The 914,311-nt window shown below is 45.1% G+C and overlaps 4 protein-coding genes and 1 non-coding gene across 21 annotated transcripts; 3 read left to right on the forward strand and 2 right to left on the reverse strand.

The window, feature by feature from the left end:
* The first annotated feature begins 24,613 nt into the window (after nt 1-24,613).
* Nucleotides 24,614-439,966, forward strand: PITPNC1 (phosphatidylinositol transfer protein cytoplasmic 1). 4 transcript variants are annotated; one of them, XM_029599348.1, is made up of 10 exons: nt 24,619-24,932; nt 263,458-263,606; nt 303,439-303,527; nt 304,131-304,138; nt 353,348-353,419; nt 376,037-376,132; nt 409,465-409,620; nt 415,028-415,091; nt 421,548-421,666; nt 434,142-434,276. In XM_029599348.1, exons 1-10 carry the CDS (start codon nt 24,885-24,887, stop codon nt 434,145-434,147), a joined length of 807 nt encoding a protein of 268 aa, XP_029455208.1. In that variant the 5' UTR covers nt 24,619-24,884; the 3' UTR covers nt 434,148-434,276. The 4 variants fall into 4 exon arrangements, with proteins under 4 accessions (XP_029455209.1, XP_029455208.1, XP_029455206.1 ...); XM_029599349.1 differs by lacking the exon at nt 434,142-434,276 and having other exon boundaries at nt 24,614-24,932; nt 421,489-421,620; XM_029599346.1 differs by lacking the exon at nt 421,548-421,666 and having other exon boundaries at nt 24,620-24,932; nt 434,142-439,966.
* Nucleotides 439,967-453,568: 13,602 nt separating this feature from the next.
* On the forward strand, nt 453,569-510,854 carry NOL11 (nucleolar protein 11). The gene is made up of 18 exons (XM_029599351.1): nt 453,569-453,755; nt 454,045-454,158; nt 455,069-455,125; nt 455,285-455,433; nt 456,642-456,699; nt 456,809-456,950; nt 457,919-458,116; nt 458,833-458,909; nt 459,800-459,923; nt 460,498-460,604; nt 470,458-470,535; nt 474,643-474,827; nt 475,458-475,583; nt 481,308-481,535; nt 497,315-497,393; nt 499,206-499,298; nt 510,048-510,155; nt 510,395-510,854. The coding sequence occupies exons 1-18, from the start codon at nt 453,621-453,623 to the stop codon at nt 510,509-510,511; spliced, it is 2,175 nt and encodes a 724-aa protein (XP_029455211.1). The 5' UTR covers nt 453,569-453,620; the 3' UTR covers nt 510,512-510,854.
* Nucleotides 510,855-525,748: 14,894 nt separating this feature from the next.
* TRNAS-AGA lies at nt 525,749-525,849 on the reverse strand. The gene has a single exon. It is a non-coding gene; the product is annotated as a tRNA-Ser (tRNA).
* Nucleotides 525,850-575,573: 49,724 nt separating this feature from the next.
* On the forward strand, nt 575,574-853,732 carry BPTF (bromodomain PHD finger transcription factor). Of its 13 annotated transcripts, none has more exons than XM_029599352.1 (33): nt 575,576-576,537; nt 615,131-615,953; nt 636,964-637,187; nt 639,750-639,965; nt 651,096-651,281; nt 658,920-659,117; nt 664,474-664,661; nt 664,831-665,186; nt 670,498-670,629; nt 670,828-670,957; nt 687,169-687,304; nt 687,875-688,132; nt 699,382-701,839; nt 709,362-709,486; nt 721,957-722,085; nt 744,944-745,094; nt 745,858-745,900; nt 750,080-750,332; nt 754,513-754,677; nt 765,598-765,621; nt 765,979-766,130; nt 775,139-775,265; nt 776,431-776,648; nt 777,358-777,583; nt 790,340-791,313; nt 792,199-792,281; nt 805,255-805,480; nt 827,957-828,288; nt 835,537-835,710; nt 837,667-837,859; nt 839,448-839,532; nt 842,174-842,360; nt 852,900-853,732. In XM_029599352.1, the coding sequence occupies exons 1-33, from the start codon at nt 576,015-576,017 to the stop codon at nt 852,934-852,936; spliced, it is 9,732 nt and encodes a 3,243-aa protein (XP_029455212.1). In that variant the 5' UTR covers nt 575,576-576,014; the 3' UTR covers nt 852,937-853,732. The 13 variants fall into 13 exon arrangements, with proteins under 13 accessions (XP_029455223.1, XP_029455222.1, XP_029455212.1 ...); XM_029599355.1 differs by having other exon boundaries at nt 775,139-775,250; XM_029599354.1 differs by having other exon boundaries at nt 754,516-754,677.
* Nucleotides 853,733-875,550: 21,818 nt separating this feature from the next.
* C4H17orf58 (chromosome 4 C17orf58 homolog) lies at nt 875,551-905,144 on the reverse strand. 2 transcript variants are annotated; one of them, XM_029599366.1, is made up of 5 exons: nt 904,985-905,144; nt 900,871-901,503; nt 897,751-897,831; nt 895,090-895,281; nt 875,551-876,411 (listed from the first exon to the last, which is right to left on the reverse strand). In XM_029599366.1, exons 1-5 carry the CDS (start codon nt 905,055-905,057, stop codon nt 876,224-876,226), a joined length of 1,167 nt encoding a protein of 388 aa, XP_029455226.1. In that variant the 5' UTR covers nt 905,058-905,144; the 3' UTR covers nt 875,551-876,223. The 2 variants fall into 2 exon arrangements, with proteins under 2 accessions (XP_029455226.1, XP_029455227.1); XM_029599367.1 differs by lacking the exon at nt 900,871-901,503.
* Between the last annotated feature and the right edge of the window lie 9,167 nt (nt 905,145-914,311).

The following is a 914,311-nucleotide window of genomic DNA, read 5'->3' on the forward strand; positions in this document are numbered from 1 at the left end:
CCTCGGTGCTTCGGCATCGAGCTCACCTGGGCTACCTGCTCTAGCCTTGCGCGGCCTTCAGGCCTTTCCTTGCCTTGCCTTGCGCGGCCTTCGGGCCTCCTTCCTCGCTGTTCTCACCTGGCCTACGGGCCTTCTGACCTGCCTGCTCTGCTTACGGTGTGTGGCCTACGGGCCTTCTGTGTATGTGTGGCCTATGGGCCTTCTGACCTGCTTGCCCTGACTACGGTGTGTGGCCTACGGGCCTTCTGTGTATGTGTGGCCTACGGGCCTTCTGACCTGCCTGCTCTGCTTATGGTGTGTGGCCTACGGGCCTTCTGTGTGTGTGTGGCCTACGGGCCTTCTGACCTGCCCTGCTCTGCTTATGGTGTGTGGCCTACGGGCCTTCTGTGTGTGTGTGGCCTACGGGCCTTCTGACCTGCCCTGCTCTGCTTATGGTGTGTGGCCTACGGGCCTTCTGTCTGTGTGTGTGGAGCCTACGGGCCTTCTGACCTGCCTTGCCCCGCTTATGGTGTGTGGCCTACGGGCCTTCTGTGTGTGTGTGGCCTACAGGCCTTCTGACCTGCCTTGCCCCGCTTATGGTGTGTGGCCTACGGGCCTTCTGTGTGTGTGTGGCCTACGGGCCTTCTGACCTGCCTTGCCCTGCTTACTGTGCCCTGACCCAGCCTGAACTTAGACTCTGCTCATTGCCGCCTGCCCTGACCCAGCCTGAACTTAGACTCTACTCATTGCCGCCTGCCCCGACCCAGCCTGATCTTAGACTCTGCTCATTGCCGCCTGCCCTGACCCAGCCTGAACTAGACACTGCTTATTGCTGCCTGCCTTGACCCAGCCTGGAACCAGACACTGTTTCTAGCTTCCTGTCTCTCTCCACCTGGAGCCACCCTGCTAGGTGGTGTTCACGCCTCCTGACCGGAGCCCAAGCGTAACACCAGCATGGGCGGCCCCATCCGCCATGCTCACTCCCGTGGCCTCCTAGCGCACATCTCCTACGTTCAAATACACGTCATGGCGGGAACCTCGGGGGTGGCCCCACCGCATGACGTCAGTACCTCCGGGTATATCTAGCCTCCGCCTCCGCTACCACCTTGAGTTAGCAAAGACTTCGCTTCGCTACTCTGACTGCTCTAAGCTGCACGCTTAGACGCCACGTTCACTCTAAGGGCCTTGCTCCAGTAAGAAGCTCTAGACACTCGCTCCTCGGGGGTCTCTTGCTTCCAACTTCCCTTCGGGGTTCCTCACTAACTAAGACAACCACTCCTCGGGAGTCTTTCTCTCTATTCTACATTTCAGGATATTGGACCATTGGGTACTCGCTCCTCGAGGGCCTATTTACCTTTATATCCTGCACCACGGACCTTCGGTCCCACCATTCTACCACCAGGAAGACGCCTTCATTCTATGAGTACCTCTACGATCCGGCACTCCAACTCCACCCACCAGCCGCAGCATTACCCGCACTGCGGGCTCCCGCCTATCATGAACATCTGGTGAGACTATACTTCTGAGCTTGTTGAACGTACTGGCACTTCGTGGATAAGTGCCTTACCTTCCTGCTTTCACCATCTATCTACAGCAGTACAATAAAGACTCTATCCATACTGTGTCTGCTATCTGTGTCAGCCTATCGCAGTGGTTCCCCACGGGGCTCCTCCCCATGGGCGGAGTCATCTCCATTGCGATCAAGGGTCCACAATGCCACAAACACAACAGTAGGGTTAAACTATTACTAGCTGTTTATTTGCTAGTTTTAAGGTTGTGTGCCAGTGTTAGAATTGTCTGTGTAGTGGAAAAATAGACTGATTCTCTAAGCTAGTAAAAGATAGTATTTGTTTACAAAATGAGTAGAATGGAACAGGTAAACATTAATCAATTTTTTTACAGATTTCAGAAATTACAAAGACTAGGGAACATGCAATGAAGTTACTAAGAAATAGATTTAAGACAAATAGGAGAAAATATTTTTTCTTAGGGTCCAGTCAGATGAATCCAGAACAAGTGGGTTATGCACCTCTGCCAGCAGATGGAGACGGAGCAAACTGATGTCACCGTGTATATACCCCTGCAGTGACATCAACCTGCCAGAATTCTCCATCTCCAACAGATGGTGGACATGCATCTCCCTACTGGGGATTGCTTCATTTTTGTATGAGGAGAATTAAGGGTATTACATTGCCTCGCTCTCCTGCGGTGATACCAAAAGGTCCCTCCCCCAGCTGAGAATTCCTGAGGTGATTTCTGTGGTCTTTCAGATGTGTGCCTTGGTCTGGTAGCTGGTTTTTTCAGCTGGTGTGGTCTTAGCTGCTTGAGTGGCTGAAAGGCAGCAGGTGCAGGAAGCCAAGAGCAGCGGTGATGGCATATGCCCTCACCTCCCCTCCCCCGCAGCTGGAGACCGTCTCTGTATTCAGCCAGGCTGAGCTCAGGTAGTTTTAAAAAATATCTATATTTACAGAGATGTAAAAGGAGGCTTTTTCAACATAGGGCCTCCTCCTTTTTCCCAGTCTTTATGCTCGGCTCGCTGTACCAATGTTCGACCTACTCCATGGGAGGTTGAGGGACATGGATAGCCTAGCGGGTTGAGCAGCCTCTGTAGGCTAAGCCCCACTCTGAGGCTTTTCTGCTGTGTGCCGCGTGGTAGGCCTTTCTTAGGCTTCCCTCTACAGGATTGTCAGTTTGGCATGTGCGTCCAAGTTGTGCGTCCAGCTTTTGGATGCTTTGTCGGGCCTTATAGTCCATGTATCTAAGTTAAGTGGCGCCTTAAGTAGCCGCATGCTTACCTGTGCGCCAAGTTACATTATGCGCTTAAATTGTTTTTATGGTGTTTAGTTTTGAGACGCCTATATTTTGAATGTCTAGGCATTGGGATGCCACTTAAGCGCACTGTTGGCCAAAATGGCGCCTATGCCTAAGAAGCCTAAGCACCCTAAGCACCTTTCTCTTTGTGCTGCATGTCATATTCAGGCATCTCAGCCAGGTGTGCCCGCTAACTTGTGCCAACACTATTTGGAGGCTCAGGGAGAATTGCCTTCTTCAGATTTCACTAAGCCTGGCTCTTCCCAGCCTGATGTAGGCCTGGGTACAAATAGCTCAGGCGCCTGATTTTGGAACTCCCCTAACTGGTTCCTCAGCAGGGGACAGTAGCTCAGTATGTACGCCTCAAATACCTCCTGGATTGGATGCTTCTACCTTTTCGTGGGCAGAGTTTTTCCAAGGATTGCAATCCTTTCTCCAGGCTCAATCTTCAGCCCTCTTTAATACTTCCAGAGCAGAGTCACAGGTAAAAACCTTGCCGGGACCTACTGGTAAGCGCCAGAGTACTGCTAGTGTGTCAGCGGGACTTCACAATGGAAATCCGGGTGGCACGGATGATGACGCGGATACTGACTCCTTTGAGGATGGTGAAATTCCTCCAAGATTGGACACTCTGCGCCTGACCATATGGTCTTACCTGCAAGTACTTGGCTTAATGGCGGGGAACGTGCTGCCTCTGGCTCAGCAACCCACCATATTGTAGATAGTTGCTGAAGGAACCAGCCTATAGTTTTCAGCATCCTCTCTGCTACCACTCTTGTGGAGTGGGACCACTACTACTCTTCTCCTATCCCACAGCACCACTCCTGTTTCCAAGGTTCTAATGAAAATGTCCTTCAGTGACCTGCCAGCACATCTCTGAGCTCCCTCAGTATCCTGGGATGTACCTCATCCGGCCCCATGGCCTTGTCCACTTGTTTGCATAGCTCTTCCCATACATTCTGTTCTGTAAATGGAGTTTTGTCTACCTCATCCCCATCTAAAATCTTGTCTACCAGGGACTTTACTGAACACCGAACTGAAATATTTGTTTAATATTTCTGTCATTTCTTCATCTCTCTCCACACATTGTTACTTGTTACCTTTCGATTTTAGTATACCACTTCGGACCTTCCTCCTTTCTGTGATATATCTGAAAAATGTTTTGTGACTTCGCTTTACCTCTTTGGCAATCCTTTCTTCTGCTAGATCTTTTGGTTTCCTGATTTCTCTCTTCATCTCCCTCAGTTTCACCAGGTATTCTTCCCTGTGTTATTTTTTTTGGGATCCTTTATACTTCTTGAACGCTGTTCTTCTTACCTTTATTTTTTCAGCCACTTCCTTTGAGAACCAGATCGGTTTCTTTTTCTTCTTACTTTTGTTTACTTTTCTAACATATAAATTTGTTGCCTTTCAGTTTGGCCTGCTATTGTTCCACCTCTGTTAGCTCTGTGGACCCTTGGGCTGGCACAAGTGTTGGTAACACCCCCAAGGGATGGCCCCCAGGGGGCCTCGTAGCCGGGAGGCGGCACAGGTCCAGGAGACCCAACAGGAGCTTCACTTATACCAACTCCATTCCCCTCAGGTTGAGCCCTTGGGTGCTGGGGCCGGCAGGACTTAGGCGAGGGTCTCTTGGTGCAGGATGAACCAGCAGAGAAGGTGGCGTCAGGAAGTCCAGGTCGAGGCAGGCTAAAGATAGAAGTATCATGGGCGGTCCAGAAGTCAGGACAAGCGGAGGGCAGGCAGGACGCGGAACCAGGCCAAGGGGTCAGGGCAGGCAGCAGACTCGGAGAAGCCAGGAGCAAGCCAAGGGTCAGGACGGGCAGCAGACAAGGAGAAACCAGGAAGCCAAGCCAAAGTCGGAATCGAGAAGACCATCCAAGGGCAAGGAGCCAGGAGCAGAGGGATCAAAGGCAGAGAACAGGCAGGAACAAACAGGAACGTAGCAACACACACTCAGAGAGTAGGACCTGTTGCCAAGGCAAAGAATGCCAGTCTGAGCTGGACTTAACTAGCCAGGGCATCTGACGTCATCTTCGGGGGCCGGGTCGAGGTTTCCCACCATGGCCTCTTTAAGATGCGGCGGGTGACGGCTAAGGTGGTGTTACGGGGAGAAATTATCGCCTATATAGCCCAATGGATAAAGCGGATGGATAGACAGGTACTGACACTTAATCACCAACTCCAGAGTGCTAAACGGGCTCTGGCGTCGGTGGCTTCCCGCACTAACCGTGAGCGCCATTTAACTATTCAGAATGCCCTTAATGCCATTCTCCATCAACAGGCGAAAAAGAGCTTGCTCTTTTACCAGCATAAACTTTTCCAGTTTAGTAATAAATCAGGGAAGTTGATGTCTTACCTGATAAAGGCCCACAAAGGGGCGAGGTATGTCACTTCCTTACGTTCCCCTGCCAACAATGTGGTTTTTGATACCCCCTCCATCCTGACTATCTTTAAAGATTATTATTCTGCCTTATACAGCTCTGAACATGGGGTGCCTGGTGCTTAGGAGCACTTTCAAACTAAAGTAAATTTACCATGCCTGACACCAGCCCAAAAGGCGTAGCTGAATAGACCTATTTCGGATGAAGAAGTGAGACTTATGATTGGGCAATTAAAACACTTTAAGGCCCCGGGACCCGATGGCTATACGCCGAATTCTACAAAACCTTAAGTGACCAGATTATGCCTTTGATGGCTCGCACATTTAACGCACTCATAGCCCAAGGTGATTTCCCAACGGGGACTAACAAAGCGCATGTCACTCTTATTCCTAAACCCAGCAGGGACCCCCTCTCCCCTAGCTCCTATAGGCCTATTTCACTGCTTAACCAAGACCAGAAGATCTTGGCTAAATTTCTGGCCGAACGATTGGTGGATTTCCTGGGGCAGGGCCCCTGGATATCCTGGGGCAGGGCCAGGTTGGATTTGTCCGCAGGAGATACGCGCTGACAAATATTAGGAAAACCCTGGTAGCCATGGCTCTCTGTCAGCACCATCAAGAAGCCCACGTGGTAGTAAGTTTTGACGCTGAAAAAGCGTTTGACAGGGTGGAGTGGGACTATTTGTTTAGTGTTTTGAAGGTGATGGGCTTTGAAGGGCTCTTTTATGATGCGGTAAGGTTACTGTATCAAAATCCCTGTGCTAGTATCAGTGTGAATGGCTCACTGTCCCCAGATTTTTCAGTTGGCCGTGGAATGCATCAGGGATGCCCACTATCGCCCCTTTTGTTTATGTTACAATTAGAATTCCTATTACAAGCCATCCTATACTAGAAAGCAGTGAAAGGCTTTAGATTTCAGTCAGAGACCTTTAAATATGTCACGTTTGTGGATAATATTTTAGTGGTACTGACAGACCCACAAACGTCCCTACCCTCTCTATTGCATATTTTTCTGGAGTTTGGAGCGTTTTCGGGCTTTAAACTCAACTCTGATAAATCAGAGGCCCTGGGGTACCCGGACTCATTGCCAGGCAGGTGGGTAGGGCAGTTCCCTCTCCTTTGGGCTACTGATAAGTTTAAATACTTGGGAGTGTATATCACTACTCACTTGTCTAAACTCTATGCTGTTAATGTCCAGCGTTTACATCAATCTACGTTGGACCGCCTGAAGGCTTGGCACTCCTTGCCACTGTCTTTGAGTGGTAGGGTCAGTTTATTTAAAATGGTGCTCTTCCCAGAGAGGACCTATTTGTTTCAAAATTTACCACTGACCCTGCAACATCAGGACCAGATCACTCTAGATAAGGGACTTCGAATGTTCTTATGGCGGGGGAAACGAGCAAGGATTGCATTACCATGGATGAAAGGGACCTGGCGCCATGGTGGATTAAATATCCCGGATATGAGATTATATAATTTAGCCGGGATTTTGAGGATCCTTAGGGATTGGGTGTTGGAGGAGTCACATCGTGTGTATATACAAGCTGAGCAGACCTTGGAACCCCCTTATAATTTGAGATACGTATTACAAGCCAATAAGGACAGATTGACCATTCCGGATGGGCTGTGGATGTTAATTGCTCCCAATATGGCAGCTTGGCGTGCCCTCACGAAGCGGCTAAATATCCCTCGACTTAGCACATTTTTGCTGCCTCTACAAGGGAACCCTGATTTTCTTCCTGGGATGCAATCCGCAGGGGTTAGAGGATGGATAGCAAAAGGACTGGTTCAGCTGGGGAACGCTTTGGACACCACTGGACACCTGCTTCCATTGCAGGATATAATCACTCTTTATGGGCAAGTGGGGTCACCAGAGTTTTCCTATTTGCAGCTTAGGCATTACACTCACTCTCTGTCCACTGACCACCGCAACCTGGCCCTCTTCACTACGCTGGAGGGGGTACTACAGCTGAGCCGGGGAACGTGCCATCATAGTCCTATTATTATAAATATCTCAGGGCCAAGGGGATCCCAGTCAATTGATGGCTGACAGGTGGACTAATGATGGGATATTTGTGGTCACCGCTACCATGGTTCAGCACAGCCTTAATAATATAACAAGAGTATCCCCCAATCAGTACTACCGTGAAATGCAATTGAAGTTTCTTTGGCGAGCATATATCTCTACTCCATTGGCATTTCACTAGCACCTAGTAACCTCAGACATCTGTGGGAAATGCCACCAGGAAATTGGTAAGCTTTCACACTTGTTTTGGGGCTGTGTTGGTCTAGAATTGCCAATTACCTCTCCGAGCTGCTTGACATTTGTGTACCTTTAGCCCCCCATATCCTGCTATTTAATAATGTTCTTGATTTGAAACTGCGGGGGATGGGACCTTGCCTGTTCTTACGGAAGGCTAGCTATGTGGGTAAGAAGGTGCTTTTACTTCATTGGAAAGATGCAGATCCCACCACTTTTTGGGAATGGCGCAACCATCTGCATAGGATGCTTCAAATGGACAGTTTGACTTCCTGGACATCTCCACGACACCGGCAATTGTTCTTGCTTATCTGGGACGCTTACCTTCAATCTCTCCCTCATAAGTCACGCAGCTTGTTTCTTAACAAATAATTGGCAGACCCTTCTGGACGATAACGGTGCTGCCCCCTCTCTCTTGTGAATGATACTGGACTGGCTTTTGGAAACCTCTGGGGATGGGATGTGGGGGGGAGGGTGGGAGTTATGGGTAGGGGGTGGATGGGAGGGGGGTCACCTCTCAGTGGAGAAAACAAAAACTCTGTTGTACCTTAAGCTATTTGTACCATGAGGCACATAAGAGCAAATGTGCACATGGGGTTGCTTTGTTGCTGGTTATGTTTGCATTACAATAAAAACCGTTAATTACAAAAAAAAAAAAGATGTGGCGGGTGCCGCGCATGCGTGCCTAGGGAAATGTGCACAGGAAGCCTGCCGGCGGCGTCCTGGACCACGTGGGAGGCCTACTGCGGCCAGGACACGCAATGGTCGTCTCAAGCCGCTGGCGGATGGGGCTTGGCGTTGGGGCCTGCTGGATCAGGTAAGGGGAGCCGACTGCGAGGGACCGCGGGCGGGATTCCCAACAACCTCACCCATTTTCTTCCAGTTCTTCCTCTAGGAACATTCACAGTTTGACAAAGTCTGTATTTGTGAAATTCATAACTCGGATCTTTGCGTGTCTTCTCTGTATCCTGTTTGTGATATCAAACCATACTGTCTGATGATCACTGGTGCTCAGGTGGCACCTACTCAGACATTTGAAACACTATCCCCATTTGTTAGCACCAGGACAAGTATCACACCCTCCATTGTGGGTTCCATTACCATTTGTTTGAACAGAGCCCCTTGAAAAGCATCCACTATCGCTCTACTTCTTGTAGTTTCCACAGATGGGATGCTCCAATCCACATCCAGCAGATTAAAATCTCCAACTAGCAAACTTCTCCCTTCTTTCCCACCTTTTGGATTTCTTCGACCAGATCTCTCTCTAGTTCTTCTGTTTGAGTCGGAGGCTGATAGACCACACCGATGTAAATGGAAGCATAATCATGTACCGGCATATCCATTCGATACATATTTCATTCCATGATGTCCCTGGACCTGCCTTTAGTGTACAGTCTGAAAAGTCCTCAAGATCCTCTGTCACCCAGAGAATTTGTATCTCATTTCTGGGACCCGAGATGATTGTCTATGCAAAAATGTACTAGCCATCCAAGATCTTCTAGCCATCTGCTTGCTGGCCCTGATCATTATCCCAGACTCTCTCTGACCACTCCTTGAGGGACATTCTCCTGGAACCCAAAGGCTCAACCTGCTGCGAACGGGGCTGGTAGAGCTGAAGCTCCAGCTGCAGTCCCAGCAAGGGTGTATCTGCCAACTGTTGGCATGGGCCTAGTGGGTTTGCCTACTAGGCTGCATCAACCATGCCACAATGTAAGGGCTCACCAATTGTAACAGGGTTTACCAACAGTAGATCTCTCTGCATCGCATTAAAATGCAAAACTAAATCAATTTTGCTCCATTCTACCAAGCGATCACAGACTAGCTCAAGATTATTTCCTTCTTCACTGGGGCCAAAGCTTCATGTATGACTTTCCACCAATATCACTCATTGTCAAATCAGTACAGATTGTGTACTCCTGATCATTATAGTGCTGGTGTGGCCCAGATAAATTTGATATTCGAATCTTGTTAAGCTCTCCAGCAGTCCTCCCATATGTCTGGAGTCAGACCCTGCTCTTTTGACAAGACAATGGGATGCTTTTTTATCCCAATCTCTCAGCCCGCAACCTTACCGCTTGGAGGTGTGCTGGATTGGCCACTGTTGGAAACAGGATATTAGGCTACATGAATCTTTGCTTTGACCCAGTTTGGCAAGTCTTATGTTCTTAAGATCTAGTCTTGTTCCCCTGGCATCAGCTCTCTAACCTCCCACTCAGATCTGACACACATGGCACCAGTCTCTTCTCACAAAGGCTGAGAGAGAGACATGATAGGGTAATCAGTGAACTTCTGTTTAAAAGAAAAAAAAGGGCAAGAACAATTTTTTATTTTTACAAATATTACATTGTTTAAAATTTCATTATACGATAGTCGAGACATAGCACCCACATGAGACTGTGCTGTCAGAAAGCCACATGACCTTGCATCAAAATTCTGTATCATGAAGGGATCTAAAGTGTAAGTGCCAGTGCTCTTCTGCTCTTCTCCTCTGACTCGCAGCACTGATGTCATCAAACGCCACCTACATCTTACATCTTGCAGCAGCACACAGTTGAGAGCTCTAGAGTGAAGATGCCAGCACTCTCCTACTTGGTTCCAGCCCTGCGCAAGGAGCAAAGTTGCAGCTCCCTGACTCACGACGTTGACATCATCAAGCGTTGCCTTCATCTTCCAGCTTGCAGTGGCATGCACTGTTGGAGATTTTTTTGATTGTTTTTTGTGGCTATCCCAAAATATGGGCAAAAATCAAAACGGGAAAATCTTTGGAGCTCCTGCGACCTCGACACCAGTGAAAGGACCTATGGCCCATCATTTTAAGTAGATGAGCAGGGGCAAAACTGCTAATTCAAGTAAGAGAGCATCATTGAGTCCTGGAGATTGAGCTCCCCTGCCTTTACCTGCTTTACTTGCTCATTGGGGGAGGGGAGAATGTTTCTACTTTGGTGCTGATCACATTGGGAGATCAAAGCTTAACTTTATATCACCATGGTGTCGCCAATGTATCTTCTCCACCGAACTTGGTGAGTCAAGCCCTTAATGTTAATATGCCAGCTAGTGGACAAATCTTCAATGGTGTGAGGGTTTTGGTGCCAGAGCCTGTTAGCCCTCCATTAGGTGTTGGGGATGGGTTGTCGAACCTGCTGATGTGACATTCAAAGACGTATAGCGGAAGGTTTCACGGACTGAAGCCTCCCTAGCTAGTACAGTCACCCATCTTTGCTCATTTTCATATGGTGACTCCACAAAACTGACCGACTTGGAAAATAGACTATCAGAGCTTAACAATCATTTTGTAGCGATGTCATCTTCTGTCTCTACCTCGCAATCTATGGCGGCTGGAGATATTAAGGATACATTGATGTTGTATCACAAATGTGAATCCTTGGAAAATATGATTAGAGCAAAAAATATATGGTTTTTAAATTTTCCTAAAACAAATTGGTTTTCACCTGTGGAATTACTTAATAAGTATTTAGTGAATATGTTACAATTTTCCTCTCAAAAATATATATTTTTTTCAAAATGTTTCTATTTACCTAAAAAAAAGGTGGTTAACTCACTTATGGATATGTTAGCTCCTATTGATAGCTCTAATTTGTCACAGACTCTCATGATGTAATTAAAACCAGAGCAATCTTATTGGACTCATTTGTTTCTGAGTTGGACAAAAATGATACTAAGACAATATTTTAAACATAAGAACGAGAACTTTTCTTGTTCTAGGATACACATTTTCCCTGATGTGGCTAAATTAAAACAACGTGTAACTAATTTGGGGGCTTCCTTTTTCTTAAAGTTCCCCTGTAAACGTATAATTGATTATCAGGGGAATAGGTTTATTTTTTCTGATCCTGCTCATTTAGAAACTTTTCTTGTTGATAAGACTGAATGACTATAGTGGGTAGGGAGGAATATTAATTGTTGATCATACTGGCATTCTTCTGTTTTTTATGTCCCTTGGATTATTTCCTTTTTTCCATCCTTGATGGGGACTAATGCTGTTCTAAAATAGGATAAGTGATGTATTTTTCATGTATTTTTCTCTGTTTTGCTTATCTACCATCAATTCTTTATTTTTTTAATCTTAAGATATAATTAAAAAGAACACAAAATTCTGCAGCACAGTCAGGATATCATAGAGGTCTGACCAATGAGGAGATTGCTTTTTGACAACTATAACATCATAATGTGCTGCTGCCTCACTGAAACATCAAGAGGACAAAAGTAGTATTAAGACCTAAAGCATTTAATACATGTAATAATACATTCCAGGATAGGTGCTCAACAGGGGGCAGCTCTATTATTATGTAGATTGAGGCAGCCATCTTAGCAACATTTTGGGATGGCAGCAAATGCCCCTCCCCCCAAAAAAATACCTTAACAGCAGTCACTTCACCTTGCATCCAAAGGCAAGACGGGTGGTGCCAGAGGATGTGCCCACAGACTAACCATACCTCACGGACAGGAAGAAGAGTTCCACAGCACCCTGCCAGCAAGAACAAAAGACCCAGTGGGTGTGTATATGTGGGGGTGTGTGTGTAAGGGATAAAAAGGAAAGGGAAAAGGGGGTTGAAAAAGCGAGAGCAGAGGGAAAGAGGTGGAGAGGGGAGTGAGGAGAAAAGGGAGCAAGACAGTAGGTTTTGGTTAGCGTACACCACTTTCCCATGGGGTGTACTAAAAGCTGGTTGCCATGCATGCCCCTCACTATTTCCACAGCTAGAGCTCTGAAACCTGCTGTCTCCTGGGACATGCCCCACTGGCAATGGAATCCAGGGCTATTGTGGCTCCACGGCTAATGCTATTTTGCCCTCACACTTGCCCATCTTCACTTCCTCCCTTACCCCTCTGACATTGATCTTCTCTCTATTTCTGTCTGGGGTATGGGTGATGGTATTATTGCTGTGATTTAATGATGGACTTGACGCTGGCCTGCCACTGTGCTTCTAACCTGCTTTTTCTGCATCCTCTGGCACCTCTTCCTCACATACAGTTCAAATTACAGTCAGCTGTTTGAATGTTACAGTACTCCATATGTTAACAAGCATGCAAATTAGTCAGACAGCTGACTGATTTGAACAACACAAGATGAAATTGCACCTGCAGCAACGGAAGGCCAAGTTAGAAGCTCCCAGCCTCTGGCACCTCTTTCCTATTACAGAGAAGGAGGTGAGGGAAAAGGCAGGTCCCAGGAGGGACAAGATAGAAGTTCCTGGAGTAGGACCTGGGGATTAGGGGGGATTAGGTGATAAGTATATGTGTGTGGGGAGTTATTCACAAGTCTGAGAACAGCAAAGGAATTCAGGTACCACATGCTTAAAACTCACCAAAAGCTGTGCAGTGTGGGAAGAAAACAGAACAGCTGGTCAAAAGGCCAAACCAGTAGCAAGCCTTTGGTGGTGAAAGGAGATTATTGGGGGTGGGGGATCAGGAAAAAAGCCAGAATAGTGGAGGGTCACTGGTGGGAGAGGCAAGTAGAGGGTGAGACTGACTAAGATGGGTGTGGGAGATAGTATGCTTTGGAGAAAGACTGTGGGGAAGACAAGCTGGGAAGAAAGAACGAGTGTATAGGAAGGAGGGAAACAGGATGAGGAACAGTATAGGGGACCACACAATTTTAGTTGCAAGAATTGCTCCAAGTGCACCTGAGCAGCTAGGCCAGATGCATTATCAGAAGTGAACCCCCCTCCCCAAGGCACCAATCACTTTGTCTAATAGTGATCCTGGCTCTCACGTTGAAGTTTTTGGCTCAAGTGGAGCCCACTTGAAAAAAAGTGAAATGACTGGACTACAAAATAGGTGAAAGACAGAGCCAACAGGCTGAGAATGGACTGAGAGGGGGCAGACTGGGTAGGAGTAAGTGGGAGATGGAAAGCTGGTGAGGTGAAAACAAGGAGATTAAGGACTGGAAAGCAGGAAGAAGAGGTGAATTCTAGATATGAGTAAAGAAATAAAAAAAAAAAGATGAGGGAAAGATCAATGAGCAAGACAGATACAAGAAAGATTACATGATTAGTAAAGAAATGGAAAATGGAAAGAGAGCCCTGGAAAAGGGCTTCAGTAAAGAGCAACAAGAGGAAAATGGAAGAGATCAGGACCAATTCATTTAGAAAAATAAATAACCAAAGGTGACTGCAATGTTAGTTTTGAGAATGTGCATTTCTTCGTATTTTGCTAAGTATGTATCAGATCTGACCTGTGTGCAATTATTTAGTTCCAGGCTACATGCCTGAGAGTCAAAGGTCAAAGTCCCAGCACAGTCAGGATAAAGCATCCAAAAGAAAACAAGATCAGGATCAGGAGTTTCAGGCATGGGCAACAGCACTATTTAAGCCAGGTTCATGTAGAGATAGCGCTAGAAAAAGGGAAAATCATGTAAGTGCTTAGAATCGTCGCCCACTTCTCAGATCAAAAATTTTTGAATAAATATTTTAATGGAAATATTTTGTATATAGAATGAACCGCATCAGCAAGCCAGTCAGCACATCTCCTATAAGTACGGAGATCACTCGGTCTTTTCAATCATTTGCAGTAAATTCTATATGCGGTCCATCTTTAAAGTTATGGTAGTGTGAACCAGATCAAATTGAATAGGCTTGCTATATGAAACTGCGTTAAGGAACGCGATTAACGGGTATCGAGACACGTTGCGGTTCTGAAATCTTCAACAGAAAATAAATAGGCTCAACAACAGCCGAAGTTTCACTCACAAGCTTCTTCAGGAGCCAAACTACTCAAAGTTTGAATGTGTCAAAAGACAAACAAAGTCTATAATATTTCCATCTTATGCAAGAAACATGGACAATAAGTCTCTGGAGCCTATAGACACAGTCTTCTAATGCATATTCAGGTTCTGTCGACTCGCTTTGAATGAGTTTAAACGTCATTCTAGAGATTTATCAGATAGATTTCTTAATTGCGGTTATCCAGCCCGCTGTGTTAAACGGGCTTATACGCGTGCCAAACACACACATCGAGAGTGGCTTTTCTTACCTTGTTCGGACAAAGAAGATGACAAGGATATTTTGACATTTGTGATACCTTTTTCATCGATGGCTTCAAAAGTGAAAACTATTATCTCACAAAATTGGCATATTTTACAATCGCATGATGAATTCTCACAATTGCCTCTTTGCACCTACACTCGTGGTGCAAATCTTAAAGATCAACTTGTTTTCATAGATTCCACCCCAAAAATTTTGCTCACGGAGAATGGATCACATAAGGCATGTGGTAACTGTTCGGTCTGTCATGTTATGATGAATGTTTCTTCACTTCACTTCGCATTAGTAAATGTAATGATTCGTTTACAAGCTTTCACGACTTGTATGACATCTGGGGTGGTATATATCATCAAATGCCCCTGTGAGAAAGCATACGTGGGGAAAACTAAACGTTCGTTAAAAACTAGATTGATCGAACATCACTCCTGCCTCGCAAATAATCGCATTAGTGCCCCATTGGTAAGTCATTGCAATGATTTTTCACATAATTTTGACGAATTACGAGTATGTGTATTGGAACACATACACCCCTCCTGGAGCCGAGGTGATTACAACAATTTACTACTTCAGTCTGAACAACGATGGATACATCGGTTAAACACTGTACAGCCTCACGGCTTGAATGTCAGCTTGGACCTACAGGTGTTTCTTCAATGATTTTGGAATCATCGCGGGATGATGTCATCCTTGACACGGATCGTCCCCATTGGTTACGTGATTTCACAGTCCGCCTGATTTAAACAGAGTTTGTTTTTCACATCGGTCTCTGTCCATTTTGAAATTAAGCAGGAGACCTTTGGTCCCAAGTAAGGATTCAACATTCTGCTCACTTAGAAAAGCTAAGTATTATATCATGTTTTCTAATTTGTGTTTCTTTTATATGCAAAGCTCAAGAGTCAACAGAACCTGAATATGCATTAGAAGACTGTGTCTATAGGCTACAGAGACTTAGGGCTTCCTCACCCCCACAAGACTTGCCAAAAGTCCAGCGGGGCTCCGGGAGCGACCTCCTTTCACGCCGGCCGCCCGATCCCAATACTCAAAATGGCGCCGATCGCCGCCATTTTGAGACTCAAAATGGCGTCGATCGCCGCAATTTTGAGCCTCAAAATCGCCGTCCCGCCAATACTCAAAATGGCGCCGATCGCCTCGGCGATCGGCACCATTTTGAGTATTGGGATCGGGCGGCCGGCGTGAAAGGAGGTCGCTCCCGGAGCCCCGCTGGACTTTTGACAAGTCTTGTGGGGGTCAGGAGGCCCCCCCAAGCTGGCTAAAAGTCCCTGTGGGTCCAACGGGGGTCCCGGAGCGACCTGCCGTCCGACGCCAGGCCAGGACTCAAAATGGCGCCGATAGCCTTTGCCCATACTATGTCACAGGGGTTACCGGTGCCATTGGTCAGCTCCTGTCACATGGTAGGAGCACAAGATGGCACCGATGGGCATGTGACAGGAGCTGACCAATGGCACCGGTAGCTCCTGTGACAAAGGCTATCGGCGCCATGATGAAACTAGCACCGAGGGTGTGAGTGAGTTCCTGGACCCCACCGCTGGACCACCAGGGAGTTTTAGTAAGTCTTGGGGGGGTCAGGAGGGTGGGGGGTTGTAGTTAATTTAGTAGTAACGTATTTACAGATCGACAACTTATTGAATTCTCCATACTTCCGCATGAAATGGAATTGACCCCCCATGAATACGGATCGCGTACGCAACGAAAACTTTTTGCCTGCACACCTCTATCACATTGAGTGCTCTTCCATGATCCAGTTCTTTCGTCACATGCGTGTGTGTGTGGGGGTGTGTATATGAGTGTGTGTGTGGGGTGTGTGTGTGTGTGTATATATATATATATAAGAGAGGATGCCTGTGTGTATGAGATGGTGAGTGTACAGAAGAATGAGTGGGTGTGTCTGTAGGTGCGTATGTGTGAGAGGGTGCCTGTGTGCAGGGGTGGAGGTGGGAGTGAGAGAGAGAGAGAGGAAGTGTGTGTGTGTGTGTGTGTGTGTGTGTGTGGATGAGACAGGAATCCTGTATGAGAGATAAAGAGGAAGCATGTATGTGTGAGAGAGAGACGGAGGAAACATGTGTCTAACTTTTTCACACACACACAGACACACACACACTCTCAAGCTCTCTCTAACTCTCACCAAGCGTATATGTGTGTGAGAGACAGAGGGAGCAAATTTTGTTTGTGTCTGTGTGTCTGTGTCTGTGTGTGTGTACTCCCAGTTCACGGAAATCTCAGGGTGACAGGTATGGAGAGTGAGAGATTTTTTAAAATCCTTATTAGTTATAATTACTGGGTGTTATTTGATGTCTGCTATTTTGAAATATTTCATCAATGTTTAGAAAATTTTTAAAAATTTGAACAGGAATTTCTAATTATTGAATATTATTCTACTCAGCTGTTTTTAAATTTTTATTTTTTTAGTATGGTTTTACTCTTCTGATTGATTTATATTTCTTGATTGTATTGTTTTGAGGAATAGTGTTGCATTGCATACAGAATCTGGCTTGTGGTTTCCAGTTCAGTTTTTGTTTGCATCTGTGAGTGTGAGAGAGTGAGATAGAGGGAGCGTGTATGTGTGTGTGTGTCTGTGTTAGCGTGTGAGAGAGACACAGAGAAAGTATATGTGTGTGTGTCTCTCATACACACACATACACACTTGCTTTATCTCTCTCACATGCACACATGCAGACAAAAACTGAACTGAAATATAAATCAATCAGACTACAACTATCTTAGGATGACATATGGAGAGCGTGAGAGTTTTAAAATCCTTATTAGTTTTAATTATTGGGTGTTATTTGATGTGTCTGCTGTTTTGAAATATTTTTTCAATGTTTAGGAAATTTTAAAATTGTATATTGGGGGGTGCCAAAGAAGTATCTGCCCCAAGTGCCAAATACTCTAGGTACGCCTGAGGATGCTATACCATACATCCCCCTCCCCCCCAAATCCGTTTCCTCAATATGCTGAAGTTTTACCACCAGTGCTCTATTTAAAATGGAATATACAGTAACTTAGAAATGATTCTGCTCAGTGTGTAAGAATCAAACCTTTTTTGGATAGAAAGTAAAACTGTAGAACAAGGGGGTCATAATATGAAGCTCTAAGGGGGTCGAGTCAGCACCAGGAAGTGTTTCTTCACGGAAAGGATGGTGAACGCATGGGATGCCCTCCCGGAAGAGGTAGTGAGGACAAAGGTGATAATGGAGCTCAAAAGGGAATAGGATAAACACAGAGGATTCTTCATGGCTAAGTGATGGAGATGGAGAAAGGGTAACTCATGTTGGCCGGGGTAACTTGCACAGAGCAACAATTACTCTAAGAATAAACCAAAAAAATAAAAGATTGCTGGCAGATTGGATGGACCACTTGGGTTTCTTTCTGATGACATTTACTGTGTTACTAGATGTAAAAAGGGGGTTGAATTAGCACAGTTTTGAAATTTATGAGCAGTGGTGCCAGTCGTCAAGGCTTCAGCTCTGGTCTAGATGATTAGCTCACAAGTTTCAGACTTGTGCTAATTCATCCTCTTTTTGCATCCGTTACCAAGGGCTTAATTTGTGGCAGAACAACTCACAATGGGACCCAAGGAGGCAGAGCAGAGCTGGTGATGTAAATCAGTTCTGACGCCTTGCAGAAATGGTGGTGGGAGGATCATTTCTAGCCTCCCAGGCCCCAGAGAAAACAGAGCAAAGCATGTCGGAGATACATATACTGAGGCGAGAGCAGCAACATGGCCTTGATGGGGTTTTTTTTTTGCAATTTCCTGGCACAATTGAAAGGCCATGAGAGAGGATAGCAACGAGTGAAGGGGAATGAGGTGAATGCCTGTCAGCACCAGTGCTTCTCCTGTTACTGGGTGTGTTTGTATTTGCATAAATGTGTTTTTGTGTGTGTTTGAGAGAGAGAGAGAGAGTTCATGCCTGGCTTTGGCCCTTCCTCACTTCACACCCACCCCTGGCCCCACACTGCCTCCTCTCCCCACCCCTCCAAAGTTCCACTTAATTTTTGTCTACAAATGAAGCCCTGCATACCTGAATATTTCTATCATATCCACCTCTTCCTCCCCCGCCTTTACTTCACACCTTTGTACAGCTTTGAACACAAACTACCATTATCCTAACCATCAGAATGTAACCTGTAATTAACCTGCATAAGGGCTGATGTAATAAGGGGCGCTAACATTGGCACGGGTTTTTATTCCTGTTTTAGTGCGCATTTCTCCGCAGTAAGTTAACTCTGGTATTTAACAGGAGTTTTAACAGCTAAAAAATGCACGTTAAACCAGGAGTAAAAAACCAGTGCTAGAATTAGCATGGGTCCATACAAAACCTATGTAACAGAAGGCAAAGCTGTTCCCCAGCAATGCAAAGAGGTGTGTTAAAGGGCAGAGAGCTTAAAGCACATTTTTTTAATGTTGGAAACTTAACTCCTGGGTTAGAGCAGGAGTAAAACTTGACTCACATTTCTGGTGGCCATGATATACTATTGCTGTGCCCAGTGTGGTAGTATCTAGCTGCTTCTATCAGACTGGGCACATCTCTAGAATAACTTTGGCCGCCAGAAATGTGAGTTTACCCCACTTCTGACCCAGGAGTTTAATTTACAGTGTAAGCTCTTGAAATGAGCGTATTGTTTAACCGTAGTTCTCCATCCCAGGGAGCTTGCAATCTGTTCAGCTACCTGCGAGTGCTCACTCCAGAGAGAAAATTCTTGCATTCAAGGCTATTTTGGCAAGGAATGGCATGCAAAATCAAAGCATAAGCTCTCTGGGGTGGGCACTACAACTAGCTTAACAAAGCATAAACTATTGGGTGGGGGCACCTGCAGCTGACCAGGATGCCAAAGTCAGGTGCACAGCATCTAAGTGCATACTGTTCAACTGAAGGTGCCAGAGCGTATGCTTTGATGTTTCTTGCCGTGCCTTGCCAAAATGGCACTGCATCCCAATTTGTGGATATATTCTCTTTTCAAGGCATTGGTTTACCAAAATACATGCTGAAAGCTTTACAAAGATTATAAAATGCTGCTGGGCAAATGATTACTCATGAGAGATCATATCACCACATTACTGAGAGATCTTCATTGGCTATGGCTTGCCTCGAGGGTTCTATACAAAACTCGAATGTTAGTCCATAAACTTGTGGCAATGGAGTCGTTACTGTGGACAAATGCCTTGTTCCATATACTGTATGTAGTCCATCTTGAGCTTTACAGTCTTTGCTAGATGTGCCTTCTATTTCTCAGACATGGCTTGCTGAGGCAAGAGAAAGAGCCTTTCAGTTGTGGCTCTTGCCCTTTGGAATACTATTTCGCGAGAATTGTGTCTCATGAGCTGTACAAAGACATTCAAAGTTATGCCGAAGGCGTACCTTTTCAGACTGGCATTGGATTGAATCGGGGAGGATCAGAAACCTGTAACTCTGATATTGTATTTCTATTTCATTTGTTTTTGTTTCATTGTTTTGAATTGAATTGAATTATGCATGTTTTGTTGTAAACTGCCTAGGGCAGTGACTAACTCTGGTCTTCAAGAGCCACAAACAGGCCTGGTTTTCAGGATATCTATAATGAATATGCATGAGATAGATATGCATACAATGGAGGCAGTGCATGCAAATCTATCTCATGCATGTTCATTGTGGATATCCTGAAAACCTGGCCTGTTTGTGGCTCTCGAGGACCAGAGTTGGCCACCCCTACCCTAGGGCTTCAGAAAAGATAGTATATAAACTTCAATAAATAAATATGTAAACATTGACAAGGAATGGCAAGTAAAATAAAAGAATAAGCACTCTAGGAAAGCACCTATATTTAGATGAACAAAAGCACAGGTTGTCTGGGTGGACACCAATAGCTGAATAATACACACTTTAGCACTGTGTGCGTACTATTCGACTGTTCAGGAAAACAAAGAAAACATGTGACTGGTGCCTGCCTCAGAGAACTTACACTGCAAATTTAACTCCTGGTTTACAGTGGAAATGAAACTCCTTTCATCTGAGGTGGAGTAAACTCACATTTCTGGTAGTCAGAGTTGTCTTTTGTTGAGCCCAATGTGGTACTCCACTGCAGACCCAGGAAGGACTTAAATTCGCAATATAAGTACTTTTGGGCTGGAACCTACAGGGGAACAATGTGTAAGCTCTCTGGGGCAGGCACCTACTGATTAACAATATGCCAAAGTCAGGATGCACAATACTAACTTGCATACTGTTCACCTGAAGGTGCCTGCCCCAGAAAGCTTATGTTTTGTCCAGCTGCAGGTGCAAGCCCAAGAGAGCTTACACTGGAAATGTAACTCCTTTCATCTGAGGTGGAGCAAACTCACATTTCTGGTGACCAAAGTTATTCTATTACAGTGTCCAGAAAAGAGGTAGAGAGAGTTGGCAACTCTGACACTCAAAGAGCATTAAACTGAGTGATTACTGATCCTACAAAGAAAGCCCAAATAAAAAGTTATCACATGCATCTGTTGTGACGGCCGGCCACGAGTTCCGTGGCCGGTCCTGCTCACCTTCTTACTGAGGCCCTGCTGGCTGCACGCGACCTCACGACGCGCTGGAAGTGCCGCCGCCGCCGTCCCTCCGGGCTTGTCTGGCGGTCGACGCGTCCCCTCCGAGGCCGTGACACTTCCGGGATTTCCCTAGCACGCGCGTGCTCCTCCTCTCAGGACTTAAAGGCGCCGCGGCGCGCTAGGGCTGCCGGGCCCGCCCGGATGACGTCACGGGCCCAGCCTTATTTACATGAAACACACTTCATAGTCTCTTTAACTACATCTATGCAGCAAATGTGACAGCGATATGATTCAACATAACACCATGAGTGCCACTGGGACAGAGGTGGAGACACCCCTTTGAGTGCTGCACATGTTTGGAGTAAGACCCCTTCCCATCCCAAATCTGCACCCTTGGAGGGCCCTCCCCCCACCTTGCTTTTGCACCTAGGGACACATACCAGGCAAATGTATAAGAACATAAAACATGCCATACTAGCTTAGACCAAGAGTCTTATCGAGCTCAGCATCCTGTCTCCAATAATGGCCAATCCAGCTCCATTCCATATTGCTTAATCCCAAGGACAAGTAATGGTTTCCCCCTTGTCTACCTGGCTAGTAAATGTTTATGGACTTTTCTTCCAGGAACTTGTCCAAAACCCTTTTAAAGCCTTGACCACATCCTCTGGCAATAAATTCCACAGCTCGATTGTGCACTGAGTTTAAAAAAATACTTTCTCCAATTTGTTTTGAAACTGCTACAAATTAGTTTCATGGAGTGTCCCCTAGTCCTTGTGCCATATATAAGAGTAAGTAGCTGTTTCCTATTATCTGTTCCACCCCACTCAAGATTTTTTTTAAACCTCTTAGCATATCCCCTCTGTTGTCTTTCCTCCACACTGAAGAGCCCTTCCCAACCTGTTTAGTCTTTCTTCAAAAGGGAGCCATTCCCTCCCTGCTATCATTTTTGTTGCCCTGACTAGCAGAGGGAAGTTGCCATTTAATGTTACTGGAGGCATGAAATTCCTGCAGTGACATCACTGCACTTCCATATATGGAGGCACATTCCTGCCATTACATCAGAAGTTAGGGATGTGCAGCAGGGACGGATTTGTTCCATTCGGTTTTTGTATTCATCGGGACCCAAATCTGTTGCATCCGTTCTCAGGGGACCCCGATCCGTTCATTAGCTACATATGTATTCGTTTCCCAAAAAAATCCCCCATCCCAACCCTTTAAATTTAATTAACTACAACCCCCCACCCTCCTGACCCCCCCCCCCCCCAAGACTTGCCAAAAGTCCCTGGTGGTCCAGCGGGGGTCCTGGAGAGATCTGCACTCTGGCTGTTGGCTGCCGATATTCAAAATGGCACCGATAGCCTTTGCCCTTACTATGTCTCAGGGGCTACCGGTGCCATTGGTCGGCCCCTGTCACATGGTAGGAGCAATGGACGGCCGGCGACTTCCGTTCCTGCTTCCCCTTGGCTTGTCTTCCTGGTTCCTGACTTCGGTTTGTTCTCCAGGATCCTGCTTCGCTGCCCGTCTTGACTCCTGGCTTGTCTCTGGTCTCTGCTGTCTGCCCCGACTCTTGGTCTGTTTCCACGTTTTGTCTCTCTGCTGCCTGCCTCGACTCGGACTTCTCTTTGGACACCATTTCCAGGAGACCCCACCTAAGTCCAAGCGGCTCGGGTCCCCAAGGACTCCTCTCGGGGGGGACCTCGGGCTTCCAGTGGTGAAGATCCTGTTGGTCTCCTGGCTCCGGCTTCTCTCTGGACTCACGACTTCCGGGATTCTCTTCGGACTCTCGTCCCCAGTTGACCACACCTAAGTCCAAGCGGCTGGGGTCCCCAAGGGCTCCTCCCGGAGGGACCCGAGGCGATTAATAAATTTTAATAAAATGAAAAAAAAAAATCTCTGGTCTCCAGTGGTGAAGATCCTGTTGGTCCCCTGGTTCGGGTCCGCCTCCCGGCTACGACTCCGCTGTGGGCCTCCCCTCAGCGCTGCATCATCATCTTCTAGCCGGCCCAAGGGTCCACAATCATAATAGAAGCCAAGTTTCAACTTGATGGGATTAAGTAAATCAAATGCAAGTGCACAGAAATTTAAAATATGTTGCTTCCAAAATCACCAGGCTCTTGTGGTAAATAATTACAGAGTTCATTTACAATAAAGTGGGGTTTTTGGTTTTTTTTTGTTAATAATGTTAAGTAAGTAATAGTACACAGCATTAAATAAGGTTGACATTCTAGTGCTGGAAAGCACCGGGCCAAGGCAAATATATCAATATCATTTACTGCACTACCCGTAGTGTATTAGTACACTTATAAAATGCCTTGGGCCCAAAAATGTAACTTTTATAAAAAGATATTTCATTTGTTAGTGTTCATTCATTAGACCTATTTGAAATCTCAATGAAGCCAGTGCACACTGTGACATCATCATGCATGGTTAAAGCTGACTTGCCATTGGTTGGGGGCCTTAGAATATATTTATTGATTGCAAATCAAAGGCTTTTTATTCCGGGGCATGCCATGCTCTCTGACCATGTTTATCCTGGATTTTTGCACACTGCCCAGTAGTTGTAGATTAAGAACCTCTGACCGTGTGCCTCTCACATGGGGCACATGTATGTGTGTGCGAGGGCTTCACGCAAAGCCAGTCCTTTGTTTAATGCCCACTGGGTGATCTCTGCTAGCTTAACCTATTTTGACCCAGTGGGAGAGGAGTCCTTTGTTCTTGGAGGCAGAGTGTCATCAGCAGATGAATCACTTCTTTTTTTTTTCCTAGAGATAAATATCTTTATTGCTGGAGGCTGCTCGGCAAGACCTTGCTCTGGCTGGGAGGGTAAGGGGGGCATGAGATTATAGTGGAAAAAAAAAATCATTTTGGGATGGTTTGTTTATACTGCACTTGTTGAAGTCAGAGAAGCTGTTTGTGGGTTTCACATTACATTCCTTGAAATGAACCAGAAAAAAAAGAAAAAAGCCCAGCCCCCTTGTCTGATGCCGGCGGCTGGAAGCAGACCTGCTGTTTTGTTTAAATTCTCCACATTCTTTGGTCTGCGATTTTCCGATTGGTACGAGGCTCACATCCTTCCTCCCGCTGCTGATGTCAGACCCGGGCTTGCTGGCTGCGGCGGAGGCTCCTGCACACTGCTACAACTAAGAACTCCGACTCCCTGCAGCTACGGCACCGGGGGAGGGGGATTGGTTTTAAGTCGTAAAAAAAAAAAAACCAAAACCAAAACCAAAAAAACCAAACAAAGAATCGGAGGGTGGAAAAAGAGCCCCCCGTTTCCCGGGCAGATAGATTGGCTTTCCCCGAGGACTTTTCACTTCGGCGTGGGGCAGGAGAGCGCGGCTTGTGTCTCTTCTCACCTCTGTGCAAGGAGACGGCCGAGCCTTTGTCTGGAAGTGGCAAAGCATCTCGCTGGCTCGCGCGCTGTGCTGCGCCGGCCCCGGCGCCCGGGCGGCTCGGCTCTGAAACCCGTCGGCGGAAGGCATGTCTTGATGGCTGCAGCACCGTCCTTTTAGCACGTTGCCCACCCCCCCGCGGATGTTTCCACTTGGCTTTCGATCTCGCTGGCGTTGGGGGGGGGGGGGGGGGGAGTTGCGATTATCTCTGCATTGATCGGAAAGACACGCCAGATTTCCGGGGGGGGTGGGGGGTGAGGTGGGTGCGTGTGTTTGGAGGTGGTTTTTTTTTTTTTTTTCCCCTCGTGTGTGTTGAAATTCACATGATCTAAATCTATAGGAAGATCCGTCAAAGGAGCATTTTTTTCCCCCTCTTGGCGTGCCAATCCTCCTTGATGGTTGTTTTATAACGCACTATTCAGCAGAAACTGGAGGATTGATTACTTAATTGCACTGCTCTGGTCCTTCTTCAGAATAAATCGCTTTAAAAAATAAACTGATTTCAGAGACGCTTTTTATTGTCCAAGGAAAAAGGACTATGTTGTTGAAAGAGTACCGGATCTGTATGCCTCTGACAGTGGAAGAAGTAAGTGAAACGATCTGTCTTGTGACCTTATGTTAGTAATACTAGGAAATATTTAAGTAGAAACAGGGCCAGATGTACAAAGCATTTTTCCCCCATATACATAAAAATTTGTGAAACCCCGAATACCTCTAGAGTGTAGACTGTAATTATCGCAGCTTGCATGAACCAATTAACCTAGCCAAAGTATGTTTCCCTTTCTGCAATAAACTTTCCTTGGAATAACAAAGCAGAGGTTGTATATTTCCATTACACCAGAAGGGAGTCATTCTTAAAACGGGGCTCAGTGGCCACAGTGTTTCATTCAGGACTAGGTCAATGAAACACAAGACGTGGACTTCTGGATCAGGAATGAGTAAAATGTTTTGAGGGAATTTTAGCCCAAGGGACATTTTATTTTCGAAGATACTGAACATTCGCATTACAACATTCTGCATTGTGGTTGAAATCAGTGCTTTTTGCATCCTTAGCTAGCCTTCGGCCGGTCTAATATAGGTGTGGCTACGAATGAGATGGGCTTTTTGTTGCTTTCTGGCGGTGTACGGTCACGGTGTGAAAAGAATAACTTGATTCCGGTTTATTGACTATGGGTTTGCGTAGGATTCCAGTCGGTACTGAAGCGAGACTCTCCCGAATTGTAAATGGTTTCATAGTAACAAAGGTTTCATATTGTTTCTCCCACGGCGTTGGACAGAGCTGAACTCCTGTGCATCGCAATCTGCCTGCCCTTAAGCCTTCCTTTAAGTTTTTGTTCTTTTCTATAAGGTGTCATTTCATAGGAAATTCGCATTATTAGCCACGAGGTGGCGCTTTGAATACTTTTGTTTAGTCTTTCAGGTGTATTTTTTTTCCTCCTCTTCCCCACTCTGCACGTGCTTTGACAGGAATAATATTACAATTATCTTCTATATCAGAACTGTAAATCGTGCGTCACAGCTTAGTATTTTAATTGTAATATGTTTATTTCCGAAGACCAATATTGGAAATCTATATGGAAGGAAATGTTCGCAAAAAAAAAAAAGTTTTTATATTTGGCCTTTATAATGCATAGAAATAATATAAGAATGGATATTACTTTTAAAGCTAGCTCAATATAGTCTTTTACGAACATCTCATTACCATAGACGTGCATGAAAAGTTCCCAGTGAGCTTGCACCTGTACTTGATATTTAAAGAACAAATTATGTCTGCTCTGTGTAGATAGCTTTTTGACGTTAGGTAATAGTTTGTACTGAGAAAAATGTTTTTAGTGGAATAGAATAGATGGTGAACAAACTCAGGGCTCTCATAAATGCTGCATTTGTGCTACTCTTCCCCTCATCCTCCTTTCTCTCTCTTTTTATGGTACCTTGGGCATGACTGCTCAAAGGGTCATTAAAAAATACATTGCGCTGGTGACAAACAAGGGCACATTCTGGAATTTCCAGAAATTCAGATACTTTTTTTTTTTTAATGGGGGGGGGGGGGCATTCATCCCTGATAGTGGATTAAAGGCATAGCCTGTACAAAGCAACATAGCTAATAGTTAGGTGGTCTTTAATAAACTATATATACAATTCAGTAGTGTGTGCACCCCTCCTGCAGCATGTTTTCCAATTTCTAGTCATTCATTGCTTCATGTATAAGGGGGATGAAAGAGAAGGACACTGGATATGATGTAAAATGAGCTGCTGTTTAGAGAAGTACAGTTATAGAAGCTTATAAATTAATCACAGATACATTAATCACATTCTCTAGCTGAGAGCTTGGCTCTGTTTGTGTGAAGAGCCAGGCTAGTGCCTCAGCACCAGTGGCTGGGTGGCAGTGATGTGTATTGCAGTCTGTCTGTAATCTCCACGTTCTGTTCCTGAGTTCAGCCACTCATTCACTTATTCTTTAGGTCTGTTGGCGGTGGGGAAAAGCCACAGAGGCAGCATTAAGAGACCTTTTGTGTATGTGTTGCGGAGGGACAGGGGGAATGGCCATTGCTACCTGGGGTTAAATGGTGGAGTGAGAAATCAAGTTAAAGTAAGTAAATCACTAGGAATAGTCTTATACTGATTCACTGGGCGGGTCTGCGTTATGAAAGGTCTGCCTCTGTTTCTGTTAACTTTTCATAAATATGGCCCTGGCTGTATGTTTACAGATGCTGTGATAATTAATTAGGCTAAGCTTGTGTGGTTTCTAAAATGAGACTAGACTTTAGGCTGAGCCTTGGCTTCAAGGCCGGAGCAGAAGGAACAGCTCGGCACTGACGTCGCAATGAAAGCTGTTTCCTAGTCCTGTGACAGTTGGCTTCTGAACTAATTAAGAGAGAGAGAGAGAGAGTAATGATATTTTAGAGATTTCTTCAAACTGCGGGAGGAGGGGAAGGCATCGTAGAGATCATATGTGCTGGAGAAAAGTCGTAGGACTTCTTGTGAGTAGCCACCACCATTTTCAGAGAAATTATCTGTCTTTTTGTTTGTGTGTGCATCATTGTGCTAAAACCGGTATGTTTAGCTTCTGTATCCTTTTTTGTCACCACAGTTTATTAGAAAAATGGGAATTTGCCTGCACAATTAACATCTTTTTCCTGCCCAGTTCTCACAGGCACACCACAGGTAAGGATCTGGCCTGACACACGCTTTGCAACTAGGCACTAAAGGAATTAGGCAGCCACAAAAGACTGACTACACAGAAGAAAAAAATCACTCTTTTGCATAGTTTGCACCTTTAAAGAGCAATATGCAAGGTTGTGAGGAATTCAGATTGCTGGATCAGATACCATCCCCTGCTCTCTTATCCCTTGTACAGTTGCGCTTTCTTGGAGAGTAAAGACAATGGACTGTTTTGAGCAGGGGCAGGACTGAGAGAGAGAAGGGGGTTTGATTTCCACCAATTCTTTATTTAATTGATCTCATTAGAAAGCACATAGTAATGCCAGATGGTGTCTACTGGGACATACAGAGTGAGCCAGCTGTCATTCTTGACATAATAGCAGATCCAGTATTTGTGAGGTAATCTTATGAATCTCTCGCTAAACACAGCCATGACTGCTCCCAGGGATTCTGCAGGATTGCCAAGTATACCGTTTACATGAATTTGAGCATAATGGTTACCAGTAATAATATATTTAACTGATACAGCATGAGTATTGCTGCTTGCCATGCATATAGCTGGAATCTTGCAAAGTACACAAAGGATACAGCCTCTTTTTTTTTTACAGTGGTTATAAATATTTAACTTTGTGTGCTTGATGGGCTGCCAGGTATGAAGAGAAAGCAGTTTACACTGCATTCAAAGCAAAAGCTAGGAAGCCTAATTGTATTTATTACAAACTGCTGGTAGTCTCTTGGAACTTATCGAACCCCCAATAGCGGCTGCATTTTTGATGAGTTGATTCTGTCCCAGCTTTCACAGGGCTGTGGTGCCTGTGACCCGCAAAGCTGACGCTTAAATGAAAGAAGTTAAAATGTCCACAGGCTGTTGTGGGTAATATTCAGCCACTGGCCAGATTGCAAACGTAGGCCTGGATTTATCGAAATGCACTAAATATCGCATGTGATAGGAAAAGCGGCATGTTTTATGGTTATAGGCAGTTTATCGCAAAGTGCGCTATCTTAGCGCTTTGCATAGGTATTAGTGCAAACTGCAATAACTTTTTCACACTTTGCAATAAGTGCCAGAAATGTTGTATTTCCTGTGTACAACCAGTGGGGGGACAATTTTAAGCTGCCTAGCTATCAGGGCCATTCTACAGAGAGAGAGAAAGAGAGAGAGAACGAGCCTAGCTATAATACTCTCATACTAGGTAGGTATTTATACCTCTATATGAGGCCTACCTAGTGAGGAAACTCACACAAAGATGAGATTTGTGCAGTGTTCTCTCAACCTAGCTTGATGGACTCTCTACCTGGGTAATATCAAGCTAGGTTGAGAGAACTTTGCACAAATCTCATCTTTGTGTGAGTTTCCTCACTCCGAAGGTCATCAAATCTTAACAAGAGAGCACTGTTCCATTCGTACGTGTCACTTTGAATGTCAAAGTGGCCCCTAACCCCTACAATAATACCTAAACCTCACCTCAAGTGACTAGATAGGCCTCATATAGAGGTATAAATGCCTTCCTAGTATGAAGGCATTATGTCTGTCTGTCTGTCTGTCTCCCTCCATAAAACAGCATTTGTGAACAAACTGTATGTGTTAAAGGTGTTTTTTTTTTTCATGCAAAAATGCCATATAGCACATTGATAAATGACTTCCTTAGCTAGATAAACTTATCCAACTAACTTGGCAGGATATTCAGTGGTGCAGCTGCGCCACTGAATATAGACAGCTGCCTTAAAGATAGCCACATAAGTTTATCCAGCTAACTTTAGGACTACTCTACAGCATGACCAGAACTAGTTGGATAATTTATATGGCAAACTTAACTCTGCTGAGAAATCCCGAAATACCCTACATTTTCTAAAGTCAGCCTTTAGCTAGATAACTCATAGAAACATAGAAATGATGGCAGAAAAGAACCAAATGGTCCATCCAATCTGCCCAACAAGCTTATGGTAGCACCAGCCACACCATACAGGTCTCCCTCACAATCGGGCCGATACAGTAAAGTGCACTCTGGCGGAGCGGACTGTTAGCCCACGTTTGGCTGCACGTTTTTGACGCGCTATTTTTACCCCTTATACAGTAAGGGGTAATAGCATGTCAAAAACGTGCGGCCAACCCCCCCCCCCCCCCCCCCCCCCCGAAACTAATAGTGCCCGCAACATGCAAATGCATGTTGATGGGCCTATTGGTTATTCCCGCGCAATTCAGAAAGTAAAATGTGCAGCCAAGCCGCACATTTTACTCTCAGAAATTAACTCCTGCCAAAGCAGGCGTTAATTTCAGCCGGCACTGGAGAAGTGTACAGCAGAAAAAACTGCTTTTCTGTAAACCCTCCGACTTAATATCATAACGATATTAAGTCGGAGGCCCCAAAAATAAAAAAAAATTAAAAATCTGCCCGCGGCCCGTGGGTTGGACGACAGGCGCTCAATTATGCTGGTAAAATTGAGCGTCGGCTGTCAAACCCGCTGACACCGCCGCTTCTGTCAGGAGGTGCTAGGGACGCGCTAGTGTCCCTAGTGCCTCCTTTCACCGCGAGCCCTCATTTGCATTTTTTGTTTTTCTGAATCGTGTGCCCAGGAGAGCAGGTTTCCCTGTATCGGCCGGTGTTGTATCACTGGGGAGTGGCAACTGCCATGCCGTACAAGTTACCCCATACGTAGTTTACAAAACCGTTAAAGTCAAGGCCTTTCTTAGTTGCTGTCTGAGTCCAATTCCCCGTTATCTCTTGCCGTTGAAGCAGAGAGTAATGTTGGAGTTACATCACAAGTATAAGACTTATTGGTTAACAGTAGTAACAGCTGCATCAGCAAGTTACCCCATACTTGTTTTTCCAGACTGTAAAATTCATGTCCTTGTTGGCTGCTGTCCGAAACTAATTCCCCTTTTCCTATTTTCCCCCTGCCATTAAAGCAGAAAGCAATAATGAGTTGCATCAACAGTATGAAGCTTGTTGGTTAAGGGTAGTAACCACCACACCAGCAAGTTACTCCCATGTGCTCTTTTCCTCATTAACACCAGGAGTTCTTTATTGATCACAGAACGTAATAAAAGCCCGACTCAGGTCGAGTTTCGCTCTTAGAGCTGCTTCAGGGGCTAGCAAGATAAACATATATGGAAACATGTAAATACAAATAGAGAACATATAACCATATGTACATAATTGAATCATATAAAATAATATAAAATAATATAAATTGAGGAAAAACAGATATAAAAAATTTAAAAAATGACAAACTTAATCACAAAAACATAGTCAAAACGAACAATGTGTTAATCAACCGTGGTCTACAAAATCTTTATAAATAATTAATATCTATGTGAGTAAAACCTTGTAGACCACGGTTGATTAACACATTGTTCGTTTTGACTATGTTTTTGTGATTAGGTTTGTCATTTTTTAAATTTTTTATATCTGTTTTTCCTCAATTTATATTATTTTATATTATTTTATATGATTCAATTATGTATGTATGGTGTATATGTTCTCTATTTGAATTTACATGTTTCCATATATGTTTATCTTGCTAGCCCCTGAAGCAGCTCTATGAGCGAAACTCGGCCAGAGTCGGGCTTTTATTACGTTCTGTGATCAATAAAGAACGCCTGGTGTTTATTGATCCTTTTTCCTTTGGTCGCTACTGCAATATTGGATCAATTTCCGGTTTGTTTTTTTGGACCTTCTCTTCTCCTCATTTCCATCCTCTAGCCTTTAGGGATCTACAGTGTTTATCTCATGTCCCTTTGAAATCCTTCACCGTTTTTGTCTTCATCACCTCCTCTTCAAAAGCATTCCAGGCATCCACCACCCTCTCTCCGTGAAGAAATATTTCCTGACGTTGGTTCTGAGTCATCCTCTCCAGAGTTTCATTACGTGACCCTTAGTTCTAGTGCTTTCTTTCCAATGGAAAAGGTTTGTCGATTGTGCATAATTAAAACCTTTCAGGTATCTGAAGGTTTGTATTGTATCTCCCCTGCACCTCATCTCCTCCAGGGTATACATATTTAGGTCCTTCAAGCTCTCCTCATAAGTCATTTGATGGAGATCCTTTACCATTTTTGTCGCCTTTCTCTGGACCCCCTCCATCCTGTCTCTGACCTTTTTGAGATAACTCAGAAGTTATCCAGCTAAGCTAAATGCTGCTGAATGTAGACCTCTTACTTTTTAGGGAGATGTGTGAAAACATTGTTTAAATATGGTGTGCAGTTCCTTGAATAAGAACGGAGTGTGGTTTATCCATTACATAACATACATGTTAAGGACACCACAGCTAGGGCTGGAGTTCTGATGATGGATTTGAATATAGTTGCTCACCTTTCCAAACTCATGTTAAAGGTGAGCTGCAATCAGGTACTGTTAGGTATTTTCCTGCCCCAGGTGGCTTACAGTCTAAGAGTGATTTGCTAAGGCTTTTCTTCCATTCTGTGTCTATGGGGAAAAAAAGCTTAGTGAATCAGGCATGTTGTTAGCTCTTGGCTGTGGAATACCTTTTGTAATTTGCAATCAGGACGAAATGAAGACTGGGGTCAGTACAGTGGCCTGGTTACTGTGGGCAATGAGAAGTCTATCTGCAGGAACAGATGGGATGATATAATCTGTAGAAGGGCTGTGGCCTCTCATGTCACTTTCTTTCATAATAAATGCTTCCTGTTAAGATTTTTGCATTGTATAAATATGAAGAAGTCCAAATATTCCTGCGTAAATGAATCACTAAATTCAGACTGGTCTGTCTTATGAAAGACACATTGCTTAAGAACCAAACGTACACGTATGTATGCTTGATAAACGAGATCCACTGAAGTTTAATGTTTTCTTATCCTCCCTGCTGGTCACTTGCATGTACGATGAATGAGTAGGCAACCTGGCTGAGATTTATAGATCAGTGGAGTATAAATTTTATAAATGAAATCATTAAAACTTACTGGTTATACAGCCTAAACTATCACTATTTACTTTCACTGCTCGGTTAGGTAATCATCAAAGAGTTTGGCCTTCTGCCAGCTCTCCTCCCGGGCAAGCAGAACAAGGTTTTTATTATATAGTTCAAAGTATTTTACATCACTCTTGGTTGATCCTTTTGACAGGAATAATACATAGCAAGAGCCTCAACAATGGAGTGGCTTATCCAAAACGTGGTTTTCATTTTGCCATTATTGTGTTGCGGTTAGGGCCTCAGTTATTCCATCCATGAGTACAGTAGGTGGTGGGGCAGGGCCCTTCCCAAGACTTCTTGCGTGGTGAATTCAGAAGGGGTTATTTGCTTGCGTTCATTCTGTGGCTTGCAAAGTTAAATATTTGCAGCTATGACCAGCTCTTGGAAAAGGGGCTGGCCCCATGCCTTGGCAGGAGTGCTGCTCCCTTTGGGCAGGCAGTGATCTGACAGCTTGCAAGGCTGGGGAAGAGGGGAAAATCGGATAGCTACAGGTGACCTCCCTACGGGCCAGAGGAAACAAGGGATCCTTTTGCACTCGTGAGAAGGTTTCCATTCCAGCTCTTCGCCTGGCTCCTGGTTAGCACGCTATGATGGGCAAAGGAGGGTGGAAGGAGAGAAGGGAGAGGTACAGTGAAACAAACGCCCAAAGTTTTTGTTATGCCAGATCAGGATTCCAAGGCCACTTTACCTTCCTTGCACAGTATCACTGGCATCATCTTTGACAGCATTACAGAGAAGATTATTGTTCGACTCTGGCGGTGGCATGCGAAGAGAATGTGTGCCCGTGTATTAGAATTCTGCTTGTTTTCTGCCACCTATACACTCTCTAATCCAGCTGTTTTATTTGATGACAGAGATGGCGGATGTGTGTGCAAGTAATTTGCTGGGATGATAATTATATAAATGGATTAATAGAAAGATCAAGCATTAGGGCAAGATACTGAAAGCCTGATCTATAGATCTGAATTATCTTTCCATTGTGTTGTAATTCCTTTATTTTCCGGGCTGGACCTCTAAGTTGCTGCTGTCCCTGACTGACTATGTGAAAGAAAAAAACTCCTTCCAAACCAAAAAAAAAAAAAAAAGAAATCTTAGATTTTATTTTTAACATTTACCTTTTATTAGCATTTAAACAACCATTCTGGCAAGGTGTATGAAAAGAGTAATCCAACCATGGCTAAGCACAGAAATGCCCAGTACCGTTCTGTTCTACTTATTCAGGTATAAAGTGCTTATCCCACAGAGCTGTGCTAAGTAGCCCACCCAGAGCCTACTGCTGCAAGATAAAATAGGACTAGAAAGAGAAAAATGAAAAGGAACTACGGCTGCCCGACAGTCCAAACGCTAGCCTGCAATCTCTGAAGTCCAGGAGAGGTCTTTACAAGGCTATGTGGCTGATTGTGAATAAGTGAAAAGTAAAACAAGTCAATGAACAGCTGTTGGTGGTGGGGGGGGGGGGGGGGGCGGGGGTGAGGAAGAGAAGATTGGAAATGTCAAAGACCTTTCAAACCACCTGTAAATAAAATCATTAAAACTTGCTATCACTATTTACTTTCACTGCTCGGTTAGGTAAGAGTTTTGTCTTCTGCCAGCTCTCCCCCGGGCTAAGCCTAGTGGTTAGAGCAGCGGGCTATGACCCAGGAAACCAGGGCTGTTGCTCCTTGTGACCTTGGGCAAGTTGCCTCACCAATCTCTTAGCATTCTTTGATGGCATAACTATGTGGGTAAGAGTGAGCCGGTTGATACAGTGTACCTGGATTTTCAGAAGGCATTTGAAAAAAACATGCCACATGAGAGACTGCTTGGGAAATTACAGAGTCATGGGATGAGAGACAATGTCCTGTTGTGAATGAATAAACGCACCGTACTCAGAAACGATCCATAAAAGTGAGGTGATTAGATTTGCAGATGACACAAAATTATCCAAAGTTGTTAAAAGAGCAGTAGCTATGAGGAATTTCAAAAGGACCTTGCAGGACCAGGAGACTGAGCATCTAAGTGCAAAGTGATGCACATAGGAAAAAAAAAAAAATCTCAACTGCAGGAACACAATGCTGGGTTACATATTAGGAATCACCATCCTGAAAAAGGACTCTGGAGTCCTTATGGACAATACTTTGAAATCCTCAGCTCAATGTGCAGCAGTGGTCGAAAAAGCAAATAGAATGTTAAGTATTATTTAAAAAGAAATGGAGGATTAAGGAGAATATCACACTGTTTCTATCATAATTTTAAAATAACCTGCCTGAATAATGGGATACAGCCATTATGGATTTAGCCATGGAAAGTCTTGTCTCACCAATCTGCTACATTCTTTTGAAGGCATGAATAAATATGTGGATAAAGGTAAGCCAGTTGATATAGTGTATCTGGATTTTCAGAAAGCGTATGACATCATGCCTCATGAGAGACTCTAAAAAAATTAAAAAGTCATGGGATAGGAGGCAGCATTCTCTTGTGGATTGAAAAATGTTAACATTTAGAAAACAGAGTGTAGTGTTAAATGGTTTTAATGCTGTTAAATCTGAAATCGTCATGTGATCTAAAACCAGAGATCCCCTGATAACCTGTCTATTAATGCTAATGGTCATTCCATCCAGATTTCTTCCACAATTAAGTAGCTTATTGATACTCATTTATTTGTGGCTCCACATGTAAAAAATTTGATTCATGCAGGTTATTTTAAAATTTGTTTATTGAAACATTTAAAGCCCTTATTGGAACCTGATGATTTTGGATCAGTTTGGCAAGCTTTATTATTTTCAGGACTAGATTATTTCAATTCCTTACTGTTGGGTCTCCCAAACTCAGCAGTACGACTTTTGCAACTCTTAGAGAACTCTGCTGCTCGTCTGTTGACTGGACAGAGAAAGTTTGACCATATTACTTCTGTCTTGGAAGCCCTACATTGGCTCTCAAGTTACTGCCAAATTGGATTATAAAATTGTGATGTAATTTCACAAATTGATAATGAAAACGAAGGTTTCCTGGCTTGGTGCAGCGCTAAGAATTTATACACCTTTACAAAATCTTTGTTCTCGGGACAAAGGCCTGTTAGAAGACCTTCCCATTCAATACACTCATCTAGGTGAGGTGCGGGACCAAGCATTGTCAGTTGCTTGTCTCATCCTTTGGAACAAAATGCCTGAACATTTAAGGACTCTTACTACTACAAAATACTTCAAAAAAGACCTAAAGACATGGCTATTCCAAAGCAAGTTTGATGGGGCACCCATAAAGAACTCATTCATCCAGGCTTTTTACATTCTTATTTTTTTTTTTTCATATATGTTTATTAAGATTTTAACAAACATTCAAACATGGTGGAAATAACCAGAGGTGGTCACAAAACAACAATATAGGCAATGCTTAACCATTACAACAGAGTCTGCCTAGAATAATACAAAGTAGGTCTAGCTGGAAAACATCCTGACAATGTTGACAACTGGAAGAAGTAAGTGGTTTCTGTAACCAGTACTATATAATATGAAATCCCCCATCCCACCTCCCTCCCTGAACCCTCATTCCCCCAATTCTCCCCTCCCCCCCCCCCCAGCCTGCCGAGGATAGTAAACTAAAAGATAGCAAGAACCAATAAGTAAGTAAATGCAACTTCGCATTCGTCCAGTATTATGGTCCAGCGTGAATGGTAGGGTTTAAGTAGATATACAAGGGTTCCCAAATATCCGTGATGACCTTGAACTTCTTGAAGGAGGTGTTCTGGGCTGTAGCATATTCAAGGCTGCACAAGTGAATCATTCTAGAAAACCAGGCGTCCACCGAAGGTGGTTTATCGGAGAGCCAGTGTAATAAAATCATTTTTTTCCCTAGTAAGCCTGCTCTGTGTAAGTAGTACATGGAAGGAAGTGGGGGATCCCAATTCAACGCTGCAGGAGAACCGAAAAGCCAAAGGTTGGGATCTACTGGCAATGTTTGGCCCAGGATCTGTGAACATAGATGGGCCAGTTCAGTCCAAAAAACAAGAATGCATGGACATTCCCAAAAGCTATGAACATAAGTGCCTTCGTGTGTCCGACACTTGGGACATAGAGCCACATCGGTCAAATGAATCTTATTGGCTTTCGATGGAGAAATAAAAAACTGCCAAAGAAATTTATAATGCGTTTCTTGTAATAACACATTGTCACTTATATGCCTGGTCATTCCGAAAAGCTGTTGGAAGTCTTCAAATAGTAGAGTGAATGTCGGCCAGTGTGTCCATTTGCAATAGAGTTGTTGGATTGGAGCATCTGTGCCCAGCTGTGTAAGAACCGAGTAATACCATGTAATGTTCATTTTCTGGGTGGGGCACTCTGGGAAGAGCTCTCTAAGTTTACGAAAAGATGGTGTAAACGAAAAGAGATCCCGTCGTCTGCTGATATAATGCTGAATTTGAAGAAAAGCAAAGTAGTTGTCAGCTGACAATCCAAAGCGACTCTGCAGGTCGGGAAAGGAACTGAGTTGTGAAGAGGTATCATCAAAAAGTTGGTAAATAAAACGCAACCCCTGCCGATGCCAACCTTGAAAATGGGAGGCCTGAACCCCCGGTCCAAATTCTGGGTTGTGAACTATGGTGAGGAAGGCCGTCAGACGAGAAGGCAATTCAAGAAGCTTAAGTAGATGACTCCACACCTTACGACAGGTTTGCAACAGAAGACTCAGCTTGAGATCTTTGGATAAGTGGTTGGGATCGAGTTGTAAGTAAGGATTTAGTCCTGTAATGTTGTACCAAGCAGTTAGCATGTGGCAGGGGACGTATGTTGAGGTGGAGAATAACATATCCCTAACCAACCGAAGATTGCAAGCCAAGTTGTACCAAAAAAGATTCGGACATCCCAACCCACCCTTCTCAACTGGTCTGTATAAGTTTGTCATTGATATGCGAGGTTTTTTCGCTCTCCAGAGGAAGGTGCGCAGTGCCTTATTGATGCAAGTCATATCTAATTTAGTTATCCAAAGGGGAATCATCTGGAGGACATACAGCCATTTTGGTAAGATTATCATTTTAAAAAGCTGAATCCTGCCTTTGAGGGATAGCGGCAGAGCTTGCCATCTTTCGAGTGTTGCCGAGGTTTGTGCAAGGAGGGGTTTTATATTAACGCTGTATAGTTCATCGATGTTGATTGGGATCCGAATCCCCAAATATTTAAGTGCAGCCTCAACCCAACGAAGGGGGAAGGGGCCCGGCCAAGCTGAGCGGACTGTGCCTATTACATCGACGACTTCTGACTTTTCGTGATTGATTTTTAGTCCGGCAAAGGTGCCAAACACTTCCTGTAGCCGCAACACTTCTGGTAAAGATATTTCCGGATTTAGAATAAAGATCAGGATGTCATCCGCAAAGGCCGCGACCTTAAATGGATGTTCAGGTCCTCCATAGCCCATAATCAGAGGGTTCGCCGCTATCTTTCGTAGAAGAGGATCTATGGCCAGTATGTATAGAAGGGGGGAAAGCGGACATCCTTGACGTACTCCTCTACAGATGGGCACGTCTTTTGATACAAAGCCATTAGCTACAACCTCGAGACCGGAGAGCTATACAAGAGCGCGATGTACTTCAAAAAGGCCCCTTCAAATCCCATCGCACGTAGGGCAAAAAACATGTACTTCCAAGAGACACGGTCAAAGGCCTTTTCAGAATCAAATCCAATGGCCAGTGCAGGGGTGCAGGTGGTCCGACACATCTTCATAGCCGTTATAAGTTTGAGCATATTAGTGTTTCCCGTGCGTCCTTTTACAAAGCCCACTTGGTGATGGGAGATGACGAGAGGTAACAATATGTTGAGACGGTCCGCTAGAACTTTAGCCAGTAGTTTAAGGTCGCAGTTTAAAAGAGATATTGGACGATAAGATCCCGGTAGCAGAGGATCTTTCCCCGGTTTAGGTAATATGATAATATGGGCAAGATTGAAGTGAGGCGGAAAGAGATCCCTATGCAGGCCATCTCGGTAGAAGGAGGTTAATGTATCTGTTAGTTGCTTACGCAGTATTTTATAAAAGTCATAGGAAAGGCCATCCGGCCCGGGAGATTTCCCTGATTGAACGGCTGCTATTGCATTGGAAACTTCAATAGGTTGGATAGGTCGGTTTAGAAATTCTAATTGTGAAGAAGAAAGACGAGGGAGGGAAAGGTCTTGAAAAAACTCCTTTTCCGCCGATCTATTTTCATGTTGCTCAGCAGCATATAATTGAGTATAAAAGTCTCTGAATACGTCACAGACATCATCCTTTTTTGTAACTAATTTGCCTTTAGCATCTTTCATTTGGGAAATGAACGTTTTTGGACGCTCAGTCCGCACTAAATTAGCTAGTAACCGTCCAGCCTTGTTACCAAATTGGAATAGTTTTTGGTCCCCTCTATCCAATTGCTGCTGCGCTCTAGAATGCAATAAAGTATTTAGTTGGTTCAACGTGTTGTAGTACTCCTTGTTCGGATGGCCGGGAGTGGAAATCATGGAAGTTTTGTGAAGACGGAGTTGCTGTTCCAATAACAGTATTTTGGCATTTAATCGTTTACGCAGGGAGTGTGTGTAGGAAATTATTTTCCCGCGAAGCACAGCTTTAGAGGTTTCCCACAAAAGGTGGGGGTTATCAGTGTGTTGTTGGTTATGTAGAAGAAACTCATCCCATTTAGCCTGCAAGAATGTTTGAAATTTAGTGTGCTGTTTCAGATGGGTTGGGAAACGCCACATCCGAGGCCCATCCTTGCTATGGGCAGTATGGATCTGCATTGTGACTGGGGAGTGGTCGGATATGACCTGCGTTCCTATGGTGGCCGAACCAATGCGGTTAAAACTGCTGTGAGAAACCAGGATATAATCGATACGTGATAGTGAGGCATGTGCCCGGGATACATGTGTATAATCTTTCTCTGTTGGGTGCAGCACCCTCCATATGTCTACCAGACCTAACCGGGAACAAAGGTATGCAATGCCTTTTAACTGTTTGGGTGGTGTTTTTAATACTGGTGGGCTGCGATCAATGCTAGCATCGTGAACACAATTAAAGTCTCCCATGAGTACTACAGTGCCTTGCATGTGAGTGAGCAACAACCGTTCCAGATGTTCAAAAAAACCATGTCTATACTCATTAGGGGCATAAACGTTACATATGGTAACCAAAGTGTCGTTCCATAGTCCCGTTATCAAAACATAACGGCTCTCTGAGTCAATGATGTGATTGTTTACCTTAAAGTTGAGGTTTTTATGGATTAACACCGCTACTCCTCCTTTCTTCCCCTGCGCCGCTGAGAAGATACAGCTCCCCACCCAGTCTCTACGCAATTTTGCACTCTCTAGGGCCGAGAGATGCGTTTCCTGGAGACAAGCTATGTCTGTCTGCAGATGTTTTAAATGATTAAGAATTTTCTTTCGTTTGATGGGCGATCCCATACCATTCACGTTCCATGATAATAGTTTATCCATTGTCCAGAGTAAGTCGGAACATCAGGGACCCAAGTCCCTGGTAGCAATGCCAATCGAAGAGCAGAGAGACTCCCAGCCTAGCCTCTCCACCTCCCTTCTGAAAAAATTTGTTAACTCGGAGTAATAGATTAAGTAAATATCTATTACCTCGGCAGGCCCCCCCCCCCCTCCCCCAGACCCCCCTCCCTACCCAACCCCCTTTCCCAACCACAATCATCAACCAAAACCACCGGTACGGTGGTAAGAAGATCACGTGTGCATGTGACCGGGTGTCCCACTCCCACCATTTTAAATACAGTAATACCATAACCATAACATATGCATCAACACTCCTCAATGAAAAGTTACTGTCTAAGCAGAGAGGAGAGGAGAATCATAGAAAACATAACAGTTAGGAGAGTCTCCATCACAAGGAGGTAAAACTTTCACGCTGACTTTTAAAATAACTACCCTCCATATTGCCTCTACAGTCCTGGAAGCCTGAAACAACGGTCAGGATCTAGAGAGGAAATTAAGTTAATACTCAGATGTAGGATCCAACTGTCAAAGTATTCTGTTCCTGGAACCTCCCAGGCTGGTTTCTGGTACAACAACATAAAAGTTCCGCATAATAAAGCAAACGATCAGAAAAGTCTGGGCTCTATTTCCCTGTCTGAAGTCATCAGAGGATTCATATGCGTAGTCCTGTGTGTAGGTCATGTTCTTAATTTAAGAAAGCGGCTTAGACCCATCTCTCTGGATTCTCCTCTCTGGGGTATCAATCAGCATTTGGTTATGCAAAGAACCGTGGGTTAGAACTGGATTCAATCAACATATAGCCGTGCCAGCAGTCGTCTCTGTAGGCCCTCAGGGCTGCTGGAGGTGCTTCTTAGCCCCATCCGGGGTGTCAAAAATGTAGGTTTTATCGGCACTCCATATTTTTAATTTCGCCGGATAAAGTAAGGAGAATCGTACCTGGCGATTGTAGAGCTCCGTGCAAATCGTGGAAAATGCTTTCCTCTGTTCAGAAACCCGGAGGGAGTAGTCTTGAAAAACTCTAATTTTTGCTCCGTTGTAAGCTACTTCCTTTTTTGCACGGTATGCTTGCCAAATATCTTGCTTGTGGCGGTAGTTTAAGAGCTTAGCTATCACTATGCGTGGGCGGGCAGCAACATCCCTCCGTGGTCCAAGGCGGTGGGCCCGTTCAACCACGAGGCTGTCTTGCAGTGCCGTCAGTCCAAACTCCTCCGGCAGCCATTTTTCAAGAAGTGTGCACAGCTCACTTTCTGCTATACTTTCGGGGAATCCCAAAAACCGCAAATTAGCCCTGCGATCCCTATTCTCAAGGTCGTCCAATTTTTGTTCAAGGGCCTTGATTTTCGCGTCATGCGCCGTGAGGGTCGTAGGAGTCGCTAAGCAATCATCTTCTAATGTCGACAGACGGCCTTCTACCAGCTCCAATCGGGGGGTAAGTTCAGTGAGAGCCGAACACACCTCTGTTAGTCGTTCCTCTATCCCGGCTATTTTTTCTCCAAATTTTTCGTCGAGAGCAGCTTTAACTGTCTCTTTGATATCAGCCAGCGTTATGTTGGTATGTGTGCTGTCCTCTGTCGGCTCGGGCCCCGCCGCCATTTTGGGATCAGCGCTTCGCAGTTTTTCTTTATCTTTTTTAGTGCCCTTTGCAGCCATAGCCGAAGGCGATTTCTGCATATATCGGACGATGGACATATGCTCTCGTCCCTCAAGGAATTTGGTTAAGTCCTGTTGCTATTTAGAGCAGATGATGCGCGATTGTGGGAGCGGACACCCGGAGCTCAGGGAGAAAACCTCTTCCCGGCTCACCACATCACGTGATCTCCTTACATTCTTATTTAAGCTATGAAATGGTGGGTGCAGGAAGTTTGGGCAGCTGGTATGATATTGTTTTAGTTCTGTTTTTATTGTTTTAATTATGTTTTTATTGATTTTCTTTTTTTTGCATATGATTTATGTTAATTCTCTTTTGTTTTTAATTATATATGTAGCCATGTTATTATAAACCACTGAGATCTATTTTGTGAGAATGCGGAAGAGAACTGATTTTAAATAAATAAGTGGTCAGTCTTCTCAATGGAGAAATGTGAATAGTGGAATGCCCCAAGGATCTGTACTAGGACCGCTGCTTTTTAATATATTTATAAATGACCTAGAGATGGGAACAGTGAGTGAGGTGATCAAATCTGCTGATGATACAAAATTATTCAGTTGTTAAACTACAAGAGGATTGTGGGTAATCTGAAGAAGACCTTGTGAGACTGGAAGACTGGACGTCCAAATGGCAGATAACATTTAATGTGGACAAATGCAAAATGGGAAGAGCAACCCAAATTATAGCTACACAATGCAAGATTCCACATTGAGAGTCACCACCCAGGAAAAGGATCTAGGTGTCATTGTTGATAATATGTTGAAATCCTCTGCGCAGTGTGTGGCGGTGGTCAAGAAAGCAAATGAAATGCTAGAAATTATTAGGAAAGGAATGGAGAATAAAACAGAGAATACCATAATGCCTCTGTTTCGCTTCATGGTGTGACCTCATCTTGAGTACCGTAATGTAGGCAGTTCTAGTCACTGTATCTCAAAATAGATATAGAGGAATTAGAAAAGGTACAGAGAATGGCAACCAAAATGATAAAGGGGATGGAGTGATTCTCTTATGAGGAAAGGCTAAAGAGGTTAGGGGCTCTTGAGTTTGGAGAAGAGATGACTGAGGGGAAGATATGATTGAGGTCTATAAAATAATTAGTGGAGTGGAACGGGTAAACAAACTGGTTGTTTACTCTTTCAAAAAGTACAAAAACTAGAGGACATGCAATGCATTTACTACAGTAATACATTTAAGACAAATAGGAAAAACATTTTTTTTTTTTTTACTTAACATATAATTAAACTCTCTTGAATTTGTTGCCAGAGGATGTGGTATAAGCTGTTAATGCAGCTGGGTTTAATAAAGGTTTGGACAAGTTCCTGCAGGAAAAATCCATAAGGTGGACTTGGGGAAATTTATTTATTTATTTATTTATTTATTTAACATTTTTTATATACCGAAATTCTAGCAACAATGTTGCTAATCATTTTGGTTTACATATAACATTGGAGTGACTTAACATGCGAGTCTTACATGGAACAGGAAAATGAACTTGGAGAAAATTGAATAAATACTAACAACAAATAACATCTTAAGTGTAAATGAACATTGTGAGACCGGTTGCACTTTGTTTTCCAACTTGGATGGCCAGTTTTTAGGCACAAGCCCAATGGTAAGCAGCTCCAGTCCTGGAGTACCACAGACAGGTCTGGTTTTCAGGCCAGCCACAATGAATATGCATGGAACATATTTGCATAGAATGAAGGCAGTGTATGCAAATATATCTCATGCATATTCATTGTGGCTGGCCTGAAAACCAGACCTGTCTGTGGTACTCCAGGACTGGAGCTGCTTACCATTGGGCTTGTGCCTAAAAACTGGCCATCCAAGTTGGAAAACAAAGTGCAACCAGTCTCACAATGTTCATTTACACTTAAGATGCAGCAGATAGAAATTATGTGTTACAGACCTATGGGCCGATTTTTTAAAAAGCCGATGCATGCCAATCCCGGGAGAAAGACACGTGGCCGGGCCGTGCATGCGCCGCGGGCATTTTCAAATGCCCGTGGCCATGTGCGTATCTCCCGGTACGAGCGGAAGACTGGTTCGCTAAAAAAGGGCAGGTCGCGCCAGTTGCTACTTACTACTGCTCCGGAGAGCAGGTAAGCATAGAAAAAGAAAAAAAAAACCTATTAGAGGGGATTTAGAGGTCCAGGAGGAGAGGGGAAAAGGTAGGTAGGGGGTGTAGGAAGTTCCCTCCCAGTCCGCTAGCGGACAGGGAGGGAACTGGGGAAAGGCCCAATTCACTGCACGCATTTTATAAAATGACCCGCCCTTGTGCACGCGAGTCGGCTCTCACACGTACATGCATGCGCCGATATAAAATCGGGGGCGCATGTGGATGCGGGTAGCCGATTTTATAAAGTGCGCGTTAACGCACGCATGTTATAAAATTGGCACGTCCATGTGCCCACGCCGGGAAGTGCATGCACATGGACGCCCACACGTTTCTTTAAAAATTTACCTTTTAGGTTCCAGACCCTTCAGTGAACATTTTAAAATTAATCTGAATGGGATCTTAGAGAACAGCATTATTGTGCATTGAGATTTATTGAAATTCCAAGTGATGGCTGTTGATTCACAGATTTTCTTTCTTTACATTCCTGGGCTCAGAATTATCTGAAGTCTTGCAGGGTTTTTTTTTTTACTCAGCCTTTGACCCATCCCAGACTTACTTCTGCAAAGTGTTTTAAAAGGGTGGATGATGCAAAGGACTGGTGTCCTGTCTTGGCCAAATTAACTATCAGGCCGATATAGTACAAAAATAAATAAATAAATAAAATATTTAAAATCGGCCCGTGGCTCGCGAGTTGAAAACCGGATGCTCAATTTTGCCGGCGTCTGGTTTCCGAACCCGTGGCTGTCAGCGGGTTTGAGAACCGACGCCGGCAAAATTGAGCGTCGTCTGTCAAACTCGCTGACAGCCGCCGTTCCTGTCAAAAAAGAGGCGCTAGGGACGCTCTAGTGTCCCGCAGGCCCTAATTTGAATAATTTTTTTTTTCTGAATCGCGTGCACAGGAGAGTGGCCTGTGCGCGCACCGGGAGAGTGGGCGCCCACTCTCCTGCGATTTTTACTGTATCGACCTGTATGTAAGCATGCGGCCTCCTTATAGTCTGCAGTACAAAAGGAAATTAAACTTTGAGGCATGGAAAATAAAAACAGTACTGGACACTTCACCTCCCACCTCAATACTGCCAGGCAACTTTCATCTTCTGATTAGCCTATGACTCTCAGCTCTTGATTTATTTATTTATTTATTTATTTGTAGGGTTTTATATACCGTTATTCGGTAGAGCCATCATAACGGTTTACAAATCGGCAATTATCATCCAACATATGCAATTATCTTACAATCAAATGGAGTTAACATAGTAGTTGGGAACAGTAGGGTTTTTCTTTCTCTATAATGCTTTTGGGAGGGGGGATTCATTTCCAACCTAATGATATGCAGACATAAAACAAATCATACATGCTGCAAAAGTAAAACAGTTTTTCCCATTGATAGCAGGGCTGAATTAGCCATGCTGTCATGGGAACTGTGACTCAGGGCCTGGGAGGCGGAGCTTTACTAAGCAGAGGTTAGAGTTTTTTGGTCTCTGCGGCTGCGTGTGTGTTCCCGCGCAGGAAAGTAACAGATTCTCCTCAGTCTGTTTTTTTCCGCGCACGGGATCGCACGTGGAGCTTTTTTCTCCTCAGTGTATTTTTGATTTTTTACTGAGAATGTCCAAAAAACAGAGCAGACTGTCGGGTTTTAAGCCCTGACCGAGTGGAAAGATCATGTCCATCACGGATGGGCATGATCGCTGTTCCCGCTGCCTCAGACCTGACCACAATCAGGGTGACTGCGAATATTGTGCTCGCATGTCACTGAGGGCCCAGAGGCAGCGGACTCACAAGATGAGAGATCTTCAGAGGAGTGCGGGAGTCTCCCATACCCCTCCTTCAGAGATGCACTCTTCGCTGGGACCAACAAAACATCAGGCCCCATCCACGAAGAGGGCCTCATTGTGGGACCCCAAAGTCTCCAAACCTGAAGGTACAATGGGAAGACAGGCCCATGAAAAAGTATTGGCAAAAGACCGGGGGTCGAATCGACATGCGGATAAAAGCGGAGACCAGGGACCTGGTCCGCTAAGGCCTACGACTGATAAACCTAAAAGTCAAATGCCGAGGCCAAAACTTCTAACACCGACCCCGACGCAAATAGCGCCGAGATTGGAGCATCGAGATCCGAGTGCATCGCTTCCAGCGGGGAGCCCGGCGCAACCGAAACCCAGACACCTGCAACTTTAATTGTTTCTTTTTTACTTGATTCAGATAGAGACTGGGTACTGAAAATGTACTTTAGAAATCGTAAAGAATTATTTCTTCAGCTGAAAGTCCAAATATTTCCGGATGTGGCCAAAGATACCCAAAAAAGAAGGAACAGTTTTTGATTATGAGACCTAAATTGTTAAAAATGGGAGCTTCATTTATGTTAAAGTTTCCATATAAATGCCTTATTAAGTACCGTGATGTTAAGTACATATTTTTTCACCCAACTCAACTTTCTAAATTTATTTCTGACAGAATTTCTTCTGTTAATGTAGAAGATAGGCTTGATACTACATCACCTCATTAAGTTGAGATGTTTTTTGTAAACAATATTACAATTCCTAATGCTAGTATTTGCTTTAAAATTTTTCTGAATAAGTAGCCTTCCAGAGAGTTATGGATACCCCCATTTGAGGACTATGATTACAACGACATTATATATTTAAATACTGGAGTGTACAATAAGATATCTACTGAGTTTTTTTTTCTTTTTAATAATTGTCGTTGTTAAATTTCTATTTCTTTCAAGAATATACACTTGATTGTATTCATGTAAAATTGTAATAAATAAATAATTAAAAAAAAAATCCTGCAGGAAATAATCTGTGGTGTGGGGGTACTGTGGTAGGGCCAGTAAGCAATAACAATCATAATGCAATCAAATTTGACATAATCAGTAGAGGAAGCATGTTAAATAAATTTACTACAGAAGCTTTTAGTTTTAAAAAGGGAGACTATAATAGAATGAGGAAATTAATTAGGAAAAAGCTAAAATGAACAGCTGCAGGAGTTCAAATATTTGCATGAGGCATGGACATTGTTTAAAAATACCATTCTGGAAACCCAGATAAAATGTATTCCATGCATTAAAAAAGGTCAAAGGAAAACCAAATGGCTGCCAGCGTGGTTTAATGGTGAGGTAAAGGAGGCAGTTAATGGCAAAAGGAAAATGGAAAGCAGACCCAAATGATGTAAATAGACAAGAGCATAAGCACTGACAAGTTAGATGAAAAACAATAGACAGGCCAAGAGAGACTCTGAGGAAAAACTTGCCAATGGGGCAAAAACTAATAATAACCTTTTTCAAGCACATTTGAAGCAAAAAGCCTGCGAATGAGTCAGTCGGTCGCAAAAGGGGTAGTCAGGGAGGATAGCGAAATAACAGAAAAACTGAATTATTTGCCTTCGTCTTTACATAGAGGGATTTTGGGAACATCCCCAGACTTGAAACATTCTTTAATGGTGGAGATTCTGAGCAACTAAGATAAATGTCTATGACAATGTAGGATGTAATAGATCATACTGACAAACTAAAGAGTATCAAATTACTGGGACTGGATGGTATCCACCCTAGAGTTCTAAAAGAACCAAAATATGAAGTTGCTAACCTGTTACTGGTAATCTGTAACCTATCATTTTAAACTGCCATGATTCTTGAAACCTGGAAGGTGGCCAATATGATGCCGATTTTTAAAAACATTTTAAAATTAATTAATTAATTTTACAAAAGGCTCCAGGAGTGATCTGGGAAACTATAGATCAGTGAGCATGGTGTTGGTGCCAGGTAAAATGTTAGAAAAAACTCTTAAAAATAAAATCACTGGTCATATAGATAGACATGGCTTAATGGGGAAGAGTCAGCATGGTTTTAGCAAGGGTAAGTCTTGTGTTACCTATCTTTTAGAAGCTTTTGAAGGTGAAAATAAACATGTGGATATAGGTCAGCTGGGTGACATAGTGCATTTGGATTTTCAGAAAGCATTTGACTAGGTCCCCCATGAGTGACCCCCTCGGGAAATTACAAAGTCATTGGATAGGAGGCGGTGTTCTGTCGTGAACTGGTATCTGGTTAAAGGGCCGGAAACAGAGGGTAGGACTAATTGGTCAGTTTTCCAAATGTAGAAAGGTTGTTAGTGGAGTACCACAGGGATCTGGAAAAGAGGATGATGAGTGAGGTGCAGAGGAGGGGGACAAAAATGATAAAAGGGGCAGAACATCTCTCCTATGATGAAAGGCTACGCTCTTCAACTTGGAAAAAAGGCAGTTGAGAGGGGGACATGATAGAAGTTTATAAAATCATGAGTGGGGTGAAATGGGTGAACAAAGGATGGTTGTTTACCCTTTCAAATAACACTCAAACAAGGAGACATTCCATGAAATTAACAACCAGCAGATTCAAAACAAATCTTACAAAGTATTTTTTCACTCAGCGGACTATCAGGCTGTGGAATCTGTTGCTAGAGGACATGATCAAGGTGACTAGTATAGCGGTTTAAAAGAGGTTTGGACAAGTCCCTGGAGGAATAGTGCATAACACATCATTAGCCAGGTAAACTAAAGAAAAATATTGCTGTCCCTGGGGTAAGAGGAATTAGATCTACTTGATGGTATCTGCCAGGTACTTGTGACTTGGTTTTGCCACTGACGCAGAGAGAATGTGCGCTTCATGGACCTTGGTCTGATCCAGTATGATATACTGTGTGTGTGTGTCATGTGTGTATATATCTATATATATACACATACATACATACATACATACATACATACACATATGCAGATAGGAGGTGAGAAGCAATCTTCCTTTCTAGTGTAATTTAACACGTCTTACATGCTCGCAATGTAATAAAAATATAACATTGCTGAAATAATCCTCATATCTGAACAAGATTCACCTCCTCTCTGTCCTTAAAGCCAAGCTTTAACCAGTTGATGATAAATGACTTTCTTTGCAGATCCAGAACCTCTGAACATGTGACAGACAGGAGAGATAGTGCGGCTGGCTCTCAGGGCTATTTGTAGTTTGTAATATGACTTTGAGGGTTCATTAAAGCCGAATGCTTCTCTCAGAACCAGTTTATGGTAGTAATCTGTAAACGGAACATAGGGAAGGAAGAAAAATTACAATTTCCTGATAGCATTGCTAATGTAAAGAGAAGGATTTCATTCCAAATGTGAGAGAAGTGACAGAATTATTTTTAAAAAGAGGGTAACTTGTACAAGATGTTCAGACAGTTACTGTATATAATATATTTAAGACAGAGGAGTATTAAAGTGAATTGTTCATTAATGCCATTTGTAAAGAGAGGTTTGTTTTTTTTAAGAAAAGGGTCTTGCTTATACAATACAAATAAAAACAATCTATGTGCATATAATTTTATTGAAACCGTGGAATAAAAAAATTGTTTTTCTACCATCACATAGTGATATTTTTCCCTGCACTGCTGACATAAGTCTTTAAGCTTTGCCTCAGTAGACCAAATGCAATGTAACTTGTCCAGTTGACATCCAAGTGTACCACAGATACTTCTAGCTTAAGGACAAAAGGATAGGGGCCATTATTCTGCCAAATTCAGAGCACGCACAGAATTATGCACAGAATCTCTTCTGAAGAGAGCAGAATATCCTCCTTCTCCTTACCCATCCCTCCTCTTTCTAGCAGGATATGCAGATGTTCGAGGGACCCATGTTTTCTGATACACATGAATTTACATGACTCGGGAATTCTACAGAACTGAAGTCATGGTGCCTGAACCTTACAGTGCTCCTTGTTACTGTGATCATCACCACCACATTAATAATACAAGGCTCAAATCTCTCCTGATTCAGACTTTGAAGAATTTCCTGCAGAAAGTTATTCGTTGTCTTTGGCAAATAAAAATAATCCCATTCTAGTGTAATAAAGCACATCCCAGAGGTTTGCATATGTTGTGTGCCCGACCCGCGGAGGTCTGCGGGCCGGTCCCCCACCTACCCCGGGACGTCTCGCAGCGGCAGCGGCGTTCGTGAGGCCTGTTCAGGCCTAGCTCGCTTCTTCACGCGGCGTTCCCTCGCGAGGGAGACGTCGGTCGCTGGTTCCGCCCCCTCTAGGCGCGCGCTCACGCTGGGGCACGAAGTTTAAAGGGCCCGAGCGCGGGAAACTGGAGCTCCGCCCCCAAAGGACGTCAGACGCCGGCAGGGATTTAAGCCCTCTGGTCTGCCTGATTCTTTGCCTTGCAATGAGGTTCTCTCTGATCCCCAGAGGTTGCTAGTTGCTGTTCTTCGTGTTCCTGGCTTCTGACTTCAGCTTCGCTCCTGGCTTCTGACTTCAGCTTCACTCCTGGCTTCTGACTTCGGCTTCATCCCCGGCTTCTGACTTCGGCTTCATCCCCGGCTTCTGACTTTGTCCCTGGCTTCTGACTTCAGCTTTGTTCCTGGCTTCTGACTTCAGCTTTGGTTCCTGGTCCGTGACCTCAACTTGCTCTCGGTGCCCTGTCCCGCTACGTCCAGGAGATCCCGCCTAAGTCCAAGTGGCTCGGGTCCTCACGGGCTCCTCCCGGGGGGATCTCGGGCTTCCAGTGGTGAAGATTTGACCGGCTTCCTGCCCTGTGCCGCCTCCCGGCTTCGACCTCCACTGTGGGTCCTCACCCAGTGCACCATCATCTGTCCTAGCCGGCTCAAGGGTCCACGAAACTCAACAGCATATGTAGTAAAAGTTATGTGAACTTCTTTTTCAGACAGCTTTTTTTGGCCATCTTTTCCCTTTCTTTTTGTTTTACTTTTTCACCCATCATCTTCTTCCTGCTGCTTTAGGCTTTCCAGCTCTAACAGAATCAGGGCTAGGATGTCACACAGAATCAGTCCAGCACATGCCCCTCCCCTTTCTCAAATCACATAATACAATGTAACTTTCATTATAGCATTTCTGGCTCTCATTATCTGTTTCTCCATAGATAGAGAATTGCTCTCCATATGTCACCAACATCTGGAATTAAGCAGTTTTAGCCAAAGGAACATACTCATACGATGATGTCACCACAACATAAGGGCAAGAAGCAAAAAATGCATGGCCACACTTCAATCACTGCACTGCATCATTTAAGTATGCGCAAGTGTGCTTTGACAGCCCTACATCACAAGACACAATAGAGGATGAGAGTACCAGGCTAGGGATAATGGAAGCATCCTTCAGAATCACATTATTTAAAATTCAAATTTGGGTTTCTTTAGAGACTACATTCATTATAATAGGGACCTTTGTCAAGATCACTTTCTAAAGAAGATTACTTCTTAATACTCTTTTCTGGGGCAGTTTACGAGCAGTTTCTCAATGATCAGCTTTGATTATCCAATATCTGAACATCTTGCCATCCTCATAAATATAAGAACCTGGACGTGGCCAGATGCTGATGGGATCAGCTTGGGAGCACATGTAATGCTAATGCTCAGGACCAAAATACATTTTTTCCTTTCAGATGTGGATTCCATATTTGGTTATTTTAAAAAAGTGATGTTTTATTTACCAATGACTTTATTTGATTTCTCTTTAGCCTAGTTCAAGAAAAATATATTTTTTAAATATTGTATTGTTAAACTTTGTCATGATATATCTGTAAAATATCTTATTGGTTAAATATTTTTGAAGGGTAATGCCTGCGTGCATTTGTATATTTGGTGGAGGAAGGACATCATACTTTTATAGGTAAATGGACTCTACAGCATTTGTTCTTCTTTGAAACCTGATTGCAAATTAAGCATGGAAGGAGGTGACTCAGAGAAATGATAGTCTGGTTTCCTTGTTCCACAATGAGTACACACATTTATAATGGAAAAACAAAAAGATTCCACGTGCCAGTTGCATACACATCCTTAAGACATGACCAAGAGCTTGCAGAAAGGACAAATTTGGTAGGCTAACACATTGGAAAGAATCATCTGCGTTTCTAAGCATGGCCTTCCTACACAACCTGAGTAACCTGGCATATCACACTGATAATGCAATAGGCAGCACACACGAACAACAGAATATTTTAACATAGTATTGATGGCAGAAAAGGACCAAAAGGTCCATCCGTCTGCCCAGCAAGCTTCTTGTAGAATCTGCCACTCTGTGCAGGTTACCCCCATATTTTTCTTAAGGGTAGTAATTGCTGCTCCGTGCAGTTATCCCCAAACTTTATGATAGGGTAGTAATATTTGCAATCAAAACCAAGCAATTGTCAAACCCATAAAAAATTACTGCTGGCAACATTTTTGCTGGGTGAGGAGCTTAAGAACATAACATAAGAATATAAGATTTGCCATACTGGGTCAGACTAAAGATCCATCAAGCCCAATATCCTGTTTCCAACAGTGGCCAATCTAGGTCACAAGTACCTGGAAGGATCCCAAGGGGTAGATAGATATCAGGCAGCTTATCCCAGGGATATGAAATGGATTTCTGCAACTCCACCTTAATAATGGTTTATGGACTTTTCCTCCAGGAGCTTGTCCAAACCATTTTTAAATGCAGCTAAACTAACAGCTTTCACCACATCGTCTGGCAACGAATTCCAGAGCCTTCTTGAAAATTCTGACAATGTTGCTGGATGTGCTTTGCTTTTGGACCTGGCATTATCACCTCTTTTTTCCCAGCCGCCAAATCTTCTTGTCACATTGCTTCGCTGTCTTCAGAACACCCCGAGGTCCCTCGCTTGGTCCATACACATCATCTTTCACCCTCCATCCCATACAGCTCTTTTGGATTACTGCATCCCAGATGCAGGACTCTGCACTTCTTGGCATTGAATCCCAGCCGCCAAATCTTCGACCACCCTTCAAGCTTTCGTAAATCACTTTTCACTCTCTCTACCCCTTCCAACATGTCCACTCTGTTGCTCACAAAGATATGGAACAGAGTCAGTCCCAAAATCGATCCCTTTGGCACCTGTGGCATAGCCATGGGTAGGCCATAGCCCACCCACTTTGGGCTCAGGCACACCTTATCAGCATTGCTCGGCAGCCCAAGAAGATAGGACTGCCATGGACACGCCAGGTGCACACACGCAGGGGAGCGGCAGCAGAAGAGAGGAGGAGGAGGCTTGGGAGGCTGCCGGTGGATTCTGTCCCACTGGTGGTTGAAGTAAGGGGAGGCCACCAGTGGACCTCATCCCATTGGCAGTCAAAGAAAGAAGAGGATCACAAGAACATAAGAAATTGCCATGCTGGGTCAGACCAAGGGTCCCTATATGCATCACCTTGCACTTGTCCACATTAAATTTCATCTGCCATTTGGATGCCCAGTCTTCCAGTCTCACAAGATCTGTAAGTATTTATCACAATTTATCTGCAATTTATCACAATCCGCTTGTGTCATCTGCAAATTTGATCACCTCACTTGTCGTACCCTTTTGCAGATCATTTATATATATATTAAAAAGCATCAGTCCAATTACAAATCCCAGAGGCACTCCACTGTTTACCTTTTTCCACTGTGAAAACAGACCATTAAATCCTTCTCTCTGTTCTCTTTTATCCAGTTTGCAATCCAGAAAAGGACATCACCTCCTATCCCATGACTTTTTTTCTTTTAAGCCTCTCATGAGGGACTTTGTCAAACACCTTCTGAAAATCCAAATACTCCACATCTGTCAGTTCACTGTTATCTGCATGCTTATTCACCCCTTCAAAAAAAATATAGCAAATTTGTGAGGCAAGACATAAAAACATAGAAACAGAAATGATGGCGGAAAAGGACCAATGGTCCATCCAGTCTGCCCAGCAAGCTTCCCATGGTAGTATCTGCCACGCTGTGCAGGTTACCCCCATGTATCGGTCAGTGCTGCTTGACGTGCTTTGCTTATGAACTTGGCCACAGAAGCAGTCCTGTGCTTTTTCATTAATGTTTGAGCATCAGTACCCCAGATTGTAAAAAAGTCATGGCTTGTGTTGGTTGTCTCTGAATCCAATTTCTCTTGCCTTTCTGCCCTTACCCCCCTTCTTTGAAGCAGAGAGTGATGTTGCAGTTGCATCAAAAGCATCAAGACTTATTGATTAAGGGTTGTAATCTCATGCCTTCTGTTAAGGGTAGTAACATCTGCTTTGTGCTGGTTACCCCCTATGCTTATCAGTTCCACAGACTGTAAAAGTTGGGGCACTCAGTTGCTGTCTAAATTCCCTTTTTCTCCTGCCGTTGAAGCAGAGAGCAATGTTGGAGTTGCATCAAAAGTATCAAGGCTTATTGGTTAAGGGTAATAACCGCCACACCAGCAAATTACCCCCATGTACACTTTCTTCGTTTCCTTTAGGACTTGGCCATAGAAGCAGTCCTGTGCTTTTTCCCTTATGTCCACGTAACAGTATCCCAGACCATGGAAGTCGGGGCATTCGGTTGTCATCTGAATACAATTCATCTTATTCCCCCTGCCATCTAAGTGGGGAGCAATGTTGCAGTTGCATTAAAAGCATCAAAGCATATTGGTTAAGGATAGTAATCTCCATGCCTTCTGCTAAGGGTAGTAACCGCCATTCCAGCAAGTTACCCTCCTGCACGCTTATCTCATTTTCATCCTCTAGCCTTCCCTTGGGTAAATCTATGCTGTCTGTGTCCCATTAAATTCTATCTATATATTCTGTGATGTTATTCTTTATAATAGTTTCCATGAATTTTTTCCAGCTCTGAAGTCAAGCTCACTGATCTATAGTTTTTGGATCACTTCTAGAACCCTTTTTAAATATCAGGGTTGCATTGGCCACCTTCCAGTCTTCAGGTACAACGGATGATTTTAATGATAGGTTGCAAATTTCTTGTAATAGGTCTGAAATTTCATTTTTGAGTTCTTTCAGAACCCTGGGATGTATACCATCCGGTCCAAGTGATTTACTGCTCTTCAGTTTGTCAATCTGGCCTACTTTATCTTCCAGGTTCACTGTGATTTTGGTCATTTCATCTGCATCGTCACCTTTGAAAACTGTCTCCGGATTACGTATCTCCTCAACATCTTCATCAATAAACACCGAAGCAAAGAATTCATTTAGTCTTTCTGTCATGGCCTCATCTTCCCTAGGTGCCCCTTTAACCCCTCCATCATCTAACGGTCCAACTGACTCCCACGCAGGCTTCCTGCTTCAGATATATCTAAAAAAAATTTTATTATCAGTTTTTGCTTCTATGGCCAACTTCTTTTTAAATTCTCTCTTCGCCTGTCTTATCAGTGTCTTACATTTAACTTGCCAGTGCTTATGCTTTTAACTATTTTCTTCTGTTGGATCCTTCTTCAAATTTTTGAAGGAAGATCTTTTGGCTAAAATAGCCTCTTTCACCTCACCTTTTAACCATACAGGCAATTGTTTGGCCTTCCTTCCACCGTTCTTAATATGTGGAAAACACCTGGACTGTGCTTTAAGATGGTATTTTTTTTAACAATGTTCAGGCCTGTTGCATGCTCAACTTTTGTAGCTCACCTTTCATTTTTTTCTAACTGTTTTTCTCATTTTATCAAAGTTTCCCTTTTTAAAGTTTATTGCTAAAGCCGTGGATTTATTTATTGTCCCCCTTCCAGTTATTAATTCAAATTTGATCATGTTATGATCACTACTACTAAGAGGCCTCACCACCGTTACCTCTCTCACCAAATCCTGTGCTCCACTGAGAATTAGATCTAAAATAGTTTCCTCTTTCATCGGTTCCTGAGCCAATTGCTCCATAAAGCTATCATTTATTCCAATCAGGAACTTTATGTCTCTAGCATTTCCTGATGTTACATTTACCCAGTCAATATTGGGGTAATTGAAATCTTCCATTATTACTGCACTACCAATTTGGTTGGCTTCCCCAATTTCTCTTAGCATTTTATTGTCCGTCTCATCATTCTGGCTGGGTGTATGTTAGTATACTCCTATTGCTATGCTTTTCCCCAACAGGGATTTCTACCCATAAAGATTCTAGTGTGCATTTAGTCTCTTGAAGGATACTTATCCTAATGGACTCTATGCCATTCTGGACAAAAAGTGCCCCCTCCTGCCCCCCACAAACACACACACCATCACCACCACCACCACCACCAAGTTGCTCTTCTCTATCATTGTGATAAATCTGTACCCTGGTATAGCACTATCCCATTAGTTAGCCCCCTTCTTTTGCTTACAGTAATGGTTGCAACCTTGCACACTTTCTCGTAGCTGCCAATATTTGTCCCTTGTAATCACGTAATCTCTGCTGGTAAGGTGCAGGACTATGAAAGAAGTAAATGCTTTAATAATCTTTTACTGCATTTGGATAACTATGACCGATTGCCAGTAATCATATAGATAAATAGGGTCATGACAGAACCTATTCAGCACTCCCTGATCCATTTTAACAGTGAAGAAATGGAAGGTGAATAGCTGATTGATATGAAAGTGAAAGAGACTAATGCTGGGGTCTCCGTCATCACAAAGTGACTGTTGCCAGCTCCGAGGAACAGAGGCAGCATCCATTAACTCTAGTACATAGGAGCCTTGCAGACGCAAACGGTCTGATTTGGGCTTGACTGGGGGACAGCTGACTGTCAGGCATGGCTTTGGCAATAGGCACACTGGGCCTGTGCCTAGGGCGGCAAAAATCTGGAGGACAGGACTGGCTGAAGATTTGCTGCCTCTCAGCTGTGCTTAATCTCACTCATCAGAGAACAGCCTTCTGCTTCCTGCTACAGCCCCTTCCCTTTCAGGGCAGAAAACAAGAGGGGAGCAATGAGGCTGGAAGGGACAGAGCCCCAAAACCCCACAAAACACTGTACTCCTTATTCCAGCCCCTCCACTCCTGTTCTATGCAGGGAACAGGAGGAGATGGGGGGACACCAGAGCACACAGCAGGGAGCAAAAAAAAAAATGCCACTCTCCTCCCTAATCTCGCCACTCCTTCTGTCATTCAAGGACTTGAGAGGAAGAGATGGGCCTGGAGCAGAAAGAGCAGAGCAAGGAAGGCTGTGCTTTAGATCTTCTGCTCTGTTGTCCCTTGTCTGGCAGGGGGGGGGGGGGGGCGGGGGTGACAGCACCAACAGTGCCTAGGGGTGGCAAAATTCTACATCCATTACTGCAGACAGCATCTTGCAAAGCACCTTCACTGCTTTGCAGGCTGAGCCAGCTTTTTCTGTCTAAGCATGATCAGCCTCTTCTGTACCTGTACAGGCAGGTTTCCCAGGTGTGAGGAGGTTATGCCCACAGGAGCAGTGGAAACAGCTCATCACTGTGCCACGGGGAAGTCCTGAAATGTTCCCTGTGGTCAAGCCAAAGGCAGCACTTGGTTACTGTTACCATTTATCAGGCCGATACATTTTTGCGGCAGGCCTGTGGTTTCTCACATTTCTTTCCACTGTTTATGTCTCAAGGTTTCAGGCCTCCTTCATGGTTTTTCACCGATCAAGTCACAAGAAAAAAAAATAAAAATGGCCAGGTTGAACAAACGGCATCAGCTAGAGTTTCTCTCCATTTCAGGCTGGGAGCTTCTCTCTGGACTGGCCCAGATCATTTTTTTAAACTTCTGTAAATACCTATGTGATGGGTTTTTTTTTTTTTTTCATGTAACATTTAATGGTTGCCACCAGGAAAAAAAATAAAATAAAATAAATATCTACTAGATAAGGGAGCCCTGACCGACGTGCCGCAAATGCGCAGTAGAGAGCAGCTCTACCGCGCATGAGCGGGCGAGCATGTCGGCCAGAGTGCCTGAAAAAAAAATGGCGCTGGGTCGCTAGGAGCAGGAGCAGCGGCGGCGGCAGCGGCGATGACGAGCAGGAGCGGGAGGAGCAGTAGCGGCGGCGGGGGGCGCGTGCGCGAGGGAGGGAGGGACAGCCTCCGTTATCGGTTGTGGATGAGCTGAAAGGGGAGGGGAATGAGAGAGGGGGAGTGAGTGAAGGGAGGGAGGAGAGAGTGAGGGGAGGGGAGGTGAGTGTGAGGAGAGGGGGGAGGGAGGAGAGAGTGAGGGGAGGGGGGAGGGAGGCTAGAGGGAGGGAGGGAGAATGAGGGGGAGGGGGAGGGAGTGGGAAGGAAATGGACCGAAACATTTTTTTAAATGTAGCCCGTTGTTACAGGCTTAACGGCTAGTATATATATATATTGTTTGTGAAGCTTTGATGATAGACAATCTAAGAGACCCTGGGAGAAACAGAAATCATGTATCTCCTGCAAGGAGAGTTCACAGCCTAGATCCACATTTCTGTTTCTCTCATATTCTGCTTCTGATCCAGAGCGAGTCTCTCTCCGGCTGCCTTTCACAGCATCTCCTGTGTTTTTCCTGCTTCCTCCATGTCCTCAAATAGAACTGCTGACAGGGAGACAGCGTGAGCAAGTTGGCTGCTGCTGCTGACACAGGCACACACACACACACACACACCCTGTTTCTCCCAGGAGGACTCCTATCTCTGGCTGTATTGTAAAGCATGGTGTGGGCTGGTTTTGATTAGGTATGGGATATTTTATGTTCATCTACCAAAATATGCAGGCAAGAGACACTGAGAGGGCAATGTTCCAAAGCCACCTACCCCTGTAAAGGGCTATTTGAAAATTGCTCAGCCTGTATGAGGAATAATGCGTGTACTTTTTCCTGTATTTCTGTGGAGGCCTTCCCAGGGCATGGTTAGGCTGAGGGAGACCTGAGCATGCCAACTTTTGGCCAGAAAAAGCATCCACAGAAACAGCAGATGCAAATCTCTGCGGGGGACTTTTCCCTTGGGCGAGTTTTCAAAGAGAAAGTCTGCTCATATTTTTCCCTTGGAGAACTGGTGCAAAATCCAATGTGTAAAACGATGCACAGGCTTTGCTCCCACCCACGCAGTTTTGAAAACTGCTTCCCCTCTCAGAGAAACAGCACCACAACATCAAAAAGAGAATTGTAGTCCTACAGGCCTGAGCTCTGAGCCACATGTCTGAATATCTGGACATATTCAGCTCAAGGCATATTTTTCTTATGCTGCAGAAAAAAAAATATTTAGACTAGTTCAGTATGCTGTATTGTGCTGTGTCCTGTGCATAATGTAGTAGATGATGGCAGAAAAAGACTAATTTGGCCTATCCAGTCTACCCAGTTATCCTGTCTACATAGCCCAGCTGCTCGTCGTATAAGCTTGGCAGCTTGTAGGATATCATTCCTCATTCACTTCGGTTTTCTTCCTTATTGGTTCTTTACCATTTGTCATAGATGAGCATACAAGATGCCGTACTCAATTCAACATCCATCCTCCCTTCCAATTTCTTGCCATCACTCTTTGTAATAATTTAAACAACTATCAAAATTAGTGAGCTGTGGCATAAGAATGTATGGCCCACATTTTTTGTTTCGGGGGTTTTTTTATTTTTCAATTTGTTTTAATGTTTATTTCAGCTCATTTACCGAACCAAAATAAACATACAAAAAAAAAACAACAAATAAAATAATGGGGCCTCCACTTCTACTTACCTGGTCCTCGAAGGCCCCCCCCCCCCCCACCCTGCCAAGATGCCAGGGCCCAGGTCAGCCTGACTGGGCTGGGCCAAGCCTAGCCAGGGCCTCCCTGGGCCCCTGTGATCCCGCCCCCCCCCTTCTCCAGAAATCAGCCTAGGCTGGGGACCTTCCTGGCACCCACTTACCCTTTCCAAGGGGATCAAGGCAGAAGAAAGGGTGGCTAGGGATTGTTATTGCAGTGGATAAGCTGATTCAGTGGGAGGGGGAAGGGGAGGTTCTGTAAAAACCCCGGAGAGTTGTGAATGAAGGTTCATAGCTCCATAGCCCAACAGGAGCCGGTTCTGATCGAGCTGGGAGCCCAAAGCAGCAGGAGGAAACTACCAGGCCAAAAATAATTGTAATTTAACAGTAACATTTTTTTCTGGTTTGTTTTTTTTTCTGGGAGAATTGCTTTTTGTGATGCTGCTGAATGCATGCTAAGTGGAGAGGAGTTTTTTTTGTTTTAAATTGATCTTTGCAAAATGCCTTGGAACATTTTGACCTAAAAGCGCTCCCTGCCCATGGAAACAGTATTGTCCTGAAGCTGAATGTGCCTTTTGTTTTTAGTTGTGCTCTGCCAGATTTTGTTTTCAACACAGGGCTTACAGGGAGTTGCAAAACGGACCTTGTTTGGCTTTCAATATGAAAGGACTTCTTTCCACGAGACTCCCAGAACAATAAATAATTTGACAGTACAAGTGGTGGAGCAAGCCTTGTTGGAAGCCACATTGCGTTGCACTGTCTGATGTTAATGGAGGGGGACCTTGTGTTTTGAGGACAGGGACAGGAACAGGAACAGGAAGGAAATCACTGTGGTATTTACATGTAATCCATATCTGCCTGCACTATCAAAGCCTGCACTTGTGCAGTTTTTTGGCCTGGCAGTTTCCTCCTGCTCCTCTGGGCTTCTGGCACCACTTATCCGGCTAAGTGACGCCTGCTGACCCTAGCTGGATATACAGCAGTGCCATTTAGCTCGGATCCGACTCTATAATCCTTAATTTGCAATTACCCGGAGCTTCCCTTCCATTTTATATCCCCCTCCCACCTCTTCTAGTGCATCATTGCAGAAGCAGACCACAGCCGGGGACCAGGCCCCAGGATTCCTTCTTGACATGGACTCTTGTGCCATCCCGATGTTGTCAACTGTAACTCCCTCTCCCTACTCAGGGGCTGTGAGCATGGCCTCCCCAGCAAGCAGAAGAGCTGAGCCGGGAGTCAAACTAAGATCCCTCCTGACGGTGGTAACTTTGTCAGCGAGCCACTGGGTCGGTGCAGCAGCTGTGTGTTTAATATACTCAGTCTAGGTGAGACAAATACCTTCATGCAGCCCTATTTGTCAATGCATATTCTTTATGCTACACGCCTTGCACTTTCCTACTCTATAACTAAACTAATTAGCTTTAGACCTGCGACCCTATTATGAGTGATATAGTTGCACCATCTAAAGGAAACATCTCTTTGATTTACATACGGGCCGATACAGTACAGTGCACTCTGGTGGAGCGCACTGTTAACCCGCGTTTGGACGCGCGTTTTCGACGCGCTAGCTTTACCCCTTATTCAGTAAAAACTGCTTTTCTGTACACCCTCCGACTTAATATCATGGCAATATTGTCGGAGGTCCCAAAAGTAAACAATAATTTTAAAAAAACCAATTAAAATTCAGCCCGCGGCTCACGGGTTGAAAACTAGAGACTCAATTTTGCCGGCGTCCGGTTTCCAAACCCGTGGCTATCAGCGGGTTTGAGAACCGACGCCGGAAAAATTGAGCGTTGGCTGTCAAACTCGCTGACAGCTGCCACTCCTGTCAAAAAAGAGGCGCTAGGGAAACGTCGCGTCACCCGCGCCACGCCCCCAAAACGTCGCGTCACGACCGCCACGCCCCCACCACGCCCCCGCCACGCCTCTCCATGCAAGCCCCAGGACTTACGCGCGTCCCGGGGCTTGCGCGCGCCGCCGAGCCTATGCAAAATAGGCTCGGCGCGCACAGGGGGGTTTGGGGTAGGTTTTCAGGGGGTACGCGCATATCCTACGCGCGTACCCCTTTGAAAATCTACCCCAGAGTGCTGGTTTACCAAAGATCTGTCCAAACGTCTGACATGTTGAAACATAAAGGGGTAGATTGTATAATGTGCTCACGCGCATCCATGTGCACACGGTTCCTGGTGCACAAACATGGACGCACCAATTTAATAACATGCACACCCTGGCATGCGCATGTTATAAAATTCGATGGCCGCTTCACACATGTACACTGGATTTTATTATCTGCATGCAAACTCTGCAGCGACTTATTCGGGCCTTACCAATTAAGTCCTTCCCAATTAAGGAGAAGACTGGGAGGAAACTTCCCTAACCCCCTGCCTAACCTTCCTTCCCCTTCCCCTCTCCTCCCCACCCGCTAAAGCTTACCTACCTGCCCTGAATTTTTTTATTTCATTACTTGCTGCTCCTCGGGAACAGAAGTAATTTACACGGGCCAGCACGGCTGCCAGCGTGCGTTTCCCCGGGACAGCAGCTAATGGCCACTGTCCTGACTGGCCTCTGTTCCGCCCCGCCCCCTGGCCCTCCCCTTTGATGAGGCCCAGCACTTGTGTGCATACCGGGTTTTACGCGTGTGGCTGGGACCCTTTGAAAATTTGCTTGGCGTATGCAAGGCCCAGCCACGTGCGTAAACCCCAGGATTTAAGCACGCAGGCCTTTTAAAATCTGGACAAAAGTCCATAGAGCCCTTTAATCTGCCCAATGTATTTCCTATTGGAACGGCCTAGACCAGGGCTTCCCAAACCTGTCCTGGGGACTCCACAGTCCGTCGGGTTTTCAGAATATGCATGGATCTCCAATGCATGCAGATTTATTTAGTGCATATGTATTGTAGAACTCTCGAAAACCTGACTGGAGACCTGTCCTACACCCCACTTGATCTCAGGATTTTCTTTTACTTCTTTGGAGCTAGGGACCTTCTGTACTTATCTCATCTTTTCTTAAGTTCTGCTGCTGTAACATAGGCAGCTGTGACATCCCAGTGGCCCTGGTCTGTCCTCCCCACACAATGCACATAAGAAAGCACTCTCACAGCATTCTTGTAAATAAAGCTGCGGTTTTTATTTGAATAACCCACTAAGTGTACCTGAGATAAACCTCTTCATAAGCCCCCTTGTTGATCTTGTAGATCTGCCCACCGTAGGATCAGCTGGGCCATCTCTGATGTCTGTTGTGCCACTGCCATGCACCATAGGTCTAGCTGGGCTTTCTGTGATCACTGCTGCATCACCTACCATGGGACCAATCTGTCTGGACTCCTGCCAATTTAGTAAATCTGCCCTCTTCTGATGTGGATGAACCCATCACGTGCTAAGTAGCTTGTCACTAATACCATGCTAGCCACCCCTGCCACGGCTTCACTCTTCTCAGAGGAGAGGCCTCTATCCTCTTACAGCCGAATTTTCAAAAGGCCGCGCGCATAAAAGCTGGGAGATATGCACGTGGTTGGGCCATACGTGCACTGATCACATTTTAGAAATGGCCCAGCCATTCACATATCTCCTGGTTCGCGCAGAAGTGCCAGGCCATCCAAAGGGGGCGGAGTCTGGGCTGGGGCCCTGACCTGGGGACGCAGGCACTGGAAGCCGGCTGGCTCGCAAAACTTACTTCACATCGGAAGATGAAGTAAGTTTTGAAACAAAAAAAAAATCTAATAGTTGGGGGGAGGGGGAGGGATCGAGGAAGAGGTAAGAAGGATAGTTAGGGGGATACGGAACTGGGAAAGCCCTACTCGCATCACCGCATGTATTTTTACAAAATTCCCCTCCCCTATACATGCGACTGGTCGCACCTATGTGTGCAGATACAAAATCGAGTGCGCATGTGCATGCGGGCATCGAATTTTATAACATGCGTGCGGCGGGGCGTGCATGTTATAAAATCGGCAGGTTCATGTGCGCGTGCTGGGCACCACGCACTCATGGATGCCCATGCATTTTTTTAAAAACTTACCTTTAAATTAGCCACCTAAATGGAGGAGTTTGGTTTTAAAATCATGTGGCACTTGACAAGGGATATTATATTTTCTGCAGCAGCAGCATAATCTACTCTATAACACAACCTAATTCGATGGGAACACGAATCTCTGAGCAGGATGGCTCAGCTATTAATCTCTGGCTTCATTGCACTGGTTAGCTTTTCTTGGATCATTCATTGTATGTGCTCTACCAAAAACTCTGGACAATTTTCTCAGTGGAAGGGAGTGGGCAGTGGAGTGCCTCAGGGATCTGTATTGGGACCCGTACTTTTCAATATATTTATAAATGATCTGGAAAGAAATAACGACGAGTGAGCTAATCAGATTTGCAGATGATACAAAATTGTTCAGAGTAGTTAAATCACAAGCAGATTGTGATAAATTGCAGGAAGACCTTGTGAGATTGGAAAATTGGGCATCGAAATGGCAGATGAAATTTAATGTGGATAAGTGCAAGGTGATGCATAAAGGGAAAAATAACCCATGCTATAGTTACACAATGTTAGGTTTCATATTAGGTGCTACCAACCAAGATAGTGGATAACACATTGAAATCGTCCGCTCAGTGTGCTGCGGCAGTCAAAAAAGCAAACAGAATGTTGGGAATTATTAGAAAGGGAATGGTGAATAAAATGGAAAATGTCATAATGTCTCTGTATCACTCCATGGTGAGACTGCACCTTGAATACTGTGTACAATTCTGGTCGCCGCATCTCAAAAAAGATATAGTTGCGATGGAGAAGGTACAGAGAAGGGCGACCAAAATGATAAGGGGAATGGAACAGCTCCCCTATGAGGAAAGACTAAAGAGGTTAGGACTTTTCAGCTTGGAGAAGAGACGGCTGAGGGGGGATATGATAGAGATGTTTAAAATCATGAGAGGTCTAGAACGGGTAGATGTGAATCGGTTATTTACTCTTTCGGATAATAGAAAGACTAGGGGGCACTCCATGAAGTTAGCATGTGGCACATTTAAAACTAATCGGAGAAAGTTCTTTTTCACTCAATGCACAATTAAACTCTGGAATTTGTTGCCAGAGGATGTGGTTAGTGCAGTTAGTATAGCTGTGTTTAAAAAAGGATTGGATAAGTTCTTGGAGGAGAAGTCCATTACCTGCTATTAATTAAGTTGACTTAGAAAATAGCCACTGCTATTACTAGCAACGGTAACATGGAATAGACTTAATGCATATGATTACATGAATACATTATTGTGTTCATCAGGCCAAGATATTCAGGGTAGAATATGAAACTGAAAGCATTAAAAGGTAAAAAAAAAATTAATATAACTTTTCAATAGATAAATTAAACATTCTGAACTTTAAGAAATATCATGGCTCAGAACTGATGCTGCAGCATTTATGCCCCAGCCTGTCATCCTTGAAACTCTAGAAGTTTTGTTTGCTAGTGATGGCTTTAGCTGTGGAGAATTATAATAAATTGCCCTCTAACTCTGTTTCTCCAACCTGTGATACTTTGGCTTCAATGCTTTTATTTCTAGGATCAGCAGCAACCTCCAATATCTCCCAATCCCAGTCTTGCCCATTCCTGAACAATTTAATGGCATCACACTTTCACATATTGCAATTTCTCCATGAGAGTTAGTGAAGACCGTCAGTCTGTATGTCTTCCGAGATAACAGCCTTTTAACATTTGTACTTCCTTCCTGTCTTTCTGTGGTTAAACAAAAATCTGACATAACCCGGAGAACAGTTGTCAACATGTAAAAGTTGTTATATGGAGAAATCTAGTGCAGAATAACAGAGGCATATTTTAACCTCCCATGAAACCATACTGGACTGCATGAACTTTTAGGAGGGACAGCAGGAAAGCAACTAGAAAGCCTGAGTCAACAAACGACTTTTATAAAAGGAAAGGCTAAAACACGTGCAAGCACAGATTATATAAGAAATGTGGTTAGGAGCCAGGAGACGCTAGAGCAGGCTCTTTCTTGCTGTATACATCGGTGGCCTTCTGAAAAAATACTGATAAGAATTTTCCAAGAAAAGTGGCGAATCTTTGGGAGTCACCACTTTCCATACACCAAATGATTTATTTTTTCCATTCAGGTGCTCCTGGGTGTAGAAGCTGTAAACATGGTTTCCGTTAGAGTGAATGTCTTCTGATGGCATGCAGGGAACAAAGCTCCAAAGGCTTTACCTTCAGTGTCTTACCATATACGGCTAGAGCTGACATTCAGGAAGAGAAATATTTTTCTGTAGTTATGGTCAGAAAAGCCAGAGGAACAAATTTACTTTACCTTGTGACCAAAATTCATGCATAAAAATTGCTCATAAGATGACTGCACATCATTTATTACATGTATACGTTCTTACACTGGTGTACTGAGATCCCACAAAATGAATGCCTTTTGTACTAGTGTTTACTGTATTTAGTACTAATTGTTGATGACCTGATTCTAACAAGAGAAACAAAGATGACGTGTTTGAATGGTTTCTGCTATTGCTGAATTATGTTGGAAGTAAGAAAATAAATTAATTGCAGCTTTTTTGTAACTGATTGGTGCCTCATAGTGCAGGATTTTCTAGCTGGCAGGGTGCTTTAGGAGTTAAGAACCTACAGCGGAGAGAAGGTGAACTGTTCTCTCTCCGACAGACATCCCACGTGCTTTCAAAGTGGTGACAAGACGGTGAAACTTCTGCTTAGCTCCAGTAAACCAGACCAGACCAGACTGAGGCGCAAGGAGGTCAGCTGTGCACGACATCCCAGCAAAAAACGTTCATACGCTATCACACTCATCCACTTCCCTTTGATTTATTATAAGAAAGACGGTTAAACGTGGCAATCCAGCATTGCACAATGCTACGTAGAAGTGCAAGCCTCTGGCTTCCTCGGGGCACTGATGCTGCAAGGAGAAGACTACGAAGAGGAACGACTTATTTGCTGCACACAGAAGATAGTTGTATGAGCTTCCAAGACTGCCAAATTTAAAATAAAGGTCAAACAAACGAGTTGCAGGTGATAAGTTATTGGACAAACTCCATACAGCTGTGACCTGATGGAGGGAGCATAGTTCTCCAAGGCTAGTCCCAGATGGATGAAGCTTGTTTTTCCATGTATTGCAAGTAGACTATCTTGGTGACTACACTACCTTATTCCTATATTTAAACTTCAAGAAAACTTGACTAAAAACAATGACATGAAAGAAAGCTTGCTTAGCTTTCATTTGGATGTCAGAAAGACAAATGAGCGAGAGTTTTTGTACACGATGGTTGAGAAACTGGCACAGAGGAAAGGCCAGGGATGCTGGCAAGAGAACGGAAGGGCCACTGAAGGGAAAACTGAGGAGCTGGTGAACAGGAGCATCATTTATTAGATATCATGTATGCAGAATGTGTAGGCACAGTAATGCAAATACAGTCACGAACCGACTGTAGTTTTCTTTCAGTTCCAGCAACGTCAAATGTAATTCCGCCTGCCTTCTCATTGCCTCTAAAGCATTGGAGCCACAGCCCTGCTCATGCTGTTTTTATCAGCTATTATTCTGTATGTCTGAATGATCTAAACCAGTGGTTCCCAAACCTGTCCTGGGGGACCTGCAGCCAGTCGGATTTTCAGGATATCCGCAATGAATATGCATGAGATAGATTCGTATGCACTGCCTCCACTGCATGCAAATTTATCTCATGCATATTCATTGCGGATATCCTGAAAATCTCACAGGCTGGGGGGTGCCCCAGGATAGTTTTGGGAACCTAAAACACAGGAAAGTTTAGCTTCGTATATTGTATAGATTTATATTTTAACTTCACATTGCTTGAGCAATGGTCCTTAGCAGTCGTGAATGAATCATTTTTAAGCATTTATTGGTCTTGTAAAGGAAGCATCGCTAGCCTCATGGATGCTATTCACCTTTCAACTTTCATGCAGTAGTTCACATCAGAAGGTCTTACTGCTGGCTAGAGATTAAAATATTAGGCACTAGAGCATAACTTAAATTGCAATTCTCCAGCAGCAATGCTAGGTACTTAAAAGACCCAGGCTTCAGGCCCATAGCATCTTCCCCTCCCCCATCCGAAAAGTTTGAATAATTGACCTCACTCATGATCATAAATATCTCAGGATACAAAAAAAAAATAAGAGGCAACATATATCAGTTTATGAGCTGTCCTCCTGTGGGTTGGTACCTTGTTAAAAGGCAGGAGGAATTGGAGAGCTGGACAAAACGGTCAGTTTTCCCAATGGAGAGAGGTGAACAAGTGGAGTGCCCCAGGGGATCCGTACTGGCACCAGGGCTCTTTTTTATTTGCATTTCAAAAATATATCAGTATTACATTGATAATAAAGAAAAAGAAGAGGTATATAACAATGCAGAAATATTTGCCCTAAACTTGTATAGTCCACAAACAAGGGGACCCAAGAACGAAAAGTCTAGGAGCAGACAAAAGGAAAGAAAAAGAAAATTAGCAGAGAACTAGCATCTTATTGACTGGATCACAAAAAGAGAACCTCTTACTTCCAGTCACATTTACTGTAAAGGAGAAACTTGTTTTGTCTTTTCAGAGTCTAGGAAAGATCTTAAATGGCGACAGGCCAAACAAAACATATTTAACATTTTCGAATTTAATTATACACTTGCAGGGATGATATAGAAATATATCTGCCCCAAGAGATTTGGTTTCCTGATGCAGTGAAAGGAAAAGCTGTCACCTCTCCTGCATTTCTTTACATAAATCTGAAAAAACCCAGATACTCTGACCCAAAAATAATGATTGTCTGCTCCTAAAAAAAAAAAAAAAAAATGCATGTCCAACCCCCCAAAAACTAATAGCGCCAGTTCTATGTACAAAAGGTTCTCTCCCCAGAAAAAAACGGGTTTTTGAGGAGATCTGGGGCTGTTATTATAGATCTCTATCCCCCAATGTCCGAAAATTGGCGCCCTTAGGGAGCCCATAGAGCCATGCTCATATATATAAGTCCTGCCTGTTCTGGTAAGGGCTATACTGTTAATGCCTTCTAGGTTGCCACCCGGCTTCTCAACAAACAAATGACCGGAGATTCTCTAGGGGAAGGGAGGGGGGTGGGGTCAGGGGGGGGAGCAGGAGCTACATAATATATAGTGGTTAAAATCTATTCGGGTGACAACGTGTGCTGTGTTTGTTTTACATGTTGTGATTTTTCTTATGTGACTGACCACCCAATAAAAATATTTTGAAAAAAAAAAAAAAGCCACAAATCTGAAAATATCTGAAAATGGGAATTTTTGTAGGAAGCTATTTTTGGTTTGTTCTATTCACAATAAACTGAAAATGGCCAAAAAAAAAAACCAAACCACCTAATAGCGCCTGCAACATGCAAATGCTGTTGATGAGCCTATTAGTTATTCCTGTGCCATACAGAAAGTAAAATATGCAGCCAAGCCGAACATTTTACTCTCAGAAATTAACGTCTGCCCAAAGGCAGGAGTTAATTTCAGCCGGCACCAGGAAAGTGTACAGAAAAGCAGAAAAAACTGCTTTTCTGTACACCCTCCTGTGTCCGTTTTCCGAACCCGTGGCTATCAGCAAGTTCGACAACAGATGCCGGTAAAATTAAGTGTCGGCTGTCAAACCTGCTGACAGCCGCCGCTTCTGCCAATAAGGAGGCGCTAGGGATGCGCTAGTGTCCCTAGAGCCTTCTTATTACCGCGGGCCCTCATTTGAATTCAAAATCTTGCACCCAGGAGAGTGGCCTGGGCATGCGTCGGGAGAGCGGGCGCTTGCCTCGGAGCGCCGGCTCTCCCGCGCATTTTACTGTATCGGCCCGATAATTTAAAAAAAAACTTTCCAGGGGAAGCAATGCATGCATTTTAGGAAAATTAAAAAAGCGCAAATTCAATATCTAGAAAAACTTTCCAGTTGTTTCAGGCAGTTTTGCATAAGCAATCCAGGACCACAGTAAGATTAAAAATTTTAATTTCAGCAAACTTAAACTCCTGCTGCAACCAAACCTGAATAGAATTGGTCAAAGTAACAAGTTCAGAAGAATGTATTAAAAAAGAAAATTCAATTTTCACCAAAGTGAGTCCAGTGTAACAACTGGAAGCTTCATGGAACCTGACCCATCCTTTCCAACTGCTACTTCGATTGAATGTACCAGCAGTGGAGAAGTGAAAGTCAGTACCTGTAAGAAGATAATTTTAAGCAGCATAGCTAGATCCCTGGAAGACTTTGTGACATGAAGAGAGCTATGGATCAGAACAGGCCCCAATGAATGATGAGTGTGGATCAATATATATATATTACCTATAATTTAAGTACAAGGATTGAAAAGGCATGACACTATCACCATCTTTGTTCCCCCTTTATTCCCTTCATTCTCTGGCACTAATGAGCTGATAAAGATTTAAGATAACCTCAAAAGACCTCTGGTGTCTCTTAACAACTGAGAAGATCAAAGACTAGTACTGAAATACCTTCCTAATGAGCTGGTTGTAAATCTTTTGTTAAAGTGCAAACAAAATACCTAATGCTTGCAGACCTGAAGTTAAGTCAGAAAAATAAGATATATAAGGAATAGCATTTGCCCATTTTCTTTGGATGATCCAAGAGAACAAAGAGCGAAACAGCTGGTTCTTTGTGGTGTCCCCGGGCTCACAGTCTTCCAAGTTTTCAAGGACACTGCTTGTAGAAGGAAGACTATATCTGAATATGGACCTTCTAGCATTTCATTCAGGAAATCCTGATTGTAGAGAAAATTCAGGGTGAACTGAAATTGTTTATTAAAGTTACAAGCAGCAGGCTAGGCCTGTGGCTTGCTCATGGTGCTGCAAGAGTAGATTCAAATGTCCTGAATGTCAAGGCTTCCATGACTTGAACAAGTCACAGGTATGATGCACTTAAGCTCCAGGGAGGGAGAGAAGATGGCTAGCATCATCATGACAATCTCTGCTTAAATAAGTATGGCGCTGAAATGTTTAATCTTGGATGAAAAGTCACTTCCAGCCCTCAGTTACTGAGCAATTCTGAACTGGTCAGGCATGCTATCTATCTGACAGGTCTGACCTTAGGCAGGTGCAGGGCCAGGGTTAGAAACTAAGGTGTAGGCTCAGCTGCTGCCAGGCACCCTGAAGCTCTTCCTCAATGACATTCCTCAGCATCACCAAAGGGGCCACTTGTGGTACTGAGGCCACAGGCAACTGCCCTACTTGCCTCCCCCTCTCTAAAACTGGTCCCAGGCCTGGGGCAAATCAACTTGCCTTTGGCACTTCACCCCGCCTCAATCCAGAAGCAAGCATGGAGGGAAGAGGCTGCCCCTACCATGGGCCTGGGGTTCAGCAAGAAGGATTTTGCTGCGGGTAGATGGCCTGCTGGCTGGTCTGCCAGAAGTTGCCAACATGTAGGTCCCCCCCCCCCCCATTCCCCAAGCATGAGCCCAGGAAAGTCACCTTGATTTGCATTCCCATGCATTGCTAGGCTGGCTGGGAATACGAAGAGATGGTAATAGTGTGAAAAATAAGAAAGGAAGAATTACCAGCAAAATGTAAAACCAAAGAGCGATGGTGCAATTATTTCCTCTTTCATTTGGGCTTATTTGCCAAATAGTTTTCACACTGTGCATGGAAAAACTCTTAAAATATGCTTATTACTTTAAATATAATTGGATAAAGTTTGAGAGTTTTTTTTTGTTTTTGTTTTGTCAATTGGAGCACTGAGAGGAGCAGCAGCGTATTGTTGTATAACTACTAGAGATGTGCATTCGTTTTTGCCGAATTGGAAAATTGCAACGAAATTGTCCAATTCGGCATGTTTCAGGGAGCCCGAAAAAAATCAGGATTTTCCCGTTTTTTGCAAAAGTTAGTTTTTCCGATTAGTGCGCACTAACGGGAGTCAGTGCGCGTTAACTCCCGTTAGTGCGCACTAACAAAAACTAACAAAAAGTAACAAAATCTAACGGTTTTTGTTAGTGCGCACTAACGGGGAGTTAGTGCGCACTAACTAAAAATTGATTTTTCGCGAAAAAAAAGACCCGAACCGAAAAAAACCGACATTTTCCATGGCGGCCGAAAAACGAAGAACGACACGAACACAAAAAACGATGCACATCTCTAATAACTACTACACACTAAGCAAACAAAACTAGCGGTGAGCATGGGAAAAAAGTTTACATTTCTTTTTATTTTGTAATAATTTTAATTCTTTTATTTGTTGCTTCATTTTGTGGTATGCTTGAAGAATTTTCACTTTGTGTGCGTAGTTCAGTATTTTTGCCACCACAACTCTCGGCGATTTTCTATCTGCTGCGACAGCCTCGACACGATGGGCCCATTTTACTTTCAGGTGTCCCACTAATTCCGGTAGGCCGAGTTCAGTCGGGAGCCAGGTTTCAAATAAGCTAGATAAGTTTGCCTCAACGACCTGCTTGGCAAATCCCATGAACTGCAGGTTTGACCGCCTTGATCTGTTCTCCATTAGAGACTTGTGCCGCCACAAATTTTCCAAATTCGTCATCTTGACTTGCAGGGCTAAAGTGTCATCCTCCATGACGCTCACCCAGCCCTCCACTATTCCATGCATGAATTATAGTCTGTGAGCGAGTTCTTACCTTCATCTAGTTGCGACGAAATTTCGTCGAAGTGAGAGTTTAATGCTGCCATTAATAATAGTCGCTACCGCTGAGTCATTCCAGGCCCCGTCTTGTAAAGCTGGTTGTGTGGTGGCCATTTTGGGATCGGGTTTGCACAGCTTGTCTTTTTCTTTTCTGGTTGGGCGTGTAGACATACCGTCCTTTAAAGAAGTAATTGTCACCCAATCCGATTACTTGCATGGTCTTGCTGGGGTTGTGATGTTCGAGGGAAAGAATGGTCATGAAAGCACATTGTTAGAGGCGTTTTCGGAGGGAAGGCACCCGGAGTGCGAGGCAGCCACATCCTTTCCGCACCACATGATCTCCTCGTTGTTTCATTTTGTTTTGCCATTTTAACATGCTCTAAAACCATTTAGTGAAGCTGCAATGATAAAACAAAACAATATTTCATTGTTTTATATTTTGTATTGGAAATGGCACAAAATGAAACACAGCATTTTGTGGTGTTTTCCATGTCAATTAAAAATGGCAACACATCCCTAAACCAAACCTCATCAGGCACTTTTCTTCTCCATGTTTAGAGAATGAGTAGGAATTTAATCTCTCTTGGTATAAGCAAAAAGCATATTCAGGTAGTCCCAGCAGTAGCAGACTTTCTTTGATGTAATACGATGCACTTATTTATTTATTTATTTATTTATTTTTGCGGGGGGAATCCCTCACCCATGACAGCCAACATGCCACATGCATTACAAATGATGCAATATATGTGGCACAAACTATTTGTGCTCTATGCCCACCTTATGTATTATATCATAAACAGGCTTCATCCAAAGTGCTGTTATGGACCCCAAAGATCACTCCTCGAATAAGCTCATATTGATAAAACCTTCTCCTGATGTTAACTTACTCTGATTGTCCAAGATTCCCTGTCAGGGCAAAGGTTCTCTGTGCATTGTCTAAATGAGGCATTAAAGTCTATTGTAAGCAGCACTAATAATATTATTGTAAACAGCAGTAATAAGCATACAATTTTTACTGACGAAGGATAAAATTGATGAACAAGTTCTTTATAGCTCTTTGTATTTACATATCCCTTTTTACATGTCAGATCTTAAATACATTTGTGACCTTATTCTTCCAATAAATGTATTATGTGGTTAAAGCCAGTTCCAATTACTTATTCTTTTCTTTTTCCTTTCCAGTCACTGGGGGTAGTTTGTAAGCTTCCTCCCAATAGCTGGAGGTTAAGGAGAAATCCCAGTGTTAGATGTGTTAGTGTACAGTCCTAGTTTTTATACCTTTAATTCAATTACTCCATATTCTCCTCACTTCTCCTCTCTTCTCTCTTGATCTCAATGAGACGATAATGGATGCGCCAGATGGGTTCCACTGTTCCTTCTCCAACCTCTCCTATACCTTTTCCCTGGGAATGAATGATCCATTCCTCCAAAAGGACATCAATGGTACATCGGTCCTCTCGCCGTGAAAGACACCACTTCCTCACATGGTAAAGAACTAAATCCTTGGGCCCTAGGGTACTCAGGCAATCAACAAAAATAGTCTTAATAAAAAGGGAAACAAAAATACAGAGGAAGGAAGGGTGGAAAGAACTTCCCAGTCCTAAAACAAGGTATCCAAGAACCATGGCAAAAATACGGAAAGTAACAATCAATATAGAGTCACAGAAATCTTTGTTGTGAAGACAAACAAATAGAAAGAACACTTATGTTTTATAAATGTAAATATTAAAGGACCATCATACTGAGCATTACCGGTACTATAGACCTTCATTGCTTTATGTATAATCATCGGTCCCAAAGCTCCAATAATAATTTTTGGTATTTTTCTTGCAAATAAAAATGGACAACCACTTATCTTTGTTAACTAGACTTCACTTACTTTACTGCTACCCAACCTCCCTGTATCTCTCCAGTCTCAATCTCCATAGGTCATATACTCTCCCACTCAGCCTCCCCTTGTATATATTTTTCTACTTACCATCCCTTTGTAGATGCGTTATTTTCCTTTACTCATTGTTACATTTTAGTCTAAGAAGTTGATTGTTGTTTTATTTGTTTCACTTCCTACTTTCCTTCTATTACTGCTGTGCAATTTTGTTATCCCCTACCCTGTTCATTGTATTTTCTGTCAGTTCAAATGTAAACCGGTATGATGTTGTACACTAATGTCGGTATATAAAAGATTTAAATAAATAAAATAAATAGTGTTCAATTATTCCATGAAGTATCTGGTGAAACAAATCCCATCAATGCCGACATGTGCCGTGTTTCGAGTTAAAACTGTGCTTCAGGGGATGGTCTTGCATGATGTCAGATACTGAAATAAAAGAAATATATGAATATTGAATTTTAGCACATAGCTCAACAGGTAACACAGCACACACACCATCCTTATAACCCCTATCAGTTCTGTGGGTTCTAACCTGTCCCTGGAAAAAATTGATCATTTTATTGACATCTAATTTGTTTAGGAAATGTTCTATTGGCTCATAAAAATACAACATGATGTCATCAGTTGCCATACAGACAATAATGAAATGTGTCCCACAAAAAGTCAAAATAGGGAAAGCAACCTGTCTGCTTTACTTCACCTAGATTTCAATTTCAGAGACCCAAGGGTCCTTCCCTAGGAAGCTAAATCATGCTGGGACAGCACAGGAGCGTGCTGCTCCAGGGAGGGTCAACGAATCCACAATCTAAGATGGTGGCAAAGGGGGTTTTATTGGCTCAACTCCCACATGGGGGAGCTACCCTGTCACAAAGGAATTGTTGGTTTATATAGCATTTTTGCTACAGGTATGGAGTGTGAGAAACACTGTTTAAAAACAAGGCCCAGTATATATTTTCCATGGTATTTTATTGTAGTTTATTGTATTTTATTGTAGTTTCTGTTTTTTGATGGGAGCTTTTAAACATCTAATGAGACCTCTTTGCTTGCCCTTGAAAACAGAGCAAAGCCTAGTGGTACTGGAGTTAGGTCCTGAGCCTCTGTCTTTCCTTTTGATAACTATAAAATTCATAGGAAGAGAAGAAGCCAATGCCTTAATCTTCCACAGAAAGACATGGGACAATAGGAACACTATGGCAGGGTGGGAAAAAGCATTCTTTCTTTTTATTCAAACACATCCTAAAAAGAGGTCTGTGAGGTTTCAGAAGCTCATGCACTATAACATGTTTTTAGCTTTGGTCCTTTTTAAAGGTTTCCATACTCTACAAAGACTCCAGTCTTCTCCAGGATCAATACGACTACTGGAACTCTTTTAATCCAAATGCTTTTTGTAAAGCCTGTTGGAACCCTCTTTGTATAAATGCAAATGATTCTCATTATTCTTTTGTTGGCTTTTTTTTTTTTTCATTTCTGGCTGAAATGGGTCCATTAATCCAAGCTACGGTGAGAATGGCATTATCAGGATCCCAGGCACTAAGGCTAATTTGCCATGGAAGAAGCATTAATTAGTACCTACCAAGCGGCTCACAGACTCTGTTTACAAATATCGTCCCCCTGAGTATCCCTTCTCGGCACACAGATTTATCTTAGGACCCAGCAAGCAATTGATAGGCTGACCGGAAATGTAAATGCCGCAAAGTGCCGGGGCCCAAGGAGCCATTAGTGGCGACATAATGCACTTATCAACACATATACTCTTGATGAGGTGGGCAGCTGTCGATGCGGCTCCTGTGGTACCTTGACCTTTTACATTTTACAGCCTTACATCTTTGGCATTCACCAGAGTTCACATAAATCCCTTTGCCAACCAAAGCGCCTTTGCATTTATTGCGCCTTATGAAGAATTTCTGTGATTTATACCTGAACCTTTCCAATTGCCTTTTTAACACCATTCTGCACAAGATTCAGAGCCTACAATTTGTTCTTGTTTTAGCATTGGCTGCTGCACAGTCTATATAGAGGAAATGTTATGTCATAGCTGCAAATGCGTCTGGATTAGTTACGTTATTTGCAGGTCCTCATGGGCTATATATGAGCTATTTATAATGTGACTCGCGCACCATGCACCATTGTGTTTACGTTGCCATGGTGTTATATGTCATCCTTGGGGGGTGGCTTACACTGTAAAGGCTCCCACTGAAAACAGATACACTCTCACTAAAATAACAGCTTAACAGGTGCTTTTATTATTTATTTTTTAAAAGTTGGGTTATAAGGCGCATTAGATGCAAGGAATAAATCAGATCACATCTTGCTGAGATGTTACAAGAAGCCGCTGCAGAGCTGAATATTTTTCATAATGTTTTGATTTTCCTCTGTGAAGTGGTGATCCTCCATGCCCGAAAGTATTATATTGATTTGACAGCTGTAACCGGAGCTCACAAGAGTAAAAGGACTGTATACAACGATGCAACTATTAATTCATTCCCCTCCCCCGGCGACCATCTGCGTGGGCATGAGCTTGGATAGGAACTGCTGGAAATCTTTGCCGTGAATCCAGTAATTAGGGTCAGACAAGCCTTGTGATTGCTTTTCATGCCTCCCTTTTCAATCTGATGCCACTCCGCATTCCAGGATGATTTAACAGCTCAGCTATTTATGAGGGAGCAGGAGCTCAACAAAGAGCATTTATCCAACAGCCCGCTAACTAGCCTCAAGTCGTAGAACTTGAGCGTTTTTACCCTAAAATCTATGGCATAAATTTTCAAAGGAGTTACGTACGTAAAAGTAGCATATATCTGAGCAATTTTCAAAAGCCCATTTATATGCGTAAAGTCCATATGCATGCATAAAATCTTTTGCAAATTCAGCCCTATATCAGCAATGGCAGAGCATGCGCTGTAACAAGTGTCATTCTCATTACGATGTGTATTCTACTATCTATATAGACTATTGTTTGCTAAGTTGTATTCATCAACTAAGAGAAAATTGATGCCCAGAATTAATTTACAATCCCATCCCATTAGCCGCTTGGTTAGTCAACAGTGGAAAGCATGCACGTGCCTTTACATTCATTACGGGTATATCCAATCTCATGAAAATATTTTGACAATTCAGTTAATAGCGTTTTTCTAATTTGATTGGGTCTAGTGTCGTAGCTTCATGAGGGTTTCAAGTCCTTCTGCCTTCCCCTTCACTGGCTTCAGCTGGACTAGCACGCACAAGACTTTGCATATTTAGCTACTCTTTCCCTAAATTATGGAACAAGTTACTTCTAATGCTGTGCCTAGAAAAGTAACAAGTTTCCAGAAAAAAGTTAAAGATCGACTGTTTAACCAGGTGTAGAAACCCTTTGGCCTTAGATGGCCCTCGTCAAAGACCTAGATAGCGTGAAGGAGTGGAGTAAGCCACTAAGATACAGCACCCCTATGCAGTGGCTGCAGTGGTAGGCTCCAACTTGCTCAAGGGCAGGCTCTATCAGAGATCAGTGTGACATTTTGAATTGGCAGTGAGAGGAGAAGGAGCTGTTTTGCTTCAGTTGGGTTTTCCTCTATTCTTGGTGTGCTAGGCCTCACTTCTTGGGTTTTGTACTGAGTAAGAAGGAGACAGATATCTTGTGGTACACAACCTGTCTGGTAAAGGTGTCCCAGGTTTTGAGGAACAAGGTTTTTGGCGTTTGTTTTGGAAGTTTTCCTGTGAGATCCCCTAGGAAAGGACATCGGGGAAAGCGCTTTTCCGGGAAGGCCAGGTGGAGAAAAGGATCTGCTGATTCTATTGCACAACCCATGGATGGACAGTGGTGAGTCGCTGCAGAGGAGTTCTGTTTTTGCCTTTTGTGAAGATTTTGCCTTAAGTTCTTGCTGCCACCTTTCCTGCCCAGGAGTTAACCAATTGGAAATAAAGAACTGTGAGTTAGAACATTTTTTTTCATCTGGATACCCCCATTGGAGTCTTCACCTTGGGAAGAAGAGCTACATTTGGGAATTGTAGTGTGTGGGATAACGTCTGGATCTCCAGTATTTATGGGAAGGAAATTGCACCCACATCTAGGATACCCCTGCCCACTTGGGATGCTTAGTCTTCCATGGAGCCAAAATACTGAGGGAAACTTGCACAGATAAAAGAGGTTGGAGAACTGAGACAATAATTGGCTGTCTCAATAATAAGCATTCCTGAAGATCTGAAGCAATAAAATGTTGTTTTCAAACATCCAAAATATCTGGTGCTCATATCCACCATATACAGAATAGAGAGCATCCAGGGAAAAGAGAGACACTTCTTGGAGGCTTTGGAGGTTTATCCTCCTCCATTGGAATACTTCAACTCCTGAGGCTATGGGACATTGCGATGACAGTGCACCAGGATCCTGTGTGACCCCCTTCCCGGATCATGAAGAGAAGAGAGCTACATAGGCCTTTCCTTAGACTCCACAACAGACTCATCCTCTAGTACCTGCACATCGGAAGTCTTCCTGCAACAAATCCCACAAGCTTCGTCTATTTCTGGGCTACCTCTATCCAACTGGTTCCTTTGCATGGCTGATGTTTAACTTACGTCTTTACTATATACTGTATATTCGATTTATACCCACTGCACCCACTTCTTATCCCTACCTAATGTACCCATTTCTTATATATTTACTTGCAATCTGCCTTATATCTGTACATCCTATTTGTATGTATCCATTACTAATGTATTCAATCCCTTGTTACTTTATGAAAAGGTGGAATATCAAATGCTTCCAAATGAATAAATAAAACTTCTCCAAATACAAAATCCAAGGTCAAACCATGCCCTCCCGGAAGAAGTGGTGAGGACAAAACATTAAATGAATTCAGAAAGGCATGGGATAAACATTGCAAATCCCTAGAAGCTGGAAATGAAGAAAAAAAGTGTATGGGGGTATTTATCTGATAACTCACCACTTCTTTCCCCCCCCCCCCTCGACTTTTTGCTCTCCTTTCTGTTTACCATGGCACGCTTCTATTATTATTATTATTGTTTCTTTTTAATTAAGAATTTTTATTTTAAGCTAGTAACTACCTAGATATTTAACTAAATTTATGTACTTTATTTAATTTAACTTGTATTTTATTTTTCATTTTATTTTAAACTATTGTAAACCGTTTTGATAAAATTTTATTTTAAAAAGCGGTATATAAATACCTTTAAATAAATACCTTTAAATAAATAAATAAAATAAACCTGCACAGAATGGCAGTTACTACCCTTAACAAAAGGCATGGGTGTAACCTACTCTGAGCAGCAGTTACTACTCTTAGCAGAAGGCATGGGGATAACCTGTCCTGAGCAGCAGCTACTACCCTTAAGAGAAGGCATGAGAGTAACCTGCACAGACTGGCAGTTACTATCCTTAACTGAAGGCATGGGGATAACCTGCACAGAGCGGCAGGGCTGATGCTAGTTTTTTCGCTGCCCTGTGCAAACAATTACTGTGCTGCCCCCCACCTCCCTGTATCATTCAGTCTCTGTCCCATGCCTATCAAAAAAAGCCCAGCTCCCTCCATCAATCTATATTTTTAAAAACTGACACTCCCCTCCCCCCAAATGGAACCCATAGTCAAGGGAAGAGTATTAGGTACTCTAAGCCAACCTTACAGTCTTGCGCGCACACACACACACACACACACACACACACACTCATCCTCTACAGATGCACACACAATTCAATTATGCATTTATAACAGATTTTACATGAAAATGAACATTCAAAAGTACAGTCTTCTGAGGCAAAATATCACTTACTGCATATTATATTTACATGTACTGCTGTGGTACAACCAGAAAATCCTGCAAAAAAGGCACCTGGAACTCCTATGGAATTACATTTTTTGTAATGTGTGCTGGGAACTCCTATGGAATTACATTTTTTTAATGTGTGTTGGGTGTGGGCTTGGCCCTGAGAAAGCCATGAATAAAATGAATTACCATTACAATAAAGTAATGGTAACCTCCCATACCAAAACAACCCTAACTGCCAGCACTCAAACAGTAACAACCTTATCTATGAAAAGGCAACACTGCACATATTACACCAGGCCCTAGAACACCAATACACTTCCTATTAGGAAAATAGAACAAATCAGACTGCTATAGATCACTACAGATAAATTATATGGTAGTAGAATACCTCACCTTGGTCACACATGGAGAACACAAACAGATCCTGACCAAATACAGAATAAAGAGACCAGAAAGTATAAATAGAGACATGCTAAGAAGAACTGAACTGGAACCCACAACAAGCCAGCCTCTAGAAGCAGAGCAAGAATGGAAAAACAGAAACAATACCATTCTTCATAAAACATTAAAAAATAAAATCAAGAAATATAAAACAATCAATAGTAAAATCATAGTCTTAAAAAGAATAAAATGTTTCAAATCATTTAAATAGAATATCCAAAATTTCCCTAACACTAATAAAATATTTCAAAACATCTGATGAATATAAAAATCCAATAATTAAAATATGTTCTAATATTTCCCAAAAAACAATAACATATTTCAAAATAGTAGAAACATCAAATGACACCCAATAATTAAAACTAAGGATTAAAAAATCTCTTACTCTCCATACCTGGGATCTTTCAATTTCCAGTCACCTTGAGATTGTCGTGGATTGGGGAGGTAGGGCCACACAGACTTTATCTTAACAGACACACACACACACACACATACACATACACATACATATACATACACTCTCTCACACACTCTACCTCTTATATACATGTATATGCTCTCACACACACTTGCTCTCTTTCGTTCACAGACACATTATGTGTGTGTGAACATGCCTGTGAGAACATACATTTAATACATATGCTCTCACAAGCACATACACACTTGCACAAAGGCTCTCACACACACACACATACTCATGAACACAAGCTCTGACACACACAAAGCTCTCACATAGACACAGACACATACACACAAGCTCTGACACATATACACTCAAGCTCTGACACAGACACATGCACACGGGTTCTCACTCACACACACAGCTGCCTTTTTCCAGGCCATGGTGGGATGGGCTCCACCACGGCCCCCCTCCGACCCTCTTCACTTTAGGCATGGTGGCATGAGCTCCACCACGGCCTCGCCAGCCTCCTTCTCCCTGAACTTCAGGCCATGGTGGGATGAGCTCCACCTCGACCCTGCGGGCTACTCTTTCTTCGGATCCACCACTGGCCTTTCTGCGAAGGGGGGAGGGGGGGGCAGGATCCAAAAAGCTGTGCGCACACACGTACGCAGCGAAAAGCAGAAACTGCCGCGGCCTTTCTTCATTTTTGCCCACCAGTGGGTTGAACACACCCAGTCACACCAGGCCTGCAGATTACGGCAGTTACCACTCTTAACAGAAGACTTGGGGATGACCTGCATGGGGCGGCAGTTACAGCCATAAGCATCTTGCTGGATAGAGTGGCAGAACCATTTGGTCTTTATTTGCCGTCATTACTATGTTATAATATGTTATTCTCTGCTACAGCAGATACCGTTGTGTGGCATCTTGTTTTGCCTTGGATGCCTGCCAACATTTAACAACTCTTAAATGATGGAGGAGGGGCAGGAAGAGGAAAAGGTTAGATGTGCATTAAAATAAATAAAACGTTTTGGAAGGAGAAAACAAAGAAATGGTAATGTGGGAGGTTAAATAAGGGAGTTTCTCCCTCCCAAGGAGAAAGCTTTCGTACTCTGGGATCCTAGTGAGGGCAAGAACCCCAATCTAACTAGTAGACCTCTATGTGGTCCCAAAGAGGTAGGCCCTTCTGGCCTAGCTAAAAACACCATTGTCCCTTTATAAACAATTTTTGCCTTTTTGTGTCTACAAGAAAAAAACCTCTAACAAGCAGGCATCCTGGTTTATGTCTCATGCTTTGTCACAGCGCATTGCACAAAATTTCTTTTAGAGCCACAGATAAATCTGATAAAAGCAAAGACTTCTTGAAAAACTAGTGGATACCATAACAGGATCTTTACCAGGGCTGAATTTTTTTTTACTATGTAAGCATGGTTGTGTATTGATTTCTACAAAAAAATCCGGAATTTCTTCATGAACCACAAAATGCTATTTTTGGAGGAGGCTAAAAAGCGGAAACAGAGATAGGAGTGGATCTTTCATTGCTGCTCTGCAAGAAACCTCTGATCCAAATTTTGTACGATCTAAATTCTATTTCTACTTTAGTATGTCCACATAAAAATTATGAATTATGATTTGTGGACCAGATCCACAGCTTATATGACCAGGGGACTGCTGTAAATGAATACCACATGAATCATGAAAACTATTTACATTAATAGTATTTATTGGCAGGAAAGTCTTTGCTTTTTATTATGGACTAAACATCCTAAGTTCTCTGAAGCAACAGTAGGGTAGCCGGATTCTGAATTAAAGGATGAAATACTTCATTTGATTTTAACGTTAATAAGGCATCTGTAGTAGGGACACATTATCTAAATTAGACAATTGTTTGACTAACACAAAAATGTGAAGGACACGATCTTGTCTAATTTGCACTTGATCTGTGTTCTGCTGCGTAAGCTAAACAGTCCAAGGATATGCACATTCAGTACACAGAGCGAGCAGAAATCTGCTGGCTCAGAAATTTGCCGAGTTCGTCGCTCCCTGTGGAATTCTACAAAAAGCTGGAGGATGTTACTGGGATGCTGAACTCTTTAAAATTATTGTGATGCTCGGGGAGTGTCAGATGAAACTGATGGCTTGCAGCATTTGAGCGTATTTTTATCAGCAATGATACTTTCTTTTTTTTTCTTTTTTTTTTTTTTACGCAGAGCAGTTCAGCTTTTCTGCTGATTTTATGGCCTCTCTCCCCCTCATAGGTATCAGGAAGTGCAGCAGAAGCTCTAGAGAAAACATAAAATATGTGAGAGCGGAACCTGAATACGGAACACAGAGCAGCCATTCTACAGAACTGTCTGCAGAAGCAAATGCTGGCTCGTTGTTAACTTGCTAAAGTAACATTCACAGTGGCACCAGTTGCCTAATCATCATCATCATCATCATTGTTTACTTATTACACATGTTTCCAAAAAAGAGCTCACAGCAAGTTACAGCAAGTCCAAATGAACATCAGTATTATACATAGCGGGCCGGTGGAAGCACTGGACAGGTTAGGCAGCCACCTAGACTACCTGTCACACAGCGTGGATCCTTGGTACTACCCAGCACGTGGCATGAGCTGGGGCTCACGCCGACAGCGGCAGACACTCAATGGCAGGGTCGAGGCAGGGGCTTCACCTATACCAGCCTCTTCCCCCACAGGTTGAGCCTCTGGGTTCTGAGGCCGGCAGGACTTAGAAGGTTTACAGCCCAATAGGAAGTCCAAGGGTCACAGGGCAGGCGGTGGTCAAGGCAGCAACAGAATCCCAGCAGGGTTCAAGGCAGGCAGCAAACAAGGGAGGGTCAGAATCCAAGGCAGAGGACGAGGGGCGAGAGATCAGTCAGAGGGCGGCAAGGGAAGCAGGAGACAAGGAAAAGACAAGAAGACAGAAATGGGCAAGGAGGAGGAGGAGGGCAAGGCAGGAGCAGGGCAAGGATCCGAGAGCAATGAGCATTGCAGATGCAGGAGGACCTGTTGCTGAGGAGCCAGTCTGCGGTCTCAGCAGCGTTTAAAGGAGTCCTGGGGAGTGACATCACCTGGCCGCACTGTGGAGCCTTTCCCGCCATGGCTCGTTCGGCACTGGCCATGTGTGCGCATGCCTAAGGGGAGCTTGGCGGCATCCGCGGGGTAAGTGCCGGCCAGCCGCAGCACAGCGACCGCAGTTGGCCAAACGTTACAGCATGACAGGTTTGGGGGCAGTGGCAGCTGCCTAGTGCTTTCACCAGCCCTGCTCTGATGCCTTCAAGCAGCAGAACCAGAAGAGGAAGTGGTGTCCCAGGCGCCCGTGGGAAGAAACAGGAGGCATGCACATTGGCTCCGTGGGGCAGGAAGAAAGGCACAGGCTGCAGGAGTGCAGTTAAAGAAAGGAGGAGCTCGCTGCTGGAAGTATGAGGAGCAGTGTTGTTGGCTGGTCTCTCGCGGCCGAAGACAAGAGGAGCAGCATCGGCAGGTACTGGGACAAAGAAGCAGGAACGGTGTTGGCTGGGCCTGCATGGCTGAAGAGGAGGAGCAGCGTCTGCCCCACAAACAGGAGAGGAGGGAGAGGGAAGAGTGTGTCCAGATGTTGCACTGGCCCAACGAGGAGGCTGCTGCTGCTGAGAGAGAGAGAGAGAGAGTGCGAACATGTGTGTGAACATGTGGGAGAGATAGTGAGCATATGGAAGAGAGAGAGACAGAATGCATGTGTGTGTGTGTGTGTGGGAGAGAGAGCATGTGCACGAGAGAGACAGTATGTTTGCAAGAAAGCATGGGGGAGAGAAAGACAGTGTGTGTGAGAGAGTATGCTGTATGTGTGTGTGTGAATGAGAGAGCATGGGAGAAAGAGAGAGACCATGCAATCATTTGAGTGAGGTCCAAAAAAACAAACCGGAAACCTATCCAATACTGCAGTAGCGACCAAAAGACAAGACGACTGGTGAACACCAGGAATTCTTTATTCTGCACAAACCATCATAAAAAGCCCGACTCAGGCCGAGTTTCGCTCATTTGAGCTGCTTCAGGGGCTATTACAGTTGATGCCGGTGGTTGCCTGCATGCAGCAGTTCAGTTTTCCTGAGTATGCTTTGGTAGGATTCGTGGTTCCTAATCCTACAGAGGACTCCCAATGGATTGGGAACCACGAATCCTACCTCAAATCCTACCAAAGCATACTCAGGAAAGCTGAACTGCTGCACGCAGGCAACCACCTGCATCAACTGTAATAGTCCCTGAAGCAGCTCAAATTAGCGAAACTTGGCCTGAGTCAGGCTTTTTATGATGGTTTGTGCAGAATAAAGAATTCCTGGTGTTCACCTGTTCTTTTGATCATTTGAGTGAGTACATATAGGTGAGAGATAATGGAGTAAGTTTGTCTGGTGCCCACCCCCTTCCCCAATCCACAACAATGTCAGGGTTACTGTAAATCAAATGTTCTCAGGTATGGAGAGCAGCAGACTTTTAAATCCTTATTAATTTTAAATATTGGGTGTTATTTACTATGTCTGCTGTTTTGAAATATTATTTTATTAGTATGATTTTACTATTATATTTCTAGATTGTATTGTTTTATGTTTTCTAAGGAATGGTGGTGGTCTGTTTTTCCATTGTTGCACAGCATACACAGACTATGTCTTGTTGTGGCTTCCAGTTCAGATTTTGTCTGCATGTTTCTATTTATATTTTATGGTCTCTTTATTCAATATTTGGTGAGAGTCTGACTGTATTCTATACGTGTAGCCAAGGTGTGGTATTCTGCTAGCATGTAGTTTAGGTGTAGGGATCTATAGCAACTTCACTTATTCTGTTTTACTAATAGGAGGTGTTTGGTGTTTTAGGACCTGGTGTAATATTGGCAGTGTGCCTTTGCATTGTGTTTGAGTGCTGGCAGTTCATGTTTTAATAGGTGAGGTTTGCTATATTGTAACAGAAATTCAGTTTACTTATGACTTTCTGAGGACCAATATGCGTTAAAATAGGCCTAATCCAATATGTATTCCAAGTGTCTTTTTTGCAGGGTTTCTGGTTGGCTCCATGGTAGTGCATGTAAATATAATATGTGTGTTGTTGTGAGGTATAGTTTTTACCTCGGAATATCCTTTTTAATGTAAAATCTTATTATAAATGCATAATTTGTAATTGTGTGTGGCGAGGTCTGGGGTGGAAGTGGTGGGGGGCGCAATATTGTAAGGTTCACCTAGGGCACGTATTACTCTTGCATCAGTCCTGTACACTTAGGGGTGGATTTTATAAAGTTGCATGCGCGCATCCATGTGCGCGCGCTACCTGGCGCGCGCACATGGACGCCTCCCCGCCCCTCTTCCGAAGCCCCGAGGGTCTTTTTAAAATAGGCTCGACGCATGTAAGCCCACCTACGAGCGTAGGCTTTTGAAAATCTGGGCCTTAGCACTATACATGTACAATTAGTTGATAAATCAGGGAAGCAACCATATAAGGCAAAGTAGGTAAATGGAATAAACGGAAACATTTGGTGAGGCCTAGTGATGTAATGGCATCAGAGGAGACATAGGGATATAGGGTTTTGGTGGTCTATTGAGCTGGAATATTAAGAGAAATCTAGTCATGAAGGCAAAATCTCCTCGAGCGACATCTTGGAGCACCAAAGATACTTTTTTTCAGTGTGAGCTACCATCTTGTTCCATCTCATATATTTGTGAGCCAGTTTAAATGTGAACAATTTATCTGTACGGTAAGAAAAGCCCTGCATATTGTTAATATGTATTTGACATGCCCTCCGTGTGTCTCACAGTGCAGAAAGGTCACACAATACAGGAGCTGGCAGCAGTTTCTCATCTTTGCCGTACAATGATCTCTCTCACTCATACTTGCTGAATAATTAAAAAAAAAACATTTAAAATAAAGCTCTCATTCCTCTCCAGTTACACTAACAGTATTTGGCTTTGGCCCCAAGCCATTATTAAATCCTTGAGGAAAATGAGCACTTTCAGCGTGACCTCTATTTAGCAAGCAGGTTTAACACAGCGATTAAGGAACCAAGAAGAAGGATTTGCAGGAACTTCCTGGAACCTGCATAAAAAAAAAAAAAAATTCATTTTAAAGAAAATGCTTGCTGAAGAAAGAATGAATAGCAAGAGCCAAAAGCTAGCGACCTGTGCTGCTCACATCAGGTTGCATCACTTCAGCGAAGAGATTTGGGAAGAGAGAAAAAAAATGGTCAGGAGTAAAAAGAGAACAGATCGAATTTGTTGTTTTTCCTACCAGTCATGAAATAGGAGAAAGTCCTTTATACACCGAAGTCTTCCTAAGTTGCATTTTGTGCTATTGCTTGACGCTGAATTACATTTAGCAGCTGTAAACGATTACTCGGGAGCCGATAACCTTTTATACGATAAATCAAAATGTAATTGTCAACTTGCCAAAATTGGTACTGCACGGTAATTCTTGTAACCCCACCCTGATGTGCAGGTCAGGCACGGGTGAGGCCATAAAGTCATTTATACTCTTTGGGGCAGGGACCCTTGCTAGCTCTTCTGGCTCCCTTGCTTCCCCGGGTGTGGATACTTTGACTAGGGGTAGAAAGGAGCCCTCTCAGGTCCCAGTGCGGGGTGTCTGACTTCCTAGGCTGAATTCCCTGGGTTATGGGGAATTTCCTCTGTGTGCCCCAAAGACAAAACTTGGTGTCCAAAATTAATACTTTACTGTACACAAGTTGGTTTGGTGGCACAATAAATATGATTTCCAGCTCCAACGTTCTCTTTCTTTTTCTCACTTGGGGTAGATTAAAAAAAACAAACCAAAACAAAAAATGCGTGGGCGTCCATGTGCACGCGGTTCCCAACGCGCACACATGAACACAGCTATTTTACAGCATGTGTGTGGGAGGGATCTTCCACACCTGGGGGGGGGGGATTTTTTAAAATTATGCGCAGCGACGTGCTTTGCCTTTTTCTCAGTTCCCTCCCAGTCTGCTCCATAAGAACATAAGAACAAGCGATACTGGGTCAGACCAAGGGTCCATCAAGCCCAGCATCCTGTTTCCAACAGCGGCCAATCCAGGCCATAAGAACCTGGCAAGTACCCAAACACTAAGACGATCCCAGTAAAGGAGCGGGCTGGGAGGGAACTTCCCTACACCCCTACCTGGCCTTCCCCTCTCCTCCCTAACTTTTCTAACTTTTTTTTGTTTTTTTTACTTACATGCTCTAAGGAGCAGACTGGCTGCCGGCGTGCACTTCCCTGGGACAGCACTTGTGTGTGCGTATCGAGGGTTACGTGCGTGGCTCCCCTTTGGGGAGCTCTGCTATAAAGCCTCCTGCATGGGATATCCATTACAGCCCCGCCATTGGGAGCGCTACCTCTGAGTGGATCCTCCCCCCCCTAATTATCTTCCTCTAACTGCACTAACAGGTAACCCGGAAAGGTGCCCTCATATATATATATATATATATATAGGTTTAGCTATTCATTTTCTTCTCTCCCTTCCTCTCTGCCCAGTAAGACGTCTTTCATATTCTCAGCCTCTGCAAACGGACCTGGGCAGAGCCGGCTATGACTTTCCCCTTTTCTGAGTCTGAGGCGCTCTGCCGGGAAGAGTAAAGCCGCTTGGAGCAGAAGGGCCTTCTGCGGCAAGGAGCTGCTCTCTAAAAGGGTCAGATTGATCCCCAGCCATTTAAAAGTTCATTCGGGGGGGGGAGGCAGGGTCAAAACAGGGACGCCTCAGCGGAGACGACCGCATTAATCCACGCCATTTGCTCCAGTAGACATACACAGCAATTTATACAGAAATAAACAGGTCTGCATGTACAGTATCTCCTAGTCTCAGCACAGTCATAATATTTACCTAATTCATTCTGGTTCAAAAGCTTTATGGCATGACTCTGAAATGGGGCTTTAATTGGATACTAACAGGCGAGCAGCTTTTGGTGGAGAATATGTTAAATCAAAGCTGGTTGGTTTGTTAGTGTCATTTTTTGGGACTGGTTTATCAAAGTCTGTCTCTAGTCGAAGAAGGTGGGGGGGGGGGGGGGGGGGGGACGACGACTAGTGAAGCCTTTATAAAACAGTAGCCTATGGTTAACAGCATTCTGGTATTTTCCATTCATAAGAAATTGTCTGCTTAAGCAGGACTGGGAGAAAAATGGGCACCAGCTTACCCGGATGCCTAAAATTCAGTGCCTGCCTCCTGCTGTAGCAGTAGTGGGGGGCCGGGACCAGGAGCAGCTTAAAAGGGGAGACAAAACAAATATGAAAATACAAATAAGCAAAAAAAAAAAAAAGGGCTACAAAGAATGTTTCCGTTGGCTTCTAAGAATTTTGACCACACCTAGGTTTTCTAAAAATGAATTAGCCATCCTCGTGCTTCAGCAATCATGCCCATTGGACTGGAGTTTTACTGATAGTTTTGCCTTTCAGGAATAGTTCTCCTCCGTTCCTTTGACCCACAGAATTGATTGACAGTAAATGCCCGATCACTTCATTTTGTCTCTGGATATTATTTTTTTTTCTTCCGGCAGTTTCCTCCTGCACCTCTGTACCTCCAGTTCAGTCAGACCCAGGGCTGGAATCCGCTGCCACGAGCCCTCCTTTACAACTGCCTGGGGATTTCTCCATCCCACACCCCCCCCTCTCCTATTTTACATCCCCTCCCAATCTATGCTTAGTCCAGTCAGTGCAGTGATGGTCCTGGGCCGGGGGAGGGGGGGTGCGGAGTGAGGGGGACAATACACCAGGGGTCCTTCCAGAACACCAGCAAGTATGGACCCTGAATCCAGCCACGACCCTACCTCTGCTCACTCTTCCCCCCCCCCCCCCCCACATTGCCCCGAGGGGGAGGGAGGGGCTGAGAACTATGTGGGATATTTTTAAAGAATTCTCTTTCAAAAAGTTGTGTTTTTTTTTTCCCAAAAAGCAAGTTGATGTGAATATAGAAACAGAGAACACGGAGACCATTCGGCCCATCCAGTCTGCCCAGTTTCATTCCTGTTGCAGTGCTATTGATCCTAGTTGTTCTTTGGCCTCCCCCCCCTGGCATCCCAGTTAAGGCATTGACGCAGTCAATGAAAGACAATAATCCTCCTGAGCATTCTGTGTGGCCCCAGGACTTACATCAGCAAAGATTTCTTCACAGCTACATGGAACAACCTCTCCGCGGAAATGGGTGGAGGTGAAAACAGTAGTTGAATTTTAAAACCAAAATGTGTGAGATTAAGCACATGGGATCCTTAATTATGAACAAGTGAAGGGAAGGCCAGAGATCAGATAGGGTCTATGGCAGGAAGGACTTCGGCCAGATTAACTGGGCCCTGTGGTCTTTATCTGTATTCCCATTTAGCTCCAAACACAACTGTACTGCAGTAGGGCACAATTCATTTTTCTCTTAGATGGTTTCATGTTTGCTGAGAGATGAAAGGGCCTTTTTAAATTTGTTTTGCAGAGCTTTGTGTAAATTAGGCTTGGGGTTTTCAAAGCTCCAAGGCTAACTAGAACTCCTAATCCGGAATGTGACTATAGTCGGGCAGCACTATCGCAGCGTGTACCTGTGAGTTGTTTGGTATTTTCAGTCATTGGGAAGTTACACACACATATACAATGTGATTATTACTAGAAAAACCAGAAATTAACACTTCCATACCAAATTACAACTGAAAATATACAAAATATTGTATAAAGCAGATAATTTCCTGTGACTGCCATTCTTAACCAACTCAGGTTCCATAAAATAAAAAGTGGGAATTAGATTAAGTCTGCTTGAAATGTGAAGTGACAGCAACAGGACAGAAACGTTCTCTGCTTTCATTACTGTGAAAAGCTGCTGGGTGCTTCCCACGTTTCTTCATTGGCACCACTGAAAACAGAAATTCTGCTTCGGGAGACACATTTGTAATGGAGTTTCATAGTCCACCTCATGCGGTGAACGAGTGTAGGGCAGCAGCATTGCCATAGTTTACGTCAGCCTTTTTATCGTGGAGCAATTCTTGGAATGATTTTCGGGTCTCAAGGAACCCCTGTATAAAAGTTATTATATCTACGCTCATGCTACGTTAAGCACGATCAGTAGGCTTTAAAAATAATAACCCAATAATAATTGCCAATGCCCTTTGGAGAAGAGAGTGAGATTTTTCTGTGGCTCTGTTTTCTTTCCTTAACTTATTCGCCCACTCCATTAATTTTACAAACTCTTGATCTTTTTTATAGGCTGTGCTAATTCGAGTAGTAGCGGTTTGGAAGCAGCCAGACGAGAAAGGCGGCAGACTCTGGCTCTTCCTTGAGTGCAGTTTATTTATAGTGAAAACAAACGCAGTGCCCAAAGGAAAGCTGACATATTAGGCAGCTCACCTTGAAGTCCAGATATCTCACAAATAGTACATATCAAGCCTTAGCATAGTCCTGGTTCTGGCCTGTTTCCTGGGCCCTGCCAATTTATCAGGCCGATACAGTAAAAATCGCTGGAGATATCGCTGGAGAGCGGGCGAGTGCCCCCCTCTCCCGGCGCACGCACAGGCCACTCTCCTGTGCGCACGATTCAGAAAAAAAATTATTCAAATTAGGGCCCGCGGTAAAAAGAGGCGCTAGGGACACTAGCGCGTCCCTAGCACCTCTTTAGGGACAGGAGCAGCGGCTGTCAGCGGGTTTGACAGCCGACGCTCAATTTTGCTGGCGTCGGTTCTCAAACCCGCTGACAGCCACGGGCTCGGAAACCGGATGCTGGCAAAATTGAGCGTCCGGTTTTCAACCCGCGAGCCGTGGACTGATTTAACATTTTTTTTTAAATTTTTGATTCATTTTAACTTTTGGGACCTCCGACTTAATTTCATGGCGGAAGGTGTACAGAAAAGCAGTTTTTACTGTTTTTCTGTACACTTTCCCGGTGCCGAGAGAAATTAACGCCTACCTTTGGGTAGGTGCTAATTTCTGAAAGTAAAATGTGCGGCTTGGCTGCACATTTTACTTTCTGTATCGCGCGGGAATAACTAATAGAGCCATCAACATGTATTTGCATGTTGCGGGCGCTATTAGTTTCAGGGGGGTTGGACGTGCGTTTTCGACACGCTATTACCCCATACTGAATAAGGGGTAAAGCTAGCGCGTCGAAAACGTGCGTCCAAACATGGGTTAACAGTGCACTCCACCGGAGTGCACTGGAGTGCACTGTACTGTATCGGCCTATAGGTTAGGCTGAAGGGATCCTCCCTGGGCCCAGAATCCCTTGCAGGGCTGATCCTTAAGGAAGTCCCTGCTAGATCTCTGTGGTTGGTCCCTTAAGGTAGTTTGAGGGAGTTTCTGGTAGTATATGCATGAAAAGTGTTATTTTTGAAACTAGAAATAAGGCATGAAATATACTTCTTTAATGTGAAACCTGTGCTTGTTTATTGCTGCACAAATGCTTAATTCTGTGTCAAATTTGAGATTTCATCTTCAGCTGAAATGAGACTATTTCTGTCCTTTCCCTTGATGCTTGTTAAAAAGAAAAAGCTTGCTCACACATGTAAGAAGTTGAAAACTACAGCAAAATGTTCATTACTTTCCTATGAATGACAGGATGGCGTGTAAAGTTCAAAAAAACGATATTTATTTTTTTTCAATCATGATCTCTCGTGGAACTCCCTGGCAACCTCTCCATGGTCTCCTGGTCGAAAAAGGCTGATTTACATATTGGGTGCAATTTTCAAAAGGATTTACTTGTTTAAAACAGAGTTATACACATGTTAATGCACTTTGAGCCGTGCAGCCTTCCTCCGTTCCCTCCAAGGCTGCTCCGAAATCGGAGTGTCCATGGAGGGAACTTTCCTTCCGCCCCCCCCACCTTCCCCTCGCTTCCCCTACCTAACCCACCCCATAGGCCTACCTAAACCCCCCCTTACCTTTAACTTAGAAGTTGCGCCTGCCTCCAGGCAGGTGTAGGTTGCGCACGCCGGCCAATGGCCGGCCCACGATCCCAGGCACAGCAGCAAATGGCTGCTGTGCCTGGAGGCTCCGGCCCCGCCCCCTCCCCATTTTTCAAGCCCCGGGACATACGCACGTCCCGGGGCTTTCCGTGCTTTTTATTGCATTGGCCCCTTAGATTGTGAGCCATCTGGGACAAGGAAAATACAGTACCTGAAAGTAACTTGCCTTGAACCACAATGAAAAGGTGTGAGCTAAATATACTAAGGGGCCAACGCAATAAATCAGCGAGGAAAACGGGCGCTCAGTGTTCAGCTTTGCTAATGTGGTTAGTGCAGTAGGTTAGTGCAAGGAAACCAGGGTTCAAATCTCACTATGCTCCTTGTGGCTTTGGGCAAGTCACTTTACCCCCCTCCATTGTTGCTTCCCATACAAACCTATAATTTAAATCATTTATGCCTGTGTTTTAAAATGAACACATAGCTGCTTATCTTCCATAGGACTTTGTTGGCTTTTCAGGTAATTGTAGCCTGGATTGGCCACTGTTGGAAACAGGATGCTGCGTTTGATGGACCCTTGGTCTGACCCAGCATGGCATGTTCTTATGTTCTTGATGCGCGCCCAGCCACCTCTTCTGGGCCTGAGATTGAATATTTAAATGAGGGGGGTCGCGCTGCCAAGAAGACTCTAGGGACAAATGTGCACCCCTAACGCCTCCTTGACAGCGGGCGCCCAGGAGAGGTGGCTGTCAGCCACTTAGGAAAACGGATGCTCAATTTTACGAGAGTCCGTTTTCCTAACCTGTGCACAGACATGGGTTAGGTAAATGGATGCTCGTTAATTGAGCATCTTTTTTCCTAACCTAACTGCCAGCACACTTAAAAAAATTTTTTTTTTTAAACCATTTGGTTCCTCCGACTTAATATCGCCATGATATTAAGTTGGAGGAACTACAGAAAAGCAGTATTTTCTGCTTATCTGTACACTTTTTTGGGCTGCTCAGAAATTAACGCCTGTTCTGGGCTGGCGTTAATTTCTGAGCGTAAAAATGTGCGGGTCAGGGGCACTTTTTTTTTTTTTTTTTTGGTTATAGGGAGAATAGCTAATAGCCTCATCAACATGCATTTGCATGTGATGTGTGCTATTAGTTTCGCAGGAGGTTGGATGCGCGTTTTGGTTGCGCTAATCCCCTTGTAGCATAAGGGGTTGTGGACATACATCCAAAACGCGCGTCCAACCATGGGTTAAACAGTGCGCTCGGCTGAGCGCACTGTTTTGCATCAGCCCCTAAATAAATAAAATAAACTTGGCTTTCAGCTGTTACCCAGCAGAACTTTGGAACAGAGTACCATTAACCCGGTGCCTGGAGCCATGCTATCTCAAGTTTAGGAAAAAAGCTAAAGCATAGCTTTTCAGCTTCCTGAACCCCCGACGAGGGACTGTGTTGTGCACAACTGGATCTTCAAACTGTTCACAAGTGGGATATTCCTATACTGGATCCCAATGCTTCGTTAATTGCAAATTCTGATTCGATTGCAATCTGTTCTGATGCCTCTCTTCATTCATTTAAATTTATTGTACTCTGCCCTGAGACCAACTTTGCGAAAAAGTGGAATATCAAATATTCATAGTAAATAAACAATTGCCAAGTGAGCCACCCCAAAGATGAGCTGCACAAAGGCTTTCTGAAGCATTAAATTGTGAAGCACCCGAGGATCCTGTTGGGAAGACAGGTGGCAAATTGTTATGTGCAATAATGCAGGTGTGTGCTGGATATTATCGAGGATATAATTGCTACCAGAAGACTCATACACTATTGTGTCTGAAACCGATCTTCCACTCACTACTGTACTTTGGTGTAACCCAGTCACATTATGTAGCTCCCTACTGTATGGTGCCTGTAGTGCAATGTTTTCTTAACTTAATCAACCACACTGTGATCCACCTTGAAGTGGCTGACCAGCTAGGAAAGGTGAAATAGAAGTTCTAAATTAAATTATATTAAATTAAATATAACCACAGCAGCACAGATACTGCTGATATACTCTATACCACGTTTAACCAGCAAGTGCAGGCAGCAGCTTGCTTGTCATATCATTCACCTGTCCTCAGCAAATGGCTTTCCTCCTAGATCTTCCCTCATGTCTAAAACATCCGACGCGCAGTCAGAAATGTTTTCTCATTGAGAACTTCTAATGACCTAAGCCTGTTAGCAGTGGCTAGAATACTGCAATACGGAGCAGCTGTTGGAGCCAGGAGGTTATGCAGTTATGAACGATTTCATGAATGCCGGTATAAAAAAACCTTAAATAAATAAATAAATAAATATAGGGTTGTAATGTATCAGTCATGCCTGCCTATAGCTCGTCAGTCAGAACTTATGAAATAACCTGCAGAGGAGGAAAGTACAGAGGAAAATATTTGCTGAGAAAAGTTTGAGACCAATTCAGGCAGACGCTAAAAAAAAATAATTCTTTGCTGTTGTGTTTTTTTTCACACTGTTGTCACTTTGTAGTTAGAATATCCTTATGCGCATTTTCCCATGCGCTCTTTTGTAATCAGCAATCATGCATACTAGAGCAGTAAAGTATCTTCCTACCTGACATACACAAGCTTTGAGCCTGGCCACAGATGCTGTACCTGACAGTGTTATGCACTCTGACACCAATTTACGTTCTAACTTTCCCGGGGTACGAATCAAGTAACAGACAACCTCACTATTCACTTGACTAGAGCAGCAAACCAGGACATGAAAGTTATTATCTAGTGCATCCTCCACCATTACTCCATTAGAAATAGTTTTCTAGCAACCTTTTAGTAGAGGTGATGCTTTCAGTACAGAAGACATAATAACCCAACAGTTTTGTGGTGTTTTTATGATGATACAAGTTTCTATGGCAAATGATGCTCTTTATAGTTTGCCTATAGGTCTGCAGTATGCATATTGTGGTCTTTTTCCTGTACTATATGTACAGTTCTTATTCATTTAGTAAACCTGACCTTTCTGATTCAGGTGATAGACATCTTAAGCTGTAGTTTCATCCACATAAACTAAAAGGTGATTGCCAATGCTCTGTGTAAACCTGTTGTGCAGACTTACACCAATGTATTGGTCTGCTTCAGATGTGTTTTTTTTAAAAACTCCATGCCCACTGCTTATCCTTTCTTCTTTATTTTACTGTCATACCTCTTCTTAATTTAAGACATTTTTTCCTTTTAAAGATCAGTGACTTCACAGAGCCCTCAGAGCATGCTCAGTGGAATTCTGCCATTCTCAGTTAAAATTGTGTCTCAGTTTACCGGACGGGGGCCCGCTTCCATGTTCAGGTGGGGAATACAGGGGTGGGGAGCAGAACAAGGATAGGAAATCTGTTTTGGATTGAATCAGAATATCAAAACCCCTTCTGACTTGGGTAATGCTGACGTCCCCAGCCTCCAATATTTAATAGGCATGTCAAAATAATATTGGACCTTCTAAGTCGAAGGCAGGCATTAGGATTCTGAAATATTGCAAACATGGATAATACTTCTGAGATGTAAGGTGAAAATATGAAGTTGGAGTTGGGTTAAATCTTTGGAGAAATTAAAATAAGATCTCCTAAGATTCAGTGGCCCTGGTTGACATGAACCTCTGCCTGAGTTCCCAGATGTTTGTATCTGCCTCTATGTTCTGTTCTGTATTATGTGTTGGTGCTTCGCTTGTCTCCTGTGTTTGGCTTGATCCAGAAGGAGCCCAGGGGATTTCTGCCCTGCCCTGAGCTGGATGGTTCAGCTGAGGTCTGCCCTGATCCTGGCCCATGCCTTGTTGCTTGTTGTCTTGCTCTTCTTTAGCTAACCTGGGATCCTGGCTGTGCTCTATTCCTGTATAAACCAGTCTGCCTGGACTATTAGCCTTGACTTATGGCCTTGTCTTGTCTACGGAAGGTATGGTGTTACTTTGTTTTATGGACTTGCTATATTGCTAGACAGGCTGGGATAACCTGCTTGCATTAAACAGGGCTTGCAGCCACCGCCTGGACCTGTCTGCAGTCTGTATCAGCTGCCAGGGGTAATATCCATGAGAGCTTACGTCTCCCATTCTTCAGCTGCCCGTGACCCAGTTACAGGGAGCCCAACATCTCAGCTTTCCTTTCCTTAGATCGGGGTTTGAATCTTTAATATTTCTATCTCAGAGAGCAGTGAAATGGGTTCATTTTGACCTCCTGCACCCAGAACTTTGGCTTCCCTGGAGCCCTAAAGAATTCTGGATGAGTTCTCACATCCTGCTCTCCCCATTTATTATGTTTTTCTTTCCTCTGGAACATCTGCTAGGCTTTAGGATTACATACCGTAGTAAATCCAATAAAAGCAAATTAGTGTTTCTTGCCATTTTAGCCAGGTGGAGAAGGCAACACATGTTGGGTTGTTTTTTTTTGCTTGCAAATTTAGAAATGTATGTTCCTGGCCGCTGTGTTGGAGGAGTGCAGTGCCTTATGCATTTCCTGGCGCACAGCCAACCATCTTCCCTGCATCAAGTATTTTTTTCTGGAAACAGATTCGTAATGAATGACTTATTGAAAATACATGCTTAGTGGGTGCACTTTTTAAATTCTCAGTGGGAAATATTATTTACCTAGTCTATGTATAATTAATGCTGGTACAATAAGGACATTTTTGGGACTGCATTTCAGGTACAATAGTCCAGCAGCAGTTTAGAAAACCTGCAGTACCAGAACCTTGATTTCTCTCATTTTTGATAATGCATCTTAACATACTGTATGCAAAGGTCATATAGAAACAGGTGCTGCTGCTCTCTCACCGGCCCCTCCGTCACTGACCCTCTCTGACCACCAAATGAAAGAGGGCAGTTACTGTAAATGAGAGCTTTCTCAAATCCTCAGGTCACTGTTGCACCGATTATCCTGGAACTGCTGGCAGATTGCTCCAAATAGAACACTGCCACAATGATAAATATTCAGGCTTGGTTTTGGCAATGTGATTTTCCAAGTGATTTAGCAGTTCTCAGGGCTTGTTACTAGGGAAAAGCATCCCAAGAGTCAACAAAACTCAAGGACAGAGCTGATCATGTCCTGAGCAACGCGCGGGAGCTGGTGTTTCTACTATGTACAAGTCTCATTGTCCTAACTGGAATCATGTCAGAGATTTTGGTATCATTCTTGTGATTATCGCTGGATGGTATTTTTGTGATCTGGGATTGTAATCAAGAAAGCCTTGCCTATCGATAATACCCAGAAAATGGGAGAGGTTTTAAATTGTGATTCCTTTCCCCATCTCCATTAAATGGTGACTTTAAACTTAAAGTCTCCATTCCTGCTGCTGTGGGTCAGACAGCAGCTCATGGGAACATAAGAACATAAGAACATGCCATACTGGGTCAGACCAAGGGTCCATCAAGCCCAGCATCCTGTTTCCAACAGTGGCCAATCCAGGCCATAAGAACATGGCAAGTACCCCAAAAACTAAGCCTATTCCATGTTACAGTTGCTAGTAATAGCGGTGGTTATTATCTAAGTCAACTTAATTAATAGCAGGTAATGGACTTCTCCTCCAAGAACTTATCCAATCCTTTTTTAAACACAGCTATACTAACTGCACTAACCACATCCTCTGGCAACAAATTCCAGAGTTTAATTGTGCGTTGAGTGAAAAAGAACTTTCTCCGATTAGTTTTAAATGTGCCACATGCTAACTTCATGGAGTGCCCCCTAGTCTTTCTATTATCCGAAAGAGTAAAAAACTGATTCACATCTACCTGTTCTAGACCTTTCATGATTTTAAATACCTCTATCATATCCCCCCTCAGCCGTCTCTTCTCCAAGCTGAAAAGTCCTAACCTCTTTAGTCTTTCCTCGTAGGGGAGCTGTTCCATTCCCCTTATCATTTTGGTAGTCCTTCTCTGTACCTTCTCCATCGCAATTATATTTTTTTTGAGATGCGGCGACCAGAATTGTACACAGTATTCAAGGTGTGGTCTCACCATGGAGCGATACAGAGGCATTATGACATTTTCCGTTTTATTCACCATTCCCTTTCTAATAATTCCCAACATTCTGTTTGCTTTTTTGACTGCCGCAGCACACTGAACCAATGATTTCAATGTGTTATCCACTATGACGCCTAGATCTCTTTCTTGGGTAGAAGCACCTAATATGGAACCTAACATTGTGTAACTATAGCATAGATTATTTTTCCCTATATGCATCACCTTGCACTTATCCACATTAAATTTCATCTGCCATTTTGATGCCCAATTTTCCAGCCTCACAAGGTCTTCCTGCAATTTATCAGAATCTGCTCTTGATTTAACTACTCTGAACAGTTTTGTATCATCTGCAAATTTGATTACCTCACTTGTCGTATTTCTTTCCAGATCATTTATAAATATATTGAAAAGTAAGGGTCCCAATACAGATCCCTGAGGCACTCCACTGCCCACTCGCTTCCACTGAGAAAATTGTCCATTTAATCCTACTCTCTGTTTCCTGTCTTTTAGCCAGTTTGTAATCCACGAAAGGACATCGCCACCTATCCCATGACTTTTTATTTTTCCTAGAAGCCTCTCATGTGGAACTTTATCAAATGCCTTCTGAAAATCCAAGTACACTACATCTACCGGTTCACCTTTATCCACATGTTTATTAACTCCTTCAAAAAAGTGAAGCAGATTTGTGAGGCAAGACTTGCCCTGGGTAAAGCCATGCTGACTTTGTTCCATTAAATCATATCTTTCTATATGTTCTGTGATTTTGATGTTTAGAACACTTTCCACTATTTTTCCTGGCACTGAAGTCAGGCTAACCGGTCTGTAGTTTCCCGGATCGCCCCTGGAGCCCTTTTTAAATATGGGGGTTACATTAGCTATCCTCCAGTCTTCAGGTACAATGGATGATTTTAATGATAGGTTACAAATGTTTACTAATAGGTCTGAAATTTCATTTTTTAGTTCCTTCAGAACTCTGGGGTGTATACCATCCGGTCCAGGTGATTTACTACTCTTAAGTTTGTCAGTCAGGTCTACCACATCTTCTAGGTTCACCGTGATTTGGTTCAGTTCATCTGAATCATTATCCATGAAAACCTTCTCCAGTACGGGTACCTACCCAACATCCTCTTCAGTAAACACCGAAGCAAAGAAATCATTTAATCTTTCTGTGATGGCCTTATCTTCTCTAAGTGCCCCTTTAACCCTTCGATCATCTAACGGTCCAACTGACTCCCTCACAGGCTTTCTGCTTCGGATATATTTTTAAAAGTTTTTACTGTGAGTTTTGCCTCTACGTCCAACTTCTTTTCAAATTCTCTCTTAGCCTGTCTTATCAATGTCTTACATTTAACTTGCCAACGTTTATGCATTATCCTATTTTCTTCTGTTGGATCCTTCTTCCAATTTTTGAATGAAAATCTTTTGGCTAAAATAGCTTCTTTCACCTCCCCTTTTAACCATGCTGATAATCGTTTTGCCTTCTTTCCACCTTTCTTAATGTGTGGAATACATCTGGATTGTGCTTCTAGGATCGTATTTTTTAACAATGACCATGCCTCTTGCACACATTTTACTTTTGTAGCTGCTCCTTTCAGTTTTTTTCTAACTATTTTTCTCATTTTATCAAAGTTTCCAGCTGGATCAGACAAGGCCTTGAGGGAGGCTGGCAGTGCCAGACCGGGCAAACCACGGGCAGGTTCTCACATGTGCAAGTATACTATTTTGTTTTTATGTAACCTGTTGCATGCCACTGCTCTGAAAGTGTCAGAGTAGAGTTGGTAAAACACTGCAGAATCTTAATTGCTCAATGATCCTTGCACCACTTGGTGGCTTCAATGGGCTTGTGACATTGCAGTGTGGGACTGTGAGGACATAAAGAGCCATGCATTTTTCTATAAAAGCTTCCATGAGATCTGATCTACCGTTATCAAAGAACACCAGCAGTTCAGTCTCCTACCTCTTCTAACAAGTCATCATCTGTTCAACCCACTATCTAATAAGCAGTTCATAACTGCTTGAATATAGGTGTCAGAGAATTTGTACTCTTCCTGATTTCTTACTTCCCACTGCATATTCTGTAGAATAAAAGAGCTCTTGCAATTTCCACACTGGTTCCATGTCTACTTTAACTAAAGCCATAACCATTAGGATCAGATTTGAATTTTGGGACAACAGGAGCAGCAAATACTAATTTAAAAAAGCCTGCAAGTCAATTTGCTTTGCAGTTTTGCAAGAGTGCATTTTTTGACTATGCAGTTTCTGGAAGGGAAAATAAAATCCCACAGAAAAAAAGTGAGCAAGCGGAAATGTCTGGAAAACATGTCTGGGACTTCTATACGAAGGGTGCAAAGCTTAACAGTCAAGCAAATGTTACTGTGCTTTTTGAACTAGTTTGTGCCTACCGATCTTTTGATGAAAAATGTTTCCCTCTTAGATGTTGTTGGGCATTAAATTTTTGGATTAAAAAAAAATGCCATCTCAGAATTATGGAAGTAAATTGGCTTGCAGGCTTTTTGTACCTTTTTAGTCCTACTTGGTCCTACTTTTGCCTGAAACTTAAATCTGGTCCTAAGTATTTATCCTAAATACATTTTTAGCTAACATGGGGTCATCAGCAAAAACAGCAGACTATGGCTAATATTCAAAGGCTAATATTCAAAGGCTAATATTCAAAGCTCAGATGGCTAAATCCCTCTAGGTGAAAATTTCTCCCTCCTGAGCAGCTAATTCTAGCCATCTAGTAAAGCTAAACTTACTTGCTCAGAAAAGTTAATCAGCAATTATACAGCATGAATCTGTTGTGTAAAGCAGGGTCATCCACAGAAACTTGTTTCAAATGATGAACATTCTTTGGATAAGATCATCTTTTAAGCATGTTTTGATGGGTGACCCTAATATTCTCCCAGGCCCCTCAGCCTGCAACCTTGGAGTATGCATAGTATTTGACTTTTTTTTTTATATTGTTTTCCACCTTTTGACACTTCAAAGCAGCTTACATTCAGGTACTGTAGGTAGCTCTCTATCCCTAGAGGGTTTATGATCTAAGGAGCCTATTTATTAAAGTTGTTTCCCATTCTGTGTCTATGGGGAAAATGGTTAGTAAATGACCCTTAAGTTTGTACCTGAGGTGATGGAGGGTAAAGTAGCTTGCCCAAGGTTACAAGGAGTAGCAGTGGGGTTTGAGCTCTGGTTTGACTGAGTCATAGCCTGCTGCTCTAGCCATTAGGCTACTTTTCTTGTTCCTTCTTTGTATATATCTAAAACACCACTGAAATGTGTTGCTCCTTTCTCTATAACATCACCAACATCCATTCTGTTCTGAACATAATTCCAAAGCCTCTATCTGATCTCTCATCGCCTCCCACTAAATTACTGTTTACTGGCGGAAAAAGCTTTGAAAATTGTTGTCACAATATTCTATTTACTGCAGGACATGATCAGTCTGACTTATCCAGAACTAGATGGCCTCTTCCTTCTCCTACTTCCACCCTTTCCAAAAGAAAGAGATAACCACATTGGTTTATATTTTGATTTTATATTGATGGAATTTTTTCCAGAAATTTTCAAATAAAAGGCTTGAAAAATGCAAAGGAGCCACAGAAAGTGGTATGTAAACATAACAAGTAGAAACAGCAAAGGAAAAAGGATCCCGTATTGTCGTAAACTCAAGTCTACTGCTGAGATGAGAAAGTCAAGTCTATTCAGTTACTGAAGGAAAGAGCAAGATAAACTCCAGATAGCAGCCAGCAGATATCGTGTTAATTCTTACAGCATCCCCAAACCGCCAAAACCCAGGAAGGCGCAGCAAAGAAATTAAGTCACTGATCTTGTTGGGTGCTCCTTAAGGAAGTCCTCCAGTTGTGATGGCTCGTGTAATATACAGGGCAGGCACCTCCTGAAAATTAGCAATCCATTTGGAAGGAAACTTCAGAAAGAAATCTGAGCCAGCCCGGATAACCCACCGACGCAGTCCCCGAACAGCCTTGCGCTTCTGCTGGGTGAGTTTAGAAAGAGCAGGGCGCTCCATTGTAAGCATAAGTCTACTTACTGCATGAAAGCTACAACTGATGGAAACTATGTATTATGGCAGACTTACATTAACTAGCAAGCGGGTCTTGAATAGAATGCTTATCATTGCTACTAAGACTTTGCTAGTGAAATACCATTGCCAAATTATATAAACAGCCTGGTGGCTACTTAAGTAAATAAAACCTGCTACTATTATAATTTCATTAGCCCTGTTTATGTGGGCAGAGCATTGGCTGACAGACTATAAAATGTTTTCATGGCAGACCTGCCAACTCTCTTTCATGAGGAGGGCTACTCCTTCATTTTGGATTAAAGAAACAGCAAGTTTTCAAATGCACCCCACAGGAAGAGAGGATGCCCAAGACCTCACCTGAATGTGAGTTTCCCCTGAGCTGACGGTCTGCTGAGCTAGCCACAATCATTCCATTCAGAAGATCCTTGGTTTGTTCTTTGAATCACATCTTCTGCTCCTTCGGTCGGATGAGATGCTGCAGAGGCAGCACTCACATCTCCCTGGGGGGAGGGGAGCAAGTCACAGACATTGCTCAAGGGGGAACACCTGATGGATAGATGCAGGGTCTACGATTGCAGGGCTCCAGAAACAGCCTTGATGCCTGAGACCCTCCCCTGCAATGACCAAACTAAGTATGTTGAGGAGGGGGTGTCGATATAGGGAGGGCCATTTTTAAAGTCATTTCCACAAGAAGTAAAGTGCTTTACCCTTGGATATGGCCTCTTACTAAAGTGCCTGCCCAATATGCATATAAACTCATGAATATAAAGTCCTGCATGCATATTAGTTGGAGTGAGAGTAGGCGCTGCTGGAGGCGGAGCTGGGACCGGGTTTGCACTTATGTGTATATAATTTTGGATTTTAAAAAATATATGTTACATTTCCCAAAGCATTTCTGCATGCATTTGAACCGCTGTAACTGTGTGCAGGTACTTTTCAAAATGAGCAACTGTACGTAAGTTTGCTTTCTTTATTTTATTTAAAATGTCTTAATTACTGCTTATAATGGAGCACCCTTTCTAAATGGGTTACCAATAAAACATAGCTATTATCAAAATAGGTAAAGCTCGCATTCTCACCTTCAAATAAAACAGAGAAAAATTTCAAGTATTAAATTATGAAAAAGCCACAGGGAATTAGGTGTGCCTTAAGCCTTTTCTGAAAGAATTTGTAATCCTATCTTCAATTCCTGCAGCTCTTGTGGCAAATCATTCCATAAAATCAGTTCGTGACTGAGAAAGTTCACTTACGGGTGGACTGCAAACGCAACTCTTTAAAGGTGGAGACTTTAAGTAAATGCAAAGATCATGGATGAATATATTTAACAAACCAGTCTGCAGGATAAGATGGATCCTCTCCTTGCAGAGCTTAAAAAAAACAATGTAATTGTTTCCCAATGTAGTGGCTGAGCCACAGGTAGCCAGTGCAGCTGCTTCAATACAGGCGTGATGTGATCTCTAAACAGAGCAAGGAATAATAAGGCAGGCGGCAGCATTTTGTAATACTTGCAAAGCCTTCAATAAATATTTAGGCAACCCCACATAAAGAGAATTACAATAATCCACAGTTGTTAGCATGAATGCCTGTACGACTGAATGAAAATCCTTGGGATCCAGTATATACTGTGCTTTGACGTAAACCAGTCTAAGCTCAAAAAAGGCTGCTTTAATAACAGCACACAATTGTGGCTGTAAGGGCAGTGAAAAGTGAACTAGAAACCCCAAATCTTTTATAATATTGGCAAAAATAAGCAGAATCCCCGTCAATTGGTTTAACAATCAGTTGATCTGGGATAGATGCTTTAGTAATCCATAAGGCCTCTGATTGAGCAAAATTCATATGCAAGATTGTTTTGCCTTAACCAACAGTTTACCATCTTCGCACAGCTTAAAAGAGATTCAGTTGTAGAATGGCAATCAATCACTGGGAAATGCAATTGTACATCAACATATATTTTAGGATGGAGCAAAGTGGCAGCAAATATATATTAAACAGGGCGGATGAAAGAACAGGGAACTCCAAGGAAACCTATTTCCAGGTGGACTGTGACCGCCCAAGTGAATCCTGCATCTGTGGATTAGACAACACGGATTTAAACCAGCAGGCAATGTCATCGCCATTGATTCCAAGGGAAAATTGTCTATTTAGGGTGGCTTACGATGTCAAAACGCAGCTGAGATATTGAAGAAGACCATGATTACCGTTCCACCCCTATCAAGTTGACAAAGAACGTAATCAGCTAGTGAAAGTAACGAAGTTTCCGTACTGTGATTGCTATGACATCCACACTGGTGAGGATTTAAAAATATTTAAATCCTTTAGAAATCGGTAAGCTGAGACCGTGCAGTCTTTTCTAAAATCTTCGCCAAAGTGGGAGGATGTGACAGCTCACTCCACTGTGGGTCTGGAAGATGAATAGAATAGCAGATGGACGTACCTTAGGGACAGAGTAGGCTTTCTGAAGCAGGAGTCTTCGCCTGAAGCAACGGCAGTTCCCTGAGGGTTGATTGAGCCCTTGGGTTCAGGCAGCTGGCAGGTCGTTTCAGGTGCTTGGCAGGCCAGAGGTCTGGAGAGCACTGGGGATCAGAACAGGAGAACAGAAGGCTAGGGCAGCACCGACCAGGAGCCAGGAACCCAGAAAGCAGGAACAAGGCCAGGCAATAGGATACACAGAATGAACTCAGATTTGGGCTGCTGGACCAGCAAAGGTATGGCCGGCTGGGCTTCCTTTTATACTAGGAGCCAAACCTAATGCTGGTCTGATAGGAGGCCACCTTAATATTTCTTGGCTTGATATTTGCCAGGGGATCTGCCTTGCTTCAAAGTCTCTATGGCTCTGACATCCAGTCCTCTGGCTCTGAATACTTGGGGCTGAAGGTTCCAATCTCTCTGATAGAAGATTGGAAATCTGTGGTAGTTTTCCCTTTTTCTTTACTGAAGTAACCAGTTTGATTTAGAAAAAAAAAGCTTGGAACTGTACCTTCTGATAAAGAAAGGTTAACAATCTCAGTATGTATTTCAAGAAATTGGGGTTGCAAGTCATGAAGAACCCAAAGAGATATGGGCCAAGGGAGCAGTGAGATGATACCCATCACCTCTGCAGTCTCAATAGAGGATACTGCTTTAAATTGCTCCCAAAGAATGGGACCAGCCAGTGAGTTTAGACACAGTGGCTAAGACTGGATATCAGTCTTAGAATTTTGCAGTTGGGACATCTCAGAACACAAGATGGCAATTTATTCACAATTAAACATGATAGTCAAACTAGAACATAGTGGAAGGCTGCATTAGACTTATTACAAAACTAAATAATTTGCTTACATGATTTAAGGCAGATTGCAAAAGCGAGGCATAATAATTCTTCTTGGAAGCTTCAAAAGCAGATTTATAAATCTTACGGGCATGATTAAACTCATCTTTAACAGCAGAGGTCATGTGCTTAAGCCATTTACGTTCTGCTCTTCGCATAACTTGCGTCTTAGCAGCCAGGTGCTGTGAGAATCTGAATGCTTTGGTAATGATACCAGTAGGTTTTTTTTGTTTTAAGAGGGACCACATTCTCGGTAACATCTGCCAGTGGTTTGGTAAAGAATTGTGCCAGGGCCTCAGTGGAACTAAAGCTAAGCATACTTTGAGGAACCAACAATTCAGAAGTAAATTTGGCCAAATCGACTGAACCACAGTACAGTTTGTTAGGCCTATCATTATATGGGGCTAATTATTTGAGGAATATCTAAAGGAAAATCATTCATATAAAGATCTGACCATGGGACAGGATTTATGATAAATATCAGCAATCCACCTACTGGTAACCTAAGATTCAAGAACCCGTAACAGATCCAAAACATGACCCCCCATGATGAGTTGATCTGTGATGAGCTGGGACAATTTGAGATCAGTTAGAGTGGAGAAAGATTCCTCCAAAAGATTTTCATACTTAGCAGAGGTAACGAAATCTACGAGAGTCATTAAATCTGCACTCTCTGGCCTAGGAGACTGATACAGTGGGCATAGGACCCAGGCTTGAACTCACATGCATTCCCTATCTCCTGTGCAATAGCTGTTAGATGGCGTGAGGTTTTAAAAATCAGTAAAACACCTCCATCTCTCTCCTTTTTTTCTAGCCTGATGTACAAAGGAACAGCCCAGGAAACACAGCTGCTGTAATAAAGCATTATCTGTCTCAGAGTGCCAATTTTCAGTGAGACAGAACAAATCAAGCTGATGCTCTAAAAATAGGCAAATTTCTTTTTAACAGTCTGAGCATATAGAAATATGCTTAAGACCAAAACAGAGCAATTGCGTGTTACCCATACTGTACAAAGAAGGATAGGCTACCAACAGGAACCGGGGAAGGGATTTCTCATGAAGAGGTCAATGGATATTGTATCTACCCACCCTGATGACTGTGGGAATTAGGAGACCTGCAGAATATAATGACCGACTTGCAGGGCCGGTGCAAGGGTATTAGGCACCCTAGGTGAACCTTCTGCCTTGCACCCCCCCCGGTCTTGGCCCCGACTCCTACCTCATTTGCGCCTGCCGAGTGTGTGCTTCTCTGGGCCGTGAGCAGGTTGGGCGCCACTCACAGCCCTCCAAATCTCTACTCCTCTTTGCTGCAAGTGGGAATGGCTCTTTGGCGCCCCCTAATGGCTGGTGCCCTAGGCGACCGCCTAGTTCTCCTAATGGGACGCGCTGGCCCCAGTTCAACTTATACACGATTTTTGTTTACTTTTATCCTCAGGCTGCAACAAAATGACTTCCAAAATAAGGGGGGGGAAAGCCGCTGGACAGTTATGAATGAAGGCTCATGGCACGAGGAACGCAGCCCTGGTTCCGACTGAGCTGGAGGTCCAAAGAAACAGGAAACTATTAGGTCATCAAAAAAACAAAACTCAGTTATATATTTGATACATAGAAAAAAGCTGAACAGCTTTTGCTTCCTCAGATACTACAGGTTTACTTTTTTCCTTTCATCTTAACAGTTATATCATAGTGCAGAAAGGCTGTCATTCTCATTGTAGTCACTTTCTGTTCTAAGGGAACTGTATGTGGATTTTAGCACAAGTATTGTACGCAATGCACGAAGTTGCTTTCCTTGTGTCTCAAGCAGATTTTATTCCAAGCTTTAGGGGGGTCGTCCATCGGCTTCCCTGACACACAGAAGGTGATATTGAAACCGTATTCCTCTTTGTACAGCAGGATCACATCCTGTACCTTGTAAATTATTCTTTCTGTGTAATATAAATCAAATAAAGTAACATTAAGAATTTGGTTTGAGCTGTTAAAATTAAAAGTGCTGCACACAAGCATTTTTCTTTTCAATGGGGGATATGTTGCCAGTTTACACAAACAACAAATGTCACCATCCTCTGTGTTGATAATTAAAGATATTTTTAGATTGCTTGTGCAGCTTTTACTGAGGAAGATGGGTGACAAGCACAAAGAGATCTTAGTAGTGGGAGGTAGGGAGAGAAGACTACAAGATTAAATCAGACCTCTGACAGCACAGTAGGCAAGCACCTGCGGGCAGACCAAGTGGTCCTTATTGGCCAACATCTTCTGGTCCTATTACTGAAACGTGCAAAGCATGACATGCGCTACTGCGTATTAGCACGTGGTGTTTGTCAGCAGGTGCTATTAAATCTTAATAGGGCCTATTTGCTAAGTGCAGTGGTGCTTTTTTTTTAGTAAATATGTCCCTTGTCTTTCTAATAGCTTGTACTCCTAGGTTACAGGAGGTAAGAACATAATGACATAAGAAGTACCATGCTGGGTCAGTCCAGTGGTCTCCAAAAGTGACCAGTCTGGGTAACCCGGAGGTACCTGGCAAAATCCCACTATGAAAGTCTGTTTCATCTTCTCCCCAGAAAGAAAGAGATGGAGAAACCAAAGTCTATCTGGCTAATAATTATTTATGCACCTATCCTCCAGAAACTTATCCTAATCTTCCTTTTAAATTATGTCCCCTAGTCCGGGTGCTATGCAGTAATGTAAATACCCTTTCCTATTTACGTTCCATACCACTCATGATTTTATAAGCCTCTATCAAATCCCTTCTATGGTGTCTCTTCTGCAAAATAAAGAGCTCTAACCTGCTTAGCCTTCATAAGGGAGCCGATCCATCCTCGTAATCTGTTTTTTTGGTTTTTTTTCTACTTTTAGCTGCACTTTTTCTAGTTCAGACATAGTAACACAGTAAATGACTTCAGATAAAGACCCAAATTATCCATCCAGTCTGTTCAACCGGTTGCCTGGGTGGTAACTGTCGCTCTGTGCAGGTTCCCCCCACCCCAGCGCCTTTAGTTAAGGGTAGTAGCTGCTGCTCTGTGCACGTCACCCCATTCAGAAATATTACATCTAAAAGTTAGCAATAGATTACTCCGTTTCTTCATTTTCATCCTCTCATCATTGGGGATCCTCTGTGTTTATCCCATGCCCTTTTGACTACCATTACTGTTCTTGTCTTCTTCACCTCTTCCACCATCCTTTCCGTGAAGAAATATTTTCCTGCTTTTGTTCCTGAAGCTACCCACTTGGAGTTTCCGATCATGATCCCCTAGCTCTACAGCTTCTATTCCATCAGAAAAGGTTTGCTTCTTCTGCATCATTTATACCTTTGAGGTATTTAAAGGTCTGTTTCTCCTCTTCTCCAGGGCAGACATATTCAGAGCCAGTGAAAGGATATTAGTGAATCTAGGCGAGCCTTCGGTTTTGCTGCCTCTTCACCCCACACCCTCCCTGCCCCATGGCTTACCTACTGGTGGCAACTCCAACACAGCGCTGCTTCCTACCGGTTGTAGCGGCTCCACCAGCACAGCGCTCCCTTCTTTGTCAGCATGGGCTCTAGCAGAGCCCATCCTTGCTCTCTTCCCTTACCCTCTACCTAGCATTCCCTCTCTTTATCCCTTGCACAACATCTCCTCTTCCCCCACCACAGCATTTTCCTCTCCTCTCCCTTTCACTCCATGTCCAGCATACAAGCATCATCCCAATCTCTTTGTTCTTTTTCCACAGTGCCAGGATCCTCTCTCTCCACCCTACTCTCATCCGCCCAGCACCCTGTCTCTCTCCGCCTCGCCGATTGCTCAGAACCTTCTTTCTCTTCATCCCCCACCCATTCAGTACCTTCTCGCTTTGTCTACTCCACCACCTGCTCAGCACACACATTCTTTCTCTCTGCATCCTTTACCCATTCAGCACACACTCTGGCCACCATCCATCTTCCTGTTCTATGGCTGCTAGAGGGAAGGGTTCCACCAGCAGCTCTGGAATTTTGCTGCCCACAAAAATTTGGCGTTGTAGGCGACCACCTAGTTCACCTAATGGAAGCACCGGCCTTGTACGTGTTTAAGTTCTTCCAGTCTCATCTATAAGTCTTTCAGTGCAGACCCCACACTATTTTGGTTGCTTCCAGGTGAGGCCTCACCAAAGACCCGTACAAGGGTATTATTGCCTCTTTATTTCCTGCCGGTTATGCCTCTCTCTATGCATCCCAGCATCCTTCTGGCCCTAGCCATCAACTTCTCACTTTGTTTCTCTGCCTTCAGATTGTCAGACCCTGAGGTCTCTCTCCTGGCCTGTGCACATCAGCCTCTCAAACACCATCCTATTCAGCTCCTTTGGATTATTTCACTCCAAATGCATGACTGCACTTCTTGGCACTGAATCCCAGCTGCCAAACATTTGACCACTCTTCCAGCTTTCTTAGATCACTTCTCATTCTCTTTTCTCCTTCAGGGGTGTCCATTCTGGTGCAGATTTCAGTGTCATCCAAAAAAGATGAACCTTTCCTTCTATCTCCACTGCAATATTGCTTATAAAGGTTTTGAACAAATCAATTCTGCTAAACCATTTTTTGAGGTGTAATAACCAGAATTACACACAATACTCAAGGTGTGACCACATCATGGATCAATAAAGAAGCATTATTATATTCTCAGTTTTGTCTTCTATTCCTTTTTGAATTATTTCTAACATTCTATTTGCTTTTTTGGCTGCCGCCACATACTTTTTATTCAGTAGTTGTTTTATTATGGGGAGTTTATTTTACCTTATTTCAATGTTAAATTTTATTGGTGTAGTATTTTTTCCACTTTTTATAAACATCTTTTTGCATAGTTGTGGTGTTACTGCCTTCCTCAAGGTACATGACCATAGCCTTGGTAAAAGACAGACGACCCCCCCCCCCCCCCCCCCGATCCAGTCCATTAACTCAGTGACATACTATGCACTGCCATGCAGAGGACTTGAGTTCAATTTCTGGGCCAGACCTTGCTCCCTGGATAAGCCTGGAGATGCTGGGAAGGCAACACCTACAGTCCTTGAATGGAAGGCGCCTCAGCCATTGCTCAGTAGTGACACCCAGGGGCAGACATAAGGTCCATATTAACCAGGCTTGTGATCCTTGACCCAGGACTGTGCTGCAATGAATGGGCAAGATCTGGGAAGGGATATACAACTGGGGAAAAACCCCTGGGTAATTGGAAATGAAAAATCATGGCATCATAGTCCAATAAAGGCCAGTTTAAATTGAAATGGAAACCCTATGTTTCTATAACTAAATGAAGGAAAGAAGTAAACAAGGCTGCTATGGTTTTCTAAAGAAGCAGCTGAAAAGGTAAGGGAGAAAAGGTTATTATAGTCTATAAGAGCTCGCAGAAGAAGACAGGTGACAATATCTGGAAAAGTTAAGAGAAGCTGGGAAAGTAGTCAGGAATGCAAAAATTCAAATTGAAGAAAAAATAGCAAATATGGTAAAACAGAGAGACAATACTTTTTTGATATGTTAGTGATAGAAGGAATTGCAAAAGTGGCATTGTGAGACTCAGAGGTGAAAGGGAGCAATATGTAGAGGCTGATGAGGAAAATGCAAAATTGTTGATCGTGCATCACTTCTAGGGTATACATATTTATGTCCTTCAACCTCTCCTTATAAGTCATTTGATGGAGACCTCACACCATTTTGGTTGCCCTTCTATGGACCGCCTCCATCCTGTTTCTGTCCTTTTTGAAATACGGGCTCCAGAACTGAACACAGTACTCTAGGTGAGGCCTCACCAAGAACCTGTACAAGGGGATTATCACTTCCTTTTTCTTACTAGATATTCCTTTCTTTGTGCAGCCCAGCATTCTTCTAGCTTTAGATATCATCTTGTCACATGCTTTGCCATCTTTAGATTGCTAGACACTATCACTCCAAGGTCTCCCTCCTGTTGCATGTATAGCAGCACTTCACCCCCCATTGCATATAGTTCTTTTGGATTACCGCATCCCAGATACATGACTCTACCCTTCTTGGCATTAAATCCCAGTTGCCATATCTTTGACCACTCTTCAAGTTTCCTTAAATCACGTCTCATTCTCTCCACTCTGTCCGGCGTGTCTACTCTGTTGCAGATCTCAGTATCATCCACAAATATATAAACTTTATCTTCTATCCCTTCCACAATGTCACTCACAAAGATGTTGATCAGAACTGGTTCCAACACTGATCCCTGTGGCACTCTGTTTGACACCTCTCTCTCTTCAGAATAGGTTCCATTTACCACTATATGCTGTCTTCTATCCGTCAATCAGTTTGTAATCCATGCCACCACCTTGGTGCTCACTCCCAAGCTTCTCATTTTGTTCATGAGTCTTCTATGTGGGACCGTATCAAAGGCTTTACTAAAATCCAAGTAATTCACATTGAACACTTGTCCCTGATCCAATTCTCTAGTCACCCAATAAAAATAATCAATCAGATTCGTCTGACAGGACCTTCCCCTGCTGAATCTGTGCTGTCTCGGATCGAGCAATCCACCAGATATAAACAAGATGGAGTCAGTCCCAAGGGTGATAACTAAAATGATCAGTTGCATTCATTCTAAAGCATATGGGGATAGACTTAAAGATCTAAACATGTATACCTTAAAGGAAAGGTCTGAGAGGGGACATTTGATAGAGATATTTAAATATTTCAAAGGTTTCCATGTGCAGGGGATGGGCCTCTTTGAATGGAAAGGAGGCTCTAGAACGAGGGGTCATGGGATGCGGGTGAAAGGGGATAGACTTAGGAGTAATTTTAGTGATTATTTCTTTATTGAAAGGGTGGCAAATTCATGGAACAGCCTCCCAGTGTGATAATGGAGACAAAAACAGTATCTGGATTAAAAAAATCATGGGGTAAATATAGGGAATCTGTGAGGAAGTGGTGGGAATTATAAAGATAAATTAATTGGGGAGATGGACAGACTAGATGGGCCATATGGTCTTTTTCTGCTGTCTTGTTTCTATGTGTAAAGGAGCAGGAGGAAACTAACAGAGTACTTTTTCTCAATTTTCTCTCACTCCCAGCTTGCTTCCTTGGTACCAGCATCATCCTATGTCCCTTATCTGTTAGCCCACCTGTGAAAAAGAATGGACAGATGAGGAGCTGCCTGGCAGTATGTCAGAGACAATGACAATGGAGACAATACAACAGCTTCCATAAGCAGGGGTGGATTATGACAAACAAAATCATCCCTGGGTGGGTTAGGGAGGAGAGGAGCAAGCAGGATGCATGAGTGGAGGAGTCTCTCTCCCTATCCACAGTATCCCTTCCTCCATCTAACCTTACTATTGGGCTTGTGGCTCCGGTTGGCTAATGCCCTTTGCACAACAGGCTCCTCTCCCCAGTGTCCCACAGACCTGGCTGACCCATTTGCCCAGTTTGTAAATAATTTTCACTGCTTAGTCACTCACTAGATTTCTCCATGTGCTATAAGTCCAACATCTCTTGTCTGCTGTATTTTTGCTTCTCTTTCACAGCTGACTAGTTTGTTTTTTTTTAACTTTCTATGTATAATAATAATTTTCACTGTTACACAAGTAACAAACTCTTAAGAGGAAGAGAAAAGCAAACACTACCCAAGAAATTGCATGTATTCTAATACATTTTGCCATTGTAAGTCAAAAGAAATAACACCAAAATGGTGAAAAAAGAAGAGAAGCAGAGGCTATTAATTCACTCTCACTGGATCCAAGGGGGTCATTTATCAAAATGCGCTAAGGTGTTTTCACATGTGTTAAGCCCCGTTAACACATGCGATAGCACCACATTGTATGGTGTGATGCAAATCTGAAAAAGAGGAGGAGTTAGGGGTGGGAGTGGACTGGGTTTGCCAGTCTGTGAAGGGCTATCATGCAGACTTAACACTGATTTTAACTACACCTTTTTCAGTAGTGTTAAGCTGTGTGATAGCTTGTGTTATGGGGTTAGTGCATTTTGTGATGTCTCTTGGCCTGTTTCAGTAGGTTTGAAGGAGAGGGAGAGAGAGAGAAAGAGAAAGAGAGAGAGTACCTACCCATAATGTCCTCTCCCTAGATAGGTATTTGTATCCCTATGGAAGGCCCACCTAGTAACTCGAGGTGAGGTTTAGGTATTAGTGTAGGGGGTTAGGGGCCACTTTGACATTCAACGTGAGATATACGAACATAACAGTGCTCTCTTGTGAACATTTGATGACCCTCGGAGAGAGGAAACTCACCCAAAGATGAGATTTGTGCAATGTTCTCTCCACCTAGCTTGATGTTACCCACATAGAGTGTCTATCAAGCTAGGTTTAGAGAACCTTGCACAAATATCATCTTGGAGTGAGATTCCTCACTCCGAAGGTCATCAAATCTTCACAAGAGACCACTGTTCTGTTCATACGTCTCACGTTGAATGTCAAAGTGGTCCCTAACCCCTATGGGAGGCCCACCTTGAGTTACTAGGTGGGCCTCCCACAGGGATATAAATACCTATCTAGGGAGCAGGCATTACAGCTAGGTTCTCTCTCTCTCTCTCTCTCTCTCTCTCTCTCTCTCAATATAACAGGTCTGACACTTATTATAAAGTCTGAAAACATTATCACAATTTGTGCTAACTTAGTGCAAATTGCAATAAACTGTCTATTAGCATAAACCACATCCCTTTTGCTATCGCATGCAATATTTATCGCATTTTGATAAATCCAGGCCCAAGATTGAGAGGAGTCCTCTGAATTTTGGCATACAAGCAAGGTTTTGCCCCCTTAGAGAATTGCATAAAAACAGAGAAGGTTGCCCAGATTCAGAAAAAAATGTAGGAAATATTCACATTTTCTAACCCAGTTTCTTTTTTTTCTCTCTCTCTCTTTTTGTGAATGGAATCAGCACTTACCCCCTTCAGAGGACACTGCCAGGCATGATGACATTTCCAGTGCTTGGTATTTATAGGAAATTTGAAACAACAAAGCCTCCCTCCAGTCCTTTTCCCCCATCTAGCCACCTCTCTGCAAATATCATACCTGGAAGCTTTTCAGTTGTGGTCACTCTGAGATTTGCTGTGGATTGGGTGAGGGAATACATGGCATCAGCTTTCGCTCTTCCCACCCCTCTCCATACTCTCTTACACACATAGGGCCGGATTTTAAAAGGGTTACGCGCATAAGTTACGTGCATAACCCTTTTAAACCCCCCTGCGCGCCGAGCCTATTTTGCATAGGCTCGGTGGCGCGCACAAGGCCCGGGACGTGCGTAAGTCCCTGGGCTTCGCAAGGGGGGCGTGTTGGGTGGGCGGCATGAATTTCGGGACGTTCCGGGGGGACGTGTCAGGGGCATGGTGCCGGCCCGGGGGCGTGGTCGAGGCCTCTGGACCAGCCCCCGGGTCGGGTGATGGCGCGCCAGCAGCCTGCTGGCGCGCGCAGAGTTACGCCTGCCTCCAGCAGGCGTAACTTTAACAACAAAGGTAGGGGGAAGGTTTAGATAGGGCCGGGAGAGTGGGTTAGGTAGGGGAAGGGAGGGGAAGGTGCGGGGGGGTAGAAGGAAAGTTCCCTCCAAGGCCGCTCCGATTTCGGAGTGGTCTCGGATGGAACAGGCAGCGTGCACAGGGCTCGGCGTGCGCAAGTTGCACAAATGTGCACCCCCTTGCGCGCGCTGACCCCGGATTTTATAAGATACGCACAGCTATGCGCGTATCTTATAAAATCCGGCGTACTTTTGTTCGCGCCTGGTGCACGAACAAAGTACACGCGTGCGTAGATTTATAAAATCTACCCCTTATTGTCTCACCATCCTCCTTTCTCCAAGGATGACTCCAGCATCCTTCCTCAGCCCCAGGACTAACCCCACCACTCTCACTCTCTAGTTCTAGGCATAGGCCCATAAGGTTTGTGCATTTCTGTCATTCAGCAGAGAACAACCCTCTCCTTCATTCTGCAGCCCCTCCCCTCCCAGGCAACCTGCAAAAAACAGTGGGGGGTGGGGGGGGGGGGAGGTGATGCAGAGGCTGGAAGAGAAAGAGCAAAGAGCCACTCTGCTCCCTGATCCAGCCCTTTTCCTCCTGTTTTGAAGGGAAAAGGAGGGGGAAGGGTGAATTTGGAGTGGACAGAGCAGAACAGACCAATTAAGAGCTACTCTGCGCCTTAATCCTGCCCCTTTCCTCCTGTTGTTTCTCCCAGACAGTCTACAGACTCAGAGGCCAGCACTTCCAGGCAGACGGGCCCACAAAATGCCTGATCACCCACCCCCCAATAAGGCAATCTGCCCTGCCCATCAGTATTGTTGAGGAAGAACCATTATGAAACATTCTAGAAATGCAAAAATAACTTTTACCAATGAAAGAAGCTGGAATCTGAATGCGCATTGGTTCGTCAATTAGCCAAGGAGTTTTTGAATTAGGAAAATAAATAAATAAAAAAAGATAATTACTGTGTTGTTTCTCATACTTAAAATGCCCTGTTGCCTTAAGTAACTCTATTTCCCTTGAATAGATAGGAAAAAAAATGGAGGTTAAGATAACATGTAGATTCCAGCTTTGTTCTGCTTCAGAGTTAAATTTTGATGGTAATTTATTAAGGACATAAGATATGCCGTGCTGGTCAGACCAAAATCCATTGAGCACAGCATCCTGTTTTCAACAGTGGCCAGTTCAGGTCACAAGCACCCGGCAGATCCCAAAACGTAAATCTATTTCTTGTTGCTTCCAGGGATAAGTGCGACAGGTATATGCTGCTCAGAACTGACCATCATTGGGCAAACCAGTTTGTTTTTCCACATCTCAGCTGCAGCAAAGCTGCCTTTCACACTTAGTTTCTATCACAAATTAATATAAGGCTAGTGCGATGACGTCTGATTGAAATCTAGTAAATATTCTACTGCCACTGCTTTATCCCAGACCGATGGTACAAGAGTTCAGTTAGGTTACTTTCCGTGTAACTGTTACTATTTTTGATTTCTGTCTCACATGTTGCCTTATTATTTTTTTTTTTAATAGAATTTGCTGTTAAGTAGGGTAGAGATAGCTCCAGGCTCCTGTACTGATCATTAAAATCTAACACAACTGCTGCAGAGCCTCACTTTCAATGTAGCTTTCACTTATCATTAGCTATTGTTCTTACTCAAGTTGCATGCCTCTTCCCTTAGGGGGCTGTGTGGTTTTGTTCGATAGTCTCAGGATTGCTTGTGCGTTGTACCAAACTCATAAACAGTAGACCTTTCAGCTATCTTTCTGAGCTGTGACTCCCTGAAATTCTGTGAATTGCTCAGCAGTAGAGCCAGATTAACCTTGAGCCAGAAAAAGCAGAGACCCGGGCATGCAGTCATCCATAAAAGCCCATATGGCCACAGCTTGCTGCTTCTGGAATTATTAGACCATGCACAATAGTTTCCCATTTCATTCTTTACTACTTTGCAAAGGTATGCAATTAATTACCCTCCAGTAGTACACGTTACACAAAGGCTCAGAGTGACAGGAGTGGGGGAGAGGATGAGAGCCAAGGAGAGGCATTGCGATTACCTTGGCCTTTTTCCATTAGCCCCCCTCCCAGAGCCCCTTCTCCTAGATCCATACAGATATAGTGGCTCCTGTAGGATGCCTGACCTCTAAGTAATACCCAAACCATCCATTCTGCCTCACACGCACATTAGATAGATAGATAAACACACACGATCACACAGAATGCCAAGAGCCACTAGGAATCCTTATCTAGTTCTGCGTGTGATTCACTTCCAGGATATTGCTTCCAGTAGAAAATGAGACATGAGTAATTTAGTCTTTTTCTTTCTTTGGAGATTAAAACTATGCAGAACCTATTACATCATGTGAACTGTCAAGATTAAAAGGGCGTATGCTCTACAAATTTCTATGGATGTCATGACGCCAAGATTGTTCAATAGAGACCCTGTTTCATCACCATATGCTGCCTAATATTCTATGTATTCATCTTTCATAATTTGAGAATTTGGGGGAATTCCCCAAGATGATTAACATCCCAAGATAATCATATGGAGGGTAATCTAAAAACAAATCACATAACCTATGCCTTGCCAGAACACTGCAGTTATGTCAATTATCCGAAATAACGAGCACAAACTAACCGGCGCAAAGTTACACCTGCTCCTTGCAGCATGCGGGTTTTTACATTCAACCTTTTTAAAATCAAAAGTATGCACATAAATCTCAACTCCACACACCCTGGAATGCATATTTCTTGTGTGCATAAAAATATGAGCAAAATTGGGTCCCATGCAAACTATTGTGCACACGATTTCACAAGGCACACCAACAGCTATGAAAATGACTCCCTTACAAGCTAATCTTAAAATGAGCACCCACACATGTGTGTAGCAGTGCATGAGCAGATATATGCTGCAGTTTTTAATGATGAGCAGACTTGCGCACATATGTTTAAATTACACCTCAGGTGCACCTCAGGTGCATAAGCTTCAACGCTCTAATCTCTATGCCCCCTGCTTTTACTCTTGTAAATAACCTGCCTAAACTTGTATATAGTCCTCTAAATAGCTCGTTACAGTTTTAATGCTTTAATTTCTATGCCCCCTGCTCTTGTATAATCCTCCTTGTTTTCCCCTCCCTGTTGATTGTAATTTCTGCCTTTAGTTACAATGTGAACCGGTATGATGTATGCATACTAATACCGGTATATAAAAGTTTTCAAATAAATAAATAAATAAATAAATAATCTTAAGAGATTGCTCGAGAAAACGTACTTCGCATATGTTTCCTAGGACTTTGCCTGCTTTTATGCACATATGTAGGCAGATTTTAAAACATGATTGTGCAAGGGACAACCCAGTCTTTCCACTTAGTCCACCAGTTTGCCCAGTTAATATCATGGTCTTCAAGACCCCTCTGGTTCTTTATCCTGCACGCCCCACAGTTGATTCTGACCCCTCAGCCTTGTCCTGTAAGTCCTAAAACTCGAGATATACAGACTTGCTCTTCATCTGGAGCAGCAGTAAAGTTACGTGGATAACAAACTGATGTGCACCGTGGCCTTCGGTTTTAAAATATGGAGTTAAGCGTGTAATTGTTGGCCCGTCCCGGAACGCCCGTGCCCTGCTCATGCCCTGCCCCTTTTCTGCCCTGTTATTTTTAACTCGTGCATGGGTATATACGTGTGTACTTTGTAACTTTTTAGAATCTGTGTTGCTCGTGCACGGCCTATATACACACACATATGCGGGCATTTTTGCGCAAGCAAAGCTTTTAAAATCGACCTCTCAATGTTTGTAACTTCCTTGGTTTGCAATAACTGCACTATTGAACCTGAAATTGTTTGTGGGAATGCGACTGCGGTGATAAAATTCTATAAAGAATTTTGGCTATGTGCACAGATTGGTACAAACCCTTTGCAGTGGTGCTCAGGGCTAATTCTTGTGGCACTCAGATTTCCAGTGGCGTCCAATAATAATCTGGCACGCTCAGGAATACAGTAGTGTGGGTCCGTCCTTGGAAAACTTCACCATCCATGGGTTACAACCCCACAGAGTAATTACTTCATTCAACAATATTTTTGCATCTAATCCTCAGCTGATTCCTGTGCATCGTATGCCAGATGTTGTGAAGCCTGCCAGAAGAAAGTGAGTGAAAATGCTGCTCAGAGTAAACTAATAATAAGCTGAGCAAGAGTGCTCAGAATGTGTTAAAGCACATATTTCACACTGTGAAGAGATGGGACATTTTAAAATGTTCACAGTCGTGCATGCTATTGCAAATAATGTGTCCCGTTCGCCCTTTTTGCATGCGAGACAGATCTTTGCAAAATTTAGCTCGGTTTAGTACGTCAGCCTCGTAATGAGAAATCCCTTACGGCAGCATCTCAGGCTGGATGGTGGTTAGAATCCTAGAAAGATAAGACTGGAAGGCTCCTCTAAAGATCATTTAGTTTTATCTCTAGTCCTCCAGTCAGGATCCACTGTTCTTGAACCAGTGTAGTTGGTTAAATTAGCTCTTGAACGATGGACAACATCCCCCCTTCCTCCCCAGCACACACATGTATGGAAAAGTTCAGCAATGTTGACTTTCCAAGGCTTTCTAGCTGTCTGCTCTAGTGGTCTCTTCTGTCAAATGTGTCTTTTGATCATTTGAATTGCAAAGGAAAGAAGCAGAATTTAAGCATGTGAACATGAATGACATGTAGCATATATTTAATTCTGCCGTCTCTGCCGCTTGCTTTTCTTGTAGTTAGCTTGGCGATGTAGACAGATCTGTTTAACATGAACATCACAAAAGTGGATTTGTGTATCTTTTGGTCCTTTCCTTTAGGGTTGATTTAAATAAATCAAAAGCTTCTTGTGATTGGAAGATAGGGTTACTGTATATTACATTTATGCCATTCAACAGTGTAACTTCTCCCTTGGTTCTTTAATACTGTCGTGCTGACCACATGTTGGTAATCACATTCCAAAGTGTATTTCTATTTTTGCTTGATTTCAGTAAGAATGGTGTTAGGGCTGCATCATGTATAGTTGCAGAAATACTGCTGACTCATCTAATAAAATTCACTTTGCTTACTCTGCAATTTATACTGTGTCAGGTCCAAAGGGGATTTGTGCATTTAGATCAGCAGTTATACAAGAATCCACAATACATTACATTAAACGTTTTCCTGCTTGTGTTGAGTGTTGTCTACTGATACTACTTTCTTTTCTTTGTTAACTGGAAACATGAGCAGTCACATTTATCTAGAAACATTACTCTTCTTTAGATACTTATCAGAGCTTACAAAGTTCCTGCGTCAGGTCTTCTTTTCCTGGGTTGGTTGGGGATGCTGGAGGAAGGAAGGCCCAGTCATTGCTCAGTGGTGACACCTAGTGGCTGGTCTTAGGATCCACAATTTCAGGGTTCAAGCAGGAGCCCTGATGTGTGACGCCTGGCTGAGAACTGGCACTCAATAATTGAGTTGTGAGGGGATATAAAATAGGGGAACTTTCCCTCCCCTAGGTAGTTTGAATTAAGGCTCAAGGTGCTCTTGTCCAGTAGAGGCTCTGTTAAATCAAACTGGAACCCCCAAGGAACCAGAGGAAGCTGCAGGACATAATATACCCACATAAAAAAATAAAACTTGCTGAATTTTAAGTAAAACAAATAGATGCATAAGCGGCTTTGGTGCAGGACTGAAAAAGTGGTGGGTATGCTTCTGGCTAATGAATTTTTTACTTCAAAACGAAAGCAGGCTGAACTTACATTTCATCAAGCTGTTCTGGATTTGGCACTGCTGCCGAAAACAGTCACACAAATATTCGTACAGCATAAGATAACCACACAGTATTTTGTAGATATTATTCACATAAATAATATACCGAGCAGTTGTATGATATGGAATAGTGTCCTAATACCTCTTGCTTACGGATATCAATATTTTTCATAATGTACACAATAAAGCTGAGTTTGGTGCCAGCCTTCTCCCCCAGTGGGCACTGACACATATCCTAAAACCACTGCTGCATCAGGCAAGCTAGCCAGACTTGGCTTAGGAAAGGCCAAGAGAGAGATGGGTGTTGCCTTCAGGACCAAGGTACCCTGGCTGGGCTGCCTTTTAAAAGGTCTACAGTCAACATTGACCTGTCTTAGGCATAGCTCGATTCCAGCATCAATGGCAAACCTTTTGTGAACTGAGATTACACAAAGTGACCATACAGTTATTTCAGATAAGCGCGTGGGACTGTATTCATTCTCAGCTGGGAGCTGCACCTCTTGAATGCCAGTTGATGTGATCTTGAGTGCCTGCCACCTTGCCCACTCGTGCAGCACACCGAGCCATTGGTCTTTCTGTCTTGATATTCTTGCTTATTGCTTAGTACTACAGAACGCCTTGAGCTGAGCGTGACGAATAACAAAAAGCAGTGTGACTTCCCTAGCAGCTAACTCGACACCCTCTTGACTTTCGTTTAGAAGACATAACCTTGAGAGTACACCACGTACAGAATTAACCAGTCGTGGCTCGTGTCTGAGCTAGCAGCGCTTGTGCCTTTTTCTGTCAGGAGAGTTTGCCATTTCAGGACGCTGGTGTGTGTGTGTGTGTGTGTGTGTGTGTGGGGAGGGGGGATGTTATACATCACCATGAAGAGCAGACACAAACCCTCTCCCCTTTGCAACAAATTCGCAATATGATCCAGCCAATTCTGTCTAAACCTTTAGTACCTGGAGTCTGGATTCTCAGCCTGACAAAACGCCGGAGGGGGAGGGGGGCAAATTTTCCAAATCACCTGCATTGGGACAAAGTACTTTTACCCAGCGGACTTTTCAGTATTTTTCAATCGGAAGGTACACGTGTACTTTGAAACTTGCGGTGGGGTACAGAGTATCCACAGGCAAGTGCACCTGCTTTGTTCGGCAGGTATTTTTTTTCTCTTTTCATGGAAAATTACTCTTGTAGATTTGAAAGTGCGAGTTACGTGCGTTGTTTTCCTCCAGCCAACTAAAGCCTCCGGTGGGAAGGCCTCCTGCACATGCGGCTGCGAGCGCATGCATTGTGGAACGTCGCATCTTCCTTCGGCCGCAGGAAAGGAAGGCAGCTTCAGACGGCCGATTTCCCCTGGATCAATTGCTTTCTGCCCTCTTTTACAGCTAAAGTTAGGGATTTCAAAGGCTGCAAGGGGGGGGGGGGGTAAAACAAATTTTATTCTCTGCCATCCAAACCGAATCTGGAGTTCCCTTGGTCCCCTTCCCATAAATACTGCAGTGCTCTATGACTGGGATTTAGGATTGAAAGGGGTAATGTTCTGATGGAGGTCAAGTTAATTCAAATCAAAGGTTAAGCTGAGAGACCACAGGCTTAGATGAGTCACTAAGCCCTTTTCAGAAGGGTGGAAACAAAAGAAAGATTTAGGGCTAAGAATTATTTTCACTGGTTCTCAAATGATTCAATTTACAAGACCTCCAGCAAGATTGCTTAAGGACCTTTCTGCTTTTTGTATTGAATGAAATACTGAAGAAATTTCTCATTTCAATAAATATCTTGTTGTAGTTGCTTTGTTAACTTCACAGATCTGTGCTAAACTGACTTGCGGGAAAGATTCATCTTTGTTTGACTTGTTTAAATGACATAGGGTTGTCTCTTAGCACAAGTAGCAATGACTTCTTTTGCCATCATAGAATATGGGTCTGTGTATCTGTATGCCCTCTTTATTCTGTCACGGGGTGGGGAACCAGCTGGATGGGGGATTTCCCCAGCAGGAGCAGGGCCAGACTCCTGCTGGGGAAGACTAGACAAGGGGGAAAAAACAGACAAGGGGGCCTAAGAAGATCTCAAAGCAAGGCGGAGCCCAAAGGCCACAGGGCTGGGCAAGAAGGTCAAGGAGGCCGCAAGACAAGACAGGGAGACCTAGGAAGCTGCAAAGCAAAGCAGAAGACCACAGGGGACAACAGGACAAGCCAGAAAGCCAAGGACTCCACAGGACAGGACTCCACAGGACAAGGCAGAAGGAAAGGTGGGCCAATGCAAAGAGCCAAAGTGACTTGAAGAAGAGGCACCCAGTTCTGGGAAAGGTAGGGCTAAATAGGGCTGGCTCTGCTGCATCATGGGAGCATCAAGGAGATGGCTAGCACAGGACAGAGGGTGGCTCCGTGAGGACCTCTGTTGGTGAGGAGGCTTCATAGCAGCCAGGATCGTGACTTATCTTTTTTTTTTTATTACTGGCTCTTGTCCTATTCTTTCAGTTTACAGATCTCTTTGCATGTAGAACAGGGTAGTCATGTACTGTCATTATAAAATCACTGGGAAATAACACTTTTCATTGCTTTGTTTTGTGTGTTTGCTACCCAAAAGGACACAAAAAGAACACAATCATTTCATTTCTGGAATTTTAGTGTTGCATCCGTCGGTCTTCGACGGCTTCGCCCTGCCTACCTCTCTCTACTTGCGGCTCCTCCCGCTCACCTTGGACTGATGGCCGCCGCGGCGTCTGCTTGCCGTCCTCTCTGGCGTCCCCGGACCAGCTTTGGTGCTGCCTCCCGGCATTCTCCTTCAAGGTACCTCTAGGGCGTGCGCGCGCACGCCGCCCTCATCTTTAACTCTACGTTGGTGTGAACCTCAGGGGCGTCCCCCTGTTCTGACATCACGACTTCCTGATATATCTGCCTACAGTATTTTCTAGCTCGTCAAGTTAGCAACAGGATTCGTACGGATGGGATTCGCTCTCCGTTCCTAAGCTACTCTGCCATTCCAGCGCTATCTGGAACTCTTACTACCCTTCAGGGTCTCTAACGGGGTACCCGCTCCTCGGGGGCCTCTCTGCTTCTTTCAGGTGCTATCAGGAAACTGGTACATGCTCCTTGAGGGCCCATGTTCCCTGAGTCGCAGCCTGCAACCTCTACCCTTCTACTTGGAAGAACGAACTTACAGTTACCATCAGTGAGTACAGTAACCATCTCTATCCACAGTACTGCTTCACTGGAACCAGGTTCTCGCTCCTCGAGGGCCTCCTCTCTGCTCCGGTGCCATACCTTTCATCTAGTGAAATCTCTGTAACTGCTAAGTGAGTACAATGCTACTGAGTCTCTCTGCTCTATGGGATCAGGTACTCGCTCCTCAAGGGCCTGCTCTCCCTGTCTCGGAGCTCTCCTATTTCAACATTGGGACTCAGAATGCTATTCTCATTTTTGTGCTCATAACTCTCAGTCTCTTTCCACTATAGCGCTGCCCTGCAGATGATCCGCTGTTCCATCGTTCTGTGTGAGACTTGCCCAGCCGGGCTCTACAACCACTACTCACTACTGCCACCTCTGGTGGTTACTCTAACCTGTTTAAATAAAGATTCAATTCTTTGCTTGTGTGTCCAGAGTCTAGCCTGACACCGTGGTCCCTCACGGGACTGCCCCCCCCCCCCGTGGGCGTGGTCAGCTGCCACAGTGTCCAAGGATCCACCCAAACACCATTAACCATAACATTTATCATGCATGAAAGCAACAGAAGCAAAACAAAAACGTTTCCATGCACAACCCTATTAGACTGGTTTGCCGGAGGCCCAAATAATGCAAATTAACCAGGCTCTGAAAGCATATGTGTGCAAATATGTTGCTGATTACAGATCTCCTGAAATCCAGATTTGTTTGTTACTCTCAAAGACTGGAACTGGCTGCCCCAATCTATGACGTTAAACTGTTTTTGCTGCAATTTACTTCAGCCAAAGTTCCCAGCAGATCCTTGGTGAGAGCCTCCTCGGGCCATGCAATCTTCCTCTAAGGGTGCTTTAACAAACATTAACATGAGGTTATTACTGGCACCTTTTATAGAGCTCTCTGAATGGGCCTTGCCCAGCACTATTTTGTAAATTAGCAATAATAAAAGAGTGTTTAAAGGGATCAGTTTATTTGCATTAATAGCTTTACCTCTTTTGCAAAAATATGGATGCAATAAAAGTGACAGGCAGGTTTCATCTTCCTTCTGAAAGGCAGCCAAAGTGGATCGCATAGCACTGTGGCATTCTGTAAGGCCCAAGAATGTGAGTGTATTTGTAGAATAACATAGAATTGTAGATGAGGGAACCATGAATAACCAGACAGTATTTCAGCCAGGGGCTCTGGTGACATCATAAATTGCTTTGTCACTGTCATAAGCCCCCAGAGATAGAATTGCCAAATGTTCATTTTCGCAGTTGCCTATTTTAAACAGGGTTTAAGTTTGTAATTGGTAATCTGCTACCAGTCACCTGACTCTCAAAAATTCTTTCCAGGTTTACCCGTATGTGCTCATGTCCATTACATGGATTGCATCTGCAGCACAGCTTATGTGATTAAAACCAGGTCTTGCAAATCTGTGTGGGCATTTACCCTTAGCAATCAGCGAGGTTTGCTTTATGTATTCTTTTTCAATAATATTAATAACAGTTTTAATTTATTTTATGGGAGAATCTAAACAGTTTCATGTCCTCAGTGGGGGTCGCGTGGCAAGACATTAACTCCTGTATTGCAGTTTTTCAGTTTAAGCTAAAAGGCCACATATATGCAATAGACATAAAACCTTTGCACTTTGTACTCATTAGAGTTTATTTCAATAGTTTCACCAAAATTAGTATTTTAGCTACAGTGCCTTACACTACAATGCCTTACACCACTAGTGCGAAGCCCCACTAGCAGCCGCAGAGCAGTGCCTTATACTTCAAGGGAGCTGAGAGACCTCTAGAAGAAGGTCCAGTTGTGAGAACCCTTGTGCAGGGAGCCTGACTGAGTTCTTCCTAGCAAGACCAGCAAGGTGAAGCAGATTACAGAGGGGCTGTCCTCCGCTCGTGGCTCTGATCTCACACGTGATCTTACACTTAAGGCTGAGATGCGATCATATGAAGTGCCTCTCACCCCACTAGGATTCTAGAGCTCGATGCAAATCACAACACATCTGAAAGCTCATATCTCTAGACCGCTCCTCTAAATGAAAGCAGTTTTGAGAAGTCTTTAACCACAAGCTTGGATCCCTGAGCTCTGGCCCTTGTTTCTCCCTGATCACTTTGGCATAGCCCCTTCCATTGACTGGGGGGGGGGGGGGGGGAGGAGGAGAGCAGATGTAATAAGATGTACAGATCATGGTGCCTTTAGGGCAAGACCCTGAGGAGAGCCATTTGTGGTTGAGTCAATGTTTAAATTCAGTGGCTGGTTGGTTGGGTTTGTACTACATCTGGGGGTCGGTGATATCCAGAGATTGTTAAATTTGAATGGGCTTGATGTAGTCCCTAAGAATGAGGTGAGACCTTTGGGAATTGTGCTGGATACCTGTTTGAGCATGGAGAAGAATATTATGCTTTCAGCCCAGGACATCTATAGCAAGGTTAAAATGGTAAGGCAACTTAAATCTTACCTAGATTTGCCTGCGTTAAAATCGGTGGCCTAGGAGGCGCTACTGTTTTCACACATATATTATTGTAATGCCTTGTATCTAGGGCTTCCCGTGATATTGGCTCATAGGTTACAGCTAATTCAGAACACTACAGCGCGTATTATAAACAGGCAGCTCTAGAAGAACATCTGCAGGGCCGCTGTTAACGTGGCCTGCCTTGGCTGCCTGTGAATCCCACTGCAAATTTAAAAATCTGTTACTTACATTTAAGATACTTTGCAGTTTATGTCCTCTGCATTTGAAAGGAAGATTGAAATGATATGATCGAGGTGGGTAAGAATTTATGATGGACAAAGAAACATCATTTACATCCTCCAAGGCCTTTCATCATCTGCAATTGCAAAATAGGTTCTTTTCTTCAACTATTCCTAACCTGTGGAGTCATCTTCCCCTGGCACTTAGGGAAGAAGAGGACCTATTGAGATATTGGAAACAGCTACAGGAGTGGTTAATGTCAACAGGTTTTGATTGTTAATTTTGAGGTAATGGAACATCTAAGAATAATCCCTGTTTTAGTTGTGTATTATGCTATTGTTGCTTATGAAGTTATTGTTTACACTATTTTAAGTGGTACATCGCTTAGAGAGATCTTGTCAGTAAGGCCATTAAAAACGGATTTTTAAACAAACAAATAAATAAATAAGGTGGACTCCGGCAAAGTGCAGAGTTTAACCCTCTGTTGTGCGCACATTTTTATTTGTGCGAACCTTACTGCTGATTCCGAGTTTTGCGCACACACAAAAAAAGACAGTAACTTTCAAACTGGTGCGTGGGCACACTGCGGCACGTGTGCATCGGCGCACGCCCGGATATGTGGCCATTCTATCACTTGCGCGCACGTTATCAAATAGCCTGGGCGAGCACACGTGTGCACGGTTTCAAGTGAGCACGCAAATCCCGATTCTACCGTGCAGGTTGGGGTATTTTAAAACTGGCGCGCATGCAAGCCATTGTCAGTTTCACCAGTTTGTCCTCTAATTTGCCCAGTTGAGATCTAGATCCTCCAGACGCCCCTGCTTTGACAGCTTGCAGTCCCCCCAGTTACCCCAGCCCTTTTAAACGTGGCAGAGATTGATCATTTCTTTTTATTTTTTTAAGTTGCACCTCCTCCGTGACTGAAGTAAAGTTACATGGCAGTGAACCTGGGCATGCGCCCAGGTGCATAAATACTGACATTGCACCTGTCTTGACCGCACCCTGAAACACCCATGCTCTGCCCACAGCACGCCCCTTCTTAAATGAAGGAAAGATGTGCACACTGTGGGAGATACGGGCGCATCTGGGCAGCTTTTAAAATGTGCTGGGCGTGCACGAGCCCGACTTGTGTGCGCATGTCCCGGTTTTGGAGCGTGCGGGGCTTTTAAAATCCGCCTTAAAATGTGCACACAGCAGTGTTGCCTAAAAGTTAGCACCCTCTCGTGCAAATCCCGTGCCCATGATGGTGGTAGCTAATACCCAAACCAAAAAGAAGTCCACAAAATGAATGCACAGTCCACCTTAGATCACAAAACAGCATTCATAAACACCTTATTTTATACAAAGGCTTTGTTGTTAAATAAGGACCACCATATGGATGGCAAAAAGTATGAATGTTTCACCTTATTTCTGCATCATCTTGTAATCTTAGGTCCAGATAGCTCCAAATTCTTTTTTTTTTTTTCAGAACATTTTTCAATGCATATAAAAGAAATCTTTAAAAACAAATGTCAAAAACTCTCACTTCCCTTACATTTGCCCGACATGATATGACGTTTCGTGGCGATTAGCGCTGTTTCAGGGGCTTCTTCTGTGCAGTCTCTCTGCCAAGGCTCATTCTTTCATTTACACTCTGATTTACTCCACCCATTCCAAAGTAATAGAAAACACAGACAGTTGGGTTAAAATGGCCAATCTTTTTATCCCATGTCTCACTTGGAATGATGGTATCCCATGTCTCACTTGGAATGATGGTATATAAAATCCTAAATAAATAAATAAATTCTAATTGGAAGTTCATTTAAAATATTCACATCAACACCACACTGTTTTCTTTCAAATGCAAATGTAGCTTTCAGAAATAAAATACTATAAGAAAACATTGCAGTCTAATTCGGTATTCATTCCCGTTGGGTGAAAGGATCTATCCTCTCTTGTTCTCTCTGATGCAGAGGCAATGCTCGATCACCAGCATGTCAGTCAGTCCTCACTGGATTGATAATAAACCACCGAGTATGGTATTGAATAGAGTGACCGACCCATAGGTTCGTTAAGCTTTTGTGTATGGATGCAGTTTTTATGTATGGTGAGCCTAGTTTTCACCATCTTCTTTATTTTCTCAACATAATATAATTTGTGTGGATATTCTGCAAGGTTAAATCACAATATGATCTTCTGTTCAGAGAGAAAAACAAATGTATATCCTATAACTGCAAATGCATACATTGCACAGCTACCACCCCCTTAATGTTGTTGGGCTAATATTAGTCAAACTCAAGGATTTCAACAAAGCCGACTTCAGCACAGTCTCTCTGAAGGCCAACTTAGTACATCAAGGAAAATGGCATGACTGTTTTAAGGCTGACCAATGCTTTCTTATAATTGCGCAAATAAGTGGTGTGGCAGTGATAAGTCTAGAGCATGCAAGCTTGATGTCCGGAAATAATGTTTTGCCTATTGTTTAATAAAAGCTCACAATTTGACTATAAAACCATTCAGAAAACCTGCTTAATGCAGGACTGTGGATAACTTGTATCTAAAAAACGTTGAGCCATAAGTTTGGCCTGATCATGTTACGAACTGTGCTGCCCGCGGGTTCCCCCGCGAGCAGACTCACTTACCACGCTGCCTTCTTCACCTGATGCAGCAGGGACGCCGCCGTTGGGCCTCCTATGCGGCTGGAGCTGCGGTCTTACCTGCCTCACGCGGCCCGGAGGCCGCCCCGGATCATCATCTCCTCCGCGGTCGGAGCCGCGGCCTTCCTGCCTCTCCCCGCGGGGCCGGGACTGCCCCCGACGCCATTACCATTTTCGCGGCGCTACGCCGCAAGCCCCGGTTCCATCCGGTGGCTGGAGCTGCCCCCGGGGCTCCCTGCAGCGGCTGGAGCCGCTGCCGACATCAGGGCCTGCTCCTCAAGCCCTGCCTGCATCTGTACGCACAGACGCTGTGCAGGCCGCTGTCCACGGTCCTGCAGAGCCCCTGTTTCCTGCTCCTTAGGTGCCAGCGCGTGCCTCTCTGCCTGATTTAAAGGGCCAGGCACAGGAAGTGTGCTGGCCCCACCTAGGGAGTGGACTTCCTGCTTGAGCCCTATAAAAGGGCTGTCTTCTCAGTCTGTCATTGCCTTGCATCTGAGCGACATCCCTCTGGAGGCTCCTGCCTGCCAGAGCCTTGTAAGGTCTTCTGTTCTTCGTGGAGCTCCTCGTCTCATCTGCCTTCTACCACGTCTTCGTGTCTTGGTGTCTTGCCTGAGGTCACGGTCCATGTTCTGATGTCTCGTCATGATCTTCCACATCCTGATGTGCCTGCCTGTCCGGATGTTCTTCCCTGCGTCTTTGTCTGGTGCTCCTGAGCCTTCTGTTCCTGTAGAGCTGTGGTTCTCGGATGGTGTATGCCCGAGATTGGTGCAGTCTGCAGGTGGGATTGGTCCCTGTGCTCTAGAGCCTCTGTTCCCGCCAGCCATAGAGGGAGCTTTGGGTGACACCGGCTTCGTCATTGGATTTCCTCCTTGCCTGGGTCTTCCCTGCGCTGTCCCGTTCTCCTCGTGGTCCGAGACCAGCCTCTTGGGGCTGTGTAGGGCGCACAGTGGGACAGGGTGGCCCGAGACTCAGTCTCGTGGGTGGCCTGAGTAGGGCGCCCTGAGAGACAGTGTCTATGTCCTCCTGCCTTACGTCTTGTCTTGTCTTGTTTGGATCAAGTCCCTCGTCATGCCCGTGATGCCGACGCATCAACCCAAGTGTCTTCGTCAGTGATGCCGTCGCATCAACCCAAGTGTCTTTTCTGCGATGCCGTCGCATCGACCATAGTCCTGTCTACGTGTCAAGGCCCGTCTGCCCTCAACCTCAGGCCAGGCCTGCTGCTCCATGCTGTTCCTCGCAGCAGGTCCGAAAGGGCTCGGAATGGTCGGAGGACCATTCAATTTCCAACATCCTTGGGTGTTGGCCTTGGGAGCTTGCAGACCTGGCAGAGGGTCAGCCCGTTAGCCATGCTGAACGCCATCAACCCTTGGCTCAGCCCTGAAGGTCTGGGCTTGGGCCGAGGCCGAAGAGCACACTAAAACACCGTCACAAAGTGTTTGTTTTTTTGTGTGCATAAATGAGTCCAAGAGACTCCTTGTTCCCCGCCAAAGTTAAAATGGGCACGCAGCCTGTGCAGAAGTGCTGAGCGCACATTTTTACCTGAATTTGCTTGCTTTTTAACTCCGAGTGCATTAACATACTATTTGCTTACTGCATCTGGAGTTAATTTTTTTCTTTTTTTACCACACGAGTTAAAAGAACAGCGCACTTTATTTCGGCACACATTTTTACTGTGCTCCTTCTTACATTGTGCCCCTGACTGACTGTGAGGGGAGCGGCACTGTAGTGTTCATTTATGCTTCAGCTTCATGTTCATTTCCTTAATTAAAATAATTTACACATTTTCATAAACAATTCATAACCAGGGCATAGAACACATGTTAAAGAAGGCCAGGTCAGCTTCCTCGTTTAATGCTGGTTTTTGTTTTTATTTTTGTAAAAAGCAAACCAGTAATTGTGGGCAAGGTGAATATCTAGAAAATATCTTGGGGTGCCACTGTGTGCTTGTGATGGAACCATTGTCTCATCGGTAAACACTGCCAAGGAAACTGCTTCCCTGGTGTGTGCGCAGAGGAGCTGCATTCCTCTCATCTAGCACCTGAAACACACGGAAAGCTGCGTCACAGCATCGGGGGACAATGCTGTCATTTTTTTTTAGAAGTGAAAACAAACAGTTGTGCAAGATGTTTTCAGAGCAGACCCTGACTTCCCTGGGTGGTGTCACATTAATGCTTTTCTAGTTCTGCAATGGCTTATGTTTTTTTGAGATGGGGAGACCAGGACTGCACACAGTACTCGTGGTGCGGTTGCACCATGTATATTGACCTCTGTTTATTTCCTTTCCAAATAATTCCCAACATTCTGTTTGCATTTTTGATCACCGCCACCCCCACACTGAGCCAAGGATTTCAACGGATTGTCCAGAAGGATTCTAAGGTCCTTTTCCTGAATGGCGTCTTCTAATGTGGAACTTTGCATCGTGTAGCTAAAATTTGGGTGGACCCAGAAAACAAATCGGAAGCCGATCCAATTGGCTGTATAGCAGAGAAGAAATGGAGATGGGTGTGTGTAAAATGCCCTTTATTTGAAATTAGCCCGACTCTGGCCGAGTTTCTCTCTATGTTAATTTTGTTTTTTTATGAGTCCTTGTATGTGCTTTTTAATTGTAATATATTTGTTTTTAGTTGCCCCTGAGGCAGCTCTAGACCATAGAGCGAAACTCGGCCAGAGTCGGGCTAATTTCAAATAAAGGGCATTTTACACACACCCATCTCCATTTCTTCTCTGCTAAAATTTGGGTTCCACTTCCCTACCTGCATCACATTGCACTTATCCACATTAAATTTCATCTGCTATTCGGATGCCCAGTCTCCCAGTCTCATAAGGTTTTTCTGCAATTTCTCACAATCCTCTTGTGAATGAACAACTTTGAATAATTTTATCATCTGCAAAATTGTTCCCTTTTCCGGATCATTTTTGAATTTTTCTAAATGGCACAGGTCCCAGAAGAGGTCCCTAGGGCACTCCTCTATACACCTTTCTCCATTTGGAAAGCTGCCCATTTAATTTAGGCGTTTTACTACTCACCTATCCAAAGGCACTAACAGGCTGATACAGTAAAGTTCACGGGAGAGCAGGCGAGCGCCCGCTCTCCCGGCGCGCGCACAGGCCACTCTCCTGTGCGCGCGATTCATTAAAACAAATTATTCAAATGAGTGCCCACGGTGAAAAGAGGCGCTAGGGACACTAGCGCATCCCTAGAGCCTCTTTTTGGACAGGAGCGGTGGCTGTCAGAGTTTGACAGCCGATGCACAATTTTGCCGGCGTCGGTTCCCAAACCTGCTGAAAGCCACGGGTTTGGAAACCAGACGCCGGCAAAATTGAGCGTCCGGTTTTCAAGCCGCGGGCCGATTTAAAATTTTTTCTTTTAAAATTTTTAATTAATTTTTAACTTTTGAAACCTCCGACTTAATATCTCCATGATATTAAGTCAGAGGGTGTACAGAAAAGCAGTTTTTACTGCTTTTCTGTGCACTTTCCCGGTGCCGGCAGAAATTAATGCCTACCTTTGGGTAGGCGCTAATTTCTGAAAGTAAAATGTGCGGCTTGGCTGCACATTTTACTTTCTGTATCGCGCGGGAATAACTAATAGGGCCATCAGCATGCATTTGCATGTTGCAGGCGCTATTAGTTTCGGGGGGGTTGGATGCACGTTTTCGACGCGCTATTACCCTTTACTGTATAAGGGGTAAAGCTAGCGCGTCAAAAACGTGCGTCCAAACATGGGCTAACAGTGCGGAGCGCACTGTACTGTATCAGCCTGTAAGCGAGGCACAGTAACAAAATAAAACATTTCAGTGAATACAAAAAAACCCCAACCCGGGAAGGCCACACAGGAAATCGTTGCCCCGCAGAGGAGGCACGGAGAGCCACCCAATTAGGAACCATCTAAATCAAGCTCTGTCAAATACCTCTCTGCACAAGCAAGTTTGCAATTTCTTTGGAAAGGAGCGCAGATCCCGCATCCTAGCGTTGCGCATTTGGAAGAGAATTCCACATGCATGGACCAGCAAGGCATAGGACCCTGTCAGATATTTCACTCCAGATGAAAAAGTCTGGGGGAGGGACCATCTAAATGTTCAAGGAGGGCACTACATCTTAAGCAGTTTATTGAAACAAGAAAGGGGCATCCTGACTGAAGGATTCGCTCATCAGAAGGAGGAGGGTGGGCAGTTTTGCTGTCTGAGCACCAGGGGGCTGTACCTTTTTTGCTTACCTCTTTCGGGTTTTGTTTTTTAATTTCTTGTTCATTTCGGTTCAGTGAACCAGCTGAACCAAAATAAACATTCAGCAAACCAAAAAACAAATAAAAAAAAAAATCTGAAAGGAAAAAAGGAAAAGGAAAAACTTTCTCTGCAAACCCCTATAATATGTTGATGTAGACCTACTTTTCTGAAACTGTTTTGTGGTTGGGTTGTTTTTTAATAACAGGAAACCAACACATATGCCACCAGCTGTGCAACTTGCAATCTAAAATTACTAAAAGCAAGGAGCTAAGTAATCAGCAATAAAACTTTCTTGCTTTCTTTTTCTCTGCAGCACAATGTGATTTGATCCTTGTTGCAATGTCTGGCCTGGCTTTTCTTACTGAATGGATCTCATTGAGAAGTTCTTGAGCCAGCCTCCACCATTTTCCATTTCTCCTGTATTGTTTCCCACATGAAAACCAATTATGCATGTGACATTTTGCAGCTCACAACCAGGGCTGGTGCAAGGGTAATAGGCGCCCTAGGCGAGCTTTCTGCCTTGCGCCCGCCTGCCCCACTCCCACCCCCGTTGTGCTGCTGTATCCGGACTCTTTTTTCCCTGGGGACCCACCTGTCTGCCTCCCCCGGCTTCTCTCTGTCATCCAAGCCAGCGCCAGGGAAGGGAGCAGCAAGAGGCAGCCCAGGCCCAGGCAGCTTCTCCTCCTCTGGGCACCTCACTCTCCCACATTGGCCCAGCTCGGGGCAGCCCGACATGGCTCCTTCTCCAGCTGGTTTCTCTCCCCTGCTTCTCCTCCCAGCTCCTGCGAGGTCCTCCTCCTCCTCCTCCTTCTGAGCTCACTGGTGGCTGAGCTTTACTCAGGGTTGGCAAGCCGGGGTGATACGAGCCATGACTCACCGAGACAACAACAATCCTGAGCTAGCGGCCCCATTCTCCCTCTTCCTTCCCTTCCTGTCCTCTCCGTACTGTTGTCATCGTTGCCCAATGCTTTGCTCCTCTTTGCCACGAGCAGGATAGACTCTGCTTGCTGCCCCACATGGCTGCTGTTTGGCGCCCCCTAATGTTCGGTGCCCATGGCAACCACCTAGTTCGCCTAATGGGACGCGCCGGCCCTGCTATATTTAGTGGTGGTCTTGGTCTGTCTAAAGCGCTGTTCATTAGCTGTTCCTCCACATAGAGCAGAGGGTAGGCAACTCAAACAAGTCAAATGGTGCATATTAAACCAGCCTCTCAGACCAAAATGCATGCAGATATAGTTGAAAATTTATTGTGGATGTCCTGAAAGCGAGACCCGTTTGCGGCTCCCTCCTATCCTTCACTAACTAGTCAGACTCTAGCCCCAAAACTCCCAATATAGTCTAATGGACAAATGCATGGGCCAAAAATCAAATCCAAGTCATCTGCTGAGCAGCAGAGAAGACCAGTGAAAAGGCCATCACACCAATCCCTCTTGTTCATCTAAGTATATCTGCTGTCCAGCAGCAAAGTGGAAGACCCATTTGCAGGGTTCCCAAATATTTGTCTATGTAGTTTCTGATTATTTGTTTAAAATGTGTCCTTAAGTGCCTACCAGGTCACATTTAAAATGTTTCTAGGAAAGAAGATGTACATAAATTAATTACTGTAGCCCAGATACAGTATCACAGCTACTGTATTTCCACAGGAACTAAGCAACTATGGAAAATGAAATGCACGCCACCAAAGATAAGAGAGTGCATTGCTGAGCAGTAAAAAAAAACATCCGTGCATGAATGCAGTTATCTAGATGCTAATGGCAACGTTATTTTAAGATCAGCTAAATCCTTTGGAGAACGAACATAGGGAGACCAAACATGACAAGAAGAATTTGAAACCTCTTGTAGAATTAAGTACAATTTCTTAAGGCTGGGGATTACTTTAATAGCATGCTTTAGGATTAGCCAGGATGTAAACAGCAAGTGCATTTTAGACAAAAAAATAATCTAAGGGAAGCTGATGGCAACTGTGTATTTTGGAAGATCAGCAAGTAAACAGAAACAAATGAGGCAGATGATGATCTAGGAGGATACGGAGTAAAGCTCAGGAAAGTAACCCACGTGTCTGGGGCACAGGGGTAGCGCCGTGAGAGGTGGTGGCGAAACTGGTGAGCAGCTAGTGACACCTCAGCAAGGTTTCTACTCGTCTTCTCCACTCACGTGAGAAATGAGCAAATGGGTAGAGAACAGTGGGGATGAGGTGTCGCTGATCACAAGAGAAGAAAAAAGAAGAAAGGTATATACTTTTCTGTGATCGAGTGAAAGAGCAAGAGATGAGAGATTTGTTGCAGAAGAACCAGGTTATATACAGTTTGCTTTTATAGCCAGCTTTCAAAGTCACGAGTCCTCCCCCGCCTGCTGCACGCTGAACAATTTGCTGCTCTTAGGGAGAGGATGTTTTGCCTCGGTTCATCCATCAAACAAGTGACAACCCATGAAAGAAGTCTTAAGCAGGACACTTTCATTTAGAAGGGACCTCCGTATGTACCAAGAGGCCTGGATTGGCTAGTAGACACACTAGATCTGTGCCTAGGCCAGTGAAAATCTTGGCGGGGGGGGGGGGGGGAATGGGGGGAGTGGGACCAGAAGGTTAGCTGAAGTTATGCTGCTTCCCAGCTCTGTTTAAACTCATTCATAGAAACAGAGAAACAGGACGGCAGAAAAAGACCATGTGACCTATCCAGGCTGCCCATCCATCTAATTTATGTAGTTCTTGCAATTCCCAGCATTCTCTCAGAGATTCCATGCATTTATCCCATGCTTTCTTGAATTCAGAGATTGTTTTTGCCTCCACTACCTCCACTTGGAGGCCGTTCTATGCATCCACTTCCCTTTCTGTAAAGAAATATTTCCTACGATTACTCCTGTCTACCCTCTTTCACCCTCATCCCATGACCCCTTGTTCTCCTAGGACAAGCAGGATGGTAGTCCTCACATGTCGGTGACATCATGAGATGGAGCCCGGCACGGAAAACTTTTGTCAAAGTTTCTAGAAACTCTTTCTAGAAACTTTGACTGGCAGACTAAGCATGCCCAGCCTGCTGCTATCCACGCGTCCATGCGAGGTCCCCCCTTCAGTCTCTTCTTTTCCGCGGTGCAGTAGCCTCACGGTTGTGGAGCTCCAAACCCTTGAAAGCATTTTTGCTTAATTTTTGGGGTTTTTTCTGTGTCAGGTCCCTCTTCACGTTTGGTTCCTCCGGTAGGTACCCTTGGCTTTTGCCGTCGTTATTCGCGGTCGATTCCCGACTCCCGTTTGGGTCTTTGTCAGTCATCGACCGTGCGTTGGCCTCTTTTTTGATAGCGTTGTCGGGTTTTCGACGGTACCCCCCAGTGCCCGTGGACTATGTCCATCACGGATCCACATGAGGTGTGTATCTTCTGCCTGGGGGCCTCGCACGATAACTGAGGGTGTCGTTTGTGCAATCAAATGACCCCCCAAAGGGCGTCGGCATGCCTGGATAAAATAAAGAAGCTTTTTGGCTCTCCAAAACCTCTACTTCGGCATCAGTGTCTTCCATGCCTAAGGACCCCCGGGGAACCGTCCCCATCTCTTCCCCTGGCGGTCCCGCTCTCCAGTACCTCCAAGGATCAAGGAGAGGGTCTCTCCCCTCCTCTCTGACCTTGGGGTTGTCATCATCCTCGGCACTGGGGAAAGACCAGGAAGCATTGACACTGGTCACCGTTCTGACATGGTTCTGGAGCGGCATCGGTGGCTGCTGAGCCGCCATCGAAGCAGCACCAGCTACTGGAGTCCCCATCCTTTGGTACTCCCGGTAGCCTGAGTCGTTCCCCACCGGCAACAGTACTCCCTCCAAGGGTGTGCTGGTGATGCCTCGTCCTCCTCCATCAGTCCATACTACCCAGGACTTTCAGGAGGAGTTGGACCACAGGGTGCAATCGATGGTGCTCAAAGTGCTTCAGAGCGTCGAGCTGCTGGCACCACCGGCCCCCATACCGGTGCCCAAGCCTCCGCCTTCAATGCTCGCGCCCCTGCTGGAGCATCTGGACGGCACCCTACCAATGCAACCGGTGCTCGAGAGGCCTCCGATGCCTCCTCGGCCAACGATGCCCTCCACCGGATCGATCCCGATTCCTGGGTCCTCCGAAGAGGATGAGGCTGCGGGGACTGGGCGCCCATGCTCATGCTTTCCCAGGCCCCTGCCGGTTCCCCCCGGCATGCTAGAAGTCCTCCAGTTCATCGACCCCCCAAAAGAGATTGTGGCAGTGCTGGTCCACGATATCTTTAAGGAGCCCCTTTTCCGTATGTGGGAACACCCAATGTCGGTTGCTCCGGTGAACAGGAAGGCTGATGCGATTTATCTGGTTCAACAGGCCATGGGCTTTGAACAGCGGCACTTACTCCACCAGTTTGCGGTGATGGAGTCCACGCTTAAAAAGGCCAGGCACTCCCAGACACACGCTTCTGCCCCTCCGGGGCGCGAACACAGGGAGCTCAATGGCATAGGGAGGAAAATGTTCAGGGGGCTATGCTGGTGGCCTGTATTGTGGCCTACCAGCTGTACATGACCCAATACGACTGCAATCTATGGAAGCAGGACCAGGAGTTTGGGGAGGGCCTCCCCCAGCAACAGCAGGAGTCCCTTGCACCCATTGCCACGCTGGGGCTTGAGGCAGGTAGACATAAGGTCCAGTCTACCTATGACGCCTTGGAAACCATAGACTGCCTAGGCACCAGAGGCGTCAGTGCCAGACAATTGGCAAGACTCCGGGCCTCCGATCTCTGACTGGAGGTTCAAGACAGGTTTACGGACCTCCCCTGTACAGGAGAGAACCTGTTTGAGGATAAGGTAAAAGAGGTCATGGCGCAGCTGAAAGATCAGCATAATATTCTTCAGCAACTCTCCGCCAGCCCCTCGGAAGGCCCATCTGCTGCCAGAAAGTCCTCCAAGCCAGGCTCTCACAAGCCTTTCTACCAGCCAAGGAAGTTCTTCCCTCCAGCTGCCCGTACTCGCCTGCTTCGGTCTGGCCCTAGAGGTCGGGACCAGCAGCAGCGAGTTCCGAGGGCCCAACCAGCCCCCCAGCAGGCCCCATCCGCTGGTTTTTGACTAGCGGCGAGGGGCGTGAGCCAGACACCAGTTCCCCTGGCGGTCAGTTCCCCAGTCGGTGGCAGGCTCTTTTGCTTCGCCTACTGTTGGGAAGCGATCACTTTGGACCGTTGGGTCCTCTCAATTATCGGCCAGGTCTACTGACTGAACTTCAGCAGGCTCCCAGAGACCGCTCCCCGATATCCATCGTAGGGTGCGCCCGGCCATCAGGTCGCCGTTCAATCAGAACTTTCCGCCCTTCTAGCAGCGGATGCGATAGAACTGGTCCCCAGCGTGCACTGAGGCCACGGCTAATACTCGAGGTATTTCCTGATTCTGAAGAGGAATGATGGCTTGCACTCCATCCTCGACCTCAAGGCATTAAACTGCTTTCTCGTGAGAGAAAAGTTCAAAATGGTTTCTCTGGGCTCGCTGATCCCACTCCTCGGAAGAGGAGACTGGCTCTGCTTCCTCGACTTAAAGGAGGCTTACGCCCATATTACAATTGTTGCCAAACACAGAATGTACCTCCACTTTCTGGTGGGGACGGCACATTTTCAGAACAAAGTGCTGCCCTTTGGGCTAGCATCAGCCCCATGCTTCTTCACAAAATGCTTGGCGGTGGTAGCTGCCTACCTCAGGTGTTGCTCGGTCCACGTCTTTCTGTACCTGGATGATTGGCTGATCCGGAGCAAATTGGGGCCCTGAATGCTTGGAGCTTGACGGTTCAGACCTTACAGACCTTGGGATTTGTTATCAACTTTCCCAAGTCACACCTTATTCCGTCTCCACAGCTGGACTTGATCGGCACCAGGTTGGATATGGCACAAGCAAAGGCTTTTCTGCCCAAGGATCAAACGATTGCCCTCTCCTCACTGGCCACCCTCGTTCGCAACAGGAAGAGGGTGCCGGCCCATCTGCTGCTCTACCTGCTGGGCCATATGGCAGCCTCGGTCCATGTGACCCCCTTGGCCCGCCTCCACATGAGGAACCCTCAGTGGGTCTTGCTGTCGCAGTGGCGACAGGCATCCCAAAACCTGGAGGTGATAGTGACGGTCATAGACCCTCTTCGCCTCACCCTGACCTGGTGGGAGACCCTGCACAATTTGGAAACTGGGCTTCCATTTCAGCCTGCGCCACCCCAGATAACCCTCACCACCGATGCCTCGCCTCAGGGGTGGGGGTCCACACGGATGGCCTGCATACCCAGCGCCTTTAGACTGCAGCCGAGTCCCCACTGCCAGATAAACTTCTTGGAGCTGCGGGCGATCTGGTACTCCTTGTGGGCCTTGTAAGACAGGCTGTCCTCCAAGGTCGTCTTCATCAGATCGGACAACCAAGTGGTGATGTGGTACATCAACAAGCAGGGTGGTACAGGCTCCTTCCCCCTCTGCCAGGAAGCAATACAGATCTGGATTTGGCCCTCTCCAGGGGGCTGTATCTAAAGGGCCATCTACCTGCCGGGTCACATGAGTGGTCCCTGAACCTGGCGGTGGCAGCTGACCTAATCTATTGCTGGGGCACGCCGGACATGGACCTGTTCGCCTCTCCCTACAATCACAAGGTGAGCATGTTCTGCTCCCTGATTCTGGGGGAGGACCATCTGGCCCTTGACGCGTTCTCCCTTCACCCCTGACAAGGTCTCATATATACAAGTACACCCCCTATTCCGCTACTTTCGAGGACTCTGATGAAGCTGCAAGAGGATGGGGGGGGGGGGGTGGGAGGGGCATGATCCTGGTGGCACCCTCCTGACCAAGGCAGATGTGGATTCCTCTGCTCCAGGACCTGCCCATGAGCGTGACGGTTCCGCTGGGGACGGCTCCCAACCTCCTATTGCAGAACCAGGGCACCCTGCGCCACCTGAACCTCCAGGCCCTGGCCCTCACGGCGTGGATGTTGAGTGTATGGTCCTCCAGTCCTTACAGCTCTCGGATAGTGTCTCCATGTTCTTGATTGAATCCCAGAAACCTTCCACCTGGAGATCTTACAGCTCGAAGTGGAAGTGTTTCTCCACGTGGTGCGGCAGCCATGGACTGGATCCTTTATCCTGTCCGCTTCCCCACTTGCTGTATTATCTTTGGCACCTGGCCAAGTCTGGCCTCCAAACCAGCTTGGTGCGAGTACACCTCAGCGCCCTCAGCACCTACCACCTGGGGGTCACCGGGACGCCCATCTCAGTCCAGTCACTGGTCTGGCATTTCATGCGGGCCCTGGTTCAACTAAAGCTCCTGCTTCACCTGCCAGCAACCCCGTGGGATCTCAATGTTGTCCTAGCAAGGCTCATGCGGCATCCGTTCGAGCCTCTCAAATCCTGTGACCTGAAGTTCCTCACCTGGAAAGTTATGTTCCTGGTGGTGATCACTTCTGCTCGCAGGGTCAGTGAAATCCAGGCCCTGGTCACGTATGCTCCCTACACAAAATTCTTCCATGATTGTGTGGTACTGTGCACGCATCCAAAATTTCTGCTGAAGATGGTGACTGCTTTCCACATGAACCAGTCAATCATCCTTCCCATGTTCTTCCCACGGCCTTACTCTCACCCGGGGAAACGTGCTCTCCATACCCTGGACTGCAAATGGACGCTCACTTTCTACTTGGACTGTACAACGAGCCATAGACAGTCCACCCAGCTCTTTGTGTCTTTTGACACCAATAGGCTGGGAACAGTAGGGATGTGCAGAGGGACGCCATACGTTGCATTTGGGATTCGTATTTGTCGGGGGCAGATACGTTGCATTCGGCAAGGGGGGCCCCCGATACATTTATATGTTAATTCTTATTCATCCCGGCTAAAGTTAAATTAACTACAACCCCCCCCCCCCACCCTCCTGACCCCCCCAAGATGTACCAAAACTCCCTGGTGGTCCAGCGGGGGGTCCGGGAGCCATCTCCTGCACTCACACCTTCGGCTGCCGGTATTCAAAATGGCGCCGATAGCCTTTGACCTACTATGTCACAGGGGCTACCGGTGCCATTGGTCAGTCCCTGTCACATGGTAGAAGCAATGGATAGCCAGTCTGTGCTCCTACCATGTGACAGACGGCCCCTATGACATAGTGAGGGCAAAGGCTATCGGCTGCCAGTATTCAAAATGGCGTCATCGGCCTTACTATATCACAGGGGCCTTACTATGTCACAGGGGCTACCGGTGGCATTGGTCAGCCCCTGTCACATGGGTGGAGCACAAGATGGCGCCAGCCATCCATTGCCGAGGGTGTGAGTGCAGGAGTTGGCTCCCGGACTCCCCGCTGGACCAACAGGGAGTTTTGATAAGTCTTGGGGCTTGGTCAGGAGGGTAGGGTGGGAGGTTGTTTAAATTGGCTCCTTTAGATGGCTGAATAATTCGGCAAAGATTTGTTGTATTCGTGGGGAATCGCGATACGTTTCGCTTCCCCGTGAATACAATGAATATGTCCCTATACATTGCGGATTGCCAATTCGTAGGGAACGAATGCACACCCCTAGGGAACAGCACTGGGGAAGCACACCCTATCCAACTGGCTAGCGGATTGCATTGCCTTCTGCTATGAGCAGGCAGGCCTCCAGCTGGCTGGCAAGGTGAAAGCTTACTCTGTGCGGTCTATGGCGGCGTCAGTGGCCCATCTGCGGTCCCTGTTGCCGAAATCTGCAGGTCTTCGACCTGGAGTTTCCTCCATACATTGCGGCTCACTACTGCCTCGACAGGGATAGTCGTCAGGATAGTGCTTTTGGCCAGTCTGTCCAATATATTCCAGTCTTGAACCCAACTGTTTTCATCGTGCTCTCTGTGGGGCCAGACTGTCCCTTTTTTCCCACAGTGCTGCAGTTGTATTGTGCCCATTGGCACCTTGTTCAGCTACTGTGGGTCCCTCTGATCACAGGGGGCAACCTGGAGCTCTGTAATCACCCACATGTGAGGACTACCATCCTGCTTGTCCTAGGCGAAAGCACAGTTGCTTACCTGTAACAGGTGTTCTCTTAGGACAGCAGGATGTTAGTCCTCAGGAATCCCGCCCGCCTCCCCCCGATGTTGGGTTCACCTTCGGTTTATTGTGTTATTTTTCTCGTTCATATTTTTTGGTATGTTATGAGACTGAAGGGGGACCTCGCATGGATGTGTGGATATCAGCAGGCTGGGCATGCTCAGTCTGCCAAGTCAAAGTTTCTAGAAACTTTGACAAAAGTTTTCCGTGCCAGACTCCATCAGATGATGTCACCCCCATGTGAGGACTAACATCCTGTTGTCCTAGGAGAACACCTGTTACAGGAAGGCAACTGTCTTTCTAGAGCCTCGTTTCCATGGAAAGAGGCCCACCTCCTGATCAAGGAATCCTTTGAGATATTTGAATGTCTCTATCTTATCTCCCCTATCTCCCTTTTCCTCTAGGGTGTACATGTTTAGATCTTTAAGTCTATCCCCATATGCTTTAGAAAGAAGACCACTGACCCTTTTAGTAGCCACCCTCTGGATTGACTCCATCTAGTTTATATCCTTTTGAAAGTGCGGTCTCCAGAATTGTAGACAGTATTCCAAGTGAGGGCTCACTAGGGACCTATACAGAGACAATATCACCTCCCTTTTTCGGTTGATCATTCCTCTCCCTTGCAGCCAAGCCTCTTTCTGGCTTTTACCGCCGTTTTCTCTATCTGTTGGCTGCCTTAAGATCATCAGATCCAATTACCGGCTCTTCCTTTGTGCTTAGAAGAATTTCACATCCAATACTGTACCTTTCCCTTGGGTTTTTGCAACCTAAACTGCTGCGCCCAGGGATGCGGCTATTTTGCCATTTGGTAATATATGCATGCATGTTATAAAATATCCTGACTGCTTGCACATATGCGCGCAATTTTAAGTGGACACGTGCCTGTGTGTGCAAATGCCACTTCTACTGCTTAAGTGGGGGGATTTTAATAGACACACATGCTGATGCCTTTAACAGTTCGTTCCCAATTCACCCAGGTAAGGGATAGGATTTCCCTCCCCCCCCCCCCCCCAGTTTAATAGCTTCTCTTCTCCCCTTTTAGCCCCAGCCCTTAAAACCCCAACGATCTAATTTATTTTACTATTTACATTTCCATAGCAGAAGTAAAGTTACTCGGCAGGGGATCTTGGCGCGTGCCTGTGCACATAAGTATGTGCACAGCTAATTTGCTGTTTAAAAACCAGGAATGCCCCGCCCAGACCATGCCCACACCCTGCCCCTTTTTTGAAACTTTTCGTTTGTGCGCACAGCGGGAGATACGTGCGTACTCAGATGGCTTTCAAAATTCACACGGCGAGTGCCAGCCTCACATATTCGCAAATCTCCTGTTTTTTGGCACACGTCAGGCTTTTAAAATTCACCTTTAAATGCATTATTCTGAATTTTTCAGTAAGCATTTAATCTTAGTTGCCAGTCTCTAGACCATTCCTCAAGCTTCACCAGATCCCTCCTCATGTTTTCCACACTTTCCTGGCTGTCTGTACTCCACAGACAACAGCCTTCTAATTCCTGCTCCAGCCCCTTCCCAGTGTAGAAAACCAGTGGGGAGGGATGAGACTGCAAGGGACAGAGCAAAGGAAAAAAACCTCTCTACTCCCTCTTCCAGCTCCTCTTGTCCTGTGCAGGAGGAGAGGGCTGAGGCCAGAATATACATCAGGGAGCAAAGAAAAGCCACTCTGCTCCCTAATCTAGTCCCTTTCCTCCTGTCATTCAGGAACAGAAGTGGAAGAGGTGAGTCTGGAGCAGTAAAACAAACAGAGCAAGTAAGGATATGCTATTAAAAACATCTTTTTAATGCAGCTTTCGCCTCCACCAACTAAGCTTGTATACTGGCCCATCGATTGGCTCTGCATGTTGTCTATATATATTGCAGAATTTATGATGCGCTAAGGATGTTCATTTGTTTTTATATGTTTCTTGTTATTATGTATGTGTTGTTATAGCCCACCCCGAACTTGACAGAGGGGTGGTTAACAAACACTTTTAAATAAATAAATACACATTAGACCGGAGTTTCCCAACCATTTCACAGGCAAGGCACGCTTACATTAACAAACATGTTGTGTGGCACGCCAACCTTCACAGAGCAAGTCGTACATACAAGGAGAGAGATCATATGGCCAAAAGGAGAGCTCGGAAAGCCTCACAAATCTCTCTTCCAAATTTTAAAACAAAGGGAGAGAGGGGGGGCAGGGACGTGCATGAACCCATCGTGGGAGAAGGGAGAAGACAATGTGATGTGGGCAGCTGGCTTGCTTGGTTGCCTTGGCTGTCACATGCAGCTCCCAGAGCTCTATCTGTTGCTGCTATCCCAACAATCAAAGTGAGTCATATCCAGTGCTCAGTGCATGCTTTCCCCATCTCACTCAGCCTAGGTGTAAGGAACCTTTGACTTTCCTTTCCTGGACCGTACTAACTTGCTGGCGAGGTTCAGAGGTTGGGGCTTTGACTCCCCCCGTGTGGGAGCAGCAGACAGTGTGCTTTAGCAGTATTTAAACCCTTTCCACCATCTTAAGTTGTGGATTTTAGTTTTGAACTTGTCTGGATTTAGTTGTGGATTCTGAGCTATATTTTTCCTGAGTTGCTCTCTTGCGGGTCAGCCTTTCCATCTGACCTTTTTTTTTTTTTTTGCTTGTTGAACCACATTTTTGGAAAGCCTTGTCTATGAAAGCCCTGGTACTCCTTGTCAGAGGACTTTGGGGGACTCCTTGTGTGGTTAGGCTTGATGTTAGGGAAGATCCGCTGCTTTCTGTCCCACCTCCAGTAGATGGACCAGTCTGTGAACTGATGTAGAGGAGTTTCAATTTTGAGTTGTTTCTTCTATGATTATTTGTCTCATTTTAAGGGAGAAAGAAGTTGTTTTTTTTGTCCGCCCTTCCTGTCTCTTATTGGTTTGTCCCTTTGAGTAAGATTTTTATATTTTGCTTTTTTCTGGGTTGAGTGCCCTTGGTTCCAAGGCCCGAGTTTGGAATCATCACAAAGAAGAAGTAACTTTCGCCTAGAAGGGACCTGAGTGGTAGCTATGACATTGCAGAGAAATGGATTTCACATCCATTGCAAGACAGGAGTTAAGGTATCGTTCAAAAGTATTTTCACTAATGACTCAAGTGTCCTGGACTTGGAAGGATAGTGCCCGTTTGGTACTGCCACGAGGAGATTTTGAAGTCTAGAGAAGACATTCAGAAGTATGAAATTTGGAACTTTTCATTCTGTTAAGTAATTGGGGCTATTACTCTGACCATTTCACAATGGGAAGATTCTGATATACATTTGGGAGTTGGAAGAAGGACTATGCTTTCTTCAATCTGAGTAATTGAAACGGAGATAAAAATGATTAAGAAATTGCCTTGATCAAATTAAGTCCTTTACTGGAAGAGTGAGGTAACTAATTTATTATATTTTTTCAATTATGTACATCAATTTAATTTAACATCAGAGAGCTGTAAACATTTTTCATCCATTCGATCAACTATCAGTAAAAGAAGTTGGAAACCATCCAGCTTCCAGAGTGTCTATCGCTGTCATAGACTTCAGAGATCACCAGTGCTGTTTGCAGAGGGACGTACTGGGCTGGGCATTTGTGACTCATGCAAAAGGGCCTTGAATCTATGCTTCCCTCCACAGGGAGCCCTGGACCACTCAGCAGTATAAGCTGTCCGAAAGAGCTGATGCAAGTAGAGTCAAATCCTTCATTATGTGCCTTTGAGTCCAGTATCCAGGTTTTAGCCCACCCAGGGGTTACATAGGGATATAACAGGCTGGAAGGACTCAAAGATGGGGAAGTTGAGGAGAGGCTGTGTGTAATGTGTGTGTTGCACAAAGTTAGGCCTGCCTATCCATGCTCCTGCATTCTGCCCATTAATTACCTCATTCTGGGTCTCTTGCTGTAACTAGGAAGAGATGGCATGCATGATTACTCAGGTTCTCACACAGGAGTTTCTATAAGTTTAAGAGCCATCACTGGTGCCTCTTGTTGGCTGCGAGGTCCTGATAGCAGAGCCCAAGAGCTGGCCTGCATCTAAGCATCAGGCAATGGTGACACTTCCATGGCACACCTGATCAGGTCTGGAGGCACCCCAGTTACCCTGGCCTACTGGTTGGGAAATATTTCCTTAGACCTTCTACGCTGTCTTTTGTCCTGGGGCAGGTGGAGGGTGGGCTGACAGTACCAACAGTGCCTATGAGTGGCAAAATTCTAAATCCACCATCGGGTATTAAAGAAGCAGAAGATGAGAGAGCGGTATTCTAGAGCCATATATAAAAAAGATTTTAACTCATTCTGTGCCTATGGAAAAAAACTTTATTGAATGGGGCCCCATACCAGCTTGAGCAAAGGTGGACACCAAGAACTAAGAATGCAGGCTAGAAAGACTGTCTGAAGCACTAAGTTTTGTTAAAAGCTATTAGAAAGCATACATCAATTATTAACATATTAATGACAGCATCAGAGCTTCTTTAATCCATTCTCCTTGCAATCATTTTTCCCTGAAGGAAATATTTGGAGAAATTATTGTGCTTGTGTTTACCAGGTCATCTCCTCTGGCTTTTTGCTGAAGCTAGAGCTCTTTTACCTTGGGTTTTACTATGAGAGATCTATTTCCCCCATTTCAAATTCAAGTTCCTCCTGTAACCTATGGTAACAAATGCCATTGGACGGCAAGAGACTGTGCTTAAGTGGGAAGGCCTTTGATGTATGTACTTGATTATTTCTGTGCAGGATTCTCAATCCTACTTCACAGCTCCCGGCACGTGCAGAGTAAGCTGTGCAGTGGTGACAGCTTATTATTTATAAAGTATCTCCTTTACGACTAAATTCAATCTTGTTCTGTATTTTTGGCCAAAGAAACAATTCTATGAACTATAGGGCTGCTCTCTTGTCCCCTCCTTTCCCCCCAAAACTGGATTTGTATTTTGAATTTGATTTTCCTTTCAAATCCTTAGTTGGAAGCGCATTGCAGGTACAGTAGGTAGATTATGTTTCTTGTAATGCACAGCTCGTCCTGTTTTGTAGCGATGGGAGCTAGACCTTGGTACTGGGAGCGTCCTTTGACAGCATTTCTGGTTGCATCACTACTTTCTATTGCTAATGATCCAGTGTAGGAAGATGCTGGATAGTGACCAATTAAACGTTTATAATGTATTTCCTCAAGTTGCTGTCTTTACGCTAGCAGGTCCTTAAGTAATTCACGCTCATCTCTTGGTTTTCACCTTTACTTCTGCCATTCTCCCATCAATATACACTCACTCACGTCTCTCCCCCTTCCATACACACATGCCCACTCACTTTCACACCCATGCTCATGCACTCAGTTCTCTCCTCCTCACCTACATACACTCTCAGATCTCTTCTTCCTACACACACACTCACTCACTCACTCACGTCTCTCCCCCTTTCATACACACATGCCCACTCACTTTCACACCCATGCTCATGCACTCAGTTCTCTCCTCCTCACCTACATACACTCTCAGATCTCTTCTTCCTACACACACACTCACTCACTCACTCACGTCTCTCCCCCTTCCATACACACATGCCCACTCACTTTCACACCCATGCTCATGCACTCAGTTCTCTCCTCCTCACCTACATACACTCTCAGATCTCTTCTTCCTACACACACACTCACTCACTCACTCACGTCTCTCCCCCTTCCATACACACATGCCCACTCACTTTCACACCCATGCTCATGCACTCAGTTCTCTCCTCCTCACCTACATACACTCTCAGATCTCTTCTTCCTACACACACACTCACTCACTCACTCACGTCTCTCCCCCTTCCATACACACATGCCCACTCACTTTCACACCCATGCTCATGCACTCAGTTCTCTCCTCCTCACCTACATACACTCTCAGATCTCTTCTTCCTACACACACACGCACTCACTCACTCACGTCTCTCCCTCTTCCATACACACATGCCCACTCACTTTCACACCCATGCTCATGCACTCAGTTCTCTCCTCCTCACCTACATACACTCTCAGATCTCTTCTTCCTACACACACACGCACTCACTCACTCACGTCTCTCCCCCTTCCATACACACATGCCCACTCACTTTCACACCCATGCTCATGCACTCAGTTCTCTCCTCCTCACCTACATACACTCTCAGATCTCTTCTTCCTACACACACACGCACTCACTCACGTCTCTCCCCCTTTCATACACACATGCCTACTCACTTTCACACCCATGCTCATGCACTCAGTTCTCTCCTCCTCACCTACATACACTCTCAGATCTCTTCTTCCTACACACATACGCACTCACTCACTCTCACAGACTTGCTCATTCATTCTCTCTCCCCCCTTTCAAAACGCACTATCAACAGCAGACTCTAACTTGGGCTCCTGGAGCAGCAGCAGCCTCTTCCTTCTCCTCCTGTGCTGTGGAAGTGGACGCTGCCTGTTTCTTACTCCTCGTTTGATGCACGGGCAGGAAATCGCAATGTCGATTGGCCAAGGCAAACAGGATGGGGCGGGCAAGTGGCTGGATACAGGAAACAGGCTGTGCAGGAGCAGGTGGTGTCACGAGGAAGCGAAGTTAAGAGTTAAAAAGGTCCGGAGATGGAAGAAATCACTGTCGAGTTCCTCCTTTTTCAGCCGCGCAAGACCATTGACGTTCCTTTCTTATTTCTAGGTACAAGCAGACTGGTTTTGCTGCAGCACCCGGAGATTTCCGGTATTGGCCCGGAGACCCGGTAATTCTTTTAGAATTCCGGAGTCTCCGGGCCAAATCCGGAGCGTTCCCAAGTATGGTGCTCTCCCTCCCTAACCCCTGCCTGATCCTCGGCTCTCCAGTCCTTTTCCTAAATCTTCCCTAGCAATGCTCCCCATTCACTTCTGCCACATTGACCAAGGGCTTTGATCCAGCTTCTCCCCACAGTTGCCACCCCAACCTGTGCACACGCTCATACGTTTTCTCTCTCTCTCTGTCTCACCTTGATTGAAGCCGTCGAGTGCTCAGCACGTGTGCCGCGAGAGGTGCGGAAATAGCGGTGGCCTGGAGATTTTATCGTCCTGCCCTGAGACCTGGAAGTTTGTCTAAATTTCCGGAGTCTCCGGGCTAAATCCGGAGAGTTCCCAGGGATGAGTACTGGCATTTGGTTAGGAAAAGGGACGCTCAATTAATGAGCGTCCCTTTTCCTAACCCACTGACAGCCATCTCTCCTGGGCTGCCAAGGAGGCGCTAGGGGCACGCAATTGTCCCTTGCGCCTCCTTTTACCGTGACCCCTCATTTAAATATTGTATTGCACGCCCAGGAGAGGTGGCTGGGCTCGTGTTAGGAAAGCTGTTTTCCACGCAACTTTACTGTATCAGCCTGACAGTATCTTGCTTCCACAGCAGCCTTTCTGATCTGTTTATTAATGCCAGTATTTATGCTTTTATTCTGCATAAGGTTTCATTGTTTTACTGTTGTGCTGCCACCTGGCGGTCAGCCTGCGTGTTCACTGCTTCTGCTGTATTCTGTGCCACTTGGTCTGAAGGGTGGGTTATCCTCTGACTTGGAATCAGAGGTTCCTGCATGATTTTCCTGTGTTTTTAGTCAGCTCTGGTCCATCTGCATGATTCAGCAGCTAATTTGGTCTAGCCCTGCAGAATAATCCTTTTTTCACCCGTCTTCATTTTTCTGTGATCCAGACAGCTCTAGTTGCTGTTCTCCAGGTTATTCGAATTATGACTTTACTTGTTTCACTTTTCAATAAAGTTTGGAGTTGAAGAAGCGACTTTCTCTGTCTGCGACGCGAGGATTGAGTTAAGCTGTTTAAGTTGCATGCCAGAAACGCACAGTGGAGACAGTATGGAACCATCATTTCTCTCCAGGTGGTACCGGCTTTGGGGCAGCATTGGGTTGCAGTGAGCTTATGTAAAGTTATGGACTGTTTCTAAGTAAAATATATTGAGTGATGATTGCATTACTACTTCCCACTGAGATGGAATGATTGTGGGGGTCCTCTTTCTAGCCCAGTCATTGACTTGTGAATTAACCAGCAGAAGGCCTGGGTTTGACTCCCTGTCAAGGCTTTGAAGAAGCATCCACCTTCTCTAGGGGAAGGGCTGTGCCAGGTATTGCTCCTGCCTGAAGGTTTGATGAAGGATTGGTCTGTACAGACCTGTCCAGGTGATCCCACGGGCAGTCGGGTTTTAAGAATATCCACAATGAATATGCATGCGATACATTTGTATATACTGGGTCTCCAGTGTAGACAGATGTTTTTCATGCATGTTCAGTGCAGTTAAAAACTCATTTCGTGAGGCAGCTTAAATGAGGCCTTTACATACTGGAGATAATCACCCTTCTAACCATGTTAGTCACTGCCATAGACTTTAATAGCTTCAGTAACTTAAATGTCGCAATTGCCATGCTGGAACTAGTGATTGCTGCCCACATCTTTCTCATTAGTGACTCAGCAGTTTATTTGATGCCATTTGGATGACTTTCACCATCATAACTCGGGGTCTGCATGAGGCAGACTTATGAAAGCTGAACACCCAGTCTACAGGACTACCTCTGTAGTACAGTACCCTGAGTGAGACTATACAAGGTACACCATCTCAGACATTAAGTAGTATGTTTTTAATAGTCTACAATGCATATAACACAGGCTAAACAAATACTACTGCAATGTGGAATATATCCAAGATAATTGTCATTAAAATATAAATTACATTTCCCAAAACCCAAAACGATGCCAAATGTTTGTATTCTATAAGGCCAAATGAGTAAACTACTTAAAAAAAAAAGTTGCAGTACCCCTTCCACCCTCCCCACCCCCCACAAAAGGTAAGTAACTGACCAGACAGTAACTTTTAAGGTCTAAAAAAAGATTAAGGTTCATTCAGCAGGGATGAATGAACCTTAATACTGACCAAAAATAGAAGCCTGCAGAAGCTTTGACAAAGGAATCAATTGCAACCCAGCCACAATTATTTCAGGGGGAGATCTAAAGAGGGTAGATGAAGGAACTAGGTGATCATAAGCAGAGAAAAAATGCTACTTGCATTTTTTCTCCCTCCACTCCAGGAAAAAATACAGAAGATTTATGTTTCTTGTAGTGTTATACTTACTTTTTTTATTTTTATTTTTAGAAGAGTAACTTAGCAGAAATTAGCTCACAGAAACTGAGGTGCCAGTGTGAGGAGGGAGGAGAAAATGCTTCTGGCAGATACTACCTGGAAAATTGCAGAGGTTATAACAAGTCATTTTTCTTTTTAAAAGGCTGCTTCATGCGACATAAAAGCAAGATATAATTATTTTTATTCACCTGCAGCCTCAGCTACACTTTTGCTGGAAATTCTTCCGAGATTCGAATGGTGTTGAATAAACCCCTAAATGATTAATGGAATGGCAACACATTTCTTTTCCGAGAGGGGGTGTAATTTAGGTGGAAAGGAGGGTAACATACAGGAGATATGAAGATGGGAGTTTGCCTTGGAAGGTCATAGTAAGGCAAAAAAAACCATGCTTTCAATGAAGACCCAGAGGGGCCATGAGATAACGCCCACAAGTCAGTAGCAACTGTGAGATTTGAATTAGTGTCCTAAAGTGCTTTTCCTGAGTCTTGTGCTCTCAGTAGGCCACACCTCCTCTTTGGCTATACCTCATTTACATCTCTTGCTCATCCATACTGAACTGCTTCTCTTTATCTGAAATATTGTGCACATTTGAATGTACTGCAGTCCTATTGGTGCTAGAGAAACTGGAATCCTGGTAGGTTGGATACCATCTAAAGGACCCATACAAAGATGATATAATAGATGTACTTTCAAGACCACGTAGATCCCTTCTTTACATGCCGCATCTGAGGACAGGTACTTGTGTGGTCTTGCAAGCTCGTCGGCTACAGAATCCTTTTAGTGGTCCTTGATAAAAGGCACCACAACCTGCCAAGACTCCGGTACAATCTGAATGTAGTCATGTCTTAAGAGAGTAATTTTAAAGCTGCCTGCATTGCTGCAGTCTGTGGATACTTTTAACCCGCGGACTTTACCCCAATTTTCAAAGGGAAAGTCCGCGCCTACTTTCCCTTTGAAAATTAGCCCAAAAAAGCCACCTGCATGCATTTGCACCTGCTAATTTGTACAGGTGATTTTTAAACAAGAAAAAACAATGTGTACATTATTTTTTAAGCCTCACAAGTTTGCGCAAAAGTGCAAAACCCTCCCCAACCCTGCCCCCTTGAGAACACCTTGCCCTGCTGCGGATAAAGGTGACCCTACGCAATTACACAGGGAGGGCAGCGTTCAACCCTATTCCCGTTACTGGACGTACACACGTACATGGACGCAAGGAGGAACATCCTAGTATTTTTATAAACTGTGCGACGGGTTTGATATCGACTGCGCTAGTTAATTAGCAGGTGTAAAGTTGCGTCCCTAAGTTGCCTAATTTAATTCGGGTAAATCTTTTATCAAATCGCAACTTCCGCACATACCTCATGACCCCGCCCCGGAATGCCCCTCGCCCACCCCTTTCTGCGCATGTTTGGACGAGCTAGGCTAACTCCCGATGCAATAAGGGGATTAGCATGTCCAAAACACCCGTCCAAACTCACCCGGAGCGAATAGCGCTCAACACATGTAAATGCCAAGTAGATGAGGCTATTAGCTATTATCCCGATGCTAAACAATTGCTGTGCGCCCGAGGCACACTTTGTAACACGGGAAATTTAATGCCAGCCCCGGAGCTGACGTTAAGTCTTGCTGTACATCATGGGCTTACAAAAAAACAAAAAAAAAATCCTGCTTTCTATGGAGAAACCACAGAAAGCAGCAACACGGAAAAAAAAAAAAAAGTCTTATCGGCAGCCAGCTTAGAAAAAGGGACGCTTAATTTACCAGCGTCCGTTTTCCTAACCTGTGGCTGTGCGCACAGCCACGATTCCTGAGTGCCTGATTCCAAGGATGTGCTAGGGACGCCCAATTGATCCCTAGCGTGGCCTTTTCAGTGCAGCACCTCATTACCATACTGCATCGGGCGCCCCGGAGACCTGACTGTGTGCGCATTAAAAAAAAACCGGGTTCCCAGTTTGGACACACGTTTTTACGCACGGTTTATTGCATCAGCCCCCTGTGTCTAAACATGAGGTGATTGAATGGCTTGGGGCTATATCAGTTGCGCAACATGAGGTCTGTTGATGGGTGAATATCCTTCTTTCTCTCATATCCACAATTAGGTTCCTGTTTCAGAGCTTTGCCTGCCAAAAAGAAATGTTACCCCTTTTGACTGAAAGGAAATGACTAAAGTGTGGAGCACAATGAGAGGAAAGCTTGCCTTTTAAAGTGTTGACTGAGCTACTCAGACAGTACTGCTGCTGAATCCGATTATCTGCTGCACACAGCATCAGAATAAAACAAAGAAATCAAGAGACCCGCCTGCACTCACTTCTGTTCTTCTGGATCACACCCACAGAATTGGTGCAACCGTAGTCATAACACTAGCCCCTGGAATGTACTAAACACAAGAACTCAAAAATAACTCTCCGTTGTAGCTCAAGGCAGAAAATCCTGGCGGTGGACAATTCTCCAAAGAGTTTTCCTTGTTTCCAAACAAGGAATGAGTGTCTAGCGTTCTCTCTCCATCTTATGGTGTCATCAGGGTGTCATGTGACACCTCTCATGCAAGTTTTCAATTGATAAATAATGAAAGCCCCACATCCGCAGAAATCACATTTTTGGCAGGAGATGGTTCATAGCGTCATGGTAACGTGATGCACAATGAGTACAGATGAAAAACATTATCGCCTGAAGCCAATTAAAAAAAAACAAAACCCACTAAATGTCTTAGATGCACTATTAGCTTTACAGTCAACAAAATGAGATGTGAATCCAGTTCAAGACGTGAGACCAGCTGTCCGGTTGTACTTTCTGCACGCCCATCCCGGATTGGAGGGCCAGGCCTGGTGCGACCGGATGTGCATACTGTTTGCACGGGGCGGCACACCCGACGGAGGCAGCGAGCGGGGCCACCAACAGCGAAGAATGAGACGATGCAAGCCGCCGGTGCTCAAGCTGCCGGCGGCTGTCGGAGAGGACTGTCTTCTGTTTGCGCGTATGTGCGCTCCCCCCCCAAACAGGAAGGCCCGAGGTGGCCCAAAGACATCAGGAAGCCCAGAGCCATAGTAGTTGTTGGTGGGGAGCTCAGCAGGTTTGATAAAATGTGCTGTGCAGATATTTTTGCTAACTATTGTTTAACTGTTGTCCAAAGAAACGGCTTTAAAGAAAGACCTATTCTTTCCATCTGCACAGATGCTTGACTATGAGGTAAAAAGCTCATAAGCTCATTTCAGGAAGCAGAAATTTTTGTTCACAAGAAAGAAACTACGTTTTTCTGTCACATGGCATTTAACACAAAGACATTTGACACAAAAGAGGCCATGTGTATATGTGTGTGTCAGAACCTGTGTGTTCATGCATGTGTGTGTCTGAGAGCCTGTGTGTTTGTGCATGTGTGTGTGTGTCTGTGTGAGAGCCTATATGTGTGTATGTATGTGTCTGAGTGAGAGCTATGTGTGTATGTCTGTGAGAGAGCCTGTGTGCCTGTGAATGTGTCTGCATGAGAGCCTGTAGGTTTGTGCATGTGTGTGTGTGTCTGTGTGAGAGCCTATATGCGTGTATGTATGTGTCTGAGTGAGAGCCTATGTGTGTATGTCTGTGAGAGAGCCTATGTGCCTGTGAATGTGTCTGCATGAGAGCCTGTAGGTTTGTTTGCCTGTGAGAGCCCATGTGTCACATATAAGCTCTCAAAGGCGCGCACACACACACACACACACACACACACATAATGTGTCTGTGAGGGAGAGGGAGCCTGTGTATGTTAGAGAGAGGGAGTGTGTGAGAGAATGAATGAGTTATTGTGTGTGAGAGAGAAGATAAAATTTGGGTGTCCCTACCTCCCCTAATACATGACAATCTCAGGGTGACTGGAAATCAGAAGGTCACAGGTATGGAGAGCAGGAGATTTTTTTAAATCCTTATTAGTTTTAATTATTGGCTGTAATTTGATAATTCTACTCTTTCAAAATATTTAATTTTTGGAGGGGGAATATAACATTTTTAAACTATTGGACTTTTTATTTATCAGATATTTTGAAATATTTTCTTGGTGTTTGAGAAATTTTGTATATTCTATTCGTTAACTATTTGAAATTTTTTTTGTGAATATGATTTTACTATTATGATTGTTTTATATTTCTTGATTTTATTATTTAATGTTTTTATGAAGAATGGTAATGTTTCTATTTTTCCATTGTTGCTCTGCATATAGAGGCTGGCTTGTTGTGGGTTCCAGTTCAGTTCTTCTCAGCATGTTTCTATTTATACTTTCTGATCTCTTTATTCTGTATTAGGTGAGGGTCTGTCTGTGTTCTGCATATGTGACCGAGGTGAGGTATTTTTCTAGCATGCAATAATTTCTGTATAGGGATCTATAGCAGCCTGGTTTCCTAATAAGAGTTTTGTTGGTGATCTAGGGCCTGGTGTAATATGTGCAGTGTTGCCTTTACATAGATAAGGTTGTCCGGGTTGTTTTGATATGGGAGGTTTGTTTATGGCTTTCTGAGGCCCAAGCTCACACCCAATACGCATTATAAAAAGTCTAATTCCATAGGAGTTCCAAGTGTCTTTTTTGCAGAGTTTTCTGGTTGGCACCACAGGAGTGCATGTAAATATAATATACATGTTGTAAGTGTTATTTTTGCCTCAGCGGACTGTACTTTTGAATGTTCTTTTTCATGTAATATTTATTGTAAATGCATAATTTAATTGTCTGTAAAGGGTGTGGGAGTGTGTATATATGTGTGTGTGTGGTGGGGGGGGGGGGGGGAATGCATGTGTGCAAGGCTGTAAGGTTTGCCTAGGGTACCTAATGCACTTCCTTATCCATGGGTTCTGGGTGGGGGGGTGGCATGTCAGTTTTTAAAAATATAGATTGCAGGAAGGAACTGGGCTGTATTTGATGGGCCAAGGACAGACACTGAATGAATCGGGGGGGGGGGGGGGGGGGGCAGCACAGTACTTTTTTTGCACAGGGCAGCAAAAGAGCTAGCACCGGCCCTGTGGAGGGCATAATTCACTGCAAGGGTTATCATGTGACAAGGACTAGGCTAGTCCTGCCTTGGTTTTATCCTAGTGCAAGCGTACATTTTTTTCTCCCTACTGATTTTCAGAAAGAACTACAAATCCAGGCACGCATTGGGGTAAAGCAAGGACTGGATTGGCCTGCTCCTTATCACATGCAGCCAGGTGGTGATCCTAATACTGCCTTGACAGTGAAAAAAACATTATAAATGAAAAAGCACTGCCTTGGCACCGCACACAAGTGGAGTGATAAAGATACATACCCTGCACTGAGTGATAATACGGAAATTGGGCTGGTACCACTCTTTTAAGACTCTCATTAGTAGTCTTTCTTGAAGGTTTTTTTTAATGTATACATATTCTTTCAATATATTTTATAGTCTATCTAGCAGCAGATATACATAGAAAAAAAGGCCAGCATATTTTAATTTTGGTTTTGAAATCTGATGCACCTGATTTCATGTCCAGTTTATCTAGTTGGTGAAACGCAAAGGTGATGACAACTCGATAAATGGTAAATGCTCAGCTCTGGATAAAGATTTGCTTCTGTTTACTTTGTGCACCTCTTACAGTTTTTGCGCATGCTTTGACAAAACTGTGGTCTGTTTTTTTGGTTTTTTTTTATTTCCGAGAAATGGACAAGTCAACACGGTTCTTCTTGGAGCTTGTGTTGAAGGCAGGGAGACCGATGACGAACATGGCATGACGGATTTTAGGGACAGCTTTTCAGACTGCCAAGTTCCAGATACGCCACCCATGACTCAGCTTCTCCAAGAGATCAACCTTTCTTCCCAAAGTTCAAAACTCCCACCTCCCCCCTTCCTAGGGAGCTGCCGCAGTGGACGTCAGAACACTGTCAAGTTGATTTAGATGAATTCCCAGTCCTCTGTTACAGCAGTCTGGAGAAAGCAGCTCCGGCCGAGAATGTTACTTTCCACTGGAGTAAGGAAACTCTTAGATTCATGTGTCAGCCTATATATAGGGCCCCCCTCACTCTGGCTGTAGGAAAATAAATTAGTGACAGTGACCCAGGGAAAGGCCTGCCCTTTCCACAGCCTTGCAATTCCCAGAGTGTTGCTGATGGGAAAAAAAAAAAAAAAATCACAAGCAGGAAACCACCAGCTACAGGAGTGTGCCCTAGGAATCTGGGCGAGGAATGCAGAAGGCTTTAGAGGGCAATTGGCAAACTGCCCACAGAAGTGGCAAAGTCCGCAGGTGATTTTTTTACTTGCAGACTTTGCATCCATTTTCAAAAGGCAAACTTTCCCTATGAAAACCTTCAGAAGGAAAATCTTCCTTTGAAAATTGCCTAAGAAAAAGTTACCCACGCAAATCTGCATCTCCATATTGTGCGGGTACTTTTTCCACATGCAGAAGTCCAAAAGTCAATATTATTTTAAAATATATTTTAAATACACTTAAAACTTATCTGGAATCAACTCGCTACCTAGCTTGATGTACTCTCCATCTAGCTATAATCAAGCTAGGTAGAGAGTACATTATACAAATCAACTCCTTTTTTACTTTTCATCTCTCTAAATGACAAAAAATCTTTACTAATGTCAACATTGCTGTTCGTACCTCTGACTATGTATGTAAAACTGCCCCCCAAAACCTACCCCACCTCCCCCAAACCTCATTCCGAGTTAAAAGTGCCCCCTCTTACAGTGGTATAAATAGTAAGCTTACATGGTGGCCTCTACCGTGTTCTCTCTCTCTCCCATAAAATGTGTAGTTATTTCTGGTGTTATAACCTCTGTTGCTTTGTGTTACTCTGTCACATTTGACATTAGGAGCTGCTCATTACCATTAACTCTGCCCAAAGTCCTCTCACTTGTTAAGGCCCTAACATGAAATGACCCTGTTAGTGATCTTACATAATGGTACAAACAGGTTCACTTTTAGTAGATTGACCCACTGTAGACCAGTGAGTGAATGACTATATTTTACTGTAGTTATTTTACTATATCAGCGGGAAAAAAAGGAACAACTATGACAATATAATTAACACAAATGGGAAGCAACTCCTTAATCTTAATTTATGTAAATCACTAGTAATTTATATCTGCAAGGAGGATTTCCTTGAGAATGCAGGGATTGATTACTGAATAAGGGACATGGAGGTTAAAGAGAGATTATTGCCCTGTCAGACCTCAGTCATCTATCAGACTAAAGGACCCAAAAAGCACGAAGGAAGGCGATCTATGAAAGCCGTCAGGATGAACAAAGAAGATAGATGCCTGATGTCTATGAATTCCTTTATTGAAGCGGAGACACAAAATTTGCCCGACTCAGGCCGAGTTTCGCCGTTTAACAACGGCTGCCTCAGGGGCTACAACATAAATAAATAAATGAATATTTAAAACACAATGATAGTATAAATACAAAAGAATCCTTGTTTTTTTTAAAAATCACCGCTTTAACATATTCAATAATTTTTAAAAAAAACAAGGATTCTTTTGTATTTATACTATCATTGTGTTTTAAATATTCATTTATTTATTTATGTTGTAGCCCCTGAGGCAGCCGTTGTTAAACGGCGAAACTCGGCCTGAGTCGGGCAAATTTTGTGTCTCCGCTTCAATAAAGGAATTCATAGACATCAGGCATCTATCTTCTTTATCTATCAGACTAAAGCCTCTGCTAAGGGGTCAGGCAGTCAGGATAATGTCTGACAAAGCTACAGCAGTAGCATATACTGTATAAATCATGAAGGAGGGACCAAAAGTCTTTAAGTATTGAAAGTAGATTTACTACTTGTGTTACGAATCAGAAGGTGGACCCCTGTTCTGAGGTAGAGTCAGCGCTACCCAAAAGGGAGTCAACCCTTTTAGGTCTCTACCATTGGAGGGCAAGGCCTGATGATGCAGACGTTGAATGAAGACTTCACCCTGGAAGCTCGCGATCCCCCTAGGAGGAGCCCGTAGAGACCCAGCCACTGGGACTTAGGAGACTCCCTGAAGACTGAATGTAGGTCTGGATGCAGGCGCTTCCTGCAGGTCATGGATTCCAGACGGCTGGCGCCTCCAGCAGGTCATATTCAGTCCAGGAGAGGGAGTCGAAGAATAGTCAAGAGCCGGTCCAAGGGTCGAATTCAAGAGGAAGGTCGTAAGCCGGTCCAGGAGCAAGTCAGGAGAGTGGTCCGAAACCAGTCCAGGAGAAAACCAGGAGAAGGGTACGAAGCCAGTCCAGGATCAAGCCAAGAGAGTCACAACAGCCGGTCCGAAGTTCAAAAGCCAAGGAATCAGTCCAACGGAGAGGAGGAGCAGAAGCAGGACGAAGAGCAGAACAAAACCAGGAACACGGAGCTCAGGCAAAACCCAGCAAGGTGCCTCAATACCAAGGCAAGGTCTGAGGAGCAGACCTTGCCTTAAATACTAGCATCAAGGGAGGAGTTTCAGGAAGGAGCCACAACAACTTCCTGTCATGGCGCGCAGCTCTAACAAACCCGGGGGAGGAGGAGTCTTCCCGGCTCAGCAGGGCCATGTGGCCGGTCTTCAGCGGCGGCCAAGGCCACGGGGAAAATGTTGAGGGAGGCTGCCTGCTCCAGCAGGAGCCTCCAAGAGAGCCCGGCGCCGCAGGTGAGCATTTGGTCCCGGCCGCAGATCGCTGCGGCCGGCGGCCATGTCAGTCGGTCCCGGTCGCGGACCGCTGCAACCGGCGGCCATAACAACTTGTTATAGTCAGTGAGGTTTGGGTGGACCCTTGGACACTGTGGCAGCTGACCACGCCCACGGGGGAAGTCCCATGTGGGGCCACAGGTCAGGCTCAGCTCTGGACACACAAACACAGATAGTTCTTTATTTAGACAGTTTGAGAAACCACCAGAGGTGGCAGTAGTGAGTAGATGTTGTAGCCCGGCTTGGGCTAGTATTCCCCAGGGCGCTGGAACAGCGGTTTCTCCAGTAGCAGTGCTGTAGTGGAGAGAACTGAGCAAGTGAGTACAATAAGACATTCACAGAGTCCCAAGTATGGAGAAGCCCCAAGGTAGGGAGAGCTGGCCCTCGAGGAGCGAGTACCAGATCCCTGGAGTTAGAAAGACTTGTTGGCAGAGTACTCACACAGCAGCTCCACGTAAGAGATGACACTGGCGCTGGAACGGAGGCAGGCCCTCGAGGAGCGAGTACCTGGTTCCAGGGAGACAGCTCTGAGGAGTAGATAATAATAGTACTCACTGATGGTGCCTGTAGCGAATTCTTCCAAGTAGAAGAGGAGATAGATGCAGGCAGCGAGTCAGGGAACATGGGCCCTTGAGGAGCGAGTATTGGTTACCTGATAGCGACCTGAAAGAAACAATGAGGCCCCCGAGGAGCGGGTACCCTGTTAGCAGAAAGAGTCCAATAGGAGTTGGAAGGCAGAGTAGCTGGGTACAGAGAGCGAATCCCATCCGTAAGATCACCCTTGCTAACTCAACGGCTAGCAATAAACAGTAGGCTTAAATATCCGGGCAGCGTGACGTCATCAGAGGGGGACGCCCCTGAGGAACGCGCCAATGAGGAAATAAGAATGAGGGCCGCGCAGTGCGCGTGCCCTAAGGTACTTGGAGAGCATGGTGGGAGGCAGCGCCCAAGCCGGTGCGGGGACGCTGGAGAGGACGGCAGGCAGACGCCGCAGCAGCCAGGCGTCCATGAAGAGCAGGAGGAGTCGCAGAAAAGGAAAGGTAGGTGGAGTGAAGCCGTCGGGCAGTGACGGTCGCAACACTACTTGTTTGGGCAGAAAGGAATTTGAAGGTAATAACAGCAGGTGTCGAGAATATTCAAGTGGATTATCTCAGTGGCAATATGATCAGTCCTGGGGAATGGTCTCTATCTAAAGCAGTTTTCACTCAAATTGTGGCCAGACGGGGAATTCTGCTGATGGATTTCATGGTTACTTTCAAGATTGCAAGGTAAAAGAATATTCAGTCAGAAAAGGGACAAGCACTCATCTAGACTCAATGCTTTTTTCTGGAATTGGCCCTTAGGAACAGTCCCCTACATATTTCCTCCATGGCACATGATAGGAAGACTGCTTCAGAGAATATTGAAACATCCAGGTCTGGTGATTCTTGAAGCCCCAGATTGGCCACACTATGCTTGGTATGTGGACCTCATACGGATGTTACATGAAAAGCCACTGGGGCTTCCTTCCCACGAAGAGCTGCTTTCACAGGGTCCGGTTCTACACAAAGATCTGAATCAGTTTTGTCTTATGGCTTGGTCCTTAAGAGGGATTGTCTAGAAAAACAAGGGTAATCTCAAGGCATAGTGAGTAGAGGTCACTCCATGAAGTTAGTAAGTAGCACATTTAAAACAAATCGGGGAAATCTTTTTTACTCACTGCACGATTAAGCTCTGGGATTCTTTGCAGGAAGATGTGGTAAAGGCAATTAGTGTAGCTTAGTTTAAAATAGGTTTGGACAAGTTCTTGGAGGAGACGTCCATAAACTATTATTAATCATGTAGACTTGGAGAAAGCCACTACTTATTTCTGGGTATTAGCAGCATGGGATCTATCTATTGTTTGGGATTTTGCCAGGTACTTGTGACCTGGGTTGGTCACCATTGGAAACAGGATACTGGGCTTGATGAACCCTTGGTCTGATCCAGTATGGCAATTCTTATGTTCAAATACCAGTACCTAATACCCCACCTCAAAATCTTCATAGACTCCCTCAAGAGTACATATGGGGACATCAAAGTAATGCAAATTATCAGGCATCCTTAGAAAAACCAGTGTTAAAATACAAAATTCAGAAGCTATAGTTGCAGTTATTGATACAAATACAATTTTCCATCGAATAGCAAGAGAATCACTAAGTACCAAACCAGAATTTGAAAAAGAGATCAAACAAAACACAAAAAAAGACAGCCTGGTTTGATAAAGAATGTAAAAACTTAAGGCAGACAGTAAGACAACTCTCGAACAAAAAACACATAGAGCGCCTCAGAGAAGATTTGCACAGCACCTACTTTCACAATCTTAGAAATTACAAACCAACCCTAAAATGTAAAAATTCTGGAAACATGAAGAAAAAACTGGCTGAAATAGAGGAGGCCATAGATACCAGTACCTTCTGGGACATTTGGAAGGGACTTAAACTCAAACCAAATAAGAACTAGTGTTGCATCTGTGTCCCTTGGCTCGAGGCAGGATTGGCTCTTCCTGCAGGGAGGAGCCCCGCAGGTTCCCACTGTTGGCAGGCGGTCCCAGATGAGGCAGAGGCACATCAGGACCTTGATCTATACCAGCCCTTGTTCCTCTCAGGTTAAGCCTTTGGGTGCCGGGGCCGGCAGGATCTCTGCTGATGGCATGACAGGTCCATAGTAAGCTGGGTCAGAGGTATCTGAGGTCCAGCCAATGGTCAGAGGCAGGCAGCGGTCAAGCATATCTGAGGTCCAGGCGAGGTCAAACCAGGTATCTGTCCGAGTGGAGGAGCAGAGAGACATATAGGTATGCAGGGTTGCTAAATGACTCCAGATTTTCAGGACAGGTTGATCCAGTCCTGTTTTTACTCACCTGCATGTAGGTTCTTATAGTCTTACTTTTCTTAGGGAATGCAATAGGGAAACCAGAAAAAATCCCAGCATGCAATGGGGTAATACCAAGACTGGATCAACCTGTCCTGAAAATCTGGAGCGACTTGGGAACCCTATAGGCAGGGCGGGTAGGTGAGGACAGCAACAGGCGTGTAATGTGGAAGGAACAGACCAGGATGAAGATAGAAGACAAACCGGAGACAGCTGGATGAGATCTGAAGACAAAGCTGGAACGAAGACAGAAGATAATGCAGGAATAAAGACTGAGATTCTGGGAAGCAGCATGCACTGCTTAGCAAGAGGTTGGAACAGTTGCTGAGGTGAGTTGCTGGTCGGGAGCTGCCCTTTTATAGGGCAGCACTGGTGATGTCATCTCCAGGGGCCATGGGGCTTTTCCCACCGTGGTCCATTTAAAGGCCGAAGAGAGATGCGCAGAGCTCTAGAGTCGGTGGTGTCCTGTTGCGCTATGACCAGCTGCTTCTTGCCATTTCGGAGAGGGTTGTTTCACTGCGCAGCGGCCCGACAGAGCTTCCCTGCATCAGGCGATGGTGTGGCTGGCCTGAGACTGGAGGTAAGGGCGGCGATTTGCGGGATTAGCCCGCGGACCACCGAGCGCAACAACTAGCAATCCAAAATGGGAAAATATGGATCACGTACTTCCAGCACCTATATAAAGAGACGAAACCTGAAGATCTCACACAAGATTCTAAACACACCCAAGAGAAATTATATCTGCTGGAAAGGTTAATCAAACAGGGTGGATGGAAACACTAGGCGGTCACCTAGAGTGCCTAGGTCTCGGGGGTGACAGCAAGATACAGCCAGCATTAATCGGGCCGATGTGCCTGAGATGAGGAGCAGCCACGGCAGCTGTAAACATATCAACAACCCGGCCCACCACAGCTCAAACTCATCTCTCCTCTCGCCTCCCCCCACCCCACACATGCGCAGAAAACTCTGTCATCACTGAGAGCCTGGAAGGACGGAAGGAAATCCTCCAGTGCACCTGCAGCAGAGAAGCTCGTGGGAAGGAGGAAGAGGCGACCCTCCCTGACCGAGCAGACCTAGTGCAAGGGAAGAGGAGTACAGGGGCCTTTTTTACAGCAGAAGCAGTGCACTGGGCTATCGGAGGCAGCAGGACTGCAAACCTGGGTCATGGAAACTGGGCTCTGAGGAGGACAATTGAAAGATGACTGCAGGTAAGCTGCAGTGCCAGCCCCTCTGCCTATGGGAAAAAAATAAAAAGAGGGGGTTGCAGGACAGAGGATAGAAAGGCTGGGTCAGAGAGCACAGGAGGGAAGGGGAAGAGCGCAAGACAGAGTCAGCTCTGAAAAAATGAAACTTTCTCATTCTTTTCCCCTTCCTTGCCTCGGCCAGCCTATTATCTGGTGACTTTATAAAGTCTGTTTATTTGTGGTTGCCTGCAGGAAGATAATCTCCTTCATAAATCCTCTAAGCTGCAGTCAAGGACTGTGTCACTTGTGTCCCAAATGTGTTATGCAACAGAGAGCAGACCTGCCAAGGTTCTATCTAAGCCAACACCCAAAGTGGCAAAGGACAGAGATCCCAATAACCCTGGCACACAGAAAAACCTTTGTGTGGACTTACACAAATAATTCACTGCCCACCTTCTCTGGATGCCACAAGATTTCAGGCTTAACTAAGGCTGGGAACCATACATGCCTGATATGACTATGGAAGCCCCAGCATAGAAGAAGATCCTTCAGGAAACCAGGGGTACCCTCACCAAGGGAAAACAGCCACAAAAACCTAAGTGGCGGAAAAAGGAAGGGAAGGTGACGGGAGGGTTGGAAGCGCAGGGGCAGGGAGCCATATCCTTGGCAAGGCAGGCTTAGGGTGCTCTAATTTGCCCAAGATTCAACTCTGAGACTCATGGTATAATGGGGGAGAGGGGCCATCTTGCTATCCCCATGTAGTCCTGTTGGGTCTTCCCCCTGCACAAACCATAAAAAAGGGGCCTTTACGTTTAAAAAAAAGATGAAAATTCATAGGGATAAAGAATAGGTGGAGCAGATCTGTGATCTCCTCCGTGGACCTGATAGCTAATATGTGGAAGTGCTCTGCCCATGAGCAAGAGTGCTTCTTTTGACAAAACCAAGAGGAAGTAGGCCAGGCATGGGGTCCCTGGGGCCAGCGCTTACATTAGGCAAACTAGGTGATTGCCCAGAGCACCAAAATTTTGAGGGTGGTAAAATCCCACCAGCATGAAGCCAAGAGGGGTGTTGTGCCAAAAGCAATACCATCAAAGAAGGGAGAGATGTGCTGGAGCCACTGCCACTGGTAAGAGGGAGCACAGTGCTGGAGGTATCTTGGGGGAGGGGGTGCAGGACCAAAGGTTCGCCTAGGGTGCCCAAATATTCTTGCACCGTCCCTGCGATTAAAGAGTCTCAAACACCCCTTGAGAGCCTCCAATACAATACAAGAAATCAAAGAATCTCTACAGACACATAAACTAAGACAAGCAAGTGGCCCTGATAGGATACCAAATAAAGTGCTCAAATACAGCAGTGTAGAAATCCAGGAAGCATTAGTAAAACTATTTAACCTGATACTACATTCTAGCCTCTTCACCAAGATATGGTCAAAGGGGCTAATTACACCAAACTTTAAACATGAAGATACCAGAAACCAAAATAATTACAGAGGAATCTGTGTCTATAGTAATATCGGCCAACTGTTCTGTAATGTCTTATCTTCAAAAGTTCTAGACAAGACGTCAAATTGGGTTCCTTCCAAAATACAGAACCACATACCACATCATTACCTTATTATGTTTATGTTTTATTGTACTCTACATGGTATGGCTGATCCAATATAGATTGAATATAAAAATGTTTAAATAAATAAATACAATCACTGATCAACACACTTCTAAAGAACACCTCCTCAGGGAGAATATGTGCATGTTTTATTGACTTTACAAAAGCCTCTGTCTCTATCTGGCATCCTGGGCCTCAATTTTAAACTACTACAAATGAAACTGGCATTGAGGGAAAAACTTATGATATAATTAAGGTAAGAACAAACAACATGCAGACAAACAGGCTCATATAGGAGGGAGGAGTAAGACAGGGATATAGCCTGAGTCCCACCCTCTTCAGTGTCTACATCAGTGATCTCCCCACAGTTCAACAGAGCTTCTCAGCTCCAGGATTGAAACTAAATGACTCAGAAGTCAAATGCCTGCTCTCTGCAGATGCCTTGGTCATTCTGTCCCCCACTGCAGAAGATCTACGAGAGAATCTGCAACGGGGGACCTACTGCAAATTATGGGCCTTACAGGAAAACCTGGAGAAAACGAAAACTGATTTTCCAGCAAAGCCAAAAAATCTCCAACACAAATTCAAATTCTTCCTAAATAATCAAGAAGATGAGCATACACTAGACTAAGTGCATCTGGGAGTTTTAAACAGCTATAAAAACACTACACGATAAAGCTCTGGGAGCCCTATATGCAACAAAGAAATCTCTGGAGTAATACAAATCCCCCCCCCCCCCCCCCAGTAAAACTACTATAAACATTATCTATAGCATCATTCAACCAGTCCTCTTATATGGGAGTGAGGTCTGGGGTTTATCATAACCCCAAATTACAGAATGGGACAGAACCCCAATAGAAATCCTACACCTCCAGTTTTGCAAACAGACACTCCATGTCCACAAAAACACCCCTAATAATGGGTGGAAAGCAGAATTAGGACGCTTTCCTTTACTACTCACCATGCAAAAAAGAATATTCAAATTCTGGTGTCATCTCAATACCAGCAACGACCAAGCATTGTTCTTGAAGTATAACTTTTTTATTTTTTAAAGACAAATGAATATTGAATCCAAATCACGTTGAATGCACATCACATTTAAAAGGAAGATTAGAATGCAGCTCTGTCCCCCTACACGAGACCTTGTTTCGCCGAAGCTGCGTTGGGAGGAACAATTGAGCAAATATCTATGAAAGGGATGAAAACATAAATTATTAAAATACAGACCAAAGGATAATGGCTAACAGCAGAGGTATCCTAAAACAACTGCATACCCTGGTTAAACATACGTGCAGCATAGCTGATTACAGCAAATACATTCTGTGGATGAAACAGGACAATTGTTATTCATTTATAACAAAGGTACAAGTTCTAAAAGTAAAGCAGAGCATTATACGACTGTACAAACCTTATTAAAGAGATATGTTTATGTAGGGTGATATTTTTGTGGCTTAACATCAAGAAGGGGTAAAATTAAACTACAAGATAAAGATCGGAGATGAAATGCATGCAAAAAAGGAACAAATGAATGAACAAGAGAGAGGGATCTGAGAAAAACTAACCAGTAATAGGATGCAAAAATATGTAAAAGGAAGGGTATAAGTTTAAAGAAAAGCAGACCATTCGATTTCTCTGTTTAAACTGAAAGGGATTAAAGAATTAAATTCATAAATCCAGCATTGTTTGCAGCGAATAAGAAATCCAGAGAAGTCACCATCGCAGGGGAAGGGGGAAAGAACCTCTAGAGCAAAAAAGCACAAGTCGGTTACAGAGTGGCCCCTTTCAAGCCAATGGGATACAAAGGGAGCTTCCAATTTAGAATTTCTGATACAAAAAGAGTGTTCAAAAATTCTCATTTTTAACTGCCGGGTTGTCTTGCCTATAAATAGAAAATTACATGGGCAAAAAACAATGTAAATACACCCATAGTGTCACATTGAAAAGTATCAAAATATTACCTGCACTATATGCTTTATTTAGAGGGATTTATCAATTTGTACATAAAGGAAGCACCACTAATATCACCTCTTGTTATGTACACATTGAAAACTATGACACAAAGTGTAATCTATTTATTTAATCAATTAATTAAATAATTTATTTATTTATTTAAAGTCTTTTCTATACCGTCGCTGTTATATACCATCGCAACGGTTTACATGTAGGCACATAAGTAAGTTTGGAGTAAGCGTACTATAGTACATTCTAATAGGTGCCATTAAGTTTCGGTTACATTAAATCATAAAAATACGTACAAATGTTTAGTGATGTAGGTTCTGGCCAGGTGTACCTAGAAGATACTTTTACAGGTAAAAAAAAAATCACATTTACTGTGTTATATTATTACATTCATTGTGTACTCAATTTGTTAAAATATTGTAATGCACATTTATGAGAATAGTGCTGTGTGCCGGTGCTCTTCTGTTTATTCCAGTGTATTTTCTATTCTCCGGTCTCTTTATAAAAGGCTTGTTTAAAAAGCCATGTCTTTAGGCTTCTCATGAATGTTTTGGGGTCTCTCTGTAATCTGGTCTCCAAAGGCATTGTGCTTCTTAGAACACGGATGTATGAATGTACATAATGTACAGGACATCAGGCAGGCTGAGCAATGGCCACAGGGGGAGTGGCCTGCAGGCTGGTCATGAGAAGGTATTAGATGTTTGAGAAATGAAGAAACGAGAGTATCCAGAGGTTTTTGCCCCTTTTAAAAGCAAATCTTGGTTGATCTGAGAAGACTGAGATTAGAGAAAGCATATGCCAGTATTTGTTTATGATCAAACAGATTTCATTAATATGGCTAGAAAGGGAAGGAGTGTCACCTCAAATTCAATAGAGTAGGACTTGATATTATAGACGAAAAGTATTGGGAATAAACCAGTATTAATAAAATAACCCAGTGCTCTTCACCTTAAACTGGATATTATTGACGCTGCACAGCTAACAATGTTCAGAAATGACCATCATACTAGGCTTCCTCGTAAGGGCTTTCGCCTATTCAACTCGGCCTTATAAATAATCATAGGTCATATTGATGAAGCTATTTTTTAAGTATTTTTTCTTATGCAATTAAAACTTGCAAAATCATAGGCTACTTTAGCCAAAATTAATATTATGCCTTGTGCAAATCCATCGTTTGAAATTTCAACTTATCTTAAGCGCTTCGATATGTGAATAATAAATGTCAGTCTTGAACCATGACGATGATCTCAGTGCTGATGACCCGACACGGAGCCGTGTTTCGGACTGCTCTCACCATCTGCCAGTCCTTCTTCAAGGGTGATATTTACGGTTGTCGAACCTTTTCAAAAATGGCGCTTCAGCGTTTTTTTAGTCATTTCCATTGACTAAAAAAACGCTGAAGCGCTATTTTTGAAAAGGTTCGACAACCGTAAATATCACCCTTGAAGAAGGACTGGCAGATGGTGAGAGCAGTCCGAAACACGGCTCCGTGTCGGGTCATCAGCACTGAGATCATCGTCATGGTTCAAGACTGACATTTATTATTCACATATCGAAGCGCTTAAGATAAGTTGAAATTTCAAACGATGGATTTGCACAAGGCATAATATTAATTTTGGCTAAAGTAGCCTATGATTTTGCGAGTTTTAATTGCATAAGAAAAAATACTTAAAAAATAGCTTCATCAATATGACCTATGATTATTTATAAGGCCGAGTTGAATAGGCGAAAGCCCTTACGAGGAAGCCTAGTATGATGCTCATTTCTGAACATTGTTAGCTGTGCAGCGTCAACAATATCCAGTTTAAGGTGAAGAGCACTGGGTTATTTTATTAATACTAGAAAGGGAAGGATACAGGTAATCAGGGTAACTGAATTGTTAGTGGGGGTTAAAAAGAGCCATTCTCAATGAGTGTGAAGGACTCATTTATATGCTTTCTTAATGAGATGACGGGATAACCTCTAGAGAGGAAACGAGAAAACATAGTTTGTGCTTGAGTGATAAAATCAGAAGTTGATGAACATAGGCGTCGAAGGCGTAGAAATTGGCCTACTGGAATATTCTGTCTTAGTTGTCATGGGTGATCACTTGTGAATTTCAGGAGAGTATTTTGATCAGTGGGCTTACAGTAGATAGATGTAACCAACTGACCATCATGAAATGAAAACAAAATGTCCAAAATGGGTATACAATGGTGTGATATGGAATAAGTGAAATGTAAATTAGGATCACAATGATTGATCCAGTCAAAAATTTGTGAAATTGAACAATAGAACCCATCCATATAAGAAAAATGTCATCAATGAAGCGTAACCAAATAGGAATGAAAAGCTGGAAGAAAGAAGGGTAAATGTGTTGGGATTCAAACTGAGATACGTATAAACAGGCTATGTCTACCATGGGACTGCCATGGTAGCCCCCATGGCAGTCCCTTTGATTTGTTGATAAAAGGTGTCCTGAAAAATGAAAATATTTTTAGTACGTGCAATAGTTGCTAAATGAAGTATGAAATCGATATGTATGTGGGTCAGTCGAGGGCATGAATCAAGAAGGGGTTCAATTATGAGCAAAGCTTGTTCCTGTAGGATGTTGGTCGTGTAATAAAATACGCTGAATCCCTTATATAAGATATGCAGGCAATTACAAATGGGCCCAAAAATGTATCAGTAAAAATAGATAGGGGTTCTAAAATAGAAACAATGCTCGAGACAATTGGGTGTCTGGGTGGGTTAGATAGGTTTGTAAAATTGTCATGCCAATAAAGTTATCTGACTCTGAATTTGAATCTGACTTATTCACCACTTGTGTTGAGATCAGTCATCATGCTGCAGACTTAGTTCTTGAAAAGATCTAAAGCTCTAAGACTCTAAAAATAAAAAGTACCAGTCTTAACAAAGCAACAGCTAGTGTGATGTGACTGTAAGTCAAAAAAGAAAAATGGTACACAGGGAGTATTTAAATGTGTAAGTGCAAAACATAATCTGAATGGACAAAGGGTGAGCAGATCATTCAGTGACCAGTGATTGACCAGATCATCCACTGAACCAATTGACTCCGTGAAACAGTGCTCTGCTCAGAAATGAGAATGCACATTTATCTAAAACAGGACCCCACAGCACAAGGGTTCCCCCTCCCCCCCTAACCTAAAATGGCCTTCTTAGAACAAGAGGATCAACTAGATCCATTTAATAACCCTAGGTCATGTGCTGGAGCCTTCAACAAAATAAATTTGGTTCATTTCTGCAAATAGCTTTGAAAATCTGCAATATAGTTCTGAAAGCCCTTTGAATGTCTGTGTACCAGGATGGGGAAGTTTGCAAGATCCAAAATGTCTTCAGAAATAAAGTTCACACAGAGCTGTTAAGGTACCCAGTTTCAGGAGGGAGACATTTTGGCAAGTCCTGGTTTGGAACTTATGTCCCAAAACAGCGTTATATTTGCAATTCCTGATTCTACCCATTGAAATCAATGCTGCATGTCTCATAAGGCATCATGATGAGGTTGTCAGAAATCCAAGACTGGCCTAAAATCCCGCTCCTGAAACTGGCTAAATTGGCAACACTGTTCACATAGAAGCCTAAAATCAAACAATTAGCCTGTGATTATAAGTTTACCAGATGGCCCCATGTCACCTAGAATAGGTTGAGTCGTCCTGGTGTTACTTCATTATGAGCTTGGAGATGTAGCCCAGAGCAGTTGCTGGTCAAAACAGCACCCTGGACACCTACTCTTTTGGGCTCCAGATTGCCTCAGAAAGGTGGCATGGCATCCTCTCTGGCTTGGTGCCCCAGGTGGTTCTCCCTCTTGTCCACCCCTCATGACAGCCCTGTGTAGCCCATGTGTTTTGCTTTGTTTATTTTTAAATGGAATCACAACTCAATCTCCTTGCACATAATGGGCTAAAACTAGAAGTGGCTCAGTCTGTCCTAGGTGACATGGAGTCAACTGGTAACCCTAGATCAACCAGGAGAGGAGATAAATTAACCTTTCAAATTATTTCCTGCTAAACTCCCTAGAAGTGTCACTAGCCTTTGAGTGGATAGCGAAAACCTTCTGTTCAGTATTTGACAGGCTGAATAAAGAGTGACTGCTTTCTGATTATTTTTACTCTGTGCTTGGCCAGTTTGGGTTTTGTCTCAGCTCCTAGAGCTTGGCAGGAACCTTCTCTGCTTTCTTTTTTTTCCTGCCATTATGACAGTATTTACAAAGAGTGCCCTTAATGCTTATACATGCCCCTAAGCCCATAACAGTGTAAATACAGCAAACCCAGGTTCCCATTTAGAATATGCAGAGATTGTGACAACAACCACTACAATAACTCAGATATCTTTGATTTTTGTTTGCTGGAATGACAGAAAAATAAAATAAATGTGCACATGTAAATGTAAGCTATATGTATGAATTTGATCCTGCCTGGCTCACTGGCATGTGAACCTTATCAACAGCTGGGTGAAACCAGCTTAACTTCAACCATAATGGTACATCCCACCCATTCTGAACTATGCCCAAAGACGTCTTCCCAAAATATTTGGATAGAGGGGCATGTCCAAAACAATGATATAAGGTACCCTCCAGCTCATCACATTTGAAACATTTCTTTTCCAAAGTAATACGAGCTCCAAAAGCTCTCACTGGGGAAAAATATAATCTACGTAGTATCTTGAAATGCATCTTGCATATATCCACACTTTCAATTAAATTATTTATTCTCCCCAGTGCAAACCGTAAATCATCCTCCTCCAAGATAGAGTTCAAATCAGTAGGCTATTTTGTTGTTTCTGCAGTAAGGGGGTCCGAGCTCTACTCTCCCAACACATTTCTATATAGTTGGGACAGAATTCCCTTCTTTAAAAGGGGACGGATGATATCAACTTCAAAATTGCCTGCCAAGAAGCAGTCTTTATCTTTTTGTAACAGTGACTCAATATAATAATGTAATTGTAAATGAACAGAGAAATCTCTGTTATTTAGATTGTATTTCCCTTTGACCTCTTGAAAAGTTAATACCCCCGTCTATTGTCCGATAAAACGTTTATCACACCTCTTTAATCCACACAGCTCCCACAGCCTGAAAATCCTGTCATCTAACCCTGGCTGAAATGCAACATTTTCTTTGATAGGCAAAAAGATGGAAACTATCAGACAACTTATATTTGGCCCTTATCCAGCGCCATGTTTTTATAATAGGCAGAAATAGTTGTTTCAATGGTAACGGCACTGGTAGCTCTGAAGCCGTGTCATGAAGAAGATAAGATCATGATAAAGGATCATGATATCCATCACAGAACTAAAGTCTCCTATCCAATCGGTAATCACCCTAGCCAAACAAGCAACATTATTCAGTCTCAGATTGGGAAGCCTTAACCCACAATCCTAACTGAGGCTGAGATAACTTCATATGTGGTTTCCTCTGATTCCATATAAATTCAGTTACCATTTTATTTCAAGCAATTACATCTCTCTTCTGCAACCATAATGGTAAGGATTGCAAGACATAAAGCCACTTGGGTAGAATAATAATTTTAATTAATTGGATCCTGTCATACCATGAAAGCGGGAAGGGCTGCCAACTAGTCAACAATTTTTTCGTTCCAGCCAACAATGGAATCACATTGGCACGATAAAGTTGGTGAATATCACACAGTATCCAAATACCTACATTTATTATTTCTCTATCCACCCACTGTAATGGGAATTCCCCTACCCAAGTAATCTTTAAATGACTCATCACATCCAACACCATAGATTTCCCCCTATTAATCTGTAATCCCAACAAATTCTTGCAAAACATTCAATAAGCGGCCTAAAGAAGCCGCCAGCTGGGATAGTGCCATTAACAGGTTGTCCGCAAATAATGCAATTTTAATCTCATTAGAGCCCACCTTTATTTCAGCTATCTCAGCAGCAGCCAACAAATGTCTAGCCAACAGTTCCAATACAAGGATAAACAGAAAGGGAGAGAGTGGGCAACCCTGTCTGGTACTTCGCTGAAGGGAGAAAAAGTCAGAAACTAGGCCATTTACAATAACTGATGCTATAGGAGTTTGAAACAATAAATACACCATTTCAACAAAGGGTCCACAAAAACCATAGAGATGTAATATTTCCCATATGTATGCCCAATCCAGATGATTAAAGGCTTTTTCTATATCAAAACTGACCAACACTGGGCTATCATTCCCCCACTGACCAATAATTAAGCTAGCTAGTATTTTCTGTTCATTCATGGCTGCTGCTCTGCCTTTAATAAATCCTACTTATTCTAGGGATATCAACATTGGCAACAGCAGCACCAATCTGTTGGCTAGCATTTTCGTGTAAATTTTTACATTGGTATTTAACAAAGATAGAGGCCTATAGGAGGCTGGACTTTCCAAATCACGCACTTTTTTTAGGAATAACCATAATGAAGGTTTCCTGCATTGTACATGACATCCATTCCATCTGCACCATGTCCTGAAATAATTTAGTCAAAACAGGGAATATTTGAAGTATAAAAATCTTTAAAAACTTAGACATAAAACCATCAGGACCAGGTGCTTTATGGTTTTTAAGGGTTTTTATAACCTCAATTATTTCTTCAGTGCCAATAGGTCTGTTAAGATGCCTTAATGCATCTTCCCTTAATTGAGGAAACTGCAACCCCTCACAAAAAGAACCCACTGAGGTAGAGCTCGGACTCCCTCATGAGTATAGTTTAGCATAAAATCGTTGCAAAATAGTTATTTCCTTATTAGCTTGGTGTCTCATTCCGTGTTTGTCTCGCAAGATTGGAATAAAATGAGGAACGGCACATAACAATTAATCTGGCTAGGCTCTTCCCTACCTTATATCTAAAGCGAAAGAACCTATGTTTCTGGTACAGCAAAGTATTCATAGTTCTCTGATGGAGCATCATATTAAGTTGCCCATGCAAGGTAAACAAGTTATGTCTAGTGGTTTAATTTATATTTTGAGCTAATTGTATACTCGCTTGGTCCAGTTACTTAGTCAATCTAAGAATTTCTTTGTTTATATGCTTCCTCTTATGAATGGCATTTGCTAGAATGTCCTCCCATCACCACTTTCACTGTTACCCAATATAGCTGTGGGGAGTTGGCATGCTGACCATTATCTAGCGTAAACTCTTCCTATTTTTTCCCCAAAATATCTTAAAAGCCTCATTTTCTACTAAATGGGAAGGCATACGCCACCAATATGTTGATTCCTTCCTCCCAAAAACATATGGCAAGATCACAGGAGTATGGTCAGAGATAGTCAGAGCTCCAATAGCCACTGAGCGAACTTGAAAAAATGTAACAGTTGAAATTAGAAAATAATCAAGTCTACTCTGTCAAAGATGAGCTCGAGAGATATTGGTGTATTCTTTACTGCCAGGGTACAGTGTTTGCCAAGCATCTAGTAACTCCAAAGTATTACATAAAAAAGGTATTCCTTTATTAGGGCCTAGATCCTCTCTCAGTACCATACTATCCCTGTCTTTAGAAGAGTCTGCAACACAATTAAAATCTCCTCCAGTTATCAGTGGAATATTGCCAATGCCTATTAACACTGTTGCCAAATAAAAAAAAACCAAAAAACTTTGATCATATATATTTGGAGCATACATTGAACAGATTCCAAACTTTTCTCCAAATATTTGACCCACCCAATAACATATTGCCCATATTGATCTTTGATTACCTTATCTTCCACAATGGCAAGCGACTTGTGAAACAAAATAGCCATACCCACTTTCCTAGAAACTGGAGCTGTTGCGGCATAGCATGCCCCAATCCATTCCCGTTTTAGCTTATTATGTTCTTCTATCGAAAGATGGGTCTCCTATAATAGGGTGATCATTACATCTGGCTTATGCCATTCTGTCAGAATTTTTTTCCGTTTAAATAGGGGTTCCAACCCTTACCACATTCCAACTTATAATATTAGCCAGAAATACTGTTATTGAAATACTTAAACTGTAATCCTTCCTGTACCAAGAAGGGTACCCCCGCAGCTTGAGCACCCTCCCAGAATCACCATTGAATTCCATAACTGCCTTTCAAAACTCCCTCTCTTCCCACCCATCCCATTCATCTTTCCCTGCCCAAATCCCCCTCTATCCCCTACCCATCCCAATCCCAATATCCAATTTCCAACCCTCAAAAAAGGCTTCATGGTTTCCCTCAGTACACACATACACTCAAGCACACTATCTTTTGACCAGATGCATTTGGGTGCCACCCCCCCCCCCCAACATTAAGTCACCACAAGCTCACACTCTCACTCAAACATTCCATCATATGCATGGGAAGTATATTTTTTAACCATTTAAAACAGTTTACTCAACTCAAGTAATGTCCATTGTCCTGCAAAGAACAACAAATATTGCAAACGTGTAACAGTAAGCATCATTAAGTTCCATCACAATGAGGATCGCTGCAGAAACTAGGCTTCGTGTCTCACCATGGTCAGCTTTTCCAGGACTTGAGATGACAACTTGAGGCTGAAATTCCACTGTCCGTTAGACATAACAAAGAGCGTGAACAAAATGGTCTTCAGCAGTATTAGGTCTGTTGAAGAAAATGTTCGTGAGTACACATATCCTAATGAAGAGTGCGATCAACTGATAATAGGAGCTCCAAAATCAAGCTTCCACTTTTCTGTCATCAGAATAGTACACCTTGGGTTTGAAAAAGGAGAGATCCAGCAAGTCCGAACAAGAATAATAAATTACAAGTGCTCAACACACAGGAGATCCTGAAGTTCAAATTGTTGAGCAGCAATGAAGTGGTATTGAAATGCAAAAATTCCACTTAATAAAAATGCACATGGAACGTCTCCATTTGAACACAGTCCTTTATGCCAGAGCATGGTTAAGGAGATCTTAATGTTGGATCATTTGTCACCAGAAACTGCTTAGCTGCCACTGGAGTGTCAAATTTCCTTTGCTGACCCTCCCATTGAAAATGTAAAACCACTGGGAAGGAAAGAACAAATTTAATTTCTTCTTGTACAAATGAGAGCAGAAGGGTGCCATATCCCGACGTTTAGCCGCCATCTTCGCTGAATAGTCACTGAAGAGGAGCACTTTCGCGCCCTCATATCGTAATTCCAGCACTTCTCGATAAGCTTTTAGAATATGGAGCTTATCAGTAAAATCTAGAATCGCATAATAATGGGCTGGGGTCAATCACTTGGATCTCCATGGAGCCCAATTTGATGCGCTCTCTCAAATCGAATCTTCAGCACATTATCATTCAGGCACAGTTCTTGCAATAGCCACACTATAAAAGTTTTCATAAGTTGGGATTCCGGGATAGATTCTGCGACTCCCAACACCCGAATATTATTATGGCTGCTTCGGTTCTCAAGATCAGCAATCTTAGATTGTGCCACCTGCACAGTATTCTCAAGGTCGTTAACCCGCCCTTCCAATTCCTGCACCTTCACCGCATAATCATGGATACCGGCTTCTATCTTAGTAAATCGGCAATCAAAATCAGTCAACTTTGCATCAATGGCACTCACCGAGGTGTTCAATTTCTAAAGTTTACTGTCCATTGCAGCAATAACACCTGCCATCTCTTCGCGCACAATAGCTGCACTGTCTATTTCAGTTTGCTCTGCCAATTCAGTCGCCATTTTGGAGTTGGCCATTTTAGTTTTCCCTCTTTATTCTTTTTTAGACCTCTAGTGGGCATAATAGGCAGAAAAGAAATCACGAAGAAATCACTCACCGAGCATACGGTCAGAAACTAAAGTATTTCTTGAAAAAGCACTCGAAAAAAACAAGTGCAAAGGAGGAGGCACCCGGAGCAGCCCAGGATTGTGACCTCATCACTCACTGCATCACATGATCCTCTGAAAGGGACCTTTTAACTTGAAGCTTTTGTAGCAAAGTGCCTTAGACACTCTTCTTCATCACTCTGTCACTGGCTGTTTTAATTCTGCTACCAGCATCTCAAGACACTGCTTCCATTCCTCCAACAGGTCTGAATTGCCTTCGGCACTACCTTAGAGCAGTGTGCCTTACATTTTGGAAGACTGGGGGAAGATGGCTTGCAAGATAATTACAGCCAAGATGATGTATTCTCAGAAAATTATTTTTTCCATGTGATGAGCCTGCTGAATAAAATGAAATTGCTAAACTGCACTGCAGGAACTTGCAGTGTACAATCTGATTTTGCTATGCGAGGTCTGATGCCAGCTGCATTGCATCTCATGATACGCTTAGATCCAATCCGCTCGACTAAAGTGGATCAAAAAATCAATGAGTCGGTGCCCTCATCACTTTACTTATGTCTTCAGCGTCCGCTAAACTGCATGTAAGACCTTAGCCACTGTGAGTACAATTTTAAAGCAATCTATGAGGATGAAAAGTGTTTTGCTTGCGTTAATTGGCTCTCGGAAAATTGTACTCCCTTGATACTGCCAAAAGTCAAACAACGTGCCATGGATGTTTGGCTACATTGAGAGAAGGCCTTCCTGGGTGCGTGTTTAGGCCAGGAAAGGAAAAGTGCATGCGTGGATAGCATTTTCACAATAACTCCGCGCATGTTTTTCCAGCAAAACCCTACCCACAGAAAAAGCAGGAGCCTGTAACCATCGCATGTTCTAAAGCGAAAGTAGGCATATACCTTTGCTTTGAAAATTGGTGCAAAGGCCATGGGTAGAAAGTCTGCACAGTCCTTGTCTCAATACGAACAGTGAGAAAATTGTTCCCTGAAGGTGTGTATTGTAATAGGCTTTGCTGATGTAGCCTGTTTCCTGTCCTTTGTCAAAAGTGGGTACAGTGAACTAGGATTAAAGGGGACATGACCGTGAATGAATCAGTATTCCGGGGACTCCTTCTATTGCTGACCAGGAAGGACCTGTGTTTTTGATTTCTCCAATTCTGCTACCACTGTAGGATTGCTGACCTGTAATACAGCCTAGGACCTATTGGCCTAACACGCAGAAGAGTCGATTGTGGAAAAAAGTCTTAATGCAGGGTAGTCATGTGAAGCAAGAATATCCCTTTTGGTATTGGGGAACATTGTTGCACTGTCCTAAATCCACCCTGAGGACACAAGAGAGTAAGCTAAACTGTATCTAGTCCTGGTTCAGGGATGCAGTCTCTGATCCACATGAAGCTTCTCCTAGAAGAGGACAACATCTGGATTGTCCTTGGCTCCTCAAGGAGGAATAGAAGCTGATGAGGAGACTTGTGGAGAAATCAAGATGAGCAGGTACTGTAGCTGGCCTGGTGTTGAAGAAGAAATACATAGATACATAGAAATGAAGGCAGAAAAAGACCAAATGGCCCATCTAGTCTGCCCAGCAAGCTCCCACACTTATTTTCCCATACTTATCTGTTTCACCTTACCACCAAGTTCAGGGCCCTTGTTGAATTTCCTGCCACCCCCTGCTATTGATGCAGAGAGTAATGTTTGAGTTGCATCAAAGGTTAATCGTAAGGCTTAATGGTTAAGGGTAGTAAGCGCCGCTTCAAGCAAGTTACCCTGATGCTTGTTTACCCAGACTGCACAGATCAATGCCTTGTTGGATGTTGGCTGAATGTAAATCCTCTTTTCCACATTTTGCCCTGCCTTTGAAGCAGAGAGCAACGCTGTATATGCATTCAAAGTGAAGTATCAGGCTTAATTGGTTTAGGGTAGTAACCGCCGCAATAAGCAAGCTTCCCCCACGCTTATTCATTTACCCAGACTGTGTAGCTCAGTCCTTGTTGGTTGTTGTCTGAATGCAAATCCTCTTTTCCATATTTCTCCTTGCCGTTGAAGCAGAAAGCAATATCTTGCCTCAGGGTCAAACTTAGACTGTAAGCCCTCTGGGGATAGGGAAATACCTACAGTACCTGAATGTAATCCACTTTGAAGTGCTGAAAAGAAAAGTGGAATATAAATCTAAATAAAATAAATCTTTAGTTCAGGACAAGTTAAGTCTCCATGCCGCTTGGGATATCCCAAGGTGCAACTAAAGTTATGTTTAAGAAATTCAGTTTAAACCTTTCCAGGACAGATGTGGCTTAAGAAGCAAAACAGTGTGATTGAAGCTGTGGTTATTTCAGGACATGGAATGAAACGGGTGAAACTTGAACTCTGTGACTGACGGACTTTGGCTTCTACACGTGGTGCACGTTGCTGTCTTAGAAAGCCTGCCTCACCTGTTCCAAAGTACAAAATTAATAACAAGTAAAACGCTTTTTTGTTCTTATTACAAGTTATGCCTTAGTTCTATGCTGGTGAAGAAGAGCAAGCGTTTCTCAAGACAGATGCTATATTTCTTCAGATAGGTCATACGCAGACAGGATATGAATTGGGAACATGAGTAATAATCTTGGAAGAAAATCTCAGGCTGCAGCAGTTCAGTTGGGTAATGCGAGGATGTTGCTTGCAGGGGGTAGCACAGGAGCAGAGACTTTGCTGAGACTTTAATTATTGGTTACTCCGTCAACCTGTTTACATTCCTGCTAACTAAAACCTCATTGACAGGAAAGAACATCTAACCTGACTAGGGCTTAACAACCTATTTTGTGTTCAGTAGTACTGTAAACACCACCCTTTCCTTCAGCATGAAGTCACTCCCTCGGGGGAGCTATGCATCTCATGGCAGGGTATTGGGATTCATTGCTGTATCCTGTAATGTGGTGGAACCATTTTTTCAAGGGGGGGGGCCCTGGACATGCTGGAGTTGGGGGGGGGGAGGGGCCCTCATGAGCCCCACATTTAATGATCTGTATGAAAATAAAGAAAAGAAATGCCTCCCGGCAGACGAGAGCCCCTCAATAAGAAACTTTCATCTCAAACTTCGTTGGGGGGTTGGTATAGGTTGTAATGAGCTCTGCCCCAACTGGGCTGCGAGGCATAAAGCGGTGAATGAGTGATTACAGCAATCTCCCTGCAAACCAAAAGCACATCGTTAGACTTCCAAAACAGGAAAAGAAAAGCATTAAAAAAACAAGGCAATAAAACATCAGCAGTGCTTGAATGTGTATCAAGAAATTCTATGAATGATACGCTGTATTTAATTTTAAGTATGAAATGTAGATTGTAGGATTGAACGGACTGGAAATCTTTTAATATAAATAAGTAAATATGTTGGAAGCTGCTCTGGGCAGACCTATAGGGTTGAAAGAATGGGATATAAATCCAAGATTAGATTAAATGAGATAAATCTCGGTTTGACTCTTGTCAAATATTGCTAAATGCAGAATTGCTTTTCACAAAATGTTCAGTTTGACTAAAAACAAAACAAAAAAAAAAAAAGACATCCTTACCACTGTCCACTTTCTTTTCCTCGGGCATTTTATACTTTGCTGCCCTATCAGATGCTTCCTGGCCATACTCCACAGAGCATGTTATTGAGATAAGATGTGCAGCTGGTACAGTGCCCTGTACATGCATACCCCCTTGGGCACTGCTCTTGCTAGCGCTGACAGGGGAGCCTGCAATTAACTGCTCTATCCTTAAGTATGTCTTCAGGATTATCCTTGGATTAAGCAACTGAATAACAGACGCAGAGTTAAAAACATTAAAGTTCAGGGACAGGCCATTTCAGAAAAAGTTATTGTTAGGAGGACAAGGAAAACTGGTTTCTAGCTGTGTACCAGGAATGGCTCAGTTTTAATTCCGATGTGCTGATCAGTGTTTGTGGCAGGGTATGTTGTATGCTTAATATATAATTAAACGTGCGTCAGCAGTTTGCACTTCTATATTAATCAAGTTAAATTCTAGTGGAGAAAAAGAGAAAAAAAAATCCCTAATGTTTCTGATAACAGCTGCACTCTGCTGCTAGCAAGACATTATTTTTGTTACATCGTTGATTCAACACCTAACGATCTGAGCTTCAGTTTTGTGTGCATGTGTAGTCTTGTTGCAGATTGGATTAATCCAAGAATATATGAAATTCCTAAAAAAAAAAAAAAAAAATCCTGCCAGTTCCAAGATGCAAGTGAATGTGCACAGCCAGAGTACGTTCACAGATAAAACACAAACATTAGGACTGCTTTCCTGCAAATGAGAAATCAACCAGGTGAGAAAGGTGCAGGGCTTCTTCTTACAAGCAGGCTGATACAGTACAGTGCGCTCCAACGGAGCGCACTGTTAACCCACGTTTGGACCCACTGTTAACCCGCGTTTTCGACGTGTTAGCTTTACCCTTATTCAGTAAGGGGTAATAGTGCGTCAAAAACGTGCGTCCAACCCCCCCGAAACTAATAGCGTCCGCAACATGCAAATACATGTTGATGGCCCTATTAGTTATTCCCGCGCGATTCACTAAATAAAATGTGCAACCAAGCCGCACATTTTACTTTCAGAAATTAGCGCCTACCCAAAGGTAGGCGTTCATTTCTGCTGGCACCGGGAAAGTGTATAGAAAAGCAGTAAAAACTGCTTTTCTGTGCACTCTCCGACTTAATATCATGGCGATATTAAGTCGGAGGTCCCAAAAGTTAAAAATAATCCAAAAAAAATTTTTTTAAATCGGCCCATGGCGCGAGGGTTGAAAATCGGATGCTCATTTTTGCCGGCATCCGATTTCCGAACCCGTGGCTGTCAGCGGGTTTGAGAACCAACGCTGGCAAAATTGAGTGTCGGCTGTCAAACTCGCTGACAGCCGCCATTCCTGTCCAAAAAGAGGCGCTAGGGACGCGCTAGTGTCCCTAGTGCCTCTTTTTACCGTGGGCCCTAATTAGAATAATTTTTTTTTCTGAAGGAGAGTGGCCTGTGCGCGTACTGGGAGAGCGGGCAAGCGCCCGCAATTTTTACTGTATCAGCCTGAAGGAGGGGGATGTATCTGTAACATAGTTGATTAGGATGAAAGAAGACCAGAGGTCCACCAAGTTTAACCTTCTTCTGATTGCCTGACAGTCATAGACTATTTCATCTCCCTATTCAGTGACATCTCACAATATAGCTTCAAATGCCTCCAACCACCACAGAGCTCGTCAGCTAGACTTTTAGTGGGGACCAAATCCACCAACCACATAAAACTGATCTTGCACCAGTTTGGCTCCTGGTCAAAAGCAGGGTAAAATTCAAAACTTTCTGCTCTATCTTTAAATGCGTGAATTAATTGGCTCTGGAGTATCTCACCCAACTCCTGGTTTTCTACATCCACACGAGAGGACTCGGGTCTTCCCAACTGGCCTCTCTCTTTCCCCATCAAATGGCTTCTGCCAGTAAACATGCCCAAGAATCTACTGTATATGCTTGTGTATAAGTTGATCTCATGTATAAGTTGAGGGTATTTTGGGGCCTCAAAATCAAGAATTATCTGTCACCTGTGGATAAGTCGAGGGTAAAATCTAGGGGGCTTATGAAATGGTGAAATCATACTAAGAAACAAACCGATAACTTAAGAAAATCGCTTTTATTTATTTTTCAAAAACAGAATAAAGTGTCTCATAAGAAAATCATTTAACAACTAAGAAAATGTCCCTGCTGTATGAATCCTTCCCCCCCCTCCTTCCTCCATTGCTGTCCCTTCTGTTTGAATCCTTATCTTTTATTCAAATCCTTCCAAGTCTGATTCTTCATCATTGGAATGTCCAAATAAATTGTGTAACTGTTCTTTGGTGATGCCATCAGTGAAAATGTTGTCTTCGCTTTCTCCATTTGTTGAATCATCATCCAATGCTGATTCATCTTTGTCTTCATAGATGAGGTCATCTTCTTATCCATCCATAGCATTGCTAATGCCGCATTTCAGGAATGACTTCTTGACCATTTCTGGTTGAATTGACTCCCAGGCATCCTTTACCCATTTTGCTACCAAATCAATGTCTGGTTTCATCAGGTTCCCTCCTTTCATTAACTGTGCTTGACCAGAACACACACATTTTTGCCACATATGCCACAATTGGTCCTTGAAAGGCTTGAAGAGACATACATTTAATGGCTGGAGCATTGATGTCAAACCTCCTGGAATCACTGCTAATGTGATCGCCTTTTTCTTTGCATCATCCTTTACATTCTCTGTTATATGTGCACGGAACATATCCCATGCCAATAGTGACGGTTGTTTTCTTAGCCCGCACCTGGTCACCTACCCCACACATTGTACAGCTACCATTTCATTCCCTCTTTATCCATCCAACCTTTAGGATGAACCTGAACAGTTACATCTGCTGGAATTTATACGTTCTTCGGCATCGTTTTCCTCTTGAATATAACCACCGGCACAGTTTTGTGCCATCTGCCAGGCAAGACAGGATCACCAAGAAATGGGTCTTTTCATGACCAGTTGTTTTTACCAACTGGTCATCAACACCAGCTACAGTGCGATGGCCAGGCATATCGAATGTCCTAGGCTTTTCATCCATATTACCAATTGAAATGATTCTTTATTCTCTGTTGGATAAAGAATTTATGGAACGATCAGATCTTTTCATCAAGCTCTTTAGGCAGTTTCTGTGAAATCTTTGTATGCTGATGAAGGCACAATCCATATCAGATCATGAACCACGAACACCAACCAGACGATGCTGTGAATTCTTCCAGACCTTCAGTCGCTGAATATTTTTCTTCTTTTGCCATTTGAAGAGCACAAATCCTAATGCTCGAGCGAGTCACAATGTAGCCATTCTGTCTGCATTCCATTATTCAGTCATTCAAAATCTTTTCCATTACTTCAAAAGGCACAATTTTGAAACGTAAGGCTTTCGTTGACTTTGGCATTTCTAGCAGCTTTTCTTCATTTTTTTCTCCAATCTCTGATGAATTTTTCACTAATGTCAAATTCTCTTGCAGCTACACAATTATTGGCCTCCTTTGTACTTTCTATAATCTTCAGTTTCAGTGACGTAGTGTAAGATCTTCTCTTTTTCTTCTCAGCGCTCATTTTCCTGAGGGTAAGATGTCATTATTCTAATGGCTGTCCCTGGTGTCAGAATCTTTCCCTCCCTCCCCCATTACTGCCCCTTCTGTCTGAATCCTTCTTTCCCTCCCCTATGACTGTCCCTGCTGTCTGAATCTTTCCCTCCCTCCCCTATGATTGTCCCTGCTGTCTGAATCCTTCTTTCCCTCCCCTATGGCTACCCCTCCTATCTGAATTCTTCTTTCCCTCCCCCATGGCTACCCATCTTGTCTGAATCCTTCTTTCCCTCCCCTATGGCTGTCCCTGCTGTCTGAATCCTTCCCTTTCTCCTCCATGGCTGCCCCTCCTGTCTGAATCCTTCCCTCCTCCCAATTCCGTAACTCACTCACTGCTATCTAGACAATGACGGCACTTGCATTTGCTCATGAACATCCTTCCTCCTCCCCTGCAGTGTCCCAGTGTAGCGGTAGAACAGCTTCTCCCCACAACTCCTCCGGATCCCTTAAATTGAATGCTCGCTGCTGCTATGAGGATGAAGACGAATTTGCGGTTGCTCAGGCACGTCCTCCTTCCTCTCCTGCAGGGTCCCAGTGGCACACTTTAAATCATGAGGTTCTAAGTGTGCCAGTCAGACCCTGGCCTGGGAGGGGGGAGGATGTGCCTACGCAACTGCAAGTGCCATAGTTGTCCTCATAGCAGTGGGTGAGTTAAGGGATCAGGAGGAGGAGCGTGCGAACGATTCACTCATGCATCTTGAATTACGGTACCGACATTATGTGGATTGATCCATGGATAAGACAACCATGATTTTAAGGACAGATTTTGGGGGTGACATTTTTCGACTTATACATGAGTATATATGGTATGCATGCAGCTGCATTGCTCCAAATCTATGGAACAAGATACCGCCACTCCTACGCCTCAAAACGTCCAAGCTCAACTTCCAAAATGCAAGACTTGGTTTTTCAACCAAGCTTTCCCCTTACCTTAAAGTTTCTTGACCATTAGACCCCAAATTTGTCCATTTGAGCGAATCATTTTAAGTTGGCTCCTACCAGCACTAAACAGATGCTAACATAGGGCCCACAGAGCACACAGATTTACCCGCAGTTCTACGCATGGTTTTTTATGTTGCAAGGAGTTTTGTGCGCAAAAAATGTGCATGTAAAGCATTGCATTCTGCTTAGTGACCTCAAATGGAAATTCCATGCTAATGAAGGTATTAGCTATTACCTCTCAATGCAGAGAAGTGCTGGCTTAACTCAGGTTTTCTTAGCGCTGGAAATGTTTCTCCTGGTTAGAGGTGGAGTAAAGTTTCCGACACTAGTGTTAGTCTATGGGCAGAAGCAAGAGTTCTGGTGCCAGGACCTGAAGTTGGGATTTCTGCTCAGAAAACATGCTTTGTGTACTATGAAGGGGTGAATAGACTAGAATACCAGAACATCTTAAAAGACCAAGACCAGCTATCTGGCCCAGTCCACCTTAAATATCCAGAGTGAGCATTCAGGCCACTGAAGGTTTCCCAGAAGAGGGGAATAAAAGCCCAGATTCAAGAAGAAGCAAATAGGTCCAAAAGGGGAGAAGGAAGATCCAAGAACTATGCCTGAATCCTGTATGTTTGAATGTTTGACTTTTGAAGTAAAACTGCTGAGGTAAGCAGGCTTCTTTCTGGCTTTCTGTTTATGTGAAGAATAAAAGTGCTTTTCTGTTGAATGCCAGCGTCCAGATATTTTGTCCTCTCCCTAAAGCCCAAAACTACTCCATGCTATCACATATAGTGGAAGCAGTGGGATCTACTGGTCTAAACACAGCACAGACCAGGGACCCATGCCATTAATTTGTTTGTTTCTGGGCCTAGCTGCAGCAGCAGCAGCACTGGTAGTTAAAATCATTGGGCTAAAGAGCCTAGCCCTGCCTAGATAGAGAAGGAACATTAAGTTAGTTACAGAGGGACAGCATAGCATTTTTTTCTCCCTCTTAAAAACAAAAAAAGGTTTTTTTCCCCTTCTTGTGGTTGTGCAAGTACTGTAGGCACTGGGGAGCAGAAAGGTGCTCGTCATACCTGGTATTTGCTGAGCCATCATGGAGTGCTTTCTCCAGGTCCTCATTGAAGAACAGCAGCAGCTGCAGGCTGTCATATAGGACCAGTGGGCCCAGCAGCAAGTGCTACAAGCATGTCCTGGCTAGCAACAAAATGTATTGACACCGACAGCACATGTCATGCAAGCTATTATAGCCCGGCCTACCCTTTTGAGTCCCGTGATGCCTAAGATGGGTTCAGGAGATGACCCAGACTATTTTCTAGTGAACTTTGAAAGAACTGCCTGGTCAACTTGAACCACCTATCTGGGCAATTTCCTGACAGGCAACAGTCAAGCTGTCTTCCAGGCTGCCAATCCAGATGAAAGGGCTGCCTATACAGATGTTAAATCAGCCTTCTTTGAACGTGCAGGGTGCACCCCAGAAATGTACCAATGGTTCTGGCAGGGAGCCCTGAGACTAGGAAAAAGTCCATTGAATTTCTTCTATTAATTGAAGGATGTAGGATGGGCTACAACCTGAAGGGAAGGCTGACACAGAGGTGACCACCTGAATTCTCCTGGAGCAGTCTTAAGATGGCTTGCAACCCTCTATGTGGCAGTGGATACACCAGCATTCGAAGCTTACCCATGAAACTGGCCTAAAAGTTGCTTATGTCTTCTATCAAGCCCAATCAATTCTGGAGCGCACTAGAATATAAGACAGTCACCACCAGATCCCAGAGTCCACAGTTGAGGAGCAAGGCATCCGCCGAAGACCCAGAGAAGGATCAGCTTAGGTTTACCTCTATGCTTCAGTTTTGGGGAAAGAGGCCATTTCACCAAGCAATATCCCCAGACTGAGGAAGAAGCTATGGTCATCAAGTTAATGACATCCCATATTTGTAATTTTGTAGAAGCTCCTTGCTTTGGACTTAGTAGTTTTGTGGTCCCAATTGAGTTGTATAGGGTCCCCAAGTAGACCCTAGTCAATTCTAGGAGTGTAAAAACCCTCATCCTGACAAATCTAGTTAGAGAATCCAGATTGACTGTGAACATACAGTGACTCTATCTTGTAGTCATAGAGAGCAATAGCAGTATCCTAGCACACAGGTCTTGCTGAAGACACCCGCTGGACAGGCCAGCCTTGAAGTGGAAGTACTTCCGTGGCTCTTATATCTTGTTGTTCTGAGACATGATTTCCTAGACTTTGAGACTCTTTGGGACTGGCTTAAGGCTGAATCAACTGACTCTACATGATGTGCCCTTTTCAGAGATCTAATCTTAGGAGAGCCTGGACTTATATATAAAGGAAACCAAGACACCCAAACTCTGGAAGCCACACTGCCAAGGGAGGCTGGGTATTTCATGAACCAATAGACCACTATAGATAGAGTTTTTGGAACAAATAAGGAACTGCAAGCACCATAGGAGCCTTTAACTGGTCCCCCAGATTGGGTGGAGAAGGGTAACCCTAGAAAATGTAGAAAGCCCCAACCAGAAAATGGTTCCCTATGTTTGCCCGGGGCATATACAGGTGATAAAGAGGATGTCAGTCCCTGGTTTATAGGTCCATACTCCAACTCTACCATCTTTTTTTTTTTTTTTTTCAAATGCTCTTTATTGAGTCAATACACATAAAAGCTCTAAGCCATCAGAGCAACAGTAATAATCAAAAGTACTCCAAAACCGCAAGTATCAACTCAGTAATTTTTCTTTAACATCAAGAAATATGAACCCCCCTTTTACACAAACAACCATACTATTACACCCACTCGCATTCCACATTGGACATATTAGAATGCTGCATAGATCCTTGTCTAATACATCCATAGAATTTTAAAGAGAAATAAAACCTTATTTTGTCCCTTACATAGCCAGCAACACCTTCGACCACAAATCATAGTATCCCATCGTATATAGGAATGACCTCTTGTAGCGGCTTCCGTTTTCTTTATCATTTCCAACTGTGCATTCTGTTGCATCAGAGTTTTCCACTGAACAAAGATTGGGTCTCTGACTCTATTGTCTTTAAAGAAGAAAGGGACAGGTCCACCACATGACAGGAAAGGAAAATAGGAACAGTAATTTTCTTTCCTGGGATGTATCCCTGGTAGGGGCAGACAGCCTAAGAAGGTTGAACTGAGAAGAAGGGTATAGATTAGAACAGTCCACCTTAAATTCCCTGAGTGGGAATTCAGGCCACAGGGCATTTCTCAGGGAAGGGGAATTAAAGCCCAGACTCAGGAAGAAGCAAGGGCCCAGAAGGGAAGAAGGAAGCTCCAGGAATTATGCCAGAACTCTGTATGTTTGGATGCTTGATTTTTAATGTAATACTGCTGAGGTAAGCAGTCTTCTTTCTGTCTTTCTGTTTATGTGAAAAATAAAAGAGCTTTTCTGTTAAAAAGTGGAGTCCAGCTGGTTTTCTGTCCTCTGGCATGCCTCCCTAAAACCCAAGACTGCTCCATGCTATCACATGCACACAAAGCATGTTTTCTATGCATAAATATGATTTATATGCACAAAACAAGTTTTCTGCACTGAAAGCATTTTTGTGCATGTGGCATGGTAAATGATCACTGAAGGTTTTCTTTGAGTGCTTTTATTTACAGTGCACATGAAATAGCATAACTGCTTACCTTCAGCAGTATTCATAGTTAAGTCAGCAATCACAAACAGGATTCACCATTAGGACAGCAATATTTCAGGAGCTGCCTTCTCCTGAAGACTTGGAACTGGCCTAACTATTCCCACCTGGGTCTCAGCTCTTAGTCGTACTCTGAGTGGCCTCTCTCCAAGAGCTCTCTGTCTCTGTAGCTTATGCCTGGTCCTACATAGGTTAAAGAGGAACTTTAAGGATGTTGTGTCCGTCGGTCCCAGATGCCCTCTCTCTGCCCTCCTCACCTCTTTGGCACCTCCCTCTTCGCCTGCGGGAAGACTGGCTGCCGCGGCGTTCCTCTGCCGAGGTCCTCCGGCGTCCCCGGACCGGCTCCACGCTGCTAATCGCCATGTTTCCTGCAGGCCTAGGGGTGTGCGCGCGGTGCAGTCCCGACTGAAGTACCAGCGATGGCACGAACCTCGGGGACGTCCCCCAAAGATGATGTCACCCGTGACGGATATTTAAGGTTTTAGAATTTGCTAACAGATCGAATTAGTAAGGATAAGGAATGACAACGGATTTGGATTCGTTCTATCTAAGCTACTCTGCCTCCTCGGACTAACTGGGGGCTAAGCTACTCTGCCTCCTCGGACTAACTAGGGGTACCCGCTCCTCGGGGGCCTCGCTTTCTCTCTTACTTTGTAGATTGCAGTCTGGAACCGGTACTCGCTCCTCGAGGGCCCTTGTTCCCGGACTTCTTCCAATTCACTTCTGCCTGGAAATCAGCACTGCCTACTACATCTGTGAGTTACCATCGCTCTCTCAGAGCTTTCCCTGGAACCAGGTACTCGCTCCTTGAGGGTCTATACATTCCAGATCCTGGGCTTCTATGAGACATTGTGTGAGTCTTACCATCAGGTTCGGTACATGAACTCTGCTTACCCTGCCTACTCACTATATTTCAGTTTCTCTACAGCTCAGCCTCCAGGGATCGCTGTTCTAGCTTCTGAGGGACTACAGCCCAGCCGGGCATTCCAGCTCACTACTGCCACCTCTGGTGGTTCAGTATACTGTTAATACAAGAACTAGTGTGTGTGTTTGTCTCCATACTCTGAGCCTGACCGGTGGTCCCTCTCGGGGTCTTCGCCGGGGGTGTGGTCATCTGCCACTGGTCCAAGGATCCACCCACTAATCTCCTAAATACTACAGATTGCTAACTCCTATCTGATTGCTCCTCCCATCAGATAGCGGTTTCATTACAGATTGCTAACTCCTCACGGAGAACACATCAAAGGACACTCCTTCACATATCCTCACTCTCAGCTCGAACCTATCAGAGTGCGTATTTCTGCTCACCCTGAATCCCTTCCAAAGAAGTGACTTCTCTCCCCACCATGCCTTTTCTGACCTCTTGCCAATTAGACGGGTTAAAGGTTACAGTGTCATACTCTCCCCCTCTTACTAAGGTTACTCTTAACCACTCCCTAATTACCACCCACTGTGCCCTTTGCCCAATGTCTACCCATAGTCCTCTATGAGAGACCATCTCTTTTCCAAACACAGCATCTTCTGACTCATCTATGCCATCAGCTTCTCTATGCCATCTCTCTCTGACCTTTCTGCAGCACCTCCATCTGGCTTCTCTGAAGCACCTCCGTCTGGCTCCTCTGTGCTGCTGATCAGTAGAGAGTCACAGTAGTCAATCTGGCTGATGATTACTGCATAAATTACAATGGCTTCGTTGTGTAGTACTGAAGTTGGTGGATCTGGCATAGATACATGAAGGAAGCTCTTACCACCTTTGATATGTGGTATTCCATCATGAGATTTCTGTTGAGTTGAACTCTGAGGCTTCTTACTGATTCCTTAGAATGAAGGGGGGTTCCTGACAATGAATGTAGAGAAAGCAGGAGATGACTTAGGCAGCTTAGCCAGAGGAATTCAGATTTGGAAGGGTTTAGTTTAATTTTGTGGTCGAACCAATGTCACTACTGGAGTTAGACAGTTATTAAGGCTAGCAATAGTAGAGGCTTGGTTGCATCCTGTTTTGATGCAAAGTTGAATGTCATTCATAAATAGGTGGCATTCAATGTCAAAAGACTGGATAAGGTCGTAAGTTGGACAAATGTAGATACTGAAGAGGATCAGGTAGAGAACAGAGTCTTGCGGCACTCCACAATTGAGGTCTTTAGAGGAGGTTGGTATGTTTGCCCATGAGACAGTTTGTGTTCTGTTGGAAAAGAAAGACTCAAACTATTTAAGGGCCGTGTCTTCAATGCCAATGTTTCTTAAGCAATGTATCAGGAGTTAATGGTCAACTATGTCAAAGCGGCAGAAAGAACTAATAGAACTAAGAAAAAGTCTCTCCCCCCAAGGACTGCATTAAGATGAATACTATTAATGATGGATATTAGGGTTGATACAGTTCTATGGCCTTTCCTGAAGCTAGATTGGTGAGGCTGCAAGACATTTGTCTTCTTCAAGGAAGTTGAGGAGTTGGAAGTAAACCATGTTTTCTACTAGTTTCCATAGAAAGGGGAGGCTGGAGACTGGATGGTAATTGCCAAATATTTTCAGTGCACAGTTTTAACATAGAGGAAAAAACTCATAATAAAAACTTTTTAAAATATATCCAAAGCAAGAAACCTGAGAGGGAGTCGGTTGGACCATTAGATGACCGAGGGGTTAAAGGGACTCTTAGGGAAGATAAGGCCATTGCAGAAAGATTAAATGAATTCTTTGCTTCCGTGTTTACTAATGAGGATGTTGGGGAGATACCGGTTCCGGAGATGGTTTCAGGGATGATGAGTCAGACAAAATGAACAAAATCACTGTGAACCTGGAAGATGTAGTAGGCTAGATTGACAAACTAAAGAGTAGCAAATCACCTAGACCGGATGGTATGCATCCTAGGGTACTGAAGGAACTCAAAAATTAAATTTCTGATCTATAGATTAAAATTTGTAACCTATCATTAAAATCATCCATTGTACCTGAAGACTGGAGAGTGGCCAATGTAACCCCAATATTTAAAAAAGGTTCCAGGGGCTCTTTCAACTATCACACTACCTTCCAGCTCCAGCAGGCCTTATGTTTTAACCAGTCATGTTTCCAGAGCCTTGGCCAGCTCCCTCTCTAATACAGACTCTGGGATCCCCACAAACCTCAGGTTGTTCCTCCGCGATCTGTTCTCTAAATCTTCTACTTTATTTTCGAGGTGTGCAATTTTTTTACTCATGTTCTCTTGATTTTGCATGAGATGCTGTGTCTCTGTTTCCACGTCGGCTATTCTTTGCTGGGTGTCAGCAACCTGGGTTTTTGTTTCCTGCAGCGTTTCATTTCCAGTGTTTATTTTTTGGGCTAAGGCCAAATACCTGGGTTCCAGCACCTTCATGACCGCCTGTGTGATGTCCCTGATTAGGTCTGGTTTGTCTGCCGATGCACCGGGGTTCAGGGGTTCGGTGGCCATTTTAGCTTCACTTTGCTGACCCAATACTTTTTCTTTTCTTTTTGGCTTAACCGCCATCCCTGAATTGCCGCTGGTAAAGAAAAAGTCGATTTTCTTTTGTTGTGTCCCAATTTGTACGATTTTTGTGCCGATAAACACTGCGATTCAGTGGGTGAGCCGGGAGCACAGTCTGTACGCAGCCTACCTGCTCATCAGGTCATGTGATCTCCCCTGGCAGATGAAATTTAATGTGGACAAATTCAAGGTGTTGCATATAGGGAAAAATAATCCTTGCTGTAGTTACATGATTTTAGGTTTCATATTAGGAGCTACCACCCAGGAAAAAGATCTGGGCATCATCTCTAAAACCCCACTCATTCTTTAATGTATTCTGTATTTAATATATTCTTTATTATTTGTTTGTTATTTATTTAACCCCCAGTTTACTTGACCCAAGTTTAATCTCCTGTTCGATGTAATTGCACTGCTTTTGGTCATGCCTATTTAAAGTTATAATGTAAACCGAATTGATATGTAACTTTGCTACATGAATTCCGGTATATAAAAATGTTAAATAAATAAATAAATAGTGGATAACACTTTAAAATCGTTGGCTCAGTGTGCTGCAGCAGTCAAAAAAGCAAACAGAATGTTAGGAATTATTAGGAAGGGAATGGTAAATAAAACGGAAAATGTCATACTGCCTCTGTATCACTCCATGGTGAGATTGCACCTTGAATTCTGTGTACAATTCTGGTCGCCGCATCTCAACCAAAATGATAAAGGAGTTGGAACAGCTCCCCTATGAGGAAAGGCTGAAGAGGTTAGGGCTGTTCAACTCGGAGAAGAGACGGCTGAGGGGGGATATGATAGAGGTCTTTAAGATCATGAGAGGTCTTGAATGAGTAGATGTGAATCGGTTATTTACACTGTTGAATAATAGAAGGACTAGGTGGCATTCCATGAAGTTAGCAAGTAGCACATTTAAGACTAATCGGAGAAAATTCTTTTTCACTCAATACACAATAAAGCTCTGGAATTTGTTGCCAGAGGATGTGGTTAGTGCAGTTAGTGTAGCTGGGTTCAAAAAAGGTTTGGATAAGTTCTTGGAGGAGAAGTCCATTAACTGCTATTAATCAAGTTTAATTAGGGAATAGCCACTGCTATTAATTGCTTCAGTAGCATGGGATCTTCTTAGTGTTTGGGTAATTGCCAGGTTCTTGGGGCCTGGTTTGGCCTCTGTTGGAAACAGGATGCTGGGCTTGATGGACCCTTGGTCTGACCCAGCATGGCAATTTCTTCTGTTCTTCTGTTCTCATAGTTCTATGCTTTGTTCATTGTACCCATCGACTCATTAGGGTAGATTTTATAAAAGTACGACCGCTCGTACTTTTGTTCGCGCACCAGGCGCGAACAAAAGTATGCCGGATTTTAATAGATACACGCGTAGCAGCTCGTGTCCTTTAAAATCCGGGGTCGGCGTGCGCAAGGCTGCCCAAAATCGGCAGCCTGCCCGCACCAATCCGCGCAGCCTGCCTCCATTCCCTCCGAGGCCGCTCCGAAATCGGAGCGGCCTCGGAGGGAACTTTCCTTCCCCTACCTAACCCACCCCCCCCCCAGCCTTATCTAAACCCCCCTACCTTTGTTTTAAAAGTTATGCCTGCGCCGGCTGGCCAGCCGGTGCGTGATTCCCCGGCCTGGGAGCTGTTTCAGAGGCCTAGGCCACGCCCCCGGGCCAGAACCACGCCCGCGGTCCTGCCCCCGAATGACGCGCCGTCGCGACACGCCCCCCCCCCCACCCCCCCCCCCCCAGGAAAGCCCCGGGACCTATGCGCGTCCCGGGGCTTGTGCGCGCCGCCAAGCTTATTCAACATAGGCTCGGCGCGCGCAGGGGGGCAGATTTTATAAATCTGCGCACACGCATACTTTTGTTCGTGCACCAGGCGTGAACAAGAGTACGCAGGATTTCAATAGATACGTGCGTAGCCGCGCGTATCCATTAAAATCCGGGGTCGGCGTGCGCAAGGCTGCCCAAAATCAGCAGCCTGCGCGCGCCGAACTGCACAGCCTGCCTCCGTTCCCCCCAGCCCTATCTAACCCCCCCTACCTCTATCATGAAAGTTACGCCTGCTCGAAGCAGGCGTAACTTTGCACGCGCCAGGGCCGGCTGCTGCGCTCCATGTTCTGGTCCGGGGGCTGGTCCGGAGGCCGCGGCCACGCCCCCGGAACGCCCAGGGCCGAAACCACGCCCACGGCGCCAACCTGGATGATGCGCTGAACGCGTCATCGACACGCCCCCCCGATGATGCGCGGATCGCGACACGCCCCCCGAAACGCCCCCCCCCCAGGAAAGCCCCGGGACTTACACGCGTATCTTACGCGCGTACCCCTTTGAAAATCTGCCCCATTCTGTTTATCCCTTTATTGCCACCCAATGTACCTAATAGACCCTCTTCTTAGCTAGGTTATTCTGTCTAGTAGCTTCAATTACTCACTGTTTCTTTAATGTAATTTGTTTATATACTAACTTGCATTCATATTATTTATGAGACCATGTCTTTATTTTTATTGTAATCTGCCTTGTGACTAAAATTGGAAAAGGCAGAACATCAGATATTCAGAAATAAATAAGTATAATGCCTATAGCTAAATCTGCAAAATTAAAAATTAAATTCTGAAATAAAGTAGGGGGATTCAATATGGCAGCTGAAGCTTGTAATGTGGTGAACTCCTGTTCCCCGTGGCATTCCTCATATTTCCTACTTACCTTTTTCCTTGAGCTATGTGTCAGAAGAAGGCGGCAAGATCTGGGACTTTCCCTGCAGCCCCATCTGCATCATCGCTGTTGGGACCTATGGATGCTTATGTCCTCCAGGGTCCTGCATCGCTGGAGGGAGAGCAGCTGAGGAGTGCTGGAAGGGAAAGTTTGCTTTCGTCTCCTCTTGGCTTTGCTGAGCCTGGTGTTTTTGATAATGACTCCCTTGCAACCTGCTGTCACCAGAACTTCTACTCCGCGTTAAGGAGAGTCGTTGATTGATGATTCTGTGGTGGTGTCGCTGAGTGCAGGGAGTAGTGCTGCTGCCTGCTGTGGAGTATGGCAAGAGTTTGGATGTGCTTCAGGCATAGAGAAGAAGCTGGAGGTGGATCTGGGCATGGAAGCAGAGCATGCAATTCTATCTCATGCATATTCATTGTGGATAGCTTGAAAGCCAGGCCTGTTTGCAGCTCTTGAGGATCTGAGTTGGCCACATCTGCTCTATAGCTTCCCAGATAGTTTCTAACATAAACCCATTGGGTCTTACCATCTTAAAGGATCCCTGAACTGCTTGAGGTACAGCCCTGCTATAGAGGGCTTGGGAAATGCTATCATGTCTCAGGTGACTCCTTTGGTGTGAAAAAAAACTCAGTTTTGAGAAACATATTTCTTCTTTGGAAAGTTCCAAGGTAGAATTAGTCTGACAAGTCTCTGACCCACAAAATAATGTGGTTCTTTTTAAGACTTTGTAAGAAGTATTGGGTAAAGATAATACCTATTTATCTAATAAAATAGAGAACCGTGGGAATTCTATTAGGTAAAATAATCTTCATGTAATAAGTTTTCCTCAGTTAACAATGGTGTCTGCCAAAGATTTGTTTAGAATATATTTGATGGAAATTCTTACGGTTCCTGAATCTTTATTACCACCTATGTCAAGGACTTATTATCTTATTCCTTTTAACAAAGAAAAAAATTAAAGATGGTCAACAAAAATTATCTCTTTTTTCTGAACAAACTTTGGATGTTACTGCACTATTGGAAATTTCTGATACTGTTTTGGCTAAGTCTTCTGCTTTAATAGTTTTCCTGGTCCTAGAGCCTAACTGAGACCAGCTTTTGGAATTTTATTTTAGATATCATGGAGAAGTTTTCTTACAGTATAGGGTTATGGTTTTCCCAGATGTAGCTAAGCGGACTCAGAGGAAACATAAGCAGTTTCTGTTGATGAGGCCTAGGGTCTTACAGTTAGGGTAATGTGGGTTTTGTTTTTTAAGTCTCTTTGTAAACGTTGTATTAGGCATAAGGGTATTTCTTATGCATTTTTTTTACCTATCCAACTTCCTTTTTTTTAAAGTGACCAAATTGTACAAAAAGGCCCATTTCCATCTCCTTCCTCTGTGTCGGTTTAGCATTCTGACCAATGTTTGCGTTCTCTATAATTATAGCCCTAGGAGTTAGCTGCCTTGTGAGCATCGTGACTGTTTGTTTTCCTGAGATGGATTGTGATATTGAATTCCCCTGATGTTGTGGACTTCATACAAAGCTGATTAATTTGTTTTTTCTTAGCTACTTTTTTTGAATTTCTTTTTTTTTTTTCTTTAAGCTTTGAATTTCCTACTTCAGGCTGATCTTGATTGAGTATAATGTGAAATTATAACCAAAGAGTTAAAAATAAATAAATTCCTTCCTGGCCTCAAATATGGTGATCTTCTATACATGCTTTGGTCATCATCATTTAATTTTTATTTTATTTAAAATATTTATTACTCACCATATTTTCAAAATTCTAAGCATGGTACAATATAACATTCATAAAATCTTATAAATTATACATACATAGCAGTCACTGCAGACTGTAATGTTATTAGGGGTTTTACGTACCAAACTGGCAACTGTAACAGGTTAAGGTTATGCCCAGGGATTAGAGCAAAAAGCTGTTGTGATCAGAGACTCGGGTTCCAATCCCACATGCACCAATCAGCATACGACTTTCAAAGCGGCACAACCTGCTCCCTTTTCACTCAAGGAGAGCAGGTTGTGCCGCTGTAAGCTAATTGGGAAAGGGGACTCATTAATGCCATGCTCTGTTTAAGCAGCACTAATCTTTTGTAAATAATTATTTTGTCTAATCCCAAGAAGTAGAAACAAAAAAGTCATAAAGATAGAACACTTGATGGCTCAGAAGCTTGCTGAAGAGGCATCTTACCAAGCTGGTTCCCTGCAGCATATGGCAGAATCTAGGTTAGCCCCCTCTGCTTATTTAAAGGGTTGAGTACCAATGTCAATGATGTATTTTGAATATTTTGGAACATATTTGTTTTTATAATGTATCTATTATGTTAGTTTCACAATGAGTATGTTTTTAATTATGTTAACCACCCTGATCGTACCTGGAAGAATGGTGTAAAAAGACCTGTAAACAGGCTGTTGAGGGACCCATTGGGTTGTAGATTAATCTTCTCCCTCCTGTATCTCTCTTCAGATGCCCAACTGACACTAACAGGAAAGTGTCCATGGGGTTGGCTCACCTGCTTTCCAAGTGTGCTGTTGAGATTAGAATAGAAAGAGAGAAACTTATCTACCAGTGGGTTTGACAGCTAAAATTAACCGCACAACCCTGGCCATTCAAATGGTAGGACTAAATGTACCCGGATAAATTTTGCTGCTGAATGTTTCTCATGTTAATAAATATTTCTTCATAGACGTCAGAGAATCAGATTAATTGGAAAGGACAAGGAGTTGGTTCCTCATTCCAGAGAGGTTACGTCCTGGCCACTATGTGCTCACTAGGTCATTTTCCAGTGCTTGGGCAAAGTGACTGTTCCAATTGGCCCTTATCTACCAATATTTTCTGTTTTATGCTTCTTGTCTTCTTTGGTCCACTCCTAACAATTCATCAGTCCAGTCCAGGGCTGGTACAAGGGTATTAGGCACTCTAGGAGAACCTTTCAGCCTGGTGCCGTCTCCCCTCCCACCCACCACAGTTGTACCCTCTCCACACACAGTGCTGGTGGAAGCACTAGGTGGACTATGTGACTAGGTCCCTCCTTTTTTTCCTGCCCACGTGGCTGGAAGAAAAAGCGCCACGGCGCGGTCCCGCACGGGCAGGAAGAAGGAGAGATCATGCCGATGCCAACATAGGCGGAAAGAAGAAGAAGAGCATGCTCTCGCCACAAGAAGAAGAAGTACTCGCCTGGGCCGCGCTGCAATGCAGAGCAGGAAGAGGAGCAGCAGCCGAGCAGCGTGGCCACGTCCACTCAGGAAGCTGTAACGCTGGCCCTGACCCTTGCTTCAGCTCCCGAAAGCCTGAAGAAAGGAAGAGCACCATGGGCTGCGGGGGCTGAAGGACGAGGCTTTTGCTGTTGGCCTTGTGCTGCCAGGGAAGGAGCAGTGAGAGAGAGAGCATGTTCGTGTGTGTGCATGTATGAGAGAGAAGGTCATGTCATGTGTGGGCATGTATGAGAGAGAAAGCTTATCTGAGTGTGTACATATATGAGAGACAGGTCATGTCTGCATATGTGTGTGCCTGTATGAGATAGAAAACATGTCTCTGTGAGTATGCATGTATGAGAGACAGGGCATATGTGTGTATGTATGAGAGAGTGTGTGTAAGTGTGCATGTATGAAAGACAGGGCATATGTGTATATGTATGAGAGAGCAAGCATGTGTGTACATTTGAGAGAGAGAGGATAATGTTTATGAGTAACAACTCGTCTCCTCTCCCCCTGTTAATCCACAACAATCTCAGGGCATCTGGAATTCAAAAGATCTCAGGTATGGACAGCAGGGGATTTTTTAAATCTTTATTAATTTTAATTATTGGGTGCTGTCTGATGTGTCTGCTTTTAAATAGTTTATTGGTATTTGGAAAATGTGTTTAACTTTTAATTAGTGGATGTTCTATTCATCAGCTGATATGAAATATGTATTCTTTTTATTATTAGTATGATTTTACTCTATTGATAATTTATATTTCTTGATTTTACTGTTTGCAAAATGAAGAATGTTTCTGTTTTTCCATTGTTGCCTGCATAAAGAGTCTGGCTTCTTGTGGTTTCCAGTTCAGTTTTTGTCTACATGTTTCTATTTATAGTTTATGGTGTCTTTATTCTCTATTTGGTGAAGATCTGTATGAGTTCCGCATGTATGACTAAAGTGAGGTATTCTGCTAGCTTGTAGTTTCTGTACAGGGATCTATAGAAACCTGGCTTGTTCTATTTTCCTAACAGGAGGTGTATTGGTGTTTTAGGGCCTGGTGTAATATTTGCAGTGTTGCTTTTTCATAGGTAAAGTTATTACTGTTTGAATTCTGGTAATTAGTTCTGTTTTGGTATGGGAGGGTCATAATAATCATAAGTTTATTCATGACTTTCTGAGAGCCAAGCCCACACCCAACAAACATCACAATAGGTCTAATATCAATTCCAAGATGTATTTTTACTTTTTCCTACAGGTTTTTCTGGTTGGCACCAAAGCAGTGCATGTAGATATAATATACATGTTATAAGTGCTATTGTTACCTCTAAAGACTGTACTTTGAATGCCTTTTTATGTTAAATTATTATAAATGCAGAACTGTATTTGTGAATAGGGAGAGTGTGACCCTGGGGTGGGGAGCAGCAGGCTATGTTTCACCTAGGATACCTAATAACCTTGCACCACACACATTCAAAATTATGAATTTATAATAATAGATTTTGCATGAAAACTAGCATTCAAAGTACAGTCTGAAGTAAAAATATCACTGCAAGAAAATTAAAGCGGCTCAGCCACCACACAAATAGGAAAAGAGAGCAAAAAAAGGGCAGGAAAAAAAGCAAAACCTGAAGAAAAGCAAACGTCTGCTCAATAAATTTCACATGAAAATATAGCAATGTATTTCATTTAAAAAAATCAAAACTTTCATGTGCTATATCGATGCAGCTCTACTTATAATTAGTACAACATACACAGATAAAAAGACAAAAATGTGAACCGGTTCACATAATACATATTAAAAATTGTATTAAAAAATAAGTCCTGCCATGGCTATTTTGGTACGGATGCCTGCGTCAGGGCAACTTTGTAAAATGAATTAAAGCAGAACCTTCTCAAGGACAAGGATATTCTTTCACATCATTCTACAGGTTTAATCTCGTTCTGCTACCAGCTTACTCACTGCAACCAGCACTCAGCAATTTAAAACAAACAATACGGGGATATAATAGAAGATGCTATGCTGCGATGCTTGTAGGCACGGTCACTTCGTTTGAAGATTTATGAATGAGAATGAGCCTGTGGAACGATGTGAACTTACTGAGTCCCTTGCTTCAAGGAATATAGAAATGCAGAACACATTGAAGCAGCTCCGTTGGCGCTTGCATTCTTCTGGATTTTCCGCTTTTTACAATAAAGAATATCCTTGTCTGTTGGAAGAGAAGGATCTGCTTTAATTCACTTTATAAAGTTCCCCTGAAGCAAGCCTTGGTGCCGAAACAGCTATGGAGGGACTTAAATTAAAAGATTGTATTATAAAAAGTTTATTTTGAACATTTTTGTCTTTTCATCTGTGCATGTTATTTTAGTTACAATTAGAGTTGCATTGGTATATGAAAGTTTTCCTTTGTTTAAATTTTATGCATTTTTATATTTTTGTTATGTGAAGTGTTTAAGTTTCACAGAAGCTTGTTTTTCTTCAGCTTTGGTTTTTTTCTCTCTGTAAAAATATCATCTACAACATGTATATTATATTTTTACATGCACTGCTGTGGTGCCAACCAGAAAATTCTGCAAAAAAAGACACTTGGAGCCCATATGTTGTTAGGCTTATTGTAATAAGAAAAATACCATGAATCATCTATATAAAATTGTTTGTTTATATGGACGTCATATCAGGTGGCCGAAAAATCATGGGTTACTCTTTTCACCCTTCCAGACTGCTTCAGCAATTATAATCATAGTCTATATAAAAATATACCTAAATGTGATTGAAAAAAAGTGTCCATTCAAAATTGAATACATCAGATAAGTTCACTTATATAACTTCATTTATGTGTCCATTCAACATCTCCAATAGCTCCACAATCTCAGACTTCCTCACCTGAAACAGCTGTGTTTTGGCGTGCTGCTGACACTTGCTTCAGGGGCTTCAATCCAAAATGCAGCCTTGGATTCAGACACTAGTCACAGGGGTTTCATTGCCTCCTCGAAAACTACACACAATGGGGTAGATTTTATAAATGTACGCACGGGCGTACTTTTGTTCATGCACCAGGCGCGAACAAAAGTACGCTGGATTTTATAAGATACGCGCGTAGCCGCGTATATCTTATAAAATCCGGGGTCGGTGCACGCAAGGGGGTGCACATTTGTGCAACCTGCGCACGCCAAGCCCAGCGCGCGCTGCCTGTTCCCTCCGAGGCCGCTCCGAAATCAGAGCTGCCTCGGAGGGAACTTTCCTTCTGCCTCCCCTCACCTTCCCCTCCCTTCCCCTACCTAACCCACCCCCCCCCCCCCCCGGCCCTATCTAAACCCCCCCCCCTACCTTTGTTGGCAGATTTACACCTGTGGAAAGCAGGTGTAAATCTGCGCGCGCCAGCGGGCTGCTGGCGCGCCATCACCCGTCCCGGGGGGCTGGTCCGGAGGCCTCGACCACGCCCCTGGGCCGGCACCATGCCCCCGAAACGCCCCCGAAACGCCGCGTCACTCACGTCACGCCCCCCGACACACCCCCGACACGCCCCTCCATGCAAGCCCCAGGACTTACGCGCATCCCGGGGCTTGCGCCTGCCACCGAGCCTATGCAAAATAGGCTCGGCGCGCGCAGGGGGGGGTTGGGTTAGGTTTTCGGGGGGTACGTGCGTATTGTACGCGCGTACCCCTTTGAAAATCTACCCCAGTATGCCTTGTTTTAACAGTGTAGCTGCTACTATGAGGATTACATAGGCCAATGAAAATGTTGAATGTGGACTTGGCCCTCAGAAAGCCATGAGTAAACTGAATTACATTTACAATATAGTAAACCTTCCATGCCAAAACAGAAATAACTGCTAGCATGTGAACAATAATAAACCTACCTATGAAAAAGCAACTTTGCAAATATTACACCAAGCCCTAAACATCAATGTACCTCCTATTAGCAAAACAGAACAAGTAAGCTGCTATAGATTCCTGTACAGAAATTACATGCTAGCAAAATACCTCACCTTAGTCACACATGTAGAACACAGACAGACCCTTACCAAATACAGAATAAAGAGACCATAAAAGTATAAATAAAAATGTGCAGACATAAACTGCATCAAGCTGGACTCTGTATGCAGTGCAACAAGGAAAAATTGAAACATCACCATTCTTCATAAAACAAACAATAAAATCAAGAAATATAAAACACCAATAACATTAAAACCATAATATTTCAAAGCAGCTGATTAAAAGAATAAATTTCAAATAATTAAAATCTCATAAAAATTTTCCAAACACCAATAAAATATTTCAGAACAGCAGACACATCAAATAACACCCAATAATTAAAGCTAATAAGAATAAAACATATTCCCTGCTCTTCATACTGTTACGAGCGCGCGCGGGCGCGGTCGTCTCGAGCTGGTGGTGAGCCCTTGGGCCACGGCAGGACTCAAGGAGGAGCCCCAAGCCACACCGTGGTAGGTGAGCTGGGCAGGCATGGTGAGCCAGGCGGGTACAAAAGCAGGCACAGAGTCTGACCCTCAGCCGGACCTGCACGCCCATGGTAGCCAACACTGGGAAGTTGACTGATGAACGGTCCTCCGACTGTTCCCGGCCCTTTCGGACCTGCCGCTGGAACGGCAGTGGGCAGCAGGCCGGACAGAGGCGAGGGCAGACAGAGTCCTTTACACTGAAGACGTCAGACGGGGGCTGAAGCAGACATCCAAAACAGGCTGAAGCAAGACGTTGGAGACATCAGGGCAAAGGCTGAAGCAGACATCGTAGACAAGGCAGGTGCAGACATCGTAGACAAGGCTGGAAGGAAACATGGCACTGTCCATCAGGGCGCCCTACTCAGCCCACCCGTAGGACTGAGTCACGGACCACCCCGTCCCAGACGCGCCCTACACAGCCCAGGAAGGCTGGTCGCGGACCACGCTGAGGAAAGGAGGGTGCAGGGAAGACAAAGCGGAAGATCCAGGCGAACAGGAACTCCGATGCTGGGATACTGACATCCGAAGCCCCTTCGGCTGGCAGGCAGGGAAGCTCCAGAGCCCGGGGGACAAATCCCTCCTGTTGGCCACTCCAGGGCCCAACAGGACAGAAGGCTCAGGAACCAGACAAGGACATAGGGCAGAACAACCGGAACTGGAACGGGAACAGGATCAGGCAGCTTCAGGAACAGACATCAAAGCAAGGTCAGGAACAGACATCAAGGCAAGGTCAGGACAAGGAGCCAACAATACATGGAGGACCTGGATCGGCAAGGTTACAGGCGACTGTAATGCTCAATCCGCAGGCCAGTTGCAAATGACAAGGAAGTCCTTATATACTGGAGGTAGAAGGCAACTCCCTGGGAGGAGCTTGCCAGGACCGCCCACCGCTGGCCCTATAAGTAAGGAGGAGAGCTGCGGGCCGGCCCCTAGGAGAAGGGTGTCACCAAACAGGAAGTCCAAATGCTGGCATGCAAGCCACAGGCACAGCTAGGCCTCTCAGGCCCTGGAGCAAGTCCCGGATGGAACACAGGCGAGGCCCTGGCTTCGGAGCGGCCTCCGGAGGAAGGTGAGAGACCACCTGTAGCGCAGCAACAGGGGGGATCGCAACACATACCTTGGTACTTTTTAACTTCCAGATGCCCTGAGATTGTCCTGGATTAGCGGGGAGAGTTGTTGCACACAAACTTTCTCCTGTCTCTCTTTCACACTGTAGCAGGTAGGATGAATAGTGATTATTATGTCATAGAATAAACAACAAAATATTTCTAAGTATAGAAATTTTATTTATAATTCTGAGAAAAAGCAATGAAAGCATACAAAATTAGATTTTGCATTAAGAATATATACAAAGATACTTCCCCTCACAGTTTCCAATGTGAGTCATGTATCTTGGGAAATTGGAAACACAGCTCTGGGAGATCAGGAGCAGTTCATCAGTCACTTTAATATCCAACAAGCTTTTCTTCTGAACTGTTCTTTCTCTGATTACAACCAGTCTATCTGAAGTTGGTCATTTTATGTTAATTCTTCTGACCTATGTCCCAGTTTCTTCTGTGGGCTACTCTCATATGTTCTTGTCATTTGTTGAGGCCCTCTATCTGTGCTGAGCACATCAGCAACAGTAGGTATGGGCAGGTTACTGAAGTCCTATTTTCCCTGATATCTGGACAGTTAACCTCATGAGTAACTGCTTTTTAATATATCTGATCTCATGTACAGCAGAACAAAATGGATGAATTAATCATTACATGCAAATTGCTAAGAAGCAACACAAGTGCAGCCCTTTATGTGATTGCTTAAAGTGTTAACTACAGGAGGTCTGGAAGAGCTGGATTTAAGATTTTCTCAGAACTTATAAGCCTTATGTCAAGCAATTACACTACTATATTAGTGATTATCTTTGTTCCACAAATTTCTATCACATTACAAAGATCTTCACATTAACTAAATAACTCCTTAAATAATTTTTCCACACAAAATCTCTCATACATACATGCTCTCAATCACACACACACACACAGACACATATTCATGCTCCCTCTCTCAGTTACTAACTTTTCCCCCTCCAGAAGCACAAGGACAGCATCAGCCTTCTTCTTTGGCCCTCGTGGATGGGATTCTTCCTTTCTTTGGGCTGAATGGCTCCGCTGCTCCAGCCTGCTACTTTTCCCAACCCCACAAGGGTTCCAGTGCTCCAGTCTGCTGCTGTTCCTAATGTCACAAAGGCCCTGCTGCTCCAACCGTCTGCTGCTCCTGATGCCATGAGAGCTCTGCTGCACCAGCCTGCTTCTGCTCCAAATGCCACACAGCCCACTGATCTAGCCTGCTTCAGCTCTAGCTCCTGATGGCCATGGCATCTCCTCCTTCCTGCCCAAGTTGGCCTGCACGACACCACTTCCTTTTCCGGGACTGCTGGGAGCAGGAAGGAGGAAATGCCATTGCTGCACCGCCCCAGAACAGTAGCACTGTAGGCAGCCAGCTTGATCGCCTAGTGTTTCTACCAACCCTAGCCCATTCTGCATTAGTACAGAATTTCTAAAACTGTGGATTTCAAATATTCTGCCTGGCCTCAGGCCCAGATTTAGGCATAGGTAATATAGGCAACATCTAGGGCTCCAAATTTTGAAGGTGCCAAATATCCAGGCCAAAGAGGAGCCTGCTTCTGCTTGTATTAGGATCGTGTGCCGGCACAGCTTCAAAGGGGTGCCGCTGTGGCATTCTGCCTATGGATGTCAAAATCTTAAATCCAGCTCTTCCAGACCTCCTGTAGTTAACACTTTAAGCAATCACATAAAGGGCTGCACTTGTGTTGCTTCTTAGCAATTTGCATGTAATGATTAATTCATCCATTTTGTTCTGCTGGACATGAAAAGTATCTGGACATGAAAAGTATCTGTCCCTTTCTTCTTAATCAGTGCAAGCTCTTAAGAGCTTCTAAACCAGTTTACTTAAGTGCAATCAGCGAGCCTTTCATATTTTAATTACAAGGGACTTGTATATTTTTTCCCTTTTAAATTTCAGGAGTGAGATTCACAAGAAGTTTGGGGATAGGCCAGTAAGTTTGTTTTGATGGCTCATTTTAAGCACCAAAACTTGTTGGTTTCTACAAGCATCCACCTATTTGAAGCTATTAGATGATAGGATAGGGAGGAGGGAGAAAAGGAAATAAATACAGGGGTGTAACTGGAGGATAATATTGCAGCAGCCTTCCTTATTACACTCTGAATATCCAGCTGACTAGATTAATGGCAGTAAGCAAATTCACCTGGTGGTGAAGTAGAGGAAAGGCCTAATCAGGAATAAGCAGAGCAAAATTTCAGAACAGAAAGTATGCTGGTTAACATTTGTGATGATATATATATACATATTTTGTAATTAGAGCATATTGTGCAATTAAAACTGAATTTGCATAGTAAATCTTCTTAATTATCACGTTTGCAAAGTAAACTGAGGGGTAAACTCACTTTATGCAGAACAAAGCAAAGTACTGGAGGCTGGGTTTTGTTTTTTTGTTGTTTTGTTTTAAAAGGATGCCCAGAATCCTCAAATTTTAGTCTTCTTTTGAGAGCTTTATTTTAACAAAAGTAAAACAACTTTATTCAAGGGACAGAATAGCTCAAGGGAACTGACCCAGGAATTCGCACTCTAAGTCAGCGGTTCCAATCCGTGAAAGCCGCTTGGCAGCCTAGATGGAATAAGTTGGCAGTCTCAGTCCAGTTCCCACCAGCTAGGTGTCTGCTTCACTAAAACCACTATCACAACGGGGCACTAATTAGCACCATTGTTGGCAGGGTCAAAACAGAAGCCAAAGACATGGAGATCAAATTATCCCTCTCTTCCCCCTACCCTCAATCAGAGATGGATTGAGATGCACTGACAGGTCAGAGTCTGGGGGAACCTTGTGCTATCGTTGCCTGTGCTGGGGGGGGGGGTGAGCTTGCCCTGTCACTGCCTGTGCAGTTCCTGGTGGGGGCAGTGAGTGGCAAACTTTGTGCTATCGTCTCCCATGCTGAGCCTGTTCTGGGGATAAATGCAAGACTCTGGTATCCAGCACGATCAACCCGGCACCTTCCATGAGCACTACATTCACTGCAACACTTTTCATGTCACCGAGCTTTGTGCTTTTGATCTGACAGAGCCATTCTTAAGTCAGACCCTGGACACAGTGGATACGCAGCTCTGTGTCTCAGCAGTAGCCTACTGGAAATGGCCATAGCTGCCAAACTGGGTCTCAAGACAGCCAACCAAATGCAACTAGCATGAATCAACCTCTGTAAGCTTATCTCTCCCCTTTTATCCTTGAAACAAGAAGTAAAGAGAGGTCCAAGGTGCACTCAGAAACAACAAGCACCCCCCCCCCCCCCCCCCATTCGTATGTCACTCTTTTACAGGTGATTTGTAAATAAACCACCAGCCACATGGAAAGCCTCTACGTAGCCCCTTTAAGAAACTTTTTTCTCCCCCAACTAGCCCTTCATATCGATCCTACTTTCCATTTTCACCTTCTGCCATTTCTTTTTAAGAGCTAAAGGGGCCTTGTTTCTAGAGAAACCTACATACGGCGGTAGCACCTCAGGATTCCTGCGCAGCAGTACAGCTTTAGCTGGTTAAAATATTTAGAGCTTTGTGCCACCTTGTGGTTCCACCGAGAGGTGCTGACCTGGCATCCTCCACCCTGACGATGGCCAGCCAGTCCTGGTCAAGCACTGCAGCAGGAGATATGAAAAGAGCTGCGGTTAACACACAGAGAGCATTGTTTTTCCCAAAGAAACTGCATGCCAAAGCCGTTTTACAAACCCTGACAGAAAGTGCAGCCTCTTTCAGCGAGGGAATGAGGCATTATTTATTTTCAGGCTAAGGCATACTTTCTCTCTGTGCAGGGCTAGGTCTGGGACTGGCTGGAGAAAAGGAGGCTGAGGCCCGTTGTCAGAGGAAACATGAAACATGAGAACTTACATTCCCCCTCCTGTGTGCACACACTCACATGAAACAAGAAACATAAGTCTTCATCATGGACATATCGGATAGGAATCAGGCCATTCGTTCAAGTCAAGTCAGTGTGCGTTATCCATTACTCAAACATCACTCACCCAGCATACCTAAAGCAATGACTTAGCTAGCATCACATCAAAGTGCAGTGTAACGCCGTTATAAGGAAATCTTTTCTTTTTCTGGCCTCTATTGCAAGCCAAGACTGATGTCTATGGTAACAGAATGAAGTATCTATATTTCTTTCCCATGTCCCCATGGAGAAGATGGTGATGTGTAATTACAGTGGCTGCATGCTGTGAAGTCCCCATCTGGTTCTCTAACTCTGGCATGTTGGAACAGTCACGGGCATTCTCAGTTTTTGCCTTGTGTGGCAGGGTCTGTTTTCCCTAGCACATATGCCTTACACTGAAGGACAGATTGCTCCCTTTCATGCTATTACCTTGTGAACCCACCCACCCCCAGCATTATCTATAAAATGTTTTTCATGGGCAGGGTCTGTAGGAGCAGCGCAGTTTCTCAGTGTCCATGCAGTGTGTGTGTGCACTGATTGCTGTTACCATCATGAGTGCTCTGATCGTGGTGTATATGCTGTGTGTTCACTGATTGTTATGTGTCCTGAATGCGCTGTCATGGTGTAAGTGCTGTGTTTGCACTTAAAGGTGAATTTTATATGGCTGTAATGGAAAACTCAATAAAAGGTTTTGAAATAAAGGGTGAATTTTAAAAGCCCAGCACGCGTATCAGTTAGGGAATGCGTGAAGAAGTCGGGCTCGCAAGCATTGACTATTTTAAAAAGCATCCAGATACGCGTGAAAAACCTGCTGCGTGCACCTCTGAAAAGTTTCCAAAAAGGGGCGTGGCATGGGAATTCAAGGCCTAGCCAAGAGCTGAGCATATAAATACTTATGTGCTCTGGCACGCATCGAGGTCCCCTGCTGTGTATCTCTACTTCTTCTATGGATGACGTGTAAGTTATAAAATAAAAGGTTCGAGCCATTTATGAGGGGTTTAAAGGGTCTGGGGTAACTGGGGGGAGTGCAGGCTGCCAAACCAGGGTAGGTTTGAGGACCGAGCTGTTAACTGGACAAACTGGAGGACGAACCGGTAAACTGGAAATGGCATGGGCGCACGCCCCTTTTAAAATCCCTCGCCTTACGCTGAAGCGGGTTTTGCATACCCATGTGTGCACCCACTTAAAATTAGGTGCACATGTGAACGCGGCCAGGCTATTTTATAACGTGTGCGTATCCGCATGCAAGTTATAAAATGGCCAAGTCCCTGGGCATGGGCTGACATACACGCACCAATATGTATCCATGTACCGGTTTGAAAGTTACAGTCTTATTGTTGTTACATATTGTAAGTGCACTGATTGTAGTGTACTTGCTGTGTGCGAAATTATTATTGTTACACACCATGTGTGCACCGATTGCGCTCACTATTTGTTGTTATGTACCGTGAATGCGCTGATTGCAGTGTATATGCTGTATGAGCACTGAATGTTATGTACCGTGAGAGCACTGATTGTGGTGTATGTGCTGTATATGCACTTATAGTTCTGTGCATACTATATTGTGGTCATGGTGCTCCTATGATATGTATCAACACATAAGGACATACATATGTTTATTCTCACAAATATCTCATATCCTCTTGTACTAATTATTTTTTCATTTTTTATATAATTAGTTATATTTATGGAATTACTTAATCCTATTTCTTAATACATCATAATCAATTCTCAAAGTAGCATAAATTAATTTAAACAATATTCCAAAAATAATGTTCATTTGCAAGCAACTATCTTAACATGTGGATACCCTAAACATCCCCAAAATATTCATAAATATACATAACATATACCCATAAAATACATATATCCATTCATTCATACCATACACACTCACTTAAAATACCCACCCATCCTATGATATGGTCAGAGAATAAGTGACACCAGGAACTAAGTGAGTTACAAAAACACTTTCAGTCCCTGTTACAGAAGGGGAGCACTGGGAGAGCGATCCCATCTTGAGGTGATTTTGTGCCCTTGGGCCTCGGCACGACCCCAGAGAACTCCAAGGCATCACCGAGGGTAGGCGAGGCGTGTCCCAGCATGGGTGGAGACGGACGGTCTGACCCTCTGCCGGACCTGCATGCTTCTGGAGCCAACACAATGGTGTTGGTTATTGACCAGTCCTCCGACCGTTCCCAGCCCTTTCGGACCTGCCACAAGGAATGACAAGAAGCAGCAGGCCGGACTATGGATGAGGACAGACGAAGGCTCTGGAACATAGAGACTCTAGACGTAGACAAGGAACTTGGAGGTACAGACGAAGACTCACTTGAGTGCGCAGACGAAGACTCGTGCAAGGACTTTGGACGAAGTTTCAGAAGCAAGGTACTGCAGGCAAAGGTATTCAGAAGCAAGATCAAGTACTGGGTTGAGACTGCAACGCAGCGCGCCCTACACAGCCACTACCCATGGGCTGGTCGCGGACCACGCTTGAATGCGAAGCAGGCTCTAGACGAGGTGTGGAATAGATGAAAACTGGAACATGGCAAAGATTCAGTAGAAGCCTGTACCAAGGCGCGCCCTACACAGCCCATCCTAGGCTGGTCGCAGACCATGCTGGAATGGCACAGGTTCAGTCAGAGTCTTTGGCATGGACGGACGCAATGCAAGGAACTCCAAAGATCGGGATGGAAGCAAGCAAGGATTCAAAGACAATTCAGGACTGAAGCAGAAGTCTTCCGAAGGCTTGTACTTGTGCAGGTGAAGATGGCCTTGTACCATGAGTACCCTACACAGCCACTACCCATGGGCTGGTCATGGACCACAACATGGCATGCCAGGAAAGGAGGCGATGAGGAACCTGGGGTACAGGACATCAGGAAAAGGCGAGGAACATCAGGACTGGATCACAGACATCAGGAACAGGCAACGGACATCAAGACGAGACATGGAGCTCCAACGAAGGCCTGACAGAGCGCTGGAAGGTGAGACATCCAGGAGCAAGTAACTCCAATGTAAGCAAAGCAGAACTGAAAGCGAAGTCCTTTTTTATAGAGCAGGAAGCAGGCAACTCCCTGGGAGGGGTTTAGATGGGCCACACCCGGCTGGCCCTATAACTAGAGAGAAGAGCTGCGGGCCTGCTCCTTAGGAAGAAGGGGCGAGGCCCAAACCAGAGAGTCCAGGAGGAAGCAGAGCAGGCCTCAGGCAGGCCCAGATGGCAACGAAGGCCTCCCAGGCCATGGAGCAAAACCGGGATAGACTGTCCAGGCAAGGCCCCGGCTTTGGTGCGGCCTCCAGAGAAAAGGTGCGAGGCCTCCTGTGGCACAGCTACAGGAGGAATCGTAACAGTCCCACCACCAGCTGTATGATCCTGAGCTGAGAAATAGCTTGGTCTCCTGCTTGAAAGAGCATACATGCTCAAACTACTGGGCCATACAGGCTGACTACCTGATACATAGGTTTAAGCAGCATTTGAATGATGCTGACTGTTTTGCTGCCTGTCTATAGCATTGTCCTAAGGCACTGGACATCCTTCCGAGCTGTCATTAGAGATTCAGATCCAGGCATTTTGCTCCTGGTTGACCCTTCAACTCTGATGTCTTTCTGGGCATTTCCAGGAAGAAGCTTCTAGAGCACAGATTTCTAGCAGGCGATCAGAGAGATATCTGGGAGGAATGCAGCCATCACTATTTAGCACTCGTAGAATAATGTTTGAATAAAAGATTATTGTATCACCTCCATAAAATGCTAGGTGCTACATACAGAATACACGTTTGCATTTCAACCTAGTTAACTTTCTGGATGGCTAACTCAAAAAAAAAAAACATGCAACTTGAAATCAGAAATCAAAAATCAGGCACTGATCTGGTATAGCAGAATTGGATACTCTCTGTGGGTTCTGGTGGCCCTGCCATTGTTGTGTTCGTGGTTCGTGGGAGGCACCCTAGAGCCACGCTACTCACCTCCAAACGCCAGGCCTCTTGTTTCTTCATCGCACAGCAGATGCCAACGTGACGGCAGCATCCCCGTGGCCTCCTTAGGTGCACTCCCAATGGCCCAACTTTTAAAGGGCCCATGGTGGGAAAAGGCTACGGTGCCTGGGTCCTATTTAAGGACCTCACCAATAGCCCTTCTTTGCCTCAGCACTACACAGGTCCTGCTACGCTGTGTAGTGAGTGTTGCTATTCTTCCTGTTTCTGCCATTACTTAAGCCTGATCCTGCCTTTGCCTCTGCCTTTTCCAGTCTTCATCCCTACCTGTTCCTGCCTTGCTTACCCAGCCTGCTCTGCCTATCTGTCCCTCTTTCCTTCCTCGGAAAGATCCCTGGTTTGACCTTCACCTGGACTCTGGACATGCTTGACTGCTACCTGCCTTAGACCTTCACCTGGACTCTGGACATGCTTGACCACTGCCTGCCTTAGACCTTCACCTGGACTCTGGATACGCATGACCACTGCCTGCCTTGGACCTTTCCCTGGACTCTGGATATGCCTGTTCGCTGCCTGGACCCTTGTCATGCCTGACCACAGCCCGCCTAATACTCTAGCCTTGCCTTGGCCCACATCTCCAGTCATTTGCAGAGACCCTCACCTAAATCCTGCCGGCCCCGTCACCCAAAGGCCCAACCCAAAGGGGAATCGAGGGCTGGTAAAGGTGAAATTCCTGACCGGTCTCTGCTTCACCTGGGTCCGCCTGCCGACGGTGAAAACCTGCAGGGCTTCTCGCCTTGGCTCAGGAGTCCACAGTCACAACAGCTATTCCATTATCAAATCCTGTCTTTAATCTATTAATAAAAATGCATTATCTTGATGAGAGAAATTACTGACATACAGCCCTGTTTTAATCTGAATGAGCCACGAGTTATGTTTCCATAGTTATAAATACTTTCTGTAATTACCAACTGCCAGCAGTCAGAGAATTAAACCTGATTAAGTGGTTTCTAAGATTATAAACATGTTAGACACTGGAGCCTTTGCTGCCTGTTTCATGGCACAATACAGAATCTCTTGAAAATTCCACTGCTGAGTTTAGAAACCTTTTCACAGTTCTTATGGCCTTGTATGTTATGGCTAACTGAGAAAAAAAACCCAGCTGATTGATATGTGTACTTTAAAAGATTGTGTGCACTGGCATCAAGATGAAATCTGGGAAATCAGGACTGGACTAGCATATCATAATGCAATGGCCTGAGGTCAGCATCATAGGTTGCCCCCTTACCCCCAGGTCACCGAACAGGCCAATCCAGTCCTGGTTTTTTTGGCCCATTACATGCTTCAATTTGTAGCTCTGGTTTTCTTAGGAAAAATCAAAGGGAAAATCATAACTACAAGGTCACTTTTGCAGTGGGGATAAACTTCAACTGGATCAGTCTGTTTTTGACCTGGAGGTGAAGTAGGAACCCTAATGGGCAGTACTGTGGCACCCTAAGTTACACTGACCATTAGGGACATTAATAAACCCAGTCTGTTGGCTTTTGGGGGGAAAAAAAATTGCAACAGCACCCTTTTGTACCCAAAGACTAAAACAATCTAGACAGCTACAGTGTGATCCCAAGGGAGGAGATTACAAAAAAAAAATAGTGGCCTGAGCCATAGTAAAAGAAATTGAAGAGCACAAGATGAAAGAGAAATAGTAAAAAAGACCAAAACAGGGAAGAACAGAACTTAGCACTGGTGCATGGCCTTGTGCTGTTACAGAAAAGCATATTAATTTTTTAATTTTATTTATTGATTACAATTTATGGATCACCTATCCAAAATAGGATCTAGGTGATTTACAAATGTAAACATAAAATACAGCATAAAACTAAAAGATAATCACCCTAAAACAAAACAATACAAATGCAAAGAACAACAAACTAACCATGCACAACCCAACAAAACAATAAACAACATACCAAACATTGCGAATTCAGATGGGGCGAGGAGAACCACTGCTGATGGAGCACAGTGATCTGCATGGCTTCCTGTGACACTGCACAATAAATAGCCAATCACTACTAATGCATTTGGTACGTGCTGTAATAATATTAATGAAGGCTGAATTTGTTTGTTGTGGAAGAAATATGGAATGCTATTGCACTTGTCCATTAATATACTGTCACGTCAAAGTGAGAGGGGAATGAATTACTCTGTGGGCAGCAATCGCAGGACAATAAATTTGCAAAGGTTGGGTGGTGGGGGGGGGGGGGGGGGGGCGTCATCTTCTTCCTAGCGCTCATGTCCTTTAAAAAAAAAAATGCTCTGTTTTAAAAAAAATGCGAAATAGAATGGAAACAATCTTATGGAGAGCAGTCATGGATTCTGTTGCATATAATATAAATCTATTTTTACAAGCTACAAATTTACAAATAATTTCTCATTTATACATATTTTTTCCTGGTATGCGTCCTGCTGGCATAGTAGGTTTCAGAAGCGCTGATTTAAATCAATTCCATGCCAGCTTTCATTAAAGCATTTACAGAGCAGTATCAATCTCCCATCATCTTTCAGACTGACGCATGGGATGGCTCTGAGTAGCTCCCCTCTTCTTCCAAGTTTGCTGTTGTCTTTCTTCCTGAGTCCATGTCACAGGGATACCAGAATGGTTTCATTCCCAATGGCAAGAGGCGCTCCCATCCTGGCCTTGCTGCGTTGCATGCACAGAGAGATGTTGTTGTGGTTTTGCCTTGGGACAACAGGTTGTACAGATCAATGCAGGCAGGTGGGAAGGGCACGACCAGTACTAGCACAAAATGTTTCTGATGACTCGCAGCTATCTGGTGACTTTCGTCCTGCAGCTACAAAAAAGGGAATAAAAAAACCATCAAACAGTTTGCTTCGTACATGCACAGAATTTCAGACAGATGGATAGAAAACGCAGCATTGATATTTTGCTTCCTACTGGGAAACTTTTATATATAATTCATTAGCGGTGGTGAAAAGAATTAGATATTTTATAGGCCTGTGAAGAGCTCTATGATTTCCCATTGCCAACCCGGGGTGCTTTGTTGAAACAGAGAAAACTCATTTAAAAAATAAAAACCAAATGGACAGACAGATTCTCAGATCTCCTTGTTGTGATAGAAATTTAACAGTATGGTATGGCCATATCATCCTTTCTGTTTTGTCACTGCACTCCATTGATAAATGTCATTTTATAGTTACTAGCAATCATAGTTCTCTCTCTTTGTACTACTCAAGCACTGTCTACACCAGTTAAAGCGACCTCAGTTATGTGGTTTACAGGCCTGGTGGCTCAGAGAGCAAGTCCTGTGCATTGCTCTGCAGAAGGCCCTCAGTTCAATCCCCGAGTTGGATCTTCTGCTCCCTTGGTCAAGTGGGGTTGGAGATGCTGTGGATGCAGCATTCACAGCCCCTTGGGGCGGGGGCGGGGCGGAGGTCATTGCTCAAGGGCGACACCTAGTGGCCAGATTCAAGGCCCATGATTGCAGGATTTGGAAGGAATCCTGGTGAATGGCCTCCAGCCCAGGACCATCGCTGCAATGACCAGACTAGGTATGTCAGAGAAAAAAATGCCTGGGTAGTTTTAAATGAGGGCTTATGGCACCAGATCCTAGCCCTGGTTCTGACTGAGCTAGAACTACAAAAAAGCAGGAGGAAAATCGCCAGGTCCAAAAAAAGAAAAAGATCCAAGTTCTAAGAAATGTTCAGACCAGCAGACAGAGGCATGGTGCACTAACATAGGAAGATCTCAAATTCACATGCTCAAACAACTGGCTTAAAATTGAAGCAGAAATTCAAAGGCTGCAGAAATGTGAAGAAAACAGAAGTAGGAGACATTAAAATAAAATGTTTAGAAAAAGGCCAAAGAATTCTACACAGAAGAACATAAGCATGGGGTGAGGGTGAAAGGGGGCAGACTTAGGAGTAATCTAAAGAGAGATTTCTTTACAGAGAGAGTAGTGGAATGGCCTTCCAGTGGAGGTAAAAACACTATCTAAATTCAAGAAAGCATGTGATAGATACAGGGGATCTCTGAGGGAGTGATGGGAACTGAAAAGGGCCAGATAAATTGGATGGATGGGCAGATTAGATGGGCCATACAGGGCCGGTGCTTCCATTAGGCAAACTAGGCGGTCGCTTAGAGTTTCAAAATTTTGGGAGTGGCAAAACTCTGCCAGTACGAGGCTCAAAGGGGCGCTGTGCCAGAGCAAATGCCACCAAAGAAGGGAATGCACTTGCAGGCTCACGCATACCTGTAGTCCAAAAGGGCTTCTGAAGAGACCAGAGGACTACCTCCTGGGCACCAGCTCTGGAGGCCTCTGGGGCTGGCATCCCTGACAGCTGTGCTGGATATAATTTGGGAGAGAGGGGTGTATAAACAAAGGTTTGCCCAGGCTGCCAAATACTCTTGCAATGGCTCTGGGACCATATAATCTTTTTCTGCCGTCATGTTTCTGTGCTTCTATAAAACAGAAAAATTGTAGAGAATTTGTATAAGAATTCCATAGATCCGTGTTTTTCAAGCCAGCCATCAAGTATCACATAGTCAGTCTGGTTTTTAGAATATCCATTGCAGCAAATCTGCCTCATGCATATTAAATTTATTTATTTAGCATTTTTATATACCGATATTCATGTAAAAAATTACACATCACTTTGGTTTACAATAGAACGTGAACTGGCATGTAAGAATGCATTACATCACAACAAGGGATACATTAAACTGGGATCAACCGGGCAAAAGAAGAATGGGCTCTTCCGGAGAGCAGGAGGATAAAGAACTGAACAAATTGATTGTACCTAAAGGGTACCTAAAAAGCTGAAAAGAGTCTTTTGTCTAGGGAACCTGCGAAATTGAAAGTGTCATGTACACAGTGGACCAGTATACGGAAATCATCTTCTGAAGAGTGGAGGTGGAAGGCACGAGTGAAATTAAGGGAAAGCTTGCTCAAATAGCCAGGTTTTGAGTCTTTTTTTGAAGGTAATCGGACATTGTTCGCGCCGAAGATCTGGTGGGAGAGCATTCCATTGCTGCGGGCCAGTTGTGGAAAGAGCTCGTTTCCTAAATGTGTTTTTTGCAGAGGAGAACGACGAGGGTGTCTCTGTAGGCAGATCTTACTGGTCTGGAGGGTAAGTGCGGACGAAGTGGGATATTAAGGAGCAGTATTGTGGATGGCTTTGTGTAGGACCATAAGGACTTTGTACATGATTCTGAACTTGATTGGGAGCCAATGCAGGTTCCGTAGGATGGGTGTGACATGGTCTCTTTTATTGGTCTTAGTCAGAATCCTTGCTGTGGCGTTCTGCAACATCTGTAAGGGTTTGATGGAATTTGCTGGGAGCCCGATAAGAAGTAAGTTTCAATAGTCAATTTTTGAGGAGATGATTGTTTGGAGAACTGTGCGGTAATCCTGGAAGTGGAGGAGTGGTCTCATCCATTTTAGGACTTGTAGTTTAAAGAAGCAGTCCTTCGTGGTGTTGTGGATACATTTTTTTAGGTTTAGCTAAATTGTGGATATCCTGAAAGCCAGACTGGCTAGGGAGTACTCATTGGACCAGCTTGAGAAACATTGCCATAGAGCATAGTAAGAAGACCTATTTCTCTTTTCTCTTGTACCTTATAATTTCTTTTACTATGCCTCTGGCTGCTATTTGTTTTCACCTCCTCCCATCTACACTCCTTTGGGTATAGAAAGACTGATAGCTAACAGACTGGGTTTACTTATGACCATAATGGCCAGTGTGACTGAGGGTGGCACAGTGCTGCTGTTAGGGTTCCCACTTTACCTCCAGGTCAATCGAACAGAATGAGCCAGTCGTGGTTTTGCTGCACTGCATGCATGAATTTGTCGTTATGAATTTCCCATATATTTTTTCTAAGAAACAAAGAGTTACAATTCAAAGTATGTAATGGGCCAAAAAACAGGACAGATCAAGCATGGACATTGTTTAAAAATACCATCTTGGAAGCTCAGACCAGATGTATTTCACGCATTAAAAATGTGGAAGGACTGCTGGACTTGGTTAAAAGGTGAGGTAAGAGAAACTATTTGAGCCAAAAGCACATCTTTCAAGAAATGGAAAAGGGATCCAAATGAAAAAAACAGGAACCAGCATAAGCACTGGCAAGTTATATGCAAAGCAATGATAAGGAAGGCAAAGACAGAATTTGAAAAGAAACTTGCTATGGAAGCAAAAACTCATAATAAAAACATTTTCAGGTACATTTGAAGCAAAAAGCCTGCAAGGGAGACTGCATGGCCATTAAATGATTGAGGGGTAAAAGGATGCTAAGAAAGGACAGGCAAGGCCATAGCAGAGAGATTAAATTAATTCTTTGCTTCAGTTTTTACTGAGGACGATGTGTCAGAAGTGATATTTAAACTTGATAATTCAGAGGAACTGAAACAAATCTCAGTGAACCTGGAAGATGTACTAGGGCAAATTGAGAAACTAAAGAGTAGCAAATCACCTGGTCCTGATGATATACATATCAGAGTGCTGAAAGACCTGAAAAATGAAATTGCAGACCTACTATTAGTAATCTGTAAACTATCATTAAAATCAGCTATGGTACCTGAGGGTGGCCAGTGTAATGACAGATCTGTATGAGGACTGCTGCTTTTTAATATATTTATAAATGACCTAGAGATGGGAACAACAAATGAAGTGATCAAATTTGCTGATGATAGAAAATTATTCAAAGTTGTTAAATCACAAGACAATTGTGAAAAATTGCAAGAGGACCTTGTGAGACTGGACATCAAAATGGCAGATGACATTTAAGATGGATAAGTGCAAAGCAATGCATGTAGGGAAGAGCAATCCAAATTATAGCTACCCCATGAAAGGTTCCACATTGGGAGTCACCACCCAGGAAAAGGTTCTAGGCATTAACGTGGATAATATGTTGAAATCCTCTGCTCAGTCTGAGATAGTGGCCAAGAAATCAAATAGAATACTAGGAATTATTAGGAAAGGAATGGAAAATAAAACAGAGAATATTATAATGCCTCTGTATTGTTCTATGGTGCAATTGCAGCTTGAGTATTGTGTGCAGTTCTGGTACCGCATCTCAAAGAGATACAGAAGAATTAGAGAAGGGCAATAAAATGATAAAGGAGATGGAACAATTCCCTATGAGGAAAGGCTAAAGAGGTTAGGGCACTTCAGTTTGTGGAAGAGGTAGCTGAGGGGAGATATGATAAGGGTCTATAAAATAATGAGTGAAGTGAATAGGTATGCACAAAGTGGTTGTTTACTCTTTCAAAAAGTACAAAAATTAGGGGACATTCAATGAAGTTACTAGATGATACATTTAAGACAAATAGAAAACTTTTTTACTGAATGCTTAATTGAACTCTGGAATTCATTGCCAGAGGATATGATGAAAGCTGTTAGTGTAACTAGATTTAAAAATGGCTTGGACAAGTTCTTGGAGGAAAAGTCCATAAACCATTATTAAGGTGGACTTGGGGAAATCCACTGCTTATCCCTGAGATACGCAGCATGGAATCTATCGATCTTTGGGATCCTGCCAGAAACTTGTGACCTGGATTGGTACTGTTGAAAACAGTATACTAAGTCTGATGGACCTTTGGACTGACACAGTATGGCAAATCTTATGTTTAAATAAAACCAAATAAATCTTGGAGACCAAACTAACACCGAAATAGGATAATATTATTATAAGATCTACAAATATTACAAAATATAGCACTAAGATTATATAGCATGAGATTATATAGAAATTCAAATATTTTACATTCAGTAGGGTTCACTAGAGAGAGAATATGTAAATAGAAGGCAAGGCTCTGCTACTTATTAACCTTACAAGCAATACAATAGGATTTACTGGCAGTTGGCCAAACTGCTTCTTGTAGATCAGATGGGTGGGAAGGTCAGGTGATCAGTCTGCACCCATACTTGCTTCATGATGGTAATGATGAGGGCTCCTCTGATGTTCTCTTGTCCTGTTTCATGTCTTATACCTTTTCAGCATCTTGTCTCTGGCAGTCACAGGTGATCTTATCTTTGTCTATCCTCATACCTGGAACTCTCTGGATTTCACCCAAAGAGTCCAGGAATTTATATAAATTTCCAAGTATCCAGAAAAACACTAGAAAACTCTGAGCCCCTCTATTTACTGCTCAAGCATAATCCTTCAGGAACCCTGCAGGGAACAGGAGAGAAGGGGCTAGAGAAAAGAGCAGAGTATTGTTTTCTGCTTTGCAACGTTCCCGGCAACTTCACCACCTCCCCTTCCTCAATAAGCCTGCAGGAATAGAAGGAGAGAAGGGAGTAGAGCAATTGTTTTCTGCTTTGCAGTGTCTGCTTCAACTTCATCCCCCAAACCTTCACCAGTAAGCCTTCAGGGAACAGAGAAGATGGGTGAGCCTGGAGCAGACACTGCAGGTAGCATGTGGAGAGAAACTGGAACGCAGGCCTGGAATAGAGAACTCAGCTTGTAGCTGTGCTTCCAAAACTTGGGATTCTGCTGAAAGTAGAGTGAAGGAGAGCAAGTCTGGGAGCTGTGACTTATACAGGGGTGAGGGAGGAAGGAGAGTTCTGGGGTCATCCCTGTGGGGAGGGGGTGGTGGTGGAAGAGAGAAAGCTGACAAAAAAATCTGTACTCCTCCCTCCCCCTCCCCAACATACACACTCACTAATTAATCAACAGCACTCTCAGGGTGTCCACAACACAAACGTTTCCAGGTATGTTAATTATGGCTCACACTGCTTGCATTCTGGACAGAGTCATGAGAAATTTCCACCAAGGATATGTTTTGGTTACGTGTAGAGATGTGTCTTCCATTATTTTGGTAAAACAGGAGGAAAACGGGGTGTGGTTTCAGCAACTATGTTGTTCTTGGGGGTTTTTGCATTTTGTAGTTTTCCACCTTGGTTAGGATGAGTTAACATGTTTCATCTTTGGCCTGTGAATTATCTCTAACCTTGTCCCTTGTCAACAATATTGACTCCAGTAAGTTCATGGCAATAGAAAGAAAGTCAATAAGAGAGGAGAATATGGAACCAAAGACTGAATAAAGCTGGATAAAGCTATTGTGGCCAGTTGAAAGAAAAGCCAAAACCTTGATATAACATGGATTGATTATAAGAAAATGGTTGATAGCATTCTGCATTCTTGGATTATAAATTGCCTTGAAATATACAAACTAAACCCAGGACTGATTGAGTACATAAGCTTCACAATGAAAATGTGGCAAAGCGTATTCCCTCTGACTTATGAAGATGGACAATTTGTCATTCCTAATATCAAGATCCAGTGAATAATATTTCAGCGAGATTCCTTGTCATCACACTTGTTGTGTCAGGCATTGAATCCAATGAGTACTCTTATTAACTCCATGGACTACAGATTTAGAAGTAAAATTTAAGACCCGCGCGCGTGCACATGTGTGCGCACGTTTGCCGGCGCATGCACAAGGACACGCCGATTTTATAATATACACGTGAATATGCGCGTGTGCTATAAAATTGGCTATGCGTGTGTACATGCATGCACAGTTTTATATTGACGCGTGCATGTGCGCACTAATGCTGTCTTGAGCGCGTAAGTGGAGGGAATTTTAGTAGGTGCACATAGCGACTCAATAGGCCTTTTTCCCAGTTCAGTAAGGGAGAGGACTTCCTAAACCCTCTAGCTAACTAGCTTCCCTTTTACCCTATTAGCCCTGAGCCTTAAAACCCCGCTGACTAGTCTCATTTGTTTTTGTTACACGACTTACACGCCATCCCTAGCAGGAGTAAAGTTACACAGTAGGGGATCCCGGCGCGCTTGTGCACATAACTACTTATGCGCTGACTTCATGGCACAGCCCCAGACCACGTCCACATCCTGGCCCTTTTTCGGAAAACGTTTTTTTTTAATGCACGTACAGGGGAGATACGCGTGCACCTGTGTGGTTTTTAAAATCTGCACAGTGCGCCAGGCCGAGTCACTCGCATATTTCCCAGCTTTGGCACGCGTAGGGCTTTTAAAATCGACCAGTTGACCTTAATCCTAGAGAATCAAATGATCCACAGATACCATTGCACCTACTATTTGTAGATTATTTGAAGCTATACAGCTCCTGTGATCATCATTTAGTGGAACAACTCTAAATAGTGAAGAGCTTCTCAGAAGACACCAGGATGACATTTAGCCTTGACAAATATGCTAAGATCTTCATTGGAGGGAAAACTAACCAAAATCGAAAACATTGCTCTGACAGTAGACTATATTATAAAAGAACTTTGACTAGGCCTGTGTATATAAATATTTAGGAGTAGATGAAGGTGCAATAATCAACCCACATAAAACACTAAGGGCTAGATTTTAAAAGCCCTGCGCGCGTAAATCCGGCAGGATTTACGCGCGCAGGGCACTCGCTCGCCGGCGTGCCCAAAGCCCCGGGATGCGCGTAATTCCCGGGACTTCGTAAAAGGGGTGGGAGGGGGCGTGTCTGGGGCTTGTCCGGGGTCAGGGGGTGGTCCGAGGCAGGTTCGGGAGTGTGGCGATGGTACCGTAGCGGGCTGGGAGGGCGGTCCCGAGTCCCCTGGCACTGCGGCCTGTGCCGGGGGATGCCGAGGCGGCGCGCGCAAGTTACACCTGCTTCAAGCAGGCGTAACTTGGAGCGGCCTCGGAGGGAATGGAGGCAGGCTGCGCGGCTTGGCGCGCGCAGGCTGCCGATTTTGCGCAGCCTTGCGCGCGCCGACCCCGGATTTTATAAGATACACACGGCTACGCGTGTATCTTATAAAATCCGGTTTACTTTTGTTCGCGCGTGCGTATGTTTTTTAGATCTACCTCTAAGGGAAAAGAGCAGGAAAGAGCACTACAAACCATCAACTTGTAATCCTTATGCTTTCACACAGCTTTGGAATCACAGACTAGTCCCAGAAAGACTTCAGCCAGTTGGATAGAAGAAAAAGAAAATTCCTCCATGCCTATTGGCTAATCTAGAAGCACTAGTATATGGCAAGTCTATATCCCAACAGCTGAAGGAGTTATGGGTCTTATTGAAATAGGTGACACATATAAAATTAGTATCATAGGCCTCCATGCATACTTAACAGCATCAGTAGACCCAAATACTCACAAGGTGCGAATGTACAAAAGCAAACTGCTAGAAACAAACAATCTTCATCCTTCAACTCTGGAAAGAATTCCAAAGTGTAAAAGGAATGAATGGTAATCCACCAGTGCACGTGGAGAAAGATGCAACAGAAACTGCAAAGCAGGAGAAAGGGCTCTTTCAAAAATTGGACCAGCACACTAGGAAAAGAGAAATATAGTGGGAAATACAGAGCTACTTCAGCAACCACAGGAAGGGTTAAAAAGAAGTGTGATCTTAAACCTAAAGGTGAGAGATTCATATCTGCAGCACAGAACAGTGGACTATAGACAAGATCAGTTTACAGAAAAAAATGGAAAAGCACACAAATGTGGATTCTGTAGCCCAGACCTGGAAACGGTTATGCATCTCACTGCTGGGTGCAGATGTCATTGTGTGTCAATGGAAAAAAATGCATAGCATGATCTATATTCTTCCCCTCTCCTGTAGTGTGGAGCTCTCATATCCATCTACTGAAGGAACCCATGTGGTCACACAAAACTCATGGATGACATACTAAGCATTTATTTATTTATATACCAACATATCATATCGGTTTACATTCAGGTACTGTAGGTATTTCCCTATCCCCACAAGGCTTACAATCTAAGGGCCTCATTTTCTAAAGTATCGCAGGCCTGCGATACTTTAGAAGATGAGGGGCAGGGGGCCGAAACGGGGGGAGGGCCTGTGCTAGCCGGCAGCGATCACACCGTCGCGGTGCGATCGCTGCAGGTTTCGCACCCAATAGCGCCACCATAGGAGGTGTAGCTATTGGGAGCGAAAGCTGACGCAAAAAGGCACTTACCTTTTCGCTGTCCGCGGCGTCGGCGCAGAGTCGGCCCCCGGTGATGCCCCGACTCCTCCTCTTCCGGGGCCGACTCCGCCCCCATTTTGGTATCGCACGCGAAAAGGGACGTTTCGCCTGCGAAACGTCCCTTACCGCGTGCGATACTTTTGGAAAATGAAGCCCTAAGTTGGTACCTGAGGCAATGGAGAGTAAAGTGACTTGCCCAAGGTCACAAGGAGCGACAGCAGAACTTGAACCCTGGTGTCCTGGTTCATAGCCCACTGCTCTAACCACGAGGCTACTCCTCCACTCTACTCCCCTATTTAGATAATACTTATGTTTGTCCATTATTACAGCCTGCAAGAACTCACCTCCCCTGAAGTTTCTTAATACTACACCTGCCTGCCTGTCTTAAGGTAGAAAAGTTCAACATGTCGACAGAAAGGCACAAAAGACTAAGACTCATCTTACTGTGTGACTCATCTCACTGCCATCTCCAATTCACAGGATTCCAGATATTAGAAAGAGATTATGTCAGAGTAAACGCTTTTTTTTTTTTTTTTTTTTTTTAATTAGAAAATGAGAGGCTTGCTAGGTGTTCATGGCTACATAGCTGAAAGATGACAAGAGGTCAGCTCTCCTCCAATTTCCTTTACGGTTGTCGCTATGTGGGATGGTGGGCAAATAATACTTATCTGGTCATGAAATAATTAGGGCAGCCTCAGTGGAACAAAAAATGAGGAGCAAGAGTCTCTGAAGATCTCAGCGAACATGGTAAAATCTTAAATACACGCTGCTCAGCTGGAGGACAATATTGTGACTTTCAGAAAGAATTATGGGGAGTTAAGACCGAAGAGAGGTAGAGAAGGAATAATGACACAGAAGAACATCTAAACAATTGCTATTATCCTTCTCTGCTTTTTAGGGGGTGGAGTCAAGGATTTTGCCTTTATTCAAGAAAGGTCAAAGAAAAGCTCATGGAAATTATAGACTAGTTCTTTTAGTTGAACATCTGTTGTGAAGAAGGTTCTCAGTGTTATTGTAATAGATTAAATAGTGGTGCATTTATGATGAAAAAGAATAGATGAGATTGTTGCAGCTAATGGAGATCAGGTTACAACATGAACTGACAGTGACATAAAAGTTGTTCCATACACATAAGCAGCGCTAGTAACCGGCTATTGTAATTTTCCTTTTTCAGGGGCACTGCAGATTTATACAGTAGTAGGGTTGGGGCATTGTCTGGTAAAGCTATGCCTACACCTACTGATATGTGCCTCCCAGCATGCACAGAACCAGCCTCACATCTGCCTGATGCCAACTAATTGGACCGGCAGGAGCCAGAGCTGGACTGGCTGAAATATTTCAATATCAGCTCAGTCTCTGCCAGTAGAAACTGTTAGGTCATGGCCAACATCGATGAACTGAGGACGGTATCTGAAACAGCAGCAGACCCAATCAAGGAAATATGATCAAAGCCAGGGTCAGAACGAGTTCAGCTCGGGACGTCACTTCAAAGGGAGTCAGGAACAAGGTGCGGGCAAGAACAGATACAAATAAGCAAGGAGTACACGGGCACTGGAGCCTGTCACAGGAGTTGGGATGCGGATCTGAGCTGATGCACCCTCGGGAAGCTGGAAGCAAGCATAAACTTCAGTACCTCAACCAGTCAGATTCAGCACAGGCCAGTCCTGATAGACAGTGCTGCACATTATTAGTTCTTTGGGAGAACAGTAGAAAATGTAAACACGGAGTGAGACGGCGTATTAAATATCAGACATGTGACCATCCCCACTGTTACACAGGTACAGGGCTGTGTAGAAGACAGAGCTACAACAGAGCACAGGGTATTAATATAATGAATCCTTGCTCTAGAAAGCCTCCCAGACAAATAAATGTAAGTAGATCCGGGTATCATAAAAAGGAAATGTTACTACTGTCCTTATGTTAGAAAATATTCAATCTTTCTGTTGCACTCTTATATTTCAGAAAGAAGTCCCATGTCCCAACTCTCTCTATATACCCATTTTTAACAGCCCAGTTCCATGCATCTCTCTTTTCCTTCCCGGCTTACCTTCCCAAATCTGCATTATAGTATTTTTCTATCTTTAAAAGCTGCCAAACATCCAACCATAATCTGAAATGAGTCCATCAGTGCTGTCAGAATCCTACCTTCTGATGGGTTATCCTAACCTCAGCAAATTATATCAATGAGCAGTATTGGCAAGAGAGACATCTCTGAAGGCACTACGGTGATAGCTCTTGGTAAGGGGACCACAGTATGCAAATTCCTTACAGAACCTGGACCACCTGCATCCTAAATCCCATCCCTAGGTGTCGCTGTTGCAGAATGCCAATGGGGCGTCTTTCCCTCAGGGCCCAGTGCAGTGAACTCATTCTCTGCTGACCCAGCGAGCAAACGTTGAGATCAGGACTGTAAGTCTGATCTCCTGCATAAATAAACAAATGCAAGTCTACATGCTTAGAATCCGTATTACAAAGTAGGTTAGTGGATATAAACCAAAAACATGATTAGTATCCCAAAACAATAATTAAAATGCTTCTTTTTATTTCACAGCAAAGCAAACTATTTATCACTATAAATTGAGCTATTACTGTAGTATTCAGCAGACGTACCCAAAATGATATCAGTTATTATGAAGTGCTCATATAATGTATTTTAATTAACGTCATGCACTGTTGAGATTAGATCTGAAGAGACAAGGGCTTGCTTTCTTATTTCTGGATTTGAAAGCTGCTTGGCACTCTTGCATGATGTTTACGGAAGACTTATGTGATGATGGTTGAGTTTTGTGTGAGAGAAGAAGCCCAGTGCATATGTGATTCGCCTAATACAGAGCATAAATTTCTAAAAGGCCCCAGCACACATTTGCCTTTGTCATATTAAGAGCAGTTCCAACAGCAGCTTGTCGTTTATCAGAAAACATCAGGACTGTTTTACGACAGCTAACATTTATCACATTTCTGCACTGCTCTAAGTAGAATTATAGCTGTGTTTTTTTTGTCGTTTAAACACAATAAGCCCCTGGATGGGTGCACATTTTGGTCTTCATAACCACACGGTTGTCAATGTTCCTATTTTCTAACAGATCACCTAGTTTTGCTTGAATGCACATGTACGTTGGACACATGCACAAAACTTGCAATGTCACATTAACACCAATGAGAATGGGGAGCCTGGATTTTTTTTTTTTTTTTTTTTTTACAGCAGCCTTGTTAACCTTGGTGGCTGTGGGGACTATTACAAAACTTAGACACAGAGGGAGAGCTGGGAGTTTGGCGTAAGTATTGGTCTTGGAAAAGCAAAGTCGAACTTGACAAGGCCTGAAATAGCCCTCTGGCAGAGGTTGAGGGTGGGGGGCATTACTATAACAGACGTTTGGGCATGCTTGGAAGAGATATGGAGGGCAGTGATAAGAAATAGGGTTGAGAGGTCTGGTAAAAGACATGGGGGAGGGTGGAGCTGGCATTAGGTTGCATATGGGAATTTACCGTATATGTACAGTGACCCAAAGTGTCTGAATCTGGACTGGATGGACCATTGTGGTCTTTGTCTGCTGTCATTTACCCTGTTACTGTATCTAGTTATTCTTGGGTTGCAGCAACTGAAAAGCTAAGTGCCGTCAATTTGCTGTTCATAAAGCACATTCTTGTCCTGAGTTGCATTGCTCAGGTTGCAAAGTTTTCACTTGACATGAACTATGTGAAATTCTCTTATCTATTTTAAGGTGTCTGCTCCTTTAATTGATCAGGATGTGTACATTTTCTCTGAGGTCCCAAGGCGTGTTCACAAGAGGAAGCCACTGTAGCTGTAAGAAGTCACCAGCCTTTTCAGTTCCCATGTTTTAATAATTATTTATGTGTGCTGATCCAGAGAAAGGAAAAATAGCTGATTGCACCTCTATAGTCTTTTCTGACTTACCAATTAGAACCTCAACAAATCTGAATACTCAGTTATACTTTTGGGCTCTGGAATTAATAAAACTTCATTTGAAAAAAAAAAAGTGACAGAAGTGGTTTGAATCTTCTTGGTAGGCAAGATGCTCTGTAACTTAAGGACTGAGAGGGGCAGATTTTCAAAGACCTAAATGCGCCGGGCCTATTTTCAAAAGGCCCAGCAGCGCGCGTAAAGCCCCGGGACGCGTGTAAGTCCCGGGGCTTGAAAAAAGGGGCAGGGCGTGGGCGGTCCGGGGGCAGGGTGGGGCAGGGTCAGTGGCTCCTGGCATAGCGGCCATTTGTCGCTGTGTCAGAGATCGTGTGCCGGCAATCGGCCAACGCGCACAACTTGCGCCTGCCTGGAGGTAAAACAAAGATCGGGGGGTTAGAGTAGGGCTAGGGGGGGAAAGGTTAGGGGAAGGGGTGGGAAGGTCAGGCCAGGGGGAAGGGAACGGAGGAAGCCAGGGCGGCTCGGCGCACACAAGGTGCACAATTTTGCACCTCCTTGCACGTGCCGACCCTGGATTTTATAACATGCGTGCAACATGTTATAAAATCAGGCGTATATGTGTGCGCGCACATATAGGCCGCGCGCAGTCCTTTTAAAATCTACCCCAGGGTCAAGAACCCCTTCCTCCCCATGAATATGTTCATCTTTGAGCTTGCCTCAACGGCTGATCCATCTGTTGTGGCCGAAACAGGATGCCTGCAGTCCATATCCTGGAATCCAGAACCATTTCAAAAAGGTCCAAGATCAGGTTGTAAATATTCTTTTTCACAATATCAGTGGTAAAATACATAGAGGTATACAGCTGAGAAAGTTAGCTGGGTAAAAATATCCAGTCAACTAGTCAACCTGCTCAATAGTAGATCTTACCTAGCTAGCTAAGGTAGTCGGATAAGTAGCAATGCCTTGGAATGCCACAGTTCTGCCCACCACTAAGTCGGATAATTATTTAGCTGGTTGAATAGTTATCCAACTAAGTGGCAGCCGCTGAACATGGCCAAATATTCAAACAGTGCGGTAAACTCTTTGCACCCTGTGATAATTCCTATTTGTGAGAGACAGAGAGCCTCTGGGGAGGCCCTCACAGCGTGCATTTATATGCCTATAGAAGGGGCATCTAATAGTTCGAGATGAGGTGTTGGTGGTGGTTTAGGGTTTAGCGGCCAATTTTCCATGCAGAGTGAGACGTACGAACAGCACAGTACACCTTGGTGAAGATTTGACATCATTTGGAGTGAAGAAAGTCTCATAAAGATGACATTTCTACTATGTTATCTTGGCCTAGCTTGATGGACTCTCTAACAGGCTACCATCAAGCTAGGCCGAGAGTACATAGTACAAAATTTCATCTTTGTGAGACTTTCCTCACTCCAAATGATGTCAAATCTTCACCGAGTTGTACTGTGCTGTTCGTACCTCTCACTCTGCATGGAAAACTGGCCGCTAAACCCTAAACCACCACCAACATCTCACTTCGAGCTATTAGATGCCCCTCCTATAGGCATATAACAGTTGCCCGCTGTGAGGGCCTCCCCAGAGTCTGTCTCTCTCTCTCTCACTCTCTCACTCACTCACTCAGAAATGGCTGAAATGCAATTTGCAAAATTTATTATGAATTGCGTTATGGCTGTTTCAGGCATATCACACACCTTAATGCCAGGAAAAAAAGTGTAGTTATTTCTGGTGTTAAAACCATGCGATAGCATGTGTTATGCTATCACACGACGCGATATTGCCCCTCATTTTCAAAAATCCCACCCAAACTGCTCCCTAATCCCGCCCCTTCCCAAAATTTGCATTTCCGCCATGCGCTAGCCTTATTGTCGCATGTGTTGATGCATTATCACGTGCGTTAACGCCATAACATATTTTCATGAATGACCCTGTTCTGTGGCTAAGTAGCCTGAATACTGAATTCAAAATACACAAACCATAGAACAAGCCATTCTTAAAATAGGTATTTGAAACACACCAGAATCTCGGGACAGGACCTACCTAACTTCTACCACTTCTTCAATGGAATCCATAAAAGGACAGGAAGTGACAGCAAATTTAAAACAGTAATATGAGCTAGCATTTCAGATGTTTAAAAATGTGCATGCTGTCCGTTTTTCTTCTCTGCAGTCTCTCTTCATACATACACACACACACACACACCAAGTTTGTAAATTCTAGCAGGGGCACTAGTGCACATTATTCGCAAATTGCAGGAGAGAAACCAGAGCCAATTAAACAATTGGCACGCGTAGTGGCCGTATAAAAGAGTTGCGCCCGGGACTAATTGGTATCCGCTGTGATTTGATATCCTGCCAAGGAATAACTACAGGCTGACAGCCCATGAGCGAGAAGCTGTAATCACTGTCAGGAGCCTACGTGGGGCTTTACTGCTGTCTGCTATGTCTTGATGCTTCTTAGAATCTCAGCATATGCCTGATGGCTGTCACCGACTCCTTGTCAGCTTGATGACACATCCATCTGATGTGCGTGAGCTGCAGAGGCAACCAGAAAACTGGTGTATTTCAGTGGTGGAATTGAAAGTTAAAAAGGAAAAGCATGGAATGCAATTGATGCATACTGAAGGGTCTGTCGGGGATGGACCCCCCCTTGCCTCTGTTTCTAATACACTACTTCTAAGTGCCCACTACTTGCGTTTGTTGGAGACAGGATGCTAGCTGGACCTGTCATCTGATCATATGCAGTAGCTTTTATGTTATACTGGCAATAAAGCTGAGTGTTATCACCAGAAGGATATTATCATAGTCAATGATTTTGCTGAGCTCAGTAAATGCTCCTTTTGGTGTTTAATGTGAAAAGAACCCTAAGATTCAAAATATTCTCTTTACGTTTGGCTATCCATTCCTTATATTTCATAATTTTATGAAATAAGGGTTTCACCAAAACAAAGAAACAAAGAATATGATAGCAGATAGAGACCCTATAGCCCATCTAGTCTCCCAGTTTACTCCCTGTTGTATGCCAGGCATAGACTGCAGTTGACCTCAGTTTTCCTTAGTAGCTAGGGACTTCTGTATTTATCCCATCCTTTCTTAAATTCTGCTTCTGTTGTCTCCCCCTCTTTCTGTGCAGAAGACTGCTTCAATCATCTACCACTATCTACGTTAAGTAATATTTTCTTGGGTTGCCCCCCCCCCCTTAAACTACTTAGAAACCATTTTGTCTAGCTGTGCTTGATGTATTTTCCATGGGCTAAAATTGTCATGTTGTGTCTAGTTAGCTTGGTAATAAGCTTTTTTTCTATAGGGATTGCAATATGAGGCTGTGCAAAGTGGGATACATTTAGAGTTGAATTTTAAAAGTCAGGCACACACCAGAAGTGGGGGATGTGTGCACATGTAGCACTTGGCACGTGTCCACCCGATTTTATAAGCTGCCCACATGCATGCACAAGTCCCGATGTGCAAATCTCACATCAGGCAAAACAAAAAGGTGGTAGAATGTGGGCATAGGTGGGGCATGGGCATTCTCAGCGGGGTCAAGAGAAGCACGTGCAAGTACTTTTGCACCTGGGTGTGCGCACAGGTATACTCGAGCATAAAGTTACTTCTGCTATGGAGGAGGTGTAAGTCTCAATAAAACTGTTTCCAGGCATTTCTGAGGTGTTTGAGGGGTCTGGGTTAACTAGGGGGGAGTGCGGGCTAAAGAACCAGTGGGGTTTGCCTAGCTGTAAAACTGGGCAAACCGTTGGATGAACTGGTGAAACTGGTCATGGAGTAGACGCGTGCCTGTGATAATATTTTCTCACTTGCTCGGCTCAAAGCTGATGTTATGCGGCTGTGCGCACATGCTTGTAAAATTAGGAGCACACATATGCGCGCCGGGGCTATTATATAACATATACGTCATCCCGTCATCTTAGGTCCGCAAGTAAAGGACTTTTATCCATCCCATCCCTAACATCAGCTAAACTAACGTCCGTTAGAGACAAAGCTTTGTCATTAGCCGGGCCTAAGCTTTGGAACTCCCTGCCAGAACAAATAAGACTTGAGCCCAACTTAAAAGCCTTCAGAAAAGCTTTGAAAACATGGTTATTTAATCAGGCTTACAACACTGACCTAAGCTAAGAGATATATTCTGATAATCCTTAATGCAGAAGCTATGAGCATAGACGAGTTATTTTATATACATTTTTTCATTCTTAAGTCTTTTTGTAATTTTATAGTTTTAGATACGTTATTGCTTATTGTATTGTTGAATGGATTGTGAATTTTTTAAATTGTATATTTTGTAAACCGATGTGATGGTCCTTCAACTAAACACCGGTATATAAAAACCATATACATAAATAAATAAATATACGCATATGTGCATGCAGGATATAAAATTTCCACGTATCTGGCTGTACGTCCACACACATGAATATGTGTACCTTTGCACCTATTTGAATGTTACCATCCAATTTGCCTTAGAGCTGGCTCTTTTCTCAGAAGAATAAAAGTCCATTGAACCATCAGTGTTCATTAGAGAGCAATTTTCAAAGTCTTTGTCTTGGGTGAAATAGGCCTGGCCGAAAATAGCCCCCAGGCAATCCAGCCAAAACTATTACCTAGTATTCCATTGCACATGTGCTTTCAGTTGGATAAGAGAATAGGCTTTCCTCAGGCCATGTTTTGGGTGAGGATAGAACACAATTTGTCATGTTTGGCAGTCTGCGGGCTCCTCCTGTGAACTGCTGCACTCACCCCCAGGTCCAGGATAGCTCCTCCAAATGCCGCCAGGATCCCCTGCTCATCATTTGTGTGGCAAGATGCCACACTTTGACGAGGCAGGACACTGCCGATGCTCTCCGCCGGGGACATTGCCACCTTCCTGCCAGGCTTCCCGTAGGCACACACGCGCCTGTCAGCATGATTCTTAAAGGACCCGCAATTGGAAATCCCCCATGGCGCCCATTGATCACTTCACAGACATATATAAGGTCCTCCTGATCAACCCTTCTTTGCCTTGGCAACAGGTCTCTCTACTAGATGTAGTGCAAGTTGCCTCATTGTTCTTCATCTCCAGTTCATGTGGTCTTCATCTTCAGCTCCTTTTATCTTCAGCTCCTGTTATCTTCAGCTCCTGTTGTCTTCAGTTCCTGTTGTCTTCAGTTCCTCAATTCCAGCATCCTTATTCAGTTTTTCAGTTCCAGTGCCATCATATTCAGGTCTTCAGCTCATCTTTGTCTCCTCGTCTGCCCATCTTTCCTGCTCCTTGCCTTCCTGCCCTGCCTATCTGTCCCACCTTTTCCTTCAGACGGATACTCTTTATTGACCTCGGCCTGTCTCTTGGGCATTCCTGAACACCACCTGCCACTCACAACTGCCTGTTTCCTGGACAGTCTTGAACATTCAAACAAATCGGAAGACGGTCCAACATAGCTAAGGCAAACAAAACAAAAGCAAGACATTATGCCTGGAAAGAAGTCTTTTATTAATATTATTAGATAAAGCGCCCGACTCTGGCTGAGTTTCGCCTAATCAGCTGAATCAGGGTCTCAATTTTCTTTATTTTGTATTTTATTTCTTTATTTAACTTTTTTTTATATACCACACAATTGGGTAGGGATCTATCCGTCTAGGTGGTTCACAAAATAAAACATACATAAATTAATCATACACAAATAAAACATACAGCAAATAATACAATTACAAAGGAAGCTTCTTATTTGTTAATAACAAGGTAGTTATTATGCGGAAGTCTTATTGTAAATTGTATGCACGTGTAAAGAGATAGGTTTTTAAAAGTTTTTAAAATTCAGCACGGTTTGACGTTAATTGGTTATGATCTGGAAGAGTGTTCCACAGATGTTCTTATGTGTAGCAATACGTCAAAGTTGGCTGAAAGAAACCTTGATGCGTGTGAATCGTCAAAAAAAAAAAATCTTGCCACTCGAAATTCATGAAAAAAGCAAGACTCCTTTACAGAAATGCAAGGGTCTTGGGCGCAAAGTGGCAAAAGCATTGGATCGACCAATGCCCATCCCCATTATCTACAGTCTAATGGTCATTGCATTCAGGTTGGTTTTCCAAAGGTAACCATCCAAAGCAGAATCCCAAGGAAGGTGCGTGACAACTCATGTGATTCAAGTGACTTGGCCCACCGGGGACCGTGGGATTCATCAAGGTGCTATCCTTGGTGAACAAAAATTGCAGGCAAGCAATTGTCCTTTCTGTATCATGCAGTTGTTAGCATTTATATTCTGCTGATCCACCAGGTTTGGCCTGCTCACATGCAGAGCCAGATTCAGTATCAGCAAGAATCTATGGGAAGGTCAGCAAAAATAGCAAATTTTGAAGTTAGTCAAACCTGAATGTCCTCCTGGTCCTGTGACAGCATTCTGAGAAACCCGTGCAATGAAAGCTGTGCTGATACATTTCCTACCCCTGAATGGATTGGTCTTTTTTCATTTCATTTCTCACTCCCGTGACATGATTAATGTTTATATTTTGTCATAACTATGAATGTCTCTTGAGAGCTCTCTAAAGGTCAGCTGTCATAAAATCTCCCCGTTAACTTGTACCAAGACCGCGTGTGTATTTCTGGCCTTAGCAGCTTTGCTGCTGTTGCAGATTAATGAACTCTTCACTCATTTCAGAAGAAATGATAAGGATATACCTTCAGTGATCATTTCTTGAGCTACAGAGGGAACTAATGACTGATCTGCTTTGTACAGTGCCTTCAGCAAATTAAGCAGTCACGGAAAGGAATGAGCATTGTTTCATGCTTAAGGCTAGATGTATTAACAGTTTATGATTCCAGTTAAATTCATAGCATTAAACATTCCAGATGCTATTTACAGAGGCAGGGCTTAAACAGCAGAGAAAGCTGTGGAACTTAACTAAAGGCGGATAACTGTGTGTGGTGAAGGGGTTGGTATCTAAAAGCATTGAGTGTTAGATGGTCTTAGATGCACTGACCAGATCCTTTTGTATACCAGACACGCACTGCATTTTGGTGAGTATGGGATGTTGCATTCTCTGGACCAAATTAACCGAGTCACTCATCAAGCTGCGATGTGGCCTTATCGCGTGCGATAACGCCCTACCGCATGCGATACCGGCCGCATCGTGGCGGCACTATTCAAATTAAGGGAAGGGGAGGAGTGTGGATGGGGTTTGGGCGGAGTTATCTCTCGGCAGCGATGCGGGCGATAATGTTTTTCACGTTATCACTGGCAGCATCATGGGAAATAACTACACCTTTTCCCGTGGTGCTATAGAGGTGACAGTGGGAGGCGCTGCCACAGCATGGAGAGTGAAACCACACTGCTGCGATGCTGCCGGCTGCAGTTCTTGGGTCATCTTTCTGCAGAATGATGAAGCTAGGCCTAAGAAAGGGAAAGAGTCCCTTCTCAGTTTAAACACTAAAGGAAGACAAATGTGATAAAAGCGCATCAATATATTCTAAATTGAATCAATATTGGCTGCTGTTATATTCAGCTTTCTACCAAGGACATAAGATGTACCATGCCGAGTCAGACCAAAGGTCCATCAAGGAACTTGTCCAAACCTGTTTTAAAGTCTGCTCCTCTAGATGCCCTGACCGCATTCTCTGGTAACAAGTTTCACAACTTGATTGTGCACGGAGTGAAAAAAATATTTTTCTGGTTCTATTTGAAATCTGTTTCCTGTACCAAAGAGTTATCGACATTGCTGCTGACAGCTCCTGAAATTTTGTGAACTCTTAAGGCCATTTCTAGAAGGAAAGGTCAAATTTTGAATCTGTACCAAAACAGAGTCAGGTCCAATATGAGGAAGAATTGGGATTTTACCCAGTTCCACCAAGGTTTGAAAACCTGGGTCCCCCTGTTATTCACATGAGCCAAGCTGGGTGCAAACAGTTTTCTCAGCCATCTCTATTAAGCAAAGCGCTAGAGACCGTTGACTTTATCATATCCTTTCTTGCTCTGCTTTCCTGCAGGATAAGCATATTTAGGCCCTCTGAGATGAAACTTAAGGACTTAAGCCCGGATTCTAAAAAGGCCACGCGCAGAAGTGCCGGGCCTTTCCAAAGTGGTGGGCTGGGGAGGCAGGGTGTGGGCAGGCCAGGACAGCGCCATTAGACGCTGTCCCTGGGGAAGCGCACGCCGGCCGACTGCCGGCGCACGGAGGTTACTTCAACTTCAACTCCAAAGCTGAAGTAGTAAAACAAACAAAAAAAACCAACTAATAAGTAGGGGGTAGGAGTCAGGGAGGAGAGGGAAAAAGATAGGAAGGTTAGATAGGGTAATAGGGAAGTTCCCTCCCAGTCCACTCCTTAATTGAAGTGGACTGGGAAGGAACTGGGGAAGCCCTACTTGCATTGCCCCACGTTGATTTGTAAAATTCCACTCCCCTGTACAAAAGACCACATGATCCAAAAACTCCCAATAACTGGAAAAAAAGTTTGGTCCTCAGGCCACTTTCAATTATCCAGAAAAACGATTATCTGAAATATATCATAACGTCATAAGCCCATGCCTCAGCCCCATCCTGCCTGCTTGCAGAGGCAGCTGTGTCAGATCAGCAGCATTATTCTTCTCCTCTATCCAGCAGTTCTGGCAGCGGTGGCAGTGGTAAGTTGTTACAGGAAAGGCACTGAAAAACCCTTAAGCCCCAAAATTTAACATACGGGGATGAGCTGACTTGAGGTTTGGTGGTGAGTGCTGGAAAAATAAAATGTATTGGAAAATGAAAGAATCAGAGAAAAGAGCAGGAGTAAAAAAGTATTCCATACATGCAAATTCTCATTTTTCAAGCACCAGAAATAAAAAAAGAGTAGAAAAAGCGTGAAAGCAAACAATGTGGTACAAAATCAAAAGAAGCATTCAAAGCAAAATAAGATTTTTTATTTTTATTTATTTATTTATGAACCGATATTCGTGAGTCACATCATACCGGTTCACAATAAACTCATGGAGAGAAGGGAAATAGAAATTACAAATAACCGGGAGAGGGGAAGGGGAGCAGCGGAGGAACAGGGAGAGAGTGGGGGTAGGGAGAAAGCAAGCGCCAAAGGGGGCGTGAAAAGCAAGAGTAGGAGAGAAGGAGATAGAAATGGATAGGAACTGAAGTAACAGTTTTAAACAATATCCTTACTGGAATAACAGCATCAACAATAGCTATACATTTCAATAGATTGCAAAATTAACCTTTTCTTGGGGGGGGGGGGGTGGCAGGGGGTGGAAGGGCGATGAGGGGGTGGCGGAGGGGATTAGGTTTGGTTAGAGTCGGGATAGGCCTGCAGGAAGAGCCAGGTTTTGATGCCTTTTTTGAAGTTGGGTAGGGAGGGTTCGAGGCGGAGATAGGTGGGGAGTGAGTTCCATAGGGTGGGTCCTGCAATGGTAAATGCTCTATCTCTGGTAGAGGAAAGATGCGCAGTTTTGAGTGGTGGGGTGTGGAGGGTGCCAGCTAAGGTGGCTCTGGCAGGACGATTGGATGTACGGAAACGTGGCATTTCATTGAGCCAGGCGGGGTTGTTGCTATAGAGTACATTGTGAAGAATGGTGAGGGTTTTGTATTTTATGCGGAAAGGGATGGAAAGATAAATTGCAATAAATAGATTGTGACGGTGACATTTCAATATAAGCTGCTTGAGGACCTTCATAGCACCCATATGTGCTAATTATTTATGCACGTGATTCCCGGGTCATGTTTAATCATTGGTCCTAGGATGACTTCATTTTTAGTAGTTTTAGAATTTTTTATGCAAAATAAAAGAAGAATTACTTCCCTTTTCTTGTTGGAAGATGTAAGTGCTCTATTGGAAAGCAGCGGCAGCAGTGACCATTAACATTCACAATCTGTTTATTGCAATTTATCTTATTTTCCTTTGAATGCTTCTTTTGCTTTTATTATTTTGTACAGAATAAATACTTTTTTCTTTGAGCAGCTATTATTTCTGTATTGATTTTTTTTAACATATGAGGGAGCTTCCATTATGTGGCAATATCCATGACTCTGCATGGCCTTGATCCCAACCATTCCAGATAAATGCAGAAGAAGCAAACAATTTACAATATAAAGGAAGTTGTATAACAAGAGATCAAGTTGTGAAACTCAAAGAAGGTGAGCTCAGAAGTAAGATTAGAAAATAGTTCCTCATGGGTTCATAAGAATGAGGATCTCGACTTTTTGTCCCTTGGTGGTTGACCTTGGAGAGGGATTTAGCCCTCCTGGTGCCATTGGCCTTATTGCCTGGAATGAGCCTTCCTAAGCATTTGTAGTCTATTCCTAATATGGCAGCCTCTCACCAAGTCCTATGTGATTTGGATGCTGGGCTGAAGTACAGCTGGAATTCTAGTCTGCAGGCTCCTGTATGGTCAGGGCTTGTGCGAGGGTACCCTCTCCCCTGGGTCCAGACCCCAGCTCCAGCCCCGACCTCATTCACTCAGACAAGCCCCCTCTCTTAAATACACTTAGGTTCCTTGTCTCATTCGCACACGCACCCTTGCACAGGTTCCCTCCCTCTCTCATTAACACTGTTGCTCTGTTGTACAATTTCACTCACACACATACACAAATAGAGGCACAATGCTCGTGGCCCGCCGAGACCTTGCTTCTCTCGGCTAGGAGCAGGATAGGTACTGCTCGCGGCCTGCCAAGTGTCTGCTTCTCTCGGCCTTCCGAGTCTCTACTTCTCTCGGCAGCAAGCGGGATAAGCTCTGCTCATGGTGCGCCGAGTCTCTACTCCTCTCGGCCGTGAGTAGGATGGACTACAGTCGCGGCCCCACATGGCTGCTCTTTGCCACCCCCTAATGGCTGGTGCCCTAGGGGACTGCCTATTGGGACACGACAGCCCTCTTTGCAGATTAATAAAGCGGTAATTAGCTGGCAACTGTGGCAGTCACAAGGGTTGTAGAACTTAGGGCAGATCTTGGAAGCGGGGCGTGTGCTTCAGTCTCTAGTACTGCAGTATAATTTACCCTGTCTCAGTATTATAGGTGGCTCCAGCTGCAACACTGTATTAAAGTTAGTTCCTTGCAATTTATCAGTTAGTGGCCATTCCATATCTTTAATTACTCTGCATTCAATTTTTTACATGGGGGCATGAGGTATCTTTGGTTTATAGGATGCTGCGTGCTTTAATGCAGAGCAGCTGTGGGGGTTGGAAAGAGCGTGGAAGAAGGAGCTATCTTTTGACTCGGGCCATTTGAACTGGTCCTGGTTTTGGCTGGGTGTGATGAAGACTTCTTTGTCCACTAGTCTTACTCAAACCTTATATTTTCTTTCACATCATGTTTCTTGGACCTCTTTGAAGTTATTTGGGGCTGGTTTATGGCACTCAGCCTCTTGCTGGCATTGTGCATGTATTGATGGGATTCTGGAGCACATGCTTTTTTAGTTGTACACCTGTTCATAATTTTTGGTTTCAGGTGTGGCAGTTCAAATGTCAGATCACTCCATTGGATGTTCCTTTGACTTGTAGAATTGTAATTTTGTGGTTCCAGGTGTTGAAAGGGCAACTTTCGATTTGCCTTTGAAAACAATTGGACATCCTGCTAGCAGTTGCTATACTGTTTACCCTTAGCAACTGGGAAAGTTGTCATTTTTTAAAGGTAACCTTTTGGTGGAGCACGTCTGATGGCCAAGTTTTAATTTGCTGCATATGGGAACACTGCTCATAGGGTCAAACTCTATGTCATTTGGTGCCCTACTGGGGATTGTTTAGCCCTGCAATAATGTATTTTTTGTGTTATGTATATGCTGTTCAGCTGTTGTATCACTCCCACGCTTTAAGTTTTCTGTAATTACTTGGGATATTCTCCTGCATGGTTGTGGTGCTTTTGTTGTTGTTTTGTGTTTGTTTTCTTGTTAATAAAAAGATTGAATTGAAAATATTTCCTCATGGCAAGATTGGTGGATGCAAGGCATGATCTCCCAGGGAATGTGGTGGCATCAAAAAACAGTAATAGAATTCAAGAAGGGCTGGGATAAGTGCAGGCAATTCTTATTATGAAAGAAGTGATGGATGAGTCAGACATTGACTAAGAACTATGACATTACGAGAGACAGCAAATTGGCTGGACTGGATGAGCCTTAAGGTCCTTATCTGCCCGCTCGTTCTATTTCTATGATTATTGCTTTCTAGAGCGACTTCTTTTCATAGGCCGATAATGGGAAAAAGTCTGCTGAGCTAATGCAAACCCGCTTGGACTGCGGCTGACACCAGAGAAGAACCGTACCCCACACTGTGACGCCTCTTATTCCATTTCACATGCTGTTTCTTGTTACATGCATTCCTGAGAATTGCACAGCCAGTGACTCAGTCCTGTGTCGTGAAGAAGAATTATAGGCTGGAGAAGTATCTAAGACAGTAGCACTGATTTACAGTTTCAGTGGGATGCTGCAAAGAGCATTCATAGAAAAATAGAAGCAGAGAATGTGATGGCATATAAGGACTTAAGGCTCATCTAGTCTGCCCACTTTCATTTCCTGGTACAATGCCAGAGACCCCCAACTGATCACTTGACTGACCCTTTGCTTCTTTATAACTAAGGATCCTCTGCGCTTCTCCCAGCCTTCCTGGAATTCCATTGTTTCCACCACCCTCTCCGGGAATAAATATCTGAAATAGTAGAAAGATTTTTTTAAATGTTACTCCTGAGTCTACCTTCTTTCTTATGACTTCTATTTCTCAGACCATCCTTTCCACTGCAAAGGTTTCCTTCTTGTGCATCATTTGGAACTTTGAGGTATTTGAATGTCTTCACCACATCCCTTCCTCCTTTTCCTCTCCTCTAATCTGGGCATACATGTTACGGTCCCGGTCACGAGTGTCGTGATCCAGCCCTCACCTCCATGGTCCCATTCCGCCTTGGGGAGTCTATGGCCTGTTTCGCGGCGTTCCCGCGGGAGGGACGCCGCCGAGAAGCCCCTCCAGGACGCCTCCTTCCTAGGTGCGCGTGCACGCAAGAGCCGCGCTTATGAAGGCCTTTTCCTGCCACAGAAGACTCCGCCTCACGCCTGATGTCAGACGCGGCGGCCTGTGTAAGGCCGCCCCGGATCCCAGAACCTTGCCTTGCAACAGGGATCATTGCGGTTCCCAGTTGCTCCGAGCCCCGGAGTGTGCTTGCCCAAGCAGCTCCGTTCTTGCCTGAGACTCGCTGTGCTCCTGTACACGAGTCTTGCCTCAGTTCCTGCTTGCTTCCAGTAACCTGTCTTGCTTCAGTTCCAGTCCAGTTCCAGTACCTGTCCTGCTTTGGATCCAGACTCCGATCGCCTAAGTCCCAGCGGCCGGGCTCCCACGGGCTCCTCCCGGGGGAGTACCGGCTTCCAGGGTGAAGCTTGTCATCCACCGCCTGCCTGGTATCCGCCTCCCGGCCTGTCCCTAGAAGAGACTATAGTCCATCTTCCTCCAGTCTCCCGCAGGACGGCTCAAGGGTCCACTAAAACACCTTATTCACAACAATACATACATATTTGAGCCCTAAATTTCATCTCACAGGGCTTTTGGTGCAGACTTTGTACCACTTGGTCAGAGCTGTAGCTTAGCCTATGACAAATATGGCCACGGCCTTAGGCGCTGTTCACCAGGGACACCGTCGTGCTGAAGCATCGGCCTCATCCTCCCCCTTCCCCTCCGCAGTGAGAAGTAGCACGGCCCAGGGGGGCAGTTAGAGGTATCTGACTCCTCCTCCCTCTCCCCGCCCTGTCAGTGAGGAGCACAGGGGCCGCAAGAAGCGACAGGTTCATTTTCCTTCCTCAGCCCCAACAGTGAGAAACAACGCAGCTGCGGCCCATGGGGCTGTGAAAAGTATCGGCCTCCTCCTCTCTCTCATTACCCCAGCAGTGTGAGCAGCGCAGCCCATGGGACTGCGAGATGCATTGGCCTCCTCCTCTATCCCTCCCCTCTATCACTCTGGTAATGAGAAGCAGCGCGGCCCAGGGGGTGCAAGAAGTATTAGCTCCCTCTGCATACGCCAACCAGGCAGCCCTCTCCCCAGGTCAGAATCAGGAGCCCCACTGCCCAAATAAAGCTGAAGAGTCTGATGGTCCCTGACTGGGGGCTGAAGGAGCAGGCTGCTGCTGCTTCCAGAGGGGGGAAATAAAGATGTATGTGTATATGTTTGTGTCTGATTGAGCATGTGAGTGCCTGAGTATATGAGTGTATGATGAGAATGTGAGAGTATATGAGCAAGTGAGAAGGAGCATATGAATGTGTGTGAGCATATGAGAGAGAGAGCATATGAATGTGTGTGTGTGATTGAGCATGTGAGAGAGAGAGCATGTGAGTGTGTGTGAGCATGTGAGAGAGAGAGCATATGAACATGTGTGATTGAGCATGTGAGAGAGAGCATATGAATGTGTGTGTGTGTGTGTGATTGAGATGTGAGAGAGAGAATGAACTAGAATGTGTTTGTATGGTTGAGCATGAAAAAAGAAGTGTCTGAACATGTGCAAGTATATTTGAGCATAAGAGAGAGAGAGAGTGTATGAGCGTGTGTGTGTATGTGTATATAGTTCAGCATATGAAACAGAGAGGGAATAAAAATGTGCTGATGTATATAGTTGAGCATGAGAGAGAGAGAAAATGGGCATGTGAGAGAGAGCGTGTATGTGTATATGATTAAGCATATGAGAGAGTGCGCATGAGTAGGTGTGTATGTATGGTTGATCATACGAGAGAGGGAAAGTATGGAGAAAGTTTGTGTGCAACGACCCCTCTCCCTACCCCACCTGCTAATCCATGGTAATCTCAGGGCATCTGGAAATCCAAAAAGTTCCCAGGTATGGAAAGCAAGAGACATAAAGCAATGGACTAAGCAGCAATCTTGCAATCATATGCTTTTTCCTAAACAATTCTTTTTCCCTTTTCCCTTGTTTTTAATTTATTGCCTTGAAAAACTTCTTATTATTTTACCTATTTTAAACAGAACTTTAGTTTAAATTTATTTTGTATCCACTTTATTAACTTTTAAAATATCAGTATCTCCTATATTTTAAGCATAAATACTCCTAGTTTGTTTTCTCTATTTTATTTATATTTTAATGTATTTATTTTAATTGTTTTACACTTGTTTTAATTAATTTTAAATAACTCCTGCAATGTATTTTGAATTTTGTATTTATTTATTTTATACCGTCTAGATTGTTTACAGATTGACGGTATATAAAATAAATAAATAAATTATTTTATCCTTATTAGTTTTAATTATTGGGTGTTATTTTATGTATCAGCTGTTTTGAAATATTTTATTGGCATTTGGAAAAGTTTTATATGAATTTTTAATTATTGGATGTTCTATTTGTCAGGTTTTTTTTTAATATCTTTAATTTGTATTAGTATGCTTTTAATATTATAACTTATTTCTTGTAATTTTGTGTAGGGTCTATAGTAGCATGGCTTGTTCTTTTTCCCTACTAGGAAGTGTGTTGGTATTTTAGAGGCTGGGGTAATATTTACAGTGTTACCTTTTCATAGGTAGGATTGTTACTGTTTGAATGCTGGCATATAGTGCTGTTTTGGTATGGGAGGTTTATTATATTGTAATTGTAATCTATTTATTTATTTAAAGATTTTTATATACCTCTTATACACTAGGCCATAGGAGCCAAATGGCCTGGCTACAGTTCTCACTTTTGTTTTGCTTCTCTAACTGCTTCAACTCTTTTGGAGGTACAGCTTCATATAAAATATATATTTTTGTTTGCTATTTACTTCTGTATAGTACTAATAATCCTAAGGCAAATGATGCTTTTTATCACAAACTGCTTTAATGTTGTCCTTTTTGCCTTGAATTGGCTTTTTAATTTATAAAGTGATAGAGGCACCCCAGCCTTTCTGGGTTAAGGAGTTTATTGCAAGGTGGAGAGAAGATGGACAAAATAAAGAAGGAGTTTTGGACGACAGAGGGGCTACCAAGATGACTCAGTGAGTTACAATTGTCCTCTCAGGAGGAAGGAGTTTCTGTGCATAGAGAAGTGACTGGAATGCCTTTCTAAGGGATGGAAGACCAGGGCCAAGTGTTGATTCTATGCTCTGCACCATTATCAATGAACTTCTGCGGCATGTGTTACAGATTCACATTCATTTTCTAATGGAATGAAAATCATGATGAAAAACCTTGTGGTGTTTGTTAGAAAATAAAACAAAAATACGCTGAAATTTGGGAAGGGGGAGGTTTATTTTGTTTCCGAAATGGAAAAAAACCAGCGCTGCCAATATTTAAAAACTGAACCTTACTCTAGCCCTTGGGCCTTCCTCAAGGCCTCCAACCACCACCACTCGGATGTCTCTTACCCCCTCAGTAGGATAGAAGCGATCCCAAGTTGCTCCTGCTCTGCTGAATCCCATTTTCAAAATGATGCTGGTTGGCACACACAGGGGCTTTTCAGCCAGGGGAGAGGCCCTTCTATTTGATTTGTTTCTTCTTTTGTTTTTATTTATTTTTTCACTTTGGTGGGTATTTTGTTTCCAGTAAGCAAAGTAAGCAGAAAAAAAATCAAATAATGAAAAACAAATTTAAAAAACAACAAAACAAAAAAAGAAACAAAACAAACAATTGTTCTTTGCATACCCCTAAAATTTGTAAGGTGAGATTAGTTGAAGGTTTCATTTGAATCTATTGCATCATCTTCAGATTGTACAGAAATTCCTGCTTGAAAAACCTGCCTTAAATCTCTAAGCATCAGTTCAAAGGAATTATCTATTTTTGGGGTGTTGCGCTCAGGGGTGGACCCCTGTCCTGTGGCAGTATGGGAACCGGCCACAGGAGGCGGAGCATGAAGGGAGACAGAGGCAGTGTAGATCTTCACCACTGGAAGCCCGAGGTCCCCCCCGGGAGGAGCCCATAGGGATCCGGGCCGCTGGGACCTAGGTAGGCCTCGCAGGATCTCCTGGGAGAGTCAGAGTCCAGCATGCCCACAGACACAGGAGGAGCGCTATCGGGTTTGAGACTGGAAACAGGTTGGAGGAGAGCGAACCAGAATAGAGTTGGTGAGGACAAGGCTAGGGACAGAGCCAGAATCAAGCAAGGTCAGGCGAGCAAGGTCAAAGTCCAGGAATCAGTCCGAGGAGTCAGAGGTCAGGCGAGGTCGAGGATCAAGCTGAGGTCTTTGGCAGGCAGGCAGGCAGGTCAGGAACAAGTGGAGGTCTTTGGCAGAAAGTCAGTTCAAGGTAAGACTAGGGAGACGAACACTAACACAGGAACAAGCAGGCAAGGAAGCAGGTACAACAGGAAGAAGCAGGAACGGAACTGGAACAGAAGGATCCTGGAATGAGACTAAGAACAAGCAAGCAGGAACAAACGCAGAGGCAATCTAGCAAACAAGCCGACCCGATTGCCAAGGCAAGGAAGTAAGGCCAGGAACTTCCTTATAACATGTGATCAATCAGGTTGTGCCGTGGAACTAGGCCCTGCCCTGGAACCTACATCAGGGCGGCTGGTCCGTGCGCGCGTAGGGGCGTGGCTAGCTGCAGAGGCGCCGAGGCCTGGCGTGAGGCCCGGCGTGTGACAGAAGGCCCAGTGACTGCCATCGCGGGACGTCGGGGCCTAGCTGGACTTGCAAGGGCCGCGAGGGAGACAGGACCGGGACCTGCCGTGTGACCCCCGAAGGTGAGCGGTCCCATGCGCAGGACGACCACTGGTGGGGCGCGTAATAGGGGATCTTCATTTTTAGTTTATATTTTTTAAATTTCTCCCGGGAATTTATCAGGGTTTATTATGACAAGAACGAAAACAGGAGAAAATCAGTGGAAAAATGTGACTCATTTTTCCGGGTAAATATCAGAATTTATTTTGGTGGACAGAAGCCAGGACAATAAAACAGCATTAAACAGATTCTCCTCTTCATCCACTCAGCAGCATCCCTGTCTCTAACCCCATCCCCTGCCTAGCACGTCCCTTTCTTCCTAGCATTCCTCTTTTCCACCTGGTGGCTCCAGGCTTCTCCTGTCTCCTTTGTCAGCAGGCTTACTGAGGCTTCTGCTTTCTGCAGCACTGCACTCCTGCTTTTGTGCACGGCCAGGGAGCCTGCCAGGAGGGGCTTCTGGGGTATGACCCGCTTCAAATGCTACATTGGCCGCACCAAGCAGCAGGCACTTGTCTGCCTTGGACGGGGGAGGGGGAGACGGGACTTGAAACGCCACATCCATGGCACTGGAGGGCGAGAGCTTTCGCTGGGGGGGGGGGGGGGGGGGGGCGGGACTTGTAACACTGCAGGTGCTTTGGCCCACACTGGTGCTGGAAGCCATGAGATACTGCATCTGCAGCTCCGGAGCTGCTTTTTAATTAGGGAGAACATCAGTTTAAACCAATTAGCAGTTTTGGAAAAATCCGGGATTTTAAGGATGAAAATCACTTTCAACTGAAAACAAAGGATCCTACCTATTCTGCACCAGGGACAAAAATGTTTTGAAAATAGGACTGAACTTGTGTAAAGGAAGATGTAGAGTTTACTAAGATGATGATCTACTCATTTTATGAGAATTATTTCTGGAGCTGATGCTGGGTATACTGCAAGATAAAATAGTTACAAGGAAGGTCTTACGTTGTATACATTATATTCATAGCAGAGGGGATTATATAATTTGTTCAGGGTCTCAGACTAGAGTAAGTAATGGGAACATGATGTCCAATTTGCTCTCATTTTGAAGGTGACATCCTTATTTTAAAACTATTGTCCTCCTCTCCAGGTCACTACCCTCATACATGATAAAACCTTCTATTAAACTATGAAATTGCATCTTTCTGTGTCATCTTGTAAGCAGCAAAAGTTGGAAGATGTGAATGGGAGAAGGACTTGAACTGAGGTTAGCAGGCTTCAGAGCTCAGTGATCTCGCTGTGAGCCCTCTTTGCCTAGACAATACTAAAATGAATCTGTTCTGCTAAGGAACAGGTGAAAATGTTTAACAGTGGGGTTTTCCAGCATGTGCACGGGGCACTGACCAGCCAGATCTGGCCTTTAGTGTGTGCCCAGCAGTGAGCTGTGCGCATTATTCTACGTGAGTACCTGACACTCCTGGCGGAACGGGTATGAGAGAGCAATAAAGATGTCTTATAAGCAGTCAGCTGCTGAGTTTGGCAGATCTCAGCCAGCCCGGTGTGCCAGTGGTCAGCTGGCTGAGCGAAGCCCATCTCCCTTCAAGACCATGAGTAGGACACATCCTGACCAAATGGTCAGTCGTTTGGTATTTTTCCACGTTCACAGACTGTGGAGACACAAGGATGGCAGTTGTACACAAAGGAGTTAAAATGCCCGGCATTCACATGATTTAAATGGCACCACTTTTTTTTATGCAGTAGTCTGCAGCCTAAAGAGGTAAAAGGAGGCAGGCACCAGTTTGCAGCACCACTCCAGAGGATTGTTCTTCTGTCCGTTCACTCGCTTCTGTCTTGGTGGTGGTTTGACTGAATAAAAGCTTGAGCCACTCTGATGACGTGCTTGTGGCATCATGCTGGCGGTGTCCGAAGGATCTTCTCATAGATAGGGCGAGATGGATTAATAGCAGCTTTAAATGCTGCTGCTCTGGTTGCAGGCAGCTGTCTGAGCCAAATGAGCTGAAGCGCCCTTGTGCAAACCATGAACTGGTGTTGGACGTAGGCATTCATTCTACTTCTCGTACGAAAGGCAGAGTTCAGATGTATGTCCACCTTTTGACGTATGTGCAATCCGGCTCCAGACAGATACCCAGATGGAGCATAACACAAGTGCCACGGCAGAGGAGCACAGGGCAGCATAGTCCTCTCCCCAGTGATGACTGCACAGTATCTGCAGCAAGTTGATCCATGCTGATGCTTTTCCAGCTGCACAATTAATGTGATGACTCCCTACCTACCTACTTACCCAGGTAGGTTGGGATCGGGCACAATGGCAGAGGAATTTCAGCAGGTCTGACAGTGAGAACTTGAACTTTTGTTTTCTACCCTGTTGTTTGAGTGGAAGATTGAGCAGGTGGTCTGAGTGTTAAGGCAGAGCTACCACTGATCTTAATCTCGCTAGACTCCTCAGAAGACTTACTCGTAGGCATTGGAATATGCAAATTTGTGCAAGATCAGCAATCTAAAAATTGAAACGTGCGGGAACCAAGACTGATCCTTGTGGGACACCATTTTTAAAGGGTGCTGGTGTGGCTGGTCTGTCTATTAAATGTCAAAGCTGCAGTTGGTGATTATCTGTCAGCTCATTCTTATTGTACAGCAATCCTGGGAGATAATTTTGCAGCTGTAAAAGCAGCCCACAATGCCAAGCAATATTATAAGCTAAGGAGAGGTCAATAACCCCAGCAGCACACTTTTGTTTGGACTCAAAGGCTGCTTCGATTATGATCTTTTGCAACCAAGCATTTTTTCAATCAATGCACAATCAAGCTGTGGAATGTGTTGCTGGCAATTGTGGTCAAGCCATCTAACATAACTGGATTTAAAAAGGATTGGACAAGTTCCTGGAGGACAAGTCCATAAATCATTATTAGCCAGATAGATCTGGAAAAGCCATAGCTTACCCTGGGCATCAGCCCTCTTCTCCATGGTTGCCAATCTAACCTCGCCCTCCCTCACACAACAACCTGCAATTTCCTCAAAAAATCGGTGCAATGAGCTTGCACAATTTTTTAAAAACAAGGTATCCTCCATCACAGCACAATTCTCTCGCAACAGCTTCAAAATCTGTCTCCCCTCTATAAACGCACCAGTCTCCCTTTCCATTTTTGATTCCTCTTCCTCCCTGGAAGTTGAGAACATCCTAAAAAAAATGAAACCCTCTTCACATCCCTCTGAAACTATTCCTTCTAAACTCTTACTATCTATACCCAAAGTGATCGCCAAACCTTTATCGAATATTCTTAACTGTTCCTTAGAGCATGGCACAGTCCCTAATTTTCTTAAGCAAGCAGTAGTGAAACCGCTACTCAAAAAACCCAATCTTGACCCTGCCACCCTATCTAATTACAGACCCGTCTCCAATCTACCCCTCCTAGCTAAAGTCCTGGAAAAACTAGTTAATTCACGCCTATCTGATCACCTAGAACAGAACAATATTCTCCCATCCACCCAACACGGTTTCAGGAAGCATTTAAGTACTGAAACCCTACTGCTCTCCCTACATGATACCCTCATCAGAGGAATCGACTCAGGATCCTCGTACCTGATTGCAATGCTTGACATTTCTGCTGCATTTGATACAGTCAATCACGATGTCCTCCTCAATATCTTGAAGAGTATCGGGATTACTGGCAATGCCCTCACCTGGATTCAATCGTACCTCCAAAATCGCTCCTTTACTGTTTTAGTGGACAACAATGAATCTGACCCCATCAGTCTCCCTCAAGGTGTGCCCCAAGGATCCTCTCTCTCTTCTACCCTCTTTAATATATACATGCTTCCCCTTACCACGCTTCTCACTAACCTTCACATCAAGCATTTCATATATGCTGACGATGTGCAACTCATTTTCCCATTCTCTGACTCTCTACAAACTGCGCTACAGAACTGGGAATCCTGTCTCTCCTCTATCAACCAACTTCTCAATGACATGCAGCTAGCTCTAAATCCCAACAAAACTGAACTATTAATCATATCTAACAGGCATCCGCTCCCAGACATTCCTTTTGCATACTCATCTACCACTTTCCCCCCGCACACTCGCAACCTAGGTGTCCTTATTGACAATCATCTCACCTTTAAACCATTCATTAAATCCATCCTAAAGGAATGCTACTTTAAGCTCCAAACGATAAAAAAACTCAGACCCCTGCTTCATTTCTCCGACTTCCGCACAGTTCTCCAGTCTATCATTTTGTCTAAAATAGACTATTGTAACGCTCTCTTCCTCGGCATCCCTGCAATACATACCAAGCCTTTGCAACTTTTGCAAAACGCCGCCGCTAGGATTCTGTCAAACACAAGAAAAAGAGACCATATTGCACCCACACTCATAGAACTACATTGGCTCCCAATAAAATCACGAATTCTTTATAAAGCACTCTCCATCATTCATAAAAGTCTGTTAAACTTCAACCTCAACTGGATCAACCCCCCCCTCCTCCCCCGCACCTCCAACAGACCCACCCGCACAGCCCTTCAAGGAACCCTTCGTGCCCAACCCATCAAAACTTTCAAACTATCCTCTACTATTAGCAGAGCTTTCTCCCTCGCCGGCCCCACCTTATGGAACTCCCTACCCCATAATATACGCCTAGAGACACATACACCCAAATTCAAAAAAAAACTGAAAACCTGGCTTTTCCAGCAAGCCTACTCCATATCCCCCCCTACCACTTAGAATTTCCCCCATTAGTGAATTCCTCTATAATATATACTCTTCGAGCTATGACTATGAATGCCTCCGATTTAAGACTAAGAATTTGCCTGCTGTTTTTTGTACTTTGAACTCTCCTATCTGTGTATATAGTTGGTTTACTCATATTGAGTTATATTTATAGCTAGTTTTCACCCCCCTGTTTAATGTACTCTATTGGTTATATGTAAGGGCCCCGCCCAAAAGTTAATCTTGTTCCGCTGTTATATGTAAGGGCTCTGCCCAAATGTTTTTGTTTTTTGTAAACCGATGCGATGTGTCAACGGATGTCGGTATAAAAGAGACCTTAAATAAATAAATAAATCTACTGTTTGGGTTCCTCCAGGTATTGAGGGCCCACGCTGGCCACTGTCTGAGACAGAATTCCCGGCTTGATGGACCTTCGGTCTCACCTAGCATATCATGTCTTATGTTCGAACCAGGATCTGTGCATCTCTGCTTTCTGAAACCAGCTTGCTCAGTAGGAAGTTTTTGCTTGATCTGTTTTTCTAGCCTGTTTAATATTAAAATTGTGGCTGTTTTATTTCTCAGAAAATATGTTGATATGGTTTTTCTTGAAATTTGCAAACCCTCATCTAAACAATGCCCTTTCTTCACTTTACCCCATGTGGCCAAAATATGCAATCTGTTCAAAATTGTATAAAGTTCTGTAAGACACCTGCTGGTGTGACTGGTGTAATGGACAAGCGTGGGTTTATGGAAGATTAGTGCATGGCTTTGGTAAGGTCAAAATCAAATGTTTCTAATCACCTAAATAGTAGCAATTCTCTGAGGCCTTATATCTATTAGGAAATTACTTGAATAAGAAACAAAAACAGGTTTTAATATCCATCCTTGCATTTGTTAGGCAGTTGTGAGATGACTATCACTTTGAGTCAGAGGGACGGTAACTTTGAAACAGCTGCGCGGGCACTCATGCACGCAGTTTTGCTGGCTCGCACCAAAGGACGTGGCCCTAACGTGTGTGTGTGTATATGCGTATATGGTATGAAAAAAGGCTGTATGTGCGTACATGTGCGCTCAGTTTTATATGGCCGCGCACATGTGCGTGCAAATGCTGCCTCTATGCATAAGTGGGGTGGGGGAGGGGGAGTTTAGTTCATTCCCAGTTCACCCAGATAAGGGATAAGACTTCTTAATCCTCCTAGTTAAATAGCCTCCCTTTTACTCTGTTAGCACCAACCACTGACCAGCCTATATTATTTTTATTTGCAGTAGTAACATTACGCAGCGGGGAACCCCGGCACACATTTCATGTTAAAGTCCCAGAACGCCCATGTTCCGCTCATGCCCGACCCCTTTTGGGGGTTCTCTCGCTTGTGCGCATATCAGGAGATACACACGTGCATGGGTGGCTTTTAAAATCCATGTGGCGTGCACTGGCCCCGGCTTCTGCACCTATCTCCCAGCTTTGGCCTGCACCGGGCTTTTAAAATTCACCCCTCAGTGTATGCCACTTGTAGCCAGAGCTCAAAAAGCCATTTCATGATTGTGTATTGTAAAGCTTCTGTTTACTCAGCTACCTCTCACAATAAAAAAAAAAAACCATACAGGACAAGAAAGAAACAGTTTGGCAGCAGAATGCTAATTTATTAAAGCTAGATTCAAGAATCAATGAACATTTCTGGGTACAAGGACCTTCTGAACCTGGCAGTGTAAACATGGCATCATCTTTCGGATGATTAGGAGTCCAGCAGGGGCTCTGGGGTGCAGGGAATGCATCCTCCTGCATTGCTTCTGCTTCATTTTTCCTTTTTGAAAGGGGTTATTAATTTCTATGTGGCCGTCTGTCCATCCATCTGTTGTTGGAGCTGTCCCGGACCATGGTGCTGAACAGGAGTAAAATGCCTCATGCTGTAATAAACTCCCTAGGTTTATTGGGTCACCCTTGTCTTAATTCAAAATTTGATTACATGGAAAACACTGTTCTGCGAAATATCTAATTTTACCTACAGTAACTGTTGAGAGCCCAAGAAAAACAAATAAGGGCCAAAGGTTAGCAGGGGCCAGTGCAAGAAGGGAGCAGCCAATATAAGGGGAAATAATCAAGCTGCCCATATATCACATATGCCATATATCACAGTGTGGCATGGCTTCAGGTGCAAGGGCACATTGTAGTTTGTTTGTCTGGGCTGTTCGGGAGCCTTGGTTCAGGTGGAGGGTAGCCTATGCCAGCACAAACAGGTAGACAACTGCCATCAAAGCCTCAAGTCAGAGCTCGCTATTGTTATCAGGCCTGTACCTTAGCCCTTCTCTCCATGATTATGAGCCTAAGACACTCTCTCTTAAGTAGCTTCCCTAGTGTTAACAGCTGTCTCTACTTGCTCTCATTTAAGACCCCATGTTTCAAACCTGCGGTTTCTCTCTATCCCTTCCTACCTAGTCTAGGACTGCTATTAAACTATCCTCAGTGGGGCCAATGCAATACAGTGCGCTCAGCCGAGTGCACTGTTTTAACCTGCAGTTGGATGCGGGTTGTGTAGGCGCGTCCTAATCCCCTTATGCTATAAGGTGGTTAGCGCCTCCACAATGCGTGTCCAACGCGCCGGGAAACTAATAGCGCTCATCACATGCAAATGCATATGAATAAGGCTAATAGTTATTCATTCTGAATGCAAAAAAAAAAAAAGTGCACCCAATACACAGATTTTTGGGGTCAGAAATTAACGCCTGCCCGGAGCAGGCGTTAATTTCTGAGCATCCCAAAACGTTTTACAGAAAAGCAGAAAATACTGCTTTTCTGTACATCCCCTGACTTAATATTGTGGCGATATTAAGTTGGAGGAATGAAAGATTTTTAAAAAAAATGGTTTTTTTTAAGTGTCAGTGGTCAGGTTTAGGAAACAGACGCTCAGTTAACCAGCGTCCATTTTCTGAACCCATGGCTGTGTGCCAATTAAGAAAATGGACGCCGATATATTCAGCATCCGTTTTCTAAACCGGTGAACAGCCGCAGACAGCTGACTGCTCACGGGCGCCAGTTGAAAAGGAGGCACTAAGGGCACGAAATTGACCCTAGCGCCTCCTTGACAGCATGACACTTAATTAAAATATTGCATGCGCCCCAGGAGAGGTGCCTGGGGGAGCATTAGAAAAGCAGGCGCTGAAGACTCAGTTCTCGCTTTCAACACTTTTTTTTTTTTTTTTTTTTTTTGCATCGGCCCCAATATCTCGAATACTGACCTATATGTCTGGGCTTTTTACCTTTCACACTCATGATTTACCTTAAGTTTGTTCTAGTTGCAAACCAACCCCAAAAAGAAGCACTTCAGAACAACTCTCCTTGTATTTCTCTTAAATTTATTTGTGGTTTCCTCATAATCACCAGTGCAGCTCAAATGCAATCCATACCAATTTTTAGTGTTCATAATCCTAAACCATCTAGTTAACACCAATTCAATTCCTCCTACATTTTCTCTATCCCTTTAGCAGGCACATATCTTTTTTGTATTTTCCAAGCCTAAATACTAAAAAGTAACTGCTTTTGAACAGCTTCAAGGCTTTTAAGTTTCCTTAATATATTTTCTCTATCACTTTTCAGTTGAACAGACAGGATCATTGTCTTTTAACTGAGAGGCAGAATTCAAAACGCTACTTTTAGGAGAACGCACAGAAGGCAAACAGCTGGCCTCTCCAGCTTCCCCTTTCAATTTAAGATAGTAGTGACTTAAAATAATAAATCTCCCTAAATCAGGTAACCAGCTCTACTTTAACAAAATGGCTTTCTGAGTTACAATCTCCTAGGAATCTAGCCCTCTCTCATACAGCAGTGCTTTAAAAACACACACACATACAAAATGCAGCAAAATTCAGCCCCATACAATTTCCCCACTTCCTAAATATAGGTACTTCACAGGGTCTTAAGCCTCTCTCCAGTGACTAATGGGTTCTAATCACTGACTGCTTTTCAAAGGGAGAAGACAACATTAGTGCTGAAGCTGTTATACAGCTGTCTGTGGCTCCTCTCTCTCAAAGTCTTCCTCCATAGCTTAACTTGGGGAAGTTCAGGTATTCTGTTGCCGACCCACTCCTCCTTTAATCAGCTGACAGCCAATCACTATAATTCTGAGTTACTGTGGTTCAGCTGTTTCTTGCTCTGCCTCTTTCAACCCTAACTGCAAGGGATTATGGGCATTGTAGTGCTCATGGTGTTCTATTCAAGGTAGTTTACTGCCAGGGTGTCCTGTCTTTGACTTATTGTTTATACTCCCTTATCTAGTGCAGAGACTAACAAAAAATTATACTACATCATCACACAAAGGTACTTTTTAACCATGGGGTTTGCAACAATAATCAAAGTAAAATTGTGTCTATAGTTTTGCTTTAATTATTGTTGTGGCTACAAAGTACATGCCATATTTGCACCTGCTTTTTGTGTGGGCAAAACTGTAAAGAAAAACAAGGCATGTGGATTTGAAAATGCAATCTGTGTGCGTTATTTTGCTCCCCCGACCTAGACACACCCCAGGTAAAGCCCCCAGACTAGGTGGGTAAAGATATGAGTGTTGTAGAGCAGTATGCGTACTTTTATTGGCATTGAGCTTGCGCAATTTACAAAAAGTCAACTTACGAGGGTAAGAAAAGCTTGTTGCCCACCAAAACTTTCTTTCAAAATTGCCTTCCGAATCAACAAATGAAAACTCCCAAATCAACAACCTTTGACATTTAGCAGCTTGTCAGCCAGAAGCTCCAGCTCTTTCTGCAGTGGTTCCACCTGAGGAAGGGAGCTCTGTGCTCTCTAAAGCTCAATCAAAGCTCATAATTTTCCTGCTGCTCCTAGAAAGAATCCATTAGATATACAAAAATAAGTAAATGTGTTGGCATACGGAACATAGCAGGTGCCACCAGTTTTTTGTTGATTTTTCATGGGGGTGACCTGCTTGAGTCTTGTGCAGCAGGGACGGAGTCGTTCCATTCGGTATTCGTATTCGCGGGGAGCCAAATCCGTTGCATCCATTCTCGGGGGACCCCGATCCGTTCATTAGTTACGTATGTATTCGTTTCCCAAAAAAAACCCCCATCCCAACCCTATAAATTTAATTAACTACAACCCCCCACCCTCCTGTCCCCGTCCCCCCCAAGACTTACCAAAAGTCCCTGGTGGTCCAGTGGGGGTCCTGGAGCGATCTCCTGCACTCGGGCTGTCGGCTGCCAGTATTCAAAATGGCACTGATAGCCTTTGCCCTTACTATGTCACAGGGGCTGCCGGTGCCATTGGTCGGCCCCTGTCACATGGTTGGAGCACAAGATGGCGCCGGCCGTCCATCTTGTGCCAATACGTCGAAAACGAATGCACACCCCTAGTCACCTGATTCTTTCAACAAGGGAAAGGGAAGACCACAGAACCAGTAAAATCTGTGACAGTGCATTAGCCAGGCATAAACAGACTGGGTAGGCAAAATGATCCTTTTCTGCTTCTATCTTCTAAGTTTCCATGTTATTATATTTACAGTTTTAAAAAAAAGCCCTTATATGTTAAACAGTAATTTTACCACCAAAAACTGTAAAGGTAGACAGGTTTGTGTTGTAATCTGTTGCAAATGTAGACCCTTGGCCTGAGGTGGTGTTGGCGCTACCTGTGAGGGAGACCCCGCAGGTTCCCACTGTCAGGAGGCGAGGCCGGACGGGAAGCAGAGGCCAACAGGAGTTTCGCCACTTCCAGCCCTCGTTCCCCGCAGGTTGAGCCCTTGGGTGCCGGGGCCGGCTGGTTTGCGCGGACGATCCCTTAGACGAGGCGGACGGTCACAAGGGACCGAAGGTCCAAAGCAGACGGAAGAATGCGTGGTCAGGTCCGGTCCAGAGGTCAGAGGCAGGCGGCAGAAGACGTGGTCAAGAAGCAAGCCAGGTGAAGAGTCAAGGTCCATCCGAGGGAAGAGGAGAGAGGAACAGGAACTGGAACGCAGAATCAGGAACTCGGGATCAGGAACGCAGGATCAACCAAACGAGCAAGCTGGAGAAGACAGCGAGGAGACCTGTTGCCAAGCTGCCTGCTGGGAGCCCATGCAGCCTTAAATAGGCAGGAGGTGGATATGTCATCGGGAAGGGTTGGCAGCAACTTCCCGCCACCGGCCCTTTAAGACCCGGGAGGAGGCACACATTTGTGCATAGGAGGAGCCCGCGGGGAAGCGGTAGTCGGCAGCGTCCCAGCCGCCGGAGAGGAAGGAGAGCCTCCGGCGGCCCCAGGGAGGAAAAGCCGACGTCGGCAGCGGCTCGCCGAGGCTGCCAGGGAACCCGGGCCCACTGCCACAGCTGTGGAGCAGCTGAAGGTGAGTGACCCGCAGTCGGCAAGTGTAACAGTTTGGCAATTAGTTCCATGTCATGATTTATAAACAATCAATTAGTCGCCTTATGCTTTATTTTCTTTTTTTTAAGTGTTCTTTATTGAAGAATACCTTTTAAGGGAAGGTTGTGTGCGCATCCATCAGCGGAGACACGAGCGAACAGATTTATCTGAAATTAGAGTTGCACAGAGCTAAGGGTTGAAGGTGAAACTTCGAAATTATGATTCTCATTTAAATGGGGCTGCCCCTCCGCTGGTACTGTGCATGCATTTGAGGTACATTGCTGGTGGGCTGAGAAATGTAGGGCAGTGGGAACCCTTCAGTTGCACCCACACAAAGGGATGGGAGCAAGAAGGGAGTTGAGAGATGCCATCATGCTGTCGTGGGAGTTTCAATCTCTAGGAGGACATTTTGGCTACCTGTTAATTCTATCCTCCCTACGCATCCTAAAATGTCTCTTTATTTTGTCCATTAAAATGGCTGGCAGAGATTAAAAATATATATATATATATATCCCTGGGCTGGCTCAGTACTATACGTGGCTCATGAGCTCATGACTTGAAATTCATTGGCTGCTCAGGATCCTTCATAATAATTATCCGCAGGTGAAGATGTATGTGTGCTTTCGGAGCCACGAAGGTTCCTTCTTTAGACTTGGCAACTCAAGACACCATGTACTGGGAACAAATTTTGCTTTATATCACCTGCGTAGTGACAGAGCAGTTGTTGGCAGATAAGGACATTTGGGTCCACCCGGTCTTCTGAGTTGCCTCTTCCTAATGTAATCCTACGAAAGCTCCATCACCTTCTGCCTTTGCTGTCACCGGATGTAGCTTTCCCAAGCATGTGTGTAAAATAATATACAGCGTAGGCCTGCTAAATGGGTTTCAGCATCTTGGGTTGGGGAATCAGTGCTTGCACAGCTGAGAGCAAGGAGGAGGGGGGGGGGGGGAGGGAGAGAATGAATGGGTTTCAGAAACCTATAATGACTCATTCTTTAAATTTTGGGATGCGGCTCCATGTGACCCCCATCAGCATCTTATTAATTCTTCCATTTTAGGAGTGTCAGCTGGAATCACAATTACATATTATAATAAAAATGACTTGGGAGATAAAGGCACGCTTTTTATTACCCTGCAGCCATTTTCTCTTGAATAAATTCTAATTGCTTTATATGAGAGTGTGCTGGAGTAAAGCTGTCAGGCTCAGGTTAGTGAGAATTCAGAGCTCCTTGCACACTTTTTATTATTTTACTTTATTTTATTTTTTTTTTGCTACTTTGCTTCAAGAGGACATCGATTTAAAAAAGATTCCAACTGTGTAATGACCACATTGCCTGGCTGCACCCACGCACGTCTCTCTCCAAGCCCATACTGGTCTGCTGAGGGAGAATGCTTGCAGTGAGGAGATCTTGCCTCCTACAGAAATGTGCCAGGTCTTCTGTGGTATTCATGAGACAGGGAGCAGGTCACTTCGGTTCCATGTGGTAAACACAGAAGATATCCTGAAGAGATCAGATGTGGAACATTATTTAATCTTCATTTTTCTTCCCAGCAAAAAAAAAGAAAAACAGTTACATTCTGGCAGCTCTGCAAGATACCTGCAACCATTCCTTTTTAGAATTTTGGAGGTTTTGGACTGTGATTGTCAAAAACGCACCTGTCCTAGTAATGAGTATGGTTTGTAATTGCCATCCATCCAGAATCAACATTTTCCAGTCAATCTCCTAATGGCCACTGTATGAGTGAGAGATGAGGACTCATGCAGTTGGCTTTAACAAAGTTCATTCTGCCAAGTATTAGCCAGAATGCTTAAACCAACCCTTTCTGGTTGGATCCCCAGGTCAAATACAGTAATCTTATCTTGACTATTTAACTTATATTTAAAGCATCCTTAGGGAGAGGTAGAGGGAGTCATAAAATATGGTAATGGCAATAAAGGGCTTGCATAGTAAATGAGTGCAGAAAAAAAAAAGGCCAACTGAGCCATCCAATCTGCCTAGTCACGCTGGTCCTCATTGCCCAAGGATACATCCCAGGTGCTAGCCGTAGAAGCCTGATCACCTGTAGGATGTCGCTCACCATCCAAGTCAGCACTGTTGTCTTCCACACCCACTCCAATACCCATCATCCCCTCCCCTCTCCAAGTAGTCACCAAAACTGGTGAAGTCACTGCCCAAACATTTGGCCATCTAGGTCCCTGTGGCTCTGCCAGAGAGCACCCAGCTACCATTGGCTTCTGGGGAGTCATGGTCTGCCATCTGTACCAGAAAGGCTGGAAAACTCCTTCTTTCTTATCCAAGACAAGTTCTTATCCAAGCAAGTTATGACAATGTATTCATTGTCATAACTTCTCACCTCCTCCTTCAGAAAATATTAGGGCAAATGCTATAATATTTCACATTTTCTCTAAGTAATGAAATCAGTAAGCAGAAAATTGTCTAACCTAGAATTGTTCCATGGGTTACTGTAGCAATAGACTGAATTATAATCCTCTAGTTTTCAGGGTAAGAATTATTTTGCAAGTAAAAAGATATTGTTTGCTTTCTATCCACTCTCCTCCTAGAGAGAGGGGAACTGGGCTTAGAGATAACTTGTATGAGTTAGTATACTTACCTAGAAGTCCTTATCTACTTTTAGTAGATAAGGACTTCTAGGTGCATGTAGCCTTCCCAGTTTCCCCTTCCTAATGTGACCCTAGTTAATCTCCATCACCTTCCTCCCGTACCTTTGCCACCACCTGATATATTTTATTTATTTATTTATTTATTTTAAAATCATACAGGTTGCCTATATAACACACAGGATATTCACAATGAATATGCATGAGATAGATTTGCATACAATGGAGGCAGTGCATGCAAATCTATCTCATGCCTGTTCATTGTGGATATCGTGAAAACCTGGCCTTTTTGTGACACTTGACTGGAGTTTGACGTCCCTGATCTAAACCATGCATGGAAATGATTCTCCCACCCTCACTCAGCCCCCCCCAGCTGTCTCTTTCCAGTATGTGTAAAAGGACCTAGAAAATCACTTTGATGCACACATTTATAGATGTGCAAGCCTCAGGGGCCTTTTTCTGAAGGCCTATTCACATGCATAAAGCCGAATTTTATGCACGGAAATGCTTTCGAGAATCAGGCCCATAAACTCAGTCTCAGCTGATAGCACCGACCATCTACTGAAACCAACACTCATGGAAATCTAGAGCTCACCAGCTAGGATATTGAATTCTACCCCACTAAAGCAGTTGTCCCCTTTTAAGCAGCAGTGCCTCCTACTTGTGGAAAAATGGAAATTTCACCCAAGTAATGAAACATTCTCACATTCCAGAAATAAACACGGTTCCTCTGAAACTAAAGGGACAGGCTGAGCCAGTCTTGTTTTTATGCACATAGCCCCTCTGGATTTGCTGATCCAGTTTCTAAAAAAAAAACACCAGGCTTATAAGGTCTTAAAAAGCAATGGAGTAAAGCCAGGATTGTCTTTTATAACATAGAGCAATCCGGTCACCTGATTATCAAGTGACTTGGACAAGAACAAAATTGCCAGAAGGCCCATTGCCTCCCTCTTCCCTCCTTCCTTGTTATGCCCAGACCTCCTGTTTATAACAGAATTTAATGTGAGTAGTAAGAGGCATGATTGCTATAACCACTATCTTTTTGTGTGACGTTGACAGTAATTAAATGCAAATATACAATGACTTTGAGTGCCAGTGTGCAAAATTTATGTTGCCGAAGAAGAGCAAGAAAAACAAAATTTCCAGGACGCAGTATGGTTGCAAAGCTTCTGTGACTCCCGTTAAAGCAAAAGGATTTTATTAGTTCAATAAAGTAAAACCAGCAGTTCACAGTAATTGTGCTCTTCTGCAGCCACATTGTTAAAAGTAACAATAGTTTGATTCTCTGAGGACGGTCATGGCAACAACTGTAAAAACATGACTGAGCACCAGAGTGAAAATCAGAAAACAAGTTGAAACAAAAAGGCAGAGCTCGTGACGTGCTTTTTTGATCATATTCTATTGTCATGGCTACCAAGACTGTTCCCAAGGTGTTTACGCGTGCACCCCTCATACCAAGAGGGTAACTGTAGAATATGTGTCGGAAAAGCCTGGGGTAGATTGAATGAAAGAAACATGATCTTGGCTGAAGAGAACGTAGGTTTGATTGAAGCCTGGTGACGAAAGAATTGATTCTGTTACGAAACCTGGACGGCTTTTATGGATGTCCTGCCAGGGTGCCTTAATCGAACATAATGTACTGCAGCAATAAAGCACAGCCTACGTAACTGAGCCGTTCCTCAGCAACACCTGTTTCCCTTCAGGTCTGTGTCGGCTTTCATTTTACCCTTTCTGGCCTGCGTTCTCTCGACCTGCCATCTTGGTTCCTAATTCTTGGATGTGTGCGCTCTCACGGTCCTGCTCCTTTGACCTCTCACTGCCTCCTTAACGGAGCAAGCTCCTTCTGGATTTGCAGCTGGCTTCCAGTTTCCACCTACACAATTTGAAACCCACCTCGCCATAAGTTGCTTCGACAAGTTTCCTAACATAAATTGAAATCTTTGCTCCGTTCAGCTTAAGGAGTGCCAGCTGGGTCAGACCAGTGGTCTCTCGGTTCCCAGCATATTGTCTCCCATAGTCTAGGGAAGGAGACTCCATGTTCCCTAAGCTTGTTTGATTCTGATAACATAAGATATCATTGCAGAGAAAAACATTATGTAGATATGCTGCAGATACTGAAAAAAAAAAAAGCTATTTAAAGGCCGCTGTAAAAAAGACAAACAGGCCGATGCAGTATGGAAGAGCTAAAAACACGCGTCCATACTGGGCGCACCTTTTTTTAACACGTGCACAATTATCTCTCCTGGGCGCCCGATGCAATAGGCAAATTTGCCGCTGCACTAGAAAGGACACGCCAGGGATAAATCGTGCGTCCCTAGCATGTCCATGGCATGGGGCACCCAAGAGATATGCCTGTGTGCGGGTTAATAAAACGGACGCTCAATTTACGAGTGTCCGTTTTTTCCTGCAGCAGCTATTTTACAGGTACAATATGCATGCACAATATACACGGCCTGGAGCGCATATATTGTGGGTGTATACTGTGTGCCCTGACATATTTTTTTTATGTCAAGATTTGTTTTTGCACGGTGCGGCTTTCTGTGGTTCTTCCTACTTAGTATTGCAATTATGTGTGTATATTATTATGTGTGTATATTCTGTATATCGCCTAGGCCTAACAGTGTTAGGCGATTAATAAATTTTATAAATGAAAAATGAAATGAAAAAAAAAAATGAATGCAATGATACTAATTGGAAGGAACCACAGAAAAGCATTTGTTTTTTGTTTGTTTTTAAGTTGAGCCCTTGATGTGTGGGAAGGCTTAAAAAGTACACCTTGGGTGCTCAAGGATTTTTTGTATTGTGGGGTAATAGCTAATAGCCTCATCTACATGGCATTTGCATGTGATGAGCACTGTTAGCTACGTCTTTGTTTGGACGTGCGTTTTGGATGCGCTGATTCCCCTTATTGTATCAGGGGTAATGGATCCGCATCCAAAATGCGTGTCCGACTGCTCGTTAAGCTGTGCGCTGGGCTAGGTGCTCTTTATTGCATCGGCCTGATTGAGTCTTATTAAGCTTTCGTTTCCGTAGATGGGGAATTGGGGGGGGGGGGGGGGGGGGGGGGGGAGCCTTGGTGAATCAGGGCCATCACCTTGTTAAATGTTTGCTCAGTTTTTCTGGGTCATGAACCGTCAATCTGCTGCCACCCCCAGATGAATTACTTGCCATATTTGAGAGCCTCTGATCTAATCCAATGAGCCACAGGCTACAACCTTTACTGTTCCATGCAAAGGCTGGCTAGGAGTCTGTGTCACTTGGTGAGTGCAGAAGCAGTATTGTACTTACATTCCGCCAAAAGAGGATTTTTGGTTTGTTTTTTTTAAAGCTACTGAATAGACCAGCAGGCTCTCCAACTGCTCAACATTACCAGTGCGTAACAAAGCCATGGGCTGTGATTCCACAGAACCAAACAATAATTAAAGAGCAGACATAGTCTTGGAATGAGAGCATTGGATCCAGGGAAAGAGTTGATGGGGTCAGGGGGTCATTCTCAGTCGGGGTAAAAAATTACATTTTGATATCCCCGTCCGCTCCCCCTCCTCTGTTTGCCAGCTGGCTCTATATGTTCCAGTTCTGGATCAACTCCTATTACATCCATGCACTTGCTTTTCTGGTGTTCTTCAAACAAAGCAGGACCAGTGGCAGTAACTCTGCCAGGTCGCCAAGCTGGAACCTTTTAGAGGTTTTCTTCCTTTTCTCCACTGAAGCTGGATTGGAAGGTAGAGGCCTCCAGTGGTCCCATCCTGGTTCCAGTGGGGTGAAAGCAGGCCTGGCTTGGCCTGACTGGAAACAATGGAGCCAACCAGAAACCTTCAGTCTGAGTGCTGCCATTACCTTCTTCTTCCTCTCCACTGTGAGTTTCTTTTCCCTTATGCCCACCTCCATCTGACAGATTAATCTTGCCTGTCCCTCTTTCACTACCCAGGGTAAAAACTAAAGAAAACAGCCTGATTCCCCACCATTACTTCTTTCCATTGCCTCTTCCTTCTGACACCGAACAATGGCTTAGGCCTTCTTCTCCCTCTGGGTTGTGAACATTGTCTCCGCAGCAACTCCAGCCCTGGCAAGCAGCATCCCTGGTCCAGAATTTAAAGTCAGGCCCTTTTATGGGTAGCTCACAGCAATGCTGTTGAACTACTCGCTCAGTCTAGCCATCTTTGATCTTAATTCGGACCTCTTGCCTATGTCTCCCGAGTTTTTTGACTGCTCCTCCTCTGCTACAAACCAAAACCCCACTGGATAGAAGTTAGTCTCACCCTCTGCAACTGGTTCTCTGTAGGACTTGGGAACGTTTGCTGTGGCTTTAATAACTCTTTTGTAATGGGGTGATATTGGAGTATACTATACTATACTATTATTATTAATATTGTTCTTTCTTCCCTTAGCTCTGTGGAAGCTTTCATACAATCCAGTGAGCAAAATGGTCTGTCAGGCTCCATACACTGCAGATGGTTGCATGATAGGTCCTGGAGTATTAAATTATTAGTATTTTGGCATTCTTTTTGGATGAAAGATTCTGCATGAATCCAGATTATTGCTAAGTGCTAGAAAATAATCCTAGATCCAGGTCCTCTCAGTCAGAGTTTCTGCTATGCATTCTCTTTTTTTTTTTTTGAGGGTATCCCAGGATATGCAGACTTAAATAAGTGTCTTCTGCCTTTTATTTCCAGTACAGAATTGGGCAGCTGTATATGATCAGTAAGCACAGCCATGAGCAGAGCGACCGTGGAGAAGGAGTGGAAGTCGTACAGAATGAGCCTTACGATGACCCAGTCCATGGCAGGGGCCAGTTAACAGAGAAGCGGGTGTATCTCAACAGGTGAGTGCACTGGATGGCAGGCCTTGCCAGTGATTATTTGTATTCTCACATTACCACTGTAAAAAACATTTTAACACATGACAGAATTGAAAAAAACAAAACAAAAACCAAACACTTTGTTGACCATTTTTTTTTTTAGCTTTAATGCTGCAGCTCCTCTTGCTGACATGATTTACTGGTTTGTTGTTGGTTAAGTGACTGGCAGCTCTGATTGTTATTAAGCAAGTTATTGATACTTGTTAAAAGCATATTATTATTTAAATGGCATTACCATCAACCCCTTCCATGTCAGTCAGAAATCTTCAATCTTCAGTTCTGTAAAAAAAAAAAAAAAAGATAATAATACCGTAATAATAATAATCCCTGCATTCACCAATCCAAACATTTCTGTTATTTCACTCTTCCCTACTGATGCATTATGGGACTTGTAGTGCTGAATTCATAAAGAAGAAGCAGAGCTACAAAACCCACAATGCATTGGGATGCAACTTCAAAAATCAAGATTGGCTGAAAGCCTCTGTCCAGAAGCTAGATCATTTGGCAGATGAGTAGTATTGTTGTCTGAGTGTCTGCTTCCATCAGCATAAAGTTCTTTTGAACCAAATCTGGGTCCTGAGAGCTCTTTTCCCTAAATGGTTTGTATTACTTATCCCATCTGGGCTGCTCATTGATACTGCTTTTTCATCCAGACTCCAGTGGAGTAGGTGCTTTAACTAAGAGCATCACTTCACCCAGGTCAACCAAAATAGGCTGATCTAATTTTGGTTTTATCCCATTGCATCAGGGACAGTTGTATAATGAGGCAGGGTGAGGCAGCTATCTCAGGCGACAAAATTTTGGAGAGGAAAAAGTTCCCCTAAAATGCCCAGCAGCTGCCTCACCTTGCCACTAGATACATATTTATCTGTAAATCGGTGGGGTTCACACTCCCCCCTGCCAATGGCTGAAAAAGGATTAGACCCTATGCACCGCCAGTGGAGCCCAACCCGCCAGCAGCAGAAGGAGAGGAGGCCCTGTGCCTACCAGCGGAGCACAACCTGCTGGCAGCAAAAGGAGAGGATGACTTAAGTGCCACCAGTAGAGCCAAACCTGCTGGCAGTAGAAGGAGAGGAGGCCCTGTGCACCACCGGTGGAGCCCAACCTGCCAGTAGCAGAAGAAGAGGACTGGCATGTTGCCAGTGGAGCCTAACTTGCCAGCTGCAGAAGAAAAAGAGGCCTAGCGTGCCGCCAGCGGTAGAAGGAATGGACAACTTGTGTGTCGCCAGCAGAGCCCAACATATCAGCAGCCAAAAATGAAGAAGAGGCCCAAAAAAGAAAAATGTCAGGGGCTGCTGGCAGTGAAAAAAAAAAAAGAGAGAGCATAAGTGATTGAGGTATAGGGAGTTTGTGTGTGTGTGTGTGTGTGAGCATTTGTCTTTGTGAGAGAGAATATGCATGCATGTGTAGGAGATAAAGCATGTAAATGTGGGTGAGAGAGCATGTGGTGAGTTTGTGTGTGAAAAAACATATGAGGATCTGTGTGTGTGAGAGAGCATGTATGAAAGCATCTAAGGCACATGTGAGTGCATCTGTGTGCATGTGTATGAAAGAGAATATATGAGAGCATCTATGTGCATTTGTGAAAGAACATGTGTGTGAACATCTGTGGGCATGTGTGAGAGCATCTGTGTGTGTGAAACATCATATGTGAGAGCATTTATGTGTGTTTGTGACTGTGAGAGCAAATGTGTGCGTGTGTGTAAGAAGATAATTTTAGGCAGCTTAGCTAAATCCCTGGAATTCTTTGTACCTCAAACAGAGAGCTCTGGATCAGAATAGGCTCTAATGATTGATGAGTGTGGATCAATATATTGCATATAATTTAAGTTCAAAGACTGTATAAAGGCATGACACTTTCACATCCTTCCTGGGACATCCTGGCAACAGGAGAGATGGGATGGCCCCAGGAAACATCTGGTGTCTCTGGAGAGATGAAAGGCTAAGACATCTGGTGTTTCTTAACACCTGGAAAGATCAAATGCTAAAGATTAGTACCCATACCAGTGAACTGCAAATGAGTTAAGACATTTGGTGTCTTTTAACAAATGGCAAGATCAAAAGACTAGTACTGAAATACCTTCCTGAGTAAAATGCAAATTGAAACACCTAAATTGCAGAGGGTTATATAAGGCGCTGCATTTTCTTATTGTAGTTGGATGATCTGAAAGGAACAAAGAGCAAACAACTGGTTCTTTTTAGGGTCCCTGGGCTTGAGAGTCTTCCAGGTTTCAAAAAACACTGTCTTATATAGAGGAAAGACGTGTTCTCTGTTATTTTTTTATTAATATTCTATCTTTATTTCTGTCTGTTTCCTATTTACCTGTATTGATTTATGTACAGCTTTCTGTGATACTGTATTCAGTTTTGCTGATTTATTATCCATATATTTACAACATTTAATAAACTAAGTTTTGCTTTACCAGATTGTGTGTAGAGTGTTCTATGACATAATATAAAATATACCCCATATGGCCATTGTGCACAATGTGTGTGAGAACATGTGTGAGAGCATCTGTGTGTGTGAGAGCATCTGTGTCTGTGTGAGAGTGTGTGTGTGTGAAAGAGCATGATTGAGAGCATCTGTGTGTGTGTGAGAGCATCTGTATCTGTGAGAGTGTGTGTGTAAAAGAGCATGTGTGAGAACATCTGTGTGCATGTGTAAGAGCATGTGTGTGTATGAGGGAGAGCATGAACGTGTGTATGTGTGTGTGTGTGTGTGTGTGTATGTAAGAGGAGAAAGTTCACCCTCCCTGCCCCTTTCTCCAATCCATGGAAATCTCATAGAGGTTCCTATTCAAATGCTGTTTAGATGGATAATGTAATAGTTAGTCTAAATGGCTTACCCGGCTACATTCATCCCATATCCAGCTAAATTCTAGCAGAGTAACTATTTACCTGGCTAAAATATAGCCAAATAAGTCAGGGGTGTTGTGGGGAGGACGGGAGGTGTTCCAGAGAGGAGCAGAGTTAGCCAGATAAGTTAGCCGGTTAACTTATCCAGTTAACTCTGGTCATGCTGTATATTCAGCGGCATGGCTGCGCCACTTATACAGGTCACCCCAAGGTGACTGGAAATCAAAAGTTCCCAGGTATGGAAAGTGAGGATTTTTTTAATCCATATTAATTTTAATTATTGGTTGTTATTTGATGTCTGTTATTTTGAAATATTATTGATGTTTGGGCAATTTTATAATGTTTATGAGTTTTAAATTATTGGCGGTTATTCTATTCATCAGCTGTTTTGAAATATTCTTTTTATTAGTATGCTTTTAGTATTATGATTTATGTTCTATATTGTTTTGAGGAATGGCAATGTTTCACAGTCTGGCTTGTTAAGGTTTCCAGTTCATTTCAGTTTATACTTTATGGTCTCTTTATTCTGAATTTGTGTGAAGTTCTGTCTGTGTTCTGCATGTGTGACGGAGATGAGGTAGTAGTTTCTGTGTAGGGATTTATAACATCTCGGCTTGTTCTGTTGTCCTAATAGGAGGTGTAGGGTCTGGTATAATATTTCCATTATTGCTTTTTCATAGTTAGGATTTTTACTGTTTGAGGTCTGGCATATAGTGTTCTTTTAATATGGGAGGTTTACAAATATTGTAATTCAGTTTATTCTGGGCTTTCTGAGAGCAAAGCTCACACCCAACATACATTACTATGGGCCTAATACCCATATGCATTCCAAGTGTGCTTTTTGCAGGGTTGTGATATAAATGCAGAATTTTTAATTGTGTGTGATGAGGGCAGAGGAGCAAGGGCACAAGGCTGCAAAGCTCACCTAGGGGGCCTAATGCCCAGGCACCAGCCTGGAGATAGTGTGCCACACAAAGACCCCCACGATTCACCAATCTCCCACTTTTCCAGGGGAAAAGGTGGGAGGCAGGTCTTAGGCGTCCTGGGAGTGTGGCAGGGTTGCCAGCTTCCTAGAAACATTATCACTGACACTCTATCTGCCACTCCTCTGGGAACTCTGACCCCTGTTTTCCCCCTTTCCACAGCATTTGAAATTGTCGAAAGGGCCAGACTACAAAGAGACCCCCCTTGCCCCTTTTAATGATTTGACTTGTTCTGTGCTTTGAGGGGAGGTGGGGCACCATCTCATTCCTTGCCTCAGGCAGCAGATTGCCTTGAGCAGCCCCTACGTTACATGTATGAAGATGTAACACCTGCTTTTATTAGGAATAGCAGAGCTACAGCTCCATGCATGCAAAAACCAGGACTAGATCGGCCTCTTCAGGATGACACAGGTGAGATGGCAAAATATAATAACTTCTCTAGCTAGACCCCAGAAAAGAATCAAAAGCAGAAATGCAAATGCTGTGGGAAATTATTTAGAATGCGTTTTTGGCAGTTAAGAATAGAGAATGTTGTTTGCTTATCACACATCAGGACTATGTCCTGCGTTAGCCCAAAACCCATTCTGAGTTAAAAGGATTGGGTTTCTTAAATGGTGAAAACTTTTCATGGCATGCAGACTGTAAATCGGGCCACTTATGGGAGATGTGTATAGGGAATGATTATTCACAGCACCATGAGATTATATCAGGCATGTTGCAAGGGGTCTGCACTATCGGCAGCACTATTTAATGTCTTGGTAAGATTATTGCCTCCTTTAGTGTGTAGTACAAAATTTATGTAAACGACATACAACTGTTTCATGGCGTTCATCAGTTCTTACACATGACCGTGGCAAAATTAGCAGATTGCATTCATGCAGTCCACGTATGGATGCGGAAGAACATGCTTGCTCTGAACTTGACTAGAAAGGAAGTGCTGTGGGTAATCAGTGATCCTTCGCCCTGCAATTTACAGGGTTTACATAGTCAGTCATTGTCTTCCATTCAGATCTAAAGTGCAAGACCTTGGGGTTGCAGGCATGGGTCCTTGGACTGAGATGGAGTTGGCGCTACCTGCAAAGAGAGGACCTGCAAGACCCCACTGTCAGCAGACAGAACTGGATGAAGCAGAGGCTCAACTGGAGCTTCACCTATACCAGCCCTTGTTCCCTTGGGTCAAGCCTTTGGGTGCTGGGGCCAGCAGGTCTTAGGTGGGGGCCTCTGCTGATGAGAAAATCCGTCAAACTGATTTGGTCGAAGTAGAGGATGAGGCGAATCTGGAGGCATGCTATGGTCGGGGACAAACGGCAATCAAGAGAAGTCCAAAAGGCAGGCAGTGGTCAGTACCGGTATCTGTCTGAAGGAACAAGGAGATGGATAGGCAGGGCAAGGAGGCAAGAAACAAGACAGGAGGAGAGGAATACACAGAAACAAAAAAAGATGAAGAATGAAGAACTGAGGAATGATAGTAGGGCCACGGAGTGAAGACAAGGCAAGGCCACAGGGTCTAAAGACATGACAAGAGCTACAGGAGGAGGAGACACCAGACGCAGGAATTTGAGAATGAAGGCAAGGATGCTGAGGCAACTCACACTACAAGGCTGTAGGGAGACCTGTTGGGAATGCAGCATTGCAATTAAATAGGGCCTAGGCTGATGTCATCAACAGGGGCCGTGGGGGGGGGGGGGGGGAGGTTCTTGCCGTGGTCCCTTTAAATTGTCTCAAGAGGCATGGCGCTCCTGGCTGGTAGTGTCCAGCTGTACATACTGTAGTGGCAGTTGAAGGCTTGGCGAGTTGGGCTGACTGTTACGCTCGCTGCTGCGGGATAGGTCTGTGAGCAGCTCCCTCACCTTTCTGGACACTGGCCGGTTGTCCTCAGGCCCGCATTCTGGGCCAGCACCTCAACTACCTCTCTCTCCCGCTGTCACCACTCCACCGCAGCCTGAGTGCGGTCGAGGCTGTTGCGTCGTTTGGGCCGCCGATGCTCTATCCTCCGCAACAGGATAGCCGTTGCTGTTGCTGATCCTTGCGGCATGGAGCCGCTGCTGTCTTCCTCTCCCTTGTGGCAAGGATGCCGCCGATGCTGCCACTCCTGCCTGTCCCTGAGTCTCTGCATAGGCGCGCATGCATGCATCTTCTGGATATTTAAAGGGCCAGCGGCGGGAAAAGCCCCACGGCCCCAACTGATGATGTCATCGTCTCATCGCTCCTATAGTCCTATAAAAGGTCTCTGCTTCCACTCCTCGGGGCCTTTGCATCAAATCTTCATGGTCGTCCATGGTCTCTTTATCTGGCAAGGTCCTTCGTGGTCTGCTCATGTGTTGATGGATCCGTGTTCTTCGTTGGATGTTCCTAATCCTCCTATTCCAGTTCCAGTCCTAGTTCCTAGTTTCCTTGTCGTTTTGGAGCTCCATCATGTTGCCTGTTCTGTGTTCCTGGTCTCCTGTTGGTCCCTCATCTAGTCTTCTGAATCCTCTTCTCATCCGATTCTTCTTTCAAGCTTCTGGTATTCCAGTCTTCTGGATTTTCCCTCGTCCTTCCTCCAAGCGTGCCAGCATTGTGATCTGTGACCAGCCATGGGCGGCTGTACAGGGTGCTTCCTGGCACTGAGCCTGTTTCCAAGTCCATCTTCACTGGATCAAGTCCTCGGAGTCCATTCCTGTTTCTAGAGATTCAAGTTCCAAGATAAGTATCGAGTTCCTGTTCGTGTTCCTAGTTCTGGGCTCAAGAAGCTTGACTAGCCAGTGGATCGCCTTTCCTTATTCCAAGCTTTGTTCCGAGTTCCAAGTGATGTCCTGACTCCTTCCTCCTCCAAATCCATCCTGAGCCTGTCCCACTCCCCGTGTGGACCACTACCAACCTGTGGCGGGTTGTGTAGGGGGCACAGTGGCACAGCATGGTCCACAACTCACCCATGAGGGCTGTGTAGGGTGCGCTGAGGTGCAGTGCCCTGGGAGGCTTGACTCCTCCTGTTCCTGACTCTCTCCAGTTCCAAGTCTTCTGAGTTCTCGACTTCAGTTCCAAGTCTCCAAGTCAAGTTCCAGGTCTTCTGAGTCTTCATCTAAGTTCCATGTCATGCCATGTCCTGTCCTCAGCCTTCATCTAACCTGATGCACTCGATGTTCCCAAGCGATGGGTTTGAAAGGGCTATCAAGTGGCCGGAGGGCTACCCCTGAGACCAGCATTACGTTGTTGGGTCTCATTCTGTGCGTTCAGGTTCAGTGGAGGTTCAAGTTGGACTCATTCCAGGCTTCCAGCTGTGTTCCAAGATTCAAGCTATGTTCCAAGTTCCAAGATATGTCTCAAACCTCAGCTATGTTCCAAGTTCCAGGTCCAGCCCATGCCCAAACCGCTCGCCTCCCATGGTGCTTTCCTTGGAGTCTTGCTCTGGGATCATGCTGTGGTTCAATGGTTCACTTTCCCCAAGCAAGCGACCACATCCCCCCGCGTTCGCAACACTAACAGCTTCCTGCTGCATTGAATGGCAATGTTGGTGGTGACCAGAGGCTACGGGGGTCCACACAGGAGATGAGGATGGTGGTTCACAGGGTTAGCCCGTGGACCATTGAACTTAAGATTTGGTTTTATTTTAGATTTTACTCTTAGTCTTAAACCACAAATAAGAGCAATCTTAAATAGATTTTGATAGTTCGGCATCTTTAAATACATCCTCCTGCCAGGTGATTTGGTTCAAGCGTTGATTTTGATACCGCTAGATTATTGTAACCATCGAGATCTATACATGGAATGACTGTATATAAAATATCCAAATAAATAAAGGTTTGAAGGTCTTCCAAAATAGCAGTAGCAGGCACTTTTAGACCATTCAGAATCCAGCTGCAAGTTTAGTCTCCTGTTGTAGTAGATTTCGCCTTATTATGCCCCAGTTGCTAGAGCTATGCTTGAAAGATGTTGTGCTCGGGGGTGGACCCTTGTCCTGGGGCAGAGATGGAACACCTCCTGAAAGGGAACAGGAGGTAACTGCCCCAGGGGGCAGAGCACTGGAGGAGGCAGAGGCTAGGAAGAGCTTCACCACTGGAAGCCCGAGGTCCCCCTGGGAGGAGCCCATAGGGACCCAGGCCGCTTGGACTTAGGTGGGCCTCTCAGGGTCTCCTAGGAGAGTGAAGATCCGGCGTACCCACGGAGTCAGGGGGAGCGTGATCGGGTTCAAGGATGGCAACTGGTTGGAGCAGGGAGAACCAGAACAGCGTTGCTGATGACAAGGCGAGGAACAGAGCCAGAATCTGGAGAGGAGGTCAGGCAGATGAAAGGTCAATGTCCAGAGTCAGTCCGAGAGTGGTCAGGCAAAGCAGGGGTCAGGTACCGGAGGTCAGACGAGGTCGAAGGCAGACTGAGGTCTTGAGGCAGGCGGCAGGCAGGCAGGCAGACAGGTCAGGAACAGGCTGAGGTCAGTACCAGTAAGACAGTCCGAGGGTACTACCTGGGTAGACAGACAGACGAACACAGGAACAAGCAGGAACAGGAACCAGGATGCAGGGACGAGTCAGGAACAGAACTGGAACGGAAGGATCCTGGAACGAGACTAGGACAAGCAAGCACAAGTACAAGCGCAGAGGCAATCTCAGAGCAAACTGACCCAATTGCCAAGGCAAGGAAGTGAAGACAGGAGCTTCCTTATATCGGGGGATCAATCAGGACACGCCGCGGAGCTAGGACCCGCCCTTGGCCCTACATGAGTCCAGGCAGTCCGCGCGTGCGTGTATGGGCGTGGCCAAGCCAGCCGAGGACGCCAAACCTCGGCGTGAGGCCCAGCACGCAGTGGAAGACCCGGCGACTGCTGCTGCAGGTCGCCGGGGCCTGGCAGGACTGGCAACTACCGCAAGGGAGGTCGTCCCAGGACCCGCTGTGGGACCATGAAGGTGAGCAGGTCCGTGTGCGGGACGGCCACGGGCGGGGCCGTAACAAAAGACACATTAAGTTTAAGGTCATTTGTTCCTGAGATGCTCTGCAATAGAAGATGGACCTAGACGTATGTTGTGATCAACTGAGAAAATCATCTGCTAGCTGTGCCCTCTTATAAAATAAGTAGGCTTCGATTATCCAGAATGTTTGTACCCACGATGTGGAATGCCTTCCCTCCGGCACTGAGAGAGGACTTTATTTGTGGGTCAGGCTTTATTTTTTCAGATAATAGGTATTCAATAGGGTTAATAGATGATTTTTGCATTTCTGTAGCCTACGAAAGTAGGTCTTTTGTTTTGTTCAAAATATTACATTTCCTGTCCTTTGTTTTAAGAATCCAGTCTGGTTTTTTTCTATAAATGAAAGAGATCTGCAGGATAGAAATCAAAGTGGAGTACAGTACAGAATTTAATTAAATAGTGAATGGTAATTAATATACTAACTGATAAAACCCAAAGTAAGATTATGTAGTACTTAAGTAAATAAAGAAAATTAATTAGTTAAAATTATGTCTGTAATGGTTGAATGGTTTTCTTCAATATAAAAAAAGACTCCTTGAAATCTGCACTGATACAATGTCTGCATGATTTCCTCCTTCGGTGCAGGACTGCAATGAATTCCTAGCGGGCTGCTGACTCAGCAGGATTCGGCAGCGAGTCGTAAGTATTCAAACAGCCAGGGGCTCTGGTGATGTCAAGTGGCTAGTCTCCTGCAGAGTGAGTTGGCATTAGGCATGGCCGCTGAACAGACTCTGAGCTCCCCTGCCACAGCAAAAATGACAATCAAAAGATTTCACTGGAGCAGGGGAAGGAGTAAAAAAAAAAAATTGTATGACTTTCAGGCGGGCTCCCTATCCCCTACAGCAGCAGTCATATCTTCTCTGTGGGCGGGCAGCTAGTGCCAAGGGGGTCAACCTCCCTGACACAGTTTAAAGGGTGCAGTTAATGACGGCTTCAATCACCACAAAAGGCAAATTAGTTAATGTGTTGCAGCTTCTTATGCCTGGCAGCAGAATTGAAAATGACTTTTTTCTAATTTTCTGATGTTCCCTGAGGCCTGCTTCCTTTTATTGAGCTTTATGGCGCTGGTACTCGAAGCAGCATCCAGCAATGATACTGACAGCTGGTAACAGCTGTGGAGCTCTCCTGAACCCCTTGGACTCTGATAGTTAGTGACTTTTCAGTGCAAAAGTACTATTCAACTTAACATTGCAAAAAGGGGGTGTGGGGATAGGGGACAGCTTAGCTTCTTCCCTGCAGTGACCTACATATTTCTTCCTTCTTGTTAAATGCAACGACTGGAGAGGCAAGTTCAGGTAATCCTCAGTAAGGGGAATGCAAAACTGGGATACGAAAACCAGTCGTAGCAGTTACTTTGCTATGCATTCACATTCTGACCAGCTGCCATTACAGCAGTGTTTCCCAAGTGGTGTGCAGTGGCTGAAGACCAGGTGTGCCCTGGCTGCATTTTTTATTTTTCTCTTTCCCTCCTGGACTGCAAGATGCCCTCCTGCCAGCAGAAGGGAGGTGGGGTGGTCAGACAGCAGCACTGATCTGCTGATGTTCCTGCTTCTTGCTTTGCTGGTTTTCCTCTGCAATGGAGACTGCACGAGGCCCTGTAGCTTTACCAGACCTGCTGACCCCCATGCAGTTGAGTTTTCAGAGGGAAGCCAACCCAGGAGGAAAAAGCAGCACCAGATACATGCTGCTTAGACTTCTGGTTCCAGGATAGGGGAAAGAATGAATGTACCACGGGGTATGTGGGGGACAGGGAAGGAAAGGTGATGGTGCCGGGGGGGGGGGGGGGGGGGGTAGAGAGAGATATGGAGGGAGAGGCAGGGCCGCATTTAAGGTGACAGCATCTATAGTCAGAGGACTTGGTGCAAGGGGGTTCCCTCCTTCTCCTCCCCTGGAAATCTGAAAGGGCAGGGGGGATCCAGGTTTTTGGGCACCTTCAGAATTTAGCGTCCAAGGCATGCGCCTATGCCAAAATCCAGCCCTGGGGAAAGGGAAGATAATGATGATGCCGGGGGTGGAGGAGAGGGTGGAGGGAGATAGAAAGTGATGATGGTGCCAGGGGGTTGGGAAAAGGGGTTGAGGGAGAGGGAGAGGGAAGGGGATGATGATGATGATGATAATGCCAAAGAAGGGGAGGGGAGGAGGGAAGGGTAGATGGAGAGGGAAGAGGGAAGAGGATGATGAGGATGCCAAGAAGAGGGAAGGGGATAATGAGGATGCCAGGAAGGATGGAAGGAGAGGGAAGGGAAGAAGTTGATGAAACCAGAGAAGATGAAAGAGAAGTTGATTATGATACTGGGAGGTAGGGGAAAGGGAAGGGAGGAGAAAGTGGTGGTGCCGGTGGTGGGGAGAGAGGTAAGACTCAGAACCAATGTCAGGCAGTATTTCTTCACAGAGAGAGTGGTGGATGGCTGGAATGCCCTTCCGGAGGAAGTGGTGAAGACTAAAACTGTGAAGGATTTCAAAGGGGCATGGGATAAACACTGTGGATCCATAAAGGCTAGAGGATGGGAATGAAGAGAAGAGCCATGGGGGTGGATTATTGAAGTGGAGGCTACTACATGGAGATTACTACCCTTACTCAATAAGCCTTCGCAAGGTTAATGCAACTCCAACATTGCTCTCTGCTTCAACGGCAGGGGGAAATGTGGAAAAGAGGATTTGCATTCAGACAACAACCAACAAGGACTGAACTTCACAATCTGGGTAAACAATTAAGCGTGGAGGTAGCTTGCTTAATACGGCGGTTACTATCCTAAACCAATTAAGCCTGGTAAGATATGCATCACTTTGAATGCATATATAGCATTGCTCTCTGCTTCAACAGCAGGGGGAAATGTGGAAAACAGGATTTACATTGATTACATCCAGCAAGGCAATGATCTGTGCAGTCGGGGTAAACAAGCATTGGGGTAACTTGCTTGATGCGGCAGTTACTACCCTTAACCATTAAGCCTTATACTCATCTTTGATGCAACTCCAACATTACTATCTGCATCAATGGCAGGGGGTGGCAGGAAACTTGAATCACCAACCAACAAGGGCCCTGAAATTGGTGGTTGGTGAAACAGATAAGTATGGGAAAATAAGTATGGGAGCTTGCTGGGCAGACTGGATGGGCCGATTGGTCTTTTTCTGCCGTCATTTCTATGTTTCTATGATGCCAGCTGGATGGAGGTAGATGGACGAGAAGAGAAAGTGATGATGGAGAAGTTAGTATCGTGCCACAGTGAAGAGAACCCTGTGCCAAGTGTTGGGAACCACTGCATTAAAGTACCAGTCAGACCCTTTTTTATCCAAGCCAAATTCAGCCAGCGGACATGTCCAGCATATAATGTGGCAGAGTACCCTCTGCAGGAAGAGCAGCTTTCAAAGGGCCTTTTGCAGGGTCCAAGCAGTAGGGTTACCACCATGTCCTTAGGGAGCAGCTGACCCAGCCCTAGATATCTATCCCTTATATATGCTGGGACTTATAGTTCCTGTTTGTTAAGAAACTGGAGCTGTGAGTCCGGACATGTGGTCAGAATGAAAACCAGGACTAGCTCAGCCTCTCTGGAAGACAGAGGGTAACCTAGCTCGGAGGGCAGTGGGATAGGCCCAGCATGAAACCAGAACACTTCAAAACGATACTAGTTACTTTTTTTTTTTTTTTTTTAATCTCAAATAGGGAGTGACAATGAAGGATATCTGTTCTTAGCCACCCTTTGCACACAGTGATGGAGCCTGAGTGCCAGCTGCTGTCAAGTGTGACTTTTCTCTTTTAGACAAATGCAAAAAAACCCAGCCTCTTCAGGTTGTGTAGGGCACGCAGTGGGACAGGGTGGTCCGCGACCAGCTCATGGGAGGCTGTGTAGGGTGCCCTGAGGGGCAGTTCCTGCCTAAGTCTCCAAGTGTCTCATCTCGTCCAAGTCTCCTAGTGCCTCATCTAGTCCAAGTTTCTAAGTGCCTATGTCTTGTCCTAGTCTCCTAGTGCCTCATCTAGTCCAAGTCTCCTAGTGCCTCATCTAGTCCAAGTTTCTAAGTGCCTATGTCTTGTCCTAGTCTCCTAGTGCCTATGTCTCGTCCTTGTTCCACAGTCTTTGTCTGTCCTCCACTTCTGTCCATCCTGTTGCACCTGCCGTTCCCAGGCGGTGGGTCCGAAAGGGCTATCAAGTGGCCAGAGGGCTAACCCAGAGACCAGCATTGCGTTGCTGGATCTCCTCTGGTGCGTTCAGGTTCGGCAGAGGTCAGGGACCCGAGTCTCGCCTGCCTCTGCGCTTCTCTGGAGTCCTCCTCTGGGGCCGTGCCGTGACCCAAGGGCACACTCTTTCCCTTGAATCGGGATCACTCCCTAGTGCTCCCCAACAGTTTGTCACTTGCTTTACTGAACCTTGCCAAGTCATATCTTTCAGTAGGCGTGTAAAAGTAAGAGAAGGCACAATGAAGGAAAAGTCAGGAAAAAAAATCCATTCAGGGAATAATATTAATTCTTATTCATTTGTCTTAGTGGGGGCTCCTCACCTCCTGTCCCCCACCCAAATCCTGCTTTTCTTATATAGTGAGGGCAAAGACCTGATTCTTATAGCGTTACACAATTAGACAAGTAATCTATAAACCAAACCTTTTGAGGCTGTAATGATTTCAGAATTGGGCACAAACAGTGCAAAATCCCACAAGTCAGCTTGCTTCCCGGTTTTGAAACAGCCACTTTTTGGCCCAAGGTTTGAATTTCCTTAAATACCTAGAAGGAAAAATCTTCCACAGGAGCAAATGGTACAAGGGAACTTGATTTGTGGGTCAGAAATCTCAGGAGTAGGGTGCTACGTTTGCTGCAGAAAGGAAGAAATGTTAGCAGCTCGCGGACAGGTACCTTCATCCCAGTCTGTGGCTTCAGAGTGAAGACTCACTTGGAAACACTGGAGAAAGAAGATTCATTTCATTGCTTTGAGTGACACTTTTTAAATAGCCTCTTTTTTTCACAAAGTATTTTTATAGAGCTGGGTAAAAATATTATGCATTTTAATTGAGAATGTGTGGTAAGTTTTGCTGTATTCATATGATGATTTTTGCTTTTGAATAAACAACTGTTGCATGCCCAGCATGGCACTAACCCTGCAGCCAGCAGGGGTCCCCCTTCAGTCTTCTTTTTTCCACGCAGCAGTAGCCACGCGGTAAAGGAGTTCTGCAGAGATTCCTGACAGGAATTTTCCTCACGGAATTACTAAAATTTATTTACCCCCCAGGGGTCCCTCCTTCATCTTTTTCAAGCCGCGGTACTCCGGTAAGTTTTTTACCCATTTTACGTCGATTACTGTCGAGTTTGGCCCTCGCAGCCTACTGGCCGTCGACCGTACCGCGGCTCAATTTTTTCATTGCCATGGCATTAGGTTCCACACCATGTCCATCACAAGCCCCCACAAAGTCTGTGTAATGTGACTCGGATGTGAGCACGATGTCCTAACCTGCACCAAATGTGCCCTAATGACACCAAAAGGTCGCAAGGCCAGAATGGAGAAAATGGAACTTCTCTTCTGTGTTCAAACCCCGACGCCGTCTATTGCATCGACGTTGTCAGAACCGGCTCCATCAACTTCGCGCCAGTATCGACCTCCAGCCGGTGACCATCTGGCATGGACGTCTTCTCGGCCTTTAATACCCTCTACTCCCCCTCAGGACCGTGGGGATCGTAGAGATAAACATCGCCACTGGCATCGAAAGTCTCGGACCATTGAGGGAGCGAGATCATTGACCTCGCCATCGTCCGAGCCACCGTCGAAGAAAACCCGTCCAGAAAAGGCACCGACCTTTTTGGCGACCGGGTCACCGAGGCAACCCTCACCCGACAGGGTATCAGGAGCCACGACTCCGCCTTTAACGGTGGTCCCTCCGGCTATGCCTCAGCCTCCTTCTTCTGTTTTGGAGCCGGGGCTGCTTGCTCCAGGTCTCCAAGAAGAACTGGACCGGATGGTTCAGGAGGCCATCGACAAGGCGATGCTTCGACTCCAAATTCCTCCGGCACAGACACCAGTACTGATTGCGGAACCAACCACCGACCCGATTCCAGCAGCGTTGGCATCGCTGCTCTCGAGGATGGAAGCGCTCATGGCCGTTTTTCCACCGATGGACCCTGGGTCACCGATGGCTCTGGTGCCCTCCCTGCTTACTTTGTCATCAGGAGGAGAAACACCGTTCCGCATCCTTCCATCGGGTGTTCTGCCGATGCCTCAGCGCCGATACGTACGTCAGTGCCACCGATCCATCCATCGGTGCCGATACGTCCGTCGGCGCCACCAAGCCATCCATCGATGCCCTCGATGCTTGCACCAGTGACTTCGATGCCTTCATCGGTGCCTCCAGTTATTCCTTCGAGTCCTTCGGAGCCTACACCAGGACCTTCAGGGATCCCACCGCCCTGTCCTCCTCTAGTCCCTAGAGGAGCGTGTGCTGATCCCTATGATACCTGGACTGATGATTCTTCACCAGATACCGATGATTTGCCTTCACCACCTTCACCTACTGATAGCAGAAAGTCACAAGCACTATGGTGCTGCTGGTCTAAATTTTTTTATGTTGTTATAGGTTTGGTAACATTATTGTAATTATGCATTTATATACTGTATGATGGATGCTTTATCCTTTATTTGATTTACTAGTATTTTGATCCGCTTTGGGTGCTTCCACAGAAAGAAGGAATGCAAATATAACTAAATAAGTAAATCATCTTCTATGGATGTTAAGGAGAAAAATGCATATTTTAATCAATTGCAGTAACACTGTATGCATGTTTGGATACTCAATGCAATATACGTTTACCGCAAAGGAAAAGTCAAAGAGCAAAATATCCTTAATGTAATAATCCACAGGAAGCAACTGAATCACATGGAGGAGACACTTTGCACACTACATTTGCATTGTCTAGAATAAATTAAATTATTTGGGTAAGAACCATCACCAAAAAATTAAATGTAGGTTATCAAGCAACCCATATTGTTTAGCAACAAGCCTCAAGTGGATATTAAAATACTAATCTCCTAGCAAGAAAAGCATGAAAATAAATCAATAAAGGCTTTTCTGGGAGCAGAGCCACAGGCCCATTCGTGTAGAATGCATTTCCTCTCTGCAAAATAAATCTTTTGTCATCAGCCCCAAGACCAGTGTCCAAGAGTTGCCCTGAAAATGTCCATTGCTTTGAATCAAGAGATCAAATAGAAGATTTCTGGGTCAATTGGAACTTAAGTTTCCTACAGAAAGATATTTGCTGACTCTGGCAGATAAAAATAATCATTTCCTCTATTTAAGAAATGCTCTGTGGAAAAAGTCATGCCACCTTCAAGGTTTTAGATCAGTTCTTTTTCTGAATCGTGTAATACATCATCAGTTTCATTCAGTATGTGTGACTCTAACTGTCCCGTTCCCAATATCCAGAGTTGCCATTCTGGCATCACTAACGTCTGAAATTGTCTTAAAGAAATGCACTGAGTATGCTCACGCTGAGGTGTCAGGCCGACCTAAGGGCGAGAAGCTGAAACTATTTACCCATAAGTCTGTCACCATGCTGCTGCATGTCTTATCAGCGGGGAAATATTCAGATCACTACTGCTATCAGGAACAAAACTGACTTGAAGAGAAATAGAAAACTAATCAGAGAAAAAGCAAAGTCACTGGGAAAGGGACATCTTCATTTGATAACTGTGCCTAGAGCCATGGAAATATGGAGTACTTTTCTGTTTGTTTTTCAGCTATATTTTTTTTGTGGAGGTAAAATCAAATTATTAGGTATCCTAGTTTAGAAGTAGTCATGTGGTTTGGTAAAAAAAATAAAAAATTATATGTATATTATAAATAATATGACAGGCCCCTTTAAAGGGCTTTTCAAAGTTGTTTATTCTCACCTTATTTTTTGATGTTTTAAGAAAAAGTTGCACTGATCTGCAGCCCTGCCAACGAGAGGTCTTAAGTAGAGGTCCATTATAACAACCAGTAATTTAAAAAATGGCAGGGATAGCAGCAGGACATTTAGCCAAGACTATCGCTAACAGTTGGGCTTCCTGCCTAACTTCACAGCATTCAGCTTTTCCCAGGGAAACGGACGGCACCATTTTGCGGTGTCAGATACCGCAAGGATACCTATCTAGTTCCTTCATTCTCCAAAACTTGGGGAGCGCAGCAGAGAACAGCCTGTTCTTTTCCCAGGCTGCCAGGTGCTAAGCCATCCTGATGCCAGGGTAATTATGGCCCTGAAAGGTTTTCTGATTGTCTGGTCTTACCGTGCATTGAGAATCTTGATTGTCTCTAGGCAATTACACAACCGAAAAAACACTGAAGAAAGCTGCTTTGTTATCCGCCTACTGCCCTGCACAGTAAACCCACTTGGTCTGCAGGACACATTTGTGCTCTTTCATCAGGGCCAATTTTAGAGGGAGGTGTTGGGGGAGGGGAGAGGAGAGGAGAAGGAGCAGGGCAATTGCCTGGGGCCCCCAGCACTTTAAAGGGCCCTCTTAATGAAGATGAGGCAGATGCACCGGCAGGCCCCACTCTTTAGTGCAGGGGTGGGCAATTCCAGTCCTCGAGGGCCACAAACCTGTTGAGGTTTTAGGATATCCTAATGAATATGCATGACATAGATTTGCATACAACTGAGGCAGAGTGCATGCAAATCTCTCTCTTGCATATTCATTAGGGATATCCTGAAAACCAGACTGGTTTGTGGCCCTCGAGGACCAGAAGTGCCCACCCCTGCTTTAGTGTCTGCCCTGAGCCCTAGTAGGTCTGACACCAGCCCTCTCTTTCATTTTCCCTATCCTTCATGCGCTCTCTTTTGCACAGAACTGTGTTGAATGTCTTGTTTTTGCTGTATCAACAAGGACGGGCAGTTTCTTTATTATGGTTTGGTTTTTTTTCACTTTCACAGTTTTGAGATTGTAACTCATCTTAAGTGTGGTCCCTGTCCCACCGGCTAGCAGGGCTCACAGGCATACTTGGAAACTCTCAAGAGTCGATCAGGAGACTCCAGGATTCTGAAGAAACTGCCAGGTCCCTAGGCAAACCCAGCAAAACTCTGGGTGCGTAGCTAAGGCAGCCCATGAGGGCCCCAGAAAAGGAAGTCACCAGGGCCCACGTGGGCAGGCAGGAGGAGGCAAGTCAGCATGTGGCAGAGAGGGGAGGAGGAGTCCCTGTCACAAGCAGCAGTGGCAGCATCAGTCAAGGCGACCAGCAGAAGGAGAAGTTGTAGCCCCCGGAGAAGGCACAGGGGAAGTGTCAGCTTGTATGGCTGGAAGAAAAAGGAGGAGTCCTGTCGGTCATGCGTGCCCAAAAGAGGCAGCTGCAGCTGGTGGGTTAGGGGCCATGAGAGATAGAGAGCATGCATGGGTGTGTATGTAGTGTGTGTGTGTGAGAGAGAGAGAGAGTGGGCACTTTTGTGTGGGTGAGGGTGTGAGTGAGAATGAGCATGTGCGTGAGAGATAGTGTGTATGTGGGAGAAAGAAAGGAGTGAGAATGTATGGGTGGGAGAATGAGAGGAGTGTATCACGGAGTGTGAGTCCTTTGGGCTGTGGTGAGATTGGTACTGCCCAGCTGGCGAACCAGCTAGGCCCCCACCGACAGTAGGCAGTCATGCTCATGCAGGGACAAGGACTAGGTTTCACCTGTACCAGTCTCTCCCCGCCACAGATTGAGCCCTTGGGCTCTGAGGCTGGCTGGCTGGCTGGGGTCCCGTAGATCGCAGTCAGGCAGCGTCAGTAGCCAGGCCAAGTTTAATTAAGAGCAAATTACTTCTGAATTTGAAAAAACCCCAGAGGTTTTATACCTTGTGAGAATACCATCTGAAAAGGTTCCCAGTCATGTGCCTGTGGATGACATCACTGTTCCTATTGCTTGGAAGGCCTGTAATCTGGGAGTCCTACTGGATACAAAATTAACTATGAAGCCCCAGATTGCTAGAGTGCTCTAAGGAAGCTGATTTAAAAATTGTGATATATATTCTTATTATTTTTTCTTTTGACTATCATAATTCGCTATATCCGGACTTGCCCAATTCCAGTGTTTGCGCCATGCAATTGGTACAAAATGCCACTGCTCGCATTACCTCTGGGACACCTCTTCGGGATCATATCTCTCCTGTACTGGCCAAGCTTCATTGGCTTCCCATAATTTGGTGCATTAAATTGAAGATTTTAATGCTAGTGTTTAAAGGAATCCATGGACTTGCTCCTCCATCCTTTAATGCAGCCTTGAAATTATATCAGCCAGCTAGGAGTCTGCAGTCCAAATAAAAAAAAACTTGCTTTGTGTTCCTTCTTTCAAAGCAATTAGGCTGGACGAATTTAGAGAACATTTATTTTATGTTCAGGTGCCTATCATCTGGAATACGCTCCCTAATATGATTAAAGCAGAGCTCTCATTATTAAAATTCAGAAAATTAATTAAATCTTACTTTTATGAGCAAGCCTTTTCTAGTGTGATCTGATGACTTCAGATTTTTTTTTTCCTGATTTGACTTTGCATCTTAATATATCAGATTTTCTAGATTTTATAAGAAGCATTTAAGCTCTTTTAGTTGCTATTGTATTATGGCTATTTTTCTGTGCTACTTTTTAATTATCACTTGTTTTTTTGAGTTTTAAGCTGAGGCTGACAGTTCTATAAAAAAAAAAAAAAAGCAGAGACTGTGAATAACTACAAGAGAATTCAGGGAATGTGACTGTTCATACACCTTAATTAAATTGAACTTGGTTTAATAGTATATTAGCATATGAGTACAGAGAAGATAATTGTTTTTATGATTGATTTATTTTTGTTTTTAGATTTTATGCAGCATTTGAATTTATGTATGTCTGTGTTGTATGAATATGAACGTATCATTGTAAACCGCTAAGAAATGGTGATTGGCAGTCTAGAAATTTTTTAAATAAATAAGGTCAGAGCAGGTGAAGTCAGAATCCAGGCCGGGGTCAGGTAACCAGAAAACAGTCCAAGAGGCAGGGGCAAGGGCGGTAAGAGACAAGGCATGGACAGCCAAGACAAGGACTGGAGCAGGGCAAGATAAGGAGCAGGACTGGAACATGGCAAAGCGAAGAGCAGGGCTGGAGGAAGGCAGGGCAAGGAGCAGGGCGAGGCAATTCTGGAGCAGGCAAAGAGCTGGAAAAAGGCGGGGCTGGAACAAGACCGTAGTAGGCGAGGCACAGCAGGGGACCTGTTGCTGAGGCACTGGCTGGTGGAGCTGAGCTTCCTTATATTCCAGATCTGGGATGACATAATCAGTCAGCACTCACTGGAAATGCTGGCTACATGGTCTATAAAAGGGCTACAGGAAGTGTAAGTGAATTCAACCAGGCCCTAGGATACAGCATGCTGCAGGAAGCTCTACCAGAAGCTCTTGAGGTAAAGGGAGTTACAGAGTGAGAGTGAGCATGTGTATGGTTTCATAGAACATAAACCCTTGCAATGTGGTGAGATTGGCGCTACCCTACTGGTGATCCAGCTGGGCTCCCACAGACAGTAGGCAGACTCGCTGAACTGGGATCAGGTCAGGCTTCACCTACACTAGCCTCATCCCCCGCAGGTTGAGCCCTTGGCTTTAGAGGCCGGCAGGACTTAAGCGAAGTCCTGCGGAGGGCAGACAGATAATGTCAAGAAACAGGCCAAGATCAAGGCAGGCTAAAGACAACAGTGTCAGTATCCAGGCACAGGTCAGGGCAGGCGGAGATCAAGCAACGTCAAAATCCAGGCACAGGTCAAAGCACGAGAGATCAGTCCAAGGAAGGGTAGGGAAGATGGAGAAAGGAACCAAGTGAGGATGGGGCAAGAGTGGGACTAGGCTAGGGCAAAGCAAGACAGACAGGGCCGACATGTCCATTAGAACTTAGGCAGTTGCCTATGGCACCGACCCTTAGGGGGTGCTCTTTGGCACCTTTAGGGGGTGCCAAAGAGCAGTCAGGTAGTGCCGTAAGCAGAGTTGCTTGCGGCAAAGAGGAGTAGAGATCCGTCAAGCCACGAGCAGCACATGCTGCTCGCGGCCTTGAGAAGCATACAGTGGGTGGTGCGAACGAGGTAGGAGGAGTTGGGCCCGAGACCAGCAGGGATGGAGCAAATGATGGGGGGGGGGGGGGGGGTACAAGGCAGAGGTCGCCTAGGGCACCTACTACCCTTGCACCAGCCCTGAAGGTAGGGGCAAAGACAAGTTGGAAGGAGACAATGCAGGACAAGACAACGGCAGGCTGGAACTAGGCAAGGCAGGGCAGAATCGAAAGTAACACACCCTGCAAGGCAGGAAGACCTGTTGCTGAGGCACTGAGTGAAGGATCAGCTGGCGCTTCAATGGCCTAAGCCTTGTGATGTCATCCCTAGGCACTATGAAGAGTTTTCCGCTGCCAGGCCTATTAGATGGAGTTTTGTGTGTGTGCACCTAAGAAGGGCCTGGGAGATGGTGGTGGCATGCAGGGGTGCGTGAAGGTCGGCCATGGACATCTTCCAGACACTGCTCAGGCACATGCGCTTGCACGGTGACACATATGGGAATGTGTGTGAATGAACATGTGAGTGTGTTAGAGTGTGTGTTTATGACCATGGAAAAAGTTAGTGTTCCTGCTGAGCCCCCGGTTAATTCATGACATCTCAGGGTGTTGGAAATCAAAAGTTCCCAGGTAGGCTCACGAGAAGTCCTGGGGCCAAATTCTGACACATGATCTCAGGTTTTTTCATAAACAGAAGGAATAAAGTCTTTCGAGGTGATTAGGCTTCCTTAGCAGGTCTTCTGCGTTTCCCAGCAAAAAGAAAAAAAACTACACACAGTCAGTATTGTTAAATCTTTTTACTGGTATTTGAATGCAGATAAATTCAGAGAGAGTACAATTTGGAATATTGCACTTTAATACAGAAAATACATTTCCAAATAGAAATTCAGTTACTGGCAAATCTGTACTCCCTGGTAGTAAGTGACAAGAGACCTTCCCTGGGCTCTTCCGCAATGGTACCTGCAACTGGATGTCAACACCTTCCCAGTAGGAAACTGGAACTCTTGCTGATACACTTCAGAAAGTCCTGGGCTGATGTTTTGCTTAGGTTGCAACTCCGTGGGACCTTCTTCCTGCAAGGCAGCCTTCCTCAGACTCCCCACCAAGAAAAATCCTTTCCTTCAAAAAAAACTGAAGAAATCTCTTTCAGGAAAATGAGGATGGGGTTAACTCCCCCTCTTCTCCGAGGCCTCTTCTCTGGTTCCTTGGAATATCTCTGTCCACTCTGAGACTCCAAGAGAAATCTCCCTGATCCTAAAGGCCTGAGGACCTCACTACTGAGGCCACCAACCCCTTCCCCAGGACAGGAGAGCGGCAGAAAGGGACTCTCTTCATGACAGAACCTCAACAGAAGAACCCAGAGCCAAGGGCTCGTGAATTTAGTTTAACACCTACTTCCCGTAGCCCCTCTTCTGGTTTTAATCTGTGAAGACAGGAACCACACAGGTTCCCAGGGCACCATCCACTCAACGTCTCACAATCCTGGGGTCGGATTCTCTCGATGGGGAGACAACCATATACCTCCAAGGCCCCCATGTGCCAAGGATGGCTGTCTCTCTCCTGGGTCTGCTATTATTGTGTGTGTGTGTGTGTGTGTGTGTGTGTGTATGGTGGATGTGAGGGCCAAATAAACAGGCAGGGACACTTTGGTTGGAGGTTCCAAAGCAAACTTCTACTGCTGCGGATTTTCAATAATAAATATTTGGCAATATGCACACTTGTTCTTGAGACAGCCAGTTGTTCCCTCAGTTCTCCAAACATCTCTTTATCTATGCAGGTGTCTGTCAGTATTTAGGGTCCCAGGAATATCTCACCCTCCAGGGCATGGAAAATTAAGAGTCCCAGGCTGAATATCCAGGCAAACTGGCTCTGCCACATAGCAACTAAATATCTACCTCTCAGTTTCTAAGGAGGTACTGGAGTCAAGATTAAGGGACGCTTCGTTGCCCCCTTGCACAAGGAAGCATCTCTTCCCATAAAGGGTGATGGGTGCATGGAACGGTCTCCCCATGAGCGGCTTCCGAATTCAAAACATCCAAAGGATCCTTGGTGGTGGGAGAGTGGAGAATAAAGCTGGAAATCAGATCGGGTCTGCAGCTTTGTAACAGATTTTGAAGAGTGGACAGATCAGATCAGCCTTGTGGTCATCAACTGCCCCAGAAGGAGGAAACCTTTGAATAATTATGACAAATGCAAGCTCATAGGAATTAAACAGATAAGTCTGAGTGTGCCTCTTACCGTAATCCAAACTACTATCAGGTTCAAATTTAGAAAGCTTTTCTAGGTTATTCTTTTTGAAACCATAATGTTACAGAGAGCTGAAGTGCAGCGGCGCTCTTTCCAGGGCATCATACACCGCTTTAACTCCCGGCCAAGACCAAACGTGATTGCATATTGTTAGTCATCAAGTCAGAAGGAGTACCCACAAAGGAAATGATTATTTATTTGCTGCTCACCATGCTAAACCCTGCGAAAAAATGACTGCAAAATCTCTCAGGCCTTTTCTGTTCATAGGGAGTTTGGGTTAATGAATCCCATCCCAGGACAGTGGCTCTAGCATTCAGTCTAGGCTGGGAGTCTTTAGAGAATTAACTAAAGCAAAGTGGATGTGTGCAATCACTTGGGCTTCTGGCAGAGGCGAGCAGCTGGCTGTGGAAATGGCCCTTTCTGTACCTGCAGTCGATAGTGCCAGACGGTGTAGAATCTTAGGGAAACAGTGTTGAATTGATTATGGGTTGCCGAAGTCAATAAAGTGATGGACTTTCAGCTTGGCTTTACTTCTCTTCAGAACTCAGTTTGACATTTTAATTTCTTGCTCAGCTAGCGGGACTCTTGTGCATTTTTTTGTAAATTAAAAACAGAACAATAAATTGTGGGACCTGCTGCCTTTTTTTTTTTTTTTTACTTCTTTTAACTGTCCTCTCCTCTCTGTAGCCGTAGTCTGGTCCAATGGGTTTCAGCTGCTGCTCTTCACTAAAGGAGTGTTTCTCAAACCCCCCCCCCGGCAGCATTTCTGCTGGTACACGGAGCGAGAGTAACTGAAGGAGGAGGAGGAGGAAGACCTCCCTGCAGCTGCATGCGCTGTGCTGCATCGCACTCTGCACCACAGCCAGCAGAATCTTCTCCTATAACCCTCCCCCTGCCCAGCCCTGCCTCTGGACCTGTTTCTTCCAGTTGAGGCCCCGGCCTGGAAGCCCCCATCTCTGGGAGAGGAGCAGCTGAATGTTAATAAGACAGTGCAAGGCTGAGTCAGGGATTGCTCCGCTCTCAGGTCCAGCCTCCCATACAGAAATCAGGAGGGGGACTGGGCCACTGCGTAGCCTGAGGGCGGGGCAGGCACTGACTCAGTTTTTATGGTGGTTCATTAACATTCAGCTGCAGTTGCTTCCCTCCCGGAGATCAGGCCTCCTGACCTACCACAACTAGAAAAAAAAAAAAGGGCCACAGGACAGGAGTATTAACTGTAGTAGTGTGCTGGATAGTAGAAGGAGAAAGAGATGGATTTCATATCTTTTTTGTCTTAATGATGAGCTGACGGCTGACTGAGACGAGGTTGGAAAGAGGGAGAGAGATATTTTCTTTTCTGAGGACAATACTATTGGCTGACTGGAAGAGAGAAGAGGGGGAAAGCGAGAGGCTTTTTTTCAATAACAGCATATTTTTTTTTTTTTTTAGAAAACGTTTTTCTTAAATTGAATAGTGTCTTATAATGACACAAACCAGCTGCAGGGCTGACTCATAAGATTAAAAGATCACGTCGGGGAGGGAGTATATCCTCTCCATCCTCCCTCATTAATTATCTGCAGGACCCCTTCTGCTCCTCCACACCCCCATTTCTCCTGCTTCGCAGCACAGCAACCAGTCCCCGTAATTTAAAGGAAGTAGTTAGCCGGTCCCTAGAATATAGAAGTTTGAGAAACACTGCCCTAGACTGAAGGCTTATATGCCAAGTCTCACACATTCAGTGTGTGACTCGTGTATCAGGAGGAGGTCTCACACTATGACCCCCTTCCTCTCACACATTTGGCCGCTGGGAGTTGGGGCAGCAAAATAATGCAAACCCCTATCCATTGGCAGCCAAAGAAAAGAAGGGCCATGACAGAACCCATCCTGCTGTGGCCTGAAGAAAGGCCCAGCGAGATCCAAAGAAAGGGCTGGCGAGGTGGTAGTGGTGGATGCCATCTTGTCATGGCCCGAGAAGATGCTGGCAGGGCTGCAGTGTACCCCATCCCGCCGCATCCAGAAGAAAGGCCTGAGGGGTTGCATTGGTACCCATCCCATCGCGGCCTGAAGAAAGGCCTGGTGGGGCCATAGCAGAACCCTAACCCACTGCAGCCTGAAGAGAAAAAGAGGCCCTGAGAGTGTGTATTTGTGTGAGAGAGAAAGAGTGTGTGTGAGAGAGAGGCTGGGTGCATGTGTGTATGTGTTAGAGTGAGACCCTATGTACATGTGTGTGTATGTGAGAGAGAGGGAGTATGTGTGAGAGCATGAGCATGTGTATGAGAGAGAGTGAGAGCGTGTGTGTGTGTGTGAAAGCATGTGTGGGTTTGTGTGTGAGAGTGTGGGTGGGTGTATTTATGTGTGTTTGAGAGAGAGAGAGACAGCATGTGGATGTGTATGTATGTGTATGAGAGAGAAAGCATGGGTAGGTATATGTGAGTTTGAGAGCATGGGTAGATATGTGTGTGATGTGTGAGAGCATGGGTGTGTGTGTGTGTGTGTGAGACAGCATGGGAGAGTGTATACGTGTGAGAGCATGGGTGTTTGTTTGTGCGAGATCATGGGGTGTGTGTATGAGCATGGGTGGCTGGGTTTGTGTGTGTGAAAGCATTGGTAGGGGCGCTTGTGTGTGAGCATAGGGTGTGTGTGTTTGTGTGTATGTGCAAGCATGGTTGTGTGTGTGTGTTTGTGAGAGAGAGCATGCGTGGCTGGGTGTGTATGAGCATGGGTGTGTGAGTATGTGTGACAGCATGGGTGTTTGGGTGTGTATATGAGAGCATAGGTGGGTGTTTGTGTGTGTGAGCATGGGTGAGTGCTTGTGTGCCCTTATCCCCACCTCCTTTTTCCTCCCCACTAATCCACAACAATCGCAGAGTGACTGGATATCTAATGTTCAAAGGTGTGGAGAGCAGGGGGTTTCTTTTTGTCCTTATTAGTTTTAATTATGGCCTGTTATTTGAAGTGTCTATTGGTCTGAAATATTTTATTGGTGTTTTGTACATTTTTAGAAATTGTGAGTTTTTAACTGTTGGATAGTATTCCATTCATCATCTGTTTTGAAATATTTATTCTTTTGATTAGTATTATTTTACTATTATGTTTGGTTTTATATTTCTTGACTTTATTGTTTGATGCTTTATGAAGCATGGCACTATTGATTTTTTTTTCCACTATTGCATAACATACAGAGTCTGTCTTGTGTTTTCCAGTTTAGTTTTTGTCTACAGGTTTCTATTTATAGTTTATGGTCATTTTATCCTGTATTTGGTGAAGGTCTGTCTGTGTTCTGTTTATGTAACCGAGGTGAGGTATTCTGCTAGTGTGCAGTTTCTATGTATGGATGTATAGCAGCCTGACTTGTTCTGTTTTGCTAATAGAAAATATATTGGTGTTTTAGGGCCTGTGTAATATTTGGAGTGTTGCCTTTTCATAGGTGGAGTTGTTCCTGTTTGGGAACTGGCAGTTAGTACTGTTTTGGTATGGAAGGTTTACTATATTGTAATTGAAATAGTTTATTCATGGCTTTCTGAGGGCCAAGCCTTCATCCAACATGCATTGCAATAGGCCTAATGCCATATGGGTTCCAAGTATCTTTTTTTGCAGGTTTTCTGGTTGGCACCGCAGCAGTACATGTAAATATAACATAAATGTTATGTGAAGTGATAATTTTACCACAATAGACTGTACTTTGAACGTCCTTTTTCATTTAAAATCTGTTATAAATGCATAATTTTTAATTGCGTGTCAAGAAGGCTGTGGGGGAGAGGAGGGGCTCAACATATTAGGCCTAGGATGTGTAATACCCTTGCACCAGCCTTAGTCGAGAGCCACACACAAAAGTGCACATGAAGAGAGAGAGAGGAGGCCATAGCAGTACCTGCAGCCACACTCAGGCAGAGACAGGAAACTGAGACAGCAGGAGACTGGGAGCTGGGAGGAGGTCAGTGATATAGTCCCCAAATTGTTGAGCACAGCAGTCTCTGACTGTGTTTACTGTCCCCTGACAGGGAAACACCATCTACCTCCCAGGGTACAGGGAGCAGATTAGAGAGGGTTGAAGAGAGCTCAGATTTATACCCTAAACATATCGCCTGAAAAACTTCACTCTTTGGTCTACAATATCACTCATTGGTGTGATAATTCTCACTCATTGGGAGGGACCACCCTTGGCATCTCCGCTGAAGGCGTGTTTTCTGTTCTCTCTCCAATTTCCCTGCATCACTTATGTAAGGGTATTTACCAGTTTCTTACCAGGTTAACATATGTCTCCGCTAGGAGGCACATAAGATTAAGATTAGAGAAGGAGTGCAGTGTGTAATAGACACATCCACCCAATGGATGGTGCCTGAAGCTTTGGAGGGGCAATAAGTGCAGAGCGTCAGAATGTTCTGGAGCTCTGTTTGCGGTCAATCCAGGGTTCTTGGCGAGAACCTCTAGGTTCACAAAGAGAGTTCCTAGAGCAGCCCATGAGGGAATTCAGGAAGAAATCTGAAGAGTACAGTAGACTCCTTGCTGTGCAGAGTGTGAACTTTTTCCAGTGATTTGTGAAGTTTGTGAGAAAAAGACCCAAGGAACCAGGGAGTGTTCAATGTGTCTAGAAGACTGTGGAAGTTCTGCTAGCAATAGAAGAGTGCAGCAGGAGCTTCAGTAAAGAGGCAGAAAACAGAGATTGTGACAGCAAATGAAGACCACAAGGCCTATCCAGTCTCTGCTCATTTTCCCTTCCTGTTGCAATACTGCAGACTACTTGATCTCTTACATGGCCCTCACTGAGAATCCTCCATGCTTTTTTTTTTTTTTTGCTTTTCTGAATTCCAATACTATTTTAGCAGGCCAGGTTTAAGAAATTTTTGAGCTGAATGCAGCATCAGATTTGGAGACCTCCCACAGACACATAACCATACACTTTGTGGCAAAGAAATTTATAATTTCATCCCACCGACTGACTGCAAAAAAATTTTAAAAAGGGGATCTCTGCCGGGAGAGCTCTGGGATGCTGCCATGGAATTTTCTTTGTCCCACGGCGGTGTTGGTTTCTCTGCAGGGGACCCAGCATCTGATGTCTTCATTTTGACGCCGTGGGGGGGCTATAAAATTGTCTCTGCAGTGGTGCACAGCCGCCGTGTCGCCGAAGCCGCGCGCGCCAAACGGGCGCAAGCTTAGAGTTTCCTCTCTACCTTCCCGATGTGACATCTTGAAACCTTTGAAGTAAGTCTCTCCCTCCGGTTTTTTTTTTCTTATTGCAAATCGCCTCAAGTCTAATGGGGAAGAAGATGAAGGGAACCTTGTTTGTTTTCCCCCCACCAATGCCTGCAGGGTCCCCCTCCTTATCCCAACTGACCATTGAAGGATATATGCAGTCTGTGTGCACCTGCACTCCAACAGGGCCGCTTCAGCTTGGCATGGATTTCCATGCCGCTTCTTCTGGGAACTCTCTCCCTAAGCCCTGGATCTCTCATACCACCTTGCTTGAAATCTGGAGCCCTAGCAGGTTCTTTAGAGGCTGCTATGCAGCTTCAAGATGTTCAGACTGTTCCTGGAACCTGCTTTGATGGAATCTCCCATTCTTGTTAGGAATACCAATGAGACTCTGGTAACTTTTTCCTTGGGAGCTGGGCCTGCAGAATTAGTTCTGGAGAGACCAGCACAGATTACACTGGAAACACTCTGGATTGCCATTAAGGGGTTAGAGCAGTCTTTGGTGTCTAGATTAGATAATGTTGGCTCACTTGCTGGGCCAAGTTCAAAATCAGGTTGTTGATCATGATCAAGTGATTAAGAGTAATATACTGAACGTTTTTCTTCTTTAGAAAAACACCAGGAGTCTCTGGAGAAATGTGATCTAACCTTGATTAAAGGTCAGCAATATATGCAATGTAGATTAGAGGCTGCTGAGAATAATTCTAGGAAATTAAACGGGAGAATACTTAATTTTCACAAGTCTACAAGCATTTCTCCAATTGAATTGCGTAGGGAATTTTACATTGAGGTTCTCAAAGTTTCTCAGGATTCTATTCCTCCTATTACCAAGATCTTTTATCTACCCTTTTAGCCAAGGATTTTCCTCTGATGGTCACCCTTTTTTTTTTTCAATCTACTGCATTAGAAAATGTAACTGCTTTGTTACAAGACTCTCAGATAGACATTCAGGGTATTGCTACATTGTTTGTAGCATTTGCTTTGGAACTTGAGCATATATGGACTATAAAAATGTTTTTCCATGCAGATAATAAGAATTTTTTGGGTCAACAACTGGCTTTATTTCCTGATGTCTCTAAGGCGACCCAACTGAGATGGCAGGCCTTTCTGGCTACAAAGCTGCATGTGATTGACATTGGTGCTTCATTTCTTCTACAATTTCCCTGTAAGTGCGTTCTTAAAATGGGTGTTAATAAATATCTTTTCTTCGATCTAAATCAGTTGGAAGGCTTTCTTCAGAATCGAGAAAGACCCTCGCCTGCTCTCTCATAATGTAGCATATCCTCTGCGCTAAATTATATTGGGAATTTTGCTAGTTATTATAGTGCTTTTTCCTGATTTATATGTTTTCTTATGTAGTAAAGGTCCCTGCTATGCGGTCTTAAATTGGATATTACATTTCCTTTACTATATTTCTTTGTTATGTATTATAGTTTATTTTATTGTATCCATTATATTCTAAAATGTCATTTTCTAATTTATAAATGTGAAAAATTCTGAAAATAAAGTAAAAAAATTTCCCCTACCCTTTTTTTTGCCAAATAAGTACAAATTTTCCTTGGTCATTTTGCAGTGCACTTCAGCTCTTCTCATGGAGCAAGAACAGTTTTGGCACCCTGCTGTTCCATTCCTGCTGTGGGACAGCAAAACAAGCCACTTTTTTAAAAGCCCCAAAGAGTGGAAGTAGCAGCATAACTGAGACATGGACAGAAGTGTCACAGAGAGTGGTGGGAGCTATAGGTCACTGCTGCTCCCATGTGGCCCATTCTCGGGGTGCCCAGGAATGGTGGAGCCCAATGCAGTTGCACTGATTGCTATAGCCTTAAACTGGCCCTCTGCTGGAAGACATGGCTAAGCACCCTGCAGTAATGCTGAACCATGCACACTTGCGGTGCCTCAGAGGACTACAAGTGCCATCCTCGCCTGAGGAAGAGGCCTCAGTAGTCTTGAACACTGTGGGCCGGATTTTAAAAGCCCTGCGCACGTAAATCTGGCCGGATTTACACGCGCAGGGCACTCGCGCGCTGGCGCGCCTATTTTGCATAGGCCGCCGGCGCGCGCAGAGCCCCGGGACGCGCGTAAGTCCCGGGGCTTTGTAAAAGGGGCGGGGAGGGGGCGTGTCTGGGGTCAGGGGGTGGTTCGGGGTGAGGCCGGGGGCATGGCGCCGGTCCGGGGGCGTGGTCGAGGCCTCCGGATCAGTCCCCGGGTCGGGTGATGGCGCGCCAGCAGCCCGCTGGCGCGCACAGATTTACTCCTGCTTTCGGCAGGCGTAAATCTGGCAACAAAGGTAGGGGGGGGTTTAGATAGGGCCGGGGGGGTGGGTTAGGTAGGGGAAGGGAGGGGAAGGTGCAGGGGGGTGGAAAGAAAGTTCCCTCCGAGGCCACTCCGATTTCGGAGCGGCCTTGGAGGGAATAGGCAGCGCGCGCCGGGCTCGGCATGCGCAAGTTGCACAAATGTGCACCCCCCTTGCCTGCGCCGACCCCGGATTTTATAAGATACGCGCGTATCTTATAAAATCCAGCGTACTTTTGTTTGCGCCTGGTGCGTGAACAAAAGTACGCGCTCGCGCAAATTTATAAAATCTACCCCTGTATATTTTAAATATTCATTAGTTTAATAAATTGGTAGGGTACTATTATTTAGCACCATGTCCAGGGAGACAAGCTGAGCCAGTCCTGGTTGTATTCTATTGCATGCATAGAGATGCAGTTCTTGTTTTTATTTAGGGTTCTCTTTGAAAGCAGGAAACCCTGCATGGGAAGCTGCCTTCAGCAGCCTCTCACGCTCTCATATATTTGAGGCTCCACATTGTGCAGAGACCACACTAAAAACCATTTTCAACAGGTGCCACAGCTGGTGAAGTGGCTGTTTTAGCCCTCAGGTTCACATCTTTGGGGGAGGAGGTTGTAGGAAAGGGCTGAACAGGGAGGGGAGAGGGTTACTTTACGTCTCCCTGAGCGGTAAAGTTAATGAGGAAGGGAATGGAGAAGAAGAGAAAGGGGAGGGACTTTTCTTAGAGCCCGCAATAGAGAAACTGGAAGTACATCTCTGTGCAGGCAATGGGATAAAACCAGGTCTGGTTCTGCTTGTCCCTCTGGATATTGAGTTCAGGGCTGGTGCAACTCACTGTGCAAGCCATGTACTTGCACAGGGCAGCAGCCTGGAGGGAGCGGCAGCCTGAGAGCCACAACTGAGATGAGTGAGCTGCTGGCACCACCGCATGGCATTTCCCAACCCTCTGCGCGGAGAAGATGAGGAACCGTAGGGCCGCGCAGTGCTTCCCAACCTGCTGTTCAGCAAAGAAGAGGAGGAGCCACAGGGCCGCGTGGCGAAGATGAGGGAGTTGCAGGGCCATGCAGAGGTACCCAACTTGCCATGCGACGAAGAAGAGGAGGAGCCGAGGGCCATGCGGAAGTTCCCAACCTGATGCACGGTGAAGATGAGGAGTTGCAGGGCAGTGCGGCAGTTCCCAATCCACCACGTGACAAGGATGAGGAGGAGCTGCAGGACCACTCAGTTCCCAACCCGCAAGGTGGCTAGAAGGAAAAAAAAAAGCCACAAGGCAGAAGTAGAGAGCTGGGCCTCCTGGGAGAAGCCTTGGTGTATATATATATATGAGCAGGAGAGAACCTGTGTATGTGTTTAAGCATGTGTGCATCTGAGCATTTATGTGTGTGTGTGTGTGTGTGTGTGTGTGTGTGTGTGGCAGAAGCAGAGCATTTATGGATGTCTGAACATGTGCATGTGAGAGGAGGCATGTGTGTATGTGTCTGAGCGTGTGTGTGTGAAAGAGGGAGTGTGTGAGAGGGAACACTGAGGCAGATGAAAGCTCTAGGGATGATAGAATAAGAAGTCTTAATAGTAGGGGTTTTTTTTAGCAGTAAATTCTTCAGTTTATATCAGGAAAGGTTAAAGTATTGAAGCATAGGGTGTTCTCTTCGTGTGTGAGTAAGTGTATGAGTCCGAGCATGTATATGTGTTTATGAGCATGCTTGTATATCTGAGCATGTATATGTGAGAAAGAGAGGGATCTTGCATGTGTGTGTGTGTATGTGTATGTAAGAGGGAACATGTGTGAGCATATTTGTGAGTCTAAGAATATATGTGAGAGAGAGGGAGCATGTGCATGTGAGCATGTGTATGTAAGAGGGAGCATGTATGTGTATGTGTATAGATATGTATCTATGAGAGAGAGAGAGGAGGAAAGTTTATGCATCCCTCTCTCACTATTCCACGACAATCTCAGAGTGACTGGAAATCAAGTTTCCAGGTGTGGAGAGCGTGAATTATTTCATCCTTATTAGTTTTAATTTTTGGATTCTATTTGATATGTCTGCTGTTTTAAAATATTTTATTGGTGTTTGAGAATTTTAAAACACATTTTTTGAGTTTTCAATTTTTGGATCTTCCATTCACCAACTGTTTTGAAATATTCTTATTAATAGTATGTTTATACTATTCTGATTAATGTATTTATTATATTTCTTGATTTTATTGCAATGTTTAATGCCTGAGGATTGGTGATGGTTTTTGTTTTTCCATTGCTGCACTGCATAGAGTCTGATGTAGTGGTTTTCCTATTCGGTTTTTGCCTGCATGTTTCTATTTATACTTTATGGTTTATTTTTCCTGTATTTGGTTAGGGTCTGCCTGTGTTCTGCAAGTGTGACTGAGGAGAGGTATTCTGCTAGTGTGTAGGAATCTACAGCAGCTTGGTTTGTTCTGTTTTCCTAATTTGAAGTGTATTGGTGTTTTAGGACCTGGTGTAATATTTGCAGTGTTGCCTTTTCATAGGCAGGGTTGTTACATTTTTAAGTGCTGGCAGTTAGTGCTATTTTGATGTGGGAGGTTTATTATGTTTTAGTTGTAATGTACTCTTGGTTTTCTGGGGGTTAAGCTCACCGCTAATATGCATTACAGTAGTCCTAATGCCACATGGGTTCCAAGTGTCTTTTTTTGTAGGGTTTTCTGGTTGGCACTAAAGACGTGCATGCAAATACTAATGATATTCTTTTTCATATAAAATCTGTCATTATAAATGCATAATTTTTAACTGTGTGTGTGGAGAGAGCAGGAGGTGAGAGTACAAGGATATAAGATTTGCCTAGGGCATCTAATACTCTTCCACCAGCAATGGGTTCTGGGGGAAGGGGTGAAGAACTGAGGGTAGAGGGGTGACAGTTTTTAAGTTTAGGTCGCTGGAAGCAGCTGGGCTTTTTTTGGCAAGCCCGAGACAAAGACTGAATGAAGTGGGAGGGGGGGAGCAGCACAATAATTGTTCGCACAGGGCTGCAAAGGTACAGAGAAGGGCGACCAAAATGATAAAGGGGATGGAACAGCTCCCCTATGAGGAAAGGCTGAAGAGGTTAGGGCTGTTCAGCTTGGAGAAGAGACAGCTGAGGGGGGATATGATAGAGGTCTTTAAGATCATGAGAGGTCTAGAACGGGTAAATGTGAATCAGTTATTTACACTTTCAGATAATAGAAGGACTAGGGGGCACTCCATGAAGTTAGCAAGTAGCACATTTAAGACTAATCAGAGAAAATTCTTTTTCACTCAATGCACAATTAAGCTCTGGGATTTGTTGCCAGAGGATGTGGTTAGTGAAGTTAGTGTAGCTAGGTTTAAAAACAATTTGGATAAGTTCTTGGAGGAGAAGTCCATTAACAGCTATTAATCAAGTTTACTTAGGGAATAGCCACTGCTATTAATTGCATCAGTAGCATGGGATCTTCTTAGTGTTTGGGTAATTGCCAGGTTCTTGTGGCCTGGTTTGGCCACTGTTGGAAACAGGATGCTGGGCTTGATGGATCCTTGGTCTGACCCATCACGGCATGTTCTTATGTAAAAAGGCTAGCACTGGGCCTGATTTAGTTATAAGCTTGCCTTACTAAAAAAGGTATCAGGTCTATCCAACTATGTGGGGTTTTTCTTTCTTTTTAGCTAGTTTTGTTTTTGGTTGGCTAACTCATTAGATTCTCTCTCCATATCGCAATAGACACACATGCTTAACTCCTTCTCTGAAGCTTTATTCTGGAAAAAAAAGTTTTGCTTGCTTCAGTCATAAATTTGGACACTTTATTTTATATGGCTAGGGTCCTTCGATTTTCACCCTTAAAATCCTGGATTTTTCCAAAAGTACTAATTGGTTTAAACTGATTTTCTCCCTAATTAAAAAGCAGCTCCGGAGCTGCAGCTGCAGTATCTCATGGCTTCCAGCACCAATGTGGGCCAAAGCACCTGCAGTGTTACAAGTCCCGCCCCTCCCCCCCCCCAGCGAAAGCTCTCGCCCTCCAGTGCCATGGATGTGGCGTTTCAAGTCCCGTCTCCCCCTCCCCCGTCCAAGGCAGACAAGTGCCTGCTGCTTGGTGCGGCCAATATAGCATTTGAAGCGGGTCATACCCCAGAAGCCCCTCCTGGCAGGCTCCCTGGCCGTGCACAAAAGCAGGAGTGCAGTGCTGCAGAAAGCAGAAGCCTCAGTAAGCCTGCTGACAAAGGAGACAGGAGAAGCCTGGAGCCACCAGGTGGAAAAGAGGAATGCTAGGAAGAAAGGGACGTGCTAGGCAGGGGATGGGGTTAGAGACAGGGATGCTGCTGAGTGGATGAGCAGGAGAATCTATTTAATGCCGTTTTATTGTCCTGGCTTCTGTCCACCAAAATAAATTCTGATATTTACCCAGAAAAATGAGTCACATTTTTCCACTGATTTTCTCCTGTTTTCGTTCTTGTCATAATAAACCCTGATAAATTCCCGGGAAAAATTAAAAAAATATAAACTAAAAATGAAGGTCCCTATGCATGGCGTAGAGTGGCATGGCTAATGAACTCCATGAACAAGGAAGTATTTTCGACCCATCTAAGAGTCTTTTAGGTCTTCTCCAAATGCAAAATGGGATTTCTAGTCTTGCTTTTTATACAGCAAGCTTGAGAAACTTAGAATTCAGCCTAAGACAATTAATGTTCTGATGTCCATGGAGTCCTTTGGGTTATAGCATAATCTGTCTACTTTAGGTGAGGTTTCCGAGTCATCTAGTGTAGGCTGATTCAGTTCAGGTTTAGCCTCGTTGTGCACATGGACATGCAGTTCTGCCACTATGGGGAAACCAGAAGCTATATCCTCATGTAACAAGGGGCTAAACCCAGCACTGGGTCAGCCTGTCCTGTAAGAAATTGCCATTTATCGTTTATGCTAACCAGTGACGATGTCCCACTCTGATAGTATTATGCACAGGGACTGGACAGATCAAGCAGTACTTTGGGATTTACAGCATCTAAGAAGTCCTAGGTGTCTGACGAAATGACTGCTTCTTTTCTTTGCAAGGCATATTCCAGTAAAAGAAAACTATACAAACTGCTCCTTAAGAAATAACACAATTGTGAGCAAAATGAGCATCGGCCTGCCTTCCCTTCCCCCCTTCCCCCTCCCCCAGCACACCCATGGTAGCTGGTCCTATTCTCAATGCCCACAGGCCCCATCTGCCGCCGGTCTCTGGCTGCGGAAGTGCACAGCTGTGAGAGCTCTTCTGCCGCTTCAGCCCGGCTTGCATGTGCCAATGTTAGCTGTGGAAGCGCAAGAGGGGGGTGTGACAAAACTCAGAACGCCGCAATGGTTTTTTTTTTTGTTTGCCATGCCAGAACTCAGGCCCATAAAGTTCCAGCGGGGGTTCTAAAGCTGGCAAGAGGAGCCGATCCCATGCTTTGCTGCGCAGTTATGGAACCGAACAACAGATTGAGTTATCTTGTGTTGTCAGCAAGAACAGTCCCCACATCTGCCCTTTAGAGCTGGCGAGGGGAATTTGCATTCAAAAAATCTCATTCCACTTTATTTCAAGTTAATGTATGTTTTCGGAGTTAATGCGCTTCTCCATGTTTGATAGACACTATTGTTCTGTTTAGTCAGGCATTGGCTGATGGGCCCTGGTGCACAGATGCTGGCATTGTTGGTACAGTAAATTTCTATTTTTAAGATCATGAATTGCAAGAACCTATTGTGCTGTCCCACACATTATACTCAAACATGGCCGTTATACATCACGCCCTAGTGAAGCCATAAAATTGGCATGTCCCAGGAGAAATACAAAACAGAGACAAAAGAGCCTTGTTTCAAAGCTCCAGAAATGTAAAATTAACTGATTGCTACTGCAAAGTTGGAGTACCTAGTGAATTGTTTTATGCAGTTCAGATAGCAGTGAAACCAACGACCTTAAGCCTGGGAAATCTGGAAAGTTTGCAGTGACTGTGCACAGGAATAAATCTCTATGGGGACAGAGCTATGTTATCCCTTGACCAACCTGAACATCTGTTGGCAGCACGAGCTGAATGTCTCCAGATATTTGTCTGTTTACCCGCTTCAGGAATTTTGCAGCATTTAAATCCAAATCATTAAGCTCTCTTTTGAATTTTTATTTGTATGGCACCCCTGTGTGTTGGAGTTTTCAAAAGTTCTATCTATTTAGCCAGTCCCATCACTGTGACTGCTGCCTATAAAGTGGTTTCTGCTTTATTTTTAGCCCCTTTCACTGCATTCATTAGAGATGCGACTTGAGCAATTTTCTTGGCCATATTTTCACGAGGTGCTCTTTTTTTTGTCTTCTATGCACTGTCTCCTTCCGCTTTCTATGTCATGATCTTCATGCACTTATGCAAAGTTATTGACAGGCTAAAGTCATCCTAATTTTTCCCCCTTGCACCAATGAACTTGTAGGACTTTGAGCAATTGGAGCTACAGGCTCCCAGATGCCCTGGGCCAATGTCAGAACAGGCTTACCCTTGTGGGTTGACTTGGGCTAGGCGACCGCCTTATGCATTGTTCAAACCATGTACATTTGCATTGAAATAAGGTTAACCCAAAGGGACAGGTGTACTGAGGGGTTTCTCCTGTCCTTTGTCCATGGGAAAAATGCTTGGTACGTCCTTCATTCTGAGACAGAGAGTCCATTTTCTCTTTCAAGGAGCCCACTGCACTAAGGATATTCACCATGAGAACACAATGAGGCAACCCTTTAGCAAATCTAATCCAAAGACAGTGGTGTAACGTGAAGCTGGACTCCCTCTGCCTCTAAAGGTCACCCTCTGAAAGATGTCCAACTTTCATGGTTCATTCGTCACAGATGGTGCAAAGTCCCGATCAGCTCCACATGCAGAATTCATCCATTATGAGGCCATAAAAGACGTAAAATACGCAATTAAATAACATTTGTAATTGTTGAAAGGACACATCTCTAGCCTCCACCCCAGGCAAGGCTGATAGTTTCTTATTTCGGGTTTTATAGCTTTTCTTTCCACACGCTTCTTATTGTCTGTACAATTTTATGTGACTGGAAATGGAAGCTCTCGCACAGTACGTTCCTTTCAGTACTGCTTCATGCACCCGCTCCACATATGGTGTTTTCTGTGGGCCGTGCGGGTTCATGCACAGTAATTTCTTTCTCTACTTGCTCATACTGTGAGCTTGTGATTCCCAGTTAATGCATTAGCTACAAAAATCACAGTCCTACCCAAAGAGGAATAAAAAGGGTTGCCAAGGATGGAGCCTTCTCTTATTTTAAGTACAAAATACTACCTGTTGTCTCATAATCCCCAGCTTTGAGGGTGTGCAACCTGCACACAGGGAAGTGTCACTTCAGGAGTGCATTCAGCAGCAGTTTGGAAGGAAGATGTTCTCCCCACTCCGACCATGAAGGGCATCGTTTCCAGTGCCCCCACAGGGTTACCACTGGCACTAAAGCCACCTCACGAGGGGCAGGCTGACAGAGTCCTGGGTTTTACCTCATTTCTATTTTTCATGGAAATCGCAACTGTAAGTCCACACAATACAGTGAGGTAAAATGAGTACTGGCTCAGCCTTCCCTTTCTGACATGAGGGTATGTGACTAGCTTAGCCTACAGGTTTTCCTGCTCCAGTGGGAATTAAATCTCTCTCTTAAAGGTCAGCTGCAATCATGTGGTTTGTGAAAGACAACATGACATAACTGTGCAGTGAAACCAAAGATTATCAATTTGCTGTAACGCTGTAATATACATTCCAGCTATGATGTTTACAGGTGATCTCATTGATGACCGTATGTCATACGGTGTGTGTAGTGAAGGAAGGAGAAAAACCTTGGTCTCTGAATTTTAGAGTCCTCTGCTCTAGCTATTAGAGCGCGAAGCCTGGACTTCATATTTTCATTCTCAGTGTCTTGAGTCTATCTCATCTTATCCCTTAACCCTCTTTATCACTACAGAGGCTGAGTTTGCATGTGATTGTAAGTGAAACATGCAGTTTCATCGCTTTAATGGATTGAATAGGGAGGATCCCTTTTAAACTGTTATTGCTAATAATTGAAGAAATAAAGTGGATGGTTTCAAAAGGATGGTGACCTCCCCTCCCCCTACTCCATGAGCTGGGGGCAACTCTATGTAATCCCACATTCTCCACCTTCCTCAGTTGTGGGTTCACATAAGGTCCAGCAGAGGGAACTTTGGGACTCGGGGTAATGGTCGCACAATTTATTCGTCATGTGAAGAAATCTTATTCATACCCTTGTTCTACCTCCTCCTTCTCGTATTGAAGCAACTTCAGTGCAACCCTCCCAGAAGGCCTGGCAGACGTCTGGAAGATCTGCAGTGCTGCTTTGTTAGAGCAGATGCCAGGTATCCCTGGTTAGTGTTTTGGATGGATAAGGATATCTCACTGAGGCTCAGTGCTTTGTTTCCTCAGTACTCTCCGGCCCCCATACAGTATTCCTAGGATTGTACCCCAACCCAGCAACCCTGCTCAGTAACCCAAAACAGTAAGCACTGAGAGCCACCTGGAAGATCTGGAGAGAACAAGAAATGAGAAGAGAAAAGCTTTGAGTAAAATAGTCTTTTGGAGGGGGGAGGGGGTGTGGGGAAGGTTAGGTTAAGAGTCTAAAAAATCAACTGCCTTTGCCAGTTCTGTAATACGGTGCTGAACTGAATGGAAGAAGTCTTATTCACAACCAAATTTCAGAGTTTGGCACCCAGAGGTGAACCTTTAGAGTGGAGGAGGGCTCTTACCACTCCCCACCTCCAAGGAGCAGGAATGGGTGAGATGCCACAGTGCCAAGATGTGTCGGCACTGGTACACTACCCTAAAGCAAGTAGCACAGGCTCCTCTTTGAGCCAGGCAGTTGTCACCTTCAAAATTTGGTGCTCTAGGGCAATTGTCTGCATTGTCTGTGCCTAAACCTGAGCCAGATCTGTTGAAGATAGAGAGGAGCCCCAAGAAATTCAGAGCAGAATAGGAGAGCAGTGACCCTGAGGAGGGCTGGTACAGGAGACCAAGAAAGAAGTTGGTGGAGTGGCAGATGAGCATGGTGTCTGATTCAGAATTGCAAAAAACCTTTTTGACTAGATTCCCCATGTTAACAGATAGAAAACACTCCATAACACCTCTGAACTCTTAATGAACCCTCCACTGCTGAAAGGATCTCCTTTTAATACATAGATTCACAGTAGTACAACTTCTAGTGACCAAGCAGGGGCCGCATGTTTCACAGGCCAGTAATCCTGAGAGCAAATATTTCGCATTAATCATTTGTGCAGTGCCAATTATAAATTGTGTATCTTCAGTTGTCTTTTTTTATGTTTCTTTATTTGCAGCAAATTACCGAGCTGGGCTAGAGCAGTTGTCCCGAAAATCTTTTATGTGACAGAGAAGGCTTGGAACTACTATCCTTATACAATCACAGGTAAGCAACCAGCATAGCAAAACCAAAACTGACTGTTTACGGGCTGATTTGGTAAGGTCTATTTAATCTGGGCTTATGGCTAAAATGTATTCTATTTAAAGACATCGTTTTTTTTATTATTAATATTTGTTAAGTCATGTCACATAAAAATTCATTTCAGAATAGCTTTGCTTATTATAGATGCCAATATTGATTGCATTGTCCTGCCGTACCAGGATAAAAACAAGTGTTGATCTACCGATGTGGCGCGCTCTTATTCTGTAGGCATGGCTGATGGTATTGGTTAGAGCAGGAGGCTGACAGCGATAAAGCCCAATGTTTAAATCCCACTTCTCCCATTATTGTTGCTTGTGATCTTGGGCAAATCACTTTTATCTCCCATTGCCTCAGCTACCCAAGCTCTTTAGGGAAGGAACTCATACCTAAATAAATTTGGGAGCCAGTATAAATTGTACACTGCTGTGTTTATCTAGTAGCACTATAAAAATACGTATTATTGTTATAAACTTAATATGTTGGTAAAAGTCTTTTGCTTTATAATTTCATATTTCTTTTTTTCTCCCTTTTTTTCCTCTACTTATCTTCTTTTAAAACTGGGACCAGAATACACAGTAAGTTTTCCCTGCTTTTATTACTGATCAAAAGTATTTTTAGATTTAATTTGTTACAGTTTCTGTGTAAAATCCCACTGATCTGGGCCAGCCCTGATGACTCAGTGGCAAGTGCTGCACCCTGTCATGTGGAAGGCCTGGGTTGGTTCACTGGCCCAATTTGTTCTGCCCAGATCTGGGGATTCCGTGGAGTTGGGGGGTGGGGAGTGAATCCCAGTCACTTGCTCGGTGGTGACACTTAGCGGTTGGAACCAGGGTGCATGCGTACCAAGTTCTGGAGGGAATTGCGGTCTGTGACTCCTCACCAAGGACCCGTCGCTGCAGTGGTTGGGTTAGGAAAGGTTAATTACAAAATTGGGGAAGATGTGGGGGGGGGGGAGCAAAATTATAAAATAGGGGATGGAACTCCAGACAGTTGCAGTGGCACCATTGCTCAATAGGGACTGGTTCTGATTGAACTGGAACTCCAAAGAAGCAGGAGGAAACATCCAGGCCAAAACCCCAAGAGAAAAGAAACCTCAATGACCTAAAATTTGTTGATTAATCTGTAACCTGTAGCGGGGTTTTAACCCCAAGGGCACACAAACTTATTTATTCATCTTCAGGGGATGCTCCGGCTAGCAAATTCCATCCCATGCTTGACTCTTAATCCCTGGGGGGATTCTTTTTATGGGGGTAAGCTCTTTCTTGTGGTCCAGATGATGTTTTACTGCTCCCAGTATAGGTGTTCCTCATGAGGTGAGAGGCTGTAATAAAGTAGACAGGACCAAGCTCTGAGTGTTAAATCAAAGTTTACTGATTGGTAATCATAAATTAAAGTCCATTTGTCCAGAAGTGTGACTTTACATCTGACTGATGGTACATGACTTTTTAGGTACATGACTTATTAAGTAGATGTCCTTTATTCAGAACTCTGGGAAGAGTCCATGGTGATATTTAATGCGAAAACTCTCCCAGCAGCTATCCGGGAATCCTAGTGGAGGGTTCCCCAACTTCATAGCAAAAATCCTACCTTAGGTCATCTTCTCCTCAGACACCTAGCCCATTCTGGTCCCATAGTTGTGGAGATCCAGTTGGGGGTCTCCCAATCTTGTTCTTTCATCCTTAGTTAATATTTATCTATATTGATATCTATGCACCACAGAGAACTCTAAGATCACAAAACAAGGGACTTCTAATGGTGCCTTCTACTCAGAACACACATCTAACACAAATAAGGGACCAAATGTTTTCCATGAATAAAAACATATATCTACTGTGGTTTTGACCTAGATATGAATCCTGGCACAGAATGTGATTGTTAAACAAAAATATGAATGATGTGATCTTATTCTGGAATGACGGTATATAAAACGCCTAAATAAATAAATAAATAAATAAATATTTCTGGGGGATTTCTTGTGGGGAAAAGTCAGTGGGATCAAGCTACCTCAGCACTGGAATCCCAGTGGGGAAAGGGGATCCAAAAGTCTCCCCACTCTGTTCAAGTCTAAAAAATATGTCAAAAGTTAAATTGGATACATCTTCTGCCCTCACCTTCTCTCGCAGCAGGATCCATCCCGGGTGCTTGCCCATCTAGCGTTTAGAGTAGGCTCACAGGTCTTTGGTCCCCTGATAAGAGCTTTTTTGCCCCGAAAGTGTATCAGGTGTAAAAAATCTTTCTTTCTCTGTAAATTAGTAGGAGAAGGACCCTCTATCAGGGAGTGCATGATGAAGTGTCACGTCTAGCTGAAACTCCATCTAGGTAATGCTGGGAGGCCTCATCAGAGTGTAAAAATCAGACATCCTTAATCTTCAACTGCTTCCTCAAACTGATCCCACAGTGTCTTAAAATGGCTGGGCTAAATAGTGTTGAGGCATCCAATCCAGACCCTCTAAGGAGGAGGAACTGCAGGGGATGGATGGCTCCTTAGTAGAGTGTTCTAATACAGGGACAGTGAAATCTGGTGGTCAGACCCGGGGTGGGGGGTTCTGCCACATATCCAAAGGTGATAACATGCAAGACAGATTGAGAAATTGCTGATGTGGATGGGGGTGGAATTTTTAAAAAATCTACTTATTAAATCAAAAGCAAGGTGGGGGCTACACATCTTGTCTTTCCAATGAAGGGCAAGATTGCCATCCATTTGGGATTTTATTGGCACAGGTGGTTATTTTGGCTTGCTTTTTTCAATTTTCTTTATAAGTACCATGCTGAGTGGCGTAAATGGTCACAAGATGGTGATCAGAACTTTTCCAGAGAGGCGTGGGCAGATAGCTGGGAGGACTTCACTAAAACACAAATAGGTCCCTCTATTAAAGAAACACAAGGACAGAACATTACCTGTCTCTTGTTGGAAGTGGCAAAGTGTTTTCCTGCATGTGATGGTACTCTCCACAAGCCCAGACCTTGAATCTTTACAGACATCTTGCAATTGGATTTCCATTTTGATCCTAAAAGACCTTTATGTTAAATCTGTGGCCAAAAGATTTGCCACAAGAAGAATTACTTTGATAAGCCACTAGTAACAAGCTTCCAAAAGAAGGCAAAAGACTCCACAAAACCAAAAAGCCATGAAGAAACGCACTATCTGCACTATTTGGACACTGTTCTAAACCTTTTGGGCCTATGTACTAAAACAGTTCAGGGTACTCATAATGAATATACACGAGATTTATTTATATGCATTGGAGATCAGTGTGTTGTAAATCTATCTCATTCACATTCATTGTGGCTGTCCTGAAAATCAGACCAGTTAGGTGTGCCTCCAGGGCTGGGAGGGGAAACACTGTACTAAAGAGTAACGTACACTCTTAAGCCATTTAGCATGCATCTGCTGAGGTCAGATGTTAGCAGGCACGTGCCAAAATGAGCATGAATCTGCATTTAAATGAAGACATGTCAAATGCAAATTAGGCTTTAGGGACATGTGCAGGATAGCATGGTGTGCTCTATTCTGCACTCTCCTCCAGGTGCTCTCGGGTGCACACCCGCTAAAATCTAAAATACAACACCTACCCTGGACCAGATGTTAAATGTGAGCGTATCCACAGGACTTCTACTCAGAATGCAGTACTGCCTCCTTCAACCTCCCCCTGTGTTATAGATCAAGAGGTGTCATTGCCTTGATTGTCCCTTGCAGTCCTCCTCTCCAACGCAAGCACAAGGCGGCCCATGGTGACCGAGTGGCGCACTCATCCCCTGTCCCTCCAACACAAGTTTGAGGTGACTGATTGGTTGACCCAACCCTCCCTCAAAGATGAAGGGGCATCCATGACCCATTCCTCATAATGGCCCCTATTCCCACACACCTACCTCTTCTAACAAGTCCAAAATGTAGGTGGGGGGGGGGGGGGGGCAGAGCGAGCACCCAGCCCCCTGGCCCCTCCTTCTAAAGTGGCAGTGACTGACCATTAGGCGAGAGTACTGCTTGCATGCTTGGGTCCTAGTAGTATTTCAGTTGGGATGGGAAGGAAGGGCGGGTGCCCTCGCTGCCCATGTTATTATGCCCTTTATGTGGCAACTTGTCCGTGTTAGAAGACTCTGCGCATACTCTGCAAATGTCCTCGCTTGAACCAATGGGAAGTTCTGTTGCGAGGTTAAGGCTACATAATTAATGCTATTTAGGGCACATGGAAAACCCAGCGCAAATATGTATATTGGAAATACTGTGTGTTTTTATGTACCCCACCCCAAACTTTGGAGGGAATGGATTATACTTTTAAATAAATAGCATAGGTGGTCAGTTTAAGATGTTGCATTGCTTAAACTAATGGTCTGTGGAGTTGCAAAAACAGAATGATCTTTACAATTACTATATGTTACTAGAGGGAGGTCCAGGCAATTACAATTTATGTTCGTCTATGGCGGCACCTTTCTTTTAATTAAGCCCCTGTAACATCTGTGCGTAGCATGTGTTTTTTCCCATGGGCCTCTGTCAACAGATGTGGACTGTTGAGCTAGGACAGGCCATCCTGTGAGCTCCAGGATTTAGGAATACCCCTTATGTTGTGTTGTGTTGTGTTGTTGTGTTTGTTTGTTTTATCCAAAACTGATGAAAGGTAACTCCTGTGAAATGGAAGCCCTTCTGCTCCTCCTCCTGCTCAGATCTGACACACCGGCTGTTTCATTCATTAAACCTGGGCACGGGTTTATTCTTTGCAGCCAGTTCCCGCTCCGTTCTGTCAATGATTCCTCAGCAGCGAGCGGATGAGTGGAGGGGCTGGCCAGTGAGCAAAACAGGCTCCATGCCACCTGATCACCTTTTAGACAGGGCACACAAATAACTGGCATTTTCCCCTCTTACTGCCATTAATCCATTGGAAGGATTTCTTTTTGAATGATATGGGTTTTTATTTTATTTTATTGATTGATTTATTTATTTTTTTGAGAAGAGCAGGTGGGCTGAAGTGCCTGGCTGCCCAGGATAACATGGGAGGGTACCAGGCCAGGCCTTGTGCCGCTCAGAGCTGATGGGGGTGAGGAGTCAGTTGGTGAGATCTCTGTGGCGATTGCCAGAGGGATTTTGAAGGAGACTGTGGCTTTACTGACTCCTTGATAGGGCAGCGTTCGCAGGGTTGTAGGAAGAAGTGACCTAAATTGATGCTTTCTTGCTATATGAGTTAAAAGAAGTAATGCAGAATTGTTTTTTATTATTAAAATACATTTTGCACTATCATTTGTTGCCGTATAAGGCTGCTGGTTTGGAAGGCTGTGACTGTTTGAATGTAACACTGCAATGGTGAGAGCTCGGATTTTAATGTCATTGTGGCTCCATCCAGGGAGCTGCATTCCTGCTGCGACATTGCTGTTACAATACTATTAGAACCAATTACAAGTAGCATGTTAAATGATATAATAACAAAGTACTAATTTGTTAAAAAAAAAAAAAAAAGACTGTTTCCAAAATCTCAGCCTCCTGTAGGAAGTGATTACAGGATTCTTGTATAGTAATATTTCTAATAAAACAAACCAACTGAAGAGCTGGCGGCTGCGGTTGTCCATGTGGGAAAGATGACGTGGGATTCTCGCTGTGCGGGTGGGGGTCGGAGAGAAGGTTGCCAGTGCCGAGGTCATGTGACTGCTGAGGTCCTGTGACTTGTCAGCGGCAACTCACTGTACTGTGATGTCATCTCATGACGACATCACACCCTGAACCTTCAACCTAGGCCGCATCCCTCGTCTGCTTCCTGCGTGTGCAGGGGATATCATATATTAGCCACACTCGAGCAGCCTAAAGGGTTTGGTGCCTTGTATTAGCTGAGGGAAGAGTAACTGGAGGACAACATTGTGAGATAATAACAGACATATAAGGGGGCAGAGATAGAATTCTCCTCCAACCCTCCCCCCCCAAAAAAAAATTCCTGTGGCCCACTCTTCATGATACACTCTTACTTCCTCGTCATCTTTGTTAACCTACTTTCCCCATCCCTCCCCTCATTCCTGAGCGGTTGGTCTTTGAGGATTTTGCCCAGTAGCTTTCTCCTTATCCTTCAGGCTTTCAGTTCTATTGGACTCTGCCCGAGCTGGAGCGATGGTGCGGTGAGCCTTTGTTTGCGGCAGCCCGGGATGTTTGTACCTCCATCCCCCATTTTCAGCCCCCTCCCTCCTCCGATCTGTCACAGCTGTTCAGCCAGGGGGGCTGCAGATCTCCAATAGCTTCCTCCAGAGCCTGGTGCATGTATTCCTTGAGCATAACCCATAGCTCAGTATTTTCATACCCAAGGCCCACCTGCATTAATGAAAATGTTGTGTGGCATTCCAGCCTCTACTGTGCAGCTAGTTCGAACATGGAGAAGACTGATATGGCCAAAAGAAGAGCTAAGGAAGCACTGAAAGCCCCACCAGTCTCTCCCTCCCAAATTTTAAAACAAAGGGAGAGAGAGAACAAAGTCACACACAAAACTGTATTGGTGCACCAGCTCCCACCAAAGAAGGGAGAAATTGGTGCGGAGTGGCAGCCAGCTCGGTCAGTTACCTTGGCTGCCGCATGTGACTGCCAGAGCTCCTTCCCTGGTGGTGCCGCTGCTGCTCCCAACACTCAGAATGAGTCCCATCCAGTACTCTCCCCAACTCACTTAACCTGGGTAAGGACCGAAATACCAGGAAGATGAGGTGGTGCAGTTTGCAATGTGTGTGCTGCACACTTGATCAGGTCTGAAGGCACACTGGTTAGGAAACAATAGATGTTGGCTCCCTTCCTCCTGGAGGCTGTGAACACTGCATTCACAGATTCTGCAGCCCTTGCTCACCCGAGGAGCAGTTGCTGGGCTTGGGAATTGAAAGCAGGTCTCCTGCACCGTAGCACAAAATGTTGCTCCTGAAACCTGGGCTGGCCCCAGCTATCACTGTCTGGTGTGGATTACTGAATGAGCAAGAATCCAAAAGACACAAACATTAAAAAAAAAGAAATTAAAAAAGAAATTAAAGATGCCTTCCTAGTCATTAGTCCAGAGCTTTCCAAACTGTGTGTCGGGACACATTAGTGTGTCGCCTGCAGTGTGCAGGTGTGTCGCGCAAGTCCGGTCAACTCTGATGCGAGTTTGGGCTTTTTTTTTCTAGAGATTCACTTCTTTTTTTTCAGTTTATGGGTTGCTTATTATTGGGTGATTTTTGCTGTCAATCGCGTTTTTTTGGGGGGCTTGGTGGGTGGAACGAGCCCAGCCATCCTTGCATTGGCTGCTGCTGCCGATGAGGCCTGGCCATGAGGAGTACTGACTGCAAGCAGCAGTGTCTGGTGATCATGGAAGGGAGTGAAGCACTTAACTGGCAACAATCAAAAAGATGAGGTACATGAGTGTGGGGGCCAGACATGTGCTGGGGGGAGAGAGATGAGTGAGTGGGGGGGCAAACGTGATGGGGGGACAGACATGTGCTTGAGGGGGAGAGATATGAGTGTGTGGGGGTCAGACATGTGCTGGGGGGAGGAGAGAGATGAGTGTGTGGGGGACAGACAATTTGTTTTATTATTGTTTCTCATAAATTATAACAATAACATGAATCTTGGAATATATATTTTTAATATAAATTTAAGGTTTTCATGAGATAGGTTGTGTCGTGAAACATTTTATTTATGTATATATTTAAGGAAACATACATAAATTGTCGAAATATGTTTCGTTCGTTTAACCTTTAACCTCTGGTTTACTAGTAGACTGAATTACCGTGTCGTGAAATTATGTTTGTCTAAAAAGTGTGTCACCAACATGAAAAGTTTGGAAAGCTCTGCATTAGTCATTGAACTGAAAAGGAATCCAAGATTGTCCTTGTAGTGTCCCATTTCCAGCTGCGAAGGTCAGGATCCTGAAGAGGCAGAGGGGAAGAGAAGTCCAGCTCTTCTCTCTAGTCTCAGGAACAGCAGAGCAAGCAAAATACTGAATTCTTTCATTCAGTTTCTCAGCTTTTCTTATATATCAATGCCTGCTTCACTTGGATTTAATGTATGAATAGAATTCCTGTCTCAGTGTGGAATGCATACTAAGCAGGTACATTCTGTCAAGCCTATGGCTCCTGGGGAAAAAAGAAAAAAAGCAATCTTTATTCAGAAAAAAAATTGTAATACTTGATATATATGAAAATAACCCCAGAAGGATAAGTGCATTTCACTGGCACTATGACTTTTAATGTGAAGGATGCAAAGAGAGGGCAGAATTCTGGCTGTTGTGGCCAGTTGATAAGATCAATTGACTTACTCTACGTACTTTATTGAGTCTAATCCCCATTAGAAAGAGTTATATGTCTCTTCAAAGAATGTGTGTATTTTTAAGAAAAAATACATGTATCCCTTCTATATTACCAGGCTCCATAAATGTGAGCTTACAGGAAAACAGTACCTCTAAGAGCTACAACTGCGTCTTTTGATTCTACTCATCATGAAGGCCAAATTGCTGAAATCTGGTTCTGCCATTCATACTTCAAGAAATGAAAGCATGGAAATATTAACTTCCTGGATGGGACATGCACAGCTTCATAACAAAGATCATCAGAGTTTGCTGGTGAATCACATAAAAGGATTTAACTGGGCATGATTTTCTTTTGGGGGGTGTGTGTGGGGGGTTCTATTTTAACATTTAATGAACCATTTTGTTTATCATATAGGGAAATTCCATGAGTTCCTCCATGTTCCGTCAACCTTGCTTATTAAAGGGAACTCACCATTTGGCCGTGCTCTTGTCAATACGCAAGCCACTCCAGTTTTTTTCTTGCTGCTGATGCTAGATCTCAAACACCACGTGACACGTAGCCTCATACCGCCAATGCAAAATGTGTCAATCTGAGCCTAGTAGTCTCACAAGCAATCGATATTATTCATTTCCTCCTTTTTATATTTCTTTTCACAAGGAAGAAATATAACAGTGGGGCTCCATTCTGCACTGCAGGTCCCAGCAGGGAGGAAGAAGCACTGATAGGGTCTGGGAACAATTGATTCTGATTGGCACAAAATAGAAGTGCCATCTTCCTAAATTAAAAAGCTCCGCTTACCATGGCATACGGGAGTCTGATCCCTGGATTTCTAAATGCGGAGCAATAAAGAGAAATGGGAAAAAAATTAAAAGAGGAAAACGGTCTTGACTGAGGTGAAAGTCCCATGGCTTCTTGTAGATTCTTCCCTGCATTCGGCAATGGATGTGGAAGGAGGAATTGGAGCTCTTGTCATGTAATATAGATTGCTGTGGGACAAGATATTTGCACAATACCCTTCCAAGCAGCTTGATTGTATTGGGCCCTGTACGTTGAGGTCAATATCCAGAAAGTGAGCAAGTGAGTTACCTGGGTAAAGAAACATGTAACTTTATCTGGATATTCAGAGGACTTAACCCAGATAAAGTTATGCGGATAGCTTCATGAATGTTATGATTGGCAGCTCATGGACAGCCCCGGGAGCCACCAACGCACTTACCCCTGACGATGCCAGGCAAGACTCGCAGCCAAGACACTGCCTCTTACGAGGACCGCTCCATGCAGTAGGAAATTCCGCCAGCCACCACTCCGCACATCCTTCCTTAGGCACACACATGACCGACAAGCATTTTCTTAAAGGGCCCACGGCGGGAACAAAGCCGTGGCACCCACTGATGACATCATCAACCTTAGCCCTCAAAGGGCCCTTCAGTTAGCCTTTCCTTGCCTCAGCAACAGGTCCCCTGGTGCTTGTTCCAGTGTGTGTTGCTTCTTTGTGCATTTCCTTTTCTTGCCTTGTCTTGTATCCTGCCTTGTTGATTTTGCCTTGTCTGTGCCCTGCCTTTGTCCCTTCTATGCCTTGTTCCGCTTGTCTGATCTGTCTTGTTCCTTGTTCTCCATAGCTTGTCTTCCTGGTTTGACCTCGGTTTGGATTTGGCCTCTCCCTTGACTGCTGCCCAGACCTGACCTCTTGCTTTGGACCCGGCCTTGCTCTGTTTGCCTCCTGCCCTGATCTTTGTCCTGCTCTTTGATCCTGCTATCTGCTGCCTGCCTCGACCTGTACATTCTCTTGGACTCTCACCTCAGGACTGCCCTAGGGACCCATCTGCTAGCCGGCAGAACCCAAGGCGAAGCCCTAGCCAGTTCTGCCACAGGGCCTCTTTGCCAGCTGATGGTGTGAGCCTAGTGCGCTTGCTTACCAGACAACACCAACCACACCTCAGTACCAAGGGTCCATCCATCTGACAAGTATTACAAATTGCTGAGGCCATGGACCTGCTGGATCTGGGTCATGCAGGGCTTGGCACAACTAATCCAGCAACAGCAGGGTATCCTTGATCAAGTTACAGGGCTCCTAGAGAGGTTAGCCATCCACACGGACACTCGGGTGGTGGCACAGGCCCCGCCTGCAATGGGACCTCCTCCTCCTAGACCGATGTCACTGCCCAGAACAGGTTTTCAGCTTTCACCTCTTCCACATTTCCTCGAGGAGCCTAAAGAGTGCCATGGCTTCATAAATCAGTATTACAGCCAGCTTTATTCCCCACAGATCAAACCAAGGTCACATACATGCTTTCTTTGATTGGTGGCACTGCCCACGCCTGGGCCTCACCATTGTGGGAGTGGGTCGACCCTCTGTTCCAGGATCTCCAAGCATTCCTTCATCACTTTTGGCTATTATTTAAGGAACCAGGTTGTGCCTCTTCCATGGCAGCAAAACTTCTGAGAATTTGTCAGGGGTCGTTACAGTCGGGAGTACGTGATCCAAATTCACACACTTGCATCAGAGCTACAGTGGGGAGAGGACAGCCTCACTGCCATATTCTGTAAGGTCTCTCTGGCAGAATCAAAGATGAGCTACCAGGCTGAGAGGTTCTTACTATTCTGGATGCCCCCATCTCATTGGCTAATCGTATTGACAGAAGTTTTCAGGAACAGTTTAAAAAATCCAAGGTGATCAAATGCCCAGTTCTGCTGGTGCCACACTTCCGGAATCCTCCTGCACAACTGCCTGCTCCTGACCTGAAACCTACAGAAGAGTTAGCTTCCCTAATTTCTCTTAGCATTTCACTGTCTCACCATCTTGGCCAGGTGGATGGTAGTATACTCCTATCACTATACTCTTCCCCAACACACAAGGGATTTCTACCCATAAAGATTTGATTGTGCATTTAGTCTCATTCAGGATGTTTATCCTGTTGGACTCTATGCCATCCCAGACATAAAGCACCACACTGCCTCCCGGATGCTCCTCTATGTCATTGCGATATAATTTGTACCCCGGTATAGCACTGTCCCATTGGTTATCCTCCTTCCACCATGTCTCTGAGATGCCAATTAAGTCTATGTCATCATTCACTGCTATACATTCTAATTCTCCCATCTTACTTCTTAGACTTCTGGCATTAGCATACAAACATTTCAAAGTGTGTTTTTTGTTTGTATTTTCATTCTGCTTTTTAATTGATAGGGATACATTTAAATTTTTTTTAGCTCAGGTGAGTGTTTAGTTACAGGCACTTGGACTACTTTTCTTATTATTGGAACCTCACTGTTGGGATGCCCTAATTCTAATGCATCATTAGTATCCTTTGAAGCTACCACCCTCCGAACCATGTGCTGTCGGCTTTCCCCTTTGTTCTAGTTTAAAAGCTGCTCTATCTCCTTTTTAAAGGTTAACTCCAGCAGTCTGGTTCCTCTCTAGTTAAGGTGACCTTCGCAGCTGGAAATGGGTCATTACAAGGACAATCTTGGATTCCTTTTCAGTTCAGAAAGCCTGCGAGGGAGTCACTTGGACCATTTGATGATCGAGGGGTTAAAGGGGCACTTAGAGAAGATAAGAACATTGTGGAAAGATTAAACGATTCCTTTGCTTTGGTGTTTACTGAAGAGGATGTTGGGGAGATACTCGTTACGGAGAAGGTTTTCATGGGTAATGATTCAGATGCACTGAACCATATCACAGTGAACCTAGAAGATATGGTAGGCCTGATTGGCGAACTGAAGAGGAGTAAATCACCTGGACCGGATGGTATACACCCCAGGGGTTTTGAAGGAACTAAAAAATGAAATTTCAGATCTATTAGTAAAAATGTGTAACCTCTCATTAAAATCATCCATTGTACCTGAAGACTGGAGGGTGGCTAATGTAACCCCAATATTTTAAAAGGGCTCCAGGGGCGATCTGGGAAACTACAGACCAGTTAGCCTGACTTCAGTGCCAGGAAAAATAGTGGAAAGTGTTCTAAATATCAAAAGTACAGAACATATAGAAAGACATGGTTTAATGGAACAAAGTCAGCATGGCTTTACCCAAGGCAAGTCTTGCCTCACAAATCTGCTTCACTTTTTTGAAGGGCTTAATAAACAAGCAGATAAAGGTGAACCTGTAGATGTAGTGTATTTGGATTTTCAGAAGGATTTGACAAAGTTCCTTATGAGAGGCTTCTAGGAAAAGTAAAAAGTCATGGGATAGGTGGCGATGTCCTTTCGTGGATTACAAACTGGCTAAAAGACAGGAAACAGAGAGTAGGATTAAATGGACAATTTTCTCAGTGGAAGGGAGTGGGCAGTGGAGTGCCGCAGAGATCTGTACTGGGACCCATGCTTTTCAATATATTCATAAATGATCTGGAAAGGAATATGACAAGTGAGGTAATCAAATTTGCAGATGATGCAAAATTATTCGGAGTAGTTAAGTCATAAGCGGATTGTGATAAATTGCAGGAAGACCTTGTGAGACTGGAAAATTGGGCATCGAAATGGCAGATGAAATTTAAAGTGGATAAGTGCAAGGTGATGCATATAGGGAAAAATAACCCATGCTATAGTTAAACAATGTTAGGTTCCATATTAGGAGCTACCACCCAAGAAAGATATCTAGGCATCAAAGTGGATAACACATTAAAATTGTCAGTTCAGTGTGCTGCGGCAGTCAAAAAAGCAAACAGAATGTTGGGAATTATTAGAAAGTGAATGGTGAATAAACCGGAAAATGTTATAATGCCTCTGTATCGCTCCATGGTGAGACCGCACCTTGTATAGTGTACAATTCTGGTCGCCATATCTCAAAAAAGATATAATTGCAATGGAGAAGATACAGTGAAGGGTGACCAAAATGATAAAGGGGATGGAACAGCTCTCCTATGAGGAAAGACTAAAGAGGTTAGGACTGTTCAGCTTGGAGAAGAAACGGCTGAGAGGGTGTTGGAAACAGGATGCTGGGCTTGATGGACCCTTGGTCTGACCCAGTATGGCATGTTCTTATGTTCTTAGAGTCCATGCAGCTGGGTTAGGCCAGACTCTTCCCGGATGCGAATCTCTGACAGAGGCAATAAGGCTTGTGTCTTTACTGCGCTGAGCAAGGGCACATGGTTTCACAGTGCCCAGAGAAACCAGGAATCTCTCATGCCTGTGGTTGATTGGGCAGGCAACCCTAGAATGCACCCAGGCCTCTCCACAACTATCCGTTCCTGTCTCCATATTTATGGAACACTGCCAGGTGTTATGATCTTTGCACTGGTTGAGAAGCGCTGCTTCAGTGAATGTGCTGCGCTTCCCTGCTCCTCAGAGCAGCGCCTTGTGTACTTCAATGACTCTGCCATGCTCCCTGCTCCTCGGGGCAGCGCCCTGCTTCACTTCAGAGACTGTGCTCACACTTCCCAGCTCCTTGGGGTAGCATCTACGTGAATTGCCAGAGACCCTTGGGCTTCCCCGCTCCTCAGGTAAGCCTACATCATTTCTCCCATGATGACTTACCACGTGGCTCCACCCCTCGGGGTTGTTGCCTCAGCACTCCACCACAGGTAGTTCCTACTCTGGCATTTGCATCCACACTCCAGTCTCTCTCTCTGTACTCCCTGAGCTATGTCATCTGTTGCTATAGACCTCGCCTCCCGACATGGGTAGTACCAACTCTCACCTCAGGCCAAGAGCCCACTAACTCACGGATCCTAACACCAGGTTTCTATGGAAGCCTTCCTCAACTTGGGTACTGGCGGGAACTTCATTGATGAGACTCTGGTCCGATAGAATGGGATCCCTACCACCCCTCTGGAGCAGCCAGTCATCATTGCCTTGGTCTATAGGGATCTGCTCCCAGGCCACTTTACCGAAGTGCCCCTACCTCTCACCCTTCAACCATCTTTCTGTATGTGATACCTCGTGCCGTTAATTCTATCCTGCTGGGCCTACCCTAATTATAATTGCACCAACCAGTATTCAACTGGGAATCCTTGGACTTGGCCCATTGGGGTCCCAAATGCCATACCACCATACCAGTGGCTACTACAATGTCTGGGCTTCCGCCGCAGTACTCAGGAGATGCAGATATCTTTTCCAAGAAGCTGGCCAAACTCATGCCCTGCCCCCAGAAGTTCAGTTGTGCCATTGATCTTCTCCCTGACAGTGCTGCCCAGAGGTTGGGTCTACCCGCTATCTGCTTCAGAGACAGAAGCTAGAACAAATATATAAAAAAAAAGTTGGACAGGGGGTTTATCTGCCCATCATCCTCACCCACTGGGGCAGGCTTCTTCTTCGTTGGTAAGAAGGAAGGCTCACTATATCCCTGTATCAGTCATTGGAGTCTCAATTCCATCACCAAGAAGAATCACTACCCACTTCCCTTAATTTCAGAACTCTTTGACCGTCTGTGGAGCGCCCAAGTGTTCACCAAATTGAATCTTTGAGGAGTGTGTATTTTAATTAGGATTCATCAAGGCAATGAATGGAAAACCACCTTTAATACCCGAGATGATTACTATGAATACTTGGTGATGCCTTTCAGATTTTGCAACGTCCCTACAGTATTCCAGTTCATGGTAAATGAGATCTTCCAAGATCTGCTTTATTCTCATGTCATAGTCTACCTGGATGACTTCTTGATCTTCTTCAGATTCCTAGCTGAGCATCAGGGCCATGTGAAGCAGGTCCTCTAGAGACTCCAGGTACACCATCTCTATGCCAAACTGGAGAAGTGCATCCTCGAACAGCAGGAACTCCCTTTTTTTAGGGTACATTATTTCCTGCCAAAGGCTTATATGGATCCAGCCCAAATGAAGGTCATTATGGCACGTCAACGTTTTTTAGGCTTTGCTAATTATTACAGGCAGTTCATTCCCAACTACTCCTCGTTGTCAGCTCCACTCATTGCCCTAACGAAGAAAGGGGCAGATACAGTAAAATCGGACTGTGGCTGCCATCCAAGCCTCTGAATTACTCAAGGAAGAATTTACCCAGGGCTCTCATCTTCACCACCCGGATCCCACAAAGCTGTTGATTTTAGAGGTAAATGTGTCGACCCTTGGGGTAGGCGCTGTCCTCTTGCAGCATAATCATAATGATATCTTTGTGACCTGTTCTTACTTCTCTCAGAAGTACTCCCCCTGTGGAGGAAATTTATGCTATTAGTGACTGTGAGCTACTAGCAGTCAAGATGGGCTTGGAAGAGTGGTGGCACCTACTGGAAGGGGCTAAATACCTAGTGACCATCTATACTGACCACAAGAACTTGGAACACCTAACTCAATCTCAGAGATTAATGTCAGGCAAGCTCGCTGGTTTTTATTTTTCAATCAATTTGGTTTTGAATTGCGCTACCAGCCTGCTGACAAAAACTGCCAAGGAGACACTCTCTCTCGACCTTTTGACACTGTTATTGTTTGGGATAGTTGTGGGTGGATCCTTGGGCCGGTGGCAGATGACCATGCCCCCGGGGGGAAGATCCCGAGAGGGACCACTGGTCAGGCTCAGAGTTGGGAGACAGACACACACTAGTTCTTTTATTAAACAGTATATTGAACCACCAGAGGTGGCAGTAGTGAGCTGGAAGCGCCCGGCTGGGCTGTAGTCCCTCAGATACAGGAACAGCGATCCCAGGATGGCTGAGCTGTAGAGAAACTAAGTATTGTGAGTAGGCAGGGTATGCAGAGTTCAGGAATAGAACCTTGATGGTAACACTCACACAATAGTCTCTTGAAGCAGCCCAGGAGCTGGAAGGGATTAGGCCCTCGAGGAGCGAGTACCTGGTTCCAGGGAAAGCTCTGAGAGAAGGATGGTAACTCACTAGTGTTGTAGGCAGCGATGACTTCCTGGCAGAAGTGGTATTCAGAAGCAGGTCCGAGAACGTGGGCCCTCGAGGAGCGAGTGCCGGTTCCAGACTGCGACCTGAAAGGCAAAAGAGAAACGAGGCCCCCGAGGAGCGGGTACCCCTGGTAAGTCCGAGGAGGCAGAGTAGCTAGGAGCATAAGAAAACCTTTTCTTTCCTTGCTAACTCAATTAGTTAGCGAATTCAGAGACCTTAAATATCCGGTGAAGATGACGTTATCTCAGGGGGACGCCCCTGAGGTTCGCGCCACTGCTGGTACTTCAGTCGGGGCCACGCCGCGCGCGCACCCTTGGGCTTCTGGGAAACATGGCGGAGTGCAGCTTCTTGCCGGTCCGGGGACGCCGAAGGAGGGCGGCAAGATGACGCCACGGCGGCCAAACATCCAACAAGCAAAGAGGGAGTCGCCACAGAGGTAAGGTGGGCGGGGTGGAGACGTCGGGCAGCGACGGTCGCAACAGACACAGAAGGCATGCAGGTTCCTCCACAGTCAATCATTGACCCAGCCAAGTTTGTGGCTGCTGCCATCTATGCGGTCCCCCCTGGCAAGATGGTGGTACCTAGATGCCTGTGGCAAAATATTTTAGAATGGGCACATGACTCCCGCCTCTTTGGTCATTCCAGCATTACCAGAACATTAGAACTCATAGTACAACACTACTGGTGGTCCAGTTAAAAGTTGACATTCAATGTTACATGGGGTCCTGTCCCAAATGTGCCATGCATAAAGGTATCAATGCATGACTTTGGGGTTTATTACACCCATTGCTGGCCTCCATGAAACCCTGGACCCACATGGCCACAGACTTTGTCTGTGACTTTCCTCTCTCTAGTGATAACACCATCATATGGGTGGTGGTGGATAGATTCTCAAAAATGGCACATTTCATTCCTCTGCCTGGTCTTGCTTTGGCTCCTGAACCTGCCAAGTTGTTTGTTCAGCATATTTTCCATTTACATGGACTACCTTGCCATATTCTCTTGGACCATGGGATCCAGTTTATCGCCCATTACAGGAAAGCCTTGTGCCGAAAATTTGGCACAATCTTAGTCTTTACCTCTGCCAACCAACCCCAGAGCAATGGACATATTTCGTGGGTGAATCAGGAACTCAAGGCATTCCTGCCAGCTTATGTTGACTTAAGACAGGACAACTGGGCTTTCTTGTTGCCTTGGGCTGAGTTTTCCAGCAACAACCTCAACAATGCCTCTTCTGGTTCTTCCCCTTTCTATATCATCTTTGGACGTCACCCACATATTCCCAAGCCTCGCCCCACACTGAATACTTGCCCAGTGGCTACCTTGATGGGTCAGGATCTTCTTAACCTAAGGCAGAAAACCCATTGCCTCTTGAACCAAGCAGCAGATCATTTTAAGATCCAAGTGGATAAAAAAATGACACCCAGCACCCTCTCTCATCCTGGGATACTAGTCTGGTTTAGCATGAAAAATCTTTACTTTTGAATGCCACCTCGATTCATTGGCCCCTTCCTGATAGTATGAGAACTGGGTTCTGTAGCATATAAAATTCCCAAAGTTAGCTAAATAAATCTTTTGAATATTGACCTCATAATTTTTAGGATCTTCATATACAATAACATTTTTCCCTAGTGAGGGGCCGATGCAATAAAGTGCACTCAGCCTGGCACGCCTTTTGGACACAATAGATTAGCATCCGATGCAATACGGAGATTAGCGTGTCGAAAACATGCGCCCAAACAAATGCTTAGCTAATAGCGCTCATCATATGTGGCTATTAGCTATTACCCCCTGATGCAGGAAATCACTGGGCGCCCAATATATGCTTTTTAACGTGGCAAATTTAACTCCAGCCCCATAGGTGGAGTAAAATCAAGTCACGAGTCAAGGGCTGACAGGAAATGTAAAAAATACTATACTCTGTGGGCCTTCCTACTTAGTATCATTGTGATACATACATTTACTGCTTGTGGTGTTGAAAAATAAATGTATATTGGCTTGATTTAAAAAAAAAAAAAAAAATTCTTATGGCTGCACAATTTAGACTATGGGCATCTTCAGCAACTCAGAAAATAACAAAGAAATCGGCCAGAAGAAGCAGGATAAAAACGGACGCTTGTATTGAGGGCTTATTGCAATTGTGGGCACCTGATGCATTTGAGCAGTACGGACGCACAATTCTCCCATGGCGTGCCCATTTTTTATGCAGCCCCTCATTTAAATTCTGCATCGGGTGCCCAGAGGATAAGAACATAAGAACATAACATATGCCAGACTGGGTCAGACCAAGGGTCCATCAAGCCCAATTTCCTTTTTCCAACAGAGGCCAATCCAAGTCACAAGTACCTGGCAAGTACCCAAACATTAGGTAAATCATAAGCTATTATTGCTTATTAATTACCATCATAGATGTTTATGTATTTATCCTCTAGGAATTTATCCAAACATTTTTTAAACTCATTGCACTAACTGCTGTAACCACATCCTCTGGCGATGAATTCCAGAGCTTAACTTTGCGCTGAGTGAAAAAGAATTTTCTTCAATTTGTTTTAAATGAGCTACTTGCTAACTTCATTGAGTCCCCCTGGTCCTTCTAGAATCTGAGAGAGTAAATAATCGATTTATATCAATGTGTTCAAGTCCTTTCATGATGTTGTAGACTTCTGTTATATCCCCCTCAGTTGTCTCTTCTCCAAATTGAACAGCCCTAACTTCTTTAGCCTTTCCTCATAGGGCAGCCATTCCATACCCCTTCTAATTTTGGTTGCCCTTCTCTGCACTTTCTCCTTTTTGAGATGCGATGACCAGAATTGCACACAGTATTCAAGGTTTGGTCTCACCATGGAGCGATACAGAGGCATTATGACATCCTCCGTTTTATTTTCCATTCCCTTCCTAATAATTCCTAACATTCTGTTTGCTTTTTTGATTGCCACAACAACACACTGGGCCGACAGTTTCAATGTATTATCCACTGTGACGCCTAAGTGGTAACTTCTAAGATAGATGTGTAACTACAGCAAGGGTTATTTTTCCCTATATGCATCACTTTGTACTTGTCCATGTTAAATTTTATCTGCCATTTGGAAGCCCAATCTTCCAGTCTCACAAGGTCCTCCTGCAATTTATCACAATCCACTTTTGATTTAACTACTCTGCTTAATTTTGTGACTTTGTGTGTGTTAGGAAAACGGGTGCTCAATGCAAGTGCTCATTTTCAGCGTGCTTATTGCATCAGCCCTTGACATTAATGAGAGGAAATCATACCCACCGTGACTTGGAGCTCTTCTCCATGCGACTGACTCCCAACACCATCTTGGCTCCCTCCAATACGTGGTTTTGTTCTAACAGCACAGCTGAATTCTTTAATGTCGGGTATGCCAGTCTTTTAAAGCTCTTTAAAGAAGGGAACTAGTAAGAGAAAGATGAAAGCTGTCGTAATATAATGCTGAAATGTGTTGGAATAAGAATTATTGGCAGGAAGATAGTGGATAAAGGGTGTACTTTAGAGGCAAATTAATAGTGTATATCCCAGAGCCGGACGTTAGATAGATGTTTTCAATGCATGGGAGTATCAGATATTTTTCCTTGACTGCATTTCTGTTAGATCAAAGACCCCCTCATGGCCCAGATATTCCATAGCAATTCCATTTAAGCTATTTCCTATTTTTGGCATTTAATATGGTAATAAAATAGGTTACCACACACACTCTATTATAGTTGAAACCCAATATACAAAATACAAAAAGTTATCATGTTCTCTTGAGGCGGTGAATAAAAAGACTGAGCAGGCAATGAATAACTCAGATGCAGCCAAAGGCTAAGGTAGCTATAAAGTGAAATATCACCTGTAAGTCTCACGAAACATGTAAATATTTAGCAGTTTCAGGGTATAAATACACCCGCCAATATGTTTGATGACTTCTCCACAACCTAGATATTTCATTCCTTCGTTTCATGTAACACAGCAGGAGCCCCGTTTTTTTTGTCTTGTCCGTAGCAACTGATTCCTAATCCATGACAGATTGATTTGGAGGGCTACGATACATGACGCTGTTCACCTTTTATTTGCTATTTTGAGTACAGAGGGCATAATCTAATTGTCACACAGCTGTTGGCCGTAAAAATTGACCTTGGCAATGGGATTTAATGGAAGCAACGGGGGAGCCAACGTGTAGCCAAGGCTATGAAGTGGCCCGGTCGGACAGCAGCCGCACTGCTGTCCTGCTCAGTAAGTGGCAAACATCTGTGGGAATGTACCCTCAGCTCCATGACCGTTGAATTGTTGTGAACCGCTTTGGGTCAAACTTCTGTTTGAGGGAGGCAATACATGAGCACAACATAACATGTAACATAGTAGAGCTTCCTGAGAGTGCCATGGAGAATATTTCTCTCCCACCATTCATACAGTACATGGAAGGAGGTGTTAAGTTTGTTCTGGCAAAAGCAGATGCTTTTTACCCAATTTTTTACCAAGTGAATGTAAGCATGACTTCCACCAGGCTGCTTCCCCCCCCCCCCCCGCCCCCCCAAGCCCTTAAAGTTTTCTAGCCAGGGCATTTCATGTGTGCGGCCTGAGGTTCCTCCTGCCTGACTGCAAGCCATAAGGGACAGGCGACTCAGTGCTAGTTTTCTCATCTCCTGTTTCATACCATCTTGGGCATTTCTCCTTTTGAAAACCTGTGCCATGGGAGTTCCATCACTCTAGGGGAGGGGGGGATCAACTTAGCATGGTAGGCAGGGCCAGAGGAACCACTGGGCAAGCTAGGCCTGTGCCTAGGGTGCCGAGATATAGGGGGCGCCACCGCCGCTCGCAACCACTTCAGGCGGCAGCAAAATTCTGCCCCCCCCCCCCCGTCGTGCCACCCTCCCGACGCCCCCCTGGTGGTACAGCGGAGGGAGCAGGAGAGATCGGCCGCTCCCGGGGCCTCGGCTGCCACTAACCAAAATGGCACCGGTGGCCTTTAGCCCCTACCATGTGACAGGGGCCAACCAATGGCACCGGTAGCATGTGTTCCCTGCCCCTGGAGTCGGGGCTGTGACCGGGGGCGGGGGCGGGGCTGGGGGCAGCATGATGGGGAGGGGGGCTGGCGCAAGACTGAAGGTGCCTAGGGCGCCCAATCCCCTTGCACCGGCCCTGATGGTAGTTGAATCAGAGTAGTGAGAAAGCTGGGTGGGGTCAGGGAGGAGGTTGCAGTGGCAAAATTGGAGATCAAGTGACATTGCAAAAGCTAGGGAAGATGGGTAGATTTATTTATTTATTACACTTATTTATTAATCGCCTTACTGTTAAAAACATCCAAGGCGATGTACAGATGTACAACCAAATAAAATAAAATACACAAAAAACAATTTTTTAAAATAATAAAAATAGTAAAATAATACATTTCTTTACCAAGAAATGTATTATTTTAGATTAGATGGTCATAGAAACATAAAAACATAGAAATGATGGCAGAAGAAGACCAATAGGCCCATCCAGTCTGCCCAGCAAGCTTTCACACTTATTTTCTCATACTTATCTGTTACTCTGACTGCTGAGTTCAAGGCCCTTATTGGTAACTTTTTTTATTCTAATTTCCTTCCACCCCCGCCATTGATGCAGAGAGCAGTGTTGGAGCTGCATCAAAGTGAAGTATAAGGCTTAATGTTTGAGGGTAGTAACCATCGTATCGAGCAAGTTACTCACATGTTTGTATACTCATACTACTCAGATCAATGCCTTGTTAGATGTTGTCTGGATGTAAATCCTATTTCTTCATTCCCCCCTGCCGTTGAAGCAGTGAGCTGCGCTGGATATGCATTCAAAGTGAAGTATCACTCTTAGGGGTGGATTTATCAAAATGCGGTAAGTACCGCATGCGATAGCAAAAGGGGTGTGTTTTATGCTAATATAGCATTTATTGCAATTTGTGCTAATTACCTGTGCGAAGAGCTAAGTTAGCACAAATTGTGATACCATTTTCAGATTCTGCAATAAGTACCAGACCTGTTGTATTTCCTGCATTCAAACACTGGGGGACCATTTTTAATGATCCCAGACAAGAGAGAGAGCGAGAGAGAGTGAGCCTGGCCATAATATCATGGCCCATAGGTAGGTATTTGTATCCCTATGGTAGGCCCACCTAGTAACTCGAGGTGGGGATTAGGTAAGAGTGTAGGGGATTAGGGGCCACTTTGACATTCTACGTGATACCTACGAACAGAACAGTGGTCTCTTGTGAAGATTTGCTGGCCTTCGGAGTGAGGAAACTCAATCCAAGATGAGATTTGGGCAAGGTTCTCTCAACCTAGCTTGATGTTACCCAGGTAGAGAGTTCCCTTCCGCTGTATATAGTAAGTTTCCTACTCAATATTCTTATAGACTACAATGGACTATGATTACTGTTTCTGAGTATTATACTGTGTATCTAATGTTATAGAATTGAACCTTATACTCCCCTAATCCTCCATTCAGTTTCTCTTGTTATTGTTCTATGTAAAGCCTGTTGTGATATTGTGTTCAAATGTGAACCAATGGGATGTTCCCAACGACCGTCGGTATATAAAAATACTAAATTAAATAAATAAATAAATAAAATTGTCTTCTGTCCTTCAACCAGTTTGCTATCCAGGCCACCACCTTGGCACTCACTCCCAAGCTTCTCATTTTATTCACACGCCTCCTGTGCGGGACAGTATCAAAAGCTTTGCTAAAATCCAAGTAAATGACATTGAGCACTCTTCCTCGATCCAATTCCTTAGTCACCCAATAAAAAAAGTCGATTAGATTTGTCTGACAGGACCTTCCCTTGGTGAAACCATGCTACCTCTGGTCCATCAGTTCTGCTGCTTGTAGATAGTTCACTATTCTTTCCTTCAGCAGCGACTCCAAGACTTTTCCCACCACCGGGGTGAGGTTAACCGGCCTGTAGCTTCCAGCCTCCTCTCTGCTCCCACTCTTGTGAAGCGGAACCACCATCGCTCTTCTCCAATCACTCGGCACCACTCCAGTTTCCAGGCATCTATTGAACAGGGCACACAGCGGAGCCGCCAGCACATCTCTGAGCTCCCTCAGTATCCTGGGATGAACCTCATCAGGCCCCATGGCCTTGTCCACCTTCAGTTTTCCTAGCTCTTCCCGTACATTCTCTTCCGTAAACAGAGTTTCATCCATTCCACTCTCCTCCAGTTTCTTGTTAACTAGCGACGGTCCTTCTCCGGGGTCTTCTTTAGTGAACACCGAACTGAAGGATTCGTTTAATATTTCTGCCATTTCTTCATCTGACTCCACCCATTGATCCTTTTCACCTTTTAATTTCAGTATACCACATTGGACTTTTCTTCTTCCACTGATGTATCTGAAAAAAAGGTCCTGGCTGTTCTTCTCACAGTAATCTCTTTTTATGCTGTTTAGGTTTAGGGCTGTATCCAGTGGCAAGGCAAGTGGGTGGTGGTGTTGAGGGGGGGGGGCGGGTGCAAAGCCCCTGGGTGCCAGGCTATAGGTGATGCCCGTGGGCCTATTTTTGGGGTTTTTTCAGCCACATGCAGTTAGAAGGTGAGAAGAATGTTTTATTTGAAATGTCTGCTGTTTCTGTGACCATAAGCATTTCTACAAGGAGGATCGGGGGGGGGGGGGGGGGGGGGCGCGAGGATGACAACGGAAATATGTTGGCCACCAGGTGCCAGGGACCCTTCCTCCACCACTGGTTTTATCTTCCCCATTACTTTTTAGCTCTGTTCTCTCCACAGCAAGGAATTGTAAGTGCACTTTGCTCAGGAGCATGATTTGGTGGCCTTTTTGATCCCGATGATGGCTGTTAGAGGAAGGTCAGGCACAGCATGAGCCAGTTTTAGTGAGGTACAGACATGTAAAGCCAGCACAGGTTTTCACTGGTGCAGAGCACTGTGTTCTGCATGCAAGGAGATTATTCTTTGCAAACTCTGAGGCTTGTTTGTGCATGCTTTTGCATTCCGTTTTGTTCTTTTAAATGTTTTCCTATTGTTCCAGCAACCCTAATCAATCACCACGTTTAAAAATAGCCCTTTCATTTCCAGCAGGGTGGCGGTAGTGATTTTGAAGTTCTGCTGTGTACTTTCTGTGTGCTGCAGTTGCTTTTGCTTTCTCCTTTTTTTTTCAAAGGGGAACAGACTTGAATTTAAATGTACCAGCGGCTCTGGCTGTACTAATCATCTTTCATCTATGGGTTTCTCATTGTAGGTGACTTTCTCCAACCTCTCTTTGCAGAGAGATTGTAATCTGAAATATTATTGGGGCATGTTTTTAAATCCATTTTATTTTGAAGGAGAAACATCAAGTTAATAATAACTCATCCCGTTAACCTTCCCCCCCACCATGCTTTAAAAGAACTACCTCCTGGGAAGTCAGTTTCTGCCATTTATTTATTTATTTATTTAGGTTCTTTTAATATACCGATGCTCAAGACAGGTCTTATCGTACCGGTTTACAAATAACAAGGGGAAACCAATAAAAACATAGGAAGCGAAAAAAGTTACATTAAAACAGGGAGGTCAAACCTGGCTTTAGAAGAAAGAGAGAGATTAACAATTTCTTTTCTAAATGTAAAGAAGAGACTATCGGCAAGGGAGCCGTTGCTTTGCAGAAGAACTTAAATAAGCCATGGCTTATTTTCTGGTGGGGTAAAACCAGGAATGTCTCAGCTTGACCCCCTTGACCGGGAACCATGAACGCAAAGTTTGAAGCATGCTGAGCACCTAGATAGAGGCACCTAAGTAAAGGATTTAAGGTTCGGTCGCTATGTGCAGCCAATCCAAGGCACCTTAATTTTGGGCTGAATATAAGCATCTAACCTTTAAAACCCCTAACTGAGGCACCAGTTAAGGAAATCAGCTCTAAGCAGCTAACTTCATTCCCCCAAGCTGGTCCGGCTACTTTTAAGGCTCCTAAATCTAGGAATCTTGTAAATGTAGTTGCTCAGCAGAGGGGGGAAGGGGGGGGGGGCACGAGGATTTTTAAGAAGGCAGATCTAGATACCTAAGCCTTAAAGTCAGGCACCTAGATCATTTGAACATCAGGCTCTGTATAGTCACCATAGACATAAAATATATTTGTGTACATTGGGGATAAGAGAGAGGTTAATACATGCACATATATCTTATGCATATTCATTTATCAGTCCTTCATGTCTTAGATCCAAATGGGCTATCCCTCAGTGTCATTGCATACCTTATTTAAAAAATATAGAGAGAGCAATGGTGACTATGCATAACAAATCTAGGTCAGTGGTTGCTAGAGTCATGCTCCCATTTGACTGACCACGGCTCCTTGTACGTTAAAACAATGTGCTCGACTGAACTGTTCAAACACAATGGTATCATTGTCAACAGGAATGTCATATTTTCAGTTTGCCTTGGGAACCTGAATTTCTCCTTGCAATCAGAATTAATTAGGACTGCCAAGATCCTTCTTAACAAAAATGTTTTCATTTGTTTGACTTAGCTGAAAGAATGATGTAGGCATTTGTCGTAGATCATTGAAATTGTAACTCTATTGCAAATTTGATCTACCACTGGACAAAATGGAACAATTTTAAAGGAATGATAAGACATAAGTCTGGACTGGGTTGTTCAAATAATACATGCCAAAAACTATTCCGCTCAGAAGAAATTTCTACTACAACTGTTCAAAGATTGCCTGGCAGCTCAGAAAATTCTCTCTTTTTTGCCACTGGCAAAATTTATTTTCAGCATGTCTACTTTAATCACTTGTAGAGTTTGAGTTTTAAAATTCCATGATGTTTAACTTTGTTGGACTGAAAAAAATGAGACCCATTAGCTTGTGCCCTCACCTAGAGCCACATCACATCTGGCATGGCAGTCTTCTTGGAAATACTATCGGGAGGGAGTGTTGCTTGGCAAACTGTCGGTCAGAGGCTGTGTGACGACTCCTGCCACTAAATATGCATATGCACTAAACTGCATATGTTCTTATGTCCATTACCTGCTATTAATTAAGTTGACTTAGAAAATAGCCACTGCTATTACTAGCAATGGAATTGGTAACATGAAATAGAGTTTTTGGGTACTTGCTAGGTTCTTATGGCCTGGTTTGGCCTCTGTTGGAAACAGGATGCTGGGCTTGATGGACCCTTGGTCTGACCCAGTATGGCATGTTCTTATGCCTATCAGAATTTCAGCTTCAGCGTCAGTTCTTCGTCACTTAAATAAATTGGATCCACTCTGTGATACGTGTTAAGCCACTGACGACATGATTGAAGCTGGCCAGCCAGATTTGGTGGGTGTAAAACTCCTGTTGAAACTTGTTTCCAGCTTCGCTACACAGGGGAATTATGGGAGACGGGTGTCAAATCACTGGGCACATGGCTTCTCAAAAAATTTCTAAAAAGAACTTGCAAATCCAGTTCTCAGTTCCTTGGGGATTCTGCGTCTCTTGCTAGGGCCATTGCGCCAACCCTATAGTGCTCCTGTATAAACAACTCCTACTACTAGTTAACACAGTGCTGGTAGATTTATACATCACTTTTTATAGATGTGTAAAATAGAGGCGTCCCTGCTCCATGGAGTTGACAATGTAACCACTAACATCTTCAGCAACCCAATGAAAGTGCATGATAATTTCTGGTCAAAACGAGGCATTGGGCCAGGACTGCTTGCTGCACCCTCCCTTCCCTTCCTTTTCAGGCTTGCTCGGAAACTCACAGACTCGAAAGAGTGATTGGGTGGCCCCCCTTGGCTTGGTGCCCAGGATGGTTGCCCTTCTTACCCACTGTTATGGAAGATAACTGAAACTAGTTTGGAAGCCACAGGCTAACCTCTTCATTAACTCATATTTACTATTTACACTGTGAAATGCTAAAAAAAAAAAAGAAAAAAAAAAAAGCTTCCGATTAGGCAAGAATCTGAGAACTGTAGTTATGCCAGTAGTTCCAAAATGGGAAAGTAAACAGAACACTCACAGCAGTGCTTGGAACTGATAAGAGCACAGAGAGGGAAGGGACATTGCTCCTATCCCAAGCAATTGCCAGTTTTTAGTATATAAAAAGTGAGAAAAGATAGGGGGAAAGCAAGATCGCTTCCCAGATGTAAAAGAGCAGACTGATCCTTTGAAAATGTAAGCATTGCTGTATGTGTGTGTGGATAGATAGACAAACAGACATACTTAGGTATTCTCATTAGTACTTGTTATTATCTACAATTAACTCTTCTGTATTATCTAATTTTATTTATTTTCTGTTCCATCCTTTTCTTGCTCAAATAAACCTACTATCATAAAGCCCTGGTATGAGTGTATGTCTATTAGATAAGCCCCCAAGGTATAGACCTGTTGGTTCTGCAGGCAGAAGCCCCTTGGATAAAATCATAGTGTATATGGTCTGGACCCAGAACATCTACCCCTTGCAATGGCTTTGTGAAAGAGATATTGACTGTGTATAGTAATAGATTATTATATTGATAAGCATATCAAATACTTTCAGGGTCCTGTTACCAAAGAGTGATCTGGTAGACCCATTTTCTTCATTTACAATGAGGAATTACCTTTACATAGCAGTTTATCAATTACTTATTTCAGGGGCAGTATGTAGTGTAATATATAGCCCACTTTCTCATCCAAATGGCTGCTCAGAGCAGATAACATTGTACTGACATTAAGATGCAAAGTTACAGATCAAAACACTTGTCAGGATCTGGTTCAAATATCACACATTAGTCACACTTTTCAATAAGGTTTATGGAAGCAACAAAAGTTAAGAACATAACATGGGTTTGATGACTTACAGGGTGCAGAAAACAAACAAGATAGTTCAGTAATGTGGATTCTCTTTCTAGATAGGCAAAATGGAAGATCCAACGTGGTCCTGCTCAGACTCTGTCCTCTATAAACAAAGGCGTTGTGCCAGCAGGGACCTCCCTGCTGGCTACCACTTAAAAATCAGCTGTACAGCAGGGTGGGTCTATCTGCTAACCAGTGACAGCCTGCTTTATCATAACGCCACCCACGAATACCTAAAGACCAACAATACTAGCTGCTCTCTCAGTTCCCACTAATTGGGTAGCTCTCTGTTAGAGCTTCAGACTATCCCTCCAGTGCCAAGGGTTTAGGACTCTTTATGGACCTTCCAATACCTCTTATTTTATAAAACAATCATATAAAACCCATTTTTAAGATACAACATACAAACATAAACAAAATAAAATTCAATATGATTGCATCCAAAATAATACCACAAATACTATAAATGCACAAGACATTCCATAAAGCTTTTATTAATCTCGACAAGAATCCCTGTATCTCACTGTGTGATCATATGGCAGTAACTCTCTTCATTTTATGTAGTTTTGTTTAAACATTCAAAGCATGACTGGGGGTGAGAATAATTTGTTATTTACACCACATCTCATATTGGAATGTTGATGTCCAAAATGATGTAATTAAAAACAGTATCTTCACTACTTAGCATGCTTTAAATCTGTTTTGTGTGTCATGGGTGTAAGAAGGTTTAGGCAAAGATTGGTTTGAAACTGGCATTTTCAGGTCAGCAGGGGAGGTCACACATTCAGGGCATAATTTGTGTTGCTATTGTTGCGACCCCAGTCGCTTACGCAGCGACCAGGGCCCTTACCTTCCCCGCGGGTCTCCTTCCTGCGCCGCGAGCCGCGCGATTCCGGGCCGGCCTGGCCGCATGGCAGCGGCGTCCTCACGAGGGGACGCCGGCAAAGCCCGAGGATAGCTCCGCCCCCTGCAGGGGAACGCGCGCGCGCGAGGGCTGTCCTTTTGAGCTCCCAGCACCCGGATGTGCCGATCCGCCCTCCTTCTGACGTCAGCCCCGGAGGGGGATTTAAACCCGCAGCTTTCTTCTTTGCTTTGCCTTGCACCGTGGTCACTCCTTGGAGAGAGTTAGTTGCTGCAATCCTGCGTTTCTTGATCCTGGTTTGTCTCACGATTCTGCCTGCCTGCTGCCTGTCTTGATCCTGGTTTGTCTCACGTTTCTGCCTGCCTGCTGCCTGTCTTGATCCTGGTTTTGCTTCACGTCTCTGCTTGCTCGCTGCCTGCCCCGACTCTGGTTCGCTTCTCGGATCCACTGCTTGCTGCATACCCAGACTCCGGTACACCTCCTCGTTCCTGTCTTCAGCTGCCAGCCCAGACTTCAGTCCGCCCTCGGTTTCCCTTCTCGCCTGTGACTCTCCTAAGTCCCAGCGGTCCGGGTCCCTACGGGCTCCTCCTGGGGGGACCTCGGACTTCCAGGGCGAAGCCACCTAAGTCCTAGCGACCCGGGCCCTAACAGCTCCTCTGGTGGGGTCACGGGTTTCCAGGTGAAGATCCATCCCTCACTGAGTGTGTCTGCCTTCCGACCGTCCCATCTTGCCGGTCGGCCCAAGGATCCACACCCGGAGCATAACAGTTTGCAAGGCCATGGATCAGGCAGACCTAGCTGGTCTACAGGCCATTCCCGGACTGGCTCAACGTTTGGTTCAACAGCAACAGGTACTGGACACCCTGGCGGCCACCGTGGAACGGTTGGTTACCCGCATGGACGTTGAACCCGCGGCACCGGTTCCGGTAGCCATACCTGCCCCAGTGGTGACGCTTCATACTCCCACACAGCTTCCAGCTCCCACACGTTTTGCTGGAGACTCTAAGGCTTGTGCGGGCTTCCTGAATCAGTGTTTTGTACGGTTCGCCCTGTTACCCAATCAGTTTCCCTCAGATGGAATCAAGGTGGCTTACATCTTTTCATTACTTGATGGTCGAGCCTTAAACTGGGCGTCTCCCATGTGGGATAAAAACGATCCCGCCCTGAGTGATCTGAGTTTGTTCGTGGAGGAATTTCGAGCAGCATTCGACGAACCAGCACGTCAGGCCTCCGCAACTTCTGAACTACTCCAACTTCGGCAGGGGACACGAACCCTAGCCGACTACGCTCTGGAATTCCGCACCCTTGCCCAAGAAGTGGGTTGGGCCGATAACGCCCTTCGCGGGGTTTTTCTTGAGGGCCTGGCGGCTAGAATAAAGGACGAGCTTGCTGCTCGGGACCTTCCAGAGGACCTGAATTCACTTATTAACGTGGCTGGGCGCATCGACCGACGCCTGCAGCAAAGAGCGAAGGAAGGGCGCTTTCCTCGCCGTCTGGTACCCGTACCGTCAGCTACCGCTAGATCTTCGAACTCCGGATCTCGGACCACCGGCACCTCAGCAGAGTCTTCTCAGGAAGAGCCTATGCACCTAGGAAGATCCGCTCTGACCCCCGAAGAGAGGCAACGCCGCCGAGACTTGCATTTATGTTTATACTGCGGAGGTAAGGGCCATTTCCTGGCCCAATGCAAGGAGCGTCCGGGAAACTCCCGCACCTAGGGGTAAGTGAGGAGGTCCCCCTAGGTTGTCTGAATGCAACTCCTCATTGTACCGTACCCGTAACCCTCAAGTATCCGGGGGGTTCTTTCAACACAAAGGCCCTCATAGATTCCGGCGCAGGAGGGAACTTTATCACTCAGGATCTGGTACGACACCTTCAGCTCTCCACGCAGCGTCAGGAACCTCCCTTACGGGTCACCTCCATTCAGGGTACACCGCTCTCCGGCAGTATAACTACTAGTGCCAAGCCCATCATCCTTCAGACTGGTCTGCTTCACACAGAGAGGATTTCGTTCCTGGTTTTGGAGAGATCGGTATATCCTGTGGTCCTGGGGTTACCCTGGCTCCAACTGCATTCCCCGGAGATTCGATGGGACGATTTCCAGATTGTCCGCTGGGGTGCACACTGCTCCCATTCTTGCATCCAGCCCTGGAGGGGCCCGCAAACGCCTCTGGCGCAGACTGATGTCGGGTTTCAGCTTCCGTCCCCCTACCAGGATTTTGCTGACGTATTCTCTAAGGAAAAAGCGGAATTGCTTCCACAGCATCGTCCATTTGATTGCGCGATTGACTTGCTTCCTGGCTCCACTCCCCCCCCGTGGGAGAGTATATCCACTTTCTCAGCCTGAAACCCGAGCCATGTCGGAGTACATTTCTGAGAATCTCGCCAAGGGGTTTATTCGCCCCTCTAAGTCGCCCGCAGGAGCGGGTTTCTTTTTTGTGGCAAAGAAAGATGGGTCTTTGCGGCCCTGTATAGACTACCGTGGACTTAATGCCATAACCAAGAAGAATCGCTACCCACTGCCGTTAATCCCGGAGCTGTTGGACAAACTCCAGGGGGCACAAGTATTCACGAAGCTGGACTTGCGAGGGGCCTACAATTTGGTTCGTATCCATCCCGGGGATGAATGGAAGACCGCTTTCAACACCCGGGATGGACATTACGAATACCTAGTGATGCCATTTGGCCTATGCAATGCTCCTGCAGTGTTCCAGCACTTAATGAATGAGATTCTCCGGGACTTTCTACAATCATGCGTTATAGTATATTTAGATGACGTTCTTATCTACTCCTCGGATCTAGCCTCTCACCGAAGACATGTTCGACAGGTACTCCAGATTCTGCGGGATCATCGGTTATATGCGAAATTAGAAAAATGCCTTTTTGAGCAGAATTCCTTGCCCTTTTTAGGGTATATCGTTTCTGCAACTGGTTTTCGCATGGATCCTAGCAAAGTATCTGCCATCCGAAATTGGCCCCGGCCGGTGGGCCTGAAGGCTTTGCAACGTTTTTTGGGCTTTGCAAATTTCTACCGCCACTTTATTCCACGGTATTCCCAGCTGGTGGCACCTCTCACCACCCTAACCAAGAAGGGTGCGGACACTCGAATCTGGCCTTCCGAGGCTTGCAAAGCTTTTGAGGACTTAAAGGAGGCTTTCCTCCATGACACTTGTTTGCGACATCCGGATCCTACTCAGCCGTTCTTCGTGGAGGTAGATGCCTCTAGTGTTGCGGTAGGGGCGGTCCTCTCACAAAAGTCCTCTTCTGGCCATTTGTTCCCTTGCTCCTATTTTTCCAAGAAATTCACTTCCGCCGAAAACAACTATGGGATTGGCGATAAGGAGCTATTGGCAATCAAGTTGGCGCTAGAAGAGTGGAGGCAATGGTTGGAGGGGGCGACTCATCCTGTGACGGTCTACACCGATCACAAGAATTTGGAATTCCTGAACCAAGCCCAGCGGCTGAACCCCAGACAAGCACGGTGGTCGCTGTTTTTCAGTCGGTTTGACTTTCTCCTCAAGTATCGACCTGCCGCGAAGAACTTCCGGGCGGACGCCCTCTCGAGGAATGATATTCCGGAGGAGAAGGAGGAGATCCCTCAGTATATTATTGATCCAGCCAAGGTCCAGTTAGCCAGTACTATCGTATCCTCTGTAGAGCGTGTTGTAGTCCCTCGCAGGGACCGCAAAAGAGTTCTTGCCTGGGCTCATGATTCCCTCTCTGGTGGTCACGCCGGTAGGGAGAGGACCCTCAATCTTCTCAACCGCTATTACTGGTGGCCTAAGGTGCGCCAGGATGTACGCCTGTACGTGGATTCTTGCCCAGTTTGCGCCCGGCAGAAACCTCTAAGCGGTCGCCCATGGGGGCTTCTGCAGCCTCTTCCTATTCCCACGGAACCCTGGACCCATATCGCCACTGATTTTGTGGTGGATTTACCCCCTTCCGAGGGCAATACGGTGATATGGGTAACAGTAGACCGCTTCTCCAAGATGGTTCATCTCGTACCATTACCCAAGTTGCCTTCAGCACCAGAGTTAGCCCATCTGTTCACACAGCATATCTTCAGAGCTCATGGACTTCCGCAAAGTATCGTTTCTGACCAGGGCCCACAGTTCACGGCTCGATTTTGGCGGGCCATCTGCCGGAAATTTGGGATACAGTTGAATCTATCTACAGCCTTCCACCCACAAAGCAATGGGCAGACCGAACGCATGAATAGGTCCTTGAAGACGTTCCTTCGAAGTTTCATCTCCGAAAGAGGAGACAATTGGGTGTCCCTCCTTCCCTGGGCCGAGTTTGCCTACAACAACCACACCCACTCGGTAACAGGACAATCACCTTTCCAGACCGTTTTCGGTCGCCACCTGAAACCTCCGGTGCCCATTCCTGTTACCGTGCCTTCACCGGCAGCGCTAACGGTGGCCCAACACATTCATCATCTATGGAGGTCGGTCCAACGCCGACTCACTTCCTCTGCCGAAAAGATGCAAAGATATGCCAATCGCCACCGTCGACCAGCACCCATATTCTTACCCGGTACTAAGGTATGGCTAAGCACCAGAAACCTCCATTTGCCGGGCCGCTCCAAGAAATTGGCATCAAGATACTGTGGCCCTTTCACTATCGCTGAACGAATAGGGTTGGTCTCTTATAGACTCCGTCTACCCTCATCTTTACGTGTCCACAACGTGTTCCATGTCTCTCTACTGAAGCCAGTGGTACTCTCCCGTTTCCACCAACCCTCGACTGATGCTGTATCTTCCTCCTCTAATGAAGAACCTACCTATCAGGTACGCGAAGTACTAGATGTCCGTTTCCGGGCTCGTCGCTGGGAATACCTGTTGGCATGGGAGGGTTGCGGTCCTGAAGAGGATTCCTGGGAGCCAGCCCGGAATATTCTGGACAAATCGCTGTTAGCCTGCTTCCATCAGGACAATCCCGGTAAGCCGGGTCCCCTGAGGAGGGGGCGTAAGAAGGGGGGTACTGTTGCGACCCCAGTCGCTTACGCAGCGACCAGGGCCCTTACCTTCCCCGCGGGTCTCCTTCCTGCGCCACGAGCCGCGCGATTCTGGGCCGGCCTGGCCGCATGGCAGCGGCGTCCTCACGAGGGGACGCCGGCAAAGCCCGAGGATAGCTCCGCCCCCTGCAGGGGAACGCGCGCGAGGGCTGTCCTTTTGAGCTCCCAGCACCCGGATGTGCCGATCCGCCCTCCTTCTGACGTCAGCCCCGGAGGGGGATTTAAACCCGCAGCTTTCTTCTTTGCTTTGCCTTGCAACGTGGTCACTCCTTGGAGAGAGTTAGTTGCTGCAATCCTGCGTTTCTTGATCCTGGTTTGTCTCACGATTCTGCCTGCCTGCTGCCTGTCTTGATCCTGGTTTGTCTCACGATTCTGCCTGCCTGCTGCCTGTCTTGATCCTGGTTTGTCTCACGTTTCTGCCTGCCTGCTGCCTGTCTTGATCCTGGTTTTGCTTCACGTCTCTGCTTGCTCGCTGCCTGCCCCGACTCTGGTTCGCTTCTCGGATCCACTGCTTGCTGCATACCCAGACTCCGGTACGCCTCCTCGTTCCTGTCTTCAGCTGCCAGCCCAGACTTCAGTCCGCCCTCGGTTTCCCTTCTCGCCTGTGACTCTCCTAAGTCTCAGCGGTCCGGGTCCCTACGGGCTCCTCCTGGGGGGACCTCGGACTTCCAGGGCGAAGCCACCTAAGTCCTAGCGACCCGGGCCCTAACAGCTCCTCTGGTGGGGTCACGGGTTTCCAGGTGAAGATCCATCCCTCACTGAGTGTGTCTGCCTTCCGACCGTCCCATCTTGCCGGTCGGCCCAAGGATCCACACCCGGAGCATAACAGCTATTGTTAACTGTTTCTGTCCTCCAATTTATGTATTTTTATAACATTTTATTCATTTCAGCAATGCCTGACAGCAAGATCCAAAGAGACAGTGCTGCTACTTTTACAGAGATATATTACATTAATATCTAAAGCAAAACATATCTAAAAATGATGAATAGTAATGTTTCCTAGGTATACATCACTTCAGACATCCACCTAATATCTGATCTCCATTTACAGAAACTATAAACACAAATATATCAAAACTCACACATAGTGCACTGAAGGAATTTTAATGAAAAGAAAACTCTGGGAAAGAGATTATCCATGTATCTAAAGAAAGAAAAACACATCTACGGATTCTTTTTATAACATCCTTAGAAACGATTTATCAAAGGTGGGCTAAAATAGAATTTGAAAAGAAGCTGGCTGTAGAGGCAAAAACTCATAATAAAATCTTTAAAAAATATATCTGAAGCAGGAAGCCTGTGAGGGCATCAGTTGGACCATTAAATGACTGAAGGGTTAAAAGGGCACGTAGGGAATATAAGGTCATCACAGAAAGAATAAATGAATTTTTTGCTTTGGTGTTTACTGAAGAGGATATTGGGGAGATACCCATGCTAAAAACTGTATTCAATGGTGTTGATTCCAAAGAACTGAAACAAATCACAGTGAAGCTGGAAGATATAATAAGGCAGATTGACAAGAATAGCAAATTTCCTGGACCAGATGGTATACACCCTAGAGTTCTGAAAGAACTCAAAAATGAAATTACAGATCTATTACTAATAATTTGTAACCTATCATTAAAATTGTCCATTGTATCCAAAGACTGGAGGGTGGCCAATATAACCCCAATCTTTAAAAAGGACTCCAGGGGTGATCCAGGAAACTGTAGACCAGTCACTCTTATTTCTGGAAACTCTTCTTAAGCACAAAATCACAGAACATATAGAAAGTCACAGTTTAATGGGATACAGCCAGCATAGATTTACATAAGGGAAATCTTGTCTCACCAACCTGCTACTTATTTTTAATAAACATGTGGATAATAGTGAGCCCGTGGATGTAGTGTATTTGGATTTTCAGAAGGCATCTGGCAAAATGCTCCATGAAAGACTCTTGAGAAAATTTAAAACTCATGGGACTGCAAACTGGTTAAAGGATAGGAAACAGAGAGTAGAACTAAATGGTCAGTTTTCTCAGTGGAAAAGGAAAAACAGTGGAGTGCCTCAGGGATGTGTACCTGGGACTGGTGCTTTTTAATATATTTATAAATGATCTGGAAAGGGGAGCAATGAGTGAGGTGATCAGATTTGCAGATGAGACAAAATTCTTCCGAGTTGTTAAATCATAAGCAGATTATCAACAATTGCAGGAGACCCTAGCAAAAATGAAAGAGTGGGCCTTCAAATGGCAGATGAAATTTAGTGTGGACAAGTTCAAAGTGATGCACATGGGGAAAAGTAACCTACAATGCAGTTACATGATGTTATTATGAGTAGGGATGTGCATTCGTTTTCAACTAAATAGACAATGGCAATGAAATTGTCTATTTCACCTTGTTTCAGGAGCGCTACAAAATGAAAAAAAAAAAAAGTCAAAATTTTGGAAAACTTAGTATTTCGTGTTAGTGCGCACTATCATAGTGTGTGCTCAGTAAGTCCCATTAGTGCACACTAACTATAGTTTTCCTATTTACGCACTTAGGGGTAGATTTGAAAAACATACACGTGCATGTCCACGTGCGCGTGCTGCCCGGCGCGTGCACAAGGACGTGCGATTTTATAACATACGTGCACCTTCTCGCACATGTTATAAAATCCAGGGTGGCGCGCATGTTATAAAATCCAGGGTGGCACAGCGATGCGTCGCGACCTTCCTCAGTACCTTCCCAGTCCGCTCCAATTAAGGAGCGGACTGGGAGGGAACTTCCCTGCCCCCCCTACCCATACTCCCTCCTTCTTCCCCTCTCCTCCCCGACTCCTTAAAAAGCCCAACCTTTTTTTTTTCCTTTGTTTTAGGACTTACACCAGCTGGCTTCTGATGAGCGATCCCCCGGCACAGTGGCAAATGACTATACTGGCCCCTTTTAAAATGCGCGCAGGGCGCACAAGGCCCAACCACATGCATAACCTCTGTTTTTTACGCACGCCGGCCATTTAAAATCAGGCTGTTAGTGCACACAAACGGGACTTAGTGCACACAAACTGGATGTTAGTGGATGCTAAGTCCCATTAGTGCGCACTAACTAGTTTTCCTAATTTCAGAGTTAGTGCGCACTGACAGGATTTAGGGGTAGATTTTATAAAGTACACGCGCATCCATGTGCGCCGGATTTTATAATCCGTGCGCGTATGTGCTGGCGGCGCGCACGAGGTGGGGGGACTTCTGCAATTTCCATGCAGCGATGCATTCCAGCCTTCCCCAGTTCCCTCTCAGTCCATTCCAATTAAGGAGCGGATTGTGAGGGAACTTTCCTACCCCCCCCCCCCTACCTAACCTCCCTTCCCCTTTCCTCCCCACCCCCTAAACCCTACTTTTTTCTTTTTTTTTCTTTGTTGCACAACTTACTGCAGCTCCTGAGCTAAAGTGCACGCACCAGCAGCCGAGTCTTTGGGACAGTGAACAATGGCGCAAGGCCCAGCCACGTTTGTAAAGCCCAGATTTTATGCGCGCAGGGCGTTTAAAATCTGGGCTTTAGTGCACTAACTAGTGCGCATCATGGCCTTCAGGGTATGATTATATCGCTCCACTAACCCATCTGTCTGGGGATGGTATGCTGATGTTCGTACATGCTTAATGCTGAACTGGGCCCTTAGGCCTGCTAACTCTCGGGACATAAAATTTATCCCTCTGTCTGTCAATAGCTCATTGGGAAAGCCGAACTGGCAAAAAATCCTTACCAACTCGGGGGTTACCACCTTTGCCCCTATAGACCTCAAAGGAACAGCCCATGGAAACCTGGTGGCGTAGTCTAATACCAATAGAATGTATTGATGACCCCTTTTACTTCTCTCTAACAGCCTAATTATATCCACCGCTACCTGGTCCATAGGCTCTTGTACTACCAGCAAGGGTACCAAAGGTGCTTTCGAGGGGTCTCTTGGGGAGACCAACTGACAGTTGGGGCAAGACCTGCAAAACTTCTTAACCATGCAATAGATACCCGGCCAGAAGAATCGCCGCTTGACTTGGGCTAAGGTGCTATGTAGGCCTAAGTGCCCGGCCAGGGGATGGTCATGCGCCAGCGCCATGACGTCCTGCTGAAACCGTAGGGGCACTAACAGTTGTTTATGCGGGTCCTGTCCCTGCAGCCCCTCTTCCACCCTATAAAGCAGGCCCTTCTGGACCACAAAATAGGGGTACACCATAGACTCTTTATTAGCGAGCTGTTGTATAGACTGTTTAGCCTTTTCCCAGGCTACTTTCAAGGCTGGGTCCTTAACCTGCTCCTCTCTGAATTCTGGGAACCAATCTAGCAAGGTGCCTACTATTTCTTTAGTGGACCCCCCGTCCCTACCTTCCTCTGGGTCGGCTTGTCCCCTCTTCTCCCTCTTTCTCTCCACTCGGGGCTTACGACTCACCCCTGGAGCTTCCACTACTTCCCCCTCCTCAAAGGGAAAAATCTCTCCTAGGGGAGGTTCGTGCTCTTGTACCTCTTGTGTCTGGGCTTGAGTCCTTGTGGTTGCAAACGTTTGCCTGCCCCTCAACACCTCAGCAAGGTGCTTCCACTCTCTCCCCAAAATGAGGGGCACGGGCAATCCCTCCACTATGGCTACCTCCACAATGTCTTCATGGGTTCTCCAACAGATCGTTACCTCATGTACCGGGTACCTAACAGCTGTACCGTGTACACACCGTATCACCTCCTCCCCTTTTTGGGTTTGGGACATCTTAACCCCCAAAGCTAAAGCCATTTTCTTGGAGAGCAGTGCCTGATTAGTGCCTGTGTCTATTAAGGCCTGCACCGGCTGTCTGTTGACCTTAACCTGTTGAAAATACGGATTCGGGTCCCCAGGGACTGTCCCACCCTTCGCTCCGGGGGACAGGCATAGGCCACTGCTAAGCGTGGGCATTCCCTTTTGAAGTGCCCTACTTCCCCACAACTAAAACATCGCAGTGAGGCCAACTTTACACCGGACTCCCCTCCTTGGCCCTTCTCTTTCTGTGGTCCGCCCCCTCTACCGGGCACCTGCAGTGAACCTCTCAGGTTCCATGCAACCCCTTGATTCTCTTCTTTACTCAGGCCTAGCCCCTTAGATCCTTTCTCTCTATTGGAGGGGGCGCCACCCCCCATAGCGGCTTCTGCCTCCAAGTACCTCTCCGTGTTTACTATCGCCCTCTCGAGCCCACTCGCTCCTTGGTGAATCACCCAGTTCCTTATCGGAGGTGGTAGTGCCCTGATATACTGTTCCAGCACTACCAGCTCCATGAGCTTAGTCACAGTTTTCCCTTCTGGTTCTAGCCATCTATATGCCAGGTCCTTCAAATGTTGGGCCAGGGCCCGGGGTCTGTCCTTCGGCTGTAAACAGGTTTCCCTGAATTGCCGCCGGTACCAGTCCTGGGTGATGCCCAATCTGTCCAGGATGGCTGTCTTCAGCAAGGTATAGTTCAGGACCTGCGCCGGGGCCAAAGCCCTATAGGCGGCTTGGGCCTCGCCTGTTAAACAAGGGGCTAACCTGGCAGACCATTGTTCTCGGGGCCAACCCGCCATGCTGGCACGCCCTCTTCCTCTAGTTCCATGGACTCTGCTGAGTCATAGTCATCAGCCCCTGTTTCCCCCACCTGTTCCTGCTCACTCTCTGGCCAGGGGTCAGGTGCCGGTTCAGGGAACCTGGGAACTGGAGTTCCCGCTGCCCTCCTGTTCGCCCTCTGGTGTCTAGGTTTGGTACTACCTGCAGCTGCTTTCCTATATCCAAGCTGTTTCTGCCCCGGGTCAGGTTGTACTGCATCACAATATTCATTGTGGATATCCTGAAAACCTGGCCTGTTTGTGACGCTCGATGACTGGAGTTGACCACCTGTGAGTTAGCAATTCAATATATTTACTTAAAGCTGAAGTTTGTATTGTTTTTTTAAATTCAAAGATTCAACCATCAGCAATCCATGTTAATCTAAAAAAAATGCATTGCATAGAAACAGAGAAGATAATGGCAGATGGTAAACCTGTCCAGTCTGCCCAATTTCATTCTTGATGCAGTGTCACAGAGCCCAGACTATGGTTTTCCCTCTCACTTCTTTTCAACAGCAAACCCTACTTATAAAAGCTAATAGTGGATTTCATACTAATTATGCCATGCCAACCAATATAAAAAGTTTGCATTATGCAGAAAGGGCAAAAACAAAATGCTAATAGTAAAAAATTATAAATTGTAGCCAACATGGAGAGCAAAACTGTTGGCCTCGCAAATCAAGAAAGGGCCGAAAACCTGCAATCCTGTTTTGGGAAGTATGCTGGGAATTTGGACATTATGCTAAAAAAAATTAACATCATAGAATAAGTATTATTTAATGTATACGCCACACATAAGGACCGATGCAATAAAAACGCGGGGTAAAATGGGCAGGTGCCAACTTGCCCACCCTGTCTGACGGCCCTGCCCAAATGGTTCTCCAGGGGATGCAAATTTCCTTCACACACGCCTTGTGCATATCCTGAAAACCTGACAGGTTTGGGAAGTCCTGCTCTAGAGGCCCAGAGACCTTTCTTTTCTAATCCTAGCCCTGTCTAACCCAATTTTGACGCTGATTTCTAAACTGGTCTACGTTTCCCTTGCCCGTTGCCAGTGACAGGCATGCCAAGTCTCACGCACAGGGAGGATAATTTTAATACGTGTGCGAGCACGCCAGTGAACATAAGTAGATGGGCTTGCAAGCGCAGTTGCACTCATTTTGTATCATGCGCGGAAATGGGCATACACTGTATAAAATACATTTAAATCAACCCAACAACACGCTTGTGTATCTAAAAGATACTCAAACCTTCACACAAACCTTCAAAAAAAAATATATTGAAAACCTGGCTTTTCACAAAGGCCTTTCCATAGTTCCCCCCCCCCCCCCTCCATACAATCAAGCACCCTAATCCAATCTCCATAAGTTAATAATTCCAGTATAAAGTTCTTCCCCCATACCTTTCCCTATGCTAAGTCACCATATAAATAAAAATGCATTATTGTTGTATTGCTAGCACCCTGTACCTATAACTTTTCTCCCCTTAAATGTTGTAATTTAAATGTTAATAATGTAACTTTTATTCCTCTCTCATTCCAAATCTTTGTTAAGCTGTCTGTTTCACTGTAAACCGATGTGATGTGCAAACGAACGTCGGTATCTAAAAGGTTTAAATAAACAAGATACGTGACACGTATTTTCAACATAGCCAGATAACTAGTGTTTTAACACTTATATGGCTACATTACTTAGTCGATAAGTAGCGGGTTTTGAGATTTATCCAACTAAGTGACAGCAAAGCTGCCGCTTACCTGGAGAAATGAAAATGTATCTGAATAAGTGGTGCAAATCTGCTGTACACAAGTATCTGCGCTCCTAATTTTAATCATTTTCATGTAGAGATTTAACTCGCATATTTTCCTTAGCACTTTTCACTTTTAAATGTGTAAGTCATTTTTGTAACATGCGCTCGTGAAGGAAATTACCAGTTTTACCCATGTGTCCACCAGTTTGCCCAGTCGATTGCTAGGTCATCAAGACCTTCCTGGTTCTTCAGCCTGAACTCCGCCCATAGGTTAGCCTGACCCCTCACCAAGGGGCCGATGCAATAAAGTGCGCCCAGTCTAGTCTACTTATAAAAACTAAAGGGTGGATTTCATACTAATTATGCCATGCCAACAAATATAAAAAGTTTGCATTACGCAGAAAGGGCAAAAACCAAAATGCTAAATAGTAAAAATTATAAATTGTAGCCACCATGGAGAGCAAAACTATTGGCTTCGCAAATCAAGAAAGGGCCAAAAACTTGCACTCCTACGGGTTTACACACTGGTGCACGTTTTGGACACGTTAGACTAGTGCCTGATGCAGTAAGGAGATTCTTTATTTATTTATTTATTTATTTTAAATTCTTATTTACCGATATTCCTGTATGATATACAGATCACACCGGTTTACAGTACAACGGAACCGTCGCGTGGGAGCGATACAAGGAACATTTGAAAATTTAAAAATTTGAAAACAAGGAAACACATACAACCCGTAGAGTACAAAAACCTCAAAAACTTCAAAGCAGAATAAATAGCATATAAATAGCATAACATAGCATAACATAACATATGAAATAGGGGGTACATTCCAGTAAAGGCGGGGAGACTAGTGGGGCTGGAGAGAAAAGGTAGAGGACTCACTCCACTGATGCGCTGGTTAGAGGAGCAGCGATTGGATACCAGATCAAAACGAGATGAGATTAACGGTTACCTGTTATTATATATAGGATAAAAACTGATTGCAAGTTACAGGTTGCTTGGTTAGGTAAGCTAATGCTTAGGTCAGTGGGTGTGAGATGAGTGATAATGGAAAGCTGAAAGGGGAGAGGCAGGGCATGGGGAGGGCAAGAGCAATAGGAAGGGAACGAGCAAAAGAAATAATGAAGGAAGAAGGGCTCCAGATAATGCCTGGGAGGAACTGGGATTGAGAGTGCGGTGTGCCCCAAGTCCGCGTGCCCTAGTCCTTGTCCATAGAACGGCATCAGTGGGTGCTTAAGTCTCCTGAAAAAGCTTGACTAAATAGCCAAGTTTTAAGTTTTTTCTTGAAAGTCTGAGGGCATAGTTCTTGACGGAGATCCGGGGGAAGCGTATTCCATAGAGTGGGCCCTGCTGTTGATAACGCTCGCTTTCTAAGGGAGGTTTTTGCAGGGGGGGTATACAGAGAGCCTTTGTATGCTCTTCTGACCGATCTGTCTGACGTGTGCGGACGAAATTGGCTGCTTAGCTTGAGAGGGGAGATGTTATGGATGTCCTTGTGGATCATCATGAGAACTTTGAAAGAAATCCTAAATTTGATGGGTAACCAGTGAAGTGACTGAAGGATGGGAGTGATGTGATCTCTTTTGTTTGAGTTGGTGAGTATCCTGGTGGCGGCATTCTGGACCATCTGCAATGGTTTGATGGTGATCGCAGGGAAACCGAGAAGGAGGGAGTTGCAATAGTCAATTTTAGAGAGGATGATGGATTGCAGCACCAGGCAGAAATCTCGGAAATGAAGGAGAGGTTTCAGTTTTTTAAGAACTTGCAACTTGAAGAAGCATTCTTTGGTGGTATTTTGGACAAATGTTTTAAGATTAAATTGGTTCTCCAGCAGAACCCCTAGATCTCTGACGGAAGGTGAGTGATTGATAGCTGTTTTTGCGAATTGTGAGGAGCTTGGGGAGTTGAGGAGGATGTTGTTTTCGTCCGGCGATATGATGAGGAACAGTGGACCATACTGTACTGAAATTGTTATGTTCCATGCCTATGTTCTATTGTTGATAATGTTATTGCTTTTTGATTGTTTGTGTTACTCCCAATAAAAGTCTTAATTGAAAAAAAATTTAAAGTTCAGCGCTTTCAAAATGTGCACCCTAACACAGTTGTTCTCAACAGGGGTGTCAGGATACTCGCGAAGTCCCATGAGGAGTGTCGCAGAGCCAGCAGAAGGCTGATCTTTCCTTATCAGTCTGGGCAGGAATTGGCTGACTTCTTTTTTATTGGGTATGACAGGAAGCTGCTCTTGCTCCTTCTCCTCTTTCTGACCAGTGGGAGGTTGTTCCCTCCTCCTTCACCCAGATCAGACGCAATATCACCAACTCCTGTTCATATGGACCCGGCAGGACACCAACTTTATCTTCCCCTGCCTGGCCTGGCAGTGAGGCTGCTGATGCTCTCTTCACCCCATGGGGCCTGGATATGAAAGCAGAAGCATAAGGGAGAAAAGCGCATGCTCTGTAGATCCACTGCTGCTGCCTCCTCATCTTCCTCTCCTCAATGCTTCTTTCCCTCATCTGCTGCTGATAAAGAGGAAGGGAGACTCTGGATTGAAAACTTTTCTGTTGTCTGGGAGCCTGGAGGAGGGGGAAATATACTCGGCAGGAAAGCGTGGGAAGATAGGAGTTCAAGAGTCTGCTGGGCAGGAAGGCATGGGGAGATAGAAGTCAGGAGTAGGCTGGAAGGGTCGGGGGAAAGGAGGTTGGGGTTGCTGGGTAGGGAGAGGTAGAGGATGGAGGATGGAGGTGTTGGGGCTGCTGGGCAGGGAAGAGAGATGGAAGTGGAGAGAGATAGAGGTGTGGGGCTGCTGGGTTGGGGGAGAGAGGAGTGGAGGGATGCTGAGCAGGAAGGAGTAGGAAAGAGATGGTCAGAGGTATTCTGGGTAGGGAAGGGGGAGGGTAGGGCAGAAAGAGTTGAGCAGGAGAGAGAGGGAGCACAGGAAAGAGGATGTGGGGTGGGGGGTGTCGGGAATATTGGACAGGGATATGAGCATGTGAAGGGATAATTGAGTAGTTGGGAGAAGTGAGGGGTGATGGGGGCGTGGAGGGGAGTGACTGGGTACAAGGGCCGTACTATGTCAGATTTGAGAATATGCATTTCTTCTCTCTTTGATCTTTGCTTAGTGTAGAAGGACATACATTTGTTTCTGGTCTCCAGTTCTGCACTGCATGCAGAAGATGTATTGGGATTTCTCTTCCAGGTTTTGTTTGCACATTTGTAATTTGTGGTCTTTTATTCTATATTTGGTGAAGGCAGGTCTGTGTGTATGTGACTGAGATGAGGTACTTTACTAGAGGTTTGTATCAGCCTTATCTGTTGTATTTTCTCAATATGATATTGCACCAGTGGTGAACTGCTGCCTTCTCATGGGCAGGGCTATTCTGGTTTCATTTCTTGGAGTTAGTGCTGCTGAGGTAGGGCAGGTCTGGATAGACATGAACAGAGTAGGGTTTGTTTGTATTGTTTTACAATGCACCTGGTAATAGAGGGAGTTTTTGATGTTGTTATTGAGATGACACCAGAATCAGAATATCTTTTTTGTATGGTGAGTTGTACTGGGAAATGTCTTAGTTCTGCTCTGCACCCACTGGTAGGAAGTGAAGTTACTCCTGTGGATGCAGACCATATGTTTATATTTAGTCCCATGATGGTCATGTGTTCACTGTGTCACGCATGTGAGCATCATCTCTCAGGTGTGTCCTGATAGAAAAAAGGTTGAGAACCACTGCCCTAACAAATGCATACCTGATAGCACCCGTCAGATGTAAATTCCATGTAGATGAGGGCATTAGGTATTAACCCCCCTATGCAGGAAAGCGCTGGGCACCCAACACACACTTGTTAACATGGCAAATTTAACTCCAGCCTCGGAGGTGGAGTAAAGTCAACTTGCAGTCAAGGGCTCATGAAAAACATTAAAAAATAGCCTGTCTATGTTGGGATAAGTGCATCGCACTTATCGCAACATCTCTAGTAATGTTCTGACACTTTGGCTTTTGGTGGAGGAAAATAAATGTATATTTCGACTTGATTAAAAGACACCCACTTTTCTTATGGCCACATAATTTAGACGCCCATAGCAAGGGGCACCTAATATTTTGCTGAGGTCGCTGAAGTGAATTACAACAACAACAAAAAAAAGATACGGAATTAAAATGGACACTCATATTAAGCACTCTTTACAATCGGGCGCCTGATGCAATAAACTATTGAACACTAAGGAATGCACAATTCTCCTTTAGTGCGCCCCTTTTATCGCTGCCTCTCATTTAAATATTGCATCGGGCGCCCATGTTACGGCCCCGGGCCGTGCCCCGAGTCCTCCACTCACCTCGAGGCCGGCCCGGGCCGCCGCAACGCCGACAAGGCCCGTCCTGGCCTCAGCCGCGGTGCTCCCGCCGCGAAGGAGACACCAGCAATCCCTCGTGTCTGGCCCCACCCCCTAGATGCACGCAGGGGCTCGGGACTTAAAGGGGCCAGCGCAGTTAACGACAAGGACTGCCTCCCGATGACGTCAGATGCTGCAGGCCTACTTAAGCTCTGCAGCATGGCTCCTTCCCTGCCTTGGAACGAGGTTCGCTCTTCGGAGTTGCTAGTTGCTGTCCCAGGACTCCCGTCTATCTTTGGCTTCGGACTTCTGACTTCTGGCTTCTGACCCTGCTTCGTCCATTGACTCCGACTTCAGCTTCCACCCCTGGTTTTGACTTTGGACTTCTGGCTTCTGATTCTGCTTCGTCCATTGACTCCGACTTCAGCTTCCACCCCTGATTTTGGCTTCGGACTTCTGACTTCTGGCTTCTGACCCTGCTTTGTCCATTGACTTCGGCTCAAGTTCTCTCGTCGTCTACAGGTATCCAGTTCTTACTTGCCCGGAGGATTCTCCTAAGTCCCAGCAGCTCAGGCTCTCACGGGATCCTCCCGGGGCAGCCGCGGGCTTCCAAGGGTGAAGACTCTTCTGGCCTCCTGGGCTCACCGCTCCCATCGACCATCTCTTCGGTCTCTTCCTTGATCCTTGGTCGCATAGGGTCACACCTAAGTCCAAGAGGCCTGGGTCCCTACGGGCTCCTCCTGGGGGGACCTCGGGCTTCCAGTGGTGAAGCCTTCTTCGGAACACCTCTTCAGCGCTGCCTCCCGGCGGCGACGTCCACTGTGGACCCCCACAGCGCAACACCTGCAGTCTCAGCCGGCCCAAGGGTCCACTACCCTAACAGCCCAGGGGATGTGGCTGCACGCAGTTAAGACAGTGGGCGCTCAATATTGGCTCTCGTTTGCAAATCTTATGTTCTTATATATAACATCTGTCAAATCGAAGCATCTGCCATCACTTTGATTGTGTATAGTCAATGCCAGGACTTCCCAAACCTGTCCTGGAGTCCCCACAGCCAGTCAGATTTTCAGGATATCCACAATGAATATGCATGAGATGAATTTGCATATACTAAGTTTCCATGCTATGCAAATTTATCTCATGCATATTCATTGTGGATATCCTGAAAACCCGACTGGCAGTGGGGTCTCCAGCACAGGTTTGGGAAGCCCTGGTCAATGCTCTATTCAAATCACATTGGTGCTAGAATGGTACAGTGTATTTCTGCTATTTATTCAATACACCCAGATGCAAAATAATGCTTTTTTTTTGTTTGTTTTTTATAGATTGATGGATTAGATTACAAGAGCCTTTTTCCATCCAGAACAGTAAATAGAGAAAGAGATGTATCCCTGTAAGAGACATCTCAGATCTTGATAATATTTTCTGTAATTAGAGTAGGAGCTGCTCCCCTCTCCTCCCGCACACACACACACAGACTTGTTTCATTATTTGTACAGTAACTCAGCAAGCTTGAAAGGTTCATGCTATAATCAGCTGTCCAGGGTAGCTGTGATTTGCCCCGGTGTGTGGGAAGATCATGCTAAGGCAGGCTTATTAAACCTTCCTCTGGGTTTCTTATCATTAGCACTTCAAAAGTGCCAAGGAGAGAGTGCGGCTGGAAATCTAAAGGACAACAGTATATATCAGGTCCGTGAGCCATGAGACAGCTGTAAAAATTAACATAATGAGCTGCAAACCACCACTGATCTTTTTTTTTTTTGAGTCCTGTTAAGATGTCTGCTGTTCAATTTACCGCTCCCGCAAACCTTGTGGAATTAAACCAGAAACTTTTAATCCCTCCACTAGGGACTTCTTTCCGCGCAATCAAAACTGAAAATTTTAGCCTTTGATTTAGCCTTCTCCTTTTTTGTCATGTCGCTTCCTTTTGCTTTGGGGGTCCTGTCTACTGCTGTAGCAGGGAGAGGAGAGTGCCATAAGCAAGCTGCAAAAGGCAAGCGGTGTATGAAGGAAGTGTGATTGTGTCTGTTAATGCTGTATTTTCTTTTTAATCAGGCTTTGATTGCCTTTTTTTTTAATGCTGTATTTTCTTTTTAATCAGGCTTTGATTGCCTTTTTTTTTTCCCACGAAACACCTTGGACCAGATTTAAATTTTGAGCTAAAAGTAGGCAATAAACAGTGCAAGTCATGTTGCTTTGCACCATTTTTGGAACAGCTGGAGCTTTTGCCCCAGGATTTAATTTCCTATGTAACTGCTGGAAAGGAGAAAAAAATTCCACAGAAAGAAAATATTATTGTAAGCCTTTTATTAAATGCTGGGCAAATTAGAAAATAGAATGTTCCTGCCTGCCAATGGGCTGCGAGACCCAGTGGGCAATAACTAACAGCAGAATCCTATTGGTGCTTCAAAATATTTGTAAAAAGTGTTGGGCCGATACAGTACAGTGCGCTAGCTTTACCCCTTATTCAGTAAGGGGTAATAGCACGTCGAAAATGCGCATCCAACCCCCCCCGAAACTAATCGCGCCCGCAACACGCAAATGCATGTTGATGGCCCTATTAGTTATTCCCGCGCGATACAGAAAGTAAAATGTGCAGCCAAGCCGCACATTTTACTTTCAGAAATTAACGCCTGCCCAAAGGCTGGTGTTAATTTCTGCTGGCATCGGGAAAGTGTACAGAAAAGCAGAAAAAACTGCTTTTCTGTCTGACTTAATATCATAGCGATATTAAGTCGGAGGCCCCAAAATTAAAAAAAAAAAAAATTTAAATAGTCCGGCAGCCTGCAGGTCGGAAGACAGACGCTCAATTATGCCGGCGTCCTTTTTCCGAACCCATAGCTGTCAGCGGGTCCGAGAACCGACGCCGGCAAAATTGAGCATCGGCTCTCAAACCCGCTGACAGCCGCCGCTCCTGTCAAAAAGGAGGCGCTAGGGACGCGCTAGTGTCACTAGCGCCTCTTTTTACCGTGGGCCCTCATTAGCATATTCTTCCCCCCTGAATCACGCGCACAGGAGAGTGGCCTGTGCACGTGCTGGGAGAGCCATATGGGTTCCAAGGGTCTTTTGTGCAAGGTTTTCTGGTTGGTACCACAGCAGTGCATGTAAAAATATATATGCATGTTGTAAGTGATATTTTCATCTCAGAAGACTGTACTTTTGGGGTCTGGGAAGCAGTAAATAAGAAACTTTAAAGCAAATAAGTGAATAATATTTAATTGTGCATGACGAGGGCAGGCAGGCTGGGGGTTGTGGGTAGGCGCAAGCCTGTACGTTTCACCTGGGTCACCTGATACCTTTTACAGTGGCCCTGGGAGAGTATTTATTTATTTATTTATTTATTTGAGTGTTTTTATATACCGGGATAAGTTGGGAACATCATCCCGGTTCACAGATTACTGAACATAGCAACATGTCACATACCCATCCCTACCATTCACCCATTTCCCACATCCCCAGGAGGCAGATGTTGGGGGAAGGGTGGGAAGTAGGTGGTAAGCTTCCCAGGAGTATGGCAGGGTTGCCAGCTTCCTAGAAATATTTGCACTGGTACTCTTCTCTGGGACCCTGACCCCTCTCTCCCCCCTTCCCCATTATTTTAAATAACCACAAGGGCCAGACTTCATGGGGATATCTCCCCTCCCCCCCACATACACACACTTGGCTGTCTTGGTGATCTGACCTAGGCTGTGCTGGAGGCAGGAGGGAGCACATCTCTCCCATCCCTCAGGCAGCAGATTGCCTTAAGCCACCCCTGGTGCGCAGTTCTGCTCACCCTCTCCCCCCCCCCCCCCATCTCAAAAAGACATAGCAAAACTAGAAAAGGTGCAGTGGACGATGGCAAAAAATGATAAAGGACTTCCCAGTGATGAGAGGTGAGGGGCTCTTCAGCTTGGCAAAGAGACAGCCGAAAGGGGACATGATAGAAGTTTAGAAAATCACAAGTGAAGTAGAACAGATAAAGGATGGCTATTTACCCTTCCAAATAATTCAAAAACAAGGGGAGACCCCATGAAACTAACAATCAGCAGATTAGAAACAAATCATAGAAAGTAGTTTTTCACTCGGCGCACTATCAAGCTGTGGACTCTGCTGCCAGAGGTCGTAGTCAAGGCGAATGGCATAGTGGGGGTTTAAAAGAGGTTTGGACAATTTTCTGGGGGGAAAAAAAAAAAAAGTCCATAACACATCATTAGCCAGGTAGACTAAAGAAAACTATGGCTGTCCCTGGGAGTGAGTAAGAGGAAACATCTATTTCATGGCCTCTGCCTGGTACTTGTGACCTGGACTGTCCACTGTCGGAGACAGGATGCTAGGATGCTCAATAGATCTTGGTCTGACACAGCATAGCCCATCTTATGCACTTATGTTATGTTCGTCATCAGGACATGCATCTCTGTAAAAGTTTAAAAGGTAATATTTGCACTGAAGCTAGTTCAGCTCTTGATGAGTTTCATTAACTGGACCTTTTTTTTTTTTTTTTTTTACTTCTAGTGTTCATTTTTGCCTAAATTCTCCATTCATATAGAAACAAAATATGAGGACAACAAAGGAAGCAATGATTGTGTAAGTATTGCTGTTTTTTTGTTTTGTTTTTTTTAATTTCAAGAATGAAAAGATGTAATCTAAGTAAGTGGAGAAATCCATGCAATTTCATGTTTTGTTTTTTTTTATTCAGCGTTATTGAATATATGCTGGCCCATCTTGCAGAAGGTGCGGCACGGCTATGCTTCTCTGAGTGGTTGTTATTTACCCGTTGTGACGGAGATCTGGCAACACTGACTTTGTGCACTTCTCAGACAGCTTGCCTGACTCACTGATTTCATACAGCACAAGCTGGTTCTGTTCCTGCCAGGTTCCAACTTGAAATAACTGCCAGGGAGCACAGGATCCACGACAGATGACAAGCACATACAGCAACACGACCTTTTTTTTAAAAATATCTTTTCGGCAAATGTCCTTACCCTAACAAGTTCATTGTACAGTAGGCGCATTTGTGATGATTTCCTGAAGCTAAATGGACAATCTTCCCCCTTTGTCTTAAATCCTGATACACTCAATCATTAGGAGTTAGGTCTCCCCCACTCCCCACCTCCCCAAAGTGCTCACTAGGGGTGTGCATGGGAAAAACTCTCATTTCCTAGCGTGTAGCAGATAGACTCAGGACCAATGGGTATAGTGTGCTCCTGATAGCAGTTGGAGACGGAGTCAGATTTTAATCTGATGTCAGCACCAGTACATATACCCCTGCAGAAAGCTCTGCTCTTCAGTATTTCTCTGCCTCCATAGCAGTTCGGGACTCTACACACGCTTGCACAGCGTTAGAGTATTCAAACCAAAGAAAATTCCAAACAAGAAGAAATCTTACCTCTACAGACGAGCCCAGCTCTCCTGCGGTGATACCTACGGGTCCCTCCCCCAGTTGAGAATTCCTGAGGTGATTTCTGAGATCCTTCAGAGGTGTGCCTTGGTCCGGCAGCTGGTTCCCGGCATGGACTTAGCCCCCGGCAACGGGAGCGGCTTAGAGGCAGCGGGTGCAACACTGAGCACGGCGGTGAAGGTATTTTCCCTCTCCCCCCGCAGCCGAAGACCGCCCGGAATGATACCGGGAAACGCCGAGACAAGGTAAGGTAGAAAACGTCTAAAAGTCTCTGGTCTCCGAGGCTCGGAAAGCCGCACAGATCACACAGTGATGCGCATGAGGGAGCCGGCGCACAGCCACACGCTCAACGGTGCCGGGCGCATAAGTTACGTCGGTGCGAACAGCAGCACGAGCATCTTTGTGAGCGCGCATCCCGGCCTACACGTACATCTTCGGTGCAGCCAGAGCGCATAACTAAGCCTTCCGGCACGTGCATTAAAAGGGATTTTCTGCTATCCTAGGCACACAAACCATGGCATCACCGGCCAAGAAGATCAAAGCACAAGTCCTCTGCCCAGCCTGCCAGATAAGAGCTGGGCAGCATGAAGAGGCCATGGCCCTGTGCCGACAGTGCGAGGAGGCTCTGGGAGAACCAGGTCAAGGCCCTCCCCAGCCAGTACAGGAATCCGGATCCACCGATAGTACACCGGACCTCTCTACCCCCAGCGCGAGCCTCCCTCAAACGGGGCTACCTGGGGACGCAGCGGCTTTCAATTTAGACCCAGGATCCTTTTCCTGGGTAGAATTTTTTAAAGGTCTACACACCTTCGTCCATATGCAACCAGTGCCACCGATGACGCAACCACAGCCTCCCACAGAGGACCCTAACCTCCCAGGGCCCTCTAGGCCCCCCAGAGAGTTGCCTCCCCCAGCCAAAAGCCCCACCATAGGGGACACGGACACCTCGGACAAAGATCAAGAATCCCTGGGGGAAGGGGAAATTCCTCCAGGAACGGAACCTTACCGAACTATGAGGCGTTTCTTCTCCAAAGACGAGCTATCAGATCTCGTGGCTCACAGCTTGAAGGAGCTCACCATCCCGGGCACTAGTGCCACAGGGGAACCAAAGACGAACCCCCTCCTAGAGGGACTCCACCAGGCCTCCCGCCATTTCCTTCTGCTGCAAGCAGTACAACAGTTGATTGACCTGGAATGGGATGCTCTGGAGGCCAGTTTCAAAGACGGATGGGCCCTTGAAGCCCTCTACCCACTGGAACCCTCAGCCAAAGATCTCCTGGTGTTCCCCAAAGTGGACGCCATGGTCTGCGCGGTCACAAAGCGCACTACCATCCCAGTTGAAGGAGGAGCAGCACTCAAGGATGCCCAGGACAGATGTCTGGAATCCATCCTTAAACAGTCATTCGACGTATCAGCTATGTCACTACAGATTGCCACCTGCTGTGCCGTGGTGACACACGCCTGCTTATCCATGACCAGGAACGCCGCCACACTGGTTGAAGCACTAGACCCAGCGGTATCCTTCCTCATGGATACGACCTCTGACCTGGTATGCACCTCAGCCATGGGCATCTCATCCATAGTGGCAGCCAGAAGGCAACTCTGGCTCCGTAGCTGGTCAGCCGATACAACTTCCAAGACGAAACTCACGAGAATGCACATTAAAGGAGCCCTCCTGTTTGGAAGCGAACTGGAGAAGTTAGCCGACAAATGGGGCGAATCCCCAGTACCTCAGCTACCGGAGGACAAGAACAAAAGAAGCCAACACCCCTCTCCCTGTTTACCTAAGGGCAGAGGATCACAGCGTTTTAGACCCTACAAGAGTACATATCAAGCCCCTCGCCCCGCAGGCAGGGGCCAGTCCTTTCGTAACAAACACAATAAGAGGGGAGCCGGCTCTGGCTCAGGCCCCAGCCGCACCCAACAATGAGAATCAGCCGACCCATCCACAGGAAGAAGCCATAGGGGGCAGGTATGCCCTATTCTACCAAAGATGGGTCGAGATAACAGCAGACAAGTAGGTCCTAACCATCATTCGAGAGGGATACTATCTGGACTATCTCCTTGCCACGCACCCTCCAAGAGGACGGCAGGGGAAACCACACTGGCCAAATTGCTCGCCCTAAAGGCCATAACGCCGGTGCCCACGCAACAACAAAATACTGGGCATTATTCCATGTATTTTATCGTCCCCAAGAAAGAGGGAACATTCCGGCCCAGTCGGTCAACCGCTAGCTGAGGGTACCACACTTCCGCATGGAAACCCTGTGCTCTGTCATAAGGGCAATACAGCCAGGAGAATTCCTTACATCTCTGGACCTGTCAGAAGCATACCCGCACATCCCGGTCCACCACAAGCATCAGCGCTTCCTGCGCTTCACGATCCTGGACCACCACTACCAGTACCGGGTGCTACCCTTCGGGCTCGCCACAGCCCCTCGGACATTTACCAAAATTATGGTGATAGTAGCGGCGACACTGAGGAAAGAGGGAATCCTCGTACACCCATATCTGGACGATTGGCTAAACAGGGAAAAATCTCCAGAGGAAAGTCATCAGGTGACCACCAGAGTCAAGACTCTACTGGAGAACCTCGGGTGGGTTGTCAACACAAACAAGAGCTGTCTACAGCCCTCCCAAGTTCTAGAATACCTGGGAGTCCAGTTCGACACCAGACAAGACAAGGTCTTTCTTCCTCCTGCAAGGAGAAGAAAACTGACGAACCAATTGCGAAACCTGCTAACAAGTATTCGCCCCAAAGTATGGGACTACCTCCAAGTCCTCGGCCTCATGACATCAACCCTGAAAGTGGTTCCATGGACAAGAGCTCACATGCGACTGCTACAGCATGCCGTACTGTCACGGTGGAACCCGATGTTCCAGGACTACTCCGTTCGCTTCCAGCTCCTGGAGGAGGTGCGGAACCAGCTCCAATGGTGGCTACAAGAAGACCATCTGAGCAAGGGAGTAAGGCTATCTCCACCGACCTGGACCTTGCTCACCACAGACGCAAGTCTATGAGGGTGGGGAGCCCACTGCCAGGAACTGACAGCCCAGGAGAAATGGGACAAGGAAGAGTCAGGATGGAACATCAACCGACTGGAAGCCTGGGCGGTCAGACTAGCCTGCATATGGTTCAGTCACAGACTCCAAGGCAAATCTGTCAGAGTCATGTCAGACAATGCCATGACAGTTGCTTGCATCAACCGCCAGGGAGGAACAGAAGCCAACAGGTGTCCCTGGAAATAGATCCCCTAATGGCTTGGGTGGAAGCAAACCTACAAGAGATCTCAGCCGCCCACATCGCGGGAAAAGACATCGTCACTGCGGACTACCTCAGCAGAGAAAGTCTAGACCGAGGGGAATGGATGCTGTCAACCACAGCCTTCCAGTTGATAGTAAATTGCTGGGGAACCCCAGCCATGGATCTCCTGGCAACCCGGTCCAACGCCCAAGTTCCCAACTTCTTCAGCCGGAGACGAGAACCACAATCCCAAGGGATTGATGCCCTCATCCAGACCTGGCCACAGGAAGACCTGCTATATGCCTCCCCCCCGTGGCCACTACTGGGCGGGATCATCCGCAAAATAGAGCACCACAGGGGGCTAGTACTTCTAGTGGTCCCGGACTGGCCAAGAAGGCCGTGGTGCGAAGACTCGTGATGGGGAGCCCTCTCCCTCTACCCAGGGATCTGCTCCAGCAAGGCCTGATCCTCCATGAAGACCCAACTCGATTCTCTCTTACGGTCTGGCCATTGAGAGGACACGACTGAAGAAAAGCGGATACTCGAGGGCGGTGATTGACACCTTGCTCCAAGCACGCAAGTTCTCCACATCACTGACTTACATACGAATATGGAGAATATTCGAAGCTTGGTGCGAAGACAGCAACATCCTTCCGCGGACAGTCAAAATTCCCACAATCCTGGAATTTCTGCAGGACGGATTATAGAAGGGGTTGTCTCTCAACTCCATCAAGGTTCAGGTGGCCACGTTGGCCTGCTTCAGAGAAAAAGTGGAAGGCACCAGCCTAGCATCTCATCTGGACGACTCCCACTTCCTGAGAGGGGTCAAGCAGATTCGACCACTTAAGGAACCTCAATCTAGTACTAGACTTCCTAGCGGCAATTCCTAGTGGCAATATGTTCGGCTTGTCACATCTCCGAACTTCAAGCACTATCCTGCCGAGAACTGTTCCTCAGGTTCACACCAGGATCCATACAACTATGCATGGTCCCCTCCTTCCTCCCAAAAGTGGTTTCTCACTTCCATCTAAACCAAACCATCTTGCTGCCATCTCCAGACGAGCATAAGGACTCGGAAGAATCTCGCTATCTTCGCCATCTTAACGTTGGCAGACTCCTAGTCCAATACCTAGAAAGGTCGGAATCCGTATGAAAGACGGACCACCTATTCGTCCTTTACAGCGGGAAGAAACAAGGGGAAGCGGCCTCGCGGGCAACCATAGCCCGCTGGATCAAAGAAGTAATCAAGGCGGCCTACGTAGAGGCAGGCAAGCCTCCGCCTCTACAAGTCAAGGCCCATTCCACTAGAGCCCAGGCAGTGTCCTGGGCGGAAACCAAGATGATGTCACCCGCCGAGATCTGTCGGGCGGCGACATGGTCCTCCATTCACATCTTCTCCAGGTTCTACCGCCTGGATGTCCAGGCTCGGGAGGACAAAGCATTCGCAAGAGCAGTACTAAGTGGGCCACGGGCAGCCTCCCACCCGGTTCGGGAGTAGCTTTTGTACATCCCATTGGTCCTGAGTCCATCTGCTACACACTAGGAAATGGAAAAATTACTTACCTGATAATTTTGTTTTCCTTAGTGTAGACAGATGGACTCAGTATCCTGTCCACGGCTGCCGCCAAACACGGAACCTCAGGTGACAATCTCCAAGAGCAAGACAAACACGGGTAAGCCATGCTTTCCTCTAGTTAAGACACCCATAGTTACCGGGTGTCAGCGTTTCTCGGTTGAGGGCACTGGCGGTCTCTAGCTATAACCCGCATCAACCAGTTCAAGTAATTGGTTTGGAAGTGCTGATACTAAGTCATGCCAGTTTATTGCTTGCATCTCAGTAAGGTGTCTGAAGCGTTACGTTGTATCACACCATTTTTGTCTACTACAGTTCAACTTTGTAGTTCAGTAGTAGCAGAGCGCGCATCTTAAGTCGTCCTTACCTATCTGTCTAACTGGCAGCTGTGCAGTACACACCCAGACCCCTAACCCATCACAGGGCAACCCACATCTTAACCGCCGCGCACAGCATTACCAGGAAAAATGATGTTAGACAAGTCTGCTGGCCAGCAGGTTTTGGGGGTGCTTTGAAGACTGACGTCAAAGCTCCTCTCTCAGGCATTGCTCAACAGCACCACCTTGTGGCCACTCTCAGGGTCCATGTTAACCAGATTCCAGAGTAATAGCTAGAGTAAAACCAGGATTGACTCAACCCCGTTCCTGGTGACCTGGGGCCACCTAATAAACCTAATAAGGGTGAGATTCAGCTTACAAGCTAATGAAAACAATTAGAGCTCAGACGATTCTTAAAAATATAATGAGTGTATCAGCATTGTCTGTTTGTCAAACTGCTAAAAAGTATTTCACAGTTTTGGCATTTTTAATTGTTAATCAGTATTGATGCTACAGCAAACATAGAAACATAGAAATGACGGCAGAAGAAGACCGAACGGCCCATCCAGTCTGCCCAGCAAGCTACGCACTTTATCTTTTTTTTTTTTTTTATCTTTTTCTCTCACCCACCTGTTACTATTGGCTTCCAGTACCCTCCAGCCCTAATTCCCCTCCACCCCACCACCAATGTAGAGAGCAGCGCCGGATCTGCATCCAAGTGAACATCCAGCTCAATTAGGGGTAGCAACCGCTGCAACAAGCAGGCCACACCCCTACCCCATACTCTTACCCACCCCTGTTTTTTGTTTTTTTTTTTGGAGATGGCAGCCCTCCATCCTTCCGCTCCGTGAAGGTGGAACACCAACCACTGGCCACTGGCATCCCGCTCCGTGAATGCCTCTGTGGCTACTGCCGCTCCGTGCAGTGTTTTGCTGCCTCCTCTTTATTCACGTCCTCTAGACTTGATGGACCCACAGTGTTTATCCCACGCCCCTTTGAAGTCCTTCACAGTTTTAGACTTCACCACTTCCTCTGGAAGGGCATTCCAGGCATCCACCACCCTTTCCGTGAAGAAATACTTCCTGACATTGGTTCTTAGTCTTCCTCCCTGGAGCCTCAGCTCGTGACCTCTGGTTCTGCTGATTTTTTTTCTGATGGAAAAGGTTTGTCGTAGTCTTTGGATCATTAAAGTTTTTCAAGTATCTGAAAGTCTGAATCATATCACCCCTGCTCCTCCTTTCCTCCAGGGAGTACATATTTAGATTCTTCAATCTCTCCTCGTATGTCATCCGATGAAGACCCTCCACCTTCCTGGTCGCCCTTCTCTGTACCACTTCCATCTTGTCTTTGTCTCTTTGTAGATACGGTCTCCAGAACTGAACACAGTACTCCAGGTGAGGCCTCACCAAGGACCTGTACAAGGGGATAATCACCTCCCTTTGCTTACTCGATATTCCTCTCTCTATGCAATCCAGCATTCTTCTGGCTTTTGCTATCGCCTTGTCGCATTGTTTCGCAGACTTCATATCATTAGACACTATCACCCCAAGGTCTCTCTCCTGCTCCGTGCACATCAGCCTTCCCCCCCCCCCCCCCCCCCCCCATCGAATACAGTTCATTCGGATTTCCACTCCCCATATGCATGACTCTGCACTTCTTGGCATTGAATCTCAGCTGCCATATCTTCGACCACTCTTCCAGTTTCCTTAAATCCCGTCTCATTCTCTCCACATGGGAGCCACAGATATCGCAGCAGTGACATTAAGGCTGGTATACACGGGTCGCATTAGCAATGTTTGGTACATCATTTATCACACCAGCCTCATAAAAGTAAGCTTTCTTAATGGATAACTTTTGTTTCAGAGTTAACCTTCCTCAGTTAAAGAGTCACAGTGTTAAGATAGGAAATCCTTTCCAGTCATCCAATCCTAAAAAAAAAAAATAATTGGAAGGTGTGTAACAAGCTTAAGAGTTTTAAGTTTTAAGGCTATTCCAAAATCTTTTAAAATTAACACTTAAAGTTCTTCCTAGTATTTTATATAACTAAGGGCCTGATAGTCAGTGCCATCTAAATGGTGGGTGGAACGGGGGTGTTCCGGGTCATGGCTACTTATCTGGCTAACTTAAGTGGATGTGGTGATATTCAAATATCCAGCTAAGGGCAGGATTCATCGTTCCTCATGGAATGATGAATCCCGCAAAAAAGGGGGCAAGGGGGCGGGCCCGCGAAAGGCCGCAGCCATTCGCACCGTGGCAGTGCGATTTCGCTGGCTGCAGTGCTTCACAGCAAATAGCGACACAGTAAAAGGTGTAGCTATTCACCGCACTACTGCCAGCGATAATATTCCTCACATTATCATTGGCAGCGGTGCCGCAGCTGACTCCTCTCCCTCCCCGCCCCGACTCCTCCCCTCCCCCGCCCCAACTCCTCCCCTCCAGCTAATTTAAATCCTATCGCACGCGAAAAGGGCTTTTTCGCGTGCGATAAACGTTTAGAAAATACCCCCTAAGTTAGCTGGATGAGCAAGTCTCAAGTTAGCCAGAAAAACCTTATCCAGCTAACTCAAAATTATATTCAGCCATGCCGCTGAATATCCTGGCTAAATTTTCTGGATATGTTTATCTGAATATGGACCTCACTATAGTTTAGACAAGAGTATCCATAAACTGGCCCCTCACAAAATCCCAACCCCACCCCAACAAATAGCATTAACCACACAAAGGCAGGGCCACAGCTGCTATGGAGAAACTCATTCATTTCTTCGTACAAAACATGGAAAAGATCTTCCAGCACAGTTTGCTTCTGGAGTCTATCAGAAGCAGGAATATTGTAAAAGAAGTCTGGATTTCAGTTCATTTCTTCTGGAAGGGTAGTGGATACTATATATATGTATATATATATATATATATATATATATATATATATATATATATATATATATATATTGCATTTGCCTGCAAATATTTTTTTAAGTAGGATAAGACCTTTCTTGTCTATATACTTTATTATCTTTTAGAGAGCGTTCTAATTTTATTTCTTCATATATTGTAAACTATATTTGCTGGCAGATACAAGCTGTACTTGTATCTGACAGCAGATTTGCTGGCAGATACAACAGTTCGCCCCTGCCCGCGTACATCATCCCACGGACAGGCCCTCGCCTTCCTCCTTGCTCTGCGGCCCGGATCGCTGCCAAGCCGCGCTCCTCTTTGTGGCCTGCTGCCGCTTCTGCCGTCCCTTCTGTGCGGCTGGAGCCGCGCTGCCAATGTCTCCTTCGGGGACCCCCCCCCCACTGGGATTTCCTTCCCTTCGTGGCCAAATGCCGCCGGCTGAGTGCTCCTCCTTCGGGGGATTCCCCTCCTCCATGGCCCGAGTGCTGCCGCCGATTCCTCTTCGTGGCAGGGAGCCGCCAACACCATCTCCCCTTCTTGGCCGGTCCTGCCCCAGCACAGCTCCTCTTCAGTGGCAGGAGATGCCTCCGGTCTTCTTTCTTCAGTCCAACGTCACTGCAGGCCTCAGCTCCGCCCCCTGTGCTCCAGAGCTCCCTCTAGGGGCTGGCCGCGTGACTTCTTTCCTCTTTTAAAGGGCCAACGACAGGAAGTTCCTCTTCAGCCCTCCTGAGAATGTCTTCAGGGCTCTTCCTGGTTCTGCCCTATATAAAGGCACTGCTTCAGTCCTTCAGTGCCTTTGGATTGTATGTCATCTCCGATTCACATCTCTCTGCTCCTGTCCAGATGACTTCTTGTTCTTTGTGCTTCTGATGTATCCGTCTCTTGATGTCCCGACATCCCTCTGTTTCTAGATGTCCTGATGTCCCGAGGTACCGGTGTCTCTTTGTACCTGATGTCCCATGTTCCAGTCCTAATCCCGAAGCACCGCCAGTCTTCAAGGTCCGGGTTCAGTCTGCTCTCCCCGGTCCTCATCTCCAGCTGACCTTTCCTGGGAGTAAATCTGTCCTATCTGGTGTCCATTTCCTGGTGGCTGGAGATCTCTTCCGGCAGGATTGTCTTTGAGCAATCCCCGGACTTTTCCCAGTTTCTGAGCCTCTGTCCTCGTCCTGAGTTTTCCAAGTTCCAAGTCCCGAGTCCATGTCTGAGTCTTCCTAGCACTCAGAGTTCTTCCAAGTCCTTGTCTGGGTCCTTCCAAGTTCAAAGAATCCTTGTCTCATCTCATCCGAGTTCCAAGATCCAAGTCTTCGTGTGAGCCTTTCCAAGTCCTTGTCCAAGTCCTTCCAAAAGTCCTTGTCTGAGTAACTGGAATCCTCTCCTCAGTCTATGTTTGATTTCCATCCACGTCAGAGCATCTTACTTTCAAGTTCCAAGTATCCTCATCTGTCTGAGTTCCACGTTCTAAGTATCCTCGTCTGTCTGAGTTCCACGTTCCAAGTTCCAAGTATTCTCGTCTGTCTGAGTTCCATGTTCCAAGTATCCTGTTCTGTCTGAGTTCCATGTTCCAAGTTCCAAGTATCCTCGTCTGTCTGAGTCCCACGTTCCAAGTATCCTCATCTGTCTGAGTTCCATGTTCCAAGTTTCCAGTGTCTTCGTCTCGTCTAAGCCTCCAAGAGTCTCGTCTCATCCAAGTCTCCAATGGTCTTGTCGGGTCTATGTACTCTGACTCCTTTCTTGTTCCAGGATCCCGAGTCTTCAGTTCCAGTTCCTGGTCTCCTCATTCCCAGCTCTCTGACTCTGTCCGACTTCATTGCGGCGTGTAGCTCAGCAGGGGCCTGCTCCTCTTCGTCTCAGTTCCTGTCAGTGCTCCACTCCTCTCTGCACTCGCTGACCTACCCTGGTGCTCCTCCTGAGCGCCTCATGGGCCAAGGGCTCACTCGCTCCTGGAGCAGATGACAGCACCTTTGCGTCCCTCCTCATGGCCCGCAGAGCGTGATCACAACAGAGATGCTGTATATTAGGCTGAGGTTTTTCTTGTAAATATGTGTCATTTCTCCTTGCACCTTCAATAAATAGAAAATTATTTAAAAAAACAACTTCCTAATGATAAAGAGCTGGTATCCAAGTGAGAATGTCAGAGAACATTGATATTAATTTGCTTTCACCTGTTTATGGAATGTTTTCATATACTGTAATATTCTGAAATCAGAATGAGTAATCAGATAATCAGACATTTTCCTTTCCTAGTGTGTAATGTATGTTCATCAGGACAGGAGTGCCTTGAGTGCTAAACCTGTCATAAGGAAGCAGGAAACAGAAAATAATTCCTAAAAGGAAGTTTTTCTTTATCCATTACTGAGACCAGTGGTGCCCACATAGGTCCTGGAGATGCACTTAACCTGGGATAGATTTACATACACTAGGTATTCAGTGAATGCAAATCTGACTCATGCATATTCATTGTAGATATCCTGAATACCTGAACAAATAGGGTGACCCTTCAGGACAGGCTTGGGAACCACTGCTGTAGAATATGCTAATGGCTTCCAGTCAATGACTCTTATAATTCTATAAGTCTTGCATGCTGCTTTGAAGTTCTCTATTCCTAAAAATGCAGATGAGACAACTTTTATTTTATTTATTTACTTATTTACTTATACAAGACTTGTTTTCTGCATCTCTAAAACTTTGTCAGAGTGGATTACAATATTAAGACAGCCATAATTAAAAATATACATTACACACATATATAAATAAATTACAATTCAAATTAACATTTCATATAAAAATTCTTCTCTAAAAAACATAGCCTTTAACTTTTTCCTAGAAACCTTAATATCTCTTTCCTCTCGTACATCTGCAGGCAATCTATTCCATAATTTAGGGGTAGCATATGAAAACATACGCTCACGAGTTGACTGTAATCTTGCAGTAGGCAAGCCTTTCCCTGCAGAGCTCAATACCCTATCAGGAACATAAGGGATAAGATTATTTGATAAAACAAAACTTTGTTTCTCCATTCAACAATTATAACTAATAGTTTAAAACGTGCTCTCAATTTAACTGGTAACCAGTGAAGCGACACCAAAACTGGTGTAATATGCTCAAAAGGAATGATTTTCAGCAGCACTCTAACAGTAGAAATTTTTAGCAGTTGCAATGCCCGAACATATATGTTGGGCAATCCCACCAATAAACTATTACAAAAATCAATTTGTGACAATACCAATGCTTGTACTACTGTTCTGAAAGATTCTTGTGGGAGGAAATATCTAAGGGACTTTAGCAGTTTTAATTTATAAACTTCTCTTTTTATCACATTTCGCAAACAAGGTCTCATTGTTAATTTGCTATTCTTAATAACATCTTGGTTTCTGGATTCAAAAACCACTTGCAAAGAACTCTTCTGAAACACCACTGGACCAAACATTATTGATGGCGTAGTTTTCCCCACCCATATCAAAACAGTCTTGGCTATATTTAATGAAAATTTACTGTCACATAGCCAATTGTTTATTTCCTGCATTATCATTTGAACATTTTTATCAGGAAAGAAACCCAACTTATCGCATGGTACAAAAAATTGGATGTCATCGGCATACCCATCCTCTCTAATTTCTTAGTCAATGGACTTGCATATACATTAAGCATTACCACAGATAATGTGCTTCTTTGTGGTACACCGGACTCAATTTTAACTCTGGAAGAATAGTTTTTCTCAGAGTACACCTGCTGGTATTGTTCAGTCAAAAATAATCAAACCCCCTTAATATAGTCCCCGAAAGTACTCTCTCTTGAAGATGAAAAAGCATCAGATCATAGTTAAATCTCAAGCGGATTGTGATAAATTGCAGGAGGACCTTGCGAGACTGGAAGACTGGGGCATCCAAATGGCAGATGAAATTTAATGTGAACAAGTGCAAGGTGATGCATATAGGGGAAAATAACTCGTGTTGTGAACCTGCCCGTGACGAGCGCGGGCAGGCTCCCTACCTTCGCAGCCAGTCAGGCCGCCGACGCCAGTCTCAGCTGTCCTCCCAGCTGCCCCCCAGAACGCGTCACTCCGCCCCCGACGTCCTCCACGGTCTGGAGGCTGTGGTGTCTCCTGCCCTGCATGGCAGGGCTGAGCCCTGCCGGGAGCCTCCTTTCACGGCCGATGCCGCTCCTGCTCCCTGATGCTTCAGTCTTCGTGGCTGGAGCTGCTCCCGGGGTCCTTGCCCGGCAAGGAGGTCTTCCCTGCCAGTGCCTGCAGCCTGCCTGCGTCCCTTTTCAGTCTTCGCAGCTGGAGCCACTCCTGCTTCCTCTTCGCCGCTGCCAGGGTCTTCAGCCGGCAGAGAGGCCGTCCCTGCTGGTGCCTGCTGCTGTCCCTTCCTTCTTCGCGGCTGGAGCCGCTCCTGCAGCCTACCTTACTCCTTCCTGGTCCCTCCATGTGGCTAGGACGCCACCAGCGTGTCTTCTCTTCTCCAGCTTCCTCTAGGCGTGGGCGCGCGCCTCACGTCTGCCTTTAAAGGGCCAGCCAGGTGTGGCCCTCTGCTAGCTCCTCCCTGGGCGTAGTCCCCTTCAGCCTTACAAAAGGGCCCAGTGTTCATTCCAGCTTAGCCTTTGCAAGGAGTTAGTTGCTCCTGGATGTTCCTGTTCTTCACTCCAGGAGTCTTCTCTGTTCCAGCTCTTCTTCAAGGACCTGTGTTATTTGTTTTCTGTTGGAGCTCCACGTCTCATCCTGAAGTCTGTGATCCATTCCTGATGTCCTTGATCCACTCCAGATGTCCGTCTTCCACTCCTGATATCCACGGTCAGTCTTGATGTCTGTCTTCCAGTTCCTGATGTCTTTGATCCAGTCCAGATGTCCATCCTCCATTTCTGATGTCCGTGATCCAGTTCTGATGTCCATCTCCTGTTCCTGATGTCCGTGTTCCAGTCCAGATGCCCTGAACCCCTGGTTCCTTGTCACCACCTTTCCTGGTGTGCCATGTCGTGGTCCGTGACCAGCCCCACAGGCAGGCTGAGTAGGGCGCTTCGTGGTACAATGCCTTCTTCACTACCGCAGCACAAGCCTTCGAAGGGTAATCCTTGCTTGAAGCCAAGTCCTGTCTTGGCCCTGTGTCCTGAACCTTGCCGGCCCTCGGATTCCCTTGTGTCTGCTCCGTCCATGCTAAAGACTTTGCCAGAACCTGTTCTGTTCCAGCGTGGTCTGCGACCAGCCACTGGCGGCTGTGTAGGGCGCGCTGCGACACAGTCTCAACCCAGCTCTTGAACCTCGCGCCTGACTCCTTGTCTTCAGAACCTCGCTCCTGACTCCTTGTCTTTAGAACCTCACTCCTGACTCCTTGTCTTCATCCACGTGTCTTCATCTGAGACTTCATCCAAGTACCTACGTCTTCACCTGAGTCTTCATCTGAATCTATATATTCCAGTCTTTGTTTGCCCTGGCCTCCATCTGGCCTGCCGCTTCTTGCCGTTACCCAGTGGCAGGTCCAAAAGGGCTTGTAATGGTCGGAGGACTGTTCATAAGACCACCATTGCATTGTTGGTCTTCCCGGAGCGTGCAGGTCCGGTGGAGGGTCAGTTCCTTCAATCATCCTTGTCTTCGCTCAAGCCTTGTTCCTGCTCCGGATTCCATTGCCTGTCTTCACTCCAGCCTCACTCCTGTCCAGCCCATGTTCGGGCATGCTTCTCCTGCCTCGGCACCTCTTCGGAGTTCCTCTGTGGTCGAGCCATGGCCCAAGAACACACAATCCCCTGGAAAAAGGAACTGCTCTCCTAGCACTTCCGTAACATCATGCTGTAGTTACACAATGTTAGGTTCTATCTTAGGAGTTACCACCCAGGAAAGAGATCTAGGCATCATAGTGCATAACACATTGAAATCATCGGCTCAGTTTGCTGTGGCAGTCAAAAAAGCAAACAGAATGTTAGGAATTATTAAGAAGGGAATGGCAAATAAAACAATGGATGTCATAATGCCTCTGTATCGCTCCATAGTGAGACTGCATCTTGAATACTGTGTGCAATTCTGGTCTCCACATCTCAAAAAAGATATAGCTGCACTGGAGAAAGTGCAGAGAAAGGCGACCAAAATGATAAGTGGCATGGAACGACTGCCCTATGAGGAAAGGGGGGAGATGGGTGGAGAAAGGCTGATGTGCACGGAGCAGGGGAGAGACCTTGGGGTGATAGTGTCTAATGATCTGAAGTCAGCGAAACAATGTGACAAGGCGATAGCTAAAGCCAGAAGAATGCTGGGCTGCATAGAGAGAGGAATAATGAGTAAGAAAAGGGAAGTGATTATCCTCTTGTACAGGTCCTTGGTGAGGCCTCACCTGGAGTACTGTGTTCAGTTCTGGAGACCGTATCTCCAAAGAGACAGAGACAAGATGGAGGCGGTTCAGAGAAGGGCGACCAAAAAGGTGAATGGTCTTCATCAAATGACTTATGAGGAGAGATTGAAGAATGTAAATAAGTACACCCTGGAGGAAAGGAGGAGCAGAGGTGATATGATTCAGACTTTCAGATACATGAAAGGTTTTAATGATAACAAGACAACGACAAACCTTTTCCGTCAGAAAAAAATCAGCAGAACCAGGGGTCACGATTTGAAGCTCCAGGGAGGAAGACTCAGAACCAATGTCAGGAAGTATTTCTTCACGGAGAGGGTGGTGGATGCCTGGAATGCCCTTCCGGAGGAAATGGTGAAGACCAGATCTGTGAAGGACTTCAAAGGGGCATAGGATAAACACTGTGGATCCATAAAGTCTAGAGGACATGAATGAAGAATGGGTGGCTCGCGGGAATGATGGGTACTACCTGGAGATAATACTCTTATTCAATAAACATACACACGATTAATGCGACTCCAACATTGCTCTAAGCTTCAACGGCAAGAGGAAACGAGGAAAAAGGATTTGCTTTCACAAAAAAGCAGGGAGTAGCTTGCTTGTTACGGCGGTTACTACCCCAAACCAAATAAGCCTGATACTTCACTTTCAATGCATATCCAACATAGCTCTCTGCTTCAACGGCAGGGGAGAAAGTCTCATACTTCACTTTCAATGCATATCCAGCATAATTCTCTGCTTCTACGGCAGGGGAGAAAGACTGATACTTCACACATATCCAGCATAGCTCTCTGCTTCAACGGCAGGGGAGAAAGTCTCATACTTCACTTTCAATGCATATCCAGCATAACTCTCTGCTTCTACGGCAGGGGAGAAAGACTGATACTTCACGTTCAATGCATATCCAGCAATGCATAACTCTCTGCTTCAACAGCAGGGGGAATGAAGAAAAGTAGATCTATATACAGACAACAACCAACAAGGACTGAATTATTTAGTCTGGGTAAACAAATAAGCATGGGTATAGCTTGCTTACTGTGGCGGTTACTACCCCTAACTAATTAAGCTAGATATTTCACTTAGATGCAGTTCCAACACTGCTCTCTACTTTAATGGTGGGGGTGGAAGGGAAATAGAACCAAAAGGTTACTAAGAGCCAAGAGTAACATATTAGTATGAAAAAAAAAGTGTTAAAATTGCTGAGCAGACTGGATGGGCTGTTTGGTCTTTTCTGCAGTCATTTCTATGTTTCTATGGAAGTTAGGGCTTTTTAGTTTGGAGAAGAGACAATGAAGGAGGATATGATAGCAGTCTACAAAATCATGAAAGGACTTGAACAAGTTAATTGTAAATCAGTTAATTACTCTCTCAGATAATAGAAAGACTAGGGGGCACTCCATGAAGTTAGCAAGTAGCTCATTTAAAACAAATTGAAGACAATTCTTTTTCACTCAGCACATAGTTAAGCTCTGGAATTCATTGCCAGAGGATGTAGTTATGGCAGTTAGTGTAATTGGGTTTAAAAAAGGTTTGGATAAGTTCCTAGAGGAAAAATCCATAAACTGCTATTAATTAATAAGCAATAGTAGCTTGAGATTTATTTAATGTTTGGATACTTGCTAGGTACTTGGGACTTGGATTGATCATTGTTGGAGACAGGATACTGGGCTTGATGGACCCTTGGTCTGACCCAGTATGGCATATCTTATGTTCTTAAAGGCAGAACTTATATCCAATTGGATCAACACCCCTGCCTCATCATGATCAAGAGTAGCATATAATACATCTAGTGAGGAAAGTAGTAGCACTATGAGCTTTCCCAAAGCCATATTGATACTTTGCCAGGGCATAATGTTTATCTAAGAACTCATCCAACTGTAGCAAAACACATTTCTCAAAATTTTTACTCACTGTTTTTAAGTTAGAAACTGGATGGTAATTGGTAATATCATCTATCAGGGATATATGATTTTTCTGAATCAGGTGTACTACTGCTTCTTTCAGTAATCCAGGTATCTTACCTTCTGACAAGGATTTATTTATTATAAACTGAATGACTTTGTAGATAGGTTCCTGCAGCCCCTTAATTATTACAAAAGGGCATGGATCTAACGTACAATCAGGCTGATGCAATACCGTGCGCTGCAGCCAGTGCACAGCTTAATATGCGTTTGGACACGCGTCCATAACCCCCAATGCAATACAGGATTAGCGCATCTAAAAATGTCCAGGAGATGTGGCTGGGCACGCGTTAGGAGAGCGCCTGTTTTTACGTGAGCTGATATTGCATCAGCCTGAATGTGTGTTATGTAGTTTCCCTTGTATCGAAGTTATCTCAGGTAGAAAAGCATAAGTGAACTCTGTCTGTCCAGAATGACAACTAAAATCCTCCAAATCGTGAAATATTTTATCACAGCTTTTAAACTGAGATCAAATATTCCTTTCTTTATTTTCAAAATAAAAAGCAAAATCGTTACTGCTTGGTAAGCCAACCACATGTGAATCAGGTTTTCTTGTCAGTCTCCTCACAATCAAGAAGAGTTCATGTGGATGATTCAAAGAACTATTTATCTTCATACCAATATAGGCCTTCTTCCTCTCTGAACAGTCTTTTCTATAACTTTTAAGAATATCCAAGTAAACACATTTAGAAATTTCTGATTTCTCTCTTCTCCAAGCTCTTTCAGCTCTACATACTTCTTTTCTCTTAGTCCTGGTCTCTTTGGAATACCATGGAGCACATTTACAAGGGTATCTGACTTTTACATCTTTCGCCGTGCTAGCTTGTTATATGCTTGTGAAAATGTGGAATCCCAAATATTAGTCAGCATATCTACATTCACGAGTCACTCTCTCTTTCAGTCAGAGCTTTATCAACCATTACTTGCACAATCCTTTTTAAACAATTCCATATTCAAAGGCAATCTTACTGATCTGAAATTATTCTTCATGCAAGGCAGCTGGCCTGCAAGGAGCCATACACTAAACAATATTAAATAATGATCTGATCATAACATATAAAAAATCTTTTGAACTTCTACATTCGCGTTCCATTTTTCATGAATGAATAAAACATCTAATATATGACCCGCTTTATATGTTGAAACTGAAATAAGCCGGACAATATTCATTTTGTATAGAGAGAAGTGGCGTCACCTATATGAAAATTAAATTCTTCCATTATTATTAAACGGTCATGTTGCATTTGTAAATAAACCAAATGATCTGTCATATTTATAACATCAGACATAACCATACCCGGGGACCAATATATTAAGCAAAAAACCCATGAAAAAACTCTAATTATTACTGATTCTACTGAAGAGAAAAATTTAAAATCCAGACATTGAAGCGGTAGTGAGCTTCTGTATATAATCAGAACTCCTCCACCCCTTCCATAGACATGGGCTGGTTCAACATAAGTATAACCCACTGGGCAAAGCTGATTAAGTAAAATATTATCATGAGTGTAATGCCATGACTCAGATACAAACAGTGCATCTAAATGATGCTGTTGAATTTATTTATTTATTTATTTAGAATTTTTATATACCGACATTCTCGATACAAATATCAAATCAAATCGGTTTCCATAAAACAAAACAGTCGCGGTTAAGGCGTTACATTAAACAGGGTGTCTGAACATTAGAACGTAAATATTAGATAGTCATAAATAAATTGTCGAACAGCGTTAAATATACGTAACAAAATAAATAAAGTAAAGTTGAGTCATACAAGTAACAGCGTGCAATGTTAATGGGCGTAACATAAGCCAGTGAACTAGAGCATCTGCTAGGCTGTCTTTTTTTAATATGTGGACTGTCCAATCAGACGTAAGCGGGCCCTGGGGGGAGTGGGAGTGATCATGGGTCTTGTAGTGGTCTATTTTGCCTTTTGACCGGTGTCAGAGTGTTCTTGCGATTCCGGGAAGGCTTGTCGGAACAGCCATGTTTTTAGGTGTTTTTTAAAAGTTTGATGACTTGTTTCTTGGCGAAGCTCCGCCAAGAATTATATTAAAAATATAATTTTTATATTTTTATAATTTAATATAATTCTTGGCGAAGCTCCGCCAAGAATTATATTAAAAATATCCTGCTCCTTATTTCTTACAGACCTAGCGTTTACATATCCTGCCAGTAACTCTCGAGATTGGATATGTTAGCAGTCCCTTCTAACTGATACCCTCTCTCTGCTAAAATGCTAAGGGGTAGATTTTAAGATGTGCGCATGGGCGTACATGTGCGCCCGCTACCCGGCGCGCACACATGTACGCCTGATTTTATAACACACGCGCACTGTCTTCCCCCGTTCTCTCCCAGGCCGCTCCGAAATCGGAGAGCCTCGGAGAGAACGTCCCTAACCCCCACCCCACTTTCCCTTCCCCCTACCTCCCCCGCCCTTTCCCCCCTACCTTTTTCTTTTTTTAACTTCTGTTTCAAAACTTACTTCAGCCCTGGGGCTGAAGTAAGTTGCGCACGCTGGCTAACTGCCGGTGTGCGATCCCCGGCACAGCGGCAAATGGGCCACTGTTTCGGAGGCCTCTGACCCTGCCCATGCCCCGACCCCAGACCGCCCCTTTAGTAAAGCTCCGGGACTTACACGTGTCCCGGGGCTTTACGGGCGTCGCCAGGCCTTTTGAAAATAGGCCCGGCGCGCGTATGACCGGTTATGTGCGTAACCTTTTTAAAATCCAGCCCCTTCTATTTAGAGGTAAACCAGCACACCTGCCCTGACCCACAGTAACAGGAATATTCCCTTCCATTGATGGAAAAGCAAACAATCGGATAACATACAAGAAGAAAACAAACAGCATCTTGATTAAAATAAAATAAAAATTTAGCACAATAGTCCACAGTGGCCCATGAGGGGCACACAAAGGGAACAGGCCCTTTGCCTGCGGCCCTTCGCCAGTAGCCCACCAGCTATGGGCTTTTCTTTATAGGCACCCGGAAGCACGTTGATGATGTCATCTTCTCAGCGGGTGGGGATAAGTGGATAGGCGGATGGGAGTGGCACTTTGGAATCTGTTTCCACATATTGAGCAGTCAGTTTGGTACACAGTTGGCTGCACATCTCTCTAGGTTTGTAATGTAATTTAGAATGAAGACAGAGGACCTTACTGAACAAGTTGTCGAGTGTATGCTTCTAGCACAGAGATGGCCAGCTTCAGTCCTCGAGGGCCACAAAGCAGTCAGGGTATCCCTAGCAAATATGCATGAGATGGATCTGAATGCACATTTCCTCAATTATATGCAAATATATCATGCATATTGATTAGGTGTATCCTGAAACCCCCACCAGGATTGCTCACCCCTGTTCTGTTGTCTAGTCTTCTTGCCTACTAAATTCAAGGTTTCCATCTGCTCCTGTGACTGCTTCAGTCTCCCCACACAGTTTGCTGTGGGCCTTCCTCCTGAACAGATCTGGCAGGAGTTTTGTAACTTCATAAAAGAGACACTTCCACCAAATTTCAGCCCAGTCTTTCCACGAAGAGAGCCACCAGTACACGTGTACCTACAGACAGATGGCTGGACAACACAGCCATCAAATTGGTTCACCAAACGTTTGTAAATAAGCCTAAAGCAGACTGAAAACATTTGAATAATGCACATCTGAATTTGTCATCAGGGGCTTTTCAAAAAGGAAAATAAAAAAGCCACTTTTTTTGAGTCTCCCCTTCGAACGCTTTGAAACATCTGGGAAATTCTTTTCCATAGACCCTGGTAATACGTCAACAGATTTTGGGGAAAATCTGAAAATTTCATCAAACTCAATACAGGCCTGATATCCACCCGGTTCCAACATGACTTGCAATTGCTTGCACGACTCGTACAGCGCACACAGATATAAAATCGACTGTCAGTGGTGAATATCAAAGCTATTGAAAGGTTGCGGCCAATGAAATCCCAGAGGTGGAAGGACGCACGTGATGCAGCCTCATCAGAACCCTTCAGATGTCAATGCAGAGGTTTTACTAATGACAGGATGCTCGGACAGGGACACTGCAGAGATCGGACTGGGCTCCGGCAATCCAGCCACCTTCTTCGGTCTGCTTTATCTCTCTTATTTCATTCAGCAGAAATCCTTCTCTTTCAGTCAAAAATCATCACTGTGTCCTCACCATGAAAAACTACTTGGCGTGCATATCGGTTACAAATGGAAATTATTAAAGAACGCTCCATATTTTTGGATTGCAGCATCACCCTTCATCTCTTGAAATTTGACAGCACAATACAACATGCCATATGTCCATCCTTGCTGGGGGGGGAGAGAGGGTGGGTGTGTAAATCACAAGTTATGGGAGAGGAACTTCACTTTTCACAAAATACAGAATGATTCTATTCAAGAAAATCAGAAAACTGAATAGCAATTAATGTGCTGCTGTCATATGCTGAATAACATCTTCAACGCCTACTCAGGATCGGGGGAAAGGAAAATACCAGTGAATCAAGAAGAGCTGTGCCAGAAGAGTCAGTATAAAAAGGCCTTTGAAAGCATGTGACATACCTAAGGAGTCCAATTTATAGCAAATGTGAATGCAGGTGATATAACTGAGGAAAGATCAGTTTGGAATAATCTTGTAGATGTTGTTTGGGGTTGCATACTTACATTGCTTACTAGGCATCGCGCAGTGGCTTCAAAGATCAAATTTAGCATACTTTAATTGTAAGGTTCCCCTTCATCCTTGAGTGCTAGGAACTACTGGAACGATGCTTTGCAAATGATCAATTAGATTAGCTATTTACTGAAAAAAATAATTAATTGCAAGGGAATAGTAACTTGCAGTTATACATATGCAGAAAAAGACTGTCCTCCATGATCATACACACCACTCATGATCTGGATGTTTATTGGATCACAATCCAAAGATTTAGGGACAGAGAGAAGTATTGCATTCACATCTCCGAACCTCTCCTCAACCACAGACCAGGGCACCAACCTCTAGACCACTCTTTCTTCTGCAAAAGTGCTCAAGAAAATCAGGGAAGGCAGATCAGAAGTCCAATTTGATTAAATAGTTCCCTTCTGATGGTCAGTAGCCTTCAGGGCTGGTTTTAGGGTTGTGCAACCAGTGTGGCTGCAAAGAGGTGCCACTGTGGCAGGGGTGCCACCGGCACTTCAAAAGCGATCCACTCCTCTCCCTGGCCGCACAGAGTACTACTGGGGCTAAGGCTGGCTCCGGCACACTGCTAATTGCGATGACAGTTTGTCAGCCCATCTCTGCTTATAGCTAGTTACTCTTCCATTGGTGTTTAGGAGCAGACAATCTTTCATGGGACTGGGACCTTCATGGGAATTCTGAAATGTCCCATTTGGATACTAGGACTCAATCAATGAAGTGTATCTGCTAGAGTTGATAAATTTACTACAAAACTGTGAGAAGGTTTTTGCATTTTCACGTTGCGTGTATTTCAACTTTTCATTTTTATTTTTGTGTCCCACAGATTTTTGACAATGAGGCCAAAGACCTAGAAAGAGAAGTATGTTTCATTGATATTGCCTGTGATGAAATTCCTGAGCGTTATTATAAAGAGTCAGAGGTAAGTGACAGAAAGCACCGTGTTACCCTGCCAAAATTGACAGCTGTTCACAGAAAACAATCCAAACAGTTGGGTAACTGTGATACCTTTAATTAGATCAACTGCTATCCTGTGGGGACAGGAGGAGGAAAAGCTGGAGCAGACACTGCGGAGTTGAAAACAATTGCTCTGCTCCTTTCTGCAGCCCCTCCCCCCCTGTTCTTTGCAGACTTCCTGGAGGAGAGGGGTTGAAGCAGGGCCCTGTGCAAACAATTCCTGTGCTGCCCCCTTCCTTCACTTTCATTCATTCTCTTTCCCGGGCCCACCAAACAAAAGTCCAGCTCCCTTCAGTGATACAAACTTTAAAAACTGACACCATTCCACCCCCCCCCCCCCCCCCGTACAATGGCTGGTGCAAGGGTATTAGGTGCCCCAGGTGAACCTTATAGCCTTGCACAATGCCCCCCATGCCTCATTCCACACACACACAGTGAAGAGTTATGCATTTATATTTTACATGAAAAATATCAACATGCAGTATTCTCAGGGAAAAATGTATTTATTTTTATTTATTTTGAGTTCTTATATACCGACATTCCTGTAAAGAATACAGATCACACCGGTTTACACTGAAACAGAACCTTCGCTGGGAGGCGATACATTAAACAACATTAGCGCGTTATAACATTCAAACGTTTGGGGAAAAAAAAACCAAGGGACAATTACAAACCGAAAGCAGCTTCAACGCAGTGTTAATAAAAAATAAAAAAATACATTATAATAAAATACATTATAACAAAACAGGATGGTTAAGTTACTTGGAATAGGGGAAAAGAAGGAGGGAAAGGATGGCAAGGGGGGTGGGAGGGAGGGAGGGGGCAAGAAGGGGTGAGGGGCAGAGCCTACGGAAGAAAACTATAGGAGGGAGAAACCCAGATGAGTCCTGGGAGGGCTGTGTAGAGAAAACGGTGCGCCCATTAACCGCTGGCCTTAGACCTTAGTCCATGTTATAAGAACGGCGTCAGAGAGAACTTGGGTTTTCAGGGAAAGCTTGACTGAAAAGCCAAGTTTTTAAGTCTTTCTTGAAAGTTTGGAGACGGAGGTCTGGTGGGAGAGTGTTCCATAGAGTCGGCCCTGCTGTAGATAACGCTCGCTTACTTAGAGAAGATTTAGCAGGGGAGGGGGCAGTAAAATATCACTTACTTTATATTTACATGCACTGCTGTGATGCCAACCAGAAGTCCCTGCAAAAAAAAAACCCCACCTAGAACCTATATGGCATTAGGCCTATGTGTTGGGTGTGGGCTTGACCCTCTGAAAGCCCGAATACATTAATACACTTTCTATTAGGAAAATACCTCACCTCAGTCACACATGCAGAACATAAACAGACCCTCACCCAATACAGAATAGAGCAACCATAAAGTAGAAATAGAAACGCGCAGACAAAAACTGAACTGGAAACCACATGAAGCAGAACGCAACAATGAGAAAACAGAACCATCACCAGTCCTCAAACATCGCACAATAAAATTAAGAAATAAAATAAATACATAATCATAATACTAAACACATACTAATAATATTTCAAAAAAAGCTGATTAATAAAATATCAAATAATTAAAAACTCATATACAAGTTTTATTAAATGTCCCAAACACCAATAAAATATTTCAAAATAGCAGGCACAGCAAATAATAACTGAAAAATAAAACTAAAAGGGATTTTAAAAATTCACGCTCTCCATACCTGGGAACTTTTGATTTCCAGTCAACCTGGGATTGTCGTGGAGTAGTGGGAGTGGGATACACAAATGTTCTACTCTCTTATACACACACACACATACACTCCCTCTCAGACAAACCTGTAGGTGTCTCCAGTCTTCTTTGGTTGGGATTTACCAGCAGCCCCAGGCTCTCATCTTCATTTCTGCTGCTGGCAGGTTGGAATCCACCTGCAACCCCCCATTTTCTCTCTCTCACACACACACACACATCCATCCCAGGCAGTCTCCCATTCATACACACATACGCACACACACATATCCCAGGCAGCCTCCCAGTCACTCACACACACACACACACACACTCATTCCAGGCAGCCTCCGAGTCACACACACACTCATCACAGGCAGCCTCCCATTCATACACACATACACACACACACACATATCCCAGGCAGCCTCTCAGTCACTCACTCACACACACACACACACACACACACACTCATTCCAGGCAGCCTCCGAGTCACACACACACTCATCACAGGCAGTCTCCCATTCATACACACATACACACACACATATCCCAGGCAGCCTCCCAGTCACTCACACACACACACACACACACACTCATTCCAGGCAGCCTCCGAGTCACACACACACTCATCACAGGAAGCCTCCCAGTCACTCACACACACAAACACACACACACACTCATTCCAGGCAGCCTCCGAGTCACACACACACTCATTCCAGGCAGCCTCCCATTTACTCACACACACATACATTCATTCCTCCTGCACTGCTGCTGCCTGCCTGTCCCTTTTACTTTGTGGAGAGCAGTCCTTCTGCAGCTCCTCTTCCTGCGTATTATTTCCCAATCGGGCCCAAAGCCTTCTTCCCTTTGATCATAGTTATTGGTAATTAAAGAAAAAAGGGAAAAGCAAAAAAAAAAAAAAGTGATTAGGTGCTGGACCTGCATGTTTTTGTTGGTTCCTGCCTATTGGCATTCTTAGATTGTAGAGCAGAAGCTTTAATGTGAGTGAAATAGATTCAATTTGTTACACTGTGAACAGTAACTGTTGTACAGTGACGCCCATCTGTTGTGTATTAAAATACATGCCGTATGTCATAAAGTGAAATTAATCCATGGTCACGTAACCTCTCATACCCTACATGTCCCTTCCCTCCCCTGACCTCTGCCTGTTCCTTCCATTCCTGCTTTAGTCCATTCAGCCACTAGCAAGGCTCAGAGCAAACCTAAATCTAATCAAAGAGCACTTGGCCAAGGCTATCCACAGCCAAGATAGAGTTTCACCTCAAACTGCTGTAATAAATATTTTAAAGGGACGTGATTAACGCCTAACCAGTCCAAAAATAACGCTACAGGGAAGAAAGCCAGAGCCCCCCGACATCTTCGGTGCATGCACTGGGAAGGCTGACGATGTGATATAACCCTAGAACATGATACTCTGCTGCCGAGAGCCCTTTCCAAACGCCCTCCCAGGTCTTGTAGCCTGGGGTCAGTGAACGCTGCTGCTCAGCAACTGATGTCAGCTGAACACTCAGTCTCTGGTGAATGGCAGCTTGTTAAGGAAACCAGAATCGGAGGGAGCAAATCAGGAACTGGGCACAGAGCTCGTTTGGTTTGAAATTCAGCGCATAAAGTGATTAGCAGTGATTATGGGGACAAACACTGGGGCATGTGGGGAGAGGGAGACCACAGCTCTAGGAGGGAGTGCATGTGTGCAGGAAACTTTAACAACTCAAATCACATGGTCCAGTGGCCTTGTCATAAGGCACACATAGTCTAAGCGCAATGGGGCCAGTATTCAGCCCGCGGCGAGCAGCTAAAATAGTCAGCTTTGTTTTGCCTGGGCTGTCCTTTGGACCATTTTCAGCCACAGCCCAGCCAGCTAGATTGTGGCTGAATGCAGGCTTAAATCTAACCAGCTAAAATATCGCTATCACAGCGCTTAGAAAGATCTGCTTGAGTTAGCTGGCTAGCAGTGAAGATTATCACTGGCCCGCTAGCTGTGGTCCCCCTGGTGAAGCCCCCACCCTCCTGGAATGACCAAAATTTTGAGCTTTAGCCATCCAGTGGAGGATGGAAACTTCATTCAGAGGAATTGACGTAGGGGGAGTCAGCTGACTAAATCCCTTTGAATATCAAACCCATTGAGAGGTCATGAAATAAAATGAAATGACGTGTGGCAAAGATAAATCTCCTTAACTTCTATCATCCAATTATTGGGGATGTGTGGGGGGGAAAAAATGCAATTGTTTTCGGTTTTTGTTTGTTTGTTTGGGTTGGGGGTTTTTTTTGGACTGTTTTGTTTACCATATGCTTTCATTTCTGCTGCTTCGTTTTCTGTTTCTATTCCACTCACTGAGCACCTCCCTCCTCTGTGCTCTCTGATTGTAGTAGAAACAGAAAGATGGCTCCTTCCCCAGCATTTGTCCCTGCCTTTTGCACCCCCCCTCCTTCCCCACCCCACTACCACTACTTGCCCTCACCCAGCATTTGCCCCATGCGTCAAGACCCTATCCCTTGGCATCCGACCATTTGTTTCTCTCACTCCCGCCCTACCCATGGCAGCTTGGGCCTCTCTCCTGTCTCCTTGGGGCTCTCTCAGCGGGCCCCGTGTTTTCTCCTCTGTTCAGTGCCGCCACAGCAAGACTTTTTAAAAGTCATGGGCTGGCGCGTCCGCCTTCTGACCTCTAGGTGCACGGGATGAGCAATCAGGAAGTGCCAGCTCGCGAGTTGTACAAAAGCTCGCAATGTACCGCCAACGGCTTGGGAAGCATCAGTGACATTTTTGGTTGGTTTTGTGTTGTTTCGGTTGGGAAATGAGACAAAGCAACATTTAAAAAAAAAAAAAAAAAAAAGTGTTTTCCATGTCTTTTGAAATGACTTCCCGTACCTACTAATTAAGCAAATAATCAGGCGGTCTGGCAGAGCTGGGGAGGGGAGGGAAAATGAGGATGCAGAAAACATTTTTATGTCTATCAGGGGCTAACACGTTCCCATTAAAATGTTATTACTCCTTTTTTTTGTATGGAATTATAAAATCTCTGTAGTGAATGATTTACTGCTCAGCAGCAGGGTAACGGTCTGCCGTGCATGAGTTCTTTTTCAAGCAGGAGGCTGTGGTTCTGATTCCTGGTGTCCCTCTGGTTCTGCTATTTGCTGCTCCTCCTGGAAAAAATTAGTCTGAGGAGCATTACTGTACAGTGCGTCTGTTACAGGTCCAGGCTGGAACATGACGGATGGCCATTCACAGTAGTTTAGCAGTAACTGATGGAATCGCAAGGCTAAATTTAGGTCCATTACAGACCCTCCGGCATTGATTGCACTGCCTGCCCCATCGCTCCTCGCATAATAAGTAAGAAACATACAGGCTGTGTTTTTGTTTTCCTTGCTCTTGCGTGAAGGAGCCCTGGAGCCTTGTATCTGAACTGGAAAGATTCTAGCAACAGCATTAAGAGGGGGAAAAAGCACCGGGATATTTCACCTGTACTGCATTTAGAAGGTTTTATGGCATGTACTAACGAAACGGTTAATCTGTTTTGAGTGGATGGCATTTGCATCATGGAAACATCTGAAGTGCAGCCCTTTTGAATGGGGAATGTTTTTAAAACATTTATAGCCTGCCTATAACAAAACCAGTTGAGTTAGGCGGGTTACAACATAATAAAAAATACAAATATAACATAACCAATAGAAACCGCACATACATAACTTTGCTGTTCCTCCCATTCACAATAACGTGTTTACAATAACAGCAACCTTCTATTTGTCCAAATGCTTGGAATAAAATGGTTTTCAATTTTTTCCTGAATAACTTAATATCAGAAATAGCTCATTAGTCACAGGGCAATTTGTTCCATATTACAGGTCCTATCACGGAAAAAGCTCTTTTCCTAGTATCTGCTAAAAGTGTGGACTTTACTGAGGGCACTGCAGGATAACCCACCCCTGTTACCGAAGTCTTCTGTTAGGGGTGTAGGGGTGCGATAGTTTTGATAAACAATCAGGACCTTTCGATTTAACAGCTTTAAAATTAAAACTGGTCCTTTCAATTAAATTCTTTGTTGTGGGGGGGGGGGGGAGGGGGGGGAACCAGTGTAAGTCTCGTAAACTAGGCTAAGCTAAACTTTATGATAAATCCTATAATGACAAATGCCATTTACGTTGTCTGTAAAGTGTAAACCGATGTGGTGTATGTCAGATCGAAGGTCGGTATCTAAAAATAAGTAAATAAATAAATAATCAAACCACACAACCTGCTGAAGAATTAGCGAGCCACTTCATTTGAATTGATGATAGCTACAGCTCAGGAGTGTACATGATTTCCTGCAGGTGTATTGGGACGTAAACCCTCCCCCCCCCCCCCCCCAAGGATCTGCTTAGACCTCTCTGTCCCACCCTCCGCTGCCCCTATAGGTAGCCTGTGGTAGTGAAAACGTTTTTAAAAAAGAATTTTTGCCCCAACTTCACCACTTCACTGACAAAACCAAGTTCCGGGAGGCCGGGACACCTCCCCCCACCCTAGCAATTTAACATATATGCACATGAAACTACTGGGGAAAGTGTTTTAAAGCTTATTTCTTTGGATAAACTATTCTTCCGATTTCCGCATCCCTGGAGCTTGCACGGACCTTAGGAGTTGATCTTTCAGAGTCTGACAGTGGCTTTAGTGACAGTGTTGCGCGTTACCACGTACGGAGGAGCTAGCGTCCACTTCCAGGAGGACCTTCTGCTCCCCGGCCCAGCCAGGGGTGGGGGGAGGCTTGCAGCAGAAGAAGCTTCTACTGCCCTTGGGGAAGGGGAGGGGGAGCCTCGCCTACTTGCTAGACCCAGGATCCTTGTTGATTGAGTTCTGGATGACAGCCATAGCCTGTGGGCCCCCCCCCTGCTAAGACTGTCACCGTGATAGCTGAGCTGAGTTGGGGGAAAAATCCACAGCTAGTTTCACATGAACGATCCTGGCTCCACGGCTCACCAGAGGCCTCTTCCGCTCGGCCTGGAAACCCAGCATGAAGAAAACTGACAAGCCAAATAAGAGAGTTGCTCTTTGGATAAAAACAATAAAATAAAGTTGATTTGGGTACTATTTTTTTGGAAATTGTATCAAAAAAACAGTTAAGCTATGTAATTAATTATTCTACTCGTTACATTTCATCACTCTTTTCCTGCCTTCTTCTCCCACTTTTAAACCATCTGTAACTCCAAAGAGAAGAACAAGCCAGAATAAGAACAGATCACGGTTTTGGATAAGATGCTAGTACATTTCTTAGTGGAAAGGACACAGATTTTGAGTTGGAGTGTGCTTACAGCTCTGAGGACAGCACACACCAGCCGCTGAAACCTGGCTTCTTCTCTCTTCTCGAGTTCTCGTCTTTAGATCTGACATCATAAATCAGGGCACTATGAAAGACACTGCATGCAAATGTGCTTAAAGGAAAATCTGACAACATTTTTAATCAACTTTATTAGAGAATATTCAGCAATACAACAGAGCAAACCAAGTACAAAATAAATGTAATCTGTATACATACAATACATTATTTCAGTCTGTAACATTTGGCTGGTCAGGGGGGGGGGGTCCTGCGACTGGCTGCACTCACCCCAGGATGCCCCCCGGCCTTCCCCTAAGCCAGTGCTTCACGAATGCCTGTGCACATGGCCTTAACCAGGTTTAAGGTTCCCCGCGGCGAGAAAACCAACACGGCACCTCTTGATGATGTCAGAGCCTTTGGGCCATTTATGTTCAAACTTTTTAAAATTAAACACGAGAAAGATACAACCAATCCCATGAAGTAACATTTGTTTCTGCTGCACTTCGAGGGCAAACCACAGAACAAATCCATTTTTTATTTTTATACTTTAATAGAAACCCAACCCTTCCCCTCCTCCCCACAGCAAACTGGCAGATACAATAAGTCACTAAAGTGTCAGCTCTCCACAACCAACACGCTAATTCATCTCAATGACCCCCCTCCTCATTTTTTAGACCTACCTTAGAAGATGTCATAACCAAGGCTCCACCTCACCCAGATAGTGCACAGGTAAAAATAAGATTCAAAACTCATCCATAGGCGTCAAACACAACGGTTCAAAACTAAGCTCTATATTTTTGAGATCGATGTTTGACTATCTTTCTCCCAGAAAGACAGAAAAAGCTTCCATTGCTGAAGCATAGAATCTGAAGCCATATTTTCCATCTGCACCATGTCATGTAGCAAATTCTGCCATTGCCAGAAAGAAGGGTTTTCTTCTCCCTTCCACCTTAAGAAGAATCGATTTTTTCACCCAAGGATACAAGCCTTCTTAACAAATAATCCATCTCCTTTATCTTGAAATAGCATCGGAGGACAACTGTAAAAAAAAAAAAAAAAAGTAAGGATTTGGGAGTAGTAGAAATAAGATATCCCAAAATCTGTGAAACGTAGTCCACGTTCCGAACCCAAAAAGGCCAGATCCGAAAACATGTCCAGAAAGTGTGTGTGTCAAAGGGCCAACCTCTATCTTGCATTTCTCACACATCTCTGTGTTGGAGATCTTGGCTTTAAAAGCAAACAAATTGGGAAATATAGGCTCGTCCCAGAAATTTATTTCGTAATTCTCTGATGTACATATTGGTAGATAACTCTGTCAAGTGTTTAAAGCCATTCTCTAAAATGCACTGTGAAATCACAAATCCCTCTTGGCCATTTAAACCACACAGGAACCTTGGATTCTTGCCTCAGCAACAAGTCCTCCTGCTCTGCAGTGCGTGTTGCTATGCCCTGTGCCTGGTCTCGCTGTTCCTGTGCCTTGTCCTGCTGTCCCATTCTCTTGCTGTCTTGCCTCGCCTTGTTCGTGCCCTTGCCTCATCTCCCTTTGTCTTGCCTTGTCTGTCCTGCCCTGCCTAGTCCTTTGGAGTCCTGTCTCTGCCTGTCTTGTTTGTCTTGGCCTGATTCTCTGGTTCTGACCTCTGCTTTGGATTCTGACTTCGCTTCTGATTTGCAGCCTGCCCTGACCTTTGGTCTGGACCTGGACAATGTCTGCTTGCTGCCTACCCTGACCACTGCCCATGCCTGGACTCTCTCTGACCGCTCCTTAGGGGACACTCCCCTAAGTCCTGCCGGTCCCTGAAACCCAAAGGCTCAACCCACGGGGAACAGGGCTGGCACAGGTGAAGTTCCAGCTCCTGTCCCAGTAGGGTGTGTCCGGCAGCTGACGGCATGGGCCTAGGAGTTTCACCTACGAGGCAGCGTCAACCACGCCACAGCACAAGGGTTCACATCCACAACACAATCATGGTGCTGTTGGAAGCAAAATAGGCATGCAGTAGGCAATTAGAGCAAGCTGGTGAATTATCCTAACAATACAATTGCAACTCTACTCCACAATTCAGTTTCTAGGACCTAATAACTGTCAAATATGTTAATCTTATTTTAACATTATTCATCAGGCACTTCAATAATATCAAACATGGAGCCCCCTTTTGAGAGAAGAAGTTCCCATATCTTAGCTACATTACAACAGAAGTCTCTCATTTGGAAGGTTATAATTTTTGTAGAATATATTTGCCAAAGTAATCATAACCAAGGTAAAATTGAAGGAGCAGTTGATAATCTCCAGTGGCTAGCTATATTACATTTAGTAGCCAACAACATGTGCACATTTAAGCTTAATTCCTTCCTTGTATTAGGGAGAGGGATTCGAGCTGGTAGCTCTAAATGGATAGGGAGAGAGTCGAGTAGCAGATGTATCTCAGTAAAGTGGTAGATCTAAGAAAGAGTTTCAGAGCATTATGTATCTTGGGACATGTCCATTAAATATGGAAAATGTCCCTTTCCTCTGCAGTCTTTCATGGCTAAGAAGAGCTATCTTCTTCTTCAGGTTATCAGGTCTATTATATCAATGGTACAACAATGTATATACATTTTCTAGGGTAATAACACAAATCGAGTTGCCTTTATTAATTCTACTGATTATTTTTTTGCCAGCAATTATCTGGGATCTCATGATTGTCACCAATCAAGTCTTCAGCTTTTTCAAGGGATCTTCAAGATTCATTGTTAAAAAGCTGATACATTTTTTGAGATAAGACTTTAATTTTGATATATCTAAAGCCAGTTTCTCAAAATCTGAGAGTTTTCCAGAACGTGTTTTCCTTACTAAGCAATGTTTTCAGCTACAAATATTGAAACATTGAAATTTTGGTTGTGCTGAATCTCCTGTTAATTTCAGGGATAGATAATAATACCTCTCCTTCAAACAGCGCAGAGCTCCAGATTATACCAAATGGCAAAGTAACTTCTAGGCAAATGCTCTGGGAAATCAGGGTTATCCCATAAGGGGGACAGCGGCCCCGGAATGGTAGGATATCCCCTTCGTTCCCAGTTGCTTCCTCCAATGTAACACCCATAAGCTTGGCACTTCAAAGATACCCAGGGAGATAAATCAGGCTATTCTCCCTTGCCCAGTTCTTCTTTATCCAGTGTTTATCTCTCAGGCTTGTGTGCCAAGAAATAATACTCTGTAAATGTATACCTTTTTGGGGAGCCAAAGCCCACCTTAATCTTTGGAAATTCTAGGTCTGCTGGTAAAACATAGATATTGCTGAATTGATAGCAGAAAACAGCAGCGTTGGAATTCTAATAGGAAGCATTTTCTTATCTGAAAGAAACAGAATTCTAGGCAGGATATTCATTTTTGTAGCAGTTATTCTTCCCAGCCAAGAGATAATGGGCCCAACCAGCAAGATCCTATTTTATTTTACTCAAAAAAAGGAAACAAATTTTAAAGACTACAATCTATCACGATTTTCAGGGCTCAAAAATTCCCTAACACCTTGAAGCCATTTAAGGTTCTTTCTGATTTAATTGTAGCAATAGTTTTGATTCCCAGAATTTCCATTATGGTTATATTTATTTTATAACCCGAGAAGCTGCCAAAAATCTTAATAGTCTGCACAGTAGCTTGTAGGGAATTAACCGGATCTGTAGCAATTATATCATCTGTGAAAAGAGCAAGTTTATGCTCCACCCCATTAGCGATGATCCCATTAATGTTAATATCTGCTCTCATCTTCACTGCAAATGGCTCAAGTGCTGATGCAGAAAGCAGTGGGGCTGGAGCACAGCTGGGACAGCCCTGCCTTGTCCCTCTACCTGAAATAAAAGGGTCAGAAACCTCTCCATTTAGCCTGAGTTGGGTCTTGTATTCGTGATATATATTTCTAACCCATTTTAAAAAGTTTTCCCCAGATCCAAATGTTTCTAGAATATGAAACATGTATCCTCACTCCATTTCATGAAATGTTTTCTCAGCATCCACGGCCATCAAACGTGTGTCTGATAGGCCGTCTTTGGTCATGTATATTAAATGTATGGTACTCTGCACATTATCAGATTCCTGCTTCTCTGCCATAAAGCCCATTGGATCTTGGTGGATCAGCTGCCGTAATTTATCCTGGGAAGTGGCAGTCTAATGAAAGTCATTTCGATGGATCAAGTGAAGGGTTAATTTAATCCCTTATAAGAAAGAAATACTGTCATACAGTTATTGCATGCAGCTTTGTGTTTTGTATTTAGAGAGAAACATACTTTGTTACAGTTCCTGCTTCACAGCCCCCACCTTTTCTCCTCTAGTATGATTAGAAGTTAGTTAAGAAGGTGGAAATGGAGAAGGATGATATTAGAGAGAGAGTACAGCTTAGACTCCATTATTAAATACAAGGTCAGCACGTAGCTTATTGGAAAGATAACGCAAATGCGGCACTGCTTCTATGCATGTACAATGCTGTAAGCATCAAAAATAACTTCTGGGCTGTCACCTAGCCCCCCCCTCCCCTTCGCAGTTCCTCCCCCCCCTTTTCATCCACATTCCACAGCTTTCCCTCCCCCACCCTTCTCCTAGTCTAGTAGGTTGAAAGTATAAGAGCATCACTTATTTAAAGCCATCTAACAGATTAAGAGTTAAATCTTGACCTTGGCTGGCTGCATCAGTCAAGTGCAGCACAACAAGTTTTGCAGAAGTTGAAGCTGAAAACACCTGGCAAATACCCAAATTAGTTTTGGTAAAACTAATCTATTAACAAGTAGATTATAGACATAATGAGGTAGATCTTAAAACAGTATGCGCGCGTGTACTTTTGTTGGCGCAACTGGCGCCAACAAAAGTACACGCGCGCGCAAAATCGGCAGCCTGCGCGCGCCGAGCCACTCAGCCTGCCTCTGTTCCCTCTGAGGCCGCTCCGAAATCGGCTTGGCTACTGATAAGTTAATAGTCAAAGCGATCTGATAAGTTAATAGTCAAAGCGATCCCCACAGTGCATGTCTAAAACATAAACATATAACCCCCGCATATGGTAGGATCTACGGATTCCTGCTAAGAGCTACAGATTAACACAACCATCTTGGCAAAGACCCAGAATTCCCTGAGCAGTCTAGCCTTCCCCAAAGAGATCCACTTGGTTACCACTGACTGGAAAGTGCTCTTTTTCAAAAAAGTGGTAGCTTTTCACTAGGCTTTTGTATATCATTTCCTTATTAGTTGGGGAAAGATATTTACCCTTGCTTATTGTGCTGATATACTGTATATAATTTGTTCTGTTTATTTGTCACCCAGACATTCTTATAAGCATTTGGTTTTTTGCATATATTATAATGAGAATATAGCTTTTCATACTTTCACATAAGCTGTAATCAATGTTATTATTTTCTTGGTGTGTTTATCTGATCCAGACTACAAGGCAAAAACCACCATCCTTCCATCCACTACAATCCTTAAGCCTATGTGAGAAGATCTTTGCTAATATCTTAATGTCATTATTCAATAAGGAAATAGGCCTAGAAGAAGAGCAAATTCTTGTCCTTTCTTTCCTTGGAAATGACTGTTTGCTATCTGCATTGTACTGGGTAAAGGGGCCTGAAGTAGAACCTCATTAAATCTTTCAGTCAACTTAGTTGACAAAATATTTGAGTACATTCTGTGGAAAGTTAGAAAAAAGACATGTCACAAAGCGTGAGCCCTTCAGCTATGGTGGGATTAGCACTGCCCAGCTAGAGACCCAGCTGGGCTTCCACTAACAGAAGCAGACTCACTCAGACAGGAACAGGAACTGGGCTTCACCTGTACCAACCTCTTCCCCCGCAGGTCCAGCCCTCGGGTTCTAAGGCCAGCAGGACAGGTGAGGGTCCCCAGGAGAGCAGTCATATAGAGTCACTACCAGGCCAAGGTTGGGGTGGTCTGAGATCAAGCAGAGTCAGAATGCAAAGCAGAAGTCAGTGTAGGCAGAGAACTGGCAGTGTCAGAATGCAAGCAGCGGTTCTGGGCAGGCAGTGATCAGGCAAGGTTGAGATCCAGGCAAGGTCAGGGCAGGCAGCAAAGAAGCAGAGTTGAGGTCCAGGCAATGGTCAGAACAGGAGATCAGACCAAGAGGAAAGGTGGGCAGAGACCAGGACAAAAGCTGGAATGGGGACAAGGCAGGTCGAGGTGAGAAGAAGGCTGAACAAGTCTAGGAAAGGCAAGGAGCAGAAACAAGGCAAGATGAACAGTAACAAGGAACTAGGCAACACGTACTGCAGGCAAAGCATGGCAGGGGACCTGTTGCTGAGGCCCCAGCTAGCAGCACGGCTTGGGTTAAAATACCCAGCCAGCGCTGATGTCATCAGAAGGTGATGCTACAGGTTTCCTACTGTGGGGCCTTTAACAGAAGGCAAGGCATGTGCACACATGCCTAAGGCAACTTGCAGCGGTATCTGGGAGAGAGTGGCAGCGGCATCCTGCAGGGATGGCAGCTTTGGGGTGAGTGGGGCCAGCAGCGATATGGCCCCACAGTTGGCCCAGCATTACAAGACATCATCATAGGGCTCTTTCCCAGGTATAGAGATTTAATTGCCCACGCAGCTTCCTGACTGGTTATTTAGCATCTATGGCTTTAGCATCATCTACATTCAGAGTGTAGCCCCACCCAGGGGTATGGCCTGTGTAGTGATGGATTCCTCCTCTGTGAATAGACTTCCGAGAGGGAATTATCCCTTGAACAACACACACACTGAAATAAAACATTGCTTCTATTATTGCAGGCACCAGGACTGCATTAGAAGCTGTGCATAAACAGGTTAAACACATATATAAGTGCAAACATCCATAATCAGTACAAATAGTTTTAGAGTAATATTCTACAATTAGAATAATAAACCATGAATATTGTATACCTTTGTATTTACTAGTACCAAGACCGGGTATGCCTTTAAATTGTCAGTGAGCTCATTTTCAGGCCGATACAGTAAGGAGCGGTAGGAAGAGCTGCGTTAGTGCCGGGCGCACCCGCGGTTGCCGCACGCACAGTCCGGCTCACCTACCACTCGATACTGTATTTAAATTGCTTGCAAATGCAAGCTGCGTCCAAGAAGCGTCCGTGAAGCGTTAGGCCCGCGCAACCCATTTTACTGTATAGAGCGTTATACAGTATCCTGGGTTCGCGGGCCTAACGCTTCACGGACACGCTGGTACCTGTCATTTCAAATGACATTTGAAATGACAGGTACCAGGAAGTGGACGGTTCTCCTACGCTCGAGATTGCCAGTCCTCTCTCCCCTCCTCCCGAAGCAAGGCGTGTAAAGCAGCCTTGCTTCAGGAGGAGGGGAGAGAGGACTGGCAGTGTAAATCGAAAAAAGCCAAAAAAAAAAAAAAAAGTAGCAACGAAGTGGACGGTTCTCCTACGCTCGGGATTGCCAGTCCTCTCTCCCCTCCTCCCGAAGCAAGGCGCGAAAAGCAGCCTTGCTTCGGGAGGAGGGGAGAGAGGACTGACAGTGTAAAGCAACGACTTACTTTTTTCGCAGCCCTCCTCCGGAGACGGACATCGGCGGAGACGGACCGCGGCTCCCCTGCCTCCCAGTGAAGATGGATGCCTGCACGGGCGAAAGCGGCCCCTGTGCGTGCAATTGGGCCACTCAAGACGTGACGTCACATGTCGTGACGCCAAACGTCGTGACGTCACGCCTTGAGCGGCCCAATTGCACACACAGGGGCCGCTTTCGCCCGTGCAGGCATCCGTCTTCGCCTCCGGGAGGCAGGGGAGCCGCAATCCGTCTCCAGAGGAGGGCTGCGAAAAAAGTAAGTCGTTGCTTTACACCGCCAGTCCTCTCTCCCCTCCTCCCGAAGCAAGGCTGCTTTACGGGGGGGGGAGGGGAGAGAGGACTGGCAATCCCGAGTGTAGGAGAACCGTCCACTTCGTTGCTACTTTTTTTTTTTTTTTGCTTTTTTGATTTTTTCTGCGTTCATTGCTTCGGGAGGAGGGGGGAGAGGTCTGGGGCTGCCCCAGAGACCAGCACCCATTGACACGGCCAGGGCAGGTGAGCGGGGGCTGGGGGAAAGTTTGCCGCTTACCCCTGCGTTAGAGGGGTAAGCCTACCCTTGCGTTAGAGGGGTAAGCCTACCCTTACCCCTGCGTTAGAGGCAGGGGTAAGGGTAGGCGGTAAGTTAGCAGGTTAAACGCGCGGCAAAACAGCAGGGTAAAAAAGCGATAGTCGGGGCGCGCGTTACTGTATGGGAGGGAATAGCTAATTCGATCGTTTACATCTAATATACATGCCGCGGGCAGAAGGGGTTACCCGGTGATTTAAAGAGGCGGTAAGAATCGGTTAAAGGGGATTGTGTATCGCAGGAAGGGCTAACACGGCTGGAAAGTGAGTAGAAAGCAGGTTAGGAGCGGTGTAACCGCGGCCGTACTTTACTGTATTGACCTGTATATATCTCTCGAGGGGGTATCTGTACACAAATTACTGGGTTCAGCATTACTCGTGCACAAATACAATTGTGCCCCAGTCCTTCACAGATATGCACTGCAAAGTTTAATGTTCCTCAACCCACAGGAGTTAGCAGCCACATGAAGTAACCTTGACTTTTTTTGAGGGTGACAGACAATATTGAAGCACAATGTTGGTTCAGCTGGGAAGAGCAAAAGAAAATGCCTCCTTCTACCCCTATGGTACAGTGACGGGGGCCAAGATTCAAAGGTTAATGTTTAAATAGCACAGAACTAGGCCTACAGGTGATGCAGATAAAAACTATCTTTTAGAAATCAGCACGGAGCCCAAATGCTCACAGTCTGTCCCGCTGTGTGTGTCTCAGAAAAGTACTCCCACAACCTTCTGGATAGGTTTCTGATCTCTATTCCAAAAGCCTTTACATTTCTGGCTCTTCTAGCCAGAAATGTAGCAGTCAAGCAGCAGCTTCCAGCAAACCACTGCGGGGACTCAGCTACTCCTTCTGCAGCTCGTCTTATGCTCTGTTTCTCTGAGCTGCCCAGCCTAAGCAGGATACTCACTGCCAGGAGCCCTGCAGGGATTAGCAGATTTCCTTTCATCTGAGAAAGAGCTAGCCTATCTGCCCTTCTCTTTCTCTCCGTCTTCCCTACCAAAAGCTCGCCCTGGCTTGATAATTCCAGCCCTCCAGACATTGGCTCTTGGAGTCATGTGCTCTGAAGCATGGTGCAGTCACATGGTGCAGTGACATAGCTAAAGCACACCATGCCATGGCTGCATCATTAAACATTAGTCTCCTGGCTTTTCCTCCAGGGCAGGCACAACCAGCAAAGTAGGAGAACTCCACAAGAGTTTTTAGGACCCAGAAACTCCTCAGTTAATTCTTTATAGCTGTGCATTTCTGAAGTATATAGGTTTTTATAGTAATTTGCAAAGCTTTCACAGATATCTTTATTATTTGTAACTGCCATTTCACTCTCTGTCTAGAATTGTTTGTTAGTGTGCTCAGCTGATATATATATATATATATTTTTTTTTTATAAGCTAACAATGTATCTGTTTTGTTGCCCTGAGCACAATACTTGAGTTTAGTTCTTTTCAATATTCAGTGATCCTAGCAATAAAATGATGAATCTGTACTCGGACATCTACTAATCTCTGTTTCACATCATTTGAAGGATACATTTTATTAAAGTTTTCCAGGACCTTCAAATCTTTTTCTGAGTTGAGATTCCCTCCTCACCTTAGTTTTGTAAAGTTATTTTGTTTAAGTGAAATCAGGTTCCCCCTTATGTAAGCTTTGGCTGCATCCCAAATTATGTTTCTTGCTATCTCTGGGGTCTTATTACATCAAACTCCTCTGACTTGCTTAATGCTTTCAACACATTGCAAGTTTTTAAGTATAGATGAATCTCAAATTCAATGCTTTGGACTTTGAGAGCCTGAATCAAACTGACATTCAGTCTTCGCTAGTGCAAGGTCAGACTGCACCATGCCTTCTGTTGTGACATTTTTAATTGCAGATATCTAGTTTTTATATCCAAGGAACATATTGATTCAAGAAGAGTAAAATGTTTAGTCTCTCTTGTGTGAGTTTAAATATCTCCAGAATTCATTTAAGCCACTATCTTCCAAATGTAGTTTTAAGAATACTGTCATCCCTCAGCATGAACTTATTGATTTTCCATGTTCTGTCCATTGAATTTAAGGTAAAATTAAATTTGCCACCCAAAAGTACACTCCCCTCTGCAAACCCTGATAGCTCTGTCAGTATTCATGGTAAGAAATCTATTTGCCAAATATTAGGCACGAAGTCTGAAATTATAGTTAAGATCTGGTCTGCCATTCTCCTACAACAAACACATATTTGCCATCCAGATCTCTCATAATCAGATCCACCAGGAAAGGCATTTTTCTCAAAAACAATATTCCCATTCCTCTTCACCCCTCCCCTTGAAAGATGCCCAATAAGAAGCCATAACAGATTTGTTAATCATGTTAAATTCTTGCCCCATCTTAAAGTGAGTCTCTTGTATCAAAAACATCTGCTTCTAAGTTGATCATTTCCTTCTAGTGCACTCTTCTTTTGCTGGGTGAGTTCAGACTCCTAACATTGGGTCTTGCGCAATTTATTGTTCTCGTTGCACCCTACCAGATTTTATATTTTTTCTTTTCATATAATAGTCCCTTCTTTGTATTAGCAAACTCGTATCTTTCCTGCCATACCAATGGAAGAGAGATTCACAGTCAGCCTCTGCACCTGTGTCAGAAACCCATCTCAATTCCGGTTCACGTCTAGTATCACTAGAAAAAAAAAGCATAAAGTTAACAATGTATCCTCCCCCTCCCCCATTACCCACCTAACTATTGGGGCAAAACTCAAGTTAGCTAATGTAACCCCTGATACTCCTACCCTATTCCCTCAACGTCAGCTTAACCACCCTTCTGTAAAATGTCAAATAGTATATGAAACCTAAATCATCCATGTGTCATGTTCCATGTTTCAAGGGACTATCCTATCAATTCCCCTTGCCCCCTCCCCCCCCCCCCCCCCCCCCCCCACACACACACATATGCCAACTATATGAAATTAATTTTGTCAGATTGGGGTAGTTTTTCACAGCTATATTTCGCTCTGCTTGAATGACGAGGGATGGGTTAAAAGGCCTCTCTTCCTTGATAAATAAGGATCTAGAGGTCTACAACTAGATGTTATTTTTCATTTAGCTCTGTGATATAAAGTTTATGGGTTTGGGGAGGGGATTTAATATTAGTTTTGGATTTATTTTGTTTCTTTCTTTAATTGAAATCCTGAAGTTCATTTTTCACCTTTCACTCTAGGTAACAAAGCTTTTCAAACCTATTCGCAATATTGGATTTGTTTGTACACATAAGTGGATGCACAGAGATTTACCCTATTTATAAACTGTGCAGCGGGTTGCTGCAGTTTATAAAATACAGCGTAGTTCAATATGTGCAAACATTTGCAATGCAATGAATGTGTACTTTCTCTACCTATTTTCCAAACATATGCAAGTATATTTTACACGTAAAAAAACAACATATATGCGTAAAAACCTTGCTTTGAAAATACTGATTTGCGCAGGTACTTGAAATCACCAGTTTGCCAAATACCTCTGCCAGTTCAACCAATCCATCTCCAGTTCACCTGGATCCTCTAGCACTTTACCCTGAACCCCCACCAGTACATATGGGCCTCTTACCCAAAAATAGTAGTCAAGAGACAAGTCTGATTTCACTTGCACTGGTCAGTTAGCAGGTATAGCATTGTATGAATACGTTCAATAATTTATATGCATAGCTCCCTCTTCATCTTGCCCCAGAACACCTCTAAACTGCCCGATAAATGTGCACATGAAACTGAAAATACTTTCAATGTTTATAAAATAACATGTACGTGATTACATGTCACTTGCGTGCATATATGCTATTTTTCTATACATAACCCCTTTCAGAAATGTACTGATAAGTGTCTTATAGACATCAAGTGTATTTCTGTTAAAGATGGCTTGGTCAAATGCCCTCATTGTAGTGGTCCAAGGGCTTTAGCAGGCTCGTACCTCTGTAACATTCCACCAGATGTTTTGGTGTGCCCCTGTATAGGCAGTTGAAAATCTAATTTAACATCTTGAATTTAGATCTAACTTCAACAGGCAGCCAATGAAGGCTGTGTAAGATAGAGTGATATATGCTTCATTTTCTTTTTTTCTTTTTTTTTTTCTTTTAGATATGTTAGTGATAGGAGGAAGTGCAAAAGTGGCATTGTGAGACTCAGAGGTAAAGGAGAGGAAGATGTAGAGCTAAAAGCAAAATGAGCTAAAAGCAAAATTGCTTAACAGATATTTCTGTTCAGTACTGTAGGAATAAGAGCTCTGATTTCTAACCCCTCCTCCCTTTTTGTATGTACCTGCTGTTTTACCAGTGACCCTCCTGTTTGTTGTTATAAAATTAGCCAAACTGACGAACAAAACAAATCTCCTTTATTCCAAAATTACACAGGGCTCAGCTTAAAACTTTGTGCCTGGAAATACACAGGCAATTGAGGACACAGGCGATAAGAAAACAATGGTTACAAAAACATATTTAACGTCCAGTGCTTATCAAATTACCCTTAATTTCTGCTTGTCTCACCTCTCTTTAGAATGCTAATAAGCTCTACATTTTCTACCAAGGTAGGAAATGGAGCCCAGATTCTTACTTACCAAGAAGTAGCTTACGTTCTCAGGCTCATCGGGAGAGTCCCCTCCCTTCACCGGTCCCTAGCATAGATGCAGAGAGGACAGTCATGGCCACCAAAGCGACAGACTGTTCTACTCTCAAGTCCCTTAGACCTTGTCTCTGCAAGTCACCTTGTCCCAGGATGCGTGGGGGCAAAGCTGGGGTGGAAAGCTACAGCATTCAGACAGGTTGCCCTCTTTTCTTCAGATGGGTAACGATGGGCTGATGACAGATGGCCAAAAGGGCTGTTAGCTTGCCCCTTTTGAAGGACTCACCTATGCATAATTCAGCAGCTCATGCATAGTCGGGTGAATGCATAATTAAGGCTTTTAATTAGCAGAGCTTCCCATGCTTTTACAAATCCTTTGTCTCATTTCCAGGTTCATCAAGCGGTCAGTTCTGATGAATAACAGCTGCTCACATTTGACAGAGCTCAGATAAACTCTGATCCCAGATAGGACCATAAAGAGAGGCCTTAATATTGTTGCAGCACTGATTCCCACACAGCACCATCTGTGCTGATGTTTCTCTTGACCCCATTTTGATGCCAGCTTGGCTAGCAAGGCCAATACATTCTTCGGGTTTGTCTTGTACACAGCAATGAGAAGGCTCTCTCATGTCTGCATTTGGCTGTACATAGCCAAATGCAAAAGTTCTTTTTTTTTTCCTCTGCATTTAGCTGTGCATAGCTGAAATAAGCCAGTGTCCATTTTTACTGACATCAAAAGGTCCATCTTAGCTGCTTGTCTTTGTTAGCTAGAATTGGGATATTTCCTACAGTGTTCTCTGTGGAAGGGCCTGGAGCAGAACCACATAAAAACAAATACAAAAAAGATTGGAAGTGAGGTAAACCTCAATCGATTTTCAGAACAATGGGTTTGTGAGTAATGTACTAAACTTAAAGTAGATAACACTGCATTTCCGACTGCTGTGTGGCCTCCCCTCCACCAGTGAACCCCATTGAACCCAGCGCCAAACTACAGTCTCCATGTCTCTGTTTTCTCACCTCAGCCAGTTCTTCAGCCTCCGTGCCACCAGGGGACTTCCATGAGCTCACTCTCCTAGCTGACCAAGTTCTTCTCTTTAGCCTGCAAGATAATCAGACTCCAGCCCTATTTAGCTCTGTCTCTCCCATGCATGTATGCTTTGGTATTGAGTCCTTCTTGGCTCCCTGCTCTAGCCACCCATGCTCTGCAGCCTTCCCAAGCCTTTCCTTAAACTGACCTGTGGCCTCTGGGCCTTATGATCTCTGTTCTGCCTTGCATGGTCCTGTGGCCCTTGGGCTTTCTGTTCCCAGTTCTTCCCTGCTTTGCTCTGTGGCCTGCAGGTCTTCTGACCCGGTTTCTGTCCTGTGGCCTCTCGGTCTTCAGCTCTACCTGATCTCTGGCCTAGCCTGAGACCACCTAGGTCTCTTCTGATTCTATTACCTGACCTCTGGCCTATCCTTCCTAGGTATCTTCCTTGTGCCTAGGCCTCTCTCTGCCTTGTTTCACAAGGCCTTCTTATTGTAGCCCTCAGGCTTTTATGTTTCATGTTCTGTGTAGTCCTTTTCCTGGTTTGTCCTGTCTGGTCCTAGTCTGTCTCACTTAGTCCCAGTTCCAGTTCCACGCTTACCTGCACCCTGTTCCTGTGTTCCAGTTCCACCCTTACCTACACTCACTTCCAGTGTTCTAGTTCCACGCTTACTTGCACCCTGTTCCTGTATTCCAGTTTCACCCTTACCTGCTCTCAGTTCCAGTGTTCCAGTTCCACGCATACCTGCACCCTGTTCCTGTATTCCAGTTTCACCCTTACCTGCTCTCAGTTCCAGTGTTCCAGTTCCACGCATACCTGCATCCTGTTCCTGTATTCCAGTTTCACCCTTACCTGCTCTCAGTTCCAGTGTTCCAGTTCCACGCATACCTGCATCCTGTTCCTGTATTCCAGTTTCACCCTTACCTGCTCTCAGTTCCAGTGTTCCAGTTTTCCAGTTCCACGCATACCTGCATCCTGTTCCTGTGTTCCAGTTCCACCCTTACCTGCACTCACTTCCAGTTTCCAGTTCCATGCTTAGCTGCACCCTGTTCCTGTGTTCCAGTTTCACCCTTACCTGCTCTCAGTTCCAGTGTTCCAGTTCCACGCATACCTGCATCCTGTTCCTGTGTTCCAGTTCCACCCTTACCTGCACTCACTTCCAGTTTCCAGTTCCATGCTTAGCTGCACCCTGTTCCTGTGTTCCAGTTTCACCCTTACCTGCTCTCAGTTCCAGTGTTCCAGTTCCACGCATACCTGCATCCTGTTCCTGTGTTCCAGTTCCACCCTTACCTGCACTCACTTCCAGTTTCCAGTTCCATGCTTAGCTGCACCCTGTTCCTGTGTTCCAATCTTCCAGTTGCACTCGTTTCCAGTCTTCCAGTTCCATGCTTACATGCATCCAGTTCCATGCTTACTTGCACTCTTTTCCTGTGTTCCTGAGTTCACCCTTACCTCCACGCAGCTTCAGTTTGTTCCTGAGCTCCAGTCAGCCTTCACTTCACTCCAGAGCTCCTGCTCAACCTGCATCCTACTCCAGAGTGAAATCCAGCTTGCACTTCATTCCTGAGCTCCAGCCCAGCCTGCACTTGTTCCTTGCTCCGGTCTCTCCCGACTGCCCAAACCTACTTCCAGCCTTGCTGTCCTTCACCACTCCCAGAGGTGGTGTCCACAACACCCTCTCTATTGCCGCCCTCACAACAGATAAGGCAATGGGGCCGGATGTAATACATCAAAAGGTACTAAGGGAACAATGTTCTAGCAGCTCCGCTGGCTGACCTTTTCAATCCTTCTTTAGAGTTTGGAGTAGTTCTGAAGTACTGAAAAAGGGCGAATGTGGTTCCTATTCATAAAAGTGGAAGTAAGGAGGAGATTGGGAACTACAGGTCAGTTAGTTTGACCTCTGTGATGAGCAAACTAATGGATCGCTGCTAAAACAAAGGATAACGCAATTTTTGGAATCCAATGGACTGCAAGATCCAAGGCAGCATGGTTTTACTAGAGATAAATCTTGTCAGATAAATCTGATCAATTTCTTTGATTGGGTGACCAGAGAGTTGGATCAAAGGGGAGCACTAGATGTAGTGTACTTGGATTTCAGCAAGGCATTTGACACGGTTCCACACAGAATACTTATAAATAAATAGTGTGCCCTTGGTATGGATCCTAGAGTGACTGACTGGATTAGAAACTGGCTGAGTGGGAGGTGACAAAGGGTAGTGGTAAATGGAGTTTTCTCTGAGGAGGAGGTTGTTACTAGCAGCATGCCTCAGTGATCGGTCCTTGAACCAGTTCTTTTCAACATTTTTGTAAGTGATATAACGGAAGGGTTGTCGGGAAAGGTTTGTCTTTTTTGCTGATGATACCAAAATCAGTAACAGGGTGGACAGTCAGGAAGGAGTGGAAAACAGGAGGAGGGATCTAGTGAAGCCTAAGGAATGGTCTGAGGTCTGGTAGCTAAGATTCAATGCTAAAAAGTGCAGAGTAATGCATTTAGGGTGCAAAAGCCCAAGGGAAAGGTTTAGTACTGGAAGTGAAATTCTTCTAAGCACAAAGGAAGAGCGGAATTTGGGGATAATTGTATCTGATGGTCTTAAGGTAGCCAAACAGTTGGATAAAGTGATGGTAAAAGTCTGAAAGATGCTTGGCTGCATAGGCAGAAGAATGGTCAGCAAAAAAAGGAAGATGATATTGCCCCCTATAGCTCCCTGGTGAGACCTCACTTGGAATACTGTGTGCAATTCTAGAAATCACACTTTCAAAAGGATATAAACAGGATGGAGTCGGTCTAGAAGATGGTTACTAAAATGGTCAGTGGTCTTCATCCTAAATATCTAAATGTGTACCCTAGAGGAAAGGTAGATAGGAGAGATATGATAAAGACATTCAAATATCTCAAAGGTTTCCATGCACAGGAAAAGAGGCTCTAGAATGAGAGGTCATGAGATGAGGATGAAAGGGAGTGGACTCAGAAGTAATCTTAGGAAATATTTCTTTATAAAGAGTGTGGTGGTGAATGTGTGGAACAGCCTCCCTGTAGAAGTGGTGGAAGTTTCTGAATTCAGGAAAACATGGGATAAATGCAGGGGATTTCTAAGGATTTGATGAGAATTATAAAGCTAAATTAACTGGATGGATGGGCAGACTGGATGGGCCATACTGTTTTTTTCTGCCATCATGTTTCTATGTTTCTAAGAGTTGTGTTGTACAGAGAGAAAAGAGAAACTTTTAGAAATGAGTCAGTTTCTATGCCATAATACCTGTCTTGCCTTTTCCCTGACGTTCCCCACAATTCAGTCTACAAATTTTACATTGCTTTTCCAACCCCATGGTTCTCCTGCCATGTCCAGGTCAAATTCCTGAACATATTTTTGGGTATGCTCAAATACAATTATCCAGGTATGTAACCTGATCCTGCAGAGTGAATGGGTAGTGTACGATACCATGCAGGCATGAAATCCTCAAAAGGGGGCCAATTATAGGGTTGCATGCATGGAAGGCACCCTGCATGGGCAGATATCAGATCCACAGTATGTCATGTAGGAGCTCTCCTCTTCACCTGTTCCAGATGGACCAAAATCACAACCTCTCCCATCATGCTTTTAAAATAGGGGAGATCTAAGAGTATAGTATCCTTCAACTGTTTTTCAAACCTATAGACTGTTCTCCGCTTTATTCTAACATATACATGTTCATATGCATACACAATTATATGTATGTTTGCAAGAATCTCTACAGCCACATTAGCTACATACAGTAGAACTGAATGAAGACCTGATAAAAGATCAATAGAAGACTGCATGAACTCTAGTGATGAGTGCTGAATACTGCAGCTGAAGACATTTAACAGAGCGACTGCTTAGTCAGCAGGAGTCACTTTCCTGTTGACTGATAGGTAGAACTGTTATTGCTAGACCAGAAGGTTTAGCTGGTTCTCCTAGGACAAGCAGAATGGTATTCCTCACAGATGGGTGACATCATCAGATGGAGCCCAGCATGCCACTATCTCTGTGCCAGTCTCTTTTTTTCCATGGTGTTAGTTGCCTCGTGGTGGTGGAACTCTGCTCTTATAGTGTTTTTTCTTCAACTTTCTTACCCAGATTTCCAGTGTTTTCAGCGTCGGGTCCCACTTCTCTGGTCGGTGTCCCTCCGGCGGGGTGGTAGGTTTGCTTTTGCCTTTCATTGCAGTCGATTCCCGGCATGTTGCTCCTCGGTGGCTGCCAGCCATCAACTGCTTGCTGGCTGTTTTTCATGGTGTTGTCCGGTTTTTGACGGTGTCCCCAGTGCCCGCGGACCATGTCAATTACTGATCTTCATGAGGTTTGCATCCTCTGCCTGGGGGCATCCCACAATGTCTGTGGGTGTCAACTGTGCAATCAGTTGACCCCCAAGGGCCGTCGTGCCTGGCTAGATAAGATGGAGAAACTCTTTGGCCCAAAAATGTCTTGCTCCATTCACTCCGGCATCGGAGGAGTCAACGCCTAGGGACTGGGGGGAACCGCTGGATATGCTGTCCCTAACCATGCCCCCTGCAGGTTCATCCAGGGAAAGAGGAGCCGCTGATAGGCAATCTCTGGTGTCGATGCTCTCGAAGACATCGGGCTCTTCAGCTTCCTTGGTGCCAGGGAAAGACCGGGCCGAACATTGCGAAAAGTCCTGCAAGCACTGTCACCAGTCACTGTCAGTGCACAGCTCCGGAACCGGTGCAGCACTGATGGCCCCCTTGCCGCCACCAAAGCAACCCCGAGGTAAAGAGGCTTCATCCTCTGGCAGACCCGGGAGTCCCAGGCGTTCCCCACCGATATCAGTGCCGGGCACTGAGCCTCTTCGGGCTTCATTAGACTTCTAGGAGGAGTTGAACTGCAGGGTCCAGATGTCGGTGCTCCAAGCCCTGTAGGGTATCGAACTGCTGCCGGCATTGGCCCCCATACTGGTGCCGGAGCCTGCGCCATCTCTTTTGGAGCCCCTGCAAGAGCGTCTGGGCGTCCTACTCGGTGTTCTTCCAACACAACCAGTGCCCACAGGACCCTCGGTTCCTAGGCGGCCATCAATGCCCCCCTCCAGAGCAATTTCTATTACTGGATCCGAGGAGGAGGAAGATTTGCTGTGGCCACCAGCACCGTCTGGCCTACCTTGTCCTGCAGTCAGAGTTCCCCGATCCCGTTCCTGGGCTGTTGGGAACCTCGGTACCATCTGTGCCTTTGCCTCCCTCAAGGCCATCGGTGCCCCCGGTGCCCTCGATGCCCTTGGTGCCCAGACTGAGGAGCTTAGACAGGGTCCATCCAAGCAGGTCCCCAAGGGACCTTTGCAAGGAAGAGGGCCCGTATGACCCCTGGGGAGATGATACCTTGGAGTCTTCTTCTGAGGACTCTGGTGATCTCCTGTTGGAACATTCGCCACCAGATGAGAGGCGTAGTTCTTCCCCGGAAGATCTTTCCTTTACAGGTTTTGTCTGGGCAATGGCTGAAGCCATTCCATTTCAGTTCCTCACAGAGGAGGACGCTTGCCATAAGATGCTGGAAGTCCTCCAGTTTGTCAGTGCCCCAAAGGAGATAGTGGCTGTCCCAGTCCATGATATCTTTAAGGAACTTCTCTTTAGGATTTGGGAACATCCAGAGTCAGTTCCTCCGGGTAACAGGAAGGCAGATGACATCTATCTGGTCCAACAGGCTTTGGGATTTGAGAAGCGCCACCTCCCTCACCAATCAGTTATAGTGGAGTTCGCTCTCAAAAAGCCAAATGCTCCCGCACCCATGCCTCCACCCCTCTGGGCTGGGATCACAAGGCGCTGGATTCCCTAGGAAGAAAGGTATATCAGGGTGCTATGCTCATCTCCCACATCACCTCCTACCAATTATAAATGACCCAATACAACCGGAACCTGTGGAAACAGGTCCAGGAACTATCCGAATGCCTACCGCAATAGCAACAAGATGCGTTCTCTGTGGGGTAGTACAGCAGGGTCTGGAGACGGGAAAGCATGAGGTAAGGTCCTCCTACAATGTTTTCAAGACAGCGGCAAGAGTAGCTTCAGTGGGCAATGGCGCCTGCAGGATGGCCTGGCTCTGCGTCTCAGACCTCCGGCTAGAAGTCCAGGAGAAGCTGGCTGATCTGCCCTCCACGGGAGAGAATCTCTTCGGGGACAAGGTCAGGGAAGTGGTAGCTAATTGAAGGACCACCATGAGACCCTTCAGCAGCTATTGGCTATAGCTTCTGATCCGCCAGGAAGTCCTTGCAAGAAGGCTCGAGGAAACCCTTCTATCATCAAAGGAAGTATTACCCTCCAGCCTCGTGGGCTCGCCCACCCCGTGCTGGTTCCAGGGGTCATTCCCACCAGCAGTGGACCCTCAAGCCTCAGCCAGCCCCCCAACAGAGCCAGACCATGGGGTTTTGACAGGGAGTGAGGGAGCGTGAGTCAGCTCGCCATACCCCTGGCATCCTCTGGTTGGGGGCAGGCTGCTTCGCTTTGCCCACCGCTGGCCCCTCGTTACCGGTGGATTCTCACAATCATCTGCCAGGGGTATCAGCTGAATTTCAGGGACATCCCTGCAGACTTTTCCCCATGTCCATCGGGAGCTCATCCGCTCCACAGGAAATACTTGTGACAGAGCTCTCCAGCTTTCTAATGACAGGCGTGTTAGAACCCGTTCCCTTCCGCTAGCAGGGCCGAGGTTTCTATTCAAAGTATTTCCTGATACCAAAGAGAACTGGGAGCCTACTCCCTATTCTCAATCTCAGAGCCTTGAACAAATTTCTTCAGAGGGAAAAGTTCAATATGGTCTCTCTGGGCACCCTGATCCCACTCCTCAGAAGAGGAGACTGGCTCTGCTCCCTCGACCTAAAGGATGCCTACGCCCACATTGCGATTTTCCCAAGTCACAGGAAGTATCTTTGCTTTGTGGTAGAAAAAGCTCACTACCAGAATTGAGTAATGCCATTTGGCCTGGCCTCAGCCCCTCGGGTCTTCACCAAGTGCCTGGCAGTGGTGGGGGCGCACCTCAGATGTCAGGGGGTACATGTGTTCCCCTACTTGGACGACTGGCTGGTCAAAAGTGCATCCCGGCAGGAAGAACTACACTCTTTGTCTGTCTGTCCAAGTGCTGCAATCTCTGGGATTTGTCATCAATTACCCCAAGTCCCACTTCTGCCCATTACCCCATCTGGACATCATAGGAGCCAGACTGGACATGATTCAGGCCAAGGTGTTTCTGCCCCGCGATCACGTGCTTGCCCTGTCATCACTAGCAGGGTTGGTCCACAGCCATCAGCAGGTTTCTGTGCATCTGCTACTTCATCTTTTGGTATTGCTGTGGGTATTGCTGTGGGTGACGTTAATCTACGTCACTTCCGAGGAAACCGTCATGATAGTTTGAACATGTGGGCCGGCTGATGTGGCAAAAACTTTGCTTTGTCGTCAAGAGAAAGTGCAATTGTATTATAAACTGAAGAATGTACGCCACAGGAACGGCATTTTGAATTATCCAGCCTTTGATAATATCTCTTTATAGATATGTTGCAACATTCGGGCGTCCGAATTTGGCTGCAGTGAATAGAACATGGCAATTGCATGACTGCAAGTATAACGCTATTAAAATAGTCCCTGAGGAAGCCTCAAGATAACAGAGGCGAAACGAAGATATCTTTTGTCGGACCTATTACAGATGGATTCTAAATTTATGAAAAGTGTTGAATTATCATATGTGTGATTTTTGCATATTTGTACTTACAGAATTGAATGTATAATTATACCGATATGAAAGAAACATTTATGTATTAATTTTTCAAACTTCATGCAATGTTTTTATTGTGTTGTATGTGGATGAATGTGCTAGCTTAGTTTTAATTTGTCTATGTAGGGTTATAGAAGGGGGGTTTTTTCTATACTAATAAAATATTATATTGATGTTAATGTCTCTCTATTTTTGTTATATGTTGATACTTCATCTTTTGGGCCACATGGTTGCATCTGTCCATGTCACCCCTTTTGCCTTCATCTGCATGTGCAGGATGCAATGGACATTGTGGTTGCAGTGGCAGCAGGCATTCCAGGACCTAGAGGCATGTGTTTACATCACGTCACCTCTGCAGGTCTCCCTGTCCTGATGGGAGAATCTATCCAACCTGGAGCAGGGAGTCCCTTTTCAGGCTGCCCCATCTCAGGTAGTACTTACGACCAATGCCTCCCCCCACGGTTGGAGGATGCATGTGGACGACCTCCACCTGCAGGGTTGTTGGACAGCTCAGGAATCTCTATACCAGATAAACTTCCTGGAGCTCTGGGCAATTCGTTAGGCTATTTGGGCATTTCAAGACCGCCTTCCCACAAGGCATTCCTGATTCAAACAGACAAGCAGGTGGCAATGTGGTACATTAACAAGCAGGGAAGCACGGGGTCGTACCTCATTTGTCAAGAGATGGTACAGATTTGGCCCTGGGCTCTGTCATAGGGCATGTTCCTGAGAACGATGTATCTAGCTGGAGCAATGAATGTGGTGGCGGAATGTGGTGGTATGTTTCAACCACACGAGTGGTCACTGAATCCGGCAGTGACAGCCTGGATTTTCAGCCAGTGGGGAACGCCAGGTGTGGATCTCTTTGCCTCCCCCTGCAACTGTAAGGTGAGCAAATTCTGCTCCCTGTTCAGGACAGATGTACTTCCAGTCTTGGATGCCTTTGCCCAGCATTGGGGCACAGATCTCCTGTACGCATATCCTCCTCTTCCGCTAGTCATGAAGACTCTCTTGAAGCTCCAGCAAGACCGGGGAACAATGATTCTCGTGGCCCTGTATTGGCCCAGACAGGTCAGGTTCTTGCTCCTTCAGGACCAGTCAGTCACAGAGCCTTTCAGTCTGGAGATCATGCCCAATCTGATAACGCAGGATTGGGGCAGACTGAGCCATCCAAACCTCCGAGCATTAGCCTTGACAGCCTGGATGTTGAGCGCTTAGTCTTGCAGCCCCTGGACCTCTCTGATGACGTGTCTCAGGTGCTGGTAGCTTCCAGGAAGCCTTCCACTAGGAAGTCTTATCAACTGAAGTGGAGGAGGTTCTCCGTCTGGTGCAAGGGTCATGGCTTAGATCCATTCACCTGCCCCACTCCGAAGTTGCTGGACTATTTGTGGCACCTTATACAGGTAAGAAACTCTGCTTTCTAGTGTCAGCTGAGACATAATTTTTTCACAAGACAACTAACATTCCGTTTCTCCTCATTCTTTCCTTGGAGATCACCATCCCAAGCAGCAGAAATAGGTTTGAACCCAAGCACTCTAAGCAATGAACCAGCAGAGGGCTATATGCACTTAGTTCCACTTATTTGTTTATTTTCACTGCCCTTAATGCTTGTGAAATGTCTCAGATTGGCAGCATTAGAAGCTCAAGTCCTTCATTTATGTAAAGTATAGGGGGAACGTGAGCAGAATCACTCACAAGCTTCCCCGCATTGCCCTGCCAATGTGTTTCAACCGTGTTCTAGCGGCGAGATCTTGTCTACGAGGGAGCACATAGTCCAGTCTCCCTGCTTGTGCAGACTTGGCATCGCTGCCGAGGAGTGCCAACTAGTGTCAGACTGATGATTTTTAGTGACATGGGGACTAGACTTAAGACTGCCAACTCATTTCACATAGGCTGCCCAAACGGATATTCTTGGTGTTTAGTCCCTACCAGCCTGAGCTGGATTTGAACTGGTAACCTGTAACTGTGTCGATTTCCTTGACCCATCCAGTCAGGTTTATGAAGCGCATGAGCTTCCTTGTAAATCAGATGCCAGGGGAACGTCAGTAACTACCTGCAGGAGTACTTTATGGTAGGAGCGGGATCTATTCTGATGAACATTAAAAGTGAATGAGATGTGTTCTCAGGCACCATTACTGAAAAATAGGTTTGTTTTATTGCAGGCGGCGGAGAACACTTGTTCTTTATTGATTTTAACTCTTTAGATGAGCTTTTACATCATATCTCACCTTGGGAACCAGTAAGTACAGACTCAAAGAAATGAATAGCTTTTGTTGAAGTCTAGATGCGTCTAGATTTAGAACAAGAAATAAAAAAAAAAAAAACCTTCTACCTAGATTTATTGTGTAAGTCAACTGTTCCAGCATTTTCATTGGAGCTCACAGTAATGTCCTCTGTTTGAGTATCCAATGGGGAGCTGTAAATCTCCTTCTGGAAACCTCTGGGAATTTAACAACCGGCAAACATTGTCAAGATTTATAATTATAAAAAAAGAATGCTGCTGGATTCTTTGGTCATAGATATCCATTAAAAATTGTTTTTTAATATAACTGGAACAGTTCAGCCTGCTATATACGCCCTTTGGAAAGGAATTAAAAAATAAACATTTTGATTAAAAAGTATTTTATATGATTCAACAGATAAAAGTTACTTTTCTTATGTACAACTGAAACATTATCTTGCCTCTCTGTCTGCGAAGGATCTGAACTCTGCTTTTTTTTGGACTCCTTAGATGATTTATTTGGACCAGATGTGGCAAAGAAGTTGTGTTTGTCGTCATTGGGTAGAGGGTTACACAAACCAGATTCACAACCGCATTTAGCCTCTTTACTTAGTCGCTGGAAAAGAGATGGAACTTTTGCTGTTTCCGAAAGAATATTGTTATCTGGTTTTAAATGTATAAATGATCTCTCATCTAACATGTATGTTAGAGAACTTCATTACAAATTTCTTGAGGGGGGCATATGTTTCTCATGCTGAAGCCCTTAAGGCCCCCTTTCACATGCTTTCTGGCCCTGCTCAAAGGTTCGGAGGTTGTAGCTTCAGAAATCCAACTACCTGTCTGGGATAGTCAGATATGTTCTTCTGACCTCCTCGGAAACTTTATTATCTGGACAATTTTCTCCACTATTTTCCAAATCCCCGGGGGGGGGAGGGGAATCGATTTGTTTATACAGAAAGCCTGTACTATTGGCAAGAAAACTATTCTTTTTGAATTGGAGGAGTGAGAACGCGCCATCCTTTTGGCAGTGGTGAAATTTAGTACATGATATGATGCAAATAGAACATGTGGCTTCTAAGTATACTTTCAAATGCCGGACTTTATTTTGGTCAATTTGGGGGCATACATTCAGACATGCCTAGAGTAAGAAGTTTAATTCTGAACAGTGGACCGTGATACAGTTTCCTGAATGTGTGCATTTGTCTGCTGGTTGTCTCTTTACTCCTATGCCTTATGCGATTTTATTTTTTCTTTTTTTTGTTTTTTCAGAATGTTTTGTTTGTTTGGAAAGGGTGGGGGTGGGAGTTTTATGGATGGGAGAAAACATTAGTGTGCAAGTTATATTTGCCTTCAAGGTACTTAAGAAACACAGTATTTTGGAGGAGATGTTTGTAAATGTTCCTTGCTGTTACACTGAATAAAAAATGTTGAAATATAAAAAGTACTTTATATGACCTACTAGCTAGAATTATGCTTCCTCATAAATCCTACACAGTGGCATGTGGTCAGGGCTTTCTAGAGATTCAATGAATCCCCAAGAGTGGATACAGATACACTAACGCAGAGTTTCCCAGAAGTACATGTGTGCCGGCAAATTTTTTCCATGGGCCAGACATAGCTGCCAGCAGAAAGAACTTGGGCAGGTCTAAGCCACTGCTGCCAACCATGACAAAGTCATCTCTTCTATCTTGCCCCCACCCCCACCCCCAAACTGTGTCCTCCAGCTGGCAGGGGGAGTCTGCAAAGAGTGTCTGTCTTCTGCTGCTGCTTCCCGTCCTGCTAGCTTTCCTCTGCAGGTGGAACTGCATAGGGCTGCCAATTGGCTCCAGATTTTCAGGACAGGTTGGTCTAGTCCTGGTTTTATCCCATTGCATGCTGGGATTTATTGTTTTCCCTATTGCATTCCATAAGAAAAGCAAGACTATAAGTACCTGCATGCAGGTGAGTAAAAGCAGGGCTGGATTAACCTGACCTGAAAATCTGGAGCCAGTTGGCAACCCTAGAACCGCATGGGGCCCTGAAGTCTCCTGACTGTACCTGAGAATTCAATTTGCATTCTTTAAGCTACACTCTGACAGGATCCAGCTGGGTTCAAAGGTCACCCCCCATCCCCCAATTGAGATCATAGGGCTTGAAATCTCTCTGTAGGGGAGAACTTCACAGGGGAATGTGGAAGATGCAGTGAACCTCAAGGTACAGGAGTTCCCAAGTCAGAAGAAACTCTGCTCTTCCTGCCCTAGAATGTGTCAGGACAGTGTAGAAAAGAAGAATCTCCATCAACAGCACGAGGGCTGCCCTCGGCATCCTGAGCATAACAAGAAGGAAATGCCCACAGTTCAACTGATGTTTCTGGCTGTTTTGCTCCTTAAGCGTTACTCATGGAAATATCTGGCGTTGTGTGAAAGCAAAGGAAATTCTTCCTTTTAAGTAGTAATTAAATCAGCATGGTTTATTATAACGCACAGTTTGGTGCTGAGAACCTAGCTCATGTCACCAGATGACAAGTTTTGCTGGGTTTCACGTCACACTTCTTAATTGTCGTCAAGGTTTTATTCCCCCTCCCCTCCCCTAAATTGTTAGCTATTAATAGAGTCTCAAATATTACAGTTTTACGTTGTGTCATGTCCGTTCTAGTTATTAATTTTTTATTTTTTTTTTTAAACAGGATCCCAGAAATTTCAAGTCAGAGAAGACTGGCCGAGGCTTGTTGAAAGAAGGGTGGAGGGATACGCAAGATCCAATCATGTGCTCCTACAAGTTGGTGACAGTGAAATTCGAGGTCTGGGGACTCCAAACGAGAGTAGAACAATTTGTACACAAGGTCAGTGAATGGAAACATTGTAACTAGAAACCCCCCCAGGCCCCTGGGATGGCACGCCAGTACTCTGATCCTGCGTACATCGAGCTGTGTCGGCCTCCCCTTGCAGGCGAGGCTCGCGTTGCTGATAAAATAGCCCCGTATAGCAATGACAACAGAGTTGTCATGGTAACCGTGGGCTATCGGATGGTTATATTTACAGCACAGCCCTGCGTCAGCAAAAATAGTTTTCTGGTTTTAAACTTTGTCTCCTGGCTGCCTGGGCCATCCACTGAGGGGAATGTCACACTCTGGAATATTTTACAGTCTCACTTGTTAAAGGGATTTAAAAACTCTTGCTTTGCTGTTTCTGCTCAGGTTCCCATTTCTCATCCCCATTTTCGATCAGAATTTACCTCTGGGCCTTGTGCAGTGTTTTGGAAGGGGTTTATCTTGATGACTTGAAAGTGTTTGCATGAAATGATGTATCTATGATTTGGTCATGGTGAAATTCTGAAGACAGATAACAGTAACTGAAAAATGAAATACTGGAATTTGCTATTTGTGGAAATGACCTCCCAGCAGTAGCTGGGTTATTTGGCTTAATCTCATGAGACTGTACCTTGGCAGAGCCCAAAAATCGCTGTCGACAGAAAGTTCAGAGTTACAGCTAAAAATTAAGAAATGGCTCAGAATAAGGAACTATCAATACAACTGACAACCCAATAAATAGAGAAAATAACTAAATGCCAAAAGAACAGTTCTCTAAATATATTAATTCACAGCAAAGAAATATGGTGATTCCCATATAAGGATGTAAGTGATTCATAACATTGCAAGTAGTTCATCACCTTGCTGCAGTCTTGCTGTGCAAGTTAGTGGGTTCAGTCTCCTCAGATTTTCCTGCGTTCCCCTGATGCAGAGCCGTATACTCGAAACATTGGCACCAATGTTGGGTTGAGCGGATATCGACATGCTACAAAAGCTAAGTTTTACAGTATACTATACTGTAAAATTATACTATACTACAGCATACTTTAAAATTATAATTAAAAAATGGTACATTTTGGTGATGAATGATTATAATTTAGGATGCTGTTCGGCCCATTCCAAGTGACCTCTGACTATTCAATGTTATGAATTACTTGTGTCCATATATGAGAAACTGAACAAGTTAAACCAACCTCAATATTATCCTTAAAAGACCATCTAGTGATACTTAATAGACGATATGCAGTGCATTTGTACTGGGCTAACGGTTTGTACCTCACCGCCCAAGGATTTGCATTGCAACAGGCAGGCTGGGGGTGGCAGGCGACGTGACAGGGAAAAGTCTTGGCAGCCTTCCAACAAAGACTCACTCATGGGGGCCGATGCAATACAGTGCGCTCAGCCGAGCGCACTGTATAACCCGCAGTCGGACGTGGGATAAATAGGCGCTAATCCACTCCCTAATGCAAATCCACTCCCTAATGCAAAAGGGGGATTAGCGCCTATTTAACGCGCGTCCGATGTGGAGTGAATGAGATAGGGCTCATCACATGCAAATGCATGTGAATGAGCCTAATACTCATTCACGCCACATGCAAAAAGATAAATGTGCGTCCTAGACACACATTTATCGCTCGGCTATTAACACCTGCCTGGAGCAGACATTAATAGCTGAGCGCAGATAAAAGAAGTACAGAAAAGCAGCAAAAAATGCTTTTCTGTACTTCTTTTTTAAAGTAAAAAAAATAAAATAAAATAACTCGGCAGACAGGCAGGTTATGAAAACCGACGCCGAGTTTACCAGCGTCGTTCTTCATAACCGGCAATGGCGGGTCGCGTTAGCGAGGAGGCGCTAGGGTCGCGCAAGCGACCTTAGCACCTCCTTCCCAGCGTGACCCCCTAATTTACATATTGCATGGCACCCCCCTTGCCTGAAAGGTGCCTGAAAGGAGTGTCAAAGCTGGAAGCCTAGGACTGAGCAGCAGTAGCTGCTGGACAGTAAAAAACAAAAAACAAAAAATAAAATGAAAAAAATAAATTGGTGAACCTTAGTGGACATTAAGATCATAAGAAGTGCTAGGTTAGAGCAGACCATCAAGCCCAGCATCCTTTCCCTGACAGTGGCTTTATCAGGTAATTTGGAAATACCCAGCAGATCCTAAAGGGGATCTACCTGAATAATAATTATTAATGGACTTTTTCTCCAGAAACTTGTCCAAGCCATTTTTAAAACTTAGTTATACCACTAGACTTGATCACATTCTCTGGCGACAAATTCTACAGCTTAATTGTGCGTTGTCTACAATAATACATTCTTAAACCTGCTTTAGATCTGCTGTTAGTTTCTTGGAGTGCCCCCTAGTGCTAGTACTGATTGAAAGGGTAAATAACCGTTCCCTGTTTCCTTCTGAACACCACTCATGATATCTCTACCAGATCAGCTCAACACACGGGCAGGCCAATGCAATTTTGGCGTGTGTAAAACGGGCGCTCTTGATTGAGCGCCCATTCTCCTAACATGCGCCGATCCACCTCCTCCGGGCGCCCAATTAAATATTTAAATGGGCAGCCAAGGTGAAATGGAGGCGCATGGGGAAACTGTGCGTCCCTAGTGCCTCTTCGGCAGCGGGCGCCCAGGAGAGGTGGCTACCAGTGCGGGTTAGGAAAACGGACGCTCAGTTTTACGAGCGTCCGTTTTCCTAGCCTGTGCACAACCACGGGTTAAGAGAATGGACACTTTCCTCTCCAATGTCAGTTTTCCTAACCAGACCACCAGCAAAAAAAAATTTTTTTTCCCCTTACTCCTTTTTTTTGTTTCCTCCAGCTTAATATCGCCATGATATTAAGACAGAGGAACTACAGAAAAGCAGTATTTTCTGCTTTTCTGTTAACTTTAGGGGCTCCTCAAGAATTCACACCTGCTCCAGGGCAGGCTTTTTTTTTTAAGAGTAAAAATGTACGTGTCAGGCGTACATTTTGTTTTGGGGGTTTGTTTTTTTTGCATAGGTGGGTAATAGCTAATAGCCTCATCAACATGAATTTACATGTGATGAGCGCTGTTAGCTACACGCTAGTTTGGACGCATGCTTTGGACGCGCCAATCCTCTTATTGCATAAGGGGTTTTGGACAAATGCCCAAAATGCGTGTCCAAATGCGTGTAAGGCTGTGCGCTCAGCTGAGCGCACTATATTGCATCAGCCTGAGATTAGTTAAATTATCCTGTTGAGAATACTTACTATAACAGGAGTATTTCTTCCAGATACAAATCCAAGTCCACGGGCTTTTTACTGGGGGACAGAACAGTTACTGTTACAGGTCTGTCTATTGATACAGACACATTAAAGCGTTGATTCACCTAATTTGGGATTCAGGTAAAATTTTCAAACAGGAGGTTATTCATCAATTTTGACACATATAAATTAATTGTCTCCTCTGAGGCCCTGCTTATATTGTGAAAAAATGGATAAATCAAAGTTTGAGACTGGCCCGCACTCGGAATTGTGGCATGGATGTTCCGAAGCCTCAAATAATGATCTAACGTTTGAACTGAACCCTGTTTCCAAATGAGAAGTCATTATAACATTTCGTAAGTTTCCCTTGCTGATGCTTGCTTTTTAGCAACCTTTGAAATTTCCCTTCAAAGTTTGGAAATCTTTAATATTTTATTCAAGACAAAAAAAAAGAGATGTTTTTCAGCACTTACAGTAAAAGATAGATTACAGTTCTTTCTCACCCTGCAAATGTAGCACAGCGATGTAATGAGAAGGAGCATAAAGGGATGCGCTTATTTTTATAAGCGTGCTCAGCACAATTATTGGAAAAAAATAAAAAATTCTGTATCATCTGCAGCAGTAAGGCTCATGCCAGGTCAGGATCGCCGAAATGCTTTTATGACCAGAATTAAGGGCATTAAAAAAACAAAAACAAAAGGAAACACAGATCTGGCCGGACTCCTAGGATTCAGGATGGTGCTGTAACGTTTTGCAGAGCTAGGAAACAATAACTTGTAAATCAGAATCACCAGGCCCCGGGTGTACACTAGCAATGAGGTAGCAAGGTCGTTTCTTACCTTCTTTCCCAGCTCCAATGAAACCCCAGAGTGACTGTTGATTTTATATTTGCTAAAGTAGCACGATTGCTTCGTTAGTGCACATGCATGGAAATAAAAGTCAACAGAAAGGATAAGGGTGATCCCTTTTTTATGGACTAAGCTTGAAACATATCCTGACCAGCTTTCAAGAGCTAAGGCTCCGTTCCTCGGATCAAAACAGAATGAGCAGGCCTGAACAAGAGATGACATTGTCAGAAAATACAAGCAAATCACAAAATACATTACCAAGGCAGTGTGAAGGGGGAAAAAAGAAGGGTGTGAGTGTTGATGATTTAAGGTGACAAGAAGGTGACAAAGAGGCAGTAGAATTATTTCTGATAGTGAGTTAAAAAAAAATTACAGTATCTTAAGCCCTTTTTTTTTTTTGTCAGTTCTGAAGTGTTTGATCATGTTAACATCAAATGTCGCCTATTTCAGGATCGTTCTGAATTTCCCTTTTAGTTTCCTGATCATGAGGACATTGATGCAGTGGTCCGGTTCCAAAAATGTTCCCCCCAAGGAGGTGTTGCCTTGCTCTTTGTGATGTATTATTTTAGATTTTATTCTTGTCTTTAATTTCTGACCTGTTTTGCTAGTGGAGCCTCCCTGCACATATCACAGGGCCCCCATATTTACCCATATGACCCCATTCCTGCTCCTCCTCTAATGTAGTTTATATTATTCAGGGCAGAAAATGTGAAGAGGGATGCCAGGCCAGAAAATGTGAAGAGGGATGCCAGGCCAGAAATAAAAGACAAGAACAAACCCATGGAGACCCAAGATAATATATTGCAAAGAAGAGCAAGGCAGCACCTCCAAGGGGGAACGTTTTCAGAACCGGACCACTGCATCAATGACCTCATGATCAGGATACTAAAAGCGAAATTCAGAACAATCCTGAAACAGAAGACATTTATGATCAGTACAGACATAAAAGGATTTAGCAGAGACTTTTTTTTTTAAACTCACTACCAGATATAATTCTATTGCCACTCTGTCACCTTCTTATCACTCTGCTACCTCATTCACAGCACTTTCCCTCTTCCCTTTGCACCACCGTAGAAATCTATCTGTGATTCACTTATGATTCAGGCAACATTATCTTTTCCCTTGTCCTGCTCACTCTGTTCTGGTCTGAAGAAGAGTGTTAGATCCGGAAAGCTACTCAAGAAATGTATTAAATTAGCCCAATAAAAATGTTTTGCCTTGGGTTATTTTGTTTGCTTATTGACCTTTATTTCCCTGCCTAATATTTGCTGCAAATGTTTTTTGGCTAAGGAAGGGTTATCGGCAGATTTGAGCAGCCTCTGGCAGTGTTCACAAACCCTTTGTTTTAATTGGTTTTGCAGGTGGTGAGGGACGTGCTGCTCATCGGACATCGACAAGCCTTTGCCTGGGTGGATGAGTGGTATGGTGAGTTGTCTGCAGCAGGCCGGGATCTTAACTTAGTCACCTCGCCAAATGTCTGCTCTTTACATTTTTGGAACGCAGAGGGCAGGAGAAGAGATTAATTAGTCAATTGCTAAAGAAAAATGAATGTTTTACAGCCTGGGTCTAGTAATGAGTGGTAAAGTGACACGGGCCAGTTGCAGATCTGACAAGATATTTTCTGACAGAGCTGAGGGATACATCATTCAGTCTGCGCTAGAACATTAGAGAGAGGTCGGCCTTTTATTTAGTTAGTTTCGATATTTTTTTTTCGTATCCATTATTTATGCTTTCTAGCTGGCTGGGGCCCTCTGATTGCAACCCAGACATCTCTAATGCTGAAATGGATAAAGAGCTTTTATAAACACAGAGAATGACTTAATGCTTCCAGAAGGTTCCATTTCAATGGTGCCTGGGAATTGTTCAACTAGAAAGTAAATAAATATTTTATTAAAAATATCTCAAATATTTGAGGGTAATTCTGCAACTAACTTATGCAGCAATGACACGCACAAGTTACAGCAATTCTTAAAGGAAACTTTGGTTTCTTTTGAAAAGGATCCCACCGAAAGCACCCACAAGTTACACCTCCTATATGGTGTGCACACGTTTTTCATGAATATTTATATATGGGCTTTTCAAAATTGACACTGACTCTACCCAGACTCCACCTGCAGAATTCCTCCGCACAGTGTGGGTAAAAGTGGGCTCAGATTAGCATTTCTTGCAGACTTTTACCACCCACACCCCTCCTGGCAGTTTTGTAACAAGCCATTTACATGTATAAACTATGGCTTTTAAAATTCTCCCCTTGATTTATAAATTAAGGATCATAATATACTCCTATAAATAGATTTTCCAAAGGAGGAAGAGAAGTTAATTACACTTATGGCATAACTAAGACAGAAGGGCAGGGCATCGTCATCGTGTTAAAAAGAAGTTTGATGGGAGCCAGGACAGGTATAGGATTGGGGGGGGGGGGGGGGGGGGGGGCACATCCTCCCTTCTCAGGCTGTTGGACGCCATTCGGCTGGTGCGCGTGCCCCGTGGAATAACTTCCCGCTTTCAGCCAGCGCTTTTCGTGGCCAGATGGCCACAGGCCAAAAGAAAAGCAGCATCACCCCTGACACACACACACACACACACCCACCTCCCATGCAGGCCGATACAGTAAAGTTCGCGGGAGAGCACCCACTCTCCCGGCGCACGCACAGGCCAGCGTCCTGTGCGCGCAATTCAGTAAACTAAAATATTTAAATTAGGGCCGGCGGTAAAAAGAGGCGCTAGGGACACTAGCGCGTCCCTAGCGCCTCTTTTTGGACAGGAGCGGCATCTGTCAGCGGGTTTGACAGCCGGAGCTCAATTTTGCCGGCTTCGGTTCTCGAGCCCGCTGACAGCCATGGGTTCGGAAACCGGACGCCGGCAAAATTGAGCGTCCGGTTTTCAACCCGCGGGCTGATTTAAAATTTATTTTTTTTTATTTTTTACTTTTTTTAACTTTTGGGACCTCCGACTTAATATCGTCATGATATTAAGTCGGAGGGTGCACAGAAAAGCTGTTTTAACTGCTTTTCTGTGCACTTCCCTGGCGCCGGCAGAAATTAACACCTACCTTTGGGTAGGTGCTAATTTCTTAAAGTAAAATGTGCGGCTTGGCTGCACATTTTACTTACTGTATCGCGCGGAAATGACTAATAGGGCCATCAACATGCATTTGCATGTTGATGGCCCTATTAGTCTCGGGGGGGGTTGGACGCGCGTTTTCGAGGCGCTATTACCCCTTACTGAATAAGGGTGGAGCACACTGTTAACCGACATTTGGACACGCATTTTCGACGCACTAGCTTTACCCCTTATTCAGTAAAGGGTAAAAGTGCTCGAAAATGCGCGTCCAACCCCCCCCCGAGACTAATAGCGCCCGCAACATGCAAATGCATTTTCGACGCACTATTACCCCTTACTGAATGCTAGTGCGTCGAAAACGCGCGTCCAAATGCCGGTTAACAGTGTGCTCCATCGGAACGCACTGTACTGTATCGCCCTGTCAATTAGTGGACTCCGCAGGGGGGAGGGGGTGACAGATGGAGCAATAACCTCACCCCTGAACGCGGAGCCATTCAGGCTCCGATCGAGCGAGGTACATTAGCCAGGGAGAGAGGTAAACTTCTCTGCCGTGCCCTGTGCTGTGCCATAAGGGAGGATTTTTAGTTTGTCAGTGTGTCTCAGTTTTCGGTTTTCACTTCGTTCAAACAAAATGTAAAGACATGCGACTTTTGTTATTTCCAAAGCAGTTTTTACTGACCGAGCCTCAAAGCCAGGATGAAGAAGTTTCGTTTCCTGCAAAGGGAAACGTGCACTTTTCTCCTGGAGCCTGTGGCTACAAAGATCCACACCTCAAAACCTCTTCTGCTTGGGTGACCGAGAAGAACCATAGCCATTTGCTGGGAAGACAGCACCCCACAGTGGCCAATAGGATTTACTGCACCTTAGCTGCCCATTTGAGTGTAAAAGGGAATTAAATCTCAGTCAGGCGGATACAGTACGGACGCACAAAAAAAGTGCGTCCGTTTTCGGCACCTACTCTTTCAACGCATGCAGAGCTCCCTCTCCTGGGCACGTGATACAGCATTCAAATGAGGGGTCGCTCTAAAAGGAGACGCTAGGGACAATTGCGCTAGCGCCTTCTTGGCCCAGGAGAGGTGGCTGTCAGCGGGTTAGGAAAACAGTTGCTCAATTTTACGAGCACTCGTTTTCCTAATCTGTGCACATCGGGTGCACATTTTCTCTACGGTATCTGGGGCGAATGACTAATAGCCTCATCAACATGCATTTGCATTGATGAGCGCTATTAGTTTCGGAGGGGTTTGAACGCGCAGTATGGAGTGCACTTTACTATATCGGCCTGAAAGTGTTTTATGGGATTAGGGCTCTCTTTTCTTCGGTGGTGGGCAGAGAGAGAAAGTGAATAATTTTTGTCTATTGTTTTTTAAAAAAAAGTTTTGTGCTAGGTTCTCACCAGTTGGATCAGCAGTAAAACTGCAAAACAGAAAAGAAAGTAAAATGAAAATCGAAACATTTCACTGGAATATTTTTTATTGTGACGCCTCAGTTTCTTCTTTTCCTTTGTATTTCTATCTCGATCGATCACCCGGGGGTTTTTGTTTTCCCTATTTTATATCCCCTCCCAACTTCCTTTGGTCCAGTCATTGCAATGGTGGTCCTCAGCTGGGGGATATACATCAAGGTTCCTTCTGGGCCCCTGCAGGCCCTCAATCCAGCCACTAGGTGTCACCATTGCATGTTGACCGTGACTCCCCTCCCTTCTCCTCCTCCTCCCCCTCCCGGGGCTGTGCACCCTGCCTCTGTCGCATATGACACGGAGAGCAGAAGACTTGAATTGGGAGTCAAACCTCTGTCCCCTCCTCATAGAGGGGACAGCCCTTTGCTGGAATTTATACCCCAAACCTTTTGTTTGACAAACAGTGCCAGGGTAGAAAGTAGGAACTCAACAGATGGCATAAAAGAGCACCTGTTTTGTTACACTGCGTCTTTAACACATTTTATGAGGGGGCTGGTTTCTATATTCTATATTAGGCCCCTCAGACTTTAATTAATTAATTAATTGGTTAATTGATTTATTTTGCTGGATTTGAGTACCTGCCTTCTCGCTACCCACCACAAAATGATTTACAAACAAAGCAATCTCATCAGTATAGTCATGAGCAACTATTTAATAGTCCCATCTCCTCACAAATTGCATAGAGTCCTCCCTTCCGTCAAGATAGTTGCCTGACTACGCAGTGCACAACCTTCTCCACCAATTAGTGTCTGGCTACTTCATGTATGACTAATTCAAGCCTATCCTGGGCCTCACCCTGCAGAGCCAAGTCCTGTGTTCTCCTCTGTTTTGTGTGCGTTCTCTCTCTTAACTTATGCCACTCACACAGGAAGAGCAAACTGAAAGGAGAAATGTTTAAACAGATAACTTTATGTTTAGACTTTCCACTTGTGCAGAGATCTTGCAGCTGTGTTGGTTCAGTGGTACTTGGTCTTTCTTCAGTTCTGGCCTTGTGTTCTCGAAAGCTGTACCATCTTTGGCTTGTTTTTATGTGGGTCCCATAAAAGCTGTCAACTATAGGGAATCTATAATTTCCAGGTGAAGACTACAAAAAAACACAAAAAGATACAGGGCGACTTGGGAGGAGGTAGCCTGGGCCCTTGCACAATGGAGACATCTAGTGACCAGACTCAGGGGTGCGTGTACACCAGTTTCCGGAAGGAGCTCTTGTGTCTGTGGCCCTGGGCCAAGAGCTGTTTACCACAGTGGTTGAGTTACATGAGAGAAGGGTTACAAAATGGAGGGAAACGTGGATAGTAGCGAATGAAGGCTCATGGTGCGGTAGCCCAGAAGGGACTAGTTCCAATTGAACTGGAAGCCCAAAGGAGTAGGAGGCATCTGCTGAATCAAAACAAAAAAGAGAGAGAGATTGGTGGTGATGCGGTGTGGGGAGAGGGCATTGGGATCAAGAACTGACTCCCTCACTGGTCTGTTTGCTTGTCTCTTCCTGAGCTGTTTGCAAACTTTCTCTTGGTTATGTGAGGCCAGTCTTCTTAAACAGTCACGAGCTGGTGACCGAACAGGAGAGGGATTTGGTTGAACAGATCTATTGCTTGCAAAATACTCAGGAACGACTACAGTGTATATTTACAAAAGATAATAAACAGCGTAATATTTGCTTTTTTATAATTATAAACTGCTAATGAAAGTTAAACGCTGCAGTAAATATAATTGTTGTTGTATATGTTTTATTGCCTTTGCTTATATTTCCTTTTCTGTGCCATAAAATTAACATTGCTCCCTTTCAGCACTGAATTCCTTACTTAACCTCCTCTTATACAAAAGCATCTGCTTTGATGGCTGAACTCCTCCCTGTGCTTCTGACACCACTCTTGTTTATTAACTGCGCTTTGAATGTAGATGTCAAGAAAGAGCGTGCTGTTGAAACACACGGGCTAAGAGATGAAAAAGTGCCTTTTCAAAAATTCTTTAGTCAGCTTAGCATATATAGTACGGGTTGCCTCCTCAGTTTTATTATACGCAAAAAAAAGAGGTTGGATTTGTACAAGTTTAAAACTTGTGAAAATTCTGAGCAGCCGCATCAGTCGCCAAAGGCTTCAGTCCAGTTTTATCATGAAAGGGATCCATCACTTAGCACAGCTCAGTTTCGCCAATACAAACTGTACTGGAGGATGCAAGATGCTGATTCTGCAGGATACACGCTGTGATGCAGTCCCCTTTCTGGAGGCTGTCATAAATCTAGACTGCTATCATGCAGTCACAGTGTCCCTGGCATGGCCTGCTAGCTGCCGGGAGAAACTGCAGTGCCTTATATTCCACAGGATTTCCTCAGGTATATGGTGTGTGCTAGTGCTTCAAGCAGAAATTAGAAAAGTCCCTCAGTTCCCTGAATTGGACTTCAGACCATTATGCATTGGTGACATCAGACACTGGGATAGGGTCTGTAGTGTTCGCCCCCCCCCCCCCATGCTCCCTCCACTACCCTATTTCCCATATCGTAAAAGAGAGCATGAGAGGAGTACCTATTCAAATGAGGGGAGATATATATTCTGTGGCCAATGGCAGGAGCAGGGCTTGCAAGCCGTGCAGACCCATTATGGGTGGGGACCGTGATACGGTAGCACTCCCCCTCGGCACTCGTTTTAAATCTCTGTAAATATTTGATTCATGGGTTTGGGTTTTTTTTGCACCACCTTGAGCTTTGCTAAAACAGAGGCTGCTGTGCCAGGCCTGCAGTACAGCCTCGTTGCCCTTTGGCAGCCGCTGGCTCCGCTCTGCTGCACTCCTTCGTGGCGGGTTCTGAAAAGTGCACAGGCGGCAGCGCTTCCGGGTTGGGAAAATTCCTACAGAAACTGCAACTTTTATCCCAACAATGACAAATCATGGCTCGGCTTTTAAAGTCATCCAGCTACATCACGGTTTAGTGAGAGAAGCAGTTTCCTTTGTGGCAACATTAACATTTTAAAACTTAAGAAGACCTTGTTATCTTCTTTGCAGGTTTCCTGGAAGATAAATAAAGGATTCTATAACCCCCCCCAACCCTTATTGCAGAGCAGGTCTATACTCTGATTGCAGTGCCTGCCCTCCGAAACTTTTATTACTTTTTGCGATTCACCAAATCATCTACCCTAAATAATTCCCCCCACTCCTCCTCCTCGGCTTCCTTTCCTCTTCATCTTTTGGCACCTCCCTTGGCTGGTAACACACTAACTTTATGAATATCTTTTCATAAAGATTCCCCCCCCCCCTTTCCCTCGCTTTACAAACTCCCCCTCAGCCCTGAGACCTCTTTTCCCCTTACAGCTTCCGCGTGACGGTTTGGACTTCATAACGGAAAATGCCAAAAATTGAACTTTTTGCAGATATGACTTTGGATGACGTTCGAGAGTTCGAGAAAAATATGCATGAAAAAACCAACATTAAAGTTTGCAGTCCACACTCTCCTACTGCGGATGCGATAGAGAGCCGTGTCAAAGCAAGCGTATGTTCTTTTTTTTTTTTTCCCTAAGCCTGTTCCTCCGCCATTGACAGAATTGAGGGGGAAAGCCAGAGATCGGCTGGGATCCTCTGGCAATGCACCAGCAATGAAACTGGGCAGACTGGACGGGCCGTTGCGGCCTGGATGCGCCTTCATATTCTAAAGTCCTATGACAGGCATGCACACATGAAAAATTGTACCAGACCGGGTGTACGTCACGTAGTTCCCACCTCAGGCAACATGCTAAGCAGAAATGCTGTTTGTGTCCTCCAGGGATCCACACTGTGGTCTGAAATGTGTTAACAGAAGCTTTTTCTTACAGATGTTTTGATTCCATTGCTTTAAAGGCTAGCGGATTATCTGTTACATCATAGTGCCAAAGAGCTGCTAACATATAGAAGATCTGATCAGGAACATCTGGCAGGGTATTGAAAATCACACCATTATTGCCCCTCCAAAATCCATTCAACAAGAGAAAATCCTTAAGCAGGATTGTCTCCCTCTTGCCTTCTTCCCCCAGTGTGGGAGATCTGGCTGCTCTGCAGCTGAGAATTCAGAGACGGAACAGGTATGTGTTGTTAAGGGTCTCGTGGTGTTGCAAAAACAGGCTATATTTCCTTCAAAAACAATAAGGAAAGCCGCAAAGCAGGAATTTGGAGCTTTTTACCCTGCGGTCACTGATTCAAACCTGGCCCATCTGCACTCGTGATCTCTTGGAAGTGAGCTGGTGGTCTGAATTCAGTTCTGGGTAAACAGATTTCCACATTACAGTAACCACTGTGCTCCCCCCCACATACACACACACACACACTGATACTAATTATTAATTAGGTTTACGGCTTCAGAAGAGAGCAGATGGCATGGGCCTTGTCTTGCGTTTAGACCTTGACATTACACCACTGCTAGACAAACGCCCCATACCTTGCAAAGCATGGCCTTGCTTGTGTTTTGATTTCCAGATAGCGTTAGTGTGACTCTTCAAGGACAACAGTCCTTCACAGCAGAGGGAGTAGTATAGCAGAGATGCTCCCATCATTTCAAATTGTTCCCACCGCTGACATTCTCACAGTATTTTCCTAGGCATGCTGTAGCATGGCTGCATTATTGGCACTGTGGAGGAAAGGTACATTTTTGAGCCAGATAGAGAGTCTAAAAAGGAAGCATTGGCCAGCTGGCACATTTCTAGGTAAGCTGAACAGAGAGCTCAGAGTTTTATGGGACAGGCTGAAACAGGCCTGGTTTTATCCTATTATATCTATGAACTCATCGTTTGGCTTTTCTTAGAAAAACTGGAAATACGAATCCATAGGTGCAGTGGTGTGAACTAAGGACTGGCTCAACGGGTCCCTTATGACATGGATCTATCTAGTCATCTTGTACATTTTGCACAGAATCCCATGGCCTGCCCTTGATGTAGTTTCATAACATGCTGGAAAATACTGAATATGCTAATGAGCCAGCAGCACTGCCATGCGTTTAAATACTGCAATACTATTGTATGCATTCTACAATTTATGCTCATTATTCCAAGTCCCAGTAGAGCTTTCAATTCATTACTGCTATTTAATCGCACATAAAATCCACTTTTTATGTTTTGTTCTACTTCCCTGTAATGTGATTTTGTTTTAAAACCCAAGAAGCAGCCCCTGAAGCTTCACTTCCTCTTAAAGACACAACTAAGACAATGTGCAGTGTTGAAATTGTGCAAGCCGGCCCTCTCAGAGCACCTAGGCAGCCTGATTTTCAGAATATTCACCATGACTATGCATGGGATCAATTTGCATACAGTGGAGGCAGAGCATGCAAATCTACCTCATGCACAGCCTTTCTGGATATCCTTAAAATCAGGTTGGCCGGATGTTTCCCAACCATCTGCTGGCGGCACACCTAACCAATCGGGTTTTCAGGTTTGCCACAATGAATATGCATGAGATAGATCTGCATACCCCGGGTCTCCAGTATAAACAAATCTATCTCATGCATATTCATCATGGATATCCTGAAAATCCAGCTGTTTGTGTTTCCAGTAAAGGGTTGGGAAACATTAGTTTAAATCTATGTTGATTTCATTCCAAAGTGTCCAAATGCATGCAGGCCCCCTTCCCAAATACTGCAAAGGTGTATAATGTAATCAGAACTGCATTATGGGACCTATTTCCAAAGGTAGAGGACATACCTCTACTGTAATGCCTTGGAGCAAGCCACCAGTCAGCTTATTCAGTTAGATGATGCATTTGGACTAGTCTGCTATGGGCTACTAGAAAGCCCTTCTCTTCATCACATTTTAGGAACTAAAAAAAATATTGTATTTATTATAAAGTAGCTGCAGAGGTGGAATTTGTAGGTGTTTTATAAAAAGGCAATATGTACAGTTAATGGTACCTCTTAGTATATACGTTTCCCTGTACGTACTCAGATCAGTCCAGACTGCTGGGTTTTGCCTCCCTTCCAGCAGATGGAGACAGAGAAAAACTTTGAGAGTTCCCCCTCTTAAGCCTGTGTGCCTCCTGCAGCTCCTCTGTATTTCTCTGTCTCCAGCAGATGGAGGTGGTGCAAAACATGTGGTTCTGAACCTGTGGGGGTTCTTAAATAAACCCCCCCCCCCAAAAAAAAAAAAAAAAACTAGCATTAGAAGGAACATAAATGAAGGCAAATCCAGTTCTTTTTCTCTATCCTTCCTTTAGGCTGTTAAGGTAGGACCAGAAGATCAGCGGTCCTACCAGGGAGTTGGCAGGTCCTAGGGGGTAATCACAAAATAAGAGAGTACAAGCTCCCTACTCATCACATCACAACATACATAGGGCACCCTATGAGTTCATTTTTATAGCATTAACATTCATAATTTACTATAATCTCATAACAATTTTGTTTATCAATATTACCATTTATCAGCAATGCTTAACATAATACATACACATCAATTTTTTATCATTTTATTAATTACATCCACTGATGTTTACAATAATTCAAAAAATGTGCAACCCAATATACATAAATATACACACTTATTTAGCAGCAGGGTATTAACATTTAAAACACATATACCCACTACATTCACTCATCCACATACACTCCCCACCCATTAAAACCCCATCTATTCCCTTTTAATAGATGCACCATACATATTTCACTTAAAGTGCTTAACACAAATTCTTAAATCCTAAATGTATTCTTTCCACGGGAGCAGTTCACAACGTCCCAACAGGGATCCCCGTTTCGCCGCAGCTTCCTCAGGGGACAAATCACTCCCACTTCATCCGGAGACGACGAGACCCACCGGCCTTCCACCCTCCAGATAATTGCACCTAAAATACACTTCCTCCAATTTCAATCACCGGCACCGTTGCACACCTTCTCAGTTATATCACCACCTCAAATACATCTTCAGCAATTCCTGGTATATTCTAATCATTCCACTTATCATACAATCCACTTTATGTGTGCCTCACAAACCATCCTTTAAGGATTGTTTGCTGTTAAGATGGTGGACGCTGTTATGCTTTCATTATTGAGAAATTCTCGGTGCCTGCTAAGCTGTTTGTGAGGCACACATAAAGTGGATTGTATGATAAGTGGAATGATTAGAATATACCAGGAATTGCTGAAGATGTATTTGAGGTGGTGATATAACTGAGAAGGTGTGCAACGGTGCCGGTGATTGAAATTGGAGGAAGTGTATTTTAGGTGCAATTATCTGGAGGGTGGAAGGCCGGTGGGTCTCGTCGTCTCCGGATGAAGTGGGAGTGATTTGTCCCCTGAGGAAGCTGCGGCGAAACGGGGATCCCTGTTGGGACGTTGTGAACTGCTCCCGTGGAAAGAATACATTTAGGATTTAAGAATTTGTGTTAAGCACTTTAAGTGAAATATGTATGGTGCATCTATTAAAAGGGAATAGATGGGGTTTTAATGGGTGGGGAGTGTATGTGGATGAGTGAATGTAGTGGGTATATGTGTTTTAAATGTTAATACCCTGCTGCTAAATAAGTGTGTATATTTATGTATATTGGGTTGCACATTTTTTGAATTATTGTAAACATCAGTGGATGTAATTAATAAAATGATAAAAAATTGATGTGTATGTATTATGTTAAGCATTGCTGATAAATGGTAATATTGATAAACAAAATTGTTATGAGGTCCTAGGGGGACCATCTTCCCTAGTAGCAGGCATCAGGTAGCTCGGGTTGGTGACCCGATGGGCTCCTTCCTTTGACCGCCAGGGGTGATAGCCGGTGGTCCGGTTCCCTCCCCCCTCCCAGTGAGGACCTGGAGCCTCTACGCTCTCCTTGCCAAGACATAAAAAAAAACAACTTAAGCTTCGATCGGCAGTGCTTGGAGTGGCAGCTATTGCCGGTGCGGCTGACCTTCGAGGGTCGGGTTGCGCTGAAGGGCTGTGCTTGATGTTGTTTCCCAGGTCCCGCTTTGTGGTGCGCTGGGGGATTGGTGGCGCTTCCACATGGGCTCTTACAGCACTAGGTATGCCGCATGGTGCTGCTTGTGAGGCCTGCGGAGAGCCGACTCAGCGGCTCTCCCGTTCAGGTCTCTGTGCACACTGCCTCCCTGGTAGGGAGGGCTCCTCCAGCGCGGTGGCAGGTCCAATGGCCAGGCCCCATAGCGCGGGTAGATGGCCCGTCGGGAGGGAAAGCAAGGCCGTTCCGTTCCCGCAGAGCGCGGGAATGACAGCCATTTTGGATACTCTGCCAGCTGGTTTAGAGACATCGAGCGGGAGAGGAGAGTTTCCCCCCCATGCTATTGCCGGCAGTTTTGAGTCCAGGAGATCCCCAGGACTCCCCTTTCGATCTCCCACTGCCTTCCCCTGTTCCCCCAGGGCGGGATTTCCAGGGCCCACCTGGTTTCTCGGTGGAATTCATTCTCCTGATGCACCATGCCTATTTTGCCAGTCAGGCCCAGACCGGTGGCCTGGGGGGCCTCAGCTTCCAGAGGGGCCACCCAGCAAGCGGCCCAGGCAGCTGGAACCACAAGGGGCAATTCGGGTTCGGAGAGTTCATGGCCCCTCCGATGGTCTCACTGCGGCAGAGTCCGGGCTAGGGCAGGCCTTGGGCGAGGACCCTTTGTTGGCTCATGCACCTCCAGTGGGATGGACCTGGGAGATGAGCCAGAGAAGGTGACGCCCCTGGACGGTGACAATCCTAGGGTCATTTGCCTTTTTCAGAGGGAGGAACTTAGTCCTCTCATCCCGCATGTCCTGGCGGAGCTGAGAATTGCGGCACCTCCAGAGGACCCCAGCCTGGATATGGTGGACCCGGATCTGGCGGGATTATGGGGCCCGGTGAAGACCTTTTCGTTTCCTCAGATGATCCAGCAACTCATGACCCAGGAGGGTGAGTGGGTAGAGCTATGGACAAGCTGTACCCATTGCCGGAGGAAACCCTGGAGCTCCTGAAGATCCCGAAGGTGGATGCTTCGGTTTCCGTGGTCAACAAGCGGACCACCATTCCGGTGGCGGGCAGCAGCCCTCAAGGATCTCCAGGACAGGAAGCTCAAGGTCCAACTTAAACGCATCTTTGAAGTCTCAACTCTGGGGATCCGAGTGGCCATCTGCAGCAGCCCCTTGCTTAGGGTGGGCCTGAGATGGGTTCAGCAGCTCTTGAGTGCCAGGGACCTTCCTCTTCAGGAGTTGGCTCAGGTGGAGTGACTAGAGGCAGCGGTGGCCTATGGGGTGGATGCCTTATATGATCTCCTTCGGACCTCCTCTAGAACTATGGTGTCAGCTATATCAGCCAGGAGGCTCTTATAGTTGCACAATTAGTCAGCAGACGTTTCCTCGAAGGTGCAGCTTAGTGCGCTCCCTTTCAAGGGAAAGTTTCTCTTTGGTGAGGACTTGGAGCAACTAATCAAATCTCTGGGTGATAATAAGGTGCACAAGTTGCCAGAAGATAAGCCGAAGAGGTCTAGAGGGTTCCCCCGACCTGCTCTCCCTTTAGGGGCCAGCGGCATTTTCACCAGAATAGAGCAATGGGCACGGGTTTGCATGGGTTTGCCAGGAGGGCGGAGTTAGCAAACTGTTCTGCTTTTCTCCTGAAAGGGGGAGGAGTAGCAATCTGTCATGATCTGCTCCTCCAGAGGGGAGGAGTTAGCTATCTGTAGTGCTGACCCCACCAGGAGGGCAGAGTTAGTAATCTGTTAGCGAACTGCTGTTAGATGCTCCTATAAGGAAAGGAGGTAGCAATCTGTATGGATCAACTCCCCAGGGAAGAGGAGCTGGCAGTCTGTTCTATGACACTCTTCTGAGGAGAAGAGCTAACAATAGGTATATTGTACTTCGTTACTGAGATAGCAATCTATCATGCCTCCGCTATGGAGTAGCAATCTGTTATCTATAGGCTGCTGGCAAGTCCCATAGAAAGAGAAGGTAGCTATCTATATAATACTTCCGTAAGCGGTGGTAGTGTTAGTAGTGTAAGGAATGACCACTTGGAGGAAATGGTGAATCCCTGGGCCGATGGCAGATGACAGCGCCCTCAGGAGGAGACCCTGAGGAGAACCACAGGCTAGGCTAGAATATGAAGTAAACACAAATAGTTCTTTATTATGCTGGAAGTGGGACCACCAGTGGTGGCAGTAGTGAGTCGAGGTGTCCGGTAGGGCTGAAGTCCTTCTGATACTGGAATATAATCTCTGGGTCGCTGAGCTGTAGAGAGAGACTAGAAGTAGTGAGTAGACAGGGTATACTGGATACAAGATGGTACACTCACAATAGTAGATGTCTGCAATGGTCTCTATGCCACAGAGAGTCTTCAGTATATTCAGGAACAGGAGCCATAGGCAAGCACTGGTTCCTCTAAACAGTCTGTTATAAGAACTCATAATAGCTGTATATGAAATGGCTTCTAGAGTAGAAGAGAGTCTGTAAAGGATTCTAGGAACATGGGCCCTTGTGGAGCGAGTACCGGTTCCTATCTGCAATCTTGCCAATGTAACTCTCGATCTCCCTACCTGCGATAGCGTCTTGGACGGAAGGGAGTCTTCAAAGCTATAGAAATGTAGGCCCTCGTGGAGCGAGTACCGATTCCTATCTACTATAGAACTCACTGTGTTCACGTCTGCGATTGCTTCCAGGCAATGAGGAGTCTTCTGAGTATTCCGGCAATCTGAAATCAAGAAGAGAGAATGGAGCCCCATGGAGCGGGAACTCCTGGCAAGTTTGAAAAGGCCGAGCAGTGGAGAAGGGTTCCCCTCGCTAACTCAGATCGTTGTTGCAAGTATCGTGGACTGCTGAAGTAAGTCCTGTTGGAGTTCCTTGCTAACTTGTTAAAGTGGAAATGGATGATGTCACTACGGGGGATGCCCCCGAGGTTCACGCCCTTGCTGGTACAAAGTTTGGAGCATGCGCGCGCGCCCTTACGTCATCGTGAACATGGCGGATCCGTAGCGTCAAGCCTGCCCGGGGACACCGGGACCAAGAGGCAGGGAGAAGCCGTGGCTGCATCTGTCCGTCAGAGCCGAAGGGAGTCGCTCCCAAGGTAGAGAGGGTGGAGCGAGGGGCGAGAAGAGGCACGAATGCAACAACGGGCCAGCGACAAACTTCGGGGATGTCTCAGTCCTGGTCGCAGTCCTTTTGCAGTCGCCGAGCCAGCCGAGATAGCCCTGGCCAAGGAGCCCAGCGGCCAAATCTTTGCAATGATTTGCGGCTGGCCCGTTCCTCCATGCCAGTCATCAGGGGACGACTCTCCCTTTTTTTCAAGGAATGGGCCAAGATAACATCCAACCAATGGGTACTCTGTATTAATCGCTCATGGCTATGTTTTAGAATTTGCTCATCCTCTTCGAGACCTCTTTCTGATCTCTCCATGTGGCTCCCTGGCGAAACGACAAAAAGTCCGTCAGACCATCCACCGACTGGAGTCCTTGGGGGTCTATTGTTCCTGTTCCTCCAGGGGAAAGAAGGACGGGTCATTATTCCATTTACTTCATGGTACCGAAGAAGGAAGGGTCCTTCCTTCCCATTCTGGATCTGAAGAAGGTGAACAGGACCTTCAAGGTCCCGCATTTCCTTATGGAGACCTTGTGTTTGGTTATTGCAGCAGTGCACAAGGGGGAAGTTCTTGGCTTCTCTCGATCTGACAGAAGCATATCTGCACATAGGTATCCGTTGGGATCATCAGAAATTTCTTCGCTTCATGACCCTTGGCCTGCATTTCCAGTTCTGCACTCTTCCTTTCAGTCAGGCAATGGTTCCACGTACTTTCACCAGGGTGATGGTGGTGGTAGCAGCAGCCCTTTGCAAGGAAGGGATTCTAGTCCACCCATACTTGGGCGACTGGCTCATTTGGGTGAAGTCGGAAGCACTCTGCAAGCAGGCAGTAGATGCGGTCGTGCATTGCTTGCAATCCCTTAGATGGATGGTCAACCAGGCCAAGAGTCACCTGTATCCGTCTCAGGTCCTGGACATCTTAGGAGCTCAGTTCGATACCCAGGGGGGCAAGGTCTTTCTCCCGGATGAAAGAGCCACCGAGCTGCGGTCTCAAGTTCAGCACTTTTTGGGGACATCGGTTCCCAGAGTCTGGGATTACTTGCAGGTCCTGGGATCCATGGCATCCACTCTGGAGTTGGTGCCATGGGCATTTGCTCATATGAGGCTCTTGCAGAGGATGTTGTTGTCCCGGTGGGTTCCTATGTCGGAGGAGTTTCAAGTTCCCTTACCACTTATGGAGCCTGCCAGGTCCAGTCTCGGTTGGTGGCTGGTGCAAGAACACTTGGTGCACGGAGTGGATCTCGAGGTGCCTCAGTGGGTGATTGTGACGATGGATGCCAGTCTCACTGCATAGGGAGCAGTGTGTCAGTCTCATTAGGTCCAGGGCCAGTGGTCTCCAGAGGAGGCAACATTATCGATCAATCATCTCGAGATGAGAGCAGTATTCTTGGCATTGCAGTTTCCTCCTGCTCTTGAGCAACCAGGCAGTGCGAGTACTGTCGGACAATGCAACAGAAGTTGCCTACATCAACCTTCAGGGCAGGACCAGGAGTCGCCTGGTGGCCTTGGAGGCAGCTCAGCTGATGGACTGGGAGGAACAGAATCTGGCTGCATGGCACATAGCGGGGACTGACAACGTGCGGGCGGATTTTCTGAGCCTTCAGAGGCAAGACCCAGGAAAGTGGGATCTCTCAGATGAAGCCATGCAGCTCATCTCTCGCAGATGGGGGGTTCCCCATCTGGACTTGATGGTGATGCTCAGAAATGCTAAGACCCCACGCTTCTTCAGTCGCCAGAGGGAACCACAGAGCGGAAGGGGTCGATTCTCTGGTCCTCCCATGGTCGAACACAGTCCTGCTTTATGTGTTTCCTCCGTGGCCTCTGATAGGAAAATGTATTCAGAGAATAGAGGTTCATCCTGGTCCAGTGATTTTGGTAGCCCCAGAGCAGCCCCGAAGACCTTGGTTTGCAGACCTGGTCAATCTGGCAGTGGACGGTCCCCTGCGCTTGGCTCATCTTCCGAACGTGCTGCGGCAAGGCACCATATTTTTTGACCAGGTGGATCGCTTCTGTCTAGCGGCCTGGCTTTTGAGAGGAGGTGGCTGAGGAGTAAAGGCTACCAGGAGGATGTCATTACTACCCTGCTTTGGGCTTGCAAGATGTCTATGTCCTTAACTTTTGTCAGGGTTTGGAAAGTTTTCGAATCCTGGTGTGAGGAGCAGAGAGTTCTTCCTTGTCAGGCCTCGGTGGCCCAAAATCCTGGCCTTTTTCCAGAAGGGTCTCACTAAGGCAGGGGTCAGGAACCTATGGCTCTTTTGATGGCTGCATCTGGCTCGCAGACAAATCTTTAATAAAAAAGTAAAAATCTAACAAAATCCCCCACCCTCCTGACGCCCCCCAAGACCTCCAAAATTAATTTACTACAACCCCCCCCCTCTTGACCCCCCCCCCCAAGACCTGCCAAAAGTCCCTGGTGGTCCAGCGGGGGTCCAGGAGCGGTCCGGGAGCGATCTCCTGGACTTGGGCTGTCGGCTGCCAGTAGTCAAAATGGCGCCGACGGCCTTTTGCCCTCACTATGTCACTGGGGTCGACCAATGGCGGCGGTAGCCCCTGTGACATAGTAAGGGCAAAGGGCCGTCGGCTGTCAGTAATCAAAATGGCGTCAACGGCCCTTTGCCCTTACTATGTCACAGGGGCTACCGCCGCCATTGGTCGACCCCAGTGACATAGCGAGGGCAAAGGGCCGTCGGCGCCATTTTGACTACTGGCAGCCGACAGCCCAAGTCCAGGAGATCGCTCCTGGACCCCCGCTGGACCACCAGGGACTTTTGGCAGGTCTTGGGGGGGGTCAGGAGAGTGGGGGTTGTAGTAAATTAATTTTGGAGGTCTTGGGGGGGGCGTCAGGAGGGTGGGGGGTTTTGTTAGATTTTTACTTTTTTATTAAAGATTTGTCTGCGAGCCCTGGACCCCCACTGGATCACCAGGGACTTTTGGCAGGTCATGGGGGGGGGGGGTTAGGAGGATGGGGGGTTGTAGTAAATTAATTTGGCAGGTCTTGGGGATGTCAGGAGAGTAGGGGGTTGCAGTAAATTAATTTTGTAGGTCTTGGAGGAGTCAGGAGGGTGGGGGTTGTAGTTAGTATGGCTCTCACGGAATTACATTTTAAAATATGTGGCGTTCATGGCTCTCTCAGCCGAAAAGGTTCCCGACCCCTGCACTAAGGGCTTGTCGTTTAATTCCATTAGGATGCAGGTGGTGGCCCTGAGGTGCCTCAGAGGCAAATTTCAGGGTGTGACCCTGTCGGCATATCTCGACGTGGTCCGTTTCCTTTGCGGAGTGAAACATTTGAATCCTCCAGTTCGCCCCTCATGGAGTCTTAATTTAGTCCTTAAAGTCTTGTGTGAATCTCCTGTTTAACCTCTTAGGAAGGTGTCGTTAAAGGACTTGACTCTGAAAATGGGTTTCTGGTGGCGATCTGTTCCACTAGGAGAGTGTCAGAGTTGCAAGCTCTCTCTTGCCGGGAGCCATTTTTGCGGATTTCAGATTTGGGAGTCTCTATCAGAACGGTTCCCTCTTTTCTTCTGAAGGTGGTTTCAGCTTTTCACCTGAATCAGTCGGTAGAATTACCAGCCTTCCCTAATGCTGAAACAGAGCTGACTCACACGTAGAAATTGAGGTGCCTGGATATCAGAAGGGTCCTCTTACGTTACTTGGAAGTTACTAACTCTTTTCGGATCATCTCTTTGTCTTGTAGAGCGGCCCTAAGAATGCCAAAAAGCATCTAAAATGTCTATAGCCCGCTGGCTGAAAGAGGCCATTGCTTCTGCTTATATTTGCCGCAGACATGCTGAAGGTTTGAAGGCGCATTCCACTCAGATGCAGATGGCTTCCTGGGCGGAAAATCAATTGGTTTCGCCGCAAGAAATTTACAGGGCGGTGACCTGGAAATCTCTGCATATCTTTTCCAGACATTACCGTTTGGACGTCCAGGCTTTGGACGTAGCCAATTTCGGCGGCAGTGTCATTCAAGCCAGACTCTCTGATTCCCACCCCATATAGAGCAGCTTGGGTACATCCCAGCAGTCTGGACATCCAGGTACGTACAGGGAAAGGAAAATTGGTTCTTACCCGCTAATTTTCATTCCTGTAGTACCACGGATCAGTCCAGACGCCCGCCCATTGGAGGTCTTCAGTTCTAGGGAGTCCGCTCGCACTGCAGTATTCTTTTTGGGGGTTTTTTTGTGTTCGGAAGGAGGGTAAAGGGGTATCCTCATCCTACACAGACAATTCCTGTGGTATATAGTTGGAGTTAATAATTCTCTGGGTCCTTCACTTGACATGCCTTTGTTCCATAAAGTTTAATATTTGCTTGAATACTGTTTATATTGAGGAGCTGCAGGTGGCACACCGGCTTAAGAGGGGGTACTCTCAAAGTTTTTCTTTGTCTCCATCTGCTGGAAGGGAGGCAAAACCCAGTAGTCTGGACTGAGCCGTGGTACTACAGGAACGAAAATTAGCAGGTAAGAACCAATTTTCCTTTGTCATTGCTTACTGGTTGGCTGCCCAAAACCACACAGTGACACTTTTGGACCATGAAAATTATCATGAACAGCACACCCTGGCCCATATCAAGGAATTCTGATTAATAACAAAATAATAAGTACATAAACAGAAACTCTGCCTTGGACTGGTCAATGCCCTTTATGTGTAACAATGACTCCACCTTTCAACACACACATGCATGTTCATGTGAAAACAATATGCCCATGCCATCTCAGCTCCTCTGACCAGTGGCTCAGAGTGACAATGTCACATAATGTTTTAGAATATTTGTTAAAGGACATTTCTGTAGGATTTTTTTATGGTATTGATGAATGTATTTGAACTGTAATTCAATCGGTTATTTAGTAATACGTGGTCTATGTTAGTTATAATTTAATTGCAGGTGGCTCAGTTGACCTGCTGTAAATTCTCTCTGGGTATTATGTTTATAAGCTCTACACGTTTGACTTTTTTTTTTCTTTTCTCTTTCTTTGACGGAAGACATGACAATGGACGAAGTTCGGGAGTTTGAACGAGCAACTCAGGAAGCCACCAACCGGAAAATTGGGATCTTCCCCCCTGCGATCTCAATCAGTGACATTGCCCTGCCTTCTTCCACCCGCAGTGCCCCCTCCAGCGCCCCTTCCACGCCTCTGTCCACGGATGCGCCGGAATTCCTGGCAGTCCCCAAGGACCGGCCGCGGAAAAAGTCCGCCCCGGAGACGCTTACTCTTCCGGACCCGTCACAGAAGGATCCCACCCTGAACTTGCCCGGTGCAGTCTTTTCCGACAAGCCTTCCCCATCAAAGCAAGAATAACTTCAACCCTTCATATCTCTCTGTCCTTTCATTTGTTTAGGGGGTTTTTTTCAGAATTTTGCTGGTCTAGGGACATGCTTCATTACACCAACCTGTTCCTCCCTAGGATCTTGAGATAAGTGCATGCAGAAAGTACTTCAGTTTAGTTTCTGGTACCTAAAGCCAACACATTAAAAAAAAAAAAAGCCATATGGCAGAGGTTATTCCTGTGTGAATGAAATATTCTGAGAACATCCCAAAAAGGCAAAAGTTAAATGTTCATGGTGACATCTGTGTAACCTAAAATAACCAGGGGCATTGCTCAGTAAGGACCTTACGCACTCAGGATATAATCCAAGGGACCATCTGAGGCCACACAAGGTAGATTATGCATGAAAGATACCCCATGGTGGCTGCAGATGCTATCAGAATTGAGTCTTAAGGTGTCTCTCTGGTGATAAAAGTCGCTTTGTAAAACTCTAGTTTTATTGGGTGGGTGTTGTTGTGGTTGCCATATGATATCCATCTCTTGTTGGCTCACTTTTGATGCTCTTGGTGACAGCATACTGAAAAGAGAATGCAAAGCCTGTAGGACAGAGCTTCCCCAGCCAGCCCTGGTGACCCTACAGCCAGTCAGGGTTTTGGAACACCTGACAATGAATATGCATGAGATCAAGTTCTTATACTAGGTCTCCAGCATATCTCACGCATATTCATTGTAGAATCCTGTAAACCTGACCAGCTGTGAGTTCATTAGGAAAGGTTTGGGAAGCCCCATAGGAGATATCATCATGCAGACCCTATTGCCTGGTGATGTCAGAGAAATGCAGCCTGTTATTTCATTTTCATCTGGCAGCAGCTGAGTATACAAACAGAATGGATTTTAATTGGCAAACTCTGCAAATATGATCTGCAGGTGCAGGCAAAGGCATGCCCCCCAACGGCACTCCAAAAGAGTCCTGTTTGTTCAAAATAATCTTTCTACCGAAGGAGCAAATTCAGGATTTCACCCAAAGGAAAACATGAAAGATGAATATAAGTGAACAGGGGTCATAGACCATTTTGCACCGATTTTCTACCAGTGAGAAGAAAACTTTGAGTAGATGGAGCCTTGGGTTGCTGGCACTTCAGAGGGGCTGACGTTGTCAGGGATATCAGTGGTGAAACAGTAATGACTATGGGTCCCTGTTTTTGATATTTGTTTCTTCTATCACAGGCATATGACAAAATATATATATATATGTATACTTTGTAAGCAGGGAGCAGATTTGTAACAGGGTGCACTGCAGGCTAAGGAGAGCAGAATCTCCTGTCAAACCTGAAGTTCTAAATCATATGCTGTCACAAGCTTTAACACAAACTAATTGCCTATAAATCTTTTGACTACTGATTACTTAATACTTGAACAACCACAGCAATCATTCAATAATTCTGATTCAGATTTTGTTTTTAAATGTGACTCAGGATTTGAAACCTAACTTACAAATACTTTTGCCTTTTTATATTAAAAAAATAAAATACAATAAAGAAATGCAACAATAAGTTGAAAGTCAACGTGGAATGTTTGGGATGATTTTAATTAGGGCTCCTGGTTTAAATCTGGCTAACTACAAATCGAATTGCCCCGGTACATGGGATGTACATGAGTGCAACTGAAGCAAGGGACAGAGGGAGAGCAGGCATGCCTGTGAGTTACAGACAAAATATATAACCCCCAAAAAAAATGTTTTAAGGAAAAGTAAACCTCTCTTTTGAGTACTTAAGAGCACCAAAGAGCAGCTCCCCAAATAAAAAAAAGAACAAAATAAATGCAGAAAGAATATGCTTCATAGTAATTTAAATCCTCCCTTGCCAAAAAATATAGAGCTGGAAGAGACAATAATTTGGGTTTAAAAATGAATGAGTTAAAATGCAGAGAGGAAAGCAGGGAAAATAAAGAGCTTGCAACTGGGAGCCCTAATTTTAACAGATGAATGGGACATCTGTGTCCGAGACAGAATTTTCAAAGATTCCCCCTTTACCTGTCCACACTGGGATTAGTTTATCCACGTGGACAGAGGGGGAGAATATGCTAGAGAAAGCGAGCTCTGCATATCTTATTATTCATGTCACCACAAGAGAGGAGCAGCAGAGAAAGTGTGTTTTCTTATTCTATTATAAAAGAACTAGCTCCTAAAGTCATCATATCCTGTGTGCCTTTACTAACTGAATACGAATGCCCTGTGATTAATATGGCTATTGATTGTATGATGAAAGACCGTTAGGGGAGATGACACAGCCCCGCGTCATCCAGGGCAGTCTAAGCCAGACCCGATTTTACCCCTCCCGTCTCTGGATCTGCAGCTTCAATTGCTCCCAGTCTGAAATAGCAGAACTACAAGTTCATACGTGTAAAAGAGGGTAAAATCAGGACTGGATTAATAGGTTCCCTATGACATGGAGCCAGGTGGCAGCTCTAGTGGAACCAGGACTGGCTCAGCCTGGCCCCAACGCCATGTTGCTATCTGGTTATCTGAAGGGTCCTTCTATCATATAAACAAAACTGATTTTTAAGCCATTTGTTTCAAGTCGCCCCCCCCCCCCGTTTTCTGCTTTTTCTCCACTGTGATCCCAGTTATTGTGCAGGGGAGATTCTGCAACTGCAGCCAGCTGTTGCAATTAAGGAAGCATTTAAAAGAAACTTAGATAATTCATCCAAGTGAGTGGGGGAAAAAAAAAATCAATTTTCAGGTGAGGCGAACCAGAGCCCTTCTGTACCCTGGGCATTGATGTAAACTTACTAGATACACTTTTATCTGGACTATATTTATGGGGTGGGAGTGTTTAAACACAATGTTCCTATAATAATCACTTAGGCATTACTTAGGTTAGGGCGCCTCTGGAACAGTGGTTAATGGAAAAGTTCTAAACGTTGCCCTGAAAGTATACTTGGTTTTTTATTTGCCTTCTTGCACTCCTCTTCCCAGAAAGCTGTAAGTCCAGCTTATTAGCTTGTAGGAAACAGGGCTGACATTAAGCTTAGGGTAAAAAAAGAACATATCTTGCTGCTCAATAGTCCTTTCATAGGAAACTACCCAAGGAAAGTAGGAGTTTACTGCAGTGGTGGCCTTAGTGAATGGCAAGCCAAGGGACCACCTGGGACCAACACTTTAGGGAGTCCCAAATTTTGCAACAGATTTTTTTGAGGGTGGAGTTTTATAGCAAGGAAGTGATTCTGTTTGCATTTTAATGCTCAGCTATTATCTAAGTTCCCCCACAGAATATTAATCAGATCTGTGATACAACGTTCATTGCAGTTTCATGAGTAAGGCAAAGTGAAATCCAAAATGTCCAACCTGAGTTGCAGGTCATCAAAAGTAAGCCTTTAGTGGGCCCTATGTGATTTTTATCTGGGCCCCCAATAACCCTAAGGCCACTGCTGCTGCCTGCCTCGTGATTGAACTCTCCAGAAGAGTTCAAAAGGGAAAGCGATCCTTCAATTCGGAGGATGTTCCAAAAGGGAACATCATGTCAGCATGGCAACCAAGCTTTCCCCAGTGATGTGAAACCTTTTCAGAGCAGCAGAAATCCTGCAGCTTGGTAACCATATGGCCATCTGCTAAGGAAACCTTGTAGCCATGTTAACTTTGATGATCACCCACTGACCAAACAGGCTAGTAGACTGAAAGTTAAAAAAAAAAAAATCATTGTAACTTGATGGCCAAAGACACCTATTGGTAAAAACTAGTGGCCAAATTTTTTTAAGGTTGCTACTAACAACTGAGTTTAATTGCTGATTTTCTTACGCATTACCTCTGTGTATGTAGTTCTAGATAGCTATGCCATGCAATCTTTTTGAAACCCCTTCCCTATAAAATCTAAGTGTAAACTAATGGTTCTATATAATTATCATTCTGAAATAAATCCCATGTTTGTAGTATAAAGACATTCTCTCTTAGCTTAAGATAGGCATGATAAATGACGATTTGTAGACACTGACCTCAGGGAGTAAATGACCACGGAAAGTTAAATATGACATTTTTCTATCATTTCTTCCCCTGAGATATATATGTATATAGAGTCCTGTAGCAGACAGCTTTCCTAGCATGATAGCATGATTTTGTTCATGAGAGAGGCTTTTTGGACTTTAAGACCTTAAATTTCAGAATGGCTTGCTAAAACAGGATGCTAATGCAAATGTCTGATTTTGAACAGTTCTTTTGATAACAGAAGACAAAACATCCACCATCAGATTGTAAAACCACAGTTATCTATGTCTTAGCCCTGTGTTGCTTACCTCCTGGTTTGCCTTCAGCTACCTTGTTCTCTTTCTTTACAACCTATATTTCCTATAATTCAGATTTCTCTTGGTGAACAAAATGCACAGTGCTTTAGTAACTTAATTGGGGTGGGGATTGTCTGTAACTTGTTTTTTTGTAGCTAGAACTTAAGTAAACTTCCATAGATTATGAACAGAAAACCACCCTTTAATTGTTTTCATTATCTTTAATGAACAGATTTATTAATCAGCATGTGTGTTAAGACATGCCATCATTGTTGTCTGCTTTTGGAAAATTTATTGACCAAGTTCATTAGGACAAAACCATAAACATGCTTTATTGTTTCCCCATAGCGCTGCCTTTCAACTGTACAACTCCCCTTCCCCTAGCCTCTGTGGATTAATCACCCGACACATGAATTATTTGCATTTATTAAAAGGATGCAAGTTACATGGCTGCACAGTTTTAAAAGATAGTGAAAGAAAATCATAAAGCAAAGACTAGATTAAACTGAGCATGCTGTGGGGAAACAAAATAGAAATCCGAACTCAGTGCCTCTGCATGCAATGCTGTAACTTTTTAACTCTGTTCACCAAAACTGTATTATATGTGTATAAAGTTTACTTACCAGACAGCTACCCATTTTAATTCTGTGGTAGCTGGAATAAATGCAAGCTGCTTACAGTAGCTATAAATGTTTCCATGCCCCAGCACATCATCCCTTCTGGACTTGGAAGATTAGAACAATTTGCTCTCTTTTTTTTTTTTTTTGCCACTTCGCTTGCTCCCTCCCTCCTTGGCTTCCCAGCCTGATCACCCCATGATTCAGATCTCTCAGATGGGCCTAGGTCTGAAGAGAAACCTTCTCTAAGGTTGGACCCATCAGTGTTGGTTTTGTGTCAGCAGTGGTTGCCCCCCTTCGGCAGCTGTTTTTGTCATCTCCCCCCGATTTATGCTCGCAGGGGGGGTCAGAGTGCAATTCCTCCACCTCACCTCCAACGCCCAAGAAACCCAAATCTAGGTCTCAGCACCAGTCAGTGATTCTTCGTGTTTCATGGTTTGGGTGCTGGAATTGTAAAACATCCTCCAGTTTTTTTTATTGGTTGTAAGCGTAAACATCCTGATTTTGCCACATTTTCCAGATGAAGAAACTGATGACTTCTCTATCAAGGGTGTATATATCATGTCAACAGCATGTTTATACTGTGCCAGTGCATATTTTTGTTCTGGAAAAAAAATATAATAAAGAAAAAAGTGATTTTACAAATTATATTTTTCCTCCTGGTGGTTCTTTAACATAAAAACTATCAGGTGAATGTTTAAAGGAGTCACACATGGTAAATGTAACATACTATTGTAGCAATTTTCAAAAGCCATTTACTCATGTTAAGTGCACTTAATGCAGGTAAAACCTATTGACAATTCAATGGCGCATACTGTAGGCAATTTTCAAAAGCCCACTTATGTGCATAAAGTGCATTTACACATGTAAGACCGTTTTAAGTATGTACATCCTTTTGAAAATTATCCCCTATGTTTCATTGAGTTCCAGCATTAATCTTTCATGGACTTGGGGCGTATTCCTATCATATTTTTAAGTTTAAGAGGAAAGGTGGATTGTCCGGTTTATTTTCTTGGATCAATACTATATTTCATTAAACTCATCTTTTAAGTGTAGTGTAGCACATCACAACAACATTTATCCTTTATCTCATGTAATCATAGAACATCTTGGTAGGATAATGACCCACAAGGCTCAAGTATTGGTCAATTTCCCTTCCTAATACTTAGGACCCTTCATTTTTAGTTTTTATTTTATTTTCCCAGGGACTCTATCAGTGTTTGTTATGACAAAAACAGAGGAAAATCAGTGGGGAAAAAATGACTTTTTTTCACCAATGATTTTCCCCCGTTTTTGTGGGAACATTAAAATAAAAACTGAAAATGAAGATCCCTACTAATACTACCAACCGTTCTTAATCTCTGGTTTTCTCACTTGTTTCCTCATCACTAAGGATCCTCTGTGCTTGCCCCAGGTTTTCTCGAATTCTGTATTTGACCCTGTCACCTCCATTGGTAGGCTGTTGCATGAATCCACAATCCAGTTGATGAAGAAATATAGGCCTATGCCCCCACTACTATCCTCTGCCAGCCTCCTATCTTGTTGTAGGATTTCCTTTATGCTGGAACAAAAATAAATCTGGATGATGAAAGCAAATTCTTGTTCCAGGCGATATATGCATAAGAGCAAAAAGCACTCCTGGGTTTGCATCAAGATGAGAATTTTCATACACCCCCAGGTGTGGGCATGGGCGGGACCGGGCAGTCTGGAGGGTCAGGCTCCTGGCACAGCGGCCATATTTGCTGCTGTGCTGGGGATCGTGTGCCGGCCAATGGCCGGCGTGCACAACTTGCACCTGCCCAGAGGCAGGAGCAAAAGGTAAAATAAAGATATGGGGGTTTAGAGTAGGGCTAGGGGTGCATTATTTTATGACTCTCATCAAAATGACATATTGTTTTTATATAATTCAGTTTGGGATCTTTTTTTTCTTCTTCAAAGAACCTTTTAAAACCAGTCAGGTGGAAGAATCTGGATAGCCCTTCAGTAAGTGAAGGTTTATCATACAATCACATAATCCCTTCTGTCTGATTATAGCATTCCCATTTGCAAGGGATAATACAAAATCTCAAAATAATTAATATCTTTGTGCTGACACAATGATCTTTAGGGTTCTGATTCTTGGCATTTTCAGCAGTTTATGGTACTAGTTCTTTTAGGTGCTACCTTCCTGGAACCTGCACTGAACATGTGATGGAGAGTGTGACGGGGTTGTGACAGATCTAGGAGAGAAAGAGAGACAAGTGTTAATACCACTTTAAGAGAAAATCATAGTCTCAGGGAAACATGGCTGGGGAACCAGATGAGGCTAATGAGGCAAAGGGCTGGACAAAGAGGAAGATCAAGGAGAAGGCCAGAGGAATCAAAGGGCCAGGAGACTACCAGGAAGGCCCAGGGAACCTGCCAGATAAGAAGAGGCCACTCCAAGTGAGTTGAAGCTATCACTCCAGCTGGGAAAATAAAGATGGGAGAGCTGCTGCTAGTAGCTTAGCAGGTTGTCAGGGTACAGCTAAGAGGAGTGTTTGATGGTCACAGGGAGTTGGGCTACCTAGTATGTGAACACCTGTTGAACCTGACTGGTTTGTCCTGGTGCCACATAGGATGGAGTTGTTTGTGCTCTGAGGTCAGGTAACAGAACTGAAAATAAGAATAAAGATACTGTTACCTGCATAGTTATGTGGCAGTCCAACAGAGGCTTAGGATAGGCCTGGCAAGAGGTAAACCAAATACAAAATGAGTCAGGGTAATGGCCAATAAATAGATAGGAAAAATACAATCCAATGCTATTAAATTCTAGAGAACTCTCATATTTAGAATGTTAGGGATCTTAACCAAAAACATCACCACTTGAAATGTTTTAATCATTGGTCCCACAAAAATTATCCAGTTAAAATAATTTTCTATTGCAGGGGTGGCCAACTCCAGTCCTCGAGAGCCACAAATAGGCCAAGTTTTCAGGATATCCACAATGAATATGCATGAGATAAATTTGCATGCCTGTTTGTGGCTCTCAAGGACTGGAGTTGGCCAACTCTGTTCTATTGTAATGTGCTCAAATGATACATTCAGTGAATAAAAGATTGTTTTTTTTTACTTCCTAGAGATGGTACATAATGATATTTTCCATAGCTTTCCTCAAATGTTGATAATGTCACGCCAAGCAGACAAGAGGTGGATCTAAACAAAGGTCTGTCACTGCTTCAGCAGGAAGAGTTCATTCCATGATACAGGGATAACAAAACGAAGGCATTGTCTGCATTTCTCAATTCTCTTGGTTTCCTAATCCTCAGAGGTTGGCAACCTACAGTCCTTGTGGACACCAATCCACTGGGGTTTTCAGGATATCCCTAATGAATACACAGGAAATAGATCTGCATGCAGGAGGGTCACAGCTATTGCGCAACAGCATCTACTGGCCAGATTCAGGGGCCCGTGAATACAGCGTTCTGGGAAGAGGCCTGGTGCATGGCCCCGGCAGAGGACTGTCACCGCAATGACTGGGCTAAGGTAATTTGGTGGGGAAATCCCTGGGTGGTTGTGAATGAAGGCTCATGGTGGCAGATCCCAGCCCTGATTCCAATTTGGGGGGAAGCTTCCAGGAGCAGGGATAACTGCCAGCAACCTCCACCCCCCCCAAAAAAGGACACATCCTACAATGTATCCAAGAAAGCAGATTGGAAAAGTATTTGTGTGTTCCACTTAAAAAATGATGTTATAAATAAGAGCCCCCTTGTGTTGTAGGTAGCAGGTACTGATCAGCTTCTTTCAATATTCTGTTCCACCAAGATGGCCGTGAATATTGTGAAACTCCTTTCTGGAGGTTTCAAAAAACAATCTGGAAGGATAACTCATTGGAAAGTGGATCCACAAATCATAAGCACGGATTGGGTTATTTCTGGCTCACGCTGACTTGCTGCAGGAATGACCGCCTCTGGCGTTTTGTTTCCCTTCCTGTTTGTTTCCTCAGGATGAGTTATTCCTGAACACCAGTGGTCGGTTCTTATCTGTTCTGCATGTGTATGCACTTCTTATGCATTCATATCAATAAAATATAAAGCTGAAAATTAAATAAGGTTATTTAATAGTTTTGGGGAGGGGGGGGGGGACAGATGCGCTGGCTCTGAGTAATTTTTTTTATTAACTCTTGTGAAGATATAGCCTTGTAGTCCAACTCCCCGTAAGAAAAGCAGCAGGGAGAAGAGTGGGAGAACTCATAGCCCATGATCACTGCAAGCCCCTGATCTGGATATTTTATCCTTAACTTACCCAAATGAAGGAGGTCAACTTTTGGCAAAAGAGTGCATTAATTGGCTGGGAGAGGCCTCATACTGGCATGAAGAATTGTCAAAAGCAGTCAATAAATCAATGCATGTTGAGGTATGACTTTCCAAAGAAATAAAGAAGTGAGGACTTCCAAAAAATATATGAATGTGTCGCTATAGCACCAACCCATCCTTAATGGGATCAAACAAATCATGTAAAAAAAATGAAACCTGGTGTTATATACAGCAGTGCAGTAGATGGACATCAAATTGGCTGTGGCACGTCCGTCTGATTATAATCATGCCCCAAATTTGAATTTGCAGTTAAAATACTAATGAAATATTTGTGAGTGTTCGTTCTGGTACATGACTATAATCAGAGTGACTTGTCACATCAATTTGATGACCACCTAGTGCACTCTTGTTTGATCCCAGTGGGGATGGGTTGGTACTAGCAACATCTTAATATATTTTTGGGAGACTTCACTCCTTTATTTCTTTTATTTAGTGAGGACAACACTTTCATATCTCTGGTTTCATGTAGCAAGGTATGAACTTTTCACAGCTTAAACTTTCCTTTTAAAGTGGAGTACATAGTTAGCACACCAATTTCCGGCCCAGCCTGTGAATAAGATGGGATTTCACTGCACCGTTCATTCTGTAAATGTTCTGGAAGCAGAATGATTCGGAATGCAATCTGTGATCTTTGAGCCCTTTATCATAGACAATAGCCTATGTCAAGCCGCCTATGTCAACACGCATTTGCATATAGATGAAACTTGTTAGTTCTGATCAAAACCTGTTTGAGTACAGTAAGACTAGCTTTTTGGAAAGTCTTTATCACTATACATGAGTTTTGCTGCAGAAGAATGGAAGAACTTTAAGAAATCTCAGTCTTCACTAACTGGATCCAATAATTAGTACACTAATGGAAGGGAGGCTTTCAGGATTTATTTTTTTTGTTGTTGTTGCTCCAAACAAATTTAAACCTTCTGCATCTATGAATGTTTGTCATAATGATTTGCAAATTGTGTTGTGTCTGAAAGCATGTTAATGTCTCACTTTGAATGAAAAGCGCTCATTCCATCTTTCACAGATCATCTCAGACTGGGTCTTGCCATTCCATCAGATAATAACTGAAAAGGTGAAAGCAGGAAATTGATAAATAGATTTCAGGTCATTTTTAACAACAGAAAAAACCAAGCTCTCGTATAGCGTAAACATTTCTCCGGGAACTGAAATATTCATGGTTTTTAAAATATTATTAATAACAAGGGCTCAGGCCAGGGAGACTAAGTGAAATTGCTGAGCCCAATTCAAATATTTTGGTCAGGTCTATAAAGGGGATTCATGAGCCAGAAAAGACTGGATTGGGCCATCTGATTGGTCAGTCTGTGAACCCATAGAAATAACTTCATAAAGTGTAATGCTATTGAAACCAAAATACAAAAAATGGAGCAGGAAGGATTGCACTCCAACAATTCAATATCCACACATCCAAGGAGATGAAAGAGAATAGATGAGGTCCAATTCAATTTGGGCCGGATTTTAATACCTAGGCACGGGCATAGTAGATTTGTGCACGCAACCCGGCACACACAGATCTACGCCCGATTTTATAACATGCACGCACAGCTGCGCACGTGTTATAAAATCCAGGGTCGGCGCACGCAAGGGGTGCACACTTGTGCACCTTGTGTGCTGAGCCCTAGGGGAGCCCCGATGGCTTTTCCTGTTCCCTCCGCCCCCCCCCACCTTCCCCTCCCTTCCCCTCCCTAACCCGCCCCCCAGCCCTACCTAAACCCCCCCCCCCAACCTTTGTTCCATAAGTTGCGCCTGCCTCTGGGCAGGTGTAGGTTGCATGCGCCGGCCGAGTGCCGGCACGCGATCCCCCGGCATGGCCGCTGGGCCAGAGGCCTCGGTCCCGACCCTGCCCCACCCCTTTCACAAAGCCCCGGGACATGCGCGCATCCCGGGGCTTGCGTGCGTCGCCAGGCCCATGCAAAATAGGCTCGGCGCGCATAACCCCACTACGCAGGTAAATCCAGCTGGATTTACACGCGTAGGGCTTTTAAAATCTGCCCCTTTATAACCAAGAATTTATTATAATTTTTATAATTTTTTATATTTTTTCAATGCGGCAACTCCATTGCTCATCTGTCAAAATTGTATAGTTCTCAATAGGGTCCCCCAACACGGACCCCGTGTTTCGCCAACAGGCTGCATCGGGATGGACAGTAAACGATGGCAATTTCAACAACTAAAAAGCGAAAACAAAAATAACAATAATAGTAGCTTCAAATATATTCGAAACAAGGACCGAAAACAAAATGGTATACCGTAAAACATTTCGCCGATAAACATACCTTATATGTGACGGCTCATTCTAACATTTGACACAGCAAGGAGAGCAGACGGGAGAGACAGAAACAAACATTTAAAGAGACTGTAGAAAATACGTGAAAATTCAAGCCAATAGGAGAGCACCAACTCATAACAACATCAGCCAATCATAGAGATAGTGAAGCAGAGTGACAGCTGAACAGTCAAAACAGATGTACAATTAAGAAATTAAATAAAATATTGCCATTCTATTTCATTATTCAAGCCTTTAGGGGCCAGACAGTCCAATCTGTGAATCCATTTCTGCTCTCTACGTATCAGCATCTCTGAAAAATTGCCACCCCGAATCAGGGGAGGTAACACGCCGATCACAAAAAACTTGAGGTCAAATTCAGAGTGTGCAAAAGTAAGCCAGTGAGATACAAGGGGTGCAGTTTCACACCCAGTTCTGATACTTGATCGATGCGCAATAATTCGTGTATGGATTGGACGGGTTGTCTTGCCTACATATAATTTGGGGCATGAGCATGTAATTACATAAATAACTCCCTTCGTTTGACATGTAGAAGAAATATTTAACTGACTTAATGTGGGAAACCGGGTGTTCAAAGTTAACCATTGGTGATACATGGGGGCAGACCGAGCAGTGTCCGCATGGTTGGTGACCAGAAAAACTTTGGGAAACTGGCAAGGCTGGGTCTCTAAGATGTGAATGGATCAAAATGTCCCTAAGGTTTCTACCTCGACAAAAAGAAAATCTGAGGGGGCAGTCAAAAAACTTATGTAAAGCTAAAACTGGCCAATGGCGGCTCATGATGACAGTAATGACCCGTACATGAGTGGAAAATGGCAAAATACAATTTATGCACCCTTCAGATGTTCTATCTTGGGGAATACTGGGCATGAAACTGCACCCCTTGTATCTCACTGGCTTACTTTTGCACACTCTGAATCTGACCTCACGTTTTTTATGATCGACGTGTTACCTCCCCTGTTTTCCACTCATGTACGGCCGAAAATTGAATCTGATTGGTGAATGAAAGAGGAGGCGAGCTTAGCCTTGTCCTCATTCACCAATCATGGAAAAAAAAATAAGACATCCTTGAAAAAACCCCTAACCTTTTTTCGGGGCAAAAATTAAATATAAGACCTGTCTTATTTTCAGAGAAACACAGTGGGCCAGATTTTAAAAGGGTTATGCACATAAGGTACGCGATTAACCCTTTTAAAACGCCCCTGCTCGCGCTGAGCCTATTTTGCATAGGCTTGGCGGCGCGCGCAAGCCCCAGGACTCATGTAAGTCCCGGGGCTTCGCAAGGGGGACGTGTCGGGGGCGTGTCGGGTGGGCAGTGCAAATTTCGGGGTGTTCCAGGGGGCGTGTCGGGGGCGAAGCACTGGCCCGGGGGCGTGGTCGAGGCCTCCGGACCAGCCCCTGGGTCGGGTGATGGCACGACAGCAGCCTGCTGGCACGCACAGAGTTACACCTGCCTCTGGCAGGCGTAACTTTCCCAACAAAGGTAGGGGGAAGGTTTAGATAGGGCCGGGGGGGGGTGGGCTAGGTAGGGGAAGGGAGGGGAAAGTGCGGGGGGTGGAAGGAAAGTTCCCTCCGAGGCTGCTCCGATTTCAGAGCGACCTCGGAGGGAACGGGCAGCGCGCGCAGGACTTGGCGTGCGCAAGTTGCACAAATGTGCACCCCCTTGCGCGCGCTGACCCCGGATTTTATAAGATATGCACGGCTACGCGCGTATCTTATAAAATCCGGCGTCTGGTGCGCAAACAAAAGTACACGTGCGTGTAGATTTATAATATCTACCCCAGTATATTTGAAGCTACTATTATTATTATTTTTGTTTTCACTTTATAGTTGTTGAAATTGCCATTGTTTACTGTCCCTCCCGACGCAGCCTGTTGGTGAAACACGGGGTCCATGTCGGGGGACCCTATTGAGAACTATACAATTTTGACAGATGAGCAATGGAGTTGCCGCATTGAAAAAATATAAACAATTATAAAAATTATAATAAATACTTGGCTATAAATTGAATTGGACATCATCTATTCTCTTGCATCTCCTTGGATGTGTGGATCTTATTGAAACCAACCATCCACTTCAAAAAGACTTTCTATACATGTGAGCAGGATCATGTACTTAACTCCTGGATGAAAACTTAACAACAGACTGTTTACATCTCAAAAAACTCCAAACGGGAAGCATGTAAGAGTTACTAGGAACCAAGGCAGATCTTAAGACAAGACAAATCATTTCTATTAATTATTCAAGTATTACAGTAAAATATGTTTAATGTGAGAGGATCAAGATCAGGAAACGTGGGGTTTGGGAGGATTTAAAAGCAATCTCAAGGAGGTGGATCTTTCAGTGGGACCCGAATATGGTCAAAGATGGAGCAACCTCCTTCTGTTCAACTCTCATCTACTACCAGCTTTCCTGTCCCCACTTTCACTCCCTTCTTCTCAGCCCATTTCAGCCCTCTCTCTCTCTTACTCCATCCCTGGTCCTCCCTTCCCCTTCTTTTCACACTCCCTCCCCAACCTCCTATTTCCCCCTTTGTCATCTGCATATTCTACCCAGCAGCCCCCGGGAGAGGAATCCAGAGGTCACAGCAAGCAATCTAGGCCTTGAACTCCACAGCCCCAGCTTCCAGAGGCCCCACACCCTTTGCAGTAGAAAAAGAGTGGAAGGCTAATCTGCATATTCTAACCAATAGTCCCTGAGAGAGGACTCCAGAGGTCACAATAAGCCATCCAGGCTCTTAACTCCATAGCTCCAGCTTCTAGAGGTCCTGCACTCCTTGCAGCATCAGAAGACCCATGGCTGTTACTAGCTATTTTGCTGCACTGTGTGAACAACTACTGTACTGTTCCCTTCCTGTTTATCATTGTCTGTCCTTGGCCCACCAAAAAAAAAAAATCCCAGCTCTCTCCAGTGATACAAGCTTTAAAAACTAAGCACCCCCCCCCCCCCGCAACCCATGGCTGATGCAATGGTATTAGGTACCCTATGCAAACCTTATAGCCTTGCACAACACCCCACCCTGTCACATGGTAGGAGCACAAGATGGCGCCGGCCGTCCATTGCTCCTACCATGTGACAGGGGCCGACCAATGGCACCAGTAGCCCCTGTGACATAGTAAGGTCAAAGGCTATCGGCGCCATTTTGAATACCGGCAGCCGACAGAATGAGTGCAGTAGATGGCTCCTGGAGCCCCGCTGGACCACCAGGGAGTTTTGGCAAGCCTTGGGGGGGTCAGGAGGGTGGGGGTTGTAGTTAATTAAATTGTAGCCGGGAAACGAATAAGAATGGAACGCATGAATGGATCGGGGGCCCCCCTTGCCGAATGCAACGTAAATGTCCCCCCACGAATACGAATACCGAATGTAACCTATGCGGTCCCTCTGCACATCCCTAGAAGCAACCTCAGCAGCCACATAGGCTGCCATGACTTCCTTAACCTAGCGGGCAATTGTTGCCCGTATTGCCGATGCTCCCTGTTTATCTCCACCGTGGAGCACAAACAGGCGATCAGACTTCCGAACAGCCTTAGTCATCTCCAAGTACCCTACTTGGAGTTCTGTAAACAACACTGAAGTCTCCCGTTATGTATACTATACCTCTCCTTGAATTGCTGTTCTTGATACTGCCAAATGTAACTCAATATAACTTTTACACTGTTAATATTCCTGAGACCTAAAACAGCTATATTTTTGTGGTACCTTTAGTTGTTATTGTTAAAAATGTTTAAATAAAGAGTTTTAAAAAAACAAACTTCTATTATATCCCTTCTAAGTAATTTCTTCTCCAAGCTGAAGAACCCATAGGAACATAAGAAGTTGCCATACTGGGTCAGACCAAGGTCCAACAAGCCCAGTAAACTGTCTCCAACAATGGCCAATCTAAGTCAAAAGTACCTGGCATTAAATAGATCCCTAACCTGTTTAGCTTTTCTTCATAAGAAAACCGTTCCATCCCCTTTATCATATGAAACAATCCACAATAATTCTTCTAACCTCCTCAAAAACTAGAGCTGTTGGACAGGTTTAAATAGTTGGTAACTCTTAAGGAGAAGAGTGGAGGTAGGCTGAATATAGTACATGAATGGCAATTTAAAATCATTCTGCTTGAAGAATTAACTCAAAGTTCAGGAAAGTTTGAGGTACCTTGGTTACACATGTGGTGCTGCTGAAATTCTAATTCATGAAGATTCATTCAATTGTTAAATAACAATAAACCTGAAGACCCTCACTGCTGCTATTACTGCATAATATAATTTTTACATACAAAAGTTTGTAGGAAAATAGAAGCTACCCTCAAAAACAAGACATGCTCCTGTGTCATCTATGTTAACAATGTTGCACAAAGATTTTCATTTAGTTCTTAATTCTGCAAAATTACTGAACTGGGCAAAATGGCTGAATGTTTGAAAGTATTTGTCCAGCTCATATTGCAAAAAAAAAAAACCCCAAAATTTCAGACTAGCCCAAGGACAGAACAATGACTAGACATTTTACCTCTCAGAGGAGGCAAGCATATTTGGCCTTCCCCCCATCCTGATTCCTACTCCTCCATCCCCTCCACTCTGATCCCTGGTCCTCATCTCCTCTCTTCCCCCCCTCTCCCTCCAGCTCAGATGCTAGAAGAGCAGCACTCTTCCAGGCTTTTCTTCTGCTGCCTGCTCACACTTGTATTTCAGTCATTTTCCACCTCGAGGCTTTAGATGGCTTCCCCTCTTGCCCAACCCCAGTTATGGCCATGCTCAGGGAGTTTTTGACTCTGCCCCATGCCGATTTAATCCTGTCTATAGAAACACAGAAACGTGATGGAAAATATTAATGACCATTCGATGTGCCTAGTCTGCCCATCCACATAACTGCTCTGTTTTACAATTCTTACCACCCCTCAGGCCTCCTGTGTGCTTCTCCCATGCTTTCTTGAATTTGGATACCATTCTTGTCTCCAGCCCCTCCCCTGGAAGGCTGTTCCATGCATCCACCACCCTCTCTGTAAAGAAGTACTTCCTTAGATTACAAAGTATCACACAAATGGCAGATAAAGATCCAAATGGTCCATCCAGTCTGCCCAGAAGTGCTTCATGGCAGTTTCTCACATTTCTTCCATTAAAAGTAGTAACTTTCGCTCCATGCAGGTAACCCCCATGCAGAAATGTTACACCTAAAGTTGACACAGGTTACTCCATTTCTTCATTTCCATCCTTTAGCCACTAGGGATCCTCTGTATTTATCCCATGCCCTTTTGAATTCCATTACTGTTCTCGTCTTCCCCGCCTCTTCCGGGAGGGCAATCCATGCATCCACCACCCTTTCCGTGAAGAAATATTTCCTGATGTTGTTCTTGAGTCTGCCTGCTTGGAGTTTCATGTCATATACTGCTTAGTTTCTATCAGAAAATGTCTGATACTTGAGCATTATTTATACCTTTCAGGTATTTAAAAATCTGTATCATTTCTCCTCCAAGGTATAAATATTTAGGTCCTCCAGTCAGTACAGACCCCACACCATTTTGGTTGCCTTTCTCTAAATTGCTTTAATTCTGACTCTGTCCTTTTTGTGATAGTCTACCCCCTTTCACCCTCATCCCATGACTCCTAGTTCCAGTATCCTTTCTGTTGAAAGAGACCTACCTCCTGATCTCCAAGATGAGATTTGGGCAAGATTCTCTCAACCTAGCTTGAGGGACGCTCTACCTGGGTAACATCAAGCTAGGTTGAGAGAACATTGCACAAATCTCATCTTGGAGTGAGTTTTCTCACTCCGAAGGCCAGCAAATCTTCACAAGAGACCACTGTTCTGTTCGTAGGTGTCACGTAGAATGTCAAAGTGGCCCCTAACCCCCTACACTCTTACCTAAACCCCACCTCGAGTTACTAGGTGGGCCTACAATAGGGATACAAATACCTACCTATGGGCCATGATATTATGGCCAGTCTCTCTCCTTCTCCTTCTCTCTCTCTCTCTCCTTCCTTACAGGAGACAGCTGTGCAATAGCTCTTTGCAGACAATATGGTGCATTAACAGGATTTTTCACATTTTGATAAATGACCCCCTCTGTTACACGGAGATAAGGGGAAAAGCACAGGACTGCTTCTATGGCCAAGCCCTAAAGGAAACAAAGAAAGTGTGCATGGGGGTAAGTTGCTGGTGCAGCTGTTACTACCCTTAACCAATAAGCCTTGATACTTTTGATGCAACTCCAACATTGCTCTCTCTGCAATGACAGGAGAAAAAGGGAATTGGATTTAGACAGCAACCAATGAGGGACCTGACTTTTACAGTATGCGGAACGGATGAGCATGGGGTTAACCAGCACAGAGCAGCAGTTACTACCCTTAACAGAAGGCTTAACCAATAAGCCTTGGTGCTTTTGATGCAACTGCAAGGGCTGAAAGGAAAGAGAAATTTGGAGTCAATCAACACAAGCCAATGACTTTTTTTGCAGTCTGGGGTACTGATGCTCAGACATTAAGGAAAATACACAGGACTGCTTCTACAGCCAAGTCCATAAGCGAAGCACATCAAGCAAAACTAACTGATACATGGGAGAGACCTGCATGGCGCAGCAGATACTACCATGGGAAGCTTGCTGGCCAGACTGGATGGACCATTGGTTCTTTTCTGCCATCATTTCTGTTTCTATGTTTGTGTACATTTGTATATAGTTCTAGATTTTGCAAAACAAATACTTTATGTATTTGTACAGGGAACAGCACAGAGTGAATAAAAAGTCATGTCACAAGTAAAATTAGGGGATTTACTACAGCTGCAAATATGAACTCTCAGCCCCTCTCTCTTCAACATATACCCCTTAGCCTGTGCAGGTACTTTGAGTACCTGTGCAGTGCAGGGGGAGAAGCATAGTGGTAATGACTAGATGGAGGCAAACCAGGAATGCATGGTTTGAACACAAGCGTTTGGAACACTGTGGACCTTATTCTGTGAACTTTTTTTTTTCCATAGGCACAGAATGAGAAAAAAATCCTGTTTGAAAGGTCTCAGATTAGCAACCAGGCCACGATTTGCTCTAAAGTGTCTATTTCCATCTTCAGTAAAATCAACAGAACACCCCACAAAGCTAACCCGGGATCCAGTTTGTGTAGACAGACATTTTGCCAGTCCTGTGTTTTGAACGCACACCCAAGTGCATTGTGCTATTTTATAGTCCTGATTCTTTCTTGTGAAATAAGCACTACAGGTGCGCCAGTACTTATTTAGGGTGTTAAACGGAAATCAGTACTAGATCAGTAGCTCCCTCCAGAAACGGGGCTTGCCCCACAACCTGCATAGACTTGTATTGCTGACTGTCCCATTCTTTACTACATTCTGAACTGAAAATCTGTGCATGCAACCGAGCAACTCAAGGAGCGGATCCGAGTCACCTGCAAAGCAGTAAGACCGGGCTACCCACCAACCATAGGTCGGAGGGCGTAAGAGAGAAGGGGGTGGGCTTTGGGTTTCGCGCATGCGTTGTGGAAGTGACACTACAGAGGGGGGGCCCCCCCAACAGGGGAACGGGCCTCCTCTGGTTCTTCGGTATCGCCCTCCTGCGCCACCAGGTGTCGCTATTCCCTCCGCATGCCGCCCGCAAGCGTTACCCTCCTTCCTTTGAGGTTTTCCAGCCTGCTTCTCGCGAGAAGCCCGGGCATGCTGGGATATTCTCTGTCGCAAGATGGCGACGCTGGGAGAAGGGTTCACGCTGTGCGGGCTGGCTCCCGGCGCGGGCGGCCCGCTGGGGGTTGAGCCCGGCGGAGGACCGGACCGTGCACTGGTGACCGACTCGGGCCGCACCGTCACGCTTTACAAAGTGAGGGAAGGGAAAGGGGCCAGAGTGCGGGGCACTGGAGTTCCCGGTTTTATGCCATTACGGAGCATTTTGTTATGATTAACGTCTTTTTCTTGGGTATAGACTTCATTACGTGGCAGCTGTAGTATGAAATCTAAAAAGTACTATTGTAAAACACATTTTATTGCAAAAATTATACTGGCTTTATGATTTTTTTTTCATTTCCATTTTCTACTGGCTTGGATACATGCTTGTTACAAGCTAAAAGTTTGTGTATATCTTTTTATTTAAATAGTTATGATTTTCTCAGGTGTCAGATCAAAAGCCTTTGGGTAGTTGGACAGTGAAGCAAGGCCAGAGAATCACCTGCCCTGCTGTGTATAACTTTGAAACAGGTGAATACATTGCTGTTCATGATAACAAGGTGAGAATTTGTGTGTGTTCTGCGCATAGATCCCATATGCATATATGAGTGTGTGTGAACACATACATACATTCCGAATAAGTATCAGCAAAAAAAGAACATACTGTGTGGAAATAACACTTCTTATATCTTAGAGTTGCTGAACAAAACTGATCACTTGTCTGTTGGTATAGTGAAAAATAACTTTTTGATTTACTAGAACATTCACATTATAAACAGATTATATTATTTATATTGTGGGCTCATAAAATTACTTGTTTGTGATGTACTAACAATACAAAAAGATCTTGATATACATCACTAAATTTTCTGACTTGTTCATTTTAAATCCATAAACAACGTAGATTTTGTTCACAAATTAATATGTAGCGCTATATTACTGCAGGACATTTTATAGGGTGAAATACGGTATAAGTGTAGGTAAGCTATGTGGTCATATGACAAATGATCACCATCTGAAAGTTTTAAATCCTGTATACTTTACCAGATTCCACATTCCACTACTTTATTCCACAGCCTGCACATTCTTGGAACTAGTTGACAGTTTAGCTGGAGCTCTGCATTTCATTTTACTGGTCCATTCCTAGAAGAAACTGCAGAAATTGTAGGATAATTACAACAGCAGTGCCCTCTACCAGCTGCAGAAATCAATCTTGAGTGTGAGAGGGGACAGGAGATGTTTTAACATCCTGTTCCCCACTGCCTACCACTTGCACAAAATTTATTTTTGAGTACAGGATAAAATAGGAGTGAAAAGGACCTGCTGGTGTAATGATCCTGCAAATTTTTTTTATGATTTCTTTAACAACATTATGTGAACTTTCAAAATGAGCATTTTTAATGGAGAGAGAAATGTATATGGGCACTTTGTATTTTTTTATTCTGTTATAAACTTGTGGTCTATTTTAAGGTTTTGAGAATATGGAAAGATGAAGATGTTAATTTGGAAAAAGTATTTAAAGCTACGGTAAGTTTCCTGTGTTCATTTCAGAATAATTAGGGACCCTTTAGAAGTTTTAGATCTAGTGATGGTAAGAAGCAGCATTGAATGCTGTCATTCTTATCATACATCATTTTAATAAAAGTCAGAGCACAGATTCAAAGTAAAAATAATTCTTTTTCCCAGCTGTCGGAAGATGTGTATCGGCTACATTCACATCCCAATGTGGAGCCACTAGTGGTGTTCAAAAGAGGAGCTATCCGATACCTTGATGCTTTGTTGGCTGCACCCCAACAGAGAGTTGAAGCTGTTATCCCAGAGGAAGAGGTTATTCAGTAAGTTACAGTACACGGCAGCACTGTGAATGGTTTCGTTTTACCTTTGGACACAGTTTGGTTCCAAAAATCTTTTGCATTTGTGGCATCTGATTTATTTGCTAGTGAATTCTTTTAGAAAGTCCCAGGAAAGCTCTAAATTATTCTACGATTTAAAAAATAAAGTGGAAATATGTACTGCTTTAAAATGTTGGTCATTTGAGGGAAAGAGTTGTCCCAACCCATCAATAGTATTTTTTTAAAGTTTTTTTTCTTTATGTAACTGTAATTTTATGTTTTTTGTTTTTCAATATTGGGGCGGATTTTAAAAAGTTTATGCGCGTAATCCTTTTAAACCCCTTCTGCGCGCGCCGAGCCTATTTTGCATAGGCCTGGCGACACAGCCAGCGCGCGCAAGCTACGCCTGTCCAGAGGCAGGCATAAATTTAAAAAAAAAATAAAGGTAGAGGGAGGGATTTAGGTAGGGCTGGGGGGGGCGGGTTAGATAGGGGAAGGGAGGGGAAGGTTGGGGGGGGGCGGAGGGAACGGGGAAAGCCATCGGGGCTACCCTAGGGCTCAGCGCACGCAAGGTACACAAGTGTGCACCCCCTTGCGTGTGCCGACCCCGGATTTTATAACATGCGTGCGGCTGCGCGCGTACATACGAAAATCTGGCCCATTGTGTTTTGGTCATGCATTGTGAACAACAATGCATCAAAAAACCTCATAATGGTTTTGGGTCTCATTGACTATCAAAGTATCATGTGCACGATTTCAATGACTTGCTTTGCTTCTCACAGCCAATCATACTGCTAAAGTCTAAAGACTTTCAGCAGTGCATTTGAGTTGCTGTGCTATTCCTGTTGCAGTGTTCAAGTAAGCATGAGGAATCAACCTAAAAAACAAATCAGTAGAGCAATGGCTTTTGTTATAATACGGAGGAGAAAAATCAGTGGAAAAGTCTTTTTTTTTTCTTTTCTAAAATTGAAATTCCCCAAAAAATTAAAATAAAACCTAAAAATGAAGCTTCCTGTTTAAGCTGCACAAATTGTCATTGCACCCCTTGGAAATTTAATTCCTGTAGTTATAGTAAAGTGCAACAAAAAATGTATCATTCTGTTAGAGGTCGCATTAGCTTGTTGCTACCCTTTTTTTCTACCTCTTTGTCTGTTTTAAATGTATTTTCTTCTCAGCAAGTTATGAAATAATTGTGTCTCTTCAAATAATAGATGGACAGAGATGTGTGTGGAAGCTCAACAGATCATCTTAGTGTTCATAACAGAAAAGGTAGGTTTTAAGTTGAAGCGTTAGACAATAGAGCTATTTCTCTGGTTCAGATATTGCTCAGATTACATATCTGAGTAAGATGTTAAATGTTTCCATTTTCCCTTTTTAGCATGGTGATTGCTATGTATATGTACAGAAGTTTAACCCAAACGTTCTGCTCAAATATAAACTCAAACCAGAGGAAGACATGTCTAATCCATTGAGCTTCACTGCATCATTGAAAAATAAGACTGTCACACTTCTATCTCTGTGTAAGTAGTGAGGAGGAAATTGTACCATTTAATACATTGCCTGGTTGCAAAATTTGTTCATTGGAGTTAGTGTTTTTAATTAATGTACTGAAGCATAACTTGAAAAAAAAATGGCATATTAGTATCTCAAGAATTTAAGATTTCTTTGACTTGGTAAATTTAGCTAGATCACATACAGTGGCTTGCAAAAGTATTCAACCCCTAAAAAGTCCAACATACTGACTGGAATAATCTGTGTAAGTGTCATTTGTAATCGGCACAAATCTGCTGACTTTTTAGTGGGTTGAATACTTTTGCATGCCTAATTAAACTGTTTAATTAGGGGGAGGAGGAATAGCCTAGTGGTTAGAACAGTGAGCTACGAACCAGGAGACCAGGGTTTGAGTCCCGCTGTCGCTTCTTGTGATCTTGGGCAAGTCACTTTACCTTCCATTGCCTCAGGCATGTAAAAACTGCTTTTTAAATCAGCCCATGGATTGAAAACCAGTCGCTTAATTTTGCCGGCGTCTGGTTTCCGAACCTGTGGCTGTCAGCGGGCTCAAGAACTGACACCGGCAAAATTGAGCATCAGCTGTCAAACCCGCTGACAGCCGCCACTCCTGTCCAAAAAGATTCGCTAGGGACGCGCTAGTGTCCCTAGCGCCTCTTTACCGCGGACCCTAATATAAATATTTTGGTTTACTGAATCGTGTGCACAGGACACTTTATTGTATCGGCCTGTTAGCTTGTAAGCCCTCTGGGGATAGGGAAATACCTACAGTACCTGAATGTAATCTGTCGGTATATAAAAAATAAATAAATGCCCTCTTAGTGGAACAGATTTCTTCTCTGAACTCTTTAGTGCCTATAGCAGTCTGTCAATCCATTTTTGCAGTGAACAGTTTTCACACATAATTTAGCATTTTTCATCTATTCTTATCCATGCAAAATGGTCATTTGTTTGTTGTCTTGTTTTGCTGTTTGCACAGATTCCAATAGATGTAGTTATAAGAGTTTGGTGTCTCTTCTTCAGTCTGGTACAGAGGAGGAGCAGATTCTGCCCAAGTCACTGCTTCTCAGGCTCCCAATGTCCAGTACTGTTCTGAAGAGAGCTGCATTGGGCATCCTTGATAATACCCATATAGCGGTGCTGGCGGCTTCGCCATCCCAGAATAATGACACGAAAGGTGAAATTTTTTTTTTAATCTTAATTGCATTCTAGCATTAATATAATTCAGTGTAAAAATGTCTTTTGTTAGTGACTGATTTATGTTATCGTGGAAAATGTGTGCAGTTAAGTATAGATTTGGGGTACTGAAAATCAGTTTATAAACTTATGCCTTTTGAAAAGATGACCTTTCATTTTGGAAAGGAATGGGTAATGACACCAGTGCCTTCCCTTGCTTACAGCCAACAAGAAGTAAGACCCATAGCATATTTTAAAAAAAAAAAAATCTTAATAAGGGGAACAGAAAACATCAAGTCTAACTCAAAATATTTCAATAGCATCATTAAAATAATTGCATTGAATTTCTTGAAACCATCTGGAGTGAAGCAACTGATCCAACCTTTTCTTCCCCAAATCAACTCAATAACCTAGGTATGACTCAATAATTAATACATAATACAAGGTATAAAGAACAACAAAATTGAGCTGTTGCTTCTCTAACCATTTATTGTATGTTTCAATTTTTGTTTTTAATTGGTGCATTTAGCAAATATGGTTCAAACCTTTGCTTATTATGATCTGATCTATATATCGATCGGCAACCAAAATATAAGGCTGCTAGATCTTTGAATACAAAATAACTGATCAACAACTCTTAAATTAGTAATTCTATTACAAGCAAAAGACATTGCCTAGGAATCTGTGATTGAGATGGCAGTTATATTATTTTCACAGAATGCCTTTGTGTATGGAATATAAAGTTTCAGACCTTGCAGACATCAAAGGAATTGCCACAGGGGACTAGTGGACAAGTAAGTTGATAGTCTGTATTTTAACATTCCCTTTTCCTGATGCAGTGTAACAAATTTAATTGTCAAATTGATTTTTTTCTAATGTATTTTGTTGCACTTCTTATAGACTAATAGGGGATCAACAAAACCACTGTGGTGTAAACCTACTTTTAAATAACCTAGTTCCAAAATAAATTAGAAATTGATTTTTTTTTTTTGTTTTATTTTTTAGCATATATTTTTAAATAGCAAATTCATCTGGGAACAGAAAATGGTTGATTTTAGCCTGCTGTACTGGATTTTTAAATCCAATTAAATATAGACTGAGGGAAGACAAGGTTTGTAACAGCCACCCGTGAAAAGAGTTTTTGTGCATGCAGCACATGAATTCTAACAGTATCTAGGAAACATGACCCACTGAAACCTGTGTTATGGGCCAGCCCAGTGACTTTGTGAACCCCAAAGGAAAGGCAAACAAATGTTGGGTCAAATAATCCCTACATCAGGTAGGGTCACCTCCCAAAACTAAGAAGACATTTTATTTCACAAATGTTTTCCTTGTTTAAAATATTAAAATGTAATATTAGTAATATAAAGAAACTGTTGATTTGTATGCACATTTTATCTATTTAGCATTTTTCTTTATTATTTTTTTGATTATATCTGTGGTACATTTTGAGGTTTGTTTTTATACTAAGCTCATGCACAAATAGGAACGCAACACCACGAGAAAATCTGGTCAGTTTTATCCTTCTCTGAGAAGTAAAGCAAGACATGTAGACACTCCTAGGAGCTGAGTAAATAGCAGTGAGGCCCTTAGCTCGGAGCTTAAAATGCTGGTTTGTAGATCTCAATGAATTGAAATACTTTTCATCAAGGCTAATACACAAAATGCACTTCACATTTTGTAGCTGTGGTGTTATGAAGGAAAACTGTACGTAGCACATGGGAAGACGATGATTGTAATCCCTTACCAGTGTGAAAACTCTTCTTTAGCTGCTGCTCTTGGAAAACTCAAAAATATCCAAGTATCAGGTATGAGATGGTTGTTAATTACTGCTATACAAATTACAATTAATATTAAAAAAAACAGAATAGTGACGTTGCAGGCCTGTGCATGGATAGCACGAGTCAGGCTCATAGCAGGGGCTCTGGTGAAAGGTGTGAGATGTCATCATGTTCCAACAATGATCCTCCATTCCAGGACCCTCTTTGCCCTCCACTCCTGCTCTGTTTTCTTCAGTTCTCTCTGCAGTTACCTCCCTGCCCAACAGCAGAAGGTAGAGAGCTTTCTGCTCTAACCATTATGGAAGGTGCTGCCTCACCTTTTTTTGAGTTATGGGATCTAAGGTTATTTCTGAGCCTGGATTTGCCCATGTGACGGCACACCATGTTAACCACGGGGCTATTAGGCTAGCCCTTAATGTCAGTTTTAAATATAATGTGGAACAGAAGCATACAGTGACCTTTTAGTAGGGAAGGTAACAATACATATAGTTATTACCAGGGCCCATAACTTTGCATTGCCTAAATATAGCAAAATCCATTGTTATTGCATTAATATAAATGCTCCTAATCAGACTGTAAACAGTTTTTTTTTCTTCTACAGAGGTGAAAACAGCTTCAACAATTGTCAACTGGAATGTGTTCCTAGAAGGTGGATCAGAATTACAACCACAGCAGCAGTCCCCAGTAAAAACAGATTCAAAAAGAACTGTACGTGACTTTGGAAGGGGAGGGGATTGTTAATTAAGCACACTACATGTGAGTTACAGTATGATGCTCTACAGCAGCAGCACTTTTGGGATACCTAATTAGCCTTTCCAATTAGCTCGCACATATATGTGCTTTATTTAGATCTTGAGATCTGTGGCGGCTGGTCATTAAATTATTTATCATTTTCACTTAGCTTTTTTTTTTTTTTTTATCCTAACTTTTGTTAATCACTTTTGGAGTATCTGATTAATTATACAGAGTAATTCAGTAACTCACATAGTTACGATGTGCACAAATAGTGGAACTGAACTGGGGTGCCTGCGCTCACAGCCCTCTGCTGCTCTGCCAGTCACATGCTTGCATGGGTGCTATAAAAACCAGAAATTGGAGAAACAAAGCACACCAATATATGGACGCCTTATATATCCTCACTGCCACATAAAACATGCTGTTTGGTTTTGAATACTTAATGAATGAAGTTCTGTGCTATAAACTTAATTCCCTGTATGTACCCAGATCAGTCCAGACAATGGGTTGAGCCTCCTGTCCAGCAGATGGAGACAGAGAAAAACTGAAAGGATATCCTATATCAGGATAGCGCTTACCTGCATCCCTTCAGTATTTCTCTGTCTCCAGCAGATGCAGGCAGCTGAACTTGCGGTTCCCTTCCCTCTTCAATTTATTTCTCCTGTGAGATTCTTCTCCTTTTCTTTGCAGGATCAAGCAAGTATTACTTTTATATTAATAAAATAAAAAAAAGATTTAAACAAAGCCTATCTTTGTCAGAATTCAAGACTCCTGGTTTTCAGGGAGACAGCTCTGTCTCCTCGCTCTTATGGGATCCTAGGGGGGCTTGCCCTTTGTTTATTCAGCCTAGGATCCCTTCCCGGTGACCTGCTTGTCCATGGGACGATACTGGTGGTCCAGTCACTCCCCCTCCTTGCCTGTGCTGTTCTTGAGATGCTCCATACCTCAAGGTTTAGCAGGGAAACTCATTTCCCCTGCATTTTTTAAAGTTTAATTAAAAGAAAAAAGACAAGCGCATCACGGCAGAGACAAGCTACATTTATCCCTGCTCTGAGGACAGGGAGAGCAGCGTGGCAGGGTTCGTTCTCCTGCACCCACTTGCTCGGGCAGCTCAGCCCAGCTGATTCCCTCTCAGCAGCGGCTCCTACCTTTGATTATGCCGCGGTCTAATTGCTGCCTTGCCTGCGGGGAGCCTGCAATTCGGCTCTCCCACAATGAGCTGTGTTTGGAGTGTTTTCCCAGCAGGGAGGGGGCCCTCTGCGGTGGCGGGGAAGTCAGCAGCCTGTTCTCATGCTCCTAAACGCGTGGCCAGGCCGTCCCCTTCACTGAAAACTGCGGGAACGGTGGCCATTTTGAGGACAGGTTCTTCCTCAGATGCCGGGCTCCAGGGCTCAGAAGAGCCTGATTTAACTATTTCCCCGCTGAATTTAAGCCCAGTCAGAGTCTCCCGGAGGGGGTTTCTGATCCTAATCTTTCTCCCCTTTCTCCCTCTTTACCCGGGAAATCGGGCCTCATTTTTCCACTGAATTTGTGCTTTTAATGCACAAATCTTATCTGGCCAGCCTGCAGGAGGAGGATGATCCTTCCCCAGGTCTCCCCCAGCGATCATCCCTCAGGTGCCTGCCTCCTGGCCGGATGCGCAGAGCTCCGTCAGGGTGGTACTCGGAGCCCTGGACCCCCCCAACCGCCTCCGATCCCGATCCGGACTCTGACTTGCTCCCGGGTCCTCCTCTCGAGGGTGACGACCCACGTGTTCTCCGGTTGTTCCAAAGGGAAGAGCTGGACTTGCTCATCCCCTTTATTTTGGACGAGCTGGGTATTGAAGTGCCACCTGAAGATTCTGCTACACCTTCTATGCCAACTAACATGGACCTGATCCTGGCAGGACTCCGGGCTCCTCCACGTACGTTCCCGTTTCACCCTATGCACAGGCAGTTGCTCCTCCGGGAATGGGAGTCTCCCGAGGCGGGGCTCCATGTGGGCAAGGCGATGGACAAGCTCTATCCCCTCCCTGATCAATGCCTAGACATGCTTAAAGTTCCTAAGGTGGATGCTTCCGTCTCCGCGGTCAGTAAACATATCACCATCCCAGTGATGGGAGCTACGGCACTGAAAGATATTCAAGACCGCAAACGCATCTTTGAAGTCTTGGCCTTAGGAGTCCGGGTGACGATCTGCAGCAGTCTCATGCAGCTGGCAAGCCTTAGGTGGGTTCAACAATTGCTTAGCACCCAGGACCTCCTGTCTGCAGAGGTAGAGCAGGCAGAAGGACTGGAGGCAGCAGTTGCATATGGGGCTGATGCCTTATATGATTTGCTCAGAGTGCAGGCCAGGGCTATGGTTTCAGTGGTGTCGGCCAGACATCTCCTCTGGTTGCGCAATTGATCGGCGGATTCCTCTTCCAAGTCGCAGTTGGGCACTCTTCCCTTCAAGGGCAAGTTGCCTTTTGATGAGGACCTTGAACAGCTTATCAAATCCTTAGGAGAGAACAAGATTCATAAGCTGCCGGAGGACCGCCAGAAACAGTCCAAGTCCTTTTTTCCTTCACGTTTTCATTTTAGAGGCCAGCGCCGGTTTAATTGCAGAGCACGGGGATCCTTTCCAAGGGGTACTTCCTCTAGATCCCATTCCTGATCTCATTCCTTTCGTGGCCGATGTCCCTTCTGGGAGGGAAACCCGCAGCACTCGGCCGTGAAGTCCTCTTCCCAATGAAATACGGCCGACCCGTTCCTCCGTCCCCGACTTAGGTGGACGGCTGACCCTGTTTCTTGAGGAATGGGTCAAAATCACATTGGACCAGTGGGTCCTCGAGGTGATAGAGAAAGGTCACACTTTAGAATTTGCTCGAGATCTCCCAGACCTCCATATAATCTCTCCAAGCGGAAGCGCCCAGCGTTCTGAAAGACTCTTGTCAGGTTGCAAGAGCTTGGAGCCATAGTTAGTCCCTGTCCCAATGGAGGAACAAGGATCCGGCCAGTATTCCATCTACTTTGTCGTGCCCAAAAAGGACGGTGCCTTCCGTCCAATCTTGGATCCCAAGAGAGTCAACTGGGCCTCAGGGTTCCCCATTTTCGGATGGAGACCCTGAGGGCGGTGATAGCGGCGGTTCGCTCAGGCGAATACCTGGCCTCGCTCGACTTAAGAGGCTTACCTGCACATACCGATATGCCTCGACCATCAGAGGTATCTCCGGTTCAACATTCTGGGGCAACACTTCCAGTTCCGGGTGCTTCCGTTCGGCCTCACCACTGCGCAATGGACCTTTACAAAGGTCATGGTAGTGGTGGCGGCCGCTCTCCACCAGGACAGAGTCCTAGTCCATCTGTACCCGGTCAATTGGCTCATTCAAGCCAAGTCGGAAATTCTTTGCAGGTTGGCGGTTGACAGGGTCTTGACTTGCCTGACCTCCCTGGGGTGGATAGTCAACTTTTCCAAGAGCAATCTCCAGCCCTCCCAGGTCCTGGAATTCCTGGGAGCATGCTTCGACACCCGGGTTGGCAAGGTGTTCCTGCCGGACGCTCAGGCACTCAAACTTATGGATCAAGTGCGCAATTTCCTCTCTCTCCTGCTACCCACGGCCTGGGATTATCTTCAGGTCCTGTGGTCCATGGCTTCCACTATCGCTCTGGTTCCTTGGGCTTTTGCGCATATGCATCCATTACAGAAAGCTTTGCTGTCCCGCTGGAAGCCGGTGTCGGAACAGTTTCAGACGCACCTCCCGCTCTCCGACTCTACCATCGCCGACATGCAATGGTGACTTTCACTCGCTCACTTCCTGAAGGGGATGCCCCTTCAGACTCCTCAGTGGATCATTGTTACGACTGATGCCAGCCTCTCAGGCTGGGAAGCAGTGTGTCAAACTCAGTCTACGCAGGGATATTGGTCCCCAGTTCAATCCCGCTGGCACATCAATCGCCTGGAGGCCAGAGCGGTCCGTCTGGCACTCAAGCTCTTTCTTCCTCTGATCTGCCGCAAGGCGGTGTGGGTGCTCTCGGACAATGCCACCTCTGTAGCCTATATCAATCAGCGGGGGGGCACCAGAAGTCACCTAGTGGCTCTGGAAGCCAGCAAGCTGTTCGCCTGGGCAGAGCGTCACCTGGATCGCTTGGCAGCTTCCCACATTGTGGGGAAGGAGAATGTTCAAGCCGATTTCCTCAGTCGTCAGCGTCTAGACCCCGGAGAGTGGGAGTTGTCCGGAGCGATGGATCTGATCGTACGCAGGTGGGGTCCCCCCACTTAGACCTAATGGCTACTCTGAACAATGCAAATGCTCTTCAGCCGCAGAAGGGAGAACTGCTTGGAAGGAGTGGATGCTCTGGTCCTTCCCTGGCCTCACGACGTTCTCTTGTATGTGTTTCCTCCTTGGCCTCTGGTGGGAAAAGTTCTCAGAAGAATAGAACTTCATCGGGGGTCCTGTCATTCTTGTGGCACCCGAGGGGCCCCGCAGACCGTGGTACACAGATCTGGTGAACCTTATGCAGGACGGTCCTCTTCACCTTGGCCATCTGCCACACCTTCTCCGACAGAGTCCAGTATTTTTCGATTAGGCGGATCGCTTTTGTCTGGTGGCCTGGCTTTTGAACGGAAGCGGCTAAGAAAGAAGGGATATAAAGAAGAAGTTATATCCACCCTGTTGTGGGCTCGTAAGACTTCTACCTCTCTTGCTTACGTCTGGGTTTGGAGAATTTTTGAGACTGTGTGCTGAGTCTGGAGTGTCGGCACGCAAGGCTCCGGTCTCCCAAGTCCTCTCTTTTCTCCAGGATGGCCTTTCCAAGGGTCTGTCTTTCAGCTCCTTACGGGTACAGGTTTCCGCTCTCGGGTCCCTTTTAGGCAGTATCGATTGTTACGCAGTGGCGGCTCATCCGGATGTAGTTTGATTTCTCAAGGGGGCCAAGCATTTGAAACTGCCGGTCCAGCCTACTTGCCCCTTGTGGAGCCTTAACTTGGTGCTTCAAGTCCTTTGTGAGGCACCCTTTGAACCCCTCTGGTGGGCCATGCTTAAGGATCTAACTCTCGAAGGTTTTTCTTGTTTCTATTTGCTCCGCCAGGAGGATGTCAGAGCTCCAAGCGTTGTCTTGTAGGGATCCTTTTCTCCATTTTTCTGATTTAGGTACCGTCGTTTTTGCCTAAGGTTGTGACTTCCTTTCATGTCAGTCAGTCGGTGGAACTCGTGCTTTTTCTTCTGAAGACATTGCAAACACGCCTGGTGGTGATCTGCGGCGCCTTGATGTAAAACAAGTGCTACTTACAGGTTTCAAACGAGTTTCAGGTCTCCGATCATCTCTTTGTTCTGTGGAGTGGCCCAAATTGAGGAAACAAGGCTTCTAAAGCTACGATTGCTCGCTGGCTCAAGGAGGCGATTGCATCAGCGTATATCTGTCGGGGCGAACGGTTCTGGAGGGCTTAAAGGCCCACTCCTTGCGTTCACAAGCTACTTCTTGGGCAGAGAGTCAGTTGGTCTCTCCGCAGGAAATCTGCAGAGCAGCTACTTGGAAGTCTCTGCATACTTTTGCTCGTCATTACCGCCTCGATGTACAGGCGCCAGTTTTTGGCTCCTTCGGAAGTGAATGAATATTTGTCCAATGATTGGATGTGTGACAGTTCAGTGAATGTTCTATGTAATGTCTGAAATAATGTAATGTCTGAAGTGTTTGTAGTCCTGATTATTGCAAAGTCGAGAGGAAAGGTCCTCTGTGAAGAACTTTTACCTGGAGACACTTTCCCCACAGATGAACAGAAGGCAGGTGCTTTGAGCGGGACTTTCTCAGTCCCATCCTGTTTAGGGAAGCTTTGGTACATTCCACTGTCTGGACTGATCCGGGTACGTACAGGGAAAGGAAAATTGGTTCTTACCTGCTAATTTTCGTTCCTGTAGTACTACGGGTCAGTCCAGACTCCCTCCCATTTACTGACTACTAAGTCCGCTCGAAGCTCTTTTCACTTGATCCTTTACAGTTTTTTGGATCTCTCTGCTTCCTCTCAGAACTTTAAGACACCGGAAGCATCTACTAGATGGATTTGGATATATATATATATCAGAGCAGTTATTTACAGAGTTTTGAATTGTTCAAATTATCAGTTACTGGTTGCTTGCTTGATCTTATGCTGGTTATCTTTCTATTTATCTGCTTTGATAACGTTTATACTGAAGGGATACGGGTAGGCTCTGTCCTGATATAGGATACCCTTTCAGTTTTTCTCTGTCTCCATCTGCTGGACAGAAGGCTCAACCCACTGTCTGGACTGATCCGTGCTACTACAGGAACGAAAATTAGCAGGTAAGAACCAATTTTCCTATTTTGTTGTCAAACGGAAAGCTAAGGGGGAGGGTTTTGGAGGGTAAATGGGTTTGGTTAAAGGGTTGAGGATGGGGGATGCTTACAAGTGTTTTAGTAGATATTGCTAAGGCTGGAGTGGACATGGCTTGAATAAGAACAAAATGCATGCTATGTAGTAATGGTCATTCTTTGGTTGTACCCGGATCATTCCAGACTCCTGTGTTTATGCATCCATGCCGGCAGATGGAGTCAGAGAAAGTTTACCTGACACTGCTTGATAAGCCCCGGTGTCACCTGCAGTTCCTCAGTATTTCTCTGTCTCCAGCAGATGGTGGCTGGTGCATTCACCTGCAGTTTCTGGTGATTTTTTTTTTTCAGTCCTTTTTCTTTTTCAGTTTCTTTTTCTCAGGAGCATTTCTCTGAGGGGTCAGGTTCCCTGGGGGAACCCTTCCCTTGTTTGGTTGAGGTGGACAAGCTGGAGGTCAGTGACCTTTTTGTACGCTTGCTCCAGCTCCCATCCGAGAGGTGTAAATTTGGTGGTCCAGATCCCTCCCTTCACGAGGCTACCTAGGTGGCTTTTCAGCTCGGGGCAGCTGCTTTTTATTTTTAGGGCGCTCTCTCCTAGCTTTCAGGCTGAGCTGAAGCTCTTTCAGCCTAGCCACAGTGCCGTGGACCTTCACCAAGGTCATGGTAGTAGTGGCGGTGGCCTTGCGATGCGAGGGAGTTCTGGTACATCCTTATCTCAACGATTGGCTCATCAGGGCAGTCAGAGGCCAGTTGTCACACAGTGGTCAGGAAGGTCATTCAACTTCTTCAGTCACTGGGCTGGGTGGTGAATTTCACCAAGAGCCATCTCAATCCGACCCAGTGTCTCGAGTATCTGGGAGCCTGGTTCGACACAAGCGTGGGCAAGGTGTTCTTGACAGACGAGAGAGAGAAGAAATTGTGGTCACAGATCCACCATCTATTGGCGTTGTGGGTGCCCAGAGCTTGGGATTTTTTTTGCAGGTTCTGGGATCCATGACTTCCACCCTCGAGTTGGTTCCCTGGGCTTTTGCGCATATGAGACCATTACAGAAAGCTCTGTTGGCACAATGGAATCCGCAGTCGGAGCTTTTTCATCAGCTGGTATTTCTGGATGTTTCTACGAGGGAGAGCCTCTCTTGGTGGCTCCAAATGTCTCACTACCTTCGGGGAGTCGCTCTAGAGGTACTGGATTGGATCGTTGTTACTACCGATGCCAGTATGTCTGGTTGGGGGACAGTTTGCCAGATTCAGTCGGCTTCAGGGTGTGCACTCGCCAGAAGAGCACTCCTAGTCTATCAACCGCTTGGAGACCAGGGTGGTGTGATTAGCGTTGCTGGCCTTTCTACTGATGGTCCAAGGTCGTTCAGTCAGAATTCTTATATCAATTGATAAGGCGGTACCAAGAGCCAGATGGTAGCTCAAGAGGCTCAGGAGTTAATGATCTGGACGGAGGCACACTTGACCCAGATAGCAGCCTCTCATATTCTGGGCAATGAGAATGTCCAGGCAGATTTTCTAAGTCACAGTCTTCTAGATCTAGACAAATGGGAACTGTCAGAGTCGGCGATGCAGCTCATTCATGAGCAGTGGGATCGTCCACATGTAGATCTGATAGTGTCTTGCCACAATGCAAAAGCCCCATGATTTTTCAGCCACAGACGAGACGACGGAGCCGAGGGAATCAACACTCTAGTGTTTCCTTAGCCTCAGGGAGTTCTACTTTACGTGTTTCCTCTGTGGCCTCTGGTGGGCAAGGTTTTGCACAGAATAGAGAGAGAACCCTGGGGGCTGTCATATTGGTGACTTTGGAGTGGCCACGTTGCCCGTGGTTTGCGGAGCTCGTCAACTTGGCCATGGACGGTCCGATATGGTTTAGTCACCTCACTCATCTGCTCCATCAAGGCCCCATATTTTTCGATCAGGCAGATCGCTTCTGTCTAGCCGCTTGACTTTTGAGAGGCAACATTTAAGGTATAGGGGTTACTCAGAGCTAGTTATTACTACCCTTCTGCATGCGAGGCGCACGTCTACCTCGTTGTCTTACGTCCGAGTCTGGAAGGTTTTTGAGGCTTGGTTTGTGGCCAAAGGTGTTGCTGCTTTGCGGGCTTCTGTGTCCCAGATTTTATCCTTCCTGCAAGATGGCTTGGGCAAAGGCTTGGCATTTAACTCTCTCCGAGTTCAGGTAGCGGCTCTGACCTCTTTGCAAGGGACGATTGACGGAAGATCTTTTTCCTCTCATCCTGATGTTGTACGGATTCTTTGAGGGATCAAGAATTTACATCCTCCGGTACAGAAGGCCTGTCCATCTTGGAATCTTAATCTGGTCCTTAGAGCTTTGTGTGAACCACCTTTTGAGCCTCTTCATAGAGTGACTCTTAAGGAGTTGACCTTGAAGGTTGTTTTCCTGATAGCCATTTGTTTGGTGCGGAGAATATCAGAGTTGCAGGCTTTATCTTGTAGGGACCCATTCCTACAGATTTCGGATTCGTGGGTGTCGTTACAGCCGGTTCCATCTTTCCTTCCCAAGGTGGTGTCAGCTTTTGATGTTAATCAGATGGTCGAACTTCCAGCTTTTCCCAATTTGGATACTGCTTCTCCTTATGTGAGGGAACTCAGGCGTTTGGACGTTCAGAGGGCCTTACTGAGATATCTGGATGTGACCAATGCCTTTCGGAGATCTGATCACCTATTTATTTTGTGGAGCGGTGCAAAGAAAGAGCTCCAGGCTTCCAAAGTTACCATTGTGAGGTGGCTCAAGGAGGCTATTGGGTCAACCTATATTCTCAAGGGCCGCCAACTGCTGGACGGTTTACAGGCTCATTTTACTCAATTGCAAGTGACCTCGTGGGCGGAGGCTCAGTTGGTGTTGCCACAAGAGATTTGTCGAGCAGCTACATGGAAGTCGCTGCATACATTTTTGAGACCTTATCGCATAGATGCCCGGTATCCGGAAACTCATTCTTTCGGCGAGAGTGTTTTGCTAGCAGGACGCTCCAGGTCCCACCCCGACTAGGGGACTTTGGTACATCCCAGGAGTCTGAAATGATCCGGGTATGAACAGGGAAAATAAAATTGGCTCTTACCTGCTAATATTTGTTCCTGTAGTACCATGGATCATTCCAGAGCCCGTCGGCTTGATGGAGGTGGAGAATCTTCTGCTCAGCTGTGCTTTTTTTGCTATGCAGATTTTTCTTCAGAGCTTTAATAAATGTTTTCAAATTATTTTTTTTTTACAAGTTTTTGCAAGTGAGTTTTTATGCTTGGGTGGCACCAGTCCTTATCAAGCAGTGTCAGTTAAACTTTCTCTGTCTCCATCTGCTGGCATGGATGCATAAACCTAGGAGTCTGGAATGATCCATGGTACTACAGGAACGAAAATTAGCAGGTAAGAACTAATTTTCCTATTTTCTTTTTTTTTTTTTTGATCAATAACACATTTCAGCATAAAATAATCACACCAAAGTATCTATATATATACACACCATACCTTTTAACACTGCATGTTTTTAATTTGCTTCCAGTTGAGGTCACGAAAGAGCAACATGGCCAAAGTTGAGCCAGAGGCTAGGAAAGGTGAGCAGCTTTTAGAAGATCTAAAGGTAAGTGTGAAAGCAGCACTCTGTATTAAGATCTTCTTCACAGAGTGACCATTTATTACATTGTTCTTCTGTAGTGGGGGGGGGGGTGCATCTTCAGTATTGGAAGGATTTTTGTCATAAGTAGAAGGAGAACAATATAAGCCTTTCAATGGCTTGCTATCAGGGAAAGGTTTTTCTTTTTAGTGTCTCACTGTGTGGCATTTGAAACCTTTATAGATTTTGCTTTGCTCTTATTTGAGACATCTCGCTTTTTTTTTCTTTGCAAAAGAGAGTCTGATGCTTACTCAGATATGCTATATAGTTAAGAATGAAATTTGTCAAACTGCTATGTAATGGTAATCCTTAAGATGTATACTGGTTCCCTGTATGTACCCGGATCAGTCCAGACAGTGGGTTATGTCCCCCTTCAGCAGATGGAGTCAGAGAAAACTTCGAAGGGTGCTCCCATATAAGCTAGTGCACCCTCTGTCATCCTTCAGTATTCTTCTGACTCCAGCAGATGAGTGGCTGAACTCTAGTTCCCCACTAAGACTTCTGAAAAGCTAAATTTAGTGCTCTTTTTCTCTATTTCTTAGCTTCCTTCCTATCTTAAGATGGATCAAGGTTAAGAGGATAGTGTAAAAAAAAGACAGGGAAAGCTCAGACCCTTGTCTAGGGTCCAGCAATCTAATTTGCAGAAAGAGCTCTTTTTCAGTCTCCATTACTGTATTTGCCTTGTGGGGGGTAAGTTTTTGTATCTTTCTTACTTGCAGGTTAGATTTGTAAGCCTCGGGGTGCAAGTTGGTGGTCCAACCTCTCCCCCTTTTCCTCCGAGCCAACCTGCTGCCCTGAGAAGCCTCCACAGAGACGCGACATTCCTCTGTGTGGTGTAAATAGCAATTCAGGCAGGTCGGGGAGAAGGAGTAGTGCTGCAGAGGGGTTTTTCCCTGCTCCTCGCAGCCTCTCACCAGCGATTCGTCGGCAGCTCACCTCTCACAGTCCCATGCCGCGGTCCTCGAGGTGCTGCGCGTGCGGAGAGCCCGGTTCCTGGTTCTCCTGCGAGGGGATCTGTGCGAGATGCCACCCTGGTGAGGAGGGTTCCTTGCGGCCGGCAGGACGAGCAGGTTCGCGCGTGATGGCGCACCTCGATGCACAGAGGCCAGCCCTGATCCCACCCAACGCGGGAACGGCAGCCATCTTTGATTCTGAGCCGACTGCTCCAGTGCAGCCAGGGGACGATTCGGACGCCGGTTCTTCAGTGCTGCCGCCAATGCTGACCCCTGTCAACCCCCTGGACCCTTGTCCACCTGCAGGAGACCCCCCTCGGTGCCTTCTTCTGGGCCACCTCCATTTTCGGCGGATTTTGTGCTTTTAATGCACAATGCCTATCTGGCCAGAATGGGACAGCAGCAAGATCCAACAGGGCCGCCTCCTCCTCCTAAGGTGAGCAGGATGGCTGATCCCCCGGGGCCTCCGGGATGCCCTCAGGGAGAGGGGGCCTCAGGACCTGGGGTTCACCAAGGTGCCTCCAAGGTCCGCGTGGGCCATCATCCTCCGGAGGGCTTGGCTCCTCTTCCTCAAGGCCTTCTCCCGGCCCCATTCCTGGATGAACCCTCTCTGAGGGCTCAGATGGAAGGGGATGATCCCCAGGTACTGCGTCTCTTCCAGAGAGATGAGTTGGATCCGCTCATCCCATATGTCGTGCAGGAATTGGATATTGAGGATCCACAAGACCCTCCAGGGCCTTCTCCACCAGCTAAGAAGGGGGACCCCGTGTTTTCAGGTCTATGTCCACCGTCGAGGTCTTTTTCTTCCCATCCTACGCTACTGCAATTGCTGTCCCGGGAATGGGATGCCCCTGAAGCCTCGCTCAAGGTGGGTAGAGCTATGGATAAGCTATACCCCCTCCCAGACGATTTTCTGGAGCTCCTCAAGGTACCCAAAGTGGACGCGGCGGTATCTGCAGTGATGAAACGAATTACCATTCCGGTGACGGGAGGAGCTGCCCTACGGGATATGTAGGATAGAAAGCTCGAGGTATATCTCAAGTCAGTATTCGAGGAGTCTGCTCTGTGCGTCAGAGCAGCGATCTATAGTTCCCTCACGCAACGGGCAGGACTCCGATGGGTCCAACAGCTCCTCAGTACACAAGAGCTGTCTCCTGCCGAAGCACAACAGGCTGACCGCCTGGAGGCCGTGATAGCATATGAGGCAGATGCGCTATATGATCTGCTCAGAGTTCTGGCCAGGTCTATGGTTTCAGCAGTCTCAGCCAGACACCTCCTGTGGCTCTGCAACTGGTCGGCAGATTCCTCCTCCTCCAAGACCCAGTTGGGCTCCCTACCCTTCAAAGGGAAATTACTCTTTGGAGATGATCTGGACCAGATTATCAAGTCACTCGGTGAGAATAAGGTCCACAAGCTGCCGGAGGATTGGCGGCGGGCTGCTAGGACCTTTGGTTCCACTGGAAGCCATTTCCGGAGCCAAAGACGTTTCCGTCAACAAAGAACCAGCTGCCTTTCGTCTGCCCTCTTTGCGTTCCCAGTCCTGGTCTCATTCCTTTTGTGGCCGAAGACCGGCCTGGGATAATCTTCCCCAGGGGGCAGCTCCCAAATATTCACAATGAAGCCATGCCAGCCCACTCCTCGGTCCCCAGGATAGGGGGCTGCCTCTCCCTCTTCCATGAGGAGTGGGTCAAGATTACCTCGGATCAGTGGGTCCTGGATATTCTAAAGCACGGTTACACTTTAGTTTTTGCTCGTCCTCTAAGAGACAGGTTCCTCTTCTCTCCCTGCGGACCACCACGGAAAACAGCTCATAGTACGCCAGACACTCAACAGGCTCCTGGCCCTCGGAGCAATTCGCCCAGTTCCTCCGACGGAAGTGGGAGCCGGCCATTACTCTGTCTACTTTGTAGTCTTCAAGAAGGAGGGCTCCTTCCGTCTGATCCTGGATCTCAAGATGGTCAACAAAGCCCTCAGGGTCCCACACTTCAGGATGGAGACCTTACGCTCAGTGATAGCATCAGTACACAGCGGAGAATTTCTGGCCTCCTTGGATCTGACGGAGGCTTCTCGCCACATTCTCATCCTCAAGACGCATCAGCGCTTCCTTCGCTTCAAGATTCTGGGACAGCATTTTCAATTTGAAGCCCTGCCCTTTGGACTGGCGACAGCTCCCCGTACCTTCACCAAAGTAATGGTAATAGTGGCGACAGCCCTCAGGAGGGAGGGAATCCTGGTCCACCCCTATTTAGGGAAGCTTTGGTACATCCCACTGTCTGGACTGATCCCGGTACATACAGGGAAAAGAAAATTATTCCTTATCTGCTAATTTTCATTCCTGTAGTACCACGGATCAGTCCAGATGCCCACCCTAAGGATTTATGGGATTGGGATTGTCTCTCTGCTCAAATTTGTTTTCCGTATACCATGTGTTTAGTGGCTGTTTCATGGTTCATTTTGCAAATTTAGTTGCCTCTTAAAGTTTAGTACACACTGTACAGTTGTTCAAGTTGAAAGGGTTTTATACCTTGATCTATCCATCTTGTCTCTTCAGGCTTTGATATTCTTAATACTGAAGGATGACAGAGGGTGCACTAGCTTATATGGGAGCACCCTTCAAAGTTTTCTCTGACTCCATCTGCTGGAAGGGGGACATAACCCACTGTCTGGACTGATCCGTGGTACTACAGGAACGAAAATTAGCAGGTAAGGAATAATTTTCTTTTACTGCACATGTGCAAATAGCAGTTCATTAGGCAATTAGAGATTCCAAGTTCTATTTGGGAAAGTACATTATAATAGTGAGATTAACAATCAGAACATATAGAAATCATACTTTGCTGTTTTTTAACATGTTTAAAGACATGTGACAAAGTTTTGAAAATATACTTTTCAAAAATATTTTTAGTGCTGGAATTTACTGTTGTAGCAATGGTAGGAGCATTTCTTGTGAGATGTTGCTCCAAGAGTATGGAACCTTTCCCTGGCAATTAACTGTCAGGAAGTGACAGGTCTGATTGAGTCTGCATCGTTGGCTGCAGGCTCTGGGGCACCTCACAGTCGTGTGCAAGGCTGACTTCTTACCACTGCATCTGATGTGGTGTGCTTGTCTCTTCTTTTCTAGACTGCTTCTCTGAATTGTATAGAGGGGGAACTGCAGCCAATATTTTCAAATAAGCCAGAGTCCAACTCCCAAATTACTGCTGGGCAAATAGCAACAACCCTAGTGAGCCGATGTACTGCTGAGCCGACTTTTTACCCTCAGAATATCCTGATACAGCTGGTACAGACACGACAGCTCTCTTACAGGTGATTGCTCGGTGTAAATTGCAGCAGAAGGTATAATATGTGAGAAAACAAGTAGAAAGTCAGCACAGTGTAAAACTTCATGCTTGCATTTTGCCAGAATGATTATTTATTTATAAAATCTGTGAATCACTTTCCAGGTTTTACAATAAAATCTTCCAAAGATATGTACAACAGCAAATATCAATTTGGCAAGTTCCAAAAGTTATATATGCTAGTAAATCATGGCAGAGTGGAAATCTGGTGGGTTAGAACATTGAACTCTAACTTAAGAAAAGTCCTGAGATAGTTTAGGTCTCTCTTCTACTACATGTGTGACCTTGGGTAAGTTCCTATCCCTCTATTTCCAAGAGCCAAGTCAAAACAAGACATCTGACTTTTCTACTCAACATATTGCATTAAATTATGTCACCAGCCTTTGATGTAAATGCTGACAGCCAAGCACAATATAAAGCCCTGTTTGCAGGATCCTTTGCTGTCTTAGGGCAGATAGCTGAAGTGACTTGCTGAACATTTTGCCACCAGTGATGGAGAATTACACATGTGGCTTCTCCAACTCCGTAACCACTAGTTTATACTGTTTGCTCTAGTGTGAAAAAACAACTAGACCAATCTGTGAACTGTATCTTTCAGCTTGTGCCCTGATCTAATGGCAGTGGCCTTGGAAAAAATGGATGTCTGTCTGTTACAACGCTGCCTTCAACAGTTCCCTGACATTCCTGAAGCAGTTACCTGTGCATGCTTAAAGACTTTCTTGAGGTGAGAGGAATGGAGGTTCTAGGTCTTTTACTCCTTGTATTAATATTATTTCATAAAAAATATGTAAAGCTTGTTTATTTTGGGGACTGATTCAGACAGTAGCTTGGACAAGATTACACAGATTTTTGGGGTGGTATTGATAAAGATTTTCTGAGAGCAAATGAGCTAAGTCCACAGCAGGTGGAAGGTGTAGTGGCTGGTGGTTAAAGCTCAGCATTTGACATGGTCTGGTTTTCAGGATGGAAGTTAGTCCCAAATCTCATCCCTAAGGAATTCTTCACAAACAGTCCTTTTCCCTGTACGTATCTGGATCAGTCCAGACTCCTGGGTTTTGCCTTCCTTCCAGCAGATGGAGAAAGTTTCACAGGCACCGTCTTATAACCTGGTGTGCCACCTGTTACTCTTCAGTATTTCTCTGTCTCCAGCAGATGGAAGTGGTTCTGTACCCAAGCCTGGGAAAACAAAACCCCTGAATATCTGTGACAGGAGAAACAGGTCTCCCAGGGGATTGTGAGGTCCTGTTGGGACCATCCCCTCTGGTTGTAAGCAGGAACAAGCAGGGGTTGGGGACCCCTTTCTTATGCTCCTCTGTGCTCCATGGGTGATAGCTGGCGGACCAGTTCCCTCCCGCTTTTTCAGCCTGCAGCCGATTATGCCTCGTGGGAGCTGGTGCTCCGGCTCCTAAGCCACACTGCGGCGGGACTCTGCCTTAGCTGCCTCCCCAAAGGGGAAGGACATTCTGGCAGCACCAGGCAGGTGCCGACTGTGAGAGAGACTCAAGCTGATCCATTTCCCCTCAGCACGGGAACGGCTGCCATTTTGGGAGCCTTTCGCAAGGCTGAGGAGGTATCGGCAGGGGGAGGAGATTTCCCCCCGGAGCTTCTTCCTGCCGATTTAAGCCCCTATAGGGGCTTCGGGGGAGCTCTCTGATGATGAGTAGGACCCAGTCACTGGGGATGCTGTGGGGTCAACCGGGTTTTCACCGGAGTTTGTGCTTTTAATGCATCAGGCCTTTCTGGCCAGCAATGCCCGGAAAAGAAGGGCCCCAGGAATTTAGGATGCTGGTGGTCCCACCTATAAAGCTACCCAGGAAGCCAGAGGCCTCCCCTGCTATTCGTGTCGCCAAGATGCACACTCCCAGGCCCCGAGAGGCTGCTCTGGAGGACCCTGACAATGGTCGTAGGCTTACTCCTCCCTCAGGGGGTCCCGATGAAGGAGATGATGGGGACCCATGGGTTCCTCTGGACGAGGATGACCCTAAGGTGGTGTGCTTGTTTCAGCACAGTGAGTTGGCTCCTTTAATACCCCATTTCCTGGTGGAGCTGGGCATTGTACCCACAGTGGCAGATACTAGCCCAGACATGGTGGATCCAGTTCTGGCGGGCTTACGTGGTCCGACTACGACTTTTCCCCTTCATGAAATGATGAAGCAACTCATGGTCCGGGAGTGGGATACTCCAGAGGCGGGCCTTAAGGTCGGCAGGGCAATGGAATAGCTCTATCCATTGCCAGAAGACATGTTAGAGCTGTTGAAGGTTCCTAAAGTGGATGCATCGATCTCCGCAGTCACAAAGCAGACTACCTTACCAGTCGCTGGGGCAGCAAATTTAAAAATCTTTAGCATAGCAAACTGGAGGTGCACCTCAAACGGATTTTGAGGTCTCTGCATACGAGCGGCAGTCTGCAGCAGTTATATGCTGCTGGCAAGCTTACGATGAGTGCAACAGTTGCAAAGCGCCAAAGACCTCTCACTCCCTAAGGCACAGCAGGCAGAGAGGTTAGAGGCGGCCATAGCTTATGGCGCCGACGCCCTGTATGACCACCTTCTCATTTCCTCCAGGACTATGGTCTCAGCAGTTTCGGCTAGGAGGCTTTTGTGGCTCCGCAATTGGACCACGGATGTGTCCTTGAAGGCCCAGCTCGGGGTGCTTTAAGGAGAAGATCCTTTTTGGAGAGGACCTAGAGCAGCTGATAAAACAACTGGGCATAACAAGTTGCACAAGCTCCCGGAGAACAAACCACGAGCTCAAAAAGGTTTCCCGGCTCTCTCTCGTTTTTGTTGCCAACGACGCTTTCGTCAGAGCAGGGTTCCAGGCGCAGGTCAAAGACAGACCTTGGCAAGGTCACAGCTTGGTCTCAATCCTTTTGTGGCCACAGATCAAACCATGAAGGACCCTCTCAAGGTTCTGGCGGAGTTAAGTCCGCACAATGAGATGCCACTGGACCACTTCTTGGTTCCGCTTATCAGGGGCCAGTTGTCTCTTTTTTTTACTAGGAGTGGGCCAAAATAACGTCAGACCAGTGGGTTCTAAGTGAGATAGAAGATGGTTACGCGTTAGTTTGCTTGTCCGCTAAGAAACCTGTTCCTGGTGTCTCTCTGCGGCTCCCCTGCAAAGCAAGTAGTAAAGCAGACCCTCCAAAGGCTTCAGGGCTAGGGGCTATCGTTCCTGTCCCCTGCAAGGAATGTGGTCAAGGAAGGTACTCTATTTACTTTGTGGTACCGAAGAAGGAGAGAACATTCCGGCCAAACCTGGATTTGAAAAAGGTTAATCAAGCTCTGAAGGTGCCCCGTTTTCGAATAGACTCTTCATTCTGTGATTGCAGCAGTACAAAAGGGAGAGTTCCTGGCTTCTCTGGATCTAATGGAGCCTATTTACATATCTGTATACGCGGAGACCATCAGAAGTTTCTCAGATTTATGATTCTCGGTTAACATTTCCAGTTTTGCGCCCTGCTGTTCGGCCTGGCCATGGCTCCACAGACCTTCACCAAAGTAATGGTCATGTGGAAGCTGCTCTGCGGAAAAAAAGGGATCTTGGTCCATCCCTACTTGGATAACTGGCTGATAAGGGCAAAATTGGAGGAACTGTGCTCTCAGGCGGTGGCGGCAGTGCGCCTCCGCCTGTGCTCTCTGGGATGGGTTGTCAACTTAGCCAAGAGTCATCTAGCTCCATCTCAAGTCTGGAGATTCTGGGGGCCCGATTCGATACTCGCTTAGGCAAATATTACCTTTCGGAGGAGAGGATTTTCAAATTACAAGGCCAAGTACAACACCTGTTGCAAACCCGAGTGCCCAGGGTCTGGGACTATCTACAGGTTCTCAGCTTCGACCTTGGAACTGGTCCCGTGGGCATTCGCACACATGAGATCCCTGCAGAGTGCGTTGCTCTCCTGCTGGAATCCGTTGTCAGAACTGTTTCATCTCCAGCTTCCTCTTCTGGATGCTGCCAGATCCAGTCTTGCATGGTGGATGACTCATGGCCACTTGGAACGCATGGTGGACCTCAAGGGCCCTCAGTGGATAGTGGTGACCACCAATGCCAGTCTCTCCGGATGGGGGGCTTTATGCCAGTTACAAGCGGATGGGAGGCTTTATGCCAGTTACAAGCGGCTCAGCGTTGTTGGTCCCCGGAGGAGGCAACTTGGTCAATCAATCGTCTGGAGACGATAGTGGTGAGACTAGCTTTGGAGAGGTTTCTCCTTCTATGCAACTGGGTGGTCCGGATCTTATCGGAAAACGCAATGACAGTGGCCTACATCAATTGGCAGGGCGGTACCAGGAGCCAGCCGGTAGCTCTCGAAGCGCAGATGCTGATGTCCTGAGCGGAACGGCATTTGATGGTGATAGCAGCATCCCATTTAGTGGGGCCCACCAACATACAGGTGTATTTTCTCAGTCGTTGCCAGTTAGACCCCGGGGAATGGGAGCTGTCGAGCAGTGTTATGGACTTAATCTCCCGCAGTTGGGGACACCCGCATGTGGATCTGATGGTGACCCACTTGAATGCCAAGGCAAGCGATTCTTCAGCCGCAGAAGAGAGCACGGGGCAGAAACCATGGATGCACTCCTGGTTCCTTGGCCTCGATGAGTCCTTCTCTACGTGTTTCCTCCGTGGCCCCTAATAGTCAAGGTGATCAGGAGAATTGAAACTCATCCGAACCTGGTGATCCTGGTGGCTCTGGTGTGGCTGCTTTGCCGATGGTTCATGGATCTAGTCAACCTTGCAGTGGACGGGCCTCTATGGTTCACTCATCTGCCAAATCTTCTTCGTCAAGGTCCTATATTTTTTCATCAAGCGGATCGCTTCTGTCTTGCGGCCTGGCTTTTGAGAGGAAGCAGTTGAGGAAGAAAGGCTATCCGGAAGATGTCATTCCTATGCTTTTGAAGGTTTGCAAGCCCTCTACCTCCGTGGCATATATTCAAGTCTGGAGGGTCTGAGTCTTGGTGTAAGCAGCATGGCGCGGATCGTCGTTGGGCTTCGGTGTCCTCGGTACTCTCGTTCTTATAGAATGGTCTGGCAAAGGGTTTATCTTTCAATTCCCTAAGAGTTCAAGTCGCAGCCCTGGGTTGTCTACAGGGCAAGATTCAGTGGCCCATTCTCGCCGCTCATCCGATGTAGTCTGTTTCCTTAGAGGGGTTAAACATTTGCGCCCTCCAGTTCGCAGTGTGTGTCCTTGAAGCTGGAACATGGTCCTTAAGGCCTTGTGTGAGCTGCCTTTTGAACTGCTGAAAAAGGTCTCATTGAAAGATCTAACTCAGAAGGTGGTCTTTTTAGTAGCCATTTGTTCAGCCAGAAGGGTTTTCGAGCTTCAAGCGTTGTCGTGCAGGGATCTGTTCTTGCGAATTTTGGACTCTGGTCTCCTTGAGAATGGTTCTGTCCTTTCTACCTAAGGTAGTATCGGCCTTCCGTTTGAGTCCGTCAGTGGAACTCCCGGCCTTTTCAGACTTGGATCTTGCTTCTTCTCATGCAAGGGATTTGAGACACCTGGATGTCCAGAGGCTCTCATGTGGTATCTGGAGGTTACTAACAGCTTTCGTTTGTTGGATCATCTTTTTGTCCTGTGGCATGGCCCAAAGAAGGGACTACAAGCTTCAAAAGCTACAATAGTGCGTTGGCTGAAAGAGGCTATCGAATCTTCTTATACCTGTTGTGGTTGCCTGGTTCCGGAAATATTGCAGGCTCATTCTACACGCTTCCAGGCAGCTTCCTGAGCAGAATGTCAGCTGGTCTCCCCACAGGAAATTTGCAGGGCGGCCACCTGGAACTCTTTACACACTTTTGCTAGACATTACCGGTTGGACGTCCAAGCTTTGGATGTGTGCAATTTCGGTGAGTGTTCTTTGAGTGGGACGCTCAAAGTTCCTCCCTCATTAAGGGAACTTTGGTACATCCCAGGAGTCTGGACTGATCCGTGGTACTACAGGAACGAAAATTAGCAGGTAAGAACCAATTTTCCTTTATTTCTCAGCACTTCAGTAGCAATAAGAGCAGGTAGTCCCCTGACACGGACTGCTTTGCCATCCGGGTGCATTGGGAGGGACAAATATACAATAAAACAGGTAAAGTAATTAAAAAGGATCACACGAATATAACCATACCTAAAAATAAGAACTCAGTAACTCATACCTTACAAACAAGTACTCGTCTAATTTGATGGTTCTTTTTGTGTATACATGGATTGAAAAAAACAAAACAAAACACTGTTGTCTGGATCCTCTTGGACCTTCTGAGATATATGGAAATTTTTTATGAATAGGACACTGAACACACAAGTTATTAGCAGGGCATAGAAATATACAAACACAGGCATGGTGATTCACAAGCTGCCTTACCTTCAGAAAGCAGGCTAAAAACTGATGGATATATTGAAAAAATAATAATAAATTGTTTTTGTTCAGTTACATTTTTTTCTTTTTTTTTTTTTTTCCACCCTCTCCCTTAGCATGAGTGATGCCAATCTGGAAGGAGCAAGTGTAGATGTTGGGTCTGTTGTCTGTTACATTGATGCTGCACGAGAGAATATCGTGGACAAACCCATGGAAGTTGTACAGAATGGCTTTAGCCCCGTCCTGGTGGAGGAAGACAGCAGTGACATTCAGTTAACCCAGAATCCACACACAATGGATGCTAAGCAGTCATGCCCGGTGAACATGAAAAAAGCAGCGCTGCTGTATCCTTTGCCCTACAGCCTGTTTTCTAATCATGTACATTCAATGTGCATTGAATGAATGGGACTGCTCCAGCCTTGCTCATCCTCCCAGGACAAGCAGGATGGTAGTCCTCACATGGGTGACATCACTGGACGGAGCCCTATCATGGAAAACCTTTCTATCAAAATTTCTAGAACTTTTGACTGGCACACTGAGCATGCCTAGCATGCCATAATCCCTGTAGCCACAGGGGTCTCCCTTCAGTCTCTTTTTTTTCTGTGCTGCAAGTTGCCTCGCGGTTAGGAGCTCTGTGAGAATTTTCTCACAATATTTTCCTCATGGAATACTTGAAGTTTACTTCTCCAAAAACTTCCCTCACACGGGTCTCCCATCGCGACATTGGTTTTCGTCGCTCGGTGAGTGAATTCCACCGTCTTTGGTCGGTTCCTGCCTCCCCTTTTTTCAGTGTCCGCAGGCCTTCCTTTTTTCTATCATGGCAACAGGTTTTAGAAAATGCCTGGGGTGTCCCCGTACCATGTCGATTACCGACCTGCATGATATATGTGTTCTGTGCCTCGGCTCATCACACAACGTTTGTCAATGCCCACGTTGTGCCCAAATGGCCCCGAAGGGTAGGCGGGCTCGCCTCGACAAGATGGAGTCCCTTTTCAAGATCAAGTTAACTTCATCAACGTCCACCCAGTCGTCACCGGCAGGAACATCGAAGAAACTTGTCGACAGACTTCGGCGGGAGCATCAGGGCAGCGGTGACCATCCATCACCAACTCCATCTAAGGCATCCGCATCGTCTTCCTTGTTGCCGGAGAAAGACCGGACCGAGCACCGAGGGAAGCACCGACGCGATTCCTACTCCCAGTGCCGGCACTGACATCGCATTGGCCTCGATGGCTATCGAGCCGATTGCGAAGAGGACCCGGGTAGAGGAGCCTCCAACCCCCTCTCCACCTGAGAAACCAAGGCGATCTCCACCAATATCTGTGCCGTGTACTGAGCCCCCACCAGTTCCTGTGGAGGTGCCAGTAGTGCCTAGCCTGCCTCCCCCTGTAGCTGTGATATCTACACCAGCTTTCAGGGAGGAACTGGACGGTCTCATCCATCAGGCAGTGCTCGATGCTCTTCGAGACTTACAGCCATCGATGCCGGCCCCCATACCGGCACCGACATCGAAACCATCGACACTGCTCAACCAACTGCTCAACCAACTGGATACACTGCTCAACCAACTGGATACACTGCTCAACCAACTGGATACACTGCTCAACCAACTGGATACACTCATCGGTGCCCTTCCGACACAACCTAGGCCACCGATGCCAAAGCCACCCGCAAAGTCTCTGAAAGCTCCGATACCCATTCTGGGGTCCTCAGAAGACGAAGGCACGGACTCCAGTCCTCTCCCAACACCGATTCCACCGATGCCTGGACCATCGGGGCTCTCGGGACCGAGATGCCCATGTTTCCCTTTGATGCCGCCGAAATCCACATCGGTGCCACTGCATCTTCCATTGAGGCCATCGAAGGATCAATCGGTGCTGATACGTCCTACAGTACCAACCTTCTTCCCTCCTTCAGGATTTCAGCTAGAGACCCTTTCTGACAGTGGGAAGATGTTGACATCGACACATCTACGGAGGACATCTTATCAGAACCTTCTCCTCTGGATCAAAGGAGAAAATTTCCCCCAGAGGACCTCTCCTTTGCAAATTTTGTAAAAAAAAAAAAAAAAATGTCAGACAATCCCCTTTGACCTGATTACAGAGGAGGACACACCATAAAACATTGGAAGTTCTCCAATTTGTTGATGCTCCAAAGGACGTTATGGCTATCCTTGTCCATGAGGTGCTCGTGGATCTCCAACATCATCTCTGGGAGCATCCTTGTACTGTCTAACCAGTGAATAGGAGGACAGATGCAACTTATCTGGTCCAACATATTCCTGGATTCCAAGAGCCACAACTACCCCATCAGTCAGTGGTAGTTGAAACCGCACAGAAAAAGTCCAGGCATCTGCGCCCTCACTCTTCAACACCTCCTGGCAAAGACCAAAAATTCTTGGATATTTTGGGTCGCAAGATGTTTCAGGGCAGAGTCACGCATAGCTGCATACCAACTTTACATGACACAATATCAAAAGAATCTCTGGAAGCAGGTTCAGGGAACAGATGACTCTCTTCCCCAACAACAACAAGATAGACTCAACGCCATACTACAGAAAGGCCTTGAGGCTGGGAAACATGTGTTTCGGGCTGCTTACGACTCCTTTGAAACTGCTTCTCGCTTGTCGGCAACGGCAATCAGCGCCAGGAGGTGGGCCTGGCTTGAAAGCATCTGACTTGAGACCTGAAGTCCAAGACAAACTCGCTGATTTGCCATGTACCGGTGACAACCTATTCGGGGCAAGATACAGGATGCAGTGGCTCAACTAAAAGACCATAACGAGACCCTGCATCAATTGTCCATGATTGCTACCGAGGCCCCTTCCTCTGCAAGAAGACCCACGAGAAGGGACTCTAGAAAACCATTTTATCGCCCACCAAGCCGTCTCAGAGGACATCCTCGACAGCCCAAGCCATCCAGGCCTTAGCCAGCACCTCAAACATGCTAAGCCTTTGGATTTTGAAATCTATCCAGAGAACAGCAGCCACTCCACAAATCCAAAACCAGACTTGCCAGTAAGAGGTCGAATTCACCACTTCATAACCAACTGGCTCAGCATTACCACAGACCAATGGGTTATATCAGTCATAACCCAGGGATACCATCTAAATTTCCTCATGGTACCCTCAAATTCACCACCCAATCCACTGTGGATGCAAAAAGATCACACAACCCTTCTAGTCAGAACTGTCCACCCTTCTGAGCGCCAGGGCTGTGGAAGCTGTTCCCCAGGCACAGCAGGGCAGGGGGTTCTACTCCCGCTATTTTCTCATTCCAAAGAAATCAGGCAGTCTCCGCCCCATCTTAGACATCCGCAATCTCAACAAATTTCTACAGAAAGAAAAATTCAGGATGGTGTCCCTGTGCACCATGCTTCCCCTTCTGCAAACAGGAGATTGGCTCTGTTCTCTGGATCTTCAGGACACTTATGCTCACATTCCAATATTCCCACATCACCGCAAATACCTGTGTTTCATAGTGGGACATCAACATTAACAGTACCGGGTTTTGCCTTTCGGACTTGCCTTGGCACCCCGTGTATTTACAAAGTGCCTAGCAGTGGCTGCGGCCCATCTAAGCAAGAACAGCATACACGTATTTCCTTACCTGGACGACTGGCTGATCAAAAGCCATTCCAAGCAAGGGGCTCTCTACGCTCTCAAGCTCACTATCAATCTGCTACACTCTTTGGGATTTCTCATCAACTACAAAAAATCCCACCTGATTCCATCTCACTTCCTTAATTTCATCGGAGCAGATTTGGACACCACAGTTGCAAAGACCTTCCTGCCCAACGACCGCGCAGTCACACTCTCCAAGCTAGCTTCGTCTCTGCGCAGAAAAGTTACAGCTTCAGCCCATCAATTCCTAACGTTGCTGGGCCACATGGCTTCCACGGTCCACGTCACTCCTATGGCCAGGCTGGCCATGAGAATAACTCAATGGACTTTGAAATCTCAGTGGTTCCAAGCCACTCAACCGCTTTCTTCCCAGATTCAAGTAACCCACCAGCTACATTTATCGCTCCTCTGGTGGACAAACAAAGCCAACTTGCTAACAGGTCTACCCTTCCAGCAACCAGTTCCGCAAGTAACTTTAACCACAGGCGTATCAAACTTGGGTTAGGGAACTCATGTGAACAATCTTCAAACCCAAAGTACTTGGACACATTTCAGATCAACTTCCTAGAGCTTCGAGCTATGCGTTATGCTCTATATGCGTTCAAGGACTGCCTTTCACACAAGACTGTTCTCATTCAAACAGACAACACAGTTGCAATGTGGTACTTAAGAGCCTCTGCCGCCCTGCTTGTTTATCTCCTTTGCCAAGAAGCTGCGCAGATCTAGACCTGGGCCTTTGCACACTCCATGTATCTCCGGGCCACTTATCTGGCAGGCATACAGAACGTAGTAGCAGATCTTCTCAGTCGACAGTTCCATCCCCACGAGTGGTCTCTGGATCCTGTGGTAACAACCAGAATCTTCCAATGCTGGGGTCAACCAACAATAGACCTCTTTGCATCCGGACTGAGTCACAAAATGTACATATTCTGCTCCCTGCACAGGCAACAAAACACGTTGGCCATGGATGTCTTCGCTCGCCCCTGGAACAGAGGCCTCCTATACGCATATCCCCCGATACCGCTGATAGCCAAAACTCTTGTGAAGCAACAACAGGACAAAGGGTCAATGATACTCATAGCCCCGTATTGGCCTCGACAAGTATGGTTTCCCATGCTTCTAGACCTCTTGATCAAAGAACCCATTCGCCTGGGCACAGCACCTACTCTCATAACTCAGAACCAAGGCATGTTACGCCATCCGAACCTTCAGACCCTATCCCTCACAGCCTGGATGTTGAAAGCTTGATCCTGCAACCACTCAACCTTTCAACTGATGTCTCTCAAGTGCTTGTAGCCTCACGAAAGCCTTCCATACGAAAATCCTATCATTCTAAGTGGAATAGATTTACCATATGGTGCCTCACTCCATCTCTATTAGACTATCTCTGGCACCTTTCAGACTCTGGTCTCCAGACTTCTTTGGTGAGGGTACACCTGAGTGCCATCTCAGCATACCACAAAGGAGTTGGGAATGCCCCGGTAACAGCACAACCCCTTGTGAGTAGGTTTATGAGGGGCCTATTACAACTTAAGCCCCCTCTATGGCCACCAGTCACTGAATGGACCTGAATGTAGTACTTACAAGGCTCATGCGCTTCCCATTTGAGCCTTTGCACTCCTGCGATGTTAAATTTCTTACATGGAAAGTTCTCGTCCTAGTAGCCATTACATCTGCTCGAAGGGTTAGTGAGTTACAAGCACTTGTCACATACTCACCCTATACAAGGTTCCTACATGACAGAGTGGTCCTCCGTACTCACCCTAAATTCCTTCCCAAGGTGGTTACTGACTTTCACTTAAATCAGTCTATAGTCTTGCCCACATTTTTTCCAAGGCCTCACTCTCACCAAGGCGAGAGGGTTTTACACACCTTGGACTGTAAACGTGCCTTTGCATTTTACCTAGACCGCACCGCAGTCCATAGGAAATCCACCCAACTCTTTGTTTCATTCAATAAAAACAAATCGGGAGTTGCAGTGAGCAAACAGACTCTCTCCAATTGGCTAGCAGACTGTATTGAATTCTGCTATGACAAAGCAGGCCTTCCTCTCCAGGGACGAGTGAAGGCGCACTCAGTGAGAGCCATGGCAACCTCAGTAGCACACTATTGTTCAGTACCGATTTGCTGAGTTCTGTAAAGCTGCAACATGGAGCTCTCTTCACACATTTGCAGCACATTACTGCCTGGACAAGGAAGGACATCAACACTCTGCCTTTGGCCAATCCATCTTGAAGAACTTATTTCCAGTATAATCCCAACTCCTTCCACATCCAATCTGCTGTGATTTTCAGGCTGCCTCATTTTTCCCACAGTATACCAATTGTTGTGCCTGTTGCACAAGTTGTATGCTGTTGGTCCAATTAAATATGAGTCAGCCTGTAGCTTGCTAATCACCCACATATGAGGTCTACCATCCTGCTTGGCCTGGGAGAAAGCAGAGCTGCTTACCTGTAACAGATGTTCTCACAGGACAGCAGGATGTAGTCCTCATGAAACCCACCCGCCATCCCGCGGAGTTGGGTCCGAAAAGTTTTATTATTTTATTTTTCGCTCGCACCTTTTGCTACAAACGAGACTGAAGGGAGACCCCTGTGGCTCAAGGGATCATGGCATTTATTTATTTATTTTAAATTCTTATATACCGACATTCCTGTATGGCATACAGATCACACCGGTTTACAATACAACAGAACAGTCGCGTGGGAGCGATACAAGGAACATTTGAACATTTGAGACGTTAGCAACTTATTAAAACAGGTACAAGTAACAAGTAACATTAACAACCAGGAGGGTAGGTAACTTCGATACAAAGCAAATTAAAAATCAACAGAGTATAGGACGACAACACAGAATGGAAGTAGATTAGGGTAGGGATACATTCCAGTAATGGGAACTGATAAGGGGCTGGGGAGTAACTGGGCAGAGAACCTGCGCCAGAGGGCGCGGGTTGGGGAAAATTATGGCTTCTGTTCAGAAAGTGAAGAGATTACTGGTTGCATTCTATGAGTAGGTGGGGAGTTGTAAGTGCGGTGGACTCTTGTCTGGGGAGTCGCTGTCCAAGTCTAAGGAGAGGCTTCATCGAATGCTTAAGTCTCCGGAAAAGCTTGACTGAAGAGCCAAGTTTTAAGTTTTTTCTTTAAAGTCTGCGGGCAGAGTTCTTGCCGGAGATCTGGGGGAAGCGTGTTCCAGAGGGTGGGACCTGCTGTCGATAAGGCTTGCTTTCTTAAGGAAGTTTTAGCAGGAGGAGCATAAAGTGAGCCTTTGTATGCTCTTCTGACAGGTCTTTCTTGCTTAGCTTGAGGGGGGAGATGTTGTGGATGTCCTTGTGGATCATCATGAGAACTTTGAAAGAGATGGATTGCAACACGAGGTTTAATGGAACAAAGTCAGCATGGCTTTACCCAAGCCAAGTCTTGCCTCACAAATCTGCTTCACTTTTTTGAAGGAGTTAATAAACATGTGGATAAAGGTGAACCAGTAGATATAGTATACTTGGCTTTTCAGAAGGCGTTTGACAAAGTTCCTCATGAGAGGCTTCTGGGAAAAGTAAAAAGTCATGGGATAGGTGGCGATGTCCTTTCGTGGATTGCAAACTGGCTAAAAGACAGGAAACAGAGAATAGGATTAAATGGACAATTTTCTCAGTGGAAGGGAGTGGACAGTGGAGTGCCTCAGGGATCTGTATTGGGACCCTTACTTTTCAATATATTTATAAATGATCTGGAAAGAAATACGACGAGTGAGATAATCAAATTTGCAGATGACACAAAATTGTTCAGAGTAGTTAAATCACAAGCAGATTGTGATAAATTGCAGGAAGACCTTGTGAGACTGGAAAATTGGGCATCCAAATGGCAGATGAAATTTAATGTGGATAAGTGCAAGGTGATGCATATCGGGAAAAATAACCCATGCTATAATTACACAATGTTGGGTTCCATATTAGGTGCTACAACCCAAGAAAGAGATCTAGGTGTCATAGTGGTTAACACATTGAAATCGTCAGTTTGGTGTGCTGCGGCAGTCAAAAAAGCAAACAATGTTGGGAATTATTAGAAAGGGAATAGTGAATAAAACAGAAAATGTCATAATGCCTCTCTATCGCTCCATGGTGAGACCGCACCTTGAATACTGTGTACAATTCTGGTCGCCGCATCTCAAAAAAGATATAATTGCGATGGAGAAGGTACAGAGAAGGGCGACCAAAATGATAAGAGGAATGGAACAGCTCCCCTATGAGTAAAGACTAAAGAGGTTAGGACTTTTCACCTTGGAGAAGAGATGGCTGAGGGGGGATATGATAGAGATGTTTAAAATCATGAGAGGTATAGAACGGGTAGATGTGAATCGGTTATTTACTCTTTTGGATAGTAGAAAGACTAGGGGGCACTCCATGAAGTTAGCATGGGGCACATGTAAAACAAATCGGAGAAAGTTCTTTTTTACTCAACGCACAATTAAACTCTGGAATTTGTTGCCAGAGGATGTGGTTAGTGCAGTTAGTGTAGCTGGTTTAAAGGATTGGATAAGTTCTTGGAGGAGAAGTCCATTACCTGCTATTAAGTTCACTTAGAGAATAGCCACTGCCATTAGCAATGGTAACATGGAATAGACTTAGTTTTTGGGTACTTGCCAGGTTCTTATGGCCTGGATTGGCCACTGTTGGAAACAGGATGCTGGGCTTGATGGACCCTTGGTCTGTCCCAGTATGGCATTTTCTTATGTTCTTATGTTCTTATCCTGATTTTGATGGGTAACCAGTGAAGTGAGTAGAGTATGGGAGAGATATGATCTCTTTTGTTTGAGTTGGTAAGAATCCTTGCGGCGGCATTCTGAACCATCTGCAGCGGTTTGATGGTGATCGCAGGGAGACCGAGAAGGAGGGAGTTGCAATAATCAATTTTGGATAGGATGATGGATTGCAACACAAGGCGGAAGTCTTGGAAGTGAAGAAGCGGTTTCAGTTTTTCCAGAACTTGCAATTTGAAGAAGCATTCTTTAGTGGTGTTTTGCACAAATATTTTGAGATTAAACTGATTGTCTAGCAGAACCCCTAAATCTCTGACTGAATGTGAGTGATTAATTGATGTTTTAGCGAATTGAGTAGAGCCTGGGGAGTTGAGGAGGACATTGTTTTCGTCCGGTGTTATGAGGAGAATCTCCGTCTTATTGGTATTGAGGACCAGGTTTAATCTGGTGAGAAGGTCATTGATTGCTTGTTTTTTGGAGCGATTCTGTGATTGGGACCATGTTTTTTGGAGCGATTCTGTGATTGGGAGAAGAATCTGAACATCGTCTGCATAGAGGTAGTGTGTTAGTTTTAAGTTGGTAAGTAAATGGCAGGGTGGGAGAAGGTAGATGTTGAAGAGGGTGGGTGAGAGTGCGGATCCCTGGGGAACTCCGAAGTTGGATCTGATTGGGTTTGATTCCTTATTGTTTATCCTAACCTTGAAGAATCTATTGTCAAGGAAAGATTTGAACCAGCTGATTGCAACTCCTTTGATGCCTATGTCTGACAGCTGCTCTAGAAGGATGGTATGGTTGACAGTATCAAAAGCCGCAGATAGATCTAGAAGCACTAGTTGATAAGGTTGTTTTTTTTCAAGGTTTAGAAGGATAGTGTCAGAGAGTGAGGTTAAAAGGGATTCGGTGTTTAGAGTTTTGCGGAATCCAAACTGGAATGGGGAGAGAATCTTGTTGTCCTCCAGGTATTCGGAGAGTTGTTTGTTTACTATTTTTTCCATTATTTTGGCAATCAGAGGCAAGTTCGCTATGGGACGGAAATTCGCTGGGTCAGTGGGAGACAGGTTGGGTTTTTTAGTAGGGGTTTAAGAATTGCGAGTTTTAGTTGGTCTGGAACCTGCCCTTGTGTTAGGGAGCAGTTAATGATATCTGCAATAGGCTTTGAGGTGATGTTTGGAATGGATAAAAGCAGATTGGTGGGTATTGGGTCCAACGGATGTGAGGAGGGTTTGAGCTTCTTCAGGATGTTTTCAATTTCCAGAGATGATGGGGACTCAAAAGATTCTAGAGAAGAGTTTCGTTTGGGTGATGTAGTGAGTGGAGGGGGGGGTTCCTGGGTTCGAGGCGGTGAAAGGCTTGATGAGGTTAGCAATTTTTTTATGAAAATAGATGGCCAGCTCTGAGGCTTTGCTGTGTACTAGGTCATCTGCTATGGTAAGTGGGGATGGTTTCGTGAGAGATGAAACATAGGAAAACAAGGCTTTAGAGTCGAAAATGAAATGATGGATTTTCTTAGAGAAGAAATCTTTCTTAGATCTGTGTATGGCGTTCCTATAGGTGTTAAGTAGGGATTTATACGCTAATAAAGTTGAAGAGGAAGGGTTCTTTCGCCATCTGTGTTCTTTACTTCGCAAGTCCTGCTTAAGGGCCTTTAGTTCCGGGGTGAACCATGGTTTTCTGTTGTCCTGCGAAGGGTGTATAGTTTTTGTGATAGTTGGGCAGGATTGATCTGCAACTTTGCTAGTAATGTTGATCCAGGAAGTGGTAGCAGAATTGGCGTCCGTGAGCTCTAGTTGGGGTAGTTCCTTGGTGAGAAGGGAGCTGAGGTGGTCTGAGGAACATGGTTTCCGGAACTGGATTGTTGTTATAGGGAAGTGGGGAAGAGGGTGCTCTTTGATTTGCAGCATTGTGGAGATGATCTGGTGGTCTGACCAGGGGACTGGAACGCATGTCGGGTTGGTGAAAGAGGAGATGCCCTCATTTATGAAAATGAGGTCCAGAGAGTGACCTGCTTTGTGCGTGGGGCTTTTTACAATTTGTCTGAGGCCCAAGTGGGCGAGTGCGGTGAGAAGAATTTCACAGGGGACTGGGGTGAAGCGTCCACATGTAGGTTAAAATCTCCATCAGGTTGGATGGTTTGTCCGAGTTGAAATGTTTGGCAAAGAATTCTATCACTGGAGAAGGGTCCGAGTCGAGTTTTCCTGGTGGTGCGTAGATTAGGCTTAGTTGAAGATGCTCTGATTTGAAGAGGGCTAGTTCAATATTGTTTGAGATGATTGATTGATGCAGTGAAAAGCCGAGGTTCTTTTTTGCTGCTAGAAGTAGCCCTCCTCCTCTCTTCTTGAGTCTAGGGACTGAGAGGAGGTCGTATAGTTGAGTGGGGAGCTGATTCATTAACACTGTGTCTGTAGGTTTTAACCAAGTTTCTGTGACTGCACAGATATCAGGTTTAGCATGCTGGGCATGCTCAGTGTGCCAGTCAAAAGTTCTAGAAACTTTGACAGAAAAGTTTTCTGTGAAAGGGCTCCGTCCAGTGACATCACCCACATGTGAGGACTACATCCTGCTGTCCTGGGAGAACACCTGTTACAGGTAAGCAACTCTGCTTTCTAGTCCGTCCTGTATCAATTGCTGGCCTTTCTCCAATAGTCAACTATTTGTGTATAAAATGCATATTGAGAGTCTGCAAACAGAGCGGACTTACAGAACTCTCCATCTAAATTGCATACAGAGGTAAACACTATGCTGGTCCATTTCTCTGTGTCAGATAAATGTAAAATATCTCTCATAGTCCCTTTCTTGTTAACAAATGACAATATATCGCAAACTATTTTTGTGACAGGTGGTTTGAAAAGGGAGATTAGTATGAGGCTACATCTGGGACTTTTCTCTATTTTCTGCTTCTTTCTCTCCCCTCCCTGCCCCCACTCCCCCCCAAATCCAGCAGAAAACTAGGTATTGTTACTGCAGAGACGATGTGCAATTGAGAGGCTCAGATATAGCCCTTATTCAGTGTTACTCTGTGGGATGTGCCCTGGTCTCTCTTAATCATCACTTAATCAGTTGAAATCACAAAAAGAGAAGCCAAAAAGTTATTGAAATCACCAAGTATGAGAAATTTGCCATTTGTGAAAGACAGCATTTTATAACCATAAACACCATAAAATTATCATGTATTATGTCCAAAAGGCACTGTATAATTCAGAACACCTATAGGCTTCATAATCATTTTTTGAAGTCTCATTTTCATTTAAATTTTAGAAAAATTTGTAAAAGCTTACAAATCAAAGTCCCTCCAGTCACTTGGAAAAATACATAAATCTGATGCCTGTTGAGTGTCAGCACTCCCATGCCTGCCTCAGGGGGTTCTCAGAACATTCCTTACATTGGAGAAAACAGACTTGCTGTGTACGTGCACCAATAAAATTCTGCTGCACGAATGATCTTATTATTAAACTGACAGCTTATGCTTTCTAAGCAGGGACTAATGAGAAGAGCTTTCCTAGCGTGTAGCCAGGTGGACTCAGGACGAGTGGGTTATGTGCTCTTCTGCTAGCAAATGGGAGATGGAGTCAGATTTCAAGCTGACGTCACTCTAGATATACCCCTGCAGTAGCCTCAGCTCTTCAGTATCTCTCCGTCTCCTAGCAAATGCGGACACTATCCCACACACTAGAATAGTGTTAACAAATACAGAAAAGAAGAAAGGAAAAGAAAATTTACCTTAAAGATGATCGAGCCCCGCTCTCCTGCAGTGAAACCTAAGGGTCCCTCCCCCAGTTGAGAATTCCTGAGGTGATTTCCGGTATCCCTCAGAGGTGTGCCTTGGTCCAGTAGCCGGTTCCCGGCGTGGACTTAGCCCCCAGAGTGGCTGAAAGGCAGTAGTGAAGGTAAAGCCCTCTCCCCCCCGCAACTGGAGACCATCTCGGCACTCGATCGGTAAGCACCGAGACCAGGTTAGCAGAAAACTTTAAATTCAGGTCTCTGGTTTCTGAGGCTCGAATTGCTGTACCGATTCGATTTCCTTCCTGGCAAGGTAAAAACACCAATCAGGTTGAGCAGCCCTGGTTGAGCTAGGCCCCAATCCGGTGCAGGGGTCCACGTGGAGACCCTCGAGGGCGCCATCTTACACGCGGGGGGGGGGGGCATCGGCGCCATCATCCCTTCTCGACCAGCGGTATGCACGGGACAGGTCAGGCAGCCAATGCGCCTAACTTGTGTGCGTCTAATACAGCTGCACGCACAGTGGCGTGCATAACTGCACGCTCAACTACACGCACAGCCACATTTACAGCTGCATGCGCGCATTGAAGCTAGAGGCAATGGCACCGGCACACAAGAAGGCCAGAAGGCACTCTCTGCACAGCCTGCCACATAAGAGCTGCACAGCCTGAACTGGAGTCCTGCCTGTGCCAGCATTGCGAGGAAGCCCAGGGGAACCAAAGCCTGGTCCCTGACTGTCTGGGGATGGGTCCGGAACTGCTACAGACAATAGTTCCCCGGATCTATGCATCTCTGAGATGGCTTCTACGCTGACACGCCCTGGGATTAACATGGACCCAAGGATCTTCTCCTGGTTAGAATTTTTCCAGGGCCTGTAAGCCTTCGTTCAGGTGCAATCAGCCCCGGCTGCGCCCCGGGTTCAACCCTTGCCGGAAGCACAAGATCCTCCCGGCCCTGCTCGGATACCTCGAGACATGCCTCGCCTAACCAAGAATTTCCCAGACAGGGACCCAGGCGCCTCAGGTGATGGTGACTCCCTGGAAGAAGGAGAAATTCCTCCAGACCTGGAACCATACTGAACCATGCTTTGCTTCTTCCACAAGGATGAATTATCAGCCCTTGTTTCCCAGACTCTGAAGACTCTGGGTATTCCAGGCATGGACCCGTTGGCGGAACCAAAGAAGAACCCCCATCTTGGTGTCCCTTTGTAAAGCCTCATGCTACTTCCCAATGATGGAAGCCATCCAGGAACTGATTGACCTGGAGTGGGATGCCCCAGAGGCCAGCTTCAAAGGGGGTCGGGCCTTAGAAGCCCTATACCCTCTAGAACCAGCGACCAAGGAACACCTGCGTTTCCCGAAAGTGGATGCTATGGTCTGTGCCGTCTCAAAGCGAACAACGATTCCTGTTGAGGGAGGGGCTGTATTGAAGGATACTCAGGATAGATGATTGGAATCCATCCTTAAGCAGGCCTTCGACGCAACAGCAATGACACTGCAGATTGCTTCCTGCTGTGCACTGGTGGCACATTCCTGCTTGCTCTTCTCGAGAGAGGCAAATAACTCCGGAACGTTTACCAGTGAGACGATGGAACCTGCAGCAGCCTTCCTGATGGACGCAAGCTCAGACCTGGTGCGTACCTCAGCCAGAGGCGTAGCCTCAGTAGTGGCAGCCAGAAGACAACTATGGCTACGGAATTGGTCTGCTGACACGACATCTAAAGCAAATCTCACAAGAATGCCCTTTAAAGGATCTCTCTTGTTCGGAAGTGAATTGGAGAAGTTAGCCAGCAAATGGGGCGAATCCCCAGTGCCTCGGCTACCGGAAGATAGGAGTAAAAGATCTCAGCGTCCCTCGCCCAGAAGAGCCAAGGGCAGAGGCTCGCAATGCTTTAGACCCTACAGTAACTTGCAGTTCCAGGCACCTCATCCCTTCAGAAGGTCCCAGCCCTTTCGGAACCGACAGACCAAGAGAGGAGCAGGCCCGGGGGCAGGCTCCAGCCATGCACCACAATGAGAATGGGCCGACTCCTCCACAGGAAGAGGAAATAGGGGGTCGACTTGCCATCTTCTACCAAAGATGGGTCAAGATCACGTCGGAAAAATGGGTACTAAACATCATTCGAGAAGGCTACTCTCTGGAGTTCCGCAGCATCCCTAGAGACAAATCTATGATGTCACCCTGCCACTCCCACACCAAGAGACTGGCAGTGGAAGCCACTCTGACAAGACTACTCAGTCTGCAGGCAATAACTCTGGTTCCCACGCCTCAACAAAATACGGGGCGTTATTCCATCTATTTTATTGTTCCCAAGAAGGAAGGATCATTCCAACCCATCTTGGATCTCAAGAACATCAACCATCATCTGCGGATGCTACACTTCCACATGGAGACCCTTCGTTCCGTCATAATGGCAGTACAACCAGGAGAGTTTCTAACCTCCCTGGACCTCTCCAAAGCCTACCTTCACATTCCAGTCCATCAAGATCACCAGCGTTTTCTACTCTTTGCGATACTGGATCACCATTACCAGTTCCGAGCACTACCTTTCGGCCTAGCAACCGCCCCCAGAACATTCTCCAAAATTATGGTGGTCGTGGCGGCAACACTGAGGAAGGAAGGGACAACTGGCTAGGGAACCTCAATCTAGTATTAGACTTCCTAGCAGGGGCTTCCTTCAGACCAACGCGCAGGCTGTCACTGCGCCTCTTAACATTGAAGACTGTATTCCTGGTGGCAATATGTTCAGCTCGTCGCATCTCCGTACTACAGGCACTATCCTGTCAGGAACCATTCCTTAGGTTCACTCCTTCCTACTGAAAGTGGTCTCAGAGTTTCATTTGAACCAGGCCATCTCCGGATGAACATAAGGACTCGGAAGACTCATGCCTTCTTCACCACCTAAATGTCATCAGACTCCTGGTGCAATACCTGGAAAGATCGGAACCGGTACGCAAAAAGGATCGCTTTTCGTTCTCCACAGTGGAAAGAAGCAAGGAGAAGCGGCCTCGTGGGCGACCATAGCCCGCTGAATCAAAAAAGTAATCAGGGCAGCCTACATAGAAGCAGGAAAGCCCTTATCACTACAGGTTAAAGCTCATTCTACGAGGGCCCAGGAAGTTTCTTGGGCAGAAACCAAGCTGCTGTCGCCCGCTGAGATCTGTTGGGCGGCAACGTGGTCCTCCATACACACCTTCTCCAGGTTCTACCGCCTGGATGTTCAGGCCCGAGAAGACACAGCCTTTGCAAGGGCAGTATTGAGTGGGCCACGGGCAGCCTCCCGCCCTGTTCGGGAGTAGCTTTTTTACATCCCATTGGTCCTGAGTCCATCTGGCTACACGCTAGGAAATGGAGAAATTACTTACCTGATAATTTCGTTTTCCTTAGTGTAGACAGATGGACTCAGCGTTCCGCCCAAGGCTGCCCCAGAGAAGGAGAACCTTGGAAAGCGAACCTCGAGACTGAGCAAATACGGGTAAGCCGCTACCTACCCCTAGTTCAAGACACCCACAGTTTGTCTGGAGTTGGCGTTAATTGGTTGAGTGCACTCGTGTTCTCCAGTTTTGAAATCAGTTGAACCAGTTCAATCAAGTTAATTGAGCAAGATATATCCACAATGGCTTTTCGAAGAGAATACTGAAGAGCTGTTACTGCATGGGGTATATCTAGAGTGACGTCAGCTTGAGATCTGACTCAGTCTCCCATCTGCTAGCAGAAGAGCACAATACCCACTGGTCCTGAGTCCATCTGTCTACACTAAGGAAAACGAAATTATCAGGTTAGTAATTTCTCCATTATTCTAATTGGTTCTTTCAAAATAGAAAAATTAAAAAAAATTCAATATGCAAATATACTATTTCTTTCGGCATCTGCTTGGGGCACCACAGTTACTCTGCATTTCAAAGTTTGTGAATCCAAAATAGTTAAACTTTATTAGAAGCTTAGGCAGAATTTAAATACTTCGTGCTTCTTGTGAAGTTGTGTTCGCTTCTGAAGTTGTTTTTTTTTTTTTCCTTGACTAGCGTACTTAGAAATGCAATTCTTATTTCAGCTTATAGTGACACATTTCTTTTACCTCCTCTGAAAGACCTATCAGCTCAACAAGTCCTTGTAAGCACCTTTGTATAATTTTTACTCAAGTCCAGGCTGGGCTTAACACAGTCTGGATTTAAATTGTTGCAGCATATTGGGCTGCCTGAAGCCAAAAATGTATAGACTTTTAGTGGGCAATTTTCATTCAATTTTCCCTGATTATTGGCTTTTGAAAACTGCCCTGTCCTTACCTCCCTAAAAAGGTATACACGGGGATCCGCACCCCAGGTGATTTTATGTGGGTGAAGTGTTCCCCGGGACATGTTTAGGAAATAATGTGCATTATTTCATAAGGAAAAATGTATCCACAGACAAAACAGGGTGCAAATCTCATTGGGTACTTGTTTTTTCACCAGGACAGTTTGTTTTTAAAGAGAAAGAATGCTTGTACTTTCCTTTTGAAAACTACTACAAAGCTCATGGGTAAAAGTGCCCAAGAATTGTGCAACAATGCGGGCAGATTTGAAAATTACCCCTTTTTAAATAATCAAAAGCTAAATTTTAAAAGGCCAGCACACGCGCTGTTCCTGGCATGCGCACATGGATGCAACGATTTTATAGCATGCGTGCGTCATCGCATATATATTTTAAAATAACGATGCCCACACACACATATGCGTCCGATTTTGTATCAACGTGCGCGGGGGGGGGGGGGGGGAATTTTTGTAAACACCATGCAGTGATGCGAGCAGGCCTACTCCAGTTCTCTCCCAGTCCACTCCAAATAAGGAGCGGACTGGGAGGGAACTTTTCTATCCCCTTACCTAGCCTTCCTCCCTTTTCCCTTCTACTCCCTGACCTTTAAACCCTACCTATCTACCCTAGATTTTTTCGTTTAACAACTTACCTGCCCCTTTTGGCTCTGCCTGCACTTTTGCGCATGACCGGGCTGTTTCTAAAATGCGCTTGGCGCGGTCACACACACATCTGCAGGGATTTGTGCACACCGGTGATTAAACATTTATCCTTAAATGTTTAATGCAATTGTTTCTGCAGTAATTTTACTTTTTTTTTAAAATGTATACTGTCACTTGTATCTGTTTTATAAAGGCTATATAAATTAGTTGTAAAAATAGATCATAAAAATGAAATGATCTTAGCATCAGTTCAAATGGCATGATTTTAGACCCTTAATGGAAATGGAAAACTATGGAAGAAAATCTGGAGATGAAAACAGCAGCAAATTAAAGGCATTTTGTAGGCTTCAGATCTGATTATTGTCTAATACAAGTTGTGAGTCGAGTCATATAGCCCATGACACTACCAGGAATAGTGGCTTCAGTTATACATGGTTCATGCATTTAGAAATTCTGTGTTGCTCTATTACACTGATTAGATTTAGCTGATGGGAAAATAGAATTATTTTTTATTTAATCTTGTCATGCAGCAAAAGGTTGTAAAGGTTTTGCAGTCATTTTTTTTAGGATAATAATCCCAATCATTTTTTTTAAGGGGGATGCTTTTGTATTTAAAAAAAAAAAAAAAATTGCTAGGAATGTTCCAGACAATAAAAAGAGGGATTAATAAACTATATTCCAGCCAATTAGAGAACGCTTGGAATCTAACTGAACTTTCTATTTATTTTTAGAATCTATAATAAAATACTCAGTTTTACTGAAGGGGAAATTCATATCAAGGCTTTTTTGTATTTGTTACACTAGTTTCAGAAGTTTAGACTGAGATCTTGACAGATCTTGTTTAAATCAGTGCAGTTTCAGTGGCTCACTTAACACCTTATTTTTATGGCATTACACTCAATGTTAGCACTATGGAATTGCTCTGAGAATAGACTTATATAAGCCGTGTTTGATTCCTTCTCTACCCCTACAGCTGTTCCTCCAGTACCTGCAGTATCTCTATGTGAAATGTAGTGAAAATGTTAGCACGTCTCTTCCAGGAGTAGATGTTCCTACTATAAACCAGGTGAGGAAGATGTTAATGTCGCTGGGCTGACCATAGTGTGAGTGCGGTTATTGCATGCCTAACGCTTTGGTTATTGCTAAGTCATGGCTGAGGATTTTCTGCTTGTGAGTAATTTTACGCAGTGGCTTTTGGTGTAGGATGCTATATAAAAAAAACTTTCTGGAAAAAGATCCAGCCAATGGATTTGACAAACAGCATCATGTAATTGTCAGTGCTTCAATTAATCACCCGAGGGAGTAGCCGGTGGCAAAGCAATAGTGACACTGTTCATTAAACATGCTATAAAAAGTTTAGGTATTGGTTTATAATCTGTGTACAATGGAATGCCTTATGTATCTGACATTCCCTGTACGTACCAGTATCAGCCCAGATGGTGGGTTATGTCCCCCGTCCAGCAGATGGAGTCAGATCAAAGTTCCGAGGGAGTTGCCACATAAGCCTGCACCCCTCTATGTCCCTTCAGTATCTTTCTGATTCCAGCAGATAGGAGCAGGGGAACATCAGTTCCCCAGTACATGGGCTGAGTGTAGGATTTCTTCTCACTTTTGCCTTTTTTGTTAACTATACTTTTTGTTGAGGAATCAAGTTCTCATTTTAAAAAAAAAAAAAAAGTTCAGTTTTTTCTTAGGGAGAGCCCTATTGGCTGGCTCCCTTAGGGGCACTTACGGACAGGTCTGTTGCTTTATTTCTTTTCTGTCTGCCTTGTCCTTTACTACTGCTTTGGCTTTGTAGATGGGGTAAGTGTCCTTTGTTTATTTGCTTTCTCAGCCTTTCTTCCAGGACTTGCGCTGCACCGCTGGGGTGCACGTTGGTGGCACCAACCTCTTCTTCCCCCGTCGGAGGCTTCCCGACCCACAGCCCCGCGATGTCACATTCCCCGGGGCCACTGCTGTTGTCCGCTGGGAAGTCACATTCCCCGGCCGGTGTTTTGGGCTTTAGTCGGTGGGATGGAGTCTATAGCAGCTCCGGAGCACACTTGGCGCTCGCTGCGCCTCGATCATCAGCTCCCGCGCTTCCCCTCTTCCCTCCCCCCCCCCCCCCCCCCCCCACGCGGCATGCTGAGACTTTCAACATGCGCCACATGTGGGCGCCACGGGGGCCAGCTCTCCCGAGATGGATTTTGCACAGACTGCCTCCCCGGTGGGGAGAGCAGTTCGAGGCAGGGGGGTGGCTCCGGCGTGCGAAGTCAGGACCGCAGCGGTGGACAGCAGTCTGCCCCGATCCCACTGAGCGCGGGAATGGCGGCCATTTTGCGGCAGGACCTGGCTGACTCCAAAGCCTTGGAAAGGGAAGGGGAGCCCTCTGTTTCAGTTCTGCCACCAGTTTTGGACCCCGTGCGGCCAGCAATCACTTTGCATCAGTCGGGGGAGCCCCTGACCAGACACTCCCCCCCTCCCCCCCCCCCAGACCCACCGGCGTTTTCCCCGGAATTCGTCATGTTGATGCATAATGCCTTTTTGGCCAGGCTCTCCCAGCCCCTGGATCTTCTTCCTGGGCAACCCCCCCCAAGCTGATACGCACGGATTCCCTCCCTGGGAGAGTCCTACCCCAGGGCACTGGCCCTCTGGGGGGGCCCATCTCCACACACCCTGGCCTTGCCTAGCGGCTACCCTCTGACACAGGGGGGGGGGACTCGGTCACGGATCCCGGCGGGGATGACCCTTTGTCAGCCCAGCTGGAAGGGGATGACCCCCGAGTCTTGGGTATTTTCCAGAAGGATGAGCTAGATGACCTGATCCCACATATCCTGCAGGAGCTGGACCTGGATGCTCCACCTGGTCTCTCGACGGCCCCATGAGTTTTCACCAAGGTCATGGTGGTGGTAATGGCTGCTCTTCGCCAGGAGGGTATTTTGGTGCACCCTTACCTGGACGACTGGCTCATCTGAGCGAAATCCTTGAGCCAGGGTTATCAGGCGGTCGACAGAGTGATACAACTTCTTCAGTCCCTTGGGTGGATCATCAACTTCGCTAAAAGCAGCCTCATTCCATCACAGTCATTGGACTTCCTGGGCACGAGATTCGACACGGCGGTGGGCAAGGTTTTCTACAGCCGGAGCGGGCATAGACGTTGCAAGATCAAATACAGCACTTCTCTGCTCTCTCTCCACCCACAGCGTGGGATTATCTTCAAGTACTGGGTTCCATGGCATCAACTATAGATCTGGTACCCTGGACCTTCGCACATCTACGTCCACTACAGAGAGCCTTGCTTTCTCGCTGGAAACCGGTCTCACAAGAATTTCAGGCGATTCTCCCGATTCCACAGACAGCCGTAGATAGTCTCCACTGGTGGCTAGACCCACAGAACTTGGCTCAGGGGATATCCTTGGAGTCTCCGGATTGGATAGTGGTCACGACAGACACCAGCCTCTCGGGTTGGGGAGCAGTCTGCCAGACGAGGTCCCTTCAGGGACAGTGGACGAAAGCTCAGGCACGGTGGCCCATCAACCACCTGGAAACCAGAGCGGTCCGCCTAGCCCTGAAAGAGTTCCTGCCCCTCGTTCGCCATCAAGCGGTCAGGAAACTCTCGGACAACGCGACCACGGTGGCGTATATAAACCACCAGGGAGGCACGAGAAGCTGACACGTCTCCCTGGAAACGGACAAACTCATGGCATGGGCGGAACTATATTTGATCCAATTGGCGGCCTCACACATCGCCGGGGTGGACAACATACAGGCGGATTTCCTCAGCCGTCAACATCTAGACCCCGGAGAGTGGGAACTCTCGGAGGAAACGATGCACCTGATCGTTCACCGTTGGGGGACTCCTCATGTAGACCTCATGGCGACAGCCCGCAGTGCGAAGGCCCCTCACTTCTTCAGTCGCAGAAGAGAACACGGAGCGGAGGGCATCGATGCTCTAGTACTGCCGTGGCCCCATCATCTCCTCCTTTGTTTTTCCTCCCTGGCCTCTAGTGGGCAGGGTATTAAGAAGAATCGAGAACCACCAAGGCACAGAGATTCTGGTGGCTCCGGAGTGGCCTTGCCGCCCATGGTTTGCAAACCTACTCAACCTGGCGGCGGACAGGCCTCTGCGCCTCGGGCATCTTCCACAACTTCGTCGTCAAGGTCCAGTATTTTTCGACGCAGCTCGCTTCTGTCTTGCGGCTTGGCTTTTGAGAGGCGCAAATTGAGACGCCGAGGTTATCCGGAGGCAGTGATTTTGACGCTTCTTCGCGCACGGAAGACGTCCACCTCCGTCGCCTACGTCCGGGTGTGGAAGGTTTTCGAATCTTGGTGCACGGCGCATGCTAAAAACCGGAGTACACCTCGGTGACACAGATTCTCTCGTTTCTGCAGGCTGGTTTGGAGAAGGGGTTAGCCTAAAACTCTCTTCGTGTACAGGTTGCGGTCTTAGGAGCTTTGCTTCGCCGAGGGACAGAGATTCCACTTTCGTCTCATCCGGATGTCGTTCATTTCCTTAAGGGAGTAAAGCATTTGAAGCCACCGCTCCAAGCTCCTTGCCCCTCTTGGAGCCTTAACCTAGTGCTACGGATCTTCGGGGGCGAGCCTTTCGAACCTTTATGGACTGCTGCTCTCAAGGACCTCACTCTCAAGACTTTTTTTCTGGTGGCCATTTGTTCGGCCCGTCGGGTCTCTGAACTACAGGCGTTATCCTGCAGGGAACCGTATCTTCGTTTTACCGACTCTGGGGTCATCTTGTGCACAGTACCCTCGTTTCTACCCAAGGTGGTTTCTACTTTTCACCTGAATCAGACAATGGAACTGCCTTCCTTTTCATCAATTGACTCTCGGGACCTCCGCAAACTCTGTTAAGCGCTGCCTGATGCGTTATTTGCAAGTAACCAACGATTTTAGGCTCTCGGATCACCTCTTCGTCCTTTGGTCCGGTCCTAAGAAGGGACACCTGGCTTCTAAGACAACAATCGCCCGCTGGCTGAAGGAAGCCATTGCGTCAGCTTACATTGGAGTGGGGAAACAACCTCCTCCACTGGGGGTCCGGGCTCACTCCATCCGTGCCCAGGCGACCTCCTGGGCGAAGAGTCGGTCGGTCTCGTCGCAGGAAATTTGCAGGGCGTCCACCTGGAAGTCACTGCATACCTTTGCTCGCCACTATCGTCTGGATGTTCAGTCATTGACTTCTGGGTCATTTGGCGACAGGATCATTTGAGCAGAGCTATCTATGGCCCACCCTCAGTAGGGAAGCTTTGGTACATCCCACCATCTGGACTTATCCTGGTACATACAGGGAAAAGAAAATTATTCCTTACCTGCTAATTTTCATTCCTGTAGTACCATGGATCAGTTCAGACGCCCTCCCTCAGGCTGGTGGGGTTTTTGACAGGGGATCTGCTGCTCAATTGGTCTTATGTTTTTGCCCTCTTGGGTAGACCTCTTCCTCCTTTCTGTGGAGCTGTTTCATACAGTTCTGTTGGCAAGTTGCCATTGGACAACAGTTTTCCAGTTACAATTACAGCTTAAGGTTCTAGTTTTATGCTAACTGAGTTTTACTTGATCCCTCCGTTTTTCCTTCTTGTTTATGGCTTTGATAGTCTAGTTACTGAAGGGACATAGAGGGGCACAGGCTTATGTGGCACCTCCCTTGGAACTTTGATCTGACTCCATCTGCTGGACGGGGGACATAACCCACCGTCTGGACTGATCCATGGTACTACAGGAACGAAAATTAGCAGGTAAGGAATAATTTTCTTATTTGACTGTTTTTCAGTTGCACCTTTCCAAACTTGAATTATATACCTGCCATTCCCTGTACGTACCTGGATCAGTCCAGACTTCTGGGTTTATTCATCCCTGCCAGCAGATGGAGGCGGAGAAAAATTCACTGACACTGCTTTATAATACCGGGTGCCACCTGCCGTTACTCAGTATTTCTCTGTCTCTGGTGCATAAACCTGCAATTCTGAGGTCTGGTGAATTTTTTCTTTTTGGGAGTGAGCCTTTCCTCCCAAGGGTGTCTGGGTCCTGGTGGATCCTTCCTTGTTTGGTTGATGTGGACAAGCTGGAGGTAGGTGACTTTTTTGTATGCTCGCTCCGTTAGTCCGTGGGGTATAAATCTGGTGGTCCAGATTCCCTCCCCTTCACGAGGCTGCTCAGGGCGGCTGTTATCTGTTTTTCTTTTATCAGCTTGCCTTCCTTTCTTTCTTTAAATTTCTGGTTTCAGTCTCCTTATTTCTCTTTGACTTTTGCTGAACCTGAGCTGGACAGCTCCGTGTTCTCTACAGAGGAGAGGCTGTCTTGCGGGCGGCTCTCTCCCTCCAGTCCCTGTTTGTAGCGGGTGTGCAGCTCAATTTTTTACTCCTGTTCGCATTTTTTTGGGGCTCAGCTGGGGGGGGGAAATGTTTCCCGCCGGTTTCAGCATGGTTCGCGGTTCTGTTTGCCGCAAGTGTAGTGCAGGATTGGCGCAGCTCAGCCACTTTAGTTTATGTGCAGCCTGCGTTTTGGGGGGAGACGGTCCGTCGAAGACTCCAGCGACCGCGAGAGGCAGGAATCGTCCTTCAGGCTCTCCCCCAAGGGTTTCTGTGAAGCACCAATATGAGGACCACAGAAAGCCTCAGATTTCCTCCGATTCTGGAATGGCGGCCATTTTGGCTTCCCCAGCAGTGCGGTCTGTTCAGATGAACGACAGGGGAGATTTGCCTCTGCATCTTACTCCAGCCCACCTGACCATGATAGAGGGTCTAGGGGGGGTGGGGAGTGGGGCAAATGAAGCAGTGCACTTAGATGTGCCAGTGCCTGCATCCACAGACACTGCACCTTACAGCTCTCTCAGGCTCCTCAGGCCTTTTCTGCTGATTTTTGTTCTCCTGCTGCATGAGGCATATTTAGCTCAGCAGGCAGGTTTAGGTAGCCAGTCTCACTCTCTTGGGGGGGGTCAGAGAGGCACTCCAGGGCCTGAGCAATCACGACGTTGGAACCCTCCACTGGGACAGCGTTCACGGCGTCCTGGGTTTCTTAAGGCAGACTTTGTTGGATCTCAGGAGTATCCTGGGACGCAGGAGGCCTTATTGCAGGATTAGGTTATTGATCTAGGTAACGTCGGCGTATCTCAAGGAGATGATCTAGATAATCTTCCATCTTGGAGTATGATGACCCTAAAGTGCTCCGCTTGTTCCGGAAGGAGGAGTTAGGCCCTTTGATTCCTGAGTTTTGGAGGAACTAGGGCCGAAACTCCCACAGGGTGACTCAGATATGGAAGGTGCGGATCCGGTTCTGGATGGGCTTTGAGCTTTCCCGCAAGCTTTTCCCTATCATAAGTCAGTGAAAAAGATGGTGAATTGAGAATGGGGAGCGCCTGACTCTGGCTTGAGAGTGGGAAGGGCGATGGCTAAGCTGTGTCCCTTACTGGAACAGACATTGGAGCTCTTTTCCCTTCCAAAACTGGACAAAGAAGACTTCTATCCCTGTTGCAGATTCCGCAGCATTGAAGGATGTTCAAGACCGGAAGTTGGAAATTCAGCTCAAAAGGATTTTTGAGGTATCTGCCCTGAGTCTTTGGGCGGACATCTGCTCCAGCTTCTTGCAAAGGGCTTGTCTGAGCTGGGGTCAACAACTTCAGGACGGACAGGAAAATTCGGGTGTCAAAGCAGATAAGCAACTGACGCCTCCAAGCGCTCTGCTTTGTGGCAGATGCCTTGTATGACTTGGTCAGAACTTCCTCCCGTATTATAGGTTCCATGGTTTCACCCGGCAGTATTGTGGTTATGCACTGGTCGGCAGATGTTTTGTCTAAATCTCGTTTAGGCTCTCTGCCTTTTAAGGGGCGCCTCTTGTTTGGTGAGGATCTGAAGCACTTGAAGGACCTAGGTGAGGATAAGATGCATACATTGCAGGAGGATAAGCCTAAGGGCAAGCAGCCTTTTCAATCTAGGTTGCATTTTCGGGATATTAGGCGGTCGCGTCAGGTGAGAGGAGCCCTAGCCTTGCAAAAGCAGTTCTCTTCTCGAGATCAGTCCTGGGGGCAGTACTTTCAAGGCAGTTGACAGCTATTCAGAGCTTCTTCCAATAGTGGGGCCACTGGAGCCAAATCCTCACAATGAGGTAAAGCTGGGCTGCTCCGCCATTCCTTTTGTATGGGGTCTTCTAGCACGATTTTACGGGGAGTGGACCAAGATCACTCAGGATCAGTGGGTCCTCAGCATAATAAGAGACAGTTATGCATTAGAATTTGCTCAGCCCATTCGCATCTTGTTTCTAGTCCCCCGTCCCCCCCTCAGGTCATTGGAAAAGCATCGGGCAGTCCAGGGGACTTTGAATAGGTTATGGGCCTTAGGAGCAGTGGTTCGAGTTCCGCAGAGCGAATGAAGCAAAGGTCGGTATTCCATCTACTTCGTAGTTCCAAAGAAAGAAAGCTCTTTTCGCCCATTCTGGATTTAAAATGGGTAAATGAGGTGCTGAACGTTCCAAGGTTTCAGATGGCAACTCTGAGGTCAGTAATCGCAGTGAAGCACAAGGACAAGTTCCTGTCTTCTTTAGATCTGACGGAGACCTACCTACATATTCCCATTCATTCAGATCACCAGCAGTTCCTGAGGTTCATGGTACTGGGTCAGCATTTCCAGTTTCAGGCTCTCTCCTTTCAGCTGGCTGCAGCATCCCGCACATTCACCAAGGTAATGGTGGTGGTGGCGGTGTTGCGGCATGAAGGGGTCTTGGTGCACCCTTATCTAGACGATTGGTTCATCAGAGCAAAGTCGGAAGTCGCTTGTCGTGCGGTAGTGCAGAAGGTAATCACCACCCTAGAATCTCTAGGCTGGGTAGTGAATTTGGCAAAAAGCCAGCTGATACTGTCTCGGACCCTAGACTACTTGGGGGCTCAGTTCGACATGCTGAAGGGCAAGGTGTACCTCTTGGAGGAGAGAGCTGCAAGTTACAGGCGCAAGTCGGCGTCTGTTGGCCTTGCAGGTTCCCAGAGCTTGGGATTTTTTGCAGGTTCTTGGCTCGATCTCAATGCTGGAGTAGGTGCCTTGGACTTTTGTGCATATGAGACCGCTACAGAGAGCTCTGTTGGCACAGTGGAATCCGTTGTTGGAAGGGTTTTATATGCCCGTCTTGCTTTATGGTCATTCGCGGGACAGTCTGGCTTGGTGGCTGCAGTCGTCCAATCTGGTCTGTGGGGTCAATCTGGAGGTCCCAGATTGGCTAATTCTTACTACCAATGCCAGTCTTTCTGCTTGGGGAGCAGTATGCCAGCGACTGTTGGCCCAGGGTGTTGGGTCGGCAGAAGAAGCATATTGGTGTATCAGTCTCTTAGAGACCAGAGCAGTACGGTTAGCGTTGCTTGTTTTTCTACCATTGGTTCAACTCCGCTTGGTAAGGGTCTTGTCAGACAATGTGATGATTGTGGCATATATCAATTGGCAGGGAGGAACCAAGAGTCATGCGGTGGCCCAGGAAGCTCAGGTGTTAATTCTTTGGGCAGAGCAGCACTTGATTCATGTAGCGGCGTCTCATATCACAGGGGTCAAAAACATCCAAGTGGATTTTCTAAGTCGCACAACGCTAGATCCAGGGGAGTGGGAGTTGTCCGAGGCAGCAATGTAGCTCATCTGAGAGAGGTGGGGCTGTCCCCATGTGGATCTAATGGCGACGCGTCTCAATGCAAAGGCAACTCATATTTTCAGTTGAAGATGGGAGTACAGGGCCAAAGGGGTCGATGCTCTGGTCATACCCTGGCTTCAAGGGGTTCTTCTTTACATATTTCCCCCTTGGCCTCTGATAGGCAAAGTGTTTCATCGGATAAAGAAATACCCGGGAGAAGTGGTGTGAGTGGCCTCATCGACCATGGTTCGTAGATCTGGTCAACATGGCAGTGGAAGGACTGTTACGCTTACGTCATCTTCCTCGGCAGGGCCCCATATTTTCAGACCAGGCAGATCGCTTTTGTCTAATGGCCTGGCTTTTGAGAAGTGGCATTTGAGACGAAGAGGGTACCCAGAGGCAGTCATAACTACTCTTCTGCAAGCTAGACGGACGTAGACTTCATTGTTGTATATCCGAGTCAGGAAGATCTTTGAGGCGTGGTGTATAACTAATGAAGTACAGGCCTTACAGTCTTCGGTGTCTCAGGTTTTATCTTTCCTTCAGGAAGGTTTGATCAAAGGCTTAGCTTTCAACTCCCTCAGAGTACAGGTAGCGGCTCTGGCTTGTCTACGTGGTTAGAGTTGAGGGTCACACGTTGTCCTCTTACCCCGATGTGGTTAAGAGGGGTTTGAGGGGTTAAGAATTTGTGCCCTCCGGTTAGGAGAGTTTGTCCATCCTGGAACCTTAATCTCATTCTCAGAGGTTTGTGTGAGCTACCTTTGAACCTCTCCGCAGAGTGACTCTTAAGGATTTGACCTTGAAGATTGTTTTCCTGGTAGCCATTTGTTCTGCGAGGAGAATCTGAGTTGCAGGCGTTATGCCGTGATCCATTCTTTCAGATCTCGGACTCAGAAATGTCCTTGTAAAAATACAAATTTCAAGAAATGTCCTTGTAGATGGTTCCCTCATTTCTTCCCAAGGTGGTATCGACTTTTCATGTTAATCAAATGGTGGAGTTTCTGGCTTTCCCAGAATTGGATGCTTTTGCGCCTCATGGGCGGGAGCTTAGACTGTTGGACATCCGTAGGACTTTGCTGAGGTATCTCAAGGTAATGAATGATTTTAGGAGATCTGTTCATTTTATGGAGTGGTGTGAAGAAAGGTACCCAGGCTTCCAAAGCTACCATTGTGAGGTGGCTTAAGGAGGCTCAATAGCCTCCTTAAGCCATACATTCTCAAAGGCCATCAAGTGCTTGACGGTTTAAGAGCTCACTCTACATGTTCTCAGACAGATTCATTGGCGGAGGCCCAATTGGTTTCACCACAGGAAATTTTTAGGGCGGCGACTTAGAAGTTGCTGCATATGATTGTAAGGCACTGTATTCTAGATGTAGGGGATCTGGAGTCTCAGTTTTTGGCAAGAGTGTCTTGCGAGCGGAACTCTCCAGGTCCCACCCTAAGTAGGTAGCTTTGGTGCATCCTAGGAGTCTGGACTGATCTGGGTAAGTACAGGGAAAGGAAAATTGGTTCTTACCTGCTAATTTTCGTTCCTGTAGTACCACAGATCAGTCCAGAACCTGGAGGTGGAGAGTCTTCCGCTCAGCTATAATCTTTTTGGTACAAATTTTTAAGATTATGGAATACAGACTCGTTGGAAGACTTTTTTCAAGGTTGTATAAGTTTTTACAGGTTTTACAAGTTTTGAAAGTGTTTTGTGCTTGGTACAGATCAATACTGAGGAACTGCAGGTGGCACCAGGGATTATGAAGCAGTGTCAGTGAAACTTTCTCTGTCTCCATCTGCTGGCAGGGATGAATAAACCCAGGAGTCTGGACTGATCCGTAGTACTATAGGAACTAAAATTAGTAGGTAAAAAACAATTTTCCTTCAGCTTCTCTACTGCAAATTTATCACTTGTGATGGTTTTCCCAGTTTGTTTTATCTTTTTATATTTTGCAGTTATGTTCTACATATATTGGGGGATATGTTTGGTAAATAGTTAAATTAAAAAAAAAATTTGGACAAAATCTGAGTGAAGAGTTTCCTAAAGAATACTTCTGTCAGTACAGGGGATGAGTGATTAGTACAAGGTATACAAATACAGTATGTAAGGGAATTCCCTTTCCCAAGGAGCTTATCACTTATCAAAATTTGTGGGTGATAATGGATCATATTAACATCTTTAGAAACATTTGAAGTAGTCCTTGATATAATACCTGCCTCTTTCTACTTCTGCTTTCAGATTATGGATTGGATGTCCCTTCTGCTGGATGCGCATTTTACTGTCGTTGTGATGTTGCCAGAAGCAAAAGGATTACTCACTAATCTGCATAAATTTGTGAGAGCCCAGGTATGCTATTTAACTTTCTCACAGTAGGAGCTAATAAAATATTGAAATGATCTGAGATTTTAAAAAAATAAAATATATATATATATATATAAGTGTTTGGGGAGTAATTTCTATCACCTGAGGTCTAATGCATGCTTATTTCTTAGGGAATTTGTTGTTTTGTTTGGGTTTTTTTGTTTTTTGGGCGGGGTTGCATTCTTGGATGCAAACTTCATAATCCTTATCTGTGTATTTTTCAGGTGAAATTTTACAGTGAACTCAACAAGATTGAAGGGAGTTTGCAAGAGCTGCAAAATGCCAAATATCAGCAGAAATATTCTGGACTGTATTCCATAGAAGTGTTGGAGCTTATCTAAAGGAACCTGGCATTGGTCTCCATAAACAACTTTGTGTGTCTATTGTCTTAGATGGAGTTTCACCTTCTTCCTTGGTTATAGTCAAGAGCTCATTGCACTTCCTGTTAGTGTCGAAGTTTTAATCTATGCTGGTGTTGTGGCATCACAGACACTTGATATGGTAATATGTAAAAACATGATTGCCCAAGGATAATACGTTCAAAGTAAATATATGGACACTGATTTCATTTTAAGCAGACTGTAAATTGTTGTGGTAAAACACAGTTTCATAAGTGCTGTGCTGTAAAATGTATTCTGTAAAGGACTTATTGATATCTATAAAACAAGATATATTTTTGCCATAGTTTCTTCTTGATTTTGAAAAGGAATTTTGTGCCTTGACTACTAGTATAGTAGATGTCAGCCAATTAGGATTACTTAGACTTTCAGTTGTTCCCTGCTCCCCTCTCCCCCCACCACTCATGATCACACATCTCTTCTGCGTTCTCCATCTGTCCAAACATGTTTTGAGTCCTGTTTTGGTTACTATTCACTCTTCTGCTCAGCCATTCTAAGTATCCATAACTTTTCTCGATAAAGAAGTATTTCCTTAGTCTCCCTCCTGAATGCCTTGACACACACGCAATTTGATGGCAGTCTCCTGTTTCACACTAACACTGTAGAAATAGCATAATCTTGACTTAGATTTGAGCAATTAATAATAAACTGTGCATAGGCATGCAGTTGGAGCATTCTCCCAAGTTTGACGCTATTACAAATGACCTTACATCTATAGGATTATTTCAGTCTCAAAAGCACTACCTGGCAGAAATTTGCATCATGTCTCAAAGTGGTGGTAAACATAAAGTCTAACCTAGAAAACTATCAACAATTTGTCAAAATAGTACAAAAACACAGCCACAAAGGTGCATCCCATGAGGCTGCAGAACTCATTTCTGACCTGGCCCCCCATATATGGTGATTATATCCAAATGTATGAAGTTGAACCTTTTGCAGATGATTCCATTGCATCAGGAGCAGAACTTGCTGCTGGATTAGCAAAAGAACAATGCAAGTCCATGGCAGGTATTGATCAAAAACACTGATATCACCTACAATATTAAGAAAGCTTGGTCCACAATCAAGAAATTGAGCAATGATCCACAGAAGGCAGAACAACATAACAGCTAACCAGCTGTTATGTTGTTCTTAAAAATGGCAAATCATCAAACTGCACAAAAGAAAACGAAAACAAGATGAATATTAAGAAAAGAACAACTTCAGTGACCTTCAAGAACATAGAGACTGGTGAGGATGCAGGCTTTGAACAGATCAAAACATTTGGAGCAATCACATGGGACTAACTTCTGAAAGTCTTGAATTCCTGTGTGAGAGAGATTTTATTCCCAGGACCTAGAGACAAACACATGCTGTTTGGCTATTGAAATCGGTAAGGACACCGCCAAATACGAAGAGCTTTCAACCAATTTCCCTGCTTTGCCACCTCAATTTGAATCAGCTGTCGCTCATTTTTCAAAAACAATTCCTGCCAGAACAAGTTAGCTTTCAGTTGTGCAAGGCATTTACAGGCCAAGTGCTGATTCTCTCCTAGTATATCTCCAATGGCTTTGAGAAATCCTAAATTACTGGTGTCGTTTCGTCAACTCGGTGGCATATGACACTGTCAACCATCAACTCCTGCTTTGGAAGATCTGTAATGATGGATCCCAACTAGTCTATATGATCTAAATACTTAGCAGAAACCACAATTTTCTATGTCTGATTCAGAGGAAAATGTAGCAGTTTGCAACTACAGTTGCACAGCTTAACAAAAGGAAATGTATTGGCATCACTTCTTTTTAATATCTCCAAGAATTACTTTGATTTATTAATTTAATATATAGAGCTTTTCAAGAAATAGCAAAGTGGTATGCAATTAAAAATACAAAAGTCAACAATATACAAAATACAATAAATTAAAAATAGTCAATAAAATTAAACATACAAATAATTGTGCAAATTGTTCAAAACTCAGCTGTACTTATATTCAGAAACTTTCTACTTATATCATTTCTGGTAAATAACCATGTTTTTATTTTTTTCTTAAATAAAGATAGTTTAGTTCTTTAGAATTCTGCTCTTCTAGATATATTAAATTACTGGAGCTAAACAGCTGAAAGCAGGACGTGAGAAATGTTCCTGTGAGCTTGACAGAACAGCTAATAATTTATATTAGGAAGATTTCAGTGATCTTTTGAAGTTGCTCACTAAATACTGTAGCTGTGCTCTCGCTGTAGCCATTAAAAAACTAAACATAACATTTTAAAAGTTCATTGGGGTAAAACTGGTAACCAATCTAGATCCTATAACTTTGTAGACACATGATCAGATTTTTTTTTTATAAATACCAGCAACTTTGCCAGCAGTGTTCTTTAATGGCTCTTGAAGACTAGTAGCTACTCCAGGAAGGTCTTGATAAATGGAATTGCAGTAATCAATCTATGGATTAAACGTAGTTGGCAAAAAAATGATCTTGCTACATTGGAAACTTGGCAACCTAATGAAATAGAATCTAACAAATCTTCTAGCTTGGACATTGTTAGTAATAATTAAAGAAAAGTACTTACCATTTAAGGGAGAATTACCAGTGTGGGGTTTTTTTTTCCTTGAAATCCACAACATTGATTTTTTTTTCTGGATTTAATTTCAATCTGTTTTTAATTATGATAGGATCCTTTCCACACAATTGTGATTTCCTAGCGTGTGGCCAGATGGACTCAGGACCAATGGGTTATGTGTTCCCCTGCTAGCAGATGGAGACTGAGTCAGGTTTCAAAGCTGATGTCGCCCTAAATATACCCCTGCAGTGACCTCAGCCATTCAGTATTCTATATCTCTCCGTCTAACAGATGTGGACGCTATCCCCACACTAGCAGCTGTGTCTAGAAGGATTGCAGCACTAATCCAAAGGAGAAATTTTACCTTCAATTTGAAAAGAAGATCGAGCCCCACTTTCCTGCGGTGATACCTAAGGGTTGAGAATTCTTGAGGTGATTTCCGAGATCCCTCAGAGGTGTGCCTTGGTCCGGTAGCCGGCTCCCAGCGTGGACTTTGCTGCTGAAGCAGCTGAAAGGCAGCGGGTGCAGGAGCCGAACGCGGCAGTGAAGGCCTAATCCCTCTCCCCCAGCAGCTGGAGACCGTCTCTATATTCAGCCGGTAAGCGCTGAGACCAGGTAAGTAGAGAAGAACTCGAAACAGAGACAAGGAAGGGCTTCGGTAAGTCTTTCCTCCGGTCGCCTTGATTGGCACATCGTACCGATATTGTTCCCGATTCCGTGCGGGCGAGGGAAGGGGGTTTCCAAGCGGGTTGTGCGGTCGTCGTCCCCCCCGGTGGGCTAGGCCCTGCTTCAGACTAGGTGGACTCTCCACGTGGCGATCCAGGGCGCTGCCATCTTATGCGTGGTTTGGTGCGGCATTTTCTCCCTCTGGCTGTCGGTGCTTGCGGGCCGGCCTGTGCACCTAATGTGCTCGCATAGCAGCGTGCATAACTGCGTGCATAAGCGCATGCACGACTTAGCACACAACCAGCTGCTTTGACCTACACATGCCAAGGCGAGTCTGTGCTCGCTCAAAAGGCATTAACCGGCTAAACGCACAAGCTACAGAGGTTATGGCCTTTGATGTGACAGCAACGACATTGCAGATTGCTTCCTGCTATGCCCTGGAGGCTCACTCGTGTCTGGTCCTCAAGAGAGAGGCAGATAGCTCTGGGGCACACGCCGAAGAGTTGATCAAACCCATCACAGCCTTCCTGGAGGATGCAAGCTCAGATCTAGTATGTATCTCGGCCAAAGGAGTAGCCTCAGTGGTGGCGGCCAGAAGACAGCTATGGTTGCAAAACTGGTCAGTGGACGCAACTTCTAAGGTGAACCTCACAAAGATGCCATTTAAGGGATCCCTCCTACTCAGAAGCAAATTGTGGAAGCTAGCCAGTAAGTGGGGCGAATCTCCAGTGACCAAGTTACTGGAAGATAAGAAAAAGAGGCCACAGTGCCCCTCACCCATGAGGGGTCGGGCCAAGGGCTCCTAGCGCTTTCGGCCCCACAGAAACTCATCATTTCAATCAACTCTGCCCTCGGGAAAGTCTTAGTCCTTTCAGAACCGACAACCAAAAAGAGGAACAGGCTCAGGTTCGACCCGAACTTCCCAATTAAGTTGGGTTGATCCATCCTCGGGAAGAGAAGATAGGGGGCCAACTCTTCCTCTTCTATCAGCAGTGGGTCAAGATCACGTTGGACATTTGGGTACTGGACATCATACGAGAAGGGTATGCTCTCAAATTCCACAGTATCTCTCGGGACAGGTTCATGATGTCACCTTGCCCCTTCCAGCACAAGAAACTGGCAGTGGAATCCACACTGATAAAGTTCCTGTTGCGACCGTCCCTGCCCGACGTCTCCACCCTGCCCTGCCCTGGCGACTCCCTCCTTGCTTGTTGGATGTTTGACTGCTGCGGCATCCCCGGACCGGCAAGACGCTGCACTCCGCCATGTTTCCCAGTAGCCTAAGCGCGGCCCCGACTCAAATCCAGCAGTAGCGTGAACCTCGGGGGCATCCCCCTGAGATGACATCATCCTCACCGGATATTTAAGGTCTCTGAATTCGCTAACTAATCGAGTTAGCAAGGAAAGAAAAGGTTTTCTTACGCTCCTAGCTACTCTGCCTCCTTGTACTTACCAGGGGTACCTGCACCTCGGGGGCCTCGTTTCTCTTTTGCCTTTCAGGTCGCAGTCTGGAACTGATACTTGCTCCTCGAGGGCCCACGTGCTCGGACCTACTTCTGAATATCACTTCTGCCAGGAAGTCATTGCTGCCTATAACACCAGTGAGTTACCATCCTTCTCTCAGAGCTTTCCCTGGAACCAGGTACTCGCTCCTCGAGGACCTAATCCATTCCAGCTCCTGGGCTGCTTCAAGAGACTATTGTGTGAGTGTTACCATCAAGGTTCTATTCCTGAACTCTGCATACCCTGCCTACTCACTATACTTAGTTTCTCTACAGCTCTGCCATCCTGGGATCGCTGTTCCAGTATCTGAGGGACTACAGCCCAGCCGGGTGCTTCCAGCTCACTACTGCCACCTCTGGTGGTTCAATATACTGTTTAATAAAAGAACTAGTGTGTGTCTGTCTCCAAACTCTGAGCCTGACCGGTGCTCCCTCTTGGGATCTTCCCATCTGCCACCGGCCCAAGGATCCACCCACAACTATCCCAAACAATAACAGCTCCTCAGTCTGAGGGCTATAACTCTGCATGGAAACTCTTCGCTCCGTCATAATGGCAATGCAACCGGGAGAGTTCCTAACTTCCCTGGACCTCTTGGAGGCCTACCTCCATATTCCAATCTGTCAAGACCACCAGCTGTTTTTACGCTTTGCGGTACTGGGCCAACATTACCAGTTTCTGGTGTTATCCTTCAGCCTGGCAACTGCCCCCAGAACATTCTCCAAAATTATGGTGGTTGTGGCGAGGGATCCTGATGCACCCTTTCTTGGACAACTGGCTAATCTGGGCTAAGTCATTGGAAGAGAGCCTCCAGGTGACCAGCAGGGTCAGGTCCCTCCGGCAGGAGCATGGTTGGGTCATGAACATGGACAAGAGCAGCCTCAAGCCCTCCCTGTCCTTAGAGTACCTGGGGGCCCAATTCGACACCAATGAGGACAAGTCTTCTTCCTTCCCTCGAGGAGGAGGAAACTGATGGACCAAGTATGTCGGTTGACAAACACAATTTGCCCCAAAGTGTGGTACTATCTCGAAGTCCTCGACCTCATGGCATCAACCCTGGAAGTAGTACCGTGGGCGAGGGCACGCATGCGGCCTCTCCAACACTCCCTTCTGTCATGCTGGAACCCACTGTCTGAAGACTACTTGATTCGCCTCCATCTACCAATAGAAGAATGTTCTGAGCTCCAGTGGTGGCTACAGGAAATTCACCTAAGCAAAGGTGTAAGCCTCTCCCCACTGAGCTGTTTTGTCCTCACGATGAACGCGAGCCTCTGGGGATGGGGAGCTCACTGTCAGGAACTGACAACCCAGGGGCGATGGACCCTACTGTGAAGAATCGGGCCTTGCTTGGAGAAGAGACAAACTGGAACATTAAACTGCCTGACAGCGTGGGTGGTCCAGATTAGCATGCCTGCAGTTCAGCCACAGTCTCCAGGGGCAAGCAATCCACGTGATGTCGGATAACGCAACAACTGTGGCCTACATCAACTGCCAGGGAGGAACCAAGAGCCACCAAGTGTCTCTGGAAATAGATGTCCATATGGAATGGGTGGAGTTAAAGCTGGAAGGGATCTCAGCCTCTCACATCGTGGGAAAAGACAATGTCAGAGCAGACTTTCTTAGCAGGGAAAACCTGGACCCGGGGCAATGGATGCTGTCGACCAGAGCCTTCTAGCTCCTAATAGATTGCTGGGGCCTTCCATCCTTTGACCTACTGCCTATATCTCACAATGTGAAGGTTTCCCAGTTCTTCAGTGGCAGACAAGATCAGCGCTCCCAAGGGATCGATGCCCTTGTCCAGACTTGACCAGAGGAGGACTTACTATACACCTTCCTCCCGTGGCTTCTACTGGGCAAGATCATCTGCAAGATCGAACACTACAGAGGACTAGTCCTTCTGGTGGCCCCAGACTGGCCCAAGTGCCTCTGGTATGCAGACATGCAGAGGCTTCTCATGGAGAGTCCCCTTTGCCTCCCCCCGCATAGGGATCTTCTCCAGCAAAGCCCGATTCTTCACGAATATCCAGCTCTATTCTCTCTTATGGTCTGGCCCTTGAGAGGGCTTGCCTGACAAAGTGTGGATATTTGGCGGACGTAATTGCCACATTGCTCTGAGCACGGAAGTTTTCAACATCCCTGACGTACATAGGGATCTGGAGAATATTTGAGGCCTGTTGCAGGGAGCACGGGTGCCCCCACAAACTGCCAAGATCACCATGATCCTGGAATTTTTACAGGATGGTCTGAACAAAGGACTGTCCCTCAACTCCCTGAAGATCCAGGTGGCAGCCCTCTCCTGCTTCAGGGACGAGGTGGGCAGACCCCATCTGGCTGCTCATCTGGACTTGGCCCGTTTCCTAAAAGGGGTTAAACATCTATGACCACCCTTAAAGTTGCTGATCCCGCTATGGAACCTCAATTTGGTATTGGACTTTCTGGCAGGATCTTCCTTCAGACCACTGCGCAGTCTCTCACTATGCCTATTAACACTAAAGACTGTATACTTGAGCTACAGGCACTGTCCTGTCTGGAACCGTTCTTTCAATTTACTCCAGCAACAATACAGCTTTGCACCGTTCCCTCCTTCATACCAAAGGTAATCTCAGAGTTTCACCTGAAGCAATCCATCTCCTTACCATCCCCGGATAGACATAAGGACACAGAAGACTACTGCCTTCTTTGCCATCTAAACAGCGGTAGACTTTTAGTGCGGTATCTGGAGCGCTCAGAAGTGGTGCACAAGACAGATTGCTTGTTTATTCTTCACGGGAGGAAGAAACAGGGCGAAGCAGCTTCGCGAGCTGCCATTGCCCGCTGGATCAAGGAATTAGGGCAGCTTACATAGAGGCAGGGAAGCCTTTATCTCTACAGGTCAAAGCTCATTCTACCAGGGCTCAGCAGTATCCTGGGCGGAGGCTAAGCTATTGTCGCCCGCTGACATCTGTCGAGCAGTGACATGGTCCTCCTTACACCTTCTCCAGATTCTACAGCCTGGATGTTCAGGCCTGGGAGGACACAGCCTTTGTGAGGGTGGTGCTAACTGGACCACGGGCAGCCTCCCACCCCACTCAGGAGTAGCTTTTGTACATCCCATTGGTCCTGAGTCCATCTGGCTTCACGCTAGGAAATGGAGAAATTACTTACCTGATACATTTTTTCCCTTAGTGTAGACAGATGGACTCAGCATCCTGCCCATGGCTGCCCAGGAGAGGTGCCAAGGAATCTCCCATGAGGCGGACCTCGAGTCCATGTGATTATGGGTAGGCTGTTGCCCTAGCCCTATTTCAGGGCATCTATAGTACTGGGATTTAGTGCTTATGTTGATTGAGTACTGTTGTGATCTCCAGTTTTTTTTTATCAAGTTTTTAATCGTCATATCCAAATTCTAATCAAATTCTTCAACAATATGTCCACAATGACTTTTTGAAGAGAATACTGAATGGCTGAGGTCACTGCAGGGGTATATCTAGGGTAACATCAGCTTTGAAACCTGACTCAGTTTCCCTCTTCTAGCAGGGGAACACATAACCCATTGGTCCTGAGTCCATCTGTCTACACTAAGGAAAACAAAATTATCAGGTAAGTAATTTCTCCATTCCCCACACCAATAGCCTGGTTGTCTCCCACATATGCTAATAGCAGAATGTCATCAGCATACATGTGGAAATCAATGTTAAATGTTCTATTTCACTTGCTAGTGAGAGGCTGGGCCTAAATACAGATTAACTAATGCTGAGGAGTGAATTGACCTCTGTGGAACCCCAGAGGTTAAAGAATACTCTTCAGAACAGTTTCCCAGCCAATGTCTTCCACCTGTTTCCACAGAATATTATAATCTAAGGTATAAAATGCTGCTGTTGAGTTAAAAAGATATTACCAGTCTTGCTTGTCTGTTGCTTGTGCTTCTTGCCTTGTCTTTGTCTTGCTTGGGTCTATTCTGTGTGCCTGTGTTCTGTATCCTATCCTGTCCTGTCTCCCTCCGGTGCCCTCTCTTGACTGCATTTCCCAGTTGTGCTGCCGTTGCCTGTTGGCCTCCCAATGGCCCTTCTGCTCCCTGTTGGTCTCTCTGCGGCCTTCCTGTGTCCTGTCTAGGTCTTCAGGTGGCCTAGCTCACCTGTGTATTCCTCACCCTACACTGTTTAGGTCTTGCCCTAACTTTGGTCTTTCCTTGTCCACCCTGTCTTGCAGTGCACTCCTTGTTCCTGACCCAGTGCACTGGCCTCCAGAAGACCTGTCAGCCACCAGCAGCAGAGGGTGCAACTCAAAGAGCAGGGGGCTGGTCAGGCAGAAGATATACTCTGGTCCTGCCTGCTCCTGACTCCTGCTTCCTCCTGCTTGGGGGCATCCCCAAGTCATTCAGTCAGCTAGACTGTGGCACCCTGTTCAGTAGAGCTTACAATCTTATCAAGACAAACATACAGAGCAACAGAGACTTTGGGAATTTAATTTATTAAGAAAATAGTTAAAATCAACACACCTGTAAGTGGGGTAATTGAGTTAATGTTTAAATGCAGTCTCAAAAAGTGGGTTTTCAGACTGGATTTTAATTCTCTAATTTTGTGTTTACAAAATCTGCTGTGCTTAAAAACCTTTTGAAATGCTGGATTAACTTTCTTTTTGTCCACTGTCTTTCTGAATGTTCTTCTTGACACTTTATTAATCTTAAACCATGGTAGCTTATTCCAATTAGGAATATTCACTAATCTAGAAGGCTCAACACTACTAAAAACGTTTGCTAACAAAAGAGTCCATTCTTCCATCATTCTTCAATCATTTTGCTAACAAAAGAATTCATTCTTCAACCACAGGCATAAATTCAAACAAAGCAGATTGTAATGAGGCTTCAGAAATATATTTAATATTCCTAGTTATTTGAAAGGAGGTAGAATTTTGCTGAAAGTATAAGCCCATTTTAAAATGTATCATAAAGTGATGTAACCAAGGGCCAAATATTTCTACATGAAGAGATTTTTGAAAAGGAATATTTGACATTGAATAACTAATCTAAAATATGTCTCTGGGTTTTCCCTACATTATAAATCATAGAAACAGACCATATGGCCCATCTAGCCTTCCCATCCACACAACTAATTCATCTTACAATTCCAATTACTCCCTCAGAGTTTTCATGTGTTTATCCCATTCTTTCTTTAATTCAGATGCTGACTTTGTCTCCACCACCTCCATATGGAGGCTGTTCCATGCCTCCACCATCTTCCCTGTAAAGAAATATTTCCTTAGATTACTCCTGAATCTACCCCTTTTTATCCTCATCCAATGACCCCCTTATTCTAGACCCTCCTTTCCTTTGAAAGAGGCTTGCCGCCTGTGCATGGAAACCTTGGAGGTATTTAAATGTCTCTATCATATATCCCCTATCCCGCCTTTCCTCTAGTGTATGCATGTGTAGATCTTTAAGTATCTCACATATGCTTTAAAATCAAGATCATTGACCATTTTAATAACCACCTTCTGCACCAACTCCAACCATTTTGTATCCTTTTGAAGGTGCAATCTCCAGAAATGTACACAGTATTCCAAATGAGGTCTCACTAAGGTCTTGTACATGGGCAATATCATCTCCCTTTTTCTTCTGACCATTCTTTTCCCTATGCAGCCAAGCATCTCTCTGGCTTTTGCAATCACTTTATTAACATGTTTTGCCACCTTAAGATCATCAGATACAATGACTCCCAGATCCCACTCTTCTTTTGTACTTAAGAATAATTTCACTCCCATGCCGTTCCTCTCCCTTGGGTTTTTGCAGCCTAAATGCATAGCTCTGCATTTTATAGCATTAAAGCTTAGCTGCCAGACCCTAGACCATTTCTTGAGCTTCACTAGATCCCTTCTCATATTTTCCACACCTTCCTAGACCTCTCACGTTCTAGACCTTCCTAGACCTCCACGCGTTCTAGACCTCTCATAATTGTAAACACCACTATCATATCCCCCCTCATATCTCCAAGCTGAAAAGTCCTAACCTCTTTAGTCTTTCCTCATAGGGGAGCTGTTCCATTCCCCTTATCATTTTGGTAGCCCTTCTCTATACCTTCTCCATCGCAATTATATCTTTTTTGAGATGCGGTGACCAGAATTGTACACAGTATTCAAGGTGCGGTCTCACCATGGAGCGATACAGAGGCATTATGACATTTTCCGTTTTATTCACCATTCCCTTTCTAATAATTCCCAACATTCTGTTTGTTTTTTTGACTGCCGCAGGACACTGAACCGACGATTTCAATGTGTTATCCACTATGACGCCTAGATCTCTTTCTTGGGTTGTAGCACCTAATATGGAACCTAACATTGTGTAACTATAGCATGGGTTAATTTTTCCCTATATGCATCACCTTGCACTTATCCACATTAAATTTCATCTACCATTTTGATGCCCAATTTTCCAGTCTCACAAGGTCTTCCTGCAATTTATCACAATCTGCTTGTGATTTAACTACTCTGAACAATTTTGTATCATCTGCAAATTTGATTATCTCACTCGTCATATTTCTTTCCAGATTATTTATAAATATATTGAAAAGTAAGGGTCCCAATACAGATCCCTGAGGCACTCCAGCCCACTCCCTTCCACTGAGAAAATTGTCCATTTAATCCTACGCTCTGTTTCCTGTCTTTTGCAACCCATGAAAGGACATCACCACCTATCCCATGACTTTTTGCTTTTCCTAGAAGCCTCTCATGAGGAATTTTGTCAAATGCCTTCTGAAAATCCAAGTATACTACATCTACCGGTTCACATTTATCCACATGTTTATTAACTCCTTCAAAAAAGTGAAGCAGATTTGTGAGGCACGACATGCCTTGGGTAAAGCCATGCTGACTTTGTTCCATTAAACCATGTCTTTCTATATGTTCTGTGATTTTGATGTTTAGAACACTTTCCACTATTTTTTCCTGGCACTGAAGTCAGGCTAACCGGTCTGTAGTTTCCCGGATCACCCCCGGAGCCCTTTTTAAATATTGGGGGTTACATTAGCCACCCTCCAGTCTTCAGGTACAATGGATGATTTTAATGATGGGTTACAAATTTTTACTAATAGATCTGAAATTTCATTTTTTAGTTCCTTCAGAACTCTGGGGTGTATACCAACCGGTCCAGGTGATTTACTACTCTTCCGTTCTAAACAGGCCCTAGTTCTAAACAGACTATTTGCTGCTGCTAGGCCTGGATTTAGTCATAGGCAACTATCTCCAGAGTTAAATTTTGATAGGCACTGGAACATTGCCACTGTGTCAATACTTCTATCTGGGCCTGCCTCTGAACTGCAGCAGCACTCTGCTCCAGAAACAGCAATAACTTTACAAAGGAAATTGAGTGCAGGGCTTCCAGAAGTTCATCACGTGCTCAAAGCCTTGTGTCAGCTCACATATGCAAGCAAACACACACGGATGGGGGTGGGAGGGTTGCAGACCATGGACCACAAAGGATTTAACAGGGTTTGAGCCAGAACAGGAAGAGTTTTGTCTATATTATCCCTATCTGGCAGGGAATGCTGGAGCCGCACGTGTGCCTAGGAGGACTCTGGACGCAATGAGGCTCACACATAGCCTACAGGTGGTCCAGAATGCAGCTGCTGGTGCTTACGAGGAACAAATGTCTTCCCTGGAAGGATGGTCAAGGTGGCTGCAAGGAGGACCTGTGCAGGATCTATGATGTTCCAGGATGGTTCAAGGGAGTCTTAGGTCAAAAAGGAGTGAGAAAGAGCATCTGCTCGGATTTTTTGGCTGTGGGCCTGTATCTGAGTTCGAAATCGAAGCAGGTGAAAAAAAGTGCCCAACGGGCCTGTTGGGGGTTCAGACCCTGGGCCTGGTGGAGGTATTCAAGGTTTTTATGGTCAGTATAGATGGTGATATGGTGCTGAGTCCCCTATAAGCACTGGTGCCATTCTTCCAATGTGAGCTTCATGGCCAGTAACTCCTTGTCATCAATTCCATAATTATGCTCGGCTGGTGAAAATTTCTTCATGAAAAAGAAGCAAGGATGCAAAGTTCCAGAGGACGAGTACTGACTCAAGACAGCCCCCACTCCGGAAGAGGTGTCTACCTCCACAATAAAAGGACACTGTGGATCAGGGTGACAGAGACAGGGTTCCTTGAGGAAAGCAGGCTTTAAGTCTTGGAAGGCCATCACAGCCTCAGGCAGCCACAGTTTGGCATTGGCCCCTTTGCGGTCAGGGCCGTGAGTGTGGCTGCCAGCTTAAAGTAGTTGTTAATGAAGCTGTGATAGTAATTGGCGAAGCCGAGGAACTTCTATAAGGCTCGTAGTCCAAAAGGCTGAGGCCAATCTTGTATGCACTTGAGCTTCTCGGGTCCATGTGAAATCTTTGTTTGGAGACTATGTATCTGAGGAACGGGAGGCTCTCTCTCTCGAATAGGCATTTCCTGAGTTTGGCGTAAAGCTGATTATCTCGAAGATGTAAGAGACGTCTTGGCGATAGGTATCCAAATCCTTTCAGAAGACTAGGATGTCATCATGGTATATGACTACGCACTCATAGAGGAGATCTCTGAATATCTGGGTTATCATATTTTGGAAAACAGCTGGTGCGTTGCATAATCCAAACGGCATGGCCATCCCTGGAGTTGAAAGCTGTTTTCCGTTCATCTCCCTGTCAAATTTTGATTAAATTGTATGCCCTCCAGAGGTCCAGTTTGGAAAATATCTTGGTCCCTTGCAGGTGATAAAATAATTCCGAGATCAGAGGCAAGGAGTAATGATCCTTCTGGGTAATGGCGTTCAGGCCTCGATAATCTATGCATGGGTGGAGGCCCCCATCCTTCTTTGCCACGAAGAAAAAGCTGGTGCCCACAGCAGATGCAGAGCGATGGAAGAATGCTTTTTCCAGGTTTTCTTTATATACTCAGACATCACCTTTGTCTCAGGTAGGGACAAGAAGTAAACCTTACCCCGAGGAAGTTTGGTACTGGGAAGCAGATCGATGGCGCAATCAAACTCCCTGTGAGGAGGTAAGATATCCTCTTTCTTTTTAGAGAAACACATCAGAACACATCAGAGAGTGAACGGCTGCTCTGGCAGATGTGGAAGAGATCAGAGCCGGAAGTCGCCATGTGACCCGGGTCCTCAATCTGTGAAAGATCCTGAAGGATGGGGTCGGAACATTCCTAAAAAAGAGAGGCCCAAGCGAGAGCCTTGCCATCCAACAAGGAAAGGATGTAGGTAATTTTAGTGGCATCATCCAGAAACAAAGTGGATTGGAGGCAAAAGTGCCGGGGCTGTCTGGACTTACGTGGGGCCTATGCAGAGATGGATGTCCAGGCGGAAGAAGAAACACAGTGGTGTAGGCTGAGGCAGTGACATTTGAGGTCAGCATTCGGGCATGGGTCAAGGCAGGTGGTGTAGCTCATGGTCAAGTTCCAGGCAAGGGTCATGGCAGGCGGCATAGCTCGTAGTCAAGTTCCAGGCAAGGGTCGTGGCAGGCGGCGTAGCTCAAAGTCAAGGTCAGTCCGAAGAATGAAGGAAAGACACAGGAATGGCAATCCACTTCGCAGGTGCGAAGAGACCTGTTGCCAAGGCAAAGGCTGGAAGCAGGATCCAGCCTTATATAGGCCTAGAGCAATAATGCCATCAGGGAGAACTGCCGGCACTTTTCCCGCCACGGGCCCTATAAATAGAGAAGAGAGGCATACACGCCTAGGAAGACGCTGGACACAGGAGGAGGTCGGCAGCATACCAGCTGCAAAGGAACAGGGGTCAACAGCATCAGACTGGCAGCTCGGGCCTGCCCGTGGCATTGGGCTGGCGGCTCGGGGCCGAAGAAAGAGCACTGTGTCAGCTCCCCGCCGCTGCCAAGGAGCCCAGGCCTGCATCTGCCATGGCAGCGCAGCGGCGGGTGAGTGAGGTCAACCGCGGGGCTCTGCAGCTGGCAAGTGTAGCAGTCAAATTGCTATCTATTATTATTCGAAGGTTTCGAGCCTGTTCCGTTAGTCCTATTCTAGTAGAGTCAATCAAGAAATAAGTGGGGATGTTTGGGGGAATCTTTCTATTTAATAACATAATTCCTGTCTTTTGTTTACTGAGACCTAACTTCATGTATTTTAGTAATCCCAAGGGGTAGATGGATTCCACAGGAAGGGGTAGATTTTGCAGCCATTCCCATGCCCGCATTGCAGGATTAAGTGCCCTGCCCTCGGCGTTTCAATGGTCTGACTTCCAAGGAACATGTGCCCAGCCAGCGCCTGCACAGTTGCAAAACCAGTGATGCAGGTGTGGAGCAATTTCCCTTTTTATTACAGTTAGATTTCATAGAGATTTATCTTACCTTGAACACTCTCAGTAACAAGCACCCACTCTATATTGTATTGAAATTCTTGACATAAAAATCATAGGTACTATGTGGAAAAGTCTGCTGATTGTTAAGTTTGAATGTAGTTTAATAGTTTTTGTCTATTTAGATCTTTTATATTGTGTGCTGGGCAAACAAAACGGGATCGTAGTCGGCAGGATTCGAACCTGCGCGGGAAGATCGAACCTGCGCGGGAAGATCCCAATGGATTTCTAGTCCATCGCCTTAACCACTCGGCCACGACTACCACGTAAGTGCCCCTTTCTGAGCCTTAGTTGATACAATCACATGCAAGAAATATATACACGATTCCTCTCAAAACAGACTACGTAAAGTAAAGCAACATTCGCACTCTATCTCAGCTGTAATATAGTCTAGTTTCCCATCTGCCAGCTTCAGTCGTTCCTATAACTAATTGTAGCCATCCTGCACTGGTTTTTCTAGCTCGGTCGTCCTAATAGTCCCTTTCTTTCTCTATCGGGTGCGCGTGCCATAAACGTAACACTGACTCCTTTTATCTGACCGCTCATTCACGGAAGAGAAGCGGAAGTCAGACAAGCAGCCCCAGAAGTGTAAGGGCTCGGGCAGGAAGAAGCCTGTTTGGAGCGCCCCACTCTGCCTCCGATTCCTCTGCGGCAGGAGGAGGAGGAAATCGGGAGCGGAGCCCAGGTAAGGGAGGGAAAGACGGAGAGCGGCGAGGCTGGGGAAAAGCTGCTTCAAGACCCTGATTCGCCTTCTTTTCAACAAACCCCCTGCTTAGGTTACAGCTAAGCTTTATAAAGCATGGGCACGCCTCCAGTAATTAATTGAAAACGAAAGTACTTTTAGATCTTCATTCACAGAATGTTTCAGGAACGGACGAAGGGCTGGTGCAGCGAATATTTCGCACGTGTTTGTGGATGTTTTCCTGCGGGTTTGTTATGGGATGCAATGTTAATTCGCACGTCAAATCAAGAGACCCTCTGTGAGATGCTGGGAAAGCCCTTACTGCTGATAAGACTGAAAATGATGTTACTTGTAGTGGGAAGTTAGTGACTGTTTACCAGGCACAACCCAGCAATAACTCTTCTATGCTTGACAGCAGCTTAAATACCTTCTCTTTATTTATATTGTACAAATAGATTTGTTCTTATGTCAGGATCATGGGTTGCAGAATTAAAAATCATCAGATAAATGATGGCAGGACTAAGACTTCATGGGATCTGTAGACAACATTCTTTTGGGGAAATCACATTTAAGGCAGGACACTGTTCAAAAATAAGAAACAGCTATAGTATGAATTCAATTATGTTTTTGCTAAGTGACTTGATTTGTTGTTATCATACCTGGGAACGTTTGAGTTGTATTCACCCTGAGATTGCTGTTGAATAGCAGGAACGGAATAATATGTATCAGCTTTCTCTCTTCCATCCCTACCATCACCAACAACTAATCCACACTTTCTTTTTCTCCCACCCATCACCCTCACCTGTCCCCCCCTCCAGAGATGACCCAGCATACCTCCCCTTCATCTCTTCTTGCCCCCAGCACTGTCTTTGCTCTCTCCCCCTATAAGTCTCAGCTCCATGACTTATGCATCCTCACTCTACCCTTAATTGAGTGATTCCCAGGTCCTGGAATCACAGCTGCAGACTGAGTTTTGTGTAGATTGCCGCCCTTCTCCAGTTTCTCCCCACATGCTGCTTGCAGTATCTGCTCCGGGCTCCCCCTACTTCTACTGATCTTTGCAGGTTTACTGAGGAAGGGCAGTGGCTGAGCTGGCCCTGAGATTTCTAGTGTTTCTCTCCAGACCTTGCAACTGATGCAAATTCCCTGAGTCTCAGGGTGAAATCCTGAGAGTTCCCAGGTATGGTTGTTATGTTATATTTCTATACCACCTTCCTTACATAGATTTGTTTAACATTTTTGTTGAACTATTGCAAAATGTTTCAAGCTTTCTGACTAAGTATTTTTCTCCAATAAATAAATTTAAATATAGAAAAAGCATCTATGGCTTGAAAGGATATTTTTATGCAGATGGTGTTCAGATAATCCACAAATCATGATCAGTGGCGAGCCGGTAAACGGCCACATTCCACCAGGCAGTGGTGCGGAGGTGCAGCCCACCAGTACCGGGCACCTTTAGGGGCAATCGCTGAGAGAAAAAGAGACCAAAAAGACCAAAAAAATTGAAAAAACACTTCGCGCTGAAACTGAGAATGCTGTGAACTCAGGGATGAAGAGACCCGCCCCCCCTGACGACATCACACTCAGCGGCGAGCTGGTAAACGGCCACATTCCACCAGGCATCGCGCGCCGAAGGGGCGCGCCAAAGGGGAACTCCCCTTTGTGCACCCCTTCGTGCAATCCTTTGTGCTACGCTTATTTTAATTCCCTTAAGTTTTCCTTTGTTAATTAACCTTTTTCATAGTGTTTAGTAATCCTTTGTTTATTAAATATGTTCAATGTATTTGACTTAGGAAACCTATTTTCCTGCATACTCTGTTTTTAATGTAAACCGGTATGATTTGTATCTGATACAAGAATGTCGGTATATAAAAATGCAAAATAGATAAATAATTGTACTAGTGGGTAAAAGATAGAGAACCTACTGTTTCTTGTGGATTTTTGGAGAGCAATATGATCCTGATTTCCATTAAACCTGAGATTTTATTTGTAAGTAGGGATGATGTGAGACTTCCCTCATTTTAATCAGGGTTGACTCTGACAAATCATCCTTTGTGGTGAGGGATTTGGGAGTTAGATTTGACTCTGGCATTAGTTTGTTTATTTATTTATTTATTTAGACATTTTATATACCGAACATATTGTATACACCTCATGTTGGTTTACATAATTTACTGGGCAGTCTTTAACGACATGTCCATAAATTCATTCAGGAAAATAAAATAACAATCAATAAAATCAAAAGATAAATAAAATGATATATAAAATAATAAAAATAGAAATAACCCTATAAAAAACATGTAAAAACTTTATCCTGATTATTATAAAAATAACAAAATAACAAGTCTCATGTATTTCTGATGATTTGTATTGCTTGCTGGATAATAAAATTGGTTAGTGCCCCAGTTCCTTCACCTACCTCGGGGCCGGCCCGGGCCACTGCGACTCCTCCCTGGCCAGTAAGGCCCGTCCCAGCCTCTGCCGTGGCGCTCCCTCCTCGAGGGAGAAGCTGTCGATCCTCGGTGCCTGACCCCGCCCCCTAGGCACGTGCAAGCACGGGGGCTCAGGATTTAAAGGGGCCAGTGTGGGAAAAGTGAGGACGGCCCACAGATGATGTCAGATGCTGCAAGGGTATTTAAACCCTGTAGCTGGGCCTATGCATTGCCATGCAATGAGGTTCACTCTCTGTTGAGAGCTACTAGTTGCTGCTTTCGTCTACTGGCTTCTGACTCCGGCTTCCGACTACTGGCTTCTGACTTCAGCTCGTCCACTGGTTCCTGACTCCGGCTTTCATCCAGGAGGCCTCTCCTAAGTTCAAGCAGCTCGGGTCCTCATGAGCTCCTCTCGGGGGGACCGCGGGTTTCCAGTGGTGAAGTTCCAGTTGGCCTCCTGGCTTCAACCCTACTCTTCTCGATCCTCTGGAACTTCTCTTCAGAAACTGGCCCACAGGAGACCACACGTAAGTCCAAGCGGCTCTGGTCCTCAAGGGCTCCTCCTGGGGGGACCTCGGGCTTCCAGTGGTGAAGATCCCTCCGGTCTCCTGCTCAGTGCCGCCTCCCGACTTCAACATCCACTGTGGGCCTTCCCACAGTGAGTCTTCATCTGTCCCAGCCGGCTCAAGGGTCCACGAATCCAACAGTTTGCAAGGCCATGGACCTGGCAAGGCCATGGCCATGGACCCGGCAAGGCCTTGGACCCGGCACGGCACGGCACGCCTCTCGACTACCTCTCCGGGAGTCCCTGCGAGGCCCACCTAAGTCCAAGCAGCTCGAGTCCCTTTGGGCTCCACCTGGGGGGACCGCGGGCTTCCAGTGGTGAAGCTCACCCTAGCCTCTGTCTCCTCCTGTGGTCCACCCCCTGGGGGCAGGTGCTTCCTGGTCCCTACCAGGGAGCCGTTCTCCACTGCTCCAGGACAAGGGTCCACCTCTAAGTGCAACAGGAACAACAATTAAATGAATAAAGCCCCTGTTGATTTTGTATACAGGCAGCTGTTCCAGGCTAATTGATAAAAAATGTATGAAATTATTTAAAATCCATAACGTCAATACAGTCTAATTAGAATTCAGGGAGAATGTTTGGTGTGAAAAAATATGAAGTGGCTGAATGAGTTTAGTTTTGAAATAAAGGTTTCTGCAATAGTGCCACCTTGTTTGAGTACATGGATAAAAGAAACATTCCTCTTTGCGTATGTGTAAATATTCTCTACCTTCCTCTGTCTTCATGTCACCAGGACCTCAATGCAGGCATCTTTCAGCTTGTCTCTCAATACTCATTATCTCTAGCATTATCTTCAGTCCTTAGAGACATTTGGAATGAATAAGATTACTGCCAAGTAATTACTTCTGGTGTCACTTAAAATTGCATAGGTCTTTAGAGCTAGGATAGCAGTACATTGCTTGGCATGGGGATTGGAATACCCAGCACAAGAGCTCTAACCTATTAATCCTTTTATGAGGGAGTATACAGAAAACTCCCTCAGACTTCCTTAAAGGACCAGGTAAGGCTGTCTTGCCCGGTCCTCCTTAAGATTGAGACCCACAGGGAATCCTGGATGAAGGGAGGAGCCTTTCTCCAGTTTATAAAACCTCAGGGAATAGAAGGGTTAAGTAGGCTCTGGGGAACAGACAGAGACCCACTGTATGAGAAGACCTGCTGGGGTAGATTTTATAATTTTGTGCGAGCGTGTACTTTTGTTCGTGCACCAGGCGCGAACAAGAGTATGCGGGATTTCAATAGATACGCGCGTAGCCGCGTGTATCCATTAAAATCCGGGATCGGCGCTCGCAAGGCTGCCGATTTTGGGCAGCCTGCGTGTGCCAAGCCGCGCAGCCTGCCTCCGTTCCCTCCTAGGCCGCTCCGAAATCGGAGCGGCCTCGGAGGGAACTTTCTTTCGCCCTCCCCTCACCTTCCCCTCCCTTCCCCTCCCTTCCCCTACCTAACCCACCCTCCCGGCCCTATCTAAACCCCATCACTCAACCCGGGGGCTGTTCCGGAGGGCGCGGCCATGCCCCGGAACGCCCCCGGGCCGAAACCACGCCCGCGGCGCCGCCCCCGAAATGTTGCATCACCCGCGCCACGCCCCCGAAATGACCACCACGCCCCCGACACGCCCTCTGGCACGCCTCTCCATGCAAGCCCCGGGACTTACATGCGTCCCAGGGCTTGTGCGTGCCACCGAGCCTATGCAAAATAGGCTCGGCGTGCAGGGAGGGTTTGGGGTAGGTTTTCGGGGGGTACGCGCGTATCCTATGCGCGTACCCCTTTGAAAATCTACCCCACTGTGTTTAAGACTTGAGAGTGACAGTAAATTAAAGACCTGCTTTGTTTAGGATATGGGACTTGCCTGGGGTGAGCTGTCTACATTGTTTTTTTACTTTGCACTGTGCTGTGTTAATTGTGAGAGACCTGAACTCCAAGGCAAGTTGACTGTTTCATTTGTTTTGCTGTTCCCTTTTCTCAATTTCACTGTAAATAAACTGCACTTAAGGAACAGCCAGAGTCTGTCTCCTTTTTCCTCTAGTTCTTCCCATATTGCTACCGTTCGAGCTACCACACCTTTCTTCAAAAGGGAGTAATTCTATGCCTTTTTGTTATTTTTGTTGCTCTTCTCTGTACCTATTTTTTTTTCTTTAGCTCTGCTATATCTTTTTTTAGATGGGGCAATTAAAACTGTATGCAATACTCAAGATGTGGTTGTACCATAGATTTATACAGAAGCATTATAATAATCTTGCTTTTATTCTCCATTCCTTTCTGAGTTATTCCTAACATTTAATTTATTTTTTACTACTGCTGCACACGGTTAAAACGCGAAACAAACACTTTTCCCCCCAAATTGTCGTGAAAAACGATTTTTTACAAAAAAAAAAATGCCGATCCACAAGAAAACGAGATTTTCCCGTGCCCAGACGAACCCGAAAGCTCAAACGATCAGGCACCCGATTCACATCCCTAATCCACAATGACTTTAAGGTAACCAATTTGGCAGTGCAATAATAATGGGAGATTTCAATTACCACAACAATAATCAATGGAGTCGTCAAGGTTACCCAAGCAATAATATATCAATCAAAAAGTGGGAACACAAAAATCAATTTGTCAAATAGCCTTAATGAAGGTGTCAGCAAGCCTGTCATTGTATTTCTATTGAAACCAACCAGTCTTCTCAATCATTCACCTTCAATAGCATTTTATTCTATATACTTTTTTTGGGATTTTTTTTCTATGGAATTTTTGTAAAAAGAATGTTTAACCACAGTCCAGGAATTTTTCAAACGCCCAACACAGCCGTGTTTCACACAAGCAGTGCTTCCTCAGGGGCATTTAAACGAAACTTTCATCATATCTATAAAAATGTAGCAAAAGAACTGATTTCAATAAGATATGCAAAGATCATCGATAATATACAGCAATACTTATCTTGAACAGAAGGCTACCATTCGCATCTGGACTGGTGTCTCAACCGTCTTGCAGTCTGAACAGAAGAACCGAGGCTAATGAGACCATCTCTTTAAATATCCTGTTTACGCCGAGAGCGGGAACGGGACGTCACTCTATGCAAATGGGGATGTCCAAACAAACAATCATGATGTCAAGTAGATGAGGGAAATGGAAAAGTATCTCCTCTAAATTCCATACTTCCAATCATAAACAAAACATGTTAACCTAGAAAAACATGTAAGTCTAGTTCAGTATTCAAACCAAAAGGGCTGACTGTTTTTAATCTGTATATCCAACGCTGTTCCAAATGGAGAAGGTATAAACCCTGATTTCCTCCCCTCCAATGTTGGGCTACTCGATCTATTGCACAGAATGTCAAATCGGTATAGGAATGTCCATATTGAATACAATGGGCAACCAAGGGTTCTTCTGCACGGCCGGTCTTTATATTAGATAGATGCTCAATCATTCTGGTTTTTAGCATCTGTTTGGTTTACCAACATATAACAGATCACACGGACATTTAATCAGGTATACGACATCATGGAAATGCATGTGGTGTGATGCTTGAGATAAATTTTAAAACCGGATGACAAATCCAAAACATCATCAACAGTCATATAATTTGTACATACTGAACAGGACTGGCATGATCTATGAGAGCCTGAATTTTCAAATATGGTAGTAGATGGAAGAGAAAAATCATAATGTACCAATCAATCTCGTAGGTTTCTGGCACGGGAAAAAGTTATCCGTGGAAAAGACTGAAAAACAGTGTATTTGCAAAACATGCAAGTACTTGAAAATTGCTTGTTTAATGATCTTCGCTTCTTGTGAGAATGGTAAAATGCAAGTAAGGGTAGCGGAATATTCAGTGGGTCGTGTTGAGAATAACCATTCTCTATGTGAGAATTTAGCCAGCTAGCCTTTCTGATGCATTTTCGCGGGTAGCCACGTTGTACAATTACCCCAATATTGACTGGGTAAATGTAACATCAGGACTTGCTAGAGACATAAAGTTCCTGGATGTAATAAATGATTACTTCATGGAGCATGATTGCTTCATGGAGCAATTGGTTCAGGAACCAACAAGAGAGGGAGCTATTTTAGATTTAATTCTTAGTGGAACGCAGGATTTGGTGAGAGAGGTAACGGTGGTGGGGTCACTTGGCAACAGTGATCATATCATGATCAAATTTAAACTAATAACTGGAAGGGGGACAATAAGTAAATCTGCAGCTCTAACACTAAACTTTCAAAAGGGAAACTTTGATAAAATGAGGAAAATAGAAAAAAACTGAAAGGTGCAGCTGCAAAGGTTAAAAGTGTTCAACAGACTTGGACATTGTTTAAAAATACAATCCTAGAGGCGCAGTCCATATATATTCCACACATTAAGAAAGGTGGAAGGAAGGCAAAACAATTACCGTCATGGTTAAAAGTTGAGGTGAAAGAGGCTATTTTAGCCAAAAAAAACATCCTTCAAAAATTGGAAGAAGGATCCATCTGAAGAAAATAGGATATGGCAGCAGTAGGTAGGCAGTGAATAAACAAGTTAGACTGTTTGTATTTTTAGTCAGTCAATAAGGTAGCAGTAGGTAGGCAGCGAATAAACAAATTAGACTGTATTTTTAGTCAGTCAATAAGGTAGCAGTAGGTAGTGTGTTTATTTTTAAAAGTCTGCAGAACTGAGTGTTCTCCAGACTTTTAAAGAGCTGAGTGTTTGTATTTAATACTAACTGAGTGCTTGTATTGAAAAAAAAAAAACCCACAAAAAGTAGCCAGAAGCTAGAAATAAGCTAGGAGCAGTATATACCAAAGTAAAAAAGTTAAATAGTTCAGCTCAGTTACTCACCTTGGAAAGGTGTTGAGGTAGTGTGATTGGGTTTGAATAGGGAACATTTGTTAATCAAGGGAGCAGTGAATCACTCAGGCTGACTAACTGAAGTTAGACTGTTGCTGGCTCATCTGTCTACAGGAACTAAGCCCTAACAGATTGCTACTCCTTAGCAAGATCCGTAATAGAGTGCTACTCTGTCCCCTGGAGGGTGATCGCTAACAGATTGCTAACTCCTCCTTCAAAGCAATATCCAGCAGCCAGATTCATAACAGATTGCTAGCTCCTCCCCTCTGGAGGAGCAGATCTATAACAGATTGCTAACTCCTCCCCTCTGGGGGAGCAGGTCTATAACAGATTGCTAACTCCTCCCCTCTGGGGGAGCAGGTCTTTAACAGATTGCTAACCCCATGAATCGGGCTATTTAGTATTGAGAAGATTTGGAGAATCCATTTCAGTGATTCTGGCAAAAAGGATTGGAGACGATTTGGAGAGATTCATTTCTTTGAATTCGGCTTTCAAGAAAAGAATTTGGAGATGCCTAAATTTCAGTGACTTCAGCATCCAAGAGAAGCATTAGAAAAGTAGTACTCCTGGGGATTCAGTTAAGAACATAAGAACATAAGAAATTGCCTTGCTGGGTCAGATCAAGGGTCCATCAAGCCCAGCATCCTGTTTCCAACAGAGGCCAAAACCAGGCCACAAGAACCTGGCAATTACCCAAACACTAAGGAGAATCATGCTACTGATGCAATTAATAGCAGTGGCTATTTCCTAAGTAAAATTGTTTAATAGCCATTAATGGACTTCTCCTCCAAGAACTTAACCAAACCTTTTTTGAACCCAGCTACACTAACTGCACTAACCACATCCTCTGGCAACAAATTCCAGAGCTTTATTGTGCGTTGAGTGAAAAAGAATTTTCTCCGATTAGTCTTAAATGTGCTACTTGCTAACTTCATGGAATGCCCCCTAGTCCTTCTATTATTCGAAGTGTAAATAACTGAGTCACATCTACTCGTTCAAGACCTCTTATGATCTTAAAGACCTCTATCATATCCCCCCTCAGCCATCTCTTCTCCAAGCTGAACAGCCCTAACCTCTTCAGCCTTTCTTCATAGGGGAGCTGTTCCATCCCCTTTATCATTTTGGTTGCCCTTCTCTGTACCTTCTCCATCGCAACTATATCTTTTTTTAGATGCGGCGACCAGAATTGTACACAGTATTCAAGGTGTGGTCTCACCATGGAGCGATACAGAGGCATTATGACATTTTCTGTTCTATTAACCATTTCCTTCCTAATAATTCTTAACATTCTATTTGCTTTTTTGACTGCTGCAGCACACTGAGCCGACGATTTTAAAGTATTATCCACTATGATGCCTAGATCTTTTTCCTGGGTGGTAGCTCCTAATATGGAACCTAACATCATGTAACTACAGCAAGGGTTATTTTTCCCTATATGCAACACCTTGCACTTGTCCACATTAAATTTAATCTGCCATTTAGATGCCCAATCTTCCAGTCTTGCAAGGTCCTCTTGCAATGTATCACAGTCTGCTTGTGATTTAACTACTCTGAATAATTTTGTATCATCCGCAAATTTGATAACCTCACTCGTCGTATTCCTTTCCAGATCATTTATATATATATTGAAAAGCACCGGTCCAAGTACAGATCCCTGAGGCACTCCACTGTTTACCCTTTTCCACTGAGAAAATTGACCATTTAATCTTACTCTCTGTTTCCTGTCTTTTAACCAGTTTGTAATCCACGAAAGGACATCGCCTCCTATCCCATGACTTTTTAGTTTTCGAAGAAGCCTCCCATGAGGGACTTTGTCAAACGCCTTCTGAAAATCCAAATACACCTTTATCCACATGTTTATTAACCCCTTCAAAAAAATGAAGCAGATTTGTTAGGCAAGACTTCCCTTGGGTAAATCCATGTTGACTGTGTCCCATTAAATCATGTCTTTCTATATGCTCTATGATTTTGACCTTGAGAATAGTTTCCACTATTTTTCCCGGCACTGAAGTCAGGCTCACTGGTCTATAGTTACCTGGATCGCCCCTGGAGCCTTTTTTAAATATTTGGGTTACATTGGCCACCCTCCAGTCTTCAGTTACAATGGATGATTTTAATGATAGGTTACAAATTTTAACTAATAGATCAGAAATTTCATTTTTTAGTTCCTCCCGTCCAGGTGATTTGCTACTCTTTAGTTTGTCAATCTGGCCTGTTACATCTTCCAGGTTCACAGTGATTTTGTTCAGTTCGTCTGACTCATCACCCCTGAAAACCATCTCCGGAACTGGTATCTCCCCAACATCCTCATTAGTAAACACGGAGGCAAAGAATTCATTTAGGGGCGGATTTTCAGAGCCCTGCTCGCGTAAATCCGCCCAAAACCGGGCGGATTTACGCGAGCAGGGCCCTGCGCGCCGGGAAGCCTATTTTACATAGGTCTCCCGGCGCGCGCAGAGCCCCGGGACTCGTGTAAGTCCTGGGGTTCTCCGAGGGGGGCGTGTCAGGGGCGTGTCGGGGGCGGGCCCGGTTGTCGCGGCGTTTCGGGGGCGTGTCGGCAGCGTTTTGGGGGCGGGTACGGGGGCGTGGCTACAGCCCGGGGCGGTCCGGGGGCGTGGCCGCGCCCTCCATACCCGCCCCCAGGTCGCGGCCCGGCGCGCAGGAGGCCCGCTCGCGCGCAGGGATTTAAGCCTCCCTCCGGGAGGCGTAAATCCCCCGACAAAGGTAAGGGGGGGTTTTAGACAGGGCCGGGTGGGTGGGTTAGGTAGGGGAAGGGAGGGGAAGGGAGGGGAAGGTGAGGGGAGGGCAAAGGAAAGTTCCCTCCGAGGCCGCTCCGATTTCGGAGCGGCCTTGGAGGGAACGGGGGTAGGCTGCGCGGCTCGGCGCGCGCCGGCTATACAAAATCCATAGCCTTGCACGCGCCAATCCTGGTTTTTAGCAGATACGCGCGGCTCCGCGCGTATCTACTAAAATCCAGCGTACTTTTGTTTGCGCCTGGAGCGCAAACAAAAGTAGGCTATTCGCGCGCTTTTTAAAATCCGCCCCTTAGTCTTTCTGCAATGGCCTTATCTTCCCTAAGAGCCCCTTTAACCCCTCTGTCATCTGGCTGCTGGATACTCCCATTGAAGGAGGAGTTAGCAATCTGTTAGCGATCACCCCACCAGGGGGGCAGAGTAGCACTCCGTTATGGATCTTGCTAAGGAGTAGCAATCTGTTAGTGCTCTGCTCCCCCAGAGGGAAGGAGTAGCAACTGTTATGCTTTGTTCCTGTAGAAAGATGAGCCAGCAACCTGTATGATCCCCATGGGGAGATAGCTATCTGATATGGATCAGCTTCCGCAGAGAGAGGAGTAATGGTCTGATGTGGGTTGGCTCCCACAGAGTGGCAGATGATAATACCGCTCTATGGGGCGGATTTTAAAAGGCGCGCGAATAGCCTACTTTTGTTTGCGCTCCAGGCGCAAACAAAAGTACGCTGGATTTTAGTAGATACGCGCGGAGCAGCGCGTATCTACTAAAAAACCTGGATCGGCGCGCGCAAGGCTATCATTTTGTATAGCCGGCGCGCGCCGAGCCGCGCAGCCTACCCCCGTTCCCTCCGAGGCCGCTCCGAAATCGGAGCGGCCTCGGAGGGAATCCTCTAACACCCTCCCCTCACCTTCCCCTCCCTTCCTCTACCTAACCCACCCGCCCGGCCCTGTCTACACCCCCCCCTTACCTTTGTTGGGGGATTTACGCCTCCCAGAGGGAGGCGTAAATCCCCGCGTGCCAGCGGGCCTCCTGCGCGCCGGGCCGCGACCTGGGGGCGGGTACGGAGGGCGCGGCCCGCCCCCAGACCGCCCCGCCCCGGGCCGTAGCCACGCCCTCGTACCCGCCCCCAAAACGCTGCCGACACGCCCCCGAAACGCCGCGACGACCGGGCCCGCCCCCGACACGCCCCCGACACGCCCCCTCGGAGAACCCCGGGACTTACGCGAGTCCCGGGGCTCTGCGCGCGCCGGGAGGCCTATGTAAAATAGGCTTCCCGGCGCGCAGGGCCCTGCTCGCGTAAATCCGCCCGGTTTTGGGCGGATTTACGCGAGCAGGGCTCTGAAAATCCGCCCCTATTAGTGTAAGGTGTAACACTTAGAAGAAATAGTGAATCCCTGGGCCGATGGCAGATGACAGCGCCCTCAAGAGGAGATCTTGAGAGGGACCACCGGCTAGGCTGGAGTTTTGAGACAAACACAGATAGTTCTTTATTAGACTGGAAGTAGAACCACCAGAGGTGGCAGTAGTGAGTAGATATGCCTGGCAGGACTGAAGTCCCTCTGATACTGGAACTACGATCTCTGAGCTGCAGAGCTGAAGGAGAGACTATAGGTAGTGAGTAGACAGGGTATGCTGGACATAACCAGTGGTAGATAATACACTCACAATTGTAGATATCCGTAATGTCTTCTTTATGCAACAGAGAGTCTTCAGTATTCAGGAACAGGAGCCGCAGGCAAATACTGGTTCCTATAGGCAGTCTGAAATAGAACTCACAATAACTGTGTATGGGATGGCTTCTGGAATAGAAGAGAGGCTAGAAGAGATTTAGGAACGTTAGCCCTTGTGGAGCGAGTACCGGTTCCTATCTGTTAAGCTGTAATAATAATCCATAAGATATAGGTATGCGATATCGTCTGAGGAAGAAGGGAGTATGAGAAAGGTTTTAGGAACATAGGTCCTCATGGAGCGAGTACCGGTTCCTATCTGCAATCTGCAATGGTAACTCACAATCTTCATACCTGCAATAACGTCTTAGACTGAAGGGAGCCATAGCTATTAGGAACGAGTACCGGTTTCTGTCTGTAAAAGGACTCACTGTGTTCACGTCTGCGATTGCCTCCAGGCAATAGCAGTCTTCTGAGTCTTCGGGAACGAAGGCCCTTGAGGAGCGAGTTCCGGATCCCGTCCAACAATCTGAAATCAAGAATAAAGAGAGTGGAGCCCCCGAGGAGCGGGTACTCCTGGTAAGTTTCAAAAGGCCGAGCAGTGGAGAAAGATTTCCCCTTGGTGACTCGGATCGTTGTTGCAAGTAGCGTGGACTGCCGAAGCAAGTCCCGATGGAGTTCCTTGCTAACTCGTTTGTAGTTAGCAAACAAAGTCCTTTTAAATTGAAAACGGATGACGTCAGTACGGGGGGCTGCCCCCGAGGTTCGCGCCCTTGCTGGTACAAAGTCTGGAGTGCGCACGTGCGTGCGCCCTTACATCATCAGGAACATGGCGGATCCGTAGCGTCAAGCCAGCCCGGGGATTCCGGGACCAAGAGGCGGAGAGAAGCCGCGGCTGCATCTGTCCGTCTGAGCTGAAGGGAGTCGCCACAAAGGTAGAGAGGGTGGAGCGAGGGCGAGAATAGGCACGAACGCAACAGTTTCCAACAGAGGCCAAACCAGGCCACAAGAACCTGGCAATTACCCAAACACTAAGAAGATCCCATGCCACTGAGTTGAGATGAGATGAGATGAGCCGTGCATGATACCATACCAAATGTGGAACGCCCAAGCCTCCCTGCTTCTTAGAGAGAAATAGGTACCGTTGAGCAGCCCTCAGCTGCTTCCCCTGCCAAATAAATTGGAGGACCTGTCTCTGCCATCTTTTCAAAACCAAAGGTGGGACAGCCAAAGGTAGTTTTTGGAATAAATAGCACACTCTGGGCAAAATGTTCATCTTAAAAATGGCTATTCTTCACAGCCAAGAGATATGATAACGGTTCCACTTCTCCAAGTCTTTATAAATTCTGGACAAGAGAGGAGGATAGTTCAATTGAAAGAGATTGTTTGAATTACCAACATGGATCCCTAAGTATTTAATTTGTTTATGCTCCCACTTAAAGGGAAATTGGGATTTCAAAGTTTTAACCTGATTAATTGGGATTGTAAAGTTTTAAATCTCTGATTTCTTCCAATTGATGGTAAAACCTGAGACTGCACTAAATTGAGCAATCTCGTCCACTGTTTCTTTCAGGGAAGTCCCTGGACGAGACAAGGGAAATAGTACATCATCCGTGAATAGGGACATTTTCGAGGAAAATGATGCAACTTGAACCTCGTAAATCATAGGATTTTCCCTAATTTTTGTGGTGAAAAGTCCAAAAAAAAAAATTGCAAATAATAAGGTAGATAAAGGACAGCCCTGTCTTGTCCCTAGAATGAAAAAAGAGGATTTATAGTCAGACAACAACCAACAAGGACTGAATTGCACAGTCTGGGTAAACAAGCATGGGAGTAGCATGCTTATTGCGGCGGTTACTACCCCTAACAAATTAAATCTGATACTTCACTTTGAATGCATATCCAGCGCAACTCACTGCTTCAACAGTAGGGGGGGAATGAAGAAATAGGATTTACATCCAGCCAACCTCTAACAAGGCATTGATCTGAGCAGTATGAGTATACAAACATTGGGGTAGCTTGCTCGATACGATGGATACTACCCTCAAACATTAAGCCTTATACTTCACTTTGATACAGCTCCAACACTGCTCTCTGCATCAATGGTGGGGATGGAAGGAAATTAGAATCAAAAAGCTACCAATAAGGGCCCTGAACTCAGCAGTCAGAGTAACAGATAAGTATGAGAAAATAAGTGTGAAAGATTGCTGGGCAGACTGGATGGGCCAATTGGTCTTCTTCTGCTGATATTTCTATGTTTCTATGTTTCAAAAGTATCCGAATAACCTCCATTAATCTTAATGCAAGCCTTAGGTTTGTCATAGAGCTTAGCAATCCATTGCCGAAAAAATGGCCCAAACTGCAAAATAAAAAATGGCCCAGTGTGCAAAATAAAAATTGCCAATGGACTAAATCAAAAGCTTTTTCAGCATATATGGTTAAAAGAAGAAAGGGGGTCCCTCTGTTTCTTCTCCCACCAGATGATAACTACAATTTTTCGGACACTGTCCAACTCCATACAGCCTGCTACAAACCCCGATTGGTCTGGGTGTATTATAGAAGGCATAATATTATTAAACCTCTCAGCAAGAATCTTGGCCAGAATTTTTAAATCTAAATTTAGCAATAATATCGGTCTGTATGATCCACAAAGGGCTGGATCTCTGCTGGGCTTAGCCAGAACTGTTATACCCACCATATTAGAAAAGCAGGGAAGGGCATATTCCCCTTGAAGGGCATTAAATGTTACCATTAACAGTAATACCAGATGATCAGCAAAAACCTGGTAAAAGCGAGCTATATAACCATCCAGCCCTGGCACTTTACCTGGTTTCAAGTTCTTGATAGCCTGTAATACTTCCAATTGTGTAATCTCGTGATCTAAGCTTTCATGTTGAACATACATCAAGTCCAGCAAAGATATCCCTGACAAATAAAAATCAATTTCTTTGGGTTTTATTGCTGAATTTGCTCTATAAAGAACAGCAAAAAAGCACAAAAATTGATTTCTGATATCTTGATTTGTTAAAATGTGCCCAATTGCATCCTTTATTTTCACTACATTATTCATACTGCTCTGGCCTCTCAATTTATTGGCCAGTAATTTACCTGCTTTATTATCCCCTTCAAAGTGTCTCTGTTTTACTACCGTAGCACTAGCTGGTGGGCTATGGAAGCTGAGTCAAGTTCTGCTAATTTAGACTTACAGGCCTGAATATCATGATAATCGTAGAGGATCGAGAGGACTTATGGCGAATTTCCAAGTCCTTGAGTTTAGCTAGTAATTCCTCCCTATTCTTCACCCTACACTTTTTTTGTAAGACGCCTTAGCAATAAAGTAGCCCCTCAAAATGACTTTAAGACATGCCCATAAAATTACTGGTGTGACATCAGTGATATCATTGATCTCTAAATATCATCTAAAATGGTTCCGGATTTGTTCTCTAAAATCCTCATTGGAAGGCAGACTGTCATTCAGCTTCCAAAATGACTGCCCTCGATCATAATCCTGAATACTAAACCAGACTGGGGTGTGGTCTGACCATGTCATATTTTCAATGTCTGAGGAAGTGATTCTGTTTATGATGCTTTCATTCACTAATAATAGATCTATCCTGGAGTATGATTTATGGGTACATGAATAGAAGGTATAATTACGGGATTTGGGAAAGTGTGAGTGCTATACATCTACCAAGTTTGCCTGGGATATAAGAGATTTCAAACCACGCCTCCCTCCCCCCGTAGTCAGATGAAGAGCTGCCGGGAGGGTTATCTAAAACAAGATTTAGAGTGACATTGAAGTCTCCCCCGATTATCAAGTAACCCGGTGTTTGTTCCCTAATAGTCTCACCGAATGAGTTATAAAAGAGTCATTGTTGTGTATTAGGGGCATATACGGAAAGCGATGGGGCAGATTTTATAAATCTGCGCACACGTGTTCTTTTGTTCGCGCACCAGGCGCGAACAAGAGTACGCGGGATTTTAATAGATACATGCATAGCCGCGCGTATCCATTAAAATCCGGGGTCGGCGCACGCAAGGCTGCCCAAAATCGGCAGCCTGCGCGCGCCGAGCCACGCAGCCTGCCTCCGTTCCCTCCACCCCCCCCCCCCCCCCGCACCTTCCCTTCCCCTACCTAACCCACCCCCCTGGCCCTATCTAAACCCCCCCTGCCTTTGTTGGCAAAGTTACGCCTGCTTAACTTTGTGCGCGCCGGGCCAGCTGCCGTGCTCCATGTTCCGGTCCGGGGGCTGATCCGGAGGCCGCGGCCACGCCCCCAGAATGCCCCCGTGCTGAAACCACGCCTACGGCACCGCCCCCGAAACGCTGCATTACTCGCGACACGCCCTCGAAACGCCGTGTCACTCGCGACACGCCCCCGAAACGCCGCGTCACTCCCGGCATGCCCCCCGACACACCCCTCCATGCAAGCCCCGGGAGCTACGTGCGTCCCGGGGCTTGCGCGCGCCGCCGAGCCTATGCAAAATAGGCTCGGCATGCACAGGGGGGGGGTTTGGGGTAGGTTTTTGGGGGGTACGCGCGTATCCCTTTGAAAATATACCCCAATGTGTATAAGTCTCTCTCAATTTTAATATGCAAAAACAAGAAATACCCACTCGGGTCTTTATGACATCCCTTAAATTAAAAAATAAGATCTTTATGAGTGAGTATACCCCTGTATTTTTAGATATTTTAGAGCATGGTGCCCAATATTGAGAAGGAAACTCACCCAAGCGCATAAGATGATCATAGTGAGCTTGCAAATGAGTCTCTTGCACAAAAACTATCATCGCCTTAATATGGCGTGCTTCATTAAGAAAAAGGCGCCGTTTCCGCCCAGAGTTTAAACCCTTGACATTAAATGTACACACTTTAAAGGAGGTCATAAGGAAGGATAAAGTAAATTTCGAAAAGCAAGTAGGCTGTCAGACCAAGAGAACTTGCCACCTGGTAAAATGTACATGTTATGGCTATGGAGATAAACAGAAAAAGCACATTATCAGCCTCCTGCAGAAATAACAACAAACTTTGGTGATATTGAATTCCCCTGCAACCCACCCATTCTCCAGTCCCTCCCCTCCAACCTATCCCCAAAAATAGTCTGCTTAGAGCAATCCCGCAGACCCTCTTTTTGTAAAGGAGGAAAAGTCAGTCAGACTGTCAGGGTCCCTCCCCATACAACAAAAGAAAAAAAGAAAGTAAACTCAATTGCATCATGGTGAACTAATATTGAAAAAATTTTCAATTAGGCCCCTAGACCAAGGGAATGCTGAGGCCAAGCCTCAGGTAGCAGTGATAATTGGCAGTCTAATGGTCCTAATAATCTGTACCCCGCTGCCTTAATAAAGAGACAAGAACAAATATGAGAGAAAGAGAGAAAAATAAAAAATGTTCATGTTCCATCGCTGGTCGTTGCGGATCCCTCTGAATTATTTATTTTATTTATTTATTATTTTTATTATACCGAGTTTCATGATAAGAATCACATCAACCCGGTTTACAATTAACATGTGTGTGGAGGCAGGGAGTAACATAGTGATAAACATTTCCCAATTCAACATTAAATATAGTGTGAAACTTAAAAAATATTAAAACAATAATTAGGACGTGAGAAAGTTACAAAAAACAGGGAATAATAACTAGGACCAGAAAGGGGGAGGGAATTAAAAAAGAGAATATTTACATTTCAGCCAACTGTTTCCAAATTAATAAATATGTATAATGTTATAAGCAAAAGATGTGTTGATTGGTTGAAGTGTGGAGAATTTAATCCAGTTCTGGGAAAGCTTTTTTAAAAAGCCAAGTTTTTAGTCTTTTCCTGAAAGTATGAACGCATGGTTCTTGTCTTAAGTCCGGTGGGATAGAGTTCCAAAGGGTTGGACCTGCTGATGAGAGAGCTCTAGAACTGTAGGATTTATGTTGGAAGGTTTTAGCATGTGGAACCTGAAGTGATTCTTTGTAGTGTTCCCTGATGGGTCTGGCGGATGTGTGTTTTTTAAAAGGGATTTGTAGGTCGAGTTGAGTGTATTGGTGGATGTTCTTGTAGATCATCATGATGGTTTTATAAATAATTCTGAAGTGGATCGGTAACCAATGAAGGTCTTTGAGGATGGGAGAGATGTGTTCGATTTTCCTGGAGTTTGTAAGGATTCTGGCTGCTGTGTTCTGGACCATCTGCAGAGGCTTGGTGTAGGAAGCTGGGAGGCCTAGTAGTAGAGAATTGCAATAATCTAATTTGGAGAAGATTATTGCTTGCAGGATTGATCTAAAGTCATGTGCGTGGAATAGAGGTTTTATTCTTTTCAGAATATGTAATTTGTGGAAGCAGTCTTTGGTAGTTCGGTTAATGAATGGTTTGAGGTTGAGACGGTTATCTAAGATGGCTCCTAGATCTCTTACATGGGTGGTTTGAAGGAGGGTTGGTGGCTTTGAAAGAGTGTTGTTTTCAGGAGCTATTAGGAGATATTCCGTTTTCGACGCATTAAGGACTAAGTTTAGGCTGTTTAGGAGGTGTTTGATTTCTAATAAGCAGCTGTCCCAATATTCCATTGATTTCGAGATTGATTCTTTTATAGGGATCACAATTTGTACATCGTCAGCGAAGAGGAAGTGTTTCAGGCTTAATTTTGTGAGTAGTTGACAAAGTGGTAGAAGGTATATATTAAATAGAGTAGGTGAAAGCGATGAACCTTGTGGCACCCCTCTGGTGGAGGGGTGATATTGGGATTCTGAATTGTGAATTTTGACCCTATATCTTCTGTTTTCCAGGAAGGTTTTGAACCATGTTAGTGCGGTACCTGTCACCCCAATATTTGCCAGCTGTTTTAGAAGAAGGTAATGGTTGACGGTGTCGAAGGCCGCCGAGAAGTCTAGGAGGATTAGTAAAAATGCTTTGCCTTTATCGATTCCGGAGAGGAGGAAGTCTGAGAGAGAAAGAAGTAGAGTTTCTGTGCTAGCCGCTTTTCTAAAACCATATTGGTTTGGAGACAGAATGTTGTGGTCTTCCAAGTAGTTGGAAAGTTGAGTGTTCACCAATTTTTCCATTATTTTAGCTATGAATGGAAGGTTAGAAATGGGGCGGAAGTTGTTGGGATCATTTGGATTTAGATTCGGTTTTTTTAGTAGGGGTTTAATTGAAGCTGATTTTAGTTCATCTGGGTAGATACCCTGGGTCAAGGAACAGTTTATAATTTCAGCAATTATGAATTATGAATTATGATGAATTATGATGAATTATGAATTATGAATTATGATGGAGCAATAATTTCAGCAATTATGAATTATGATGGAGCCTGCTTCCATTCTTTCCCATGTGCTGCCATCGTCTATGGTCATCTCTACTAGGAAGCCTGGGATGAGATCCAGATGCCATCTGCACCGCCAGAAGGCCCAAATATTGAAAGATGTTGTTCGCCTCCGCAATCGTTTTAACACAGTGAGAGAACCTCTTCATCGAAACCCAAAGACCAATGGAGAAAAACAACAGTATTGGGTATTCTCCTTTCGGAGCAAATCTGTTATTGGGTGAAATTCTTGTTTCTTTTGTAAGGTAGTTGGTGATAGATCTACGAAAATAGTTATGTTGTGAGTATTCCAAGACCATTTAGCTTGTTTTCTAGCCAAATTGTAGATTTTTTCTTGAAGAAATTGTGAAAACATACGATTATATCATGTGACCTATTGACCCTTTTCTGACCCAGAGAATGATGGGCCCCATCCAGCTTGATATCAGAGAGACAGTGGGAAACCTCAGGCAATGAGGAGGTCAGTATGCTGAGACAGATTTGAGCCACAATGCCAGAGCAGTCCTGAAACTCAGGGGTCTCCAGCACCCCACGAAATCTAAGATTGCAGCAGCGTGAGCAATTTTCGATAGTCTCCAACTTCTCTACCATTGCCATGTATTCATACTGCAATGTTTGGTGTCTTTGCACAAGCGAGAGATATCATCAGCTTGGCCCTCCGTGCATATATCCACCTCATCTATCCGCCTCCCCATATCGGCCAACTCCTCCTTCACTTCGTTCCACATCGCCATCATTTCTTGCTTATAAGCCTTCAAAACATGGCGGAGGACTCTAAATCAAGTGCTCATTTCTGTGCGGGTAGGGAAATCTGATACCAAACTTTCCAACATTTCTTCCACCATGTGGTCAGCATCCTCTCTGTCCTCTGCTACCATTTTTGCAGGGGCTGACTCACACCCCAACTCTGTTTTCTGATACAAAAACTGTTTGAAATTGACTGATTTTCTCTTCATCGACATCAGAAAGTTTACCTCTGACAGACTGGGGTAAAAAATGGTTTTGAGGCATTCAGATGCTTGAGTTTTCAGCTTGATTACAGCTCATGGAGAGGATGCACACTGAATATGCTGCTGGCAGCCCGGATGATGTCATTTCCTCCTACAGGTGAATTTTAAAAGCCCCCTATGTGCACCAAAGCTGGGAGAAACGCAAGTATCTGGGGCCAGTGCATGCCGTAAGAAGCACCTGTATGCATGTATCTCCGGTATGTGCACAAATGGGAAAGGCAAAAAAGGGGCGGGTGTGGACAGGGTTTCGGCGGGGCATGTGCAGGACATGGGTGGTCCGGGTCTGTAAAATGAAATGTGCATATAAGTATGCACTCGCACAAGTGTGTGCATGGGTCCCCTACTGCATAACTTTACTTTTGCTATGGATATGTTATGATGCTGGATGGAATGTGGACCCTTGGCCTGTGTCGGGATTGACGCTACCTGGGAGGTAGGCCTGCCACAGGTTCCCAACGACAGGAGGCGGAGGTGACGAAGACAGGGGCAAGCTGGAGCTTCACCAATAAAAATCCTGTTGTTGCGTCTGTCGGTCTCAGACGGCTTTGACCTCTGTTCCTCACCTTTCTTCCTCCTCTCTCCTCAAGTCTTGGGAAGTTGGCTGCCACTGCGTCCTCATGCCGCTCTCCCCAGCGTCCCCAGATTGGCAACAGCGACGGCGTTCGCCATGATCTTCCTAAGGGCCTCCTAGGGTGTGCGCGCATGCCACCCACGTCTTTATCCACATCATGGTAGGAACTTCGGGGGCGTCCTCTCCGAGTGACATCAGCACATCCTGGTATTTAGCCTGACCTTCATTTGCTAACAAATCGAGTTAGCAAGGATTGGAATGCTCCGGTCTAAGCTGCTCTGCTGCTTCCTGCTGCCGCTAGAAGCTCTCTCTGCCCTTCGGGGTAATTCTACTCTAACTTGGGTACCCGCTCCTCAGGGGCCCTTCTACTTTCTTCAGGTGCCTATCCTGGGATACCAGGTACTCGCTCCTCGAGGGCCTGCTCTCCCTAATCTGGTGCCTGCCACTCTACAACTTCTGCCTGTCAAAGATACAGCTTCTGCTTCAGTGAGTACTAACCTATCAGTCTATCTCACCTGCAGCTTCAGCGCTCTACATCCTGGACTTGCTCCTGTTCTTTGCACTGTCTTCATCTATCAAGAGTGAGACGGGTCCTCTCTGCTGAGGATCCCTGGACTACTACTGCTGGACCTACCTTCACTGCTGTCCGCTCCTCGAGCAGTACACTCTGCTGTACAATAAATACAACTTCTCTGTGACTGCGTGTAAAGAGTCTAGCCTGGTACTGCAGTTCCTCATGGGGCTCCTCCCCATGGGAGTGGCCATCACTGCAGTACCTAAGAATCCACTCCAACACATAACCATAACAGATTGCTAACTCCATGGATTCGGCTCAGCTCACCGCTTTGCAGGCCATTCCAGGCCTGGCCCAGCGAATCTCCAAACACCAGAATTCGTTGGATAACCTGACTGTTGTATTTCACCAGCTACACGCACAGATGAATGCACCGACTACCGCAGGTAAAGAAGTTACACCGCCAGAAGTGATGGTCAAGTCTACAGTGCCTCTATCTGCTCCAACACGCTTCATGGGTGAAGTTTGGAAATGTAGAGGATTTATTAATCAATGTTGTATGCACTTTTCTCTGCAACCTAACCATTTCCCTACGGTGTATGCCAAGACCACTTATATCCTTTTGTATCTGGACTGAAGAGCTCTGGCTTGGGCCTCACCACTGTGGGAGCGCAATAACCCTATCCTGAATGATCTTGCCAGGTTTCTTGAACTGTTTGTCAGTATTTGATGACCCTGCCCAGGACTCGACAGCAGGATCAGCCTTGGTTTATCTAAAACAAGGTAATAAACCTTTACCAGACTTTGCCATTGAATTCAAGACGTTGGCCTCTGAATTACATTGGGACCCTAGGTGCTTGAAAACACTATTTTTTGAAGGCCTGAACTCCCGGTTGAAAGATGAACTGGTGACTCGTGAGATGCCTGAGACCTTAGCAGAACTTATGAAGTTGGCAGCAAAGATTGATCACCGAATTCGTGACAAAGTTCAAGAGGTCAAGAGTCCCAGAAGACCACTTCAGGGAGAGATTCGTGTCAAGTCTGTACCCAGGCCTACACTCCCAGGGCCTGTTGCTGGCGAAGAAGAACCAATGCATTTGGGCCGCAATCATTTGACTTCTAAAGAGAGACGATTCCAAAAGAAGCTGGGACTATGCAAGTATGGTGGACAAGCTGGTCATGCGATACATACATGCCCTATATGTCTGGGGAAACTGGCAGACCTAAGTCCTGTGGGAGGACTCTTCTTAGGTCTAACTGTTCCCTCTCCTCCACTCTCTTCCAGTATCGCTAATCTGCGGGCCTTTGGAATAACAGACCCTTGCCTTAGTGGACTCTGGGGCAGGGGGAAATTTCATTTTTGTAGGAGTAATGAAGAGGCCTCAGACAGCTTTCATCGCAGGCAGGAAGAGAGAAGGCAAAGAGGGTTTGCCCTCACGAGCCTTTTCCTTTTATTGTACATTCATACAAAGGCAGATGATGTGTCATTACATGATTGGCTACTTTCCCATAGCAACAGAAGCGTCATTACACCATTGGCTTAGGCTCAGGGGGTGTGCACGGATCATTTCATTGGCTGCTGAAATCTATACCTCCTGACTTTGTCCTGCCTCTGACTAGGGAAAACCCAGCCCTACTTTCAGGCTATCAGGATTAATTATAAGCCAGAGAAATACATGAAGTCAGGTATCCTCTCCTTGGCAGAGACTTAAGCACAAGTGATGCTTTTATTCAGGCAAATGTCAGGGAGAAGGGAAGTTAATGTTTAAACCCTGATGAAATGGCTTGCTGGCAAGCGCGTATTTCCCACATCTCACCCTTTCTGTTTTTGTTTAGGCAGCTCAGTAAAGCTTTAGACCCTTACTGAAATCTGTTATGTCTTGGTATGGGCTGGAAATAGGGGAAGAGGGATATGAAGAGAAGAAAGCTTATTCGACGTGGTGTGCCAGCTGTCGATGAGCTTCTGAATCTCCATATCACCCAGAGCTGGTGCAGGTGGTGTGCCAACTCTGCAGGGCTCAAGATTCCCTATTAAGCAGCATACAAAACATCTTTATATCTGGGCTGAGAGCAAGGTTTCAGTATGGATATGAGGTTGGGTATGCACTGAATACAGCAGCACAGGCAAATAATTAAGATAATTACAGTAATTATAATAGAAATCACCCTTTTGAGACCAGAAATATCAGGGAGCCAGGACCATAGCCAGTCCCATGGAGAGGTAGGTATTCTGCCTGAAAATGGTGCATCAGCAACCATGGTTTCTATCTGCTCTGTGGTATGTGTGAGGTTTGCTTTATAGTCTGATATGTACACACAGCAATGAGATCCAATTAATGCACAAACACCACCCTTTAAGGCTAAGATGGTTTCTAAGGTATAGCTGTTCTGTAATGCTACTTCTCTAATCTGAGAGACTTTTGTTGTGAGTAGTTTTAATGCATGGACTGTCTGATTAAATATGGCAGTCGTCCAGTTAGCTAGGATGTGTAAGTCTCTGTAATTCATATCTGTCCCCATTGGGGGAAACAGGCTTCTAGCTATCTGAGTTTCTGTATACTTTTCTATGGGATTATTTATCACCTCCCTTTTGTTACGGAGCCTTGCTTTGGGTAAATTTTTGACTGCATGGTATGAGGGGAGGATGTAGCCTACAGTGCATCTGTCTCTCCATCTTGGGGAAATGTACATATATGCTCTACGCCCACATAACATCCATATGTTTCCTAACAGATTAGTGGACATGTCATTGGTTATCATTTGGGCTATATAACTACAAAAGGTAAATCCTTCATCCCCTCTATACTTTCTGTACCTGCTTGGGTCTCCCACTGCACATCCTGAAATCTGCCAATTGCATACATATATGTGGTATAATTATGTAAGTGTTCAGTGATTAATACAAAGGTTCAGTTACAATATGGATATTTCCCACCTGAATTCCCTTTCCCATCCCCTGTATCATAGTCCCAACAAAGAGCGGCAGTCTCTTGAATACAGCTACCAATGTGTAGTATGGTATTATTAACTGGAGAGTTAATGAAAACCTCTCTGTAAAGGATAATTAGTCCATACTGTAAGGTTAAATGGTACAGCATGCATCAGTAGTTCTCCGCAGGTTTGGGTTGGCATGTGTGCGCAGATCCAACAGTCTGTTCGATACAACAGGTGTGAAAAGTTCTGTGCAGAGGATGTACCTGTGTTCTGTCAGAATCCTTGTTCTGAAATCGCCATAGCTGGAGAAATAAGGCAAAGGATGAGGATGCAGAACACAATTGTTAATGAGTTGGCATTCAGGCAAGAAAAGCGGCTAATAAGTTCTCTGGAGTTTTCTCAAGGCCTTGCTGTTCTAAGAGTTGTGCAGATTGGTTGGATAGGGCCTTGATCTGTCCCCAGGTCATGTGATGCTGCTTTTTGCAAGGAGTCCGATCTCTGTCCTTCTGAGGGCTGTGGAGGCTCATGGAGAAGTTGGGGATCGGGTCCTGTAGACCTGGACACCTTTCCATCTTTCCACGGCTTGATATAACTGTGGAAGCAAGCAGAGAAACATATCCTCGTTCCCCATTTTAAGGGAACGGGACCGTACCAGACATTAAATATTCTATACAAAACTGATGGCTGTGGGTGACTAACCCTAGTCCCATAGGGGTATATTTTAAAAGAAGCGCGATCAGCCTACTTTTGCTTGCGCATCAGACTCAAGCAAAAGTACGCTGGATTTTAGTAGATACGCGCGGAGCCGCGCGTATCCACTAAAATCCTGGATCGGCGCGCGCAAGGCTATCGATTTTGTATAGCCTGCGCGCGCCGACTCCCCCCGTTCCCTCCAAGGCCGCTCCGAAATCGGAGCGGCCTCGGAGGGAACTTTCCTTTGCCCTCCCCTCACCTTACCCTCCCTTCCCCTACCTAACCCACCCACCCGGCCCTGTCTACACACCCCCCCCTTACCTTTGTCGGGGGATTTACGCCTCCCGGAGGGAGACGTAAATCCCCGCGCGCCAGCTGCGCGCCGGGCCGCGACCTGGGGGCGGGTACGGAGGGCGTGGCCACGCCCCCGGGCCGTAGCCACGCCCCCGTACCCGCCCCCAAAACGCTGCCGACACGCCCCCGGAACGCCGCGACGACCGGGCCCGCCCCCCGACACGCCCCCGACACGCCCCCCTCGGAGAACCCCGGGACTTACGCGAGTCCCGGGGCTCTGCGCGCGCCGGGAGGCCTATGTAAAATAGGCTTCCCGGCGCGCAGGGCCCTGCTCGCGTAAATCCGCCCGGTTTTGGGCGGATTTACGCGAGCAGGGCTCTGAAAATCCGCCCCATAATGATTACTCATGGCTGTGGTCTTATGTGAACCTGATATGTTTAGATGATTTAAAGTAAACAAAACTTTGTTCAGGGGGAAAATCCAGGGGCAATCCCCCTTTTTTCTTTTTGTTTGGTCCAGAGCTCTTAAGGGTATGATTGGCTCTCTCCACAATGGCTTGCCCTGTGGTGTTGTAGGGGATGCCAAATAAGTATTTAATGTTCAATTATTGACAAAATTCATGCAAAGGAATGGCTGCAGTAAGCAGAGCCATTATTAGTTTTCAGAACGTAACCCCATTATCAAGAAAGTTTTTATGCAGTGATCAATTTTCATTCAGTAAATTAGCAATAAATGTAAATTAATCGTTTAAAGGAAAAGTCATTTGCAGTAAGCAGAATCAAATGACAAGTATATTAGACATTACATTAAACATATGTTACACAAGACTGACATATATTCATTCATCTTGCAAATATTCGTTTACACAAAACTGACACATATTCATATTCATTCATCAAATATTCATTCATAGTCTTCTTGGCATCAAGACAGACAACAGATAACACATAATATGAGCTAAAAATCTTATCAAAAAGTTATCAAAAACAAAATTAGATCAAGGATCAAAGGTCAAAAGTCAAAAGGCGTTAGAAAAATGTTAAAATAAACTGCAAGGTGTTCACCTTCACATCTTCTCATGGCAGGAAGGCTGTAAATCTGGAAAATATTAAAAACTGGCATACAGCAAAAATTTATTAAGGTAAGGATAAAAGTGAGCTTCTTACTTTTTTAACCTTGAAGAAATCAATTCTATTATTCAATTTAATAAAATCAATTTGGATTTGCAAGAAAAGGCTTGGGAGGGATTGCTTTAGATGTAGCAACCTCTGTCAGTAAAAATTTTAAGGTTCAGAATTCTGTATAAATTTTGTGAAAAAGAAAATAAAACTGAAGTGTCCTTAATACAGAAGGTCTGTAGGCCTGAAAAATAAAAACTATTATACAACAGAATTATTAAAACAATAATATAATATAACTTGTAGAATAACATAGCGCCTCCTAGTGGAGACCCCATCATTACTTTATAGATTGCAACTATTGTTCCAGGTTGCAATCAATAATACTCTGAGCTTACTTTCAATGTGGAATATCAGAATAGAATTTCTTCTTATAATTATTAGAATAGGAAATTAAACACGCTGTTTGCTCAGCTCTGTCTGCTGCATGCTAAAGTTTGAAAGTATTAAAAGATTAATAACAGATTGAGAGGAAGGGCTAGTACAGTAATGCATTGAAAGTTGAGGGAAAAGATTTGGATCAGCAGGATATCTGAACTGTCTGAGTTATAACATATATAAACTAGAGAGAGAAACTGCAGTACTAAGTCCAGTTTTTTTCTTTCTTTTCAAAAGTTCTCCCTCCCTCCCCCATGAGTGGCTAGCAAGAGTTACAGAAAAGGGGGGGAGGAGCAGTGTTTCTCAAAAGAAAAGAACTGCACCCAAGGAATTAATCCTTCAGTCAATAGGAACTTAAAGATAGCTTTGTTTAACAATTTAGATAACATCGACCACAGACAATGGCTTGGCAAGGACTGATTCCTTGCAGACAGATACTATTTTAATTTACTTTAGGGAGAATCACAGTATAAATATAAGTTCTGTACGCTAGCAATTCAAACTATAAACTTAAATCTCAGAGAAATGGAGTCATTTTAAATGTGAGCCAAATTAACTTTGTAAAAGGGAAATTTTCACATGAAATTCACACAGCAATTGTTCAAATTTCAGTACAGTTTTAACATAAGGTTGTGCATTCACTTTGTGGGGGAAAATACTCTCAAAGTATGCAGATTTTTTGTAACTGAATTTCAAATAGAAACTACTCCTTAAGTATGCAGTCCCTCTGCAACTGAACATCGAAGACCAGGAGAAACCATTTTTTCCAAATTTGTACTGTCTGCACAGTTACTTTGCCTAATCTGGTCTGCAAGAGGTCATTGAAGTGTATAATTAAATCAATTTTTTCATAGTGATATTTTCTTTGCTTGTAACGCAGGAGTCTAATTAAATCCTTTTTTTCATATTGATATTTTCTTTGCTTGTAACACAGGAGTGCAGCTGCCTGGCCCAAGGTCTTATACGCTGATTTCTTTGAAGACCTGGGGGCATAGCCACTGCACATGGCACTTGCTGCCACACCTAGTTCTTTGTTTCTTTCTGTAATGGGAAAGGCTTGAATCCCTTTCAATAATTCCTCCCTTGTGAGATTTCCATGTTCTAGGTGGAATCCCATGCTGACCGCGGCACATAAATTGTTACCGGGAGCAGTGGTTTGAGATAGTAATTTACCTGCACAAATTGATGATGCAGAATTAATGACTGTCTCAGGCAAAGGCAAATGAGGGTTCAGGGAGTGGTTAGTGGGGGAAGGGGGTTGCAGGCAAGATGGAGGAAGGCTAGTTTTTCTGACCTCAGTGTTTTCTATTTCCTGGGGCCTTTTCTCTGAGGTGGACGCAGAGGAAGCCACAGGAGCCATGTGAGTGTGTGTCTCCAGATGTTCTATTTCATTTTCTGTCCCCCTTTGTTCATGGTTCTTTTCTGTGATGGGGAAGGCTTGAAGTCCTTCCAACAATTCTGTTTCTGTAAGGCTTTCTTTTTGCAGTTTCTGCTGAAATTCAATGCTAATCACCCCACCCAGGCCAGGTGGTGGCTCTATTGTTCTCAAGGACTGCTTTTCTAAAGAAATGGGGAAGGTGTGAATTGCTTGTGCCTTGGGTGTAGGTATGGAGAGCTGAGGATACAAAGAATTTGCTGTCTCTGAGGAAGACTGAGAAGATGGGGGAAGGGTATGTCTGCCTGCTTCTAAAAGCACATGGTTTGAAACTGCTGTTTTTAAACCTTTTTTTTCTTCCATGTGTTCGATGGCCTCCGTGCATTTTTGCCAAATTAATCTTTGCTTTATGGGAGCTCTGGGAGCCGTATGAAGATAATTGCCGATTGAAATCCAATTCTGGGTATTTAGAGTTCCAGACTCCATAGAATACCAAGGGCAACGGCAAGCTATTTCACTTATTAATTTTTCTAAGTCCCCCAGGCTGACTTGCGCTATTTTTCTTCTGGTGATGAAATAATGATTATTGATGATTTTCTGCAGCTCCTTGGCATGTAGCCTCTGCTGCATAGATAAATCACTGCCCATGCTTACGAGTGTGGGGAACAAACTTGCTGAGAAATACTTTTAAAAATTACTAAGAAGTACTTTTTTTAAAAAATATTACGATTGCAAATCTGTTGAACGGTACGTACCTTTAAGCTATGACCAGCCGAAATAAGCATGGAGTTTATCATCACGTCCGGGCGGTCACCAGATGTAGGAGTAATGAAGAGGCCTCAGACAGCTTTCATCGCAGGCAGGAAGAGAGAAGGCAAAGAGGGTTTGCCCTCACGAGCCTTTTCCTTTTATTGTACATTCATACAAAGGCAGATGATGTGTCATTACATGATTGGCTACTTTCCCATAGCAACAGAAGAGTCATTACACCATTGGCTTAGGCTCAGGGGGTGTGCACGGATCATTTCATTGGCTGCTGAAATCTATACCTCCTGACTTTGTCCTGCCTCTGACTAGGGAAAACCCAGCCCTACTTTCAGGCTATCAGGATTAATTATAAGCCAGAGAAATACATGAAGTCAGGTATCCTCTCCTTGGCAGAGACTTAAGCACAAGTGATGCTTTTATTCAGGCAAATGTCAGGGAGAAGGGAAGTTAATGTTTAAACCCTGATGAAATGGCTTGCTGGCAAGCGCGTATTTCCCACATCTTTGAAACATCTAGTGGAACATTTGCGGATCCCTAACACTGACATGACATCTCCATTACTACTGTCCTCTATTCATGGAGAACCCTTACCGGGTGAAGTAACGCTGCTTACTTAGCCAGTGAGCTTACTTACCGGCGCTTTTCATACAGAGACTATTTCCTTCTTTGTGTTAGAGAAGGCCATGCACCCTGTGGTACTTGGGTTACCATGGCTACAGATACACATGCCACAATTCAATTGGACCACCTTGGAACTTTCACATTGGGGTCCAGACTATCATGGCAAATGCTTAATGGAAGTCTCTCCTACACCATGCATGCCAACTACCCCATTGTTACCTGGATTGCCGCCTCAGTATGCATCTTATCAAGATGTATTCTCAAAAGAAGCTGCTGATGTGTTACCACCACACAGATCCTATGACTGCACAATTAACTTGAAGCCCAATACTGAGCCACCCAAAGGAAGGATCTACCCCCTTTCCATAATGGAGAGTAAAGCGATGTCAGATTACATCCAGGAGAATCTCCAGAAAGGCTTCATAAGACCCTCTAAGTCTCCCGCTGGCGCAGGATTTTTCTTCGTAGGAAAAAAGGACGGAATGTTCCGTCCATGCATTGACTACAGAGGTCTGAATGAGATCACTATAAAGGATCGCTATCCTTTACCACTTATCTCGGAGCTATTTGATAGGTTACAGGGAGCCAAGATATTCTCCAAGCTTGATCTCAAAGAAGCGTATAATTTAGTTCGCATTCACTCTGGCAATGAATGGAAGACTGCGTTTAATACCCAGGATGGACACTTTGAATACCTGGTGATGCCCTTCGGCTTGTGCAACGCCCCGGCTGTCTTCCAGAACTTGATGAATGATATTCTACGTCGCCCGTATGACATAGTGAGGGCAAAGGTAGCGCCGGCGCCATTTTGAATATTGGCAATACGGCCCGCGTGCAGGAGGTCGCTCCCGGACCCCGCTGGACTTTTGGCAAGTCTTGTGGGGGTCAGGAGGCCCGCCAAGCTGGCCAAAAGTCCCTGGGGGTCCAGCGGGGGTCCGGGAGCGATCTCCTGCACGCGTGACGTCAGGAGCCAGGAACCAAAATGGCGCCAGCGCTACCTTTGCCCTGTCACATGATAAGGGCAAAGGGCCACCGGCGCCATTTCTCTTAACGCAGCCATGGCCAGAGAGCGGGAGATCACGCCGGGACCCCCCCCACTGGACCCCAGGTAATTTAAAACATTTTGGAGGGGTTCAGGAGGGTGGGGGATTTGTTTTAAAGGGTCGGGGTGAGTTTTAGGGTTGTTTTGGTGTGCCCGAGTTCCAGTACATTACCCAGTCCAGAGTAGGACTACGCCACCTATCGTCTGCTGTCTCTGGGCTGAGCCAATCACTCTTGCTAACCAACCTCGAGGCCCACCTAAGTCCTGCTGGCCCTGGCACCCAAAGGCTCAACCCACAGGGAACGAGGGCTGGTATTGGTGAAGCTCCAGCGGCCTCTGCCTATCAGCCCACTCCAAGGGTCCACCTCCGACGCAACAACCACTTGGCAATAGCGATCATAACGTGATCAAATTTAAACTAATAACTGGAAGGGGGACAATAAGTAAATCTACAGCTCTAACACTAAATTTTCAAATGGGAAACTTTGATAAAATTAGGAAAATAGTTAGAAAAAAACTGAAAGATGCAGCAGCAAAGGTTAAAAGTGTTCAACAGGCATGAACATTGTTTAAAAATACAATCCTAGATGCGCAGTCTAGATGTATTCCACGCATTAAGAAAGGTGGAAGGAAGGCAAAACGATTACTGGCATGGTTAAATGGTGAGATGAAAGAGGCTATTTTAGCCAAAAGATCTTCATTCAAAAATTGGAAGAAGGATCCAACAGAAGAGAATGAGAATAAGAAAAAGCTGTTGTGTGAACCGGCTGTGCGGCCATGTGACCAACTCCACTTACCGGCACAGCCAGTCCCTCTGCAGCGATTCTTCAGCATCTCTCCCAGGGCACCTCCCCCGCTCAGGGCTCCAATGCAGGCAGCCCCATGCGTGAGCGGGCCTCCAGGCACTCGCCCCGCCTCTTAAAGGGACCACTCTCTGTACTCTCCCCTGCTGCCCAGTTGACAGCTACCAATCTGCACAACCTTTGGCGACAGATTAAGGAATTGATCCGCAAAGCCAGCTTACAAGCCAAGAAGACTGCTGACTGCTGACGACCGGCGCCCCAATTCCACCCGGGGCAAAGGGTCTGGCTGAGCACACACCATATCCGCCTTAGGGTCCCGTCTATGAAGTTTGCTCCTCGCTACATTGGTCCTTTTCCTGTCAGGCAGCGCATCGGGTCAGTCTCATACCAGCTGCGGCTACCATCCTCCCTCAAGGTCCACGACGTCTTCCACGTCTCCCTGCTAAAACCTCTCATTCTTTCTTGACCCTCCCACAAGTTACCCGAACCCTCCAGGATTTTGACGGAGGATGATCAGATTTTTGAAGTTCAAGAGATTCTGGACGTCCATCGTCATCAGTACCGCTGGGAGTACCTCATTTCTTGGCAGGGCTTTGACCCCGAAGAAATACATGAGAACCCACCTCCAACATATTGGTCAGAAACCTTCTGCACCGGTTCCACGCTGCTCGCCCTCAGAAGCTCAAACCCCTGGGGAGGGGGCCTAAAAGGGGAGGTACTGTTGCACGGGCCAGCCGCGCGGCCAACTCCACTTACCGGCACAGCTGGTCTCTCCAAGATGATTCTTCGGCATCTCTCCCAGGGCACCTCCCCTGCTCAAGGCTCCAAAGCAGGCAGACCCATGCGCGGGCGGGCCTCCAGGGACCCAGGACCAGGAAGTGCCCCAGCCCCAGGAAATAGACGCCAAGAATAGTCCAAATAAAACCTCTTTATTTGAGTGGAGACAAGTATTCTTACACGTGCCTGACTCTGGCCGAGGTTTGCCCCATTTGGGGCTGCCTCAGGGGCTAAAACAATAAATATATCACATAAATAAATAAATTAGTATACATAACAACATAAAACAAATTAAAACCAACATTAAAAGGTACCGATAAATAAAATACAAATCACACTTCATATAAATCAATTATTAAAAAATTACTTAATAAATACCACTAAGAACTAAGAACTAAGAACAATAAATATACCTGTGTGAAGAGGTTCTCTTTTCTATGACAACAATTCACTTATGGTAAAACTTCAATTATCTAATGGTCTGAAAATACATAAATGGTAATTCTGAATATAGTTATTATTTAATACATAAAAAACCTAATTACCTTAATTGACAATAACTTATTGTGTGTGCAGTTAATATGAATTCAGACTATCATATTATAATTCATTAGATACAGATCAAATGTTGAAAAAAATTCTTTAAAAATAATCATATAAGAACAGGCACTAGCTAGTATCTAAACAAATTCTTAAATACTCAATATACAATATGCAATCACAATACAAATTATGTAATCATAAAAATATGGCACTTCATACTAAAATCAGGCACTGCCATATCTACTAGAGATATCGGTCTATATTGTTGCGTGCAAGTGCCATATTTAAACTTAAGATGCTAACAAAACCTCGATTATATAAAATGAATTGAAAATTGCTATACTGATTAGAATCAATTAATTATGTACACTGGATAATACAAAGCAGGTCACAAAAATTACTAACAAAAAACAAAACACCCAACTGTAAATGTGCAGGACAAAAAATTTTTTAGCCTGAATTGATTCACTGACTTAAACCATGTGCTGGAAATGTCACCTTAAGAAGTAGTTAATAAGGTGGTTACTCAACGTTTTGCCGGTATTTTTGACTGTGTATATATGTTGGAATCTATAAATAAAATGAATGATAAATAACTTGTACCGCAAAAAATAAAATAATATCTATTATGAACTTATATCAATTTATTGATCATTAATATTAATATATTAATTAATTTTTTTTCTTCCATGCTTTTTCTTCCATGCACTTTCTTTTTTTTTTCCATTCTTTTTTTTTTTCATTTTTTTTTCATACTTTTTTTCATTTTTTCATATTTTTTTCATTTTTTCATTTTTTTCATATTTTTTCATTTTTTTTTCATACTTTTTTTTCCATTCTTTTTCTTCCATGCACTTGTTTTACTTTTAATGTATACTCTTATGTTATTAGTTATTTACGTTATAATGTATTTCTCACCCCTTGTTTTATGTAAACCGACATGATACGAACTCCGTGAATGCCGGTATAGAAAAATACAAATAAATAAAAATAAATAAAAAATAAATAATTAATAATTAATATATTAATTGATCATTAATATACATATTAATGATCATTAATATATATATTATTTTTTTTATTATTATCCGTTCATTATATTCGATATGTTCCATGTAAACCGCCTCCCCGGCGATAGTTATCTCTGTTAAATGTGAACCGGAGTGATATGTATTGTATACAGGAACTTCCGGTATATAAAAACCAAAAATAAATAAATAAATAATATTAATGATCAATAAATTGATATAAGTTCATAATAGATATTATTTTATTTTTTGCGGTACAAGTTATTTATCATTAATTTTATTTATAGATTCCAACATATATACACAGCCAAAAATACCTGCAAAACGTTGAGTAACCACCTTATTAACTACTTCTTAAGGTGACATTTCCAGCACACGGTTTAAGTCAGTGAATCAATTCAGGCTAAAGAATTTTTTGTCCTGTATATTTACAGTTGGGTGTTTTGTTTTTTGTTAGTAATTTTTCTGACCTGCTTTGTATTATCCGGTGTACATAATTAATTGATTCTAATCAGTATAGCAATTTTCAATTCATTTTATATAATCGAGGTTTTGTTAGCATCTTAAGTTTAAATATGGCACTTGCACGCAACAATATAGACCGATATCTCTAGTAGATATGGCAGTGCCTGATTTTAGTATGAAGTGCCATATTTTTATGATTACATAATTTGTATTGTGATTGCATATTGTATATTGAGTATTTAAGAATTTGTTTAGATACTAGCTAGTGCCTGTTCTTATATGATTATTTTTAAAGAATTTTTTTCAACATTTGATCTGTATCTAATGAATTATAATATGATAGTCTGAATTCATATTAACTGCACACACAATAAGTTATTGTCAATTAAGGTAATTAGGTTTTTTATGTATTAAATAATAACTATATTCAGAATTAAAATTTATGTATTTTCAGACCGTTAGATAATTGAAGTTTTACCATAAGTGAATTGTTGTCATAGAAAAGAGAACCTCTTCACACAGGTATATTTATTGTTCTTAGTGGTATTTATTAAGTAATTTTTTAATAATTGATTTATATGAAGTGTGATTTGTATTTTATTTATCGGTACCTTTTAATGTTGGTTTTAATTTGTTTTATGTTGTTATGTATACTAATTTATTTATTTATGTGATATATTTATTGTTTTAGCCCCTGAGGCAGCCCCAAATGGGGCGAAACTCGGCCAGAGTCGGGCACGTGTAAGAATACTTGTCTCCACTCAAATAAAGAGGTTTTATTTGGACTATTCTTGGCGTCTAATCTGTATTGTTGCCCAAACGGCGTTTTTAGACAACCTACCCTCCTGTTTCATCAGTCCAGCCCCAGGAAATGACATCAGGTCCGACACCCTATTTAGTTTTGGACCCCGGCAGTCTGCTTTGCCTTGCAACAGGTCTCCCCCTTGTGAGCAGCTGTCCGCTGATCCTTTGTCTGAGTTCCTGTCTGTGCCCCTGCCTTGCCTCCTGCCTCCATGTTCCTGTTCCAGCCTGTCTGCCTCCGTGTTCTGCCCTGCCTCCCGTCTCCTGTCCAGCTTGTCTTGACTCTGACCTTGGAACGCCCCTGGATTCTGCTTACCTGCCCCCTGCCCCTGACCTCGGAATGCCCCTGGATTCTGCCTGCTTGCTGCCTCCCTCTGACCTCAGTACATTTCTGGACTCTACCCGTTCAGTACCTGGCCAAACTATCTGACGTCATGGGATCTTCTTCTTCCTCAGGATCCCCACCTAAGTCCTGCCTGCCCTGGCACCCAAGGGTGCAACCTGCGGGGAACAAGGGTGGGTACAGGTGAAGGTCCAGCTCCGGTTCCTGCACATCCAGTTCTGCCTACTGATGGCGGGGACCTGTGGGACGTAGCAGCAGGTAGTGCTAACCTCACCTCGGCTAAGGGTCCACACCTCAGCTGGCAACAGCCAACAAAAGCATAAGCATTGTCAAGTTAAGTGTAAAACATTGATATGACAGGTGAAGAGAAAATTTGAAATGAAGTTGGCCATAGAGGCAAAAACTCATAATAAAAACTTTAAAAAATATATCCAAAGCAAGAAACCTGTGAGTCGGTTGGACTGTTAGATGACTGAGGGATTAAAGGGGCTCTTAGGGAAGATAAGACCATTGCAGAAAGACTAAATGAATTCTTTGCGTCCATGTTTACTAATGAAGATATTGGGGAGATACCAGTTCCGGAGATGGTTTTCAAGGGTGATGAGTCAGATGAACTGAACTAAATCACTATGAACCTGGAAGATGTTGTAGGCCAGATTGACAAACTAAAGAGTAGCAAATCACCTGGACCGGATAGTATGCATCCAAGGTACTGAAGGAACTAAAAAATGAAATTTCTGATCTATTAGTTAAAATTTGTAACTTATCATTTAAATCATCCATTTTACCTGAAGACTGGAGGGTGGCCAATGTAACCCCAATATTTACAAAGGGCTCCAGGGGTGATCTGGGAAACTATAGACCAGTGAGCCTGACTTCAGTGCTAGGAAAAATAGTGGAAACTATTCTAAAGATCAAAATCGTAGAGCATATAGAAAGACATGGTTTAATGGAACACAGTCAACATGGATTTACCCAAGGGAAGTCTTGCTTAACAAATCATTTTTTGAAGGGGTTAATAAACATGTGGATAAAGGTGAACCGGTAGATGTACTGTATTTGGATTTTCAGAAGGCGTTTGACAAAGTCCCTCATGAGAGGCTTCTACGAAAACTAAAAAAGTCATGGGATAGGAGGCGATGTCCTTTCATGGATTACAAACTGGTTATAAGACAGGAAACAGAGAGTAGGATTAAAAGGTCAATTTTCTCAGTGGAAAAGGATAAACAATGGAGTGCCTCAGGGATCTGTACTTGGACCGGTGTTTTTCAATATATTTATAAATGATCTGGAAGGGAATACGAGTGAGGTTATCAAATTTGTGGATGATACAAAATTATTCAGAGTAGTTAAATCACAAGCGGATTCTGATACATTACAGGAGGACCTTGTGAGACTGGAAGATTGGGCATCCATATGGCAGATGAAATTTAATGTGGACAAGTGCAAGGTGTTGCATATAGGGAAAAATAACCCTTGTTGTAGTTACACAATGTTAGGTTTCATAATAAGAGCTACCACCCATGAAAAAGATCTAGGCATCATAGTGAATAATACTTTGAAATTGTCAGCTCAGTGTGCTGCATCAGTCAAAAAAGCAAACAGAATGTTAGGAATTATTAGGAAGGGAATGGTTAATAAAACGGAAAATGTCATAATGCCTTTGTATTGCTCCATGGTGAGACCGCACCTTGAATACTGTGTACAATTCTGGTCGCCACATCTCAAAAAAGATATAGTTGCAATGGAGAAGGTACAGAGGAGGGTGACCAAAATGATAAAGGGGATGGAGCAGCTCCCCTATGAGGAAAGGCTTAAGAGGTTAGAGCTGTTCAGCTTGGAGAAGAGACGGCTGAGGGGGGATATGATAGAGGTCTTTAAAATCATGAGAGGTCTTGAATGAGTAGATGTGAATTGGTTATTTACACTTTTGGATAATAAAAGGACTAGGGGGAACTCCATGAAATTAGCAAGTAGCACATGTAATTCTTTTTTTTCACTCAATGCACAATTAAACTCTGGAATTTGTTGCCATAGAATCTGGTTAGTGCAGTTAGTGTAGATGGGTTTAAAAACGTTTTGGATAAGTTCTTGGAGGGGAAGTCCATTAACTGCTATTAATCAAGTTGACTTAGGGAATGGCCTCTGCTATTACTGGCATCAGTAGCATGGGATATTGTTGTTGTTTGGGTACTTGTCAGGTTCTTGTGGCCTGATTTGGCCTCTGTTGGAAACAGGATGCTGGGCTTGATGGACCCTTGGTCTGCGCCAGCATGGCAGTTTCTTATGTTCTTATGTCAAACAAAATAAAACATAGTTAAGATAACATAAAAGGCAGCAACAAATATGGAATTAAAAGGAAGTACAGATTACATAAATAAAATATTAAAAATAAGCCAAATTAAATACAAAGGTTTTAAGTTGTTTCTTAAAGAGTTTAACTGAGTCTGATTGCCTCAAATCAATTGGTAGAGAATTCCACATACATTTTTATTCACATCTTATGACATGGGCGCCTCTGCTAACATCTCACTTAGGGCCTTATTTTCCAATATCGCATTGGTAACGCATTAGGGGGCGTTACCAATGCAAATGAGGCTTCTTTCGTGCAGTGGGGAAAAATCGCGTGCGGCGATGTTTTCGCCATTCACGAAAACATTAGCGCCGCACGCGATGTTTCCCCAGTGCACGATGATTCTTTCAGTCTTTTATCGCAGTGCACGAGAGAGAGAGAGCCTTATTATAGTGCCTATGCCCTACATAGGTATTTTAACCCCTATGGGAGGGCCACCTACTAACTCGGGGTGGGGATTAGGTATGAGCGTCGGGGGTTGGGGGCCACTTTCGCATTCCACATGAGACCTACGGACAGAACAGTGGTCTCTAGTGCAGATTTGCTGGCTGTCGGAGTGAGGACGCTCACTCCAAGAAGTGGTTTGGGCAACGTTCTCTCTACCTAGCTTGATGGACACTCTACCTGGGCAACAACATGCTAGGTGGAGAGAATGTTGGCCAAATCTCCGCTTGGAGTGAGCATCCTCACTCCGACGGCCAGCAAATCTGCACTAGAGACCACTGTTCAGTCCGTAGGTCTCATGTGGAATGCGAAAGTGGCCCCCAACCCCCGACGCTCATACCTAATCCCAAAACCGAGTTAGTCGGTGGCCTCCCATAGGGGTAAAAATACCTCTGTAGGGCATAGGAAACGAAAATGAATGGAGAGAGGGATCTAGAGAGCTAGCTCTCGTCTAGCTCTACTAGCTACGCTAGTAGAGACGATAAGAACGAGATCGAGCTTCTCTCTCTCTCTCTCTCTCTCCTCTATCTCTCTCTCTCTCTCTCTCTCTATCTCTCTCTTCTCTCATCGCGCCTCTCCTCTCTCTCTCTCTCTCTCAGAGCTTGCAACAGGCTGTCTGGGACTATCGTGGATGGCGGTAATCCTTTTCAGGTCCATAACGCGAGGTTGGATTAATTTGCATTCGCAAATCGCGTTAGCAGCTGTTAACGCGATTTGCGAATGTATCACACGCGGTAAAGTGCTTGGAAAATGAGGCCCTTAGAGTTCAATACACAATACACAGTTTCAGTAAGTACCCCCTTTGCAGCCTCTTACCTAAGCCAAAACCTCTATGGTACCACGATACTAGTGAAAATTTAAGCTGCTTTTACTTTGCCTCGTAACCCAACTCTTAGCAGCTCACTCTGCTAACATCTCGCTACACTAGAGCTCTCTCCATTCTAACTATGCACTGTTGTTCTCTTTTGTTTGAATATTAAAATACTGTTGGGCTCCCTAAGTGCTGTAGAAAGAAAGAATGTAATTAAATAATGCCTTCATTCCAATTCCATTTTTGTGAAAATGGAAGATCGTACTGAAAGACATCAATATTTCATCATCGGAGCGTACAAAAAGCAGATTTGTTCTGAACCTTAAAGAGGTGCAGTTTCTTTATGCTGCCTTGATGCAGTAGTGAAATAGAGGTCATGCAGAAGACCTGGGGTTCAATGCTCCTCTGCTCCCTGGGACAGCTGAGGCTGGTGATGCTGTAGAGGCGGCATCCACCAAGGACCCGGGCAGGATGTCGAGAGCCATAATCATCGCACAGCAGTGACACCTGGTAGCCGGATTTAGGGTCCATGATTGGAGGTTTCTGAAATAACCCCTGGTGTGGGCCCCAGCCGAGGACCATTGCTGCAATGATTATGCTGCAGCCAGAGGATTAAAAAATAAAAATAAATAAAGGAAAAAAAAGCCCTTGGGTAGTTGGGAATGTAAGCTCATGGTAGCAGAACCCAGACTTAGTTCCAATTGCAATGGAAGCCCAAAGGAGCAAGAGGGAACTGCCAGCTGCCCCCCCCCCCCCCCCACTCCAAAAAAACCCCAAAACACAAAAAAACTCAATAATGAAACATAGAGGAATAATAAGACATAGCACACAAGAAAGATCTGGTTGATTTTTTTACACTCCTGGTTTCCATCCTGAATCATTATCTTCTGGGAGGTGGGGGCTTCCCTCAGAATGTATATTGGCAGAGGCACATGCACAGATTATAAACAGCATGTCAGATCAGAACATTAGGGAGATCATCAAATGTCCATCCAGTACACTGTATGTTGCTTTGTTCCATACCCAGACACTAAAATAATTTTTTCTATATGTGAATCCCTTCCTCTAATAGTTCACTGGTCTGACTTGTCATTCCCTAATGTTCAATTAATTCATATAAAACCCTCAACAGAAACAACAAAAATAATAGGCCAAAATAGTTATCTGAAGTCTATGAAATGATTCTGTTACAGAATTTAACTGGTTTCAGATTATTCCTAGCTATCTAGGAAGAATATGTAATGAACAGAATTTACCTATTTGCCAGTAGGGCCTAGGCAGATGCACTTTGGAATAAAATGTTAGAGGTTACACTGTTGCTTAGGCTGAAAGAAGCCCAGAGGTCCTTTATTATTTGTATGGGCATTTCTATTGTTCTGGGAGCGCTAGGAGAGCGATCCCATCTGGAGGGGATTGTGTGCCCTTGGACCTTGGCACAACCCCAGAAGACTCCAGAGCAGCACCGAGGTAGGCGAGACGTGTCCAAACATGGGTGAAGACTAAGGTCTGACCCTCTACCAGACCTGCATGCTTCTGGAAGGCCAACAACGCATTGTTGGCTACTGAACAGTCCTCTGACCGTTCCCAGCCCTTTCGGACCTGCCGCTAGGTATCAGCAAGAAGTAGCAGGCCAGACTGAGGACGAGGGCAGACGAAGGCCTTGTGACATAGAAGACTCTAGACGAGACAAGGAGCTTGGAAGACTCTGGACGAGACGAGGAGCTTGGAAGGTTCAGACATTAGCACTCTCTCTCAGGGCGCCTTACACAGCCCACCGATACAGGTGGACCCAATGGGCTGGTCACAGACCACCCTGTCCCACTGCACGCCCTACACAACCTGGAGAGGCTGGTCATGGACCATGCGGAGAGCAGGACAAGCGCAGGAAGGGAATCCAGCTGAGACGAAACTCCAATGACGAGAATAGGAACCGACAAGATGGATTTACCCCAACAAAGTATCATCTGGAGAACAAGAGGAGCTGGAGGGTCAAGAGGACACGGAACAAGCAAAGGTGGAACGGAACCTCGGAACATCAGGAAGAGGAACATCAGGAAGCCTGGACTAGGAACCTCGGAACATCAAGACATGGAACATCAAGAAGCCACGAAGACTCAGGAAGCAATGAAAACTCAGGACGAAGAACAAGGAATGAAGACCTGACAGAGCACTGGAAGACAAGACTTCCAGGAGCAGGAAACTCCAATGCAAGGCAAAGGCTGAGGTGAAGAAGAAGCCCTTTTATAGGGCTAGCAAGAAGACGCCCAGGATGACGTCATCAGGTGGGGACCGGGGCATATCCGGCCACAGGCCCCTTAAATCTTGAAGAGATGTGCGGCCACGCACCTAGAGGCAAGCAGGAAGAGCAGAGACAGCTGATGGCGGTGTTCCTGCAGTGAGGGACAGGCAGGGGCGGCACTAGGCTGCAGAGCAGGGCCTAGAAGTGCTGGTCGCTCCCTGCCGCTAAGGACAGAATGACTTGCGGCTCCCTGCCGCGAGTGAAGGCCCCAAATGTGGCAGTCTGGGCCGCGTGGGCGCGGCAGCAGTGGCGGCCTTCTGGCCGCTTGGGTGTTAGGTACTGTGGTGGTCCAGGCCGCGGAGGAGCAATGGTCTCGGTTGCCCTGCCATGGGAAATCAAGATGGCAGGAGCTTCAGCGGCTTCCCAGCTGCGAAGGAAACAGCTGCTAGCTGGATCGGAGCAGAAGAGGTGAGAGGTTACTTGCGGCTTAGCCCACAAGCAGTGTCACAACAGTACCCCCTCCTCAAGCCTCATATCAACAGCTTGGAGAGAACACAGGTATCAATCCATACCAACAGAGGGAGATCAAGGGTCCAAAAACGAAAGCTGGCATGTCCAGGGACTGAAGTGAAGCAGGAACAAGAAACTGCAGACAAAAAACAAAGCCAGAACAGCACAAATGAGAAGGCAAAACAGCAAACAAATGAGCAACGAATGAGAGGAAAACAGCACAAACAAAAGTAAACAGCACAGAAAAAACAACACAACAGCCAAGCAAGACAAAAAACAGCAAAACCAAGACAGGCAAACAGCACAATCGAGAAGGCACAAACAAGAAACAAAACAAACAACAACAAAGACAAGTGAAGCAAACAACAAAACGGCACAAACGAGACAACAACAACAAAGAAACGAGCAACAAACGAGAGGAAAACAGCAAACGGCACAAACAAGAGACAGGCAAACAGCACAAACAAGAGGCAGGCAAACGGCACAGACAAGAGACAGGCAAACGACACAAAGGAATAAGAAGCAAACACAAGCAACCAAAACAATCACAGAGAGACAACAAAACAAGGAAACAAACGAAACAAAGAGCACAAGAACCCAGACAAGGAGCACAGGAACACACAAGAAGCAGAAGAAACCAGACGAAGAGCATAGGAAACTTCAGCCAAGACCTGGGAGGGACCCAGGGTGGGAACAACCGGAACCAGCAAACCAGGTAGGGTGCAGGCGCCTACTGCAGGTCGTAAAAACCCCAACCTGGAAAAAGGTGGAAAAAATGTCTGGACGCAGGCGCCTCCTGCAGGTTGTAGAATCCAGACAGCTGGTGCCTCCAGCAGGTTGTAAGAAGGAAGTCCTGAACCACAAAAAAAAAATTTTGGGTTCAAATACAAGTCCAGGAACAAACTTGAGATGCAGACTCTGAAGCAGAACTCCAGGAACAAGGCAAGCCCCATAACAGAAACACGTTCACCGGACACATGGCCTTGCATTCTGTTCTGGGAGCGCTTTAGGAGGCCTTGCATTCTGTTTTAGGAATGATAGGAGAGCGGTTCCATCTTGAGGAGATTGTGTGCCCTTGGGCCTCGGCACAACCCCAGAAGACTCCAGGGCAGCACCAAGTTAGGCGAGGCGTGTCCAAGCATGGGTGAAGACTGAGGTCTGACCCTCTACTGGACCTGCATGCTTCTGAAAGACCAACAATGCAATGTTGATTACTGAACAATCCTCCGATCGTTCCCAGCCCTTTCGGACCTGCTGCTAGGTATCGGCAAGAAGCAGCAGGCCAGACTGTGGACGAGGGCAGATGAAGGCCTTGTGACATAGAAGACTCTAGACAAGACAAGGAGCTTGGAAGACTCTGGGCGAGACGAGGAACTTGGAAGACTCTGGACGAGACGAGGAGCTTGGAAGGATCAGACATTAGCACTGTCTCTCAAGGCGCCCTACACAGCCCACCGATACGGGCGGACCCAATGGGCTAGTCACAGACCACCCTGTCGCACTACGCGCCCTACACAACCTGGGGAGGCTGGTCACGGACCACGCGGAGAGTGGGACAAGTGAATTAACCTTATCAACTCTTCACATAGGAACAAATACCATCAGTATTAGTGCAAATGGAATTTAATCCATCGCCTCTCGCCACGCAATGGGCCCCAGGCAAATTCAGCGTTTATTCAAGCACTTGGTATATAATCATTTGGTATTGTTCCTTTATTTATTCCAAAACAATTTTTTGATTCTTATCCACTAAAAATTTTTTATATTTTATTTTCAAAATTCATTTTATCCCAAAAACCCAAAAACTCATTTATTTGTGTGTTTCTAAAATCTTATATACTATCCTTGCATAAATTAAATGTCCACCGTCATTTAGTTTGTTCAGTCTACTCACTAGCTAGTTGGGACATCCCTCTAGGTTGTTTTGGGGCTTTAAGATTTTTCATGGTAGGAGTCTTGTGAAAGTCTGAACACTCCCTGGACTCACAGAATGAGGAACCCTGTTTCTGGGCTGGTTAGGGAAGACCTAACCTCCAAACCCTCAACCAGGACAGAGGTGACAATGACCTGCTTCAAGGAGGAGCTACCATGTTAATCTTGCTTTAAAGGGAAAGGGCATTAAGTTAAAAGATCCAGGAGGAAGTTTTTTTTGGCTTCCCCTTCCTGCTTTGGAGCAAGGTAAGTCACCTACATCCAGGGATTTCTCCCATCAGGGATCCAGGAGACTGACAGGCCGATACAGTAAAGTGCGGCCGTGGTTACCCTGTTTCTAACCCGCTTTGTACGCACAATTTGGACGCGTATGTCTAACCCGTGATTCAGTATCAGGTTTTACGCGTCCTTACCGCTTCTTGAAATCGACGCGTATCCCTTTCCGCCCGCGGCATGTATATGATATGTTAATGATCGGATTAGCTATTCCCTCCGATACAGTAACGTGTGCCCAGATTATCGCCTTTTTAACCAGCTATTTTGCCACGTCTTTAACCTGCAAATTTACTGCCTACCCTGACCCTGGCGTTAGTGTGGTGAACTTAGCCGCCCAGTCCCAAACCAACCCAATCCACAGAAAAAAATGCTTCTCGCACAAGGGGGAAAAATTATTACAAAAAATAAAGCAAGGTGCAGGGCGAAAATCATTTCTGTATTATGCTCGGGCATCGGGGATTGCCAGCTTGACAAGCGTCAGGCAAGCCCCAGCAGCCGGCGATCGGCGGCAGGGAGCGCAATAAAGCACCTGTGCTTTATTGCGCAAGCAAGAGAGAGACGAAATTTCACGGGCAAACTTTCCCCCAGCCCCCGCTCACCTGCCCTGGCCGCGGCCACACAAGCCCCCAGCAGCAGCAGCAGCAGAAGGGCGTCCATGGGTGCCGGTCTCCCGTGCGGGCGCGCTGACAGCTCCGGAGCAGCCTCAGTCCTCTCTCCCCTCCTCCCGAGGTGCTCACTGCGGCTCCCCTGCCTCCTGGGGGCAGCCGGTGGCGAGAGCAGCTTCAGCAGCCCGGGGTGGATCGGGCGCTCCCCATGCGAGGCGGCTTCCAGCAGCCCCCGCCGGCGAAGGTGCATGAACGCACGCCTGTATGACCAATTTGGGTGCTCAAGGCAGCCCTTGGGTTAAGTGGCAACCCTACTCTATACAGTGAAAGGAACTAATATAACTGGGTATGAAACAGCATCTTCCAAGGCTGCTTCACAGACTGTTGTGGATACGAGTCTCTAATGTTCCTTGTCAGTCAAATGGCTTCAAGACCATACATTTACATTAGAGATGAGGCAGAAGGATTGTGTGCATGTGTGTGTTTGAGTCAGTTGTCTCCCCAGGATGAGATGTTCTTCTAGCTGCACGTGCGCAAGTAAACTCCCCCGGGGCTGTTCTCGCTGTGAGGAGCTGCCAGTTGTCTGCAACTCCTCAAACCATGCAGGCATGGTGCACAGATTTCCCCTGCACTGATAGGTGCACTGCTTATTATCATTAAAAGATTTATTTATTTATTTTATTTTATTTATTGGTTTTTATATACCGCCGTTTATCAAGATATCACGTCGGTGTACAGAGAACATATTAACATACGCCTTGGCGTTCCTCTTAGATAACTTCTGGGCTTAGAGATTTCCTCTTCCAGCCCCAGCATCAAGAAAGAGGAGCAACAAAAATTATTGATATGGAGGGCAGAGCACCCCTAAGACCATGCTGGGGCATTGGATCCGTGCTGATTCAGAGGGAAGAGTTTCTCCCTATCAAAATGCTGATTCAGGACTAATACGGGAATACGTGCCCACCACTGAGCCAATAAAAGCCCAATTTGGGCGCTCAAGGCAGCAGGCGCATGAACGCACGCCGTGACCTCGGACTTCCAGCCGGGCGCTCAGGTCACGGCGTGCATTCATGCGCCTGCTGCCTTGAGCGCCCAAATTGGGAGTACAGGCATGTGTTCATGCACCTTCGCCGGCGGGGGCTGCTGGAAGCCGCCTCGCATGGGGAGCGCCCGATCCGCTCCGGGCTGCTGAAGCCGCTCTCGCCGCCAGCTGCCCACAGGAGGCAGGGGAGCCACGGTGAGCGCCTCGGGAGGAGGGGAGAGAGGACTGGGGCTGCTCCGGAGCTGTCAGCGCGCCTGCACGGGAGACCGGCACCCATGGACGCCCTTCTGCTGCTGCTGGGGGCTTGCGTGGCCGTGGCCAAGGCAGGTGAGCGGGGGCTGGGGGAAAGTTTGCCTGTGAAATTTCATCTCTCTCTTGCCCTTCCGAAGGAGGCGGAAAATCGGAGCTGTGCGCACAGGTGCTTTGTTGCGCTCCCTGCCGCCGATCGCCGGCTGCTGGGGCTTGCTGCCGCTGGCGCTCAAGGCAGCGGTGTCTGTAGGAGAACCATCCACTTTCCTGGTGGAATAACATTTCAAATTACATTTGAAATGACAGGTACCAGCACACCCAGGATACTGTATAGGCGGCTGTATACCGCTCTATACAGTAAAATGGATTGCGCACGCCTACCGCTTCATGGATGCGCTTTGGACCCGGCTTGCATTTGTGTCTTATTTGAATACTGTATCGAGCGGTATGTGATCCAAACTGTGCGCCCGGCACTGCCGCACTCTTTCTTACGTGTCCTTACTGTATCGGCCTGTGTCTGTGAGAAACCTAAAAAGATCCTGAAGAGCTGCTAACCATGAGTAAAAGAACTATAAAGATCATTGAGGACACCCATCCAGATCTTCACACCCTTGGGAGAGAGAGATTGGAGCTCTCTGTGCAGAGACAGTAACTTAAATTATTACCAGTTTGAAAGGGGTGATCTGCATATCTAAAGGATACATACCCTGCCCATCTGGGACTCTATTTTTCCAAGCCCTGGAGGGTAGAAGTTTCCCTGGTCCTGGGGCCAGAGATTCCTGCACAGATTGAGGAAAGAGACTGTAAAAGTAGAATACTCTGTGATGCTGTGGATTAAATTGTTGTGCCGTACTGCATCAAAGTTTCAACAGTAAAGACTTTATTTTTGGGCACTAACTCGGTGGCTCCAGTAGTTTTATTTGGCACAATCAGCACACATACAGGTCAAAGCAATTCCATGCACTCAGGCTAGCGCTCAGGTTAACCCGCGGTTAGACGTGCATAGCTAATAGCGCTCATCACATGTAAGTGCCATGTTGATGAGGCTATTATGTAAAAAATAAATGTGAGCCCGATGTACACATTTTAACCCTCAAAAATTAACGCCAGCCCTGGAGCTGGCATTAAATCTTGAGGAGCCCCACAAGTTTAACTGAAAAGGAGAAAATACTGCTATTCTGTTGTTCCTCCAACTTAATATAATGGCTAAGTAGGAGCAAACACAGAAAGCAGCAACATGAAAAAAAAAAATAGTCTTGCCAGTGGTCAGGTTAAGAAAAGAGATGCTCAATTTTACAAGCGTCTGTTTTCCTAACCCACGCAGCCACTTCTCCTGGGTGCCCGATGCCAAGGAGGCACTAAGGACACACAATTTCCCTTAGTGCTCCCTTTTTAACGCTGCGGCTCATTTGCCTACTGCATTGCACTCCTGATAGAGGTGGATGCACATTAGGAAAGCAGGCACTCAGTCATGAGTGCCCGCTTTTTCTGCACGGAGATAGCATTGGCCTGTGAAAATTACCCCACTCCCAAGGGTGAGAACAAAGACACAAGGAGCACCTTTAGCACTCGGGGCCTTGGACATAATCTCCCCCCCCACTCGACAAAGAACCCACCACTGAAAATAAGATTGTGTAAAAGCTAGCCTGGTAAGGCTCCAGCCCCTAAGTCAAACAAATTAGTTTATGGCCCCAGCGGGTTGCAGTCCACACTCGGGAATGGCGTTACACATGCATAATTGAAATACCAGTTTTCCAATTCCTCTACTAGTTCACTCAGTCCTTTATTTGGTCATCGAGACCCTCCTGGTTCTTCAGACTGAACTCCCCCCCACTCTTGCCCCAGTTCACGCAGACCTCCCATCCAGTCAACAGTACACTTAAACAAGTCTGATATCAATTCCACAAAATAATTAGCAATTGTAAAATTACATAAGTTGCATGCACCTGTTAGCCCCGCTCCAGAACGCCCCTTTTTTCTGAAATCCAATGTACATGCATACTTTTGAGGTTTATAAAATATGGATTACACAAATAAAGCCTACATATGTGGAGTATATGCTAGTTTTTACGCATGCCACTCTGAAAATTCACCTCTATAAGGTAGGGTTGCCAACCAGTTCCAGATTTTCAGGACAGGTTGATCCGGTCCTGGTTTTACTCCCCCCCCCCCGCACGCAGGTACTTACAGTCTTGATTTTCTGAGGGAATGCAATGGGTAAATCAGAATAAGTCTCAGTATGCAATGGGGTAAAACCAGGACTGGATCATCCTTTCCTTAAATCTGGAGCCGATTGGCAACCAGTGTTATCTATGCCTTGCCCACGCAGGAAGCAAGCTTGTCAAAACTAAATGGGAGACACTGCAGGTTATTAATTGCCCCCTAGTAGGCAGCAGGGTAGCAATATACATATGTAAATATTAAACACATTTCTTAACAAGCCAATTGACGTTGCCTTTCAGAAATATCTTGTAATTTGATTAGTTCTTCAGTTCATTGGGCACATAAATTCTGGGACTGTGAACGGATAGAAGTCCAGAGTTCACACATTTCTAACAGCTGACGAGCACTGCAGAGGAAAAAGTATTCTATTCCTGCCTGAAATGGGTTAGTCCCAGCAGGTCGAACCCTTATTATCAGGTAGCATCGGATTCATGATTTAGGGTACGTGCAGTAAAGGCAACTAAAATTTCCGGGGGAGAGCACGCGCATGCCTGTAATCTGCGCAAATACGCAGAAAAATAATAATTTTCCACTGCGTTTCATAGATGCAAGGCCAAAGAAAACCCAGAAACTCTCCGTGATGGGAGCAATACTGCAATAAGCAAATTCAAACGAGGCGGCGCAAAACGAAGCTGAAACGGGTTTCGTTCCAGGTTCAAACGCTGCCCCCGCGTCAGGAGGAAAACAGAGAATAACGCAACATGAATTATACCACAGAGGCCGCGCTTTTATGATTCCCCTCTTGCTATTCAGATTACAGTTTGCGAACTTTATTTGTTTGTATCCCTATCTCCGTGAAAACAGACTCTTCCACATTATTTCCACACGCGCGTGCTTTAATAAAAGCAGCTGGAAGCGGAAGGGGGGTAGTAAACGGAGGCGCAGCAGGACGAGTCGGGGGCGCGCGCACCGCCACAGTCTCTCACCACACACGCACGCACACACACACACAGCGACACAGATTCGCGCCGCGCCCACGAGAGAGAGCGCGCGCGCGCGCATCGTCGTCACGTGACCCCGCGCCCAAGGCCTGCTGCTACCGCGGCTGCTGTTGCCTTTAGAGCGAGAGAGAGAGAGAGAAGAACAAAAATGGCGGCCGCGGGCGATCCGGAGCGGGGCGCCGGCAATTCGGATTGAGCCGCCTTCTCCTGTCTCCGACCGGGCCCTAGGCCTCCGGCGAGGCCCCGTCGGGGAATCCGGGGTGGGGGAGGCTCCGCTTTCTCGAGGCCCGCCCGCTTTTTTTTTTCTCTCCCCCTCCCCGGTTCAGCGAGGGAAAGGGAGGGCGAAAACGGAACCGTAACATTTTCTTTTAGAAATAATAAGAAAATATATTTACACGGAGAGGCGGAGACATAATATATATATATAAATATATATATTTATACTATTCCATCTAGTAATGAGGGGGCGAAGAGGCAGGCCGCCCAAGCAGGCTGTGGTGCAGGAGTGCTCTCCCGGGCCAATCGGGGGCCTGAGGTCCAGGCAGCGGGGCAGCAGTCGGGGCAGATGGGCGGCCGAAGCCGAGGCGGCCAAGCGGCTCGGTGCTCACCCTTCCCCGCGGGGCAAGCGGAAGGGCGGCTCGAGCACCCCGTCGGGGGGCCGGGGGCGGGCGCGGGCCGGCAGGAGCGGCAGCCTCTCCAGGTCCTCCTCCTCCGCCGCCCGCAGGAGCATCAGCAAAGTGGTGTACGATGACCACGAGAGCGACGAGGAGAGCGCGCACTCGGAGGAGGAGGACGGGGACCCGGAGGAGAATCAGGATTCCGGGGAAGAGGACGAGGTCGGCGGAGGAGGAGGCGGCGGCGGCGGCGGGATCATGGAGGAAGAGTCCGACTATCTGGACGAGATGGAGGAGGACGACGACGATGCCAGCTACTGCACGGAGAGCAGCTTCAGGAGCCACAGCACCTACAGCAGCACCCCGGGTAAGGAGGGGGGGATGGGCAGGGGGGGGCCGGGGCGCAACCCCTGGCTTACAGCGCCCCGCTCCCCGGACTCGCTTTTTGCACGGGAAAACAGGCGCATTGTTCAAAATGGAGATTGCATTGTTGCTGTTTGGAGCAGGCCCTGCAGTTTGAAGGAAATGCAATCTCCGAAAGGGCAAAGTTTTCCTTCATTCTCCTCTCCTCCCTCCACCTCCAAATATGTTAGCTGGCACGCTTTTGGATTTAACTTAAACTCTGAGTATTTTGATTTGATTTCTGGATATGCTTTTTTTTAGCAGCTAAGATTGGGACTTCTTGCAGTGACACTTCATTGAGCGTGCCTTTGCTTTTTGTGTTTGTGTGTGTGTAAAACAAAAGTGATGCACACAGTGCATTGTTTATATTTGCATTGAAGTTTCAGCCAGGGGGTTTGTAGCGGTAAGCGGCGATGTCTGCGTTTGCAACCCAATTTGGGCGATTCGTAGTAGGCACCAGGATGTGTATATAAAACATGCAACAGTTGACGTAAGCTGTTTTTTGCAAAACTTCTGTACAAGTTTAAAAAACATTTTAGAAAGGGTTCTGAATTACGTCAACAAAACTTTCAAGACATTTTTGAAGCCACTGGCTAATTTTTTTTTTTTTTTTGGCTTGGGGAAAAATCAAGTGCAGGTCACCTGTTCGTAAAGGGATGGGGGTTGTGCTTTTATTTGATAGGCTTGAAAGTACAGTAGTTAGTGCAAAGTGCAAACTTGGCCTCATTTTATTAATTTGTATTTCCACCTTCCTGCATGCTGATTATTGACGAATAGCATGTAATGTTTGTTTTTTTTTCCTAGTTTAATACTTCTCTGGATTTTGTCAAGACTTGAATGACATCAGACTATTGGTATAAAATTGTTTTGCTGACATAATACCATTTACTTTTTTTTTTTTTTTTTTTAAGGAAGTGCTTCAGTTATTAGTAAACAGAAAAGTTACTCAAGTAGTTAAGGATGCAGATTATGTTCCAGTGTTTACTTTGAAACATACTTTTGTTTACTATGTATAATTCTTTAGTAAGACTTAAATGCTTCCTATAATTTCGTATACTTTCTAAACATTCTATTCATTTTTAAAATGGAATGTCTTTCAGGGCAGTAGTGCACATTTAAATGTAACCTTGGTTAAGACTTGCACTCTTGTGGCCTGTGTTTCTAACCTTGTTTCTACCTACAGAATTGCAAAAGTCAATAAATTGAGCCCATGGTGAGGCAAATATTCTTTCATTTTATGGCCCTTGAAATAAGTAGATTCTTAAATGATGCATAGTAGATCCTAGAAAAGGTCATCTTGAATAATGCTGACATTTTATTTGAATGATCTTCTTACGGATGCAAGTTGCATTTTCATTATTTTAGCTAAAGTTTGGGAATGTAGCTAAAGTTTGGGAATGAGTGACCTAGTGGTTAGAGCAGTGGGCTGCAAGCCAAAGTTCAAATCCTGCTGATGCTCCTTGTAATCTTGAATAAGTCACTTTATCCTGCATTGCTTCAAGTACAAATGTAGGGGGGCCCATTACAGTAAATTGTGGGTTAAAACTGTGCACTGAAATTCAGTACGCAATTTCTTAACACACAGTTTAAACACTTTTTAAAACTTCCCATACAGTAAGCTGATGGAATGCTAATGCCATCTGGAGTTTTAAAGTATGCTGATTGAAAAATGTGTACACTAACTGGAGTTAAAATGTGGGTTCAGCACAAGATGAATGTACATTGTAAATTCAGGGGAGTAGGGAAGTTTCTAGTCTGTGATTTATGCACACAAATATGCTTTCAGTGCACATAAAACATATTTATGTATGGAGAACATACTTTGTATGCACAGAGCATGTTTTCTGTGCACAAATCCCCAGGTCCTGGTGTCTGTATTCCAGCTTCTGCCCATAGACAGACACTAGTGCTGGAAACTTTACTCCCCCCTCTGATCAGCAGTAAAATTTGCAGCGCTAAGAAAACCTGAGTTCAACCAGGGCACCTCTCTGGGGGTAATGCTTAATGTCTTCATTTGTATAGAACTTCCACACAAGGGCACTAAGCAAGATGTGCAGTTTTACATGCACACTTTTTGTGTTTAAAACTCCAATCCAGTGGGAGCACTGAGAGGAGAGGATCACCTTGCTGGTGGCTGAAAGGAATCAGTAAGTTTTTGCTTGGAACATTTTCTTTTTTAAAAGTATTGGGGCGAAGTTAACTATTTGGGAATATTATTTAGTGTGTTTGTGCTTTTAATAGTCAGTAAGGCAGCGAATGAACAGAAGTTAGACTGTTTGTATTTTTAAATAGTAAAGCAGCTAGTAAGCAGATGTTAGTGTTTGTATATTTAAAAACAAAACAAAAAAAAAACCTTATTAAGAATTTGATAATTTCCCTATAGGCCACTACCAGACATACATTAGAATTCACTAATACGTTTAAAGGACATTAGACACATTCCTGCTCCCATAGCAACCTAAAACTTAAGTAGGAACTGAACAAATTTGAGATGAAGGCAGCAGTCCAGCAGCAAGAGGGGGGCTTCCCAGTCTTTTGCATCGAGTGTCACATGCATGATTTTTTACCCGCCGGTGAGAAGTTGAACATGTGCATGCGATGCAAAGAGCTTCTGGCTCTCAGAGAACGAGTCCGATCTCTGGAGGCTAGAGTAGCAAACCTGGAGGAGCTGAGGCAGGCGGAGGTATATAGATGAGACCTTCAGGGACATAGTAGCAAAGTCCCAACTTCAGACTGGCAGCCCTGGTGCTGCCTTGGAGGAAGAAGGTCTCATGATTGGAGAGCATCAACCTGGTGCAGCAGGAAAGGATCCTGTAGCAAGGACCTGCTGTCTAGGTGGTGCATTGTCCTTTCACACCGAGGATATATCCCCCAAGGCCTACTGCCCAGGAGGGAAGGGTTAGGTCAGCAGTCATAGTTGGTGATTCGATTATTAGGAATGTAGACAGCTGGGTGGCTGGTGGGTGTGAGGTTTGCTTGGTAACATGCCTACCTGGTATGAAGGTGGTGGACCTATATAGGATTTTAGACAGTGCTAGGGAGGAGCCGGCTGTCGTGGTACATGTGGGCACCAACGATATAGGAAAATGTGGGAGGGAGGTTCTGGAAGCCAAATTTAGGCTCTTAGGTAGAAAGCTTAAATCCAGAACCTCCAGGGTAGCATTCTCTGACATGCTCCCTGTTCCACGCGCAGAGGCAGGCAGAGCTCTGGAGTCTCAATGCATGGATGAGACGATGGTGCAAGGAAGAGGGATTCAGTTTTGTTAGGAACTGGGGAACCTTTTGGAGAAGGGGGAGTCTCTTCCGAAGGGATGGGCTTCACCTTAACCAGGGTGGAACCAGACTGCTGGAGTTAACCTTTAAAAAGGAGAGAAAGCAGCTTTTACACTAGAACAAAGGGGAAAGCCGACAGTCGCTCAGCAGCGCATGGTTCGGAGAGAGGTATCTTCAAAGGATACTAATGATGCATTAGAATTAGGGCATCCCAACAGTGAGGTTCCAATAATAAGAAAATTAGTCCAAGTGCCGGTAACTATAAACTCACCTGAGCTGAAAAAATTCTAACTTATCCATATCAATTAAAAAGCAGAATGAAAATACAAACAAAACACACTTTGAAATGTTTGTATGCTAATGACAGAAGTCTAAGAAGTAAGATGGGAGAATTAGAATGTATAGCAGTGAATGATGACATAGACTTAATTGGCATCTCAGATACATGGTGGAAGGAGGACAACCAATGGGACAGTGCTAAACCGGAGTTCAAATTATATTGCAATGACATAGAGGAGCATCCGGGAGGAGGTGTGGCGTTTTATGTCCGGGATGGCATAGAGTCCAACAGGATAAACATCCTGCATGAGACTAAATGCACAATTGAATCTTTTTGGGTAGAACTCCCTTGTGTGTCGGGGAAGACTATAATGATAGGAGTATACTACCATCCACCTGGTCAAGATGGTGAGATGGACAGTGAAATTCTAAGAGAAATTAGGGAAGCTAACCAAATTGGTAGTGCGGTATTAATGGGAGATTTCAATTATCCCAATATTGACTGGGTAAATGTATCATCGGTACATGCTAGAGACACAAAGTTCCTGGATGGAATAAATGACATGGAGCAATTGATTCAGGAACCGAAAAGAGAGGGAGCAATTTTAGATCTAATTCTCAGTGAAGCACAGGATTTGGTGGGGCCGCTTGGCAATAGTGATCATAATATGATCAAATTTGAATTAATGACTGGAAGGGGCACAGCAAATCCACAGCGCTCATGCTAAACTTTAAAAAGGGAAACTTTGATAACATGAGAAAAATAGTTAGATAAAAACTGAAAGGAGCAGCTACAAAGGTAAAAAGTGTGCAAGAGGCGTGGTCATTGTTAAAAAAAAAAAAAAAAATACCATCCTAGAAGCACAGTCCAGATGTATTCCACACATTAAGAAAGGTGGAAAGAAAGCAAAACAATCACCGGCATGGTTAAAAGGGGAGGTAAAAGAAGCTATTTTAGCCAAAAGATCTTCATTCAAAAATTGGGAAAAGGATCCAACAGAAGAAAATAGGATAATGCATTAAGCGTTGGCAAGTTAAATGTCAGACATAGATAAGACAGGCTAAGAGAGAATTTGAAAAGAAGTTGGCCGTAGAGGCAAAAACTCACAGTAAAAACTTTAAAAAATATATCCGAAGCAGAAAGCCTGTGAGGGAGTCAGTTGGACCGTTAGATGATTTAGGGGTTAAAGGGGCACTTAGAGAAGATAAGGCCATCGCGGAAAGATTAAATGATTTCTTTGCTTCGGTGTTTACTGAAGAGGATGTTGGGGAGGTACCCATACCAGAGAAGGTTTTCATGGGTAATGATTCAGATGGATTGAACCAAATCACGGTGAACCTAGAAGATGTGGTAGGCCTGATTGACAAACTGAAGAGTAGTAAATCACCTGGACCGGATGAAGGAACTCAAAAATGAAATTTCAAACCTATTAGTAAAAATTTGTAAATTATCATTAAGATCATCCATTGTGCCTGAAGACTGGAGGGTGGCTAATGTATTCCCCAATATTTAAAAAGGGCTCCGGGGTGATCCGGGAAAATACAGACCTGTTAGCCCGATTTCAGTGCCAGGAAAATAGTGGAAAGTATTCTAAACATCAAAATCACAGAACATATAGAAAGACATAGTTTAATGGAACAAAGTCAGCATGGCTTTACCCAAGGCAAGTCTTGCCTCACAAATCTGCTTCACTTTTTTGAAGGAGTTAATAAACATGTGGATAAAGGTGAACCGGTAGATATAGTATACTTGGATTTTCAGAAGGCATTTGACAAAGTTCCTCATGAGAGGCTTCTAGGAAAAGTTTAAAAGTCATGGGATAGGTGGCAATGTCATTTCATGGATTACAAACTGGCTACAAGACAGAAAACAGAGAGTAGGATTAAATGGACAATTTTCTCAGTGGAAGGGAATGGGCAGTGGAGTGCCTCAGGGATCTGTATTGGGACCCTTACTTTTCAATATATTTATAAATGATCTGGAAAAAAATACGACGAATGAGGTAATCAAATTTGCAGATGATACAAAATTGTTCAGAGTAGTTAAATCACAAGCAGATTGTGATAAATTGCAGGAAGACCTTGTGAGACTGGAAAATTGGGCATCAAAATGGCAGATGAAATTTAATGTGGATAAGTGCAAAGTGATGCATATAGGGAAAAGTAACCCATGCTATAATTACACAATGTTGGGTTCCATATTAGGTGCTACCACCCAAGAAAGAGATCTAGGTGTCATAGTGGATAACACATTGAAATCGATTCAGTGTGCTGCGGCAGTCAAAAAAGCAAACAATGTTGGGAATTATTAGAAAGGGAATGGTGAATAAAACAGAAAATGGCATAATGCCTCTGTATCTCTCCATGATGAGACCGCACCTTGAATACTGTGTACAATTCTGGTCTCCGCTTCTCAAAAAAGATATAATTGCGATGGAGAAGGTTCAGAGAAGGGCGACCAAAATGAAAAGGGGAATGGAACAGCTCCCTTATGAGGAAAGGCTAAATAGGTTAGGACTTTTCAGCTTGGAGAAGAGACAGCTGAGGGGGGGATATGATAGAGGTGTTTAAAATCATGAGAGGTCTAGAACGGGTTAATGTGAATCGGTTATTTACTCTTTTGGATAATAGACTAGGGGGCACTCCATGAAGTTAGCATGGGGCACATTTAAAACTAAATGGAGAAAGTTCTTTTTCACTCAACGCACAATTAAACTCTGGAATTTGTTGCCAGAGGATGTGATTAGTGCAGTTAGTGTAGCTGTGTTTAAAAAAGGATTGGATAAGTTCTTGGAGGAGAAGTCGATTAACGGCTATTAATTAAGTTGAGTTAGAAAATAGTCACTGCTATTACTAGCAACAGTATCATGGAATAGACTTAGTTTTTGGGTACTTGCCAGGTTCTTATGGCCTGGTTTGGCCACTGTTGGAAACAGGATGCTGAACTTGATGGACCCTTGGTCTGACCCAATATGGCATGTTCTTATTTATGCTGCATTGGGAGTAACATTTGCGCATAATTTATGGGAAGTCTATGCACTCTGCTGAACTCATCTTATTGCATCGGCCTCGTAAGTTGAAAGCCCTCTCGGACAAGGAAATGCCCACCATGCTTAAATGTAACTCGCCTTAAGCTACCAATGAAAAGGCGTGAGCTAAATAAATATAGTTGCTTTCCTCTCACTTTGAGCTATATATGAAAATCATACTGTGTTCAGAATGAAGCTCATTGATTTTGGTGTGTTTGCTAGATTTGTTAATTTAAAATATTTATTAAGAGAGTGATGATTAAATTGCTTCCAGTATTAAATCTAGTTCTTGTTCTGTTTCTAATGAAAAGGTGACAAGCTACATGAGTATCAGAATGTGAGAGCCTTGAATTGGTAAACACTCAGTCTCCCGGAAAGACTAGCTTAAAGCTCTCTGGAAGTTGCTGACGGGCCGTGGCTTAGCAAAGTAGTGTGGGGTGTATTAATCTTGGGAGAATTCTGTGTACAAAATATTTTAATTCTGCGCACGATATTTTAAAATTCTGCATACTATATTTATCAAAATAATAGAATGTAATCACCGTTTTTGAGCAATAATTTAAACTTCAGAAGAGAGAATGCTTCTTACTGAAAGGTGAAGAATTCTCCCAGGAGTACAGTAATATTGCAACATGCCTAGGGCTTCTGGTTTTTGGGGATTTTACTTTGGCCGTCCATGGAGCCTAAGGGAGGCTCCGAGCTGCCAATATTTGCAGCAATACAGTGCTGTCTGTTAGCAGTTAAAAAGTGCTGCCCGCAGCTTCTTTTGGGCTCCATCAATGGCCAATTGAAAACCTGTGAAATCCAGAAGCCCTAACAGTAAAGCAGTAGACCAAGATCCCCCTAAACACTCTCTCTTCTCTCTGCTAGCTTGTCTCCCCCCCCCCCCCCCCCCCCCCGCAGCACTTTCTCTTCCTCCAGTCTGCCCCTCTCCCCAGTTCATCCTCTCCTGTTCCCCTCCAACACTCTGCCCCTTTCCCTCCACCCCCAACAGATCCCTTCTTTCTGAACTCTTTTTCTGCACCCTCTGTAATTCATCTCTGTCTGTCTCACATCAACCCTATGCCCGTTCTCTAACCACCTCTCTCAGATGTCAGCTTCCACCAGCTAACCTGAAGCGCAGAGCCTGAACTCCCGTGCTTTCTCAAAGTCTCACCAGAGTTCAGGCACCGTGCTTTTCAAACTGTGAAAGACCTGTGGTACATGAAGATGGCAGCAGCTCCTCATCTTCCTTTGAGCACCCTACTTTGGCTCTGTTTTTTCTTGCTTGCTCTGGAGGGTCCAGTTCTGCACGAAATATTTACATTCTGCATTGTGCAGAATTCCCCCAGGAGTAATGTATCCCTTGATCTGGAGGGTACTTTCTAATAAGTTGATCTTATAGCTTGAGGAACCTATGTATTAAGCATTTTTCCCTTAGATGCAAAATGGGAAAAGACAATATGTCTATCCCTGTGTGTGGCATGAATGATCACAAAAATTAGCTATTCTAGCTAAAATCTGTTTCTCAGCTGCTTATAAAACTTATTCCTGTGCACTAGTAGCAAACGTTGCATACACTTTTGTACAAGATACTGGATGGTAGAGTTCTTGTAACTGGAGAAAACTGTAGTTTTTATAGACTGAGAATTCTATTTAAGGACCAGCCAAGAAGATGTTGCACTGCATCTGAAAAAGAGACCTGTGAGGACTCCAAAGTTTCTGCACGAAAGTGTTGGTCCTTTGATATCACATCCCCAAAAAATACCGTGAGAAGTAAAATCAGAGCTTTGATGCTTCTGGTTTAATTTTCAATTAGGTTTTTTTTCTTTTCTCTTTGTATTCTCTGAAACAGGACATGGCTAAAGCTTCATGTGGTTCTGAATCGCCTGCTAAGCTTGACTAGTCTTTCTGTGTGCTCTCCTCCATGCACCAGTCTTTCTAGGGATAGCCGTTAGGGTGAACTGAAACCATTCTGCATTTATCTCTTGCAGGCTAGCATCTGTCAGGCACACTACCTGCAGCTCAAATACAGTCTTGTAAAACAACGGTCAAAAAACCCCAAAATGTGCAAAATAAGATGCATTAGGGAGAAAAGGTTAGCTGACAGTTCAAAGGAATTGAAGTAAGAAATACCCATTTGTCTATTGCTGGATTAATCAATGCTGTCTGCACTGTGTTGTCTGCAGCTTCTCCATAGGTGAAGGATATCTGTTTGTTTGCTTTTTTTCCCTGCTACCATGGGTCCTAGGAGACTTGTAGATTGATCATGATTATGAGCCCCATTATTGCCAGTAAATCTGGAAATTGTAGAAGTACAAAAGCTATAGAGCAAGGTAGAAATTTGTAAAATATTGTAAACATGCAGCAGGAGAGTGGCAGCATTTCAACTGTGAAATATCTTTTAGATTTGGCTTTTTTGTGTCTAGCCCTTGAATATATGGAAACAGAGAACATGGAAACATACAATCCCATCCAGCCTTCTGATCCACTTCTCCTGTTCTCACTCAGATTTCCTCTGTGCTTGTCCCACATTTCTTGAATTCTGATATGGCGCTCCTCTCCACTATCTTCACAGGGAGGCGCAGCCACCACCCATTCTGTAAAGAAATATTTCTTTAGAGAACTCTTGAATCTATCCCCCTCATCACATGATCCCTTGTTCCAGAGCCTCCATTCTGATGAAAAATGCCCACCTCCTGTATATTTATTCCTTGAAGGTATTTAAATTTCCTTATCAGTTCTCCCTTTTCCTCCAGGGTATACATACAGTTGTGCTCATAAGTTTACATACCCCTGGCAGAATGTGTAAGATGTATAGTATTTTAAGAAAACATGAGTGATCAGACAAGAACATCTGTTGTTTTTAATGTTTCAAATTAAAATGTTTATGCATCATAGAATAGCATGATCATTAAATCATAGCAAAAAGGGACATAATAAAATGGTCCTGTTTATTATTTTTATTTTATTTTAAATCTTTTCTATACCGTCGTTAAGGTGGGTACCATCACAACGATTTACAATAAGGCACATAAAAGTAATGATGCTAAAATCTGTCAGTTTACATAGGTGCCATAAGATTCGGTAACATAGTTTGTGATCAATGTTAATTGATAAATGTGACAATTCATGTCCAGTTCTGTCTATCATTTTCGAGTATAACACTAGTTTTATAATTGTAACTCATCCTTTAGTGACGTGTTATCTCTTAAAAACTACACACTTAGTGAATACTGTATAGTGTGTGGTTGTTCAGTTGATCGTACCTTGCACTTCCCTAGCTTCTATTCTCCCCTCTCTTTTTGAAAAGCTGGTTTAAAGAGCCAGGTTTTTAAATTTTTTCTAAAGTTTATATACTCTTGAATGTTTGGGCTGATAATATACATCAAGTTAACATATGCAGGTTGAGATGACAAAAGGTAGGTATCCACACCTATGCTTTGTTTGATTGTCTGTGTATAAATAGTCAATGAGTTTCTTAGCTCTTGAGAAACCCTTGTAACTTTAGTTACTGAAGCAAGGGGAAAGCAAAAGAACTGTCAATGGATCTGCAAGCAAAAGTAGTTCAACTTTATAAATCAGGCAAAGGATATAAAAAGATATCCAAAGATTTGAAAATGCCAATCAGTACTGTTCATACGCGGATCAAGAAGTGCAAAATTATGGGTTCTGTTAATACCAAAGTAGACCAAGAGAGATTTATTTATTTAAAAACTTTTCTATACCGTCGCTAAGATATATACCATCGCAGCGGTTTACAAATAGGCACATAGACTAAGGTAAGTAAATGTAGGATATTGAACATTCTAACAGGTGCCAATAAAGTTCGGTTACAATTTCATAAATAAAATCATTATTTGAGTAATGTTGGTCAAGTCCAGGTATATTATTGAGTTACTATTGCTTTGAGATATTACTTCTTAAATGTAGGATTGAGTAAATTCATTCTCATCTGCATTACCCTGTATTTCCATTCTCTACCCTCCACACTCTTTAGTGAAGGGTTTTTTAAAGAGCCATGTTTTTAAATTTTTCTTAAAAGTTTTGAGATTATTCTGTAATCTGAGTTCAGGGGGCATCGTGTTCCATAGATGGGCCCAGCCAATGATAAAGCCCTTTCTCTCACTTGGGTTAATTTTGCTGACTTTACTGAAGGGATTGTTAGTAGTGCTTTGTTTGCTGAGTGGAGGTTTTTTTGTGGAATGTGTACTCGTAAGGCTGTGTTTAGCCAGTCTGCTTCTTTATCATATATTAGTTTGTGTATGGTGCATAAGGCTTTGTATTTTATCCTGTATTCGATGGGTAACCAATGTAAGTCTGCTAGAGTTTTGGTTATATGGTCCCTCCTCTTTTTTCCCGTCAGTATTCTGGCTGCAGTATTTTGAAGTATTTAGAGTGGTCTTATTGATGTGCTTGGGAGTCCTAGTAAGAGTGCATTGCAGTAGTCCGTGCTAGTAAAGTGCTAGATTGTCAGATACAATTTGTCAGGATGCAGAGCAGCTTCTACAGAAATACAAACTTGTCTAAAACAAAGTGGTATGGGTATTTCAGCATGCCCCATGAGGAGACTGCATGGTAGCGTTGCCAACAAAAAGCATTGCTGCACAAGCACCATCAAACAGCCCAATTACAATATGCCAAAAAGCACCTAGAGAAGCTTCAAAACTTCTGGAAGAAAATAATTTGAGACCAAAATTGAACTTTATAGTCACAACCGTAAACGCTATGATGAGAAGATAATCATCCCTAACGTGAAGCATGGAGGTGGACCTCTGCTGTTTTGGGGGTGTGTGAGCTACAGCGGCACAGGGAATTTAGTCAAAATTTAATGGCAGGATGAATGTAGCATTTTATCAGAAAATACTGGAGGAGAATTTTCATTCATCAGTCGCACGTGGGGTGCACTTGGACTTTCCAACATGACAATGATCTGAAACATAAGGCCAAGTCGACCCTTCAGTGGCTGCAGCAGAAGGAAGTGAAGGTTCTGGTGTCACCATCACAATCTCCTGACCTCAACATCATTGAGCCACTTTGGGGAGAACTCAAACATGCAGCTCATGCTAGACAACCAAAGAATTTACAGGATCTGGAGGCTTTTTGCCAAGAGGAATGGGCAGCTTTACCACATGAGAAAATAAAGGGGCTCATTCACAACTATCACAAAAGACTGCAAGCCGGCATTGATGCAAAAGAGAGCAATGCATGATATTAAGAACGAAAGGATTGTAAACTTTTAAACGGGACCATTTGTTATTATTTCCTTTATTGCTATAGTTTGTTTAATGATTGTGCTATTCTGTGATGTATAAAATTAGTTTAATTTGAAACACATTAAATATAACAGACATGATTTGTCTGATCACTCATGTTTTCTTAACATGCTGCATATCTAACAAATTCTGCCAAGGGTATGTAAACTTATGAGCACAACTGTATTTAGATCTTTAAGACTATCCATATGTGCTTTATACTGAAGACTGTTGACCATTTTAGTAAATGTCCTCTGGACCATCTCTCGTCACTTGATATCCTTTTGAAGGTGCAGTCTCCAGAGTTGTACACTGCATTCCAAATGAGGTCTCACCAGAGGCTTATAAAGGTAGTATTTCCTCCTTTTTTCCTGCTGGTTCTTCCTCTTTCTATGCATCCAAGTGTCTTTCTTGCTTTTGCTGTCACCTTATTTACCAGTTTGTCCATCTTAAGGTCATTGGATACGATCACTCCCAGATCCTGCTCTCATTTTGAGCACAGAAGACCTTCACCTACTGTACTATACTATACCACTCCCTTTTGCAAGCCAAGTGCATAACCCTGTATTTCCTAGCATTAAATTTTAGCTGTCAGTCTAAACCAGGGGTTCCCACCCTTTCAGAAAATACGGACTCCCTTTTCAGCTTCAAAAGGTTTCGTGAACCCCCCCCCACACACACACACGTCTCTTTAATTTATGCATGTCATAAAAGACATAATGCAATGCACTCCAGAATCATTTATAATGCATAAAACTTTGATCTAAACTGAATATGTAGGGAGGGCAATTTCCAAAGCTATTTAAAAATTGCCCTCATAATTGAAAGATGAGGCCATTCCACTTTCCAGTCCAGCTGCAATGGGAAAATGAAGCAAGTTAAAATAAGTTCCAGGTCTGCAACTTGGTGACCTGGCAGAAAATCAGCACCAGTACGTGCAGACCTTCAATCTGATTTTCAAAGGGAACCGCCGGCGGAGTTTCCTTCTGAAAACTTGGGCTGGCAGGGGAAAGCCAGTACATTTGTTCCTGCATACATTTTATCTGCAAAGTGCAGGGATAAGTGTGCACAAAGATTTTTAAAATGAAATCTCTGCATGTACTTTCCCTCCCCTAACCTAGCCCTGCTCTTGTTCAGTGTAGCTACTTTTATCCACAGTGGCAGGGAATGGTCATTTTCAAAGTGCCTTTGGTCAACAGTTTACCCATACAAAACGTTTTGAAACTTACCCTCCCTCAAAATTGACCCCTTTTTAGCTTGCTTTTATTTTATACTTTATTTCCTCTTATTATTCTTATAAATACATAAGAAAATATTCACAAAACAAAATCAAAATAGCCTGCTTTTCAAAGGAAAGAAGGCTCCATATCTGTCTGTGTCCCTCTAAATACATTTTGTGTTTAATGTCATATCCAAACCTGGCTGTTGTCTCTTCTTCCCTCCTCCTTGATCCCTGGCCAGTCTTTCCCTCCTGAACTATGGTGGTAGTCCTATCCCTCTCTCTCTCTCTCTCTCTTTTCAGCATGTTCCTTGGGGTTTGTTTCTTTCTTTCTCTCTCCCCTTAACCAGGTCACTTATGGATTCCTGTCTCCTGTTTCTTCATTCCCATTCCCTCCTTTCTTCCTTTGACCCTTTCTACTCCACTTTTTTTTTTGGTGCAGCTCTTCCTCTCTGTCAGGGCAGTGGCAGAGCACATGGCAGTAGTGGGAAATGTTTCTCACGACTGTGGTAACCCAGCTTTCCTCTGTATTTGGCAGAGGCTGCAGTCAGCTCCCTACATCCTCGCAAAGTGCTGCAGTGGGGTTTACAATTGGTCCGTCTTTTCCCCAACTCTGCTAAACATGTGGCAGTGCGGTGTGAGGCTTTTAGTGGGTGCAAACAGCCACTCTTTGTCTGTCCGTCCTGGTCTGCGATGATGGGGGGTGAAGGTTTTGGGGCATTACTGTGGCAGCAGCTCAGCTAATCACAGGTGGTGGCAGCCTGTTCATTCTCGCCCTAGCTAAACCTTTCTGGCATCCCTTCTGGAGGACCCTCTGGATGGTCTCATGGACCCCAGGTTGGGAACCACTGCTCTAAACTATTTCTCAAATTTCAGAAGAACCCTCTTCATGTTTTTCACATCTTCCTTGTTGCAGATTTTGGTGTCATCCACGTAAAGGCTGATCTTTCCCGATCCTAACAAAACAAGGAAGAGAACTGATCCTTGCAGCACACCCCTGGTAACTCCCTTCCTCAGAGTCAACTCTGTTTACCACTGTTATACCAGATCACAAGTCTCTGAATGTCTAAGCTTAACTGAAAAGCTTGATCGATACTAGCCCCACCAACTGCAGTTACATTGTATCAGATGAAATAAATATTTTTTTCCTCTCTGAAAAACCATCTGCTTGAAGTCTTATTTTCCAGAACACAAGGCTGATTTAATGAAGGTTAGTGCTCCAGGTTCCTACTAGCCAGTCTGATACCATGTAGTTAGGACAGGAGAGACTTTGAGCTTGAGTGTTTCGATGATGTTTTATGATTATTTAGTCACTGAGGTACTTGTGTAAAGCATTTATAATTTAGTTGCACTAGCACTATGATGATGATGTATGATGTCAGAGTCTTGGTTATTGTGGTCAATGATTCAGAAGTCACCCATGGTGCCTTTTTAAAAATATAAATAATGCACAAGGGGAGAAGCAAAGGAAGTGCTAGAGAAAGGATGACGTAAGGTTGGAAGGTGGTAGATTTGGGAGTAATATAAGGAAGTATTTTCTCACAGGAAAGATAGTATATGTGTGGTGCAGCCTCCTGATGATGAAAGTGGAGCATAAAAAGGTTTTAATGATGTACAATCAACAACAACCCTTTTCCGTTGGAAAGAAATCTGTAGAAGTAGGGGTCACGAAATGAAACTCCAGGGAGGATGACTCAGAACCAATGTCAGGGAAATATTTTTTCAGGGAGAGGATGGTGGATATCTGGAATGCCCTTGAGGAGGTGGTGAAGACCAAAACAATGAAAGATTTCAAAGGGGCATGGGATAAACACCGTGGATCCCCCTAAAGGCTAGAGGATGGGAATGAAGAAATAAGCGCATTAGGGGTAACTTGCTGGTGTAATGGTTACTACCTTTAACCAATAAGCCTTCATACTGTTGATTCAACTCCATCGTTGCTCTCTGCTTCAATAGTAGGGGGAAAAGGGGAAGTAGATTCAGACAGCAACCACAAGGACATTGACTTCTGTGGTCTGGGAAAACAAATAACCATAGTGGTAACTTACTGATGCAGCTGTTACTACTCTTAACCAGTAAGCCTTGACACAGCTGATGCAACTCCATCATTGCTTTCTGCTTCAATGGTAGGAGGTAATGGGGAATTGGACTCAAACAGCAACCTATAAGGGCCCTGACTTTGATGGTCTGGGAAACTGATAAGTATGGGGGGGGGGGGGGGGGACACACGACTTGTATGGCACAGTAGAAACTACCATAAGGTTGCTGGGCAGACTGGGTGGACCATTGGTCCTTTTCTACCATCATTTATATGTTTCTATATACATTCAGGCAGTAATGGGATTCATAAAGCGGATCCTTAATGGGAGAAGCAAAGATAAAACTGTAAATCATGTAAGGTCTATGGTTTTGCAGTTGATGGGGAAGATGAACATACTGAGTGGACCATGTAGTTTTCATTTGCTTTTATATTCTGTGTTTCAATATAAGCCAGGTCTTCAGTAAACTGAAATTCAGATTTTTTTTGTTGCTGCAGTTAAATGGTAAAGTCAACCCAAAGATGCAGCCCTTCAGTCCTTATGTTGACTATTGGCTTTCACCTACTTGTTTCCTACATTTTTGATTTATGTTGTCGTACAGTGAGTAAATTCCATATCTGAAAGACATACTGTTACCTGCTATGATGGATGTGTACACATATCTAATAATTTGACTTAAATAATCCTTGTGGTGTTGCTTGAGATTTGGATTGCATTACCAATATCTTAGGAAGACGTGGACTTTTAAAGTTATGCAGATCAAATGTGATGTTGGCACCTTATAATCGGAAATAAGCTATTTGTGAAATTGTTTGGCCAGCATGGTAGTGTGCAGGTAGGAAGACCTGTGATATGTTCTTCCACCTAACGTGTTGCATTTGGTTTAGTGAACAGTTTACTTCTGATTCTGCTGCTAGTATTTTGAAATGACTAAGTTGCAGGAATCTTCCTAGACAATTGCGCACACTTGAAGGTCCACCCTTCTCTCATTTTGGTGTAAGGATAATTGGTTTGCTTTTATTATGGGCGTGCATGTGTAAAATGGGGAAGCAATTGTTTACGGATAGGAGAAATAACACCAGTCCAGAAAGTATGAGGAGTTAAACTCTATTCTGTTTCATCAGAGATCTGACTATTTTTTATGGTCTGGGATATAGTTACCTAGATGCACACTGTCGGGCCAGTGCAATATTGTCATGCTTCAGCACCTGCTTTCCTAATGCACGCCCATCCACCTCTCCCAGGGCGTGCACCTCTCCCTGATGGGCAGTATGATGAGCTGCTGCAATTAAAAAGGAGGCAGTAGGGGAAAATGTGTCCCCCCTAGTGCCTGCTCAGCATCGGGCACTCTGGAGAAGTGGTTGTGTGTGGGTTAGGAAAATGGATGCTTGTAAATTCAGCATCCGTTTTCTGAACCAGACCGCCATCAAGACCTTTTTTTTTTTTTTAAATTATTTTTTGCCCTGTTGCTACTTTCTGTGGTTCCTCTGACTTAATATTGCGATGATATTAAGTCCGAGGAACCACAGAAAAGCAGTATTTTCCGCTTTTCTGTTCAGCTTTTGGGGCTTTTCAACATTTAACGTCAGCTCCAGGGCTGGCGTTAATTTTTGAGGGTTAAAATGTGCACGGTTATTTTGTACATCAGGGGTACTAGATAATAGCCTCATCAACATGGCGTTTACATATGATGAGCTATTAGCTACGCGCTGGTTTGGATGTGCTGATCCCCCCCCCTTATTGCATCAGAGGTTATAGACACGTGTACAGAACGTGCATCCAACCGCAGGTTAACCTGTATGCTAGCCTGACCGAATGATATTGCATCGGTCTGAGTATTATTAATCAGCCCTTCGAAAGCATTGAAAGGTGTATGGTGACTTTCTTTTTATGAATCTGAGTGTCATTGTGCTAGATTTTTGAAAGGTTTTACCTGTAGATACAAAATGGGAAGAAACCCTTATAAGTCAGACCTGCAGTCTTTATTTCGCTGCATATACTAGTGTTTTTGTATTTCAGCACAAAGTTAGAATTTCCTTCTCTCTCGTTTTCTCATTTTCATTATTTTTTCGTGTGTGTATGTAGCAAATTATTCTAGAAGTATATATAAATTGTGAAGTTGATGATTTGCCACTACAGCTCTTCAGGAAGAGGGAACTAACACTAGGAAATGGGACCTCTCTGATGCTATAAAATTCAAAATGATTCACTTAAGGGCACTTGCTGATACTTCCAGGTCACCTTCATCTTTTTTGTTTAAATTAAAAATTTTATTGAGGTTCCAATATTCAAGTACACACACAGCAGAGTTTCACTGCTACAATCAGAACAAAACATATCAAATCCAAAATAATTTAGCATAACATAGAGGAGGTTTATGTGCTTACTCATTTGAAGAAGATTACAATAATAAACAGGAAGACATAATCCACACCCCCTCCCCCTCTCCATGTCACAACAAATCTCTTATGGAAAACAGACTATTGAGGTATTCTGGTATAGCTGACTGAAACTGAATGTCACTAACTGTAACAAACGTCAACTCCATTAATCCGTTCACCCCTCCACCCTTCCCTCCAATACATAGATACCCAGTATGCCAGACTGAAATTAATAAAAGATCATAAATTCTCAGTCATTGATGTAATTGGTACTAACCAATGAGAAAAACATGTCCATGTGCCACATTTTTAAGCAATCCCATAATACAGTCGGTGTTACTTCACCATTATCATTGCGTGCCAGGTAATCTTGAAGTCAGCACTAAACTTGGTAACAAAAATATCATCTATAATATGGAATCATTTAATCTCTAGTATTGCTGGTATGGATCATAATTGAAAAAGGAGATCAAAAACCAAACTGGAGCATGATCTGACCATGTCACAGGTTCTGTTTGTCTTAATAATCCTATTAGTGACTCCCTTATCAACCAAGAAGAAATCTATGTGGGAATACGATTGATGAGGACATGAATAAAAAGTATAATTCCGGGATTTAGGATACCTAGACCTCCATATGTCTATCAAATTCCTCTGGGAAATTAATTTCAGGGCCTCTGGAATATCGAGGCTCCGAGCTACGCTGAGAGGAGATATCTAGAACAGGATTCAAAGGGAGATTGAAGTCACCTCCAATTATCAACGCCCCTTCAGCTTTTTCCTGTAAGGTGACCCTAAGATTATAAAAAAAACCCCAACACCCTGTTGTGAGTTTGGGATATATTTGCTAACTAAAGTAAAGCGTCCCTTCCTACAAGTATGTTGTTAAGGATAAAACTCCCTCCCAGATTTGAGAATTGTGATTTCAATTCAAACATTACATCCTTACTTATCATAATACCTACCTCTGTATATTTTGCTAAATGAGAGTTGGCCGCCCAATATCTGTATGGAAATTTATTCAACCGCATTAAGACTTCATACCTACGTCTTAAGATACATTTCCTGCAGAACACTATTGCAGCTTGGAGTCTATCCAACTCTCTAAATAGAAGTTTGTGCTTTTTAAAAGTGTTTAATCCCTTGATATTCAAGGAAGCCACTTTAAAAGGAGGTCATGATAAAAAAAATTACATGAGACTGATATACAACCGCATCCTAACAGGATTATACAGTACAGTACAAGCATATTCCCAAATACTAAATAGCAAACCCACTTCTTTGTGTGGGTTATGGAGACTCCGGGCACAGAACTATTCCCATATAGTCTCCCTTCCAAAAAAAATTAACGAACCAGCCATAGCATGACCCAATAAAACAAGGCATCAAAATATCAAAAAATTGCGGTCTGGCGACCACAAATCAAACACATCCAGAGGAGGAATAATTATGAGAAGCCAACAACTTCTCTGTCAAGCAGAACATGCATACAATGTTTAAAAAAAAAAAAAAAGCACTTGAAACATTAACATGATTACTGCATTTCAGGCAGTGGAATTAGCAACCAACAAAGAGAAGGTAATGAGACAGAAAACACTTGCTTTCCTGTTTAGTCCAGAAAGGCCGTACCTCAATCTTTAATGTCGCCTTTAGAAAGGATAGCCTCCGAATACCTTTCAACTGCTCAATAGCATCTTCGTCTCAGCTGTCGTCCTTTTGATACTCGCCAGCGCAGCATGTCGTCCCGTGGCTGACTTGCGGTTTTAGAGGTAGCTTGCAGATTAGAGATGGTAAAGCCAGCAGTTCACAGAATTTCCAAGGCTGCTTCTTGTGTTTTCACTCGATGCGAAGTACCACCTAAGACAAACCACAGACCAAATGGATGGAGCCATCTGTATATTGTATGTTCTCCTTTCGGAGCATATGTGTGATCTGTCGGAAGTCTGAGCATTTTTTCAGAGTGATAGGAGAGATGTCTGCAAAAATGGCCAATTCATGGCCCTCCCACTGCCTTGAGGTTTGCTTTCGAGCTGCATGGAAAATTTTGTTTTTACCGCAAAGGAATGAAAGCATGTGAATAACGTCTCTGGATTTATTGGTGATTTTAGGCCCCAAGGAACAGTGCGAGCATTCTATCTTTATTGCAGCAATGGTTCATCACCAGATGTATTGCCAGTAGAAAATATGTCGCGGCATATCTTAGCGACAACTTCCGAGCAGTTAACATAATTCAGTGACTCAGGTAAGCCTCGGAAGCACAGATTACACAGTTGAGACCTCTTTTCTCAATCCTCAAGTTTTTCAGTGAGGAGCTTGCATTTGGTTTTAATGGCGGCTTTGTTCATAACACCCTGATGTCGGTCTCATTTGTCGACCAAGATCCGAAGTGTCATCCTTTACTTCAGTTATTAGAGTAGTGATTTCCTGCTTATGATTTTGAACCAGGTCTTGGAACCAGACATGAAATTCCTCACACGAGGGTATATCTGCTCCCGGGGTCGGAGAGAATGCATCAGGGCCTATGTCCACCTCGGCCTCTTCTCTAGCTGCCATATTGTCAGTCTCATGGCCTTCATCAGATTTTGAGTACGAAAACTTATGGAAATTGATGGATTTTTTCTTAACAGACTTTCCCGCCCAGTACCGAAATCTGTAGAATATCGCTGCATAACTTGCGGATGCCTGAAATGCAACTCAGATTATGCTGCTTGATGGAGGAGCTCGATCGCAAGTGTCTGTTCACTCCGATGAAGTCATTTCTTCCCACCTTCATCAGTTTAATTCACCTTTTTCCAAAAGCGCCAAAATCCAAACTAGATCCAATTATTGGTTTCTAGTTGGAGTTTTTCTCTTTTTCTCACCTCCCTTTCTTTCCATACTTTTCAAGTCATCTTAACCAGTCCTTACTGGGCTTTCTTTTAAAGACCCTGTACATTCATAGCTGCTAATGCTTATCCTTATTTTCTCTCTTATATCCTACTTCCTGCAGTAGGATGGCATATGCAGTGATAAAGATGCATACAATTTATCTTTGGGTGTTCTCAGTACTGCTTTCTTGGCTAGCCTTTGGGTGGGTCACATGCTATTCTCTTCCCATTTCCTGTAGAGGTTGTTATGTTAAAATTGAGACTGACAAGTCTAAGGAAAAGGAGCCAACACAATAAAAAAATTTGCCTTTGAGTGAGAAATCAGCTATTTTTAGTGTAGATCAGTTTAAAACATAAAGTTTGTGTAGTCTTAAATAGCTTTTTAATCAAGTATACATTAATTTGTAGAATTAGAGATGCTGAAATGTTGCTAGCACATCAACAACCTATCAGATCTATTGGACTACAGCCCTATGAGCCTTCATTTGCAACTTCCAGAGCAGGGCTGGAAAAAAATTCGGGTGTCTAAAATCTGGTTCCAGTTGCCAGCTTAGGAAGAACCAATAAAGCTGGGTTTGGGGAGAGCTGCCACAACTGGAGAGAATAGAGAGCTGCTGGGAAGGAAGGAAAGAAGCTAGAAGGGGAGATCAAAGATAATCAAGTTTGTTTGTTTTGGTTTTTTTTTTCTTTGGGGGGGGAGTAAAAAAAAAAAAAGCAAAACAAACCCTCCCCTAAAAAAAACTTTAAAAGCCAAATAAAGGTGGAAAAATAGGTGAAAAGACAAGTTTATGAAAAAAACATTTCCCTGGTTTTTAAATATTTTGGTCTGGTATCCAGGTTTTCTAAATATTTTTCCATCCCTGTACTCAGGATTTTCTCCCCTCCTTTTTCTTTCTTTCTTTTTTTTAATTATCCCTCTCCCAACTCATCTCAATCATTACAGTGGCAGTCTTTATCCAGAGGCCACAAACTATAGCAACCTCAAACCCCAGTTAATGTGTACCATAAGTCTGGTCACTAGTTGTCACCCATGGGCTGTGAATACTACTTTCCCAGCATCCCCAGCCCTGCCTGGCCTGTGGAGCAAAAATCAGGCCTGGGATTTGAACTCAGGTTCTTCCCATGGCGTACGCAGCACTTGTCACTGAGCTGCCAGGTTAACCCTAATCTCTCTACTCATCATTATTCTCCAAGGACAAAGCAGGATGATAGTTTTCACACATGGTGACATCATTGAATGGAGACTGTCACGGAAACTTATGTCAAAGTTTCTAGAACTTTGACTTGGGCCTCGTTGAGCATGCCCAGCATGCATTATAGCACACATCAACACGGAGTCCCCTTCAGTTTCTTCTTTTCCACGGAGCCTGTAACTTCACAATTGATTGAGTCTCGCTCTTTTGGACTTGTTTGGCCTGTGTTGGGAAACTTTTTTTTTTCGTCACTTTTTCTCTTTCTGCTTCATATGGTCAGCACTGGGTCCCTACATCTATTCCCTCTCTAGGTCCCTACATATGGTTTCGTGAATTCTGGTAAGATTTCTTTTATCTTGATTCCCCCATGGCGGCGGAGCGGTTAGTGCCCGCTGGATATCGATGCCCATCTCCATCGAATTTGACCTTGCTTTCCTTTTATTTCGTCCTGTTATGTCCACCTCCGGTTTTAAAAAATGCCCCTGGTACATGAGGACTATATCTCACGAATCCCCATGATAGATGTGTCCTTTGCCTGGGGCATCACATGACATCCAGGATTGCAGCAGATGCACCCAGATGACCCAGAAGGAATGTTTGATCCGACTCGATAAGATTGAGTGCCTCTTTTGAGTCTGAGGAGACCGGGCCATCTGCATTGACGGACCACAGAGTCGCACCAATGGATACCGAGCTATCAACATCGGTGGGGCCATCAGTTCCGTCAATGTCGTTGGCCGATAGGGGCACCGGAGACCGGCCATCATCAACCTCCTCTAAGCTGAGGACATCTTGTTCCTCGTCATTGGCCTCTGCACCAGGGATGGACAGTGTCAAGCATCAAGGGAAGCTGATGAAGCGTAGACACTGGTCACCATCGATGCACCAGCTCAAGCTGCGGTGACCCTGCAGTGAGGAGAGCCAGTCCTCCATCGATGCTGGGTATATGCCATGGACTCCATTGGTCCTGTTGCCAGCCACCGATCCTCCTCTCAGTTCTGAAGTGAATCTGGTCACCCTTCCTTCATCCCAGTCAGTTTTGTCTTCGGCAATGTTCGAGTAGGAGGCTGAGAGGCGAGTGCAGCTGGTGGTCGAGAGGGCAATGCAGAGCATAGATGCTGTGGCACCGACGGCAATCGCTCTTGGAGCTGCTGCTAAAATCTATACGCGCTCATTGGCGTGTTACTGACCCAGCCAGTATCTGTTCCTGGGATGGCTCCGATGCCCAGGGCACCACGACTCACCCTGTAAATACAGTGGTCGTGGCTGCTTCCTCGGAGGAGGAAGCTATCCCCAAACCGGCTGAGGTGCCGAGGGCTCCCCCCATCCAGTTCAGTCAGTGCTTATGCTGCTGGATGTAGGCCAAGTGCCCAGGACCCTATCCCCGGTTGATGACAGTGAGGATGAGAGAATCTCTGACCCCTGAGGGGGATGACTCTATGGAGGTATCTGACGATGCCTCCAATGGTCTCCCTGCCTGAGGACCTCTCCTTCGCAGGTTTTGTTAGGTTATAGCTGAGGTGATGAGTCAGATGAACTGAACCAAATCACTGTGAACCGAGAAGATGTAGTAGGCCAGATTGACAAACTAAAGAGTAGCAAATCACCTGGACCAGATGGTATGCATCCTAGGGTACTAAAGGAACTCAAAAATTAAATTTCTAATATATTAGTTAAAATTTGTAACCTATCATTAAAATCATCCATTGTACCTGAAGACTGGAGGGTGGCCAATCTAACACCAAATTTAAAAAGGGCTCCAGGCAAGATCCGGGTAACTATAGACCAGTGAGCCTGACTTCAGTGCCGGGAGAAATAGTGGAAACTATTCTAAAGATCAAAATTGTAGAGCATATAGAAAGACATGGTTTAATGGAACACAGTCAACATGGATTTACCCAAGGGAAGTCTTGCCTTACAAATCTGCTTCATTTTTTTTGAAGGGGTTAATAAACATGTGGATAAAGGTGAACCAGTAGATGCAGTGTATTTGGATTTTCAGAAGGCGTTTGACAAAGTCCCCCATGAGAGGCTTCTAAGAAAACTAAAAAGTCATGGGATAGGAGGCAATGTCCTTTCGTGGATTACAAACTGGTTAAAAGTCAGGAAACAGAGTAGGATTAAATGGTCAAATTTTTTAGTGGAAAAGGGTAAACAGTGGAGTGCCTCAGATCTGTACTTGGACCAGTGCTTTTATATATATATATATATATATATATATATATATATACACACGGTATATGTATATTTTATGTGTGTGTGTGTGTATATATATATATATATATAGATATATATATATATATAAAAATATGTGTGTATATATATATGATCTGGAAAGGAATACAACGAGTGAGGTTATCAAATTTGTGGACGATACAAAATTATTCAGAGTAGTTAAATCACAAGTGGATTGTGATACATTACAGGAGGACCTTGCAAGACTGGAAGATTGGGCATCCAAATGGCAGATAAAATTTAATGTGGACAAGTGCAAGGTGTTGCACATAGGGAAAAATAACCCTTGCTATAGTTACACGATTTTAGGTTCCATATTAGGAAATACCACCCAGGAAAAAGATCTAGGCATCATAGTGGATAATACTTTAAAATCGTGTGCTGCAGCAGTCAAAAAAGAAAACAGAATGTTAGGAATTATTAGGAAGGGAATGGTTAATAAAACGGAAAATGTCATAATGCCTCTGTATCGCTCCATGGTGAGACCACATCTTGAATACTGTGTACAGTTCTGTTCGCTGCATCTCAAAAAAGATATAGTTGCGATAGAGAAGGTACAGAGAAGGGCGGTCAAAATGATAAAGGGGATAGAGCAGCTCCCCTATGAGGAAAGGCTGAAGAGGTTGGGGCTGTTCATCTTGGAGAAGAGACAGCTGAGGGGGGATATGTTAGAGATCTTTAAAATCATGAGAGGTCTTGAACGAGTAGATGTGAATCTGTTATTTACACTTTAGGATAATAGAAGGTCTAGGGGGCACTCCATGAAGTTAGGAAGTAGCACATTTAAGACTAATTGGAGAAAATTCTTTTTTTACTCAACGCACAATTAAGCTCGAATTTGTTGTAAGAGGATATAGTTAGTGCGGTTAGTGTAGCTGGGTTTAAGAAAGGTTTGGATAAGTTCTTGGAGGAGAAGTCCATTAACTGCTGTTAATCAAGATGACTTATGGGAATGGCTGTTGGGTGTGCCATCTGCGGCAAGCCCTCTTACCCTCTGCTGCCTGCTCCACCGTCTAGATCCGTCTCTCCTGCAGCCATGGGCCACCGCCTGTGACCTCTGGCCTGTCCGGTTGCTTCTGCCTCTGCTACAGACGTCCATGCTCCTTCCTCGGCTACGGTGTCCATGTTCTCCGGGGAGACGTTGCTGTCAGGCGCCGCGCCCGAACCTCCTGTTCCTTTAAAGGGGCCGCGGTGGGAAAATAACCTGCGGTCCCGGATGATGACGACGTCACTGGGTCTCGGTATATAAGGCAGGCCCAGCCACAGTTAGTTGCCTTTGCAACAGGTCTCCACGCTGGTTGTGTACTTTGTTGCTTCCCTGTTGACTCCTTCGTGTTCCTGGTTCCTGTCTTGTTCCTGTTCCTGTTCCAAGTTCCAGTGCTCTCCTTGTTCCTGTGTGATTCTACTTGTTCTATGGATTGACTCCTGGACCCCCGACCTCTGCTTTGCCTGACCACGCTAATGATCATCTCCTGGACCCGACCATTGCCTTTCCTCTCCGTTCTACCTTGCCAGCCGCCTGCTTTGACTCCTAGTTCTACGATGCCTCTACTATATTAGTCTGGACTTGGCCTCTCAGGCTTCAACCTGTTTCTAATCGTGCGCCTCCTGTCTGCCTCTCGTTCCATTTGGCGCTCGGGTCTCTGGAACTCCGCCTCGTCCAGATCAGACCTGCGACTCCTACCACTGCTGGCCCTTGTCCTCCTGAAGACCTTGGACGGAGGCCCACCCAACTCCAGCTGGCCCCGGCATCCAAGGGCTCAACCTGCAGGGAATGAGGGCTGGTATTGGCGAAGCTCTAGCCGGCCTCAGTCAGTCAGCCAGCTCCATCTACCGACGGTGGGGACCGTAGGGTTTGCCCTACGGGTAGCGTCAATTCCACCTCGGCCCAAGGGTCTATCTCCGGCACAACACAGTGCAACAGGTTGCAAAGGCCATAAGAAATTGCCATGCTGGGTCAGACCAAGGATCCATCAAGCCCAGCATCCTATCTCCAACAGAGGCCAAACCAGGCCACAAGACCCTGGGAATTACCCAAACACTAAGTAGATCCTATGCTACTGATGCAATTAATAGCAGTGGCCATGTTGCGATGGAGAAGGTACAGATAAGGGCAACCAAAATGATAAAGGGGATGGAACAGATCCCCTATGAAGAAAGGCTGAAGAGGTTAGGGCTTTTCAGCTTGGAGAAGAGACAGCTGAGGGGGGATATATATGATAGAGGTCTTGAACGAGTAGATGTGAATCAGTTATTTACACTTTTGGATAATAGAAGGACGAGGGGGCATACAATGAAGTTAGCAAGTAGCATATTTAAGACTAATCGGAGAAAATTCTTTTTCACTCAATGCACAATTAAGCTCTGGAATTTGTTGTGAGTGGATGTGGTTAGTGCAGTTATTGTAACTGGGTTAAAAAAAGGTTTGGTTAAGTTCTTGAAGGAAAAGTCCAATAACTGCTATTAATCAAGTTTTACTTAGGGAATAGCCACTGCTATTAATTGCATTAGTAGCATGGGATCTTCTTGGTATTTGGGTAATTGCAAGGTTCTTGTGGCCTGTTTTGGCCTCTGTTGGAAACAGGATGCTGGGCTTGATGGACCCTTGGTCTGACCCAGCATGGCAATTTCTTATGTTCTTATGTCCCCTTTCAATTGTTGACGGAGGAGGTAGCCAGGCACAAAATGCTTGAAATCCTCAAATTCATTGAGCCTCCTTAGGAAATCATGGCTGTCCCAGTGCACAAGATCCTTAAGGAGTTGCTGTTGAGGATGTAGGAACACCTCCTCACAGTACCTCCCTTGAACAAAAAGGCGGATGTGTTCTATCTCACTCAGAGGGTTCCCGGATTTGACAGATTTCAGCTGCCCCAAGAATCGGTGGTTTTACGATCTGCTCTCAGGAGAACCAAGCATTCCATAGCCTATTCCTCTGTGCTCCTGGGGAAGGATCACAGAGCAATGGACACTCTTGGGAGGAATGTTTTTCAGGCAGCTGTGCTCCATTTCCTGGATAGATTCCTATCAGCTCTACATGAGCCAGTATTCGTGGGACATCTGGAAACAGGTGCTGGAAGTGGCCGAGCAGTTGCTTCAGCAGCAGCAGGATACGTTCCTCTCGCTGGTGCATAAGGGTCTGGAGTGCAGAAAATATAAGGTCTGTGCAACCTTTGATGTTTTCGAAATGGCATTGAGGATTTCTGTAGCAGGAATTGGCACCCGCAGAATGGCATGACTGATCTCCAACCAGAGGTACAGAAAATACACACTGACATGTTGGGCACTGGAGAAAATCTCTTTGGAGGATGCAGTGGCCCAGATCAGGGACCACCATGAGACCCTTCCAACAACTTTCCGTTAGCACTCTGGCTTGATGTCGTCCTCTAGGAAGTTGGCAAGATCAGAGCAGAAGCAGTCTTTCTTTCACCAAAGGAAGTACTATCCACTGCACTCTCAATCCCATCAGCAACACTAGAGCTCTCGTGGCCATCCCAAGCAGCAAAGAGCTCCAAAGCTGTAGTCTGTGTTTCGGTCAACTCCAGAGTTGGGGTTTTTACTGGGTTTAAGGGAATGTTGCCCAGTTTCCCGTACGTGGGGTGATGGATTTGCCAATTGGGGGAGGCTGCGGTTCTTTGTGGCCCAGTGTAACCTCAGCCCAGTGGGTTCTTTACCATCGTTCGTCAAAGGTAAAGATTGAACCTATTGGAAGTCCCATCAAATTGCCCTCCAAACCCATTTTGGAGTCTGGTAGTGCCTCAGGAAGTTCTGCTAATGGAGCTCTTCTCCCTCAATGGTCAGAGCAGTTGAACCTGTTCCACTAGGGCAAAGAGGGCGGAGATTTTACTAAAGTACTTCTGCTTCCAAAGTAAACAGGAGGATTCCGTCCCATCCTACACCTAAGGGCCTTGAACAGGTTCATCAAGAGAGAAAAGTTCAGGATGGTTTCCCTAGGCAGCTTGACCCCCCTTTCTAAAGCAAGAGGGTTTATGCTTCCTGCGTCTGAAGGATGAATATACACATACTGAGATCTTCCCCAGTCACCGGAAGTCTCAGATTTGTGGTGGGAAAACAGCATTTCAAGTATCAAGAGTTACCGATTGGGCTCACATCAGCCTTGCGTATCTTTACAAAATGCCTGGCCATGATGGCAGCACACCTTCGAAGACTGGGAGTATATTTTCCCTAATCTGGACAATTGGCTGGTCAAGAGTGCATCTCAGGCAGGGGCTGTCAGGTCCATACACTTAACCATCTGGATATTGGCATCACTAGGTTTTATCATCAACTTCTAAAAGTCCCATCTCAGTCCGCCACCTCAATTGGACTTCATAGGAGCCCTGCTAGACACGGCTCAGGCCAAGGCCTTTCTGATTCTCCTAAGGGTGCTCAACATGTTGGCCATCATGGCAGAAATTCAACAGAGCCAGCAGATGTTGGCTTGGCACAAGTTGAAGTTGTTGGGCCACATGGCCATGACAGTTCACATCACTCCCTTGGTATGTGTATACATGGAAAAGGCCCAACGGATCCTGAGGTCACAGTGACATCAGGCTATGCAGAGCCTCCAGGACTCCGACACCTTGCCCCTCCGGGACTCCTTGTCCTGGTGGCAGGTAATTTCAGATCTGGAATGGGGGATTTTTTTTTTTCCAAAGTCCCTCACCTAAATTGTCCTAACCACGGATGCTCTCCACCCTGGGTTGAGGAGCTCATGTAGATGGGCTCAGCACTCAGGCTATCTGGTCCTCCCAGAAACATTGCAAAATCAATTTCCTGGAGCTCTGGGTAATCAGGTACGAGCTATAGTCTTTTACCTTTCTTAGCGTCTTCTAGACAGATGAATCCAGAACCAGTGGGTTTATACACCTCTACCAGCAGATGGAGATGGAGCAAAGCTGACATCACAGTATATATATATACCTCTGTGGTGACATTAGCCTGCTAGTATTTTCCATGCGGCATATGGTGGACGTGCATCTCCCTAATGGAGATTGCTTCACGTTTTAGAAGGAGAAAGAAAGAAGGAAATGTAATTCACTCCTCTCTCCTGTGGTGATGCAAAATGGTCCCTCCCCAGTTGAGAATTACTGAGGTGATTGCTGTGGTCCCTCAGATGAGTGCCTTGGTCTGGTAGCTGATTTTTCAGCTGGAGTGGGTTTAGCTGTTGAAACAGCTGAAAGGCACCGGGTGCAGGAAGCCAAGCACGGCAGTGACAGTATATGACCTCTCCCCACGCAACAAGAGACTGACTCTACTCAGCTGGGACAGGCTGAGCTCAAGTGAAGCTTGCAAAAAAAACAAAACAAAACCGAGTGAGAGGTTCTTTTTTTTTTTTTTGTAGAGCTTCCTCCTTCCTCTGGTCTCTGTCCTTGGCATGCCATTCTGACATTCATTCGTTCCCGCCCCCCCCAAGGGAGTTTAAGGGACATGGGCAGCCTGGCGGGTTGATCAGCCCTTTTGGGCAATGCCCCACTCTTAGGCTTTTCTCTGGGAGACGCATGGCAAACTGCAGTGGCGTTTTCACGTGTGTTTTCCTGCACATTAGGCTGCTCTCGTCAGGATTGTCGGTTCGTGCAAGGACGCACACCTTTCAGTCGCCTGTTAAGTGTATTGACAGAATGATGGCGCCTATAGCTAAGAAACCTAAGCGCCTTACCCTTTGTGCTACCTGTCATATTCGGGCATCTCAGCCTGGCCTTCCCTCTAACTTGTGCCAGCACTGCTTAGAGGCTCAGGAATAATTGCCTTTGTCAGATTTTACTAAGCCCAGTTCTTACCAGCCTGATGAAGGCCTGGGTAAAGACTTGTCAGAAGGAACGTCTGACCTTTGAACTCTCTTTATTGATTCCTCAGTGGGGGAAGGTAGCTTAATGGGCACAGGACATGTTGCTCCTGGTTTTGGCATGGATCCTTCTGCCTTTTCTTCGGTGGAATTTTTTTCAGGGATTGCTTGGTGCTGTGGTTAAGCACTGAAGTACACCTAGATTGGCAACCTGTCTTCCCGATAGGGATCTGGATGGCACAGATGATGAAAGCTGATCCTTACTCTCTGGAGGATGGGGAAATTCTTCTGGGATTGGAACCATATAGGTTGCAGTTCTTTCATAGAGATGACTTACCGGCTCTGATTTCCCAGACACTAAAGATGCTGGGAGTACCTGGGGCTGAGTCCATGTCTGAGCCAAATAAAAATCCCATTTTGGTTTGTTTGTGTAAAGCCTCTTGTTTCTTCCCTGTTATGGAGGCCATTCAAGAATTGATTGATCTTCAGTGGGGATCCCAGGAGGCTAATTTCAAAGGGGATCGAGTCTTGGAAGGCCTGTACCTTCTGGATCCAGCGGCGTGAGATTGGTTGCATTTTCCGAAAGTGGACGCACTTGTGTATGCCCTCTTCAAGCTGACGACTATTCCTGTGGAGGGAGGAGCGGTCTTGAAGGATGCATACGATAGAAAGATTGAGACCATGCTTCAGCAAGCATTTGAAGCAATGGCAAAGACCTTGCAGATAGCTTCTTCTTGTTCCCTGGTGGCTTGCTCCTGTTTACTTCTCTCTCAGGAAGTCGATGAATCTGGAGTGAATTCTAGAGCAGTTGTGGAGCTGGCAGCCATGGGCTGCGATTTGGTCTGCAACTTAGCCAACGGGGTGGCTTCAGTAATAGCGGCCAGGCGTCTGTTATGGCTGAGAAATTGGTTGGCCGATGCAACCTCCAAAGCTAACCTTTCGAAGTTGCCTTTTAAAGGCTCACTCTTCTTTGGGAGTGAGTTTTAGAAAATGGCAAATAAGTGGGGTGAGTCCCCGGTTCCTCAGTTGCCGGAAGATAAGGAGCAGACGCCGTGCTCCCCTACCATGAGAGGTCGTGCTAGGGGATCCAAGCGTTTTTGACCCTACAAAGGCATGACCTTTCAGAGGACTCAAATTTTCGTTAGGTCGCATTCCTTTCGTTCCAGACAGCCCAGGTGGGCACAGGCTCAGGAATCTTAATCTCCCAATGAAGGTGTGCCGACCCACCCCTGGGAACAGGAGACAGGGGGTTGCCTGCCTCTCTCTTATCAGAGGTGGGTTGAAATCACGTCAGACCATTGGGTCTTGGAGGTGATACAAGATGGATATGCGCTGGACTTTCACACTGTTCCTTGGGACGTGTTCATGGTGTCTCCTTGGTACTCCCCGCAGAAGAGGTAGGTGCTGGAGTGTACATTGGCAAGGCTCCTCGGTCTGAGGGCTGTGGTTCCAGTACCCACATCTTAAGAAAATGCAGGCCGATATTCCATTTATTTTGTTGTGCTTGAGAAGGTCTCATCCTGAATCTGAAAGGGGTCAACCATTTTCGCCTGGAAACATTGAGCTCAGTGATAATGGCCGTGCAGTCGGAGTTTCCTACCTCTTTGGATCTGCCTGAGGCATACCTGCGTATTCCCATCCAACTAGAGCACCAACATTTTCTGCGATTTGTGGTTTTGGGTCGTCATCAGTTTCAAGCGCTACCTTTTGGTCTGGCCACCGCACCCAGAACGTTCTCCAAGCTTATGGGGGTGGTGGTGGCGGCGGCAGAGTTAGGAGGATGGGATCCTGGTACACCCGTACTTGGATGACTGGCTAATTCGGGCTAGGTCTCTGGAAAAGAGCCTGCTGGTGATGCGCAAGTTGGGTGGTGAACCTAGCCAAGAGCAATCTTCAACCATCTCAGTTGCTAGAGTATCATGGTGTTCAGTTCGATACAAAGCAAGGCAGGGTTTTCCTGTCAGGGTCGTATTCAGAATTTGTCACAGGTGCGTCTGTTGATGAACACAGTAAATCTGAGCACCTGTAGATAGGACAGATGGTGGCGACCCTGGAAGTGGTACCATGGATGAGGGCGCAAATGCGACCTCTTCAGTGCTCCCTGCTGTCTCGGAGCTCATTGTCTCAGGACTGTCTGATTCGGCTCCACCTGCTGATGGATGTCTGCCTTCACCTACAGTGGTGGTTACAAATGTATCATCCAAGAAAGGGGGTTTCCCTAAAATCACCGGACTGGCTAGTAACTTATAACAGATGCGAGCCTCCAGGGTTGGGTAGCTTACTGTCATGAACTGACAGCGCAAGGGTGCTGGAGTACAAAAGAGTCTCTCTGGAACATCAATTGGCATGCTTGCAATTTGGCAACAGGTTGCAGGGTCGAGAAGTCTGGTTAACGTTGAACAATGCAATGATTGTGGCCTTCAACAATTGGCAAGGAGGAACCAAGAGCCAGCAAGTGTTGCAGATAATAGACAAACTTATGGAATGGGCGGCTGTGCATCTTCAAGAGATCTCGGACTCGCACATTGCAGGGAAAGACAATGTAAGAGCAGACTTTCTCAGCAGGCAGAGTCTGGACCTAGGAGACTGGGTATTGTCTGACAAGGTGTTTCAGCTAATAGTGTATTGCTAGCACCTTCTGTTTCTGGACCTGCTGGCGACCTTCCAGTGCGAAGGTTCCTCTATTCTTCAGTCACAGGAGAGATCCGAAGTCATTGGGCATCGATGCTGTCATGCAGGAATGGCCAGAGGACAAGCTGCTTTATGCTTTTCTCCCGTGGCCCATGTTGGACAGAATGATTTGGAGGGTCGAGAGTCGCAGAGGGATGGAGCTTCTGGTGGCCCCAGATTGGCCCAGGAGGCCATGGTATGTGGATCTGCAAAGGCTCCTGGTAGACTCCCCCCTCCGGTTTCTGGCACACAGGGATCTGTTGCATCAGGGGCCTGTTCTTCACGAAGATCTGACTCTATTTTGTCTTCAGTATGGCCCTTGAGAGGGCTCGCTTGCTAAAGCATGGATATTTACTGCAGTGATTGCCACCTTGCTATACGTGAGAAACTTCTCCACTTCCTTAGCTTAGTGCAAGTTTGGCAAGTGTTTAAGGCTTGGTGTGAAGATTGAGGGGTTCTTCCTCATTTGGGTAAGATCCTGGTCATTTTGGAGTTTTTGCAGGATGAATTAAAGGGCTGGCCCTTAATTCCTTAAAGGTACAGGTAGTGGCTGTTGCCTATTTCAGGGGTCAGGTGAATGGTGGACCCTTGTCAGCTCATCCAGATTTGGCCTGTTTTTTGAAAGGAGTGAAACATCTTTGTCTTCTCTTGTGGTTACTAGTGCTGTTGTGGAGGCTTAATCTGGTTTTGGATTTTTTAGCAGGCCCTACATTTCGACCGATGCATAACCTTTCTTTGTGGTTACTGATTTTGAAAATTGTGCTTCTTGTGGCAATTTGTTAGGTGTGTAAAATACCTGAGTTGCAGGCCTTGTCTTGCCAGGAGCTGTTTCTTTGAGTGACTCCAGGGGCAATACAGCTGTGTATTGATCCTTTTTGCCAAAAGTGGTCTCAGATTTTCATTTGAATCAGTCCATTTCCCTGCCATCTCTGGATAGGGAGAGAGTTGCAGAGGAATATTGCCTGTTGTGAACCTTGGATGTTAAGAGACATATCCTGAGGTATCTGGAAGTTTCTAGACCTCTCAGGAAGATGGATTGCCTGTTTGTCCTCCATGATGGTAGTAAACAGGGTGAGCCGGCTTAGCGGGCTACAATAACTCGCTGGATTAAGGAGGTAGTCACGGCCACATACGTGGATGCTGAACAGCCGCTGTCCAGTCAGGTTAGGGCTCATTCCATTAGGGCTCAGGCAGTGTCATGGGCAGAAGTTAGATTGTCTCCCGTAGACATTTGCGACGTGGTCCTCCTTAATACCTTTTCCAGGTATTATCGTCTGGATGTGCAAGCCTGGGAGGGAGCAGCCTTTGCACGTGCGGTTTTGACAGGATCGCAGACAGCCTTCTGCCCTAATCGCGGAGTAGCTTGGGTACATCCCACTGGTTCTGGATTCATCTATCTGGATTCATTCTTTAGACCAGACAAATGAATCCAGCTTCCTGCCCTTGACTGCCAATTGATTGTGCTATGGTCCTCCTGTGTGGCTACATGTTCCAGGGGTTACTGGTAAGTGTTTAATCCAGTCCCTAGACTAGTGTAAATGCATATCTTGTCTGAACATAGTCTTTCCTGTTGACCGAGTACTGGAATGGTTATCTGTTATTAATCAAGTTTTTGTTAATTTATACACAATTGGCTTTTGTAGAGAATACTGGCAGGTAGATGTCACTGCAGGGGTATATATGCTGCAATGTCAGCTGTTCTCTGTCTCCATCTGCTGGTAGAAGTGCATAACCCACTGGTTCTGGATTCATTTGTCTGGTCTAAAGGAAAGGAAATTGTCAGGTGAGCAGTAATTTCTCAATATAAGAGAGAGAGTGCTTGTTCAGTCTTTAGCTTTTCTACTGAGATTATTAACAAGGCTGCCAGCGGTGGCCATGGTTTCATGTGGACAGTTGTCCACTGGGAGCCACCGAGAAACTTTTCAGGTGGTAATGACCTTTAGTCACTACTGAACTGAGGTGGATTTGAGCCAGTGAACCAGAAGTGTAAAATTCTGTTTCTCCATTGTTGTCTGCATTTTCTTCAGCTCCCCCTCCCCCCCCTTAACTGAACCCTGCTGCTTTATTTTGAGAAACCCCAAAACAGTTTTTATTCTACTTTTTTTTTTTTAAGTTCAGCCTGTAAGAGATTCAAGAAATTTGTGATCGTGAGGATCAGACTTTCCAAACTAATACTTAAATAAAAACCCAGTGAATACAATGTATATACTTGAGCTTATCTTCCATCTCACATAAATGAGCATACATAGAATCGTGCTGAGGAAGGGAGAGAACATACTTCTACAGAGAGCCATCAACTGGGAGCATTCTGGAGTTCATAATTTTGCTTTCCAGCAGAGGATGTTCAACACATCTGTATTAGCTGAAGGTCCTAGGAGCCTGAGCAAAATCTTTGCAAAGGTTTCTTTTTTTCTTCAGGAAGTTTATTTGGACTTGAGGATGAGCCCTGGGCTATGTATGCTCAGAAAAGTAGCAAACTGGAAATAACTTGGGTCCTGACTGACTACATTTTAGTAGCACTGAATAGCCTGAAGAAATGGGTCATAAATCAGCCTCTTAAAACATGCATATCCAATAAATGAAGTACCCTGTGACTGTATAACTAACTTTGCCATCTTTTGAATATATTGTTTCCTTTGTATTAGACAGTAGCTCAGTCCTTGACTCCTGGTTTCTATTGATTCTGTTTCCCTGCCAAACTCTTGCTTTACGTGATGCAGCCCATTCATAAAAATGGAAATAGTACACTAACGTGGACAGTGCTACACAGATGGATGTTCTTATTTATGCTATGAAGCTCGACTTCTCTGGTTCTAATGTTTGGCTTAATTATTTAAAATAAACTAAGTTGCACAATCTTAATTTTGTAAATAGAAAATTAACAAAAAAGCTACTGTGCATTAAATAGATGGGTTCATTGGGATTTTATCTAGTACAATATCTAATCCCATACAAAATTTATCAAACATTTGGGTTACAGTGGCTATAGAAAGTCTACTCTTTCTAAAATGTGTACCTTTTTGTTGCACTAAAACAGTGTTTGTTCCATATATCCACACATGTACCCAATAATTGCCAAATGAAAAATTTTATTCCAGAATTCCTTAGAAAATGAAGTGGAAATAAAAATATAGAATAGGTTGGTTGGATAAGTGTCACCTCCCCCCCCCCCCCTCCCCCCATCCCCCACACATGCTTCTTTTGTAGCAATCTTAAATATTTAAAGCTCTGGTGTAACAATTGCCTTGAAAGGCATACATCAAGTGAATTGACCCTTCTTGGTTTAATTGTACTGATTCACGTAGTGATAGGATAAATTCAGCAATTTTAGTTGGTTCTTTCTGCTGGGTAATACATTTTAAAGCAGTGACCCAACCATGAGCACCAAGGATGTGTCAAAAGAACTCTGAGACAGAGTTGTGGAAAGGCACAAATCTGGGTGGGGATGGCTATAAAAGAATTGGAAGCACCTTGGAATATCCCTTTTGAGTATGGTCAAGAGGTGGAAAGTATATGGCACCACCTAGTTCCTACCTAGATTGGTTGTCCCTCCCAACTGGATAACTGAGCAAGAAAGAAACTGATCAAGGTAGCAACCAAGAGGCCAAAGGCAACTTTGAAAGAGTTAAAGGCATCCATAGCCAAGATTGGTTAAAGTTGCCACTCTTCTGTTCCTTTCCTGTTGATTTTGTTCACTGGCCTCTGTTTTTTGCTCAAAAGTATGTATGTGACAATATCCCAAGCATGCCACAAATCTGCCTTGCATAGTAGGGTGGCAGAAAGGAAGACATTGCTCGAGAGAGCCCACTTTGAAACCAGGTTGAAGTATGCAAAGGAACATTCAGGTTCCTGTAGCTAAACTAAAATAGAATTTTTTGGTGTGAATGCAAAGTGTTGTTTGGTGCAGACCGAACACAGTGCATCATGGAGGTGCAGCGTCATGTCATGCGATGTTGCTGATCAGCAGGGATTGGGACACGTGATGAATGGAGAAAAGTCCTTGAGGGAACTGTAGTGGCCAAGGAACAAAAAAATATAAAAGTAACTGTCCTATAGTGGGCCACTCAGAGCCTCACCATCAATCCAATGGAAAATCTATTGCATAACCTGAAGATTGATGCTCATCAATGCTCCTCAAGGAACTTGATGGAGCTTGAACGGTTTTGTAAAGCATTGTCTAATGGTGCAAAGGTGGTGGAGATATCCCAACAGGCTGACAGCTGTAATTGCTGCTAAAGGTGCTTCCACTAAGTATTGACTCAGAGGAGTGGAGATTTATCTTATTATTGGATTTAAACTTTTTTTTTTTGGCTACATATATGCTTTGTCCTGCAACAAAACATTTTTGGCCCTAAAAGGTATAGAGTATGGTGTGTGGATGAGTAGAGAAAAATTCATTTTAATGCATGGAAGTCTGATGTACTGACACAAAATGTAAAAAAAATATATTCATTGAAGGTAAAGACTTCCTATAGCCACTTCATATTAAAATTGTCCTTTGCACATTTTTTCTATATTAATTAAAGATCACTTTTTAGGTATTGGGGCAGATGTCGTCACATATTCCAGGGCATCTGCTCTAGTCTTACTTTTTATAATTTGCTTTCTTCAAAGGCATTAGAAATTTCAAGTCATCAGCTTTAACATACAGGTGGGGGTATATTATCTTCCAATTTCACATTTATTTATTTAATGTGTTTTGTATACCATCATTCGGTTGTGCCATCAGAACAGTTTACATAAACATGCAACAGATTGTAACATCATCATCCATAATCTTATCATGTAGTGACGGTTAGTTTCATCTATTAGTTAATACTTGCACATCAAGTTATTACATACTGCGAAGTGTTACATACTGTACGTTCTTTCGTTCTGCAAAGATATTTTCTACATACTGTTATTACTTCGCTGATGATTTATCCTTTTTATGTTGTTTTGCGTGTTTGCTTTGTATGCTGGTTGATTTAGTGAATTAGAGTAGGCTCTTGTGAAAAGCCAAGTTTTTAATATAATACACATCATCTGAATTATTTGAAGTAATCTGGGTACATTTTGTTTTGTTTAATCACTTTTACTATTTTTGATAACACTATAGACTTGTAAATTTAGAAAGATTGAATTATTATGGGCTGCTTATGGGCCCCGTGTACTGAGCATTTTTCCCTATAAACATAAAATGGGAGAAAGCCTTTAGTCCATAGGCCCCTATTTGCTTGTGGTTGTAGTATAAGAAAAGCATACATGGTTTGTTTGTATCAAATTATTCACAGCAAAGTGTACAACATCCACTAGCCTCAATGCTGATGCCTTCCTTCTGTAAGGTCCTTCTCTCCTTTTTTTTTTTTTTTTTTAATCCTAATTTGGGATCTTGAGATTTGAACTGGCAACCTTCCACCTCCAAACCAATGATGCTACCGCTGAGCTAAAGAAGCTGCTTCTCTATTTAGCACTCATCCCAGTTGCTCACATCCATCCCTTTTTAGTCTTTCCTGCCACACTTCTGCTGCTGTAATAGAGCAACCAGCAGCTGCCACATTTTTTGTTGCAGCAGCCCCACTTCTGATGCTGCCTTTCTTTCCCCCATCTCCCTCCTGCTGCTCTGGATTGTCAGCCTGCAGCTGCCACAGAGCTCACTATAAACAGAGCCACGTGGCAGCAGCAGTGGGAGGGAGAGTGCAAGTAGCAAGTCGAAAGGACAAGGGGCTTGGGTTTCTGCAGGGGAACTGGGATGGGTAACACTGGGTGGGAGCAGACGGAGGAGAGCAGGAAGTAGAGAGGAAACTGGAGAGGAGGAGAGTCTCTAAGTGGGAGAAGAAAACTAGGTAAGAGACAGGTTGCATGGAAGAAGGTAGGTTAAGAGGTGAGAATGAAAAATAGTAAAGCATTCAGAACAAAAGTAAATTGAAATGCAAGAACCAAAATGTTAAAAAGAAATAAAGGTTGGAAATAATTTTTTTTTTAATGTCTAATTTATTTTGAGAAACGTTTTTTTGTGACAGTTACAACCCTAAATTAAGAAAAGCACGTGAGTAACCAGCATGGAGCAGCAGTTACAACCCTTAGTGCTTTGCTGGGCAGACTGGATGGGCCATCGCAGGCTTTTTCTGCTAGCATGTATTGTATGTAAATATTCAGGTGTGCCAAAGAATCTTATTTAAAATGTCTTGTATTCTACTTTTATTCGTGCAACCAGTCTGAAAAAGTAACACATTTTTGTAATGATATTTGTAGAATTTGTCAGCTGCAGTAGAAAAACTAGAGCATTCATTCTATTAAAAAAAAAAAAGTCTTAAGTTGGTAAGAGGTGTTCTCTATTTTGACGAACAAAAGTCTTATTTCATCTTTCCATTACAGGAAGGAGGAAACTGAGAGTTCATCGGCCTCGTTCTCCAATATTTGAAGAAAAAGACATCCCGCCCCTTGAATTCCCTAAATCTTCAGAGGACTTAATGGTGCCCAGTGAGGAGTTGATGAATGTTATTTCCATCTACGAGGTATTACGGAACTTTGGCACAGTTTTACGCCTGTCCCCTTTTCGGTTCGAGGACTTCTGTGCTGCCCTGGTTAGTCAAGAACAGTGCACCCTGATGGCCGAAACGCATGTAGCGCTTTTAAAAGCTGTTTTACGTGAAGAAGACACATCAAATACTACTTTTGGACCTGCGGACCTCAAAGACAGTGTGAATTCCACGCTGTATTTCATAGACGGGATGACCTGGCCAGAGGTCTTGCGTGTATACTGTGAGAGTGATAAGGAATATCACCACGTTCTTCCTTTCCAGGAATCTGAGGATTACCCATACGGACCAATAGAGAGTAAAATCAAAGTTCTACAGTTTTTAGTAGATCAGTTTCTTACAACAAATATTGCGCGGGAGGAATTGATGTCGGAAGGAGTGATCCAGTACGATGACCACTGTAGGGTTTGTCACAAACTTGGGGATTTGCTTTGCTGTGAAACGTGCTCAGCCGTGTACCATTTGGAGTGTGTGAAGCCACCTCTTGAGGAAGTGCCAGAGGATGAATGGCAGTGTGAGGTCTGTGTAGCACATAAGGTGCCTGGGGTGACTGACTGTGTTGCTGAAATCCAAAAAAATAAACCATATATCCGACATGAACCCATTGGCTATGATAGGCACCGGCGGAAATACTGGTTCCTTAACAGAAGGTTCATTATGTAAGTAAATCAAACCCTCAAAAAGTGTCAAGCATAGAAATGTGATCCCATTCACGCTGCTAAAGCAATGTACTGAATAACAAATATTACATTCCTTGCAGGGGCCTCATACTAAGCGGACCCTTACATATCACCTGAAGTACATGGTGTTTCTCTGATCAGTTTGTTTTTACAAGATGCTTACAAGTGTAAACAAAAACAGTTTCACTTCCAAATGTTTGCCTCTTTGTGTGTCTTAAGTGCAGATCTATTTTTGCTCCTAATTACTTTAAACTCACTGTTGATGTATGTAAGTGAGCAGTCTTAAAGCAACAGAGTTTTCTCAAATCAGCTAGGACAGCCCTTTTTGTAGTAAAAGAGGACGACAAGAAGCAGGGCTGGTGTAAAGGTATTAAGTGCTGTAGGTGAACCTTAAGTCTTATGCTGCTCCCCACACAATTAAAAATTCTGCAGTTAAAATAAGGTTTTAAATGAAGGGACATTCTGATGTATATTATGTTTATATGCATTACCATGGTGCCAACCAGAAAACCCTCCACAAAAGACACAGCACTCATGGGTATTAGGCCTTTTGTAAAATGTGTTGGGTGTGGGCTTAGCCCTCAGAAAGCAGAGTAAACTGAATTACAATATAGTAAATTTCTTACATCAAAAGAACCCTAGTATCGGTGCTAAGCTTGTCCTGCTGTCATATGTATAGTCACATATATCTAGATTATAAATAAAAATTCAAAAATTCCACCGGGGAAGACGCACGAGCCAACTCCCTTCTTCCCAGTGCAGTAATTTCACTTTTTTCCATCTCTCCCCCACCCTATATCCTCACTTCACTTCTCTCACTCTCTTCCCTCCCTCCTTCCACCACTTCCTGGTGCCAGCTGTATCTTTGGGGGAGGAGAAGCTGAGTTAGGGTAACTGGTGGGGGGGGGGGGCGGCGCGAAGCCAAGAGCTGGAAGGCAGAGCCGGGAGCTGAAAGAGGACAGTGTGGGTAAAAGGATGGTTTGCACAAAACTGAGGGGGAGAAGGAAAGAGGTAGAAATGTGGTGAGGGGAAGAGATGAACGGAGAGAAGGAACATGAAAAAGATGTCAGATGTATATGGAAAAAAAAAAGGAGTCTGGCATCCAAGAGGGGAGAGAGAAAGTAGACACCCGGTATAAAAATGTTCATTTTCAATTTATTGAATTCTGTGACTTTAATTTGCATGTGCATTTTTTATTTTTAACTGTATGTGAAATTACTGACAACCCTTACAAGTTAAATTGCTCACATTTTATATTTTTATTTTTTGGAAGGAACAGCTGGCGAGCTTGTAGGATGCATGGATGGAAGGGCACAAGCAGGAGGAGATGAAGAGTAGGGGGGAAGTAGGACGATGGAATATAGGAGGAGGTGGAAGGGGCAGGGTTGGGAAAGGATGAGGATGTAGACTGGGAGAAGAGAGTAGGGGGGAAGGCTGCGTAACAGGAAAGGAAACAGAACCAAATAGCTCCCCCTTCTCTCCAGTTATTGCAGGGGATCCCTTGTAAACTGCCTACTGGCAGTGGCCTGTGAAGGACCAAACTCCATTGGCTGATTCCTAGCTGTGTGTCCTGGGGAAAGACACAGCCTGCATATTCACTGATGATGGTGCTTAGATGGCCTGGCAGTAACCTGGCTGGATGCTGCAAGTAGAATCTCAAGAATGAAATTGTTTCCAGACCTCTGCTAATTGTTGTGTTAGTAGTGGGATATGATGTATAGAGAGATACAGGAATAGAGATGTTTGTTCTCCATTGACTTAAAATAAATTATGGGTATATCGTTCAAGGCTGAATCGCCACCATGCTACTGTAAATCATAAATGCTGCAGTTATCTTTTCTAGAAATTGTGTGTGTACACAGCAGAGTTCTGTCACTGATTTTTCTGTGTAATACTTACATATAACCTGGTGCTTATCTGTTCAGTTGTATCGATTATGCTAGTGCTAGCAGGCTGGTGAATACAGAAGAAACTTTTACTGAGCAGCAGCGTCTCAAGGCAGAAATTTCTCCTTATTTGATTCTGAACCTATAATGCTTCTGAATTTTCCTGTGACTGTGTGTGTATAATGGGAAGAGGAAAAACCAGGTTTAGTGAGTTCATTTAACCCATTATGTCCCAGTGTCCTATTTAGAGGATAGCTTCTTAAAAAAACTTGAGACATAATGGGTTAACAGGACTGCATAAATCCTGGGCCAAGAGTGGGAGGGGGAAAAGAAAAAAGAGGGAGAAACAAAAATCAAAAAATAAAACTTAAAAATAGACAAAACAGCCTGGAAATTTTTTCCCTGACTCCTAACAATGGTTGGCTGGTGCCTAGGGTTTTTAAATCTCTGTGTAGAAAAGCATTCTCATGGTTTTTCCATTTTGATCCTTATTTTATAATTTCTACTTCCTATCATACAAATATGATAGCATAAAACCACCAAGGTCCATCTTGTCTGCCCATTCTTCCTTAAGAACATAAGTGCTATGCCGAGTCAGTGCAAAGGTCCAGCGAGCTCAGCATCCTGTCTCCAGTAGTGGCCAGTCCCAAAAAGTAGATCCAGTTTCTTGTTGCTGACTGCCGACAACGAGTAGTGATTTGCCCAAAGTCTCTTGGTTAATAACTTGGTGGACATTTCCTCCACAAAGTTATCCAAACCCCCTTGTAAAGCCAGCTCTGCTGCTTGCTGTGACCACACCCTTCAGCCCAAATTCCACAGCTTGATTGTGAGTTGAGTGAAAAATGCTTTCTCCAGTTTGTTTTAAACCTGCCATCTGTTAGTTTTAAGGAGTGTCCTCCGGTCCTAGTATCATTTGAAAGAATAAATAACTGTTCCCTTTCTATCTGTCCCACTCTGCTTATAATTTTGTAAACTTCTATCCCCTTTCAGTCGCCTCTTCTCCAAGCTTTAAACCCCTAAACCTGGGGAGTCTCTCTGTTTCTGTATTACTGGTCCTGCTAAAGCTGTTTTTCTCTTGCAGTCTCACCACGCAGAATCCTCTCTGTTTTAGGATTTCTTGGCTTTGCTGCTTTCTCGATCGCCGTGAGGTAGATTTTAAAAGCCCAGCGCAGGCATCAATTGGGAGATGTGCGCACGAGTTGGGCTGAATGTTAAAAGCTGCCCGGATGCACGCGTGTGTCTCCTGCCGCCGGCACATCTCGCCCCATTTCAAAAAAGGGGCATGGGTTGGGGCATTTCAGGGTGCGGCCAAGAGATGTGCGCATAAATACTTCTGTGCCCCGACGTGCGCCCAGGTCCTCTACCACGTAATTTTACTCTGCTTTTGGAGGAGATGTAACGGTAAACAAAAAAAAACAAACCCAAAAACCCCTCCAAAATGGCTGGTTTTACGAGTCTGAGGTAACTGAGGGGAGTGCAGGCTTCTAAAGCAGGGGGCTTTGGAGTGCTTAGCTCAGCATGAAACTGGTCATGGTGTGGATGCATGGCGGCTTTAAAATACCCTGTCTTATGTGGTAGGAACCTGACTCACATGCCTCATTTAAGAGCGCCTGCGTGTCGGTTTGACAGTTACTGTCCCTTTGCTTTTGCTCCCCCCCGTAGGGAGATTTTCATTCATTCACCACCCTTTCTATCAACAAATGCTGCTTTATGTTCTTGGGAAGAAAGATATCTAGAAAGCATATATCAGCCAGAAATCTTTTAGGAGCCAGGGCAAAAAACCCAGTTCGTCTAATCTTTTTAATTTTGCCTTTACTTTCTCGTTGGAACGCTTGCTTTTTCACTTGGCTTTCTTTGGGGGTTTTTTTCCCCCTGACTATTTCTTGCTTTTATTTTGTTTGGCCTAATATTTTGATTACTTTTTTTTTTTTTTCCTGTCCCATGCCCCTGCAGACAGGGAGCCAGCTCCAAGTCACGGCGACAGTTTTTCTTGGTGTGCCTGGGCCTATGGCAGGCACCCAAACAACCAATCATCCAAGAATTTTCCATCTCTACATATGTTGTTTTCTGAATCTAACCCCCCCCCCTCGTTTCAGATTATAGCCCCTTATTCTAGAATACTGGACTCTTCTATCTTTGTACATTTTTGCCATATGAATGTCTCTCATATCCCTCCTCTAATTTAGGATCTGTGCATATTTAGGCCCTTGGTTTTTACCTCATCATTCATATGCTGCAGTCTCACTGCATCAGATGAGGTGTCTCTCCCACTTCATGCAGTTTTGCTGAAATTGTTCACACTCATCCTAGGAAGGTTCTCTACAGTGCACTGTCTCCCATCTGTCGTCTTGTTGACAGAGTTTAGAATGAGCAGCACTCTTTCATAGTCACCTGTTGCTTGAGCTGTATAAGAGAAGGGAAAGTATGTGGAGGCAGTCTGAAAAATCAATGTATCCGGAAGACTGATTTGTGCATTTGTATGTAATTACTCCTGAGGGAATTCTGTGCACAAAAATGCAAAATTCTTATTCTGCATTACATTTTAAATTATTGCTCAAAGATACAGAGTTTTCGATGTTTTGTTGAATTCCCCTAAAAGTATAATGTTAAGTGTCCCTTTGGAGATTCTTCTTACTCCCTTGGCCAGACCCCTTTCACTCTGCCTTCACAGGCCCCCAACTCCTTTGTTCTCTCTCTCTCTCAATAGTGATCATAATATGATCAAATTTGATTTAATGACTGGAAGAGGAACAGTAAGCAAATCCATGGCTCTTGTGCTAAACTTTCAAAAGGGAAATTTTGATAAAATGAGAAAAATTGTTAGAAAAAAACTGAAAGGAGCAGCTACAAAAGTAAAAAATGTCCAAGAGGTGTGGTCATTGTTAAAAAATACCATTCTAGAAGCACAGTCCAGATGTATTCCACACATTAAGAAAGGTGGAAAGAAGGCAAAACGATTACCAGCATGGTTAAAAGGGGGAGGTAAAAATAGCTATTTTAGCCAAAAGATCTTCATTCAAAAATTGGAAGAAGGATCCAACAGAAGAAAATAGGATAAAGCATAAACATTGGCAAGTTAAATGTAAGACATTGATAAGACAGGCTAAGAGAGAATTTGAAAAGAAGTTGGCTGTAGAGGCAAAAACTCACAGCAAAAACTTTTAAAAATATATCCGAAGCAGAAAGCCTGTGAAGGGAGTCAGTTGGACCGTTAGATGAACGAGGGATTAAAGGGGCACTTAGAGAAGATAAGGCCATCGCGGAAAGATTAAATGATTTCTTTGCTTCGGTGTTTACTGAAGAGGATGTTGGGGAGGTACCCGTAATGGAGAAGGTTTTCATGGGTAATGATTCAGATGGACTGAATCAAATCACGGTGAACCTAGAAGATGTGGTAGGCCTGATTGACAAACTGAAGAGTAGTAAATCACCCGGACCGGATGGTATACACCCCAGAGTTCTGAAGGAACTAAAAAATGAAATTTCAGACCTATTAGTAAAAATTTGTAACTTATCATTAAAATCATCCATTGTACCTGAAGACTGGAGGATAGCAAATGTAACCCCAATATTTAAAAAGGGCTCCAGGGGCGATCCGGGAAACTACAGACCGGTTAGCCTGACTTCAGTGCCAGGAAAAATAGTGGAAAGTGTTCTAAACATCAAAATCACAGAACATATAGAAAGACATGGTTTAATGGAATAAAGTCAGCATGGCTTTACCCAGGGCAAGTCTTGCCTCACAAATCTGCTTCACTTTTTTGAAGGAGTTAATAAACATGTGGATAAAGGTGAACCGGTAGATATAGTATACTTGGATTTTCAGAAGGCGTTTGACAAAGTTCCTCATGAGAGGCTTCTAGGAAAAGTAAAAAGCCATGGGATAGGTGGCGATGTCCTTTCGTGGATTACAAACTGGCTAAAAGACAGGAAACAGAGAGTAGGATTAAATGGACAATTTTCTCAGTGGAAGGGAGTGGACAGTGGAGTGCCTCAGGGATCTGTATTGGGACCCTTACTTTTCAATATATTTATAAATGATCTGGAAAGAAATATGACGAGTGAGATAATCAAATTTGCAGATGACACAAATTTGTTCAGAGTAGTTAAATCACAAGCAGATTGTGATAATTGCAGGAAGACCTTGTGAGACTGGAAAATTGGGCATCCAAATGGCAGATGAAATTTAATGTGGATAAGTGCAAGGTGATGCATATAGGGAAAAATAACCCATGCTATAATTACACAATGTTGGGTTCCATATTAGGTGCTACAACCCAAGAACGAGATCTAGGTGCCATAGTGGATAACACATTGAAATCGTCGGTTCAGTGTGCTGCGGCAGTCAAAAAAGCAAACAGAATGTTGGGAATTATTAGAACGGGAATGGTGAATAAAACGGAAAATGTCATAATGCCTCTGTATCGCTCCATGGTGAGACCGCACCTTGAATACTGTGTACAATTCTGGTCGCCGCATCTCAAAAAAGATATAATTGCGATGGAGAAGGTACAGAGAAGGGCTACCAAAATGATAAGGGGAATGGAACAACTCCCCTATCAGGAAAGACTAAAGAGGTTAGGACTTTTCAGCTTGGAGAAGAGACGACTGAGGGGGGATATGATAGAGGTGTTTAAAATCATGAGAGGTCTAGAACGGGTAGATGTGAATCGGTTATTTACTCTTTCGGATAGTAGAAAGACTAGGGGGCACTCCATGAAGTTAGCATGGGGCACATTTAAAAACTAATCGGAGAAAGTTCTTTTTTACTCAATGCACAATTAAACTCTGGAATTTGTTGCCAGAGGATGTGGTTAGTGCAGTTAGTATAGCTGTGTTTAAAAAAGGATTGGATAAGTTCTTGGAGGAGAAGTCCATTACCTGCTATTAAGTTCACCTAGAGAATAGCCACTGCCATTAGCAATGGTAACATGGAATAGACTTAGTTTTTGGGTACTTGCCAGGTTCTTGTGGCCTGGATTGGCCACTGTTGGAAGCAGGATGCTGGGCTTGATGGACCCTTGGTCTGACCCAGTTTGGCATTTTCTTATGTTCTTATGTTCTTAAGTGGTGCAGTAATTCTAAAAATTTCCCCTATTTCTTAACATGGGTGTTATCAATGTGTTTATAACTCATTTTGATGAATCTAGGTTAGTGCGTATTCATGGTCCGAGATCTAATATAGTAGGTATTTAGAAACTGAATGGGAAACCATAAACATCAGCTCTCCGATGATATGGAGCAATTCTTGGAGTATTAAGGGGGGCTCTACCAACGTAAAGGAATGAATATAGATGCCTGGGAGTCCTTTTTCTCAGATTTTCCTTGGCCTAAAATTTCACGGGAGATGGAGAGCAAGATTAATTCCCCTATTTGTGATGGGGAGATATTCTCAGTCATTCAAGGGTTGAAGTTAAGGAAGGCTGCAGGATTAGTCAGTCTGGGCTCCAAATTCTATAAAACTTTAAGGTTTCCGGTACTTCCTGTGCTAGCTAAATTTTATAACGAATGTACACTCTCTGTGCCTTAACGTCTTCGAATCACAGTCATTGATGTCTTACCTAAAAAGTGTAAGGATCCCTTAGAGGTGGGGGTCATATCGTACTATCTCCCTTATTAACGTGGATATGACAATATTAGCGGCCAGAATAAACATACTTCTTCCCCAAGAGATTCACGCAGACCAAACGGGTTTCATGAAAGGCAGTCATGGTGTTAAAAATATATGCATATTAATTGCTGTGCTTTCTCACACACCTAAATCAGAAGCAATTCTCAGCTTAGACGCAGAAAAAGCCTTTGATTCACTCTCCTGGGACTATATGTTCTGGGTGTTAAACCAATATGGTTTCTTGGTAAGATGATGGGGTGCTTGCAAACTCTATATAGTATCCCCAGTGCTGGGAGGCAGTTCAATGCATCCACCACCCTATCTGTTAAAAAATAAATAAATTCCTTAGATTACTCCTGAGTCTACCACCTTTCATCTGTGACCCCTTGTTCTAGATCTTCCTTTCCATTGAGAGGCCCACCTCTTGTGCATGGAAATCTTTTGAGGTGTTTCCATGTCTCTAGCATATTGCCTCATCCCTCTTTTCCTCTAGGGCAGTGGTTCTCAACAGGTGTGTCACAAGGTCTCAGGAGGTGTGTTGCAGAACCAGCAGAAGGCTGCTCCTTCCTTATCAGTTTGGGCAGGAGTTGGCTGACTTCTCATTTATTGGGTATGAGAAGAAGCTGCTCTTGCTCCTTCTCTTCCTGGCCACCTCCTCATCACCCAGATCAGAGCGAGATATCACCAACTCCTTTTCATATGGGCCCAGCAAGACACCAACTTTATCTACCCATGCCTGGCCTGGCAGTGAGGCTGCTCACGCTCTTTTCTCCATGGCGCCTGGATGTGAAAGGAGCATAAGGGAGAGAAGTGCATGCTGTATAAATCCATTGCCGACTTCCACTGCCTCATCTTCTTCCTCTCCTCAATGCTTCTTGCCCTCATCTGCTGCTGGTAAAGAGGGAGGGAGACTGGATTGGACTGAAGGCTTTTGTGCTGGCTGGAAGCCAGAAGGGGGAAAATGTGCTGAGCAGGAAGACGTGGGAAGATAGGGAGGGAAGGGGTGAGGGAAAGGAGTTTGGGGTTGCAGGGTAGGTGAGGAGAGATGGAAGTGGAGAGAGAGGGATGGTGGGGAGCTACTGGATTGAGGGGGGAGGTCAGGGGATGCTGAGCAGGAAGAGGTGGGAAAGAGGTGGTCAGAGGTATGCGGGGAAGGGCAGGGAGAGTTGAGCACGGGGAAAGAGGATGTGGGGGGTTCAGGTGTTATTAATGTTGGACAGGGATATGAGCGTGTGAAAGGATGATTGAATAGTTGGGAGAAGTGATGGGCGCATGGGAGGGGAGTGACTGGGTTCAAGTGTATTAATATGTCAGTTTTGAGAATATGCATTTCTTCTCTCTGATTTCTGTTTCTAATTCAGTTTTGCACTGCATGCAGATGGTCGTCTTGGGGTTTCCACTCCAGTTTGTTTTTACATTTGTAATTTCTGATCATTTATATTTGGTGAAGGCAGGTCTATCTGTGTTCTGTGTATGTGACTGATGAGGTACTTTACTAGTATGTAGGGTTTTGTATCAGTCGTATTGTATTTTCTCAATATTATATTTCACTGGTGGTGAACTGCTGCCTTTTTAAGGGTAGGGCTATCACTCTCATTTCTTGGAGTTAATGCTGCGGTATAGCAGGTTTGATAGACATGTACAGAATGGGTTTGTATTATTATACAATGCATCTGGTAGTAGAGTGTTTGTGATGCTGTTAAGATGACACTAGAATCAGAATATCTTTTTTGTATGGTGAGTTGTATCGGGTAAATCTTAGTTTTGCTCTGCACCCATTGTTAGGAAGCAGGGGACTCCGGTGGATGCAGAGCATATGCTTATATTTATTCCCATGATGGTCATATGTTCAGTGTGTTACGCATATGAGCATCATCTCTCAGGGGTGTCCTCTGCTATAGGGTATACATGTTAGATTAAGTTTCTCCCCATATGCTTTAGAATGAAGACCACAGACCATTTTAGTAGCTACCCTCTGAACAGATTCCATCCAGTTTGTTCTTTTGAAGGTGCGGTCTCCAGAATTGCACATAGTATTTCAGATGAGGTCTTACAGAGGCATTTCCTTGCATGTGGCCAGATGGACTCAGGACCAATGGATTATGCTCCCCTTCCAGCAGTTGGCGACTGAGTCAGGTTTCAAAGCTGACGTCACCCTACATACAGCCCTGCAGTGTCCTTAGCCCTTCAGTATTTTTCCGTTGCCAGCAGATGTGAACGTGATTTCCCTTTGGGGATTGCTGTATCTTTTGGAAGAAGAAATTCTACTTATAAATTGGAGAGAAAATTGAGTCCCGCTCTCCTGCGGTGATACCTAAAGGTCCTTCCCCAGTTGAGAATTCCTGAGGTGATTTCTGAGATCCCTCAGAGGGGTGCCTTGGTCCGGTAGCTGGTCCCCAGCGTGGACTTGGCTGCTTAAGTCGCCGAAAGGCAGGTGCAGGAAGCAGTGTGTGACGGCCAAAGCCCTCTCCCCCGCAGCCGGAGACCATCTCTGTGCTCAGCCGATAAGCACTGAGCCCAGGTAAGTTAAAAAAAAAAATAAAAAAAAAAATATATAAATAAATAAATAAATAAAGGATTTACCTCCCGATTCAGAGACATTTAGAGGGATTTTGGTAAGATTTTCTCCAGTCTCCTTGCTCAGCGAGCCATACCGACCTCATTCCCGAACCCATTGGGGTTAAGGGGAAGTGGGCTTCCAAGTGGGTTGAGCGGCTTCCCGGTAGGCTAGGCCCTGCTTTAGGCTTGGTCGGTTTGCCGTTTGGTAGGCCGTGGCAGCGCCATCTTGCGCATGTCTTTGTGTGTGTTGTATGGCCCTTCATAGAGTGTTGGCACATGCAGTATGTGTTGTCTCTGCGCATGCGCTGTGTGTATAACGTTGCGTGTGTACATATGCGCACAACTTACTAGGCGCAGAATTCAACTAAAGCTGGGCACACGGGCTTTGTGCGCACCTGGCCGCGTAAGTGCCCAAATTTTATGTGCATAAAATGTTAAGCGCGAGCCAACTGAACTCGCAGTTACCATCCCAATGGCTCCTGCAGCAAAGAAACATAAGCACTGTCTTATTAGGTCTGCACAGTCTGAGGAAGCCCAGGGAGAGTTGGCCTCCTCGGGCTTTGGTAAGCCTGGCTCTTCCCATTCAGAGGATGCGTCGGCCACAGCCTTAACTAGAAGTACCCCGGATCTGAGTATTCCCGGGACTGGGTCATCCATGGGAGAGGGAAGTTCGATGGCACCTAACCCAGTACCTCCTGGGCTAAGCATGGACCCGGCTACCTTCTCTTGGGTGGAATCTTTTCAAGGTCTACAATCCTTTGTACAGGCACAGTCTGCTACCTTACTTACCCCTGTCCAGACAGAACCTCAACCGGTAAGCCCTCCTTCTCCCAGTCCTATCGGCAGACCTTGAGGCATGCCTCGCCAAGGTATCCCTGGCAGGGACCTGGATGGCACGGATGAAGAGGAGGATACAGATTCCTTGAAAGATGGGGAGATTCCTTCTGGTTTAGAACTGTATCAGACCATGTTACATTTTTCCATAGAGATGAATTGCCGGCCCTGGTTTCCCAGACCCTGAAGATGATGGGAGTTTCTGGGGCAGACTCTGACGGAACCAAAGAAGAATCCCATTCTGATTTCCCTACGGAAAGCCTCTTACTACTTTCCAGTACTGAAAGCCATCCAGGAGTTGATTGACCTGGAATGGGATATCCCAGAAGCAAGCTTTAAAGGTGAACAAATGTTAGAAGCTCTATGTACCCACTGGATCCGGCAGCGAGAGAACGTTGCTTTAGAATGAAGACCACTGACCATTTTAGTAGCTTCCCACTGGACCTATTCCATCCAGTTTATGTTCTTTTGAAGTTGTGATCTCCAGAATTGCACATAGTATTTCAGATGAGGTCTAACCAGAGTCCTCTCGCTAAAAAAAAAAAAAAGGAAAACAGCACCCAAAATAACAAAAAAAAAAAAGCAAGCTAAAAGGCAAAAAAAAAATAAAAAAAAATTACAATTACCTGATTCCTAACAGATTTTGATTCAGATTGTGATGGTTTTTAAAATATTTTTCACCCCTGACAATAGTTATCCAAAAATGAACATGAGTGCCTTGCAAAGAAGGGGGGACCTATGTAGTCTTCACAACGCCATCACAACGGTTTACAGTAATCATAATAGGTAGACAGTTACATCAGGGTTTCTACAGTGAGTATAATAGGTGAACAAGTTAGGTAAAAATAGCATCAGGAAGTGAGTTAGTTATTACATATTGAGAAGGATCTTGAGCGGCATAGAGTGGGTTTTGTGGTTGTGATACTCCACGGGTGGACAAGATGGTATCTCTGTTTTCTTGGTGTTGTATTGGGTGGGAGTCTGTTGGTGTTGATGGTTGAGTGCGTCTGAGGTAGGCTCTGGTGAAAAGCCAGGTTTTTAGCTCTTTTTTTAAAAGTTTTGGTGTTTGGTTGTGTTCTTAAATTAGTTGGTAATGAGTTCCATAGTGCAGGGCTGGCGATGGATATAGCTCTCTCACGGGTTGTGATCAGATGAGTGGTTCTTACGTGAGGGATTTTGAGGAGGCCTTTATTCGTTGAGCGAAGGGTCCTTTTTGGAGCGTGTAGTTCGATGTGTTTGCTTAGCCAGTAGTTTTGCTGTCCTGTGATTATTTTGTGGAGGATTTTTAAAACTCTGTAGTCTATTCTATATTTTATTGGGAGCCAGTTAAAGATGAGGGTTGGAGTAATATGCTTGTGTTTCTTTGTTCCTGTTAGAATTCTGGTGGCTGCGTTCTGTAGTATTTGGAGTGGACGGATGGTAAGTGGTAGGCCAAGGAGTAGGGAATTGCAGTAGTCTATGTTGGAAAATGAGTAGTTGCAGGACTGTTCTGAAATCATTCTGTGTAAAGAAAGGCTTAAGACGTCTGAGTGTAAGTAATTTGTGATATCCTTCTTTAATTTTATTTGTTATGAGGGTTTTGTATGATAATTCTTTGTCTATGGTGATTCCTAGGTTTCTAGCATGATTAACAGGAGAGATTAGTGTTTTTGGGTTTTCTGTTTTGAGTGGTTGCATGGGTGAGTCATTGACTTTTTTTGTCTAGGATGATTAATTTGGTTTTCTCGATGTTTATTATGAGTTTTAGGGTGGTAGACATTGTTTGATTTCTGCGAGATAGATGGTTATTCTTTCGTAGGTTTCTTCAAGTGTATTCTGTATTGGAACCAGTATTTGAATGTCGTCAGCGTATAGGAAATGAGTCAGACCTAGGCGATCCAGTGTGTGACAAATTGGCAGGAGATAGATGTTGAAAAGTGTAGCTGACAGGGCAGATCCTTATGGGACTCCTGTATTTAAATTTACTTTATTCGATAGGTGGTTGTTGAATATTACTTGGAAACTTCTTTGTGATAAATAGGAGGTGAACCATTTTAGTATAGTACCCGTTGCCCCTATTTCGGAGAGTCTGTCGAGTAAGATGGAATGGTTGACTGTGTCGAAGGCGGCTGATAAATCCAGGAGTAATAAAATGTAACTTAGTCCTTTGTCGAATCCTCGAGGTACTGTGTCATTTAGTGACAGGAATAATGCTTCCGTGCTTAAATTTTTCCTGAATCCAAATTGGGCGGGGTGAAGTATGTTGTTCGTTTCTATGTAGTCAGAGAGCTGGGAGTAGATGATTTTTTCTATTATTTTTGCGATGAAAGGTAAGTTTGATTATGGGTCTGTAGTTTTGGATGTTCTCCGGGTCTAGGTTGTTAAGACTAATTGTTCATAAGACTAATACCTAAACCTCACCTCGAGTTACTAGGTGGGCCTCCTACAGAGATATAAATACCTATCTAGGATGAGGGCATTATGGCTAGTCTCTCTCTCTCTCTCTCTCTCTCTCCCCCTCTGCCCCTAGAAGGGCCCTGACAGGTAGGCTGACTCCAGGAGCTAAAAATGGCATCTGTGACAAAAATCGCAAAGTGTGATAAAGCCCTATCGCATGGCTTAATGCTAATGAAAAAGGTGTAGTTAAAATACGCATTAAAGCCGTGCGATATGGCTTTGCAAAATTGTTAACCCAGCCCACTCGGTCACAAATCACGTCCCAAACTCCTCCCTTTTTTCTTATTTGCATCGCACCATGCGTTATGGTGCTTTCGCAGGCGCTAAAGGCGTTTTCGCATGAGAAAACGCCGGATAGCAATTTGATAAATGACCCTGTTAGTTTCTTAGCATCCTGCTATGGAGCATTGCTATTCAATGAAATGAGCCATTGACTTCTTTGTTGATTCTAGTAAGAAGAATAGTTTTTACTTGTAAACTTCAGTTTCGAGGAGTATTTATTTGTAAACCGATTACATATTTTATGCTAATGAAGTTAAAGTTAATCACTTGCTTGCTTATTTTCAATATCATAACAACCTAACCGGAGTTGCTTAGCCATGATTGTAATAGGAGTCAGCTTTACCTCTGGCACACCCTCAGATGCTGGAGTGGAGGGATTGGGGGTGGCCCTTCTGAAGGTACAGGAGCAGGGTGACCCCTGCAAAGCTGTGGCATCAGGCTATGGAGAAGGGAAATCCCTTCTCTAGATGTGCCATGATCAATGAGTGCTGCCGCCTTCCTCCGAGCAACCCTCTCGCACTTCAGGCCTGCCCTCTGAACACAAGGTGCTGTGTAGGCAGGTTCCTGCTCCACCTGATGGGAACGTCTGACCCAGATTGTAATAATGAAGATAGGAACTGTCTGTCAATAAAAACAAGTTACAAAGCACCTGGCAATTGATTCAAATTGCTGAAGGTCTTGCACAGTTCACACATTGCAAGTGCCATTCTGAAAAATTCAACCAGAGTGGTGAATATCAAAACAGCTGAGAGAAAAGGCAAAAAGGGAGCAGCAGAATCCCCACTTGCTGAATTTCACTGTGCTCTGTTTTAAAATAGGAACAATGTTCAGTTTTTCCATTAAGCCATTTTATAAATATGTGCATACGGTATTTTCTGAATAACTTTATGCACTGAACAGATGTTATCTGGGAGGGTTACTATTAATCCATAAGAAATACCTCCAAAGTTTCCTTCTTGCTTAATTAAAGGGTAGGGGGCTTGCGTATATAAGGTTTTCTTCTATTTTGTGTCTGAGAAAAATGCTGAGAACATCTGAACCTGTGTGTGTTTTCTGGCCTCTCTGTGAGGGAGTCCTATGAAATAGCCACAAGTGTGAAGAATTGAGTTTATTACTCTTCAGATAGTAGTGAGCAAACATTCTGAGCTGTGGGGCCCCCTCCAAGATGGGTTACTGAAGGTGTGTGTGTATTTATATATAATATAGAGCTACCAGAAATTAGGCATAATGTATATTGTGTGACGTGCTCAGCCAATAAACAGAAAAAATTCCCAAATGGGTGAGAAAAGGAGCACTAATGTTCGGTGCGTGGTATTATATAAAATCAAATCTTTATTAGCATTTCAAAAATAAAATGAGTACCCATACAGATTAATCTCTAATTTAACGCAAGTACATTCGTACATATAACTGTTCATAAGAACTAATAGCTACCTACACATACATCATAACAGACTGAATAATGTTGTAATATCAGTCATGAAGCCAAATGAGTGGTGGAGCTCCACTTACAATGCATCTTATACAATAATATCAATATTCAACACACAAGTTCATTTAGAGCGCTCACAAACATATTCAAATTCATGAAGTCAAAGAGAACTATTTGCATCCCTTATTAACTGTGGATGCCTCCCAACACTCCATGACCTGTAAATCAGTTGTCTTAGCGTACAGGTCAAGCCCTTTAACAGTTACAAAAAGGAATTACATTTCCCACCACTTCTTTTCCCCTGTTAGGCAACAACTGTGAGATCTCTCCATGGATAGGAACCAGGCAGCAGCAGGAGCTCCTCCCAGGCTGAGGCCTGAGAGGACGTTCTCCCTGGGTTGTGGGATAACACGATGGCTGTTCCCAAGTCCAGTTCTGCTACAGCTCCTCACCTGGGCCCACTAAAAAAAAAAAAAAAGCCACATGGGTAAGCTGTGGCATGCTTACCATGATGTCACTGCGTTTTTGGCAGCTCCCTCCTGAACTTGCAGTACCTCCATGGCACCAAGACTCGACAGCGTAACCCTTTTTTTTTTTTCCCCTTGTCTGATTGGGTACCCTCCTCCAGGTTTGCTCACCCCCTGATAAAGGGACACAGTGTATACCAGTTACAGAAGTAACTTGCTTTTTCTAAGTAGACATTTGAGATTTTCCTGGGTTGGCATCAGGGTAGTTCTAGCATTGTATTAGAATAAAGCTTTAGAGTAATCATAATTGTTTGAGTCTTTCTGTTTATATTGTCATTTTAGAAATTATCTGGGGATGTTTGCAAGTCCTTCCAGTTATAGCTGCAGCAATGCTAAGGTTTTGCAGGTTTAGATCCCTCATGATCTAGGTGCCTAAATAAGGGCACGTTGGTTGGTGCTTTCTAATCTGTATTCCTTTGGTTAAATATTGTTTTCATTATTTCAGTTTTTATATGGCACCTTGCCTGGGATTTTTTACAAAAATACAATATCGAAGGAATCTTGTATTTCTCATGCAGGCTTGCTCCAGAGATGGAGTTTGAGAAGGGTAAAGTCCTTGAAATGGGAATCTGGCTGCCTAGACTGGAGGATACTGAGGCGTCCGTGTGTTTTAAGCTTTATTAACTGATACTGCAATTTATAAATGTGACTATAAATAAGTGAAGAGAGTGGGAAATCAGGGGTAGCGGTGAATAAGATGAAATATATCAGGAGGGTGCTATATCATGAATGTTTTTAAGACACACAAACATTGTTCTTGTTCTGTGCTGCATGGCAGGCCTGTCTTCTTTCTTTAAATATTGCTATTTTTATTTCAGTTTTTGTCTGGCACATTGCCCTGGGGTTCCTTGTGCAGTAGTATCAGCACAGAGTTCAGTAGACCAGGTAGCTGGATAAAAAAAAACAGAACTGGGCAATTAGACATCTGGAAAGGCATACCTGAGGCTGGATGTACTATCCAAGCTGCTTTCTACCAGTTTTGGCTCTCTTCTTTCCATATTGGTTTTATTTAGAGGTGGTCTGTCTGAAAACCTGACTTAGCAGCTGCTACTCCTGCCAGAAGTCAGTCCAAATGCTAATCTCGTAATTGGGCTTGGATGTATTCACCGTTTTGTGATTGTCTGCATAGCGGCACCCCAGTTTACATAAGTCCATAGTGACTGAAGTAGCTAGACAGGATGAATTTTCCAAAACTCAAAGCATCAGTTTTGTCTCATGAATAACACAAAAGTCAGAGAGATAGGGGGAGATGTTGCGTCTTGTTTGTTTTAATAATTTAGTCAGCAATTAGAACATTCTTGCAGTAGTTCTCCTTTCATTAAACTTTATTGCTATGTCCTTTCAGCTTTTGAAACTTCTAGGTGGCTGTTATATTTTTGAGACTAGTCCACTGGGAAAAATAACACTGATTGCCTCCCCTGAAGTAGCTGTTTGTTAGATTATCCCTTCAGTCTGCTGCAGAAATAAGGTAGTTTACAACTTTTCTTCTATAAGTTCCTTTTGTAAAAAGAATGAAATAAGAAATAAATATCGTGTTTATTGGCACCGTGAGATCAGATGAAAGCTTGCCTCGATTGCTTAGTTCTTCCTCTGAGAAGATGATGTATGAGGGTTGTCTTCCACCAGTGGACAGAAAATTATTCTCTGGAGTCTTTTTAAGTATATTGTTTTAACTTAATCTGTTGGCCGTACTAATCTTTTTCAGACTGACCATACATTTTTGAATCAGATTTTAGCGGTGGGGGCATTTATTGCATTTTGGAGCATTGCTACTCCCTCTGTACACCCTTGCTGAAAGATTATGATGCTGATTTTTGCATAAGACCAATTTGCTGTAATGTTACAGTGCAGTCACTGCTGCCTGTTTGAAAATAATTGACATAATTTTCAACAGTATCTATGATAATTCAAATCTGTAATTCCTTTAATTTAATATGCAAAATAAATTCAACAACTGGGGCAAATTATTGCAAGGCTGTGAAGGCCAGGTGACATGAAAATACAAATTAATTTCTCTGTTCACCAAAGCATACTTAACCTATTGTGTGATACTTGCAAAAATACTGACATCGGCTGTTTTGTGTTTTAAAACTGTGTAATGTTTGTGACATTTGAAATGATGAACTATTCCTAGTCAACAGTAAATTGACTGTGGCCACATGAGGTAAAAAAACTTATTTTCTCTGGAAAGGGGGATTGAATCAGAAGCTGGGCCTAGCATTGACATTGCTAACCGTGTCTGTTCTTTGTATATAACATGGACACTTTTGGAGGGCTAGCGTGTTTGTTGAGTTGATCTTCTCTAGTTATAATAACTCAGATCAACAAGGGAGAAGAGATTTATCCAAGTAGAAATGTTCATAAAAATACACAACACACTCCCAAAAAAGGAAGTACAAGCCTAGTATTACAGTTTGGCTTTTTACAGCTCATAAGAGTATAAGCTATGTCATACTGAGTCAGACCAAGAATCCATCAAGCTCAGTATCCTGTTTCCAACAGTGGCCAATCCAAGTAACAAGTACTTGACAAATACCCAAACATTAAATACATCCCATGCTTATTAATGCTGACAACAAGAAGCTGCTATTCCCTATTGATTAATAGCAGTTTATGGGCTTCTCCTGGAACTTATCCAAATATTTTTTAAACCCAACTATGCTAGCTGCCTTAACAACATCCTCCAGCAACGAATTCAAGAGCTTATTTTTGCATTGTAAAAAGTAAATAACTTTCACATTTACCCGTTCAAGTCCTTCCATGATTTTGTAGACCTCTATCATATCCCCCCTCAGCCATCTCTTCTCCTCATAGGGGAGCCGCTTCATGCCCTTTATCATTTGGGTTACTCTTCTCTGTACTTTCTCCCGTGCAACTATATCTTTTTTTGAGATGTGGCGACCAGAATTGCACACAGTATTAAGGTGCGGTCTAACCATTGAATGATACAGAGACATTATGACATCTTCTGTTTTATTTGCCTTTCCCTTCTTAATTCCTAAAATTCTGTTTGATTTTCTGACCACCACAGCACACTGAGCCGACGATGTCAATATAATATCAACTATGATACACAAATCTTTTTCTTGCGTGGTAACTACTAAAACAAAACCTAACATCATGTTGCTATAGCATGGGTTATTTTCCTTATATGCATCACTTTGCACTTGTCCACATTAAATTTCATCTGCCATTTGGAAGCCGAATCTTCCAGTCTCGCAAAGTCCTCCTGTAATTTATCACAATCCGCTTGTGATTGACTAAATTATTCAGAGTAATTCATCTGCAAATTTGATCACCTCACTCATGGTACCCCTTTCCAGATCATTTATAGATATCCTAAAAAGCACCACTTCAAGTACAAATGCTTGGGGTACACCACTGTTTTCCTTTTTCCACTGTGAAAACTTGCCATTTAATCCTACTCTCTGTTTCCTGTCTTTTAACCAGTTTGTAATCCACAAAAGGACATTGCCTTCTATCTCATAACTTTTTAGTTTTCTTAGAAGCCTCTCATGAGGACTTTTTCAAATGTCTTCTGAAAATCCAGATACACCACATCTACCAGTTCACTTTTATTCACATGTTTATTCACCCCTTCAAAAAAAAAACAAAAACAAAAAACAGATTTGCGAAGCAAGCCTTCCCTTGGGTAAATCCATGCTGGCTGTGTCCCATTAAATCATGTTACTCTATGTGATTTTATTCTTTATAATAATTTCCACAGTTTTTCCCGGCATTGAAGTAAGGCTCACCGGTCTATATATATTTTATATATTGGGGTTATATTGGCCACCTTCCAGTCTTCAAATACAGTGGATGATTTTAATGATAGGTTACAAAATACTTGTACTATGTCTCAAATTTCATTTTTGAGTTCTTTCAGAACCCTGGGATGTATACCATCTGGACCAGGTGATTTTCTACTCTTCAGTTTGTCAATCTGGTCTACTACATTTTCCAGGTTCATCCTGATTTGGGTCAGTTTTTGAATCGACACCCTTGAAAGCTGTCTCCGGAAAGGGTATCTCCCCAACATCCTCCTCAGTAAACAAAGAATTAATTTAGTCTTTCTGCAATGGCCTTATCTTCCCTAAGTGCCCCTTTAACCCCTCGATCATCTAACGGTCCAACTGACTCTTCTGCAGGCTTCCTGCTTCGAATATATTTTTAAAAGTTTTTATGATTTTTTTTTTTGCCTCTTTGGACAACTTTTCAAATTCTCTTTTAGCCCATCTTATCATTTTACATTTAACTTGCCAATGCTTATGCTTTTTCCTATTTTCCTGAGATGGATCCTTCCAGATTTTGAAGGAAGATCTTTTGGCTAAAATAGCCCCTTTCACCTCTCCTTTTAACCATACTGGCAATCATTTGGCCTTCCTTCCACCTTTCTTAATGTGTGGAAAACATCTGGATTGCGCTTCTAAGTTTTTTTTTGTTTATTTTTTAAGTGTCTATGCCTGTTGTACACTCTTAACCTTTGTAGCTGCACCTTTGGTTTTTTTTGGTTTTTTTTTTCTAACTATTTTTCTCATTTTATCAGTGTTCTTTTTGAAAGTTTTAGTGCTAGAGCCATGGATTTACTTATTGTCCCCCTTACAGTCTAATTCAAATTTTATCATGTTATGATCATTACCAAGTGGCCCCACCACTGTTACTTCTCCCACCACATCCTGCACTCCACTAAGAATTAGATCAAAAATAGCGCTCTCTCTCTCTCGTCAGTTCCTGAACCAGTTGCTCCGTAAATCTGTCATTTATTCCATTCAGGAACTTTATTTCTCTAGCATATCCTGATGAAATACAAAGAAGGCATTGACATTAGTTCAGATTAAGAGCCCTTAAGCGACAGTTTCAGAAAGGATCCCCAGAGTTGGGGGTGGAGGGATGAGAGGGAGCAACTTAAGTTGATCCCTCCTCTTGTCCTCCCCTCCCATGCACTGCAAGGCCTGCTTGGGGGAAAGCTTATGCTACTGAAAGGAGGACATGCATGGCGAACATGAGGTGCTAAGTATGAGCAGATTTATTAGCAGTGTTATTTTACAGAATTTATAAGATCTCCAGGGGTTTGAATTACTACCTTGGAAGCATATTTAAGATAGCTCAGAAACTAATCACTAGTATTCTCTTTTAAATAGCTTTAAAGGTGCACTCATCAGTAACCTAAAAGAACTTTTGGATTGCCCTGCCTTTCTCTCTTAACTGCGAACTGCCTCTCATTTTTTTTTTTGGCTTTTGTCCCTTTTTACATGCCCTTAATGATACAGGACTCCAGTGTACAAACTCCTTCCAGAAGGGAATACTGAATCATCTCCTCCTTCACAAAGAGGGAAGAATTTGCTGTCAGGAACACTAATTTTGAGGAAGGGATTGCAGAAGTGTGCAACTCACAAGCAGTTGGCATTTTATGTATTTGCAGAGAGCAAGATTCAGAAGATGAGAAGAATAAGATCATCTGGTACTACAGCACAAAGGTCCAGCTGGCAGAGTTAATAGACTACCTAGACAAAGATCGCTGGGAGGCTGACCTTTGTAAAACCATTGAAGAAATGCGCGAGGAAATTCACAGACACATGGACATAACGGAGGACCTCACCAATAAAGCTCGGGGCAGTAACAAATCTTTCCTGGCTGCAGCCAATGGTAAGAAGCACCATCGCTCAATCTGTGCTCCAGCATTTCATGTAACAAACATGTGCCATGGCTTGATTATATGAGCTAACACTTCATAATGACGGTGACTTGATTAAAGTCCCAGGTGATGGTTGTCTTTACCTAAAATTGTTTTGGGAATCGTTTTGCATGAGTAAGTGTTGGAATGTTGCTGTGGGGGGAGATTACCACATGAGATTCATTTCAAAATTATTTACTTTGATTACTTTGCTTAAAAATAAAAAGGCTAGCAAATCCTACTTCCCCATATATCTGTACGACGCTATGGACATCTAGTTGCGCTATTGAAATAAGTAGTAAGTATTACTGAACTGAATTTTTGCTATGTTTTTGGTAGCAGAAGGTGAAGTCTACCAGCTACAGGCCAGGGTTTTCTCCTGTCTTATGCGTATGTGGAAAATGCATTGAACATTTCGCCCCATGACAGTGAACAGACCTGGGCGAATATTGAGAAGAATTCAAACATATGCTGAAAATATTGCATGAACTAGTAGGAAACTGAAAAAGCTTTTTTTTTTTTTTTTTTGCCATTACTCCTCCCTGCCCACCCACCTACCTTTATAATTGCCTTACCTGTGCTTGGTTTTATTTTTTAATTTGATTGGTCTGCCGTCTTCCCATTAAAAATGTTTGAGATGAATGAATACTACTACTGCCATGTATCGTTTCTGAAGCACTACTAGAGATACGCACACAAGAGACATCTGATAAAATAGTTTAACATTAGTCTAAGTTACTAATTAAACATTAAAAAATCATGAAAATAAACAGCATTGTACAGCTTCATGACAAGACCCAAAAGTGTAGAATACCCTGTTGCATGGTGGGCCTGCTGTGCTAAGCTTTTTGTCCATAGATACAGTTAAAACAGGCCCTCTTTCTCTACATGTGGGCTCCCTCTGCTGGCCTTGACAGATTGAAGCTTGAAGTATTATGGTTCGACTTAGATTTCAGGTACTTCATAGGTCAGAATTGGGAAGGGCGTGGTGTTTTTCTTGGGTCCAGTCTACATGTCCATCACATTTATTAGATTGCCTTTGACTGCATCTGCATACTTTTTTGCATATAGTAAGTCTGAGCACTGTCCATTTTAGAACAGCAGAATTTAACTCCCCATGAGCTCACTGTCCATATTTTTCAGGTTTTCTCCAGTTCATTAATAAATTCTGTTCCAGTGTAAACTGGTGACATTTCATGTTTGTCTACTTTAATTATTTTAGTCTTATTCTGTGTTCTTCACCAGATAAAGAGCCTTAAAGACCTTGTTTGTCACCCAATATTTCTTTTTGGGTGAAAGTTTGGGTTCTTGTTTGATAGAAATCTTCTATTTTCATGGGTGTGGGGTTTTTTTTTTTTTTTTTTACCCATTCTTGAGCTGTTTCTTGAATCATTGCTATTTGGACTATTTGTAATTATTCCTGCTTGAAGATTTGCATTCATGGGTTGCATCAGTGAGAGTGGTCCTGGTTTGAATAATTTAAGGAGATGCATGAAAAGAAAAACTTTGTTGTAGGCCTAAATATTCTAAACCGCTTAATAGGATCTCATTGAGGTTATAAAATGGGAGTTTCAAAATCATTGTTTCTTTTCAGCTGTAGTGCAGCATCACTGATATGCAAATTAAAGCAACTAGCTTGCCCATATATGGAGCAAGGTCTTGTCACGCTGATTGTTTCACATTTGCTCTTACTTACAGTTGTAAACCTATTGTGATATGGTAACACTGTATCCCTCAAGCTTTCATGATTCTGTCAAAATAAATAAATAAATAACAACTAAAAGTAAAAACAGTAACTTTCAAAGTGATGTGCCTGTGCATGCATGCAGGGATTTTAGTAGATGTGTGTAGCAACACATTAGGCCTATTTCCCAGTTTGCTCCAGTAAAAGAAGACTTCCTAAACCCCTTACCTAACTAGCCTTCCTTTTACCCTACTAACCCGACCCTTAAAACCTCAGTAACTACCTTTTTTTTTTTTTTTTTTTCTTTAAAATTATCTGCTTACATGCAGCCCTTAGCAGAAGCAAGTTACGCGGTAGTGAGATCCCGGCGCATGCTTAATGCACGTAACTGCATAGTGCGGTCCCAGCCTACCCATACCACACCCATATCCCTCCCCTTTTTGGTAAACTTTTTTTATCCGCGTACTGAGAGATATGCATGTGACCTCGGGCCTTTTAAAATCTGCGCGGTGCTTATCTCCCAGTTCTGCCGTGCGCAACCCTTTAAAAATCTACCTCAAAGCAGTTACAGCTAAATAAGTAACAACAAATAACAGAATAATAGTGAACTTCTATTTTTTTTTTTTTTTTTTAGAAATTTTCTAATTATTTTATTGACCTTGACAGTGTCACTTGAAATGTGTTAACGACCAACATTGTAGGCTGAGTTTCCTGTACTTTGAAGTCAGGTGTAGCTTTTCTCATGCCCCATAACCATGGTCCCCAGCACTCAGTACCATTGGCACCTATTCATGGGTTATTCTTTGTTCCATGTATGTTCTAAAACTTGTATTTTTATTATTCAACATAGATGAAATTCTGGAAAACCTGAAATCCAAAAGAGGGGAAGACCTGGAAGACACGAGAAACAAAGGAGCTGAAGAGCCGGAAAAGACAGGGACCGGGACTGAAAATAACGTTCCCGCCGAGAGTGATAAAAACATGGAAGAGCTTGGAGACCATCCACAAGAAAAAATTAAAGAGGACAGCACACCTGAGAATGAGCTAGAGAGAGAAAAACCAGAAGGTAAAATTAGTTTGTGTCCATTACCAAAAATCTTCCTCTGCAAGATAAAATCTCTTTGCTCCTATCCTACCTGGCACCCTCTTAACCACATATGTCTTCCTCAGACTCTCTAGCTTTCCCACTCGTTCCTTTGTGACTACAATCACAGCAGATACCCTGTTGACCCACTGTGGTAAGAGATTACGCGTGGGACTTTATGAAAAGGTACTGCACATTCAGTGCCATGCCGCCTTAGGCCTGTAGCTATTGCTACTGATTCCTGGTGTCTAGGAGCTGAGAATACCTTCTATCTCCCAGAAAAACCACCCAGCTGCCCAGCCTTTCCCAAGGCCTTCACTTCTTGTTAAGTGCAGTGTCCAGGAGACCAACTTGTCATTCTCCATTCTTGCTTCTTATCTGGTTCAGGATTGGGTATGCTGATCTCAAAATCAAATTTCAAAATCAGTATGTTGATTAAATTTGAAATAAGCACCTCTTCCTATGGTTACATGCATTGGTTTCTAGAAATATTTTGTTTGTAGTCGATCTGAACAACTTTGGATAAATTATATAGTAATTTAGAAATTGTCACATTAAATGTATGATTATAATAATTATTCAGTTGATTTTTTTAAATCAGTTCTTTGCAAATGACATAATCCTACAATTGATTTTAGGATTTTTTAAATTTTTATAATTTATTTTATGATTGATTTAATAAGTGAGAATAGAGTGGTGTGGAGCATGTACATATTCAGTCTGACATTGGAAGCAAACCATGACAGTCGAGAGAGTAGTATTGTGTAAATCATTCTGGGTTTCTTATTGTGTTGGGCTCTAGCCAGTTGACTAATGGAGTCATTTTTCCCTTTTAATGCCAGGGGATGTAGAAAAGCAAGTTTGCTTACTGTAAACGGTGTTTTTCGTAGATGATAGGATGAATTTAGCCATACTGTCTGGGACATCCTCTGGCGGCCCTGAGGTGGAGTTTCTCCTAGCAATCACAGAGTTTTCCTTTGTGCAGCTGCTCGCTTCTTACCACATGATAGCCATCTTCTCCTCAGTCTGTAGTATAGCAAAAAACATCCAGAGTGGATGTCTTGAAAAGCTGTCCAGGGAGGCGGGTGGGTGAGCATGGCTAATTCATCCTGCTAGCTACAGAAAACACAGTTTACGGTAAGCAAACTTGCTTTTTTCCCCGTTGATAGCAGAGCTGAATTAGCCATGCTGTCTGGGAGTCCTCAGCTGTAGGGTTGAGTTTCGCACGCTGACAGGTTTACAGCGTCCTCTTCTATGAGTGAGTCTGGCTGCGAGCCCAATCCGTCTTACCGTCTTACCGTGGACAGCCGTGCAAGTTGTTTATCACGTTGGATGGTGCAGCACTGCTGACTCTACTGCTGCATCCAAGGCTGCAGGCAGTAATGAGATGTGAAGGTATGCAGTGAAGACCAAGTGGCTACTTTGCAAATGTCCAACAGCAGTACTATGTGAAGGTGCGCAATCAAGGTAGCCACCACCCGGACCTGATGCGCCTTGACCTTGGTAGGTAGTTGAGTGAGTGTTTAGAATAACAGAAGTGAATACATTGCGATATCCAATTCGATTGTGTTCTCTTTGCTACTGGAAGACCTGGAGTGTTAGGATTGAAAGAAACAAAGAGTTGTGAAGTCCTGTTTTCAGCATGTGTCCTACGTTTGTAGTACACCCGCGTTCTTTTGCAGACTAGCATATGCAACAAGCATTCGCTATTGTTGCCGTGTGGTTTCAGAAAAAACATTGGCAGTATAATAGTTTAATTCAAGTGAAACGCCGAAACTACTTTGGGCAGGAATGAAGGGTGAGTTTGAAGGGTCACCTTGTCATGGTAGAATTGCAGATAAGGAGAAAAGTGAACCAAAGCTTGCAATTCACTGATGCGCCTGGCGGAAGCGCAACCAGGAATGTCGCTTTCCAGGTCAAATATTTCATGTGGCAACTGTCCATAAGTTCGAACGGTGGGAGCATAAGCTGTTCCAATATAAGGTTCTGATTCCAGGGAACCGGAGGCTTGGTTATTGGAGGCCTGATACGTAAAAGTCCTTTCATGAAGCAAGAGACCAATGAGTGGTTCGAGACTGGGAGGCCGTTGTGTGGAAGGTGGTAGGCTGCTATGGCACTAATGTGAACCTGTACTGAAGATGTTGCCAATCCCGACTGGTAATCGTGTGCAGGTAATCCCAGTAGGGTTTCTGGCAAACAGGAGAACGGGTCTACTCATCTGATTCAGCACTAGGCGGAATAACTGTGCCACTTGAGCTGACAATTTTTCCAGGTGGAATCCTTGTGAGAGGATATCAGTACATTTTGGAAGTCCGATGACCCACCAAGGTGCCTTAGTATCATCCTTTCAGTCTCCAGGCTGGGAGATGAAGTGAGGATTGCATGGGGTGTAGCAGCATCGCCCCATCCTGAGACGAGAGATCTGTTCCCTCTCCCAATGGTATAGGAGGGAACAGATCCACAGTTGAACCAGAAAAGTGTACCAGGGTTGTCTTGGCCATGCCAGGGCTATGAGGATTAGGTTGGTGATGTCCTCGATGCATTTTTGTATGGTACGAGACAGGAGTGGAATTGGAGGGTAAGTATAGAAGAAGGTTCCCTGTCCATGGGATTAAGAAGGCATCTTGTGCGAATCTCTCTGGGCTTGGAAACATAGAACAGAATCTGCCAACTTTCCTGTTGATCACTGTCGCAAAGAGGTCCATGCTGGGGTACCCCAATGGGCAAAGATAGCATCCGCTATTTTATGGTTCAGTGACCACTTGTGCAGATGGAATATTCTGCTGAGGCGATCTGCTTTGAAGTCTGCTATGCCGGGAAGATAGATGGCCTCTAACGAGACTGCTTGCTTCTCTGCCCATTCCAGAATTTGAATTGCCTCCTTGCACAGTGTCCAGGAACCTGACCTTCCTTCCACATGGCCACCTGGTTGTCTGTGTATACCATGATATTTTTGCCCTGCACTTGGTCAACAAAGGTGAGAAGGGCATTTCGAATCGCTCGTAGCTCCAGTAGGTTTATCTGCTGCGTACGTTCCCCCACCGTCCACAAGCCCTGCATTTGTAGGTGGTTGAGATGATCTTCCCACCCCCTGTTGGAGGCATCTGTGATGAGAATGAGCTCATGTGCTGGTCTCCGGAACAGGGTACCTTCTGTAAGTGTAGCTGGAGACAGCCACCAAGCTATGTCCCTTCTCATGGCCTGGGTGAGATGCATTGTGTCCGACAATGGTTGAAGGAACTGCATCCACTGAGTTTTTAGGCCCCCTTGGTGTGAGGCACCACGTATATGGACGCTGCCATGTGCCTCAGGAGAGTCAGGATCTGGTGAGCCAAGAGCTGTGTACAGGCCTGCAGTTGCCTTGCCAGGGTGCTGATGGTCCAAGCCCTGTCCTCAGGTAGGACAGCTTTCCCTTTTACCGTGTCTGTGTGCCCCGATGAACTGCAGAAATTGTGTTGGAGGCTGGACTTTTCATAGTTGATTACGAATATCAGCGTCTGCAAGCAATCGATCGTGTTCTTCAAGTGTAAACTGAGAGTTGGCTTGTCTGAAACTACCAACAGCCAGTCGTCTAGGCAGGGAAATAGTTGAAACACCTTTTGTGGGACGTGGGCCACCGCCACTGCTAGGCACTTGGTAAAGACTCTTGGGGCAGAGGAGAGGCCAGACAGGAGCACCTTGTATTGGTAGTGTTACCCATTGGATTGGAAGCACTGGTACCGCCAGGATGAGCAGAGCATCAGGATGTGGGAGTAGGCAATCCTTGAGGTCCAGCGAAGCCCATCCAATCATTGGGTTGTAGAAAAGGGAGGATTGACTTTAGGAAGCCCATCTTAAATTTCTCTCTGAAGAAATTTGTTGCGAGCCCTTACTTCTAGGATTGGGCGGAGACCACCCAATTTCTTGGGAATGAAGTATGGGGAATAGAACCCCTTGTTCCATTGATGTCTTGGTACTACCAGTATGGCCTGCTGGGCGAGCTGGGAAGTTAACAGTGCTTGTAGGGGTTGCGTGAGACAAGGAAGCATTGGAATCTGCTTAAAATTGAGCTGGTAACCCCTGCGAATGATTAGTACCCATGTGATGGCAGACCACGAACTGAAGAACTGTGCTACTCTGCCTCCATCCACCAGTAATGGTAGAGGTGGTGCCACCAATCTTAAAAACTTTGCAGGGTCGCTGTTGGTGCTGGCCCCTGAGTCTACCCCTCTGCTGCAGCTGCTGGGTCTGTTATCGAGGTTGCAGAAAAATCAGTGCTCTATACCGGGATGGGGGGTATGACCAACGGGTACCTCTGGAAGCTGGCTTTACGATAAGCTTGATAGTACCTCTGGGTTGCTGAGGATTGGTCCAAAGTGGCGGCCAAGGACAAAACCGCCACGTTCTGTTCTTTCAGCTGCGAGACTGTCTCCCGTAGCTTGTCTCAGAAGAGGTTATCCCCCTTGCATGGCAGGTCTACTAGCTTCTCATGCACATCTTCTTGTATGGTGCTGGCCCTTAGCCAGGCTATCTGATGAGTTGCTATGGCAGATGGTGATGCATGTGACATTTCAAATGACTTATAGATGATGTGGTGGAGGTGGCGGAGTCCTTCCATATTGAGTATCTGATAGGAAGTCCAGTGCTGGAGGAGCCATCCTCGAATAAAGTCTTGATGGCATACAGGCATTAGTAAAGATACTGCATGATATAGAATTGGTGTTGCTGCATGTTTGCGTTCAGCATGGCGGACTGGAAGGATTGTTTCCCGAAGTCGTCTTAACGATTGTCCTTACCCAGAGGGGTATTAGAATGGAGCATGGTCTTTTTTGCCTTTTTCATGGCCAACTCCACTATGATGGACACGTGAGGAAGCTGCACTGTACTGTAGTACACCGATTTCCTCATTCTAAATTTGACATCCATCTTTCTGGAAGTGGCCAGACTCAAGAAAGGGGACTCCCAATTTTTTTCCAGGACTGCATCCAATACTCTGTGAGAAGGCAGCACAGTCTGTTCAGCTGGCACCTTGAAATTTTTCAATATGTCCAGGACTTCCACCCTAGGGTCCGGCACCTTCCTGGTTTCCACGTTGTCGTGCCCCCACTTTATCTATGAAGTTAAAGTAAGAAAGCTCTTCCGGCGGGGAGGAGGGCTCTGGTGGCTCCTCCAGTGGGTCAGTTGGCAATCCGGTAGTCGAACCTGGAGAACTGAGTGGTGAGGCTTCCGAATTTGGGCTCGGCTGGGGGGAGAACTGGGGCGACTTCTCTGCCCGCTGAATGGTCTCTTCCTGTTGTGGAGGGGACCTTTCCTCCAGGGAGCCCTCTTCCGAAGAGGGACTTGCAGACAGATGCTCTTGTTTGCATGACTTTAGAGATACAAAAAGACCAGTTAGAAATGTGAAAATCTGGGACGACGTTTGTGCCGTCAGACTCCCTCCTGCTGGAGTTGCTGGAGCCATGGTCTTTCTTTGAGCAGGATACTGCAGCGAATAATATATCTGATCTGATCCACTGGGCTGTTGTTCTCGAGATCCCACCTCCCTTGGTAACTTAGGACATTTGGTGAGAGGTTCCTGCAGTTGGGGAGACATCCTCCTATGCTTGGAGACTGAAGAAATATAGGAGTAGACTCTGTATGAGGAGGTAGAAGAAGCTTCTGAGTAATCTGAGAGAGGGTCAACATCTGAAAACCCCATCTTGCAGAGTTCCTCAGAATTTAATACTATCTGTGGGTCCTGCCTTGCTTGGGCTGTGGCTTCCTATGCTGGGCTTTCGAAGTCCGATGCTTATGGGTAGACGCAAACGCCGCTTGCGTCGGCTGTGTCGCAGGCTGATGCTTAGAGTGGTGCGTTGATTGCTTTATCTGCCCGATTTTGCATGTGTCGTTTGTTTGGTCTTCGGCATATGGGTTGACGCCGGTGTAAAATCTTTTTTGATGGTTGGCGGGCTCGCTGTCTGCGCTGGTTTCGACGCCTTTGTGCCGCTGGCATTGGACGGACGACTCTGCTGGGCCCCGGCCACCGATGCATCGTCTGACCCAGCACTTCGTGGCCCATCTTGGAACAGGGGGAGCACACTGGTGATGAGCACCCTTTGGCTCTTGGTCGCCCCTTTACCTTGGGGTTCCAGAGAGGAGGCCCTTTTCCTTTTCTCCGGGCGGTCCAACTTCGGCCCAGGGGAGGAGTGAGAGGAGAGATGGCTCCGACTGCGGGAAATAGGAGACATCACCCCCTTGAGGTGTACGATTTTCTGGGTGCGCTGTCTCTGGGCCCATAGCGACATGCACCCACAGTCGCGGCAAGCTGACTGGTCTTTGTTGGGCCCCAGACAGACATAATAATTATGCCTGACAGTGATCGACATCACCTTACCACACTGGCAGTATTTGAAGCCAGGCGGTTTTGGGGCCATGGTAGCACTGAAAAGTGCTGTTGTAATCTTCTACAGAAGAAAAAACTCTGAGGAGAAGTCGGGAGAAAAAGGTCCGCGTGTGGATGGCAGTGCGGAAAAACGAGACTTAGGGCCGCCAGAGGACATCCCAGAGAGTATGGCTAATTCAGCCCTGCTATCGATGGGAAAACTTTCTTTAGACATTTTGCTGCCATGACAGAGCAAAGCAGAAATACAGTAAATTCCTGAATAACTTCTTTATCCATCCACTGTGGTTTGGTTTGGTGTTGTGTGTGTATTTGTATGTAGTCCACAAACCACCAAGCACTAGAGAGCACTCTAAATAATATCCACACCAGAAGGGAGTGCTCAATAAAGATTCCACAGTCCCAAGGATTCAAATTATTTGTAAATCCAAAAGTAGTTTTATTTTTTATGGCGGCAACTCCACTGTATAAAAATGTATTTTTTTACAACCACAGGTCCCCCGACACGGACCCGTGTTTCGCCAGGGGCTGCATCGGGGGGGACGCACAACGGGTTTTAAATATAATCTGTAAACAAAACAATAAAAACAGGACTGTGTAAGGAAAGGCTTGCCAATGCCGTACATAAAGACAAATAATACACAAATAATACACTTTCACTTACCAAGTTGAAGTTTATACAGGCGTATAGCAGGGAGCGCATTGTATAACATTAAACATGGAGTTTTAAAGTTGCAAAAGGCGCCAAAAAGCATTTACCAACCAATCAGCTGGGGACAACCCTCCACCAATCCGGGCGGAGAATTCTATCCAATCAGCATCCAGATACATGAAATGAATAAACAATCAGATAAAATGAACCCATTCAATCTCTTTGTTGAGACCTCCTGGGACAACAGTATTTAAACGGTGAATCTACCGCTGTTCACAGCGAATAAGATGAGCATCAAAGTCACCACCTCTGGGAAGGGGAGCTATTACTTCCACTACAAAAAAGAAAATATCAGAAATTGTATGAGATAAGGTTGTCCAGTGCTCAACCAACGGGGCTAGCATCCGTGAGTGTTTAATGTTTGAACGATGCTCTATAATTCTTGTCCTGACTTGTCTGTTAGTCTTACCGATATATAACTTATCACAGGGGCACCTTATGGCATAGATTACCCCTGTGGAGCTACAATCAGAAAAGTCAAAAAATGTAAACACCCTTCCAGACAGAGGATCGACAAAATTAGACATTTTCAAGGTGTGTTTGCAAACGGAGCAAGTTCCACATGGGGTGTGCTCACCTTGTGTATGTTCATGTTTGTTATGGGAGTAGTCTGAATGAGTAAGAAGGTCTCTCAAATTTTTACCTCTGCGGTATGTAAACCGTAAAGAGCTTTGAAATAAATTTGAGAATGATAAAGCCGACCAGTGTTTCCGGACTATTGACGTGATATGATGACTCAGAGGGGAAAATGGTAAAATACAGTTCACCATTTTGTCCGTGTCTTTCTGTGCTGGAAGAAATAACAACTGTTGTCCCAGGAGGTCTCAACAAAGAGATTGAATGGGTTCATTTTATCTGATTGTTTATTCATTTCATGTATCTGGATGCTGATTGGATAGAATTCTCCGCCCAGATTGGTGGAGGGTTGTCCCCAGCTGATTGGTTGGTAAATGCTTTTTGGCGCCTTTTGCAACTTTAAAACTCCATGTTTAATGTTATACAATGCGCTCCCTGCTATACGCCTGTATAAACTTCAACTTGGTAAGTGAAAGTGTATTATTTGTGTATTATTTGTCTTTATGTACGGCATTGGCAAGCCTTTCCTTACACAGTCCTGTTTTTATTGTTTTGTTTACAGATTATATTTAAAACCCGTTGTGCGTCCCCCCCCGATGCAGCCCCTGGCGAAACACGGGTCCATGTCGGGGGACCTGTGGTTGTAAAAAAATACATTTTTATACAGTGGAGTTGCCGCCATAAAAAATAAAACTACTTTTGGATTTACAAATAATTTGAATCCTTGGGACTGTGGAATCTTTATTGAGCACTCCCTTCTGGTGTGGATATTTGTATGTAGAACATAACATAAGAAATTACCATACTGGGTCAGACTAAAGGTTCATGAAGCCATGCATCATGTTTCCAATAGTGGCCAATCCAGGCTAGAAGTACCTGGCAAGTACCCAAACACTAAGTAGATCTCATGCTACTGATGCTAGTAATAGCAGTGGCTATTCCCTAAGTCACCTTGATTAATAACAGTTAATGGACTTTTCCTCCAAAAATGTATCCAAACCTTTTTTTAAACCCAGCCACACTAACTGCACTAACCACATCTGCTTGCAACAAATTTCAGAGCTTAATTGTGCATTGTGTGAAAAAGAATTGTCTCCAATTAGTTTTAAATGTGCTACTTGCTAACTTCATGAAGTACCCCCTAGTCCTTCTGTTATCCGAAAGAGTAAATAACCAATTTACAGGTACCCGTTCTAGACCTCTCATGATTTTAAAGACCTATCATATCCCCCCCTCAGCCGTCTCTTCTCCAAGCTGAACAGCCCAAATCTCTTTAGCCTTTCCTCATAGGGGAGCTGTTCCATCCCCTTTATCATTTTGGTTGCCCTTCTCTGTACTTTCTCTATCGCAACTAGATCGTTTTTGAGATGCGGCGACCAGAACTGTACACAGTACTCAAGATGCGGTCTCACCATGGAGGATACAGAGGCATTATGACATTGTTTTATTCACCATTTCCTTCCTAATAATTGTATGTTTGGGCTGGGGGGATTTGTTTTTATTTGTTTTTTAAAGTTTTGTAATTATTGTCAAGAACATAAACTTGACTGGAAATAATAAGCTAAACTGTATGAGGGAAAAATCAATTAAAGAAAAAAACCAACAACTTTATATGCACAGTAAAAATTTAGCATCTAGGCAGGTGTTAGATTTCTACCTTTTACTGAGCCCACAGAGAATAACATACCACACCATTTCCCTTGGACCTGGTATAGCCTAATCTGCAAAGGCTGCGTCCTCATTTATATTTGAGGTTGCTTAATTGTAGCATTGCCTCATTAACATCATGAGGGAGCATCTTAATGCACACGTGAAGGCCTTATTGCATAACCTGCTAGTTTTAGCATGCACAAAAGGGCTTAAATGTGCATGCTCAGGTTTGTTTCCTGTGCATCAGTATGTATTTATTTAAAAGTATTTATTGCCCACATCATCCACTGTTCGGGACAGGTTACAAAGTAAAGTAGAAAGTGGAGGGGAGGCTTGACCTCATGCTCCAGGGCTTATCGTAAGTCAGTCCAGTGCTCTTAACTGCTTGGCTACCACCACCTCCTTTAAAGTAATGAATGAGGAGGCGGATCACGCAGCTGGTCCTGCTTGAAAATGTTTTTTGTAATGAAGTTTTTTTTTTTTTTTTTTAATTTGGAGGGTTAATGCCTATATATTAAGTGGGATCCTGGGTTTTTCCTTCATGATCATTTCTATATTTTCCATCTGAACTAGGTCTTGGTATCAGCTGTTAGTTCAATTTGGGGTTTTCCCTGTTTCACTTATGTCTTTTTTAATTTTGAGCGCTTGATGTAAACAGTTAAGCAATTGTGTTCTTATATGTTTTTGACACAAGTGAGGCAAGCAGCTCTCAGTGCAGTGAATTCTTTTTAAATTGCATTATAAGAGGGTTCTTGTATATAATCAGTGCAGATAAATTATTATAACCAATCAGTAGCAAGCACATTGCCCATGAAGAGGTGAAAAAGGGCTAGTCTTCTCACACAGTGATGCTTTCCATTCTCAACGGTGTTCGTTAATCGGAGGAGTTGGCCTATCCCTAGTGATTAGAGCAATGGGCTGAGAAATAGGGAAGCCGCTGCTCCCACTGATGTTCCTTGTGGTCTGGGGCAAGTCCGTTTATTTCCTTTTGCCTCTGGTAGCCACTTAGATTGTAAGCTCTTAAGGGCAGGGGCTTGCTTATTTTTATAGAGTCAGTTTTGCTTAGTTTTATAGCGTACTGTATTCAGATACAGTATTATAAGTATTAATGGGGGCATTTTAAATCTCTGGCGCGAGGAAATTCCGGGAGATATGCGTGTGGCCAAGCCGCGCACACGCTGAGTGCATTTTCAAAACGGTCTGGCCACACGCATATCTCCAGGTACGCGCGGAAGAGCTGGACATTTAAAAAGGGGAGGACCAAGTGCTGGGTGGGGGCCAGCCGGGTCAGCGCCATTTTGCACTGTCCCAGTGAAGGGCGTGTGCCGGCAGCAGGCTGACCCGCGGAACTTACTTCATCTCTTCAGATGAAGTAAGTTCCAAAACAACAACAACAATTGTTGGGTGGGTGGGTTTAGGGGTCGGGGTGGAGAGGGGAAAAGGGAGAAAGGTTAGCTAGGGGGATAGGGAACTGGGCAAAGGCCCGATCACGTCGTCGCATGTATTTAAACCCCCCCCCCACCGTGAATGGGCACCTGCATGCTCATGCGCGTACCGACACAAAATTGGGCGCGCATGTGCACACGGGCATCGGATTTTATAACATGCCCGCACGTTATAAAATTGGTGTGTGCATGTGCCGGGAACTGCGTGCACATGGAAGCCCATGCGGGCCTTTAAAAATTTACCTTTATGTGTATATCTCAGCTTTTGAAATTAAACTGTACTCTTTCTTTGGTCTGGCCTGTGCTGGTGCTGTGACAGGGCATTGTGGTATAGAAAGATTTAAAATAAATAAATGTACGTTTTACTGTAGAACCAACAGAGGAAGAGAAAAATACCTCAGTGGCATCCAGCACTGGTGGCGGCAGCACAGATTCGACTGCAGGAGAAAGTAATCACTCGGAAGGGAAGAACATGGTAGGGTGTCCATCAGAAACCTCTGATGGCATCAAAGTGGCAGAGAAGAAACTGGCCACCCAGCTTCTCCAGGATGTAGCAGGTAGAGAGGACAAAAACAACACCTCTGTCATGTGTGGGGAGCCTTTAGTGCATTGTAGTTATGAACTCAGTGTGATGGGTGTGTGTGTATCCATGCATCCTGTGCTGCTGCATTCCTTCTAATATGTGGCAGTCTGCAGTGATTTTTGTGCTGCCCATTATTCATTCTGGCTTGAACTCATGTCACTGTATGCCTTTAAAACATTGCATTGAATTTAATCCGAAATCATGATTGCTTCAGAACACCATGCAGGTTTGATTATGCTTTCTGATTTACTAATGCCTAGGATTTAACAAACCGTAAACACACTAATTACTAATATGACCATTTACTGAACTTCTTTAGAATAGGAGGTGGTTTTATGGAGTCTTTTAAAATTTAATTTGGTTTAAGAAATTTGCTTGATCAGTTCCAATTCCTAGTTCCCTAAAACTGGTGAAACTGAAGAATAAGCTGAGACCAGCCCTATGCTTTAAAGCAAAATGTTACAAAAATCAAATTCCTGGGGTGTAGCCAGAAGGACTCAGGCCCAATGGGTTATGCTCTCCTGCCAGCAGATGGAGACAGTCAGGTTTCAAAGCTGATGTCACCCTATATACACCCCTACAGTGACCTCAGCCCTTCAGTATTTCTCTGTCTCCAGCAGATAGGACGTGCTTTCCCTATGGGGATCACTGTACTTTTTGGAAGAAAAAAATTCTATTTTAAATTGGAGAAAAGATTGAGCCCTGCTCTCCTGTGGTGATACCTAAAGGTCCCTCCCCCAGTTGAGAATTCCTAAGGTGATTTCTGAGATCCCTCAGAGATGTGCCTTGGTCCAATAGCCGGTTCCTGGCATGGACTTTGCTGCTGAAGCAGCTAAAAGGTAGTGGGTGCAGGAAGCCAAGTGCGGCGGTGACTGCCAAAGCCCCCCACCACAGTCTGAGATTGTCTCTGTACTCAGCTGGTAAGAGCTGAGCCCAGGTAAGTTTAAAAAAAGAGAGAAGAGGATTACCTCCCGATTGAGAGACATTTGGAGGGGTTTGGGTAGACTTCCTCCAGTCTCTTGGCTTGGTGCGACATATGAACATCGTTCACAATCCTGTTGGGGTAAGGGGGAAGTGGGCTTCAGAGCAGATTGAGCAGCCCTCTCGATGGGCTAGGCCTCGCTTGGTCGACTCGCTGAATGGTAGGCCGCGGTGGCGCCATCTTGCGTGCCTTTGTGTCCTCCATAGAGTGTCAGTATGTGCAATGTGTGTCGGCTCTGCACACAGGCTGTGCACAAAATGCCACATGCACTGTGAGCATAATGTAGCACACGTGCATACGTGCACAGCTTACTAAGCGCACAATTCAAGTAAAGCCAGGCACATGGGCTATGCGTGCACCTTGCTGCGACCTGCGTAGGCGCCCAAAATCTGTGTGCATAAAATTTTAAGCACGAGCTGACCGAACAAGTAGCTACCGGCCCAATGGCTCTGGCAGCAAAGAAACATAAGCGCCTTTCTCTCTGCGATGCTTGTCATATTAGCACTGCACAGTCTGACCTCGATTTTTGCTTATGTCAGCACTGTCAGGAAGCCCAGGGAGAGTTGGCCTCCTCGGACTTTGCTAAGCCTGGCTCCTCTCATTCAGAGGATGGGTCAGTCACAGCCTTAGCTGGAAGTACTTTATTTAGTTTTTTTATATACCGTCATTCCATGTGAGAATCACTAGATCACAACGGTGTATAAGGTTAAACACAAAGTAAAAGGAAGAGTTAGAAGGAAGGCATAAAAACAGGAAGATATTATAAACAAGAAGAAATTCAATGAACATATCCTAGAATTAAGGGTGAGCTTTGTTACAGAGTTAGCGAGAAGGCATTGTTGAAAAGCCAAGATTTCAGATCTTGTTTAAATTTCTTGGTGTTAGTAGATATTCAAAGTCTTTCTGGTAAGGTGTTCCAGAGAATCGGGCCTGCTATTGATAAGGCTTTGTCTCTTATTTGTTTTAAATGGTAGTTTTTTATAGTTGGAATTTCAAGTAAGCCTTTGTTGTGAGATCTAAGTGAATGTGTAGGAATATGGAGATTGAATTTTATTCCTTGTAATTCATTGTTAGGATTCAAGATATGGCGAATTATTGTCAGAACTTTGTAGGTTATTCTGGATTGCACATGGAGCCAATGTAGAGCAACCAGAGTTGGGGTAATGTGATCAAATTTTCTTTTACCAGTCAGGAGTCTGGCCGCTGCATTTTGAAGAAGTTGGAGAGGTTTAATGTGGTTGACTGGAAGTCCTAGGAGAAGAGTTGCAGTAGTCCAGGTTAGAGAATATAAGTGATTGTAAAATGGTTCTGAAATCTGATAATGTAAGTAGTGGTTTAAGACGGCTTAGTGTTCATAGTTTGAAGAAACTGGATTTGATCAGTTTGCTTATGTGAGGTTTCATGGTTAAGTTTTCCTTGATTTGGATGCCAAGATCCCGTACTTGTGTTGCTGGAGCTAGAAGGTAATTTCAAAGATCAATGTTGGGGGGGGGAATGGTTTTAGGGGGATTTTTCCTTAACCAGATTAGTTGTTTTTTTAGGGTTCATTGAGAGTTTGTTGTGCAAGATTTTCTTTAATGGTGATCATATACTCAGAAATAAGTGAAGCTGTTTTTTTCAAATGAGCTTGTATGAGGTGTATAGAATTGAAGAAGTTTAGGTAACAATTTGCAAAGTGGCAGCATATAGATATTAAAAAGAATTGCTGAAAGTGCTGATCCTTGCAGAACGCCAATAGTACATTGGAAAGTGTCAGATGATTATTAAGTTTTACTTGAAATGATCTGTTGGTAAAGAAGGAGGAGAACCATTTTAGGACATTGCTTTCAATTCCTGTGTTTCTTAGTTGGAGGCATAGATGATTATGGTCTACGGTGTCAAAGTACTCCAGATCTAGGTAATCCCAGGTCATCCATGGGGAGAGGGAAATTCAGCGGCACCTATCCCGGTACCTCTTGGACTAGGCATGGATCCGGCTGCCTTCTCTTAGGTGAAATTTTTTCAAGGCCTTCAAGCCTTTGTACAGGTGCAGTCTGCTACCTCACTTGCCCTTGTCTGTAAGGAACCTCAGCCGGTAAGCCCTCCCTCTCCCAGTCCTATCGGCAGACCTCGAGGCATGCCTTGCCTCACCAAGGGTAGCCCTGAGGGATCTGGATGGCACAGACAAAGAGGAGGATACAGATTCCTTGGAAGATGGGGAAATTCCCCCTGGTTTAGAACTGTATCGGACCATGTTATGGCTTTTCCATAGAGGCAAATTGTCGGCCCTGGTTTCCCAGACCAAAGGAGAATTCCATTCTGATTTCCCTATGGAAAGCCTCTTGCTACATTCCAGTACTGGAAGCCATCCAGGAGTTAAGTGACCTGGAATGGAATGCCCCAGAAGCAAGTTTTAAAGGTGGACGAGCGTTAGAAGCTCTATGTTCCCTGGATCCGGCAGCAAGAGAACATTTGTGTTTCCCCAAAGTAGATGTGCTGGTCTGTGCTGTCTCTAAGGGAACAACTATCCCAGTGGAGGGAGGAGTGGCCTTAAAGGATGTGCACGATAGACAGATGGAGTCCATCCTTAATCAAGCCTTTGATATAATAGAAGTGACCTTACACATTGCTTCTTGTTGTGCCCTGGTAGCTCATTCATGTCTGCTCCTCTTTTGGGAGGTGGATGACTCGGGGGCGAATTCCAGAGCAGTTATGGAAACTGCAGGCGCCTTTTTAGCTGACGTGGGCTCGGACCTAGTCCTTCCTCAACCAGAGGAGTGGCCTTAGTGGTGGCGGCCAGAAGACAGCTATGGCTGCAGAATTGGTCAGCAGACGCAACCTCCAAGGCAAATCTCACAAGGATGCCCTTTAAAGGATCACTTCTCTTCGGAAGCGAATTGGAAAAGCTGGCCAGTAAATAGGGCGAATCTCCGGTTCCGTGGCTACCAGAGAATAAGAGAAAGCAGTTGCAGCACCCCTTGCCTATGAGGGGTCAATCCAGGGGCTCCCAATGCTTTCACCCCTACAGAAACACAACATTTCAGAGGTCTTGGTCCTTTGGGAGCCGACAGCCCAAGAGAGGGGGAGGCTCGGGTTCAGGTTCGGTCCGAAGTCCCCAATGAAATTTTGCAGATCTACCCTTGGAATGAGGAGATAGGGGGTCGACTGTCCCTCTTCTACCAGTGGTGGGTTGAGATCACATCTGACAAATGGGTACTGGAGGTCATGCAAGAAGGATATGCACTGGAATTTCGCAATATTCCTCTGGACATATTCATGAAATTTACTTAGCATTCCCAGCACAAGAAGCAGCCAGTGGAGACTACCCTGTTAAGGGTCCTCGGGATGAGGGCTATAATCCCAGTACCAGTGCCCCAGGAAAATACAGGGTGTTTTTCCAGCTATTTCATCGTGCCCAGAAAAGAAGGCTCCTTTTGGCCCCCCATCCTGGAGCTCAAGAGCGTCATCAGACTTCTGTGAGTGAATCATTTCTGCATGGAAACGCTCCATGATAATGGCCATACAATCAGGAGAGTTCTTAACCTCCCTAGACCTATCCGAGGCCTACCTACATATTCCAATCTGTCAAGAACATGGTTTTCTATGCTTTGTAGTACTGGGTCACCATTATCCATTTTGGGTGTTGCCCACCGCCCCCAGAACAGTTTTCAAGATTACAGTGGTCATAGTGGCAGCGTTGAGAAAAGAGGGAATCCTGGCGCACCTGTACTTGGGTGACTTGTTGATCTGGGCAAAGTCCGTGGAAGAGAGTCTCCGGATGACCAACAGGATGACCACCTCGCTTCAAGAACTCGGTTGGTTCGTAAACCTGGATAAAAGCAGTTTCAAACGGCCCGGGGACATTGGACCATGAAAGAGACCCTCTGGAACATAAACCACCTGGCCGCCCGGGCAGTCAGATTCAGCCACATGCTCCAGGGTCAAGTGGTCCGCGTAATGTCAGGCAATGCAACGACAGCATACATCAACCGCTAGGGTGGAACCAAAAGCCAGCAAGTGCCACAAAAGATAGACCTCCTTATGGAATGGGTGGAAATACATCTACAGATGATCTCAGCCTCCCACATCGCAGGAAAAGACAACGTTAGAGCAGACTTTCTAAGCAGGGAGAGTCTGGATCCAGGAGAGTGGGTATTGTCGGCCAAAGCCTTTCAGCTGGTAGTAGATTGCTGGGGTCTCCCGTCCATTGACCTGCTGGCTGGAACTCACAACACAAAGGTTCCCCAATTCTTCAGTCGCAGAAGAGATCAGTGGTCCCTAGAGATCAGCGCTCTCGTTCAGACCTGACCGGAAGAGGCGTTGCTATATGCTTTCTCTCCGTGGCCCCTGCTGAGCATGGTCATTTGCAGAATTGAGCACCTCAGGGGATTAGTCCTATTAGTAGCCCCAGATTGGCCCTGGCGTTTGTGGTATGCGGACTCTTGGTGGAGACCCCCCTGTGCCTCCCACTGCACAGGGACCTGCTACAGCAGGACCAGTCCTTGACAAGGATCCAACTCGATTCTGTCTTATGGTCTGGCCCTTGAGAGGGCTCACCTGATGTAGCGAGGATATTCTGTGGCGGTAATTGCCACCCTACTCCGTGCATGGAAGTTCTCTACATCCCTAATGTATGTGTGAGTCTGGAGAATATTTGAGGCCTGGTGCCAAGGAACGCGGTGTTCCCTCTCGGATGATCATCATCCACCTAATTCTGGAATTTTTGCAGGATGGCTTGAATAAAGGTATGACACTTAACTCCTTGAAGGTCCAGGTAGCGACTCTCTCTTGTTTCAGGGGCGAGGTGCACGGAACCCACTTGTCGGCTCATCCGAATGTGGCCCGTTTTCTGAAAGGGGTGAAGCATCTCCGGCCACCCCTATTAGGGTGACTTGTTCCCTTGTGGAATCTTAATCTAGTATTGGAGTTTTTGATAGGGCCCTCATTTCAGCCGCTGCACAGTTTTTTCCCTTGCATTTATTAACCTTGAAAACTGTGTTCCTGTTGGCTATATGCTTGGTATGTCGCATCTCTGAACTACAGGCCTTGTCGTGTTGGGAACTGTTCCTTCAGATGACTCCAGGAACATAAGAAATTGCCATGCTGGGTCAGACCAAGGGTCCATCAAGCCCAGCATCTAGTTTCCAACAGAGGCCAAACCAGGCCACAAGAACCTGGCAGTTACCCAAACACTAAGAAGAGCCCATGCTACTGATGCAATTAAAAGTAGTGGCTATTCCCTAAGTAAACTTGATTAATAGCCGTTAATGGACTTCTCCTCCAAGAACTTATCCAAACCTTTTTTGAACCCAGCTACACTAACTGCACTAACCACATCCTCTGGCAACAAATTCCAGAGCTTTATTGTGCATTGAGTGTTACAGCTTTGTACGGTCGCATCCTTGTTACCCAAGGTAGTCTCTCACTTTCATTTGAATCAGCCCATTTCGTTACCATCCCTAGATAAGCACTAGGATGTGGAAGAATATCGCCGCCTCGTCATTTGAATGTCAGTAGAATTTTGGTGCAGTATCTGGAAGTTTCAGAACTGGTCCAAAAGACGGACCACCTGTTTGTCCTTCATGGTGGAAGGAAGCAGAGCGAACCACCTTCACGGGCTATCATAGCTTGCTGGATTAAGGAGATGGTCACAGGAGCCTATGTGGAGGCAGGAAAGCCCTTACTTTTTTATGTTATAGCTCATTCCACTAGGGCTCAGGTGGTCGTCTGGGTGTAAGCTACACTGCTGTCTCCTGTCGACATCTGCAGAGCAGCAATGTGGTCCTCCTTGCACACCTTCTCCTGGTTCTATCACCTGGATGTTCAGGCCTGAGAGGATGCAGCCTTTGCAAGGGCAGTGTTAACCGGACTGTGGTCAGCCTCCCAATCCAATCGGGAGTAGCTTTTGTACATCCCATTGGTCCTGAGTCCATCTGGCTACACGCCAGGAAATGGAGAAATTATTTGCCTGAATTTCGTTTTCCTTAGCGTAGACAGATGGACTCAGCATCCCGCCCACAGCTGACCAGGAATAGTGCCAATGATTCACCTGTGGCCTGAATTTTGATTCCAAGAGATTACGGTTAAGCTTTCATCCAGTCCCTATCAGGGCATCTATAATTTTACTGGGGTTCAGTGTTTGGTTTAGTACAGTTACGGTTATCCATTTTTAATCAAGTTTTTTCAATAGTTTGTCCACAATGGCTTTTGAAGAGAATACTGAAGGGCTGAGGTCACTGCAGGGGGTGTATGTAGGGTGATGTCAGCTTTGAAACCTGACTCTGTCGCCGTCTCCATATGCTGGCAGGGGAGCATAATCCATTGGTCCTGAGTCCGTCCGTCTACACTAAGGAAAATGAAATTATCAGGTAAGTAATTTCTCCACTGTCTTAAAATACTTTTAGGTGTGATCATATGTGGTTTCTGCCACATCTTGAGCTTTATTGCAGCAAAACTTGACAGGAGCAATACTTTGGTAGTCCAGGTCAAATCGCCATCAGACCAAGGGGACATCAACAGGGTGATGAGGTTTGAGATGTCTAGGGGGTAGGTCTTCAGAAATGAGTTGGTCTACTTTAAACTCCCTTCTGTTGGCATTGAAAGTCTAAACAGAAATTGTCACTTCTGTGTTTTTGTTTTGTTTTTTGGAAGAAGAAACTATGGATCTGATCTCTAGCAGCAGTACAAGCACTACAAATGCCACCCCCCATACCAATGATGAGAACAGCAACAGCAACACAGCTTTCAGTGAACATATTTGTATTCCAAATGAAGCTAATAAAATATTTGATGAAATTGAAAATGGAGAGAGAGGATCACGGGCTTCATCCTTCAATCATGAGGAGACAGGTGAAATATGAATGTATATATACTTTAGAAGTGTTTATAATTTAAAAAAAATGTATTTATATTCTGTACATTATAATTAAAATTTGCTATTATGATATGCTAGGACATGATATTGTAAAAAGGACGTTCTGATTCAAATGTTATGACCCTAAATGTTGTACTTCACCTTGAATGAATTTCATATTCAAACAAGATGGGTAATAAATCCAAATTGGACAAATAAGTAGAGGTTCTGAACTGTACACAAATGTTAGTAGCTCTCAAGTACTCTACCAAAAATCCATTAGCAATGCCTCAAACTATACTAGCTATTGTACAGCATGCATGAACACCACACTCCTTTTTCTCATTTGCTTTTTTTGATTGATTTGATCTCCTTCCATTTCTCTTTTACCCACCTCCCACCCAGCATCTTTCTCCTCCTGGGCCCTTCTTCCCCTGCCCACCTACTTCTTATGACTTTTCCCTTCCCTTCAGCCGCCTCCTATTCCTCTTCATCCAGTCAGACCAGACCGAACAAGTGGGTTATGCATTCCAACCAGCAGATGGAGACAGAGAACAGGAATCTCGCTGATGTTCCTCCTTGTATATCTCTGTGCTGACACCAGCCTGCTAGTGTTCTCTGTCTCCAGCAGATAGAGAACAAGTTTCCTGTGCTGGAAGTGAAGGCCTGGTTAAGCCAGGTGAACAGAACAATTCTAGTGTGCAGCTTCTGAGGTGACTGACGAATTCTCCCTCAGTGGAGTATGTCTTAAACTGAAGAGGATGTTTGTGTGGTTAGCAGCTCCTGAGGTGACAGCTTCAAGTTCCCTCCCTCAGTGGAGCACTGCCAGAGACCAGAGGGCTAACTGTGCGAGTACTTGGTTCCTTCTATCTCCTCTCTCCTCCCCACCCTCTGCTCTACTCTCCTTGAATATTCAGAGCCAATTCAGGTCCAAAGCCTTGTGATTCTGCTTCCAGTAGTGTACTCCTGGACCAAGGGGATTCCAGGGGGAATGATAAGTCTTTCCCCTCTCTTCTTCCACTTCCTTGCTCTCAGGATGTGTTTGCTGCTTTCCTGTTAGTCTTGAACCTGACTGCAGCAGTTATATAGTTTGTTTATATTTATATATATCTATAAACGAGTCTGTGGGGATGGGGAGCCCACTGCCAGGAGCTAACAGCTCAAGGGCAATGGGACAAAGGAGAGTCGGCATGGAATATAAACCGACTGGAAGCCCGAGCAGCCAGACTAGCCTGCCTACGGTTCAGCCACAGACTCCGGGGCAAATCAGTCAGTCATGTCTGACAACGCCACAACAGTGGCCTACATCAACCGCCAGAATCCAGCAGGTGTCCCTGGAAATAGAGCCCCTAATTACGTGGGCAGAATCAAATCTACAGGGGATATCAGCCACCCACATCGCGGGAAAAGACAACGTTACTGCAGACTACCTCAGCAGAGAGAGTCTGGATCCAGGGGAATGAACATGGTCTACAGCACCCACTGGGGAGCCTCAGCCATGGATCTTCTGGCAACCGGGTCCAACACCCAGGTTCCCAAGTTCTTCAGCCAAAGACGGGAACCGCTGTCCCAGGGAATCAACACCCTCGTCCAGACCTGGCCACAGGAGGGGACCTACTGTACGCCTTCCCTCCATGGCCACTACTGGGCAGAATCATCCGCAAGATAGAACACCACAGAGGGCTGGTACTTCTAGTGGCCCCGGACTGGCCAAGAAGACCATGGTACGCGGACATGCGAAGACTTCTGGCGGGAAACCCTCTATGCCTACCTCCACACAGGGATCTACTCCAGCAAGGACCGATCCTCCACGAAGACCCAACGAGATTCTTGCTTATGGGCTGGCCATTGAGAGGTCTCGCTTGAAAAAGAGTGGATACTCAGGACAAGTGATTGACACACTGCTCCGAGCGTGAAAGTTCTCCACCTCCTTAACATATAAACGGTGGTGGTGCTGAGGGCCATTTTGAAATGTGAACATGGCAGACACTGGTTAGTGATTTGGTGCTGTCTGAAATGTTCCTTCATTAGTTTGGGCATCACATGTCATTCAGTAGCTAGCATGATAGTAGCACAAACAGAACACGTAAGAGAACTGTGCTCTGCTTGGCATCTAGTCTGAGAAAAATAGATATCAAGATTGCTACGAAGCTCAGGACCACCATTATTGGATGTGACACTGGGATGACTCGATCAGGCGACACTTTCGCACCAGGTTTCAAAGGGGGCACTGGCATCCATTTTATTGCAGCAGTGCACTAATTGGGGGGGGGGGGTGTTTATGTCTCTCCTGCCCTAAGCCTGAAGAGGCATTTTTTTTTTAATACTGCTGTGGTTCCTAAATCTACTTTTATTGCCTGAGCCCAGAAAGGTACGGTTTCGGATTTTGCGGTGTCTTCCACATCCACAACAGTTGCTGTCAAAACAGGGCAGCCTCATTCCTACTAGATTCTTCTTCCTGACCCTAGGCAACAATTTTACAGGAAATTGCCACTGCAAGCCATTATAGGGGCATGGTGCAATTGCAGGACCTGCCTCTAAATTTTAATACCCCTGTAATTGAATGGAACCCGGGGTAAGATATGGGTCAGCATAGAGAAGAAAAGGAGTTTTCAGCTTCAGACTTCTCTTCAATGGGCCCTCTATCCTTTAGCTCTGAAGAGCATGTGTTTTGGGTTCTGACCGCCAAACCATGAACTTATCCAATATACACACACATATATGCATGCTCTGACTTAGTACATTGCAGTTCCAGGTGTTTCTAATACATTTATTCAAGCTATGAAAGGATAGAACAGAGAAGAAATAAAATCGGGTTATACGGAAAAGTTAATTGAAAATAATAATTACTAAAGAGAATACCTAAATATGACCCTTCAGTTTATGGATCATATCGCCCTATATCTTTGATTAACTTGGATTTAAAAATACTGGCAAAGATTTTAGCCACATGGTTAAATGGTTTTATTGCCCACATTGTTAATACAGATCAAGCAGGGTTTATACCAGGACGTACGGCTGCTGATACTGTTCATAAAATAGTGGATATCATATGGTGGGTGAAAAACCAAAATATTCCATCTTTGTTCCTCACTATCAATGCTGAAAAAGCTTTTGACTTATTGGCTTTTGACTTATTCAAAACTTTAGAGAAGATGAATTTTGGGGACCATTTTTTTTTTTTACAGTGGACTCTGCTGTATTCCTATCCTAGAGCATGCATTAAAGTGAATGGGGGCTACACAGATACATTTTTGTTTTGTTTTATTATTCTTTATTGAATATTTTAACAAACTTACAAAGTATCCACTTTGAATAAGTAATATGGGTTTAACAATTGAAAAAAAAAAAATCACAAAAAGAAAGGCAATCTTTCATAATCACAATCTCACAATATCAATTGTTTCAAACCCTTTAGACCCCAATTCTCTGGGGGGAGGAGTAACTGCAAATTAAAGGAGACAAAAAGAAAATAAAAAAAGGGAATAAAATTCCCATAAAGAAAAGGCATCGTGTTAAACCAGATTACATATTATATAGACTATACATTGCCTATTACAGATGGTATTTTCTTTGCACGAGATAGGGCTGCCCTGTCACCTCTTTAGTTTGCTCTATTTTTAGAGCCGTTTGCCATCAGAATTAGGGCTAATACGGATATCCCAGAGTTTTTTTGGGGGGCCCTTTTCTACTAAATTATCTTTATTCGCGGATGATATGCTATTTACCCTAACGAATCCTCTAACGTTATTGCCAGCGACAGTGCAAGAACTGGAAATTTTTAGTTCGGATTCTGGATTAATTGGGATAACACTAAAATTTTGAATGTTAGTGTCCTGTGAAGGTGAGAGGACTTTTTGGGGTAAGTTCCCATTTAAGTGGGTTAGTCACAAGATAAAGTGTCTCAGGGTCTATATAGGCAGTAGGGGAAATCTTTTTCAGTTAAACTATCCTCCGTTAATGGCAAATATTTATAAAGGTATGGAGGCATCTAATCGTTGTTATATTTCTTGGCTGGGGAGAATAGCTACTATTAAGATGAACATTCTGCCACGGATTAACTGTCTTTTTCAAACACACCCAGTAAGTATACCTGTTAAGGTCCTGAAAGATTAGCAGAATAGATTGTCAAGATTTGGAAATGCTGGCAATAACTAAAGTCCTAGATTCTTGTCTGTTCATAAGCATTTTTTTTAGCATTACACAGTGCAAAACAGTAAATATAAGCTCACTTAGAGGTTAGCCTGTGGCCTTCAAACCATTCTCAGTAAATTCCATTCCTGGACACAGACAACTTATAGGGAACTCATATTAGTAAACAGCAGAAATAAAAAAAAGTGTTCTGATTAACAGGCTGAAAGCAATGTGAGTAATGCCACTAAAACCTATCAATTAACTACATATGTTGCTCTCCTGGTGCATCTGGTCAGGTGACCATCATTAGGAATACCTAAGCCCCATCTAAGCTTTATTTCATCTGCAGTTTGGTTGACCCAGAAGTCTGTCCAATTTTAAATCATTAGCAGGGTGTGCCTCCAGGCTGCCAGGAACCACTGTGGTACGTCTCACTAACTTCCGTCATCCTTTGCAATCTCCATATTGGGTGGTTGTATATGTGGCTGATCTGTCTTTTGGGGGACACCCAAAAATGCATATCCCACTTGTCCAGTCTGGTCTGTCTGAATTCAAGGAAAGAAAATTATCAGGTAGGTAGTAATTTCACCTTTCCCTTCCTCCCTTTCCAAAACGTTTCTTCTTCACAGCCCAACAGAAGGGGGTGCTGCCTCAGGCTACAGCATCTCCTCCTCAATGGCCTGATGACAATGATTTTTCCTCCTCAGTAGCCTGCAGTGTTTCCGTCTCTCTCTTACAAAGCTATTAAAGCTGCTTGCAGTTAACAATCTTGGGCGTGAGATTCTAGAGAGTTGATTGTAACCAGACCCCACCTCCATGATTTATGAATCTAGGCCTTGGCCACATTTTTAATGTAATTTAATGACTTTAAATGACCTGATTTTAGGTACTGTCAGTTAAAAGAAAAGCAAGGTAGTTGGATATTTTATATATTTGGATGTTTTTATATTCCGTTTTTCGGCACTTCAAAGTGTACATCAAAGCAGAGATGCTAACTTGATAAAACAAATGAGTTTTAGAGGTATTGAGCTGATAAAATCCCTTCCTCTTGCTGTGAGCAGTTAATAAAAACTTATATCTGTTAAATAGTCATAACTGCCTTGTTTTCCTTTTCTTATTTTATTTTTGGTGGACCAACTATATCTAGGAGAGAGGGGGATATTGTTGGTCCTTTTTTTTTTTGAGAACTAGTGATTGACTTGTTTACTTTATTACCAGGTGATCTTAAGTCAGAGAAGACCAATGGTGAAATGGGTGACACTTCAGGCACAGGGAAAGGCACCTCCCTTTCAACACGCATGGTGACAAGGTTACGAAATCCTGACAGCAAACTGAGTCAACTCAAGAGTCAGCAGGTTGCCGCTGCAGCACACGAAGCAAATAAAGTATACAAGGAAGGCCGAGAGGTCCGTGTTCACTCTATTTTTCTCTTAAAAAATGAAATAATCCAACATCTTCAGTGTTGAGCCTCCGAGTTTATCCTTGAACTGATAGGCATATTGTGTTTCAGTACTATTCTTGTACGTTAAATGTTTTTCTTTCTTTTCTCTCTCTTTTTTTCTTTTTTTAAATAAGGTCCTGGTTGTGAACTCACAAGGAGAAATATCTCGGCTAAGCACCAGGAAAGAAATTGTGATGAAGGGAAATATTAACAATTATTTTAAGCTAGGTCAAGAGGGGAAATATCGGGTCTACCACAATCAGTATACCACCAATTCCTTTGCACTAAACAAACACCAGCACAGAGAGGACCACGATAAGAGGCGGCATCTCTCCCACAAGTTCTGTCTGACACCTTCTGGAGACTTCAAGTGGAACGGTTCTGTACATGGGTCCAAGGTTCTGACCATATCCACTCTAAGACTAACTATTATCCAGCTAGAAAATAACATTCCAGCATCATTCCTTCATCCTAACTGGGCATCTCACAGGTAAAGCAAAACTATATTGTGTGTTTCATTTTGCCTTGCATGGTTCTCAAGCTATCATTGTATTAGATTTTTATTTTCTCCAAGGATAAACAGGATGGTAGTCCTCACACATAGGTGACATCAGATGAAGCCTGGCACGGAAAACTTTTGTCAAAGTTTCTAGAAACTTTGATAGACGCACTGACCATGCCCAGCATGACGCTAACCACGCATCCAGGTAAGGTCCTCTTCAGTCTCTCTCTCTTTCAGCGAAGTTTAAACTTTGCAGTCGTGGAGCTCGCGCTTTGTTTCTTGAAATTTTGAGTTTTTCATCTTCCAGTGTTGTCAGGTCCCTTTGTGTTTCGCGGTTTTTCCCTCCTCAGCTTTCGGTATGTTTTTTTTAGGGCAGTCAACAGTCTATCACCGATGGTGTCGCCTCCTGGTGTCCACCGGCCATCGACCGCGCGCCGCGTTCTGTTTTTTTTTGTCATGGCATTGTCCGGGTTTCGTCAGTGCTCCCAGTGCCCCTGGACTATGGCCATCACAGATCCCCACAAGGTCTGTGGTCTCTGTCTGGGGCATCGCATGATGTCTGTGGTGGTGATCTTTGTGCCCAGATGACCCCCAAGGGGTCCAAGAAATCAGATCCGCCGTCAGCGTCCAGGACTTCTACTCCACAGATGGAAGTCCCAGCATCAGCTCCCTTGATATTGCCTCCACTGCTGTTCATCAATCCTGAGGTAGGAACAGGGGACCAAGCATGTTCGATGTCTTCCTAGTCTAGGAAAGGCTCTTCTCCGTCGCCGTTGGTTCTGGGTAAAGACAGAGGTGAGTACCAGGAGAAGTCGAGGAAGCACAGACACCTCCTCCAAGTCAAACCACTGAAAGGCATCGATTGCATCGGTCCCTTCCCCAAAGGTGCAGAGTAAGCAATTCCCAGCAGTCCTTCTGAGGACTCTCTGAGGCCTCCACTGGTGCTGGTGAAGCGTTCAGTGTCACCCCGAGACTCGGGGGTCGCTCTGATTCCTCTGCCTCTTCCTCCTCAGGCTGTTCTATCCTCGGCAGCTTTTGAGGAGGAGTTAGAGAGGCGTGTGCAGTTGGCGGTCAGCCGTGCACTGCAGGGCATCGAGCCTCCAGTTCCACCGGGACTGCCACCGCTGCAAGAGCAGACTCCAGTGGTCTTGCACCTCTCCTGGAGCAGCTGGATAGCTCAGTGTATTGCCGACGCAGCCAGCTCAGATGCCCTAAGCCTTTTTGCGCTCGAGGAGAGCATCGCTGCTGCTGCCTCCGGTTCCCATTCTGGTAAGTGATTCCTCAGATGAGGAAAGGCCATTGGGGTCGACAGTGCCCTGCTTGCACATGATGCCCCGACAACCTTCGGCTGTCCCGGGGCCATTGGGACTGATACCATCTGTGCCCCCAGTGCGCCCGAAGGTGGTGGATCCATCGGTGCCCATACAGCCCGAATCCTTCTGGGACATCACTTCCACCTTAGATTCCACCGGGGCCCGCATGGTCCCCTGGCTCGATGCTTAAGGCACAGGTGGGTGCTCCCCCCCCCCCCCCCCCCCAGGCTCCAGACGTTAAAAGTGAAGGGGAGGCATCTTTTTCCTCCATGGAGGATTTGCCTTTGGTTTCCTCCCCAACTGAGGAGATGATCTTTCTTTCATGGGGTTCGTTAAGGCCATGACTGAGTCTGTGCCTTTCCAGCTTTTAATGGGGCAGAATTCTCGGCACAGGATGTTGGAGGTCCTGCATTTTCTAGATGCTGATAAGGTTGTGACTGTCCCAGTCCATGACATCTTTTAAGGAGCTGGTAACCCAACTTTGAGAATGCCCCATCTCTGTTCCTCCTGTGAATCGCAAGATGGACACAGTCTACCTGGTCCAGCCTACCACCAGTGTTGAACGTCGGCCATTTCCTCACCAATCGGTGGTGGTGGAATCGGCCCTAAAGAAGGCAAAGAGGCTTCACACTCATGCCTCTGCCCCATATGGGCCGCGAGCATAGAGCTCTGAATGCGCTCGGGTACCGGGTGTTTCAAGGCTCTATGTTAGTGGCCAGGATCGCTTGCTGTCAACTCTGTATAGGTCAGTACTCCAGGAACCTCTGGAAACAAGCCAAAGAGTTGGGGGAACGCCTCCTGCAACAATTTATTGGGAATTTCAGAAGGTTGCACAGCAAGGCCTGGAATGTGATAAACACGAGATCTGGTCTGCGAACAACGTGTTCAAGACAGCTATGAGAATTGCCGCAGCAGGCATTGGGGCTTGTCGTATGTCTTGACTGTACCTCCGATCTGCGCCCCGAGGTCCAGGACCATCTGGCAGATCTGCGTTATACGGGTGAAAACATGTTCGGGGACAAGATTAGAGGCAGTGACATAACTGAAGGACTATCATGAAATCCTTCAACATTTGTCAGACACCTAGCCTTCCAGCAAAAAGCCTCCTGGATAAGTATCCAAGGCGGCCTTTTTACTGGCTACGCAAGATTTATCCGCTGGCCTCTAGTTCGAGTTCTCTGCGATCTCCGGCAAGACCAAGGGTGCAACAACCTCGTATGCCCTGTCTGACTCCAGCCCCGCCACAAAACCCCATCACGGGATATTGACTGGCGGCCAGGGAGCGTGTGCCAGCTTCCCTTGCCATATGGTGTCAAACACCCCCCCCCCTCCACAGTGCGGGGCCGCCTGCAGTTATTTGCAGACCGATGGACGTTAATTACATCGGACCTCTGGGTCCTGACCATTGTATGGCAGGGGTACAAATTGCATTTCCAGCAAGTTCCACCCCTCTCTCCTCCATGTCCATGGTGGAAAGAAGTAAGGAACCAACAGGTGCTTCAAGTACAGCTCTTCGCCCTCTTAAGAACATAAGAACATAAGAAAATGCCATACTGGGTCAGACCAAGGGTCCATCAAGCCCAGCATCCTGTTTCCAACAGTGGCCAATCCAGGCCATAAGAACCTGGCAAGTACCCAAAAACTAAGTCTCTTAATGGATTGAGTAGTCGAACCAATCCTGCCGAGTCAGCAGGGGAACGGGTTCTACTCCAGGTATTTCCTGATTCCCAATAAAACTGGTGGCCTTCACCCTATTCTGGATCTGAGGGCGTTGAATCAGTTTCTGGTCAGAGAGAAGTTCAAAATGGTCTCGTTGGGCACTTTGATTCCCCTCCTCAAGGCGGGAGACTGGCTCTGCTCCCTCGATCTCAGACGCATATACCCATATTCCCGTTTCTCTGGTATCTACGATACCATAGGTATCTACGATTTCTGGTAGAGGAGGAACACTACCAGTATCGCGTACTGCCCTTTGGCCTAGCATTAGCACCCCGGGTTTTCACCAAATGCTTGGCGGTAGTGGGGGCCTATCTTCGGAGGTGAGGGTTTCATGTCTTCCCTTACTTCGATTGGCTTATCAAGGGTGACTCCAGGCAGGGGGCACTGCGTTCCCTGCAGGTCACAATAAGCGTCTTGGAAAATCTGGGATTTCTTATCAGCTATCTGAAATCCCATCTCCAGCCATCGTTACAACTGGACTTCATCAGGGCCAGGCTAGACACCATCCAGAAGAAGGCTTTTCTGCCTCAACACAGGAGACTCTGGATGCCCTTGCTCAGGTAGTCTCCAGTCGCCCCCATGTCTCAGCACATCAGTTCCTATGACTTCTGAGTCATATGGTGGCGACTGGGCACATTACGCTATTTGCTCAGCTTCTCATGTGGAGGGCTCAGTGGACAGTATGCTCCTAGCGGTGTCAAGCCACCCAGGATCTTCGGGCTTGTGTCCTGATCACCACTCCCCTTCGGTAATCCCTCGTGTGGTGGGCAAACCCATCCAATCTGGAGCAGGGGATGCCCTTCTGGAGCCCGCAGCCCCAGATTGTCCTCACCACGTACGCGTCTCACACAGGATGGGGAGCCCATGTTGCAGACCTCCACACTCGGTCTTTGGTCCATGCAGGAGGCACAGTCGCAGATAAACTTCCTGGAATTATGGGCGATCTGGTATGCCCTGAAGGCGTTCAGAGAGCACATGCACAACAAAGTGGTCCCAGTTCAGACCGACAATCAGGTGGTATCTGAACAAGCAGGGAGTAACAGGGTCGTACGTCCTCTGTCAGGAAGCAATCCAGATTTGGTCATGGGCCCTTGAGAATAGCATTCTCTGGGTGGTCTATCTCTGGGACAGACAACGGCTTAGCGGACTCCTTGAGTCGGGCCTTCCGACCTCATAAGTGGTCCCTCAATCAAGAGGCAGTGAACTGCATCTTTTGCTTGTGAGGGACCCCAGACATGGACCTGTTTGCTTCCCCAGAAAACAAGAAAATGGATCGATTCTGCTCCCTGGGGCTGGGTGAGCAGATCATCGGTGTCGGATGCATTTTCACTTCACTGGGGCACCAGTCTAGTGTACGCTTACCCTCCCTTTCCACTGATCTCATAAACACTCCAAAAGCTCCAACAGGACTGAGGTACCATGATACTGGTCGCACCTTTTTGGCCTCACCAAGTCTGGTTCCCGCTTCTGCTGGAGCTGGCCTCGCGTCCTCTGATCCGGTTAAAGACTGCTCTGGACCTAATCTCTCTGGATCAGGGCAAGCTTCACCACCCCAACCTCCAAGCCCTGTCTCTCATGGCTTGGATGTTGACCGGGTGACGGTACAGGCTCTGGGCCTTTTGGAAGGTGTATCTCGAGTCCTCTTGGAGTCCAGAAAGCCCTCCACGAGAAAATCTTACAATATCAAGTGGAAACTGTTTTCATCTTGGTGTGTGGGACATGGTCTGGATCCCTTCTCTTGTTCCCCACTGGAGCTTTTGAACTACCTATTGCACCTCTGAGTCTGGTCTGCAGACCACTTCGGTGAGGATCACTCTGTTATAAGACTGAAGAGGGGACCCCACATGGACATGTGGTTAACGGCATTCTGGGTATGCTCAGTGTGTCTGTCAAAGTTTCTGGAAAGTTTCCGTGCCAGGCTCTATCTGATGATGTCACCAATGTGTGAGGACTAACATCCTGCTGTCCTTGAAGAATACCTGTTACAGGAAAGCAACTCTGCTTTCTGTTTGTCCTGTCATGGAGTGCTTCCTCACTATATTCCAGATGCTTCCTTGAGTGCACAACTTTTAGCACTGTGCAGGGGACTTGTTGCTCTGACAATGCAGCTTCTTTGAGAGCTATGTTCAGTTCTGTGGTTTTGCCACTACTGGTTGGCTGTAAAGAACTAAGTTAGAAATCAAAGTGCTTCAAGCTTAGAGGCAAAGAAAAGTCACAACTGATCTCTTATTAATATGGAGATTGTTTCACCTTATTTCCAATTGTAGGTCTAACTGGATCAAGGCTGTCCAGATGTGTAGCAAACCACGAGAATTTGCCCTGGCATTGGCTATACTGGAGTGTGCAATTAAACCAGTCGTCATGCTGCCAATCTGGCGGGATGCTCTGGGTCATACCAGGTAAGTCCAGATTGTATTTTTTAAAAATGTAATGAAGAAAGTAACATGAAAGTACATCTGCATTCCATTGTCTTCCCAGTAATTCATCTAACTAATGAAATGATATTGGAGTTTTTGAGAGAGAATTTTCCGATTTTTGAAATTTGGGCAGCGCTCTTGTACCTGCTTTTATGGTGAGCATTTGTTTTACGTTCTCAGGATGCTCAGGATGACATCAATTGAAAGGGAAGAAAAAGAGAAGGTGAAAAAAAGAGAGAGAAAGCAGGAGGAGGAAGAAACTATGCAGCAGGCAACCTGGGTGAAATATACATTTCCCGTTAAACATCAGGTAACTTGCTTAGTTTCCAGCTTGGGTGTAGGGTACTGTAAGAGGTGTTCCCTGTACGTACAGGATCAGTCCAGACTGTGGGTTATGTCCCCCGTCCAGCAGATGGAGTCAGAGTAAACTTTGGAGGGTGCTGGTATATAAGCCGGTGCACCCTCCTAGATCCCCAGTATCTCTCTGACTCCAGCAGATGTGAGGAGGGGAACCCGTTGTTCCCCCTACTTAGTGTTTCTATGCTATAGTTATAGACTTTATTCTTCTCTTTTTCTTGTTGGTGGATCAAGTTAAAAAAAAAAAAAAAATAGAAGGGGTTGTTCCTGTCAGTAGGAGCCGTTTGTGTCTGGCTCCTGTGCTCTACCTGCCATCGGGACTGCCTCTTCCTTTTCCCTTCTTCGCTCACTCTGGTGATCATCAGGGGTAAGCTTGGGGGAGGTTTTGTTTTATTTCCTTCCTTTTTTCAGCTTAGGTTCGGCGCAGAGGTGGATGCTGGTGGCGCCAGCCTCTCCCCTCCTCCCTCTGCGGTTTTTTGTCTCACCTCCCCCGCGGCCCTGCGACATTGCATTCCCCGGGGCCACAGGCGGCACGGAGGTCCCATTCCCCTGCCGCCCCAGGGGTTGAGGGTGGTCTGGCAGTTGAGCGAGGGCACGGGAGGTCCGCTCCTCCCGCGGCACGATCTCCTGCTCGCCGCTCTCGGCGTTTGGCACCCGTCTGTCACCTAGCGCGATGCAACGCGCCCGTTGCCCGTCCTGCGGCGGCCCGAGTCAGGGCGCATCGAGGGACGCTTCATGCGGTCGGTGCCTCCCCGGGGGGGAGACGAGCTCCGCTCCACCGACGATTTCCCCGCCGCGCTCGGAGCGCCGCGGGCCTCGGGGGATAGCCCCGCCCCCATCCTTGGCGGGAGCGGCGGCCATTTTGGAATTGGAAGGCAGCGTGGGCTCAGACGCGGAGGAGCAGACAGAGTATTTCTTGCCGCTCGCACCCCCGAGTTTGGATTCGGGGCCTCTCCCTTCCACGTCCAGCCTCTCCAGGGACCCCTTGCCCCCCCCACCGGCGGGGCCGCTCAGTTTCTCCGCGGATTTCGTGGTGCTCATGCACCAGGCCTACCTACAGAGTTTGAATCCGCAGGGGGGCCAGCCGGCTCTCCTTCTCCTGCTAAGGCTCCCAGGCTCTCGGGCGCTGCGGCTTCGGGACAGGGGGCCGTGGGGGGCGGCCCCAGGTTGCCCCTGAGTGTACCCCTAGCCCTGGGTGGAACGACACCTGCACCGGCCCAGGGGGGTGACCCAGCGTTGCAAGTGGACGATGACCCGAGCTTGGCAGCGCACCTGGAATGCGATGACCCACGGGTGCTCCGCATTTTCCGCAAGGAGGAATTGGCGGACCTCATTCCTCACGTTCTCCAGGAATTGGACCGCGATCCTCCCGTTGAGCCTCCGGGACCCCCGGCCCCCTCCGTGGCCTCCGCGACCACCAAGGGAGATCCCGTCTTGGCGGGCTTGCGTCCCCTGGCAAGGACCTTTCCCATTCACGATTCCTTTCTCCAGCTTCTCGTACGGGAATGGGACAACCCGGAGGCGTCCCTTCGGGTTAGCAGGGCTATGGACAAGCTCTATCCTCTCCCGGGGGACTTCCTGGACCTTCTCAAGGTCCCCAAGGTGGATTCGGCGGTGTCCGCAGTCACGAAGAGAACTACCATCCCGGTCACCGGGGGAACTGCGCTTCGGGACATACAGGATAGAAAACTGGAGGTCGCCCTCAAGAAGATCTTTGAGGTCTCGGCGCTGGGGGTCCGGGCAGCCATCTGCGGTTCTCTTACCCAGAGAGCCGGTCTCCGATGGGTCCAACAGCTCCTCACCTCCCAACAGTTGCCACCTGGGAAGGCGGCCCAGGCAGACCGTCTGGAGGCGGTCATTGCTTACGGGGCAGATACGTTGCACGACCTGCTGCGGGTCCTGGCGAGGACCATGGCATCAGCTGTTTCCGCCAGGCGCCTTCTGTGGCTCCGCAACTGGGCAGCGGACGCTTCCTCCAAGGCTAGCCTGGGGGCTTTGCCTTTCAAGGGCAGGTTTCTCTTTGGCGAGGACCTCGATCAAATCATCAAGACCCTGGGGGAAAATTCGGTCCACAGGTTGCCTGAGGATCGCCAGCGTGGTTTTCGTCCGTCTCCTGGGATTTCCAGGTCTCGGTACCGTAATCAGAGGCGTTACCGGGGATCCAGGCCACAAGGCCCGAGGACACCATCAACTCGGTCACAGACGTGGACTCGGCCCTTTTGAGGGCGCAGGCCCGCCAGGGACTCTTCGACCCAGGGGGCCTCTGGTAAGCCTCAATGATGCCAGGCCGGTCCACACCTCGATACCCCGGATTGGAGGTCGCATCGCTTTGTTTCTCGAGGAGTGGACTCTCATCACCACGGACCAATGGGTCCTCGACATCCTAAGACACGGTTACGCGTTGGAATTTGTTCAGTTGCCCAGGGACCGGTTCGTCTTCTCTCCCTGCGGGTCAAGTCACAAGCGCCTGGGGGTACAACACACGCTGGACAGGCTCCTGGACCTGGGAGCCATCTCGCCCGTCCCCTCAGGAGAGGTGGGCTCGGGGCATTATTCGATTTACTTCGTGGTTCCCAAAAAGGACGGATCCTTTCGTCCCATTCTGGACCTCAAGGAAGTCAACAAGATGCTCCGGGTCTCCAAGTTTTGCATGGAAACGCTCCGATCTGTCATTGCGGCGGTGCATCAGGGGGAGTTCCTGGCCTCCCTCGATCTCACGGAAGCATACTTGCATATTCCGATCCATCCGGCGCATTGGAGATTCCTTCGCTTCAAGATCCTGGGTCAACACGTTCAGTTTCGGGCGCTGCCCTTCGGGCTGGCGACCGCACCCAGAACCTTTACCAAGGTCATGGTGGTGGTAGCCGCCGCACTCCGTCGGGAAGGCATCTTGGTTCACCCTTACCTGGACGACTGGCTCTTCCGAGCGAAGTCTCTGCCGCAGGGACGGGCGGCGGTCGACAGGGTGGTGACCTTCTTGCAATCTCTCGGCTGGGTGGTGAACTTCAGCAAGACCAGCCTGCGGCCGGCCCAACAGTTGGATTTCCTGGGGGCGCGTTTCGACACGGCACAGGGCAAGGTCTTCCTGCGTCCGGACAAGGCACAATCACTGCGGGATCAGATCATCCGGTTTGCCTCTCTTCCGGTGCACACGGCGTGGGATTACCTCCAGGTCCTGGGCTCCATGGCTTTCGCTATAAGCCTAGTGCCCTGGGCCTTTGCTCACCTGCGGCCTCTGCAAATGTCCCTGCTCTCGAGGTGGAAACCGGTTTCTCGGGATTACCAGGCGATTCTTCCACTTACTCCAACCGCCAGGTCCAGCCTGGGCTGTTGGCTGGATTCCAGGAACTTGGCTCAAGGCTGCCCTCTGGAGACGCCGGACTGGGTAGTGGTCACTACCGATGCCAGTCTATCCGGTTGGGGGGCAGTGTGTCTCAGGAGCTCGGCCCAGGGAAGGTGGACAAAGGATCAGGCGACCTGGCCGATCAACCGCCTGGCAACCAGAGCAGTTCGTCTTGCCCTCGTGCAGTTTTTGCCTCTGATCAGGGGTCGAGCGGTCCGAGTCCTCTCGGACAATGTGACGACGGTGGCTTACATCAACCGGCAAGGGGGCACCAGGAGCCGCCTGGTAGCTCTGAAAGCCGCGCAGCTGATGGCGTGGGCGGAACGTTTCCTAGACCAGCTGGCGGCATCCCACATTGCCGGGGTGGACAACATCCAGGCAGACTTTTTGAGCCGCCAGGTCCTGGACCCCGGGGAATGGTCTCTCTCAGACGAGGCGATGGCACTCATCTCCCGACGTTGGGGGACGCCCGCGATGGATCTCATGGCGTCCGCCTCCAACGCAAAGGCTCCCCGGTTCTTCAGTCGCAGAAGGGAGCACGGCGCGGAAGGCGTCGATGCTCTGGTTCTCCCTTAGCCTCCTCAGCTCCTACTCTACGTCTTTCCCCCCTGGCCTCTGGTGGGAAAGGTGATCCGGAGGATCGAGCGGCACCACAGTCGGGTCATCCTGGTGGCTCCCGAATGGCCGCAGCGCCCATGGTTCGCCGACCTCCTCAGCGTGACGGTGGACGGTCCTCTGCGGCTCGCGCACCTCCCGCGACTCCTTCATCAGGGTCCGGTATTTTCGGAGTAGGCGGCACACTTTTGTCTTGCGGCGTGGCTTTTGAACGGAGGGGGCTCCTGAGCAGAGGCTACGCTCTCCCCGTGGTGGATACTCTCCTCAAGGCGCGCAAGACCTCAACATCGGTTGCCTATGTACGTGTATGGAAGGTATTCGAGGTTTGGTGCGCGGCGCGGGGTGCCCTCGCGACCGCAGCTTCCCGACAACAGATCCTGGCGTTTCTGCAGGAGGGACTTGAGAAGGGTCTCTCCTACAATTCGTTGAGAGTGCAGGTGTCCGCACTAGCTTCCTTGGCTCGCGCCTCGGGAAGGTCAGACCCGTCGTTCCATCCGGACATTTCACGGTTCCTCAGGGGAGTCAAGCACTTGCGGCCGCCGGTGCGTCCTCTCTGTCTGTCCTGGAACTTCAATTTGGTGTTACGAGCCCTGGGAGGGCCCCCCTTCGAGCCCTTGCAGCAGGCTTCCCTTAAGGACGTCACTCTAAAGGCGATTTTCCTGGTTGCCATAACCTCGGCACGGCGTGTTTCAGAGCTACAGGCGCTGTCGTGCAGGGAGCCTTTCCTGCGATTTATGGACTCCGGGGTTGCCCTGCGAACAGTACCTTCGTTCCTGCCTAAGGTGGTTTCTTCGTTTCACATGAACCAGGTAGTGGAACTTCCATCCTTTCCGGCGGACGCCCCTCCGGCCCTTCGGCGCCTGGATGTGAAACGGACGCTTCTTCGCTACTTGGAGGTGACGAATGAGTTCTGGGTCTCCGATCATCTCTTCGTTCTATGGTCCGGAGCTAGGAAGGGCCAACAGGCGTCGAAGACTACAATCGCGCGCTGGCTCAAGGAAGTGGTGGCTTCCGCGTACATTGGGTCGGGGAAGGAACCCCCGGCGGGCATCAAGGCCCATTCTCTGTGAGCCCAGGCCGCTTCCTGCGCTGAGTCTCAACTCGTCTCCGTTCAGGAGATCTGTCGGGCGGCGACTTGGAAGTCTCTACACACTTTTTCCAGGCATTACCGGCTCCATGCCCCGGTACTGGAGTCTGGTTCATTTGGGGACAGGGTGATCCGAGCAGGGTTCTCAGGGACCCACCCGGTTTAGGGAAGCTTTGGTACATCCCACCGTCTGGACTGATCCTGTACGTACAGGGAAAAGAAAATTACTTCTTACCTGCTAATTTTCGTTCCTGTAATACTAAGGATCAGTCCAGACGCCCACCCTGTTTGGGGTAGTTCTAGGGGTGAACCTGCTCGGCTATTCTCTTCTGTCCCGCTGTACTCTGTTCTTCCTCCTCGGGGGTTCTTGACTTGTGTCTTGTTCATGTTCGGCAGTTCTCATTGCATGTTGCACGTTTTGTTCCATGTTTGCGTTTCTTATGGTTGCGAATTTACTTGATCCATCATCCTTGATCTGTCCAGTGTTCTGGTTTGGCTTTGATATGCTCGATACTGGGGATCTAGGAGGGTGCACCGGCTTATATACCAGCACCCTCCAAAGTTTACTCTGACTCCATCTGCTGGACGGGGGACATAACCCACCGTCTGGACTGATCCTTAGTACTACAGGAACGAAAATTAGCAGGTAAGAAGTAATTTTCTTATATTAAGTGTTATCCATTCATAACCACTAATATTTAATTATTTTGGCATGGAATGACTGGAGATCCTCCCGCATGGTTCCATATTTAGTGATGTCCTAGACCAGTGATTCTCAACCTTTTTTCCTGTCATGACTCATCTGATGGACAATGTTCATGTGTGACACACTGCTCATAACAGTCCACATCTGAACTAAAGTAAAAGCCTCAGTATTACTTTTATTGTTGAGAATGACCCAAGGGAAAGATAAGAGTACTCTTCCTGAACAGAAATTATACACTTCCCTGTATGTAAACCGGATGTAAACCGGATTGATTTGTATTGCATACAGGAATTCTGGTATATAAAAATTAAAAATAAATAAATAAATGTACCCGGATCAGTCCAGACTCCTGGGTTTTGCCTCCCCTCCAGCAGATGGAGACAGAGAAGTTTTAACGCACTCTGTCCTATACCTCTGAGGTGCCACCTAGAGTCTGTCAGGATTTCTCTGTCTCCAGCAGAGGTGGAGGTGCAATCCTTTGAGTCTGGCTTAGTTAAGATTGGTTTTGTTGGTTAGACAGTGTAGTTCTGTTTTTTTTTGGTACAATACTTATTTCTGTGTAAGATATTGGATTAAAAAAAAAAAAGTTGGATTGATCTTTTTAAGCCTCCCAGGGGGTTGTCAGGTCCTGGTGGGACCATCCTCCTGGGAGCAGAGGGTTGATGACCCTGTAACCTGCCCTGGCTGGCATCTGAGGGTGATACCGGGGGGGCCCAGATCACTCACACTCAGGGGGGAGACAAAGCTTCTAATTTAAAAAAAGAAAAGAGGACAGACAAATCGCCTGAGGTAAATTTTTACTTTTACTGATTCTCCCGGCTCTGTGTCCTCTTCGTGCCGCCCCCCCCCCTCGATTATCTCTTCAGCCTGCTCAGCTGTTCCTGTTTCGGAGCTCCCGGGTTATTTTTGGCCATTTCGTCACGCTGCGTGGTGCGGCCTGCAAGGCCTGCGGCAGCGTGTGCGGCTCTTTAGAGCCAGTCTGTGTTTCGACTGCCTCCCCGGGAGGGTGGCGGCCGATTCGGCCCGCGATGGCATTTCTAGAGGTCGCAGAGAGCCTGAGAGGCTCATCAGTCGCTGGCAGTCCTCTGACCCGTTTCTGCTTAGTGCGGGAACGGAAGCCCTATTGCTGACATTCAGGGAGCAGGCAGCTTTGAGGAGAGGAAATTCTCCTCCACCGCTTTACCCGCAGCCTGCGGCCTCCGGGGGGGAAGGGAAACTTGCAGGTGGATCGCACGCATTCATCGGAGGCGGACCCGGATGGTGATTCAGGCAGCTCTTCTTCGTCGTTCTCTGAATTTATTTTAAGGCTCCACAAGGCCTTTAAGGCCTGGAAGGTGGCTAAGAAGCATGGCAGCAAAGTCTCTCGGTCAGCCCCTCCGCCATTGGAGAGGGAGAGGGGTGCCATTTTCTCTCGTAAGCGCTCAAAGTCCTCACGGGAGACAGAGTCAATGAAATCCAAGCGGCCTCTTTGTTCTGTGGTGGCCCGGGGGACACTTCATCCTCAGACCAGTCGGATGCGGAGAAGACTCATCCACAGGATCCTACAGGTCCAGATATGGATCAGGAGGGTCAGCTGCAGTCTCCCAAACAGACAGGCTGTTGAGGGGGATGATCCGAAGGTAGTGCGCTTGTTTCTGTTCAGAAAGCTGCATTCTCTATCCCTTGCATGGCCACCAACCTTTTTTTTCTTCTGCTGTCACTTTTGGGCCCAGCAGGGGAAGATAGAATCAGTTGTCATTGGCCCAGAAGAGAGAGAATTGCCATTTCTTGGTGGGCTCCAGCAGGAATGGAGGACAAGAGCTGTGTCCTACTTGGCCCAGTGACTGAAGAAGTCTGCCTTGTGAACAGTAGAGCCTTGCAACCCTCCCCTGGCCCCAACACAATTAAAAATTATGCATTTATAATAGATTTTACCTGAAAAAATGACAAAAGTACTGTCTGAGGTGTAAAAAAAAATAAATCACAGCATATATATAATATTTACATGTACTGCTGTGGTGCCATCCAGAAAATTCTACAAAAAAGTAAAAGAAAAAAAGAAGACACTTGAAATCCATGTGGTATTAGGCCTATTGTAATGTGTTCAGTGTGGACTTAGCATGTAGAAAGCCATGAGCAAAAGTATTAAAACAATATAGTAAACCTCCATACCAAAACACTAACTGCCAGCACGCAAACAATAACAACCTTACCTGTGAAATGGCAATAGTGGCTAATATTACATCAACCCTAACCTGTGAAGTGGCAATAGTGCTAATATTACACCAGCACACCTCCTATTAGGAAAATAGAACAAGCCAGGCTACACAGAAACTACACACTGGCAGAATACCTCACCTTAGTCATACATGCAGAATACAGACAGACGCTCACCAAATACAAAATAAAAAGAACATAAGTGTAAATAGAAACATGCAGACAAAAACTGAACTGAAAACCACAAGAAGCAACACTCTATATTCAGTAGAACAATGGAAAAACAGAATCACCATTCCTCAGAAAAAAATCAAATAAAATCAAGAAATATAAAATCAATAGTAATAAAATCATACTAATTAAAAGAATATATATTTCATAACAGCTGAAGAATAGAATAATATCCAACAATTAAAAATTCATAAAAATGTTCCAAATACCAATGAAATGTTTGAAAACAGCAGGCACAAAAAAACAATAATTAAAAGCTGCTAATAATTAAAAAAAAAAAAAAAAAAAATTCCCTGCTTGATACCTAGGACCTTTTGATTTCCAGGTGCCCTGAGATTGTCTTGGATTAGCAAGAGGAAAGAAGTGGGGTTGTTGCTTATAAACTTTCTCCTCTCTCTCTCTATGTGCGCATGCACTCTCCCTCTCCTTCACTCACACAGGTTGTCTCTCTCATGCTTAGTCTCACACAGATGCACACCCACAGGTTGTGTCTCACTCTCGTGCTAAGTCTCACACACACACAGACAGTCTCACAAGCGCACACACTCACAGGCTGTCTCGCTCTTATGTGCTCATTCACACACATGCTGTTTCTCTTCTCCCAGAAGCACAAGTGATGGCAGCAGCTTCCGCCTGTCCTCCAACCCCTGTGGCCGACGGGACTCGTTCTTTTTCTTGGGGCCATAGAGGCTGAAACTGTGCCTCTTCAAATTTGGCTCGCACTGCTCCTTCTCAATCAGTCCCCGCACCTTTGTCTACTTATAACAGCAGCATGGCCTTTTGTTCCCGTGCAAGTCTGACTCACTTCCTCTTCCGGGCCCTGCCGATAAGGAGAGGCCAAACATCTTGCACAGTTCCCCACCCAGGTGTTCTTTCTAAGTGGCCACTTAATGCTGCAATCGGCTCTATTGATACTTTCCACCCGGGGTTGAAAATGATGACAGCCTGGGCAGAGGAGGAGATCTCTGCATTCTGCTGGAGCAGAGGGTGGGGAGGGAAGAGTAATCACACAAGCAGGAGACCAGGGAGCATGGTATTCTGGCCACGGAGGTGGCGACACAGTGGTGTATCGCAACATACCGGTTGAGAATCACTGTCCTAGATGACTGTCTTTTTCCATCAGTTCAGCCTTGATATTGGGAAGAATCCGCATCAACAGCATGTTTATTAAAATGAAGGTGGGGGAGAGGAAGTTAGGTTTTCCCTGTAGACTAGTATTAGGAATATTCAAGCAGTGGGAGATTCCAAGCAATGGTGGTAACTTAGGAGTGATGGGGGGATGGGTCAGTAAGTAATTTCAGTGGGTGTGGGATGTTTGGGCGTTTTCTTGGGAATTCTGAGGAGTGAGGAGTTTTGATGTTGAGAGAGCTGGTGAGAAGCAAATGTGGAGTTGTGGCTCTCACTGGACATGAGGCTGTCTTCCTCTTTTCCATTTCTGATGTGGAAGAAGAATCTGTGGGGATCCTGTGGTGCCCTGATTCCAAGATAGGTTCCTGAATTCCAGGGGTGAAGGAAGAAAAGGCCTTGCTAAGCAACTGGGTCACTCAACAGGTTGAGTGTTGACATTCTCGTGTGGGAGAAGAGGGTTTTCCTGGATTCCATGGGTTTCTAGAGGATAGGAAACCTTTGGGAGAACTAGGAAGGATACCCTAAGTCCTGTTCCTTGTATGTACCCGGATCAGTTCAGACGCCTGGGCCTGCCAGCAGGAGGAGACAGAGAAAAAACCTGCCTGAACCTGTTACATAAAGCCTAGTGCTACCTGCAGTTCCCCAGTATTTTCTCTGTCTCTAGCAGATGGCACAGGGTGCTCTACCTGTAGTTCTGCTAATTTTTCAGCTTTTAAAGTTTTTCTTTTGAGCCTTCCTCCCAGGGGGAGGGGGTTTAAATTTCTTTCTACGGATTCCTTGAGTCCTATCCTGTCCGGTAGAGGCAGACGGACCGGGGGTTGTTCCCTTTTGTGTGCCCATCTGTGCTCCCGTGGGGTCCAGATCCCTCCCTCATGAGGCCGCCCAGGCGGCTGCAGGCTCCCCAGGGATTTTTTCATTCCCTTTTACCTGAGACTGCCTGTTCCTTTTAGACAGGGTTTATCTCTGTGTATTTTCTATAAAGTTTAAAAAAAAAAAAAAAAAAAAGATTCACAGGCTGTTTTGTTTTTTGGCAGACGGCAGCACAGCTCTGAGGGTGACCTCCCCCCCCCTCCCCCACTAGTAAGGTCAGCTCCAGGGTGGGGCAGGTTGGGTTTTTTTTCTGTGTAGATCCTTTCTCCATGCTTTTTTAATTGCGGCAGTGTTTTTTCTTCCCTCCCTCAGGATGGCCCGTGGTACAATGTGCCGAGCCCGTGGCTTGGTGCAGTCGCGTTTAAATCGGGCCAGTCTCTTTGCGGCTTGCTGGGAGGGTGGGGCGGGCTCCTCCGGAGCCCCTCCACCGGCAAAACGGTGTCGTGCGTCTGGCAATTCAGGGGCTATTTTCGGCCGCAGCGCTATCTGGGGTACTGATTCCTCCTCCGAGGGTGCGGGAATGGCAGCCATCTTGGATTTTTTTGTGGCAGTTCCTGCACCATTGGGGAGGGTGGGGGAGGGTCCGCCTCCTTTATCCCTGGCCCATTCCGACTTCGGGGTTGGTCGGGGGGGGGGGGGGCCTGGAGGGGGTGGTTACCATGACTGGGCCTGGTGCTGCCACTAACTCTGAGTGTACTGGGGTTGTTAGGAGTTTTTCTCCAGAGTTTGTTTTACATTTGCACGAGGCCTATTTGGCCAGCAAACAGCCTGGATGTGGAGTCAGCCTTAATGCTGGCCGGACTCTGGGAAGTTCGCTGCCGGGCCTGGGACCTGCTTTGGGGGTCAGGCCTTCATTGCCCTCTGCTCAGCATTTTCAGACACCTCTGGCTCCAGGGTGTTCGGTCAGAGGGGGCCTTGGTGACTCTGGTGATGCTTCCGAGGAGCTGGACCCGGGGGTACCGGCAGGTCAGGAGGTGTCTGTGTCTGCGGATACGTTGCTGGGAGACCATCCTGAGGTCCCTAGTCTCGGTTCTGAGGATACTAAGGAGGTCTGCCTGTTCCGAAGGGAGGAATTAGAGGTGTTGCTGCTCTTAGCCTTTCAGGTGTTGGGCGTTAAGATGCCCCAGTGTGACCCAGTTTTGGAGGGAGAGGATCCAGTCTTGGACGGGGTAAGAGGACCCCCTGCTTCCTTCCCGTACTAAAGGCGGTTAAGAAGTTGGTGGAAGCTGAGTGGGGGATGCCTGATGCTTCGTTAAAGGTGGGGAGGGCCTTTGGGAAGCTCTACCCCCTCCCAGAAGAGGTCTTGGAGTGTTTTGTCCTTCCTAAGGTCGATGTGGCAGTGGCAGTGTCCGTAGTGACTAAGCAGACCACCATTCCCGTGGTGGGGTCCACGGCATTAAAAAATATGCAGGACCGGAAATTGGAGGTTCACCTCAAGTGGATCTTTGAGGTCTCGGCACTGGGTTTGCGTGCGGCAATTTGCTCAAGCTTTATGCAGCAGGCTTGTCTCCGTTGGGTGCAATAACTGCAGGATCTACTACCGAAGTTGGGAGAGCAAGTGGATAGTGTCAAGCCTATAGAGGCGGCGGTTGCATTTGGGGCAGATGCCCTCTATGATTTGGTACGTACGTCCTCCAGAGCTATGGCTTCAGTGGTCATGGCCAGACGGTTGTTGTGGTTGCGTAATTGGTCGGCGGACGTCTCCTCTAAGATGCAGTTAGGCTCTTTGCCGTTCAAGGGGCGTCTGTTGTTTGGGGACAACCTTGCGTAACTGATTCAGTCGCTTGGGGAGAATAAGCAGCTACAGTTACCGGAGGACTGGCCTAAAGCGAAGAGATTTTTTCAGACTCGTTCTCGTCTCCGTGCCAACAGGAGATCTCAGCCAATGCGGGCTCCCTCTGCTCCTCGGAGGTTTTTTCCTCCTAGGGGGCATTCTTGGGGGCAGTCCTTTCAAGGACCCCATAGGCTGTTTGAGGGTTCTGGAGGAGGATCTGCAGCTGGTAAGTCCTCACAATGAGGCAAGGCCGGTCCACTTCGTTGTTCCTATTATAGGAAGTCCCTTGACGCAGTTTTAAGATGAGTGGGCCAACATCACGCAGGATCAATGGGTTCTCAGTATAATAAGAGATGGCTATGTGTTAGAATTTGCTTGGTCTGTTTGGGATCTATTTCTAGTTTCTCCATGCGGACCGTGGCGCAAGCGGGAGGTGATGCAGGAGACCTTAGGCCGCCTTTAGGAATTGGAGGCGGTCATTCCAGTGCCCTTGGCAGAGCTCCGAAAGGGACGCTACTCCATTTATTTTGTGGTCCCAAAGAAAGGGGGGCATGTTTCGGCCCATTCTAGATTTGAAGAGAGTGAATACCGCCCTCAAAGTCCCCTGCCTCCGGATGGAGACCTTGCGTTCAGTGATAGCTGCAGTTCGCAAGGGGGAATTCCTGGCATCTCTGGACCTTACGTAAGCCTGTCTGCACATTCCAATTCACTCGGAGTCCCAACGTTTTCTTCGCTTCATGACCCTGGGACAGCATTTTCAGTTCAGGGTACTTCCTTTTAGAGATGTGCATTTGTTTTTGCCGAATTGGAAAATTTCAACGAAATTGTCCAATTCGGCATGTTTCGGGGAGCCTGAAAAACGATTGAATTTTTCCATTTTTTCACGAAAATTCGTTTTTTGGATTAGTGTGAGCTAACAAAATCTAACTGTTTTTGTTAGCGCGCACTAACTAAAAAAAAATGATTTTTCGCGGAAAAAAAAGACCCGAACCGCAAAAAAACGAGATGGTGGCCGAAAAACGAAGAACGACACAAACACAAAAAACAATTCATATCTCTACTTCCTTTCGGTCTGGCCACAGCCCCATGCACTTTCACCAAAGTGATGGTGGTGGTAGCGGCGGCGCTTCGGAAGGAAAGTCTCCTGGTACATCCGTATCTAGATGACTGGCTGATCAGGGCGAAATCGGCAGATCTATGTCAGCAGTTGATTTGCAGGGTTTTGAATGTTCTCCACTTTTCTCGGCTGGGTGATGAACACGGCCAAGTGTCATTTGTCCGTGACACAGTCCCTAATCTACCTGGGGGTGAGGTTCGACACCCGGTTAGGCAAAGTGTTTCTGTCGGAAGAAAGGGGTGCTATCTCTTCAGAAGGAAGTTCGGTTGTTGAAATTACGAATTCCCAGAGTATGGGATTACTTGCAGGTCTTAGGGTCCATGTCTTCAACCCTGGAGTTGGTTCCCTGGGCTTTTCTCCATTTGAGGCCATTGCAGAGGGCGCTTTTGGCGCGTTGGAAGCCGAGCTCAGAGGAATCTTACTTGCCTCTACCCCTGGAGGGAGAGGCCAGGGAGAGTCTAGCTTGGTGGCTTCATTCAGCCAACCTTCTCCGTGGAATGGACCTCGAGGTCCCGGATTGGGTGGTGATGACGACCGATGCCAGCCTTTCCGGCTGGGGGGCAGTTTGTGAGCCATTCCATCCAGGGCATTTGGTCTACGAAATAATCTACATGGTCTATTAACTGTCTGGAAACCAGAGCAGTGCGGCTTGCGTTGCGGGAACTCTTACCACTAGTGAAAGGGCATTCTGTCCGGATCCTGTTGAACAATGCAACAGCAGTGGCGTATATCAGTTGGCAGGGCAGTACCAGGAGTCAGGCGGTAGATCAGGAAGCACAGCTCTTGATGCATTGGGTGGAGGCCTATGTAGAGCGGATAGGGGTGTCTCACATAGCCAGCATCAAAAATGTCCAAGCGGATTTTCTCTGTCATACTCTCCTAGATCCAGGAGAGTGGGAGTTGGTGGATACCGCGATGCAGCTCATCCGAAGACGTTGGGGGTCTCCTCACGTAGATTTGATGTCAACTCATCTGAATGCCAAAGTGGTACGCTAGTTTAGTCGAAGGAGGCAGCCCGGGGCCCAAGGCATTGACACGCTGGTGCTGCCTTGCCAGCAGGGGGTTCTATTTTGTGTTCCCTCCTTGGCCTCTGGTCGGAAGTGTGTTGCATCGCATCGAGAGACATCACGGGGAAGTGATTCTGGTTGCGCTAGAGTGGCCTTAGCATCTGTGGTTTGCAGATCTCATCAACATGGCAGTAGACTGTGCGCTTCTTTTGGGACATCTCAAGGGTCTTCTCCGGCAGGGTCCCATATTTTCCGACCAGGTAGATCATTATTGTCTAGCAGCTTGGCTTTTGAGAGGCAGAGGTTAAGGAGTAAAGGATATCCGGAGTCGGTCGTAACAACTTTATTGTGGGCCAGGAGGCAATCTACTAATCTGGCTTACATTAGAGTCTGGCGGGTGTTCGAGTCCTGGTGTACTTTTCATGGGGTTATCACCCTTTGGTCTTCCATCCCTGAGATTTTCTCTTTTCTGCAGGAAGGTTTCGCTAAGGTTTTATCTCCAAGTTCCCTTAGAGTTCAAGTGGCGGCCTTGGGCTGTCTGTGGGTAAAGTTGGGGATTCTGCTATTTCAGCTCATCTGGATGTGACAAGGTTCCTCAGAGGAACCAGGAATTTGAGGTCTCCAGTTCGGAGAGTGTGTCCACCCTGGAACCTGAATCTCATTCTACGGGGTCTTTGTTCAGCGCTGTTTGAGCCTTTATGGAGGGCAACGCTGAAGGAATTGACTCTGAAGGTAGTTTTTCTGGTAGCGATCTGTTCAGCTAGGCGGATTTCGGAATTACAAGCTTTGTCCTGTTGGGATCCATTCCTCCAAATTTCAGATGCAGGGGTCTCATTGAGGACGGTACCTTCCTTTTTACTTAAGGTCAGATCCGTGTTTCATGTGAACCAGACGGTGGAGCTTCCTGCTTTTCCGGAAAGGGAGGAGTCTGCTCCCATTACGAGAAAACTCAAGAGATTAGATGTTCGTCGATCATCTTTTTGTTTTGTGGAGCGGCGCAAGCCAAGGGTCTAAAGCTTCCAAGGCTACTATAGCTCGCTGATTGAAGGAAGCTATAGGGTCCACTTACATTACTGCTGGCCGGCAGGTGCCGGAGGGCTTACGCGCTCATTCTACATGGTCTCATGTGACCTCCTTGGGCAGAGGCGCAACTCATATCTCCTCAGGAGATTTGCAGAGCTGCAACTTGGAAATCCTTACATACTTTTGTGCGACCCGATCGTCTGGATTTGGGGACGCCCTAGTTCTCCTTCTTTTGGTGAGAGTGTTCTGCGAGCGGGACTCTCCAGGCCCCACCCCATTTAGGGAACCTTTGGTACATCCCAGGCATCTGGACTGATCCAGGTATATACAGGGAAAGGAAAATTGGTTCTTACCTGCTAATTTCTGTAGTACCACAGATCAGTCCAGAACCCGCCCATTTTTTCCTGGAGGTGAAGAGTCGCTCGCTCAGCAGTAGTTTTGTCTTATGTGTACAGATTCATAGCAGCCTGTTTATAGGTTTTCATGTTGACAAAAAGTTTGAGGTTTGATTATTTTCTAGGGTTTCATTGTTTTGGGCATTGCAATTTTTTTGCTTGGGTACAGATCTATACTGGGGAACTGCAGGTGGCACTAGGCTTTATGTCGTAGGTTCAGGCAAGTTTTTTCTTTGTCTCCTCCTGCTGGCAGGGATGTATGAGCCCAGGCGTCTGGACTGATCCGTGGTACTACAGAAATTAGCAGGTAAGAACCAATTTTCCTTTCTGGTGCTCATGTGGTTTGAGAATTGACATTTTGTCTCATGGGATTAGCTGGATATATTATTGGATATAGACTGTCCTATTTTTTTGTACTCTGGACTTCCTATTTTGTATCTGCTGGATATTTTTGTTTTGGAATACAATACTTGGTGTGGACTGGTTTTGTGCTGTCCCTCACAGCATGAATCTGTGCATTTTCTAGATGCTGCACTGAGTTCTGTATTAGCAGTCTCTGAAGGTGACCCTCTTGTGAAGTCACCGTCAGAGACTGTTTATTATATGAATAATGAATGGAAAAAAATGAATGCATGCATATTATATAACAAGGTTAAACTTTATTTTTAACAGGTGTGGAAACAAAAAGGAGAGGAATACAGAGTGACTGGATATGGAGGGTGGAGTTGGATTAGTAAAACTCATGTTCACAGGTTTTTGCCTAGACTCCCTGGAAATACTAATGTGAATTACAGAAAAATGTTGGAAGGTAGGTCCTTGTCCTTTTCCTTGAAGTACTTGGGTTACTGAATTGATTGACCAGATAGCACCTTACTGAGGAATGCCAGGGCCAGTTCCTCAGTTCTAGCTCTTCAGAGTCTGGGAGTGGTTGTAGTCTAAAGAAGGGAGTGCCAACCACTGCATAGAAGCAACTTCTGCTGACCGGCTCAAAGGCAACACAGTACCAGGCTTCTGTTCTGTGTCTTTCAGCCAGAGCGGCACATTCCAAGAAAGCTGGAAGACCAGGCCTCACAATAAGTTAACTCGGCCAGAAACAATTGTATGAACCCAGTGGGGTGGGCTTATAAAGTGTTGCAGATTCTAAGGTCTCTGTTTTCTGTAGAAGCAGGAAGGTACTCTGTTTAGAAATATATAATTAAATAATATAAACCGTTTTCCCAATCATAAGGGTAGAATATCATGACAAACATCAGGCAGGGTTAGGTGAAGCATGAGTGAATGTGTGGCCTGGCTACTTTAATTTTTAGATGCCCCTAATTAGCGTTAATTTATACATTTTGAACTTCTTAGGCATTACTGTGAAATGTGTCTGTTCTAGTTAAAAGCAGTAATGATGCTGTTGAAAACCAATGTGAATCTGATAGAAGCAAAAGCCCAGCACAAGTGAAAATTGAGACGGAAACTGATTTTCAAGAGAAAAAAGCAAAAGATCCTGAGAAGTCGCAGAGGAAAGAGCAACCTGAAATGGAAACATCTGTTCGCTCAGAACAGAAAGACCAAGCAAAAGAAGAGAGCAGATGTGAAGAAAAGGAAGAGAGCATGGAAACAGAGGTGAATTGTACAGAGGACAAAAAAGGTATTGTGAGTTGCTAAAATAGGTTTTACATGGAAAATGCTGTTGTCTATATGGTTTTTCTGTATATATACTTGATATGTGGTCTGTCTGTACTTCATATGCATTTCACTTTTATGTATCTGATAAACCTACATATCTTTACTGTTTTGGTATGAATTGATTACAAGGTTCTGTGATCTGGGCCTTTGGACGCATTCATGCACAGGTATATCATGACCAATAACCAATATATCACTTCTGTATAGTGCTGCACATCTGTGGAGAAAGTGGGGCCTCTTTCTGGTATTTTTTTTTTTATGACTGTATCTAGTTTACACATGGAAGTTAAGTTTATTATTTTAATTAGACTGATAAAAAGTCCAATCCACAACTTGCAGCTTCACATAGCATTTTTTTTAACCCACTTGTTTTCTTCTCCTTTGGTATTCCATCTCAGTTGGAATGAGGGCCAGGATCTGATGCCATGAGCTTTCGTTTGCAGATTAATGGGGATTTTTTCTTTTTTTTTTAAATGTCCCCTCTCAACTTATTTTAGTGCACTTATTACAGCAACAGGCCAGGGGTTTAGCATGAGGGCTCTTTGGATACCTGCAACCATGGGCCCTGTCACGTAATGCCGCAGCGCCACCCCTAATACCCACGCAGGGTAACCCTGTGGCCACTTGGAGGGTTCTGCCAAGCACTGCACAGGCCCACCTGCGCACGTGCTGCTACACTGGCAACCTCTCACCCGGTCAAGAGGGTTTCTACTTGCCTCTGGGCAAGTTCCCCACTCGCAAGCTATCCCTTAGTGGTTTCTAGGGACACTGAGACCTTTCACAAGCAAGGACCACACAGTTCTTAGAAATACACCCACAAACCAAATATACACAATACCAGGATCAATAGTCAGTCCAAGACAGACAGAGATAACAAACTAATAAGTTTATTAAGTAAAAGTAAGAATAGTGAACGGATAAGTTTTAAATTACAAACAGAAATAGGTAATGCAATAAGGATTAAAAAGAAACTAGCTGAACACTTTTCACTATATTATTAGTGCCTGGGGAGGTCAGGGAAAGGCTGTCCTCAGGAGCTGAACAGAGCATCAGTGCAGAGATTTGCTCCCTCTGCACCCCCAGCTGAGACTGTAGAGTTCCAGAGCCCTCAGGGCGAGTTCTCTATCTCCAGGGCCAATCAGTGCACACAATATTACCTGAGCTTTCTGGCCAATGGCACTGCAGGCTGTTTCAGTGTCATGTGCACTCAGGGCTGTGGGGATGTGTTTGCTGATTAAAGCCAAGATAGCCTACAAAGCCTCTACTTGAACTACAGGCAGAGGTCAAACACCACCTGCAGGCCATCTCACAGGCAATGAGTTCTTTGGGGAAGAGTGTTACAGGGCAGAAAAATAAATAAAGCATGCAAAACCCCTATTCTCCTAGGACAAGCAGGATGGTAGTCCTCACACATGGGTGACAACATCGGATGGAGCCCTGCACGGAAAACTTATGTCAAAATTTCTGGAACTTTGACTAGGCACACTGAGCATGCCCTATACCACACGTCCATGTGGGGGTCCCTCTTCAGTCACTTTTTTTTCCCTCACGGAGCTTTCGCCTCGCGGTTAAGTGAACTCTTGGCTTTTTTCTTTAAAATTGCCTTTGGAAAACTTTTCACCAAATATTTTTCAGTTTTCACTTTCGACGCCAGGTCCCTCCTAATACCTCCTGTAGGCTCCTTAGGGTTTTCGGCGTTCCGGTTAAGTTTCTTTTCACAATCCTTCCCCTGTGGTGGAGGTGCCTTGGTGCCCACCAGCTTCGAAACCTGCTGTCGCCACTAACATTTTGTTACCTTTTTTTCATTTGTCATGGCCTCGACCGGTTATTGTCTATGCCCCCACTGCCTGAGGACCATGTCCATCACGGATCCCCCACAAGATATGTCCTCTGCCTGAGTGCATTTCATGACGTCTGGGGTTGCTGCATGTGCACCCAAATGACCCCTCAGGGACGACACACTTGACTCGATAAGATGGAGACACTCTTCGGGTCAAAGAAGCCTGAGCCAATGACGTCTGTAACGGCGGCATCTTCACTAATGAACCTGGAGTCTCATCAGTAGACTCCGCGCCATCGACATCGGTGGGGCCTTCATTTCAGTCGATGCCACTGGTGGATAGGGGCAATGGAGACTGGCTCCTATCTGTTTCTTCCAGGTAGAGGACGTTGGGTTCTTTATCATCTACCTTGGCACTGGGGAAGGACCAGGCCAAGCACCGAGGGAAGCCAAGGAAGCATCGGCACCGGTCACCTTCAATGCACTATGCTGAGCTTGGGGATGTGCCTGCTCATGCTGTGATGCTCCTGAAGTGACCCCGTGGAGAGGAGTGCCAATCCTTCTATGCCGGGGACCGTGACTGTCTCCAATGGTCCTGGTGCCAGTCACCAATCCACCTTGGGGATCTGAGGAAGATCTGGCCACCCCTCTTTCTTCCTAGTCAGTGTTTGCCTTGGCGACTTTTGAGGAGGAGCTGGAGTGATGAGGCCAGTTGGCGGTGAAACGAGTGCTGCAGGGCATCGGGCCTGTGGCACCAACGGTACTGATGCCGGCACTGTCCATTCTGGAACCGCTGCTGGAGCGGCTCAATGTGCTCATCGGTGATTTACCGACCCAGCTGACGTCGGTTCCCGGGATGCCACAAATGCCTTGCGAGTCACCGATGCTTCCCCCAACTGATAAGGTGGTCATTGCCGGTTTCTCAGAGGAAGCTCCACAGAGACCAGCAGGGATGCCGAGGCCTTTAGGCCCCTTCCTGCTTTGCCGGGGCCAGCACCGCTGCTACAGATGCCTGTGCCTGCCTCTGGACAAAAGCTGAAAACTTAGGGCCCCATCCCCTGTCAACTACGGTGAGGATGACAATTTGTATGACCCCTGGGGGGATGACATTGCCGATTCCTCCTCAGAGGACCCAGAAGGTCTCTTCCCAGGGCCACCATCTCCAGAGGAACGAAGGAAGTCTTCACCAGAGGACTTAACCTTCGCAAGCTTTGTGCAGGCGTTGGCCAAGGCCATCCCTTTTCAGTTATTGACAGAAGAGGATGCCAGGCACAAAATGCTGAAAAATCCTCCAGTTCTTGGAGGGCTCTTAAGGAGATTGTGGCGGTCCCGGTGCACAACATCCTTAAGGAGTTGCTGAGGATACGGGAACACCCCCTCACCGTACCTCCCGTGAACAGGAAGGCGGATGGGGTTTACCTCGTCCAGAAGGCTATTGGATTTGATAAGTGTCAGCTGCCGCACCAATTGGTGGTGGTTGAATCCGCCCTTAAAAAGGCCAAGTGCTCTAGGACCCACTGCTTGGCGCCCCTGGGGAAGAATCACAGGGCGATTGACGCTCTTGGGAAGAAAGTATTCCAGGGAGCCATGCTCATTGTCCGCATCACTTTCTACCAGCTCTACATGAGCCTGTACTCATACCTCTGGAAGCAGGTGCAGGAGGGCCTGGAGTGTGGAAAACAAGAGGTTCGTACAGCCTACGATGTCTTTGAAACGGCATTAAGAGTCTCTGCAGCGGGAATCAGTGACTGCAGAATGGCATGGCTGCGAGCCTTGGATCTCAGAATAGAGGTACAGGAAAGACTTGCTGACTTGCTATGTATGGGAGAGAATCTGTTCAGAGATAAGATGAGGGATGCGGTTGCCCAGTTACGGGACCATCGTGAGACCCTCCAATAACTCTCCACCAGCACTCCCGACCCATCCTCCTCAGCCAGGAGATTGGTGAAACAAGATCAGAGGAAGTCTGGAGAAGGTTTTCATGGGTAATGATTCAGATGAACTGAACCAAATCACGGTGAACCTAGAAGATGTGGTAGACCTGATTGACAAACTGAAGAGTAGTAAATCACCTGGATTGGATGGTATACACCCCAGAGTTCTGAAGGAACTAAAAAATGAAATTTCAGACCTATTAGTAAAAATTTGTAACCAGTCATTAAAATCATCCATTGTACCTGAAGATTGGAGGATAGCTAATGTAACCCCCATATTTAAAAAGGGCTCCAGGGGTGATCCGGGAAACTACAGACCGGTTAGCCTGACTTCAGTGCCAGGAAAAATAGTGGAAAGTATTCTAAACATCAAAATCACAGAACATATAGAAAGACATGGTTTAATGGAACAAAGTCAGCATGGCTTTACCCAGGGCAAGTCTTGCCTCACAAATCTGCTTCACTTTTTTGAAGGAGTTAATAAACATGTGGATAAAGGTGAACATGTAGATGTAGTGTACTTGGATACTGTTATGGATGGGCCTCGAAAGGCCTTGCATTCTGTTGAGAACGGGGGGTTTCGTGTGCCCATGGGCCTCAGCCCAACCCAGACCTTCCAGGCCGAGCCAAGAGTTGACGGTGGCTCCGCATGGCTGACTGTCTACCCTCCGCCAGGCCGGCAAGCTCCCATGGCCAACATCCGAGGATGTTGGAAGTTGAATGGTCCTCCGACCATTCCGAGCCCTTTTGGACCTGCTGCGAGCAGCAGGCCTGGCTTGAGGTTGAGGGCAGACAGACCTTGACACGGAGACAAGAAGATTGATGCAACGGCATCACATGGCTCGAAGACTTGGGTTGAAGACATGACACCAGGACTATGAAGACATGACACCAGGATCGATGCAACGGCATCGCAGACGAGACTTGACGCCAAAGCTGATGCGAAGACATCACGGACCAGTGGTCGATGCGACGGCATCAGAAACATGACGCTGAAGTACAGACACGAGGAACTTGGAATCCAGACGAGACGAGAAGCAAGGAAGGCGGACATTGGCACTGTCTCTCAGGGCGCCCTACTCAGGCCACCCGCGGGACTGAGTTGCGGACCACCCTGCCCCACTGCGCGCCCTACACAGCCCTTGCAGACTGGTCACGGACCACGAGGAGAACGGGACAGCGCAGACATGACGGCTCAGGAGCACAGGACAACCGTCCACCAGCAGGCTAGTCCACTCAGGAGTTCTTCATCTGAGGGACCCCCGGCCTACTGGACCAGAAGGCTCGAGAGCAAAGACGGGTCAGAGGAACGAACATCGAGGGAAGGCAGGAACACCAGGACGTAGAAGATCAAGACACCAGGACACCTGGACGAGGACCTCAGGCACGAAGACATGACATGGCATGACGAGAAGACATCACAAGATGAGGAGCTCCACAAGACAAGAAGACCTTACAAAGGCTCTGGCAGGCAGGAGCCTCCAGAGTGAAGACACCACGATGCAAGGCACTGGACAACTGATGGAGCAGTCCTTTATAGGGCTGGTACAGGAAACAGTCACCAAGGTGGGCCCAAAACCCTTCCTGTGTCTGGCCCTTTAAATGTTGAAGGAAGACACGGCCGCGCACTTAGGACAGAGCAGGAAGCTGTGCAGGACCGCGGACAGCGGCCTGCACTGACGTAGTCGCGTAGGAAGAAGCAGGACTGGCCTGGGACGCAGGCCCAACGTGAGCAGCGGCTCCAGCCGCCACTCCAGCCCGGGGCTTTTGCGGCCTCCAGCTGCGAAGATGTAAACAGCGTCGGGGGCGATCCCAGCCACGAAGAAAGCAGCAAAGGTCGCGGCTCCGGCCACGGCGAAGAGGAGACTCCAGAGCGGCCTCCAGGCCGCATGGGAAGGCAGACGATGGCACCCTGCCGCGTCGGCTGAAGACACAGCGTGGGTAAGTGAGCCTGCCCGCGGGGAAACCCGCGGGCAGAGTTCATAACAGATTTTCAGAAGGCATTTGACAAAGTTCCTCATGAGAGGCTTCTAGGAAAAATAAAAAGTCGTGGGATAGGTGGCGATGTCCTTTCGTGGATTGCAAACTGGCTAAAAGACAGGAAACAGAGAGTAGGATTAAATGGACAATTTTCTCAGTGGAAGGGTGTGGGCAGTGGAGTGCCTCAGGGATCTGTATTGGGACCCTTTCTTTTCAATATATTTATAAATGATCTGGAAAGAAATATGACAAGTGAGATAATCAAATTTGCAGATGATACAAAATTGTTCAGGGTAGTTAAATCACAAACAGATTGTGATAAATTGCAGGAAAACCTTGTGAGGCTGGAAAATTGGGCACCTAAATGGCAGATGAAGTTTAATGTGAATAAGTGCAAGGTGATGCATATAGGGAAAAATAACCCATGCTATAGTTACACAATGTTAGGTTCCATATTAGGTGCTACTACCCAAGAAAGAGATCTAGGCGTCATAGTGGATAACACATTGAAATCGTCGGTTCACTGTGCTGCGGCAGTCAAAAAAGCAAACAGAATGTTGAGAATTATTAGAAAAGGAATGGTGAATAAAACGGAAAATGTCATCATGCCTCTGTATCGCTCCATGGTGAGACCGCGCCTTGAATACTGTGTACAATTCTGGTCGCCGCATCTCAAAAAAGATATAATTGCGATGGAGAAGGTATAGAGAAGGGCGACCAAAATGATAAGGGAACAGCTACCCTATGAGGAAAGACTAAAGAGGTTAGGACTTTTCAACTTGGAGAAGAGACAGCTGAGGGGGGGGGGGAGATATGATAGAGGTGTTTAAAATCATGAGAGGGGTAGATGTGAATCGGTTTTTTACTCTTTCGGATAATAGACTAGGGGGCACTCCATGAAGTTAGCATGTGGCACATTTAAAACTAATCGGAGAAAGTTCTTTTTTACTCAACGCACAATTAAACTCTGGAATTTGTTGCCAGAGGATGTGGTTAGTGCAGTTAGTATAGCTGTGTTTAAAAAAGGATTGGATAAGTTCTTGGAGGAGAAGTCCATTACCTGCTATTAAGTTGACTTAGATAATAACCACTGCTATTACTAGCAACGGTAACATGGAATAGACTTAGTTTTTGGGTACTTGCCAGGTTCTTATGGCCTGGATTGGCCACTGTTGGAAACAGGATGCTGAGCTTGATGGACCCTTGTTCTGACCCAGTATGGCATGTTCTTATGTTCCTATCACGAGAGGAAGAACTATCCTCCAGCCCCTCATTCTCATTCACAGCGTGTGCACTCCCACAGCCTTCCCAGTCAGCAGAGAGCTCCCAAGCACCAACCGGTGCCTCTGTCAAATCCTGGGACAGAGTTTTGACTGGATTGAAGGGAACATAAGCCAACCACCTGTATCCGAGACGCAGGATATCCCGGTTGGGAGCAGGCTGCGATTCTCTGTGGAGCGGTGGCCCAGTATAACCATAGACCAGCGGGTGCTGTCTATCATGGGTACCAAATAAACCTAGTGGGTATCCTGCCAAATTGCCCTTCATGCCTGTTTTGGGGGCCAATAGTGCATCAGGAGGTACTGATAAGGGAGCACTCTGCCCTCTTAACAGCCAGAGAGGTCTAACTTGTCCCACCAAGGCAAAGAGAGCAGAGATTCTACTCCAGGTACTTCTTGATTCCAAAGTGAACAGGAGGACTCCATCCTATCTTAAACCTGAGGGCCTTGAACAAGTTTCTAAAAAGAGAAGTTCAAGATGATTTCCTAGGGCACCTTGATTCCCCTCTTACAAAAAGAGGACAGGTTCTGCTCCCTCGATGTGAAGGACACGTACACTCTCACATCAAGATCTTTCCAAGTCACAGGAAGTATCTCAGATTTGTGGTGGGGAAAGCAGCACTTCCAGTACAGTGTGTTGACATGTGGGGCTGACGCTGGCCCAAATGGCTTCACAAAATGCCTGGCCATGGTGGGGGGGTGCACCTCCGCAAGCATGGGAGTGCATGTTTTCCTTTATCTGGACGATTGGCTGGTCAAGAACACATCTCGGGCAGGAGCCACTTGGTCCATGCACTTGACCATTCGGGTGTTAGAGTCACTAGGGTTTGTCATCAATTACCCGAAGTCCCATCTCATCCCGTCACCTCAGTTGGACTTTATAGGAGCCCTGCTAGACAAGGCTCAGGTGAAAGCCTTCCTGACATGTTCCAGGGTGGTCACCTTGATGTCCATACCAGCAGTGATTCAACAGAGCCAGCAGGTGTCAGCTCGTCACATGTTGAGGCTGTTGGGCCACATGGCTGCAACTGTTCATGTTACTCCCTTGGCACGTTTGCACATGCGCAGAGCCCAGCAGACCCTGAGGTCGCAGTGACATTAGACCATGCAGAGCCTTCAGGATCGCATCCGAATCACCCTATCTCTACGGGACTCTTTGTTCTGGTGACAGGTACTTTCAAATTTGGAGCGGGGAATATTCTTCCAAAGTCTCCCTACCCAAATTGTTCTAACCATGGATGTGTCCACCCTGGGGTGGGGTGCTCATGTAGAGGGACTTCTCACCTAGGGCCTCTAGTCCACCCAGGAAACATGTCAAATCAATTTCCTGGAGTTCCAGGTGATCAGGTATGTGCTGTGGACTTTCAGAGATTGGCTGTCAAGCAAAGTTGTCCTGATGCAAACAGACAACCCAAGTAGCTATGTGGTATGTCAACAAGCAGAGAGGCATGGGATCGTACCTGTGTCAGATCTGTCCTGGTCCCTGTCCCACGGGATGTTGTTCAGGGCCATGTATCTGGCTGGAATGGAGAATGTGATATCGGACAGACTGAGTCGTGCCTTTAGATCCCACAAGTGGTCCCTGGATCAGGGGATGGTGAATGAGATCTTTCACCTCTGGGGAGCCCAGATATGGATCTATTCACGTCCACCTGCAACAGAAAGATGACTCAGTTCTGCTCCCTGTATAGGACAGATGGCAAACAAGCCCCAGACACCTTTGCCTACCATTGGGGCATGGGTCTTCTGTATGCATATCCTCTGATTCCCTTAGTGGCGAAAACTCTCTTGAAGCTTCGCAAGGACAAGTGGACTATGATTCCCATAGCCCTTCATTGGCCGAGACAGATCTGGTTTGCACTCCTCCGGGAGTTGTCCATTCGGAAACTGATTAGTCTGGGGACTTCCCTAGAGCTCATCACGCGAGACCGAGGCAGGTTGCGGCTTCCCAACCTGCAGGCTCTGTCGCTCAGCCTGGATGTTGAGAGGTTAACTCTGCAACTGCTCGATCTCTCAGAGGAATGTGTCTTGGGACTTGGTGACTTCCAGAAAGTCTTCCGCTAGAAAGGCTCCTCCACTACAGACTGAAGTGGAGGAGGTTTTCCGTGTGGTGTGAGCAGGAGGCCCTGGATCCGTTCTCCTGCCCCACACAAAAACTGCTTGATTACCTTCTACACCTATCTGAGGCTGGCTTGAAAACCAACTCCGTTAGAGTTCATCTGAGAACAATTGGCGCATACCACATGATGCAGATGGTACGCCCATCTCTGTACAAACTACAGTTGTACATTTCATTCAGGGCCTGCTTCAATTAAAGCCTCCCCTATGGCCTCCTGCTGTGTCTTGGGACCTCAACATGGTGCTAGCTCAGCTGATGAAAGCTCCCTTTGAGCCGCTGCACTCCTGTGACCTGAAGTACCTGACCTGGAAGGTCATAATTTTGGTGGCAGTCACTTCAGTGTGCAGGGTCAGCGAGCTCCAGGCCTTAGTGACTTAGCCACCTTACACTAAGTTTTTTCATGACGGCGTACATACGCAAGACCACTCTAAGTTCCTGCCTAAGGTGATGATGGATTTCTATCTTAACTAGTCAATTGTCCTGCCAATATTCTTTCCCAGGCCCCTTTTGTACCAAGATGAATGAGCACTGCAAGAGAGCCTTTGCCTTCTAGCAGGAGAGGACAGAAGTCCATAGACAGTCCACCCAACTTTTTATTTCTTTTGATAGGAATAGGCTGGGAGTTGCCATTGCCAAACAGACCCTATCCAGTTGGCTAGCAGGTTGCATCTTCTTCTGTTATGCCCAGGTGAGATTACAACTTGGGGGTCATAATCCAGGCTCATTCTGTCAGAGCCATGGCAACATCTGTGGCTCACTTGCGAGCAGTTCCCATGGAGGAGATCTGCAAGGCTGCAATGTGGAGTTCTCGCCACACATTCACATTCCATTACTGTCTGGCCAAAAATGGCCAACATGATAATAGGTTCGGCCAGTCTGTCCTTGGGAGTCTTTGAGGTGTAGAACCCAACTGTCTCTGCCTAGAGCTCATTATTTGTGTTCAGGCTGTCTCCTCCTCTGTTACCAAGTGCGCACTGTGGTTGTGCCTGTTGGCACCTGGTTAGTGTCTGATGGTATCTTTTTGTGTTGGGGAGTAGCCTGTAGCTAGGGATTCACCCATGTGTGAGGACTACCATCCTGCTTGTCCTAGGAGAAAGCGCAGTTGCTTACCTATAACGGGTATTCTCCTGGGAAAGCAGGATGTTAGTCCTCATGAAACCTGCCCACCACCCCACGGAGTTGGGTTTCTCCTTAAAATTATATATAAATGAAAAGGTTATAAGACTGAAGAGGGACACCGCGTGGACACATGGTATAGGGCATTCTCAGTGTACCTAGTCAAAGTTCCAGAAACTTTGATATAAGTTTTCTGTGCCAGGCTCCATCTGATGATGTCACCCATGTGAGAAGACTATCATCCTGCTGTCCTAGGAGAAACACCCCTTACAGGTAAGCAATTCTGCTTTTTGCCACATGCCCTAAATCTGGCCACTTGATGTTGCTATTACACAGCATTTGACTTCTGCACCACCGCCCTATCCATCTAGGGGCTGTGAATGCTGCCTTTGTAGCACCCCTAACCTCAGCCGACCCAGGGAGTGGAAGACCTGACTGAGATTGAAGATTGGTCCTTCCACATTGCAGTGCTCAGCACATCATCTGAGCTACCAGGCTGGCTCCAACATAATCAAGTATTTGAAAAAAAATTATCACCATGTTTACAAATAAAACTAATTAGAAAATGGAATATTTGACTCAGTCAGATTTGGGAGCTCACTGGAGATGGAAACAAGCAGCAATAGCCTTCAAGAGAAAAGAAGAATGAGAATCTGTACCGGCATTACATTTCCAACCTGTAATAAAGCAGTGTGGTTATTGTGTTAGCCTTGTTCAATGTACAGACGATTGAGAGGGTAGCTGCTGGAAACTAGACAAGGAATGTATTAAGATAGTGTAACTTATAGGTAGCAACTTCCATTAAGTCTTTTTTGTTTAATCTTTATTTCTGTGCATTTTGTGATGGTGACAGGCATAAGTGGCCTTACTTATCATTAGATGCCCAAGCTGTATTGGCATGGACATCTTTCTTGTAGTAGCATCTGCTTTTGCATGCATTGTTGCTGAAATATTTCCTCTGGTGTTCCTGAAAAAGCCATTGATGAATTCTCTTGTTGACAGGAGAAAAAGAAAAGGTTAACAATGAAAATGAGAAGCTCATCAAGGAAGAGCTGATGGATGTGGAAGAAATAAAAACAGAGTTATCTTCAAAAAATGCAGAAGAACCATCAGAAGTAGATTTAATCAATGTGAGTGAGGGCTTTCAGCAGAGGACTTGGTACAAAAAGAAAGTAAGAACATCTAAATTAGATGGACTGCTTGAAAGGAGAATTAAACAGTTTACACTGGAAGAAAAACAACGGCTTGAAAAATTGAAACTAGAGGCTACTGTTAAACAGGTAGACAAGGTATCTGCAATCCCAAAGGGAAGCATAGATGAACTGTTTTCCTTAACAAAAACAAAGGATGGAAACAGAGTTGGTTTACATAATCAAGATAAGGTAGATTCTTCCATTAAGAATAAGGTGGAAGATACCAGTCAAAGTTTATGTGATGGCAGCCTCTCCTCTACTAAACTCAGTGAAACTGTCCAGACGTTCTCACCTTGCACAAATAAACTTTCAAAAATTGATGGCCACATGTCTAATGAAGCTTTGTCTTTGGGCACAGATCAAAGCCCTAAGAAAGCAAGCTCAGGTGAGAATGACGCAGATAGCCCATTATTAACTGAGAGTAATGTTCTGCTTCCCCAAGAAGATGAAGAACAGAAGCCTATAGAGAACCGAGAGAACACTAATCGTAAGGAAAACAATATAGAGGAAGTAAATGACTGTAACATATCTGAGGGTAAGAATGAAATTCCCATTGAACACATCGTGTCTAATAGTATGTTAGTTTCTCATACCGATTGCGGGCAGCCCTTACAGCCTAAGGTAACTGAAAGCAGCAGTGATCAAGATGTTACAGATACCACTGCACAAGCAGCATCAGATGAAAAAGCTGAAAAGCAAAGTAGTGACTTAAAAAGGAATTTTAGTTTGAGAAGCGATACTGAACCAGTGTCTGAAAAAGAAAATGAGGTGCAAGAGACACTTCCTCTGAAAGATAATAAGAACTCTGGAAATAAAATTGTATTTAATCAAAAACATATCGTTGAAGGTCAGACACCACTAAAATCTGAGCCACTTGTGCAAATAACATCTATGAACGAAGATCCTGATCAACTGGCCAAGGAAGCCTTGAGTAATGATTTGTTGAACTCTAAGATACTTGAAACCAATGGTGAAAAAAAACGAGAGCCAAAGATAGAAGAGAATTCAACAAATAAACGTCTGATAAATTTTGCAGGGGTTAATAGCAAAAGTGGAAAAACTGAAGGCAAAGTAGATAAAAAGAACCCAGACACGTTACAAGTTAACGGGAAAGATAAATTGAAATTATTAGCACAAGATGGTTGTTTAATAGATCTGTGTGAGGCAAAGGTAGGGATGACTATTGAACCTAAGCTTAACAACATTAATAAAGTCCTGAATGAAAATGAAATTAAACCATTGGTACAGAGAGAAGCTGCTGTAAAGCCACTCATGAATGGAGACCTTACCATGGATGCTATCAGCGGTAAAAGTAATTCAGATTCAAAATTGGGCAAACAGAATCCTGCAGAAGATGATGATGGTGTTCATTCGAAAGGTAATGAAGAGAACTCTCTGCTCTCAGGTAAAGTATCACCATGCATCCTAAATGCTAAAGAGAAACTGCAGTCCACTGAAGAACCCAACTCTTTTGAAGTTACGTCACACTTAACATCAAAGTCTTTGTGTAAAGAGAACCGTGTAATTAGTGAGGAAGAACAGATGGAAACTGAAATGTCACAAGTCCAGAAAGCAGCTCCCTCACCTGTAACATCTGGAGAGGAATCCAGTTTGAGCAGTGACTTTACAGATCAGAATGGCCTGCTTACAGAAAGTAAAATTGAAAATATCAATGGAGAAACTAAAATAAAAGCAGTTGTTACCAAGGTGACCACCACTACAACTTCGACTGTTTCTACAGAGTCAAAAACTGTTGTTCAGATATCCGAACTATCGTCATTGCAAAAGGACAAAGAAACAGTGATGTCCTCTTTGGAAAACTCTGCTATTTCAACTGTGACTACCACTACCACCACAGTAACTAAGGTTACCACACCAGTTACAAACAGTAACACTGACATGTTCTCTGTAAAAGAACAAAGTAAAACACTGGTTACTACAACTGTGACGGATTCTTTGACTACGTCAGTGGCAACATTGGTGGCATCCATGACTGTGAGTAAAGAATACTCCACGAAAGACCGAGTAAAGCTGCTGAAGTTTTCAAGACCTAAAAAGTCACGTTCTGGAACTGCCCTACCCTCCTATCGAAAATTCATTACCAGAAGTAGCAAGAAAAGCATCTTTGTGTTGCCCAATGATGACTTAAAGAAATTATCTCGAAGAGCAGGGATCAAAGAGGTTCCTGGCTTCAGTTACAGTGCAAAACCTGCCCTGGATATCTGGCCCTATCCTTCCCCAAGACCAACATTTGGTATCTCATGGAGGTATGTGGTGTTCATTTGTATTTTTAAAAAATTTGCTACAGGGCATAAAATAGTGTATGTGTATGAGGTTGGAAGGATCAAGTAGCGCTTAAATTTCAAATTACGTACTGGCATGCTTCCAGACAAAACAAATCCAGTTGCATTAGGTTTCTCTCTCCCTGCTTTCCTTACTTCATTATTGTATCCCTTACTTTTCATACCTCTTCACCAACTACAGTAGTCTACTTTGGAAAACCCTTTCCTGACACACATACCTATTCTTTACCACAGAACTTTATGCTTCAGCTGGTTTATACGTTAAGAATTTTGCATTCGTGTTTTATTATCCATTTCTGCAGCAGATCTGAAGCACAATTAAGTTTCATGTTCCCCTCTATCTCAAACATTTTAGTGTTTATGGTCAAATGTTTTATAGTGGATGTCTGAGTACAGTGGAAGTACCTTAAAGTAGGTTTCCTGATGTCCCATTTCCACCCATTATATTTTAGTTTAGCTAAAATCCTGCTGTAGTGTTTTATATTGTAATACATTTGATAATAATGCATGCTTGTAAACCACACTGATTTATAACATAAATATACCAGATAAATTTCCTGTAAAGGTGAAAAATCAAGGGGCAATGCAAGGTAATTTAAAGGACAAATTGTGCATCTCTTGTTAGATTTTGAACCAAAAAAAATGTGCAAGAAAATAAAATGATTCATAATTACATAGGACTGAGAAGTTGATATGTGAATGTCTTTAAACTTTGTTTCATGTAGCAAGTATATATGTAATGTTCTTGTGGTATTTCTCACACAGATCAGTGAAGAACTATATTTTTCTCCATGGACAAGCACAACAAATAGCCATACAAGATGGGTGATGTCGTCTGTGCCGTCAGGTTGATTTTTTTCTCTCATAGCTCAGAAAATTTAATTTTGTCTTCTGAGCATGTACAGGACTTCCCACACTAGCATCCTTGGGCGTTTTTCTGCCTCAGTCTGTTTTCATCTGCTCAGCAAACAGTCAGATAAACTTCTTCTCAGCATTACCACATCAAACATAAAGATGTTAACAGAAAAGTCTCTTCTGAAAGTAAAGGGAAGATGCCATGTTTTTAAAAAAAAAAAAATAAAATAAAAAAAATTTGTGAGTACAAAATGACCATTTTGCATTTACATTCGTTATGCCTTAAATGCCTCAGGCCAGACCATGATAAAACTAACTGGCTCCTGTGGACAAATGTCCCTGAGGGCATTGGCTTACAGAGAACTCCACCTTAAATACGAGCAACCAAGTTCATTTGATTGAAGTAATGCAATAAAACTCCTAAAATCAAATTCCTCAGATCATAAAGAAAAACATAGGCGCTGTCAGTCGCCAAAGCAGAAAGATCCCATCGAGGAACCATTAGCTCCAAAACATCAAAGAGGCATAACAATGAATCTATGTCAAAAAGTCAGAACCAAAAACTATTAGTGGCAACAATGCACAGCACTGACCTGTCTATGTTGAAATATCGGCACCAAGACTCATCAGCACAGAAGAAATACAAGGCTGAACTGTTGATGCTAAGGTTCACCATCGCTGACTCTACACCGAGATTCTAAAAGACTGCGAATAAGCTGTCAGTGCGAATGTCATCCTCAAATCTGTTTGAAATGGGAGAGAAAATATACAAAGAAAAAACCCCACACAATTAACACATGACATGTGTCTGTTGAAGCCTCAATCAGAATCAACAAAACTCCTAAGTCCAAGCATCCTGCTGTAACAATACAGGAATGTCATGCCTTCATGCAGAAATTAAGGGTAGACTTCCAAAAGACATACATGAAATGCCGTAAAAAGCGGTCGTTCACACAGCCAATACTAGAAAGGTGAAGAACACTTTCAAGCGAAACTTGCATCTTTTTTTCCAGAAAAAAAGAAGAGATAACATAAAAACATAAGTCGAGCTCAACTTCATTTGTAGAGACCAAATAAGATGATTCACAGAGTTCATATGACTCTATACCAATAGAATTGGATGCACATCCCAGTCAACCATTGGACTGTACACCTGAACAGACCAGGAATTTAATCCTTCTGGAAGATTTGACATACCCACATTTTCTACAGAAAATGTCAGAATCACTACCATTAGTTTAGCAGAGGATGCTGAAGAAACTAGCGACCTACAAGAAGTCCCAAGATTCAACCATCTACCGAAACAGTGTAAAGTACTTCCAACATACGACTCTGTAATGAAAGTTCAAACAAAAATCTGGAAAACACCTTTCATTGGACCTCCAGTAGCAAAGAACACAAAAGAATACAAAAATGCTCAAGACATGAGAAAGTTCAGCTCCGTCATGATTCCTTAATTGTGAAGTCCATGATGAAAAAAGCCAAGTAAACCAAATCCTATTCAAATTCACATTTGGTAAAAGACCCAAGACTTACTGATACAGTGAGAGAGAGTATATCAGGGAGCTATCTTTCAAGCAAAAAAGCTGGTGCACACCAGATACAGATGATTCAGTACCTTTACAACAACCTTGAAAAACTACATGAACATTCAAAAAACTTAGCAGAACAAGTCACTTCAGTGAAATCATAGCAGACACAAGACTGTGCAAAACATTTGACATGGTCAGTTTATGACTTCTTTGATAACACCCCAAGAGTATCTGCCACAGCTATAGTACTAGGAAGGCTAACTTGGCTAAGAGCTTCAGGCCTCAGAGATATGATGTCTATGAAAAAATACCAGATACCCCATGTACAGGTGAGAACTTATTTGGAGATAGTGACTGTAGAGGTAATAAAGAACCAGAATACATCTCTGCAGAATCTCACTTTTTCACACCATCAACAGAAAGAAGGTGCATATAAGAAACATACAAAAGATCATACTTCTACTCTCAATCCCTACTATTCATACAGACAACACCCAATCATCATACAGCAAATACACCAGCTGCAGCAGCAACAAACTAGGCAGCAAAACCATTACAGGTCTCAACAGAGGCAGAACCAACAGCCTCCACAGATCTGTCTTTTTGACTCCATTCAAGGTGAACACCAAAACCCATTTCCAGAAACGAAGTAGGGGGAAAACTATAGTTTTTCAAGATTCACTGGAGTCTGATAACAAATAAATGGGTTTTGAAGATAACTGGTACTTCCTAAACTTTGAAAATTTGCCACCACAAATTCCCCCAATTTACCAACAACACTTAAAAGAGCAACTCACAATACTAGCTTTTCCGGACCCCTCTTATTTTCCACCTCATCAACATCTATAATGCAGCCACAGCAGTTCTTTGTAAATAACTCTACATGATGTTAAATTACTACTGTATTTCTCTTCTCCCAGTTCGATCATCCTTGTTATTTGTAACTGCAATTTCCTTTGCACAGGTTCCAGTTTTAATATATTTTGCACCCCTTGTTCAACTGTAAATCAGCATGATGTGATTGTATCATGAATGCAGGTATATAAAAACCTTAAATAAATACTACAGAAAGACTTGCAATGCCTTCTTCAAACAAAAGCAATACAACCTGTTCCCCAAAGACAAAGAACATGATTCTATTCAAGGATTTTCTTCAATTTGAAAAAAAAAACAGGTAATCTTCATCCAATATTAGATTTAATAGATTTAAACATCTTTCTAAAAAGAGAAAAGTTCAAAATGAATTCAATAGATACAATGCTGCCACTTCTATAGAAAGGAGACTGGCTTACATCCTTTGATCTAAAAGACTCCTATGTGCATATCCCAATGGACAAGGCTCACTGGAAATATCTACGATTTATCGTATAAAACCAGCATCACCACTAAAGGTGTATTACCTTTAGGTTTTGCATCAGCACCCAGGGTATTCACCAAATGCCTAGCAGCTCATCTCAGAAAACAGAACATACAATTATTTCCATACTTAGATGACTGGCTAATGTCATATCCATCCTATGAGGCGTCCTAATACATTACGAAAAATCAACATTGAAACCAGAGTAGCAACTGGAATTCATAGAAATATAATTAGATATGACCAAAACAAAAATAAACCTTCCAGTGAAAAGAGTAAACAAGTCAATCAACATAGCACGAGCAGTGCAAACAAGGAAATGGTTAACAGCCAGAAAATACATGAGACTATTGGGACACATTGCATCAAAGTGCATGTGACACCAGTAACACAACTAAAAATGAGATGAGTAATGGCATTTAAATGTGTAAGCTACAAAATCCAGCTTAACAAGGATGTGGTGGACAAAGAAAAGAAATCTCCATAGTCAAAGCTTTCACCTATCCAGTATACAGAATATAGTAGCAGATGCATCCCATCATGGATGGGGGACTTCTCAACAAAATCTGTACATAGGGAGAATGGCTGCTAGAAGAAGCCATGCTTCATATGTCTACTTGAAGCGATAGGTTAAATATCTAAGGATAGTCGAACCTTGGTTAAAAAGCAAAACGTTGCAAATACAAAACTCAAGTAGCCATATTCTCTATATAAACAAGCAGGAAAGAACAGGATCTTACCAGCTTTGCATGTAGAACTGGGCAACCAAAAGGAAAATGCCGATATTAGCAATTTACCTACCAGAAAAAAAAGAAAAAACAAAATAGCCAACCGATTAAGCTGTCAATTATAACCATACAAGTGGTTCTCAACAATCTCATACTGCAGAACCTTTTCACAACTTGGGGAACGCCAGTAATAGATCTTTGCATCTCTGTTAAATCACATTCTACCACAATATTTGTCCAAAAGACCATCACAAGATGTGATAATGAAGGATGCTTTTTGATTCCTTGGGAAAGACACTATAGTCTACGCCAGGATGTCTTAACTGTGGTCATAGAGAGCCACAGACTGACCAGGTTTTCAGGATATCCTCAATGAATGTGCAAGAGATAAATTTGCATGCACTGCCACCATTGTATGCAAATCTCTCATGCATATTCATTGTGAATATCCTGAAAATCCTGGCCTGTTTGTGGCTCTCAAGGACCATAGTTGGCCACCCTTGGCCTATGCATTTCCTCCAATACTGTTAATAACAAAAACAATTTTAAAGTTAAAGATAAGGGATCAATGATCCTGATTGCACCTTCTGGCTTCGGCAGAGTTGGTTTCCTTGGTTACACAGGCTAGAGGTAGATAAACCAATAAGTCTGCCACAAATCTCAAACGTAGTAACTCAATACGAGGGAACAGTCCTTCATCCCAATTTTCAGTCTCTAGCAATAGCAGCATGGATATTGAGAGCAACTTAAGCAATTACAATTGCTAGAAAAAGTAAATGAAATTGTTAGCATCTAGAAAGGCTTCCTCAAGAAAATCAAACAGAGAAGGTTTGCTAATTGGTGAAAAATTCAGAGAGAACAACCATTTGTGTATCCAATTATGAAAATACTCCAGTACTTAGTTCACCTCATGGTTTCTGGACTAAAAACAAATTCCATCAGATGTATTTAATTTCAATAGCAACTTATCACAACCTGATTGAAGGAAAACCAATCTCTCAGCAGCTAGTGGCAGCTAGATTCATAAAAGGTCTGCACAATCTAAAGCCTCCACTAAAGGAACCAGCAGCATAATGGGACTTAAATATTATGTTAACACAGCTAATGAAGGCTCCATATCAGCCAATGGCTACTGCAGAAATAAAATTTCTGGCATGGAAAATGTTGAGGTCCATATTCAGATAAACTTATCTGGCTAACTTTGGAGGTATGTTCAATAGTGAAACCGCACTATTGAATATATCCAGCTATCTTAAAGTTAGCAGGCTAAATATAGCCACCTAACTTTAGGACAGCTCTTTGGCCCAACCAGACTTAGCCAGCTAAGGCTAACTCTGAATATTGGTATTAGCTGGCTAGCTCAACTCCTCCCAATAACGCCCCTAACTTAGCCTCCAAAATTCTATCTGCCTAACTTATTAGGTAGGTAGAATTTAGACGGATGTGTACCCAAATATTCATTTAGGTGGCTAACTTCTGAGTTAGCTGGCTAAATGCCTTTTAATGTGACCTCGTTATTTTTAATAGCAATAACATCAGCCAGAAGTGAGTTACAAGCACTAGTATTCTACACACAGATATTAAAAAATAAAATATTCCTTGGAACTCTCCCAAAATTCTTGCCAAAAGTGGTATCGCAATTGCTTGAATGAAGAAATAGTACTTCTTGCTTTCTTTCCAAAACCACATGCAATACTAGCTAAACAGGTTGTGTTTAGCCAGAATAAAAACACTCGGAAAATCAATGCAACTTTTTGTCAAAAAAACATTATCAAGGTGATTGATTCAATGCATTTCTCGTTGCTATGCATCCATTGGTTTGGACATAGCACAGCCAATAAAGCACATCAAGTATAAGCAATGGCTGCATCGAGGCCCATGTAAACTCAGCATCAATCCAGGACATCTGTAAAGCTGCCATATGGTCAAGAATACACTTTTAGAAAACATTACTGTATATTTGGGCAAACAGAGCTTAAGAATATTTTTAAATAACTTCCCACAACACACCAGACAGGTTGCAGAAAAACAACAAAAGTCAAAAGCTTTTCCAGTCAGCCCTCGGCTGTGGAATCACATCTTGTGTGGCTGTTTGTTTTGCTTGTCCATGGAGAAAGCAAAGTTGCTTACCTGTAACAGGTGTTCTCTGTGGACAGCAAAACAAACAGCCACACAATCCCTTCCTCCTCTCTAGGAAGTTTTCTTCACTTGGGAAAAGACTGAAGCAGAATTGCATGCGGGAAGTCCTGCACATGCTCAGAACACAAAATTAAACTTTCTGAGCTATGAGAGAAAAATTACCTGACTCTTGACTATTGGATGACATCACCTATCTTGTGTGGCTGTTTGTTTTGCTGTCCACAGAGAACACCTGTTACAGGTAAGCAACTTCACTTTTCCTTTCCTAGTGAACATCCTAATATTCATATACAATGTTTTTTTGTTTTAAACTTTATTTGTATTGACTGTTGTAGGCAAAACTCAGAGCCATTAATATTAATGAACAGCCATTATGGCAAAATTCAACACAGTACAGTAAGAATGCAGCAAATTGCATCCATTTCAGTTTGCAACATTTTTGACAAATGTATCTAGGATATACAGATTCTTAGGTCCTGGTGTACCAAAGGGTTTTCTCCATTTTGTTTCTGTGGGGGAAAATGCTTAATTGGATAGGTGCCTCTATTTGTAATGACAAGTTTTAGAACGTTAACATTCTGTAATTTATTAAACCAGTCCTTCTGTATATATATAAACCACTTGCTTTCTTCTGGACTGCAGGGCATCCTGTGTATAGGGGTTCACTGTGCATTGTACTTTTTTCTCCAATTTAAATTATTCTTACAATGTATGATACAAGTTTTCGGGTTTTGTGCTTGAATGTAAAGTTACTATTTATAGCGATAATCTAGCATTTGTTTTTGTCTTGATCCTTTTTTTTTTTTTTTTGAAAGCGCATGCATTTAATTTTAAGCTGTGGTCCTCAGAGTGACTTTGTTTGGGTCTTGTCACAGATATCGGCTTCAGACGGTAAAGTCATTAGCCAGTGTGAGCCTTATGCTGAGGTTATTGTGGGCTAGTTTAAGATGGGATGACATGGCTGCAAAACCCCCACCTGGGGGAGGGACGACACGCACAGGTACAAGATTTCTTTTTCTGAGCAGTATTTTCTGATTTACCTTGATGGGGGGGATGGTTTTTGTTTTTGTCGCAAAGGTCATTGATTTTATTAATGAGTTCTGGTATTAGGGGAGAGCAATTTTCAAAAGCCTTTTACACAGGTAAATGGGATACTTTATTGTCCAACCTATATGCGGGTAACAGCAGGCGTACATTTTTGCAGAGGTGTTCCTAGGACGGGGTTAGGCCAGGGGACTGGAAAAAGTGTGTGCAGAGAAAGCATATGAAATATCTGTGGGCATTTTTTCCTTGGGTAATTTTCAAAGAGAAAATATGCTTGAACTTTCCTTTTGCGAATTGATGCAGAATTGACAAGTAATACCTGTGGACTTTGCAGCTGCCCACACAGTTTTGAAAATTCTCTCTCATCCTCCCCCCCAAACCCCCCTCCCCCCCCATAGTTTTTTGAAATTGAATTAAATGTTTGTACCATGTTTTCTTTTATTTAATTTAAATTTTATTGAACCCTAATAGCACCGTAAGAAGAGCAAACATTACATTGCCTTCTAAATAACAATCAGGTTACTTTTATCACTCACCCTCCCTTAACCATCTCCCATCCTGCCTCTTCCTCGGCCATCAAATTCCAAAGGAACCCTCAGCAAACAAAAGAACCCAGAATAAACATAGCAGCCTTCTTCAAGCATCACGCCATTGTTCAAAAGGTCTCCATAATCACAGAGACTTTAAGAAAATCATTCTTCACTGCAGCTAGTTTATAAAGCAAACCTTCCATATGTAGTACTGTAAGGCAGCTAAATTTGGAAAGATAAACTTTTCCAAATGGGCTGCAATCACATTAGAAATAAGAATCATTCTCTTAGATGGAATATTTGAGTCAGGAAACCCAACAAAAACAGTTTAGAATCCTTTAAAACTTTATACGTTGTCATTTCAAAAATCATAGTTATCACTTTAACCCAATACTCCCGAATCCCTGGGCACTCCCACCAGACATGGTAAAAAGTACCCACCCTTCCACATGGTCACCAACAGTTTTTCTCTGAGGATAAGCAAGATGGCAATCCTCACACATGGGTGACAACATTGAATGGAGCCTAGTATGGAAAACTTATGTCAAAGTTTCTAGACCTTTGACAGCCTCACTCAGCATACTCGAGCATGCATTATGCCACGTGGGATATGGTAAGTCTTTTTTTTTTTTTTTTCTACTGAGGTGGTTTCAGTCTTTTTCTCTCTTGTTCTATCTCACTCAGTTTTCAGGTTTTTGCCTCTGCTGTTTTTTTCTTGTCTGGTTGCGTCAGGGTCCTGCTCTACTTCTCGTAGAATCCCTAGGTAGATTTTTTTGGTTGTTCTTTTACAAGTTTCTTTTCCAGTTGTTACCTCTGGATGGCAGTACCATCTGTGCTCACCGGCCGTCAGTAGGTAGCCGCCGTTGAGTTTGATTTAGGTTCCTTTTTGTTTTGAACCAACATGTCTATGTTCCAGCAATACCACCTATGCACAAGGACCATGTTAGATGTGTATACTTGAGGGCATTACATGACATCTGGGGTTGCCACAAATGTGACCCCCAAAGGACACTGGTATCATCTGGAGATCATGGACCGTTTCTTTAAGCATCAGAAGACTGGCTGCATTGGAGGCATTGAAATTAAATGACTACAGAGCTGCATTGGCATCGGGGGAGGGGGGCCTTCGGTTCCGATGGCTGATAAGGACTCCAGAGACAGACCATCAACCAGCTCCTCCCGGTCGAAGAACGCATCACGTACCTCCTGTTCAATCTAGGCACCGGGGAAAACCCATGAGAAGCATTGAGGGAAGCCAAAGAAGCAATGGTATCAGTCTGTCAATGCACGGGGATGGTCTAGGTTTGGCCAAGAAACCCAGAAGCACCTCTGTGGTGAGGAGAATTCATTCTCCAAGTGATCCGGGGGTTCACCATAGTCTCCACTGGTCTTGGTGTCGGCCATCAATCCTCTTCTCGTTTCTGATGAAAATGTGGTCACTACGTCTGTCTTTCAGTTGATGATGGCATCGGCGATGCTCGAAGAGGAGTCTAGTGCAACTTGCTGTGGAGGAGATGCTGTAGGACCTTGGTGCAGAAATAGATGGCACCCAGGATAGCACCATTCTTCCTTGAGCCTCTGCTTGACTCCTTATAGGCGCTCGTCGGTGCTTTAACAACATTGACTTCTTTGTTAATTCCTGTGATGGTGCTGATGCCAGCCATCCCAGTGGTCATCCCAAATTCATTGGAGGAGGAGACTTCCCCAAGGGAATGGGAGTACTTGGAGTCCAGGCCATATTGGCAGCTGCTCTGGTCATCGTATTGCTGACAGAAGACTGAGTGCCCATGAATTCCCCTCTCATGCATTGCAGTGGAGAGGATATGGAGGCTCCAATGGTGGGTTCAGATAATGAGGCATCAGACAGTATCCCCTTCACCTGGCCAGTATTCCCTACGAACCCTCTCCTTCACCTTGCAGAAGGAAATTCCCGCCAGAGGATCTCTGCTTTGCAGGTTTTATTGGGTGGATGATGAAAGCCATCCCATTTAATTTGGAAAGGGATGAAGATACCAGGCACAAGATGCTTGATACCTTCCAGTAGGTGGAGCCTCCTAAGGAGATTGTGGGAGCAATGAAGATTGAAGAGGTACCTGAAAGGAAAGAGGTAACCCAATGCACGCACCAATTCAGTTATACAACCAATAAACATAAGAAAAAGCTCATTGTGCTGGGTGACTCAATCAGAGGCACTAATATGGGAACTCTTTCAAAGGAAACACTAGATAAAAGCCTTCCAGGATCATCGGTTGGTAGAAATGCTATTCAGATAGTCAGTACAATCCAAGAAAAATGTAAGGACTCTGAAGTTGATATCATCATCTATCAGGGAATCAATGACCTTGCTAGAAACATCATGTAATACAGAGAAATTTCCAGTCTCTGGCAAAGCAGATTAATCACATTGCAAAGACTGTTGCCTTTTCAGAACTGTTATCTTTTCATGGAAAGGGAAAAGAGAGACTAAACTATATAGGTAACTTTAATGCATGGCTCAAAATTTGGTGTAAGTTGCCAGAGGATGTGGTTAGTTCAGTTAGTGTAGCTGGGTTTAAAAAAGGTCTAGATAAGTTCATGGAGAAGTCCATTAACTGCTATTAATCAAGCTGCCTTAGAGAATAGCCACTGCTATTCCTGGGATCAGTGTTTGGGTACTTGCCAGGTACTTGTAGCCTGGATTGGCCACTGTTAGAAACAGGATGCTGGGCTTGACTGACCCTTGGTCTGACCCAGTATGGTAATTTCTTATGTTCTTATGTTAACAAAGTTTTAGATATATTGGAGGCTGGGGCCATGTATGGAACAATAAAAGGCTCTGTCAAAAATGGATTACATCTGTCTGTGGCAGGAAAAAAGATACTAAGAAAGAAATTCAAATCCTGTGCCATAAGGCATTTAAACTAGACAGTGGGCGTGGCAGAAGGAAATTGGAATGTCACCCCGAAAATCGAAAGGAAATGGGTGAAGGGGATAAAAGTCATCTGAATAATGCACAAAAAGAAGTCCATGAAGAGCAGTAACTTGAAGGAGAGAAGCTGGAGAGCTTATAAGCACAAATGCTCGTAGTCTGGGCAATAAAATCCAAGATCTGCAGGCCCTAATGGTGGAGGCGGACTTGGACATTGTTGCTGTTACTGAGACATGGTTCACTGATTCTCAAGAATGGGATTCAGCCATACCGGGCTATAACTTGTTAAGGAAGGACAGAAAAGAGGGAGGAGTAGTTCTTTGTCAAAAACAATATCCAAGCAACTGAACTGCAAGGAGCGTGGGGTAGAGAAGAAGCATTATGGGCTGTCCTTAAAAATAAATAAATAAATGGAAGAACTAGACAGAGATCTGGTCGAAGACATCCAAAAGGTGGGAAAGAAGGGAAAAGTGTTGATTGTTGGAGATTTTAATCTACAAATCAAAAAACGTGGTTAAACTGGTATATGTTTACACATAAATTAATGAAGCCATCAAGTTTTGTAGGCCCCTTACTGATAGAGTCAGTGATACCCAGCAGACTCTAAAATAGTATATGGTCGCATTACTTTATTAATATACTTTTTTGTATTTTTTATATATATATTTGATAAAATAGTCTCCAGATATACTGAATGTCCAAATATGCTGACGAAAAATGATATGAGTATTTCTGCTGTAATCTGTTTATGATAATCATTTGTGATTGCACTTCTGGAACATGGTATATTAGTTGATGTTGGAGCCTGGAGTTCGTCAGCATATTTGGACATTCAGTATATCTGGAGACTATTTTATCAAATATATATATAAAAAATACAAAAAAGTATATTAATAAAGTAATGCGACCATATACTATTTTAGAGTCTGCTGGGTATCACTGACTCTATCAGTAAGGGGCCTACAAAACTTGATGGCTTCATTAATTTATGTGTAAACATATACCAGTTTAACCACGTTTTTTGTTTTTGTTGGTACACAAGTAAGGTTACTGGAATACACTTGGTGTGTATGTGGGTGTTGTATGTGGAGATTTTAATCTGCCAGGCGTAGACTGGAGAATCCCTTCTGAGGAATCTAACAAAAGTAGAGAGTTAGCGGATGCCCTGCAAGGGCTCTGTTCAAACAAATGGTAATGGAACCCACGAGGGAGGGAGTTATACTCTACTTGGTGCTCACTAACGGGGATATCATCTCTAATGTCCGGGTGGATGCCCATCTCAGCACCAGTGAGCATCAAACAGTATGGTTTGATATCGTAAATAGGATATGAAAAAGTCACATGAAGACCCAAGTTTTGCATTTCAAAAATACAGAATTGTTGACATGGCAAAGTACCTGGAGGTGGAAGTAGAAGACTGGGAGAAAATGAAAGAGGTTAAACAGTGGATCAAACTAAAAGCAATTACAAAGACAACAAATCTATATGTTAGAAAAGTAAAAAAAAAACCAAGAGAAATAAGAAACCTTCTGGTTCTCAAAGGAGGTGGCTGATAAAAGCAAAAAGAACAGCGTTCAAGAAATATAAAGGATCCCAAAAAGAGGAACATGAAGAATATCTGGTGAAACTGAGGGAGACAAAGGAAGTAATCAAGAAAGCAAAAAGTCAGGCGGAAGAAAGAATTGCCAAAGAGGTTAAACAAGGTGACAAAGCATTTTTCAGATACATCAGAGAAAGGTCCAAAGCGGTATAGTGAAGTTGAAAGGTGAAAAGGATCAATGTGTGAAGAGACAAAGAAATGGCGAGTCTGCTGAAGGAAAGAATAGTGAACTATCTAGTCAGGAGGATTGCTGGACCCGAGGCAGCATGGATTCACTGGGGGAAGGTCCTGTCAGGCAAATCTGATTGATTTTTTTGATTGGGTGACTAAAGAATTAGATTGAGGAAGAATGCTGAATGTCATCTACTTGGATTTCAATAAAAACTTGGAGTGGAGGAGTAGCCTTATGGTTAAAGCAGTGGGCTATGAACCAGGAGACTAGGGTTCAAGTCCTCCTTGGGCAAGTCATTTTACCCTCCATTGCCTCAGGTACAAACTTAGATTGTAAACCCTCTGGGGACAGGGGACATTCAGTACCTGAATGTAATCCACGTTGAAGCGCTGAAAAAGTGTGAAAAGCAGAATATAAATCTAAAGCTTTTGATACAGTCCCGCATAGGAGGCTTGGGAATAAAATGAGAAGCTTGGGAGTGAGCACCAAGATGGTGGTGTGGATTACAAACTGGTTGACAGATAGAAGACAGCATGTGATGGTAAATGGAACCTACTCTGAAAAGAGAGCGGTTTTAAGTGGAGTGCCACAAGGATCGGTGTTAGGACGAGTGAGGTTATCAAATTTGCGGATGATACAAAATTATTTAGAGTAGTTAAATCACAAGCGGATAGTGATACATTACAGGACGACCTTGCAAGACTGGAAGATTGGGCATCCAAATGGCAGATGAAATTTAGTGTTGGGACTGGTCCTGTTCAGTATCTTTGTGAGTGACATTGCGGAAGGGATAGAAGGTAAAGTTTATCTTTTTGCAGATACGAAGATCTGCAACAGAGTGGACAAGACGGAAGGAGTAAAGAGAATGAGACGTGATTTAAGGAAGCTTGAACAGTGGTCGAAGATATTGCAGCTGGGATTCAATGCCAAGAAGTGTAGAGTCATGCATCTGGGGTGTCTTAAAAAAAAAACAAAAAAAAACTGTATGTAATGAGGAGTGAAAGGCTGTTGTGCATGGAATGAGAGGGACCTTGGGGTGATAGTGTCTTGCGTTCTAAAGACTGCAAAGCAGTGGGACAGGGCAATAGCTAAAGCCAAAAGAATGCTGGGCTGCATAGAGAGAGGAATAACCAGTAAGAAAAAGGTGATAATACCCTTGTACAGGTCCTTGGTGAGGCCTGACCTGGAGTATTGTGTTCAGTTCTAGAGACCATATCTCAAAAGGGACAGAAACATGATGGAAGCGGTCCAGAGAAGGGTGACAAAAATGGTGAAGGGTCTCCATCAAATGACTTATGAGGAGAGGATAAAGGACCTAAATATGTATACCCTGGTGGAGAGGAGGTGCAGGGGAGATATGATATAGACCTTCAGATACTTGAAAAGTTTTAATGATGCACAATTGACAAACCACCTCCGTTGGAATGAAATCAGAACTAGGGGTCACAAAATGAAGCTCCAGGGAGGATGACTCAGAACCAATGTCGTGAAATATTTCTTCACGGAGAGGATGGTGGATGCCTGGAATGCCCTTCTGAAGGAAGTGGTGAAGACAAAAACGGTGAAAGATATCAAAGGTGCATGAGATAAACACTGTGGATTCCTAAAGGCTAGAGGATGGAAATGAGGCAAAGAGCACATGGGGGTAACTTACTGGTGTGGCGGTTACTACCCTTAACCAATAAGCCTTCATACTTTTGATGCAACTCCATTATTGCTCTCTGCTTTAATGGCAGGAGGAAAAGGGGAATTAGTTTCAAACAACCAACAAGAACATTAAATTTTACGGTCTGGGAAAACAAGCATGGAGGTAACATGCTGATGTGGCTGTTACTACCCTTAACCAATAAGCTTTATACTTGTGATGCAACCCCAACATTGCTCTGTGCTTCAACATCAAGAGGTAATTGGGAATTGGACTCTGACAGCAACCAACAAGGACCCTGACTTTGACAGTTTGAGAAACTAAGTATGGGGGTAACTCGTATGGTGCAGCAGATGCCACCTCCTCATACTACCATTATGGGGGAGATCTTTATGGCATGACTGATGCTACCATGAGCTTTCTGGGCAGACTGGATGGACCGTTTGGTCCTCTTCTGCTGTCATTTCTATTTTTCTATGTAGGAGGTGGTGTTGAGAATGTGGGAGAAGCTCCCTCACAGTGGCTTCTGTAAATAAGGAAGGTGGACATGTTATACCTTGTCTGAAAAGCTCACGGATTTAAACAAGTCAGTGCTTGAACCAGACAGCGGTGGTCGAATCTGTTCTCAAAAACCCATTCCTCTATGCCCCCTGGGAGGGATCCTAGGGACATGGATGCTCTTGGGAGAAACATTTTTCAGGGAGTTATGCTCATTGCCTGTATATATTGGCCTACCTGCTCTTTATGGGCCAATATATGCAGGATATCCTGAAGCAGGTGCAGGAGGTAGCTGTGCAACTTCCTCAGAAGCAGCAAGTCATCTTCCAGTTACTGGTGAGGAAGAGTTTGGAAAACATGGAGTCCATTTCACATAAAATGTTCTTGAAGTGGCATCAAGAGTCTCTGCCCTAGGGATTGGGACCCACAAACTCAGCTGGCTGCCGACCTCAGATCTCTAGCCAAAGGTGCATGAGCAACTCGCTGACATGCCATGAACACAAGAGAATCTCTTCAGAGATCGGGTAAAAGATGCCGTAGCACAGAGTCATGACCACTGTGTGACACTCCAGCTGCTCTCCATGACCACTTTGGACCCGGACTCCTCATCCAGCAGGTATCTGAGATCTGGGCAGAGGAAATCTCCCGCCCGCCCCCCCCCCCCCCCCCAAGGAAGCACTATCCTCCATCTTCTGGGTCCCATCAGCAGTAGGCAGGATGCAGCCACTCTAGGCAGCAGAGGGAAGCTAAGCCCCAGACGGTGTCTCAGCCAACTCCCAGGATGGAGTTTTTACTGGATCCTGGAGAGCCATAGCCAAGATTCTGGTACCCATGCCAGAGAGCCTTCCAGTCAGGGGCAAGTTGCAGTTCTACACAAATCGCTGGCCCAAGGTAACCGCAGAGGGTACAAATTGAATCTATTGTTGTTCCATCAAACTACCCCGAACCTATTTTGGGGACCTGTAGATCATCAGAAAAGGGGACTGGCTATTCTCTCTTGATCTAAAGGATGTCTACACCCATATTGAGATCTTACTCCATCGGAAATATCTCAGATTCATGGTGGGAAACCTGCACCTATATCGTGTTCTGCCACTCGGACTTGCATCAGCCCCATGCATCTTTACCAGTTGTCTAGCTGTGGTGGCAGCGCATCTTTACAGACTGAGGGTTTCCCTGTTTGGACGATTGGCTGGTCAAGAGTGTGTCTTGGACAGGAGCTGAGGAGTCAATGCACAGGACTGACCGGGTGTTGGAGTCATTATAGTTCATCAACTACCCAAAATCTCATCTCATCACCTCCATTATGAATTTATTGGAGCTCTGCTAGACACAACTCAGGCCAAGGCCTTCCTCTCGCAACAACAGACTGTCATTTTGATGGCCATTGTAACAGAGATCCAAGAGAGCCAGCAGACATCAGCTTAGCACATGTTAAGGTTGTTGGGCCACATGCTGCCCAGTTAATGTCACTCCCATGGCACAACTGTTCATCCGAAGAGCCTAATGGACACAGGTCCAGGTGGCTCTAGTCCATTCAGGACCTCAGAGATTGTATCTGAGTCACTGCGCTGCTCCGGAATACTCTATCCTGGTGGTGGGTCAATTCCGATCTGGTCCAAGGAATTGTTTTTCAGATTTCTCCAGTACAAATTGTCCTAACAATGAATTCATACCACCTGGGTTGGGGAGCTCATGTGAATGGGCTGCACACTCAGTGCACTTGATCTGCCTGTGAGTTTCAGTACCAAATAAATTTCTTGAAGCTCTGGGCAATCCGGTACATGCTATAGGCTTTCTGGGATTGGCTTCCAATAAAGTTATATAGGTCTGGACAAACAATCAAGTGATGGTTTTACATCAACAAGTAAGGAGTTACGGGATCTTACTTCCTGTGTCACAAGGCAGTCCAGTTGTGGACCTAGGCCCTTAATGGGAATGTTGCTTAGGGCCATTTACCAGGCTGGAATGGAAAATGTGGTAGCGGAGAGTCTGAATTGGTCCTTCAGACCCCTTGAATGTATCCTGGACCAGGGGATAGTGAATCGGATCTTCCACCTCCGGGGGAGCCCGGAGGTAGACCTGTTCATAGTTTCCTGGAACAGGAAAGTCTCTCTCTACTGTTCCATGTACAGGGCACACATCAAGCTAGCCTCGGATGCCTTTGCCCTTCATTGGAGCCAAGGAACTGCTGTATGTGTATCCTCCAGTTCTACTGATAGGGAAGATTTTTTACTGAAACTCCGAGGACAAGGGGACTATGATTCTCATAGCCCCCAGCTGGCTGAGACAGATTTGGTTTTCACTTCTCCAGGAGATGTCTATCCAGAAATCAATCAGATTGGGGATTCCCTAACTCTCATATCTCAGGATCAAAGCAGGTAGTGGCATCCCAACCTCCAAGCCCTAATGCTCACAGCTTGGATGTTCAGAGGCTGATTTTTCAATCTTTTGATCTTTCTGAGGATGTCTCGCATCCTCTTGGCTTCCCAAAAGCCTTCCACCAGAAAGTCCTATGGACTAAAGTGGTGGAGATTTGCTACCTGGTGTGACCAGAAGGCCCTAGACCCCTTTTCCTGCTTAACACAAAAACTGTTTGACTGCCTTCTATATCTCTCCAATCCTGGTCTTAGGATCTACTCCATAAGGTTCTATTGTAATGTGATTGGTGTAAATCATCACCATGTAGAAGAGCCCATCTCTGTATCGCTTTTAGTTGTACGCTTTATGCGGGGTCTGCTTCATTTGAAGCCTCCCGTAAGATCTCCTGTTGTGTCACGGGACCTCAGTGTGGTCTTGACTCAACTGCTGAAAGCTCCCTTTGAGCCCCTGCATTCTTGTGACCTGAATACCTGACCTGGAAGGTTGTGTTTGTGGTGACATTGACTTCAGTTCACAGTCAGTGAGCTTCAAGCCTTTAGTTACTTTTATCCATTGTACACTTTTTTCCATGATAGGGTGGTCTTGTGTACGCACTCTTTCTTCCTAAGGTATTGGAATACCAATGCCTTATTGTCCTTCCAACATTTTTCCCCAAGCCTCATTCTCACCAAGGTGAACAAGCCCCAAACAGTTTGGATTGCAAGAGTCTTAGCCTTCTATTTGGAGCCTGCAGAAAGTCCACCCAGTTTTGTTTTGTTTTTTTTGTTTCATTTGATTAGAACAAGCTGGGGCTTGCCATTGCCAAACAGACACTATCTAGTTGCATCTCCTTATGTTATGCCCAGGCAGGATTGAATCTTATGGGTTGTATAAAGGCTCATTCTGTCTGAACCATGACATCATTAGTAGGCCACTTGCAATCGGCCCCCATGGAGGAGATCTGCAAGGCTGCGACGTGGCATTCTATCCACTCATTCACATTAAACTACTGTTTGGATAGGGATGGCCTACTCGACAGCAAGTTTGGCCAATCTATCCTCCAGAACTTGTTTGAGGTGTAAAAGCCAATTCTGTTCCTGCCTATGGCCCTTTGTTTTTGTTCAGGGCGGCCCCCCCCCTCTCCCTCCTGTTGCCAACAAAACGTTGTTGTGCCGGTTGGCAATTATTTTTTTGTCCCCTTTTTTGTTTGGGGGGGGGGGGTGTGCTGTAGCTAGGGATTCACCCATGTGCGAGGACTGCCATCTTGCTTGTTCTTAGAGAAAGCAGAGATGCTTACCTGTAACAAGTGACAAGTGTTCTCTGAGGACAGCAGGATTTGTCTTCACAAGTCCTGCCCACCTCCATGTGGAGTTGAGTCTCCACCTCTTGGTTGGTTGTATTTATTTATTTTGCTATGTAACTAGACTGAAGGAACCCTGCGTGGCATAATGCATGCTCAGTGAGGCTGAGGCACAGAAACATATGTTTTCTGTGCCGGGGTCCATTAGATGATGTCACCCATGCGTAAGGACTGACTACCAGCTGTCCTTGAAAAACACCTGTTACAGGTAAGCAACTCTGCTTTCCTTACAGAAGGATAAATCTTATGCAACCATTCAGGCATAAGATACCAGTTTATATCCATTTTCAACTACAAGAATGGGAATGGAATACTGCTTAAATCTTTAAAAAAAAACAAAAAACCCCCCAAAAAACAGGTATCCCATACAGTCTCATCCAATATTTTACCAATATCTCTCTTCCAAGCTATAAATATACTTAAGTTTCATAACCAGTTCTCCATTCAGCAAAGAATAAATTGTTTAGATTAATCGCTTAGACACACTGGACTTATGCACATAATCCTTCAAATAATGATTTCCTCTCCAATAAATCTATAGTAACCTACCATATTTTCTGAATCCATACAGCGAGCTAAACATTTGTGAATGGAAAGATGCTTAAATTTTGAATTGCTGTTGAGGGTTTTAAGATTTTTCCAGTATTTTGAATTGTGTCCAGTTTCAGTTAGTAAATAATGGCACACATTTTCTTATGTACTGTATGTAAAACTCTGTGTGTGTGTGTATATGTGTACATATGGTGGTGTGTGTATGTGTATAATTTCAGAATTGAAGTAGCACATTTGGGAAGGGAAAACTTTTAGGTGGAAAATATATCCTAAATAGAAAAATAAAGCTTAATCACCTTTCCATCCAATGATAAAAGTTTGTTTTGTAAGTGCATACACAGTCTGCTCTGCGGCACAGCTCTGTTAAGAGATGTGAATCGGAACCGAAATCGGATCCGATTCTGGTTCCGATTCACATCTATAGAGATGTGAATCGGAACTGAAATCGGATCCGATTCTGGTTCCGATTCACATCTCTACTGTGTATACAAAATATTCTTTTAATGGTTAACCAACATAAGTTATACAAAGTCAGGTTTGTTGTTGTCCCCTAGACTCTTGTGTATGACACTTTTACTGTATTGTGCCTTTGATTTGATGCTTGTCCTTAATTTATTGTAGCTTTTCAACCATAGGCACAGAGATGGTTTGTCAGCGCATAGTTACTTAGTTATTTTTCCATAACTACATTGTGATTGACTCTTCTGAATAGACATTGGTGCCTAGTGTGTCTGTGCAGTATTTTGATTTTGTAAAGCCGTTTAATAATCACAAGAATGCCGGAACTAAAATCTCCACAGAAACTACAGAGACAGAAATTACGACAACAGAAATAATAAAGAGGAGAGATGTTGGCCCATACGGAATCAGATCAGAATATTGTATAAGGAAAATTATTTGCCCTATCGGTGTTCCAGAAGCTCCAAAAGGTACGATTTAGTTCTGTTTCTATGCATAAAAAACAAAAAAAGTCTGCCCACTCGTGCCTCCCTACTTTACTGTCACTGGACTTCCTTAATTTGTGATATCCCTTCCTCCTCCCACTAAAATTTGTCTGTTTGCCTCGTGCCTGTTTGAATTCTACCACAATTTTGGCTCCTACTGCCTCCAAGTCATTACAGAATACAGTTGCATTATTCAGGGATTTCAGGACTTAGAGCAGTAATCTGCTTGAATGAATATGATCGCTCAGTAAATGCATGAGCATGAGAAAAGGTCTGGATTTTTTTTTCCAGTTTATTCTCTGAGCATTTCAGAATTGAAACTATAATTATACAGTGCTTATTTGGCAGGTGATGCCCAGAAGTGTGACAAAATGGAATGTTTGTTAATATTTAAGAAGCAAGGCATGGTGAATATTGTGGATTGTCAGCACATTTCTTGTGCGGTGTGAATCTTGAGGACAAATGGAGCACTTTCAGACACCCTGAAGTGCCTTATTACTTTTAGGAAAAAAAAAATCAAAATCACAGAACATATAGAACGACATGGTTTAATGGAACTAAGTCAGCATGGATTTACCCAAGGCAAGTCTTACCTCACAAATCTGCTTCACTTTTTTGAAGGCGTTAATAAACACGTAGATAAAGGTGAACTGGTAGATGTAGTATATTTGGATTTTCAGAAGGTGTTTGACAAAGCTCCTCATGAGAGGCTTCTAGGTAAAGTAAAAAGTCATGGGATAGGTGGCGATGTCCTTTCGTGGATTACAAACTGGCTAAAAGACAGGAAACAAGAGTAGGATTAAATGGACAATTTTCTCAGTGGGAAGGGAGTGGGCAGTGGAGTGCCTCAGGGATCTATATTGGGACCCGTACTTTTCAATATATTTATAAATGATCTGGAAAGAGATATGACGAGTGAGGTAATTAAATTTGCAGTTGATACAAAATTGTTCAGAGTATTTAAATCACAAGCAGATTGTGATAAATTGCAGGAAGGCCTTCTGAGACTGGAAAATGGCAGATGAAATTTAATGTGGATAAGTGCAAGGTGATGCATATAGGGAAAAATAACCCATGCTATAGTTATGCAATGTTAGGTTCCATATTAGGAGCTACTACCCAAGAAAAAGATCTAAGTGTCATAGTGGATAACACATTGAAATCATCGGTTCAGTGTGCTGCAGCAGTCAAAAAAGCATACAGAATGTTGGGAATTATTAGGGAATGGTGAATAAAACGGAAAATGTCATAATGCCTCTGTATTGCTCCATGGTGAGACCGCACCTTGAATACTGTGTACAATTCTGGTCGCCGCATTTCAAAAAAGATATAATTGTGATGGAGAAGGTACAGAGAAGGGTGACCAAAATGATAAAGGGAATAGAACAGCTCCCCTATGAGGAAAGACTAAAGAGGTTAGGACTTTTCAGCTTGGAGAAGAGATGGCTGAGGGGGGATATGATAGAGGTGTTTAAAATCATGAGAGGTCTAGAATGGGTAGATGTGAATCGGTTATTTACTCTTTCAGATAATAGACTATGGGACACTCCATGAAGTTAGCATGTGGCACATTTAAAACTAATCGGAGAAAGTTCTTTTTCACTCAATTCACAATTAAACTCTGGAATTTGTTGCCAGAGGATGTGATTAGTGCAGTTAGTGTAGCTGTGTTTAAAAAAGGATTGGATAAGTTCTTGGAGGAGAAGTCCATTACCTGCTTTTAATTAAGTTGACTTAGAGAATCGCCACTGCTATTATTAGCAACAGTAGCATGGGATAGACTTAATTTTTGGGTACTTGCCAGGTTCTTATGGCCTGGATTGGCCACTGTTGGAAACAGGATGCTGGGCTTGATGGACCCTTGGTCTGACCCAATATGGCATGTTCTTAAGTGTAATAGGATTTTGCCCATATCTTTTATTTTCTGACACTGGTACAGGTCAGAATCCCACAGAGGAGGTACTTTTTCTTATCATACTTCTCTGTTCAGCTTGTCACCTACAGTAATTTACCTGTGAAGGAGAAGCAGCATGTTGTATGTAGACATAATAGTTGTTAGATGAGGTCCTCTCACATCCAATTCTTTCTATCCATTTATACATGCCTGTTGTGTCACCATTCATCCTATCATGTCTTCAGCCTTCTCCCTCCCTTGCCCTTACTATCTATCAGTCCCGAGCAATACTTGAATTCATTTAAAACAGTGGTTCTCAACACCCAGTGTGCCACAAAATACAGACATGTATATCGCTGTCCTCCGTCGGCAGGGTACCATGCTTCCCAGTCTCCTTGCTGGTCTAGTTGCTCTTCCCTTCCCCGCTTGCACCCCAGCCTGGGCAGACCATGGCAGCAAAGTTGAGTGGTAGTAACAACATGTCCTCTTTCTTCCTGCCTGCGCAGGGCCTGGAAGAGAAGGTGGGTTGGTAGTGGGACCTGCGTGAGAATAGCAGGAGAGTCTCTGCTGCTGACAGAAGTAGGAGCAGCTTCGACCCATGGCCCAATTTCTCAACAAGAGAAACAGTGCAGGCCCCCAGAGCAAGAAAAGGAGTAACCAGTGGTCAGGAGCAGGATTTGCCCCTGCGACCAATGGGACAGTTCCTCTTTTTTTGAGGTCATGGGAGCTGGAGGGGAGGAGAAGATGGCTCCTGCTGCCGCCGCCGCTTGTGCTTCTGTGAAGGGGGCTGGAGGGGAAAGTAAGGGAGGGAGAGCATCTGTATGTAAGCAAAACCCCACTCCCTCCTCTCCTGCTAATTCATGGTTTCAGGGCACCTGGAAATCAAACGTTGCCAGCTATGGCGAGCAGTGGATTTTTTATATCCTTATTAGTTTTAATTATTGGGTCTTTGTGTGTGCTGCTTTGAGGTACTTTATTGGTGTCTGGAAATGTTTTATATGAATTTTTAATATTCATCAGCTGTTTTGAAATATTTTGTTAGGATGGTTTTACTGCTATTGATTTTTTTTTTTTGTATTTCTTGATTTTTTTATTTTTTTTGAGGCATTTGTCCATTCTATTTTTCCATTGAACTGCATACAGAATCTGGCTTGTTACAGTTTCCAGTTCAGCTTTTGTTTGCATGCTTCTGTTTATGCTTCATGATCTTTATTCTGTGCTATGTGAGGGTCTGTGTGTTCTGCATGTGTGATCAAGGTGAGGTATTCTGCTGGCTTGTAGGTTCTGTAAAGATATCTCTAGCAGCGTGGTTTGTTCTGTTTTCCTAATAGGTGGTGAATTGGTGCGTTAGAGTCTGGTGTAATATTTGCAGTGATGCCTTTTTCAAAGATAGTTATTGCTGAGTGCTAGTAGTTAGTGCTGTTTTGCTATGGGGATGGGAGGTGTATTTCATTGATTCATGGCTCTCTAAAGGCCAAGCCCACATTCAACTGTAGGCCTAAGTTGTGTTGGGTTTTTTTTTTGTTTGTTTTGGGGGGGGGGGGGGGGGGGGTGTGTTTTCTTTTACTTCTTTGCAGGGTTTTCTATGTAACCCACCCATCACTGAGAGTGGGAATTTCCTGTCCCATAGGCACATTACAACCTTTTGTACAAAAATTTTGTTGTTTCTGTTCAGAAGCAGTACTCTTCTCTTTCTCTTGGGTCATTCTTAACAATAAAAGTAATACTTAGGCTTTTTTTAGTTCAGCCATGAATTGTAATGAGCAGTGTGTCACGTGTGAGCATTGTTCATCAGGTGTGATTTAGAACTATCGCAGGAGCTTAAGTTTCCCTTATAGACACAAAATGGATAAAACCATATCATGCCTTTAGCATGTTAGATTTGAGAAAACCCAGATTGCTTTAACTTTATTCATGCATTCTCACAAGACAAGCAGGATGGTAGTCCTCACATATGGGTGACATCACAGGATGGAGCCCAATCACGGAACACTTTTGTCAAAGTTTCTAGAACTTTGACTGGCACCTACTGGGCATGCCCAGCATGGCACTAAACCTGCAGCCAGCAGGGGTCCCCCTTCAGTCTTCTTTTATCCACGCAGCAGTAGCCACGCGGGTTAAGGAGCTCCACAGAGATTCCTGACAGGAATTTTCCACACGGAATTACTAAAAACTTTCATACCCCACAGGGGTCCCTCCTTTGAATTTTTGACTCCGCGGTACTCCAGTAAGTTTTTACCCATTTTCGCTCGATTCCCGTCGAGTTTGGCCCTCGTGGCCTACTGGCTGTCGACCGTACCACGGCTAAATTTTTCAAAGGCCATTGCGTCTGGGTTCTATCGTTGCCCGGACTGTACTCGCGCCATGTCCATAACAGACCCTCATAAAATCTGTGTAATGTGTCTCGGGTGCAAGCATGATGTCCTGACTTGCACCAAATGTGCCTTAATGACACCAAAAGGTCGCAAGTCCAGAATGGAGAAAATGGAACTTCTCTTCCGTTCTCAAACTCCGCCGTCTATTGCATCAACGTCGTCTGAACCGGCACCGTCCACTTCGCGCCAGTATCGGCCACCGGTTGGTGACTGTCCGGCGTCGACAACTTCTCGGCCTTCGACTACCTCTACTCCCCCTCAGGACCGAGGGGATCGTAGAGAAAAACATCAACTTCGACACTGGAAGTCTCGGACCATCGATGAAGGAAAATCATCGTCCGAGCCGCCATCGAAGAAACCCTGTCCAGAAAAGGCACTGAACCTTTCTGCGACTGGGTCACAGAGGCAACCCTCACCCGGACGGGTATCGGGAGCTGCAACTCCGCCTTTAATGGTGGTCCCTCCGGCTATGGTTCTGCCTCCTTCTTCCCTTCCACAGCCGGGGCTGCTTGCTCCAGGTCTCCATGAAGAACTGGACCGGATGGTTCAGGAGGCCATTGATAAGGCGATGCGCGGACTCCAAGGTCCCCCAGCGCTGAAATCTGTGCCGGTCGCGGAACCGACCATAGATCCCATTCCGGCAGCATTGGCACCGCGGCTCTCGAAGATGAAAGTGCTCATAGCCGCTTTTCCACCGATGGATCCCTGGGTCACCGATGGCTCTGGTGCCTTCCCTGCTTACCCTGTCATCGGGAGGGGAAACACCGTTCCACATTCCTCCATCGGGAGTCCTTCCGATGCCGATGCGCCCATCGGCGCCACCGATCCATCCATCGATGCCCTCGGTGCCTGCACCGGTGCCCTTGATGCCTTCATTGGTGCCTCCAGTACTTTTCTCGATGCCTTCAGATCCTAGACCAGGACCTTCAGGAATACCATCGTCCCGTCCTTCTCAGGTTCCTACAGGGACAGGTGCTGATCCCTATGACACCTGGACTGACGATTCATCTCAAGACACAGATGATTTACCATCGCCACCTTCTCCTACTGAAAGTAGGAAGCGTTCTCCTCCAGAGGACTTGTCCTTCATAAATTTTGTGAAGGAAATGTCTGAATTGGTTCCCTTCCAATTACAGACTGAACAAGATGATAGGCACCAAATGATGGAGTTGTTACAATTCCTGGATGCTCCCAAGGAAATATACTCCATCCCTATTCACCAGGTTATTTTGGATCTCCTCAAAAAGAACTGGGAACACCCTGGTTCTGTTTCTCCAGTCAACAGAAAAGCTGATACCACTTATTTGGTCCAGTCAGCCCCAGGATTCCAGAAACCTCAGCTGGATCACCAATCTGTGGTTGTAGAATCTGCTCAAAAAAGGGCAAAAAGATCAAAACCCCACTCTTCCTTTCCCCCAGGTAAGGAACAGAAATTCCTGGATGCCATTGGCCGCCGTGTCTTCCAGGGATCGATGCTTATCTCTCAGATCGCCTCCTACCAGCTGTATATGACCCAGTACAACAGGGTCTTATTCAAGCAGATACAGGACTTTGCAGAGTCCCTGCCTCAGCAATTCCAGGAACAGCTTCGAAGCAGGGAAGCATGAAATAAGATCCTCTTATGATATCTTCGACACCACTTCCAGGGTATCTGCAACTGCTATTTCGGCAAGAAAATGGGCCTGGCTTAAGTCTTCGGACTTGCGCCCTGAAGTACAAGACAGATTATCTGATCTGCCCCACATAGGAGACAATCTGTTTGGCGAACAGATTCAGCGGACGGTGGCGGAACTAAAGGACCATCATGAGACCCTTCGCCAGCTCTCTCTGATTCCCTCTGAGTATTCCTCCAAACAGCCTTTCAGGAAGGATACTAAAAAGTCCTTATTTCCATCCAAAGAAGTCCTATCCACCACCGTCTAGAACTTGTTCCACGAGACCTTTCCAAAAGACCCAGTCTCGTCAATCACAGAAACAAAAGTCGCAGGCAGCTCCTCAGCTAGGCCCTGCTTCCGGGTTTTGACTCCTGCATAGAGAGCAGCAGCCAATTTCCACTGCCTCAGATACCAGTGGGAGGTCGATTGTGCCATTTCAACAACAGGTGGCACACAATCACCTCAGACCAGTGGGTCCTTGCCATAATCTCGCAAGGTTATCACCTGAACTTTCTCTCCATCCCACAAGACTCCCCACCTCTATCGACGTGGAGAACATCTGACCACTCACTTCTCCTGGAGGTCTCCCTCCTCCTTCAGTCCAGAGCAATAGAGCCAGTACCCTACTCCCAACAAGGTCTAGGATTCTATTCCCGGTACTTTCTAATACCCAAAAAATCAGGCGGCGTTCGTCCAATTCTGGACCTACGCGCCCTCAATAAGTACCTCCACCAAGAAAAGTTCAAGATTGTGACCTTGGGTTCTCTCATTCCTCTTTTGCAAAAAGGAGACTGGCTCTGCTCTCTCGATCTCCAAGACACGTACACACACATTGCAATAACTCCATCTCATTGCAGATTCCTGAGATTTCTGGTAAGCCCCAAGCACTATCAGTACCGAGTGCTACCATTCGGCCTGGCATCTGCACCATGAGTCTTCACCAAGTGCCTCGTAGTAGTAGCAGCCTTCCTCAGGACTCAAGGTGTTCACGTCTACCCCTATCTAGACGATTGGTTGATCAGGGCTCCCACTCAGCAAGCTGCTCTGTCGTCCCTACGTCTTACTTTACACACTCTGATTTCGCTAGGATTTCTAGTCAACTATGCGAAATCCTGCTTAGTCCCATCTCAAACTTTTATCATTCATAGGGGCAGACTTGGACACCTTGCAGGCAAAGGCATTTCTGCCTAGACAGCTCTCTCTCTCATCTCTCTCGCACACCAGTTACAGTCTCAGCACCGCACAACTGCACGCCATTTCCTCATCATGCTAGGACGCCATTTCCTCATCATGGCGTCCTCAGTACAGGTTACCCCAATGGCCCGCTTGGCCATGAGAGTCATGCAGTGGACTCTAAGGTCACAATGGACTCAGTCTGTCCAATCTCTATCGACCACTGTCCACATCATCGACTCACTTCGTCAGTCTCTAGCCTGGTGGCAAAATCAGATCAATCTCTTCCAAGGCCTGCCCTTCCAGGCTCCAGACCTTCAAATAATTCTCACCACCGATGCTTCCAACCTCAGCTGGGGAGCCCATGTCGCCGATTTGCAAACACAAGGAACTTGGTCTCCAGAGGAAGCCAAACACCAAATCAATTTCCTGGAGCTGCGAGCAATCAGATATGCTCTCAGGGTATTTCAGGATCACCTTTCCAACCAGGTCATCCTCATTCAGACGGACAGCCAGGTGGCCATGTGGTACATCAACAAACAGAGAGGGATGGGCTCCTACCTACTGTGTCAGAAGGCTGCACAGATATGGGCGGAGGCCCTCTCCCATTTGATGTACCTCAGGGCCACCTACTTGCCGGGAGTGGACAATGTGTTGGCAGACAAGCTGAGTCGCGCTTTTCAACCGTACGAGTGGTCCCTCAACCCCACTGTAGTGGACTCAATATTCCAATGTTGGGGTTACCCCCACATAGATCTCTTTGCGTCACCTCAGAACCACAAAGTAGAGAACTTTTGCTTTCTCACTCGCAGCCAACACTCTCAACCAAGAGATGCGTTCTCCCTCTCATGGGCAACAGGTCTCTTATATGCATTCCATCCACTTCCACTTCTCTCTAACACTCGTGAAGTTACTTCAGGACAAGGGATGCATGATCCTGATAGCACCTCACTGGCCTCGCCAAGTGTGGTTTCCAATACTTCAGGACCTCTCCATTCGCAGGCACATTCCTTTGGGAAAGGACCCGCTTCTGATCACTCAGAATGACGGGTGCCTACACCACTCCAATCTTCAGGCCTTGTCTCTGACGGCCTGGATGTTGAAAGGTTAATTCTTCAGCCACTTAACCTTTCGGAGCCAGTTTCCCGTGTCCTGATTGCTTCACGGAAGCCTTCCACGAGAAAATCTTATCTTTACAAATGGAACCGGTTTAAATCATGGTGTTCTTCTCAATCCCTTGATCCATTTACCTGTTCCACCACGAAGTTTCTAGACTATCTCTGACACTTGTCAGAATCAGGTCTAAAATCTTCCTCCTCCAGAATGCATGTCAGTGCGGTAGCTGCCTTCCATAGAGGTGTCGGGGATGTTCCTATTTCAGTACAACCCCTCATAACACATTTTCTGAAGGGCTTGCTTCACCTCAAGCCTCCTCTGCGCTCTCCGGCCTCTTCTTGGGACCTCAATCTGGTTTTGGGTCGGCTCATGAAACCACCATTCAAGCCTCTCCAATCCTGTGATCTTCGCTATCTCACATGGAAAGTGATCTTTCTTTTGGCAATAACAACTGCTCGCAGAGTTAGTGAGCTACTGGCCCTAGTTACCTATGGGCCTTACACTAAACTTCTGCAGGACCGGGCAGTACTCGCACTCACCCGAAGTTCTTACCTAAGGTAGTATCGAACTTTCACATGAATCAATCCATTATACTACCTACCTTCTTTCCCAGGCCCCACTCCAATCCAGGAGAACAAGCTCTGCATACCCTTGACTGTAAACGGGCTCTAGCGTTCTATCTAGACCATACAGCTGCCCACAGGAAAAGCACTCAATTGTTTGTCTCTTTCCATTCCATCAAATTGGGGCAGCCTGTGGGTAAGCAGATTCTCTCCTCCTGGTTAGCAGACTGCATATCTTTTTGCTATCAACAAGCAGGCATTCTACTTCAAGACCGTGTTAAAGCACACTTTGTGAGGGCCATGGCAACTTCAGTAGCACACCTATGCTCGGTGCCGCTTCCTGACATTTGCAGGGCTGCTACTTGGAGTTCTCTCCATACCTTTACATCCCATTATTGCTTAGACAAAGCCGGAAGACAAGATTCCATCTTCGACCAATCTGTCTTGCGCAACCTTTTTGCAACTTGACGTACCAACACCCTTCCACCTGCCTGTTAGGGTTCAGGATGCCCTCTACCAAATTTCACCCCAGTCCTAGTGCCTATTGCACATATGGGTACATTTGGTGTATTTCTCTGACATCCTCAGCTCGGTACTCACCCATATGTGAGGACTTCCATCCTGTTTGTCCTGTGAGAAAGCAAATGTTGCTTACCTGTAACAGGTGTTCTCACAGGACAGCAGGATGTTAGTCCTCACAAAACCCACCCGCCACCCCGCAGTGTTGGGTTCGTAACATTTTCTTATTTTATTTTTCGGCACTTACTGTAGCTTTAAACAAGACTGAAGGGGGACCCCTGCTGGCTGCAGATTTAGTGCCATGCTGGGCATGCCCAGTAGGTGCCAGTCAAAGTTCTAGAAACTTTGACAAAAGTGTTCCATGATTGGGCTCCATCCTGTGATGTTACCCATATGTGAGGACTAACATCCTGCTGTCCTGTGAGAACACCTGTTACAGGTAAGCAACATTTGCTTTCCCTGTGCATACCCATATCAGTCCAGATTCCTGGGTTTTGCCTCCCTTCCAGCAGATGGAGACAGAGAAAGTTTCACAGGTGGGATTCTAAACTTTTTACAAAAGTATCATCCTGCAACAGGGACTCATTCAGTTTCCAGAATTGACTGCCCTTATTCCCATCACTAATGTTAAATTCCAGTCACACAGGCATGTGGTCAGACCATGTGATAGCATCTATGATTACTGAATGCACACTATTGATTAGATTTTTATCTACCCGGAATTAATCTATTCGGGAATAGCTGTTGTGCGGCGATGAATAGAATGTGTAAGAGCGCGATGTGGGATTAAGTTGTCTCCAAATTTATTTATTTATTGGTTTTTATGTACCGCCGCTCATCAGAGATATCACGTCTGAAATATTTATTAGATTCCAATCGGCCATGATTATCTTCAGCTGTTTTCTTGCACTATGTGTGGGATGTACAGTCAGCCTAGAATTGTCTAGGTCCTTCTGAGGGGAGAGATTAAAATCACCTCCAATAATGATAGAGCCTTCTGCATGTGTTAATAATAAATCATGAATTCCCTGCAAGAAGGGTCCTTGTTCTTGATTGGGCACATAGAGGGATACCAGGGAACATAAATGGTTTCCCAATCGGATTTTTATTAATTAAAAAATGACCAGCCGGGCTCGCTATTTGGGAAATCAGCTCGAAAACCAGTTGAGCTGAGATTAGAACGCCAGTGTATCTGTTATTCTTCCCACTGGCCGCCAAATAAACGTGGGTATTCTCTAAAAGCCAGCAAGTGCTCATGTCGCGGTGAAGGTGCGTTTCTTGCAGAAATGCTATAGTAGCTCCATGGGTTTATTAGTTCCCGGTGGAGTAGGAAACGCTTCTTATATGTGTTAAGCCCTTTTACATTAATGGAAATCACTGGCACCATAACCATCAAATATTAAGTGGACATGTTCATGGGTGTACAGCCAAAACCTATAATGCTGTTGAGTTACAATTATAATAATTGCAAAGAACATGGAAAGACTAACATATGTATTCCAGTGTAATATAAAGGTAAGGTTATTCAAACCGGAAAATAACTCTGCTTTCCCCCTTAAGCCCTCATTCTGAGATTTGCTATCCTCAGTCTGCGAATAGGTCTCCTGGGGGAGCATGTTGTGCAGCCCAAAGATTCCTTGTTGATCCGTTCCCCCTCTCCAATGCAAAAAAGGAAAAGTAAGATTATAATAAGTGAGGCATTCAAACAGCATACCCCGGGCCAACATGATGCTGAGCTTAGGTGGCTAAGTCTACGTGTAAGCCACCGAAATGCTCATTAATAAAGTCAAGATGTACCCATTAGCATAATCTCGGAATGTAGCCCCAGTCAGTTGTCCGGAGCTGCTTACCACTGGTTTCCAATTTAAAGTTATCCATACTATAAATAAGCAGCTTCATCCCTGTCTGCGCAGTCTTCCTCTGCCTGGGCCTGCTTGGCGCCATCTTGGTGTCGCATTGGCTTGTAGCATCATTGATGTCATGGAGGGAATAGAACAGTTTATTATGATTCCTGCTTGCTTGAAACAGTTGGCCACCTCCACTGGTGTTTTTACTTGGTAGGTAATACCTTTATGTTGAAATACGTTACCGGTGGGCCTTCCCTTTTTGCCCTGGTATCTCCTCATGCCAAAGTGCAGTAGTCCCTTCACGGAGCTCGAAGCGCTTCTTAAGCATGGAGGGTGCTGGGTCGTTATAGATGGAGATATTTAAGTCCTTCCATTGCCAGATTTGTTTGGTCTGGACAATTTTTATAATTTCTCCTTTCAACATGAAATTATGTAGATTGATGACCACATCATGAGGTAGATTATCCCGACGGGGTCTGAGGGCTCTGTGCGTTCTTTCTATGTTAATAAATGTCTCCACATCGACTTCAGCCCCCGAGTCCCCTTTAGTGCTTAGGAGAAAGTAGCATATAGCCGTGGCTGTTGCGGTGCAATCATTATAAGTTTCGATTTCAGGGATTCCTCTAATGCGAATGTTGGACCGCTGTGAGCGGTTCTCGAGATCTTCGACTTTGTCTGCTAATATTTCCAGCTCTGATATCATGTATTTATTCTGAGCGGCTAGAGTCTCCAACATGGCGCCCTCGTTCTCCGCCCAGACGTCTAAGTCATCCACTCGATGTCCCATTGTGGTGATATCTTCCTTCATGTCATTCATGGACATTAGCAGATCCATTTTATGGGCTTTCATATCATTCAGAAGCTCTAAGAACCATTCTCTGATCTCTGACCTTGTCGGGAAATCGGGGTGACCCTAGCTTAGATTCGATCCATAGTTAGTCATTTAGAGGGCCTTCCACTCCTTTCTCTCCGGGGCCTCCTAATCTCTCTGCAGCCTGTTCATCATCTTCTGACGGGAGTTCTCCCATTATTTTGCTAAAAGAGAACTGCTTCAGGTTCGTTCTCTTCCGAGTGGACATTCTTGTCTTACTAACCAGATCTTGGCACAGTTACTGCTCAGAGGTGGCGATAAACAGCTGCTAAAGCCTCAATTTGGAGAGTTAGGAGCAGAGCTTAGAGATTCTGCGGCCATATTGCAGCACAGCGGTAGAGCCCCCCCCCCCCCCCCCCCCCCCCCCGTTGACTCTTTTCTATGAGGAGTGGGTCAAGATCATGTCAGACCAGTGGGTTCTAAGTGTGATAGAAAGAGGCTACACTTTAGAATTTGCTTGGCCTCTAAGAAATCTTTTCATGGTATTTCCCAGCGTTTCACCAAGGAAAAAACTGCTCATTCAAGAGATCATCTAGAGACTGAGGATGCTGGGGGCCCTTGTTCCCGTTCCCCTGAAGGAGCGGGGGACGGGGCGTTTTCATTTATTTTGTGGTGCCAAAGAAGAAAGGAACCTTCTTTCCAATTCTGGACTTCAAAAAGGTGAATGTGGCTCTCAAAGTTCCTCGTTTCTGGATGGAGGCACTTAGGTCTGTCATAGCGGCGGTGCGCAACAGGGAGTTCTTGGCTTCCCTAGATTTGACAGAAGCGTATCTACATATAGGGATCCGCCAGGATCACCAGAAATACCTCAGATTCATGACTGAGTACATTTTCATTTTTGCGCTCTTCTGTTGGTCTAGCCACTGTTCCGAGGATTTTCACCAAAGTGGTGGTAGCAGCAGCCCTCAGAAAGGAGGGGGTACTGATTTATACATATCTGGATGACTGGGTCATCTGAGCGAAGTCGGAGCAACTTTGCAGACAAGCGGTGGATTTGGTCTTGAATCGCTTGAGGACTTTGTTGTGAATCTGGACAAGAGCCACCTTTTTCCTTCGCAGGTTCTGGAGTTCTTAGGCGCACACTTCGATACCCATGTGGGCAAAGTCTTTTTCACGGAGGAGCGGATTGTCCAGTTACAGGCGCAAGTTCGGAACCTGTTGGACACCTCAGTGCCCAGGATCTGGGATTACTTGCGGATTCTTGGTTCCATGGCCTCATGGAGCTCAGTCCCATGGGTGTTTGCTCATATGAGACCTCTATAGAAGGTGTTGCTATCCCGGTGAGATCCAATGTCAGAATAGTTTCATCTTCTGCTGCTTACAGTGTTTGCCAGTTCCGGTCTTTGGTGGCTTGGCCAGGACCATTTGGGGCGCGAGGTGGATCTCTAGGTGCCTCAGTGGATGGTAGTGACTACCGACACCAGTCTTCCCGGTTGGGTGGGTTGCTGGCTGTCAGTTCCAGTCAGTGCAGGGCCAATGGTCCGCGGAGGAAGCGACTTGGTCTATCAAGTCGCCTAGAGACAAGGGAGATGCGGTTGGCTCTGGAGAGGTTTCTTCCCTTTCTGCACAACTGAGCAGTCAAAACCCTGTCAGATAATGCGACGATGGTGGCCAACATCGACTATCAGGGAGGAACAAAGAGTTGACCGGTTGCTCTGGAGGCGAAGATGCTGATGTTCTGGGCGGAGCAACATTTGGCATTGATAATGTGCAGGTGGACTATCTCAGCAGGCAACAATTGGATCCCAGAGAATGGGAGCTATCGGAGGAGGCAGTGTCCCTCATTTCTTGCAGATGAGGTATGCTTCATATGGATCTGATGGCAACTCAGAGGAATGCCAAGGCACCGCGTTTCTTGAGTCACAAGAAAGTGCACGGAGTGGAGGAGGGCGATGCCCTGGTGCTTCCTTGTCCACAAGACGTTCTGATCTACTTGTTTCCTCCATGGCCTCTCTTGGGCAAAGTGATAAGGAGGATAGCGGTCCATCCAGGAAAGGTGATTCTCGTGGCTCCGGAATGGCCACGAAGGCTTTGGTTTGCAGACCTGATCAATCTAGCAGTGGATGGCCCCCTGAGACTAGGCCATCTACCAAATCTTTTTCAGCAGGGCCCAATATTTTTAGATCAAGTGGATCACTTTTGTGTAGCAGCTTGGCTTTTGAAAGGAGGCAATTGAGGAAGAAAGGTTATCCGGAAGATGTTATTTCTAATCTGCTACGAGCTCATAAGACCTCTACTTCCTTGGCATATGTCCCGGTTTGGTGAGTCTTCGAGTCTTGGTGTATGGAGCAGTGAGTTATTCCTCTGTGAGCATCAGCGGCACAAATTCTGACCTTTTTACAGAGTGGCTTAATGAAAGGTTTATCCTTTAGTTCCCTGAGAGTGCAGGTGTCAGCCATGGGCTACCTGTGGGGCAAGATTCATGGAGCAACTCTGGCTGCGCATCCGGATGTGGTGCGTTTTCTTTGCGGGGCGAATCATTTGAACCCTCTGTTTGTAAGGTGTGTCCTTCTTGGAGCCTTAATTTGGTCCTCAGGGATATGTGTGGCGCTGTTTGAGCCTCTTAAGATGACCAGCATAAAAGATCTGACTCTGAAAGTGGTTTTCTTGGTAGAGATTTGTTCAGCCAGAAGGGTGTCTGCTTCAAGCCATGTCATGCAGGGAACCTTTTTTGTGGATTTCGGACTGCGGAGTTTTGCTCAGGACTGTTCCACCCTTTCTGCCGAAGATAGCTTCAGTGTTCCATTTCAGTCAGTCAGTGGAGCTTCTGGCCTTTACACATTTGGAGATTGATACGCCTTATGTTAAGGAACTGAGATGTCTGGATGTCAGAAGGGCTTTGTTATGGTATCTAGAGGTCACTAACAGTTTCCAGTTGTCAGATCACCTTTTTGTGCTATTGAGTGGTGCAGAAAAGGGTCAGAAAACATCAAAGGCCACGATAGTGCGTTGGTTGAAGGAGGCTATCTGTTCTGCTTATATCTGTTGTGGACAGCCTGTCCCGGAGGTGTTAAGGGCTCAGTTGACCCATTCGCAGGCAGCTTACTGGGCAAAGTGCCAACTGGTTTCGCCGCAAGTGATTTGGAGTGTGGCTACTTGGAAGTCTTTACATACCTTTTCCAGACACTATCTATTCGACGTCCAGGCCCTGGATGTCGACAATTTTGGTAGAAATGTTCTTCGAGCAGGACTCTCGCAGTCCCACCCAGGCTAAGAACATAAGAAAGAACATAAGAAAATGCCATACTGGGTCAGACCAAGGGTCCATCAAGCCCAGCATCCTGTTTCCAACAGTGGCCAATCCAGGCCATAAGAACCTGGCAAGTACCCAAAAACTAAGTCTATTCCATGTTACCATTGCTAATGGCAGTGGCTATTCTCTAAGTGAACTTAATAGCAGGTAATGGACTTCTCCTCCAAGAACTTATCCAATCCTTTTTTAAACATAGCTATACTAACTGCACTAACCACATCCTCTGGTAACAAATTCCAGAGTTTAATTGTGCGTTGAGTGAAGAAGAACTTTCTCCGATTAGTTTTAAATGTGCCCCATGCTAACTTCATGGAGTGCCCCCTAGTCTTTCTACTATCCGAAAGAGTAAATAACCGATTCACATCTACCCATTCTAGACCTCTCATGATTTTAAACATCTCTATCGTATCCCCCCTCAGTTGTCTCTTCTCCAAGCTGAAAAGTCCTAACCTCTTTAGTCTTTCCTCATAGGGAAGTTGTTCCATTCCCCGTATCATTTTGGTAGCCCTTCTCTGTACCTTCTCCATCGCAATTATATCTTTTTTAAGATGCGGCGACCAGAATTGTACACAGTATTCAAGGTGCGATCTCACCATGGAGCGATACAGAGGCATTATGACATTTTCATAAGGTTAGGGAAGCTTTGGTACATCTCAGGAGTCTGGACTGATCTGGGTATGTACAGGGAAAGGAAAATTGGCTCTTAACCTGCTAATTTTCATTCTTGTAGTACCATGGATTAATCCAGAGTTCCACCCGGTGGGGAAAAGGAGTTTTGGAGAGTCCGCTCGATCTGTATAATGTAATAACTCAGATTAAATCTGAAGAATGCCACAGGCTTCTCATTAGTCTTTTTAAGACATATTCTAAATTTAGTTATATTTAATTGCTAATTTCCTTGTCCTCTGCTGGTTCAGGGAGATATAGTAGAGTTAATTGGTTACAAGTTTTTAAGTATTCTCTGCTTGGGTACTGTTTAATCTGAAGAGATGCAGGTGGCACACAGGTTTAAGAGGCGCAGTGCCTGCGAAACTCTCTGTCTCCTTCTACTGGAAGGGAGGCAAAACCCAGGAGTCAGGACTGATCTGTGGTACTTATAGGAATGAAAATTAGCAGGTAAAAACCAGTTTTCCTTTTTGGGTTCTGCTGAAGATGGGCACGGATAGTTTTTGTGGTCATTTCTGCTATGAATAGCTAGAAACCTTTTTAAAATATTGTGCTACAGATTATTTTTTTAAATGATTTATTGTAAAAGAAAATTGGTGCTTACCAATTTTCCTTTCCTGTTCATGCCCCTCTATTCTGGGTGGGAACTCGAAAGACCCATGCGCACCACACTCTCCCCAAATGTCGCCTCTTCTGGGGCCTGCACATCTAAGTGGTAATGTTTGGTAAAAGTGTGAAGAGAAGACTATGTTGCCGCATAACTAATCTCCTGCAGAGAAAGCAATTGATATTCCATACATGAGGTTGCCTTCGCCCTAGTGGAATGCGCTCTCAACCCCTTCAGTACTGACCGGCCCTTGCAGATGTAAGCCGACGCTATCGCCTCCTTCACCCATCGCGGAGTAGTGCCCTTGGAAGCCTTACTTCCCTTCCTTCTACCACTGATGGGGACAAACAGATGATCAGATCTTCAAAAGGCATTCGACACCATGAGATATCACAAAAGAATTCGACGCACATCTAATAATTTAAGCTCCCTTGCCATCGGAGTATTGTTTGTCAAATTCGGAATGGCCAGTAGCTGTACAACCTTGTTAAGGTGAAATAAGGACACCACCTTAGGTTAAAAAGGAACTGTACATAAAGAGACCCCCATCCTCCGAAAAACGCAGGAAAGGGTCCCTACACGACACTTGCAGCTCAGATATTAAACTAGCTGAACAGATAGCTACCAAGGAAACAGTCTTCAGGGTTAGATCCTTCAATGATGCCAACGGTCTTCCCTGAATCCTACCCCGAAGGGAGCCCAAGGCTGCTACCTGGACCCGAAGGAAAATATAGGCCAATCTCTTAGCCAAACCGCTCTGCAAAAAGGACAGGATCTGCGGAATGTCCACCTTTTACAGGTTGCACCCTGTTCTGTAAACACCAGGATTCAAACATCCTCCACACCTGGACATAAGCCATTGTAGTGGAAGGTCTCCTTGCCTGAAGCAAATTCACTCTGAATAACCTTTCAAACAGTCGCCGCCTCTCAAGGACCAAGCTGCTAGACAGAACATAAGAAATTGCCATGCTGGGTCAGACCAAGGGTCCATCAAGCCCAGCATCCTGTTTCCAACAGAAGCCAAACCAGGCCACAAGAACCTGGCAATTACCCAAACACTTAAGATCCCATGCTACTGATGCAATTAATAGCAGTTGCTATACCCTAAGTATACTTGATTAATAACAGTTAATGGTCTTTTCCTCCAAGAACTTACCCAAACCTTTTTTTGAACTCAGCTACACTAACTGCACTAACCACATCCTCTGGCAACAAATTCCAGAGCTTTATTGTGCGTTGAGTGAAAAAGAATTTTCTCCAATTAGTCTTGCTAACTTCATGGAATGCCACCTAGTCCTTCTATTATTCAAAAGTGTAAATAACAGATTCACATCTACTCATTCAAGACCTCTCATGATCTTAAAGACCTCTATCATATCCCCCCTCAGCTGTCTCTTCTCCAAACTGAACATCCCTAACCTCTTCAGCCTTACCTCATAGAGGAGCTGTTCCATCCCCTTTATCATTTTGGTTGCCCTTCTCTGTACCTTCTCCATTGCAATTATATCTTTTTTGAGATGCGGCGACCAGAATTGTACACAGTATTCAAGGCGCGGTCTCACCATGGAGCGATACAGAGGCATTGACATTTTCCGTTTTATTAACCATTCCCTTCCTAATAATTCCTAACATTGTTTTGCTTTTTTGACTGCTGCAGCACACTGAGCTGACTATTTTAAAGTATTATCCACTATACCTGGATCTATTTCCTGGGTGGTATGCTCCTAATATGAATCTAACATCGTGTAACTACAGCAAGGGTTATTTTTCCCTTTATGCAACACCTTGCACTTGTCCACATTAAATTTCATCTGCCATTTGGATGCCCGATCTTCCAGTCTTGCAAGGTCCTCCTGTAATGTATCACAATCCGCTTGTGATTTAACTACTCTGAATAATTTTGTATCATCGGCAAATTTGATAACCTCACTCATCTTATTCCTTTCCAGATCATTTATATATATATATTGAAAAGCCCTGGTCCAAGTACAGATCCCTGAGGCACTCCACTGTTTACCCTTTCCATTGAGAAAATTGACCATTTAATCCTACTCTCTGTTTCCTGTCTTTTAACCAGTTTGTAATCCACGAAAGGACATCACCTCCTATCCCCTTGACTTTTTAGTTTTCTTAGAAGCTTCTCATGAGGGGCTTTGTCAAACGCCTTCTGAAAATCCAAATACACTACATCTATGGTTCACCTTTATCCACATGTTTATTAACCCCTTCAAAAAAAATGAAGCAGATTTGTTAGGCAGGACTTCCCTTGGGTAAATCCATGTTGACTGTGTTCCATTAAACCATGTCTTTCTATATGTTCTATGATTTTGATCTTGAGAATAGTTTCCACTATTTTTCCCAGCACTGAACTCAGGCTCACTGGTCTACAGTTACCTGGATCGCCCCGGTGCCTTTTTTAAATATTGGGGTTACATTGGCGACCCTCCAGTCTTCAGGTAGAATGGATGATTTTAATGATAGATTACAAATTTTAACTAATAGATCAGAAATTTCATTTTTTAGTTCCTTCAGTACCCTAGGATGCATACCCATCCGGTCCAGGTGATTTGCTACTTTCTAGTTTGTCAATCTGGCCTACTACATCTTCCCAGTTCACAGTGATTTCGTTCAGTTCGTCTGACTCATCACCCCTGAAATCCACCTCCGGAACTGGCATCTCCCCAACATCCTCATTAGTAAACACGGAAGCAAAGAATTCATTTAGTCTTTCTGCAATGGCCTTATCTTTCCTAAGAGCCCCTTAGGAAGTGATCCTTTAGGAAGAAGTGATCCTCCCAATCTAAAAATATGGGTCCCTGCTGTAGCAACCCTGAGAGATGAGCCAAGAGAACGGGATCACCCACCGTCAGATGCAGAAGGTCTGCAAACAATGAGTGACGCAGCCACCCGAGTCCCAACAGAATTACTCTGCCCAGAAGAAGCTCGATGCATTGCAGCACCTGACCTATGAGAGGCCACAATGGGAACATATACAGCAACCGCTGTGTCTGCCTCGGTTTAACTAGAGGATCAATGCCCTCTGTCCAACCTCTCTTCTGTGTGACTGAAAAAACGATCTGTTTTTACGTTTGGAATTGCCATGAGGTCTACCATTGGACTTCCCCTCCTCGTGTGCAGCAAGGTGAAGGCTTCCGCCAACAACTCCTACTCCCCTGGGTCCAGATGCTGTCTGCTGAGGAAGTCTGCCTGCACATTGTCCACCCCAGTCACATGAGTAGCAGGTATTCTCACCAGATTTTTCTCTACTGACACAGGAATCCAGTGTCAGAGGAGTTTCATCTACCCTTGCTTCTTCAGGGAGAATCCAGTTCCAGTCTCTCGTGGTGGCTCTCCCATTCCAGTTTGGAAAAGGGAGTAGATCTGGAGGCCCCGGATTGGGTAGTAGTGACTACCGACACCAGTCTCAAGAGTTAGAGGGCAGTGTAGGGGCAGTCTGTGCAAGGACTCTGGTCATCAATGGAGATGGCCTGATTGGTCAATTTCTGGAGACAAGGGCGGTACACAGAGCCCTGGAGGCCTTTCTGCCCTTGGTGAACGATCGCATGGTGAGAATCTTCTCGGACAATGCGACAGTGATGGCTTACATCAATTGTCTGGGAGATACGAAGAGTTGGCGGGGGCTCTGGAGGCTTAACAGAATGTCCTTTCAACAGGGAATATGGAGGTAGGCCTCTGTCAGGTCCAATGATGCCAAAAACTCTTTTTGCAAACAGCTGCTATCACAGAGCACGTCTGCATCCAAAGAATGTGGAACCCGTAAGTTTACATTCATCTTTTGTAGATCCAGACTGGGCCGAAAGGAGCCCCCCTTCTTGGGAATCGCGAAATAAGTGGAGTACCTCCACCTGCCCCTATTTGGCCAGAACTATGGCATTAGTAACCTCTGCATTGTCCCTTTACTGCTTCCCATTTGCTTTGAGAGATGCAGTGGGACTCTAGAAAGGTCTCCCTGACAGGGGACGAAAATTCTAATGCATAACTGTCTCTTACCACCTCCAGAACCCATTGATCCGTAAAAATGGCACAACCTGCTCCCTACCAGATCCATGGAGGAAGGGGTGCCTCTGGCATCATTAGGACAACTATTCGCCACCGGTCCTCTAACCGGCACAGTTTCTGGCAGATCTGCGGGTCCCTTGAAAGGACTGCCGCCTGCCAAGACTCCGCCCCAGTCCAGACGCAGAGGAACTCTTGCCAGAACAAAACCACCTTGCATCCCGAACGCGAGACCGGGGAGGAAAAACCTTCTTGCCACTCTTATCTTTCAGTAGCTTATTTCCTTTGGATGCTCCCAAAGTCTTCATCAACTGATCCATATCCTCCCCAAAGAGGAGCTAGCCCTTAAAGGGGAAATTTAAATAACTGCGACTGGAACCACATGTCTGCCGACCAATAGCGCAACCATAAAACCTACTGGTTTCCATCACAGAGACCGTGCTCCTGGCCATAGTATGAACCAAGTCATAGAGCACATCTGCCACAGAAGCCACCCCAGCTTCCAGCCATGTAGGCTGTATGACACTAAACGCCCCAGATGAAGCCTGTTCCTAAGCCTTCTTAACCCAGCACAAACAGGCTCCCTCTGCATCATACTGTCGCAAATTGCTGCCCTCAGGCTTAAGGCAGAGACGTCAAACATCCGTTTCATCTGGATCTCCAATTTGCGGTCCTGAACATCCTTCAGAGCGGCAGCTTCTTAGTCATGGTGGACACGGCTACATCCACCTTTGGGACCCATAGAAGATCCAGAATCTCTTCATTTAATGGATACAGTTCGCTACCTTCACCTACAGCCACAATTGATTCCCCCCCCCGGGACCACAGCCGCGGTACCAAAGCTGTCTAGGTCCTCCAGCCACCTGATGCGTTAGAGGAGGTTCCTTCCTTTCCCGAAGCACAGCCAGTGCAAAGAGAGCGGAAATTGATTCGGGCCTACCAAAGGCCGCAAGCCCTGCACGCTGCCATGCACTGTTTTGGCGCCATTCCCACACGGCCACCAAGCAAAACTCTTCAAAGGAGAAGAGCCGCAGTCGCAGCCCCCCAATGCCTTAGAGGCCCTCCTTTCAGCTGCTGTGCCCAAATAAGTCCCCTCCTTCCCCGCTGCACCACCAGTGCTAAGTGAGTGCACATTGAGCTATGCTGACCGAAGGCTGCAGGCTCTACGCCATTCCCCATACAGCACAGATTGCTGTGGGAAACAAAAATATCAGCCGACCCGCACTGCAGAGTGCAACACAGTCAGAGAACCTCTGCCCCACACGCGGCCGGCAACAAGAGCCGTGCAGTTGCGCCACTCTGAACAGCACACGGGAAATCTCCTCTTGCCCCTGGGATCCCCTGGCGGAGCACAGGAAATATGGGCCAACCATTCGCTTCCCGCAAGTGGCACTGAAAGCCTCTGCTGCCGGAAGCGTCCTGCTACCAGTCCGCCTTGACTGAAGAGACACGCAGGAAAAAAAACTAGGCCACATCCACGACAGCCACACGAAACCCTGCACAGGGAAAACTCCTTCAGACACCCCGGATCCCCCGGAGCAAAGGAACAACCCCAAGGCACTCACTCTCCGTACCTGCGGGCGCCGACCGCTCCCGCAGTCAAAGGCGCCCTGACCGTCAAGTGCCGACAGCAGTTCCTGCTTCGCAAGATCAAACTTTTTTTTTTTAAACAAATTTCAATCCAAAGAGGAACAATAAAAGGGTATTCCCTTCAGGGACTGGGAGCTTGCCGGTGGAGACTTCAGAGGTCGCGAGGGAGCTAGTCCCCTGGCTATCAGGACCTCTGGACAGCAACGGGCTAAACCAGCCAGAGGTTCCCAACCCCCCAGTCGCCCAGCTCCATCTGTGGGATGGTCCACAAAGGAGCCTAACACCTCAGGGAGCCTCCAAATCCAAAATCTCTAGTCTCTTAACTTTTTTTTCCCTTTTAGTCAAACTGCAGGTTTGCACGTCTACCATCTGCTGGAGACAAATACTGAGGGACTGCAGGTGGCACACTGATATGTAGCAGTGTCTCAAAGTGATGCATAAACCCACTTGTCTGTACTGATCTGGAGTGCGAACAGGAACACGTTTTGTGCAGTTATTGTTATAACTTCATCTTTTTTCTATTGTGCTGTAATGTAGGCTATTGGTATTATAGACCTTTACTGTAGTGGATTAAATATTCACTGGAGACTGCAGAAATCTGGTGAAAGTTGCACCAAAGACATTTGTAGAACTTTGAACTGTCTGACCTGTTCCAAGAGCAGTTGACATGTCTTTGATTTTTGCTTTTCTCTTGCAGAAACTCCTACACCACAGAGGAAAGGACTCCGCTCAAGTGCACTGAGGCCAAAGAGGCCAGAAATGCCCAAGCAAACTGGCCCGGTCATACTTGAAACTTGGGTACCAGAGGAGGAGCTGGAGTTGTGGGAAATCAGATCATTTGCTGAAAGGTGAAACTTGGAACTTAAGTGAAGGGCTTTGCAAAGTGAATTTATTTTTCTGAACCTCTCAAGTTTGACAATTTCACTTGCATAATATGTCTGATCCAGAACAGCTAAAGTGGATATGAAATCCAAAATATGATTAAAACTTCCATATGGTATTCATATAAAAAAATGGCATCCATTCTAGGATTATCTTTATATATTTAAATACATTTTAACATAATATAAAATAGCCATCAAAATGTTACTGTAAATTGTATAAACTGACCTTATATCCATCCCTGGTTTCTTATTAAGAAAAATGGTACATGGTGTCCAAGCCTGTGTACTCATTATTGTGCCTTTGTTGTTCTGTGGTTTATTTCTTGGACTTCTTTTTGGATTTTTTGTAAAATGTTTCCTTGGATACATTTGGTCCTGAACATTGAGAATAATTGAAGAAACAGCTATATCTAGTTGTAATGCCACTCACTCCACCACATACCTAGTAACTTTCTGCCCTTCTTATCTGGAAAATACTGATAATGTAGCAGGTTTTGCATCTCTCTTCATTGGCTTTGACCAGGAACAAATATCCTGAATGTATATGGATGTTGATTTCTTAAGCCTGGAAATTCATAACAATAAACTTCCATGGTTGGCGCTTATAGTCGTCCTTGCTCGCGCCCTTCTGCAAAGAAATGTAAGGTGTTAGTTTTAAATTAAGAATGTTATGCGGCTGAGTTTTATTTATTTATTTATATATATATATATATATATCTCTTCACAGAGTGGAGAAAGAAAAGGCTCAGGCCGTCGAGCAACAGACAAAGGTTAGTGAACAGAAGAAAGCCGAGGAGTTCAAGGCCCAAATGGAGGCTCAGCTAAAACAGCAGCGATTGGCTGCCCAGCAGGTGGGAATCCATTAACATACCCACCTGGCACCGAACTTTTACTGTTCATGCATTGATTTAAGCACAGAAACCCATACGCTGGAGCTGCCTTCTAGTCAATTGGCTTGAAGGAAAATGTATGTATCAGAGCTATGTTTGCTCCCAGTTTGTCAGTGGCTTTGGTAAAATACATGGGAGGTATGCGGGGTAGAATGAAGACCAAAGAGCAGCAGTTCATCATTCTCACTTTTGTTGCAGCTATGAGTTAGGTTTTATCATTGCACTGGGGTACATTTTTAGGTGGAGAGCATGTGGCCACTTTTAGAAACCTCTTTGTAAATGAGTGTAAAAGTACATGCCCTAAAAGCGGCCACACATGTTGCACCTGCATTTTCTGTGGGCTGATTTGGGCTGGGAAATGCTTTTAAAAGGGTCAAGTTATGTATGCTGTGTGATGTCCCTGACCTAACCATGTACTAACCCAGCCAAAAGCACGCATGAACACTTTCAGGTGGGTTGATGGTGGGTAATTTTCCATCAACTGTTTTACCCTGGATTACTGAAAATTGCCCCAGTAATTAGACTGGAATAGAATTATAGCGTCTTGTCAGAAGCGATTTTTCATTATAGAAAAGCTCATCTTTACTAAGAGGTCCATTTTCAGCAGCACAGGGAGTAGAAAGCTACTTGGATAAAGATTCAGCAGGACTTACCCAGGCAAGTATGCCACTGAATAAAATTTCCTAAAAGTGTTCTGGGTAGCTTTTCCAACCAGACCTACCTGGGTAAGTTTAGCCAGGTAGCATTCAGTAATCAATGCTGCTAGGCTAAACTGAAACCCCCCCATCCTGGAATGTCTGCAGTTTTTATTTTATTTTATTTGACAATGTTTATTGGTTACTACTTTCATAAACCAGCACTGAAACAGTACAACACACAACTGAGATAATTAAAACTGTAGATGGTAGCCAATACCGATTTTTGAAAGATTTATTCCCCCCCCCCCCCCCCCCCCCTTTACCCCTTCAACTACTCATTACTGTGACACATTAAAATATTTAAAAAGGGTATTAAAACATGGCTATTCAATCAAGCCTTCCAAGAGCTTTAACCCTAAGGATTATATTCCCCTTTAATATAAACATTTAGGTAATTATATTATCTCTGCTCTTACTGTTCTGCTTCTTTTAACTATTTAAATTTTGTTTAATTATTTTACTATTTTATTTGTTTTATTAGTTTATTATGAAACTTTGTATTTACTTCTCTTTATTTAATTTTGGAAATGCAAATATTTTTAAATGAATATTTGTTAACTATTGTAAACTAATGTAATATGTTCTCATGAAACTTCAATATATAAAAATTAAATAATAATAATAATATTGCACCTCAGTGAGTATAAAAGTCCATATGTTTAAATATAAAGAGAACATTCTGGATTCATCTAAAGTTCCCACACATCTGAAGAACAGAAGCAGTATATACACCAGCTTTGAGTAAGGGACTTTTAAAATGTTTGTTTATTTATTTACTTATTTTTTAACAAAGCTGACAATCACTAGTGTCAGGTTAACTTAAAGTAAGGACACATGTCAATTCAAATCAAGTAGGGTCTGAAGCAAGAGCAGAAATCAGAGCAAGTGTCATTTAGAACACAATTTTGTTCTAAAACCTCCATGGCAGGTCTGCGAGATTACAGGACATCTAAAGAAATTAAGATGGGTTCCCAAGCTACTTAGTAAATGGCTTCCAAACTTCATTAAAGGTGGTTAGACGGTCATGTTTCAGTGCTGTGAGGTAGGCCAAACGATAATGGGAATGGAGGCGATATATAAGCATAGGTAGTGTTGGGCTAACAGTATTCTTCCATAGCCTTGCTAACTCACACCGTGCTGCAATGTACACCTGGAAACAGAATAGCTGGCAATGCTTGTGTAGCCCTGTGGCTGGTAGGTTTAACACCACCACATAAGGGTCTAAGATCACTGTCGCCCCTATTAATTGCGAGACCCATTTTGTGATTTGTGTCCAGTATGGGATTATATTTGGGCACAGCCACCAGATCTGATGATAATTTCCTTTATGGCCACAGTTTCGCCAGCAGAGATCAGAATATCGAGGGAATATATTATGTAGATGACGTCAAGTGCCATCTATACAGTACCTTATAGCACTGCTCCTGCAAATTCGAAGCGATAAAGCATTTAGCTGTCCTAGTATCTACCATGTCCCGTTCCTCATCACTTAATGACTCTCCTGGATCCAAGCTCGGATATGGCGTTGATGCTCTTGGGTGGGGGCATTTAATAGACTGTAAATTCTTTATATTGTTCCCTGCAGTTTATTGGCATAGTTGCAGTAATTTTCAAAAAGGGATCTAGTGAGATATATAGAATTGGCTTTTAAAAGGGAGTTTAAAAAATGGGAACTTGAAGCATATGCTAAATAGTCCCTTGAGCCTAATCCAAATCATTCCATAACAGTTTTATAATTGAGAGGTTTCTCATTTCCCATGAGATGGCCAACACTGTGTGAATGTTTGGGAATACATTGCATGCGAGAAGGCACTGTTATGAAATAAGTGTGATAGTTGGAAATACGGAAAATTGCCTACCCAGGTGTTTTTTCCACTGTGCCCAGATCGGCAGAGTATTATGAAGCGACATGGGGAGATAAGAAATAGGCCGCCACGTGGCTTTGTTTTGCCAATACAGAGCTTGAATGGGCATGTGGCCTATTAAAGCTTGTTCCAATAATATCCATTGTTTCTGTTCTGGTTTTTTATGTATATCCACCACAGCTTTAACTTGAGCAGCTGCAAAATACAATAGAATATTGGGGACACCCATACCACCTCTTAGTTTGGGATGGAACAGCACTGTTCGAGCTACCCTAGGAGGTCTTTTTTTTTCCCATAAAAACCCAAAAATCTTTGTTTGCCATTGCCTAAGAAGCACCGAAGAGAGATGGATAGGTAGCATAGAGAAAAATTAAAGAAGTCTGGGCAGAACGTTCATTTTAACAATGGCAATACGTCCTATCCAGGAGAATGTATCCCTGTGCCACCTATCCAGGTCCCATTCTATTGTTCTCCATAAGGGAGTATAATTTAATTTAAATAGATCTGTGATTGGAGGACCTATTCTAACCCCTAGACATTTAAGAGCTTGTTTAGCCCAATTAAAGGAGTGCCTATTTCTGATTGAGGACTCCTCTGCTGCTGTCAGGTTTAAGTTCAGTATCTCTGATTTTTCATAGTTGACCCTGAAACCTGACACCCCTCTAAAGTGTTCCAGTTCAGTCACTACACTGGTTAGAGAAGTATCTGGATTAGATAGTGTAAATAATATATCGTCAGCAAAAAGCGATGGTTTATACTGCGTGCTGCCTAATCAGATACCTGAAATTTGATCCTTCTAATCTTTGTAGCAAAGCGTTCAAGAAACAAAGCGAACAGTAAAGGGGACAAGGGGCAACCCTGCCTCGTGCCCCTTTCGATATTGAAACAGTCTCCGTAGCTTCCATTGACCTTAACCCCTAGCTTTAGGGGAGTCATATAGTTTAGCTATCCATCGACAGCAAAAGGCCCCGAACCCCATTTTCGTCAGCGTTTTGAATTAAAAGGGCCAATGGACAAGATTAAAGGCCTTCTTGGCATCAATGGACTGTCTGCCGACTTTTTACCCACCTCAGCTTTATCTTTAACTAAAGATTTTTGTCCTGGTAACTGAAAAGGTACCCAGACAAACCTCTTTGAATATGGCCCTCGAAGAGTATTTTACTAGAATGGAATAATTATGTTGTATCAGAACTTCAGAGAATTTTCACTGCATTGCCTTACTAGGATTCTGCTAACACGGTTTTGGGTACAGTTAACTTTTTCCAGTGCACACATGTTCATATATAGTATTTAGGTGGAATTTGTTATTCAGGACAGAACTGGTGTACTCTCTCTTTGGGTAGTAATCCTGTTTTCTGTGATCAGCTATTACCAGATTCCCCCCCTAACTTCTTACTGTGATTGATGGTAGCTTTTTTTTTTGTTTGTTTGTTTTTTATTTTTGTTTTATCTTTTACAAGCTTTAGAGTTGAGTGTTCATGTTGTAACTTTTGTAGAAACGAATGGAGCAGCAGAAACAGCTGCCTGCCACAAGTACAGCTGCCACGGCCACTACAACTGGCAGTGCTTCCACTACAGTTTCAGCACCTCAGAAGGTTGTAGTTGGCCCCTTGAACAGTCCAGTTCCATCTGGAACCAAAGTGCTTCTGACCACTAAAGTGGGCTCTCCAGCAACAGTAACATTCCAGCCGAATAAGAACTTCCATCAGACATTTGCTACATGGGTTAAACAAGGCCAGTCTACAACAGGTAAATAACTTTCATCTTCAAAGGAAATTGTGCTCATAAGTTTACATACCCCTGGCAGAATTTGTAAGGTGTGTAGCATTTTAAGAAAACATGAGTGATCAGACAAAACACATCTGTTTATTTTTAATGCTTCAGATTAAACTATTGTGCATCACAGAATAGCACAATCATTAAACAATTCATAGCAATAAAATGTTAAAATGGTCCTGTTTAAAAGTTTGCATACCTTTGAATGTTTGGGCTGATAATATACACTCAAGTTGACACACACAGGTTGAGATGGCAATGCAGGGTAGGTATCCACATCTCTGCCTTGTTTAATTGTAATTACTGTCTGTGTATAAATAGTCAATGAGTTTCTTAGCTCTTGAGAAACCCTTGGGCATTTCATCCAGGGGCTGCACTGACTCTGGTCACAGAAGCATGGGGAAGGCAAAATAACTGTCAAAGGATCTGTGGGCAAAAGTAGTTCCCTGTACGTATCCAGATCAGTCCAGACTCCTAGGTTTTCCCTCCCTTCCAGCAGATGGAGACAGAGAAAGTTTTACTGACACTGCCACTTATCATGAGGTGTCACCTGCAGTCTCACATAAGAACATAAGAAATTGCCATGCTTGGTCAGACCAAGGGTCCATCAAGCCCAGCATCCTGTTTCCAACAGAGGCCAAACCAGGCCACAAGAACCTGGCAAGTGCCCAAACACCAAGAAGATCCCATGCTACTGATGCCAGTAATAGCAGAGGCCATTCCCTAAGTCAACTTGATTAATAGCAGTTAATGGATTTCTCCTCCAATAATTTATTCAAACCTTTTTTGAACACAGCTGCACTAACTGCACTAACCACATCCTCTGGCAACAAATTCCAGAGCTTAATTGTGCGTTGAGTGAAGAAGAATTTTCTACGATTAGTCTTAAATGGGCTACTTGCTAACTTCATGCCCCCTAGTCCTTCTGTTATCCGAAAGTGTAAATAACTGATTCACATCTACTAGTTCAAGATCTCTCATGATTTTAAAGACCTCTATCATATCCCCCCTCAGCCGTCTCTTCTCCAAGCTGAACAGCCCTAACCTCTTCAGCCTTTCCTCATAGGGGAGTTTTTCCATCCTGTTGATCATTTTGGTTGCCCTTCTCTGTACCTTCTCCATCGCAACTATATCTTTTTTGAGATGCAGCGACCAGAATTGTACACAATACAATTTCTGTTTTCAGCAGATGGTGGAGGCCATGATTGACACCCTGCTCCGAGCTCGCAAGTTCTCCACATCCCTGTCATACATACAGATCTGGAGAGTATGCAAAGCCTGGTGCGAGGACTGTGGGATTCTCCCATGGACAGCCAAGATTCCCATGATTCTGGAGTTCCTACAGGACGGTATGAAGAAGAGGTTGTCACTCAACTCCCTCATAGCAGCACTGTCCTGCTTCAGAGTCGAAGTGGACGGTATCAGATTATCAATCCATCCGGATTTGTCCTGCTTCCTGAAAGGGGTTAAACAACTCCAACCACCCCTAAAGTGGCCGGTGCCTCTATGGAATCTCAATCTAGTATTAGATTTCTTAGCTGGGGCTTCCTTCAGACCAACACGTGGTCTGTCTATACGCCTCTTAACACTGAAGACTGTATTCCTGGTGGCAGTATGTTCAGCTCGTCGCATCTCTGAACTGCAGGCACTATCCTGTCCGGAACCATTCCTTAGGTTCACGCCTGGAACCATACAGCTGTGCACCATCCCTACCGAAGGTGGTTTCAGAGTTTCACTTGAACCAAACGATCTCACTACCATCTCCGGATGAACATAAGGACTCTGAAGACTCGTGCCTTCTTCGCTATCTAAATGTCGGCAGACTTCTAGGGTGGTACCTGGAAAGATCGGAACCAGTGCGCAAAACAGATCGCTTGTTGGTTCTTCACAGCGGGAAAAAAACAAGGAGAAGCAGCCTCGCGGGCGACCATAGCCCACTGGATCAAAGAAGTAATCAAGGCAGCCTACATAGAGGCAGGAAAGCCCTTACCACTACAGGTTAAGGCTCATTTCTACGAGGGCACAGGCAGTTTTGTGGGCAGAAACCAAGCTGCTGTCGCCCGCCGAGATCTGTCGGGCGGCAACATGGTCTTCCATACACACCTTCTCCAGGTTCTACCGCCTGGATGTTCAAGCCCAAGAAGATGCAGCCTTTGCAAGGGCAGTACTAAGTGGGCCACGGGCAGCCTCCTGCCCTGTCCGGGAGTAGCTTTTATACATCCCACTGGTCCTGAGTCCATCTGGCTACACGCTAGGAAATGAAGAAATTACTTACCTGATAATTTTGTTTTCCTTAGTGTAGACAGATGGACTCAGCATCCCGCCCACGGCTGCCCCAGAAAAGGAGAACCTCTGATAGCGAACCTTGAGACTAAGCAAATACGGGTAAGCTGCGGCCTACCCCTAGTTCAAGACACCCACAGTTGTCCGGTGTCGGCGTTAATTGTTTGAGTGCACTGGTGGTCGCCAGTTTGGAACTTAGTTGAACCAGTTCAAGTTTAATCAAGTTATTTAAGCAAAGATATATCCACAATGGCTTTTCGAAGAGAATACTGAAGAGCTGAGGTTACTGCAGGGGTATATGTAGAGTGACGTCAGCTTTGAAATCTGACTCCGTCTCCCATCTGCTAGCAGAAGAGCACAATACCCACTGGTCCTGAGTCCATCTGTCTACACTAAGGAAAACAAAATTATCAGGTAAGTAATTTCTCCATTCTGCACCAGCACCACAAAAGAGCCTGCTTACAATATGCCAAACTGCACCTAAAGAAGCTTTGTAACTTCTGAAAAAAAAAATTTGGAGTGATGAGACCAAAATTGAATTTTATGGTCACAAACACAAATGCTGTGTTTGGAGAGAAGTCAACAAGGCCTATGAAGAGAGGCACACCATCCCTACTATGAAGTATGGAGGTGGATCTCTGCTATTTGGGGGGGGGGGGGGGTGAGCTACCACTGCACAGGGAATTTAGTCAAAATTAATGGCACGATGAATCAAAATTAATGGCACGATGAATGCAGTATCTTATCAGAAAATATTGGAGTAGAATTTGCATTCATCCATTAGGAAGTCTTGCATGGGATGCAATTGGACTTTCCAACATGACAATGATCCGAAACATAAGTCCAAGTCGACCCTTCAGTGGCTGCAGCAGAAGAAAGTGAAAGCTCTGGAGTGGCCATCACAATCTCCTTACCTCAACATCATTGAGCCACTTTGGGAAGAACTCAAACATGCAGTTCATGCTAGACAACCAAATAATTTACAGGATCTGGAGGCTTTTTGCCAAGAGGAATAATCAAATTTACCACATGAGTGAATAAAGGGCCTGATCCACAATTATCCCAAAAGACTGCAAGCTGTCATTAATGCAGAAGGGGGCAATACATGATATTAAGAACTAAGGGTATGCAAACTTATGAACAGGACCATTTTATTTTCTTTATTGCTCTGGTTTGTTTGATTGTGCTGTTCTGAGATGCGTAATAGTTTAATTTGAAACACATTAAAAATAAGAAGCATTTTCTGATCACTCATGTTTTCTTAAAATGCAACACATCTTTCAAAATCTGCCAGGGGTATGTAAACTTATTAGCACAACTGTATATGCCCTGTAATGAATTATGGGAGTACTATCCTACAGGTGAGCTTCTGTGGCTGACAGCTAGAATATATCCTTAGCAGTGCTGGGCAGACTGAATGGGCTAATTGCTTTTTTTGTGCCATGACCTAATTTTACTGTGGTTCATTTTGCTTAAACATTGCCCTAAACTAAGTACTTGATGGTAGTGTTGATGGCAAAGATTCAGACTAAGAAAATGGTTTTCATTTATCAAAATATTTAGGAAGCATATATGTAATTTGAATGTGCTGGATTTAATTACACTTTTTACTGTTTATTCTCTGAGGGTACATTGTTTCTGTATGACTGTAAAGGCTTAAAGATGTTTGAAAATTTAAAATAAAAGTAATACTTGGGAAAGGGATGAGCTAGAATATAAATTAGTCATAATAGATAATGGAACATTTACACTATAAGTGAAATGAGACATTATGTTCCCAGGAAAACATGTTGACCCTTATACCCATTTAAACGTTATCATCTAGCTTGTTGCTCATTTAATCGTTTTAAATATTTTCTCTGCATTTCAGTAGCCACCAACACAGTAGCCACGTCAGCTAATACCATTGCAACTACAGGTCAGACGTTCCAGATTGCAGGCAGCCCTGTAACTGTGGCAGGTAAAGTGATCACCAAACTGCCGCTCCCAGCCAACAGCAAGATTGTTGCTCTCAACGTGCCAGCCACCCAGGGAGGTAGGACAAAAGTAAACAAACACCCGCAGGTTCCCAGTTGCATACAAGACATTCTGTTGCAGAGAAAAATATCCCAATCAGAGGAACATATTGCAGTCCAGAACAGGGATTCACACTTGCCCATTTGGATTCTTTGCTGGATATATTTTATTAGACCAAGGTAAAAATTATCCAAAGTTGATACATTTGAGCTTTTGAGACCCTTGGATTGCTTCTTCAGAAAGCCCCTGTACATCAGCAAAATTGGAAAATTCTTAGATCCAGTGAAAGGCATTGCAACCTGCAAAGAATATACTTGGGTAGTCTTAAATTTCCTAGCATGTAGCCAGATGGACTCAGGACCCCAATGGGTTATGCTTCTCTGCCAGCAGATGGAAACTGAGTCAGATTTCAAAGCTGACGTCACCCTAAATACACCCCTGCAGTGACCTCAGTCCTCCAGTATTCTCCGTCTCCAGCAGAAGGTGGACATGCCTATCCCTATGGGATTGCTGTACTTTTTAGAAGGAGAAATTCTACTTTTAAATTGAAGGAACATTGAGCTCTGCTCTCCTGCGGTGATATTTAAAGGTCCCTCCCCCAGTTGAGAATTCCTGAGGCGATTTCCGAGATCCCTCGGAGGTGTGCCTTGGCCTGGTAGCCGGTTCCCGGCGTGGACTTTGCTGCTTAAACAGCTGAAAGGTAGCGGGTGCTGGAGGCCAAGCATGGTGGTGACGGCCAAAGCCCTCTCCCCCCGCAGCCGGAGACCATCTCGTAACTCAGCTGGTAAGCGCTGAGCCTAGGTAAGTAAAAAATAAATAAGAGAAGAGGAGGATTTACCTCCCGATTCAGAGATGTTTGGAGACTTCCTCTGGTCTCCTTGCTCGGCGCACTATACCAACATCGTTCCCAATCCCGTTGTGGCAAGGGGAAGTGGGCTTCCGAGCGGGTTGAGCAACCCCTGGTGAGCTAGGCCCCGCTTTAGGCTTGGTCAGCACTCCCTGTGGTAGGCTGCGGCGGCGCCATCTTGCGCGCATCTTGGTGCATGCTGTATTGCCCTCCATAGAATGTCGGTACACGCAGTGTAACAGCTCTGCACATGCGTCCATACGCACACCACTTCTAAGTGCAGAACCAGGAGCAGCCAGGCGTAAAGGCTGTGAATGCGCCTCACCGCATCCCACCTAGGCGCACAACATCTGTGTGCATAGAAATTTTTAAGCGCGAGTCGATAGAACACAGTTACCGCCGCCAATGGCGCCGGCAGCCAAGAAACAGAAGTGCCTTTCTCTCTGTGCTGCTTGTCATATTAGGGCTGCACAGTCTGACCTGGATTGCAACTTAAGTCAGCACTGTGAGGAAGCCCAAGGAGAGTTCCCTGTACATACCCGGATTGGTCCAAACTCCTGGGTTTATGCATCTGTGCCAGCAGATGGAGACAGAGAAAGTTTAACTGACACTGCTTGATAAGCCCTGGTGCCACAGTATTTCTCTGTCTCCAGCAGATGGTGGCTGGTGCATATACCTGCAGTTTCTGGTGACTTTTTGGTCTTTTTTCTTTTTCTCAGGAGCATTTCTCCCAGGGGTCGGGTTCCTTGGGGAAACCCTTCCCTATTTGGTTGAGGTGGATGAGCTGGAGGTCGGTGACCTTTTTGTACGCTCACTTCAGCTCCCATCCATGAGGTGCAAATCTGGTGGTCCAGATCCCTCCCTTCACGAGGTCGCCTAGGTGGCTTTTCAACTTGGGTCAGCTGCTTTTTGGTTTTTAGGATTCGCTCTCCTTGCTTTCAGGCTGAGCTGAAGCTGGACGGCTCCTCTCTGCCTTAGGAGAGCAGAGGCCCTGTTACTTTTTTTTTTTTTTTTTTAACTTAAAAAAAATACCTCAGGTTTGCCTTGAGCAGGAAGCAGCTGGGGCGGTAAGTCTCTCTGGGCAGTGTTTTCCCTATCGGGGTGGCGTTTTTGGGGGGCACCGTGGATGCATGTCAGTGCGGTGGCCACCTTCCATAAAGGTGTCGGGGATGTTCCTATATCAGTACAACCCCTCGTCACACGCTTTTTAAAGGGCTTGCTCCATATCAAGCCACCTTTACGTCCTCCGGCCCCTTCTTGGGACCTTAATCTGGTTCTTGGTCGGCTCATGAAACCACCATTCGAGCCTCTTCACTCCTGTGACCTAAAATATCTTACATGGAAAGTGATTTTCCTTCTGGCTATCACTTCAGCTCGCAGGGTTAGTGAGTTACAAGCCCTAGTTACCTATCCGCCTTACACTAAACTCCTGCAGGACCGGGCGGAGCTCCGCACTCACCCTAAATTTTTCCTAAGGTAGTTTCGGAGTTTCACATTAATCAATCCATCATACTTACCTACCTTCTTTCCCAGGCCCCATTCCAATCCAGGGGAACAGGCTCTGCATACCCTTGACTGTAAACGGGCTCTAGCGTTCTATGCCCACAGGAAGAGCACTCAGTTATTCGTCTCTTTCCATCCCAACAAATTAGGGCAACCTGTGGGTAAGCAGACTCTCTCCTCCTGGTTGGCGGACTGCCTATCCTTCTGCTATCAGCAAGCAGGCATTCCTTTTCAAGACCGTGTTAAAGCACACACTGTGAGGGCCATGGCGACTTCAGTAGCACACCTATGATCGGTGCCGCTTCCTGACATTTGCAGGGCTGCCACCTGGAGTTCTCTCCACACTTTCGCAGCCCACTATTGCTTGGACAAAGCCGGAAGACAAGATTCCATCTTCGGCCAATCTGTCCTTCGTAACCTGTTTCCAACATAACGTACCAACACCTTTCCGCCTGCCTGGTGGGATTCAGGATGCCCTCTACCAAATTCCACCCCAGTTGTTGTGCCTGTTGCACGCCGTTGGGTACATTTGGTACATGTTCGGACATCCTCAGCTCGGTACTCACCCATATGTGAGGACTACCATCCTGCTTGTCCTGTGAGAAAGCAAATGTTGCTTACCTGTAACAGGTGTTCTCACAGGACAGCAGGATGTTAGTTCTCACGAAACCCGCCCGCCGCCCCATGGTGTTGGGTTCGCAACGTTTTGTTTTATTTTTCGGCACTGCCTGTAGCTATCAAATAAGACTGAAGGGGGACCCCTGCTGGCTGCAGGGTTAGTGCCATGCTGGGCATGCCCAGTAGGGGCCAGTCAAAGTTCTGGAAACTTTGACAGAAGTTTTCCATGATTGGGCTCCATCCTGATGATGTCACCCATATGTGAGGACTAACATCCTGCTGTCCTGTGAGAACACCTGTTACATGTAAGCAACATTTGTTATCTGGGGGCCCATTTCGACACGAACGTGGGCAAGGTAATCTTGACGATGAGAGAGTGAACAAATTGCAGACACAGGCCCACTGTCTATTGGCGTTGCGGGTGCCCAGAGCCTGGGATTTTTTTTTTACAGGTTCTGGGTTTCATGGCCTCCACCCTCAAGTTGGTCACCCTGGGCTTTTGCACATATGAGACCATTATAGAAAGCTCTGTTGGCACAATGGAATCTGCTGTCTGAGGTTTTCCATCAGCCTGTATTGCTAGATGTTCCTAAGCAGGAGAGCCTCTCTTGGAGGCTCCAAACATCTCCCCTTCTTCGGGGGGGTCGATCTAGAGGTCCCAGATTGGATCGTTGTTACTTCTGATGCCAGTCTTTCTGGTTGAGGGAGCAGTTTGCCAGCATCAGTCAGCTCAGGGTGTGTGGTCGCCGAGGAGCACTCCTGGCTTGGAGACCAGGGCAGTGTGATTAGCGTTGCTGGCCTTTCTGCTGATGGTCCAAGGTCGTTCAGTCAGAATCCTGTCAGACAATGCGACGACCGTGGCTTATATCTATCGACAGGGCAGTACCAAGAGCCAGATGATAGCTCAGAAGGCTTATAAGTTAATGATTTGGGCGGAGGCACACTTGATCCAGTTAGTGGCCTCTCTTATTGCGGACAGCGAGAACGTTCAGGTGGATTTTCTAAGTCGTAGTCTTCTAGATCCGGGCGAATGGGAGCTGTCGGAGTCTGTAATGCTCCTCATTCGCGAGAAGTGGGGTTGTCCACATGTAGATCTGATGGTATCTCACCACAGTGCAAAAGTGCCATGATTTTTCAGCCGCAGACGAGACTACAGAGCTTGGGGAGTCGACACTCTACTGATTCCTTGGCCTCCGGGAGTTCTACTTTACGTATTTCCTCCATGGCCTCTGGTGGGCAAGATTTTGCGCAGGATAGAGAGAAACTGGGGGGTGTCATATTGGTAGCTCTGGAGTGGTCATGTCGCCCGTGGTTGGCAGATCTCGTCAACCTGGCCATGGATAGTCCGATACGGTTCAGTTACCTCACTCATCTGCTCCATCAAGGGCCCATGTTTTTTGATCAGGTAGATCACTTCTATCTAGCGGCTTGGCTTTTGAGAGGCGACATTTGATGCGCAGGGTGTACCCTGAACCGGTTATTACTACCCTGCTCCATGCTAGGCGCACGTCCACCTCGTTGTCTTATGTCAGAGTCTGGAAAGGTTTTGAGGCTTGGTCTTATGTCAGAGTCTGGAAAGTTTTTGAGGGGTTCCAGCTTTGCATGCTTTGGTGTCCCAGATTTTATCCTTCCTGAAGAATGGCTTGAGCGGGGGATTGGCTTTTAACTCTCTGAGTTCAGGTAGTGGCTCTGGCTTCTTTATGAGGGTCGGTTGACGGAGGAACTTTGTCATCTCATCCTGATGTTGTGTGGTTTCTTCAAGGGGTTAAGAATTTTTGTCCTCCTATACAGAAGGTCTGTCCCTCTTGAAATCTTAATCTGGTCCTTCCAAGTTTTGTGTGAGCCACTTTTGAGCCTATTCGCAGGGCGACTCTTAAGGATTTGACCTTAAAGGTCGTTGTCCTGGTAGCCATTTGTTCGCAGAGAATATCAGTTGCAGGCCTTATCTTGTAGGGACCTGTTCCTACAGATTTCGGATTCAGGTGTGTCCTTGCAGACGGTTCCATCTTTCCTTCCCAAGGTGGTGTCCGCCTTTCATGTTAGATGGTCGAACTTCAGCTTTTCCCGATTTGGATGCTGCTTTTCCTCATACAAGAGAACTCAGGCGTTTGGATGTTTGAAGGGCCTTATTGAGATACCTGGAGATGACCAACGACTTTCAGAGATATGATCACCTATTTGTTTTGTGGAGTGGTGCAAAGAAAGGGTCCCAGGCATCCAAGGCTACCATTGCGAGGTAGCCTAAGGAGGCTATTGGGTCAGCCTACATTCTTAAGGGCTGGCAGGTACCAGACGGTTTACAGGCTCATTCTACTCGATCGCAAGTGGGCTCGTGGGTGGAGGCTCAGTTGGTGTCAAGTAGCCGCCTGACAAATCTCTTGTAGAGACACCATCTGAGCTGCATGGATCAGTCCAAAGCCTGCCCACTCAATGGAGGTAGAGAATCTTCCACTCAGCTGTGGTATTTTGATGATACAGATTTTTATTCAGAACTTTTGCAAGTTTTTGCAAGTGAGTTTTTGTGCTTGGGTACATATCAATACTGAGGAACTGCAGGTGGCACCAGGGCTTATCAAGCAGTGTCAGTTAAAGTTTCTCTGTCTCCATCTGCTGGCATGGATGCATAAACCCAGGAGTCTGGACTGATCCGTGGTACTACAGGAACGAAAATTAGCTGGTAAGAACCAATTTTCCTTTGGCCTCTCCGGACTTTGCTAAGCCCGCCTCCTCCCATTCAAGGATGGTTAGCCACAACCTTAACTGGAAGTACCCCAGATGTGAGTACTCCCTTGACTGGGTCATCCATGGGCAAGGGAAATTCAGTGGCCCCTACCCCAGTTCCTCCGTGGCTAGGTATGGACCCAGCTGCCACCTTTTGGGTGGATTTTTTCCAGGGTCTACAAGCCTTTGTACAGGCGCAGTTTACAACCTCACTTGCCCCTGTCCGGGCGGAACCTCAGCCAATAAGCCCTTCCTCTCCCAGTCCTATGGGCAGACCTGGAGGCATGCATCTTTTTACCAAGGGCATCCCTGGTAGAGACCCAGATGGCTCAGATGAAGGACGATCTGGACCCCTTGGAAGAAGGGGAAAATCTCCCTGGGTTGGAACCGTATCGAACCATGTTAATTTTTTCATAGAGATGAATTGCCAGCCCTGGTTTCAGAGTCTCTGAAGACTCTTGGAGTCCTTGGGTCCGATTTTATGATGGAACCAAAGAGGAATCCCATTTTGATCTCCCTATGAAAGCTGCTTGCTACTTTCCAGTACTGGAAGCCATCCAAGAATTGATTGACATGAAGAGGGATGCCCCGGAAGCAAGTTTTAAAGGGGGACGAGCATTAGAAGCTCTATACCCACTGGATTTAGCAGTGAGAGAGCATTTGCGATTCCCTAAAGTGGATGCACTGGTCTGTACCATCTCTAAGCGAACAACTATCTCAGTGGAGGGAGGAGCGGCCTTAAAGGATGCACATGATAGCGGATGGGAGTCTATTCTTAAACAAGCCTTTGACACAGTAGCAATGACCATGCAGATTGCTTCTTGGTGTGCCTACTCTTCTCTCAGTAGGTGGATGACTTGTGGGTGAATTCCAGAGCGGTTATGGAACCTGCAGCCGCATTTTTAGCGGACGCAGGCTTGGATATAGTCTGTACTTCGGCCAGAGGCGTGGCCTCAGTGGTGGTGGCCAGAAGACAGCTTTGGCTGTGGAATTGGTCAGCAGACGCAACCTCCAAGGCCAATCTTACAAAGATGCCCTTTAAAGGATCTCTCCTTTTCGGAAGTGAATTGGAAAAGCTGGCCAGTAAATGGGGCGAATCTCCAGTCCCCCAGCTACCAGAAGATAAAGGGGAAGCAGTTACAGCACCCCTCGCCTATTAGGGGCCAATCCAGGGGCTCCCAAAGTTTTTGCCCCTACGGAAACTCGAACTTTCAGAGGTTTCAGTCCTTTCGTAGTCAACAGCCCAAGAGAGGGTTAGGCTCAGGTTCGGGTTTGTCACGACCCCCTCCCTTAATGAAATTTTGTTAACCCGTCCTTGGAACAAGGAGATGGGGGTTGACTGTCCTTCTACCAATGGTGGGTCGAGATCACTTCGGACAAATGGGTACTGGAAGTCATATGAGAAGGATATGCACTGCAATTTCACAGCACTCCTCGGGACGTATTCATGATGTCTCCTTGCCACTCCCAGCACAAGAAACAGGCAGTGGAGATTACTATTTTAAGGCTCCTCAGGATGAGGGCCATAATCCCAGTACCTGCGCCCCAGGAAAATATGAGGCGTTATTCCATCTATTTCATCCTATCCAAGAAGGAAGGTTCCTTTCGCCCCATCCTGGACCTCAAGAGTGTCAATCGACATCTACGAGTGAATCATTTCCGCATCGAAATATTACGCTTCGTGATAATAGCCGTACAATCGGGAGAGTTCTTAGTCTCCCTGGACCTATCTGAGGCCTACCTACATATTCCAATTCATCAAGAACACCAATGTTTCTTACGCTTTGTGGTACTGGTTCTCCATTATCAGTTCCAGGCATGCCTTTTGGCCTAGCCACAGAACCTATAATGTTTTCCAAGAATTATGGTGGTCATAGCTGCAGCGTTGAGAAAAGTGGGAATCCTGGTGCACCTGTACTTGGACAACTTAATGATCAAGGCCAAATCAGTGGAAGAGAGCCTTCGTGTGACCAACAGGGTGTAACCTCCTTGCTTCAGGATCTCGGTTGGGTAGTAAACCTGAACAAGAGCAGTCTCAAGCCTTCCCAGTTGTGTCTACAATTCAGCCACAGACTCCAGGGTCGAGCGGTCCACGTGATGTTAGACAACGCAACGACAGTAGCCTACATCAGCCGCCAAGGTGGAACCAAGAGCCAGCAAGTGTCACAGGATGTAGACCTCCTTATGGAATTGGCGGAAATACATCTACAGATGATTTCAGCCTCCCACATCGCAGGAAAAGACAACATCAGAGCAGACTTTCTAAGCAGGGAGAGTCTGCATCCAGGAGAATGGGTGGGGTTGGACAAAGCCTTTCAACTGATATTAGATTGCTGGGGCCTTCTATCCATCAGCCTGCTGGCCACATTTCAAAATGCAAAGGTTTCCCGTTTCTTCAGTCACAGAAGAGATCCGTGGTCCCTGGGGATCAACACTTTTGCTCAAACCTGGCCAGAAGAGTTGCTGTACACCTTCCCTCAGTGGCCCCTGCTGGGCATGGTCATTCGTGGAATCGAGCACCACAGGGGATTAGTCCTTCTAGTAGCTCCAGATTGGCCCAGGTGCCATGTAAAGCAGATATGTGGAGACTTCTGGTGGAAGACCCCCTGTGCCTCCCACCGCACAGGGATCTGCTACAGCAAGGACCAGTACTTCACGAAGATCTGACTCAATTCTGTCTTACGGTCAGGCCCTTGAGAGGGCTCGCCTGATGAAGTAAGGATATTCTGTGGCGGTAATTGCCACCTTACTCCGTGCTCAGACGTTCTCTACATCCCTAGCGTATGTGCAGGTCTGGAGAGTATTTGAGGCCTGATGTGAGGAACGTGGTGTCCCCCCTTGGGTGGTCAAAATTCCACTAATTCTGGAATTTTTACAGAACAGCCTGAATAAAGGTTTGGCCTTTAACTCCTTGAAGGTGCAGGTAATGGCTCTCTCCTGTTTCAGGGGCGAGACTAATGGAACCCCTCCTGTCGGCTCATCCGGACATAATCTGTTTTCGGAAAGGGGTGAAGCACCTTCGGCCACCCCTACAATGGCCAGTTCCCTTGTGGAATCTTAACCTAGTATTGGAATTTTTGTCAAGGCCCTCCTTTCAACCACTGTGCAGTCTTTCCTTGCATTTATTAACCTTGAAAACGGTGTTCCTGGTGGCTATATGCTCGGCACGTCGCATCTCCGAACTGCAGGCGTTGTCATGTCCGGAACCGTTCCTCCAGATGACTCCAGGAACGTTACAGTTTTGTAGCATTCCATCCTTCTTGCCCCAGGTAGTTTCGGAGTTCATTTGAATCAGTCCATTTCGTTGCCATCATTCGATAAGCACAAGAATGTGGAGGAATACTGCCGCCTCCGTCATTTGAATGTCAGTAGACTTTTGGTGCAGTATCTGGAAGTTTCAGAACTAGTCCAAAAGATGGGACTGCCTGTTTGTCCTTCATGGTGGAAGGATGCAGGGCAAACCAGCTTCATGGCCTACCATAGCTCGCCGGATTAAGGAGGTGGTCACGGGGAGCCTATGTGGAGGCAGGAAAGCTATTTTACTTCTCGGGTTAAAGCTCATTCCCCTAGAGCTCAAGCGGTTTCATGGGCAGAAGTTAGACTGCTGTTTCCCATTGACATCTGCAAAGCAGTGACGTGGTCCTCCTTGTACACCTTCTCCAGGTTCTATCGCCTGGATGTACAGGCCAGAGAGGAAGCAGCCTTTGCAAGAGCGGTGTTAACCGGACCGTGGGCAGCCTCCCTCCCTGATCGGGAGTAGCTTTTTTTAATCCCATTGGTCCTTAGTCCATCAAGCTACACGCTAGGAAATGGAGAAATTACTTACTTGATAACTTTGTCTTTAGTGTAGACAGATGGACTCAGCATCCCGCTCTTGGCTGCCCAAGAATTGTGCCAAGAATTCACCATGGAGTGGATATCGAATCCAAGAGATTACGGGTAAGCCTTCATCCAGTCCCTAGATCAGGACACCTATATTTTTAATGGGGTTCAGTGTTTGATTAGTTGAGTACAGTTACGATTATCTATTTTTAATCAAGTTTTTTCACTAGTAGGTCCACATTGGCTTTTGAAGAGAATACTGGGAGGGCTGAGGTCACTGCAGGGGTGTATGTAGGGTGACGTCAGCTTTGAAGTCTGACTCCATCTCGATCTGCTGGCAGGGGAACATAACCCATTGGTCCTGAGTCCATTTGTCTACACTAAGGAAAGCATAATTATCAAGGAAGTCATTTCTCCATTGTTCCTTATATAGTTTAAGGGGGGAGATGGTTCAAAATCAAAACTCCAGGTAGAAAAAAACCTAAAAAAAGTATCAAGTAGAATCCAATATACAAATTGTATTTATTCCATAATGCAAGTCATTCTGTATAATAGAAATCTGAAAACAGTTGATTCAAGAGCATCTGGCCCTTGACAGTACATGTTTTGCAGGTAGTGCTTCATCGGGAGGGACAATACGCATATCCTGAGTTAAATAGAAATTTAAACAGCAGATCAACGTGTCTAGAATAACGTAAGACAAATGTATTTGAAGCACTACCTGCAAACCACATATGTATCAAGGACCAGATTCATTTGAATCTACTGTTTTCAGATTCTATTGTACAGAATGACCTGCAATATAGAATAAATACAATTTATATCTTGGATTCTACTTGGTACATTGTTTGAGGTTTTTCTCCACCTGGAGTTTTGATTTTGAACCATCTCTTCCCTTGAATTATACATGGACATTCTAGGAGTGTGGTTTTCCATCTTCTATCTATTAAATTGTTCCATGACATTTTCATATATACCTACTATTCTAAAGAGAAATTCTGTAACTTTACCTAATTACTGCAAAGTAGCATTTTATCGTTTTACTTGGTTATAGGCAAGAAGGTTAAAAGGTGGTTTACTTCAGTGTAGCACCTGTTTAAGAATAGTTTGTAGCTCTGGTAACTCTTGTTTAAATGTAGTGGTTAGATATGGGAATGCTAAGACCATTGGCAAGTAAGTGACGCTGACTCCAGAACAAAGTGACTGTAGTTTCTTGATGCATTTCAATTCCTAGATACAATTGGGGCTGGTGTTGAAAGCCTGCTGAATGTTTAAAGATAAGAGTGCGTTTATTCCATTATATTTAGCTGGATATTCAGCCGCATTTCCCCAGTTAATTTTGAAGCTGAATATATGGTTACATCACATCGCTTAATTAATTTATTTATTTAGATTTTTATATTCCGCTTTTCACGCTTTTTTTTTCAGCACTTCAAAGCAGATTGCATTCAGGTACTGTAGGTATTTACTTAAAATTTGAGCAAGTAGATTTAGGCTAGTTAGTGCAATATTCAGTCTGGTTGCTGAAACTGGCTAAATTTGAAAAATGCACCTCAGACCAGCCTCTATTTTGCCCAGATAAATTTTTGTGGCTCGTGGTTTAACTGTACAAATTTAGCTGGTTAGAATGGCTAGATATTTAACTGGTTGGTTTTAGCCAGGCAAATCTCTTGAATATCGACCCCTCTGTGTTATATAAGTAGTTTACAGGATAATTATTTTGACTTAAACACTTTTACACTTTTTTTTTTTAATCCATTCGCTTTATTTAATAGCTTTGCTCATGTACTGCGTTTTTCCCTACCCTAGGTATAGTCCAGGTTCAACAGAAAGTGTTGGGTATAATTCCTTCTAGTACAGGTGCGAACCAGACCTTCACTTCCTTCCAACCTAGGACAGCAACTGTCACTATTAGACCCAATACTCCTGGCACTGTGGTAACCACGGCAACTACACCACAGGTAACCAGTCAGAAAATACTCCATTTTACTCACCAGTGACTCTGAAACTTAGAATAAAATGCATTAAGTTGTTTGCCTTTAAATTGTTGAGAAAAATATAATAGACAGTGGTAAGGATATAGGTTATTTATGTATGCAGATATTGATACATTTATTTATATTTAGCATTTTAGCTGTACAGCAAGTTACAGGTATAATGAATCTTTGTCCCCAAAGAGCTGCAATTTAAATGGGACCTGAAACAATGTGCGCAAGAGTACAAGGTCACTTCGAATGTCAGACAGAAGCGGGATTTGATCTCTGGTCTTGTGGGTCCAAGCCCACTTGCTCAATTAAATGTATACCGCTCTGAACCCCTGCATGTTAATTGCTAGATTCTTCACATGAAACTCTATCATTCTCATTTAATTAGCACCATGTTTATAGTTATTATTATTACTATGTTTATAGCTACTACTATGCTTATAGTTATGTACCATATCTTATCATATTATGCAACCAATTGTTCCATGTAACTGTTACACATTATTATCTAACTACTCTGTTCCATGTAAACCGATACGATGTGCAAGCGGTTATCGATATATAAAAACCTTTAAATAAATAAATAGCATATATTTTGTTGGAGAAGTGGCCTAGTGTTTAGGGAACCAGGGCTGAAATCCAATTTCCTCCAGTGACACTTATCACCTATTGCCTCGGGTACCCATTTAGATTGTAAACTTTTTAGCAAAGATAATTATAATATCTGAATTCTAATCATGCTGCAAGCTACACTGAGCAAGATTTGAGAAGATTTGCTAAAAATTCAAATTCCTCTGCATTTTGGCAGGTCACTCCCACCAGTGGGTTATGCACCTCTGTCAGCAAATGGAGATGGAGAAAAGCTGACGTCATGGACATATAGTCCCGCCACAACATCAGCCTGCCAGTATTCTCAGGCTCCAGCAAACAATGGACATGCATTTCCCTATGGGGGATTGTTTGTGAGTTTAAAAAAAAAAGAGAAAAGAAAGAAAGGAGATATCAAGAAGACGTTTATATAGCACCACTTGCCTCCTGTGGTGATACCACTCTGTCCCTCTCTCAGTAGAGAGCCTTCAGTCTAGTAGCCTTGGTGGCATGGACGAGATTACATTAATAGTTGCAGGCTCAGCGGTGAAGGCTTTCAACCTCTTCCCCTGTAGCTAGGACCCGTTCCTGCTATCAGCCAGAGAGGGCTGAGCTCAGGTAACAGGTTTTTATTTTGTATTAAAAAAAAAAAAAAAACCAGGAGTAAGAAGAACAGGAACTTGCTAGTGAGAAGTTTTCTTACCAGGTCTGCTTTCCTCGGAATTCAGCTTTCCCACTCACATTTCTGGGGAGTTCTATGAGGTGTGGAGATTTGTCAGGCACTGCGGATTGAGCAGCCCTTGTGGCTAGGCCCTGTTCTCAGGCTTTTTGCTGCATGGTAGGCCATGATGTTTAGTTTGCTTGCCTTCCCTGTGTGCCATTGATGCGCACATGCGCATCTCATTGTGCATCCATTGCCATGCTTCCCATTGTGGCGCGTGGTTTTGTGGCTGATGGTTCCTTGGTCGCACATCCTGTGCGTCCAAGTTTAGGTGTCCTTCCATCTGGACGTACAACTTGTGTGCCTAGCTTGGGCGTTCCTTGAGCACGTGTAACTGGATGCATGGTTTGTTCGCCTACTTTGGGCGAGAATACGAAGCACTTGTACCTGGGTGCACATTGTTTGTGCGCCCATTTTGGGCATGGTTCTTACGTGCAAGTAACTGCACTTTTTGTATGTCTAGCTGGGCGCATACCTCAGCCTGTCTGAGCGCATTTCTACCATGGCACCGATGGCAAAGAAGTTTAAATGCTTATTTATTTGTGCTGCATGCCACATCAGCGCAGTAAGACCAGAACTTTCCTTAAGCCTGTGTCAGTGCTGCCTGGATGCTTGTGGGGATTTGTCTCTTTCTGATTTGCCGGCAATGGTTCATCTTCTCTGTATTGATCCACTAGCCAGGTCATCAGGGGAGACTCGCTTTCTGGATGTCAGTTTCGGGTATATGTGGTCTGGAATGGACCCATCCTTCTTTTCCTGGGTGGAATTCTTCCAGGGATTGCAGACATTTCTACAGGGGCAGTTGTCTGTGTACAGTACCCACTAGTTTAGGACCGTGTGCGCAGAGTTCTCTGGTGCCTGCCACCAAGTGTAAGCGCCGAGGTGCAGCTTGGCCTGACAAGGTTCGAATGCTCATGGATCGAGATGACACTGATGATGATGGCAGTGGCTCTCCTGTTGCAGAAGGGGAGATTCCCCCGGATTTGGAGCCACATAGAATTTGTCTGTTTCTTTCATTGAGATGAGTGGCCAAACTTGATCGCTTAGACCTTTCAGGCCCTCAGAGTGGCTGGGACTGACGCCTCGGGGATTCAGAAGGAGGACTTCCTTTTTGATTAACCTATGCAAGGCCTTATGTTTCTTACCCCTTCTGGACGTGATTTAAGAGTTGATTGATCTGGAATGGGGTGCGCCAGAGGCGTCTTTTAAAAGGTGAGCGTGCCTCAGCAGCTTTATATTGCTTGGATTCGCAGGCCAGAGAGCAGTTGCGTTTCCCTATGGTGGATACCTTGGTGTGTTGGGTCACAAAACAGGCCTCCATCCCGGTAAAGGGAGGTGCAATTCTTAAGGATGCTCAAAAGAATTGAGGCTATTCTAAAGCATGCCTTTGAGGCAGTGGCAATGAACTTACTAATTGTTTCTTGTGCCCTGGTAGCTCGAGCTACCTTGTGTCTTTTTCAAGAATTTGGCAGTGCTGCTTCTGACAACGGGCTTATGGTGGATCCAGGTGCTGCCCTCTTAGTTCATGCGGGCTGTGACCTGGTTCGCACAGCTGCCAGAGGAGAGCTGCTTCTGTTGTTGCAGCCAGGCAACTGTTGTGGCTGCACAACTGGTCAGCAGATACTATTTCGAAGTCTGATCTTACCAAGCTGCCCGTCAGGGTTCGTTTTTATTTGGCAGTGAATTGGAGGAAATGGCATGTAAATGAGGTGAAACTCAGACCCCTCACTTGTCGGGAGGGTAAGAAGCTGGTTTCTCGGTCTTTTTGGGCAAGTGGCTGCTCTTGAAACTACTGGCATTTTTGGCCTTATAGGGGAGGTTCTTCCCATAAGGCTTGACCCTTCCACAAATCTAAGTCCTTTCACCCCTGAGGGCCTCGAAAGGGTATGGGCTCTGGAAATAGAACTTCTCAATCTTCTCAATGAGGATTTGTGAGCTTACCTGTTAGTGCAGGAGATAGATGACCACCTACCTCGGCTTTATTTCAGGAGGATCCAGATGACTTCAGATCGGTGGTTCCTTGAGGTGGCTCGGGACGGGTATGCTCTAGGATTTCTTTGCATTCCTCGGAAGGGTCCACTTGACCCATATTGGCTCTCAAGATCTTCAGTTGTCATTTGCAAGTTGCTCATTTTAGGATGGAAATAGTGCTCTCTGTCATGAAGGCAATACAAACAGGGATCTTTGGATCTGAAGGAGGCATGTCTGAATATTTCCATTCGCTGAAAACATCAACGGTTCCTTCGATTTGCCATTCTGAATCATTACCAGTTTCAGGCCTTGCTTTTCAGGTTGGCCCCTGCTCCCAGAGCCTTTTCCAAAGTCATGGTATTGGTAGTGGCAGCCTTACGCAAAGATGGCATTATAGTTTACCCTTATCGGAACAACTGGTTGATTTCAGTCAAGGGTGTGGAAGATACTCTTCACGCTTCTCACAAGGCAGTGAATCTGGGTGGTGAATCTGGCCAAGAGCAATTTGCAGCCAACTTTGACTCCAGAGTATCTTGAAGTTCATTTCGACTCAAAGCAGGACAGAGTATTTCTGCTGGAGATTCCAAAGGTTGATGGCTCGAGTTCGAACCCTGCTGAACACTATTCACTCGAGCGTGTGGTCTTATTTACATTTTCTAGGATTGATGGCTGTTGTCTTGGAAGTAGTTCCCTGGGCAAGGGTGCATATGTGACCCCCCCCCCCCCCTTCAATGAGTGATTCTTTCCCGATGGAACCTGCAGTCGCAGGACTACGTGGTGAGGCTGCTCTTACCCTTAGAGGTGAAGTCTCAATTGCAATGGTGGTTACAGGCGGTTCATCCCGAGAAGAGAATTTCCCTTGGAGACACCAGATTGGTTGGTACTCGTGACAGATGCGAGCCTTCTGGACTGGGGAGCTCGCTGTCAGGAGTTGATGGTGCAAGCTCGCTAGAATACAGAGGAGCAACAGGGGAACATCAACAGATTAGAAGCGCCGAGCATCTAGAGGCTTGAGCGGCCTAGATAATGTCAGATAATGAGGTGACTGTTTCTTACATCAATCATCAAGGTGGAACAGAGAGTCGTCAGGTGGAGATAGATATGCTCATGGTGTAGGCAAAACATCATCATATAGGCATATCCGCCTCACATTGTCGGAAAGGACAATATCAGAGCAGACTTCCTCAGCAGGAGAAACTTGGACTTAGGAGAATGGGAGCTGGCAGACTAAGCCTTTCGGTTCTTTGTGAACTGCTGGGGCCTACTAGACCTAGACTTGTTGGCCAATTTCAACAATATGAAAGTTCCATGCTTTATCTGCCGCAGACTGAACCTAAAAGCACTGAGCAGAGACACTCTCACTCAGGAGTGGCCATGCAGCGCCCTGCTGTATGCATTCCTGCCCTGGCTTCTGATGGATAGGATTGTCTAGATGATTGCAGGTCACACCAACATTGTTCTTTTAGTACCTCTGGATTGGGCATGAAGGCCATGATATGCTGATCTCCTGAGGCGGCTGGTGGGCAGTCTCCTCAGGCTACCACCTTGGAAGGATTTGTTGTGACAAGGACTTATCCTACACAAAGATCTGGGTCGATTTTGTCTTGCGGGTGGCCATTGAATGAGATCTGTTGTTGAAGTGGGGATATTCACTTGCAGTGATTTATATCTTAAGGCCAGAAATTTTTTCTGCTTCCCTAGCCTAGATTAGAGTTTGGAGGGTTTTGTCAAGGCCTGGTGTTTTGAATAAGGCTCTTAACCATTTAGGGTGGATATTTCTTTACTTTTGGAATTCTTACAGGATGGTTTGCTTAAGGGTTTCGCCCTTAATACTTTGAAAGTTCAGGTTGCAGCCCTTGCTTGATGGAGGGCCTTTGTCTTCCCATCCTAATGTGTCCTGTTTCTTGAAGGGAGTTTAGCACTTCATCCCCCACCCTTTGTGGCTTCTGATGGGACCTTATTTGGTCCTGGAATTCTTGATAGGTCCTACTTTTTGGCGCAGCGTGTGCTTTCCTTGCAGCTTGCCTTCCTTGCAGTTAATCTATTCAACGTGTTGGATGTCCAAGCAGCAGGCTTTTCTTGCTTGAGCCTTTTATGCGTGTGACTCTGGGAGCGCTACAGCTTCGGATGGTGCCCTCATCTTTTCCAAAAGTTTGCTACATCACTTGGAGGTGACTAAATCTGTTGGGTAGTTGGATCGCCTGTTTGGGCTTTATGGTGGCGGTGAACAGGGAGCACCAGCAACATGAGTAACAGTAGCCCGTTGGGTTAATGAAGTCAATACAGCTGCCTATGTGGCTGCTGAGGTTGCTTTGCCGAAACAGATTAGACCACATTCTACAAGGGCTCAGGCGGTATCATGGGTGGAACTTCATTTGCTGTCGCCAGACAAGATTTGCTGAGCGGCAACATGGTCATATTTGCATACCTTTTCCAAACATTTCCACTTGGATGTATGGGCTAGGGAGAACGCCGCATTCATGCAGGTGGTTTTGACTGGACCGCTGACAGCCTCCCGCCCTTTTCGGGATTAGCTTTGGTACGTCCCACTGGTGGGATTGACCTGCTAGAATGCAGAGGAAGGAGAAATTACTACTTACCTGATTTCCTTTCCTCTGAGGGCAGGTCAATCCCAGACCCACTCTAGGCTGCTGATGTTTAAATTTGAGCTAGCCTTTTCAGGGTGACATTGCAGTGTGTGATTCCTGCTCTTCGTTGAAGACTTGTAAGTCTCTTTTCTAGCCCTTTAGTTTACTGCATAAGTAACTAATTTTGTCTGAGCTCAGTGTTCCCATTGGGTTGGAAGCATGAGTGGTTGATTGTTAATGATATTCAAGTATAATCAGTTTGTCTACAGTTTGGCTTTTTCAGAAAATACTGACGGGCTGATGTCAGGGTGGGACTGTGTCTGTAACATCAGCTTTTGCTCTGACTCAGTCTGCTGGCAGAGATGCATAACCCACTGTTGGGATTGACCTGCCATTATTAGAGGAAAGAAGATTCAGATAAGTAGTAATTTCTCCATATAATAAAATACAGCAACTCAAATATTTGTTTTTATTTTTGGATAATTAAATCACCACTGTTCAGCAGATGGAGCTTTTTAGCATGCCTCTAAGTTATCAGCTACTGTTTGATGATTGATGTTAGGTTTCCTCACATTTAAACTTTTAAATGCAAAGCTGAAAAAAATCCTGGGCACCTAAAATTTGTGGCCTAGCATCCAATGGAATATACAAGGGCAGGGTGCAAGCTGAAGAGAGGAAGTTGGTGGCAATTGCCATTGGCTTGACTGGGGAGAGGAAGTCAGTGTCTTGCCAGAGGGATCAAAGCCAGTGAGATGAAGTTGCAGTAGCCGGGCCTTATTGCTGGGCTGCAAAGGAAAGTGCTGGCAGGGAGGAGGAGAATGCCTGGAGGGGGGAGGGAGAAGAGAAAATTCCTGGAGGAGTTTGGGGGGAAGGGGAGGGTTGGGAATTGCCTGGAGGGGAGAAACTAGGAGGGAAAGGTAAAGGAGGAATATAGGAGGTTGGGTAGAGAGAATGCCTAGAGGAAGGAAAATATCCTGGAATGGATGTGAGTTTAGTAAATGTTGCCCGAAAAAGTGGTCCAAGTGGTCCATCCAATCTGTCAGCAATCTTTTGGGGGTTTTTTGGTTTGTTCTTGGAGTAATTGTTGCTCTGTGCAGGTTACTCCAGTCAACATGAGTTACCCTTTCTTCATCTCCCATCATTTAGCCATGAAGAATCCCTTTTAAGCTCCATTATCGCCTTTGTCCTCACTACCTCTTCCGGGAGGGCGTCCCATGCATTTGCCACCCTTTCCGTGAAGAAAACACTTCCTGATGCTGGTGCTGACTTGACCCACTTGGAGCTTCATATTATGATTCCCTTGTTCTGTAGTTCTACTTTCCATCAAAAAAAGTGTGATTCCTGTGCATTTTTAATACCTTTCAGGTATTTAAAAGTCTGTATCCGATCACACCATCCTTCCTCTCCTCCAGTGAATACATATTTAGGTTCTTCCATTTCATCTTTTGGTGCTTACCCACACCATTTTAGTTGCCTTTCTCTGGACCACTTCCATCCTATCTCTATCCTTTTTGAGATATGGTCTCCAGAACTGAACACAGTACTCAGGATGAGGCCTCACCAACGACCTGTGCAGGTTATGCCTCTCTCTGTGTAGCCCAGCATCCCTCTGGTCTTGTCACATTGCTTCACCACCTTCAGATCATCAGATACTTATCACCCTGAGGTCTCGCTCACAGTTCATGTACATCACTTTTAAACACCCCCCCACACACACACACACACACCATATCACATACAGCTCCTTTGGATTTCTGCACTTCAAATGCATGAGACTGCACTTAATTTAATCTCAACTTTCAAACCTTCGACTACTCCAGATTTTCTTAGTTTTCATTCTCTACTCCTTCAGGTATGTCCACGCTATTGTAGATCTTAGTGTCATCCATAAAAAGAAAAACTTTTCCTTCTAACCCTTCTGCAATATCGCTCAAAAAGATAATGAACAGAACCAGTCCCTGATACACTTCACTTATCACTCTTCCCTCCTCAGGTTCCATTTACGATGACTCGCTGTTGTCTGTCGTCATCCAGTTTCTAATCCATTTCACCCCCTTGGGACCCATTTCCAGGCTTTTCAATTTGTTTGAATCTCCTATGTGGCACAGTATCAAAAGCTTTGCTGAAATCCAAATAACTCGCATCAAGTGCACTTCCTTGATCTAATTCTCTAGCCCAGTGGTTCCCAACCCTGTCCTGGGGACCCCTCAGCCAGTCGGGTTTTCAGGATATCCACAATGAATATGCATGAGAGAGAATTTGCATGCACTGCCTCCATAACATGCAAATTTTCTCTCATGCATATTCATTTTGGATATCCTGAAAACCTGACTGGCTGGGGGGGTCCCCAGGACAGGGTTGGGAACCACTGCTCTAGCCACTCAATGAAAAAAGTCAATAAATTTGTCTGGCATGATCTTCCTCTGGTAAAAACCATGTTGCAGATAGTTCACTCTTTTCCTTCAGAAGCATCTCCATTAGTTTTCCCACTACCAGTGTAAGGCTAATTGGCATGTAGTTTTCTGGCTCCTCTCTGCTACCATTGTTGTGAGGTGGGACCACCTCCACCTTTCTCCAATTTTGCAGCACCATTCCTGTTTTCAAGGATCTATTGAACAGGTCTTTCAGCAGTCCTGCCAGCACATCTCTGAGCTCCTTCAATACTCTGGGATGTATCGCAACTGACTCCATGGCCTTGCTCACTTGCGGTTTATTAGTTCCACCAAAACACACTTTTCTGTAAATGGAGTGGTATATAACCTGCTCCTATCCATGCTCTTGCTCCAGGGTTGAGGAAAAAGTGACCTGAAGCAACAGGAGGAAAAGGGTGGAGGTGAATCTCTGGAGTAGAGAGAAACAGAATAAAAGGAAAAATAGAAAGAAAAAAAAAAGAAAAGTAGATTAAAAAAAAGAGCAAAATAGTCAAATGAAAAATTTAGAAATGCGAGAGTAATTTCCCTGGCTCTTAAAAATGTTTGGCTGGTGCCTAAGTTTCCTAAATATTTTTCCACTCTTGCTTTAAAGTGGTAATCAGCTTGGTAGACCTGCCTCTGCCCTATTTGGATTTTTTTCTGCCCCTGCATCATATAATTCTGTACACCATATGTTATGTTTAGGTGATCACAGCAGGAACCCCGCTTCGGCCTGGTGTGACTGTGATAAGGACACCTCTCCAGCAGTCTGCACTAGGGAAGACCATCATTCGAACACCTCTAGTAATGCAGCAAGGTATTTTGCCAGCTAGTAAGGTTCAATTTAATACTTAAATTTTCAGTGCTTGTCATAAACTGCATCTTCATCTACCATTCACTCTGCATGCTGTGTATATCATTAACCATCATCCTCCAGAATTAAAACATTTGTCTATCATGATTGCATGAATTTATTATCCTGCTGTTAACTACTATGGCAAAAGTTTCCGCATTTTGTATGAATGGGTTTCTCTTTTTTTTTTTTTCTTTTGATGTATATTGGATGTGGCTTGGGGCCCTGCAGTTGCCTCCTGCTTCTTTTGAGCTTTCTTCTTGATCAAAATCAGCTTTCCATAGGCTTCAACACTATAAGCCTTCATTTATTTAATAATAATTTAAATTTGATTATGTGCAAAAAAGATATAATATAAATTTAGTTCCCATTAAAAAAAAAAAATTAGCCCCACTCTCGCATACAATAATCAAACAAAAACCCTGAAACTTATATCCCCTTTCACCCCTCCCCCCATAATCCTCCATACAACCTTAATTTTCATCTATTTTGGGGGGAATTTTTTCCCTTGTTTATCCAACCTCTGCCCAGTCTTTGTAGCAAAAGTCCTTGGTCAAAGGGGGGAGGGGCCTTCTTTCCCATAGTAAGGACCACAAAATTCAGCCTTTATTATTTATTTACTTATATTCTGCCTTTCAGGCATTTCAAAGCAGATTACATTCAAGTACTTTTCCTCTAAGAAAAAAACCAAATAAACTCACTGAATACAGAAATGTCAGAAAATTCTGCAAACTTGCCACAGAATTGCCACAGAATCTTGAAAAATCTTCCACCGGAAACCGGGGACACTGGCCATGCAGACAGCTGTCTCTCCAGAACCCAGTATACGTACATACTAGTGAGGACTGAGATTTCTTCCCCATCTTGGGCTGTAAATGCTGCCTCCACAGCATTCCTAACCCTAGCTGCCTTGAGAAGCAGAAACAAGCTTCAGGAGTCAAACCCAAGCTTCTCACAATGAGCCCTGGGCCACCCCTTCTTTTCCCTTTTGTTACATCATTCAAGCCAAAGATGCCGTCTAAAAATGGGAAAAGCTAAGCTTTCTTTAATACTTCTTTAATACTTAAGGAGCAGGAACCCAATGAGGTACAGTTGTGGCTGTCAGATGAGTGTATCTGTGTCACAAATCTTGCTTCTACTGCAGGTCAAACCCAACAGGTAGTAACACAGATCATCCGAGGGCAGCCTGTGTCTACTGCAGTGTCCAGCTCCAGCACAGTTTCTTCAACTACAGGGCAACGTGTAGTAACCCCAGGCACTCCTTCACTGCAGCCATCGGTTCCCATACCGCAGCCCCCTCGTCCCCAGCAGGGGCAGGTGAAACTAACCATGGCTCAGCTTACACAGCTGACGCAAGGGCAGGTAAGCAAGAGGCAGAGGCCATCACTGGAGCATTTGTATTGCACTAGCCACAGAGAAGAAAGGAGTAACAGCTTGCAAAAACACCTGGCAAACTACTACAAGAGTGAGAGAATGAGCAACCTCTGAATTGGATGTAAGGTTGACATTTATATGGTAGCACATTACAGCATGGGAGATGGCAAGGGAATAGGAGGCACAGAGTGAGCAAGTAAAAGAAATCCATATCTTCTGTGTAAGTACAGGACTTCAGATTGCTACAGAATTAACAGTAGCACTCTCCCTCTGCCAATCAAAAATCATTGCTAAGCACTTCTGTAGAAATTATTTTAATTATTACATAAGTCCCTTGAATCCACATTTGCAGCCATGTTAGCAAGAGTCACAAATTCTTCGCACTTCAGTCTGATCGGTGTTAATTATAACAGCACACTCAAGTTTGAGCTAATTAACCATGGCTCTTCCAGGGGTTCAAAGGGAACAATGTAGAGAGATTAACTTTTTTTAACTTTAAAATTAATAGCAAAATGTCAGTATTTCCACATGCTTTGTTTTATCTTTTGAAATACTGCACAGTACAGTATAATGTACTTTTAAGGAAAGAAGAAGGGAGGGTAATGTGACCTCATTAATTATACAGTAAATAACTGGTGGGAATTGAATATCATTTTCAGCATTTTTGTATATTTGTTTTTAATTCCTTTGTTTGCAGGGTGGTAGTCAAGGTCTAACAGTGGTAATTCAGGGGCAAGGTCAGACTACAGGCCAGTTGCAGCTGATTCCTCAGGGAGTGACTGTGATTCCAGGCCCCGGGCAACAACTGATGCAAGCTGCAATGCCCAATGGGACAGTCCAGAGATTCCTCTTCACCCCACTGCCAGCAACATCCACCACAACTAGCTCTGCTGCTACAACCACACTTTCATCCTCAGCACCAGGTATGTACAGAAAGAAAATTATAAAGGAATCTTTAATTGTGAAGGGCACAGACGGTTGCTTGGCTAGAAGTGTGATCAGACGATAAGGCTATCGCGGAAAGATTAAATGATTTCTTTGCTTCGGTGTTTACTGAAGAGGATGTTGGTGAGGTACTCGTACTGGAGAAGGTTTTCATGGGTAATGATTCACATGGACTGAATCAAATCACAGTGAACCTAGAAGATGTGGTAGGCCTGATTGACAAACTGAAGAGTAGTAAATCACCTGGACCAGATGGTATACACCCCAAAGTTCTGAAAGAACTCAAAAATGAAATTTCAGACCTATTGGTAAAAATTTCTAACCTATCATTAAAATCATCCATTGTACCTGAAGACTGGAGGATAGCTAATGTAACCCCAATATTTAAAAAGGGCTCCAAGGGCGATCCGGGAAACTAAAGACCGGTTTGCCTGACTTCAGTGCCAGGAAAAATAGTGGAAAGTGTTCTAAGCATCAAAATCACGGAACATATAGAAAGACATGGTTTAATGGATCAAAGTCAGCATGGCTTTACCCAAGGCAAGTCTTACCTCACAAATCTGCTTCACTTTTTTGAAGGAGTTAATAAACACGTGGATAAAGGTGAACCGGTAGATGTAGTGTACTTGGATTTTCAGAAGGCGTTTGACAAAGTTCCTCATGAGAGGCTTCTAAGAAAAGTAAAAAGTCATGGGATAGGTGGCGATGTTCTTTTGTGGATTACAAACTGGCTAAAAGACAGGAAACAGTAGGATTAAATGGACAATTTTCTCAGTGGAAGGGAGTGGGCAGTGGAGTGCCTCAGGGATCTGTATTGGGACCCTTACTTTTCAATATATTTATAAATGATCTGGAAAGAAATATGACGAGTGAGGTAATCAAATTTGCAGGTGATACAAAATTTTTCAGAGTAGTTAAATCACAAACAGATTGTGATAAATTGCTGGAAGACCTTGTGTGACTGGAAAATTGGGCATCGAAATGGCAGATGAAATTTAATGTGGATAAGTGCAAGGTGATGCAAATAGGGAAAAATAATCCATTCTATAGTTACACAATGTTAGGTTCCATATTAGGTGCTACCACCCAAGAAAGAGATCTAGGCATCATAGTGGATAACACATTGACATCGTCGGTTCAGTGTGCTATGGCAGTCAAAAAAGCAAGCAGAATGTTGGGACTTATTAGAAAGGGAATGGTGAATAAAACGGAAAATGTCATAATGCCTCTGTTGCTCCATGGTGAGACCACACCTTGAATACTGTGTACAGTTCTGGTCGCCGCACCTCTAAAAAGATATAATTGCGATGGAGAAGGTATAGAGAAGGGCAACCAAAATGATAAAGGGAATGGAACAGCTCCCCTATGAGGAAAGACTAAAGTGGTTAGGACTTTTCAGCTTGGAGAAGAGATGGCTGCGGGTGGATATGATAGAAGTGTTTAAAATTACGAGAGGTCTAGAAGGGGTAGATGTGAATCTGTTATTTACTCTTTCAGATAATAGACTAGGGGGCACTCCATGAAGTTAGCATGTGGCACATTTAAAACTAATCAGAGAAAGTTATTTTTCACTCAACGCACAATTAAACTCTGGACGCAACAGTACCCCCCTTCAAAGGGCCCCCTCCAGACCTCCTACCTGGTCTTGGTTTCTGAGGATGCGTTCTGTGGTATTGCTGAAGCATCTCTTTATCCATGATATTTGCCAAAGGTTCCCAAGAGTTTTCTTCAGATCCATAACCCTCCCATGACAGGAGGTATTCCCATACTCTGCCTCTCTTTCTCACATCAAGAATAGCATCTACCTTGTATTTGATGTCTTCTGCATCAATAGGTGAAGGTTCAGGTGTCTTGGTGGAGAACTCGCTAAGAACTAGCGGTTTCAGTAGTGAGACATGGAACGTATTATGAATCTTCATCGCTAGAGGAAGTTTGAGACTGTACGTAAGAGTACCCAAACGTCGAAGGATGGAAAAAGGTCCGACAAAGTGTGGAGCAAAACGAGCTGATGGTAGTTTGCCTCTTAGATGTTTTGTTGACAGCCAGACTTTGTCACCAGGCTGGAATTCAGGAGCCTTGCAGTGGTGAACATAATAGTTCTTAGCTCTTTGTCCTGCTTTTTGGAGCATCTCTTTAGTCTTACTCCATAGTAGTTGGAGTTCTTTGGCAGTAGATTGAGCTGCCGTGGATGACACTGGAAGTGGTAAGGGTGGTAAAGGTAGTCGTCCGTAGACCACTTCAAATGGTGTTGATCCAGTTGATGCTGGATGAGAGTTGATTGCAAATTCAGCCCAGGGCAACAGTTCAGCCCAGACATTCTGATGTGTACCAACGTAGGCACGAATGAACTGCTTGTATCCTATTCATTCTCTCCATTTGCCTGTTTGACTGAGGATGGTATGAAGAAGTGAAGTCGAGAGAGATATCAAACTTCTTGCACAAAGCTTTCCAGAACTTAGATGTAAATTGAGCTCCTCTGTCTGAGACGATGTGCTTTGGCATGCCATTTAGACGAATGATGTGAGTGAAAAGCTTTGCAAGCTCCGTGGCTCTCCCTGGCTTGCCCTCAGCCATGAAGTGAGCCATCTTCGAGAAACGTTCCACTGTAACCCAAATGGTGGTGTTTCCTCCCGAGAGAGGTAAGTCTACTACAAAGTCTGTAGCAATGTGAGTCCAGGGCTCGTCTGGTACTGGCAAGGGTTGAAGAAGGCCCCAAGGACGTCCAGGCGGTGGTTTCTGTCTGGCACAATTGGAACAAGAAGCAACATAGGAGAACGTGTCTTCCTTCATGGTGGGCCACCAGTAGTACTTCTGTAGTTTAGCCAGAGTTCTGCGCTGACCAGGGTGTCCAGCCAGTTTAGAATCGTAGGCCCATGCTAACAGCTTTTTCCTTAGGTTCCTGGGTACAATGGTCTTGCCTGCAGGTACCGGGTGAGTAGCTGACAAGATAACTCTTTTCGGGTCAGTGATATGTTGTGGTTCATCAGGTACTTCCTCAGAGAGGAATGAGCGAGATAGGGCATCTGCTCTGACATTCTTATCTCCAGGGCAGTATTTCAGCACAAAGACAAATCTGTTGAAAAACAGGGACCATCTCACCTGCCTATGGTTTAGGCATTGAGCGTGACAGAGGTACTTCAGGTTTTTGTGATCCGTGAAAACAGTGATCTGATGTTGTGCAACTTCAAGCCAGGGGCGCCACTCTTCGAACGCCATCTTTATCACCAGTAGCTCTTTATCCCCAATGCCGTAGTTCTTCTCCGCCGGCGAGAAGCACCGGGAGAAAAAGGAACATGAATGCAAGGTCTTAGTATCATTGGACTGGCTTAGCACGATGAAGGCTTAGCACGATGAAGGGCCGGGTCGGATCCGGATGTCGAAGCATGGCTTACTTGAGAAGGCATCTTTCAGTTTCTGAAATGCTGACAAAGCTTCCGTAGACCAATTGGCGACATTGGCACCTTTCTTAGTCATTGCTGTTAAGGGAACAGTTAGTGAGGAGTAGTTCTTGATGAATGTTCTGTAGTAGTTGGTAAATCCCAGAAATCGTGTGAATGCTCTCCAGCTTCTGTGGGTCCATCTGGAAACCTTTGTTGCAAACAATGTACCCTAAGAAAGGTACTGTGTCCTTGTGGAACACGCATTTAGACAACTTTGCGTATAGGCGGTTCTCGCAAAGTCTTTGCAACACTCTTTTGACATCTTCCAAATGAGTGTTCATGTCCTGGGAAAATATCAAGATGTCATCTAAGTATACGACAACACATTTGTAGAGTAGATCACACAGAATGTCGTTCATCATGTTTTGGAAGACAGCCAGGGCGTTGCACAGGCCGAAGGGCATCACTAGATATTCAAAGTGCCCATCCCGGGTATTGAAGGCTGTCTTCCATTCATCACCAGAGCAAATGCGAACTAGGTTGTAGGCTCCCTTGAGATCAAGCTTGGAGAATGTCAAATAGCTCCAAGATGAGTGGTAAGGGATAACGGTCTTTCACAGTGATCTCGTTTAGACCTCCATAGTCAATGCATGGACGCAATGTTCCATCCTTCTTCCCCACAAAGAAGAAACCTGCGCCGGCAGGAGATTTGGAGGGTCTTATGAAGCCTTTCTAAAGGTTCTCCTGGATGTACTCAGACATAGCTTTGTTCTCTGTAATGGAGAGAGAGTAAAACCCTTCCTTTGGGTGGTTCAGTGTTAGGCTTCAAATTGATGGCGCAGTCGTAGGATCTGTGTGGAGGTAGTACGTCCGCAGCTTCTTTGGAAAATACATCTTGAAAAGATGCATACTGAGGTGGCAACCCAGGCATCAACGGGGTAGTTGGCATGCAGGGTATTGGAGAAACTTCCATCAAACATTTACCATGGCAATCTGGACCCCAACGTGAAAGCTCCAGAGTGGCCCAATTGAATTGAGGCTTATGCTGCTGCAGCCATGGTAGCCCCAGTACTAAAGAGTGCATGGCCTTCTCTAGTACAAAGAAGGAAATAGTCTCAGTGAGCTGGGTTACTTCGCCCGGTAAGGGCTCCCCATGAATTGAAGATAGGAGTAGTGGAGACGTCATGGTGGTGGTGGGGATCCGCAAGTGCTCCACTAATCATTTCAAAATGAAGTTGCCTCCTGCCCCTGAGTCCACTAGGGCAAGAGTCTGGTATTCTAAGTGTTCGCAGATTAAGGATACAGGAAGAGAGAGCAGAGGAGAGGGAGCAGTTAGACCTAAAAAGAGTCCTCCCACAGGACTTAGGTCTGCCAGTTTCCCAGACATACAGGGCATGTTTGTACAGCATGACCAGCTTGTCCACAATACATGTGTTCTTCTCTCTTTTGAAGTCAGGTAACTGCGGCCCAATTGGATTGGTGGTTCTTCACCCGCAACTGGACCCGAAGGAACAGGCCTGGGTGTTGAGTTAACTCGAGTTTCACCCTGAAGGGGTCTTCTGGGAGTCTTGGTCTCTTGAACCTTGTCACGAATTTGGCGATCAATCCTTGTTGCTAACTTCACCAGTTCAGCCAAGGTCTCAGGCATCTCACGAGCTGCCAGCTCATCTTTCAAATGAGAGTTCAGTCCTTTAAAGAAGAGAGTCCTCAGGCATTTAGGCTCCCAATGTAATTCTGATGCCAGTGTCTTGAATTCTATGGTGAAGTCTAATAAAGGTTTATTACCTTGCTTCAGATGAACCAAAGAAGATTCTGCAGTTGTGTGCCGGGCAGGGTCATCGAAAACTGACCTGAACAGTTCAAGGAACCCGGCCAGATCCTGTAGGATAGGATCATTGCGCTCCCACAGCAAAGAAGCCCATGCCAACGCTCTTCCGTCCACATAAGACAAAGATGTAGGTGGTTTTGGCATAGGCTGTAGGAAAATGATTAGGTTGCAGGGAAAAGTGCATGCAACATTGGTTGATAAATCCTCTACATTTCCAAACTTCCCCTGAGAAGCGTGTTGGAGCATATAGAGGTACAATTGTCTTGACCGTCACTTCTGGCAGTGTAACTTCTTTACCTGTGTTGATTGGTGAATTCATCTGTGCATGCAGCAGTCAAGTTCTCCAGCACATTCTGCTGTTCGGAGATTCGCTGGGCCAGGCCTGGAATGGCCTGCAATGCGGTGAGCTGAGCTGAATCCATGAAGTTAGCAATCTGTTATGGTTTTGAGGTGTTTGAGTGGATTCTTGGGTACCGTGGAGGATGGCCACGCCCACGGGGAGGAGCCCCGTGAGGAGCCACAGTACTAGGCTAGACTCGGGATGCACAAACACAGAGTTACGTCTTTTTTATTGTACAGCAGATGTATACCACCAGATGTGGCAGTAGTGAGGTAGTCCAGAGGTAGTCCAGGAACCCTCGGCAGAGGGAACCCATCTCTCCGAGATGGTATAGGAGATCCAGGAGTAGGTTCCCAGCATGGTAGAGCTGTAGATGAGACAGACTGAGAAGTTAGATTACTCACTATGTTGGTGGCTGTATGAATGAAGATTCCAGCAGGCAGAAGTCGTTGAATACAGGCACTGTACCAAGGAGAGCAGGCCCTCGAGGAGCGAGTACCTGATCCCAGATAGGCACCTGAAAGAGAGTAAAGAGCCCCCGAGGAGCGGGTACCCAAGGTTAGTGAAATACCCCCGAAGTGTAGAGAGAGCTTCCAGTGGCAGCAGAGAGTAGCTGAGACCAGAGGCAGACTGATCCTTGCTAACTCAATGAGCTAGCAAACAAGAGCAGGCTAAATACCCGGATGGTGTGACATCACTCGAGGGGGACGCCCCCAAGGTTCCCGCCATGACGTGGATAAAGATGTGGGTGGCGTGTACGCGCGCACCCTAGGAGGCCCTTAGGAGAAACATGGCGTGAGGCTTTGCCATAGCTGTTCCGGGGACGCCGGAGAGAGCAGCATACAGACGCGGCGGTAGCCATCTTCCCAAGGCTAGCGGGGAGAGCAGGGAAAAAAGTGAGGCACAAAGGTCGAAGCCGTCTGAGACCGGAAGCAACAGCATGCTCAGCATGCCACTAACCCCGCAGCCACGCGGGTTCCCCCTTAGTCTCATTTTTTTCCGTGGTGCTGTTGCCTCACGGTTTGTGGAGTTCTTCATTAATTTTCCCTTCACGGAAGAAATTCGTTTTTCTTCAGTTTTTTCCCCGCCTCGGGATCCCCCATCGCAAATCGATTCCTCCGGTGTTCGGTAGGTACATTTTTCGCATTGTGGTCGGTTCCCCAGCGACTATCTCCTGGTGGCCGCTGGCCACTGACCACGCATCATCTTTTTTCAATGGCGGCCGGTTTTCGGAAGTGCCCCCAGTGTCGGCGGACTATATCCATCAAGGACCCACATGACGTTTGCGTCCTGTGCCTGGGACCTTCCCATGATGTCAGTTGGTGTCCTAGCTGGACAAGATAGAGCACTTGTTTGGTTCCAAGCAATTGGCTCCATCGATTTCAGTACCAGGTACGTCGAGTTGTGAGGATCGATCTGACTCGGGACCTTTGCCTTCAGTGACCCGCCTCAATGATCAAGGGATCACCCCTCACCGACATCGGGCCATTCAAAGGCTTCTGGATCATCTTCCTTGGCGCCACAGAAGGACCAGGCCAAGCACCGAAGGAAGCATCGACACAGACACAGACGGTCTTCACTGTCCAGTGTCAGCACTGACACCGGAGGGACATCAGCTTCGGCCGAACCCCCTTTGAAGCTGCATCGAGGGGAGGAGGCCCTGTCCTCCTCCAAAACCAGGAGCTCAGGGCGTTCCCCACTGGTTCTGGTGTTGGGCATCGAGCCCCTGCGGACCCGAGTGGAGGCTCCGGTGACGCCCAGCCTGCCTCCTTCTCCTAGGTCGGTGCTCACCGCACCCGCATTTCGAGAGGAGTTGGACTGCGTGGTTCAACAGGCAGTATTAAATGCCCTCCAGGATCTCCAGCAGCCACTGGCGCCCTCCATGTTAGCACCTTTGTTGGAAAGGCTGGACGTGCTGCTTGGTGCCTTACCAACGCAGCCTGTACCAGTGGGTCCTCCGGTGCCCATCCGCCACCGGTCCCTCTCTTCGACACGATCCCCATTCCGGGTTCTTCGGAGGAGGAAGATGCAGCTCGACGCCCGCCATCAGGACAGTGCCATCGGTGCCGGATCCTGTTCCTGACCCTCGAGCCTCCCGCTGCCCCGCCGCCCATCACAGGTCCCAGTGTCCTCGATGCCGGCATATCCTTGTAGGTTTCCCCTCACCAACCATCGGTGCCTGCGCCCTGGGATCTGGGATTTGGGATTTGGCCTTCCTCCTCATCCCAGATGGTTTAGTGGTGAGGAGGAGGTCCCTTACGACCCTTGGACTGATGCCTTCTTCGAGCACTCCTCGGAGGCCTCCGAAGACCTTCTCTTGGAGCCTTCTCCTCCTGAAGAGAGTCGCCGCTTGCCTCCTGAGGACTTATCCTTTGTGAGCTTTGTTTCAGGCAATAGAGGAAGCCGTCCCCTTCCAACTTTTAATGGAAGAGGATGCCTGTCCCAAGATGTTGGAGGTCCTCCAATTTGTGGATGTCCCTAAGGAGGTGGTGGCAGTTCCGGTACACAAGGTCCTCCTAGACCTCCTCTACCGATTATGGGAGCATCTGGGCTCTGTGGCTCCGGTCAACAGAAAGATGGATGCCATTTATTTAGTGCAACTGGCCCTTGGCTTCCAGAAGAGCCAGCTGCTTCACCAGTCAGTGGTAGTAGAATCAGCCCAGAAAAAGGCCAAGAGAGCCCGCCCTCACTCCACCCCTCTGGGGAAGGACCACAGAGCCTTAGACACCCTGGGCCGGAAAGTTTTCCAAGGGGCCATGCTCATCGCCCGAATAGCAGCATACCAGTTGTACATGAACCAGTACAACCGAAACCTCTGGAAACAGGTCCAGGAGTTTGCTGAGGGCCTCCCGCAACAGTTCCAGGAGGGCCTGGAAGCCATTGTCCAGAAAGGATTTGAGGTCGGCAAGCATGAGGTGAGGGCAGCCTACGATGTCTTTGAGACGGCGGCAAGGGTCTCAGCAGCCGGCATTAGTTCCCAGTGATGGGCCTGGCTGAAAGCCTCTGACCTCCATCTGGAGGTCCAATACAAGCTGGCTGACCTCCCCTGTACAGGAGAGAACCTGTTTGGCGACAAAATCCGGGACACAGTAGCTCAGCTAAAGGATCACCATGAAACCCTGCGTCAGTTGTCTACTACCACCTTGGACCCCTGTTCAGCAACCCTCAGGGCTCCACGTAGAGATTCCAGGAAACCATTCTATAGGCAATGGAGATATTACCCTCCGGCCTCACGCGCTCGACCGGCTCGGGCTGTCCCAAAGAGCCACCCCTTCCAGCAGCGAGTACCTCGGGCTTAGCCAGCTCCTCAGCCTAGCCCTGCAGCTGGATTTTGAATGGCACAGAGAGAGGGCGCCCCAGGGCCAGCACCATCCAACCGGCCAGTCAGGGGCCCGCTCTGCTTATTCTCAAAAAGCTGGTCCCCCATTGCCACCGACTGAAGGGTATTATCTGTCGTCGAACTGGGTTACCGCCTGAACCTTCTCTATGTCCCACCAGACTCCCCTCCCTCTCAGGCGTGGAGCCTTGTGGAACATGCAGCAACCCTCGAGTTAGAACGCTTGGCCCTGCTACGGTCCAGAGCCGTAGAACCAGTTCCTATCGCCCAGCGAGGCCAGGGGGTTCTACTTCTCCTCCGCCCCATCCTCTACCTCCGGGCCCTGAACAGGTTCCTCCGGAGGGAGCAGTTCAAAATGGTACCCTTAGACACCTTTCTCCTGCTTCTTCATCGGGAAGGCTGGCACTGCTTTCTCGACTTACAGGACGCCTACGCACACATTGCATTTTATTTTATTTATTTATTTAACATTTTTTATATACCAAAATTCTAGCAACAATGTTGCTAATCATTTCGGTTTACATATAACATTGGAGTGACTTAACATGTGAGTCTTACATGGAACAGGAAAATGAACTTGGAGAAAATTGAATAAATACTTTGGAAATATTTGCGCTTCGTGGTAGACCAGCAACACTTCCAGTACAGGGTTCTTCCCTTCAGGCTTGCCTCCTCACCACGGGTCTTCACAAAGTACCTGGCGGTGGTGGGAGCACACTTAGACCGCAGGGGAGTACATGTCTTCCCTACCTAGACGATTGGCTCATCAGGAGTTCCTTGAGGGAGGTAGCCCTTCAATCCCTGACCTCAACAGTAGGTCTCCTCCGATCGCTAGGTTTTCTCGTCAATTTCTCAAAATCCCCAACTGACGCCATCTTAGTAGCTCCGCTTCATCGGTGCAGATCTGGACACCATGGTGGCAAAGGCATTCCTTCCCAGCGATCGCATAGCCACCCTGGCTGGTTTAGCCAGGTCCATTGCTCGCCAGCAGACGGCCTCGGGCCACCTGCTCTTGAGGTTGCTGGGGTACATGGCGTCCTCCGTGCACATCATCCCGATGGCCCGCCTGGCCATGAGGGTTACATAGTGGACCCTGCGGTCACAGTGGCACCAAGCCTTTCAGGATCTGTCTGCACTGGTCCGGATAACCAAACCGCTTCAGCTCTCCCTTGCCTGGTGGGCACAGGAATCCAACTTAGAAGGGTCTTCCTTTTCGGCCCCTGGCTGCCCAGGTGATCGTGACCATGAATGCTTCCAACCCCGGCTGGGGCGCCCATGTCAATGGCCTCCACACCCAAGGGGGGTGGTCGAAGCCTGAAGCGAGATGCCAGATAAACTTCCTGGACCTTCGGGCAAAGCGGTATGCGCTCTACGCGTTCCAGGACTGCCCATCCCACAAGTCCATCTTAATTCAGACAGACAATCAGGTGACCATGTGGTACATGAACAAACGGGGGCACAGGCTCTTATCTCCTCTGTCAAGAAGCAGTACAGATTTGGGACTGGGCCCTGTCACATTCCATGCTCCTGCATGCGGTGTACTTGGCGGGGATGGAGAATGTGGTGGTGGACCGCCTCAGTCAGTCATTGCACCCCTATGAGTGGTCCCTGAACCCCTCTGGCAGACAACATCTTCCTCCAGTGGGGTCAACCAACTGTGGATCTCTTTGCATCCCCACAGAACTACAAGGTGAGTTGCTTCTGCTCATTGCACACGGAGGGACAAGGACTAGCATGGACTCCTTCACCCCGACCCTGGCGTTAGGATCTCCTGTACGCATACCCTCCAATTCCGCTAATAAGCAAGACTCTTGTGAAGCTACAACAGAGCCTTGGCTCCATGATCCTCATAACTCCGCACTAGCCAAGGCAGGTCTGGTTTCCAATCCTCCGTGACCTGTCAGGCCAGGAGCCAATCCACCTGGGCATCTTGCCCGACTTCATCACATAAGATCAGGGCAGGCTCCACCATCCGAACCTCCGGTCGTTGGCCCTCACGGCCTGGATGTTGAAAGGCTAGTGCTGCGGTCCCTCAACCTTTCGGACAATGTCTCGCAAGTCCTAGTAGCTTCACATAGCCTTCCACGCGGAAGTCCTACCAAGCGAAGTGGGGGAGGTTCTCCTCCTGGTGTGCGGAGCAGGGTCTTGACCCTTTAACTTGTCCCACACCTAGGCTTTTGGATTATCTCTGGCGTCTTTCAGAGTCTGGGCTATAGACTTCCTCAATCCAAGTACATCTGAACGCCATCAGTGCCTATCACCGCGGAGTGGGTGACACTCTGATCTCGGTGCAGCCCTTGGTGGGGTGCTTCATGAGAGGCTTGCTTCAATTGAAGCCTCCATTACGTCCCCCTGTTGTGGCCTGGGACCTCAACATAGTGTTGGCGTGGCTTATGCGGCCTCCATTTGAGCCTCTTTGCTCTTGTGAGTTGAAACAGCTCACCTGGAAGGTTATCTTCTTGGGAGCAGTTACCTCTGCTCGCAGAGTCAGTGAGCTGCAGGCCCTGGTTACCTATCTTCCTTATACGAGGTTCTTCCCTGACAGGGTGGTGTTGGCACACTCTCCCTAAGTTCCTCCCTTAGGTGGTGACTGACTTCCATCTTAATCAGTCCATTGTGTTGCCCACCTTTTTCCCGAGGCCGCACACTCATCCTGGTGAGTGGGCTCTGCACACCTTGGACTGTAAGCATGCTCTCGCCTTTTACCTAGAGCGCACTGCAGCCCACAGGCAGTCCACCCAACTCTGTCTCTCTTGACAAGTATAGGCCGGGAGTTGCGGTGGGCAAGCAGCCCCTGTCCAGTTGGTTGGTGGACTGTATCACTTTCTGTTATGAGCAAGCGGGCCTTCCGCTCGGAGGCCGAGTGAAAGCACACTTCGTGAGGGCTATGGCAGCGTCAGCATATCACTTTCGGGCAGCCCCTATTGCCAAAATAAAGGCCACGACATGGAGTTCTCTCCACACCTTCTCTGCCCACTACTGTCTAGACAAAGATGGTCGGCAGGACAGCGTCTTTGGCCAGTCTGTCCTTTGTAACCTGTTTCAAGTGTGAGAACCCAACTCTTCCTGCCTAAGGGTCAGTATGAGGTTCAGGCTGCCCCGCTGTTTGCCAACAGCACCCCGATTGTTGTGCTTGTTGCACGTTATTGGGTGTCTGTATGTTCCGGGGGCAGCCTGCAGCTTGGTATTCACCCATCTATGAGGACTACCATACTGCTTGTCCTGGGAGAAAGCAGAGTTGCTTACCTGTAACAGATGTTCTCCCAGGACAGCAGGATGTTAGTTCTCAACAAGACCCACAGCCACCCCAAGGGGTTGGGTTCGTCTGCGTTTTGTTTTATTTTTCGCTCGTCTTTTTATGCTTTGATACGAGACTGAAGGGGGACCCCGCGTGGCTGCGGGGTTAGTGGCATGCTGAGTATTCCGTGCTGTGCTCCATCTGATAATGTCGCCCATGTGTGAGGACTAACATCCTGCTGTACTGGGAGAACACCTGCTACAGGTAAGCAACTCTGCTTTATGGAATCGCAAATGTTGAGTTGTAGGATGAGAGAAAGCTTTGATATTAACTTGTGACTCTGGACCACAGATGACCCTACACAGCACTTCGTGTGACTTTTTTTTACATCATGGAAAATTTTTTAAAAAGCCCAGAGCTAGAAATTGGCTGCTTGACTCGGCTTGCCAATGAAATGGCAAAAGGTAAGTGTCACCACTGAAAAGGCTTGTCACTGATATTTTATGCAGAAGAAGAAAAATGCTTCTAACTTCAAAAATATAATATTAGCAATCACTTTAGTTTGTCGGTAATTTGAAATTTACTGAGTAATTTGCTTTTATTTTGTGTAGCAACAACAGAATCGAAACTAATGGCACAAGTGCAGCAGACAGAGGTGCAGCAGAACCAAGCATCCCCACCATTGCAGAGTACAGCCACGCCACAGTCACAGGATCAAGCCCAAACTCAGCCACAAGCACAGTTGCAGCCCCAAGCTGCTCAACCTCCAACTCCAGGGCAACTACAGACTACTATGCTCCAAAGTCAGCCTCAGACTGTCCAAGTTCAAACTCAAGTCCAACCTCTGCCTGAAGTCCAGACGCAGACAGAAGCTCCAGCTCCAATAACTGTTCAGTCTCCTGTCCCATCGGAAGCACAGCCTGCTGTACTGCAGCCAGCAAAACCTCAAGTCACAGTTCATGCTCAGCCCCCAAGTCGGATCCTTTGCCAGTCCCCAGTCCAAAGCCAGCTACAGCCTCGTATCCTCCCCCAAGCTCAGTCCCAACTGCAGACTGTACAGCAAGCTCCAGTGCAGGCACAGCCACAGATTCAAATGCAAGCCCATGCTTCTTTACCAATGCAGCAGCCACCCTCACAACCCCAAGTCCAAGCTCACCTTCATACTCAAGTTCAGACACTTCCAGCAACACAAACTTTGAATCAGATTACTGTACAGTCTCCATCTCGCCCTCAGCTACAGATTCAGCAACCACAGACGCAAGTTATTACCGTACCCCAGCTAGGCCAGCAAGTCCAGGTTTTCTCCCAAATTCAGTCCCATGTTGTAGCTCAGATCCAGGCCCAACAGGGTGGCGTACCACAGCAGATCAAGCTTCAGTTACCCATTCAGATCCAGCAAGGCAGCCCAGTACAGGCTCACCAGATTCAGAATGTGGTGACAGTACAAGCAGCCAGTGTTCAGGAGCAGCTGCAGAGAATTCAGCAGCTCCGAGAGCAGCAGCAAAAGAAGAAGCAGCAGCAGTTGGAAGTAAAACGGGAGCAGGTCCTCCAGGCTTCTAATCAGAGCGAAATTATTCAGAAACAGGTACGGGTGTCAGCAGTGAACCTAGAAGATTTTCATGGCATTTAATGTGTCATCCAGTTTGATTTGTAGTACAGTATCAACTGGGTTTAAAAATCTAAATGCCAAATTTTATGGAAGCTTTCAGCCACCAATTCCATGTGCTGTTATGGTGACATACTGGAATTAACAGATCTATTTTGGTAAAATACTAATAAAGTTGGAGCACAGGTTTTTGTTACACAAATCATTAAACAAATAATGCCCAGTGCCCTTGTTGTAAAATCATTAGACCCTGTCCCATCCCCCGTAGGAGACTTTTTTTTTTTTTTTTTTTAAAGAGCTATCATCTTCAGCCTGGGTCATGTAATTTGTCTCCAAGGCACCTTCCTAGGGAAACACTTGCTTATGTGCACTCAGGAGTTCCCTTTCAAAGTGCTCTTGATTCTTAGTAGAATGTTGAAACCATTGTGGGCATTTTAGCAACATGGATGCTTGCTATCACTGAAAATACAAATTTGAAGCTAGAAAATACTTAGTTTTCCTGGGATTATTTAAAGTGGGAATGCAAATTACATTGGTCAATACTTCTCAGAAAAATCAAAATGTTGTGATGTTTGGGACTTTTGCAATTGTTATAACAAATATATTCAGCCTTCATGCTTAGAATTAGTTATTGTCAAGTGCATTCTTTCTGCATGCATGTCCCTGGGCTGCACTGCTTGTAAGCCATAAGATCTTTGCTTATTAGAAAGTAGTCACACTTGTGGGCTTGTAATCTTTCATGGCGTTGTATGAATATGAAATGCCTTGTTTTCATTTAGGAAGTTATTCTAGCATTCACATCAAAATGTCATCCACAGGTCTTAGCTAATGAATGCATTTAGGTGGGTGTTGTGTGTTTTCCAGGTGGTCATGAAACAAAATGCTGTGATAGAGCACTTGAAACAGAAGAAGACCATGACCCCTGCTGAGCGAGAGGAAAATCAGAGGTGAGAAAGTATTGCCATCCAGCCTTGCATGGCTGCCTTTCCTTAAAATACCTCTTATTATTTGGCATAGCGTCAATCCACACCACTGACCCCTGGCATATATAGTTTAGGTATAAGCTAATAACACTGGATGGGGTCAGGAAGCTGTGTGCCACATAGTGATGAAGTGTCACCCAATTCCTGCACAGCTGTCAATGTCATGAGGCACCAATCTTTTTAAAATAAAAATTCTAGCGCCTGGCTGAATAACAATTTTGAAAAAAAAAAAAACCAAAATAAAAGCTTCCAACCTTTTAATATTTTGGAAAAGGATATTTCGACATTCCCTTACGTACCCAGATCAGTCCAGATTCCTGGCTTTTGCCTCCCTTCCAGCAGAGAAAGTTTACTGACATTGCCACTTAACACAAGGTGCCACCTGCAGCCCCTCAATATTTCTCTGTCTCCAGCAGATGGTGGAGGGCACAGCCTGCAGTCTGAGTTTAAAAAAAAAAAAAAAAAGAGATTGCACTACAGATTTCAGTGGTGCTTGCCTCCCAGGGGGTTAGGTCCTGATGGGGCTATCCCCCCTGGTTTATGAGGCAGACGAGCAGGGGGTCAGGGACCCTTTCATAGCTCACTCCCTGATCGCTGACAGGGCTGAAAACCAGGGGTCCTGGTTCACTCGCCCTGGGGGATGGACTGAGGCTGCAGTCATTCTTTGAGGGAAGTGCTTATTTATTACTTATACTTATTAAAGTTTTTGTTTGTTACAAAAAATAAATAAGAGCAACAGAAAAGATTAAGAAGACGGCTCAACAAGCGAGCAGATGGGCTGCTGTGGGACAACTCGTTTTTTTTCCCAGCTCTGCTCCTTACTTGATCAGGCGGCTCAGTTATTTTTTCCCCTTTCCTCCAGCGGCTTTTTGCGCTTACTGCCTGGCGCTAGTTTTCATGCCATTTGGTATGGCCTATGCGGCTTGTGGGGATGTGCAATGGCAAATGCTCCCGGTGCCTCTCTGGTGGGGAGGGCACTTTGGGGAGCACGGCATCAGTAAAGTCAACCAGGCGCCGTGAGCCTCGAAGGCTCTCGCCGGTGTGACAGCCCGCCAATGATCCCTTCCCGCTAAGTGCGGGAACAGTGACCATTTTATCCAAATTCAGGGCTGCCACAGAGGGGGATGGGGATTTCCCTGCTTCATTATCTCCAGTGATGGCAACCTCCGGGGGAGGTCCAGGCAGCATGGGGGGGCCCCCCCTTTGGGAAGTGAGGAGGACCCCAAAGAAGATTCGGATGCTGCTGCTGCTTCTTTCTCCTCAGGTTTTGTTCTTTAGTTGCACAAAGCCTATAAGTCCAGGAGGACCGTATGGCGCAGAGCTGAGAAGAGGGCTTCTGTAAGGCCAGCAAAGAGAGCCAAGTCCTCCAGGGATGCGGGGGCCACAAGGGTCAGGCAACTCCTGAGGACCCTGGTGCTGCCCCCCTGCCGCAGACAGCTCCTTCGAAGCTTCAGGACCAGATGATCGGCGAGTGCAGGACCCTCTGGGGTCGGATCCGGGTTTGGTGGATCAGGGTTTATCAAAGGACCCAACCATCAACGGCGATGATCCAAAGGTAGTATGGTTGTTCCATAAGGAGGATCTAGGTCCCCTGATACCCGCGGTTCTGGAGGAACTGAGTATAGAGGTTCTGCGAGAGGCCTCCGAATTGGGAGCAGTGGACCCGGTCATGGTTGGTCTCTGGAGTCCAGCAAGATCCTTTCCATTTCACAAGTTGGTCAGCGTATTGCTATTTAGGGAGTGGGATACCCCTGAAACAGGCCTAAAGGTCAGCAGGGCCATGGATAAATTGTATCCTTTGCCTGAGGATACACTTGAGCTTCTGAAGGTCCCAGAGGTGGATACATTTGTTTTGGCTGTTACTAAGAAGACAACCATTCTGGTTCCTGGTTCTGCATCTCTGAAGGACCTTCAGGATAGTAAGTTGGAGGTGCACCTCAAGAAGAATTTTGAGCTGTCTGCCCTTGGTGTTTGGGCTGCTATATGTGCAGTTTTGTGTTAAGGGCAGGCTTACGCTGGGTGCAGCAGTTACAGGCGGACAGGTCCTTGTCTGAATCTGAAACCCAACAGGCAGAGTGGCTGGAAGCCGTTGTGGCATATAGTGCGGATGCCTTGTATGATATCCTCAGGACCTCCTCCAGGACTATGATGTCTGCAGTTTCAGTCCGGAGACAACTCTGGTGAGGAATTGGTTGGCCGTCATTTCATTCAAGTCTCAGTTGGGAGCTTTGCCCTTTAAAGGGAAACTGCTCTTTGGCAGAGACATGGAGGAGCTGATCAAGTTTATCAGTGAGAATAAGATCCATAAATTGCCTAAAGATAAGCCGAAAGGGAAAAGTTCCTTTCCTCCTCATTCCTGCTTCAGAGGGAGTTGGCGTTTTCGGGCACCCAGAGCATCAGGGAGTATGCAGAGGCAGATCTCGAGCAAACAACCGTCCTGGAACCAGTCCTTTTGGGGGCGAAGGTCTAGCAGAGATGGCTCTTCCCAGGGTGAAGGGGGAGCCAAATCAGCCCAATGATGCGAGGCAGGTCCACTCCTCAGTTCCAGTGATAGGGGGCCGGCTGGATCTGTTGTTCGAGGAGTGGACCAAGATCACGTCGGACCAGTGGGTCTTAAGCATGAAAACCAAGGTTACGCTTTAGAATTTGCTCGGCCACTATGAGATCGGTTTATGGTCTCCCCGTGCACTTACAAAGAAAAGAAGCTGGCAGGGCGAGAGACCATTTGTCGCCTCTGCAGGGTGGGAGTCATTTTTCCTGTCCCCCTGGAGGAGCAGGGGACAGGTCACTATTCCATTTATTTTATAGTTCCCAAGACAGAGGGCACATTCCGTCTGATCCTCGATTTAAAAAAGGTGATTGTGGCTCTGAAGGTTCCTCTGTTCCGAATTGAAACCCTACATTCGTTGATTGCCTCTGTGCACAAGAGGGAAGTACCTGGTGTCCCTGGGGTTTACGGAGGTGTATTTAAGAACATAAGAACATGCCATGCTGAGTCAGACCAAGGGTCCATCAAGCCCAGCATCCTGTTTCCAACAGTGGCCAATCCAGGCCATAAAAACTTGGCAAGTACCAAAAAAATGTCTATTCCGTGTTACCATTGCTAGTAAGAGCAGTGGCTATTTTCTAAGTCTACTTAATAGCAGGTAATGGACTTCTCCAACAAGAACTTAACCAATCCTTTTTTAAACACAGCTATACTAACTGCATTAACCACATCCTCTGGCAACAAATTCCAGAGTTTAATTGTGCGTTGAGTGAAAAAGAACTTTCTTCGATTAGTTTTAAATGTGCCACATGCTAACTTCATGGAGTGCCCCCTAGTCTTTCTATTATCCGAAAGTGTAAATAACCGATTCACATCTACCCGTTCTAGACCTCTCATGATTTTAAACACCTCTATCATATCCCCCCTCAGCAGCCTCTTCTCCAAGCTGAAAAGTCCTAACCTCTTTAGTCTTTCCTCATAGGGGAGCTGTTCCATTCCCTTTATCATTTTGGTCGCCCTTCTCTATACCTTCTGCATCGGAATTATATCTTTTTTGAGATGCAGCGACCAGAATTGTACATAGTATTCAAGGTGCGGTCTCGCCATGCAGAGGCATTATGACATTTTCCGTTTTGTTCACCATTCCCTTTCTAATAATTCCCAACATTGTTTGCTTTTTTGACTGCCACAGCACACTGAACAGACTATGTCAGTGTTATCCACTATGATGCCTAGATCTTTCTTGGGTGGTAGCACCTAATATGGAACCTAACATTGTGTAACTATAGAATGGGTTATTTTTCCCTATATGCATCACCTTGCACTTATCCACATTAAATTTCATCTGCCATTTGGATGCCCAATTTTCCAGTCTCACAAGGTCTTCCTGCAATTTATCACAATCTGCTTGTGATTTAACTACTCTGAACAGTTTTGTATCATCTGCAAATTTGATTACCTCACTCGTAGTATTTCTTTCCAGATCATTTATAAATATATTGAAAAGTAAGGGTCCCAATACAGATCCCTGAGGCACTCCATTGCCCACTCCCTTCCACTGAGAAAATTGTCCACTTAATCCTACTCTCTGTTTCCTGTCTTTTAGGGAACCAGCCCAATCATCAGAGATATCTGAGATTTATGATTCTGGGAGAACATTTTAAATTTTGCACTCTGCCCTTCGGTCTGGCGACGGTGCCCAGGACTTTTACCAAGGTGTAATGGTCATGGTGGTTCCAACTCTCTGGAGGGACAGTGTCCTGGTCCACCCCTATTTGGACAACTGGTGAAATCGGCAACCCTTTGTCGGAAGGCAGTGGACTTGGTCCTCTGGTGCCTGAGATCTTTGGGGTGTATATTCAGTCCTAGAGTCATCTGGTTTCTTCCCAGATTTTGAAATTCCTGAAGGCGCGTTTCGATACAAGAGTGGGGAAGGTGTTCCTCACCAAAGAACGGATTTCCAAGTTGTGAGCTCAAGTTCGCGGATTGTTGAAGAAGTGGGTACCCAAGGTCTGGGATTACTTGCAAGTTCTTGGGTCTATGGTTTCCACCTTGGAGTTGATTCCATGGATGTTTTCTCATATGAGGCCTCTACAGTCGGCTTTACTATCTTTCTGGGAACAATTTCAGCTACCTCTCCCTCTAATGGAGTGTGCTCGATCCAGTCTTTCCTGTTGGCTCCTTCCAGACAAGTTAAGATGAGGCGTGAACTTAGACATTCCGTTGTGGACGATCGTCACCACCGATGCTAGTCTCTCTGGGTGGGGAGCGGTGTGTCAGAACCAGTTGAAGCAAGGGCGGTGGTCTGCAGAGGAAGCCATATGGTCCATCAGTCATCTAGAGACAAGAATTGCTTGGCCTTGCAGGCGTTTCTACCCCTGGTGAAGGGGAAAGCCGGTGAGGGTCTTGTCGGACAATGCGACAACAGTGGCTTACATCAACCGTCGGGGGCTCTTTGTGCTCCAGAATATGCTGCTGCAGCTTAAAGTTAAGGAAGGATCTTAGGGCTCTGGATAAACTCTAACGCTTATTTTTTTGTCATGGTAAAAAAACCATGTATACCCTTGCAGTGGCTGAGGGAAAGATGGGGAAGGGGGTGGCCTAGGGGTGCCTGACCTTGCAATTTATAATCTAGCCAGCAACTTGCGGATTACACGGGATTGGATTCTTGGTAACTCAAACTATGTAAATTATATAGTGGAGCGGGCTCTGGTGACTCCGTTAGACCTAGGCTTTGTGCTACAGGCGCCAGCAACCCGCCTCCCCACCTCCTTACAGTGTCATGTATTACTGGAGCCTCTCCGCTTGGCCTGGATCCATTCAACCAAGAAGCTCGGCATCCCGCAGTTGTGTTCATATTTACTTCCGATAAGGGGTAATTTTGAGTTCTCCCCGGGATTACACTCAGCTGCCTTTTGACACTGGGCAGATCGGGTTATCATCCAACTGGGGCATGTCCTAGATGGAGAAGGAGCAATTCTCACTTTCAAGGCCCTGAGAGATCTTTACGGGTTGCAGTCCTCGCACCTATTTTCCTATCTCCAGGTGCAACACTATGTTAATTCCTTGCCAAAGGAGTCACATGCATCCACTGTCTTTCCCATTCCAGTGGGAGCACTGAGAGGAGAGGATCACCTTGCTGGTGGCTGAAAGGAATCAGTAAGTTTTTGCTTGGGACATTGTCTTTTTTAAAAGTATTGGGGCAAAGTTAACTATTTGGGAATATTATTTAGTGTGTTTGTGCCTTTAATAGTCAGAAAGGCAGTAAATAAACAAGTTAGACTGTATTTTTAAATAGTCAGTCAATAAGGTAGCAGTAGGTAAGCAGTGAATAAACAAGTTAGACTGTATTTTTAGTCAGTCAATAAGGTAGCAGTAGGTAGTGTGTTTATTTTTAAAAGTCTGCAGAACTGAGTGTTCTTTAAAAGTCTGCAGAACTTAGTGTTATCCAGACTTTTAAAGAACTGAGTGTTTGTATTTAATACTGAGTGTTTGTATTGAAAAAAAAACCCACAAAAAAAAAAAAAACCCCCAAAAAGTAGCCAGAAGCTAGAAATAAGCTAGGAGCAGTGTATAGCTAAGTAAAAAAGTTGAATAGTTCAGCTCAGTTACTCACCTTGGAAAGGTGTTGAGGTAGTGTGATTGGATTTGAATAGGGACCAACATTTGTTTAATCAAGACAGCAGTGAGTCACTCAGGCTGACTAACTGAAGTTAGACTGTTTGTATTTAGAAAAGTAGTCCAAGTGCCTGTAACTAAACACTCACCTGAGCTAAAAAATTCTAACTTATCCCTATCAATTAAAAAGCAGAATGAAAATACAAACAAAAAACAAACTTTGAAATGTTTGTATGCTAATGCCAGAAGTCTAAGAAGTAAGATGGGAGAATTAGAATGTAGCAGTGAATGATGACATAGACTTAATTGGCATCTCAGAGACATGGTGGAAAGAGGATAACCAATGGGACAGTGCTATACCGGGTACAAATTATATCGCAATGACAGAGAGGAGCACTCGGGAGGAAGTGTGGCGCTTTATGTCCGGGATGGCATAGAGTCCAACAGGATAAACATCCTGCATGAGACTAAATACAAAATTGAATCTTTATGGGTAGAAATCCCTTGTGTGTCGGGGAAGACTATAGTGATAGCGGTATACTACCGTCCACCTGGTCAAGATGGTGAGATGGACAGTGAAATGCTAAGAGAAATTAGGGAAGCTAACCAAATTGGTAGTGCTGGAATAATGGGAGACTTCAATTACCACTATACAGAAACAGTTAATAGAAAACGTGCAACGAACCACACTTATCTCACAAAACACGTTGCAAACAAATTTGAAATTTCGTGTGCTTAAGAATTTATCTCACGATGTGGACCATCATACCACCCTTGGTTAGTTTAGGCAGTAAGCCCCACTTTCAACCATAACGGGTCATGTTTAATCATCGGTCCTGAATAGTCTTTAAATTTTCTTTCTTCTTTATTAAATTCACTTTTTTTATCGTTTTTTGTTCATTTATAGTAAAATATTTTTAACGGAGTAAAGAGCGGACTTGCCTTATTTGTGCGGAGCGCCTCCACGCTTCCAGGAGTGAAGGCACTATCCTGGAAGCGTGGAGGCGCTCCGCACAAATAAGGCAAGTCCGCTCTTTACTCCGTTAAAAATATTTTACTATAAATGAACAAAAAACGATAAAAAAAGTGAATTTAATAAAGAAGAAAGAAAATTTAAAGACTATTCAGGACCGATGATTAAACATGACCCGTTATGGTTGAAAGTGGGGCTTACTGCCTAAACTAACCAAGGGTGGTATGATGGTCCACATCGTGAGATAAATTCTTAAGCACACGAAATTTCAAATTTGTTTGCAACGTGTTTTGTGAGACTTCAATTACCCCAATATTGAATGGGTAAATGTATCATCGGGACATGCTGGAGAGAGAACGTTCCTGGATGGAATAAATGATAGCTTTATGGAGCAATTGGTTCAGGAACAGACGAGAGAGGGAGTAATTTTAGATCTAATTCTCAGTGGAGCACAGGACTTAGTGAGAGAGGTAACAGTGGTGGGGCTGCTTGGCAAAAGTGATCATAATATGATCAAATTTGATTTCATGACTGGAAGAGGAATAGTGTGCAAATCCAAGGCTCTCGTGCTAAACTTTCAAAAGGGAAACTTTGATAAAATGAGAAAAATTGTTAGAAAAAAACTGAAAGGAGCAGCTACAAAAGTAAAAAAATGTCCAAGAGGCGTGGTCATTGTTAAAAAATACCATTCTAGAAGCACAGTCCAGATGTATTCCACACATTAAGAAAGGTGGAAAGAAGGCAAAACGATTACCGGCATGGTTAAAAGGGGAGGTGAAAGAAGCTATTTTAGCCAAAAGATCTTCATTCAGAAATTGGAAGAAGGATCCAACAAAAGAAAATAAGATAAAGCATAAACGTTAGCAAGTTAAATGTAAGACATTGATAAGACAGGCTAAGAGAGAATTTGAAAAGAAGTTGGCTGTAGAGGCAAAAACTCACAGTAAAAACTTTAAAATATATCCAAAGCAGAAAGCCTGTGAGGGAGTCAGTTGGACCGTTAGATGATCGAGGGGTTAAAGGGGCACTTAGAGAAGATAAGGCCATCGCGGAAAGATTAAATGATTTCTTTGCTTCGGTGTTTACTGAAGAGGATGTTGGGGAGGTACCCGTAATGGAGAAGGTTTTCATGGGTAATGATTCAGATGGACTGAATCAAATCATGGTGAACCTAGAAGATGTGGTAGGCCTGATTGACAAACTGAAGAGTAGTAAATCACCTGGACCAGATGGTATACACCTGAGAGTTCTGAAGGAACTAAAAAATGAAATTTCAGACCTATTAGTAAAAATTTGTAACCTATCATTAAAATCATCTATTGTACCTGAAGACTGGAGGATAGCAAATGTAACCCCAATATTTAAAAAGGGCTCCAGGGGCGATCCGGTAAACTACAGACCAGTTAGCCTGACTTCAGTGCCAGGAAAAATAGTGGAAAGTATTCTAAACATCAAAATCACAGAACATATAGAAAGACATGGTTTAATGGAACAAAGTCAGCATGTCTTTACCGAGGGCAAGTCTTGCCTCACAAATCTGCTTCACTTTTTTGAAGGAGTTAATAAACATGTGGATAAAGGTGAACCGGTAGATATAGTATACTTGGATTTTCAGAAGGCGTTGACAAAGTTCCTCATGAGAGGCTTCTAGGAAAAGTAAAAAGTCATGGGATAGGTGGCAATGTCCTTTCGTGGATTGCAAACTGGCATGAAAGACAGGAAACAGAGAGTAGGATTAAATGGACAATTTTCTCAGTGGAAGGGAGTGGACAGTGGAGTGCCTCAGGGATCTGTATTGGGACCCTTACTTTTCAATATATTTATAAATGATCTGGAAAGAAATACGACGAGTGAGATAATCAAATTTGCAGATGACACAAAATTGTTCAGAGTAGTTAAATCACAAGCAGATTGTGATAAATTGCAGGAAGACCTTGTAAGACTGGAAAATTGGGCATCCAGATGGGGGGGTCAGCTATCTCTCTTCTATCAACGGTGGGTCAAGATCACGTCGAATAATTGGGTACTGGATATCATACGAGGAGGATACGCTCTGGAATTTCACAGCATCCCTCGGAACATGTTCATGTCACCTTGCCACTCCCAGCACAAGAAACTGGCAGTGGAATCTACCTTGATAAGGCTCTTCAGTTTGAGGGCTATAATTCCGGTACCTACAGCCCAGGAAAATATGGGGCATTATTCCATCTATTTCATTGTACCCAAGAAGGAGGGTTCCTTTCGCCCCATCCTGGACCTCAAGAGCATCAGTCAGAAAGTTCATTTCTACATGGAAACTCTTCGCTCCTTCATAATGACTGTACAACCAGGAGAGTTCTTAACCTCCGTGGACCTCTCGGAGGTCTACCTTCATATTCAAATCCAACAAGACCATTAGCATTTCCTGTGCTTTGCGGTATTGGGCCGCCATTATCAATTCCGGGCATTGCCCTTCGGCCTGGCCACAACCAGCAGAACATTCTCCAAAATTATGGAGGTCGTAGTGACAGCACTGAGGAAAGAAGGGATTCTGGTGCACTCTTCTTGGACGACTGGATGATCAGGGCGAAGTCGGAGGAATATCTCCAGGTGACCAGCATGGTCACGTCCCTGATGCAGGAACTCAGTTGGATCGTGAACATGGACAAAAGCAGCCTGAAACCCTCCCAGTCCTTAGAGTATCTGGGAGTCCGGTTCAACACCAAGCAGGACAATATCTTCCTCCCACCCTCAAAGATATGGAAACTGATGTGTTAGTTGACGAACACAATGCGCCCCAGGGTATGGAACTATCTCCAGATCCTCAGTCTGATGGCGTCAACCCTGGAGGTAGTACCGTGGGCGAGAGCACACATGCGGCCACTCCAACGCTCCCTGCTGTCACGTTGGAACCCATTGTCTCAAGACTACTCAATTTGCCTCCACCTACCGATAGAAGGATGTTCTCGGCTCCAATGGGGGCAACATGAAGTTCACCTAAGCAAGGGTACAAGCCTGTCTCCACCGAACTGGCTAGTCCTGACAATGGACGTGAGCCTCCGAGGGTGGGGAGCTCACTGTCAGGAATTGACAACCCAGGGGCACTGGACCAAAGAGGCGTGCTGGAACATAAACCACCTGGAAGCCCAAGTTGTCAGATTAGTGTGTCTTTAATTCAGCCACAGTCTCCAGGGTCAGGCGGTCCGCATGATGTCAGACAACGCAACATTGGTAGCCTATATCAATTGCCAGGGAGGAACCAAAAGCCACCAAGTGTCTCTGGAAATAGATCCCTTTATGGAATGGGCAAAGTTGAATCTACAGAGGAACTCAGCCTCCCACATAGCGGAAAAAGACAGTCAGAGCTGACTTTCTCAGCACAGAGAGTCCGGATCCAGGAGAATGGGCGTTGTCGGCCAGGGCCTTTCAGCTCCTGGTAGATTGCTGGGGCCTCTCGTCCATCGACCTGCTGGCAGCATCTCGCAGTGCATAGGTCTCCCGATTCTTCAGTCGCTGAAGAGATCAGTGTTCCCAAGGGATTGACGCCCTTGTTCAGACCTGGCCAGAGGAAGACTTACTTGTACGCCTTTCCTCCGTGGCCTCTGCTGGGCAAGGTCATTTGCAAGATTGAATGCCACAGGAGATTAGTCCTTCTTGTGGCCCCAGATTGGCCCAGATGCCTGTGGTATGCAGACATGCGGAGGCTTCTGGTAGACAACCCCCATGCCTCCCTCCGCACAGGGACCTGCTCCAACAAGGTCTGATCCTTCACGAGGACCCAACTCAGTTTTGTCTTATGGTCTGGCCCTTGAGAATGCTCGCCTGATAAAACTGGGATATTGGGCAGCAGTAATTACCACCTTGCTCCGCTCACAGAAGTTGTTGATGTCCTTGTTGTATGTGTGGATCTGGAGAATATTTGAGGTGGGGTTGTCCCTCTGATGACCAAAATCCTCATGGTTCTGGAATTTTTACAGGACAGCCTGAACAAAGGGTTGTTCCTCAACTCCTTGAAGGTCCAGGTGGCAACACTCTCCTGTTTGAGGCGAGGTGAACAGAGCCTGCCTGTCGGCACATCCGGACTTGACCCATTTCCTAAAAGGGGTTAAACACCTCTGACCACCCTTACGATGGCCAGTTCCTCTATGGAATCTCAATCTATTATTGGACTTTTTAGCAGGGCTTTCCTTTGGGCCGCTACGCAGTCTGTCCCTATGCCTGTTAACTCTGAAGACTATGTTCTTGGTGGCGATATGCGTGGCTCGTCACATCCCTGAACTACAGGCATATGTGTCGGAAGCCATTCCTCCGGTTGACTCCAGGAACGTTACAGCTTTGCACCGATCATTCCTTCTTGGCAAAGATAGTCTCGGAGTTTCACTTGAATCAATTCAATTCCTTGCTGTCCCTAGATAAACACAAGAACACGGAAGACTACTGCCTCCTACGCCACTTAAATGTCAGTAGGCTTTTAGTACGGTATCTGGAAACCTTGGAACCGATGCACAAGACAGACTGCTTGCTTGTTCTTCACGGTGGAAGGAAACAAGTCGAAGCAGCGTCACGAGCTACTATAGCTCGCTGGATCAAGGAAATGATCACGGGAGCTTACGTGGAGGCAGGGAAGCCATTGCCCTTCCAGGTTAAAACTCATTCCACTAGGGCCCAGGCAGTATCCTGGGCAGAAGCTAAGCTTCTGTCTCCCATCGACATCTGCCGAGCAGCGATGTGGTCTTCCTTGCATACCTTCTCCAGGTTCTATCGCCTGGACATCCAGGCCCGAGAGGATGCAGCCTTTGCGAAGGCAGTGCAAACCAGACCCCATGCAGCCTCCCTCCCCATCCAGAAGTAGCTTTTGTACATCCCATTGGTCCTGAATCCATCTGGCTACACGCTAGGAAATGGAGAAATTACTTACCTGAAAATTTCATTTTCCTTAGTATAGACAGATGGACTCAGCATCCTTCCCACGGCTGCCCAAGAACAGTGCCAAGGGATTCGCCCATGAGGTGAATCTTGATTCCAAGCGGTTTCGGGTAAGCCGGGGCCCTATCCCTAGATCAGGGAATCTATAATATTGCTGGGATTCAGTTCTTAGGTTTGGTTGAGTACAGTTACGGTCATCTGTGTTTCAATCAAGTTTTGTTTTTTTTTATCAAGTTGTAATCAAATTTTAATCAAGTTTTTTCAATACTATGTCCACAATGGCTTTTGAAGAGAATACTGAATGGCTGAGATCACTGCAGGGGTACATCTAGGGTGATGTCAGCTTTGAAACCTGACTCAGTCTCCATCTGCTAGCAGGTGAGCATATAACCCAGTGGTCCTGAGTCCATCTGTCTACACTAAGGAAAACGAAATTATCAGGTAATTTCTCCAGTACCAACTAAAAGCCGTATTTACTAAGTATCTTTCCCTTCAACACAAAATAGGAGAAAATCTTTAATAAATAAACCCCAAAGTTTATTCACAACGTTTTACTGGGCAAGATCCTTTTCTTGCTCCCAAGCACCTTAAGGTTAAGAGGTTTCCACTGGATTTGTTAATTGGTCATTGTATGATGTTTATGTTATGTTGCGTTATGAATGTATTTTATTAACTGCCTTGATTTGTATGAGAAAAGCAGTATATTAAAAGAATAAACTAAGCAGTGGTGTACCAGTGAAGACAGGTTTGAAGTCAGTTAGAAAACACCTGCTCCAAAGGCAGTGGCAGGACATAATTATCATATGGATCTGTGAGCCAGGCCTCATTTTTAGGGACAGCTGGACTGTGCTAACAGAATCTGGAATCCAGTGTAGTCATTTGTTGTGAACCGTACAACAGTAAGAGCCAGAAGTACACCCCAAAACACTTTATGCTATGTATTTAAATTCCAGGATGATTGTGTGCAACCAAGTGATGAAGTACATTTTGGATAAGATCGATAAAGAGGAGAAACAGGCAGCAAAGAAGCGGAAACGGGAAGAGAGTGTTGAGCAGAAACGAAGTAAGCAGAATGCCAGCAAGCTCTCTGCTCTCCTTTTCAAACACAAAGAGCACCTGAAGGCGGAGATCCTGAAGAAGAGAGCTCTGCTAGACAAGGACTTGCAGATAGAGGCTCAGGTAGGAATATCTCCTTAAGGAATGGCAGGAGGGGAGGGGGAGCAGGAAGAATGAGGCTTCCTGAATATCTGGACTGTCTAATCTCACAATTCTTAATTCCAAGCCATGTTGTTTAAGGGAGGGGTTACCACAATTCTGGCATTAAAAGTAATCTTGAGAGCTATTTCTAGTTTTCTTAGCATCCAATCAGATGAATCTAGAACAAGTGGGTTATGCACCTCTACCAGCAGATGGAGACTGAGCAAGCTGACATCACAGTACATATACCCCTACAGTGACCTCAGCCTGCCAGTATTCTCCATCTCCAGCAGATGGTGGACATGCAACTCCTCACTGGGGATTGCTTCATTTTAAAGAAAAGGAGAGTTAAGGAAATAAATTTGGCCTGCTCTCCTGTGGTGATACCACTTGGTCCCTCCCACAGTTGAGAATTCCTGAGGTGATTTCCATGGTCCCTCAGACGAGTGCCTTTTCTGTTGACTGTTTTCAGTTGGTGTGAACTTGGCTGTGTCAGCAGCCAAAAGGCAGCAGGTGCAGGAAGCCGAGCGCAGCAGTAATGGCACTTGCCCTCTCCTCCCACAGCCGGAGACAGTGTCTGTGCTCAGCCAGATAGGGCTGAACTCTGGTAAGATTTAAAAAAAAAAAAAAAAAATTATCCAGAGACTTTCAGGGATTTAGAAGGAAGGGCTTCCTCCTCCCCCGGTCTCCTTGCTCAGCACACTAGTCCGATGTTCGTCCCGCTCCGAGAGGTCACGGGAAATGGGCTGCCTGGCAGGTTGAGCAGCCTCCTTAGGCTAGGCCCTACTCCGAGGCTTTTTGCTGCGTGCCGCATGGTAGGCCACAATGGCTTTTCATGCGCTTACTAAGGCTGCCCTCTACAGGATTGTCGGTCCGGCATGTACGTCTAGCTGTGCATCCAGTGGTGCGCTCCCTTTCTGGGCGCACACTCGGGCCTTGTAGTCTGTGCCCACGTTAAGCGCAGTTTCCATGTGTTCAGGTGGTATTGTGCACCTCAATTTTTTGGGCCTAGTTGTGCTGGGATGCTTAGATTTTTGTGTACCTAGCTGAGTGTGTAACTAAAAAAAAAAAAAAAAAAAGCAGTTAGACATGCACCTCTGGCCATCACTCAGAGCATTGTCTGCTTTAATGGCGCCTGTACCTAAGAAGCCTAAGCATCTTTCTCTTTTCACTGCTTGTCATATTCAGGCATCTCAGCTGGAGTGCCCACTGATTTGTGCTAATACTGTTTGAAGACTCAGGGGGAATTGTGTTCCTCTGATTTCAGTAAGCCTGATTCTTCCCAGCCAGATGTGGGTCTGGGTAAAGATAACTCAGGGGGGGCACTTGTATTTGGTTCTCCCTTAACTGGTTCCTCAGCAGGGGAAGGTAGCTCAGTAAGTACTCCTTAAGTTCCTCCTGATCTGGATTCCTCTACCTTCTCATGGGTAGAATTTTTCCAGCAGTTGCAATCCTTCCTTCAGGCACAGTCCTCGGCCCTGTCCAATGCTCCTCGGGCAGAGGCGCAGGTAGGAACCTTGCCTGGACCTTCGGTTAAGCGCTGGAGCTCCCCTATAGTGGCAGTGGAACCTCTGGATAGAGATCCAGATGGCACAGATCCTGCCTCTTGAGATGGTGAAATTCCCCCCGGGTTGGAACCGTATAAAACTATATTGCGGTTCTTTCATAAAGATGAACTGCCAGCTCTGATTTCCCAGACCTTGACTATGCTTGGAGTCCCTGGGACAGGTTCAATGTATGAGCCAAAGAGAAATCCCATTTTGGTTTCCTTGTGTAAAGCCTCTTGTTTTTTCCCCGTGATGGAGGCCATTCAAGAATTGATTGATCTTAAGTGGGGCACCCCAGAGGCTAATTTCAAAGGGGGTCGGATTTTGGACGCCTATACTATCTAGATCTAGTGGTAAGAGAGTGCTTACATTTTCCTAAGGTAGATGTGCTTGTGTGTGCAGTCTCTAAGCGGACCACTATTCCTATGGACGGAGGAGTGGCCTTGAAGGATGCTCATGATAAAAAGATTGAGACTATCCTTAAGCAAGCATTTGAAGCCATGGCAATGACTCTAGAGATCGCTTCTTGTTGTTCTTTGGTGGCTCGCTCTTGTTTGCTTCTCTCCTAGGAGGTCAGTGACTCGGGGGTAAATTCCAGGGCGGTTATACAACCTGCTGCTGCATTTTTGTCAGATACGGGCTGTGATTTGGTCCGAACTTCAGCCAGAGGGATGGCTTCGATAGTGGTGGCCAGACGTCAGTTATGGTTGAGAAATTGGTCGGCCAATGCAACCTCCAAGGCTAATCTCACCATGTTGCCTTTCACAGCTTGCTTTTGTTTGGAAGCGAGTTGGAGAAACTGGCCAGTAAGTGGGGCGAATCTCTGGTTCCTCATTTGCCGAAAGACCAGAATGCGACTCAGCGCTCCCTTAATATGAGAGTTTGTGCTAGGGGATCCATGTGTTTTCAGCCTTACAGAGGAGCGTCCTTTCAGAAGACTCGACCTTTTGATAGGTCTCAGTCCTCTTGTTCCCGACAACCCAGAAGAGGCGCAGGCTCGGATAGTGGATCCTCCCGAACCTCCCAGTGAAATTTTGCCAAACCTCCCCCAGGAGATAGGGGGATGCCCCTCTCTCTTTTATCAGAGGTGAGTCCTGGAGGAGATACGAGAAGGATATGTGATGGGGTTTTGCAGTGTTCTTCAGGACATGTTCATGGAGTCTCCCTGCCACTCCTCGCAGAAGAAGTCTGAAGGCTGTGGTGCCTGTGCCCACGTCTCAAGAAAATACAGAGCGATATTCCATTTATTTCATTGTGCCAAAGGGGAGGGCTCTTTTTCGTCCCATCCTGGACCTTCAAAGATGCCAATCTTCATCTGCAAGTGAAGCATTTTTGAATGGAAACTTTGCTCTTGGGTGATCATGGCCGTGCAGTCAGGAGAATTTTCTGACCTCTCTGGATTTGTCCAAGGCGTATCTTCACATTCCCATCTAACTAGAACATCAACGCTTCCTGCAGGACGCCATTTTCAGTTCCAGGTGCTGCCCTTTGGTCTGGCCACCACTCCCAGAACCTTTTCCAAAGTAATGATGGTGGTTGCTGTAGAGTTGAGAGAGGATGGAATTCTAGTACATCTGTATTTGGACAACTAGCTGATTCGCGCCAAGTCACTGGAAGAAATCCGCCCAGTGACTCGCAAGGTGATTTCTCTGTTGGGGAGCGCGGCTGGGCAGTGAACCTAGCCAAGTTCAGTCTTCAGCCTACTCAGTCACCGGAATACCTGGGAATTCGGTCGACACAAAGCAGGGCAAAGTGTTCCTGCCGGAAGTCTGAATTCAGAAGTTGCTAGCTCAACTCAAGTCTGTTGTTGAACACTCTGCATCCAACAATGTGGTCTTACCTGCAGGTCCTTGGCTTAATGGCGGTGATCTTGGAAGTAGTACTGAGGGGGTGGGCAAAATACACCATTTCATATTAGACTCCAAAGCACTGTTTTCATATGTCTTGTCCCTCACCAAACTGTCTCCCCCATCTATTCCGGAGGATCAAGCTGCCAGCAAAGCCTCAGAGCTCGCCTTGTACTTCGAGAAAAAAATCACCAACCTGCTATCCCCGCTATGCTCCTTCAATGGACAGCCCCCCCCCCCCCCCCCTCTTATTCGGCTTCTCTACAACAAAACACTAGCCTCGATACATTTGAGCCCACTTCATCTCTAGAAATTGAAACCTTACTCAGGAAGCACAAACCTGCCTCTCACCCATCGGATCAGATCCCCCCAAATCTTCTCAACTCCATCCCAAAAACCATCGCCAAGCCGATTGCGGAGATCATTAACTGCTCCTTAGCTCAGGGCTTAGATCCAGACACCCTAAAACTTGCAATTCTCAAACCCCTACTAAAAAAACCTAATCTGTCCCCTTCCGATCTAGCCAACTTCCGCCCTATAGCTAACCTCCCATTCATCTCTAAACTATTGGAAAAAACAGTCAATAGGCAACTTTCGGAATATCTGGACGAAAATAAAATCTTAGCTCCTGCTCAGTTCAGCTTCCGCAAGTTTCTAAACACAGAAGCCCTCTTGACTTCCCTCTCAGACACCATTCTCCTAAGTCTGGATAAAAAACAACCTTGTCGTCTTGTGCTCCTCGACCTATCAGCCGCATTCGACACGGTGAACCATTCAATTCTAGTGGATCGGCTTGCGGACATCAGCATCAAGGGTACTGCACTCTGTTGGTTCAAATCTTTCCTCAGTAACAGATCCTATAAGGTCAGAATTAACAACAAAGAATCCCACCTGGTCAGCTCAACCGTGGGAGTCCCTCAAGGCTCCTCACTATCCCCTACCCTCTTCAACATTTACCTCCTCCCACTCTGCCAGCTCCTTTCGAATCTAAAGTTAACGCACTACATATATGCCGATGACGTGCAAATACTCATCCCAATTAAGGACTCGCTTTCCAAAACCCTCTGCTTCTGGAACACTTGCTTACATTCTATCAATCTCCTTCTCACAAGCCTCAACTTAATACTTAACACCAACAAGACAGAACAACTCCTCATTTCTCAGGACGACAACTTCACAACAGCCAACAACTACCTCACCACTCAACCAACATTCTCCTCCCAAGTGAGAAACCTTGGAGTTATCGTCGACAATCAACTGAATCTAAAGAAATTCGTCAATAACACTACAAAGGACTGTTTTTTCAAATTGCAAGTCCTAAAACGGCTGAGACCCCTCCTACACTTCCAAGACTTCCGCACAGTTCTTCAATCCATCATCTTTTCTAAAATTGACTACTGCAACTCACTTCTTCTCGGGCTCCCAGCTAACACCATCAAACCTTTGCAGATTTGCAGAATGCTACGGCCAGGATTTTGACCAAAGCCAACAAAAGAGAGCACATAACACCTATCCTGCGGAACCTTCACTGGCTACCTATCAAATTTAGAATTCTGTACAAAGTCATAGAAACATAGAAATGACGGCAGAAGAAGACCAAACGGCCCATCCAGTCTGCCCAGCAAGCTTCACACTTTTTTCTCATACTTATCTGTTTCTCTTGGCTCTTAGTAACCTTTGATTCTATTTCCCTTCCACCTCCACCATTAATGTAGAGAGCAGTGATTGAGCTGCATCCAAGTGAAATATCAAGCTTGATTAGTTAGGGGTAGTAACTGCCGCAATAAGCAAGCTACACCCATGCTTATTTGTTTTACCCAGACTATGTTATTCAGCCCTTATTGGTTGTTTTTCTTCTCACCTGCCGTTGAAGCAGAGAGCTATGCTGGATAAGCGTGAAATATCAGTTTTTCTTCTCCCCTGCCATTGAAGCAGAGAGCTATGCTGGATACGCGTGAAGTATCAGTTTTTCTTCTCCCCTGCCGTTGAAGCAGAGAGCTATGCTGGATACGCGTGAAGTATCAGTTTTTCTTCTCCCCTGCCGTTGAAGCAGAGAGCTATGCTGGATATGCATTGAAAGTGAAGTATCAGGCTTATTTGGTTTGGGGTAGTAACCGCCATAACAAGCCAGCTACTCCCCGCTTTGTGAGTGCAAATCCTTTTTTCCACATTTCTTCTTGCCGTTGAAGCTTAGAGCGATGTTGGGAGTCGCAGTAGCCGTGTGTATGTTTATTGAATAAGGGTATTATCTCCAGGCCACCCACTCTTCATTGACGTCCTCTTGACTTTATGGATCCACAGTATTTATCACGCGCCCCTTTGAAGTCCTTCACAGTTCTGGTCTTCACCACTTCCTCCGGAAGGGCATTCCAGGCATTCACCACCCTCTCCGTGAAGAAATACTTCCTGACATTGGTTCTGGTTATACACAAATCCTTGCACAATCTCACTCCTCTCGATCTTAACATCCCTCTCCGCCCCACAAACCCTCCAGACCGGTCAGATATGCATACAATAACACGCTTTACACCCCTCCTGCCAAATCCTCTCTCAGGAAACGAGCCCTTTCTACAGCTGGTCCTCCGCAATGGAATGCACTCCCACCGGATCTCCGACTAGAACGATGCACGACAACCTTCAAAAAAAGACTCAAAACCTGGCTTTTCGGTCAAGCCTTTCCGTAATCTCACATGACCCCTCCTTCCTTCCTAGACCCACCCTCAAGACCATCCACCAGTTGTTAGTCTCGATCTCCTAAACCAGACATAGCGTCATAGTCAAGTCTAGTTTAATTTATAATTTTTTCTATTAATCTCAATTTATTTTTTAATCTCTAATCTTAATCTCTTTCTTTTAGTTTTACCTCTCCCTTTGATGTTTTGCCCCCCTCCTCTTTCCCCGAACCTCGCGCATGATCCATTACCACCCGTTTCTTTGGGCCTTTGTTTGCGCAGACTTATCTTTCCAGCGAAGTTAGCTTTGGTTTCCACATCTTAGATATCAGAGAAATGTGATCGTTGTTTCGTTATTTGTTGTATTTTTTTTTTATTTTTATTTTCAACAGTTGTTCTGTTTGATGTATTATAACAGTCCTATAACATTTTACTCTGTTTGGTGTATTATAACAGTTTAGAACAGTTATCGCTCTCTGGAGGAGCTCTTTATTTATCTGTACCCATTGGATCCCAGTTACCTGTATCCCTTGTTCGATGTAATGCATTCATTGTGATGCTGTTCCTCGTTTCGATGTAAACCGATCTGATATGTTCTTTTGCACATGAATTTCGGTATAAAAAAGTTCCAAATAAATAAATATGCGTTCTCTTCTGTGCTCCCTGCTGTCTCAGTGGAATCTGCAGTCTCGGGACTATTCAGTTTGGCTTCACCTGCTGATAGAGGTCCCCTCTCAACTGCAGTGGTGGCTGCAGGCAGATCATCTTCGGAAGGGAGTTTCCCTATCCCCACTGGACTGGCTAATTCTGATGGATGCAAGTCTTCTGGGATGGGGAACTCTGTCAAGAACTGACAGTGCAAGGGTGCTGGAGTATGGAAGAGTCTGTCTGGAACATCAATCAGCTGGGATGCCAGGACGCTCTGGCTAGCATGTTCACAGTTCGGTGACAGGCTGCAGGGTCGATTGGTCTGTGTAATGTCAGACAATGCAATGACTGTGGTCTATATCAATCAACAGGGAGGTACCAAGAGCCAACAAATGTTGCAGGAAATAGATCAACTTATGGAATGGGCAGAGGTGCATCTCCAACGTCGCACATTGCAGACAAGGACAAAGTAAAAGCAGACTTTCTCAGCAGGAGAGTCTGGACCCAGGAGAGTGGGCATTGTCAGAAGCGTTTTAGCTGATTCGGGATTGCTGGGGTCTCCCGTTCCTAGACCTGTTAGCGACTTTGCATAATACGAAAGTTCCGTGATTCCTCAGCCACAGAAGTGATCCGATGGGGATTGATGCCCTAGTGCAGGAGTGGCTGGAAGGCAAGTTGCTGTATGCCTTTCCTCTATGGCCCATGTTGGACAGACTGATTTGAAGGATCGAACGCCACAGAAAGGTAGTGCTCTTGGTAGTTGCAGATTGGCCCAGGAGACCGTGGTATGCAGATCTGCGGAGGCTCCTGGTGGATTTCCTTCTTCGATTTCCAGTGCACAGGAACCTGTTACAGCAATGGCCTGTGCTTCACAAAGATAGAACTCAATTTTGTCTTACGGTATGGCCCTTGGGCTCGCTTGCTGAAACGTGGATACTCTGCAGCAGTGATTTCCACCTTGCTAAGGGCTAGAAAGTTCTCCACTTCCTTGGCATGTGTGCGGGTTTGGAGATTGTTTGAGGCCTGGTGTGAGGATCGGGATTCTCTTCCTTCCTTGGTCAAGATTCCGCTTATTTTTGGAATTTTTGCAGGGTGGTTTGAATAAAGGTTTTGCTCTTAATTCCTTAAAGGTGTACAAGTAGCAACTTTCGCCTATTTCAGGGGTGGATCCTTGTCAGCACATTCTGATGTGGGCTGTTTTCTGAAAGGAGTGAAACATCTTTGGCCTCCTTTGCGGTTTCCGGTATCCCTATGGAGTCTTAATTTGGTTTTGGAGTTTTTGGCAGGCCGTACATTTAGTCCACTGCGTGCTCTGTCCTTGCATTTGCTGACCTTGAAAATGGTTTTCTTTGTGGCAATTTGTTCTGCATATAGGGTTTCAGAACTGCTGGCCTTGTCTAGCTGGAGCCATTTCTACATGTGACTTCAGGGGCGGTCCAGCGTGGTATTGTTCCTTCCTTTTTGCCGAAGGTGATCTCTGAGTTATATTTGAATCAGTCTATCTCCCTGCCATCTTTGGACAGGTAAGGAGATGCAGAAGAGTATTGTCTGTTGCACCCCTTGGATGTCAAGAGACATATTGTCCAGTATCTAAAGGTTACTGAGCCTTTGCAGATGTCGGATAGCCTGTTTGTCCTTCACGGCGGTACTAGGCAGGGTGAACCAGCCTCACAAGCTACGATAGCTTGTTGGATTAAGGAGGTAGTCACGACTGCACACGTGGATGCTGGGAAGCCGTTACCTAGACAGATTAAGACTCATTTCACTGGGGCTCAGGCAGTGTCATGAGCAGAAGTTAGGTTCTTGTCTCCTGTCGACATTTGCCGAGCTGCGATGTGGTCCTCATTACACACCTTTTCCAGGTATTATCGTCTGGATGTGCAGGCCCAAGAGGATGCAGCCTTTGCACATGCGGTTTTGGCAGGACCGCGGGCAGCCTCCTGCCCTCTCCAGGAGTAGCTTGTGTACTTCCCACTTGTTCTGGATTCATCTGACTAGACGCTAAGAAATGAGAAATTACTACTTACCCGATAATTTCCTTTTCTTTAGGACAGTCAGACAAATCCAGCTTCCCTCCCTTGACTGCCGATGGTCGCGTATTGATCCTCCTGGGTGTTTTCCGGGGCTTACTGGTAAGTGTTCCACCAGTCCCTAGCCTAGTGTTATTACTTTCTTATCTGAGCTCAGCGTTGGCTGAGTATTCACAAGGCTATATATGTTTAATTGTTTCTTGCTAGTCTGTCCACAGTTATTTTTGAAGAGAATACTGGAGGTCTGAGGTCACTGCAGGGGTATGTGTACTGTGATGTCAGCTTGCTCAGTCTCCATCTGCTGGTGGAGGTGCATAACCCACTTGTTCTGGATTCATGTGACTGTCCTAAAGAAAAGGAAATTATCAGGTAAATAGTAATTTCTCATTTTAATTGCTCTTGTCAAAGATGTATTTTTAATGCTTTTTTCTTTTTATGTATTTGCTTTGTGTGTACATTCCCTTGAACCATTTAACCTACAGCAACCAAATTTCAGGATAGGTGCATCTGTATAAAATCTATAAACCGAAATAGTTTTCCCAGAAAACCGATGGATGTAGCACAAAAAATGAAGAGAAAATGTTTCCATTAAATTGAGCAAAATCTAATAAGAATTGTTCCTACAGTTTTGTCTTGTTTCAGTGAAAGTAAGCTACTTCTGAAGAACAAATACAAGAGGTTTAAAATGGTTTTCTCTGTCAACTAGCAGAGCTGAGCCATGATGTCATCTGATGGTCTTGAACGGATCCATCTCTCTAGCTCAAAAGTTTTACTACTGAGCATGTGTGGAAGTTCCTGCACACATGCTGCCTTGGCAGCCCCTCAACAAAGTATATATTAAAAAATATATATATATATGTCACCTGACTCCAAGAAAGTCACCTCTAGTAGTTTTAAGGACTATGTGCAGCTGCAAGATGTCCATCACAGACTGCCATATTATCTGTTACAGATGCCCGGGACCAGATCACAACTCAGTCAGTTGCTGACTGTGGCTGGATATTGCTGAGGTCCCAGAAGAATAAGAAGATGGAAGACATTTGCAGATTGATGAAAAGTCAGAATTATTCCTCTTTTTGGAGCAGGGCCTCTTTGTGCTCCCTCTGTCAAGTCGACCAGGAGCTTCTCAAGCAAAGCACCCACAACTCTCTGGGTTCCAGATCTGATTTAGTTTAGAAATCAAGCAAGACAAGAAAAGAAAGCATCGCGCAGGAGAGTCTGCAAGCTCCTCGACACATTCACAAACCACTTCCCCCTCCTTGCTGGGCTCATCAGTGCAGAAAAAGAAGCAGCTCCATGCATCTGAGCAGGAGGTACAGTTGGCGCCAATGAAACATGCATCGCCGATGTATTCAGTCCTCTGCCTCATTGATGCTTCAACCTTCAGAGTAGTCTGCAAACCTGTTCCTGATGCGCTGAAGGCAGGAATAGGCCTTAGTGGATCCTGGAAGAGACTCCTTACACTTATCTCCCTCCATGTTGACATCCTTATTTTTGTCTCACCTCCTCAATTGTAGACTTCATTTGGAGATTCCGGATCTCTTATACGCCATTGTGTCTCTGGTCTCTATGCATCCACCAGTGCAGTTAACCCAGGAGGAGGCTCCCTCTGGAAGTTCAGTAGGGGTTTTGCAGGAGGATGTCTTGTCTCTTCAACTTGAGGTCAAAGAACACAACAGTCCATAGACAGGTAGCTGAAATGATGAAGACTTGCTTTACCTCGTTAGCAGCCAGTGACAAGGAGAGTGCCCTTCAGCCTCTCCTGTCCAGATTGGTTCCCCAAAGGAGAGTCCCTCTTGCCCTCCACACCTCAGGAGGTCCCATCAGAGGTCCCAGTTGTGAGATCTAACCCTCATCAGTCAGGTGTACCATCCTTATCTGTGCAGGGTTCTACCCAGACAAAAGAAGGAGCATGAGACACCCCCATCTGGAGCATGCCCTGGGAGCATTCCACTCTAAGACGGAGGACCTGCACCAGTCACCTTCATCTTCATTAGGGTTGTGCATTATTGTCCCTCCACCTCTTGGTCCTGAGGGAAGGGTCTGTGGGGATGCCCTCAGGACCCCCTTATCTGACCTGCCAGAACATTCATCTGCACCAGAAGACCTCTTATGCTCTAAATTCCTGGACAAGTTGGGCAAGGCGATTGGAATCCATGTCTGCAGGGACAAACATCCCCTCGCTGATGACTTCAGGCTACTTCTGAAAGTGCAGTGAAACTGATTCAGTCAATCCTGTGAATTTGTATATGAGAATGTAGAAGAATCCGGCCTCCTACACCCCTGCCAGTAGCCAGGAAGGAGTAGTTCAGCTACCACACCAGTCAGTGGTAGTGGAGTTGGTGCTAAAACAAGAGAGACTAGAATTTTTTCCTGTACCCCTCTGGGTAAGGACCCTAGATTCCCTAATTGTTGGCAATTTTGGGATGGTGGTCTTCCAGAGCTTGATACTCAGTGCCTGCATTGCAACCCACCAACTGTGCACTGCACAACTGCATCAACAAGCTGAAGCCTCTAGTACAAGCTCTCGACAGGAAGCAAGAAGGCTATCTGCAGGCTTTCTGGATGCAGAAGAGTGCAAACGCCATCTTCTCTAGTCAGTATATGAATCATTCAATACCATGGCAAGGTTTTCTGTGGCAGCCATTGGAGCACACTGAATGACTTGGTTGAGAGCCAGCAGCTTAAATGAGGATGTTCATGACGGGTTGGCCAATATCCCATATTTGGAGGACAATCTCTTTGGTAACAAGGTCAGGGAAACAGTCACTTAGGTTAAGGAGCAGCATGCATTTAGTCCTTATTGAGAGGAGCCAAACAGCTGTCATCTTACTTCATTTTTAAGCCCTGCTGCTTCCAGAGATGCCAAATTCAGAGATTATTGTGCATCACCCGCGTTACCACAAGAGCAGCTTCTGAAACACAAATGTCCATGTCAGTCAAAGATGCTGCAACAGGCCTAATCTAAACTGGTCCTAGTTTTTTATGAGACTCAACCGTCAGGCCACAACCTCTCAAGTAGGGGGAGGATTCACCTGTTCCTCAAAGAGTGGCATGAGATTGCCTTGGACAGTTGGGTCCTCAAAATCTGTTTAAAATTTGCGCTTTGTTTAGCCTTCAATTTGGATTCATCTCATTCATGGAGTCGCCTCTTAGCTAACAGGCACTAGAACCTGTCCTTCCTAAAGGCCCATGGCAAGGGGTTCTCCTCCCACTTTTCTTGATTTCCAAGAAGTCAGAGAATTGGAGACTCATTCTGGATTTACAAAGACTGAAAAAGAGGGTGTTATGGGAGAAATTCAAAATTAATTCCCTTCACATCATCCTGCCCTTCATTCAGTCAGTAGACTGATAGGCACCCTGGATCTGAAAGATGCATATGCTCACATACCCACCTGCCTCATTGGAAATGCCTCATATTCATAGTACATTCCTCTTACTATCATTACAAGGTTCTTCCCTTCAGGCTGTTGGCGACCTCAAGGATGGTCATGAAATGCCTAGCAGTAGCCGCAGCTCACCTTTATCGCATGGGAATTTGTGTATTTCCTTATTCAGATGACTGGTTTGTTACAGGTTCTTCCCAAGCAGGGGTGAGTCCAGAAGTCAATCCAGCTATTCAGTCACTAAGATGAATTATCAACTTTGCCAAATTGAATTTTGCTCCCACCCAGAGAATCAAGTTCAACGGGCAATGGATAGATTCATTGGAGGAGAAGGCTTTCCTGCCATCATCATAGCGATGTCCTTTCATGAATTACAAACTGGCTAAAAGACAGGAAACAGAGAGTAGGATTAAATGGACAATTTTCTCAGTGGAAGGGAGTGGGCAGTGGAGTGCCTCAGGGATCTGTATTGGGACCCTTACTTTTCAATATATTTATAAATGATCTGGAAAGAAATACTACGAGTGAGGTAATCAAATTTGCAGATGATACAAAATTGTTCAGAGTAGTTAAATCACAAGCAGATTGTGATAAATTGCAGGAAGACCTTGTGAGACTGGAAAATTGGGCATCCAAATGGCAGATGAAATTTAATGTGGATAAGTGCAAGGTGATGCATATAGGGAAAAATAACCCATGCTATAATTACACAATGTTAGGTTCCATATTAGGTGCTACCACCCAAGAAAGAGATCTAGGTGTCATAGTGGATAACACATTGAAATCGTCGGTTCAGTGTGCTGCAGCAGTCAAAAAAGCAAACAGAATGTTGGGAATTACTAGAAAGGGAATGGTGAATAAAACGGAAAATGTCATAATGCCTCTGTCGCTCCATGGTGAAGACCGCACCTTGAATACTGTGTACAATTCTGGTCGCCGCATCTCAAAAAAGATATAATTGCGATGGAGAAGGTACAGAGAAGGGCGACTAAAATGATAAAGGGAATGGAACAGCTCCCCTATGAGGAAAGACTAAAGAGGTTAGGAATTTTCAGCTTGGAGAAGAGACGGCTGAGGGGGGGATATGATAGAGGTCTTTAAAATCATGAGAGGTCTAGAATGGGTAGATGTGAATCGGTTATTTACACTTTCAGATAATAGAAAGACTAGGGGACACTCCATGAAGTTAGCATGTGGCACATTTAAAACTAATCGGAGAAAGTTCTTTTTCACTCAACGCACAATTAAATTCTGGAATTTGTTGCCAGAGGATTTGGTTAGTGCAGTTAGTATAGCTGTGTTTAAAAAAGGATTGGATAAGTTCTTGGAGGAGAAGTCCATTACCTGCTATTAATTAAGTTGACTTAGAAAATAGCCACTGCTAATACTAGCAACAGTAACATGGAATAGACTTAGCTTTTGGGTACTTGCCAGGTTCTTATGGCCTGGATTGGCCACTGTTGGAAACAGGATGCTGGGCTTGATAGACCCTTGGTCTGACCCAGTATGGCACGTTCTTATGTTCTTAAATCGGGCATTTTGTCTTCAAATATGAATCCAGAGCTTACTACAACAGGATCAAATCCCAGTCCAAGAAGACCTAGTTCCCTGTACGTACCAGGATCAGTCCAGACACCTGGGTTGTGACTCCGCACCAGCAGATGGAGACAGAGCAAAACTTGTCGGGCATCCCTACATATAGTAAGGCGCCACCCACAGCTCGTCAGTCTTACTCTGTCTCCAGCAGATGGGGCAGGTCCACCCACAGTCTCTAGTGATCCTGGTTAGTTAGTCAGGAGAGTTTGGTTTTGAAAAAAAAAAAAAAAAAAAAAAAAAGAGGGAAATTTATTTCTAAGGCAATTCAGGGGTTTTTCAAGAAGAGGATCCCGTCCAGGTCCTGGAAGCCTCCCAGGGGGGTTGGAAGGTTCTGAGGGGACCATCCCTCCCTGGTTGAGGCCGCTGTTGAGGGCTGAGAGCCCGGCCCTTTCTGGCAGCAGCGTCGGGGGTTGACACCGGGGAGCCCGGTTCACTCACCCCCGTCGGAGAGGAAGAATCAGGACCGGGGCCAGCAGCAAGTAAAAAAAAAAAAAAATAAATAAATTTGGTTTTGGTAATTTTATTCACTGTGCCGGCCGGTCGCTCTCTCTCTCTCTCGCTCCTTGTTCGCGGGTAGAAGGGGGGGGACCGCCGGATCGCCGTAGTTTTTGATTTTCAGGTTTTTTTCCTTTGCCTCGCTGCCCGGCCGCGCGCCGCTGAGCAGGGCGCGAATGCCGCGTGGTTCCTCCTGCCGCTCGTGCGGCTCGGCGCGATCGCGAGTGTCGAGGGAGGGGCTCTGTACGACTTGCGTCTCGGGGGGTGAAGGGCCGTCCGAGAGCGGTCAGGGAGTCCGGACTCGGCCGCTGTGTTCGCCGCCGCGAGAGGGACCCGATGCAGGAGGCAGCTCAGAGCCGTTCCCGCTTAGCGCGGGAACGGCGGCCATCTTGGACACGGTTCGTGAGGCGACGAGGAAGGCCGTGGAGCAGGCCGCGTTGCCGCCAGCACTTTCCCCGCAGCAGCGGGCCCCCGGGGGGGCTCCCCTGGGGGGGGACAGATCGCCTGCGAGTTGCCCTTCTGAGGAGGCCTCCTCAGATTCGGAGGCCTCCTTATCTTCCGGTTTCGCGGGACTGCTGCAGCAATTGTTGAAATACAAACGCTCAAAACGGAAGAGGAAGCCCGGGAAAGCCGGTCATCGCAAAAAACGGGCGGGGGAGGCCATCAGGAGGCCCGCGGACCCGCCCAGGGAGCGTCGGTCCTTGAGGGGGATTCCCCAGGACACCGAATCGGATTCGGTCTCGTCGGCAGTGGAAGAGCCGGACGAGGATCCGGGGGGACCGGACGCGCCCACCGTCCCGGGGGCGGGAGGCCCAGGGACGGCCAAAGGAACGCCAGCCGTGGAAGGAGACGACCCCAAGGTCGTCAGGTTGTTTAGGAAGGAGGAGCTGGCTCCGTTGATCCCGGCCATTCTGCGAGAAGTGGGAGTAGATACCTCCCCGGTGGGGTCTCGGTCGGACGCCTCTCGGTCAGACGCCAAGATGGATCCTGTGCTGTTAGGCCTCACGGGACCGGCGGTGGCTTTTCCTTTTCACTTCTCGGCGACAGATATCCTGTTCCGGGAATGGGATACTCCGGAATTGGGCCTGAAGGTCAGTAAAGCGATGGATAAGTTGTATCCCTTACCGGAGGATGCTCTGGAGATGTTACGTTTTCCCAGGGTGGATGCGGCGGTCTCGGCAGTGACGAAGCGATCCACGATTCCCGTTACTGGGGCTACGGCTCTTAAGGATATCCAGGATCGGAAACTCGAAGCGCAGCTCAAGAAGGTTTTCGAAGCGTCAGCCTTGGGAGTCCGCGCGGCTATTTGCAGTAATTTTGCGTTATGAGCCGGTTTGCGCTGGGCTCAGGTGCTCCAGGCCAACGCAGGGCTTTCGGGAGAGGAAGCAACACAAGCAGATCACCTGGAGGCGGTGATCGCTTATCGTGCGGACGCGATGCATGACCTTCTGCGGACGTCGGCCAGGGCCTCGGCGGTTTCGGCTCGCCGGTTACTGTGGCTCCAAAATTGGGCAGCGAATGGGTCCTCGAAAGCTCATCTGGGAGCCCTTCCGTTCAAAGGGAAGCTGCTGTTCGGTAAGGAGCTGGACGACCTGATGCGGTCTCTGGGAGAAAACAGGGCGTTCAAGTTGCCTGAGGATAGGCACCGAAGCAGGACATCCTTCTCTGGTAGGGCCCGTTTTCGGGGACCACGGAAGTCGCAGCAGCAGAGGTCGTCTGGGCCCTCCTATCGGGCTGGCTCTGGTTCTTCGAGAACATCGTCGTGGTCTCAGTCCTTTCGTGGCAGAAAATTTGGGAGGCGAGACGGTCCCGGGTCAGGCTCGGGGCCGAAAGCCTCACAATGAAGTACGGCTGGTCCGTTCCCTGCCGCCGGCTCCTCCGGCTGTGCCGAAAGTAGGAGCCAGGTTGGAGCACTTCTACGGGGAATGGACCAGTATAACGACGGATCAGTGGGTCCTGACCGTGATAAGACAAGGCTACGCGTTAGATTTTGCACGGATTCCAGCGGACAAGTTTTTGGTCTCCCCTTGCAAGGGTCGCGGCAAGCAAGCGGCCGTCCGGGATACGCTGGAGCGGCTACAAGACCTGGGTGCAGTAAGACCCATTCCCCCGGGACAACTCCGTCGGGGAAGGTACTCCATCTACTTCATTGTGCCAAAGAAGGAAGGTACCTTCAGACCTATCTTAGACCTGAAAAGGGTCAACAGGTGTCTTAGCGTTCCACGCTTCAAGATGGAAACGATTCGGTCGGTGATCGCCGCCGTGCGGCCAGGAGAGTTTCTGGCGTCCTTGGACCTCACGGAGGCTTACCTGCATATCGGCATTCTGCCAGACCATCAGCGGTTTCTACGCTTCTGTATCCTGGGCCGGCATTATCAGTTCAAGGCTCTTCCCTTCGGCCTCGCCACCGCTCCACGGACGTTTACAAAGGTAATGGTGGTGGTGGCAGCCGAGCTTCGCAAGGAGGGGTTCCTGGTACATCCCTACTTGGACGACTGGCTCATCCGGGCCAAATCGGAGAGTCAATGCCGGCAGGCGGTCGAAAGAGTCCTGCAACTCTTGCGTTCCCTCGGCTGGGTGGTCAATCTCGTCAAGAGTCGCCTCGTCCCCACCCAGACGCTGCATTACCTGGGAGCGCTATTCGACACGAAGCAGGGCAGAGTGTTTCTGTCCCAGGAGCGGGTTTGCAAGCTTTAGAGCCAGGTGCGCAGGTTGTTGTCCCTGCGGTGCCCATTGGTCCGCGATCATCTCATGGTGTTGGGATCGATGGCGTCAACGCTGTCCTTGGTTCCCTGGGCGTTTGCTCATCTACGGCCATTGCAATCCGCATTGCTCTCCCGCTGGCGACCAGTGTCGGAGGATTTTCACATGCCACTTCCGCTCACGGATCAAGCGAGATCCAGTCTACAGTGGTGGCTCAGCTCAAACAATCTGACCCGCGGAGTGTCCCTGCTCATGCCCGTTTGGACAGTAGTCACTACGGATGCCAGCTTGTCCGGATGGGGGGCGGTGTGCATGGGCCGCTCGGTGCAGGGACAGTGGTCCAAAGCTCAGTCACAGTGGTCCATCAATTGCTTGGAGACCAGAGCGGTCTTGTTGGCGCTGCAGTCCTTTCTCCCATTGGTTCGGGGAAAGCGGTCAGAGTGTTGTCGGACAACGCGACCACAGTGGCGTACATCAATCGTCAGGGAGGAACGAAGAGCCGGGCTGTCGCGGAGCAGACGCGACAACTAATGCACTGGGCGGAAAGACATCTGAGCAACATCGCAGCGTCCCATATCGCCGGAGTAGACAATGTCCAAGCGGATTTTCTCAGTCGACATTGCTTGGATCCCGGGGAATGGGAGCTGTCTGAGGGAGCTTACCACCTCCTCTGCGAGCGGTGAGGAACGCCACACATGGATCTGATGGCCACCGCTCAGAACGCCAAAACCCCGCAGTTCTTCAGTCGAAGAAGAGAATGGGGGGCCGAAGGGGTGGATGCTTTGGTCCTCCCCTGGCCCACAAACGTTCTGCTGTATGTGTTTCCTCCTTGGCCTCTGATAGGCAAGGTTCTTCGGCGCATAGAGATGCATCCCGCAGAGGTGGTCTTGGTAGCGCCCGAGTGGCCACGGCGGCCTTGGTTCGCGGACCTCCTCCAGTTGACACGGGAGCCCTCTCTCCGATTCCGCGGGGAAACGGCACTTCTACGGCAAGGGCCTGTCTGTTTGGAGGACGCGGATCACTTCTGTCTCGCGGCCTGGCTTTTGAGAGGAAACGCTTGAAGGATAAAGGATATTCGGATGCGGTGGTAGCCACATTGCTGAGTTCTAGAAAGCGGTCCACGTCCTTCGCCTATGTTCGGGTGTGGACAGTGTTTGAGGACTGGTGTAGAGCTCGGGAGCTGAATCCTGTGCGGCCCTCCGTACCGGATGTTCTTGCGTTTCTTCAGGCTGGCCTTGCGAAGGGGCTGTCTTGCAGTACTCTTAAAGTTCAGGTGGCGGCGATTGGTTGCCTCAGAGGTAAGGTGCGCGGTAGGTCCTTGGGGCAGCACCCAGATGTGGCGCGTTTTCTTCGGGGAGCCAAACATTTGCGGCCGCCTGTACGTCAGCCATGTCCTTCTTGGAATCTAAATTGTGTTCTTTCCGCGCTGTGTTCGTCCCCTTTTGAGCCTCTGAGACGGGCGACACTTAAGGATCTTACTCTCAAGACGGTATTTCTTGTGGCAATTGCGTCGGCAAGACGTGTTTCCGAACTACAGGTGTTGTCTTGCAGGGAGCCATTCTTGCGCTTTTCGGCGGCGGGCGTCTCGTTGAGGACGGTTCCCTCCTTCCTTCCTAAGGTGGTGTCAGCTTTTCATTTGAACCAGACGGTTGAGCTGCCCGCTTTTCCGGAGGGAGAGCGTTCTGATCCTGATGCTAGACTATTGAAGAAACTTGATGTCCGCAGAGTTCTGCTCCGTTATCTGGAAGTTACAAATTCCTTTCGGGTTTCGGACCATCTATTTGTTTTGTGCTCGGGGCCAAAACGTGGTGGGGCAGCCTCCCGTACCACGATTGCGCGCTGGCTCAAGGATGCCATTGCTTCAGCGTACATACTGAAAGGGAAGGCTGTTCCCGTGGGTCTTCGGGCTCACTCGACGCGAGCACAAGCCGCATCGTGGGCGGAGTCTTCCCACGTGTCACCACAAGAGATTTGCAGAGCAGCGACTTGGAAGTCACTGCATACGTTTGCTAGACACTACCGTGTGGATGTTCAGGGCCTGGATTCAGGGGGTTTTGGAGAGAGAGTTCTGCGAGCGGGACTCTCTAGAGCCCACCCTCGGTAATTCAGCTCTGGTACATCCCAGGTGTCTGGACTGATCCTGGTACGTACAGGGAAAGGAAAATTAGTTTCTTACCTGATAATTTTCGTTCCTGTAGTACCAAGGATCAGTCCAGGATCCCGCCCGTATAGTCTGTTTGGTTGGGAGTTCTGCAGAGGAGAGTCCGCTCGGTTGGCACTCTATGTTGGTTTCTTGTGTGTTGTTGAGGCCTCTGGTTCTGGTAGTTCTGATCCAGCCGGGGGTTTGTTGAATTGGCCCGGGTTTGGGCCGTCTAGTTAGTTAGTCGGAGTTCAATTTTGTGCTTTGACATTACGTAAGACTGACGAGCTGTGGGTGGCGCCTTACTATATGTAGGGATGCCCGACAAGTTTTGCTCTGTCTCCATCTGCTGGTGCGGAGTCACAACCCAGGTGTCTGGACTGATCCTTGGTACTACAGGAACGAAAATTATCAGGTAAGAAACTAATTTTCCTTTATCTTTGGTCATTTAGCAGCAGCAGTGAGTGTGGTCCCCATGACCAACCTCAGCATGAGATTTCAAAAATGAGGCCTCTGCTCCCAGTGAGATCCACTTCTTCAGCCCTTGTTTTACCCTTTGAAAGGTAAGATGGAAATGAAAACACCTTTCCTTTGGTGGCTAGAACCAAAGGTCCTGGAGATAGGTACTCCTCTTTGAATTCTGCCACATCAGGTAACACTAGCAACAGATGTGGGTGCACACATGGGCTCCTTCTGAACTCGGATTTGGTAGGCACTGGAATATCTGTTTCAGATCATTCTCTTGATGCTGTGAGCCATCTGACATGCATTGAGTGTTCTAGTATCTCCTTCAGGGAAAGAGAATTCTGATCCAAACCAAAAACCAAGTAGCAATGTTCTACGTGAACAAATAAGGGGGGTACAGGGTCTTGGACCCTCTGCCTTGAATCTCTGATAATTTGGAAGTGTGCTGACAGTCACAGAGCTTTCCCCCAAGAAACTTACCTTTCTAGGTTCTTCAACACGCTACCAGATCTCCTCAGCAGGGCTTTTTGTTCTCATGAGTGGTCTGTAGACCTAAGTGTGGGAGGTAGGCTATTCAATCTCTGGGGTCACCCGTCAGTCGGCTTGTTCATGGCAGAGGACAACAGGAAAGCCCAAAAATATTTTATTTCATTCTTCAAAGTTCAGATCCGCTTTGAATGCAAATCTGCTTGTATGGCTTTCCTCCATTTTTGTTGGCAGCAAGAATGGTGCAGAAGGTACTCAAAGATCAGGTGCATCTTATCCTCATTGCTCCAGCTTGGCCCAAGCAAGTATGGTTCTCTTACCTCATCGGATTGTCAGTCTGCCCAGCTATTTCCCTGGGATCCAATCCGGCTTTACTATATCAAGAGGTGGGTAGTCTGCCATCAGAACCTTCCCTCCCTCAATTTGATGGCTAAGATGTTGAACACTTAATAGTGTCATCATTGTCACTATCTAATGAGATACTGCAGTACTCTTTGGGCTTCAATACATTGTGGTCAAAATGCATCTCTGATATTGCTGCTTAATACCCTCAAGTGGATGGAAAATTTATCTCCATCTACTTCTGGTTTCGAAGCTTGTTAAAGACTTGTGTCATATGAGACCTTTGATTGCCAAGCCACCAGTGGCATGGGATCTGAATACTGCTTTGGTGCAACTGCCCTACGAATCATAGGAATCAGCTTCCTTAAAATTTATTACCTAGAAAATTGTTTCTAGTCACCTTCACTTTGGCTAAGAGAGTCAGTGAGCTACATGCATTAGTTCATTACTCTCCATACCTGCAGTTTGTCCACAACAGAGTGATGTTCCACACTTAATCGAATTTTCTGCCAAAGATGGCTTGGTCTATTCATTTGAATCAAGCCATTGTTTTGCCCACATTCTTTCCAAGACCTTCTACAGATAAAGGGGAGAAGGCCCTCCATTCACTGGATTATAAAAGGGCCTTGGCATATTATCTTGTAGCAGTAATGAAGACACACATCAGACAGCTTTCATGGCAGGCAGGAAAAGGGACTTGAGCACACCTCAGCGCCCTCTTTTATTGTACATTCATACAAAGGCAGATGATGTGTCATTACATGATTGGCTACTTTCCCCATAGCAACAGACGAGTCTCTACACTATTGGCTTGGCTCAGGGGGTGTGCACGGATCATTTCATTGGCTGCTGAATTCTATACCTCCTGACTTTGTCCTGCCTCTGACTAGGGAACACCCAGCCCCTCCCCCAGGAATTCAGGGCCAAGCACAAGCCAGAGAAATACATGAATAGTCAGGTATCCTTTCCCAGGCAGAGACTTAAGCACAAGTGATGCTTTTATTCAGGCAAATGTCAGGGAGAAGGGAAGATAGTGTTTAAACCCTGATGAAATGGCTTGCTGGCAAGCGCATATTTCCCACATATCTAAACTCAACCACATCATCAGGCTTCTCAAATATGTCCCTTCTGATCCTAAAAGATTGGGAATTGCTGTTGCCAAGTACACATTGTCCAACTGGCTAGCAGAATGTATTTCTCATAGCTATGCTCTGGCTGGCGTCCAGATCCCAGACTCTTGTCAAGTAACAGCCATGGCTAACTGACTGGCTCACCTAAGAGCCATGTCCATTGAAGACCTCTTAAAAGCTGCAACTTGGTAGTCCATTAACACCTTCACGTTCCATTACTGTCTGACAGTCTCTCCAGAAGGGACAGTAGCTTCGGGTAAGCAGTTTTGCACAGCCTGATCACCCAGTAGACCGCTCTCTGAGGGGTGGGGGGATTCTGGGTAGCTTTTTCAGTAATAGGTCCACTGCAACGCTCGGCTTGGAACTCCCCTTGTGCCATGACTAATTCAGCCCTGCTTGTCAACTGAGAAAGTAAGTTTGCTTACTGCAAATGGGTTCTTCATAGACAGCAGGATGAATAAGCCATGTTTAATACAAGCCTGCCTCCCTGGAGAGACAACTATCTAACTAAAGCTAGGTTCTACGTCAACTGAAGGGCTCATGAAACAGCATATGTGGAAACCTCCCGTGCTTGCTCGGTAGTAAAACTTTACTGAGCTAGAGAGATGGGTCTGTTCAGCACTGTTGAGAATAATATAGGGAAAGAAAGCAGATAAAGACCAAAATGGTCCATCTAGTCTGCCCAGCAAAGTGTGTTTTGGTTTTTTTTTTTTAGTAGTAGCAACTGCTGAATGTCACCCACGTGTCATCCCTAATTCATCCTGTTGTCTATGGAAACTCAGTTTACAGTAAGCAAACTTGCTTTATTGATATATTGATGGAAGTATGCATCTGTTCTTGTTTTGTTTTTGTTTTTTTAATAAATATATATATGCATATAAATTCCTAATCAAAATGCTTTGAGTTCATCTTCCTCTCTCTTGGCATCACCATTTTAATCATTTATCAAAATGTTTTCCTTACTGCTTTAGGAAGAACTGAAGAGAGATCTAAGTAGAATCAAAAAAGAGAAGGAACGTGCTCAGGCGGCTGCTGCAGCTGCTGCTGCCGCCGCCGCCGCTGCTGCCGCAACAGCAGCTACGTCACCAGTGCCAGCTGTACCACCTCCGCAGCATGCAGCAAGGATCACCTTTGCTACCCCTGCACTGCCGCCTCCATCTTCTCACAAGAGGAAGCGAGAGGAGGAGAGAGATCCAGCCACTTCCAAATCCAAGAAAAAGAAAATGATTTCTACTACCTCAAAGGAAAGCAAGAAAGATACAAAGATTTACTGCATCTGCAAAACACCGTATGATGAGTCTAAGTGAGTCCAGAGCATCACATTCTTTTCATTTCTAAATTGCTTTTCTGAAGCTTAAGTGCTTGGTATCGATTAGCTGTAAGGCTAAGAGTTAGCACCGTACAATCAAGTTAAGTTGCAATGTCCGCAGGAGAGTTCCATGAGTTTAAATCCCATGATTTTTTTTCTAAAAATCCCTATGTCTTAGTAACTTTGTTTCATCTCATCATCAATTTTTGTATTTTATTTCTGTGAGTGTTTTGTCCGCCTTTGTATTAGGAAGTTAGTGGCAGCCTTAGCCACAGAGTTTGACTGCAAACCAAAGGATTTCTGCCTTTTACCTTAGAAAATCTAACCCACCACTCACTGCATAAGGTTTTAGTAGTCAGTTTGGCAAATAGTACTCGGAATATACAAACACAGTGGCTATAGTTAGATTTCTTTTAATTGAACTTTTGGGAGCATCTATGGCTAATTGGGATACCATAAAATATCAAATAATCGGGTCATGTGGTGTGATATCCTTCATGACATTCTTGTCAGCATGTAAAAGTAGTTTTTGGTGTTATGAACACAAGCTGCGTCCAGTACTTGTAGGAAGTGCAGAGGAACAGTTTAAAGTATTTAATACGAACTTAAAAGATATTATTTTTTAGTCCATAGAGACATACATTGTACTATTTGCCAGTTTTTCTTTTGAAATACTACAAAGTTTGAGTTGAGTGTATTTTGTTTTAATAAGACAATGATACTGTCTTGGTTGCCTTATCTGCCTTCTCCCCAAGCCAGTCCTGGCTTGCATTCTGCTTGCACTAGCTCACAATGTGGGATTTTAAACCTGGTCCTGAATTGACTAGGTCAAATTACGGGTCATGAAGGTGCTGCTGAAATCTTAGATAAAATTTGTAATATTATATTTAGACAGAATTTAGTTTATATGTTGCCTGTTTTTTGTTGCATCTCTTCTCATTGTGTTTTTTACTGGCACGGAGATCCAGCTAGAAGCAGGCATTTTGGAATCTTTGTCTGTCCTCCCCTAACACTGTGAAGTCTTCTGCTTGTGACACTGTTGCTGTAGAATTCCTGTATTATCACAAACAGAAGAGAGTAAGATGCAGGCTCACAGACAGTTAGTCCACAACAAGCAATAATGCACATCAGTATTTCCTTGCAGGTAACGTATCTGCAGCTAGGATTATGTTCTCTTCTAAATATTTGAGTAAAATGTAATATAACTCTAAGTTATGAAAAGCAATAATCACTATTTATATATGGCCATGGGGGGAGGATAGGTAATTTTGTGTATTATATATGCACACACAAATCTGTGCTTAGATTTAACTATTTTTCCCCAAAAAATTAATGTTTATTTCCCTCCTGACTATGGGGAGTTAAGACACTAGGACCTTTGATGTTCCTTCCTGTGTGTACTGAGAGACTATGCCAACCCTCTGTGAGCCTGTGCTTTTCAACCTGCTTTGCTAGGTCCAGCAAAAAGGTCGGGGAGGGATGATCAGTGGTCTTCCAGCAGCATAGCCTCTTGAAAAATGCCCCAGGAGGAAATGATGTTCGAAAAAAAAATGTATTTTTCTTCCTTCCAAATCAACTGTGTCAAAATGCTGCTTTAATAGACATTCCTTCCGGAGGATGAAACGCATCAAGAGTTTGAAAGAATGTCCTTATAAGCAAAGCGTCCTTATAGGAGAAGTTGTTAAGTGGAATCCACTGTAATCATTTCCAGCCTCAGTAACTGTTTGAGGACAGTAGACTAGAAGTAAGCATGTACAGTAGTTAAGACAAAGTACCTTGTCCTTTTATTGTATAATCACCTTTTTGTCTAATTGTTTTGTTATAGAATGTTAACCTTTTCCCCTTTGTTTGGATAGCTGTACACTCCCAGCTGCTGAATGTCAGCTACATTACTTCCATTTCTGTTGCATTTTTTTTTGTTTAAAAATCTTATTAAACTAGTAAGACAAATGCTTTTGGGATTTTTTTTTTTATTTCACTTCTTAAAGCGAATGTTTTCTCATCTTTCTGAAAAACCCATGATCTTTTGTAAGATATTATTGGGCTTTTCTAAGCAGAGAATTTGGTTGTGGGCACTTAAAGCAATGGTTCAGAATAAGAGCTGGCTTGATTCTTTTCTCTGAATGTTTCTTCTTGCAGCCTCGCATGCAGTATTTACATGTGCACGCATGGATTTATAGCAGACGCTGCTGCTACTTAGCAGTTTCCCCTATGGCTATTCTGGGATTGACTCCTTGTGTCACTTCTGGCGCAGTACTTGGGTGTTGTTCTTATCTAGCCCTGCCCTGGTGTGGAAATGCCACTGCAGTGGGCTGATCAGTTTTAGGAAGGGGGCATTAACTTGAGCAAAGATGTGCAGTGATAAGCATTCCTCTGCTCATTGCCTTCCCTTCTCTGTCTGGTTTTTGGTATTCTTTACTTTTGTCCAAATAGATATTTAATTGGGCAGTGAACCCTCTTAATTATGGCAGCACAACCCTGTCCCTTCCTCAAATCTTACTTGCACGAGCTTTACTGCTTTTAACATCAAATGGACTGTTTGCTAAAAAAAAAAAAAAAAAAAAGAAAATAATAATTAAAATCAATTTATTGGCACTAGCAAGTTCTGGAGCAGGATTCCTAAACAAGATGAAAATATGCAGCTTTTGTTCTCCCAAAGGGAAAAATAATTGAGTAGTACATCTGCCTTAAATGCTCAGATCATATTTCTGATAGCAAATGGAGTCAAGGCAAGCCTTACATGCTTGGACAAGTCGCTTAACCTAAAGTGGGGGAGCTCAAACCAGTCCTGGGGGGAGCTCTCCCCAGCCAGTCAGGTTTTCAGGATATCTTTAATGAGTATGCATGAGATTTATTTGCATGCACTACCTCCTGTGTAACAGATATTTCTCATGCATATTCATTCGGAGTATCCTGAAAACCTGACTGCCTGGGGGGAGGGGGCCCCCAAGGACCAGTTTGAGTACTCCTGACCCCCAAAGCACTTTAGGCATTACTGACACGTGAGGGCGGCAAACAAGGTTGGGTTTCCCCAAATGTGATCCAGTGCATCTTTGGAAGATCATTTGTTTTAAATACTGTGTCTGTAATAAAAGTAAACCTTTAACCTTTTGGGAGTGGGGGCGAGAATACATTCCAACACACACCTCAGTCAAAAAGTGTGTTCCTCTTGAACCCCAAGTATCATGTTCTATATTCAGAAATCATTTGTGTTCTTTATTTAAATGTGGTTTACTCATTTTTAGTTTGCCATTCAGTGGTTATTGTATCATGCTGGATGCAGTCACATATTTCATATGGAGTGTGGTAGGAGTGTTTGCTGTAGCCATGACCGTCCTAGTCTTTAGATTTGTGTTCTTGTGTACAAGATGTAAGGCAGAGGATCTCATTCAATAAAAGTTTTTCTGAGGCACAGCCTGGGTAAGAGTTTGTTTTTTTTTTGGAGCAAGGCCCTTAGGAAGCTATTTCCTTTAAGGTCTGAACCTTCAGATGTCTTAGCATGTGATGACCAGTGAGAAGAATTCTAAATTATACCTAACTCCCTACTTTTTGCTTGTTAGGCTGAGTTTAGTTAGAGAGTACGCAGCAGAGGGGAAGGTAAGGCAATGATTAGAATACAAGATTTAGCTCCCTGCCCCCCCCCCCCCCATCTTCCTTTTCCCACCAGTTTTGATAAAGCCTTTTCTCAGTTACTGTTTGTGTAATGATAGCAGAGGACCAGGGTTTTTGTACCAGCCTATGAGCTGCAGTCTGACCGCTGACTAACTGTGGCAGCCCCGGGGGAGTGGCGGGATTTGACAGATTTCCTTTCTCTAGGCTCCGGGGAGACAGAATTCTACCAGTTGCCTGCTTGACAGCTCCAATGAAGAGTCAGCAGTCAGCACATCCCACTAGGCCCTTCCAAACTGCCATTGTGGCATTGAATTTTTATAACTCACCCCATCTAATACGTGCCTGCACTTTGTAGCCCAGGGACTAGCAGACTAGGTGGATCTGGTGTTATTTCCTGGATTTGCTGTCTTAGAAATCTAGTGTTTCAAGAGTATCATCTGCACACAATGCTGCAAAGTATGCCAGCATGGTGTTTTATAGCAATCACACCACCTTCTCTGTATCTGGGTTATTAGGATGGCTGTGTGGCACCATTTCTGGTGGCGTTGTGCTTTTGTTTCTGTCCTTGTTAGGTCATGCCACATAAACTGAAACAGGTTTACACCGAGTTCCATACAGTGTTCATTCACATCCTACCCCCATTCTGTACCAGCATCACCGCATTTGCATGGTATGCGTGCTCTATGCATTTCCTCCTCCTTTGTCACCCACAAAGTGAAAAGTTAAAGGGTCATTTTCCAGGCAGTGGTGCGGATTATGGAGCAATTTCTTCCCCTCGAAACAACCGTTCAATCCAGATTAAAGAGATTTCTGCCTGTGTCTATGCGTCTGTTGGGTAACTCTGCACTGCCAAATGCCAAAACGCATTGTTTTTATACTTTAGCCCTTTGAAAGCACTGCTGCTATGTGAAAATCTTCCTGATTCATTGCGTTGTAATTCATTTTACATCCAGAAGTAAGTGAAGGTGTGGTTTGCAGACGCCTTTTCATAGAGCAGCATTTAATTTTTTTTAAATAAAATGTGCAACACTACTTGCATATCCATTACCACAATTTTAGATATTTGACAACGTTACCAGCTTATTGATTTAATATAAGATGATACTGAATAATTTATCCATTTTTTTTTTTTAATCTGAGGGAGTAGAGGAAGGTTTTTTCATTTTAAACAAAACCTAGCGCACATCTTGTAAAGTACTTTGAGCTTTCTTTGCCCTGCTTGGGTTCCTCTGTCCATTCTACAAAAGGTCATAAACAACACCAGAGCATTATTTTGTTTTTACCTTGACAAAGGAGAACCATAACACGAAACCCACTGCAGAGGAGTTGTATAGGCACTGGACAGAATCTATCCAGCTGAAGGGAAGAATGTAACCTGGGTTGAACTGTTGCTTTTGTACGAGATAAGGGCCCTATGGGTATTTCTGTGGTTTGCTGTGGTCAAAACTTAAAATTAAGTATAAAATAAAGATATATGTGGTCCGTGCAGTATGGTGTGTCTGCAAGCTGGCAGTGCATGAGGCCTGTCACGGAGGTGATGCCCCAGGCCCTGAGATGGAAAGATGGGGTCCCCATGTTGCACGAGTGACCCCAGACTCTCTCAGAAGGAGAGGCACTGACGGATTCCACCTCCAAGGAGGGTCCCTCTTTCAGTCGTGAGTCAGCAGGTGACTTTGGATCACTTGGGATAAACATAGAAACACGACAGCAGATGAGGAAGGTGAGATCCCGCTAGTCTTCTCACTATACTTCCTGGTTCAGGGCTGTAAAGTTGGGATGAGAACATCCCCTCAGCATCCGTTAAAGTAAACGCCTGCAGCTGCCATCTACAATTAGACACTTAAGTTCTTATCAGTCTGGACCATGAAATTAACCTGCCCAACAAGTACATGGAAACAAATACTTTCCTTCTTCCTTCCAATGTAGGATATCTCAAGTCTCTTCACAGAAAATAATTTGATAGCTAGAAATTGAATTGGAGACCCTAAGAAAAAATTCTGAGATGTACCTGGCTGCCATTATCTAGACTATATAGTAGTCTCTCTCTCTCGGCTTCCTTTTCACCCACTTTTTAAAATTGTGTCCCATGAGAAGGGTCCAGATTTGTATTGGTACAGAACTGAAAAGGAACACAGTAAGACAGCAGCAGTTCCTTTCATATACGTTCTCGCCAGCTTCCTTCAAAGTGACTTCACAAGTAGGATGACCACACAGTCCCGTCTCAGAAATGACACGCTGTGCTCCTGCTGTCCGTCCGTGTCTTAAAATTCTGGCAAAGGGAATAAAACCAAGGCTGCTTGAGCTTGTTCCTTTGGACATGGAGCTAAGTGGTTACCCTATGAATAAACTCTGTCCCTTTCTAGAAAGCAGCCTACCCCTGACCTCCGCGCTCTGCAACCAACGGCTGTGTTTGCTGAGGCCCACCTAGGAGCTCTGTAAATGTTTCACAGGAAAGCAGCAAGTTCCAGGTCCCTGTGTGTACAGCTCTTCCGCAGGCACTGTTCAGCTTTTGCATCCTAAGTAAGGTTTACATCTCCTGCTCCCCCACCCATAATGTCCACACAATTTTACTTCTCAAAACAGCTTATGATCTAGAAGCAGCATAGATTACACCAATAGTAGAGCTAAATGTGCAGTTTCAAAATGATGATTACAATTAAACTTTTCTTGCTTTGTTTGTTGGGCCCCTAAGCATTCTGCACCCTGGGCAAGTACACAAGTGACTCTCCCCGGCCCAGTAGCCAATATTAACTCTTCTCATAACATGGGATAGCAGTTAAATTAGGAGGATTCTTTTATCCCTGCCTAGTGTGAGTATGAATACAAATTTATTGCCCTTATTACGAAGAAAATGGATGAAAAGGAATCACGGATAATAAATGGCTTATACATTGATAACAGAATAGGCAATGTAATTTTTTGTAGCGTCGCCAATACACTTTCAAGCTTCTGAATAACTCTAAACCGATCTGTGTAGAGATGGGTTAGTTCAGTCCTCTACAGGAAGATAAAGGTATAGAGAAACTAGCTCTCTCTGCCTACAGAGCGAGTGGCTTAATTTGAGGGTCCCTACTGTTGCTGAAACAGAATAGGACGTGGCAAAATGGAAGTGTTATTCCTTTGGCGATATTTTTTTACCCCTCCCCCTCAGAAAAAAATTGTAATCCACAGAAACAAGAGCCTTAACTAGTTCATTCTAACCTGCTCCAATGCCGAGAGACAGTGATCCTTTAAGATTTCAAAATTGCCTTCATGTTTAAGGGACATTATGAGCAATAGCTTGACAATTAGTCTATTTTTTTTTCAGTCTTTTCTGTAGTGTCCTTGATTTAAAAAAAAATGTAACTGGGGGGTGGAAACCTTTGTAGTTCCCTCACATGACAGTGTAAAATTCTGAACCACGTTTTTGTCCAAACACTTGCCCGCTCGTAAAAATGACCTACGTGACACTTTGTTACCCCCAGAGCCCCCACTCCAGCTCCCAAGTGTCAAATAATGTAGTGTTTTGAGTTGGAAGGGTGTGACTTAAGGACACAGAGAAGAAAAAAAGAAAAAAAAAAAGCAAGCAGCAAAGTTCCTTACAGTCTGAAATGACAACGACCTTGTCATTTTCATTGTGAACACTTTTAGGTTCTATATTGGCTGTGATCTTTGTACTAACTGGTATCATGGAGAATGTGTTGGCATCACAGAAAAGGAAGCTAAGAAAATGGATGTGTACATCTGTAATGATTGTAAACGGGCACAAGAGGGCAGCAGTGAGGAATTGTACTGTATCTGCAGAACACCTTATGATGAGTCGCAGTGAGTTCTGTTAAGAGCATCTTATTTAATATTTAGGTAGCAAACTGCTCTGACTTGGGTTACCTAAAGAATATTAATCTGCGCATATATTTTCAATATTTCTTTCCCTTCCCTCCAAACAGTATTGTTGATACTGTGTGGGTGTTAACACAACCAGTTCAGGATAATAACTATATCTTTTGTCAGGGTTGGATGTGCTGGTTATATGTGTGTGTATATAAAGTCTTGCTTTAATGTTAAAACTGTATTAAAAAAAAAAAAAAAAATTCCAGATGATAGCTGGGAAGGCTAAGGCATACCTCATTGGCTGGTTGATATTTTTTATGTGTTTGGTATGATGGTTGTGATTGTTGCTGATCTGAGTCCAGAGGAATAGGGAAATTGTCCGGTAGTGCATCCCTTCTTTAAAGCTTCTCTGTCCTTTTTACATTTAAAAAAAAAACCTATGACAGCACTCCGGTGTTAAAAGTACATAGAAATGTGGTCACTCATGAAAAAAAAAAAAAATGAGAGCGCTGCAGTTAAAGTCAGAGCCATAGCAGGTTGTCACATCTGTGAACAAGGCTTGAACTTTGCCGGCTGAAATTCCTTTTCTTGGAGTACGTTCAGGATACCCCCCTTAAGGTTTCCTCCTACCTGTCAAACTAATATTCTCAGAGTGAAAACTAAAATGCAAAAAGAAACCAGTGTGTATGCAAGATTGGTTTAATCTTTTTTTTATATATATATAATTTCATGCAGTGTTGTCTACATAGGTAGCTCCTTTAGGTCCTCTAAATGTGTTTCTTTGTGCCCCTCCCTCCAAAAACAACAAAATTAGGCCTGCTGGCCTCACTGCCTCACGGAGGAAGAGAGAGAGTGCCATTTTTTTTTTTACGTTCCTGTTGAGCCTAAAAGTTCAAGCCCTGTTTTTGTGTTAAATGTTTGTGGCATTGTGGGTGTCTTGAGCATGATTTTGGCTTTGCGCTAAGAGACTCCCTTGTAAAGCAGATTATGAGCTTGTGCAGTATTTGATACATTCCAACCACATTCAGCTGCAAAAAAAAAAAAAAATACCAATTGGAGGAACTTGACAATTGATGCATTTCTCAGAAAATAAAGGTCATTTATTGTAGCATTAAAGTCATTCTAAAAGTTTGAATTTTACTGTGTTACACAGTATTGTATTTGCTAAAGAAGAGGACTCCTTTGCAGACGATTTGGGTCCAAACTGGGTGACTCTTTGATTTATCAAGCTTTGCTTTGTAATTAACTTTTGAATAATAAAATAAAATTTCATTCATGGAAGATAATGTTACCTCTGTTTTTCACTGATGACAAACAGGTGCCTAATGTCCATTTATCTCTGCATTCAGCCTGCTCCAAGGACTGTATCCAGTGTGCTCAGGAGCCCCTCAACTATTACTGCTCGCCCTTTCTGTAGTACTGCTAGGTGTACACAGTATGGCACCCATCTAAGATTACAGGAGCCGAGCAAAGTGATTGAGTGTAAGGCTGCTTTTGTTCAATAAGTGTTTCTGAAATGAATAACCCCCCTTTTTAACTGCTGCTTATTAAACAAAAGCACCTTTTTTTTCCTTGTGCTGCCTCCTTGGTTATTTTTCTCCTTTTCTTAGCCTTAAAGGGGCCATGAGTGCACTGGATGTCATCCTTCTAATCTAGCCTAGCTAAGTGCAGTGGGAGCAGAAACCCAGGCATCTGTTTTGAACCAGCAGCGAACAGATGTTCAAGTTGACATTTCAAGCATAGATGAGCACCCAGAAATTACAGCCAAATAATTTTGGATCTCAGCCCCAGCTGCCCCCCCTCCCCCCCGCTCAAGTCTCCTCACCCTTGTTTAACCACACAGCATAAGCTCAGTCTTCTTGTGCAGCTGATCATTATGGAGTGCTTGGTGTGCTGTCAGCTGTTTTGCTCCCTCTGGTTGGAACTAATATTTGGTTTTTGGACTTACAGATTTTACATTGGCTGTGACCGATGTCAGAACTGGTATCATGGGCGCTGTGTTGGCATTTTGCAAAGTGAGGCAGATCTCATTGATGAGTATGTATGTCCTCAATGCCAATCTACAGAGGATGCAATGACAGTACTCAGTCCACTGACTGACAAAGACTATGAGGGACTAAAGCGAGTACTCCGTTCATTACAGGTGAGGACAACGTGCGTATTACAAATCTGAAGGCTCTATGATCCCGACACCAAGGGAAGCAACGTGATGTAAAGAGAGCTCATAGTGCTACCCGTCGGGCTCCTGGAGGGGAAAGGCTGTTACAGGAGTGATCCCTTCAGTTTTCCAAGAAGGGGCAGCGGCAGGAGGACCATCTGCAGGAGGACCATCTGCAGCAATGGAGCAACAATTGGATGAAATCCAAGTTACTGTCTGCTCAAGAGCAAATGGGAGGGGGAAGCAAAAGAGTTAAAAGTATCTGTAAGGCATGGGGCAGCTTCAGTCTTTGCAAACTACCAGGAAAAAGTCCGGTGTTAGACATTAAAGAGGGTACATTTTTAAATGGATGTCCTTTGACGTGCATGGGGAGAGGCATTCCATAGGGGGCAGTCTGGGCAGTGTTGGGACTTGTGTACACACTTCCCGATTTTTCTAAAGCACTTGCCTACATTTCTCTTGGCCAACCTACATTACCTATGCGTGCCAAATAACGGGTGTCATCACATGCGCGTGGTCTTGCCGGGATAGTTTCCAAAGTGGATATAATGCGTTAAGTCTGCTTTGAAATTGATATAAGTTATGCGCCTTTCTACCAGCTAACTTGACAGGTTGATTACATTCAGGTACTGTAGGTATTTCCCTGTCCACCGAGGGCTGACAAACTAAGTTTGTCCCTGAAACAACAGAGGGTAAAGTGACTTGCCCAAGGTCACGAGGAGCAGCAGTGGGATTTCAGCCATGGTTCATAGCCCCCTGCTCTAACCACTAGGCGGCTCCTCCATTCCTTGTGCACGATGTTACAAAATTTACCCCCAAAACCTAGGCTGAGAGCATGCGTTTGACTGTGGCTGATTCTCAGCTTTCTGGTTTAAAGGACCAAGTGCATCAGAGAAAGCGGTGCACAATCTGCTGCTGTGATGGAGCATTTCCAAAGTGCTACAAGACATACACAACGCTGTTTACGGGAATCACTTAAGATATTCAGTGTGTTGGGTTTTTTTATGGTTAAAATATTTTTCTTATCCTGGTGGACTTACCCAAATTTACAAACATCTGTGTGTGTTATGGGAAACCTAATCATCTGACCTACCCTCCCTTTAGGTGAATTAGGCTTTTAGGCTGTGGAAATCTTTCTTGATTCTAGAGTTCAGGCTACAGTTGGTAGTACCAGGCACAATTCAGTAAAAAGCCTGATTTTATTGAAGTAGTTTTCCCACAACAAGACACAAAAATAGGTAAAAACTGTTTATAAAGCAAGCTCTTGCTGGTCATTTTGTTTTGCATTCTTTGAACTAGTATATTGGTTTGTCCCTTAAATTTCTGTGCCAAGTGTGAGCCACTACAGACTGCCTCACGGAGACCTGCCAAAATATCTCTGCAGTTCCCGGCCCTTACCCCTCCGGGATCATCTTCTAGCACCAGGCTGACAATCCATTTGTGTCCGTCCACCACCGGTACATCTGTACTTGGGTTGCCTGAGGAAGCGGGCAGCTAAGCTCCACTGCCACTGCTCTGTGCGTTTATCTTGAGTCCTTTTCTTCTGAAATGAATTTTCTGTTTTTCACACTAGGCTCACAAAATGGCGTGGCCGTTCTTAGAAGCGGTAGATCCAGTCGATGCACCAGGTTATTATGGTGTTATTAAAGAACCCATGGGTAAGCATGTCTGCTCTCTTTGGGAAATGTGAGATGCGACTGCAGAATGAAACATTTGCTAGGTCTCTGTTCATGTTTTCAGTGCAGAGCTAGGGCCTTCTTCCACGGTCATGCTGTGGGCCGTTGAGCTTGGGATTCGACCAGAACTATCTTTCTGATAGCTTGAAAAGATTTTCAGTGAAGAAATATGTCTGGAAACTGTATGCATTCAAAAGAAAGCTAATTAACACAAGCATTCATTAAACAGAAATCCTTTCCCAAATTAGCTTTCTCCGATATAATCTGTGCCATAGGTTATAGGAAAAATTGTGAAGAACCCCACTTCAGAAGTCTGTTTTCCATATGAACAAAAGAGAAGTTAAAGCAATCATGCAATTTCCTAGATTTATATTTTACTTAACATCTTTGCACAGCCAGCACTAGTATAATTTTACGATAATGTGAGCAAACACACTTAAATGGTTCTTTTTATAACGTGTTTTCAATATAGAACATTCCTTTGTTTTCAAGCAGTTTCAGAGCCTCATTTACTGGAAATTGCTTCAGAATTGAAGCTATAGCCCTTGCTACCTGACCATATTTTTACAATTAGCGCAAGCTTATGTTGGACAAAGTGTTTTTCAGTGTCTTTGGGAATAGTCAAATGTTAAAGCAGAGATCTAGGATTCATTCTTATTTCAAATACCAATTGCAGGTGCATAAGAAAATAAGTAAAGAAATGTGTATGAGCAACTTTGTATTTCGTACACATCTACAAATTAAGTAAGCTAAATGTAATCGCACTCACCCTCTGGAATTCCTGACTGCACATCTTACTGAATAAGAGGTATAGGATGATGTCTGGGAGAAATCCAAAAGAGCATTTATACCCTTTTCTGTGGTGCGTCACTGTGATAGTCAAATCATTTGGAGAGCATTACAATTTAAGCTTAAAATAATGATCTTCGCATGTTTAGGTAAGCTGACCTATAAACTGGTTGGTGATGTCTATATAGAAATAGGGGTCAACAAACAAGTTGTAGGTAAGTCCTTTTTATTGGACTAAGTTAATAAGAGATTTTGAGAATTATTGCAACACAGACCTGATAGGAAGCAGAGCTCTGAAAAGCTAGTCATATGTAATGTTAGCCCAATAGAAAGGTCTCACCTACAGCTTGTTTGTTGATCCTTATTGCTACATATTCTAGTGGACTAATAAATCAACCACAATAATTTTCTCAAAGACCACAAATGCTTCCAAATTTGTCTTAAGATGTTTGTGTTTCTTGTGTTTGCACAGACTTATCATGGCTGGTACCTTCCTGAACTCTTAACATTCATAAGAGCATCTCTTAGGCATAAATCTTAATTCATCTTCTTTCATGTAATTCTCTAATTTAGGATTCCTTAATTTTAGATTTGGGAGCTAATCACAGGCCTTTTAAGACTTTGACAAACCCTGCTCATGGTGTTGAAAACATAGACTAAAATGGACTTAAAACTCCAGCTGTAAAGATGAAAAAGGTGTAACATCTGTACGCAGCTTTGAGGTGCTCAAGCTGTAAAAACTGCTCAGCTGGGTGACAAGATTTGGTTAATTTTAGAAGCCTGTTTGAACTTTCCAAACAGGCTTCAAACTGAAAAGAGATTAGTTCTCTTTGCTATGTCTGTAAAATAATTGACAGTAGAAGGTAGAATATGCTAAATAGGAGACAATATAATTCCCTGATGAAAAGCAGATTAGAAGCAACTGTCTGTTCACAGCATGCTACAATAAATTCCTTAGAAGATCATGTGATATGTGTCATATTTTACAGGTCATTAAGCGTTCCAGGTTGAACTCTTTTCTCACTTGGCTTTAACCAGACGGAGACCTATTTGTTACAGATCAGTGGTCCATATCCAAGCCCCTTCCCCTTTCATCTTCTCAACATTTATCTCCCATACTGGGATTACAGAGTAAACACAGTGCCAAAAGGATTTGCTTTTGGAGCAGAAGTGAATTCTTGTGTGTTTGACTAGTTAAAAGGGCTAGGACACGTGTTATCACAGTTTTTGTTCTAAAACTGTAAAACAGTAAAAACCTGCTTCAGCACCAACTATTTTTGTCCCTATCAATCCATACTGCAAAGTTTGCCATCCTAGGTTAGAATTCTCAGTTAAGGCATCAGTTGAGCCCCTTTGTTTAGCTCATACTAAAGGTGGTGCTCGGTAGGTGAGAGAAGCAGAGTGCTGAGTTTCAGGCATTAGGAATGTGTATGAGAGATCTTAAGCACAAATGCTTCACTGCGAGCGATAAGAACTGTAAGTGAAATTAGAACAGTGAGGGAGCAGTTATTCATTTTTTTCCCCCTGCTTATGTGTGTTTCCTACATTCAGTTATAAGAACAGGTTCTGTATGTCAGATCCTTTGCCTGCAGAGCAAGCAAGCCCATCGGACAGTCTATTTTGAATTACAAAATCTTAAGCATGTTCATTACAGTATGGTTTGGTACCATAGCCTAACAGTAAGTTAGATGGCCTTCTGATTTTTTTTTTTGTTGACTTTAATAAAGAAATAAATCTATATATTTTTTTAAACTGTTTCCCAAGTGACATGTCATGGAATTCAGTCTTCAGTGACTTGGAACTGAAGTGTTGTGTATAAAATTCTGTTTTTAAGACCTTGCCACCATGGAGGAAAGAGTACAGAAGCGTTACTATAAGAAGCTAACAGAATTTGTGGCAGACATGACCAAAATTTTTGATAATTGTCGTTACTTCAACCCCAGCGACTCTCCTTTTTACCAGTGTGCAGAGGTTCTTGAGTCATTCTTTGTACAGAAACTAAAAGCATTCAAGGCAAGCAGGTAAGTTCACAAAAGAAACACACACCCACCCCCACCCCACCCCGCCTTTGTTTCTCTTCAGCAGAGGTGGAATTATTGCAGACACTGAGGCAGATGTCCTGCATATCCTGGGATTTTTTTTTATTTTTTTTTTATAAATTGTATCAGCAAAAAAACGAAACTCAGAACTGTGAACTAGCCAAACATGGTGTCTAATGTATTTTTATATTGTCCAGTATTCTGAAATCTTTGCTGTAGTAGCAGCTGAGTTTGATCAGCAGAGAACAGTTACTGCAGTTAAATTTTCCTTATTTCTTTTTTTTTTTTTTTTTTTGCAAATGTTGAATAGTCTGAATTCATCCGAGATGTGAAGAAGTTCCGGGGGGGGTCACTGATTTATAATGTACAATAATATCTGTGCAGAAAAACATTTTGTTTGACCAGGCCATGGAATCATAGCATTGGGAGTATACAATTTTCTTGGGACCAATCTAAAATGTATAAAAAATGCACATTGTGTCTCTCTGTGATGAGTCATTTGATTAAAATAAGACAAGTCCATTACATTGCTGTGCCTACTTCATGAGGTCCAGATTGTATTTGCTCAGAGTCCAGTCCACCAGTTTTTCCCCAAAGAGAAAATGATTTCTCCTAGGACAAGCAGGATGGTAGTCTTAACACATGGGTGACATCATCAGATGGAGCCTGGCATTGAAAACTTATGTCAGAGTTTCTAGAAACTTTAACTGGCACACTGAGCATACCCAGCATGCCACTATCCATGCGTCCACGCTGGGTCCCTCTTCAGTCTTTTTCCACAGAGCATTTGCCTCGCAGTTGTGGAGCTCTGCTCTTTTCTTCAGTTTTTTCGGTCGGTCACAGACTTTTCTACGCCGGGTCCTTCTTCCTTCGGTTCTCCTATAGGGAGGTGCGGTAGGTTTTCCCTTCTGTGTGGTCGATTCCCAGTGGTGTCATTCTATCGGTGACTGAGGGTCATCGACCACTCGCCAGGTCTTTTTTGAGTGGCACTGTCAGGTTTTCGTCGATGCCCATGGCCATGTCTCTGGCAGATCCATAAGAAGTTTGTATCCTCTGCTTGGGGGCAGCGCATGATATCCAGGGGTGGTGTTTTTGTGATCAAATGACCCCCAAGATTCATTGTGCCTGGTTAGATAAGATGGAGAAACATTTTGGTTGTAGGAAGTCCGATCCATTGACTCTGACATCGGGGATGTTGACGCCAAGAGGCCATGGGGAGCCTATGGACATGGCGCCATCGCTGTCAACTCCCCCTCTGGGGTCCATGTCCTATATGTAAAAAATCACCTGAGCTAAAGATTTCCAAATTATCCCTATCAACTGAAAAGCAGGTTGTTAAAACAAACAAAAAACATACTTTGAAATGTCTGTATGCCAATGCCAGAAGTCTAAAAAGTAAAATGGGAGAATTAGAGTATATAGCAGTAAATGATGAGATTGACATAATTGGCATCACAGAGACCTGGTGGAAGGGGGATAACCAATGGGACAGTGCTATATCAGGGTACAAATTATATCGCAATGATAGGGAGGATCAACTTGGGGGCATGGCACTTTTTGTCCGGGAGGGTATAGAGTCCAACAGGATAAAGGTCGTACAAGAGAGTAAATGCTCAGTAGAATCTATATGGGTAGAAATCCCATGTGTGTTGGATAAGAGTATAGTGATAGGAGTATATTACCGTCCACCTGGACAAAATGGTCAGACAGATGATGAAATGCTAAGAGAAATCAGGGAAGCTAACCAGTTTAGCAGTGCAGTAATAATGGGAGATTTCAATTACCCCAATATTGACTGGGTAAATGTAACATCAGGACTTGCTAGAGACATAACGTTTCTGGATGTAATAAACAACTGCTTCAGGAACCAACAAGAGAGGGAGCTATTTTAGATTTAGTTCTTAGTGGAACACAGGATTTGGTGAGAGAGGCAATAGTGATCATAACATGATCAAATTTAAACTAATAACTGGAAGGGGGACAATAAATCTACAGCTCTTAACACTACATTTTCAAACGGGAAACTTTGATAAAATGAGGAAAATAGAAAAAAACTGAAAGGTGCAGCTGCAAAGGTTAAAAGTGTTCAACAGATGTGGACATTGTTTAAAAATACAATCCTAGATGCGCAGTCCAGCTGTATTCCACGCATTAAGAAAAGTGGAAGGAAAGCAAAACGATTACCGTCATGGTTAAAAGGTAAGGTGAAAGAGGCTATTTTAGCCAAAAAAAAAAAAAATTCTTCAAATATTGGAAGAAGGATCCATCTGAAGAAAATAGGAAAAAGCATAAGCATTGTCAAATTAAGTGTAAAACACAAGGCAGGCGAAGAGAGAATTTGAAATGAAATTGGCCGTAGAGGCAAAAACTCATAATAAAAACTTTTTAAAATATATCCGAAGCAAGAATCCTGTGAGGGAGTCGGACCATTAGATGACCGAGGGGTTAAAGGGGCTGTTAGGGGAAGATAAGGCAATTGCAGAAAGACTAAATGAATTCTTTGCTTCCGTGTTTATTATTGAGGATATTGGAGAAATACCAGTTCCGAAGATGGTTTTCAAGGGTGATGAGTCAGATGAACTGAACCAGATCACTGTGAACCTGGAAGATGTAGTAGGCCAGATTGACAAACTAAAGAGTAGCAAATCACCTGGACCGGATGGTATGCATCCTAGGATACTGAAGGAACTCAAAAATGAAATTTCTGATCTATTAGTTAAAATTTGTAACCTGTCATTAAAATCATCCATTGGACCTGAAGACTGGAGGGTGGCCAATGTAACCCCAATATTTAAAAAGGGCTCCAGGGGCGATCTGAGAAACTATAGACCAGTGAGCCTGACTTCAGTGCCGGGAAAAATAGTGGAAACTATTCTAAAGATCAAAATCATAGAGCATATAGAAAGACATGGTTTAATGGAACACAGTCAACATGGATTTACCCAAGAGAAGTCTAGTCTAATAAGTCTGCTTCATTTTTTTTTGAAGGGGTTAATAAAAATGTGGATAAAGGTGAACCGGTAGATGTAGTGTATTTGGATTTTCAGAGTATTTAAATTACAAGCAGATTGTGATACATTACAAGAGGACCTTGCGAGACTGGAAGATTGGGCATCCAAATGGCAGATAAAATTTAATGTGGACAAGTGCAAGTGTTGCATATAAGGAAAAATAACTCTTGCTGTAGTTACACGATGGTAGGTTCCAAATTAGGAGCTACCACCCTGGAAGAAGATCTAGGAATCATAGTGGGATAATACTTTGAAATCGTCAGCTAAGTGTGCTGCAGCAGTCAAAACAAACAATGTTAGGAATTATTAGGAAGAGAATGGTTAATAAAATGGAAAATGTCATAATGCCTCTGTATAACTCCATGGTGAGACCGCACCTTGAATACTGTGTACAATTCTGGTCGCCGCATCTCAAAAAAGATAGAGTTGCGATGGAGAAGGTACAGAGAAGGGCAACCAAAATGATAAAGGGGATGGATCAGCTCCCCTATGAGGAAAGGCTGAAGAGGTTAGGGCTGTTCAGCTTGGAGAAGAGACGGCTGAGGGGGGATGTGATAGAGGTCTTTAAAATCATGAGAGGTCTTGAACGAGTAGATGTGAATCTGTTGTTTACACTTTCGGATAACAGAAGGACTAGGGGGCACTCCATGCAGTTAGCAAGTAGCACATTTAAGAATAATAGGAGAAAATTCTTTTTCACTCAACGCACAATTAAGCTCTGGAAATTGTTGCCAAAGGATGTGGTTAGTGCAGTTAGTGTAGCTGGGTTTAAAAAAGGTTTGGATAAGTTCTTGGAGGAGAAGTCCATTAACTGCTATTAATCAAGTTGACTTAGGGAATGGCCTCTGCTATTACTGGCATCAGTAGCATGGGATCTTCATGATATATGGTTACTTGCCAGGTTCTTGTGGCCTGATTTGGCCTCTGTTGGAAACAGGATACTGGGCTTGATGGACCCTTGGTCTGACCCAGCATGGCAATTTCTTATGTTCTTATGTCCTCAAAAGAAAGGTGCAAGAGAGAGGCCATCATCGGGGTCGTCGCGCTCCAAGACATCGGAAATGTCTCCGTCCATTTCGGCACCAGTGAAACACTGGGTCGAGCACCGTGGGAAATCCCGGAGGCATTGTCACTGGTCACAGACATCACATGGCACCGGACTCGAATAGGTACTGGTGGCCGTCATGAAGCCACCAAAGTGACCCTGCGGAGAGGAGACCTCTGGTCTCTATCGAACCCGGGAGTCCAGGCATTCCCCACCAGTGCTGGGCACTGAGCTCCGTCCAGGCTCCGAGGGAGTTCTGGTGACTCCTTCTCCACCTCCTCCTCAATCCATCCTATCCTCTCTGGATTTCCGGGAGGAGCTAGACTGTAGGGTGCAGCTGGCAGTGCTCTGAACCCTGCAGGGCATCGAGCAACTGGCTCCCCCAGTGCTCCCACCGGTATTGGAGCCTGCGCCTTTATTGTTGGCGCCGCTGCTGGAGTGCCTCAATGTCATCCTGGGCATATTGCCTAGGCAGTAGTTGCTGGTGCCTGGGGGTCCATCAATATCCCAGCGTCCACCGATGCATTCTCCTTCTGGTGCGATTCCTATCGTGGGTTCCTCCGAGGAAGATGAGTCACTGTGGCCCTTGGCACCATCAGGGCCATTGGTACTGCCTCCGGTGTTGTCCAGTCTGATTCCCAATCCCTTGGTGGTCTCTGTGTCGGTGCCCTTGATGCCCATGGTGCCCTTGATGCCCAAACCGAGAGGCCAGGGCATGGACCCTCCATGTTGGCCCCCAGGAGACCTTAGTGAGGAGGATGCCCCGTATGACCCATGGGGGGATGATACCTCAGAGTCATCAGATAACTCAGGGGATCTTCCTTCAGACCCATCTCCTCCATAGGAGAGATTCAGGTCCCGACCAGAGGACCTAACTTTAGCGGGCATTGTTCGGGCCATGGTGGAAGCTATCCCATTTCAACTCCTGACAGAGAAGGATGCCTGACATAAGATGCTGGAAGTCCTCCAATTTGTCTGTGCCCCAAAAGAGGTAGTGGCCGTTCCCGTCCACGTTATATTTAAGAAGTTACTCCTTAGGATTTGGGAGCACCCCATCTCCGTTCCTCCAGTCAGTCGGAAGGCAGATGCAGTTTATTTGGTACAGCAGGCCTTGGGGTTTGAGAGGCATCAGTTCCCACTTCAATTGGTTGTGGTGGAGTCTGCTCCCAAGAAGGCCAAGCATTCCCGCACCCACACTTTTGCTTCCCAGGGTCGAGAGCATAGGGCTTTGGATACTGTAGGCAGCATAGTATATCAGGGTACCATGTTGATTGCATGTATTGCTTCCTACCAACTGTACATGACCCAGTACACCCGGAACCTGTAGAAGCAGGTTCAAGAACTCTGAGTGCCTGCCCCAGCAGCAGCAGGACGCGTTTGTGGCAGTGGTCCAACAGGGCCTAGAATGTGGTAAACACGAGGTGCGGTCCACCTATGATGGGTTTGAGACGGCGGAAAGAGTGACAGCAGCGGACATTGGGGCCCGCAGGATGGCATGGCTCTGAGCCTCTAACCTCTGGCCAGATCTGGGTCCAGGAGAAGCTCGCAGACCTACCCTGTACTGACAAGAACCTTTTTGGAGATAAGGTCAGGGGTGCCTTGGCTCAGCTGAAGGATCACCATGAGACCCTCCAGCACCTATCAGCCACTACATCTGACCTACCATTCTCAACCAGAAAATCCTCACGCCAGGGCTCCAGGAGGTCCTTCTATCGCCAGAGGAAATATTATCCTCCTGCCCCTTGTGCACGGATTCCATACGTGAGCTCCCGAGGCTGCTGTTGGTAGCAACAAACTCCTAGGCCTCAGCCAGCCCCCCCCCCCCCCCCCCCCAGCAGACCCCCGCTACGGGGTTTTGACTGGCTGTGGGGGAGCATAAGCCTTATTGCTGTACCCTCGATACCATGCGCTTTGGTTGGAGGCCGACTGCAGCTTTTTGCGGACCACTGGCCCTGTCCATCATTCATCAAGGATTTCAGTTAAACCTCCTGGGTGTCCCCACAGACTTCCCCCATGCCCATATTGGGGCCTGTCCTTGCATCAGGAAATACTCTTGATGGCGCTCTCCGCTCTAGTAATGGCTGGGGCGGGGGTTCTATTCTCGTTATTTCTTGGTTTCAAAGAGAACAGGGGGACTCAGCCCTATTCTGGACCTGAGAGCCTTGAACACATTTTTTCAAAGAGAAGAGTTCGAGGGTCTCGTTGGGCACCCTGATCCCACGCCTGCACAGATGGGATTGGTTTTGTTCCCTTGATCTAAAAGATGCCTACGCCCACATTGAGATCTTCCCCAGTCACAGGAAGACAATCAGGTTGCGATATGGTACATCAACAAGCAGGGAAGCTCTGGGATCGTTCCTCCTGTGTCAGGAGGCAGTACAGATTCGATCATGGGCTCAGTCCCAGGGCATGCTCATGCAGGCCATGTACCTGACTGGGGCAGAGAATGTGGTGAAGGTCTGGTTCTTCCTCCTGCAGGATCTCTCTGTCAGAGAACCGATCGATCTGGGAACCTCCCCCAACCAGATCACTCAAGATCAGGGCAAGCTGCGCCATCCCAATCTCAGGGCATTGTCCCTAACGGCCTGGATGTTGAAAGGCTAATTCTGCGGCCCCTTGACCTTTCTGATGACGTGTCTTGGATCCTGGTAGCTTCCAGGAAGTCTTAAAGCCTGAAGTGGAAGAGGGTTTCCGTCTGGTGTGAGGGCCACAGCTTGGATCCGTTTGCCTGCTCCACTCCGAAGTTGCTTGAATTCTTGATGCGCCTTTCGGAGGCTGGTTTAAAAACCAATTCAGAGTACACCTGAGTGCTATCAGTGCTTACCACCAGGGTGTTGGCAGTATGCCCCTCTCCATGTAACCCGTGGTAGGGTGGTTTATGCGGGGTTTGCTTCAGCTGAAACCTCCCCTGTGGGCTTCTGTTGTGTCCTGTGACTTTAACATGGTGTTGGCTCAGCTCATGTGAGATCTTTTCGAGCCCCTGTGACCTGAAGTACCTGACCTGGAAGGTCATCTTCTTGGTTGCAATCTCTTCGGTGTGCAGAGTTAGCAAGCTTCAAGTGTTGGTGACGTATCCACCCTACACAAAATTATTTCATGATAGGGTGGTCCTGCGTGTACTCATCCTAAGTCCCAGCCTAAGGTGGTAACTGATTTTCATTTTAGCCAGTCAATTGTTCTTCCCACCTTTTTTTGCCAGGCCTCACATGCACCATGGGCGAACAGGCTCTGCACAGTTTGGATTGCAAGAGGGCCTTAGCTTTCTACCTCAAATGGACAATAGGCCACAGGCAGTCCACGCAGCTCTTCATCTCTTTCGATAAGAACAGATTGGGAGTTGGGGTTGCCAAGCAGACTCTGTCAAACTGGCTGGCGGATTATATTTCCTTCTGCTATGCGCAGGTGGGCTTTCAGCTTGGAGGCTGTGTCAAGGCTTACTCTGCGAGAGTCATGGTGGCTTCGGTAGCCCACTTGCGAGCGGTTCCCATAGGAGAAATCTGCAAGGCTGCAACGTAGAGTTTCCTCCACATGTTCACTGCCCACTACTGTTTGGACACTGATGGCTGACATGAATAGCAGTTTTGGCCAATCTGTCCTTCGGAATCTTTCAGCTGTAAAACCCTACTCTTCCTGCCTAGGGCCCATTGTTCAGGTTCAAGCTGTCTACCCCTGTTACCAACAGCACCATTGTTTTTGTGCCCGTTAGCACCCGATTACGTGCCTGTTGGCTCTTATTGTTCGGGATGTTAGTCCTCATGAAACCCGCCTGCCACCCCATGGAGTTGGGTTTCTCCTATGTATGTTTGTTTTATTTTTTCATAATTCTATGTTACGAGACTGAAGAGGTACCCTGCATGGATGTGTGGATAGTGGCATGTTGGGCATGCTCAGTGTGCCAGTGAAAGTTTCTAGAAACTGTGACATAAGTTTTCCATATCAAGCTCCATCTAATGATGTCACCCATGTGTGAGGACTTACCATCCTGCTGTCCTAGAACACTTGTGACAGGTAAGCAACTCTGCTTTCTGGGTTGGTCATAGCAGTATGAGGAGCTCTGTTAATAACAGACACTCAGGCCGATACAGTACAGTGCGCTCCGCAGCGCACTGTTAAGCTGCTCTTGGACGCGTGTTTTCCCTTACCCCTTATTCAGTAAGGGAAGGAAAATGCGCGTCCAACCCGCGGCACCTAATAGCGCCCTCAACGTGCAAATGCATGTTGATGGCCCTATTAGGTATGCCCGAGCGATACAGTAAGTAAAATGTGCAGCCAAGCCGCACATTTTACTTTTTAGAAATTAGCGCCTACCTTTGGGTAGGCGCTAGTTTCTGCCGGCTCCGGGAAAGTGCACAGAAAAGCAGTAAAAACTGCTTTTCTGTGCACCCTCCGACTTATCATGGGGATATTAAGTCGGAGGTCCCGAAGAGTAAAAAAGTTAAAGAAAAAAAAAATTTAAAATGGGCCGGTGGCTGTTGGGCCGAAAACCGGACGCTCAATTTTGCTGGCGTCCGGTTTCCGAGCCCGTGGCTGTCAGCGGGCTCGAGAACCGACGCCGGCAAAATTGAGCGTCGGCTGTCAAACTCGCTGACAGCCGCCGCTCCAGGTCAAAAGGAGGCGCTAGTGTCCCTAGCGCCTCCTTTTGCCCATTTCTACCGCACCACCTAATTTAAATACTGAATCGCGCGCACCAGCGAGTGGCCGGTGCGTGCGCCGGGAGAGCAGGCGTTCGTCCGCTCTCCCGCAGACTTTACTGAATCGGCCTGACTGTGAGCAGGAGAAGATGTTTTCTTGAGCTTCATAGACCAGTTGTCCCTATGTAATGCCTGAGCAGACAAATTGGCTTTTCGGGGAACAGATTTATCCTAGTGGTTAAAATGTCAGATTAGGAATCAGAAATTGTGAACCATGAGTTCCTCACACCCCCATACCTTCCCCCCCACACAAACACATTCTTCCCCGAGCTCTGTGAGACTTGAGAAAGTCACCTTATTTGCCTCTCTTTCCAAGACTCAGTTATGAATAAGGAATGTGTGTTAAAATGGCTTTCATGATTAACAAGTTAAGTTATCAATATACTAATCCCACGTTTTCTGCCAGAGCATAAATGCCTCTAATCCAGAGGTGGGCAATTCTTGTCCGAGGACTGCAAATGAGTCAGGTTTTCAGGATATTCTTAATGAATATGAATGAGAGAGATGTGCATGCACTCTGCCTTAGTTGTATGCAGATAATTTAATGCATATTCATTAGGGATATCCTGAAAACCAGACTGGTTTGCGGCCTTCGAGAACTGGAATTGTGCCCATCCCTGCTCTAATCCAGACTTCTCATTTGTGCGTGCAAAGCCATTTTGAATGGCAGAGGAAGGCTGTTATACAGAAGGGATTGTGTGGCATATCCTAGTCTGGATCCAACAGCATCTCAGTGTAGGTGGAAAGAGTAGAATGGAGGGATGTGCTCCCCAGCTGCCACCTTTAGAATCTTTGTGATGGAAGATTTTACCAACTTGCATTCTGGTTTTATTGCTGCATTTTTAAATGGCAGGCTTCTTAATGCAGTGGTCCCCAACCCTGTCCTGGGAGCCCACCAGCCAGTCGGGTTTTCAGGATATCCACAATGAATATGCATGAGAGGGGCCCCCAGGACAGGGTTGGCGACCACTGTCTTAATGTTACACCCTCCATGTTTCTTGCAGGTTGTGATGTAGTTAAAAGATTATTATTAAACTAGAAACAGAACTGAGTCACCCTCTTCCCTTTTTTTTCAGATTATTAGCATGACGTATATGTCAAACAGATCAAATCTCTAAACTGGCTTTTGTGTGTGTGTGTTGGTTTGTTTGTTTTTTGGGTGGGGGGGGTGTTTTATAAATGTAACATTTTTTGAGTAGTCTTGTTGACATTCCATAGACATAGCTCCTTGAGCATATTGTACTAAAACAGGTGTGTGCAAGACTTTGTCCTGGGGAGGATGGATGTGAATGAGCCAAGTTGTATTTGCTCTGATATATCTCTGAGCCCTTGGAGAGAGAGCCTAAGAAAAATCTTTCGCATGGGAAAATGTGGTTGACAATACTGCTGCTTGTCCTTGCTACATATGACACACAACATCCCAAACCATTTGTAAACTGTCTGTGTGTACATGTACATTGTATATCTTAGGAATTCTTCACCACCATTGAAGAGTGCAGTGTAAACTTCAGTCAGTAAAATTTGTTGCAGACTTTGACACGTTTCATTGATATATCATGTTGGTGCAGCCTGCATTTCTGTAAATAAAAATTGAGAAATTCTTGGTGGTATTTTTGCTTTGTTTTTTAAATGGTATTTTGGTGGATGGAGGTTACAACTCTGTCCCTGAACTGGTTGCTCCTTTGCCGTCCTTGTGCAGCATTTGTATTTTTTTGTTTGTTTGTTTGTTTTCCCCTAAATAATTAAAATGTTCCCATTTTTCTGTATTCTGCAGGTCTCATAACAACAAGCTGCAGTCTGCAGCCTCTTAGAGCTCTCCGCGTTGCCCTGACACACACAGCAGCACCATCTGCTTATCAGAAAGATGTTTTTAAAATTGACGCCCAGGTGCATTATAGTCAGGTTATCCTGGCAGAGAGACTTGACCTGGAAACTGAATTTTTGTTTTTATTGGTCACTGCAGTCAAATGAGACCCTTGACTTTATTTTGTCCAAAGGACAAAGGAGAATTTAAGTACCAACTGCCAGCACTGGTTCTGAAATCATTGTTACTAATGTGGCAGAAGCAGGAAAAAAAAACAACTTGCGTTTGGTTGAAAAAAAAGAGGAAAAAAAAATAAGCAAGGAAAAAAATACAATAAGATTCAATGGGGTTACTTTGGAGCTCCATGGAAAAGCCACATCCGTTCTTCAATGAAGAAGCTGGTCCGAGATCCACATAGAAAAAAAAACAAAAACAAAAAAAAACTGACTGTATTTATTTATTGTTGCAACAAAGACGCTTTTTTATTACTGCCCTCATTTGTCAGCTAAATATTTTTTTCTTAAAAAGTCCCCTCTTTGCCATCCCCCGACCTCCTTTTCCCATTCTCTGTAATCCATTCTGTATTTTAACATGATTCCTGTAGATAAAAATGCAAGAAGACCTCTCGTCTTTTCTTTCTATGAAAGGAGCTGCTATGTATACACACACACACACACACACACACACACACACACAGACAGAAGGACACTGGGACTCAACCAGGAGTTTCTTGGTCTTGCTAGAAAAAAAAAAATCAAAAGAAATTAGGCTCGTGTAACAGGTTGGGCTGGCGTGCTCATGGACTCCACAGACTGTTGCCTTGAATATAGCAGTAACAATTTGTCATTTACCCTGCACCAGGCTCAAAGGAGTAAAATCTATTTGAAGGTATCTTGTTTGTAAACATTTGTCAGATTCTAATTTTTTTCTTTTTTTTGTATTAAGGCTCAAAATATGGATGTATATGAAAACAAAATAAATGGAGATCACTGTTCTCCCCCTAGAGGTGTCCTTTGAATGTGTGCCAATAAAATCTTTATTTTGTTAGGAATTTGGTCTTTTCCAAAACAGGTTTATTCTAATGTTCTGGGGCTGATGAGATTTAAGCCTAAATGGGACTATTTGGGAGGTTTGCTTTTTATTTTGTTTTCAAACGGCCTACCACTTTGAAACAATAACAAAAAAATGTATGGCCATTCTGATTACAAACCTTTTTTTTTTTTTTAATTGATATCTTTTATGTAAAAGTTAGTTGCAGAATCTTTGGAGTTCTACAAAGGGTCTTTCATGGGAGGTGGTGGTGTTTCTGCAAGAACAGAATCATGTACCAGAGTGCCAGCACTTTTCAACATGTTTTCCTAGAAAGAAGGGTTGACAGGGAAAGCTGTAGCTGAACCCCTTTTCTGGAACTCATGTAATAGGTTTGTGACCAGCCTTTGAGAGCACTGCTCTTTTCATGGTTGGCTATAAGGGATGCAGTAGTCTGGTCCAATAAAAAGAACTCGCCTTCAAGGTATTTTGTGCACTTCATTTCTGTGTAGCTAACGGGCCGAATACAGTACAGTGCGCTCCGGCGGAGCGCACTGTTAACCCACGTTTGGACACGCGTTTTCGACACGCTAGCTTTACCCCTTATTCAGTAAGGGGTGATAGCGTGTCGAAAACACGCGGCCAGCCCCCCCGAAACTAATAGCGCCTACAACATGCAGGCGCTATTAGTTATTCCCATGCGATTCAGTAAGTAAAATGTGCAGCCAAGCCGCACATTTTACTTTCAGAAATTAGTGCCTACCCAAAGGTAGGCACTAATTTCTGCCGGCACCGGGAAAGTGTACAGAAAAGCAGTAAAAACTGTCCCAAAAGTAAAAAAAAAAATAACTAAAAATTAAAAAAAAAAAAAAAAATCAGCTCATGGGTTGAAAACCGGACGCTCAATTTTGCCGTCCGGTTTCCAAACCCGTGGCTGTCAGTGGGTTTGAGAACCGACGCCGGCAAAATTGAGCGTCTGCTGTCAAACTCGCTGACAGCCACCGCTCCTGTCAAAAAAGAGGCACCAGGGACGTGCTAGTGTCCTTAGCGCCTCTTTTTACCGTGGGCCCTCATTTGAATACTAAATTGCGCGCACAGGAGAGAGTGGCCTGTGCGCATGCCGGGAGAGCGGGCGCTCGCCCGCTGTCCCGCGGCTTTTACTGTATCGGCCCGTAAGTGAGCTAACAGAGTAACTGCATGGCTTGATTACAGCATGCTTTTGGTAGTTAGGAAGGTTTGCAGACTGTTGCTGATGTTTGCAATACTGCATGGGGATTTATGGCATAATTAACTCAGTTTACTGGTTCAAATCAGCCTGCCCTTCTAGCATCCTTAACCATGGCACTGTTTGCTGAATCTGAAGACTAGATAATGTGAAAATGTCACTGTTACTGGGGGTAGGGAGGAAGAGGAAGCTCAGGAAGTATTTTCTTGACTCCCATTATCAGACAGTCGGGAAGGCTTTGTGAGATGTTACAGTGCCAGAAATACCAGATGCAGAGTTCCCTGTATGTACCAGGATCAGTCCAGACTGCTGGGTTATGCCTCCCCTCCAGCAGATGGAGTCAGAGAGAAAACTGAAAGCACCCCCTAGATATACTGGTGTGCCACCTGCCATCCTTCAGTATTTCCTCTGACTCCAGCAGATAGAGACATAACCTGCAGTCCTGTCTAGATCCTGACAAAAAGTCTTTCAGGTGTCATTTAATTATGTTATTCAGTTTTTGCTGTCTAGATCAATTAGATACTTTCTTTACTTAGTTAAAAAAAAAAAAAATTATTATTCAGAGGGCTGTTTTGTTTTTTGTTAAACTCCTTCCCTGTTTTCAGCGCAGCGTGTTATACAGGCAGGCTGTGAGAGCATTGCTCTCCTTACTGTTCCCGGTTATTGTGTCCCTTGGTTGGTGGGAAAGTCTACCGGTGGTCCGGTCACCCTCCCCCATCTCTGTCTTTTGATTCCAGGTTTTACCTGAAGAGGGCTCTTCTTTTTCTTAGTTTACATTTTATGTGATACTAATCAGTGTGCAGACCCGTAAGCCCTGTTGGGGACAGGCTGCGATCAGTCTTAGCCCTAGCCTGCCGCGCACACCAGGGACCCCGGAGGGGGTGAGTTTCTTCACCCGGTGATTTCTCCTTGCAAAGTTTTGGCGCGAATTGTGGGTTCCCCGCTGGCTACTTACTTTTTCAGGATGCCCCGATCTTCGGCCTGCGGCAAAACGGGGGCGCGACTCTCCAGGGAGGGTCTCTGCTCCCATTGCATTCCCGGGGGCGAGGGACCCTCCCGGGGGCCGAGCGCAGCCCGTAGCTCAAGTTTTCGCTCCTCCTCGGAGCGTGTGGGGAGCCTGGCAGCCGCGCGGTCTTCTGCCCCGCCCCCCACTGTTAGGGAGCCGGCAGCCATTTTGACCACGCGGCTGCCTGCTGTTTCGGCATCGGAGGAGGAGGATTTTGCTCATAGCTCTCCTCCTGCCTTGAGCCCGTGCAGCGGATCGGAGGTGGAAGCCCCCAGGGCCCCTCCCCCTCGGGACCAGTCCATGGGGGGCTCCAAAAGGAAAGTACCCTTTTCTTCAAAATTTGTTTTATTAATGCATCAGGCGTTTTTGGACGCGGAGGCAGGTTGGGAACCGGATGACCCCCCACCTCCTAAGGTCCCCAGAGTTTCCCCGGAGCAGGGTCCATCGGGGTCTCGAGGCAAAACGGGGGGTTCGGATTCCGCCAGAATTTCTTCCCTGGGGGGAAAGGGGGAGCCCGGGGGGAAAGGGGGAGCCCGGGGAGCCGGATCTCACCCCTGGATCTCCGGATGGCGCAGGCTCTCCGGATGGCACAGGGACAGAGGTCTCTGATGCTCTGGGAGCGCTCAAGGGCGATGATCCCCAGATTCTTCGCCTGTTTGGCAAAGATGAACTTAACTTTTTGATCCTTCATGTTTTGAAGGAGTTAGAAATCCCAGCGCCGCAGCAGGACACTGACACTTCCACAGGGGACATTGCTATGGCAGGTCTGCGGGCCCCCCCGCAGACTTTTCCCTTGCATGCCAAGGTTGTACAGCTCGTATCCAAAGAGTGGGAGGTGCCAGAAGCTTCACTGAGAGTCAGCAGGGCAATGAATAAGTTGTAGCCCCTGCCTGCAGATTCTTTAGATATCTTTAAGGTCCCTTCCGTGGATTCTGCAGTGACAGCTGTAGTCAAGCACACTACCATACCCGTCACAGGAGGGGTAGCTTTGAAAGATCCCCAAGACCGCAAGTTGGAGGTGCTCTTGAAGCACATATTTGAGATAGCGGCCCTGGGTGTCCGTGCAGCGGCATGTAGCAGTATGGTTCAGCGCGCTACTCTCCGCTGGGTACAACAATTGCTTACCACGCAGGAGCTCCCTCCGGCCGAGGCGGAGCAGGCTAACTGTGTGGAGGCAGCGGTTGCTTACACAGCGGATGCCTTGTATGATTTGTTGAGAACCTCGGCCCGCACAATGTCTTCGGCGGTTGCTCTGGCTTCGGTGGTCGGCGGATGCCTCGTCTAAGTCGCGCCTCGCCTCTTTTCCCTTCAAGGGAAAATTACTGTTTGGGGAGGAGCTGGACCAGCTCATTAAGGACTTGGGAGACAACAAGGTGTATAAGTTACCGGAGGACAAGCCCCGTTCATTTCGTTCTTTTGGTAATGGGCGATCCCGCTTTCGGGGCCAACGCCGGTTTCGGATGGGAAGGGGGGCCCCTTTCCCACAGAAGCAGCAGGGTCCCCGGTCTCAGCCTTGGTCTCCGTCCTTTCGAGGCAGGCGTCCTCAGCGTCCCGGATTCTCACAGACCTCGTCTGCCGCCAAGCCTTCGCAATGAAGGCGCGCGGACCCATTCCTCCCTCCCCCGCATCGGAGGTCGGTTGTCCCTGCTTTGGGAGGAATGGGTCAAGGTCACGTCGGATCAGTGGGTCCTCGACGTCGTTCGTTACGGTTACGAGTTGGAGTTTGCTCGGCCCCTCCGGGATCTTTTTATGGTCTCTCCCTGCGGTCCTCAGGAGAAGCGGCAGGTTATCGCCCACACCGTGCACAGGTTGCAGTCTCTGGGAGCGATATTGCCGGTTCCTCCGGAGGAGACCAGAACGGGCAGGTATTCCATTTACTTCGTGGTCCCGAAGAAGGAAGGTACGTTTCGCCCAATTTTGGATTTGAAAAGAGTGAACAAGGCCTTGCGTGTCCCCCGGTTTCGGATGGAGACGCTAAGGTCTGTCATTGCGGCCGTCCACAAGGGAGAATTTTTGGCTTCTTTGGATCTGGCCGAGGCGTATCTCCATATCGGGATCAGAGAACATCACCAGAGGTACCTCAGGTTCGAGGTTTTGGGGGAGCATTTCCAGTTTTGCGCCCTTCCGTTCGGGCTGGCTACGGCCCCGAGGGTATTTACCAAGGTTCTAGTCGTGGTCGCCGCTTATCTGCGACGTCAAGGAATTCTGGTGCATCCCTATTTGGACGATTGGCTCATCAGGGCGAAGTCGGAGGTGGAATGCCGACGAGCAGTCCAGTCGGTCATTCAACAACTTCAGTCATTAGGTTGGGTAGTCAACTTCGCGAAGAGCCAGTTGGTCCCGAGTCAGTAACTGGAATTTTTGGGGGCGCGTTTCGATACCTTGGAGGGCAAGGTATTCCTCACTCAGCAGCAGCTAGAGAACCTGATGGTTCAGGTGCAGACCTTGCTCGCTCTCCCGTTACCTACGGCCTGGGATTATTTACAAGTCATTGGACATATGTCTACTCTGGAAATGGTGCCGTGGGCCTTTGCGCATATGCGGCCTTTGCGCATATGCGTCCTTTGCAGGGCGCTCTCCTCTCACGTTGGGACCAGAAATCGGAGGATTACGGCGTCCAATTGCCGCTCTTGGAGCCGGCTCGTTCCAGTTTGGCTTGGTGGTTAGTCCCGGACAATTTATTGCAGGGAGTCGACCTAGAGCCGCCCCTGTGGATCGTGGTGACGACGGATGCCAGTCTGACCGGCTGGGGAGCGGTCTGTCAGTTACGAGCGGTCCAGGGAGCATGGACCCCTCTGCAAGCCACTTGGTCCATCAACCGTCTGGAGACCAGAGCGGTACGTCTCGCCTTGCGCTGCCTGCTCCCGTTGGTAAAGGGTCGGGCGGTGCGAGTTCTGTCAGACAACGCAACCACAGTAGCGTATATCAACCGTCAAGGCGGCACAAGAAGTCGGCCGGTTGTGGACGAGGCGTCGCTGTTGATGTCCTGGGCGGAACGTCATCTATTCCGCATAGCAGCCACCCACATCGCGGGCGTCGACAACGTCCAAGCGGATTATCTGAGTCGTCAATTCTTGGATCCCGGAGAATGGGCGCTTTCGGCCGCGGCAATGAATCTCATCACTCGGCGATGGGGCATACCGCATCTGGACCTGATGGCGACTCGACAGAATTCTCAGGCGGCGCGTTTCTTCAGTCGCCGGCGGGAACACGGCTCGGAGGGGGTGGATGCTCTGGTGCTCCCATGGCCTCCTCACATCCTCCTCTATGTGTTTCCCCCATGGCCTCTAATCAGAAAGGTGTTGCGACGAATAGAGTCCCATCGCGGGCCGGTGATTCTAGTGGCCCCAGAGTGGCCAAGAAGGCCGTGGTTCGCAGATCTCGTCAATCTGGCGCAGGACGGTCCTCTGCGGTTGGGGCATCTTCCGCACTTGCTTCGGCAGGGACCCGTATTTTTCGATCGGGTGGACCGCTTCTGTCTGGCGGCTTGGCTTATGAGAGGAGGCAGTTAAGGAAGAAGGGATATTCAGAACCTGTCATTTCCACCCTCCTGCGGGCACGCAGGCCCTCCACCACGCTCGCCACCTTAAATGAAACCACCTTAAATGAAACCACCTTAAATGAAACTCACAAACAAAACTCCAGTTTTGTTTGTGAGTTTGTATGTTCCCTCCCAGTCTGGGAGGGAACTGGGGACGAGCTGATCGCGTCACAGCATGTAGGTTTTAAAATTCCACTCCCCCTGCACATGCAAGTCGTGGGCCACCCACACATGCGTGCACAGCTTTGGATTTTAACATGTGCATGCCAGTCCGTGCATGTTATAAAATTAGTGTGTCCATGTGCGCGCGCTGCTTTTAAAATCAATCCCTTAGTGTATAGGCTTTTTACAAGATGAAATCAACCCGGAATAACTTGCACACTTAAGGCCAACCACCATGAAGAGTTGCGGCAAATGGCAAGATTTTGCTTTCAAGGGTTCAGATAAGAGGTTTGCGAAACAGGACTTGTATGAAGTCGAGAGCTCATTCACTTACGGTCCCAGCTTCTGGATGAACGGGGTTCACCTTAAATGAAATCTGGGAGCCTGCATAAACCAACCTCTGGGCTTTGCCCATAGATAACCACCATGGCAAAACCCAGCACTCTATGGATTTGGGAAACTGAGAACTCTTTAGCTGCAACTTTGGACAGTGCTGGTAGCCCAGGTGGCTTCATCCAGACTGTACAAACCCATCCAACCACAATGACATTTAATTGTTTTGTTCAAAACCATGGCTAGTTTCATCCCTGCATGGCACTTTACCCAAAACTCAGCTAACTAATAAAACAAAAGTTATTCAGGAAAGGAATGTGTCAAGCTCTACCCAAGAGCCTTTTTGAAGAAGAGTTTGTATGTCACTCTGTATAACTGGTTATTTCAAAATGCCTATGTGCAAGGTTATAGGTATTTCTGCTCCTATTAGCTCTGGGCAATATGGTTATATATTTGTTTTGGCCTGGCAGTTTCTTCCTGCCCTTCTGGGCATCCCACTCAATTTTAACCAGCCTCTTTTGGCTATGGCACCATAAACCTTTGTTCCTAACCACCTGGAGGTTTTCATTCTTTTTGCAAGTCACTTAGCCCAGCTAAGCGGCTATACACCCTATACACCCTGAAATCATGGGACGATTAGGCAAGTTCCCTCCCAGTCCGACTGGGAGGGAACTTGCCTAATCCTAACCCCCTACCCTTCCTCCCCCTTCCCCTCTCCTCTCCGCCCCTAAACCTTCTGTAACTATCCCCAATTTTTTTTTTATTTTTTTTTTTTTTACATACTTACTGTTCCTCTGGAGCAGAAGTAATCTCTGCACCTCAGCCGGCTGCCAGTGCGGGCTTCCCCAGAACAGCGTCGAATGGCACTGTCCCGGCCCGCCCCTTTCTTTGGGCTCGCCACTTCTGCGTGTAACCGGGGGTTACATGCATGGCCGAGCCCATTGTAAAATGCGCAGGCAAGGCCCAGCCACACGTGTAACCCCATGTAATTTGCACACATGGCCTTTTTAAAATCGGATACAACCAAAAAAACAAGTATACTATAGTGTGAACCGTATCTTCAATGTGCTGTCATCAAACAAAATTTCAAAAAATATATTGTATTTTACTTTGAATTTATAACCGCATCAGCAAGCCAGACAACGGCAGTGAATTCACTTGCCGTCCGGACTACTCGTCATTTGCGGCATGGTGGTAAATCAACTGTTTTTGTGTCAGCTAGATGTAACTGCAAATGCCTTCTAAGTCCCGTTTAGAAATAATATGCATCATATTATGGCTTTTTAAAATCGGGCCATGTGTGCTTTTCATATAAATGGTTATTCATTTGTACTTGGGGATGGGGGAAAATGGAAAAATAGCTAAAAAATCTTTTCAAATGTATTTTTTAAATGTTTTTTAAACCTTTTTTAATGAGTTCTGAAATGTTCAACATCTTATCCTGACATTACAGTATTTGTATACTATTTATCTGGAACTTACTTGTGTTAAGGAATTTTCCTACCTGTAGGCAAACATTGGCTTTTTTTTTAACAAATTGTGATAAACTTTAAAAGAAAATCTCCTTTTGTATGTCAGAGGTCACTTCAAAACAAATTAAGTGGGGGATTTTAATATCTTAGTTGCAGCTGTGTCTAAGGGAAAATTTAATTCTTTGTGGCTCATGGTAGCACCAAACTGCATGTTTGCCTAAGAATATTTTTTTTTAATCTTTTCTCACAGTAGCTTTTAGTATCTATTTTATATCTTCTAACAGTGCCTGTACCCATTATTATTGTATAATAGTTGATCTGAACTCTGTTATTTACTTGCCTACTATGTTCTTTGTATACTTGTTTTTTTTTTTTGGTTTTTTTTTAAACACCAAACCAATAGAGGTGATATACTTTCAGAAATTGGCTCTTAGGGGTACAGCAACGCTTCCCCTGCAGTAGATTTTCTTTTTCTCAGTTTCTTAATTTCACATAGCCTTAGCCTTTTGAGGGAATTATTGAAAACTGCACTTTCACAGCCTTTTCCGTAGGATGTTTTGGCTTTCAAATCCTGCTCATGAGGCCTCAGTGCTGTACACTCTTTGGTAATGGCACTTTGTGAGCAGTGTTGCAGATGAGACTTCTGCAACTGTGTGTCAGGAAAAAAGAATCAACTGCAATCAGAAGATCCTCACCTACAAGCAACGTTTGCCTCCACTGTTTAGGATCCAGAGAGGGGTCAGGGAGACGCATGCTCTCACCAATCTTCATCACCAGGTGCTGGGTAGGATGGTGCCCAGACCATAACTGATTCGTCCTATCTCTGCCGGCTTCGGAGGCTGGTTGTAAAGCGATCCTCTATTTACGGACATGAACATGGATACAAGGCCTAAACCAATCTGCTGCTGTGATCTGGACTTGTATTTAATCCTTATTGTGAATAAAATAATGTGGTTATTGTGTCACCCTACTTAAATGCATAACAATGCACCTCCTGCCTGACTGTTTCCTCTTCAACTATCACCCCTCTCCTGAATACTTGGGTAAAGCTCAGTATGTTTTAATGTGTGTACTTCATCTATCTACTGTTTTTCTACTTGGACCATGAGTCTAACTGCCACAGCTGTTTACTCCATTACAAATGTATATAAACTTATTTACAAAAATACCATGAAGTAATGTAAAATTGTAGAATTAGTTCCTTTTCTCAATGTGTTTCTAAAAGTTTGCTATTATCTATTTATGCTTATTCTTATGACTGTCCTATGTTGCAGGGGTTGGGTTTTGTGTAAAATTTTTAGGAGGTGAGAGTGGATGTTACAAAGCCCAGTATGGGATAGCTGTAGGTATTTTCTCATAGGGACAGTTCCAGATTGTACCTAATGATTACTGGAAAAAATATTAATGCACAAAAAAAACCCCCTCTTATCTACCAGTCTTTTTATCTCCTACTGTGCTATGTCTTTTTGCTGCTGATACTAAGATCTGCAACAGAGTGACCATGCTGGAAGGTGTAGAGAGAATAAGACATGATTTAAGGAAGCTTGAATGATGGTTGAAGATATGGCAGCTGGGATTTAATGCCAAGAAGTGCGGAGTCATGCATCTGGGGTGTGGTAATCCAAAAGAACTGTATGAGATGGGGGGAGGGTTGTTGTGCATTGAGCAAGAGGGGGACCTTGGCGTGATAGAGTCTAGCAATCTGAAGACGGCGAAGCAATGTGACAAGGTGACAGCTAAAGCCAGAAAAATTCTGGGCTACATCGAGCAAGGCATAATCGGTAAGAAAAAGGAGGTGATAATTCCCTTGTACAGGTCCTTGGTGAGGCCTGACCTGGAGTATTGTGTTCAGTGCTGGAGACCGTATCTCAAAAAGGGACAGAGACAGGATGCAGGCGCTCCAGAGAAGGGTGACAAAAATGGTGGGGAGGCTCCAGCAAATGACTTGTGAGGAGAGGTTGAAGGACCTAAATATGTATACTCTGGAGGAAAGGAGGTGCAGGGGAGATATGATACAGACGTTTAGATACCTGAAAGGTTTTAATGATGTATATTTAATAAGCCTCTGTTGGAAAGAAAGCAGTAGAACTAGGGGGCATGAAATGAAAAAATAGGCAGAAGGACTCAGAATCAGTATTTCTTCACGGAGAGGGTGGTAGATACCTGGAATGCCCTTCCAGAGGAGGTGCTAAAGCCAAAAACAGTGAAGGCTTTCAAAAGGGCATGAGATAAAAGTTGTGGATCCCTAAAGGCCAGAGAATGGAAATGAGGAAAAGAGCGCATGGGACTAACTTGCTGGTGTGGCGGTTGCTACCCTTAACTAACGAGCCTTCGTACTGTTGATGCAATTCATTATTGTTCTCTGCTGTAATGGGAGGCAGGAAAAGGGGAATTAGTTTTGGACAGTAATAAATAAGGACATGAATTTTACAGTCCAGGAAAACAAGCATGGGGGTAACTTGCTGATGCGGCTGATACTACCCTTAACCAATAAGTCTTATACTTGTGATGTAACTCCAACATTGCCCTCTGCTTCAACAGCAAGAGATAATTGGACTCAAACAAAAACCAACAAGGGCCCTGACTTTAACAGTTCAGGAAATTAAATATGGGGGTAACTTGTACAGCATGGCAGTTGCCACCCCCTGATGATACCTTTATGGGGGAGACCTGTATGGTGCAGCTAATGCTACCATAAGCATGCTGGGCAGAGTGGCTGGACCATTTGGTCCTTTTCTGCCGTCTTTTCTGTGATTCTGATATGTGGCATGTAATCATTTTCTCAACCTGCTGAAATTTGCTTTTGTTATCATTTTGTCTGCAATGGTTCATTTTTTTCAGATTTTTTAATTTTATTATACCTGAAACAAATGTTGTAAACCACCTTGAGCTAAAATTGGAAAGGTGGTCTAGAAATACAAACTATGATTTTTGCCTCTCCGCCTCTTCTGGGCTTCCAGCTTGGCTGGAATGAATTCCTACTAAGAAACAGATTATAACTGCAAAAATGACTCCCAAGGCCCCTCTCTCTTTCATTTCCAGAAGGTCTTGGAGTCCTCAGGCTTATGAAGCTCTAAATTTTTATTTTCACTTAGCTTGAATTCATTTTTACTTCCTTATCCTCCTCACTCTATACCAAGGGTAGGCAACTATAGTCCTTGAGTGCCACAAACAAGTCTGGTTTCAGGATGTCCACAATGACTGTATGAGAGATATTGGCACGAAAGTATATCTCATGTTCATTCATTGTCGATATCCTGAAAACCAGACCTGTTTGTAGCACTTGAAGCCCAGAGTTGCCTAACCCTGCTCTTTAATATAAATCAGCCATTGCAGCAACAGCTCTTAGCAGGGGAGCTATAGATGCTGGAGGCTGGGTACATGTGCACTTTGAATCCCACCTGTACTCTTCACTAATGTGCAATGGGGTTCTGTGGCACTTCCCCCCCCCCCCCCCCCTTCCTAACCACACACACAGTCTGTATGGTATGAATTTAGTCATTCCAGCAGCTCTCACCCCTGCTGATTTAGGAATTCCCTTCCTTGTATAATCATGCTCAAGCTGTTTTTATTACCCTTTTTTTTTTTTATTACCCTGGACAGGAAAATGTGCTGTAAATAATTTTCTCCTAGACCAAGCAGGATGGTAGTCCTCACATGTAGGTGACATCATCCGATGGAACACGGCACAGAAAGCTTTTATCAAAATTTCTAGAAACTTTGAATGGCACATTGAGCATGCCCAGCATGCCACTATCCGTGCGTCCACGCAAGGTCCCCCTTCAGTCTCTTTTTCCGTGGTGCAGTTGCCTTGTGGTTTTGGAGCTCTGTTTTTTTTCTCGTTTGCTTGACTAAATTGTGAATTTTCTTCCATCCCATCGTTTGGCCCCCCTTTGTGGTCAGTACCTCTCCTCAGCGCAGTAGGTAGCAAATATTTTTTCTTCCACTTCACGGTCAATTCATGGTATCCCATTTCTCAGTGGCCCCAGTCATCAACCTCACATCGTTATTTTTCATGGTGTCATCCAGTTTTCGCCAGTCCCCGCAGACCATGTCCATTCTCTGCCTAGGGGCCTCGCACAATGTCAGAGGGTGTCAGCTGTATGACCAGATGATCCCCAAGGGCCATCACGCACACCTGGACAAAATGGAGAAACTTTTCAGTTCCAAAAAGTCCTCTCCATCCACACCTGCATCAAAGACCTCGGGAGCCTCTCGACATGCTCCCTCGTGCTATTTCTGCTGCAGTTTCAAAGGACCGAGGGAACGGTGAGCGGTCTTCAGTGATCTCACTGGTTCCAGGACATCGCGATCCTCCACTTCCTCAGGGCTAGGGAAAGTCTGGGCCGAGCACCGTGGAAGATTCCACAAGCATAGACACCAGTCGCCGTCGGCGCATGGCTTCAGTTCCAGTGCGGTACCAGTGGCTGTGGAACTACCACCAAAGCGACCCCGTGGTTTGGAGGCCCCATCCTCCGATATACCCAGAAGTCCCAGGCATTACCCACCAACATCGGTGTCGGGCACTGTACCTTCTCGGAGAACCGAAGAAGCAATGGTAACACCTCGTCCCCCTCCCTCAGTCCTCTGGCTTCATTGGATTTTCAGGAGGAGTTGGACAGCAGGGTGCAGAGTGCGGTGCTCCGAACTCTGCGGAGCGTTGAGCCACTTCCACCACTGGCCCCCATACTGGTGCCGGAGCCTGCACTGTCTATCTTGATGACCCCGCTCGAGCGTGTGGACATCCTCGGCGCCCTTCCGATGCAACCAGTGCTCGAGGAACCTTCAGTTCCCAATCGCTCACTGATTTCCCTTAAGGTGCAATCCCTATTGGATCCGAGGAGGATAAAGACACAGCCGGTGCCATGTTTCCAAGGCCTCTGTTCCCAGAGCTTTTGCCCGGGACCTCTGGCCCCTCTGGCCCCTGGTCCCCCCATTACCGCAGGAACTGTCTGTGCCTTCGAAGGGCTAGGGTCCTCTACAGGCCTCACCCAGGCCAGTCCCGTGATGGCCTTAGTAAGGAGAGAAGGCCCTTATGACCCATGGAGGGGATGATTCCTCTGAGTCCTCATCTGAATTCTTGGATGATCCCCTTTCCAAGCTTCCCCCGTCGAAGGAACAGCATTGCTTCCCTCCCCCCCCCCCCCCCCCCCCAGAGGACCTTTCCTTTGCGGGGTTTGTCAGGACCATAGCCGAAGCTGTTCCCTTCCAACCTTTCATGGAGGAGGATGCGTGACACAAGATGTTGAAAGTACTCCAGTTTGTCGACGCTCCTAAAGCAATCATGGCAATTCCCATCCACGACATCTTTAAGGATCTTCTCCTTCGGATGAGGGAACACCTGATCTTCATAACTCCAGTCAATAGGAAAGCGGATGCCACCTATTTGGTTCAGCAGGCCTTGGGATTCAAGAGGTGGCATCTCCCTCACGAGTTGGTGGCTGTGGAATCTGCCCTCAAAAAGGCCAAGCAATTCTGTACCCATGCCTCTGCCCCTCCGGGACGAGAACATAGTGAGCTCGATGCTCTGGGCAGAAAGGTTTTTCAGGGCCAAGACTGCTTTAAGGAAACGCGCTCTATCAACAGCTGGTCCCCCACAATGGAATGCACTCCCCCCCCCCCCCCCCCCAGACCTCCGTCAAGAACCTTGCCCGCTCACCTTCAGAAAAAAAAAAAAAGCTCAAAACATGGCTATTCAGCCAAGCTTTTCCCTAATCTGACGATCTTTACTCCATATAAAGACAAACATTTTGGCTACTCCAATGAGCTTCACTTCTTTATGGATATTCGTTTTTCTCTCCCGTATTGGACGATCGTTCTCCTTCTCTGAACTGGTTACTTGTATTGGCCCTGATCAGGGCATTCCTACCTGCAGTCAGAATATACCATGTCTCATCTTACATTACAGCAAAAGATTTTAACACAGACTGGTTACTTCCCTACCCTTCCCTCACTTTCCTGCACTAGTCTTCCTTTCCTGCACTAGCCTTCCCTCCCCGAGTTCCTACCTCCTTCCAGTACCCTCAGCCGCCTCTTATCATCCTCAATTAAATTTCTCTTCTTCTCTCTGTTCCCTATGTGATATGCTAACTTACCATTAATAAACTTCCCCCCGCCTCCTCTTCTCAGTCCTGGTTCCCCTCCTGTTCTGTCTCCCCCCTCCCACCAATATCATAACTTCGAGCTCTTCTCATTAAATTGGTGATAGCACTCCATCCCTATTTTGACCACAGTTTAATGTATGCTCTTTAGCTTTAATTATTTATTTGTTATTGCTAACTTTTAATTTTAATTAATTTTTAATTCAAATTATTGTTGGTGCTATACCTGAATGTTATACTAGCATTTTGTATTTAACCCCAGGTATTTATCTTCATGGATCCCAGTTCCGCATAACCCCTGTTCCATGTAATGCTATTATGCAACTACTGTTTCAATGTAAACCGATGTGATCTGTACTCGCTACATGAACGCCTGTATAGAAAAATTCAAAATAAATAAATAAAATATCTCCACTTCATTGGGGGGGGGGGGGGGGAAGACTCACTACCAGTAAAAAGTACTGCCCTTTGGGTTGGCCTCAGCCCCTCACATCTTCACCAAATGCCTAGTGCTGGTGCTGCATACCTCAGGCATTGTGCAGTGCACATTTTCCCCTATCTCGACAACTGGTTGATCAAGAGCAACTCTCGCATTGGAATGCTAAACGCTTTAGCTCTGACCATGCAGACACCGTAATCTTTGGGGATTGTAATCAACTACCCAAAGTCTTATCTTTGTCGGTCTCCCAAACTGGGCTTTATAGGAGCCAGGCTGGCCACAGCATCAGCGAAAGCATGTCTGCCCCATGATTGGGGCACCAACCCTGTTGGCGACCTTCGTGCACAGCAGTCAGTAGGTGACTTCCTGTCTTCTGTTCTGTCTGTTGGGACACATGGCAGCTTTGGTCCATGTTACCCCCTCTCGCCTGCTTGTGCATGCAAAGGGCACAATGGACTTTGCGGTTGCAATGGCATCAGGCCTCCCAGGACATCGAGATCTGTCTCTCAGTGACAGAACCTCTGAGGGCATCTCTGTTCTGGTGCGAAAACCTCTCCAATTTGGAGCGGGGAGTTCCCTTCCAAGCTGCCCCACCTTTAGTGGTCTTCACAACTGCTGCCTCTCCTCAGGGCTGGGGAGCCCATGTCGATGGCCTCTACACACAGGGTCTCTCTGGACCGCTCACATAGCCCACTGTCAAACAGTTTGGAGCTTCTGGCAATCCGTTACGCCCTCTGGGTGTGCTGGGACCAGTTGTCACACAAGGTAGTCCTGATTCGGATGGACAACCAAGTTGCAATGTGGTATGTCAACAAACAGTGAGGCACAGGGTCATTCCTTCTCTGTCATGAGGCGGTGCAGATCTGGTCCTGGGCCCTGTCACAGGGGATGTCGCTACAAGCGATGTATCTATCTGGGACTCTGAATGTACTGGTGGACCAGCTGAGCTACTCCTTTCGTCTGCACACGTAGTCCCTGAATCCAGAGGTCGTGGCCAGAATATTTCATTGGTGGGAACCTCTTTGCCTCCCCGTACAATTACAAGGAGCGCAATTTCTGCTCCCTATTGCCGATGAGGGTGGAAATCTGGCCTGTGACGCCTTCTCCCTTCACTGGGGAGGGGTCTGCTGTACTATACCCTTCTCTCCCACTCCTCTTGAAGATCCTGCTGAAGCTTCAACAGGATAAGAGGTGCCATGATCCTCGTGGCACCTTATTGGCCCCAACAGATCTGAGTCCCTCTCCTTTGGGATCTATCCATCAGGGATCCCATTTGGGTGGGGACTGCGCCTGATCTGATAACTCACAATCATGGCACCCTGCGCCATCCAAACCTCCAGATCTTGGCCCTAAAGGTGTGGATGTTGAGCACCTAATTCTTCAGCCCCTGGACCTCTCAGACAGTGTCTCCCAGGTGCTGGTAGCTTCTAGAAAGCCTTCCACCCAGAAGTCTTATAGTTTGAAATGAGAAGATTCTCCATCTGATGTGTGGGCCATGACTTGGATCCGTTCACATGCCCCCTTCCAAAACCATTGGACTACTTGTGGCACCTTTCCGAGTCTGAGCTTCAAACCAGCTTAGTCAAAGTTCATCTTAGCGCCATTAGTGTCTACCATTGAGGTGTCGCTGGCACACCCATATCAGATCAACCTTTAGTGGGTTGCTTTATGAGGGGTCTGCTTCAATTGAAGCCCCCCTTCATGCTCCTGTTGTGTCCTGAGACCTCAACATTGTCCTGCCGTGGTTCATGTGTCCTTTTGAGCCATCAATTTCCTGCAACCCAAAGTTCCTCACCTGGAAAGTTATATTCCTAGTGGTGATCACTTTGGCTCGTAGGGTCAGTGAGCTTCAGGCCTTGGATATGTACCCGCCATACATGAGTGTTTTTCGTGATTGTGTGGTCCTGCGTACACACCCTAAGTTCCTGCCTAAGGCTGTGACTGATTTCCACATCAATCAGTCCATTGTTTTACCACCTTCTTTCCCAGGCCTCATTCCCACCCAGGGGAACAAGGTCTTCATACTTTGGACTGCAAGAGGGCCTTGACTCTCTATTTAGAATTCACAGTTGCTCACAGATAGTCCTCTCAGCTCTTTGTGTCTTTCGAAACCAATAGACTGGGAGTAACTGTGGGTAAACAGACTCTATCCAACTGGCTGGCATTGCCTTCTGCTATGCGAGAGCAGGCCTTCAGCTGACAGGCCCAATCAAAGCTCACTCTGTGTGGGCCATGGTGACGGTAGCTCATCTGCGAGCGGTTCCTGTCATCAAAATTTGCCATGCAGCAATGTGGAGTTCCCTTCACACGTTTGTGGCCCACTATTGCTTTGACAAAGATGGTCGGCAGGGCGGTTCCTTCAGCCACTCCATCTTCCACAATCTCTTTCAGACTTGAACCCAACTATCCCTGCCTAAAGCCCCTGGTTGGATGCCAGGCTGTCCTTTGAGGGCCAATAGTACCACTATTGTTGTTGTGACAGTTGTCAATTTATTTTGGTACCTGTTGGCCATACCTGGAAGCAGGAACAGCTTGGAGTGTGGTGTTCACCCACATGTGAGGACTACCATCGTGCTTGGCCTAGGCAAAAGCCCAGTTGCTTACCTGCAATCCTTCCCGCCACCCCCTGTGTTCTCCTTCCGTTTTGTTTTATTTTTTTGCTTGCATTTTTCTCTGTAAGGAGACTGAAGAGAGACCTCGTATGGACACAGGGATAGTGGCATGCTGGGCATGCTGATTGTGCCATTCAAAGTTTCTAGAAACTTTGACAAAAGTTTTCCGGGCCGGGCTCCATCGGATGATATCACCCACATGTGAGGTCTAACATCCTGCTGTCCTATGAGAACACTTGTTACAGATAAGCAACTGTGCTTTATCCAGTGTTTCCTTCCCACCCCCCGCCATGGAAGCCTTTCATGCTAGTGCATCTTTTCTTCAGTTTCCCACTGGCTTTAATTTCTTGACAGGAGAGGTTGTTCTCCAAGGACAAGCAGGGTCGTAGTCCTCACACATGGGTGACAGCATGCACATAACCACATGTCCACGCGGTGTCCCTCTTCAATCTCTTCTTTTCCATGGAGCTATCGCCTCACGCTTTTGGAGCTCATGCTTCTTTTTGGCAGGTCCTGCATAGCCTGACTCCATTGAGAGCGCAGTGTCCATTGTGTCTGGTGCATGTGTAGCTGAGCAAATCTGGGCCATATCGCTCTCGGTGTCTTACTTGCATGCAGTTCCCATCCATGACATATGCAGAGCGGTGACCTAGAGTTCCCTCCACACTTTTGCTTTGCATTATTGCCTGGACAAGGATGGGTGGCAGGACAGTTGTTTTGGACAGTCCATCCTCCATAACCTCTTCCAGCCATGAAAATCCAGCTCTCTCTCTGAGGAACCTATCCTTGGGTACAGGCCTTCTCCTGTGGTTGCTGCTGCTCCAGTTGTTGTGCACATTGGCACCTGTTCCCTGCTGCACATGTTCAGAGAGGCCTGGAGCTACTTTATCACCCATGTGTGAGGACTATCATCTTGCTTGTCCTTCGAGAAAGCAGAGTTACTTACCTGTAACAGGTGTTCTCCAAGGACAGCAGGATGTTAGTCCTCACGAAATCCGCCTGCCACCCCGCTAAGTTCTTTTTTCTCGGGGTTTGCTAATTAATCTTTTCGTGAACTCTGTATTATAAGACTGAAGAGGGACCTCGTGTGGACACGTGGTTAGTGGCATGCTGGGCATGCTCAGTGTGCCTGTCAAAGTTTTCCATGCCGAGCTCCATCTGATGACATCACCCATGTGTGAGGGCTAACATCCTGCTGTCCTTGAAGAACAGCTGTTACAGGTAAGCAACTCTATCTCTTCTTCTCCTTCAGACTTCCATCTCAGGGAGAAGCGGGCAGGGCTCTGGTTCCATGAATCTTCATTTGCAATTAGCCAGGGCTTTTTCCTCCTTATTTTATATTCCCTTCCAGCTCAACTAGCCCAGTCCTCATGCAGGGACTGTGCCCCAGATTTTTGGCCAGAATCCTATAATTGTGGCTCCTAAATCCCAGCATTGGATATCACTGTTACATGATGACTGGTGTGCCCCTAAGAACTGGGAATGTTTCCCTGGTGGTATCTCCAGCCCAGTGAGAGGTTAATCTAATTCAGGCCTTCCCCATGGCACTACTGAGCCACAAGTATAGCCCATAATTCCTTCATCGTATTTTACAGAGGATAGGCAATGTCTGGCCTCCATTATCCAAATGGGGCTAGAATTTCAGGTTCCGTAAATGTGGTTGCCATGTTAGTTCACTTGAAATCACAAACATAAAGGTTAAAAAACAAAAAATTATAAGGCAATAACTTTTTATTGAACTAGCAATGCATTTTTTGATTGCTTATGGGAGTTAATACTCCAAGTCCAAACTATGGAAGTGTTAACTCCTGAAAGTAGGTCAAGAAATGCATTGTTAGTTCAATAAAAGATATCACTTTTTTTTGTTCATTGACCTTTTGTTTTTTGATAGGTTCAGTAATCTACAAGACATAAGAAATTGCCATGCTGGGTCAGACCAAGGGTCCATCAAGCCCAGCATCCTGTTTCCAACAGAGGCCAAACCAGGCCACAAGAACCTGGCAATTACCCAAACACTAAGAAGATCCCATGTCACTGATGCAAATAATAGCAGAGGCTATTCCCTAAGTAAACTTGTTAATAGCCATTAATGGACTTCTCCCCAAGAACTTATCCAAACCTTTTTTGAACCCAGCTACACGAACTGCACTAACCACATCCTCTGGCAACAAATTCCAGAGCTTTATTGTGCATTGAGTGAAAAAGAATTTTCTCCGATTAGTCTTAAATGTTCGAAAGTGTAAATAACCGAGTCACATCTACTCATTCAAGACCTCTCATGATCTTAAAGACCTCTATCATATCCCCCCTCAGCCGTCTCTTCTCCAAGCTAAACAGCCCTAACCTCTTCAGGCTTTCCTCATAGGGGAGCTGTTCCATCCCCTTTATCGTTTTGGTTGCCCTTCTCTGTACCTTCTCCATCACAACTATATCTCTTTTGAGATGCGGCGACCAGAATTGTACACAGTATTCAAGGTGCGGTCTCACCATGGAGCAATATAGAGGCATTATGACATTTTATGTTTTATTAATCATTCCCTTCCTAATAATTCCTAACATTCTGTTTTCTTTTTTGACTGCTGCAGCACACTGAGCCAACAGTTTTAAAGAATTATCCACTATGATGCCTAGATCTTTTTCCTGGGTGGTAGTTCCTAATATGGAACCTAACATCATGTAACTACAGCAAGGGTTATTTTTCCCTATATGCAACACCTTGCACTTGTCCACATTAAATTTCGTCTGCCATTTGGTTGCCCAATCTTCCAGTCTTGCAAGGTCTTCCAGTAATGTATCACAATCCTCTTGTGATTTAACTACTCTGAATAATTTTGTATCATCCACAAATTTGATAACCTCACTCGAATTCCTTTCCAGATCATTTATATATATATATATATATATATTGAAAAGCACCGGTCCAAGTACAGATCCCTGAGGCACTCCATTATTTACTCTTTTCCACTGAGAAAATTGACCATTTAATCCTACTCTCTGTTTCCTGTCTTTTAACCAGTTTGTAATCCACGAAAGGACATCGCCTCCTATCCCATGACTTTTTAGTTTTCTTAGAAGCCTCTCATGAAGGACTTTGTCAAACGCCTTCTGAAAATCCAAATACTCTACATCTACCGGTTCACCTTTATCCACATGTTTATTAACCCCTTCAAAGAAATAAAGCAGATTTGTTAGGCAAGACTTCCCTTGGGTAAATCCATGTTGACTGTGTTCCATTAAACCATGTCTTTCTATATGCTCTACGATTTTGATCTTGAGAATAGTTTCCATTATTTTTCCCAGCACTGAAGTCAGGCTCACTGGTCTATAGTTACCCGGATCACCCCTGGTGCCTTTTTTAAATATTGGGGTTACATTGGCCATCCTCCAGTCTTCAGGTACAATGGATGATTTTAATGATAGGTTACAAATTTTTACTAATAGGTCAGAAATTTCATTTTTTAGTTCCTTCAGTACCCTAGGATGCATGCCATCCAGTTCAGGTGATTTGCCACTCTTTAGTTTGTCAGTCTGGCCTATTACATTTTCCAGGTTCACAGTGATTTCATTCAGTTCTTCTGATTCATCACCCCTGAAACCCATCTCAGGAACTGGTATCTCCTCAACATCCTCATTAGTAAACACAGAAGCAAAGAATTCATTTAGACTTTCTGCAATGGCCTAATCTTCCCTAAGAGCCCCTTTATCCCCTCGGTCACCTAATGGTCCAACCGACTCCCTCACAGGTTTCTTGCTTCGGATATATTTTAAAAAGTTTTTATTATGAGTTTTTGCCTCTATGGCCAACTTCATTTCAAATTCTCTCTTTGCCTATCTTATCAATGTTTTACACTTACCTTGACAATACATGTTTTATCCTATTTTCTTCAGATGGATCCTTCTTCCAATTTTTGAAGGATGTTTTTTTGACTAAAATAGCCTCTTTCACCTCACCTTTTAACTATGACGGTAATCGTTTTGCCTTCCTTCCACCTTTCTTAATGTGTGGAAAACATTTGGACTGCGCCTTTAGGATTGTATTTTTAAACAATGTCCATGCCTGTTGAACACTTTTAACCTTTGCAGCTGCATCTTTCAGTTTTTTTCTATTTTCCTCATTTTATCAAAGTTTCCCTTTTGAAAGTTTAGATCATTGTATGTAAAGCAGTCTCATTCAGGTCCATTGTAGACAGCTTGAAATGCCAACTGGTTTGTGGCACTGAGAACCAGTCACTTAGATGCTTTAACTGGTTCTGTGGCTGTTTAAATTTGTGAAGGCTAAAGGGATGAGTTTTATTGTTACCATCCAAAGTTCTGTTCAAAAATAAGGTTTTAATAACTATTCTGTATGCTGAGGAGCATAGTTCCCTCTAAGCTGAGTGTGTGAGCGATCGCTCATATATATCGGAACATTGCTCACAGGTTTTACATGGTTGCTTGCAAACATTTTCCTTTGTGCTATATTCAGAAATGCAGCACTAATACTGGCGCGCAAGTATTGTTGGTTTAGAAAATTTATTGCTCACTTGAAGCAAAATTTGCACACGCCTAGTCACTTCTTGGAGGGAGCATTGCTGAGGGGTTGGGACATTCTTTGACTATTGCATCCCTTTCTTAATGAGTTACCTTTCAAGTATCCAAGGCAGAAAAAGAAGTGTCATTAACCGAGGCTGAGAGCATTGAAGCAGAAAGACCAGGTGCAAAATTGATCAACTTCCAAAGGAAGCATTTACTAGGTATGGGTCAATCATTTGTAGAAAACACGAATGACAAATAGATAGGCATTAGGACAATATGCAGATTTCACAGAATTGTAAATTGAAAAGGTGCAAACATAAAATATAAGAAGCTCTTAATATTTACACTTTGATACAACAAAAACACTAGTGCCCAAAACTATATTAAAAGATGGACTACTGAAGCTTTTTAAATTAATATTATTGTACGAGAACAATTAATATTGAGTATAGGAGGCTGGATTCTCTGTAGGCTGTGGTACCAAAGTTTATAGGGTCCAGCTTAAGAATCATCCAAAGATGAGGTGGGACATGAGCTTTGCAAACCAGGGAGGTTCCTTCTGCAGCTGAGAAGTGGGCCCATGTGATCCCAAAAACTCTCATATTCATCATCATCATCCCTGCATAATTCTTATTTGGACTGACAAGAGACATAATTACTTGCAGAGGATCCACCCTTCACCAGGGTGACCACTGCATCACAGCCCAAGGGAGTGTGAGTCTGGAAACCATCTCCCTTTGACATAATCGGTCCTTTTTAAATGCCACAGTGGGAGCCTCAGCATTTAAACAAGTTTACATACCTCTCACTAATGCTTTTTACTTAGAAAGGGAATAATCATGTTAAGCCTCCTAAATTCTCATCTGCACTTTGTGCGGGCTGCCCCTTGCACCTTCCTCCCTTTTTTCCTGTTAAATCTTTTCACATAGCTGTTGCTCCAGACCAGGCCATCTCCCGGCCTCAGATGTCCCCTGATGAACTGAAGCATGGATGGCGGCAGCTGCAGTCTCTTGTGGTAAATCTGACCCATCACAATATATCTACTTCCTACAAAATAACCAATAAAGATTTTTTTTGTTTTTTGTTTTTTGTTTTTTTTTATAGCACTCAGCATAGCAATCTGTTCATGAGAACCAAAAGATACATAATTATTGCTTTAATAGTGTATTATAAACTCATCCAAAATCTTTCATGTGCTTTTGCGTGTAGCTGTTTTGTAACAGAAATTTACAGTTATTTAACTTTGATCTTCCAGAGGGCTGGTTATCTTTCCCAGAATCTTAGTTCTTACTACCAGCTCCCCCCTTACTAATGTGAATTAAATTGGGGAGGGTTTTTTGTTTGTTTTTTCGTTTTCAGACCCAGCAGTTTCCTCCTGGTAGTTTGTACCTCCAACTCAGTCAGACCTAAGGCTGGGATATGGCACCATGAACCTTAATTTGCAATGTCTCAGGGATTTTACCCTCATGTCTCACACCCCACCTCTCCCCCAGCATTACCTAGTCTGGTTATTGCAGTGACCTCATGGGCTGGGAGTACTCCTGGGGGAATTCTGCGCACAAAAACTTAAAATTCTGCAAACTTTATATTGGTCAAAATAACACAATTTACATGACAGTCTTTAAGTAATTAAATTTTAAATTAATACAGAAAAAAGTTATTACTTAGAGATGCAGAATTTTAAATACTTTTAACAGAATTTGCCTAGAAATTCACTGTAAGAGTGTCCCTTCCACTCACTCTCCCTACTCCCCTGGCCACTTTGCCCTCTCAAACCCCAACTCCTCCACCTGCTGGTATCTCTCCCATCCACCTCTAGGCTCAACCACTTCCACTCTATCGCCAGTCCCAGAGTTTGATCCTGTTCTCAGTACTGCCCCTCATACAGGCTCCCTCTGTCCCTCCCTCTCTCACACACATGCTCCCTCTCTCTAATACACATACACACACAACCTCGTACAGGCTCCCTCACTCTCTCGCACACACACACATCCTCTCATACAGGGCCCTCTCTCTTGCATACACACCCACACAAGCTCCCTTTCTCTCTCACACAGGCTACCTATGTCTCTCTCTCATGCACCCCTTCACACAGGCTCTGACTCACATATACAGAGGCTAGCACCCTCACATACACACGATCCCTTTTTCATACACACGCGCTCCCAATCTCTCACACACATACACACTCCTTCACAATCTCCTCATATAGGCTCCCTCTCTCTGGCACCCACACTCAAGCATCCCCCCCCCCCCCCGCTCTCTCACCTCCCATGCTCTCTCTCACACCCTCCCCTCCCCTTTCTCACACCCCTCTCCCTCTCACACACACACACACATTCACTCTCACCGGGGCCTTTATTTTTGCCATGAGCGGAGCACACTCCGTTCGTGGCACATCTTTGCTGCGAACAGCGCACCAAGGCCTTCATTGTCGCTGTGAGTGGAGCGCATCCCATGGCACACAGGCCTTCATCTTTGCGCAGTCTGTTCGCAACATGCCGGGGTCTCCTCTGCCATTTTCTGCGCCGAATTTGGCAATTCTGCATAGAAAATAGCAATTCTGCACCGGGGGAAAATTCTGCGCTTCACAGTAGCACAGAATTCCCCCAGGACGAGCTGGGAGCCATGCACCTAAACTCCTTCCAGAACTCTGCAATTGTAGCTCCTGATTCTAGCCACTAGGTGTCACCTTTCAGCAATGATCACAAATCTACTTTTCTTCCCTCTCTCCCAGATGCTGTGAATACTGCCTCCACAGCACTCTGGCCCTACAACTACTGGGCTGGCCATTTTTATTTTTTACTTCTAAGAATATATAGGACTACATGTAAGCAGTTTCCGCGTGTAGAAGAGCATTTCAATCTAGTTGACTTCAGAATGCTGCTTTAAGTAATAACCTTGGTCTTTGGTAAATGAAATGGACTGCGAATTAGTAAAGCAGAATTTTTCTGTTGATAAGCAGGCTAAATTAGCCATTACATGTGGATAACAACATCTGGCGCCACTAGACTTGTCTATGAGTTCCTGCCTGCACAGGTCTCCTTGGTCATCTTTGGACCTGTATTTCGTGTTTCTTCTATTTCTTCCTTCAAAGTAGTTGTTTTGCTCAAAAGTCTTTTTCTGCCTTGCCTCGCTGCTTCTGCAGCCCCAAAACAATTTTAAGTATTACAAAAAAAAAAATCAAATAGACTGTTGGTTTCCTCACAGAAGAATGTCAGGTCAGAAGAAAAAATCTACTGTGGTGAGCAATTTTAAGAGGTGCCCATGTGGAAAAATCGTGTCCCTGTTGGGTCTGTCGCTGTCCGATGTCTCTACTCCGCCCACCTTATCTTGGTGACTCCCTCTGGGGTTAATGGAAGGCTAGCTGCTGCAGCGTCTCCAGGCTGTCCTCCTCCGGCGTTCCCGGACTGGCTCGACGCTGCAAGCCGCCATGTTGACCAGATGCCTAAGGGCGCGCGCGCCCAGCCTGACTGATGTACCGGCGTTGGCGCGAACCTCAGGGGTGTCCCCCTGAGATGACGTCATCAGCTTCAGATATTTAAGGTCTCAGTTTTTGCTAACAAGATGAGTTAGCAAGGGATAGGTTTACCTAGCTTCCTCCAGGTCACTGCGGATGGGATTCGCTCTCCGCAACCCTAGCTACTCTGCCTCCTCAGACTTCACTAGAGGTACCCACTCTTCGGGGGCCTCGCTCTCTCTTTTTCTTCTCAGGTCGCAGTCCAGAACCGGTACTCGTTCCTCGAGGGCCCACGTCCCGGACCAGCTCCTGAATACCACTTCTGCTAAGAAGTCATCGCTGCTTACAACATTAGTGAGTTTCCATCTATCTCTCAGAGCTTTCCCTGGGACCAGGTACTCGCTCCTTGAGGGCCTACTGCATTCCAACTCCTGGGCTGCCTCAAGAGACTATGGTGTGAGTGTTATCATCAAGGACTTGTTCCAGAACTCTGCATATCCTATCTACTCACTTTCTTAGTTTCTCTACAGCTCAGCCACCTTGGGATTGCTGTTCCAATACCTGAGGGACTACAGCCCAGCCAGGTGCTTCCAGCTCACTACTGCCACCTCTGGTGGTTTAATATATTGTCTAATAAAAGAACTAGTGTGTGTCTGTCTCCTACACTAAGCCTGACCAGTGGTTCCTCTCGGGATCTCCCCCGAGGGTGGGTCACCTGCCACTGGTCCAAGGATCCACCCACAAGTATTCTAAATAATAACAGATTGCTATCTCCAGCAACTCCATTAATAACAGACTGCTACTCTTAGCTTTAACAACAGAGCTTTACTAACAGTCCCTCACCAACGTGATCCAGTCCAGACTGTTATCAATATCTGGACTGGATCACAACCAGAAAAACTGAGGCCTTGTCCACGGAAAAACTCTCCAGAGTCTCTCCAGGTCTTCCTCCTATAGTACAGCATCATCTGCCTCTTCAGGAAAAAGCTTGATTAAAGGTTCTTTTAAACACCCCCTTCCATGCAGGCTGAGGCTGTGGGGTGTACCAACGCATTTGAAGTGTGGTTCATCGAAGCACCAGAAGATTGATCCATCAATTCATCTGGTGCACCAAAGCACAGTGCATCTAGAAGCCAGAGACCCTATGCACCAGCAAATTCTACACAGATCCACATGCACATTTTCAACAATGCAGCATTGCTTTCCCAGCACGATGCACCAGTGCACCCAATGCATGCTATGAAGTATTCAACATATATTTCACTCCATGATGTGCCTGGGCAATCCTTATACCTGATGACTGTTTTTTTCACTCTACGCTGACATCAGCACAGGAACATGCTCAAAAGGACTTGAGATCCTATAAAATGCCCAAGCATTCAACTCTCTTAGGCCATTCTGCTTCTTGGATCAAACAATATACTAGCTATGCAAGATCTGTGGGAGAAGGCATAAGATTATCATTACCTCCTCCAATTATCAGAATACGAACTCCCCTAGGTTGGTAGTAAAAGCTCTTTGACTGGAAACAGTGTATCCTACCTGTTCCATAGTTCTGCTCTCCTCAAATAGACCACTTGTTACAATGCAAGAATCTATCTTGGTGTCAGAAGAAGATGACCCACCACCTACCCCAGGCCAGAAGACACAACATGAGGAGTTTCTTTACCTTTCTTTCCAGCTTCTCTTTTCTAATCTTCGCAATTCCACAGATGAGAATCCCAAACTCATCCATAGGTGTGCACCCGTATTAGGTGCTCTTTATCAACACACTCAGTTGCAGTGGAGTCTAGTCAATCAGAGGTATTGGACTAGACTTCTCTGAGAAAGTGAGCCTGTACTCTGGCCTCAGACAACGGTTCTACTGGAATACCATCAGATCCTCTTCCAGATCATCTTGAGTACACATCCCATCCAGAAGATTTTCACCTATTCAAAATTCATTAAGGAACAGCACTGGGTGTTCATGTACATAAGGATAAAGATCCATGTACATAACTCCTAGGAATACTCAGAATTCTGGATACACTAGCTGAACCTGCCACCTTACCAATTTATGACATTCTCAAAGGTCCTGCTCATGAAATTATGGGAAACACCAATTTTATGCTCCCCATGGCTCAAACAATTAGACCTCAAATATAGAGTTTAACAGTCATCAGGCTTTGGCATAGTTCACTTGCCACACCAGTCCATCATAGTAGAATTTGCCATGAAAAAAGCAAAGAAAACTTGTATTCATTCCAGTTTCCTACTGGGCAAAGATAAAAACTTCTGGACAATTTTGGTAAAAGGACATTGTAAAGTGTAATGCTTTCTGCTCATATTACTATCCATCAGTTCTACATGGTGCAATAATTCCATGATTGTTTTCATAAGCTGAAGCCATACTTACTTACCCTCCAATCAGAGCACCTTCTCTCAACCATTCTAGGATCCAGAAGAAGCTGTTTGACACCTCTATTCAGTGTTTGATTCTGCTTCTCATACTTCTACAGCTTCCACTGGCATGTGATGAATGGCTTGGCTATAAGCAAGTTCCATCCTTGAGGATGTCCATGAGAAATTGGCAGACCTCCCATGCTTTGGAGACAACTTCTTTGGGGAGAAGCTCCAAGAAACAGTCTCCCAGATAAAAGACCAAAATGTGACAATACAGTCTCTCTCCCTGGTGCCAGAGCAACTTGCTCCGTTACGGCATCCATACTATCCTTACAAATGATCCTACATTCACAGACAGCCTGTTCAGCTGTATGATTTCCACCTCTTCCAGAACAGTGACCAGACCTAGACAACTGGAATGCTGTCAGCCAAAAACCATCCAGCAGGCCCAACCTAAACCAGGGCCCAGTTTTGATCCGGTCAATCAGTCTCCTCCCTTCCCTTATGGTAGCAGGATGAATGCAGCATTTTCTGGATAAATGGTATAAAATAACCAAAGACTCCTGGATCCTCAACACTGTGCAATATGGGTACTGGTTGTGTTTCTCCTAGCCCCCATTCCTTCCACACTATTCGCCTCCAAATTCAGAGCCATCTCATCTCCTGCAGATCCATTTGGAAATGCAATTGCTTCTCAAACAGGCAGTGGAGATGATCCCTACATCATAAAACACGTAGGGTTTCTATTCCAAATACTTCCTCATCCCCAAAAAGACAAGGGGATTATGTCCAGTCCTGGACTTAAGTCTTCTCAACAACCATATCCTCTGGGAGAAATTCATAAGGAACTCCCTCAGCACAATTCTCCCATTCATTCAACAGGGTGAATAGATGTGCACCTAAGATCTCAAGAATGGCTATACTCACATTCCAATTCATCTTGCCTATTGGTGTTATGCTTCCAAGAGGATTCATCTCACTACCAAACACCAATACAAAATCCTTCCATTTGGCCTCTCTTCTGCATAGAGATGTGAATCAGAACCGGAATCGGTTCAGATTCCGGTTCAGATTCACATCATGGGTTTTTTTTCGTCCGGCCCGATCGCGGTTTTGTTTATCGGCTGCGCCCGAGCCGATAAACAAAAAACCACCCCGACCCTTTAAAACTAATCCCTTAGCTTCCCCCACCCTCCCGACCCCCCAAAAAACTTTTTACAGGTACCTGGTGGTCCAGTGGGGTCCTGGGAGCGATCTCCCGCTCTCGGGCCGTCGGCTGCCACTAATAAAAATGGCACTGATTGCCTTTGCCCTTACCATGTGACAGGGTATCCGTGCCATTGGCCGGCCCGTCACATGGTAGGAGCACTGGATGGCCTGTGCCATTTTTAAAGATGGCGCTGGCCATCCAGTGTTCCCTCCATGTGACAGGGGCCGGCCAATGGCACGGATACCCTGTCACATAGTAAGGGCAAAGGGCCATTGGCGCCATTTTGATTAGTGGCAGCTGACGGCCCGGGAGCGGGAGATCACTCCCGGGACCCCCACTGAACCACCAGGTACCTATGAAAAGTTTTTTGGGGGGTCAGGAGGGTGGGGGAAGCTAAGGGATTAGTTTTAAAGGGTCGGGGTGGGTTTAGGGGTTATTTTTGTGTGCTGTTTTTCCCGCCCTCCCCCAAAACGATAAGAGAACCCCCACGAACAATTTCGTGGGGTTTTCCTATCATTTTGGGGGAGCCCCCAATTTCTGACGATTTTGAAAATAGCGTACGATATTTTCAATCGTCCGAAGTCTGATTCACATCCCTACTTCTGCAACCAAAGTCTTCACAAAGTGCCTTGCTCTAGTCTCAGCGTGCCTGCATTACCAGGGAATACAAGTCTTACCATTCCTCGACGATTGGCTGATTACAGCAGTCTCAAGAAGCAGTTCTCTGTGATGATTCGTCTTCTACAGAGCTTAGGTTTTCTCATCAATTTTGAGAAGTCAAACCTAGAACCCACACAGCATCTCCAATTCAAAGGGGTGTGCATCGACTCAGGGGCGTCATTAGCCCTGGGCACAAGGAGCCTGTACCCCAAATCTAAAACTCAGTGCCCCAAGTCTCAGCAGCCCCACTATTTATTTTGTTTTTGTCAATCCTGGCCAGGCCTGCAGTGGAACTTAAGGGGAGGCTGCCATATCAGACTCATGCCGAAGAATCACTTCCGAAGAATGAAAGAATCACTTCCGAAGAATGAAAGCTGCTGTGTCGTGCCCGGGCCACATACTAGAAGTGAGGTGGCCACTGGGTCCAATCCACATGGAAAATAGGAAGCTGCTGCCTGGGCTGTGCCATGGGGGACAAAGAGAAGAGGCTGCTGCTGCCTGCACCCTCCACATTCTGGAGAGAGAAAGGCATTGTCTTGTAATTTTTATTATCTGATTTAAGAATTTCATTATAAGAACAGAAGAAATTGCCATGCTGGGACAGACCAAGGGTCCATCAAGCCCAGCATCCTGTTTCCAACAGAGGCCAAACCAGGCCACAAGAACCTGGCAATTACCCAAACACTAAGAAGATCCCATGCTACTGATGCAATTAATAGCAGTGGCTATTCCCTAAGTAAACTTGATTAATAGCCGTTAATGGACTTCTCCTCCAAGAACTTACCCAAACCTTTTTTGAACCCAGCTACACTAACTGCACTAACCACATCCTCTGGCAACAAATTCCAGAGCTTTATTGTGCATTGAGTGAAAAAGAATTTTCTCCGATTAGTCAAATGTGCTACTTGCTAACTTCATGGAATGCCCCCTAGTCCTTCTATTATTCAAAAGTGTAAATAACCGAGTCACATCTACTCGTTCAAGACCTCTCATGATGTTGCATTCGTGCCTGTTCTCGTTCTCGCTCCACCCTCTCTATCTTTGTGGCGACTCCCTTTGGGTCTGACGGACACATGCTGCCGCAGCTTCTTCTTGCCATACTTCCTGGAATCCCCGAGCTGGTCTGACGCTGCGGATCCGCCATGTTCCTGATGATGTAAGGGTGCGCACGCGCTCCAGAGTTTATACTGACAAGGGCGCGAACCTCGGGGATGTCCCTCGTAGTGATGTCATCCGCTTCCACTTTAAAAGGTCTTTGCTTGCTACTTCGAATCGAGTTAGCAAGGGGAATTTTTCTCCGCTGCCCTGCCTCCACCACCTTACCCAGGGGTACCCGCTCCTCGGGGGCCCCGCTCTGTAATGCTCTCTCTTCTTGATTTCAGATTGTTAGGACAGAATCCGGTACTCGCTCCACGAGGGCCTACGAACCTGAATGCTCAGAAGACTCCTTACTGCCTGGAAGCGATCGCAGACGTGAACACTGTGAGTTCTATTACAGATAGGAACCGATACTCGCTCCACGAGGGCCTATGTTGCTAATCCCCGAAGACTCCTTTCTGTCTAAGACGTTATCGCAGGTACGGAGATCGTGAGTCATTATTATAAATTGCAGATAGGAACCGGTACTCGAGCCACGAGGGCCCATGTTCCTAAATCCCTTCTCAACTCTCTTCTATATCAGAAGTTATTATATACCTTTATCTGGTACATTACTATTAGATTGCAGATAAGAACCGGTACTTGCTCCTCGAGGGCCTATGTTCCTAAAACCTTCCAAATACTCTCTTCTATTCTACAAGCCATCTCCTACACAGATAATGTGAGTTCTCATTTCAGACTGCATATAGGAATCAGCACTCGCCTATGCTCCTGTTCCTGATTATACTGAAGACTCTCTGTTGCATAGAAGCCATTACGATATCTACAATTGTGAGTGTATCATCTGCTACTGGTTATGTATCCAGCATACCCTGTCTACTCACTACTTATAGTCTCTCTCTAGAGCTCAGCAACCCAGAGACTGCAATTCCAGCATCGAAAGGACTTCAGCCCTGCCAGGCACATCAGCTCACTACTGCCACCTTTGGTGGTTCTACTTCCTGTCTGATAAAGAACTATCTGAGTTTGTCTCCATACTCCAGCCTAGCCGGTGGTCCCTCTCAGGATATCCTCCTGAGGGCGCTGTCATCTGCCATCGGCCCAGGGATTCACAATTCATCTCAGTGTCATCCCTTACACTACTAGAGCGGTATTATACAATTGCCACTCTGTGGGAAGCCAATCCACCACAGATCATTAACTCTGCCTATGGAGTATTACAGTTGTCAGCTCTTCCCCTTGGCAGGGGAGATTCATAACAGATTGCTAACCCTCTGGCGGACTTATAGCAGATTGCCACTCTTAGTAGCAGGGATTGATAACAGATTGTTAACTCCTCCCTCTCCATGAAGAGATCCATAACAGACTGCTACTCCTCCCTCTACTGGAGGAGCTCGATAACAGATTGCTAACTCCGAGCAGCAGAATTACAAGCAAGCAATTGCCAACTCCTCCCCTCTGGAGGAGGAGATCTACATCAGATTGCTAACTCCTCCCCTCTGGGGAGCAGATCGCCAACAGATTGCTAACTCCGCCCCTCTGGTGGCGTGATCCACAACACATGATCTTAAACACCTCTATCATATCCCCCCTCAGCAGTCTCTTCTCCATGCTGAACAGCCCTAACCTCTTCAGCCTTTCCTCATAGGGGAACTGTTCCATCCCCTTTATCATTTTGGTTGCCCTTCCCTGTACCTTCTCCATCGCAACTATATCTTTTTTGAGATGCGGCGACCAGAAGGAAGCTGGTACGGCCTGCATGTTCCTGGGGGAGAAAGAGAGAGAGAGAGTGCTTGTGTGTGAGCATGCCTGTATGAGAAATGCTGTGTGGGCCCAAGGAGGAGACTGCTGATGCTGCCTGCACTGTCCGGGAAGAGAGAGACAGAGAAAGCATGTTTTGCATGTGCTGTGTGAGAGGGAGAAAGAGAGCATGGGAGAGACTGTATAAGAGAACATGTAAAAGCATATCTGTGCATGAGAGACACAGAGCATGTATATGTGAGAGAGATGACACACAGTATGTACATTTGTAAATTGCTCAGAGCCTTGTGCACAGAGCAATCCATAAATTTTATAAAGTAACATAACATGTGAGAGCTTTTGTGTGTATGTGAGTGTGAGCAATAGCATGTGTGAGAGCGTGTGTGAGCAGTAATGTTTGCGAGATCTTGTGTGTGTGTGTGTGTGTGTGTGTGTGTGTGTGTGTGAGTGTAAGAGAGAGAGCAATAGCAAGTGCAAGAGCTTTTGTGTGTGTGAGCAATAGCATATGTAAGGGTTGTGTGTGTATGACTGATGCTGCATGGGCTCAAGAAGGAAGCTGGTGCAGCCTGCATGTTCCTGGGGGAGAAAGAGAGAGAGTGCTTGTGTGTGAGCATGTCTGTGTGAGAAATGCTGTGTGGGCCCAAGGAGGAGACTGCTGACGTTGCCTGCACTGTTCGGGAAGAGAGAGAGAGAGAGAGAGAGAAAGCATGTTTGTGCATGTGTTGTGTGAGAGGGAGAAAGTGAGCATGGGAGAGACTGTGTAAGAGAACATGTAAAATCATATCTGTGCATGAGAGACACAGAGCATGTATATGTGAGAGAGATGACACACAGGCCCAAGCAGGAGGTTAAGTACATAAGTACATAAGAAATTGCCATGCTGGGACAGACCAAGGGTCCATCAAGCCCAGCATCCTGTTTCCAACAGAGGCCAAACCAAGCCACAAGAACCTGGCAATTACCCAAACACTAAGAAGATCCCTTGCTACTGATGCAATTAATAGCAGTGGCTATGCCCTAAGTAAACTTGATTAATAGCAGTTAATGGACTTCTCCTCCAAGAACTTATCCAAACCTTTTTTGAACCCAGCTACACTAACTGCACTAACCACATCCTCTGGCAACAAATTCCAGAGCTTTATTGTGCGCTGAGTGAAAAAGAATTTTCTCCAATTAGTCTTAAATGTGAAGGTCTTTTCAGGACGGTGTCCACGCAAGGGCTCGCTCATCCAAAAAGGTTTTCATTGCTGTTGGTGAATCAAATTTATGCTGCTGCCTCTGTATTCTAGGGAGAGATAGAATGTATATTTGTGTTTGTGTAGATGGGAGAGAGAGAGAGAGAATGTGGGTGATCATGTATGAGTAGACGAGTGTGTGTGTGTGTATCGGAGAGTGTGTGTATGTGAGTGAAGGGAAAGTTTGCCTGTCCCCCACCATTAATCCATGATAATCTCAAGATGACTGGAAATCACAAGTTCCCAGGTATTAAGAGTGGGGGATTTTTAAAATCCTTATTTGTTTTAATTATTGTGTCACTTGTGTTTGCTGTTGAAATAATTTATTGGTGTTTGAGAAATTAAAAAATTTGTAATGAGTTTCAAATTATTGGATATTCTTTTTATCAGCAATTTTGAAATATTTATTCAGATTATGAGTATGGTTTTACTATCATGATGTTTTATATTTCTTGATTTTATGTGACATGGTGATCTTTCTGTTGCTCCATTGTTGCACTGACTACAGAGTCTGGCTTATTTCAGTTTCTAATTCAGTTTTTGTCTGCACATTTCTGTTTATACTTTGTGTTTGGTGAGGGTTTGTCTGTGTTCTGCTTGTGTGACTGAGGTGAGGTATTCTGCTAGCAAGTAGTTTCTGTGTAGGCATCTATAGCAGTTTGGCTTGTTTTATTTTCATAATAGAAGGTGTAAGGCCAGGTATAATATTTGCAGTGTTGCCTTTTCATAAATAGAGTTGTTGCTGTTTCAGTGCTGGCAGAGTGCTATTTTGGGAGGTTTATTATATTGTAATTGTAATTCAGTTTTTCAAAGGATTCATTGTCAATTTGTTTTCAACATCAAATTAAAAACAGCACAATTTTTAAATGTTTACAATACTGTAACCAAGGCTGTATATAAGTGGTTGTGTTCTGTGCTTTGTAATATCTGGATCCCTCAGTCAGCTGTTAGGAGCACCTTAAGAAAAGATCGGTGAAGGGTGTGGATAACTGATGCATTCATATTTCCATAATAATGGGAAAAAAGAGCAGTGCACCCATGATACACATGTGCACACATAATTAATGGAATGCATGCATAGATGCAGGTTATGCTTTGTCATTCTAATGTTGTTCTATGTTGAATCATGAGTACATCACTCATCATTGATGGCCCTGTTTGTTCTGTCCATTGTTAGATTGTTCATTGACACTGTCCTGGGGATACTAGAATAGAAGGAACAAAGGACAAGAGATGGCTGGTTCAAGGGCAGTGGTAGCAAATTTATGAAGATGAGGGTAGGCTCAAGTGATCAGGTTCCTTCCTCCCTCCCCCCCTCCCTCCCAGTCCTCAAGCATCCAGTTCTGGTCTATGGAAAAATGGACAACCTTGAGAAGTCGGTGAGGGGTGAGAAGGAAAGAAAGGGCATACGGACCCGTGTCCCAGACCTTTGAGGCACCTAGCAATGCCCCTGCATCGACTCATCGATACAGAAAGCCTTCTTGCCCAGTGAATAGATGTCTGCCATGATCTTGCTCATCTAAATACAGTTATCCTATCCGAGGACCATGGCCAGAAAGCTCCTCATAAGGGTCATATGGTGGCAGCCATCCATGTGGTTCCACTAACCTGCCTTCATATCTATTATCTCCAATGGAATCTGAGATCTCAGTGTGATCAACTCACTCAACCCCTCTTTTCAATAGGGCAAATCACACTGCCAATAGCAAGGAATTTGCAGTGGTGGTTACATCCCCACGTGCTCCGAGATGGTGCCCCATTTTGCCTTCTTTCCCATCAGCTCATCCTCACAACAGTGAGAAGTATGCCTGAACAGAGAAGACCAAAATGGAGAAGGAAATCCCCAGAACCCTCTGCGTGTCTTTGGCCTGCCTGAGCTGAATGGACTCTGAGTGACTTACAGAATGTCCCTGGATATCTGTGGAGGCAAGCTGGCACCAGACAGGTGATGTCTATTCATAGAGTCACCACAGGGGAGCTTCAGGCACTGTTCTCAGGAGTTTGTAATCCACACAGTTACAGACGTGTTGATTGTCTTGACCAGTAAGAGTTTAACCAGAACAAAGAAAGTCATGGGAAATGGGCTACACATCCTGGGAAGCCAATCAGGATAGTTAGCGATGATTTAATCATGCAGTTGACATCACAACTTATGTAAATGATCCTTTGGGCAGTCATGCAAGTCTCTAGAACCTTCTACCCTGTATTTGAATGTTATCTATAAAACAAGGATCACTTTCTGTATACAAAGAGATGCTGGTCAGATTGTAAGACGAAGGGCACCCAGTACCCAGCATCTCCCGAGAACACTTATATTGACTAATAAAAAATACATTATACTTTTACTGAGTCTAAGTGTTCTTGTGTCCCTGGCCATAAGCACAGAGTAAGCTTTAACAACAGACACTTCCACCAGAGATTGGGGAGCCCATGTGGGATCCTTCTGTACCAAAGGAATTTGGTCCAGTGGCGTATCAAAAGGGGAGAAGGGTGCCCCTGGGTGCAGGGTCATAGGGGGTGCTGATGGCTGATATAGGGAGGCCCATGTGGCTGCTGGTGGACCTTATCCCACTGGCAGCTAAGCGGGGAAGCATGCTGTTCCAATGTTGTGTGCCGGGCACTGTTTCCTCTAAGCTGCCTGTATGCATGGCCGACACAACTTTTCTCGCGGCCATGCACAGCAGGAAAATCGGCGGGGCCGTGGTGAAGCTCATCCCACCACGGCCTGAAGAAAACAAGTCAGCTCCAAACCTCCAGGTATGCCTTCTCCTTCCTGCTTGTGCAATCCCAGAAGAAAAACATTGCCGGAGCCGCGCGGGCAGGAAGGAAAAGGAGCATCGGCCTGTATGCAGAAGAGAAGTAGCATTTGTGGCAGGGCCGCTGTGGATCCTACCTCACTGTGGCCTGAGAAGAGGAAACCCGGTAACAGGGCCGCTGCAGAGAGGAGGCCCAGAGGCGAGAGGAAGTCTGAGGCCCTGTAGAGTGAGTGTGTGTGACAGAGAGTTGAGAGACTGTGTGTGGGAATGAGCCTGTATGTTCGGAGAGACAGCATGTGAGAGCCTCTGTGTATGTGAGAGAGACAGTATGTGAGAGTGAGAGCTGTATGTGTGTGAGACCACATGTGAGAGAGCCAGTTTGTATATATAAGAGAGACAAAGTGTGAGAGTGAGAGCTATATGTGTGTGAGACAGCAGGTGAGAGTGAGAACCTGTGTAAGTGTGTGTGTGTGTGTGAGAGAGAGAAACAGCATGTGAGAATGAGAGTCTGAGTGTGTATTTAAGGGAGGAAGGGAAGAAGGCAAGTGGAAAGAGAAGAAACACAAAAGAAAGAGACCCTGTAAAAGAAATTGGCAAAGACCAAGCAAGGGAACATGGAAAAAAAAGCCTGTGACCAACCCATTAGAAAACTAAGATCAGACAGCAAAGGTAAAAAATATATGTATTTTTTAATTTTTTGTGATTGACATATGTTATCTTTGGGAATGTACAAGAGTAGCACTTTCTGTATGCTGATCTCATGATGTACAGGATCAGCATGGAGGAACTGGAAGCCCTGCAAATTTTTAATACCATGGGGCCTGTACAGAGGAGACAGCAGAATGGGCTTCAGTGTCAGTAGCAGCAATCAGCGCCACCCCAATAGCCCCACAGCAGCAGTGACAGCGGCAGTAGAGGAACGAGCGAGGCTCCGAGGTTGCTGGCAAAAGAAAGAGAGTGGGTCTGCCTCAATGTGTGCATGTGTATGAATGGGAGTCTGCCTGGGGGTGTATGAGTGTGAATGCATGGGTGCCTGCCTGGGGGTGTGAGTATGTGTGTGTGAGAAAATGAATTGATGCCTGCCTAGGAGTCTGTCTGTGTGTGAGAGAGAATGAATAGGAGTTGCCTGGGCGGGTGTGTGAGTATATGTGAGGGAGCCAGTGAGAGCATGTGTGTGTATATGAGAGAATCCTGGGGAGTAAGAACTTGTATTGGGGGGGTGGGAGGAGAGAGAGGGTCTTAGAGCCTGAGAGTGTGTCTGTGTCTGCGAGAGGTTGTGGGTGTGTATAAGAGCACGTATGTGTGTGTATGTGACAGTGAATGTATGAGAGAAAATGGACATGCGAGTATGTGTGAGAGAGAGAGGATAAAGTTTGTGTGCCCCCCTAGCCTCCTAATCCTCGACAATCTCAGGGTGACTAGAAATCAAGAGTTCTCAGATATGGACAGCAGGGGCTTTTATTTTGTTGTGGAAGTGGATCCAGGGACCGAGGTGAGGTTGATGCTACTCAAAGGGAGGAGCCCTGCAGGTCCTCACCATCAGCAGACGGAGCTGGCTGGAGCAGAGGACCAACAAGAACTTCATCAATACCAGCCCTCATTTCCCGTAGGTTGAACCCTCAGGTGCCAGGGCCAGCTGGACTCAGGTGCAGGCCTCTGTGAGGAGATGAATCCTTCACAAAAGATGTTGTTGGCCAGCAGGATTAGCATGAAGTCAGTCCAAGCAGTGTTCAGGGTAGGCAGCAGACAGCAAGAGATGAGAGCAGGCTACGGTCAGGGGCAGGCGGAGTTCAACAAGACAAAGAGCAAGCAGTGGTCACAAGGCAGGCAGAAGTCAAACATAGTTGAGAAGGAGTCCGAAGTCAAGCCCGGAATCCAAACGAAGATAAGTCGGGGATCCAAACCAAGGTCAAGAAGAGAAGTCAATCCAGGAGGAAGGAGGCGAGGTGGAACATCAGGAAGACACTGAAGTCGGACAAGGAACCACAAGACAGGAACTCCAAAGATACAGGAAGGAACCAAGAATATGAAGATAAGGCACTGGAACAGAAGCAGGACCAGGAACCAGGAACAAAGAGGCAAACAGCTATGCCGAGGAGTTTAACCTATTGCTGAGGTGTCTGAGGCAGGGCAGAGCTGGCCTCATATAGGGAAAGGCCTGATGTCATCCAGGGGCGCCGCAGTGGATTTCTCACTGTGAGCCCTTTAAAAGTGCCTGAGCCATGCACGGGCCTAGGCATACCCCATTCAGCTGAATGGCATTCCTAGTACAATGCATTGAGCCTGTGCAGCGGTCGGCCTAATCTTCAGCTGGGGCCCAGCCATGGCATCGGTGAGCCCCCTTCGATCCAGGGCTGGAGGTAAGAGTGGTTGGTCGCAGAATGGACCTGTGACCGGCCAAACACATTTGTTTTTGTTATTACAGGTAGTTTTTGCTGTTTTTGAAAAATTTAATTGTAACTTGGGAAATAATTAAAATCATATACTTTTTTTTTAATAGAAGTTATTCTATTTATCAGTTTTAAAATATTGTATTAGTATGATTTTACTATTATAATTGATGTTTTATGTTTCTTGATTTTATTTGTTTTATGAGGCATGGTGGTTCTGTTTTATCATTGTTATACACAGAGTCCAACCCCCCACCCCGAAACTAATAGCGCCCGCAACATGCAAATGCATGTTGCGGGCGCTATTAGTTATTCCCACGTGATACAGAAAGTAAAATGTGCAGCCAAGCCGCACATTTTACTTTCAGAAATTAACACCTACCCAAAGGCAGGAGTTAATTTCAGCCGGCACCGGGAAAGTGTACAGAAAAGCAGGAAACACTGCTTTTCTGTACACCCTCCGACTTAATATCATAGTGATATTAAGTCAGAGGCCCCAAAAGTAAAAAAAAATTTTTTTTTAATTTAAAATCTTCCCGCGGCCTGCAGGTTGGAAGATGGACGCTCAATTTTGCCGGCGTCCGTTTTCTGAACCCGTGGCTGTCAGCGGGTTTGAGAACCGACGCCGGTAAAATTGAGCGTCGGCTGTCAAACCTGCTGACAGCCGCCGCTCCTGTCAAAAAGGAGGCGCTAGAGACGAGCTAGTGTCCCTAGCGCCTCCTTTTACCACGGGCCATCATTTGAATATTTTTTTTTCTGAATCGCGCGCGTTGGGAGAGCGGGCGCTGGCCGGCTCTCCCGCAGGGTTTTCTGTATCAGCCTGTAAGTAACTACTCTGCTGAAACCCTCAGCTTGGGGCTCCCCACATCTAATGGTTATTGCAGCCTATTTATCATCAGAAAAGCAAATTTGCTTATCGTAAATAGTGTTTGCCCGTTGTTAGGAGGTTGAATTAGTCATGGAATACCCATTCACCTCTCCGGAGAGTCGACTATACAACTAGACTTCATTCTGTTATGACTGAGGAGGCTAATGAGGCAAAGCCCACCTGGGAATTCCACACATACTCAGTAGAGCTAAAAGCTCTACAGCTTGCAGAGACGTTTGTTTAGTGCCACCGCCTGACGTCACCCATATGTACTGACAAATTCATCCTGCTATCTACGGAAAACACCGTTTACAGTAAGCAAAAGGTTCTGCTGGTAATGATTCCAGAAATCTCACTAGGCATGTTAAGGTAGCTGAATGCCTGGTACCTAGCAAAAATTATTTTTCTTCTAAGCAAAGATAAGCTATCCATTTCTTATCAAGAAGCTCTTGCCAACTCTGTTTCCACTCCGTGAAACACACTTTATCTCTCTCTATTATAAAAATGGTAGGGGCTCCAGGAAATCATTGTGCCGCATCTGCACATGCTTGATGTAATGATTTCACCCGGAGCGGGGTGGGAGAAGGGAGAATTGCCGACATCTGCATCACGGGGCCACCAAGTGCAGCACTGGCACTGGAAAAGCTGGTGGGGATTCCCAAGCTCCACCAGTACAACACTAAAAGAGGAGCGGCGGTGCAGGCCGCAGATCGGCTGCTGGAGGTTTCCTGGGCTCTACCAGCACAAAAGAAACAAACAAACAAAAAAATGGAGGCATGGCAGCAGAAGACTGGAGCAGAGTGGAAGATTAGCCTAGTGGTTAGAGCAGTGGGTTACGAACCAGGAGATCAGCGTTTGAGTCCTGCTGTTGCTCCTTGTGACCTTGGGTAAGTCACTTTACCCTCCATTGTCTCAGATACAGTATGGAGCGCACTGTTAGCCGGCATCTGGACATGCATTTTGGACGCGCTAGCTTTACCCCTTATTCAGTAAGGGGTAATAGCGCGTCCAAAACACACGTCCAACCCCCCCGAACCTAATAGCGCCCGCAACATGCAAATGCATGTTGATGGCCCTATTAGGTATTCCCATGCGATTCAGTAGTAAAATGTGCAGCCAAGCCGCACGTTTTACTTTCAGAAATTAGCGCTAATTTCTCCAGGCACTTTCTCCGAAAGTTTAAAAAAGTAAAAAAAAAAATAAAATAGGCGTGCGACGCTCAATTTTGCCGGCGTCCAGTTTCCGAACCCGTAGCTGTCAGCGGGCTCGAGAACCGACGCCGGCAAAATTGAGCGTCGGCTGTCAAACCCGCTGACAGCTGCCGCTCCTGTCAAAAAAGAGGCGCTAGGGACGCGCTAGTGTCCCTAGCGCCTCTTTTTACTGCCGGGCCTAATTTTAATAAATTAAAATACTGAATCGCGCGCACAGGAGAGTGGCCTGTGCGCGCGCTGGGTGCCCGCTCTCCCGCATTTTTACTGTATCAGCCCGTTAGATTGTAAGCCCTCTGGGGATAGGGAAATACCTACAGTACCTGAATGTAATCCACATTCCAGTCACACCAATCCTGTAACAAATACACACAATGTGCCCCCCTCCCACCACACAAACACATAACACAGGGAGGAGAAGGTGGAGGGAGAGTGGGTGGGGACAAAGTGGATACCTCACCCCTGCCCCAATACACACACACACAGGGAGAGGGGCAAGGGAATCTGCCAAGTATTTGTGACCTGGACTGGCCACTGCTGGAAACAGATGCTGGGCTTGATGGACCTTTGGTCTGACCCAGTATGGCATGTGCTTATGTTCTAAGCAATTGGCTAACATGAGCTACTTCCACACTTTTTTTTTTTTTTTTAAGACAAGCACATTAGAAAACAAACTGAAATTACAACTTGTTTTTACCGGGTTTAAAATATGGGCACAGCCTGTGGCAATTTAGTGTGTCGATGGCCAGGATCTTAATTCTGAAGAAGAAGCCATCTGGAATGATGTAAAGTCGGCTCATCTTGTACAAACCATCACTATTCACTAGCAGAGTTATCAGCCGTAGACCTTTCCCAAGGATTTCCACATCATGGACAATTCCGTTCACTGCTGTTTTATTAAAAATAAAATCATTTTAAAATAAATACATATACTAGAGAGGCATTTGAATGGCTCTTGTTGAGACCTGTACTGTTCAAAGGAATGGGTACAACTAACTTCATTGAAGAGTTTTTCGCATTTACTATTCTGTAAGCTGATGTGTACTGGGAAAACTCCACACATATTCCATACTAACAATAAAACTTATTTCTGTTTTGTAAATATGAATACTTAACTGACTGAGACATGGGGGCCCTGAAGAATGTTTGAATTATGCTTTCTAGCTATAGCTTTGTGCTACAAAAAAATTAAAATAAAAGGAGTCCACCAGTTTGAGGCCATTAAATCAAACGTTATTTAGCTAGGAATATCTGAAGCATTCTAGCTGATCAATCAGTCAACACTGGTGTAGAAAAAGCTCCCGAGACACAGACGGAGATGGGAAATGACTCCAGCTGAAAGGGAAACTCACTAACCTCAATGATGGGGAGCTAACTGTGTGATTTTAGGAGCTGTATTTAAGAAAGAGCCCATTAGTGAACCTTAGAAACAACTTGAAACCCATAGTCCCGATCCTACTGATGTTTGGTTTCTCCTGCCATCTTCTGTGCTAAGAAAAATCACTGTCTCAAATCTGCTCTATCAGGCTGATACAGTACAGTGCGCTCCGGTGGAGCGCACTGTTAACCTGCGTTTGGATGCGCGTTTTCGACGTGCTAGCTTTACCCCTTATTCAGTAAGGGGTAATAGCGTGTTGAAAACACGCGTCCAACCTCCCCGAAACTAATAGCGCCTGCAAAATGCAAATCCACGTTGATGGCCCTATTAGTTATTCCCGCGCGATTCACTAAGTAAAATGTGCAGCCAAGCCGCACATTTTACTTTCAGAAATTAGCGCCTACCCAAAGGCTGGTGTTAATTTCTGCTGGCACCAGGAAAGTGTACAGAAAAGCAGGAAAGTGTACAGAAAAGCTTTTCTGTACACCCTCCGACTTAATGTCATGGCGATATTAAGTCAGAGGTTTCAAAAGTTAAAAATTAATTAAGAATTTAAAAAAAAATTTTAAATCGGCCCGCAGCTCGCGGGTTGAAAACCGGGCGCTCAATTTTGCTGGCGTCCGGTTTCTGAACCCGTGGTTGTCAGCGGGTTTGAGAACCGACGCCGGCAAAATTGAGCGTTGGCTGTCAAACTCGCTGACAGCCGCTGTTCCTGTCAAAAAAGAGGCACTAGGGACGTGCTAGTGTCCCTAGCGCCTCTTTTTACCGTGGGCCCTAATTTGAATAATATGTTTTAGTGAATCGCGTGCACAAGAGAGTGGCCTGTGCACGCGCCGGGAGAGCGGGCACTCGCCCGCTCTCCTGCGAACTTTACTGTATCTGCCTGTGTGATGTTAATCATGCCATCATTCATGAGGACTTTTAAAAGAGGCTTAAACTTTGTCAGCCCTTATAATCCCTGTGGTATCCCTTTTTGTCTTATATGATCAGCTGTGAAGTTCAGAATGCTCTTGGCCCTGAGGATAGGTAGATACTGTGACATGTTTTCTGTAGTCAGAAATCTTTGGACAGGAACCTAGTGCTGAAGGAGTCCTGCCATTGTAGATCCGGGGCCAAAAGTTTGCCAATGCAGTTTGCTGCCAGAACTAGCTTTTAGGGGGTGTGTGAGCTGGGTGGCCGCCCAGGGTGCCATGCTTAAGGGAGCGCACATAGTCTCTTCTCTCCAGCACCCTTCCACATCATAATTGCAGGCAGGAGGCTCAGAAATACTGTGCAGGAGGAGGGAGGCTTCTCTCTGTGCTGATAGGTAAAAGATCAGCCTGCTGGCAAGAGGAGGGGAGGAGAGAAAGAGAGCGAGTTGCTGCTGGGTGGGAAAAGGAAGAGAGAGAAGAGACGCTGGGCACAGAGGCAGAGGGAAAGAGAGTAGGGCAGAGGGGATACTGGTGCTGGGCAGGGGTTGGGGGAAAGATGCGCCTGAGCCACTGCTATTGCCAAAGGAGGGAGTACTGTCAAGTGTGTGTGTGGAGGGAGCTTACATGTTTGCACAGGTTGCCAGTTAAGCTAGAGTTAGTTCTGTTTACTGCCCCAATGTATGTAACAACTTCAATGGTCTTTGCGTAGGTTTATGCTTTATCCTGTCCACGTCTCCTCATCTGTATTAGCAGATGACAGGGCTGGGCCTACTGCACCACAGAACAATGAATAAATAATAAAAATGGAACTAACTCGTTGCAGCTGTTTAAACTGCATTATTTTTGCCAGTTTTCCAGTCCACACACAATGTTTCAACTTAATATTCTTAGGAATCTTCAGGGATCACTTCAGACAAAGAAAATACTTCTAGATCCCTTCTACTGGAACTTTAACTACATCTTATATTCAAGAGGACCTTTTTACATCAATGATGAGTAATGAAATTATGAAGTGTGATGATCTATATGCCCCGAGTGTATATTACAATTAAAAAAAACAACCAGTTACCAAATTCACTAAAGCAGTAGAATTCTGCTTCATCTCTCTCCTTCCAACATTCTGTCAAGCACATCTTTTCTTTCTCAGCATCTAAAATTGGCAGAAGAAAATACAATCTTATGAAAAAAAATATATACATATATAGAAAGAAAAGGATTGGTATGCTGAAATTATATACTTTTGTTGATAATAATTCAACAAAGAGGCCTTCTCCTGAAGGCACATCTAACCAGTCTGCTTTTCAGAATATCCATAGTGAATATGCATGAGATAGATTTGCAAACATTGCAGACACAGAGTATGTAAATCTGTTTCATGCATATTCATTGCAGCAATCCTGAAAACCTGATTGTTTAGGTGTGCTTCCAGGAGATGGTTGGGAAACACTGCTTGCAGAGGACCAGAATTTAAAATAGAATTAATAATGTTATCATTCATGGGGCAGGGACTGGCTAAGACAAACCTCAACATTAATCAGCAAGGATGCACTGATTTACCAATTATTGGATTATGGATGGGCTGATGCATTACTCTGCTGAATTTTGGAAAAGAGAAAATGGAGGTGTAGGAGAGAGACAAAGAACTGAAGGGAGAAAACATCGGTAAGAGAAAGCAAAAGAAAAGAAATCTATATAGGTGGTTCACAAATATTCACCAGAGGTTTCCAGGTCCTATCCTGTGGACCCCACAGCCACAATTGGATTTTCAAGAGATCCATAATAAATATTCATAAGAATACATTTGAATACATTGGAGACCCAATAGATTCACGTTTATCCTTTGCATATTCATTGTAGATCTCCTGAAAGCCCCAGAGGCTCTGGGGTCCCCAGGAAAAGACTGTGAATCTTTATCAAACATAATAAAACTATCTTTAAGCTAGACGTGACCAACTGACTCCTTGGTCCTCTTATGACGTTATTAATCCCTCGCCCAACTGCGGTCTTCTGTTTTATTTCTCAATGTCTTTAATGCCTTTGGCGTTGGGGACAATTTGTTAGGCAGTTAATGATTTATCACTCTTTCCATAATCTATGGATTTTAAATGTATCAAGGTACAGTAATTTCAATCTACAGAAAACAAGATAATAAAATAGATGTGTCAAGATCATAATATGATAACCTGTTCATATCCTATTGTTATATTATCCCAGTCCTGATACAGAGGAGACTCAGCAATACTTACTTCCCTTTTTCATTCTGAACCAAAATATATAAACAGATGTTGCAGCATCATCCTGGGCTCAGATGCCTCCAACATGCATTAAAGTAGCCATTGAATACTGCTCAAACTATCTAAAACTCAAAACTCCAAAAAGGACTTTTTCTCATTCTGTGCATATGGGAAAAAAACAGGCTGATACAGTACAGTGCGCTCCGATGGAGCGCACTGTTAACCTGCCATTGAACGCGCATTTTCCCTTACCCCTTATTCAGTAAGGGGAGGAAAATGCGCGTCCAACCCGCAGCACCTAATAGCGCCCTCAACATGCAAATGCATGTTCTTGGCCCTATTAGGTATGCGCGTAGGATACAGAAAGTAAAATGTGCAGCCAAGCCACACATTTTTACTTTCAGAAATTAGCGCCTACCCAAAGGTAGGCGCTAATTTCTTCTGGCACCGGGAAAGTGCACAGAAGAGCAGTAAAAACTGCTTTTCTGTGCACCCTCCGACTTAATATCATGGCGATATTAAGTCGGAGGTCCCGAAGAGTAAAAAAAGTTAAAAAAAAGAAAAAAAAATGTGAATTTGGCCCGCGGCTGTCGGGCCGAAAACCGGATGCTCAATTTTGCTGGCGACCGATTTCCGAGCCCGTGGCTGTCAGCGGGCTCGAGAACCGATGCCGGCAAAATTGAGCGTTGGCTGTCAAACCCACTGACAGCCGCCGCTCCTGTCAAAAAGGAGGCGCTAGGGACGCACTAGTGTCCCTAGCGCCTCCTTTTGCCTGATTTTACCGCCGGGCCTAATTTAAATACTGAATCGCGTGCACCGGCAAGTGGCCGGTGCGCGCGCCGGGAGAGTGGGCGTTCACCCCCTCTCCCGCGGACTTTACTGTATCGGCCTGAAAGTAAAGCCCTGACGGGGCAATTTTCACTTTGCCTGCGAAGCTTTCAGGCTTGCGAATGCTTTATTCCCGTGGGCCTGCAAGCTCGTTTTCAAAGGGAAACTGCTCATTTCTTGCCTGCTGGGGACGTGGGTACATAAGTCCCTTCCAGGAAGTATGTGTCAGAAGTTAAAAGTAAACTAGCAGGCATATTTTGTCAGGGCAGACCTGGCCCCGCCCCACCCCCACCCTCTTTTCCTTAGGCTTGGCAATCTGCCAGTTTCAGACTGGTGAACACTCCTTTGCTTGCAGAAACCCTTCTGAAAATTGCTCCCATACAGGTAAATTTTCAAAGGTTACATGCGTAAATGTAACATACTATCGCAGCAATTTTCAAAAGCCATTTATCTGCGCAAAGTGCACTAATGCAGGCAAATCCTATGAACAATTCAATGGCATATAGTGTAGCAATTTTCAAGAGCCCACATGAGTAAAGGGCAGTTATAGGTGTAAAGCCCAGTTTTGAGCAAGTAAATGCTTTTGAAAATCAGGTCTATAATATTTGCTGTGGACCTTATGTGCTCCAAAGACGTTTAGTCTCCATTGCTGGATCTGATTTCTGATCCTTGGATCAGCAGAGTCTGGAGAGGAAGGGGTTAGTAGCTCCCCAGGACAAAGGAAGTCTCAGTTATTGCACAACAGCGACATCTACTGGTTGACTGAAGTGCACTTGTCTACTGGGGAGAACTGTAAATTAGTCCAAGGCTCAGGGAGGGGATTGTCAATGTAAGGGCTGGCAGAATAAAATGGGGGAAAACCGAGGTAGCTGCCAACAAAAGCTAATAATTTTCTGAGGCAGGTTCTGATTGAACTGGAAGCCTAAAGGAACACAAAAAAGGTCTTAGAGGAAAATAAGGTTAATCTCCTGAGAGTGTTTCCTACTTTATAGTTTCAGTCCAGCACTAGCCCATTGTCCTAAATCTGAAAGGATCACTTACAAGAACATACATTTTTTTAGCTCCCAATGAAGGGAAAATAATTTGTGAATACTAGTTGCAAATGTGATAGTCCACCTGTAACTTACCCTTTCTCAAGAGGTTGAAGTGGTAAAGCAGACTGGAAGACTGACGATTGGATACCCAGGAGGATTTGCTAAAATTCCAGTTTAGAGTATCACTGGGCTTGTAGGGACCGATCTTTCCTGGTCTGTTGTTGTCATGATCCAGTCGGCTGAGATTGTTTCTTTGGATGACCAGTGAGTCTTGAAAATACTGTGGTTCAATGAGGGACATGACTTGATGTGATGATACTACATGGTTGAAGTCCGGTAGCATAGGAACAGCCAAAGACTGGAGCCTGTCCAGCTGCAATCGCAGTGAGAGAGGCAGATCTAGTTCCACGGGGCCAGCTGAAGAGGAGGCTCCTGTCTGCTGTATGTTGGTTTTTCGTATCCCTGTATTATTCTCTAGGGAGAGCTTAGCCTTTTTCTTTTGCTCTTTTGAGATCAAGAGAGTCATTTCAGCATGGTGTTGGTCCTCTTCGGGCAGCCCCTGACCAGTATTATGGCTTCTCTTTGAGGTTTCCCTCGTGGATGGCTCCCTCCCTAGGATAATGTTACCTACTGAGGAGATCTTGTCCTGGCCGGGTACTGAGCCATCTAGGCTACGCCTTTCTTTGGTCGATGGTTTTGCTAAAGACTTTCCAGCACCCAGAGACCCTGTACAAAAACCAGAAATACATTCAGATAGGAGCTTAATGGAAATGTTTAATGTAGAATTTTTGTAACTGAATGCACTCCAAACATACAACAATCTCTTTTGGTTTACCTTGTTTATTATTTTTGTTTATTGACATGCAACAAAGCAGAATTAATATCACTTTGCAAATTAAGACTGCTCCCAACTGGCTTGTATCTGTTTCTGCACAAGTTTGCACATTTTTTTAATATTTTCAGACTGGTATACATACCTATATGAACCCTTTGTCCATTCCTGTCACGTAAGATACATCTTAAGGTGCTGTACTCTGGGACACTCCCTCCTACAACCAGATCTTTGCTGTACAGTATTTATACTGTCCAGTTCATTTGATTTGTCCTCTTGTGCTCTTGTCCATGTATGTATTTTGCCTTGCAAAACCACTTGGCTAACTCTGATTTACAGTCAGGATATAAAGTACCAATAAATAATAATAATAATAATCTGGTGAAGATGAAAGGTCATAGAAGAATTATCACTTTCACTGAAGTGAAAACTTGGAAAGGATGCTCTGTGAAAAGTACATCAAGGATAAATCATAAAGTAGATTTCAGAGACTAGGAGAGAAAACAAGATGGCGCCCTGAGCGGTTGTATCTCCGTTTGCTCCGGATCTCAGATTTCTAAAAGCAATCTTAATTGTGAATTTCCTCATTTGATATGCCTCATAAGAGAAAAGGCAAAGTCCGGGTCTTCCCACCCGACCAGGACAATGCTGCCGGACAGCGATTAATATCTGAGTTCACCGTTAATCCACCGGAATCGAGGGTGTTCAGCCCCGTTGGAGAGGTGGCGGAAGGAGAGCCATACTCAGCCATACTCACCTGGGGAACTTTCACTGAGCCCTCCGGACCCTAGAATGCCGGTAAGAGCTTTGCCCCTAACGGCCGACGGAGGAGCTGAGACGCATACCGATGAGGTCATTTCCTATTGTATTGGGGGAAATCCCATTATTGTCTTTTAAGAAATACATAATGGAAGCTTTAAAGATTCCACAAGAAGAGATACCTGCAGTTAAGAAACTTTTCTTCTTGCCAAAAAAAAACAGCACTCCTTCTTTATTTCCGGCTCAAGGATCAGATTTTCAAAATCTGACTGATTACTTAGAAAACTCTGGTATAGAAGTTATAGATCATGCTGTACTCTGTTTCCTTTTTTGATGAATCTGCAGTATCCATTTATTTATTTATTTAGAGTTTTTCTATACCGGCATTCGCGATGGGAATCGCATCATGCCGGTTTACAATTAACAAGGTGTGACAAACTAATATAATAAAAACATTAACAGGTGCTAAAAGAAAAAGTAGCAGTTACAATAAAATAGGGACATAATACAACTTGGAACGGTGAAGAGGCGGTAGTAATTTAACAGAGGAAAAAACAGCCAATTTAAGGAGATCGTAAAGTTAAGGCATTGGCAAAGTTGTTGATTACCCTGATCGGTGATCAGAGTTGATTAAAGGTGAAATAAGGTTCAGTTGGTGTCTGGAAAGGCTTTCATAAATAACCAGATTTTAAGTCTTTTCCTAAATGTTGGAAAGCAGGGTTCCTGTCTCAGATCTGGTGGAATGGAGTTCCATAGAGTAGGTCCATGATTATGAAGAATTATTTAAAAAATATAAATGCATTATTCTGTGGGGGTCTCATTCGAGTATATCCAGACTTAGCAAAGTCTATGCAGCAACGTAGAAAAGAATTCTTACAGATGAGACCTGAGACCCTAGCATTAGGGGGTAGTTTTAAATTACGCTACCCCTGTAAATGTATCATTAAACTGGCAAGGAATACTTATGTTTTCTTCTTACCTGAGCAGTTAAAGGCTTTTTTGACTGGTAGGAGACTACCCGATGAGATTCAAGGGGTTGATAATAATTAAGGTGTGATTTAAGGGCAGTGCTATATGTTATGGATTTCTTTAAATAACTCCTCTTAATATTTCCTTTCTCTCCTGATTTCCTATGTATTAAGAGAATTTCTAGAATTGAATTTAAGATTTGTGATCTTTAAAGATTTTTTTTGTTTGTTCTTTTCCTTGAATCTCTGAATTTTCCGATACAAATTCATTTGTATATTGTTAAAAGATGATAAATAATAAATTAAAAAAAAAAGTAGATTTCAGGCAGAGACATATCCAAGTTTTCTTTTACAGGATGATAACTCCCTGTCCCAGTGCACCTCTTCTTACATGACTTTCTCATGCCCCCTGACTTTGTAACGCCTCTGATTTCCGGAGCTGTTTCACTCACGGTTCTTCACTGGTCTTTTTAATCTGACAATTTTAAAATCCACCTTCATGCCACGGAATACAACATTCTGCCTTCGGGCCATGAGTCTTATTATTATGTTAATTTATTTTACCAAGCCACAGTTTTCTTATATAGTTTTCCAGTTGTTCAGCAACGGTTCTTACAAATTTTCATGTTCAGGCTAATTTTCTGAGGGGTTTACAATTACAAGAATAATTTTTTTAAATAAGCATTTTATAGTCAATTGATTTTCCTTTTCGTAAATAGTGAAATTATGTGATTTTAATGAGACTAAAGAAAGGAAAAGAGTAAGCAAACCTGTATATTCTCAAGATCATAATTGCTACCTGGAGAACTCCCCTGCATAATGTCCTCGGTCCTGTTTCTGTACTATACTATTAAATAAGCTTTTGTTTTATAATATCATTCGGTTGTGATGATGCTTTTCAGCTATCTTCTAACATAAGTAAACCCTTCGGTGCACGATAAAAGGGATTTCTAGCTGCATTGGACCCTTGCTGAAAAAAAACCCAAATAATAATCCGAGACTTTCTATTAGTTTAATATGAACTACCAGAGCTCTAGAAAGAATCCTCAAAACAAACAGAACTTAGGTTTACCTTAATTAAGATGATTAATGATATTCGTCTTATTATTTAAAAAAAAAAAAAAAAAAAATCCCAAATGCCTTCCAGCCAGTTGCAACCTCGGGCTCTTTTAGCTTACAACTTCTCTCTCCTCTGACACTTTTCTAACGCTGCCAGCATTTTTCTACCCCGTTTGTACGTTAGACCCCGCTATGGACAGCGCCTCCTTCTGACGCTCCAGGGGCAAGCGCCAATAATGAAACGAGACCAGGACAGGGAACGGGATCATCCGGCAACACCAGAAGAAGCATAAAAACCATCGCATTTCTGCCGCTCTTCTGAGCCTGCCTGATGGGCAGTTTTACCCAGATCGCTGATGCCTTTCAGCTACAATCCCAGCTCCCTTCCTTCCCAGCCAAACATTCTTCGCTTCATTCCAAACCCAGTTTCACTTGACAGCACAGTGTGGGCCTGAAACACTTCCAGCTCATCTAGATTTAAAGATATCCTGGCAGAGCGATTTTTGAAATTAAAAAAAAAAATGGTTACGCCTGAAAATAACCTGTCCCACCTTTGGATACTACTAATTTCACGTTTTATGAAACTTACCTTTACTTTGCCAGAAAGTGCTAGAAGATCCGATGGCCAGAAGGAAAAGCCCCAGAGCTTTTGCTGCTGTCATTTTGCAAGATCCTTTTGTTTTTAACCCCAGCCTGTTAAGAATGAGATGCAGGGCTTTCTTTCCTGCTTCTCGTCCATGCTAATGAGGGGCAACCTTGAAGGGGGGAGGGGGGGGAATCACTTAGTGGCGCAAGACAAAACTGCTACGGCGCTTGTTAACCTCCCTCCAGGACGCCTGATCCTCGCAGTAATAGCTTTATCGGAGAGTTTAACAGGATTATGTTTAAAAAGAATAATGTGCTAGCAAAATAAAAAAAAAAGAAAGAGAGTTTATTAAAAGCAACAATAGCGTGTAGGAAAGTTACATGTATTAGGCTAATAAAGATACACGTTTTGGGGACTAGTAAAACCTTTTCCTGAGTCAAACATTGCAAAGGGGGCGTGGCTTGATACAAAAACCTTGCCAGTCCCTCTGTAGTTTGAATCTTAGGCTACTTCTTACCTTACTAAAGATATCTAGACCCAACTCCGTGAGATTTTCTTTTACAAGATTCAATTGTACTTAGTGTGTCTAAATGTAAATTATTTTCAGGCTTTTGCTACTTTTATCCCCTGTCAGGATAAATAAGGCGACCGCAGTTAGTGCAAAAAGCTTTCATCGTACTCGGTCGGTAGAGCCAAGTTAGCTTTGTGTCTCAGTTCGGTTAGTGATGGTGCACTGTGCAGAAGAAAAGTCCATTGGAGGACGAAGAAACGTGCCAGGGCTTCAGTCTGCAGGATCCAACAGTGCCAACAACCCCCCTTCACAGAAGCCTATTCAGGGGAAGAAAAGGGAAAGGAGTTTGCACGGCCCGAACAACAAATCCGCATTCTGATCGTTTGGCCTCATTTGAAAAAAGAAAGCCTTGCACACTTTTGTGCTGTTGGACAAGACGTCATCTTTCCCCCTTTACGCTGAACTCTCTCCGCTTGTAGCTTGGGGATCAAACAAAGGAGACACCAGCAGCAGGATTTCTCCACAGGTCTCAGAGCTGTCGCATGGATTCACTTGTAATTATTATGAAACATTTCCATAGCCCTACCAGATGTACAGATTATAAATGGCAATAAAGACATACAAAGTTATTGCCTGGTTTCTGATCATTAATCTAGGTTTGGCAGCCGGGAGCTGGGCAAACAGATCTATCCCAATTCGATTTTTTGGTATACATTGGTGGAGCTTTATCTTGCGCTTGAAGAATGATTTTAATTTTTGCCCTTTCTTGCCATAGCTACAAAATGCAAACCATTCCCTTTCCACTTCTACTGTGGAATCCGCGAGGTTTTATATTTTTTTATTGCTTTTCAAATATTTTGTCATATTCTTTTACTTACTTTTTCATAAGGTGTGGGCTAGGTTCCACGAGTTCAGCTTTTTTTTTTTCTTGAGATTTAGAAAAAATTCTGGAGAAACAAAGCCCATTCTATTTAAGGAATAGAAACCCTATCTCTTGGTGCACTACCTTAGTGTGGTTGCTAAAATAATTTTTGTCACTTTTCTGGATTTTCTACTACAAATTCTGCTATTCCGGAGAATGTTATTGCTATTCTTATTGCATGTATTTACCCACATGTTTTCACGTGAATGGAAAAGATTTAATTTTTTAAGAGTGTACTTGTTTTATGCCCGGGTTTAAGTTGGAGGCAGGGAAATTTTTCTTTCTTTGCTGTATCTAAAGTGAAATTCCGGCGTGTGCCAGAACATGAGAGAAAATATTTAGAAAGAACATACAGGTGAAATATATCATTGGATCAGACATTTTCAAAACCAGAACCTTAGATTGTCTTAAAGCTTTCAGGTGATTTCACTATTTGTGAAAAAGGCAAATCAATCTCCCACAAACCCCTAGCTCATCCTTTAATTTATAGGCAGTTAACACTTTCATACTTAAAAAAAAAAATTAAAAAAAAGAAATCAGCCTTTTAACTTAAACTCAGAAATTCCCCACACTTTATCAAGAGTTTGATCATTCCCTTGTAGGTCACTACCAGATATAAGTGACTACACTAATACATTTAAAGGACCCTAATTGCTGCATTCCTATTCCCATAGCAACCTAAAACTTAACTGGGAACTGAACACATTTAAGATGAAGGCAGCAGTCCAGCAGCAAGAGGGGGCCTCTTAGTCTTTTGCATCAAGTGTCACATGTATGATTTTTTACCCGCCGGTGAGAAGTTGTACATGTGCATCCGATGCAAAGAGCTCCTGTATCTCAGAGAAAGAGTCTGATCTCTAGAGGCTAGAGTGGCAGACCTGGGGGAGCTGAGGCAGACAGAGCAGTATATAGATGAGACCTTCAGGGATATAGTAGCCAAGTCCCAACTCCAGTCTGGAAGCCCTGGGGCTGCCTTGGAGGAGGAAGGTCTCATGATCAGAGAGCAGCATCCTGGTGCAGTAGGAAATGATCCTGTAGCAAGGACCTGCTCTCCAGGTGGTGCATTGTCCTCTCCCACCCAGGATGTGTTTCATAGGGCTACTGCCCAGGAGGGAAAGGTTAGCCTGCTGTCATAGTTGGTGATTTGATTATTAGGAATGTAGACAGCTGGGTGGCTGATGGGTGTGAGGATGGCCTGGTAACATGCCTACCTGGTGCAAGGTGGTGGACTTCACGCATCACCTAGATAGGATTTTAGACAATGCTGGGGAGGAGCCAGATATCATGGTCCATGTGGGTACCAACGACCTAGGAAAATGAGGGAAAGAGGTTCTGGAAGCCAAATTTAGGTTTTTAGGTAGAAAGGTGAAGTCCAGAACCTCCAAGGTAGCATTCTCTGAAATGTTCCCTGTTCCACGCACAGGTCCCCAGAGGCAGGCAGAGCTCCAGAGTCTCAATGCGTGGATGAGACGATGGTGTAAGGAAGAGGGATTCAGTTTTGTAAGGAACTGGGGAACATTTAAGGGAAAGGGGAATCTTTTCCAAAGGGATGAGCTCCACCTAAACCAGCGTGGAACCAGGCTGCTGGCACTAACCTTTAAAAATTAGATAGAGCAGCTTTTAAACTAGAACAAAGAGGAAAGCCAACAGTCGCTCAGCAGCGCATGGTTCAGAGAGAGGTATCTTCAAAGGATACTATTGAAGCATTAGATTTAGGGCATCCCAACAAAGAGGTTCCAATAATAAGAAAAGTAGTTTACATGTCTATAATAAAAAGCTCACCTGAGCTAAAAGATTCCAATTTATCCCTATCAACTGAAAACAGAATGTAAATACATACAAAAAAATACACTTTGAAATGTTTGTATGCTAATGCCAGAAGTGTAAGAAGTAAGATGGGAGAATTAGAGTGTATAATAGTGAATGATGACATGGACTTAATTGGCATCTCAGAGACATGGTGGAAAGAGGATAACCAATGGGATAGTGCTATACTGGGGTACAAATTATATCGCAATGACAGAGAGGAGCATCTTGGTGGCACTTTATATCCAGGATGGCATAGAGTCCAACAGGATAAAGATCCTGCTTGAGATTAAATGCACAATCAAATCTTTATGGGTAGAAATCCCTTGTGTGTTGGGGAAGAGTATAGTAGTAGGAGTATATTACCATCCACCTGGTCAAAATGGTGAGATGGACAGTGAAATGCTAAGAGAAATTAAGGAAGCTAACCAAACTAGTAGTGCAGTAATAATGGGAGATTTCAAATATCCCAGTATTGACTGTGTAAGCGAAACATCAGGGCCTGCTAGAGAGATAAAGCTCCTGGATGGAATAAATGAGTTTCATAGAGCAATTGGTTCAGAAACCAATGAGAGAGGGAACAATTTTAGATCTAATTCTCAGTGGAGTGCAGGATTTGGTAAGAGAGGTAATGGTGGTGGGGCTGCTTGGTTATAGTGATCATAATATGATCAAATTTGAATTAATGACTGGAAGGGGGACAGTAAGTAAATCCATGACCTTAGCACTAAATTTTTAAAAGGGAAACTTTGATAAAATGAGAAATATAGTTAGAAAAAATTGAAAAGTACAGCTTCAAAGGCAAAAAGTGTGCAATAGGTGTGGACATTGTTAAAAAATACCATCCTAGAAGCACAGTCCAGATGTATTCCATGCATTAAGAAAGATGGAAGGAAGGCAACACGATTGCCGGCATGGTTAAAAGGTGAGGTGAAAGAGGCTATTTTAGCCAAAAGATCTTTATTAAAAAATTGGAAGAAGGATCCATCTGAAGAAAATAGGATAAAGCATAAGCATTGGCAAGTTAAATGTAAGACATTGATAAGACAGCCTAAGAGAGAATTTGAAACGAAGTTAGCCATAGAGGAAAAAACTCTCAATAAAAACTTTTAAAAATATATCCGAAGCAGAAAGCATGCGAGGGAGTCGGTTGGCCCGTTGGATGATCAAGGGGGTTAAAGGGGCAACTAGAGAACACAAGGCTGTCACGGAAAGATGAAATGATTTCTTTGCTTCAGTGTTTACTGAAGAGCGTGTTGGAGAGATACCCGTTCCGGAGAAGTTTTCATGGGTGATGATTCAGATCAAGTGAACCAAATCATGGTGAACCTGGAAAATGTGGTAGGCCTGATTGACAAACTGAAGAGTAGTAAATCACCTGGAACGGATGGTATATATCCCAGGGTTCTGAAAGAATTAAAAAATTAAATTTCAGATGCATTTCAATTAATTTGTAACCTATCATTAAAATAATCTGATGTACCTGAAAATTGGAAGACAGCCAATGTAACCCCTATATTTTAAAATGGATCCAGGGGTGATTTGGGAACCTATAGACCGGTGAGCCTGACTTCAATGCCAGGAACAATAGTGGAAACTGTTATAAAGAATAAAATCACAAAACATTTAGATAGACATGGTTTGATGAGACACAGCCAACATGGATTTATCCAAGTGAAGTCTTGCCTCACAAATCTCCTACATTTTTTGAAGGGGTGAATAAACATGTGGACAAAGGTGAACCCATAGATGTGGTGTATTTGGATTTTCAGAAGGCATTTGATAAAGTCCCAGAGAGGCTTCTAAGAAAACTAAAAAGTCATAGGATAGGAGGTGATGTCCTTTGTGGATTGCAAGCTGGTTAAAAGACAGGACACAGAGAGTAGGATTAAATGGTCAGTTTTCACAGTGCAAAAAGGTAAACAGTGGATTGCTTCAGGGATCTGTACTTGGACTGGTGCTTTTTACTATATTTATAAATGATCTGGAAAGGGGTATGACGAGTGAGGTGATCAAATTTGTAGATGACACAAAATTATGCAGAGTGGTTAAAACTCAAGTGAATTGTGATGAATTGCAGGAGGACCTTGAGAGACTGGAAGATTGGGCTTCCAAATGGCAGATGAAATTTAATGTGGACAAGTGCAAAGTGATGCACATAGGGAAAAATGACCCTTGCTGTAGTTACACAATGCTATGTTCTGTCTTAGGAGTTACGACCCAGGAAAGAGATCTAGGCGTCATAGTGGATAATACATTGAAATTGTCGGCTTAGTGCACTGTGGAGATTCAAAAAGCAAACAGAATGTTAGGAATTATTAGGAAGGGAATGGTAAATAAAACGGAGGTTGTCATAATGCCTCTGTATCGCTCAATATTGAGACCGCACCTTGAATATTGTGTGCAGTTCTGGTCACTGCATCTCAAAAAGGATATAGCTGCACTGGAGAAAGTTCAGAGAAGGGCAACCAAAATGATGAGGGGCATGGAATGGCTGCCCTATGAGGAAAGGCTAAAGAAGTTAGGATTGTTCAGTTTGGAGAAGAGAAGACTGAGGGGGGATATGATAGAGGTCTACAAAATCATGAAAGGACTTGAACAAGTTAATGTAAATCAGTTATTTACTCTCTCAGATAATAGAAGGACCAGGGGGCACTCCATGAATTTAGCAAGTAGCTCATTTAAAACAAATAGAAGAAAATCCTTTTTCACTTAGTGCATAGTTAAGCTCTGGAATTCAATGCCAGAGGATGTGTTTACAGCAGTTAGTGTAACTGGGTTTAAAAAAGGTTTGGATAAGTTCCTAAAGGAAAAATCCATAAACTATTACGGTAATTAATAAGCAATAGTAGTTTCTGATTTATCTAATGTTTGGGAACTTGCCAGTTACTGGTGACTTGGATTGGCCACTGTTGAAAACAGGTTACTGGGTTTGATGGACACTTGATCTGACTCAGTAAGGCATATCTTATGGTTTGTTTTTTTTTATTCTTTATTTATCACTTTTCTGATACATACAGTATTTTAAAGCATATTAGGAAACATGTTATACCACATTAGAAGAAGAAATTATTACACCGAAAATAACATAATGAAAGAATAAGTCTAATGTATTAACCAAATCTCAATACAATTACTCCTGGGGGGCGATATACTGAGGAATCTTAAGGAAATAAAAAAGGAATAGACTTAACCTGATAACAATGCTGATTATTAATTCCTAATACCTTGGGTCCCTATGGTCAAACCTGGGGTAAAAAAGAATCTAGGTAAGCTCTCAGCTGATCAGGAGAGAAAAATATATAGGTATCACTCTCTTTCTTAATAATGCACTTGCAGGGATATCATAGTATAAATGTGGCCCCTAAAGATATTGCCTCCTGTCTCATACCCAAGAAACCCTTGCGTCTCTTCTGAGTGACCTTCGATATGTCAGGAAACATTCGGACCTTGCTGCCATGAAATAAGGAGTTTAAGTGATTAAAATAACATGACATTAATCTACTAATGTCCTGTTCTTTGACAAGCGATACTAACAAAGTGGAACATTCTATAATCTCTATGGCAGATGATTCCAGGAATGTAGTTAGATTTTGAAAATCAATTGGAGGAACTGCTGAATCATTTAAACGATTTTGAGCATTTACAGGCAAAAAATAAACCTTATTTATCATAGGAAATTGTGACTCAGTCAGTTGAAGTATTTCAGCAAGGTATCTTTTAAATGTAACTACTGGCAATTCCCCCATTATTCTTGGAAAGTTTATTAATGTCACATTCAGGCGACAATTCCAATTTTCTATTAATTCTAGTTGCCGAGACAGGGCCGCTCTATCTTTAATGGTTGCCATATTGAAATTCTTTATTTGTGAAATTTCCGTCTCTGCTTTTGTAACCGAAGTTTGAACCTGTAATAAAGTGTTCTCTTGCACTTGTATTTTTTGGTTCATTTGTGAGGAGAATAAATCCATCTTGAAATTACATTCCCTTACAGCCGTCGTAAGACCCGCTGTTAGTTCCCACAAGGACTCCAAGGTGATGACTGCTGCTTTTACAAGGACTTCAGGACGTTCACCTGATGTTGAGGGGTTCACTTCAGAGGACCTGTTGAAACAGGGGGTGTTAGATCCTCTATCCCCGCTGATTCTCCTCTGCTTCCTGGTATCGCTGAATTCTGTGACGAATCCTCCTGCAGTCCCTCGTCTTTGACCTCATCGGTCTGTGACACCTGCAGGGCGTCCGGGGTCGAAGTTCCTCTGGCAGCCGGCGGTCGCACATCGGGGGGCTGAGGGAAACCTCCGCCCCTGGTGAAATTGCCTCGCCTCCAGATGCCTTCGCAGCAGGGATCACCTCCCCGAGATTAACAGCTTCCTGGGCTAGGAAGTTGGTTATCAAGGTTTGTTCTGAAAGTTGGGTAGGTATAGAGGGAAACACTCTCACCTTCCCCTTTCTTTTCAGTGACATCACGGTTTAGGAAAAACTCTTAGACGAGGTAAAGAACAGCACTGAGTCCGTTAACCCAGTCAGGATGCCATCTTGCCCCAGGTTCCAATATCATCTTATGTTCTTAAGTTCCTATGTTTTGTTTTTTTTCTTTTTTTTTAAATTTTTAATTTTCCAAATTTCACAATCTTACATGAATTACTTCTAATAGAATTCGGTACATATTCTGGTATACAAAATTATATATCATTCCAAATGAAAATACAAAAATATTTCTCCAGATTATACACCTAAATATAGGAATTTCAGAGACAAGAGAAATTTCAGAACGAATATCAAACAACATTATTCATTATATACTACATATAGATAGGTGAGCAACCTTTTACTACAAGTCAATCACACTTCGGGAACTTCTTGGGGATGACCCAATAGGAAGTCCTGCAATTGTTTGGGGTCAAAAAAGACATAATTATTTCCTTGGTGTTTAACGCAACATTTACAGGGAAATTTTAAGACATATCGGGCATCCAATTTGAAACAGGGGGTGTTAGATCCTCTATCCCCGCTGATTCTCCTCTGCTTCCTGGTATCGCTGAACTCTGTGATGAATCCTCCTGCAGTCCCTCGTCTCTGACCTCATTGGTCTGCGACACCTGCAGGGCGTCCGGGGTCGAAGTTCCTCTGGCAGCCGGCGGTCACACATCGGGGGGCTGAGGGAAACCTCCGCCCCTGGTGAAATTGCCTCTCCTCCAGACGCCTTCGCAGCAGGGATTGCCTCCCCGAGATTAACAGCTTCCTGGGCTAGGAAGTTGGTTATCAAGGCTTGCTCTGAAAGTTGGGTAGGTATAGAGGGAAACACTCTCACCTTCCCCTTTCTTTTCAGTGACATCACGGTTTAGGAAAAATTCTTAGACGAGGTAAAGAGCAGCACTGAGTCCGTTAACCCAGTCAGGATGCCATCTTGCCCAAGGTTCCTTCGTGTTGCCCCTTCGCGCCCCATCTAGACCTGTCACCCTGTCGATTCTATTACCAGCACTTTCTCTCAATTGTAAACCCCACCTGTCCCCCTCCCCCCATGCTCTTGTCCTTTCCCCCCTCCCCCCCCCCTGGCTGCCCCCTATAATCCATCACCACACAGTGCTCTCCTCCACCTCTCCTGATCCTATCCAGCATCAGCCCGGTCCCCCTTCTAGCATCTCCTGCGGCCCACTCCACAGCAGGCAAGCCCAATGATGGAACTGTCCTCCCCCCTTACAACCAAACCAATATATCCTTCCTCCCTATCCCCATTCTACAATACTGCACGCACTGCCACAAACCCCTCAAGTCACACACCCCTACTACTCACCCGAAGTCACTCTTACACATTATGATCACCCCCCTCACTCAATTCCTTGGCCTCACCGCTCTTTCCATCATACTATTCAATTCCCAATCCTTAGGGAAAAAAAGCCCCCATTGTAAACGACCTCCTCTTGGACTGCAAACCAGACATCTGTGCTATCACAGAGACCTGGCTGAAACCCACTGATACCGTCTTTATAAACCAGCTACCCAAGCAAACCTATGACCTCTTCTCAATCCCAAGGCCCAAGAAAAAAGGCGGAGGGCTCCTTCTAGCTGCCAAGAAGGAACTCAATCTTAG

The sequence above is a fragment of the Rhinatrema bivittatum genome, chromosome 4 (assembly GCF_901001135.1).
Source record: "Rhinatrema bivittatum chromosome 4, aRhiBiv1.1, whole genome shotgun sequence".
Classification (NCBI taxonomy): domain Eukaryota; kingdom Metazoa; phylum Chordata; class Amphibia; order Gymnophiona; family Rhinatrematidae; genus Rhinatrema; species Rhinatrema bivittatum.

Bases quoted from the DNA above. Each gene is read 5' to 3' on its own strand.
- C4H17orf58 (XM_029599366.1), bottom strand. From the start codon at position 905,057: ATGACAGCAGCAAAAGCTCTGGGGCTTTTCCTTCTGGCCATCGGATCT. The intron at 901,504-904,984 runs GTAAGTTTCATA...GTTTTTGTACAG, and splicing joins CACTTTCTGGCAAAGTAAAG to GGTCTCTGGGTGCTGGAAAG. The intron at 895,282-897,750 runs GTAACTGGTTGT...TTAATAAAACAG, and splicing joins CTACTGCTTTAGTGAATTTG to CAGTGAACGGAATTGTCCAT.
- NOL11 (XM_029599351.1), top strand. From the start codon at position 453,621: ATGGCGACGCTGGGAGAAGGGTTCACGCTGTGCGGGCTGGCTCCCGGC. The intron at 458,910-459,799 runs GTAAGTTGATAG...CACATTTTGTAG, and splicing joins CACAGGGGACTAGTGGACAA to CTGTGGTGTTATGAAGGAAA. The intron at 470,536-474,642 runs GTAAGTGTGAAA...CTTCTTTTCTAG, and splicing joins AGCTTTTAGAAGATCTAAAG to ACTGCTTCTCTGAATTGTAT.
- BPTF (XM_029599352.1), top strand. From the start codon at position 576,015: ATGAGGGGGCGAAGAGGCAGGCCGCCCAAGCAGGCTGTGGTGCAGGAG. The intron at 639,966-651,095 runs GTAAAATTAGTT...GTTTTACTGTAG, and splicing joins AGAGAGAGAAAAACCAGAAG to AACCAACAGAGGAAGAGAAA. The intron at 754,678-765,597 runs GTAGGACAAAAG...TTTTTTTTTCAG, and splicing joins CGTGCCAGCCACCCAGGGAG to CACTTCAAAGCAGATTGCAT.
- PITPNC1 (XM_029599346.1), top strand. From the start codon at position 24,885: ATGTTGTTGAAAGAGTACCGGATCTGTATGCCTCTGACAGTGGAAGAA. The intron at 24,933-263,457 runs GTAAGTGAAACG...TTTTATTTCCAG, and splicing joins TGCCTCTGACAGTGGAAGAA to TACAGAATTGGGCAGCTGTA. The intron at 263,607-303,438 runs GTGAGTGCACTG...CTTTATTTGCAG, and splicing joins AAGCGGGTGTATCTCAACAG to CAAATTACCGAGCTGGGCTA.